The following is a 1,153,433-nucleotide window of genomic DNA, read 5'->3' as shown; positions in this document are numbered from 1 at the left end:
CATCCTCTGGAGACTGGGACCTGGAGGGCCCCAGCCGATTTTCGGGTGTCACTGATGTAGCTGTGCTGCCCTGTTCTACTCGCTGCCCTTGCAATGCACCAGAGTCAGGAAGCAGGGGATTCAGAAGGGCTAGAGACTGACTGAGTCTTCTGAGTGGGAGGCCCTGGTATGGGCTCCAGCACTTCCTCCTCTCTTGGGGTGCTTGTCAGCCCCTGGATCACTCCATGATAGAGAGGGGCAGCTGGAGTGAGCTTTAGAAGTCTCTGCATCACTTGGCACTGCCAGTCCCGGAGGCCCACCATTCTCTGCACCATGGGTGAGAGTCCTCAGCAATGGGTATCTGCATCTGGACCCCTCTGGAATTGTCCTCAGTGACTGGGGCAACATCTCGCAGCCCTCAGCCATGGTCCATTGTGACTGGGCCATGCTCCTGTGGCCCTCAGCCATGGTCCTCAGAGACTGGACAATGCCTTGGACTCTGCCATGCATGACTCCAAATTCCTCCCCAGGCTTTCCACTACAGTGTCGGCCTGGGTGCCACGCAGTGCCAGCACTATCTCCTACGCCTGAAGGCTTTGGGACTCCTCCAAGCAGCCTTACAGTTGCTGGAATGTTGCTGGCACCCTCTCCTGCAGTTCCCTGCTCTGCCTTTGCATTCCAGGAGCTTTGAAAGAACCTCTTCCAGAGGCTCAGCATCTGGCTGGGGGTCAGCTATTTTCTGGGATCCAGCAGACCTCCGCCTGCCTAATCCCTTGGACATTCCTGCCTCCACCTGCATCAACGACTGTGTGCTGCTCCCCAGATTGTGACCCAGAAGCCTGTCTGCTAATTCCACCCACCAAGGTGTATGTCTCTGCGCTGGCGATGGTGCAGATGATGCCTCGGTTCCTTCCTCAGAACTTTCCACGGAGGTGCTGACTCCAGATGGTCCGGCCTCATCAGGTGTTAATCCTGCAAGACAAGAAATATGGTTCAGTGTAAGGGAGGGACAAATGTCTGAGCAGATTGGAACATACTTGATGAAGGTTCTGTGGATCCTCACTTCTGTGGTGCAGGCTGACCTCACAGCTGTGTGTGGCTCCACTGAGATCCCCATCACTCTCTCTTCATAGGAGATTAGGGGACCAACTCAGAAATGCTGCCACCCATCTTCTTGCTCTGCTTTTTATTATGAGCTTTCTTCTCCTGCAGGGACAAAAAGAGATGATTGAAAGCCTGATGACTGGCGGGTGTGGTGGGAGGTAGCAGGTGACGCATGTTGGTACCGTGCCTAGACAGGAAGGGGTTGTGGCCAGGTGAGTGCCAGAGGGATTTGAGGAATATGCTGCAGTGTTAGATGCTGGAAGGTTGCAAGGTCAGGGAGTGGATTGATGTAGATATCCCAGGTGCAACAGACGAGACTGAAGCCAGGATGTGACAGATGGACACTCACCTTTGCAGCTCGAATTAGATCATCCATTTTCTTATGACATTGGACAGCAGTCCTTAGTGTCACTGCAACCCGGCTGCATTGGCTTCCCTGCTTCTGAGTCTTCTACCCACTCAGGAGTTCAGGGTAGCCTAATTCTCCTCCACTGTGTCCAGACGCCTTGTCAGGTCTGCCTCTATGAAGCATGGAGCTGCTCTCCGTGCTGCCATCGTCCTGGCATGACTAACTGTGTGTGCAGAGGGAGTGTTTAAATGAAGCTCCCCTTGCTAACAGTGCATAGCTGCAAGCCAGTTTGGGCAACTCACATGCCTGGGGACTCCAAATCGACATGATTCACGTGGGGTTCTTTCAATGCACCAACTGCGGGAAAATTGTGATCTGATCTGTGAATCAAACCGGTTTTCTTGCTCAAAATGACACTTCATTTTTGGGGGAAAATTCCATCCCATATCTATTACTTTACCCCTCCCATGCTGCTTCCAAATACTCCTTACTGCTCATATGGAGAATTGGTGCAGACATGATGGGCCAAGTCGCCCTCTGTGCAATAACAATTCTGTGATTTTGTGATTATTAATTGCCAGTTTATTTTCCCTGCAGAAGAAATTGGCACACAATATCTACAGCTGGGAAGAGGTTTCCTATCTTTAAATTTCTCACCCACTTGGAGATAAGGTCAGACAACTTATGGAGAGGTTACAAAGCTTGTATGGGGGGAGGTACTGATGGCAATATTACCGTGACAGATTAGGCTACTAAATGATCACCTGCAATGTCACCCTAACATCCCTGTAAAACATCACACCTTCACACTCTTCTACCCGCTTAGCTATCTTTCATGTATTCAGCAACTTCCATTCTTTTAGCCACCCTTCTTACAGATCCAACAAATCACACAAGCAGGACAGAGGAAGGAAAATCATAATGATAAAAATTAAGAGAACCACACCAATCAGAAATCACAGCTGCATGATGCTGCTATCATTCAGGTCTGCAGCACATGTCAGGCCTCTACCTATCCCCATCCCCATATCTACCTATATACCTATCCCTATCCCCATATCTACCTATATACCTATCCCGATCCCCATATCTACCTATCCCCATCAGAATAAGATGCCAGTGAAACATGAAAGATGAGAACAGGCTGCCCCAGAATTATTTCCAGAGATGCAACCAGCAGCAGGTCCCTACAGGTGCCAGTTGTAATGGGAAAGGATTATCTCAGTCTCGTGACTCTTCTGTACATCAATGAGGTGCAAACAACTTCCCACATACTGTCCCTCAGTGATACCCAACTGCACAATAATAGAAACAAAAGCCATGGTGTGCTTCTCTAACAGACTAAGCAGGTCAACTTCGAGAGAAAGGGACCATTTCCTCTGTGTCAAATGTAGTCCCATAGTCTGGCTCTGTGTGGGATCCAAGAGGCTCCAAGGACTTATTCTTATTCTTTGTTAGAATTAGTCCAAAAGGGAATACAATTTTTTGGAAGATACACTGTACATCCAAAGAACTGGATCTAAAAGTCCATTAGTGTTCCAGTCTTTCATGCCTACCATCTTCATTCTTCACTATATTTTTTTAATATGGACATTCTGGGTTGGATTTTGGAGATGTGGAATGAAGCAGGTGTGCCAGCAATGTCCTGCTACTGGCAAGTGTGCTGATCTATGGTCAGAGCCCCATGTCCAGGTAAATTTGAGGGAAGCTGCAAGGGTTTGGTGAGTGACAGCTACCTGATTTCCAACAGCACTGATCAGTTAGCTCAATCAAATTGTTAATTGAGGGCACTGACCAGAGCATTCCAGAAGCATGTGAGCCCCCATTGAGACTGAAAACTGGTTGATGAATGAAGGCAGATTCCCGGCGGCAGCTGTGACCATCTTTTACTTTTTGGAAATTCTTTAGAGGGTGCCTTCATTTTGAGGCGCTTTTTATTGGTGGTGCTCCTTGTAACACTGGGGCTGCTGAACTTCCAGGGCAGAATCTCATCAACCTCAGAAACCCACCTTCCATTTTTCATTGACCTCAGGCCACTTAATTGACCTCCTCCTCCATAAGCGCCTTTCGAACCAAACTACTGGCACTTATGGCTTCCCAACCCATATTTCATACCAATGGCACAATCAGGACCTGGGGATGAAAATTCTGCCCAACATTGTTATGTGAACCACAAAGTTTTCACACATCAAGTCATGTTGCCACATCTTTTCCAACAGAATGTTCCTACACAACCTTGAAAATAAACCATGGTAAACTGTCAATGTGACAAATGGGACTAATGAATGAAACACATTACAACTTCTCTAAGCAGTATTAAATAAACAGCTGGCCTTTTACCATTTAGTGAGATGTCATGAATATGTTGCTGTAGTTGGCTGTTAAACCAACCATTTAATCAACTGAGATGAAACTTCAGTCTTAAAAATTATTTGTCGCCTCTTTTAATCAGTTCAAATAAAGAGCAATGCTTTCTCTTAATGTGTGACAATTGAAATACCTAACAGAATTTTTAAAAAGCCCACATTATTGAAATGAATATTTTTATTTCTAAGTGTATGAGATATCGGTTATAATGGTTTATGGCTTGACTCATTGACAGTTCAGTGTGTTAGTTGTGACTTTCACAGTCTGTTGGCAGTTTCTGGGAAAGCCATCACACCTGTGACTTTGGCTTTGATTAATGAGTCTTTCAACTCATCACCACCATCTGAAGGAGGGCCGCGGCCTTTTTGGGCTTCAGTGATTTATTTGCCTTCAGTGCAACGCCAGGAAGGTATCTTCCGTAAAGAAAGCCACACCTGTTTAAAGCTAATGAAAACCTCAATATGTCACTGTCTAGACAAGCCAAAACGCATGTTAAACTAGATAAAAGATTTATTCAAGTTACATGAATGCAGTTTTGTCCCAACCTGTCAATTTAAAGAAGCATAAGACCTTCCTCAATGACACTCCACATAATGTCAAGTTTCTGAGTGACTATTTCAAATGTTGTGCTGAGATAAAGGACCTTTCATAAAACAATACAGGATATTTTAGAAAAGTTAATTGATAACCTTTACCATGTTCTTCAGAAAATTGGGGCAATTTTCAAGATGAATTACTTATTGGCTGTTTAAAAAGGCAAATTTGCAAGGATAAACATTAGAGCAAACAGTGAAAATCCTGAAGTAAGAAGTAATTTCAATACTCTGAAAATTTTATATCTTCAAAAAAAACAGTTCATGTGCTGATGATACTTAAAGTGGAAACAATTGATATATTTTTGGACAAATTTCAACATATGGCTATAATTTATAACCAACAGTATCTTCACATTTAAAGTAATATATCAACATTGCCTCAAAATGGGTGATTTTTAATCGTTTTAAATTTTATTTCAAACCTCAGCATCCAAAAAGTTGCAGTATAATTTTAATGTTGCCATAGAAATAAATTAATTTTGAAAGAAGAGCACATATCTATCACATTTCAAAATGCATTAAAAGCTATTTCATTTCAAACTGAAGCTTAAGCAAATTGAACAGTAAAACTTCCATTCATTCTACATCAATAATTAAAAGTCGACTGAATTGCTTCTAAAATTTCTTGGTGTAACTAATTTTGATACTGCATATACCAATGCTTTTGGTTACTGTTGTCAATCATTGCTAATGCTTTACTCTGACACTTAAATATTAGGTTATATTTCCATTTAAGTCTAAAACTTCCACTATATTAAACAGGTATTTGCAGCAGGTAACTGTATAGAGCAATATTAGGTGGCAGTCCAGGGTAATATTGCCAGTTGCAATTTGCAGTGGAGTCTTTAAGAATGCAAGATCAAAATATCCTTTGTTTATGAACTTAATGTGAAATTTAACATGCACAGCTCCACTCTCATCGAAAGATATGCAGGTTAGGTAGATTGGCCGTGCTAAATTGCCCCTTACTGTCCCAAGATGTGCAAGCTCGGTGGATTAGCCATGGTAAATGCACAGGGTTTACAGGGTTAGGGTGGAGGGGAGACACCTGGGTGGGATGCTCTTTCAGAATCGGTGCAGACTCGACGGGCTGAATGGCCTCTTTCTGCACTGCAGGGATTCTATGACTCTCCAGTTAGCAACTTTTAATGCTCTGAGTGAACAGACTGCATTGTCCAACCTCATCACATTAACATTTAATTTAAATGTGCTGGATCTAAGGTAGTCCAATTCCACCTGCATAATTTTGAAGCACAGCTTCACATTAAACTATGTCTAGTGCCAAACTCCTTGTAGTCTGAGACTATACACTGAAAATAGTCACAAACCTTATGGTTTCAGTTTGGCTCAGATCAGAACAAGTTATGCTGCTTCTTGTCAATGTGAAAGTAGTAGTTTAAAAATAGCCCAACATACTTAACCTTATGGGAACAATAATGGTTACATGAGAACATATATCAGAGAAAAATAACCATGCCATTTGTAAAACTGAATGTAATTAGTTATTTTAATTATCAGTACAAAATTAATTTGTCTAACAACGCATTCAAGTAATTCATATAAAACTGCAAATTACAAATCTCCTTACATGCAACTGGTTTGAGTCTTGAAAAATACTTAGAAATGCAGTCATATTACCTTGCATTCCATTCTAATGTACAGGATGAAAATCTCCTCCAGCTGTCAGCTCTGAAATTACCAATGGAACCATAGAAATCCATAGTTGCATGGTGTCCAATCACGCTGCCCCTCAAACCATCCAATTAAAAAAAACTTTTGTATTTTAATTTTAATATATGATCTATCCGTGTATGCCATTTCAACTTGCTTTGCTGCCTTCAAAAAGATTTGGAACATATCCCATTCTCTCTGTCCCTCTGCTCCCTTTAAAATCGCATCATGTAGTAAAGTTGGCTCTCCTCAGTCTTCCAATTAAAATGTATCACTTTACACTTCTTTGAATTAAATTGCTCCTGCTAAGAGTTTGTCCATTTCACCCCTCCATCTATTTTTATCCTGAAGTCTGTTAATATGCTCTTTATTGTTTACTACATTTCTGGACTTCATGTCCAGGCCACTAATGTATATCCCTATTTGATATATTGTTGAAAAAAGACATAAGTTGGCAAAGCTTTTCATTTGCACTCATCAGAGCAAATTTCAAGAATACCAAATGTAAGGAGAACAACAATTTATCCTTCATGAGAAGAGAATGCTGATTGGTTGGCAAGTGGACTTTGATTATCATGAAGAATGCACCAGTTAACTGACGACTGGGAGTGGGATATTCTGGTCGCGCTCACCCCAAGACCGGAAAATCGCGTCCGAGTTCAACAGACGTTTGCATGGTCCACTCTCTGCTTGCTACGATTCCCATGGCGGGCAGGATGAGAAAATTCTGCCCTGAGAGTTTTGTTTAGTTGAAATAGGAACAATGGGTGGAATTCTCCCAAAAAATTTCTAAGTGTCGAATTTGCGTGAAAACTGGAGTAATTCACGCTGTTCTTTTCAGTGGGAGTTCAGAGAAGAATTTCCCACACTCTGTACACTGCAAAGGCCACCAGTGTGAATATCATTAAATTTCAGAGGGCGGGGCCTATCCCCACCGGAGAGGCTGAAATCAGCGCGCTGAGCAGGCTACTGCGCATGCGCCGATCTGTCAGTTCTGAAATCGGCGCATGTGCAGTGGCCCCGCATTGATAGCCTCCTGATTGCTGGCCAGCTCGATCGCTGGCCAGCCCCGTGATCCCGCAATGCCAGCCCTCCACCACCCCCCAAGGCTCGATTGCTGGCCCACTGACCATTCCTGGGAGCCCTTAACCCCCCCTCCCCTGCCCCGCCACAATCTCCAACCCGTGACAGTCACCCCCTCCGCAGCTTTGACCCCTCCCCCAGCAGGCTCACCGCCCCCCTGGCTGTCCCCCCCTGCCTCCCAGCCCCGATCGCTGGCCTCCCTGTTTCCCCCACTGATCCCTATGCAGAGTGGCAGCAGGACCCCCACCCCTACTGATCCCACCCTAGACCCCGCCCCATCAGGCTCCATCCCCTTGTCACTGCCCTATGCCCAATGGGCAGTGCCAAGGTGCCCTCTGGGCATCAGCACTTTGCTTTTTGGGATGTGTCAGGGCACAGGCTGGAACTGCCAGGGTGCCAATGCCCAGGGGCCGTCCCCTGTTGCCCGACCCTCTGGAGGACCCCGATTGCTCCTTCTTCACTCTAGCTGGTTCAGGCCACTAGCTCCCACAAAGTGGGGAGCTACGATAATCCCTGCTGGAGTGAAATACTCTGGCGGGATGGGAGATGCTAGCGGGCCCGGAGACTTCAGTCCCAGGCCTGCTAATCATATTTAAATTCTATTACAATGACCATGTAAATGGGCTTTGCGCCTCCACACCGATTTCCGGCATGGAACAGACGCCGCCAGAAATCTAGCACTGGGAGATGTAAGCAGGTCACGAACGCTTGTGCAAACCCCGTGAATCAGCTGGCGCGGGAATCTCCCAGCCCACTGCACAAAAAAAATTAGTGCAGCAGGATTGAAGAATCACAGCAAATGTGTATACATGCTCTTTCTGTCTGCAAAGAACAGATCCATGTGTATTAATATATGTAGCTTCAAGCAGACATAAGTGCACCATGTTGTAGACCTGACTGATAATCTTAAATTGATTGTCAGCGTAATTCTTAACACACTCAGGGTTAATTTAGCAAATGTTGTCCAATTGTGAAATCATACCTAATGTTGGACACTATGGATGGAATTTTCCCAACCTGCCTGTCATGTTGACCTCAGGTGGGATTTTCTAGTCTTGGGGTGAGCGCGGCTGGAAAATCCCACCTCATGCTTTAAATTTTATAAGCACTTTACCTACTGCAAACAGCCGAAGTGACATGCTGTTTGATATTATCCGCTCGTCTTTGAGGCATACGGACTGCATACCTAGCATCACATAAGCACTGAAAATCATATACCACATTACTCATCAGCAGAACGTCTTTTTGGCTTGACAGCAGCATCCTTTTAGTGGTGAACACCACTTGTGATAGCAGCATGAAATATCTAGCTTCACCTGTTGCTCACATATTGAGATAGCTAACCCTTCTAGGGTAATCTGAGGTACACTGGGCACTTTTCACAGTCCATAGTACCTGGACCAAATCTCTTTTTAAATCACTAAAATTAGTCCTCCTTTTGTTAAATATTTTTTGCTTGATTGTTCCTTGAGTGTTTCCATAACTATTCTAAACCTAATAAATTATGTTCCCCAAATGCTCCCCTCCTGAAACATGCTCCAATTTCCCAGAACTAAATCCCGTTATTTGCCCTTCCTTCTTGGGCTGGAAATGTAGTATGCATGCACCCCAGTATGGCATTATAGTATACAATATTTGGCCTCAGATGCACTGTCAGAACCAGTGAGATTGATTCAATGAGAACAATGATCAAATTAAGGAACTACTACAAAAATCTGGCATATGCAGATTGCTGAAAAGAAAAGATACAGCCACTGCTAAGAAATCACTCCAACCTAGCAAAGGAACCTGCCAGAAGTTGCATAGGATGCAAGATGCACAGTGGGCCAAACAAGCGAGAACTTCAAGTCTATTCTGATGAGCACGACGTGCGGATTTTCTCTAAAGTCCAGAAGATTGTGTATGGTCCTCCCTCATGCGGTAACTCACCTGTTCTCAGCATTGAGAGGGAATCTCGCCTGATGGATAGGACCGTTATTAAAGAGTATTGTAATTGCCCATCCATCATAAATAGGATAGCTATTGACAGACTTTCAGATTGGCCAATTATGAAAAACTGGACAGGCCCTCTGTTGTGGTGGTTGACAAAGCCATCAGGTCCTTACCCTCAAGGAAAGTTCAGGCTTAGACAGAATTCCAGGAGAAATTTACAAATTGTGGAAATCCCAGCTTGCCATCAGCTCACAATTAAATCACAGAATGAGGGATCAACAAACTATTTCTGAAAACTCCTCAGGATGCTAAGATTGTTAACTTGCAGAAAGGAAAGGGGCAAAACACCTATATGTGACAACCACAGAGGAAGTTCGCTGCTTGTGATAGCTGGTAAGATTCTAGCAGAAGTTCGATCTAACAGACTGGTAAGCCACATAGCAGAACATGTACTGCCGGAAAATCAAAGTGGGCTGAAGAAAGACAGAGGTACTAATGGCCTGATCCTTGTTGAATGCAAAATAAATTTCAATGAGCAGAAATGACTGGAATTGAAGCACTCATCAACAGCGCCCAGCTCAGAGGGAATGGAAATGTAGTACAAATGACTGACAACTTAAACTTGGTCTATGAGGTAGACCAAGATTAAAGTTTAAGGACTACTTGAAGGCAAAGCTCAGGAAATGTGGCATGTCCACGACAGATTGGGAGAAAATTGCACAAGAAAGATCTATCTGGGGAACAATCGTAAGAGGTGCTATTGTTTTTTGAACAGCAAAGAATAGAGGGAGCAAAGGACAAAAGGAAAGCTAGAAAGGCTAGTCTGTCCCAACAAAATCAGAAACTCATTCTTGCCTGCATTGTGAAAAGCGCTGCCTGAAATTGAGGGCCTGTGAGAACAGCTGTGCCCAGATGAGGAGAAGGGTAAAGTGAGGCCTTAAAGTTGTGAAGAACAATAGTATTTAATAATGACGCGCAGATCTTACAAGTGCTAAAGCCCTCCAATGATCTGGGCCTCACTTTGCCCATGCCCATCCTGTGCCCCAGCAATTCCTTATACTTGCGTACCCTCCCACTATGTCCAGGTTTATTCCCAGGATTCACATCAGTAGTTGAGACTGCCTGCTGCCTTCCACGCCCTGTTGCCTGAGATGCCCTTGGCAGGTATACTATGGAAGTTCTGGATCTGGAGGGCCCCGGCCTACTCTCGGGTGTCACTGGTGTTGCTGCGTCACTCACTGCCCTGCGTTTCACCAGTATCAGGAGGTGAGAATTCAGGAGGCTGGTCACTACCAGGCTGTTGTGGGTTGAAGGCCCCGGGTTGTGCTCTAGCAGATCCTCCTCCCTCCAGGTGCTCATGGGACCCTGGGTTACTCCATGGGGTGGACGAGCAGCTGGAGTGAACTCCAGAAGCCTCAATGTCATCTGGTGCTGCCAGTCCTGTAGGCCTGCCATTGACTGCACCATGGTGTTGAACCCCTCAGACATGGTCCTTATGGACCAAGTCATGCTCCAGAGTTATCTGGTCATGGATTTGACATCTTGCCCCAGCTTTCCATTGTAGATGACACCCTTGCAGAGTTGTCCTGGGTACCACGCATCGCCAGCAATATCTTCTGTAACTGAAGGCTTTGGGACTCCTCCATTTGGCCCTGCAGTTTCACCTCTCCTGGTATTCCTAGCTCTGCCTTAGCATCTCCACCAGCTAAGGGACAAACATAGGTATACATAGGTTCTATAGGTATGTCAAGAACAGAAGGTTGGTTAGGGCAAGTTTAGGGCCAGTTATAGATGGCAGAGGGAAGTTATGTGTGGAACCGGAGGAGATTGGTGAAGCATTGAACCAATATTTCTCTTCGGTGTTCACGCAAGGGGACATGAATATAGCTGAGGAGGACACTGGGTTGCAGGGGAGTAGAATAGACAGTATTACAGTTGATAAGGAGGATGTGCAGGATATTCTGGAGGGTCTGAAAATAGATAAATCCCCTGGTCCGGATGGGATTTATCCAAGGATTCTCTGGGAGGCAAGAGAAGTGATTGCAGAGCCTCTGGCTCTGATCTTCAGGTCGTCGTTGGCCTCTGGTATAGTACCAGAAGATTGGAGGTTAGCGAATGTTGTCCCATTGTTTAAGAAGGGGAACAGAGACTTCCCCGGGAATTATAGACCGGTGAGTCTCACTTCTGTTGTCGGCAAGATGTTGGAAAAAATTATAAGGGATAGGATTTATAGTTATTTGGAGAGTAATGAATTGATAGGTGATAGTCAGCTTGGTTTTGTGGCAGGTAGGTCGTGCCTTACTAACCTTATTGAGTTTTTTGAGAAAGTGACCAAGGAGGTGGATGGGGGCAAGGCAGTGGACGTGGTATATATGGATTTTAGTAAGGCGTTTGATAAGGTTCACCATGGTAGGCTTCTGCAGAAAATGCAGATGTATGGGATTGGGGGTGATCTAGGAAATTGGATCAGGAATTGGCTAGCGGATAGGAAACAGAGGGTGGTGGTTGATAGTAAATATTCATCATGGAGTGCGGTTACAAGTGGTGTACCTCAGGGATCTGTTTTGGGGCCACTGCTGTTTGTAATATTTATTAATGATCTGGATGAGGGTATAGTTGGGTGGATTAGCAAATTTGCTGATGACACCAAAGTCGGTGGTGTGGTAGACAGTGAGGAAGGGTGTCGTAGTTTGCAGGAAGACTTAGGCAGGTTGCAAAGTTGGGCCGAGAGGTGGCGGATGGAGTTTAATGCGGAGAAGTGTGAGGTAATTCACTTTGGTAGGAATAACAGATGTGTTGAGTATAGGGCTAACGGGAGGACTTTGAATAGTGTGGAGGAGCAGAGGGATCTAGGTGTATGTGTGCATAGATCCCTGAAAGTTGGGAATCAAGTAGATAAGGTTGTTAAGAAGGCATATGGTGTCTTGGCGTTTATTGGTAGGGGGATTGAATTTAGGAGTCGTAGCGTTATGTTGCAACTGTACACAACTCTGGTGCGGCCGCACTTGGAGTACTGTGTGCAGTTCTGGTCCCCACATTACAGGAAGGATGTGGAGGCTTTGGAGAGGGTGCAGAGGAGGTTTACCAGGATGTTGCCTGGTATGGAGGGGAGATCCTATGAGGAGAGGCTGAGGGATTTGGGATTGTTTTCGCTGGAAAGGCGGCGGCTAAGAGGGGATCTTATTGAAACATATAAGATGATTAGAGGTTTAGATAGGGTGGATAGTGATAGCCTTTTTCCTCTGATGGAGAAATCCAGCACGAGGGGGCATGGCTTTAAATTGAGGGGGGGTAGTTATAGAACCGATGTCAGGGGTAGGTTCTTTACCCAGAGGGTGGTGAGGGATTGGAATGCCCTGCCAGCATCAGTTGTAAATGCGCCTAGTTTGGGGGCGTTTAAGAGATCCGTAGATAGGTTCATGGACGAAAAGAAATTGGTTTAGGTTGGAGGGTCACAGTTTTTTTTTAACTGGTCGGTGCAACATCGTGGGCCGAAGGGCCTGTTCTGCGCTGTAATGTTCTATGTTCTATGTTCTATGTTCTATACCCAGAGGAACCTGGCTGGGACACAGCTATGTCTTGGGATCCAGCAGATTTCCGACTATCCGATCCCTAGGACCCTCCTGCCTCTACTTGAGCATCAGAGGCTGTGTGTGCTCAGACTTTGGAGCCTAACATTTACAACATGGAGTGGGTGATCACCTCTATCAGCATATATATGGAAATCAGCATGATGAAGCATCTGTCAATGTCTCAGCTTCTATTGCAGCAAAGTGGATTCTACCAAAGTTGATTTGATTTGAATTATTATTGTCACAATTGGGATGCAGTGAAAAGTATTGTTTCTTGGGCGCCATACAGACAAAACATGCCGTTCACGAGTATCTAGGGGAGAAAGAAGTCTGAGAACTGCAGTAGAAATTCAGGCTGCTACCACCAGGGTTTGGATACTAGTATTCAAAATGCATCTAAGCTGTGAATCTATCTGTACTCCAACAGATTATTAGGATTGCTGAGGTGCCACTCCACAACCAGAACATGCTCCCACTTCACCACTCTGCCAGTGCCCTTGCTGTTGATGGTGTGCAACCTACCACTATCACTGCTGCACTCAATGGGCAAGCACCTTGTAGCAGCACTAGAAAAGATAAAGGCACATGGAAGAGGCACAAAGGAAATGCATAATGACAATAAATTTGTTGTGCATTAGGTCATTATTTAATTTATAAATTTGGATTAGAATATGCATTTTCTGGTGGCTTTTATTTCTGTGTTGTCACAAAGAGATGACATAATTGTCACTGATTAAATGAAAGGTAAGGAATGAGAGGCAGTTGTGAATGAGGAGTTATGATTAAGTTTAATAGTATTGCTTGTGTATCATTTGATCTTGTGCAGATCAGGCAGATAGCAGAAGTCTATCCTCTCATCCTTTTCCTGTGGTACTTGCACCTAATAAGAACATAAGAACTAGGAGCAGGAGTAGGCCATTTGGCCCCTCAAGCCTGCTCCGCCATTCAATAAGAGCATGACTGATCTTTTCGTGCACTCAGCTCCACTTACCCGCCTGCTCACCATAACCCTTAATTCCTTTATTGATCAAATATCTATCTATCCTTGCCTTAAAAGCATTCAGCGAGGTAGCCTACACTGCTTCACTGGGCAGGGAATTCCACAATTCACAACCCTTTGGGTGAAGAAGTTCCTCCTCAACTCAGTCCTAAATCTGCTCTCCCTTATTTTGAGGCTATGCCCCCTAGTTCGGGTTTCATCTGCCAGTGAAAACAACCTCCCTGCTTCTATCTTATCTATTCCCTTCATAATCTTATATGTTTCTATAAGATCCCTCCTCATTCTTCTAAATTTTTCTAAAATCCCAGTCTACTCAGTCTCTTCTCATAAGCCAACCCTCTCAACTCCAGAATCAACCTAGTGAATCTCCTTTGCACCCCCTCCAGTGCCAGTATATCCTTTCTCAAGTAAGGAGACCAAAACTATAAAACGGTACTCTGTTCGTGCCTTATGAGCCTGGTGGAGTTCTTCGAAAATGTGACTAAACACATTGACAAAGGGAAAGCGGTAGATATGGTTTATATAGATTTTAGCAAGGCGTTCGATAAGGTCCCCCATGCAAGGCTTCTAGAAAAAGTGAGAGGGCATGGGATCCAAGGGGCTGCTGCCCTGTGGATCCAGAACTGGCTTGCCCAAAGGAGGCAGAGAGTGGGTATAGATGGGTCTTTTTCTAAATGGAGGTCGGTCACCAGTGGTGTGCCCCAGGGATCTGTTCTGGGACCCTTGCTGTTTGTCATTTTCATAAATGACCTGGATGAGGAAGTGGAGGGATGGGTTGGTAAGTTTGCCGACGACACGAAGGTTGGTGGGGTTGTGGATAGTCTGGAGGGATGTCAGAAGTTACAGAGGGACATAGATAGGATGCAAGACTGGGTGGAGAAGTGGCAGATGGACTTCAACCCAGATAAATGCGTAGTGGTCCATTTTGGCAGGTCAAATGGGATGAAGGAGTACAATATAAAGGGAAAGACTCTTAGTACTGTAGAGGATCAGAAGGACCTTGGGGTCCGGGTCCATAGGACTCTAAAATCGGCCCCGCAGGTGGAGGAGGTGGTTAAGAAGGCGTATGGTGTGCTGGCCTTTATCAATCGAGGGATTGAGTTTAGGAGTCCGGGGATAATGATGCAGCTATATAAGACCCTCGTCAGACCCCACTTGGAGTACTGTGCTCAGTTTTGGTCACCTCATTACAGGAAGGATGTGGAAAAGATTGAAAGGGTGCAGAGGAGATTTACAAGGATGTTGCCTGGATTGAGTGGCATGCCTTATGAGGATAGGCTGAGGGAGCTCGGTCTTTTCTCCTTGGAGAGACGTAGGATGAGAGGAGATCTAATAGAGGTATATAAGATGTTGAGAGGCATAGATCGGGTGGACTCTCAGAGGCTTTTTCCCAGGGTGGAAATGGCTGCTACGAGAGGACACAGGTTTAAGGTGCTGGGGGGTAGGTACAGGGGAAATGTTAGGGGGAAGTTTTTCACACAGAGGGTGGTGGGCGAGTGGAATCGGCTGCCGTCAGTGGTGATGGAGGCAAATGCAATAGGGTCTTTTAAGAGACTCCTGGATGAGTACATGGGACTTAATAGGATGGAGGCTTATAGGTAGGCCTAGAAGGTAGGGATATGTTCGGCACAACTTGTGCGGCCGAAGGGCCTGTTTTGTGCTGTAGTTTTTCTATGTTTCTACTCCAGGTGTGGCCTCACCAGCGCGTTATACAGCAGCATCATAACCTCTCTGTTTTTAAACTCCATCCCTCTAGCAATGAAGGACAAAATTCCATTTGCCTTCTTAATTACCTGCTGCATCTGCAAACCAATTTTTTTTGATTCACGCACAAGAACATCCAGATCCCTCTGCACAGCAGCATGCTGCAATTTTTTATCATTTAATTAATAGTCCATTTTGCTGCTATTCCTACCAAAATGGATGACTTCACATTTACCAACATTGTATTCCACCTGCCAGATCCTTGCCCACTCACTTAAACAATCTATATCCCTTTACATACATTCAGTGTCCTCTACACACTTTGCTCTACTACTCATCTGAGTGTCATCTCTGAACATTGACATGCTACGCTTGGTCGCCAACTCCAAATCATCTATGTAAATTGTAAACAATTGCAGTCCCAACACTGATCTCTGAGGCACACCACTAGTCACTGATTGCCAACCAGAAAAACACCCAATTATCCCCACTCTTCACTTTCTCTTAGTTAACCAATCCTCTATCCATGCTAAGTGGTGTTTCCGTATGGGGTGCTGATTTTTGAGGCTGGGGAAGTGGTTGCAGTTGGTGCGGCGGAGCGTGGCACCGGGAGCAGGGGTCAGCAGGATGGCGGCGGTTGGGCTTTACCGAGCATGTTTATATGCCAGGGGAGTTTCCGCAGCTGTCCTACGGCTCTGCATTCAGAAACATGAAGCAGACTGGAGGATTCCAACCTCTTTCATAAATCATAAATGCAGCTTCAGCACAACTTATTCAAACTTTACTCCTGTTGTTACCCAACATGCTTCATTTTTCAAGGGCACTGCAGTGATCAACGGTGAGTTCAAAGAGATCAATTTGGATGACGACAAGGGCATGTATCTGGTCCTCTTCTTCTATCCTCTGGATTTCACTTTTGTCTGCCCAACTGAGATCACTACATTTAGTAACAAAGCAAATGAGTTCCATGATGTAAACTATGAAGTAATTGATGTTTCGGTAGATTCTTATTTCTCCCATCTTGCCTGGATCAACATTCCAAGAAAGAGTGGGGGTCTTGGGCATCTGAATATACCATTGTTGTTTGATTTAACAAAGCAAAACTCTCAGGATTATGGAGTGTTATTGGAAAACTCTGGTATTGCTCTGAGAGGTCAAGCACATCGGCATCAATGATCTGCCTGTAGTCGCAGTATTGAAGAGGTTCTCTGCTTAGTTAAGACCTTCCGGTTTGTGGAAAACCATGGAGAGGTTTGCCCAGCTGATTGGGCATCTCATTCTCCAACGATCAAGTCTTCTCCAGAAGCTTCGAAAGAGTACTTTGCAAAGGTCAAGGAGTAATTTGCATACATTACTTTTGTTTGGTTTGGACTATTGGGAGTAAGTATTTACAGAGATAAATGTTTTCTTTACCTGACAGTGGTGTTGGATGTCGAATTAAAGTTTACCAGATCCAAGTACTATATTTGAAATGTTTGTCCAGTGAAAGTTATCGATTAAAAGAAGATGAACACTATACTATACGGAATGCTCACTCATTGTTTAAAAATCTTTATACCCTGAAGTAGGGCAGAAGAATTAAAATCTGGCAAAATATCATGACCATTTAAAGTTGAGATAGTACATAGAACATTACAGCGCAGTACAGGCCCTTCGGCCCTCGATGTTGCGCCGACCAGTGGAACCAATCTAAAGCCCCTCTAATCTACACTATTCCAATATCATCCATATGTTTATCCAATAACCATTTGAATGCTCTTAATGTTGACAAGTCCACTACTGCTGCAGGCAGGGCACTCCACGCCCTTACTACGCTCTGAGTAAAGAACCTACCTCTAACATCTGTCCTATATCTCTCACCCCTCAATTTAAAGCTCTGTCCCCTCGTGTTAGCCATCACCATCCGAGGAAAAAGGCTCTCACTATCCACCCTATCTAATCCTCTGATCATCTTGTATGCCTCTATTAAATCACCTCTTAACCTTCTTCTCTCTAACGAAAACAACCTCAAGCCCCTCAGCCTTTCCTCATACGATTTTCCCACCATATCAGGCAACATCCTGGTAAATCTCCTCTGCACCCTTTCCAACACATCCACATCTTTCCTATAATACGGCGACCAGAACTGTACGCAATACTCCAAATGGGGCCGCACCAGAGTTTTGTACAGTTGCAGCATGACCTCCTGGCTCCGAAACTCAATCCCTCTACCAATAAAAGCTAACACACCGTACGCCTTCTTAACAACCCTATCAACCTGGGTGCCAACTTTCAGGGATCTATGCACATGGACACCCAGATCCCTCTGTTCATCCACACTACCAAGTATCTTACCATTAGCCCAGTACTCTGTATTCCTGTTACTCCTTCCAAAGTGAATCACCTCACACTTTTCCGCATTAAACTCCATTTGCCACTTCTGAGCCCAGCTCTGCAGCTTATCTATGTCCCTCTGTAATCTGCCACTAGTAGCTAACCATGTATTAGAAATGTATTGAAAGTCTAAAGTGATTTATAAAATAAATTCATTTTATACAAAATAAATTCAGTTTATTTAAATGTAAAAAAAGAGGGCAGCACGGTGGCACAGTGGTTAGCACTGCTGCCTCACAGAGCCAGGGACACGGATTCAATTCCAGCCTCGGGTCACTGTCTGTGTGGAGTTTGCACATTCTCCCCGTGTCTGCGTGGATGTCCTCTGGGTGCTCCGGTTTCTTCCCACACTCCAAAGTTGTGCGGGTTAGGTTGATTGGCCATGCTAAATTGCCCCTTAGTATCAAGGGGTTATCAGGGTAAATAAGTGGGGTTTTGGAGATAGGGCCTGGGTGGGATTATGGACGGTGCAGACTCGATGGGCTGAATGGCCTCTTTCTACACTGTAGGGATTCTATGGAGTCCATGGATACATTTACCTGTAACACCATGCACCTCTATCTTATGCAGCAGCACCTTGTCGAATCAGAGAATCAAAATGCCTTCTGGAAATCCAGATACACCATATCCACCGGTTTCCTGTTGTCCACCGCGCTTGTTATGTCATCAAAGAATTCCACTAAATTAGTTAAACAAGACCTGCCTTTCATGAACAAATGCTATGTCTTCTCAATGGAACAACGTCTATCCAGATGTTTCGCTATTTCTTCGGTGATGACAGATTCAAACATTTTCCCCATTACAGAAGTTAAGCTAACCCACCTATAGTTACCCGCCTTTTGTCTACCTCCTTTTTTATACAGTGGCGTCACATTTTCCAATCTGTTGGAACTGCCCCAGAGTCCAGTGAATTTTGGTAAATTACCACGAGTGCATTTGCTATTTCCCCTGCCATCTCTTTTAGTGCCCAGGGATGCATTCCATCAGGGCCAGAAGACTTGTCTACCTTTAGCCCCATTAGCTTACCTAACACTGCCTCTTTAGTGATAATGATCGTTTCTAGATCCTCACCTGCCATAAGCTTCTTGTCATCAATTTTTGGCCTGTTATTTGTGTCTCCCACTCTGAAGACTGACACAAAATACCTGTTCATCTCTTCAACTTCCTCCCAACAGATGGTGTTAAGGGCTCATAATGGCCAGGGAGCATAGCATGCAACATACTACCACAAATCTTGATGCCCACTCAGGGCTCCCAAAAGTAGTCCATGCAACAGAAACATTAGGCGGGATCTTCTGGTCCCGCTGACAGTGACACTCTGCCGCAGGTTCCCCAGCCATAGAGGGGGTGAACAACAGGAAAGCTTGTTGACAGCAGTGGGACCAGGAGATCCTGCCGCTGGCCTTTGGTGGGCCATCTCCTTCACTGCAAAACACAATTGGGGGGGAGGGGAATGCTGCACATCGATGGCATGTTCTATTATATCCATTGCGACATGTCAATAGTCATTTGCTTTGTACATGCAAACAACTATACTAAGATGGCATTGAGCACACTTCCAAGATCAGGGCCGGGATTCTCCCAAAACAAAACTAAGTGCCCAAAGGGCGGTAAAATGGGAGTATTCCTCCCTCCTCCACGCCCCCACGCCGCTCCCCCCCCCCCGATATTTTGGGGCATTCTTCGCTGAACAAATCTCCGATACTCTGAGCAATACAATGGGGGGAATTTTACCATTTTGAGCCTAAGTGCTGAATCTTGGCGTCAAATAGATCCGCGCCTGGAATCCTCTTTGCAGCGCGCCCATACACGTTTTGCCGGCTCCGGTCCGATTCGCGCTGTGGGCGGGGCTTAGTGCTGGTGAACCGATCGGAGCTCTGAACTGAGCATGCGCAGTTTGAAAAAAATCTGACAGAGTGCGCCTGGGCTCGAAAAAAAAAGCAGAACGCGGAGAGAGTGACTCTCTGATGATCATCCTCTGATCAGGGGTGGGGGGGGGGGGTGTGTGACCGATCATCCCCTGGTGGGGGGGGCAGGGGGTGTGACGATCATCCCCTGGGGGGAGAGGGGAGAGGGGGCGTGACGTTGCATCCTCTGGTCACATCCTCTGGGGGGTGGGGGTCAGCTGCCAGTCTGCAGCCGGTCCCTCCTGCCGGAGTGGACATGCGGCTATGCCATCCCACGAAACCTTTAGGATGAAGCAATTCCTCGCGAAGAAGATGAAGCAGAACCGGCCAATTCCACCGTGGCCGATTCCACAGTGTAAAGGGATACACCATCACTGGTACACTACCAACCACAGCCATCTCTCCCGCTCTCTTGCCTCTGCAGGGAACAAAGAACAAAGAACAGTACAGCACAGGAAACAGGCCCTTCGGCCCTCCAAGCCTGTGCCGCTCCTTAGTCCAACTAGACCAATCGTTTGTATCCCTCCATTCCCAGCCTGCTCATGTGACTATCCAGGTAAGTCTTAAACGATGTCAGCGTGCCTGCCTCCACCACCCTACTTGGCAGCGCATTCCAGGCCCCCACCACCCTCTGTGTAAAAAACGTCCCTCTGATGTCTGCGTTATACTTCGCCTCTCTCAGCTTGAGCCCGTGACCCCTCGTGATCGTCACCTCCGACCTGGGAAAAAGCTTCCCACTGTTCACCCTATCTATACCCTTCATAATCTTGTATACCTCTATTAGATCTCCCCTCATTCTCCGTCTTTCCAAGGAGAACAACCCCAGTCTACCCAATCTCTCCTCATAGCTAAGACCCTCCATACCAGGCAACATCCTGGTAAACCTTCTCTGCACTCTCTCCAATGCCTCCACGTCCTTCTGGTAGTACGGCGACTAGAACTGGACGCAGTACTCCAAATGTGGCCTAACCAGCGTTCTATACAGCTGCATCATCAGATTCCAGCTTTTATACTCTATACCCCGTCCTATAAAGGCAAGCATACCATATGCCTTCTTCACCACCTTCTCCACCTGTGTTGCCACCTTCAAGGATTTGTGGACTTGCACACCTAGGTCCCTCTGTGTTTCTATACTCCTGATGACGCTGCCATTTATTGTATAACTCCTCCCTACATTATTTCTTCCAAAATGCATCACTTCGCATTTATCCGGATTAAACTCCATCTGCCACCTCTCCGCCCAATTTTCCAGCCTATCTATATCCTGCTGTATTGCCCGACAATGCTCTTCGCTATCCGCAATTCCAGCCATCTTCGTGTCATCCGCAAACTTGCTGATTACACCAGTTACACCTTCTTCCAAATCATTTATATATATCACAAATAGCAGAGGTCCCAGAAGAGTAATCTGTGGCTGGTAGTGTACCAGTGATGGTGCCAGGAAGCATTGGCCGCAGGCTGGCAGCTGACCCCCCCCCCAACCAGAGGATGAGGCGTCACACCCCCTCCCCTCTCACCACCTCCCCCCCCGCTCCCCCCCCTCCCCCCCAGGGGATGAGGCGTCACACCCCCTCCCCTCCCACCCACCCCCGCCCAGGGAATGAGACATCACACCCCCTCCCCTCTCCCCCCCCCACCCAGGGGATGAGACGTCACACCCCCTCCCCTCCCACTCCCCCAGGGGATGAGACGTCACACCCCCCCCCCCCCCCCCCAGAGGATGAGACGTCACATCCCCTCCCCTCCCACTCCTCCTCCCCCCCCCCCCCCCCCATCCCCCCCCCCAGGGGATGAGATGTCACACCCCCTCTCCTCCTCCCACCACCCTCCCGCCCCGACCAGAGGATGACCTGGGTCAGAGAGCTGTTGCAGTCTCTGACCCCGCTCTTCGGAGGCTGCAGCGGCAACTTCAGACTTTTAGTTTGCAGGTCAGGTTACAGCGCGGACGTGGATCGGGCCAGAAGACGGTAAAGTGGGATTTGGCGGTAGAGTTGGGCACGCGGTTCATTAAGTCGATTTAAATGCATGTCAGTAAAGGCGCGATCTGCTCAGATTCGGGTGCAGATCGCGTTAAAGGCCCGACGCCTAACTTTGCCGCGATTTCACGCCCATAAGTTTTGGTAAAATCAGGCCCAGTGTGCCTCAAACTGATTCACGCTGAAAAGTGGTGGGCGGAGCCTCATTCCACCCGAAAGGCTGGCAGCATATGGCAGCATAGTGCTGAGCGGGCCACTGCGCATGCGCCGATCTACCACTGCTGGCCTCCCAATTGCTGGCATTCCCTGGAACCCCCAGATTGCTGGCCTTCTCGACCCCCCCCACCAAATCCCCCGATTGGTGGCCTACCGGATTGCCAACTCCCAGGCCAGCCCAATCTCCAAACCACCCCCCCATTCCCCCTAAAGGCCAGCCCTGATCTACCCTCCCCCTCAGGATGAAGCAATTCCTCGCGAAGAAGATGAAGCAGAACCGGCCAATTCCACCGTCATTTTTAAATGAAGAGTTCCTATTATTCAACATACGTCCTATAACTAACTTTAACTGCTTTAAAAATCTTCTTCTACATTTTCATCAAACCAATGATTTAAAATAAAATGTATTTCTGTCTGTGTTCGCTTTTCTACTTGAATCAAGATGTGACCAATGACAGACAGCAAACACAGGCTCTTGACATTGAAAAAACAAATTATTATTCTTCCGACACAGTGAGGGCCTATCTTGATTTACATTTACATCCAGACAGTTTTGATCCTCTCTGCATAGGCTTTGCAGGTCTGTTAGTGCTGTAAAAATAATAAATGAGTTTATCCAGGGTTATATTTTTCAACCCCGAATGACATCCCCCACTTGTTTTTCAGTAACATGGACAATTTGAGCTTCTTTCCTTATCAGTTTCGGTACATTCATGAATTAGCAATCATTATAATTGTGCCGTTTAATTTTTATTTTTAAGATGTGGTGATAATTAGTGCCAATTAGAGCCAGTAACTCACTAATTTAAAACAACTTTAAAAAATGGTTCTTTTCACTGCAAAGGTATTATGAGCTCAATTTCATTTAAGTATATATTCCTGTACTATTTTATACAAGTTGGATAACATATCTTATGACAGTTACGCTTATGCAGATTTTAAAATGTAAATAATACTATTTATCAGTTCTTTTTTTGCCAGTGCATAACACCATGGTCAATATACATTATTAATTGTAATGTTAGTATAGGCAGTGTACAAAATCATTTAATATTTTATTCTGTACTAAAACTTGGTATTGATTATAGGAAGTTCACTAGCCTTATTAAAGTTAAGCCACAGGTTCCTTCAACTAATCATTATGATTTTTTATTCAATCAAGGGTGAGTACCAATTGGCGAGACCAGCATTCATTGCCCATCCCTAATTGCTTGAGAAAGTGGTGAGCTCCCTTCTTGAACTGCTGCAGTTCAGGTGGTGTAGGTGCACCCACAGTGTTCTTAGGGAGTGAGTTTCAGGATTTTGAACCAGCAGCAGTGTAGACAATATATTCCAAGTCAAGATGGTGTGTGGCTTTGAGGCGAACTTCCAAGTGTGGCATTTCAATGTATCTGCAGCCTTTGTCCTTCTAAATTATATTGGTCATGGGTTTGAAATGGGGATCTTCATGAGTTCCTGCAGAGCATTTGTAGATTGTACATAATTCTCTCCTGTTGGAAATGGTCTTTACCTGGCACTTGTGTAGCACAAATGTTTTTTTTAAACTTACCACTTGTCAGCCCAAGCCTGGATTTTGTACAGGTCTTGGTGCATTTGGACATTGCTTCAGTATCTGAGAAGTCATGAATAGTGCCGAATATTGTGCAATCACCAGCAAACATCCCCACTTTTGACCTTATGATGGAAAGAAGATCATTGATGAAGCAGCTGAAGATGGTTGGGCATAGGACACTACCCTGAGGAACTCTTGCAATAATATCCTGGATCTGCGATGTCAAACCTCCTACGACCACAACCATCCTCCATGTGCTAGGTATGACTTCAACCCGCAGAAAGTTTTCCCACTAATTCCCATTGACTCCGGTTATACTACTACTCCTTGATGCCACACTTGATCAAATGCTGCCTTGATGTCAAGGGCAGTCACTCTCACCTCACCTGAGTTCAGCTCTTTTGTCCAAGGATGTTTGAACCAAGGATGTAATGAAGTCAAGAGTTGAATGGCCCTGGTGGAAGCCAAAATGAGTGTCAGTGAGCAGGTTACTGTCAAGCAAGTGCTGCTTGGTACACTGTTTTTCATAGAATTCATAGAACCCCTACAGTGCAGAAGGAGGCCATTCGGCCCATCGAGTCTGCACCGACCACAATCCCACCCAGGCCCTACCCCCACATATTTTACCCGCTATCCCTCTAACCTATGCATCTCAGGGGCAATTTTAACCTGGCCAATCAACCTAACCCGCACATCTTTGGACTGTGGGAGGAAACCGGAGCACCCGGAGGAAACCCACGCAAACACGAGGAGAATGTGCAAACTCCACACAGACAGTGACCCAAGCCGGGAATCGAACTCGGGACCCTGGAGCTGTGAAGCAGCAGTGCTAACCACTGTGCTACCGTGCCGCCCTGTTGATGACCCCTTCCAACACTTTATTGATGATGAAGAGTAAATTAATGGGGTGGTAATTGGACAGGTTGGATTTGTCCTGCTTTACGTGTACTGGATGTATGTGGTCAATTTTGAACATTGGTGGGTAGATGCCAGTGTTGTAACTGTACTGGAACAGCTTGGCTAGGTGTACAACAAGTTCTGGAGCACAAGTCTTCAATACTATTGCTGGAATATTGTCAGCAACCACTATCTTTGCAGTATTCAGTGCCTTCAGCCATTTCTTGACATCACATGGAGTAATCGAAATGGCTGAAGACTGGCATCTGTGATGCTGGGGACCATTAGAGAAGGCCAAGATTGATCAACCACTTAAACGTTTTGGTTGAAGGTTGAAGCAAATGCTTTAGCCTTATCCTTTGCACTGTGGCACAGTGGTTAGCACCGCTGCCTCACATCACCAAGGACCTGGTTTCGATTCTGGCCTTGGGTGACTGTCTGTGTGGAGTTTGCACGTCCTCCCCGTGCCTGCGTGGGTTTCATCCCGGTGCTCCAGTTTCTTCCCACAGTCCAAAGATATGTAGGTGAGGCAGATTAGCCATGGTAAATGTGTGGCGATAGGGTGGAGGGGAAGGCCTGGTAGGATGCTTTTTTGGAGAGTCAGTGCAGACTCGATGGTCCGAAAGGACTCTTTCCGCACTCTAGAGATTCTATGAATTCTATGTGCTGGGCTCCCCCATCATTGAGGATGGGGATATTTGTGGAGCCTCCGTCTCCTGTGAGTTGTTTAATTGTCCATTCACAACTGGATGTGGCAGGGCTGCAGAGCTTAGATCTGATCCATAGGTTGTGGAATTGCTTAGTCCTGTCTGCTACTTGCTGCTGATGCTATTTGGCATGCAAATAGTTGTATATTACAGCTTTACAGGTTGTCACCTCATTTTTAGCTATGCCTGGTGCAGCCCCTGGCATGCCCTTCTGCGCTGTTCATCTAACCAGGGTTGATCCCTTAACTTGATGGTAATGACAGAGTGGGGGGATATGTCAGCCCGTGTTGGTTACAGATGTTTTTTTGAGTATAATCTGCTGCTGCTTGTAGTCCACAGTGCCTCATGGTTGTCAAGTCCTGAGTTGATAGGTCTGTTCAAAATCTATCCCATTTAGCAAGGTAGTAGTGCCATACCACACAATGGAGGGTCTCCTTTGCCTCCACAAGGACTGTGCGGTGGTCACTCCTACCAATACTGTTGTTGACAGTAGGCAGGCAGGTTGGTGAGGATGAGGTTGACTATGTTTTTCCTTCTTGTTGGTTTCCTCACCATCTATTGCAGAGCTAATCTAGCATGTCTGCATTAAAAGATAGGACTGAGGACATCGTTTAGAAATTACTTCTAATAACATTAATATACAAATAATTAGCACGTTCACTTCAAATTCCTGTGACAATAACTTAAAATATCTGTTAACTAACTTATTGCAAAAGGGTTAATACCTCTGCTAACATAGTGGATGGAAGGTATAAGCAAATTAAGCACATTGAGGCCAATGTCAAATAAACTTATTTCTAAGCTTCTACCTTTGTTGCATATTCATCTCAGTCACTAGAATTTGTTTCCTAGCTCTTATTCAAAGATATATGATATTGTTCCTTACGGATTGCAATTAATTAGAAAACATTAACTAACAAAACTTTTACGCTATTAGATCAGCTCCTTGAAAAGGTCACACCTTATTGAATTAGGTAAAATTGACTTTTTAATGGTATATTGTCATAAACATTGCTGAATAGCTTTTCTGGCTCTGGAAAACTAGAAAACTAAATCTTTATTTTTGAAATGTCAGATTCCTTCATTATGATAAAAAAATATTCACATACTTATTTGTTTAAAGTATTTGATATTACGGCTTCTATCTTAATCACATATGTATGTCCCAAGTTTTATTCTGCTTTCTGTAAAATGGTAATTAAAATGTGAAGGAAAGTCAGTGATTTTAGCTTCATAGTCTGCTGTCCATGAGAATTCTTCTGCTCAGTGACATTACTGTAGCTGGGTACCTGGCGATCCCCTTGAGTTGGCACCAACTTCAAATTAACATTGGGAAGGAAGAAATCCATGCCACAGATATTGCTAGATTTTGGCGGGCAGCTTTCTTTGAGGTAAACAAGTGTCATTGTTTTGCAGCTAACTACAAAATCCAGGCCATTGATTTGCATTAATATGTCAAATTACTGACTTCTCAAAGATTGCAGTTACTATTGGGTTTCATTATTTTTTAAAAATCTCAGCTGGATTTATCTGGTAGCAGCTACTCTGCTGCATATAAATATTTGAGTTAATTAGTTAATGTAAGTCAGCGAGCTGCGATATTACATTGTCTTGAGCAAGGAGCTCCAACAGCACATAAATGCAATAAGATTTTCATACCATTGCTAGTTTTCTCAGGAGCTTTGGTACAACTGATTAAACAGGTGTAACTGAATTTTCCTTCAGAGTTCCTTTTTCAAAATTCGCAAGGATTTAATTCTATGAACAGCTACTCTGTGGTTCCAAACTTGATTAGTACAGACCTCATTAGAAATCCTCTGTTTCAATCCAGTCCTGACTGGATACATTCCGCAATGGACATGATTGACGAGAGAACGTGTTTATGCTCTGATACTATAACTCATAACTCTGATTGAAATTCATATAAGCCCTTGCGGAAATGTATTAGGTACTTTGGTGCACTACAGGTGTAATTAAGAGAACCAGTGGAATGCTTTTGAGATGTCTTGACGAGTCTTTGAGTAAACTGTAATCAAGTTCCCTGATAATCTTCGCTATCGTTCTGGCCTGTTATATCCTCCACATTATATTCATATGAAAAGGTCATGACTGTGTTTACAAAGAAACAAATTCATTTCTAAAATGTACGATCAAGGAATATTTGCACATGTTATGAAAGTTTGTGGGTTGCAATCACCTTCCCAGTTCGCAGAAGGCCATTGAAGGTTTGCAGTACTGTTTCCAGTTCCTCTTCACCATACTGCGACTACTCACTTCCTCTGGCATCCCCAGCCAGACCTGCTAGATGCAATGGCTAACCTTCTCCTGTCACTCTCTCATTTCAGTCCTTTTTCAGGAATAGACAGCACCAGATCTGTTTGTCAATCCAGTATACATTACTTTTGTTTGCAGTGCAAGTATTCAGAAATTGGAGTACAGAATGGAATGTCATGATACGTCAAGGAAAGCATTGCTGAATTGAGAACCACTCTTCAGCATGTACCTGTCCATCTGCTCTGTCACTGTTCTCTTCTGCCTCCTTCTGTGCTGTAAACAATCCATGATTTTACCAATTTCCACTAAACCGGTAGCTACAACAATGTTTGCCATTGCACTTCTACATCACACCCACCTCACCACTTTCCTGTCTACTCTGTGCCACCCTTAACTGGGTGGTGACAATATACCCTGGCCACCAATTAGCTTGCTTATTGAAAATCGTGTTTGATACGTCATCAAACAAAAATTCAGCCCATTCAGTTTTTCATACCCCTCTTAGTTCAGGAGGTCATTTTGTTTTACTTCCAGGGTCTCTTTGATTTCTCCATTGGGTTTGAATGTGATCTACGGTCCCAAAAAAACAGACATTTGTGCTTGAGGAATTTAATGTAATGTTCACCTTATGGTCAAAAGTGTTTGTAACACTACCAAAGATCCCATGGTGATTTCCTCTACATAATCTTGAGTATATTTCCTCTCTTTCATTTGATGACAAAATAATATTCCAAATTATTAATCAAGTTATTTTTTCTATAAAGTCTTATACAAAACAGAATGTGCAACATTGTCGATCGAGGAAAGAGTACTGTCACTTTTCAAAAAAGAAAGTGGCTGTATTATTACTGAATTTCCATTAGGATTAGTACTAATGCCAGGAAAAGGAAAAATATAAAACCTTATGAATTCTGTGGATGTTAATGAGTATGGTAGAAAGAAATAGAGTAAAATTTATTTTACTAAAGATACACATCAACTACTTGTTTTTCTTTAGATACCATTCAGTTTGCACTATACATTTTATGAATGAAGAATGCAACGTGCATCATAAAATGTCAGCTAACTACAAACTGGGTAGATCAAAAATTAAAGCATAAACAGCACCAATTTCCAGTAAAATGGAGAGGGAGATTACAAAAACGCATAAACACACTTTTATTATATTATGTTTAGGTTACTGTAAAGTAACACAAAGAAAGCTTTGGGCAAGTGAAGTATCAAAGACAGATATTTGTAAATTGTATGTATACCTAATTTTGTTTAATTAAAACATGAATTAATAACCTTGATTTAGAAAAACAGTATAAATCCATTTATTTATTTGCTAGCATTTTGCTGCTGAATCATTTTTTTATGATCAGATTTATGAAATAGTTTTGCTGCACAAATCACACAAGCAGTTATTTCTTGGAGAAATGCCACAAGACAATGTGTAATAAAATAATGTATAAACTGAACATGACAGTCAGTTCTGAAAATAAGCTATTACCTGTTTGCTAGCAGTGCCCTGAAGGTCAATTGACTCAGTCCCAGATTACTATGCAGCACTTTTGACCAATCCCAATTCCATTCGGTTATAGCTGACTGTTGATAAATGAAAATAAGGCATTGTTAGTTATTAATCAGAGATAATACGATCAGTAAATTACAGCTTCAGCTGTGATGGACTAAATAAAGAGAAGGAGGTCTTAAACAAGAGCTGAGACAGAAGATATCAATCATACACATGGAAAAGGCTTTTATTCCAATAGGATGACAATTAATTTATAAATTGACTTGGGTATGTACTCATTAGTTATTAGAAAGCTAAATCAATTTTGTTGTTGCTGTTCATTCAGGCCACAACGTTATTTTTCCCACCCACTTTTACAGGCAGTCTCTGTACAGGTTTTTATTAATCGCTTATTTATGCAAGGAAGTTAGTGGGTAAGATAAACAGTAACAAATAAAACACCTTACAGAAAAGTTGGGCTCAACTGTAATAATTATGTGCAGTTAACTGAATTATGAACCCAGAGGGGAGCTATACTCAAAAAAAATGTGAAATTCACAATTTGTGCTAGGGTATTGTGGCAGGTTGGACATAGCACTCTAGGGGAGTGTATGGCTAATGAATTTACTCTACTGTATTTCAAATAGAAATCTGCAATCAAAAAAACCAAATGTTAAAAATTAGGATCCTAAAATTGTTGGGCTTGCTTTACTGGTGTATGTGCAGTGGAGCAGGTGCAAGTGACTATTTCTGACCACATAAGTATGTACATCTTGGGTATCTGCTACATGAGCAGGGAAGGGAGGGATGAATACAGGAACAAGAAATATGATGGTGCTTGGAGTGTGGGACATGGGCAGTGGGAGGAGTGCTACTAGCAGATATCCCCAAAGGTGCATATTAGCCCCATTTTTTAGGGGAGCTGATCAAAACTTTAAATTACCCTAAGCCTGTCAGGTCATGATCCTTGCTGTGAAATCCCAGTGAGCACAACTTTCATCCCCTAACTACCCTGTATGCAGGACCCATCCAGTATCTAGATCACAGCCAATGGCAAGAAATATCCCGGTGAGGGAAATCTTTCTCCTCAACCCCACAATCTTATAAGTTGTGGGTTTGTTTGGGGCATGCAGAAATTCCACACATACCAGTCAATCTGAAATTAACAGCCTCTATCAGAACTCAGCATGTCCGAGTTCCAACCTAATTTTAACTGAGCATACCACACTTCAATGTTATGCTAGGTGTGTGTGCCTTTGTCTTTTCACAGATAGTTTGTTAGCAATCTTCTTTTCAATATATATCAATGTAGTAAATTATAACCTATTTTAAGTTTGCCTTAAGACCGCAGGCACAAAATGTAGTTATTAATTTGATTTACTGGACTGTGAATTATCAATGTCGCCAAGCCACTGTTGCGAAAGAGTTTGGTTAACTCTTGGCCAGGTCACTACATGACAAACTAAGACAGAATTTGTTAGGCAGCGATAGCTTGCCTCTCTGAAAATGCATCTTCTCTCAGTTGATGAGACAATGACATTAATGGCTGTCATGGGAAAGGTCAAGCTTAGGTCAATCATCCTTCTGGTCGAAGGAAACTATTTTCTAAACGGGAAAATGCTTAGGAAATCAGAAACACAAAGAGACTTGGGAGTCATTGTTCAAGATTTTCTTAAGGTTAACGTGCAGGTTCAGTCGGCAGTTAGGAAGGCAAATGCAATGTTAGCATTCAGGTCAAGAGGGCTAGAATACAAGAGCAGGTTTATACTTCTGAGGCTGGATAAGGCTCTGGTCAGACCCCATTTGGAGTATTGTGAGCAGGTTTGGACCCCGTATCTGAGGAAGGATGTGCTGGCCTTGGAAAGAGTCCAGAGGAGGTTCACAAGAATGATCCCTGGAATGAAGAGCTAGTCATATGAGGAACGGTTGAGAACTCTGGGTCTGTACTCGTTGGAGTTTAGAAGGATGAGGGGGGATCTTATTGAAACTGACAGGATACTGCGAGGCCCAGATAGAGTGGACGTGGAGAGGATGTTTCCACTAGCAGGAAAAACTAGAACCAGCGGGCACAACCTCAGGCTAAAGGGACGATCCTTTAACGCGGAGATGAGGAGGAATTTCTTCAGCCAGTGTGGTGAATCTGTGGAACTCTTTGCCGCAGAAGGCTGTGGAGGCCAGGTAATTTGGGTGTCTTTAAGACAGAAATAGATAGGTTCTTGATTAATAAGAGGATCAAGGGTTATGGGGAAAAGGCAGGAGAATGGGGATGAGAAAAAAATCAGCCATGATTGAATGGCGGAGCAGACTCGATGGGCCGAGTGGCCTAGTTCTGCCCCTATGTCTTATGGTCTTATATGTTGGCAAGAATCTATGGATAAATGAGAAAAGGAGGAACTACAATAAATGCTAATTTTAAACGTTTAATTTCAAACAATATAAAAATAAAACAGTTTAATACAAATCAATGGTAAAATACAGGAAATACAGTTTAGTATTTATTTCTATAGGCTTTAGTTCTATGCTTTCAAATGACAGACAACAGAAGTTGAGCACCAATAGGCATTACTGTGGAGTAGGAAGAATGAAAATTAGATTTTCTACTCCATTTATTTCCAGTGTGGAGAGACACTGGGAGGAGGAAATAACATCTCCTTAGAGAGTGGAGAGAAAATTGATAAGTATGTTCTGTCTAGGTGGTACTTTAATGTCTCATTGAAGACAGCCGAAAGGTCAATCATCAGAGATCTGTGAACAGATCTAGCATCAAGCTTTAACAGACTTGAGACAAAAGAAGATATGGATAACAAAATGGAGGTATATTTAAAAAATCTTGTGTAAACAAAATTTTTTAAAAACAATAAGAATAATGCACATTTTAGTTCTACTGTACTTCTATTGTGACATTTACCTGGTTAAAGTTGCTTGAACCAATATGGTTAAAAGCATGCAAAGGATTAAACACCAAAGGCTGTGGAAAACCGTGCAAAGTAAGTTGGTACGGCTTCGGTGGGACCCCTTTCACGTCTGAAAAATGTTGAAAATAAATTTGTTCTTTCAACCAATCCTAAAGGCAAAAAATAGAAAATATTAATGTTGAATTAAAAAAAGAACAGTGGAACAAACTTTAATTCAAAACAAATCTGTCCAAAGACAAATGCATTTCAAAATTTTTTTTAGATCAGTAAATAAAGTATTCAACATAACTTCATCAGCATTCTAGTATCACTATTGTCAACAAGTGTAAAATGTAAGCCCCACAATCTTGACAGGGAAGAGAGGGGAGCCCATTCCATGATTTATGGTGTCCATCCCCTATGATTCAAGGTGCCCACCCATTATGATTCATGGTGCCCACCCTGTGATCAATCGTGCCCATCCCCAATGATTCATTGTGCGCATCTTGTGATCAATCCTGCCTCTCTCCTGTGATTAAGCATGCCCACCCCATGATTTATCATGCATAGCCCATGATCAATTGTGCCCACTCTACTGTGATGCATCCTGCCCACACACCATGATTCAGCGTGTCCACCCACTGTGATTCAACATGCCCAATCCTGGAATTCAGCATGTCCACCCCAGCGTGATTCATTGCGTCAATCCCCATGTTCATTGTGCCCCCCCCACCCCCCCCCCCCAGTTCATTGTGCCCACCCGCTGTGATTCAGCATGCCCACCCGCCTGTTATTCATTATGCATTTATTTAGAGCATTTAATGACCTCAGGAAATCCCAAAGCACTTTACAACCAATGAAGTATTATTAAAATGTAGGTTTGGTTGTAATGTATGAAAAACTGCAGTCAATGTGTGTGTACACAGGATGGTCCTGTAAACAGCAATGTTTTAATGACCAGTAATCTAATTTGATGATGTTAGTTGAGAGATAAATATTGGCTATGACACTGGAGAGAAAGCTCCTTGCACTTTGTTTTATGTTCCTGTGAAAGTCTAAGAGGATCAAAGGCACAGGTTGGGATTTCCCACTCTCACAGAGAACATGATCGCAAAATCTCGCGAGAAAGCCAAGGGACAATTTGTCGCAATATAAAAGCATGAAGCAAATTGTGCATTCCCCCATCGAAGACGGGCTACTTTTCCCATCACTAAACATCACAACTCCTGGAATTCAGCATGCCCACCCCAAGTCATGTCATTATCATATATTCGTCAGAATCATCCCTCCATGTTGAATTTAAATCTCACATCGGTGTGGAATCAGAACACCGTGTTTTCCAACAGCATTTAAGTGCAGTGGGCGACCTGCGCTTCACTGAGAACTCGAGGGTTAGTTCATTCAAATTAGCACAGCGCTCATAGGGATCAACGCAAGGCTTCAAAGTAAACATTGCCAGGCATTTCTGGGGGTCTCTCAGGCAGATCTGCATCGTGACCAGACCAGAGTTAAGGTGAAAAAAGCAAAATACTGCAGATACTGGAATCTGAAATAATAACTGAAAATGCTGGAAAATCTCAAGTCTGACAGCATCTGTGGAGACAGAATAGAGCCAACGTTTCAAGTCACGATGACCCTTTGTCAGAGCTGAAGACAAGAAAAATCAGACACGATTTATACTATGAGGGTGGGGGGGGGGGGGGGGGGGCTGTAATTGATAGGAATGGCATAGACAAAAAGACGAAGGGATTGTAAATGGTGATGATAAAGGCTGAGAATGGTGTTAAGAGCGTCCATTAAGAGATCAGAATGTATAAATGGCTGAACAAAGGTGCAGAGTGTAGGAATGCAGCAGTTGACGCTAGTGGGATGGGGGAGAGGGGTGTAAAACAAGATGGAAAATGAGGTTTTAGAAGTGGAAAAAGAAAAGAATATAAAGTAATAACAATGGATGAATAAGATGAAAAGAAGAAATGAAACAACATAAAATAAATGTAGATGGAGTGGAGGTGGAGGAGAAAGTTCATACTCTGAAGTTATTGAACTCAATGTTCACTCCGGAAGGCTTCAAAGTGCTTAATCAGAAGATGAGGTGCTGTTCCTCCAGTTTACGTTGGGCTTCACTGGAACATTTTGGAAGAGAATTCCAACAGGACACAGAGTTAGAGATAATTCCACAAATCTTCAGTATGAAGCCTTAACTACTGGGTAGAAGTGCATGGAAATATCTGGGTATGTGCTGCCCATTACTGTACAACCATGACGGTAGGAAAACAGTGGGCAGAGTGTCTCTTAATTTTCAACGTAGGTGAGACTCCTATCCCTCAAATAAACTTTTCTAATTCTAAAAATGTAACATTTTCAGTGTTTTTCACAGGAGAAAGGAACCTTGGGGTATAGTAAGTTAAACCTGAATCTTTTCTCTGAATGAGGTACAAATCGCCCCTGCACTACAGTATCAAAGGGTAGAAATTTTCCTTTTTCACCGTGTGTAAAAGCAGACCGGCCTCAACAGTGGCTTTCACTGCCGTATTGTTAGGAACATACTGCAAAAATCTTCAAGGCTAGGGTCCCAGGGACATTATGCTGGCAAAGACCGCCCCGCCAGCAACTTTGTTTTTTAAAGATTGGGGCACCATTTTTAAAGTCCACCCAGGTGCACAGAAGTTAAAATGCCTCCGTCGTGCAACCTCCACCCCACTACACTGCCCGCTGGGGGCAGTGCCCAGGCATTGCACGGGCATGATCCTCTCCCCCTGAGCTCCTCTGGGAGGTCAGCCTGCAAGGTGTATGCTGTGGGAGACCAGTTGTAATTCATACCAGTGTGCCCTCACACTGATGTGAATGGATTGTCTAACGGGCGGGTGGGGGAATTGATCAGGTATAGAGGCCTGATAATGAGATTCAAATTTATTATAATGATGTATCCAACAGTGGGGGCAGTTTTAAGCCTGCATTCAGCATCAGGGAGAATGGCAAAACAGGCTGAAAATCCGGAGAGAATCGTGAAACGCGACTCTGTCCGGAGAAAGCGCGTTCTGTGATTTTGCCTGCCCCTCACCAATGACGTGGCAACGTTCACGCCCATAAAGGACAAGAGCCTCAATTAATTGATTTGCATTAATTCTAATATAATTAACAGCCCTCCACTCCCCCCAGGTGGCCATATTTCCTCCCTAGCTTTATTTTCAAACCTTGCCAGCATGACATCACATCATTGAGGTTTACAGCAGGTTCATCTAGTCATGAACCTGTCGTGGGAATTCCTTCAGGGGCACAAAGATGAGTGGAGGTAGAGGAGCCACTGGAGGAGAGGAACATGCCAGGCAGTGCCCAGGTTGATACTGCCAGTTTCCAACCTGGCAATGCCAACCTGTGCTAGGGATGAACCCTAAATGGGGCCTCACCAGAGGGACCATGTATGTGCAATGGTGGGGAGAGAGAAGGAGATGCCGGTGACAACTGTTGGGGAGGGGAGGTTGGAAATGATGCTGGTGTTGATCGTGAGGCGGGGCAGGAAATGCAAGTGTTAACTGCGGAGTGGGCAGAGATGCTGGCATTAATTTAAGGGGAGATGTCGACGTTAATCACAAGAGGGGGGGAGGGGGAAGAGATGCTACATTGATTGCAGGTAATGGGTGGAGGGATGCTGGCATTGATCACGGGAGGATGGGGTTAGTGGGGGGTGGGTGGATGCCAGCACCTATCATGGGAAATGGGCAGGGGAGATGCCGGCTTTAATCGTTGAATGATGGTGGGGAGAAAGATGCTGGCGTTGAGTGGGGAGGGCTGGGGGACTCCTGAGACCTCCGTGGTGGGATGGTGGGAGGTTATTTCTTATCTGACCTTTTGCAGCCAGCTTTACCTGCGTGTTTAGGCCCTGTCCCTCAAAATAGCATGGTGGAACATCCCCCTCCATAAGATCTGAGAGAAAACCTGTCTGTTTTGCTGGAGAGAAGCACATCGATTTTCAGTCAGATCCTGACTCTTCACCATTTTTTGGTAAGATTCTGCTCAGTGAATTTCAGGATTCCTGATACATCAGTGATGGCGGTGGGGACAATTGTGGCGAGATTCCTGCCAATATAAAATACGATTTGAGCCTCTCGTGGGATTTTACACTCGCGTCATTAAACTGGCCCAAAAAGAACAGGAACGGAAAATCCTATCCAAATTTTTCTGTTTAAAAGTGTTCCATGTGAAATTATTCTGGATTGTTTTATAGCTACATTTATATATTTGTTGCCATTTAATATTTGATGCCCAATTTACCAACAAGTGATCATTAAACCTGATGAAAATAATGCAAGTTCTCCAAAGTAGTGTATCCTTTGGATGGCTTTTACTTCAATGTTAAACTGATTGCTTAGCTCACCCAAAAGATCCAAAATGCTATCTGCAGCCAAGTCTAAAATCTGCTACCAACAGATCAGCCAAAAAGATCTTTCAGTGCATGCCTGCTATGAAAGACAACCTTTTAAGTTTAGAGCTAATGCGATCAATGAACAGAGGAAAGGGAAACATCACTGTGCACCAAAAAGGATCGTTTCCGCAGAGATTTTTGGCAGCAGCATGTCCATGATAACAACATAAAAAGAATGCAAGCTTATCATTAGAAGAAACAACCATGTTTCTGGCCACTGAAATCTGAATTTGTCCAAACAGATCGGTGGTTGACAACTATGTGTATCAATATTACAAAACATGACATTAAAACAAGTGCATGTGCGCAGCAGAACTAGACGTTATGGAAACTGCTTTCAAATATAAACAGAAGAGTTTCTTTTAAATCAGGTTCTGAGAAGCAGTATTGCAGAACCACATCCTGAAACAGTTCTGAAATATAAATGTACCATACTCTTTGCCTGGTGATAAAGTACATCAGGGATCATGATATATCAGTGTTACAGTGGATCATTACTGTAATGTGCAGTTTCTTCCTCAGTTAACTCTTGCTTCATAGTAGACTGAACCCATGTGAATTGGCAATCCAGAATAAAATGGGTTCCTATCTGATTTGTGCATTAAGTTGGTAACTGAAAAAGCAGAGAATTCCCCGAAGTAAAGGGTGAAACTATGTTGCTCCTGACTGACTAGTGTGCAGTCTTATGAACGTGTTTTTATTTCAATTACAGTAGATATAAAATCAAAATATGTTTTAAGTTTTTTAAAAATAACCGCAATTGGTGAAACAATTGTTGAACATAAGTACAAAATATTTCAGTTCCCTTTAAATAAAACTGTTTTTGAAAACAATGTGACAGAATTTTATTGCTAATATAATTCAATCACAATTATACAGAAACCATGGGCGTGATTTACCACGCAACCTGGTGCATGTTTCCCAGTGGCTGAAGGCAGCCCACCACTGGCCGGAGGCAGCCCACCACTGGCCAGCGGCGGGATCTTCTGGTCCCGTCATTGTCAACAGAGTTTCCTGTTGAATGCACTCCTTCTCATCATGAAATCTGTGGCAATGGTGCACCGTCAACGGGACTGGAAGACTCTGCCATTAATGGCTGGAACATTCTGGTGTATATTACTGGATGACAAAATTACAAGTCAGAAATTAATTAAACTAACTAAATAGTATTAGAAAAACTGTGCATTAGATTGTATCTCAGATTCTCCGGTCTCCCAGCCATGTGTCTCCCACCAGCGGGAGGTGGTGCATTGTTTGCTAGCAGCAGGATTCTCTGGTCCCGCTGCTGTCAATGGGAATTCCCACTGACACCACCTCATGCCAGCGGGAAACTCGCGGGTGGGGGTGTGCCGGCAGGAACCAGAGAATCCCGCCGGCATGAGCAGCCAGACAATTCCGGCCTATATGTTTCAAAAACATATTTGTGTATATACATGTAATATATATTTAATCTATTTTGAGCAACTTTCAATAAAGAAACAATTTTGTTTTCAACTCAATTTTTTAAAATTCTGATTTTCTACTGACTAAAAAGAGGTGTGCTTTCTTGACTAACCCTTAGTTGATAGCAGATGCCGCCTCAGGCCAATACACACCTAATTGCTTAGTAAAAAGTCGGTTTCCCTACCTCATTGAGTTGGATGACATGATAAATTTGCCTCAAGTATTCACTACCACCTGGCTGATGGCAGATATCCATGAGTATCATGCTTATTTTCTGCTTAGTCAATTCAGCAAAACTGTCTTTCTCCTGTGCAAAGCAACCTTCATCTGTGAGAAATGTACTGCAACAGCAAGGGGAAAAAAAGACAATTATTTTGTGTACATTTAAGATTCATTCAAAAAGTGTACCTTTAAATTTCTTCCCTTAAAAATAATTGGTTAACTGTAATAAAGTTAATGGGGCCATGAATATTTGTTGAAATTTGTTCAAAGGGACGTAGAAGAAGCCTTAACTCTTAGTTCCCTTGTATCACATTGAAATCCCTGCAATTATTTTTATCTTTCATTAATACGGACAAAGAGTTAGATTTCACACTAATTTTATCGAGGTGGCTTACAAACAGGTGGGTTCTATTGACAGTGTAAATATACCTAATTACAATTCACCTTTTGAAACCACATTCTGATCTTCCAGATTAGACCCATGATGATAGCTTACAGAGTCATAGAGGTTTACAGCATGGAAACAGGCCCTTCGGCCCAACTTATCCATGCTGCCCCTTTTTTTTAACCTATAAGCTAGTCCCAATTGCCCGTGTTTGGCCCATATCCCTCTATAGCTATCTTACCCGTGCAACTGTCTAAATGCTTTTTAAAAGACAAGATTGTACCCGCCTCGACTACTACCTCTGGCAGCTTGTTCCAGACACTCACCACCCGCTGTACAAAGAAAATTGCCCCTCTGGACCCTTTTGTATCTCTCCCCTCTCACCTTAAACCTATGCCCTCTAGAACAAAGAACAATACAGCACAGGAACAGGCCCTTCGGCCCTCCAAGCCCGCGCCGCTCCCCGGTCCAGGATTGAATCCTGAATCCAGGATCCCCGCCCAATTTTCCAGCCTATCTACATACCAATATCCTATCCACCGAGCTGTCCCTCACAGCTACGATGCTTTGTTCATCACAACCTATTAACTCACCCCCACCCCCCCATTCCAGACCATGTGATCTCCAGGGAGAGGCGAAAACCCAGAGTGAAAACCCCAGGGCCAATATGGGGAAAAAAAAATCTGGGAAATTCCTCTCCGACCCCCTGAGGCGATCGAAACGAGTCCAGGAGATCACACTGGCCCTGATCGGAAAATGCTTCCCAACCCTAGTCATTTCCACATCCACGAACACCATATGAATTCCCTGCCCCCGAGACAGGTTCCCAAATATCCGCAGTCTCGCTCTGTACTGGCACCAGCAAGATGATCATAGAATGAAGCCTTGAAACGAGAAACAAGGAACAATTAGCCCGCGCCGCTCCCTGGTCCAAACTAGACCACTCTTTTGTATCCCTCCATTCCCACTCCGTTCATATAGCTGTCTAGATAAGTCTTAAACGTTCCCAGTGTGTCCGCCTCCACCACCTTGCCCGGCAACACATTCCAGGCCCCCACGACCCTCTGTGTAAAATATGTCCTTCTGATATCTGTGTTAAACCTCCCCCCCTTCACCTTGAACCTATGACCCCTCGTGAACGTCACCACCGACCCGGGGAAAAGCTTCCCACCGTTCACCCTATCTATGCCTTTCATAATTTTATACACCTCTATTAAGTCTCCCCTCATCCTCCGTCTTTCCAAGGAGAACAACCCCAGTTTCCCCAATCTCTCCTCATAACCAAGCCCCTCCATACCAGGCAACATCCTGGTAAACCTCCTCTGTACTCTCTCCAAAGCCTCCACGTCCTTCTGGTAGTGTGGCGACCAGAACTGGACGCAGTATTCCAAATGCGGCCGAACCAACGTTCTATACATCTGCAACATCAGACCCCAACTCTTATACTCTATGCCCCGTCCTATAAAGGCAAGCATGCCATATGCCTTCTTCACCACCTTCTCCACCTGTGACGTCACCTTCAAAGATCTGTGGACTTGCACACCCAGGTCCCTCTGCGTCTCTACACCCTTTATGGTTCTTCCATTTATCGTGTAGCTCCTCCCTACATTATTCCCACCAAAATGCATCACTTCGCATTTATCAGGATTGAACTCCATCTGCCATTTCCTTGCCCAAATTTCCAGCCTATCTATATCCTTCTGTAGCCTCTGACAATGTTCCTCACTATCTGCAAGTCCTGCCAGTTTTGTGTCGTCCGCAAACTTACTGATCACCCCAGTTACTCCTTCTTCCAGATCATTTATATAAATCACAAACAGCAGAGGTCCCAATACAGAGCCCTGCGGTACACCACTAGTCACAGGCCTCCAGCCGGAAAAAGACCCTTCCACTACCACCCTCTGTCTTCTATGACCAAGCCAGTTCTCCACCCATCTAGCCACCTCCCCCTTTATCCAATGGGATCCAACCTTTTTCACTAGCCTACCATGAGGGACTTTGTCAAACGCTTTACTAAAGTCCATATAGACAACATCCACGGCCCTTCCTTCGTCAACCATTTTGGTCACTTCTTCAAAAAACACCACCAGGTTAGTGAGGCATGACCTCCCTCTCACAAAACCATGCTGACTATCGTTAATGAGTTTATTCCTTTCTAAATGCGCATACATCCTATCTCTAAGAATCTTCTCCAACAACTTCCCCACCACGGACGTCAAGCTCACCGGCCTATAATTACCCGGGTTATCCTTCCTACCCTTCTTAAATAACGGGACCACATTGGCTATCCTCCAATCCTCTGGGACCTCACCTGTGTCCAGTGACGAGACAAAGATTTGCATCAGAGTTTTAGACTCCCCTACCTTTGGGAAAAGATATTGACTAGCTGATCTATGCCCCTCATTATTTTATAGACCTCTACAAGATCACCCCTCAGCCTTCTACGCTCCAGAGAAAAAAGTTCCAGTCTATCCAGCCTCTCCTTATAACTCAAACCATCAAGTGCCGGTAGCATTCTAGTAAATCTTTTCTGCACTCTTTCTAGTTTAATAACATCCTTTCTATAACAGGGTGACCAGAACTGTACACAGTATTCCAAGTGTGGCCTTACCAATGTCTTGCACAACCTCATCAAGATTACTTGTATTCCATGTTCTGACCAATGAAACCAAGCATGCTGAGTGCCTTCTTCACTACTATGTCCATCTTTGACTCTATTTTCAAGGAGCTATGAACCTGTACCCCTAGATCTTTTTGTTCTATAACTCTCCCCAATGCCCTACCATTAACTGAGTAAGTCCTGCTCTGGTTCGATCGACCAAAACCAAATCACCTCGCATTTATCTAAACTAAATTCCATCTGCCATTCGTCAGCCCATTGGCCCAATTGATCAAGATCCCGTTGCAATCTTGGATAACCTTCTTCACTGTCCACTATACCACCAATCTTGGTGTTAGCTGCAAACTTACTAACCATGCCTCCTAAATTCTCATCCAAATCATTAATATAAATGACAAATAACAGTGGACCCAGCACCGACTCCTGAGGCACACCGCTGGTCACAGGCCTCCAGTTTGAAAAACAACCCTCTACAACCACCCTCTGTCTTCTTTCATCAAGCCAATTTTGTATCCATTTGGCTAACTCACCCTGGATCCCATGAAATTTAACCTTATGCAACAACCTTCCATGCGGTACCTTGTCAAAGGCCTTGCTGAAGTCCATGTAGATAACATCAACTGCACTGCCCTCATCTACATTCTTGGTTACCGCTTCAAAAAGCTCAATCAAATTTGTGAGACATGATTTTCCACTCACAAAGCCATGCTGACAGTCCCTAAACAGTCCTTGCCTCTCTAAATGCCTGCAGATCCTGTCTCTCAAAATACCTTCTAACAACTTACCCACTGCAGATGTGAGGCTCATTGGCCTGCAGTTCCCAAGTTTTTCCCTGCTGCCCTTTTTAAACAAAGGCACAACATTTGCCACCTCCAATCTTCAGGCATATATTGGCATTGAGAATGTCAATGTCAATATAAGCTGACAAATTCATTTGTCTCTTCATTCGGATATGTCAAACACTGCATTGAATAGATTGCAATTCAATAACACACTTAATTGTCAGAAGAAATCAAAATGTGCTATATGTAGCCACCAAATCTGTATCCCTCTTTGAGTCTATAGCAATGGAGTGCAGGTTCAAGCACATATCTGGCAAAAACTGTTGGACCTGTTTTTCCAAGGTATTCTCCCCATGGGGACTGCCATGCGTTCACATGCTGGAGTTGAGGCACTCCTCTCTCGCAACACTGTGTTTAGGGTCTCCGATAGTTCTGGCTAAACCGCCCATGCATCTCTTTGATGCTCCAGCATCTTTTTTAAGGGGCATTTCCAAAGGCTCATCATCTGACTCTGACTTAGCAGTGATCTTTTCTCCAGCAGTCCTCTGAGACACCTTGGCTGCCACTGCCTCTACCTGCTGTTGACACGTGCCTGGGAGGTGACCACCAGAGTGTTACCCTGAGCTGAGACTAGGCATATGACCCAATGAAGTGTATCTCTGGGCTGCTGGAAGATGTAGGTGAATGTTGTGAAGACAATACAGATGTGAAGTCTTCGTCATCATCCTTAATCTATCCTAGGGTCTGGGGTGGAGGCTGGCCTCCCTCTCTTCCTACTGGCACTTAGAATGGAGAAAACAGAGAACGACGACTCCCTAGGCTGGCTTATGCTTAATTTTCAGTAGTTCTCAGAATGATGCATGCTTCTTCACTAGATTCCTCGGAGTGGCCAACTATAACCTTGGCACAGGCATAGTCTCGATCCTCGCCTGCCAGCTCAGCAGCCTGCTGCTTAAATTGAATGAGGGGTCTGACCTCCAGGATCCTACCTCCCGTTTTCTTTCTCTCCCTCCTGTTGTGGGCTGTCCTCTTTTGTATAAAGACATATAGTTGGATAGTGAGCACATCTGATGAATGAGCACATCAATGTTTGCTAATTCTGTTGCTATTAACTGCCCTGACTCCCCAAAGCCAGGCCAATAGTCAGGAGTATGACAAAACACTCCCCACTTGCTTGGATAAATGCAGCTCCATAAAGGTGCAAGAAACTCAATACCATCCAGGACAAAGTTGCCTGCTTGATTGACACCCCATCTACCATCTTCAACATTCACTCGCTCCACCACCAATGGCAGCAGTGTGTACAATCTACAAAGATGCACTGCAGTAAGTCACCAAGGCTCCTTCGACCACACCTTCCAAATCTGGACGTCTACCAGCTGGGATAAGGGCAGCAGAATCATAGGAACAGCACACCTGTAAGTTGCCCTCTACTCCACACTGCATGATGTGCCTTCACTGTGACTAGGTTATAATTGCATAGTTTCCTCCCTAACAGCACTCTACTTGGGCAGCATCAATTCAATAAGATAGCACCAAACCACTTTCTGAAGAGTATTTGTGCATGAGCAATGGAAATAATGGCCTTGCCAGTATGCCCATAAATTGTGACAGAATCACAAGAGCAGTGATGTGAATTTGAAGCAGAGGGTTCGTTTATCCTAGCGGAGTGGATGAAATCACTCATCCATTTCCTGCCCTGCAGGAATGAGAACATTGCTCCCTTCCTCTTTAGCCTGGAAGATTCTCCAGGAGGCACCGCCAAAGCATGTGGCCAGAGCTTGCTGACTTCATAGAATCTCATAGAAACCCTACAGTGCAGAAGGAGGCCATTCGGCCCATCGAGTCTGCACCGACCACAATCCCACCCAAGCCCTACCCCCACATATTTACCCGCTAATCCCTCTAACCTACACATCTCAGGACTCTAAGGGGCAATTTTTAACCTGGCCAATCAACCTAACCCGCACATCTTTGGACTGTGGGAGGAAACCGGAGCACCCGGAGGAAACCCACGCAGACACGAGGAGAATGTGCAAACTCCACACAGACAATGACCCGAGCCGGGAATCGAACCCGGGATCCTGGAGCTGTGAAGCAGCAGTGCTAACCACTGTGCTACCGTGCCGACTTCACATTGACACTGTTGTCTCTGCAAATCCTAGCATGATCAATGAATAGCTATCTGGCTGGCCATATTTAAAAGGCACCCAGACATAATGGTGAACTGCATGACTTCCTGCCTGCCCCACCATGAGACTTGACGTGAATCTCACGGCTGCATAATTAATTAGGAGAACAGCATACAATTCAGCGTGCTCTCCTGCCTCACAAAACCTGAATATTGCTGAAAAAGACGTGCTATCAAAGGTTTTGGTCTTGAACTAATGAGGATAGCTCACAAGAAATTACCAACAGTAACAGGGGAATAACAATTTATAACATATGAGAAGACAGCATTGATTGGTTGGCAAGTAAACTCTTATTGGTGAATGCAGCATGGAACAGTTAACTGTTCAGCTTTTTTCACATTTAAAACATGCAAGTTGACTGTGATTGGTCCAAATCTTCTACTCACTCCAAACTCATATCACTGCTAAAGGCCTTGTCCAGGTATGTAGTCCATACAGCCAAATGGTTGGCGGATTGTATCAAACAGCACGTCCCTTTGGCTGTTTGTAACAAACAAGAAACCAGCTGTATCTTAAATGCCCATGTCTGATAAATTATCTGTAACATGCTTGACTAGTCTGTGGGACAGTTCTCCTATTTTGGCACAAGTCCCCAGACGTAAGTAAGGAGTATTTTGCAGGGTGTGCCATTGTCACTTCTGGTGCCTAAGCTGATGCTGGGTGATCCATTTAGTTTCATTCCTTATTCACTCCTGGACATGGCGTCACTGGCTAAGCCAGCATTTATTGCCCATCCTTAATTGTCCGTTGAACTGAGAGGCTTGCTAGGCCATTTCAGAGGTTAGTTGAGAGTCAACCACATTGCTGTGGCTCTGGAGTCACATATAGGCCAGGCCAGGTAAGAATGGCAGATTTCCTTCCCTAAAGGACATTAGTGAACCAGGTGAGTTTTTCCGACAATCGACAGTGGTTTCATGGTCATCAATAGATTCTTAATTCCAGGTTTTGTTTTTATTGAATTCAAATTCCACCACCTGCTGTGGCAGGATTCGAACCCGGGTCCCCAGAACATTAGCTGAGTTGCCGGATTAATAGTCTCGTGATAATACTACTAGGCAGGTATCATGCCAACAATTCTGAATGAACATGTCAATAAGAACAGCTGGCATGACACCAGCCATCCCAACTTCTCTGCTACCATCACTAAACTACATCCAATGAACTTTCCTTGAGGTTTGATACAACTGAATGGCTTGCTAGGCCATTTCAGATGGCAGTTAAGAGTCAATCACATTGCTATGGCCTGGAGTCACATGTAGGCAAGGCCAGACCAGGTAAGAGTGGCAGATTTCCTTCCCTTAAGGATATTAATGAACCATAATTGACAAGGGTTTCATTAGACTTTGAATTCCAGATTTTTTTTAAATTAAATTCAAATTCCCCCATCAGCCATGATGGGATTCGAATTTATGGCCTCAGAGCATTACCCTGTGTCTCTGGATTACTAATCCAGTGACAGTATGACTTTGCCATCACCTTCCCTTCTTCTGTCACTTTGCTTCTTTGGTCATGAATCCTTACACAGTTGACCCTTTCTCATTCCATCTTCGGAATTTTCATTCAACCTAAATCCCTCCCTCTGGCCTCTTACCCTCTGTTGAACATTTCACTAAGAACAGCTGGCATGACACCAAACATCCCAATTTCCCTGCTACCACCATAAAACTGCATCCAATGAACTTGCAGCACTGAATTCTCTCCGGTGCCTGCTGACAAGGGTGGCACTATTGTTGTTTGGCGAGCTAACCTCTAACTAGCAGAGACTGAGCATCAACTCCCTGACACCTCCTCCTATGTTCCACTGCTCCTTGACCTCACCACCAAACATTGAGCCATGATTTTTGAGACTGTCACTGACTTCCTCTCCTCTGGAGATCTACCCTCGATTCAAACTTGCACAGTGCACTTCTACCTCCTTCCCAAGATTCAAAAACAGAACCACCTCCATTGACCCATTATTCTTGCTCCATAGGACATTTTTCTTCCTATTGCGACTATATTTTTGTCCCCTTGTCCAGTTACTACCCATCTACATCTACAACTCTTTCAACACCTTTCACCTCTTTAACGGTCATCATTTCTTGGCTCTAATTGTCTTCTTTCCACCTGGGCACCAGTTCCCTCAATACTTCCATTCCCCACTAGAACTGTCTGAGGACTCTCTGCACCTTCTTTGAACAGAAGTTCAACCTGTCTCCAATCCAATGTCACCGTCCTCTGCCTGACTGAACTTGATTTCACGATAACAACTCTTTAACTCCATTCATTTCTTCCAAAAAGGTGTTGCCATGGAAATGCATATTGAATGTGGTTAGGCCTATCTTTTAGGGGACATGTGGAACATCCTTTATTCCAGACCTACTTAGGTCCCCACCTCATGTCTTTTTCCACCACTTCAACGAATGTATTGCTGTTGTTTCCCCTTATCGCCTCAAACTGGCAAACTAGATTAACTTTGATTATAATTTCCCTTCCCTTGCCTTCTCGTGGGTTATCATCGACTCTTCCCTTCTCTTCTCTGATTTCACTGGCTTTATCATTTACCAATGTTCAAGATAAGCCCACTGACTCCCACAGCCACCTTGACTACATGCCCCACAACTCACTGCCTGTAAACTCTCTGTTCCATTATTACAGTTTCTCCATCTCTGAGTATTCTGTTTTGATGGTACCACCTTACATACCAACGCTTCAGTTATGAATAATGTAAATTTTAACTTTAATTTGTATACATGTGTTGAGAAAGGCAAAATTGCTTTTAATTTCATTTAAGTTTTATATATGAACCTTCACGTCTGGGTGCCAGGATAGTCTTGTGACTGAAATGCTTCAGGTCTTTTGGATTTGTTTGTGTATACATTTCTAATGAGGCGTTACAACCCCTGAACTGAAAGAGAGGAGTTAAAAGGGGTTGGAAGTTCAGTGGTTCTGGAAACAAAACAAAAAAGTAGAAAAAGTTTTACTGCTGCCTAGTGACAGTGATGATGTGGAGATGCCGGCGTTGGACTGGGGTAAACACAGTAAGAAGTTTAACAACACCAGGTTAAAGTCCAACAGGTTTGGACTTTAACCTGGTGTTGTTAAACTTCTTACTGTAGTGACAGTGATCCAGTGACAAAGACAAAAAAAACAACAGGAGTTAAGAGGGAAGAGTTCAGTATGTATGTCAGCAAGAGAAGACAGGGTTTCAGTTATCTGAGATATAAAACTACAGGGCTATTGGGACAATGGTTAACTGAATAATCAATTATTAGACTCAGTAAAATAATCAGTTTAGCGAGATCTACCCTTGGAAGACTGAGCTGAGGGAACTAATTTGTTTCCTCTGCAGTTCGGAAACAGTGATTTTACAGTGTGGATTTTGGGTGTCTCGGGTAGAGATACAAGTTGGATGAGCAGCATTAATTGAATGCTCAAGAATTCACCAGAAGAAAACTGTTCACTGTGCCAGTCCCAAACGAGAAACATTTATGAAACGCTTGTGGTACCACTTCACTGGTTTATGTGTCTGCAAAGATTTTGCAGGGATAAGGGAATAGTGGGCATTTAAATTATCTTCTTGTGTTTGTATTGAGGGTGACACGGTGGCAGAGTGGTTAGTGCTGCTGCCTCACAGTTCCAAAGACCTGGTTCGATTCCAGTCTTAGGTGTCTTTTTGTGTGGAGTTTGCATGTTCTCCCCAAATCTGTGTGGGTTTTCGCCAGGTGTTCTGGTTTCCTCCTACAATCCAAAGACGTGCAGGTTAGGTGGATTAGCGACTGTAAACAGTGCGTGCTTGTGTCAAGTGATGGACTGGCATCCTATCCTGGTTGTATTCTGCCTAGTACTCAGTATCTGTCGAGATAGGCTCTGACTCCCCGCAACCTTGAATTGGAGTATGTGGTTAAGTAAAAGTGAAGTTTGAAGTTTATTTATTAGTGTCACAAGTAGACTTACATTACACTGCAATGAAGTTACTGTGAAAATCCCCTAGTCGCCACACTCCAGCGCCTTTTCGGGTACACTGAGGGAGAATTTAGCATGGCCAATGCACCTAACCAGCACGTCTTTCGGACTGTGGGAGGAAACCGGAGCACCCAGTGGAGGGTTTGTATTGAGATCTTTCCAACCTTTTTGACTATTACAATATCGTTCACTTTTTTTGTTTTAATAAATATTTTATTAGTTGTATTAAACATTCATCAGCAGACTCCTGTGAAATTGTTCAGTAATGTTCTCCCATGACTTGAAAAAAAAGTTAAAATCTGTCAAGCCAGTTTTCAATCTGGGATCTGACTTGTTCAGTATTAACAACAGCTGGGATTGTAATTCTTCAAATATGTCTTCCTTTTTCCAGAACCAAAGATTCCCCTCCACTGTGGCTGACCAGGTCCATGACAATGCCCGTTTCGTTTTGCACACTTTTGCTCTCACCAATTCTCCTTCCCACAACCAAAATAGGGTTCCCATTGTCCTGAACTTCTATTTTATTAGTCTCCACATTCAACAGATCATCTTCTGCCATTTCTGACAATTCCAGCATGAAGCCACCACTAAACAATCTTCCCCTGCCCTTTCAACATTCTGAAAGGACCATTCTCTCTGCGAGACCCTAGTTCATTCCTTAATCAACCACAGCATCCCATCCCTTTCCGAAGGCATTTTACGATACAAATTGCAACACCTGCCCTTTTACTTCCGCCCCTTACCATTCAAGGCCCCAAACACTCCTTGCAGATGAAACATCTATTGACTTATATAATAAAAGCAAAATACTGCAGATGCTGGAAATCTGAAATAAAACAGAAAGTGCTGGAAAATTTCAGCAAGTCTGGCAGTATCTAGTTTCAGTGACAGAAACTGTTCAGAAACAGTATTAACATTTCAAATCAAATATGAATAAAGTGCATATTCTTCCAAAAATCAACTCCAACTCTGACTTCTGTCCTCAATCTCCTACGCTACGAACATAAGAAATGTTAAATTAGGAACAAAAGTATGCCATTCAGCCCTTTGCACCTCCTCTGCCATTCAATAAGATCACGACTGAGCTTACACTGTAACTCAACCTCGCTGGCACCATCCTCATATCCTTCACTTCCCTTAGTGCCAATGTTCTATCAATCTCTGTCTTGAATATACGCAATGACTGAGTTTCCATAGCTCTTTGGGGTAGGTAATTCCAAAGATTCACAAACTTCTGAATGAAGAAATTTCTTCTCATCTCAGTCCTAAATAGCTGTTCCTTATTCCAAGATTGTGACACCTGACTTCTCTAATGAAGCTTCATGTAAGCTGAAGGAACAGCACCTAATTTTTCATTCAGCAATTTACAGCTTTTCAGACTAGACACGGAATTCAATACTTTCTCTAATCCCCCTCACCCTCCTCTCTCCCTCAACACATTTTCTTCAGATGGTAGCCATTGGTGATAATTTTGATATTTCCATTTACAAATCCTCCACCTTTTGTTTCATTACTTGTTCCATTACCATCTGCTTTTGCTGCACATGATCATCCCTTTTGTTACTGATACTGGGTCGAAATCCTGGAACTCCATCTCGAAAAACACCACATGGACTGCAATTTTGGGCTACAAATGTTAGCATTGCCAGAGACATTCATATCCTATGAATAAAGAAAACATTGGTCAATATCTTTAGTTCTGGAGTATAAGGTAGATGGTGGAGCGGAAATGAGAGATTTTCGCTTGGGGGGGAGAGTTGGCTGACCAAGCGCAATCTCACACAGTATAGCTAATTACATATCCATGTGTGAGGAGCATGGCAAATCTTGCAGCAGGGCAAGCAGGCAGTCACCGTCCCTGTCTATATCTCATGGGGCTATAAGTCCTGGTGCTAGACAGTCACTCACTCACCGCAAGTAGAAGCATCAATCTAACTCTCGTTCCAGAGGGTGGGACTTACTGTAGATAACAAAATGTTGCAGAGCAGACATGTGGCTCCACAGTTCAAATCCTCCCTATAGATTTTCTTTCAGCTCATCCAGGAAAGGCAGAAGGTGCTGTTTCCCGGGGATGGCAGCAAAAGGCCCTCCTGTCTGACCATAGTGGCCGAGATGAAGGCCACTGTGATGTTAGCGTCTGAGGGACTCGCAAGAGAACGGCTCAGCAGTGTCAAAAAAGGATGAATGATGTGCTGCCCTCCACCAGAGTAAGTGGCATCGTCATTGCCATCAAGTCAGAAGATCAAAACAATGGCAAAGTGTCATCCAGATTTGAAAGTTAGCTCTGTTTTCTCTCCACAGATGCTATCAGACCTGCTGAGATTTTCCAGCATTTTCTGTTTTGTTGTTGAAACTAGAGGATCAACCCTGGTTCAATGAAGAGTGCAGGAGGACATCTCAAGAGCAGCACCATAAAGATGAGATGTCAACCTGGTGAAGCTACAACACAGGACTACTTGCGTGCCAAACAGCATAAGCAGCAAGTAATAGACAAAGCTAAACAATTCCACAACCAACGGATCAGATCTAAGCTCTGCAGTCCTGCCACATCCAGTCATGAATGGTGGTGGACAATTAAACAACTCAGTGGGAGAGCAGGCTCCATAAATATCCGCATCCTCAATGATGGAGAGCCCAGCACATCTGTGAAAAAGGTAAGGCTTAAGCATTTGCAATACTCTTCAACAGAAGTGCTGAGTGGATGATCCATTTCAGCCCCCACTGGATGACCCTAGCATCACAGATGCCAGTCTTCAGCCCATTCAATTCACTCCACATGATATGAAGAAACGGCTGAAGGCACTGGATACTGCAAAGGCTATGGGACCTGACAATAATCTGGCTATAGTACTGAAGCTCCAGGACTTGCCCAGCTCAGAGCCAAGCTGTTCTAGTACAGCTACAACACTGGCATCTACCTGGCAATGTGTAAAATTGCCCAGGTATGTTCTCTACACAGAAAGCAGGACAAATGCAACCTGGTCAATTACCACCCCTCCCATCAGTCTACTCTCGATCATCAGTAAAGTGATGGAAGGGGTCATCAACAGTGCTAAGAAGCAGCACCTGTTTAGCAATAACCTGCTCACTGATGCTCAGTTTTGGTTTCATCAGGGCCACTCAGCTACGGGCTTCATTACAGCCTTGGTTCAAACATGGACAAAAGAGTTGAACTCTAGAGATGAGATGAGAGTGACTAGCCTTGACATTAAAGCAGCATCTGACTGAGTGTGGCATCAAGGAGTCCTAGCAAAACTGGAGTCAATGAACAGCAGGGGGAAAACTCTCCACTGGTTAGGATCATACTTAGCACAAAGGAAGATGCTTGTGGTTATTGGAGATCAGTCATTTCAGTTCCAGGACATCAGTACAGGAATTCCTCAGGGTAGTTTCCTGGGCCCAACCATCTTCAGCTGCTTCATCAGTGACCTTTCTTCCATCATAAGGTCAGAAGTGGGTATGTTCACTGACGATTGTGCAGTGTTCAGCACTATTCTTGACTCGACTGTCCATGTCCAAATTCAACAAGAACCAGGCAACATTCAGGCTTGAGCTGACAAATGACAAGTAACCTTCACTCTGCACAAGTGCCAGGCAATGACCATCTCTAACAAGAATCTAACCATCGCCCCTTGAAATTTAATGGCATTACTATCGTTGAATCCCTCACTATCAACACCCTGGGAGTTACCATTGACCAAAAACTGAACTGAACTAGACATATAAATACTGGGGTTGATGATTGCATGATGTTCAGCACCTTTTGCGACTCCCCAGATACTGTAGCTGTCCATGTTCAAATGCAGCAATAACTGAACAATATCCAGGCTTGGGCTGAAAAGTGACAAGTAACATTTGGGCCACACAACTGCCAGGCAATGATCATCTCCAACAAAAGAGAATCTAACCATTGCCCCATCAGTGATATTACCATCACTGATACCCCCACTATCAACATCCTGAGTTTTACCTTTGACCAGAAACTGAACTGAACTAACCATATAAATACTGAGGCTACCAGAGCAGGTCAGATTCTAGGAATCCTGTGTGAGTAATTCACCTTGTGACCCGCCAAAGCCTGTCCACCATCTACAAAGCACAAGCAACTTGCCTGGATAAATGAATCTGCAACAATACTCACAAAGCTTGACATTATCTAGGACAATCAGACCACTTGATTGACACCCCATTCACAAACATTCACTCCACTATTGATGCACAGTAGCAACAGTGTATACCATCCACAAGATGCACTACAGGAGTTCACCAAGGCTTCTTAGACAGCACCTTACCTCAGGTACCATATGAGCGATTATGGCAGCTAACTTTACCTTACCATCACCTCCCCTGGGGTGTCACTGTCTCTGATTTGTTACACCGTTTGTCCAACTTCCAGTACTAGATGAACACACATTTTCTCCAAATAAATATTGGGAAGATCAAAGCCACTGGTTTTAATTTTCCATTGCAGCAAAACCTGGACAATATTTAGGCTTGGACCAATAAGTGGCAAGGAACATTTGAGCCACACATGCGCCAGGCAATGAACATCTCCAAGGGAGAATCTAACTATCTCCTTTCAATGGCATTACCATCTTTTGAATTCTCCACTATAAACATCCTGGGGATTATATATGGGGAGTTGATGGCTTAGTGGCATTATCGCCAGACTATTGATCCAGAAATTCAACTAATGTTCTGGGGAGCCGGGTTTGAATCCCGCCATGGCAGATGGTAGAATTTGAATTTAATAAAAAAAATCTGGAATTAAGAATCTACTGATGACCATGAAACCATTGTCGATTGTCGGAAAAATCCATCTGGTTCACTAATATCCTTTAGGGAAGGAAATCTGCCATCCTTACCTGGTCTGGCCTATATGTGACTCCAGAGTAATATAATTGACTCTCCACAGCAATGCAGTTGACTCTCAACTGCCCTCGGGCAACTAGGGATTGGCAATAAATGCTGGTTAGCCAGTGACGCCCATGTCCCACAAATGAATTTAAAAAAAATCATTGACTAGAAACTGAACCGGGACCAGCCATACAAATACTGTGGCTACATGAGCAGCTCAGAGGGTGGGAAATCAGCAGAAAGTAACTCATCAACTGACTCCCCAAAGCCTGTCCACCATATACAAGGCACAGGTCAGAAGCGTGATCAAACACGCTTCATTTGCCTGGATGAGTACAGCTTCAACAACACTCAAGAAGCTCTACACCAACCAAATCAAAGCAGCCCACTTCACTGACACACCATCTACCAACTTCAACATTCGCCCCCTCCACCACCGACAGTGTGTACAATCTGCAAGATGCACTGTAGCAATTCACTTCGGCTCCTTTGATAGCACCTTTAAAGCCCATGACCTCTACCAGCTCGAAGGACAAGGGCAGAAGATGCATGGCAACACAACAACCTGTAAGCTCCCCTTCAGGTCACACACCATCTTGACTTGGAACTATATCACCGTTCCTTCACTGTCCGGGAACTCCCTTCCTAACAGCACTTTGGATGTTCCTGTAATACATAGACTGCAGCGGCTCAAGAAGATAGCACACCACCACTTTCTCAAGGACAATTAGGTATGGGCAATAAATGCTCGCATAGCTTGTGACACTAACACTCCATGAACAAAAGACAAATCCTCATCGCAAACTAGCTACCAATTCCATCCCTCTCCTTGGCAACTGACAGAGGCTGAACCAGATCTTTCACAAGCTTGGCATCTTATTGACCCTGAGGTGATATTTCATCTTAGTATCTATTCCATCACTAAACTTGCCTACTTTAACATTCACAATATCAGTTTATCTCCTATTGAAACCTTCATCCATGCCTTTGTTACCTTTAGACTTCAGCATTCCAATGTTCTCCCTGGTCTCCCATTTCCATTCTGCATAAACTTGAGCTCATTCAAAACTCTCCTGCTGATATCCTAACTCGCATTAAGTCCCATTCATTCATCACTCCTGTTCTCACTGATATGGCTGATAATCCAACAACACCACAATTTGAAAAATCTCATTGTTGTTTTCAAAGGCCTCATGGCCTCAACCTATGTTTAGATGCATTTGTTCAACCATTATAAACTTAATAACAATAGAAATAATAGTAGCATACACTTATTCAGAATGTAAACGAACACAAACAAAGCCCAAATAACTTTTTTTTAAAAATTAAGCTGCCTCATATAACAATCGCTTAATTTGAATTTGATTAAATTGTATTGTCATTTTTACACATAGGGAAGGCACTGTGTATTCATATTTAGCACCAAAGTAATCCAGTGTAAAGAGAATAAACAGACTAATATACCCACTTGTCTGTTGAAATACAGAAAATGATAGCGGAATCTGCTAACATCCTTTTCAGCTTGAAAGGATGGTCTTTCAAGGTGAATGATGACAAAATAAGGGATAAACAAAACAGAGTAATAAAAAGGAATAATCTAAAGTGTATTTAAGTATATGCTGATGGAAATTTTGTAAGTATAATACAAATAAGAAAAAAGTTATGTCAAAGCAGAATTTTAAATATTCAAATTTCTCTTTGTTAAATACTGGCTCAATAATTCTGAAAGGACACCATGTCTTGTTTTCAGAACAGAAGGGTAGAACAAACTATGTCATTTATCAGGAATCTTGCAGACTGACATTGAAAAAGTTGAGGCCTCTGACCAATCAGTACATCATGTCAGCACCTGAATTGTATCCTTTTCTGTCTATCACTTTGCAGGTGAAGCAAATGATTGTATTCAGTCACACCAATGATTAATGAGTTCCTCTGTAGATTTGGGACAGCCTATCAATCATGTCATTAGAGAGAATGTGGCCTGAAAGAGGCAGTCCTCAGCCAAGGAATAACTGCATTCATCTTAATCTATGTATGCACCCAGCCAGCCAAGTCAGGGTCACTATGATGGAAAACAATAATCTTTTCTTGGATAAATTACTTTGCAAAGTCAGGCATTTCTTCAGATTCTGAACTGCATATTTATTTTAGGATACTGACTGATGGGTTTACCACTGAGACGGTACTTCAGACTGAAAGTTATTTTAATGAACAATAATGTTACTACAAAGTATACAGAGGCAGGTGATGCATCCTGCTGCCATTTTCTCCAATGTTTAACATACTGCATTTTTGAATATAGAAGCGAACCAACCCATGTTATAAAACACCCACACTACCCTATTTCACAAAATTGTACAAGGAAGATTGGCTAGACTGGTAATGACTCATCCAGTACATAATCAAAAAAATAAACATATTTAAGCAATCTATGTATGATGCAATTTGTTGAATAATACGATTCTTCTATGTGATTCTAACATGTGTTTTTTTCTCCACATGACCCTTCAAGTAACATACCAAAATTACAACTGAACAATTAAAAAAAGTGTTGTAGTTGGTTGGATCAACCTTTGTAATCATAAAGTAGCAATGTTCCTATATTACAACAGTGACTATTTATCATTGAATGTGAAGCATTTTTAGACATCCTGTGGTCATGAAAGGTGCTATACAAATACAAGTGCCTTTTTTGTAATTGTTCAGGATTAAACAGCTATGGAACATAATACCTGAATCACAAAAATTAGTATGCAGGTATAGCAAGTGATTAGAAAGTCACATGGATGTTGCCATTTATTGCAAGAAGAATGAAATAAAAAAGTAGGGAAGTTTTACTGCAGCTATACAAGGCCGTAGTGAGACCACATCTGGAATACTGTGTACAGTACTGATCTTCATATTTGAAAAAGGATATAATTGGTTTGAAGCAGGTCAGAAAAGGTTCACTCGACTATTTTCTTGGGATGAAGTGCTTATCTTATGAAGAAAGGTTGAACAATTTGGGCCTAAACCCACTGGAGTTTAGAAGAATGAAAGGTGATTTTATTGAAGCATACAAAATCCTGAGGGGACTTGATGAGTGTTTCCTTTTGTGGGAGAAAAAGAAACCAAGGGACACAGTTTACAGATAAAAGGTTTACCTTTTAATACAGAGATGAAGGTCTTTGGAATTCTCTTCCCCAAATGTAGTGGAGGCTGGGCCACTGAGACAAAGGTTATGGGAGGGGCAAACAGGAAAGTGGAGTTGAGATCACAACCAGATCAGTCATGATGTTGTTGAATGACAGTGTAGGTTTGAAGGGCCAAATGGCCTACTCCTGCTCCTTAGTCCAATGCTGCTATGAAAAGAGAGACATTTTGCCTCAGCTTTTTAGCTTGCACACATTAGAAAAATGCCAGATTTCAAATGATCACAACAATTTATACTATGCTGACTGGCAAATCAACTCTGATTGGCTGAGGTGTTGGCATGGAGAAAGCAATAAGAATTATAGGTCCCCAAACTTCTGGATAATTCATAAAATGCACATGACTTGAACATGCTTTTGTTTGCAGAGAACAAGTCCATGTATATGAATGTATGTCACTTGTAGCAAGCATAAATGATGCACATTATGAGCTTCATTAACTATCTTAAACTATTTGTTATATAGCTATCAGCACACTCAGAGTGTTCAGCAAGTGCTGCTGAATTGCCAAATCACATCTAATAGTTTTGTTTTCAGTTTGCAAGCATGGGCTGGTTGCATGCTGTCTATTTTCTGTCTATTATGAACAATTTAAGGATCAAGCTCTTTGATTCTATCAGCCAATCGCTGGCACCACACCGGCACTGACATTCACACATGATTTTGCTTGATTGTGTGATAAGTAGAACATCTTTTGGGGCTGTTGGCTGCATCATGGTTGATCTTGAGCTTCAACTCCATTTTCCCGCTTTCTTTTCATTTCTCTTAATTCCCCGAGAGACTATGGCTAGGATAGACAGATTTTTGGTCTCTCAGGAAATTATGGGATATGGAGGGTGGGTGGATTAACTATGGCTGTACTGAATGATGAAGCAGGCTCAATGGGCCATGTGGTCCATTCCTGCTCCTATTTCTTAAGTTCTTATGATATTATCCTGTTAATGGAAAGTATCACACGTGTAGTAACTGCATATCAGTAGCATGAAATGGCTTGCAAAATCTGTTGCTCAAATTTTGAGATACTTTGCCTTTCCAGGGTACTTTGAGGTAGTCACGTTTCAGATATGAAAGTGGCAGCCTTTGGCCCGATTCTCAGCAAACAATGATCTGATGAGGACAGTCATTGTCCACTCTATTATTGCATCATGCTTGCAGGATGAGAAAATAGCTAGCGCCCATCTTACAAGATTGTTGAAGAGGCCAAACTTATACTGTGTGGAGCAATACAAATACTAACATGAGTATTGACTGATGAAAACAAATGAAGTAAAATGTCAACAACAGACAAATAAAAATCCTTTGAGTTCTCCACAGACCCGAGTACTTACAAATGAAGCATCTTGGGATGGTTTTCTACAATAATGGTACCAAGGCTCAGTTGAGGTGAGTGCAATAGGTGCAAAAAACAGGAGCCTGTGCTCTAAGAGGGCCCAGGCTCAAGCAAATATTTTCCACACACTGCTAGAACAACAGCAATCATGGTCAAGTAGCCTGACAATTTGGATGGTCTACACTCCAGATCATTAGCCAAGTAGGATGTGCCAGATTCCCCTGTCCCTATTTTGTGGCTCGCCTCACGTGTGGAGAAATGTGTTTGTTGGGTGCCTGTAGCAGAGGACATGGCGAGCACTTTCTTCAGTCCCACTGCTTAAATGGTAAACTCCCTGATCCTCCTGCTTGATGGCCAAGCTTTCTGATCTCCTCAACTGCCCTTCTCACTCTTTTCTGCTTGATGACTCTCTCCTGAGCCCTTGCTGTAAGTGCTGAGGAGAGGAATATTGAGTGGGAGGAGATCAGGAAGGGCCATGTTTGAGCAGCAGGAAGTCATGAAGGGCTGCCATCAAGAGGGAGCAAGTAGAGAAGGGCAGCCATCGAGCAAGAGGTGGTCAGGAAGCTTGGCTCTCAAGAGGGAAGGGGTCAGGAAGGGCTGTCATTGAGACAGAGGAAATTGGGAAGAACTACCCTCAAATGGGAAGAGGTCAAGAAACTTGGCTATCGAGCATGAGAGTGGCCAGGACTTCAGTTCTGGAATCCCTCCCATTATCTTTGATCTGCAATCAGGGCACTTATATGTTTATATGCAAGAAACCACAATGTGACAGATTATCTTCAACTGGCCAGCTTTATATAAATTGTTCTGCATCATTGAGAAGAAAATCATGCAGCAATAGTCCAGTGAACACATACGAATCTACATCCAAAAATATTTCCAGTTATGTCAGAAAAGTTGCATTTGAGACAAAAATCAATGATCAATCATAATTTATTCATTGTAAGTTAAGGTCCTATATTATTTCTGTGGCAACGCCCTGAGGAAACAAATTCATGAGCATTTTTTTAAGCTCAAGGCAATCATTTTTGACTTAAGTCAGTCCAGTTGATTTCAAATGTGACAGTTTCCAATTCAAAGAATCATTGAAGCAGCTACATGTCAACTGGCTCCACTTAATTAAGATGGAGGGGTAAAGTGGGTAGGATACGGGGTCCATAACAGCACACATGATTTCTCTCCCTGGCCCTGAATCATAAGAATCATAAGAACTAGGAGCAAGAGTACCAAATTCAGCCGCACGAGCCATTTAATATGATCATGGCTGATCTGATCTCGGCTTCAACTCCACTTACCTGTCTGTTCACCATAGCCCTTCAAACCTGTACTTTTCATTAAATTTACTCAAAGTCCCAGCATCCACCATGCTCTGGGGCAGTGAATTTCACAGGCTCACGACCCTTTGAGAGAAGTAATTTCTCCTCATTTCTGTTTTAAATCTGCTACCCCTTATCCTAAAACTATGACCTCTTGTTCTAGATTGCCCTACAAGATGAAACATCCTCTCCACATCTACTTTGTCAATCCCCCTTATCATCTTGTACACCTCAATTATATCTCCTCTCATTCTTCTAAACTGCAGGGAGTATAGGCCTAAACTGCCCAATCTCTCTTCATAAGTCAAACCCCTTGGGCAGGACTTTCAGGCCCCACTCGCCCTGAAACTGAAAAACCCCGCCCGAGGTCAACCGCCCCTCACCTGCTTTGATTCCTGTGGAAGGTGGAACGGGAAAATTCGCCCCCCTCATCTCTAGAATCAATCCAGCAAACCCCTTCTGAACCGCCTCCAATGCAATTACATCCCTCCTCAATACACAATATTCTAAGTGCAATCTCACCAATGTTTTGTGCAGTAGCAGAAATACCTCACTACTTTTATACTCTATTCCATTTCCCCCATGTGCATGTCATCCTTTCCACACACTATCTTTAATTCTGTCGTACAACCATCCCCAAACTCGACCTGAGAAATTAGTTTAGTTTTAAATTTTTAAAATATTGCACAATGACAAATGAAAATTGATGAAGACTTGTGCTTCATCTTATATATTTTGAAACAATGATAACTGAAAATAGTTAGCAGTCATTAAGGGAGGAGAAAAGGGTGGTTTGTGATCATACATGAAACTATCAATACTAAACATGGGTCTACTGAAATCATTTGCCCTCTATCCAAATACATTTTAAAAATAGATTGACTTGTAACACTTCTTCAAGTCTGTATTCTGTAGCTTCAGTTGCATTAAAATGTTAATATATTGAATTGAACTGACAAGCTATTTATAAATATATATCTTTGAACAATATTATAATGCTGAATATTACAATTGTCACTTACTGTTCTGTGCACAATTCTCTTGCTTTTCGTAGTTGGGCATCAATCCATTTAGGTTTCTGTTTCTCCAGACAATTGATGACCTTCTGTATTATTGGTTTGGGACTTTCCTTTTGCTGTCCCATAATGCTCTGAAGACATTCACTCAACAAACCCAGTTTATCTTTACTCCATCTATCTATTGTAACACTTGTCAAAAGCTCTACGGCATTTCCATCTTCCAGGGTTTGGCAAATAGTCATAACATAACAAAGAAGGCATGATTTCTGGAGCTTAGGAATGTTATGAAGTTTTGTTTCTGCTAAGTTGAAGAGGTATTTAATTGTTGAAGGCAATGAAGCAATTGCTGCAGGCAGGTTCCCAATTACGACAGAAACAGCCTGAGCTATAAGTTCTGTCAAATCTGAAAGGAAAATATTAATGATGATAATTAGTGTTATTATCGTAACACATCTTGCAGAACTAAGTCCCTATATACCAACAGCAAATTAATAATTTGTTTATTTTTAAATTTTTATAAGTGTAATTTTGTGTATACGGACCCCGATTTTATCATGGGGTGGATTGTTCTGTGTGAGGGGCCTAGACAAGTCACAAACTGACATTTAAAGGCACAGAGATTTTAACTCCAGGGACTCATTTCTAACTCCAAGCAAGCAGAATTTACTGTCTGGGAAGGAAGGAGGGAGGGACAAAGGTGGCTCAGGTGGAAGAAGATGACTGCCAAGGACCATGAGAGTGTGCAAATGAAATCTCAGCTTTTCTATGACCCACAAAGAAATCTAAAAATCTTTTTTAAAACTTAACTGCCAGGGTCTCTTCTCGGTAGACTTGACCGACTGGGAAACCATCACTGTTCCCTTGCTCAGGCTACCTATTAAAATAGCATTTCAGGCCTGGATGACGCTATTTCAGACTGATCTCACAGAATCAGAATCACAAAATCGTTACAGTGCAGAGGAAACCATTCATTGAGTTGGCACTGGTTTCCAAAAGAGCACCCTACCTAGTCCCATTCCCCACCTTTTCCCCTTAACCATATATATTTTTTCTTTTCCAATAGCATATTTAGCGAGGTTCCCAACAGCATGGGAAGTTGTTCTTGCCATCTGCAATGTAAAATGTGATCTGATTTGGATGGGAAAGCAGTGAGTAAATGCCTCGCTACATTTTAACTGCCCACCAGCCCAGTTTGCACCTGGCATAGAAAGTTCAAATTAAAGTAATTTTTAAAAAAAATTATTGATGGGATATAGGCTTCACTGGCTAGGCCAGCATTCATTGGCCATCCCTAAATTGTCCTTGCTAAGGTGGGGTGAGCTACCTTCTGCAGTTACTGTGGAGGTATATCCACAATGCTGTTAGAGAAGGAGCCCCAAGAATTTGAACCAGCAACAGTGAACGAATGGTGATATATTTCCAAGTCAGGATGGTGAGTGGCTTGGAGGAGAACTTCCAGGTGGTGATGTTCCTATGTGTCTGATGCCTTGCCTTTCTAGATGCTAACAATTGTAGCTTTGGAAGGTGTTGCCTAAGTGAGTTCCTGCAGTGCATCCTGTAGATGGTACACACTGTTGCTACAGACCGGTGGTAGTGGAATGAGTGAATGTTTGTGGAAAGCATGCTCACGAAGTGGGCTTATTTGTCCTAGATGGTGTCAAGCTTCTTGAATACTGTTGGAGCTGCACTCATCCAGGCAAGTGGAAAGTATTCCGTTACGCTCCTGACTTGTGCCTTGTAGATGGTGGACAGGCTTTGGGTAGTCAGGAGATGAGTTACTCATAACATGATTCCCAGCTTCTGACCTGCTCTTGTGGTAACAATATTTATATGGTTAGACCAGTTCAGTTTCTGGTCAATCGTAACACCAAGGATGTTGATAGTGGAGAATTCAGTGACGGTAATGCCACTGAAGGGGCAATGGTTAGATTCTCTTTTGTTGGAGATGGTTATTGCCTGGCACTGTGTGGCCCAAATGTTACTTGCCACTTGTCAGCCCAAGCCTGGATATTGCTCAGCTCTTGCTGCATTTGAATATGGACGGCTACAGTATCTGAGGAGTCACAAAGGATGCTGAACATTGTGCAATCATCAGCAAACATCTCTACTTCTGCCATTATGATGGAAGGGCAGCCATTGATGAAGCAGCTGAAGATGGTTGAGCCTAGGACCACCCTGAGGAATCTCCAGTAATGTCCTGGAGCTGAGATAATTGACCCTCAACCAGCACAACAATCTTCCTTTGTGCCATGTATGACTCCAACCAGCAGAGAGTTTCTCCCCTGATTTCCATTGACTGTAATGAATTCAGGGTCATTGACCCTGGTGAAACCCAAATTGGGCATCAGTGAGCAGGTTATTGTTAAGTAAATCTGATTGATAGCAATGTTGATTACCTCTTCCGTCACTTCACTGATGACTGAGAGTAGATTGAGAGGGCAGTAATTGACTGGGTTGATGTGGCCGGCTTTTTATTTCAAACTGGGCATTTTTTCAAATTGATGGGTACATGTCAGTGTTGTAACTGTACTGGAACAGCTTGGCTGGGGGCTGAGCACTTTCTGGAGCATGTCTTTATTACTCTGACTGGAATATTGTCAGGGCCCATAGGCTTTGCAGTACACAATGCCTTCAATCGTTTCTGGATGTAACATGGAGTGATCCATTGGTTGTGGATTTGCTTAGCTATGTCTATTGCTTGTTGCTTATGCTATTTGGCATGCAAGTATTCCTGTGTTAAAGCTTCACCCTGTTGACACCTCAATTTTAGGTGTGCCTGGTATTGCTCTTGGCATGCCCTCCTGCACTCTTCATTGAACCAGGGTTGATGCCTTGGCTTAGTGGTAATGATAAGGGTGGGGGATATACTAGGTTGGGAGGTTACAGATTGTGATTGAGTTCAATTCTGTTGCTGATGATGGCCCACAGCGCCTCGTGTGCCCAGTCTTGAGTTATTAGATGTGTTTGAAGTATACCCATTTATCATGGTTGTAGTGCTACACGACATGATGAAGGGTATCCTCAATGTGAAGACAGGGTTTTATCTCCGCAAGGATTGTGCAGTAATCACTGCCACTATCACTGTCATGGACAGATGTATCAGCCACAAGCAGATTGGCAAGGATATGGTTGGTTCCCTCACCACCTGCCGAAGGCCCTGTTTGGCAGCTATGTCCTTTAGGATCCGGCGAGCTCAGTCAGTGGTAGTACTACTGAGCGTTTTCAGTGATGGACATTGAAATCCCCCACACAGGGCCCTATTTTACCATTTTGAGTCGAAGTGCTGGGCGGACTTGAAACTGGGAGTGTTTCAGATCCGACTTTTAGACCCGTTCTCAGGCGCCACCATTTGCACTCAGCCTGAAAAAATATCAGCAATTCTGAATCGCGCTTCAGAAGCCTTGGACGGAGCTTAGCGCATACCAAAATCCTGCAGTTCCGATCGGCGCCTCCAACTGCACATGCGCATATAAAAAGATAGAATGCGGCTCCCCTGCCACATCGCTCCTGGGCGGACAATGCCTCCCCCTGACCCCCACAGATATTGCCCCACCCCCACAACATTACTGACCCCCTTATCCTCCCACCCCCTCCACCCAGACCGATCGTGGGCCCCTCTCCCCCTCCCCTCCCGCCCCACTCCCCACCAACCTCAGGCAGAGTGGCAGCAGACCTCCCCTTCCACCTCACTGATCATAGGCAGAGTGACAGTGGACCCCCATTTTCCCATCACTGACCACAGGCAGAGTGGCAGCGGACACCCCCCCCTTCTCCCCACCACCACCAATCTCAAGCAGAGAGCCGTCGGACCCACCTCCCCCGCCATGATCTCAAGCAGAGAGCCGTCGGACGCTCGGCACTTATCTCCTCACTAACTGGAACGCCCGAATCAGAGTTTTGTGGAGCATGCCTGAATCATATTGCTGTGATCTGTGGGTCTGGAGTGACATATAGGCCATACCAGGTATGGAAGGTAGATTTCCTTTTACAACAATCGTCAATGGTTTCATAGTCATCTAAAGACTTCTAACATCCAGATTTTTAAAAATTTAATTCAAATTTCATCTGTCATGGTGGGTTTCAAACCCGGCCCTCAGAGCATTACTCCAGGGTCTCTGGATTACTAGACCAGTGACGGTACCACTACGCTAACACCTCCCTATTATTATTCCTGTTGAGATTGTTAATAAGTGAAACCAGGGTGGCTGACTATTGCATCAAAATGGTCCTGACATAAGTTGTCCTGAATGAAAAATCATTCTGGATATGTTAATACCAAACATTCAATGTTGGTGCCATCTGCCTCTGATGTACATTAGTATTTCCAGAATATAAGTAGTATTTTGTATACTGCAGCTGCAGTGTGCATTATCTACAAGGTGCATTTGAGCAACATTGTCAAGCCTCCTTCATGAGGACCTTCAAAATCTGAAGAAAATAGAAGAACAGGGCAGAAATGCATAGGAATATTACTGCCTGAAAGTTCCTTTCCAAGCCATACACTATCCTAACTTGGACCTTATTCACTATTCCTTTACTGTTGCAGAGTTAAAAACCTGGAAAACCCTCCCAAACACTGGATGCAACAGTTCAAGAAGGCAGTGTCCCGGAGTGCCCCTATCTCCATCCCATCCCCTGCAGAGACAATCTCCACCCACACCCCTCCCACAGGAGGCAGACACCACCCCTCACAGGAGGCAGATCCCCCCACCCACGGGAGGCAGAACCCCCTCGACAGATCCCCACCCCCCAAGCCTGCCATGGTCGCTGGCCTCCCTCCAGTCCTGACCGGATCCCAATGCAGAGTGGCAGTGGAATCCCCACCCCCACCGATCGCCCCCAGCTGACCCCACTCCTAGGCCCTGCCCCCAAGCCCCATCCCCTTGGCACTGCCCGATGCCTGCTGGGCAGTGCCAAGCTGCCCTCTGGGTATGGGCACTTTTCCCCTTGGGCAGTGCCAGGGGCACAGGCTGGCACTGCCAGGGTGCCCATGCCCAGGGGGCACCACCCCCCACCCAACCTCCTGGAAGCCCCCCAATTGCCCCCCCCTTCACTCCAGTGGGGTTACCTGCTTGGGGAACTACACTAAACCCCGCTGGAGTGAATTCGTACTGGCGGGGTGGGAGATGCTATCGGGTCTGGAGAATGAGGGTATAGTTGGGTGGATTAGCAAATTTGCTGATGACACCAAAGTCGGTGGTGTGGTAGACAGTGAGGAAGGGTGTCGTAGTTTGCAGGAAGACTTAGACAGGTTGCAAAGTTGGGCCGAGAGGTGGCGGATGGAGTTTAATGCGGAGAAGTGTGAGGTAATTCACTTTGGTAGGAATAACAGATGTGTTGAGTATAGGGCTAACGGGAGGACTTTGAATAGTGTGGAGGAGCAGAGGGATCTAGGTGTATGTGTGCATAGATCCCTGAAAGTTGGGAATCAAGTAGATAAGGTTGTTAAGAAGGCATATGGTGTCTTGGCGTTTATTGGTAGGGGGATTGAATTTAGGAGTCGTAGCGTTATGTTGCAACTGTACACAACTCTGGTGCGGCCGCACTTGGAGTACTGTGTGCAGTTCTGGTCCCCACATTACAGGAAGGATGTGGAGGCTTTGGAGAGGGTGCAGAGGAGGTTTACCAGGATGTTGCCTGGTATGGAGGGGAGATCCTATGAGGAGAGGCTGAGGGATTTGGGATTGTTTTCGCTGGAAAGGCGGCGGCTAAGAGGGGATCTTATTGAAACATATAAGATGATTAGAGGTTTAGATAGGGTGGATAGTGATAGCCTTTTTCCTCTGATGGAGAAATCCAGCACGAGGGGGCATGGCTTTAAATTGAGGGGGGGGTAGTTATAGAACCGATGTCAGGGGTAGGTTCTTTACCCAGAGGGTGGTGAGGGATTGGAATGCCCTGCCAGCATCAGTAGTAAATGCGCCTAGTTTGGGGGCATTTAAGAGATCCGTAGATAGGTTCATGGACGAAAAGAAATTGGTTTAGGTTGGAGGGTCACAGTTTTTTTTTAACTGGTCGGTGCAACATCGTGGGCCGAAGGGCCTGTTCTGCGCTGTAATGTTCTATGTTCTATTCCGTCCCGGGCCCAATAATGACATTCAAATAACATTAAAAATAGATTAAAATTACTTACTTGGTGTTCCCGCCAGTTTCCTGCGTGGTCCCGACAGCGTCGGATTTCCGGTGGTGGGAGACGTGCATGTGTCAGGAACGCATGCTTGAATCCCACGAATTGGCGCACACGCGCATCTCCTGAAAACGCGCATCTCCCGACAAAAAATTAGTGGGTCTAAGTGAGTGGGCAAGGGTCTGGCAGATGGAGTACAATGTTGGTAAATGTGAGGTCATCCATTTTGGTAGGAATAACAGCAAAATGGACTATTATTTAAATGGTAAAAAATTGCAGCATGCTGCTGTGCAGAGGGACCTGGGTGTCCTTGTGCAAGAATCACAAAGAGCTGGTTTGCAGGTGCAGCAGGTAATTAAGAAGGCAAATGGAATTTTGTCCTTCATTGCTAGAGGGATGGAGTTTAAAAACAGCGAGGTTATGTTGCAGCTGTATAAGGTGCTGGTGAGGCCACACCTGGAGTACTGTGTACAGTTTTGGTCTCCTTACTTGATAAAGGATATACTGGCACTGGAGAGGGTGCAGAGGAGATTCACTAGGTTGATTCTGGAGTTGAGAAGGTTGGCTTATGAGGAGAGACTAAGTAGACTGGGGCTATACTCATTGGAACTCAGAAGAATGAGGGGAGACTTTGTAGAAACATATAAGATTATGAAGGGAATAGATAAGATAGAAGCAGGGAAATTGTTTCCACTGGCAGGTGAAACTAGAACTGGGGGGCATGGCCTCAAAATAAAGGGGAGCAGATTTAGGACTGAGTTGAGGAGGAACTTCTTCACACAAAGGGTTGTGAATCTGTGGAATTCCCTGCCCAGTGAAGCAGTTGGGGCTACCTCATTGAATGTTTTTAAGGCAAGGATAGATACATTTTTGAACAGTAAAGGAATTAAGGGCTATGGTGAGTGGGCAGGTAAGTGGAGCTGAGTCTACGAAAAGATCAGCCATGATCTTATTGAAAGGTGGAGCAGGCTCGAGGAGCCAGATGGCCTACTCCTGCTCCTAGTTCTTATGTTCTTACGTCAGAATGGGAGAATCGCCCCCACTCTGTCAAAAAATGAACTTAATTCAGAAAAACTAAAATTAATATTAAATGTATTGCAAACATTTTTTAAAAATGTTTAAGCATAATCTCTGAAGACATTTCACAAAGGGTAACATGGTGGCACAGTGGTTAGCACTGTTGCCTCACAGCACAAGGGTTTGATTCTGAACTTGGGTGACTGTCTGTGTGGAGTCTGCACATTCCCCCCATGTCTGCATGGGTTTCTTCCAGGTGCTCCAGTTTCCTCCCACAGTCCAAAGATGTGACGGTTATGTGGATTAGCCATGGTAATGCATGGGGTTGCGGGTATAGGGCAAGAGGGATGGACCTATGTAGGATGCTCTTTGGCGACTTGGTGCAGACTCAATGGGCCAAATGGCCTCCTTTTACACTGTAGGAATTCTATGATCACAAATCAAATATATTTATTTATTTCATTCTATACAAATCAATTTTTTTTTTTAAAACTACATGTCGCTAGAATCCACATGATTCATTTTCATTACCAAAAAACAAGACATTTGATTTATATGATCATCTTCAATAAAAAGACACCTACTTTTTCCAGTTTCTCTTCTTTTAAATTCCCTTGGTATATAATCCCATTCTTTGGGAATTTTACTGAGCAAACTTTCAGGAAGCATTTGCTTATGGTGGTATGTGACAGGATGCTCTACTGCTTGCCACATGAGAACCAAGGAGATGACTTGCTTCAGTATTGTCTTGCTCGCATTGGATATGTAGTGGTTCAGACATCTTAGCACCTCTGATTTATCTGCAGTTGTAAAAGTTGATAACATTAGTTAATCTTCAGACTTGTTAAATAATGCATACTGCATTCAAGATACACACACAATTTGGAGAAAGTAAGTCTTTTTTGTTTGTACAAATATTACTTCATCACAGCTTTGAGTCCATGTTGCTTTCGTATTACTCATTTGCATTTTAACAAGATGGGCAACAATTTCAGGTTTGGTTTCAGTAAGCAGTCACCTTTGGCAAGTTTTTAATTAATTCAAAACCCACTCATTTGCACAGGGTTAAAATTGGACCCCTTATTTCTAAAGAACTGCATACTCAACATTTAATGCAATGAAATTGTTAAATTATGTTTTTTTTTCAGGTTATGAACTGAAACTGTGCACTCTGCTGAAAACTTGGGTGGAACTTTCAACTCTGGAAACTTAAGACAGAATATTCAGGATGGCAAGTGCTGAGGGTCTTCCTGAGGGTCAATCTTAAGATGAGTCTTGGGGATCTTGGGGGAGGGGTGGTAGGGGATAGGGGTGATTGCAGCGTCAGGGAGTATGCTGGAGAGAGGTGTGGCTGTAGCTCCCAGGTCCGAGATCAAGGTGCCTAAAATCTGAAGGGGCCTTCCTGTCCAAGATGCAGAGTTGGTTCTTTTTCTGTTCTCCACCCAGCCCTGACCCATGTGTGCCAGCCTAAAAATTGGCCACTTAGGGGCCTGAGTAAGTGAAAGGGCGGGTTCCCGCCAGAAGTTCTGCCCGCCACACCGTGAAATTTCGTCTGGGTCAGGGCGGGAGGAATCCCAGAGGGAATCCCATCCATTCAATTTTATGCTCCCCCGCCTTTGAATCCACCTGGGGGTGGGGAGGGGGGGGTGCTAATACTCTGCCCTAAATATGCTGGCGAGCGGGAAAGTTGGCATGGCTCTTGCTGGCCGATGGGTCAAATTGCCACACTGGACTGTCCGTTTTTCACCTCATTATATATGCATGTCTTTGGACACGGGTGAGGTCCCTGAGGATTGGAGGATAGCGAATGTGGTCCCGTTGTTTAAGAAGGGTAGCAGGGATAACCCGGGAAATTATAGGTCGGTGAGCTTGACGTCCGTGGTAGGGAAGTTGTTGGAGAGGATTCTTAGAGACAGGATGTACGTGCATTTAGAACGGAACAATCTCATTAGTGACAGACAGCATGGTTTTGTAAGAGGGAGGTCGTGCCTTACAAATTTGGTGGAGTTTTTTGAGGAAGTGACAAAAACGGTTGATGAAGGAAGGGCCGTGGATGTCGTCTATATGGATTTCAGTGAGGCATTTGACAAAGTCTCACATGGCAGGTTGGTTAAGAAGGTTAAGGCTCATGGGATACAAGGAGAAGTGGCTAGATGGGTGGAGAACTGGCTTGGCCATAGGAGACAGAGGGTAGTGGTCGAAGGGTCTTTTTCCGGCTGGAGGTCTGTGACCAGTGGTGTTCCGCAGGGCTCTGTACTGGGACCTCTGCTATTTGTGATATATATAAATGATTTGGAAGAAGGTGTAACTGGTGTAATCAGCAAGTTTGCGGATGACACGAAGATGGCTGGAATTGCGGATAGCGAAGAGCATTGTCGGGCAATACAGCAGGATATAGATAGGCTGGAAAATTGGGTGGAGAGGTGACAGATGGAGTTTAATCCGGATAAATGCGAAGTGATGCATTTTGGAAGAAATAATGTAGGGAGGAGTTATACAATAAATGGCAGAGTCATCAGGAGTATAGAAACACAGAGGGACCTAGGTGTGCAAGTCCACAAATCCTTGAAGGTGGCAACACAGGTGGAGAAGGTGGTGAAGAAGGCATATGGTATGCTTGCCTTTATAGGACGGGGTATAGAGTATAAAAGCTGGAGTCTGATGATGCAGCTGTATAGAACGCTGGTTAGGCCACATTTGGAGTACTGCGTCCAGTTCTGGTCGCCGCACTACCAGAAGGACGTGGAGGCATTGGAGAGAGTGCAAAGAAGGTTTACCAGGATGTTGCCTGGTATGGAGGGTCTTAGCTATGAGGAGAGATTGGGTAGACTGGGGTTGTTCTCCTTGAAAACACGGAGAATGAGGGGAGATCTAATAGAGGTATACAAGATTATGAAGGGTATAGATAGGGTGAACAGTGGGAAGCTTTTTCCCAGGTCGGAGGTGACGATCACGAGGGGTCACGGGCTCAAGCTGAGAGGGGCGAAGTATAACTCAGACATCAGAGGGACGTTTTTTACACAGAGGGTGGTGGGGGCCTGGAATGCTCTGCCAAGTAGGGTGGTGGAGGCAGGCACGCTGACATTGTTTAAGACTTACCTGGATAGTCACATGAGCAGCCTGGGAATGGAGGGATACAAACGATTGGTCTAGTTGGACCAAGGAGCGGCACAGGCTTGGAGGGCCGAAGGGCCTGTTTCCTGTGCTGTACTGTTCTTTGTTCTTTGTTCATAAATGAGCAGCACATTGGAAATTCTGGCAGGGTGGTATGGGATTTGTCCACCTTGCCATTATCTCATCAAGCTGCAGCTCTGGGCATCAAATACAAATGGCACCCCTGCACACATTCACTTTCTACAACTCAGGACTTGTGGCAAGTAACAGCCACAAGAATGGACAAGTGTTGTGCCTCGAAGTTCAGCGACAAGTGCCTGGAGAGACTATTCCAGGCAATTGAGGATCAAAAGGGGGGGGGGGGGGGGGTCCTCTACACGCATGCTGATCCCAGAGGTCCAGCAAACCCACCATCAAGAATTGGGAGGATCTTGCCAGAGCAATCAGCACCTGCAGCCCTCAAAAGAGGAGCACTTTCCATTATAGGAAGAGGATGAATGATCACAATCTGCTGTGCTAATATAAGTCAAATTTCTCCTCATTCTCAATGCACACTAACTCTCAAAAGGCCATCACGCTTTCGCAGTTACAAGGGACATCACCACTGATTCTCCCTCACACACATTTACAACTTCTTTTGTCACATCCTTCACAATTTGCAACTTCAGCCCTTATATCGGTTCACAGCACACACAGAAGGTATGCATGCTTATTATCCTGCTCACAGTCTGTCTTTATGCAAGATAAACTCACCCACAACACAGAGAAGGATCACATATAGCAGGAGGGCTGCCAGAGCTCAGGCCATTCACCATTTTGAAGAATAGGTGGCAGAGCTGGCAGACGAGGACCATTCCTACTCCAAAAGTGAGATCACGTTTCCCAACAAGCCAATGAGGCCCCATTCACTAGTTTTCATCCACTCATCAAAAGGAAGTGCTCTTTAATGTAGGTGAATCTCCAGCCAATCAGTAATTATCTCTTCTGTCTATTACAGCTACCAGTGAGAAAAGGTGGAGGAACACAGCTAGGCAGCCTATCAGTCCTATCCCCAGACCAACTCAGGTGAAAATCCTGAGGACACACTAAATGTAGAGCTGTCACTGTGTTCATTTGCACCATCTGCCAGGGCAGGAACACACACCTCATTGGGGCCCAGTTTTAGAGCAGGCTTGGGGGTCACCATCTGGTCAGCACTGCACAGATTCGGGTCCACAGCAGATGGAGGCAGTGACAGCCAAGTTCACCGACATTCAGAGGACTGTTAAAAACCAGGTGGCTGCTTAGTCTGAGTCTGAAGTCGAGCCTCTGGAATTGGCCCTGAGAGAGATGTTGGAGCTCCAAAGGCAGGCAGGGTTGTCAGAGGCTGTCTGCAGATCAGAACAGAGAATGGAGGACTTTGTCCATGTTCTGTCTGATGTAGTGGCACTGATATGTGAGCACATCAAGGTCACCATGGGAAGGGTGGCATCCGACATGGAGACCATGGTCCAGTAGTTTGTGTGGGATAAGCACTTGAACCTGGACACCATCACTATAGCCATCAGTGGGATTCACCATTAGCTATTCAAGAGGGAGCTAGGGCACCTCAATATCCCTCCAGGGGCCCTTTCTCCTCAAGGAGTCAGGGAGGGGCAGCGTCAGCTGGATACTCCAGGACAATACAACCAGGACTCTCCAGGGCTATCCAGCCACTCCAAGTCCTCTCTGCCTGTGCCTCCAGCAAAACCAGCTGTTCAGGTTGAGAAGGGTGCACCTGTCTCACAGCAGAATACCCAAAGCAGGCTGGGCTTCACTAGGCCTCAGCCCTCCAGAGGATGCCCGTCAAGGTCAGCACAGGCAACAGAGCATAACAGTCAGCAGGCTGTCTCCACCTCTGCTGCAGATGTTGGGGAAGCACCTAGATAAGGTATGAAAAATAAATAAATATTGAGAGCACAATGGTGGCATGGGTGTTCACTCACTGTGTATATTGTGCACATCAGTCAATATAGGTATTTATGCTGACTTGCAATGGACTTATTCTAACATGATGCTTTTCTGTGTGCATTTTTGGTCACCTTATCTGAGGAAGGATGCTCTTGCTATAGATGGATTGCAGTGAAAGTTTACCAGACTGAGGGTAGGACTGACGTATGAGGAGAGATTGTGTCGCTTCTTCTCGCTGGAGTTTAGAAGAATGAGGGGGGGATCTCATAGAAACCTATAAAATTCCATCAAGACCAGACAGGGTTAATGTCTAGTCTCCCATCGATGGATATGGTGGGCCATTTAAATTACTTTGGCAGAACCGTAATATTCCACTGGGCAGGAGCAGCCATAAAATCCTGGCTTGCATCTCAGGTTTACAGGTTTTTTAAAAAAACTTGTATAATGCACAGAATTAAGAAAGAGAAAAATGCTATTCTTGTTCTGTTTCCTAAGAATTGCTTCCACGACAAAATCAAAGCCAATATAATTTGCTTTAACTTATTTGTAACTGAAATTTTAAAAAAGATATTTGTTCACGGGAAGAAAATCAACCTGCAATTTTTTGTCAGTGAATATGTTCTGTTCCTTAATCAAATTATAATTAATATTTTCAGCATTAAAGTTGGAAGTACAATATGTTATAATACCACACCTGATAAATAACACAACTGATTCCATAACTGGTACTTGTCCATATAATCTTCAAGAACAATACTGAGACACCTGGGCAATGATTTGGAGTATGTCATCACCATCACAATTGCTTCTATCAATTTGGACTGTTCATCACTGTTTTTTCCCTTAGTCCGGACATCAGCAAAGTTTTCTTGATCAATAACTGCCAAAATAAAAATCAAGCAATATGTTTTCAAAATGAATATTCACACTTTGAAACTCAATCAGCTAACCAGATTAGAATATCTTATTTAGACTATTTTTATTAGGCTCATAATAAAAGGAATTATCTTGGTCTGCAAGCACACCAGGTCAAACTTTCCTCTGTCCTAGCCCTGAACTCGCATCTTTTTCTAGTTTCTCCCCTAGCTCCACTCATGCCATCTTCAAGCTTATCTTGAACAAGACCCACCTCCTGCTCCCTCAGTGCTATTCCCACAAAAATGCTGAGAACTCAACTTTCCTTCTTGACTCTTATTTTAGTTAATATTGTTAATGTTTTTTTTCCACAGTGGTCCCACTCTTCTTCAAATCTGCCATAATCATGTCTTTCCTCAAAAAATCTGCCCTGCGCCCCACCACTTGCAAATTATTGCCAAATCTTCAACTTTCCTTTCTTCTCCAAAGTCACTGAACATGCCGTCAATTCCTGAATGCATGCTCATATTTCCCCAGAGCCCCATGGACTGGATGTTACAGGGCACTGTATTCTCCCCACTGACCAAAAGGTCAGTCATCAGCCCGCCCATCTGAAACATGAATGGGACTTCTTCCCCCTTCTGGAAGTCCCACCCTAGAGTGTGGCTGGCTAATCTGATTGGCCAGCAGTTCTGTAGCTCTTACAAAGTTATATTGTGATATCCTCCATTTACTCATTTTTAAAAATCCAATTACGGGATTTGGGCGTCACTGGCTAGGTCAGCATTTATTGCCAATCCCTAGTTGCCCTTGAAAAGGTGGTTGTGAGCTACCTTCTTGAATTGCTGCAGGTGTAAGTACACTCACAGTGCTGTTAGGGAGGGGGTTCCAAGATTTTGACCCAGCATAATCTTTCCCTCAATCAATGTCTTTTCCTCATCTTTCCTTAGGTGATTCTTTTTGATGAAATTTTGTAATGCTATCACTGCTGGGGAAGGTAACATGTTTCTACTGTGGGATTTTGTCATAAGCATTAAGAACTGTCAGGCCATGTCTAGCAAATCAACATGTAAAATAAAGTACTAAAACTACTTTCTTCCAACACTCTTTCATACCATCTAATTTACCTATTCCTTTCCAAATTTAAAATTATTTGCGCACCATTTTTGAGATAATCTGCTATCTTCAGGCTTCTGAAGTCTTTCAAAGATATCAAAATTACTTGTAGAATATTATTGCGTTTCAACACTTTGCATGTAAATTGCTGCTTAGAAGTGACAGTAGAAAGTGTAAAGGTTACTATCAGTACCAAATATTTTGGAAAAATGAAATACCAGAAATGCTTAGAGATAGGCTTGCACAACAATTAATACTCGACTGCTCCTTCGGCCTTTTGGCTAAGATCAAGTGTAGTACGGATTGGATGCTGCGCTTGGTCGAGGTCATTGGGTTGCATTTAAGCTTCATATTCATATGAAGCAATTTTTAAAAGCAGCATCTCGGCCTTTTGGCTAAGATGCAAATGAGATGAAGCCTTGGAGGAGGAAACCTCCCCCTCCTCCAATCAGCTTGGCTCATGTAGATCAGGCCCAAGACAGGGTAAAGGGTCGCATATCCTGCCTTGTCAGCTTGGATCGGAAATGTCTCAACTTGTTGAGACTCTGAATTCGACTTGATTTGATTGAATTGGAAAAGTATTTAAAAAAATACTCGACTGCTCCTTCACATCATTGAAATATAATTTTATGCATTTAATGCAACACAAATTCAATTCCTATACTATTTGTAACCAGAAGCTTCAAAGTATGAAACATTGGAACTAGAGAGGATTGGGAGACATAATTAGCCATAAAGATAGGTATCTTTTGTGTCACTTAAAATAATTCAGCAGCTGAAATAAACACAGATCTTCTTTAATCAATTATGCCAAAACTTAGTGCCATTTTGTCAGGTCTGGTGATACCCATTGTTATCATTAATCTCTTTACAGTCAGTTCGCCTTGGTTGAAACTCAGTAAGAGAGTGGATGGTGCTGCCACCAAGAGACCATTTATTGCCTGAAGTATAAAAAAAATTCATTCATGTAATTTTATAATTGATCAATATAATTTAATCAATTAATATCTTTCATTTTTCTGTACTATTTTCAATGTACCATTTATGTAAAATTCCTAAATGTGCTATTTTAACAAAATTTATCAACTGACTTAAAAGGTATGATTTAATAACTTTGTTAAAACTATCACTGATGAGTTTGAGACAAATGTGTTAATTAAGTGCAGTAAAAATGATAGTTAAGGAAGTTCAATCCCACATGGCCATCTAGACAAAATCTCTCAAAACTATTTTTTTTCCAATGGTAAACATAAAATGGATGATAACATTAATTGACTTAATTGTGTGCATGATATAGATTATGCATAGTTCAGAGGTACAGTTAACAATTTTGGGGTTTCCCATGGGTATTCTCGCATAAATTGGTCACTTCTACAAACAATGTGAATTTTTTTATTCATTCATAGGGATGTGGGAGTCGCTAGCTAGGCTAGCATTTATTGCCCACCCCATAATTGCCCTTGAGAAATTTGTGGTGAGCTTCCTTCTTGAATGCCATACATCAGGCACTATCCAATATCTAATTACATAATAGCGTAAACAGGAACCTAACAAAAGTAACCTGTTGTAAATTGCACTGAATATTGTGTCTTTCACACATGCCCTCACAAAAAGTTTCTCATAGGTGAATACCTAAATGTGATAAGGATTGATATGAATCATTCAGCTGCTTTATGATAGCCATCAAAAGAACATACAAAGTAAAGTAAAAGTTGCAGGTAGATTTAATCTCATTCTAATTAACCACAGAACCCACCTCAAAGACAGGAAAATAATAATAAATGTTATATCATTCCTATTAGTGTGTTTGTTGGGCTTGTTCGGCTACTGGTTCTGTCAATCAAATTATCCACATCAGCTCCCATCTTTGGGTACCAGTTTAAAGAAAACATTTCCTGTTACCCACAAAATTACAGTGATCTTCATGGCTTCATGAGTATTGGCTATGACATCTGGCTCCCATTGTCTATTTTTGCAGGAAATGCTAAGTCACAAATTTTCAAAAACCGGCTTGTCTAGCTTTAATACAAGGCTTTAACATATGCAGCCAGTGGCCTTTTTTTAAAAAGTACGCCAAATCACTTTGCTTTAAACACATCACTTAAACAAAACGTATTCCCAAATTCTGGGTGGAATTATTGAATTTGCGTGAAAACTGGAGTAATTCACGCTGTTTTTTTCAGTGGGAGTTCAGAAAAGAATCTCCCACATTCTGCGCACTGCAGAGGCCACCAGCATGAATATCAGTAAATTTCAGGGGGCGGGGCCTTTTCCTGCTGGAGAGGCTAAAATCAGCGCGCTGGACAGGCTACTGCGCCGGATTTCCGTCCGTGCCAGAAATTGGCGGAGAAACGCACAGGCCATTTAAATGGTCATTTTGATTTCATTTGCATGTGATTAGGAGGCCCGGGACTGAAGTCTCCGGGCACGCTAGTGTCTCCCACCCCTTCACTCCAGCAGGGTTTACACTAGCTCCCCACTAATGGGGACCGATCTGTCAGTGCTGAGATCGGCGCATACATAGTAGCCCCGCACTGCCGGCCACCTAACTGCTGACCAGCTCAAATCGCTGGCCAGCTCCTGCAACCCCCGCAATGATGGTGCTCCGCCCTCCACCCACGGCCCGATCGCTGGTCCCCCCGACCAGCCCCAAACCACCCCCTCCCGGCCCACACCGATCCCCCACAACCGACAGTTACCCCCTCGCATTGCCGACCCTCGCCTCCGACCACACAATGCCAACCTCTCCCCAGCAGGCTGTCCGCACCCCCCCACACCCCCCCCCCAGCTTACCTTGCCCCCCCAGTCCGTACCAATCGCTGGCCTCCATCCTTTCCCCATCGATCCCAACTGCAGAGTGGATGCGGTACCCCCCAGCCCCTAGGCCCTCCTTCCATGAGGCCTCGCCCCATAACCCCCTCCCCCCATATGCCCCATCCCTTGGCCCTGCCCCATGGCAAGTGGGCAGTGCCAAGGTGCCCCTTGGGCAGTACCAGGGGCACAGGCCGATACTGACAGGATGCCAATGCCTAGGGGACACACTCTCCCCTCGCCTGACCCTTTAGGAGGCCCCCATTAGCCCCCCTTCACTCCAGCGGGGTTGAGCCGCTAGTTCCCCATTACTGGGGAGCTAGTGTAAACCCCGCTGGAGTGAAGGGGTGCGAGACACTAGCGTGCCCGGAGACTTCAGTCCCGGGCCTGCTAATCACATGCAAATGAAATCAAAATGACCATTTAAATGGTCTGTGCGTTTCCCCGCCAATTTCCGGCACAGACGGAAATCCGGCGCTGGGAGACGCAAGCGGGGCACGAATGCGCGCGCAAAACCCGCGAATCAGCAGCTGCGGGATTCTCCCGGTCCACTGCACTAAAACATTAGTGCAGCAGGGTGGGAGAATCGCAGCCCCTTTTCTTATAAGATTGATTAAACATCTCAAAAAATGATTGCAACTAACGAACAATGTAACCAACAATGTAGTGTTTTAAACAAATAAAGTAACAAGAATTACATTCAATACACTGAATTGTTAATTACAATATTGAGAATAAATTTAGTGACAGTCTGTAATAGTTGTATTTTAAATATTTGAACCTTTGTACTATGTGTCATAGAGGTTTACAGCATGGAAACAGGCCCTTTGGCCCAACTTGTCCATGCCGCCCTTTTTTTTAAAAAACCTGAAGCGAGTCCCAATTGCCCACATTTGGCCCACATCCCTCTATACCCATCCTACCCATGTAACGGTCTAAATGCTTTTTAAAAGACAAAATTGTACCCGCCTCTACTACTACCTCTGGCAGCTTGTTCCAGACACTCACCACCCTGTGTGTGAAAAAATTGCCCCTCTGGACACTTTTGTATCTCTCCTCTCTCACCTTAAACCTATGCCCTCTAGTTTTAGACTCCCCTACCTTTGGGAAAAGATATTGACCATCTAGCTGATCTATGCCCCGCATTATTTTATAGACCTTGATAAGATCACCCCTCAGCCTTTTACACTCCAGAGAAAAAAGTCCCAGTCTATCCAGCCTCTTCTTCGAACTCAAACCATCAAGTCCCGGTAGCATCCTAGTAAATCTTTTCTGCACTCTTTCTAGTTTAATAATATCCTTTCTATAATAGGGTGACCAGAACTGTACATAGAATTCCAAGTGTGGCTTTACCAATGTCTTGTACACTTCAACAAGTCGTCCCAACTCCTGTATTCAATGTTCTGATCAATGAAACCAAACATGCTGAATGCCTTCTTCACTACGTTGTCCACCATGTGATGCGATGATAAAAGGTAAAGATTGATGTTATGATGGTAAAATACCTGGGGAAGATATATTTTTGTGGGGTTGCCCTGCTTATGCACTGTAACTTCAAGAGAAGAGCCATGTGATTCAAAAAATAGGAAGTGATGGAAATGCAGCAGTTTGGGCAGCACCTGAGAGTGGTGGTGGCGTAATGGTTTCCTCCGGGTGCTCCGGTTTCCTCCCGAACAGGTGCCGACTAAGGGAATTTCACAGTAACTTAATTGCAGTGTTAATGTAAGCCTTACTTGTGACTAATAAATAAACTTCAACTTTTAACTTTATTGTCACAGGGCTAGTAATCCAGAGGCCTAGGATAATGCTCTAGGGACCTGGATTCAAATCCCATCACGGCAGATGGTGAAATTTGAATTAAAAGTCCAACTATGACCATGAAAACATCGTCGATTGTTGCAAAAACCCATCTGGTTCACTTTAAGGAAGGAAATCTGCAGCCTGGTCTGGTTGACCTAAATGTGGCTGACTCTTAAATAACCTCAGAAATGACCACTCAGTTCATGGAATAAAGGGCATCCACATCCCATGAATGAATAAAAAGAATCTATGGAGAGGACAGAGGAGCTAATATGTTTTGGGTGGGTGCATCTACCATTTGAAGTCATGATCTGCTTATTTCTGGTAGATGTTCATTGTGTGTGCGCTGAAGCTAATATTTCATCTGGCATGTTTCCTCCAGAAGTGTGTGTGCATGCCCCAAATGCTATTTTGGAGCATTGAGGGCGCTTGTAACATTCGAAAAACAGATGCTAACGAGCACAATTTCTATACTCTCAGGTTTACTTGTTTTAGCATGGTAACCTCATTTAATGTTGCCATGTTTAAACAGTCAGATATTTGTCAAAATAGTATAAATAATGTTTCAGTTTTCCTCATTCTTTACTGATTCAGAGTATTGCATAACTATTCAAATACCAATCACCTCTCACAAAGACTGACATGTGCACAATCGTAACCAGTCTCATACTTCAATGGTACACTGTATTATCTCCTGCTACCTGCTACCAGCAGTTCAAGGACCTGCTGACAGGAGTTATTAGCCTATCAAGTGACCAATCTTTCCTCTACGGGAGAATCCATTTCTCCAATAAATGGTTGCATGATCACATCATATAAAAATAAATAAACCATGAAAGTGGCCTCGGCACAATGTTACTAGGATTATACGTCATCCTGTGGAGCCACAAAGGAAATGAATGATCGCAACTTACAAGATTGTATTGAATACATTTTATAATTTTAAAACAAAAACTATAATCATTAAAACATTGATGCTTTCCAACACTTTTAAAGTATAATTATTCAGGTAGCCTTCAGACTGAATGCTAGTATGTCCTATATCTAGTGATAGAGCTGTATTAACACATTTGAGACTTCAGAGATACTGGCTGTGGGAATGTAATTCTGTTACTCTCTATGAAGATGTTAAATGTTTTTACTGATTTAAATTAAACATCAGTAAATATATCAATAAGGTAGAAACAGAACCATAATTGACAAAGATGTCAGATAACAAAAACACAAAGGGAAGGTAAATGATGATGATCTTGGCTAAGAAGAGTGCTGATAGCAGCCATTAAGAGATCAGAATGTGTAAATGGCAGAACAAAGCAGAGTGTCAAAGGACAACCTGAGACATGTAACAGATGGGGGTGAGGTGTCCACAGCATTACCAGTAAGAGGTGGATGCAGCTGAGTCTGCAGCTGGAGTGGGAGGGCACTTCCATGTTGAGGCCTCCTTGAAGGGCATGTAAATCGTGTCTTCAATCTGTTTCTCTCCAGACCCAAAACAATACTGACTCCTGTTTTTCACCCTCTGTGGGGAAATTTATCTGTATATATTTGAATGAGGGATTTTGCAAACAAAAGTATGGAACAGATTGAATCACTTGACTCACACTGCACCTGGTTAAGCAACTACTCGATTTTAAATATCTCATCCTTATTTTCAAATCCCTCTATGATCTCATTGCTCTCTTTCACTGTAATCTCCTCTGGCCCCACAATTCTCCAAGCTATCTTTTCTCCTTCACTAACAGCCTTTTGAGTATCCTTAGCAGCCAAAGCCCCAAGTGCTGAAATTCCTAAACCTCTCCATTTCTCTCCCTACCTTTTCTTGAGAGCTCCTTAAAACCTAGTTTTTTGACCAAGTTTTTGGTCACGTGTCCTAATATCTCTTTATGTGGCTTGGTGTCAAATTACACTGTTGTGAAGTGTCTTGGGATGTTTTACTATGTTAAACGTGCCAAATAAATGCAGGTTGTTATTGTTTTATGGAATCCAATGTGAGGGATTTCTCTTTTTAAACACTAATCATGCATCACTTTGTTAATGTCTATATTTTGATGTTGAAAATATTGGAATGGAGGAGAAAAGTTGACAAGCAACAGAAACCTGAATGAAATACAACAATAGTACTGGAGTTATCTGTGCCAATGAACTGTCTTGGAATAAGTATAACTAACACTATTACTGGGATATTTTATCTCATTGAGTAGCCAAAAGACAAAAGATTATTTAATAAAAATTTATGCTGATCTTATAACTACAACCAAAGTGGATCATTTTAACTCATTAGCAGAATTATTACTTCAAACATTAAAATAAATGAGAGGATTAATTTAATGAAAGATTGCTTGAACATGCCTTTAAATTGCCTGCTTTATTTTAAATTATTTCAGAATGAAACAAATGTATGTGACGGTTAGACAGTCCCTGAGGTCCGTAGATCATAAAACTATCAATTGTTCGGGTGATCTGAAGGCACAGTGATTAGCACTGCTGCCTCACAGTGTCAGGGACCCAGGGTTCAATTCTGGCCTTGGATGATTGTGTGAAGTTTGCACGTTCTTCCTGTGTCTGCATGGATTTCTTCCCACAGTGCAAAGATGTGTAGGTTAGGTTGATTGGCTATGCTAAATTGCCCTGTGTCCAAAAGATGTGTAGGTTATATGGATTAGCAGGGTAAATGTGTGGGGTTACAGGAATGCTCTGTCAGAGAGATGGTGCAGACTTGGTGGTTTCTATGATTACTGAAAGAAAAATTGTTTCCGCATTCACTCTATTATATGTATGTATAGAAAATGTTTACAGCCAACAGAACTTGATGCATGTACAAACCCACAGAGATAAAGAAATGAATATTAGTCCAAAGCATCCAATAAAATAAGAATATAAAATGGCTATAAAAATGCGCAACATATAAAAAGAGCTCCAAATTACATCAAGGGGCAGCAATATCATTAAACATGATTAAGATTCTGATATGCAAAAGTAATTTAAAACATTCGTGTGGAATCATTTACAACTATATTTTTACACAACAAAAGCTAGTTACCTGAGAGGAAAATGACTGTATACAGAAGATAAATTAGCAGGAAATTAGGATGTGTAAAACGAGTTAAGAGGAGGAGTCTAAATATAGCAGGATCAAAGTGTTGCATGGCTTCTTCAGTGCTAAAATTTCTATGTTTTTATACTGATTTTAGACTTTTTTTTATAAATCTGCACATGGGGATCAGCAAAAATATCATACCATCATCCCTCATTAAATGCACAGTAAAGAGCAACAATTCTATTGACATCAATATTATAGATCATTCTGCAGAGTAACCATTCCTTTGAAATGGATAAACACTAGTATTATTTTGTCAATGGCTGAATGGCCAAATTTGCTGCTATTTATTTCAAACCAAGTACAGGGTACTTACAATTTGGACTATTACTCTATCATTACACTTCCAATTTATTCTCCAAGTATACATTTTTTAAAGATTTACTGTTAGTTGTGATACTTGGTCCTCTTGACTGATCATAGGAAGTTTCACCATTACACAGTAAATTGATGCACAAATGTACTGTATCCTAGAGCAAAAGAACATGGCCAGATTTTGCAACTGCTGCTGCTAGATGTTAGTGAGGCCGCACAACTTCCAGTCTGAAGTGCACTAGGTACTTGACAAAGTTTCCCTCAGCAGTCTTCTACCGGGGAATTTTCGCAAGGGGTGCACAATGAGTGCAGTTGATAGTAACGTTAATTTAAAAAGTTCATCAAATTTTCCACTGATCTGAAAATTGTGGTGGACCAACCAACTGTACTCCCAAAGGCCCTGTGCTGCAAATAGCAAATATGAAACCACATAGAATTTGGGCTAATTGCCCAATAATACCTAATTAATTACACATTAAAATATTATATATATAATTCCAGGCATAAGGGGTCTCTCAATTCTCAAATAGTTAACAAGGAGGCCCACATTACTTTAAAAGTTAAAATGGATTGATTTATTAACATTGAATCCTTTAAAAGTCTGATGAATCTTGTTGAAATTTAAGATATATGATCTTCTAGCCTGAATTATTAGACCTTCTAAACATTATGTTAAAATGATTTATTTGCTCAAAATTATTGTACTTTCTGAAATTTTTGTTTAAATTTAAATTTTGAAATGTTTAGTTTTTAATTAATAATATTAATTCTATCTACTAAAATCTGATTTTCCAATGCTTTTCCTCATGTGATTTTCCAAAATCTTTTACTGCAGCAGCCTTTCCTCAGTAGAAAAGCAGAATGCCCGGATCTTCCGAGGAGTGGCAATCATCCTGGATTGCCGCTCCACGAGATAATTCTGATGTTGCTCCACATTTCCTCTGCGAACTTCCACCAGCTTTTCCAGAAATGTGGAGTGCAGTATCCACTGGGAGTTCTGTCAAAGCTGTGTAAAGTTGGGGGAACACAGGATAGTCCTCTTCTTCAGCACCAGCTGCCATATGATAAGTTTAAATGTCCAGTCTTTGAACGGATGAGTGAATAGGTAAGTGTATGAATGAGCAAATGGTTAGGGTGGTGGTAGCTGAGTAAATGGGTGAGGTGGTAAATGGGTAAGTGGGTAGGGTTGTTGTGTGGGTAGGTAGGTGAGCTAGGTAGGTTGGGAGCAGGTAAGTGGGTAGGATGGGCAGGTGGATAATTGACTTGGTGGGTAGGTGTGTGAATCTCTCAACCAGAGAATGATCGGGCCTCCCTCCTCCCTCTCCCCCCCGCCTCTCCAACCAGAGAGCGATCTGGCCTCCCCCCCCTCTGCCACCCATCAGTGAATGATCTGGCCTCCCTCCTCCCCCCCCACCAGAGATACATCTGACCCGCCTCCTCCTCCCTCCTCCCCTCCTCACCAGAGAATGATCTGGTCCGCCTCCCTCCCCCCTCCACCACTGATCTGAGTTAGAGAGCCATTGGAAGCTCTGAACTTCCCTCTTCAGAAGCTGGAGCGCCCGAAACAGACCTTTGCCGAGCATGTCGGTTTTGCGCCGAATCTGGATGCGCGAATGCGATGGTAAAGGGGGAAATGCTGGTAAAGTTGAGTGGGCAACCCATTAATTCAATTTAAATGCATGCAAATGCATTTAAATCGCCATTGCGCCCATTTCAGGCACGATTCGGATCGTGGCCATTTTCAGACCTTGGGAAAGTGGGCATCTGTGCGGACGTGGGCGCGGATCGTGTTAATGGCCTCACGCCCAACTTTACCAAGTTTTCACGCTCAAAAATGAGCGCGACGCAATGATCAAATCGGGCCCATATTTGTCAGGATCCAAAACTCCATTTCTTCAGCGAACTGCTTGCAGTCCCAGTACTGGTTCCACTCCCAGTGCCACTGCTGGAGCAAAAGAACTGCTTGCCATTTGATTGGCTGGCAGCTCTTGGAAGTGGGGTTCCCTCTCCAAGGGGGCGGAAAGCCTGTTACAAGCTGTCTTGCACTCCACTCACATTAACTGCAGCTTCTTGCTGCCAGTCTTCACCATGGCATAGGAGCAGTTTATGCGGCTCTGCCTTTCAGCTCTGATAAAGAGTAAGAAGAGCAGCAACACAAACACCAGCAGCATCAGCTGCTTTCTCCTCAGCCACATGCTGCTCCAGAGGGACTAGACACAGAGATCCGGCACCAAGGAGGCAAGGCTGTCAACACAGGGTAAAACAGGCAGAGGATCATTTCTCTTCACATGTGTAAGCACAGGTGCCTCGTAGGCCCAGGCATACACAGCAGGTCATTGCTGACATCTTCAACCTTCTGAACTAAGGCCTCCTTCCCAGTGCCATTAAGGTCTCTTTGTCTGTGGCTCTCATCAATGTTGTGTGCTGTCTTCTCTGCAAGAAAAAGCAAAGCATTATGAGTGTTAGTAATGGATTGTGTGGATAAGAGGGTAAAACAATATTTCTGGAGGGTGATTGTAAGGCATGGATATGAGAGGGCTATAGGATGAGGTGAATATGAGTATTGGCTGCTCGGATGGAGATGTGAAGTGTCTGAAGAGTGAGGAACCAGTGGAGCTTCAAGGCGCATTGCTCTTAGGAGTACTGTGCAAATATTGAATTTGTGTTGCAATAGAATGCATGTTTTAAGTTTGGTAACCAAGTACATCTGGGGAAGGATTAGGCAATCTTGATACACTGGCATCAGGTTGGGGAGACCATACTTACGTTGACTTCCTTGGCCACTTCCATCCATGCCTGCTTGGTTAGAGAGGCTGGCCTCTTCCTCCCATCCTTGGGTGATATCATCACACTGCAGTCCCTCAGATCCCACAACAGAATCTGTAGTTGGAGTATTCTCAGGTCTTCCTTCCATTCCTCTAGTTGCTGAAACCTCAAACCCTATGTCCCGTTGACCAATTCCAACCCAGGGCAGGATTTCTTTCATCAGAAATCCTCCCTTTGACAGATCCAGGATTTATACCTCACGCTGTCCTAGAATAGCTGTGGCTCCTAGAGATAGGATGCTTATGACATGTATCAGTTGAAGAGCCTCCACAAAGCCTGCTGAGTAGTTCACAGATTGCGGTTGCCTGCTAATGATCCCACCATATGAAATAAGGGACTATAGTGAAAAAAATCTGCCAATTCTGGGACCTAACCCATGAACTCTCAATCTTTTCCTGTCCCAACTCTTGAATACACCTCTGCATAGGCTTTGTTATGCCTTACCATATCCTTTGCAGAAAGGTTTTATTTAGCTGACATTTAATAGCAACTTTTATTTTACAAAACCTCATACTTACATGTGCTGTTCAGCAGAATTCGAGGTACCAGACAGTCCTGAAGCATTAGCATTTGCAGTAATAAATTCCAGTTACAGTTGGGTTGTGACAATAACAACATTAGGTGTTGCTTGACTGCAACTTTATCACATGAAGAAGAGCTGAAACACACACCAGGCATAGATTATATTTCATTTCTTAAGAAAATGAGCAACCTAAAATGTAAGACTAAGATTAAATGACAATTCTTCCCAAATAGTTCTCAAATATATCCTAAAAGAATATTATATTATGGCTGATTGCTTTTGAAGGAAATGTCAAATGTTAGAAACACCACATAATTCACAATTGAAATACCAAGACTATGGCTGGAATTTTACTGGTCCGCCCGCCATGGGAATCGGAGTGGGTGAGGGGCGGATCATTGAAAGGTCTGTTGACCTCGGGCAGAATTTTACAGGACGAGCGAGGCTGTAAAATCCCGCCCAATATGTGTGTCTCTAAGTCTGTATGACAGATAATAGATATATTTAATGAAATAAAAAGAACTAACCAAGTAAAAAGAATAAATGAGGACCTATTCCCAATTCCTTTCAAAGCTTCTGACAGCTACTGATAAGATGCTTATACGATTAAAATTTAGTTAAATTATGTCGCAGATTGGATGAGAATTTAACTTGTGCAGAGAGCTGAGTCAGAAGGACGTCTATTGCAGAGTATGAACAGATATGATGTAAACAAAAAGACTGTATAAATGGATGTGTGAGAGATTGAGTGAGATAAACAGTAGGAGACAAAATATTATAAAGAGAGAACAGCTGAAACATTACGATTGTGTAATTAACCCTGCTTGATATTCTTCAAGCAAATATTATCAGTTACGCCTCACACTAATAAATCTGAAATGAGCAATTAAACTATAAAAAGATCTCATTATTTCTGTCACATTTATATATCTGCTGTTTATTCTTCCTATATCAAAGCCTATCCTATTTGATGTTGAACATTTCAATTTAAATAAAACTATATTTAAATAACATTTGTTAAAGTACACACAAGTGCTTCCACTTAGCACCTAATCATGAATTTTAGTTTTAAAGCATGAATGCAAAGTCTTGATTTCTCCTCCATAATTCCATATGCATTCATATCTGTCCTATTTTAGCACATGAACATATATAAATACAATTGTTGTTCCCTTTACGTTTGGCATTCTTGTAAATGGCCTCCCAGCCCATCCCCAAAAGACTGATAAGATTCAGCCCTTAAAAGTTAAAATGAACAGATTGCAATTTTCAGTTTTCAGGATTGCCTTTGATTTTTGCTAAAACTCAAGGAATAAATAAATTGCGTAACTCAAAAATGTTATTTTATTCTTTCAATTACAAGTCTTGAAACGGAGCATTGGTGACAGTCTTTGGTATATATTTTTAACATCAGTCGGTGACTTGACTTTTACATTAACCTTTAAGATACCAGTTCAAATTTCATTTTCTAAAAGCAAATTGATGTTTAAACTTGTTATATATTTAGAATGGTTGTAGGTTGTTTTAAGAGCTGATCACACAATTTGATGGTGATGTCATTAGGGTGCTGGCAGAGGCTATTGTTTTATTTTCAGTTTTGTATTCTATGCAGAGCAGAGAACAGCTCTTCAGTAAAACCTGTTAGCTTGAATCTATGTGTAGAAACCAAGTATTTTCTTCCTGTGTAAAACCCACAACCCCGAACATAATTGTGACAATACAAAAAGAAAATTGGCAATGAAACGAGGTTTAGTTTCATCGAGAACATCGAGAAAAGAGCCTAAGGTAGAAAAATATTGTGGGCCCTCACACTTCAAATATTAGAAGGCTAGGATTAAAGACTGAATGCCAGGAAGGCTCAGGGAAGAAAAATGCCCTGTGTGTGTTTTTAAAAGGGGGGGGGGGTTTCCGATCACAGAAGGGTGAAATTCCAGGCCTTATCTGACATATTTGAAGAGTGGATGTTTTGATGTACAGCTGGGGATGTTTGAAAAAAAAAATAGAGCAAGTCAATAGTCTCTAGGATAAAAAGGGGAATACATGGAAGACAGTAAAAAATATATATATATTGAGCAGTCTCAAGTCATTAGTGCTTGCAAGAGAGAATGTTGGGTCATTTAGGATTCATGGGCCCTTTCAATGAAGAAAATGAATCATGGAGGTCTATGTAGAGCAGTACTTTGTACAAGCAAACGAGCTGCTCGTACCAATTTTTCTCAGTACAATCGGAAGTAAAACCTTTAATTTGCTCCAGAACTTCGTTAAGCCAGCAAAGCCAGGAACCAAAATTTATGATGACTTGACCAAGATCCTTGAAGAGCATTCCTCTCCAAAGTAACTGATCATCGTGGAACGGTTCAGGTTCTGTTGAAGGAATCAAGTGGAAGGCGAAAGCATTGCTTCGTTTGTGGCAACCTTGAAAAGGTTGGCACAACCTGTGAGTTTGGTGAGTCGTTAGAAAATTTTCTTTGCAATCATTTAGTTTGTGGTCTCTGGAATAATGCTATCCAAAGAAGATTCCTTCCTGAACGTGCTTGGACATCAAAGACAGCAGTAGAAATCACAGTGTCTACTAGTTACATCCTCAAAGCATTCAAGTAGATTTGTCAAGCATGATTTCCCCTTCATAAATCCATGCTGACTGTGTCTGAATCAGCCACGCTTTTCTAAATACTCTGCTAATAAGTCTTTTATAATAAACTCTAGTATTTCCCCCTCTACTGATATCAAGCCTATAACACTGTGTTTTCTCTCTAGCCCCTTTTAAATCAATTACAGTAGCTGTCTTCCAATCTGCAGGAACTGTTCAGAGTCTATAGAATCTTGGAGGATGACCACCAATCCATCTGCAATTTCTAGCGCCACTTCTTTAAGTACTCTGGGATGTAGATTATCAGGCTCTGGTGATTGATCGGCCTTCAATCCCAACAATTTCCCCAACACCATTTCTCTACTAATGCTAACTTCCTTCAATTCCTCCCTCTCACTAAACCCTCTGCTCCCAAACATTTCTGCTATGTTATTTGTGAAGACCAAACCAAAGTATGTATTTAGATGGTCAGCCATTTCTTTGTTCCCCATTATAAATTCCCCTGTTTCTGACTGTAAGGTTTGTCTTCATAATTTCTTCACTAATCTATTTCTCTTCACATATCTACATAAGCTTTTACAGTCAATATTTGTATTCCCTGCAAGTTTACTTTTGTACTATATTTCCCCCACCTTAATCAATCTCTTTGTCATTCTTTGCTGAATTCTAAACTGCTACCAATTTTCAGGTCTGTTGTTTTTTCTGGCCAATTTGTTTGGCTCTTTATTGGATCTGACACTATTTCTAATTTTCCTCATTAGCCATGTTTGGTCACCAATTGTTGCCGTTCACCATGTGCTCTTTGAATGTTTGGCATTGCTTATCTACCATCAACCCTTTAAGTAACGTTCCCCAATCCATTATAGTCAGCTCGTACATCCTACCATTGTAGTTTCCTTTATTTAGATTCAGAACACTCATCGCAGAATCAACTACATCACTCTCCATCTAGATGAAGAATTCTATCATGTTATGGTGGCTCATCCCTAAGGGGCCTCACACAACCAGATTGCCAATTATTCCTTTCTCATTACGCAATACCCTGTCTAGAATAGCCTGTTCTCTAGTTGGTTCCTCAATGTATTGGTCCAGAAAACCATCCCGTATACATTCCAGGAATTCCTCCTCTGCGGCATTGTTACTAATTTTATTAGCCCAATCTATATACCCAGGATGACAGTGAGAGAAATGGCAGGGGGAGGTGGTGGTGTTGTGGTAATGTCACTGGACTAGTAATCCAGAGGCCCAAGCTAATGTTCTGAGGTCACTTGTTCAAACCCCATTATGGTAGCTGATGGAATTTAAATTCAAAGTAATAACTCTGGAATTGAAAGCTGGTCTCAGTAATGACTGATTGTCATAAAAACCCATCTGTTTCACTAATACTCTTTCAGGGAGGAATCTGCAATCCTTAACTGGTCTGGCCTCCATATGACTCTAAATCCACAGCAACGTGGTTGATTCTTAACTTCTCTATGAAATGGTGGAGCAAGTTTAAGGAGCAATTAGGGATGGGCACCAAACACTGGCCTTGCTAACGACAGAGGCAGCAGCGAGTATCATATAGAAGATGCACTGCAGCAACTCACCAAGCCTTCATTGACAGCACCTTGCAGCCCACAAGCTGTATAACCTAGAAGGACAAGGGCAGCACACCACTACCTGCAAGTTCCCTGCCAAGCCACACCACCCTGACTCCAAACTATTGCCATGATTTCACATGTGCAACCCCCAACCAGTGATGTGACAAGATTCCTGTCCAGGAAGGTTGGGAGCCTCATTTCAATATTTCTGAATGTAATTAGCAGGCTCCTCATCATATTCACCCTTCAACATTAGGAATTCCTCACTCACCCAAGTGACATCACGCTGGTGAGGCTCACAACTGACTTTTAAAAACAGGAACCAGGCAAAGGAAACCCACTGGGAGTGCAAAGTTAAGTATAGCCCCTCGGGGAAAGGGATATACCCAGGCAATACCCCAGTATTTATACTTAGCACTACCCTGGCACAGTTCCTGGCACCCTTGCACTTTCTCTTTGCAGCGTGACAGCTGGTTTTTCCCTGCAGACTGCTGGATTATCCGGCAGGAAAAACTGGCTGTGCAACCTAAGAGCTGCTCGCCAGTTTTCTCATCACAGCTAGCACTTTGTGCACCATAGAAAGCATCCTTTCCGGTTGTATTACAGTTTGGTATAGCTCCTGCTCTAAACAAGGCCGCAAGAAACTACAAGGGTTGTGAACGTGGCCCAGTCCATGACGCAAACCATCTATTGACTCAGTCTACACTTCCCGCTACCTCGGAAAAGCAGCCAGCATAATCAAAGTCCAGTTCGCACTCTGGACATACTCTCTTCCACCTTCTTCCGTTGGGAAAAAGATACAAAAGTCTGAGATCATGTACCAACTGACTCAAGAACAACTTTTTCCCTGCTGCCATCAGACTTTTCAATGGACCTACTTTATATTAAGTTGATCTTTCTCTACACACTAGCCAAGACTATATTCTGCACACTCTCCTTTCCTTCCACCCTATGTACTCTATGAATAGTATGATTTGTCTGTATAGCATACAACAAACAATACTTTTCACTGTATACCAACACAGGTGACAATAATAACTGAAATCAAAAATCAAATCAAATGGAAATTTCTGCCTATTATTTCTGTTCCTTCAATGTCACTGGACCAAGATCCTGAAACTCCCTTCCTAACTGCATTGTGGGTGTACCTGCACCAGGTGGACTACAGCGGTTCAAGAAGGTGGCTCACCACCACCTTCTGAAGGGGAACTAGGGAAGCGTAACAAATGCTGGCCTTGCCATCAATGCCCATGTCCCATGAAAGAATTTAAAAAATATATCACCCAACATACAATTCAATGTATATAAGAGATGTTGAAGGGGAGTTGTCCTTTCATGGTGACTTATGGACAGCCCAAATGGCTAGTTTTGGTGAGTGTTAGTTATTTTGGTGTGTGCCTGTTGCAACAAATTCAGAATGCATTTCATCTTTTTATTAAATTTCATTTTTTATAAAGCTATGAAATTAAACATAGATGGCAAATCTAAAGTTTGAAATAGTAAATCTCATTACCCTCTCATAAAACATACGGAAACTTTATAATTACCTGTGTAATTCATTTGAAAAACAGGAGAGCCGAATCCAATGTAACCATCCCAGTAAGCCCCTGTTCACTGATTCTAATGGCAGTGTAGAGTTATATTCAGAGAAACCATTGCAAAATACCCTGACAAAATCAAAAGTGAGAACTATAATTGAGATATTAGGAGGATAAAACACTACATTACTATATGCAGTCAATAAAATAGGGTAACCTGGTAGGTTAAAACAATAGGACATCAGATTTGATTATGATGGCTAAATTCAAATCTAAGCTTTGAGTAGCATTTGCACTTTGGCATCTTGTAGCAGTCATAGAAATATAGAAATAGAAGCAAGAGTAGGACATTCAGCCTTTCGAGCCTGCTCCGCCATTCATTTTGATCACAGCTGATCATCGAATTCAATATCCTGATCCCCCCTTCCCCCCTTATCCCTTGATCCCTTTAGCCCCAAGAGCTATATCTAATATCTTCTTGAAATCAGGCAACGTTTTGGCCTCAGCTACATTCTGTGGTAGTGAATTCCACACATTCACCACCCTCTGAGTGAAGAAATTTCTCCTCACATCAGTTCTAAAAGGTTTCCCCTTATCCTCAAACTATGACCCCTAGTTCTGGACTCCCCCACCATTCTTTCTGAATTTACCCTGTCTAACCCTGTTAAAATTTTATAAGTTTCTATGAACTGTGAGGAGGTTAGTGTAGAACTTCAAAAGGGCATAGACAAATTGTTGAAATGGGCACACAAGTGGCAGATAAAATGTGAAGTTATTTATTTTGGTAGGAAGAACACAATATAAAATAAAGGGTTCAACGCTAAATGCAGTGCAGGAGCAGAGGGATCTAGATGTGTATGTGTAACTGAAGGTGGAGGGCAGGTTGAGAGCAAAGTTACTAAAGCATACAGCAGGTTTATCTAATCTTTTAGCTTTGTTTCCACTTAAGGGGCCAATGAGCAAATTTTGGAAAAATAAGGTTTGGCACAACATTAAACAGAATCCCCAAAAAAGTGAAATATTAAGAAATGAAATAATTGTTGAGCCAAAATAAAGTATATCATCGCAATAAATTGTAGAGAAAAATGTAACTAATAAAACCTACCAGTGAGAGGGACAAAGTGTGTGTGCCAGACTCACTCCCAATCTCAGGGTGCTCACGCACGCACCTTCACCAGTGAATGGTTGTATGTAGGTGTTACTGTGTAGTGCTGAGAGTGAAAAACATGAGATTTGGAGTAAGGCAAACACACATACTCACTCTCACTCCCACACACACACTCTCACTCCCCTGACACACAAACACAAATCACATACACACATAAACACCCTCATTCTCACTCCCCCACATCCACTCACTCCCCAACAAACACACTCACTCTCCCACACACTCACTCAATCCCACATATACATGATCTCTCACTCCCCCGTACACTCACTCACTTTCTCACTTCTTCAAACACACTTACTCACTTTCTCACTCCCACACAAACAGTCACTCAATCACTCATACACACCTGCCAGTCTCTTCCCCACCCCCCTCCCTGAATCCTAGCACTCTGGTCCGCCCTATGCCCCAGCTCTCTTGCACCTCCCCAGGTCCTGACATTCTTGTCACCCCACTAAAAGAAAACTTTCTCCCCAGCAAACTAAAGGCCACTGATGTTTGCTGCATCTCCAATCACAGAATGTTTCTCTCCTAACATTTAATTGATCAACAGCAAGTGTGGGAGGGGAACAGCCTGGATTGGAGCAGCAGCTCCTGCAGAATCTTCCACTCTACTTATCTGTCTGACCAGCATTTTGAAAACTGGCTTTAGGGCCAAATTGAATGGCTTTGGGGCTACAATCCAACCTGTGGGCTGCCAGTTGGACAAGACTGGCATACAGTATCCTACCCAGGCTTTATTAATAGGGGCATAGAGTTATTAATGGGGGGAGGTAGGTTATGTTGAACTTGTGGAAGAAAAGATGTGAAGGCATTAGGGAGAGTCCAGGAATGAGGAACTTCAGTTACATGGATTGGATAGAAATTTTCAAAATCATGATGGGACAGAGTAGAGAGGGAGAAACTGCTCCCACTCATGAAATGATCAAGAACGAGAGGGCACAGATTTAAAGCAAAAGCGACATCAGAAAAATCGTTTTCACAAAGCAAATGGTTGAGGTCTGGGATACACAGCTTTGAGAGAATGATGGAGGCAGCTTCAATTGAAGCATTCAAAAGGGATTATTCAAAGCAGGATAATACCTAATTTTCTTGAAATCCAGTGATTAAAATTTTAAATTGTGAATTAGATGTCAGTCAAGATATGCTCTGCTCACTAGCTCTGACTATGACCACACTGAACATCACACTTGTACTGCCAAATTCTGAATATGATGTGGAGATGCCGGCGTTGGACTGGGGTAAACACAGTAAGAAGTCTCACAACACCAGGTTAAAGTCCAACAGGTTTATTTGGTAGCAAAAGCCACTGGCTTTCGGAGCGCTGCCCCTTCGTCAGGTGAGTGGGAGTTCTGTTCACAAACAGGGCATGTAAAGGCACAAACTCAATTTACAAAATAATGGTTGGAATTCTGAATACCCATTAGAAGTTCCACAGGTCACCTAGTTAATCATAATTTATCTGATATGCAAGTCAGATTTTCATGCGACCAACAATTTTTTCATTTACTAATAAATGTATTTGAATACTTACTCATATAGCTTGTCTAGAGGTGATGTTAAAACAGTAAGAACAGTAAGAAGCGCATTGCAATTATTATGAATGGTGAAGATCCAGCGAGACATATCCTCTGAAGGCTGAAGTAATTCTTGAGTGGAACGGCAAACTGACCATAAAAGATTTTCTGTGCACATAAGTATGGCAGTGATGTCAATTCTGTTGATGAATGCACACATACTAAGTTGATAGCATGTTAAAATATTTCACCAACTTAATACATTATCACATCCAGAAGCTTTCTTCCAAAAAAATTGCTAAAATATTGCTTTCTTAAAAGAAAATCATTATCTAATTAGCATTTGATACATCCATATATACATCAGTTTATTCTACTGTTAGGCAAAAAGGAATGATTGCTTCAGCTACAATTTGAAACTCTTAATAACACCAAATGAAAGTGTTAAACTTGTCCCTGTTTGTGCTTTATTTTGGATTGGACATTAAACGCTGGTTGAACCTGCCTGTTTGGGTGATGTAAAAGATCCAATGGCCCTCTCCAAAGAAGTGAAAGGGAATTGAGCCTAGTATCCTGGCCTATATTTATCCCTCACAACATTTATCAACATACAACTTGGTCATTATCACATTGCCCATTATGGTATCTTTACTGTATACAAATTGGCTGCCATATCTCCTACATTATGCCAGTGACTATATTTCGAAAGAACTTCATTGGCTGTGAAACGATTTTAGACATCCAGTGATTGTGAAAAACATTTTATGAGTACAAGTTCTCACATTTACATACAATGAAGTGCATTAGCATCTGTCCACTTCTCAAATCTTCTTAATTATTCTGTACTCTTCCTTAAAGTTTACCATGTCCTCTAATTTGGTAAAATAAACAAACATTAATATTATCTAATAAAGAAGAACAAAGAACAAAGAAAATTACAGCACAGGAATAGGCCCTTCAGCTCTCCAAGCCTGCACCAAACATGCTGCCCTTGTGAACTAAAACCCCTTACCCTTCCGGGGACCATATCCCTCTATTCCCATCCTCTTCATGTATTTGTCCTGACGCCCCTTAAAAGTCGCTGTCGTATCCGCTACCACTACTTCCCCCGGCAGTGAGTTCCAGGCACAAAATAATAATGATATGTTTCAATCATTTATGGAAACAGAGAAATCCAAAAACAGATTCCCAAGGCTAGCCAGTTCTTGCCATTTTAAAAAAACCCAAAGAAACAGCTCAGATATATCAGAGTAATGTAGAAAAGAGGCTTTCAGATTCTGGGGGCTTTGGAAGGAATTCTGGAGTAGAAGGAAGAACTGAGCATCACTTCCATTGGAAGTGATATAAAAGATGAGGCAAATAGAATGATTCAAAAATAGGAGAAAACAAAAGTTGATTTAGAAAGGATACAGAATTATGGAACAGGAATGATAGCCAACAGGTATAATACAGACAGTGGTACACACAAGAATGATTAATTAAGGATAGAATTTCAACCAAGGAAGCTTTTATTGATGCTGAAGTTATGATAGAGTCTGAGCTAAGAAATAATAAAGGATTCAGTAGCATATTGGAAGTACATGATAATCTACCAAACAGTGGGAAAGAAACTCACTATTAACCTCCTCACCGTTGCTTGGTTTGGGCCGCACCAGAACTGCTCAACTGAAGACCTTAATACATCCTTGATCCAAATATGGACATAAAACTGAAATTCCAGGGTATTAGAATGACTGCCCTTGACATCATGGCAACATTTAATGAAATGTGGTACTAAGGAGCCCGTGTAAAACTAAAGTCAATGGAGATAAGGAGAAAATTTCTGCGAGTGACTGAAGTCATACCTGGTATTGTTTATTCGAGGCCAATCATTTCAGCCCTGGACATCACCATGAGACTTGCTAAGGGAAGTATCCTTAGCCCAACTATCTTCGTGTGCTCTATCACTGATCTACCTGCCATCATAAAGTTAGAAATGGACCTTTTCACTGGTGATTGCCCAGTGTTCAGCTTCATTTGCAATTGTCCAGATAATGAAGTAATCCATATCTGTATGCAAGATGCAACATCCAGGCTTGGGTTGATAACTGGCATTAAATATTTGTGCACACGTATACTAGGTAATGATGACCACCTTTGACAACAGGGAGTCTAACCATCACCCCATGGCATTGCCATCTGTGCCCCTGCCATCAATATCTTCAGTGGGTTATCATTAACCAGAAATTCAAAAGGACCAGGCATGCAAATGCCTTGGCTGCAAGAACAGGTCAGAGAGAAGGGTTGGGGGGAGGGGGGGGGCGCGATTCTCCCAGCCCACTGCGCTATTTTAGCAGTGCAACGGGCCGGGAGACATCAATGGAGGCCTTTCCGCGGGCTTCCTGCTGGGAGCCATGGCTCCGCACATCCCCAGCTCCAGGTTTTTAAGCATCATCAGCTCCACTCCGGAAATCGGCATGGAGTGGATTTCAATATTTAAATTAACATTTGCATCCCACTAGTGGGCCTGGGACTGAGATATCTGGGTCCGCTAGCGTCTTCCCCCCTGCCAGGAATGGTTCACTCCAGCGGGGTTTACAACAGCTCCCCACTAACCGGGAACAGGCAGCTGACCCCACTGGAGGGAACAGAGGCTATTGAGGCCTCCCCAGGAGGTCAGGGATAAGGAAGGGGGGGGAGGATGCCCCTTGAGCAGTGACAGCCTGCCAGTGCCAGCCTAGCCTCTGGCACTTTCCAAGGGGCAAACTGGTAATGCCCAAGAGGCACCTTGGCATTGCCCACCAAGAGGGCAAGGCCAGGGGAAGGCAGGGCCTATTGAGGGGCTGTTCAGTGGGGGTGGGGGACCCCCTGCCACTCTGCACAGGGATCATGGGCAGAGGGAGGATGGCAATCGGGGCTAGCTATCTGTGTGGTGAGGGGAGGGGGTCAGGGCTGCTGGGGGGGGGGGGGCGGTGTTGTTGTGGTGATCAGGTCTGGCTAGTGGTCGGGGAGATTGGGGCTGGTCCAGGTGGGGGAAGGTGGAGACACGGGGCTGGCCTGGAGACGTCTGGGAGGCCAGCAATTGGGGATCGGTGGGAGGGTCAGTAGGCCAGCGATTGGGGAGATTGCAGGGCTGGCCAGCGATCTGGAGGCCTGCAGTACGGGCCCACTGCGCATGCACCGATCTCGGTGCTGTGTTGCTGGCCTCTTAGGTGGGAATAGGCCCCACCCACTGATTTTCAGAATAAATCCCGCTGAGACACTCTGCAGTGCTCAGAGATTCGGAAATTCAATCTGAACATCCCGCTAAAAAAAACCGGGAATTATTCCCCACTTTAACGCGAACTGGAGATTTAGAATTTTTTTGGGAGTGTCCCAGCCACGGTATTTTGCTGCGAGTGGGCTCACCACCTGACTCCCTGTGCCATCTGGAGGACACATCAAGATGATTTGCTACCAAAGCTGCCAAATCATCTTGCCAAAACTTTTTTGGCAGCTTGCAATCTACACACACCTGTCACCTGGAAAAACAAGTTTACCAGACGCATGGGAATATATTTCTTCCAGGTTTTCCTCTAAGTCCCCCCGCTGAATTGGACATATATTACCGTTCTTTCATCTGGATCAAAATTGTAGAAATCCCTACTAATAGCATTGTGGGGCATCTTATAGGAAACAGACTGCAGTGGTTAAAGAGGAGGGTCCACCATCATCTTTTCAAGGGCAACAATAACCGCATCCTCAGAATTAATTAAACAAAAACAAGGATGTGATGGTGTTCAATTCAGCAAGGTTTGTAATGGCAACAGAATTGCAGTAATAGGAACTTCAACTATCTGAAATTAGACTTGGAGAAAGAAAATATCAGTGGTCAAAAATAGAGGGCTTTCTAGAGGGAGTGTTTCATTAATCAGAACTTTAAATCTCCCGGAAAGACGGGTGTTAGATCTGATTCCTGGTAACAAATAACTGATCTGAAGGTAGAAGATTTGAGAAATAATGATTATAACTTAATTATGCTCACAATGAAAGCAGATAAAACCAAAGAAAAACTTAACATTAACTAATTTCAGTGGGATGAATGGTCGCAGAACCGAGACTAATTGGTTTATGAAATCAATTGCATTGGATAGCCCATTACACCCTCTGCTCAAACTTGGACATCCTACTCATGCTGCGTCTACAGTGTCTCACTGCTGATTCTCCTTGCAAGCAATCTATTTCCATCTTTCAGCACATAACCTAGCACAGGCCAGAAATTGAGTGAAGTGTTGGGCTCTGAAGATTGTTTGAAAGGAGATGAGTGAATGAGCAAAATGGAGAGGCGGAGGAGTTAAGAATGTAAGAATATAAGAAATATTATAGGGGTAGAGCTCCTTGAGCCTAAACCTGAGATTTGTAGTTGGTAAAAGATCAGAGGGTATTCTGAAGAGGAAGTAATGAAAATATGAAAAAGCTTGTTCATAATGTAAAAGGGAATGGATTATGGCTGGAAACAACGGGAACAAACAGGTCAAATGTAGAAGTGCCTGGATGAAATGGGAGTTGAGCAGAAATAGCTTAATTTGATGATTAGATTGAGGAAGGAGGGTAAAAAAAAAATGGGAGAATTGTGATAGACTAGAGGATACAATACAGCTAAGGAATCAAAAGTTTCAGGTGGATAGCTCAATGATAACTACATCAGCAGAGAAGGAGGCATAAAATAATGAAAAGCCTCAAGTAATAATTAAATTGTACTGGAGAAGGGTTTAAATCCCATCTGTTGGATCACGTACAATTTTATTCACTACACTATTGACATTCTGGTTATGGAGAGGGCACAGAGGAGGGCACTAAACTTATAACTCAGATGTCTGAACCGAGTGTAAGGAAAGACCAGACAATGCTGACAAATTCAGTACAATGCCAGAAAGATTTTTGCTGAATAAAGTAATTGAGAAATATAAGAGATTAAGTATAGGCTAGTATTTTTTAAGGTTGGGATAGATAAACTGGAATAGCCTTTTCCAATCTTGCACATTCTCATGCTTATATCAAAATGGATCATATCTTTTAAAATTACTTCATACAAATTTAAACTTTATAATACTTAATTGGGCCTACCTTATCTGTGAAGTTCTGTTATATGTAGGACAAGACTGAGAGTATCTGCAGGCCAGAATGGTTAAGAATTCACTCAGCACTTCAGCGAGAAGCTCCTGGGCTAACCTAGAGGGTAGCACCATCCAGAGATCATAACGGAGCGCACAGCAGTAGTAATACCACATCTGAATGGAAAAGGAGCATCTTTCTCCCTGTGAAATAAATCAGTGAACAATGGAGAGTAAGCTATCATTTTACAAAATAAATCTGTAAGTGATTCAATGTGAAAATGAAATAACTGGAACCATGGGTAGTTTCTGGACCAGAAGGACTGAGAGGAAGGAACAGTTTACAGAACACAAGGCCTCTGAAATTTCTCACTTTCCCTCAAGACTTTGACCCACAGTTAGGCCACTAATTCCACCCTCCTAGCCTCTGAATCGCCCTACATCGAAGCCTCCAACTTCCCTCACGGAATGACAGCCCTTTGGTTGACCACACCTTCCTCCGATCAATGCCCTGTCCTCGCCATCTACAATCAAAACCTTCCCTCTGCAGGGTGGTGGATTCTAGAATTAAGGTTTCCCCAATGATTTTCTGACTGATCCACTTCCTGTGCATTAGGTTAGTAAAAAATCTGCCCAAAAATGACTTAGCATCTTAGCTCCTTTAATATTACATAAATTTCCAGTAACATAACTAGAAGGATGTAAGTGATTGGATTGCTAAATTTGATAGCACCTAAAACGATCGCAGGGACTATGATGCAGTATTAATTCTTGCCCATTGCTTCCAATGCAGGCAGCATACCAGCTTTGTATTGGTTGCTAATTAACATGATTGCAGTATATGGCCAGGTCTAAAAGCATAGTTGAATAGCTCTGCACTGTAGCAGGATCCAAAATTGTGAGAGGTCACCACCAGTTGACGCTAGCCTGAACTACTTAAAGCCAGCCTCTAAAGGGTGGGTGCACTGTGACTGGAGCAGGTGCTGGCAGCCATTCTCAACCGATTCCAACTTGGGAAAGATATGAGAACAGCACAACATGGGAAAAATGAGAATCTAACATTTTCAAATGCTGCACTGGAGGCAGGAAGAGTAGAGGATAAGAGATGTGCTCTATCCACAGGAGGCCAGGAAGTCCTCCAAACGAACTCTCGGAAAACAGTGAGAACCGATAGCCATCAAGTCAATGTCAGGAGTCAAGCTTCTAGGCTCTGAATGCAGTACTGCAGAAATTTCAATGACTTCACAAAAGTGATCAATAAGTGCATCACCAACTGCACCATTGGCCTCACACACTGTTCAATGCACAACAGATCTGTCACTAGTCTACCAACAATCTCTGTTAATGTCAAGTCGCACCTAATAGTCATGGTTTTAACTGATCTGTACACATTTAGCACTGCTGAAAGACTCACACCCACATGTTCCATGAGCACACTACCAGCTATTCAACGGTGACAGTCACAGCACCCAAATATATTGCATCACAGTCACAGACACACTTCCCTTCTCCTAGAAGAAAATGTGATGAGCAAATTGAGGATCAGGTGCTAACTGACAGGTGAGTGAGTGAGTGAGTGAGTGAGTGAGTGAGAGTGACTGAGAGAGTGTGTGTGTGTGTGTGAGTGAGTGAGTGAGTGAGTGAGTGAGTGAGTGAGTGAGTGAGTGAGTGTGTGAGTGAGTGTGTGAGTGGGTGAGAAGTGAATGTGTGTGTGTGACACAGAGTGAGTGAATGTGTGTTTGAGAGAAGGGGAGAAAGTGACCATGTGTCAGAAGGAGAGAGGGAAATTGTGTGAGAGAGAGGGAGAGTGAGTGTGTGTGTGTGTGAGAGAGGAGACAGTGAGGTGTAAATCAGAGAAGGAGGCAGAGTGAATGTGTATTGGAGAGAGCAAAAGTGAGTGAATGTGTGTGTATGTGTGAGGGTGTGTGTGTGAGTATGTGTGTGAGAATATATGTGTGTGTGTGTGTGGAGACTGAGTGTATGTGAGGTGGTGAGGGAGAGATTAAGTGCATGTGTCCTTGTCAGGATTCTCAGTCACCCTCACACCAAAAATGCTTTCACCCACCCACAGTGGGTGAGGGTGAGTGAGCAAACACCCTGAGACGAGGAGTGATTAGGACACACAAACTTTCATCCTCTTGCACTCTAATGCTCATTTTTATTAATTGCTCTTTTAAATTATCAATTTATTTCTTTAGTTTTTTTCCTCAACAAGTTATTACTCTTCTTCAGAAAATTTTCAAAACAATTTAATGCATCTTTCTGAAATCTGCTCATCAGCCCGTGAGTGAGAAGAAAATAGAAATGTGGTCCCCATGCAGAAAGTTGAGTTAGATAGAACTATTTTGTTGTAAGTATATATTGTAACAAATGATCCAAAAAGGCATTAGAAATTGGAATTCGAATATGAAATTTATATAAAACACAAGAGCTGCAGACAACTGATGATGTATACAGTTTAGCTTTGGACAACTTTCTAATTGCAGCTGGAATTTTTTAAACTTGTGACTGAATTAAAGGCACCTCTTCAGGTTTCTTTAATTCAGTGGTTAACACTGTTGCCTCACAGTGGCAGGAACCCAGGTTCAATTCTGGCCCTGGGTAACGATTCCTTCCACAGTCCAATGATGTGTACGTTAGCTTGATTAGCCATGCTAAATTGCCACCCAGTGTCCAAAGATGTATAAGTTAAGTGGATTAGCCGTGGTAAGTGCACAGGGCTATGGGAATAGGCCTGGGTAAGATGCTCTTTTGGAGAGCTGATGCAGACCTGATGGGCTGAATGGCCTCTTTCTGCACTATAGGAGTTCTATGGGGTTCTATGGTTCAAAATGTAATCAAGACATAACTTCTTCAATTTTACTACTGGTCCCATCTCTTTAAATTTCATCCTGATCAATTCACTTCAATCATACCTTAGTGTCCAAATCTGCACCTGTAATCACTTGACCATTCAAAACTGGGTAAAAAGTGCACATTTCCTCTTAAGTATTCTAAAATCCACGAACAGTCATTTCAATGTAAATTGTGCTGAAAGTGGAAAACTAGATTTATTTAGGGGGTGGGGGGGGGTGCGATCTTATGAAAAAAAATTCTAAATCCAGAACGAGCGTGAAAATGGGAGAGTTTCAGATCCATTTTTTGCGGCGAGTCCAAATGCCGAATCTTATGCGCTTTGTGCATGAAAGAAATCCTGAAATCCGTTTCTCGCCAGCAGGGGGAAGAACAGGGCTTAACTTACCAGAAAGCCAGCTGACAGCAGCAGAGGGTGCCACTGCGTCACCCCCCCATGCAGCCCCGCAGACGAATGCGGATTGATTGACCCCTGCCCACCACAACCCCCATCCCCGGCCAGACTGGTCGACCCCCACACCTCACCCGCCCAGCTGGACTGATTGCCCCTTCCACACACACCCCAGCTGGACCGATCACCAACCCCCCCCTCCTCCCTCCCACCAATCGCAACTGCAGAGGGCGCAGCAGTTCCTCCCCTCCTTGATCAGCCCGCCCCCAGACTGGCCCTGCCTATCCAGTGGGCCCCAGACTGGCCCTGCCTATCCAGTGGGCCCCACCCCCCCTTTAGCTCTGCCCAATTCCTGGGTGGGCACTCCCAGGCTGGCACTGTCCCAGGGGCACACCTCCTTGCCGCAGATCTTCAGGGGGGCCTCAAAGGCCTCCAGTTCTAGTCCCCTTTGATGGGGGACCATACGTGATCCTCGCCAGAGAGAACCTCCCCCGGCGAGGCCACACAGGCAAGTCAGCCCGGACTCAATCATCCTGGGCTCGTTAATTCCATTCAAATAAGCATTTCAATAAATTTAAATAATTTATTCAGCCTTGCGCCAGAAATGGGCACAAGGTTTCATTGCGCCGGATCTCCGGTGCCGGTAAGATCATGTGAGGTGAGAAATCAGGTGCAAACCTGATTTCCCGGCTCTCATGCGACCTTACCGGCTTGCCCCGCCCATCGGCCAGCAGGATGCGACGGTAAGATCATCCCAATTTGTATTTATATGTTTGAATTAGAGAAATGAAAAATTAAGTTTCCATTTGACAGTAATATTTCAAACAGAAAAGGAAAGGATAACAAATCTGCTAAAACATTCTCCCAGAAAAATGCTGCCATTATTACTGATAGCTAAATTGAAACGTGCATTAATTTACCATGTACCATTTTGTACAGCAGTGCTGTAAATAATACCCCTGTCTATAAGAAGCATTGATTATTCTTTTCTTATTCAGCAGGCACAGTCAAAATACAATCAAAACACAGTTGTCAAATAGATAAGAAACAAAGAGCTACTGACTTAATTCTCACACCTCATAAAAAGACTTGGCGTCATCCCAGTGGTGGCTCTGTGCATCCTGGAAAATGCTTGTAGCACAAACCTTTATGCAATAATTGGTAACTTGAAACTGAATCACTCTGATGAATTCCTGATACCGCTGAATTTGTAACAAGAACAATGGCCTACTTAGAAAGAATGACAAAAGACACATAGGTTTAAGGTCTTAGTATAAAGGCAACAATTTCAGTGCTACAAATGGTTCTAATCATTTGGTATCAATCATTCATTTCCTCTCAGTGCTGAACCTAGTGCTGATATTAATATTCAAATCACTTTTATAAACTGTTCTTTGTTTCAAACACTTAGAAATATAGTCATTTTCTGGACAAATTTAAGTCCTCTTCTCATCAGAATAGTAATGTCATAATATAATTATACAATTTGCAATATTTCGTGTCAATTATTGCACTTAGAAACTGCAAACTTATCCCATCTTTTTAGTTACAGAGGTAAATAACAACTTGTATATAAACAGCATTGATTATCTTTCTCTTATTAAGTAGACAGCATCAGAAATAAAGGTCCTTTGGTGTAATGGGTAGTGTCCCTGCCTTTGACCCAGAAGTTCTGGGTTTGTGATCCACTCCAACTAAGGAACATGCAGTCATATTGCAGCCAAAACAGATTGAATATCAACCTGCAAATCCTTCCAATATACGCCAATGGCAGGCATTAAGAGTGGGAGAGATTCCTGGTCAGCCATGTGATGGATAGAAAGTGGAAGCCTCTTCCATCACTATCCATAGTTCCAGACTACAACATGCATGTATAAGTGCATGTTGCCACAACAACTCAGACTCCCTGGTGAACTGTAACACACCACCAGCAGATATCGTCAGATGCCTTTTGGTAACTATGAAACAGAAATTTATTTAATTGTTTATTTGCATTTGTAATTTAAATATTTGAGTGCAGAGGACTTACTTTATGTTTGACTCTTTCAGCAAATTCTCATATGCAGTTAAACAATTATGGATGAATATTGCTGTGGAGAGGATAACATACAGGTTTTGTACTGGAATCTTTGAAGGGACCTCTTTACTTCTCTCTTCAAGTCGAGACAGGATATCTACAGCCACTTTAGAACAGCCATCCAAAAAGTTTTCTCTAATTTCCTGAAGAAAGCTCTCACTGCTTGCCAGGGCCAATGGAAGTAACATATCAAGCCCTTCCATGATGTCAGAACAAAACTAGAGAAGAATAAAAGCAGCATCATGTTATTTGAGGCCTGACATAACATAATTTATGCACTCCTTAAACACATTCTTGTATCAAGAAAATGGTCCAATAATATATACAAGAGCTGTGATAAAACAGATTGACCCATTCTAGTATAAATTGTTGTAATAGAAATGTTTGTGAAAAAGGTGATTTATGAAGGCTAAATGTAAACTAGTTCCGCAAACTAGTATTCTGTTGCTGCTTATGCACTTTTATAATATAAATACTTCTGAATTTGCTCAATGGTGAATTTCAATAACACATAAATAGAAAGTAAATGTCAAAAACGATTTGTAATTCAGAACTCCCTTTTATAAAAGTTATTTAAATATTATTTTGAGCGCGCTTCTTTACGAAGACATGCTTTATATTTATATTATAAAGCTTAATTTATTTTATCCAATTACATGTAACAAACAATATTTCAGAGACAATCACTACTGTTGTTTTAACTTGCATATAGGCATTAATGTCTTTGAATACTAGTTAACAAAATAAAATTTGTATCATAAATCAGACCACACCAAAACATTAAATCTCAGGAACTGCACTATTGACACAGATGCTGAGCCTGGAGGTGGGGGTTGGTGGGGTGCTCCATGAGAAAAGTACTTGCGGAGCAGAAGGGGAAATGTGTGTGCTTCTATCTGGATTTTTAGAGGCACCTTAAAGGTTCTCAACCTTTCCACCAATGGGAACAGTTTGTTCCAGTCGCAGGGGATACAGAAACCCCTGTTTTGAAGACTACTAAAACAAAATAGATTAGTTTAAAATAGGAACCACAGTGTGCCTCATATATATGAAAAGTATATTATACAAAGGTATTGTCTGTATAAGCACATATATAATCATTTTTGAACAAGTATTATAGATTTAAACTGTATTTTTGTATTTTCTTGTGAGCTTTGGCCAATAAGCAATTCACCCCTTGGCACAATGGGAAATAAGTTTAATTAGACAGACCGCATTCTTTTGGAACAATGAAGCATAGAACATATACCCTATTATCAGGGGCAGGCCAGGCAGCTGCAAGCAACCAAGGTTTTTGAAATGAATAGAAAGATTCAGCTTCTAGCTGCAATAAATGGACGTATTCAGCCTCCATTGATATGGGGACAGAAAACAGCGAAGAAAAATGACTCCCTTTTCGTTCCCAGGATTGCAGGCATTAGGAGCGACCCTTGAACTTACCGGATTTGCGTAGGTAAGTTTACTAGGCAACGGGAGGGGGGAAGTGGGGTGGTGGTGGTGAAGAACCTCTGGGTTCGATTGACCAACGAATTATAATTCTGCTAGAAGGTAGAAAGCTATTGGCCAAAGTAAATAAAGTGCATTAATGTAATTGGACTGTCCAGCTTGGACGACAGGTTGGGTAGGAGGATCAAATCTTCAGAAATATTGATCTGTTGTGCTCATGTGATGTGATGTCAGAGAGACGTTGGAATCCTCTGACTATCTCTCTTGTTGGTCAAATAAAGAATGTCTTCAACTGCATACTGTTTTTTGCAAGCCTTTGTGTTAGCTGAATTCGGCTGAATACAAGACCCCCCCAGAGGGAAACCCCTAGAAAATCCCCTTACAGTCCCCATCTACTCTGTCCAGATCCATCATAGTCTTGAATACCTTTCTCAAAGCTCCTCTCAACATTCTCTTCACTAAGGAGAACAATCCCAGCTTCTCTAATCTATCCATGTAACTGAAGTTCCTCAACTGAATAAAATCAGGTTTGATTACTAACCTTTGACCTGCTTGATAAGTCAACGTAGTGCTTTGGGGAACATTTATGGTACCTGCACCATGCAGTGCACAGTTCCGAAGCTTTGTTATATAAATTATAAAATTATACTTTTGCTTTGCAGAACCAATCTTGTAAGTCTTTTCTGTACCCTCTTGAAAACCTTCACATCCTTCCTGAGCCAGAATTGGTACAATGCTCCAGTTTGCGACTAAATCAGTGTTTTATAACCTCTTTACCTTTGTACTTTATGAGCTGAATTATACGAGGTAGGTGGGAGCCCACCCAAGGAAAGAAAGGCCACCCGCAGCCATTTAATGACAAATTGGTATTAATCGGCTGGATTACTTCCCATCAAAGACAAGATATCCTGCCTCAGAGATCTAGCAGTCACTCAGGAGACCACCAGCTCTCAAGTACCAGCAGTGCCACTGTAGTCACTGCACATGTATAACACTTTCCCTTTCATGCACAGACGTTCTGAGGTCAATTGGGAACTGTAATTCTGGGCCTCCGAACCCCAACTGCCACTTAAGGTAGTGGAGTTTGTTACACACATCCCTTCTGAATTTTCTATATTCATTCTGGTTCTCATTGCATTATCAACCTGACATTTATTATATGCACTTTTTTTTCTGCTTCTTCTTAATCTACGGGCAGAATTTTCTCAAAAAATGACAAAATGTCATTTCTGGCATGAAAATTGGTGCAAATCCCGCCGGTCCTGGATGTGCGAATTGGATCGCAGTCTTTAGGCACTTAGAAAATTGTTCTTATCCCCCATGTGCATAACACTGCGCCCGAGGTGCAGAGCGTCTGATTCGCCCACCCTGGGGGTCATCTGAAACGTTCAATCACAAAGGACGTTCCATTTAAGCAGCTCCACAGCACTTGATCTCATTCAATTCAGGAGGATGGCAACTAGAAGAGCAGCTCCCAGATTTCCTGGCTTGTCACAGAGGCTGCTGAGATGCAGGAAGCTGAAATTCCTCATTACAGAATAGGTAGCCCTCATGTTGCAGGGAAATATCACAGGTTGAGGTTGAGCCCACTGGAATCCAAGGCACGTATTAGTTATTGGATAAACTTGCAACTCCCAAAGAGATTAGTGAATTCAGACTGGAACACCTACTCCTGTGTTTCCTTGTGGCTAACCACAGGTTTGTCAATTCCAGTTATTTTATGCTATTGCTATCAGATCATTTCACTCAGTAATGGCTACCTGCTGTGTACTTGCCATCTCCAACCTGGCAAGCTATAAAAGCAGCATGTAACCTGTCCGTTGGCTGAAAAAGTCAGAATGCAAGTTTAAAGAAGCTTTTATTGAATTTTTAATTGCCTTAATTAGCTTCCCACCAGATACAAGGGGACTTCCCACTGGCCTTGGAACCCAACCCCTGAATTCCAGAAGGGAACGAAATAGCTTCTTCAAGGAACTGAACTCCTGCACACATGCAAACCCATGACCATCATTTCTACATGTACATTGATGAATCCCAGCTCTGCCTCACCATCACATCTCATGATCTCTCCACTGTTGCTAAATCACCAAATTGCTTGTCTGGCATCCAGGACTAAACAGAAATGACCTCCAACTAAAAATGAGATCAAACCCTTTGTCTTCAGTCCAATCACAAACTTTGTTCTCTAGTTTTGCACTTCATCTCTCTCCCAGACAAACTGGCTGAGGCTCAAATAGACTTTTGGCAAACTTAGTATCATACTTGACCCCCACAATGATCTTCAATGATCACTCTTACTGCACTATTTCCATTTTTGTAACATCACCTGACTAACTTGTTGCCTTACCCATGCCTTTGTAATCTCTAGGCTTTATCATTTCAGTGCACTCTTGGCTGACCTCCATGTTTAAATCTCCCTAAATTTGAAGTAATTAAAAATTCTGTTGCCTGTGCCCTAACTCTGGTCAAGTCCCATTCTCCCATCACCCTTACATTGGATCCCAGTTAAGCAATGCCTTGATTTTAAGATTCTAATTCTTCATTTAAAATCTCTTGATAGCCTCATCCCTCCCTGCCTGTGTATTCTCCTCCCAGAAATCTGCACTTTCTAATTCTGGCCTCTTTGGCATCCTTAATCTTAATTGCTCCACAATTGGCAGCTGTGCCTTGTACAATTTGAGGACTCCAAGGTACAAAACCCTTTAAATAAAAGTATTAGTTCCAAATGTTTAATCTATAACGAAGGGGTCTTCAGTGTGCTTGACCTAACAAGGTATGAACAACCAGTATTTGTGAATTAAGCAGAATTCGTTTGTTGAAAATTTCCCATCTTACCACGGGAATGATAGCAGGCGAGACCATTTATAGGTCCATTGAGCTCGGGGTGCACACACGGCTGGAATATCCCACCCGAAATGTACAATGTAAATATTCTTAACAAGAGGCAGTGAAAACAGCCTGGAAATACTTTATCCTCAAGGGCGTAGGGTTCCTGTGATGCTGACAGCACAGCTGATGTCTGTTTTCTTCCGTCTCAGAAGTATTGATCAACTATGTCTCATAAGAATTATGATGTGGAGATGCCGGCGTTGGACTGGGGTAAGCACAGTAAGAAGTCTCACAACACCAGGTTAAAGTCCAACGTTAAAGTCCAGGTTGGACTTTAACCTGGTGTTGTGAGACTTCATAAGAATTATACCATTGAAGCGGTGGTACAATTGTGCCAACAAGTACACTAATCCTCTAATTTTTATCCTCACTTCTCATTATTCCAAAATCCCTTATTTGGAAATAGTCCAAATTCACCTCTTCCATTGGCCATAGGGTCCAAATAATTTCTTGTCATCTACCTTTGGAACTCCTGTTTCAGTGCTGTAAACAGAGACACAGCTCTATCTCTTACTTTCTCAGGTCTCCAAAGATTACATTCCATTGAAAACAAATGATACTTTTACTTTAGATATGGAGCAGTCACAAATACAGTTACATTCTCTTGTCAACATAATTAGGGCGGCACAGTGGTTAGTACTGCTGCCTCACAGCGCCAGGGACCGTGTTCAATTCCGGCCTTGGATGACTGTCTGTGTGGAGTTTGTACATTCTCCCCATGTCTGCGTGGGTTTCCTCCGGTTTCCTTCCACAGTCCAAAGATGTGCAGGTTAGGTAGATTGGCCATGCTAAATTGCCCCTTAGGGTCCCATTATGTGTAGGGGCTTAGTGGGGTAAATTCATGGTGTTACGGGGAGTTAGCGAGGAAAATACATGGGGTTATGGGGATTGAGACTGGGTGAGATGTTTTGTCAGAGAGGCGGTGGAGACTTAATGGGCCGAATGGCCTCCTTCAGCACTGTAGCATTCTATGATTCTATAATTTAACCCAAGCCCCACAGATATTAAAGCCATTGAGAACAAAAGTTAAGAACACTTCCTATCATAATATCAGAAAATAAAGATTCCCATCTGGCACAGATCAGTTAAAGTAATACATGGTTTGTTTAAACATAATGTGCCATCCTGAATTCAAACGGTTGAACTCAATGCTGTCAACTATTCCTTCAAAACAGAAAACTGCTTGAATTCAGACTTAGAGGCACCACTGAAGTAATAAATTTATTGAGTATAGTTTCTCACAAGCAACTATCTTCCTGTTCCACAATTATCTTGATTGTTAATAGTTTAACAGAAATCCAAACTGACCTATTTTAAAAGTAGCTAACTTAAAAGTTCATAAACATGAGTCCAGCCTATATAATATCCCAAGAAATATTATCAAAATCTTACAGCGTTTAATTGCCAACGCCCTATATTCTGGGATTTTCTCCCAAAACCAATTAGCTTCCCTTCCTCTCCTTCCTACTTTAAGATGCTTCTTCAGACCTATGTATTTTGTCAGTCCCTAATATGACTCCTTTCTGTGACTTTGGTGCCAAATTCCATTTGATAATGCCCTTGTAAAGTGTCTAGGGAGGTTTCACTACATTAAAGGTGCTATATAAATTCAAGTTGTTGTTAGAAATACAAGAATATGATGGGCTAGCCATGTTTAATAGTTCAACCACAAAACGTATGTGTTTAGGGATGAGAATTTTTAGAAAATGTCTGTCCATACAACCACAATGATTTAAAACCATGATTGTGTCATGGTCAATTTCATTTTTAGCGGTGCCCATCGCCACGGCTTCAGTGGATAATATCAGAGAAAGGAAAATTAACGAGAGTTTCCTTTCCTTATCTTTATCTAGTGATCTTTCCTGGAAATGCATGTGTGTGCAGATGTCACTGATATGTAGAATAAAGTCAGCTATGAGATCTCTCACTGTCAAATGAATATGAATTTATATATGAATATACACACAATTGTATACTATGTAGTTTGGACAACATTTGCTAAAAATTCCCAAGTGTGCCAAGAATTATACTAACAACCAATGTAAGTTTATCAATTGGACTCAATGTGGCTCATTTAGGCTTGCTAAAAGCTACATGTATTCATAGGGAGGGACCTGTCTTCCACAAGCAAAATAAACATGCCCAGGCGTCGTGTCTTTTTTGAATTAAACAAAAGTGCAGGGGACAGCAGTTCCTGTTGCATTCTTCATGGCAATGCCTCAACCAATCAGAGCTGGCTTGCCAATCTATCAGCATTCTTCGTCTCAAGCAGTATAAAATGTTGTTCCCTTTGAAATTGTACACTCCTGCATCTCTCCTGATGAGTGCAAAATGAAAAGTTTTGACAGTACGATTCTTTTTCAGCAATACTCAAGTTGTACACTACCAAGCAGCTATTAATCTTATATTCTTTCTCCTTGTCCCAAATATCTGCAGGAATTTGAGATTGCACAGAACCAAAACAAGTTGACTATTGGTGAGATCACATTTGTAATTTTGTATATATTTTCTAAGCCTGGAATATGACTTCTCATTACAGTAAACTCCTGGATTTTGCTATTCTAGCCCTAATGAATAATTTGATGTCAAACACCCAATGCCATGTTGTGTGTTTTGCCAGAGCTCATGGAAGGATGGGGTAGATCTGCTGCTAAAACCTAGAGGGATTTGGCCAGTTCTGTGTAAGGGGTAATACTGGGAAAAAACTGTTGGTACAGCCTTTACAAAGTTGGTAAATATTTTAACAGTATATTTAAATCTTTACAAAGGGTGTAAGAGGTAACAAAAGATTGGGTAACCAAATTCATTGGCAGGCATGAAATAGAGTTTGTAGGTAAATGGTGGAAGAGTGAGCACGTGAACCTAATGGCTGACAAAATGAGGCAGCTACTGAATAAGTTCACTTAAGGAAATATCAAGATGAGGAGGAATTTCTTTGATTTGATTTTGATTTGATCTATTATTGTCACATGTATTAGCATACAGTGAAAAGTATTGTTTCTCGTGCACTATACAGACAAAGCATACCGTTCATAGAGAAGGAAACGCAAGAGTGCAGAATGTAGTGTTACAGTTATAGCTAGGGTGTAGAGAAAGATCAATTTAATGCAAGTTGTGGTAGGTCCATTCAAAAGTCTGATGGCAGCAGGGAAGAGGCTGTTCTTGAATCGGTTGGTACTTGACCTCAGACTTTTGCATCATTTTTCCAAAGGATGAAGGTGGAAGAGAGAATGTCCAGGGTGCGTGGGGGTCCTTAATTATGCTGGCTGCTTTTCCGAGTCAGCAGGAAGTGTAGACAGAGGCAATGGATGGGAGCTGGTTTGCGTAATGGATTGGGCTACATTCACGACATTTTGTAGTTTCTTGTGGAGTTGGGCAGAGCAGGAGCCATACCAAGTTGTGATACAACTGGAAAGAATGCTTTCTATGGTGCATCTGTAAAAGTTGGTGAGAGTCGTAGCTGACATGCCAAATTTCCTTAGTCTTCTGAGAAAGTAGAGGCTTTCTTAACTATAGTGTCGCCAGAGGGTGGTGAATCTATGGAATTCATTGCCACAGAGGGCAGGTCACAGAATATATTTAACACAGATATAGATTGATTGGTAAGGGGATCAAAGGTTATGGGGAAAAGCTGGGAGATGGAGTTGAGAAACTTATCAGCAATTACTAAATGGTGGAGCAGACTCGATGGGCTGAATGGCCTAATTCTGTTCCAATATCCATGCTCTTATGGTCTAAGGAACACTGCCCTGGTGCCATCAATGCAGTATGCCTCAAATGAATGATTGCCATAATCAACATTGTGCACACCAACTGTGGGACCTGAAAACATGCAGACAGAGAAAGCAAACTTTATGAAAGCTGCCCAGGAAATATTATTTAATGGTACAAGTAGATAGCCCACATATGTATGCTGCAAAATGCTGCTGATCAACCTGTTTCACACCACCTAAGTTTGCTGTTTTTCATTGCCTAAGAGGACATGCATTCAAGTTACAACTTCCAAAGGAAACTCCTGGTATGTTTAAATTTTCAATAAGCTTAATGCAAAAAAAATTATAACATACCTTAATTGCATGAAGCATGGTCATATATTGACACATAGGTTGGATTTTAGGATGGTTGCATGGTTGCAATTTGTCTCTGGGAAATATAATAGTGCAATGCCTTTGTCTAGCAGTGTCATACTGCTGCTATTCAGTGAGAAAAAAGATCATAAAATAGAATCATAGAATCCCTTCAGTGCAGAAGGTGGCTATTCGGCCCATTGCGTCTGCACCAACTTTCCGACAGAGCATCACACCCAGGCCCTATCCCCGTAACTTCACATATTTACTCCACTAATCCCCCTAACCTACACATCTTGAGAATGTGTAAAGTCCACACAGTCACCCAAGGTAGGAATTGAACCCGGGTTCCTTGTGCTGTGAGGCAGCAGTGCTAACCACTGTGCAACCCCATGCAAGGGCTGTCCATGTTAATCGATGCATGAGCTACTTGTTTGATGCGCATATTGCCAGGACATTGGTTTACAACGTGGACGATCCATAGGCTGAACAGGAAGGAAGAAAGAGGTGATGAGTTTAATCTACATATAAGCTACAAGAATTCAATTGGTAGTAGTAGCCTGGTTGAGGAGGTCATAGAATCCTTTCAAGATAGTTCCATAGAGCAACATGTTCTGGAACCAACTAAAGAGCAGGTTATATTAGACTTGGTATTGTGTAAGAGTTTCTTCAGGTATTTAAACAGGAAAAGAGCATTTAACGAGTCAACTACATTGCTTTGGGTCTAGAGTCACATGTAGACCAGACTGGGTAAGGATGGCAGATTTCCTTCTCGAAAGGGCATAAATGAACCAGATGGGCTTTTATGACAAGCGAAAATGGTTTCATGGTCATCATTAGACTTTTAATTCCAGATTTTTTTTATTGAATTCAAATTCCACTGGCTGCCGTGGTAGGATTCGAACCCAGCTCCCCAGAGCGTGACCTTGTGTTTCTGGATTACTAGTCCTTGATAATACCACTATGCCACCATCTCTCCGATTTACTAAATTGACACCAGGAATGAGCAGGTTGGCTTATGAGGATAGGTTGAACAGGCTGGGCTTACTTCTGCTGGAGTTTCCAAAAATGAAGGATGACTTGATTGAAGTATATAAGATCCTGAATGGTCCTGACAAAGTGGACATGAAAAGGATGTTTCCTCTTATGGATAAGTCCAGAATTAGACAGCACTGTTTTAAAATTAGGAATCACCCAATGAGGTCAGAGTTGAGGTGAATCTTTTTCTTTTGTTTGTCTTTGGGGTTCTCTGCCTCAAAAGGCAATAGAAGTGGGCAGTCTCTGAAAGTTCTTACGGCAAAGAGATAAATTCTTGTTAGGCAAGGGAATTAAAGGTTATCAGGGATAGATGGGGATATGAAACTTGAAACAGAAACAGATCAGCTGTGTGGGTGCTGGAATCTGAAACAAAAACAGAAAATGCTGCAAAGTCACAGCAGGTTTTAGTAGGTATGACAGCATCTGTGAGAGGGAATAGAGCCAATGTTTTGAGTCAGGGTGACCCTTCGTCAGAAATGTTGGCTCTATTCTCTCTCCACAGATGCTGTCAGACATGCTGAGGTTTTCCAGCATTTTCTGTTTTTGTTCCAGTTATGATCTTATTGAATTGCGAAGCAGGCTTGGCAGGTCAAATGGTTTACTTCTGCTCCTATTTCATATGTTCGAGGCAAAATTATTGACGGTTGTGTTTTGTTCAATGAAAAGGCTGTCACTGGGATTCACTGGCCCATCCACGGCGTTTTTCTCGGCAGCAGGAGTTGATGCGCTATGTTGACCAGCAGCGAGTTATTCTGGTCCCGGCCCGGTCAGTGGGATTTCCCATTGATTCCACCCCACTGTGCTGGGAAACACGCTGCAGGGATGCGTCACTAGTGGATCCAAAAGATCCCGCTGGCGTGAAGAGCGGGAAGATCGTGCCCAGTATCTCTTCTCTGCTGCATGTTAGCTGCAGATATTCTTACAGCAGATGGCACATTTCATGTTTTGTGTTTATTTGGTGCATTCAGAGCCAGTTCGCCATAGTAATTGTCTCAGGGTATGCACGACTTGCAGATTTGGTTAGTGCCATAATCATGCATTCGTAATTATTCAAGTCCCAGTTGTGATCACTTTGCAACCATAGCTTATAATAGCTATCATATCATTTTCATTCATTTCTATTTGTGCTCTTAATTCATCCATCTTAGAACCATAGAATCCTTACAGTGCAGAGGAAGGCCGTTCAGCCTATCAAGTCTGCACCAAGTCTCCGAAAGAGCATTTTGAGTTTAAGCTTATTTATTAGTGTTAGAAGTAGGCTTACATTAACACTGCAATGCAGTTGCTATGAAAATCCCCTAGTCGCCTGTTCGGATACACTGCTGCCTGTTCGGGTACACTGAGGGAGAATTTAGAATGACCAATGCACCTAACCAGCATGTCTTTCGGGGTGTGGGAAGAAACCAGAGCACCCGGATGAAATCCACACAGACATGGTGAGAACTCCGCACAGACATTGATCCAAGCCGGGAATCAAATCCGGCTCCCCGGCACTGTAAGGCAGCAGCGCTGGCCACTGTGCCACTGTATCGCCCCAGATGTGTTGATTACTTTAAAAAGGATTAGGTAATTTTATGTTAAGGAATGAGATTGTGGTTATAAGAATACATTCATACAGATACAGCTCAATGATGTGTGAAGTCGATATTTCCTGACTAAAACAATATGAAAGGGTGGATTAAGGTGGATAAAGTAGTAGATATAAAATTAGATATTCTGGAGATATTCTTGATTTACCCAAGGATCATGTGGAGAAACAAACTAAAATCCTTGAAGAGCAGAGTGCGTGATCTGCAGATGGAAAGGGCTTAAAAGGGCAAAGGTGTTGTATTGTTACATTCTTCTTGAAACAGTAGCTATTCAAATACTTGAATACAATGGCTAGTTTATAACTTGCTTTTATTGTACCTCAGATCTTTTACTAGTATGTCAACATTCTGTTGTGCTGGTATTACCTTTGCAATTTTTTTGGGTTGCTCTTCTTCCATGTACAGATCCCATGTAGTTTTCACTTGGTGAGTACATGTTGCCAAGCTTTTGCTTGAAGTGTACTGGTTTGTTTCTTGTTGAAGGCATCCTGAACATGTATCTTCAATTACCATTTTCACACAATGGGCTATAGAAGACGCTAGACCTTTAAAAGCATTTCTCCAATCACATTCTAGAGAAACAGGCTACAACATAAATAAGCAATAGGATAATAATCAAGGATTAGAAATACAATTTAAAAGAAAAATTGTCAAGCTACACTATAATAATAAACCTGAAATCAAGAATAGAAGCTAGCAAAATGTAAGACTAAAAAGTTCAGGTTTACATGAATTCAAATTATAATTAGACTTGATCATTCCAAAGTAATACCTTCAATTCTATCAAATTTGTTCCATAATAGTCCCATTACAGATAACTGAAGGTGCCCAACATTTTAAAATAAATTTTTTGATATGTCTTTCACCTTTGCATAACAGGATTAAAAGAATGGAACAATTGACATCTGGCACTGATTACAAACATGGGTTGTTTAAAAGTATGAAATCCACAATATTAACAAATAAAAATTATGCCATTATAAATATTGTGCACTCAGTGAAAATTGCTGAGCCAGACAGAACATTATAAACTTCATAGACTCCAGTAAGACCAGGAATGACCAACGTTGTTCTGGACATTATATATAAGAAATAACAGAATCACACAGAACATACTATGGCATTCTAGTATAAAACTGCAATCACCATTTACAATACAATTGAGATTCATTCAATTCTATAAAAACATTGCTGGTGAATTCTGTAGATGTATTATCAAGCAACAATACAAACATATGAATCTACAATTTAAGAGAAAGAGTACGCCATTCGGCCATTCGAGCCTGCTTGTCACTCAATGAAATCATGTCTGATTTAACTGTGGCCTTAACTCCACTCATCTTTCTACCCCCATGCCTTTTGATTCCCTTGTTCATCAATAATCTAACTAATTCAGCCTTGGAAGTATTCAATGATCTTGCCTCCATTACTCTGAAGGGAAGAGAGTTCCACAACCCTCAAAGAAAAAATGTCTCCTCATCTCCATCTTAGTTGGGAGATCCTTTATTTTTAAACTGTGTCCTCTAGTTCTAGTCTCTCCCACTCGGGGGAAAGATCCTTTTAACATCCATCCTGTTAAGGCCCCTCAGGATATTATATGCTTCAGGGTTGATGCCATTTTATTAAAGAACATACTTTCTGCCATTTTAAAATTATTGTCTGCCAAAAGTGAGACTGAAAACTGCTGCTGGCTTTCAGACTGAAAATTTCAAGATTTTAAGAATAAATAAATTATTATAGTAATTCTTGGCATCAAACATAGAAAAATTAACATAAAGCTTAGATTACCTCGGTCACAAGTAGTAACTGCTCAGCTTGGATATGAGCTTTGTTCATCTCTGATGGCACATCAATGTTTGCTAGGGTTTTCTTTAGCACTCCTAACAGAAAAAAACCCTGGTGTAAATATTGCCATACTATAGGTCACGGATCTCATACATTGATAAACCACACTCATATACACAACTATTATTTCTCTTTTAGTCAAGTAAAAAAGTATTTTGCTTTAGATTTGAAAAATTATCTAATAATTTTAAAGACTTTCCATTCTAAACAATGGGATTGAGTTTCTCTCTTGGACAACAACCTGGGTGCAAGATCGCTGTCAAAATTGTCCTAGTTTTCTGAATTTACATTTTTGCTCAAGTTTCCTGCTCAGATTTCTTCTCTCTCCTTTCCTTCTCTCCCATGTACTTTATGAACGGTATGTTTTGTCTGTATAGCGCGCAAGATACAATATTTTTCACTGTATCCCAATATGTGTGACAACAATAAATCAAATATCAAATCAAATCTATTTGCATATTACTACCTAAAATCTACACTCAACCATCACCATCAGGCAGTGTTTTAGAACATAATTTTTATCTGCATTCAAATATTTCTTGATACATTTAAGTGGTAGCCTGGTACAATTTATTAAGGCAGATGAAAATAGATTTAGCAGAAAAAAAAGCATTCATAATCAATGGGCGGCACGGTAGCACAGTGGTCAGCACTGCTGGGTTCGATTCCCGGCTCAGGTCACTGTCTGTGTGGAGTTTGCACATTCTCCTCGTGTCTGCGTGGGTTTCCTCCGGGTGCTCCGGTTTCCTCCCACAGTCCAAAGATGTGCGGGTTAGGTTGATTGGCCAGGTTAAAAATTGCCCCTGAGATTCGTAGGTTAGCGGGATTAGCGGGTAAATATGTGGGGGTAGGGCCTGGGTGGGATTGTGGTCGGTGCAGACTCGATGGGCCGAATGGCCTCCTTCTGCACTGTAGGGTTTCTATGTTTCTATATGCTGCTTCACAGCTCCAGGGACCTGGGTTTGATTCCCGGCTTGGGTCACTGTCTGTGTGGAGTTTGCACGTTCTCCTCGTGTCTGCGTGGGTTTCCTCCGGGTGCTCTGGTTTCCTCCCACAGTCCAAAGATGTGCGGGTTAGGTTGATTGGCCATGCTAAAATTGCCCTTAGTGTCCTGAGATGCGTAGATTAGAGGGATTAGTGGGTAAATATGTGGGGGTAGGGCCTAGGTGGGATTGTGGTCGGTGCAGACTCGATGGGCCGAATGGCCTCTTTCTGTACTGTAGGGTTTCTATGAATGTCTATTCCGCCATCTCTGTGTAACTTGATTTTAAATAACCCCTAAAAAAAACTAGAGAATTATTTTCTAGTTTAAATGGCATACAATATTCTAAAATTATACAGGGCTTTGGTGAGATGACATCTGGAATTCTGTGTACAGTTTTTTTGGTGTCCTTATTTAATAAAGAATACACTTGCAATGGAGATATTAAGCAAAAGTTTATTAGATTGGTTCCTGGGATCAGAAGGTTGACCGATGTTGAGAGGCTGAGTAAATTAACCTGTATCATCTGGACTTTGGAAAAATGTTCTGTGATCTCATTAGAATAACATTCTGAAGAGGTTTAATCAGGTAGACACTGAGAGGTTGTTTCTGCTGATCGGGGAATCTAAAACATGGGGGCACAGTTTCAAGATAAGGAACCAATCATTAGGATTGAGATGAGAAGAAATTATTTCACTCAAGGGTGAATCTTTGGAATTCTCTACCCCAGAGGGTTAGATGCTCCATCGCTAATTATATTTAATGCTAGGATAAACAGATATTTGGTTTCTCATACAATCAAGGCATATAGGGAACAGGTAGGAAAGTGGAGTTGAAACTTGAGACCATCAACATCCTGAATGGAGGAGCAGGGTCAATGGGTCATATAGTCCACTGCTATTTCTTGTGCTTGTAATATTCTTATGATTTTAGTATTTAAAAGCTTTTATAAAATGCCTATAAGCATCCTTACACCCAGAAATTGTAAGGAGCCTCCTTGAAGAACTGCAAATGGGCAATATTGACAGAAACTTGCAATGATCACTAATTCAATCTGAGGGTATGACCAGTTTTGTGGGCCAAACTGGCTTCCAGCATCAAGTTTTTTAATCCAGCACAGAAACATTGTTTACTTTGTAGATAATTTGTGCTTGAAATTCCTTAATCTTTTGCAACAAATTATGTAATTTGGGGTGAATTACGCTGGAGAAACCAGCCACCTATCAGAAATTCTGCCTCAGTATGTTTTTAATTGTACAATCCATTATTTTTATTAAATAATGAAGCTGCAACAGGGCTAACAATATTTATCAGCAAGAGGAAGGATCTCTCCTCGTTGTATTTGACCACAGAATTCAAAAAGAAAAGTCCATCTCCATTAGAAGAAGTGACAGCATATTTGGATAAGTTTGTTGTGTATCTTTTAACTAATATGAAACAGTAATTAAATAATATTTTATTGGCTCCAACTGTTAGAAAGTAAGAGTCAATCTCCTTTTACATTGCAAATGAAGGAGGGAAACATTTTTCAACTTTGTGATGGCGCAAAACATTATAGAGCAGCTACTTATTATGCATCCTGTCCAATTTTCCTTTCCACTGAAGTTTGGGGCAAGGTTCACATCTCATCCTTTCCAGAGAGCTAAGGTAGGAGGGTCAAGGTTTTTCCCAGAAAAACTGTGGTAGGTATATGCATGTGCAAATTGTTCAGAATGTATGCATCTAAATAAAGCTACCTTTTGTTTAACTGATTAAGTGACTTGAATGAGGGTAAAACCAAGGTGCATAGCTGTACAATGGATTGGAGTATGATTTCATATTCACTCACAATGCCACTTTATATAGTTATCATTATTATTATAACATTGATGGCTTGTCTGCTACTAATATATCACAGATCTTTTAACAAATATTGGTGCTCATTATGGCTTCATCCAAATGGTAAATGTTGGCAATTTTAAAATGTATTTTACAATTCACAAAGCCTGTCACAAGAAATGTCAATGTTTTTAATTATTTGTTAAAAATATGCATAAAACACTTGCAAATCAAGTCTAGATACAAACCTGAATAGTTGGCAAGTGCACTTATGTATCTAAAGATATAACATTGTGTACATTTGAGAATTTTAGCTTTCAAAATGGTTAAATAAAACTGTCTCAGCTTCTTTCCAACAACAACTGTGATTCTAAAGTTACTTTCTGCGGGCGTAATCAGTATAATGAAAAATGTTTATTATAGTGCTGCAGAGCATGGTGGCACTACATATTTGAGCACTATTCCCATTTATTGTTTCTTGGCCTTTTGGTTGAGACCAAGCATCAGATCAAGCCCAAGATCAACTGCAATGCCTTTTCTTGTCAGCTTGGATCTTGTCTGCCTTCTTGTGGGAATGATGAATTGGATTCAATTTGAATTGTTTTATGGAGCAAGCAAGGATATGGATTAAGGAATTGCCCGCTCCACTCTTGGCTTTGTAACTTTAAGAGTGGAGTAAAAATTAAAAAACAATTCCCATCTACCACCCAAAGGTGGAATGTGATTAGGTCACCCAACCGTGCTCTGAGATACAATGTTACACAGGCCAGGGAAAATAGGGGGAAGCAAAGAAAACCATGCTGCCACAAAATATAAATAATGATGTTATAATTCTGTAAATGGAAATAAGGAAAACAAATAATTGTAAATCTATTAGATACTGCTAAGTTTTACCTCGAACATTTCTGCCATGCTGCATGGGAAAGTTTCCCAAAAAGACTTCCGAAGTTAGTTCCTCCATTCGCTTTTCGAAATGAAGCAAAATTTTCATCAGTTGGGAAAGGCACCTAAGCTGATGTGCCGTGAGACGCATGTTCCTTACCTCCTTAGTCTGCTCCTGTGGAGCTGGTCAAACAAAGTAAAGGATCAAAAATGTAAATTGGTAAATCACTACACTTAAGAATAAATACAACCTGAAAGTTAACAATGTTTCTGTGTGAACACTTAACACATATTCTAACAGAGACATTAACAAGGTTTTCGCGATTTAATCTTTTTATTAAAACAGTGGAAAGACAAATTTTATATGAATCTGTTAATATCACTGACAGAAACCTCTTGCCTCTTCCTTCTCCCTTCCTCATCTCCTCTTATGTATCAATAAATATTTGAAAATATCAGTGGGTATAGAGCAAGTGCAGGGAATTGGACCAAATACTTCCAGCTTTTGAGATATTACTGGCAGGATAGAATGAATGGTCTCCCTTTGTGCTGCAGTTTCTGAAAAAAACTGATTGTTAATGGAAAAGGGAGCATCGTAGTTTTGTCGCACAACTAGTAATCCCAAAGCCCAGAGAAATACTCCAGAAATGTAGGTTCAAATCTCACCAAGGTAGCTAGGAAACCTAAATTTAATTAACTAAATCTGGGATTAAGGACTGGATTTTACGGCCTTCTGCCAATAGTGCTTTCAGTGGGGAGGCACATAAAATATGATGGATGGCTAGCCCACACCCCCAGCCTGGTCACCATAATATGATAGGCAGGTGGGTGCTAAACGGGCAACCCGCCTGCCATTTTAAAATATATTTTAATGGGCTTGTTACCAAGCAAATTGATCTGAATATTATGTTGTCTACACCTAAAATATGAGAGTGAGAAGGCCGTTTTAAAACAACTGTAGAGAAGGTGGAAAGGAGGGTTGGGGAGGGGGACACATCATTCAGGGGATGGCCTGTGCATATCAGGTGCACCCTCCCCTCTCCAATCCTCTTTGTTCTTCCTCTGCTAGGCTTCCATCCAAAGCCCAAGTCTTAATTGTGTCCAGACACCATTGCTGTCTTCATCCCAGGTGAGTTATAAGGAGAGGCTGGATAGACTGGGACTTTTTTCCCTGGAGTGTAGGAGGCTTAGGGGTGATCTTATAGAGGTCTATAAAATAATGAGGGGCATAGATAGTCAACATCTTTTACCAAAGGTAGGGAAGTCTAAAACTAGAGGGCATAGGTTTAAGGTGAGAGATACAAAAGGGTCCAGAGGGGCAATCTTTTCATTCAGAGAGTGGTGTCTGGAATGAGCTGCCAGAGGTAGTAGTAGAGGCGGGTACAATTTTGTCTTTTAAAAAGAATTTCAACAGTTACATGGTAAGATGGGAATAGAGGGATATGGGTCAAATGCGGGCAATTGGTATTAGCTTAGTGGTAAAAACTGGGTGGCATGGACAAGTTGGGCCAAAGGGCCTGTTTCCATGCTGTGAACCTCTATGACTTACTTGCAACCTCAGCAGTGCCCACTACTCAGTGAGGGGAGGAGGATTTTATTTTACTCAAGAGCTGTTGGGATTTGGAATGTGCTACCTGGGAGAGTGGTAGAGATGGATGCCATAGGAAATTTCAAAAGAGAGTTGGTAACATGTTTGAAAGTAAATGAATTTAAAAAGGGCTATGGAGATAAGGCTGGAGAATGGGACTATCTGGGTAGCTCTTTCAGGAGCTGGTGCAGACACGATGGGCCAAATGTCCTCCTTCTGTGCTGTAATATTCTATGATTCTAAAGCTGCCAGCCCATCTGATTGGTCAGCAGCTCCCAAGGGTGGAACATCTTCCCACTCAGGGGCAGCAGTCCCATTCTCTGCTTGCTTAGCTCACCAGCAGCAGACGCTTGCAATGAGCCGGCTTTTTATTTTAGGTCATTCGGCTGGTGTCGGAATTTTACAAGGGTGGGGTGGAGGGCAGCAGTACATACTCTATACCCTGTCCCAGTTGCTCAATCTAGTCCACATGTTACTCCAGACCCACAGAAAGATGACCCTGCTAGTCCACCTGACACTAAGGGGCAATTTACTATGGCCAATCAATCTAACCCACACATCTTTGGACTGGAATATGCCAAAGGAACTCCCTTCCGAACAGCACGGTGGAGTACCTACACCTCATGGGCAGTAGAAGTTCTGGAAAGTGCTCATTATCATTTTCTCCCAGGCTTTAATTGCTAACCTTTCAAATGATGTTCACATCCCATCAAGGAATAAAAATAAATTCCATGCTCTTTTGACATTTTGCTCTTTTCGCCCACATAGCTTTCTGTCTGCCAAGTCTCGTGAGCCTCAGATTTAACTGTGGGGTTAGGCAAAAAGTCCCTATGACCTCATCAGTGAGAAATTTTGAAGATTTTAACACTGTAACCTTATTTCAGTATGATTGAGGAGCTATTCATCCAATCATGGACAAGTCAGTCAAATTATGAGGGCTCATTTGAGGTAATATAATACAGGGATGCACCTCTTAATGAACGCATTCCTTGAAGCCAGATTTCATTTCCTCCCTGATGCAATGTGGGAAATCTGAAAAATAAACTGAAGGGCTGCCCTCTGGTTTTCAGATGTCTGCCTAGAGGTCCTTAAGGACACAAATCATGGCAAGGTAGGAAGTCTTGCAGCCACCCTTCAGCAAAGAGATGGTTGAGCGGATTGATGTCAGCAGTATCAAACCCAGGTGCAGCCATTGGAATGGATGAAGTTCAATCACCTCAGAAAACAGAAAGAGTGAGTACAGCTCTTCATCTTCCACTTCTCTGAATAACACAACTGGATTTACACCTTTCATCCACTTTCTGTCACTCTCAACAGTTATCTCCCTCCATGATGTTCTTCAACTTACAATCATAAGGGCACACGGCAACACCTCTTTTTCGTATTCCAAATGCATACCTCTTTCTTTGCTCACTTAGCAGCACATCCTCATAGCATTGGCTCCTAATAGTGCTTTCATACTCTCGAACTCTTCCTGGCATTTCTTACTTACTTCACATTCCACATACTTGGCTTTACAATCAACATCCCCACAGCTTAATTCCATCATTTTTAGATGAAGATTTCTGCTCCTGTGTGTCTTCTCACAGGTCTCTTTCTGAATAGCTAAGTTGTACAGGAGACAACACACCACTGTGGTACAGGAGACTTTTTCTGAGGTATATTGTAGTGATCTCCTAAGCCTGACCATTTGTTTCAGCAGCCCCATGATGTGCACAATAATCCGTTCTGGATTCAGTTATACCTGCAGACATGGTGGGGTTTTACCGAGGGGTCACGAGGCATGTGTGAAGAAAATATTCCTTACCCCCAGCAACCATTCTGTCACTCTCCTGGAAGAGTCAAATATTGGTGGGATGGGGGAATATCACAGAAAAAAATGCAAAATGCTTGGGTACTTGCACAAACTTGTATGATCCTGTTCCTCTGATTGGTGACTAACTGGAAATTAATAATTGTAGCATATCCAATTCATTAAAGCTTCCGGCTGGTGTCCTCGTGTCTTGATTGCAACATTTGTGCAGCCAACTTGGTTTCAAAGGAAACCAGTCAATTTAGCAAATCCCTGAGTTTCTCTGTGTTGACTATTGTGGTCAATCGAGAGGGTGATCAACCCAGGCAAACTATATCAATGATCTGCTTATTGCAGCTGTATCTTGCAGATCAGGAAATGCGGTTAATGTTCCCTGTAGCAAATTTGAAGGGGTCAGTGGCAAAGACATTAAAGGGTGTGCTGATTTTGATAGCTATCACACAATCTAATATCCTGGTCCAACAGTAGATTATAGAAGTCTATAACATCTTGCCTGATACAAAAAAGTGAGTCTTAGCTTCATGCCCTGTGTGCTGTGAAAATACTTCTGAAATTCAACTTGAAGGTGGTTAGGCAGGTTGCAGCAGTGCAACTTGTAGATAATACATTGTATGACAGTGGTGGATAAAGTGCATGTTTAAGGTGATGCATGGGTTGCTGATCAAGCAGGCAGCTTTGTCTAAGATGGTGAGCTTCTTCAAAATTGTTCGAGCTGTTCTCATTCAGGTGAGTAGAAAGTATTTCAAAACACCAATTTTATTTGTTTATAAATGATGGACAGGCTTTAGGGAGTCAGGAGGCGAGTTAATTTCCACAGAATTACCACCTTCTGACCATTCTTGTAGCCACAGTATTCATACAGTTGGCTCAGTTAAGTTTCTGGTCAATGGTAACCCTTAGGATATAGATGGTGGGAAATTTGGCAATGGTAATTCTGTTGCATATCAACAAGAGATGGCTAGATTCTCTCGTATTGAAGATCGTCATTGCCTGACACTTGTGTGGCATAAATGCTACTTGCTAATCATCAGCCAAAACCTGATCATCCATGTCTTGCTGCATATGGGCACAAACTGCTTTACTATCTGAGGAATTGCGAATGGTACTGAACACTACCCAATCAACCAGCAAACATCCCCACTTCTGATTGATAAAGTAGTTGAAGATGATTGGACCTGCAACACTAACCTGAGAAGCATCTGTAGCGACATCCTGGGACTGAGGTGATGGATTTCCAACAACTGCAACCATCTTAGTTTGTGTGTACTAGATATGACTCCAACCAATGGAGAGTTTTACTTCTAATCCCCACTGAATTCAATTTTGCTAGGACTCCTTGATGCCACTGTCAAGGGCAGTCACTCTCATCTCACCTCTGGAATTCAGTTCATTTTTCACTGTTTGGACTAAAAGATCTGGAGCCGAGTGCCACGATGGAATCCAAACCAACAAAGCTGTTGCTGACTAAGGTTCGCTTGATAGCACTATCAAGGGCACCTTCTGTTACTTTTTTAAAAGCGGACGGATAGTACAATAATTAGCTAGATCAGATTTGCTTTTTGTAAACAGGACATACCTGGGCATTTTTCCACATTGTCTGGTGAATGCTAGAACTGCAGCTAGACACTTAAAAGTTTGAAAGTAGCAGCCTTTGACCCATTTGTGAGTTTATGCAATATACATCGAACATTGATCTGTTCTGAATAGCCATTATCCTGCAAGGATCGCTTTGATGCACTGTACTTCTGTGCCAAGTTTGCTTGGTGAAAAGATGGCTAGGAGCCCTATTTACAAAATTGCTAACAACACCAATCTCATTTATAGCTCTGTGTGCTTGCTAAGTCCCACATGTACAGGGACCCGTGAAGGCAGGCTTGCAAAGCTCAGAAGTATCTGGTGTGCCTCAAATTACCTGGAAAGGTAAAATATCTTAAAAATTTGAACAGCAAGTTAAGCAAGCCGTTTCACGTGACTATTATATAATGGCTATGTGTGAGTGGTATTTTCTACTAATAGGATGCTGCTGTCAGTCACAAGAACACAAGAAAGAGTAACAGGAGTGGATCAAAAGCCCATCAAACCTGTTCCACCATTCAGTGTGATCATGGTTGATCCTGGGCCTCAATATTTAGTTCTCTTTAACTCTGAAAAACGTTAAGACCAAATTAGCCATGTTCTTATTGAAGAGTGGAACAAGCTCGAAGAGCCAACTCTTGCTCCTAAGTTCTACATTCTTAGAATCCTTTCAGCGAAGCAATTTCTTCTCATCTCAGTCCTAAATGATTGCTCCTTTATCCTGAGAATGTGCTCCAATGTTTTAGATCCCCTAACCAATGGAAACAATCTCTCAGCACTTGCTCTATCAAGCCCTTTCAGAATCTTGTATGTTTCAACTTAGGAATTCATTTTGACTCTCCTCAGTTTCCCAGTCTGGCACTTACACTTCCAGAACTTGTTTTCTCTGCCAGCATTCCACTGCCCATCTTTTCCCCTAGTCTTCCCAGGCAGACCTGACTATTTTAATTCCTCATGCACTTAGACTTTTCATTCTGATCATGGGCCCCTCACACAATTCCTGCTTAGTGGCCCCAGATCAGGAGCATCATTAATTCCTAATAGCCTCTAACCTCCTTGTTCTGGCTGATGTTAGACACCCAAATGCCTACTCCAGTGCTTCAAATTGACCCTACTTTCTGTCTCAGCTTTCTAAACTGACTCTGCTTTTTCCCGATAGCAAACAGTGTCATGAAGCACACTGATGTTATCTGCGAGACTATCCCAACTTGAAACACCGGTTTGTGGTGGTGTATAGTTTTTTTAGGAATATTACGAGGAGTCACTTAAAACCCCAGTGTGGAACCAGTCCAGTCATTGTATAATAATTATTAGACATTTTAATAACTTAAAAGAAAAATACACATGAAAAGGACAATATTCGAAGACACTCAAGAACACAAATAACTAAACACACAAAACGTATCTAAAAATTTACCCTTTATTCCCAAAATATATCTATGATATCTAAACTCACTAGGCTTCCCTTTCCTAAATAATATCAAAATTAAATAAATCTATAAGTCAAATCCAGCTTATAGTTACTGCACAATACCGGGCTGATGATCAAGTCTGGGAAACATCTTTTCCTGGTCCAGTGAAAATATTTGAACTGCTTTTACAAAGGCTTCCTGCAATGACTTAGCTCTATGACTTAGATGCAACACTATAGCATCTGAGAAGTGAAACATGTTACAGGACCCTTTGGCTGTGAAATGAGTCTGCAATAGATGCAGGCCCATCATTGTCAAGTAAATGAAAGGAGCATGTCCAGCCTTCTGCTTCATCTTCATTCTCATCAATCACTTGAGTGCATAATTAGAGGAGCACCCAGTGAACGAGGCAGAGCTTAGTACCAGGATTTCAACGAGAGAGTTTGGATGGCCTTGGAACCAGCCCATAGATTGATCAGCAAAATGCTATTTAACATATTTCCCTACCACTGCATCAACTGTAGAACCTCATTGTGGTACTTTGCAGAAAACTCTAAAACCAGTGGTTAGAAATGCAAATGTAGCTGTGCTCTAATTTTCACCAACTCCTCTTACCATTTTGCCAGCATTATGCCAGCAGAGGCAAGTCTGTGTCAGGGATCCCTCTAGCCATTTAACAGCCCTACCGGTTTCAAGAGGCAGTAAGGAGTCTAACAACACCAGGTTAAAATCCAACAGGTTTATTTGGCAGCAAACGCCACTAGCTTTCGGAGTGCGGTTCCTTCGTCAGATGGAGTGGAAATCAGATTTCCACTCCATCTGACGAAGAAGCAGCGCTCCGAAAGCTAGTGGCGTTTGCTACCAAATAAGCCTGTTGGACTTTAACCTGGTGTTGTTAGACTCCTTACTGTGTTTACCCCAGTCCAACGCCGGCATTTCCACTTCAAGAGGCAGAGCAGAGTTCAAGTGCATATATCTATCTAGCAGCAAGGCAGGAATGGGAAAATGGACTCAAGAGTCTAAATTCACTTCAAAACGCAATCTGAAGAGACAAGACATAGAAAGGATGAATACAATTTTTTTATTGCAGTGAATGGTTTGATTTTACATTGATTAAATGTTATATGAAATGTATGCAATAATATATACATTATTAAATCATCATAAACATTAATGTATTTATCCTTCTGATTTGTTCTTAAAATGGGCAAAATTGGATCAATATAAACCAAATGTCAAGAATTAAAGTGAACATAAGTACAACTATACATATAGCAATTTTTAAACTTAAACAACAGTTTGTGTTGTAAAGTTGTATTTAAATAAACTATTTACAATTTATTTACTGACGTTACACATTGATACTTGAGAAGATATGGGAAAAATCTTATGGATATTCCCTATCACAAAGCCATCAGATGTTTTTGAACAATTCTCTTGTGATGATCTGAAGTTGGATCTATCTAAGTACATTTGGTAAAATCTGTCAGGTTAGGCAATAGCATAGGAGAATTGTTGCCAATACATGCAATTTTATTCTTTGTATAGTTGGACAATTCAAATTGGCAATTGAAGACTTGAGGATGAGTTGATAGAATGTATTTGAGGTAGTTTCTTGGAACAATATATTCTGGAAACAGTGAACAGGCTATTTTAGTTCTGCTAATGTGTAATGAGATAGGGTAAATGATATCACAATAATGTATCCTATAGGTGAGAGTGAATACAACATGATCGAATTTTATATTTAGCTTAAGCTCTTGGAGTATGAAACTAGTAGTTTTTTAACCCTAAATAAAGGCAAATACAAAATTACAAAAGCAAAGTTGGTTTCAGTGGACTGGGAAAGTAGGTTAAAAGGTAAGATGATAGATATACAGGCACTTAAGGAATTATTTCATAACTCTCAACAAAGACATATTACATTGAAAAAGAACCTATGAGACAAATGCACCATCTATGGCTAACTAAGCAAGTTAAGGATGGTATCAAATTGAAAGAGAAGGCATACAATGCTGCGTTATAGTCCTGATGATAGAAAACATTTTAGAAACCAACAAAGGTTTTTTCTACAACAGGGGAACTAGAATATGAGACTACACCAACAAGAAATATGAAAACGGACAGTAAAGAATTGCACAAGTAGATAAAAAGGAAGAGAGTAGCTAAAGTAAACATTGGTCCCTTAGAGTTTGAGACTGGAGAATTAACAATGGGAAATAAGAAAATTGTAGAAACTTTGAACAAGTTTTTTTTTCTGTCTTCATGTTAGAAGACACAAAAAGCATCCCAAGAACAGCAGAAAATCAAGGTGTAAAAAGAGAGAAGGAATTTAAAACAATCTCTATCACTAGAGAAAATGTCAAGGTAAACTAATGGAATCAAGGGCTGACAAATCCATTGGACTTGATCACTTGCATCCTAAGATCCTACAAGAAGTGTTGCAGAGGTAGTGGATGAAATAGTTGTAATCTTCTAAAATTCCCCAGATTCTGTAACGGTCCCAGTGGATTGGAAAATGATAATGCAACACCAAGGAAGGAGGCAGGCAACTAGTTAGTCTCACATATGTCATTGAAGCATTGAAAAAATGCAAAAACCCATTATTATGGAAGTAGGAACAGGCATATAGAAAATCCTAATGAAACCATGTTGACTCTGATTGTATGAAAGGAAAAAATGTTTGACTTTTTTGTTGAAAAGAGTTCTTTGCAGATGTAACAAGCAAGGTGGATAAAGGAGTAGCCTAAGTGTAGGGCGGAATTTACTGTTTTTTGCCGGCTGAGGCAAGAAAACCAGTGCATTGCTCACCAGCTACACAGCTGTTTTTTCTCGCCACATTATGTAGCAGACTGCAGAAAAACATCTGCAGATGTTGATGGGGTAGGGTTGGGAAAAGCTGCCAGCCCCACAAATCCCGAAATCAGGGCACCCTTTTTAAAGGACAAAAAACAAGGTAGTCCCCTCTCCTCCTCCACATGCACAAGGGAATCCTTCCTCCTACAGACACAGTGAACCCCCATCCCCCATGGACACGAGGAACCACGGCCCCAAATGGACATGGTGACACCCCCTCCTCCCCCATGGACATAGGGAAACCTTTCGGCAACAGATAACGGGAACCCTCCCAATGGACTCTCCAGAGAGTGTCCCGTTGGCACCCTGGAGCAGTGCCAGGGTCAGTGCCAGGATGCCAGGGCAGTGCCAGGCCAATGCCCAAGCTTGTCCCTCTCCCCGGGGTAGATGCTTATTTGTGCGCTGTTATCTATTTTGATTTACAAAAGGCTTTCAAAAAGGTGTCACATGAAAGGTTATCATAGAATCCCTGCAGTTCAGAAGGAGGCTATTCGGCCCATCGAGTCTGCACCAACCATAATCCCATCCAGGCCCTATCCCCATAACCCTACTTATTTAACCTACTAACCCCCCGACACTAAGGGGCAATTTAGCTTGACCAATCAACCTAACCCGCACATTTTTGGAGTGTGGGAGGAAACCGGAGCACCCAGAGGAAACCCACACAGACACAGGGAGAATGTGCAAACTCCAGCAAGCAGTGATCCAAGCTGGGAATCGAACCTGGTTCCCCGGCATTGTGAGGCAGCAGTGCTAACCACTGTGCCACCGTACCGCCCCTCTTGTATTACGTACAAAAGTTCATGGTGTTGGCAGTAATATACTAGCATGAATAAGGAATTGGCTTTTGAACAGGAAACTGAGCCTTGGGATAAATGAGTAACTTTTAGGTTGGCAAACTGTAACTAGTGGGGTGCTACAGGGATCAGTGTTGGGAACATTATTAATAATCTATATCAGTAACTTGGATAAAGGGATAGAGTATATTTGTATCCAAATTTGCTGATGGTACAAAGATCGGTAGGAAAGCACGTTATGAGGAAGACATAAAGTCTGCAAAGAGATTATTCATAGATTAATTGAGTGGGGAAAACATTGGCAGAGTGTGAGGTTATCCACTTTGGAAGGAATAATAGTAAAATGGACTATTATTTAAATGGTGGAAAATTACAACATGCTACTGTGCAGAGGGACCTGGGGGTCCTTGTGCATGAATCGCAAAAACTCAGTCTGCAGGTGCAGCAGGTGATCAAGAAGGCAAATGGAATGTTGGCCTTTATCGCGAAGGGGATGGAGTATAAAAGCAGGGAGGTCTTGCTGCAATTGTACAACGTACTGGTGAGGCCTACACTGGAGTACTGTGTGCAATTTTGGTCCCCTTATTTGCGGAAGGATGTATTGGCCTTGGAGGGAGTACAGAGAAGGTTCACCAGGTTGATACCGGAGATGAGGGGGTTAGCTTATGAGGAGAGATTGAGTAGATTGGACCTGTACTTGTTGGAGTTTAGAAGGCTGAGGGGAGATCTTATAGAGACATATAAGATAATGAAGGGGCTAGACAGGGTAGAGGCAGAGAGATTCTTTCCACTTAGAAAGGAAACAAGAACTAGAGGACACAGCCTCAAAATAAGGGGGAGTCAGTTTAGGACAGAGTTGAGGAGGAACTTCTTCTCTCAGAGGGTAGTGAATCTCTGGAATTCTCTGCCCATTGAAGCAGTGGAGGCTACTGTTTTAAAGATTTCCTCTTGTAACCAGCCTCCTTAACCCATGTGAGGGGTATTTAAATAGTTTTCAAAAACACTTATTTTTGCAATGGACATCCAAGCCATGATTGCAGCCCCAATGTCTGCTACTGCCATTTGGCAACCTTGTGCATTAATACAGAGTCTCTCAGAACTGGGGTTCAGGAATCCTTTGCATATGGTGGCTATGACCCCTCTCTATTCCCTCCTATGCAGCAAACCTTAGGAATATGAGCAATTCCATGCCTTCCAAAGTTCACAGCCAGATTGTCCCAGCCCCCTGCGCTGCTCAAATAGCCATGACGTGGAGATGCCGGCGTTGGACTGGATTGAACACAGTAAGAAGTCTCACAACACCAGGTTAAAGTCCAACAGGTTTATTTAATTTCCACTCCATCTGACGAAGGAGCAGCGCTCCAAAAGCTTATGGTATTTGCTACCAAATAAACCTGTTGGACTTTAACCTGGTGTTGTGAGACTTCTTACTCTGCTCAAATAGCGCAGTGGGCTGGGAGACATCACCAGGGGTCTTGAGCGGGACTCACAACTGGCTTCCAGCTGATGCACAGAGTGCCAAAGATTCATTCAGCTAATTACGCCCCAAAAAAAAACGGGCGGGGAAATCTCCCGTTTTCCCACCTGTTGGGCACTTTTATTTTGGGAGAATCCCGGCCCACAGGTTCTCCAATGTCAGGCCAGATCCCAAGCCCTGACCTAATATCCCACCCTTCTGGGGTTATAATGGGAATGCATCAGAATAGCGACAGATTTTCAACCCTGACATTTTGTGACTACCAGATTCTGCAATTTGAATGCATATATGAATTAACACATGCTGTACTGCACTGTAAAGGATATATGTGCTGATAAATTGCCTCCCACAATCTGAATATATTTAGTGGCACATCTTTGCATTAGATACACTAATTTGGGACAGACTTTACTATCCTATGATCACACTCCAGTTCTGAACCGCAAACAAATAGAAAAGTGAATGAATCAGCGATGCAGGTCAAAGAAGAAGGGTTTACTTAATTTGCTTGTGGCTACATAAATGGAATGATTTGATTTATTATTGTCATGTGTATTAGTATACAGTGAAAAGTATTGTTTCTAGCATGCTATAGAAAAAAAGCATACCGTACATAGTGAAGGAAAGGAGAGAGTGCAGAATGTAGCATTTCAGTCATAGCTAGGGCGTAGAGAAAGATCAACTTAACACGAGGTAGGTCCATTCAAAAGTCTGATGGCAGCAGGGAAGAAGTTGTTCTTGAGTCGGTTGGTACATGTCCTCAGACTTTTGTATATTTTTCCTGATGGAAGAAGGTGACTAGGTAGAAGAATGACTAGGTACAATAACATTATAAACTATCTGAATAGTAATGGAGTTTGAAATTAATTAATGAATGTCAATTCCAGTAGATTATCTATATAATTGCTCGCTGTCAATTGGATACTTCTTTTTCTAGCAACAACATTGTGAAACCTTGTAAAATGCCACTATTCATTGCTAAAATGGTGCTGCATTTCATACTATTAGTCGCTTTAAGGGCGCAACTTCTAACTGCTGTTAATTGACAAATTCTGAGCTCAATAACAGATCATTGTTTCTTCAAAATTTACTTGAAATTCTACCTTTCATTGTTGAATTCTTTAGGATTGCTTTTAACAACCAGCGAGTTTTGAATAAGCAGGGAAATGGAGCGAATGCAAAATGCATTGTAGGCCTAAATTTGATGCCTGGGGTATTTTAAATCCCAGGCATCATCTGCATGCCACCAATTAGCTGGCTGTCTGAAAGTGGCAGAAAGCAGCAGCTGGCTAGTTGGTGGGAGTGGAGTTTGTGCAGCTGGAGGGCACAGGCTAATACCAACGAACACACATTGGCAAGTCATAAGGACAGGGTTTCTCCTGCTCTTTCTAGCCCCAAGAAAGATTTGCAGCTAGCACAGAGGGCCTTTTCTTCCTTCCAACAGCTGCCAATCTGCCTTTACCTGAAGGGAGACATGGCAACTTCCATACTCACACTGGATCAAAATGCAATCAGGGTTCCAGTGACATGATGGAAGGCAATTTGCATAAATTTATGATGCCACTGACTGTTTCCGGAAGTCACCTCAGCCACTCAATTACAATTAGTAGTTAAATAGTGACCAAAGGGATTAGAACGGTTAAGGCAGATGACTCCTTTGAAGTCCATTCCCATCCTATGGAGTGGGTTAAAATTCCCAACCCATCAGTTAAGTTGTGATTGTGTTTCATGAAGATTGGATCAGTCGGTGCAAGTATAGCACAGACCTTCGTAAAACATTTCATCTTCAAAATCTTTGAAAATGTTGCTGATTGTCGTTCCCCCATCTCCCTGGAAAATCACTGCCAAATATTGTTCATGAATATGTTTGCTTTTGACTGAATTTTAGTGGGCTTAAATTTTTGTCTGGCCCTGATACATTCACCTACAGTTTTCAGGTAGTCTTGCATGTCTTTTTGGTCTCATGCATAAATATCTTTAATGGCTGGCAGCTACACATGTGCAACGCTTGATTCACAGAAGCAAATCTTTTAGTTTGACAATCAAAAGCAGTCTACTGAAACCAGAAGTATCTTTATTCTTTCATCACCATTTATACGCTATGAAAAGAGATTTCACCTGATAAATTGTCTTACCCAAAACACTAATTTACCATTTACTTTCAAGTGCTGACATCTTAAAAGTTTTTAATCCTTAATTTTACATTATCAATATTTTTAATTTACTTTTATCTCCAACAATTAAACTTTGCAATCCTACAGTCTCAATTAAGGCTAGTAAATGCAAATAAATGATTACAATGGGATTCAATCTCATGAATATCTGGGTGGGTGGGGGCCAATCTTCCAGCCCGTTGCACTGCTCCAGCAGCGCAGCGGGCCGGGAGACTCACATGGAGGCCGTGTAGCAGGTTTCCCATTGGGCCGAATGCGTCTGGGAGCCCAGCAATCGGGTGGTTGGGGCGGGGAGGGGGGGGGGATCACATGGCCAGCAATGCAGTGTCATGGGGCTGGCTAGCGATCGGGAGGCTGGCAATGTGAGGCTACTGCACATGCGCCGATCTCCGCTGTGTCAGATCAGCGTATGCGCAATGGCCTACTCAGCGTTATGCTGCCGGTCTCTCCAGCGGGAATAGGCCCTTTCCCCTGATTTTTAATGAGATTCACGCCAGTGCACTCTGCAGTGCACAGAGTGTGGGAGATTCATTTTGAAAAGCCCGCTGAATAAACCAGCAGGATTGACTGTGGTTTTTACACAAATTCAGCACTAAGAATTTTTTGGGGAGAATTCCACCCCTGGTCGGGGTCAGAAACTCCCAATCCAAAAACAGGCTGCCTCTGTGATGCATTATAGGATATATATAAGGTGTTACAATTGTGTAGTAATAATATAATAGGCCAAAATTCTCCCCAGAAAATTCTAAGTTTTGAATTTGTGGGAAAACTGGAGTAATTCACGCTGTTTTTTTCAGTTGGAGTTCACACTAGAATCTCCCACACTCTTTGCACTGCAGAAGCCACCAGTGTGAATATCATTAGATTTCCGGTGTCGGGGCCTACTCACATTGGAGAGGCTGAAATCAGCGGGCCTCTGCGCATGCGCATTGGCCCCAAAATATCTGCCTTTTGTTTGCTGGCCAGCTCAAACGCTGGCCAGCTGGGGACACCCACAGTGCTACCCTGCAACCCCTCCACATGGCCCAATTCGACCATTCCTGGGCCAGCCTTGAACCCTCCCCATCCCGCTCTGATCTCCAGCCCCCTCATCCCAGCAGTGACAATGTTCCCTGCAGACAGCTCCCCCCACTGACAGCCCCCCAGCCCCCTCGATCACATTGACAGAGAGTGGCAGTGGAACCCCCCCATCCACACCTATCGCCCCCCCAAGGCCCTGCCGCCAGCTGCCCCACCCCCCATAGGCCCCGCTCCCTCAGCACTGCCCAATGACCGGTGGGCAGTGCCAAGCTGCCCCAAATCATGGGCACTTTGCCCTTTGGGCAGTGCTAGGGGCCCCATGATGGCACTTCCAGGGTGCTCATGGCCAGGGGGCACCACTCCTCCACCCGACCCCGGGGGGGGGGGGGGGGGGGGGGGGGGGCCTGATTGCCCCCACTTCACTCCAGCGGGATGCTACTGTAATCCCCACTGGAGTGAAACACGCTGGCAGGGTGGGAAAGGCTAGTGGGCCCGAAGGATTCAGTCCCGGGCCAGCTAGTAGCGTTTAAATAGTATGTAAAATATCATTTAAATACTAACCCCACCTCCCAGCCGATTTCTGGCACCATGCAGATGCTGCCGGAAATCCGGGCCTGGGTGACACAAGCGCAGCTTGAATGCTCGCAAATCAGCCAACGCGTGGTTCTCCCAGCCCACTGCACTAAAAAATTACCGCAGCGGGAAGGGAGAATCACGGCCATAAATTTTAAGGGTAATTGTTCAGTGGTACATTTTTGCTTTCAAACCTTTAAATTGAGACAAAACGCCCTTTTCAAAATGGAGATACAGACAGATATCTTAATATCTTTCTGAGTTTGTTCAGAATTTGTCAGACTCTTATGTCCAGAACCAATCAATCACAGTCATTAAAATCTAAGACTGTCCACTGAATCTTCTAAATGTTTGAAGAGTCATTAGCTACATAAAGAAGCTACAGGAGACATGAAGGGACTTCAAATGATTTCAACGTAATTAACATTTCTCTGGTGAAACAATGCTCAATTGAAATTAAATAGCAACCATTTTGCTTTGGTTGCCCGCAAAAGGTATGAGTGCAGAACCCCCAAGAACTCAAGAGACATCATCAGAGAAGGTTCTCGGCCAAGAGAGAATAAAAAGGAAGTCTCCAGAAAATGTTCTGCTGAAAATAATCGAACCAATTTTCACATGCCATAACCACGAAACCATTAAGGAACAAGAAACCTTCTCTCTCCCAAAACCCGCTGACCCCACCTGAAAAGGCAGACACAGACAAATCCACCTCAGAAGCCAATGCAACTGATCAACATAATTCTTCGACAACCAATACTTCAGCTGCAGGCTAAGGAGTGAACTGAGTCTCATCTTTCTAAGTATCTTATATATATCCTTATCTGTATTTAGTTTGTAACTGTACTACTTTTACTTAACATATAAAATAGCATTTTTAAAAATAATTATCTAATCCTTTCTGCTTTAAAGGCTGGTTGATTTTAAATTGAATCATTCATAAATCAAAAGGGAGCTGTGTACATACACAAATTCTTACCTAATGAATCACTGAGGAAATACCTTTTTTTTATTCATTCGTGGGACATGGGTATCGCTGGCTGTCCAGCATTTATTGCTCATCCCTAGTTGCCTTTGGAGAGTAGTTGAAAGTCAACCACATTGCTGTGGCTCGGGAGTCACATACAGACCAGAGCAGGTAAGGATAGCAGATTTCCTTCCCTAAAGAACATTAGTGAACCATTAGTGAATCGGCTTTTTCGACAATTGACAATAGTTTCATGGTCATCAGCAGACTTTCTAAAACATTGAATTCAATTTCCACCATTTGTCTTGGTGGAATTCAAACCTGGGTCCCCTGAACATTGGTTGAGTTTCTGGATTAATAGTCCAGCGATAATACCACTCGGCCATTGCATCCCCATAAGACAATGTGGTCGTGACAAACATAACAGAGGAGGGAATCTGGAAATGGAGTTTCACAATGTTAATAAACAAGTACCTGAGTTTAAGACAAGAAAGTAGCATTTTTATAGCCAAAGATTGCATATGGCATTACATTTTTCTGGTTCAAAAACTACTTAAGAAACTTAAAAGCAAATAAATCTGCAGTAATCTTCATCTGTAGCGACCTGGGAATTTTCACAGTAACTTCATTGTAGAGTTAATGTAAGCCTACTTCTGACACTAATAAATAAACTTTATAATTTTATTTATTCTCTTTTTGCACTATTATTTAACACTGTCCACAGGTTGACAGTTTTAATCTGAAAGTTACAGAAAGAATTAAAATCATACAGATTCAAGTGATATTTTGATATTTCCATTTTTATAAATGATCTAGACAGTTTTGACCATACTAATGCCTTTCATGTTAATCTTAAACAAATATTGTTTACTGTGCTTGATTGATACTGAATAAGTTAAAGGAAAAAACCCCTCAACAGTTGTTATTAATTTCAACATTTTACTGGCACAAAGCTAAGTGCCATCTACAAAACAGAACAGATGCAGATGTTGAAAAAAAGTAAATAATCATTGTATGGCATGCTGCCAGATTCTAAGTAGATATATTAAACCCCAACTGAAGTACATTTCCCCAATGGATTATACTTATTGCCACTTCATTTCCTACGTACTTTATCTGCACTGTCGATCAGAGCACAGGGCTATTTTCAGTCTTTTGCTGACCCCTGAGGCCTAGCACTACCATAACAGCCATTAGTACAGGGAATTGTGTGTGTCTGACATGATCTGAAACCAATTATTATATATTTTCTTCAAACTGATACTCAAGTCTACTGGGAATCAGCAATCATGAAATAATTTACCTCCTGATTTAATTTTTCCTGCACAAATTAGTTGTACACTGTGCCGGCTGTACACAGCTGCATGTGACACATTTCTGCCTTATCAAGATTGCACTTCAAATCTTGAAAGAGAAGAAATGGATAGGCCAGGGGAATCCTGCTGCCTTTTGTGTTCTAAAAATCTATGAACAATTTGATCTGATACACTTACCACAATCATTCTCTGTAGATGAAAAATAATAAAAGAATGCTCAATACTGCAAGGAAAAATAAATGAATGACACATTCAGAAATTTAAGACCTGTCTGTCTTTGCATATTACATAATGCTGTTTTTGGACTTTAAGAGCATCTATCAGAATCCAAACAACCAAGATTGGTTCCTCCACCTTTCAAAACTACTACCATCAACTCGAGCTTAAAAAGCCCTTCCTCAGCAGGACCAATTGCTTCCAATTATCATGCCATTTACAATTTTACTTGAAAATTTGAGAATGCATTGCCACTAAACTTAACGTCCATATCTCCAGTTTGAGGCTTATTAACCTGTCTTCGAGTCACACCCAAAGTCACCACTAACATTCAGTTTCTGTGGAGCTCTGTCCTCATCTAATACTTCATGGTCTACTAATTGGTCAATCACCCTCCTAGTATCAATCATCCTCCTGAACCTCCTCTCCTACATAGTTTGCCGCTTAGCCTTTATATGATTCTATTCCAACATGTTCTACCTAACACAATCATATATCCTTGAGGAGGGACTGAATGGTTCCCCCTTTTCTCTCTCTTTGTTTGACCACAACATAAAAAGATCTTCCGTTGCCTCCGTTTCCATGCTCATTTCTTTGAGCAGGAATCTTTCCCCTTTCACTTGCCTCCAGTATTCTCCCTCTACCTGGATCCGACCCCTCTGACCTCCTCCCTGTTCTTGATCTTTTTATTGAGAACTGTCACTGAGACCTTGGCTGTCTCAATTTCTCTGCCCCTCTCTCCCACTCTAACCTGTCTCCCTCTGAACTTCCTGCACGCCCGTCACGAGGGGTCATGGGCTCAAGGTGAGAGGGACGAAGTATAACTCAGATATTAGAGGGATGTTTTTTACACAGAGGGTGGTGGGGGCCTGGAATGCACTGCCAAGTAGGGTGGTGGAGGCAGGCACGCTGACATTGTTTAAGACTTACCTGGATAGTCACATGAGCAGCCTGGGAATGGAGGGATACAAACGATTGGTCTAGTTGGACCAAGGAGCGGCACAGGCTTGGAGGGCCGAAGGGCCTGTTTCCTGTGCTGTACTGTTCTTTGTTCTTTGTCCTTCTTCTAAGTCCAACCCTGATCTTGTGACCAAACCTGCTAAACAGTTGTTTTAACATTGTTAACTCACATACTGACCTCCACTGCAAAGAGGCTGAGCGCCAACTCTCAGGCACTTCTCTTCCTATCTCCCCCTGGACCATAACTTCACCACCGAACATTAAGCCACTATTTCCAAGATGGTCACTGACCACTTCGCGTCTGGTGATCTTCCCTCTGCAGCCTCCAAACTCATAGTCCCCAAACCTGCACAGGCTGCTTCTACCCAAAATCCACAATCAGGACTGCCCTGGTAGACCCATCAGATCAGCTTTTTCCTGCCCATGGAACACATTGCTTCCCATCTTGAACACATCTTCTCTTCACTTGTCAGTCTCTTCCCACCGACATTCGTGATTCATCTGATGCCACACATCATATCAACAATTTCCAGTTCCCTAACCACGTCATCTTCACTATGGATGTCCAATATCTCTACACCTCCACCCCCCCCCCCCCTCCCCTCCACCTAACCAGGACAGTCTGAGGATTTTCCTCTTCTTCCTTGAGCAGAGGATTGGCTTGTCACTCGACCTCACTTTCCAACCGCCCGGTGACCGATATATGGTGATGGCTAATGTATGGCTGGGAATTGCTTTCTCATCCAAATTATGATGTCTGTTGATTTGTCTGCTCCCAGTTGAGTACTGAAGTTACTGTGAAAATCCCCTAGTCGCCACACTCCGGCGCCTGTGAAGGAGAATTTAGTATAGCCAATGCACCTAACCAACACGTCTTTTGGAATGTGAGAGGAAACCGGAGCACCCGAAGGAAAGCCACGCAGGCAAGGGGAGAACGTACAAACTCCGCACAGACAGAAGTGACCCAAGCCAGGAATCGAACCCAGGTCCTTGACGCCGTGATGCAGCCATGCTAACCACTGTGCCACCGTGCCGCCCTAAGAGACTATGGTAATGCTCAGTTTAATGCATGAAGGTACAGTACAAATTCTAGTGATAAAAATCCACATCCACCATTACAGTGCACGGGCTTCAAGCAACGTTCCTTTCTTGAAAGAAATCATGTTAGGAAATAAATTGATTACAAGTAAAATTTGATGGCAATAGGACCAATTAACTTTGTATTTAGTTTTTGTGTCTAGGAATCTAATGACCAGAAATTTCACATGGACCATGCCCAAGCTGTAGAAACTACTGAAGTAATTCCCTCTTGTCCAAAGTAGGGAAAATCCTGACATGCATTGTTATGGCTGAGAGGATCCTCCTAGAGACACGAGTGGCTTTAGACGTACAGCAGCAAGTGACAGCAAAGACCTCCGCAAGTCAACAAAATTCTTAGCAGTTGTCAGCACACTCCTGGACTGCTGTGAAACTTGTACTGGGTATCAGTGACACATAACAGTGCAAGAGAAATTACACTAGTAAAGTCTCTGCCACATCCTCCAGATTCATTGAGAGGAACATTGAACAAACGTCATTCTTGAACCCAGCCTCACAAGCAGTCAGGCAAAACACCTGCAAAATCAACTTCAATGGGCTGGACACCGTGTCTAGATGGCTGAAAATCAACTCCCACACAGGTCCTGATCTCTCTATTCTCAAGTGGCAAATGTTCCAGAGGACGACAAAGAAAACACTTCAAATACTGTGAAGCTCTCCTTAAGGCATGGAAACATTGACATTAATGAGGGGCTGAGGACGCTGCAATCAATCATTCCAAATGGTGATAACCTGACCATTTAGATGCATCTGCATCATACTTTAAGTCATAACACTTTAATGATGAGGCAGAGCAGTGGGGGAGAAGGAAAGAAAAGAAAGCAAATCCTGCACTCTGGATCCCATTCCTTGTGGAACATGTTCCCAAAAATCGGTAGGATAAGTCTCAATCTGTTCAGACTCAAGGCAGAAACTTATGATCCTTGAATCGAGGGACATCTAATAATTGGATTCAAAAATAAAGTCATCAAAGGCAAAAGAATTTTAAGTGAGCCTTTTCCTAAATATCACCTTTTGTGTATATTACCTTGGCCAAACACAGCAAGAATACATACAAAATGTTATGCTACATTTAATGTTTCAAGCAAACATTTTCTTTATGGTCAACACCAAAAGCCATTCTCATTTTCCTGACTCTCCACATTACCAGCTGTTGCGCAACTAAAAAAAGTATTTCCTGATTTGGTGAGCACAGAAAACCTGGTTCAAGCATTTAATTTATTAGATATACCATGAGCCTTTTCATAATCACCAAGACCTTTGGAAGCAACAAATGAACTGCTAATAGACAATGCTTTAAGTCAGGGATGGGAAATCTTTTCTTGGGACCCTGTGCGAGAACCTCTCCGGCTATGTCGAGGGCATCCTGAAACCCATTGTACAAAGAACCCCCAGCTTTTGTCGCGACACGACGGACTTCCTACAGAAACTCGGCACACATGGAGCAGTTGAACCAGGAGCGCTCCTTGTCACAATGGATGTCTCGGCACTCTACACCAGCATCCCCCATGACGATGGCATTGCTGCAACGGCCTCAGTGCTCAGCGCCAACAACTGCCAGTTTCCAGATGCAATTTTACATCTCATCCGCTTCATCCTGGACCACAATATCTTCACCTTCAACAACCAGTTCTTCATCCAGACACACGGAACAGCCATGGGGACCAAATTCGCACCTCAATATGCCAACATCTTCATGCACAGGTTCGAACAAGACTTCTTCACCGCACGGGACCTTCAACCGATGCTATACACTCGATACATCGGTGACATTTTCTTCCTTTGGACTCATGGTGAACAATCACTGAAACAACTCTATGATGACATCAACAAGTTCCATCCCACCATCAGGCTCACCATAGACTATTCTCCGGAATCGGTTGCATTCTTGGACACACGCATCTCCATTAAGGATGGTCACCTCAGCACCTCACTGTACCGCAAGCCCACGGATAACCTCACGATGCTCCACTTCTCCAGCTTCCACCCTAAACACGTTAAAGAAGCCATCCCCTACGGACAAAACCTCCGTATACACAGGATCTGCTCGGATGAGGAGGATCGCAACAGACACCTCCAGACGCTGAAAGATGCCCTCATAAGAACAGGATATGGCGCTCGACTCATTGATCAACAGTTCCAACGCACCACAGCGAAAAACCGCACCGACCTCCTCAGAAGACAAACACGGGACACAGTGGACAGAGTACCCTTCGTTGTCCAGTACTTCCCCGGAGTGGAGAAGCTACGGCATCTCCTCCGGAGCCTTCAACATGTCATTGATGAAGACGAACATCTCGCCAAGGCCATCCCCACACCCCCACTTCTTGCCTTCAAACAACCGCACAACCTCAAACAGACCATTGTCCGCAGCAAACTACCCAGCCTTCAGGAGAACAGTGACCATGACACCACACAACCCTGCCACAGCAACCTCTGCAAGACGTGCCGGATCATCGACACAGATGCCATCATCTCACGTGAGAACACCATCCACCAGGTACACGGTACATACTCTTGCAATTCGGCCAACGTTGTCTACCTGATACGCTGCAAGAAAGGATGTCCCGAGGCATGGTACATTGGGGAAACTATGCAGACGCTGCGACAACGGATGAATGAACACCGCTCGACAATCACCAGGCAGGACTGTTCTCTTCCTGTTGGGGAGCACTTCAGCGGTCACGGGCATTCGGCCTGATATTTGGGTAAGCGTTCTCCAAGGCGGCCTTCACGACACACGACAGCGCAGAGTCGCTGAGCAGAAACTGATAGCCAAGTTCCGCACACACGAGGACGGCCTCAACCGGGATATTGGGTTCATGTCACACTATTTGTAACTCCCAAAGTTGCGTGGACCTGCAGAGTTTCACTGGCTGTCTTGTCTGGAGTCAATACACATCTTTTTAGCCTGTCTTGATGCTCTCTCCATTCACATTGTTTTGTTTCTTAAAGACTTGATTAGTTGTAAGTATTCGCATTCCAACCATTATTCATGTAAATTGAGTCTGTGTCTTTATAAGCTCTATTTGTGAACAGAATTCCCACTCACCTGAAGAAGGGGCTTAGAGCTCCGAAAGCTTGTGTGGCTTTTGCTACCAAATAAACCTGTTGGACTTTAACCTGGTGTTGTTAAACTTCTTACTGTGTTTACCCCAGTCCAACGCCGGCATCTCCACATCAAATCTTTTCTTATCAAGGACCACACACACACAGACAAAATCTGTTTGTGGGCCACACAAACATAAAAACCAACTTCAATCACCATAGTCAGATTCCAGGTCTTTCAATAACTCCTTAAACTGGTGGCTGTTTAACCTTCTACTTTTAACGAAATTAATGCTTGATACTACTGTTGACATTACGTTGCTCAGTCGCATGGACTGTGTGCACAGATTCTCTGATGAATGATGCAGTGACATACAATCAACTTACTTGAATCAAGGTTGAGGAGATTCATTTCTTCCTGGATTAAAGCAACTGAATTACTTTTGAGATCCAACCATAGCTGGACAACAATCGGTGGTAAGAACACTTATTTTTTTCTTTTATTTACACTTTTATTTTTTTACTGCTGATGTAACTATCTCAAACATATCTTCACCTTTGGTGGTGTCAGGCATTGCTACTGAAGCAAGCAAGTCTTCTCAAATCCCAAAATTTGCTGTGATTCCACACAGAAAAAAAACACCAGTTATTTGTTATGTCTGTTGTTTCATCAATAGCCAGACAGCAAAACTTGAAATCAGGCGCTGAATCTTTCAGACTTTTCAATGTCTTGACCCATATCGTTAATAAGCTCACACTCTCAAATAATTAAGATTTTCACTGGAGCCTGTAAAGCTGCAATTGCAACAATGTCCACTCACACGTTCCTTCAGTCTTCATATTTGACGTGCTTCATGCGGTAGTGTTTTCCTACATTGGTTTTTCTCATAAAAGAAACTGCTTCTCCACAAATCAGGCACACAGGTTTGCTTTTCACCTCCACACAAAAAAAGGACACAACACATAGACTTTCTTCTTTTGTTTGAAATAGCCACATTTTTCTTTACTATACTTCGAACAGAGCAGCGGATTTTGCACTGAATTTGTTTTGGAACTGTGAGAACAGCACATGCAACAAATCCTCAAACACATATATTGTGTGGGAACAGAGCATTCCATACTAAATATCAAGACAAAATAGCTGGAGGGAAGTGGCACGTTTAGGAAATTCCACCTAAACATTACCTCTCGTAATGAGGATTGCACATTACTCCTGACAGACTACTCTCAAGCTCCCCGAGGAATCTGCACTAGTCTCAATCCTGCCGATTTTTGCTCCATCAAAGGGGGATACGGCATGCCTTCCACAATTATGCAGAAATCAACCATCTGTGATCAATAGCTCCTAACATCCCAATTGTGCTGTTCGAGAGAAGCAGAGCCAAAAAATGAACTCAGTAACCATGAGGCTGAGTTTTGTTGCATCTGGCAAGCAGGAGTTGCTTCTAAAATGGCAGGAGGTGCATACAGAATGGACAGTCTTCATTGACCAGAGTTTGTTACTGTGTTACCTTCAACCGCTCAAAGGCAGGAGTTCGAGCAGCGTCTGCCCATTTGGACTTTTGCATTCTGGTTTTCTTTGGTCTTCAAGACTTAAGAGCCAAAAAGTGGCTGGGCCGGATTTTGACAGCTCTCGGTAGCTGGACTGAGAAATGCGAGGCCTAAAATAGTGGAGACATATGCATCATATACACACAATTTTAAAAAAATATCATTGCAGGTCAAATGAAGAAGTGCAATGGGCTGGATCCAGCCTCCAGGCCTAGGATTCCCCATCCCTGGTTTAAGCTACAAACTACAGAATAGATCTGATAAAAACAATTGTTAAGCAGCTGTTAAGGGAATGCAGCAGTGTGCATTACATTTGCACAAACTTTAACTCATACTTTCCTCTCAATTAAAAAAAACAGATGTTTGCTAATCTAGAGATATATCTGTGCCGTATTATTTACATTGGGTTTACTCTGACCTATGGGTCTCCATCCATCAAAAAAATAAAGAAATAAAAGAAAACAGAATGTATCTCACTAAGTCAAAGAGATCTACTGAATAAACATACTTAAATAAATAATCTTTGCTGAATAGCGGTCAGATAAAGACCATTTGACATCTCACTGCAAATTCTTTGGCCTTGACAGACTAATCAGAGAGAAAAACAACAAATTACCAGGGAAAATTCTCAACCAAAGGATGCTGTAAAATAGCATAGCCAGTATCTCATTGGACAAGTCATCCATAGAAATGGAAGAATGGTGGACACATGGACTGGAATTTTATGCTGCCCCAGGGGTGGGATTGCAGGTGGGAAATTACATAAAATTGGTCAGCAGCCCCATGCCCTTTGCCTGCATGGGCACATTTTACCTGCAAGAAAGGACTTGCGGGTAGCCTGCTTGGATACATTGAGGCCCCCAAGTGAACAACTAATGCCCATAAGGTCTTCCGAATTCTCCCAACTCTGCTCACCCCAGGTTTCTCCTTACCCACTCCCCATCCCCTCAACCCCCACCCTTCCCCCTCCGAGATTTTCCCTTACCCCACTGCCCCATCCTCTCTTTCCTCAAGGAACTCGGCTTCCCAAATCCTTGTTGGTGCCTGCTAACTTGCTCCTATCAAAGTCCCCTTCTCTGCAGTTCTTTTAGTGGCCACCACTTGCTGGCACTATTGAGACAAGAGCTACTTGACCGGCTGGCAACTCTTGAAAGTGAGTAGCTTATGAGAAGAGGTTCCACAGACCAGTCAAGCAATAATCTGACAGAATAATATATTTCAGCCAATGTTAAAGACTCCTCTATCACATTTCTGGGTATATCCTATCCAACCTGTAGGACATACCAGAGGTGACAGTGCAGATCAATGCATTAAGAAGGAGTAGCCCTGGGAGTCGTGTGCTTCAACTCTGCACCCACAAAGTCTCATTCTCTCAAGTCAAATATGGGTGAATAAACTTCCTGCTCATTACAATCTACAGCCTTCCCTCAACTGATTAATCAGTACTCCATGTTGAAAACTACTTGGAAGAAGGACAAAGGCACAGAAGGTACTCTGAGCAGGGGAATTCAATGAAAGAACTGGCTGACTCCTGAAGATGCAACTGCCAGACTGATCTTGCAGCAGGTGTTAAGAGAACTAGTGCAAAGAAAAAATTTATCTGACCTCGTCTTTGCCGAGCTACCTGTTGAAGATGCATCTGTGCACTAGACTATTAATATGAATGACCACCACACAAACTTTGAGGAGAAGCCATCTCAACTTTACACTTGAGGACAACCTCCTTCATATTATGTGGCATTACTGCCATGCTAACTGGGATAGATTCAGAATAAGATCTAGCAGATGTAGCAAATCAAAACTGGGCACTCTTAAGGACAAGTGGGTCATTGGAAGCAGCAGAATTGTCTTCTATCTCAATCTGTAAATGTACATGATCTAACCCACACGATACCAACTCCGAATAAAAAAAAGACTTGCATTTGGTTAGCACCTTTCATGACCATCAGATAGCCCAAATAACTTTACAGCCATTGAAGTACTTTTTAAAAATGAAATTCTACTCAGTTATAATGTAGGAAACAAGCTTGCCAATTTGCATACAGCCAGCTCTAACAAACAGTAATGCAATCATGACTAGATAATCTGTTTCTGTGATTTTTACTGAAGATTAAATATTGGTCAAGACACTTCGTTGCTCTTTGAAAATAGCGCTGTGGGATCTTTGATATCCACCTCACGGGGTCAAATAGTACCTTGGTTTAATGTCTCATCCAAAAGACAGCATCTCCAACAGTGCAGCACTCCATCAATACCTCACAGGAGTGACATCCTTGATCTTTGTGCTGATGTCCTGGCATGGGGTTTAAACCAACAATCTTCTGTCACAGAGTTGAATCCTACCAACTGAGCAACAGCTGATAGCTTTCTTTAAAACCCTGGTTCAATGAGGAGAATGAAGTGCATAGCAGAAACCGTGCCAGGCATACCTAAAAGTAAGCAGCCAACTGGTAAAGCAACATGCTTGACAAACAGCTGAAGTACAGGTTAAACAATGCCGCAACCAGCAAATTCTAACAAATTTTTACAATCCCCATTCAGATCACGAATAGAGGTGGACAATCTTACTTTCTACTGATCTTCCTTTTGCCCAGGCCAACATACAAATTAAAAAATTGACATTAATTGCTATTCATATGTCTGACTGGGATATTAGAGATTCGCCATGCATGTATTTTAATGCAATTCACAGGAGCAGAACCTGCAACGAGCAAGTCAGGGAGATCTGAAAGTCACCACTCACTGTGTGGAAATGGAGAGAAATCGCTACGTCTTCTGCAGCTACTTCAGGTTACAGTTACAAAAGGTACAGGATTCGTGCTTCAGATTCCTCAAGGTGGAACCATTTTACACTGACAGCAGCAGCAGAGTTGGAGGGAATAATCACCTGATAGTTAGCTCAGAGTCCAGTCCTTTGTGTTTTGTGGATTTGCTTGGTGTGTGCTGAGCCAATGACTGAATATTATGAGGTGAATATGTTTCCACTCATTCACAGGAGGTTCTGAATTGAATCTTTATTTGGGCTTTTGATAAGGGGAAAGTTGAAATTAACATTATTAACAGCAGTCTCTGACCATAAGAGGCAACAGTGAGCAGATCACTGAGCCCTGCACATACACTTGGTGCCAAGTGCCCTGTATATACGTGCTTTTGTTGTGAATTCACCTGATGCCAGCTTCTTTCACTTTCAAGTAAGACAAGAGGATTGTGAACATGTTATAAGAAAAAAGACGGCCAGACACTAACAAGCAGTGTACCTACTGACTAGATCTCACATCGGAGGCAGGAGAGAGCCGCTCTGGAGAGTCCATAACAGGACAGAGTAGTGCTACTGTTAGCTCTGTACAGAGCACCAAGTCCTCCAGTAAACAGCCTACAAAGAATAAACTAAAATCAGGAAAAAAACTGTAAAGGTTTCTTGAGGTATGGTTTTGTTAATTGTGATGTGGAGATGCCGGCGTTGGACTGGGGTAAGCACGTAAGAAGTCTCACCACACCAGGTTAATGTCCAACAGGTTTATTTGGTAGCACAAGCCACAAGCTTTCGGAGCACTGCTCCTTCACCAGGTGAGTGGGAGTTGTGTTCACAAACTGGGCATATAAAGACACAAACTCAATTTACAAGATAATGGTTGGAATGCAAGTTTTTACAGGTAATCAAGTCTTAAAGGTACAGACAATGTGAGTGGAGAGAGGGTTAAGCACAGGTTAAAGAAATGTGTATTGTCTCCAGCCAGGACAGTTAGTGAGATTTTGCAAGCCCAGGCAAGTCGTGGGGGTTACAGATAGTGTGACATGAACCCAAGATCACGGTTGAGGCCGTCCTCATGTGTGCAGAATTTGGCTATCAGTTTCTGCTCAGTGATTCTGCGTTGTCGTGTGTTGTAAAGGCCGCCTTGGATAACGCTTACCCGAAGATCAGAGGCTGAATGCCCGTGACTGCTGAAGTGTTCCCCAACAGGAAGAGATCACTCATGCCTGGTGATTGTCGAGCGGCGTTCATTCATCCGTTGTTGTAGCGTCTGCATCGTCTCCCCAATGTACCATGCCTCGGGACATCCTTTCCTGCAGCGTATTCCTCGGAGCGGAGAAGCTACAACATCTTCTCCGGAGCCTTCAACATGTTATCGATGAAGATGAACATCTCACCAAGGCCATCCCCACACCCCCACTTCTTGCCTTCAAACAACCGCACAACCTCAAACAGACCATTGTCCGCAGCAAACTACTCAACCTTCAGGAGAACAATGACCACAACACCACACAATCCTGCCACAGCAACCTCTGCAAGACGTGCCGGATCATCGACACAGGTGCCATCATCTCACGTGAGAAGATCATCCACCAGGTACATGGTACATACTCTTGCAACTCGGCCAACGTTGTCTACCTGATACACTGCAGGAAAGGATATCCCAAGGCATGGTACATTGGCAAGACCAATGCAGAATCGACAACGCAGATTCACTGAGCAGAAACTGATAGCCAAGTTCCTCACACATGAGGACGGCCTCAACCAGGAACTTGGGTTCATGTCACACTATCTGTAACAACCACAACTTGCCTGGGCTTGCAAAATCTCACTAACTGTCCTGGCTGGAGACAATACACATCTCTTTAACCTGTGCTTAACACTCTTTCCACTCGCATTGTCTGTCCCTTTAAGACTTGATTACCTGTAAAGACTCGCATTCCAACCATTATCTTGTAAATTGAGTTTGTGTTTTTATATGCCCTGTTTGTGAACACAACACCCACTCACCTGATGAAGGAGCAGCGCTCCGAAAGCTTGTGGCTTGTGCTACCAAATAAACCTGTTGGACTTTAACCTGCTGTTGTGAGACTTCTTACTTTGTTAATTGTGCCATTGAAAGATTGATAAGTGCAAGTAAAAAGCCAAAACTACTAGATGTTCCCCACACTGTTATGGCACATAGAATTAAACAGTATAGTAAGGGAATTGTTAATAGACTGACATATCTGACTGCACTGATCAACAGTTTCGGCTGCTACTTTCCAGAGAAGTTTCAGATTTTGAAAAAGAGATGGGTGAAAAATCCCTTTGAGTTTGAGACTCCAGAGTCACTCATCAACTTACAGCTGACTCCAAATGAGAAGACTAAGCTGCAGCACCTGACCTGTGACAGCATGTTCAAAACATGCCACAAATCCATGATCTTATCAGCATTTGGGATTAGCATCTCCCAGAAGTAACCAGTGCTGAGTAAAACTATCATTTTGTCACTATTGCTCTTCGCAATGACATGTGCGAGGTGGGATTTTCTGTTCTCACAAAGGTGAAGACTGCACAAAGGAACTGGCTGAACTCTGCATCTGATATGTGCATTGCCCTCTCATTCTGTGAACCTGATTGGAGTGAGATCGTGAGGACCAAGCAAGTTCACCTGTCACACTGAAGGAAAGTGAACATGGCATGGGTCCCGAACACAGTAAGGAGTCTAACAACACCAGGTCAAAGTCCAACAGGTTTATTTGGTAGCAAACGCCACTAGCTTTCGGAGCGCTGCTCCTTCATCAGGTGAGTGGGAGATCTGCTCATCAACAGCAAACAGGGCATACAAAGACACAAACTCAATTTACAGAATAATGAATAATGATTGGAATCCGAGTCTTTACAGCTAATCAAGTCTTAAAGGTACAGACAATGTGAGTGGAGAGAGCATTAGCACAGGTTAAAGAGATATCTATTGTCTCCAGACAGGACAGCCAGTGAGACTTTGCAAGTCCAGGCAAGTTGTGGGGGTTACAGATAGTGTGACATGAACCCAAGATCCCGGTTGAGGCCGTCTTCATGTGTGCAGAACCTGGCTATCAGTCTCTGCTCAGTGACTCTGCGCTGTCGTGTGTCGTGAAGGCTGCCTTGGAGAATGCTTATCCGAATATCAGAGGCCGAATGCCCGTGACCGCTGAAGTGCTCCCCAACAGGAAGAGAACAGTCTTGCCTCCACATCATGGGTCCCGAAAGTCAGCCAGTTGGCAAAAGTGGGTTCCAGGAAAATACATTTGAAAAACACTTCTGGAGCATAGCATATAGAGAACATATTATAGGAATACTGGAAATAATTGGTAGTTGTTTGAAAAAAAAAGGCGACCAGGACAAGAATTACATATTTTGAACCTTTGAATAGTTTAATCTACCTGCAGATTGTGGTTTCTCCGCAATGAAGAGTGCAACGTTTCACAGACAGAATAGATGCTCCATTATTACCAGCACTATTACCAGCACTGTGTGTGATCATCCCATCATTAGGTTAGACGATTGAATCTGTGTCTGAGCAATTCGCTCCTAAATCTAGTTGTGTGACCATCAGCGTTACAATGAGAGCTTCTGAGATGCCACAGCAATTATGTAGCAACAAGCAAAAGTGTTCCCAAAACCCTCTTAAATGGCATATCATTGGAAAATTAAAATTTCTGTTTGTTATTTTTAATTGTTTAATGTATTAAATGTATTCAGATAATAATACTCCTTTTAAACTGAAGCAGATTTATCATTTAAATATATCTTTGCATTTTCCCAAAACATTCAATAGGATTATTTTATAAACCTGATCATAGAATGGCTTAAGAAAGTTAGTGCTCATTGAAATCACATCCTAAAATGCTTGCTTTTAAACAAAGTTAATCTTTCCTTTAGATAAAATTTGGATGCATTACACGGAAAATGAAAGGGAAGAGAGTTACAAGTGGACTTTGGCGTTCAGCCAGTCACTTAAACCACAACTTCTCCTATATATTATATATTTCTATGTACTTAAATTCGGAAACTATCAGCAATTTGAACCATTTACAGCTCTCTAGGGTGGTTTTTGATAGGGTTAATAATCACACAAATTTAAAAATCACATAAGCTGCTATGAGATAAAACAGAGGTCTTTATAAAAGTCTTCACAGATAAGCATCAAGGCCTTTAGTCTGAGAGAATTCATTAAATCAGACAACTGGATATGGGAGGAAGAATGATATACCCAGACACAAACTGGGATATCAATGATAACTTGTAACAATGATGAACTAGGTCAGCTCACGTGATTAAGTTTTCATGCTGATTGGATATTATAATTAAGCAGGTGTGTAATGATTGTGTGATTGGTTTTAATATCTGTACCTTATGATGTAACCCCAATAAATACTATGAATGGATAGAGATAACTCCTATACCTTAATTGGTATATGCTAATAACTTGTAATCACATTTGAAACTATAACTTCGTCTATTCTTGAATTCTGGACTCTGGCTAGTTACAGGCTCTCTGATCTGTGACTTTCCAGTGTCCTCGCTATACACCTTGAATTAAAAACAGCTGTTTAAGAGAACTCCGTGACTTGGTCTGGTTACTCGAAGAGTACAAGTTTGTGATCAATTAAAAGGCTGAACATCAAAACCCGCAACAATTCTGGAAAAGCTATCAGTAAATCTCACATTTGTATTTATAGTGTTTCATCACTTGGAAATGTATTCAAGTTGAATAAACTAAATTATATCTAAATTGTAGTCAACTATTACATTAACAATTGCATTAATCATTATGCACCAGCAACATCTTGCAAAAGGCAGTAAGATTATCAGTCTTTTTGTGGCATTAGTATAGGACGGATTTTGAACAAGAAAACACCTGATAACCTTCTGACCTAGAATCAAGAGTTGTTACACTGAGACAAGCTGACACAAAGGTCATCTCAAGTTGTTTGATTACAAAAGTTTGATCACAGGTTTTTGCAAAGCAATGTTTCAGTCAGCTATTGAGTACCCTGGATCTCCATAGCATTGTTAATTTTGTAAACACCCATAGATCTCAAGAAGTACCAAATTACAGCAGTTATAAAAAGAGTAACCAGGCAGGAAGGGGAGCTCATCATAAAAGCTATAAATCACCGAATAACAGAAGTGGTATCGGTAAAAATAATTTCTTGAATGATTTCATGACAAGCAGTGGGAGAGGCCGCACCCTGAGTGAGACACAGTCCAAGTGAGAATAATTGAGAATTTGGATCAAAGTGAGAATTTAGCTGACTGAGTGAGTGTTAACTGTGAATCATCTGAAAGCCATTACTCGGAGTAGGGCCTCAATAGGTGTTAATTATGTAAAAGGAGGCTAATCCAGAGAGTGACCCATCTCAGCTCTATATAAGAAAGGGGCTGGTTCAAGCACACAATTGATAAGAGATGCATGAGTAGTGAGAGAGGTAACATCCTGAGTATATTCAGGTATTGATATCCACAGTGTGATAGGAAAGGGCAGGGTGTACAACATAAAAGGCAGAATATACAAACATTAAAAAGCAGGAAATAGGACAAATGTGGAAAAAAGTTAGAAAGGCAAAATTAATGGCTCTTTACTTAAATGCACATACTATTTGGCACAAAATAATTGAATTAATGGCACAAATTGAGGTTATTGAGTATGATCTTAGAACCATTACAGAGATGTGGTTACAACGGGGCCAAGGCTGGAAACTAAATATTCAGGGTAGGTGACTTTTCATAAGGATAGGAAGGAAGGAAGAGATGGTGGGGTAGCTTTGTTAGTATGAGATAGAATAAGTATGATAGCAAGAAATGACCTTGGATCGGAAGATGTAGAAACCATATAGGTGGAGGTAAGAACTAACAAGCAGAATATGACACTGATGGGGGTACGCTACAGCAACCACACTCCCAACAACGGTAGCTATACTGTAGGGCATAGAATAAATAAGGAGATAATGAGGGTATGTAAAAATAGTAGGCAGTACATTAATCATGTGTGACTTTAATCTTCTTGTGATTGGGAAAATCAGATTGACAAAGGTAACCACCAGGAAGAATTCATAGAATACATTTGGGACAGGTTCCTGGAACAATGTGTTGTGGACTCAACCAGGGATCATGCTATTTTGGATTTGGTAGTGTGTAATGGTTCTGGTTTAATAAACAATCTGACCTAAAAGATCCCCTAGGAAACAGTGACCATTATAAAATTAAGCATTCAGTTTGAGAGTGAGAAACTTGGGTCAGAAACAACTGTTCCAAACCTAAATAAGGGTAATTACAAAGGAATAAGGGCAGAGTTGGCTGGAGAGGACTGGAAAAGGAATTTAGCAGAAAAGACAGTTGATTAGCAATGGCAGACATTTATGAAAATAGTTTATGACTCGCAACAAATAAATATCCCAAAGAGGAAGAAGGATTCTTGGAAGGGGATAAATCAACCATGGTTAACCAAGGAAGTTAAGGATAGTATTAAACGGAAAGAAAAATACAAAGTGGCAAAGATACCAGTAAAGTTTTAAAAACCAACACAAGATGACCAAAAAAAGATAAATTGAGGGTAAACTATCAAGCAATATAAAAACAAACAGTAAGAGCTTCTTTAAATATATAAAAAGGAAGAGAAAGGCCAAAGTGAACATACATTCATGAGGAGGCAGTGGTGTAGTGGTACTATCACTGGATGAGTATTCCCATGGCCCCGGGTAATGGCAAGACAGATGATGAAATTTGAATTGAATAAAGATGTGGAATTGGAAGTCCATGGATCATTGCTGATTGTTGTTAAAAACCTATTGGATTCACTAATCTTCTTCAGGGAAGGAAATCTGCTGTTTTACCAGGTGACTCTTAAATAGATACTGCGTGTCAGTCTTCAAGGTAGAAGACTAAAGGCCAATCCCCTGGACCTAATGGGTTATATCCTTGGATATTAAAGGAAGTAGCTACAGAGATAGTGGATGCACTGGTAGTAATTTTCCAAGAATCTTTAAATTCTGAACCAGTCCCAGAGGACTGGAAAACTGCCAATGGAACACCCTTGTTCAAAAAGGGTGGGTGACGAAAAACAGATAATTATAGGCCAGTTAGCTTAGCATCTGTCATTGGGAAAATTTTAAGAGTCCATTATAAAGGTTGTAATAGCAGAGCATTTAGAAATGCATAATATAATCAAGCAGAGCCAGCAGGGCTTCATGAAGGGGAAGGTGCTAATGAGCAGGATGGATAAAAGGGAACCAGAAGATTAATATACTTGGATGTCCAAAAAGCATTTAGTAAGGTATTGCACAAAAAGAGCCCATCATTTTCAGGGCTGTATATTAGCATGGATAGAGGATTGGCTGCTAATTGATAGAAGACAGAGGTGAGGTAAGAGGATTTTCAGGATGGCAACCTGTAATTAGTGGAGTGCCACAGGGATCAGTGCTGGGGCCAAAATTATTTACAATATGCATTAATGACTTGGACAAATGAAGTGAATTAACTATTGCCAAATTTGTGGATGACACAAAAATACGTGGGAAGGCAAGTGTTCAGGATAACAGAGTCTACAGACGGATATAGGCAAGTTAAGTGAGTGGACAAACTGTTGGCAGATGGAATATAATGTAGGAGAATGTGAAGTTATGCATCCTGGTAGGAAGAAAAAAGGAGCTGAATATTATTTAATTGGAGAAAGGCTGCAGCATAAATGATTTGGGGGGGCCTCGTCCATAAATCACAAAAAGCTAACATGGAAAGATAAAGAGAAGGCAAATGGAATGTTGGACTTTATGTCAAAAGGAATGGAGTATAAACATAGGGAAGTTTTGCTAAAACTATACAAAGCACTACTTAGATGGCACATGGAATACTCTGAACAGTTTTGGTCCCCTTATCTAAGGAAAGATATACTGGCATTTGAAGCAATCCAGAGAAGGTACACTAGATTGATCCTGGGAATGGAGGGATTTTCTTATGAGGAGAGGATGAGTAGGTTGGGCCTGTGTTCATTGGAGTTTAGAAGAATGAAAGGTGACCTTATGCAGAACATACAAGGTTCTCAGGGGGCTTGACAGGGTAGTTGCCGAGAGATTGTTTCCCCTTGTGGGAGAGTTCCAGGACCAGAAGGCACAATCTCAGTAAAGAAGTCGCCCATTTAAGACCGAGAGGAGGAGGAAGTTCTTCTCTCTGAGAGTAGTGAATCTGGAATGCTTTACTGCAGAGAACATAAGAAATAGAAGCGGGACTAGGTCACTAGGCCCTTCAAACCTGCCCTGTCACTCAATATGATCACAGCTGGATCATTACTGTGTTCCAGGCTGAGATAAAGATTTTTTAATCAGTAAGGAAATCAAGGATATGGCAATTAGGCGGGAAAGTGGGGTTAAGCCTCATCATACCAGATCACCCAGGATCTCAATGAATGGGGAAGCAGACTCAATGGGCTGAATGGCCCACGTCTTATGCTCTTAACATCTAAGATAAACAATAAAGATGATGTATAGGTTAGGTAAAGAATTGAGAACGGTTTGTAAATTTAAAATTAACAATCTCACATACCAGAAAATACTACACATTCAATTCTCTCACTCTTCCACCATATCATGGATCTTCTATTTTATCCTTGCCTCTGTGCTTGCTTGAAACCAGTTACATTCGAAACTTCTAATTCTCTCTCCATAGATATTGCCTTATCTGCCAAGTATATCCAGCATTTTCTGTTTTCATTTCAGATTTCAAGCATCCACAATATTTTGCTTTATAACTCATTGGCTTAGTTGCTATAATCAGTAGTCAGGTACTCAACTGTTCAATAGTTACACAATTAAATGATCCTTCATAAAACAAATTGTGAAAATATTGAATTAGGGATAGTTCAGATTATAAATAAGTCACATTATAATAAAAATATCAATGTATGTAAAAAGAAAGAAAATAGTTTAATTTACTAAATATGAATTTTGCAAGTGGAAATGACAAATATTCTCGTGAAATTAAGTGACCTCTGCCAGGCCTCACCTCAGATTGTATTAAATCATGTTGTACATTAGCATTCACATGGATATGTTAATTGAATGGAACTGCTGCAACTATTACTAAAAGGGAAAACATATAATAGTTATATGCGTGTTTTTGTTTTTATGGTAAAGTTGTATCTTCAGTGGAGAATTCAGAAAATAAATGTTAATCTCACCCACACTTCACTGCTGGCTATATTTTCTCCTTTCCCATTGGTTTGCTATTACATGAGATACACTGGTGGTGATGAAAATTTTCTGTGATGTAGAAAAGTCATACAATCGTAAATATCAGCCTAGGCTCAGAACTCAATGCAAACATATTACTGCATTTTAGAAGCATTGAATCAGAGAAACCTACAACACAAAGGAGGGATTTATTTGGTCTGTGACAGGGCTGACTCTTTGAAAGAGTAAGTCCCATATCTCCACTTTTTGTCCTAGCGTACCCCAACACTAGGAGATGTTGGGTACACTACATCTCCTAGCGGAGATTAGGGGATTTTCACATTAACTTCATTGCACTGTTAATGTAAGCCTACTTGTGACACTAATAAACTAAACTTTAAATCAATTACCACTAGTTATTGACAGTTTGCAGAAGGAATCTTTCCCTATTTGTTCTTTCAGAACTTCATTATCTTGATCTCTATTCCGTCACCCCTTCAACTTCAAATTCAAGAACAATCCTAACTTTTTCAACCTCTCCCTGTAGCACAGAAGGAGCCCCATCGTGCTCGTGGGTGACTGGAGTAAAGAGAAAAAGAGTTTTTTTTAAAAGAGGAAGAAAAATATATTTTCATGCACCTGAGAGCACAGACAAAGCCTTGGTTTAATGTTTCATCCAAAGATGACGCCTTGAACAATGTAGCACTCCTTCAGTACTTCAATGAATCAGCCTGGAACCGAATTTGGGGGCTTGAACTCACAACCCTCTGATTCAGAGCTGAAAGTGTTACCAGCAAGTGAAAGCTGACAATGTAGTAAACATTAATTTAAATAAACAAATATCTACACATTCATCAAACATATTAAAAGCTCTTTATGCAAAGTAAGTGGCAATGAAAGGCACTAACCCACAAACTGTACTGCTCCTTTTTGTTTGTTTAAACTTTTGTTTGTCTTCGCCAAGTGTTGCACATTTTTCCTCAACTGTTGTGCACAAAGTTTTTCAGTAAAAATGTAGAGTTCTTCTGCAATATTCAGTAAGTATGCATCATTAATAAATTCCAATACTTTAGTACCCTCCACAAGTGTACGTAAAGCATACAAATCTTGTCTCATCATCGTACACACCACAGGAATCATGTTTTCAAACCCATGAGCCACTTTGTCAAAACTGATCTCATCGATGTTGGTCAAGATATTACTCTGCAGCAGATCTTGCACAGATTTGCACTGGATACTTTGATATTTGGTTAGAACTTCAGTTTCTGGGTACAGAAATAAAAGTTGCTGAAGACACTGTGCTTTGAATTGAATATTTGGAAGCGTGTTATTCATTCCTTGACAATTTTGAAGCTTATCAACCAAAAACCTGCGAAGATGTAACCTCACATCATCCCACACAGACAGGGCATCAAGAGAATCATTGAACTCGATGGAATGAACTGAAGTAGTAGAAGGAACATGAAATGAAGCTCCACATGAATTCAATGGAAATACAACACCGCACTCAGCAGAGAGGTCCAGGAGTAGCTGCATGATCATTTCTTCTGGGCATTCTTCTGTCTTCAGAAAGTGAAGCTTGTAATAAAGAAAACAAGAGACAAGAATAAATACTCACAGATAGCTACATAACTGACATCAGCAGTAACCAGTTACTGTTTCTTCTTGACAGTTATAATGATGATATCTATATCAGGAACCAGAGCCTCACAGTACAAGATAGATATTGCACCTCAGGCAACTTTAGGAATATTATTGAGTGCAATGGGAATACTCTTTATACACAAGCTTCCAAAATCTTTTCTAGCTATAAATTTGCAGTTTGTTTACAGCAAAAGCAAAGAATAAATTTTGCATTATTTACTCATATGGTATTTTGAAATAAAATTCCTACTCCTTGACCTTGAAGCTATCTTGGACTGCAGAGTAAGGAATTCACACAAGGGACTTAAATTCTTTTGTGTGCTATTTTTTCTATATTTTTGACTGGACTTCCTCAAAGCAGTCGTTAGTACATTCACTTCATATGTTTTCTGTGGGAAAGCTATTTTCTCACCTCTTTTGGGTAACAAATCTTTCTCTTTGCCCTCTGGGTATCTTGTCCAGAAGACTCAGAGAATGAACAGGCAGTGTTAATACAGGTTAATAGTTGTTGCTCTGAGCCAATGTGCATGACCAGAGTCTCAGGTGAGCTTCCCACTGATTTTTCCTCCCTCTCTATAGGGAAATGATCGATTTAGTTCAGTGTCACCACAAGCGCAAGAGTAGACAATATAGTGCATTGGGAAATCATGAGCATGCTGTGACTACTATTTTAATTTATTAGCCTAATTTCAAAGATATGTCAATGTATATGCTGGGCCATGAATGTATATGCCTCTACATTGAGTTTAGTAATGATCCTTATGGATGAATTGCCTCCTTGCACTTATTTTCCAGAGTTATAAATAAAAGATATCTATCTGGGCAGGGGATCAGAAGGTTACAGAAACCTGTAAAACTTACTGGTATATGAGTCAGTTTGTCTGATTTGCCCACCTCACCTTAAATCACTTTCAAAAAGAAGCTGCCAAACAAGACTTCAGCACTGCGGAAGTGCAGAGGGAGTTGGGTATATGTAAGACTTCTCGACTCCCAATGTGGCAGGCAGGAAGTGGGTGCACATTTCCAATCTGAAGTGCACCTCATGCCATTTTGGATAAGACAATGCTTTTACCCATATTAGGGCCTTTGCAGGTGTAACTAAGAGGCCTATTGCCTGTTTGAAGGTCTCTCTCCAAGATATTCTACACAAGTTGTACTCAGGAAACCAGCCCTTGGGATTATCTTCAAGAAAGTAAGCAACTCACCCAAATGCAAGTACACATACTCCCACAATCATCAGTCACTGCCCCGCCTGACCAAGATAAACTAGACTCCTCCTGCCCAGAAACAATTGTGGTTCAACGATATTACACGGCTATTGGGAAAGAGCAAAGAACTAATTGGCTAGCTCTTTCAAAGATCCTGTACAGCACAATGAGCTGAATGGCCTACTTCTATTTTGTAAACTTCAAGAATTAACTGTTCAAGAGAGTAGCCTACATGATGATCATGTCTGGCAGCCAAATATTCCAGATAGTTTGATTTGATTTATTATTGTCACATGTATTAGGATACAGTGAAAAGTATTGTTTCTTGCGTGCAGTACAGACAAAACATACCATTCATTGAGTACATTGGGGAGAAGGAAAAGAGAGGGCACAGAATATAGTGTTGCAGTTACAGATGGGGTGAAAAGAAAGATCAGCTTAAGATATGATAGGACCATTCAGAAGTCTGACAGCAGCAGGGAAGAAATTGTAATATAATATTTAGGAAGAGGAGGAATATTAAGCAGACAGAAGAAAAACAATATTATATATGTGACTTTTTAAAATTCATTCATTAAGGTCATTTAAGGGCATTGCTGGCTGGCCAGCATTTATTGCCCATCCTTATAGTTGCCCTTGAGAAGGTGGGGGTGAGCTGCCTTCTTGAATCGCTGCAGTCCATGTTCTGTGGGTTGACACACAATGCCATTAGGGAGGGAATTCCAGGATTTTGACCCAGCACTGTACGCCGATATATTTCCAAGTCAGGATGGTGAACCAGGTTTAACTTATTTTTCATTAAACAGCACTTTGCTGCTATCTCTAACTCACAATTTGATATTATTGCATCTCTGTCCACCTGACTACTAAGCACACTATTTCAAACTTAATCAAAACTCATAAAAGGTAGGTAGATTTGTCGGGCTGAGTTTTTACTCCCCCATGGAGTCAAGGACGGAGGCAAGTGAGTACATAAAGTTGCATCCCTGGCCTTTCTACTGACAGCATCCCACACCTCGACCATTTTCCCAGAGGTGGCATTGGAGGCGAAAGGGTTGCCCTTCTGCAAAAGGTAGATAGTCAATTAAGGTAAGTCAACAGCTAATTAAGGCAATTTAACAGAGGCTGACTGGAAAATTCCAGTGAGCCTGTGGGCCTCTCACTGTGTCAAGAACAGGTCGAACTACCTAGAAACGGCCTCCCAACAGTATACTGGAGAATAAGGCAGAGCTTGACGCCTTCCTCGCCTGCCTAACCACAGCTAAGGCCAAAGATCACCATGTGGGGGGCTTTCCCCTCTATTATGATGGCCCACAACTGTGGCCATTTCTTAACAGAAAAATGTTAGTGTTTCGAGGGTATCTCAAGTCGGAAGCAATCTTTCTCATCTTAATCAGCAGGCTGCAGCTCCTTCCGCTCTATTGGCCTTCCAGTTTTCAGAGCCCATCTGCCATGTTTAATTTGATGACAAGCACATCTTCTGGACACTAAATGACCAATTCAGGAAAAATCACTGCCGTTTGACAGCTCCCTGTGTGGTGTAAGGTGAGGACCTCCCATTTGATCCCAACATCAGGGTCCCAACACAAAACCAAAAATCCTGCTCCTCATTCTACATTGTTTTGTTCTGTCATTTTTGCAACAGAGACAAATAAAAACCTTTGAAGGTAATTAAAGTAAACATAAATTCAAGATGAATTTGAAGTGTTGCATGAATATTGAGGTACTTTCTCAAGTTTGAAAACAACAATTTTGCAAATTAGTAACAAATAAGTTGCTAGCAAACTTTTTCACTATGTTTCAACATTTAAAAAATAAGTGATTTACCACTGCTTTAAGAAAGCTCGTCAACTGGTCACATGGAGTGGTGAATGGTTTGACACAAGAAATATTGTAACTGCTTAACCACTGTAGGCAATCACCAGTGTTTTGCAATTTTTCTCCAATGCACATCTTACTAAGGTCTGACTGTAGTTCCCTCATAGTTTGTTCAATGCTGAAAGACAAGAATGGAGACATATAAGAAACAAATTAAATCAAACGTCTTTGATGTAACAAAACCATGCAAAAGGAATGACAACTTAAATACAGATATTTTGGACAGGCAATAATGAAGTGAATTTTGTTTTAATCTTTTCTCTTTTCACAAACTTAGTATAGATGAGGGAATCCGTTTGCCTTGTTAAGTTTACCCTTTCATAGGAACCTATGATTACCCCTTCACAGTATCTAACAGCTTCTTGACTAATTCTAACATTTTAAATTTCACTATTCAATTGGGAAACCATCCTAGATGTCTGTTAAATTTTGTAATGAAAAAGTCCTTCCTCCAACATCATAATTCCACTGACAATTTTTTAAAGATCCATTACACTCTAACACCTCCTGACAAATGTTTTTTTATGATCCACAGCAGGATTCCTGTCACAGTTTTTCTCTAGTTAGATTAATAACATTTATTGTGCAAATGCCATTTACGAAAAACAGTAGAGAAATGCACCAGCGTGATGTCACGCACCCCTGGGGGGAGCATTCCATGGGGCCTGAAGATATGGCATTGAGCCTTTAATAATCTTTAGGTTGATTTTGGGGGGAGGCCTATCTCACCGGCACAAATCCTGTTGCGGCCCACTCACGAGATTTAGCAGCCATAATAGGATTTGTGCCTGCGGAGAACAGACCCACTAAAACTCACCCATTGTTATGATCCCAGCAGATGTTACAACAGATGAAGTCAGATTCCCAGGGTAGAACTTGGCTTGATAGATCCTAACTTTAACTTTTTGTTTAGAAACATGGAGGGTGGCTAATGATTAGAGTCACAGGTGTCTCAGATGAACTTTTAACATAAACATTTATTAAACCAGGAAATATTAACTTTATTACCCTATGCCTTCACCTTCAACTATACCTTTACAAATATATACAGATTTGTACTTATACCACAAAGTACAAAATCTATCTCAGTGTTCACAGTAAGTATACAGTCCATATAAACCAATAGGCGACCTATGGTCAGACACACTACACTCTGAAACCAAGTGACAGATACCACCCAAAGCAGATGACTATGAATATCTCAACAACTTCCCCCAGATATCAGTCATACTGCCAACTGGTCACATGCAAATATCTTTCGCACAAGGGTTTCCAATCTCCACTCCCAAAGAATGTATCTGGGAATTTTATCCAAAACAATGCTTTCACTTGGATGTCTTCAACAAGAATCTATTTCCAGCATTTCGATCTCTCCTTCTGATGTTCCTCTCTCCTGGATAACCATGTGCATTTAAGCTTTGCCTTCCACACACACTCTCAGATAATCAGCCATACCAACAGAACGCTACATCTCACATGCCTGTATTATGGAGTCACCAACCTTTGGCCATCTCCTTGGATCTTCTGGCTTCTTGCAAGTGCCTTCATTCTGCATACTGCAGTTTTCCCTCTTTAACTCAAAGCCTTTTCTTGTGTTCCTTACTTTAACTTAACTGAACAGGACCTATTCCAATTCCTGTTCTTGTTCCTTGACTTAACTTCCTTCCTAGAACTTTCTTTTGACCCACAATCTGGTTTTTGGGACTTCCTTTTTCTCTTTGGGAGTTTCTCCCTGTAGCTCCCACTCTTGCATCCAGTTTCTTCTGGCACTTTCTGTAGAATGACTCTTCTGAGTCATCTGACCTTTTAGCTCTGTTTTGCTTTTTTCCCCCCCATTTGCCCTCCTGCTCAGGTGCAGGACTAGCTTTAAATAAAACTAACTGCATATGTGCACAGGATCAGTTACTGGCCTAATACCAGGAAACCTGACCAACTGCAGCCAATTTCCAGCTGGCATAGGTGCAGAATATAAGATTGTAAAAAGAACAATCTGTGCAAGAGCAGTCTTTCCAGGGTGGTTGCAGGTGCAGAGGCTGCTGAGGTCCATCAAGAACAATAATTCCCATCTCGGAGGACCAATCTCCATTTTTAAAAAGTTAAGTTTGTCTTTTCTTTTTCTTTATTTTCTGGGGTCCATAACACCCGTCATCTTGAAAGAAAGAAAGCTTCACGACTGTGAAGTATTCTTTACAATTGCCCGATATCCATTTCACATAAACATAGCATCATAGACATCCAACAAATAGTTTATTACATACTGCACAAAGTAAAAGTAAAAAGTTAAAGTTTATTTATTAGTCACAAGTAGGCATACATTAACACTGCGAAGAAGTTACTGTGAAAGTCCCACACTCCGGCACTTGTTCGGGTTCGCTGAGGGGGAAGTTAGCATAGCCAATGCACCTAACCAACACATCTTTTGGACAGTGGAAGGAAACCGGAGCACCCGGAGGAAACCCACGCACAAACCAGGAAGAACGTGCAGACTCCGCACAGACAGCGACCCAAGCTGGTAATTGAACCCGGGTCCCTGGCCCTGTGAGGCAGCAGTGCTAACCACTGTGCCACCCCAATGGAAGATGGCAAGATGGAAAATTTCCATCTTGTTTCACAATTACATGTCATAGTATATAATTACAAAGACTTAAACATAAAATCAAATAATGTACCAAGACTAGCAGAACTTTTACTTCATAAAAATGTCATAATTTAACCTTCATGTTTCTATGAACATTTTATGATCTTGTTGCATCTTCCAACCCCATTTCAAACAGGTCTTTTCAACCTCTCTTTGAGCCATGCCAATTATCTGCTCCCTCTGGAATTTCATAGTTTATTCTAACTCTTCAACTCTTTTGCATATTTAAGAACTACATCATTCCATTTCTTGACATTTCTTGACCTGTCTTTTATAAATTGTCCTCTTCCCTGGATTCCAACTGCTGTACATTGTGTATTAACATTGGCAGCAAGCACCTGTAAATCAGTGTCTCTGTTCGTTGACCCTTCCAAATCATTTTGCAATTTCAGTCCCTTTTGTAGACAATTTTTAATGTCCAATTCTGCAGGCACTTCAATTGCTCTGTACTGCCCATTACTGAGGTTGATAGATCAGTACTGTTACTTGGATAAGTTCTTTGCTCAACTGGACCTTGATTCGGCAAGGACTTTTTATTCACAGGAACAACTTCAGAACTGCAACACCTGACCACACATTTTCTCCTTCATTTTCCCTAGATTGCATCAAAGTTCAGGAATCCAATTGTTCTTTTCATGGCAAAGTTCTAACAGTCACTAATTTTGGTTTTTAATTCTGTATTCTATCAAATATTCTGATTCACCAACAATTTCTTTTCTTGTTCAAGGCATTTTCCACGATATTTCATAGCAACCTCTGATGCTTAAAATTCATCAAATTTTAATTGAATATTGACCTTGGTTAATTAACTTCTACAGGTTATCATTCAGACATTAAGTGCTCAGTGAAGTGTTCTACTTTTGGTGACTGTTTCTCAATTGTTCTCACCAATTCTCATTTTTCATTAGCAAACTCTTATTTCATGCATGGAAGTTGGTTTACTATGTCAATCAGGTTTTTCTTCAATTGCTCGTTGTCGGCAAAGTGTTTCATTTTTTTACCACAATAATTTTTAGGAGTTGGTTAAGATCAGCAAGATCAACCGCCTGCTGCAATACAGCCAGTGCCACATTATTACCTCCACTAGCCAAATAATTACCCCATCATAAAATCTATCCCTTCAATAAGTAACCTAGGAATAATTCCCAATGTATCAATTCAGTTTATGAAGTGATTTTCAAAATTGATTTGACACAAAGGAACAGGCTCATAAATCCCTTTATCAATACTTTTTCCTTCATAAAACTATCTGGAATACCAATTGCACCATCAATGATTGATCTATCCCAGTATCTCGTTGGAGGAGTTAAGGGAACACTTCTCCATTCGAAATAGGCCCATAGTAAAGAATCACCAACTTTTGGCTGTCTCCTTGGATCTTTTGGCTCTCGCAAGCCCATTTTGCTTTGGTTCTGCACGTTGCAGCTTTCTATCTTGAATCCAAAGCCTTTTTCCTCTGCTCCTTACTTTAAATTCACTGAACAGGACTTGTTTCTGATTCCTGTTCTTGTTCCTCAACTAAACTGCCTTCTGGAGACCTTCTTCTGTCCCACGTTTGGGTTTTTGGTACTTTCTTATTTTCTCTGGGACTTGCTCACTGCAGCTCCCACTCTATCATCCAGCTTCTTTTATGCAGAATGCAGATTGGCATTCTCTTCCAAGTCATCTGATCTTCTTTTAACTCTGTTTCACCTTTGTTTTTGTTTGCTCTGCAGTGCAGGCTCAAGGCTGACTTTAAAGAAAATAAAGCTACCAAAATGAACTGCACGTGTGCAGGGTCATTTACCAGCTTAACACTGAGCAACTGTGCATGTGCACCCATTCTCCGGCCAGCATATGTGCACAGACCATAAAAAGAATGATCTGTGCATGTGCGGCCTTTCCAGGGCAAGTTCATGCAGAGACTGCCCGTCAGGAACTGCAGTTCCCAACTCAAGAGGCCCAATCTCCATTTTTCTCTTCTTTATTTTTCTGGGATCCGTAAAACCTCTTAAAGCATTTCATTAAAATAATAAGAAACAGTCGATGAAAGATGAAGTCCTTCAAAATATACATCAAATGAAATCTGGGACGAAACAGCGCATTAAGAGGCAGAAGGTAATCTTGGTAGTAGAAATTTATTTGGTTAGTGCATACTTGCTCTTATCACCACCACAGTATATATCGATGGGTAACGAATTGGAATGCAACACTGTTTGACTCCTGTTAGTCAGCAAATTAAGTACTTATTTGGACTGACATTTCAGTTTAATATACAACTTGCTTTACCTCCGCTTACTCTAGTGATGCCAGCTGATAATTGCTGTACTTACTTACCTCCTGGAAGGTCATAGATACAAGTCTACTTTATACCTGAATAGCTAACTGGAATGCTTAGCATGAAACACCATGGGTGAGATTCTCCGCCCTCTCAATTGCATGTTTCCCGCTGGCAGGAGGTGGTATGTTGTTTGTTAGCGGTGGGATTCTCTGATCCTGCTGTTGTCAATGGGAATTCCCACAACGGGAAACCCGCAGACGGGGGTGCACTGCTGGTGGGACCAGAGAATCCCGCTGGAGAATTCTGGCCAACAGTACTCTGAAACTTAAACTGTAAAGTTGAAAGTATCCCAAATTAAAAATGCCAATGAAGTACAGAATTGCTAGATGCAATATAGTTGGGGCCTCCTCCCCTCTGTTGATGTAACTTCGCCAGTAGTGCAATGAAAACTTATTTAGGACTCCCACTGTCCTTTCAACAAAGTGGAGCAGAATGTAAATTGGCAGCCTAAGATTCAATATAATACAAATCTAACGTCTGTGCAATTCCTAGTTACGTTTGAATTATAATTATTCCTTCTTCTCAATTTATCATAGAAACTGAAATTTGTCACTACTTCACTTCCCAAATTGTATTAGGTTCATTGCTACATCAACTGAAACTAATTGCTCCATGATCTCACTTTTTTCTTTCTCACCTCCTAAAGGCCTACAACCCAATGAGAAGTCTGCATTATCTCTGGCCTCATGTGCATCCCTGAAGCCAGAGGGATCCTGTTCTGCAGCTGTTCAATGGGCCACTCTACAAGTTGCAGCTTTTGATTTGCATGTGGTCAGGATTAGGTGGTGGAATCAAAACAAAACAAACTATTTCAAAAGCCACTTCTTTTAAGACCTGGGGACGAAGTCCATCACGATCTGGAACTTGTCAGCTTTTAGTTCAAATAATTTTCTCTGTACCCTTACCCTGGTAATTTTTGTAAATTCTTCCATCCCTTTCACTTCTTATATTCAGGTCCCTGCCTTTGTCACCTTGTGTTTATACTTCTATAATGGCTATCAGATCATAAACATTTATTTCTGTTTGAGCTATCAGCTCATCTGTTTTATTACGAATGCCATGTGCATTTAAATACAGATTATTTAGTTGTGTCCTTTTACTATTTTCATAGCGTCTCACCTAATTGGCTCACTCTCAAGTCTGTGTACTCTGTCCCTTACTGTCATACTCGATTATCATTTCCCTTAATGCTACCTTGCTCTCTTGCCTTTTCTTTTCCCTTTAATTCATCACACCTTCCCACACTTGATTCTTTGACTGCATGTTTAGTTTAAAGCCTTCTCTTATACAACTTACCAAAACACTGGTTCCCAACTGGTCCCAACACTGGTTCAGGTGAACACCACCCCAAAGATACTGCTCCCACTTTCCTCAGTACTAATGCCAATGCCCCATGAATGAAAACCCTGTTGCGGGGAAAGAATGGCTAGCAAGCTATTCCATTCCTCGCTCCCCTCGATAGACTAGCCAACGTTTTTAAGTTTAAAAACGGCCTTTATTTCGAGCTATAGCAAGGGTGCCAGTGCTCCAACTTGTAGCACGCGAGAGAGCCCTGATCCACGGTTACACGGACGTTATACTTTTGGGTTCAGTTACTAGAAATTAGCATATACCAACAAAGGTGTACATTTGTTATTGATTATGAGTCCAATCACGACTATCAATTAGCTTTACATCATACATGGGGTATGCTTACAACTAACCAAATCACAACATGTGCACGTCTGCTTATTATAATATCCAATCAATCAGTGTAAAGGCTTATACATGCTATTTAGTTAAATTTACTACTGGCTAGAATTTGTTCTTAACGTAACAACTTATGTCTGACTTGTGGATATCAATTATCCTCCATTGTCCGGTGTCCCTGGTGCTTAATAAATTTTCCCAAAGTAAGGAGGTTCAAAAGACAAAGTTTATGCTCAAGCTGTAAGTGTTATCACCTCCCTATGTTATTTTCAGACCATTTGGTACCAGAAAAAAGTGGTCCAGCAATCCCACATTAAATGCCTTGAGAACTGCCACCTGTGATGCTTCTGCCTCAGAACTAACGGCTTGCAGTTTGTGTCCTTGAATGCTTACTCACAACTAGCTTGCTTGTTTGATTTTCAACCAAACTGATTTTTTAAAATCCTTTTAAATCCATTCCTCCCACACCAATTTGTGAGCCACATATTCAACTCTCCAATCTTATTTACCCTATGCCAATAAGCTAGCGGTTCAGGTAATAATCCTGAGGTCATTATTTGAAGCTCTGCTTTTTAATTTTGTCTCTAGCTTCTCATACTCACCAAACAGAACATCTTTCCTAATTCTACCCATGTCATTGATGCCCAGTTGGACCATGACCACTGGATTCACCACCTCCCACTGCAAGTTTCCCTCCAACCCAAAGCAGATTTCCCAAACTTTTATCACTCTGACTGTACTTTCCCTGACTATCACTATATCGCTCTTAACTGCCCCTGCTTGAATGGCTTCCTGTACAATGTTTGGTTCACTCATTCACCTTTCAGCCCCAGCTTTCGTCCATGGAGTCTGCAAGCACCTTAAACCTGTTGGAAAATTTCAACAGCTGTGGCTCCTTCACTTCCAGCTTCTCAATCCCCTTACTTGCCCTACTCGCAGTCACACCCTGCTGGTTCTGACCGCTGACCAAATCAGATGATCCTAGCCTAAGGGGTATAACCACCTCCTGGAGGAAAGTGTCCAGGTAACTTTCCTGAGATGAAGCTCCTCAAGCTGCATACACTTACTGCAAACGTGTTCAATCTGGATCATGCTGACGTCCAGCAACTCCTACATTCTGCATTTGCAACAAATCACCTCCCCTGCCATCATTATCATGCGTTAACTATTTTAACTCATTAATTTATACTTGATAACCCCCCCTATTCCTGATAAGCTTTACTACAATGAGTAAACCTTGCTACTACTAATAAATCCTTACAATTACTAATAAATTATGAGTTTTGAAAGATAAACAAGCAAAGCGAATTAATACTTATCAAAAACCACCCATGTGTTCCCGTGATGTCACACCTTGATTTTTCTTTTGGAATGCCCATTCGGACTGGAAGCTGGCAGTGGATAGTTCCACTGCTCTTGCTCCTTCCCAGGGTGAACTCCTGCTCTCTTCACTGCCCTTTGAAAGCCCTTTGCTTCCACTCTTCCTGGAGATGAACTCCCACCTCTCTCAGATGCAAAATGCCCTTCTAGTCAACTCGTGAAATTCAGTATGTTTTATGGTTCTGCCGTGCCCTCTCAGCCATGCACCACAGGCTGCTCCTCCTAATTCTGCATTTTTTTTCTGGAATTTACTACACTCTTTATGTAGCTTTGCTCCTAGAATACATTTGTGTTTCCACAACACCAGTGAAACAAGGGGAGCGATTCTCCCAAAAATGCTGAATTGGCGAGAAAACTGGTCAAGATCACGACTGTTTTTTCAGTGCAACTTCAGACCCAAATCTCCCCACTCTTGAGTAATGCAGAGGTCCCAATCGTGAATATCATTAAAAACCCGGGGGGGGGGGGAGGGGGCCTATTCACGCCAGACGCAGAAGCTCCAGAACTCTGTGCATGCACAGTGGTCCCGATCTGTCAGTCTCTCTATTTGCTGGCCAGCTCAATCACTGGCCAGCCTGTGACCTCCACAGTGCTGCCCCTCCCGACATCACCATGCCCAATTGTGGTCCTCACGACAATTCATGGGCCAGCCCTGATATCCCCCTCGTCCCGGAGTGCCTCAATCTCCCCCCCTCACCTCCCCAAGCAGTGGCAATCCCCCCCCCCACCCGAGTAGATTACCCAGCCCCCTCCACCTCCGCAGGCAGACACCCCTCTCCCCCCCGGATGGGAGGCAGACCCCCTGGCAGAGCTATCCCTCCCCAAGCCTGCCCCAATCACCGGCCTCTCTCCAGCCCAGACCGATCCCCAAACAGAGTGGCAGAGGGACCCCCCACCCCCACTGCAAAAGGCCCTGTCCCTTGGCGTTGCCAAATGCGCAGTGCCTGGGCATGGGCACCTTGCCCCTTGGGCAGTAGCGGGGGCACAGGCTGGCACTGCCAGGTGCCCATGCCCAGGGGGCACCAACCTCCCGCCACCCGACCTCCTGGGAGCCTCGACTGTCCCCCCCTTCACTCCGGCGGGGTCGCCCACTAGTTCCCCGAACGTGGGGAGCTACTCTAAACCCTGCCAGAGTGAAATACTCCTGGCAGGGTGGGAGATGCTATCGAGCCTGGCAAGTTCTGTGCCGGGCCCGATAAGGACATTTAAAATAGATTAAAAATACACTTAAAACCGGTTTCCAGCACAGTACCAACTGCGCCTGTTCTCTGGCTCTGGGAGACGTGCATGTGTTGGGAATGCAAGCGCGAATCCTGCAAAATGACCGACGCGCATCTCCCGACCCGACCCGCCAGAAAATTTGCGGGTCACGATGGGAGAATCGCCTCAAGCTGTTGCAAGCTATCCAATGATCTACGACTCCATGCTGACTTGCAGCTACTACTTCAGGCTGCTTTTAATACCACTTTCCCTGTTGCTGCATGATCCTGCCAAACACCCTTCAAAAGCTTAATTTTCATTCATACCAGCAGTCTTTGCCAGGTACCCCTAATTTTATTGTTAGCAACTTACTCCCACCCATTATGTTGCTCTTCCAAATACCACCAGAAAACATAATCTGTTCCCCTCAATGTCTCTATTTATCATAGAAACTTATGAAATAGGAGCAGGAGGAGGCCATTTGGCCGTTCAAGCCTGCTCCACCATTCATTATGATCATGGCTGATCATCCAACTCAATAGCCTTCTTCCATATCTTTTGATCCCCTTCACCTTAAGTGCTATATCTAACTGCTTCTTGAAAACATTCAATGTTTTAGCCTCAACTACTTTCTGTGATAGCTGATCACTCCCTGGCTGTAGAAATTTCTCCTCATTTCTGTCCTAAATGGTCTATCCAATATCCTCAGACTGTGACCCCTGGTTCTGGACACTCCCATCATTGGGAACATCCTTCTTGCATCTACCCTATTTAGTCCTGCTAGAACTTGGAGTTTCACGTCATATATCGCTTCACACCCAAGAGCAGAAAAAAAACAACCAGGAACAAAAGGGAAGGTGACAAAAGCAAGACGAACAAAAAGACACAGAGAATAAGTCAAATAGACATAGGCAAACACCAACATAAAAACTATACAAGTAAATAAACCAGTAACTATCTGCCAACATCCCATGAACAGTATCATGCGAGATTACAGCACAAGCCTAAAATATAAATGCAATTTATAGAACAAAGAAAATTACAGCACAGGAACAGGCCCTTTGGCCCTTCACCGACAATGCTACTGTGTGAACTAAAGCCCGCTACCCTTCCGGGGACCATATCCCTCTATTCCCATCCTATTCATGTATTTGTCCAGACACCCCTTAAAAGTCACTATCGTATCTGCTTCCACTACCTCCCCAGCAGCGAGTTCCAGGCACCCATCACCCTCTGTGTAAAAACACTTGCCTCGAACAGCTCCTTTAAATCTTGCCCCTCGCACCTTAAACCTATGCCCCTTAATAATTGACTCTTCCACCCTGGGAAAAAGCTTCTGACTATCCACTCTGTCCGTGCCCCTCATAATCTTGTAGACTTCTATCAGGTCGCCTCTAAACCTCCGTCTTTCCAGTGAGAACAAACCAAGTTTCGCCAACCTCTCCTCATAGCTAATGCCCTCCATACCAGGCAACATCCTGGTAAATCTTCTCTGTACCTTCTGCAAAGCCTCCACATCCTTCTGGTAGTGTGGCAACCATAATTGAACACTATATTCCAAGTGCGGTCTAACTAAGGTTCTATGAAGCAATTATACTGATAATTATACTATTATAACCTATTATAATCTATTGTACTGATAATTTATTTATAATTTTACATTTATAGTTATACATGTTAATAAATGTTAAAATAACTTGTTAATATAAATTATTCACGTCTTTGACAATTAATCCAATTGATTTTGAGCTCAAAGACCCTGATATAAACCTGGGGATGTATTTGGAGCAAAGAGATCTCACATCGAATGTGAAACTTGAAGGAAAGTTCAGCCTACCCAGTTTGTGGCTTTTTACCCTCAGCAGCTCAATATCATTTTACTTCTGGGTTTGTTTTCCAATGCCTAGCAGCAGGCATGTTGAGAACACATGACTCAATCTCAACTGCAGTATATAAAGGTCCAATCTAGAGGTGCACTTTGGAGGAAGCAAAAGGAAAAGAGGAAGTTCAAGAACGAATTTGAGATGGGCAAAGGATGTGCTATGTTTCAATGCTACTCCCCTTGATGCCCCGCCAAATGTTGTAAAGGCGTGGCTTAGTGTTTTGAGTTTTTGTATTCATTCAAGGGATGTGGGCTTCGCTGGCCATGTTTATTGCCCATACTTAATTGCCCTTGAGAAGTTGGTGGTGAGCTGTCTTCTTGAACCACTGCAATCCTTGTGGTGTAGGTACACCCACAGCGCTGTGAAGGAGGGAGTTCCAGCATTCTGATACATTGACAGTGAAGGAACGGCGATATATTTCCAAGTCAGGATGGCGAGTGGCTTGAAGGGTCACAGGTGGTTGTGTTCTTATGTTTACACTGCCCTTATCCTTCTGGATCTAGATGGTGGGTGCTGTCTAATATGCTTTTATGAGTTCCTGCAGCACATCTTGTAGAAGGTACACATTGCTGGTACTGTGCATGGGTAGTGGAGGGAACGAATGTTTGTGAATGCAGTGCTAATCAAGTGGACTGCTTTGTCCTGGATGGTGTCAAGCTTCTTGGGTGTTGTTGGAGCTGCACTCATCCAGACAAGTGGAGAGTATTCCATTACACTCTGACTTGCACATTGTAGGCGGTGGACAGGCTTTGGGGAGTCAGGAGGTGAGTTACTCGCCACAGGATTCCCAGCCTCTGACCTGCTCTTGCAGCCAAAGTATTTATATGACTAGTACTGCTAAGTTTCTAGTTAATGGTAACCCCCAGGATAATGTTACTGTTGACAATATTGATCACATTTCTATGAATGTTTCTGTTCACTATTTTAACACATCCATTAAAATAGAAGGTAACAGAATGTCACAATTCTAAACAATTTTCCACCAAATATATTAACAGTAATTTCTGACCTTTAACCTTTGAATTAAGTCTGCAAGCTGACAGAATAACAGCAAAGTAACTTTTCATAGCTATGTATATAACTTACCCATATATTAAAATAGGTACGAATTTGGCAAAGTGGTTAGTGGCTTTTGTTGCTGATTGGTTTATATCTGTAGGATTACTTCTGATAACAAAGATCCTTTTCTCATGGTGCCAATTTCCATTGATAATAAATAAAGGACATAAACATAAAATACCAAATCATGTATTCTTTTAATTAAAAATGAAATATAAAGCAATTAAAATGACTGAAATAAAATCCATTAATTAGACAACTACTTAAAAGTACCTTTTGTCAAAATGTACTGGATAATGCACCATTTGAAACTGGGAAGAAGGATCTTAGAAAGAGCTTCCAAGAGTTGAAATTTAGGTATACTGAAACCAATACTTCAGCAGAATCAAAGGCCCTTTCTTAAAACTGAACAGGTAAAATGAAAATCAATACCACACTGCCTGTGGTTTAGTTTCTTAGTGATACAGTTGTCAGATAGATCTTTGTAAATGATTGCTTGTGTTAAGCGAGGCAAATAACTTGCTATATACTATAAGTGGTTCCCAACCTCATGAAATATGATTCCACAGCTGTATATCCCAGCCTCAAACTCTCCGTCAAAGGCTTTCATTGTGTGCAAGGCTAAAGTCTCCAATTAGAAGGGATATAATGGATTTCTAATAGAGAGAATTCAACTGTTGTCAGTCTAGTCAATCTGCTTCTATTAGGAAGTATCATTTAAATAAATCTTTCACTACAGAGTCTGGGTACTAGTCGATGACCTGAGTCTATAAATAAATTTCAGTCTTTACAGAGATTTCAGTAATTTGTTCCCAACACTGATAAGAGAACTTGATAGATAAATTTTAAAGGACCACCCTGCATGATACACGCAACACCAAAAGCTCAACATTGAGCTCAGCCCTTTTGTTTTGTGTTAGTCACTAAGCTAGCCCCAATTGCCCGCGTCTGGCCCATATCCTCTGTACCCATCTTACCCATGTAACTGTCTAAATGCTTTTTAACAAATATAATTGTACCTGCCTCTACTACCACCTCTGGCAGCTCGTTCCAGACATTCACCACCCTCTATGTGAAGAAATTGCCCCTCTGGACCCTTTTGTATCTCTCCCCTTAAACCTATGCCCTCTGGTTTTAGACTCCCCTACCTTTGGGAAAAGATGTTGACTATCTAGCTGATCTACGCCCCTCATTATTTTATAGACCTCTCGAAGATCACCCCTAAGTCTCCTACGCTCCAGGGAAAAAAAGTCCCAGTCTATCCAGCCTCTCCTTATAACTCAAACCATCAAGTGCCGGTAGCATTCTAGTAAATCTTTTCTGCACTCTTTCTAGTTTAATGATATCCTTTCTATAACAGGGTGACCAGAACTGTACACAGTATTCCAAGTGTGGCCTTAATTGGCTTATACTTGGGACAAGTGTTATGGACAAACTTTGCATTCAAAATTTCCCTAACATATGATTGATGAATAAACCATTTATTATTATCTACGAGAAAAATATTTCAACAGTTCTTCTAACCAAAACCACAATTGATTAGCTACCAAACTATATAGCAATGAGCACTTAACATTTGAATACTTCTGCAAAACAAAATACACATTTTGGTATTCTCATGAATTGTCCTGATGAGTGCAAGATGAAAAGCTTCAACAAAATATGTCTTTTTTCAGCAATAAGTTCTGTGTTACTAAATGACGACTGAACAATTTTAATGATCTATTATAGCAACCGATTTTCATAAATTCAATTAAACTTTTTAAACAACATTGTAGGAATATAATCTTTTTTAAAAGATTCAAATATCAGTTGAAGAATATTCTCGCTTATAAACATGTGGAAATAACTATTGTAGAAATGGAAGAATACACTTTCATAGGAGCTAGACCATGTAACACAGAGTATATTACTAAATAACACCCCCAAACACAAGACCCACCCTACCCTCACCCACCTTCCACTCTACCCCCTTTTTGAGAAAAGTCTTTCTTAAAATAAGGGAGTTTTGTTTTAAGAAAGACTTTTGATGGATTTAATTATAGTCTAGAAGATAGTGAAAAGGGCAGGAGAGAATTTGTATTTACACTGTGCTATACCCAAGCACCTTGCAACCAACTCATTACTTTGACATGTTGGTCGAATATTCAATATTAGCCCCATTGGAAGGAGCCACATGCACTTCTTCAAAAGAAAATGCTATGATATATTTTGGTCCAATCTGGGTCAGAATCCCCATTTCTAATCTAGATCAGCAAAAAGGTTACCTACTTACCGTCCTATGATTTTCGGGACCTGACTTCGATGCAGGATCCTTCCAAACAGGCATGGCACAAGAAGCTTTGCAGGGAGCATCGGAGAGAATCTGCAAAGTAGCCACTCCCCTTTGTACGTCATTAGATGCCTACTTTGTTAAGTAAAGAGTTTAAAAGTTCCAAAGCCTCTTTGCGAAACTACGTAAAGAAGTTAAGTGTGTAAGGTAAGTGGGTGAGGAATAGTGTGGCAACTGAGTAGGTGAAGATGACAGGTGGGTGTGAGGGGTTAGGATGGCAGCTAATTGAGGGAATAGGGTGGCATGAGAGGGCTAGGGTGCAAAATGCATGGGTACGGGTGGGGTGGGTGAGGGGATAGGGTGGCAGGTAGGAAATGAGTATGGTGGCAGGTGAGGGGTAGGATGGCAGGCAGGTGAGGGTGGGGTGTTGTATGCTGTCAGGAGGTAGTCAGTGAGTGACTGGGGGGGTATAGTTATGATGTGGAGATGCCGGCGTTGGACTGGGGCAAGCACAGTAAGAAGTCTCACAACACCAGGTTAAAGTCCAACAGGTTTATTTGGTAGCAAATACCATAAGCTTTCGGAGCACAGCTCCTTCGTCAGATGGAGTGGTTATCTTTCTCAAACAGTGCAAACAGACACAGAAATCAAATTACAGAATACTGATTAGAATGCAAATCTCTACAGCCAGCCAGGTCTTAAATGTACAGACAATGTGGGTGGAGGGAGCATTCAACACAGGTTAAAGAGATGTGTATTGTCTCCAGACAGAACAGCTAGTGAAATTCTGCAAGTCCGGGAGGCAAGCTGTGGGGGTTACTGATAATGTGACATAAATCCAACATCCCAGTTTAGGCCGTCCTCATGTGTGCGGAACTTGGCTATCAGTTTCTGCTCAGCGACTCAGCGCTGTCGTGTGTCGTGAAGGCCGCCTTGGAGAACGCTTACCTGAAGATCCAAGGCTGAATGCCCGTGACTGCTGAAGTGCTCCCCCACAGGAAGAGAACAGTCTTGCCTGGTGATTGTCGAGCGGTGTTCATTCATCCGTTGTCGTAGCGTCTGCATGGTTTCCCCAATATACCATGCCTTGGGACATCCTTTCTTGCAGCGTATCAGGTAGACAACGTTGGCCGAGTTGCAAGAGTAGGTACCGTGTACCTGGTAGATAGTGTTCTCACGTGAGATGATGGCATCCGTGTCGATGATCCGGCATGTCTTGCAGAGGTTGCTGTGGCAGGGTTGTGTGGTGTCGTGGTCACTGTTCTCCTGAAGGCTGGGTAGTTTGCTGCGGACAATAGTCTGTTTGAGGTTGCGTGGTTGTTTGAAGGCAAGAGGTGGGGGTGTGGGGATGGCCTTGGCGAGATGTTTGTCTTCATAAATGACATGTTGAAGGCTCCGGAGGAGATGCCGTAGCTTCTCCGCTCCGGGGAAGTACTGGACGACGAAAGGTAGTCTGTCCACCGTGTCCCGTGTTTGTCTTCTGAGGAGGTCGGTGCGGTTTTTCGCTGTGGCGCGTCGGAACTGTTGATCGATGAGTCGAGCGCCATATCCTGTTCTTATGAGGGCATCTTTCAGCGTCTGGAGGTGTCTGTTGTGATCCTCCTCATCCGAGCAGATCCTGTGTATTCGGAGGGCTTGTCCGTAGGGGATGGCTTCTTTTACGTGTTTAGGGTGGAAGCTGGAGAAGTGGAGCATCATGAGGTTATCCGTGGGCTTGAGGTACAGTGAGGTGCTGAGGTGACCGTCCTTAATGGAGATGCGTGTGTCCAAGAATGCAACCGATTCCAGAGAGTAGTCCATGGTGAGTCTGATGGTGGGATGGAACTTGTTGATGTCATCATATAGTTGTTTCAGTGATTGCTCACCATGACTCCAAAGGAAGAAAATGTCATCGATGTATCTACTGTATAGCATCGGTTGAAGGTCCTGTGCGGTGAAGAAGTCTTGTTTGAACCTGTGCATGAAGATGTTGGCATATTGAGGTGCGAATTTTGGCCCCATGGCTGTTCCGTGTGTCTGGATGAAGACAAGTTCCGCACACATGAGGACGGCCTAAACCGGGATGTTGGATTTATGTCACATTATCAGTAACCCCCACAGCTTGCCTCCCGGACTTGCAGAATTTCACTAGCTGTTCTGTCTGGAGACAATACACATCTCTTTAACCTGTGTTGAATGCTCCCTCCACCCACATTGTCTGTACATTTAAGACCTGGCTGGCTGTAGAGGTTTGCATTCTAATCAGTATTCTGTAATTTGATTTCTGTGTCTGTTTGCACTGTTTGAGAACAGATAACCACTCCATCTGACGAAGGAGCTGTGCTCCGAAAGCTTATGGTATTTGCTACCAAATAAACCTGTTGGACTTTAACCTGGTGTTGTGAGACTTCTTACGGGGTATAGTTACCCAGAGCTGAAACTGGCTTTTCTCCATCTAACATTTCCCGGGTAACAACCATTAGTTGGAATGATAGGAAAAAAGTTGGAGACTTTTTTGGAGGGATCCAGGTGCCAGATAATTGCCCATCGGAAGTTTAAACTTCTCAGGCAATGCCTGTGCAGTCAGTCTGTCAGGACGTTTAAGGGATCCTGATGTGCATCTTTAAGGGTAAATCCAGCCTCCAACGATCCAGAGACTGGAAAATCTGGGCTGTTGTGTTCACCTGAGCAGACAGCACATCTAGTAAGACAGTACCTCTGACAATGCAGCATTGCTTCAATATTGTACTATAGTGTCAGACTAAATTACATGCTCAAGTGGGGCTTGAAAATAAATATAGAGAAATTAACATACTATATGTTTACAGAAAATGCTTTTTAATAGATCACTATTCTTTATGTAATCGTTCATGATTAGTAGCTTTTCTTATCTGTCTTGATTGAGCATAGTTAACTAGAAGATAGTGATGATTTGAGCTAATCAGAAATATGTCAGATAAAAAGGTGAAATACACTTGTGCTATATCTACAAGCATTGACTACAAGCATGACATTTAATTAGAAACCCAGAAAACCACTTATTAATGAAACTATCAATTGCTTCACTGAAAGGAGAATAGCTAATTACTGACTGCACAACTGATTAAGCTGGGACACAGTTAAGCCAGTCTTGTAACTGTGCACCTATATTGTGCACAAACAGGAAGAAAATTGCAATCCTGGGATAGTTTATTGATTGAAATTGAACTTATTGGCTTGCATTTTGTAGTGGTAATGATGGCAAAACCGTCATCATTTGCCCTCATTACTCCACTGAAACTGTCAGTGAACTCAGGAATTCATGCATACTCAGAATACTGCAGTCTCCCAGAAGCTGCTGTCAGTGATTCTATGCTCCACCAGAGGGTGCACTGTTGAGGTCCCACCAGAATGCAATCTCCCAAACATGCAATGAATTAAGAAAACCTCCACTTTTCCACTGTTGGTCTCACTGTAAAACACATTGAAAACGTTCCACTTGTTGCAGAACTGGGTTTTTAATGGCATTCCCGATTCATAATTACTGCTAAAGTCCTGACTGCTGAGAAAAGCTAATTTTGTACACTATTTGTGGAATTTCCTCAATATGATAAAAAAATTCCACATGAAAAAAATTTCCTTAAATTTCCTTTAAAATATTTATCTTTAATACTTCTGTCTTAATGCAGTAATAATCACTTTTTTATTTTAACTTTCCAGATAGATAAGAGAATGGTTTCTGTGATTTTGCGGTCTGTGAAAATACTTCAACATGATCAACCTCTTACATTGCATGCTGATGTTACTACTGCTGGATGCCTGGAGAGCCTCTTAACATACAGCCAGATTTAAACAGCCATCCACAACTGAGACTGCAAGATTTTTATCAGCTTTCTTTGAAGTTAACATTAAACACTGTTGCTCTGCTGCTGACTGAAAAATCTCACCCATTGTAATCTCTGCTCTCCGAAACGAGACTTCATACTTTAAAAATCAGATAATAATTGTTTTTTAAAGGCGAATTAACTCAAGTTGGGTGGCACAGTGGCACTTCTGCCTCACAGCGCTAGTGACTCGGGTTCAATTCCAGCCTTGGGTGATTGTCTGTAGGGAGTTTACACATTCTCCCCATGTCTGCATGATCCGGTTTCCTCCCACAGTCCGAAGATGTGCAATTTAGGTCATGCTAAATTGCCCCTTAGTGTCCCAAGATGTATAAATTAGAGGGATTAGTGGGGTAAATGCATGGAATTATGGGGATAGGGTGCGGGGTTGGGTCTGGGTAAGATGCTCTGTTGGACAGTCCATTCAGATTTAATGGGCTGAATGGCATCTTTCTGCATTGTAGGAACTCTAGGATTCTAGGTTGCCAGCAGTTTGGGCTAGGCATGGTACTGCTGAACCAGAACAATATTACAAAAAGGTGTTCAGATATAAGTCGTTTTAATTGTAGTGCTAATTTTACATTAACACAAATAATTCAATGTAATTTTAATTTTCAAACCCGAGACTTCCACCCAGAGCCCAGATCAGCATAGGATAGGACTGAGGATGTACACAACAGCGCAGCAGCAGCGATACAAGAGGCCAGGACAGCATGCGAAAGGACTGAGGATATATAAACAGCTTTACAGCAGTGGTTCCAAAAGAGTCGAGAAGAGCGTGAGAGAAAAGAGAGAATTTACAAACAGTGTGATGGCGGCAGCAAAGGCCAGAGCAATACAGGAAAGGACTTTGGATATATGTCCAGATCACCAATAACCTGTCCTGGTCCCTCTATGCGGGCGCCATAGTTAAGAAAGTCCACCAACACCTCTACATTGTCGGGAGACTAAGGAAATTTGGCATGTCTGCTACAACTCTCACCAGCCTCTACAGATGCACCATAGAAAGCATTCTTTCTGGTTGTATCACAGCTTGGTATGGCTCCTGCTCTGCCCAAGACCGCAAGAAACTACAAAGGATTGCGAATGAAGCCCAGTCCATCACTCAAATAGCCTCCCACCCATTGACACTATCTACACTTCCCGCTGCTTCGGAAAAGCAAGCAGCATGATCAAGGACCCCATGCACCACGGACATACTCTCTTCCACTTTCTTCCGTTGGGAAAAAGATACTAAAGTCTGAGATCACGTACCAACCGACTCAAAAACAGCTTCTTCCCTGTCGCCATCAGACTTTTGAATGGACCTACCTCACATTAAGTTGATCTTTCTCTACACCCTAGCTATGACTATAACACTGCATTCTGTGAACTCTCTCCTTTCTTTCCTTCCCTATGTATGGTATGCTTTGTCTGTATAGCGTGCAAGAAACAATATTTTGCACTGTATACTAATAGATGTGACAATAATAAATCAAGTCAAATATACATAGAACATGCTGACAGTAGCAGAACCCAGAGCAATGCAGGAGAGGCCTGATGATACATAAATAGAGCCATGGTGGCATCCTGAGTAGAGCCCAGAAGAGCACAGGAGAGATATGAGGATGTACAAACAGAGGTAAAATAGAGGCCTAGACAGGCAGGAAACTACTGACGATATCTAGACAGTGCTGCCATAGCAGAGCCCGCAGAAAGGACTCCAAAATGGGCCATCAATCAACAAAGAAAAATCAAAGTGGTAGATATCACAGTATGAAGGTGATTGGATGGTGGGTTTTGCAGTTTCATTTTTGTCCTTTAAGCTAGGGAGATGTGTCAAACTCATAGCTAAGAGTCTGTAACTTTCTATCATTTTATTGAATTAATAAATTAGATTAATTACTTCAGCTATAAAACTAAGTTGAACAATATTTTTAATCTGTTCTCTACCAGGAGCACCTGGTAGAGAACAGATTAATTTTAGATCTGTATTGCTTGAGACTTGGGTTAAATTGGATTCATACTGTAACTGTAATGATGGTATGAACGGCTAGTATAAATAGAAAAGGGAAGTAGAAGCAAACGTCCAAACTATGTAACCAATTGTGCTTCAAGGATATGCTTTAAAACATACAAATCAATGGACTCTGAAGCTACAATGAAATGAAGATACCGATTATCAAGCTTAGAAAATGGTTATGCAGGGAAAAGTTAACAATGGGCTGTTTAGATGTTAAGAATATCCTGTTTGTATTGTGACCATTGGTCCATGATCATTGACAAATGGAATAACAAGATCAGATCATGATGGCAACATAAGAACACAGCAGAATACCTGGCTACAGAGGATACAATAGATTTGTTGCATGCATTTCAAAAAGATAGATCCAGAGAAGACAGAAGAGGTGTTGCGAGACATTACTACCCCTAGCAAGGAAGGAAACAAGAACCATTAGAACTAGGATATCGATTGCCTTCATTTATTAAGTATAACTTTTGTTGTTTAATACCCGAAACGTCTGCATAAAGCATGTCTTTATTAGAAATGCACTGCCTGGTCTTGAAACCTTACAGGTGAATAAGGCAGATATAGGGATCTAGGATTTAGCGATGGAGGAACCTCGGCAATGTCCAGTGATTCTTCCAGTTGAAGTGCATAAAATTGACTTGCTTGTATTCTTGCTATTAGTTGACCACTCATGCTGCGTTGGACTGATATCTGACAATCACATTATGTTAATTTGCTTGCAGGTCTTCTCTCCCAACATAACACCCACTAGCTCCTTACCTATTGGCAATATCAACTCCTCCCCGATTGTGTGCAGCTTCCCTGTCATTGCTATGAGCCGAGCTACCAGAAGTGAGGCCTCCACCGGCTTAGCATTATCACTGCCTGTAGATGTACATTCCATAATTTTCTTGGTGCTTTGAAATTCTTTGAGCTGGTTTTCAAAAAAAATTATTGGTTTGGATAAGTGTTCCCCATGTCAAGATGATGGCGAAGATAAGCAGACTTTAAGTTTTCCCTCCACAGGACTTCATAACGCAAGACACATAATGGCAAAGGCTCATTTTCAGTGTCTGTGTAAATCCCAATCTCCACACACCACTTATTTTTGTTGTGCTGTGTTTCATTTTCAGATGCCTCAATGTTGAAACCTTGGAGGTTTCAGCCTCATTGTTCCACAGGAGCAGGCTGAGGGTAAGGGAGCTTGTTTGTGCATTTTATTTATTTTTCAGTTAAATTAGTGAAAAGAATCGGAGGTTTTTTTTTCAAAACAGGAAGTAAGCCCAGCAGCAGCCTGGGAAGGTTTTGGAGGGTTTAAAAGTAGGCCGCACCTTTGAGCGGGCAGCGTCGTTAGCGGGCAGTGGAGTGAGCAGGGGGCAGAGTGAGAGCTGAAGGGCTTTGGCTCAAAACGGGCTTCGGCGAGAACAGGCAGAGGCGAGAGTAGGTTTTTTCTTTCCCAGAAAGTTTATTCTTGTTTTTCCCCAGAGTAAAAAAAAAATGCCAGGCAAGATGTTGGAATGCTCCTCTTGCAGGTTGTGGGAGATCAGGGAGACCTCTGGTATCCCTGACGACAGCACCTGCAAAAGATGCATTCAGCTGCAGCTGCTAGCAAAGTGTGTTAGGGAACTGGAGAAGGAGCTTGATGACCTCCATCTAATTTGGGAGAATGAGAAGTATATAGACAGTAGCTTTAGGGAGATAGTTACACCTAAGCAGCAGAGCACAGGAAATTGGGTTACTGTAAGGAGAGGAAATGGCAGTGTGAAAGGACAGGTAGAGCAGGGTTCCCCTGTGGCCATACCCCTCCACAACAGGTATACTGAATTGGATACTGTTGTGGGAGATGCTTTACCTGGGACAAGCTGCGACAGCCGGAACTCTGATACTGAGTCTAGTTCTACAGCGCAAAAGGGTGGGATGAAGAAGAGGAGAGCAGTAGTGATAGGGGACTCAATGGTCAGAGGTACAAACAGGAGGTTCTGTGGTCGGGACAGAGACTTCCGCATGGTTTGTTGCCTCCCAGGTGCCAAGGTCAGCGATGTCTCTGATCGCGTGCACAGTGTTCTAAAGTGGGAAAGTGATCAGCCAGATGTCGTGGTACACATCGGTACCAATGACGTGGGAAGGAAGAGTGAGGAGGTCCTAAAGAGTGAGTACAAAGAGCTTGGAAGGAAGTTAAAAAGCAGGACCCCGAGGATAGTAATCTCAGGATTGCTACCTGAGCCACATGCCAGTGAGGGCAGGAGTAGGATGCTTGGGCGGATGAACACGTGGCTGAGGAACTGGTGCAGGGGGCAGGGTTTCCAATTCTTGGATCATCGGGACCTCTTCTGGGGCAGGTGGGACCTGTACAAGAGAGACGGGTTACACCTAAATTACAAGGGGACCAATATACTTGCAGGGAGATTTGCTAGTGTTATTGGGGAGCGTTTAAACTAGATTTGCAGGAGGATGGGAACCAGAGTGCCAGAGCAGATAGTGGAGCAGGGGTAAAAAGACAGGTTAGTTCAAGCAAAATCACAAATGGAAGGGTAGAGTGTGGTGGAAATAATCTTTTGAGGTGTGTCTATTTCAATGCCAGGAGTATTGTGGGGAAGGCAGATGAGCTGAAGGCGTGGATAGACACATGGAAATATGACATTATAGCCATTAGTGAAACTTGGCTACAGGAGGGGCAGGACTGGCAGCTCAATGTTTCAGGGTTCCAATGTTTCAGGCGGGATAGAGGCAGAGGGATAAAAGGTGGGGGGGTGGCATTGTTGGTCAGGGAAAATGTTACAGCGGTACTCAGGCAGGATAGATTAGGGAGCTTGTCTACAGAGGCCCAATGGGTGGAGCTGAGAAACAAGAAAGGTATGACCACATTAATGGGGTTGTATTATAGACCACCCAATAGTCAGCGAGAATTGGAGGAGCAAATCAGCGGAGAGATAGCTGACAACTGCAAGAAACACAAAGTTGTGATAGTAGGGGATTTTAATTTTCCACATATAGATTGGGACTCGCATACTGTTAAAGGTTTAGATGGGGTAGAGTTTGTAAAATGTGTTCAGGAGAATTTTCTACATCAGTATATAGAGGTGCCAACTAGAGAGGATGCGATATTGGATTTCCTATTGGGAAATGAGTTAGGGCAGGTGATGGATGTGAGTGTGAGGGAACACTTTGGATCCAGTGATCATAATGCCATTAGTTTCAACCTGATCGTGGATAAGGATAGATCTGGTCCTCGGGTTGAAGTTCTGAACTGGAAAAAGGCCAAATTTGATGAAATGAGAAGGGATCTGGGAAGTGTGGATTGGCACAGGCTGTTCTCCGGTAAGGATGTAAATGGAAAGTGGGAGGCCTTCAAAGGAGAAATTTTGAGAGTGCAGAGTTTGTATGTTCCTGTCAGGATTAAAGGCAAAGTAAATAGGAATAAGGAACCTTGGTTCTCGAGGGAGATTGTAACACTGATTAAGAGGAAGAGAAAGTTGTATGAAATGTACAGGCAGCAAGGAACAGATCAGATGTTCGAGGAGTATAAAAAGTGCAAGAAGCTACTTAAGAGGGAAATCAGGAGGGCTAAAAGAAGACATGAGGTTGCTTTGGCAGACAGAGTGAAGGGAAATCCAAAGAGCTTCTATAGGTATGTTAGGAGCAAAAGGATAGTGAGGGATAAAATTGGTCCTCTTGAAGACCAGAGTGGTAGACTGTGTATGGAACCAAAAGAGATGGGGGAGATACTAAATGGTTTTTTTGCATCTGTATTTACTGAGGAAACGGGCATGGAGTCTACGGAAATAGGGCAAACAGGTAGGGAGGTCATGGAACCTTTACAGATTAAAGGGGAGGAGGTGCTCGCTGTCTTGAGGCAAATCAGAGTGGATAAATCCCCAGGACCGGACAGGGTATTCCCACGGACCTTGAGGGAAGCTAGTGTTGAACTTGCAGGGGCCCTGGCAGACATATTTAAAATGTCAGTATTCACGGGGGAGGTGCCGGATGATTGGAGGGTGGCTCATGTTGTTCCGTTGTTTAAAAAAGGTTCCAAAAGAAATCCGGGAAATTATAGGCCAGTAAGTTTGACGTCGGTGGTGGTCAAGTTATTGGAAGGTGTGATAAGGGATAGGATCTACAAATATTTGGATAGACAGGGACTTATTAGGGAGGGTCAACATGGCTTTGTGCGTGGTAGGTCATGTTTGACCAATCTATTAGAGTTTTTCGAGGAGGTTACCAGGAAAGTGGATGAAGGGAAGGCGGTGGATGTTGTCTACCTGGATTTCAGCAAGGCCTTTGACAAGGTCCCTCATGGGAGGTTAGTTAGGAAGGTTCAGTCGCTAGGTATACATGGGGAGGTAGTAAATTGGATTAGACACTGGCTCAATGGAAGAAGCCAGAGAGTGGTTGTGGAGGATTGCTTCTCTGAGTGGAGGCCTGTGACTAGTGGTGTGCCGCAGGGATCGGTGTTGGGTCCATTGTTGTTTGTCATCTATATCAATGATCTGGATGATAATGTGGTAAATTGGATCAGCAAGTTTGCTGATGATACAAAGATTGGAGGTGTAGTGGACAGTGAGGAAGGTTTTCAAAGCTTGCAGAGGGATTTGGACCAACTAGAAAAATGGGCCCAAAAATGGCAAATGGAATTTAACGCAGACAAGTGTGAGATATTGCACTTTGGAAGGACAAACCAAAGTAGAACGTACAGGGTAAATGGTAGGACTCTGAAGAGTGCAGTTGAACAGAGGGATCTGGGAATACAGGTACAGAATTCCCTAAAAGTGACGTCACAGGTGGATAGGGTCGTAAAGAGTGCCTTTGGTACATTGGCCTTTATAAATCAGAGTATCGAGTATAAAAGTTGGAGTGTTATGGTAAGGTTATATAAGGCATTGGTGAGGCCGAATTTGGAGTATTGTGTACAGTTTTGGTCACCTAGTTCAGGAAGGATATAAATAAGGTTGAAAGAGTGCAGAGAAGGTTCACAAGGATGTTGCCAGGACTTGAGAAGCTGAGTTACAGAGAGAGATTGAATAGGTTGGGACTTTATTCCCTGGAGCGTAGAAGATTGAGGGGAGATTTGATAGAGGTGTATAAGATTTTGATGGGTATAGATAGAGTGAATGCAAGCAGGCTTTTTTCGCTGAGGCTAGGGGAGAAAAAAACCAGAGGCATGGGTTAAGGGTGAAAGGAGAAAAGTTTAAAGGGAATATTCGGGGGGGCTTCTTCACGCAGAGAGTGGTGTGAGTGTGGAATGAGCTGCCGGATAAAGTGGTAAATGCGGGGTCACTTTACATTTAAGAAAAACTTGGACGGGTTCATGGATGAGAGGGGTGTGGAGGGATATGGTCCAAGTGCAGGTCAGTGGGACTAGGCAAAAAATGGTTCGGCACAGACAAGGGGGGCCAAAAGGCCTGTTTCTGAGCTGTAATTTTCTATGGTTCTTTGGTTCTAATGTCATTTTGACCTCTTTTCTCTTAAGCGTGCCTGATGAAAGACACTGATCCATTTTTGACTTCGCAAAGCTAATGTTTCTTAACCGTTGCACGTGCAGAGAGGACGTTCGTTCAAACTGACGTCATGCAAAAGAGCCATGTAACACCGATTATGGTACAATACAAGTGGCTGCTTTTGCTTAAGGAGGCTTCACTCGACAGAACACTTGCCACTTGTGCAATTTGTCTTTTACTGTTGATAAAAACACCAATACATCCTTCATATGGAGAAGAAAGATTACCAGTAGAGCTTGGACTTTTTCTATAATGCCTTCTGTTGGACATATTCACACATACAGGACATACTTTGCGAACGTCTCTGCGTGAACCAGTGCCAGGGCTTTACGGTTTGGGAATCCTCGAGTCCATAACAATGGCCTTATTATCAAGACCTAATGTGCTTTTGGGTTCACCAGCAAGCTGAACTGAGCTGCCCTTTTCAATTTCTTTGTGTTGCCTATTTCTGAGGAATGGAACTTCTTTGTGATTATTGTTTTCAGGTTTATTTACTTTGTTCTTGTCATGTTCACTATCCACATGCAGTTTGAGGTAACATTAGAATTGCCTTTTAAGTGACTGATTTTCTTACAGTGGAGTTTCTGCTCATTTGCATCCATGTCTTGTGGCTTCAATGTTAATTTCTTCCCGCTCTTCTTCTTCAACACAGTTTTTTTTCCACAAGTTGTTACTTAATGCACTGAGATATTCACCTTCAGATTTAGTGTGACTCATGATATTACCTGTGTTAATGCCCTGAGTACCACGTGATTCATTTAGAAACTCCACCTCGGTTATTCTCTCTATATTGTCAGCTGCCATGACCTTGGTTAAATTGATGTTTGTCAAGTGTCCAACATACATTGTTTCCACTTTGTAAGTGTGACTCTGGACTCTGAAGAATACCACTTTTTCATTCCCAATTTTGCAGAGCAAAATCTTCTCAGAGTTTTTGCTAGGCTGGGGACGTAGATTACTTTATACTTTAATGTATGATGCAAGTCATTTTTAGATATCAGCACACATGTATCATCATTTTTTTTTGTGAAAACTTGGCTTAGCTCTTTGTTACCTATGTGCAATGCATCTTTAAATTTGAGATTTTCTGCTGTTGGCACAAGGTTATTAGGTTCCTGTAACCAAAACTCTCACAATCTTTCCCTACTGTTTTTAAAGAACCCCATGTTTCAGTTTCAGTGCTGTTTCACAACTCTGTGCAATATTCTCCAGAGTACCCTAAAGCTACTATTTTGAACAGATAGTTCTGTTTATGCATGATGCTGATTGTATTATGCAATAAAATTATTGCTCAAGTAAGGTTATCTGCAGATTGGGAATTGCTGTTTGACTGCCCAAGGTTGATAATTTTGCACTGATTGATGCTGAACTTTTAACCTTGACCATCTACAAACTTTTTTGATTTGATTTATTATTGTCACATGTATTAACATAGTGAAAAGTATTGTTTCTTGCACGCTATACAAAGCATACTGTTCATAGAGAAGGAAACGAGAGAGTGCATAATGTAGTGTTACAGTCATAGCTAGGGTGTTGAGAAAGGTCAACTTAATGCAAGGTAAGTCCATTCAAAAGTCTGACAGCAGCAGGGAAGAAGCTGTTCTCGAGACTTTGAACAATGACGAGTCAGTTGATCAGATTTAGTTTCTGGTGCTCCAGTTTCGTCCCACATCCAAAGACGTGCCGGTTCGTTGATTGGCCATGATATATTGTTCCTTAGTGTCAGGGCACCAGCAAGGTAAATACGTGGGGTTACAGAAATAGGGTCCAGATGGGATTGCTGTCGGTGCAGGCTCGATGGACTGAATAGCCTCCTTCTGCACTGCCGGGATTCTATGAAGCTCTTGTGAATTGTGGCTGCTGTGGCCAGACCTGGATCTGCCTTCAGCTATTTCTCTTTTGACCTTTTAAACAGATTTTCCCATTCAATCTGCGCCGCAAAGGGCTCATGTTGGGTGGTTCATCATTATCTTCATCTGTGTATTTACTGGATGGAGGTGACTTCCTCCAGCTGGAAAACAATCGGTCTTTGTTGAACTCTCCATTTTCCCAAGAATTAGCTGACTTCTTTGGTTAAAAGCTTTTATTTAAAATAAAATTAATTAAAGCCAAGATTCTTGATTGAATGAACAACACAAGACCAAAAATACCAATTTGGAACTATTAATAGTAGCTTCTTCAGCCATTTTGTTTTACTGCTTGAAGATTGCTTCAAAGTCTTGATCGAGTTATATATTAGGTTACGTAATCGTTGATTTTTGATTTATGTAATACTCAAACAACAGTAATGATTAATTGATTTCAGGTAATGTAAGTTTTAAGGTCTCATTTTGGCTAATGCAAACAGTTTTAGTTAAAAGTATGAGTATAAGACATTGCAAGATAACCCCATGAGATGGGAACACCAAGATCTTGAGGTATCTAGCCCTACTGTAAAGGGCTTTGGTCAAAACCAGAGTAAAACTGGTAGAAGAACGAGACTATTCTTCTTCACGAGGTGGCACAGCGGTTAGTACTGCTGCCTCACAGCGCCAGGGACTCGGGTTCAATTCCGGCCTCAGGTCACTGACTGTGCGGAGTCTACATGTTCTCCCTGTGTCTGTGTGGGTTTCCTCCAGGTACTCCGGTTTCCTCCCACAGTCCAAAGATGTGCGGGTTAGGCTGATTGGCCATGTCAAATTCTCCCTTGGTGTTGGGGATTAACCGAGTAAATATGTGGGGATATGGGAATAGGGCCTGGGTGGGATTGTGGTCGGTGCAGACTCGATCGGCTGAATGGCTTACTTCTGCACTGCAGGGACTCTATGGGTGATACCTGCTTCAAAAGGTCAGCAATGTGTTATTAAATAGAAGATATAATTAGAAATCAATTAAATCCACTGAGTGACATTGTGACCAATGGCCTGACAGTCAGTGGAGTGATAATCAGAAAAGAATATAAAACATGAAGTCTTGCAAGGTCTCATTGCGCAGACGTGACCCCAGAGGCAAAAGCAAATCAAGGGTTCTCCATGAATGGTTTCAACATCGGGTCCTGAGAGGGTATATGTCTTGTCTGCGACCTGTCTCTAACAGAATGTGCAACTGACTTAGAGCTGTAAAGTAGGTATCCGGAGTAAAATATCAAGTATAATTTTACTTCTTATTTTGCTTTCTAATAACCTTCCCTGAAATACAATCCCAGAATCCTGATAGCCAATTGGTTAAAGTCTCATCCGAACATCAGTTAAAAAGTCTTCTCTATACATGATTTAAGGGTGATTATGACCTATAATTATAATGCTATGGAATGTTAAGAGCAAGAAGATAAGATGTGAAGGAGTAGGACCTATCAAATGTGACGGTGGGAAAGTTTGTATAGAACCGGTAGAAATAGCAGAGGTACTCAATGAATACTTTACTTCAGTATTCACAGTGGAAAAGGATCTTGGTAGCTGCAGCGCAGACTTGCAGTGGACTGTAAAGATTGAGCATGTGGACATTAGGAAAGAGGATGTGTTGGAGCTTTTGAAAAGCATCAAGTTAGATAAATCGCCGGGACTGGATGGGATGTACCCCAGGTTACTGTGGGAGGCGAGGGAAGAGATTGCTGAGCCTCTGGCGATGATCTTTGCATCATCAATGGAGACGGGAGAGGTTCCGGAGGATTGGAGGATTGCGGATGTGGTTCCGTTATTCAAGAAAGGGAGAAGAGATAGCCCGGGAAGTTATAGACCAGTGCGTCTAACCTCAGTGGTTGGTAAGTTGATGGAGAAGATCCTGAGAGGCAGGATTTATGAACATCTGGAGAGGAATAGTATATCAGAAATAGCCAGCACGGCTTTGTCCAAGGCAAATCATGCCTTACGAGCCTAATTGAATTTTTTGAAGATGTAACTAGACACATAGACGAGGGAAGAGCAGTAGATGTAGTTTATATGGATTTCAGCAAGGCGTTTGATAAGGTGCCCCATGCAAGGCTTATTGAGAAAGTGAAGGGGCATGGGATACAAGGGGACATTGCCCTGTGGATTCAGAACTGACTTGCCCACAGAAGGCAAAGAGGGGTTGTGGATAGGTCTTTTTCAGCATGGAGGTCGGTCACCAGTGGAGTGCCCCAGGGATCTGTTCTGGGACCCTTGCTCTTTGTGATTTTTATAAATGACCTGGATGAGGAAGTGGAAGGATGGGTTGGCAAGTTTGCTGATGACACAAAGGTTGGTGGTGTTGTGGATAGTGTAGAGGGATGTCAGCAGTTGCAACGAGACATAGATAAGATGCAAGACTGGGCGGAGAAGTGGCAGATGGACTTCAACCCAGATAAGTGTGTGGTGGTTCATTTTGGCAGGTCGAATAGGATGAAAGAATATAATATTAAGGGTAAGACGCTTGGCAGTGTGGAAGATCAGAAGGATCTTGGGGTCCGGGTTCATAGGACACTCAAAGCAGCGTCGCAGGTAGAGGCTGTGGTTAAGAAGGCGTATGGAATACTGGCCTTCATCAATAGAGCAATTGAGCTTAGAAATCGGGAGATAATGCTGCAGCTGTATAGGACCCTGGTCAGACCCCACCTGGAGTACTGTGCCCAGTTCTGGTCGCCTCATTACAGAAAGGATGTGAAAGCCATAGAAAGGGTGCAGAGGAGATTTACAAGGATGTTGCCTGGATTAGGTGGCATGCCTTATGAGGATAGGTTGAGAAAGCTACGTCTTTTCTCCTCGGAGAAGCGAAGGATGAGAGGTGACCTGATAGAGGTGTATAAGATGTTGAGAGGTATTGATAGAGTGGATTCTCAGAGGCTTTTACCCAGGGCTGAAATGGTTGCCACAAGAGGTCACAGGTTTAGGGTGCTGGGGAGTAGGTACAGAGGAGATGTTAGGGATAAGTTTTTCACTCAGAGGGTGTGGGTGTGTGGAATCGGCTGCCGGTAGTGGTGGTGGAGGCGGATTCGATAGGGTCTTTTAAGAGACTTTTGGATAAGTTCATGGAAGTTAGTAAGATAGAGGGTTATAGGTAAGCCTAGTAGGTAGGGCCATGTTCGGTGCAACTTGTGGGCCGAAGGGCCTGTTTGTGCTGTAGCTTTTCTATGTTCTATAATTAATTTATTATCTGCAGTATCACCGGCAATCAAGAACGGAGAGAGAGAAAACAAGGAGGCATAGGTCAATTAGCCTGACATCTGTCATCTGGAAAAGGCTGAAATCTATTACTGGGAGTCTTAAAAATGTACTTAGAAACGAATAGTATGATCAGGCTGAGTGAACATGGTAGTATGAAAGCAAATCGTACTTGACAAATTTAACGGCGTTTCTTGCTGATGTAACTAGTCGGTTAGATAAAAGGGGAGGTCAGTAGGTCTGGTATACTTGGATTTCCAAGAGGCATTTGATAAGTAGCCACATTAAGGGTTAATATGCAACATGAGGGCTAATGTAATTGGGAATAATATGTTAGCATGGATGGAGAGTTGGTTAGCGGACAGGAATTAGACAGGAATAAGAGCGTAACATCCACTGTTCCTGTTTCAGATTCCAGCATCCGCAGTATTTTGCTCATCTTTTAATTTTATCTCATCTCGAGTTTGCTGTGCGAGTTATTCATAGAGGATTGGATTTAAGGGTTGGGGATAACATGCCTCCATTTATACAGGGGGAAATCAAAATATAAAAACCTCTCTGTTTACAGACGGGTAGTGAGAGGAGAAATCAGGGCAGATTAAATTACCCTCCCACCTATCCATAACAGGCTGAGTTAATTGGGCATACACTCTGACGTTTAAAAGAACGAGAGGTGATTTAATTGAAACATACAAGATTCTAAAGGGGCTTGACAGATTAGACACGTAGAGGTTGTATACCCACCTGGGGAATATAGAGCACAGATGAACAATCTCAAGATAACATATTGATCACAAAGGACTGAGATAAGGAGAAATTTTATTGCTCTGAAAATTGTGAATCTTTGGAATTCTCTACCCGAGAGTGTTGTGAGTGCCCCATTAATTGAATATATTCAAGGTTGAAAGAAATAAATTTTAATCTCAAGAAATCAAGGGAATATGGGAGCAGGTGAGAAAGTGGAGTTGGGGCAGATCAGCCACGATTGTATTTAATGGCAGAGAAAGTTCAAAGAGCTGTATGGCCCAGTCCTACTCCTATTCTTTATGTTCTTAGAAGAACAAGGGCAACAGGCACATGGGAACACCATCCCTTCCAAGTTACATTCCATCATGACTTGGAAATATATCACCATGCCTCCATCGTTGCTGGATCCAAATCTTGGAACTTCATATTTAACAGTACTGAGTTGTACATACACCAACACCACATGGAATGCAGAGGTTCAAAAATGCAGCTCACCACCACCTTCTGAAGGGCAATAAATGCTGGCTTCGCCAGTGATGCTCACATCACAGGGACTAATAAAACAAAATTCAAAGCAACCACAACTGTCAACTACACATCATTGTTTGAGATTGCCTCTGTTGTATTTCATTTGCAGGCACAGAAATGTTGAATCTGTTCCAAAATAAAACTGAAAAAGCACTCTTGAAATTCAATGTAATGTTGCATAATTTATGTTAAATTACTTCCCATGCTCTCTGTTACTTAACAATTTCCCATTTCTTGGCCCTACCTGCCTCCATTTCACCATGGACTAAGAATCTCATTACACCTCCATTTAGAAACATGGAAACCCTACAGTGCAGAGGAGGCCATTCGGCCCATCGAGTCTGCACCGACCACAATCCCACCCAGGCCCTACCCCCACATATTTTACCCGCTAATCCCTCTAACCTACGCATCCCAGGACTCTAAGGGACAATTTTTAACCTGGTCAATCAACCTAACCCGCACATCTTTGGACTGTGGGAGGAAACCGGAGCACCCGGAGGAAACCCACGCAGACACGAGGAGAATGTGCAAACTCCACACAGACAGTGACCCGAGCCGGGAATCGAACCCGGGATCCTGGAGCTGTGAAGCAGCAGTGCTAACCACTGTGCTACCGTGCCGCCCTATTTCTTACCAGAAGGTCCAAGGATTCTCCACTTCTTCTCTGAATGGAGATCCAAGCAGTCTTGATCCACCAGCACCATGCTCCATTTGGCTGGACATGTTTTCGTATTGAATAACTTTTCCACTTCTTCCAATTAAATGTGTTATTGTTCCCATATGGGTCTAGCCACGTGTGTCTTTTTGTAGGATACGTAGAACAATCCTTGCTCCAGACTTACCCAGGCTCCCACCTTCATTACTTTTTGCTGTGCATTGATGTGTATCAGCACTGTTGCTTGCTCTCACCCTAGACTGAAAAAAATTACCAACATTGCTTTCAGGTTCCACCCTACTCTCACCTTTTCACATGGATCATGAGTGACTCTTCACTTTCCTTCTCGGCTTCTCGTCATTTTTTTGGGAATGGCTAACAACGAATATTCACTATGAACCCACCAACTCCCACAACACCCTGTTTCCTGCAAGGACTCCATTCCATTCTCCCAGTTTCTGTCCACTGCATCTGTCATGATGATGCAATCTTCCATACCATACTTTGGATACATCTTCCCATATCCTCATTGAGGACTCCTGCCACCATAGTTGGCAGTGCCCTTGACCACGTCCATCCCATTTCCTACACTTCTGCTCTTACTCCTAGCCCAACCCCATCACAACCATGACAGGGCCCTTCTTGTGCTCATCTTCCACTCCATAGGCCACTGTATTCAATTAATTATGCTCTGCCATTTCTTGCCACCGCGAGACATACCTTTCCCTACCTGTGTTCAGCATTCCAAAGGGACCATTTTTTCCACAGCATGCTGATCCACTCTGCAATCATCCCCACAACGCCCTCTCTTTCTCATGGCATCTTTCCATGAAAGCACAGGAGGTGCAACACCTGCTATTTTACTGGCTATCACCTCACCATCCAAGGCTTCAAATGCTCCTTCCAGGTAAAAGTAATTTGAATGCAATCTGTTCTACACTGGCGAGGATATTAGTGAGAAATATTTGCAGAAACAGTGAAAACTTAGACCTCTCATTCATTAAACAACAAATTTTTGAAAGTATTCATAAAGTAGAAGAAAGATAATAAAACATTGCAAAGAACAATCTTATACTTTGGCAAATTAACAGTAAGCACTTAAAATCATAGAATAATAGTGCAGAAGGAGGTCATTCGTCTCATCAAGCCTGCACCGACACAATCCTACCCAGGCCCTATCTCCATAACCCCACGAATTGTTGGAGAAGATTACTAGAGATAGGATATATGCGCATTTAGAACTGAATAATCTCATTAGCGATAGATAGCATGGTTTTGTACGAGGGAGGTCATGCCTCACAAATTTGGTTGAGTTTTTTGAGGAGGTGACAAAAAGGATTGACGAGGGAAGGGCCGTGGATGTCGTCTATATGGATTTTAGTAAAGCGGTCCCTCATGGCAGGCTGGTGCAAAAGGTTAAATTTCACGGGATAAAAGGTGAGCTAGCTAGATGGGCGGAGAACTGGCTTAGCCATAGAAGACAGAGGGTAACAGTGGAGGGGTCTTTTTCTGGTTGGAGGTTTGTGACTAGTGGTGTTCCGCAGGGCTCTGTACTGGGATCTCTGCGGTTTGTGATATATATAAATGATTTGGAGGAAGATGTAGCTGGTGTGATCAGTAAGTTTGCGGACGACACAAAGATTGCTGGAGTTGTGGATAGTGATGAACATTGTCAGAGAATACAGCAGGATATAGATAGGCTGGAACATTGGGCAGAGAAATGGCAGATGGAATTTAATCCAGATAAGTGCAAAGTGATGCATTTTGGTAGATCTAATGTAAGGGGGAGCTATACAATAAATGGCAGAACCATCAGGAGTATAGACACACAGAGGGACCTGGGTGTACAAGTCCACAGATCCTTAAAGGTGGCAGCACAGGTGGAGAGGGTCGTGAAGAAGGCATATGGCATGCTTGCCTTTATTTAACCGGGGCATAGAATATAAAAGTTGGCATATGATGTTGCAGCTGTATAGAACGTTGGTTAGGCCGCATTTGAAATACTGCGTCCAGTTCTGGTCGCCACACTACCAGAAGGACGTGGAGGCTTTGGAGAGAGTACCGAAAAGGTATACCAGGATGTTGCCTGGTATGGAGGGTCTTAGCAATGGCGAGAGATTGGGTAAACTGGGGTTGTTCTCCCTGGAAAGACAGAGGATGAGGGGCGACCTAATAGTGGTGTATAAAATTATGATCGGCATAGATAGGGTGAACAGTGGGAAGCTTTTTCTCAGGTCGGAGGTGACGAACACAAGGGGTCATGGGTTCAAGGTGAGGGGGGCAAGGTTCAACACAGATGTCAGGGGGACGTCTTTTACACAGAGGGTGGTGGGGGCCTGGAATGCACTGCCAAGCAAGGCGATTGAGGCGGACACGCTGGGATCGTTTAAGACTTATCTAGATAGCCACATGAACAGACTGGGAATAGAGGGATACAAACGAATGGTCTAGTTGGGCACATGAGCGGCACAGGCTCGGAGGGCCGAAGGGCCTGTTCCTGTGCTGTATTGTTCTTTGTTCTTGTTCTTTGAATGCTCGTCCCACTGACGCTAAGGGGCAATTTAGCATGGCCAATCAACTTAACCCGCACATCTTTGGACTGTGGGAGGAAACCGGAGCGCCTGGAGGAAACTCATGCAGACATGGGGACAATGTGAAAACTCCACACAGACAGTGACCCAAGGCCGGAACTGAACCCAGGAGCCTGGCACTGTGAGGCAGCAGCGCTAACCACTGTGCCATTGTACCGTCCTCAAAGACTGAAAACTCAAAAATTTCTGCTTCCTCCATAATCCTAAACCCTGCTGAGACTCCCAGTTCCCAAACAACAATCATAAACCTATTGGTCAAATCAAGCCAGTGATTACCACACCACACAGCTTTGTGACCAGGACGTGGGAATAGTCTTCGGTTCAGCGAAAAAAATGAACTTTTGCACAAACTGGTCTTTGCCTTCAGCATTTTATCTCTAGCCAAGTTGTTTCCTGAGGATGCTTTTTTGCTGCCTTCAGCCGCTAATCTCTGGTTGAACTTGTTCCTGGGGATGGCTGCCTCTCTCTCTTGCTTCTTCAACACCTCATCTGAGAATTCCTTCCTGGTTCACAGCACTCGGATTACAAATTGCATCAATTGCAAAGAAGATCCTATTCTTTCCTTTCTCTTAGCTGCTGCTCAGACATGGTTTACAAAATACATGGTAGTTTAATATTACTTGTGCCAAAAAATAATAGCATCCTATCATTTTATGACAACTTCAAAAGGACAAAGACAGGTTGATGGAATGGGTGAACAACTGACAAATGAAATTTAATGCTGAGAAGTATGAAGTGATCCATTTCAGCAAAAAGAACAAAGGCAACACAATACTAAAGAGAGTGCAGAAGCAAAAGAATCTGGGTGTATATGTGCACAAATCATTGAAGATACTAGGGCAGGTTGAGAGCATAGTTAATAAAGCATATGGAATCCTGGGATTTATAAACTGGGGCATAGAGTGAAAAAGCAAGGAATTTATAATAAATCTTTATAAAACAATGGAGTATTGTGTTCTAGGCACCCGATTTTAGAGGAGATATGAAGGCATTGGAAAGGGTGCAGAAAAGATTCATGAGAATATTTCAGGGATGAAAAACGTCAGTTGCATTGATAGGTTGGAGAAGCTGGGGCAGTTCTCCTTGGAGAAGAATAGGTTGAGAGGAGATTTGGTGGAGGTGTTCACAATCATTATAGGTCTGGACAGAATAGATAGAGAGAAACTGTTCCCATGAATGGAATGATCAAGAACCAGCAGATGCCAAAATAAGGTGATTAGCAAACAAAGCAATAGCAATGCGGAAAGTTTTTCTCACAGCACATGTTTAGAATCCAAAATGCACTGTCTGAGTATGTGGTGGAGGTAGATTCAATTGTGGCTTCCAAAAGATAATTGGATATTTATCTGGTGAAAAAAATGCAGGGCGCCATGAAAAAAGTGGGGGAGTTTGACGAGAAAGATTGTTCTTGCAGAGAGCCAGCATAGATCGAACAACCAAATGGCCTCCACTGTGCTTATCTGTTTTATGATTTTTTAATCTATTCATTACACAATTATGAGGCACCTCCTTTTGAAAATCCAGATAATTTTTACTGAATTACCATTGTTATGATACTGGACCAAACTCCCAAATTTTGCAGCGATCCATTTAGGGACCAGTAACATTTTCTTTAAAGTAGGCAAAACTCGAGATCTCAGGTACAAAGAACAATACAGCACCGGAACAGGCCCGTCTATCCCTCTTTTCGCCTCCCATTCATGTGTCTATCAAGATACACCTTGAACTTTGCTAACGTGCCTGCTTCCACAATCACCACTGACAGTGCATTCCAGGCACCCACCACCCTCTTTCCCCACAGGTCTCCCCTAAACATTCCCCCTCGCACCTTGAACCTGTTCCCTCTTGTAGTCGACTCTTCCACCCTGGGAAAAAGCCTCTGACTATCTACCCTATCTATGCCTCTGATAATTTTGTAGACATTTATCAGGTCGCCCCTTCAGCCTCCATCTTTTCAATGAAAACAATCCACCCTTCATCCATCACTGATCGTTATGCCTATAATTGTCAGGACTCTATGCTTTGGAGTTCCCACTCTACAAGTTTCTTCACCTTCATGGTGTTCCTTCAAACCCATCTCTGGCCACGTTTTTGGTCACCTGCTCCTAATGTCATCATCTTAGGCCCAGCAGTAATTTTTCTCCGAGTATGTTTCTATGCAACTCCTCGAGGCATTTTTTGTATTAAAGATATAAAAACGCAAGTTGATTTTGCTGTCCTAAAAGCATTTATGTAGCAAGTTCACAACCTCAAGACATACCAAAGCCTTTCATACAAAATTCAATATTTTTGATGTTGGTTCACTTTAATAGTGCCAATTTACACAATCTCACAAACAACAATATAATAAATGACCAGTTAATCTGTTATCAGAAAGTGTTGATTGAAGGAAATATGTTGGTCACGAGACCAGAAGAATTCCCTGTATATGTATAGTGCTGTGGGATTTTTTATGTCCATCAGGGCATGAATATAGGTTTTCGACTTAATGACTCATTCGAACCACGGAACCATTGGTGCACTAATTCCTCAGTCCAGCTGCAGGGTAAACGCTGTATGCCTAATTGTGGCTCTCAGTGTGCAAGAGCAAATACTCGGAAATGCACATTGTAATATACTCTGCATCAAATAATTACTCAATAAAACATACAAACTTCTGGAACCAAATAAAATGAAATAGTAACTTAAAAAATACAGATATTAGAATGTCATTCTGGAATTGCTGGTGTATGTAATCAATTAAAACATAACATGCCACATAGTGAATAACCTACCACACAGCATTCTGCTTCAGATTCTCATCAATGTCACCAAGAGTTTGGCGCAATTCCATTTCCCCTGGTATATTGTCCAAGAGGCAACCTGAGCAAGAATAATCCAACAGGTAATCTCCTTCCCATGCCATCACCGATACCTGGAAACAATAGTTAAAGCAATGGTTTAACAGTGCTCTTAACATAAAATAAATCCATTTATCTAAAATCCAATTAAAATAACATAACGCATTTTAAATACTAATATAATAGTAGAAAATGCTTGAGAAATTCAGCCTCTGTCATGAGAGAGGAAGTTGATGTTAAAGGTTGATGACCTTTCAACAGACTAAAAAATGTTAGAAATGAAAAGCCTTTAAGCAAATATAAAGTCAGGGAAAAGGGGCAGGAAAAGAAGAAAAGGGTGAACTCTGATAGGATGGAGGACAGTAGTATTTAAAATACAAAAGTGACAATAGGGCAAGACAAGAGAAGCTGATAGAAACACAACAGGCTTACATGATAGAGTCTTGCATGACCTCAGGATGTCCCAAACCTTTACTACCAAAGAGTTACTTTGAAATGCAGCAAACTTTGGTGGGAGTTGTTTATAGGCCACTAAACAGTAGTGATAGTGTAGGGCATGGTATTAATTAGGAGATTAGAGAACTATGTAGCATGGGTAATAAAGTAATCATCATGGGTGTCTTCAATCTGTACAAAGAGTGAGTAAACTTAATAAGCATTAATGCTGCGGAGCATGAGTTTTTGGAGTGTGTCAGGGATGGTTTTCTAGAGCAGTATATTGAGGAACATGCTATTTTAGATCTAGTATTATCATAGAATCATAGAATCCTACAGTGCAGAAGGAGACGATTCGGCCCATCGAGTCTGCACCGACCACAATCCCACCCAGGCCCTATTACTATAACCCCACATATTTACCCTGCCAATGCCCTAACACTAGGGTCAATGTAGCAAGGCCAATCAACCTAACCCGCACATCTTTCGGACTGTGGGAGGAAACCGGAGCACCCGGAGGAAACCCACGCAGACACGGGGCGAACACGCAGACTCCACACAGACAGCGATCCAAGGCTGGAACTGAACCCGGGTCCCTGGCGCTGCAAGGCAGTAGTTCTAACTACCGTGTTGTTAGAACGGCTAAATAATAATCTTGGTGTAAAAGGCTAAATAATAATCTTGATGTAAAAAGAATCTTTAGGGATGAGTGACCATAATATGATAGATTTTTTACATTACGTTTGAAAGTGAGGTAGTTCAATCTGAATCCAGGATGTAAGGTATCAGGGCTAATTGGCTGAACTGGGAATTGAGAAAACACATTAAAGGATACAATGGTACATAGACAATGAATAGTATTTTAAAAGTATTGTATAATTTACAGCAACTAATTATTCCTTAATTGCCCAAAAAACAAAAAGTAAAGTCAGTTAACCATGGCTAGGAAAAGAAGTTAAGGATTGTACAAGATTAAAAGAAAAGGCCTTTAGCTTGAGAATTGGGAGCATTTAGAATACAGCAAAGGAGGACAAAGAAACTGATAAAGAAAGGAAATATAATAGGAATGTAAATTAGCAAAAAAACAAACAGGTAAAAGCTTTTATAGGTATGTAAAAAGGAAACATTTGGCTAAGAAAAACATGGGTCCATTACAGGCAGGGTCAGAGAAAAATGATATGGGGAATGGAGAAATTGCAAAGAAGCTAAATTACTTTGTCTATCTTCATTGTAGATGATACAATAAATCTCCCCGAATTAGAGGACCAGGGAAATGAGAAATTGAAGGGAATCAGTATTAGAAGATAGTGTTGGAGAAATTAATTGGACTGAAGGTTGGTAAATCCCCAGAACCTGATTTCTACATCCCAGAGTATTGAAAGAAGTAGCCATGGAGATAGTGGATGCATTGGTGATCATCTTCTAAACTTCTACAGATTCTGGAATGGGTCCTGCAGATCCGAAAAGCAAATGTGGGAGAGAAAAAACAGGAATCTGCAGGCCTAGAATCTATTATAAAGGATGTGATAAATGGACATTTGGATAATGGATAATAATCGGGCATAGTCAACATGGATTATAAAAGGGATATCATGTTTGATGAACCTGTCAACTTTTTCTGAGAATATTACTAACAGAATTTATGAAGAGGAGCCAGTGGATATAGTATACCTGGATTATCAGAAGGCTGTCGATAAAGTCCCACATAGGAGGTTGGCAAAATTAAAGCACATGGAGATAGAAGGTAATATACTGACATGGACTAAGGATTGGCTAACAGGCAGAAAACAGAGAGTATGAATAAATGAGTCAATCTTGCATTGGCAGGTTACTCCTAAACAGTGATTGGAGCCTATTCGGTAGGCCTGCCAATGGACAAAGCACCTCTTAGTCTATTACCACTAGTGTTTTCCTATAGTCAACCCCAATGAGGTCTTCATTCGAGTCCCTTGCAACAACACAACTCCTCCTCAAGGAATTCACATGATGACTGGCATATCTGCTTCACCTGGCTGCAGCCTACTCTGTCCAATGACTTGCCACGTGCTGATCCCAACTCTCATTTGCCTCTAGCTTTTATACATGCCCGAATCTGAGCTATTGGCTGCAAGTGTGATGTCAAGTAATGGTGCCTGCTCTTCACTCTCATGGGTATGCTTTCTCCTGATTCTTTAGAGGTTGAATAGGTTCATGACTATCAGAAAGCAAAAAAGTATTAAGTGGTGGAAGGGTGAGGGGTGGGATGGGAAATTGGGTTGGGGAGGAAAGTAGGTGTCTGACAGTCACTCCGCCTGTAGTTTCTATTTTATGGCACATTTCAAGATGAGGGTGAGGAGTGAGCAGAGAAGGTGCACAAGGCAGCAATTTAACATCATCTTCCAATGGCCTCTGCAGTGCAGGGTACCACAGGTTCAATGGTGGCAATGGTCCCAACGATTCTATGGATTGCCTCATTGAGGGTGCTGAACCAAAGTTATTTTCCAGCAGCTTGCAATGCATTGCTGTAGCTTACCTTTTATACGAACTGCCCACTTGCAAAAGGAAGTCTACCTGAAGTAAGTGATAACATGGCCCCCTGGTAGTGCAGAATCCGCCAGCAACATTCCAGATGGCAGTCCAGCACAGGAGTCAATCAGAATTATGCTACAATCATGGAAATGACATGGGGCACCAATTTTTGTGCAATCCGCTTTATTTGGAAGAGAATTACAGACTCTAATAGCACAGAAGGAGCCCATTCAAATCATCATGTCTGCACCAGCATCTTTTGGAAATGCAAGATTTTTTTCTATCCTTTGCAATTTTTCAACTTAACATCCTTCTAAATTTTCAGTAACTTTACCCCATTGGCCAAACAAAATTCACCAGCTTAAACAATACATCCAATGGTGGCTTGACATCACTTCAAAACGCTAAAAAACCTTGAAGCCTTAAATCTAAACTATTCTTCAGCAAAATATTTTTACACATTAAACCAAAACCACCTGTCAATCACCAAGATTTTTGATTTTTTTGGTCTGAGAGCAATCATATAATTAACAGCTTCCCTGTTTTGTTTTCAGAATTCGGTTAAAAGAAAGCATGTTACTGCGTGTATTCAGTTAACCTTTGGATGGTTTAAATAGCAGGTTTGTTCTAAATAAATGGATAAAACTGTTGTTAGTTGATTCATGATAATTGCAAAAAGAAATATTAGTTCAATAATGCACAATTTTGAAAGACATACAGAGCATATCTATAGCAAATAATTTTGATTTATATTTTCAAATGAAATAGTGTGTTCGTTTGGAAAGCCATGTTTATCCTCAAAAGGCTTTATCTTTAAAGGGTTTAAATGACAGTTCTTGAGAATTGCACTTAAAGCAATTTATAGTATTATTCAAAAGGGAATTAAAGTGGTATACAAGAACTCTGGCTTTAAATATATTAAGTAACTACCAATGCAATGGACAGCAGAAACAGAAAATCATCCTTCTTTGCTATTTCTGTAATTTTCATAGCTAAATAAAAAATCTTAGCTCCAAAACATTGCATACTATGCATTTCCAGTTATAATTATTTATCACGATAAAGCATATTGCCAAAAATTAACCAGTTGTACTGGGCGTTTTGGATGTACAATATAAACACTTATCACAACTCAAGTGCCAGATAATGGAGGGTGTCAGTGTCAATTTCATTTTCACACACTCAGTTTCCTCCATCTATCCTGATTTTAATAATCCCTGTCAAATCACAAAGTCCACATTACCTTCTTGACATTGGAGCCTTCAACGGAGAGAAAAGAGCTCAACATTCATTTAACTGCTACAAAAGAAAGCTGTCTAGCTGGACAAATATTATTTTCACACTTGACAAGCCTTACAGTTAACCAAGTTTTTTTCAAACTGAAGCTGCCAACATATTGATATGAGTGACTTGTTCGGTGCTGATCCTCTCAATGGATTAGTTACTCGACAATTGCATTTGTACTTTTAAAAGCTGAAAAAACTAGTTGTACAAAAAGAGATATGTCACCTTCAGAAGCATCAGAAATGAGGTTTAAATAAAAAATAAGATCAAACACTTCTGCAGACAAGAGAAATTACAGAGTGAAAAGATGTAGAATTTGCAAAGATATACATATGGTTACTGAATAGGTAATAAAACAACATATTTATTACAGTTGTTCCCAGGCTGGCAGGACTTTATGTATTGCCCATCCCTAATTGCCCTGAGCATATTAAGAGTTAATCATGTATTGTGAGATGGAATCACATGCACGCCAGGGCCAGGGTAGACAGAGGTTCCACTCAGAGGGACAGTAGTGAATCAGCCAAGCTTAAGACAATCGGCAGCTTTAATTTTTTTCCTAAAATGAGTTGCTAGCGCATAAAAGCACCAGACTTAGTTAATTAAATTTGTCATGGTGTAGGGGGATCCACTTTCTCCTTTAGAGACCTTCCCCATTCTCAAGTTTGTGATACCAGATTCACAAGTGCATGACTTAAACAGAATGACAAATAAGACAAGTTTCTTCTGATAATTCACAATCGTCTTAGGTGAGTTACCCACAGCTCTGTGAGGGTTTGCATTCAGCAATCACAAAATACAGTTACAACTACAGTTACGTTACCTGGAATTCTGCCCTGTAAGAGGCTAAATCCCAAACTGTTCCTAACTTAGAGTACCTAACTTTATAGTTAGTCACTTCTCAATTGGTCTTCTGATGGCAGTGAAATTGACCAGACCCTACAGACTTCCTTGACTGCTCTACAATTTCTGTTCTGCTGCTGGTTTGGCCAACTCATTCCCCAAATTTGGCAATACTGCAAACCTTCAATTCTGATTTGAAATTTACAATCTCAAAGTTTTTTTTAAGTTTATTTATTAGTCACAGGTAAGGTTTACATTAACACTGTAATGAATTTACTGTGAAATTCCCCCAGTCACCACAGTCCAGTGTCTGTTCAGGTCAATGCACCTAACCAGCACGTCTTTCATGCTGTGGGAGGAAACCGGAGCACCCGGAGGAAACCCACGTAGACACAGGGAGAATGTGCAACCTCCACACACAGATTGACCCAAGCTGGGAATTGAATCCAGGTTCCGCCACATCCTTGCTATACCTTATTTTTTAAAAAGTGTTTTCTGTGAAAGACATAAGTCATCTATTTCCTGCTGATAATCAACCTCAAGAATGCCAGTCTTTCATACCTCTCATGCTTGTATTTGTACCACATTGGAGCTGATCTCCTTCCATTGTCTGGTTCTTCACGTCATCAGGCACTTATTTCATCCCCCAGTGTAGGTGCAGGACACATGTTTATTGTTCTTTTCTTCTCAATTGAGCTATGTAATTGCTTGCTCCGACCGAAATGTTTAACTCCAGAAGAACCTCAAAGGAGTTAACTTATTGTTACACTTCAATGGTAAGATTTCAACTCTCAATCTCTGGATTGCTCATCCAATGTAAGAAGTCTCACAACTTCAGGTTAAAGTCCAACAGGTTTATTTGGTAGCACAAGCCACAAGCTTTCGGAGCGCTGCTCCTTCATCAGGTGAGTGGGAGTTGTGTTCACAAACAGGGCATATAAAGACACAAACAAATCCGTTGTCGTAGCGGATGAATGAACGGACAACGGATGAATGAACACCGTTCGACAATCACCAGGCAAGACTGTTCTCTTCCTGTGGGGGAGCACTTCAGCGGTCACGGGCATTCAGCCTCTGATCTTCGGGTAAGCGTTCTCCAAGGTGGACTTCATGACACACGACAGCGCAGAGTCGCTGAGCAGAAACTGATAGCCAAGTTCCGCACACATGAGGATGGCCTAAACCGGGATGTTGGGTTTATGTCACACTATCAGTAACCCCCACAGCTTGCCTCCTGGACTTGCTGGCTGTCCTGTCTGGAAACAATACACATCTCTTTAACTTGTGCTTAATGCTCCCTCCACTCACATTGTCTGTATCTTTAAGACCTGGTTGGCTGTAGAGATTTACATTCTAATCAGTATTCTGTAACTTGATTTTGTGTCTCTGTGCCCTGTTTGAGAGCAGATTTCCACTCCATCTGAAGAAGGAGCAGCGCTCCGAAAGCTAATGGTATTTGCTACCAAATAAACCTGGTGGACTTTAACCTGGTGTTGTTAAAACTCTTACTGTGTTTACCCCAGTCCAACGCCGGCATCTCCACATCATAATAGGAGTATCAACAGGTATTTAAAAGAATAACTAAAGTGAGTGCTGTAGAGAGTCTGGATAACTAATAATGGAAAACAAGGAAACGGTAAATGCATTGAACAGTTACTTGGTGTTTGTCTTCACTGTAGAAGATTTAGAAAATTTCCCAATGATAACTGAAAAATCAAGAGATGAAAGAGAGAGAGGTATCACCATCACCTAGGAAAAAGGTACTGGGAGAACCTAAAGGCTGACAAGTCCCCACGACCTGATGGCCTGGCCTTAAAAGAAGGCTGCAGTTATAGGAGAGGCATTAGTTATAATCTTTCAAAATTCCTTGGATTCTGGAAGAGTCCCAGTGAATTGAAAAGTAACAAGCAGGATATCTTTATTCAAGAAAGGAGGGAGACAGAAAGCAGGAAATGATGAGTCATTTAGCTTAACATCTATCAAGGGGAAATTGCTAAAATCCATTACTGAGATTCTGGCAGGGAATTTAGACAAACATAATGGGATCAGGGAGAGCCAATGTAGTTTTATGAAAGGGTAATCATGTTTACCTAATTTATTTGAGTTAGAACATAGAACATAGAAAAGCTACAGCACAAACAGGCCCTTCGGCCCACAAGTTGCACCGAACATGGCCCTACCTACTAGGCTTACCTATAACCCTCTATCTTACTAACTTCCACGAACTTATCCAAAAGCCTCTAAAAAGACCCTATCAAATCCGCCCCCACCACCACTACCGGCAGCCCATTCCACGCACCCACCACCATCTGAGTGAAAGACTTACCCCTAACATCTCCTCTGTACCTACTCCCCAGCACCCTAAACCTGTGACCTCTTGTGGCAACCATTTCAGCCCTGGGTAAAAGCCTCTGAGAATCCACTCTATCAATACCTCTCAACATCTTATACACCTCTATCAGGTCACCTCTCATCCTTCGCTTCTCCGAGGAGAAAAGACCTAGCTTTCTCAACCTATCCTCATAAGGCATGCCACCTAATCCAGGCAACATCCTTGTAAATCTCCTCTGCACCCTTTCTATGGCTTCCACATCCTTTCTGTAATGAGGCGACCAGAACTGGGCACAGTACTCCAGGTGGGGTCTGACCAGGGTCCTATACAGCTGCAGCATTATCTCCCGATTTCTAAACTCAATTGCTCTATTGATGAAGGCCAGTATTCCATACGCCTTCTTAACCACAGCCTCTACCTGCGACGCTGCTTTGAGCGTCCTATGAACCCGGACCCCAAGATCCTTCTGATCTTCCACACTGCCAAGCGTCTTACCCTTAATATTATATTCTTTCATCCTATTCGACCTGCCAAAATGAACCACTTATCTGGGCTGAAGTCCATCTGCCACTTCTCCGCCCAGTCTTGCATCTTATTTGTGTCTCGTTGCAACTGCTGACATCCCTCTACACTATCTACAACACCACCAACCTTTGTGTCATCAGCAAACTTGCCAACCCATCCTTCCATTTCCTCATCCAGGTCATTTATAAAAATCACAAAGAGCAAGAGTCCCAGAACAGATCCCTGGGGCACTCCACTGGTGACCGACCTCCATGCTGAAAAAGACCCATCTACAACCCCTCTTTGCCTTCTGTGGGCAAGCCAGTTCTGAATCCACAAGGCAATGTCCCCTTGTATCCCATGCCCCTTCACTTTCTCAATAAGCCTTGCATGGGGCACCTTATCAAACGCCTTGCTGAAATCCATATATACTATATCTACCGCTCTTCCCTCGTCTATGTGTCTAGTTACATCTTCAAAAAATTCAATTAGGCTCGTAAGGCATGATCTGCCTTGGACAAAACCATTCTGGCTATTTCTGATCATACTATTCCTCTCCAGATGTTCATAAATCCTGCCTCTCAGGATCTTCTCCATCAGCTTACCAACCACTGAAGTTAGACTCACTGGTCTATAACTTCCCGGGCTATCTCTTCTCCCTTTCTTGAATAACGGAACCACACCCGCAATCCTCCAATCCTCCGGAACCTCTCCCGTCTCCATTGATGATGCAAAGATCATCGCCAGAGGCTCAGCAATCTCTTCCCTCACCTCCCTCAGTAACCTGGGGTACATCCCATCTGGTCCCGGCGATTTATCTAACTTGATGCTTTTCAAAAGCTCCAACACATCCGCTTTCCTAATGTCCACATGCTCAATCTTTACAGTCCACTGCAAGTCTGCACTGCAACTACCAAGATCCTTTTCCACTGTGAATACTGAAGTAAAGTATTTCTTTGAGAAAGTAACAAATAATGTGGACAAAGGGGAACCTGTAGATTTGGTGTACTTGGACTTTCAAAATGCATTTCAAGGTGCCACATCGAAGGTTGTCATGCAAAATAAGAGCTCATGGTATAGGAGGTAATATTTTAGCATGGTTAAAGGATTCATTCAATAACAGCAAAGCGAATGGTCATCTTCAGGTTGGCAAGTTTGAACTACTGGAATGCCATAGGGGCTGGGCCCTCAACTGGTAGTGTAGGTAGTGCAGCAGTCTCCTGTGGCTATTCCCCTTTCAAACAGGTATACCGTTTTGGATACTGTTGAGGGGGATAGCCTGTCAGGGGAAGATACCAGCAGCAGCCAGGCCTGTGGCACCACACCTGGTTCTGCTGTAGAGCAGGGTCGGGCAAAGAGCAAGCAAGCTGTACTAATAGGGGACTCGCTAGTTAGAGGCACAGATAGGCGTTTCTGTGGCTGCGATTGAGACTCCAGGATGGTGTGTTGCCTCCCTGGTGCCACAGTCAAGGACGTCTCTGAGCGGTTGCAGGACATTTTTAAGGGGGAGGGTGAGCAACCAGAGGTCATTGTACATATTGGTACCAACGACATAGGTAGGAAAAGGGATGAGGTCCTGAAGTGTGAATATAGAGAGTTAGGCAGAAGGCTAAAGTGCAGGACCTTGAAGGTAGTAATTTCTGGACGACTACCGGTGCCACGTGCTAGTGAGAGTAGGAATAGGAGGATGAGGCAGATGAACGTGTGGCTTGAGAGCTGGCAAGGGGGCAGGGATTTAGATTTTTGGATCATTGGGATCTCTTCTGGAGAAGGGGTGACCTGTTCAAGAGGGACGGGTTACACCTGAACTGGAGGTGGACTAATATCCTGGCGGGGAGATTTGCTAGAGCCACTCGGGAGGGTTTGGCAGGGGAATGGGACCCAAAGCAATAGGGAACAGAAGAGAAGGTTGAGGACAGCACAGAGGTTAAAGAGAGCGCATTAAGTAGTAAAGGCAGTGTCAGTAATCCTAGTACCAGACAGATCAGGCAAAAGCAGAGCAGAGAGCAAGGGAAGTCACGATTAAACTGCATTTATTTCAATGCAAGAAGCCTGATGGGCAAGGCAGATGAACTCAGGGCATGGATGGGTACATGGGACTGGGATATTATAGCAATTACTGAAACATGGCTAAGGGAGGGACAGGACTGGCAGCTCAATGTTCCAGGGTACAAATCAGGAGGTAAGAGAGGAGGGGGAGTTGCACTTTCGATTAGGGAAAATGTGGAGTTGCCGGCGTTGGACTGGGGTAGGCACAGTAATAGTCTCACAACACCAGGTTCAAGTCCAACAGGTTTATTTGGTCGCATGAGCTTTCGGAGCACTGCCCCTTCATCAGGTGAGTGAAGAGTTCCGTTCACAAACAGGGCATATATAGACACAAACTCAATTACAAGATAATGGTTGAAATGCGAGTCTTAACAGGTAATCAAGTCTTTACAGGTGCAGACAATGTGAGTGGAGAGAGGTTAAAGAGGTGTGAATTGTCTCCTGCCAAGACAGTTAGTGAGATTTTGCAAGCATTAGGGAAAACATCACGGTAAATATACTGAGAGGGGATATATCAGCCACTGAGTCTATATGGGTAGAACTGAGAAATAAGAAGGGGGAATTCACTTTGATAGGGTTGTACTATTGGCCCCCAAATTGAGGTGCAAATATGTAAGGAGATTACAGATAGCGCCAAGAAAAATAAGGTGGTAATAGTAGGGGATTTTAACTTTCCCAATATTGACTGGGACAGCCATAGTATTAGAGGATTGGATGGAGAGAAATTTGTTGAGTGTATTCAGGAGGAATTTCTCATTCAATATGTGGATGGCCCAACTAGAGAGGGGGCAAAACTTGACCTCCTCTTGGGAAATAAGGAAGGACAAGTGACAGAAGTGTTAGTGAGGGATCATTTTGGGACTAGTGACCATAATTCTATTAGTTTTAAGATACCCATCGAAAATGATAGGTCGGGCCCAAAAGCTAAAATTCTAAATTGGGGCAAGGCCAATTTTGATGGTATCAGGCAGGAACTTTCAAAAGTTAATTTGGGGAGTCTGTGGGAAGGCAAAGGGCGTCTGGTAAGTGGAACACTTTCAAAAGTGTGTTAACCAGGGTTCAGGGTAAACACATTCCTCTTAGAGTGAAGGGAAAGGCTGGTAGAAGTAGGGAACCCTGGATGACTCGGGATATTGAGGCCCTGGTCAAGAAGAAGAAGGAGGCACATGACATGCATAGGCAGCTGGGATCAAGTGAATCCCTTGAAGAGTATGGGGAGTGTAGGAATAGAGTTAAGAGAGAAATCAGGAGGGCAAAAAGGGGACACAAGATTGTTTTGGCAGATAAGGCAAAGGAGAATCCAAAAAGCTTCTACAAATACAGAAAGGCCAGAAGAGAACTAGGGAGAGAGTAGGGCCTCTTAAGGATCAACAAGGTCATCTATGTGCGGATCCACAAGAGATGGGTGAGATCCTAAATGAATATTTCTCATTGGTATTCACTGTTGAGAAAAGCATGGATGCTAGGGAACTTGGGGAAATAAATAATGATGTCTTGAGGAGTGCACATATTACAGAGGAGGTGGTGCTGGAAGTCTTAAAGCGCATCAAGGTAGATAAATCCCCAGGACCTGATGAAGTGTATTCCAGGACATTGTGGGAGGCTCGGGAGGAAATTGCGGGAGCCTTAGCAGAGATATTTGAATCATCGGTAGTCACAGGTGAGGTGCCTGAAGATTGGAGGGTGGCAAATGTTGTGCCTTTGTTTAAAAAGGGCGGCAGGGAAAAGCCTGGAAACTACAGGCCGGTGAGCCTCACATGTGTGGTGGGTAAGTTGTTGGAGGGTATTTTGAGAGAGAGGATCTACAGGCATTTAGAGACACAAGGACTGATTAGGGACGGTCAGCATGGCTTTGTGAGTGGAAAATCATATCTCACAAATTTGATTGAGTTTTTTGAAGGGGTAACCAAGGTAGATGAGGGCAGGGCTGTTGATGTTGTCGACATGGACTTTAGCAAGGCCTTTGACAAGGTACCGCATGGTAGGTTGTTGCATAAGGTTAAATCTCACGTGATCCAGGGTGTGGTAGCTAAATGGATACAAAATTGGCTTGATGACAGAAGACTGGAGGCTGGAGATGGTTATTTTTCAAACTGGAGACCTGTGACCAGTGGTGTGCCTCAGGGATCGGTGCTGGGTCCACTGTTATTTGTCATTCATATTAATGATTTGGATGGGAATATAGGAGGCATGGTTAGTAAGTTTGCAGATGACACCAAGATTGGTGACATAGTGGATAGTGAAGGTGGTTATCTCGGATTGCAACAGGATCTTGATCAATTGGGCCAGTGGGCTGACGAATGGCAGATAGAGTTTAATTTAGATAAATGCGAGGTGATGCATTTCGGTCGGTCGAACCAGGGCAGAACTTACTTAGTTAATGGTAGGGCGTTGGGGAGAGTTACAGAACAAAGAGATCTAGGGGTACAGGTTCATAGCTCCTTGAAAGTGGAGTCATAGGTGGACAGAGTGGTGAAGAAGACATTCAGCATGCTTGGTTTCATAAGAACATAAGAAATAGGAGCAGGTGTAGGCCATCTGGCCCTTCGAGCCTGCCCCGCCATTCAACAAGATCATGGCTGATCTGAAGCGAATCAGTTCCACTTACCCGCCTGCTCCCCATATCCCCTCATTCCCTTATCGATCAGAAAACTCATTGGTCAGAACATTGAATACAGGAGTTGGGACATCTTGTTGAAGTTGGACAAGACATTGGTAAGGCCACACTTGGAATACTGTGTACAGTTCTGATCACCCTATTATAGAAAGGATATTATTAAACTAGAAAGAGTGCAGAAGAGATTTACTAGGATGCTACCGAGACTTGATGTTTTGAGTTATAAGGAGAGGCTGGGTAGACTGGGACTTTTTTCTCTGTAGCGTAGAAGGCTGAGGGGTGATCTTATACAGGTCTATATAAAATAATGAGGGGCATAGATCAGTTAGATAGTCAATATCTTTTCCCAAAGGTAGGGGAGTCTAAAACTAGAGGGCATAGGTTTAAGGTGAGAGGGGAGAGATACAAAAGGGTCCGGAGGGGCAATTCTTTCACACAGAGGGTGGTGGGTGTCTGGAACAAGCTACCAGAGGTAGTAGTGGAGGCAGGTACAATTTTGTCTTTTAAAAAGCATTTAGACAGTTACATGGGTAAAATGGGTATAGAGGGATATGGGCCAAATGCGGGCAATTGGGACTAGCTTAGGGGTTTTAAAAAAAAAGGGTGGCATGGACAAGTTGGGCCAAAGGGCCTGTTTCTATGCTGTAAACCTCTGTGACTCAACTGGTAACAACCTATATCAATGACTTGAATGAGGGGACCAAATGCATGATAGCTAAATTTGCCAATGATACCAATACAAATAGAGGGGCAGTCTGCAAAGGTTAATTGAGTGAGCAAAAAAATAGCTGATGGAACACAATGTGGGAAAATATGAACTTATCCTTGGCATGAAGAAAGAAAAACAGTATACCATTTAAGTGGAGAGAGACTGCAGAACTCAGTGATACAGAGGGACCTGGGTGTCCTGGTACATAAATCACAAAAATGCATGCAGGTACAGCAAGCGAAGGTAAATGGAATGTTGGCATTCATTATAAAGGGGAATGGAATATACAAGTTTTACTATGGTTGTGCAGGGCCTTGGTGAGACCACATCTTGAGAACTGTGTAACGTTCTGGTCTCTTAATTTGAAAAAGGATATAACTGCATTAGCAGCAGTTCAGAGAAGATTCACTTGACTCATTCCTCAGATGAAGGGTATATTTTATGAAGAAAGGTTGAACAGGATGGAAGAAGAATGTGCAGGATAGAAGGCAGGGGAATGGAACTATGTGAATTTTTCTTCAGACGCAGATGCAGGCACGGTGGGTCAAATTGCCGCCTCCTGCGTGGTAACAATTCTGCGATACTGTGAGAGTCCAGAAAGAAAATAAGGGAATCCATGTTTTAACAGCACATGCAGTTCTGATTCTGATAATAAATCGTACTGTTTCTCCCCAAGAGCTTTACAATGGTGATGAAGAGGGTGAAAACAAGAAACAATGCTTTCAGGTTTGAAACTTTCTGCAGCAGCATTTTAAATTGGAGATTAAAAGAACTCACTTATACGATAAGCCTGTTAGTAGATACACATTGAGGCACTCCATCTTGGGATTAGCAAGAGACCTGCATGATCTACACAAAAACTGATCTTTCAAAATTAACGATCTAATTAAAAATCAAATCTCAGTTCATTGCGAGGAGTTTTTCTTCGGAATGAATGCAATTGTGGATCCTTGATCACACAATCACTGCATTGCTGATCAAGATGGCAGTACCGATGCCCAATCTATTGCCTTCTGATGTGCAGAATCAACAGCTGTATGCCTACATTGGCAAAAGTGGCTGTGATTTTCCATAGGTGCATTCTCTCCAAACAGGGAATACAAAAAATTTCTCTTAGTGACAAACCACCGACATTTCACAAGACCTTTGAAATGCTGTCTCATTCAAAAGACACTAGAACAAATGCTGCCCTCATATCCGGAGAACATGACACAAAAGATCAGCAAATGGTTGCAGTCATGTACATGATTCCTATGAATACCAACAATGTTCTTGAATTGTCTGCTGACCGTCTCACCGATAGCAGCAAACTGAAAGATGATATATGGAAGCTGCATGTAGGCCTGACTGAGCCCGCAGTCATGCATCAACGGTGACAAATACCATTCACATCAGAAAGCAGGCATAGAAGGAACTTCAACATCAATCAAATTGAATCATCTCCCATAAACATCTCTGTGTTACAGCCCAGAAGATGCCACACATCCCTCGCATGAAACCCTGAAATGAGCCATTGGTGTGAAAATGTAGGGCCAGTCGCCTTAAGAGCGACTGGTATTGGGTTCTCTCCAAATACATGGAGCTGCAGATTTTGTTGAAGGAGTGTAAACAGTTCAGTGAATGCCTTCACCATCTCTGGCATTGGCGCTCTGACATTAGAAGGTAATTAGTGCCAGTTCAGAACTGGTACTAATGTGTCAATGCTCTTCAGCGATGATAACGATCCTGCTTGCGTTCCTCCTAACTTGCCTTCTGCATGGTTGGCGCTGGCTGATGGCCTCGTGGCCAATATTGTTGTGTGATCACAGCCTGCCTCTGGCAAATCCTCCCTTCCACCTCCTAAGGCTGCAAAAAATATTGGGTGCATGAGACCCATTATGAATGGTCCACAAAGTGAATTGTGTGAAGAAGGCAGACAAAGATATGAACACCCCTGTTTACGTGATCTTCATCCCTACGGCAGCTGCACTTGACCAATGGGAATGTGTGATCTTCCCATGGGCCACACCCAGTTGCACAGAGGCCTTCTTGCACAACAACCTGATCTCCTGTGAGCTCAACATTTCTCAGCAGCCATGTGGATGGGCATATACACAGTGACCCTCCAGCTGCAGCCCATCCACCTCCACCTCACCCTCAAGCTAACTTCTATTCCCTTGACTCTGTCAATATTCCCCCATACTGCAGCCTCCAACCATCACCCTTGCACCAGAGCAAGTGAAGAAGCCTCCTTTCATCATCCTTGATCTGATCTTGATATCCCACAACCCTTTCTCTGAAACCATTGACCTGCTTTCCCTACAGCTAAATATTTCCTGTTTCCAGCTTGATATCCTTTCACTGATTGTTGACTGCCATGTGTGACTACCTCCCTTAAAAAACACAGGACCAGGTTATTGCAACAACGGACCTTGTCCTATAGGCTGGAGCCTGACTTTTTTCAATAAGATTAGCTCTCATTCTTCAAAACACCAATGGATATAGGCCATTCAACTGTTCTTCATAAAATAAGTCCTTTATCCCAGAAATCAGTTGAGTGAACCTCCCCTGAACTAATGAGACCAAAACCGTACACAGTACTCCAGATGTTGTCTCACCAAGGCCCTGTATAATGCAGTAAAACTTTCCTTATTAAAATATTCCTCTTGCAATAAACACCAACATTCTATTTGCTTTCCTAATTACTTGCTGCACCTGCGTGCTAACTTTGTGATTCATGTATCAGGACACCCAGATCCATCCATACCACCGAGCTCTGCAATCTCTCTTCATTTAAATAATATATTACTTTATTTCTATGCTTTCCTGCCAAAATGGACAAGTTCACATTTACCCACGTTGCACTCCATTTGTCCACTCATTTAACTTGTCTATATCCCTTTGCAGGCTCTCTCCCTCCTCTTGACAACTTACTTTCTTGCTTATCATGTTTTCCTATGCAAATTTAGCTACCTTAAATGGTACTTTGTCAAAACATTCTACTAGATTTGTTAAATATGCTTTCCCTTGTGCAAAGAGTTACTTGAAAACAATGATGAGAATTTAAAATTCAAGCATTTCTTGACCAGGAGCCAATGTATCTCAGCGAGCACAATGAATATGGGTGAGTGAAATTTGGTGCGAATTAGGACATGTTGCACAGAAACAGAAGTGGGCCAAAGATAGATCTTTGGGGGACAAGTGAAATTTAATAAAGGATTGGGAAAAATAAAGAGGGAAAAATTCTTGATTTTCATAGGGAATATGACCTTAACGTGGTTACAAATAAATCCTGAAAATTGGTATTACATAAATTGGTATAAAATTGAAGATTTCACTGCCCAGAAGACCACAGATGCAAAACCAACTGAGGTGTTTAAAAAGGAGATATATATATTTAGAAAATATGATTATGGAGAAAAGGCAGGGAATTAGAAATAAAAGATTGAGTTGCTCTGCCTATCAAAATATGAAGAAAGCTCAGCTGGCCAAAGTACCTACTCTTGTTTCTTTCTGCATGCTGTCTGAAGTCAATTCCACTTAAAGATTTTTTAAACAGTTTTGCCTTAAGCAACATTATTTATTTTTTAAAAAACTTTTCAAGTTAAAATAAAGTTTATTATTTGTCTCAGAAGAGGAGGGTGTATTGAAAAGGTTTCTAGAATGTACATAATTGTATTATACAATGGTCTCTAGGGCAGTTATTTGTGATTAAATGGTTTCCATCAGTGGATGTCAGCAGGAAATATTTTTCATAGAGTAGAGGCACTATGGGGAATAATTTCCTTCATTTGCTACCTGCAGCCACTATATAAATATGTTTTAATGATTTTAGTATAAATGGCAAAAATAAAAATGTTTCTTGCAAGAAGCTGAATAACTTCAAATTTCTAGATTTAAGCTCAAGTAAATCAAAAAAGCTTCCTGTTCTTAAAAAGTTAACATGTACATCAGGTTGCACAAAGTGGGTGTGAATATTCAACAATAGCCTCAGCCTTCGATTTCACGCTTTATAAAGTCTTAAGTAGGTTCTTTAACGTTAGGTTAATCATTTTCTGACTACTTGCAAACTGCAGTCAATATTTGCTTAATCCTAAAGCAAAAATCACAGGATTTGTTTTGACCGGTAATGGATTTTGATTGCGTAGCGTTGACTTTTCAAAAAACATTGTAAACCTAATACAAAATTCCATGAAAGACAATTTTACTGTTCTCTTGATCCAGTTTCCCTCACATCAATGGAAAACATTACTGGAACCAAGTGCTTCAAAGAGTACAGTATTAGTATTGGAACAGGTAGATGATCTGGCGAACAATGTTCCAGTCGAGTAAATATTTTGGAGACTTATTGAACATCTGTACAACATTTGCATGAAAAATCAAATGGCATTTGTTTTTTCTAAGTAATGCTGACTTCAGTGCATGGTTTTAGAGATTTCAGCCGAGTGTCCAGTTAACAGTTATATTTATTTTGCCAGTTACAGCAAGTACTACAATGCTCCCCGCTTGTGCATTTTGATTTGTGAATACTTCTCAATGTCTGCCAGCAATTGAAATGTTATGCTCTTTATTTCCTAATGGGATATTCCCAAGGGGGCAAAGTAGTTCAAATTTGCTTTTCTATATTTAGACTTTGTTTGAAGAAGAGACAGAACACATTTCAAAGTACACATTTAGAAGAAAAGAATTAAAAGATAAAATGCAGCACTTTACACATCCACAAGAGGTTTGTAATACCTCAATCTCTTGAGAGCTTTTTGAAATTGGTTTACATCCTTTTTTCCGTTTATATTTGCTGCCCCTTTTGGTCCTGCATAATATTAGAATATAACCAGTGACAACTTTGTATTAGATATAATGTGACCAATGGGAACAAGATATAAGGGTCAGCTGACCCAGTAAACCATGGCTGTAATAGTCAGCTGACCAACTGATTCACTATAGATAAGGAACTATGTAGAATTGTGGGAAGCTTGGATTGTCCCAGGGCGAGGTCCAAAGTTGGGAGTAATGATGTTTCTTTATTAAACCCCTTCTTGGATTTATAAGTTGGAGTAAGTTTTGTTGTATTTTCATTAGCTGTATTTTGAAGAGTTCCTTCTGAAGAAACACATAAAGCTAATTTTTGTTAATGTATTATGGGTTGCCATCATAAAATGCTGTTAGTTACCTCTACATTTGTGGCCATATTCGTACATTTTGACCTAGTTATAAGGCAGGAGAAAATAGCCATTATGTATTTTTCTTTGTTATTCACATTTCTTTACATTGCCATTAAATATATTTCATTTAACGAATGAGTTATACAGGTTGTCTCTGCTCTAAGTTTGAAGATGCTAACTACTAACTAATTTGAATGGACTCACTAAATCTTGAAACATAGGCTTTCTAGCTCAGTCTAAACTTGTGCACAAATAAAATTCCTGAGTGCGAATTTGTTTCTGTTCCAGCAATTATGTATAAATGTGATTTTAGTAAATAAAACAATGGAAATATTTATGTTTCTTATAAATTTTGTAAACAAATTGGAGACATGGATTATATTAATGTGGAAATCTTGACTACTGGAAGTTCATTTATGATATGATCTATGATATCTTAAGTTTCCATTGTAAACTGAAATGGAAAAACTTAAACTCTACTTTGTCATAAAGTTAATCTGCAGATTTAATTAGTGAATGAGAAAATATTTGTTGGTAGAATCTAGTATTGGCTAGGTGGTGATTGCAAGTCATTCAAAAGAATCCACCTATCGAGGTAGATACTTTGTTTGGAAACTCATCTATCAATTACCAACTGACATTGTTCCATAGCTGTGATGTTAATATTATGCATGAATAGTAAAACCAGAACCTCTGCGGATGGTTCCCTGTGACGGAGGTGATCTAGGTGTTCTTCAAGGTTTTTCTCCCTGGTTTTTAACCTAATGAGACATCAGTCCTGTTTTCTCAAGAATAACTTCCGGAGTCCACAGAAAGAAATCACCAAAACTCCTCATGTGGACAGTTTGAAGTCTCTGACCATCACGGCCCCTTTTCTGGGCTTCTTGTTTGAACTTGATGTTGCCAGTCAAATTTGGAAAGTCAAACTAAGCCTAGTCCGAACACTTCAGTTCGCCAATCTCCTCCAGGACTATTACTGTCGTCATATGTGGCATATATAGTCCTATAGTTAAAAAAGGAAACATGCAAGGTTTGTTTCTTCATGCCTGAAGGTCTGGACCAGCCACTCAGCCAAGCTGTTTAAGGACAGGTGGTAGGGTGCCATGCAGATTTGCCTTCCTCCTTTCGTATCCATGAAGGTCTGAAGCTACCTACTGGTAAACGGGGTCCCATTGACTGTCACAAAAACCTTGGGTATGCCATGAGTACTAAAAGACTGATGCAGTTTCTCCATGGTATTGCAAGAGGTAGTGGAGGCACGTCGATCCATTTTTAATGGGCGGTGATGAGAATTAAAAACATGGTGTACATAAATAACCCTGCGAAGTCTGCATATACTCGTACTCAGGGTCTCCCTGGCCATTCCTAAGGATGTGGAGATGCCGGTGTTGGACTGGGGTAAACACAGGATTGGGGTAAACACATTCCTAAGGATGCAACGAGGCCGCTAGTGGGCATCTGGTTTTCTTGTCAAGTTTTAAACCACTTGACCAGGCTTTCTACATCATTGTCTGTGGCAGGCCACCAGACAGAGCTCCTTGTGAGCATTTTCATCTTAGAAATCCCTGGGTGGCCATTGTGCAATTCTTGAAGTATTGAATCATAGAATTGTCACAGAACACCTACAGTGCAGAAGAGGGCATTTGGCCCATTGAGTTTGCACTGACTCTCTCTGACAGATTATCTTACTCAGGCCCTTTCCTACCCTATCCCCGTAACCCCACACATTTCCCATGGCTAATCCATCTAAGCTATGCATCTTGGGAAGCTCAAGGGCAATTTATCATAGCCAATCCACCTAACCTGCACATCTTTGGACTGTGGGAGGAAACCGGAGTACCCGCAGGAAACATACGCACACACAAGAAGAATGTGCAAACTCCACACAGACCGTCACCCAAGGTTGAAATTGAACCGAGGTCCCTGGCTCCATGAGGCAGCAGTGTTAACCACTGTGCCACCATGCCATCCTTAATCACTGGCCTGGACACAGGACAACCACCCGGGCACCCCACAAGATGATGCAATCTTCTATATTCAACTCATGATATTTAGAAAAATAAGGTTTCAAATCCTCTGTGGGACATGATGTGATATAGTTTCGCCAACATATGGTCCTTTTGGGTCCATGCCTGGATTTGCTTGGCAAATACCGGCAGTGTCTCCATCAAGTTCAGAGTCATGATGTCTTCATCCATCTTCGGAGGCGTAAGTACGCTGGTGGGTAGCAATAGCGGTGATTCCCCATGGACCTCGTGGGGGTTATCACATGGTCCTTATTCTTTTATGGGCAGTGGATGTTATTGGTAAGGCCAGCATTTGTCATCCATGAACTGAGCTAGGCTATTTCAGAGGATTTCTGACACCTTATGAACTATTTTAACAAACATTGTTAGAAGCCATCCTCCCTTCCACCAACAAAACTGATCTTGTCCGGATTTTTATTGAAGTCAATTTCCATCTGCCGTACTGGGATTCAAATCCTGGTCCCCAGATCATTGTCTGGAATCGCTGAATTACTAGTTCAGAGACAATACCACTATGCCACTGCCTCCCCACTCACCTGTCCCTCCCCACCCCAATCGAATTAATTACTATTACAAGTTTCCACCAAATATAAGGTTCAATTCTTACAAATGATGCGGGCAGCAATTGTGCTTACAGAGTAGTGGTTAAAGACACATAAGATAAAAAAGGCACCTTTCACCAAAACATTGATGATTAGATAACACTGCATTTGAATCGTAGAGACAGGGTTATCAGCAACAGTATGCAACCATGCTAGCATTCCTAGATATTGTGGGAATTGTCAGGCAATCAGTGCCTGTTTGAGAGATCTGGCATTGTTAGTTCTGCTGAGAGCCACCCCCTGCCCTTGCTACTGATCATCCTCCTCCTACCCTGCTCTCACTCCCCTGTGGCCTGGGTTTTTGCTGATTCTGGGCCTCTGGTGGTTGCATTACCAGCATTTCCTGGTAGAACTGTTGAATGATTGGCTGACTGCTCATGGGGTGTAGATGAGCAGGATTTCTGTCCTCAATGTTGTTGATACTAGCAAAAGCGGGCCACTGAGGTGTCTATTTATCACTTAATATGCAGGCCTTTCCCATAGGAGGAAATGTGGGGCTCTCAGGGACAGGACTGGATACTTCAAGTGCCGGGTTTCAGATGTTTCAAGAGGGACAGGGAAGGAGGCAAAAGAGGTGGGGGAGTGGCCGTTGATCAGGGATAGTGTCACGGCTGTAGAAAAGATGGACGCCACAGAGGGACTCTCTACAGAATCTCTGTGGGTGGAGGTTCGCAACAGGAAGGGGTCAATAACTTTACTGGGTGTTTTCTATAGGCCGCCCAATAGTAGCAGGGATGTGGAGGAGCAGATCCTGGAGAGATGTGATAATAACAGAGTGGTCGTGATGGGAGATTTTAATTTCCCAAATATCGATTGGAATATCCCTAAGGTAAGGGGTTTAGATGGGGAGGAGTTTGTTAGGGCTTCCTGACACAGTATGTGGATAAGCCTACAAGAGGAGAGGCTGTACTTGATTTGGTATTAGGGAATGAACCTGGGCAGGTGTCAGATCTCTCTGTGGGACAGCATTTTGGGGATAGTGATCATAACTCCATCTCCTTTACATTAGCATTGGAGAGAGATAGGATCGGTCAAGCTAGGAAAGTGTTTATTTGGAGTAAGGGCAATTATGAGGCTATTAGGCAGGAAATTAGAGGCATAAATTGGAAGGAGGTTTTCTCAGGGAAATGTACAGAAGTAATGTGGCAAATTTTCAAGGAAAATTTGTCTGGAGCTCTGCACAGCAATGTTCCACTGAGACAGGGGAGTTATGGTAGGTTACAGGAACCATGGTGCAGAAAGCTGTAACGAATTTAGTCAAGAAGAAAAGAAAAGCCGACAAAAGGTTCAGGGCGCTAGGTAATGTTAGAAATCTAGAAGAGTATACGACTAGTAGGAAGGAACTTAAGAGGGAAATTAGAAGAGCAAGAAGGGGTCATGAGAAGACCTTGGCAGACAGGATAAAGGAAAACCCCAAGGCATTCTACAAGTGTATGTTCAGAGCAAGATAAGATGTGAAGGAGTAGGACCTATCAAATGTGACGGTGGGAAAGTTTGTATAGAACCGGTAGAAATAGCAGAGGTACTCAATGAATACTTTTACTTCAGTATTCACAGTGGAAAAGGATCTTGGTAATTGCAGTGCAGATTTGCAGTGGACTGAGAAAATTGAGCATGTGGACATTAGGAAAGCGGATGTGTTGGAGCTTTTGAAAAGCATCAAGTTAGATAAATCACCGGGACCGGATGGGATGTACCCCAGGTTACTGCGGGAGGTGAGGGAAGAGATTGCTGAGCCTCTGGCAATGACCTTTGCAAAATCAATGGAGACGGGAGAGGTTCCGGAGGATTGGAGGATTGCGGATGTGGTTCCGTTATTCAAGAAAGGGAGAAGAGAGAGCCCGGGAAATTATAGACCAGTGAGTCTAACCTCAGTGGTTGGTAAGCTGATGGAGAAGATCCTGAGAGGCAGGATTTATGAACATCTGGAGAGGAATAGTATGATCAGAAATAGCCAGCAAGGCTTTGTCCAAGGCAGATCATGCCTTACGAGCCTAATTGAATTTTTTGAAGATGTAACTAGACACATAGACGAGGGAAGAGCGGTAGATGTAGTTTATATGGATTTCAGCAAGGCGTTTGATAAGGTGCCCCATGCAAGGCTTATTGAGAAAGTGAAGGGGCATGGGATACAAGGGGACATTGCCTTGTGGATTCAGAACTGGCTTGCCCACAGAAGGCAAAGAGCGGTTGTAGATGGGTCTTTTTCAGCATGGAGGTCGGTCACCAGTGGAGTGCCCCAGGGATCTGTTCTGGGACCCTTGCTCTTTGTGATTTTTATAAATGACCTGGATGAGGAAATGGAAGGATGGGTTGGCAAGTTTGCTGATGACGCAAAGGTTGGTGGTGTTGTGGATAGTGTAGGGGAATGTCAGCAGTTGCCACGAGACATAGATAAGATGCAAGACTGGGCGGAGAAGTGGTAGATAGACTTCAACCCAGATAAGTGTGTGGTGGTTCATTTTGGCAGGTCGAATAGGATGAAAGAATATAATATTAAGGGTAAGACGCTTGGCAGTGTGGAAGATCAGAAGGATCTTGGGGTCCGGGTTCATAGGACGCTCAAAGCAGCGTCGCAGGTAGAGGCTGTGGTTAAGAAGGCGTATGGAATACTGGCCTTCATCAATAGAGCAATTGAGTTTAGAAATCGGGAGATAATGCTGCAGCTGTATAGGACCCTGGTCAGACCCCACCTGGAGTACTGTGCCCAGTTCTGGTCGCCTCATTACAGAAAGGATGTGGAAGCCATAGAAAGGGTGCAGAGGAGATTTACAAGGATGTGGCCTGGATTAGGTGGCATGCCTTATGAGGATAGGTTGAGAAAGCTAGGTCTTTTCTCCTTGGAGAAGCGAAGGATGAGAGGTGACCTGATAGAGGTGTATAAGATGTTGAGAGGTATTGATAGAGTGGATTCTCAGAGGCTTTTACCCAGGGCTGAAATGGTTGCCACAAGAGGTCACAGGTTTAGGGTGCTGGGGAGTAGGTACAGAGGAGATGTTAGGGGTAAGTCTTTCACTCAGATGGTGGTGGGTGCGTGGAATCGGCTGCCAGTAGTGGTGGTGGAGGCAGATTCGATAGGGTCTTTTTAGAGACTTTTGGATAAGTTCATGGAAGTTAGTAAGATAGAGGGTTATAGGTAAGCCTCGTAGGTAGGAACATGTCTGCTACAACTCTCACCAACGTCTATAGATGCACCATAGAAAGCAGTCTTTCCGGTTGTATCACAGCTTGGTATGGCTCCTGCTCTGTCCAAGGCCATAATAAACTACAAAGGGTCATGAATGTAGCCCAGTACATCACTCAAAGCAGTCTCCCATCCATTGACACTGTCTACGCTTCCCACTACCTCCGAAAAACAGCAAGCATAATCAAGGACCCCACGCATCCGGACATACTCTCTTCCACCGGGAAAAAGATACAAAAGTCTGAGGACTCGTACCAACCGACTCAAGAACAGCTTCTTCCTTGCTGCCATCAGACTTTTGAATGGACCGACCTCGCATTGAGCTGATCTTTCTCTACACACTAGCTATGACTGTAACACTACATTCTGCACTCTCTCCTTTCCTTCCCTATGTACGGTATGCTTTGTCTGTATAGCAAGCAAGAAACAATGTTTTTCACTGTATGCTAATATATGTTGTGGAGATGCCGGCTTTGGACTGGGGTAAACACAGTAAGAGTTTTAACAACACCAGGTTAAAGTCCAACAGGTTTATTTGGTAGCAAACACCATTAGCTTTCGGAGCGCTGCTCCTTCGTCAGATGGAGTGGAAATGTGCTCTCAAACAGGGCACAGAGACACAAAAATCAAGTTACAGAATACTGATTAGAATGCGAATCCCTACAGCCAGCCAGATCTTAAAGATACAGACAATGTGGGTGGAGGGAGCATTAAGCACAGGTTAAAGAGATGTGTATTGTCTCCAGGCAGGACAGCCTGCAAGTCCAGGAGGCAAGCTGTGGGGTTACTGATAATGTGACATAAATCCAACATCCCGGTTTAGGCCGTCCTCATGTGTGCGGAACTTGGCTATCAGTTTCTCCTCAGCGACTCTGCGCTGTCGTGTGTTGTGAAGGCCGCCTTGGAGAACGCTTACCTGAAGATCCAAGGCTGAATGCCCGTGACTGCTGAAGTGCTCCCCCACAGGAAGAGAACAGTCTTGCCTGGTGATTGTCGAGCGGTGTTCATTCACCCGTTGTCGTAGCGTCTGCATGGTTTCCCCAATGTACCATGCCTCGGGACATCCTTTCCTGCAGCGTATCAGGTAGACAACGTTGGCCGAGTTGCAAGAGTAGGTACCGTGTACCTGGTAGATGGTGTTCTCACGTGAGTTGATGGCATCCGTGTCGATGATCCGGCATGTCTGTATCTTTAAGATCTGGCTGGCTGTAGGGATTCGCATTCTAATCAGTATTCTGTAACTTGATTTTTGTGTCTCTGTGCCCTGTTTGACAGCACATTTCCACTCCATCTGACGAAGGAGCAGCGCTCCGAAAGCTAATGGTGTTTGCTACCAAATAAACCTGTTGGACTTTAACCTGGTGTTGTTAAAACTCTTACTGTGTTCACCCCAGTCCACCGCTGGCATCTCCACAATATGTATTAGCATACAGTGAAAAACATTGTTTCTTGCTTGCTATACAGACAAAGCATACCGTACATAGGGAAGGAAAGGAGAGAGTGTAGAATGTAGTTCATACAGTCATAGTTAGTGTGTAGAGAAAGATCAGCTCAATGCGAGGTCGGTCCATTCAAAAGTCTGATGGCAGCAAGGAAGAAGCTGTTCTTGAGTCGGTTGGTACGAGTCCTCAGACTTTTGTATCTTTTTCCCGGTGGAAGAGAGTATGTCCGGATGCGTGGGGTCCTTGATTATGCTTGCTGTTTTTCGGAGGTAGTGGGAAGCGTAGACAGTGTCAATGGATGGGAGACTGCTTTGAGTGATGTACTGGGCTACATTCATGACACTTTGTAGTTTATTATGGCCTTGGACAGAGCAGGAGCCATACCAAGCTGTGATACAACCGGAAAGACTGCTTTCTATGGTGCATCTATAGACGTTGGTGAGAGTTGTAGCAGACATGTCAAATTTCCTTAGTCTGCTGAGAAAGTAGAGGCATTGTTTGGCTTTCTTAGCTATAGTGTCAGCATGGGGGGACCAGGACAGGTTGTTGGTGATCTGGACACCTAAACACCTGAAGCTCTCGACTATTTCTACTTCGTCCTCATTGATGTAGACAGGGGCATTGCCTCCACTACACTTCCTGAAGTCGATGACTATCTCCTTCGTTTTGTTGACATTGAGGGAGAGATTATTGTCGTTTCACCAGATTCTCTATCTCTTTCCTGTACTGTGTCTCGTCATTGTTTGAGATCTGACCTACAACAGTGGTGCCATCAGCAAACTTGAAAATCGAGTTGGAGGGGAATTTGGCCATACAGTCAAAGGTGTAGAAGGAATATGATAAGGGGTGGAGGACACAGCCTTGCAGAGCACCAGTGTTGAGGATGATCGTGGAGGTGGTGTTGTTGTCTATCCTTACTGACAGCAGTCGGTGGGTTAGGAAGTCTAGGATCCAGTTGCAGAGGGAGGAGCCAAGCCCCAGGCGACAAAGTTCGGAGATGTGTCTTGGCGGAATAATGGTGTTGAAGGCTGAGCTGCAGTCAATAAATAGGAGTCTGACATATCTAGATATATCCCAGGGTTGAGTGAAGGGCCAGTGAGATGGCGTCAGCTGTGGATCTGTTGCGGCGACAGGCGAACTGTAGTGGATCCAGGCAGTCTGGGAGGCAGGAAATGATTTATGCCATGACCAACCTTTCGAACACTTCATAATGATGGATGTCAGAGCCACCAGACGATAGTCATTAAGGCACGCTGGCTGGCTTTTCTTTGATACTAGGATGATGGTCATTTTCTTGAAGCAGGTAGGAACCTCAGATTGGTATAAAGAGGGGTTGAAGATGTCTGCGAATATCCCCGCCAGCTGGTCTGCGCAGGACCTGAGTGCTCGTCTGGGTACCTCATCTGGGCCAGTTGCTTTCCGTGGATTGACTTTTGAGAAGGCTGTTCTAACGTCGGCAATGGTGACCTTGGATACAATTTCATCCGAGGCTTCTGGGATGGAGGGCGTGCTCTTGCTGACTTGTTGCTGAAAACGGGTATAGAAGGCATTGAGCTCATCAGGGAGGGGTGCATTGTGCCGGTTATTTTACCTGCCTTCATCTTGTAGCCTATTATGTCTTGCAGACCTTGCCACAGTCGGCAGAAGTCCATGTGGCTAGCCTGGGATTTTAGCTTGGTCTGGTATTGTCTTTTGGCATCTTTGATCTCCGTCGATCATATCTGGCTTTCTTGTAAAGGTTAGGGTAGCCTGACTTGAATGCCTCAGACCTGGATTTCAGCAGGCAGTGGATATCCCTGTTCATCTATGGTTTCCTGTTGGGAAACACGCAGATTTGCTTCTTTGGCACACAGTCTTCTACACACTTACTAATGAAGTCAGTTACTACAGTGGTGTACTCATTCAGGCTGGTCAAATCGTTTTTAAATACTGACCAGTCTACTGACTCTAAGCAGTACTGTAGGCAATCATCCAATTCCTCCGACCAACATTCCACGGCTTTTTTTGATGGATTCTCCCGTTTCAGATTTTGCTTGTCAGCCGGGAGCAGGTGCACAGCCTTGTGGTCTGATTTACCAAAGTGTGGGCGGGCAATAGAGCAGCAAGCATTTTTGATATTTGTGTAGCAGTGTTCTAGGATGTTTCGGCCTCTGGTGAAACAGGAGATATGTTGGTGGTATCTTGGTAGAATACTCTTGAGCTTGGCCTGATTGAAGTCCCTGGCTACGGGACAAAAGTGGCAAGCAAAAATTAGAAAAAGAACTGCCAGAATTAGGAATGCTTAAAACAGGGTAGAAGTGGAGAAACTTTATAGGTGAGTCTAGAACAAGTGGAACACATATTATATTGGATAGCCACAACAGATTAAATAAAGAATTTAAGAGGAATTTCTTTTCAAAGTGGTAAAAATATGAAACTTGTTGCATAGAGGGCTGAAATTAGCTACTTGCCTTGAAGTTTTAACACTAGGGCCAAAGATGGCAGAACCTGGGATAGCATATTGCCAGCAATGAAGAAATTAAGAGGCTGATGCGAAGCTGCCAAGACAGTACCCTCCTGCTATTTTGCAAGCCCACCTGCCTCTCAGCCCATCTCAAATTAGTCAGGAAAATTCAACTCCAACTGGCTGAAAATAGATGGCATTTATGCATCTATGAAAGGTTTGATATATACATGAAGCAGAAAGGAATAGGAGAAGGATGGAAAGAGGCTCAGTTTAGGACTGGAGAGACCAGTTAGATAGAATGGCCTGTTTCTGAGTAATTTAGTTCCAGATAGAAATGCAATAACTTGCTGAAAGCATGTTTGAACCAAGCATTCTTTAACCTATACACCAAATAATGTTAATAAAGGCTAAGGTCAGTGATCTATACAGCAAACAAGAATAAGAATCAATTGTCATCACTTCCACAGGGATTCCTATTGTATCCCACTGATGCTAACATCGATTAATCTATTAGGTTAAAAAAGTCATGTCTTTTTAATGATATGTAAATTGCAGAATTAATTTTCAAAGTATATGATTGTTAACTTGTCATATAGAGCATAGCAGCAGAATTTATCTTTGAAATCCAAATACTGATTATTGATAGATGTGATCAAGCTATTACTTGTGTTGTCAAAATTGGGAAGCTAGGTTTTGTTAATGACAGCTATCATTTATCATAATGATAATGTTACTGTAATCTTTGAAGGTTAAAAACTTTGTTATGTTTATGATGCAGTCTAAAATGTCATTGTTGAAATATTTTTTAAAAAGAATGCTGTAAATGCTGAAACTCTCAAATAAAAACAGAAAATGTTTGAAATATTCAGCATGACTGGTAACATTTATGGAGAGCGTTTCAAAATTCATATTGATAAACTGAAACTAACCTTCATCTTCAGCTCCATGGTTGGTATGTCCAAATCCCAACGAACCTCATATCTCCTGCATATGTGCCAGCTGGGAGTGCACATGCACAGTTCAGATTTCTTTTTAATATTGGTAATCCGAACCACGCATGCACTGATCAGGAAAGGGCCACACATACACAGTTCAGTCTTTTTTTAAACATTGCATGTGCATGGGTCTGACTAATGTAAAAAATCTGAATCATGCACATGCAGCCTGTTCCTAGCTGATGCATGTGCAGGAGGCCGGAGGCTCCTCAGGACATGGAGATATCTGCTCACCACCAAGCTGAAGATGGAAAGCCTTATGCGCGCCTGTGCAAAAAGCGAAAACTCACAAAAAAACCTAAGAGAAATTAAGGAAATGGAGAGGTTGAAAAAGCAGGAGAGAGGACAGCGAAAAGCAAAAAAAAAAAATCAATATTCCCAGTAAGGGAAGAAGACAGAGATACAAAACAGATACCAATAAAGCTAAGAAAAGGAGCAATAGGCTCCAATTAGAGAAAGGGTTGTGAAGGGCAGACCTCAAGTGAAGTAGGCTCTGGAGATGCCTTCGTAGTTGAAGAGACCCAAAAGAAGCCCCGAAGATCTGAGTAGGCAACCAAAGGTTGTTAACACGATGCAGCAGAGTGTTGGAGCAAGGGAACATCTTTGGAGCAGTAGTGTTCTATTTGGCATAGTCATACAGCTGAAATTGTACTTCTAAGTTGATGCTTGGGAGCATTTATTGTGTAGTGGGGGTGTTTGATCACAATTTGCAGTGGATAAGTTCTTGGAGAAATTAGGAATCCTGTTCTGATTCAGATGTGACCAAAAGAGACCGGAACCTCAGCAGAAAAAAGCAAGACAGTACAGCTACATGGCATTTGGATTTTCAAGGACGGGTGGCGCCACTAGCCCCGTCCCAGATTGCCTAATTTGCAGACAAGGACTCTCAAACACTGAAATAGTACCAAGTAAGTTGAAGTGCCATTTCAATTACAAACATCATTCACTCACCAATGAGGATATACAAAACCTCAAGTGTCTCAGAGAACAAATATAAAGCAAAATCAACATGTTGATGGAGTCTGTGCAGGTTTCAGATAATGTGCAGGAGGCAAGTTAACTGGTGGCTGAGCTCATAGTGAAATGGAAGAACCTGCACATCATTGCAGAAATAATTGCAAAGGTATTGTGAGAGTAATATTGGGAGCTAATGGTACCAAAGATCGACAAACGTTTGTCTTTCCGATAATACAATCAAATGGCGTATTGACAAAATGTCAGTTGATATTGAATAGGTGCTTCTGAAGAAATTAGAAATAAATGGAAAATTTGACTTGCAGACTGATGACTCCACAGATATTGGCAGACAACACTAGCTTTTAGCCTGCTCACGGAGATTTTATCAAAGAGAATTCCTTCTTTTGCAAAGAATTGCATTGTCATGCCACTGAAGAAGAAATCTTTCACGTCCGAACTGCTTGTCTGCAGGAAAATAGCCTTAACTGGACCAAGTACAATAGCATTGACTGAGCAGCTTCCATAATGGGAAAACACAAAGGATTTGAGTAAGGTGAAAGAACAGAAACCCAACATCCAGATTAGCCACTGTATCCTGCCCTGTCAAGCCCTTGTTACCAAAATAATGCATCGAAGATAACCTGCAGTGTTTGGACCAAACAATGAAAATGGCGAAGTATGTGAAGTCATGTCCTTTGAAATCGCACTTGCTAACTATTTTGTGCGAAGAGATGTGATCCAAGTGGGTTTACTCATATACAGAAGTGTGATGGCCATCTCAAAAGATCCTCTGTTATGTTTAAGAGCTCCCCAATGTGCTGAAAGAGTTTTTGTTTCTGCATGAATTTCCACACAATGATTTAAAATGCAATGATTCTTGGTGTGCTAAGCTTATGTGACGATACTGTGCCTTTAAGAAGTGTATCTTTATCATGTTTCTTGTAAGGGATATGATTAAAAGTCAGCTCTATTTTACAAGGTGCTTATTTGTCTGAGGAAACATGCAGCTCCATGCTGAGAATCCATGATAATAGTTGATCTTAGGTAATGGGATGTTTATTAAATCTGAGTTAATGCATTTGTGTTTACTTGGGCTTCCCCTTGGGGTTTTGATTAGGCTGATTGACAGGGGCAGAGAATGGGTGGAGCTAAGCTTGCAGGAGAGACAGATTTTCCAAAAACAGTCAGTTACTGCCAGGCTCTGAAAGAAACAAGAGGTGTCTTTCTGTTGCTCTCTTTGAAGGTTGCTGTTTGGGGCTGTCTGAAGACAGGTGTCTCTCTCCAGAGGTGTTCAAAAGGGTCTAAGACTGTTTAATAAGTACAAACACATAAGCCTAGGGGGTCAGGGGGTTGCTAACTTATTTTGAAGAGGGGGTTTTATGTCTGTAAGAGGAATATTGCTCGAATTGGAACTAAGAGGGATTAATTAGTTAAGAATTATATCTTGTCATGTTTAAGTGTTGTTCAAATGTTAAATGTTAAGCTAATTCATTTGTAATAGTTAAACCGTGTTGTTAAATCACGTTTTGATAGAAGCTTCCTAGTCGATCAATAGAATCACACCTGGAGTGAAATACTTGATCCTCACATTAATGCCAAATAATTGGGGTCTAGTCTAATTTCATAATATATCTTGGGGTTTCTGAGCTCATGTCCCAACACTTGCATATCTTTCAGATATATTCAACCATCTGAATGAGCTGAATGTTAAAATGCAGGGGAAAAACAAGAACATTCTGACTGCCACAGATAAACGTCAAGGCTTCAGATCAAAATTGGTTCTTTCACAGGAAAAACTAGCAAGTGGGTGGTGGATTGAGATGTTCAAGCTGGCATCAGCAAATCTTTGAAGCCTGATCACCAGTAGAATGTTGACTTCATTTTTTTTCATTATTTTCTACAAGAGAAGTTTGAATGTTACTTCCCCTCCACAAGTATGGAAGACTTTGACTGTTACGTGATCCATTTAGACCCTTTCTTTTGAATCACCAAAGACATTGCCATTAAAAGAACAAGAGGAACTCGCAGAGCTCAGGGTGGATTATATACTGAAACTAAAGTTTGCAGAGATGCCTCAGGACACATTTTGGCTGCTTGCAGAAATAAAATCCACTTGTTTCAAATTGTGCTATAGCAGTACTCTTACCATTCCCTACAACCTGTGAGAGCTAGCATTCTCAATGCTAGCTTATTTAAAAATACAAAAGGAGGAAGCACTTGGCAGTGGAGCAAGACGCATGAGTTGCCCTGTCATCAGTTCCTCCCTGTATCCAGAGATTCTTCTCACAAAGATAGGCCCAGGTGTCACTGTTCAGTAAAATGCTGTTCACAGTATTCCCTTCATTTATCAATTTTCACACTGAGAAAGGCAGCATTAAAAAACTGATGACAACTGAAATTTTTAATGAGAAAAAAATTTAATTGTGAACAACTGCCCAACTTGTTCCTTCTGTAAAGTTGAGTTCATCCAAAGTTTTACTGCCCAAATTTTAAAAGAATAATTTGTGGGTTGTGAGCACGGTTGGCAAGACCAGCATTTATTGTCCATCTCTAATTACCCTTGAGAATGAGAACTTGCACCCAGTTCCATTCACCCATTACCCTTGAGCTCACTGACCTTCATAGGGTCCCAGCTTGATAACACCTCAATTTTAAAATTTTCATTCTTTTTTAATTCTTCCATGACCTCATTCTTTCCAATCCCTCCAACCTCCTCCAGTGCTATAACTCCTCCAATTCTGGTCTCTTACACATTTACAATTTTCATCCCAATATCACTGGTGGCACCCTCATAATTTAGGCCCCAAATTTTGGAATTTACAGTTTAAACCTCATCGCCTCACTCTTCTTCTTTAAGGAGGCGGCGATGGCCTAGTGGTATTATCGCTCAACTATTAATCCAGAAACCCAGATAACGTTCTGGGGACCTGGGTTCAAATCCTACCACGGCAGATGGTGGAATTTGAATTCAATAAAAGAAACCCTGGAATTAAGAGTCTACTGAAGACTATGAAACCATTGTCAATTGTCAGAAAACCCAGTGGCGGATTAACTACCACCTGGACCCCTAGGCTGAGCTTTAGTAAGGCTCCCTGACCTTGCCCCCTGCCCCACCCTTTGTTGAATAGAATAAAGTGACGTTAGATAGCTTATATCGTTGTACTATGTATAATGTACTACATGTATAAAATCATAAAGTTATATGAATCAATTACAGCCCTTTTATTCATTTATTTTTCATTTTCTTTACATTTGTACTTTAAAAAGCTTCCGTGATTTTTTGGTTTACAAAAGTGTCGATAACAACATGTAAATCAACAGATCGAAGCATGTCTGATTCAATGTGCATGAGTGCCAGATGACTAAGTTTCTCATCGCTCATTGTTGAGCGCAAATAGATTTTGATCCTCTTCAGTGACGAAAATGAACGCTCACCTGAACAGTTATGAAAATGTATTCACCCTTAAAAGGGTTAAACCAATTTGTTTTTGCTCTCGGGCCTCCCTCCCTTCCGGGCCCCTAGGCTTAAGCCTACTCAGCCTAATGGTTAATCCACCACTAAGAAAACCCATGGTTCACTAATGTCCTTTAGGGAAGGAAATTTGCCGTCCTTACCTGGTCTGGCCTACATGTGACTCCAGAGCCACGGCAGGGTGGTTGGCTCTCAAATGGCCTAGCAAGCCACTCATTTGTGTCAATCGCTGCAAAGTCGCAACAAAACAATGAAACCGGATGGACCATCTGGCATCGACCTAGGCACTGGAAAAGACAAAGGCAAAACAAACAGCCCTGTCGACCCTGCAAAGTCCTCCTTACTAACATCTGGTGGCTATTGCCAAAATTGGGAGAGCTGTCTCACAGTCGAGTCAAGCAACAGTCTGACATAATCATTCTCACAGAATCGTACCTTACAGATAAGATCCCAGACACCACCATTATCATTCCTGGATATGAATTGTCCCACCGGCAGGACAGAGCCAGCAGAGGTGGCGGTTAACATGGGCAATGTTAAACCCCTTACTGGCTACCACATACCGTCCTCCTTCGGCTGATGAATCAGTACTCCTCCATGTAGAATAACACTTGGAGAAAACATTGAGGGTGGCAAGGACGTAAAATGTACTCTGGGTGGGAGACTTCAATGTCCATCACCAAGAGTGGATCGGCAGCTGTATTACTGGTCGGGTCCTAAAGGATATAACTACTAGACTGGGTCTGCTGCAGGTGGTGAAGGAACCAACAAGAGGAAAAAACATACTTGACCTCATCCGTACCAATCTGCTGGCTGCAGATGCATCTGTCCATGACAGTATCGGTAAGAGTGACCACCACACAGTCCTTGTGGAGACGAAGTCCCGCCTTCACATTGAGAATAACCTCCATCGTGTTGTGTGGCACTATCATCGTGCTAAATGGGACAGACTTCAATCCGATCTAGCAACTCAAGATTGGGCATCCATGAGGTGCTGTGGGCCAATAGCAGCGGAACTATACTCCTGCACAATCTGTACCCTCATGCCTGACATATCCCCCACTCAACTGTTACCATCAAGCCAAGGGATCAAACCTGGTTCAATGGAGAGTGCAGGAGGGCATGCCAGGAGCAGCGCCAGGCATACCTAAAAACGAGGTGTCAACCTGGTGTCAAACAGGACTACTTGCAAGCCAAACGGCAAAAACAGCAAGTGATATCAGAGCTAAGCGATGCCACAACCAACGGATCAGGTCTAATCTCTGCAGTCCTTCCACATCCAGTTGTGAATGGTATTGAATAATTAAACAACTCACTGGAGGAGGAGGCTCCACAAATATCCCCATCCTCAATGATGGAGGATCCCAGCACATCAGTGCAAAGATAAGGCTGAAGTATTCGCAGCAATCTTCAGCCAGAAGTGCCGAGTGGATGATCCATCTCGGCTTCCTGCAGTGGTCCCCAGCATCTCAGATGCCAGCCTCCAGCCAATTCGAATCCCCCATGTGATATCAAGAAACAGTTGGAGGCACTGGATACTGCAAAGGCAATGGGCCCTGATAACATTCTGGCAATAGTACTGAAGATTTGTGCTCCTGAACTTGCCGCTCCCCTAGCCAAGCTCTTCCAGTACAGTTACAACACTGGCATCTATCCAACAATATGGAAAATTGCCTAGGTATGTCCTGTACACAAAAAGCAGGACAAATCCAACCCGGCCAATTATCGCCCAGTCTACTCTCGATCATCAGTAAATTGATGGAAGGGGTCATCAACACTACTAGCAAGCAGCACCTGCTCAGCAATAACCTGCTCAGTGACGCCCATTTTGGGTTTTGCCAGGGTCACTCAGCTCCTGACCTCATTACAGCTTTGGTTCAAACATGGACAAAAGAGCTGAATTCCAGAGACGAGGTGACAATGACAACCCTTGACATCAAGGTCGCATTCAACCGAGTGTGGCATCAAGGAGCCCTAGCAAAACTGGAATCAATGGGTATCGGGGGCAAACACTCCGCTGGTTGGAGTCATACCTGGTACATAGGAAGATGGTTGTGGAAGGTTAGTCATCTCAGCTCCACGACATCTCTGCAGGAGTCCCTCAGGGTAGTGTCCTAGGTCCCACAATCTTCAGCTGCTTCATCAATGACATTCCCTCCGTCATAAGGTCAGAAGTGGGGATGTTCGCCAATGATTGTGCAATATTCAGCACCATTCGTGACTCCTCAGATACGGAAGCAGTCCACATTCAAATGCAACAAGGTCTGGACAATATCCAGGCTTGGGCTGACAAGTAACATTCACGCCACACAAATGCCAGGCAATGACCATCACCAATAAGAGACACTCTAACCACCGCCCCTTGACATTCAATGGTGTTACTATCACTGAATCCCCCACTGTCAAATCCTTGGGGTTACCATTGACCAGAAGCTCAACTGGACTCACCACGTAAACACAGTAGCTACAAGTGCAGGTCAGAGACTAGGAATACTCCAGCAAGTAACTCACTTCCTGACACCCTAAAGCCTATCCACCATCTATAAGGCACAAGTCAGGCGTGTGATGGAATACTCCCCACTTGCCTGGATGGGTGCTGCTCCAACAACACTCAAGAAGCTTGACACCATCCAGGACAAAGCAGCCCACTTGATTGGCACCACATCCACTCCCTCCACCACCGATGCTCCGTAGCAGCAGTGTGTACTATCTGCAAAATGCACTGCAGGAATTCACCAAAGATCCTTAGACAGCACCTTCCAAACACACGACCACTTCCACCTCGAAGGACAACGGCAGCAGATACATGGGAACACCACCATCTGCAAGTTTCCCTCCAAGTCACTCACCATCATGACTTGGAAATATATTGCCGTTCCTTCAGTCGCTGGGTCAAAATCCGGGAATTCCCTCCCTAATAGCTTTGTGGGTCAACCCACAGAACATGGATTGCAGCGAATCAAGAAGGCAGCTCACCACCACCTTCTCAAGGGCAACTAGGGATGGGCAATAAATGCTGGCCAGCCAGTGACACTCATGTCCCACAAATGAATAAAAAAAGATACTCCCTAAAACCTACCTCTTTGATCAAGCTTTTGCCACATCTCCTAATATCTCCTTACATGGACCAGTGCTAAATTTTGTTTCATAATACTCATGTGGACTACCTTGATTACGTTAAAGGTGTTAATGAACGCAAACTGTTATTATTGGTTGAAGATGTAAGCTTTGAGGAATGGCTTTAAAAAAAGGGAGGAGAGCAGAGGTTTAGGGAGGAAGTTCCAGGGCTTCAGTAACTAAACCTGCAGCTCACAATGATGGAATAAAGAAACGGGGGATACACAAGAAGCCAGAATATAAAGAGCACAGAGATTTGAGGGTTTAAGTTCAAAGGAGTTGCAGCAGATAAAGATAATCAATGTCATAGAAGGATTTGAGCACTCGCAAGAGAATTTTTAAAATTATTTTATTTATTTTACTTATTAGTGTCACAAGAAGGCTTACATTAACATTGCAATTAAGTTATTGTGAAAATTCCTTCATCACCACACCACAATGGCGCCTATTCGGATACACTGAGGATGAGGTTAGCATGGCCAATGCACCTAACCAGCACGTCTTTCGAACTGTGGGAGGAAACCCACTCAGACACTGGGAGAACATGCAGACTCCGCACAGACAGTGACCCAAGCCGGGAATCGAACCCAGGTCCCTGGCGCTGTGAAGCAGCTAACCACTGTGCCGCCAGGTGCAAATTAGGTGCTACCAGGATAAGAACCAACATAGAACAATATAGGAAACAGCAATGATGGTGGACAGAATTTGGTGTGTTTTAGGATATGGGCAGTAGATTTTTGGATGAACTTGCATTTACTGAAACCCCAAGGTATGTTATGAAGCCTGACTAGATCGCAACAGTTTTTTCTATTTTGGCATCAATGTGAGGATAAAGAGTTTCACTCCAGGTGTGATTCTATTGAAACCCTAGGAAGCCTTTATCAAAACAAACTTTATTTAACAATACAGTTCAATTATAACAAATGAATTAGCTTAACCTGTACCAATTGAAATATTTAAACGTGACAAGATGCAATTCTTCACTGCTAACCTATCTCTATTAGTTCCAATTTAAGCAATATTCCTCTTATAGAATTAACCTACTCTTCAAATTCAGTTAACTACACTCAGGCTTATGTGCTTATAATTAGGCTGCCAATCCTCAAACCTCCAGAATACATCTGGAGAGAGACAGATCTATTTCCCCTCGCAAGCCCCAAATAGCAGACTCCAGAAAGAGAGATGCCTTTTGCTTTCGTCAGAAATCACAATAACTTGCTAATTTTCCCTGTAAACATAGCTCCTCCCCGAAACACATGACTTTATCAACCAACCTAATCAAAACCCGATCCTGAAACCCCAAGGGAAAAACCAAATAAACAAAAATGCATTAACTCAGATTAAAACAAATAGTTAAGATCAATCATTAGCCTGTATTCTTAGCACATGAGCTCTGTTTTGCAGACAAATCAGCACCATGTAAAACAGAGCTGGATTTTAAATATATCCCTTGCATTTTTTAAAGGCACAGTATCATCACATTACATCGGGGAAAAGTGGGAGGTTGGACAGGAAGAGGCACTGGAACAGACCGATCTGGATTTAACAAAGGCGTTGATGAGGGTTTTTGCAGCAGATGGGTTGCTTTTGGACAAACAGTACTCAATTTGAGCACTTTGTTTCAGTTAGTCCTACCATAGGATGGCACAGTGGTTAGCACTGCTGCTCCACAGCACCAGGGACCCAAGTTCAATTCCAGTCTTGGGTGACAGTCTGTGTGGAATTTGCACGTTCTCCCTGTGTGGGTTTCCTCTGGGTGCTCCGGTTTCCTGTCACGCTCCAAAGATCTGCAGGTTAGGTTTATTGACCATGCTAAATTATCTCTCAGTGTCCAAAGATGTGGAGATTAGGGGGGTTTAGCGGGATAAATATGTGAGGTAAGATGCTCTGTTCGAGGGTCAATGCAGACTTGATGTGCCCAATGGCCTCCTTTTGTACTGTAGGGATTCTATGATTCAATGTTGTCATACCTAGCTAGCAAGGCCTAGAACAACATTAGACTATCTTAAAAACTAACGTAACACTGAGATTGAAGATAAAAGCAAATTATTGCAGATGTTGGAATCTGAAACAAAAACAGAAAATGCTGCAAATTCTCAACATGTCTGATAGCATTCAGCCCCCAAAGCTCCCCCTCCTCCAGCAATATAAATCCCATCCTATTTCCAGTTGTCTTCAGCTCTGACGAAGAGTCACCCAGACTCCAAATGTTAGCGCTGTTCTCTCTCTTGCTCCACAGATGCTATCAGACCTGCTGAGATTTTCCAGCATTTTCTGATTTTGTACAACATTGAGAACTTTTATTATATAATTAAGCTGATTATATATTAAGCTGATATTTCTCTTCACCTTATCTGTAACTGCAACACTATATTTACACCGATGCTATAGTTAAAAAAGCCCAACAACACCTCTACTTCCTCAGGAGCCTAAGGACATTTGGCACATCCGCTACGACTCTCACCAGCTTCTAAAGATGCACCATCAAAAGCATTATTTCTGGTTGTATCACAGCTTGGTATGGCTCCTGCTCTGTCCAAGACTGCAAGAGACTACAAAGGGTCATGAACGAAGCCCAGTCCATCATGTAAACCAGCCTCCCATCCATTGACTCTGTCTACACTTCCTGATGCCTCAGAAAAGCAGCCAGCATAATTAAGGACCCCACGCACCCTGGACATACTCTCTATTGGGAAAAAGATACAGAAGTCTGAGGTCATGTACCAACCGACTCAAGAACAGCTTCTTCCCTGCTGTCATCAGACTACGCCCTAACAATGACTGAAACATTTAATTCTGCACCCTCTCCTTTCCATCTCTATGTACGATATGCTTTGTCTATAGTGCGCAAGAAACAATACTTTTCACTGTATATTAATGCATATGACAAATCAAATACACCTTCTCTCCTATGTACTCTATGAACATAGAATATCTCTATGAACATTGTCTGAAACAGCTAGCAAGAAACAATACTTTTCATCGTATCCCAGTACACGTGACAATAATAAATCAAATCAAAATCAAACGGTTTTGCTTCTACACCGCAGGGAACAAGTAGTAGCATCCTCCCATTGCCAAGTTACGTATGCTATAAATGTCTTCTCCGCAGTCTATTTGCAAATAACAAAAAAAAACTGCAATCGCCGTTTGTCTATTCCAGGTCTGAGCTTGTATTTGAAGATAATCACAGTAATATCCCACAAACATCCATAGTGCCGCTGCTGACACACAGTACAGTGCAACAACACCAACTCCTGAAGCGGGTACGCGATAAACCGGCATAGAAAGAGAGTTGGGGGGGCGGGGGGAGGTAGGAACAAGGCGGCAGAGATCCCTGGAGTTAAAACTTACATAAATCGGGGTGACCGTTGCTGTGAATCGCTGCCTCCGCTCCAACGGCCTGTTTACAACCGCGTCACCCGGAGACAGCGTCACTCCCAAAGGCTGGATGGCACGTGACCAGACTGTACCATCTTGAGGGGGATTAATTGGTCCGAAAAGCAAGTTTCGTGGAAATGTACAAATACGTCAAATTACTATCGGTGCCTTGAATTTAACTGGAGTCGAACAAATTATCCTGCCGCCTTTCCTATATGTTTTTTCTTCCGCCGTCAGTGTGTCGGGGGGGAGGGGCGAGCGGAATCGTTGGTAGTTTGGCGCGAGGACTCAGTGCAGGTTAATGGTCATAAGCGCGAGCTCGGCCTGAGTAATTCATCCCAGTCAGCTCGTGCCCACCGTTCCCTTCTAGCTCTGGAGAGAGGAGATCAGGTAACCGCCTGACATGAGGACGGCTTGTTCATTGTAAAGGTAGTGTCTAGACCTTTATACATTTCCATTCGGAAATCTGCATTTTGCTTACACTTTGCATAGTCTCTTAAGCCTTCTCTGTTGTCCCACTGAGTTCCCCAGTCACGAACTCCATATCTTTCTCCCTTACAACTCGCTGGAGGCTTAACCTAGGCTGCTTTCAACCTTGGTTGCCACAATTGAATGCCATGATGAGTTTCTGAACCGTTCTGTACCCTTTTCCCACCTGTATAACCTTACCTGACTTTATCCTGCCACAGTTCCATCTAAAACATAGAACAGTACAGCACAGTACAGGCCCTTCGGCCCACGATGTTGTGCCGAACCTTTTCTGGAACCAAGATCAAGCTATCCCACTCCCTATCATTCTAGTGTGCTCCATGTGCCTATCCAATAACCGCTTGAAAGTTCCTAAAGTGTCCGACTCCACTATCACAGCAGGCAGTCCATTCCACACCCCAACGCCTCTGAGTAAAGAACCTACCTCGTACATCCCTCCTATATCTTCCACCACGAACCTTATAGTTATGCCCCCTAGTAACGGCTACATCCACCCGAGGGTCTGTTCCAGCCATCCATCTGTTGAAGCCTTACGCCAAGCTTTTCTTCCCTCTCAGCTGCACCGTAAGAAAAGCAAGAATTGACCATTCGGCCCCTCAAGCCAGCTCTACCATTCAATATAGCCATGGCTGATCTTCTGCCATAACTCAATTTTGCTATCTGCCCTTTGAGTCTAGAGTTCTGACAAAGGAGAGTCGAAGGCAGCAAAATCTTTGGATTTTCAGAAGGCTTTTGATAAAGTCCCCCACTGAATGTTAATTAACAAGATAAAAGCACATGGGATAGGAGGCAATATAGTGGCAAGGCTTGAGGATTGTTTTCTACCTGATAGCCAGAGTAGGAATAAATGGGTTATTCTCACATTGACAGGTTGTGGCTAGGGGGGTACCATAGGGATCAGTACATGGGGCCCCAGCTATTCACAATATATATCAATGATTTGGATATGTGGACCAAATTATATATTTTGAAGTTCACAGATGATGCAAAACTAAGCGGGACTGTGTTGTGAGGAAGATATAATTTGTTTTACTCCTAGTGGTTAGTCTGCTCCTCACAGCACCAGGGATCCAGGTTTGATTCCAACCTTGGGTGATTGTGTGAAGTTTGCATGTTCTCCCCATGTCTGCATGGGCTTCCTGGGTGCACTGGTTTCCTGCCACTGTCCAAAGATGTGCATATTAGGTGGATTGGCCATGCTAAATTGTCCGTTAGTGTTTAAAGATGTATAGGTTTGGGGGATTACTGGGGTAAGTGTGTGGGGTTACAGGGTTGGGGGCTGGGCCTGGGTAAGATACTATGTTGAGAGTTGGTGCAGACTGGATGGGCTGAATATGCCTTCTGCACTATAGGGATTATATAATTCTATGGTATGTGGTAGTCTCTGTGACTATGACAGAGTTTATTGCCCATTCCAAATTGCATTTGAACTGAGTGGCATGCTGGCTAATTTCAGAATAAACCTGTGGCCCTGGAGTCACATGTAGGTCAGACCAGGTCAGTACAGCAGATTTCCTTCCCTGAAGGACATTAGTGAACAGCTATAGGATGATTTGAACAGACTTGGTATGTGGGCAAGAAATGGCAGATGTAACGTGGAAAAATGTGAGGTAATCCACTTTGGTAGAAGGAACAGATGTTCAGAACGTTTCCTAAATGGTAATAAATTAGGAAGTGTAATTGTACAAAGGGATTTGTGTGTCCTTGTCCATAAGTCACTGAAGGCTAACATGTAGATGCAGCAAGCTATTTGGAAGGCTAATTGAATGTTAGCCATTATCGCAAAAGGGTTTGAGTGCAGGAGTAGTCAATCCTTGCTTTAATTGTATAGAAGCTTGGTTAGACCGCACCTGGAGTACTGTGTGTAGTTTTGGTCCCCTAATTTCAAAGAATATTATTGCCATAGAGGGAGTGCAATGAAGTTCACCAGACTTGTTCAGGGATGGTGAGACTGTCCTTTGAAGAGAGTTTGGGCACACTGGACCTTTATTCTCTTGAGTTTCATAGAATGAGATATTATCTCATTGAAATCTACAAAATACTGAAAGGAATAGACAGGGTAGTTGCAGGTAAAATGTGTCCCTTGGTTATGGATTCAAGAATCAAGGGGCCCAATTTCAAATGCCACTTAGGACCGACATGATAAAGTTGTGAATCTTTGGAATTCTTTACCCCAGAGGGCTGTGGAAGCTCAGTCATTGAATATGTTTATGGTAGAGATAGATTAGCGTGTGTGTCTGGAAGAGAAAGAAGTGCCTGATCAGCCATCGTGTTGGAAGGAGGAGCAGGCTTGATGCGCTGAATGGCCTACTCTTGTTTCTTTCTATGTTCCTAAAATAGTTACCATTCTACAAACACATCTTCCAGACCACCTTTGCCAATTTGATCATGTCTAAATGAAGATTAAAGTCCCTCTCAATTTATTACATTGCCTTTGTTGCAAGTTCTAATAATTTCTTGTAGCACTGCTGCTACTCATTAGAGGCTAGAAGTACTCCCACCAATGCTTTCTGACCCTTGCTATTCTCCACTCATAATTCTACTTCCTGATCTTCTGAACCAAGTTCCTTTCTCAATTATATCCTTTACAATCAGGGCTACTCATCTTCCTTTTCCAGCTATCCATCTCTTTGAAATGTTGGCATAGATCTTCTGACCAGGATTGGAAACCCTATTTCTGACCCTGATCAAACAAAAACTGCATACTTGTATTCCTCCAACTTTTCTGAGCAATCTTCCAGCAGAGGATCCTTCACAATCAACTCAATGCAGCAAACTTTGTCAGGAGCAGCACAGAGAATCTGCACGTCTAAGCCATGCCTCCTATTTATATTAGTTGCTGTACTCTGAAGTGGGTATGGAGAGGAGGGGTTATCAGGGTGGGTGCTGGTTGGGTGGGGAGGAGCAGTTGGGTCTGCAGTTATCGTTGGCTGTGGAGGTCATAGAATCCCTACAGTGCAGGAGGAGGCCATTCAGCCCATCTCGTCTGCACCGACCGCAATCCCACCCAGGCCCTATTCCCGTAACCCCACATATTTACTCTGCTAATCCCCTGACACTAAAGATCAATTTAGCACGGCCAATCAACCTAACCCGCACATCTTCGGAGTTTGTGTGTCTGGTTTGGGGGCTAGTCAGTTCATCAAGCGGGGGGGGGGTTCAGTGAGTGGGGTGAGAAGGGAAGGTGGTTAGAGTAAATTGTGTAGTTACCTGAGAGCTGGACATATGGTTTTTTTTTCTGTGTAACATTTTCAAGCAAGTTGGAAGGGTCCCAGGATTTAATTTGATTTATTATTGTCACATGGATTAGTATACAGTAAAAAGTATAGTCTCTTACACACTATACAGACAAAGCATACCATGCATAGAGGAGGAGAGAGTGCAGAATATAGTGTTACAGCCATAACTGGGGTGCAGAGAAAGATCAACTTAATGCGAGGTAGTTCCATTCAAGAGTCAGGCAGCTGGAAAGAAGCTGTTTCTGACTCGGCTGGTACATAATCTCAGACTTTGGTATCTTTTTCCCAACAGAAAAAGGTGGAAGCGAGTATGTCCAGGGTACGTGGAGTCCTTGATTATGCTGGCTGCTTTTCCAAGGCAGCGGGAAGTGCAGACAGTGTCAGTGATTGGGAGGCTGGTTTGAGTGATGGACTGGGCTTCATTCGCGACGCTTTGTAGTTTCTTGCGGTCTTGGACAGAGCAGGAGCGATATCAAGCTGTGATCCAACCAGAAATAATGCTTTCTCTGGTGCATCTGCAGAAGTTGGTGAGAATTATAGCAGACATGTCAAATTTTTTGGTGGGCTTTCAGGAAATGTGCGTTCCCCAGAAGTTCAAACTTCCCAGGCAAATTCCATCGCTTCTTGCACTGGGACATCTGTTAGACCCTGTTGGATATGTCAGGGGAGTGGTGGTATTGTCACTAGACTAGTAATCCAGAAACCCAGGCCAAGATCTGGGGACCCAGATTCAAATCCCACTATGACCAATGATGAAATTGGATTTCAATTAAAATTCTAATGATGGCCATGAAGCCACTGTTGATTGTTGTTTTAAAAACAAAACATCTGAATCACTAATGTCCTCTCGGGAAGCAAAGCTGCCATCCTTATCTGGTCCGGCCTACATATGACTCCAGATCTACGGCAATGTTGTTGACTTTCAAGTGCCCTCTGAAATGGAAGGCAGTTAGGGATGGGCAATAAATGCTGGTCCAGCCAGCAACACCCATCTTAAAAAAGATCTTTGACTATCCAGGGATTGGAAGATCTGGGTCATTGTGTATCCTGTAATATTTATTTCCTAACTTTGATCACATTATACCCATGTTTCTATTTAGATGATCTAAACCATGTATTGTCATTTATGCCACCATTAGTGGGGGGTTTTTTTGCTGGTATTTTGCTTATTCACATGGTCTTTAATTTTATTTTCTTATTGCTGTTCTTTGCTTGGAGCTTGTTCGAGGATTTTATCACTGTTAACTTCCTGTCCCTTTTCCATACTGCTTGTTCTTTCACAAATCACTACTCTGTTCATTTTGTCTTGACTTTTCTCTTTGGATCTCTAAGTTTCTCTTGACCTATACCAATCCTCTCCACCCTCATCTGTATTAATTTAAAGTCTTAGAGATGGTCCTATTTATACAGTTCACCCATCACCGCAACAGGTCCAAAGCGGCCGCCATCTTCCTGGCCCTACACTCAACCCTGAAGCACCTGGATAAAAAAGACACATGTCGGACTCCTATTTATTGACTACAGCTCATCCTTCAACACGATTATTCCGACAAAACTCATCTCCAAACTCCCTGGCCTAGGGCTCGGCTCCTGCTTCTGTGATTAGATCCTAGACTTCCTAACCCATAGACTGCAATCAGTAAGGATTGCAACATCCCCATGATTATCCTCAACACCATTGCCCCGCAAGGCGGTGTCCTCAGCCCCTTACTATACTCCTTGTACACAAAGAACAGTACAGCACAGGAATAGGCCCTTCGGCCCACCAAGTCTATGCCGATACAGATGCTTCTAATCTAATATTTTCTTGCCTCTACATGGTCCATATCCTTCTATTCCCTGTCTATTCATGTGACTATCCGGATGCCTCTTCAACGTTGTTATTGAATCTACTTCCACCTCCTCCTCTGGCAGCATGTTCCAGGCATTCACTACCCTCTGTGTGGAAAAACTTGCCCCTTGCATCACTCTCAACCAATGTCCCCAAGTAGTTAACACTTTGACCCAGACTGACTATCCACTTTATCCAAGCTTGTTATCATCTTGTACAAAGAAAAATTACAGCACAGGAACAGGCCCTTCGGCCCTCCCAGCCTGCACCGACCATGCTGCCCGACTGAACGAAAACCACCTATCCTTCTGGGGACCATATCTCTCTATTCCCATCCTATTCATGTATTTGTCCAGATGCCCCTTAAATGTCACTATTGTATCTGCTTCCACTACCGCCCCCGGCAGCGAGTTCCAGGCACTCGCCATCTTCTGTGTAAAAAAAAAAACAACTTGCCTCACACATCTCCTTTAAACCTTGTCCCTCGCACCTTAAACCTATGCCCCATAGTAATTGACTCTTCCACCCTGAGAAAAAGCTTCTGACTATCCACTCTGTCCATGCCCCTCATAATCTTGTAGACTTCTATCAAATCGCCCTTCAACCTCCGTCGTTCCAATGAGAACAAACCAAGTTTCTCCAACCTCTCCTCATAGCTAATGCCCTCCATACCGACATCCTGGTAAATCTTTTCTGTACCCTCTCCAAAACCTCCACATCTTTCTGGTAGTGTGGTGACCAGAATTGAACACTATATTCCAAGTGCGGCCTAACTAATGTTCTATAAAGTTGCAACATGACTTGCCAATTTTTAAACTCAATGCCCCGGCCGATGAACGCAAGCATGCCAGAATTGTACACAATACTCCAAATGCAGCCTAACCAAAGTCTTATACAACTGCAACATGGTTTTCCAATTCCTATACTCAACGCCCCGACCGATGAAGGCCAGCAGCCCATATGCCGCCTTGTCCACCTGAGTTGCCATCTTTAGGCAGCTGTGGATCTGCACATCTAGATCCCTCTGTATGCTAATATTTCTAATGGCTCTACCATTTACACCTATGACTGTGCGGCCAAATTCCCCTCCAACTCTATTTTCAAGTTTGCTGATGACACCACTGTAGTGGGTCGGATCTCAAACAATGATGAGACAGAGTACAGGAAAGAGATAGAGAGAATCTGGTGAATTGGTGTGGCAACAATCTTCTCTCCCTTAATGTCAATAAAACGAAGGAGATGGTCATCGACTTCAGGAAGTGTAGTGGAGGACATACCCCTGCCTACATCAATGGGGATGAAGTGGCAATGATCGAGAGCTTCAAGTTTCTAGGTGTCCAGATTATCAAACATCTGTCCTGGACCCTCCACGTCGATGCCAAAGTTAAAGCCCACCACCACCTCTGCTTTCTCAGGAGGCTAAGGAAATTTGTCATGTCTGCTACGACTCTCTCCAACTTTTACAGATGCACCATAGAAAGCACTCTTTCTCGTTGTATCACAGCTTGGTATGGCTCCTGCTCTGTCCAAGACCGCAAAAAACTACAAAGGGTCATGAACGAAGCCCAGTCCATCGTGCGAACCAAACTCCAATCCATTTACTCTGTCTACACTTCCCGCTGCCTCAGAAAAGAAGCCAGCATAATCAAGGACCCCACGCACCCCGGACATTCTCTCTTCCACCTTCTTCCGTCGGGGAATAGATATAAAAGTCTGAGGTCACATCCCAACTGACTCAAGAACAGTTTCTTCCCTGCTGCCATCAGACTTTTGAATGGACCTACCTCATTCAGCTGATCTTTCTCTGAACCCTAGCTATGACTGTAATGCTGCATTCTGCACCCTCCTTTCTTTCCCTATGTATAGTATGCGAGAAACAATGCTTTTCACTGTATACTAATATGTGACCAATCAAATCAAAAATTCACCAGGCCATTGACCCAGCCCAGTTTAAGTGAAACCATCCCAATGGAAAATCTCCCTTTTCCTGGTTACTAGTGCCCCATGAAAAACCAATCTTTGAGTCACGTGTTTAATTCCCTTAGCTGCTTGACCCAGTGTCAATCAACCTGTGGTTCAGATAACTGCCCTGGGATGATTACCTTTTGAGGTTCTGCACTTTAATTTCGAGCATAACTCCATAAACTCAACAGAAGATAATTCTTAGTTTTATGTATGTGGTTGTGTGGACCAAAACAACAGATTTCTTCCCACTTCCACTCAAAGGTCGTCTCCAAACAACGTGGAGGTGCCCTTAACCCTGGCACTGGCCAGGCAACACAACCTTTTAGCTCCTGCTCGCAGTTGCAGAGAATAGTATCTGTCCACTGACTCTCTCTCTCTCCCCATCATTACTGCATTCGTTTTGCTCCCCCTACTTGAATGATGTTCTGCACCATGATGGTATCATCGGTTTGCTCACCTGCAATCTTTGTTCGTATCTACACAGTTAGCAAGTACCTATTGGTCAAAGTCAAGGTCACTACTTGCTTGATTCCCAGACCACCTTGACTCGCAATTACATTTCTCTGTCCCTGACCATTGAGCAACTGCAAAGATCTACTTAACCTAAGCGGTATAACTGCATCCTGAAACATTGTCCCGGTAACTCATCCCCCTCCCTGATGCCCCACAATGTTTGCAACTCGTGACCCCGGCTCAGCGACTCCGAGTTAAAGTTGCTCAAGCTGCAGGTGCTTATTACATATGTTGTCTGTGACTGCAATGCGTTCCACAGATTTTCGCATGTTGCAATTGTGGTACACCACCATCCCTGCTATGTCTTTCTAACCATATTGTTTTAATTAGTCACTAAGTTAGTTAGCTAGCATTTCACAGTCTCCTACCCTGGAGGGAAAACAAATACACTCGCCAGTTACTGGCAGTAAAACATAAAGAATAAAAAGCAGCATCCCCTGCACTGAATTCCCACTTGCACCAAATTCCTGACTTAGCATTTGCCTCCTGAAATGCAGTGTTCTCTATTCGTTATGTGCTTCCCACTCTGTCCCAAGAGTTAGGGCTATCCAACCTTTTTGTGTGAGGGGCCACTTTTCCATTTTTTTTCCTCATTCAAGGGGCTGAAGAGTGTGCTTGGTAGATGAGGGTGAGTGAGAATCCTAAGATTGTGAGTAAATCAGACACACACGCACACATGTGCTCGGTCTCTCTTGTGTACTTGCTCACTCTCACCTGACAGGTCTTGGTACTTTTGGAGATTAAAAGTTTGAGGGGGCTGTGATGTTCCAAGTCTCTTCTTCCCTGTTCTGACTAACGTTTCAGTTGTACCAAGCCCAGCTGTTGCTGTAATCGCTGCTCTGGCATCAAAACTTCTTTTGTCCTTTTAGGGGGCCTATCTCCCCTCCCCTGTCCCACTACACCCCAAGTAGGTAGTCTCTTTCCCTCCCTGTTTTCCACTCCCCCCAGCAGGCAGCCTCTCCTATACAGCATCTCATAACACTATTAAATAGGGATAGAAAAATTCCTCGGCCAACATTTGTTCTCAGTTACTGTTGGGATATTGGACCAGAATCCCAAGTTAAATTAGGATACTAGACTAGACATCAACAGTTTCTCATTTTTAGCATAAGTGTGAGGATAAGATGTTTTGTTCCAGGAGTAATTCCACTGACAAATTAGGGATATTTTATAGTGAAACAACTTTTATTTAGTAGCACAATTTAAATATAACTCAACAAATGAAACAACTTAACTATTAAGAGTTGAACAATATGTAAAAATGAAAAGGAAACAACTTTAATTTCTAACTTATCATTGTTTCAGTTCCAAATAAACAACATCCTTCTTAGACTTAAATGCTACTTTAAATACAGTTAGCAACCATAAATATACTTGCTATGAGAGTTTTGAAGCTTTCAGAGAGAGAGAGAGTTTCAGAGCAGCTTGCAGAAGCCTTTGTCTTCAAACAATTCCCAGCTAGAACTGCTTTCTGCGAAAGCTTTTTTTGCTTTCTGCTACAGATCCAGCTTTGCACATAAACCACATCACCACATGACCATGTCAACCATTCCACTCAAATCCCAAGGGAAACTTTAGTAAACAAAAGTCCATTAACTCTACTTGAAATAACCACTTGTATATCCTGCTCTCCCAGCATCTGAGTTGCATTCCTTCCATGAATACTGGCTACCTGTAGAATAAAGCTGAATTTTTAAATGTTCCCCTTAAACATAAAAAATATAGATATCCATGTCAATTGCACTACTATCAACAAAGTTACTACTATCAAAAATAGATTAACTGATCAATCATGCTGCTCCAAATGGAATATTGCTGTATGTTTGTTTGCTGTACAAATGTGTACGCTTCAAAAATAACTCATTGGCTTTAGGGTGTCCTGAGGATGTGAAAGATGTTGCTGTATTCCAAATTAATTTTAAAAAAAATATCTTCTATATTTACACAAGTTTGACTGCAAAACCTCATTCCTGTAATTGTATTGGGTTAATTTTTCATTCTGAAATTCAGCATAAACTTGTAAAGGATACTGTCCACAAACTTGTCACAATATGAATACATCCTCTCTTAATGGTGGTGCTGTATTGTCTCAGCATATACAATCGACCTTGACGTACTAAACAAAAAGTAAGGACAACACATTTATTTTTAAATTGGAGATTAAGCATATATTTTTATACTATATCTACCTGAAACTTGTTAAAAATCTTGTATTTGCATACTTCGGTTGAATTGCAGTCTCCTCCTACTTCATCTGCAAGCAACACCTGGCCTTGGTCCCATTTGTGCAAAACCACAGGGATTGATGAGCTAAAGTTAAAATTTATTTATTAGTCACAAGTTACTGTGAAAATCCCCTAGTCACCACACTCCCGTACCTGTACATCTGTTCTATAATATGTCTGATACCAAACACATTTGACATTCATAAAAGAATGAATGTGATCATATGCATTGCTGATTATAGTTTTCTTGCACAGATGGCTGGACTAGTACAGAATCCTATAATACAGTTGACAGGATTCAAGCATTCTGAAAAAGGGGCTCTTGTCAAATTGCTTACTCAGCTCAACTGCACTTATTTTCTTGCACCGGTAAGTCCAATGTGATAATACAAAATGGTATTGGAAACTGGTGTCTTTTTAGCTGGTTATATTTTATTTTATTTTTGAATGTTTTATGTATTTAGATATCTAGTTCTTCAGAACCAGAATACAGTGCTTTTGTTGTTCCTTTTGTTCTTAGTTTCAATTGACTAATGAGTGCTATAATCATTATTATCGTCATTAACTAACTTCATAAATAAAAGTAGTTTTTGCAGCACAATTTGCTGTCTGGCTTTTCCAAGAATCTTCAATGTGATGCAGTAAGTTCTCACTTCAAATTATAGTTGTGTCCCTGAAAAGTATAACTTTAAGTGAAACCAATTTAAGAGAATTAGATTTTCCACTGGATTTTCCCTCTAAAACCAATGTAATAGCTGTAGTTGGACTGTAGGACAGTGGTGGACAACCTGCGGCCCAGGGGCCACGTGCAGCCCATTTGACACTTTGTTGACAGCTGCCCACACGCATAGTTGCCACATTCCACTGCACCCCATCCACATAGCTTTTTTCCTACCACTATGACTGAAGTAATATGCACATAAAGCAAGAGCAAGTGAAGTGACGTGTGCTAATTGCACACAACATTGGCTAAGAGCTGTGTACTGCATCCAATTGAGTGTAATTTTTTTTACCACTTGTAGTTTATAACAGTTGTTTTAATGACAGTTGTAGTAATATGAATGACTTAAGCATTTGCTATAATTTATGAAATATTCAGCGTGTATTAAATGTATTCGATACATGCCTGATTTCAATCTTGTGGGCCATTCACTAGCCTTGGTTGCTCATCACTGACTCTTCCATCATGTGACTCTTCAGACATGTGGTGGTGGTCTTGGGTTGAACCACATCCTGCTTTATTGTTTTAAGACATTCACACAGTGGGGCTTATGAAAATTATCTTGTTTCAGAATGACCCATTAAGTTCAGGAATGTCTTATTGTCTCAGAACATCTGTAATTCACATCTTTTAGATCTGGAATATAGCCTTTGTTTCTGTTATTGGTTCTTGAAAACATGGGGTGGGTCACCTGAACTTTGGCTGTTTTGCAACACGTTATCTACTCTTAAAGGAAAAATTGACTCAAAGTTTGTATCTTGCAAGTTAAGAATATCACATGCCTTTATGTCATTACATAAATATTAGCTTCACTATCTCAACTGAAAATTGCAAACTTAAGTGAAATGATTTTAAATGATTCACATTTTCCCATTAAAACCACTGTAAAGGCTGTAGTTAGGTTTTGTTGGACCTCACTCACCAGAAAAAATTAAAATATTATACCCTGTAATTTGAAATACTTTATCGCTAAATTCCTACATTGGTAAATGAAATGGCTTTTAAAATAAATTTTAAAATATGAAAGAAATTTGGTAACAATCTACTTACAGGACCAGCGCCTCTTTAGCAATCCTGCTTCATTTACTACGTGTTTGCCATGCATCCTGATCTGTCCTCCCTCCGACTTGCCACCACTCCCAAACCCACCCTCCCAAACCCACCCTCCTTGCGGAGGCACTAAAGTGGAGTCCTGGAACTTGTGATCCCTTTAGAGCAAGCAGCTTCTGCGACTCTTGCAAGTGAGCTCCAAATATAGCCTTTCCTCTGGATTCAGTCTATAAGATCAAGAGAGAGATGCAGTTGCTGTTGAAGCAGCTTCTCCTATCTCATTGCGAACCATCAGAGCTCTCATTCACAGTGAGGATTCAGGAGAGCAGCAAGCAGTAGCATTTTAAAGAAATCATTGATTATATTTGTGCCTTCTGTCATACTCTGGTTATTATTACCCTGAAATACTGCCTGGCGCCTTTTCTCTTTAACATTCCAAATTTTCCCTTGAACGAACACTTCCCCTTTGGTCCTTGCTATGTGATTCACCAAGGCACTGATTCAGGTGAAGGCCGTCCAGTGGTACAGCTCATTCTTTCCCAGTAGTGGTGCCAGTGATCCATAAATCAAAATCCATTTCTCCCTCACCAATGTTTGATCTGATCATCTTCTACCAGTTTGCTTGAGGCTCAGATAGTAATTCAGAGATTATTACCTTTGTGGTTCTGCTTTTTAGTTTGGCTTCAAGATGCTAAAACTCCCTTAGCAGAACCTCTTTTGGCTATGTCATTAGTACCCTTGTGGACCATGGATACCTCCCCTCCCACTATGTCTCCAGCCCTGAGGAGATGTTCTTACCCCTGGCACTGTGTAGGCAAACACAGCCTTCTGGACTCACTCACTCGCTGCAGCTATCTGTATCTATCCCCCTAACTGTATTGTCTCCCCTCTATAGCCACATTTCTTTTCATTGTTTTCCCCCCCTTTCCTGGCTTCAGAGTTGCCTGGCTTCCTGCAGCATGGTGCAGTGGTCAGTCTGCTCATCCTTGCAGTTCCTGCTGTTCTCAGCACAAGTTGCTGGAACTGCTAACGTATTGGACAATTGAAAGGGCCTAAGCTCCTTTGCGCTATCTTCTGGATTTCCCTACCTGCCTCACTTACAGTCACACCCCCCCTGTCCCAGGCGGTGGACCAAATTCAAAGTACCTAGCTAAAGACAAATAACTGTCTCCTGGAAAAAAGTGATAACTTTGCCTCTCCGTGATGCATTGCAGTTCCCAAAACTCGGCCTCCTATTCATCAACCCTGAACTGATGTTACTCAAGTTGCTGAAACTTCCTGCATATATGGTTCCTGTGTATTACACTGGCGTTCATCAGCTCCCAAATGCTGCAGTTGCAGCACATCACCTGTTCTGTTATCTTTGATCATTGTTTTTCAAGTGATTTAACTACGTAGGACAAAACAAGGCAAATTAAATTTAGCATATTGTTATTGCATACAAGTCAATTTGTTAAGTGCAGCAGTGAGTGGGATTGAATTAGCACAAATATATAGATGAATAAAAAGGAAAAAAATATTTAACAATGTTGGAAATTACAGTTGTGTCCCCTTTTCATGTTGCTGAGAGCGTTGAGGTCCTGGAGAATCAAGCTACATTTGGAGCTAAAAAAAAAAGGTTTGGAAGGAAATGTGATCGCAAAATTATTATTTTTATAAACTCATCCTAACATTATGAGGGGAAGCATGTTTTAATAAGAAAAAACTGCCCCAAATAGCGGGGTCTTTAAAATGTTCATTTAACAAGAGGATTGTTCCGTTTCCTCTGAAACTAGGAATACAAGCAGCAGTGCACTCATATGATAGCAAGTAAACCAAGTCGAAGTGAGAAATTTTTAGCAGCTTGTGCTGCAGGTGAGTAAACACATTTCATATTTACCTTGCTTGAATCAAAATAAGCTTGTTTATATTGGATGAAAAAAAACAATTTCTTATTGCAAATAATGTAGCCAGCCATATGCACTGTAAATAAACATGCACATTTATTTTATCCCCTGGGATAGGAAATTAGTTATTGCAGCATGAGCTCATGCTTCTACAGCTGATTTTACTGCCCCAAGGGATCTGGTAAGAAGATTACTGCTGTTGTGCCTTCTGCTCATCTTCTCATTTACTTTACGTGGATGCCACTTGTACCTGGCATATCTACTTTTGTGTGTTGTAAGTAAAAAAAAAAATCTTGGTCTAGGAATAGATCAGAAAGTCCTGCCCTCAGCACTAATTCCATGTCTGAAGCAATAAAGTGGTTATTTGTTGCAGCCAGTACTCATACTTTTGAATTCCTTACAGTGCTGAAGGAGGCCCATTCAGCCCATCGAGTCTGCACTGACTCTCTGACAGAGCACCTTACCCATGCCCTTTTCCCCATAACCCCACATATTTACTCTGCTAATTTCCCTAACCTATACCTCTTGGGACTCTATAAGGGACAATTTAGCATGGCCAATCAACCTAACCTACACATCTTTGGACTGTGGGAGGAAACCAAAGCACCCGGAGGAAACTTGCGCAGATATTGGGAAAGTGTGCAAACTCCACACACAAATGAGAAGGGTAAAGGCGCAGGGTTTATCTGAACAGTGTGGAGGGGAGGCTCTATCACAGTAAATTGCAGTATTTAGAAGCAGGACTACCTCGAGCAAAAGGTGATCAAGTATCTCAGAATTATAGCAAGAGAGAATGTTTTTGAAGTGAGAAAGATTGAAGGGGACAGTGTTTTGGTGAACTGTACCTTGAGTAATTAATCTATACAATACTAAACCTTATTACTTTCTCCTTTTAATTAACTTTTTAATATAGTAATGGATATGAAGAGCTGTTGCAAATCTAGTATCACAATCCAAACTTTGTCGTCTCTTCGTTTTCCCCTTCCATTTTAGGAAATTGGGTCTTAACTAAAGATTACATCATCGACAGTGCTAAAAATGGCAGTTGGCTGACTGAAATCCAGTATGAGTGGGGATATAAAATTCCAAGTAATTCACAGTATCCAATACCAATGGAATCTGTACCGAAAATATGGCGTGAGGAGCTGGCCCATTCTGGGATACCAGGAGTATTTCACAACTGGAAAGTTGTGCTTTTGATTAATGATGAAGCAAGGAGAGCTACTTTCAAGAGGTATTATTCAGAAGGAGCATTAATAATTTTTCTGTATCCTGTAATATTTGTTTAATCTGGGATCAATTATATTTGTATTCCAGGATTTGCTGATTATGAATTGAGACATGCTGTTCTGTTAACCCGAGCCAGCAACACCCACACCCTATGAAATAATATATTTTTTAAAGTAATCAGCAGAGGCATGTGATGCACGGAGGTGGAAGTGAGGACCTTTTTGTGATGAAGACAATATAGGGTGTGAAGTTCAGTTCTGGGTCAGATACAGTGCCAAAGTTGCGAATGCTCTGGTTCAACCTGAAACAATGGTCAGGGTCAGGAATGGAATCAGAAAGACCTTAAGATGACAGATTCATTCTTCCCTAAGTGTAACTGAACAGAATTGGGACTCACCCAAGACTATGGGCCCTATTTTACCATTTTAATTCTAAGTGCTGGGCGGACTTGAAATTGGGAGTGTTTCAGATCTGACTTTTAGACCTGTTCTCAGGCGCCCCCATATGTACTCTGCCTGAAAAACTAGCAGTGATTCTGAATCGTGGGCGTGGCTTAACGCACCCGAAACACTGCAGTTCCAATCAGAGCCTTCAACTGCGCATGCACAGTAAAAAAAATAGAAAAACGTTCCCCTACCAATCACTCCCAGGCTGGATAGTGTCTTCCCCTGGCCCCCCCAGACATTGCCCCACCCCCACAACATAACTGATCCCCTTATCCCCCCCACCTCCCTGCTACCCAGACTGATCGCTCGCAGAGGGCCCCCCCTGCATGCCTCCTCCGCCTCCCACCGGAGAGCCATCTGATCCACCTTCCTCCCCCCGCCCCCAACCAGAGAGCCATCTGACCATCTCTTTCCCCTCCCCACCCAACCACCACCACCGATCTGAGTCAGAGAGCCGCCAAAAGCTCTGAACTTATCTCCTCAGAAACTGGATGGCCCGAATCGGACCTTTGCGGACCATGTCTGTTTCACGCCGAATCTGGATGGGTGAACGTGGTGGTAAAGGGGGAAGTGCCGGTAAGTTTGGGCGTACAGTCAATTAAGTCAATTTAAATGCATTTAAATTGACATCGGCCCATTTTGGGCGTGGTCCCGATTTTCGGCCGTTGGTAAAGGGTGCGGTGGTGGGCGCAGATGACACTACTCACCTCACGCCCGACGTTACCAAGTTTTCGCGGCCTAAAACATGCAACGCGATGGTAAATCGGGCCCTATATGTTGGGCATAGACTTTCTTCTTTTTTTGTTTAATTCATTCACTGGATTTGGGAAAACACTGCCAAAGTCAACCTCTATTGTCCATTCTTTATTGCCTTTGAACGTGGTGAGCCATATTTTTAATGCTGCTGCTCATTATAAAAGTACGCCCATGATGCTATTAAATAGTTCCAAGATTTTCGTTTAACGACAATGAAGGAATGGTAATATATTTCTAAGTATGTGATTTCCAAGTGCCAAAATGACGTGTGACCAAGTGTAAGCCCCATGCTTCTGCCATTGTCTTTCAAAGTGCCAGAAGTTGTGAATTTGGGAAGTCCTGACACGCAGCTTGCTACAATGTTTCTTGTAATTGGTACACAGAACAGACATATTGCCATTCTGGTCAACAGTGGGGTACCATTTGGGTGAACCTTTGTTCTGGATTGTGTTGAGCTTTAGTTTTATTGGAGGGACATTCAACTAGGCAAGTGGAAAGTATTCCGTTACAAATCAGATTTGTGCCTTGTCACTGATGGGAAGGGTTTGAGGAGTCAGGACATGAGTCATGGCCATTGCAAACATGATAATCTAACCACTTCTCTTGACTTTGTGACATTTCCATCACTAAATCTCCCATCACCAATATTCTAGCGGGGGTGAGTGGTTACTATTGGCATTTAAGCACATGTCTGGATTATTAGTGTAGGCCTTTGAATCCAGTAACATAACTACTGTGCTACTAAACCCTATGTTAAACTAAAGCAGTGGAGAGGCGATGGAACTGGCTCTGATTGGTGTACATGAGAAGGCTGGTCCTTTGTAAAAATAACAATGCCATGGGTCAGCATGTAGATTAGCAAGAGTTTAGGGTCATAGATCTCTTGAGAATAGGGTGGAGGAAGACACTAGAGCTAATAGTTTGGCTCTAGGAAATAAGGAATTGCTGAAAATGCTGTGCCCATAATTTGATGTGTTCAACTGGAATTACCAAAACCACTGCCACTGAGCTGGGAGAGTATTTGGAGGAGAATGGTATGGTTGAACATGTGAAAGGCTGTAGAGTGGTTGAGGAGGACATGGAATGAAAATGCACCACATAGAATGTCATTTTGTGATTTTAAACTGACTTGGTCCCAATCTATTAATGCAGATGAAACCTGATGAGCGATCCAAATGGAATGCGGGAAAGATGGGCATAGACATTAGGGGGGCGAAGGATGTGTGAACAATGAGATACAATATTTTGTTTGGACGGGGAGGGGCTGAGCTTGAAGATGGATTCTTGGAGGGAGAGTGTGATGATCGCTGTGTTCAGGGGGAGCATGCAGAACCTCATGGAAGGGGACCACTTAATGCCAGTTAACACTGGCAAAGAAAGAAAGCTGAGTGGCCAGCAATTCAGTGGGAATGAAGTTGAAGCAAGTGACTCCCATGGACCAGATGAGCTCAGCAAAGATATGAGGGGAGATGGTCAAACTAGAGAAAGGTACACGTTTAGAGCAATGACAGAGACTTGGGGAGAGGTTTAACCTGACTGACAATGGGAAAGAAAGGAAACTGCAGAAGCTGATCAATGGATGGCTGAGATACAGGTGAATGCAAGAGAAAGATTTAAGTGAATTCATTTTCTTTATTATGAAAGGTAGTCCTGGAATCAGAGATGATTTAGCTAGAGGAAACAAAGACTTGATGTGGTTACAGTTTGATCTGGTGATGGATGATTAAACAAGTTGTATACCATGCAGTTAGATCTACACTCTTAAAATTGGAATAAAAATGGAACTATGTCAGATGTTGACACAGCACCAATTTTACTGGGTCCATGGTGATTAAAACAGGTAGGTAATTGCAGAAATATTTCAGTGAATGGAAGATCAAAGACCATGCAGTTGTAAATGACATGGTGCATTTTCTTCTGGAGGACACCAAAAGTAGTAGGGTTGGAAGTAGGAAGAGCAGTGTGGGTGGTTGAGCCCAAGAAAGTCGTTGGAAATGAGCTTGTTTTGGTTGAGGTCTGAGCAGTAAAATGACCACATAGATAAATATTCATCTATAGCACTTTATGTAATCCATTTTATTGTCATTCGGGACCCAAGGGAGGAATTGGAACATTGGGATTGCTGGGTTTTGGCACAGTGGAGAGTAGCATCTACCTGCGTGAGCTCAGGAGACGTGTATTATGACATGCATTATTTGTGAATTTTCATCTTTATCTTCTAGAACTCAAATCTCATTGGCTTGTAATTATCTAGTTTTAAATATTAAAAATTCATTACACCTCAAAGATTATCAGGAGTTTTTCTTTAGCTATGTACATACAACTAAATGAGTGATGTGAGTGATCTGTACCAACAAATAAAATAGCTGTTGCTTTTCTCACTTTTTTCAGGTAACAGCTGTTGGTGTTCACATATGCTAGTTCTGTTTTACTGGCAGGCAGGGGGATGATAGTGTGGTGGTTGAGTTCATAATAGAAACCTCAATTTTATATAGATTCTCCATTTACATGGAATTCGACTTTGCAAATCAAAACACTTTTGGAAAAAGAAAATTGGTTGAGAAGATGCCATTCTATCTGTCAACTCATGTCAATGCAGAGATTGCATTCTCAAGGAGTTTATATACATTTTTAAGCAGAAGTCCCAGTCATGAAACCATGTTAGATAGTAGCACTTCAATCAGTTGATGCTTTATTTGTGCTTCGGGGTACAGGGAAGTGGGTGACTGGTGGGGAAACAGTGAAGCAATTCTCTGCACAGCGTGTTCCTTGAGGTAATGGGAAGGGAGAGAAAAATGACTGCTAAAAGTCATAATGTGGGTGTAAATTCATTTTTGTGAAAATATACATTTTTTAAAAATAGGCTTTGTTAAAACTGCTTCTGTTTTGTTAGAGTCTTGCATGCTGGAAAAGCAGCAGTATATCATCGACCAAGAAGTTGTCGTGAAATTACACATGTGTTAACAGAAAACAGGAATTACACAATGGAGAAGCTGAAAAATGTATACAAAGCACCTTACTTTCCTGTAGAGTACATTGGCCAATTCATATTGGAGGTAACCTACCACTGTTTTTAAAAAGCTTGTTGTTGCAAGAGAGGTAGGTAACGTGTGTTAGCTGAGAGAAACTGGTCTTCAGAGACTGCTGTGCGACTAAGCTAGTTGCATTGCGAAATCTTATAACATTCAAATTCTATGTAAAGCAAGTTTTGTGGATGCTTTTCACAAGGACATAACGATTTCTGGTAAATACAGCTGTTAATCTTTATTCTTTGCACCAATTGGATGGGGTGGGGTAGTGCTATGACGGCAGACATGAAAGTTCACTTGTTTATCGTGACTTTAGACTTGAAACTTACCACTAACATTTGGATACAAATAACACAATTGTTTTCTTTGCAATTTGTTCTCAAACCTTTTGTTAAAACCTGATTATATAAAAGGGGAGAATGAGTTTCTTCCATCAATAGTTGAAACCCTGTCCCCTGCAAAACAACTTGTTTGGAAGATTGCCTATTTGCAGCATTCAATATTTTACATTTCTAGACTGCTGTCTGAATATGGAAAATTTGCAGCATCCTTTCACATAATTAAAGGCTTGACTCTTGAGCTAAATAGTTTACTATTCTACTTCTGTAGTCCTGAGTTTCCAAGATTTATTTTTAATGGTGTGTTTTGCAGAAATTAGGATTGTTCTGAGTGCAATTATTTAAAATGGAGAAACAATAGGGAGATAAGAATACAACTTCGTAATTGGGAGTTCCCCTCCAAGTCAATCACCATCCTGACTTGGAAATATATCGCCATTCCTTCACTGTTGCCAGGCCAAAATCCTGGAACTCCCTCCCTAACAGCACTGCATGTGTACCTACAGTAGTCATGATGTGGAGATGCCGGCGTTGGACTGGGGTAAACACAGTAAGAGTTTTAACAACACAAGGTTAAAGTGTTAAACTTTAACCTGGTGTTGTTAAAACTCTTACTGTGTGTACCTACAGCACAGGGACTGCAGTGGTTCAAGAAGGCAGTTCACCACCACCTTCTCGAGCAACTAGGGGTGGGCAATAAATGCCTAGCCAGTGATGCCCACATCCCGTAAATGAATTTTAAAAAGGAACTGAATTCTCTTCTAAATTGTTTAGTATTAGCATAAAAATTAAACATTGTATTGATTTTTATCTATCCAATTTGCTTGATTCTTTAAGCTCTGTCAAGATCTAACGTTCATCATTCAAATGAATCACCTGATTTGTGAATAATTTCTAAACCAGAAGTATCAGTCTCAACTGATGGAAGACTGCTTTGGATAGTTTTTATTAAATCTGGTGACAATGTTGGGGCACTGCAACTGACAGTTTTTAACTGCATTTGCTTTCAAATGTTTATAGTCTAAAGCTTTCATGCCAAGTTTCAAGGAGCAGAAAGAAACAAAATTAAGCATGCTGACTAGTATTTGTTACTATAAACAGATAATGGAAAACGTATTTTCTGAGCACAGCAAGATGCAATGTAATGTGGGAGATGTGATTATTGATAATTTAGTGGTGAATTCTATACCCAAGTTATAGCTTAACAGATATAAAGGTAGTTAACCCCTCCCATTTTGGCGGGGAGTGGGATAGTGCTGGGTGATAAACAATAGAAATGTCATCTTATATTTCTATATATGTTTAAATTCTGAGTTACCCAGTCAAGATGAATGCTGTGGTATGTTTCTGCAATAAAATTGATGATCTGATGACAAGTTGGAACAACAGAAGCTTGGCTCTACCTAATTATGATAGTCTAAGGTATAACTTTTATGCATGATATGAGATAATGGATGTTGCTGGCTTTTGTTCAGTTCACAAGTAAGCCCCTGTATTTAGACTTTCCAATTCTCCTGCAGAATTATGTTGTTTTTCAAGCCTGACCTTTTTTTTTCAATTCATTCTTGGGCTATGATCGTGGCTGGCACTTATTGAAAGCCCACACTTAATCGTCCAAACATTGGGCTTCTGATACCAGGCTCCCAGAATTGGAAATAAAACCATTATAAAATATTCAGTTACAAAGCTGTTTTTACAATCTAATTTACATCATTGCATGTTGCCATTTGTTGTTTTTAATTGTGTGACAATACTATGCATTTACAAAATGTGTTTGGGTCATATTTCTTGTGCAGGACCTGTTTTAGCAATTTGTTTTATTATCAGTGCTGTTTTGTCTGCATCTGGCAGTCCTGTTGTTACTGCAGCAGTATAATTAATCTTAATTGCTAAAATGTTTGTTTTTAATCTGAGATAATGCAGTGTTATTATTTTAGTGCTTTCCCCTGGGGTTTTTCAGAGTAGGGCTTGATTAGGTTTTGACAGGGAAAGTCAGGTCACTAGGCAGGCTAGGATCATAGAGAGGAAAACAAACTCAGTTGCTTTTTGGGTGCTTCCTGTCTCTGAGATTATGATCTGCCAGAAACTAGATGTCTTTCTCAGAAGTGTTGCTGTTTGAAGATATATCCTTCACTGGAAATTGCTGTAAGAGAGTCAGAAGGCAGCTTTCTTTTTGTATCTGTCCAGAGGGGTTAAAAGGCTGACAATCTAGCATCCACATGAGCATGTCTGTTTTTGGTGCCAACTGGTTCTGAAATAGGATTTCTGTCTATGGCGTTAATGCTTAAATTGGAACAATAGAGATGGATAATTGTTTTTTTTTAAAGTCTATATTTTTGTCATGATTAAGTATTTTACTTGGTAAAAGTTAATCTAATTCTTTGTCATATTCTAACTGTATTCTTAGTTTGTTTTAATAAAACTTCTTAGTGGGTTGATCGAATCATACCTAGAGCGAGACACCTTATGCTTGCCATACTGCCAAAATCAAAAATGGTTAGGGCCATAGAAACTAGAAGCAGGAGTAGGCCATTTGGCCCTTTGAACCTGCCCAGCCATTCAGTTTGATCATGCTGATCATCAAGGTCAATATCCTCAATTCCCACACTCCCCTGCCCCCCAGGTCATCTTCCAGCATTCTAGACTCTGGAACAGGTCCCTGCAGATTGGAGGGTAGCTAATGTCACTCCAATATTCAAAAAGGGAGGTAGAGAGGAAACAGGGAATTATAAACCAGTAAGCTTAACATCGGTATTGGGGAACATTTTCGAATCTATTATCAAGGACGTTATAACAGCATTTAGAAAGCAATGGCAGGATCATACAGAGTCAGCATGGATTTATGAAGGGGGAATCATGCTTGAATTCTTTAAAGATGTAACTAGTAGAGTTGACGAGGGGGAGCCAGTCGATATGGTATATTTGGACTTTCAGAAAGCATTTGGCAAAGTTCTGCATAAAAGATTATCGTGCAAGATTAAAGTGCATGGGATTTGGGGAAGTGTATTGAGATGGATAGAAAACTGGTTGGCAGAGAGGAAACAAAGAGTAGGAATTAATGGGTGCTTTTCAAATTGGAGTGCCACAGGACCCCAGCTATTCATTATATATTAATGATTTGGATGAGGGAACAAAATTTAACATTTCAAAGTTTGCAGAACACAGTTAGAATATGACAAAAAGAATTAGATTAACTTTTACCAAGTAAAATACCCATCCAAGTTGGGTGGGGGGGGGTGAACTGTGACGAGGATGCAGAGATCTTTCAGAATAATCTGGACATGTTGGGTGAGTGGGCAAATCAATGGCAGATGCAGTATAATGTGGATAAATGTGAGGTTATTCACTTTGGAAGCAAAAACAAGGCGGCAGATTACTACCTGAATGGGTGGCACGGTAGCACAGTGGTTAGCACTGCTGCTTCACAGCTCCAGGGACCTGGCTTCGATTCCCGGCCTGGGCACTGTCTGTGTGGAGTTTGCACATTCTCCTCGTGTCTGCGTGGGTTTCCTCCAGGTGCTCCGGTTTCCTCCCACAGTCCAAAGATGTGCGGGTTAGGTTGATTGGCCCGTGCTAAAATTGCCCCTTAGTGTCCTGAGATAGGTAGGAAATTAGGGATTAGCGGGTAAATGTGTAGGGATATGGGGGTAGGGCCTGAGTGGGATTGTGGTCGGTGCAGACTCGATGGGCCAAATGGCCTCTTTCTGCACTGCAGGGTTTCTATGATTCTGAATGGCTGTAAGTTGGGAGAGGGGAGTGTGCAGCAGGACCTGGGTGTTCTTGTGCACCAGTCACTGAAGGTAAGCATGCAGGTGCAGCAGGCGGTAAAGAAGACAAATTACATGTTGACCTTCATTGCAAGAGGTTTTGAGTACAAGAGCAGGGATGTGTTGTTGCAATTATGCAGGGCCTTGGTGAGGCCACACCTAGAGTATTGTGTGCAGTTTTGGCCTCCTTTTCTGAGGAAGAATGTTAATGCTCTCGAGGGAGTGCAGCGAAGGTTTACCAGGCTAATTCCAGAGATGGTGGGACTGATGTATGAGGAGAGATTGACTAGGTTTGGATTGTTTTTGCTGGAGTTCAGACGAATGAGGGGTGATCTCATAAAGACTTATCAAATTCTAACAGGACTAGACAGGGTAGATGCAGGGAGAATCTTCCCGATGGTGGGGGAGTCCAGAACCAGGGGTCAGACTCTGAGGATTCAGGGTAGACCATTTAGGACAGAGATGAGGAGACATTTCTTCATCCAGAGTGGTGAGGCTATGGAATTCATTACCACAGGAAGTAGTTGATGCCAAAACATTGAATGTATTAAACAGGTGGCTTGATGTAGCACTTGGGGCGAATGGGATCAAAGGTTATGGGGAAAAAGCAGAATTAGGCTATTGAGATGGACGATCAGCATGATCGTAATGAATGACGGAGAAGGCTTGAAGGGCCAGAATGGCCTCCTCCTGCTCCTATCGTCTATGTTACACAGTCTGTTCCTATGTGATATTATTGCTTTCCAAGTGAATTGTTTTGAACTAGCAATTGTAACAACTGATTTGCAGTGAGATTTATTTTTAGACCCAGGTCATCTCAACCTCTGAAGTCAAAGCTGTTTGGATGTATGCTTTTATTCATAGGAATAAGACCTACTTATAGTAAGCATGGTGTAAACATTGTTGGGGCGGGGGGTTGTTTTAAAACCAGAACTTAAGTTAATAGGCTCAAGTGTTGTAATTTGCTACCACCAGTTTGTATGGCAGTTTCTAGATTTGCAATAATTCAAATTTTGATTTGCAGCCTCTTTGTTCTAAAAGGACTGATGAGGACGTTAAGATCTCCTATATGAATATTCTGGATGTTGCTCACATTTCCTCAAGTTCTTTCCTGGATTCAACATTGGGTGTTACACAAATCCTGCCGCCAAATACTGTTTATTTCCAGGAAATGAAATCCCAGAAATCCTCTACCTTTGCATCAGATATCCAGAGTGATGCATTTAAATGCAGACTTCAGATGTGCCTCAGTTTACCTGAGGTAAGGGAACAAAATTTCTCGTGCTGTAGTGTCTCAATCATGTTTTATTTTTTCAAAAACCATTCACCTGTTATAATGGCTTCAAAATTTTAAGAGGTACAGTGACAGTACTTTTAGATGCTTTTCTTTTTATCTATAGGCCATACGAAGCAATTATGTACCATCAGGTATAGGATGCTGTTTATATACATCAACTATGAAACACCATCCGGTATGCTGATTTTTTTTTTGAATTTGTGCAGTGAATATTACAAACTTGTGGGGTTCTATAATATCTTGTAATACAATTTTTAAATTAAAAATAGAAATACTGACTGTTTGTACTGGAGTGGGCCCTTAATCTCTCTTATTTCATCAGAAGATGACAACTCTAAAGCATATATGTTAGCATAGAAATTAAGCACCTGAAGTTTCCCATCAGGGTTTCTGTTGATTTAATCCTTAGATAACATCCACAATGTCTCACCTATTTTGATGTTTCTGTGAGAGGGGTGAGATGAGATTCAACAGGTGTCTGTGCTCTTTATGCTCCAGTGATCAATTAGGAGAGAGTAAAAATATCTTGATCTGTGCATCTTGCATCCGCTACACTTCCCGCTGCCTCTGAAAAGCAGCCAGCATAATTACGGACCCCACGCACCCTGGGCATACTCTTCTTCCTCCTCCTTCCGTCAGGAAAAAGACAAAAGAGTAGGGATTGTGTACCAGCAGACTCGAGAACAGCTTCTTCCCTGCTGCCATCAGACTTTTGAATAGACCTACCCTCTATTAAATTGATCTTTCTCTACACCCGAGCTATGACTGTAACACTACATTCTGCACTCTCTCATTTCCTTCTCCCCTATGTACTCTGAATGGTATGCTTTGTCTGCATAGCACACAAGAAACAATGCTTTTCACTGTATACCAATACATAGGACAATAATAAATCGAACTAAAATTACATTCTAAAATTTCTAAAATGTTGAATTTTGAGTAAGATAAGAATAAAATGTAACTTCACACTAAACCATTTAGTGTCCACGGTTTTGGGTGCCTCGTTAAATAAAGCACATTTAAGCCATTGCACACAGGGTAGTGTTCAGGATCAAAAACACTGGCAAGATTTTGTAATCTGTGACGAAGCAATTTGGCTTACCACTGACCTCAAAGCTGCCCACAAAGATCTAGCAATCTTGGTGGTGTAGGGTTCACTTTTTTCGAGATTAATTTTACTTTGGTGCTAAGTCAAGGGGATCTCCAGGCATTCAATAATTCAGAAAACATCATCAAGCAGGGTGGAGAGTCAGCCACATTGTTCCTGTATGATAACTCTTTGAAATACACTGATATCTCTCCCTTAAGATAGCAAAGTGACAAAAAAGAAATTTGAGTTTAATTTTTTTAATCATAACAGAAAAAAATTGACATAACACAAATGCAAAATTAGTTTGAGGGCCAGAGCAATTGCTTAATAATAGTTAGGACTTAATATGCCATTTTAAAAACCCAAGTACACCTCATGAGCAAGGCATAACTTTTTCAGGGAATGTTTAACAGTGAAGTTGCAAAGTAAAAAAGGAAGTTCCCATCATTGTGATTTTTAAAATTGCTATCTACAGGACTTCACACATCTCTCACTGACAGTAATTTCTGGACTTATACATTTAACTGTATCTGTGCAGACACTTGAGATTGCAGTTTCACAGGATAATGATAGTGAATGCTGACAGTTTCACTGTCATTACAACTGCAAAATCCAGCTCAATAATTTGAAGACAGTCTTGAAATATTGGGACTGTTTCCAGTGGAGCAGAGAAGGCTAAGAGGAAATTTAATAATTTCTAATGTTATAAAAAGGGTTTTGATAAAGTAAATAGAAAAGACTATTTCATCTGGGAATCGATGTTGAAAACTTTAATTTTAAATTAATGTAAACATTTAAATATTTTATCAGAATGAGAGATGTTGGGGGGAGGGAAAACTACTTTATGCTGAGTTGGTAACTGGATGATACATAAAACAATTTAAACTAAATAGGGGGAAAACTGCTATTACAACATTTCTAATTCTGTGAATTTGACTTTTTTTAAGATGTCCACAGCATCCTTTTATTCATAACTTGTCTGATGAATCAAAAAATTTGATTTCATAGCATCATAGCCTTTTATTGACCTATATTAGTTTTTTTTTCAAAGACCCAGTTACTACCACTCCCCTGTCTTTTCTTTATTATCCCACTTTTAGTATGTATCCAATTTCCTTTTGGAAGTACCACTGAATCTGTTTCTGCCACCCTTTACAGATCATTCGAGATCATAATTCCCTGCATTTTTCTCCCTCGTGTTGCCTCTGCTTCCTTTGCCAATTTGCCTTAAATCTGTGTCCTCTAGTACTAGAAATGGTCATTTCTTATTTGGCCCATCAAAAGTCTTCTTCAAATCTCCCCCTCCTGAAGAGAAAACCCCCAGTTTCTGTAGTCTCTCCAAGCAACTGAATTCTTTCAATTCTTTACCATTCTAGTAAATCTCCTCTGTGCCTTCTCTAAAACTTTGATATTCTTCCGACAGTTTGGGCATGGTACACCAACTGGGGCCTAGTGATACATATGGGTTTAGCATAACATCTTGCTGCTTTTTATAAAGCGAAGGATTCCATATGCCTTTAACAATTCATCTTGACACTTTCAAAGACTTGTGTACTTACACTGCCATGTCATTCTGTTCCTGCTCTCCACAAAAATAGTACAACTGAACTAACTTTGTCTGTCTTAATTCCTCGTACACTGCCCTATCTCAAATTCCATCTACCACGTGTCTGCCCACTTCAACCGTCTGTTGTCTCCTCACTGTTTACTGCACTTCAGAGATTTGTCATCTGCAAACTAAAAAGTCATGCCCTATGTACCCAATTATTAATGTACATACCAAGAAGAGCAGTGGTCCCAACACTGACCCCTGGAAGACACAACTGCAAACTTCCCTCGAATCTGAGAAGAATTGTTTGCTACTCTCCCTGACACGGATATTGGGCTGACTGGTCAGTAACTGCCAGGTTTATCCCTGCCCTGTTTTCAATGGGGGCAAGGGGGAACATTTGCCATCCTCAAGCCCTTTGACATCATTCACATTTCTGAAGAGGATTGGAAGATTTGTGGCCAGAGAATCTACAATTTCCATTTCTCTTTTAGTGGACTAGACTGGATACAATCCAACTATGACCTCTGCATCCAAAAGAGAATCTCCTTCTTTGTTCTCTAACTGGCTTAACCTTTCTTTTGACTATCCCCTTACTATTTTTATGTTTATAAAAGACCTTGGCCGGAGTTCTCCCAAAAATAATAAACACACAACATGCAGGAAAAAGGGAATATTGTTTTTTGGGTGTGCTTGCCAGAGCAAATCTCCGACACTCTGAGCATTGCAGAATGCTTCAGCATGAGTAGGGGTGGGGCCTACTCCCGCCCAAGAGGCTGGCAGCATAGTGCTGAGGGGGTCACTGTGTTGATCTGTCAGAGCGGAGATTGCGCATGTGCAGTGAGCCCCCATCACCGGCCTCCTAAATGCTGGCCAACCCCGCAACCCCCCTGATCGCTGACCTCCTGGACCCCCCACTCCAATGACCAGTCCTGATCACCACCCCCCTCCCTCTCCCAGTGATCTGATTGCAGAGTGGCAGGGGCTGTGCCAGGTTGGCACTGCTCAAGATGCACTCTTCCCCCCCCCCCCCCCTCCCAGTGGGGGGCCTCAGTGGCTTCTGTTCCCTCCAGCCGGGTCAGGGTGCCTGTTCCCCTTTAATTGCGAGCAGTTGGGAACCACTCCTGGTGGATATGCTAGCGGACTCGGAGAATCCTGTCTCGGGCCTAATCATATTGATTATGTTTTTTTTTTAAAAAGCGGCTGGGAGACTCAACCGGCGTAACAGCAGCGCAGCAGTTTCTGTTTTTGTGTTATCAGTTTTATGATCCCAGCTATACTGGATAAGCCTGCTAACTGTTAGGATCTGACTTGATGAATCATAATCATTTAAAGATTGTAATGTGTGGAAGCACCAAGGGTAAGGAAATAAGCAGCGAGGCTCCCAAGATTAAATTGAAACACCAAAACAATCTTTGCCATACAAAGCAAATACAAGCTATATTAACAAAATGGGTGAGCAATATGAGCTTCTACCAATCCAACAGACCTGGCCCAGCTTAACCTTTTTACTGTGGTTTTTGCTCCAATAGGCTTTTAAATGTAGTCATACTCTGGGAGGCAGTTTCTTTTTCTTTTAGTCTGGCTGCATAGGTCACAGCTTGGGTTAAGGTATATTCCTAATATGACCACCTGGTCCAAATCTAGGCATCACCAACATTCACATGCCACTACTCGCCACCTACAAGTCGACATTCCCTTGGCCTCTATTCCTCAGGTGGACTTTTCTCCTCAGAACCACTTATCTTATGCTCTAGAATCACTATTTTCCTGTCTAAAGATCTAGACATGAGCTCTCTGATTAAACACAATAGACTGAATGTCTGCAGCCTTCGGGTCGACTCCTTTTACGCTTGCTTTTTTTCTTGGAATCAACAAAACCACCAGTTTTCTTTCTGGATCATAGCTCCATCCTCAGCAATTTTCTTCATAGCAACCTCAGGGCTTCCTTGCTTCTAAAAGCCCTTCAGCTGAATTAAAAGTTCAAGCATAGCTTATAAATACATACACAGGCCTACTGAACCACACCAAGAGTAAACAATCCCCAACTCTCCTGAAACTGAAACCAACACTCTACATTCTTTACCTTTTAATATTCACAGTCGAGGCAATTTTAATAAAGCTGACTTATTTTTATATTCTCATGCTCCTTTTTAGTTCATTTTTAGTTCTTCTGTCCATTTTTTGCATTTGGCTTGTTTCTTGATTGAATTCAACCTCCCATAGCATCCCTGATTTTATTCGCTCCACCATTGTTGGTTGTGCCTTCAGTTGCTGAGGCCCTAAACTTTGGAGTTCCCTCCTTAAACCTGTCTGCTTCTATACCATTCTTTCTCCTTTAAGATAGTGAGAAAACATGCCTCTTTGACCAAGCTTTTGGTTACCTGCCTTAAAATTTCCTCGTGGCTCAATATAATTTTGTTTTGTAATACCTCTGAAGTGACTGGGAACATTTTAATATGTTAAAGGCACTAAGTAAATCCAAGTTGTTGAATTGTAAAGCTGCCATTTATCACTGGTTTATTTTGATCTCATTCAACAGTCATCCAGTAAGCTCAAACTTTGCAGCGCCTTTTCCTCTTTCTTGGGAATGTCTCGTCTACCTAAACTGTCTCTTTCTGAATCATAGAGTCCTTCAGTGCAGAAGGAGGCTATTCGGCCCATCAAGTCTGCACCAACCACAATCCCACCCAGGCCCTATCCCCATAACCCCATGCATTTACCCTAGCTAGCCCCCCGACACTAAGGAGCAATTTAGCATGGCTAATCCACCTAACCTGCACATCACTGATTACAGTTTAATTAGTTTATGCACAAACCCTGGCTGCGGTGGAAGTTATTGTAGATGAAGACCTCGATGGATTGAAGAAGTCAGACTGCCATGTTAATTTTAAAACAGAGTGGGAAGGTGTCCTCAGCAAGGCAACAAAAAAAAGCCAATAGCAGTGGCAAGGAGAGAGCTTTAGGACGTTTAGTGACAGATACAATAATATCACTCTGAAGTTGTCCCTTTGTTTGTTTTACCATTTTAACCTGCCAATCTTTGATTTAAATCTTCTGCGCCAGATCCCTTTTCAACTCAGGAAAATTTAATCCTCCTCCAATTGTGTATTTTTTTACTAAATTTTCTTTGTCTAAACCTAACCAATGCTCTTACTCCAAAATGTTTTTCCACTTGTCCCACTTCAATTCCCAGAACTAGATGCAGCTTCGTGTCTTTCCTCTTTGGACTGAAAGTTCAATGATCAGGATAGCTCTCAGAACTATCTTCCTCTCTTGGCCCTTTTACATTGCTATTTTCACTGGGGATGATTAAAATCTCCCATTATCGTTGCTCTAAAATTCTTGCATCTTTCTGCATAATACCTGGAAATGACCTCCTCTACCTCATTCCACTTTTTGGCCTATAATCTACATCCAACAGCATAATAGTTCCTCTCAAGTTCCTTAATTGTAACAACATAGATTCTGTCTTTGAAACCTCAAGTACATTATCATGCCTTTCTAGTGCTGTCACACTAATACATGTTCCTAAAATGTGTCGGAACTTCATTTAAAAAATGTACAGTGGAATGGTGAAAACCATATCCGCATTCCAATCAGAGTTCAGTACGAAATCTGTTTTGTCTGTTGAAATTATTGTTTCATGTTATCATCCAAGTTAAGTTGCTGAAGGCCTTTTCAGAGTGATGGTATACTTTCTCTGACTGAGAGTTTTAGTTTGAATGCTTGAACATGCTGTCATTCATAACAGAACTTCTGCTTGCAGATTAAAGCAATGATATTTACTGGAGTAACCATTAATAGAATAGAAGGTATTTTGGAGGGGCAATTCTACATGGAAGCATTGAAGGAAATACGCTTTCACTTGTCATCTAAATTTTTTCCACCTGCACATCTTCTGCAGTCTCTTTTGCAATTAACTCTGGAGGTGAGTTGAAAAGCTTTGTTGCTAAATTAAATTTCTTCTAACCTTTGCGAGTTAGGGAAGGAGTTACTACCAGTTTGTACTTATGCTGCTGACATCAATGATCGTGGATTTGAAGGTTGGGAGAGGTAATTGGGCTTCATCTTGGAGATGGTCATTTCTTGCCATTTGTGTGGCACAAAAATGACCACTTCTCTGCCCAAGCCTGGATATTGTGCAGACACAGTAAGAGCAATAATGGGCTGCTTCATTCACCAGAGGAATTGTGAATGGAGCTTCACACTAGCGTAGTCACGAGTGCGATTATTTGAAATGCAAGAAGTAAAATCAGGAAATGCTGTAATCAAATATCCTAGGAATACATCAATGGTCATTTGTATTTTTTCTTTACAAATGTTGACTGGCCTAATGCATATTTTTGAGCATTTTCTATAATTGAAATTTTGTCACTAAAAACTTGCAAGATGAAAAATAGGAGAGAGATTTTCATACAATAGGTGCAATGCTGTTTGATGTCCACTGAATCAAATCATTTTGCTTTCATGGTAGGGCAATGTAGACCTGAGTGTTTTACATGAATTCATCAGCATCATGCAAACTGTAGTTCTTCATCATCCACCCTGGCAACAGTTTACGTTTGTGAGTTATTATATGGGGATTCTTCAGTGCTCTAATTGTAAGAAAGGAAGTGTATCTCTTTTTGAGTCACTTGCAAGGTAAGACAGTATTTTTCATATGTATGACTGCAGCATATTTTTTCATTTTTTAAAATGGTTTTCTCCAAGAAACTTTGCTAATCAATCCTTTCTGATTGTTGTTTTGAAATTTGAAAAAATAATGCTAATGGTAAAATCTGAATCGTTCTATATTCATTAATAATGTTCAAAATAGTGTGGACCATAATCCCATGTGGTCTCCTTTTAGATGCTAGAGGCTGGGCTGAATTGAGTTATCACTGGCTCCAAGTGTGCCTCTCTCTGCTGCATGTTGGTACAACATAAAATAAACTTTTAAAAATGAAATCTCACTTTGCATCTCCAAATCCCCCTGGAGAAATGGCAGAATTTATCCTGCAATTGTCAGAATTTATTAAGCTCCTTATTGTGACGAGTTACGGGCCCAGCTGCATCAAAATCCTGCAACTCCCTAACAGCACTGTGTACCTGCACCAGATGAACTCCAGAACTTCCAGTTCTAGAAGATAGCTCCCCACCACCTTCTCGAGGGCAATTCGGGCTGAGCAACAAAAGCTGGCTTTGTCAGTAGCGCCACATCTCTCGCCCTTCAGAATCTGAAAGCTTTATACACTGCCTGTGTATAAAAGTTATCCATATAAACATACAGACTTTTTCATAATTAGTATAGATTATTATTTGTTTGCATTGGGCACTGGCTGATATCAAAAAATAGCGATTATATGCCATTATTTTTTAATTGGATTTAGTTACATGTGCATAATTAAACATGTTTGCTCTTCAACTGAAATCATGAGCAGGTGTATACACTTCCCTATTGCTGATGTTGAAAGGCTAATTTTGTAATATCTAATTTTGAGGCAAATGGTCAGATTTTGTATCTGTGGAGGCTCATTCATATTTCAATATTTGATATATAAGAAATTTAATTTGCAAAAGTATTAAACACTATTTAGTGGCTGTGACTTTACAGTAGTAATTGTGCTATATATTTTCTACACATTTTTATCCGTAATGCATTGCATTAACATAATGGTATAATTAACCTCTGAATTCAGTCGTTTCTGGAAATATACCTTGTTGCCTTGCATAGAATAGGTTTAGTGTCTTGCAAAATCAACAATTAATAGCTACATGTTGAAAATTGACTTCCTGTTTAATAGAGACCCATTAAAACACTTTCAAAATTAATAATTTTGGACTACTTTTTTGAAAGTATCAATGGACTGCTGCTGCACTAACTTTATAATTATTGTGATACATTGTTTGTATCTTAAAGACTTGATTAGCTGTAAGTATTCGCATTCCAACCATTATTCATGTAAATTGTGTTTGTGTCTTTATATGCCATGTTTGTGAACAGAATTCCCACTCGCCTGAGGAAGGGGCTTAAGGCTCCGAAAGCTTGTGTGGCTTTTGCTACCAAATAAACCTGTTGGACTTTAACCTGGTGTTGTTAAACTTCTTACTGCACTAACTCAACAGCAATGTTAACAAAATTATCAAGAACCAGCAAAATGCCCTTTTGGAAACCAAGATCTTTTAGAAAATGTAGCAAAAAATATCTCCATGCAATCGGATTCAATAATTAGAGTTGAAGAATATTAAATCTTCAAATCTTTGTTCACAAATGTTCCTCAATCTCTTAACGCCTTGTATTCAGATGCCAAGTTACTGCAAGCACTTTTGTTTTCAAAGATAGTTTATTTCTGCTCATTTATTTAAAAAATCTTAATTTTGAATTTTAGATCCTGCGTTTATGATGATGAACCTTGTCATCAGCCATCAAATCAAGAACTATCCATTTCAGAATTGAAGCCATTTTATAAATTGTTGTTAAAGTTCTTCTTTGAATTGTTCGAAGCCGAGCTGCAGGCTTTAAATAAAAGGTAATTTGGGGTGAACTGTATAATGCCTTTGCTATGGGATTTTCCTGTGTGCAGGTGATTTTTGTAAACAGCAATGGAGATATTAAGTGTTAGCTTGACTTCTATGGTCACACTCTAGGGTTAAAATACTGGTTGGGTTTAAGCCCCAATACAAGATGTGGATGTAATCTAGACTAGCATTTTAATCTAAAATTGAGGGAATGCTTTATTGTTAATAATGTCATCTTTTGAATGGGAAGCTTTGTCTGCCTGGGCTGTTTGCATTCCCATAGCATTATTCATAGAATAGAGTTGTCTACTGGTCAACATTCCTTGAGCTACTGTGATATCAAATATAGTATATATGAACTAAGTGATAATGCATTTGCTTACAAGGAAAAGTCATTCACACAAAGGTACTTTGACATGGAAACTATTTTGAGATGTTTTAACACAACACATTGTAGAAGTTGCAGCTGTTGGAATAATGCTAACCTGAGTCTTCCGTTAGATTGTGTCAACTCTTCCATGTTTGTACATTAAGGTTGTTTCCATTCTCAAAAACTGAGCCACAATTACTGAAATTGACAAGATTTAATTTTTTTTCCTTTTACTATGTAAAAGCTGTTATGAAAACACAAATTATGGGTGTTCCCGTACCATACCACCTTCAGTCCTTGCAAAACTTTTCTTGGAATACTCCGATGTAATGACGAATCCTGTTGGTGTTTTGTTGGATTGTGTTCTTCAAGCAACTAGAACACTGGTTAAGAAACCGTTTGATGTGAGTAAAATTGTAGCAAGTTACAGTTTGGTTTAGACATGGCTTTTTTATATATCCAAGACATTGACCTGATGCATTGTCTTGGAAGTATCTATGTAAGCTGTCTGGGTGTTTTTTGTGCATTTGAAGAATGTGAACTTAATTTTTAAACATTGTTTTGCTTTTACCAGATTGTATTTTCTTTCTGATACAATCACAAGTTGATGGTTTTATACTTTCAACAATAATTATGCAATTATAATTCTGGATGGGGATGGAGAGAAATGCACCAGGTTTGAGTTAGGACAGGCAGTGTATAAAGCTTTCAGATTCTGAAGGGCGAGAGACTAGGTTAGGCCCCTTATGTTTAGTGTACATTTATGGCGTCGTGTAAAGTGATTTATGTGAACTTGAGCTAGCCATCACTGGTGACTATGTTACTTAGTTTTAATTGTTCTTCATCTTCCTGTTCAGAGAGATTTCTGTGAAACAGCTTACACTTTGCATGGCATATTGGGAGTAGTTGTGGAATATCGGCTTTTGGCAAATAGACTACGTGGGAGATCCTTATCTGGCCGAGCTTGGGATGATTTACAGTTTTACATTCCTATATGTTGTCAAGGTGAAGACAAATTTTAATCGTTGCTTTATAGCCCTGAATGCATGTATTTTCTTGTCTTCTATGCAAATTAAGCTTTTTTGGTTCAGTAAAAAAAATACTGCCATTGAATACAATTGTGCACTGACAGTTTGAAAGACAAGCTGTAAAATAATGAAAGATAAGGATATATAATATTTTAATTGATTTGGTTTGGAGGATGATGTACGTGTTCCAAAATAACTATCATAATAGAAATTTATCCTTGTAATTCCTTACAGATTACAATCAAGAGGAAATAGAGATGTTGTTTAAATTAATGCCATCACCTTGGCTGCAAATGTTCACTGCACATGCTATCTATAAGCAGATATGTTACAATAATGGCATTGAAATCTCTGAAAAATCTTTCTCGCTGCACCAAATTGTGAGTCTTAATTTTGCCTAAAGTCTATTGCATGGGTGAAGCATTTGAACTTTCCTTGTCTATGTATTCCAATCTCCATCTCCTATGCAGTGCAAGTTGCAAAAACTATTGTATGAAAATATTAGAAGAAATTCTGATTTTTAAAAAAATATAACTCTGGCTTCCTTATTTTGCCTGGTTATTGTGCGGCTATTCTTGTTTGTCAAAGAGGGTGCAGTTATTTTGCAATTTTTGGTATCGAACTCTTCATTCAAATATAGAAGAATAGAATGTTTCAGAATTTGCTGAGTGATTGGAAAGATAAATTTCGACTTTATTAATCTAGACTTTGAGATGTATCACCTTGCCCTTAAATAGTAAATATACTTATGAAGAGTAGTTGTTTTATGAAGTTCCTTGTTCAAACTCCTAATTATGCCATTGTTTAACCAAGTATAAATGAAAAGTGACTTTTTGTACCGTTTGCGCTGTATTGCATTTTTGTATAGTTTGTGCGGCACTGCATTTTAAGCAGTATTTTCTTAGCCTTTTAATTTTCTAAGATATTAATGAAATTGAAGTATGAAAAAATGCTGGGTTGTGGTGCTTTAGCAGCAGTTATGCAGTTAAAATGCTCAAAGTTAGATATGCAGACAGAGATGGAAGAAAAAAGTATCTTCTAGGTATGTGACCTTACATTAGATCATTAGTGAATGGCTTTTAGGGCAGGTGCCATTCAAGTCCCACTGAGACAAGTGGACTGTATATCTCATTGAATGAATTTTCCTGTCCTGATAGATCTCTTCATATTTAATAGCCCTGGGGAGGCTAGGAAGTTGTAGGAAAGTGGTGGTGAAAGACCCCAAGGGAAAGAAGATGGGACAATGGCCTTGGCCTGAACCTTTGAGGCCGTCACTTAATTTAATTGGTGACAGGCAGAGGCATGTGGAAGCGTTGACCATTCTAGCGTGAGTAATTCTTACAACATCACTGTTTTAAAGTGACTTCTGGGAAAGCTGTTCGACTGAAATGTTTCATAACCTTTTGGTGACCCATATTTTGTTCCCAGCTAATTGTCGGTGTCAGAAAGTCAGTCTTTTTTTTTCCTTTTGAGTGGTTTTGCATCAAAAGCAAAAAGAATTTGTCATGTAAAATTGTATAACTTGTAATTTTATGGACAAGACTGTTATTCTAGCAATACATGGATTTTATTCTGTGTTAAATTTTAACAACATTGTGAAAAAGTGCACTGTTCACCCAGTATTGAGCTTAATGGATAACAGTCGGACTTGTAGAATAGCTCAACTCGTGCATGTTATAAACCACAAATGTTCACACGCAGGACTCTGTCCTTTGCAAACAAAAATAACATGTCTGCACATCGCACCTTTTTCAATGGAACCGAAGGTTTTAGAACAGTTATTCTCTGGTTGGTTCATCGGGACATATCAGTTGACCTACCCAGTTTGAATTTGGACAAAGCAGGGCAGCTAACTGTTCCATGCTGCATTCTCCATGGCAACACCTCCACCAATCAGAGTTCACTTGCCAACCAATCAGCACTCTCTTCTAACGCAGTATAAATTGTTCCCCGTTACTGTTGGAAAATTCTTGCGAGCTATAATGAGTACAAGACAAAAGACTGACAGTATATCTATTTTCTCAGTATGAATCATTTCTAAATTAAATTAAAAACCATATTTTAAATTCCAATGAACTGTTTTATTTGGAGATATTATTAGGAAATTTTATTTGCTGTTGTTTTTTTCACAATTTCATTTTGAATTAGTCAAGTAAGTGATGAGCTGTCAGAAGTAAACACGGTTGGTGCAAAAATGGATTCTTGAAGTGCAGAAAATCTAATCTAGGTCTTGAAGTATTTCAAGTTCTAATAATTGCACCACTGGTTAATATACTTCCATTAGCTGTTACAAAAGCCTTCAAAGTGGTAGCTTTTTCAAACAAGTAAGCTAGCACCTCCACAAAAGTTTATAACATAGCCTCTGACTAAGTGCTATGCCATAAGGGGTCTGCTAGTAATACAAAAAATACTGCATTTTCCCTATCATGTGTTGCACAAGTGTGTGACACTTAGCACCATTCTGTTTTCTGAGTTGTACTTGGATTAGATGCGCTGGAACTTGATATGCATAAAGTAGCAGCAGATCACATTTGACTCTTGAGGCTGCTGCAGTGTGCTTGGTACAAACCTGAGCATTGCAATGGATGACCATTTTTTTTTTAAAAAAGGAAATGATCCGCTCATTTGCTTGCTGATGCCCTACAGTCTGCCTGCCAGAGTCTTGTCCATACCAACTAATGATGTTTCCAACCCATGCTATTCCATTCTGGATAATTTTCCTATGCTGTTCTCACAAATGGAAGTTTCAACCCTGCTCACAAAATATTGCATAAATTGTTAACTATCAGGCGAAACTATCAGAGTTATCTCTGGTTAGTTACCCGTGCCACGTGATAGTGAGGAGAGGAATAGGGAGAGAGAGCAATTGAACACGTGGCTACAGGGATGGTGCAGGAGGGAGGGATTCAGATACCCGGACAATTGGGGCTCATTCTGGGGTAGGTGGGACCTCTACAAACGGGATGGTCTACACCTGAACCAGAGGGGTACCAATATCCTGGGGGGGAAATTTTGCTAATGCTCTTCGGGAGGGTTTGAACTAATTCAGCAGGGGGATGGGAACCTGAATTGTAGATCCAGTGTACAGGAGGTTGAGAGTAGTGAGGTCATGGATAAGGTTTCAGCGTCGCAGGAGTGTACTGGCAGGCAGGAAGGTGGTTTGAAGTGTGTATACTTCAATGTCAGGAGCATCCGGAATAAGGTGGGTGAACTTGCAGCATGGGTTGGTACCTGGGACTTCGATGTTGTGGCCATCTCGGAGACATGGATAGGGCAGGGACAGGAATGGTTGTTGCAGGTTCCGGGGTTTAGATGTTTCAGTAAGAGCAGGGAAGGTGGTAAAAGAGGTGGAGGTGTGGCATTGTTAGTCAAGGACAGTATTACGGTGGCAGAAAGGATGTTTGATGAGGACTCGTCTACTGAGGTAGTATGGGCTGAGGTTAGAAACAGGAAAGGAGAGGTCACCCTGTTGGGAGTTTTCTATAGGCCTCCGAAAAGTTCCAGAGATGTAGAGGAAAGGATTGCAAAGATGATTCTGGATAGGAGCGAAAGTAACAGGGTAGTTGTTATGGGGAGCTTTAACTTTACAAATATTGACTGGAAAAGCTATAGTTCGAGTACTTTAGATGGGTCAGTTTTTGTCCAATGTGTGCAGGAGGGTTTCCTGACACAGTATGTAGATAAGCCAACAAGAGGCGAGGCCACATTGGATTTGGTACTGGGTAATGGACCAGGCCAGGTGTTAGATTTGGAGGTAGGGGAGCACTTTGGTGATAGTGACCACAATTTGGTTACGTTTACTTTAGCGATGGAAAGGAATAGGTATATACCGAAGGGCAAGTGTTATAGCAGGGGGAAAGGAAATTATGATGCGATTAGGCGAGATTTAGGATGCATAGGTTGGGGAAGGAAACTGCAGGGGATGGGCACAATTGAAATGTGGAACTTGTTCAAGGAACAGCTACTGGGGGTGTCCTTGATAAGTATGTACCTCTTAGAATCTTAGAAATCTTAGAAACCCTACAGCACAGAGAGAGGCCATTCGGCCCATCGAGTCTGCACCGACCACAATCCCACCCAGGCCCTATCCCCATATATTTACCCATTAATCCCAGGACACTAAGGGCAATTTTAGCATGGCCAATCAACCTAACCCGCACATCTTTGGACTGTGGGAGGAAACCGGAGCACCCGGAGGAAACCCACGCAGACACGAAGAGAATGTGCAAACTCCACACAGACAGTGACCCAAGCCGGGAATCGAACCCAGGTCCCTGGAGCTGTGAAGCAGCAGTGCTAACCACTGTGCTACCGTGCCGCCCGTCAGGCAGGGAGGAAGTGGTCACATGAGGGAACCGTGGTTTACTAAAGGAGTTGAATCTCTTGTGAAGAGGAAGAAGGAGATTTATGTAAAGATGAGACGTGAAGGCTCAGTTAGGGTGCTTGAGAGTTACAAGTTAGCCAGGAAGGACCTAAAGAGAGAGTTAAGAAGAGCCAGGAGGGGACATGAGAAGTCTTTGGCAGGTAGGATCAAGGAAAACCCTAAAGCCTTCTATAGGTATGTCAGGAATAAAAGAATGACTAGGGTAAGATTAGGGCCAGTCAAGGACAGTAGTGGGAAGTTGTGCGTGGAGCCTGAAGAGATAGGAGAGACGCTAAATGAATATTTTTCGTCAGTATTAACGCAGGAAAAAGACAATGTTGTCGAGGAGAATACTGAAATACAGGCTATTGGACGAGACGGGATTGAGGTTAATAAGGAGGAGGTGTTAGCAATTCTGGAAAGTGTGAAAATAGATAAGTCCCCTGGGCCGGATGGGATTTATCCCAGGATTCTCTGGGAGGCTAGGGAGGAGATTGCAGAGCCTTTGGCTTTGATCTTTATGTCGTCATTGTCTACAGGAATACTGCCAGAAGACTGGAGGATAGCAAATGTTGTCCCCTTGTTCAAGAAGGGGAGTAGAGACAACCCTGGTAATTATAGACCAGTGAGCCTTCCTTCTGATCTGGGCAAAGTTTTGGAAAGGATTATAAGAGAGAGGATTTATAATCGTCTAGAAAGGAATAATTTGATTAGGGATAGTCAACACGGTTTTGTGAAGGGTAGGTCGTGCCTCACAAACCTTATTGAGTTCTTTGAGAAGGTGACCAAAGAGGTGGATGAGGGTAAAGCAGTTGATGTGGTGTATATGGATTTCAGTAAAGCGTTTGATAAGGTTCTCCACGGTAAGCTATTGCAGAAGATACCGAAGCATGGGATTGAGGGTGATTTAGCGGTTTGGATCAGGAATTGGCTAGCTGTAAGAAGACAGAGGATGGTGGTTGATGGGAAATGTTTATCCTGGAGTTCAGTTACTAGTGGTGTACCGCAAGGATCTGTTTTGGGGCCACTGCTGTTTGTCATTTTTATAAATGACCTGGATGAGGGCGTAGAAGGATGGGTTAGTAAATTTGCGGATGACACTAAAGTCGGTGGAGTTGTGGACAGTGCAGAATGTTGTTGCAGGTTACAGAGGGACATAGATAAGCTGCAGTGCTGGGCTGAGAGGTGGCAAATGGAGTTCAATGCGGAAAAGTGTGAGGTGATTCACTTTGGAAGGAGTAACAGGATTACAGGGCTAATGGTAAGATACTTGGTAGTGTGGATGAACAGAGATATCTCGGTGTCCATGTGCATAGATCTCTGAAAGTTGGCACCCAGGTTGATAGGGTTGTTAAGGCGAACGGAGTGTTAGCTTTTATTGGTAGAGGGATTGAGTTTCGGAGCCAGGAGGTCATGTTGTAGCTGTACAAAACTCTGGTGCGGCCGCATTTGGAGTATTGTGTACAGTTCTGGTCACCGCATTACAGGAAGGATGTGGAAGCATTGGAAAGGGTGCAGAGGAGATTTACTAGGATGTTGTCTGGTATGGTGGGAAGGTCTTATGAGGAAAGGCTGAGGGACTTGAGGTTGTTTTCGTTAGAGAGAAGAAGGTTAAGAGGTGACTTAATAGAGGCATACAAGATGATCAGAGGATTAGATAGGGTGGATAGTGAGAGCCTTTTTTCTCGGATGGTGATAGCTAGCACGAGGGGACATAGCTTTAAATTGAGGGGTGATAGATATAGGACAGATGTCAGAGGTAGGTTCTTTACTCGGAGAGTAGTAAGGGCATGGAATGCCCTGCCTGCAGCAGTAGTGGACTCGCCAACATTAAGGCATTTAAATGGTCATTGGATAAACATATGGATGATACTGGAATAGTGTAGGTTAGATGGGCTTCAGATTGGTTTCACTGGTCAGCGCAACATCGAGGGCCAAAGGGCCTGTACTGCGCTGTAATGTTCTATGAAAGTGCTTGACAAGTTGGGAACAGGACACCTCGGTGAGGCGGTATTTCTATGTTTATCCCAACCCACTGCTACCAAATTCCAAGAATCTATTACTGAGCTCAAATCAATTATGCCATATCCTAACTTGCTCCCAATTATTATTACTAGGGGCTCAATATTTACTTCCAATCTGGTTCACAGATGGCTTACCACCTTCCTCAATTTAAAGAACAAGCTGCACCAGTTTTTGCTTACAAAAAAATTGAAGTGTGGAATTGTATTCTAAAAATACTGAAAAATTCCAGGAATCTTTAATCAAAACAATTTAATACCCAGTTGCCTGTAAATTAATGCTTCTGTTAATAAGTGGGGTGGAATTTAAGTTCCAATGATGCAGGTCTCTTTTTCTCCCCCACTCCCTCCCCACCTGAACAGTGTCAAGTCCTCCACTGGATTAAGTCCACAGCAGCAGTTCAGAAACCCTATCCCTAAGAGCTGCAGGCCAATTGGAGGTCAGCAGCTCTCAGTTGCGACAATGCCATCAGAAGCAGTGGCTGCTTCTTATCATGCTCAGAAGCCTTAACCAGAGATCACCACTGGGTCCCTGAAGGCAAATGAGGCAGTTGGGTGGAGTTCATGGAGAAGGAGTTTCCTGCGAGAGGAAGAGAAGATTTCAGCACCTCCCGCCCCCGCACAAACATCACCACTACCGTCGGAGCACAGCCCCCGCCCCCCCCCCCCAGTGGTTCTGGGTACTGAGTAGCTCTGAACAAGGGACCTCACTTGGTAACTGCTGGCAAACCTGACATGGTTTACAGGGCAGCCTTCAGGAGACCCATGCAAGTCCCATTAAATCCCTGAGCCACCAGTAAATTCTGCTAAATTTGGGTTAAGTGACTCATTAATGAGCTTAATATACATGCCGCCAGGAGACAGGATTCCCATGTTTGCCCCCCCACCCCCAACTAAATTGGGGACAATTTTTCTTGACGCCAAGAAGCACAAGTTCCTGCCTGATTCTCCTGACCCCCCCCCACTCTGGCGGACTCCATTGAATCACAGCCTTGGTATGTTAATCCATATGCTCTGGAACTGTATATCCTCAGACTTAAATGTAAGTAACCAAGGGAAGATCTGTTAGTACACCATGCAGTTTTAATTTTATCAATATAATTTCATGAGAAATTTTCCCTGGTGCTTATATATAACATTAAAGCTTGCTTAATGCTGCATTCATATCAGTGCATTTTTCCATCAATGCTAATCCTATGTGAAATAGAGAAACATGATCATCTTTGGTCCACAAAGCATTGCTTCTCTTAACTGGTAAGTAGTATTCCATGAAAAATGTGGCACTTCATCCAGGAGATCTGTCTTCCTCCTTTTCCACCCCATCCGGCCACATGCTGTAAGTAGACAATAGTTACAGCTACCTGCTAACATTGCTTTTAAAATTGCTATCTTTACATTACATCAACTGATGCAATGCAACTTCTTCCCAATATAATTTAATTTGTCACTGTATTCTTCAACCAGTCCAAGGAGCCACTATTTTAATTTGAAATTGTATTTTGCTCAGTGACTGCTATGGTTTGTTCAAATTGTAGGATCCATCACACAGGACTGTTAATAGTTAATTTTTCATGAACTCATTCTATTTTGATTTGATTTATTATTGTTACATTGGTATACAGTGAAAAGTATTGTTTCTTGCGCACTATACAGACAAAGCATTCATAGAGAAGGAAATGCGAGAGTGCAGAATGTAGTGTTATAGTCATAAGTTAGGGTGTAGAAAAAGATCAACTTAATGCAAGGTAGGTCCATTCAAAAGTCTGGCAGCAGGGAAGAAGCTGTTCTTGAGTCAGTTGATATGTGTCATCAGACTTTTGTATCTTTTTCCCGACAGAAGAAGATGGAAGAGAGTCTGTCCAGGGTGTGTGGGGTCCTTAATTATGTTGGCTGCTTTTCCGAGGCAACAGGAAGTGTAAACAGTGTCAATGGGAGGCTGGTTTGAATGATGGACTGGCTTCGTTCATGATCCTTTGTATTTTCTTGCGGTCTTGGATAGCGCAGGAGCCATATTAAGCTGTGATACAACCAGAAAGAATGGTTTCTATGGTGCATCTGTAAAAGTCTATTTTCATTATCCAAAGTGTATCCACTTAATATTTGTGCCAATGCTATGCTTTGTGATGCTTTATGTATTAAAGATTTGTAACAATTGATTTTATTGCCTTTTCTAGTGAGCAGAATGTTCCATTAATGGCAAAGATGAATTCGTCTCTGGAATCTAAGGAAACGAAAACTGGATCGAGTAAAATAAACCTAAATGGTAAAAACTGAATGGTTCAACATTAAATTATTCAACTGTAAGATAAGTATCAACAAGGTGTTCAGTTTTAGGGTAATGCAGTTAAAATTCACCCTGTTCTTGTCCATATGTACTTGTAGCAGGGGGTCAATAGACAACAATTGAGGACAAATGCCCCAATGTGTATACTCTTCCTCCACAGTCTGAGTGCTCCTGTTCTCCTTTTGAGCTAAAATGATTTGCTGTACACTGAGGAATCAAAGGTAGAAATATTTATTTTATAGATTTATCTGATTTGATTTATTTTTGTCACATGCATTGGGATATGGTGAAAAGTATTGTTTCCCACATGCTTTACAGTCAAAACATACTGTTCATAGAGTACTTAAGGGAGAAGCAAAGGATAGGGTGCAGGATAGTGTTGCAATTACAGGTAGGGTGAAGAGAAAGATCAGCTTAATATACAATAGGACCATTCAAAAGTCTGATAGCAGGGAAGTTGTTCTTGAGTCTGTTGCTATGTGTTGTCAGACTCTTGTATCTTTTTTCCAGCGGAAGAAGGTGGAAGAGTGTGTGTGGGGTCCTTGATTATGCTGGCTGCTTTCCTGAGGAAGCAGGAAATATAGACTGAGTCAATGGATGGGAGGTGGTTTGCGTGATGGACTGGGCTACATTCACGACCCTTTGTAGTTTCTTGCGGTCTTGGTCAGAGCAGGAGCCGTACAAAGTTATGATACATCCGGATAGGATGCTTTCTATGGTGCATCTGTAAAAATTGGTGAGTCGTAGTGGACATGCCGAATTTCCTTGGCCTTCTGGTGAGCTTTCTTAGCACTGGCGTGGAGGGACCAGGACAGATTGTTGGTGATCTGAACAAATGGAAACTAAGCTCTCGACCATCTCCACTTCTTCCCACTTGATGTAGACAGGGGCATGTCCTCCACTATGTTTCCTGAAGTCGATGACTAGCTCCTTCATTTTACTGATATGAAGGGAGAGATTGTCATCACACCATTTCACTAGGTTCTCTCTCTTTCCTGTACACCATCTCATCGTTGTTTGACATCTGACCCACAGCAGTGGTGTTATCAGCAAACTTGAAAATGGAGTTGGAGCAGAATTGGCCACGCAGTCATAGGTGTATAAGGAGTATAGTAAGGGGCTGAGGACAAAATTTATCTGCATGCTTGCTCACTTCTTCGATTTCATTTATTTCTTCCCTTGTTCTAAATATCTAATTAATTTTCAAGAAGCCAGTTTTAACCATGAACTCCACAATTTAAATGCTTCTAAAGCGGACTGTTAAATAGATCATTGTAATTATTGAGCTCTGAAGAGCCATACAGACTCCATGTTAACTCTGTTCCCCTCAGATGCTGCCAGACTAGCTTTGCTTTTCCAGCATTTTCTGTTTTTATCCAGAAATTATTGCTCATTTACCACCAACACATAATTGAGCTGTTCCATGAACAATTTTATTATTTTTACCAATTTTTTGAAAGATGTTATAGGGCATCATATTTCTTCTCATTTTGATTTCACTTGACATTGATCTAGGTCACCTAGCATAGTTTACTAAAGTGACAGACCAATCAGTTTTAAACAGTGAAAAATTTCAATCTTTTGAGTATGGATTAATAGGTTAGCCATTTGGGATACCGGAGCAGATAATGCCACATTTGAAGAGTAACAAAGTGCAAATTACTGTACTAGCTGTTCTAAAGTATAAAACAGTAACAAGGGTTAATTTTGATCTACATGATTAAAGACATGCCTATAGTGAGTCCATTACCACTTGAATGTGTTACATATGAAAATTCTGTCACATTTGGTTGAAATAGCATTTCACTCGCAATGCCAAAATAAATATAATAATTCTTCTGAGTTCTGTGCCCAAAAGCGGCTAAGTCCTTGGTGACTGTTTGCTGGACCATGACAAAGTGCTGTGATTTTCTTCACTGTGGGTAGAGCAAAGAAGCAGGCTCTGTTTGTACCTCAGCTGGAACATAGATTGAAGACCTTGCTGTTTGATAGTAATCTGATCCACTCTGGCCTACTAAGCTAACCAGCTCCCCAGTGAAGAATTGGCAGATGGCAATCCTAAAAGTGAATTGCCATCAATAAAAAACTGTTAAGGAGAAAAATAATTACACTAAAATTATTCAACTTTGAATGTTTTCAGCTGCTGAAGGTATAGTGCAAATAATGTCTGTAGCACAGCAAACATACAAGACCATTTACACAAAAATCTTTGAACTGACCCATTGCAAAAATCCATCCATAAGCTTCCCCCCAAAAATATGCTTGGACCTACCCCTTTCAGAGTATGTTGAATTTATAGCACAGAAACAGGTCACTTGGCAAAATAAGTTCATGCCCCACATAAGTTTCCTTCCGACCTTTTATTTCATCTTGTACTATCAGCATACTGGTTTCATATTTCGCTAAAACTCACTTACTAAATGAATGGGATTGCCAGACCAAAGTTGTTTCGTATCTAGAATGTAAAGTAGCCAATCTCAGAAGAACTTTTGAAAAAAAATTATTTAATTATTTTGGATTTAAAATATTTTATACTTCTAACTTTAGAAAAACATGACTGTCGTGCCAGCTGATATAATAAATAGTTTTTGGTACCTGTCCCCCTCATGAAAAAAAAACCCACCCTCAATTTCAGTGTTGCAGATTTTTTTTTCCCAACTTCCCTTATTTGTATTATATTTATAATATTGTCATGAGGATTTAATTTTAAAAAAACTGTTTTAAAGCGGATCTGTCAGGAACACAATAGGAGCAGGAGTAGACCATGTCCCATCAAGCCTGCACTGCCATTTCAGTATGATCATGGATGATCTTAGACTTCAACTTCACTTTCCCACCTACTCCTATATCTGTTGTGCAGTGGCAGGAGGGAGAAGCGGCATTTTTCCCACTGGGCGTAGTAGCAAATTTTCACACTATATTGCCCACTTCGAGCCTCATTAATTATGGAGAAGCAGAAAACATTTTGGATCGCGGGCGGGATGCCTCTGATTCACCCACTCTACCATGACCACTGCGCATCTTCATTTCGAGCGCCATATTTAATTCTCACCCATGCATGGCCTTCTCATTGCCTGCAGCCAAGGACTGCTCTGTGGAAGAAATGGGTCCCAAAGGGAAGAAGCCTGCTGCTCCAAAATTAAGTAACACTTCATTGCATTACTTGCTAGATGCCTTTGAGGCCTGTGGGGATGTCGTCTACCACCATCATGGCTGGAGGAGGTCCACCAATGCCATCACTCCAGCTTGGCAATGGCAGTCAGCACTAACACCATTCAGAAGGAGTCCTCCACCCAGTGCAGAAAGAGGATAAATGACCAGATCCATTCATTGTTCCACAGGACCAGGCTGAGGAGAAGGCAGTTGGTTTCTTCACTACATTTATTTATTTATTTTAAGTTAAATTTGTGTAAAAAAATCGGAGGTTTTTTTTTAAAACAGGAAGTGGGCCCAGCAGGAGTCTGGGAAGGTTTTTAGAGGGTTTAAAAGTAGGCCGCACTTTTGAGCGGGCAGCGTCGTTAGCGGGCAGCAGAGTGAGCAGGAGGCAGAGTGAAAGCAGTAGGGCTTTGGCTCACAGGGCTTGGGCGAGCAGGGGTGAGTTAATTCATTTTTTGCTGTTTCTACCTGGTACTGGCAGGGTATCTAGAGAGGATGGGTGTGAAGGCAGTGCAATGTTCCTCTTGCACTATGTTCGAGGTGAGGGACGACGACAGTGTCCCTGCTGATTATACCTGTGAGAAGTGCATCCATCTGCAGCTCCTCCAAAACCGTGTAAGGGAACTGGAGCTGGAGTTGGAGGAACTTAGGATCATTAGGGATGCAGAGATGGCCATAGACAGAAGCTTCAGGGATACAGTTACTCCGAGGAATGAAAATAGATGGGTGACGGTGAGAGGGGCTGGGAAGAAGCAGTCGGTGCAGGGATCCCCTGTGGTCGTTCCCCTTAGCAATAAGTATTCCGCTTTGGATACGGTTGAGGGGGACGACATACCAGTGGTGAGCCACAGTGAGAGGATCTCCGGCACTGAGTCCGTCCCTGTGGCTCAGGAGGGTAAGGAGGAGAGCGGGAGGGCAATAGTTATTGGGGACTCGTTAGTTAGAGGGATAGATAGGAGGTTCTGTGGCAGCAAAAGAGACTCGAGGATGGTTTGTTGCCTAGCGGATGCCAGGGTCCGTGACGTCTCGGACCGTGTTTTCCGGATTCTTAAGGGGGAGGGGAAACAGTCACAAGTCGTGGTACACATTGGTACCAACGACATAGGTAGGAGAAGGGACGGGGACTTAAAACAGGAATTTCGGGAGCTGGGCTGGAAGCTGAGAGCAAAGACAAAACATGTGGTCATCTCTGGTACGCTACCGGTGCCACGTGATAGCGAGTTGAGGAACAGGGAGAGAGTGCACTTAAACATGTGGTTGCAGGGATGGTGCAGGAGGGAGGGTTTCAGATACGTGGATAATTGGAACACGTTCTGGGGAAGGTGGGACCTCTACAAACAGGACGGGGTGCACCTGAACCAGAGGGGCACCAATATCCTCGGAGGGAAATTTGCTACGGCTCTTCAGGGGGATTTAAACTAATTTGTCAGGGGAGTGGGAAAAGGAGTTGTAGTCCGGAAGTCAGTGTTGAGGGTGGTGAGATATTGGGGAAGGTATCAAGGTCAAGGGTGGGTACCGGTAGACAGGAAGATGGGTTGAAGTGTGTCTACTTCAATGCAAGGAGCATCCGGAACAAGGTGGATGAACTTGGGGCGTGGATTGCTACTTGGGACTACGATGTTGTGGCCATTACGGAGACGTGGGTAGAACAAGGACAGGAATGGTTGTTGGACGTTCCGGGGTATAGATGTTTCACTAAGTGTAGGGAAGCTGGTAAAAGAGGTGGAGGAGTAGCATTGTTAATCAAGGATAGTTTAACGGCTGCGGAAAAGCACTTTGAGGGGGATATGCACACTGAGGTAATATGGGCTGCAGTTAGAAACAGGAAAGGAGCGGTCACGTTGCTAGGAGTTTACTATAGGCCCCCAAATAGTAATAGAGATGTGGAGGAAGAAATTGCTAAGCAGATTATGGATACGTGTGGGGGTCACAGGGTAGTTGTCATGGGGGACTTTAACTTTCCAAATATTGATTGGAACCTTTGTAGGTCGAATAGTTTGGATGGGGCACTTTTTGTGCAGTGTGTGCAGGAGGGTTTCCTGACACAATATGTGGATAGGCCGACAAGGGGTGAGGCCACATTGGATTTGGTACTGGGAAATGAACCGGGCCAAGTGTTAGATTTGGTTGTGGGAGAGAACTTTGGAGATAGTGACCACAATTCGGTGTCTTTTGTTATTGCAATGGAGAGGGATAGGGCCGTACGGCATGGCAAGGTTTACAATTGGGGGAGAGGTAATTATGATGCGATTAGGCAAGAATTAGGGGGCATAAGATGGGAACAGAAACTGTCAGGGAAAGGCACTGATGAAAAGTGGAACTTTTTCAAGGAACAAATACTGGGTGTCCTTGATAGGTATGTCCCTGTCAGGCAGGGAGGAAATGGCCGAGTGAGGGAACCGTGGTTCACAAAAGAGGTGGAATGTCTTGTGAAAAGGAAGAGGGAAGCTTATGTAGGGATGAGGAAACAAGGTTCAGATGGCTCGATTGAGGGTTACAAGTTAGCAAGGAATGAGCTGAAAAAGGGGCTGAGGAGAGCTAGGAGGGGACATGAGAAGTCCTTGGCGGGTCGGATCAAGGAAAACCCCAAGGCTTTTTACTCTTATGTGAGGAATAAAAGAATGACCAGGGTGAGGTTAGGGCCGGTCAAGGACAGTGGTGGGAACTTGTGTATGGAATCAGTAGAGATAGGCGAGGTGATGAATGAATACTTTTCTTCAGTGTTCACCAAGGAGAGGGGCCATGTTTTTGAGGAAGAGAAGGTGTTACAGGCTAATAGGCTGGAGGAAATAGATGTTCGGAGGGAGGATGTATTGGCAGTTTTGAATAAACTGAAGGTCGATAAGTCCCCTGGGCCTGATGAAATGTATCCTAGGATTCTTTGGGAGGCGAGGGATGAGATTGCAGAGCCTTTGGCTTTGATCTTTGGGTCCTCGCTGTCCACGGGGATGGTGCCGGAGGACTGGAGAATGGCGAATGTTGTTCCTCTGTTTAAGAAAGGGAATAGAAATGACCCTGGTAATTATAGACCGGTTAGTCTGACTTCGGTGGTTGGTAAATTGATGGAAAAGGTCCTTAGGGATGGGATTTACGACCATTTAGAAAGATGCGGATTAATCCGGGATAGTCAGCACGGATTTGTGAAGGGCAAATCGTGCCTCACAAATTTGATAGAATTTTTTGAGGAGGTAACTAGGTGTGTTGATGAAGGTAGGGCGGTTGATGTCATATACATGGATTTTAGTAAGGCGTTTGATAAGTTACCCCATGGTCGGCTTATGATGAAAGTGAGGAGGTGTGGGATAGAGGGAAAGTTGGCCGATTGGATAGGTAACTGGCTATCTGATCGAAGACAGAGGGTGGTGGTGGATGGAAAATTTTCGGACTGGAGGCAGGTTGCTAGCGGAGTGCCGCAGGGATCGGTGCTTGGTCCTCTGCTCTTTGTGATTTTTATTAATGACTTAGAGGAGGGGGCTGAAGGGTGGATCAGTAAATTTGCTGATGACACCAAGATTGGTGGAGTAGTGGATGAGGTGGAGGGCTGTTGTAGGCTGCAAAGAGACATAGATAGGATGCAAAGCTGGGCTGAAAAATGGCAAACGGAGTTTAACCCTGATAAATGTGAGGTGATTCATTTTGGTAGGACTAATTTAAATGTGGATTACAGGGTCAAAGGTAGGGTTCTGAAGACTGTGGAGGAACAGAGAGATCTTGGGGTCCATATCCACAGATCTCTAAAGGTTGCCACTCAAGTGGATAGAGCTGTGAAGAAGGCATATAGTGTGTTAGCTTTTATTAACAGGGGGTTGGAGTTTAAGAGCCGTGGGGTTATGCTGCAACTGTACAGGACCTTGGTGAGACCGCATTTGGAATATTGCGTGCAGTTCTGGTCACCTCACTATAAGAAGGATGTGGAAGCGCTGGAAAGAGTGCAGAGGAGATTTACCAGGATGCTGCCTGGGTTGGAGTGTCGGTCTTATGAGGAAAGGTTGAGGGAGCTGGGGCTGTTCTCTCTGGAGCGGAGGAGATTGAGGGGAGACTTAATAGAGGTTTATAAAATGATGAAGGGGATAGATCGAGTGAACGTTCAAAGACTATTTCCTCGGGTGGATGGAGCTATTACAAGGGGGCATAACTATAGGGTTCATGGTGGGAGATATAGGAAGGATATCAGAGGTAGGTTCTTCACGCAGAGAGTGGTTGGGGTGTGGAATGGACTGCCTGCAGTGATGGTGGAGTCAGACACTTTAGGAACATTTAAGCGGTTATTGGATAGGCACATGGAGCACACCAGGATGGTAGGGAGTGGGATAGCTTGATCTTGGTTTCAGATGAAGGTCGGCACAACATCGTGGGCCGAAGGGCCTGTTCTGTGCTGTAATGTTCTATGTTCTATGTTCATTCCGCCAGGGTAAATCAACCAGCTCATTATGGACAACTCTCACTTACCAGTCCATCAGGTATTCACAGGATGATACTCCGAAGGGATCACATACCGACCGTCAGCTCAACGAACATTATCACTAACTCTCTGACAGACATCTTCACATCTTCAACTGCTTATGTCCTCATCCTGTGTACCGCTCCACTCATTACCATACAAGATGAGCATATTTATCACCTGCCTTGGCATGCACCTTGCTCACACTCTTTTTGTCTAGGATATACTCTCATATAATAGGGAGGCACCCCAGACTGGGGGTGGAGTAGCCAAAGTTAAGGCCCTCATTCCTGATGAGGATTATGCCATCGCATTGTCTGGAGAGCACCAGGACCATGCCTGTGGCACTGGTGATGTTGGCAGTGCCCAACCAGGTGAGGATCTCCACCAGCTCAATCCTTGGACAACCAGATTGGGTGCATTGTCATGTCTTTCAGTTGCTGGCCATGCACTAATTATCCCTACTTTTATTTCACAGGCACTTATGGAAACTTATGCCAGGCCCTCATCTCCAGCAGCGAGGACACCTCTGATGAGGGACTAGAGGATTGGTCTGGCAATCACAACACCTTCCACTAGGGCTGTGAGACACTAGTGCTTGAGCAACCTTGGGATCACAATCTGGCGAGCACAGCATAGATTCTGGTTTAAAGCAATCTGTGGCAAGGACATTCAACACACTCTAAGGATTGCTGGGGACCAGGATTTTGCTGAGTCTGAGTCAAATGATGAGCCGCCTAACTCTTGTCATAAGTCAGTTGCTGGAAGCTGCAGTGACAATCCAGAGAACATCAGGAAGGGTTGTCAGCTGCATTCAATCGTAGAATGCCTACAGCGCAGAAGAAAGCCATTCGGCCCATTGAACCTGCACCGAAGACAATCTCACCCAGATCCTATCCCCATAACCCTATGTATTTATCCTGCAAATCCCCCGACACTAATGGGCAATTTAATATGGCCAATCCACCTAAGCCGCACATAGAACAAAGAAAATTACAGCACAGGAACAGGCCCTTAGGCCCTCCAAGCCTGCACCGACCATGCTGCCCGACTTGACTAAAACCCCCTACCCTTCCGGGGACCATATCCTTCTATTCCCATCCCATTCATGTACTTGTCAAGACACCCCTTAAAAGTCACTACCGTATCCGCTTCCACTACCTCCCCCGGCAACGAATTCCAGGCACCCACTACTCTGTGTAAAAAAAAAAAAAATCTGCCTCGTACATCTCCTTTAAACCTTGCCCCTCGCACCTTAAACCTATGCCCCCTAGTAATTGACTCTTCCACCTTGGGGGAAAAAGCTTCTGACTATCCACTCTGTCCGTGCCTCTCATAATCTTGTAGACTTCTATCAGGTCGCCCCTCAACCTCCGTCGCTCCAGTGAGAACAAATCAAGTTTCTCCAACCTCTCGTTATAGCTAATTCCCTCCATACCAACATCCTGGTAAATCTTTTCTGTACTCTATCCAAAGCCTCCACATTCTTCTGGTAGTATGGCGACCAGAATTGAACACTATATTCCAAGTGCGGCCTAACTAAGGTTCTATAAAGCTGCAACATGACTTGCCAATTTTTAAACTCAACACCCTGGCCGATGAAGGCAAGCATGCCGTATGCCTTCTTGACTACCTTCTCCACCTGCATTGCCACTTTCAGTGACCTGTGTCCCTGTACACCCAGATCCCTTTGCCTATCAATACTCTTAAGGGTTCTGCCATTTACTGTATATTTCCTATCTGTATTAGACCTTCCAAAATGCATTACCTCGCACTTGTCCGGATTAAACTCCATCTGCCATCTCTCCGCCCAAGTCTCCAACTGATCTATATCCTGCTGTATCCTCTGATGGTCCTCATCGCTATCTGCAAATCCACCAACCTTTGTGTCATCCGCAAACTTACTAACCAATCCAGTTACATCTTCCTCCAAATCATTTATATATATATATATATATATATATATATTACAAACAGCAACATGTTTGGACTCTTGGCATAAATCGGTTGCAGTAACAATCACGAGAACATCAGGAAGAGTTGTCAGTTGCATTCCTCCAATTTCAATGGATGATGGAGTCGGTGCACGTTTAGTTTGAGATAATAGCGTAGCATGCCATCGCACTGAGGCTGCTATGGAAACCTTGGTCCAGGGCATAGGTCTTGCATTGCACCAGGAACTGCACTTCATCGGTGGAGGCATTGGTGGCATCCATCAATAGCTACGCGAGAGGACAGGGTAACAAGCCTACACAATCTGAGTCCAGCTGCCCTTCTTCTCAAAGAGTCAGCCAGGACACCCATGGGGATGAGGAGCAGCAGTTAGTGAAGGTGTATTGTTCAAGAGAGATATGTTAATGATGGAGAAGGGACGTATATCCTGGAGCTCCATATATGCTCTGTCATGTGGCAGGATTTTCAATAGCTGAGCCCATACTTAATCTCTTGTCTGGCTTGCATGTTGCTGACTCACCAAGTGCACGTCTGTTCAGCTCATTAATAAGTGTGAGCACCTTTCCACCACAATTATTGCCCTGGTGCTCAAACCTGCAAACTAGAGAGATGAGTTAATGCATGAAAAATGGTCATATACCCTGGAACTCCATATACATGTCACTATCATTGAATTTCCCCACTGTCAGCGTTCTTGGGGTTACCATTGACCAGAAATGCAACTGTACTCACCACATAAACACAGGCTACAAGAGCAGGTCAGAGGTGAGGAATACTGTGGCGAATAACTCACTTCCTGATTCCCTAAAGCTTGTCTACCATCTACAAGGCACAAGTCAGGAGGATGATGGAATGCTCCCCACTTGAATGGATGGATGCAGCTCCACACAAAACTCTAGCTTGACACCATCCAGGACAAAGCAGCTCATTTGATTGGCAATACATCCACTCCCTCCACCATCAGGTCTCTTCTCCCTGGAGAGACGAAGGATGAGAGGTGACCTGATAGAGGTTTACAAGATGTTGAGAGGTCTGGATAGGGTAGACTCTCAGAGGCTATTTCCAAGGGCTGAAATGGTTGCTACGAGAGGACACAGGTTTAAGGTGCTGGGGGGTAGGTACAGAGGAGATGTCAGGGGTAAGTTTTTCACTCAGAGGGTGGTGGGTGAGTGGAATCGGCTGACGTCGGTGGTGGTGGAGGCAAACTCGTTGGGGTCTTTTAAGAGACTTCTGGATGAGTACATGGGATTTAATGGGATTGAGGGCTATAGATAGGCCTAGAGGTAGGGATATGATCAGCGCAACTTGTGGGCCGAAGGGCCTGTTTGTGCTGTGGCTTTCTATGTTCTATGTTCTATCAATGCACAGTGGCAGCAATGTATACTATCTACAAGATGCACTGCAGAAATTCACCAAAGATCCTTAGACAGCACCTTCCAAACCCATGACCACTTCCATCTGGAAGGACATGGGCAGCAAATACATGGGAACACCACCACTAGCAAGTTCCCCTCCAAACTGCTCACTATCCTGACTTGGAAACATATCACCGCTCCTTTGCAGTCACAGGGTCAAAATCTTGGAATTCTCTCCCTAATGGCATTGTGCGTCAACCCACAGCATATGGACTGCAGCGTTTCAAGAAGGCAGCTCACCACCACCTTCCCGGGGGCAATTAGGGATGGATAATAAATGCTGTGATGCCTATGTCCCAAAAAGTGGGGGGATTTTCAATCAAATTGCATCTGGATTGCAGCCACAGGACCTCATTGCAATGTAGGGATACAGCGCTGTGGTCTAAGTTCTGCATTGTGTCCCCTCACCTAAACACCTGCTGAGGACAGTAACGATGAATCCAAATGGTAATGTCTGGTGGTCAGTGGAGTCTTTGAAGATGCTTTAGAAACACATTTGGTAGCTTTTACTCCCTTCGGCATTTTCTAATGAGATGGGAGCAAGGATGTAGTGAGGCTTATGGGTGTCTTTTTTGTTATCAACAAAGCATGACCTTAAGGTCTTTGTGATGTCTTTAGCATTTTAGAGCTTGCCAGGGCTGGCATGAGGGCAGACTGTCTGTGTTAAAGAAGGAGGCATTTTAATGTTTGACAGACAAGTGTGTGAACTTTGCCATCCTCAGGTAATCAACATCCATAAAAGGTGAGGCTGAACACGGGCCAGCATCCTGAACTAAGTGCTGTATGTTAATGTGATTGAGAAGAGGGTGACATTGAGTGATCTCGAAATGGATTAACACCTGTGGAATGTCTTCATCTGCCTTGGCCCAAATGTGACCTATCACTATTGAGGCTAGAAAGAATGCATTGTGCTGATGCTGGAGCTGGATCTTCTTGAGGAGCTTGAGGATTGTAGAAAAGCTCTTGCCTTTAATAGCCTGCCATGGCAACTGGGATGCTGAAGAATCATTTGGAGAGGCAGCACCTTCTGATGCCAGGACACCCTCCTCCAGATAACACCTAATCTCTGCAAGGGCACATGCCCCTAAGTCGTCTTCATCCTTCAGAGGATCAAAACAATAGTGAGCAAGTACTGACCTGGATTGAAATGAGATGGGTAGGAACATCCAGCGGATCCATAGGAAGAGCCACTCGTGTAGAAGTTCAGAGCAATAGTAACTTTGAGCCACTGGCAATGGATGTCCTCTCAGTCCCCATGGCATCAACTCCTGTAGAATGTGGCAGATGTGAGCCACCAGAGCCCTGGACATGCAGTGGCATTGGTCACTTGCACTCGCTCATCTGCAGAAAATACATTCTGTACAAGCTCTATCTTGAGAGCCACCTGCGCACAATATTTCTGTGAGCCTAATCCTGTGCATTAGGAGAGGGCCCTGCTGCCCCTTGTTCATGGTAGTGAAGCTCCTCCTTTTGGTAAGCCTGGCACTGCTGTTGCAAACTTTCTCTCCTACCTGTAAGAGATTATATAGGCAACAATAAATTCCTCTTCCATGTTCCTGAAGGTGTCTCTGCAGCATCAATAAGAAAAAGACATGAGTTAGCATGAGCATCCAAAGGTCCTATATGTATTGATGACTACTGAGTGACTGTAGGTTCATGGGCTTATTTCCAGGGTCGGCACCTATTCACCACAAGAGATCCTGGGTAGCACAGGGTACATTTCAATGTGCTCCTCCCCACCCTACCACCTCTTTATGTGACTGACTGCGGTTACTTTGGCCAGACTTGGATGCACTGCTTTCACAGAGGTGCCAGGATCCTGCACTGTTTGAAATACACACGAGGTCTCGTAAGAATCTTTTCCCCATGGCAGATGTGTGTAAGACCAGAGAGCATAGGTTTAGGCTGAGGAGTAAGTGGTGTGAAGAGGATTTCTAAAAGGAACATTTTTTGTTCACCCAGAGGGTGGTGGAAATATGGAACGTGCTGTCTGAAGGATGGTGGAGGCAGATACACTTAAGAAGCATCTGGATGAGCATTTAAATTGCCACAGCATAGTAGGCTATGAACCCAAGTGCTAGTATTTGTGATTTGTATAGATTGGTGTTTGATGGTCAATATAGACATGGTGGGCCAAAGAGCCTGTTTCTGTGCTCTAAGACTCGTATAGTGAGGAATTGACATTATTTGAGGGGGTCTGAGACTTCTCATCTGTAAACCTGTCAGCGCCAAAATTTTGAGCTCTGCTTTTAATACACACCTGCAGCTTGACCACTTGTTCAATTGACCCTGGCCTCCTTATTACTCTGCACGCTAGGAACAAGGCATTAATGCAAGAAGATCGATTGACAGCACGATGGCACAATGGTTAGTACTATCCCCTCACTGCGCCAGGTCAGGTTCGATTCCCGGCTTGGGTCACTGTCTGTGCGGAGTCTGCACGTTCTCCCTGTGTCTGCGTGGGTTTCCTCCCACGGTCCGAAAAACGTGCTGGTTAGGTCCTTGGCCATGCTAAATTCTCCCACAGTGTAGCCGATCAGGTGCCGGAATGTGATGACTAGGGTATTTTCACAGTAACTTTATTGCAGTGTTAATGTAAGTCTCCTTTGACACTGATAAATAAACTTCAGTGCCATTATTCGCAATTGGTCTTGCATTAATGTGCTTCATTACTTCACTCTCCTGATCCCCTCCATTATCATTGAAAGTCTTCTAACATGCCTCAATTGTGCTTCCCTCATCATTTGGAAATACATCTCATGAAACTTTCTGCTGCCATCTGCCATGACAGCCACCACAGATAGTGGAAAAGCCCTCTCAGCATCTATCTATCAAGTAGCCTCTCATCACGGAACAACCCCCTCATGCCAGGTATCAATTTTGTAAACGGCCTCCACTGCATGTATATCCTTCCTCTAAATATAGAGACACACGTTCCAGATGTGATCTTACCAAAGCCTTGTAAAATTTTATTCCTGTACCCCAGTGCCTTTGCAATAGGGGCCCAAATGCAATTAACTGCTGTACCATCTCTAATGGAATTAAGAATTTAGTGCATGTTGGAGTTTGACAATCAAAGCAAAATTGCAAGCCTGTTAAGACTATTTAGTGTATTAACATGTGCCATTTAACCTTTTGACAGAACTGTTGAACATTTCAGTTTCAAAATGTTGAATGTTTAAGAACCCCTTGTTATTGTAGTATTGGGGATAGGGAGAAACGTAGGATAACTTCCCCTTTTCTCATCTCATGGCTGACCCGCAACACAAAAATGTTTTAACTCCTCTTAGTGTAAAGAGCAGGCACAGACAGCTTTCTTGTAAGTCTAAGTCAAGAAGGGATAAAGGTTTTTATCCTCGATACCCGAAATGTAAATGTGAGATACAGGCACTCGCACGCATGATCATTTCTAAAGGTGTAACTACACCACATGGCCTGCAGTGGTTTACCATCACCCTCTTGAGGACAATCAGGGATAGGAAAAATTGCTGGCTTAGCGCAGCCCACAGCTTGTGAAAGAATAAATTTAAAACTTAGATTACTAACAGAGTGAGAAGATTATTTACACAGCCCTTAAGTTGAGGGTTCAAATGTTGGAGGCCTGATGAATTCTCTCTTGGTTACTATAAACAGTGGAAGTTTTTAGCTGATGGTTGTTTCAAGCAAAATTGTGGCCATGCTCCTGTAGTGAAGACCTATAATCTTGCAAGCAAACATCTCCACTTTTGAGGCAAGGTCTGATATCGCGAGGGGGATAGAATATAAAAGCAGGGATGTCTTGATGCACCTGTACAGGGCATTGGTGAGGCCGCAGCTGGAATACTGTGTGCAGTATTGGTCCCCTTATATGAGGAAGGATATATTGGCATTGGAGGGAGTGCAGAGAAGGTTCACCAGGTTGATACCGGAGATGAGGGGTTTGGATTATGAGGAGAGGCTGAGGAGATTGGGTTTGTACTCGGAGTTTAGAAGGATGAGGGGGGATCTTATGGAGACTTATAAGATAATGCGGGGGCTGGATAGGGTGGAGGCGGAGAGATTCTTTCCACTTAGTAAGGAAGTTAAAACTAGAGGACACAGCCTCAAAATGAAGGGGGGTCGGTTTAAGACAGAGTTGAGGGGGAACTTCTTCTCCCAGAGGGTGGTGAATCTCTGGAATTCTCTGCCCACTGAGGTGGTGGAGGCTACCTCGCTGAATATGTTTAAAGCGCGGATGGATGGATTCCTGATCGGTAAGGGAATTAAGGGTTATGGGGATCAGGCGGGTAAGTGGTACTGATCCACGTCAGATCAGCCATGATCTTATTGAATGGCGGGAGAGGCTCGAGGGGCTAGATGGCCTACTCCTGCTCCTATTTCTTATGTTCTTAAATCCTAGGTGTTCATGTGTGCAAAAAGTACTGCCAACTGCAGAAACTTAAGTTCTAGGTTTCAAAGCTCAAGCAGCAGCTGGAATCAATGTGGTTCATTCACAAGACTAAGGGCTAGATGAATAGCACCTTCAGGGAGGTGGTCACACCACAGCTTAAGGTCCTAGAGGCAGAAAGGGGATAACTGACTGCTAGTCAGTCCAGGAGAACCAGGCAGATGGTGCAAGAGTCCTGAGTCCCACGCACACATCAATTTTCCGTTTTGGAAACTGGTGCAAACACTTTCCTTAAGAGTGCAGTCCAAGCCAAGTTTGTGGCGTCTTGCTGTGCAGAAGGAGAAGAAGAAGAAGGGAAGAGCAATAGTGATAGGGGATTCATTAGTTAGCAGAATTGGCAAGTATTTCTGTGACTGTAGACATGACTCCAGGATGATATGTTGGTTCTCTAGTGCAAAGGTTAAGGATGTCACATTATTCTGGGGGAGGATGAAAAGCCAGAGGTTGTGGTCCACACTAGCACCAATAACTTGGATAGGAAGGGAGCTGTGGTCCCACAATCAGAATTTGGGTAGCTAGGTAGAAAATTAGCAAGCAGGACCTCATAAGGATTTGGTACTGGGAAATGAACCGGGCCAAGTGTTAGATTTGGTTGTGGGAGAGCAATTTGGAGATAGTGACCACAATTCGGTGTCTTTTGTTATTGCAATGGAGAGGGATAGGGCCGTACGGCAGGGCAAGGTTTACAATTGGGGGAGGGGTAATTATGATGCGATTAGGCAAGAATTAGGGGGCATAAGTTGGGAACAGAAACTGTCAGAGAAAGGAACTAATGAAAAGTGGAACTTTTTCAAGGAACAAATACTGGATGTCCTTGATAGGTATGTTCCTGTCAGGCAGGGATGAAATGGCCGAGTGAGGGAACCATGGTTCACAAAAGAGGTGGAATGTCTTGTGAAAAGGAAGAGGGAAGCTTATGTAGGGATGAGGAAACAAGGTTCAGATGGCTCGATTGAGGGTTACAAGTTAGCAAGGAATTAGCTGAAAAAGGGGCTTAGGAGAGCTAGGAGGGGACATGAGAAGTCCTTGGCGGGTCGGATCAAGGAAAACCCCAAGGCTTTTTACTCTTATGTGAGGAATAAAAGAATGACCAGGGTGAGGTTAGGGCCGGTCAAGGACAGTGGTGGGAACTTGTGTATGGAATCAGTAGAGATAGGCGAGGTGATGAATGAATACTTTTCTTCAGTGTTCACCAAGGAGAGGGGCCATGTTTTTGAGGAAGAGAAGGTGTTACAGGCTAATAGGCTGGAGGAAATAGATGTTCGGAGGGAGGATGTCTTGGCAGTTTTGAATAAACTGAAGGTCGATAAGTCCCCTGGGCCTGATGAAATGTATCCTAGGATTCTGTGGGAGGCAAGGGATGAGATTGCAGAGCCTTTGGCGTTGATCTTTGGGTCCTCGCTGTCCACGGGGATGGTGCCAGAGGACTGGAGAATGGCGAATGTTGTTCCTCTGTTTAAGAAAGGGAATAGAAATGACCCTGGTAATTATAGACCGGTTAGTCTTACTTCGGTGGTTGGTAAATTGATGGAAAGGGTCCTTAGGGATGGGATTTACGACCATTTAGAAAGATGCGGATTAATCCGAGATAGTCAGCACGGATTCGTGAAGGGCAAGTCGTGCCTCACAAATTTGATAGAATTTTTTGAGGAGGTAACTAAGTGTGTTGATGAAGGTAGAGCAGTTGATGTCATATACATGGATTTTAGTAAGGCGTTTGATAAGGTCCCCCATGGTCGGCTTATGATGAAAGTGAGGAGGTGTGGGATAGAGGGAAAGTTGGCCGATTGGATAGGTAACTGGCTGTCTGACCGAAGACAGAGGGTGGTGGTCGATGGAAAATTTTCGGATTGGAGGCAGGTTGCTAGCGGTGTGCCGCAGGGATCAGTGCTTGGTCCTCTGCTCTTTGTGATTTTTATTAATGACTTAGAGGAGGGGGCTGAAGGGTGGATCAGTAAATTTGCTGATGACACCAAGATTGGTGGAGTAGTGGATGAGGTGGAGGGCTGTTGTAGGCTGCAAAGAGACATAGATAGGATGCAAAGCTGGGCTGAAAAATGGCAAATGGAGTTTAACCCTGATAAATGTGAGGTGATTCATTTTGGTAGGACTAATTTAAATGTGGATTACAGGGTCAAAGGTAGGGTTCTGAAGACTGTGGAGGAACAGAGAGATCTTGGGGTCCATATCCACAGATCTCTAAAGGTTGCCAGTCAAGTGGATAGGGCTGTGAAGAAGGCCTATAGTGTGTTAGCTTTTATTAACAGGGGGTTGGAGTTTAAGAGCCGTGGGGTTATGCTGCAACTGTACAGGACCTTGGTGAGACCACATTTGGAATATTGTGTGCAGTTCTGGTCACCTCACTATAAGAAGGATGTGGAAGCGCTGGAAAGAGTGCAGAGGAGATTTACCAGGATGCTGCCTGGTTTGGAGGGTAGGTCATATGAGGAAAGGTTGAGGGAGCTAGGGCTGTTCTCTCTGGAGCGGAGGAGGCTGAGGGGAGACTTAATAGAGGTGTATAAAATGATGAAGGGGATAGATAGAGTGAACGTTCAAAGACTATTTCCTCGGGTGGATGGAGCTATTACAAGGGGGCATAACTATAGGGTTCGTGGTGGGAGATACAGGACGGATATCAGAGGTAGGTTCTTTACGCAGAGAGTGGTTGGGGTGTGGAATGGACTGCCTGCAGTGATAGTGGAGTCAGACACTTTAGAAACATTTAAGCGGTTATTGGATAGGCACATGGAGCACACCAGGATGATAGGGAGTGGGATAGCTTGATCTTGGTTTCAGATAAAGCTCGGCACAACATCGTGGGCCGAAGGGCCTGTTCTGTGCTGTACTGTTCTATGTTCTATGTTAAGTAGTAATCTCCCAATTATCCCCAGTACCGCATGCAAGAGACTGCACGGTAGCACAGTGGTTAGCACTGCTGCTTCACAGCTCCAGGGATCTGGGTTCGATTCCTGGCTTGGTTCACTGCCTGTGTGGAGTTTGCACATTCTCCTCGTGTCTGCATGGGTTTCCTCCGGGTGCTCCGGTTTCCTCCCACAGTCCAAAGATGTGCGGGTTAGGTTGATTGGCCATGCTAAAATTGCTCCTTAGTGTCCTGAAATGTGTAGATTAGAGGGATTAGCGGGTAAAATATATGGGGATATTGGGGTGGGGCCTGAGTGGGATTGTGGGCGGTGCAGACTTGATGGGCCAAATGGCCTCTTTCTGCACTGTAAGGTTTCTATGATTCTATGAGAATTCAGAAATATGATGATAAGGCAGATAATGTATGGCTGGAAAGATGGTGCAAGAGAGTAGGAAGGGTGGGGTGACCTTTAGCTTCCTGGGGCACTGGGACAGGCTCTGGGGAAGATGGCACCTAAACAAGTCAGACAGATTGGCTGAATAGAGCTGGGACTCAATTCCTTGCAAGCCATTTGCTTGTACTGTTGGGAGGGCTTTAAATTAGCTCTGCTGGGGTGTAGGAACCAAGAGAGAATATTAGAGAGAAATACTGTGCGAGAGAGATAGCACTAGTATAGAGAACAGTAAGTTAATAGGTGAAGTCTGAGTAAGGGAGAAATTAATTAACTGGTGGAGAGCTGACGTCAATGGGGCAAGAACGAGCTGGTCCGGTTGACTGGAACTGCAAGGCATTTGTTCTTAGAGGAAATAAAGAAATTGGAGAATAAGAAAAGTTGCATTCCAACATTTCCCAACAGTTTGGTCTAGTGCAGTGGTTGTCTGAACTGGAGACTAGATCACTGTTGTGTCTCCAACTCAATGACTCTGCAGAGAGAAGCTGCTGCTATGGTAATCATGGGAAGTTGAGTGAAATTATATGACTGTGAGCAATTTTCTGAAAGCAAATGCTGGACATTTGCAATAGCCTAATTTTTTTTGTACTTGATGCAACTCAACACGAGTGGGAAATACAGTAAGCATGTGACATGCTACAGAACAAACTTCACTAAGCTCAGTGTGGTTCAAGTGAGATTTCAGAAGACTTGCATTGTAGAAAAAAATGTTACTAAGAAGGAAAAGTCAAATCAATTGCAACTTCCATTAAATACAGAAATTCTGTTCCAACATTTGTCATGTACACCATTAAATCATTGCAATGTGTAATTAAGATTTTTCTGTAATCTATATTGGTTAAGGAATTTCTCTAGATTTGTTTCACATATAGTTCAACTACACAGAGAGGTTTGATCTTCGTATCTGTAAGAGTGCGATACCAGCCCTGCATTATACTCCCAGCAACACCTCACACTGAGCTTGCGGGTAGAAAGCTTCAAACCGATCCATCTGTAAAATACAGTTGCCATATGATGCTTGAAGATACATTGGCATATTATGGTGTTTATTTCCCCTCTAGGAAAATGCACTGTAGTAAGCCCCTTCACCTCTGTGTGCAGTTCCCTTGATGTCTCCCTGACCTAGTAACACTTGCCTTTATTAAAACCTCCAGCTATGGTGATAATGCTGTAAAAATTTGATTTTAAACAGTTCTTCAATCTAAGGTCCTCTCCTGCCCCCTGTTGGCTGTTTTGGATTTGGTATATTGCATCAAGCTGATCATCTGAATTCCTTTGCTCAACCATCCATTCATAGTATTATGCATTTATCCTTTAGTCATAAAAGAAGTTCTATAATCCCGCAGGTGTTTTATTTATCTGTAAAGCAAGCCAACTGACATATTAAGCCAGTACCTAGCCTCATTCCAATTGGTCCCCATCATGAATGCCAATATCTTATCAAGTCCTGCTTCTCAATGGGAAATGGTGACAGATGTGTATTTTCCAGACCATTTAAAAAAAATAGGCAGTGGTTGTTTTTGTTGCCTCATGGGATGGGATCAACTGGTGTTTGTATTCATCAAGTTCTGCTGGCAATTATACAGAGTGCAAATAGTATTATCTGCATCTTTTACATTCTGATTATTGACAATACCATGACAAGGACTAGATCTGTTTGCTCAGTTTTTAATGCAGTTGCACTATGGGCTTGTACATTTCAAGCTGCTTGTTTCTCTATGATAGAAATAGCAACAAAGTTTTGCTAAATTCTTTATTCTCTTTCTTTAGGATTTTAAATAAGTTGTTAAAAATAGTAATGGAGGAGTGCACTGCTATTATTTCTAATTCAATTGTGTGACTTCATAATACTTTTTTTTTAAATGACAAGCATTTTTACATCCTTTCAAAAATCCTAACAAAGGATAAAAGCTTTGTTTTCAACCTCATGGAATCTTCTCTCTACTCTTCATTCTCCCTCTTTGTGAGCCCCTGCTCCCCTGTCCTCCCAAGGCATTCCATTGATTTCACGCTAAGGCAGCCAGTGTGGCACTGTTGGTTGTGATCTGATTTTATGCTAGCTGGATTAAAACTAAGACATTTGCATTTTATTTTCCTGGAGCATTTCCAGGTTAAATGTGGCATGTTGGATAATCAGTATTTGACTACAATGGAGAATATTTTGTGAAACACTGAGGAGGATTGGACACTGGGATGTTCAAGAAGGGTGCTCAGTACTGTCAGTCAATTTCAACAATCAGAATGCTGAAGAAATTAATAATGAGCAATAATGTATTTTTATGCAAATAACCAAGCAAATGGACAGCATTGCTTCAGGACAGAAGATTTCCCCATACCTTTTGACGAGGTGATGCCCTAATTTGAAGGGGCAAGCCTCTTGTTATTTAATGAGAGATTGCTTTGTAAAGCAATGTTTCATGAATTCCTGTGGTCTTTGAGTTTTGCTGGCCTAAACTAAGAATAAAGTTACAGAGGATAAACGAGATACTGAGAAAGAGGGCAGGATTTTGAAAAGGAGATTCAATTAAGTTTGCCACTGGTCTCGCTTTATGGCAAATAATCTTATTATAGATTATTATCAAAAGTAAAAGGCCATTTGCCAGGATGGCAGTGTTATTGTAACTGGACTAAACCTAGTGACTCTGGGGACCCAGGTTCGAATCCCATCATGGCAAATGATGAGATTTGAATTCAGTAAAAATCTGAAATTAAAAGGATGACTATGAAACCATTGTTGATTGTCATCTGGTTCACTAATATCCTTTTTAGGGAAGGAAATCTGATATCCTTATCTACTCTGGCCAACATGTGATTCCAGACCCACAGCAACGCAGTTAACCCTTAAATGCCACTCAGTTCAAGGGCAATTAGGGATGAGCAATGTTAAATGCTGGCAGAGCCAGTGACGACCTCATCCTGTGATTCAATTTTTTTTAAAACTTATTCCATGGTTGGATTGCTTCATTGTATGTTGTGCAAGCTGTCACTTCTCTGGAAACTGAGATTAAGTTATTGGGTACACTTACTGTCAAAAACTCATTCTTGAGGCTGTCCAGACATAGAGACACTACACAACCAACTCCTCCCTTTTGAGAATGTATAGATTATGTAAACAAAATAGCAACCAGGTTTGAAGATTAAGGTTAGACTTAGGACAGGTACGGATTTCCAGAAATAATAATTGAACTCAAGAAATTAAATTGCTAACTAGAAAACAACTTTAATGCCTGTTAGATTTAAATTAAGATTTCAGAAATTATTTTTAAAAGAAATTTGGATTCTGTATATAGTTTGCACTATAAATTATGAATACCATGAATGATGCTCTCTTCATTGGCCACTCCATTTGTCAATAAACTGCCACTGAGTCAGGACAAATCACTTCGCATGAATGCAAAAAAGCAAGTGTATTGTGCATACAAAATAAAATATTAGAAATTTATGGAATCGAATAGTTTTTACACTTGCATAAATATGCCTGTTTCACTGAGTTTTTTTTCAGGGGCTAATATATCTATGTTGCAGGAAACAAGCATTTGATGTTGCTTTGCTTTAAGATTCATATGACTGATGTGGAAAATTCCACAAAGATTGATCACTAAATTTATTAAATTACATAGTAGCCTTGGACTGTGTGAAGCATTGGACGCTGGGTTTCACGTGTCTGGACTTAATTTTGTTCCTGGACTTCTCTTGAATTTTTCTGGACTTGAGTTCCAACCTTGTAAATTTCACTTTCATCTTAGCCGAATTTGCAGGTTATTCATACTGAGTTTTGCATCACTGCAAAGCAATTTTGGCTTTGCAGATGCACAAACTATGCAGCATAACAGAAACCAAGCTGGTGTCAATGCAATTTGTTGGCTTGGGCTCCACCATATGAAGGTAATCATGCCTTTGCTAAAAATTTCAATATACTGCAACTGATGTGAAGTTAATTTTTAAACTAAAGATCTCACAGGACTGTTTTCGAATTTGGCAGTTGATAGAATGTCATCACGTGCTTGAAATGTAACTGACGGATTATTTTCCTTTTTGATGTCACCCAGACTCTTGAGTATACATTGGTTTGTTCTAATTTGAGGGCACACACACAATTGGTATAACTTAAGTGTCGCTGGCTCATCCTGCTCATAGATACAGTTCTCAAACCAGACCTGCATTATTTATGTAGTTTCACTTTCACTTTGTTCAATATTTTTTATTTTAAACTTGTACATTATAACTAGATTCAAGGGACCAAAGGAATGGTTGCTAAATTTGCTGGTGACAAAAAGATAGGTAGGAAAGTAAGTTGTGGGAAAGACAACGTTGCCATCCCAGGTGACCATAGGCTGTTCTCCCCTTTTGAGGGGGAGAGCTGACTGGTGGTTTTTTTAACCTGAGGGTCACCACACAGGCAATGGGAAAGGTTGAGAAGGCGGGCCTTTGAGAGTAGCCTTAGCCAGTATGGGAATTGAATTCGCACTATTGGCATCACTCTACATCTCAAACCAACCGTTAAGCTAACTGATATCCTTGAAAAAGACATAACGATGCTACAAATGGATATAGATAGATTAAGTGAATGGGCAAAGATCCGGCAAATGGAGTATAATGTGGGAAAATGGAAAAATGCCCATTTTAGCAGGAAGAATAAAAGAAACATACGATCTAAATGGTAAGTGATTGCAGAGAGACTCTGGGGGGGGGAGTGGATCTGGGTGTCCTACTGCATGAATCTCAAAAGGCTAGTATACAGGTACAATAACTAATTAGAAAAGTAAGAGAATGCTATTGTTGTTTGCGAGGGAATTGAATATAAATATAGAAAGACCGTTATATAGGATGCTGGTGAGACCACATCTTGAATACTGTGGACAGTATTGGTCTATTTAGAGATGATTTACTAGACTAATACCTGGAATGGGCAGGTTGTCTTATGAGGAAAGGTTGGACAGGCTGTGCTTGTATCCACTGGAGTTTACAAGGTAAGAGGTAAATTGATTGAAAGAAGACCCTGAGGAGTCTTGAAAGGGTGGTTGTGGAAAGAATGTTTTCTCTGAGGGTCATTTTAAAAGTGGTGGAAGCAGAGTCTTTGAATATTTTTAAGGCAGAAGTAGGTAGATTCCGGAGAAGCACAGGTTATTGGAGGATAGCTGGGAATGTGGAGTTGAGGACAGCCATGATCTTATTGAGTGGTGGAAGTGGCCTACTCCTGCTCCTAGTTCATATGAATGGCAGATTGTAATCCATTTTTAAGCTTTGAGATGTAGATTTAGCTTGCAGGAAATTAGAACCTCAACTGAGGTAGCAACAATTTGAGGCTTCTTGTGGCAAACTTTCATTACCTTTCATAGTTTTGTAGGACATTTTCAGAATAGTAGCAGTAAGATTGATATAACTGAAATGGTGGCCATAGTTTACACATACAATACTTCAAAAATGCCTCATTAGCTGTAAAGCCAAGTCCAGTGGTCATGAAAAGTCCAAAATAAATGCAAGTCTTCCCCCCCATTAATGCATTAATCTTTATTTTATATTGAGATTTTGTAATTTAAAATATCTTGTATTCTAAATATTAATGGTACTTTATTGTGGATGATTCACATAGATATTTACTGCAGATAGAATTGGTTTTAAAGCAGCACACTTCCCTAGGCAGTCAGAGTATAAGTTAATTGTGTCAGCATTAGTTACTGCCTAAAGTGGTTATAGATGAGCCCCAAGGTGAAAAGAGAACAGCTGTTTTAGTCACTCATGTGCAAATGTCATTAGTATTAATATATGTCATTGTTCCTACAGGAGCTGCTTTGTTACAACATCAAGACTACCTAGGAAAAACACCCCTAGATTACATTGATCGTCCAAAGGTAAAGGAAGATCTTTGTGCCGTTGCTGAAGTCCAATCGGAGGAGATTACTGAGGGGCAATTTGGAAATTTGAACAAAGACATCAATCCTACTGAAATTGAGCCCAGTGCTTATCTTTGGTCTATGCTTCTTAAGAACTATATTGAAAATCATAATTTGCCCTTGATCTGTCATGTTGTGAATGACTCATCTTTAACTATTCAGGTTTTAGATAAAAATAGGTTTGAGAACCTGGTAAATTCCTTTCCTGACCAGCTGATGGTGCAGTATGCTGAAGATTTAAAAGCATACAAGGAACTTCCAAAGTATATCCAGCAAGTGTTTGATAATCTGAGAAGTAGGTCTCTGATACTTGGAGCGCATACACAGTTGGTCCTCCTGCACGTGGAATCAGTGCTTATTAATTCTTAATCACTCCAAATGGCAACAATAAATTGCTCATCTTGTTCTGAAGTGAAAATGCTGCTCAGAACTACCATAAATGCAAATTGAAACTATCATTGAAGTGTTTACCCATAGGAGAAAATTGAAATTGTTTGCAATTGCAATTCCTGTTTTCGGTATAATTTGCAGAATAATTATTTTCAGGATAATCTTGAGATTCTGTTCTTGCTAATTATTCACCACAACAAAGCTGTACAGAATGTATTATATGATTGTTATTGGTGTCTATATTTTGTAAAATATGCTTTTTGTAAAAGCAAACATACCATTGACCTTGTTCTTAACTGACATTTTCTTTTGAATTTGATTACATGGACATACTCAAATTTGTCATGTTTTACATTTTGTGCATGCAATGAGGTCTAAATTATTTTACTGCGTCTTTTTGCACAGTTGTAACTTCATATATATTTTGATTAAATTGCTCTGTTCAAATACTAACTTTTGCATCTGTAAGTACAAAAGATGGAATCTGAAAACAGTTTTTGAGACTAATAAACTTGAAGATTTTGTTTCTAAATTCACTGGGGAATGGGTTCCATTGTTTGGAAGTCGAAAGAATGATAGGATGCGTCAAATTAGAATACTAGGCAGTGCTCAAGAAGGCGATAGTTCCATATTAAATAGGAGGAGACTGAGAGGAAATAGTAAGTAGGTGATCTCTAAATTAGGGTTACTGTGCTTGTATGTAAATGCATGGAGTGTAGTTTAAAATAAGATTGGTGAGTTACAGGCACAGCTTCCACACGTGGAAATATGTGGTTATAACAAAACTGGCTCAAAGAAGGGCAAGCCTGGGTGTTAAATATTCATGGAAACCAGGTGGTTTAGGAAAGGGGGAGGGATGGCAATATTGATTTAAGGGGAGCATTGAATGCTGCAGAGAGAGGATGTCCCACAGGGATCAAGGACAAAATCTATTTGGCTAAGAACCAATGGAACAGAAAAGAACAAAGAACAATACAGCACAGGAACAGGCCCTTCGGCCCTCCAAGCCCGCGCCGCTCCCCGGTCCAGGATTGAATCCTGAATCCAGGATCCCCGCCCAATTTTCCAGCCTATCTACATACCAATATCCTATCCACCGAGCTGTCCCTCACAGCTACGATGCTTTGTTCATTACAACCTATTAACTTACCCCCACCCCCCCATTCCAGACCATGTGATCTCCAGGGAGAGGCGAAAACCCAGAGTGAAAAACCCCAGGGCCAATATGGGGAAAAAAAAATCTGGGAAATTCCTCTCCGACCCCCTGAGGCGATCGAAACGAGTCCAGGAGATCACAATGGCCCCGATCGGAAAATGCTTCCCAACCCTAGTCATTTCCACTTCCACGAACACCATATGAATTCCCTGCCCCCAAGACAGGTTCCCAACTATCCGCAGTCTCACTCTGTACTGGCACCAGCAAGATGATCGTAGAATGAAGCCTTGAAACGAGAAACCAGGAACAATTAGCCCGCGCCGCTCCCTGGTCCAAACTAGACCACTCTTTTGTATCCCTCCATTCCCACTCCGTTCATATAGCTGTCTAGATAAGTCTTAAACGTTCCCAGTGTGTCCGCCTCCACCACCTTGCCCGGCAACACATTCCAGGCCCCCACGACCCTCTGTGTGAAATATGTCCTTCTGATATCTGTGTTAAACCTCCCCCCCTTCACCTTGAACCTATGACCCCTCGTGAACGTCACCACCGACCCGGGGAAAAGCTTCCCACCGTTCACCCTATCTATGCCTTTCATAATTTTATACACCTCTATTAAGTCTCCCCTCATCCTCCGTCTTTCCAAGGAGAACAACCCCAGTTTCCCCAATCTCTCCTCATAACCAAGCCCCTCCATACCAGGCAACATCCTGGTAAACCTCCTCTGTACTCTCTCCAAAGCCTCCACGTCCTTCTGGTAGTGTGGCGACCAGAACTGGACGCAGTATTCCAAATGCGGCCGAACCAACGTTCTATACATCTGCAACATCAGACCCCAACTTTTATACTCTATGCCCCGTCCTATAAAGGCAAGCATGCCATATGCCTTCTTCACCACCTTCTCCACCTGTGACATCACCTTCAAAGATCTGTGGACTTGCACACCCAGGTCCCTCTGCGTCTCTACACCCTTTATGGTTCTTCCATTTATCGTGTAGCTCCTCCCTACATTATTCCCACCAAAATGCATCACTTCGCATTTATCAGGATTGAACTCCATCTGCCATTTCCTTGCCCAAATTTCCAGCCTATCTATATCCTTCTGTAGCCTCTGACAATGTTCCTCACTATCTGCAAGTCCTGCCAGTTTTGTGTCGTCCGCAAACTTACTGATCACCCCAGTTACTCCTTCTTCCAGATCATTTATATAAATCACAAACAGCAGAGGTCCCAATACAGAGCCCTGCGGTACACCACTAGTCACAGGCCTCCAGCCGGAAAAAGACCCTTCCACTACCACCCTCTGTCTTCTATGACCAAGCCAGTTCTCCACCCATCTAGCCACCTCCCCCTTTATCCCATGGGATCCAACCTTTTTCACTAGCCTACCATGAGGGACTTTGTCAAATGCTTTACTAAAGTCCATATAGACAACATCCACGGCCCTTCCTTCGTCAACCATTTTGGTCACTTCTTCAAAAAACACCACCAGGTTCGTGAGGCATGACCTCCCTCTCACAAAACCATGTTGACTATCGTTAATGAGTTTATTCCTTTCTAAATGCGCATACATCCTATCTTTAAGAATCTTCTCCAACAACTTCCCCACCACGGACGTCAAGCTCACCGGCCTATAATTACCCGGGTTATCCTTCCTACCCTTCTTAAATAACGGGACCACATTGGCTATCCTCCAATCCTCTGGGACCTCACCTGTGTCCAGTGACGAGACAAAGATTTGCGTCAGAGGCCCAACTATTTCACCTCTCGTCTCCCTGAGCAAGGTGCAAGTAAATTGCTCAGTGTAGTCTATAGGCCACCAACCAGTGGGAAAGATGTCGATCAAATTTGTTAGGAAGTTAGAGGTGCAAGAATTAAGAGTAGCTGTAATGGACTTTCATCTCAATCTATGTTCAGATGATAGTAATAATATGGAGGGGCAAGAGTTGCTAGAGTATGTTCAGGAAAGATTTATAGCAATTAGAAAGGATCTGGTTCTTGGGAATGAAGTGGGTCAAATGTTCGCAGGAGAACATTGAGGGAGCAGTGACACGTATCATGTTTAGACTTGTAAGGATGGGATGATTCACTTGGCCCATTTTGGGTCTTCAATCAGTTTAAGCGGTCATTGTTAACACTGGTGGGAAAAACACTCAACAGGCCACACCAGCCAGTGTTCTCACCAATACATTGTATTTGTGACCTTTTATACATTTCCTGACAATACAATTAAAGCAGTCATGAACACGAGTTACAGCTTTCAATATCTTGAGCCTTAATCATATTTTGTTAAAAAGTTGTCTTGCTTGGACTGACTTTGTTGCATGCCACCAGTGTTGCTTAACCTGAAGTTTCTTCGACACACCACCCCCTGTCTGATTTATGCAACCAAGGAACAATTCAATAATTAACCAGGAGAAAACTATCTTCAATGGGGTGATAATGATTCTGCAAAAATAATTGAAACCTAAGGTTGGCAGGCAAAGCAGTACTTGAATAATGAGCTGCCTAAAGAGAAGGGATAGTTTGTGCTTGGACAAGGTGTATTCTCAGGAAGTGGAAAGATGGTAAACAAATCTAAAGCTTTCTGGATGATAAAAGAGATAATCTATGGTGAAGAACTAAAAGTGTGCTTATGATAGATGTAGGGTGTGCAATATATTTGGAATATAGATGGCTCCAAGGGGAACTGAAAAGGCAAGTAGGAGAAGCAGAGTATGAGAAGAAACTTGCAACTAATGTAAGGGAATCCATAGGCATATAAATAGTAAAAGAGGTGGTACTAAACAGATTTACATATGGAGGCTGGAATACTAAAAAGATGCTGTACTGGTCCTGGTGAATGGGAAGATAGTTCAGACACTTGAAGGGTTTAAAATTGACGAAGAGGAGGCATTGGATAGGGTGCTGTATTGAACGTTGATAAGGCACCTGGATGGCAGAAGATGCAGTAAAAGATTTTGAGGGAATTCATGAAATCATGGAGGCACTGGCCACAATTTTTCTAGTCTTAGACTCGGGGTGAAACCAGAGGTTTGCAAATTTTACACACTTATTCAAAACAAGTGTAAAATAAAGCTGCAAGTCAGTTTAATCACGGTGGTGAGGATGCTTCTAGAAATGATCGTTAAGAACAAAATTAATAGTACCTTGGGCAAATGCAGATGAATTAAGGAAAACCAGCTTGGATTTGTTACGGGAAAATCTTATTTAACTTTCCTGACGAGGTAACAGGGTTGGTGAGGGTTTGGTTGGTATGGTGTACATGAATATTCATAAGGCATTTGATAAAGTGTCATACAATGGACTTGGGCACAAAGTTCCCACATGAGCATGTAAAATTAAAGTGCATGCGATTGGAGGTAATGTACTAGGATGGATAGAAAACTGCTTGACAGACAGGAAACAAAGAGTTGGAATAAATGGGTATTTTTCCAAACAGGTTGTGACTAATGAGGTACTGCGGCTATCCACAATGTATAAATGATTTATAATATCTCCAAATTTGCAAATGACACTAAACTAGGTGGGAAGGAGAACTGTGAGGAGGATGTAGAGATGCTTCTGTGATGTGGACAAGTTGAGTGAGTGGGCAAGTGCATGGCAGATGCAGCATAATGTGGTAAATGTGAGGTTATCCACTTCAGTAACAAAAACAGGAAGGCAGGTTATTATCTGAATGGCTATAGATTAAGAGAGGAGAATGCGCAACAAGATATGGGTGTCCTTGTACATCAGTGCTGAAAGTAAGACGCAGGTGCAGCAGGCAGTAAAGAAAGCAAATGGTATGTTGGCTTCAAAGCATAAGGATTTGAGTACAGGACCAGGGATGTCTTGCTGGAGTTAATCAGGGCATTGGTAAGACCAGACCTGGAATATTCTGTGTAGTTTTGGTCTCCTTATCTGAGGAAAGATGTTCTTGGTATGGATGAAGTCCAGTGAAAGTTTACCAGACTGATTCCTGGGATGACGGGACTGATGTATAAGGAGAGATCGAGTGGCTTAGGATTATATTCACTGGAGTTTAGGAGAATGAGGGGGATCTCATAAAAACCTGGGGGCATCTCAGAAATCTATAAAATTCTAACTGTATTGGACAGAATATCTATAGGAAGGATGTTCCCAATGGTAGGGGAGTCCAGAACCAGAGTTCACAGTTCGAGGATATAGGCTAAACCATTTCACACTCGGATGAGAAATTTCTTCACCCAAAGAGCAGTGAGCCTGTGAACTTTGCTACCAAAGATTGCAGTTAAGGTCAAAACACTGTTTTCAAGAGGAGTTAGAATTACCTCTTGAGGCTAAAGGGATCAAAGATTATGGTGGGTGGGGGAGGGGATGGGGGCAGTGTACAATGTTACCTGGATGATATTCTAATTGCAGAGTCCAGTAAACAAAAGCACTTGAATAATTTAGAAGCAACATTGGGGGTCTTCAAGCACATGCTCTGTGTATCAAGAAAGGAAAGTGACTTTTTCCAGATGTCAGTCCAGTATTTGGGTCATTTTATTTATAGTAAAGGCCTACAGAAAGCACCTAAAAAGATGGATACTGTTTTAAAAGCACCACATACAATGGGACTAAGTGAAAAGGGTCGAGAGCTTCAAGTTTTTAGGTGTCCGGATCACCAACAAACTGTCCTGGTCCCCCCATGCCGACACTATAGTTAAGAAAGCCCACCAACGCCTCTACTTTCTCAGAAGACTAAGAACGTTGGTTCGGCCGCATTTGGAATACTGCGTCCAGTTCTGGTCGCCACACTACCAGAAGGACGTGGAGGCTTTGGAGAGAGTACAGAGGAGGTTTACCAGGATGTTGCCTGGTATGGCGGGGCTTGGATATGAGGAGAGATTGGGGAAACTGGGGTTGTTCTCCTTGGAAAGACGGAGGATGAGGGGAGACTTAATAGAGGTGTATAAAATTATGAAAGGCATAGATAGGGTGAACGGAGGGAAGCTTTTCCCCGGGTCGGTGGTGACGTTCACGAGGGGTCATAGGTTCAAGGTGAAGGGGGGGAGGTTTAACACAGATATCAGAAGGACATATTTCACACAGAGGGTCGTGGGGGCCTGGAATGTGTTGCCAGGCAAGGTGGTGGAGGCGGACACACTGGGAACGTTTAAGACTTATCTCGACAGCTATATGAACGGAGTGGGAATGGAGGGATACAAAAGAGTGGTCTAGTTTGGACCAGGGAGCGGCGCGGGCTAATTGTTCCTTGTTTCTCGTGGAAGTGGAAATGACTAGGGTTGGGAAGCATTTTCCGATCAGGGCCATTGTGATCTCCTGGACTCGTTTCGATCGCCTCAGGGGGTCGGAGAGGAATTTCCCAGATTTTCTTTTCCCCATATTGGCCCTGGGGTTTTTCACTCTGGGTTTTTGCCTCTCCCTGGAGATCACATGGTCTGGAATGGGGGGGTGGGGGTGAGTTAATAGGTTGTAATGAACAAAGCATCGTAGCTGTGGGGGACAGCTCGGTGGATAGGATATTGGTATGTAGATAGGCTGGAAAATTGGGCGGGGATCCTGGATTCAGGATTCAATCCTGGACCGGGGAGCGGCGCGGGCTTGGAGGGCCGAAGGGCCTGTTCCTGTGCTGTATTGTTCTTTGTTCTTTGTTCTTTGTTCTTTGTTCTTTGACATTTGGCATGTCAGCTACGACTCTCACCAACGTTTACAGGTGCACCATAGAAAGCATTCTTTCTGGTTGTATCACAGCTAGGTATGGCTCCTGCTCTGCCCAAGACCACAAGGAACTACAAAAGATTGTGAATGTAGCCCAATCCATCACACAAAACCAGCCTCCCATCCATTGACTCTGTCTACACTTCCTGCTGCCCTCGGCAAAGCAGCCAGCATAATTAAGGACCCCATGCACCCCAGACATTCTCTCTTCCACCTTCTTCTGTCAGGAAAAAGATACAAAAGTCTGAGGTCACGTACCAACTGACTCAAGAACAGCTTCTTCCCTGCTGCCGTCAAACTTTTGAATGGACTTACCTTGCATTAAGTTGATCTTTCTCCACACCCTAGTTATGACAGTAACACTACATTCTGCACTCCCGTTTCCTTCTCTATGAATGGTATGCTTTGTCTGTATAGCGCGCAAGAAACAATAATTTTCACTGTATGTTAATACATGTGACAATAATAAATCAATTCAAATGTGAGATTACCCTAAATTATTATGACAAATTTGTTCCTAACAGCTGCATTACTGAAGCCATTGCATAATTTACTATGTCTGAAACAGTCATGGGATTGGTCAACAGAATGTGAGAAAGTATACAAGGATGTCAAAGATTCTTTGCAGAAGTCTGAAGTATTGATTCATTTTAATCCAAAGCCACCATTACTGCTTGCTATTTCAGAAGAAGAATAGCCAAAAACATTTGCTTTGTGTACTGCTGAATCTAACTATGCTTCCTAGAAAAAGAAGCATTGAGTATAACTTTTGGCATTATGGTTTCATCATTAGTTTCATGGTCATTATTTCACATTGTCGACTGATCATCGACCTTTAACTGTCAGTTTCGTGCCATACAAATGCATACTGTTGTTTGCTGCTAGTCAATTGCAAGGGTGGTCACTGATCTCACCTGTACAGTATAAGGTATCATCAATCAGAGTTCTATGCTAATGCTGACGCATTGTCACACATACCTTTACCCTTTGAGCAGATACCACAAATTAGTTTTGCTAATATTCTCATAAGTGATCCCATGATGGGAAGGTAGTGGATATGATATTGAAAGGAATGATAGCTGGGACACATTGTCCACTTCCTGATTTGAAACAAAATGTATTATGAAAGGTGGAGTTGACTGTCCAAGATGGGTGTCCATTGTGGGGAACCCGAGTGATCATTCCTCCTAGTCTGCGCGAAGAGTTCCTGAACAACTACATGAAGGGCATCCTAGTATAGTCTGGATGAAGGAATTAGCACATAATTATTTTTGGTGGCTGGGTCTAGATGCTCAGATTGAAGGAAAAGTGGGACAATGTCAATCCTGTGCATGTTTTGCTAGTCCATTTGAGGATTGCACATTCCCTTCCTGCCTGGGGAGTCTGAGCCTGCAGTGTGGCGACCTCTCTATATGTGCAATGCTTGACACCAGTTCTTCTGCTACCCATTGTACAGTCGAGGTGACTGTGCCAACTTCTCCCAGAATGCTCCTTTACCACCTCTACTAGATGCACTTCCTACTTTTTAACCTCTGGAGGGGTTCTTCCACTACCCGCTGTACAGTCAATGTGGCTGTGCCAACATCTCCCAACATGCTCCTCTGCTGCTTCTGCTAGATGCTCTTCCTCCTGTTTATCTCTGCGGGGGGTGGGGGGAGGGGGGGGGTTTCCACTACCCACTGTACAGTTGAAGTGACTGCGCTGACTTCTCCCAGAATGCTCCTCTGCCACCTCTGCTGGATGCTCTTCCTCCTGCTTTTTGGCGTTCACCAGGCAATCAGAAATTTACTAAAAAAAGTGTTCTAACTGTTCAATTCTCTTTTGGTCCCTTCAACTGCAGAAACTCATGAAGGTCGCCATGCCTCCGCCTCAGAAAATTCATTATCAAGTCAAAGCATAATTTTACATCTGTTCTATCCTTGCCCAGTTTCATTTGCAAGGATTTACTGCTAGATTACAGCCATTTAGCATTGCTACCAGGACAGAGTGGGCCAGATTTTACAACCAGTGACAAAGGAATGGCGCTCGCAGTTCATCATAATTCACAGCTGCCCACAGACCTTTTAAGGGTTTTTAGACAGAAACTTACAGCATTTAGAGATCCACTCCAGTGCTGTTCCCTTCACAGGATCTGTGAACAAGACAAGCAATAATCTGGCTCTTCAGCCATGTAGATTGAAGAACTTTCCATGAGACTCAGAGTCTGAACCAGGAAATCTAAGGAACATTTAATTGTAACATCATGTACAGAATGCAAAAGGGTGAAAGATTGACGGATTGCAAATGAGAGAATGAAAAAGTGTAAACACTAATTATCTTCGGTCACTGATTAAAATAAATCTGAAGAAATGAGACTCCATGCTTATGAAATTAAATTTTCAGTGCCAAAGCCATTGTTTGACAATAATTAAGACATTGCACCAGTTCAAAACTCACTTATTCCTGAATCTGCCAGTCCTAACTTTTCTGGCGTGTTAATAAGTAGTTGTAGAATAAAGGGTTAACTCTAATGATAGCTACTGAGCATGTCCTTAAGGAGTTACATCACAGTGATATCACTCAATGAGAACATAGAACATAGAACATAGAACATTACAGCGCAGAACAGGCCCTTCGGCCCACGATGTTGCACCGACCAGTTAAAAAAAAACTGTGACCCTCCAACCTAAACCAATTTCTTTTCGTCCATGAACCTATCTACGGATCTCTTAAACGCCCCCAAACTAGGCGCATTTACAACTGATGCTGGCAGGGCATTCCAATCCCTCACCACCCTCTGGGTAAAGAACCTACCCCTGACATCGGTTCTATAACTACCCCCCCTCAATTTAAAGCCATGCCCCCTCGTGCTGGATTTCTCCATCAGAGGAAAAAGGCTATCACTATCCACCCTATCTAAACCTCTAATCATCTTATATGTTTCAATAAGATCCCCTCTTAGCCGCCGCCTTTCCAGCGAAAACAATCCCAAATCCCTCAGCCTCTCCTCATAGGATCTCCCCTCCATACCAGGCAACATCCTGGTAAACCTCCTCTGCACCCTCTCCAAAGCCTCCACATCCTTCCTGTAATGTGGGGACCAGAACTGCACACAGTACTCCAAGTGCGGCCGCACCAGAGTTGTGTACAGTTGCAACATAACGCTACGACTCCTAAATTCAATCCCCCTACCAATAAACGCCAAGACACCATATGCCTTCTTAACAACCTTATCTACTTGATTCCCAACTTTCAGAGGAGAGGAGATGAGTTTGAAGCATCAGTCTATAGTTCCAGCTATGTATTGGTCTTATTCAACCAGCATGTAAGCAGCATGTAAATAAAGGTTTTTGAACAGAAGACCATTGTCTTCAGCAAGATCTTTACTTCTGAAAAAAGAAGCCAATGAATCCTGCAATAGACGTACAATAACAGATGGTGACAGCAGTGACTACACCCACAAAGAATAGAAAATGGCATCAAGCGAAACCCAGCAATAATGCAGAGCAGTGGGGAAAAGGCCAACCCAGCCACCACACTGGAGGCAACAAAGTAACAAGGGCAGCAAGACAAACAGCACAGGAAAACTCAACCTCAAACTTGCATGAGAAATGGCTACCGCTGTGCCTCGACCAGAATCCTTTCAAAATATAGAGGGCTGCAGACAGGCTGAAGAATGGCAAAATTGGAGAGGATGTTTTACCTGGCACCAGAATGTGTCAGGTCTTGCAAGTCAGGAGAACAAAGATCAATTTAGCCCTTTGTTGTACATTGTTGGGTGGATAGCAGTGATGTGCTGGCCAGACAGGGAGTGAATGAAGAGGCAGCCTCCTACAAAGATGCCATTGGAACCTTTGACTCAGACTTGAGTTTTCGTAAAAATATTGTCATACAGAGGGTGAAATTTAATCAGTACAGCCAAAAAGAGGATGAAGAAACAGATTCCTGTTGTTGAGTGTGGCATGGTTCTAAAATCAAATAAGAAACATGTCAATTTGGTCTCTACAGGTGCCACACTCTCTTACTAAGTCTGCAAAATCCCAGTCAAGACCAGGCCACCAAACGTAGCTCCTGGCCAGCATTTTAAGTTTTGATATTCCAGGGTGGCTACTATGTAGTTCCTTGAGTACTGAATGCTGTCCTGGGCGAGGGACAACCATCTGGGACTCCCAAAGGGTTATACTGACCTCAACACTAAGCCTGGCCCTTTTTGTTAAGTAGAGCTTCTGAGGGTCAGCCTTGGAGTGCAGCATTCAGGTTTAAGTGCCTTGCTTTTGATAAAGTTGGGTCTCCCTGCATCCAGATCTTAATCTGCTTTACAGATACCAGTAGGGACTCTAAAAATTTGAGGTCATCACAATTTCTGGTGTCGACAGAGGAGTAAGGCTTACAGGCAGCAGAAGGTGGGTCGAAGCATCGGCATTGGCTATTTGGGTTCTGGGACAATACTCTAAAATGTATTCGTAAGCAGCAAATAGCAGAGCCCAATGCTGTTTCCGGGTAGAGGCAATGGGTGGAATTGCCTTATCTTCTTTAAATAGCGCAAATGGAGGTTTATGGTCTGTCACTATTTTGAAATGCCTACCATTAAAGTACTGATTAATTCTTTTCACGCCAAAGATGATTAGCCAATCCCTCTTTCTGAATTTGTGAGTACTGCGCTTAGCATCTGAGAGAGTCCTGAATGCATAAGCTATGGATCACTCTGATCCAGCTTTCCTACAATGCAAAAGAACAGCCTCAATCCCATAAGAGGATGTGTCGCATGTCAGGATGAGTTCCTTCTTGGGGTCAAAATGGGCTCACAGGTTTGATGACAATAATTATACTGTAAAAAGTATTGTTTCTTGCGCGCTATACAGACAAATCATACCATACATAGAAAAGGAAAGGAGAGGGTGCAGAATGTAATGTTATAGTTATAGCTAGGGTGTAGAGCAAGATCAACCTAATATAAGATAGGTACTCACAAATTCAGAAAGAGGGATTGGCCAGTCACCTTTCACATAAAAGGAATTAATCAGTACTTTAATGGTAGGTCCATTCAAAAGTCTGATGGCAGCAGGGAAGAAGCTGTCTGTATCTTTTTCCCGATGGAAGAAGGCAGAAGAGAGTATGTCTGGTGTTCATGGGGTCCTTGATTATGTTGGCTGTTTTTCCGAGGCAGCGGGAAGTGCAGACAGAGTCAATTGATGGGAGGCTAGTTTGCATGAATGACTAGACTCTGTTCGCGACCCTTTGTAGTTTATTACAATCTTGGACAGAGCCCCTCCTATCTTCCCGAATCCTTCCTGAAAACTTCAGGATGTCTACTAATGACATCATACAGCCCTCTCTTGCCTAACTGGAAGATGCCCAACGAATTTAACTGGATTTGCTGGAGCCAGTCTCTCCCGATTTGACTCGGTCCTTGCCCACACATAACGACGAGTGGCTGATTGCTGTCCATAGGTCATTGGGGTCATTGTGGACCCCTTTATCCTTAGTGATTCACTGTTGTAGGTAGCTAGTCTGGCCCTTGTGTTCTCCAGCTCAAAAATTGAATACGGGTTTGAAGATAGTTATATGCCTACTCCCCAATAATAGAAACTATGGTTCCTGTGTCCACCTCCATTTTCATCGCAGTTCTATCCTTATTGGGGCGACCTTGGTCATGACAATGTGATTTAGTTGCATTTCTTCCAACCTTCCAGAGTATGATCTCCTCCACAGCGGGGGTATATCATTGCATATCCTGGACTGCCAAGTGACATGAACTGGGCCTTGATTTTGTAGCAGGAGCTCTGATGTCTTACTTGTGCAGGTAGCCTCATTGAAGGGACAGTTACTAAGTTACTATCACTCATGGTTCCTCTCCCTTTTCAGAGAAAATCACTTTTGGGCACCCCTTGTAGTTCTTGTGCCCCTTTTTCAACACTTTGGAGTGATAAGGCTATTTCAACAGTTCCCTTTAAGTCCAGGTCAAGTTCTATCAATAACTTTTTTTGGATTATCAGGTTGTTTGTTTCACACACCAATCTGTCCCTCACCATTTCCTCCAGAGATGACACAAATTCACAATGTTCACCCAGTTTCCACAATCTGGCTAAAAATTCTGTATTGGGCTCCCCTGGGGTTCTTCTTGTTGTATTAAAACAATACAACAGAAGACTTTGAGTCATTGCAGTTTTTAACCAAATTTGAAAGTTCATTTAAAGTTTTCAAATCAGAGGTACCTGGATAAGCCAGGCTTTTAATTAGCTGAACATCAGGGGCCCACATGCTGTGAGTAAGATTATTTTCTGCTTTTCATCTCCCTCAATATTGTTTGCCTAGAATAAGTAGCGCATGCGCTCTATGTATCGAACCCAGTCTTCTCCGTTCATGTCATAAGGCTTGGATTTACCAAATAAAGGCATCTGCTTCTCTTACCAGGGAGGAAACGCTGCTTTCTGTTTGATGGTAGGTTAACAGGATTAGGAAAACACTTGTTCAGCTTTGTCACCAATGTAATAACTTCACCGAGGCCAGTCCTCCAGTACAACAATGCTTTATTGAAATAATGAAACAGGCTGTATCCACGGCTTGTAATAACTCAAACCAGTGCACCGGAAATACAATACCCCGGTCCAGGCTATGATCACAGGTTTTAAACTCCCACTGCTCATCTCCATTAATGATGTAGCCACTATAACAAATAGTATGAGGATAAAAACATAGGGGGAGATGTAGACTAAAGAGTTAACTCTAATGATAGATACTGAGCATGTGCATCAGGAGCTATGTCACAGTGATGCCACTCACTAAGAGGAATTGAGTGTGTGTGTGAAGCATCTCAGAAAGTAGCTCCAACCTATGTTTTAGTCTCATTTAACCTTTGTAAACCGCATGTAAAGAATTGTTTTTGAACAAAAGACCATTACCTTTAGCAATATCTCTCATAGAGTAAGAAGCCAATGAATACTGAGATAAACCCACAATAAAAACAGTGCAGTTTTGTGCCTTTGCATGAGTTTCAATGCCTTTCATTGAAACTGATGCGACATAGCTCCTGATGCACATGCTCAGTATCTATCATTAGAGTTAACTCTTTGGTCTCTAAAAAAGATGCCATTATAGAACAACTTTGTGATGAAGCAGGTACAACTGGACTGCAACTTCTGGATTTCAGTATTTAACTGCTTATATGCAGTTTTGATGTTGCTGTCCAATTTATTATTTAAGATCAATGAATACTAAGAGCATTCTTAATGCAAAATCTATCTTTCACATGAAAGGGTGATTTTTGAACTTTCTATACCTTCAATGCAGTGTTTGGAACTGGATTCTCATAACAGCTAAGAGTACTTTACAGCCAATTAATTACATTTGAGGTGCAGTAATTTGTTATTGTTGGCAGATACATCATCTGTTTTATGCACAGCAAAACTCCACAAGCAGGAGTCAGATAAATGATTGGTTAGTCTGTTTTTTGACCATGACACCGAGAGATTACACTGTTCTAGGAATTCTGCCATGGAATCTCTGATTCCAAAGGACAGCACCTGTGATGATGCAGCACACTTTCCTCTCAGTCTTGCACTGAAGTGTCAGATTAGATGGTCAAGTACTGAGGTTGAGGCTTGAACTGATAAACTTGTGAGTCACAAGAGAGTACTGGCACTTTGAAATTGCTGGTTGGGTGAGTCGTCAAGCAATTTTGAAAAGGAAACTGACAATTGGTGAGATCATAAGCATCTCAAACTTAAAGATAAACGGCCATGAAACTGTAAGCTAAACCTAGGCAGTCAGGACTCAAATGAAAGTCAGATGGTTGAAATTTCTTGATTCAAAAGGATACGTTTGTTGGTTACAAAATTGTAAAACAAAGGACCAAAATAAGATTCCTACCCTCTGTTACACTGGCCATAGGAAAAAAAATATCAGATGCAGTGATGTTGGCATTTTACCTCTGGTCTTTACCATATTTTTAGATTTGTTTTTAGCAAGTGAGCGATACTTTGAAACCAGCCCCACCGAAAGTGTTTCCAGTCTCACAACACCAGGTTAAAGTCCAACAGGTTTATTTGGAATCACGAGCTTTTGGAGCGTTGCTCCTTCATCACTCACCTAATGAAGGAGCAGCTCTCCGAATCTGGTGTTGTGAGACTTCTTGTTATTCTAGGTAGTAGAAAACACAGGTTTGAAGGAGGCTTGGCTGGTTGCTGCAGTGCATTTTGTTGATGGTACACATAGTTGCCATAATGTGTCAGTAGTGGAGGGGATGATTTTTAAGGTCGTGGATGTGATGACAAGCTGGCTGTTTTGTCCTGGATGGTAAATTTCTTGAGTGTTGTCTGGAGTTGCAGTTGGAGAGTATTCCATCACGCACCTGACTTGTGCCTTGTAGATGGTGGAAAACTTTGAGAAGTCAGGAGATGAGTAACTCAAGACAGAAGCCTCTTGTTGCCATAGTATTTATATGGCTGTTCCAGTTAAGTTTCTTGTAAATAGTAACTCCCAGGATGTTGATGGTTGGAGATTCAGCAATGGTAATACCGCCGAAGATCAAAGAGAGATGGTTAGATCCACTCTTGCTGAAGACGATCATTGCCTGATATGTGTGTGACATTAATGTTACTTGTCATTTATCAACCCGAGCCTGAATGTTATCCAGATCTCACTGCATGTGGGCATGGACTGCTTCAGTATCAGAGGAGTTGCAAATAGTACTGAACACAGAGCAATCATAAGCTACATCATATAATGGAGGGAAGATCATTGATGTATCAGCTGAAGATCTAGGCTAGGCTACTACTCTGAGGAACTCCCACAGTTATGTCCTGGGGCTGAGGTAATTGGCCACCTAATGTTCTCAATCAACTTCATTTGTGTTAGATATGACTACACTACTAGAGTCTGTGACTCCCATTGAATTCAATGTTTTAATGGCACTTTGGTACTTTGATATAGTCATTCATATTTCAAGAATTCAAGTATTTTATCCATGTTTGGACCAAGGGTGTAATGAGGTCTAGAGCCAAGTGGCCCAGGGCACAATACAAACCGAGCATCAGTGGTCAGATTATTGCTGTATAATTGCTGCTTGATCACCCTGTCAATAACACCTTCCATCACTTTATTGATGATTGAGGGACGAACAAGGCAGTAATTGGGCAAGTTCAGTTTTCCTGCTTTTTTGCGGACATTGCATACCTGGGCAATTTTCCCCATTTTCTTGTAGATGCCTGCGTTATAGCTATACTGAAACTGTTTGGTGAGGGATGTGACTAGTTGCGGAGCACAAATCTTCAGTATGACTGCCAGGATGTTATCATAGCTTTGTTATATCCCACGCGCTCAGCACAGTGAAGACTGGCATCCACAATGGTGGGAACTTGAGGATGAGGCCAAAATGAATCTCCACTTGGCATTTCTCACTGAATGTGATCGCAAGTGCTTTAGCTTTGTCTTTTGCACTGACATGCTGGGTTTCCTCCTCATTGAGAATGGAATGTTTGTGGAGCCTCCTTTTCCAGTGAATTGTTTAAATATCCACCACTATTCATGACTGGATGTGGCAGGACAGCAGGTCTTTGGTCTGATATGCTGGTTGTTATTGTTTAGCTGTGCCTATCATATGCTACTTACATTGTTTGGCGTGCAAAAAGTCCTGTGTTGTAGCTTCCCCAGGTTGACACCTCATTTTAGATATGCCAGGTACTGCAGTTGGCATGCTCTAATGCACTCCTCATTGAACCCAGATTGATCCCTTAGCTTGGTGGTAAAGGTAGAGTGAAGAAAAAGAGATTACAGTTTGCAGTTAAATATGATTCTGCTGCTTATGATAGCACTAAGCCTCACAGATGTCCAGTTTTGAACTGCCATATCTGGTAGATAGATTAGTTCTTGTGCTTTTAATATCCTTATCATATGGCTCTGACTGGTAATCATCTTGCTGTGCAGAGTATGTGAGCTATAAATTCAGTGGATGAAAGATGTCACGAATGGCATTCATTCACATAGATGTAGCTTTTACTTATAAATTACTTTCATGAATGTAAAATAACTTACTGTTGAAAAATGTAATTAACTGCTTTTAGAAACATAGAAACATAGAAAACTACAGCACAAAACAGGCCCTTTGGCCCCACAAGTTGTGCCGAACATATCCCTACCTTTTAGGCCTACCTATAACCCTCCATCCTATTAAGTCCCATGTACTCATCCAGGAGTCTCTTAAAAGACGCTATTGAGTTTGCCTCCACCAACACTGACGGCAGCCGATTCCACTCGCCCACCACCCTCTGCGTGAAAAACTTCCCCCTAACATTTCCCCTGTACCTACCCCCAGCACCTTAAACCTGTGTCCTCTCGTAGCAGCCATTTCCACCCTGGGAAAAAGCCTCTGAGAGTCCACCCGATCTATGCCTCTCAACATCTTATATACCTCTATTAGGTCTCCTCTCATCCTACGTCTCTCCAAGGAGAAAAGACCGAGCTCCCTCAGCCTATCCTCATAAGGCATGCCACTCAATCCAGGCAACATCCTTGTAAATCTCCTCTGCACCCTTTCAATCTTTTCCACATCCTTCCTGTAATGAGGCGACCAGAACTGAGCACAGTACTCCAACTGAACTAATTGGGCCAGAACATCTGAGGAGTGGCAATCATTGCTACTCCTCTCCTTTGTACTGGCCTTCGGCAGGAGCTGCACATTTCTCACCCAACTTTCCGACTCAAGCCTAGTGGGAAAAGTGCAGTGTTGCAGGTTCCTGGGGCCTTTGGTGGAGAGCAGCAGCGTCAGGGAAAGTGAAGCCAAGGGGTTTGTCTGCACTATAGTTACCCAGGGGGTAGAAGTGCTTCAAAGCCTTTTAGCTAAATATTCTGGTAAGACAGTCAGAACCATCAAATTCTCTGATTTACATCAAAGTATGGAATGCTTCCCAGTGCAGGGTAATTGAACTTTGGAAGATTGAACTTCCTGGCCATTGTTGTAATGTCTGCAGGAATGTGAAGAGTATAGTAGGAGGTTGTAGAAAGAATCAATGCTTTCAACAAAATCTAGAGGACATGGCACAAACTGAAAACGGTAAAATAAAGTACAGGAAAATACATGCTGGAGTAACGTAATCCCTTATTTATGCTGTGAACCAATTAGTACTAGCATAATTTCTTCTACAAGCCAAAGGCATTATTTAATTTTATTTGCTTCCCATGAGAACTTAACATGCACACCATCTTACGTGTGAAGGCAAAATCTGCAGCAAGTCCCTCCCAGCAAGATCTGCTAGGCACGTCCCTGTTGATGCATCTCTCTCCCTTTCCCATTCACAGTTCTCTTCCTCCACCATTGTCTTCTATCCATCTCTCTCTTCCAACTACTTCTCCCAGCTGCTACTCCCTGTCCCTTCTCCCAAATAGCTGCATCTAGCAATCTTGCTCATTCTCTTGCTCTGTGAGACAGGCTGTGCTCTTGTTCTAGTCTCAGTCTCAACCTTCTACATTTCCTTCACTGTTAATGTGGCGAATATACTGAACCAAAATCTTCTTAAAATCCTTTTGCGAGTTAAACTTCAAAATGTATGCTGTCTTGTAAAATCACCTTAGAGAAGCAACATTTGAGCGTATCAATTATGTTTTTCCAGACGATATATGTACCTTGCATATGTAGTTAGCTGGAGCATTAATTGACAAAAAGCACGAGCCAATAAATATCTTTCGGCTTGTAACAGCAAGCCTTACGTTCAATGGGTATGTATAAATTATAGTGGCATGATTTGATTTGGTTTGATTTGATTTGATTTATTATTGTCACATGTATTAACATACAGTGAAAAGTATTGTTTCTTGCACGCTATACAAACAAAACATACCATTCACAGAGAAGGAAATGAGAGAGTGCAGAATGTAATGTTACAGTCATAGCTAGAGTGTAGAGAAAGATCAATTTAATGCAAGGTAAGTCCATTCAAAAGTCTGACAGCAGCAGGGAAGAAGCTGTTCTTGAGTTGGTTGGTACGCGACCTCAGACTTTGTATCTTTTTCCCGAAGGAAGAAGGTGGAAGAGAGAATGTCCGGGGTGCGTGGGGTCCTTAATTATGCTGGCTGCTTTGCCAAGTCAGCGGGAAGTGTAGACAGAGTCAATGGGTGGGAGGCTGGTTTGCGTGATGGATTGGGCTACGTTCACGACCTTTTGTAGTTCCTTGCGGTCTTGGGTAGAGCAGGAGCCATATCAAGCTGTGATACAACCAGAAAGAATGCTTTCTATGGTGCACCTGTAAAAGCTGGTGAGAGTCGTAGCTGACATGCCAAATTTTCTTAGTCTTCTGAGAAAGTAGAGGCGTTGGTGGGCTTTCTTAACTATAGTGTCGGCATGGGGGACCAGGACAGGTTGTTGGTGATCTGGACACCTAAAAACTTGAAGCTCTCGACCCTTTCTATTTCGTCCCCATTGATGTAGACAGGAGCATATTCTCCTTTACACTTCCTGAAGTCGATGACAATCTCCTTGTTTTATTGACATTGAGGGAGAGATTATTGTTGCTGCATCAGTTCACCAGATTCTCTATCTCATTCCTGTACTCTGTCTCGTCATTGTTTGAGATCCGACCCACTACGATGGTGTCATCAGCAAACTTGAACATTGAATTGGAGGGGAATTTGGCCCCACAGTCATAGGTGCATAAGGAGTATAGTTGAGGGTTGAGAACACAGCCTTGCGGGGCACCGGTGTTGAGGATGATCGTGGAGGAGGTATTGTTGCCTATCCTAACTGATTGTGGTCTGTGAGTTAGGAAGTTCAGGATCCAGTCACAGAGGGAGGTGCCGAGGCTCAGGCCACAGAGCTTGGAGATGAGTTTCGTTTGAATAATAGTGTTGAAGGCTGAGCTGTAGTCAATAAATAGGAGTCTGACATAGGTGTCCTTGTTATCAAGGTGTTCCACGGTTGAGTGCAGGGCCAGGGAGATGGCGCCTGCTGTGGACCTGTTGTGACGGTAGGCAAACTGTAGTGGATAGAGGTAGTCCGGGAGGCTGGAATTGATTCATGCCATGACTAGCCTTTCGAAACACTTCATAATGATGGATGTCAGAGCCACCGGCCGATAGTCATTAAGGCACGCTGCTTGATTTTTCTTAGGTACTGGGATGATGGTTGTCTTCTTGAAGTAGATAGGGACCTCAAATTGTTGGAACGAGAGGTTGAAGATGTCTGTGAATATCTCCGCCAGCTGATCCGCGCAGGATCTAAGTGCATGTCCAGGTATCCCATCCGGGCCAGTTGCTTTCCGTGGGTTGACCTTCAAGAAAGCTGCTCTGACATCTGCAATGGTGTCCCCAGATACAGGTCAATCCAGGGCTTCTAGGGTGCAGCTCATGTTCTCGCTGACCTCTTACTCAAAACAGGCATAGAATGCATTGAGCTCATCAGTGAGGGGTCCGTTGGAGCCAGCGATTTTACATGCCTTCATCTTGTAGCCTGTTAAGTCTTGCAGACCTTGCCATAGTCGGCAGGGGACTGTGTGGTTGGCTTGGGACGCTAGCTTGGTCCGATATTGTCTTTTGGCATCTTTTGATGGATCTTCTTAGATCGTATTTGGCTTTCTTGTATAAGTCAGGGTCACCTGACTTAAACACCTCAGACCTGGACTTCAGCAAGCAGTGGATATACCTGTTCATTCATGGTTTCCAGTTGGGGAACACACGGATTTGCTTCTTTGGCACGCAGTCATGGTGGACTGCTATAAACTAAAAGCATCATGCTGCCTAGAAATTTGAGCTGCTGGATCTGTTTGGTCATACACAAGCTACACATTTGTTGTTAGAACCATCCAGTGCATCCAGGGTTATTCCTGAATGCAGAAGCACAAGGAACCATTTGGATGTCATCTCTAGCCCCTTGAGATGTGGTAATGCCGCCGTTCAGATTAACCCTCCATTTGAATCTGAAGTTCAATTATTGAAGATAGAAATGTGTTGTTGACAATTCCCTGCAACAATGTACAGATATTCATTGTGGTGGCCTTGCCTGCTACTGATGGCACTCTGTTTACCCTGGAATGTGACTACAGGTCATCTTGCAGCAAGTTCATTGGACTTGGCTACTGCTGTGGCAAATCCAAGTTTGAAAATGCTTCACTGGAAAGGTCTGTAAGCTGGTAGATACATCCAACAGTAAAATGACATGTACATACCCTCTTCTGATTATCACAACTTCCTTGGATACTACACCTCCCTGGAGTCCAAAGTTAAAAAAAAAAATTGCTTGTGGAATGTGGGCATCGCGGGCTAGGCCAGGATTTATTGTCCATCCCTGATTCAAAGAATGGAATCCATACGGTGCAGAAGGAGAGCATTCAGCCCATGTATTTACTCTGCTAGTCTCCCTGACATGAAGGGGCAATTTTGCATGGCCAGTCAACGTAACCTGCACATCTTTAGACTGTGTGGGGAGACCAGAACATTCAGAGAAAATCCACGCAGGCAGAATGTGCAAACTCCACATAGACAGTGACCCGAGTCTGGAATTGAACCCGGGTCCCTGGCGCTGTGAAGTAGCAGTGCTAAACCACTGTGCCACCGTGTTATCCCTGATTGCCCGTGAGGAGGTGGCGGTGAGCTGCCTTCTTGAACCACAGCAGTCCATGTGGTTAGGTACAACTCCTTTAGGAAAGGAGTTCCAGAATTTTAACTCAGTGACAATGAAGGAACAGCTATTGTCATCCTTTTCCTTCAACTTACATGGATATCATCATTCTGTGGAAAAAATGGCAGCCTTATAATGCCCCAGCTTTCAAAAAACTTAAACTTTAGTTCACAACAACCTTTAAAGGTGTTTAAGCATCATGTCCGAAAAAGAAATTAATGCACTTTTCATCAATCTTTACCTTGTCTGTTTCAACTAATCAGTCTTAGAAAGACAGTATTTGTCACCTTGAACCCAGTTTTTATCAATAGAAACGCAGTAAACCTGGCTGTAGTTATTTGTTGCCACTTAAACTGTAATTTAAATGCAGCTCTGATATAACGGCCTGGCCCCATCATGTAACAACTGGAAGCACACAATCAGGGTATTTGGCATATCATCTGGATTTTGCCCATTTCTTTATGCTTGACACACTGAAAATTGGTGCACTTAGAATGCAAAGCAGAGTAAAATCATCTCTGATGCATTAACATTCCGGGAGGAGTTGCTTTTGTGGTAAACGGCTTTCTGTTCCTCTGGGATTTAATGTGAGCTTCAGAATGCATTTATAGAAAGATATAAATCCTTTTTGGTACTTATCAGTAAATCATTGGAGTTTGAACAAAGCCAAATTTGAATCCCTTCAGCACACACATTTTACATTCAAGTTTTCAATATTCAACATCTCATCAAGTGGGAGCAAAATAGGAGGAGTTATCCACAGGCTGAGCCGTCTTGGCATTATATAGAGAACAGGTGTGGAATGGAAAGCCAAAAGTTTTTTTCATACAATGTTTGCAACACATAACCTGGGAAAAGGTGTTTAAAAGAATCAGTAAAAATAAACAGCTGTTTTTGTTAATCACCAAAAACTTCTAATTAGTGGTAAGTATGAACATTGGATTTGTTGTTGGCTATCCCTTGATTTGAGGATGACATCTACTCAGGGTAGCAAGTTTCTGCCCTGGATTTTCATGTGATTGAACAGGCTGATTATCATCCCACAGATCTTTGAGTTTATGGGGCATGGTGTCCCACAAGATAGTTGGATCTGGAGTGTAGGATTTGCTTCCTTTTCTTTCCTTCTCAGCTGCCGCTATGCTTAAATAACTAGATTACACAGAGATCATCTGGGTTATGTGGAAAAGATATTTATTGCTGGTTTTGCTTTTTTTAACATAAATCTGATGGTATTCATTTTGAAATGTAGCAGCAAATTGCTCTACAGTAAGAAGCTAATAGCTGACAGAAAGTACAGAGGAATATATACATTATAACGAGGTATGGGCAATGAATGCAGCACATCTCAATAGAACATCTTAAAATAACCAAGTTGGTAATGTAATGGGAAGCCTCTAAAAGAGTGGCCTGTGGTCAAATTAAAAGAAAAAATTCTTCAAGTTTTTATTTTTATTGCCATATATATCCAGAATAACATTAGCAAAGGATTTATATTGGATATCTTTTGTGCGGATGACCTGAAAACCGCTGCAAGCTTTAAGTACTCAAATTGATTATTAAAATCAAATCTGATTGTGTATTTTTGATCCAGCATTAACAACCCTCTTTCAGGTCACAAGAACAAAATACTGCAGATGCTGAAAATCTGAAATAAAATCAGAAAATGCTGGAAATTTAGGAACATGGAAAATAGAACCAGGAGTAGGCCATTCAACCCTTTGAGTCTGCTCCGCCATTCATTTTGATCATGGCTGATCCATTTTGATCAATTTGGCAGTTAAGGAGACACCACCTTAAAACATTCTTAGCAACATACCACAAAATTCACAAATCATCCCAATAATACAAACAAATTAAGACTTTTCATCACTAAGCTTACGTACAGTACACTTTGATAATAGCAGAATTATTAAAGCCACAAGTGTGCCAACGAGTTGAAATCTATTGTAACTTGCTGGCTGATAACAATCCTCTGAATTTGGAAATCTCCATTTGAGGTTCAGGAAGTAGAAAATCAAAAATTCAATGATTCACTCGGTAAGATGTTGAATCTTGATAGTAATCAGCAACAGCTTTTCCTAAGCCACTTGTGGTACACAGATTTGGACGTTTTATTCCTATCTTAACTGGACAGTTCCTCAGAACAGATCATTTGAATTTATGATTCTGCATTCAAAATTATTCCTACTTTTGTTGGATTTTGTGTCTACGGAGAAGCAATGGAATGTTTAATAGCAGGGCTAAAGTTCAGAGATGATCGGGGTGATTTTAAGCCCGAACTCTCCGTCTGCGGGAATGGCGGCGTGTGCTCAAAATCCGGACAGCGATTTGCGCCGGCAAGTTTCCAGGTTCTGATCTCACGAGCCCATCGCTGGTGGAGTGGCATGAAATACGCCGCCGTATCATAGAAAGCTCTTTTTAATACATTAGCACGTCATTAATGAGCACTCTGTCCGGGACATCCCCCTCACCAGATATTCAGCGGGCACTAGTGTGACGACACACCAGCGGCGTTTACAACAAGTCTACATAAGTGTGAACCTGACACCTTCATCTCTGATGGAGATTTTAGAGGTGGCACTCAAGCAGCCAGCACCCTCAGCGATGTGCACTGCTCAGGGAGCACTGGCAGGGACTCAGGGAGCACATATAAATTCAATTTGGGGCCAGGGGTGGGAGTCCCAGTATGACAATTTCGAGGAGACGGGTTGAGAGGGTCACTTGTAGGCCTTACCTTCTCCTCATGTTGGGGCGCCTTTTGCTCTAAAGGGGTTGTGAAAGCTGGTATGCAGGCAGCACTTCCTGTGTCCCCCTTCCTGGGTTCCTGTCCAGATCTGAGGGAGTGCCCTTCTTTAGTGGCAGCTGGCAAGAGAGTGGGAGAGACATAGCACATCCACTCTCACACTCCACAGGATGAGATGCCGGGTGAATATGATGGTTCCCCCAAGCTTGGTGGCATGACCAGACAGGGTGGAAGATCTGTAGGTGAACAAAGTGAAATTTATTGTCAAACAGTCAAAACAAAATGATGCCCTATCTCTACTAGTGCCTATATTAATCCATGCACACTAAGCGCCTACAGTTTCTTGCTCTTCTTGATCCTCCCACTACGTCTAGGTATATTCCCAGGAGCCACAGCTGAGGTTGCAGTGGCCTGCTGACTTGCAAGCCATTTTGCCTTGGCAGGAGTCCCTTTGGAGGTCAGGCCTGCTTTCAGACAGCACGGGTGTTTGATTGCTTCCCTCCTCAGTGTCAGGGGCTGGAGGTGTGTTGCTCACAGGGAGGGGGGTGCCAGATGGACTGGAGTCACCTAGGGTCCCCCAGCTGGAGGGGCCTGGCTGTACTCCTGCCGATCCTCTACCCTTTGGGTTCTTGGGGGCCCCTGAGGTCCTCCACGGGATAGGGGGGCAGCTGAAATAAGATCCAGAAGCCCTGCTGTGCTTTGGCACAGATACTCATGGATTCCTACTACTGCCTGCACCATGTAGTCGAAGCCCTGCATCATGGTGCAAATATCTCCTGCAATGGAGTGCACGTCCTGCACCAAGGTCTCCACTGCGGATGCCAACTTTGTAGCGTTAGCCTCAGTGCGCTGCAGTGATGACATCATCTCCTTGGATATAAAGCGATGGGACTCCTCCAATCGGCCTTGCAGTTTGCAGGGCAGTTGTCATCCCTAATACTCACAACTCTGCCTTTGCAGCTGCGGTAGCTGCGGGACAACCGGGCAAGGGCACATCATCAGCAAAGGGCTCAGCAGAGTCCTGGGCTCTGGCAACCCTCCGAGTGCTGGTTCCCTGGGACGTCCCTGCTTTCACCTGCTGTGGATGTTCAGCTGTGAGGTGCTCAATAGTGAGCGACCGAGAAACCTGCCTACTTAGTGATCCCACTGAGGTGAAAATATCTGCGCTGGTGCAGGGTGTGGATGACACATCTTCCACGGTGGGGTCAGGGAGGTCCGCCTCTGAGCTGTTTGAGTCCAGTGGGTCCAGAAGGCACGAGGATGGTCTGGCTTGTTCTGCGTGGTTGGCCTGCAAGAGAAGGCACATGAAATCAGTGCATTACAGAAGATACAGAGGGAATATTGATTTCTCACTTAAGACTTGAGGAATGAAAGCGTATGTGTTGAAGATTCTCACATTTCTCTGCTGCCCCACTGCACCTGCAGCGCAGGCACACACTTCCTCCTCCCCGGCCAGGTCGAGTGCTCGATCCTCAAAACATATGAGGATTCTCAGCTCAGGCATGACTCCATCTGCCCACTTGCACCTGTTGTGCTCCTGCTTGCCTTGCAATGACACAGAGATGAAGAGTGTACAAAGAACAAGAACAAAGAACAAAGAACAATACAGCACAGGAACAGGCCCTTCGGCCCTCCAAGCCCGCGCCGCTCCCCGGTCCAGGATTGAATCCTGAATCCAGGATCCCCGCCCAATTTTCCAGCCTATCTACATACTAATATCCTATCCACCGAGCTGTCCCTCACAGCTACGATGCTTTGTTCATCACAACCTATTAACTCACCCCCACCCCCCCATTCCAGACCATGTGATCTCCAGGGAGAGGCGAAAACCCAGAGTGAAAACCCCAGGGCCAATATGGGGAAAATAAATCTGGCAAATTCCTCTCCGACCCCCTGAGGCGATCGAAACGAGTCCAGGAGATCACACTGGCCCTGATCGGAAAATGCTTCCCAACCCTATTCATTTCCACTTCCACGAACACCATCTGAATTCCCTGCCCCCGAGACAGGTTCCCAACTATCCGCAGTCTCGATCTGTACTGGCACCAGCAAGATGATCATAGAATGAAGCCTTGAAACGAGAAACAAAGAACAATTAGCCCGCGTCGCTCCCTGGTCCAAACTAGACCACTCTTTTGTATCCCTCCATTCCCACTCCGTGCATATAGCTGTCTAGATAAGTCATAAACGTTCCCAGTGTGTCCGCCTCCACCACCTTGCCCGGCAACACATTCCAGGCCCCCACGACCCTCTGTGTAAAATATGTCCTTCTGATATCTGTGTTAAACCTCCCCCCCTTCACCTTGAAAGTGTAGGTGGAAGTGTAGACATTTAAGATGGTGATGGGGTGTGGCAGGCATAGGGCTTGGGTGGGAGCTGGGGAGTGTGATGAGATAAGCAGCTACTGGGGGAACATGCTGATTGTGGGAGAAAGGGGGGGAACTGGGTGTCTGGTGTTGGCAAAGGTCAAGGTCGCTGAGTGAGATAAAGGTTTGGGTGTGCGAGGGGTGGGTGAGGGGGTCCAGTGAGAGACTGGGGTGGTTCACTTACCCTGGCTGACCAAAGAAGATCATTCATCTTCTTCCAACATTACTGCCCCATCCTCTTCTACAGTGCGCTTGCACTGACAAGGGCTGCCACTGCATTCCAGGAGGGGTGGTGACCCTGCTGGAAGACAGTCTCCTGGAGTAGGGGTAGAATGTGTCCTGCTCCTGCTCCACTCCATCCAGCATCCTTATGAGGGCTACCTCCGAAAAGAACGGTACTGCCTTCTTAAATAAATACAAAATACTGTGGATGCTAGAATCTGAAACAAAAACAGAAAAATGCTGGAAAATCTCAGCAGGTCTGACAGCATCTGTGGAGAGTGTTGGAGGATGAGACCTTCGTCAGAGGGTCATCTAGACTCGAAACATTGGCTCTACTCTCTCTCCAGATGCTGTCAAAACCTGCTGAGATTTTCCAGGATTTTTCTGTTTTTGTGTTGGTACTGCCTCCTTGCCTGCCATCTCCTGCAGTCGTGATGGGAGTGCTGGGGAGCTGTTTATATAGAGCTCCCCAGTTCTCGCAGTGGTCAAGGCATTGCGGGCAGGGTGAATCAGGGAAACACTCTTTTTTTTCATGCTGGAACCAACACTCTGACATTTTTTGGTAAGATTTAATTTAAAATGTGTGGTTTTCTTCTCAGTTAATATTTAGAACATTTTTTTTACAGTAAAAGTAAACATTGAAAGGGAGAAATGCAGAACCGTTACTAAGATACTAGATTTAGATAAAGTTAATTTCAATCAGATAAGACAGGATATTTAAAGAAGAATTTAATGTGGTACAGAACCAGTCTAAAACTTAGCAAGTATAAACACGGAGTATGAGGAATGAAGTGAATAAATTGTAGACACAGATTCAACTCAGAGGTACAATGTAAATATCACAAGGCATGGATTCAAGATGTTCAGCTTCAGAACTGAGTAGACCAGGTTATAACATCTAATAGAAGAATAGGGAAACTGGTGAAGGGGGAGGGGTAGCCTTAATTATCTGATTATCTTTATCATCTGATTAAAGGTTAAATTACTTCAATGATAAGGAAGTACATATTAAGATGTACACAGTTAAGTAAAATATCCCATAAGGGACAAGAGTTCTATTAACCAGGAGAAAAGAACTGCCAAGGGTGATAAAAGACGCAAGGGACATTACAAAACTAAACAAACAAGTATACAAAATGCAAAAAATATCGTAAATCCTGGCGACAGGGAGAAATACAAAAGTGACAAAACACATGGTAAGAGCTACAAAAAGGGAGCATTGTTAGAAATTTACAAAGAAAATCAAAATCAACACAAAAAATTTAAATTTTATTATGAAGAAGAATGGTTGTATAGATGTGCGCCCCTAGAAAACCAATAATGGTGATATTGTTAAAGATAATAGAGAAATGTCAGACAAATTGAATACATACTATGCATCAGTATTTACAGCAGAGGAAGACAAAAACATATCAGATATCCCAAGGAAACAATATTGAATCAAGGATGGGACTCATCAATATTAACATGAGCAAAATAACAATGCAAATAATAGCACTTGTTATGAATGTGAAACTTTAGAAGACAATTATTTTTAAAATGGTCTCTTTCAATTTACAGAAAACAGAATATCCTGGATTGCGGGGCCTGGGGCCGGGGGGGGGGGGGGGGGGGGGCGGGGGTGGGTTGGGGGGGGGAGGTGGAGAGGGGAGGGGGTGGCGGTGACCATATTAATTCACTCTGGATATAGTCCCATGTGATCTATAACCAAAACCTTTAGAAAATCATAGAACTCATAGATTCACAGAATTGCTACAGTGCAGGAGAGTAACAAGTTTTCAACCTTGAAGTAAAAGAGGAGCAGTTGGTTTTCCTGGACCAAGACCACAGACTGCGAGACTCAGAGAGGAAGACAGAAATGACCACCATTGTGAAAGGCAAAGGAAAATACCATTTTTTGTGTGTGTCCCATCAAGCAGGGTTCTGGTGGAATCTTTTTCTGTGTTTGAAGAGCAGGGATTTGTGGAGATGTAAGGAACAAAGAGTCACGGCATTGGCCTTGCTGCTTGAAGTGGGGTCAGGGATACTGAGAAGACTGAGTGGAACAGCTGGAAGGCTTGCCTGTCATGGCAGGGAGCAGATAGCCTGCTGAAAAGTTGGGAAGAGCTTAGAAGTGAAGCTTCACATCCATACATCTGTTGGGAAAGTGGCGTAAAGTATTTCAGTTGCATTGATTAATTAATGGGGAAATATTTTTTCTGTAGTTTGGTGTATTGCACAACCGGTGTTATTGCCTGTTATATAATGTTTAGTCTATGTTGATTTCAGCTTGTTTGTTGTAGTAAGAGTCTTAAAGTGTGATCTCTTGTTGTGTGATTCTTTCAGTTAGTTGCTAGGAACTTAGGGTCCAATTCTGCCATCCCGATGCGCACGTTCTTTGGCACGTCGAGATGCGAGAATCATGTGTCAGCCATTTCACGGGATTCGCATGTGAAATCCCAGAGCCGGAGAACAGGTGCAGTGGGGACTGTGCTGGAAACCGGCGGGAAGAGAGGTAAGTCATTTGAATCTGTTTTTCATCTATTTTAAATGTCATTATCAAGCCCGGCATGGAATTCTCCGGGCTTGATAGCATCTCCAACCCCACCAGGAGTATTTCAAACTGCAGGCTGACAGACTGGGGCCACTACACATGCGCAGAGGTCCGGAACTGTCAGACTCTGGCGTGAATAGCTCCCCTCCCCCCCCCCCCCCCGAGCTTTTAATGAGATTTCCGGTTGTGACCTCTGCAGTGCACAGAGTGTGGGAGATTTGAGTCTGAACTCCCACTGAAAAAAACAGTCATGATTTACACCAGTTTTCTTGCCAATTTACCACTTAGCATTTTTTTGGGAGAATCAGGCCCTCTGTTTCTCCCTCCACAGATGCTGCCAGACTTACTGAGTTTTCAAGCACTTTCTGTTTTTATTTCCAATCTCCAGCATCCACTGTATTTGGCTTTTATTTTACAGCTTTCAAATCCTGCTTCACTTATCCAAGGAAAGGAGAAATAATTCTTTCTCCTGGTGTAAAGAAGTCCAATCATCTTCCTGATGCATTGGTGTATTGTGCAGGAAATGTGTATCATTTTATACTTTTTGCACTATGTGTACTTCGTATGCTATTAATTCTTTTATCTGCATCTTGTATGCGTTCATGATAGATGGTTAGTTAATTTTAGGTGTGTGCTCGGCTGAGGAAATACTTTCAGTGTGGCTTGAGTCAATCTGAACCACATTGTAACGAGGATTCATAACATGAATGGGAATGAGTGGACCAGTGGCACAGTGATTAGCACTGCTGCCCCACAGCGCCAGGGCCCCGGGTTCAATTCCAGTCTTGGGTCACGTACTCACATACTACACGTACTCCCCCCTGCGTGAGTTTCCTTTGGGTGCTCCAGTTTCCTCCCACACTCCAAAGATGTGGAGATTAGATGGATTGGTCATGCTGAATTGCCCCTTAATGTTGGGGGGATTAGCAGAGCAAATGCATGGGGCTACGAGGATAGGGCCTGGGTGGAATTGTTGTTGGTTCAGGCTCGATGGGCTGAATGGGCTCCTTCTGCACCATAGAGATTCTATGAAAAGAGAATGCAAGATATATTATTGTGTTGTTGGACTGGAATATTTTCAATAAATCCTGAAGACTGCTAACTGCAAACACTCCAAAGTTATTGTAACATATTTACAGTTATAAGATCACTCCTTTACACATGCTTCTTCCATGCTGCTTTCTCCTATACTTTCAGATCAAGTGAGTATATGTCACTTCCTTGTTTGACATCACTGCCGGAATTTTACTGGTACGCTTGCCCCAGAATCAGGGCAGGTGAGGCTTGCAGAACAACATTCTCCATTGGCCTCGGGCGGGATCTCAGGTGGGCGAGGCGGTAAAATTCTGGCACATATTATTGCTGTTAACTTTTTGTAAATCTTAGGTTAGTTTACTCCATTACATTACACCTCCCCTCAAATATCTGTTCAGATCTCACCGTTCTCTGATGATGTTGGAAACCCAATACTTCCGTCTCAGTTATTCTGAACAGTGACTGTGTAAGATGCTCTTTCAGAGAGTTGGTGCAGACTCGATGGGCTGAATGGCCTCTTTCTGCACTGTAGGGGTTCTATGGTTCTATGGTTTTGCTCTCTTAGGCAAATTTTGTTTTTCTTTCTCCATGTTCTCTCTTCTCTCTCATGCCTCCATTTCTTTGAGGTTCTCACCTCTTTTACAAATAAGTGTTGTGGTGCCTTCACTAGTCCATTTTGTCTTATTCTCTTGTTTGTTGGGAGTAGGTCTCCTTCTTGGGGCATAGTCTGTCCTTCTGTGGCTCTGCTTCATAAGTTAAAAGGCAAAAAGCATTTTATTGGTGAACTCAAGATGCTTGGTCATTTTTAATGGGCATTTTTAATGAATAATTCTTTTTTGAAATGATGAATTTACTGTTTTGATATAGATTTTTAAAAAAATCATGTTTAATGTTGTGTGAAACATTATCTTACCGATATTTGTTCATTGGTCCCGTGAATGATAAAGAAATTGAAATGTGGCTCACAGGCAAAAAGGTTGGACAAGCTTAAGATTAATTCAAACAGTGATATGGATGCATTGACTAATCAGAGCATGACAGATACATCAAAACACAGGAAGAGACCCTGGCTACAGAGGATAAGAAGAACAGACTTGGAAGGGTTTGTTCGACTGATCTGAAGATGACATAAGGAGAGACAAAAGGAAAGAATCAATGAGCTGTTTATGTCACTGGAGCAGGTGAGAAGCAAAAACCTTCTGAACTGGAACACCAGATTACCGTTGTTTGTTGAGTATAATTTCTGTTGCTGAATAAATTGTCCCGATTCCAGTGCATTAAGTGCCTCCTTGTCTGGAATTTGTTGCCTGGTCACCGGACCCCTTATAACTGTGAAATGCTGTTGCTGTCACCAATTACACCTCGAGGTAAGTATCTCTGTGCTCTTCTGCTCCTTTTACAAAAATACCATTCAGTGCATACTTCCTCTGCTTATTTTTACTTCTCAAGGGCAATTAGGGTTGGACAATGAATGCTGTCCTAGCCAGCAAAGCCCACACGCCTTGAATGAATAAGAAGGGTATCAGAAAATTTATCCACATAAAATTTAAGTATTGAGATCTTTCTGCTCAATCTACTGATTTAATTCTTTCAGAAATCACTTACAGGCAGTTTCACAACTAACAATAGTCCCTGATATTGTGTTGTCCACAAATGTTGACACAGTGAGCTAGGATGTCCACGGAGGTTACCTAGTTTCCCGCCAAAATCTTAGCGAGTTTACCACAATGGTCATTTAATGTGTCTATGTAGGGTTTCCATAAAGGATACAGTGGAACATTAGGAAATCCTCTGCTGAAATTATTGGTGTGCCCTTCTATACTTTAGTCCAGACTTTTTTAAAAAAGTATAAATGTGCATATTTGGCACAATGGTAGCACATAATCCAGACTGCCTCTTCAATGCAGTACTGCAGGAGTGTTGATATTGGAGGTGCTACCTTTCAGATGTGATGTTACTCTAAAGTTCCACCTTTCTCTCCGGTAGACATAAAACATCTCACAGCACTCTATGAAGAAGGGCAGCAGAGTTCTTCTACTGTCCTGGATAATATTTATCCCTCACTCAACACCATCAAGATATATTCTGTATTGATTCTGTAGTGACTATTTTCGGGCACTACACAGGCTCCCAAATCCCTGCAGCTGCAAACAGGAAGCACATGTGTGCACTGCCCACCCTATCTGGTAAGGGCAAGCTAGAGGTCATCTTTACTCACACCCGAAGCCAAGAGGCCATCTTTACTCCAACCAAAAGCCAAGAGGTCATCTTTATTCACACCAGAAGCCAAGAGGCTACATTTATGCACATCTGAAGCAGGTGTTAGAATCCTTATCTGCCTCTGGAATGTAACACCTGCTTCAGATCCCGGTTACAACATTGATTCATCCTGAGTCACCAGTGCTGGTTGCCCTGGGGAAAACCAAAAACCAAGTCAGTCAAAAAGCCCATACTTATAGAATACTACCCTCGTCAAACTTCTGGTCCTGAGATTCCTGATCCAGGAGCCCTGCTCTCTACTTACCACTGCCACCCCCCACCTGCTCCCCTGCATCTTGCCAATCTCACCACAAACCTTCCAACAGCCTGACCTCTAGGCCCTTACTCCTGAAAGCACCCTCTTAATATTCAATATAGCCCCAGATCCTTAATTCCGATCCCCTAACACATGGCCCCCAATGTGACTCTCAGATCCCAAACACTTGCCATAGAATTTCTGGGAATTTTAATCACTATCAATGTTGCGGTGGTGCACAAATTTACTGCCATATTTCCTCCATCATGACAGTCATTACACTTCAAAAATACTTAATTGAGAGCAAAGTGCTTTGCAATATTCTGTGTTCATGAAAGGCATTATACAAAAGCTAGTTCTTTAATAGTTCCTTTAATAATTTGTGCCATGTTTATTTCAACAACTTTCCATTTGCCTTCTGAAAGTTTATAGATCTTATTTATGCCTCAGCAAAGGATGGTTTTCTGCATTATAAGTGTGATTGAAGTGTAATAAGTTATTTAAAGAAAAAAAGACCAGAAGCACAAGTGTATGCAAATATATTTGGCAGCAGGACATTTTTGACAGGCAAATACAAATATTTCATTTGAAAAACTATCCTCATGCTTTTTTTGATGGTAGTTATGTAACATGAACTTATAGTGCTTAGCTCAGCTTTGCTTGTCAATTCTGAAACATTTGCATGCCCCAGTCATGGAAGAGAATGTTTGCGCAACATTGAAATGTTCCAAATGCATATTTCTGCACTAAATATTTACAAACTGACCACATGGACCTATGTTTTGCTAACATTTGTAACATATTATTTGAATGGAACATTTTCTAATTGGCCAGAAAAAACAATTAGCAAGAAAATAACAGCAGACTTGAGGATTGGCGGCAGTTTAGAACTCAGCAAAGGAGGAGGAAGAGATTGATTAAGAAGAGGAAAATAGATTAAGGTATAGGTATTTGAAGAGAAAAATATTGGTGAAGACAAATGTCTTCCTTAGACTCCCTTAGAGTCAGAAACAATGGCTGCAATTTTCCTGCTGCATTGAGCCTGACGCAGAATGCGTTAGAATGGAGCAGGACTGGAGAATTGCGGGTGAGCGATTTAGTGTGTTCTGGAACAATTCCTATGGATTGCAGGAAAGCTAATATAGCCCCACTATTTAAAAAGGAAAGTAGAGAGAAAACAGGGAATTAAAGACCAGTCAGCCTGATGTCAGTAGTGGGGAAAATCCATTATAAAAGATTTTGCTGTACTGTTCTGTTCTATAGCAGAACACTTTGAAAACAGTGGCAGGATTGGACAAAGTCAGCATGGATTTGTGAAAGGAAACTCATACTTGACAAATCTACTGGAATTCTTCTAGGATGTGACTAGAACGGTTGATCAGGAGGAACCAGTGGATATAGTTTATTTAGACTTTCAGAAGGTTTTCAACAAAGTTCCATATAAGAGATTAGCATGTAAAATTAAAGCGAATGGGATTGCGGGTAGAGTACTGAGATGGATAGAAAACTCATTGTCAGACAGGAAACAAAGAGTATGAATAAACAAATCTTTTTCCAAGTGGCCGGCAGTGACTAGTGAGGTATTGCAGGATCAGTGCTGGACCCTAGATATTGACAATGTATATTAATGATTTAGATGAGGGAAGTAAATGTAATATCTTCAAATTTGTAGATGACACAAAGTTGGGTGGGGGGATGAGCTGTGTGGAAGATGAAGAAGTGCTGCAGTGCGATTTGGACAAGTTGAATGAATGGGCAAATGCATGGCAGATGCAGTCTGATGTGGATAAAGGTGAGATTATCCACTTGGGTAGCAAAAACAGGAAGGCAGATTATCTGAAAGGCTATAGATTGAGAGAGGGGAATGTGCAACACGATGTGGGTGTTCTTGTACATCGATCGCTGAAAGTAAGCATGCAGGTGCAACCAGTGGTGAAGAAGGTAAGTGGTATTTTGGCTTTCATAGCAAGAGGATTCAACTACAGGAACAGCGATGTCTTGCTTCAGTTATACGAGGCCTTGGTGAGACCGCATCTGGAATATTGTGTGCAGTTTGGGTCACCTTATCTGAGGAAGGATGTTCTTGCTTTGGAGGGATTGCAGCAAAGATTTATCAGATTGATTCCTGGGATGGCGGGACTGATGTATAAGTAGAGATTGAGTCAGTTAGGATTATATATACTGGGGTTAAGAAGAATGAGGGGGGATCTCATAGAAACCTATAAAATTCTATCAGGGTAGATGTAGGAAGTATGTTCCCGATGGTGGGGGAGTCCAGAACCAGGGGTCACAGTCTGAGGATATCTGGTAAACTATTTAGGACTGAGATGAGGAGAAAATTCTTTACGCAGACGGTGGTGAGCATATGGAATTCACTATCACAGAAAGCAGTGGAGGCCAAAACACTGTTTATTTTCAAGAAGATGTTAGATATTGGGGATAAAAGGATCAAAGGATATGGGGGGGAAAACGGGAACAGGTTACAAAATTGATCAGCCATGATCATAATGAATGTTGGAGCAGGTTTGAAGGGTCAAATGGCCTACTGCTGGTCCTATTTTCTATGTTTCTAAGTAAGAACAGCAATTGCAATTTAAGAGTTTTGAATAATTACGGATTTAGTTGTCAAAATGAGTGAATACATTTTCAAGTGACACTGTACTTGTGACACCTGCACAAATTGAATTTGTTCCCGTTGCAGGTATAATGGCAATTCTTTTTGGCACATCTATAAAGTAAGATAACCCACCTTGAACCTTCATTCCTCAAAAATATTTCTTCTATATACAGTTAATCCTCTTTTTGTGGGGAAACTGCATTACATACCAATGTCATGCACAATCAATGATGAGTACAATACTGAACAAAAGGAATTATACACCAACATGGTTTGTGTGAAGCTAGAAGGTGCTTAGTAATGTTCTCCCTGACTTTTCTTAGTCTGTTGCACGATGTCATCTTTTGCAGGTTACTGTGCAGCTTACTGGTGCTCTGGTGCTTAGGACTGACTGCAGTAGTTATTGATCTTGGAATTAACCACTCTCAACAGTCAGGCTACCAACTTGTTCAGAATGTAAGCAATTGGGAGAACATTTTACTTCTGTGTGATAACAAGATTAGGCAAAAACTGTTCCGTGATGGAATGCCTGAAAAACATCATTTACAAGTTCAGTAATGAGGTTGCCTATGCTCCTTCTGCTCAGATTTTTCTACAGCACCCTTGTGAGCAGGACAAATTCAGGAAAAATATTTTCTTTAGGAGAAAGATCCTCTAATTTCCAGGCTGCTTTCGGTGAGATGGTTGATCAGAAGAGCTTGATTCATCAGGTGACTCCCAGGTCCAAAGCTGCAATAATCGTAACTTATGCAGCACTTTTAATGTAACCAAAGAAGGTGGGTGAAACTCATGCAGAATTCATAGAAATGTTAACTTTGCAATGACTGATTAAGTTTCTAATTCAGAGTTTTGTTGAGAAAAGATGAGAAGAAGAAAACATGTACATTGTTGATATTACATCATTTTATTGCAGGAGTTTATCATTGGAATAGGAAATGTAGTGATTGTTTAAAAGAAAACATACATTAAAAATGGTCAATATGTAATGCTGCAATATCTTTTTGAATGGCTGGACAATTGCCATTGGATAGTTTGTAAATATTTCTCACCTCTGCTTTATACTATTTATAAAGATTCAGGCATTAGGCACATTTTGCAAAGCTTTAATATCATGAGAACATAATTTTAAAAGTTTTAACATATGTTTTATACAATAATAAGCAGTGTGCATTTTCAAATTGGGTTCAATATTATACAACATTTACAGATGCTATATTTCATTAAAAAATCAAAATAAATGAGTGAAGAAAAGGAAATGGTACTCTGGCAGCCGATCCCTTTCTAATCTTCAGAAAGCAGATACATAACTCTGGCTGAGGGGTTTGGCTACCCTGAGTTGTTTTTCTTCTTAAAAGTCATCCATCCCTGACTGGATTCTTGAGTCAGCTCGTGGAAGTGCACCTGTTTAAACAAAAGTTTTGAGAAATCAAGTGATCAGATGGTTCTTTGCGAGCAGTGGGAAAAGCGTAGGAATGGACTGGAATGGTACATGGGTTTCTTGAAAGTTGTTTTAGAAGAGCAGCTGGGCTTGAAAACAATAGGGTAAAAGAAATGTTGTAAAGGAAAATAGCAGCACTGTAGAAACTTCCGCCAACAGTGCTATCTTTGAATAACATTGAATCTGTGTGTGTTCTTGAGAATTCAGAATAGAGAAAATGAACAGATCGGCTCAAAACCTGTCACCATATTCTAAGGATGATATGACCAGCTAATGATTATTTGCTTTGCTGGTGATTTTTATAGGATTCTGAATCACAGAGCTGGGCTGTCCTCAGTGATTTCACCTTTATGCAAATTCTGTAATTAACTAATAGCTCATTCCAGTCCAAATTCCAGTATGTACCTTGCACATATAAAACCAAGTTTTATTGAAATATCAAGCTTATAAAAAATTCAAGATCAAACTTGAAATGTAAGTTTCCTCCTCAATGCACCTAGGGGAACTCCCAGTTCTCAAGGCAGTGGGTAAAAAATGGGAGCAGAGATCCATGGCCTGTGACTATTATAAGTCTCTCCTACTCGCCCAACTTAACTTTGAAGGAAATGCTGCTGAAACCATGAGAAAACAGCATAAATGGTATTTGTATTTACAGCTGACAGATGGGAGAACCCACATGGAAATTTGCCCCCTTGGTCTCACTCAGTGGTTCCCAAACTTTTTTCACTGGGCTGCACTTTCGGAATAAAAATTTGCTCACGCCACACTGAATTTTTTATTGATAAGAAACACATTCAAAAACAAAAAAAAAACAACTCCTGGCAGTGCTTGATTCATAACATAGAACACAACTACTTTATAATATGATCATGGGACAACCAGAAAGTATAAAACAATCACTTTGAAAAAATATCTACTCCATGTTTAAATGTTTCTTTGATTGTCCTTGAATCTTCCCGCCACTTGCCCTCCTCTCTTGCCGCACCCGTGTGGTGCGCCGCACACTTTGGGAACCACTGGACTCTCAGGTCTCCAACACCACAAGACCAACCTGGGATTTCTGAGCTTTGACAAAGGATCATCTGAACTCGAAATGCCAACTCTTCTCTCTCCTTGCAGATGCTGCCAGACCTGCTGAAATTTTCCAGCATTCTCTCTTTTGGTTTCTGGGATTTCTGAGCTTTACCTGAAACCATGTTCCTGGGCCTAAATAGAGATATGTACCAAGAAAACTGGCAGCGGACTTGTGCCTGGATGCCATACGCTGAGGGCAGCCAGAAGATTTCTCCCCAATCCAGGATGTTAGGACACAGGGCATTAACTGCTGATTTAGAATCATAGAATCCCTACAGCACAGAAGAAGCCCATTGAGTCTGCACCAACTCTCCAAAAGAGCATCTTACCCAGGCCCTATCCCCATAACCCCTTGTATTTACCCCACTAATTTCCCTAACCTACACATCTTGAGACAATAATTTAGCATGGCCAATCCACCTAACCTGCACATATTTGGACTGTGGGAGGAAACCGGAGCACCTAGAGGAAACCCATGCAGACACGGGAAGAATGTGCAAACTCCACACAGCCACCTGAGGCTGGAATTGAACCCAGGTCCCTGGCGTTGTGAGGCAGCAGTGCTAACCACTGTGCCACGACCCTGGAGCAATTAGACAAATCATGCCAATGCTATGGTCTTGCGCATGGAATTCATCTGGTCCAAGCCTGCTGGATGCTTAGTGGGGGACCTGAGAGGAAGTTCAGCTCATAGACCAACTCCTCGTTAATTCTCCTTGCTGATAATTTTGTTTTTTTTAATGCAAAGATTTGATCTTTTTAACAGTTATCATCATACCTCGTGAAAGGCGTTGATAACTCATTTTTCTAACTCATTCATATGTGGCTAATTAGTGTCTAGAAAAACATACATGTACTGATAATGTGGTGGCTGTGTGCGGGAAAGCAGTTCTACAGCTTGATAACGTTTATTATTTATTTTGTCAGTATCAAATTTTATACTCTTAATTCTCCACTTATAAATGCTGAACTGAAATGGAATTATGCAGTTCATGACAACTAAAAGCTCATCTGCTGCTGAAACCCTCGTCCATAGAGTTTTTACCTTTTAGCTGGCCTTCCACGTTCTACTCTATGGGCAGGATGTTTTGGCTGCACCGTCCCAAGACCGGAAATTCTCACCTGAGATCACCAATCTTTAAATGGTCCATCAAATTTTCCATCCCATCCGTGACGATTCCCATGGTGGGGGAGACCAGAAAATGTACCCTTATGTAAGCTTGAGGTCCCTCAAAACTTGGTTCTTTGTGTTTTGGCTTTCATCAGGTATTGTTCACTCATCACCCCTATGCTTGCTGACCTACACTGGCTCTCAGTTAAGTAATGCCTCACTTTTAAAATAATCATCCTTGTTTTCAAATCCCTCCGTGCACTCACCCATCTGTATTTCTATCATCTCCTTCAGCCCCACAACCCATAAAGATACTCAAGCATCCATGAATTTAATTGCTCCACCTTTGGCAGTTGTGTCTTCAGCAGCCAAGGACCTAAGCTTTGGAAATACCGCCCTACACTGCTCCTCTTCTCCATCTCTGCCTTCCTTTCGGACTCTCCTTAAAATCTTTTTGACTAAGCTTTCTATCAACTGAGCTAATATTTCCCTACGTGGCTCGGTGCCAAATTTTGCTTTATAATTCTCCTATGAAATGCCTTGGGATGTTTTATTGGGTTAAAAGCATGGTAAAAATGCAAGTTGTTGTTCCTTTAAAGTATTTCCAAAATTCTGAATGTTTGGCGAAAATGTTTTTCACCAGAAATGTAATCAAAAAAATGTATATTTAGGAATAGCTTTGTAGTTTACATTATAGTTCAAAGTTTGAATGCTCGGGCTCCTATCACTCAGGTTAATTACCTTGGCTCTGTCAGTTCTCAGCTGGTCTACATAGAAAGGTTGTGCTCTGTCAGGGTGTGAGGAAGACTTTAGAAGGAGCAGACTAGCCTGTAGAAGTCACAATTTGAAAAGAGCAAATTGTGATCTGTCTTTGATAATAGCCATCAAAGAATCTGTGGTTTATGTAAGACTAAATAGCAAGTAGCATAAGAACATAAGAACATAAGAACATAAGAAATAGGAGCAGGAGTAGGCCATCTAGCCCCTCGAGCCTGCCCCGCCATTCAATAAGATCATGGCTGATCTGACGTGGATCAGTACCACTTACCCGCCTGATCCCCATAACCCTTAATTCCCTTACCGCTCAGGAATCCATCCATCCGCGCTTTAAACATATTCAGCGAGGTAGCCTCCAACACCTCAGTGGGCAGAGAATTCCAGAGATTCACCACCCTCTGGGAGAAGAAGTTCCTCCTCAACTCTGTCTTAAACCGACCCCCCTTTATTTTGAGGCTGTGTCCTCTAGTTTTAACTTCTTTACTAAGTGGAAAGAATCTCTCCGCCTCCACCCTATCCAGCCCCCGCATTATCTTATAAGTCTCCATAAGATCCCCCCTCATCCTTCTAAACTCCAACGAGTACAAACCCAATCTCCTCAGCCTCTCCTCATAATCCAAACCCCTCATCTCTGGTATCAACCTGGTGAACCTTCTCTGCACTCCCTCCAATGCCAATATATCCTTCCTCATATAAGGGGACCAATACTGCACACAGTATTCCAGCTGTGGCCTCACCAATGCCCTGTACAGGTGGATCAAGACATCCCTGCTTTTATATTCTATCCCCCTCGCAATATAGGCCAACATCCCATTTGCCTTCTTGATCACCTGTTGTACCTGCAGACTGGGCTTTTGCGTCTCATGCACAAGGACCCCCAGGTCCCTTTGCACGGTAGCATGTTTTAATTTGTTTCCATTGAGATAGTAATCCCATTTGTTATTATTTCCTCCAAAGTGTAGCAAAGGGATGCAAATCAAGGTTTCTTGAAAACTAAATCGGTAAGCATATTGCCTAATATAAAATTGAACAAGACAGATGGGAAATAGGTTTGAATCTTAATTGGCGCTGAAGTTGATTGCACATGGTGCACTACAAGTGGTCTTTGTAGTCAAGTGAGGATATTGAGTGACAACGGTATCAGGTTTGTCTGTGATAGCCCACACAAGTGATTAGATGCCTCCCACTCACTGCTTAGGTTCAACATGTTGAATGCCCACTTAGACAAAGTACCAGAGGGATGAATGTGCTTCTTTACATGCACTATAATACGAGCTGCCAGCTTCAACTGAGGAGGGATTAAATGTGAAGACAAAATGGACTTCTACATAATGGTTTATATGGTTTCCTGTAGCAATTTTGCATCATTGAATTATGCCATACCTTCTCAAATTAGTGTCCAATAGAAAAATAGAATTCGGGTTCAATAGAAAAAATGTGAAGTTATGCGCAGGAAATTGGGAATCCCATTGCATATTGAATCAATTTCATTTTAATTATTCATCTGGTTCATAGTGACAGTTTTACAAATATTGCTAAAGAAGCATGAGTAACGATGTAATCAATAAGGCACATGCGATTTACATGCGTTAATATTTGCATATTTCAATATTAGATATAACGACTCATCCAGCAACTCTAAAACAGGAAATATTTAATCCTGTGAAGGTTCATCCTAATGATATAATCTATGGACTGAGTTAACAAAGAAAATACATTTTATATAATAATCTCAAGCTTGAAATGTAGCTTTCTCTATTACAAGTTTAGCACAAAACAATTCTTAAGAATAACACAAAAGTGTGCAAATTTCATGAACACTCCAAAAGGAATAATATTCTAATTGCACTTTCCCAAGCATGATAGAAAGTGTAATGCCTATAAAATCTCTTAAAATGGTTATTTCTGTTCATTTATCTTCAAACTACTTTTATTATTCCCAATTCCTTTGAGTGTACATGATGTGTCATTAGTGTCTTTTTAAGGCTTTTAAAATGAGCTCGACTGTTATTGCTGAATATTCCTTTTTTGTGATAATGACATTTTTTATTCTGATCCTTATGAAGTGAATATATGAATACAAAAGTAAAATGCAGTTACATTCATCACCCATGTTTTGTGTCATGGGTATTGCATTTTGGGCCTATTAATGCTTCCTGGGGTTAGCGTTGAGTCAGAATTAAAATATTAACTTGTCGGAGGCTCTACCTGTAACATTCCACCTTTTACGATAAGCAGTATAAGATGCTGACAAAATACTGCTCTGAATGGTAACAGAGGTGCAGATGGAATGAGAATGAATGTGAAAAAGATCATATTGAATGATTTTGAATTTTATCACTCTGATCAAGAATGGAAAATATCCAGGTTAGTCAGACTTTTTAGTTTAATGCACCAATATGAAGAGCGACAACTAAACTGACTCTGGATGGCACATAGAAGGCAGGTTTTAGATTCAAAAACTTAAATCAGAATAATGTGCTTGCTGAGAACCATGCCTCTACCAAGCGTGAGATCAGACAATGGGTGATAAGTTTATAATCGATCACACAAAAATAAACCCTTTTGAGTCACATTGGAACAAATCTACAATGTGACTCAAAGGAGTTTATTTTTGTGCTGTATCCATGGGATAGTGCAGGAAATATTATTCACCATTCTGGTATGTATCCACAGCTGTTAGAAATAGTTTGAAAAGTGTTATGAGGTGCAAAATAGTGCTTGCAGGGTTCACTGGCTGGGAAATCATTCAGTCTTAAATTAATCATATGAGAGTCAGATAACATGGACCAACTTTCCCAGCCAGTTCTCATTGAGAGTAACACCCCATGTTGGGAATGCTCCATCCCAGGACCAATCCTATTAATTTATGCTACGTTGCTTCTACTTTGAAAGTTGGCAAACTGATGTCCAACCGCTAACAGCTGTATCAATCTATAGAAAAATAGAACTGAAAATTGAAACTCCATTTTAGCACAGTAAGTATACTGGCATCATTAAAGTCATAAGTGATGAATTTCATCAGTCCCGCTTCTTTCAGTTTTTTCACAGTGGAAAAGCTTATGCAACTGAAGTGGTTGCCTCTATATTTGGAATTTAATGAATTATATTTTGCTTGTTACTGGAGACAGATATAAAAGGCACTTACCACTTGCACATCTGAATGAACTCTGGAGAGAAAGTCTAAAATTTCATTATTATCAATGAGTAATGGATTGCGAAGTTTCTTCGTGAATTTGTGGATACCTGTGAAAATTATAATGAAAAAATCTCAGACATTTTATTTTTCTCATTTGCCACTTTTAACTGTAATTAGTAGATGGAGCACTTGTACAAATGAGCATGGACTTCTACATAATGAAGCCACCTTACATGGCTTCCTATGGCAATTTTGCATTACTGAATTGTGCCAAACCTTCTCAGGTTAGGGTCCAATAGCATTTTTATCTTACATTTACACTTAAAACATTTTAAATATTGAAATAGTGGCACCTGACAACAGGATAGTGTACATTATGCTAACTGATTTGTATTTATTCTTCTTGCCACTTAAACCTACCAACACTGGAAAAACAGGGTGACAGACCTGACATAGCTTGTTACTGCTGTAATCTTCACCTAGGCAATCAACAAAATGTAATTTATATGATTAACAATTATTAGGCTCCTTTTCAGAAAGAATTTTGCAATATGAAATTAGCATTGTTTATCTTCTGTTAATATAAATATTTTTTAAAGTAGTTATTACTATTTACTGCTCTTCCCTTTTCCAGGTATCTTTCTGTCACACATAAGAGCAGATAATGCGCTCAATCCCTTGATAGCTGATGTGGGATCTGAGGGCTGCAATGCTCCTGGGACATTTATTGTGTCCCAACTCAGGCAGCCAGCAGAGGCGGCACAGGGAGCTTGCATACAAGTTGACAGCAAGGTTCACTTATGTTAGTGGGGCTGCCCCTTCATCAAGTCAGTTGAGTTGCACTCCAGTCATCCAATGTCCATTTGGTACGGGAGCTTTGTGGGAGGTTCAAATAAAAAGTCCCTTGCTGGCATTCCTTCATCTCTCATGCTAGTAAGAGGAGTTGGTAATATTGTGATAATGTCACTGGGCTAGTAATCTAGACAGGCCCAGGCTAATGCTCGGGGGTGGGGGCGGGGTGGAATACAAGTTCAAATGGCAGCAGGTGGAATTTAATTTCAATTAATTTATAAAAATCTGGAATTAAAAGTTTATCCTAGTAACAATCCTGAAACTCAATTGTTATAAAAATCCAACTGGTGTACTAATGCCTGTGGAGAGGCAATCGGAATGAGAAGGGAATCTGTTGTCCTTACTTAGTCTGGCCTATATGTGACTTCAAACTCACAGTAATGTAGTTGACTCTTAAACTCTCTCTGAAATCATCTAGCAAGTCACTAGATTGTACCAAACTACAAAAAGGTTGGAAAGGAATAAATGTGGCATTAACCTAGGCACCAGAAAGAACAATGGCACACTCACACACTCATCTCTGTAGACCTTTACTAACATCTTAAGGCTTGTGCCAAAATTGAGAGAGCTGTCCCCCAGACTAGCCAAGGAACAGCCTGACATAATCATACTCATGGAATCATACCTCACAACCTATACCCCAGACATCACTATTGCCAGCGCATATATCCTGGCTCACCGGCAGGACTGACCAAGGTGGCACAATTATATACAAGGAGTTGCTTTGGGAGTTCTCAACATTGACTCTGAACTCCATGAAGTTTCATGACCTCAGGTCAAACAGGAGTAAGGAAATTTTCTGATTATTACCTACCATGCTCCCTCAGCTGATGAATTGGTAATACTCCATGATGAAGACAACTTGGACAAAGCAGTGAAGGTGGCAAATTTAATGGTACCTTAAGTAACTTAAATGTCCATTGCCAATAGTGGCTTGGTAGCATCACCACTGGCCAAGCTGGTAAAGTCCTGAAGTACACATCTCCATGTCTCTCCTTCATCATAAGGTCAAAAGTGGGGATGTTGGCTGACAATTGCTCAATGTTCAGCACCATTCACGACTCCCCAAGTATTGAAGCGGCCCATGCCTATTGTGTAGCAAGACTTCAGGTTTGATCTTGGTAAGTGGCAGGTAACATTTGTGCCACATAAGTGTCAGACAATGACTATCTTCAATAATAGAGAATCAAAACATCTGCCCTTGATGTTCAATGGGATTGCCATTGCTGAGTCTCTCACCATCAACATCTTGGAGTAAACCATTGGCCAGTAACTGAACTGGAACAGCCATATAGCCCTACAGAGGCAAGCAATTCTGTGGAGAGCAATTTACCTCTTGGCTCTCCAATGCCTGTCCACCATCCACAAGGCACAAGTCAAACCAAAATGGGGAGAGCTGTCCCATAGACTAGTCAAACAACCTGACACAGTCATACTCATGGACTCATATCTTACAGCTGATGTCCCAGACTCTTCCAACGGTATTCAAAAGCAAAATATCATAGATGCTGGAAATCTGACATAAAATAGAAAATGCAGAAAATACTCAGCAGTTTAGGCAGCATATTAGAGAGAAACCGAATTAACATTTCAGGTTTATAAACCTTTCAGGTTGATAACCCTTTTCAGAGGCTTAGAATTCTGTAGTCAAAACTCATTTTCTGACTCCCCAAATCCTGTCTGCCATCCACAAGGCATAAGTCAGAAGTGTGATGGAATATTCTCCGCTTGGCTGGATGAATGCAGCTCCAACAACACTCAAGAAGCTTAACACCATCCAGGGCAAAATAACTTACTTGATTGGCACCACTTCCACCTGATTTGTGCCTTGTAGATGGTGGATGGACTTTGGGGAATCAGGAGCTGAATTACTTGCTGCAGAGCTCCCAGTCTCTGGCCTTTTCTTTTAGCCACAATATTTATAAAGTGGTTTAGTTCAGTTTCTGGTCAATAGTAGCCCTCAGGATGTTGATGGGGATTCAGCAATGGTAATGCTGCTGAATGTCAAGGGGAGATGGTTGGGTTCTCTCTTGTTTAAGTTGGTCATTTCCTGGCATTTATGAGCACAAATGTTACTTGCTACTTGTCAGGCCAAGTCTAAATGTTTTCCAGGTTTTACTGCGTATGGACACGTATTACTTCAGTATCTGAGGAGTCAGCATAAATTGTGCTGAACATTGCGTAATCATCAGCAAATATCCCCACTTCTGACCTTCTGATGGAGGGAACATTATTGATGAAGCTGTAGATAGTGAGATGTGAAAAATACAGTTGATGAAAGTTCCAGTCTTTGTGTATCACACTTCTGGAAAAGGCATAGCAGTGGGTAAATGTGCTATGCTGATCTAGCAGAGCTCCCTAACCATATGATTGGGAAACAATCCTTCTACGTCCAGATCACTATTCAGTGATTCCTGCTGTAATGTGAATGTGTATGAAGGGGCTTAGAGCTCCGAAAGCTTGTGTGGCTTTTGCTACCAAATAAACCTGTTGGACTTTAACCTGGTGTTGTTAAACTTCTTAATGTGTATGATGTCAGGTGTGTTTCATTCACATGACTCCCTGCCACTAAACGTCTGATAATCTTTCAAACTTCACATAGGCTCACACATGAAGAAAGATTATGAAGGCACCAGACGGCATTTGGCATTATACTATCCAGATCCATAAGCACCATTCCAAGCATGTACCGCTTATCGTGTAACTATTATTATTGTATAAACACCATTTTAATTGCCATTTCTTCCATAAATATCATGCAACAACCATGTACACAATGAAAACGATGTTTCTTTTTTGTTCAACCTTTAACATTTTAATAGTTAAATTTACTACATTGAATCACCTCTGAGAAAAAGCAGCCACTTTTGTGGATTAATCTCTTAAAAATAATTATATATTTTTTTAAATTTTTGTGCAGAGTTGAAATGTCAGTTCTCCAAAGAGCAGTTTTGGGCTTTAGTAGGCCATCTGAAGATCAAACTAGCCGAAAAAGACAATGCTCTACAGAGGCCCGTTCTATATAGACAGCCCAATGTGGCTTGTAATTGAAAACTATCAACTATAAAAGCTATGCAATGAATCTATTTTAACTGTAGGGCACAAAAGCACTCCCAGACAGACTTCTCCTCATCCCCCTTTGTATGTCCCAGACTAACCCAGATAATAGCTGTAATATCTCACCTACATTTGGCAATGTTTTAGAAAATTGGAACAGCAAAGTTTTATTAAATTTTATATCAATCTAAACCTATGATAGTGCAAAGTAAAGCAGATTTTACAACTGATTTTAAGAGGTCTTCTTTTGGGGCCTTAATAATGGTAAGAAGCCTTTATGTTTTATACCAGTCTGGTTTATTTCAAATTAATTCAACGACTCCAAAATATTATTTTCTATTAAACATAAAGGCCTGAATTTTTTTGTGAAGACAGATGAGTTTAGCTTTAGCCAAAATGGGGCTGGACCTTGGAATCCTAAAGTCTCACCCCCAAATCTGGTACCCACCATTTTCACTGGGGAATTTGGTTGGGGGCAGGGAGCAAGCCAGCCATACAGTTCAGCAAATAGTTGCATATTTAAAAGTGCAGCTGCCTTCAAACAGAAGAAATCTTGGTTAGATTTGTGGGCTCTAGACATTAGTAGAAAAGGTCTGAACCTGCCAGAATTCTTTAGAAAGGTAAGGCACCCCTTTTGAGAGATAAGGTATCTTTTTGGAGAAGAAAGGTGCCCATTTGGAAAGGTAAGGTACCCCTTTGGGAGATGTCAGGTACTCCTTTGGAATTGTTAAGAATAGACATAAATATACATAAATATGGAATTGTTAAGAGTAGACAAAAAAAGTGGATAAACTCTGTAGAGCTATCAAGCTTCATATGTCATTTAAATCTCTCACTCTTTGTATTTTGAAAATAAGTCAGCCAAGGCTCCAGTTTAAAATAAAAACTGTTGGAATTTCACTAGATGTTTGGTGACATAAGCCTGAGTGTTATCACTGTAGTATTTTTTATGTTTGACCACTTCCATAGCTACCATTATCAGTGGGGGACCTGCAAGTTCACAGTTTGAACGACAGTTCCAAAAGTATGTTATTAGATGAACTGTCATTGATGTGGGGCTATTACTACATATATTTGTTTTACAAGTGATTAAGTACTTGATGTGATTTAAATGAGTTGCATGGGCTTTTATCAATGCCAGCATTTTTACAAAATATAGTGATATTTATAATAGATGTTTAGAACTTTATTCTATTTCATCTCACCATGGCTCCTGAGATCTATCCACAGTGGAGACTGGGTCAGTTGGAATGGAGAGTATAAAAGAAAATGGCGGTGGGTAGGAGTGACAGATTGGCATTGAATAATAGCATCCCTACAATGCAGAAGGAGGCCATTCAGCCCATTGTGCCTGCACCAACAACAATTCCACCGAGGCCCTATCCTGTAAACCCACATATTTACTCTGCTAGAACCTTTGACACCAAGGGGCAATTTAGAATGGACAATCAACCTCACCTGCACTTCACTTGAACAAAACCGGAGCACCCAGAGGAAACCCACACTGATAAGGGGGGAACGTGCAAACTCCACACAGTCACCCAAGACCGGAATCAAACCCGGTGCACTGGTGCTGTGAGGCAGCAGTGCTAACGACTGTGCCACTGTGTCACTCCTGTGCGATGGCATAGGGACTATAAAGGGCTATGAGGATGAGTGGAGTTCATGGGTTGGCACGACTTGGCACTAAGTTGACATGAAAGCGCATGAGGAGGTGGGTGGGGATGAGTGGTTATGAGCAATGAGGGTTTTGGTTTTACTCTTTTTTCTGCACCTGGTGGATGGTGTTCTCACATGAGATGATGGCATCCGTGAGATCGCCATCCACCAGATATACATACATACTCTTGCAACTCGGCCAACGTTGTCTACTTGATACGCTGCAGGAAAGGATGTCCCGAGGCATGGTACATTGGGGAGACCATGCAGACGCTACGACAACGGATGAATGAACACCGCTCGACAATCACCAGGCAAGAGTGTTCTCTTCCTGTTGGGGAATACTTCAGCGGTCACGGGCATTCAGCCTCTGATCTTCGGGTAAGCGTTCTCCAAGGCGGCCTTCACGACATACGACAACGCAGAATCGCTGAGCAGAAACTGATAGCCAAGTTCCCGCACACATGAGGATGGCCTCAACCGGGATCTTGGGTTCATGTCACACTATCTGTAACCCCCACGACTTGCCTGGGCTTGCAAAATCTCTCTAACTGTCCTGGCTGGAGACAATACACATCTCTTTAACCTGTGCTTAACCCTCTCTCCACTCACATTGTCTGTATCTTTAAGACTTGATTACCTGTAAAGACTCGCATTCCAACCATTATCTTGTAAATTGAGTTTGTGTCTATATATGCCCTGTTTGTGAACACAACTCCCACTCACCTGATGAAGGGGCGGTGCTCCAAAAGCTTGTGGCTTGTGCTACCAAATAAACCCGTTGGACTTTAATCTGGTGTTGTGAGACTTCGTCCAGAGCACTGAGGCAGGCCTTTTAATCAGCCTGTCCGGCACCCAAAAGCTCTTATGGCTGCCTCCAAACTCTTCCTGCGGGTGGTGGGCCCAATTGTGGTTAGTACCCATATCCCAGAATGAAAATCTGACAGTTCAGGGCAGTTACTTCCAAGTCGGGTTTATGGAATTGGGAATTCTCCTGACTCTGCACTCCCAACTCAGGAGCAAAATATCTGGGCTAAAATTTGAATAAATATGGCCCAGAAACTTCACACTGTTATGGTCAGTGTGCGTTTAAAACATGGGGTGTGGTTTTTACCATGGGTTTCTAAACCTTGCTGTTAGGTTTAATGCAGGGTAATAAGCTTGTCTTGTGTGGGAGAAGTCACACAGCTGTGATTTCCCTCAAATTGGCCAATCAATTGCTAGAGTGCAGGATGGTGGTCAAAGAGGAGGGCCTCAAGCTCAGAAGAAGCACCAAGATGCCTTTGGACGTGAGTGAGGGAACGGATGCCCAAAGATGGAGGCACTCTCTCTCTCTCAAAAATGTAACATGTTACATTCGCAGCCGGGTCACAATTGTAAAGGGTGGGCTCCTCCATAGTGTGATCTGTGGCTGCAGCAAAAGCCAGGAAGGCAGGGAGGGAGAGAAGGTTCAAAACCTGCCTGAAGTGCTGTCACCTGGTTTGCCACATGGAGGCTGACTTCACGTAACAACTTTTACCGGCAACCCAGTTCCACCTCCAGCAACATAGATGGGGTTTGGATGGCACAGGGAAATTGGGATGGTGGCTCTGGCCCATGTGCCTCCATGTCCACCCTCAATGGTCTAATAGTCTGAGTGCACAGTTGCTATTTGAGCCTACTCAGTCCTGACACTATGATGGGCTCAACAACTTGTTAATCATTCATTGGGTGGATATTTCACAGCATTGAAGAAAAATAATTTAAAATGACTAAGACTACAGTCTTGTCATGATCCATGGAAACATACCCCGAACTCACTCTTGCTGTCTAGAATTTATTATGGAGGTGATGGCTTTGCCCACTGGCTGAGAAGTAAATTCCCAGTGGATGAAGCTAGGCGACAGATACAATGTCCCCGGCCTTGTCATCTGATTTTACACCCCCATTCCTGCTCTCCCTACTTTTCTGCCCATTTTGGGGAGGAGTGGGCATGGGATATAAACGCCGGAATTCTATCATTCCACCTACCACGGGAATTGGAGCGGGTGAGGAACGGACAATGGGAAAGTCTGTTGACCTCGGGTGGGATTTTCCGGTCTCGGGTTGCTCAAGACTCCTGCCATTTTTGCTGTGATCGGTATGATGGGAGGCAGCCATGAAGGAATGTAAACCTCCAAGAAGTGGCAAAATTTCAACATTACAAGACAGTTTTTGTGATCCCAAGCAAAAACAACTAGTGACAAAACTGAGATAAAAGTAGGGTACATCCAAAATGTTTAAAAGTTGTGGATAGACAGTAGTGTTTAGAGCAATGGAAGCTTGGCCTTTGAATATATTCCAGGCTGAGTTATACACACAATTTTGATTGACAAGGGAGTCAAGGCTTATGGGTGGTCATCAGGAAAGTGGAGTTAAAGCCAAAATCAGATCAGCCATGATCTTATTGAATGGTGGAGCAAACTTGAGGGACTGAAAAGTCTACTCCTGCTTTTATTTCGTATGTTCATATGAATGACAAGCACTGGATACATTCAGGAGATGAAAATGGGAAGTATCAGCCAGGTGCACTTAGATTTGGTCCTTTACACCTCTATTAATTTACATAGTTACCAGATACTGAGCAACAGATCTTTTAAAAAAAGTATTGTTTCCTTGTGATAGTTTTAACAGTTCCTGGGAAAGGAATTTCTGCATTGCTTCTGCATCATTCAATTCATTTACTGATCAAAGCTTGTTTAGTCCTGTTTCTTTCACACGTATCCAGCTTCATCTACCCTGTTATATGCAACTCTAATTTCCTACAGTAATTGTAACCAAGGCGAACACATGATAAGACAAGCCACACTTCAAATTAATCTGCTGTTAAAACATAGGGCAATTTAAATTTTCACATTACTGCAGGGGCCATACAGCTTGGTGCATTGAAGATGCTAAATATAACTACAGGCAAAATATATAAAGCAAATGATTAAGACTTATAGTAACAGTCATAAAATTTGATGAACTCAGAGAAAAAAAATCACGCCCTACTAATTTTTCAATGTACCAGGGTGGGTGCAGAATAATGTATGAATAATTAAACAGCCTGCAGGGTTAAGTTTTACAATTTTCTCTTGTTTCGAATAATTTTTTCTTTGTAATGCACTCGTAAAGCAAAGGTGCAGAGAGTTATGCTGTGACTATTCAGTGATCCCTTCCTGAAAATGTAGTACAAGACAAAATCAGCATCAGCCTTTGATATGAAGTTCTCCATGGCTTGCTGACATTAAGTGCATAGCTTTGCACTTGGATAAATTATCAGACATCACAGAACACCTATCCCAAAATTGGACACACTTATTTAAAACAGTTTAGTAGATTGGAAGCAAATTTCCTCACAATGATTTGCATTGCTATGATGCCACTGGCAAAAATATGCAGCACCTGTAGCCACAAAGGTGCTGAAATAAGGGTTTCCTGTATCAGCTCATATGGATATCCTTTGGAATAATTGATGTGAATGCAATGTCAAAATTTATTATTTAATAGATTGAATAGAAGCTAAAGTACTGCCTTCAAATGACCTGTGCTGGCTGAAACTGCAGCAACAGAGCAATGAACAATATGGTAGAGAAGGAGTCATGGTTGGCTCACTCTCTTAACTTTCAGTTTGCATTTTTTCAAGATGTATACAGCAAGAATCACTGGAAAAGAAAAACAGAGTAAGAAGTCTCACAACACCAGGTTAAAGTCCAACAGGTTTATTTGGTAGCAAAATCCACTAGCTTTCGGAGCGCTGTTCCTTCGTCAGGTAAGTGGGAGTTCTGTTCACAGACAGGGTATATAAAGACACAGGGGGTTGTAACCCCCATGACTTGCCTGGGCTTGCAAAATCTCACTAACTGTCCTGTTTGCAGACAATACACATCTCTTTAACCTGTGCTTAACGCTCTCTCCACTCACATTGTCTATACCTTTAAGACTTGATTACCTATAAAGATTCGCATTCCAACCATTATTTTGTAAATTGAGTTTGTGTCTTTATATGGGGATTTTCACAATAACTTTATTGCAGTGTTAATGTAAGCCTATTTGTGACACGAATAAATACATTTTATCCTTTTTATTCCTTGACCACTCTGGGTATCGGCGCAATCTTGATCCTCTTAAAGCAGTATTTCAGAATGGACGCTGGTTATGATGAACTTGAACTTAGGATTTTGCATAGTGGTTACCCAGTTCCCCTAACTAGAATTGTTTACATGCACAATTCTCAAACCCATTTCAAATACTTATACATCCAGAGCTCTTACTTTCCTCTCACCATGCACATTGTCCCTAACTGATGGTCTTTCTTTAATATACTTCATCTGTTTGCAGGAAAAATTGATACACAATGGCCAGCAGATGCAGACCTAACGTAGAGCAAATTCCACCCCAAACTCTCAACCTTTCAAGGGAAGCAATGTAGCTCATTGGCAACATTTTACCTTTACTGTGAGAGACTGCAAAAGATATTGTAATTAAACTTCTGCATTGACAGCCTACATCCTATAAAGCTCCACTCAGGCACAAGTTTCTACCACTAAATTCAAAGTGATAATGTTCAATCATTTGTCTATCCTCCAGATCCTACAAAGGCCACATATCCCATGTTCCTTGGCACCAGCTTCCTCCAATTAATCCCCTGATACAGGTAGCAGCTGTATCTAATAATTCCAGGTGTAAGATATATTTGAGTGCAAGTGTAAAAACAGGAAACTCTTGAGCTGTATAGTTAGACGTCATTAACATATTTTAAAAGAAGGCAGTCAGAACTCAATGCACTGATCTTAACAAGTTAACATACTACTTGTCCGACATTCAATATTGGAAGAGCAGAAGTTTCCTCCTGCTAAATACTAAGCCACTTTTTTTAGTCCCAACCAGAAATTCTTTGCCCAGCCACTAACTCCATCCATCTCCCTAGGAATTGTCTAATGTTGAACCAAATTGTTTGAACCTTATTGCCATATTTAACCCACAGTTGAACTTCTAATCACATCACTAATGCAGCTTCTTTCCACCTCTGTAATATTGCCTGACTCCACTCCTGCCTTAGTGGATCTGTTGCTGAAACACTCATTTATATCTTTGTTGCTTCTAGAATTTACTATTGCTCTTCTGATTTACCTCCCATATTCTATCCTCTATAAAGCTGAAGTCTTCCAAAACCTTTCTGTCTGCGTCCTAACTCACAGCAGGACCTGTTCACTCATCAGCCCTGTGCTCTCTGACTTACATTAGTTACCAGTTAAACAACACCCCACTTTTAAAACTGTCATCCTTATTTTCAAATTCCTCCATGGTCTTGTTTCATTGTATCTCTACAATCTTCTCCAGTCCCACAACCCTCTGACCTTTCGAGGCTCCTTCAATTCTGGGCTCTTGACCATCCCCAATTTTAACTGCTCCACCATTTGTGGCGTGCCTTGAACTATCAAGACATTAAGCTTTGAAATTCCCTTCCTGTATGATTTTTTGAACCTCTCCACCTCTCTTTCTTGCTCTTTCCCTTTAAGAGGCCCCTTAATAACTACCTCTTTGACCAAACTCATTATTATCTGTTCTTGTGGTTTGAATCAAATTTTCTTTGATAACCTTGCTGTTAAATGCCTTTGGATGTTTTACTGTTTTAAGGGGCTGTTGTTATATTGTTACAGTATTCGTAAAGAGCTAGGAACTATTTGTCACATGAAGATATGTCCCAGGTTGTCACATTTCATTGCCACAATGCAGTCACTTGCTGAGAAACAATGTATCAGTCTATCAGTCCATATGCCATATGGAATGATGCAAGAAATTTACCTGAAGAAGCTCCAGCATTTTGAGTCTAAAGTGTGCTTATTACTAATTAATGTGAACCAGAAAACACAACATGCAAGACGATACATGCTGGAGGCATAGGCCACCTATGGTTGAAGACCTGCCATAAATACTAATTTCCCTCCCCTCTTTCTGGGGCCTTTGTGTCTACCCCTGGTGAACCAGCCCACTGACTTTATTCCTGAGGCTCCATTGCTGATCCTCTGCATGGGTCTCCTGTACTACAAGTGCTGCTGTTGGTACTGTAGAGCTGCCGGTCTCTGATTGTCCGTCAGCTCTTGGGGACGGAATACCAACCCATACTAGATGGTATGATGATTTAATGTCCCCGGGGCGCTGGGACCCTCAGTGACAGAGGTGCTGCTGCCAATTAATCACTTTATTCCTTCTGGGCTCCTGGAGATCAGGTTAGTAGGGATGCCAACAGTTTTTGTTTTAGAAGTTGAGACCCCCACCACCTGCAAAAAATTACACCCGTTAGCTCTGTTTCTTTCTCTGCAGATGCTGCCTGGCCTACTGAAAATTTCCAGCATTTTCTATTTTATTTCAGATTTTCAGCAAATGCAATATTTTGCTTTTGTAAAATATTAATTTTCCCTGGTGTTAAATTGAGAGTGTGAACTAACAGAAAAGTTCAATGAACTTATGAAGCTCAGTACAGCTGACTTTGATTTGTCAAGTTGGGCCAATAGTCTTTCCCCTGACTCAGCAGATTGTGGATTCAAGCACTATAGGACTTAAACACCTATAAACTAGGCTGACACCGTCAGCATGATGCATAGACTGAGGTTGCTGTCTTTTGGATGAGGACACATCTGTAAAGGTAGATTTAAATGATCGAATGCAATTTTTCAAAGTAGAGCAGAGAGTTCTCCCAATGATGTGGGCAACATTCATTTCACAGCCAACACTAGAAAATGGATAACTAATCATTAATTTCAGTTGTTGTTGGGGGATCTATGTGTGTGCAAAATTGCTTTTGAATGACGAGAATTCACGAGCAGTTTAAAAAGATCTGAGGATGTGAAATTGGTTATATAAATGCAGTTCTATTTCCAGTTTGATGCCTATTCCTTGATATATAAAAAAATACAGTGTATTTTTATTTTACTATCGATATGCTAAGTATGGTTCAGATATGGTTAAACATTAAAATAATAATAAGTATCACAATCAAGCGAAATGTTAAGGTAATTGATATCAGGGACTGTTACTATACCAATACCAGGAATTAATCTATGCACTACATACACAAAACTGTATATTCAACAAAATATTATGTGGAAACTTTTAGCAAACTATATTAAACAAAGGCAATTTCCTAGATGGGTTGACAGTCCAGAGGTTAATGTCCTTGTCATTTATTATTTCCTGCTTATTAGAGGAAGAACATATTAGTACCTTCCGTTTCAACACCATTAAAAGGGCAAACATCCATATAATTGTGTCTGCTATTTCTAGACATGGAGAGTTGTTTCACATTACAAGAGTCACAGTTAATAAGCAGCTCCTTAACAATTAGCATCAAAAACTAGTATCAGAATTAATCCTTTGAAGAAATGTGTATGATATAATGTAGAAAGTTTGACTTACCCCAGACAAGGAGAATGTATCTTAGTGGAATAAAATAAAGGACTGTGGTGCAGGCAGTCAGGACAAAAACAGCCATCCAACTCAGGAAATTAACTGTCCAGTTGAAGGTACTTTCATAGAAATGAGAAATAATTGTTACCAAAAGCAATTAGTTACATACAATGAGTGACTGCAGTTAAACATGATATTACGACAACAATTTCATGCGAGTTAAGGTGAGACCAAGGCTGCATCTGTAGTCCCTATTGGGGACGGATATAGAGGTGGGAGGAGTTGCGGTTAAAATAATGCTGTGGCCTGTGTGCTGGTTTTCTGGCTCCTTCCTGCCCCTGCACCATTTTTGTGGATTCAGGATGAGGGTGGTGAGGCTACCATCTGATTTAATGTGTTAATCAGGCTCAGTAAGAGCAACAAGGCCAATTGAAGTAGGATGACTGGAATTGCCCAGTTGGCGAAATCTTACCAAGAAATGGTAGGAGTGTTAGTTCCAGCGCGGAAAACTGAGTATTTTCCACTGACAGTGCCAGCCTGTTTTCAGACTGAATCTTATGCCTCATCAGTAATAATATTTATGCCCACGAGTATCACACCACACTTACAGCATGTTCCATCTATTCGCTCACTGCGCAACAACTTAACTGCTGCAAGCACTGGGGAGCTCCATATAAACGCATATAAACAGCTCACTCCAGGAGTCGGCCTCCGAGCAGGATGACAACTCCTGCCTGGGATGCAGTGGCAGCCCTGGCGAGTGCAAGTGCATTAGAGAAGAGGACAGGGCAGCAATGTCGGAAGAAGATGAGTGATGAGTGATTTTCTTTGCTCACCCCAGGGTAAGTGAATCACTCCCAGTCTCTATATGGGCCCCCTCAGTCACCCCTCACACCCCCAAACCAGGTGCCCCCCCCCCCCCCCGACCCCGCTCCCACAATCACTATGTTCCCCCAGTAACTGTTATGCTCCTCACACTCCAGCTCTCACTTAAAACCCCACACCTGATCACCAAGTTAAATGTCAACACTCACACCTACACTCTCCCTATCTGTGTCATTACAGGACAAACTCAATCACAACAAGTGTGAGCGGGCGCAACCATCTGGAGTAATGATGGAGCTAGGAACCCTCACGCTTTTTGAGGAGCGAGCCCCTCAGGGCTGGCCAGGGAGGAAGAAGACTATGCCTGCACTGCTGGTGAAGTGGGGGCAGCAAAGAATTCTGAGAACCCTTGAAACATAAGCTGTCATTCCTCAAGTCACAATCATAGATTCCCTACACTGCAGAAGGTGGCTATTCGGCCCATTGAGCCTGCACCAACATCAATCCCACCCAGGCCCTATCTACTTAACCCCACATATACCCTGCTAGTCCCCTTGATACTAAGGGGCAATTTAGCATGGCCAATCAACCTAACCCGCACATCTTTGGAGTGTGGGAGGAAGCTGGAGCACCCGGAGGAAACCCACATAGACACGGGGAGAATGTGCAAACTCCACACAGACAGTGACCCAAGGCCGGAATTGAACCTGGGTCTCTGGAGCTGTGAGACAGCAGTGCTAATCACTGTGCTACTGTGCCGCCCCAAGTGAGCAATCAATTTTCCTTCTGTACCCCCTGTAATGCACTGATGCAATCTGCCGTCTTTTGCAGGCTGACCAGTGGACCCACTGGACTCCTGCAGCTCTGAGGGGAACTTCTCCAACCCCACCCTTGAAGAAGTGTCACAGTTGTCATCCGCACCTGGCACCAGTGCAGATATTCATACCTCAGATCACTAAATAGGCAGACTTCTGGGTCACTCACTGGTGAGCACCTCAGCTGAAGATTCACAACAGGCGGAGGTAGGAACATCCCAGGGAACTGGCACTTGGAGGGTTGCCGGAGTCTAGAGCTCTGCTGAGCCCCTTAATGATGATGCGCTAATGGGTTCGGTCATCTCACAGCTGCTAAAGCTGCAAAGGAGATGGTGCCGTCACTTCAGTGCAACAAGGCCAACACCACAAGGCATCTGAAGTGGAGACCTTGGCGAAGGATGAGAACTACATGGCAGGGGATGTCTGCACCATGGCTCAGCTCAGCTCATGACCTCCTTGTCTGAGTGTGTGATCTCCATGGTGTCAGGCTTTGACTGCATGGTGTAGTCACTGGTGGGAATCCATGAGTGACAGCACCAGAGGATGGCCTTGCTTCAGGATCTCACTCCAGCTGACCCTCCATCCCATGGAGGAGCATAGAGACCCCGGGACGCCAAATGGAAGAGGATCGACAGGGATATAGCCCAAGGTCCTCCATCCTGGGCGGTTCCAGCCCCTCAGACACCCCTATCCCTGTGAGTCACACACCTCTAGCCCCTGACACCAAGGGGGGCAGCAGTCAAACATTTGTGCTGTTGAAAAGCAGCCCTAGAACCTTCAGATCCCAGTCCCCCAGGGAATGCCTGCCAAGGTCATCTCAGGCAACAGAGCGTGGAAGCCCGCAGGCCACCTGACCCTCAACTGTGGATCCTGGGGGTAGACCTAGACATAGCATGAGGATGAAGAAGCTTAAGAAACCCTGGACAGGTGGTGGGCATGGGCGAATATCGGCATTAGAAAGAAAGGTCACCATTGTATTCAATGTTTTGCATTAAATGTGACTTTGTTCACCCACAGAGTCTCCACAGTGTCTGTTCATGCCATCAAACTTGGGGGGACCAGCATGCTCACCCTGTGCCAAAGCCCTGTGGAGTGTGAGATTGGTAGTCCTCCCAAACAGGCGACGTAGTAAGGAGGTGCTGCTGCTGGCATGTTTTGTGCAGAACAAAGAGCATCTTTCACCAAGTTGATGATCCTCCAGCAGCAGTTGATGTTTGACTCGATGTGCATCCCTGGGAACAGCCCATAGAGCGCAGAGACTTGTGTCATGGCGCTGCTTGGCATGAATCTCGACAAAAACAGCTACATCTAATTCCAGACCTTCTTTGCAAATTCACATTCCAGAAGGAGCTGTGCGATGGCCTCTTTCCCACCACAGCCGTTTCAGAGACATTGGCCGCACACAAAGTATCTGATGGGGAGTGCCCTTCTCACCATCAGCCAAACTATGGATTGGTTCTTGCTTGAAAGCTCTGGTGATGAGACATACTGTCAAATAACTTCTGCTCAGATCCATTAGCTCTTTCTCCTGTAGGGCCTGGAGGACCTCATGTGCAGACCACTGTCTGATGGACATACTCAAAGGTGTGTTTCTGCACAAAGTTTTCCATTCCCAAGGTGGTGGTTTAGTTGCCCAAAGACGGTTTCCTAATTGGGGGAGAGGGAGGTGTTCAGAGCTCCAGGTGCATCTTACAACCCTCCCTGCTTGCCTGAATGCAGCAGCAGCTGCAAGTTGCCATGTAGTGGGATTCTGCTCTCCCCACCCATACCCCCCTCAACAGTGTTAGCCTAGCTGCATTTTTTATTTAGTAAAGTTGGAAAGAAGGCACTTCAGAATTTTCACCTATCTTCCATAGCACCCTGTTGCTGTTTTCAAGTCAAAAGACCTCGGATTGGCATTTCAGCCAATGGAGCCCACCATCCTCAATCAGATGGCAAGCTTCCCCAATCACGACCCCCCCCCGATCACTCTGGTCATTAGTTTGCAACTTGGGGGAAAATTCAGCGACTATTTCCTCCACATACAGGCTTTTGATCCCCATTTATGCCTGACAGCAGAGTTCAGAAGCCCATAGGGAAAATCTTGCCCCCCAACATATCCATCCAATGGTAGTTATTTTGGGCATTCACACAAAAAGGTCTGTAATGCAATTGCAAGGTATAATAGATATTTGGATAAAAGCAAAATACTGCGGATGCTAGAATCTCTGATGAAGGTTCACGGAGACTCGAAACGTTGGCTCTATTCTCTCCCCACAGATGCTGTCAGACACATTGAGATTTTCCAGCACTTTCTGCTTTGGTACAATAGATATTTGTACGACTTACTGTATTCTTTCTTCTAAATTACAGGTAGAACATATGGGAAAGCATTGCCCACATTTTACTGGGGTAGGGTATTGTTCATTAAGCCATGTTCCTGTATGGTTAACATTTTTTAAAAACCCACAAAATTTCTGCAAGTGTGAAACTATAAAGGCAAAGAAACTGAGCATTTGAGAAGCTGATGACCAATATAATAAACATTGTACCACCTAACTCAATGAGATTAAAGTATTGAGAAATAAAGAGAGGAAGTACAGAGAAGGAGGGTGAATTAAAGTGGGTGAATGCAACGTCAAATCAGGTACAGAGAGACTGGAGTTTGCACATTCTCCTCAGTCCTCTTCCTCCACACAGGCAGTCACCCAAGGCCAAAATTGAACCTGGGCCCCTGACACTGTGAGGCAGCAGAGCTAACCACTGTGCCGCCATGCTGTAGTTGACAGGTAGTCATTAATAACTATTAAGTCTTAAAGAGTAATTATGTTGTTAATTATATACTTAACTTTTTTAAAAAAAGGTCACTCCATTCTTAAAGTTGCAAAGCCAATGCGCTGAGTGTACTGGGCAAACTCCTAATCCATCTCCTTGCTAGCTCCAAAAAACAATTCAAATTGAATCCAATTCATGGTCCCCACAAGAGAGACATACAAGATCCAAGCTGACAAGAAAAGGTAGTGCACCTGATCATGGGATTGATCTGACACTCTTATCCAAAAATGCACTCCTGTAGGTGATTATGATTCACCCCTGTCAGGTAAGTATACTTAACTTTCTGTGGTGAATTTAAGGAGTAAATAATGGGCAAATGCAGCAACTTTATGAAACTCACTTGGAGGTTAAGGGGGAGATGCCATTTTCGTGAAGCAAACATTGGAGCAATGCAGATTGGCCAGCAACCTGTGGTGTCTTTTCCTTGCCACAAGTTGCTGGCTCATACACACATTAATAACTGTGTCAGAAACCATTATGTTTTCAGCAAATTCTGCCCAATATATTTTGGAAACTTGCTTTGTCGTCATTATCCGCTCTAAGTATAATTGCACAGATACATTTTCATTATGCAAAACAGTTATAATTACAATATTTTCCTCTTATAGCATTCTACTTATTTAATTTGGTTATATCAGCAAAATTGCCAAAAAAAAAACTTTGGATAAATGAAGTGAAGCCTTTTTAGTAGGCATAAAATATTCAAAAGCTCTCTGAATAAATTGAAAAAATAAAACAGTTAAACTGTTTCAAATTCTATAAACCTTTTGCTATAAGTCTTTTGTTATGACAGTTCTAGTAAGCCTTATGCATTCTTTTTTATAAATTTGACAGCAAATAAATTTTGTTCATGTCCTGCTAACAATTATTGTATTATTATTGTACTGTTCTTTGTCTTTTTCCACATTTCTTTAAAAAAAACATCCTCTACCTCTAAGATAAAGGACAAATTCCACTCTCTACTTCGAAAGCCAAAAGCCATTTATAGGAAAGATGAATTACACAAGAATGAGAACTGCAAGTCTTCATTGTAAAGGCTGGCATGTGGAAAGGCAACTGATGACAGAACCTGATCATTCATCATCCTCAACTGGTGCTTCCGACCAAACGTGTAGCAATTTGCACTTTTCTCAGGAAGAAATGTGAGGACAATCACAGAAACAGACAAATAGGGCAGCAGGACTCACTTTTTTATTCTTTCATAAAGGCAAGCGACTTCATCCAGGCCATTCTGGACAGCTACCCCCACTTCCTGGAGGGCATTCAATTTATCCAACAAGCTTTTCCTTTCAGTGTCCTAACAGAAAAGGACATGTTAAATCATGCACTTTATTGTATTGGGATGCAACACATACTACAATACAAAACTGCTTGTGATTATTTTGATTTTTAAGGAATATATCTTGAAAATAAACAACATTTTTGATTGGACATTTGGTCATCAAATATAACAGAATGTTAACCCCATAGCAAAGTCAATTGTCAAAAGAAAAACTGCTTATTTCATACTGTCTTGGGTTTCCCATGCGGTGGAGTGGGTTGCACGGTGCTTTCCCCGCCATCATATTGGAGCACCATGGTTAAAAGGTGCCCAGCCTTCAACTGTTGAAGGAGGATGTGGCTTGCCAATCACAGGGAGCTCCAGCCCTCAGATTCAGTGACGCATACCTGAAAATGTTGCCCAAGGCAGTGGGTGCCAGTAGGGGCCTCATCTACTTGAAGGATAGAATGAGGAGGCTGGAGCCATCAGACCAGCCCTGCATGGGAGGAAGTCTGCAGGGAAGTCAGTGCCCAGGGTCTCTATTTTGTTAGATATGATCAAGAGGGAGCTGGACATGGCTCTTGTAGCACCATCCTTGCAACACAAGCATAAAAGAGCTACTCAATCTGATAAATTTATCCCTCATAGCCCCAGTACAGGCCATCTAGCCTGCAGATGGAGAAGCAACCTGTCACAATGACAGCTCACATGCTGTCTGGGAAGTAGTGAGGGTGGAGGGAGGGAGGGGATTAAACATTGAGACAACGAGCAAACACTGTGAATGAAATGCTTCTGTCAGCCTTATCCTATCTGCATGGTCTCTCCTCTCTAGAGAGTGATATCCCAGAACCCTTGTGGACAAACAACCAAATGGTGCACAATCCAATGGGTTATTTGTAAGATTGGAAGCATGAGAAAGATGGATGAAACCCAATTGTTTTCAACTCCATCTTCTCTCTTTGCACAGGAAAAGTTGAGGCAGGAGAGAGAGAGAGAGAAGATGGGAGAGGCCCGACCTGACCTCAAGAACCTTACTGAGTTCGAGGAGCAGGGAATCCAGCTGGCAGGGAGGAGCCAGATGTAGCCTGTGCAGATGGACAGGTCAGCAAACGGCCTCAATCCAGTCAGGAGCCATGCATAATGTATTCACCTAGAAGCTCATGGGTTATGTGTTCCTCCATGTTGGAGGCAACTCATGCAATCACTCACTCCCTGCTCCTTTAGTTACAGGTGCCAGCAGGAAGAGAGCAAGTGAGCAAGAGAAGACTGTGTCCAGCAGTTCCTCCAGCCCACAGAGGACCGAGGACATTGAGGAGAAAGAAAGTGCGTCTGTCGAGGTGTCACAGCATTAACCTGCACCCTCTACAAGCACTGAGGCACACACCTCAGTGAATACCAAATGTAGTCCAGGCATCAGGTCTTCAAAATATGGCTGCCACAGTCATCCAAGACAACAGGGCAAACCCATCAGCAAGCTGCCTCCACCTCTGTGGGAAACCAATATTTCAGCTCCCACAATGTTGTCTGCTCCCCCACTCCTGCCTGCCATTATATCCACCATGGGGGATAGGGGTGGGGGGCTAGAAAGTTCCACCCAACATGTTGATAAAATTCACTATTTGTGATACCAAACACAATGAAATCCTCCAATGCAAAAACAAATTCATGTTACTACAGTTGGTAGGAGAATCTGAAATATGGTTTGCTTTTTTAATGTGGTGTATATTACATCTGTTAACATCTCCCTTTTGTTAACATCTCCCTTTTGTTACTTATGTACAAAAATGAATGAGGCAGAGTGCCAACTATTAAAAGAGCTTGACAATTGGCTGTTAAATTCATTTTTGGTCTATTGGTGCTGTAACTCTTGCAAAGCAGTCATTTTTGCATCATTTGATTCCACTTAGCTCTGCAAAAAGCCAAAAACTGACAAAATTGCAGGCAAAGATTGCTGGTCCATTTGAATTATTATCCATCCTCCCACGCACGGTAAAACGTGATGCAGACTTTAAATCTTCATTTTTGTGGGTTTAGTGTAGTAAAAAGCTAATAAAATTTCAAGGTTCTTACCCCAGTGCCCTCACTAATCTCCTTTTTTCATGAAAAACATACCACTGTTTGAAAATCTAATTAAAATGGTGTTAAATGGTGTAATCTAGAACATAGGAAAAACCAAGGATAGGAAAAAGGTTCAAAAGGTTCAGCTCATCAAAGTCCTTCTCTTGCCCATTCTTCCATTACAGCAGCTGTCTGTTCTCTGATGCCCCTAATGCTTTTGCTTCAACCGCACAGATTTTTCAAAACTTTTATCATTATTTGAGCAAATAATTTCTGCCAATATCTGTTTTAAATTTATTTTTCATGAATTTTTGTCTGCTGCACCCACTTGTGGTTTAATTTGAGGTTAATATTTTAGAAATTAAATCAAGCTTATTTCCAGATCTGATAATAGGAGCTCAGACAGAAGCTGGAGACTCAAGGTTCCTTAAAATAATGCATCACGTTTCATCAACATGTTTTCCAGTCAACTGTGAGCACCTGTTGTGCTTTCTAAGGCTGTTCTTGTTGGTCTCATTGCCTCATTGGCAGTGGCCTTCAGGTAAACTCTGGGGACTGAGAGTTTTCTGGTCCTCCGAGCTCCAGTTGAAGGTAAGTATACATAAATTTGCTGATGGCTGCAGGAAAACCTGCATGGAGCATGCTTGGTGCATGACCCTCTCAGTGCTGACTAAGGAAAGGGATACAGAAGCAGGTATTAGTCCCTTCATTCCCATATGCAAGAGTCCAAAGCCTTGAGGAACACCTGAACATCGTCTGGCCAAAATAGGTTTGGAAGTACTTTAGGCTTCGTTGAAGCATGGGGCATAGCCTCACAATATTGTTTCTCACTTTGGTGCTCAAAAATGGGTAAAATAGCATCCAATTTATTTATCTTCATTATATTTCTTTCATTATATTATACCATAGTTACGCCTGCCCTTAACTGAATCAAACCAAAACATCCAAGTGCAGATTAATCAATGCATCTTAAAGATTACACTCTATTGTTCTAAGCATGCATACCTTCATTGTATTAACGTGGAGTTTGAGGGATAAATTTTTCAATCATCTTTAATGCTAATACTAACCTCTGTACCTTTAAACGGAATAACAATCAGAAACCAATGTCCTGAAAATGACTTTTTTCTGTTAATTCCAGTTCCTTTTTAAGTCTCCTTCTGCTAATTAAATTTCATTCATTATATAATTAGGACACATGCCTTTTGACCAATGTGCACTACTTTACATACTACAATGTGAACATTAATTTTACCTGTGCCCCTACACCCTCAAGTTGCACGATTGATTTAAGTCCTTTTGTAAATCATTGCAACCCTGTATCTGCTTTTGTCTGTTTAACCTTCAGTGAAATAGCAAGTTATACTTTACTTTTGCTATTCAGAGCCTTTACATAAATTAGGAGCACCAATTTGAACCTTACTTTCTTTCTTAAACTGATTAAGTTTGAGTTTTAAATGATTTTGTTAGAAGAGGTAAAACATGTATCTGTGTAATTCTAATGCCTAAGTCATTGCAGTGAAAAGAAAGTTAAAAAAATAACAAGATGCATTGGTTAAGAAACAATATAGGGCTGACATTTCTTTTCCCGTAAAAGGGGGAGCATTGCTTAATGAATTACTTACTAATGAAATCATGGGAAATAAATGGTTTGAAAGATCTGATTTCAGAAAATTTGACTTTGTTAGTGATTGATTAACTCCACAGAACATAGTCAATCTCCGATTTTCAATGAAGAGAAATTTTACTCCGATTGGCAACTGGTACACTTTAGGTCATTAATTACTGATGAAATGATTTACTTTGTTGCAGTTATACATATTGGCAATTACTGAAATTACAAAAGTAATGTCGCATCAACTTAAAATGCAGATAAATAATGCAGCTTCCTTTAATGCTTTATTAACTAATATGGTCCTTGCTCTTAGTAAGGAAGGAAATTCATTTGTAATACACAATAGTTGCTGTTGTAACAATGGCTAAAAATTAAGTGTGAAAACTCTTCCACTAATTCAAACATTGCCAGTAAATATGTAAGCTACTTTTGTGGTCTTGCTCTCCTCTAGCACCAAGGGTAGAATATTGCAGAATACGGCACTCATCTGCTGGAATAAATATTCATGGGAAAACATGAGCAAGCTCTGGTGCTTATTTTCACTTTCTATAATCTTTGTGGTGAATCTTTGAGAAAATGTTCAAACTGACAATATTCAAAGATAAATAGGAAACCACATTGTAGGAACCTGAGGCTGTTTCTTTTTACAAGTGTATTAGAAATACAAGACAAGCCTGCATTCTTCTTACAAGTGCATCTGTTTTGAATTAGGCCTGTGTAAAGTTATTCAAAATTTCAGCAGAACTCTGGAGAAATTTGTTGACATTTTCTGCACAAACCATAGACAAAATAGCACAGGAAAGAGGAGGCGATCAGTGGGATCAGAGTTCGGCTTTACTTAAACCAATTCCACATGCCCCACAAACCATTAGCTGTTTTCTATTTCCTGTGCTGAAGGCTTATAGGAAAAATAATCTAGACAATGAAGAGCCCTGCTTGTTTCTCTTCAGCAGCTCTGTTAGCAAATAGAATTCATAAGACAACTTTGAACAACTGTGGCCCTCACTAATACAGTCTGAAGCACAACGGGTGTTTCCTTTCGATTCCAAGATGGCTGGTAAATAGATTCACTTTCTGGCTACAATAGGAAGTTTCTGGAAATAATCATCAGCCTAATATAGAGTGGGTATATTTGACAGCTGCTTAAATTACATTTCATTTTAATGATTGTATTTTCTTTTACTAACAGGTTTTAGTAATCATCGCACCAAAAATGCCTGTCATTCCAACTGCTTAAAATTAAATATTTTTTTAAAAATGAGGAAAACATTTATGTAGAGATTAGTAACCTGAGCAAATGGGTTAATGATTTAACGAATATTGGGGCAAAATTGGATCGGCTCCAAAAACAGGAGCAGGGATTGTGATGTATGATTAATCCACGCCTGTTCACTCGGTTGCAGGTTACACACAAACCTTTGACTGCTTGCTCTTTTACTTCACTGCAACTTGCAGCCAGTGTAAAATGCACTGTTGAGTGCATCATGAGAGGTTGTCACAAAGTCAAGCTAGTCTGTAATAGTTAACACCAGCCTGCATCTCATAAAGGGGAGGTGCATTTTGACTGGGGCAGGTTCTGGAAGTCATTCTAGTGAGTTTGAACCAGGAAAGACACAAGATGTGGCAGAGTGAGGTCCAAGGTTCTCCAATGCAGCACTTGGCTGTGGACATGAAGTAAAAGCCCTCCATACACAGGGGACCAGAGGCTCTCCATACCAACACAGCGAAGGCAATGGGAGCAGGGATTGATGATGACAATGCCATGAGTGTGGCCCCGAGGACCAAGATGCAGTGTCCTAAGAAGTGCAGCCATGGAAGCTCAGACTGAATTATGCAAGCTCAGTTTGTTGCCATGGACAATCAGAATGCTGCCATCATGCCAGCGATACCAACACTAAAAGGGGTTTGCAGGCTCTCACAGTAGTCCAGCAATCTGTTGTCCAACAGACTACTAGCATTGTTAAGGTGCCACCTTGGGGGAGTGGCAGTAGCTCCAAGGAGCAGGAACCTGCTGTACTCTTGTACCAATTCTGGTATTTATTCTCTCACCAGTGTTATTTCTTGCTGCTGCCTGTCAGACAGATTGTCCATACGGAGGTGCAGCACTCGACATCCAAGAAATGCATGAGGTAACCCTGCAAGGCCATCTATAGTCACCTCACTGAAAGTCAGCAGCTTTGCAGGAACCATGTTGCAGTGATTGGAGGTAGCACCATGTAGGTGTATTAGGTTAGCCACATGTAAAACAGGCATTGAATGAATACACTTGGGTGATTAGTTGATTTTTTTTATGGCCTGTTTGATGAAGGACAGAATTCTCCCATTTTGAGGCTAAATGCCCACACTGTTGGGGAAATGGGAGTGTATCCCTCTGGCGTTGGCAGTGTCTTTCAGGTGTGATTCATCCTCCTGAAAGATGCTAAAAAGATCATTTTGAGCAACCTCCTGGCCAACCTCGCTTTCTGAGACTGGGCCATCATTTTTAAATGGCTCGCCAATCTCCACGCTGAGAAATAGGCTCCCCTCCCCCTAAAGAATGAAATGGTGCCCCCCCCCCCACCAAACTTCCACCATTGACCACGGGAGCACCACCAAACCCTCACCAAAGAGGGGCATCCTCCTCACCCACTCAAGGGGGTAGGTCCATTTGACTTTGCCACTCTCCCCCGGGATGGGGATGTTGTGGCTGGACTGTCCCTTCTATCCCTGGCAGATCTTAAGATCACTCCGGCATGGTGAGTTCAGATAGCCCTGTGATCAATATCAGCGTTCCTGTCAGCTGTACAAATTCTGAGGTGGTCTGGTAACTTTAACCATCATGTCCTCCTGTCATCTGGCAGAATTTTAAATCACTGCAGCACTCCATTCTGCAGCATAGATTTTCCTTTCTTTCTCTCAGAAGCTGCAGGTGAAATCAGACCCCTTTGAAGTCTTCTGACAGAGAAGAGATCTGGTTTGGGGGGTGGGGGAAGTGGTTCCAGACTGTACAGCTGTGCACTCAGCCCCAGTGTATGCACACAGCTTTGATTTACTATTGCTGAGACTTCCCAGCAAGCAGAAATCATTGAAAACCTTTCCATTGCACTTGTCGCATTTGATCTGTAACAAGTTCAATGTGCAGTACCTCGTAAAAGATTCAGCTGTCTGATCAATGGATGTCTATCCCCAACCACCTGTGTATATTTTGATCTCCCTTCACAGCTGACTGCACCTCAAGTACCCCATTGATCCTGACTGCAATGTAGACAGCCTCTAATCCTGATTGACAGCCTATGGTTTCACCTCCTCTAAGTCTCTTTAACCTGTACTTAATGCTCCCTCCACTCACATTGTCTGTATCTTTAAGACCTGGTTGGCTGTAGAGATTTGCATTCTAATCAGTATTCTGTAACTTGATTTTGTGTCTCTGTATGCCCTGTTTGAGAGCAGATATCCACTCCATCTGACGAAGGAGCAGCGCTCTGAAAACTAATGGCATTTGCTACCAAATAAACCTGTTGGACTTTAACCTGGTGTTGTTATAACTCTTACTGTGTTCACCCCAGTCCAACGCCAGCATCTCCACATCACAATTTATTTAGCATAGCTGGAATTTAGTTGCCATGACAAGAATGAGAGGTTTAAACTTTTCAGCTTCCTGGGGCCCCATAATTTTTCTGGAAAACAAATCCCATGAGGTAGGTTGTTTATTTTATTCTTAATTTGAATGCAATTAACATTCCATAATTTGAATATATTTGGAATTAGTGAGCTCACAGCAAATATTTGGTTTAAACAAATTAACCCTTCAATACAATTAAATTTTATTTCATAGCTGTGAGGATAGGAATATGTAGATTGGTGTCAAGTGGATTGGCCTGTGTCCTGGTTATAACATCAATGAATCTCCTGCACCAGGATTCTGAAAACTGCATACTAAAGAACTGCGAACATGCACTAAACTTACTGCTAATAAGAGGATAGGTGATCAAGCTTTGTGATGAGGATTCAGTATATGTAAACAGTACATTTAAAAATATGTTTACAATATTTGTATGGCGGCACGGTAGCACAGTGGTTAGCACTGCTGCTTCACAGCTCCAGGGACCTGGGTTCAATTCCCGGCTTGGGTCACTGTCTGTGTGGAATTTGCACATGCTCCTTGTGTCTGCGTGGGTTTCCTCCGGGTGCTCCGGTTTCCTCCCCCAGTCCAAAGATGTGTGGGTTAGGTTGATTGGCCAAGCTAAAATTGCCCCTTAGTGTCCTGAGATGCTTGGGTTAGAGGGATTAGCGGGTAAATATGTAGGGATATGGGGGTAGGGCATGGGTGGGATTGTGGTTGGTGCAGACTTGATGGGCCAAATGGCCTCTTTCTGCACTGTAGGGTTTCTATGATTTCTATGAATTATTTTGTAATTTTATGTTTACTTTTTAGCTGTCTATTCCAAAATAAACGTCACTTTAAGGAACAGGGTACAGGGACTCTAATGGTAGAGCGATTTTATTTTTGTTTTAACATGATTGAGAATTTTTTTTCAAACAGATTAATTGTTTTTCTATATCAAAAGTACTATCATATGGAAACATCAATGCTATTGGTGTCATTATGTTCCAATTCACTCTTAATCCTGCTCAGATTCTCTTCCACAAACAGTTGCAGCACCTTTTCAGGTCAGAATGCACCTCCGCTTTAAGAGGTACAGTTTGGCTTTAAGTAGTGTGAGCTGTGAATGAATTTGGGCTGAGTCATACAACCATACATTGCATGTTTAGCATTGGCTGCAAACAGCAACTGTGCAAATTAACAGGTAGCACAAAATTGCCACCTGCATTGAAAGCAGGTTAATCTCACATTGCAATTCTTGTGTCGATTTTTAGAGGTTATCGTCAATGCTTCAGACATTGCTTCCTTTCTGTCCCTCTGCATACTCCATATCAAAGATGTGGAGATGCCAGCATTGGACTGGGGTGGGCATAGTAAGAAGTCTCACAATACCAGGTTAAAGTCCAACAGGTTTATTTGGTAGCATGAGTTTCGGAGCGCTGCTCCTTCATCAGGTGAGGAAGGAGCAGCGCTCTGAAAGCTCGTGCTACCAAATAAACCTGTTGGACTTTAACCTGGTGTTGTGAGACTACTTAAGGTTCAAATTCAACTTTGGAGTTCAGAAGGTAATATTCTCTAAATTAACATACACATCAGACTTAACATCAACTGTATAAAGTAATTTAAATTCTCTACACATCTAAACCATCATTAATACATAATGTAAAATATGTTTATTTTCTGTTAATCCAATGTCCCTCAAAATCAATAAAAGATTGTAATACCACTCAGAATGTCACACCACTATCATGATATTTCTACCTTCATGCAGATGCCACCTTCATGAACTTTTGACCTTACAGCTGGTAACATTGCCAGAACTACCTGACTAAATTACTGCCTTGTAACTCACTGCCAGACATTTATTATTCTATTGTCATTTATTACTGAACATGAACTGGAACATAAGCTGCATTAGTCACTCATTACTCAATAGAACTTTTTGTTTTACAAAGACACACATAAATGAGATGAAATATTGCTGTGGAGAACTGCTGAAGCAATTGCCTTCACCTTTGCCAGTAAAATTAGTATTAATGTGCCAGAAACCTCAGAGCAATTTCAGTGAATGCTGCACATTAAGATTACTCACAGGCTTAATACTGTTAGAATCAGCATTTTTAAGATCACATCGTAATGTGCCCAAAAACATTCATCAGTATGAAACACACACAAGCTCCTGATAACTTTTAGGCCAACCTAACCTTGTTCATTTATTCTTCACCACATTGTTAAAAGGATAGATGTTCTACATGTATTAAAAATAATACTAACAATATACATTCTTAACAAATACCATTCCTTTCACTTTATTCTATATGGATGATGTAATGGCACCTTTCAAGCAAATAAATGTATTGTCTGTCAATCCTTTCACAAGGCAGCTGTGCAACAGCACGTCATTACAAAATACGCCATCTATTAATGCTAATTTTATTGACAGAGGTGAAAAGAGTTAGTTAAGTAAGCAGCATGGAAGATTAATACAAAATAATTCACCTTATGTGAGATATTTTAAAAGCCCACTTTTCCCCATTCTTCAAGCTCTTTGACTGTATGAGATTGCATGCTTTATCGCATACTTTATCTCACATTTAAGAGACTTGCAGTTTATCACAAGTTGGTTAACAGAGTCAATTCACAAAATGGTGAAAGCAATCACTACTTGTTTAATCACTGCAAGAAGTGAATCTACAGAGTCACCCAATTAGCTCGCTTCCCAGTGACGGGCGAGTTCATGCTTGTATTATCAAGCCATTCCATATCTCTTGAAAGAAAGATGCTATTTGCACTTTAGCACACAATCTGGAAATTCAACTTAAAGCAAATGAAGATAGATTCACACCTTAATCAGTATCACCATTAGCTATCTCACTTCAGTAATTGTTCAGTATTTTAAGTCACAGTAATCTATGCGGCTCTGCTATTGCAAATATCAGTGAAATTGGAAAAATTATTATAGCAACTCAGGAAATGTGTGGCTTTTCTATATTATTCATACAAATGTTTGAGGGATGCAGGAAGGTCTCAGCAGTAAATTTAAAACAATATTATTGGGCATATGTTGAAAAGAAAGTGAGTACCAAAATCACAAAATACTTTCTTCCAGAGACTATAGATGCAAACACTAGGGCCAAAAACCTACCATCCGGAGATTTCCGTTCTGGGAACCGGTTTCCAGAACAGAAATCTCCGTTGGCCTTGGGCGGGATTTACGATCTCGCCCGAGCAAGGCTGTAAAATCCCGCTCTAGGTGCCTGATTTTATGCCTGGAAGCTCATTATTTATCCATTGGTGGGCAGCTCTCTGAATCACATGATGGAACAGGCACTGCTTTGTCCACCCCGCCAACAGCTAATGGGGTCGAAGGTCCTGGAGCCATATTTAAGTACCACCAAACACACATATTCACTCTCTGCAGCTCAGCTGTGTTCTCGAGCAACCCTGAGATGGCCCACAGGACAAAGAAGCTTGTCGCCCAGAAGTTCAGCCATGATTCCCTTGAGACTCTAATTCAAGGTGTCTGCCAACCCCAAGATGTCCTTTTCCCAAAGGATGGTTCCCGGAGATTCACCAACTCATCCTGGTGAATCAACCTTCTGCATACTCCAATCTCACACTTTCATAATGGCAGCATGCACTCAAAGGATTACACTCAAGGATCTCACATAGTATTAGTGGGAGAGACATCAGCACTGAATGTCTAACGGACACTATAACATCACCAGAATCTTTTCTATCATGCTGCACAAACAGCATCCTCAGCCCTTACTGGGGAGGGCTCAGCACACTCAGAGCAGGTAGGCATGCTTCCCAATCTCTTCTCTATCCCTTCTCACGTCATTCCATCCATTTGTCTTCATGTGGACAAAGCTTGCCCACAACAGGAGGGAGAGATCCTAGACTGGAGGACGGAAAGCTGATATCCAGTTTGAGGAGGATGCCACTGAGTTGGCATGAGAGAAGAGGCCAGGGTTTGCTCTTGTGGTGATGGCAAGATTGGCCTCTCCCAGCAAGGCAGTACGAATGAGCTCTTCATGAGTTGATCACATCCTGATTTCACAATGAGTGATATGCAATGTTGTATTCTGGCTGCATATGTACTAAATCAATCTTATTTTTCCTATAGGCACCAGCAGGCTCAGACAGAGGTCTGGCCAGACCATCAACCCCAGATCACCTCAGAGGAGGATGCTGAGTCTGAATCAGATGATGAGCTTCTGGAAACAGCCAACTCTAAAGTGCTGGAAATGCAGTGACAGGTGGCAGGACCTCAGGCAGAGTTATGAGAGAGTTGCAATCAACAGACCAGAGCGAAGGATGGTGGAGTCCATCCGCATTCTGTCTGATGGCACAGCTCAGACATGTGAGCACCTTGGGTTCTCCATAGGAAAGGCAGCGATGGCTATCTTGGAGACTTAGTCCAATAGGTTTTGCCAGATTTACGCTTGAACCTGCATTCCATCACTCTAAGCATGGGTGGAATCCATCAATGGTTAGACAAGAGGTGAGGAGGCAGGTCGACCTCGCTCCAAGTGTTCTTTCTCCTCAAGGAGACAGGCGGGGACCCTCATGTAGCCAGAGAGAGAAGGACCATCAGCTGGATACCCAAAGCTATCCACCTAGGATGTTCCTCTGAGGTCGTCCAGCCAATCCCAATCTGCTGTGCCGGAGACCCCAGGTGGAATTCTTCCGAAATGGACTACCCATCCATCCCAGCAGGACAAGGGGAGTTGTGTGTGTGTGTGTGTGTGTGTGTTTGGGGGGTGGGGGGAGGGGGGGCGGGGGGTGGCAGGCCCTTCTTTGCTGTGGTGTCACCCTCAGGATCCAGCACACCAGGCCCACACTTGTCATTAGCAGGACCAAAGCCCATAAGATGCATTTCCCACTGGAGAGGCGGGTGAACGGCAGGGGGCCGGTGAATGGATCGTCAAACCCGCTAACCGTATTAAATGTGATTCATTTTAATAGCAAGAATGAGGAAAAACAATACAAAACAAAGGGTATAATTCTAAAATGGACACAGTTGCACAGGGACAGTCTGCATCTGTGTATAAATCATTGAAGGGGATGACAGGACAAGTTGACAGAATGGTTGATAAAGCATACAGAATCCTTGTCTTTATTAACAGGTGTGTACGATATAAAAGCAAGGAAGTTATGATAAATTTGTATGGAATACTGGTTCGGACTCAACTGGAGTATTGCGTCCAGTTTTGGGTGCTATGCCTAAGGAAAAATGTGAAGGCAATAGAAATAGTTCAGAAAAGATTTGCGAGAATGGTTCCAGGGATATGGAACTGCAGTTATGTGGCTAGATTAGAGAAGTTGGGACTGTTTTCCTTGGAGAAGAACAGGTTGAGAGGAGATTTGATCGAGATAATCAAAATCATGAAGGTTCTCAGAGTAGACAGGGAAAAAATCTTCCCATTGGCTGAATGATCAAGAATGACCGAACACAGATTTAAGGTAATTGGCAAAAGAAACAATCGAGACATGAGAAAAAAGCATTTTTACCAGCGAATAGTTAGGATCTGGAATACATTACGTGAGATTTTGGTAGAGGCCTGTTCAATTAAGGCATTCAGAAGAGTATTGAATTGTTATCTGAAAAGGAAAAATGTTAAGAGCTAATCGGGAGAAGGCAGTAGCTCTGGGTAAAATACTTCTTTGGAGAGCTACAGAAGTGACCAGCTGAATACACTCTTAATGTGCTGTAACAATTCTCTAATACTGTGAAAAGTACTTTTTTATTTGCTTGCCAAATTTCTCTGCACCCTTGTCTATTGAAGCTTACTATTTATTACTTTACTGGGATAAAGGTGGGAGTGGCAATGACTTCTTGGTACCTTGGCCAAGCGGTCCCTATTTATCTGTGAGCTTTAATGGTGAGTATATTCAACCCAACAAAATCTTGGCTGAGTCTAATCCTGTCCTCACGTCCTGACATCTGCTCATACGTGCGCTGCCAACAAGTTAGTTAGATAAAGAACAAGTTCAGGAAGCATGGACAAATCTCCCTTTCCTAACCAAAGAGTATTTGAGTATAGGGATAGGGATGTTTTGCTGCAATTATATAGGGCATTGATGAGGCCACACCTGGGGTATTGTATGTAGTTTTGGTGTCCTTATCGGAGGATGTCCTTACTATAGAGGGAGTATGGCAAAGGTTTACTAGGCTGATTCTTGAGATGGCAGGTCTGTAGTATGAGGAAAGACTGGAGTTTAGAAGAGTGAGAGGGGATCTCATGGAAACTTATAAAATTCTAACAGGGTTAGACAGCGTAGATTCAGAAAGAATGTTCCCAATGGTGGGGGAGTCCAGAACTAGGGGGTCATAGTTTGAGGATAAGGAGTAAATCTTTTAGAACTGAGGTGAAGAGCAATTTTTTTACCCAGGGGGTGGCGAATGTATGGAATTCACTAGAACAGAATGTAGTTGAGGCCATGATGTTGTCTGATTTCAAGAATAAATTAGATATAGCCATTTCTATGTTTCTATGTTCTATGTTTCTATAGCCCTTGGGGCTAAAGGGATCAAAGGATATGGGAGGAAGGGGGAATCAGGATATTGAATTTGATGATCAGCCATGATCAAAATGAATGGCGGAGTAAGCTCGAAGGGCCGAATGGCCTACTCCTGCTTCTAGTTTCTATGCAATCGAAGAGTAGTGTGAGCAAATGAATAAGAAAGACTTCTTTTTATATAGCAACTTTCATGACCTCAGGACATCTCAAAACATTTGACAACCAATTAAGAAGTGTAGCCAATGTTGTAATGCTGATCAGAAAATCTGTTTTGGTAAATTAACGCAAAATACTGCGGATAGTTGGGCCAAGAGCACTACCCTGAGGAACCTGTAGTGATGTTTTGGAGCTGAGATGACTGACCTCCAACAACCACAACCATTTTCCTTTGTGCTAGCTATGACTCCATCCATAGGAGAAATTTCCCCCGATTCCCATTGACTCCAGTTTTACCAGGTCTCCTTTATGCCACATTCAGTCAAATATTCCTTGACGTTAAAGGCAGTCATTCTCACCTCAACTCTGGAGTTCAGCTCTTTGGCCCTTACTTGAACCAAGGCAGTAATGAGGTCAGGAGCTAAGTGGTCCTGGCAGATCCTAAACTGAGCGCAAGTGAGCAGGTTATTGCTAAGCGAGTGCTGATTGATAGCACTGTTGAAGACTCCTTCCACCAATTTTGTGATGATCGAGAGTAGACTGATGGAGCGGTAATTGGCCAAGATGGATTTGTCCTGTTTCTTGCAGACAGGACATACCTGGGCAAGTGATGCGCGATTAAATCACTCGGGAGGCTAGATTATACCCGGGAAATAAAGGCTTTTATTACTAACAAGAATGGAGCACACTATATACAATACAATCCCAGACTAAAGGGTCACCAGGCAGTGCAGGGACCTTTATACTCCTCCAGGTAGGCGGAGCCAACTGGAGTGTACCACAGAACAATATCAACAGGTAGAACAGCCCAACCCTAACCCCAACAGTGACAACAGTAACATATCTACAAGTACCCATAGTGCTAACCATCTATGGTTCAGTACTCATAGTGGTAACCAACTATGGTTCACCACAGCAAGTTTCTACATTGCTAGGTAGGTGCCAGTGTTATACCTGAACTGGAACATCTTGGCTAGCGGAGCAGCAAGTTCTGGAGCAGAAGTCTTTAGTACTATTGCCAGAATATTGTCAGGGCCCATAGCCTTTGCAGTATCAAGTGTTTTTAGCCATTTCTTGATATCACAGAGTGGATTGAATTGTCTGAAGATTGGCATCTGTGATGCTGGGAACCCCCGGAGGAGGCCAAGATGGATCATCCACTCGACACTTCTGGCTGAAGATTATAGCAAATGCTTTGGCCATATCTTTTGCATTGATGTGCTAGACTCTGTCACGAACCATGTGGATGTTATCTATAAGGGTGTCTCAACTTGAAACACTGGTTCTTGGTGGTGTTCAGTTTTGCTTTTGGAATAGTGTGAGGAGTCACGTGAAACCCCAGTGAGAATAACCAGCCCAGTGGTCGTGTAATAATTACTATAGACTATTTAATAAATTAAAAAGACAAATACACATGAATAGGACTATGATACTCTAAGACAATTAAATATATGAATTACTAAACACACACATATTTTGTGTAGAAATTACTCCTTATTCCAAGAAACATCTGAACTTCTTAAGACTTTCCATTCCCAAACAACATCCAAATGAAATAAATCTATAAGTCAAATCAAGCTTATAATTACCACACAATTCAAAGCGGATGATCAAGTCTGGGAAATGTCTTTTCCAGGTCCAGTGAAGATATTTAAACTTGAGATTGGGAAGGCGTAACGCAATAGGGTTTGAGGCATTACTGACCCAGGGAGGAAGGGTGGGTGGCTGACCTATGAGAGCTTGAGGTGGGATAGTGGGGGCAAGCTGGACTACACAGGCAAGGTCAACATTTACAGATGGGAGGTCAAGCATGATTGTGGGGGGGATACAGGGTTATAGAGGAAAGGTCAATGGTGAGGTCCTGAAAGTCAAGGGTAACAGAGAACATGCCAAAGGTGATGAAGGGAGGTTCAATGGTGATGGTTGGTTCAATGATAGTGGTTGGCAGGTCAAGTGTAATGGAGGAAAACACCAGAGGCATTTCAAGGATGAATGAGATTTGAGCAATGGTGATGGTGGGTAGCTCAATGATCAATAATGGCAAGGCAAGGGAGCTGGAGTGAGGTTTGAGGCTCATAGAGAAGGTTAGAGGTGGCTAAGGGAGGAGTACCAGTTGAGTAGTTGTTATCTTCGGAGAGTGGGGGGAGATTAGAAGGTCCTATCTCTTGTCTCAAGGTATCCACTCACACAGCCAGACTGATGTTGCTGGATTACAGGGAATAAATAATGATTGCCTGTCTGGATGCCATCCTGCTCATGAGTGGAAGTCACATGCACTTCTGGTCCTGCCACCTGAGCACTCACACCATTAAAAAATCCATTGGCGAATTCAAAGCTAACAACTACTTTTTTACTCACTGAATGATTTCTTATCTCTAATCTTTGCTGCTGGACATCTGCACATTCCGTATAGAGAATATGTTTGTTTGGAATCTGATCTTGAAGCCAGATTGCATTTGCAATGCAACATTTGGTAAACGGCATATCTTAATAAGTGTAAAGACAGAAATAGTGCATGTAGGATCTTGCCATTTTAAACATGACAGTAACAAAAGTGACACAATATCAGCCAAATATTTTTGATGGTTCAATACGGTGACTAAATTAAGATCAAGTGAAACAAACAACATTGAACAGCTTTTTGTATCTGTTTTCTGTAATAGAGCGGATCATCTCAATAGTGAGCCACTGCATCTTCGAGAAAACTCATGATAAGCATTAAAGGCAGTTACAATAAAATCCAGGTCATCGAGATCTAAAATGAGAAAGCAGAAGAATACCACAAATCTGACCCTCCAGCAGCCAAGGTACAGAAAGAGGGCCAAAGGATTCAAATACATGAACATATTCAAGTTTTCCAAGGGCATTAACAAATGGGGTGAAACTAGTCAACACCAGCAATTCAAAATGGACTTGTCATGCATCTGCAGGCAATCTTTCACTGCCCAGTTATTATATTCCATTGACTTGGAAAACATTGCCAAGATTTTTAATTCAGAACAAAGTAAATGTGACAGTGAGAATAGGAAGCAAGTCTTCAATAAGGACGTGAATTATCGTTCTCTAAACTTCAGTGGAAAAGATCAGGCCTCATGAAACACTGGTTGCCCATTCAATCTCTGAAACCCTAAATTCGCATAACGCTAAAACATATTGTTTTCATTAATGCATGGCATACCAACCTATTATACTCTGCAGATCCATGTATCATCCTTAAAGTGTGTCCCAAAACATGCACAGTCCATGGGCTGAATTTTCCGTGGAGCTGGGAAACAGAGCGGGTCTGTTTTTGGTGCAGAAAACCGCCACCAGTGGGAAACTGGTTAAAGTGGGGGCGAGCTTTTGATATGGAGATGGAATTTTTGTCTAATTAGAGCAGGTGGGGTCTAATTAAAGTCGGTCGGATGGCATAGAACCTGTGTGTGTAGAGCTGAAGAATTGCAAAGGGAAAAAGACTCTGATGGGAGTTACGCACAGGCCCCCTCGCAGTAGTCAGATTGTCAGACAGAAAATAAATCAGGAGATAGGAAAGGCATGTAAGAAAGGCAATGTTACAGTATGCAGGTGGACTGGAAAAATCAAGTTGGTAGCGGACTCCAAGATAAAGAATTTGTGTAATATCTACAGGATGGTTTTTTGGAGCAGCTTGTGCTAGAGCCCACTAGGGAACAGGCACTTCTGGATCTGGTGATGTGTAATGAGGCTGATTTCATCAGGGAACTTGATGTGAAGGAACCCGTAGGGGACAGTGACCACAATATGATAGAATTCATCTTGCAATTTGAGAGGGAGACGTTGGAATCAGTTCAAAATTAAAGCGCATGGGATTGGGGGAAGTGTATTGAGATGGATAGAAAACTGGTTGGCAGAGAGGAAACAAAGAGTAGGAATTAATGGGTACTTTTCAAATTGGCAGGCTGTAACTAGTGGCGTGCGACAGGGATTGGTGCTGGGACCCCAGCTATTCACATATATTTTAATGATTTGGACGAGTGAACGAAATGTGACATCTCAAAGTTTGCAGGGAATACCAAGTTGGGTGGGAGGGTGAATTGTGACAAGGATGCAGAAATCCCTCAGCATGATCTGGACAGATGGGGTGAGTGGGCAAATCAGTGGCAGATGCAGTATAATTTGGATAAATGTGAGGTTTTTCATTTGGAAACAAAAACAAGAAGGCAGATTATTACCTGAATAGCTGTAAATTGGGAGAGGGGAGTGTGCAATGGGACCTGGGTGTCCTTGTGCACCAGTCACTGAAGGTAAGCATGCAGGTGCAGCAGGCAGTAAAGAAGACAAATGGTATGTTGGCCTTCATTGCGAGAGATTTCAAATACAGGAGCAGGGATGTGTTGTTGCAACTATACAGGGCCTTGGTGAGGCCACACCTAGAGTATTGAGTGCAGTTTTGGTCTTCTTTTCTGAGGAAGGATGTTCTTGCTCTCGAGGGGGTGCAGCGAAGGTTTACCAGGCTGATTCTGAGGATGGCAGGACTGATGTATGAGGAGATGTTAGGTTAGGATTGTTTTCGCTGGAGTTCAGATGAATGAGGGGGATCTCATAAAGACCTATAAAATTCTAACAGGACTAGACAGGGTAGATGCAGGGAGGATATTCCCGATGGTGGGGGAGTCCAGAACCAGGGGTCACAGTCTGAGGATTCAGGGTAGACCATTTCGGATGGAGGTGAGGAGATATTTCTTCACCCTAAGAGTGGTGAGCCTGTGGAATTCATTACCACAGGAAGTAGTTGATGCCACAACATTGAATGTATTCAAGAGGTGGCTCCATATAGCACTTGGTGCGAATGGGATCAAAGGTTATGGGGAAAAAGCAGGATTAGGCTATAGAGATGGATGATCAGCCATGATCATAATGAATGGTGGAACAGGCTCAAAGAGCCAAATGGCCTTCTCCTGCTCCTATCTTCTATGTTTCTATGTTACTTGAATGCAACTTGTATACAGGAGTTGGGACATCTAGTTGAAGTTGTACAAGACATTGGTAAGGCCACACTTGGAATACTGTGTGCAATTCTGGTCACCCTATTATAGAAAGGATATTATTAAACTAGAAAGAATGCAAGAAAGATGTACTAGGATGCCACCGGGACTTGATGGATTGAGTTATAAGGAGAGGCTGGATAGACTGGGACTTTTTTCTTTGGAGCATAGAAGGCTGAGGGGTGATCTTATAGAGGTCCATAAAATAATGAGGGGCATAGATCAGCTAGACAATCAATATCTTTTCCCAAAGTTAGGGGAGTCTAAAACTAGAGGGCATAGGTTTAAGGTGAGAGGGGAGAGATACAAAAGGGTCCAGAGGGGCATTTTTTCACACAGAGTGGGGTGAGTGTCTGGGACAAGCTGCCAGAGGTAGTAGTAGAGGCGGGTACAATTTTATCTTTTAAAAAGCATTCAGACAGTTACATGGGTAAGATGGGTATAGAGGGATATGAGCCAAATGCGGGCAATTGGGACTAGCTTAGGGTTTCTTTAAAAAAGGGCGGCATGGACAAGTTGAGCCAAAGGGCCTGTTACCATGCTGTAAATCTCTATGATTCTATAACTGAGTAAAGGAAACTACAAGGCCACGAGGGAGGAGCTGGCCAGATTTGACTGGAAAGGGAGCCTAACAGGAAAGACAGTGGAACAACAGTGGCAGTGGTTTTTGGGGATAATTCAGAAGACGCAACATAAATTCATTCCAAGGAAGAGGAAGCATGTTAAGAGGAGGATGAGGCAAACATGGCTGACGAAGGAAGTCAGGGACAGCATAAAAGTAAAAGAAAGAGCATATCGTGAGGAGAGGAATAGTGGGAAGCCAAAGGATTGAGAAGCCTTTAAAAGCAAGCAGAGGACAACTAAAAAAACAAAATGGTGGAGAGGATGAAATCTGAGGGTAAGCTAGCTAGTAATACAAGTGAGCACCAACTCTTTCCTGGGGTCATAATGCGCTAAAACATTTGCTGAGGAGAGCTCTTAAAAGCCCGGTCTTGGCGGGAAGATGATTCCCAGGCTTGCTCCTTTTTTAATAGCTGATGTAGGGGATCCAAGATGGAGGCCTTATTTTGTATGAATTTCCCATAATACGTCACGAGCCCTAAAAATGACTGTAACTCCTGGATTGTGGTGGGGGCTGGGGCCTCTTTGATTGCCCACATCCGATCTGCCAGAGGATTTAGGCCTGACTTACTGACTTAGTAACCCAGATAAGGAACTTGCGGTACTAAAAAAACATACTTCTCCTTCTTTAAGCGCAAACCCGCTGCTGAAAACCTTCTGAGGACTTCCTCCATGTTCTGCAGGTGTCCTGCCCTCGTTTTCCCAGTAATGAGAACATCTTCCAGGTCAATGGCGAACTGTGGTAACCCTTATTGTGTATTCTCCATCGTTCTCTGAAATATCGCACAGGCTGACGATACCCCAAAGCCGAATCTTGTATACTGAAAAAGGCCCTTCAGTGTGTTGATTGTGGAAAATGTTTGTGAATCTTTGTCTAGCTTCAGCTGTAGATATGCGTGACTCATGTCTAGTTTAGAGAATAAGAGTCCTCCTGCCAGCTTTGTGTATAGATCTTCAATCTGGGGAACCGGGTGTTTATCAAGTTGTGAGTAGCAATTTATTATCTGTTTAAAATCTCCACAAAGACAAACCGAGCCATCCGGCTTTAAAAGAGGCACAACGGGTGCCGCCCATTCCGCAAACTGGACTGGTTTTATTATGCCTTCGTGCCCCAATCTTTTGAGTTCCATGTCCACCTTTTCCCTTAAGGCCAAGCCTTGCAAAATTTTGGGACTGCCTCCAGATCGATATGTAGGCCAGAATTTTACCAGTTCCGGGGACGGGTGAGGTTCGGAGAACAGCATTCTTCACTGGCCTCGGGTGGGATTGTATGAAACTCAGGCGGACATGCTGGTAAAATTCTGCCTGTAATGAGGCTTTTGCTCCTTTAATTGTTCCTAGCCCCTTTTGAAAAACCTCCGGGTATTTGAGCAGGACTTCGCTTAAGCAACAATTTTGTAACTGAAAAATGTTTACCCAGTCTAGTTGGATCTCCTTCAGCCAATTTCATCCCAATAGGCTCGGTCCCAAGCCTTTCACTACCATCAATGATTGCCTAACCAGTTGCTTCCCATAAGTAACAGGCACATGGGTTGTGCCCAACACTCTCAATGGTTATAAGATCATAAGACCATAAGACATAGGAGCAGAATTAGGCCACTCAGCCCATCGAGTCTGCTCCGCCATTCAATCATGGCTGATTTTGTCCTCATCCCCATTCTCCTGCCTTTCCCCCATAACCCCTGATCCTATCTATCTCTGTCTAAAGACACTCAATGACTTGGCCTCCACAGCCTTCTGCGGCAAAGAGTTCCACAGATTCATCACTCTCTGGCTGAAGAAATTTCTCCTCATCTCTGTTTTAAAGGATCGTCCCTTTAGCCTGAGGTTGTGCCCTCTGGTTCTAGTTTTTTCTACGAGTGGAAACATCCTCTCCACGTCCAGTCTATCCAGGCCTCGCAGTATCCTATAAGTTTCAATAAGATCTTCCCTCGTCCTTCTAAACTTCAATGAGTACAGACCCAGAGTCCTCAACTATTCCTCATACGACAAGCTCTTCATTCCAGGGATCATTCTTGTGAACCTCCTCTGGACCCTTTCCAAGGCCAGCACATCCTTTCTTAGACATGGGACCCAAAACTGCTCACAATACTCCAAATGGGGTCTGACCAGAGCCTTATACAGCCTCAGAAGTACATCCCTGCACTTGTATTCTAGCCCTCTCAACATGAATGCTAACATTGCATTTGCCTTCCTAACTGCTGACTGAACCTGCACGTTAATCTTGAACAATGACTCCCAAGTCCCTTTGTGTTTCTGATTTCCTAAGCATTTTCCCAATTAGAAAATAGTCTATGCCTCCATTCCTCCTGCCAAAGTGCATAACTCACACTTTTTCACATTGTATTCCATCTGCCACTTCTTTGCCCACTCTCCTAACCTGTCCAAGTCCTTCTGCAGCCCCCCTGCTTCCTCAATACCACCTGTCCCTCTGGTTCTCCTGTATAAGTTCTCAGTCTAACCAAAGTCTTGGCTAGGGATAAGGGTTGTAGTCCAGTACAAATTTTGTTGAACACTGATTCCCGTACCATGGATACGGCTGCACCTGTGTTGACCTCCATTAATATTGGACATCTGTTCAGCCTTATGGATAATTTAATAGATTCCAATTTGGTCATTGCTATGCAAAGTAGTTGTTCCTCGTCAGAGGCAGGTGGAGCTTCCAGGGTGTGCATTCTTCTGTACCCCGGCCGACGTGTCGTTTTCCGAAATGTTGGTTTTGGAACTTTGTTTTTCTTCTCTAACCCCGGATACTGGCAACAATTGCAACATCTTGCCTGGTGGCATTTTGCTGGGGCTGCGGTGTGTCTAGTCCTAATTTATCCTTGTTTGGGAGCGGCTCTGTAGGCAGACCTGGGTTCCCTTGTACCCGAATGCCTCCTGAGGGTGGCTATATAGTTGCCTGCCACGCAGCGGTGGTCGCTTAACTCAGTTGCACTGGTGTGGGCGTCTACCTCCATCGGAGTATCCTGTAACTCATGTGCTCGGCTCGCTACTTTTTCCAAGGACAAAGCCAGCTGTAATGCTTGTTTGCAGTCCAGCTGGGCTTCCGCCAACAGATGTTTTTGTATGGTCATATTATTGATTCTGCACACCAATCGGTCTTGGAGCATCTCATTTAACGTCAATTTGAATTTGCAAGCCTCTGCTAATCTCTTTAATCTTGTCAGGAAACTAGTGACTGACTCCCCGTCTTTTGGAATGTTGAGTAAAACAGGATCAGAGGTGCCTTAGGGTCATAATACTCTTTTACTAAGTCCGTCAATTCCTGGAAGGTTTTTGTGTCTGGTGCTTGTGGAAAGGTTAAATGCGCATAACAGCGAAAGTTGACAGTCCACAAGTGGTCAGCAAAATAACCCATTGCGTTTCATCTGAGACTATGTCATTAGCTCTGAAGAAATAACTCATTTGTTCTACATATTGGGCCCAGCCTTCTGCAGCAGGATCAAAAGCATCCAATTTCCCGAATAGAGGCATGTTTGCCAGGCAATGGCTTTCCCCCATCATGTAGAGGCTGATAGCAAACAAGTTCCTTCGGGCCATTCCTTTTTCCTCGTTGCGACTGTAATAAGTCTTTGGAGGCAAAAGTCCCTTCACCAAAATTCTTTATTTACAAACTCTAACAGCAGTACACAGAGTGCTAGCAGTTAGCAGTCTACCTCCGGGGTATCAGAGGAACTGACACTCCCAGTTAAGTACAAGGTAAAAACTCCCTGATTGGCCCATCAATTGAATCCTTAATCAGGGAGTTCATACTCCAATAGGCCAACCTCAATGGCCTGACTGAAGTCATTACAGACATATAAAAGGTAAGAGAGAGGTAAGAATAGACATTGGACCGCTGGAAAATGAGGCTGGAGAAGAAGTAAGGAAATGGCTGAGACTTTAAATAGGTTTTTTGTGTCAGTCTTCACGGTGGAAGACACAAATAGTTTACCGAATATTAACGATCGAGTGTTCGTAGGAGGAGAGGTACTCAATACAATTATTGTTACTAGAGAGGCAGTGCTTGGTAGACTAACGGGACTGATGGTGGACAAGTCCCCGGGCCCGGATGGAATGCATCCCAGGGTACTGAAAGAAATGTCAGAGGTAATTGCGGATGCGTTAGTGGTTATTTATCAAAATTCACTGGACTCTGGGGTAGTGCCGGCTGATTGGAAAACAGCTACTGTTACGCCGCTGTTTAAAAAAGGAAGTAGACAAAAGGCGGGTAACTACAGGCCGGTTAGCTTAACGTCCGTAGTTGGGAAAATGCTGGAATCCATCATTAAGGAAGAAATAGCAGACCATCTGGATAAGAATGGTTCGAACAAGCAGACGCAGCATGGATTCATGAGAGGAAAGTCGTGTTTGACGAACTTACTGGATTTTTATGAAGATGTGACTCGTGCGGTTGACGGAGGGGAACCGGTGGATGTGGTGTTTTTGGATTTCCAAAAGGCGTTCGATAAGGTGCCTCACAAAAGGTTGCTGCGGAAGATTGGGGCACACGGAGTTGGGGGTAAAGTGTTAGCGTGGATTGGGGATTGGCTATCCAACAGGAAGCAGAGAGTTGGAATAAATGGGTGCTTTTCTGGTTGGCAGGTGGTGACTAGTGTCGTGCCGCAGGGATCGGTACTGGGGCCTCAACTGTTTACTATTTACATAGATGATCTGGAGGAGGGGATTGAGTGTAGGGTAACAACGTTTGCTGACGACACGAAGATAAGTGGGAAAGTGAATTGTGTGGAGGAAACGGAAGGTCTGCAGAGAGATTTGGATAGGCTGAGTGAGTTGGCGAGGATCTGGCAGATGGAGTATAACGTTGGCAAATGTGAGGTTATTCACTTTGGAAGAAATAATAGCAAATTGGATTATTATTTAAATGGAAAAAAATTACAATATGCTACTGTGCAAAGGGACCTGGGAGTCCTTGTGCAGGAGTCGCAAAAACTTAGTCTGCAGGAACAACAGGTGATCAAGAAGGCAAATGGGATGTTGGCATTTATCGCGAGGGGGATGGAATATAAAGGCAGAGAAGTCTTGCTGCATCTGTACAAGACATTGGTGAGGCCGCAGCTGGAATACTGTGTGCAGTTTTGGTCCCCTTATTTGTGAAAGGATATATTGGCCTTGGAGGGAGTGCAGAGAAGGTTCACCAGGTTGATACCGGAGATGAGGGGTGTAGATTATGAGGAGAGATTGAGCAGATTAGGTTTGTACTCGTTGGAGTTTAGAAGGCTGAGGGGTGATCTTATAGAGGCATATAAGATAATGAAGGGGCTGGATAGGGTAGAAGTGGAGAGATTCTTTCCACTTAGAAAGGAAACCAGAACTAGAGGGCACAGCCTCAAAATAAAGGGGGGTCAGTTTAGGACAGAGTTGAGGAGGAACTTCTTCTCTCAGAGGGTGGTGAATCTCTGGAATTCTCTGCCAATGAAGTGGTGGAGGCTACCTCGTTGAATATGTTTAAGTCATGGATAGATGGATTTCTGATCGGTAGGGGGATTAAGGGTTATGGGGAGCAGGCGGGTAAGTGGAACTGATTCACCTCAGATCAGCCATGATCTTATTGAATGGCGGGGCAGGCTCGAGGGGCTAGATGGCCTACTCCTACTCCTATTTTTTATGTTCTTATGTTTTCTTTTCAGGATGACAACTGGTGACTAGTGGTGTTCCACAGGGATCAGTGTTGGGACCACAACTTTTTACTATATACATTAATGATCTGGAAGTGAGGGCATGGTTGCTAAATTTGTGGATGGTACAAAGATATGTAGAGGGTCAGGACGTGTTGAGGAAGTGTGGAGGCTGCAGAATGACTTGGACAGGCTGGGCGAGTGGGCAAAGAAGTGGCAGATAGAATACAATGTGGTAAAGTGTGAGGTTAGGGACTTCGGTGGGAAGATTAGAGGCGTAGACTTTTCTAAATGGGGAAAGGCTTCAGAAATTCGAAGCACGAAGGTTCTTGGGAGTTCTGGTTCAGGACTCTGTTGAGGTTAACATGCAGGTTCAGTTGGCAGTTAGGAAGGCAAATTCAATGTTAGCATTCATTTCTAGAGGGATAGAATAGGGAAAAACGGGGATGTATGCTGAGGCTGTATAAAACTCTGGTCAGACCCCATTTAGAATATTGTGAGCAGTTTTGGGCCCCTTACCCAAGGAAGGATGTGCTGACCTTGGAAGGGGTCCAAAGGAGGTTTACAAGAATGATCCCAGGAATGAAGGGTTTGTTGAGGAGTCTGGGTCTATACTCAATGGAGTTTAAAAGGATGAAGGGGGATCTGATTGAAACAGAATACGGAGAGGCCTAGATAAAATGGATGTGAAGAGGATGTTTCCACAAGTGGGAGAGACTAGAACTTAAGGGTGCAACCGCAGAGTGAAAGGACGCTCCTTTAAAACTGAGATGAGGAGGAATTTCTTCAGCCAGAGGGTGGTGAATCTGTGGAACTCATTGTCACAGAGGGCTGTGGAGGCTGTTGAGTGACTTTAATACAGTAAGGAGTCTAACAACACCAGGTTAAAGTCCAACAGGTTTATTTGGTAGCAAACGCCCAAGTGGCGTTTGCTACCAAATAAACCTGTTGGACTTTAACCTGGTGTTGTTAGGCTCCTTACTGTGTTTACCCCAGTCCAACGCCGGCATCTCCACAGAGTGGCTTTAAGATAGAGATAGATAGGTTCTTGATCAATAAGGGGATCAAGGGTTACGGGGAGGAGGCAGGAGAATGAGGATGAGAATCATATCAGCCATGATTGAATGGTGGAGCAGACCCGATGGGCCAAATGGCTTAATTCTGCTCCTATATGTTATGATCTTATGGGATGGGGATAGAGGTGGGGCAGATTAAGTGTGGAACTCATTTAGACACCCATCGCAGTCATCTTTGAGGTTGTCTGTTTTCCTAAGGGGGAAATCTGCTGATGGCACCAAAGCCTTCCAGTATACCAGAGGGAAGTGAGAAACCACAGGGAACTGGAAGCCTGGTACCCATCATGGGGCAGACCATTGTTTCATCAATGGAATCTAATGCTCGAAGCTTGGAGGGAGGAGATAGGATGAGGCCATGCCATTGTGCAACAGGGGTACTCTGTGTTTAGTGCCTTCTTGCTCTGCCTTCAGTTTGTTCTTCTCTCTTCCCTCCTGCTTCTCCTCTGATAAGCTATCTCCTTCCAGGGCTTCACCATCCAAAAGGTCTACAGCTCTCTGGAGGACCAGGCTATATAGAGTGTCAGAATAACCAAGCCCTTGCTGGATGATACTGAAGAGAGTCCAGGCACTGGAATTTCATCTTCAGAAGCCCAAAGGCCTATTCGTGTGTTGTCTTGGTGGGCATCTGGCATTAATTGTTTTGTCTCTGTGCTTCTGTCTGGGCTCCCGCAACAGCTATCTCATCAATATGTATCCATTGGCCCTACAAATCCATCCACACACTTTGGGGGTTGAGTGAAGGTCTGAGGTAACTTAGACTGGTGGAGATTAAATGAGTCATGGCAGTTACTAAGAAAGTGAGTGACACATAGAGGAAGCTCTTGTTGTGGTCTCAGACCGGTTAGACATTTAATGATTGGAAGCTCTTGAAGCCAGAAGTGGGCAGGTTGGAGGAGGGTTGAGTTGGTATTCTAATCTTTTAAGACTTTAACTCCATCCCGCCAATCGCTGGCCCCGACATCCCCACCCCGATCGCCCGCCTCCGGATGGCCAGCCCGTCTCCCACACCTGATGGCCAGCCCAACCCCCTCCCATGACCAGTCCCAATTGCCCTCCCCCCAATGGGCAGCTCAATAGTCCCCTCCCTCATGGACAGCCCCAAATGCCACCCACCTCCATCCCATACCGATCGCTGTGCAGAGTGCGCAGCACTCTCGTCATCTCCCCCCCACTACCCCTCTCCCCCTACCTCCACTACCACCTACCCTGCGGCCTGCCCCTGGTCTGGCCTCACCCTTAGAAAGCCCTGCCCCCTTGGCACTGCCTAGTGCCTGGTGGGTAGTGCCAGGGTGCCTGGCTGGCACTGCCCAAGGGGCACATCCCTGACCTCGCAGGGGGGGGCTTCAATGGCCTCTAACCCCACCAGCGAGGCCATCACCTCTGGTGCCCATTGTTGGGGACCAGCTTTAAACCCCGTTGGTGGGAACCACCCCTGGCAGGATCAGAAACATTAGTGAGCCCGGACAATACTGTCCCGGGCTTGCTTGTGAGATGGAAATGTCAATTTCCATAAGATAATCAGCCTCACGTTGTTTGTTGGTGCGAGGCTGATTATGCCATAAAAAATGGTCCAGGAAAGTTACATTTCCCGGTCCGCTGCGCTATTGAAAAATTGCACCTCTCATGTTTCCAAGCAAAGTCTTGCTAAAGGAAACTAGGTTGCACATTTGCCTCAGCTGAGCCCATAATTTCCAACCTCCAGGGCGTTGCATTGGAAGATACTCCAAAGATGCGATGCCCGTACCAAATGCCTGACTATCCTTCAGACCCTCACCCTGACTACTCTCCTGACCTCTTGATTACCCTTTCGACCACCCCCAACTTTGCTTCCAACCCTCCACTACCTGTGCCAAGCCCCCCTTGATTACATAACTATCCTCCCCCACCCCGACTATCCTTTCGAACCCCTCCCCAACAACCACCTAAATCTCCAAACTGACCATCCCCAGGCACCCAACCCACTCCACAATGACTACCCAATCCCATCACCTCTCGCCCCACCCCTGGCCACCCAACTCACTCCTCAACAACTACCCAATTCCACCACCATTCTCCCCCACCCCCAACACCAAGCAACTGAATCCCACATCATCACCCACCCACACAATATAGAAGATTATAAAAAACAGTAAAGGAAATTCATACTAAAAATGTTGTCCAAATGGTTTAGTATTTATTTTTGAACCAGATATTAACAGAGTTCAAGACCCAACTCTTTTCTCAAGCTGTGTTGCAAATCTCCACGAGAAAATCAGCTCTTTCCTGATGAAGGTAATGAAAAAGTAACATTGCCCTGATCACCTCCGAATGGCACCTTCTGCCAGTAAATGGTGAGATGGCACCTCCTGCCAGCAGAGATGGGAGTGGGATATGTAGAGCCACATTTTTGTGGAATGGGAGACATAAGAAACAAAAATGAACAAAATGGATAAAGTCATTTAGTGTGAAGATAGTTTGCAGGAAATCTGTTTTGCGATACCCAGCTCATTTTACTTTAACGGATTCCTGAAATGTGTCAAGATTCAATTACATGCAACAACCTTTAACTACTAAAGGAAATGAAAATTATTATACCGGTAACAGATGGCAATTTTTCAGTAGCTTTTAAAGGTCAAACCAACTAAAATCTTTATACAGGATGAGAGGATGAGTTAAGGAGAGGGGGAATCGACAAAAAGGAAGATAAGGAGGTAAGATGTTAATTCCAATGAAAATCAACTCAGCGATTTACCACAGGGACAAGACTGTCAATGTCAACTGGTGTCACATCATTACTGCTTCCCGTCACTGCATGCAGCACAGACATTACAGGACCTTCCAAATATTTCTACTCCAGCAAGAACAGAACTGAAAGAGTTTTCAATACGAAACACCATGTTGTACTGGTGAATAGCTAACTGTGTAATTTTAATCCTGTGTTAACAATGTGATTTACTTCTTCCCCAGAATGTAATATGATTGCAAGACAGTTACCATGATGGACCAAAATGAGCAGAGTTTCTAATAAGTACTGCAGTTTTCCTAGTGCATAAAATGGAACAGTGCAATTCTGTTTTAGATCTCAACATAAAGCAATGATTTTCATAGATAAAGGCAAATGCATTTATTAAAATATAACTAAAAGGTTACTTTTGCATATATTCATTTGTACCTCATCTCTATATCAGAGTGATAGCAACAGTAATAACAAGCATTGGCTTATATCCAGCAGTCATCAAAATATTGTGTTATTTCCAGATTATCATGTTGTCAAAAATATCCCATGATAACCATATTTCCGTTGCTCATTTCCCACACTGAATCTAATTTACATCTTTAATTAAACTGGGCTCCATAGATTTCATCTTACAACATTTGTTGAACAGCCATTTGTTTATACTGGCTACTTCTATCACTTGACCATTTCCAAGGCAACACTTTTTAACTGGTTCTGTCTAAGCCTGATTATCATTACTTTTAATTAAGCCATTTTACAAATGAAGCTGATCCTGGAAGCACTTCCATATTGTCGGTTTAAAATTTCTCCTTTGAATTCAATTTTACATTTGTAAATGTATTAAAAACTGAAATTATCTTGATATTACATACTTCTGCCTACTAATTTGATAAACTGTCTTTTAAAATAATTTTCCAGGCAATAATAGCCCTTTGAATTTGATAATATAGTAAGCATTAGAGTGAAAACAAATCTGCTGAACATGAGATTAAGCTTCACCTCAAATTTCAGTGGCATCATTCACTGTTTAGACTCAATATTTAATCAGCTTGCTATATCGTTGCCATTATTTTTACTAGAAGAACTAGCTGCACTGTCACCAATGTGAAGTTCCAACTGGGCTATATTTGGAAAGCTTTGCTAAATATTTGGACATACAAGGTACATTCTTCTAGGGGCCAGCCTGCAGAATTCGTTACAAATCAGTTTTAAATGTTAAAGGAAAACATTACAGATGCTGGCAAAATAATCTTATTGTAACAATTGCTATTGAAGTCATTCCCTAAATGTAATGAGATTTATGGTTAAAGTGTATGAAAATTCCAGTATAAATGTGGGCAGGATGAAATCTTTAATCGATTACTGCCTGGTGAGGAAACTACTTTTTAAAAGATTCCTGCAAAATTATCAGGGTTCGATACTTAAAGAAATAGCCCGGAAATGTTTGAGCTTCATTCTACATAGAATATCCTAATCAAATAAAAAGTCTAGGTTGCAACATTTATTTCTGTTACCAAAACAGGATGTTCCAAAATTTACCTTGTATTTAAATTTTCAAAGCATTATTGTTTTGGCCTGTGAATTAGTCAATGATAAATCTGCATCTATTCCCACATTTGAAATGTACTCATATCAGGTAAAGAAAATGGGATATCCTTCAACCTTACATCAACTTTGCTCTTGTTTCAAAAAGCATTAGCGTAATCCTGTTACACTCCATTTACTGACAACTATCACATTAAAGTATATCTGAGGAGTCAGGGGAATATGTCAGCTTTGTGAGTTTATTTTTCCATGTGTTATCTGGAGATAAGTAAGGCTGTAATTCCATATTTTACTTTTTCTTTCATAATTGTCCATGGATATTGATCTGATTTGATGTTATATGTTGCTGCTCAAAGCCAACACATTTCTCTAATGTAATCCATTAAAAAGCAATATAATTGCCAGGTTTGAAATCTGAAGCCTCAGATTAAGAAATTCTGAGTACAAAGGTCAGATAAGTGAAAGGCTACCTTACAAGCCGTACCGCAGGCAGAGAAAGCCTGATGTGCAAGATGAATGCATGCCAGCTGTACCAATCAGCAGCTGATCAATACAAACATTGCATTATCAGTTTTTTACAGCTGTTTATTAGTTCATCGTTTCAGTGACACTGCCCCAAACACTAAATATGACAGGGCTGGGAAATTTTACTTTTGCCACAAGCATCTTTAAATCACCTGATCTTTATCCTCTGTTCTATAGGCATTTTTACGAGGCTTAATTTTCCGAAATGTAACACCAGGGACAATTTTCCTTTTGAACAGGAGTTAATACGAAAAATTGAATTATCCTATATCTATCATATTCAGTTAATATCTTGCGATGCTAGTTAAAATAACTCACTAATCCTTCCTTGCAGAGCTTGTCCAACATGCATGCAAATCAAATATAACTGATGTGTGTCCAGCTTTGAACAGCTGCTGCTTTTATCTACAACATAGAAAGTGGCACAGGACTTTATGGTCCCTTCAAATGAACGTATGAGAACATCCTGCTCCTCACCATATTTACTCTACAGGTACACAAATCAGTAATATGATGATGAAAAAATATACAGAACATCTGATATAGACAGTGCATAACACAGCTGTGATACAATTGAGGTCAACATAACCCATAATACTCGGTAAACAGCCGATTTGATTTTGTTTAATTGAGATTTTGTTTCACTATTTTTAGGCTGGAAACTGATACACCTGGGAGATTTGGTCATTGAGGTGACTTACATCACGACTTAGTTCTGGCAATAAAAAGCCTGAAGGGGACCTTTATAAATGTCATGCAGCCTAAGGCTTTCGCTGTGCTTTGATCGCAAAATTCAATGGAACAGCTTAGCAGATACATTTTGACATTAAATGCAATCCTCCAAAATCAAGAATTTTCGATGGGAAATTAATAACCTATCCTCAGAATGACTATTTCATATTATGATACATTCCCCAATAAATATTATTCTTCACTTATATCTTGGTGATTATAAGTGTTATTGTCCTTAAGTAACTCTATTTACCTATTTCAATCTGACATTATACATGTGTGCAATATCTTTACTATATTTCAGCAGTGTAGCATCAGTGTTGTCTAAGGATTTACTAATGTTAATCTATTGCAGGCAGAGGTCATCTAAGTTTACTTAGATTGGGATATATACGACTCTGGAACAAAGTATACGGAATGTTGTTTCACTGGCTAGCATATCTTAATTGGTGGTGTTTGCAATTTTTAACAAAAATGTTTTATACGTTGTATTCTTGACTCTTGGTCTCCATCACTATCTCTTCCAGCCCCATAACCATCTAAAATATCTGCAGTGCTCTAATTCTGGCCTCTTGAGTATTTTGATTTTTATTGTGGCTGTGCATTTTGTTACAGAGGTCCTAAGCTCTGAACTTCTCTCCCTAAACTTCTCTATCTCTCTTCTCATGGGGGGCGGCGGTCTCATGGCAGAAAGGTGTAGTGGTGGGAGGAGAGTGGGGGTATTTCTGGAAAGGCCAAAGGGGGAGGCAGCGCTTGCAGGAGAGCTGATCTTTGGGGCTAGCAGGTTGGCGGGGGGGGGGGGTAAATGTGGGCCTGATGTGGAAAGGAGGCCCTTGAGGGAGACATCCCTTTTTTCCTGACTGGGGCCCAAGCAGGGTGTCCTGCTGGGCTTGCCATTGTGCCTGATCTCACCCTGACAGCCTCAAAATTGAGGCTAGGTGGGAAGTGGTCCTTAATTACACAGCCATTAATTTTATTTTTATTCATTTGTGGGACCTGGGTGTCACTGGCTGGCCAGCATTTATCGCTCATTCCTAGTTGCCCGAGGGCAGTTGAGAGAGCATCACATTACTGTGGGTCTGGAATCACATATAGGCCAGACCAGGTAAGGGCGGCAGATTTCTTTCCCTAAAGGATATAAGTGAATCAGATGGGTTTTTCGACAATCGACAATGGTTTCATGGTCATCAGTAGCTTCTTAATTCCAGATATTTTTTATTGAACTCGAATTCCACCATCTGTTGTGGTCCCTGGTCCCAAGAACATTAGCTGAGTTTCTGGATTAATAGTCTAGTGATAATACCACTAGGCCATTACCACCCATGATTGGTCATTTAAAGGCCTCATTTGGGCTGAGGGTGGGCACAAGTTCTCCCTTGTAAAATTGCAGACAAATCAGAGGCAGAGAGGAGGGTGGTGAGAATTTTGTAATTGCCCCCCCACCCCTCCCCAAGACCCTGTCGCCCCAGCCAGGGTAATGAATAGAACAAAAAACCACCAATAATCAATGCAACTGCCAGGCTCATCTACTAATCACAAATGTTTCTATCTGATTTGATTTAATTTATTATTGTCACATGTATTAGCATACAGTGAAAAGTATTGTTTCTTGCACACTATATAAAGCATACTGTTCATAGAGGAGGAAATGAGACAGTGCAGAATGTAGTGTTATAGTCATAGCTAGGATGTAGAGAAAGATCAACTTAATGCGAGGTAGGTCCATTCAAAAGTCTGATGGCACCAGGGAAGAGGCTGTTCTTGTGTCGGTTGGTACATGACCTCAGAATTTTGTATCTTTTTCCCAACGGAAGAACCATAGAAAATTACAGCTCAGAAACAGGCCTTTTGGCCCTTCTTGTCTGTGCCGAACCATTTTTTGCATCGTCCCACTGACCTGCACTTGGACCATATCCCTCCACACCCCTCTCATCCATGAACCCATCCAAGTTTTTCTTAAATGTTAAAAGTGCATTTACCACTTTATCCGGCAGCTCATTCCACACTCCCACCACTCTCTGCGTGAAGAAGCACCCCCTAATATTCCCTTTAAACTTTTCTCCTTTCACCCTTAACCCATGCCCTCTGGTTTTTTTCTCCCCTAGCCTCAGCGGAAAAAGCCTGCTTGCATTCACTCTATCTATACCCATCAAAATCTTATACACCTCTATCAAATCTCCCCTCAATCTTCTACGCTCCAGGGAATAAAGTCCCAACCTGTTCAATCTCTCTCTGTAACTCAGCTTCTCAAGTCCCAGCAACATCCTTGTGAACCTTCTCTGCACTTTTTCAACCTTATTTACATCCTTCCTGTAACTAGGTGACCAAAACTGTACACAATACTCCAAATTCGGCCTCACCAATGCCTTATATAACCTTACCATAACACCCCAACTTTTATACTCGATACTCCGATTTATGAAGGCCAATATACCAAAGGCACTCTTTACGACCCTATCCACCTGAGACGTCACTTTTAGGGAATTCTGTACCTGTATTTCCAGATCCCTCTGTTCAACTGCACTCTTCAGAGTCCTACCATTTACCCTGTACGTTCTACTTTGGTTTGTCCTTCCAATGTGCAATATCTCACACTTGAAGAAGGTGGAAGAGAGAATGTCCAGGGTGCATGTGGTCCTTAATTATGCTGGCTGCTTTGCCGAGGCAGCGGGAAATGTAGACAGGGTCAATGGATGGGAGGCTGGCTTGCCTGCTGCAGTACATGAAACACTATACAAAACTAATGCATCATATAAATAAATGAAACAGGAGCAAAAGTAAGTCATTTGGCCCCTTGAGCCTTCTTCACCATTCAATAAGCTCTGTTTGTGTTTCAAATTCTACATCCTTACCTACACTCAATAATCTTTGATCCTCTTGCTCAACAATAGTGCATCCATCTGTGCCTTTAAAATATTCAATGACCCTGCTTCCACCATATTCTGAGGCAGAGTTCCAAAGTCAGGCAACCCTCTGAGAGAAAACATTTCTTCTCATCTCTGTTCTATGAGGGTGACCTCTAATTTTAAATCAATGCCCCCTATTTGTAGACTCACCCACAAGAGGAAACATCCTTCACACCCATCTTGTCAAATCATTCAGGATCTGATAACTTGTTTGAAGTGTATCCCTCACTCTTCTAAACTTCAATGGAATCAAGCTCAGCCTGTCATACAATGGCCCATTTCTCTGGATAGTTGGAGACTGGATGTATTCTGGAAAATGCGCTGTAGACCCCTTGGAAGTCCAAATGTAAGGACTCTTGTCAGAATTGCCCAGGATGTTTGAATTTCTGATGGGCAATTTTCCTGCTCGCCGGGACCCTCAGAAAAAGTCTCCCACTCTGAGTCAGATAGCACGATCTTACCTGCTGTTTACACCACCCTCCCACTGCAGCAAGGTTGGAGAACTTGGTGGCCAGCCAAATCCCCGTTCACTGCAGCGGAATGGGAAAATCCCATTGGGGTAAATGGTGTTAAGAATCTACAGTAAGAAGTCTCACAACACCAGGTTAAAGTCCAACAGGTTTATTTGGTAGCAAATACCATAAGCTTTCGGAGCAATGCTCCTTCGTCAGATGGAGTGGATATCTGTTCTCAAACAGGGCACAGACACAGAAATCAAATTACAGAATACTGATTAGAATGCAAATCTCTACAGCCAGCAGAGTCGCTGAGCAGAAACTGATAGCCAAGTTCCGCACACATGAGGACGGTCTAAACCGGGATGTTGGATTTATGTCACATTATCAGTAACCCCCACAGCTTGCCTCCTGGACTTGCAGAATTTCACAAGCTGTACTGTCTGGAGACAATACACATCTCTTTAACCTGTGTTGAATGCTCCCTCCACCCACATTGTCTGTACATTTAAGATCTGGCTGGCTGTAGAGATTTGCATTCTAATCAGTATTCTGTAATTTGATTTCTGTGTCTGTGCCCTGTTTGAGAACAGAGACCACTCCATCTGACGAAGGAGCATTGCTCCGAAAGCTTATGGTATTTGCTACCAAATAAACCTGTTGGACTTTAACCTGGTGTTGTGAGACTTCTTACTGTGCTTACCCCAGTCCAACGCCGGCATCTCCACGTTAAGAATCTGGCCAGAGACTTCGATGGTTCTGATTTACCTGAATAGTTACCCAGGAAATGTTAGAGAAAACATAGGGCAAGATTTTCCCGGAAATTGGCAAAGGCAGATGGCGGGCGGGAAAAACGACTTTGAAGTCACCCACAGCAATGGCGGCTTTCTCTGCTATACAGTGCAGCACTTAGGAAAAAGGCATCACGGTGATTCGTCCACTCCGCCAGCAACTTAGACGGCTGAGGATCGGGGTGCCCTTTCAAAGGCCATCTCAGGACAGAGAAAGCAAACCAGTTCACCTTGGAATCCCCCAGCACTGCCTGGGCAATACCACCTGGTACTATCTGGGCAACACCTGATTCCGGTGTAGAGGCCTGATAATAATAAGGTAATTTATTATAATCATGTCCCTGACGTTGAACTTCGGGAAACATGTCCCATCACTGATGCGGGAAAGGATAATTGTGTCAAGTGTTTATGCTGACATAGAACGCGACTTTGCAGTTCTTGCGATATTTTCCACTCCCGCCATCAAACTCACCCGATGTGAATGAGGGCTGAAAATTCTGACCATAGTCTAACTTCTGGGTAACTATAAAACACCCCCCCCCCGTCCAACAATGACTTCCCTGAGCCTCCTCCTGACTTCATCCTGAACTCTCCGGCTACCCTAATCCCCCTTGATTTCCTCCCCCACAATCCCGACTACACCCTGACACCCCAACTGCCCGATCAACTAGACTTGCCCCTGACCCAACTCCTGCAATCTGGCCCTGACTTGATCTGACTAGCTCCGACCTGATCTGACATGACTCCTCCAGACCTGACTAAACCCCGACCCAATAAGACTACCCCCAACCCACCTATCCACTCACCTACTTGCCATTCTACACACCTCACCCACCTACTCAGTGGCCACACTACCCACCTCCTCCAGTTGCCACCCTACCCACCTGCCACCCAACCCTCTTACCCACTTACCCTACATACTCTATACTCTCACTCACTGACTTTACTCACGCTACCTCTCACCCCATTCTACCTCCTACCCACTTACCTTTTCTTCATAGCTGTTTTCAAAACAGCTTTGATACATTTTAACACGTTACTTACTAAAATACAGACACTATTGCTGTGAAAAGGGAGCAAGTTTCTCCATGGATTTTCTGCACTGCTCCCTCCCTGGTTTACTATGCTAGGTCGGATGTGAAGGTTTCTCCATTGAAAGCTCACTCTGAAATATTGGAGGAAGATAAATGTGTATTTAAGAAGAATGAAAATACATTTGCAGTAGGGGATCCAATAGTTATGGGAACAGGCAGGTCTTATTGTGATTGTGCTCTTATCAAAGCCACTGGCGGGGGTCAGTAAAATTTTGCCCCTTTTTGTGATGCAAAAGTGGGTTTATGTTGGTGTATTTGTCTGATTTGCTATTTTCTAAGCAGACAGATTTAAATATGAATGTTTAGTTCATTCATACTTTTTTAAAAATAATTTTTTCATGTGAACTGGGAATCACTGGCAAGGCCAGTATTTGTCTCCCTTCATCAAAGTGGGCCACACAGACGTAAAAGGTTGGCTTGATTCTCTCTCCATAGATGCTGTCAGACCTGCTGAGATTTTTCAGAATTTTACGTTTTTATTTCAGATTCCAACATCTGCAGTAATTTGCCTTTACCTTAATGTCTATAGTGTGATTGGCTACTTCAGTATATCATAGAAATCATAGAAACCCTACAGTGCAGAAAGAGGCCATTTGGCCCATCGAGTCTGCACCGACCACAATCCCACCCAGGCCCTATCCCCATATCCCCACATATTTACCTGCTAATCCCTCTAACCTACGCATCCTGGGACACTAAGGGGCAATTTAGCATGGCCAATTAACCTAACCCACACATCTTTGGACTGTGGGAGGAAACCGGAGCACCCGGAGGAAACCCACGCAGACACAGGAAGAATGTGCAAACTCCACACAGTGTGGAATCGAACCCAGGTCCCTGGAGCTGTGAAGCAGCAGTGCTAACCACTGTGCTACCGTGCCGTATATAATGGGATGACACCAGGAAATGCCACTTAGTAATTTCACATTAAAATTAGGCTTCTCAGATACCATGGCAAAATGATATCAGAGAATATTATACCTTTTTCTTTTGATATTTCACCTATATGTAATCTATGGAACAATACAAACTAAAAGCACCTGCAAAATCTGTTTCTCTATTTCCAACTATTTAAGCATTCAGATTCATTTGTTGCATCATCCTAAAAAAAATTCCATCCGTATTCCATTCACATATTTTCTAAACTGATGTGCCATAAATTTTTGACGATGTATACTGCACAGGGCAATGAGAATGCACTGCACAACACAAACAGGATTTTATATTAAAGTGTTTCTTTCAGATGGAAAGTGAGACAGAATAAGGTGAACTGCTGCACTTACTTGCTTCCTCCTTTAAACATCAAGTGGAACCCAGATGCTGGAGAGAAGGCACAATTCTATACATCTCTTGGATTGGATCGATCGTTTTGGGAAAACCTGCTATGGGTAATTTAAAAAATAAACTGGCTCCCTACTGAACCCTACTTGGCACACAGCCGCCTGGGGTGCCGACAGAGACTCTTTGAGAGGCAGGCTGAAAACATTTTAGGTTTCCTCCTGTTTGAAGTCTGAGATTGCATTCTACTGAAGTGTTGACAGACAGGCCTCCCCAGGTATGAAATGTGGGTCTAAAGGTATCAAAGGTGGTCCAATCTAACAACTTGCCTGTTCCTTGAAGATAAAACTGGAGAGATATTTTTTAACAACAGCTTCCTGGGTTACTGGCAGCAGCAAACAATATCCAGTCAAAGGAGCAAGGTTCACCCAACTTACATTTATATGAGTACAACATGGAGTGAAAAGGGAAACAAACAAATGATACATGAAAAAAAAGAGGTCCTAGGAGCCAGCACCCCAGCCAGGGTAACGAATTGAACAGAAAACCACCAACAACCGGTACAACTGGCCTATCTCATCGACTAATCACAAATATTTCTATATGGCATGCTACATTATACACTATACAGAACTAATGTATTAATATATTGTAATGTACTTCTTATCTAATATATCCAAAATATTGTAATCATAACACAACTGTGAAGCAAAGTAAGTACTAAATGATTAAACTCGTTAATTCTATTATATATTTTCTGCTTCCACTTCTCCAAACAGAGTTTTTTTTATTCTAATAGCTACAAATTCAAATTAATCTAAAGCCCGTCAACAGCTCGGCCTCTTTTTCAGTTACCTGTTCCAATTTATGGAGTCAGCTCTCATCAATTAACCACTGACTTACTCTTTCATTGTGACTAAGTGACTAATATCTACATTGGCTCCAAGAAAGACACTTTTCACAATCAGTCAATAATCTGCTAAGTGAAAACACATGCAGGGGCTTATGTGATGCCCGTAAGGGGTCCTTATTGAATGGAAAACAGGTGTGTGAGTTTTGTGCCATGTAATACCCCATTTACCCCCGAGTACAAAGGTTACACGACTAATGGGTGCCTTGTGCTGCACACAGAGAGCAGAGGCACAGGCCGAGGTTAAACATCTGGGACATATTTCACATACTTGCAGCGTATGCTTCAGCTTCAATTAAAATGAGGCTTTGGCACATTTATTAATCTTTTACTTTCATCTTTTAAAAAGCCTCTGACCTGACCTTAATATTTTTCAGCATGAACAAACAGAGAAGTAATGAAAAAGAGTTTCTACCTGCTAGCACTCAAACAGACAAATTTGTTGCACAGTGAACTCCAATTTATTGTGAAACTACAAGAAAAAATAATGCCTGTAAAAAAGGAAAAGCATGTCTCTGGAGTCATGTGCAGCAAATATGAAATCTTTTAACCTGACCACTGCATTTGATCATGGTGAATAAACATTACCTTTATAAATCCAATCTCATCTTCCATACTGCATGTTCCATATGCCTTGCAGGTCCCCCATACACATGTTAATAGTTTTATTAATATTAATACCACAAATAAAAAGGTTTATGAATGGTACTACTATTAGGAAGCAGGGTAAAGAAGCAGGTTGCCACTTGTCTGCATCTTATGTTGTGGAATTAAATTCAGTGTGAATCAGTGCTCCAGAATAGGTCAACTCTGTTTCCCTGAACGACAATTTGCTTTTGGCATCATGGTGGAACTGATAAACTATATTGTGCTGCTGAGTGTTAAGATGCTGCTTCATGTCTGCAATTTCCTTTGCAAGATCACTTTCCCATCTCAGCTAACCTGTTAAGAAATGGCATGGAGCGAAACTCAATATTTCACCATGTTGAAAGGAAACGGAAAATATGGCAGGTGGCACTTCTAGAGGTATGTGATTTTGGAGCAAAGCACCAGGTATTAAGTATTAGAGTATTATTATAAAGTATTAGAGAAGAGAAGAAGAAAAAGTCAAAATGTAGGGAAATAATATATCAATATCACACATTTGAATGTTTTCATCTAATAAATGTCTTTCAATTATAATTCCAGAGGGGACACATTTTATTCTTTTGTGGGATGTGGGTGTCATTGGCAAGGCCAGCATTTGTCGCCAATTCCTAGCTGCCCTTGAACTGAATGACTTGCTAAAACTTATCAGAGGGCAGTTAAGAAATCTACATTGTTGTGGATCTGGGTCACATGGAGGCCTAACCAGGTAAGGATGGCAGAATCTCTTCCCTAAAGGATATTAATTAACCAGTTGTTTTATTAGAATCAATGAAAGTTTCATGGTCACCATTACTGAGAGTAGGGGTGGAATTCTCACACCCTGGGATTAAGTCCCGTGGCGGGGCGGAAAGGTGGAATGTTTTCTTGGTGGAGGACAGCAGGAAAGCATGCTAAATCTTCTGACACCGATCTCATTAATTATGCAATTGGGGCTTTTGTGCCATATTCTGTGGCGGGATAGGCCTGGTGGCGTGTAGTTTGCCATTATATCCCGGCACCATATTAAAAATGCACCTAATATCACTGACCTATTATTGAGGAAAGAAGGTGGGTCTCCGGAAAATGGACCTCCTGAGAAAGCAGGAATATTCTAAGACTGGAGATTGGACGTCCTCCAGAATACCGAATCTGGAAGATCCACTTGTAGATGATCCTCCCAGCCCCTGCTGTAACTTTCCAGGATTGCCAGTGGCCTCCATCCTGAGCTCAGGTGAATCCTGACATCTGCATGCCCTGATGTTCCAGACGTGTTTTGCACTAGCACTGCAGTGAATTGCGTGTGGGGGCATTGGGTCTTCATTTGCATCCATTAGTGGGATGCTGGCCTTCAGTGGATTTCCCAATCTGTCATGGTGGGCGAGAGTGAAAGCTCCCGTGGGAAATTCACACCGGTGTAAAATCAATTTCCGGGTCTCCCACCGGCCTTCTCCCACCACCCTGCCCACCATTGAACCTGCTGGTGGAGCCATGGGAGAATTCCACCCTAACTTTCAACTCCTGGATTGTTAAGATTCTGGGCATCTGGATTACTAGTCTAGTGACATTACTAATTGACCACCTTTCTCCCAAACATATCTGTGAATGATCATGTATAATAATGTATGTGTTTCACAGGCAGGTTTTCTTTTTAGCTTCAATTTCATAGAATCATATAAAAATGCAGTGTAGACAAAAGCCATTCAACGCATCATACCCACACCAGATCAATCACAGAATAATCCAGTTAATATCACATTCCCACTCTTTCCCCATATCCTCGTAATTTGTTCTCCTTTAAATATTTATGCAATTCCTTTTGTGGACTTTTATAGAATCTGTGTCCACACTCTCTATCCAACAGTGCATCCAAATCCTAACCATTCATTGTGTAAAAAGTCTTTCTCCTCAGTCACCTTGATGCTTTTGACATTCACCTTAAATCCGTGCTCTTTGGATCTCAACTTTTCAGCTACTGAAATGGTTTCTCTTTATCCCCTCTGCCTAAATCCACCATCGTTATAAATATCTCAATCAGACCTCCTCTTGGTTTCCTCTACTTGAAGGAGAAGAGCCCCAGATTCTCTAGTAACCATATAACTGCAATCCCTCATCCTGGAATCATTCCAGTAAATATCATCTGCATTGTGTCCAAAGCTTCATAGTGTAGTGCCCAGAACCAGATGCAGAACTGCAGTTGGGACCAAACTAATGTTTTATACAGCTTTAGCATAACCTCTGGACTTTTGGGGTGGGATTCTCTGATCTTATCTGTATCTACCCCACTGCATATGAGAAAAGAAAATTAGATGTTTCAGCCATAACTCTATTCACTTTCAGCACAATCGGAAAATCCCAGCTATGAATGAGGATGGTGCTGTGCTCTTTGGGTGGAATTGCCTGCTTTGGGCCAAAATTTTGCATGCAGCATTTTCAACAAGGTAAATAAATTGAGAGCACAATAGAAGTGAATGAGTATGCTATAATTGCCATTATGGAGATGCAGCTGCAAGGTGACTAAGGTTGGGAACTGAATATTCAAGGGTATCCAACATTTCAGAAGGGTAGGCAAAAAGTAAAAGGCAGTGGGAAGGCACTATTAATAAAGGTTGAGATCACTACATAAGTGTGAGGGAATCTTAGATCGGAAGATCAAGATGTAGGATTAGTTTAGGTACAGCTAAGAAACAGCAAGTGGCAGCAAACATTGATGGAAGTTGTTTATAGACCACCAAACAGTAGTGGTAATGATGGGCATGGTATAAATCAGGAAATTAGAGGTGTATATAACAAGAGTAATACAGTAATCATGGAAGATTTCAAACTACATACAGACTGGATAAACCTAATTAGCACTAAAGTTGTAGAGGACAAAATCCTGGAATGTATATGAGATGGTTTTCTAGAACAACATGTTGAGGAATCAACTCAGGGATGACCAATTTTAGATTTAGTATTATGCAATGAGAAAGGGCTAATTAATAACCTCAATGCAAAAGAGCCTTTGGGGAAGAGTGACCATAGAAAATTTTACAATGGGCCTGTACTCCTGCAAAGTGGAACCAGGATTGTTGTTCTGATCCTAGTTTCTTATCTTAAAGTCCTTTGAATCCTTCCTTGCCTGCCCTTCTGACTCAAGATGTGGAGATGCCGGCGTTGGACTGGGGTGAACACGGTAAGAAGTCTCACAACACCAGGTTAAAGTCCAACAGGTTTATTTGGTAGCAAATACCATAAGCTTTCGGAGCACTGCTCCTTCGTCAGATGGAGTGGAAATGTGCATATAGCTGTTTGAGAGCACATTTCCACTCCATCTGACGAAGGAGCAGTGCTCCGAAAGCTTATGGTATTTGCTACCAAATAAACCTGTTGGACTTTAACCTGGTGTTGTGAGACTTCTTACCTTCTGACTCAAGCCAGGAAAGAACTGTGGAGAGCAGTCAACCCCTGATGCCTTCTATTGAGAGTTACAGAGTCAGATGCAAGGAGGCTATGACCCCTTTTTTAAGGCACTAAATATCTCATGTAGGTTTAAGTGTCCAGCCACTTTCAAGCTAGGGAGAAGGTAAGTTTATAATGTAAGTGGTAGGAATTGAGTTGGGGGGTGCGGGGGTATGGGGGCGGGGGGGGGGGGGGGTTGGTGTGCAGGGTGGAGGTGGTGGTCTGGCAGCTATGCAATTTTGGAGGTGTGCAGGGGTCAGTGTTGCACAATGGTGGTTGGTGTGCATTCGTGGAAGTTTGGTTGGTCTGTGAAAGTGTGTAGGGTGTATGAGTGTTTGCAGTCAGGAATGGGACTGGGCAGTCCTGTGGAGTGTGCAGCTGGAGGGCAGGGGTCGGATGGTCCAGGAGGATGTGCAGTCATGGAGTGCAGCTGATCTGGGTGGGGGCTGGGTTGTTATACAATGCTGAATTGGGAGGTGGAATGGATTCTGTGTAAGATGGAGTGCTCCCATGGAGAGTTGTAGTGGGGAGTTGTGGAGTAGTTGGGTGGTCTGTAGAATAATTACCCAGATGCTACAAGTGTTTTTAATTCTTCTAACGTTTTCTGGGTAACTGTTATGATTAGACAGTTGGAAGCATCTAAAGTTTGTGATTTAAATTGAATTTTTGGATGGTTCCAGTGCATGGCAATTGCCCACTGGAAGTTTGAACTTCCTGGGCAAATGCCATGCAATCCTTACATTGGAACCTGCGGGGATGGGCAGGTGAGGCACCCCATGCATCTTTGGAGTACACTCCAGATTCACTGCCCTGGAGCTTGGATGTTACATGCCATTAAGTTTGAAAGTGATGGAGTTCAATCGGAAACTAGGATCTTAAATCTAAACAAAGAATACTACAAATATATGAGAGGGAAATTGGCTTTGGCACATTGGAGAACTGCATTGAAAGGAAGGATGGCACACAGGCTATGGCTAGCCTTTTAAGAATTAATACAACAAATAATTGATGCACGAAAGTCCAATAAGAAAGGTGATCTAACCATAACTAACAAGAAAAGTTAAAGGTTGTATATGATCAAAGAAAGAGGCTTCTAAAGTTGCTTTAAAAAGCAGTAAGCCTGAGGATTGGAAGCACTTTAGAATTCAGCAGAAAAGGACCAAGAAATTGATGAGGAAAGAGAAAATGGAATAGGAAAGTAAATTGGTGAGAAACGTAAAAATGGACTGTAGAAGCTTCTAGAGGTATGTAAAAAGGAAATGAGTAGCAAAGAAAAAATGTGGGTTCACGAAAGCCAGAGACAGGAGAATTTATGAAGAGGAATAAGGAAATGCAGAAAAACTAAACAAATATCTTGCTCGGGATTTTCTGGGCCTTTGCTGCAGGCGCAATTCCCGTTATGGTGGGAAACACAAGAGAGGGCCATAATGGGATTTGAGGATCTTCCCTGTCTCTGCTGGCCATGTAATTAGGTCATATCCTGTGAGGGCATGAACCTGATTATCACCAATTTAAATAATTTAAATATGCCTAAATGACATAATGCCTTATGTTCCAGGTTTGACGTATGATCCCCCCCCCCCCCCCCCACCAGCGTGACATCCTGCTGTCAAGAATCACAACTACTCTCCAGTAGTCGAGATGACCACACCAAGGGTGTGGAGGCCAGTGCAGCCCCTAGGTGGTCAGGGACATGCTATGGCTGTGCTCTGGCCTTGCCCCTTTGCATCCTGGCAATGCTAACCTGGCAGTGTCACACTGGACAGTATTGTGAATAATAAGGTTCATTGGGCAGTATTGTAAATAAAAAGGTACGCTGCACAGTAATGGACTTTTCATCTGTACTAACAGCAACAGGTTGACTAGTGTTTGTCTTTTGGATACTTGCATCCTAAGTATTCCATAATGCAACATTAAATTTTTATTTTACTTCCCAGTAATGAATTGCAAATTATTTCTTGATCATCCAATATGATAAATGTTTTTCCAATGAATATCCTTGTACAACAATATTATGGAGCATTACTCTCTGTCAACTTCAACACAGAATGTTCCTCTTGCTAAAGGACCTAAAATTAAGTTAAGATAACCCATGAAATTCAGTGGAAATGTTATTAAAAAATGATGCATTCTGCAGTAATTGCAAAGGAATAACTTAATACATTTTTTAGAATTTCTTTTCATTCATGGCATCTGGGTATTGCTGGCGAGGCCAGCATTTATTGCACATCCTTAATTGCAGTGGTGGTGAGCTGCCTTCTTGAACCGCTGCAGTCGATGTATTGTAAGTACACCCATAATGCTGTTAGGAAAGGAGTTCCAGGATTTTAACCCAGTGACAGTGAAGGAACCACAACTGCAAACTGTTGCAAACTGTTTGAGTTTTGTAATCTGTGATATCTGAACCCTTCAAATGGATTACAGCATTCCTTTAACTCTACAATACAGAGAAGTTCACAATCTCATACTCTGAGCAGGAATCTTTGCTTAAAGGGTTGAAGAATTGGCATTGCAGTGCTATAACTGATTTTTTGCTCCCCTGCTTCCAAATAATCCCTAAAATGCAATGCAATACAGAGAAAACATAGGTGCCCCCATTTTTCTCCTGGACAGCACTGCACACTAAACTCCTCTTATGGTGTTAATAATGAAGGAGAATGCTGGAAATACTCATTAGGTCAGGCAGCATCCATGGAGAAAGAACCAGAGTTAATTTTTCAGGTTGATAACCTTTAGTTAGAACTGGGAATGATGAAACAAGTTTTAATCAAATACAGAGGCAGAGAAATTTGGAGGAGGTGGAAACTATGGAGAACACATGAAAGGTTTATACAGGTTGGAAGGCAGGCCCGGTTAAATCACAAAAGGAATGAACGTGCATGTCAAAAGAAGATGGTAATGGAACAAGTAAAAAATTAAAAGATGTGTCCGGAGGAGGTATAAATAGGAATAACAACATCATTGTTAACAGCTGCAGTCTGAAGAAATGGGGACAGAGGTTATGATCTGAAATTGTTGAACTCAATGGTGTGTTTGGAAGGTTGTAAATTGCCTCATTGAAAGATGTGGTTGTCTTCCTTGAACTTCTTTTGAGCTTCATCGGAACAGTGTAGAAGGCTGAAAATAGAGACACAGATTGGGAGAGGAGCCAAGAATTAAGACTTAATTTTAACTAAATCAAGTGATATTATGTCTTTGTCTTCATTTTCCATTCTGTGTTTCGCTGCTGACTGGCCAGGTTGCACAACTTGGGAGTTTGAATGAAAAAATTGACACAACTAGGATTTAGGGGAAAGTAAGTGTCGCTGCTTATACAATCTGTAACTTGTCAGTCAGAAGACATTGTGCATGAAGTGGAGTGTGAGAATGAGAAAGAAGTACGATGATGTTGTCATATTCCACTCTCCACTGGCCTCATCAATGACCTTCAAGGCATTGGCCAGCATTGCCTCCTCCATGGATGGTGGGTGGGGGTATTAGAGCATGCTGGAATACTGTCCCGTCTCCGGTTGGTTCCTGTTAACTCTAGTTATGTGTGCCACATTGACCTGTAAGAGAAAGGGAGGTGGTTAAGTGAATGTTGTGCAATATATTTGGGTGATGTGACTGTAATAGTTTAACAGTAGTACTGACAAGCTGTGATGAGGTGTAGATGTGAGGCTTGCAACAGTGTTATGTGCGTGAGGCTAAGGTAAAACAGATACATGTTAGATATGAGTCCTGATTGATGTAGATGGCTGATACATGAGTGAAAGTGAGTGTGGTGCTTTGAGCAATGGTTGGTTAGTGGCATAGTTGTGGCATTCGAAGTTGCATTTACTGACCTTTTCCAGGAGGCCAGTAAACTTCTTGTGACACTGCATCCTGGTCTTCAGGGCTAGACTCCTAAGAGTGACCTCCATAGTTATCAGCTCCCACTGTCTGCGTGTGGAAGGCCTCCTGTCCCCCTGTGGGTACATGACATCTCTCTTTCTCAACAAGACTTTCAGTGCAGTGTCAGAACACTTGGATGTCTGCAGTCTCCTGTGTTTAACTGTTCTCCTGTCTTTTGGAGGTTAGATTCAGTTCACACAAGATTTCCAGTACCACCTCCTTAAGCAAGGATAGCTTTAAGTAGTGTTAGCAAGTATTGATTAACAGCAGTATGGACAGCCAATTAGCACTACATTGAGCATTTCCTGCGTGCAGAAATCATGTCAATGATCAGATGTCATGCTACCTGCATTACATCTATTGTCTACCTCACAGGCCCCCTTATCCGATTGGAGGCTTCCCCAATGTTTGCCTCTCTGATTGTCTCCTCCCCCTTTGCCTGTGCCTGCCTGCCCTTACATTCCCTCCCCAGGCCCTCCTATCCTGGAACTGCACTGAGCCACCAACCCCTAATCATTCCCAACTTATTAGTCATCCAATTTCTGGCTGTTCTTTGCGAACTGGATGCATTTCCCGAAGTGGCCACTGCTCCTTTTGGCGCTGCTGTGACCACAGAGCTGCTAGTCAATTAGATTGGCCGGCAGTTCCCAGAGCTGGGACTTCAGCCCATCTTAAGCCAATTAATGCTTCTCAGAGAATTAAGTGGCTGCAGCGCAGCATTGTGGAGCCAGGAGTGCATTTTATAGTAGCCTTTTTGCATAAAATCCTGCCTATATGTCATAGAAGGAGACCTTTGGGCCCATCATGTGTACCAGTTGAGAGAGAGCTTAATTCCACTTTCCAGCTCTTGGCTCTGAAGCCCAGAAGCGATGGCATCTCAAATAGTTTTGAAATTCAATGATGGTTTCTGCTTCTTTCACTCTTTCAGGCAGCAAGTTCTAGACCCCAACAGCTTTTAGGTGAAAGAATAATGTAGATGATCTTTGTAGCTTAACTACATTAATTAGGTATCTGGATACAGATTGCCAGATGGGGACCTGGAACATAGGAAATGGGAGCAGGAGTAAGCCATTTGGCACCTCATGCTCCACTATTTACTAAGATTATGGCTAGTCTGATTTTAGCCTTAACTCCATGCACCTGCCTGCCCCCTCATAGAATCATAGAAACTCTGCAGTGCAGAAGGAGGCCATTCGGCCCATCGAGTCTGCACCGACCACAATCCCACCCAGGCCCTACCCCCACATATTTACCCACTAATCCCTCTAACCTACGCATCTGAGGACTCTAAGGGGCAATTTTTAACCTGGCCAATCAACCTAACCCGCACATCTTTGGACTGTGGGAGGAAACCGGAGCACCCGGAGGAAACCCACGCAGACACGAGGAGAATGTGCAAACTCCGCACAGACAGTGACCCGAGCCAGGAATCGAACCCGGGACCCTGGAGCTGTGAAGCAGCAGTGCTAACCACTGTGCTACCATGCCGCCCTATAACCCTTGACAACCTTGTCAATCAAAATTCTGCCTAACTTTGTCTGCCTCAGACATGGACTGTAGTCGAACCTTGCTGGGGGTGTTGGAGTGGCAGAGTGCCTGGGTTGGAGAAGGAAGACAAACTGGAAGGGGGTAGGCGTGCAACAGCAGCTTGCTATATTGCTGTGTACCCTGCACTCCTGATCCTCCTGGCTCCACATTAATGCAAGTAATAAAAAAGAAACAAACTTCAGGTCTTGGATTGCCAGTTAGGCTCCGGTAAACCCAGGACAACTGAGTAGAGCATGCAGGGCTTTTCCACCTTTGGCGCCACTGTGTTAAAATAGTCTGATTTGTACATTCAAATGGCATAACGGATGTTTTAGATGAGCGCTCTGACACTTGAGAATTACTGGCTGCCAATATGATGCCAGGCGCAATGACTGAGGGCAGAAGGTAGATGATTGATATAGAAGATCATGCCGAGAAATAGGTCACCCCAACTCTTATTTTTGATCAGGAAATTGGATGTAATGGGGAACAATTTCACTCCATTGTTTGCTTTGGTGTGAAAGCTTATGCACTCATGCAAAACAGTCACCAGTACTTTTATAGATTATTTCACTATGAATTACTTTATCATCAGACATTACAAATTACTCAAACTGCTGGAACATGCAACTGTCCTGCCAGAAAATAGTGCAGAATCCATAACATACACTTCCAAAATATTATTTGCATTTCTCAGGAACACATGGACAAACAAACACATTTTTGAATGCAAATTCCTGCCAGCAAAGTGAGACATCTAAAATCACACTGCACTGTATGGATAAGCACATTATATAAATATTAAATATATATGTAAAAATAAAAATGCTAACAGTATGTCCTAGGAAATAAACATCTCAGGTACTTGTATGACCTGCAAAGCTATTGAAGCTTCATGTTGGAGGATTACAAAGCAATGATTCCAAGTTTGACTGCGAGCTCAACACCATTTATCCATAATTCTACATGTATTTTTGTCACTTTCATTATTGGTTGCTGTAATTTAGTAATATCATTCTAAGAATAAGAGTGCACTATATGTTTTTGGACTGAGATTTAATAAAGCTCAGCTTATTTCGTCATGAACACAGCATATTCTTCAATTATATTTTTCCTATTATATGCCATTATTATGATTAAGCAATTTTGACCTTCTACGTGCAATAAAATCTGTGTCAAAATCTACAGTAAAATGGATTTCACATAAATTAACATAAATATCAAGCATCACACGTGAAAAGGAAAACAATGCTGGGACTGGAATAGAAATTCCAATGATTGCCAATTTGAAAAGCCTTATATTCAGTGCTTCATTCATGTGGCTGCTGACTGCTTTTCATTTTTGAAAGCTTAGAACTTACTTCAATTTCTCAGATGCATTGTGAATTAAAATTCTTGCCAACCAGAAGTTGCCACACTATTTCTAAAACTCAATTTTGTCCTTCAAAAGTTAATCACTGTTTTTTTCTTTGCAAAGACATGCCGTATTAGTCTTACTTCCTAATGTGCATGCACACACAAGCAAACACCAACTTTCACACACAAGAAAAATATGTTTGACCCAGTCATGGGCCAGAGAAAAGGATTTATTGCTCACTTTTCCCCTTCACATTGTACACACTAACTGTTGTTAGGATGATAAACAGCTCTATCCAATTATCTGTACTCAAACTCTTCAACTTTGCAGTCTGCAGGACTCCATCAGGACTAAAAACAACAATCTTCCGTACCTGAGGGAAAGCAGAAGTGTTCCAAAGATAATTACCTTGTCAGTTTTGTCCTCTTCATCCTCCTCGTATGCTATTAAACTCTCTTCTAACTCTTGCTGTTGTGAGAAAAGAGAAAAAGTGCAACGGTCATCAGCAATGAAAGGGAAATGCAAAGTTAAGTTACTGCGATAATATTCAGGTTATGCTTTAAAAATAGCACTAGAAATAGATATAAATTTAAACTCCTCTTCAGGGACCTTGTTATAATGTAAGGACACTTGGAAGCCAATTTGCATACAGCAAGTTTCTCCAAATGACAAGACAATAAATAACTAGATAATCTGTTGTAGTGAGGTTGGTTGAGGTATAAATTGTGACGAGGACACCAGAAATCCTTTTGATTTTGTTTTCTTTTGATTTGCACCTAAAGGTGTTTGACATCCACCTCAGAGGGCAGATGGGATTGCAGTTTAACACTGCACCTGAAAGGCAGTGACTTCAAACTGCAGCACTCTCGCTCCTGAAGTGAAGTGTCAATCTGTATTAGGCTGATAATTTTCTTTAAGCTGCTCTCATTCTACTCCTGTAACTTTACTGGAAGGGTGGCAGGAACCTTGTTTATACACATAAGAGAATGTCTGCTGTATTTAACTGGAAGCAGGGATGTGGAAACTCCCGGCCTATATGCTCATGTGTCTGGAATGGAACCCAAACTCACCATATTCTGACACAATAATGAAAATGCGACAACTGAACCAAGACTGACAACTCTGCTGAGTGTGTGGGAATGAAACCAACCACAACTGGGAGAATACTCACACAACCACATTGGGAGAGCACAAAAAAAGAGGTTTCTGAATGCAGAGACACAAATTTAAAGATACAGTGAATTAATTCATCTAACTCATGGTCGATCAGCATTATTGCTGGTACAGGGTATTATCCACAGTGACAGAATCAAAACAGATATACAACCAGCAAAAACACTGTGCCTTCAAATAAAGATATTACCTGGGGTCAGAATTAATAATGAATATGAACTAAAACAACAGTAACAGTTAAATCTTCCAAATACAGAAAAAACTGGATACAAAATATAGAATACAAATGTAAGCAAAGCACTGCTTTGGAGCCAAGCAAATCAAAATTTGCTGCATCTAGATCAAAAACATGGGAGCCATGGAATCATACCAGGAAGGGTCAAAAAACATTACAATGGCGACATCAGAACTGAGGTTATAACTAGCAGGAAAAATTGAACAGTTTTGGGCTCTTTTCTCCAGGAAAGAGAAGGCTGAGATGTTACCTGAGATAAATAAGATATGGTAGATGCTTCTACTTGTCATGGAGACCAAAATGAAGGGTTATAAATTAAACACTAATAATGCTAATAGAGAATTCAGGAGAAAGATCTTTACTCAAAGTGCTTAGATGTTTTTATTCAATCATATGATGTTGGCATTTCTGACAAGGCCAGCATTTATTGCCCATCTTTACTTGCCCTTGGTGATCCACCTTCTTAAATCGCCGCAGTCCATGTAACATCCACAATGTGGTTAGAATGTGGAATTTCCTACCCTACCACAAGGAATAGTTAAAGCGAACTGCATAGATTCATTTAAATAAATGCAGGAAGAAAGGATTAGAAGATTACACTGATAGGATTAAATGAAGAGGCTTGAGAAGAGAGTGGTATTGGCATGGATCAGTTGGACTGAATGGCCCATTTATGTCCTCTCCTTGCTATCTAAGGAGAGATGATTCAAGAGAAAGGGAAAAATCCATCACCAAGTCTGCTCTGAAACTGGCTGCTGGGAGATACATGTGTTATGAAATGATGACATGTACCTTTAAGGGAATGGTAGCTTAAAGTACGTCAGTCATAACTGCCACTGACACAGAATATTATGTATTAGCCCTTGATATGCAAATTTGCAAATCAGTTTGCAAGTAGCTGAACAAGTGATTAGATGTACTATACTTCACTTCCTAATTAAATCTATTTCTATATAGTCTTACCTTCAGATAAAGAGCCCATATTATTGTTTGATCAATCCTGTGTATAATTGCCATATTTACATCGAAAAAAGAACACAATACATGATGAGAAGGAAAAGTGAATGACTCTTCTCCCTGACCTTTCCTCCTCTTAGGTCATGTCTAGGTGACAAATCATATTTTGTTGCATTTAAAGATAACATTAAAGAAGGGTTACCTCCTTAAGGGTTTTACTGGCATGTTCAATCCCTGGATAGATTGCTTAAAAACACTGTAATGAAATACTAACTGATGTACAAAGCTAAACTACAACAAATGCTACAGTTGTTGTAGCACAAACCCTATCAACGAGTCTCCTTATTAAAGCTATGGTGCAAATCTAAAATGAGTGATGACATATGTCTTTTGTTTGTGCTGTGTGAGCTGGGCCTTGTAACTTTGTATTCTCTCTTTGTTGGAACGTTCCATCAGCAGTAAGATAATCTATTCAGTAACCCAATTGTACCAACAAATTGGAGGAAACCGCATCTAAGGTTCCTGAACTACAACCATCTGACTGAGTAGCCATTATTACTAAACAATTTTGTCAAGGTCGTCACTTCTATTGACTTCAGAAAAGAATTTGGTGTCAGTTAACACCTATTTCTTGTTTAATTCATGTTTTCTTCTCTCCTATTTTCAACCCTGATGGTGATCAGGTCTAAAGTCCTTGGCCTTTCATCGAGATTTCTTAGAAAAAGGTAAGGCAAATGTACAGAATATTAGCTCTCAAATATCCAATGTCACAGAGAGGTAATATCAATTCATACTCATGATATCCTGTTCCTCCCTCCACTTCTGCATGGTATAATTCTGTCTCAGTTGAGACAGTCAGTTGGGGGAACGGAAATGCTTCCCTTGAGGGAAAATTAGAAACCGAGATTAATCTGTTCTGCTGCATGTAGGTCATGATACTTAATTCAAGAGTGGCAATGGGAGAGGTGTTGCAATCCAGTGCCTGTCTCTGGTCTCAGTGGTCAGTGGTCTAAGGTCATTCAACAAAGGAAGGGAAATTCTTACAAAAATAGGAAAATTGGAAACAAATTTAAAATAGAAGATTAAACTCCTAAAACACTGAGCAGAGGACAGAAAAGAAAATCATTCAGTGATGAAAGATATCCCTGACCCATATTTTTCCCATGGGGTCAAGGCACATCCATGATGTTGATGCATCTCTTTAGCTGAGTGGGGAACACATTTCACAATTACTGGTAACTGACTTCTGAGGATGCATCTGGGGGCAGGCAGATCATCCACTTCACTGTGGATGTGCCCCAGTCTGTCACAATCCTCGAGTCAGGCACAATGAATGTTCCTGGCAGGCACTAATAGGCGATTTGCTGTGACACCCTGCTGCAGGATATGTGGACCCAGGAAAAGAGGGCATAACGGATAAAAACTACAAAATGCTGCAACATTTTCTGGAGGCTAGCTTCCTGAAAGGAATCATCCCTCTATTAAAATTCTAAATGTTCAACTCAAATCCCTTAGCTATGTTGAACACCAGGGACATCCAGGCATTGATTGTGGCCACCATTTCTAGGGAATAAAAGGTGCAATATATTTTGAATGTTGCTTTTCACTTATATTCGTGACACCATAATACACCTGCCTATTTTGGGTTCAACATATTTTTGTCTGTACATTTCCAGATGATGGTACAGGATTGTTTGTCAATCTAGTGAATACAGGGTAGAAAGCTGCCGATGTCCATTTCTTCATTTTTGTTACAGTAGCACTTAAATTGCAACTTGTTTCATCATTACACAAACTTATACACTTCTGTATAACTTAAGCTTCCAGTAAAATATCGTCAGCTGTTTAACTAACTTAAAGTAATATCAGTAACACCAATTTAATTGCACAAAAAGAAATGCTGGCAGCAGGTGGTGGAACATATTTTATTAAAAGGGAATGAAAGGCACATTATCTAGGTTTACAATGCAATTTGTAAACCTTTCTCACAACCCAAAGCAAGGCTAATCCTTTGCTTACAAAGCAAAATGTGCACTTTTGCAGCATTGAATAGTTCAATACTTACAATCTGCACATATTTACATATGATGTAAAACCTACACTGGAAATCTCTTGAAAAATCCTATACCACTCTGTAACTATTTACACCTTAAACCAGTCAATGAAATGAGGTAATGATGGAAATGTTGATTGTGCTTTCCTACTGATGTGCTGACAGGTAATAGACTGGGGAATAACAGAAATATTAGATTCACTACTGTCTAAAAATAATTCAATTGCAATGTGTGTGACAAATCAATCACAATTCATCTTCAAATATTACTCATTATTTAGTGTTGTTTATTTAAAGGCAGAGATCACTATTGTTATCTCAATCCCTGAATGTCCAAATCTGTGGAAGATTTTTTTGATGTCCCTGACTAGTTTCCAATCACAAGTATTTGAATAATATCATGACTGGAGTATTTGTCTATGATGGGAAACCTCAGTTGGTGCAAATTGACACAAACACAAAAACATTCCACATATCACGGAGACTCCATTCTCTTATGATTTGGACATCTTACAACATTGTTAATTACCTAACTAGCCCACCAATCCCAGGGACCCCTGGCCCCCAGATTCAGGGAAGCCTCCTCGGAAGTCCTGCTGAATGAATTAGAAAAACTAATGGGGCTATAGGCAGATAGGTCCACTGGCCCTGATGACTTGCATCCTAGGATGCTAAAAAAAAGTAGCTATAGAGATAGTAGATATAATTTTCTAAACATTCCTGGATCCTGGAGAAGTACTGAAGGATTGGAAAACTGCCAATGTGACATCCCTAGGTAGCATGGTGGCACAGTGGTTAGCACTGCTACCTCACAGCACCAGGGGCCTGGGTTCGATTCCCGGCTGGGATCACTGTCTGTGTGGAGTTTGCACGTTCTCCCCTTGTCTGCATGGGTTTCCTCTGCATGCTCCGCTTTCCTCTCACAGCCTGAAAGATGTGCTAGTTAGGTGCTAAATTCTCCCTCAGTGTACCTGAACAGGCGCCGGAGTGTGGAGACTAGGGGATTTTCACAGTAACTTCATTGCAGTGTTAATGTAAGCCTACTTGTGACTAATAAATCAACTTTACTTTTAAAAGGGAGGCAAGAAGTAGGTAAAAATAGGCCAATTAGCCTAATATCTATTGTTGGAAAAATGTTGGAATCAATAATTAAGGATAAAATAGCAGCACTTTTAAAAAATCATAATCTAATCAAGCAGAGTCAGCATGCCTTCATGAAAAGGAAATAGTGTCTGACCATAATTTATTGGAGTTTTCTGAAGGAGTCACAACCAGAGTGGATAGAGGGGAACCAGTAGACGTGTTGTATTTGGAATTCCAGAAAGTGTTCGACAAGGTACCTCGCAAAAAGTTAAGTCATAAGATAAGAGTCCATGATGCTGGAGGTGGTATATTGGCATGGATAGAGAATTGGCTAATGGGCAGGAAACAGTGAGAGTTTAAACACACAATTTAGAAAGAGATATTGATAAGTTAGCTAAGTGGCATAAAGTTGGCAAATGGAATATAATGTGGGAAAATGTGAAGCTGTTCATTTTGGAAAGGGGAATAAAAGAATAGCATTATTAAAATGGAGAAAAACTGCAGGAAGCTGCAACACCAAGGCTCTTGGAAGTATTTGTGTGTGAAACACAGAAAGCTAGCACAGGTGCAGGAGGTAATCAGGAAGGCTAATGGAATGTTGGCCCTTATTTCAAAGGGGTTGGAGTATTAGAGTAGGGAAGTCTTGCTGCAACTGTACAAAGTATTGGTGAGACTAATGGAGTGCTGTGAGCAATCTTGGTCTCCTTATTTAAGGAAAGATATTGGCCAGGATTCTTCAGGCCATTCATGCCAGCAGGATTCTCCTGTCTTGCTGTGTAAGCAGATTTTGGCAAGGTGTAAAAGTAACAGGGTTCTTGTGGTGGGAAATTTTAATTTCCCCTATATTGACTGGGACTCACTTAGTGCTAGGGGTGTGGATGGGGCAGAGTTTGTAAGGAGCATCCAGGAGGGCTTCCTGAAACAGCATGTAGATAGTCCAACTAGGGAAGGGGCCATACTGGACCTAGTATTGGGGAATGAGCCCGGCCAGGTGGTCGATGTTTCAGTAGGGGAGCAGTTCGGGAACAGTGACCACAATTCAGTAAGCTTTAAGGTACTGATGGATAAAGATAAGTGTAGGCCTCAAGTTAAGGTGCTAAATTGGTGGAAGGCTAATTACAACAATATTAGGCAGGAACTGAAGAATGTAGATTGGGGGCAGATGTTTGAGGGCAAATCAACATTTGGCATGTGGGAGGCTTTTAAGTGTAAGTTGATAGGGATTCAGGACCGGCACATTCCTGTAAGGATGAAGGATAAGTATGGCAAGTTTTGGGAACCTTGGATAAAGAGAGATATTGTGAGCCTAGTCAAAGAGAAAAAGGAAGCATTTGTCAAAGCTAGGAGGCTGTGTGGCAAACTTTCCTCACCGCTTCCACCTCCGTCGTCCAGACCGAAACGGACAAGCTACACGTGCTCCACGCCCGGATCAAGTATTCTCAATGATTAGAGACGTTGAAACTTACAAGGATCGAACTTTTAAAAGGCCAGTACAACAAACAGTCTAATGAAATCTACGCCAGACATCTTCTGGCTACTCGCAGACAACAGCCAGGAGAATCGGGCAATCAATTCCTACGTGCGTTGCGAGCACTTGGCAGGGCTTGCAACTGCAAGGCCGTAACAGCCGCCCAAAACACTGAGGACTTAATCAGAGATGCCTATGTCACGGGTATCAGGTTAAACAATATCCGACAACGACTGCTGGAACAGGGTGGGCTGGACCTACAAAAGACTGTGGCGCTTGCCGACTCGTTAGAGGTGGCCTTCCGTAATCTCGAGGCCTACACCCCCGACCACGGGGGCGCATCGTGGACACCGCGGTCGCCGTCACCTCTGTACTCGGGAGGGCCGCAGGCCTACGCCACGCCACGTCCCACCAATGACCCGACTGCTGCGGCAGTCTCCGAAGGCCCGAAGTGCTACTTCTGCGGCTTGGGGAAGCACCCCCGACAACGCTGCCCGGCGAAGGATGCGATCTGCTCCGGGTGTGGAAAGAAGGGCCATTACGTGAAGGTATGCAGGACGAAATCGACCTCCAAGCCAAGTAGCACTGCGTGCGACCCGCGGGGGCCGCCATCTTGGACGCCCTCAGCCGCGTGTGAGATGTGCGGGCCGCCATCTTGGACGCCATCAGCCGCGTGTGAACTGTGCGGGCCACCATCTTGGATGCCGCCAGCCACGTCACAAAATCCAACGGCTTCGATTACGCTGGACCAATCCAGGCCTCACCAACTCTCCAGGTCCATGATGGACATCGAGATAAACGGTCGCACTACAAACTGTTTATTTGACTGTGGGAGTATGGAGAGCTTTATTCACTCTAACACAGTGAGTCGCTATGCCCTTTCAGTACTGCCAGTGAAGCAAACGATCTCCATGGCTTCAAAGTCCCACTCGGTGGATGTCCTCGGGTACTGCGTGGCGACCCTGATTGTACGGGGCACAGTGTACAAAAATTTCAGGCTCCTCGTGCTGCCACAATTCTGCGCTTCCGTACTCCTGGGGCTAGATTTCCTGCGTCACCTTAAGAGCGTCACCATTGAGTATAATGGGCCTTTTCCCCCGCTCTCCGTTTGCAATCAGCAGTTCTTAGATCGCCCACCGCGCACCACCTGCAGCCTTTCAACCCTTAAAGTCGCCCTTCCCTCACTGTTTGAAAATCTCACCCCCGATTGCAAGCCCATCGCCACCAAGAGCAGACGGTACAGTGCTGGAGACAGGGCTTTTATCAGGTCCGAAGTACAATGGCTCCTAGGGGAGGGGATCATTGAGGCCAGTACCAGCCCCTGGAGAGCCCAAGTAGTAGTTGTTAAGACTGGGGAGAAACATCGCATGGTCATTGACTACAGTCAGACCATTAACCGATACACGCAGCTGGACGCGTACCCCCTTCCCCGCATATCTGACATGGTTAATCAGATTGCGCAATATCGGGTGTTCTCCACCATAGACTTAAAATCTGCCCGGAAGACCGCCAATATACTGCCTTCGAGGTGGATGGCCGCCTCTATCACTTCCTTAGGGTCCCCTTTGGCGTCACCAACGGGGTCTCGGTTTTCCAGCGTGAGATGGACCGAATGGTAGACCAGAACGGGCTGCAGGCCACCTTCCCGTACCTGGATAACGTCACCATCTGCGGCCATGATCAGCAGGACCACGACGCCAACCTCCACAAATTCCTCCACACCGCCACACTCCTAAATCTGATCTATAATAAGGAGAAGTGCGTATTCCGCACACACTGCCTCGCCATCCTTGGTTGTGTTGTGGAAAATGGGGTCATCGGTCCCGATCCCGACCGCATGCGTCCCCTCCTGGAACTCCCTCTCCCCACCAGCCTCAAAGCACTGAGGAGATGCCTGGGCTTCTTCTCATATTAAGCCCAGTGGGTCCCCAATTATGCGGATAAAGCCCGTCCGCTCATCAAATCCACTTCTTTTCCCCTGATGGCAGAGGCCCGCCTGGCCTTCGACCGCATCAAAGCAGACATTGCGAAGGCCACGATGCACACTGTAGACGAATCCATCCCGTTCCAGGTGGAGAGCGATGTGTCTGAATTCGCCCTAGCTGCCACCCTTAACCAGGCGGGCAGACCCGTGACCTTATTCTCACGAACCCTCCAAGGCACTGAAATTCGACACTCCTCTGTCGAAAAGGAGGCCCAAGCCATAGTGCAAGCTGTACGGCACTGGCACCACTTCTTAGCTGGTAAACGATTCACCCTACTCACGGACCAATGATCAGTTACATTCATGTTTAATAACACGCAGTGGGGCAAGATCAAAAATGATAAAATATTGAGGTGGAGAATCGAGCTTTCCACCTACAATTACGACATCTTATACCGGCCCGGGAAGCTCAATGAGCCCCCAGACGCCCTGTCTCGCGGAATATGTGCCAGCGCACAAATAGACCAATTGCAGATTCTCCACAACGACCTCTGCCACCCGGGGGTCACCAGGCTTTTTCACTTCATTAAAGCCCATAACCTGCCCTACTCCATTGAGGAAGTCAGGTCTATAACCAGACACTGACAGGTCTGCGCAGAGTGCAAGCCGCACTTCCATCGGCCAGACAGAGCACACCTCATAAAGGCCACCCACCCTTTCGAATGCCTAAGCGTCGAATTCAAGGGCCCCCTCCCCTCTTCTGACCCCAACATATACTTCCTCAATGTCATTGACGAATATTCACGTTTCCCCTTCGCTATTCCCTGCCCGGATATGACCTCGGCCACGGTGGTCAGGGTCCTGCACAGCCTCTTAGGTTTCCCTAGCTATATCCATAGCGACCGGGGATCCTCCTTTATGAGTGATGAGCTGCGTCAGTACCTGCTCTCCAAAGGCACAGCATTGAGTAGAACCACCAGCTACAACCCCAGGGGGAACAGACAGGTAGATAGGGAGAACGCGACAGTCTGGAAGGCCGTTTTACTAGCTCTGAGATCTAAAGGTCTTCCAGTCACCTGCTGGCAAGAGGTCCTCCCTGATGCACTACACTCGATTAGATCACTTCTTTGCACAGCTACCAATGCTACCCCTCATGAAAGAATGTTTGTTTCCCCAGAAAGTCCTCCTCGGGGACCTCACTACTGTCGTGGCTGACGTCCCCAGGCCCTGTCCTGCTCCGGAAGCACATGAGGACCCATAAGTCAGACCCCCTGGTCAAAAGGGTCCAACTCCTCCACGCCAACCCCCAATACGCCTATGTGGCGTACCCCGACGGGCGGGAGGACACGGTCTCTATTCGAGACCTGGCATCCGCAGGTGCCCCAGGGACCACTACGACCCACAACCCCACACCCCCAACCCCCTATACAGCACGCCTGAGCCCCAGGAGCCGCCACTACGCACCCGACAATCGGAAGGGACTACAGACGACTTGAGCGACTACGGCCTGGTGCCTGAACCAACACCGCGGCCACCGGAACCGACACCACAACCGGCATTACGGCAGTCACAGCGGCAGATCAAGCCCCCAGAGAGACTAAATTTGTAATTCTCCTAAATATCGTTCCATCCACCTCACCCCCGCCGGACTCTTTTTTTAAAAGCAGGGGGTGAATGTGGTAAACCACTGTTAGCTTATTGCCTGTGTGTGTGTGTGTGACATGCCTGGACATGCCCCTGCTGGCCCTGCCTGGGACTCCTCCCCGCCCGGTCCAGGTATAAAGGTGACTGCTCCCCACCCCCTGCCTCAGTCTCTGGACCAATTCATCGGCATGGGTGTGCTCCAAGGCTTTTGCTAATAAAAGCCTATTTGTTCTTGCTTGATTGACAGTGCATCAGGTTGGGAACACACGAAGCGAGTGTGGAATACAAGGAAAGTAGAAAGAAACTTAAGCAAGGAGTAAGAAGGGCTAAAAGGGGTCATGAAAAAGCATTGGCCAGCAGGATTAAGGAAAATCCCAAGGCTTTTTATACATATATGAAGAGCAAGAGGGTAGCCAGGGAGAGGGATGGCCCACTCAAGGACAAGGGAGGGAATCTATGTGTGGAGCCAGAGGGAGTGGGCGAGGTATTAAATGAGTACTTTGCGTCAGTATTCACCAAAATTTTACTCTTATGTGAGGAATAAAAGAATGACCAGGGTGAGGTTAGGGCCGGTCAAGGACAGTAGTGGGAACTTGTGTATGGAGTCAGTAGAGATAGGCGAGGTGATGAATGAATACTTTTCTTCAGTGTTCACCAAGGAGAGGGGCCATGTTTTTGAGGAAGAGAAGGTGTTACAGGCTAATAGGCTGGAGGAAATAGATGTTCGGAGGGAGGATGTCCTGGCAGTTTTGAATAAACCGAAGGTCGATAAGTCCCCTGGGCCTGATGAAATATATCCTAGGATTCTTTGGGAGGCAAGGGATGAGATTGCAGAGCCTTTGGCTTTGATCTTTGGGTCCTCGCTGTCCACGGGGATGGTGCCAGAGGACTGGAGAATGGCGAATGTTGTTCCTCTGTTTAAGAAAGGGAATAGAAATGACCCTGGTAATTATAGACCGGTTAGTCTTACTTCGGTGGTTGGTAAATTGATGGAAAAAGTCCTTAGAGATGGGATTTACGACCATTTAGAAAGATGCGGATTAATCCGGGATAGTCAGCACGGATTCATGAAGGGCAAGTCGTGCCTCACAAATTTGATAGAATTTTTTGAGGAGGTAACTAAGTGCGTTGATGAAGGTAGGGCAGTTGATGTCATATACATGGATTTTAGTAAGGCGTTTGATAAGGTCCCCCATGGTCGGCTTATGATGAAAGTGAGGAGGTGTGGGATAGAGGGAAAGTTGGCCGATTGGATAGGTAACTGGCTGTCTGATCGAAGACAGAGGGTGGTGGTGGATGGAAAATTTTCGGATTGGAGGCAGGTTGCTAGCGGAGTGCCGCAGGGATCAGTGCTTGGTCCTCTGCTCTTTGTGATTTTTATTAATGACTTAGAGGAGGGGGCTGAAGGGTGGATCAGTAAATTTGCTGATGACACCAAGATTGGTGGAGTAGTGGATGAGGTGGAGGACTGTTGTAGGCTGCAAAGAGACATAGATAGGATGCAAAGCTGGGCTGAAAAATGGCAAATGGAGTTTAACCCTGATAAATGTGAGGTGATTCATTTTGGTAGGACTAATTTAAATGTGGATTACAGGGTCAAAGGTAGGGTTCTGAAGACTGTGGAGGAACAGAGAGATCTTGGGGTCCATATCCACAGATCTCTAAAGGTTGCCACTCAAGTGGATAGGGCTGTGAAGAAGGCCTATAGTGTGTTAGCTTTTATTAACAGGGGGTTGGAGTTTAAGAGCCGTGGGGTTATGCTGCAACTGTACAGGACCTTGGTGAGACCACATTTGGAATATTGTGTGCAGTTCTGGTCACCTCACTATAGGAAGGATGTGGAAGCACTGGAAAGAATGCAGAGGAGATTTACCAGGATGCTGCCTGGTTTGGAGGGTAGGTCTTATGAGGAAAGGTTGAGGGAGCTAGGGCTGTTCTCTCTGGAGCGGAGGAGGCTGAGGGGAGACTTAATAGAGGTTTATAAAATGATGAAGGGGATAGATAGAGTGAACGTTCAAAGACTATTTCCTCGGGTGGATGGAGCTATTACAAGGGGGCATAACTACAGGGTTCATGGCGGGAGATATAGGACGGATATCAGAGGTAGGTTCTTTACGCAGAGAGTGGTTGGGGTGTGGAATGGACTGCCTGCAGTGATAGTGGAGTCAGACACTTTAGGAACATTTAAGCGGTTATTGGATAGGCACATGGAGCACACCAGGATGATAGGGAGTGGGATAGCTTGATCTTGGTTTCAGATAAAGCTCGGCACAACATCGTGGGCCGAAGGGCCTGTTCTGTGCTGTACTGTTCTATGTTCTAAGAGAAGGACTTGGTGGATGATGAGTCTGGAAAAGGATGTGTAGATAGTTTGCGTCATGTTGAGATCAAAAAGGAGGAGGTATTGGGGTTCTTGTGAAACATCAAGGTAGACAAGTCCCCAGGGCTTGATGGGATATACCCCAGAATACTGAGAGAGGCAAGAGAGGAAATTGCTGGGGCCTTGAGAGAAAATTTTGTATCCTCACTGGCTACAGGGGAGGTCCCAGATGATTGGAGAATAGCCAATGTTTTTCCTTTGTTTAACAAGGGGAGCAAGAATAGTCCAGGTAATTACAGGCCGGTGAGCCTTACATCAGTGGTAGCGAAATTACTGGAGAGGATTCTTCGAGACAGGATTTATTCCCACTTGGAAATAAGTGGATGTATTAGTGAGAGGCAACATGGTTTTGTGAAGGGGAGGTCATGTCTCACGAACTTGATCGAGTTTTTCGAGGAAGTGATGAAGGTGATTGATGAGGGTAGGGCAGTGGATGTTGTCTGCATGGACTTCAGTGAGGCCTTTGACAAGGTCCCTCATGGCAGACTGGTGCAGAAGGTGAAGTCGCGTGGGATCAGAGGTGAGCTGGCAAGGTGGATACAAAACTGGCTCGGTCAAAGAAGACAGAGGGTAGCAGTGGAAGGGTGCGTTTCTGAATGGAGGGCTGTGACAAGTGGTGTTCCTCAAGGATCAGTGCTGGGACCTTTGCTGTTTGTAATATATATAAATGATTTGGAGGCAAATGTAACTGGATTGATTAGTAAGTTTGCGGACGACACAAAGGTTGGTGGATTTGCAGATAGCGATGAGGACTATCAGAGGATACAGCAGGATATAGATCAGTTGGAGACTTGGGCGGAGAGATGGCAGATGGAGTTTAATCCGGACAAATGTGAGGTAATGCATTTTGGAAGGTCTAATATAGATAGGAAATATATAGTAAATGGCAGAAGCCTTAAGAGTATTGATAAGCAAAGGGATCTGGGTGTACAGGTACACAGGTCACTGAAAGTGGCAATGCAGATGGTGAAGGTAGTCAAGAAGGCATACGGCATGCTTGCCTTCATCGGCTGGGGCATTGAATTTAAAAATTGGCAAGTCATGTTGATGCTTTATAGAACCTTAGTTAGGCCGCACTTGGAATATAGTGTTCAATTCTGGTCACTACACTACCAGAAGGATGTGGAGGCTTTGGAGAGGGTACAGAAAAGATTTACCAGGATGTTGCCTGGTATGGAGGGCATTAGCTATGAGGAAAGGTTGGAGAAACTTGGTTTGTTCTCACTGGAGCGACGGAAGTTGAGGGGCGACCTGATAGAAGTCTACAAGATTATGAGAGGCATGGACAGAGTGGATAGTCAGGAGCTTTTTCCCAGGGTGGAAGAGTCAATTACTAGGGGGCGTAGGTTTAAGGTGTGAGGGGCAAGTTTTAAAAGAGATGTACAAGGCAGATTTTTTACACAGAGAGTGGTGGATGCCTGGAACTCGTTGCTGGGGGAGGTAGTGGAAGCAGAGACGGTAGTGACTTTTCAGGGGCGTCTTGACAAGTACATGAATAAGATGGGAATAGAGGAATATGGGCCCCGGAAGCGTAGGGGGTTTTAGTTAAGTCAGGCAGCATGGTCGGTGCAGGCTTGGAGGGCCAAAGGGCCTGTTCCTATGCTGTAATTTTCTTTGTTCTTTTCTTTGTTCTTTGAATGAAGATGTGGCTGAGTGCCAAATTCTGCATCCTCCCTGGCACCGGTGGCGGTGCGTGAATGGCTAGAGAATTCCAGCCATTATTACATTGGAGGCAGTTCATAGAAGATTCACTCAGATAATTCCCGGAATGGAGGGAATATCTTATGAGGAAAGGCTAAACAGTTTGGCGGGTGCGATCTTACCAAAAAAGTGCCAAACAAGTGTGAAAACCGGAGACTTTCAGACCCATCTTTTTGGTGAGGGAATAAATCAAATCTTGTTACTTAGTTCAAAAAATGAGTCACAATCTGATTCTCACCAGCAGGGAATGGGGGTGAGGCCTAAGCTTGCCAGCAAGCCAACTGAAGGCTGCCCTATTGCACATGTGCCTTGATCTCCCAATGAACTATGTCAAGAGTATACAGTGCACTGGGAGATTGTCACTCCCCACTCCCCCTCAGACATCACACCCCCGCCCACCTGATTGCCCCCCCAGTTGCACCCCCCCCATTCCCCCCCCCAAACCTAGATTGCCTCTTTGCCTTTGTGCTCCACTCTCTCCTGGTCTGCCTGCTTCTCAGAGGAATCTACCTGGTCCTCCTGCTCCAGAATATCCCACCACTGCTGTGCCAGGTTATGGAGCACACAGCAGAGCACTATGATGCAGGTGACCCTCTGAGGCTATATTGCAGAGCAATGCCAGAGTGGTCCAGGCAATGGAATCACATCTTGAGCATGCCAATGCACCATCCAATGATGGATCGGGTGGCAGCGTGGGCCTTATTATAGCAGGTTTCTGCCTAGGTCTCAGGCCTCCACACTGGCATCATCAGGCATGAATTCAGTGGGCAACCCTTGTCCCCGACAAGCCACCCTGGCAGTTTCAGGTGGCCCTCGAAGACCCCGGTGATATCTGAGTGCAGCAGGATGAAACTGTTATGCACGCTCCATGGATAGTGTGCACATACATGCATAATGCTGAGCAGTGGTTGCACACAATCTGGATAATCAGGGAGTGGAACCCCTTACAACTGACAAAGGGGGATGCCACAGGGCTCACAAAGCGACATTATATAACCCCCTGCACCGGAGGCATATTGTCGATGGTGGCAAAGCTGGCAGCCCGGACATCCTGTTGGGCCTGGCCCAGATCAAAATAGATGTATTGGGATGCCTGGGCATAGAGTATCCCGTGACCTCCTGGATGCACTTGTGGGATGATGACTGGGAGATGCCACACCAGTCCCTTCTCAAGACCTGGAATGATCCGTAGAAGTTCAAAGTTGCTGTGACCTTCACCCAGGAGCGGGTATCCCCCTCTCCTACGAGGTGCCAGGAACGCGAGAACATGCACAGGTCCTGCACTATCTCCATGCTCAGGGAGATTCTCCGGTGGCACACAGTGTCCGGTAGCTCGTTATAGGGCATGCGAGCCCTGTACAGCCGAGGTCTCCTTCTCTGTCGTCTTCCGGAACCCCCTCCTCGGACCAATGAGTGGCTGGGTCCTGACCCTGACCAGCGGCCCACTGTTGTTCTGGTATGGCCTCCAACTGGGCTCAGCACTCTGGCATTCATGTAGAGCATAAGAGTGGCTGTGAGAAGGTCGCCAGTGAGGAACCCTTGCAGTATAACCCTGCGTGCACGCACCTGGACGTATGGTTTCCAGACATGGTGTGCAGTTCGGACCGACGATATAAAAGCACCCTCCTGACTTCCACATGACGGATGCCCATTGTAGTGAGCACTGCAGAGTTCATGCAGTGTGAAGAGCCGTATTAATACCAGCAAACTCCCCTTATTGGACAACAGACCAGACCTGGTGCTTGTAACTGTTAGTGGGGCCTGGGAGGGAATGTCTTCAATAAACCACAGGGCCTGTCCAGCAGACAGATGGCATAGCAACCAGTGCAACATTAGTGGGATTTGAACTTGACCTCATTTGAAACCCCTCAAAGGTCTTTCAGACGACAGCGTGAATATCCACTACACGAGTCCCAACCCAGCAGTAACTTCCAACTTGAGGACCTCCGGCACAGCCCGAACCCCCGAAGCCCCTGTACCCCTGCAACTGCCCATCCCACCCCATCCCACTACATCATGGCAGTGGCTGACTTGTCCTTTTGAACCCTGGAGGTTTGTGCTAAGCAGTACTCACCTCCTTGCTCGCCCTCGCAATTGTGGCACCCTAAACAATATTTCAAGTGATCCGCGCACAGACTTCACCACTTAAACACTCTCATCGCTAAAATTCAATACACTTAAATCCCTTCAACCACTTCATCCCTTATGAAAGCAAACATTTCATTCAAGCATTAAATCCTCAAAAGACAAGCATTTATATTTATAGCCTTACGTCAATGACTTTACAACCACTTGCAGTTGCCAATCAAACTGCGAAGCAGAGGCCCCCACTATAATAGTGACAGGCTGTGGATTTAGCAATGCAGCATTCATCTTATAACGAAACCCTCAGGCTTTTGTTGACAGACTTAGGGGAAATTGCAGGCAGCCACAACAGTTTTTTTTATTCAAAGGGCTTGAGAATTTAAATATCTTTATAGCTTGACAGTTCCAATGAGGTTATCTACTTTTTATGCACATTCGTGTTTACATTTAACAATCCCAAAGTGCACCTTACACCTCCCAGAAGGCACGCGAACCCTCCCAAAACGCACCTAAGCTTTCACAAAGAGGCTGAACATATCCAAAACGGCCCCCAAATCTCTCCAGAAGGGTATGCTACCTCTGCAAATGACTCCAGCAGCTTTAAATGTTCTGCTCAAATGTCAAAAGTTCATGAGTCATGTTTTGCAGATCCCACTAATGAACAGTGCATCTGTTTGAAGGCAGCTGCACCTTTCATTTGCAGCTGCCCCTATAAACCATGATGTGCAAACTATGACTCAACCTGTTCCCCACCCAGGTAAGGATGATAGATGCTGGGTTCAGGGGCAGGACTTCTGGAATTTGGTCTCCAATGTCATTTCGGCTAAATGTGGCTCTTCTCTCCTGGTGGAAATTTGGGCATAAGTGTCAGCTGGATTGAAATCTTGATCCTAAAAGCAAAATAAGTCTTTTCTAACTCATGATGCTACCCCAGACAATTAGAAAAAGGATAAAATGATTGGTTTGCATTGTTGGAGAAGCATTTAAATTATTGATGTAACTCACATTGAAGATCAACAATTAATTTTCTACGCTGTACAACAATTGATTAGAGAGGTTATAAATGACTTCTTGAGAATAACCAACATCTTTTATGAATGCATGAATTCACTCAGATTATTTATATACAATCAAAAAAACTCTTCTCAGCCAATAATAACATTCAAGGCTTAATCCTATTCGTTTTTCTTTCTTCAAGCTTTTAGAAAAAGCAGTCTATGTGGTTATCATAAAATGTAATTTTCAGGTAAACATGTGAAGTTGTTGATAAAAACAAAGGTTTATGTCCCCAACAGTTCATCTTTCTGAAGGAGAGAATTCAATTGTTTTATTTAGATCAATAATTTTATTTTTTAGAGTTGCTGGTTAGCTTTTGTGATATAATCAGCTTTATTAGTATGACATTTGCATCTGAAGTTAAATGGTTTACTTCCACCGTTCAACAAAATACTTACAGGAAAGTAATCAAAACTTTTCCTGTTGCTTTAATAAAAACACAGGCTGAAAGTAATGCAAGGACCACCTGAATGTTTTTTATGAAGGTTAAACAATGCTTTTATTCAACTAATTTGATTTTGACCAACAGAAAGTCATTTTCAAGATCATAATGTATAATTATGTACATTATATCCATTCACTGTCCACCATAAGGCACTCTGAGATATCTCTCTACAGACAGGGAGCACAATAGAAAATGTAAATGGTATAATTTTTTAAGTGAGCGCCTTTAAAAGTTATATTAGGATCTGTGCAATGAGAAAGTAAAGTTCTGCAGTTTTAATTTTTTAACCTGACTTTAAAGTCTATCAAAAGAAAAATAGCCTCTTTGTTTCAAAAAGTATTCAATAAAAGAAGACTGAATAAATTTAAAAATTGATGACTTTATTGAAAGTTAAAATGGATTCAGGAAAATGACTCTAACCTCATGGTACCAAAGATTTGGGTTGGAGATCAATTAATCTAGCTGGCCTGGACTTGATTTCTCCATGACCCATGGCACATAAATAGATCACAATGTATGTTTGTGTGGGAATTGATTTACATTTTATGTGTGTAAATGTAATAATAGGTTATTGACATTGTATGGATTGAGGTCTGTCTAGAAACATTGGGGTCAGCCCATAGAACCTATGGTTCAGCTGACTTCACATAGAGTCAATAACCTAGTTATTAGTCATTTTGATCAGTCTCTTTTACAATGCACAGTCAGTTTGTCAAAAGCCATAGAGATTTACTAACCTGTGACCACTTCTCATTAACCTTTTGGCTGCTGACTTTGTAGGAATTTTGCTATTTATGCTACTTTCTTATTTTAAAGTTTTGTTAAGTCAGTGGGGGTGAAATTGGCCTTCAGAGGTTGCGCAAAGTGGGTAATAGCAAATTGGCAGCCGATTTTACACCATTCTTGATTTTCTTTTCCTAGAAGACCAATTTCACTCTCTGTGAGTCAACAATGAAAAGGATAACACTGATCAAATAAAACAAATAAAATAAAACCATAATAATATGAATACAGGTAATTTGTAAAATATATCTTTGGATATATATGGACAAATATAAATATATATGGATTCCACTTTTGTTTCTGTCATTTGGATGCTTTAAGGTTTGTAAAGGTTGAGTTTTATCACATTATATAAAATAAGTATCAGGCGGGTTAAAAGCGATGAAGGTCAATTCTGATGTGTATTCAACCTTCCCTCCTCTCTCTTCCTGCCTAATGATGTCTGGGAGATGTACTTTGTACCCTGATGTAAACAAGCTTGAGATACATGAATTGCGGAGTTTCCTTGCTGCCAGTCTTCACATTATCACTGCTGCCTTCAGGTGGGAGTCAGAATGTTAATGGGACCTGGGAGATGTGTCCCGAGCCTCACACTTTGAGGTGCAACATTGGTCATTGTTCACTTAAGCCTCCACATCCCTGATTCCTGCACAAGGCAAAATCAAGGCTAAGAACCTGAGAGTTTGATGTGTTTTCTAGCTGCAGTAACACTGCAATAATTTATAAAAAAATAAATAATGTTCAAGACCAAAATAATTAAAGGAATCTGTCCTGTGAGTTAAGCAATAAAACAAGTAGGATTCACTATGCCTTCTATTATTCAAAGATTTAATTTCCTCATGGTGTCTAAATTTTATCAACTCTTTAACAAAGATTGCAAATATCTGACAAATTATTGCGAAAATGTATTGTGTTGTGAGTTAACATTGCATTATAAAGAACAATCAGAGCAAAGTGTTTTAAATTCATTAACAAATCACCAAACATTGCAAAGAGGAGCTAATGGCAGGTGTTGCTAATTTTGAGAGTACGTTAAAGATTTGGGGGTGTGAATTTCCAGAGGTGTTTCAACGCTCTTCTATTGAAGTTATGGCGGAGTGCAGGTAAACTCCACTCAAAATTCACTATCCATTCACATGAGTAAGAGTTAGAGCCTGTGAATGTGACAATAGAAACATGGAAATCTTTATGGACGCAAGAATTGAGTTCAAGTGATTGTAGGGTGAAAATTTTCATTACACATTAATTTTTCTACACTCCATTGTAAAAATTGCTCCGTATGATCATGGAGTTATCATTATCATTTACATGCCAAATTTGGCAGGTTATTTTAACTTGTCATTTTGGAGAAGTCAACCTTTACTTTTGCTGAGTGACAGCTGGGAAAATGCCTTGCCCAAAGCACCACTTAGTGATAGTACAGATACCACAGGAGAATCTTCACTGGGATGACAATATACTTAACTGTCAGCTGGTGAACGAAAATCAGACTGATGTCATGCCAACTCATCAGCTACATTTTGGTGCTGGGATTTTTCATTTTGTGCTTTTTATTGTTCACTTGTTCTTTTTTTCTGATCTGCTTGAGATGGACTTTGAATATACGCAGCACAAATTTCACCATATATATTACCCGGGTTGCTCGGATTGGAGAACGTTCAGCAGGAGGAAAGGGAGTAGTTATTTCTTGAACAATGTCTCCCTCTGCAGGACTGGCTTTACACACTGACTTTCTGAACTTGCACAATGAATTATTCACCATTAATAAATTCAACAGTGATGTTACATAATGTACATCAAATATACCAGCCTCAAACTTGGATGACGTACATGTGAATAATGTGGAAGTTGGCCAGCAACTTGTGGGGAGGAAGAAATACCCCATGAATTCTGAATTGCCATAAGTTGCTCGGCAACTTGTGCTGCACCACCATTATCTTTGCAAAATTAGTGTTTTATTGTTAATCTGCCCATGGTTTTTATGCACTTGTCTACTAAACTCACCATAGAAAGTTAAATCCTGTAATTATAACACCATAAGTACCCTTTCAACAATGAACTTATAATCAATAAAATATGAATGTCAAGAAATTGTATTTTAATATCAGAACAAATAAAAAAATGGATTAAATTCTGTTAAAAAGCAATGTAATTTCACACAAATTAGTTAGGGCATCAGTACAGTCATATCGCACAGCATGATTTCTAGGCAACAGAATTCAATAAGAGATGATAATCAAAGTAATACCAGATGAAATAAGACAAACAATATTCTTATTTCTGCCTCCCACCGCTAGTATGGTTTGCAGCATAATTTATTTGAAAAAAAGAAAAACCATAAATTACCAAAGCATGGCAGAAATAAAATATGTTATAGCCAGCTGTGCAGTTTGATTTATATTTCCACATTTCCAATATGCATTTGAACATATTTTCCTTTGTGTATATATATAATATGTATGTGTTTATCCATGACAGAGAAAAAGACAGATACAAATATGGATGATAAAGACCAAATTTTGCAGTAGTAAAGCAAAACTGAAACTGACAGCCACTCCTCTATGTACAGTTAAAGGCAGAAATTCAGAAGTTGCTATCAGTGATATTACTTTCTTCCTGGGGTGTGCTGTCTAATCAATTAGAAATCACTGAATTGATGGCAACTTACCCACATACAGTGTCAAATTCACTGTAAAATTCTTTGAAAAAGTTGCAGTTTGTTGAATGAGATTTTTTAATAGTTTATTAAATTCTTAATTTTTGCTAAAAGAAACAGCTTTCCAGTCCTGAAAGTCTAATTTTATATTTCTGAAATGTCAAATCCCTCTATTATGATAAACATTTTTTAAAAAATAATTATTTTTAAAGAATTTATGATATTTCAGTTTCTACCTTAATCCCATGTGCATAACACAATCATTTATTTTAGCTCCCTGTAAAATGTAATAAGAAGGGAAGGACAATCAGTACATTTTATTTCCGAGCTTGTTTGTGAGAATTCTTCCATATGATTGGTTGTTTACCTTGTTTGACGATATCTCCTTTGCAGAACATCTAGAGATTCCCTTGACATTGGTGCCAGATTCAAACTAACATTGGAAAGGAGAAATTTAAACTGCAGAGATTACTAGATCTTTGTACACAGTATTCTAGTCCAGGGTGGCACAGTGTTTAGCATTGCTGACTCACAGCGCCAGGGACCCGGATTGAATCCTGGCCTTGGGTGAATTCCATTCTGTGTGGAGTTTGCACGTTCCCCCTGTGTGTGCATGGGTTTCCTCTGGTTTCTTCCCACACTCCAAAGGTTGATTAGGCTAAAAATTGTCCCATAGCGTCAGGGGGATAAGCAGGGTAAATACATGGAGTTATGGGATAGGGCCCAGGTAGGATTGTTGTTAGTGCAGACTCGATGGACTGATAGGCTGAATGGCCTCCTTCTGCAATGTAGGGATTCTATGGGATTTTATGATTCTTTGGGGTTGGGGTGAGCAACTTTGGTTGCTGACCATGAAATCTGAACAGATAGCTAGGAATTATGTTGGTTCTCTGCCCTTCCTCCTCAGCTGGTTAGAACAAAGAACAAAGCAAATTACAGCACAGGAACAGGCCCTTCGGCCCTCCAAGCCTGCACCAACCATGCTGCCCAACTTAACTAAAACCCTTGACCCTTCTGGGGACCATATCCCTCCGTTCCCATCCTATTCATGTATTTGTCAAGACGTCCCTTGGATCTCACTATCGCATCTGCTTCCACTACCTCCCTGGCAGTGAGTTCCAGGCACCCACCGCCCTCTGTGTAAAAAACCTGCCTCGTACATCTCCAGATTCACCACTCTCTGACTGAAGAAATTCATATATATATTTATATATATACACATATGGAAGTGATTCCAGATGGATTAGCTGATTTCAGTTAGAATGGAAAGCATAGCTACAATGGGCTTCAGGAGTAAGAATAGTATTTGCAAGTTATTTTGTTCATCACCTGCTCATGTTGCATAGGCTTCACTCTGTGCAATGTTAACTTAACAAATATGAAAATACTTGGTTATTTTAAACAAAGTTCATTGCTGCAATACTTATTATGCATAATTAATAATTTTTCCTATTTACCACTACTTTCACTCTGCATTGGAAATTTCCTCACCACTTTGACTCACTGGGGTAGATTCTTGCCTTTACCACTGCTGGGGCCGTTTGGCTGTGCTTTATAGCTAATCTGATTGATTAAATTAAGCTGATATTTATTTCAAAGGGATACAAATCATGCAGTTTCCAGAAAAGGAGTGCTATCCTTACTGCTCCCTTTGCACTCCTTCTACCTGCTCACTGATATTCGGTTTGAGTTTTGCCAGGACCATCCAGCTCCTGGCCTCATTAGAGCCTTAGTTCAAACATGGACAAAAGAGCTGGACCCAAAAAGTGAGGTGAGGGTAACTGTCCTTGACATCAAGGCAGCATCTGACCCAGTGTGGCATTAAGAAGCCCGAGCAAAACTAGAGTCAATGGGAATCGGGAGGAAATCCCTCCACTGGTTGAGTCATACCTAGCACAAGGAAGATGGTTGTGGTGGTTAAAGGACAATCACCTTAGCTCCAGGACTGCACTGCAGGAATTTTTCAGAATAGTGTTCAAGGCCCAACCATCTTCAATTGCTTCATCAATGATCTTCCTTCCATCATAAAATCAGAAATGTGGATGTTCGCTGATGACTGCACAATGTTCAGCATTATATGTGGACTCCTCAGATACTGAAACAGCCCATGACCAAATGCAAAAGACTTAAACAATATGCAAGCTTGTTCTGACAAGTGGCAAGTAACATTCACACCACACAAGTGCCAGTCAATTACCATCTCCAACAAGAGAGAATCAAACCATTGCCCCTTGACATTTACTGGCATTCCCATCCCGACTATCAGCATCCTAGAATTACCATTGACCAGAAATTGAACCTGACAAGCCATATAAATACTGTGGCTACAAAAGCCGGTCTGAGGATCTGAATCCCCCAGTGAGTAACTGAACTCCTGACTCCCCAAAGCTTGTCCACCATCTACAAGATACAAGTCAGGAGTATACTCTCAACTTGCTTAGCTGAATGCAGTTCCAAGAACACGCATTAAGCTCAACACCATTCAAGACAAAGCAGCCCTTTTGTTTGGTACCCCTTCCACAAACACTATTCCCTCCACACCAGTGAACAGAGTGTATCTGCAATGTTTACCATCCGCAAGATGCACTGCAGGAACTCACAAAGGCTCCTTAGACAGTACCATCCAAAGTCACAAACACTATCATCCAGAAAGACAAGAGCAGCAGACACATGGGAACACCACCAACTTGATGTTCTCCTCCAAGCCATTCACCATCCTGACTTGGAAATATATCATCGTTCCTTCACTATCACTGGGCCACAATCCTGGAACTCCCTTCCTAAAATCTCTTTGTGTACTTACACCTCCAGGACTGCAGTTGTTCAAGAAGGCAGCTCACCACCACCTTCTCAAGGGCAATTATCCATGGGCAATGAACGCTGTCCTAGCCAGCAAAGCCCATATCCTGTAAATTAATAAAAAGAAGGAAAAAAAAACCTAGATTACCACCCAGGTTATAAAGACAAAAATCCATCCCTGCATTAAGTTGTATTACAAAATATTCACAACACAAGAAATGTCCAAATGGCTCAACAGGTCAATGCCAGTGCTTATTTTTAAAATCTTAAAACCTCATTCATGGGATATGGGCATTGCTGGCTAATCCAGCATTTATTGCTTACCCTTGAGATGGTGGTGGTGAGCTACCTTCTTGAATCTTGTCGATGGCACACACTGCTGCTAATGTGTGTTGATGGTGGAGGGAGTGAATGATTATGAATGGCATGCCAATCAAGCAGGCTGCTTTGTCCTGGATGGTGTTACATTCTTGAGTTTTGTTGGAGCTGCACTTATCCAGGCAAGTGGAAAGTATTCCATCACACTCTTGACTTGTGCCTTGTGGATTGTGGACAGATTTGGGGAGTCAGGGGGTGTTACTTGCCACAGAATTTCTAGCCTCTTACCTGCTCTATAACCATAGAATTTATATGGCTAGTCCAGTTCAGTCTCTGGTCAATGGTAACTCCCAAGATGTTGACAGTGTGGGATTCAGCGACACTAATGCCATTGAACATTAAGGGAAAATATTTAGATTCTCTCTTGTTGGAGGTGGTCATTGCTTGGCATTTATGTGGCATGAACGCTACTTATGCTCCACAAGAGCCTCCTCCGACCTTTCTTCATCTAACCCCATCAATGTAGGAATATAGCTTTATGTTCAGTTCTTTATACTGAGGTTTGCTTTAGCCAATAAATAATGCATGATTCTGCAAAATTAAGTTGGAAGAAAGAAAATATCAATATTTTCACTTTTTTTTTCTCTCCAATTTACTTTGACCAATTAACTTACACTTCTTTTATCAAAACACTGAGTGATCAAACTGCTATTAGTTGCTATGCGTATGCTTGAATCCTTAATGACTCTTGGACGGTGGCTCTGACATTCATCATTATGAAGTGCTTCGAAAGGCTAGTCATGGCACGAATCAATTCCAGTCTCCTGGACTACCTGGATCCACTACAGTTTGCCTACCGCCACAACAGGGGTCCACAGCAGACTCCATCTCCCTGATCCTGTACTCAACCCTGGAACACCTAGATAACAAAGACGCCTATGTCAGACTCCTATTTATTGACTACAGCTCAGGCTTCAACACTATTATTCCCACAAAACTCATCTCCAAACTCCGTGGCCTGGGCCTCGGCACCTCCCTCTGCGATTGGATCCTGAACTTCCTAACTCACAGACCACAATCAGTAAGGATAGGTAACAACACCTCCTCCATGATCATCCTTAACACTGGTGCCCCACAAGGCTGTGTTCTCAGTCCCCTACTATACCCCTTATACATCTATGACTGTGCGGCCAAATTCCCCTTCAATTTGATTTTCAAGTTTGCTGACGTCAGCACTGTAGTGGGTCGGATCTCAAACAATGATGAGACAGAGTACAGGAATGAGATAGAGAATCTAGTGAACTGGCGCGGCAACAATAATCTCTCCCTCAATGTCAACAAAACGAAAGAGATTGTCATCGACTTAGGAAGCATAAAGGAGAACATGCCCCTGTCTACATGAACGGGGATGAAGTAGAAAGGGTCGAGAGCTTCAAGTTTTTAGGTGTCCAGATCACCAACAACCTGTCCAACATTATAGTTAAGAAAACCCACCAACACCTCTACTTTCTCAGAAGACTAAGGAAATTTGGCATGTCAGCTACGACTCTCACCAACTTTTTCACCTGCACCGTAGAAAGCATTCTTTCTGGTTGTATCACAGCTTGGTATGGCTCCTGCTCTGCCCAAGACCGCAAGGAACTACAAAAGATCATGAATGTAGCCCAAACCAGCCTCCCATCCATTGACTCTGTCTACACTTCCTGCTGCCTCGGCAAAGCAGCCAGCATAATTAAGGACCCCGACGCATCCCGGACATTCTCTCTTCCATCTTCTTCAGTCGGGAAAACGATACAAAAGTCTGAGGTCACATCCCAACCGACTCAAGAACAGCTTTTTCCCTGCTGCTGTCAGACTTTTGAATGGACTTACCTTGCATTAAGTTGATCTTTCTGCACACCCTAGTTATGACAGTAACACTACATTCTGCACTCTCTCGTTTCCTTCTCTATGAACGGCATGTTTTGTCTGTATAGCACGCAAGAAACAATACTTTTCACTGTATGTTAATACATGTGACAATAATAAATCAAATCAAATCAAATCAATGCAATGAATTTCATTCCCTTCCTTGAGATACATGGCTAGTCTTTTCTTGGCACGTCTCTTGGAGTGACACTGTGCTAAGATTGGCTACTTGCCATCTTGAGGAATTACACTTTGCTGCAACAAGGTTGGTCTCTGAGTTCTTGAGAGATTAATACTGATACTTTGCTTTCTACTCCATCCGTTGGAGTTTAGTAAGAAAAACAAGATATTTCAAAGACCTGTTTCATCCTGCTCAACCTGTGGAACAAGCTGTAAGAAGTAGGCAGGAAGCCAATAAATTCTCTTGATGGTCAACAAATCATATATAAAGAAACATCCTTCAAAAACCATGACTGACACTGGTTGTAATCCCTGGTGTGATTGAATCATATTAGGCATCCCAAAATTCATACTGGCTTCTGTCCAGCTGCAATTGCACCCTTTGCTACAGGCGCAATTAATATTAACACCATGCAGATTACATGGTTTGCCAACAGGATGTAGAGTTACTTGTGGTGGAGAGGAGGTGTGTGCATAAGTAAGCAGACAAGAGACTTTGAGTAACCATGCCAAACTTGTAAGTTTATAACCAGTGAACCTCCAGGATCTGGCAGAGAACACCAACAAACTCAACCACACAAACTAAGATCCAATAAAAGAAATGTGAGCTGAATGTTTTACCACTAGGCCTCCAGGCTGCTCCTATGTCAAACATTAAAAGTAATTGAACCAAAGCTTCACAGGGATTTAGATATATAACAGCAGCTATTCACTTGGTATTCACCGATTATATTTGTCTAAGAGCAAAACATCACATAAGCACCCTCAGAAAAAAAGGCAAAGCTTTTTGATAGTCTCAGGAGAACACTAAATGAAAAGAGTGGATTGTTTAGTTTGTTCAAAAGATTTCAGAGGTGTCATGTGAAATTTCAAGCAGGCAAACTCTGACTCTTTCGTCAGTCAGAGTTTGCCTTTTTGATTTCTTTTTTTACTGTCTTCCCATGTAAATAGCACATAGGCAGCAAAGATTTAAGCTTACAAACAGTGGAGCCAGAAAAACTGTGACAAAAGCTTTGCACTAAATTATTGCCTTGAATCCAAAATGAAGTACGTAAGTCCAGTATTTTGTACTTGCACACAATCCCGAACCACCCCCCCCCCCACCCTGACATCTTGACCCCTCCCTGCAGCCCCGACCCCCCAGCAGGCTGCCCTCCCGACCCCGATGGCCAGCCCCATCGCCGGCCTCCCTCCCGCTCTCACTCAGCCCAAATGCGGAGTGTCAGTGGGACCCCCCACACTCACAGATCGCCGCTGGAGGTCCTGCCCCCCATGAGGTTGCCCCATTAAGCCCCACCCCCTTGGCAGTGCCTCATGCCCGATGGGTTGTGCCAAGGTGTCCCCTGGGCGTTGGCACTTTGCCCCTTGGGTAGTGCCAAGGTGCCAGTGCTCAGGGGACACCACCCTCCCAGCACGTAATCCTCTGGGGGAGTCCCAATTGCCCTCACTTCACTCCAGCAGGGTCAGGCTGCCAGCTCCCCGAAAGTGGGGAGCTACGGTAAACCCCACTGGAGTGAAATACTCCTGGCGAGGGGAGGGGTGGGGAGAAGCTAGCGAGCCTGGCACTGAAATCTCTGGGCCCACTAATTACATTCAAATTAGACATAAATTTCCACTTACATAAATGATGTGGCTCTGCGCCAATTTCCTGCACAGAGCTGACAGCGCCAGAAATCCGCCGCTGGGAGACATGCTCAGGGCAGGATTTTTAAAAATCCGTTCATGGGACATGGGCATCGCTGGCTGTCCAGCATTTATTGCCCATCCTTAGTTGCCCTTGGGGGGCAGTTGAGAGTCAAACACATTGCAGTGGGTCTGGAGTCCCATGTAGGCCAGACTGAATAAGGGTGACAGATTTCCTTCTCTAAAGGACATTAGTGAACCACATGGGTTTTTCCACCAATCGACAATGGTTTCATAGTCATCAGTAGATCCTTAATTTCAGATTTTAAAAAAATTGAATTCAAATTTCACCACCTGCCGTGGTGGGATTCGAACCCGGGTTCCCAGAACATGAGCTGAGTTTCTGGATTAATAGTCTAGTGATAATACCACTAGGCCATCACCTTCCTGCCGCTGGATGCCCAGCGTGGATCCTGCGGATCGGGCGGCACCTAAATATCCTGGCCAGCTGTGCTAAAAAAATCAGCGCAGCAGGATGGGAGAATTGCTCCCCATGTGTGAGATTTCTCCGATATCGGCAAAGGCCAATGACAAGCAGGGAAAGCGACAGTTAGCCCACCGACAATAATAGCAGCTTTTTACACCATATAGTGCACGGGTTCTACACTGTATCGCTTTGCAGACAGTCTCTGATTCACCTGTCACGCCATCAATTCAGTACTTTAATGATTGGGGCATCATATTTAAAGACTACCCCAGCATACAGCAACCACAGTTTGCAGGCCGCTCTTAAGTGATGGCTGCCAGAAAATATGCCTTGAATATCTCTGATGCCTCCCTGGAGAGACTGCTTGACACCGTGGAGCCCTGCTCTGAGGTCATCTACCCACACTGAGGATAGATGACCAGCAACGTTATTGATCCAGCGTAGGAGATGGTGGCAATGGCGGTCAATGCCAATGCCCAGCAGAAGAGAGGCGACCGCTGTGTCTCCATGACAGGAGCCTTATCACAGATGCTGTATGCAGCCATCACTGACAGGAGTGCAATGCTCCTAGAAACCATATGAAGATAATAGGATGTTCTCACTGAATGTCCTCATCACCCTCCATAAATCTAGTGGCAATGAGCCCGTCCCAAGTTCACTTGCTTCATCTGCACATTGCCATTGCCTCGTGGCAAACATCCTCTCACTCGAGACCTCCTGAGTTTCATCCCCATTGACATCCTCCTTATTGGAAGAAATGTGCCGTTCCTCCATCTCCACCTCAGGCAGTTCCTCCCACTATTGCAGCACCAGGTTGTGCAGGGCGCAGCAGGCGACCACGATGCATGCCACCCTCCGTGGATTGTATTGCAGGGTTCAGCCAGACGGGTCCAGGCACCGCAACCTTATCTTCAGCATCCCGATGGTCTGCCCCACCAAAGTGCGAGCTGCAGCATGAACCTCATTGCATCTTGTCTCAGCTGCAATGGGGTACTAATGACTGAAATGTTTTTCAATTAGCCTTGCCCTTGTCAACATCCTGCCTCGCGAAGCCCCTCCCAGATTAAGTGGTCCATGGTGACTCCCCACCCCTCCACTGCACTGCCACAGGCTTCCCCTCCCTATGTGCAGCCCTTCCATGAAGCCTGTGCTTCAGGCTTCCCTTCCTTCTGCCCAGCTTTTCTAAGAAGTCCGTGCCCCTGGCTTCTCTTCCCTCTGTGCAGCCTTTCTAAGAAGCCTTGGCCTAAGGCTGCCCTTGCCTCTACGAGGCCTTTCCAAGAAGCCCATGGCCAGGCAGCAGAAGACATTCTCCAAAATGCTGCGTTACACACACTGTCTGTGAATCCTGTCTCCCCCAACTCACTCCCCGTGCCCCCCACATCTCTCCCGATTCCCCCTTGTCTTCCCCAACTTCCCACGAGTCAACCTTCATCTCCCCTGACTCACCCCTTGTCTCCTGAGTCAACCTTTGTCTTCCCCAAGTCAGCCTCCGGTAGCCCCAAGTCACTCCCTGGTACCCCTGAGTCAACTCTCGTACATAAGACAAGTCTTATGTCCCCTGAGCCAACCCTCATACCATTTCCCCCCCCCCCCCGACCTCAAGCATCGTGCCCCCTGAATCAACCATCATACTCTCTCTCCCCCCAAAGACACAGAGCTGCTGCATAGGAATATATGAATTAGTAGCAGAAGTAGGCAAATTCTGCCCTTTGAGCCCGCTCCACCATTCAATCAGATCATGGCTGATCACTCCCTGGTCTCAAATCTACTTCCCACCTATTCCCCATAACCCTCTTTCCCTTTTATTATCTCCCTCTTGAAACCATTCAATGATTCAGACTCCACTGTGCTATGGAGGAGCAGCGAGGTCCACAAATTCACCACCTTCTGCGAGAAGTAGTTCTTCCTTATCTCAGTTTTAAATCTATTGCCTCTCAACCTGTACCTGTGGCCTCTTATTCTAGATTGCCCCATAAGAGGAAATATTTTGTCGACATTTACTTTATCAATCCCATTTAAAATGTTATATATCTCAATCAGATCCTCTCTCGTCCTTCTAAACTCCAGCGAGTACAAGCCCAACTATCTCTAATGCTACCACGTCTTTCCTCAAATAAGGAGACCAAAACTGGACACAATATTCTAGATGTGGTCTCACCAACACCCTCTACAATTCCAACAACACTTCTCTACTTTTATACTCCAGTCCTTTTGAAATAAATGCCAACATCCCATTTGCCTCTTTTATTATGTGCTGCACACTGACGTTCTGTGATTCATGAACATAGACGCCCAGATCCCTCTGTCCAGACGCATTTTGAATTTGCTTTCCATTTAGGTAATAATTTGCCTTTCTATTTTTTCTGCCAAAATAGATAACCTCATATTTATCTACATTAAACTTTATCTGCCAAACTCCACAAATGCTGCGCTCACCTCCGAGCTCCCCTCAGAGGTTGGCTCATCAAATACATTCCCATGCCCTTTGAAGGGAGTCATGCTTTGCATTGTTGCGAAATCATGCCGCCATGAATGGATTTTTTTGACGGGGTGGGGGGTATGATTCTGGCATATGGGCACGATAATGAAAGGCAAATCTATTACACTGATGTTCAACAGTGGGGAAATGCAGTCTGTCACTGACCTAATCTACACATCTTTGGACACTAAGGGGCAATTTAGCATGGTCAATCCTCCTAACCTGCACATCTTTGGACTGTGGGAGGAAACCGGAGCATCCAGAGGAAACCCATGCAGACACAGGGAGAATATGTAAACTCCACACAGTCACGCAAGATCGGAATTGAACTTGGGTCCTTGGTGCTGTGAGGCAGCAGTACTAACCACTGTGCCACCTGTTTCCAAATATCTGAAAAGGAGGAATGTGCAGAGATGTGGGGAGAGAACAAGGAAGTGGCAGAAAATGAATTGCTCCTGAGGAGAACCAGCATAGGCACAATAATTGGGTGGGATTTCCTGTGCCTCCCACTGCATGTTTCACGCGACAGAGGCACAGCCTTTGACCACTGACGGGATGTTCTGGTCCCACTGCTGTCAACGGGGTTTCTTGTTTATGCACCCTCCTCACTGCGAAACCCATGGTGGGGATTCGCCATTGGCAGGACCAGAAGATCCCGCTAGCAGGACTAGCCAGAAGATTCCAGCCAATAGGCCAAATGGCCTACAGTGCTGTCACGATTGTATGACACCAGCATGCTCAGCTATAACTGCTGAGCTTTCTGACTAGTGTGGGCCTTCATCCCCCATTAATTAACAGTATAAGGCTCTGAATAGGTCCAAAGACAGGTTGGCCGCCTGACGGTCCGCTGTATTCTATTTAAATGTAGTGAGTGGATTTACTTGGTCCTGGACTCTGAGATTTAGAATCTTGGGACTGTTTGCAGACCTGACTGCTGGGTTGCAATCAGGTTGACTGGTTGAGGGATGGAAATCCTGTCTCCAGTCAATTAACATTCCTTAGAGCATTAAATGTCTGTGATTTGCCACAATTGGTGGGGCACACTGCCCGCTGACTATTCGGGTGGTGGTGTGTGAAACCCTGCCAGCCAAAATATTCTGCCCTTGTTCTGGACTTGGTCATTTGAAGGAATAGTTTCTCTCCTTTAATCCTCCTGAGGACATTAATGTAACTACTTAGTGTTCTGTACTCGAGAGAACACAAGCTTAATCTATGCACTGCCCTCATAACTTAACCATTTAGCCGGAAAGTTATTCTGATGAAATTGTCACTGCAGCCCATTCCAAGCCAAATGTCCTTCCTGAGGTGTCCAGATGGGGACTAACCAGAGAATTATATAACTATCATAACTTCAACCCTTATGCATTGCATGTCCTTTCAGATAAAGGCCAACATACCATTAGTCTTATTAATTATTATTTGTAGCAGCTTTCAGTAATTTATGTACACAGACCTGTAAATTTACCTTCCCTCCAGGTTAGTCCCCATCTGGACACCTCAGGAAGGACATTTGACTTGGAATGGGCTGCAGTGACAATTTCATCAGAATAACTTTCCGGCTAAATGGTTAAGTTTGTAGTTTCTCATCATTTAGAAAATACTCTGATCTATCATTTCTTCTGGCCAAAATGAATGCACATTGAACTCCATCTGTCATAGTTTTGCCTACTCACTTGATCTATCAATGTTCCTTTCCTTCTGACTCCATATACACTATTTATTGTTCAGAAAGTGAAGCACATGAGAACAATCAATGTACTATAGCAGCCTGGCTGTAAAACACCGGCATTATTAATTCCTTGATTGCAGGTTCAAATCTTGGGTGAGGCTCAGTTCAAACCGCAGTCATATGTCTGATGAATTTGTCAAGACTTGTCAGGTAGCTGCTTGAGGGTCAGCCCTGCTAGAGTCAAACTGACAGGCTTGGCATTGCATTCTGAGGAAGGAGATCTTCTTACTCATGCTCACATAGCAATCAAAACCATGGTCCCAGCTGAAGCAGGCCTGATGAGAGTGTTTTGATATCTGAAACTGCCTCAAACCTTTTATATTTGGCAGATGCTAGCTGTACAGGATGGAACAAAATAAGGGCTTTTGGATACTGCATACTGAAAATCTGGAGGTAATCAATAAATAATAGTCAACATTATTGAGAAGCAATACAAGTAGCAGAACCCACATTATTTTGCATTTGTATATTTTTTAAAAATAATTTAAGAGAACAACATTCAGTTTAAAACAGCAGGGACAGGATATTTAGCTCTGGCTGGGGATGAGTTGAGAAGTGAGTGGACATGAAAATTCACGTTGCTGGCACCATCTCAACCCTGGGCCATTTTGCAGGAGGTGGGATTGGAGACGGCAGGATTAATCATTTGCAAGCAGTAAGTAGCCACTTGATAGCTGAGGTCCAACTGAGGCCTATTATCAGAGGGAACAGACCAGCAGCCCGAATACAATCTCCAGGTGACAGACAGGGGTGACCAGCGCTCCAGACAGCCTTTCAGGCCCTCCCCGTCAAAAGGCCTCAGGTTTCCGCTTGACTATGGTGGCCCAGCTGAGAGAATCTTTTAACGTAAGGGTTCAAAATGTAGGAGAGGGGACGCTTCCACCTTGGCCAGTTTGGGGAAAATGACTGTTTCCCATGCAATGTGAGTTTCTGACCCACATTTGACCCTGGTTTTGGGGTCCTGAACCCCAGGAGAAAAATTATGTCTTAGCATGTTTCAAAATAATTACACAACTTGCGTTCCAAATGAATAGTAAGTTTTCCCCTCCAAGGATAATGTGGTGCAGCCTCTGCTGTATGAAGTGCTAACATGAAATAGCATTGATCAACTCTTTAACTATTAATTTGAATGTTTCATCAAACCGATGTTTATATTTCTGATAAAATATAAATCACAACCCCAATTCTTTCTCCCAATTGTTAGCCCCCCTGACATTGCTAACCTGGAGGGTTGTCTGATATTTGTTCAATGCTGGTCTTTAGGTAGTCTGATTAGACTGAGAAATGCAGAGAGAGCTCCCCTCATTCATATCACCAATAGCAGTTCTATTCTATGCCATTTTGGAAACACCTTAAAACTGTATTTTCACATTAGTGGGGATTTAGGGAAGCGTGCCAAGAATGATTTTAGGGCTGAAGGCTGTTATCAAACGAGAGTTACTGAGCTAAACTTGTTTTCACTGTAGAAAGGTGACTGAGAACCGACATTGAGGACTCACCTGATGAGGGTGCAGCATTCCGTAAGCTCGTGATATCAAATAAACCTGTTGGACTTTAACCTGGTGTTGTGAGACTTCTTTCTGAGAAACTACATGATTCAGATTTTCAAGGAGATGTTAGATGTTTGAATTGCATTGTGAGTGCAGAACTAAAGAACTCAGATTCAAAGTTATGCATTATATTGTGTGCTTTGTAAAACAGTGAAAATGTTGAAATGACTATCAGCACATGATGCTGTGTTCATTCATTCCGCTCAACAGTTAGATAAATATCTAGTTTAAACAGGATAAGACTTTTTAGAGAAGAGAAAAGACGAAGGTATTTAGATATGCATCAGAACACAATAGGCTAAGGTTGACAATTACCCAGGATTGTTCTGGAATCTCCAAGAATTTAAGATTAATAGCCTGGATGTTGCTGTCATCAGCGAGGCATTAAAAACATTGTATGCCTTTTTGTTCATTTTCATTCTTTCATTAGTTATAAAAATATTTGTGGTAGGAATAAATGCTGGTGACTGACAGTCAAGAATCATCTAATAGGGCAATCGGATTTTGTTTTATAATGTTTCTGCAAAGCACCTTGGGACATTTAATTATGTTACGGGTGCTGTATATAAAGTATATTGTTGCTGAAACTGGGATTCAGCAACTATATTTCAAAAATAATTTTTATAAAGATATTGGCCTCATTAGATTCTTAGCACAGAGACAAAGAAGAAAAGCAGCAGGATTTCATAACCTGTACAAAATAATGTGCTAACTAAACTGACTACACAACAGACCTTTTAAATTCAGAGATTCCACCTACTATTTTACTTCCATGTTTAATAACCAAAGATTCAGGATAGAGTATTTTTTTTAATTTAAATTCATAAAATCATAAAATATTGAAATTATGTTTCTGGTGCAATCCAGCTAAAGTTTCTCAGAGCCTTGCTGACTATTTACCTTTGTAGAATTAAGGATATTAATAAAGTTTGAATTCCCAATTGAGTACTGAATTAGTCCAAGTTCCTGTTCGAAATTCCCCTTAATGAAAAATTAATCCATATTACAATTAGCTCTATCTCTGCTTCAGAAGACAGGCAATGTTGTGTTTCAAAGTGGTCAAACGTAAGGGGGCATAACAAGCTTGATCTTGAATCTTCAGCACCCCCATCCCTGCATCTGTCTGTCACTACAGCATAACCAATGGAACTACCATGATAAAGGTTACATCAGGCTGTTGCTTTGTATCACACAGTAACTGTTTTAAGAGTGATATTGATATAAACTATTACCAGGCAAAAGATGGGATGCGATGCACAAATGACCAAAGCATGACAGAAAAAAAATTAAAATGTAAGTTTCTTCTTAATTAAGGTAATACGGTCATTTTTGTGAACAATACAAGCCTTTTCTTACATTAATATTCATTGATTCAGTTTTTCAAAGAGTTTTGGATCACAACACCTCAAGGACACCTTTTGATAGGTAAGTTCAGAAGGTCTTCTTCATGCCCCATGCCAAGGTATGACCCCCAACTATCTCCTTTGGGCACTCATGCCCCCATGCCAAGCTATGGTCCTTCCATACCCATTCATCCACTATACACTGTATGGACCAATGAACACTATAGTGACAACAGGATGTATTAAAAAAACTTTGAAAAAAGTCATTCATTGATAATTCTCTACCTTGTTAAAGAAAAACCTCCTTTTTACTACAGGCTAATAAAAATACCAATCATCTAGACCTTATTAAAGTATCAATAGATGAAACTGCAAGCATTTGAAACCCTGTTTTATGTTGTGAAAACAAACATTGTGCAAGTGACAGAAGAGGTCAGAGAGCCAGGGCTGTCAAACCAGCAATGTGTTCCCTGGGGCTCAGGTACTTCAGTACAGTCATGGATGTCTGGGTTCTCAGCCTCTGAACTATCTCCTGGGTAGGCTGGCCAGGTTGTAGCCTTTATCTGCTCCCTACAATGAAAATATCTTCATTACTGGCACTTTCCTGTGGGCAGGTTGAAGAGGGAGCTATCCCGAACCCATCTCGAGGATGAAAATCCGCCCTATATGTTGGACTGACTTGCTGCCCTCAAATAAGAATGGCCAATGGGAGAAAATTGAAGAGAAAATCAATGAGGAAGAAAATGAGATAAAGGAGGTAAACATGCTTGTTTGCTTCGCAAATGAAAAAGAATAGTTAACTATTATGGTGCCCCCTATTAATTTCACAAAAGATAATGGCTCAAAATTTATACAACGCAAGTGCCTGAATTTCACACATGGCACATGTACCAAGTCGACGGGCCAGGAAGCAGATATAGAATCCGCTGCCAGGCGAGATTGCCTTCTCAATGCGATTCCATGCTGGGTGGCCAATGAAGGCCTGCCTAATGTGAAATGTGTCTTCCAGTCAGCCTGACATGGAAAGCTGGATTCGGAATAAGTTGACTGTTGGGTCCAATGGTATCCCCTAGGACTTGGTAACTTCAATTAAATTTCCAGTAAAAAAAGAAACAGATGGAAACCTATTTAGTATTAATGCTGTGGCTTTTCAGCAATGAACTGATCCTAACTAAAACCTTCACTGACTCAATGTATTTGTATATAGTAGCTCTGAAATATGCCTTAAAAATCTACAGGTCCTGCCCAGCCTCTGCCACTGATTCAGTGAGGAAGCTGTAGGTGGGGGAGGGAGAGAAGAGTTGGTGTGGAAGTTCCCTTCATACTTACATCCCAGAGCGCTTCACTACTTTTAAAGTGTGGCTGCTGGCATATTGTAGAAAATATGTCAGCCATTTTGCACATTGCAAACTCCCATAGACAGCAATTTTAGATCTTTTACATACATCTGACTGGGTAGATGAGGTCTCAGATTAACATTTCACATGAACACTGGAACCACAGACAGTGTAGCACTCGCTCAGGACTGCACTGGGATTGTAAGCCCATGTGCTCAATTCTTTGGAGTGGGACTTGAACCCATTATCTCCTGAACTCCAGGGAGCTGAATGCTCCAATGTGGTAGACACCCATGCCGTCAAAGGTGCATCTCTGGACTGCCCGGCTGAGGTGGTGCAGCTAGGGTTAGTGGCCGTGGTGGGGTACGTCGGGTGGGTGGGGGGGGGCGGTGTTGCAACTGATGAATTGGGCTGCTAACAAAATGTGGCTATTCCCTTGTTCTCTTTTACAGGGGAAACCTTTTTAAGAAACTGTTTTTAATTATGAAGAGATCTGGTCATATTCTACACCTACTGCTGAGTCAGTCGGGATATGCCTGATAACAAACCTGCAGCATGCTGGGTCAATATGAAGGCCTGGGCCATGGGGAGTGTAGCGTTCAAAGAGCTCAGACCCTCAGCTCAACCCTCCCAGCCCGTCCCCATATAATTACAGTGGCAATGTGCCAAATGACCATGGATTTTCAAGGCCAATATCTTTTGTAAATGTCAATGATCCTCATGGTTTCGACAGACCGATCTGCTTTCTTAGAACTTTGGCACAGATTTCTAAGAGAACCAGCTTAGAAAGCTAATGCAATCAAAATGAAATCTGGCAAAACTCAGAAATATGACAAAATCACAGATAAAATGAAAGTGCTTGTGATGTGGGGGCCTCTTATGAGAAATTGGATGACAAATTGATAAAGACGTAATGGCCGCTTGCCATTTTTGTCCATGCAACGAGTGCAAAATTGCATGGAACAACCCAAAATCTGTGTTGCTTTTTAGTGGCCTTAACTAGTCCTTGAATTGTAGGCAGGCACGGCTCCAAATCCTGCGTGACCGCCGACCTCAATATTGCATGTATGCGTGGTGACGTCAGGACGCAATTTTACCCATGGTCAGGTTAGGCGTGTGCTTGGCAGAGTGCCCTTGAATTCTGGCCGAGCAGATCTTCAGGGGAAGGTGGCAGCATGGTCGTAATGTCACTGCACTAGTAATGCAGAGGCCTAGGCTAATCTTCAGGAATATGGATTCAAATCCCACTGCAGTAGCTGATTGAATTTAAATGCATTTAATAAAATCTGGAATTGAAAGCTAGCCTCAGTGATGGTGGCCAGGAAGCTATTGTTGTAAAACCCATCTGCTTCACTAATGCCTTGTAGGGAAGGAAGTCTGCCGTCCCTTCCTGGTCAGGTTTACATATAACTATAGACCCACGGCAATGTGGCTGGCTTTTAACTACGCTCTGAAATAGCCGAGCAAGCCACGCAGTTCAAGAGCAATGAGGAATGGGCAAGAAATGCTGGTCTTGCCAGCGATACTCACATTCCATGAAAGAATAAAGAAAAAAAACTCAGAAATTATAATCCTTGATGAGTTTATGAAAAAGAGTAGAACAGCGGCATTACTCTCTACAAGTCCATGGTTAACAGTAGAAGCTAATATTGCCTGGGCTTGTTTATGAGAATACAACACACAGCCAATGCAGCAAATGAGTGTGAATAATACTCCTTGCTCTTTAGTTACAAGGGACAGATTCCAACTGTCAATTAAATCGAGAAGAAAGTTCAAATATAAATAGGCATAATAAATAACCTAATACAGAATTTTTTTGGGAAAAGGGAGTGTCTATATCTGTATGGTGGATGAACAATCTAATAACTTTAAACAACATTAAAATCTATTGTAATTATGAGCTGTACTCTGCTGTAGAATGGTGGGGGAGGTTGAGCACTCTGTGATTTGCAAGAACAAGGTCCACCTTCTAAGAGTCTAGTGGCTAAACAAGCTTTACCCTGAGGCTGATTCAGGGAAAATGACAAAATGTGACTCTTACCATAGAGCTTATTCTGTTGTCATTTCCTGATCTAATTAAACAGTAGTTGTAGATCATCAAAACGAGCAGCATCAGCGGAATCACATAGAGCTCAAAGTTCCAAACTGTAACAAGATAGATCTAGACAAAATAATGAGAAAAAAATCAGAATCACGCCATGTAGAGTAAAATCAAGCAGATTATTTCTTAAACTATCTATTTTTATTCTTTTCATGTACTTTTGTGTTTCATTCTGTTCCCTTCAAAGTCACATTAGCTGTTGTTGATAGAGTTCAGCCAATGTTGCTTTATGGTTATTTGGTAGGCCACAACAAATTGCATTTTATGAATTGCTGCTTTTGGCTACTTTTCTTTAAACTAAGAAAGAATCATAGAATAGAATCCCTACAGTGCAGAAGAACCCATCAAATTTGCACCGACTTCTGACAGAGTATCCCACCCAGGCCCTCTCCCCGACCCTTTCCCCATTACCCCACACATATGCCATGGCTAACCCATCTAGCCTGTACATCCCGGGACACTCAGAGGCAATTTGGCATGGCCAATCCACCTAATCCGCATATGTTTGGACTGTGGGAGGAAACCGGAGCACCTGGAGGAAACCCAGACAGACACGGTGAGAATGTGCAAACTCCACACAGTCACCCAAGACTATAATTGAACCCGGGTCTCTGGAGCTGTGGGGCAGCAGTGCTAACCATTGCGCCACCATGTCAGAAAGGAGGAGACAGAATGCAAATATCAGCTGAAGCTGATAACTAAATTTGGACTGTATTAATAAATTGAAGTTCTGAGATAGAAACAGAAAACATAGAAAATAGGAGCAGGTGGAGGCCATTTAGCCCTTTGAGCCTGCTCCGCCATTCATTATGATCATCGTCCAACTCAATCAGGGATCTGGGTTCGATTCCCGGCTTGGGTCACTGTCTGTGTGGAGTTTGCACATTCTCCTCGTGTCTGCGTGGGTTTCCTCCGGGTGCTCCGGTTTCCTCCCACAGTCCAATGGTGTGCGGGTTAAGTTGATTGACCATGCTAAAATTGCCCTTAGTGTACTGGGATGCGTAGGTTAGAGGAATTAGTGGGTAAATATGTCGGGAAATGGGAGTAGGGCCTGGGTGGGATTGTGGTCGGTGCAGACTCGATGGGTCGAATGGCCTCTTTCTGTGCTGTAGGGTTTCTAAGTTTCTTTTTCTAAGTTTCAATAGCCTGATCCGACCTTCCCCTCATATAATTTGATCCCCTTCACCCCAAGTGTTATATCTAACTGCTTCTTGAAAACATACAATGTTTTGGCTGCAACTACTTTCTGTGGTAGCGAATTCCACAGACTGACCACTCTCTGGGTGAAGAAACTTCTCCTTATCTCTGTCCTAAACCATCTACCCTGTATCCTCAGACTGTGATCCCTGGTTCTGGACATCCTCACCATCAGGAGCATCTTTCTTGCGTCTACCCTGTCTAGTTCTGTTAAGAATTTTATAGGTTTTTATGAGCTGCCCTCTCATTGTTCTGAACTCCAGTGAATACAATCCTAACCGACTCAATCCCTCCTCAAACGTCAGTCCTGCCACCCCAGGAATCAGTCTGGTAAACCTTCTCTGCATTGCATCTCGAGCAAATAAGGAGACCAAAACTGCGCACGATATTCCAGGTATGGCCTCACCAAGGCCCTGTATAACTGCATTAAGACATCCCTGCTCCTATACACGAATCCTCTCACTATGAAGGCAAACATAGCATTTGCCTTTTTTACTGCCTGCTGCGCTTCCATGCTTACCATCAGTGACAGGTGTATGAGGTCTTGTTGCACATTCCCCCTCTCCTAATTTATGGCCATTTGGATAGTATTTGTGTAGCATTTGTATAGTATTCCCGTTTTTGCTACCAAAGTGGGCAACCTCACATTTATCCAAATTAAACTGCATCTGCCATTCATTTGCCCACTCACTCAACTTCTCCAAATCACACTGAAGGATCTCTGCATCCTCTTCAGAGCTCACCCTCCCACCCAGCTTTGTGTCTGCAAATTTGTAGATATTACATTTAGTTCGCTCATCTAAATCATTTATATAGTCAATGGCTGGGGTCCCAGCACTGATCCCTGTAGTACACCACTAATCACTGCCTGCCATTTGGAAAATGACTTGTTTATTCCTACTCTTTGTTTCTAGTTTTCTACCCATCTCAATACACTATCCCTAATCCCATGCGCTTTAATTTTACACGCAATTGTCTTATGTGCGATTTTGTCAAAAGCCTTCCGAAAGTCCAAATAAACCACATCCACTGGCTCCCCCTCATCGACTCTACTAGTTAAATCCTCAAAGAATTCCATAGATTTGTCAGGCATGATTTCCCTTTCATGCTGATTCTGTCCAATCCTGCCATTGTTTTCCAAGTGTTTTGTTAAAAAATCTTTGATAATGGATTCTAGAATTTTCCCCACTACCGACGTCAGACTGACTGATCTATAATTCTCTGTCTTCTCTCTACCTCCCATTTTTAATAGTAGGGTTTCATTAGCTACCCTCCAATCTGTAGGAACTGTTGCAGAGTCTATAGAATCTTGGAAGATGTTAAGTCTAACGATATTAAAGGTCATTGGTCAGTGTTTTCAATAAAAATTTCCATCTTTCATCGAAACTTAGGTCAGCGGAAGCTGCCCAAATTCCCATTAAAAAGTTATTATTCTCACCCAATCACTTTCTGATCTTACCATGTGATGTATTGGTTAAAGGTGGATGATTTAGGGCCATAGAAATGTTAAGCTCCACAAAAGGAAATAATGGAAGATATGTAGACAGCCAACTCTCGAGTTTGAAATAACAGAAAGGGAAATACTGTAACTGTTACCTCACCCTAGCCCATCAGAAGCAGAGAGGCAAGTCACACCTCATGGTCAGAAGCCAGTCCACACCTCATAGCCAAGGGGTCTTGCAACATCTTTTACTTCTCAGGGATGCTAAAGTGGTACATCTAAGTCTTAGAGCCAAGGTGTTGCAGGAAACCTTTGTAAAGGCAGTTTAAATATCTTAGCTGGACCAGGAAAAGACATCTCTTGCACTTGATCATCAGCCCTGTGTTGTGTGGTAACAAGAAGCTGGATTTGACTTATAGAATTATTTACGTTGGCTGCTAGGCTCTGTACAGTTTTTCCTTATTAATAAATACTTTGGGTGTTCCGGACAAAGTCTGTTAGCACGCATCATTACAATGTCCAAATGCAGCAAAACCTGTACAATATCCAGAACTGGGCTGACAAATGGCAAGTACCATTTGCACCACAAAAGTGTCAGCCACTGACCCTCTCCAACAAGAGAGAATCTAACCATCGCCCCTTGACATTCAATGGCAGTATCATCACTGAAGCCCCCCTATCTGCATCCTGGGGGTTATCATTGAACAGAAACTCAACTGGACCAGCCATATAAATACTATGACTACAAGAGCAGATTGGAGGCTAGGGATCCTGCAATGAGTAACTCAACTCCTGACTCCCCAAAGTCTGTCTGCAAGACACAGGTCAGGAGTGTGATGGAATACTTGTCTGGATTAGTGTAGCTCCAGCAAAACTCAACAAACAAAAATCATCCTTATAGATCAGCATCCCTTCCACAAACATTCATTCCCTCCACCACTGATGCACAGTAACAACATGTACCATTTACAAGTTGCACTGCAGGAACTGATTAAGAGTCGTAGAATCCCTACAGTATAGAAGGAGGCCATTCAGCCCATCGAGTCTGCACCGACAACAATCCCACCCTATTCCCATAACTCCACATATTTATCCTGCTAATCCCCCCGAAACGAGGGTCAATTTAGCATGGCCAATCAACCTAACCCACACATCTTTGGACTGTGGGAGGAAACTGAAGCACCCAGAGAAAACCCACACAGACATGGGGAGAATGTGCAAACTCCACACATACAGTGACCCAAGCCAAGAATCGAACCCTGGTTCCTGGCGCTGTGAGGCAGCAGTGCTAACCACTGTGCCACCGGGCCGCCCACGATATCTCTATACTTATAGGGGGAACAGGAGAGGGAAGAGAGGAGAGGAACAACTGGTAAGCAGTTACAACCATAGCGACACCCATCTGGAAAGAAAAACTCTCCCAGGAAGCAGAATTCTAGGCTAGAAGCTGCTGATTTGAAAACCTCAGAGGAAAACTATGCTGAACCGAAGAAAGGTTTCTTAAACTTAAAGAGAACTCGTAGGTGATTACTATTTGCTGGATTTAGCTCATGGAGGTCCTTAGAGTGCACCTTTCAAACCCACAACTACTACCATCCAGAAGGACAAGGGTACCTCCAAGCCACTCATCATCTTGGCAAAATATTGCCATTCCTTCACTGTCTCTGAGGCAAAATCCTGGAATTCCCTCCCTAAGTGCACTGTGTGAGCACCCACACCACATGGACTGCAACGGTTTAAGGCGGCAGCTTACCACCACTTTCTCGAGGGCAATTAGGGATGGGCAATGAATGCTGGGTTATTGATCCAAAACAGAAAATGCCACTACCTCATATTTGATATAGTGAAATAATGATGCCAATTAAATTGCTGGATCTTCTGAGATAAGTTCACAGAAGAATGCCATGAAATTCTAGAAATTGTCCTGCAACATTACACTTAAGCAACAAGCTTGTTACATATTGTTTCCTGGGTGACCATTCTTGAACGTGCATTCAGTTGTTATGCAAACTATGGATACAAAACAAATTTTTCTCCAAATTAAAGCTCTGCTGGGCTTACCCTATTTGAACAACTTTCCAAAGTTGTGTCTCAATAATCTTTGGATTAAGATCACCCCAATTTAAATGGTGGCTTTGTAAATTGAAAATAATAGGCACAACACAAGATCCTTCAGAGAAGGAAGTTTATTATGTGCGACTTCATTAACCCATCCAGAGCAACTCTGCATTCCCTCCTCATTGTAACCAGTTGCTTCTTAAATGATTCAAGGGGTTTCATTTCTACCGTTCTATCCAAGAGTTTATTTCATGTGTTAACAGCTGTTTGTTTAGAATACTTCCTGATATAAGTTCTGAAGTTGCTTTAATATATTTTCAATTTCTCACACTAGCCTCTTAGCTATTTCATAGATGGAACTGTCCTTCTTGAGTTGACCTGGTGATCTATGACAAACTCCTAGTATTAGTTTGAATTTATAAATAGCAAAGATTTCTAAACAGAGTATTATTTTCTAGCTTACCCCCTCCAAAGGATCAACTTAATTTATCTCCCAGTTGATATATAGGGCTACTGCCTCTACTTTCTTATCCTTTTGAAAGACTTTATACCCCTGAAGAATAAATTAATTTGAATCCTCTGGGCTTAGCTGTGTTTCTGATATTCCCACCACATTGCAGCTCCCAACTGCCGCAATCCCCTCCAGTTCTACCATTTTATTCTTAGCGCTTCTAGTATTCATATATAAGTATCATATTGTAGATTTCCCTCCTTCATATGCCCCTTTGTCAGCTTTTTCATGAGTTCATATTTGGCTCCCAGGATTATTGTTTCCATGCCCATCCGTTGAATAAATTAAACTATTTCATCTACAATCCATTTATTTTGCTGCCCTGTCCCTCTCACCATCTTTCTAGTTGAATTTCAATTGTTGCCTCAATATTCCTTGCAAATCTCTGCTCCAATTTGATTGAAGTGCATTTCTCCTGCACCAATACTGTTCCTGCAGTTATTTACAAAGGTAGAACCGTTGTTCTTACACTAAGTCGCCAGCCATCTACTAACATCACTGAGCTAATATGAAACATTGTTCATCATCAACCACTAACATTTCTGGCCAGATAGCTAGCTAACACTTCACCAGAATGTTTCAAGTGATCAAAAATATCCCAGCAAACCAAACACCTTGAACATTGGGTCATGGTGGAATGAGAAGAAGATAAAATGTTTTTATTGTCCAGTACTGAGCAACTGCAAAATGAAGAATGAGTTTTGGTGAATTTCCAAAGGCTGTTAGAAGTTAGTAGTATATGCCACTGGCAAATTAGTTCTTAAACATACTCTTCTCAAGTGATGTGCTCCATACAGTTTTCAATATTTAAATCTAGTGTATCTATAATCTGTCAGCTTGGCTCAGTGTGGTAGCATATTCATCACTAAGTCAGTAAATTATGGCATTAACCCCACTTCAGGAATTGTTCAGCTTCCCTAAAATGCTTACTTTCACCTTATTCCTACAAAGAACTATGTTTGAGGTGGTTTCAGAATATGTTCATCATAAGTGCAAATGAAAACTGCCAGAAATGTATCAAGAATTGTAAATAAAATACTATGGGCGGGATTTTCTGGCCATGTTCACCCCAAAACTGGAAAATCCTTCCTGAAGTCAATGGACCTTTCCATGGTCCACCCCTCGCACGCTACAATTCCCATGGTGGATGGAACGGAAAAATTCGCCCCCATACTAAAAAGATATTGTAAGTATTACAACAAAAATATGCAAGGCCTGTAGCACTTTAAGATTTGCTTTGTCTCTGAAACTCCCATTACTTTTATTCCAAATGAGTGCACAAAGCAAATAGAGGAAATCTAGATTAAAGAGACAAAATTGTGCGAGGGAGTAATTTAAATATCTTTGCTTCAAATCCAATACCTCAGTGAAGCTATTCATTGAATCACAGCCTTAAAAATCTAAAGCATGAAATACGTGCAAAATCTCCAGCTGCTAAACCACCGAACTTTAGCCCAAGAGAAAATGACTATACGATCTTCTCTCCCAATTCTAAGTCTGTTACCAATATGTAGTCCTGCAGAATCTGCCCTCTGAGTTGGTCAGGACACTACATGCCAAGATCGTACAGTGTTAATTATGAAGATGAATTTTGCCATTGACTTTGAAATCTCACTTCTGAAGCCAAAAGTGGAAGGCAACGCCATTTTTGCAGGCAGCATGAACCAATGTTGCATATTGACAGCAGCAGCCAGTTAAGAGGCTGTTGCAAACAAGGGCAACTCAATGAGAGGACTAGCAACTCAGCAATGCCACTGCTAGTAGTAGCTATTTCTGCTGCTGCATCACTAGATGGAGGGTGCCTCATGGTGGGTCACCCCTGATGACAGGTTAGAATGTTTGGAGGAAGCTGGGGTCTGGCATTGCAAGGACATTGCCATTAGAGGCTCTACCTTGGCCATGGAACACATATCAAGGAGCACAGGCTTAGAATCTGCTGGGCAACTGCCAGTGTTAACCACTGTCTCCTCACATGGAGACCTTCAACTGGTACTTAACTGACTTAATTGGCCATCCAGTGGATGACTAAACCATTACCTTTTCCACTGCTGTGCCAATTGTCAATGTAAGAAGTCTCACAACACCAGATTAAAGTCCAACAGGTTTATTTGGTAGCACAAGCTTTCGGAGTGTCATTCCTTCTTCAGGTGAGTGAGGAGTTGTGTTCACAAACAGGACATGTATAGACACAAACTCAATTTACAAGATAATGGTTGGAATGTGAGTCTTTACAGGTAATCAAGTCTTAAAGGTACTGACAATGTGAGTGGAGAGACGGTTAAGCACAGGTTAAAGAGATGTGTATTGTCTCCAGACACGACAGTTAGTGAGATTTTGCAAGCCTAGGAAAGTTGTGGGGGTTACAGATAGTGTGAGATGAACCCATGATCCCGGTTGAGGCCGTCCTCATGTGTGCGGAACTTGGCTATCAGTTTCTACTCAGCAATTCTGCATTGTCATGTGTCGTGAAGGCCGCCTTCGAGAACGCTTACCCGAAGATCAGAGGCCGAATGCCCATGACTGCTGAAGTGTCCCCGACAGGAAGAAGGCACCAGGCAGGAGTGTTCTCTTGAGTTTGTGTATATATATGTCCTGTATGTGAACACAACTCCTCACTCACCTGAAGAAGGAGTGACACTCCGAAAGCTTGTGCTACCAAATAAATCCATTGGACTTTAACTTGATGTTGTGAGACTTCTTACTGTGCTTACCCCAGTCCAACGCCGGCATCTCCATACCAATTGTCAATGGCAGGAAAATGTTGTGCTTCTCTCCTGACAACACCCCCTTCAACTTAGGCCCATTGTAGTCAAAGTGGATTATATCAGATAGCAACTGTTTCAGTTTTTTTAATCCATTCATTGGATCTGAGCATTAGTGGTAAGGCCAGCATTTTCTGCCCATCTCTAATTACCCTTTAAAAGCTGAAGACAAGTTGCCTTCTTGAACCTCTGAAGTCCATTTTGTGTAGGTACATCCATAGCACTGTTAAAGAGGGAATTTCAGAAATTTGGCTCAGCAACAGTGAAGGAGAAGCAATGTAGGTCCAAGTAAGGATGGTGTGATATGGAGGGAAACTTGCAGGTGGTGCTGTTCCTGTGTTTCTGTTACCCTTGTTCTTCTAGGGGGTAGAAAATCACGGGTTTGGCAGGTGATGTTGTAAGTGGTTTCGTGAGTTGCTGCGAAACTTCTTGTTTAGGAAGCTGCCACTTCTGTCAGTGATGGAGGCGTGAGTGATCCTTATTTTTAAAAAGAGTGACCCCTAATTTTAGATTCTCTCACAGGAGGAAACATCCATTCCACATCCACCCTGTCACAATCCCTCAGGATCTTACCTATTTCAATCAAGTCACCTCTTACTCTGCTAAACTCCAGTGGATACAAGCTTAGCCAGTCCAACCTTTCTGCACCAGATAACCTGCCTATTTCTGGTATTAGTCTAATAAACCTTCCCGAACTGCTTCCAACAGATCCTTCCTTAAATAAGGAGACCTATACTGTACACAGCACTTAAGATGGAGTTTCACCGGTGCACTCTGCAACTGGAGCATAACCTCTCTACTCTTTTTTTCAATTCCCCTCACAATAAACAATAATATTCTATTAGCTTTCCTAATTACTTGTAGTACCTGCTTATTAGCCTTTTGATTCATGTACTAGGACACCCAGATCCCTCTGAATCTCAGAGCTCTGTAAACTGTCCCCGTTTAGATAATAAAGGTCCTTATTATTCTCCTGCCAAAATGGGCAATTTCACATTCGCCCACATTATACTCTATTTGCTAGATCTTTGCTCACTCATTCAACCTATCTACCTTAATCTATCTATGTCTATTTGTAGCTTGCTTAAGTCCTCTTCACAACTTACTTTCCAGTAAATTTCAGCATCAGTAAATTTAGCAATCATACATTTGGTCCCTTCATCCAAGTCATTTTTATAAATTGTCAAAATAGAATCTTAGAATCTCTACAGTGCAGAAGGAGGCCATTTGGCCCATCGAGCCTGCACCGACAACAATCCCATACAGGCCCTATCCCCTTAACCCCATGTATTTAACCTGCTAGTCCCCCTGATGCCCCTCTAAGAGGCAATTGAGGATGGTCAATCAATCTAACACACATATCTTTGGAATGTGGAGAAAACCAGAACACCCATGGAGGAATCTGGAACATTAGCTAAAAGGTATGATTCGATGAGTATGACAATGTCCTCAACCCTTTATTACAGTCTTTATACACTTATGACAGTGTGGTCAAATTCTGGTCCAACTCCATTTTCAAGTTTGCTGATGACACCACCGTAGTGGGTCAGATCGTGAACAACGAAGAGATGGAGTACAGGAAAGAGACAGAGAATTTGGTGAAAAAGTGCGATGACAATAATCTCTCCCTCAATGTCAACAAAATTAAGGAGATAGTCATCAACTTCAGGAAACGTAGTGGAGGACATGCCCCTGTCTACATCAATGGTGATGAAGTGGAGATGGTCGAGAACTTCAAGTTCCTAGGTGTTCAGATCACCAAAAATCTGTCCTGGACCCTCCACACCGATGCTACAGTTAAGAAAGCTTACCAGTGCCTCTACTTTCTCAGAAGGCTAAGGAAATCCAGCATGTCCACTACAAATCTCACCAATTTTTACAGATGTATCCATAGAAAGCATCTTATCACAGCTTTGTATGGCTCCTGCTCTGACCAAGACCGCAAGAAGCTACAAAGGGTTGTGAACATAGCCCTGCCTGTCGTGCAAACCAGCCTCCCATCCATTGACTCTGTCTGCACTTACTGCTGCCTCGGGAAAGCAGCCAGCATAATCAAGGACCCCATGCATCCTGGACATATTCGTTTCCACCTTCTCCCATTGGGAAAAAGATACAAAAGTCTGAAAACACGTACCAACAGATTCAAGAACAGCTTCTTCCCTGCTCTCATCAGACTTTTGAGTGGTCCTATCATACACTAAGTTGATCACTTTCTTCACCCTACCTGTAGCTGCAACACTATATTCTGCACCCTATCCTTTTCCACGATGTACTTCATGAGCAGTATATTTTGCCTCTATAGTGCACAAGAAACAATACTTTTCACTGTAATCCTGTACATGTGACAATAAATCAAATCAATTAATCAATCAGTTAATGTCAAGCTATTGCCTGACTACACTGTAGGACAGCTCTCCCCATTTTGGCTAATGTTCCCAGACATTAGTAAAGAGGACTTTGCGGGATCGACTGGGCAGAGTCTGCTTTGGTCCATCTGATTTTTTTTCCCATTTTGACTTTTCTGTTACAGTTTGGTACAACTGAATGTCTTCTGTGTCCATTTCAGAGGGTAGTTAAGAGTCAATTATTGCGTGGGTCTGGAGTCTCATGAAGGGCAGACCAAATCAGAACAGCAGATTTTCTTCTCTATGGACATTAGTGAACTGGATGGATTGTTATGACAACCTAATGGTCACCATTACAGAGACTAGCTTTTTAATTTCTTATTGATTATTCAAATTTAAATTCTACCAGTGGCAAATAGTAGGAATAACTGGGCTGCAAGCGTGCCCTACTCATCTTCTGCCAGTATTTAAAATGGTAGCTGGTTAGTAATCCCCACATTAAGTTCTTTACAACCCTCATATTACACCTAGCATAACTTTGAAAACAAATTCATGAATTATTTACTATAAAGCTATATATGTGGAGCTTTATCAAATGCCTTTTTCTTCAAGGAGATCAAGGAAGCAGGTCAAATAAAATATTGCTCTTCTGAAGAATGCTGTTGTATATGGATGACCTAAATTCCATTATTTTACATGGAATTACTGTAACAAAGAACAAATGGGAACATCGAATCCTTAACCTTGAACATCCCCTGGGTTCTCCTGATCTCCTGCTGTGGAAATTCCAAACACATAACTCTGTAGGTTATAAATGTTAAATTTACCAATCCTGATGGCAGGATGGTTTGTATACTCTGTTCCCAGACTGCAATCTCTTGTTTGCAATTAAAGAAGAATCTGCTAAACACTCCAGTTTAATACCTCAGTGCTGAATAACTCTAGAGTCTAAATCTGTAAATGTTGTAACAATTTTCCCTAAACTTCCAGCTATCCTAGACATATTTATTATAAAAGGAATAATATTTAAGCAGCTTAGTTTGGAACTTAATTTTTTTTAAACTGATTCTCTCTTAATTAATATATGAAATACAGAATAAATGCTCAACAATAAGTTATGAGGGGGAAATTGGGTAGCCTCCCGAATTTGAGTGCAGGAGTGTGATATGCAACTATCCCATGCTCAATCAAATTGATGAGGCAGCAAGAAAATTTAATGCAGCCTATTCATGTCCATGATTGTAGTGTGCAGCCCAACATGCTTTTGAGTAGCTGCATTTCTCACAAGGGGTTCCAACTTCATGTGGCAGTAACAACAATTAAAACTGACCAGAACTATTTAAAGCCAGACTGCACTTTTTAACAGGAGAGGCCTTGTTCCCTCCGGGATCACAAAATCCTCCAGACAACTACTCACGAGGCAGTAAGCATAAGTGGCCAGGGTGGCCAATGCCAACAGAGGGGTCAAGGTCACGGATGCAGTGTTGCAAGACGTTTACTGGCCTCACGTGTGGTTATGTCCTGTAAATGCATCCTAACTTGCTAATTGCTATTGTTATGAAAGTTTCACGTACCTCGTCGGACTGCAGGCGGCCAGGAATTCCAAGTCCCAACATATTCACAAATTTGTACATGCGCAGAACAGAAGCGGGCTACACATGAGCAGTTTCGCATTTTTAAGTTCTTTGGGTTGAGGACCCACCCCTGTGTTGAAGAGAAAGTGGCTTGAAAGCCATTGAGTGAAGAGATTTCTGAAGATGCCCTGATATTTGAAGAGGGCCTGCGAGAAGAGAAGCACTGAACATCCAATAATGTAGCAGATGGTTGAAGACTCCGTGTTGTAGGCAGTAAGGGTGAAGGTAACCTTTTGGAGTACTAGTAGTCTACTCGGTGCAGACAAAGGGGTGAAATTGTGCTTCTGAGTTGGGGCTTGAGTGCATACTTGGGAATCCAAGGAAATAGAATCCCAGGAGATGAGATTGAAACCCTGCGAAGTGGGCCATGATTGACACTATCTGGGTTGGAGTGATGTTTGGAGAGAATTCCAAGACTAAGGGGGTGATTCTCCCATTCCAAACCACTAATTTTTTGGTGGGTTGGGCAGGGAGATTCACACGTGCGCCGATTTGCAGGATTCACACATGCGTTCCGGACATGCACGCATCTCCCAGCGACAGATATCTGACGCGGTTGGGAATCATAGATAGAAACCCTACAGTGCAGAAGGAGGCCATTCGGCCCATCGGGTCTGCAGCGACCACAGTCCCACCCAGGCCCTACCCCCATATCCCTACAGATTTGCCCGCTAATCCCTCTAACCTACGCATCTCAGGACACTAAGGGGCAATTTTAGCATGGCCAATCAACCTAACCCGCACATCTTTGGACTGTGGGAGGAAACCGGAGCACCCGGAGGAAACCCACGCAGACACGAGGAGAATGTGCAAACTCCACACAGACAGTGACCCAAGCCGGGAATCGAACCCAGGTCCCTGGAGCTGTGAAGCAGCAGTGCTAACCACTGTGCTACCGTGCCGCCCCTAAACAGGCAGGGACAGCAGGCAAGTGATTTTAATCTTACTTGAATCTATTTTAAATGTGATTATCGAGCTCGGGACTGAATTCTCCCAATACCATCTCCCACCCTGCCAGTACAATATTACTCCGGCGGGGTTTAGAATACTCCCCACTTTCAGGGAACTGGCAGGAGACCCAGCTGGAGTGAAGGGGCAACAATTGGGGCCCCCAGAGGGTCGGGCGGCCGGGGTGGTGGTGCCCGCTTGGTATGGACACCCTGGCAGTGCCAGCCTGTGCCCCCGGCACTGCCCAAGGGGCAAAGTGCCCATGTCATGGGGCACCTTGGCACTGCCCATGAGGCATCGGGCAGTGCCAAGGGGGCGGGGCTCAGGGGCAGAACCAAGGAGGATGGGCAGTTGGCGGCAGGGCCTAGGGGTGGGGCTTAGGGCGATTGGTGGGGGTGGGGGTCCCGCTGCCATTCTGCATGGGGATTGCTCTGGACTGGAAGGAAGGAAGCGATCAGGGCTGGCTGGGAGGGGGGGTGGGGCGGGGGGGGGGGGGGGGGGGGGGGGGGGGTCTGCCAGGGTGGGGTGGATTGTCACTGCTGAGTGGGGGAGGGGGGAGGGGTGGCGCTGGAGATTGGGGTGCTCCAGGACGGGAGAAGGTCGGGACTGGCCCGGGACTGGTCACGGGGGCCATGATTGGACTGGCGGGGGGGGTGCTGGGGAAGCAACACTGTGGGGGTCCTGGGCTGGCCAGTGATTGAGCTGGTCAGCAAACTGCAGGCTGACAGTCCGAGGCCACTGCGCATGTGCAGAGGCTCAGAGGTCAAACTCTGCAGTGAATAGGCCCCGCCCCTGAGCTTTTAATGATATTCACGAACCTCTGAATTGCACAGTGTGGGGGATTCTTGCCTGAACTCCCACTGAAAACACAATCGTGATTTACACCAGTTTTCCCACAAATTCAGCCCTTAGAACTTTTTGGGGATAATCACCCTCAACATCTATGTCGGTGACGGCAGGAATTCCTCATGAGAGTGGCAAAGTTTCAGTGTGATTGGTTGACACTCAGTATTCAGGGGGTAGACTTTATAATTTTGTATAAAGAATTTAGCTACAACATTAGATTAGAGAAGCTGGGGTTGTTCTCCATGGAGTGAAGGAGATTGAGCAGAGATTTGACAGTTGTGTGAATTTGAGGGAAGATTTGAGATGTGCATTTATTTGTTCATGGGATGTCAGCATTGCTGGCTGGACCAGCATTTATAGCTCACTCATAAATGCCCTTGAAAAAGTCTTGAATTGTTGCAGTCCATGTGGTGCAGGAACACCCACAGTGCTGTTAGGAAGGGCATTCATGGATTTTGATTCAATGATAATGAAAGAAAAGTTATATGTTTGCAAGTCAAAATTGGATGTGGCTTGGAAGGCAACTTCCAGATGGTAGTGTTCCCATGCTTCTGCTGCCCATGCCCTGCTAGGTGGTAGCGATCGCAGATTTGGATGGTGCTGCAAAGGAGTCTTGATGGATTGCTGCAGTGCATCTTGCAGATTTTACACACTGCTGCCACTGTGTGTTGTTGGAGTGAGTGTTTAAGGTAGTGCTTATTGAGTGTTGTTGGAGTTGTATTCATCCAGGAAAGTGGAGAGTACTTCATCATACTCCTGACATGTGCCCTGTAGATGGCGGATGGGCTTTGGGGAGTCAGAAGTAAATTACCTGTCTCAGAATATCTAATCTCTAACTATTCTTCTCACTATGGTAATTATATGGCTAGCCCATTTCAGTTTCTGGTCAATGGTATTCCACAGGATATTGATTGTGGGTTTCAATGATGGGAATGTCATTGATGTCAAGGGGAGATGATTGGATTCTTTCTTAGTGGAGATGGTCATTGACTGGCACTTGCATGGCAGAAGGTGGCATAGTAGTAACATCACAGGATTAGCAATCCAAAACTTTGGGGATGTGTTTACACCCCATCATGGCAGCTGGTGGAATTTGAATTCAGTTAATAAATCTGGAACACAACAGTAGACTTAGTAATGATGACCATGACAACCATTGTCGATTATTGTAAAAACCCATCTGATTCACTAATGACCTTTAGGGGAGAAAATCTGTTGTTCTTGCTCGGTCTGGCCTACATATGACTCCAGATCCACAGCAATGCGGAAGTCTCTTAACTGCCCTCTGAAATGGCCTAGCAAGCCACTCAGTTCAAGGGCATTTAAGGATGGGCAATAAATGCTGGCCTTGCCACATCTCATGAAAAAAATAATTTAAAAACGTTACTTGTCACTTGGTGACCCAAGCTTGAATGTTGTCTTGTGTGGACACAGACTACTTCAGTGTCTGAGGAGTTACAAATGGTGCTGAACATTGCACAATCATCAGCGAACATCACCACTTCTAATCTTGATGGAGGGACAGTCATTGAGGCAGCAGCTGAACAACACCTCTATTTTCTCAGGAGGCTAAGGAAATTCAGCATGTCCGCTATGACTCTCATCAGTTTTTACAGATGCACCATAGAAAGCATCCTTTCCAGATGTATCCCAATCTATCACGCAAACCAGCCTCCCATGCATTTACTCCATCTACTCTTCCCGATGCCTTGGAAAATCAACCAGCATAATCAAGGACCCCACACACCTCAGACATACTGTCTTCCATCTTTTGCCTTCGGGGAAAAGATACAGAAGTCTGAGATCGCATACCGACCGACTCAAAACCAGCTTCTTCCTTGCTGCCATCAGACTTTTGAATGGACCTACCGTACAGTAAGCTGATCTTTCTCTACACCCTACCCGTTACTGCAACACTATATTCTGCAGTGTCTCCTTTCCTCCTCCCCGATGTACTTTAGGAACGGTATGTTTTATTTGTTTAGCACACAAGAAACAATACTTTTTATTGTATCCCAATATGTGACAATAATAAATCAAATCAAAAGATGGTTGAGCCTACTATGAGGAACTCCTACAATGATATCCTGGGAAAGAGATGATTGACTTCCAACAACTACAATCATCGTCCTTTGTGCGAGGTATGACTCTAACCAGCGGAGAGTTTTCCCTGATTCCCAGTGACTTCAGTTTTGCTGAGGCTCCTTGATGTCACCCCCAGTCAAATGCTGCCTTGATGTAAAGGGCAGTCATTTTCGCCTCACCTCTTGAGTTCAGTTCTTCTGTCCATGTTTGAACTATAGCTATAATGAGGTCAGGAACTGAGTAGCCCTGGCAGAACCCAAACTGTGCATCAGTGAGCAAGTTATTGCAATGTAAGAGCTGCTTGATAGCCCGGTCGACAATTCCTTCCATCATTTTACTGATGGAGCAGTAATTGGTTGGTTAGGATTTGTCCTGCATTTTGTAGATAAATAACTATTCAGATATTATGGGATTAAGGTGTTTGGTTGAGTTGACTGATGTTGGTCATACTTACTGTGGTTTTGAATCCAGCCTAATTTAAGAAAATAAAAACAGAAAATACTGGGGATACACTGCATGTCAGGCAGCCTCTGTGGAGAGAAAGACAGAGCATTTCAGGGATGTGACCAGTCATCAAATGTTTCTCTCTCCACAGAGCCTGCCTGGCCTGCTGTGTATTTCCAGCATTTCCTGTTTTCATTTCAGATTTCTGGCATCTGCTGTGTTTTGCATTTTCGTTGTAAGAAAATGACTATCAAGGGTCACAAATGAACTAATTACTAATGCTCAGATTAACAGTGCTGTGCACCAGTGATATTATCAGTATACATTTGACTATTGAAGAATTAAGTGCAATCTCAGACACACAATGGGCAGCAACATGTTAAATCCACTACCAATTGTGCTGTCCATCATTTGCCTGAAGCTGCACTCAACTTTTCATTAATTGATTTTATTGCAGAACCTGTTATTAATCCTCATTTATCTGTAGTGATATTAGCACAGTTAGCCTTTGTCCTTATACCACTCTCCTGTAAACTGCAATTCTGTATATTACACATAATTACTGAATTGGTTTCTGTTGAAATAAGTACATACTTACTTTAAAGCAGGGTGCATGTTTTAGCACAATAAAGATCTGCAATATCGGTATCAATTTACAACCCTGTTATGATACATTATTGAATCCAGCTTTCTTTTTGTCTGGCTCTGATATAGTGATGAAGGTCCACTCTAGCCCCCTAGAATTCATACTTGTGTGTTCAAGGGGAGGTTAAGGACAGTTATTGATGCTCACAGCTATGAATCACTACATGGAGAGTTCCAGACACTGTGCTGCCCTTGCCAGCAACATTGCTGCTGATGGAAACTAGCTGATTTCCCAGAAATAGGAAGAAAAAACACTGAGCCAGTGACTTTTAAGCACAAGAAGCAAACATATTTTTGATAGAAGTCCTCAAGTTGACAATTTGCCAACATTTTCATCTGTAAAATGCAGGGTGGTTGGTTACAGGGAAAAAATGGAATAAATGGATGCTGAAAAAATACTTTCAATTTTGCAGTGTCAGTGCTGATAATTACTAGTAAGATATTAAATGGCACTTCTGAAACAAATCCTTATAAATGGGCCAAGCACCTTTCATCAGAAATCAGCAGAATAGAAAGCACAAAATCAATCTTCATAAGTACGTGGTCTTTAAATTAAAGAGATTTTCAAGTGTAAACATTTTGACCACCGTTGTTTGAATTACACAATGGTTTCTTCCCTATAGTTTTTCTTATACTATTACGAGGCAATGGGAATGAAATTGACTCACCTCCCTTAAAATAATGTGGAAATCATGGTATGCCTGCAGGACATTACATGAGTACTGCCTGCAGAGGCAGACTTTTGGGAGCCCCGTGCTCTGCCTCCATGCTGGGGCCCACACCACGACCTCACACCAACCCCCCATGGTGATTTAGATAGCTTTCTTTCTATACTTTTTCTTCACAAAATCATCAATAACATTATCATTGGTAAAATTTGGCAAGTATGCATTTTCAATTATCAGTATTGCTGAACATGTCAAGTGTTTCTGACTCATCGCACTTCGCAGATCATTTTTAACTCTTTTCGATGCAGAGAAAGAACATTCATTGGAAGCATTTGTGACAGATATTGTCAAAAATATTTTCAGAATAGTGTCCACATTTGGAAGGGTTGCCTGCAAAGAATCACATACATATCTGTACAAATCAGCTGCTGATCTCAATGCACGTGCGGACCACCTTGTGTCACAAATTCTTTTGACTGTCAAATGTTTTCCATGTGCCTGCTTAAAGCATGATTGCAGCATATTCCACCAATGCATGAAAACTGAAAAAAAGTATACAAGTTTTGAGCAAAGTCAAAAAAATGTGTGTCTGTCTCACAAGATTCAGCTGCTGCATTGCAAATTAAAGTCAAGGAGTGACTGGAACATGGGATGAATAATATACAAGGGTTTGCATTCTTCAGTCTTGCTTGTAGATCTGAATATTTTCCTGCCACATTTGTGGCATTATTGAAGCTCTGCCCATGACAATTTTTGATGTCATATCCTAAAGTTGTAAACTATTGTCTCCAGGCATTCAGAAGTGTGGGATTGTAGCTGGACAAAACAGAGAAAATGCTCTACAACCTCACCATCACTGGTCACATATTTTAAAGTTAATGTTAATTGGTTCATATGACTCTGGTGTTGAATAAACTATTATAGAATAATATTTGGCATCTTTAACTTCATTAGTGAATTGGTTTCTGAGCTGCTCTGCCAATACAGTGATGAATTTATTGCGGCTTCTGTGCGTTAAAACATTGGTCTTCCCTAAGCCACAATATTGATAGCTTTTCAAATGCTCTTTGAGAAGCTCGTCAAATTCACTGAGGTATTGAAGGCAGGCAAAAAAATAACCTCTTTGACTTAACACCAATGACTCCTCAACTCCTCTTAAAGGAAGTTCCAAGGAAGACAGCAGTTTGACTGTGGCAACAACACGTCTCGGCACTTTCCTTCAGAAAGAACGCTCTTTTTCAAACTGAGCCAATAACACAGAATCAATTCTTCCAGCTGATTTACATCATTGAATGAACACACACACACAGCCTGAATATGACTTTTCTAAGTCTCATGATCAGCAAGATCTCTTCCAACATTTCTCCAGTTATAGTGTCTGCCAACGAATATGTGTTTTTTTAAAACTAGATTCAGGGAACAATTTAGAAACATAACAGTAGACTGCCTTAGAGGTTTCTGAGAAAAATCAACCAATTTCTCCTTTCTACCATGTCATTTCTTTTCACCCTCAGAAAATGAGACTCATTAAGTCTTCAAAACTGCTTCCGGTTTCCAACATCAAACTCTTTTCTCAAATTTTCCATATTACCTATGTTCTCTGGTCTAGTTATTGTGAAACATTTGATCATACCCAGTGGAACAGATTTTAGCCATAAGGCAATCTTCAGAGTAGGTTTCTTCCCTCAATTCAGCTTCTTCTTGTTCTTGAACATCTTGTTCAACTTTTTCAGGCGATGTGGGATCTCTGGAAAACTTTTGGTGGATGAGGATTAAGGGCAGTTTGTACACTGCTCAATACTTCAAACTTCCTAAAATAAAATAACAAACTGTATTTTTACCTAGCTTCTTCCTCTTGCCTCACACCTTCAGTTTTCAGCGCTTTTGACTGCCAGATTAAGAGTGTTGCTTCATATTGATTGATCTTTCTTGATTTTAACTAATGAATGTTCTGAAAAGCAGTTTTTTGGCTCTCCTCAGCCCTGTTTAAGAAACCTGGTCTGCTGCTGTTTTAAAAAATATTTTTAGAGATCCTCGTTACTGCTGTTCTCTCCTCCAAAGTCACAAACCTCTCAAAGATCTTGCACAATGTTTTCCCATTCTAAGGAGCCTCCACCAATTAGAGCCTGATGTTGTTCATTGTATTTCTTGAGCCTATCAGCAAATTCAAAGCTCTCAGGTTCTGACTGGTGCCCCAAAGCCACTGGCCAGCATGCCCCACCATCCCCCACCCCCATTAGTTGGGGTTCTGTGCCTAGGCATGATGTTTCATTGTAAGTCTGCCTCGGATTGCCTGCTATTTTAAATGATTGCTGCCTGTTACCTATGCTGTTCATTGGCTGAACATGTTTCAGAGGTCCTGGAGGTGTTACTTAAATGCAGCCTATATTTCATTAATGTGGATTGTGGGAGAGTTTTGAAAAATGAATCTGGGCTGTGATAATATTTTGAGGAATGGTTGAACATGTGAGAGAATATGCACCAAGCTTTCCAGATACTTTGCACGGTTGGCACAAGTTGTGGAGAGAAGGAAAGAGATCCTGTATTTGCAAAAGGACAGGTGGACCTCCAGACATATGCTCCGGAGGCAGGGTAAAAAGTAGCGGAGGGAGGTCAAATCAGGAATGTTGCTCCAAGACCATGGATGCAGTGCAGGAAGAAGTTTAAGATCTTCACAAGTTGTCAATGAGAATCCATCTTTAAATAGCATATCCTATTAAATTATCAACTAAACTCATCTACTGCTCAATTCATTAGATTCCTTGTATCCACACATTCCCAACATTGTCTCATCCTCACACATTCAGCACTATTGTAAGGCTCATACCCACATCTCAGGATTCGGATACACAGGCAGTAATTCACCCACACAGCCACATCCAATGATGTCCTTGCCCTGCTTTGAGTAGCTGTGGCTGTGGCAAATTTCAGTCATGACCACTTTCATGAAGTGAAGATGCATTGCTGAGGTAAAGATTTTCTCCCCAAAGACCCTTGTTGAATATAACCCCCTTCTGAGGTTATATTCAACTTCTTCTTCGAGCAACTTGTCATAAAATGTGTGACCTCTCTACATTTGCTCATTCATGCTTAAAATACCAGAGGAAACCCTGCAGGTCAGCCAAGTCTGGAAACAATTTGTTTCCATGCAAGCTTTTAAATGAACAGAAAAAAAACTTCCGGATCAACTTGATCACCCTCTGTAGATGACTAAAACCTTCTTATTCAGCTAAGCGAGTACTCCAAAAACACAACTGCATTAGTTCTGAAAGAATCACAGAATCTGTGTACAGGCTTACTCAGCACTTTCTTGTATGCCGTTCCGTAGGGCCCCTCATCTGAGTCCCCTGTAGTATTAATTATCTGCACACCCTTGACTATAGCAAATGAAACATTCTTTAACCCTTGGCACGGCTGCAGACCACATGTGCCTGCTGACCACCATGTACTGATTTCAAACTACGCTATGCTCCAATTTAAGTGCAGCACTCATGCCTGAGCTTATGGCTGCAGGTGCCAAGTTAAGTGACTGTGCTTCTTCATCAGTGCTGAGTTAAGGCTCTCTTTCCTCCCCTTCAGGGTCCTGTGGCTCAACTGGCAACAGTTAATCTGGAAGCAGGAACTCATCAGGGAAAGTTGGTGTGGAAAGCAAGAAGTCCATAGTTACACCATCTGCGCCTCGCTTATCATGACTTGTCATACATTAATGAGGAAGATGTCACAATCCTCAAAGTTCTCAGTGACATCGATTAGTATGGGCCCTGTCACGGATGGCCCATGATGCAGATAACCATTTCCTCTCTAGGGCTCAGGAGATATGTGGTTTTTTTCCCCCCAGAGGTAGATCTGCTCTGTTTCTTTCTATTTTGTTGCACCTTGTCCTACAAGAGGAGAGCAGTGGCTGCATAACACTGTGTTTGGATGATGTGCCAGCCATAGCTAAACGACTAGAGGTATGTGGAGACAGTGAGAGGTGGATGTAATGATGGCAGCATCGGTAGGTATGTGAGGGTGAGGTGGCTTATCTGGATGTTAGGTATGAGTCCTGAGTGTTAGGGAATATTGCTGGCTGAGTGAGGGGTTGTGATACATTGAACAGCTTGAGATGGTGTGGTGGATAGGATTTGTCATATAAAGATGGCTACTTGTGATGATACTGTTCTATTTTAATATATTTTGTGTTTAAGGGAGGAACAGCTTTAAGATTCAGGGCAGGAGTTTACGGCCTCACTCATCCCGAAACCGTAAAATCTTGCCCGAGGTGGACATTTCCATGGTCTGCCCTTGCCCGCTCCAATTCCTGTGGTGGGCAGGGCGGTAAAATTCTGGCCTCAGTGCTTTATTACAAACAGGCTGTTTGTCTAGAAGGAATACAACAGATGCTGGAGGATGATTACTCCCTTTAGCCATGAAAGTGTTTATTTTTCAGAATGAGTCTTTGTTTACCAAAGAAAAGGACCCTTGGGGTAATTTCTTGATTAAAGTAATGAAAAGGTGAGTTAGGTATACAGGGTCATATAGTCAAGTGATACTAGAAATGGGAGGAGCTAGGTTTGTGGCTAAGAAAAATAGCTTTCTGAGTTCAGTTGCAAGATAGAACCTACAGCAGCTCTCTCTCTACAAAATCTCTCTGGGAGCTCCAAAGCTGTTAACCCAAGTCAAAGCAAGTATGCCTGGATTTTCTAACTATTTTTAAAGAGGGGTTTAAGTCTATAAGAGAAATATTGCTTAATTGGAACTGAATAGTCATAAGTTAGAAGTTAAGAGTTGTTTCTTTTCATGTTTAAAGATTGTTCAATGGTTAAGAGTTAAGCTTACATTTTGTTAGAGTTATACTAAAACAGTATTATGAATAAACCTTGTTTTAATAAAAGATTCCTAGTTTGTCAATGGAATTACTCCTAGAGTAAAGCATCCATTCCTCATGTTTCTGCCAAAATAGAAAAATTGTTGGGGTATAATCTGGCTTCATAATATACCTTGGGGTTTCTGATCTGGCACCCTAACACACTGACAACCATCCATGTGAGGTTGTTAGACCTCAAGTGGCACTGCGGTCAGATCCTCAGGTCCAAACTGTTGGATTTGGCTTTCTTTGCCAGTTGCTTGCAGTCCCATCTGAACGTGGTTGGCAACACCAAGACATCTCTTCTGCAGCTCACCTGCACCACACCCATCATCTGTCTGCCTTGGTATTCAGTAAGGTACTGCAGCAATCCTTTTCTGCAGCTTGCCTGCATGAGACAGCCTAGCTGCTGGATTAGAAGCAGGCTGATAAGTAATCTTGGTCCAAACAATATGACAAAACAGGCCAAGGAACTAACAAGCCGATTACTTTTATACCATCAACTGGTAAACTAATTGGCTTAATTGTTAAAGGAAAAACTAAACAACAATAACGCAGTAAATTACAAACCTTGTCTGATCAATTCCTTGTCATTTTTTTGAGGAAGTGATATCCAAGTGATAAATGAGAAACCTTATCAGGTGATGAGTCCAAACTAATGTAAGTTTCGCATGAATAAAGTTCCGCAAAGGTTTTGAAGTAGGTAAAATTTGAAGGGTATGTAGCCAAAAATGAGAAATTAGTTAAAGAAAGGAAGCACAAGATACACATTAAGGAATGTTGGAATAAGGTGCAATGCTGCTTGGAGTGCCTCAGGGATTGGTATGGGGGCATGACTGTTTCTAATTTACATCAAATGAATTGTAATCAGACGGGAACATTTTCCTGGGTCTGTGTTGAGGCATTCAGAACACAGTGAAATTGGAAAGCCGGCAGGATAGCATGCATCTGAACGAATGGAAAAAGAAATCCTGCAAGTTCCTTTTATAGGCATGCATCCCACTGCAACCAATTTTCTGATTTGCTTTGTCTGGGCAATCCAGTGCACCTGGGATCAGCCTGAAGGAAATACAGAAAATCCTAATTAGTTAAATTTGTGAAGATATTAAGATAAAGAGAGATAGTGAAGTCAAATGAGGAAACCGGGATTGATACACTTGCAGATCAAATGGAAAACAAATAAATCTGAAGCACTTTGGGAGAGAAAATTGCAACCAACGGTATAGGCGGGGATAAACCTGAACAACACCGGTGGTTAGACTCAATAATGAACAGTCATTGCGCAGCAATGTACAACAAATGCAGAAACCTATCTGCCATTCTGAAACTATGTAATACTGTTCAGCCAGCACCCCGAGTATCTGTTAAGTTTTGCTTACCAAGGGTACTCTCTGATTGCTCTGAAGATAATCTAGAGAATAGCACCTTGACTGAAATTCAGGACCACTTTCAGGAAGGCCTTATTCATTGAATAGAGTATAGTTGTAAAGGCACAAAACCCGGAGACATTTAAAAGATTATTGAATACTCTAATGCATCACAGGTTTTTCCAGATGGATAAGTGATTATTAGAGTTATATTAAGGTGACCATTAAAATTGTTTTCACATAACCCCCAGTGATAACAAAGCCTTTCTTGGCATCCTCAGATAAAATTGTACAATAATCAAAGCGTTCTGAGGCTCAATAGTGCAATGCTCCAATAAAAAAGAACAGCACAATTTAATCAGTTTGTAATGATAATCAGTTTTAGCTGTGGACGTTTGATGCCAATTATTGCTGCAGTAGAACAGTTGCAGCTGTTGATTTAGGCTTTGTACATGTAAACAAATGTCAGTTCCAAATTAGTGAATAAAAGACAATACATTGTGCATCAGTCGCTGAAAGTAAGTGTGCAGGTACAGCAGGCAGGAAAGAAGGCAAATGGTAAATTGGCCTTCATATCAAGAGGATTTGAGTATAGAGATAGGGATGTTTTGCTTTAATTGTACAGGGCATTGGTTTGGCCACATCTGGAGTATTGTATGCAGTTTTGGTGTCCTTATCTGAGGAAGGATGTCCTTGCTATAGAGGGAGTACAGCGAAGATTTACCAGGCTGATTCCTGACATGGCAGATCTGTCATATGAGGAGAGACTAAGTCGGTTAGGATTATATTCATTGGAGTTTAGAAGAGTGAGAGGGGATCTCATAAAAATTTATAAACTTCCAACAGGGATAGACAGGGTAGATTCAGAAAGAATGTTCCCAGTGGTGGGGGAGTCCAGAACTAGAACAAAAGAACAAAGAACAATACAGCACAGGAACAGGCCCTTCGGCCCTCCAAGCCCGCGCCGCTCCCTTGTCCAAACTAGACCATTCTTTTGTATCCCTCCATTCCCACTCCGTTCATGTGGCTATCTAGATAAGTCTTAAACGTTCCCAGTGTGTCCGCCCCCATCACCCTCTGTGTAAAATACATCCTTCTGATATCCTTGAATCTATGACCCCTTGTGAACGTCACCACCGACCTGGGAAAAAGCTTCCCACTGTTCACCCTATCTATGCCTTTCATAATTTTATACACCTCTATTAGGTCACCCCTCATCCTCCGTCTTTCCAGTGAGAACAACCCCAGTTTACCCAATCTCTCCTCATAACTAAGCCCTTCCATACCAGGCAACATCCTGGTAAACCTCCTCTGCATTCTCTCTAAAGCCTCCACGTCCTCCTGATAGTGTGGCGACCAGAACTGGGCGCAGTATTCCAAATGCGGCCGAACCAACGTTCTATACAACTGCAACATCAGACCCCAATTTTTATACTCTATGCCCCGTCCTATAAAACTAGGGGTCATAGTTTGAGGATAATAGGGGAAATCTTTCAGAACTGAGATGAGGAGAAATTTCTTCACCCAGAGGGTGGTGAATGTGTGAAATTCACTACCACCAAATGTAGTAGAGGCCAAAATGTTGTCTGATTTCAAGAAGAAATTAGCTATAGCTTTTGGGGCTAAAGAGATCAAGGGATATGGGAGGAAGGGGGGATCAGCATATTGAATTCAATGATCAGCTATGATCAAAATGAATGGCGGAGCAGGCTTGAAGGGCCGAATGGCCTACTCCTGCTTCTAGTTTCTATGTTTCTAAAAGACAGTACCTAGCAAAGTAAATTTACTGAGGACTTGGACAAAATATTACACAATGATTACAAGTGACAATAACAACACCAAATTCTTCTCATTGTACACAAATTCACTCAGCAAAAATTAAATCTACTGGCATTATATAATAGCAATAGACGTGCATGCTTTTCTGTCTGCAAAGCAAATACTGGCTGGAACTTTCTGGCTGTTCACACTGGTGGGATTTTCTGGGCGATGCCTGGGGGAGGGGGAGGGAGGGGATCAGTGGCAGGGGACCAGCATAGGGAGCGGTCAGTGGCAGGTCCTGATGTCTGTGGGGAAGGTGACAGGAAATCAGCTCCTGATTACCACTGACCTCCGTTTCTCAGCGAACGATTCAGGGCTCCTCAATGTTGCAAACTAATAGGTCAAAGCACTGAGGGTAGCAAAGCCACATTAGGTGTTCCTGGTAAGGGACTGTAACATCCGTCAGCAACAGAGGCTTGGTAGTCCCACCACCCAGAAAGCTGCTTAAGTGTGGCTTTTGCTACCAAATAAACCTGTTGGACTTTAACCTGGTGTTGTTAAACTTCTTACAGTGTGGCTTTTGCTACCAAATAAACCTGTTGGACTTTAACCTGGTGTTGTTAAACTTCTTACAGTGTGGCTTTTGCTACCAAATAAACCTGTTGGACTTTAACCTGGTGTTGTTAAACTTCTTACTATGTCTTGAAGGTCAGAGCTCTCATCATCAAATCCACCTGTCACAAATATATTTGTCTATGGCAGGATTGATGGGTGTGACAATCGCATTGTCAAGTTTCATCTTCACACCAAGAAAACCCTCCACTGTGTCATCTGGCATTGTCACTGTGCTAAATCGGGGAGCAGATCACGGAGCTCAAAACTGAGCATCCACAATGTGTTGTGGGCTGCCTTTAGCAGCAGAGCTCTTCTCCCCCCAATCTCTAACCATGGCTGTTAGAGCAGGTAACAGGCTGGATGTTAGTAATGAGTGACTCACCTTTTAACTTCCCAAAATCTCTCCACCAATTGCAATACACGAGTCAGGGATGTAATGGTTTACTCTCCACTTGTTTGAATGGGTTTAGCTGAAGCAATAGCGGAGAAGCTTGGCACCATCCAGGACAAAGCAATCTGCTTGTTTGCCACTTCACCTCTTAGCTTAAACATCCACTTGCTCCACCTCCCCTGTCTCTGCTGTATGAACTTTCTAACCTCACTGCAGCAACTTGCCAGGATTTCTTTGGCAGCAACATGCAAAACCTGAAACCTCCAGTAGTTGGAAGGACAAAGGCAGCAGGTGTGGGGAAACTCTATGAGAACACTCCAAAATCCCCTTCTAGTCACACATGATTCGGATTTTGACCTATATTGTCATTTCTCATCATTGTTGGATCAAAGCCCTAGAACCCTCCCTAACAATATTGTTGGAACACCTCCACCATAAAGATTGCAGCAATTCAAGAAGATTTAGCACTACCATTTCAAGAGCAACAGGAGATGAGTAATAAGCACTGAGCTTATCCATAACCCGCACATTAGAATGAATTTTACAAAAGGATCTGAGATCATTTATAGAATTTATGAAGGAAAAGTTTGCTTTGTCTTCATTACCCAGTGTTACGTTCCTCCTCCTCCTCGACTTTGCTGATGCCTATTTCATTGGAAGATTCATTACCGTTATCGTGGAATGAAGTTACACAGCTGGTTCTTTCCACCCCTAGTTTATTGTACTTGTCAAAACTTGAAAAAAGTTATTTAAAAAACACACAAGCTAATTTCAGCTTTTAATAAGCACTTTTCCCTAGTCTCTCTGTAAATCTTAGCTTTGATTGCAATGACTCCCAACTCAGATTATGTAGTCTTCCTGAGCCTTGCATTATCATTTATTAAGTATTCAAACCTACTAGATTTCACCCTCTCAAACCCTGGAGGTTAAAAGAGAAGGTCAGCTGAAGTTTAAGTTAATTTTTTTTCTAGACTATGTAAAACTCAGCCATCATGACTCACCAATAGATAACATTACTCCTTCAGGTCAGACGTAACCCCCTGAAACCAATGGAAAGAGGCAAAAGATGTGGACCTCATTACTGAAGCCTGTGCAATTTTGTAGGAATTGAAAGCCGAAACCAAACGTATTAACTGGAGAATCTGTCAGCTCAGCTTGAACAGAGTAGCAATCACACTTATCACAAAGAAATCAAATGAGGTTCTAAAGGATTAGGAAACAGTCAGTGCAAAGAACTGAAGGAGTGGAGGGTGGGCCTGGAGTTTCAGCATTTATCATCAAGTGGCTCCTCAGTCCATGAGTACTTCTTACCTAATCCAACACTTACCCCTTATTAAATATACTGTCACTCTCTGTTTTGTTTATCTTTCTAGTGCGTTTTAATGATATTATTTTAATAAAGAAATTATTTGTTGTTGAACATAGTTGTTTGAGAAGTGTCAGCCTTGCTTCAGTGGTAGCATTCTTGCTCTGACTCAGAGGATTGTGGGTTCAAGTCCCGCTCCAACAATTTCGGCAGAGATCTAGTCTGACACCTCAGTACAGTACTGAGAGAGTGCTGCACTGTTGAAAGTGCCATCTTTCATACGAGATGTTGGCCAGAATTTTCCATCCGTTCACACCAGCGGGATTCTCTGGTTAGTGAACTGAGAGTTGGCTGAGTGCCAAATTCTTCGTCCTGGCTTGCAGTGTTGGAGGGGTGTAAATGGCCGGAGAATTTCGGCCGTTGAAACAGAAGTAAAAAGAGTCTAAGAACCAATAGAGGGGCAAGGATCTCTTAACAATAAATGGCCATTTATACCTAAAAACAGCAACAATATTGTGGAATTATGTGGCGTTGGTGCAAAAAAACTGGTTTCAGACTATGGGCTGAATACTATAATCTATTCAACAATATGCCTGATGTTTTACATCATTGGTTAAAAGAATTAGAGCTAAAGGTTTATCATACCGCAAAGGAGGAGGACATTCGGCCCATTGAGTCTGCATCAGCTTTTTTAAACAGCATTCCAGTTAGTAACACTCCCCTGCTCTTCCTCATATCCCCACACTTATTTCTTCTTTAAATATTTATCTAATTCCCTTTTGAAAATGATCAAATCTGTATCTATCACCCAATTAGGCAGTTCATTCCCAATTTTCACCGTTCATTGCATAAAAAGATTTTTCCTCTTGTCATCTCTGGTTGTTTTGTCAATCACCTTTAAAGCTTTGTGCTCTCATTATTGACCCTTCAGCCATTGTAAACAATTTCTCTTTATTCACTCTTTCCACCCTTCATGATTTTAAATGCTTTACGGAAAACAACCCCAGCATCTCCAGTTTATACATGTAATTGGAATTCTTCATCCCTGGAACCACCATAGTAAATGGCTTCTTTATCTTCTCCAATGTCTTCATGTCCTTCCTAAATTGTGGTACCCAGAATTGCCATAAAGCTCTAGTGGGAGCCGAACTACTGTTTTATAGGTCTGGCATAATTTCCTTACTATTATGTGGGGATCCCCCTATATTTTATTAACTGCTTTGTTAATCAGTCTTGTCACCTTCAAACATTTGTGCACAAACACCATTAGTTCTTTCCTTCTTGCACCCCACTGCGTCATTTTAGTCTTTTGTATTGCCTCTCCTCATCCTTCCACCAAAATGTGTCACCTCGCTCTTTTCTGTATTGAATTTTATCTGTCGTTATGTCCATCCAGTCCATCAGCCTATTCATACCCTCTTGAAGTCCATTACTATCTTTCTTACTGTTTACTACGTTTGCAAGTTCAGAGTCATCTTCAAATTTTGAAATTGTACCTTATGCCTCTGAGACCAAGTCAAGTACATCAAAAACAAAAGTTAGATTACTATTGAACCCTGGAGAACACAACTGTAAACCTCGTTCCAATCTGAGAAACAGTCATTCACCACAACTCCCTATTTTCTATCCCTAGCTGATTTCGTACCCGACTATTGCCCCCTTTTTCCCACAGACTTCAATTTTACTGACAAGCTGAATGTACATCTAATGAAAATCCATAAACACATCTGCTGCATTACCATCATCTACCCTCTCTGTTATCTCATAAAAAAATCAAGTTCGTCAAACACAATTTCTACCTTTACTTCCCTCAGCAAAATAGAATGCATCCCATCCAAATTGAGTAACTTATTCACCAGAACCACTGCTTGCCTTTCTAGTACCTCCTCTTTATCTATTTTTATCTTGTCCTCCATCCTGGAACATCCTCATTTATCACGTTCTATGCCTTGGTAAATACCAATGCAGTTTGCATTCTGTACCTCAGCTATTTTGTCTGTCTCCACCGTTTTGGTCCCTGTTGAGGGTTACAGAGAAATGTGCGAGATAAGGTGTCCGTGGAGTCTTCACTCCTTCCTCTAGCAGTCAATACAAATAACATTCCATCAATGTAAGGGATATAACAGAAAGATTGGGAGGGGTGATAAGTAAATTGCAAAAAAGGAAGAGAATTAAAACCACAGCAAGACATGTGAGTTTCAAATAAAAATCTGAAGAATTTGAAAGAGCGATTCTTCCCCCCACACATTCTTTGACCAAAGCGATGACAATATACATTTTTATTGACACCAGGGACAACACAAAACACAGCTTTCTTTATATTAGGTCAATCATTGCTGTTTGTAGGACTTTGCTGTGTGCAAATTGGCTGCTGCACGTTCCAACACTACAACACAGAGTATATTTCAAAACTATTTACTTGAGTATAAAACACTTTGTGAGATATCCTGAGGTTGTGAAAGGAACCAACTTGTTCAAGTTTCGCTACAACTGAAGCTTTCCTAATATTTCTGATGCAGCACTGCCATCTAGTGGTTGAAGAAGAATATTTCGGCAATAACAAAAGTCAATCCTGGCATTGAGTTTAAAGCTTTATCCAACAGGCTGTGTGGATCACTAATTACAATTTCGGAAGTAATTGGAGAGGTTCATTTACGATCTTATAAAGCACTGCACTGTAGAACTAATGGTTATGAAACCTGAGAAATTAGATACCTCAATCTGGGCTTGTTTGCACCATCAGTCCTTTCAGAGAACACTTAAACAGTGTCTAGCTATGTGCCATTGTAACCCAGGCTGAAATTTATAATCAGACATTCTTACCGTATTGGTTGCAGGGCAAAGTTCTAGGGCTTAACATGTTTTTGACTGCCTATTTAGTGTGCTTGTTAATGATTTGTTAATGATGGCAACTGCACCAGATTATGCTGATATGTCTCTATTTCATTTACAAAGCTACTCATTAAAAAATCCATATTCTGCATTGCCACATACTGCATGACCATATGTGAAAACTCAAGCATTTCAATAGTTTTGCCACTGATATTAATTGTACTGTTGTAGAAATGCAGACTGCCTGGAAATCAAAGGCAAAGAAATAGGGAAAAATAGAAAGGGGCTTCCAAAAAAATATCAGACCAATTGGCCAATTCAGTTGATGCCAAGGTTCATGTCAGTAATTAGTGGGCTGGAAGTCGATTCAGCGGCCTCCCATGACACACCCACCCCCTCAGCAGGAAGCCCACTGGGTGAGCTTTGGTGAAGATCCTGACAATCACGGCCCTGTACTCTGAGAGGCGGGGGGCAAGCAGGAAAGTGGTGTGCCCATGTGCCCTTCTGCCGCTGCCTTGCTGCAGAAGGAAGGTTCCCCAAGGAATATGGGGTCGGGTGGGCTCGGACTGGGGGAAAGGGCCTGGCCTCAGCACACTTCCCCCAGGATGGGTGACTTATGGATGCACTTGTCCTTATTGCCATTGGAAAGGTACTGTTCCATTTCAGGATGGCGAATTCTGACACCATTCCAGGGTAAGAAAGTCATTATTGCCTCTGTCCTCTGAAACTTTTGACATCACTTTGACATTCATGCCACTTGTCCACCTGGAAGCCTTCAAAATCACTGCAGCAGTCCATTCCACAATAGGGATTGGCTCAGTTGTTAAAAGCACACAGGGTTCGAGAATCGCCCCCCAAAGTCTCCTTTTCTTTCTCTTGTAATTATCTTATTTACTCTTAAATGCATCTGTACTATTTGTCTCACACCATGTGGTAGTGAGTTCTACATTTGTCATCTCTTGAAAGATTTGGAGCAATTTGCAAACTGAGAGACAATGAAGCTCGGCAAGGATAGGAATAATGGGCAAGTGGGAATTGGTGTGGGTAGGATGTAAATAGCAGAGCCTTGGTGATTGGAAGTTATTTGTGGTTCAAGTTATAAGTTTCTATATTCTACACCAGTATTCTCTCATTCCATCTGGCTCATTTCAGCTGTTAACCTTCTGAGTGCTGCTAAGGTCAGGCCGCTGGAAATGTTGATTCTGTTTATAATAATGAGCTTGATTGAAAATCCACTGAAATGAATAGAGCTAAGTTATTGTATCCTATTTTGAAGTTCGAATCACAGGATAAGTTATTTATTTTAGCTCTGGTGTCTTGCCAATCAATGTCACAAAAAACAGATTACTGTTTGTGGGAGCTTACTGCAGGCAAATTGGGTGCTTGGCTTCCTTTAATACAACAATGATTCATTGACTGTAAAGCATTGTCAGATGTCAACTGATTGGGAAAGGTGCTATATAAATGCAAGTTCTTTTTTATTTTTCTATATTATTCCATCTATTGAGTGTGCAGTACAGTAAATAGAATTTTACTGGCCCCAACTTTGTGAACTGGGAGGCAGGAGAGCTGGTAATTTAGCAGGAGGCTGCATTGGGATCGCACCCTGAAGCATTCTCACTGCTGGATTGGTTGCCCACCACACACAGGTGGGCAAACAATTTAAATAATTGTCCCCTCTTTGGAACAATTTCTTGAGGCCACTTTATAAGGGTCAGCCCTCCGTTGTGTTTGGAGGCCACCAGCTTCATGAAGGTGGCCTCCCTGCACTAGCCCAGGGGCCATTGAATCCATAGGCTCCATGCTGCAAAGTGGGGGCCACAGGGAGGAAAGGCATCCCCAATGCTACGTCCAGAGAGGTTTTCCCCTCCTTTCCAAAGGGCCTTCCTCCTTGGCCATCCAGAATATTAAAGTTTCCTCTCATGTCCTCTATGCTGCATCAGCAGCCCCACCAGATGTGGGATTCCACAGGTGGCTAATTAGGTGGCTGTCTGTGGTAATATTGCTGAACCAGTCCTGTTGTCAATGAGTGGGGGCTGGGGACTCTCATTTATTCTTTAGTTGAAGCCCACACGATTGTGTTAATAGAGAGTGCACTCAAAGAGCAGCAGCAGAATAACAGCAATGAGAAAGCAAGACAAGAGAGAGAACAGCAACACAGAGCTGTGGAAAAGAAATATAAAGGACAGAGAGAGAGAAAGGTGAAAGTGAATATATTGAGCCATTACTGTGAAGCACCAATAAAAGTAACTGATGGTTCAAGCCAGGAGAGTCCACAAACTGTCACTGTTTGTTAGACATTGCACGTACACCAAAGGCTCCAAAACAGCAGGCCAGCTGGCATACTTCATTTGTAAGAATCTTGTGAACTAGTCAGTATGCTTGCTGAATTGCTTCTGACCAGTATCAAACTTGATGAATTAGCAATCTTACAAATAGTATGAATGACTTGTCTATTGTTGGTCTGCACTGCAAAATGACCTGCTATACCCTGGAATTAACTAGTAGCATAAAGATTGAGTGAAATTCTCACTTTTGCTGGCATGGTAAGTGCAATCCTAGCACTGGACTTTGGTTCATGCTTCTGGTTGTAAAGATGAACATGGCTCCTCTGGAGCCTCAGGACTAAAGCATTGGCAGAACTTTGGAGAATGGTTCAAAATAAAGCTTCTAACTCTATAAACTCTGTTGGCAGGGAATCTGTGATACGATTTGTGTCTTTGCCACTTCCCTATTTGGTGGCTTCCTGTGCAGCCAAATAATATGATTTCCTTTGCTGCCTTTATAGATTAAATATCAAACTATCCTTCCTCACAATCCTTCCCAGGAGGAAGCTGGGCTTCAAATATAAAGAGTAAAAATATTTTTTCTGGGGTTTTTAGCAAAAGCTCTTTCCTATACACATGGTCCATTTAAAATTCCTCTGTCAGCTGGTATGATTTCTTTATTGAGTTATTTCTCAGAGATGAAGAATTTTAGGAGAGATGATACTAGCTGGAATTCTCCAGTCGTTCACGCTGGCAGGATTCTCTGGTCCCACTGGCAGCTTACCCCCTGCTGCAGATTTCACGGTGGCATGTGTTGGTTTCAATGGGAATTCCCATTGACAGTGGCAGGGCCAGAGGATCTCTCTGCCACCGAATTGTGCGTCGCCTCCCACCGCTGAGATAAATGCCAGGGGAGGACAGAGAATCTCGCCCATAGTCTCATCCTAGTTTACATGCCTGCATTTCTCACTGGATGGACACTCTCCTTTCATTTTTGAAAACATGATTTTTCAGCTTTCAACTGACTGGGAATTTTGTAATTTGAAATGAGACGGAACAAACACTGAAAATGAAAGGCTACCATCCAGGGTGAAGACGAAAACAAACGTACCACCTTCGGGGAGTGCAAAGACAGAGACATTTCCTGTAATTCAGAGACCAATCAAAACTCATCACTGTCTAAGGAAAGGACATTAAAATGCAAAGTGCTAGATATTGAGAGAATGAACAGATAGGTCCACCCAAAACTCCTTTCAAATACATAATGGGTAAAATATAACCGACCAGGCTGCAGCCAGCAGACTATAATAGACTTCAGCAGAAGAAACAGGCTGAAAAGTCTATCTCTCTTGGAACATTGGAACAAGTATATTATCCAGTTCGGAAGCCAACTTTACCAGAAACTATCCAGTGAATCGAGGTTTTGTAATAATTACAACATCTTCTATATGTGACCACATCCACAAATCCACATCCACTCACCTGATGAAGGGGCAGTGAACAAAGAACAAAGAACAATACAGCACAGGAACAGGCCCTTTGGCCCTCCAAGTCCGTGCCGCTCCCTGGTCCAAACTAGACCATTCTTTTGTATCCCTCCATTCCCACACCGTTCATATGGCTATCTAGATAAGTCTTAAACGTTCCCAGTGTGTCCGCCTCCACTACCTTGCCTGGCAGCGCATTCCAGGCCCCCACCACCCTCTGTGTAAAATATGTCCTTCTGATATCTGTGTTAAACTTCCCCCCCTTCACCTTGAACCTATGACCCTCGTGAATGTCACCACCGACCTGGGGAAAAGCTTCCCACCGTTCACCCTATCTATGCCTTTCATAATTTTATACACCTCTATTAAGTCTCCCCTCATCCTCCGTCTTTGCAGGGAGAACAACCCCAGTTTACCCAATCTCTCCTCATAACTAAGCCCCTCCATACCAGGCAACATCCTGGTAAACCTCCTCTGTACTCTCTCCAAAGCCTCCACGTCCTTCTGGTAGTGTGGCGACCAGAACTGGGCGCAATATTCCAAATGCGGCCGAACCAATGTTCTATACAACTGCAACATCAGACCCCAACTTTTATACTCTATGCCCCGTCCTATAAAGGCAAGCATGCCATATGCCTTCTTCACCACCTTCTCCACCTGTGACGTCACCTTCAAGGATCTGTGGACTTGCACACCCAGGTCCCTCTGCGTATCTACACCCTTTATGGTTCTGCCATTTATCGTATAGCTCCTCCCTACATTATTTCTACCAAAATGCATCACTTCGCATTCATCAGGATTGAACTCCATCTGCCATTTCTTTGCCCAAATTTCCAGCCTATCTATATCCTTCTGTAGCTTCTGACAATGCTCCTCACTATCTGCAAGTCCTGCCAATTTTGTGTCGTCCGCAAACTTACTGATCACCCCAGTTACACCTCCGAAAGCTTGAGGCTTGTGCTACCAAATAAACCTGTTGGACTTTAACCTGGTGTTGTGAGACTTCTTACTGTGCACATCCACAAAGCCAGATAATCCAAGTCAGCTGCAACCTTTAAAAATCTATGTCTCAGAGATGATCAAACGACATGTAACCATGTACTAGTTTAACTTTTTCACTGGACTCTGGCTTTCCTTTTTTCTGATCCCTGTGTCTGTGCTAGATGAGATTCTGTCATTGGACATTTGCTAAACAATCCTGAGAGTGCTAAGAATTACAATTTAAGTGTATTAGTTGGGATCGTAGCGTGGCGCATTTACACAAGCTGGAATCTATGAGGGTGACACGGGCGCAAAATCTCATGAGAGTCAGGAAACAAGATTCTCGCTGGTAAGATCTTGTTTTCTGATTTGCCCCACTCTTCGCCGGTGAGGTTGCAACCCAGAAAGGGTGGAACGTCATTAAATATATTTTGATAAATTTGAATATTATTAAAGGAACTACCTGTCATGTGATTCCCCCCTCACTTGCGAGGTTCACAATAGCTTTATGAAAACGGGAGACAGTCGGGGGGATCCCACCATGGGCTCAAGGTGAGTATAGCCCCCCGGGGGAGAGGGACATGCCTGGGCAGTGCCTTGGTCCTGCCCCCGGCACAGGCTGTCACTGCAAGGTTGGCAGTGCCATCATGTGCCAATCTGTGCATGGGCAGTACTAATGCCAGGCCCACTGGGGAGCCCAATTGAGGGGGTTCCCATTATGTGTGCTGGAAAGGGGAAGGGGTCCACCCCGTTCGACTGATGGTGTAAATCACCCCTCTGATTTTTTTCTGTCAGTGGCTCAAGATGTGGACAGATACAAGCTGGATTTCAGAAAGAGCCTGACACTCTGACAAATTATGGGATAATTACGCTCACTATATATTAATTTACAGGGTTCTGTTCTTTGCAGACAGAAAAAACATGTACACACATTGCACCTGTTTCAACTAAACAAAATAGGCAAGAGCCAATCTCCGGTTCATTCCCCAGTGCAATACCATGACCAGTCAGACTAAACCTACCTAGATTGAATTTAAACAAAGCTTGGCAGTTAACTCTCAGTCATCAGTTAACTGCTGCATTCTCCACAGCAACGTTTTTACCAATCAAAGTCTACTTGCCAATCAATCACCACTGTCTTCTCATTAAGTGTAAATTGTTGTTCCTTTACACTTGGTATTCTTGCAAATGAGTCAGATGAGTGCAAAATAAATGAAAAGCTGTGGCAATGTTTTTTTTAAATTCATTCGTGGGACATGGGCATCACTGACTGGCCAGCATTTATTGCCCATCCCTAGTTGCCCTTGAGAAGGTGGTGGTGAGCCGCTGCCTTGAATCGCTGCAGTCCATGTTCTGTGGGTTGACCCACAATGCCATTAGTGAGGGAATTCCAGGACTTTGACCCAGGGAAGGAATGACGATATATTTCCAAGCTAGGACGGTGAGTGGCTTGGAGGGGAATTTGCAGGTGTGTTTCTTTTGTTTGTGAGAGATGGCTGACCTCTGAGTAATAACGAAAATGGCTATTTTCTGTCATTATGTTGTTTGTCTGGGGGTTTCTCCCACCTCTTACCAAAGTTATGGAAGCAGATTCTGAAAATCTCCAGGGAATTTCAGTATTAGTTTCTCTTATTAGTTTCTACCGTGGGGCAGCACAGTAGCACAGTGGTTAGCACTGCTGCTTCACAGCTCCAGGGACCTGGGTTCGATTCCCGGCTTGGGTCACTGTCTGTGTGGAGTTTGCACATTCTCCTCGTGTCTGCGTGGGCTTCCTCTGGGTGCTCTGGTTTCCTCCCACAGTCCAAAGATGTGCGGGTTAGGTTGATTGGCCATGCTAAAATTGCCCCTTAGTGTCCTGGGATGCGTAGATTAGAGGGATTAGCGGGTAAAATATGTAGGGATATGGGGGTAGGGCCTGGGTGGGATTGTGGTCGGTGCAGACTCGATGGGCCGAATGGCCTCTTTCTGTACTGTAGGGTTTCTATGATTTCTTAATGTCCTTCATGTTGGCTTCCATTCTCTTCCTTTTGTCAACTTTAACTCGTTCAGAACTATCTGCACACATACTGTTAGCCCACATTGTTGGTTTATACTGGCTGTCTGTCCCTGAATACATAGGGGACAAAAGTCTTGGGAAGGAATGCAAAATGGGTACAGTGAATTGGTAGAAGTCATAGAATCTCTACAGTGCAGAAGGAGGCCATTCGGCCCATCAAACCTGCACTAACCACAATCCCATCCAAGCCCTATTCCCATAACCACCCATATTTACCTTGACACTAAGGGGCAATTTAGCATGGCCAATCTATCTAACACACACATCTTTGGACTGCGGGAGGAAACCGGTGCACCCAGAGGAAACCGGGGAGAACGTGTAAACTCCACACAGAGTCACCCAAGGCCGGAATCAAACCTGAGTTCCTGGCGCTGTGAAGCAGCAGTGCTAACTGCTGTGCCACCCAAAACGATAAATTATATTTTTTTCATAAAAACATTCTACTGATAGATTTGTACTATACATTGGATTTTATTTATTTTTTGAACAAACACATTGGTCTACTAATTGATTTATAGGGATCAATATAATCTTGACAATTTTCAATTGATTTTACACCCTGTCAATTTTGTTTTCTATTGAAGTTAATTTTATCTTCACTGGATTTAAACAATTCACCTTTATCTTCAAATCCCTTCACATTTTCCCTGTCTTTCTGCTATCCTTCCTGCTCCTTTTTGTCTTATAACTCTCGCCTTCTGTGCACTGCCCTCCCTTTGCCCCACTGTTGGTAACAGAATGCCTTAACCTTGCTCTTTGGAACTTCCTCCCTCCCTCTGATCTTCTCCCCCACCTCTAAAGGGTTTCATAAAACCCATGTTTGTTCACGTTTTCAACGCAGCTCCTAACACCCATGTGTTTCATTTATAGTTTTCTCTCTGTGTAGTGCCAAAGAGAAGCTATACAAATGCAAGCTGTTAATTACATGGCTGAGAGAGAAACAAAATACCGAGCCAGCCTGGCATTACACTGAGCTGAATTACCCATACCATGCAATCAACAAAAAAATTGGATTTAATGATCTTCATTCAGCTTCTTCATACTGGCAGCTTCACTAATTTTCACTCCCAGTTTCATCCCACTGTTTTCAATACAGGAATGCAAATATTCATATATATTCCAAATGAAAACAAAAACTTTAATTATCGACCACAATCTTCCTTATATTTTACTCTGCATTCATTAAACCCATTTGGTAGGAGTTATCGGAGAAGGAACTCATACGTTTTAACAATAATCCATTGACTCTTAAGGCTAGTGTAGACTGCTCAAACTCAAAGGTGCAGATTAATGCTAAGAAGAAATATAAAATACTGCATGAAAGATTCCTCATTTTTATTTTACTTGAATGGAAACATAAGTCTCATTTCCTTATAAAGCACTTACAAATTTGGGGGCTTGGTAAGTAACAAATCCCTTGCCACTGTCCATTTAGTTGGAAGATACATTTTCAAATCTGCCTGCAATAGGGCTTCCATTGTTTCTTTGGGGAAAAAGTGCCTCTTATCCGTTCAAATCTCCAGCTTACTACCAGATGGCTAAGAACTTGTGCTTTTCAGCAGCTGACACTGAATATGAAGTCAGGAATTTTAATTGTTCATTTTTACAAGGAGTGCTGGATTAAGACAGCCCCTGAATTTATACTCATTACTGTTTCAAGTTAACTAAGGTCAAGTCAAACAAAGTTTGGCTTCAAGAACAAAAGTGGTAATGGTGAGTTCATTACTCCAGGACATGACCCTGCCTTAAAGAAATGACATGACTCATTGACACTGTGTAGTGGCCTCAGGAAAACTGCAATTTTAATATATCAAAGAACCACAATATGGCCACAAACATTTTTGCAGCATTTCTCACAATGCCTTATTTATTGAAATTTAAAACAGGTGTTTGGTGCTGAGGTTGCAACCAAAATATTTTCAGCCCCATACTAAACCCTGTCTTCATAAAGGAAGTCCCCTGAATAAAGGGCCTGTATTCTTTTTTCATGCTGAACAAGTGTTCTTTCTTTTTCCTTGTAGTTACACCATGCAGTCTATCTGTGACCATTCAGCACTAAATGCTAGATAAAGTTACTGCAAATTTGTTTTCTTACAAAAGCAGCGATGCTTAGGATCCCATGAGTAATAATAGCCTTGTCTCCTTTTCAGGTCCAGAACTAGCGTCAATTTCTCCCAGAAACAAACATTACTTCCTGCCACAATGGGACTGTTCTCTTATGGTGAAATGGGAGAGAACACAATTTGCAGGTGTTTCGTTAGAAAGGTAAAGGGGAATTTGACCCCTGAGAGAGTGAGGTAAGTAACTCTGGGTCTGCTTTTGCACAATTACAGCTGCTGGTCTATTCAAATTGGTGCTGGATGGCTAATATCAGCATATTACTTATTAATACATCTTTGATCTTATTGATTCGTTCGACGCCGTCTCCCATTGCTGCAATAATATTATTAAATGTGTCACAATCTATATACAATAATGAAATGCTAATTCCTTCATTGCACAGTCTGGCATTTGGGAAGGCTTCGCCCTGAAGTTGAGAGAAACAACATCTTTAAATATGGCTCGGAGGGAGGCTGTTACTCTCACCTACAGCAGTTCAAAGCATGGGGAGGAGAAGGGAATTGGGCTTCTTGCCTCTGTTTGCTACATCCAGTCATGATGTGGAGATGCCAGTGTTGGACTGGGGTGAACACAGTAAGAGTTTTGGGAAATTTTACACTTTCCAAATATATATTTTACGGACCTGTAATAACCTGCTCTATATAATAGTTTGTATATATAATATCAAAGTTAATTTTTCAAATTTTTTTGCAACCATAGTGAAATTATGAGATACTTTGAGAAGTACAGTGGTGAGCAATAACAGTCTGCAAAGCGCAAGACAAAGCAAGGGTCTATAAAAGTAGATTTGCTGGCACTGTACTAAAATAACCTACAAACTGGCCACATTACGCCAACCCTAGCAATTACATTGGGAAAGTAGTAGACCATTCAGCCCCTCAAATCTATTGCGCCACTCAATCAGGTCATGCCTAATCTGGAACTCAACTCTATGTACGCACTTCATAGTGTCTTATATTGTGGCCATCTGAGCAATATTTTCCTGCTTTTTAAATTTACTTCCTATAGCCATCCTGTTTGTTTCTGGTTAGTGGGAGTAATGGGCTATAGAGCATTCATTTATTTTTGTCATTAATTATAGGGTTGTCTTTCTGAATTTCTTCATCCCGTACAGCAGCCTCATTGACTGGGAGGAAATATAGTAAATAATAGGAAAATGCAAGTTAACAAAGAACTGAATGACAAGTTTACTCTTCTTCTGGCTGATTTTATGGATTATGGTGATTGGCATTCCAGTGATGATTCATGTAGACAAGCAGGTGGGTCATCTTGGTGAGCTGGCTCCTTTCCTACCCATCTAGTTGCTGATGGAAGTGACATTCCATCCCTTGTCAGCATGAGAAACACTTTGACATTACAACAAAAACACTGCATTGTCTTTCAAGTGCTTTGAGACATCCTGAGGTTGTCAAATGTGCTAGTCTTTCTTCTTACTTCTCAGTATCCCTGCTGGGAATACATGAGACTTCTTGATGTGGAACTCGTGGATTCAGTATCATTCCGCAGTTCTTAAAATGAGCGAACTTCTGTGCTTATTTAGTTGCTGGAATGCAACTCTTCCACCTCTGGCTTACACTGTAAAGATCAAGCACTCCTAGGTCAAGAACCAAAAGTATTAGATGGTGAGGAATGCTCTAACATTAATGAGTTGCAAACTAACAAGATGAACCACAATTTAGCGCTAATTTTGCTGAATTGTGAACTCTCACCTAATCCCATTTGCCAGCATTTGGCCCATAGCCTTGAATGTTATAATGTGCCAAGTGCTCATCCACTTTTTAAAGGATGTGAGGCAACCCGCTTCCACCACCCTCCCAGGCAGCACATTCCAGACTGTCACAACCCCCCAAACCTCCTGCCCCTCACCTTGAACTTGTGTCCCCTCATGACTGACCCTTCAACTAAGGGGAACAGCTGCTCCCTATCCACCCTGTCCATGCCCCTCATGATCTTGTACACCTCAATCAGGTTGCCCATCAGTCTTCTTTGCTCCAATAAAAACAACACAAGCCTATCCAACCTCTCTTCATAACTTAAATGTTCCATCGCAGGCAACATCCTGGTGAATCTCCTCTGCACCCCTTCCAGTGCAATCAAATCCTTCCTATAACGTGGTGACCAGAACTGCTCATAGTACTCCAGCTACGGCCTCACCAAAGTTCTATACAACAACACCATGACCTCCCTGCTTTTGTAATCTATGCGTTGATTGAGAAAGGCAAGTATCCCCTATGCCTTTTTCACCACCCCACTAACTAATGCCCTTCCACATTCAGAGATCTATGGACAAACATGCCTAGGTCACTTTGTTCCCCAGAACGTCCTATTGTCATGCCGTTCATTGAAACTTCCTTGTCAAATTACTCCTTCCGAAGTGTATAATTTCACACTTTTCAAGGTAAAATTCCATCACCCACTTAACTGCCCATTTGACCATCCCATCTGTATCTACCTGGAGCCCAAGACACTCAACCTCACTGTTAACCACCTGGCCAATCTTTGTGTCATCCGCATACTTACTAATCCCATCCCCTCACATAGTCATCTATGTCGTTTATATAAATGACGAACTTCGACTAATTTCATGGCCTTAATCAGGGTAAAGAACATGGTTGCGATTCTCCCAAAAAGGTTCTAAATGTCAAATTCGTCAAAACTGGGGGAAATCACGTTAGTTTTTTCAGTGGGAGTTCACACTAGAATCTCCCACATTCTATGCAATGCAGAGGTCACTATCAGGAATATCATTAAAAGCTCGGCGGGCTATTCACACCGGAGGCTGACAGTTCCGGAATTCTGCGCATGCGCAGTGGCCCTGATCTGTCAGCCTGCAGTTTGTTGGCCACTTGATCATTGGCCAGCCCAGGCACCCTGCAGTCCACTCTCCCCACGGCCCGATCACAGACCTGACGACCACTCCCGGGCCTCCCCTGATCCCCTCCGGTCCTGGAGCACCCCTATCTCCAGTCCCCCCATAGAGCTGTGATGATCCCTGCTCATCACCCCCAGACAGACTACCCCCCCAAGGAGGCACACCCCAGCACCCTCCCCCCAGCATACCCCTCCTGGCCGCCCCATCGCTGGCCTCCCTCCAGCCCTAACCGATCCCCGGTGGCAGCAGGACCCCTCACCTCCATGGATCACCCCCTAGGTCCCGCCCCCTTGGCACTGCCCTATTTCCAGTGGGCAGTGCCAAGGTGCAGCCTGGGCATGGGCACTTTGCCCCTTGGGGTAGTGCCGGGGGGCACAGGCCTGCACTGCCAGGGGCCACCACCCCCTTTGCCGCCTGAGCCCTGGTGGGGCTCCGATTGCCTCCTCTTCACTGCAGCGAGGTCGTCCTGCTAGTTCCCTGAAAGTGGGGGGCTAGTCTGAATGCCGCCGGTTTAAAATTGTACTGGGGGGATGGGAGATGCCAGCGGGCCCAGTGAATGAAGTCCCAGGTCTGCTAAATCCATTTAAATTGAATTTAAAATAGAATTTGCATATCGGCCCCACCACCCAGCTGACTTCTAGTTGCCACCAGAAATCTGGGCCTGGAAGGCACAATTGCTGCGCGAACACTCGCGGGAATCCCGCGCATCGGCCAACACTAGCACAGCGGGATGGGAGAATTGTCCCCCATATTTTTCAGCCTAACTGCTCCATACTTCATTATGCCATCAGTCAGTCCTACATTTTAACCTTAATATTTTTGAATTTATATTTTCTAATGATAGGCCTGTTGTAAACAGCTTACCCAGATATTAGCTAATGCTCTCAATTACAATTTTGAATTTGTAAGGGCAGCACGGTGGCACAGTGGTTAGCGCTGCTGCCTCACAGCACCAGGGACCCAGGTTTCATTCCAGCTTGCTTGACTGTCTGTGTGGAGTTTGCATGTTCTTCCAGTGTCTGTGTGGGTTTCCTTGGGGTTTCCTCCCATAGTCCAAAGATGTGCGGGTTAGGTGGATTGGCCATGTTAAATTTCCCCTTAGTGCCAAGGGGACTAGCTAGGGTAAATGCATGGGGTTATGGGGATAGGGCCTGGGTGGGATTGTGGTTGGTGCAGACTCAATGGGTCGAATGGTCTCCTTCTGCACTGTGGGACTCTATGAAATGATATATTGCTTATAATATGATTGGACCTCTGTGTAACTTCAGAAAACAACATTTTCAGCAATTGGCATTTGCCAGCTTTTTCCATCACAGACTAAACTGAAAGTCTTTTCCACCAGACAGCTTGCCCTGTAGGTCCTTATAGCACCGTAGCTGACTGCATATTTTCCTCTGTCATTAGAAAATACAGAACACCATTAAGTTTGGTGCAGGGAGTTTGGGGCGTAAAAAACTCTAGTGGGGCCCTGGTCGACCATCCCAGAGGTGCATCGGCATTATGCTGCTTCTAGCTGGAGCTAATATAATTCAGCAAATTATATTCTTCTCACCCACATGAACTCAAGCAAGGACGCAATGATACTGAAATATCTCTCTCAGTCAGAAATGATCTTATCGTAATTCCCACAAGAGCAGCCAGGAAGAACACAGCAACTCCCTTCACCGAGCAATCAGAAGAGTTTATGTACTGTGATCTACAAACCCCATGATATCATCTGTTTTTGCCTCTATTATGAGACCCTGTCATAATTGAAGCATGTGATATATCAATTGAGGATGCAGGATTACCTTACGGAAACATTTTATCCTTAGGCAAATAAACTTGTATTTGTAATGAAAATGCAGGATTAATGTTATTCTGTAACACACTGATTATCAATTCAGATCCCACTATCCAAAAGTCACATTATGACATCTTTAGATTGAAGTACAAATTTGGTATTGACCTAAAATCTCCCAGCACTAATATTTTAATAACATTACAGTACGCAGTATTATCAGGGATGTTATACTTGCCCTTTGCATCAGCATTTTTTTGCCTTCAATTTTTTAAATACGAGGAACAAGCACATTTCCTTCTGAGACCTGGGAGGCTTTCCAACCACCTCCCCCCCCCCCCGCCCCCCCACACACACACACACACCCCCTCCCTCCCACCAGGGTGGAAGGATTGGGGGCATTTGAGAAGGTAAAAAATTTTAAAAACCTGAAAGTTGACCCGATCCTGCTACTTTCAGTTGGAATAGAGACATGTTGGTGGTTTGGGGGATGGGTGCGTGGGGTGGGCATGGCAGTCACTAACATCCTTTCAGGAGGCTGTGTGCCTCCATTTTAAGAGTGCTTTTTTATTTTTAACCTCAAGGAGGTTGCAATTCGTATGTCTTGGGAAACAAAAGGAGACGAGAAGGGCCAGAATCATGGAGTACAATTTATACAATTAGTGTTTTGCTTGTGTATTAGAAGTACAGAAGCATTTTCTCCTCTTCCAATAAGCTTGTGATTGGACCCCTGCAATGTCCAATTCATCCCCACCCTCATAATGTCTGATCCCCACAAAATCCAACCCTCTGATTTCCATTCCCACTCCTGCAGTGTCTGATCCTTGCATTGTTTGGCCCCTCATGTCTGATACCCAGCCCCACAGTGTCTGACTACCTTGTAATGTATGATTCCCACCACTGCAATGTTTAACCCTTCTGTAATTCTTGACTGCCTGATGTCTGATTTCCACCCATTGGAACATAGGAACTGGACTATACCGTTTTTGCCTCTTGAGCAGTTCCTGTTTAATGACATCGTGGCTGCTCCATGATCTAACATTATAACCTTTGTTCAAAATTTCTTCATGCCTTTGGTTGACAAAAACACTATAACTCACATTTAAAATTAACAACTGATTATCAAAAGCCATTTACAAAAGCGAGTTACAAAACTTTGCATGTAGAAATGTTTCCAAAAAACACTCCTGAAAGCTTTGACTCTCATCTTTAGATTATACTGCTTAGTCCCAGACTCCCCAACCAGCAGAAATAGTTTCTCAAGATCTACCCTATCGGTTCCCTTTCATTTCTTGAAATCTTCAATCAAACCACCCTTTTACCTTATAATTTCCAGGGAATGCAACTCTAATTGCAGTTCAGGTATCTTTTTGGTAAATTTAGGCTGCACACTCTCCAAGGTCAATATATAGAAACATGGAACATTGGAGGAGGAGTTGGCCATTCAGTACTTCAAGCCTGCTCCGCCATTCAGTATGATCATGGTTGATCATCCAACTCAATAGGATTCAGGTTCAATTCCTGCCTCAGGTCACTGTCTGTGTGGAGTTTGCACTTTCTCCCCGTGTCTGCGTGGGTTTCCTCTGGGTGTTCCGGTTTCCTCCCACAGTCCAAAGATGTGCAGGTTAGGTTGATTGGCCATGCTAAATTGTGTCAGGGGGATTAGCCGGATAAATGAGGGTTTTGGGAAATCGAGTCTGTACCGACCACAATATGGAATGGTGGTCGGTACAGACTCGATGGGCTGAATGGCCTCCTTCTCTACTGTAGGCATTTATGATTCTATGAATAGCCTGATCCTGCCTTCCCCCATATCCTTTGATCCCTTTCGCTCCAAGAGCAATACCTAACTCCTTCTTGAAAATATAAAATATTTTGGCCTCATCAGCTTTCTGTGGTATCAAATTCCATCGGCTTACTTCTCTCTGGGTGAAGAAATATTTCCTCAGCTCAGTCCTAAAATGTTTACCCTTTATCCTTAGACGATGATCCCTGGTCTGAACTTCCCCCACCATCGGGGACATCCTTCCTGCATCTACCTTGTCTAGTTCTGTTAGAATTTTATAGGTTTCTGTATCTTTCCTAAGGTGCTGTGTGCAGCGCTGCTTACAGTCTAGTCCAACCAGAGCTTTGTAGTGGTAGCTTAACTTCTATCCTCATGTTCTAGACATAAAACCCCAACATCCCATTTGCTGGTTTGCATATTTTCAATATTTGCTCATGCCATCTCAATCATCTACATCCATGGAGCCATAAGTCTCTTTGGACCACCACCATTTCTACCATTTAGAAAGTATTCTGTTCTTTCCTTTTCAGGTCCAAAGTGGATGACCACACATTTGCCTATATTGAAATCTGTTTGCCACAGTTGACTTAATCTATTAACATCTGTTAGTAATTTTATTCTTCCACCTGCACTGCTATATAATGCTGTCTATCCTTGTGTCATTGGTGAACATTGGTATCTGACTTTCTATCCCACCATCTAACACATTAATAAATTCAGTGATTAGTTGGGGCTCCAAAACCAATCCACGTGGGACTTGACTAGTCACATCCTGACAATAGAAAACCTGACCATTATGCCTACTCTCTACCTCCTGCCGTTAAGCCCATTTATTGACCAGGTCAACAATTTGCCTCCAACTCCATGGACTTGGACTTTAGTACCTTCATTAGTATCTAATGAAGAGTTTTACAAAATGCCTTCCAGAGACAATCCTCATCTACTACTTTAGTCACATCTTCAAAAAGATTGTTCAGGGTTGCAGGCATGAATATCCTTTACAAATCTATGCTGTCTCTCTTTCTCTCTAATGAGCTGAAATTTTTGAGGGGTTTTAACTCATCCTATCCTTAATGCTTGACTCTAATAATTTTTCTAAAACAGATGTTTGGCTAAATTTCATGATTTCCTTATTTTAACTTTCTTAAATAGTGGATAATGTGCACAACTTTCCAATCCAAAGGAATGATTCCCAAACTGGATGAACTTTGGAAGATCATCATTAGGGCATTTGCAATGTTATAACCTACTCCCTATCAAACCCTGAGATGGAAACCATCTGGTCTTGGGGATTTGTCCCTCTTCGATAAATTGTTATTTTGCTTGCATTAATTTTAATAAATGTTGTCCATGATTCAGTATTAGTTTCCTTGGGATATCTGGCATGCTATTATCTTTCTATGTTGTAAATATGCATGCAAGGTAATGATTCAATATGTCTGCCATTTCCTTATTTGACAATATCACTGTCATCAGTTTTCAAGATGGCCACCTTACTCCTGATTGTCCTGTTTTTCTTAATTGTTTATTTTAAATTTGATATCACTTTCATACTCTTACGCTAACTTTTACCATCTATTTTTTAATCTTCAGTTGTTCTTTGTCTCTCTCCCAGTTGCAAGGATTTGTGTTAGCTTTTGCATTTTTGTATGTTTTATATTTTATTTTAATGATGGCTGGAATGCTGCGGCCGTTCACGCCGGTGGGATTTTCTCATCCCACTGCAGTGAATGGAGATCTGGCTGGACACCAAATTCTCCAACATCGCTGTAGCGGGAATGTGCCATGAACAGTCAGTAGCATCACACCCCTTGTGATTTAGCCTAACATTCACGCCTGCTATGTTGGCAATGCCCCCCCAATGACTGACAATCCTTCCACCCCCAGGCTCCCACAACTCCAATGTCCAACAACATCGAATGGGTGAGAAACCTGTTGAAAATTACTATAAAATCATCCTGTGGTTAATTTCTGCAGGATATCCAGGAAACTCACAGTCGCGGATTTCCCGTATGAAATGCTCCCACCCACTATCTTCATGGCTCAGAGTGAATACAGGACTCTTGAACCCCTTAAAGAATTAAATTTAACATTCCAGAGAGTTGCTATATGTGCGTGTTTCTGTTTGGTTCATCAATCCCTATGGAAATGTCCAATTTTTTTAACCCACAGTTTATCAACATTTAGACCTCAAAATAATATTTCTATAACCCAACAACCAGCAACTAAGTTCAAGACTATATTGGCAAAAATCAATAATATACAAATATCCAGCAGGTTAATTTCTTTTATCTACTGAATAAAGTGCCTCCAATGACATTTCAAAGTGTGATTTAGAAATGTATAATTGGACCGTTCTCTGTCCAATTAGAAACTTGCAGCCACTAAGATTGCTAAACAAAACATTTTGTTAGAATAATGTGATTTTTGTTGGCTACATTTTCCAAACTGTAGCCTGCAAATTGCATAATTATTAGCTATTTACTAATCTACTCATTAATTTTACCATGCCAAAGCAGTTAGATTCAAACAGGATGCCCCAATGCATCTGGAAATTTTCTGAAATTTGGAATTAACTCAGGATTTATAATAATGCTTAACAATGGTTTTAACGATGAGGGAGTGCAGATTATGGTGCAAACGATGTCAAAACATATCATGCGTATATATATTATAAGCAGTAGGGTAAAGGTTAACATCAGAACAAGAGAAATGTCTTTTTAGTTTCCAAAAGATTTCATCATTAATATTTTATAGAAATAGAAAAGCAAAACCTGAAATAAATTTTGCCTTTGGTATTTCTTCCCTAACGAAGCTCTAGAGTAGACTTAACTGCTTTCTGCCTGAGGCACTGTGTGGTTTAACAGCTCCTGTTCTCCCAAAGGGAAATACACAAAGTTTAAAAGTAAAAGAATCTATACATTAGGAATCGAGATAATGCTGTGCTTCGGTCACAGATTGTCTCTTCTCAGCCACAATCTTTGAGTGAGATATATCATGGAATCAACGTGTATGAAAGGCTTGAATTGCATTGTAAATGTCCTGATGTAAAAAAAAAGTACTCAACATATCCTGGAGCTGGATTTTATGGGGCACTTCAGCCCCTGTGCACCCCCCCCTTACGCCCCCTAACTTCTGGCCAAAATGTTGGCAGGGGAGCCTGTCCACAGCCCAGCAGTTGAACTGCAGCAACTTAATGCTGGGAACAGTGTTAATTGCTTTCGGGCGAGACTTTCTGCCCTTGCTGAGGAGTAAGAGCCACCTTAGAGAGCTGCCAGCCAGGAAAGGTGGCCACTGCTGGGACTACAGGCAATCCCACCACACCAAAGAGCCCAGTTATATCTGGGGACTGGGATGTTGACTGGGTTCAAGAGGCCATAGGTGAGGTCTGAAGGGGCGGCCCGATTGGGAAGGGAGGGGAGCCGCTGCACGTTCTGCGATCGGATTGGGTGGGGAGGGGGATCTGCTGCCACTCTGCAGGCGATTGGATTACGGGGAGGCAGGGGGAGGAAGGGCCCGCTCTGCATCATGATCGTTGCGAGGGGGGGCGCAATCGGTCTGGACGATGGCGGGGGCAGCACAGACTGCATTTCGGGTAGTGTGGGGCTCACAATTGGCTGTGGGCCCCTGCAATTGCGGGGGCGGGGGGGGGTGTGTTTGTTCAGGCTGCTCAGGCTGACAGCTCCCTCTCTATCTGTCAGACCTCTCCCCTGCTATTGCGCATGTGTCCCCTGCAGGCTAGCTGGTGAATGCCTGTAGCAGCTCGAAATGGTCTGGACTATTTTTCCATGCACTATGTGCACAAGGTTGGGTGTGAAAACTCACCCAAAAAACGGATCTACAACTCTTCCATTTTCACGCTAGCTGGACACTTAGAATCATTTTCGTAAAATTCCACCCAACGTTTTGAATCAGGATGAGCTGTCGTCAGTGCTTTGAATTCGGCACCATCTATGGTGTCCAGCAGCAGTGCAGGTAGCAGGCAGGCTCAGTAATCAATCAGACTGAAGAATTGTCACAGACACCACAACAGGATGTAAACAGCAGGGATTATTATTGACATTTTAATCATTATACTGAAAATGAAGTAAACATTGGGACATGTATGTTGGATGAAAGTAGAAGCTGAAATGTCATGAACAATTTTTAAAATGCAATTTCCAAATATTCTTTGGAGGAAATGAGACGCCGCAAGTGAAGAAGGAGGTATGCAATCTTGGACAATGAGTGGCCCTCAGAGGTTGGTTGAAGTGGACTCATAGGAAGTTGTGGCCGAAGACGTTGCAAGGATGGAAAATTTGGCTCTCAGCCAAATCTCTGCTCACTGCAGCGGGTTAAAGAGATGTGCATTGTCTCCAGCCGGGACAGTTAGTGAGATTTTCCAAGCCCAGGCAAGTCATGGGGGTTACAGATAGTGTGACATGAACCCAGATCCCGGTTGAGGCCGTCCTCATGTGTGCGGAACTTGGCTATCAGTCTGTGCTCAGCGACTCTGCGTTGTCATGTGTCGTGAATGTCGCCTTGGAGAACGCTTACCCGAAGATCAGAGGCCAAATACCCGTGACCGCTGAAGTGTTCCCCAACAGAAAGAGAACACTTTTGCCTGGTGATTGACGAGCGGTGTTCATTCATCCGTTGTTGTAGCGTCTGCATGGTCTCCCCAATGTACCATGCCTCGGGACATCCTTTCCTGCAGCATATCAGGTAGACAACGTTGACCAAGTTGCAAGAGTATGTACCGTGTACCTGGTGGATGGTGTTCTCACGTGAGATGATGGCATCCGTGTCAATGATCCAGTATGTCTTGCAGAGGTTGCTGTGGCAGGGTTGTGTGGTGTCGTGGTCACTGTTCTCCTGAAGGCTGGGTAGTTTGCTGCGGACAATGGTCTGTTTGCGGTTGTGCGGTTGTTTAAAGGCAAGAAGTGGGGGTGTGGGGATTGCCTTGGCGAAATGTTCGTCTTCATCAATGACATGTTGAAGGCTCCGGAGAAGATGTCGTAGCTTCTTCGCTCCAGGGAAGTACTGGACGACGAAGGGTACTCTGTCCACCGTGTCCTGTGTTTGTCTTCTGAGGAGGTCGGTGCGGTATTTCGCTGTGGCGCGTCGGAACTGTCGATCGATGAGTAGAGCGCCATATCCTGTTCTTATGAGGGCATCTTTCAGCATCTGGAGGTGTCTGTTGCGATCCTCCTCATCTGCGCAGATCCTGTGTATACGGAGGGCTTGTCCGTAGGGGATGGCTTCTTTAACGTGTTTAGGGTGGAAGCTGGAGAAGTGGAGCATCGTGAGGTTATCCGTAGGCTTGCTGAACAGTGAAATGCTAAGGTAACCGTCCTTGATGGAGACCCGTGTGTCCAAGAATGCAACCTATTCCAGAGAGTAGTTTTACAACTCATCGGCTTCATCCTGGACCACAATGTCTTCACCTTCAACAGCCAGTTCTTCATCCAGACAGACGGAACAGCCATGGGGACCAAATTCACACCTCATCATGCCAACATCTTCATGCACAGGTTCGAACAAGACCTCTTCACTGCACAGGACCTTCAACCGATGCTATACACTAGATACATCGATGACATTTTCTTCCTTTGGACTCATGGTGAACAATCACTGAAACAACTATATGATGACATCAACAAGTTCCATCCTACCATCAGACTCACCATGGACTACTCTCCGGAATCGGTTGCATTCTTGGACACACACATCTCTATCAAGGATGGTCACCTCAGCACTTCACTGTACCACAAGCCCACGGATAACCTCACGTTGCTCCACTTCTCTAGCTTCCACCCTAAACACGTTAAAGAAGCCATCCCTTACGGACAAGCCCTCCGTGTACAAAGGATCTGCTCAAATGAGGAGGATAGCAACAGACACCTCCAGACGCTGAAAGATGTCCTCATAAGAACAGGATATGGCGCTCGACTCATCAATCGACAGTTCCGATGCGCCATAGCAAAAAACTGCACTGACCTCCTCAGAAGCCAAACACGGGACACAGTGGACAGAGTACCCTTCGTCGTCCAGTACTTCCCCGGAGCGGAGAAGCTACGACATCTTCTCCGGAGCCTTCAACATGTCATTGATGAAGACGAACATCTCGCCAAGGCCATCCCCACACCCCCACTTCTTGCCTTCAAACAACTGCACAACTTCAAACAGACTATAGTCCGCAGCAAACTACCCAGCCTTCAGGAGAACAGTGACCACAACACCACACAACCCTGCCACAGCAACTTCTGCAAGACGTGCCGGATCATCGGCACGGATGCCATCATCTCACGTGAGAACACCATCCACCAGGTACACAGTACATATTCTTGCAACTCGGCCAACGTTGTCTACCTGATACGCTGCAGGAAAGGATGTCCCAAGGCATGGTACATTGGGGAGACCATGCAGACGCTACGACAACAGATGAATGAACACTGCTTAACAATCACCAGGCAAAAGTGTTCTCGTCCTGTTGGGAAACACTTCAGCGGTCACGGGCATTCGGCCTCTGATCTTCAGGTAAGCGTTCTCCAAGGCAGCCTTCACGACACACGACAACACAGAGTCGCTGAGCAGAGACTGATAGCCAAGTTCCACACACATGAGGATGGCCTCAACCGGGATCTTGGGTTCATGTCACACTATCTGTAACCCCCATGACTTGCCTGGGCTTGGAAAATCTCACTAACTGTCCCGGCTGGAGACAATACACATCTCTTTAACCTGTGCTTAACGCTCTCTCCACTCACATTGTCTGTACCTTTAAGACTTGATTACCTGTAAAGACTCGCATTCCAACCATTATTTTGTAAATTGAGTTTGTGTCTTTATATGCCCTGTTTGTGAACAGAACTCCCACTTACCTGACAAAGGAGCAGCACTCTGAAAGCTAGTGGCCTTTGCTACCAAATAAACCTGTTGGACTTTAACCTGGTGTTGTGAGACTTCTTACTGTGTTTACCCCAGTCCAACGCCAGCATCTCCACATCACTGCAGCGGGACCAGAGGATCCCACCGGCGTGAACGGCCGCAAGATTCCAGCTAATAACTCTATGACAAGATCATTGGAAATCCATTACTGCAAACCAGAAGCTGTTACTCTGTGGGGCTGAAAATATTTTCCCGTGGTCTCCTCAGACTGAGAAAGGACAACTCCCAACAGCTTAAAAAGTAAAAGTAAAATGAACACTCTGAAACTTTTTTGTAACTCTAACAATTATTTCTCAAAGTTTCTTCAAGCTCCAAAGTATTTCTCCCAGTAGCAGGTGAAACCGACAACAAGTAAAGCTATTGATTAATTCATTTTAATTAACCTTGATATATTTGGGGAACAAGGTTTCTCCATATGGCAATGTAGTCAATGGACCATCTAGCAACATCAGTGAGTGTACATATACCTGGGATCTGAAAACAGTAATGGAAGCATGAGAGCAGCCACTACAAGGTCGGAACCCAGTAGAAATATACCCCACTCAGGAATATACCCCCAAAAATGCTGATACACATAAATTAATTCTACAAGTCATTAAAAAGCGTGGGCAAGTTCAAACAATTAGAAAGCTAATGTGAGAAGAAATTCAGAATCTTTGAAATCTGAGATAAAGATGTAAAAATATTGCTACAGCTTATGGAAGAGGCAGATGGGTGAAGGTTTATGTGGGACAGTTCCATGGAATGCATCTTGAGCATTAAGTTAATGGAGATATCGGGTTTAGTAATGAAGCCTGCAGAGAGCCTCGCTGCCCACCAAAAACTGCCCCATCAGAACAGAGCCAAAAATCAACCAGTATATCATTCGAAGGCTGATCAGCATTGACTAAATGGTTGCTGTCCAGTCATACTGCCATATAAAACTGACTTCTGTCCATCACTGTGTTTTACTACCTTTATAAGTAGCCGACACCAAATAAAATACACATCTTTCTAAAGGAATTAGGAACTCAGCACAAGGCAGTGATCAATTGTTGAGTAACTTGTACGCTCACTAGCAATCGAAGAAAAAAACATTTCCTTAAGTTCAGAAGTCAGCATACTATCCTTTCACACTTCCTTTCTCCTCCCAAAAGACTGCAAAGCTATTTTATTACTTCTATTATTTATTTTCCTGTAAGGTGGGAGATAATCACAAAAATGCCATCATGTGAACTTAAAGAGTTAACAAACAAAGCAAATTTAAAGATTACCCCAAACCTTGAATAAGTATACTTCCCCCATGTGGCAGTGCTACTCATATATGTGCTCAGTTAGCAGAAGGAAGGCTTTTTCAATAATCCACAATTTATTAATTTGAACAGACCGGAGATTGTAAATGTAAAACTAATCATCATTGCTTTACTGGCATACTTTGACATTTTTGTCTTGAAGTCTCATTAATTTCATGGCATACAAAAAATGTAAGGGAAATGTTAGCTGATCAATACTCTGCCTCTCTCGTGTGGCACTACAGTTCAAATCCCAGGGGGCCTTCAGAACAGAAATTAACTGTATAAAATATCAAATGTAAATGCTGAATAGTGTCACACTGATGAGAATACAACCTGCAAAGTCTCATTTAATGCAGACAAAAAAATGCTGGCGCAGCAAATTACCTGCAATCCCATAAAAAAAGGTTAAAAGTTGATCCTTTAAAATGATGTATTGACTTTTGCGTGTGAACTTCTGCTTAAAAAGTTTACAGCTCTTCTATTTACCAGACATTTAAGGTGATGGATAGTTGAAGAGGCAGAATATCTGCTGATTAGCCTATTCTGGAGACTTACAGTTCTTATTAAATGTCACAACATCCTCAAGGTAGGCAGATGTTGCTGTGCTCCAGCATTCCTCTTGCATCCTTAACATCTGGAATTAAGCTTTGGCACCATGGGTTATTCGGACTTTGGCAGACAAGGTGAAGGTCGTTAATGTATGTATGAACAGTTTGGCTTTTAGTGGGGCAGACAAGGTGAGGGGAAAAAGGTGGTGTTTGATCATTAAGGAATAGAAAGCATTCTGGCCAAGCCTTCCCAGTTTTTTTAAATGTGTCTAGCCTATCTATTCAGATGGCAGTGCAAGTGCCAGTGGCACACAAATGTAATTTTTTTCTCTGAGAATTGTGAAAAGAATGCTGCATTTTTTTTTTACTGCTCAGTGGTGCCAGTGTGTTTTGTGGAGCATTGCATACCTTGGGTATGAATGCAGCATTGTGCATTAAATTTGGCTGGTTTATCAACTGGTTCCAGTTCTACAAGGTATGGGAACACATCAGATAATTTATTTCATCCAGATCATCAAAAATGACTTGAACCTCCTTTGTAAACTCCCAGGGTTAAATTATCTTGAGGTGGAAATTTTAACTTAAAATGAACCTGATTTGCATTAATTCCAAAGATTCTTGCCTGCTTTCGACACTTGCTTCCACCACCTAATTTCAGTGAGTAGTTACAACCCATGGCAATTGGGATCCAACAGGAATGGGTCAGTAAGAAAACCGGCTTCATTTTAAAGACCCCCTTATCAATTCCTACCAGGTGAGGTGGGTTAATATTTACCACCCACCACACCATCTTTCTCTGTTGTTCTGTCTGTTAAAGCTACAAAAGAAACACCAGCAATTAATTTACTGTAGAATAACTCCTATGTAACTTTACAATTGCACCTCACTACAGTCAAGTTGTCCTTTTTGAAAATGCAGAAGCAAACATTGCTTACATGTGTGCAGTTGTCACACTATTATAACTCTGAATTATTTGGATGAATGTGCATTCCGTTCCTGTCAATATGTTTTGTGCCAAAACAAAGGCTACTGCTGAATTTTGGACTATTGCTTTTGTTAATGTGTTTGATTAATGCTTGGCTGCCTATATGAGAATAATGAAGATTAAAAGCGTTGTTACCAGCTAAAAAGCATGACCGATCTGCTAAAATGTGCTGCCTCAGACCTGTGTTTGTTTGGATTTCATAATCCATCCTTTCAAAATAACCTTCATTGCAGAAACATAGAATCATGTTTGGGGACCACGCAAACTGTCACAAACCTACAAATATAATCAGAAGTAGGAGTGGATTCTTTCTGCTGCTACAGTTATTCAACTTTTGCAACAGACACAGGTTTTATCCTCCCTTACCTGCTGGACTGTGACACACTTCCTGTGGGTACCTGGAGCGCTGTACAGCGGAACAGCTTCAATAAACATGACACGAGGGGATTTAGCTGGACCCTTGTTATATTAATGACACAGTATGAAGTAGGATAAATAATGAATGGGTAAACCTTTGAACTGCGATTATTTCTGTAAATAGAACTTTTCAGTAAACTTTCAACTTGTGACATCAAGCTATGAAGAAAATATGCATGAAAGTGATTTTGAATCAACTTCATTGTGTGAAGCTCAACATGACAAGTGATACAAAATTACAAGTATGTCTTCATTTATACGTCTTGAGAAATACAATTATATGTTCTATGTAAAGACATAAGAATACAACAAGACTGGTGAAAAGAATCAGTCTCAGATTTCAGGTACTGCTAATAAATCACTGATACTTTGTTTATATTGCGTTTGTACCCATTTAATGCACTTCAGATAATATGGGCGTACCTTTTTATTTGTATGGGCTGGGAAGCAGTTAAAGGTTGATCTTGAGGTTAACAGCCCAATCAATAACTTCAGGTAATGTGGTTGTGAATGGTTGTGATACCTTCGTCCGTCGGGAAACAGATACAAAAGTCTAAGGTCACGTACCAACCGAATCAAGAACAGCTTCTTCCCTGCTGCCGTCAGACTTTTGAATGGACCTACCTTGCATTAAGTTGATCTTTCTTTACACCCTAGCTATGACTGTAACACTACCTTCTTCACTCTCTCATTTCCTTCTCTATGAATGGTATGCTTTGTCTGTATGGCGTGCAAGAAACAATACTTTTCACTGTATGCTAATACATGTGACAATAATAAATCAAATCAAATCAATTTAGTATATGGGTGGTGGTCTGTCTTGGATGGCCACAGTCATAATTTGAGATGTTCTTCATGTTCCACTTATGGAGCAAGTGGCCAAATCTTCCCCCAAGTGGTTGAAGGTTGCCCAGGCTTTCTGTGGAAGACTGAAACGTGAGATTTTACCACTTGGATCAGTTAGCAGGTTACGGTTGACGATTTTCCAGTCAAACAGGAGGTGCAGTAAGAAGAGATTATTGATAGTTTGTAGGGTGTGTAATCTGTTCCGGTAGGAGCTATAGGATTTCAGACAAGTGTGGGGAATTTTTTGATGTCCTTTTTAAATGGCAATGCTTCATTAGCTGTTAGCCAGTGGTTCTTTTGAGGAGGATGATTTCCCTGTGGACCTCAGGAGGTTCAGTATGTGCTAGCATAGGAAGCAATTTGAGCTGAAGGGTCATCCTGACTCTAAATGTTGGCTCTATTCTCTCTCGATATGGAGATGCCGGCGTTGGACTGGGGTAAGCACAATAAGAAGTCTCACAACACCAGGTTAAAGTCCTGAAATAAATAAACCTGGTGAACTTTAACCTGGTGTTGTGAGACTTCGTACTCTATTCTCTTTCCACAGATGCTATCAGACCTGCTGAGATTTTCCAGCATTTTCTGTTTTTGTTTCAGGCTCCAGCATCCGCAGTATTTTGCCTTCTACTTGAGCTGGATTGGTCTCAGAAATAATCCGTATGACTTTGCAGGGATGGATATTGTTATGACTGGTCCCCTGGCAAGGACCCCCCCAATTTGTTTTGATTCTGGACGGATACCCACAAATTGTTTTCTTCCTGGATGAGGAGGGATGAACTGGTTCCCCTTCTTTATTCAACCCACTCAGTTGGTCGCAACAAGGTCAATTTAAGAAGGATTCTCTTCCCTCATGGATATCTTTTCCCATTCTAAACGTATTTATGTTTTAAAAAGAGCCAATTTAACTAGGCTTTCTTGAGTTAAAGAAAGAGTGAGTTTATTAGTTACTAAAATGCGATAAGAAAATAATAGAATGCAACATACATTCACACAGATTAAAAATCAGTAGTGAGTCCAAATATCAATGTTGGAAAAAATGTACAAATCAGTCTTTGGCTTGTCTGTGAGGAGTAGATGGTGGAATGTTGTGATGGTTAAGTTGGGTGATTCAGGTAGCTCTGCATTTAGCAGTTGATTAGTTGGTTTGCTAATTCTTGGTTCTGCAGGTTAGTTGACAGAAGTTATCCTGTTTCCTTTTTAAATGTGGCTTTGCTCGCTTGTGACTTGCTTCCAGCAATGAGAGAAAGACAGAGAGGAGGATGGCTACTGTATGTTCTTCAGTTGTGAACTTCACAACACACACTAGCACAGTAGAACTAGAACATAGAAACATAGAAACATAGAAACCCTACAGTGCAGAAGGAGGCCATTCGGCCCATCGAGTCTGCACCGACCACAATCCCACCCAGGCCCTACCCCCACATATTTACCCGCTAATCCACGCATCCCAGGACTCTAAGGGGCAATTTTTAACCTGGCCAATCAACCTAACCCGCACATCTTTGGACGTTAGATTTGCACACAGAGACCAGGGTTGTTGTGGGTTTTAACCCATTTTCTTGTGTGTTCCTGGAAGAGAAACAAACATGTCTCTCCCAGATCTGCTTTCTTTCAACTCACATGATGTCCACAGTCTGGGATATAACTCACAGGAGATGGTTTCGGAGATGATCTCTACAAGAGATTACAGTTCAGTTTTTGAATTGCATCACTTTCTTTGAAGTGTCTCTGCCTGGAAAAGGTGTGACATTCCATTCTCTCTGAACAAATTGGTTAAGTGTAATCCAGATCAAAATGGTTACTTTACAGTCTAAGGCAGTTTTTGCTTGTATTTGATTTGATTTATTATTGTCACATGTATTAACATACAGTGAAAAGTATTGTTTCTTGTGCAGTACACAGGCAAAACATACCGTTCACAGAGAAGGAAATGAGAACGTGCAGAAGGTAGTGTTACAGTCATAGCTAGGGTGTAGAGAAATATCAACTTAATGCAAGGTAAGTCCATTGAAAAGTCAAACAGCAACAGGGCAGAAACTGTTCTTGAGTCGGTTGGTACGTGACCTCAGAATTTTGTATCTTTTTCCCGAAGGAGGAAGAGAAAATGTCCGTGGTGCGTGGGGTCCTTAATTATGCTGGCTGCTTTGCCGAGGCAGCGGGAAGTCAATGGATGGAAGGCTTGTTTGCGTGATGGATTGGGCTACATTCACGACCTTTTGTAGTTCCTTGCGGTCTTGGGAAGAGCAGGAGCCATACCAAGCTGTGATACAACCAGAAAGAATGCTTTCTATGGTGCATCTGTAAAAGTTGGTGAGAGTCGCAGCTGACATGCCAAATTTTCTTAGTCTTCTGAGAAAGTAGAGGCGTTAGTGGGCTTTCTTAACTATAGTGTCGGCATGGGGGGACCAGGACAGGTTGCTGGTGACCTGGACACCTGAAAACTTGACGCTCTCGACCCTTTCTACTTTGTCCCCATTGATGTAGATAGGGGTATGTTCTCCTTTACGCGTCCTGAAGTCGATGACAATCTCCTTCGTTTTGTTGACATTGAAGGAGAGATTATTGTTGCTGCACCAGTTCACCAGATTCTCTATCTCATTCCTGTACTCTGTCTCGTCATTGTTTGAGATCCGACCCACTACGGTGGTGTCGTCAGCAAACTTGAAAATTGAATTGGAGGAGAATTTGGATGCACAGTCATAGGTGTATAAGGAGCATAGTAGGGGGCTGAGAACACAGCCTTGTGGGATAGTGGTGTTGAGGATGATCGTGGAGGAGGTGTTGTTGCCTATCCTTATTGATTGTGCTCTGTGAGTTAGGAAGTTCAGGATCCAGTTGCAGAGGGAGGTGCCGAGGCCCAGGCCGTGGAGTTTGGAGATGAGTTTCGTGGGAATAATAGTGTTGAAGGCTGAGCTATAGTCAATAAATAGGTGTCCTTGTTATCTAGGTGTTCCAGGCTTGAGTGCAGGGCCAGGGAAATGGTGCCTGCTGTGGACCTGTTGCAGCGGTAAGCAAACTGTAGTGGATCCAGGTAGTCCAGGAGGCTGGAATTGATTCGTGTCATGACTAACCTTTCGAAGTACTTCATAATGATGGATGTCAGAGCCACCAGCCGATAGTCATTCAGGCACGCTGCTTAGTTTTTCTTAGGTACCGGGATGATGATCATCTTCTTGAAGCAGATAGGGACCTCAGATTGTTGTAAAGAGAGGTTGAAGATGTCTGTGAATATCCCCACCAACTGATCCATGCAGGTTCTGAGTGCAAGTTCGTTCTTATTCTTTTGTATATAAGTGTATGTTCTTTTCTAAAAGATGCGTCTTACTTAAAAGTTCAGTATGTCCATAAATAACTTAGGGTTATGATCCGTAGTCATGACAATATCTATCATGTCTGTGTGGTGGCTGCTGAGCCAAGTTGAGCAGCAGTATTGTACTCTGCGGTTAGATAGACTAGGGCAAGTAAAGCTGCGTGTAGTGGGTTGGCTCTGATTCCCTAGGTGGTACCTGTTAGTTTCCTATTTAGGAGTTGATGTAAGTTGAGAAATACTAATCACCACCCCCACCATCTGGTGGGAGCTAGTTAAAATGAGAGCAGTGAATTAGCCTCTAATTCACTGTCTTCCCACCTTGTCCCAATGTCAACCAGTTCCTTGGAGCAGGTGAGCAGTATATCTGCAGTAAGATATTGGGGTCCATCTCTAAATATGCAGGCTAAGTTCTGAGGATGTCATAAGGACCCAATCAGTAACTTTAGACAGAGGCCTACTCAGAAGAGCAGTTGTGGTTACCGCATCAGGCCAAACCTCCCAGGGATTGGACAGTGGATCAGTGGAGATACAGACAGGCAAGTCAAGTGTCTCACAAGGAAGCATTGGAATTTCTTGACTCCAGACACCCCCCCCCCCCCCCCCCCCCACCCCACCCTTGGCTCAACCTTGTCCAGAGCTCCACCCATTCCATGGTGGTCGCCATGGCTTCCTGTCTTGAAATCCCTATTTCCGACACTGGCCAAGAACTAGATCTAGCTGGGCTTGGCTAGGTGGTGGAGAAAATTTATGGAATTAACGTGACAGTTCTTAGAGTTGGTGGCATTTCAACCTCTCAGTTACATCTACATATATTGGCCATAACAGGGCTTACACATAGCAAACAGGCCCAATTAAAATCAAGACAGAACTACTATCAAGCAATTGAAAATTACATTTGAATTCAAGATATCACCAGCTGGGTAAGAGATTGTACCAAAAGCATTTTGTACTGAAAGTATTCCCTGTCTTCACCTTCAATTAACATCTATGATCCTTACCCTTATGTAAACAAATTTATTGCCCCACTCAGTGAAGGTTATTTCTTAATATACTTACTATGATGTCATACTGTTCCTAGGTAAGCCTGACATAAATATGTTACTTCACTGAATTTAATTGCAAGCATTGTTAAAACCTTTTCTGTACAAATCAGACATTGTTTTAATCAGCGGGTATGACTGTGCATTTCATTCACCGCACTTACAATCCATCAACATGGCTCTGTTGATCTTGCCTATGGATTGTACATACCAAGAAAGCAGTGAGGCTCCTCTGTGGTGATTCCCATTCAAAGCAGCTGTTAATGTAGCGACCGGTATTAACCAGTACCATGATGCAGCGTCTCACACGATAGTAGTTTTTCTGGAGGATCTGGAAAGAATAAGATGAATAAGGATGAGTGTTAATATTCCTTACCTACTATTTGATACAAAGAAGCAAATAACAAAAATAAGATCAAATAAGTTATCTTCAAAGTGGTGGAGAGATATTTGTACCTTCAAAAGCTTTTGAAGGAAACAAATTCTACCCAACCATCCTGACAACACAAAATCCCATTCCCCAATGAGGGAATCCATCATGAAATAAACCAATAATATGTATCATAATCTGGGCGGCACAGTGGTTAGCACTGCTGCCTCACAGCGCCAGAGACCAGGGTTCGATTCTCAGCTTGGATCACTGTGTGGAGTTTGCATGTTCTCTCTGTGTCTGCATGGGTTTCCTCCGGGTGCTCCAGTTTCCTCCCAGTCTGAAAGATATGCTGGTAATATAGCAGAGTGAGAGCATATCCTCATAAATTACTGATCAAAATGTTATTTAAACAAGAAGAAAGCAAAAAACAAGATGGGCTGGACTGGAAAGATTGAAATCAGAATAAATTGATGCATATTGATCAAACATTGATTCAAACATGAATTCATAAATCACTGAATTTCTGAGAAAAGCAAAATCATTTTTGAGTCATACTTCAGATAAGAATAGTCCATAAAGGTTATTTTAAAATGCATCAGGTACTTTTCAAATTTGGCTCCTTTGGATGAATTTGGACATTGGCAATCAAGTTTTCAAAACTACCTCTGATCTTCATTTGCTGAATGTTATTCCAGTCTTGAATGTTATTAATATTTATGAATAAAATCATAAAGGTTGAGGCAGCAGCGTAAAGAAGCAGGCTGCCTCCTTAATGGGATGGTGGTCCCAGCAATGACCTCTTAATTGGCTGCCGCCAGTAACATTGCTGCCGTGGTCCAAGCCAGGACTGGGATCTGCATTTTGTCCTAAGGTCTGGACGCTTGATATGCCCATAAACTCCTGATCAATACATAGATTATGACCCAATATGGAGGAGGAAGTAATTGCCCGAGGACAAAAACGTTTCATCAACCCAAGTTGATATAGGTGTACCATATACTTTTGTCTAAAGACACAAACAAGAGGATTTAAATTAGATACATGTTATACACTTACAATTTATATGGCATGATCATTAGCAGTGTAAGATATGCAAATGATCTTTAACTGGAAAAAGTCATTAATTATCTCAAATATTCCTAATAAGAGTTAACATGTCTTGAAAACATGCAAGTCAGATCCCTGAGAAGCAGACCGGATCCCTGTGAAGCCGCCACTCTGCGGGCGATCCCTCCTCCCCACCGGAGGAACGAATCCCTCCTCTCCGGAGTGGACGTGCGGCCATGCCATCCCACAAAACCTTCAGGATGAAGTGATTCCTCGCTAAGAAGATGAAGCAGAATCGGCCGATTCCACAGTGGATCCGCATGAAAACCGGCAACAAGATCAGTACAAGTCCAAGAGAAGACACTGGAGAAGGACCAAGCTGGGCCTGTAAAGGATACACCATCACTGGTACACTACCAGCCACAGATTACTCTTCCCTGCAGGGGCAAGAGAGCGGGAGAGATGGAATTGCAAAGATACGAGAGAGTATGAGAAGAGGCAGGCAGCTAACATTAAAGATAATTCCAAAGTCTTTTATCGGTATATAAGTAGTAAAAGGGTGGTAACTTTGATTTTATTTATTGTCAGATGTAAAAAGTATTGTTTCTTGCGCGCTATATAGACAAAGCATACTGTTCATAGAGTAGGGGAGAAGAAAAGGAGAGGTTGCAGAATGTAGTGTTACAGTCATAGCTAGGCTGTAGAGAAAGATCAATGTAATATGAGGTAGGTCCATTCAAAAGTCTGATGGCAGCAGGGAAGAAGCTGTTCTTGATTCGGTTGGTACGTGATCTCAGACTTTTGTATCTTTTTCCAGATGGAAGATGGTGGAAGAGAGAATGTCCAGGGTGTGTGGGGTCCTTGATTATGCTGGTTGCTTTTCCGCGGCAGCGGTCAGTGTAGACAGAGTCAATGGATGGGAGGATGGTTTGCGTGATGGACTGGGCTACATTCAAAACACTTTGTAGCTTTTTATGATCTTGGTCAGCGCAGGAGCCATACCAAGCTGTGATACATCTGGAAAGGATGCTTTCTATGGTGTATCTGTAAAAATTGGTGAGAGTTGTAGCTGACATGCCAAATTTCCTTAGCTTCCCAGAAAGTAGAGGTATTGGTGGGCTTCCTTAACTATAGCATCAGCGTGGAGGGACCAGGACAGGTTGTTGGTGATCTGGACACCTAGAAACCTGAAGCTCTTGACCATTTCCACTTCATCCCCATTGATGTAGACAAGGGCATGTCCTCCATTACGCGTCCTGAAGTTGATGACTATCTCTTTCGTTTTGCTGATATTGAGGGAGAGATTATTGTCATCGCACCAGTTCACCAGATTCTCTATCTCTTTCCTATACTCCATCTCAGCATTGTTTGAGATCCAATCCATAATGGTGGTGTCATCAGTAAACTTGAAAATCAAATTGGAGGGGAATTTGGCCACACAGTCATAAGTGTATAATTATAAGTGTATAAACCCTCTGGCTCTTGATGTACAAGGTACAATTTCAAAATTTGCAGATAATACAAAACTTGGAAGCACTGTGGACCATGAGGGTGGAGTAGAACTCGCAAGTTCACCCTCTCGTCCTCACCCCAGAACCTGGACAGTGAGTAAGGAAGGATCAATCAAAACAGGGTGAAGAATAATGGGACTCCTCATGTCTTAGGCCACTTTGATTACTGTGAAGGCTCATTAGGAACCCTACAAATACTCATCAGGTGTGTCTCTGGATAGCAAGTCTACAATTGGCAGAACAGGCGGAGGAATATGTGTCCTCTGGGATATTTCAACAGCTGTTCTGGTGGATGAAAAGCTGTATCAGAACCAAACTTTGAATCATTTTGGTTTCCTTGCCTTTTGGATCAGGTTTTACTCTGTCAGGATTCATGGAATGCAGTGTCCAATGATATCTCTATGCTAAAAAATATCATGTACTAGTGTCTTTCTTTCAGAACGCATATCTAAGCCCTTCCGCAACCAGCAAATGGTAATGGGAGCAGGATTGTGTTGTGTGAAAGCTTCTAGTCATGATTTGATATGGAGGCGGCAGTTAAAGATGAACATCTAGCACATGGATGAGGCAGGGGTGCCTTTTGGCAGCTGTAACTGTGATTGAGCAGCTCCCTTCAGGGGAGCTCAACCCTTATTTGGGAGGAGGCTAGAAAAGGGCCTTAAACATAGCCTGCCTCACCTCTCCTGACTAAATAGCCACATTCAGAAGAATTACCTTTTGTGGTAGAAACATATAAAAGGCACAAGTGGTAAAGTTTGGGATTTTGGACATCAGAACCCTCATAGACATACCCACGAGTGAATGCCCAGAGGGTCACACGGCATTTGTTACCTGAGAACTCCAGTGATATGACATTAAAACACCACTTTGAGTGAGACCCAGTGAGCTAGAGAGCTATATTTTCTTCTAAAAAGGAAATCAGTAGAAGAACTTAAGAGTTTACGGAGCTCCATTTGCCATCAAGAACAAAGTGGCAAACCAGATTCATGAGTTCTCTCTTGGAAGAAGTGAGTGCCTCATCACTCTTTACCTCAAACTGATGAGGAGTCACTTCACCACCATGGACGTCGATGACTAAACCAAGGAAGATTTCCATGCCAAACTTGACCAAGTTCTCTGTGGAGTTCCGAAGGAGGACAGGCTTATTTGTTTCAGAGACTTCAACGTCAAAGTTGGAAAAGATGCCAATCTCTGGAATGGAACTACTGGCAGGGAAAGAATTAGAAATATCAACTTCATTGGCAGTCTTTACCTTACTAAATATGCAGAACATGGGTATCATCACCAATACGTTTTACTGCCAGAAGAACAAGTACACAATGTCATGGCAACACCCTTGGTCCAAGCACTGGCATCTAATCGATTATATTGTCTTCTGTGTCAGGAATTGCAAAGATGTCCACACTACCAGAGCAATGATAGGGACTGATGACTGCTGGACTGATCACAACATATTTGTTCAATTATGCCCATCAAACTGGTTTCCAATTGATGGGTGCAACAGAAGATATGTCCATGAAGCTCTGGAGCATCCAATCCAAAGAGACTGATTCCCACAATGCCTTAGGGAAAAACTGTCAAACTTCAATCAAGAACAGAAGAAGAGTATCCACAGTGCTTGGGGTGTCCTTAAGTTCAATAACATCAATGCCTGCAAAGAGACACTTAAGAAACATCAGGATTAGTTTGATGAAAATGATCTGGATATCAATGAACTGATTGATCACAAATGGAAGACCTGGCAGAATGACCCAAATTCAAAGCAAAAGAAACTGCCTTACAAACAAGCAAAGGCCGAGGTATGAAAGTGCACCCATGTCATGAATAACATGCGGTGGACAGACAAGGTGAAAGAAAGGGACTTGAATAAAATCTCCTGCGGCTTCTTCACTGTCACAAAGACCATTTATGGCCCAATTACTCAGGGACCAGCTCCCCTGTGGCCTAAGGATGGGGGAGATCTGATCAAGGAAAGGCTGTTAACACCTGTTGGAAAGAACATTTTGAAAACGTTTTCAACTAAGAAACAATTGTTGAAGAGGATGTATTCACTTCCATTCCACAATACACAGATGGAAATGAGCTCTGAGATTCACCCCCTTTGGAGGTGATGAAAAATATTGCACAAATGAACACCAATGCAGCAGTAAATGATGGAATCCCCACTGAAATGTTTAAGGACGGAGGAGAGGAACTAACATTATACTTCCATGCCTTCATCCTACAGATCTGGAATGAAGAGGAAGTCCTCAATGATTTCAAGGACACCATAATTGTGAAAATCTTTAAGAAAGGAGATCAATCCAACTGTGGAAATTACAGAGACATCTTCCTGTTTTCCACTGCAAGATCATTACAAGAACCCTTCTGAATCAACTTATTACACTTGAAGAGCTATTCCCAGAAAGTAGAGTTTATTTATTAGTCCTAAGTAGGCTGACATTCACACTGTAATGAAGTTACTGTGAAATTCCCCTAGTCGCCACACTCCAGCACCCGTTTGGGTACACTGAGGGGAAGTTTAGCATGGTCAATCCAACCTAACCTGCACATCTTTGGACTGTGGGAGGAAACCGGAGCACCCGGAGGAAACCCACGCAGACACGGAGAATATGCAAACTCCACACAGACAGTGACCCAAGCTGGGAATCGAACCTGGGTCCCTGGCACTGTGAGGCAGCAGTGCTAACCACTGTGCCACCAGGCTGCCCTGTAGAGATTCGTATGGAGAACTGTGTCGCCATTGAGAATCTCAAATTGAGTTTCGGCCATCAAGATGATTTTTCCAGCTTGCCAATGACAAGAAGAATGTCAAACATGATTAACCTCTCGACATAACATCCTTTGACTTGGCAAAAATGTTTGACTACATAAATTGAGAAGCATTCAGGAAGATTCTGCTCTAACTTTTTTTTGATTTTCCTAGCTGCCATACTCCAGCTGACGAAAGATAAACTCCCTGCCAGAGTGCAGCTCATTATCAAATGGAGGATGAACTATTTATTTTCAGACAATTCCGATCAAAAGCTAAGACCATCCTGATCTCGAGCTCCAATACACTGATGACACTGTAGTAAGTGTTGTGTCAGAAACAGATCTCCAGAGAATAATTGATGTATTTACTGAGACATTTGAGAAGATGGCACTTAAACTCAACATTTATAAAACTAGCATCTTCCATCAGCAAGCTCCAAATACATAGCCCCAAGCCCATTGATTAGAATTCATGATAGTGTCTGGAAAATATAGAACACTTACAGTGCCTTGGAAGTTATCTTTCACAGAATGCACTCTGGCAGGGAGTTTATCTCTAGTCAGCTGGAGTATGGCAGCTAGGAAAATCAAAAAGTTGTCAATGACCTTTTGAAGTTCGACACCATTATTGGCTATCCCTCACTCATGAGGATGATTTTTTTTCACGAGTCTGAAGTTGGCTGATAACGCCAATTCAGGATCTGCGAACAAGTATCAGATGAAAGTTAATGCAGAGAAATGTGAAGTGATTTATTTTCATAGGAACATTACAGAGGGGTAACATAAAATAAATGGTAAAATTTTAAAGGGGGTGCAAGAGCAGAGGACCTGGATGTATGTATAAATCACTGAAGATGGCAGGACAGGTTGAGAGCGTGGTTAATAAAGCATATAGCATCCTGGGCTTTATCAACGGAGGCACAGAGTACCAAAGTAAGGAGGTTATGTTAAAACTGTATAACATACTTATTAGGCTTCAGCTGGAGTATTGCATCCAGTTCTGGGTCTGGGCACCACACTTTAGGAAAGTTTTGAAGGCGTTAGAGAGCATGCAGGAATGATCTACAGGAATGGTTCCAGGAATGAGGAACTTCAGTTACAAAGATAGATTGGAGAAGTTGGGATTGTTCTCCTTGGAGAAGAGAATGTTGAGAGGAGACTTGACAAAAGTCATGATTGGTCTGAAGAGAGTAGATAAGGAGTAACTGTTCCCAATATTAGAAGAATCAAGAGCCCACAGAGCACTGATTGAAAGTAATTGGCAAAAGACACAATAGTGACATGAGGAAATAAATTTTCACGCAGCAAGTGTCAGGATCTGGAATGCACTGCCTGTGAATGTGGTGGAAGCAGGTCAATTGACACTTTCATTATCTGAAAGGAAAAGGAAAATCCAGAGCTACAGAAAAAGATTTTGGAGTGGCACAAGGTGAATCACTCCTTCAGAGTACCAGCACAAAGATGACCAGCGGAATGGTCTTCTGTGCTGTAATCATTCTATAATTCTACAAGGTCATGATATTATCAGACAAGCAACATCGAAAATAAAACATGACACTGTTAGCTGTCAGGAAACAGATAATTTTAAGTAATCTATATTTGTGGATATTGGAAACAAGGTATAATTTTAAATAAGTTCAATTTTGTGTTTCTGTAAGAAAGGGTTAAAACTTTATTTAGCTTCATGTTAAACAAAAGTGTTTGCATGTCTATCAGTTTTGTTTTCATTTTATACTGTGTCTGCTTTATAATTTTAGAGTTTACAATGTAGAAACCAACAATTTAAAGAAAGACTAGGCTGATGCTTAGCAACTGGGGGCCATTCTCGGTTAGAAAGAACTTTTGAGTTTGATTTTAAGTGTAAGGGACTGAGAAAAATGGGGATTTGTGGGGAAGACATTTACAAGTGTTCTTTGTCCCTTGTGGGTTTCAGTGTCCTGTTTGCTGAACAGGATGCTGTTTGTTGAGTGATGTGGGCTGGGCCAATTGGATTGCTCTGGGGGCGGGAAGAAAAAAAAGGCGCGAGGAAGTGAAGCAGCTGCAGAGCAGAGGAGGGAGTGTGCAGAAGCGGGAGAGCCACGTTTTTGGAGAGGAGCTTTCCGGAGGCAGTAAACACTCAGTTCGAAGTGAACATTTCTCAGGTAGAACTGCTTGGTTTTTCATGACTGCCGAGGAGGACAGCCTTCAGCGCACTGGACCTGCGTTACTACACAGATTGCTCCATCATCTTTCCTCTCGTAGACCCGTCTGGACTGTGTGTGTGTCGGGGTTAAGTGAGTACTATCAGACAGGAACGGTAACAGAAGTGGGTTGCCGAGGATGTGGTTTTCTTCAGATGTGCACCAACGGATGGGCCCCAACGTTTAAAATTCAAAGTGCTTGGTGATATTCTGAACATTTCTCAGGTTGAAACTGTTAATTGGAAAATCTTCAGTTGGGATTCTTTACTTGTTTATATCTGCTAATTATATTTGTTATTAAATTTTTTTTGTTATTCCGTTTACCTTGTTTTTCCGAACCTTTTCTCATTATAAGGTTTATCTCAATAACATTTTTGGAGGCACTGCACTAAACATACTCAAATCCTTTTCATGCAAGCCTGTACTGGCATTTATGGGTAAACAGGAAATTTAGCCAGCTCAACATCAACTGCTAGGAATTAAGGTTCCTGTAAATCGAACAGTTAAATAGTAGCCCCATATAGTGATCAGCAGGGGGTTACATCAGCTATACCCAGAAAGAACAAAGAACAAGAAGTTGACCATGGTTCCATGAAGTTAAAGCAAAGAGCAGAGAAAGTGCTCTGAGTAAAAGAGACAACTGCAAGAACCCGATTCAAAGAAAGACGTGAATTATCTGAGGAAATTCAAAGGTTTGGTGACATCTTAATCTATCTGTCTGTGTTCCGTTGGCATGGCTAGGTACCCAAGAGATGGCATGGAAGTTTGAATGCATGTGACAATCAAAGGCAGAGGAATACTGAAAGGAGAGATTGAAATCCTGGAAGTGGCTCCTTGGCAAAGACATCTGAGAGAAAGTGTTGTTTGGGAAAAGATTCTAAGTTGTGTTTTTTCTGAGAGTGGAGTTTGGAAACACTTCTATGGAAGTAAGAGTTCCAGTGGGACCAGTTGGCTCAAAGTGTAACAAGCTTAACTGTCTTTTTGAGATATGCCTTTTGCTAAATTGGGTGGCATCTGTCACTTATTTTCAGAGCGTGGTGTATCTGACCACAGCTGTTTTACATGAACTGTGTACTTACTGAGAACATTAGAGTATAAGATATCTTTTTATCTTGTATTATCCTTTCAAATATGTGTATGTGTGTAATGATATAGGTGGGATGAAGGTGTAGTTAATTTTAGTTAATCTTTCCTTGTTTAATAAATGTTTTATCAATTTGTTAAAAATTAATTGGCAGTCCTGTGATTCTGTTCATCCACGTCCCTAAACAAAAAGAAGTTATGGTCTATTGAGCCAGGCTTCCATTCTGGGACCTGACTGTCTAGTAGTATCATCAGCTGGGATCGTAACATGTCTAACATTATTCAAAATATACAATTAGCTTCATCCCTGGAGGCTAAATTTTCTGAAGTGCAAGGGGCTACAATATATAATAGAAAACTTGATTAAAACATACTGGTGCAAATTTTTCCTGAAGCCATGCTGGACAGTCTAATTCCAAATTTATTTTTCTCTTGATATCTAGCACCAATAAACTGACCAAAGTGCTATTTTAAAATACATTTTTAATGCCCTCCAATGTTCGCTGCCCTGTTGAACGTGCTGATGGATACTAGGATTTGGGTACAGGGGTATGATGCAACAACTGCTGGCAGCACTCTGATGCAAAGAAACCTTTTTGTATGCACTGACAGAGAATGCAGCTGATTATATGACCTTAACATGGGGATGAGGGGAGAATTAAATTGAATGCCTTGCTGTTTTCTCTCATCAGCAACACACATTTCCAAAAGATTCAGTGGAGCAGCACCAGTGGCTTAAACCTCTCTCCCTATCCAGTGGAGCATCGAGGTGAAGTTCAGTTTATTTCAACAGAAATAAATTAAAGGATTCCCAGTGGTTCGAGTGGGTAAATGTGCTTGTATTCTGGTACTGGGCATTATCCTTTAAAACTCCTCACATAATTGCTGGGTCATTTAGTCTATATAAATGTTGGAAACATTGTTCATCCAGCTGTGGATTGTATAACTGCACCAGAGAATGATGGCACTTGATTCAAAGGTCTAGATGCTACAAGTCTTGTGGACTTTACACTGAAGAACTGTGGATACATATCTGCTGGAAAAGGATGCAGCTGAGAAGAAGGGATGCGAAAGTACATCATCGAAGTGGTTAATGCAGTTTCACTGACCAGAAAGAGTTGGACGAAAGCGAAAAGAGACATACGTGAATTAAGAAAGAACACATAAAGTTACAGCAACAATATTGCTGTCAAGTAACGGCATGGGACATACATGAACATTATGAAAAGAAGCAAATGTTGAAGATACATAACATCTAAATCCATACTGACATGGAAAAGTGTTAACAAGAATATAGAAAGTAAAGTAGATGAGACAGCAGCAGGGTTATGCAAATTACATTATTCATGCCATAATATGAGAGAAAATGTACCGCAGAAAGTAATTTTCGTGGCTAAATCCCTAAGGCAGATCTGACATACAATTAAAAAGCACAGAATGAAATAAGTGGTGGACCCCAAACCATAACTACTGACTGTCTTTCCTTTCACTTATAGCTTTTCCCATGCTACATGGGGTCACCACAATGATGGTTGATCACTTCTTCATATTAACCATAAGCTATTGACTGCATGTGAAGAAAATAAGAATTCTGTAATGTATGAAACAAGTTAACACCAAGCAGGAATTACATTCTCAAGTTGGATAGTTCGAGTCGGGAAGTTTCCTGGTGCGGCACATCCACTTTAGGGAGAAAATGCCCTGAATGGCATGAATTTCATTCTGGGCGGGGGTGGTGAGTGCAGGATACTGTTGAGCCCACCAGTCCTGGGGACAAATTGTAAGCAGCCAAAGGGGCTGCTGAGTGCTGAGCTAGATTTCTCTGGGACTTCATCTCAGCTATCTTGTGAAATATTAGGCTCTCCAGCCCTCACAACTCACATGACCTCATGCCCGATCCAGTTCCCATGTTCCTTATATCCTCCAAGTCCACTCATCATTCCTCCCCCCCACCTCACATCCACCCAAGGCTCATTATTTATGCTTGGCTGAGAGCCCAGACTCTGATAAAAGCTTTCCCCTTTTGTATCAAGAGGTACCAGAACTTATGGTATCTCTTATTGATATTTAAAGCTCTGGTTGATTTTAATAGGGTTTTATAGGGTTACAGTTGCGGCAGTTTTTTTAAAAGAAAATTATGATTATTCAAAACATTTTACATGGGTAAGATGGGTATAGAGGGCTTTGGGCTAAATGCGGGCAATTGGGATTAGTTTAGGGGTTTAAAAAAAAAGGCGGCATGGGCAAGTTGGGCCGAAGGGCCTGTTTCCGTGCTGTAAACCTCTATGACTCTATGATTCTATTTCCCCATATGCCATGAGCGAGTTTGGAGAGGTTGAAGGAGTAATTGAGGGGCAATAAGAAGCTCTGCGAACACCACCACCTGCAAAATTCTTCCAAGTCACATGTCAACCTAACTTGGGAATATATCACTGGTCTTTCATTGTTGCTGGATCAAAATCCTGGAACTTTCTCCCTAACAGCACTGTGGATGTACCTATACGACACTGATATAGAGTTAGAGCATAGATCAACCATGACGTTATTGCATCATGGAGTAAGCTTGATGGGATAAATTCCTGTTCCTATGGAATGCAGCACTTCAAGAAGGTGCTCACCACCACTTTGTTGTCAGGACTTGAAAATTGCAGCTATGAGAAAGATAGGATGGGCTAGGGTTGTTTTCATTATAACGGAAGGGGCTGAGGGGTGATCTACTTGTGTGTACAATTATGAGGAGCCTAGATAGTGTAGACAGGAAAGACCTGTTTTCCCGAGTTAGGGGTTAATTACCAGGGGCAAAGATTTAAAGTGATTAGTGGAAGGATTAAAAGGGACATGAGGAATAACTTTTTCACCCAGTGGGTGGTGTACAACTGGAAGTCACTGTTTGAATTGGTGGTTGAGGTAGACACATACCCTTTATTTAAAAGGTACCTGGATTTGCATCTGAAGTGCTGTAACCTGCAAAGCTACAGACCAGGTGCTGGAAAGTGGGATTGACATGAGCAGCTAGTTTCTTTTTCACTTTTTTTTAGTATACAGCATAGGCTGATTGGCCTCTTTCTGTAATGTAACCTTTCTATGGTTCTCACGAACTATTAGAGCTAGGCAATTGTTCACAATGCCAACATCTCGTGAATAAATGAAATAAACAGAATAGTTGAGGGTGCTACCACTGAGCCAAGACTGACACTTTGAAATTAACATAAACATAACTTGCTGATGTTCTTAAATGTAATAATTTAATTGATATAAATATAATCTGTTGTTGAAACAACACTTTGATAATACTAGCATCTAGGACTGGAAAAGAAAGCTTATTCCCAGTACAACAGTCAGAGCCACACACTGACAAGCTACTGGCAATAACTGAACATGCATCTCTTCTGGCTAAAATACCCCAAATGGCACATCTTTAATGATCTTGGTTGTAATATCTCTAAATTGCTGTCAGTATAAAGCATTATCCAGAGGTAATTCGGGGCAATGTGGGAGTAATTATGGCATATCACAGATTTCCTGATCAGCCCCATGGCATTCTACATCATTGGCACTGTGTAGCAGAAACCAGCCTGGGGAAATGTACCCGAACATATTCTATACATGAGAAAAATGAACTTGATTCTACTTGGTACTACTTCACTACTTTAGCTAAGTATTATGTCTGAAACTTATTTTTACAATGTTGCACAATACTGTAAGGAACTATAATTTAATTAATAAAGAACACATTCAATCAGAATAAAACATTTGACAATCGCACAATTTTAACAAAGTAAGCTTCTGGCTTTATTTTTAGTGAGGTCTAAAAGGCAGCAAATCTTTGCTTGACCATCTCACCACTGATTTAATTGTTTTACATAATATGCATTTGAAGATTTTAAAAATTATTTGAAAATCTGTAATATACGGTAAAAAATTTATATTGATTTTGAAGGTGTAAATAACAAATAAATACAAAACCACCAAGGGTTTCAATGCTTATATACAGCAGCTTTAGACCACCAGAAAGCAAAGATAAATATATAGCCACCAAGCTGCAGGAGAAAGTTGGACACACCAGACAAATCAGAGAAAAAGCTCCTGGGTATTTGTTTTACTCATTCATAGTAAATGGACATTGCTGTTAAGATCAGCACTTCTTGCCCTTAAGATGGTGAACTGCCTTTTATATTCCATTGTACTGCATGTGGCCAAGATACTAAAAAGTACTGTTAGGCAGAAAGTTCCAGCACTTTGACCTAGTGATGATAAAGGGACAATGGTGTTTTTCCAAATCAGGATGGGAACCAAGAGTAGGCTTAGGTGCATCAGATTCAGATCAGGAAAGGTAGAACCATTAGTTAGTGATTTAGTCAATGACTTGGAAAGACAAAAGAAATGAGATTTAAAAATCTCCAGCAAAGGAAATTGAAGGGGTTGATGGAGTACAATACTCCTGTAATGCATGGAGCATTACAAACAAGGCAGATGAACTAAGGGCACAGGTAGACACATGGTAGCACGATGGAAACCTGGCTAATGCAGGGGCAAAATTGGCAGCTCAATATCCCTGAATATAGAGCTTTCATAGCTCCAGGGACCCGGGTACAATTTTGGCCTTGGGTGACTGTCCGTGTGGAGCTTGCATATTCTCCCCATGTCTGCATGGGTTCCTTCAGTTGCTCTGGTTTTCTCCCATAATCCAAAGATGTGTGGGTTAGGTTGATTGGCCATGCTAAATTGCCCCCTAGTGTCAGAGAGATTAGCAGGGTAAATACGTGGGGTCATAGGGATAGGATAAGGCCTGGATAGGATTATTGTCAGTGTAGGCTCGATGGTCCAAATGCCTCCTTCTGCACTGTAGGGATTCTATGACTATGTGGAGTTTGCATATTCTCCCCGTATTTGCGTGTTTCCTCTGGGTACTCCAGTTTCCTCCCACAGTCCAAAGATGTGCAGATTAGGTAGATTGGCCATGCTAAATTGTCTCTTGCTGTCCCAGAATGTGTGGATTGGGGGGATTGGCAGGGCAGGTGCATGGGACTACAAGGATAGAGCCTAGGTGTGGGATGCTCTGTCAGGGGTCAGTGTGGACTGGATGGGCTGAGTGGCCTCCTTCTGCGCTGTGGGGATTCTATAATTCTATAGATAAACACCAGAAGTGCCTTATCTCACTTCTTCTTGCAGGAGAAATGGGCTCATAATGCTTGAGAGAGGGTGCAAACAGGAGGAGTGGTTCCCCATTTACACATTATCATAACCATGGAGGAGGAAGCCATGGATATTGCTAGTGTTGTGGCAGATGAGCTAAGCACAATGGCATTTGTGAAGGTGATTAGAGACAATTATTGTTCCATTATTGCGCACTGCACTCCACCCTGCCCTAGTGAAACTTGTTGGCCCCAGGAACTGTGTTGGGAAATTGGCACGCTGGCTGATGCCAGAGCTTCTGACCCCTGAAAACTTTTATTCCTGCCTCCAGGTGCGCCCTGAAACTTCAGCCTTAGGTTTTACACTGGACTGGACACAGTGGTTATTTTACTGGTCACAACAATTTTGGAATAGATAGGGAGCGAAAAGCTATTGGCTGTGCTAAAATTTAACAATGTTCGTGTTAAACAGAGGGCAGAATTTCCATGAGGTTCAAATATTCTCTTGATCTATCTCAATGCAGCACTGGTGAAAGATCGCAGAAACACTTAAATGATGTAAATGATGGTCAGCTTAACGTCTGTAGTAGGGAAAATGCTGGAATCCATTATTAAAGAGGAGATAGCAGGGCATCTGGATAGAAATGGTTCGATCAATCAGACGCAGCATGGATTCATGAGGGGAAAGTCGTGCTTGACGAACATGTTGGATTTTTATGAAGATGTGACTAGGGCGGTTGATGGAGGAGAACCGGTGGATGCGGTGTTTTTGGATTTCCAAAAGGCGTTTGATAAGGTGCCCCATAAAAGGCTGCTGAAGAAGATTAGGGCACACGGAGTTGGGGGTAGTGTGTTAAAGTGGATTGGGGACTGGCTATCCGACAGGAAGCAAAGAGTCGGAATAAATGGGTGTTTTTCCGGTTGGAGGAAGGTAACTAGTGGCGTGCCGCAGGGATCGGTACTCGGGCCGCAACTGTTTACCATTTATATAGATGATCTGGAGGAGGGGACGGAGTGTAAGGTAACGAAGTTTGCAGACGACACAAAGATAAGTGGAAAAGTGAATCGTGTGGAGGACGGAGAAGATCTGCAGAGAGATTTGGACAGGCTGAGTGAGTGGGCGAGGATATGGCAAATGGAATATAACGTTGAGAAATGCGAGGTTATACACTTTGGAGGAAATAATAACAAATGGGATTACTATCTCAATGGAAACAAATTAAAACATGCTACCGTGCAAAGGGACCTGGGGGTCCTTGTGCATGAGACGCAAAAGCCCAGTCTGCAAGTACAACAGGTGATCAAGAAGGCAAATGGGATGTTGGCCTATATTGCGAGGGGGATAGAATATAAAAGCAGAGATGTCTTGATGCACCTGTACAGGGCATTGGTGAGGCCGCAGCTGGAATACTGTGTGCAGTATTGGTCCCCTTATATGAGGAAGGATATATTGGCATTGGAGGGAGTGCAGAGAAGGTTCACCAGGTTGATACCGGAGATGAGGGGTTTGGATTATGAGGAGAGGCTGAGGAGATTGGGTTTGTACTCGTTGGAGTTTAGAAGGATGAGGGGGGATCTTACGGAGACTTATAAGATAATGCGGGGGCTGGATAGGGTGGAGGCGGAGAGATTCTTTCCACTTAGTAAGGAAGTTAAAACTAGAGGACACAGCCTCCAAATAAAGGGGGGTCGGTTTAAGACAGAGTTGAGGAGGAACTTCTTCTCCCAGAGGGTGGTGAATCTCTGGAATTCTCTGCCCACTGAGGTGGTGGAGGCTACCTCGCTGAATATGTTTAAAGCGCGGATGGATGGATTCCTGAGCGGTAAGGGAATTAAGGGTTATGGGGATCAGGCGGGTAAGTGGTACTGATCCACGTCAGATCAGCCATGATCTTATTGAATGGCGGGGCAGGCTCGAGGGGCTAGATGGCCTACTCCTGCTCCTATTTCTTATGTTCTTATGTTCTATGTTCTTATGTTCTTATGTAGACAGGTTTTTTAATCCTTTTATGTTGTTTCCCTGGTGATTCTGCTCATTTTCATCTTCTCCAGGTTCTCAATTATTTGAGGGTTGTCAAGCCACCCTCAGGGCAGGGGGAGCAGGCAGGCACCAAGTCTTCCTCAGCTGTGACAGGGAAATTGAATCTCCTGCTGTTGGGTTATTTTGAGTAAGTAGTCTCACAACACCAGGTTAAAGTCCAACAGGTTTATTTGGTAGCACAAGCTTTCGGAGTGTCACTCCTTCTTCAGGTGAGTGAGGAGTTGTGTTCACAAACAGGGCATATATAGACACAAACCCCATGAACAAGATAATGGTTGGAATGTGAATCTTTACAGGTAATCAAGTCTTTATAGGTTCAGATAATGTGAGTGGAGAGAGGGTTAAGCACAGGTTAAAGAGGTGTGTATTGTCTCCAGCCAGGACAGTTAGTGAGAATTTGCAAGCCCAGGCAAGTCGTGGGGGCTACAGATAGTGTGACATGAACCCAAGATCCCGGTTGAAGCCGTCCTCATGTGTGCGGAACTTGGCTATCAGTTTCTGCTCAGCGATTCTGCGTGGTCGTGTGTCGTGAAGGCCGCCTTGGAGAACGCTTACCCGAAGATCAGAGGCTGAATGCCCGTGACTGCTGAAGTGTTCCCCAACTGGAAGAGAATACTCATGCCTAGCGATTGTCGAGCGAGGTCCATTCATTCACGTAGACAACATTGGCCGAGTCGCAAGAGGAAACCTGATATGCTGCAGGAAAGGATGTCCCGAGGCATGGTACATTGGTGAGACCATGCAGATGCAACAACCTGTTTTTTCCAGCCCGATTGTTTTCCAGCGGTGGAGGTGGCTCACCATTCGTCATCAATGGGATATTCCAGTCCCACTGCTGTCTACAGCATTTTGCGTGGCTCGCCCGTCCCACCATTGGGGAACTCATCATGGGGGTTTTGCCTTTGGCAGGACCAGCAGGAATAGCTGGAAAATCCCGTCCATACAGTTAAGACATGAAATTTAGTACAAGTCCAAATGTGCAATAAGATCACCAAATAATGAAGCTGGTTAGAAGTAGATATTTGTAGTTCAAAGCGATTGATAATTTCTTCAAAGCGATCTCTGTGCTCCTCCAATTCTGGCCACCTGAGCATTACTGATTTTCTTTATCACACCATTATTGACAGCTGTTCCTTCAGTTGTCTCAGCCTACATTTTTGGAATTCTCTGCCTAAACTTCCCAAGCTCTCTCTCCTCCTTTAAGACACTGTTTAAAACCCACCTCTTTGACTAAACACTTGTTCATCTATCCTAAAATCCCTTTATGTGGTTTGATGTCAAATTTTATTTGATATTGCTCTGATGAAGTGTCTTGTGATGTTTTATTACATTAGAGGCCTGATATGAATGCAATTTGTGGCTGTTAATTTTGTGAGAACCACAATCATTTTGTGCAATTTTAACTCTCCAATGATAGAAGTGGAGTAAGGATAATGCATAATCAAAGTGGGGAATGTACTTTTGAGTGCTTCCATGATGGCATCTTGGATCAACTGACTTGTGCACTTTCAAACTATGGGCGGGATTTTATGGCCTCGCTTGTCCTGAAACCGTAAAATCCCACTCAAGGTCAACGGACCTTTCCATAGTCTGCCGCTTGCCTGATCCGATTCCTGTAGCTGGCGGGATAGTAAAATTCTAGCCTATAGGTCACTTCCAGCTTGATGTATTAATTCAATAAATATACATATCAAGAATGCAACAGATTTGCAAATTTCTTATAATTCTTTGGCAAGTTTCCATTGAAAAAAAAACACTGGGTGAAAATCCACAGCGCTTCCACTGTATTCCCACTGCTATGTCTTCACTCATCTCTTATAAGCTAGCTCCAACCTCTCTGTCACTGGGTTTGTCATTGGTTGAAGTATACCATGGGAGATCAGGCATACCAGACCGGCAAATGGTGAAGTGGGGCCCAACAGGGTAGTTCATTCAACCCTGATCATGGTATGCTTACTCCACTTCTATCATTGGAGAGTTAAAATTGCACAAAATGATTGTGGTTCTCACAAAATTAACAGCCACAAATTGCATTCATATCAGGGTTGAATGAACTACCCTTCAATAGGGCGGCACGGTGGCATAGTAGTTAGCACTGCTGCCTCACAGTGTCAAGGACCCAGGTTCAAATCCAGCCTCGGGACACTGACTGTGTGGAATTTGCATGTTCTCCCCGTGTCTGCATGGGTTTCCTCCGGGTGCTCTGGTTTCCTCCCACAGTCCAAAGATGTGCAGGTTAGGTTGATTGGCCATGGTGTTAGGTTACGTGGGGTTACGGGGATAGGGCCTCGGTGGAATTGTGGTAAATGCAGACTCAATGGGCCAAATGGCCTCCTTCTGTATTGTAGGGATTCTATAATTCTATGACTCCCAACACCTCCCCTGGATCCTGCAGAGTATGCCACAGTTTAGGAAGGAAGCCCAAAATATGTCTCTGGATGCTACCATTGGGATGCAAAGTAGGGAACCGCTCCCTGGTCTGGGATTTCAGCAGGATCAGTAAAAGTAGGACACTTGGAAGGCCCCCATCATCAATCCTGTCCCTTACGCTTTTTAAAAGTTTAGTACTGAACAGTTGAGCACATTCGTAAACAGATGGTTGATATTCTACCTAATAGTGAATAGTCAACTACTTGGAAACTTGGACAGCATGAAAGAAGTTTCAAAAATGAATTAAAAATAAAACTCAGATTACATCATTTTTGTGTCACCAATGTAACTGGTAAAATCTGGTTGCTATGTGTATATCAGATTGGAGCATCAAATTTCAATTAGCTGATAAACTGGGAATGTCTAACTAGATTATGAAATGTACTCAATATTATGTATTCGGCTTCTACTGTTTTCAAGTATCAGTGAGGTATGGTGCATTATCATATCATGCAAACAGTGCATGGTCATTTCTGACTATTGACTGTTGCATTCATGCGGTTTGTAGGCTTTCTGTATGATCACATTCCTATGGGTTCCTACTGCGCATGAATTTACTCTTAATTAACTGAGTAAAGTCAGTTTCATGTCATTAATTTTACCTGCCAAATTATATGTTATCGGAGGCTGTCTAAAATTATTTTAGCATTAATTAAGCACAGAAATACTAACTGGATTCCACATATACGTAGAAGTTTGTGTTAATGTGCCATAATCTTCTGTCAAAATAGTGATGAGGCTAATAGAGCTAATTATTGTGCGCAAATGGTATAGCAACCTCAGGCAAGGTGCATTATGCATGGTTAAACTCAAATCTCCAAAAGTTACTGTTCAAATTGCACTGTTATGAATAGAATCCCACAGTGCAGAAAGAGGCCATTCGGCCCGTCGAGTCTGCACCAACCACAATCCCACTCAGGCCCTATCGACATATCTCTACATATTTACCCACTAACCCCTCTAACCTATGCATCCCGGGACACTAAGGGGCAATTTAGAATGGCCAATCAACCGAACCCGCATATCTTTGGACTGTGGGAGGAAACCAGAGCACCCGGAGGAAACCCACGCAGACACAGGGAGAATGTGCAAACTCCACACAGACAGCGACCCGAGCCAGGATTCAAACCCAGGTCCCTGGAGCTGTGAAGCAGCAGTGCTAACCACTGTGCTACCGTGCTCACTATTGAATGCGTTGAACAGAATGTAAGCTTTCAATGTAAGCTGTTGCTCTTCTGCGAAGATCCGAAATAAACTCGCCACAGAGTTAAGCTTTATCCCTTTTAATCTAGGTCACCTTTTAATCGGGTGCTAAGTGTTAATGACTACAAAACAGCTTCCCTAACACTGAAAATTAACTATCATAAGTGTGGAGTTTTACTTCCTTGGATGTTATTTGTTGGAGATTTTAAAATGTAACATTTAAATAAAAATAACAAAGTTTTTCCTGTCTTTTTCTCTCTTTAATCTATTTCTCTGCTTTATACCTCATTGAACTCCTCCACTCTAACTTACACTTCCCTTCTCAGTCCTTGCACTGTTAATTTCACAATCCTATACACAAATCTTGCACAAATATTTCCAGACTTGAACATGTAGGATATTTCTAATGGCAGATGCTGTTGGATAACCGGCCATGAAAAATTTGGCCCACTGTTTTATTTCAATGTGACTTGGTTCTATAATTTTACAGCTTATTAAAAGCCTTCACATGGATGCACTTTCTGTTCACAAAACATTACTTCATGTTTTTACTGTCCTGTTAATTAGCCAGCCAGCACAGAATCATGTTCCAGCACCGATCACGGCCAGAAGTACATTTTGCGTCAGCTTCTAAGCCTGCTAAGTGCGCATACTGATCTTTTAGAGTCATAGAGTCATAGACGTTTACAGCATGGAAACAGGCCCTTCGGCCCAACTTGTCCATGCCGCCCTTTTTTTTTAAAACCCCCAAGCTAATCCCAATTGCCCGCATTTGGCCCATATCCCTCTATACCCATTGTACCCATCTAAATGCTTTTTAAAAGATAAAACTGTACCCGCCTCTACTACTACCTCTGGCAGCTTGGTCCAGACACTCACCACCCTCTGTGTGAAAAAATTGCCCCTCTGGACACTTTTGTATCTCTCCCCTCTCACCGTAAACCTATGCCCTCTAGTTTTAGACTCCCCTACTTTTGGGAAAAGATGTTGACCATCTACCTTGTCTATGCCCCTCAATATTTTATAGACCTCCATAAGGTCACCCCTCAGACTTCTACGCTCCAGAGAAAAAAGTCCCAGTCTATTCAGCCTCTCCTTATAACTCAATCCATCAAGTCCCGGTAGCATCCTAGTAAATCTTTTCTGCACTCTTTCTAGTTTAATAATATCCTTTCTATAATAGGGTGACCAGAATTACACACAGTATTCCAATTTTCATCACATTTTGGGTATTAGTTTTCACTTTTTAAATCTCTATATTAATGTTTCTAATGGAAATCCATTTTCTAATCTCATTATCCTTTAAAGGTAGATTTTGGGCACTGGATTCACCTGGATTTTGCTGCAGTAATAATGGTGTCCATTGTCATTACTCCTGTGAAATTGGCATCAAATTCTGGAGTCTGCGCATGTATGGTTGAATGTGGAAATCAAAAGGTTGCTGTCAGAGATTCCACACTTCTGCATAAGTGCCTTATTGAAGTTGACACAGGTGGCAAGGAATTAGAAATAAGTGAACTGCCAAGAACTTCCCATTTTATGCTATAATATTGATGCTCAACGTCCCCCCAAAAGTTACCCTTTGTTAATGAGTTACTGAGTCTTTAATGGAATGCTCAAGGTGCTGAAGAACTTCTTTAGCCCTGGAAAGCTATTTTTATATTTGCGTCATGTTAAGATTTTTCAATTCTGACAAAAATTCCAAATTTTTTGGTATAGTAATATTTTTAAAGCATTTTTATTTTATGCCTGATCATTTATTTTGCTCACTGTAAAATTTTGAATAAAATTGGAAGGATAATTAGTACATTTTACTTCCTGGTTTGTTCCCTGTTTGCTTACCCTGCTGACTGATCTCACTGTGCTGGCTGCCTTGAGAGCCCCTCGACTTGGTGCCAGAGTCAGACTAATGTCAGGAAAGATTAAATCCACGCCACAGAGATTGCTGGACTTTTGTGAGCAACTTATTTTGAGGTCAATGACGAGTACCATCACTTCACCACTGACCACAAAATCCAGGCCAACATCTTTTATGTCCAAACCACTCAGGCTTTTTGAATAAGTTTGAGCAATAATATTTTTCTCTTAACAAATGAAATTGCTCATAACAAAAACAGCTTGCAAGAGACATGGACACCCAATCACATGAGGAGATATTGGGGTAGGTGACTAAACATTTGCTCAAATTTGAGAAGGAGGTAGAGAATTGGGGTGGTTTATGGAGGGAATTTCAGAGCTTTGGGCCTAGGCAGCTGAAGACAAAGTCACCAAATGCTAGAGTGAAGAAAATTGGGAATGTGCAAAAGCTAGGAATGGAAGGATGCAGAGATCTCACCATTGTAGGACTGGTGGAAGTTACAAAGATAGAGAAAAAGCAATGTTTTGGAGGATTCTGAATGCAAAAATGTTGGTTGGAGGTGGGTGGGGGAGACGGAGTGATCATACCCCAAAAAATTCTAGTTCTGAACGAGCGTGTAAAGAGAGAGTTTCAGATCTGTTTCTTCGCCAAGAGAAAAAATCATATCTTATGACATTTAGAATAAAAAATGAGGCAAAGTATGATTCTCGCCAGTAGTGGGAATGGATGGAGTCTATTCATGCTGGGAATCTGGCTGCTGACTGCTAGAGGACACTACTGCACATGCGCCCTGATCTCGCAGTGCACTATGTCAAGAGTACATAGTGCACTGGGAGATTGTCACTCCCCACATCCTGGATGTCACACCCCGATGATCGTACCCCCCGCACAATCGCCATCATCGTTCACCACCTCCCCCCCCACCCCGGTTGATCACCGCCCTGGTGATCTCCGATTGCAGAGTGCAGCACCCCCAAGCGCTGCCTCCCCTTCAAACCTTGCCCCACCGCTTAGGCTCCACCCCCTCCCCTTAGGCCCTGCCCCTTGGCACTGCCCAGTGGGCATTGCTGGTACCTGGTGGGCACTGCCAGGGTGCCAGGCTGGCAGTGCCATCGTGCCAGGCTGGCACTGTCCAAGGGGCGCTGCCCATCCGATCGATTGGAACAACAGGCAAATTTTGGCCCATGTATGTATGCAACGTGGGATTATTAGTCGCATTAAAATATCAATAAATGTCATATTTTCTCTTTTTTAAATATTTGCTACATAGTGAGTAAATTTTAATTGAAATTGCTTTTAGTTTGTCACAGTAAAAGCCTTAAAAGTTTAAGTTTCGTCATGCAACTCTTTTAAGTTGGTCACCGGGAAGTCAAATATCTTTTTTTAAACTTGTTGGTCACTATGGGGATCATAACAACCATCTATCCTTTAAATATTCTGATCTGCCAGACTTAGCTAGAAACTTCATATTGAATTGTTAAAATATTACATTAGGGAAATAGGTGTGCAATGGAAAATAAGTGTTCTACAAACTTGTTCAATGTTAATTATTTTGTACCAACTTTAAATTTAAAAGTACAGAGTTCAATCCAGTTAATCACACAGGAAAATATACCATTTAAATCAGCGCATATATCAACAGCAAATGGGATCAATCCAACAGAATTCTATGTTTGAATCACCCAATCATAAAATAGTACAGCATACAAGGTGACCATTCGGACCATCAAATCTGTGCTGATTCATTTGTAGAACAAACCTGTTAGTTCTACTTCTCTGCTCGTTCTTCCAACTCCTCTGCCTCCCCCAAGTTTTCCCTGACACTCCCATTTCATTTTTAGTCATGCGTAGCCTTGGTGCCTCGCTAATGCTGGGCCTGTGGTGGATTCATTGCTGGCAGGTATAGCTGCTCCCAGTAGTTCTGTTTGCAATGGTGATTTTCCAGCTTCTGATTGGCCAGCAGCTCTCAGGAGTGCAGGACTTCCACCCCAGGCTCCTTGATCCATGGGAAGGCCCACTACTTTCCATTTAAGTGCTGTATTGACAGGGAATACAGCGTTTCTACCAAACAAGGTGACACGGCACTCTGACTGGCTCTCCATCCATTAGTTTTTCTCCGCAAGCGCTCTTGAGCTGCTGAAGATTACCAGCATTTTCTGTTTTTACTTGTGATTTCCAGTTTCTAAGAACATAAGAACATAAGAAATAGGAGCAGGAGTAGGCCATCTAGCCCCTCGAGCCTGCCCCACCATTCAATAAGATCATGGCTGATCTGAAGTGGATCAGTTCCACTTACCCGCCTGATCCCTATCACCCCTAATTCCCTTACCGATCAGGAATCCATCTATCCGTGATTTAAACATATTCAACGAGGTAGCCTCCACCACTTCAGTGGGCAGAGAATTCCAGAGATTCACCACCCTCTGAGAGAAGAAGTTCCTCCTCAACTCTGTCCTAAACTGACCCCCCTTTATTTTGAGGCTGTGCCCTCTAGTTCTAGTTTCCTTTCTAAGTGGAAAGAATCTCTCCACCTCTACCCTATCCAGCCCCTTCATAATCTTATAGGTCTTTATAAGATCCCCCCTCAGCCTTCTAAATTCCAACGAATACAAACCCAATCTGCTCATTCTCTCCTCATAATCGACACCCCTCATCTCTGGTATCAACCTGGTGAACCTTCTCTGCAATCCCTCCAAGGCCAATATATCCTTCCGCAAATAAGGGGACCAATACTGCACACAGTATTCCAGCTGCGGCCTCACCAATGCCCTGTACAGATGCAGCAAGACATCTCTGCTTTTATATTCTATCCCCCTTGCGATATAGGCCAACATCCCATTTGCCTTCTTGATCACCTGTTGCACCTGCAGACTGGGTTTTTGCGTCTCACGCACAAGGACCCCCCAGGTCCCTTTGCACAGTAGCATGTTGTAATTTTTTTCCATTTAGATAATAACCCAATTTGCTATTACTTCTTCCAAAGTGAATAACCTCGCATTTGTTAACGTTATACTCCATCTGCCAGATCCTCGCCCACTCACTCAGCCTGTCCAAATCTCTCTGCAGACCTTCTACGCCCTCCACACGATTCACTTTTCCACTTATCTTTGTGTCGTCTGCAAACTTTGTTACCCTACACTCAGTCCCCTCCCTCCAGATCGTCTATATAAATGGTAAATAGTTGAGGCCCCAGTACCAATCCCTGCAGCTGAATTATGGAGTATTTTAATTTGCTGAACATAATTCTCTCTCCTTTTGCAACCTAACATTGAAAGGACAAAAGCTACAACTATACTTTTAGAATTTATATACTTTAAATGGGCTTGCCATGAAAGGTTCACACACCCAATTGTGAGGCTGTGCCAAAATGCAAGTGAAAAATACAACAATATGAATAAAACTTTCAACTGCCTGTCACCACAGCAGACCAAAACACGTGACAATATGACTATAATATTGTATAATGCCCAAGCTATATAGTTGGGAGTTCTTTCTGGTATATTCTGGGGTGGCACGGTGGCACAGTGGGAGAACACAGTGGCACAGTGGTTAGCACTGCTGCCTTACAGCGCCAGGGACCCAGGTTCAATTTAGGCCGTGGGTCACTGTCTGTGTAGAGTTTGCACATTCTCCCCTTGTCTGCGTGCGTTTCCTCCAGGTGCTCCGGTTTCTTCCCAGTCCAAAGATATGCGGATTAGGTTGATTGGCTGTGCTAAATTGACCCTAGTGTCACGGGATCAGCAGAGGGTTATGGGAATAGGGCCTGAGTGGGATTGTGGTCAGTGCAGACTTGATAGGCAGAATGGCCTCCTTCTGCACTGCAGGGATTCTATCATTCTATTAATAGAATTGTGTTGAAAAGTGAAAATACCAATGTTAAATCTTTAATTTAATAGTAAACCTGCATGCATTGATTTATTTAATTGAATGAATATAAACCAGGGACAAATATTTATGCCATCTCTTGTACTTCTCCATTGATAAGGTAATACTGATGTGAAAGGTAAAGGCTCACATGAACAGTTTAATTTTCAGATTGGATAATTGAGATTGCTCTTAGAACATGTCCTCAAAGATTATTGTTAAAATATTCAAAGGACCATTTTATTGTGGTTAAAAGAAGTACCTCTTTTGAGATTTTCTGCTCATCTTCAATGTACTTCTGTTCTTTGGGAGTGATTGTTCTGACTGCTGCTCTTACCTGCACAGTATCACACACAACAAAAATGTTTCATTCACAGTGTAAAATATTTCCCATGGTAATCTCATGACTGTGATAACAATTGAAGCACATTTACACCGGTACTCTACAGAAAAATAGGATGTTTTATGTAACGTAGAATCTCATACAGAATTACTAAACAGAGTTACTAAGAGAACATGTTAGGCAGTATGAAAAGACGAAGTTAGAACTTACAACATTAAAAATCACATCCATTTCAAGATAGATGACCCCCTTTGTTGCCCCTGTCAGACTCTTGTTTTTCAAGACGTAGGCTTTCTGTTCACCATTTTGAATCTGTGGGAAAAGGACATGACAGCCGTCTGTCTCTCAGTCTCTGCTGAATACACTCCCCCAACGACCTTTGACCCCCAGCTGCTGAAACTGACAGAGAACCTAAAACAACTGTGGCAACTCTGACAAGTACCTGTTCATTACCAGCACCAAGTCTGTCAAAGAAATTAACTATCGTGGGATTCAATGTAGCTGTGGATTGGGCATGCTGGAATTTTAGCGTTATTACTACAAATCTTGCTCGAGAAATGACAGACATATCGTCGGGAATTTTATTAAGTGAGGAAAATGAACAATGTGTCAGACGGATAAAACTTACATTTAGCAAAGGTATGGCAACTTTGCCCAGGAAATCTGCAGATCGATCCCGGTCTTCATCATAAACTGACACTTCCAGAACTGAATGGATGTCCTTGATGTTGCTAAATGGGAGACAAATGAAGGGGAGTAAATAGAAAAGACAAATTATATAAGTAATGAGTAATAAATATGAACATTCATTAAAAGATGTAGAACCAGGCAGAAAAGAAGAAAGGAACAACATGTGAAAAGGTAGCTGAACACAGATAACATTTAAAGAGAGGAACAACTAAGATATATAAAAAAGCTAAATACATAATAAAATAGCAGGGGTAGAAAAAGGACAAAAGGAAAGATATCTGTGTTACAATTCAAAAGTTTACACTTACATTCTGTCTTTAATGCAAACATGTCTGAAGGCATTGGGAATGGGGATAGGGGGGGGGGTGTGAAGAAAAATGATTGAAGGAGTAAAGGAATAAACAACAAGCCATTGTCTGATAATTAAGATAGCTGACAGAAAACATGGATTGAAAGTATAGATTTTTCAAAGGTTCATTGAGAAAGGGAAAAGATAAGAGGTTTGGGGAGAAAAGTTCAAAGTGTGCCCAAGGTTGTGGAGAGCTCTGTCATCATCAGTGGAGCTGGGGGCAGGGGATGTACATAATCACAAACTGGGAGGACTGGCGAGCTTCCAGACAGATAAGGTGGGGCATTAAGAGAGATTGAGATAAAGTCATGGATTTTAAAATAAACCCTCGGGAAAAGGGGACCAATGTAGATCAGTGAGCCTGGGTATGATGAGTGAACAGGAATTGGTATGGGACAGGATACAGAGAGCTTCAGTTGGAATTTATGGACAGTCAATGATTAGTGGCCAGCAAGCAGTTCAGTGGACAAACTGAGTTTCCATGTGACAAAGCTTGGGTTAGGGTTTTCGTGGCAGTGAGGATGAGGCAAAGGCAGCAATAATCCAAAGGTGAAACTAGTCATGCTGATGGATTGGTTGTGGGGTTTGAAACTGACCTTTGGGTCCACCAAGATCCCACAGTGTTATAAATTTGATTTAGCTAAAGCAAGTGGTTGAGAATGGCAAAGGAACATGTTTTATCATGGTAGCTGTAACAATCAGAGTGAAATTAGATTCATCCATGAAAATGTCAGGGTGGTGGTTTGGCGGCTCACAGGTTGAGGCAAACGGTAGAGAGTAGAAATGGACCTCAGAAAATGGAAGCTGGCCCTATGCCCGTGAACAAATTTACCATCGGGCCAGCGTAGGTAAGAAAGAGGAAGAGGCCAAGGATAGATCCCAAGGGTAACTCCAAAAATGACAGTGCAAGATTGAGTGGTGAATACAATCAAACAGGCAACAGTAAACTATGTGTGGTCATTCCACAGATCTAGATAATGGGGAAGGGTGGTGAAAGAGAATGGAGTGGCTGGCCGTAATTGAACATTAGTCGATGTAGTCAACCACAAAACAAGAAAAAGAGAATGAACTGCATTGAAAACAACAAAAATGGGAGGTGGGAATTGAAAAATGTAGTTGCGAATATACAGATCCTGAATTTCCATTAGGGTTTCCTGATCAATTGCAGCAATGGTTAAAAAACCTGTAAATCAGTATTAACAGTAATTTCTTAGATTTTATGCTATTTCTCTGGGGATTCTGCTGATTATTGTCTGGAAAAGCCCTACAGAAATTCCAGGTAATAAAGATGATTACTGCTAAATTGCTTTAAAATACTTATAGCAGACACAGCATATTACAATGTTGTAACAAAGATACACTGCTGAACTCTTGACTGTTCAAATAGGGCTGTCGTAGATAAAGATACTATGATTTTCATTGGCATAAGTTTAAGCTAGAACTAAAGTTGAATTCTGGAACTACTTTAAAGAGAACCCTGTGCATGATAATATTTGGCATGCAACTTTTCATTTATGTCAAATATATTGCAGTGATCTAAATCATAATGACACATGATGATGACAAAAATAATACATTGCTCCTCTGTCCTCAAACAAAACAGGTTTATTAAACAATATTTCAGTGGCACGACAAACACTAGTTTGCAACCATGGACCACACAGCAGCCAGGAAGAGAATGAGGATCCCTTTGCCCGATTGTTGTTAATTAGATTGTTTTCTTTGGAGCTACCTTCTAAACCCAACTGCCCCGATCACAGCCTATTTCCCTCAGTCAGAGTTCTTCAGAAACATATAAGGGGGATTTTTGCCACCAGTGTGAAGAATAGAATATCAACAGTATTGCAGAAGGAATGAGCCAGCAAGGGATCTTAAATGGACAGAACCACTCTGAAGTTTGATATGCATGTTCCATTGAAAGTTTCAACTGAGACTGGGACCTTCAGACATATATGTGAATTGGCACACAAACAACTGATTGTTCACCCGACCATAAATGTTTTAACTTCTCTGTGGATGGAAGCATTTGACTGCACTACACAACCCTTGTGTTCTAACTTCTGTCTATAACTTTGTTGGTTCTTCATAAAAATGTGGGTGATAATGATTAGTGCTGTGGTTATCATTTATTTTCTAGTCTACCTTGAACATCATTTCCAACATACTGAAGAGAACAGATGGAACAATATGGCCACATAAGTACTTATGTGCACTTGTGCATAATCACTGATGTAAAATGAGCAAATCATAGATGATGTGATGATCGGTAAAGTTAATCTTAGTCTGCCTGACATTCCTCTAACCTCCTCAGGTACAATGCCTGAAAGTATTTCCCTCTGAACAAAGCAAAATTTCTCTTTTTATAATTTTTGAGATGATCTTATTAATAGGATTTACTGCATACTACATTTTATGCCATGTATTTGTGCAGGATAACATTTAAATGTAATAGTGGTATGGATGAATACAAGTTAATTTGCCACACTGAAATTATTTTGTACAGCATGTTCACTTTGCCATCATGGTATGCATTAATTCTCCATATTTATAGCAATGTTGGACTGAATTTAATGATTGTGATGGTGACCCAATCCGCCAGGCTTGAGAGCTGTTGGCTATCGTGCCATGGCCAATTGTGGGAGTCCCAACAGGATTAAATTCTCTTCAGACACACTACCGGCAGCCAAGAACAATGAAGGAGGCACCAGAGGATAGGTAAATGGGGCAGCTTCATCAGGGCTAATCAGGTGAGCTCCGGTCAGGTGGGGAGGAGGGGCCATGTGAAGCAGAGAGGGTCTTCTGCAGGGGTGAGTTTTGCTGCCGGTGGGGCCCTCCATTGGGCACAGGATGCCCCATTATTGGGCCACATGCCTTCTCGCCTGTAGGGAAGCTGCCCGCTTTTACTGGGCAGCATGCCCATGTGTCTTATGCCTACCCCTCACCACTGGTACAATACCAGTAATAGCAAAAACGGGCCACACTTCAGGGTCTCAATTGGCGATCTGGGTAAGAAGGTCGTTCTCAACCTTCCCAGCCTGATGTAATCAGGGAGAATCTGTCTTTCTGCTCCATGCCGTCTGGCCTGATTAAATGGCCCTCTTGCCTTTCAGCCTGCTCCTAAGTAGAGGTGGATTGGGGGGGGGGGGGGCAATTCTCCCAAAATTCTAAGTGTCAAATTCGTGTAAAAACTGCAGTAAATCATGTTGGTCTTTTCAGCGGGAGTTTCAAAATGAATCTCCCACACTGTGCATTGCTGACAGTGTACTAGCGTAAATCACTCCAAAAAGCTGTGGGACCGGCCTATCCCTGCTGGAGAGGCTGGCAGCATAGCGCTGAGCGGGCCACTGTGCATGCACCGATTTGTGAGCGCCGAGATCAGTGCATGCACATCACCCTGCACTGCCGGCCTCCCGATCACTGGCCAGCTCGATCACTGGCCAGCCTCGAGACCCCCGCATCGCCGGCCGTGCAGCCCCCCCCCCCCCCCCCCAGCAGGCTGATCCACCCCGATGGCCAGCCCTGATCGCTGGCCCTCTCTATCACTCAGCCCAAAGTGCAGAGTGGTGACGGGATCCCCCCACCCCCACAGATTGCCCCCAAGAGGCCCCGCCCCATTCAGGCCCCAGCCCGTAATGGCATTTAAATTGTATTTAAATTAGATTGTGAATACATTGGGCAGCTCCGGAGCTGACGGTGCTGGAAATCCGCTCCCGGCGGGGAGCCCGTGAAACAGCCCCCGCTCGAGTCTCCCGGCCGGCTGTGCGACAAAAGCAGCGCAGCGGGATGGCAGAATCGCCCCCATGGTTTGCTGCCTTCGCATTAATCTTCTTACCTATTTTCTGTGTTCATTTCATAGTCTTGCAATTTCTTTGCAGACTTTTTTTTTGCAAATTTTTTGAATGGTGGTGCAGCTGCTTTGTTATGTATCCAAGCACATCTTGCCTCCATTCTGTTAGAGACCTTGTTCAACATCGACCCCCTACCAATCTTCTTCCCCTTTTCTCCAGCAAGGTCTGCCAATTCTTAAGTATGGAGCCCACAAGGGCAGTCAGGGACCAGCCTGTGAAAAAGGGCCTTATAGACTCGTTATTCTTTTGAAAATATTGTGCAATAGGCAGCTGGATTCATCAATATAATGCCGCACACCCATTTAGCTGTCTTGTTACCTCATTGAAAAGTTTTGAAGGATCATTCTTCCAGCTGATTGATTATTTTTGGCTAATCTCACTAATTGATTATTGAATTGCACATTTCAAAGTTGCACTCACCCGTTTTGTAAATAACTATGCAAAGAGTTATTCATCCTTCCTTCAAACAAAGTCAAAAGTATAGCCCTAAGGATGCTCTGAAGTTGAAATCATTTAGGATCCAAGTATAATGAATGAGAAAGGAAACAGGGATGCAGATGAGTGGTGTCAGTATCTGTGGCCACAGCTGTTCCAGCGCCACAGGTACTGAAAGCTGTCACAGTAAACACAATTGGCAGACTTAGCACAGCTGGCATGGCTGGAACAGCGAGCACATCTGTCACAATCAGTAAACTTGACACAGACAAAATAGTTGGTCTATCTGGTACAGTGGGAAATATATAGGATCATTAGCGAATATGACTCCTGAAAAGATTGAAAAGCTGGCACAGGAACTGAAAGGCAATACTCTCAGAACCATTTCATCTGGCTAGGCTGGCATAATTTGAACAGGTGGTCTAGCAAGTATATTTGTTTAAATAGGTAAATAGTGGTCTGGCTTAGCCTGGTATACTTGAACAGTTGGCACAGTAAGCGCAAGGAATTCATCTCATCCACATAGTGATTGACCTACCTCAAACTAATACTTTCAAGTAACTTCAAACTTTAGTTCAAAATCAGACAGGATGCTGCTATGCACAACTTTGTCTGATTTGGAGAGTTCAATTCTATTGTTAGGTCTCCAATATTTGGACTGCTGTTTTATCACCCACTTGTTCTAAAATTATTTATTTTCTGTGGCAATTTTTTTAAGAGCGCAGAAAAGATTTATGAGAATGGTTCTGGTGTGAGGGACAGTTATGTGAATAGCTTGGAGAAGCTGGGGCTGTTCTCTTCAGCGAAGCGAAGATTGAGAGGTGATTTGAGAAAGCTGTTCGGTTAAAATCATGAGAGGTCGAGACAGAGTAGATAAAGAAAAACTGTTCCCCGTGACAGGAGGGTTGAGACCAGGGGACTCCAATTTAAGGTGAATGGCAAAATAACCAAAGGTGAAATGAGGAAAAGAGTTTTCACGCAGCGTGTGGTTAGGATCTGGAATGCACAGCCTGAGAGAGTGCAGTGGAGACAAGGTTAATCATGGCTTTGAAATGAGAATTGGAAAATCTTCTGAAAGATTGGGGAACTGGGAAAAAGTTACTCCTGTAGAGACCTGGCATGGGAACGATGGGCTGAGTTACAACCTCTGTGCTATAGCCATTGTCCAATTCTATTATAGAAGTAAATATATGGTTTAACATCTCTATAAGCAGTATTGTTTACTTCTCCAAAGCCTATAGTTGTTTCAGAATGTTGGAATTTGAGCAATGCTGCATTCTGGAATTATAAGAAAATGTCAATAGTAGAAACTAGACAAGTAACAAGTAGTTGGAACGCAACAGAATATAAGTCTGCCTTTTGGGTTTTTGCTAAAATATCTTTGATAATAAAGGAGCAGACTATCAGCATTTTCAGTATTTTCAAAAACAACCTGTCTTCTTACATCTGAATGAAACCATCTTCCCATAAGTTAGAAGGATCTTTGTGCAGATGAGTTATTTCAAGCCCAATTAAGGCATATTATATTCATAACTTTAAATATGGACTGTGCTCATATGCAAGCTTTTGGAACAGTCTTTTATTAGTTTAAAATGGACACTAATAAACTGTTAAGATGGCTGCCAAGGAGACAGTTTTTTTTTAACAGCCAGCCATGGTGGCACACTGGTTAACTGGGACCCAGGTTCGATTCCCGGCTTGGATGACTGTGTGGAGTCTGCACGTTCTCCCCGTGACTGCGTGGATTTTCTCCGGGTGCTCTAGTTTCCTCCCACGATCCAAAAGACGTGCTGGTTAGGTGCATTGGCCATGCTAAATTCTCCCTCAGTGTACCCGAACAGGCGCTGGAGTGTGGCGACTACGAGTTTTCACAGTAACTTCATTGCAGTGTTAATGTAAGATTACTTGTGACAATAATAAATTAACTAAACTTATTTATTAGTTCTTCCATGGGATGTGGGCATCATTAGCAAGGCCAGCACTTGTTGCCCATCCCTATTTGCCCTTGAGCTAAGTCGTTTGCTGGGCCATTTCAGAGGGAAGAGTCAACCACATTTCTGTGGATCTGGAGTCAGATAGCCAGACCAGATAAGAATGGCAGATTTCCTTACCTAAAGGACATTTATGAACCAAATAATTCTTTATGACAATCAATGATAGTTGCCATGGTCATCATTCCTGTGACTAGGTTTATCTTCTAGATTTAGTTGTTAAATTTAAATTCCACCAGCTGCCAGGGTAGGATTTCAAATACTGTCTCGGCATTAGCCTGAGCCTCTAGATTACTAGTTGAGTGAATTACTACCAAGCCACATCTCCCTGTTGCTTATTCAACACAGATTTTTTTTTGTTACATCCAATCAAAATCCAATCAAAGTCCAATTAAAGTCCCTACAAGAGAGACATTACAGATCCAAGCTGACAAGACAGGCTCCCCATTTCCTGTCTTGGGCTCAATTAACCAGGTCCAAGCTAATAGCAGTAGGCATTACACCCTTTCCAGTGTTTGATCTGAGCTCCATCTTAGCCAAAAGGCCTAGATGGCGTTTTAAAAATTGCTTCAAATGAAGCCTCAGTGTAACCACATTGACTTCAATCAAGTGCAGGACAACAAAACTACACCTGATCTTAGCCAAAAGGTCGAGAAGCGATTCAACACAGAGGTCAAGCTCCTGTAAAGTTCTATTGGAATTACCCTGGGTGGGAGACCTCCGCATGGAATGGATAAAGTTCGAAGCTTACCAAAAACAGAGATAATGGACTCTTAGACTATGTCTCCAGGTTTGCAATTTAGCAAAGAAAAGCTGAAAGGCAAGTAATCCACAAGCTAAGTGTTAAATACTATGATCTATCACCTACTGTGTAGTGATGACTCTGGACTTCTAAATCATTTTGTTTGTATGATGCCAGGTTTGTGATGCCAGGTCATGTGATCGAAACTGGTTTGAGATAGTGGCCGGAATTTTAGTGAATAGTGGCTGGAATCGAAGTGGGCGAGGGACAGGCAATGGAAGGGTCCATTGACCGCAGGCAGGATTTTATGGTTTTGGGACGAGTGAGGTCGTAAAATCCCGCCCAATGAGTTTTGTCTGAAGACTCAGAGACTAGGACAATCTGCAGAAAAGAAATGCCAAAGAGAGAGCAACTGCCAAAAAGGCAGTTCATCTTTGCCTTTTAAGAACCATAAGCCAGTCTAAAAACCGCACTCTCTGTATAGCGTGCAAGAAACAATACGTTTCACTGCATGCTAATACATGTGACAATAAGAAATCCAATCAAATCAAATCAAATCTGAAACTAACTGCAAGTCATCAAGCAGCTAAAGTATTTAACCTGTTCAAGCTTCAAAGTTCACCTGAGAATCAACCTTCTACATATGTGACTACTGAAACCATGCAACCTGCTGTGAACCCTTTGCTTTAGTAGACCCTCACTTCAACTTTAAATCATCCAAACCAATCAAGAAACCACAGGCTTGCCATATGGGAGGCTAAAAATCACAGAGACTGAATTAACTGTAATCTGTAAAAGTGCACTCTCTCTATCAGCATCCCAATGTGCGTGCGTGTATATGAGATCAAGTTTGTGGCCTTGTGTTAATTCGGAGGTAAGTGTGTGAGAATAAATAATCCTTTTTAATTTAAACTCAGAAAAACTTACACTGAAATATTTATTGAAATACACCAGGTAAGAAAAGACACACCTCTTTCCATTCAAAGCCTACTCTTTGTGGGGTAAGAGAGCTGATACATTCCATTTATGATGATTCATTATTCCAAATGATGCTATGATGAACTAACACAGCTTCGCTTGGGTTATTGGCTAATTGTCATGGAAATGTCCATATTTTATAACAAATTAAAATATTAATCTATGTAATTATCACAATCTAATTTCTCACGGATTTTCCCATGACATTGCAAAATACTTTAGCTTTAGAATCAGAACCTATTACTCGCTAGAGGTCAAAGTGTTAGGAGGTTGGAATGCCATCATGGCCTGTTGCATGTGCCGGTGTAAAGCATTAAAAAGACTGCATATGGTACATCCATGGCCAAATGCATCAATGTGGTTTCATGTGGAATCATTCCATAAAACCATAAGACATAGGAACAGAAGTAGACCATTCAGCCCATTGAGTCTGTTCCACCATTCCAATTAGATCATAGCCGATCTAGTAGAATCCTCAACTCCACTTTCCTGCCTTATCGCCATAACCCTTGATTCCCTTACTGATTAAAAAGCTGTCTACCGCAGCCTTGAACATACTTAATGAGCCAGCCTCTATAGCTCTCTGCGATAAAGAATTCCACTGATTCACTACCCTCTAAGTGAGGAAATCCCTCCTCGTCTCTGTTTTAAATGGGCAACCCCTTATTCTGAGATTATGCCCTCTGGTCCTAGATTCTCCCAAAAGAGGAAACATTCTCTCAGCAGCTACCCTGTCAATCCTCCTGAGAATTCTATGGGCGGGATTTTCTCGCTCTGTTCGCCCCAAGACCGGAAATCCCACTCAAAGTCAACAGACCTTCGCACGGTTCGTGTCCCACCCGCTACGATTCCGTAGTGGGCGGGATGGGTAAATTCCACCCTATGTGTCTCAATAAGGTCTTGGAAGATTGCTACTAGTGTATACATCACTTCTGTAGCTACTTCCTTTAACATACTGGGATGCAATCCATCAGGTCCAAGGATTTATTGGCCTTTAGGCCCATTGGTTTCCCTAGTACTTTTTCTCCAGTGATATTGTATTTATTTCATTCCCACTTCCACCCCTTGATTTAGTATTTTTGGAATGTCATTAGCGTCTTCCACCATGAAGACTGATACAAAATATTTGTTTAACTCCTCCGCAATTTCCCCATCATCATTTTCCCAGTGTCATTCTCTAACAGGCCTTTGTTCACATTGGCCCCTCTCTTCCTTTTTATATATTTAAAGAAGCTCTTGCTGTCCATTTTTATATTAATTGCTAATTTATCCTCATAGTTTATCTTCTCCCTCTTTATTTTTTGGCCAACTTTTGTTGGTTTTTAAAACTTTCCCAATCCTCTGGCTTACCACTGATCCTTGCCACAATTTATATTTTTTCTTTCAGTTTAATACTATCCTTAACTTCCATGGTTGATTTAACCCATTCCTAGAATCCTTTTCCTCACTGGGAACACAACAACTTCCTGTAGCAATCTCGAGGGCAAAGTGATGCTTGACCCATTAGCCTGGCTCACAGAAATAACTTGGGTCACCTATTGTGGATTGGAATGCTTCCCACACAGATCTTGGTAACAGTACAAGATGAGTGTGAAATAAAAATCAGAAAATGCTGGAAATATGCAACAGCTCTGATAGCATCTATTAGGTAGGTGGATTTTACACTTCCTCACTGATTGGTTTGAAGGCAAGAAATATAAAATCCAGCCATCTACTTGCTACCTCTGACCTGTCTGAAACTTTATGGGGTAGGGTAGGTGTTGGATGACCAATTGCCCTCCCTTTGGCTTATTGAGACCCATAAGTGGCCAACTAATGGCGAGTTAAGGGCCCTACCCTGCTGCTGATAATATTACAGCAGAGGGAGGCACACACTATGCAAAAAGCTTTAGCTGCAAAGGCTGGTGACAGGCAAGGAGGGCAGATCCTCAAAGTTCCAGCCCCTTAACCCATCCCTCAACCTCATGAACTTGTCCCCCCACTTCCCTCACCCTACTCAGTGAGACCCCTGACCTCTAATTTACCTCAGTTCCTGGGTGGACTGCCTGTAGCCCCAAAAATGACCAAGACTCATGTCTGGTGCTGCTGGGATTATAGAGCTGCTGGCCACCCAACTGGACGGCAGCTCTCCAAAGTTGGACTTCTTCCCGGGAAAGAGATGTGACCCCTGCGAGAAAAGCATTGAACGAGAACAAGGATTTTTTTAACGAGGAGGATTGAGGATGGCAATGCAGTGGATGCTGTCTGCATGAATTTCAGTAAGGCATTTGGCAGGATCCCACATGGCAGACGGGTCAGAAAAATTAGATCTCATGGGATACAGGGGAAGGTGGCAAGTTGGATCCAAAATGAGCTCAGTGACAGGAAACAAAGAGTAATGGTCGATGGATGATTTTGCAAATGGAAAACAGTTTCCAGTGGTGCTCCACTGGGCTCTTGCTCTTTGTGGTATATCATAACAATTTAGACTTAAATATGGGTCACATGATACAGAAATTTGCAGATGACATAAGAATTGAAGTGTAGTTGACAGTAAAGAGGATAGCTGTTGACTCCATAATGATATCAATGGTTTTGGTTGAGTGGACAGAGAAGTGGCAAATGGAATTCAGTTTGAAAAGCATGAGGTAATGCATTTGGGGCTCACCATGGAAACCTGATGAGGTGAATAGGACTTGGCCAGGATTGGCAGATGTGGGGTTCCTCACAATGTTGTTAATTCTGGGAATGTGGTTGTAAATAGAAAATCCACTATTATTGTTCTACTTAGCTGCCCTCAAGAAGGTGGCAGTGAACTGCCTTTTTGAACTGTTGCAATCCATGTAGTGAAAATCCTCTTGTGACACTGTTCGGGACAAAGTTCCAAGCTTTAATGCCGAATCCACTCACTATAGGGTAGTGTATATCTCCAAATTGGGATGATGTGTGACTTGAAGGTGATGGTGTTCCCACAGATCTGTTGCTCTTGCCTTTTTTAGGTGTTGAATATCATGCAATTTTGAGGTGCTCTAGGAACTGTACAGGTGCTGGGGAGAGTGGGCTGCAAACACTTGGGCAGTGCAGGGGGTGGTCACACCCCCTGGCCTCACAGTGACTGAAAAGCAGGGAGCAAAACTGCCAAGGACAATTGGGCAACAAGTAGATAAAAAGTTGGAATACCTAATTTAGACCATTCATGTCTAGACCAAAAAGTCATGCATCACTCTGCAAACAACAAGCAGTAAGCTGCAAGAGGGGCCCAGCACTAGCATTACTTAAGGGACCAGGCACCCTATTTTCAGGGAAAGTTACTTTTAATAGCTTCTGCTCTTATAAAGTGGCTGCAGGTGTCCTGGAATACTTTTGCAGGTGTTGTGGAGAGTTTCTGAATTTGCCAGAGTGTTGCAGAATCCTCACAGGAAGGGCAGAGGATTCAATAACATGTCCTAATGCTGCAACAGAGAGGGAAGTAGTGGCGGTGCTTCTGGATCTGCAGCATGACTGGGAGGTGAAGCAACAGCTGTGGAGAGTGCAAATGTACAATGCCCTTTACCAATTTAGAGCCAGAATCCTCTTTGCTCTTTGACAGTGACAGGATGGCATTCTCTCTGTCAAGCCAACCAATGCGTCCAGAATCTCAGTGTGCATTCCCATCAAGCTTTCGTGTATGCTGCCTCATACAATGCACTGCAGAAGAACTAATCTGCAACATCACCCTCTGGTGAGCTGAACCACTCTTTCTCCCTCTCTCCCGGCTGTAGCCTTCGCATTCCCAGTTAAGTCATCACACACTGCCTCCAAGGTATATGTGGTGCCAGTATCTGAGCTGGTAGTGGGCGTTTCAAATCAAGTGACAGGGCCTCATTAGTGCTTTGTTGTTGCTCACTCCCTTTCCCCTTGGTTCCCTTCAATTGGGGAGGTACCAGTTTGGGAGTGTCTGAATACAGGAAATCAGAAGGGCATGGTTTAAGGGAAGGGGGCTGGGGTGAAAGAAGTCCATGATCACATCACTAACAACTTGCTCAGAGCAAATGGCAGGAACATACTATCATCTGCAATGTTCTCACCAATGCTGGATGCTACAGACTCAGTTGCGGGCTTGCCAATGCACAAGCATTTTGGTTCATGTTCATCAGTGTTCTGCCTCAAGTTTGCCCTTATGTGAGTCTCCTGAAGCAGAACTGGTGCGTGCTCTCACTTTCTTAAGGTACACAAGCTGACCTACTTGCTTGTGATTCACCATATGCAGATACAGACTCTAAATTAACTGCTAACATTTGTACAGTGCCAGCATCCGAGCTGGTGGCTGCGAGTGTTAAATTAAGTGCCAGTGTTTCTTCTTCAGAACTCTCTTCCTCCTCTTTCCCTTCCAAGTGAGGCCACAGGGACTGAGCAACCTGCAGCTCTTGATGATCTGAAAGCATAAAAATGTAAATGGGGGGGAAGGGTGAGTGAAGGGAGGGGGGCATGAAGAGGAAACCAGTAGGCTCAGTGTTCATTTCATGGCACCCTTCAGGGTGAGGGAAGGGAGTGAGTGGAAAAGTTACATAAGGCAGCAATTTACCAACATCCAAGATAGTCTTGCCAGTGTTGGGTGCCACTGATTCTGTGGCAATAGTGTCCATGGTGTCCATGACCTTGTGGACCATCTGCTTCAGGGCATTGAAGGGATGGGTTTGTGGATTCACTTGCCTTCTATCTCTCCCTTTTGTTGTGGGTGATCTTCTCCACTAAAAGAGAGGACTGAATGTCAATGACTGTGCATCAGTGTGCTTGGTTGATGTGCCTGCCATAGGTGAATAGCTATAGGTTTGTAGAGGTATCTGATGTGCAGTTGGCATGATTGGAAAATGTATGTGAATAAGGAGTCCCATGAAAATGTTAGGGATGAATCCTGATTGTCAGGATGTGCTGCTGGGTGAGTGATCAGAGTGTGGTACTTTAAGCGGTGTGAGAGTTGGGTGGTATGGTGATTGCAAGATGTAATGTGCAGATGCAATCACTCACCTTGACCACAAAAGTGAAGCCATTAAACTTATTGTGACACTGCTGCCAGGTCTGTGGAAATTCACTTGTGTAATAACCACCCTCGTTTCCTACTCTCATTCCCTTCAGTCTCGAGGGCCTCTTGCAAGTCTGGGCAGAAACATGGCCTTCTGCCAGGAGTTGACCTTTCAACACAGTGAGTGCAAGGTGAGGTCATGAAATCAGGCAGCCTTTTCCTTCCCAGCCACTCAATGGCAAAAAAAATCCAACAGCTTTGCAGCAACTTCCTTATTATACAGCTTGTGCTTTTTTAAAAAAAGCCTGCCCGGAGTCTACACTACACAAAGTGTTTGAATGTGCAGAGGGCTCTTGCAGAGAGATGGAGTCTCGATCTGCATGAAAGTTGCTTGTGACATCATCACTATGAAAGAAATGAGGTGGGTAAATAGATTTTGTGTCTTCATTTCCAAAATATGGGGGCATGCTATGACTCTAAGGCCCTGTGCCCAATATCAGGGTGAATGAATTTCACATCCATGTCTATCATTTCTTTCCTATGATTGGTTTATTTCTTACTAGCACTATTTCACCAATAACTCCATGCATTAACTATTAAAAATGATTTATCAGCAATCTCTGTGGAATTATAGCACAACCGTAAAATTTGTCTTGAAAATAATTTTAAAACACTTTCAGTGACAAGGTGACAGAATGTACTTATGCTCAATGGATCATGGCATAGCACAGTCAATATGAGTTCAGGTCTAGCAATTCATCGCTTTGTGTTCCTAATTTGATCCCTGCAGTCAGCATGTTGCTAAAATTTTCCTCCACACACACAGGGTTGGATTTTAACGTGCACCGGGATCCCTTCCCCAGTGTAAATGTCAGTGTCAAGCCTGCCCCAGATCCGGCAGGTTTGCCTGTAGCTATTGAATACTCACTAGATTACTAATTTAGTAGAGGCAAGACTTCCACCGCAACTGGAGGAGGAGGAGCTCCTGCCTCCAACAGCTGCCAGCCAATCAAATTTACAGCAGCTCGCTGGTCTAAGGAACAACTACGAGGTGTAGTGATAAATGCTGGAGCGGCAGCCAGTCTCCAATGCAACAGCACCAGCTCAAGTAATGAAAGCTGCTGGGCTCTGCAGCTTCTGCCTGACACAGGAAACATTGCAGCCGGCATGGGAAGAGGCACCAAAATCCATTCATTGGCTACTTAAGGGCCTCAATTGGCCCATGGCTGGCAGGCAGGCTACCTGCCACTTCCCTCAATCGGAGTAAAATTGCAGATCTCTGGGTAGAAATCCCATGAGGCATTGGATGCTGGAGTGCAAGATTTGCTTCCTTTTCTTTCCTTCTCTGCTGTCCCTCTACCTCATCATTGAGATGTTTGAACTTAAAGTGTGATGCAACTTGATGGACAAGTTGCCAACGTTTGATCAATAGGCAGCAAGCTCCACCTAGTCACTAATCTCAATGTTGCTGAGCTTTGGTGTTTCTTTGAAGAGGACTTTCTTTGTCCTCCCCGACTAAACTGGCCATTTGAGTTGAGAAAACAGGACCAGCAGGGAAGATGCTTGTTGGCATTGAAATTGATTTTGCAGGAATTTTGCCTGAATGCTTGTGGAGCTGGCATCAACAACACCAGAATCTTTTCCATGGTACTCCCATTGAATCTGAAGGATGTGACAAAGGCATTGCTGATGGAATTTGTCTTGCACTCTTATTAGCTGCTGATACACAGTCCAGGTCTCTCTCAAGTTGTGGTGACAACAACTGCTCTGTACTTTAAGACTTTGACTGGTGAATGTCTTTGCATCTTAACTGCATCTCTTTGTTTCGCCAAGGAAACTCTGGCTTTGTTTGCTGCACCTTTCCCTTCTGTAAGAATATATCTTGAATCTACTTGAATTAGCTCTTCTTTGAAGCAGCCATGATTCAGTTACAAATTAGCCTGCTAATCTTTGATTCCAATTTATCTGGGTCATTCTTACCCCACTGAAGTTGGCTTTCCGCCAGTTAATTATTCTTACTCTAAATTGCTCCTTGTCCCTTTCCATAACCAATCTAAACCTTATGATATCAAGATCACTGCCCTTTGAATGTTAGCATATTAACACTTCATTCATTTGGCCCACCACAGTCCCAAGAACCAGGTCCAGTAATGCCTGCTTTCTTACTGGACTGAAAACATACAGCTGTAGAAATTCTCCTGAATGACTCTAGGAACTCTTGCCCTCCTCTATGCTTTGCGCAATTTCCATTCCAGTCTGTGTTTAGATAATGAAAGTCCCTCCATTACACACTTGTATAATTTCTCTGTAATTAATTTGCATATTTGATCCTCTACAATTTTCCCGCTGGTAAGTGGCCTATGGTCTACATCAAGCAATGTACACATTTTGTCCTTTAGCTCCAGCCAAATAGATTTTGTCCTTGATCCCTCTTGGATATCCTTTCTGTACCGCACTGCAATATTTTCCTTAATCAATACAACACCCCATTTTAATAATGAATTTCCATTCACATTTGTTTGACATGCAAATTTAACTGTTTGGAAAGCAGGTTTGGAACTACAATTCCATCACTTTGCTATGACTGCATACTATACTAGTGATAACACATCCTTCCTGAGTATTGACAATACATGTTGTTAAAGGCTGTGTCATTGGGACAAGGAAATTTATTATCTGTGAATTTTTATAAAGCACGCAAGAAATCATTGTGCTCATACTCACAAAGTGAAGACTTTGTTCCATTCAGGGTTGAGACACCTATGGACAGTATGTGTCTGCAGTCTGTCGTTGTTCAGTTCAATCACACAAAATGGGTCACTGCTCCCTAAAGAAAAGCCATTTTTAAATATAACGTTTTTCATAACTTGGGAATTACAAACTAAGAAGCAACAATTACTTGCACTGATAGGAATTCAAAAACTGGATCAGATTTATAGCTGTGCAGCTGAAACATCAAGTGACAGTTAATCTGGGTTACAGGTTCTTCCCTATTCCTGATCTCTTCTGTTACAGTCTGCTTTTACCATCACGTTGGGGTGGATCAAAAAAGAAACTATTTACTCTGATGGGGAAGACCAGAACAAGGAACTATAGCCTTAAAATTAGGGCTAGCCTGTTCAATGGGAAATCAAGAAGTACATCTCTAACACAGAGTTATGAAGATCTAGAATTCTTCATCTCAAAACACTGTTGAGGCTAGATCAATTAAAAAGTTCAAAACTGAGATTGATGGATTTTTGTTTAGAAAAGGTATTGAATGAAGGCAGGCAAATAGAATTCAGAAAAAAGACCAGCTATGATATAATTGGATGGCAGATCAGGCACGAGTGGCACCACAGAATGATCAACCTCTGTTTCTATTAGTCGATCAACAACCCTGTGATTCAACTTCATGAAAACTAATTTTGATGCACTGTGGTGTTAACACAAGCTAGAGAAAAGTTCCACAGCTGAGCTGGGATTTTCCTTCCATTATAAAAAGGTTTTAAGTGCCAGAATTTAACGTTGAGATGAAATGGGTAAACTTGATGTTAAATGTAGTTTGTGCCAAACTAGCTGAAACGAAGCATCCTCCATTGTTGATGTGCTCCTTTAATGAATTAACTGACACAAATTATAAGAGTTCAGTACAAGTGCGGTGGCTTGTATATCTGTTCTTAATGTAGTGTATTGCTGCTTTTTCGATTTACTTGACACAACTGTCCGTGCAACTTTCCTACAAGAAGAGTTGGGCTTCCTCATTGACACTGATATTTTAGTCTCCCTGAAGAAGATGAAATGACAACGACATTCACTGTTGACTAGGAATACTTCTGGATTTCTGTGGTAATTAACCTGACCGTGTAGCGATGGAAAACAAATTTAATAGATAGGGCCCAGTGACAAAAGCACACATCTCAATGGGGTCTGCAACATTACGAGGATCTCTGAGATAACTGCAACCCCTTTGATCATATAGATCAAAGAAGTCTTTCATATGCCTGTAGAATACTGCACAATTCAGGCCATTTAACTGACACCCGACAAAACATGTTAATTAAGTTAAAAAGATATAGAAACAAAGATGTACTTAAAACCAATTGTACAAAGTGCAATAAGCTTCTGAAAAACAGACACCAGCGTACTCATACAGGAACAGAAATGAGGGGCAATTATGCAGTTTTATGAGAAGTGAATGCATGGTACATGCACTGAAATATCAGTGGTGCTACATACTAGTTTAAAGCATTTACTTTTAGGCTGCTATTAAGCAGACAATTGTCTTTGAAATTAATTCCCAATATTTTCCTCGAGGACTTTCCTGACAAGTGAGTAATCTTATAAACACAAAAAGGGATTTCAGTTAAAGCCTATAAATGTGCAGAAAAATATCTGATTTATACTTGTGGCTTTCTCATGCAGTCTTTCCAAAGAAATTATGTCACGCATACAGTTTGTGAAGCTGTTTGTTTCTCAATCTTTAAGGTTACTTTTACGTTTAGATATAAAATTATCAAGTAAGTTCAAATGACTGCTATGGAATCATTGCAGTCTCTCCGAGAGTGAAGAGAGAGACTATAGACATAAATGTCTCCATCATTAGAAAGTATTTTAGGAAGATTTTTATTTCTAAAATATAAATTCCCTTTCAGTTTCAGACAAGTTTCTTTTCTGGCATCTTTAAAATGGCCAATCAGAGCGCATCCAAAACATCGGGTCTCTCTTCTGATATTCTCTGCATAATATTTTACACAGTAAGAAGTCTCACAACACCAGGTTAAATACCAGGTTAAATATTTTACATAGAGAGATCAGACCATTGCCTTCATTGGCTGATGTGACCAGCCTTTTTTCTCTTTCTGTCTCTGCCCAAAACCATGCTGCCCTCTTTAGGCCAGTATTTCACAGAAATATTCAAGATGCAACATCAGGTAAAGCAGTTCCAAAAATCTATTTGGAATAATGACAAAATAGAGTGAACATAGAACATAGAACATAGAACATTACAGCGCAGAACAGGCCCTTCGGCCCACGATGTTGCACCGACCAGTTAAAAAAAAACTGTGACCCTCCAACCTAAACCAATTTCTTTTCGTCCATGAACCTATCTACGGATCTCTTAAACGCCCCCAAACTAGGCGCATTTACTACTGATGCTGGCAGGGCATTCCAATCCCTCACCACCCTCTGGGTAAAGAACCTACCCCTGACATCGGTTCTATAACTACCCCCCCTCAATTTAAAGCCATGCCCCCTCGTGCTGGATTTCTCCATCAGAGGAAAAAGGCTATCACTATCCACCCTATCTAAACCTCTAATCATCTTATATGTTTCAATAAGATCCCCTCTTAGCCGCCGCCTTTCCAGCGAAAACAATCCCAAATCCCTCAGCCTCTCCTCATAGGATCTCCCCTCCATACCAGGCAACATCCTGGTAAACCTCCTCTGCACCCTCTCCAAAGCCTCCACATCCTTCCTGTAATGTGGGGACCAGAACTGCACACAGTACTCCAAGTGCGGCCGCACCAGAGTTGTGTACAGTTGCAACATAACGCTACGACTCTTAAATTCAATCCCCCTACCAATAAACGCCAAGACACCATATGCCTTCTTAACAACCTTATCTACTTGATTCCCAACTTTCAGGGATCTATGCACACATACACCTAGATCCCTCTGCTCCTCCACACTATTCAAAGTCCTCCCGTTAGCCCTATACTCAACACATCTGTTATTCCTACCAAAGTGAATTACCTCACACTTCTCCGCATTAAACTCCATCCGCCACCTCTCGGCCCAACTTTGCAACCTGTCTAAGTCTTCCTGCAAACTACGACACCCTTCCTCACTGTCTACCACACCACCGACTTTGGTGTCATCAGCAAATTTGCTAATCCACCCAATCCATAAATATTACAAACAGCAGTGGCCCCAAAACAGATCCCTGAGGTACACCACTTGTAACCGCACTCCATGATGAATATTTACTATCAACCACCACCCTCTGTTTCCTATCCGCTAGCCAATTCCTGATCCAATTTCCTAGATCACCCCCAATCCCATACATCTGCATTTTCTGCAGAAGCCTACCATGGTGAACCTAATCAAACGCCTTACTAAAATCCATATATACCACGTCCACTGCCTTGCCCCCATCCACCTCCTTGGTCACTTTCTCAAAAAACTCAATAAGGTTAGTAAGGCACGACCTACCTGCCACAAAACCATGCTGACTATCACCTATCAATTCATTACTCTCCAAATAACTATAAATCCTATCCCTTATAATTTTTTCCAACATCTTGCCGACAACAGAAGTGAGACTCACCGGTCTATAATTCCCGGGGAAGTCTCTGTTCCCCTTCTTAAACAATGGGACAACATTCGCTAACCTCCAATCTTCTGGTACTATACCAGAGGCCAACGACGACCTGAAGATCAGAGCCAGAGGCTCTGCAATCACTTCTCTTGCCTCCCAGAGAATCCTTGGATAAATCCCATCCGGACCAGGGGATTTATCTATTTTCAGACCCTCCAGAATATCCTGCACATCCTCCTTATCAACTGTAATACTGTCTATTCTACTCCCTTGCAACCCAGTGTCCTCCTCAGCTATATTCATGTCCCCTTGCGTGAACACCGAAGAGAAATATTGGTTCAATGCTTCACCAATCTCCTCCGGTTCCACACATAACTTCCCTCTGCCATCTATAACTGGCCCTAAACTTGCCCTAACCAACCTTCTGTTCTTGACATACCTATAGAACGCCTTAGGATTCTCTTTAACCCTATCCGCCAAAGTCTTCTCATGTCCCCTTTTAGCCCTTCTAAGCTCGCTCTTCAACTCCCTCTTAGCCAATCTAAAGCTTTCTAGTGCACTACCCGAGTGCTCACGTCTCATCCGAACATAAGCCTCCTTTTTCTTTTTAACCAACAAAGAAACTTTTTTGGTGCACCACGGTTCCCTAGCCCTACCAATTCCTCCTTGCCTGACAGGGACATACCTATCACAGACTCGCAGTAGCTGCTCCTTGAAAAAACTCCACATGTCGGACGTTCCCAGTCCCTGTAATCTCCTAGTCCAACCTATGTTTCCTAATTCTCTCCTAATAGCCTCATAATTACCCTTCCCCCAGCTAAAACCACTGGCCCGAGGTTCATGCCTATCCCTTTCCATCACTAAGGTGAACGTAACCGAATTGTGGTCACTATCACCAAAATGCACACCAACTTCCAAGTCTAGCACCTGGTCTGGCTCATTTCCCAGCACCAGATCCAATATAGCCTCACCTCTAGTTGGCCTGTCTACATACTGAGTCAAAAAACCTTCCTGCACGCTTTGAACAAAAACTGACCCCTCTAACGAGCTAGAGCTATAACAATTCCAGTCAATATTAGTCAAGTTAAAATCCCCCATAACAATTGCCCTATTACTTTCACTCCTAAGCAGGATTGACTCCGCAATCCTTTCCTCAACCTCTCTAGAACTTTTAGGAGGTCTATAAAAGACTCCCAACAGGGTGACCTCTCCTCTCCTATTTCTAATCTCCGCCCATACTACCTCAACAGATAAGTCCTCATCAAACCTCCTCTCTGACACTGTGATACAATCTCTGACCAATAATGCTACCCCTCCCCCTCTTCTACCTCCTTCCCTACTTCGACTAAAACATTTGAACCCCGGGACCTGCAGCATCCATTCCTGCCCCTGCTCTATCCATGTCTCTGAAATAGCCACAACATCGAAGTCCCAGGTACTGATCCACGCTGCAAGTTCACCCACTTTATTGCGAATACTCCTGGCATTGAAGTATACACATTTCAAACCCTGCTCCACCCCACCTCTGCAATGCCGTGCATTGCAGTCCCCATCCATGCATCCCTCACTTTCAGCCCCACTACTCAGGATCCCTCCCCCCCCCCGAATCAGTTTAAACCTCCTTGCATGGCCTTAGCAAATTTACCCCCCAGGATATTGGTCCCCTTCTGATTAAGGTGTAGACCATCCTTCTCATAGAGGTCACACCTTCCCCAGTACGAGCCCCAATTGCTTAAGTACCTGAACCCCTCCCTCCTGCACCATCCCCTCAGCCATGAATTCAAACCTTCCCTCTCCCTATTCCTCTCTAAACTATCCCGTGGTACAGGCAAGAGTCCAGAGATAACCACTCTGTCAGTCTTGGCCTTTAGTTTCCACCCCAACTCCATAAATCCCTGCCTAATATCCCCTTCCTCTATCCTCCCTATGTCGTGTGTCCCCACATGTACAATAACTTGTGGTTTATCTCCCTCCCCCCTAAGAATCCTGAATACCCTGTCAGACACATCCCGGACCCCAGCCCCTGGTAGGCAACACACCAACCCTGAGTCCCTACCTTTAGTTCCGACCCTCCTATCTGTCCCCTTAATTGTGGAGTCCCCAATCACAAGGCCCAGTCTTTTACAGCCCCTAACCACCTGAGCTTTCTCACTCGGCTCACCCCCAGAGATCTGCTCTCTATGCTCAGTTGATTCCTCCTCAACTGTAGCCTCCAGCACCGAAAACCTATTATGGAGGGGAACCGCCCCAGGGGATTGTCTTCCCGATTGCTTCTTACCCCTCCTCCTGGCATTGACCCAAGCCTCATTTCTAGGAGTTACTATTTCTCTATAACTCCTATCAACTTCCACCTCCGCCTCCCGAATTATGCGGAGTTCCTCTACCTCCCCCTCCAGCTCCTTTACACGCTCCTCCAGAAGCTGCAATCTAATGCACTTCTTACAACTAAAATCTCCTGAAACACTACTGGATTTCCTCACCACATACATCCCACAGGAGATGCAGCATACTGCCTGAACTGCCATCCCTGAAGCCATTACCAGCAAGAAAAAAAGAAAACAAAAAAAAAAAAACAACTTCCCCACACTTCCCCAACTGTCACTCTCCACTGCAGCCCGAGCAACACTCCCTCACTGAGACACCAACTGTCACTCTCCACTGAGTGAGCAAAACACAAATTCAAAAAGCCTGACATACTGCCCAATGAGCATTCCTACAAGACTTTTATCCAACACTAAGTCCCGTACAATGATCACATATTCCTGCCAGACCCACACAACAGTTACCTTTAAAGTTGGTCTACAGAACATTATTGAACGATGGAGTAGGCTCGAGGGGCCGTATAGTCTATGTTTTCTCCTATTTCTTATGTTCTGAACATGAATTTTAAGGTAGTGATTTATTACTTAAGGTGTATATTTCATATGTACACAAAGTTGAAATATATTGTTAACTTGTATATACCATAGTACCTGAAGCAAAAAATACTTAAAATTTAATGTTAATTATTAGGTTAGCTGAACATTATGGCATATTTAAATTACATTGAAATTGAAATACTAAGTAGAATCTCTTCATTCTACTTTGGAGTTATGAAATAGATAGTATTCTTAGTTTTGTTTTGAATGTTTTCCAAGTTTTGTCAAATACTTTTAAAATGATTTCTACGCCAACTAAATATAAATGTAGGTATATTTTTAAGAAGGAGAATCTTGTGTTAAATACAATTAAGCATAAGTTACATATGGTGGTGTTTTTGGCTCACTGGAGCCCAAGATCAGTATAATCGATTTGTAAACTTTAAATTAAACGCATAGGAAGATAATACTGAGCAGGGGCAAGGATGCAGTTTTCTAAAATGCTGACGACACCATGAGCACTGACGGTGATAAGCAAATGTTTTGTAAGTAGTAGCACGTTTCTAAGATTGAATTAAACATGGCACCAGAAAGATGAATATATGGTAAAGATTACGCATACAGGTACATAAATAAATGAAAATGTGTTTCCACTTCCTCACTGTACAGAAAATTGACTCATTGATTGGAAATTTTATAGAAATGCTAATTAAGAACAATTTCCTGAGATTGTTTTTTCAAACAGCCAGAAGTGACTGTTGCTAGTGTTAGCAGATGAAAATTTAACATGTGTATGACCTTCTTTTTGTCCACTGTTTCAAATAGCTGTTAATCCAATTATTTAAATGGGTGAATGCTTCCACTATTGTAGTGGGCAGATAAATACAGTCAATTAATACAATTCCTAGGCATATAAGAAAAATACATTTCTGAGGTAATATTAAACATATTCCTCATGGCTTATTTATGACAAAATTACAACCTTTTGATAATCTGCACGTATATTATTGGTTTGCATTTATAAATGCTGTCAAATTTCTGAAATGAAGGGGAAATTGGATGACAGAATACAGGTGTTTAGAAGTGAATGTCCAGAACATACACTAATGTCACAATTTCCTGTTAATCAACTACTACCTGCTTCTCTATTAATTTGTGAAATTATAAATTAAGAAAATAATGCAAGTGGGTGATCAACCCTGGTAGTTACTGTCGGTAAAAACTGAATATTATTGTTGTTTATTTGTCTTCGGATTGCACATGGGAATAGGGAAAGAAAGAATAACTAACTTTCGATGCTGTAGAAAAAAATTGGTTCTGTCTCTCTTGAATCGAAAGTGACCTCACATTGAACTCCAGCTGTAACAGTTTTGACCACTCACTAAATCAAGATAAACAGCCCTGCATTAAGGGGGAAGCAAATCTGGGCTTTCTGCTTGGTAGACAAAAATTCTACCACTGATCATGATTGTGACTTTTTGAACAACTGGAAAGGAAGAAGACTATGCATGCAGGGTTTCCTGAATATTGTGAAAATTGACTGAATATTGTGAAAACCACACACATCAAATGAGAGAGCTCCAAAATATGAGAAACCTTAATACCCTGCAGAAGTGCTCTATAAAGAAGACAACCCTCCCCTATTTCTAATCTACATGCTGCCCTTCAGCGATAAAGTCTGAAAACACATTGATTTCCAACATATACACTGACAAATCCCAGCTCTGCAGCACTGCCATCTTGCTTGATCTTTCGCTAACTCTAAATTGTCAAAATACTTGCCCGACTTCCAGTACTAGATGGGCAGCACGGTGGCACAGTGATTAGCACTGCTACCTCACAGTGCCAGGGACCCGGGTTCGATTCTCGGCTTGAGTCACTGTCTGTGTGGAATTTGCATGTTCTCCCCGTGTCTGCATGGGTTTCCTCCGGGTGCTCCGGTTTCCTCTCACAATCCGAAAGACGTGCTTGTTAGGTGCATTGGCCATGCTAAATTCTCCCTCGGTGTACCCGAACAGGCACCAGAGTGTGGCGACCAGGAGATTTTCACAGTAATTTCATTGCAGTGTTAATGTAAGCCTATTTGTGACACCAATAAATAAAAACTTTTTAAAAACTTAAAATAAATATTTCCTCCAGTTAAATATTGAGAAACCTAAAGATATTTGAAACCAGTCATACTATTTTCTCTAATTACTGAGTCCATCCCTCTCCCAGCAACTGAAGTTGAATTAGACTCCTCACAAACTTGATGTCACATTTGACCCCAAGATAAACTTCTGGAATATGACCAAGCCATCAATCAGTACAACTATTTTAACCTCTGTAATACCATCCAAATCAGCCCCTACCTCAGTTCACCCGCTGCCGAAACTCCTATCCATACTTTTGTTCCCTCTAGACTTGATTATTCTGATGGATTCCTGACAGCTGGCCAGGGTTGCCAACTCTTGGGAAACAAATTAAGGGACATCTTAACATCAGAGTGGTAGTGAGTTGGCAATGGGGGGAAGGGGGGGTAGGAATGTGTCCAGGTCTGCCAAAGCTATGATAATGGTATGCTGCTGGCAAGTGTGTGATAGTACTGGAGTGGGCCACACGGAGGAGAGTTCAGTGCAGATGTATAGGTGGGTAGAGTACATCTGCTCAAGAATTAGGGACAAAAGGCTGCCCAGATGCTCACAGCGCAGGTGCCTCAAATCTTGGAAATTTCCATGAGATCTGGGACCATAGGTTACTTTGCTCCTGGCCAGTCTCCAACTCCATCTTCCTTAAACTTGAGGCCATACAAAACTCTGCTAACAATATCTTAACTCACATCAAGATCCATTCACCCATATTCCCTGTATTTGCCGACCCATATCCACTCCCAGTTTATAATTCTTACCCTTGTTTTCAAATCCCTTCAAGGCCTGGCCCATCCCCAGTTGCTCAGATTTTATACAACTGAGGTTTTTTGCCAAACCACTTGTGAGGAGAGTTTAGAGACAACAGGCAAAAGACTCCAATTTTGAGACTAAGTGCTGTGGAAGGGACGAGAATGTGGAGTGTTCCTGGTGTCGGGGCTCGTGGAAAAACACGCCAGATCTTTCTGCCCTGACCTCATTATATATGCACCCAGGTGTTTCACGCCGTATTCAGTGGTGAGGCAAGTGTGGATGGCATATCGTCCACCATCGTATCCAGGTGCCATATTAAAAAGGCATCCCACATCACTGACCCACAATTTAAGAAAAAAAGTGGACCTCCTGTAAATTAAGATAGATCTCCAGGAGCAATCTGCAGCCAGAAGACAGAACTCCTGAAAATGAAGATGGTTCTCCAGGAATATTTTGAGGCTGGAAGATGGACCACTTTCTGGACACCTAATCTCAAAGGTCCATTTGGAGATGCTCCTCTGACCCACTGTTGTGGTGCTTCAGGGACCAATATTGCAGATGGCCTCCATCCTGAATTTTGGAGACATCTGAACAATGCCTGGGGCTGAGTCCTGACATCTGCATGCCACATTGTTCAAGTGTGTTTCATGTTGACATGTTTTCCCACCGGCATTGTAAAGAATCTGGTGTGGGATGTCAGACCTTCACCTACATCCCACTTTTATAAAATCTTTTACTCCATTCTTAAAGTAACAAAATCAATGCTCAGAATGGACTGGGCAGACCCAAGTCCATTCCTTGATTGCTCCAAAAACCAAATTCAAATTCCAATTGAATCCTATTCATGGTTCCCAAAAGATAGACAAACAAGATCGAAGCTGACAAGATAAGGCATTGATCCCCATCTTGGATTTGATCCAACACTTGACCTTAGCCAAAAGGCCGAGAAGCGATTAACGGGACACAAATGAGGTTCAGAGCAGCCTCTGGAGGGTTTTCTGACCTGCCATTCTGGGCACCAGCAGAAGATCCCACTGTAAATTCATGCTGACATGAAACTGATTTCTGGACATCCCACTGAATTCTCCCTCCATATCCGCCATCAACCCCACTGGCAGGGGCTTGGGAGAATTTCGCCCAACCTTCTTGTGTGACATTGGAATCACATATAGGCCAGGCCTGAGCAGGACCAGTTTTCTTCCCTGAAGCATATTAATGAAGCACTTTGGTTTCTACAACCATTTGCCATGGCCACTTGTCCCAATGCCAGTTTTTGTTTTAATCTCCTTTTTTTCCTTTTTGTACTGAATTTAAAATATCAAAACTGCTCTGATTTGAGCTCATTCTCTCCGGATTACTCAGACATGCATCTGGATTACTTGCCCAGAAACATAACCAATGTGCTCCCCACCCACTGTTATTATTCATCAATAGTTTAAAAACCTTGTAGTTTGAAAACATTTACCAACTTGCTTCTATCTATAGTTAATTATATTTTCTCTTTTTAAATAGACAGAAGTCTTATTCAGGAAATTTGACAATATAAAATGCTATGGGAATGTACAGGCTTAAGGAAGATAACACCCTTCTCTGTTAATTATATTGGTAAACCCAGCCTTTTAAGCTGACTCAAAGCTCTGAGCTCTTTATTAAAAAATGCTATTCTGTAGCCCATAACCCTGTTCCTTGACACCTCTCTAGTTTCCAATTTAAACAAGTCCCCGTGCGCCCTACTCTAAAGGGCTTTGTTTCCCTGTCATTGTGAAGAGAGGCAAAGCAGCCTAGAAGTGTGAAATCAGACCTCATGAGCTGAACGGTTCCCCAGGGAACTTTGGACTGCTCAGAAGGTCAAAGTCATGGGCTGGACCAGCTGAAAATGTCTGAGCACTGGTCTGTGACACAGCAGGGGAGTTAGAATTGAACACATCTTAATTAAGACCCACAGACAGTCAAGCAGGCTGCTTTCCAGACCAACTGCCAACCTTAAACCGGTCAAATTTAGCAGCACCGCTAATGGCTCTAATGGTAAGTTTTGCATCACTGTTCATCGCATTGCTGCTGGCACACATCTGAGTATCTGATTAATGGTGATAAGCCTTCTACATGCAGAGGCCCCTGCCTCAAAGCATGCCGGTCCAGCCAGAGTATGAAAAGCCCCTGACTAATTTAGATAAAATTTCAACCTACTCTTTGCCTTTTTGTTGAATGATGCTGTAGATATAGTTAATCAATATGTGGGAGTTGTTAAATGAGGTATTAACGACAACACTTAATCCCTTTTTCTCATTAATAACCTCCAGCAATTGAAATGCAATGCCCAACACTAAGCCATTCATAAAAGAAAAAAATATAGTCCCCACTCAACATTTTATGTGGAGCTTAATTGAGGTGAAACACTGTGGTGGTACTCAGCTGAACAAGGCAATGAGTCATTGTGCAAAAGAAAGGAATTCACAGTTTCGCCAAAAGTGATTTGTTCTCTTAACCCTCTCATTCAGAAAAGAACCTAAAGCATTCCTAATTACTTTTTAATTTGAAAGGGTTAATGTACAATTCAAATGTTTCCAAGTGACTCTTTACAGCTCCAGCAAACAGTCCTTGAATGGAGAGAAAGAAAAATCTTTTGTAATCCTTAAAAGGTTTATGGTATTGAAGCATACAGGCAATGTTCTCTGAGTTATGATAGGTTTATATCAATACACTCTAATACATTATAATGCCCATTTTATTGACATAGATTACCATTATGGTGACTAATTTTAAACTGCATAAATTTGTGCATAGTAGATAAAACTTGAAATTTCCAAAAGAAGATAGCATAAAAGTAGCCTCAAAAGCTATAAAAATCATGGGCTAGAAATTGGGTTAGCTTCCTTTCCATGCACGGGGTCATGATTTCTGGCTTGCCATGCTAATTCCAAAGGAATTGGAATTCAGAAAAAAACATTTTTACTCAGAGATTTATGAGAATGTGGCACTCTCCACCACAGGGAGTTGTTGAAATGCATAGTATAGGTGCATTTAAGGGGAAGCTGGATAAGCATGTGGAGGAGATAGGAACAGAGGGTAATGCTGATAAAGTTAGAAAAGAACAAAAGAATGACGAGCTTCTTTATAACATTTTTCCTGACCTGGGACATCCCCATTTTACAGCCCAGAGAAGTATAATTGCTAATGTAATGTTGGAAATGCAGCAATTGTGCACTTCAAGCTCCCACAAATAGCAACAGCCAATCATCTGTTTTTGTGAGTCAATTGAGGGATACCAGAAATAACTGCCCTGCCCTTTTTTTGAACGTTTGATTTGATTTATTATTGTCACATAGAGGATAATGCCTGGAGTGGGGAATTCAGCCCATCATGTATTGGTATTCAGTGAAAAGTACTGTTTCTTGCGCACTATGCAGACAAAGCATACCATACATCAAGAAGGAAAGGAGAGGATGCAGAATGTAATGTGACAGTCATAGCTGGGTGTAGAGGAAGATTGAAGGGAAACTCCAGCAAGTAATTTTCACAATGCTAGGGCATTGGGCCAGATGAGAGTGTGAAGGGCAAAGGCTCAGCATGCATGGAAGACTTCTTGCACATGACTCGCAAGGACCCTGACAAAGACCTTTGCCTTCCTGCACATGCATGTTTGCAAGAGACATGGGGTGTCCCTCAGAAGATGGTGGTGGGTGGAGAGGGTTGCGCACTTGGGGATTATCGCAAATAAACCACTTCAAAAGTGAATAAAGTGCAACTCAACTATCCTCTAGAGACTGAGGCATGGAGGGCCTTGGCTTAACTTGGCTGTTTTGTTGTGGGGCAACGTTTCCCGCTGTGGTCAAAGAGTACAAGGCTAAAGTGTTCACAGGCTAAGGAACTTTAGAAGAACCGGACATCCTTGGAGAATCCTGAGTGGAGGCCTCAGCTAGGGGTCTTGAACTGCTGCCTTTTGGTGCTCAAGGGTCTTTGCTTGATTCCTTGAGGGGAAGGGGCACCTTGACTTCCCTCCAGGTGCCCCATTCCCCCCTCATGTAGCTACTGCATAAGCTCACCCATGACTACAGCAGTGTATTGCCAAGTCTGTGCACATCTCAGGTAGAATCTGCTGGACCAGGTCCTTCATGGAATCCGCCACCCTCCCCATGGAAACCTCCATGGCTGCACAGGTCAGCATCACTTCATCAGCTAACAGGTTACTGGACTCCTCCACCTCACGCATGATCCTGGTGAGGACCTCTGACATCCCTGTCTGATGTTCCCTTTGCCTCTCGCTGCCTCTCTAGCATCCCTTGGAAGGCCAATTCCAGAGCGACATCATCAAATTCGAACCTCATAAATTCCTCTTCCCCAGCAGTCTTTCAAATGCCTTTGAACTTGGCCAGCCCCTCCCTTATTCTACTGCAAACATGTGTCCATGCAGCAACCAGCAGAATGTGATACCCTTCCTAGACCAGATTTAATACCCACTGGGGTGTGTGCATCTGTGCTGGTGGAGAGTGCAGGTAATTGCTGGGATGTCTCTACAGATGGACTTTCTTGCTCTGTGATGTCCTCAGTCCTCTCTTGGGCTTCGTCACTTTTGGGCCTTGCCCACTTCCTGTAAGTGTGAGTAACTGCATGAGCTGCCTCTAACATGCAGGAACACATGACCCTTAGATTTCTACGACACGCATGGATCCTTACTGGATGGTGCCACAAGCCCCTCTCTCCATCTCTACAGGACCTGCCCCTTTCACTTGCCAACAGGGCTGTCTGTTCTTTGAATTTGGTGGGATCTTTGAAAAGTTGAAAGCCCTCACCCATCTTGTCCCTCTCTTTTATGGCTTAACTTAACATGCACAAAGAGAGAAGAGGGGGTTGAGAGCAGGTTTTATTTATCTTCCTAATTTTTCCAGTTTTACAAATGATAATCCACTGGACTGGGTGTCATGTGATTGGTACGCTACAGGTTGTCCAGAAGGGTCTGGGGTAGCAACCTTCAGAGCCGTGAAAATGTGCTATAAAGATGAGGCTGACAGAGGCATATCATTAGTGGTGCTTGCTGGTGCCCTTAAAGCCTGTGCCCCTTCCCCCACCGTCACCGCAGACAGCATATCTGGAAGGGTCAGGGACCCACATTGGCCTCTCTGCCTGCAAAGTAGATGGACTCAGTAGGGCTATGAGCCATCGAATTGCCATTGAGGCTCATGCGCCTTTAGTGCACTTCTTGAAATATTCAGTGAGGCAAGTGTGAGCAATAAAGGGTTTGCTTACCCAACGGAGTGGATGAGGTCATTCCTCTGCTTCCTGCACTGCAGGGCAATCCTCTGTTGCACACCTTGGGCAGTGGCTGCCCTAAAGAACCCGTGCCGGGTTTATTTCCATGGTCAATTTCCTCCTCCCATCCTATGGCTACAGGACATCCTTCTTGGCCTTCACTTCACCGAGAAGGGCGCCCAGAAGGACATCATTGAATTTGGGTACCAGAACGCTATGTCCTCTTTGTGCCATGTCCTCCCTCAACATTGGGTAGGTTGCTGCCTGGACACCATTTAAAAATGATGCCTAATATTACGGTAGGGTAGCACCCTGCCAAGCGATACATCAGGAAACCCCCAAATCAATGATTAATCCAACCAGAGTTTCATGATACAGTGCAAGTTCCCAGCAGCCTCCACGGCAGCAAACAGTCTCTGTTTCTGCATCCACCTCAGTCCTAGAATAGAAAATTCCACCCATAATGGCCTGTAGGTTATCCCTATCAGTGTATTTTTGTTCTTTGTTGTTTCAGAATTCTGCAAAACTGATTCTACATCTTGGCTTTCTGAGTTAAATCCCTTCTCTTTTTAGTCTTTATCCCATTCCCTTTTTATGTATTCCACATCCCCCCCCCCCCCCCACCCCCACATTCTCCAACACCATCCTTTTCCATTTTCCAGCTGGTAACCCAATATCTGTGGAACTGTAACCATGCGAAGGATCAACTCCATAAGAAGAGGACAGAGGTCAGAAAGTTGTGAGCAGGAGGAAAGGGACGTCGGGCAAGATTATGTATATTTCTATAGGTAAAGATCATTCATTTTAATTTACAAGAAGCTGAAACAATCAGTGCCTTGGTGTCTCATTTGAAAAGTTTGGGAAATGGAATGTTAAAAGTTCTATTGAAAAAAACTCCTGAAGTTGCTTTCAAAATTTCAAATTATTTACTTTTCCTCACCAAGTCAGCGATGAACTTTACAAAACTCTCACAAGTAATGAAGGTCAGGTAGAGATTTTAAATGTTGAAAGCTTTCAGAATCCTGAAGAGACACAGCAATTTTATTGTCAATTTGATTTGGCCCAATGGATGGACTAGAATATGGTTTATGTCGCAAAATGAATCTTAGTCATTCTCCTCACAGTATCAGTTCAACCACAATATTACAGTGACTGGAATGTGTGCAAGGTTGGGAAATAAATACTCCAGGATACTCAACTTTCAAAAGAGATAGGCAAAATGGAAAAGAACAGTGCGGTGTTAGTCAGAGGTAGTGGGGTGTACATTAAATGAGCATGGAATAAGGACTACAGAATTGAGAAAGTACACAACTATAATTGGAGATTTAAACAAAATCTCCAATAAGGTACAGTCATCCCTAGTAGTACTAACTCTAATTGCAGTTTAAACTTAAAAGGGATAACATTATAGAGAAGTCTGAAGAAAAATGATCTATACACTATAAAACCTAGAAATTTTAGACATTAGCAGCTCAAACAGCATCTGAAAAGTTAATCGACATTTCGGATGCAAACTCTGGGCCTGATTTGACCACTTTCATTCTAAGTGCTGAATCTGGGTGCAATTCAGATCCGACTTGGAAATCTGCTTTCAGGCGCCCCCATACGCACTTAGCCTGAAAAAAAATTGCGGGTCTGAATCGCGCTGTGGGCGGGGCTTAGCATGCCTGAAACGATCGGAGCTCTGAACTGCACATGCGCAGTTAGAAAAAAAATTTGAAAATCGCGCCACTGTCACATCGCTCCCGGGCCACAAAAAGCAGATAAAGCGGCTCAGGAGCGATGGTCCCCACAGACATCACCCCATCCCCACAACATAACTGTCACCCTTATCCACCCGCCCCCTGCTATCACAACCCCCTGCCCCCTTTCCTCCCACTGATCATCTGCAGAGTGGCAGCGGACCCCCCCCTGTCCCTGCCCTCCCCCCAATCCATCTTGCCTCCCCCCTGCCCCCCCCCCACCCCCCCCCCCCCCCCCACCCCCCCACCCCCCGCCCGAGATCCATCTGGCCTCCCTCCTCCCCCCTCCCCCACACCAGAGATCCATCTGACCTGCCTCCCCCCTCCCCACCAGACAATGATCGGGCCTCCCTTCTCCCACCCCCCCCCCTCACCAAAGAATGATCTGACCCACTTCCCCACGCCCCCCCCCCCCCACCCGCCAGATAACGATCTGGCCTCCCCCCCCCCCCCCACCCAACCAGAGATAGATCTGACCTGCCTCCTCCTCTACCCTCCCTCACCAGAAAATGATCGGGTCTCCCTTCCCCCCCCCACTCCACCAGAGAATGACCAGCCTCCCTCTCCCCTCCACCACTGATCTGAGTCAGAGAGCCGTTGGAAGCGCTGAATTTACCTCTTCAGCAGCTGGAACGCCCGAAACAGACCTTTGCCAAGCATGTCTGTTTTGCGCTGAATCTGGACGCGCGAACGCAATGGTAAAGGGGGAAAATGATGATAAAGTTGGGCGGGCAGTTCATTAATTCAATTTAAATGCATGCAAATGGGCGCGAATCAGAGCGCAGCAATTCCCAGGCCTCGGTAAAGTGGGCATCTGCGCGGACATGGGCACAGATCGCGTTAGTGGCCTCACGCCCGACGATACCACTTTTCACGCCCAAAAACGGGCGCGACGCAATGGTAAGATCGGGCCCTCTGTCAGAACTCATGTCAGCAAAATGGCTGGAACAGATGATGGGATTCCCGTGAGAGATAAATCTGACCCAGGAAATAAGAGAGAAGGATGGCTGAACATATGAGAGAGCAGGCTCATAGGTCTCAGATGTTGCACTGGCAGTCTTTGTGGTGAAGATGCAAAGAAGGAGAGATGTGTCCAAAGGGGGCCAGCAGACCCTCCAAATGCATGATGAAAAGGAATTGGGAGAATAGCTGTTGAGGTCAATGACAAGAGTCTGGTCCTGAGCGTCTGAACGTGGTGCAGAAATAATTTTTATCGCCACACATAAGTAGTCAAGGTCATTGAATGCATCTTCCAATGCAGTAACCTACCAATGGCACCACCTGCCTCAGTCACTATTCAAATCACCACACCCCCATCACTCATCTAGAAAAAATCTTCATCAGTCAGAACTCATACTTAACAAGCATTTGCCTCACCTTATTGTGACTCAATTTGTAGCACTCTCACTTAGGAGTCAGAAGGTTATTGGTTCAAGTCTCATCCCTGAAACTTATGAATAAAAAATAGGCTCAGCTCACACACAATTTTGAGGGAGTGCTGCAATGTTGGACTGCCTTTCTGTCTGCTCGCTCAGCTGGGCAGATCTGATCGTACAATTTCAAGGATCCTGGCCAATATTTATCCCTCAATCAACAGGGCTCAAAAACAGATCGTCTAGTCATTCATTGTCATATTGCTGTTTGTGGGCCCTGGGTGTGTGAAAATTGGCTGTGGTGTTTCCTTCATTATAACCAGTACTTTAGCTTTGGGGTAGGTTTCGTATAAATGAAACTTCCTTTTTCAGCCTCACACACTTAGCACTGCTCCAAGTACCACACGCACACACACATCTCACAGTTTACACACACTGCCAGTGGGCAACAAGGAGCAGACACATCAGCAAATCAGACTGCATGACAAAATGACATACTTTCCTCTCTCTTGCAGGACAAAAGGGTACATAATCATAGGCAGCAGGAGCCTGCATATCCTGATCCCACCTCCACTTCAGGAAGCGTAATGGAGAACATGCCCCTGTCTACATCAATGGGGACGAAGTAGAAATGGTCGAAAGATTCAAGTTTTTAGGTGTCCAGATCACCAACAACCTGTTCTGGTCCTCCCATGCTGGCACTATAGTTAAGAAAGCCCACCAACGCCTCTACTTTCTCAGAAGACTAAGGAAATTGGCATGTCAGCTATGACTTTCACCAACTTTTACAGATGCACCATACAAAATACATTCTGGTTGAATCACGGCTTGGTATGGCTCCTGCTCTGCCCAAGACCACAAGAAACTACAAAAAGTTGTGAATGTAGCCCAATCCATCACGCAAACCAGCCTCCCATTCATTGACTCTGTCTACACTTCCCAGCTTAATTAAGGACCCCACACACCCTGGACGTACACTCTTCCACCTTCTTGTGTCAGGAAAAAAATACAAAAGTCTGAGGTCATGTACCAACCGACTCAAGAACAGCTGCTTCCCCGCTGCCATCAGACTTTTGAATGGACCTACCTCATATTAAGTTGATCTTTCTCTACACCCTAGCTATGACTGTAACAGTACATTCTGCACCCTCTCATTTCCTTCTCTATGAACGGTATGCCTTGTCTGTATAGCGCGCAAGAAACAATACTTTTTACTGTATACTAATACATGTGGCAATAATAAATCAAATCAAATCAAAATCGTCCCATGAAGGAGATTATGCCGTCATTATTGGGATGCCATTGTTGGGGTCTTGCCAAGCAGAGTTGAAACCATTGAAGATAACAATATCCTCAAACTAATTATGCACTGGAAATTCCAAGGATGAAAATTTAGCTTAATGGTTTCCAGCAAGAATCATAAAGGCAAAATCTGAGGGAAATTATGCAGTTCCCCACTTATTCCAAGATAATAAACAATCTAAAAAGTTTGTTGCCATGGAGAAATATGTAATGTATTTTATGAAAAAAAGGAAAGGCTTGCATTTATATAGCGTTTTGCATGACTACAGGATATCTCAAATGCTTTACAGCCATATTAAATACTTTGAAGTGCATTGTCAGCGTTGTAATGTAGGAAAAACAGCAGGCAATTTGCACACAGCTGGTTCCCACAAACAGCAATGTGATACTAACCAGCTTTTTTGTGGTGTCAGTTAAGAGATAAATATTGGCCAAGACATCGGGGATTACTCCGTTGCTCTCCTTTGAAACAGTGCCATGGGATCCTTTACATCCGCTTGAATAGGATGACTTGGTTTAACATCTGTTGTGAAAGATGGCATCTATGACAGTGCAGCACTCCCTCAGTACTGCATTGGAGCATCAGCCTTGGCTTGTGTGCTTGAGTCCAGGAGTTGGACTTGAACTTTGTGGCTCTGAAGTAAGGATGCTATCAACTCAGTCACAGCCAACACAGAAAAAACACACTTCATGACATCACGATTCTCTCATACACTTGGTGCATTCACTGACAAGTAAGCGCACCAGCAGCCAGAAGTTTGTTGCAGTCTTCAGATAATGCTTTCCATATTTGGACTTTTCTTATAGCATGCTTTGGAGAGAGTTAGCTGATGAAAGGGGTGTACTTTATATGTGATTCACAATGCAGTCATGAAAAAGGGCCATGTATATTTGTGAAAATTAAGCAGCAAGAAGGATATCACAAGAAAAGGAACAGGAGAAATAGAATGAAAGAGTAGGTAGAAGGTCAGCAGCCACTGCAGGAAGCATCATGCACGACTCAATTGTGATTTGGGAAATTCTGGCTTTAAATTATATTTTTAATAAACCACCATTCTTCAATATTGCTTTCCATCTAAAAATCAAAAGTAAACATGGAATGTAAAATTGGAGGTGTGATGCATTATATCTTTATTGAAAAATTAATAATGAAGGTGCTGCATGTATCACAATGTGCTGCTGTGCCTTAACCTTGTGATACGCATAATATTGAAATAAAAATGGTATGAAAACTTTCCAAGAGGTTTGCTGCAAGCGTGCTTGCGATTCAGTTGCCGGTTATGCTGACACACCAGGGCATATAAAGACAATCTTGCCTGCATGCCAGGAATAGCCTGTTCTGTTTCATCTGCAGAGATTAGTTTGCTTTTTGAGGTTCGTTTTGGCACTTGTTCAGAAACTGGGCAGGCAAAGGACTGCTGGTGGCTTGGAACCCACCTGCCTACTGCTGTGCTTCTGTGTCACTGCTGGCAACAGATTCCTTCTGTCAGACATAACATTGTCCGAACACAGAAGACAGTGCTAAGCACGTCAAGGGATATGTGGAGATAGCGGAGTATGGCGATAGAGGATCAGCCATGATCATTTTAGATGGTGGAGCATGTTCGAGGGGTCGAATGGTCTACTCCTGCTCTTATGGTCTATTCTTCTATGTTAGTCCGTGGCCCACCAAAAGCTCAATACAGCCATTCTGCAACAGTGTAGACCTTAGCTGAGCAGGGCTGGCCCAAAATCCTCTTTTTTTCTGAAGAGGCCTTTCATGGTAAAACCCCTTACAACATCTCCATTGGCCCGAGAGTACCTCAGTGAACTTGTAACGTGGATAAATCCATACGATGTTGCAAAGGATTGGAAAGACCCATTGGTGAATTGTGGCACATTGTCAGAGATAAAAATCCCTAAATGTCATGCATGGAAAATATTCTCTTCAGAGAGTTTAAAATGACTTCACAGGTGGACTCACAGCTTATTCACCTCAGTCCATTGGGAATAAAAATCCACAATGATGAGAAATACTTTTCCTTTGAATCCAAATAGGTTCATACCAAGGTGCTCCCTGACCAGGATGGTAAAAATGGTAGAAGTGGTTCTTTCTGCTCCTATCTGTGAATGACACATGTGCAGGTTGGAAAATGGAGCCAAAACCCAAATCAGGCATGATCATTTTGAATGGCGGAGTAGGTTCAACAGTCCTTATGGTCCACTCCTGCTCCTATTTCTTGTGATGCAGTCGAAGACCATGTATTCAATAGATCGTGAGCCCTAAAAAGAGGTCAATAGATCGTGAGATACATGACCACCATACAGTTTGTTATATCCCGGCCCAAAATTGGTAATACCAAGATGTCCCTGGTGAATTTTCTAGAGGATCTCCAACGGAAAGCTTGTGGGACCACCAACCACTTATTATAGATGAAGAGATTATCAATGATGTTGAAATGGTGACATTTTCCAAAGTACTGCCTCAGGACAGGGTTACTGGGAACATACTCTGGCCACCCTTCAAGACAGCATGTACGAATCTGAACACATTCCTCATCTTGATTTGAACCTCCTGAAAATCTTACAACGTCCACACTGTTGCTGGAAAATTTGAGTGGTCAAGGTAGTGAAGGCATCTGGTTCCTCAAAATTTTTATCTTCTTGTTCTGTATAGTTGATGGGTATTTGCAATAAAGTGACAGCTGTAGTTTTGTATTTTTCCTGCACAGCCTTTGTAATAGAAACTTTGTTACTATTGTTCTTGGTCGTTGACTTCTTCAACTTTAAGGATTAGGATCAGACCCTATACAGGCTTTCCTACTTATCAAAAAGCATTCCTGGTTCTGAATGACATATACTGTCACAGAAATCTTTCTACCTTTGTATCTTAATGCTGCATCCAGCTGACTTTTTGATTCCTCCTAGATCTTGATTTTTGATTGATGTGGCTTGCAGAGTAACATTTTGCAGCCACTTAACTCCATTAGACAGAACTGAGACTCAAGCTCCTGCACCCAATTTCAATTCTGTATGATGTCTGTGGTGAACCATAGTTGGTTACCACTAGGAGTGCTGAGCCATGGATGGTCAGCACTATGGGTGTTTGTAGATATGTTACTGTTGTCACTGTTGGGGTTAGGGTTGGGCTGTTCTACCTGTTGATATTGTTCTGTGGTACACTCCAGTTGGCTCCGCCTACCTGGGGAAGTATAAAGGTCACTGCACTGCCTGGTGACCCTTTAGTCTGGGATTGTATTGTATATAGCGTGCTCCATTCTTGTTAGTAATAAAAGCCTTTATTTCCCGGGTACAATCTAGCCTCCCAAGTGATTTAATCGCGCATCAATTTTATTACTAACAAAATTTTGAAAAAAAAAACCATGGAGCAAATGTTGAAACCCGAGCGGCTTACTTTAGATCCACGTGCAGCAGGAGCGTCAAACACTTTCAACCATTGGTTAAAGTGTTTTCAAGACTACATCGATGCCTCAACAGCCATTCAAAACGACGCCGATAGACTGCGGGTCCTCCACGCGAGGGTAAGCGACACCGTATTCTTATCAATCCACGATGCCCAAGACTACATAGGGGCCATCGAACTACTTAAGAAACGGTACAACAAACCGCCAAACGAGATCCATGCTCGACACCTTCTAGCCACTCGACGGCGGCAGCCCGGCGAAACGACAGAACAGTACCTGTGTGAACTTCAGCAGCTAGCCAGAGCCTGCAACTGCAAGCCAGTGTCGGCGGCCCAGTATACGAACGACTTGATCCGAGATGCGTTCGTGGCGGGAATCGGCTCATCGTATATTCGCCTTCGGCTGCTAGAGCAAGGTAATCTAGACCTCGCTAAGACAATAGAATTGGCTGACGCTATGGAAATGGCCTCCAGAAGTCCAGAAACGTACCCCACCGACCACGTGGGAACATCGTGGCAAGTACAGCCACCGACTCTACTTTATTCAGCGGCTCCGAAAAACTGCGCGATTGTGTTTCCAACCTCGGACCTGACGACGGCGGCAGCTCCAGGAAGCCCGTGGTGTTACTTCTGTGGATTGGCGAAACACCCTCGGCAGCGATGTCCAGCTAGAACGGTATTGTGCTCCGCGTGTGGAAAGAAAGGGCATTATGCCAAAGTCTGCAGGACGAAACCACTCTCCAAACATAGCAGCGCGGCGTGTGATTCTCCAGAGCCTGTCTCCTTGTCTCCAGCGTCTTCAAGGTCTTCCACCACGTGCGATTCCAGAGCGCCGCCATTCCTGACGACGGAGACGCAAGACACGTGCGACCTGCAGGGGCCGCCACTTTTAGTGCCACCGACCACGTGCGATCCATGGGCGCAGCCATTTTGGTCGGCACCGACCACAGACGACCAGCAGGGGTCATCATCATCAACCATCTCAGCTGCCTGCAGTTGCACCCAAGACCCAACGGTGGCGTCAATCATCCTGGACCAGGCCAAGCCTCACAGACTCGACAAGTCCATGATGGGCAGAGAGGTAAACGGACGCCAAATTCATTGTTTGTTTGACAGCGGGAGCACGGAGAGCTTCATTCACCCTGACACCGTGAAACGGTGCGGTCTCCGAGTACGGACTGTCAGACAGACAATTTCGATGGCGTCGAGGTCCCGGTCTGTTACTGTGCTAGGGAGCAGCGTGGTTAACCTAACGGTGCGGGGCACAGTTTACGAGAACTTCAGGCTCCTTGTGTTACCGCACCTTTGCGCTCCGATACTCCTGGGACTAGACTTTATGGTCCACCTGAGGAGTGTGACCCTGCAGTACGATGGGCCACTCCCTCCACTTTCAGTGGGAGCACAGCAGCCTCCAAATTGCCCAGCGCGCTCCACGTGTAGCCTCTCGACACTCAGAATCACCCCACCATCTTTATTCGAGAATCTCGTGCCAGGCTGCAAGCCCATCGCAACCAACAGCAGGCGTTACAGCGCTGAGGATCAGATCTTTATTCGATCTGAAGTTCAGCGGCTCCTCAGGGAAGGGATCATCCAACCTAGCTCTAGTCCATGGAGAGCGCAAGTAGTGGTGGTTAAAACTGGAAACAAACCCCGGATGGTCATAGACTATAGTCAGACCATTAATAGATATACGCAGCTGGATGCGTATCCTCTCCCGCGCATATCTGGCATGGTCAATCAGATTGCGCAGTACCGGGTGTTCTCCACCATTGACTTGAAGTCAGCTTACCACCAGCTCCCCATTCGCCCAGAGGACCGAAAATACACGGCCTTTGAGGCGGATGGTCGTCTTTATCACTTTTTAAGGGTTCCCTTTGGCGTCACGAATGGGGTCTCGGTCTTCCAGCGTGCAATGGACCGAATGGTGGACCAGAACGGGCTGCGGGCTACCTTCCCGTACCTGGATAACGTCACTATCTGCGGCCATGACCAGCAGGACCACGATGCCAACCTCTTTAGATTTTTACGCACTGCGTCTCGCCTGAATCTGACCTACAACAGGGAGAAGTGCGTATTTCGCAAGCGCCGCCTAGCAATTCTCAGATACGTGGTGGAAAACGGGGTCCTTGGCCCTGATCCAGACCGTATGCGTCCCCTCCTTGAACTTCCCCTGCCCACTAGCATCAAAGCACTGAGAAGATGCTTAGGCTTCTTTTCATACTATGCACAGTGGGTTCCCAATTATGCGGACAAAGCCCGTCCGCTCATCAAGTCTACCTCCTTTCCCCTAGCAACAGGGGCTCGCTTAGCCTTTGAAGGGATAAAAGCCGACATCGCGAAAGCCACGATGCACGCTGTTGATGAGTCCATCCCCTTTCAGGTGGAGAGTGATGCATCTGATTGCGCCCTGGCCGCCACACTTAACCAGGCGGGCAGGCCCGTCGCCTTTTTCTCTCGCACCCTCCAAGGCCCTGAAATTCGGCACTCTGCGGTGGAAAAAGAGGCCCAGGCCATTGTGGAGGCCGTTTGGTATTGGCGCCATTACTTGGCGGGAAAACGATTCACCCTGCTCACGGACCAGCGGTCCGTGGCGTTCATGTTCAACAACACGTTACGGGGTAAGATCAAAAATGATAAAATCTTGAGGTGGAGAATCGAACTCTTCACCTACAACTATGATATCATGTACCGTCCAGGGAAGCTCAATGAGCCCTCAAACGCCCTGTCGCGTGGAACATGTGCAAGTGTGCAGGAGAATCGATTATAGGCCCTCCACAATGATCTCTGCCATCCGGGGGTCACTCGGCTCTTCCATTTCGTAAAGGCCCGGAACCTACCCTACTCAGTGGAGGATGTCAGGTCCATAACCCGAAGCTGCCAGGTATGTGCTGAATGCAAACCGCACTTCTACCGACCTGACAGGGCACACCTCATTAAGGCCACTCGCCCTTTTGAAAGACTGAGTGTGGAATTCAAGGGCCCCCTTCCTTCGACAGATCGGAACGTGTACTTCCTCAATGTGATTGACGAGTACTCACGATTCCCTTTTGTCATTCCCTGTTCTGATACGACCGCTGCCACGGTTATCAAAGCATTACAGGATCTTTTCACCCTGTTCGGTTACCCCAGCTATATCCATAGTGATAGGGGCTCGTCATTCATGAGTGACGACTTGAGGCAATACCTGCTCTCAAAAGGGATTGCCTCAAGTAGAACTACGAGTTACAACCCCGGGGTAACGGACAGGTTGAACGAGAAATGCTACAGTCTGGAAGGCTGTCTTACTGGCGTTGAGGTCTAAAGGTCTTCCAGCCTCCCGTTGGCAAGAGGTACTCTCTGATGCGCTCCATTCCATCCACTCACTCCTGTGTACGGCAACCAACGCTACTCCACATGAGAGGATGTTTTCCTTCCCTAGGAAGTCTTCCTCTGGGACCTCATTACCGTCTTGGTTGATGTACTCAGGACCTGTCCTCCTGCGGCGACATGTTAGGACCCGCAAGTCCGACCCTTTGGTTGAACAGGTCCATCTCCTCCACGCCAACCCTCAATATGCCTATCTGGCATATCCTGACGGGCAAGAGGACACGGTCTCTATTAGAGATCTGGCACCTGCAGGGGACTTGGAAACCCCAGTCGCTCCCACACCCCTAGTTAGGGACCCCCCGACCCTTATCTCCCCTCCTGACACGGCGCGGGCAGTATCGGGACCACCACTTAATCCTCTTACTCCCGTGTACAGCTTGCCTGAGTCCAGGAGATTGTCGCCACCTCGAGGCATGCTCGAGTCCAGCAGATTGTCGCCACCTCGTGGTCCACCTGTCCGTGAGGAACTGGAGGAGTCACTGGACACCGCCTTGGAGAGAAGGTCACCACGGTTACCAGAACCGGCGTTACCGCCAGTGTTGAGGAGGTCGCAGAGACGGTGCGGTCCTCCAATACGACTGAACTTGTGAATATATGAACAGTTGTTCTTTTTTTTTTGCCCCGCCGGCCTTTGTTTTAAAGGAGGGGTGAATGTGGTGAACCATAGTTGGCTACCACTAGGAGTGCTGAGCCATGGATGGTCAGCACTATGGGTGTTTGTAGATATGTTACTGTTGTCACTGTTGGGGTTAGGGTTGGGCTGTTCTACCTGTTGATATTGTTCTGTGGTACACTCCAGTTGGCTCCGCCTACCTGGGGAAGTATAAAGGTCACTGCACTGCCTGGTGACCCTTTAGTCTGGGATTGTATTGTATATAGTGTGCTCCATTCTTGTTAGTAATAAAAGCCTTTATTTCCCGGGTACAATCTAGCCTCCCGAGTGATTTAATCGCGCATCAATGTCCATTGGCTTCAAAGTTAGTTCTCCACTAATGGCTTTTATTCTCTTTGATTTCACTGTGAAAAGTGATTTCCTGGCTGTTTGGTTCCTGTGCTTCTTGTATAGATAGAGCTTCCTTTAAAAGATTTTTCTATCTGCTTTGCAAACACAGGTTTTTTTTTTAAACAACATATTGGGTGGAATTCTCCCAAACTCCCGCTGGTGGGTTCAATGGGGTTGGTGGGGGAGAATTTGGTGTGAGGCAGTAAACTGGTGTGAATTTACAGTGGTATCTACTGCTGGTGCCCGCCACATTGGATCAGGAGACCTGCTAGAGACTGGCATGGAACTCATTTGCATTCCACTAATTCTCACCTGAACACTGCCCAGGCCTGTCTGTGGAGTTCGGGATGAAGGTTGATGGCAACAATGGACCACAGAGCACCAGAGCAGTAGATGGGGGGGATTATCTATAGGTTGACCTTCCAGAATTGCTGCCCTGGAGGGTATCAATCTTCCAACCTCAGAATTTTCCTGGAGATCCATCTCCTTTCTTGGAATGTTCTTCTTCCAGCCTCTGGGAATTCTGCAGTGAGAACCCAGAAGGGGCATGTGCTCCCAGAATTCCATCTTCATTTTCAGGGGTCCACTTTTTTTCTTCAACAGGGGCCAGAGATGTTGGGCATCTTTTCAATATGGTACCTAGATAGGACAGCAGACTATGCACCATCAAGCCTGCCTTGCTATGGAATACAGTGCATAACACCAGGTTGCATTATTAATGAGGTCAGGGGGCCGGCATATTTGCCGTCTTTTCCCACCAGCCCCCGCAGATGAGAGAATTCCACCTGTTGTTTTAAATGATCAATTTTGCCACATTCATGACATTCTGCTGTTTGGCAAGCATTTTCTTCACGTGTGGACTTTCTTCCTGTCACTGGAAAATAACAATTGATACTCTCCTTCAGCACACTTTGCTGGTTGCTACTGTGATGAACTTTCAGTTTTGCGCCAAATAAATGGAATATCTTCAAACAGCTTTTTTGATGGGATTTCTCACTCATCCCTCATCGCTCGAGTTTTGCTTTCATACTTTGGCCTGTCTAGCCAGTTGTACTGCTTTGCTCAACATCAAATCATCTCTAGATTGTAGAAAGTCTCACAGGGTTTCTTCCAAAACACCAACAACTATTCTGTCTCGAGCAAATCATCTTTTAACGTTCTGTACTCACGATGGCCGGTTGATCGATATAGATCATTTATAACTGAATTGGTCCCTTCACCTGGCCTTTGATTTCAATGGTTGAATTTTGGATGATGTTTCGACAAAGACTAAAATACGAGTCAAAGGCTCCAATGAAATCCTCATAGGTAGCTGTCTTCATGTTCATCCCCTGCCTGACCATCATGTCATCTGCAATGTTATCAGCTGTGTATAACAAGGTACTGACCTGGTCCTTAGCCTTATTTGCGAGACCTAATGTCGGTTCACAATGAGTGAAATGCTTTCTCCAGTTTTGCCATTTCATGGCCTGTCTGGGACTTGATATGTTCTGGAATGATTCTGGAATATGTACGGTAGAAGGCACCCTGGGTTGAGGTTCCCGCTTTGTGTGCTGTTTTCTGTGTTAGCCACAGGCTCTTGGTTTCCCTTTCTGGCCCCGAATGCCAGGTTGGCCTCAAAGTCCTTCACCCATTGCTCTCTGCTGCTACTGACTTTCTCTTTGGGCTTCTCCTTGTTGTTTTACACTGATTTTGTGTGGGTCTGGTCACTGCTCCTAACATCTGTTATTGTTAGGCCAGCTTCAAAGAGGTTGGGTGCCCTACTCTTAACTGGAGGCAAAAATGCTTTTTCAAAGTACCCTTTATCTACACACTCAACTATGTACAAAACTATAAAGTACTATGACAGAGCTACTTCTCAGAGTCTCCTCATTCCCTTCTGTGTAGCATCATTATTATATAGCTCTTTATGCACATGCTCAGTATCTATTGTTAATCATGTTAAAGTTAACCCTTTACTTTACAAGTAATGCAGAGAGTGCTTTAATAAAACTTAATGCAAAATAATGCTTGGTTTACTAGCTGACTGTGGTATGTCTGCAAAAAGAAGAAACAAGTATCTATTGAATCAGTGCAAAATGCTACACATCTGCTGAAACACACTTGTACAGAAATGGCATGCAATTACAAACAGTGAGGTCTGGACTGTCTTCCATTGGAGTCATCTTTCCACTCTGTTTCTCCTCGAGAATGTTGCTGCTCCTGGCTTCACAGACCTAGGTTGTGCTGGGTGCTTCACTCTCAGCTTCCTCGGGCTGGGGTGTGCTAGGTGCTTCACGCTCCTGGCTTCCTGGAGCTGGAGTGTGCTGGGCATTTTGGAAACGAAGCGTCAACCAGACTTGAAATGTTAGTTCTGTTCTCCCCCTACTGATGCTCTCCGACCTGCTGAGATTTCCAGCAATTTTTTACTTATGCTTTCACTTTGAGGTTTGGATGTGCTGATCTCTTCACTTTGAGGTTGGAGCATGCTGGCCTCCTCACTGTCTGCAGCTTGGATTCCTTCTCTACCAAATCTGCTTTTGCTGCTTCTACTGCAGGTGTTGTACTTGTCTCTCCTCTCTGAAGAACAGCAGCTGCTTATAGGCGTCACCTCTTGCCACTGGTTTGTGAAGTGGCTTGGTATCTTCCTGGTCCTTTTTTCTTCTGTTTCTTCTCAAACCAGCTGCCAGTGATCCAGTTGTCCCTCTGCTGGCTCCTTCTCAATTGATTAAGTCTGCTGAGGAGAGGGAGGGTCCAGTGCCTCACCCTCTTCCTTCTTGTTGTCTCTCCCTATCTCCTTCTTTGTCCTGTACTTATCTATGGTGAACTTGGTAGGTGGAGGGTTCAAGGTCCAGTTTGCAATAGCCATGCTTACTGTTCCTTGCACATGCCCCTTCTGGGTTCTCACTGCATAACTGATGCAGCGTTTTGGATAGGTCTCATAGAGGTGGTCTGCCCCAGCACTTATTGTCTGATGGCCTTTTTGCTCACAGTTCTTGCCAATGACTGTGTTGCAGTTGGCCACAACATGACCAGATTTTCCACAGATACGACAAACTCTGGCCTGTCCAGCATAGACAAGGTATCCCTGGATTCCCTCAATAGCAAAACTGAAGGGAGGGTGGAGGATTGCTTCCTAACGATCTATGTTAAAAATCATCCTGACCTTTTGACTGCTGGTCCAAATCACAAAGGAGACCTTGACCTCAGTGCCATTTCAGATCACCTTGACTTACCTGATAGGAGAAGTAAGCAGGAACATGGGGATTTCAATGATGGACAACATGGTTCTGTCGCAATGGCAGTGTAAACAGTAGCTTGGCTATGAGGATTGACAGTGTCACCAGGTTTAATCTCTCTTCAAACACCTTGAGGGATTTCACACATGCAGCAACTTTCTTGAAGGTCAGGTTGAAACAATCAGAGTTAGGGAAGTCCTGCAGGCAGTAGATGTCTGCAGCTTAGAACGTGCAGGATTCCCAAAAGGAGTCACTTAACAAAGTAGAAGAATGCCGTCGATGGGCAGCTCCTTTTCTATTTTTCATTGCCACCCTAATGGGTTTACACACCCCCTGGTTTGGGGCTGAATTCTGGGGCTCAGTTCTAGTTGCAGCCCTCACTTATTAAAACTTTCCCTGAATAGGCACTAAAGCCCCTACCAGAAAGAAAATAACAACCACGGTTGAGCTCCCAACATCGAAGGGTGAAAGTCTGAAATCTCTGCTGAAACCCTCCCCCAAAAATCAAACAAAAACCATAAAAACCAACAGTCTTACACTCATCCTGGGAAAATCACACCTTGATCATGGTCTCTTCACCTGACAGGTATATATGATATATATATATATATATATTATATATATGCATGTATTAGTTACCTCCTAAAAATGAAATTTATAATTTGGTGCCTGGACATTTTGAGTTTCCAGAACCATTCAACTAAAGTTATCAGTGTACAAGAGTGGTTTGATGTATTTTTTGAGGGAGAACCTTCTGGTTCGTTAATTCTAATAAAAAAAGCCAATTAAAATTAAGTCCAATCATCGTCCCCACATGAGGGACAAACAAGATCCAAGCTGCCAAGACAAGATATTGTATCCCATCTTAGGTTCGATCGAACAAGATCCAAGCTGACAGGATGAGGCATTGCACCCGTTCCAGAGCTTTAGAAGCTTGATCTAAAGCTTCACTTTAGCCAAAAGGCTGAGATGGCTTTGAAAAATTGCATCAGGTAAAGCTTCGGTTTAATCTCATTGGCTACCCTGATCCTTTACTCTACTGTAGCTTAGGCAAACCATGATTGCAAGCATCAGCACACCCCAAGTGCAATGGACTAGCCTCATCCCCTGCTTGATCATGGTTTCACTCCTGCCAGGTAAGTATTGAGGCGAATAATTTCAGATCAGTCAGGGAGGCAACCTGGAGCTTCCTCGACCTGGGAAACGTAGAACCAGTTTATTGTGTCATAATACCCATCAGTATCATGCTTTCCTTAGAATTAAGCAGGACCAGGTTAATACACAGCCCATCTGAATTGTTGGTTCCATTTAAATAAGTAGAGGAACTCAGAATCAGAAGTTACAGTCCTCCATGCAATGGCACCATTAGACATCTGGACGCATGAAGACCCAACACAGTATATGTTATTCAAAGGTTCAAAAATGCAGATGCACATGTGTGCATTTTACTTCCGAAAACAATGTGGAAGTATTTTGAACAGAAAAGAGTCTTGGATGTCCTTCCATTTTATACCCCATGTAGAAAGCACACCAGATCATTGAAATAAAACATCACATGGAATTGCAGTCACTTTTGAAGTTGCCATTGCATGAATTTTCCTCAAATTGATTTGCTTTGAAAATTTATGAAACTGTATTGATTTCACATCTTTGTGAAAAGAATAAAATCAGATATACTACAACTGAATTATCATCTAGGTGTACGATTATTTTAAGCAATCGACAGACATACATGGGTGTGAGCAGGAAACGGGAATGCTCAAGTGATGTTAAATTTCAGTGGCCCTCTCACACACAAAACAATTAAATGGCACCCACTTACCTGTGACATCGGCCACCATTAACCCTTCCGCCTTGATGATCTTTACCTGGATGAATCCTATGTCTCTCAGATTTTGTAAACTTTTTAACAACGACTGGAAAAATAACAGATATAGAATAATCAATATTTTGCCTCTAGATAGGATGGTTTCATTCTCCCGACACTTGGTGCTAATATTTTTTCTATGTCTTAATTTAACCAGCATTCTAAAGTCAATAGTTTTGCAGTGCATTCTTAATTATTTCAAATATTTACTCTGTTCCCTTACCAAAAAAAGTATAGGAATTTATCACCTAGTTATATCACATATCACAAGCTACACATAAAATGTTCTGATGAAGGGTTACCAACCTGAAATATTATCTGTTTCTCTCCCCACAGGTGCTGTCAGTTTTGTTGAGTGTTTCCAGCATGTATTTGTTTTTATTTAAGGTTTCCAGTCTTCACAGTGCTTTGTTTCTCATGCAAATAGTTTTATTCATGCACATCACTTATAGAATCTGTTTTTGGATTATCTTAGTTGGTTTTATACTGATGGTTTTTTAATTATTGTAAAAGCAAAGTACTGTGGACATTGGAAATCTGAACTATAAACAGAAAGTGCTGGAAAATCCTCAGCCAATCTGGCAGCATCTGGAGAGAGAGAAACAGAGTTAACATTTTAAGTTGAATATGACTTCTGAAGAAAAGTCACATTTGAGTTGAAACATTAACTCAGTTTCTCTCTCCACAAATGCTCCTGGTCCATATTGTTTGTTGTGGTGGTTGATAGAGCATTTATTCTCACAATGATTTTTCATACATATAAATAGTAGACCTATTACAGTGTTGACAGCTGCATTCTTTATAACTAGATTTCTGTGCCATTTACCAATATAAAAATCCTGGTGGAATACAAAGGTACAATGACTATGATTTTTTGCAATTTGTGCCAGATGAAGCAGTACTTGCACTATGTATCCCTTTTACAACCACACCTAACCCATGGTGGAATGGTTTTCTCCTTTCCCTCCAAGTATGACAGATTTTAAAAAAACTATCACCAGAATTTGGCTTAGGGGATAGTTCTGTATGTTGTATGATAGGTTAATAGTTGCACTGAGTAGTTTTCCTACTTTTATAGCATTGATGATAAAGATAAACCAAAGCTTACTGCTTGTGTGACTCATTTATCAAATCCCCAATCCGGAAAGTCAGAGTTCTATAAAATGGTCTTGAATTGCAAATGACAGAAGAGCTCTTTGAGTGCACTATACTTCTGAATGAAATATGCCAAAACATGGGTACAAAGGTGGTTAAATCCAGAAAATAAATTTAAGTAATTCATATCTGGCAATGTATATGGCACTTTAGTGTTTTTGGTGAAGCTAATCATATTGGCATGACCTAGGACAGCACAGGGTAGTGGTGGGAAACGTCACTGATCATTATTTCTGTTTCAGCTTACAATGCTGTCTCCACTTATACATTACTTTATTCATTTAGTGCAGGAATTCCCATTTACATTCTTCTGGGGTCCATTAAGGCAAGCGAGCCAGACTGAGGCCCACAGCCATTCCCCATTATATTGTCATGGTGCCATTATAAATGAGGTCATTAAACACAATTCAGTACAGAGTGCAACAATTGAAACAGAATTTAAAAAACTATTGGTGTTGACCCCAACTGTGTAAATTGTGCATACAAATACAAATAAACAGAAAATGTGATGTTAATTTTACCAAAGGCCCCATTGAACATTTTGGAGGTCCATAAAAAGATTCAGAATATGATCCAGGTTGCTTTTTAAGTGGAATATCTATCCACGCAGACAGAAAAAACCAAGGCCCCAAATTAATTCCATAAACAGCATTTTGTTTTAAGGAGGAAGAACTTCATTAGTCTCTCCTCCATTGAGCATAACTTGTAGAGCAAAAGTAAAGTGAAAAATTATGTCTAATCAACAACCTGATCATTATCATCACTGTGAAGATTTCAGTTTTAAACCCTTTCTGCAAGTTTACTTGATCTAACCAATTTAACAATAGCCAGTGCACTTTATCATATGAAAATAATTATGTTTGGTATAACTGGAAACCATATGAATTTAACTTTAGCTCATTTATTTCCTCACAAAGCATAATTCAAACCTCAGAGTTCATCCAGTCAGCAGCTGGACCACACAGATCACGAAGATCCCAAGTTCAACTTGGTCTCTGCAGTGGTAAGGGCGCCACAATAGGTTTCATTTTATTGAAGCAGGAGTGAAGTGGGGGAGTGAAGTAAAAGATTTCCATTTCTGGTTGTTATTCAGCAACCTCTATTGGAAGAGTTGATGAATGGACATCAGCTGAGGACAGCATAATTACTATTGTTTCTAATAGACTTGTCTCACTGGGGACGTTGCTAGCCCATTATATACAAATCAGTACATCACACATCTCCTCCTCAGCTGAGCACATTAATCTGCCAATTGTTTAATAAATAAGCTAGTATAACCTTTCTTGGCAGTGTGAAAATTATACCTACTTTCTGCAAGTATACTAAATAGATTAATATTATAAACATAAAGCAATACTACAAGATAGAAATCCCACAAACCAATTCAGGGTGGTGAACTATGTGGAAACAGATGTCTACCTGCTGCTTTGACAAGTCATGACCCCCATAATCCATCTGAAGGCTCATTATAATATTTAAGATTACTGCTTGGAGTGCAGTTGAGAGATCCTGTGCATGCTTAGCCCTGTTTGCTTCAGTCCATGCAAAGACTTCATTTTAAGATATTTCTGCCAATGCAACTAACTCTGCTAAGCTTAACAATTGATTACTAACTTGACTACATGTAGAATCAGAAGACTAAAGGTTAGCTAAAAATTGACTGCATTCCTTGAGGGTGCACAATGCAGGCAAATAACAGCATAACAGCAGCTGCAAGAATTGTTTTTCTAAGGTGGAGACAGCCTGCGGAAAATACTTCCAATAACGAAATAAGGGTTGAAATATGTTTTGGTTTCAAAGTGCGTGTGTTCAGTTGTTTTAAGATCCAGTTCAGTTCAGTGTGTTCAATTTCAGTACAGAGCCTAGCTGAGAAGCCAGTCTCCAATTTTGCTTTTTCTTCCGTCATGTTAATCTTTTAGAATTCTGTTCAATAAAAGAAAACCATTTTAAAACTTGTACCAAGTGCTCTGTCCCCTCATCTGTTCAAATGGATGAATGGACCCAAAGGCGGCAATAAAAGGTATCAGCACCACCAAAGAACTGGAGCTCAGGAGTGACATCTTGCCACTCCAAGCTCCACCAGGAGAAAGAAAATTGGTACTTGATTATTAAAATTTCCTTAAGGAATGAACAGCAACTCTTTTTAAGCTAACTTATCCCCCTAAGTTTGATTACAGTTGTATTTTTTAATCTTCTTTACAATATTGTTACAGTGAAAACTCTGCCTGCTTTCAGGAAATATAGGTCAGGTTGGGCTTTTCAAGACAAGCGGAGTGGAGTTCCCCAGCTATCCGCAGTGTGCCCAACACAGTCCAAAGTTGCAAGCTTTAATCTTTTCTTAAATGGGGCAGAAACCCCACTGAACTGGGTTCCATCCCAAGTTGCAGTTTACTGTCAGAATTGAGGTCCAGTTCCACCCAATAGCAGAATTCTTACTGTATCCTCTTTAATGGATTTGATTGTTACTGACTGTAGATAACTCTATAGTAGTTTCAGTCATAACTCAGCTGGTTTCTGCCTCTGACTGAGAAGGTTGTACTGTAGGTTTAAGAACCATTCTATAGCCTTGAGCACAAATATCAGCTGACACTCCAGTACTGCACTGAGTGCTGCCCTGTTCGAGATACTCTTTTCCATATGAGATGTTCAACTATGGTCGTATATGTTCTCTCAGTTGTATGTAAAAGATCCATTGCTACTATTCCAAAGATGAGCATGAGTGCTGTTCCTAGTGTCTTGGTCAATAATTATCCCTCATATTATCAATATCATGAAAACAGATTATCTGAAGCAGAATTTTCACACTCACCCGCCCTTCGTCCCATATGCGTCTGGGTATGGAACCTGATGGGACCAAAAATTCACTCCGATGGCCAGAATGCTGATTCACTGGCCCCATACTGCCCTCAGGCCATTTTTCTGGAGGCAGGATCGGTGGTGGAAGAGCTAGTAGCCCGCAAATGACAGGTAGCCAATTCAGATAACCTAATGGCCAATTAAAGCCATTTAACAGTTGCTGACTACAATTTTCCAGTTGGTCTGTGGGCTCCTGCAGCATCTAGAAGAGACCAACTTCTTGGAGGTTGGCCTGCAGATAGGCTCTGAAGCCCAGCTGCCTACCTACCACAGCTCCAACCACAAGACCACCCCTCCATAATGGTGACCCAGTAGCTATAGCCATTTTTTAATTTAAAAGTTTTAAAGTTTGCTGAGAGCGCATCTTAGGATGGAAGATGCTTGCTTGCTCACTCTCACCTCAAATGGCGGCGGATCTCCTGTTGGCCACTAATTAGATAATTTGGGGAAAATCACTTCTTACATGTTTATAGCAGAGATTGACAGATTTCTAAATGCCATAGCGTAAGGGGATAGTGTGTGAAAAAGACCCGAAAGTGGATGATCAGCCATAATTGTATTGAATGGCGGAGCAGGCTTGATAGGTTGAATGGCCTCCTCCTATGCTCTGTTGTTCTTTCCTTACTATGTAACAGTTCCCCACACAGTGCAGGTTTGGGTCCCCCATTTGACACCAGTGTGGGGGTGCCAACCCAAAACTCTTCACGATTGGATGAAAGAAAAGGGAATGAACAGATATGGGAACTGGAGGGGTAAATGTGATTGAAACTTTTTTCTTGCTGACATGAACTGGTTGGGCTGATTGGCCAATTTCCATGTTGTCACTTTTATATATGATTATCTTATATATCTTCACAGCCTCTGAGTTAAGAGTGATGTAAAACAAAATTTAAGTACACAGACTGCACAAAAGATCCAGCACATGATCTTTTATTCCACTGGCATCAAACTTATTAATAAATTCGTTAAAAAACTCATCTTAAAGAAACAAGCTCTTGATACTGGACAACTGTAGTCCGACACTGCTGATGTACAAGAAAATCTTTGATACCTCAACTCCTGGTCGTGAATCAACCATATTGCAGGTTGGTTAATACAGTTAGGGCGGCACGGTAGCACAGTGGTTAGCACTGCTGCTTCACAGCTCCAGGGTCCCGGGTTCGATTCCTGGCTCGGGTCACTGTCTGTGTGGAGTTTGCACATTCTCCTCGTGTCTGCGTGGGTTTCCTCCGGGTGCTCCGGTTTCCTCCCACAGTCCAAAGATGTGCGGGTTAGGTTGATTGGCCAGGTTTTAAAAAATTGCCCCTTAGAGTCCTGGGATGCGTAGGTTAGAGGGATTAGCGGGTAAAATATGTGGGGGTAGGGCCTGGGTGGGATTGTGGTCGGTGCAGACTCGATGGGCCGAATGGCCTCCTTCTGCACTGTAGGGTTTCTATGATTCCTATGATTTCTAGTTGTCAGAACAGGATAACCTGGTCGAGTAGAAGTGATGGTTAGTGATTGCAGCAAAGAAACACGGTTGGGAGCTGGCGTAATTGTGGCACTCCTTTAACTAACTTCCAACAACCTCATGAGCCAGGCTATCTTGCCCTATCTTGCCCTTCAGACCATGATAGGTATCTTCCTCATCTTGCAGCTGCTCATGTGGAAGTTAGATTACAACAATTGTGAAAATTAAAGTTCCATAATTGTCAAAAAAACCTGTTAAGAAATGGAAAATGCTTATCAGCATACGAGGCCTTAAGTGAAGCCAATCCTTGCATCTTCAGGATAAGCGACTAATTTAATAGTCACCTTTACCTTTTCTTCCATGGGGCATAATCCTTGTGCATCTACATGGTGCCTCTGTTAGATCCCTTCGGGTGCATTTCTCTTTCTTGAGGTGGACTCCAGCTTTCTAAAATCTATTTAACACCTTCCCTAAGTTTTCTACATACTCGGCTTCTGTCAATCCAGTTATAAGGACATCATCAATGTATACCACAAGTCATAGTATCTTGTGTAACAGACTCTCTAACATCCTTTGAAATATTGCACATGCCAACCTAGAAGGAAAAAAACAGTAAAATGGAGGAAAACGAATTCTGATCTGAATTGGTCTTGTATCCTTTAAAATGGAACACCAGCAAAATGGGGAAATAAGAATACTGGTCTGAATTGTTTCTTTGCTTCTGGGGAAGATACACCAAAAGGCGGGCACATGCACTAGAGTAAACCTTTGTGTGTGTTTATCATGACATAACCTCCAGAAGAATTGTCTAATTCAAGTTGCTGGTACATGCGACTCATATCCAACTTTGTGTAAGATTGACCTCTTGCCAGCTTTGCACAAAGGTCTTCAATTCTCGGGCAATTTATCCAGCTTGGAAGCCTGGTTAACTGTTATCTTATAATCGCTGCAAATGCGGATGGTCTGATCTGGGTGTTGCCCATCCTGGAAACTGAACTGGGTAGATGATGCCTGGTTCTTCCAACCTCTTTAACTCCGCATTTACTTTTTATCATCAGGTCTCTCCCTAAAGGATTGTGGAATTGCCTCTGGATCAATGTGAATCTTAGCGTCCAAGCATTTAATTTTGCTTAATTCGTCACGGAACATGTTGTTGTATTTTCTTAGCAATTCTGGGAGTTACTCTGCCCAAAATGGAAACATCCTGGACCAATTCAACTTGATTTCTTTCAGCCAACCATGGCCCAAAAGGCTTGGTCTTTCACTGTCACTATTATTAACAGGAGCTGGGCAGACAGCTGCCCATAGCCCACAGGTACTATTTTGTGATGCTTTTATTCTTATTGCTTCTCCCCTGTATATCTTCAATTTGGAAGAAGTGCTCTCCAAGTTCATCCTCTCTCAGCTACTGAAATGTGTGCTCACCCATCACTGTATCCACCTCCATACTTAGAGGCTTCCCATTTGCACAGAGCTTAACAGTAATATAGTTTAGGTTAAAGAGAGAGTGAATATCAGAATCAATGATGTCAGGCTTTTACACATTGTGTACTTGTAGCATCTTGGCTGATTGGTTCCTTGGCAGTCTTGACTTAGCTCTGCACTGCTTATAAAATGCCCTCTTTTAGAACCATAGAACCATAGAAAATTACAGCTCAGAAACAGGCCTTTTGGCCCTTCTTGTCTGTGCCGAACCATTTTATGCCTAGTCCCACTGACCTGCACTTGGACCATATCCCTCCACACCCCTCTCATCCATGAACCCGTCCAAGTTTTTCTTAAATGTTAAAAGTGACCCCGCATTTACCACTTTATCCGGCAGCTCATTCCACACTCCCACCACTCTCTGCGTGAAGAAGCCCCCCCTAATATTCCCTTTAAACTTTTCTCCTTTCACCCTTAACCCATGCCCTCTGGTTTTTTTCTCCCCTAGCCTCAGCGGAAAAAGCCTGCTTGCATCCACTCTATCTATACCCATCAAAATCTTATACACCTCTATCAAATCTCCCCTCAATCTTCTACGCTCCAGGGAATAAAGTCCCAACCTATTCAATCTCTCTCTGTAACTCAGCTTCTCAAGTCCCGGCAAAATCCTTGTGAACCTTCTCTGCACTCTTTCAATCTTATTTACATCCTTCCTGTAACTAGGTGACCAAAACTGTACACAATACTCCAAATTCGGCCTCACCAATGCCTTATATAACCTTACCATAACACTCCAACTTTTATACTCGATACTCCGATTTATAAAGGCCAATGTACCAAAGGCACTCTTTACGACCCTATCCACCTGTGATGTCACTTTTAGGGAATTCTGTACCTGTATTCCCAGATCCCTCTGTTCAACTGCATTCTTCAGAGTCCTACCATTTACCCTGTACGTTCTTCTTTGGTTTGTCCTTCCAAAGTGCAATATCTCACACTTGTCTGCGTTAAATTCCATTTGCCATTTTTCAGCCCATTTTTCTAGTTGGTCCAAATCCCTCTGCAAGCTTTGAAAACCTTCCTCACTGTCCACTACACCTCCAATCTTTGTATCATCAGCAAACTTGCTGATCCAATTGACCACATTATCATCCAGATCATTGATATAGATGACAAACAACAATGGACCCAACACCGATCCCTGCGGCACACCACTAGTCACAGGCCTCCACTCAGAGAAGCAATCCTCCACAACCACTCTCTGGCTTCTTCCATTGAGCCAGTGTCTTATCCAATTTACTACCTCCCCATGTATACCTAGCGACTGAACCTTCCTAACTAACCTCCCATGAGGGACCTTGTCAAAGGCCTTGCTGAAATCCAGGTAGACAACATCCACCGCCTTCCCTTCATCCACTTGTGGCAATAATGACCATCTCCTGAAACCTACATGATTCCAGGAACATGGGTACCTTCACATTTCACCTTAAGAACCATTGTCAGATCACTTCTGCTATATCTTTTTGTTCAGAGAGTGACTGGAAATGTTTCCTGCTTTGCAGCTGCTTCAGAGTTTTGGTGCCACAGCTGGCTGCAGTTCCTGTTCTAATTGGTACATAGCATCATTTTCAGCGCTCTGCAACACTTTTTCAGTGCTTTCCACATCCAGCACTATCTCCCTTGCTCATCTGAAGTTTATGTCGGTTTAGGTTACAAATGGCGCTGTATGGCTTTGTTGCTCATGGCACAAATTAACCAGTCCTGTAACCTGTCGTTTAGGATCACTCCAAAATCACAATGCTCTGATAACTGCTTTAGTTTAGTTGTGTAAGTCACGATCGATTCTCCTCGGGCTCTAGCTTGAAAATTAAACTTGAATCTCTGGAGTATGATTGATGGTTGGAATTGAAAATGACCCTTCACTAAATCCATGAGCTCACTGAATGATTTGGAGTTGGCGTGCTTGGGGCTGTGAGACTGCAAATAAGATTGTAGGCCTGACTTCCACAGACACTCAGGAGAATTGATTTGTGTTTTGCCTCCTCCCCTATTTTGTTAGCTTAGAAATAAATCCCAAGGTGCTCGATGTATTGTGTCCAGTCCTCCGTGGAAGAGTCAAATTGGTCTATTCGCCTCAACACAGGCATTCTGGTGAGTATATTTTTATTTCCTTCAGACTTTGTTTAAAATGCGATGTAGGGCTAGAAGCAGCACCGGGATTGTTTATCCTCATTGCCAGATGCAAAGATGTACTCCAGAGGTTTCTTAAGTTAAACAAACAATTTTATTTTCAAGGTTTCTTTATTAGCTGTATTTGCATGCCAGTCCATTGTACACACTTCCTAACTCGGAAAACTGCTCCCTCAGAGAGATTCCTCACATTAGGTGTTGATTAGTTGTTCAAACCATGTGACCTTTATTCAGTAAGGTGGTCTTAAACTGACAATCACCAAACTCTGGTTCTGGCTTCAGCCCATGCTCTGGGCTCCTGGTTTCGCCCATCCTACTGGAGCCTGGGCTCAGGTCTTCAGTCTAGGTCTTCAGTTTCTGTCAACCTCCTCAGCCCACACTCAAGGATTTTGGTTCCACTCCCACTCCAGCTCACACTCAAGGATCCTGGCTCCACTCCCATCCCAACCCACACTCAGGACATCTGGCTCAACCCTACGAGGATGCCCTTCTCCCCCATTGCCACCTGCCAGAGGAGGTCCAGCTGAGAGAACTCCTCCATAGCTGTGGGGCGGCATCCAGCGCGATGCCAAAGCCAGAATTTGGAACTTGGTGCTCAGTGTGACTCACCCACTACGGTGAGTATTCATAAAGTTTTTACCTGTTATGTATTTCATTCAAAGCTATGTTTAATGCCATCTTGTTTACTTTAAAATTACTCAACAATAAGGCATGGCTAATTTATTTGCATCAACCGAGGGATGCCCCAGGATCTTCTCATCTCTCACACTGTTCTTTTCCACATCAGTGACCTAATGCACTCATTGTCCAACCCTTTCTTGGTGTTGAGTCCACTGTATGGGTGGAATTTTCCAATATTTCTTCAAAGTGCCAGGCTTTGACTGAAAACTGGCATGTAGCTCAGTTTTCACTTCAGATCTTGAGGCTCCCTGAGTTAAAAAAAAAAGAGTGGGTGGGGTTTGCACTGTCACCCTGGCAGGATAGGGCGTCATAGAATCCTACAGTGCAGAAGGAGGCCATTCAGCCCATCGAGTCTGCACCAATCACAATCCCACCCGAGCCCTATCCCCAGAACCCCATGCATTTACCCTAGCTAGTCCCCCTAACACTAAGAGGCAATTTAGCATGGGCAATCCACCTAACCCACACATCTTTGGAGTGTGGGAGGAAACCGGAGCACCCAGAGGAAACCCATGCAGACACGGGGAGAATGTGCAAACTGCACACAGACAGTGACCTGAGCCAGGAATAGAACTTTGGTCCCTGGCGCTGTGAGGCAGCGGTGCTAACCACTGTGCCACCGTGCCGTCCATTGGCTTGATAGTACCAATAAAGAAGGCTCCACCGAGATCAGGCACCATCTTTAATGTGCATCCTGATCAGCACACAAACTGAACGGCTCCCAGCACCCCCACGTAAATGTTAGGACCCCCCCCTCACAAGCAAGGGGGGTGGCAACCCTCCCTCCCCACCACAGCAGAAATGACAGTGCACTCCCCCCACTCTCTTCTCCCCCATCCCACCCCCAGCATGAACTTCAGACCACCACCTCTGCTCCTTCACAGGCATCAGGCAAGCCCCTCTCCCCCCCCCCCCCCCCCCAACCCCCCCCCCCCCCCCCCAATCCTCCCCCCCCCCAGGCATTAGCCCTTCCCAACACTCATAAGGGGAACCACTCCCATGGGGCTGCTCAGGGGGCCTGCCTGGTACTGTCTGGGCATGCCCCTCTACCCCCAGGAGCTATATTTACATTTGTGCCCCCCCCCCCGCCCCCCCCCCCGCCCCCCCCAGGAGGGGATCCCCTTGAATGAATTTCATAAACTTTTGAATAAGTTGAATATTCAGTGAGAGAGAGAGATCATGTGGCAGGGGCTGGCTAATTACAGTAAATGTATGCAAAACCATAAGGCCGTGAACCTCATGATGTCACCGGTGGGAGGCAATTCCCGATTCTCTCCACGTTTTCTGTCATGTTAGCGATCCCGTGGACCACTAATGCAGGCTCAAAATTGCCCTCATCATTGCTCTGTCTGTCATGCCCAAAAGTCTATCTACCATGAGCACAATCACTCTGGCCATTATTTACAGGTGTGAATATTTTTCACATTTTTCCCAGTAAAATAATCTGGAACCCCCTACCCTCCCTCCCCGCTTTAACCTTTGATAACCAAGTCAACTTGACTTGAATTCAGAACAGGTCACATGCCCCCTTCTAAACTCATATTTGTAACACCTTGTGACTGAACTAAAGGAGCCAATACCAGTTAAGGTCAAACACAAATATTTCACTTTTGTAATAACTGCCTATGATCTTAAATGGTTTTGTAATTAGATATTCTTCAAATATTATTGTTGGCATCAATGTCTCTATTGACTTGAAGTGCAACTATTATAGAGTCACAGAGGTTTACAGCATGGAAACATGCTCTTTAGTTGAACTTGTCCATGCCGCCCTTTTTTTTAAACGACTAAGCTAGTCCCAATTGCCCGCATTTGGTCCATATCCCTCTATACCCATCTTACCCATATAACTGTCTAAATGCTTTTTAAAAGACAAAATTGTACCCGCCTCTACTACTACCTCTGGCAGCTTGTTTCAGACAATCACCACCCTCTGTGTAAAGAAAATTGCCCCTCGGTCCCTTTTGTATCTCTTCTCTCTCACCTTAAACCTATGCCTTCTAGTTTTAGACTCCCATACCTTTGGGAAAAAATATTGACTACCGGTCAGTGGGACTAGGCATAAAATGGTTCGGCACAGACAAGAAGGGCCAAAAGGCCTGTTTCTGAGCTGTAATTTTCTATGGTTCTATGGTTCTAGTTGACCTGTGCCCCTCATTATTTTATAGAGCTCGATAAGATCACCCCTAAGCCTCCTATGCTCCAGGGGAAAAAAGTCCCAGTCTATCCAGCCTCTCCTTATAACTCAAACCATTAAGTCCTGGTAGCATCCTAGTAAATCTTTTCTGCACCATTTCTAGTTTAATAATATCCTTTCTATAAAATATAATAGTATAATATAAATTCCTACATCTACTCTACTGCTAAAACTGCCTCCATGATAAACAATTTCCCTTTTGCATAAAACAATTATTTTCCCTTCAACAAACCCTTGATTCTCTATATAAGGCTTGAATAATGCTCCCAAATTTGGAGAGGTTCTTCCATCATCTATCTCATTCTCTGATCTGAATACAAGAAAAGGCTGGCCTGAAAGGTGATCTCTCTTTCATGTCTGGCCTTCAGCCTTGCGCACCATTACAACCTTTCTTGCATTTCTCGACATTATCAGGGTCAATGCTCTTCTGAACTATGCTCTATTTTCCTTCTAGCTCCACATGGACCATCCTGTTCTTTCCCTTCCCAACGTCACTGCCATAGTAAAATAAACAAAATGCTGCGAACGCCCACCACTATAGAGTTGTCAAGACTCAATGCAGAATTTCTAACTCTCTTTTCTATGACACCCAGCCTGTGGGACTCCTTATAACGACCCTCAGTTTTTTATTCCTCTTACAATCTTCAGGTTTTCTTTTTAAACCCGAACTTGACATTGATAAGACATCAATGCCTGTTCCCCTATTCTTTTGGTATTTAATCATTCAGCCTCGTTGTTCAATTTTTTAACTGCTGCATTCTAAATTAATAATTACCTTGGTGCGTTGATGTATTCGATTTTGATATACTTGTAAAATGTGGTGCACAATTCAAGAAAAAATTGTATTTTGTAAAAAGGAACAGCTTTCTTACATTGTTAGCCCTATGTCAGGTGGGGAATTATGAATTTATCAGGGGCTCCAACACCCTGCAATTTACTTTTGAGCTTAACTTCACATAGTGATTCATAAACACAGCAAACAATACATGTTCTCATTTGCTCTGTCACACGCCACTGGTGAGCACTACAATGGCACTGAGCGTGTTAAAACCTAGATAAAAATGTGAGTTGTCAGATTAATTATTCCCTTCAGGTTAGGGTATGGAGATTTTCATTTCATAAATTAGTTAATTTAATTTTCTATTTCTTGGATCCTCACAGCTTCACAGCTCTGATGTGAGCAATAATCTGAATGTGAGTGAAACATAATAGGCGTCAGGTTTTACCATGGTTCTTAGCCAATTGAAATTGTTTTCTATCATTGTTCTGGATAGCAATACTTCAACTGGATATCAGAATCCTGTAGGAAACTTTGGTTCTCAGAATGCTATTTTTGGATAACTATAACTTGAGGTATCTGTGCAACTTTGCAGAAAATTTGCAGTCATTGTTGATGTAACTAAGTGAAAGGTCCAATCGAAAACCAACTGTGGGGAAGCTCAAGTTCTCCTTAGGACAGAGAAGATTAAGAGGAGACATGTTCAGAATCATGAACAATATTGATAGGTTAAATAGAGAGAAACTGTTTCCAGTCAATAACCAGGGCACAACAATTTAAAGTGATAGGAAAGGTATCAAAGGTATTGAAGATTTTCCTTTGTAAAGTTATTATCTGGAGTGCATTGCCTTAAAGGGTGATGGAAGCAAATTTTAAAATAACTTTAAAAAGAGAGTTGGATAAATACTTGAAGGAAAATAAGTACAGGGCTATGAGAGTGGGAGTAATTGGACAGGTCTACAAAAGAGTGGCACAGATGTGATTAATCAAACGGCCATCGTCTGTGTTATTTCATTCTTGTTTTTGCAGCATGTGCAGTAATCCCAGGCCAGGCAATAGCCTCCGCTAAATGGAGTTATTTAAGCTGTCTGCCGAATTTTGTCCCGGGCAGTCTTAAATGATGTGAGTCATTGATTGGGGTGCAACACAGCAGTGTTTTTTCTTGAATTGTGCACCACATTTTACAAGTATATCAAAATCGAATACATCAACCCACCAAGATAATTCTTAACTTAGAATGCAGCAGTTAAAAAATTGAACAACGAGGCTGAATGATTAAACACCAAAAAAATAGGGGAAAAGGCACTGATGTCTTATCAATGTCAAGTTTGGGTTTAAAAAGAAAACCTGAAGTTTGTAAGAGGAATGAAAAACTGAGGGTCATTAAAAGGAGTTCCACTGGCTAGGTGTCATAGGAAAGCGAGTTCCAGCAGTCTGGGTTCCCAGCAAAGTCGCACTTGTACCGATTTGCTGTACAAAGACCTTGGATAGTACAGAAAGGGTTGACGTGTTCCCAATGTTGGCAGGGCAGGTTGAAGGCAGGTTGATTCACTCTGGAATCTGTGATGAGGAAGTGGATTTTAATGGTGGCGTGTTGGTTCCATCTATGGCAGCAGACCACGGTAACACAGGTCTAGAGGTTGTCTAAGGGTTGGTACAGGTTCCAAGCAGGTCATTAAAAAAATCTGGACTGTTTATTGCAGGGTAAATACAAGAGATATATTTTTAAAATGTAAATGTTGACAGTTTTTTAAAAAACTGAAACAGTATATTGATTTTTTACTAGCAATCACATCACTTTTTTTCCTCAAAACTCAATGCTCGACAACACAAATATCTTCTTCTAATGAAATTTTAGATAATTTAAATCGTTAGCTTGTTTTAACAACCACAGAATTTTTAGTTGTCAATTCTTTGATATTAAGTCAGTGGCTAACTCCAAGCACTGCAGAGGTGAAACTGGTGTTTGCTAAAAGTGCAAAATAGTAATAGCAAATTGGCACCATTCATGCATTTTTAATGCTTTGACAAATGTGTTGTGTAATGTGTCTTTGTTAGGGACTTGTCATGGTGAGCAGTAGAAGTGAAGAATCATATACTGCTTTGTCATTGTATTGAGAACTGAGTTTGAAAGTGTCCAGTATGTGTAACAATTTGGTTTGATTAAAAAGCTCGGTGAACCATAATTGGCAGGACTCACTTTCTTTGGTGCAAAGTAATGTTTTATTGCTGTCATAACACAACAGCTTCCCTACTGACTCCACACGTGTTGCCCAATATGTATATTATCTTTTTAACTTTCTTTGTATTCATGATCACCAGCACAGTTAAAAATCTACATTTGTTATTTTTCTGGTCGGCAAAAACAAAATGTGGCAGGTTTGTAAATTCTTTTGTCATGGATCTACAGTTATTAAAGAAACACTGACAGATGAGGCCAGGATTACTAAAATATGGTTTTTAAATTTTTTTTTACCTTGCCTCAACATATTAACACATGAGGGGTTCAATGAATAACCACAGAACTCACTTATTACTAGACCCAATTTGTCAACCAAATATAGGACATTAAATAGCCAAAGGATTAAACTGGGAGAATAAAGACTAAAAATGAAATGAAGCAATCAAAGAAAATTAAAAAGTGCCAGATATACTCCAGTCTATTCTACTTAATAGGGGTATACTCTTGTGAATAGTTCTTTTCAAAGACAAAATGTCCCCCATTCATTTCTATGGAAGCTTGATTCGTTAAGTGTATAATAATATGAGTAATTGTCTTTGAGTGTATGATTTTATAGCCCAACTCTCCATTCTCATCAGTGCTAATGGAATTCTGTTAATTGTTCATTGATTTATTAGTCCATCCACTGTAAATATCACAGTCAGTGCTCTTTATGCAGCCCTAAAAATTGTCCTGTGACTAAATATACATAAGCATTTTTGTAAATAAGTGTTAATACAGCAGTACACATTAAATGCAAGTACTCCTGTTGAGTGTAAACCCCTGATAAATACGCATACATAAAACTAGGAACACAGTTCTGCACTGACATGTGTACTGCATAATGAGATAAACTAAAGAAGTGAGGGTTGTCTAAATGTTGCAAAATGGGTGGGAAGGGATTAAAGGATTAACTCAAAGGTCAAGACTATTCACATGCTAAAATATTTATGGAACTAATCAAAGATTTAGGTGTATGTCTTCATATGTAATTTAGTTTAGATTGAAAGCATATGAGGGATTAAATGAACTTCAATAATAAAGTGGGAAGCCTGTATCAATATTTATATGAATTGTGATTTGCTTTAAAGCTTACAAATCAGTCTACTATATTTATTAAATTGTGTAGTTCTCAGTATATGTTTCAAAGTGGAAGACTGAAGTTTTCAATTATGCAGAATTCAAAGATTGAATCTGAGCAACTTTGCATTTTAGACATTTTCAAACTCACTTCTCAGTACTATGACAAAGCAGTACATGATTCCCTACTTCTACTTCTCATGACAAGTCTCTAACAAAGGCACATTACACAACACGTTTGTCAAAGCATTAAAAATGCATGAAAGGTTTCTGATATTTTCAATGCACCGCATCAGGACCATAATAATCAGACTCAAATGTGCCCGGTTAAACACTTTGCACTTTGGAAAATTGACATGGGGTATTATTTCCCCAGCCAGGTACAGCAAGAAGACTAACTTTAGAAGAAAAATGTTACAAAAATAAGTAATGGGGCCCTATTAAAAGTGTACTACATCTTTCAAATTACTGCAGATGTGTATCTTACTGATACGTTACGCAACATTTAGTGACATGACTGAAGCAAGTGAAGATTATTTACGTCATTGTAGCTACTGGCTTGGACTTCCTTTTCAAATACAATTCAAGCCTTTGCAGTTATGGAAATGCCAGAAATGATATGAATTTGAACTCCAACAATCTTGTATTAATTTAAGATATCTGTTAAAAAAAACTCATTTTCTTTCTCACCTTCCTATTTTCAAAACAGTTAAATGGTGTAAAAATGAATAATCCGCACATACACCAATCAGGCGTTGGGTTGGCGGGATGGGGGGAGGGGGAGTGTTGGTATTTGAATAGGCCAATTTCTGGATCTAAAACAACTGAAATGCTGCAAGCTTGGTCAGAAGATAGGAGGCTCACACAGAGTTGGGCACTGGATTTCATTTTATCCATGCTTCAGACATGCTTCCCAGAAGAGGCCCGATGTTGGGAATTGAAATTCTGGTTTTCTCCACGTTGGGGAGGCCAAACACACACTGGGTGAGCACTTTGCAATTCATCTCCAGTCTGTCTGCTACCGTGACCCTGAGCTTCTGGTTGCCTGTCAATTTAACTCTCCACCCGACTCCCATTCTGTCTTCTCTGCCTTTCGCTTCCTACACTGTTCCAATGAAGCTCAATGGACACTTGAAGAACAGCAAATCATCTTTCAATTAGGCCTTTCAGACTCAACGTCTTGTTTGACAGTTGTAGATTCTAACTTTTATCCCTAGTTTTCAAGTGGTAGCTGTTGATGCTGATTCTGCTATTTTCATTTATTTGTCCTCGAGACCCATGGGGGTGGATGATCTTACCAAAAAAATTCTAAATGGCAAATGAGCGTGAAAACGAGAGCGAATTGTGCCAATTTTTTGGGCGAGTTACCAGCAAGCGTACAGCATTTAAATAAAGAGCTCAAGTGTGATTCTCGGCAGCAGAGGAAGCGGGTAGAGCCTATTTACACTGGGAAGATGGCTGCTGAGCACTACTGGCGCCAGTGCACAGGTGCCCCAATCGCAACCCCCCCCCCCCCCACATGAACATCTCCCCCAATCGCCCACCCGGCCAATCCCAATCCCTACCCCCTCCCCCCCCCCCCCCCCCCCCCCACCGCACCCCCGATCACCGCACATCACCATTCTTCCCCACGCCCCGATTGCTGGCCCAGTCAATGCCAATTCCCCCACCCCAATTGCTAATCCAGCCAATCCCAATTCCCACCCCCTGATGCAAAGTACCCCCTTCTCTCCCCGCACAATGCAGAGATTCCCCTGTCCCAACCCCTCCTACAGAGCTCCCCCCTGCCTTCCCCATCATGATCCAGACCCTCGGGCCCCAGTCATTCAGGCCCCACATTCTTCAGCCCTTTCAAGTCCCACCCCTTTGACACTACCTGGTTCCCAGTGGGCACTGCCAGGCTGGCAGTGCTAAGTTGTCAGTGCCAGGGTGCCAGGGTGGCAGGCTGGCATTGTCCAAGGGGCACTGCCCTGCCCCCAACCACCTGGGGGGCTTCAATGGCCTCTGATCCCCTCCAGCAAGGCCATCATATCTGGCCCCTGTTGATGGGGGCCATACGTGATCCTCGCCGGTTAGGACCTCGACCGGTGAGGGGATAAGTACAAGTGAGCCCAGACAATAGTGTCTGGGATGCAGTAATTATATTTAAATGTTTTGCATATTGAAATTGAGTTCATGCCCTTTCCGGGTGTGAAGCTAATTTCACCAGCAGAGCGGGGCTGGTAACATCTAGAGAGGCAAAAAACAAGGTGCGCATCTGATTTTTTGCCTTTTGCCCAATCTTACAAGCTCACCATGCCAATCGGCCAGCATGACGAGCTGGTAAGGTTGCCCCATATTTGTTCCTTTATTGGTGCCATCGCCATCTCCTTTTGCACTCACTCCTTTTGTCATTTAATCTTTTATCCTCTCATAGATGTATTCTTCTGTTCTTCTTCCAACTTGTGCCTTTCCTTGCCTTTGTCCTTGCATAAAACCAGTTATATCTCCAACTCTTTTCATTTTTGATAAAACGTCATGGGCGGGATTTTATGGCGTTGCTCGGGCGAGACCAGACATTCCCACCCAAGGTCAATGGAGATTTCTGTTGTCGGACCCTCATCCGAGCCAATTCTGTGGCGGGTGAAGTGGTAGAGTTCTGGCCCATGGATGTTAAATATTGGCCGGAATTCTGTGGCCCTGTCGCAGCGGGGGCAGGGCTGTATACCATGGCAAGCTATTGAAAATTCAATTGACTTTGTTGGGACAGAAAGGTCCCGCCAGTAGCTTGGGCTGTAAAATGCTGCCCATTAACCCTGGGCTGAATTTTCCTGAGGAGACTGAAGTCCTACTGCTTGGATCAAAGATGGGAGCTAACTCCTCTCTGGTGGGCACAAGACCCTTAACAGTCTACTGCCAGGGCAGTCGTCCAAATGAAGACTGTGGCCCATTCACCAGAGCTTATGGCACAACCTGCCTTGGCAACACCACTACTGGCAATGGCTATTGCTGAGGCTGCAGCATGAGGGAGAGGACGTCCCAATGCCTAGGCACCCTTGAAGACAGGTAACTTGCCCAGTGGAAATCAGGGCCTGGCAGATCAGTTGTGGGGAGATGGTATTGTGGTAGTGGTGCGTTAGGATTGGGGGCAGCTTTTGCCATCAGACAGTCCCTCTATGAGCTATGACGAACCCATAAAGGAGGGCAACAGCCCACATTCGGACCTCCCACATGGAGGCGGGCTCTCCCAACAAAATGCCCGTCGCACTAGAAAGTGACCCTTAATTGTGCCCTTAAGTGTCTCAATTAGCTACAAAGGTTCCTGTTAGTGGCAATATGCCATGGCAGAGGAAAGATGTCAGCCTTCCCCACTATATTGCCAGCCTGCCCACCTCCCTGCCTGAGTAAATATAGACTTCTTTCTCTTTCCACAGGTGCTGCCTGATTTGAGTGTTTCCAGCATTTTCTGTTTTTTTAATCGAATGTGGGCCTGCCACCTTACAGGTAACAACCCTCAGTTACGTCATGGAGGTGGAGTAGAACACAGGTAAAACATGAGGTTCTGAGTGCTGGCTAGCAGCAATCTACATCAATATTGTGGAGGCAGAAAGAGTTGATGGTTCTCCCAGCTCCAGAATTGGACAAGTAACTAAAAGCTTTCTTTTCATTTCTTTGGTCACCTCCAAATTTCTTTTTAAGGACTGTTAGACTGCTGCAGAACTGGAAATCTAGTCAGCATGCACAGCATGTGTTACACCTAGTTTTCCACATCCTGAAGCAGGCATAAGATCCTTCTTTGCTAATTTCAATTAATATATGTTTTCTTAGCTTAAAACGTTACTGCAGAAATTGTAGAATTAAAAATTATTGTATGAGTTGCCAGTCGTTCCAGAATATAAACTCTTTCATATGATTAATTTGCTAAATTGCTGCACATTCAGTTGATGGTTTCTAATTCAGGTGATCACCCTTTTTCTTTTAAGACGCTGAAATACTGCAGAAACCATTTGCCCTGAGATAGTTCATCTTCACATATATACAAATGTTTGCAAGTTTGTGCAATTCACAGAATTGAAAACAACACATTAACTATTATTGATTTATTGAATTTTAAACTTAGGGACAAGCAATGTGTCCACGCTTAAGAAAAAAGTCAGTTGTGCTTAATATAAAGAGGGCAGAGTGGTGCTAATGCGTATAAAGAACTGGACAACAGGGTATATCATTACTATTTTTAAAAGAATTCAAAGTACTTTTTGCTAAAAGACTGAAAAAGGTCACATTACAAGAAATGTAAAGTTTGCAGGAGTGCAAGCTTGCCTCAGTTTCCAAAGTAACACAGGTTGACACTTTTGAGTCGGCTATTCCCAGCAAATCCAGGAACTAAATATGAAACTAACTGGCTGAAAATTCCCCTTAGACTGTAAATAGCCAATAAGTGACTACTGCAATTAAATGCAAAATAAATGTCAGATCAGTTATATACTTCTAATACAAATACGTCTGTTAACTGAATGATCATAGCCGTAAATTCAAGTCCCAACAATTCTTCTTTGGCAAAATTAAATATTGTACTAAATTCATAACCCAGCTTATAGTGTCATCTATTGCATGGTATGACTTTTGAACAAATGGCATGTTAAAATATTTCATATAAATTTATTTACTTTTGGCAATCTTTTTAAAACAGAATGCAATAGAAGGTTGGCAATAATATCTCAACAATTCTAACAAACAAAATGTTATTGATTTGTGAATATAATTTGAGAAAAAATGAGCTATTAACTTGGACAGAACTATCGCAATCACTAAACAATTAGAAATTATACCAGAAGACTTTTTATAACAAGTAACATAAATTTTAAAAAATCCCTACATAGTTTATATATGCAGATGCATTTCAAAAGAATATTTAAGAGACTTTCCCACACATTTGGAGAATAGCTATGCATTCAACACGTGTAGACTGTGACCTACAACCTAGCACCACTCATTTGGCCTCACAATGTGAATGAAACAGCACTGTGTAAATTATCATCATGAACAAGGTTGAAAGAAAAGGGAATAAGAAACTCTGCTCCCTGACAATGAAATAAAATTTGCAAGCCTTGTCACATTTAATGGTTTTCTGCAGAAATGCTCTCAGTACCCTGAGGGTTAATTACCATTTGGATTTTCAGTTTATGTTTGACTGGTGACTTAATTCATTACAAACTGTGACAGTCTTGGTTTTCTCCATGCTGTACCAGTGCTAGAATACAACAAATCTTTTTAATGTGTGAAATAACTACAGCCAAGGCTGCTCTCCATATTTCTATAGATTGATTATTTACCATGCGCTACCCCTGTAATTCTGTTTAATAATGGAATTTCTATAGTAGATTATTTTTTCACTCCCATGATTCCTTTCAAATCTCAATAGACAGAAAAGATTGAAATGCTCAGGAGATGATTCCTCTTTATTTTTTTAATGAAAGGCTGTATAATAAATTTTCTGTATGGCAGCAGCTGTCAGCAAGAGCTTTCCAGTTCAGGTCTATTATGGGAGAAGCAATACCCTATCCTATGGCACTGAGATACACACAGGGGCCAGCACTGATTGACAGCTTGTCATCATGACGTCTTATTCCATCTCTGTTATGGAGAAAATTAATGTCACACCACCAGGCTTATGACTTGCTGTCATCTTATAACCGCTCACCTTTTATCAATGCTCCAAATAACATTTCAAGCCCATCGTCTCACGATGGACAATTCGGTCAAGGGACATTAAATCGGACGACTGTGAAATGTCATAATAAAAATGGAATGCTAACAACTTCTTTCCAAACTAGCTCTACTGAATTTCAGCAGTGACAAAGGAGAAAACAGTGGCTTCATGCGTCCATTCCAAGAAGGTCACCAAATCACCTTCTGGATGCCATCCACTAATGTCCATTAAAACAAATCAAGGTTTATTGTGAGAGGTTTCTTTCACTTTAATGACGAGAATTGAAAAGTCTATTTAATTTGACGCATTTTCACATTTGGTTACAAATGGTTAAATTACTGTAAACGCTCATTTTCTAGGCTAACTCAATCTGATGGTAGGGTCATGACTGCAAATAGCTCTCAGTTTTGCAAAATGATTTAAGTCATCTAACGAAAAGAATCACAGACACTCCCATGTGTATTGTTTTGCTTATTTTAAAATTTCAAAAGCATTCGCTCAGAGGAAAAAGCCAATTTCTATTATTTATAACCCACCTTGAGGTAAATATTGAAGCCTTATTATAAGTATAAATGCATAACAAGAGTCAGATTTCTCTCATCAATTAATATATTGAATGGTCAATGTGAGAACAAAATGATATTTCTTCTTTTTTGTTCCTGGTGCCATTTTCAGTAAAATTACTGACAGATGGTATTTCCTCACTACCCCTCCACGCCACAAGAAAAGTAACAACATTTTTAAATGATACCTGTCATTATTTTTCTGATAGTGTCATACATTTATGATTCATACAAGCCTTGGCAAACAGCTGATTCAGAGCCGACAGCAGGAAAAAAATCCACCACTGAGCTACAGCAAAGTGCCCTGTTAATCTGTTTGAAAAGCATTGTAAAGCATTTGTACAACTGCTTCATGTTATCTGCTCGCTGCATAGGCTGATAAGATATCTTTATTAAATTCAGTTATCCAGTGCACGTCAGTCAGGTGATGGACGTATTTTAACATAAAATTTCACATTTTTAAAGCTCTATTGAATTGTTCCCACTACCATCTTTGATAGTGTCTGATGTAGATGTATTAAAATGATAGTCTGCACGTCAAGTGAGAGGATTTTTAATTGTACTACGTTATCACTTTTTTATTATGAAGAGACTGGAATACATTGTTTTAAACTAAACCCAGTGTAATAGCTCCTCTCTCTGCTTGTTTTGTAAAACTGCAGTGAGTGAGCTGCATTTCAGGATCATCGAGTACATTTTCAGAATTATATGCAAAGTTTCATGTGGCAGCACAATGGTGGAGCATACTTAAACCCAAACACATATCATTATTCGGATACAGGATTCATAGTGAGCCCCTACACACCAGATTCCGGACATTGGCCATGCTAACACCAGAAATATTCCAAAAAGGAAGAGGTGTAAAATTTGAGCACTCTGAGCAATTCCTCAAGGCCTGTTTCAGTAGAAACTGGAGGGCACATCACCCACCTGTCCATTTGGCCTCTGATATTGTATCATGTATGAATAAAGAGTAAGTGGAGAAAATATGCAAATAAGTTTTATCCTGAATAAAACAAAATATGTTGGTTTTCTTTCTGAATTTTTTTATTTTGTATTCTTTTTCCAATTAATTGTCCTTTCCTCTTTGAGGCTTACTTGGCCACACACCATTCACTGGCCAGGCGGTGTGGCAGCAGGCTTAAGTTTAAAGTTTATTTATTATTGTCACAAGTAGGCTTACATTAACACTGCAATGCAGTTACTGTGAAAATCCCCTAGTCACCACACTCTGGTGCCTGTTCGGGTACATTGAGGGGGAATTTTAGCATGGCCAATGCACCTAACCAGCACGTCTTTTGGACTGTGGGAGGAAAGCGGAGGAAACCCACGCAGAAAGGGGAGAACATGCAGACTCCACAAAGACAGTGACCCAAGCGGGAATCGAACCTGCATCCCTGGCACTATGGGGCAACAGAGCTAACCATTGTTCCAACCTCTTGCCAATCATCGTTTTGAATTCGGATGCCATGAAATACCCAAGGGTAGCTTGGGGTGACTGTCTTGGATTTAATCTCCCTTTTTGCTTAGTACCTGCCCAATAATGGAGCTGTGATCAGCAATGTGCCATACAGAGATTTATTGCACAAATTCATCTCTTGTTATTCAATGACACAGCATCTCGTAGATCTAATGCATATACTGTCACATTGTTTAACTTTCCTTCCTCCCAAATAACTTGGCTTGAACTTTCTGGCACAACGTGCATCCTGTCATCAGTACCAAATGCAGGCACCAAGGCTGTGCGGACAAATGGCAGGATTGCAGAGGGGATTTTACTGGTGGAGGCCAATTAAGATGCTCCAATTAGGAAGGTTAATCCTCATCTCTGAGCTGCCAGCCAATCAGAGGGCTGACAGTTTGGCAGCTAGGGCAGCGCCACTGAGACGTGTCTGCTGCTTAGGCTGTGGGGAGGAGAAGAAGGTGACTCAATATTAAGGTGTCCTCGAATGGCTGGTATGAAATTTCTGAGCATGATGCGGCCCAGCAGGCAGGCCCTGGTAATTGGAGAGTCAGCCTTCCCGTGTTGGGTGTCGTAGCTATGGGTTTGGCTACTGTTTCCCAGGAGGCCCGCAGGGACATGACCTTTAGGAAAAAAGCCCCTCCAGAAAGCCACTGGTAGATTGGCTCAATGTATCTGGCGGTACATTGTGGGAGGACGGGGCGGGGACGGGGGGGGGGGGGGGGGGAGGTTTGTCCATTGTCTCCCCAGAAATGAGGTCCTTAAGTAGCCCATTAAGGGCCAAATAAAAGCCTCTTATTATTACCCTGATATTTTACCAGCAGCAGGAGGGCACTTTGCCAAGTGAAACAACTACCATATATACCGGCTCAAAAGGGGGGCCATTCCTGATCTGTCCCATGGAGGGCTTAACAAAGATAGCGAGGTCCTCTTGACTGAAAGACCCATCCCTACCCTCATATCTAACACACCAACCCCCAACGGGGCCTGCCTGTCTGGTCTGGCAAGCTCCACAAATGTACCTGCACTCCAACGCCTCCTCCATGTTGGCTAGTCCAGACTTGCTGCAATCCCAGCAGTGGCCACTGATCCTGATAGCACTGTTGGGACTGAACAGTTGCCAGTGCACCAATTGGATGACAGCTTTTGGGAAAGGGACATCACCCCACAAAGGGATGGAAGTCCCAACTGCAGACAATCAATTGCCTAAGGATAGTGAAATCCAGTGAGGTCTCCCATGACTGGCTGAGACAGGATTGCTTGCAACGTTCTGGCCAGTGGATAGAATTCCTGCCACCTGTTAAATACTGCCCCATGACTTTAAATACAGAAGGTCTTGGGTGTGGGTAATTGTTCCAAAGTCACACTCTTAAATTCCATTGTGGATTTTTCCCTTTCCTGAGGTTAAATAAACTATAGATTCATTCAATTAGATAGATTTCCCGTTCTGATCTTGTACAGATGAACTCTCCTCCTGTTGTGACGCTGTTCAGATGAACTGTCCTTCTTGTACCACATGGGCTCCGGCAGTTCAAGAGGCAGCTTACAATCACTTTCTCAAAGTCTATTACGGATGGGTAATAAATACTGGCTTACCCAGCAATGCCCACATCCCATGAGCGAATAAAAAAAATTCTGAGTGCCTGAAGCGAACTGTTGTTTCTGGCAGATGTGAAAGAAATGCCAGCCTCTCAGACCAAGCAGATGGCCGAGGATGTAAACAGGATTGTGTTCCCTCAAATCTGGAAGGAGTCCCCAAAAAGGCTCTAATATCTCAGGAGGCCAGGAAAGGTGAGTGGAAAAACACTTTTGGGTTCTAACCTCCACGTTCTTGCCTTTCCCAACATCGTTCCATGCAACACTCCTGACAATAACACTCGTCATACTTGAAACATTCCTTTTTCTTCAGGTACTAACTCACATCTTCATCTGAGAAGCCAAAATCTATACTCGCTCTCATCTTATTTACATCTCATATCCATCCTTCACAGTTATCTTACAATTACTCTCGAAAAAATCCACTTCTAACACTCATAACTCTGATTTCTTTCCGTGCAGGAGGAAAGTGTACAAATCCAGGGAAAGCCAAAGAACCAGGGGTGGCCCTCCAATGGTAGCCACCTTGATGGTCAATGGCAATATGTACCCACTAGATCTACTGGTAAGGAAGTCTTGTTGCAGGAGGCTGCAAATGCTACGGTGGTCTTCAGTGAAACCTTGAGCCTCCTGAGATACTGGTGCTCAGATATGAAGAGAGAGTTGACTCTCTCCCTAGTGTTGAGGTCTTGCCTCCTTGGAGCTGGATGTCAATGCCCATCCCCTTTGCCCTGTGGATCAGAATGTGCAGGAAAAGGCAGCCAATACTGTTGGTGCTGCTTCTGTTATTCATGATCAGAAATCATAGACAGAATTGCACAGGCTGTTCCCATACTGCAATGAAGGCTCATAGTAGGGAACTGCAGATTAAGCTGACTAAAGACCAAGTGGGTGAAACAATTCTTTTAAAAGTTGGTAATTAACTGTTAAGCTGTGAAATCTGTCTCACTGAATAAATGATGTGAGGAGAAGCCTTTTATATTGGCAGCCCAGTAGCCATCCGGCTTGAAGTGTGTCAGTTTTATTTGTCCATGATTTCCCAGTGCATTCTCTCTGTGTTAAACCTGATGAGTTCCAGACAGCTTGGGAAACCTTTGCTCTGGCTGTTCAAGCTGAACCTGGAGAAAAATCTACAATCAATTGAACATTTGAATACTTGATCCATGAGGGATTCCATTTGCCTCCAAATGTGCCCCAGCTAAACTTGTCCCTGATCCACTGGCATATTTTGGAGCTTTAATCTCTGCCAACACTTGAAACTGTCCCATTACCACCACCCTGCTCCCCCCGCAAATCCACATCAGAATTAAATACTGTCCAATGAATCTGCAGAGAGATATTTATAAAGTTTATTTATTCATTAGTCACAAGTGGACTTACATTAACACTGCAATGAAGTAACTGAAAATCGCCACAGTCCGGCGCCTGTTCTGGTACACTGAATGAGAATTTAGCATGGCCAAAGCACCTAACCAACATGTATTTCGGACTGTGGGAGGGAGCCGGAGCACCTGGAGGAAAGCCGCGCAGTCACAGGGAGAACGTGCAAACTCCACACTGACAGTGACCCAAGCCAGGAATCAAACCCGGGCCCTGGTAGTGTGAGGCAGCAGTGTTACCCACTGTGCCACCTGTATATAGTTTGGTTAAATGAATGGACAAGAGGGTGGCAAATGAAGTATAATATGAAGAAATATGAAATTATTTACTTCGATCGGATAAATACTGAAATATTTTTTAAAAGGTGAATAACTGCTAATTGTTGGTGTTCAGAGAGATCTGGGCATTTTGTACAAGAAATACAAGTTAAAGCAAATGGTTTTAATTGCAAGAGTAAGGAAGTATTGCTCCAATTGTACAGGGCATAGTTAGACCATGGGGGGAATTCTCCCATCCCGTCCGCCACGGGAATCGTAGAGGGCAGGGGACAGACCGTGCAAAGGTCCATTAGCCTTGGGCGGGGTTCTCTGGTTTTGGGGCGAGTGCGGCCGGAGAATCCCACCCCACATCTGGAGTACTGTGTACAGTTCCGGTCTCCATACCTCAGGAAGTATGTACTTGTCTTAGAAGGGTTGTAATGATTCACTTTCACACATTTCATTAACGAATATTTTGGGCCAGATTTTACAGCCTCGCTGATCCCGAAACCGTAAAATCCTTCCTGAGTTGAACGGACCTCTCCATGTTCCACCTGTTGCCCGCTCCGATTCCTGTGGCGGATGGGGTGGTATAATTCCGGCCAAAATGTATTTATTAATAGGAATTGTACAGCAGGCTTATGGCTGCAGCTAGCTCCCAAAAAATGTCTCTTGCTTAAGAGGACTCCAGCCCCTGGGGTGTTTCTCCACTCTAAGTCCCAATTGGTCCCCCAGGCCAGGTGACCCTTAATCTGCTGTATTGCCCTTAAAGGGACAATCACTACAAGGGTGGCAACGTAAATTGGCCAGGTTGATTCCTATGAAAAGTGGATTTTCCCCTGAGGAGACAATGGGTAGAATGGGTCTAAACTGTTTGGAGTTCAATGCATGAGAGATGATCTCATTGAAAGATATAAGATTCTGAGAGGATGTTAAAGTGCTGAAAGGCTGTTTCACCCAGCTAGAGAGTCTCATGCAATGTGCGAGTCTCAGGATAAGATGATAACTATTTCAGACTGAGGTAAAGAAAAAAATCTTCATTTAGAGGCTGTGGATGTTCAGTCAATGAGTATATTCTACGCTAAGATTGATATATTTTTGGATTCTAAGGAAACCAAAGGGATCTGGCATGAAAATGGAGTTGAAGTTGAAGATCAGCAATGACTGTAGTCAATGGGAAAGCAGGCTCCAGAGACCATATTGCAAACTCTTGCTCCTATTTTTTATTTTCTTACTAGCACAGTTATTTGTAATTACTTCAATGAGGCCCATTGGGTTGGACCCTTGGAGTATGAGCTGCCTGATTGAGGTCGTAATTACCTGCCCAATCAGGGAGCCTCACCTGTATATAAATATGGAAGTGTCAGATCTACTGGCATTCGGATTCTGACTGTGTACGTGTGGCACTCTTGGAGTGGAATTGAGTTTGTAAATAAAAGGGAATCTGGTGAAGGGAAACCAGCCTCTGAAAACTTATTTCATTATTTGAAAGATCAAATGCTGATTCAGGTAACGCACTAGGGGCAGTATTTAACGGAGGCTCTTGGGATCTCAAGTGCCCGCTGGAAGGTTGGCAAGAGTCCAGCCTGTCCACTTTCAGGGAATGGCCATTAAGTTAATTTCAACTCAGACACGTAACTGGACAGTGGTGGGCTTCTTCAGAGTCAAAGACCCCAGGGAAGGAAGTCCTGCCTGACGGACACTGCCAGAAAATCAGAGGCCAGCAGCCCTATTCAACTACAACACGACTGAGGAGGTAGTGGTGGTTGCCAATATGACATGCACCCAAAGCCTAGAATCATTGCTGGATCCCAGATCACAGGCGAATGATGGCTGGAGAGATGTCATGAGGTGGGAGTCACAGGGCTTGGGATCAGTAGTAAGAGGAAGGGGTTGCTCTCAGCAGGCTCTCTGCTTCCCATTGCTAGGTCCCCTGATCAAATACCGATCAACCACTGGACACCACAAGAATTGCTGCAGGCGAGCCCCTCCACTTGCCACTGGGTTAGTACCACTGGTGGTGGCATTAACTGATGGTGGGTTGGGGAGGCCATTCCTGCCATGGACGTTTTCAAAATTGTATTCACTGTGGACAGTGCTGTCCAGGTCAGCACATATTGCCCATGCCTTATTTCCCTTGAGATGTGGCGGTGAGTAATCCATGTGGTGCAGGAACACCCAGAGTGCTGTTAGGAAAGGAGTTCCAGGATTTTGACTCCTTTCCTACAATGAAGGAATAGTGATATAATTCCAAGTCACAATGGTGTGAAACGTGGAGAGGAGCTTGCAGCTGTTCTAGGTGGTAACAATCGCAGGTTTGGAAGGTGCAGTCGAAGAAACCTTGGTGAGTTGTTGCGGTACATCTTATAAATGGCATAGACTTAGATGGCATCAGGATGACATGGTGGCACACTGGTTTGCATTACTGCCTCACAACGCCAGGGACCCAGGTTCGATTCCAGGCTTGGGTCACTGTGTTGAGTTTGCACGTTCTCCCTGTGTCTGCATGGGTTTCCTCTGGGTGCTCCAGCTTCTTCCCACAGTCCGAAAGACATGCTGGTTAGGTGCATTGGCCATGCTAAATTCTCCCTCAGTGTACCTGAACAGGCACCAGAGTGTGGCGACTAGGGGATTTTCACAGTAACTTCATTGCGGTGTTAATGTAAGCCGACTTGTAACACTAATAAATTTTTTTAAAGACTGCTGCTATTGTGCATCAATGGTGGAGGAAGTAAATGCCGAATGTGATGGATAGGGTGCCAATCAAGTGGGCTGCTTTGTCCTGGATGATGTCAAGCTTCATGCCTGGATGAGTCCAGTTCCAACAACACTCAAGATGCTTATCCATCACACTCCTGACTTGTGTCTTGTAGTTGGTGGACAGATTATGAGGAGTCAGGAAGTGAGTTACTCTCAATAGAATTCCCAGCCACTGACTGGCTTTATAGCTATGATGTGGAGATGCTGGCATTGGACTGGGGTAAGCACACCAGGTTAAAGTCCAACAGGTTTATTTGGTAGCACAAGCTTTCGCAGTGTCGCTCCTTCTTCAGATGAGCTCACTGAAGAAGAAGCTGCTTTGACAAAGGGTCGTCTGGATTCGAAACGTCAGCTCCTTTCTCTCCTTACAGATGCTGCCAGACCTACAGAGATTTTCCAGCATTTTCTCTTTTGGTTTCAGATTCCAGCATCCGCAGTAATTTGCTTTTATGATAATAGTTGGGGGATTCATTTATGGTAATGCCATTGAATGTCAAGGAGAGATGGTTCGATTCGCTCTTGGGTGGTCTGAAAGATATTTGCTGCTTAATAGCCCAAACTGCAATGCACTTAATCGGGGTGATGACAGAATGGTGCTGGAATCCCTCCCACCTGATTAAATGCCCCACCATCAACTCGCCAAAGGGGGAGGGCTTTAAATTCTGCCCTAAAATATGCTTTACTAAAGTTAAGACTGAAAATTCCAACAATTAACTGCCATCATCATAACAGCAATTAGGTGGCTTGAGCAAAAACAACAAACATTGGTTCTTGACATCCTATTGCAGTCGAGGTGTGAAGGAAAATGTATTCATCAACTGGACTACTTTATAAAGTGACTGTTTTTTTGCTTTTTAAAATTGACAATTTCTGAGCTGACAAGATCTCTCCAGCTGGTCACATGCTGGCTTCCAGAAGTTTCAAAGTTAATGAAGGCTAACACCTCAAATGTCTGGAATGTAACACTCCTTGGAAAGCATAAACATTCCAGCCAAGCTGACACAATAGTCTGGCAGACGGTAGGTCTACTCCAGCCAGCTACGAACAAAGACAGCCTTTTGCAGATCCCATTTTCCAATAATGGTGCTAATGGCCGAGACAGTGACTGTTTTAACACAATGGTTTCAACAAGAGGACCTTGTTTAACAACACAAAACCAATATCACATGACCGAGACTTGGGCTTCCTTTAATTATGCAGTCTTTGATTTGATTTGATTTATTATTGTCACACGTATTAGTATACAGTGAAAAGTATTGTTTTTTGCACACTGTACAGACAAAGCATAAGGAAGGAAAGGAGAGGGTGCAGAATGTAGTGTTGCAGTCACAGCTAGGGTGTAGAGAGAGATCAAAGATGTGTGAGTGAGGGTGATTGGCCATGCTAAATTGACCCTAATGTCAGGGGATTAGCAGGGTAAATACGTGGGGTTACGGGGATAGGGCCTGGGTGGGATTATGGTCAATGCAGACTCAATAAGTGAATGGTCTACTTCTGCACTGTAGGAATTTTATGATTCTATGAGGTAGGTGCATTCAAAAGTCTGATTGCAGCAGGGAAGAAGCTGTTCTTGAGTCAGTTGGTACGTGACCTTCGACTTTTGTATCTTTTTCCAATGGAAGAAGATGAAAAAGAGTATCCAGGGTGTATGGGGTCCTTGATTATGCTGGCTACTTTTCTGAGGCAGCAGGAAGTGTAGACAGAGTCAATGGATGGGAGGCTGGTTTACATGATGGACTGGGCTTCGTTCACGACCCTTTGTAGTTTCTTGTGGTCTTGGATGGAGCAGGAGACATACCAAGCTGTGATACAACCAGAAAGAATGCTTCCTATGGGGCATTTGTAAAGGTTGGTGAGCATTGTAGTGGACATGCCAAACCTCCTTAGCCTCCTGAGAATGTAGAGCTGTTGGTGGGCTTTCTTACCTTTAGAACATAGAACATAGAACATTACAGCGCAGTACAGGCCCTTCGGTCTTCGATGTTGCGCCGACCAGTGGAACCAATCTAAAGCCCCTCTAAATCTACACTATTCCAATATCATCCATATGTTTATCCAATAACCATTTGAATGCTCTTAATGTTGACGAGTCCACTACTGCTGCAGGCAAGGCATTCCACGCCCTTACTACTCTCTGAGTAAAGAACCTACCTCTAACATCTGTCCTATATCTCTCACCCCTCAATTTAAAGCTATGTCCCCTCGTGCTAGCCATCACCATCCGAGGAAAAAGGCTCTCACTATCCACCCTATCTAATCCTCTGATCATCTTGTATGCCTCTATTAAATCACCTCTTAACCTTCTTCTCTCTAACGAAAACAACCTTAAGCCCCTCAGCCTTTCCTCATACGATTTTCCCACCGTACCAGGCAACACCCTGGTAAATCTCCTCTGCACCCTTTCCAACACTTCCACATCTTTCCTATAATACGGCGACCAGAACTGTACGCAATATTCCAAATGCGGCCGCACCAGAGTTTTGTACAGTTGCAGCATGACCTCCTGGCTCCGAAACTCAATCCCTCTACCAATAAAAGCTAACACACCGTACGCCTTCTTAACAACCCTATCAACCTGGGTGCCAACTTTCAGGGATCTATGCACATGGACACCCAGATCCCTCTGTTCATCCACACTACCAAGTATCTTACCATTAGCCCAGTACTCTGTATTCCTGTTACTCCTTCCAAAGTGAATCACCTCACACTTTTCCGCATTAAACTCCATTTGCCACCTCTCAGCCCAGCTCTGCAGCTTATCTATGTCCCTCTGTTACCTGCCACTTCCCTCCGCACTGTCTACAACTCCACCGACTTTAGTGTCATCCGCAAATTTACTAATCCATCCTTCCACGCCCTCATCCAGGTCATTAATAAAAATGACAAACAGCAGTGGCCCCAAAACAGATCCTTGCGGTACACCACTAGTAACTTTAGTGTCAGCATGGAGGGACCAGGACAGGTTGTTGGTGATCTGGACACCTAAATACTTGAAGCTCTCCACCATTTCTACTTTGTCCCTGTTGATGTAGATGAGGACCTTATGAATTGGACCTTATGGATTGTTATGGCTGTGCCTCCAAACAGTAGACAGGCAAGCAGCCTGTGCTGTCTACCATCTTACCATCGGACTGGTGGCAACAGAAATAACTCTGCTCAAAGACTGCAAACTGTTGGAACATTGGAACTGGTGCTTCCCAGACTAACTCTCCCATCACGGAAGTCTCGCTCTAGAAAGATGGATCACCGTGAAATCAGTCAGTCTTCCCTTGGAAGAAACCTTCAATTAGACTTCTGATTCTGGACACATATAAAACCCTAACTTGTTTGTGGTTGTGCATGTGTGTGTGTGTGTGTGTGAAAATAAACCAACCCATTTTAATTTCATTTTACCTTGAGCTTGCTGTGTAAGTTATTCATAGAGAGTTGGAACCCTCCAAATTTAAGGATTGGTGAATCAAAATCAAAGCACCTTTCTGTTTATGGATGGGTAGAAAGCGGAGAAATCAAGCTTATATAAATTAATCCCCTCCTGTCCCTAACAGGGCTGGACCAGCCTCTTAATATAAATAGTTTAAAACTGTTGTTGAAGGTATTTCGGGTTCTGCTAACTTCCCACCAGATTTTATCCACAGGATCTTCAATTTTACTTTTAAAATTTTAATAAAAAATACATCCACAGTTTAGTGAGAGTTTGATGGTTGGTACAGAGCTGTGCAAATATTTATAGGTTGGCTGCACCTTCTTTAAGACCACTGATTGTATTTTATCTTAGAAGTTCAGCAATATTTAAAATAAAAACTGATTTTCTCTACAAGAACCTGATTTGGGCTTCAATCTTCATCCTCCAATGATTCGTCTCAAATTTGTTTACTCATAATAGCTTAAAAATCCAGATATTTAAAATGATAATAAAAATTGATTTTAATGACTATTCAAAATATTAGACTAATAATACATACATATCTTGATGTTATGTTTCTGCATTCTTCCTCATTGTCCAATGTGCTGAAAGACAGATCAGAGATACTGACTGGAGCAGATGCTGTTAGAGTGACCAGAAGTACTATATGGCCTTTTCCTTCTGACAGGTGGATGTCAAGTTTGTGTGTATGTTCCTTAGAAAGGCCTGATAAGTCAATTTGACACCTGCAACAAAAAAGGAAATAGGATCAATCAATTACCTGCCTGTAGAATTTGGCTAATGGAAAATAAAGATACTTCAGGTCAACTCTTATATTAAATATTTTATATCCAATTTTGCTGTCTGAAAAACTGGTGACCTGCCATTAAAAGTCTGGCAAGGACTTTGTGCCTCCATTTTCCCACCCCAATCAACCTGAAGGCAGGCCTGTAAGTGATCACCCAGCATTCTGACCAAAACAGGCAAGGGCCAGTACATGTCACCCGTCAGTTATAGGATCCAGCTGCAGTGTTCCAAGGGGGGAATGGGTCACTTGTGTATGGTGCATTTCAGTCCTATTTCGCCAGACTTTGAATGCCAAACTGACCACTGGAAGACTCTCCCAAAATGTTAAGCTTTTAAAGATTTTTCTGTGTTCTGGACCAGCTTTTTCAGGTTACACTAAACTCCCTGGTCCACAGCTGGTCCATTCCCAAGCCATTTACATGGCATCTGCTTCTACCCACAAAAGGTTTACCTGTCAGCCAGATGGAAGGAGCAGCTGGCTAATTTTCCTGAACAGAAAATGGGTGAAGTTCAGCACAGTGATTTTTTGATGCCTTTAATTTGGCAACAAGAGGTTAATGGGGTCCAAACAATGTTGATGGGGTCTGAAACTGAAAGTGGTTCAGGCCTTCCTACTATTGCTTTAGAGTGGATGTCACAGGCATATTGCTGACACTGCGCCCAGTGATACACAATATGAATATACGTCCCTTTATTTTTTTAAATGAATTCTCAGGATCCTAATATCATTGGCAAGGTCTGCAATTATTGCCCATCTCTAATTGGCCTTGAGCAGGTTTTGATGAGCTGCCTTCTTAAACTACTGCATCCCATATGGTGTGGGTACTTTCACAGTGCTATAAGGTAGAGAGTGCCAGGATTTTGACTGAGCAATGATAAAGTAACAGTAATTTATCTGCAAGTCCATGTGGTATGTTGCTTGGAGAATTTACAGGAGGTGGTGTGACCCTATGCCCTTGTTCAAATTCTAGGTGGTAGAGCTCACAGGTTTGGAAGGTGGTGTTGAAGAGTTTTTGATGAGTTACTGCAATGCACCTGATAAACGGCATACACTGCTGCCATTGTGCACTGCTAGTGAATGTCTAAAGTGGAAGATGGGGTGCCAAGCAAGCAGGCTTCTTTGTTCTGGACTGTACAATGATCAGCAAACATCCTCATTTTTAGCCTTATTTTGGAAGGGAGTTCAATGATGAAGCAGCTGAAGATCATTGGGTTTAGAACACTACTCTGAGGAACTCCTGTACTGGAACTACAATGATTCACCTCCAACAACTACAACCATCTTCCTTTTTGCTAGGTATGACTCAGTAGAGAGGTTTGTCTCCGACTCCAATTCAGTTTAATTTTGCCAGGGCTCCTTGATTCCAAACTCAGCCAACTGCTGCCTTGAAGTCCAGGGCAATCAGTTTCACCTAACCCTTGGAATTTAGCTTTTTTGACTGCGTTTGGACCAAATGGGATGAAGCAGCAGTATAATATGAAGGGTACCATTCTTAGCAGTGTAGAGGATCAGAAGGACCTTGGGGTCCGGGTCCATAGGACTCTTAAATCGGCCTCGCAGGTGGAGGATGCGGTCAAGAAGGCGTACGGCGTACTAGCCTTCATTAATCGAGGGATTGAGTTTAGGAGTCGGGAGATAATGCTGCAGCTTTATAGGACCCTGGTTAGACCCCACTTGGAGTACTGCGCGCAGTTCTGGTCACCTCATTACAGGAAAGATGTTGAAGCCATTGAAAGGGTGCAGAGGAGATTTACAAGGATGTTGCCTGGATTGGGGGGCATGCCTTATGAGGATAGGTTGAGGGAGCTTGGTCTCTTCTCCCTGGAGAGACGAAGGATGAGAGGTGACCTGATAGAGGTTTACAAGATGTTGAGAGGTCTGGATAGGGTAGACTCTCAGAGGCTATTTCCAAGGGCTGAAATGGTTGCTACGAGAGGACACAGGTTTAAGGTGCTGGGGGGTAGGTACAGAGGAGATGTCAGGGGTAAGTTTTTCACTCAGAGGGTGGTGGGTGAGTGGAATCGGCTGACGTCGGTGGTGGTGGAGGCAAACTCGTTGGGGTCTTTTAAGAGACTTCTGGATGAGTACATGGGATTTAATGGGATTGAGGGCTATAGATAGGCCTAGAGGTAGGGATATGATCGGCGCAACTTGTGGGCCGAAGGGCCTGTTTGTGCTGTGGCTTTCTATGTTCTATGTTCTAAAGTCTGGAGCAGGCTAGCCCTGGCATAACCCAATCTGTGCTTCAGCGAACAGGTTGTTGCACTTGATAGCACTGTCGATGACACCTCCCATCACTTTGCTGATGATTGAGAGTAGGTTTTTCGGTGTAATTTTTTTTAGGAGAGGAATTTAATCATAGAAACAGGAGGAGGCTATTTGGTCATTGTGTCTGTGCCAGCCAAAAAAAGCAATGCAGCCTAATCTCACTTTTCAGTTCTTGGTCTCTACTTTTGTAGTTCACAGTACTTCAAGTGCGTGTCCAAGTATTATTTAAATGCAATAAGAGATTCTGTCTTTACCATTATAATCCCTGCATCACTATTATTAAGTTGGCACAAACATATTCCAGCCATTTCTGCAAAACCTGAAAAAAGCTAAACGCAGGGTATACTGAGGGCAGGAGAGGGTTGGGGATGGAGGAAGCAGGGATTGTGTGTGGCTGGACCTTGCCAAGAATATTACCTATTATTTCCTTGTTAACTCCAAAGTAACTCTGCCTGGGTATGAATTCCATTGAGGACGTTGTCAACCCAAGGCACAGTCCTGGACTATCTTCAAAAGCATGCCAATTTACTCCCTTACAAGCACAATAGAACATTATCTACCATTTTCTTCAACAATATCTGAGCCTCAGGGTTCCTCATTGAAGTAGTTGGGAGCAGTCAGGCTTCTGTCAATACATTAGGGGACATGGTGGTTTAGTGGTAGTGTTACTGGACTAGAGTCCAGAGATCTGGTGAGGACACGGCAGCTGGTGGAAGTTAAATTCAATTAATAAAATCTTAATAATTAAAGCTAGTATCAGTGATTGTTGTGAAAACCCATCTGGTTCATTTTAGGGAAGGAAATCTGTCATCATTACCTGGACTGGCTTACATGTGATTCCAGATCCACAGCAACGTGGCTGACTCTTAACTGCCCTCTGAGATGGCCTAGCAGCAACTCAGGTCAAGCGCAATAGGGATGGGCAACAAATGCTGGCCTTGCAAGCGATGCTCACATTTCTCTCCACAATTTATAATTGGGTCTGTGTTGCAGACCATGGGAGTGTAGGTGCCCCACCCTCTTACACTTCTGCTGATGGGGTAAGCCATTGAGAGATTGGGCCTTTGGAGACAAAGAGGATGGAAATCACAACAAATAAATGGGGGATGGCTTTGAATTTTTTAGTTTGTGCACTATGTTTCGGGCTTCATGACAAGACAAATTTAAAAGGAGTGCTCATTATTAGCTTCAAATGGCTCCATGTTTCCGAAGACACTGAGAACTGACACACATGCACATAGACATCTTGCATCTGCTATAGTTGCATCCTGTTTAAGCAGCTACTGATCTCTATCCCATGTGTGAAATGTTTTCTGTTGTACAGCATTGGTAAATTTAGATACAAGTTGCAGGACACCCAATACTATTTCTGAATTTGAGCAATTCCTACATAATAATGGTTGAAGAATTGCTTGTGGTACTCAGGGTTTTGAACAATGTACTGACAAATACATAAGGTTATTTTAGAAGAAATAATGCCCTGTGAGGAAATGTTGATTGGTCCAGTGGCCCTAAACTTATGTGAGACTTCAGGTACACTCCTGTTCCAAGTCAGATGGGGAAGTTCAGGTTCCAAGTCAGATGGGGAAGTTGTGGAAGAGCAGTGAATTTGGCCAGCGGGATATGTCCGGCATCAGCCTGCGCTGCCATTTTTGTGGTTCTTGCTTGGGTTGTCACATAACTATGTGATGATGCAATGACATCTAGCATCACATGGTGGGAGCGTGCCAGATTTCCCCAGCACTCCGGGCAGAGTACAAGTGTTTTCTTACAGCTGCAGTTAGACAAATAAACTGCTACTACAGTCCTTGTTGCAGTCAGTGTTACAGTAAACCACAGAAAATCATATGGTGTCAGGGCTGGCAGCATGGCGCGAGGACTTCAAACTATTGACCCATTAATCTTCGATGAAAACGTGGCAGATAACTGGGAGTAGTTTAAACAGGAGTGGTTCATATTCTGTAGTGTAGCATTTTACAAGAAACCAAAAAAGGTACAGGCATACGCTTAGTTTAATGGGTCCTGAGCAGTCGCAAAATATTGAACATTTATCTTCCAATCCGATGACAAGAAAGGTGAACCTGAGACAATTTGGCAAAAATTCAAAGCCATATACCTCCCGGTTAAGGACCTCATCCTCGATTGCCATACTTTTCATTCCACCAACCAAAAAACACGAGTCTACTCAATCTTAAGTTGTCACTTTGAAACTTTTTGCGACAAAATTGCATTTTTGCTGCGGGTCCAAGCAACAACAATCCTTTTCTGTTAACAGCAACATGTTTCCTAATCGATCTCCAAGGACTAGGTACATTAGTAAGATCGATAAATTACAATTCAACCCAAGTAGCACGGTCACGGAACCAGCAGCAACATCATCAACACCAACATCGACATAATTTTGGAGAAGTAGAATTACTTTGGAAAAGGGCAAGATCTTCATTACCCTACATGTTCTCTCTAGTAACACCAGGCGTAGAGTTAAGACCAATACCAGGATGAAATGTATTGTATTATCTAGCAAAAATCTTTGGGAGATGGACCCAGATGCGGTACTGGATCCCAGCTAGCAGTCTGATCTCGTGGCCTATGGTGGCCAGATAATCACTCTTGAGGGTGTCACTATCTTTCATGGGCACAAGGAAACTTTGATTTCCACATTGTGATTTGGAGTGTAAAGCCACTGCTAGGATTTCAATATAGCAGCACGCTACGGATCATTCAACTTGGCCCAGAAGTGCATGCCTCACAAACTTCAAGCCCCTGAGATGATAATGTACAGCGATGTTTTTGACTGTTGGTCATTGGCAAACTGCCAGTCGTATATCACATGCGATTAAATGACTTGGTTCCACCGGCAGTTTGTGGTCCAAGAAGAGTATTAGTGGCCTTGAGGCAACAAGTCATTGGTGAGCTGCATCGCATGACAGCATTGGATGTAATTACCCCAGTCGAGTAGGCCATGGAATGGATCTCAGTAATGAAAGCTGCAGTAAAAAAGGATAGCAAGATCATGGCATCAAAGAACAAAGAACAAAGAACAATACAGCACAGGAACAGGCCCTTCGGCCCTCCAAGCCCGCGCCGCTCCCCGGTCCAGGATTGAATCCTGAATCCAGGATCCCCGCCCAATTTTCCAGCCTATCTACATACCAATATCCTATCCACCGAGCTGTCCCTCACAGCTACGATGCTTTGTTCATTACAACCTATTAACTCACCCCCACCCCCCTATTCCAGACCATGTGATCCCCAGGGAGAGGCGAAAACCCAGAGTGAAAAACCCCAGGGCCAATATGGGGAAAAAAAAAATCTGGGAAATTCCTCTCCGACCCCCTGAGGCGATCGAAACGAGTCCAGGAGATCACAATGGCCCTGATCGGAAAATGCTTCCCAACCCTAGTCATTTCCACTTCCATGAACACCATATGAATTCCCTGCCCCCGAGACAGGTTCCCAACTATCCACAGTCTCGCTCTGTACTGGCACCAGCAAGATGATCATAGAATGAAGCCTTGAAACGAGAAACAAGGAACAATTAGCCCGCGCCGCTCCCTGGTCCAAACTAGACCACTCTTTTGTATCCCTCCATTCCCACTCCGGTCATATAGCTGTCTAGATAAGTCTTAAACGTTCCCAGTGTGTCCGCCTCCACCACCTTGCCCGGCAACACATTCCAGGCCCCCACGACCCTCTGTGTGAAATATGTCCTTCTGATATCTGTGTTAAACCTCCCCCCCTTCAAAGAACAAAGAACAAAGAACAGTACAGCACAGGAAACAGGCTTTCGGCCCTCCAAGCCTGTGCCGCTCCTTGGTCCAACTAGACCAATCGTTTGTATCCCTCCATTCCCAGGCTGCTCATGTGACTATCCAGGTAAGTCTTAAACGATGTCAGCGTGCCTGCCTCCACCACCCTACTTGGCAGCGCATTCCAGGCCCCCACCACCCTCTGTGTAAAAAACGTCCCTCTGATGTCTGAGTTATACTTCGCCCCTCTCAGCTTGAGCCCGTGACCCCTCGTGATCGTCACCTCCGACCTGGGAAAAAGCTTCCCACTGTTCACCCTATCTATACCCTTCATAATCTTAGCCTGTTCTGTCTGGAGCTGTTCTGTCTGGAGACAATACACATCTCTTTAACCTGTGTTTATTGTTCCCTCCACCCACATTATCTGTACCTTTAAGACCTGGCTGGCTGTAGAGATTTGCATTCTAATTAGTATTCTGTAACTTGATTTCTGTGTCTCTGTGCACTGTTGGAGAACAGATATCCACTCCATCTGACGAAGGGGCAGCGCTCCGAAAGCTTATGGTATTTGCTACCAAATAAACCTGTTGGACTTTAACCTGGTGTTGTGAGACTTCTTACTGTACATTCATATCTCCAGTAGGGAGATACCTTTTTCTGTGAATGCAGTACAATATCTCCACCGGCAGTGAGGTCTTCCAGTGAGGCATGGAGCAAATCTTTGCAGATCAACCGTGTGGGATCATAGTTACTATGATGCTAGTTTGGGGTTGTACTATACAGGAACATGATGTGCATCTTCGCCATGTCCTGGGCAAAGTCTGGGCTCTCCAATAGAAGTGCAACTCTGCAAAATGCAAATTCAGGGTAAATCAGGTTTGATATGTGGCCACTTACGTCACAGCTGATAGTGTGAAACCTGATCCAAACAAGACATATAACCAATAACATATAACCAATGGCTATTCCTGTGGATAAGCACTTCCTCAGCGTTTTCTGGGCATGACAAACTATCTCTCCAAACTCATTCTGTGTCATAGTGAGCTCACTGGACCACTTCACCAACTTCTCCTCCAGGATGTCAAACAATGCCAGCAAGAACACTACACAGCATCTTTCAACAGGTTCAAATGAGCATTAACACCCCCACTGATAATACAATATTTTGTATTTCAGGTGCCTGTCCTTATCTCAGCAAATGCCTCCCGGTATTAAAGATAAAGTTAAAATTAAAGTTAATTTATTAGTCACAAGTAAGGCTTACATTAACACTGCAATGAAGTTACTGTGAAATTCCCCCACTCGCCAAATTCCAGTGCCTATTCGAGTCAATGCACCTAACCAGCACATCTTTCAGACTGTGGGAGGAAATCGGAGCACCCGCAGGAAACCCATGCAGACATGGGGGGGAATGTGCAAACTCTGCACAGACAGTGACCCAAGCTGGGAATCGAACCTGGGTCCCTGGCGCTGTGGGGCAGCAGTGCTAACCACTGTGCCACCATGTGCAGAATGTGTACAAAATGGCCTATGCCTCAAGGGCACTCACTGACACTAAGTTTCATCATGCACAAATTGAGAAGGAACTTCTTGCCTTAGTTTTCATGTCAGGAATTTCACAATTTTGTATATGGTCATTTTATACATAGAGTCATAGAGTAATACAGCATGGAAACAGATCCTTCGGCACAACAGGTCCATGCCAACCATTGTGCCCCCCCAGCTAGTCTCAATTGCCAGCGTTTGGCCCATATCCCTCTAATCCTTTCCCTTCCATGTACTTTCCAAATGCTTTTAGAAATGTTGCTATTGAACCTGCCTCAACCACTTTCTCTGGCAGCTCATTCCATATGCGCATCACACTCTGCATGAAGAAGTTGCCCGTCATAATGTCCCAACTCCTATACCCAATCCCCTGATGATAAAGGCCAGTGTGCTAATCACCTTCTTTACCACTCTCTCTACTTGTGACGCCACTTTCAATGAACTATGTACTTGTACTCCATGGTCCCTCTGTTCCTTAACACTCCCCAGGGTCCTACCATTCACTGTATAAGTCCTACTTGTATAAGTCCTGTAAGACTTTCCAAATGTCCATTAAATCTTTCCCCTCTCACCTTAAACCAAGCCATCTGGTTTTCAATTCCTCTATCCTGGGAAAAAGACTATGTGTGTTCATCCTATCTATGCCCCTCATGATTTTATAGACCTCAATAAAGTCACCCCTCATTCTCCTGTGTTCCAAGGAATAAAGCCCTAGCCTGGCCAACCACTCCCTATAACTCAGGCCCACTAGTCCTGGCAACATCCTCATAAATCTTCTTTGCACTCTTTCCAGTTTATAAATGTCTTTCCTATAACATTGGAAACAGGGTGATCAAAACTACACAATACTCCAAGTGCAGCCTCACCAATGACTGTAACATAATTTCACGAATCCTATACTCAATCCCCTGATGATGAAGGCCAGTGTGCCAAATACCTTCTTTACCACTCTGTCTACCTGTGACATCGCTTTCAACGAACTATGTAATTGTAGTCCTAGGTCCCTTTGTTCCTTAACACTCCCCAGGGCCCTACCATTCGCTGTATAAGTCTTACCTTTATAAGTCCGATAAGACTTTCCAAAATGCAACACCTCACACTTACCTGTATTGAAGATGAGAGATCACATGACACCAGGTTATAGCTCAACAGGTTTATCTGAAACCACAAGCTTTCAGTGCACAGCTCCTTCGTCAGGTGAATTGAATTTATCTGTATCGGAATCCATTTGCCAATCCTCAGCCCAATTCCATAACTGATCAAGATCCCCCTATAATTTTTGATATTCTTCACTATCAACGATACCTCCTAATCCGCAAACTTACCAACCATGCCTTGAACATTCACATCCAAACCACTCATATAAATGATGAATAACAAGGGTCCCAGCACCGTCCCCCTGAAGCAGACCACTAGTCACAGGCCTCCAGTCCGAGAGACAACCTTCGACCATCACCCTCTGCTTCCTACCATCGAGCCAATTGTGAATCCAATTTGCTAGCTTTCTCTGGATTCCATGCGACTCAACTTTCCAGACTAGCCTGCCATGTGGGACCTCGTTGAAGGCCTTGATAAAGTCCAAATAAATAGCATCTACTACCCTACCCTCATCCATCCTCTTGGTTACCTCTTCAAAAAACCCTAACAGATTCATCAAACATGACTTACCACACAAAACGCCATGGTTACTAGGCCTAATCAGACCTTAACTATCCAAATGTTGGTAGTTCCTGTCCATCAGATTCCCCTCCAGTAAATTACCCACCACTTATGTCAGGCTCACCAGCCTGTAATTCCCTACCTTGTCTTTGCTACCTTTCTAAAACAATGAAACATTAGCCACTGTCAGTGGAAAGAGATAAAGCAATTATCTCTGCAATTTCTTCCCTAGCCTTCCACAAGATCCAAGGATGCACTTGATAAGGTCCAGGGAATTTATCCACCTTAATGCTTTTTAAGGCTGCAAATGCCTCCTCCCTAGTAATGTGCAAGTGGCTCAAGACATCACCAATTGTTTCCTTTATTTTAGCACCATGATGTTCTCCATAGTAAACACCGAGGAGAAATATTCATTGAAAATCTCACCCATCTCCTATTAGCGAGAGCTTGCCTGAACCATCCAAAGTTAGTGATTAAATCACATTTTCAGATTGTTCATTGTGCACTTCTGGGCAATTGCTGTGCAACTGCTTATCTGTAAAGTTTGGAGGGGGATTCTGCAGGGCAGCTTTGTAGTCCCCCCCCCCCCCCACCCCCACCCCCACCCCCCCCCCTGCAAATCCAACACTGAGGAGCTGATTATAAATAGCTGGGGCCCCAGCATTGCTCCTTGTGGCATTCCACTACTCACTGCCTCTCAACTCATTGCCTCTCAACTTGAAAAAGCCTTCTTTATGCTTACTCTCTGTTTTCTATCCATTAACCAATTCTCTATCCATGCTAAAATACTACCCCAACTCCATGAGCCCTTACCTTATTAACCTTTTGTGTGGTACCTAATCAAATGCCTTTTGGAAATCCAGGTATACTACATCTATTGATTCCTATTTATCTACCCTCGTACTACATCCCCAAAAAACTCTAATATCAAAATCCAATTAGACATGCTGGGAAAATGATAACTAATTCAGAAATAAGAAGATCTGCACTGTATTAGTGCTTCAGTAGAAAATCCTGTGTGTATAACCTTTTTCAACTGAAAAATATGCTTATTTTGTATATAAGTCAATCAATTCAGATGTGAAACTGATTATACAAAAGTATAATCATTATATACAATCAGTATATTTCATTAGTGCCTCCAAACTACAATACATTGCCCACATTCAATCCTTTTGTGAATCACGTGACAATACTACTCTATAGTAGTGATGTTGAATCAGATTCTGTCTTCAATCAATGTAATTTTTGCCACTTCCAATTGTCAATAGACTACCTTTGTATTCCAAAGTTTGTAATATTATGCATTAAACAAAGAATAGATTGTTGAGGAAAACTAAAAACTGTAATTTAATCTCAATTCAGATGAGAACCATTTGAGCTTTGCTCTTATGGCCTGAATTGTCACTGAAACCTCTTGATTAAAAGTTATAGACTTATTATTCTAAATCAGTCATGATTGAATATAACAGCGTTGTTAGTATAAACCAGACTCGGGACTATTGGGTTGGCCTTGGAAATCTGTTTTCTTTTAATCACCAGCAATGCAACAAGATTGACCACATAAAGTTTGTCATAGTCATCTATTTCATGGTTCATATTCATATTTTAGAGGTGATTTTAGTTTTGGGAAGATTGAAGTTTGAAGGATAAAGTAATTAAAATGCGGGACTTTAGAAATTGCCAGGACACATCAAGTAATGGCAGTTCAAAGGGTGACCTGTGTTTGTTTAATAAGGTCAGAATAGAAGAGAGAGAAAGAGCTATAAAACGGCAGGTGGGCTCATTTAGCTAGAAAACTCAAGACAGGGTGTCTGAGCTGCATATTGTCCTGCCTTAGTTAGAGAGGTGAATTATTCCTGCAGACCTCAGGGTTAAAAGGTTTAATTTTGAAATATAAAAAATAATTAATTCAAAAATCTATCAGAAATTTCAACAAAGCTCTGTTTCCACAGAGATGAGTAATTCAGGGTGGTGCCCTGATTGGAATTCTGGGAAGTTGTGGATTTTTCCACAAGGTATTTGGGGTTGGAGCTAAAAGTACCCAAATTGGTGGGTGGGTTCAGCAGGCAGAGAAAGTAAGTCTGCTGAGAGCTGTAAACCTGAAGCAAAAATGGTTGTCAGAAAACAAGGGTACATCTGAGACGGAGGCACTAAACAGAAGTGCAGTAAAGCCCATGCTTAAACTGGAGTGTCTACAATGGTGAGGTGCTTAAGGAGTGGTGGAGATTTGTTTGCCCCAAGGAAGGACCCCAAGAAAGCTCAGAGGATAGCAGGATCACTGAAGAGGATCAAAGTAAATTTGGTTTGGTCCTAGGAAGTGAAGGAACTCTTAAGTGTCTAATAAGAAGCCAAAGAGTTTCTGGGGGAGATGTCAAAGAGAAAGGTTCAGTTAAGGAGTTCAGTTTTAAAATATAAGTGATCATGTTCATTTTTTATGTTGTAAAGTATAATTGATAACCTAAAGTAATGTTCAGTTAGCTGTGTTTGCTTTGTTTGACTTGTATAGTACTTAAATTGTTTAATCCATGGAATGTTGTGGTTTCCTTCTTACAGTACATAACGGGTATTTCAAATCCTCTTTAAATGATAACAGTCTCTGCAGGGATTGTAACAACTTCAATATCTAATTCTGAAAGATTACGCAGCTTGTACGGTGCTCTGGAAGATGTGTAACTACAGTTTCTGACCCCACGGTTTCCATATGTTCAAAGGCAATGACATATTTAGGATTAAGTCCCAAGCAATTTTTAATGGAATCAGATTCTAATGAAGATTTGATTCAATCTGTCATGTATAGAAAAAAAGTTATAACATAGCAAGTCTGAAATTACTTGCAGCATCTTTAATTTCCTATCTAACAAGAATTCAAAGATAATACATGGAAACATAATTTGATCAGCCCAAAATACAGCATAGGAATAGATATAGGATGGATAACTGGAGTAGTACTTTTGAGATTTACAAGATGTAGCCATTAAATTTTTAATAAGATATGTTCCTCATAAATTTATCATCTTTAACAAATTGTGAAATTTTCCAGTGGGTTATAGTTACATTGATGTGTTGCTACAATAGTAGCAAGTGAATGTGGCACTAAGGGTTGGATTTTAAACCTGCCAGTGGGTTTGAGGGTAGGGTGGGCACATGAAATCCAGTGGGCAGCCTTCACACTGCCTTTCGGGCTGCCTTTGCCCCCAATGCAATTTTTCAGCAGCGGTGGAGATGGCCAGCCCTCCAGTGGACCAAGTAAGGCCCTTAAGTGGAAAGTTAATGTCCATGTAAGGGCCTCATAGTGCTGCTGCCAGTCCCATGGCAAGATCTGGTAGGTTTCCATGTGCGGGCTAGTGGATGTCAAGGCGGTCCCCTGGGCCAATCAGTGGGCCTCACCAATGTGTTATCCTTCCCCAGATTCTTCATCCCATATAGCCATTCAACCCCTAACCCCGCATCCTCCTCCCCCGGGCTGGCTAGTTTGGTACCGAGTGTTAGGCTGAATCTAGTGCAGCTTGTCTCCTCAAGCCCCAAGTGCAGTACCACTCCTGTTGACACAGCCATTACTGGAGTTGATTGATTGACACCTCTCTGAGGTTGGAGTTTCTGATCCAGAAGCCCTGCCTCCAACCTATTAATGGACAATTGGCTATTAAATAGTTACAGGCAGCCAATTTTCCTCTTGGCGGGTTCCACCCTTAGCTCAGAGGGGTTTGGGGAATCCAATGCCCCATTTAATTCAGCCCCGAATTTACAATTATTTGAGGTTTTGATCTTAGCAGTGTTGTTGGTGAATTGCCATATGAATGATGGGTGCTTCTTCACAAGGAGAAGGAGAAAATAAATTAAAGTGGATATACAACTTGTGTTACTATCCTACACATTGCAACAGCCAATTATAGAGCGGCACTAGCAGCATGTTATCCAAAAAAAGGAGAGCTACTGGGAAAAACATAAAATATTGCTAAAAAGAGCAGCAAGTTGCTGAAGATTTTAGTCTTGCACTCAGCAGGACAAAAACAAGAATTCCAAATTTCAAACAATCGCAACAATTTATACTACTGGGAGAAAAGGTGCTGATTGGTTGACAAGATGATCTGGATTGACTGGGACGTTACCATGGAGAAAACAACAGGCACCCCAAGCTTCCAAGTAACTCAAAAAAGGCACAGTGCTTGAACATATTCTTTTTGCCGAGAGAATGGGCTGCTACTTTTGAATGCATGTCATTTTTCACAAATGTTACAAGCTTTACTGATTATCTTAAATTGGTCTCACATGAATGGTAAAATGACAATTAAAGGCTTGGTATCTGTGCAGCATTCATAAAAAAATGAAGAGTTCATAGCATAAATAGAAATAAATAGGTATGACCTAATGTCTATTTCAGAGATATATATGGTTGCAAGGTGACCAAGGGTGGGATTCCATGAGAAGGATGTATCATAGAATCATAGATTCTCTACAGTGCAGAAGGAGGCCATTTGGCCCATCGAGTCTGTACCGAACACAATCCCACCCAGGCCCTATTCCTCTAACCCTCGTTTACCCTGCTAATCCCCCTGACATTAGGGTCAATTTAGCATGGCCAATCAACCTAACCTGCACATCTTTGGGCTGTGGGAGGAAACCGGAGCACCCAGAGGAAACCCACACAGACACGAGGAGAAAGTGCAAACTTCACACTGACAGTGACCCGAGGCCAAAATTGAGCCCGGGTTCTTGGCACTGCGCCACCGTGCCACCCTCATCTGTGACTAACTAAGCAAGTTAAGGATAGCATCAAATTTAATGAAAAATTGTACACTGCTGCAAAGACTATTGGTAGATCAGAAGATCGGATAGATTTAAGAAACCTGCAAAGAATCATGACAACAATAATGGATGAGTATGAGAGAAAGCTAACTAGAAATATAAAAACAGATAATAAGAGTTTCTAGAAGGAATGAGAAAGGAAAAGAGTAATTTAAATGTGTATTGGTCCTTGAGAGAGTGAGCCTGGGGAATTCATAATGGGAAAGAAGAAAATGGCAGAAGCATTGAACTGATATTTTGCGCCTACCTTCACTGTAGAAAACTCAAAAAGCATCATAAGAATACTCAAAAATCATGGTGCAAAAGGGAGGGAGGAACTTTTATCACAATCACCAGGGAAATGGTATTCGGAAAAGTATTAGAACTAAAGGCTGACAAGCCATTAGATCTGGTGGTTTGCATCCTAAATTCTTAGAAGAAGTGGTTGCAGAGATAGTAAATTAATGGTTATGATTTTCCAAAATTTCCTAGATGCAGGAAAGGTCCTAGCAGATTGGGCAATCGCTATTGCAACAACTTAATTCAAAAAAGGAGGGGGACTGAAAGCAGGAAATTGTATGACAGTTAGCTTAACTTCTGACACGTAGGAAATGCTGGAATCCATTATTAAGGAGGTAACAGAAGAACATTTAGAAAATCATGAATGCAATCAGGCTGAGTCAACATGGTTTTGTGAAAGGGAAATCACTTTTGACGAATTGTGAGTTCTTTGAGGAAGTAACAAGCAAGGTGGATAAAGTGGAACCTGTGGGTATGATGTACTTGGATTTCCAAAAGACAATTAATAAGGTGCCACATCAAAGGTTACACAAAATAAGAGCTCATGGTGGTAACATATTAGTATGGATAGAAGATTGGTTAGCTAACAAGAAGAAGAGAATAGGGATAAATGGAATATAGAAACACAGAAATCGGAAGCAGGAGTAGGCCATTTGGCCCTCCAAGCCTGCTCTGCCATTCATTATGATCATGGCTAATCATCAAATTAAATATCCTGATCCCCCATATCCCTTGATCCCTTTAGCCCCAAGCACTATATCTAATTTCTTCTTGAAATCAGACGTTTTGGCTTCAACTACTTTCTGTGGTAGTGAATTCCGCACATTCATCACTCTCTGGGTGAAGAAATTTCTCCTCACCTCAGTTCTAAAAGGTTTACCCTTATCCTAAAACTATGACCCCTATTTCTGGACTCTCCCACCATTTGGAACATTCTTTCAACCCTGTTAGAATTTTATAAATTTCTATGAGATCCCCTCTCACTCTTCTAAACTCCAATGAATATCATCCTAACTGATTTAGTCTCTCCTCATATGGCAGACCTGCCATCCCAGGAATCAGCCTGGTAACCTTTCGTTGTACTCCCTCTATAGCAAGGACATTCTTCCTCAGATAAGGACATGAAAACTGCACACAATACTCCAGGGGTAGCCTCAACAATGCTCTCTCCAAATGCAGCAAAACATCCCTATTCCTTTACTCAGATCCCCTCGCTATGAAGGCCAACATATAATTTGCCTTTCTTACTGCTTGCTGCACCTGCACGCTTACTTTCAGCGACAGATGCACAAGGACACCAAGGTCTTGAGTATCCACCTCTCTCACTTTACACCCTTTCAACAATAATCTGTCTTCCTATTATTGCTATCAAAGTGGATAACCTCACATCTGCCATGCATATGCCCACTCACTCAGCCTGTCCAAATCATCCCAGCCAACCTTGTATAAGCTGCAAATTTGGAAATAATATATTTAAGTTCCTTCGTCCGAATCATTAATGTATAATATGAACAGTTGGGGACCTTGCACAGATCCCTGTAGTACCCCACTGGTCACTGCCAGCCAATTGAAAAAAGACCCATTTATACCAACTCTTTGCTTCCTATCTGCTAACCAGCTTTCTATCCATCTCAAGACATTACCTTTTTTGAGATGGCAAACTGCAATAATGGAATTACATAGGAATTGGTGCTGAGGCCACGACTCTATTAATGACTTGGATGAAGGCAATGTACGGTAGCCAATAAAGATAGGTAGGAAAGTAAGTTGTCTAGAGGACATTAAGAGTCTACAAAGTGATTTAGATAGATTAAGTGACTGGGCAAAAATTTTGCAGATGGAGTATAATGTGGGGAACTGTGAACTTGTCGTCTTTGGCAGGAAGAATAGAAAAGCAGAATACTATTTAAATGAAGAGAGACTGCAGAACTCTACAGTATAGATGGACCTGGTACATGCATCACAAAGGCCTGGGGAGGAATGTTTTCAAAAATAGGCAGAGTGGCACAGGAGGATGGAAAGACGATGAGGAAGCTGCCAACCCCAAAGGCAGCTTTCACGCCATACTGTTTGGCACATAGCTGAAAAAATAAATGGGTGGGTCCCACAACGCCATGCTAATGGGACAGACTCTGGTTTTAAAAGATCACCTTTTTAAAATGGTGCCACGATACAAGAAATTAAATTGAAAGCCACCTCAATGAAACCACCCCCCCCACCCCCCCAAAGGAACATACTCTGTCACTGCCCAGGCATAGCCCACTGGCAATTGTGCCAGAAAGCAGTGCCCAGACATGACCCTCTCCCCCAAGCCACCTTAATTCCTCTGGTGGGTTTTGCTCACCAGGTACACACTGTGGGAGGCCTGTCTTTATTCATACGGGCATGAATGGACATTCTAAACAGTGATGGTGTGAGGGGGTTGGCGGTGGGGGGGGGGGGGGGGGGGGGGGGGGGGGGGGCGAGGTTGGGTGATTACCAGGTATAAAGACCTGATAATTATAATGTCAGGATTCCTTTATGTAATTGGCAGATGGAGGGGACAATCAGTATGGCAAATCTTCCAGGCGTAAACCACGTTTTGGGACTCCAGTGGGTCTCCTGTTCCAGTGCTGATCCCATTCCCAAAAACGGAAGTGGAAAATCTCACCCTGGGATTTTGCCATGACAGAGAGGTTCTCCATCATGGCAGAAATCCTGAAATTGATCGAAATTTCTAAGATCCCATCATTGCAGCAGCCGGAAAATGCGCGATTCATAGAGGCAGCTGGCCATTTAAATCACCAGCTGCCTTCACTGAAGTGGGATTTTGGATGTATAGGAATGTAGAATTGGTTAGAACAGATGAGAGGGAGTCTAAACTTGGTGGATTCATTTGGATAGCCATGCACCCCTTTCGAGAAGTAAGACACCCCTTTGGATAGGGTCCTGATACCTACCGGAGAGGTAAGACACCCTTTGGGAGAGATAAGGCACCATCCTGTTAGTGGAAAATACCACTCACATCGTAGCAGCTTGAAACAGGTTGCTTAACCTGTTGTTCAAATTTTCTTTGGATAGTTTACCTTTCCAGAATAATTTGTGGTGGAATGGGCACTTTTCAGGTCAGAAAGTGATAGCCTTTGGCCCATTTGCAATTTTGCGTGATACACAATGAATAACAATCTAATCAGACAGCCATTATCTGGCAAGGTATTTTATTTGAACTCTATTCCTGCATCAAGCTTGCAAGATCAACAAATCAGGGTATTCAATGAGTTTGAGTTAAAATACAACAATAATCTTCCATAATACCATTGTTTCCTAATTTAGCTTTGCTGTTGCACTTTTTGGCAATTGGCCCATCCAAAAAATCTTTGCTGCGCGAACTCCCATCAAGGCACTCATCAATCCTAACATACATTGGCTCCTAGTATAGCAATGCTTTGATTTTAAAATTCTCATCCTTGTTTTCAAATCCCTCCATGGTCTTACCTCTCCCTAGCTCTGATACCTTCTTCAGTCCCAGAACCCTCTAAGATCTATATGCTAGTTGAATTCTGTCTTCTTGCATTTCCCAGTTTTTTTGATTGCTTCACCACCGGCCATTGTGCTTTCAGTTGTCTTGGTCCTGAGCTTTGAACTTCCCTCCCTAAATCTCTAATGCATCTCTACCTCTTCCTTTAAAATACTTCTTTAAACTTAACTCTCTGACTGAGCTTTTGGTTGCCTGCCCTAATATTGACATTTGTGGCTAGTGTCAATCACTCATTTGATAACAATACTGCGAAGAACTTTGGGATGTTTTATATATTAAGAGTTTTATATAAATGCATATTGTTTTTGGTGTGGTTGATGTCAGACATTGTACATACATAACACCTTCCTGGGCAACGTCTCAACTTAATGGAATTGCTGTCAAACGAAAGCAACATGCTAAATGTAGATCACAGGGATCCGATGTCTTTCTCCAACCATTACTCTTCTTACAGTGAAACAGCATGGAATCCAATGCTAATGACCCCTTGCACATTATCTCTGTTTCTAGTAACTCCTGATTGGATGTTTTCATGGCATGCTGTAACTGAATGCCACCATGGGAATTGTGGCTAGAAAATTTTAAAAAACCCTGATAGTATACAATTAGCCACCACATTTATCTGTACGATCACTCCATGCCCCATTTGTTAAATGCATCAAGTTGTAATGGAAGCCAATTATTCAAGTGGGAGGCAGTTAATTGACATATTTGTTGCTCTTAAGCGTACCCAGTTAAATTGGAAAGATAAAAGAAAACAACCAATTTCTTTCAGTGACTGGAAACAGCTAAATTTGATCCCTCTGGAGCTTTTAGCACATGATTTCCAAGAGTCTAGACAAATTTCACAGGATTTAGTTGTCCTTTTCACCAAAAATATTCAAAAAGACAGGCTTGGATTTCTTCGATGAATGATTCGTGACTTACTGTAATGAATCCATCTGCTCTGCTCTACTAGAAACAGGTTGTGAAAGGGACGGTGTGGAAAACTGATTTTAAAATGTAAGCCTTTACAATAAGAATTAGCAAAGATTGTTCAATGTTTCTTTCAATTTCTGTGAATTCTTAAAGTCTTGAGAAAATGAAGATAAAACAGAAGAATTTTGGCACATATTTAGCCTTAATCCAATTGTATTTTTAACAAGGCAACTGCCACAATACTGAGATAATGACAAAATCTTCAAAAGCTTCCTGTATGTGCGTTCAAGTTCCAGAAACTTTATTTTTTGTATTAGCAATCATTTAACATATCACTCCAATTCAGATCCATACACTCCATGACACCATTTTAATACCTTCCAAGTCTCTGTGAAAATGGCAATTGATTTTTAAGAGACAGATAATTCTCAGATAGCTGGGCTAGTGAACCTAGATAAACACAACAGCCTTGAAATGAAAAGATCTTTAGAGACACGAAACAGTCAATTGCCAAAATAAACGTGTCCCTTTAAAGTTGGCACACCGCAGAGTAAATATTCCACATTGATTTTCCCTCTGATTACTCATTGTTTTATAATTAAATAAAGCTTAAAACTGAACCAAAGAATATCTTCCAATTATCTGTACCACATACAAATGCATGAGGTTTTTCCAATTTTGCATTCGTCAGTCCTTTGGGGTTTGAGGAGCACAGAAGTGGAAAAAACTGCACTAAAATTCGTAAATCTTTGTGATCATAGTTTTGCTTTATAATTAATGCCAAATTTATCTATTAAAGTGTTAGAAGGTCTCTGTATTATGAAAAACAAGTCAATAATTTCTATTTTCTCTGCCTCTAAGTGTCACTGATCCAGTGTGGGTTAGAGTAGTGCAAAACATGATGGAAAGGCAAGAGATCATAAGAAGTCATTACTGAAGACATGGCAAATCTGTAAAGTCAGCGCATCAAACTGCAGTAATTAACCTGCTTTTGGAAATCAAAAAAGTCTAAAGAATTGCATTACATTATTTAAGCTCTGGCCAACATGTATTCTTATGTTCCTTCATTAGTTATCACTGTAAGAAAATGATCTATGAGACTTTCCATTTTGCTTAATTGACTCCTGAAGGATTTATTAAAGATAGATGAATTTTGGAATAGCTGCACATTGTGCCTCCACAATATTGATTTTATACAGAGTCAGCACTTTTCATGAAAACCTTGCTCAAGGAAAGGGTAGATCTGACAATTTGGCATTAAGGCATGCAATTTGCAACCCTCCCAATTTTCTGGCTATTAAAATTAGCAACCAGAAACTTGGGACAACTAGAAAATGCTGGAAAATCTCAGCAGGTCTGACAGCATCTGTGTAGAGAGAAGAGAGCTAATGTTTCGAGTCTGGATTACTCTTCATCAGAAAATTGGGAAGGTTGTGAATTGGAAACAGTAAACACCAGACCCAATTGTCTGATCCATCCTCCCTCAGAGTGATGTTCTGCACTAGGATTAACCGATAAAATGGACCAGTGGACATCCTATTCTCCAGGGGTTCTCCTAATCTTCCACTATAACTTCAATGGGGAATTTTTTTGGTTTCTGCAGAGAAATTACTTGAAACAGCCACTCATACCATTTCACTAAAAATTGGGTTAGTCTCCTTTAGAAGTAATGGTGTTGCTAAGAACTAACTAGATAATCACTTTATATTGCTTTTTTTTTAAAGTCAGGAAAACTCTTCAAAAATGGCAAGTGGGACCCAAATGCAGGTATCCGGCCCTCAATTCAGACAGATCCAATTTTTGCTAGTCGGGAAAGGAAACGGGGTGTGAATCAGACAGGAGGGCAAACCGAACACAGCAAGGCAATTTGAACTTAGTCAAGTTCAACAGACTCCATTATGGCTATTGGCAAGGCCTTAATCAGCAATGTCTGAGTCGTGAACTTATGGAGGAAACATGTACGCTGCTGAAGAGCGGATAAGAACTGTTTAACTGTCATAATGTGAAGTTATTTTAAAATGAAAAAAAATTCAAAACTTATAATTACGTCAGCATTGGGGTCGGGGAGAGTCATTTTTAATTTCATAGTTTAATGAATAAAACTTTTATATGCATAGCTATCTTTGATGTGGGACACAAATAGAAGTTTTAATGTTTTTTTAATTGATTAAACACCTTAGATTTAAAAGAAATTCATGAATAGCAGCTTTTTGAAACTAATAAATCGGTAGAGTGAGAGCTATATTAGATTTTTAGAACTTTATTTTACTTTTACCTGGTTTCTGAATTCTACCCAGGATGGATAATATATAAATTGGCAATTGGAGAGTACAAGGGGCCATGGGAGGTGGGTGGGGATGAGGTGATGGGAGGGACGAGGTCGAGAGGGCCTAAAATCTTTTAACACAACAGGAACAAATTCCCAGAGGACTAAGGTGGATCTTCTAACCAGCCTGTATCAACACTCAACCAAGATTGGCAGGCCTGACTCTATTCCAACCCCCCCACCCCCTCCCCCAAAGCAAGGATCTTGAAATTCAGGGGCCTTTTTCACAAGGTGCGTTCAATAAGTCAGGAAATTTTCTGACTCAAGCTACCTGCTTTGGCAGTGAAAATCTGGTCCTTCGTGTTTGACGCTGATGCGCTATCAATAAGGCGAAAGACTACCGATATGCCAATATAAGTGTAGGCTTTTATTCACAACAGAATCAGGAGCAGATCCCAACAATTAACCGACCTGGACTGAACAAGGGGGAGGAGACAGCCACCTTTATACTAGGTGCTGAGGGGAGGAACCAAACTGGAAGGGGATGTGTCCAGGTATGACAAACACACACAACGGTGGTCCATATAGGACAAAGGCACAACTGAGGTCCACCACATTCACCCCTTCCTTTTAAAAAAACAACACGGGGGTGAAGCGGAAACAATATCACAAGTCCAGACGAACCGGTGGCTTGATCCGTCGTCGCGATCGTCGTAGTGCAGGTCGCAGAGTCGTCCGAGCAGGGAGCGATGTCGGCCCAGGCTCCGTACAGTGAGCGTCGAGAGAAGGCGCTGGGTGGTGTGAAGCGGACCGATCCGTCGTCCCGTCCAGTCGTCGGGTACTGCGTGGCGACGGCTCCGGCGACTCAAGCGAGCTGTACATAGGGGCGAGAGGAATGAGCAGTGGCCCTGGTGGCGTATGGGGAACAGTGGGAACCGGAGCTGGGGGGTGGGGGGCTGCAACAGGCTCTGGGCACACTACATTGGGGACAGGGACTGAGGGAGGAAGAGGCGCAGCAATCTCCGAGTGGACAACACCAGGGACCGTGGGGCGGAAGGACGTGGTGACCTCCGGGGCACCCGCGGGTGCCAAGTCACGGACAGAAACCGTGTCCTCCCGCCCATCAGGGTACGCTACATAAGCATATTGGGGATTAGCATGGAGCAATTGGACCTCCTCGACCAAGGGATCTGCCTTATGGGTCCGGACATGCTTCCGAAGCAGGACGGGTCCCGGGGACATCAGCCAATCCGGGAGCGAAGTACCCGAGGAGGACTTCCTGGGAAATGAAAACATCCGCTCGTGAGGGGTCGTATTGGTCGCTGTGCACAAGAGTGACCTAATGGAATGTAATGCGTCCGGAAGGACGTCTTGCCAACGGCTGACTGGAAGGCCCCTAGACCGTAACGCTAATAGAACGGCCTTCCAGACAGTTGCGTTCTCCCGCTCTACTTGACCATTGCCCCTGGGGTTATAGCTAGTGGTGCGGCTGGAGGCAACGCCTTTGGCGAGCAGGTACTGCCTCAGCTCGTCACTCATGAAAGAGGACCCACGGTCGCTATGAATATAGGCTGGGAAGCCGAACAGGGTGAAGAGCTTGTTCAGGGTCCGAATCACTGTAGCCGTGGTCATGTCCGAGCAGGGGAAGGCAAAAGGGAAACGTGAGTATTCGTCAATGATATTCAGGAAATAAACATTGCGGTTAGAGGAGGGGAGGGGGCCTTTAAAATCAACGCTAAGGCGCTCGAACGCGCGAGTGGCCTTTACAAGGTGCGCCCTACCTGGCCGGTAGAACTGCGGTTTGCACTCAGCGCAGACCCTGCATTGCCTGGTAATCGTCCGGACTTCCTCAAGGGAGAAGGGCAGGTTACGGGACTTGACAAAATGGAAAAATCTGGTGACACCCGGGTGACAGAGGTCGTTATGGAGGGACTGTAGCTGGTCTAGTTGGGCACTGGCACATGATCCACGGGACAGGGCGTCTGGGGGCTCATTGAGCTTCCCAGGCCGGTACATGATGTCATATCTGTAGGTGGAGAGCTCAATCCTCCACCGCAAGATCTTGTCATTCTTAATCTTGCCCTTTTGCCTGGTGTTAAACAGGAAGGCAACTGACCGCTGGTCCGTAATTAAGGTGAATCGTTGGCCCGCGAGATAATGGCGCCAGTGCCGGACGGCTTCCACGATGGCCTGGGCCTCCTTCTCGACCGAGGAGTGTCGAATCTCAGGGCCTTGTAAGGTCCGGGAAAAGAAGGCCACCGGACGGCCCCTCTGGTTAAGGGTGGCAGCTAGGGCAAAGTCAGACGCATCACTTTCCACTTGGAATGGGATGGATTCGTCCACAGCGTGCATCGCGGCCTTCGCGATGTCCGCTTTGATGTCATCGAAGGCCCGACAGGCCTCCTCCGCCAGGGGAAAAGAGGTCGATTTTAGGAGCGGACGGGCTTTATCTGCGTAACGGGGAACCCACTGGGCATAATAGGAGAAGAAGCCCAGGCATCTCCTCAGTGCTTTGAGGGTAGTAGGGAGGGGAAGCTGCATAAGGGGACGCATACGGGCTGGGTCGGGGCCAAGGACACCATTTTCTATCACGTACCCAAGGATGGCGAGGCGGCGTGTCCGGAAAACACACTTCGCCTCATTGTATGTGAGGTTCAGGAGAGTGGCCGTACGAAGGAATTTTTGTAGGTTGGCATCATGGTCCTGCAGGTCATGGCCGCAGATGGTGACGTTATCCAGATACGGGAAAGTGGCCCGTAGTCCGTGCTGGTCCACCATTTGATCCATGGCCCGTTGGAAGACTGAGACCCCATTGGTGACACCAAAGGGGACTCGGAGGAACTGGTAGAGGCGGCCATCCGCCTCAAAGGCAGTGTATGGGCGATCCTCCGAGCGGATAGGGAGCTGGTGGTAAGCCGATTTCAAATCGATCGTTGAAAAAACCCTATAGTGCGCGATGTGGTTGACTATGTCCGCGATACGGGGAAGAGGATATGCCTCTAGTTGGGTATACCTGTTTATGGTCTGGCTGTAGTCAATCACCATGCGGTGTTTCTCCCCCGATTTAACTACGACCACTTGCGCCCTCCAGGGGCTGGTGCTGGCCTGGATAATCCCTTCCTGGAGCAAACGTTGTACCTCGGACCGAATGAAGGCCCGGTCATCCGCACTATAGCGCCTACTCTTGGTGGCTATAGGCCTACAATCCGGGGTGAGGTTATCAAATAACGGGGGGGGGGGGGTGATCTTGAGGGTCGAGAGACTGCAGGTGGTGCGCGAGGGGCGCTGCCGTGACGGCGCCTTGCAGACGGAGAGCGGGGGATAAGGGCCATCGTACTGCAGGATGACGCTTCTATGATGGCTGAGGAAATCTAACCCCAGCAGTACAGCTGCGCAGAGTCGCGGCAGCACGAGGAGCCGAAAACGCTCGTAGACTGTGCCCTGTACCGTCAGCGTCACCAAGCAGCACCCGAGGACCTCCACTGAGTGAGAATTCGAGGCCATGGAGATGGTCTGGCTCCAGGGTCGCACGGGAAGGGCATATTGACGCACTGTGCGAGGGTGTATAAAACTTTCCGTGCTCCCACAGTCAAACAGGCAGTTTTCTGCATAACCATTTACCTTGATCTCCATTATGGACTTGGAGAGTTGATGTGGCTGCGACTGGTCCAGGCAAATCAATGCCACTGTTGAATTAAAGAAGAATCCATCTTCGTCGCCGTCTGATGACGTCACGGATGAAGCTTCCTGCTCAGCTTGCCTTGATGCCAGTCTCAAAGATGGCGACTCCCGCACTTCCGGTGACCGCATCAAAGATGGCGATTCCCGCACTTCCGGTGACCGCATCCAAGATGGCGATTCGCGCGCAGCCGCCGCCTGCATCAAAGATGGCCGCGCCCTCGGAGCACACATGGCTCCACGAGTCTTCAGAAGCGGCTTTGCTCTGCAGACTTTGACAAAGTGGCCTAGCTTACCGCATCCGGAGCAAATCGCGTCCTTTGCCGGGCAGTGACGCCGAGGGTGCTTAGGGAGGCCACAAAAGTAACATTTGGGCCCTGCTGGAGCAGCCGTCGCAGTGGAGCAGTCGGTGGAACGGGATCCAAGGTAAGACCCGAGATTGTGAGAGGCCGCTTCTAACGTTTCAGCCATCGTGGCCGTTTTCCGGAGGTCTAGGTCATCTTGTTCCAGCAGACGCTGCTGGATGTATGTAGACTCAATGCCCGCAACGTAGGCGTCGCGGATCAGATCCTCCGTGTTCTGAGCTGCTGAAACAGCCTTACAGTCGCATGCTCGGGCGAGGACTCGCAGGGCGCGCAGAAATTGGGCGCACGATTCTCCTGGCTGCTGTTTGCGGGTAGTTAGGAGGTGTCTGGCGTAAACCACGTTAGGGCTCTTTCGGAACTGCCCTTTTAGGAGTTCGATAGCGTCCGCGTATGTAGCAGCGTCCCGGAAGATTCCATAGACAGTTTCGCTTACCCGGGCGCGGAGCACGTGGAGTTTAGCAGCGTCGGTGTCGATGGCCGTAGCGGTGTCGACGAATGCTTCGAAGCAGTCCAACCAATGATCAAATTTATCAAAGGCTCCAACCTCTTGAGGGTCTAATGCTAACTTGTCGGGTTTTAGAAACTGCTCCATACTAGTAACTGTTGTGAATAAAATTGATGCGCTATCAATAAGGCGAAAGACTACCGATATGCCAATATAAGTGTAGGCTTTTATTCACAACAGAATCAGGAGCAGATCCCAACAATTAACCGACCTGGACTGAACAAGGGGGAGGAGACAGCCACCTTTATACTAGGTGCTGAGGGGAGGAACCAAACTGGAAGGGGATGTGTCCAGGTATGACAAACACACACAACGGTGGTCCATATAGGACAAAGGCACAACTGAGGTCCACCACAGACGCTTATTTATCCCAGGGCAAAATTTACAGACCAGACATCAAACATATGAGTGACACTTCATAGTCACTGCAATACAATCTGAAAAAGCTGAAAAAAAAGTCATTGTTCTGTGCTTGGGATTTACAAGCAATCAGAACTGACCTCAACAGTTTATAAGTAGCTCCATTTCAAGGATTTCTCTATTTATGGTGGCATGATAAGGCTAATAATTAAATGGTACAACTGTGCTCCAGACCTGGAGATCTAGCCCAAGTTTCTTTTACAAACTATAACGTTCACAATCATTTGCAATACATATTTTTTCTGGTTCACTAGTGTGGCTACAATGCTGCAGTTTGAGATGTCTCCCCTGGCCAGTCCTGTGCATTGCTCTAAGTTGTAACTGGGGACTGCAATCAATTCACTGATTAAATTGCCTCAGTTGTCGAAACCAGCACTCAATCAAAAAGGAAGTGGCGTTTTATCATTTGTTAGCACTACAAATCACTGATGTCTCTTTCATCTAAAAGTGGTAAAGCCTGCTACCTACTGGAAAAATTAGATAACTGAAGGTGGAAATTACCTTGCAAAGAGAACTCTTTGAGAGAAGAATGACACCAGAGTTCCTCTACTGACAAATTTCAATTTTTAGTTCATGTTTCTTAATAGCCTTTGTCAAAGGCTATTAAAGGAATTTAATTCTTGATGAACTCACAAGATAAAACTACATTAATGTCCAATCTCATGCAGAAAAGGGGGGCGGGGGCGGGGGGGGGGGGGGGGGGGGTTTGCAATTGAATATGTCATTGGGGTGGGTAGAATTTTCTGGTCCCACAAGCAGGGGCCATTGTAGTGGATGGGATCGGAAAAATTAGAATGCGGCCAAAAGTTAGTTACACGCTGGCGCAAAAATGGATTGCAATTTTTCATTCTCGAGTATCATGGCGGGTCAAGTTGCCCTTGTGCAATGTTGGGAATATTTGCAGCCTTTGCATCTCATGAATTCTTATAAGAAACCCAGCTCACCAGAGTCACAATTCCACTCCAAATCTAATGCATGCATAATGAGATGAAAAGCAGATGATCTGGCGTGGAAATCCTCCAAACTGTCCAGTGCCACCCACCACCCCGTTTAGTCTCTGGAGCGGAAAATCCCATCTACTCTTTTTTGTTTCTGGCTTGGAAATTTAATCTTAGCTGGTTGGCAGAGGCCTGTTGTGGTCTCCTTCAGAACTTCCTGTTAAGATGCATGTGGATATGTTTATCCTGAACCGCGGTGGCCCACCACTAGCCACGTTCAGGGCAGTCTGATATTGTAGACACGCGTTAGCCCCATTCCTATAGTAGGCAAAGGGTCAAAGACCTGGTTTAAATGAGGGTTTTGGACACTTCTTTTAAATAGCAATACAGCAGGAGATGCACTTCGGGCTTCTCATGTGCCTACATTTCCTGCCTGCCATATTGCGGCTCAGGAGGATACAGATTGCCTGTAAAACACTCATAGAAACATAGAAAAACTACAGCACAAACAGGCCCTTCGGCCCACAAGTTGTGCCGAACACATCCCTACCTTCTAGACCTACCTAATAGAAACAAAATTTCTATTTACATGATTTATGATTTACAAGATTTACATGATTTACAAGTTTTTACCAAAACCATTCCATCTGATAGTTTATTGGCCATTTTTTGTTCAGAGTTTTCCACATTCTACAAAGGCTGTTTAATATACAGCAATCACAAATCTTTAGTCACCTCAGTCCAATCCCAACCTAAGTTTGTGATTCACACATCAACTTGAGTCAGCAGACCATGAAAACCACCATTAAGTTCAAACGGTTGACTGAAGTTTGACTAAAGCTCAAACTACTTTCACACTTGGACTTCTCATCATGTCAATGCTTTGAAAAAATGGTGGAGCTTGCCATCTGCTGGACAAAATTGTCAAATTACCTCACACACAAAAAAGAAAATGCTGGAAAATCTCAACAAGTCTGACAGCATCTGTGGGGAGAGGAAAGTGCTAACGTTTCATGTCTGGATAACCCTTCGTCAGAGCTGAGACAACAGAATATAGGATTATATTTATACTGTTAGGGTGAGGAAGGGCTGGGAGGAGGGTGGATTGACAAAGATGTCATAGACAAAAAGACAAAGGGAATGGTGGAGATGAATCATGGCTAAGAAGGGTGCTGATAGCAACCATTAAGGGATCAGAATGTATAAACGGCAGAACAAAAATAAACAAAGTGTCAAAGGACAACCTGAGACATGTAACGGATGTCCCTAGTAGAGTGGGGGGAGGGGAGACTGTGGGGAGGGGAAAAGATAGAATGTGAGATTTTTTTTTAAAATGCACATTTTGTAAAAATCCACTCCTGGCATAGAATGTTCCTTGGATCGAAGGCAGAACAGATAAATCACACATGGAAGTCAGCACATCATTTTGTGATGGCCTGGACTTTCTAGTGAGGCTGGCAGGAGTAGAGAACATTCGATGACTTGAGATATTGAAGCTATGGTCAATAAAAAGAAGGAAGCACATGTCAGGTATAGAGACAGCTGGGGTCATGTGAATCCCTTGAGGAGTATAGGAGTACACTTAAAAGGGAAATCAGGAGGGCAAAAGGGGGACATGAGATCGCTTTGGCAGATAAAGTAAGGGGGAATCCAAAGAGATTCTACACGTATATTAAGGGCCAAAGAGTAACTCGGGAGAAAGTAAGGCCGTTTAAAGATCAACAAGGTCATCTATGTGTGGAGACATAGGAGAGGGGTGAGATCCTAAATGAACATTTCTCATCAGTATTTACCATGGAAAAAATTATGGATACTAGGGAACTCGGAGAAGTAAATAGTGTTTCCTTGAAAAGCATCCACATTACAGAAGAGGAAGTGCTGGAGGTTTTAAAACGCGTAAAGGTAGATAAGTCCCTGAGACCTGATCAAATGTATCCCAAGACATTGTGGAAAGCAAGGGAAGAAATTTTGGGGCCCCTGGCGGAGATATTTGTATCACTGACAGCCATGGGTGAGGTGCCGGAAGACAGGAGGGAGGTAAATGTTGTGCTGTAATTTAAGAAAAGTGGCAGAGAAAGCCAGTGAACTACGGACCGGAGAGCCTAATGTCAGTGATGGGTAAGTTATTGGAGGGGATTCTGAGAGGTGGTGGAGGGGTGGAATTTTCCCATCCTGCCCACCACGGGAATCGTAGCAGCAAGGAGGCGGACCATGCAATGACTGTTCACCTCGGATGGGATTTTCCAGTTTTGGGGCGAGCGCAGCCAGGAAATCCAGTCCAGGATCTACATGCATTTGGAAAGGCAAGGACTGAATGGGGATAGTCAGCATGACTTTTAAGTTTATTTATTTATTAGTCACAAGTAGGCTTACATTAACACTGCAATAAAGTTACTGTGAAATTCCCCTAGTCACCACACTTTGGCGTCAGCTCGGGTACACTGAGAGAGAATTTAGCATGGCCGATACACCTAACCAGCATGTCTTTCGGACCGTGGGAGGAAAGCGGAGCACCTGGAGGAAACTCACGCAGACACAGGGGGAACATGCAAATTTGGCACAGACAGTGACCCAAACCAGAAATCAAAGCTAGGTCCCTGATGCTGTGAGGCAGCAGACTAACCACTTTGCCACCATGCCGCCCCGTGGGAACACGTGTCTTACAAATTTGATGGAGTTTTTGAAGGGGTGACCAAGAAAATAGATGAAGGCAGTCCATTAGATATTGTCTGCATGGACTTTAGCAAGGCCTTTGACAAGGTATCGCAATGTAGATTGGTCAAAAAGTTAGTTCGCATGGGATCCTGGAAAAAATAGCCAATTGGATACAAAATTGGCTTGCCAGTAGAAAGCAGATTGTGGTGGTGGAGGGTTGTTTTTCAGACTGGAGGCCAGTGGTGTGCCGCAGGGATCGCTGCTAGGTCAACTGTTGTTTGTCATTTATTTAAATGATTTGGATGAGAATATATGAGGTATGGTTAGTAAGTTTGTGGATGACAACAAAATTGGTGGTGTAGTCGACAGTGAAGAAGGTTACCTAAGACTAGAATGGGATCTTGATCAACTTGGCCAGTGGGCTGAGGAATGGCAGATGGAGTTTAATTCAGTTAAATGTGAGGTGTTGCATTTTGGTAAGTCAATCTAGGGCAGGACTTACACAGTTAATGGTAGAACCATGGGGAGTGTTGTCGAACAGAGAGACCTAGGGGTGCAGATACAGAGTTCCTTGAAAGTTTTAAAGTTTATTTATTAGTGTCACAAGTAGGCTTACATTAACACTGCAATGAAGTTACTGTGAAAATCCCCTAGTCGCCACATTCCGGCGCCTGTTCAGGTACACTGAGGGAGAATTTAGCATGGCCAATGCACCTAACCAGCATGTTTTTCGGACTGTGGGAGGAAACCGGAACATCTGGAGGAAACCCATGCAGACAAGGGAAGAACAAGCAAACTCCGCACATTGACCCATGCCAGGAATCGAACCAGTACACCCTCCCTCTCCCTACCAATTGCTGTTGCAGCGTGCACAATGGTCCACCCTCCCCCCCCCACCGATCCCTGTTACAGAGTGCGGTCCTCCTGCTGAATGGCCTGCCCCTGGTCCAGCCCGCCCCCTCATTTGGTCCCACCTTTCAGATCCCACCTCAGTGGGCATTGCTAGTGCCAGGGTGCCAGGCTGGCACTGCCCAAGAGGCACTCCCCCATCCCTGACCTTCTGGGGGGGCCTTAATGCCCTCCTGTCCTACGAGAGGCCACCATTTCTGCTCCCCCCGATGGGGGAATTATACGTTATCCTCACTGGAGAGAACTTTCCCCGGCAAGGCCACAGAGGCAAGTGAGCCTGGAGGATTCTGTCCTGGGATCATTGATTCTATTTAAATAAGCATTTATATATCTAAATAGTATATTCAGCCTTGCGCTGGAATGCGCCAGATATCCAGTGCCAGTAAGATCGTGAGAGGCGAGAAATTGGGTTTCTGGCTTTCTCGCGATCTTACTGACTTGCCCTGCTCATCGACTGGTGGAACAGAAGGTAAGATTGCTGCCAAAGAGCCTACAGAGGGATAAAGACAGGTTAAGTGATTGGGCAAAGACTTGGAAGGTGGAATATAATTCAGGAAAATAAGACTATGCATTTTGGTAGGAAGAATAAAGGAGTGGAATATTATTTAAATGGCAAAAGACTGCAGAAAGCTGAAGCACAGATGGATTTGGGGGTCCATGTCCCTAAATCACAAAAAGCTAGCATGCAACTTCAGCAGGTAATAGGGAAGACAAATGGAATGCTGGCCTTTATTTCAAAGCGAATGCAGTGTAAAGATAGGGAAGTCTTGCTAAAACCATACAAGGCACTAGTTAGACTGCACTTGGAATGCTGTGAACAATTTTGGTTCCGTTATCTAAGGAAATAGATGGGAGGCAGTCCAGAGAAGGTTCACTATGATTATGCAGGGATTTTCTTCATATGAGGGGAGGTTGAGTATGTTAGGCCTGTATTCATTGGAGTTTAGAAGAATGAGAGGCAATCTGAGACATACAGGATTCTTAGGCAGCTTGACAAGTGTGATGATACTGTGCCTTTAAGAAATGTATTTATATCATGTTCCTTGTGAGGGGCATGTTTAAAATTCAGCCCTGTTTACACAGTGCTGATTTGTCTCTGGACCAGGTAGCTCACGTGCTGAGAACACAAATGATTAATTGATCGTAATGGCCACAACATCTACGATGTTGTGGCCATTACGGAGACGTGGGGTAGAACAAGGACAGGAATGGTTGTTGGACGTTCCGGGGTATAGATGTTTCACTAAGTGTAGGGAAGCTGGTAAAAGAGGTGGAGGAGTGGCATTGTTAATCAAGGATAGTTTAACGGCTGCGGAAAGGCACTTCGTGGGGGATCTGCACACTGAGGTAATATGGGCTGAAGTTAGAAATAGGAAAGGAGCGGTCACGTTGCTAGGAGTTTACTATAGGCCCCCAAATAGTAATAGAGATGTGGAGGAAGAAATTGCTAAGCAGATTATGGATATGTGTGGGGGTCACAGGGTAGTTGTCATGGGGGACTTTAACTTTCCAAATATTGATTGGAACCTTTGTAGGTCAAATAGTTTGGATGGGGCAGTTTTTGTGCAGTGTGTGCGGGAGGGTTTCCTGACACAATATGTGGATGGGCCGACTAGAGGTGAGGCCACATTGGATTTGGTACTGGGAAATGAACCGGGCCAAGTGTTAGATTTGGTTGTGGGAGAGCAATTTGGAGATAGTGACCACAATTCGGTGTCTTTTGTTATTGCAATGGAGAGGGATAGGGCCGTACGGCAGGGCAAGGTTTACAATTGGGGGAGGGGTAATTATGATGCGATTAGGCAAGAATTAGGGGGCATAAGTTGGGAACAGAAACTGTCAGAGAAAGGAACTAATGAAAAGTGGAATTTTTTCAAGGAACAAATACTGGATGTCCTTGATAGGTATGTTCCTGTCAGGCAGGGAGGAAATGGCCGAGTGAGGGAACCATGGTTCACAAAAGAGGTGGAATGTCTTGTGAAAAGGAAGAGGGAAGCTTATGTAGGGATGAGGAAACAAGGTTCAGATGGCTTGATTGAGGGTTACAAGTTAGCAAGGAATGAGCTGAAAAAGGGGCTTAGGAGAGCTAGGAGGGGACATGAGAAGTCCTTGGCGGGTCGGATCAAGGAAAACCCCAAGGCTTTTTACTCTTATGTGAGGAATAAAAGAATGACCAGGGTGAGGTTAGGGCCGGTCAAGGACAGTAGTGGGAACTTGTGTATGGAGTCAGTAGAGATAGGCGAGGTGATGAATGAATACTTTTCTTCAGTGTTCACCAAGGAGAGGGGCCATGTTTTTGAGGAAGAGAAGGTGTTACAGGCTAATAGGCTGGAGGAAATAGATGTTCGGAGGGAGGATGTCTTGGCAGTTTTGAATAAACTGAAGGTCGATAAGTCCCCTGGGCCTGATGAAATGTATCCTAGGATTCTTTGGGAGGCAAGGGATGAGATTGCAGAGCCTTTGGCATTGATCTTTGGGTCCTCGCTGTCCACGGGGATGGTGCCAGAGGACTGGAGAATGGCGAATGTTGTTCCTCTGTTTAAGAAAGGGAATAGAAATGACCCTGGTAATTATAGACCGGTTAGTCTTACTTCGGTGGTTGGTAAATTGATGGAAAGGGTCCTTAGGGATGGGATTTACGACCATTTAGAAAGATGCGGATTAATCCGAGATAGTCAGCACGGATTCGTGAAGGGCAAGTCGTGCCTCACAAATTTGATTGAATTTTTTGAGGAGGTAACTAAGTGTGTTGATGAAGGTAGGGCAGTTGATGTCATATACATGGATTTTAGTAAGGCGTTTGATAAGGTCCCCCATGGTCGGCTTATGATGAAAGTGAGGAGGTGTGGGATAGAGGGAAAGTTGGCCGATTGGATAGGTAACTGGCTGTCTGACCGAAGACAGAGGGTGGTGGTCGATGGAAAATTTTCGGATTGGAGGCAGGTTGCTAGCGGTGTGCCGCAGGGATCAGTGCTTGGTCCTCTGCTCTTTGTGACTTTTATTAATGACTTAGAGGAGGGGGCTGAAGGGTGGATCAGTAAATTTGCTGATGACACCAAGATTGGTGGAGTAGTGGAGGAGGTGGAGGGCTGTTGTAGGCTGCAAAGAGACATAGATAGGATGCAAAGCTGGGCTGAAAAATGGCAAATGGAGTTTAACCCTGATAAATGTGAGGTGATTCATTTTGGTAGGACAAATTTAAATGTGGATTACAGGGTCAAAGGTAGGGTTCTGAAGACTGTGGAGGAACAGAGAGATCTTGGGGTCCATATCCACAGATCTCTAAAGGTTGCCAGTCAAGTGGATAGAGCTGTGAAGAAGGCCTATAGTGTGTTAGCTTTTATTAACAGGGGGTTGGAGTTTAAGAGCCGTGGGGTTATGCTGCAACTGTACAGGACCTTGGTGAGACCACATTTGGAATATTGTGTGCAGTTCTGGTCACCTCACTATAGGAAGGATGTGGAAGCGCTGGAAGGAGTGCAGAGGAGATTTACCAGGATGCTGCCTGGTTTGGAGGGTAGGTCATATGAGGAAAGGTTGAGGGAGCTAGGGCTGTTCTCTCTGGAGTGGAGGAGGCTGAGGGGAGACTTAATAGAGGTGTATAAAATGATGAAGGGGATAGATAGAGTGAACGTTCAAAGACTATTTCCTCGGGTGGATGGAGCTATTACAAGGGGGCATAACTATAGGGTTCGTGGTGGGAGATACAGGACGGATATCAGAGGTAGGTTCTTTACGCAGAGAGTGGTTGGGGTGTGGAATGGACTGCCTGCAGTGATAGTGGAGTCAGACACTTTAGAAACATTTAAGCGGTTATTGGATAGGCACATGGAGCACACCAGGATGATAGGGAGTGGGATAGCTTGATCTTGGTTTCAGATAAAGCTCGGCACAACATCGTGGGCCGAAGGGCCTGTTCTGTGCTGTACTGTTCTATGTTCTATGTTCTATAATGGGATATTTGTTTTAACCTGAGTTAATGCATTTTTGTTTTTTCCCCTGGGATTTCAGTGTAGGGTTTGTTAGGTTGATTGACAAGAGATAGAGTCATGTGAAGGGAAGGAACTAAACTTACAGGGAAAAGCTGGCAGTCTCTGCTTGGTTCTGAAAGCAGCAAGAGATCTTTCTCTCTCAGGAGGCTGATGTTTTGGAGCTGTCTCTGTCACTCTCTCGAGATGTTCAAAGGCTCTAGGATTGTTAACAAGTACAAACATGTAAGTTTGTGTATTGCTAACTGATTTTGAAGAGGAGTTTAAGTGTATAAGGGGAATATTGCTTATATTCTAACTAATAGACATAGATTAGCAGTTAAGAATTATATCTTGCCATGCTGAAGTACTTCAATTGTAAAAGGTAAGCTAATTCATATGATATAGTTAAACTGTGTTGTTAATTTAAGTTTATTTTGATAAAAACTTCCTAGTGTGTCAATAGATTCACGCCTGGAGTGAAACATTTTCTCCTTACACTAATGCCAAAATAAAAACTGTTAGGATCTAGTTGGGCTTCATTACATACTTTGAGGTTTCTCCTCAGATACCGTAATACAAGGAAGATGCAGAGAGGTTGTTTCCCCTTGTGCAAGAGTCTAAAACCAGAGGGCTAATCTCAGAATAAGGTGCCGCTCATTTAAGACAGAGATGAGGAGGAATATATTCTCTCAGACAGTAGTGAATGTGTGGAATTCTTTACTGCAGAGGGATGTACCAGCTGAGTTGTTAAGTACGTTCAAAGCTAAGATTGATAGGTTTTTAATCAGTAGGGGAATCAAGGATTATGAAGGTAAGGTGGAAAAGTGGAGTTGAGGAATAGCATATCAGGTCAGTCATGATCTCATTGAATGGTGGAGCAGACTCGATGGGCTGAATGGCCTACTTCTGTCCATACGTCTTCTAGTTCTTATGGTCTAATGCTAACAGAAGGTTAGATGGCCACTGTTATTGATTCTGACCATTAACTAGTGGTGCTTGTGGAAGTTACATATGTGGATGCTTCACAAGATCATTCTGGATTTGGGTAGTTTCCCCCACTGTCAAACAGTTTACTGTTACTTACCATCAAAGCCCACTCATGGGGACGAAGTAGAAATGGCCAAGAGTGTCAGGTTTTTAGGTGTCCAGATCAACAACCTGTCCTGCACGGCTCCCCCACCCCCCGGCTCTGCCCAAGATTGCAAGGAACTACAAAAGGTTGTGAATGTAGCCCAATCCATCACGCAAATCGGCCTCCCATCCATTGACTTTGCCTACACTTCCCGCTGCCTTGGAAAAGCAGCCAGAAAAGACTGCACACACCCTGGACATTCTCTCTTCCACCTTCTTCCATCAGGAAAAAGATACAAAAGTCTGAGGTCACGTACCAACCGACTCAAGTACAGCTTCTTCCCTGCTGCCATCAGACTTTTGAATGGACCTACCTCACACTAAGTTGTTCTTTCTCTACACCCTAACTGTGATGTAACATTCTGCACCCTCTCCTTTCCTTCTCTATGTGTGGCATGCTTTGTCTGTATAGCATGTAAGAAAAATTACTTTTCACTGTATACTAATACATGTGAAATAATAAATCAAATCAAATGACTGGTGGCTACGTAGGCAAAATATTGGAGGATAGCCTAACCTTGCACATAATCGTGCTCTCGTAAGGAGTCAGTGCCTTTGGGAAACAAGGCAGAAAATTGCCAAAAGGAAAACTTGATATTGTTGAAAAAGAAGACATGGGGCAGGATTTTACAGCCTCGCTCAGGCGAGACCAGAAATTCCTGCTCGAGGTCAACAGAGATTTCTGTTGTTGGACCCTCACCTGCTCCGATTCTGTGACGGGCAAGGTGGTAAGAGTTCCAGCCATGCTGCTAAAATCTTTTGTCTTTCACTCATTAGGACAGCCGCAAGAATACCAAATGAGAAGCAGGTGCTGATTGGTTGGCAAGTGGGCTCTGATTGGTAAAGGCGTTGCCATGGAGAATGTACCAGGGAATAGTTAACTGGCAAAAAGAAAACACATTTATGAAGAAATGGTGTCACACCTTGTTGAAGGCTTTGTCCAAGCGGCTGACAATTGATTCTCCAAATTGTTTAAAAGCAGAATTGCAGGATGTTTGACACAGGCAACAAAGCACCAGTAGAGTGGCCAGGCTTACTGCTGGTTACAAATTAAACCAGGCCTTTCAAAACAACAGATAACTTAGATGTTAACAACAGTTTCCATAGTTATAGGTGGAAGTTGAAAGAGAAAGAATGATCACCTTCTGCAAGACCAGGATGATATCAATAGTTTTACAAGAACAAAGGAAGATAAATTCAGAATAGGAGAAATTTAAGAGCTGGTATGGGACAGAAGTAAATTGTGAATTATTCATTGGTTCCATGATAGCATCTTATTCTCTAAATCATAAAGTCCTGATTTCAAGCCATATTCCAAAGACTTCACATAATCTAAACTGGAACTTTTGTGCAGTACTATGGTCTACTTCCTGAGAACAAAACAGCATAATAAATAAATGGAAGTAATAATCCACTGACGACCATGAAACCATTGTCCATTGTAGGAAAAACCCATCTGGTTCACTAATGTCCTTTAGGGAAGGAAATCTGCCGTCCTTACTTGGCCTGACTTGCATGTGACTCCAGAGCTACAGCAACTGCTCTCTGAAATAGCCGGGCAAGCCACTCAGTTCAAGGGCAACTAGGGATGGGCAATAAATGCTGGCCAGCCAGTGACACTCATGTCCCACGAATGAATAAAATAAACGTCAGGACAGGAATAAATCATACAGTCTCTCAATCCTGTTCCACCACTGAATACAATCATAAGGGTTGGTGCTGCTATCTATCCGCGAACAACAGGAAAGTTCTTTCAGAGTCCTTTCAGGTATTCATACCTCAACTAACATCTAAAACATCTTTGATTTTTGTTTATTTGACCTGCAGTGCATAATTTTGTGTTAAGTTTCCTAGGGAGCGATTCTCCCGGCCTGCTGCACTACTCTAGCAGTGCAGTGGGCCAGGAGACTTAAACGAAAGCTGTGTAGCAGGTTTCCCAGTGAGCACTACGGCTTCCGCATGTCTCTGGCATTGTCAGTTCCACGGCAGAAATCGGTGTGGAGCTGAATAAATTATTTAAATAAAGATTTGAATATCATTACATGGCCCGGGACTGAAGTCTCCGGGTTCACTAGCATCTCGCCCCCTGCCAGGAGTGTTTCACAGTTTACAACAGGTTCCCATTAGTGATCTCCCGACCCTGCTGCAGTGAAGGGGGGGCATGGAGACCCCCCAGGAGGTCGGTGATAAAGGAGGTGCCCATGGGCACTGTCAGCTTGGCAGTGCCAGCTTGGCCCCCTGGCACAACCCAAGGGGCAAAGTGGCAATTGGCAGGAGGCACCTTAGCACTGCCCATCAGGCATTGGCCAGTGCCTCTTGGACGGGGAGATCAGTGGGGATAGGGGGGTCCCGCTGCCATTCTGCAGTTTGGATCAGTGACAGGGAGGGAGGCCAGCGGTCGGGCTGGCCATCAGGGGGGGCAGTAGGCGGGGGGGGGGGGGGGGGGGGGGGGGAATCGGGGACTTTGGGACTTCCGGGGGTTGGGGGTAGGGGGGTGGTGTGGAGATCAAGGCCGGGATGGGGGTGTGGTGCTGGTCTGGACATGACCGGGGGGCCAAACGATCCAGGCATGGGGGGTGTCAGAGGGGCAGTGATGTGGGGTCACGGAGCTGGCCAGCGATCGGGACGCTGGCAGTGCGAGGGCTGCTGCAAATGCGCCAATCTCCGCTATGACAGATCGGCGCATGCACAGTGGCCTGCTCAGTACTATGCTGCTGGCCTCTCCAGTGGGAATAGGCCCACCCCCAAGCTTTTCAGCGTGAATCTCACTGGGGCTCTCTGTGATGTGGAGATGCCAGCGTTGGACTGGGGTAAGTAAGCACAGTAAGAAGTCTCACAACACCAGGTTAAAGTCCAACAGGTTTATTTGGTAGCAAAAACCACTAGCTTTCGCAGCGCTGCTCCTCCATCAGGTGAGTGGGAGTTGTGTTCACAAACAGGGCATATAAAGACACAAACTCAATTTACAAAATAATGGTTGGAATGCGAGTCTTTACAGGTAATCAAGTCTTAAAGGTACAGATAATGTGAGTGGAGAGAGCGTTAAGCACAGGTTAAAAAGATGTGTATTGTCTCCAGATAGGACAGTTGGCACAGGGTGTGGAAGATTCATTTTAGCAATCCCACTAAAAAACCAGCGAGATTTATTCGTTTTTACACGGATTCGGCACTTAGAATGTTTTTTGGAGTATCCCACCCTTTAACTGTGGTTTACATTTCATTGGCTGTGAAGCATTTTGGGAAGTCATGAGATCATGAAAGGTGGAATATAAATGCAAGTTTTTTTTCTTTGTGCTAATTTGGGCGCCAGAGCAAAACGGGAAATATAACCAGGCTGCTGCCCCATATTTTTCAGCTTTCCATTTTGAAGTGCCACTATGTGAGTTGGGGGTTTGACAAGACTGATTTCTCATGTTTGCCATGGACCAATGCTGAAAAGGTACTTTGGAAATCTATTAAGTCTTTGAAACATTTAGCTGACATTTTGTGGTTTGAAAAATACTTTTGGAAATAAGCCCAACTTGCAATCAGGCTATAAACTGACATTAAGAGAGAAGCTTTCGCCAGAGGGATGGGAAGGCAGCAGCTTCCACTCTCCAAATTAATATGTTTCGCAAAAATTAAGTTTGGATAGGATGCCTCAACTTTAATCAAGATTACATAATCACAAACTGAAATTTTATGACAAATAGCAGAGTGAAAAGCATGGTAGAACCAAGATGTAGAACCAGATCTGTCAGAAGGGAAAAGAATGAGGTATGAAGGTTTTCACACCAGCTACAATAACAGTTACTTTGCCAGCATAGACAAAGGCTTCACAAGCTGAAACAGGGTAAGCAAAGAATTCTCAAAGACCATGGCAGTGAATTTCCTTGGGGGCCACCATATAACTTCAGCAGTGACCTCATATACTCACTGAATGTCTGTCAAAGTTATGGCAACAGACAAGGAGAAGTCCCAAAGAGGTTCAACTATATCGCTGTTGGCTAATGCATAAAAATACATTTTGCAAGGTTGTGCTCTTACAATGCAGCATTGCTCAATATGAATTTAAGGATTCAGAAAATGGGTCTGAAGGTTAGTGCGTCCTATCAGCATTACACCAAATTAAAATGAATCCCATAAATTAATTAATATTTATTCTAGAAAAGATTGGAGTGGTTTATAGATATGGGGGTGATTCTCCCAACCCGCTGCACTGCTCTAGCAGTATCCGGTTGTGAAATTCCAGTGTCGTCAGCTCCACACGGAGCTGCTTTAAATATTTGGATTCAAATTTTAATGTAATAAGCGGGCCCAGGGCTGAAGTCACCAGGCCTACTAGCCTCTCCCTAACCCGCCAGGAGTGTTTCACTCCTGTGGGTTTTACAACAGCTCCCCACAAATGGGGAGTTGGCGGCCCGACCCTGCTGGAGTGAAAGGGGGCCATGGAGGCCCCCCAGGAGATCGGGGATAAGGGGTTTGCTCCCTAGGCATTGCCAGCTTGGCAGTGCCTGCCAAAGGGGCAGTGGAAATGCCGAGGGGGCACCTTGGCAGTGTTAAGGGGGTGGGGCCAGAGGGGAGTGATTGGTGGGGGTGGGGAGACCCGCTGCCACTTTGTACTTGTGATCGGATCAGTGGGAAGGGGCTGATTGGGGCTGGCCATCGGTGTGAGGGAGGGGGATGTCTGCCTGCCATTGAGGGGGGGGAGGGGGGTTTAATCGGGAGATAGGGTCTGCCGGGGGAGGGGTGACAGGGCTGGCCCCCTGGCACCATCCGGAAAGGCCATCGATCAGGGCGTGAGAGGCTCGTGGGGATAGCGTTGCAGGGCTGGCCAGCGATCAGGAAGCCGGCAGTGTGCTATGACAGATCTGCGCATGTGCTGTGACTCAGTGCTATGCTGCTGGCCTCTCCAGCTGGAATAGGCCCTGCCCACTGATTTTTATTTGCGATCCACACTAGCGCTTTCTGTGATGCACAGAGTGTGGGAGAAAAAGTGTGATTTATTTTTTTTTACACAAATTCGGTTTTGGAATTTTTTTGGGACAATCCCGGCCCTGATTTGTGTGGGAGGTTGTACAAGAGGTAAACATAAACTTTAAAAAGTTCAGCAATATAAAGAGTAGGAGTGGTGACCTGGTGGCACAGTGGTTAGCACCAGGAACCTAGGTTCAACATTGGCCATGGGTGACTGACTGTGTGGTGTTTGCCCATTCTCCCAATGTTTGGTGCAGTGGGTATCATCCCTGACTCTGAGCCAGAAGCTTTGGCTTCAAGTTCCATTCCAGGACTTGATAGCCAAGGAAGGTGTGTTCACAATGCAGCCAAACAAGATGAATGTCAACTTGTGTGTGAAATCCTCCAACACAGTCCAATGGCAGGCAATGAAAGTGGGAGAGCTAGTCAACTATGTGACTGAAAGTAAAGTGAAGTCTCTCCCATCATTATCTGTAATTCCAGACTATAACATGCATGTAAAATTGTATGTTGTCACATCCTTGGGCTAGGGTCAGTTGGCCAGACAGCCAGATTACTTCCAAAAGCATGGGATTCAATCCTCGTTCCAGCTGAGGTGGTCTCAGGACCTGCCTTCTTGCTCTACTCATGTGGGTCAGACCTGCCTTTAGGCAGAGAACTGAAGAGCATGACTTGGTCAGAGCAATAGGGGAAGTGGAGCTGTTGCTGATAGTGATAATAATAAGTCACGAACAATGCTTGCCGAAGTAAATATAAATATTTATACTAATACTGAATTCGAAGGCGAAATCAGTTGAAATATTTAATTTTGCTGAACAACATTTTCCAGAGAGTTATCAAGGTTAGGAGATGAATGAGAGAGGAATTCAATAAGTTGAATTGTAATCAGGCGATTTAAGAGAGCCAGAATATTATTACAGACCTGCCAATGAAGTCATCCTTTTTCAAAGAGTCCTTGTCCCACACAGTGATGTCTATGATGCCTCCCTTTTCCTCAGCAAGAAGGAAATCGAACTGTTCCCTCCACTGAGGATTCAGAGTTTTTAAAATAGCCTGAAAGATTTAACACAAACTGCGCTCAGATTTATCTGGAAGACAGCATCAAGATAAGCACTGAGAATTTCACTGCACACTACCAAAATATATTAAAACACTGGCCACTTTGGCTTCAACTAGTGGTTTGGTGTAAACTGCACTCAAAATTGCATTAGCCTTGAGCAGTGCTTGCTTTCCCTCAAGTTTCTGCTTGCTCTCATTTGCATATTGCCTACCATAAAATCTGCTGTGAACCAACATAATCAACAAAATTGTGGAATACAAAAATAAAATGTTTACATGGAAAAATATTCCCTGATATATTTAAGAGAGGTAATTACCTGGTCAGTTTTATTACTACAACTGAAAATCTGTTTATTACAAACCCTAAACATTTTTAATTGGTCTCTAGTCCACTATCTGTAAGAAACCTGATCTTAAAGAACAGAAAAGTAATTTTAAACATTCAAAAACTAATTACTAGTTATGTTGGTATACAACAATCAGTTTTTTTTTATAGAAAATAATATTTGAAAGCTTTTATAACATAGTTATTACTGTCTTTGTGCCTCAAAAAATATTAATTTTACGAGAGTCCTCATAGGCCTATAAATGGGTATAGTTAGCGGAGATTTGCAAAGGTGATTCACCTGAGTTGGGGCACAGCCAGCTTTGTGGTGTGACAGGTTTCTAATGCAATTATTTTTAAGCGAGTGCAAAAGCACACAGAAACTTGATTTGTGCTGAATTTAATTTACACTTAAAATTGCTCAATTTTTTGCACTGCTTTGGCAGATTTTGGTGAATTGCACCAAATAAATCCAGTGGAAATTTCAGCCAACTATGCTTGCAACAATCAGAGCCAATGGTAATGAACAAATATATTGCATCAAACGTATGGCAAAATTAGTTGTATTCACTTGGCAGAAATCCTACAATATTAAGAACTTGCATGTATATAGCGTTTTTTCAAGACCACAGAGTTTTCTGAAGATAGATAATGGGGGTAATTTTTGACCTGAGTAGGGATGGTAAAATGCGGGTTGGGAGACCAAATTACACCATGCCCAATTTTGCTTACCATTAACATCAATGGTTGTGAGGTAAATATTGATCAGGACAACAGGACCAGGATTTTATGTTGCTCAGGCAGGCCCACGCCCGACCAAACGTTCCTTCGCAGTCGCTGGGTCAAAATTTTGGAATTCCCTCCCTCACGGCATTGTTGCTCAACCCACAGCACATGGACTGCAGCAATTCAAGTAGATGGCTCACCACCACCTTTCAAGGGTAACTACGGATAGGCAATAAATGCTGGTCAGCCAGCGATGCCCATGTCCCATGAACAAATGAAATAAAAATGCATGAAATCATGTAACAAGTCGGGTTCCTGCCCCAATGTCCTTGCGACCACTGACAAGCAGGAAATTTAGTCCATTAAGGGGCCAATTGAAAGCTATCTTATGTGGTCTGTCTCCTTCTACATTTGACAAGTGGACAGATTGGCCAGATGGCCTTTACATTTTAGCTGCAAGCTCAATCCAGACTGTGGTGAAATGTCAAGGTTGAAATAACATTTTTCAAAGTGCCAGGGGATTGACGTTTGTGGTTGAATGTGTTGCATAGACACTGCTTGCAGGATTTTTCCGTTGGAATTCTTTTTACAGGTCTACAGGTCCATGGGACAGCTCCACTGAGGCTGTCCCCCTGAGGGATCACATTGGAAACGCCAGCCCACATCCTCCCATTTCTTGGCACCTGCCCTCTTCCCGCCACCTACACCCCAGCCCCCCTACCACCTCATGGCAGGGCTGAGCCTTTGCCAGCAGGCGTTTCACGCCTACTGGTCAATTAACATTCCAGAGCCCATTTTGCCCAGAAGAGTGTTTGATTCCTGCTCAGCATTAGGAGGTATTTAATTACATACATAATCAGTGGGAGCAGATGTTTACATCTGAAATCATGTTTCTATTAGGCAATAGATTTAAGAAGGTAATAACTTTGCCAAGGGCAGGAGGCATGATTCAGATTTAATTTTCATTCAATAACTTTTCTGACAGTGCAGAAAAAAATAGGTATCTGCCACTATTTTGGGGAGAGGTAATCAATTCACTGTCATTCCAAACAATCTCCATGTTGTCTTTAGATTTGTATGGATGGAGCTAATTAATCAAGACACACATCTAGTGCAAATCTATGCTGCAGTCTATTTAGTTGATATATTTTATGTATTTATTGCTCCAGGTCCCATTCACCTTTGTGATCACTCATTTGCACTGGAACTCAGACTTGTTTTTAAATTTCTCATCCTTGTTTTCAATTTCCTCCATTGTTCATCCCTTCCTGGGCGGCACGGTAGCACAGTGGTTAGCACTGCTGCTTCACAGCTCCAGGGTCCCGGGTTTGATTCCCGGCTCGGGTCACTGTCTGTGTGGAGTTTGCACATTCTCCTCGTGTCTGCGTGGGTTTCCTCCGGGTGCTCCGGTTTCCTCCCACAGTCCAAAGATGTGCGGGTTAGGTTGATTGGCCAGGTTAAAAATTGCCCCTTAAGAGTCCTGGGATGCGTAGGTTAGCGGGATTAGCGGGTAAAATATGTGGGGGTAGGGCGTGGGAGGGATTGTGGTCGGTGCAGACTCGATGGGCCGAATGGCCTCCTTCTGCACTGTAGGGTTTCTATGATTTCTATGATTTCCTATTTCTCTAATCTCCTTCAGCCCTGTCACCCTCTGAGAGATACATATGTTTGTCTGATTCTCGCCTCTTGGGCACCCGAGATTTTAATCCCTCCATCATTGATGACCTTCATTTACCTAGGCTCCAGAATATCCACACTGCATCTTTCTGTCTCTCCAACCCACTTTCTTCCAGCCTTGGTTATTTAAAAATAAGGCGACTCCCAGTTGACGCAGAGATAAGAAGGAATTTCTTCTCTCAGAGGATAGGCTTTGGAAGAGACAGTGGAGTCTGGAGCCTCTTTTGCAAACCACAATCATTCTGAAGAAATCACAGGCTGCCAATCAAGCTTGTCAACATTGCAGTCAGGATCAATGGGATACTTGAGCTCCATTCAAGTGTGAAGGGAAATGAATATAAACACAGGTGGCTGGAGGATGATAGAAATCCATTGAGCTGTCGAGGGTAGCCTTTTTCAAGGCACTGCACATTGAATTTGTTAGAGATCAAAGGGTTCTATTGGAGGGGTTCAAATAATTCAGCTTGCTAGGAAGCCTCAGAACTTTCAAATCAAAGCTGTGTGCATACATTGGGGCTGAGTGCACAATGGAACACTATCTCACCCCCACTCCCCCAGGTGAAACTGACATCTTGGCTGGAATTTTACCGCCATGGAAATCGGAATGGACGGGAACAGACAATGGGGAGGTCCGTTGACCTCAGGCAGGATTTTATGGTTTCAGGATGAACAAGGCTGCAAACATTTAAGCGGTTATTGGATAGGCACATGGAGCACACCAGGATGGTAGGGAGTGGGATAGCTTGATCTTGGTTTCAGATAAAGCTCGGCACAACATCGTGGGCCGAAGGGCCTGTTCTGTGCTGTACTGTTCTATGTTCTATGTTCTAAAATCCCACCACTTCTTTCTGTCAGAAGACTTCAAAGGGATCTGCTCATGCCTGTGACTTATGAAAGGGAGAAAGGAAAATGTCTGCTGCAAAGTGGAGTTCTGCAATAATTTAAAAGTTTGCCAGGTGACCGGGAAGATAGAGATTAAAGTGACCTGGCTGCTTCAGAATTTTCACCGCTGACAGGCAGGGATGCAGATAATGATCACAGGGCTGTCTGTAAACACCATTCTGGGTAATCTTCAGGCCTGTCAGGAAGAGTGGTGAGGTCAACCCTTGCCCTAGCCTGAGCCCACATAACCCCCAGGATCCCTGAGAGACCATCTGCAACCTGACAACAGCAGAGGGGCAAATGGCCACTGAACCAACCTCCTTGAGCCCCCTCAGGGCTCAAGGCATCAGGCCAGGCTGTGAGTGCCAGGAGACAGTGTACACTGCCAAGGCATGTGGCCTGAAGGGGGTTGAGTAGGGGGTCTGAGGTGGAAGGGGGCCTGAGTGGAGGGTCAGTTCACCCTCATGGCTGCGTGGTGTGGGGGATAGGTGCTGTGGATCAGGGGAGGATGCCCCTTTTTGGTGAGTGGTTGTGGTGCTCCCCTGGTCAGTGTGGGGGTGGGGGCACTATTTCCTTTTTTGTGGGGAGGGGCCTGTCTCCGAGCGTGGAGATCAGGGAGCCCTTTAAAAACGATGTTGTGCAGAGTTTTATTCCAGTTTGTAACTCTTTTTCTTGTGGTCACGTGATTATGGCAGATACAGAGGAAACAACTGATTCTTTACACATATATCGAAAATATACAGTATATTTTCAAAGATCACTAATCAGGCCAGTGAAGAGAAAACTTACAGAGCCTTTTACTATACATTATTATTAATAATATTGTTAATTATTTAATTCATTATCATTTCAATAAGTACTACGTTGAAAATAGTTTTATCTTGGATTATTCAACTACCTTGCTCTTGTACTTCTGACAACCCATTTTGAATTTTACATATGGATCACTGAGTCCATTTGGATCCATGGGCTTTAGGTCACGGCCCTCAATTAGAGTGATACTGACAACCCCTCTCCAAAGCTGGTCGCTTTTATGTGCCTCAAGAAGGCGAGCGTTCTGTACCTGAGGGAACATGTAGAAAAAGGGAAATTATTAAAACAAATGCATATAAACACCGATTACTTACAGTACATTATTGTTTGGATTGTGATCCAATTATTATTATTGGTCCATTATTAATGGATATTAATAATGGTATGTTTGAAATATACTCAACACCAGGATTCACTTTAACATATGTTATGTCATTCATAACTCACTCTGACCTTGAGAACTGACTGTCTACTTGAATGTCCCATCATTATAATAGATACTAGATTGATTGGTAAACAGTTCTCTTAAATCAATACAGTGCCCTCATCTCTTAATTGCAATGTATTGAGATTAAGCAATCTCTATTACAAAGTGACTGGTCTTGCATCAAACTTCCTTCGTATATAAATTTATTTCTAATATTTGAGGTATTATTTCATATAATAATAAAAATTAAACAAAGCACTGAAAAAACATCTTCAACCTCAGAAGATTCCGTTAAATATGATCTTCTTTAACTTACAAAGACAGCTTTCTGCTGCCCTGTCTGTGAGAACAGTCAGAATTACAGTTGTTGCGATTAGATCAAGAGAATAAATGGCACAAATGAGTGTAAGAATTACAACCAACTAATTCATGCAAATAAAGAATTTGCAGAAGTGTATTCTAACTATAGAGAAAACACTGTGAATTCCGGTCATATCTTTAAGCACCTATGGGATGAAACAGACTGAATTGGGATTTATAAATCTTTCCATAAGGTTATAAGGAATTGATATGGTGACAGTTATATAGGTCCACCAGCATGCTTCACTAATGAGGATTTTGAATGCACTCAAAAGTTATTACTACAGACATATAAATCTGATGACCACCTTCACAATGATATATTTGTTTGTGCATGTTTAATTTCTTCTTCTGAATAGTTCATACAGGACAATGGAGGAGCAATTTCTCCTCCTAGCAGCAGTATGCAAAATGTGCAATTCCCTGGGGACAGACAGCACTGCAGGCCAATACTTGCACGACCTGGAACATTGTCCATTGATATTACTAAAGAATGCCGCATATAGGCTGCACAGAGGCTTGCCCCAATGAATTTAATATAAGGCTGTGTATCACCGCTAAAAGCAACACTACGTGAATGAATTTCTCCCTCAAAATAACTCATAATTAGGCTATACAAATAAGTGGGTGTTGCTAAAATACAGATACAAAACTCTTGTGTAACTTTGACTAACTCTTAAGCCAGTACTGACCTACATGTACAAATGATATGTGAGCTTTGTGAGAAAAGTGCTGTTTAAAATTCAATGCCGCAAAATTTTCCTCGATAGTGTCTGTTTTTCTGGTGCGTTTGGAGCAGGTACAGAGGAAATAAGGTGCTCCAAGCCATTTCCAACGCAGCCTGTGCCAGTCGCCATGTTTTTGAGGGCAATAGTGCAGATGTTCCATGCGTACCCTGGAAGCATGTAGAGTAGGTACCTCTGTCAGTCAGCGTCTAATGTAAACTTGACACTTACATTTTTTACCTCTCCACTCTAGGTAAAGCCCTCTCTTAAACATGTGTGCTCCTACATAAATAATTCCCCCAGCCCCCACCAGCTCTCTTTAAAGTTATATCCATCCAACTTTCAGGTTAATCGCTTTTTACTATTTACTGATGTTGCAGAGTTGCTGGGTTGTGGAAGGATTAGTAAAAATTGGTCAGGTCAGCAGGCATGGTGCTCGACATTGTGAAAGTATTTAGATCTCCTCTCTCCTTCTTTCAGCTTTCTGTACTAAGACCTCCAGTGCCACAACAGGAAATCCTGGACCCCTCTCTTTGGCTTGCTGTGCTGCTACTCAGGTTTTTTCCTGTTCCCAGTGGGTTTCCCAGTGATCTGAAGGAGCTGCCGCAGTCAGAATACATCTTCCATTTCAGAGGTGCAGTCTGTCGTAATGGGCAAACTAGCTTTAATTGCTGCTAGCCACACATTACCTGTGCTGAGCTGCATATTGCAAGAAATCAGCAGGCAGCATGAAGTTTGCGTGCTGCCTATATAACTTCCACAATGGGTGTATTTAATTGTGCATACGATCCTTGAGTTTGTTGTCAGGCCTTGTCAATTTTTTTAGCCTCAAGCCTTTTATTTTACAGAACCAAATTAAGCATGCTCAAATAATAGCCAAGAAGCCTAATACTCAAGAGTTGAACTTTGAGTTCTAATTTTTTCTGTATTTCTGTGTTCTACTGCAACCTTTAGAAGTTTTTGGCAGGAAGAAATCACCCTCCCAAATAAACACATTGGGCAGAATACTCCCAGTGGGGACTAGGTCCCGTGGTGGTGCGGGGATGGGGAGTGCTTTGCTGCCATATCTTCCATTTCCGGCATAACTAATTCTGTATCTGGGGGTTTTGCACCATCTTCTGCTGCAGAGTGGGATTGATGGTCCATGTCCCATTGTCATATCTGGGTGCCCTATGTAAAAGGCACGCAACATCACTGACCCACCATTGAAGAAAGAAAATGGGCCTCCAGGAATTCTGAGGCTGGAAAATTGATCTTTTTGATGAACACTACCCTGAACTCCGGAACAGAACCAGTCCTTCTTCAGGTAAGTCCCAAGTTCTCTATGCCATGTCGGTCTGCCTTGTTCTGGACCAGTATGTTTTCCACTAGTGTCGCAGAGAATCAGGCATGGGGAGAAGCTTCTGGTTCGGCGTTCATCAGTAGTGCGTTAGCAGAATGAAAATTGGTTTCATGTCAGACTCTAATGGGATTCCAGATCTGTCGCAGCGAGCCGCATCGGAAGATCCCGTTGTAAATTTGCATCGGGTGAAACAGATTTATGGTTAATAAAGCATACATCATCCTGAGCTTTATCAATAGGGGCATTGAATACAAAAGCAAGGGAGTGATGCGCTATTCAGACACGAGGCTTGAAGCTCAGTAAATGAAAGGCTTTTATTTACTGTTAACAAAGCTACCAGAACTTATATACACTATCCCAGACTGAAGGGGTCCCGGCCAGAGCAGGGACTCTTATACCTCTCCCAGGAGGCAGAGCCCGACTGGGATGTGCCACAACACTACAGTACAAAGGTGTAACAACCCCACCCTAACCCCAACAGCAACAATAGCACAATCCAACAGTAACATATGTACACCGTTGTAGTACTGGCCAGCCCCAGGCTCAGCACTATCCAGTGGGAACCAACGATGGTTCACCACAGGGAGTTAAATTAAACCTGTATAAAACACTGGTTTGGCCTCAATTGGAGTATTGCCTTCATTTCTGGGAACCACATTTTAAGAAGGATATAAAAGCATCAGAGAGGGTACAGAAAAGATTCACAAGCATGCTTCCAGAGATGAGGAACTTCAGTTATGTAGAAAGATTGGAGAAGTTGGGATCATTCTCCTTGGAGAAGAGCAGGTTGAAAGGCAAGTTGGTAGAGGTTTCAAAATCATGAGGGGTCTTACCAAAGAACGGTTCCGATTGGTGGATCGATTGAGAACAATAGGGCCCAGATTTAAGGTAATTAGCAAAAGCACCAGTGGCAACATGAGAAAAAACCTTTTCATGCAGCGTATGGTTAGGATCTCGAAAGCACCCCCTCATAGTGTAGTGGAGACAGAGTCAATTCAGGTATTAAAGATCTGAAAAGGAAGAATATGCAGAGCTGTGGGGAGAAGGCGCTGGAGTGGCACTGGGTGAGCAGCTTCTTCAGAGGGCCAGCACAGACAGGATGGGCTGAATGGACTTCTTCTGTGCTATATTTTATGATTCTATGATGGCTCCAATCTGCCACTACAGTGGCTGGGCCCAAAACAGGCCCAGCCAATTGAGTTTTGAAACAGGCTCCCTCATGGATCATGAGAATCAGGAATGCTCTGCTATGGTCCACAAGGAAACCTTGGGAATCCCCTGCTCTGCCCCCTCCACTTACTCTCGCTATCCCCATCCCAGATACCTAGTGCCAGGAACAGATTTCCAGGTCCGTGATGGCATCTCCTGTCATCCAACTGTAACACAGAAGGGCCAGCTGTTAAAATCATGTGGAGCTCTTGCTACTGCTCTCAGACAGGCCAGAAATCCCCCATGCTGCTTTCCTGCTCAGATGTCAAAATTGACCCTCAGGCCCTAGTGATGCGCATTATAGGTTATGCCAAATCTAGAAGTGAAGGAGGGTAAAAGGTGGTTCCAAGTAGGGTAATGCCACTTGAATGAAAACTGATACTTCGTCGAACTTCACAAAAAAACACAAAATGATTCCAAACCATATAAAGAAGTTATAATGAATCTGTAGTCTGTTTTACAATCTTCCCAATTTTAATGGGATGTAAAGCAGACTGCTGATTTACTGTTCTTCATTTTGCACGACGGCCCTCTTGTCCCTCCAACCTTCTATCACTGCTGTGCCAAAAATTAAACTACACCAAAAAAAAGAGTAAATGTCAGGAGGGGGAAAACTGGCTTTCACCAAAGTTTCTCAGTCTCAGCTGCTCTTTTCATGGCAACATGTACAATGCTGTATAGTTTGATGACGCCATTTTCAACAGTTTCAGGGTGAAGAATAGACTGAATTAGGGCAATGTCGCAATCCCACCATGTTTAGTGTTTCCTTCTCCATGCTCCTGATCTTTGCCTTCTTTGCAGATATGGAAGGAGTTTACCTGCATACTAGATCAGACAGCAAGCTCTAAAATCCATCCAGATTGAAAACAAAGATGAAAATACAACACGTCTTGATCGGAGAATTCCTCAACACTGATGATGCTATGCTACTTGCTCACACAGAAATTCAGCTACAAAGACTCATGGATTATCTCTCCTTTGCTTGTAATTTGTTCTCCCTGACTACGAGCATCAGGAAAACTGTGGTCATGGGATAGGATGCTGCCTCTCTGCCCCGATTATATTAACTAACATCCCACTGGATGTGCTCAGCAAATTCTGCTACATCGGGTCCACGGTGACAGAAAACCTGTCTCTTGATGCAGAACTTAATGTAATCAGGGCAGCACAGTGGTTAGCACTGCTGCCTCACAGCGCCAGGGACCCAGGTTCGATTCCCGGCTTGGGTCACTGTCTGTGTGGAGTTTGCACGTTCTCTCCGTGTCTGCGTGGGTTTCCTCCGGGTGCTCCGGTTTCCTCCCACAATCCAAAAGACGTGCTGGTTAGGTGCATTGACCTGAACAGGTGCCAGAGTGTGGCAACTAGGGGAATTTCACAATAACTTCATTGCAGTGTTAATGTAAACCTTACTTGTGACTAATAAATAATAAATAAATTACTTTAATTCGATGCACACATTGGGAAATCAGCTATAAGCTTTGGTCAACCAACAAAACGGGTATGGAATAACATCAAGCTGACCCTTGGGACTGAGTTTATTGTTTTATATGGCTGACGTTCTCAGCACCTTGTTGGATGACTTATACCTATCCGGAAAGGAAGTACAACAACCTTCAACTTCACAGTTTGGAGGGCACTCTGGGCATTTCATGGAAAGACAAAGTCACAAATGCAGCAGTCCTCTCAAAATGAAATCTTCCAAGAATTTTGGCATCGATCAGACAGATGCAATTTTCTGATTTGCAAGATGGAAGATAGTCGCAAACTCCAGGATTTTCTGCATTGCAAGGTAAGTAGAGGCCAGTAAAGTGCCTCAAACTGTGCTCTAAGGATGCATGTGGACATGACATGAAGGCCCTAAACGTAGATTCTCGCAACTGTAGCTGATGTTAGAGGAAAAACATCACGTTTGGGCTGGCATGTGCCACCATGACGATCAGAGGCTACAGTGGCTTGACAACAGGTAACGACAGTGAAGCGGTAACCCTCAATGACACCTGATAGCCACTTCATATGGGCCACTTGTGGCAGAACCAGTCTCTTATGGATTGCTGTCTTCAGTCATCAGCAAAAGTGCAGAATATGAAGGCATCCCACCCCCAACAGATTTTATTTGCTGCATGTCCATCAATTTATGCAGATAGAAGGATGCCAACTGCAACAATAACAATGGATTTTACAAACCAGATTGAGGAAACTGCATATTTTTAAACAAACCTCATTTGCAAATTCTGAATAAAATACGATAAAATGGTTTGTTCCAAATATTCCTTCCATAACTTTAACTGAGATTCGTTATACAGTCAGGACCACAGATTAGACACACTTGCGTATTTACACTCAGGAGAGCACCACAAAGAGTTTCCACATTCAACATGGACAAAAACTGGCATAAATTAGCCAATTTAGATTTTAAGCAATGGTGTTACTTATTGGTAGGCATTTTAACACATAACAGTGTAGGCAGTCCCCGGGTTACGAACGTCCGTACTTACGTACCGACCTCCGTAAAGCCTATTATTTAAAAAAATCGAGTTACATACAATGGTTCGTACTAACGAACGGGCGGACGACATTGCGCGACACTCAAAACACTGCGCGTTTTCAGCGGTTCGTCGGCCCGAGGGAGAACAACGCCACGCCGTCATTTTAAGTCGGATCGCATAAACACTGTTGTGTGCGTTGTGTTTTGACTTAAATTTTTCGTGTGTTTACCCTCGTAATCATGGCTCCAAAGCTAGATGTGAACCGTACGTAACTGTTCCGACTTACATACAAATTCGACTTACAGACAGACTTAAAAACGGAACTCGTTCGTAACCCGGGGACTGCCTGTAATCACTTTCAATCGAGACAAACAAATTTGAAAAAGACAGGTTGGCTGAGAAAGATAACAGATGCTGAATCTTGTTCAACAATCTCAGCTCTTTCAGACTTGTAAGGAACAGAATTGAATTCGAAAGACATGCAATTTGTACAATGAAGAACTATTCTTCTCTCCAATGGAGGGATTTTCCTCCTGGCTTCAGGACCAATGGGTGCTGTCAGGTTCAAATGGGTGTCAGAAGCCCTCAATGTGTGGAAAACAGTTACTTTCCTGTGATTTTTCCCCAAATAGCTAATTAATGGCCAGATAATGGGCTTGCCATCCAAACACACATCTGGTGAGGGCTCTCAATGCCAATTGAAGGCCTTGCAGCACTGAAGAAGCAGAAACTAGTCTTACAAGTAAGTGAAGGAGAAGGTGCCACCATTTTGATGTACCCTTGCTCCAACATTTTACAATTTGAATAAAACAGGGGGTGGGGGAGATGGGAGCCTCTTCACTGAGCAGGGAGGACCTCTGACCCTAGCTGGAATGCTGTGTTCGAGTCTTCCACCAGACAGCTGTATTGTCCCCACCACCTGGTGGGAACCTAAAGCCAACTGGAAAATCCCAGCTGGTTCCAATAATTGGCCTAAAGCAGGGGCATGAACAGCTTCAATTGGTTACCTGATTGCCGCAAACCCTCCCGCACCCACAATCCTCCCTCCAGGAAAATGGCCCAGGGCAGAATGGAGCCTGACAACTGACACACATGCCTGCGGCATGACATGTGCCTGCCTACAACAGTTCCCATTCTCAGCAGCTATAATCCAGCCCCAAGAGTGGGTCTCAAAGAGTGGGTTAGTACTCTGGGACCCCAATTCATATCCCATCACAGCAGATGTTGAAATTCGAATTCAATAAATTTCTGCGACTAAAAGTCTACTGTTGACCATGAAACAATTGTTGACTGTCATTAAAAACACATCTGGTTCACAAATGTCCTTTAGGGAAGATCTGTCATCTTTACCTGGTATGGTCTACACAATAGACCTCCTTATCCACAGCAATCTGTAATGCTTCTGAAATGGGCAAGCCACTCTGATCAAGGGCAGTTCAGGACGGGCAATAAATGCTGGTCTAGTCAGCCCACATCCCATGAATGAGTAAAAAGAACATCTACATTACAGAAGGCTTGTGTATTTTCTTGAACACAGTTGCAATAATTCCATCAGCTAGCCTTTTAAAATCTCTAATGATCTAATAGTATCTGTTAGCAATTTAAAAAAAAGTTAAAACCACTATAGGCAATGCAGGTGTGTTCCATGTTAACAATCAGAACAAGGGCAGATGGTGGCATGGCGGCAATGTCACTAAACTAGCAATTCAAAGGCCCAGGTTAATGCTCTGGGACATGGGTTCAAATCCCACCAGAGCAGCTGGTGGAATTTGAATTAAATTAATAAATGTGAAATATAAAGCTGGTCTCAGTAATTGCAGCTCTTCCTATGATTGAGTGTCACAAAAAGCCATCACTAATGCCCTTTAGGGAAGGAAGTCTTTGCCTAGTCTGGTCTACATTGACTCTTAACTATCCACTGTCCTCTGAAATGTTCAGTTCAAGTGCAAATACCCTAAGATTGTCTAAGATGATTGATTAGGTTGATTAGGGCAAAAAACAATGCTGCCAATATCCACTGGAAATATTGACTGACTTTTATTATGTTTCCATAATACTGATCTAGGGGATTTGTACTCTTATCCCTAGTGGGAAAATGAATTTCAAAACATTTCCTTATGCAACCGTATATCCTGGCAATTCAAGCAGGATACATAAAAGCAACTTGATAATGATTGTTCACTTTGTGAGAAGGAAAACCCCATGATAAACACATCACAACTTCAAAGGAGAAAGATGCAAGTTACAAGGCAGCTGTTATTTCTTCCCATGTTAAGTTTCAAACAACTATCACACTATCTATTACCTTACAGGATGTTGTCCAATTCCTTCTCAAAAACATGTCCTGTGGAAAGGACAAAATATTTAAACACCACTGAGCTGCAATGTTAATCATTAGTTATATATAATTAATGCTATGGGAAGAAGGGCTGCCAAAATGGGAACGAGGGGAGTGGACAGGAATATTTTATTGATAATAATCTGTTTCCAATGAAGGAATTGCCTACTGAACTTGCTGAATAACAGAATTATGGTCTGAGAAAAAAATGGCCAGTTATCTAAAATTATAAGGAGTCTGGAGAAATTAAAAGTTGATACTAATGTGCAAACAATCTTATTTAATGGTGCATTAATACTGCATATTAGTGTTGGAGCTTTAGCCACATGAATTTAAGCCTACACATGAACTGACTCTGGAATGGAATAGGTGACAAAGAGTGAGACTCTCTCAGATTGGTTCTCTCACACCACAGTAGTTTGACACATTGTCAATTTTGGCTTACAAACTACTCAGGGATCCACAGAGCAAAGTTATTCACAACTTTTAGAAACATAGAAAATAGAGGCGGGAGTGTGCAATTTGGTTCTTCGAGTCTGCTCTGTCATTCATTTTGATCATGGCTGATCATCAAGTTCAATATCCTGAAGCCGCCTTCCCCCCTCATATCCCTTGATTCTTTTAGCCCCAAGAGCTATATCTAATTTCTTCTTCATATCACACATTTATATTTACACTTACATTTATAACTACTGGAAGAGAACACTGCACATGGATATGACCAAGCATATGCAGAACTCTTTCCTGTACAGGATGATTAGAATTCCAGCAGGTAAAATCCAAGTAATAGTAGACGGGACTGCCTGGCTGGAGTCAGAAGTGCACCTACTAAAATTCAAGCATCAAATGCTAATCTGTGTTTTCATAAAATTCACTACTTTAATCTCAATGGGCTTCTGACTTGTAAGGATTTTTAAAAAATATATTCTGGGTGGGATCTCGCTTGGGCGAGATTGTAAAATCCCACCTGAGGCTAATGGCGATTTCTGTTCTGGGAATCTCGCCCACCCTGGAATCGGGGTGGGCGAGGTGGTGGAGCTTCAGCCATTGTGTATAGAATAGATTGAAATGTATTACAAAAGATTTCATGAATATATGTGCTCCTTTTGTTGATTTTGATCTGACATTTGCCAGGGTGCTATAGTCAAGTGTTCACAGGGGAGTGGATTTCTACATCAAACCCATCATGACTGTCCTAATGCAATTTGACCTTTTAAACACAACTAAAATACTTCCCATCCAGGCATTTCCATGGGCAGCTCTGGGTTAATTGATAGGTGGAAGTATGGATGTTAGAATTGGAGTCTTTTAGATAGATTTTAGCATTCCTCCAGTTAACCAGTGGAGTACATTGGTTGCCCTCCCCCAGCCGCAGAGCTGGATTTTGGGTAGCTGAGACGGTCGCATTGAAAATTTAGCTAACTTGACAGGACGGGGACTTAGCCTGTGAACTAATGTGTGACAAGCCAAATTTGGAGCTGTGTAGACCTGAAGGCCAAACCTGGATGTCAGAAATGGGTGACAGAGGTTCCCGAGATAGAAATAGAGAAGGATCTCCAATGTACTGACCTCAAAATATTTGGGAGTGTAATGATCTTCCCTAATTTCCCAATGGCTCCATCACTGCCTATACAACTGGAGCCCTTTCAAGGAAAGAAAAAAAAATGCTGGAAATGCTCAGCTGTTGTCAGCATCTGAGAAACAGAGTTAACATGTCAAGTCAATTACCTTTCATTAGAACACCTTTCAAGGCTTGGGTTCATTTAAATAAATAGATTGAGTTGCCTTCCACTAACAATATTCCCATCCTGGATTAAGCCAGGACTTGTCACTCAGCTGTAAGAAGTAAAAAAAGGTAAAGTCACTACAGTCCCAGATGACCATAGGCTGCTCTCCCCTCTGAGGGGAAGAGCTGACTGGCGATGTGAGGGGCAAGGTTGAGAAGGCAGGCCTTCATGAATAACCACAACTGTATGGGAACTGAACCCTATGCGTAGTTCTGCATCACATATCAGCCATCCTGAGCGAACCGACCCTCCAGGAGTAACTTCTGGGCTGAGGATGGGAAGTCCGGAGTTGGCAGCAGTTTATAGCAGTTTTATGGGGCCCGGGGATGACTCTTATTCCTCCTAGCCACAAAGATAATTTAAAACCTGTCCTTTGGTCCTCTTCATTTGTTCTACCTCCAGTAAAACTGGTCAGAGCATGCACAGCATATGTTCCACCTAATTCTGTCCTAACATAGCAATTGGGATCATTTGTCTACCTTCGGACTTTAATCTGCTTTATGAAAGGAGTGCACTGCCTGAAACAAGTGAATTATTAAGCCATCCAGCAGTAGGGTTCTTTAACAATGGTGGCAGCTGGACTATTGGTGTTCATGGGAAGGTAAGTCTATTGACCCCATTTTGAAAGTGTTATCACCTCATTAATGCAAATTAAATTTGTCCCTGGAGCAGGAGCAGTCATGTCCATTGGTACATTTGAGGCCTTCTGACTGGTGAACATAGTAGATGGGAGTTGGAGTGCATTATCAACCCTGGGAATGCTATTTTAATTTGTGTTACTGTATTACATTTTCTTTAAAGTATTTGTTTTTGTTTCAGTGGGTCAGTAGTGTCCCTTTCAAATGGGGCACTTAACTAGTTATTGGTTTCTCAACAGAAGTGTAAATGTAGAGTTGTGGAAAAAGGAATGGATTTTAGAGCAGCATTTTTTGAGAGCAGTATTTCTATTTTCCACATCCTATACAAGATTTAGAAGGCTTTGTCAGAGGGGGCAGAACAGTGGCACAGTGGTTATCACTGCTGCCTCACAGCGCCAGGGATCCAGGATTGATTATGACCTTGGGTGTCTGTCTGTGTGGAGTTTGCACATTCTCCCCATGTCTACATGGGTTTCCCCAGGTGCTCTGCTTTCCTCCCACAGACCAAAATTGTGCAGGTTAGGTGGATTGGCCATGGTAAATTGTCCCTTCGTGTTCAAAGATGTGTAGGTTAGGAGGATTAGCCATGGTAAATGGGAGGAGTTATGGAGATAGGGCGGGTGGGCCTGGGTTAGATGCTCTTTCAGAGAGTTGGTGCAGGTTCCTTGGGCCAAATGGTCTCCTTCTGCATTGTAGGGATTCTATGGAAATCATTTCCTATTACTTTAAATTAAACTGTGAGAATAGAACTAGAATAGACAGGGTCAAAGTATTCAAAGATAGTTTTAGAAATAATATCAAGAGATTCTTCTTCAAACAAGGGTTAAATAAACCTCAAATAGCATAGTGGGGATAGAAACCTTTAAATCATGCAGGATGTTAGGATCACTCGGGAGAGGCCATATGGCCTTCTTCATCTGTAATTATAAGAGAAAAAACTGTCAATGTCCATAAGTGGGAGATTGGATAAAATGTTTGGTGACTGAACTGTATGCTCAGCAGAGGGCCCAGAACCATTCACATCTCCTCAGATACTGAAGCAGTCCATGTCGAAATGCAATAAGACCTGGATAGTATCCAGGCTTGAGCTGACAAGTGCAGTTGACAACAAGATGATGGCGACTTCTTGCAAGCTGTGCCCAGCATATCTTCTAATTCTATCTTTTACTCTCATTCTATGCTTCTAAAATTTAATTCTAATTCTTTTAAACTCTCTAACAATGCTTTAATTCAATCTCTGAGAGATTTGGCACTTCCCCGTTACCTTCAGATTTTTGAATGGACCTACCACACATTGAGTTGATCTTTCTCCACACCCTAGCTACGACTGTGACACTACATTCTGCACTCTCTCCTTTCCTTCTCTATGTATGGTATGCTTGTCTGCATAGCATGCAAGAAACAATAGTTGTCACTGTATACTAATACCAGTGACAATAATAAATCAAATCAAACATTCACACCGCACAAGTGCTAGGCAATGACCATCGCCAACAAGAGAGAATCTAACCATCACCCAATGACATTCAATGGCATTACCATCACTGAATCCTCCCCACAATCAACTTCCTGGGGTTATCATGGATCAAAAACTTAACTGGACTAGCCATATAAATACTGTGCTTACCATAGCAGATCAGTTTTTGGAATCCTGCGGCCAGTTGCTCCTCAAAGCTTGCCGACAATCTACAAGCCATATGATGGAGTATTCTCCACTTCCTTGGATGAATGCAGCAGTCAAGAAGCTTGATACCATCCAGGACAAAGTAACCCGCTTGATTGGCATGCCTTCCACGAACATTCACTCCTTCCACTCCCAACAAACAGTAGCAGTAGTGCATAGCCTAGTCAGCATCTTCCAAACCCACAAACTCTACCATTTAGAAGGACAAGGGCAGATACAAGGAAACACCACCATCAGCAAGTTCCCTTCCAAGTAACTTGCCTTCCTTACTTGGAAATATATCGCTGTTCTTTCACTGTCTCTGGGTCAAAATCCTGGAACTCCCTCCCCTATCAGCACTGTGGGTATGCCTACGCCACATGGACTGCAGAACCAAGATTTGCAGCAGCCCTGCCCGCATCCTTTGAATGAATAAATAAAAGCAACATATATGGCTAGCACAGGTTTTAGTTGGGCTTTCTTAATCACAGCCTTCCTTTCTTAAAGAGGAACTGAACTCATTGCACTGACTTGAAGACCATTTGTGGAAGACTCGAAGAGAAGTAAAAATTCAGAAAAGGAAACAACAGGCTAGACAGATGGCTCCCGAGTTTTCTAATGTAATGCTGGAGGCATTCATCCACGAGATGGAAAAGGGGAGAGGCACAATGGGCGGAATTTTACGAGAAAAATTCTAAGTATCTAGCTAGCGTGAAAATGGGAGAGTTGCAGATCTGTTTTTTGGACAAGTTTTTACTCCCAGTCTTATGTACATAGTGCTTGAAAAAATGGGCTAAACTGTTTTTAGCTACTAGAGGCAATGGACAGAGTTTAATTCACCAGCCATCTTGATCAACCAGCAGAGGGAACTATTGCAGATGTGCAGATCTCTATGGCTGTTCCTTTTGCAATTCCAACAGCAGAGGCCTGACAGAGAGAGAGAAAGATCTGTTAGGCTTCAGCTGCTGCAGCCAGCCTCAACCCAGCACTCCCCAGCTATCGTGGAGGCCCGCGGCTGACTGTGAACCCCAGACCACCCAAAAATATAGCACTCCCACTGATCACAGGCAGTGCAGAAGCTGGCCCCTCCACCATCAATCATGGGCAGTGCGGAAACGGCCTCTTCCCTCCCCCACCGATTGCGGGCAGAGCGGCAGTGGGCCCCCTCCCTCTCCCACTGATCATGGGCAGAGTGCGCAGTGGCTCCCCCTCCCTCCCCAATTGGATTGCCCTGGCCTGGCTCTGCCCCTTCCTGGCCCCACCCCTTCAGGCCCTGCTCCATAGGCCCCACCCCCATAGGCCCTGCCCCCTTCAGTCCTGCTCCGGGCAGTGCCCAGGTGCCAGGCTGGCACTGCCCAAGGGGCATCCCCTTGCCTTCGGCCTCCCCAGGGGGCCTCAATGACCTCTGGTTCTATTGGCGCGGGGCACCATGACTCTTCCCCATTCATGGGGAGCAGGCATTTCCCTCGCTGGAGAGAACCTCTACTGGCGAGGCCATAAAGGCAAGTGAGCCCGGACGATTGAGCGCCGGGCTCACTAAACAGGTGGAAATTATGCTTACCATAAATTTTAATAATTTATTCAGCCTCTCACTGGAAATGGATGAGAAGCTAACCGTACCAGAAATCTGGTGCCAGTAAGATTGCGAGAGCTGAGAAATCGGGTGTGATCCTAGTTTCTCGACTCTCACGCGATTTTACCGGTTTGTCCCACCCATCAATGGGCGGGACGAATCAGTTAAATCGCAGCCAATGTGTTAGATTGTCAGACCCAGTCAGGGTTGGCAATGAAGACAGATGGGGGCAGCAATTTACACATTTGGCCAGCATGTGAGTTTCCAAACCCTGTTCCCAATGTTGTCCACCCATTGGTAGAACCAAATTTCAGTATTCATGGAAGACCTACAGGCCTTCTCTGCCTGACTGGGTTGGGGTGTAGCCAAAGACCACACTGTAATGGTGTTCTCCCCGTCCTCTCACATCGTGATCTGGCTACTTTCTCTATATTTTTAATTGAATCTTTAAAATAAACGGCAGAGATAACAGCTTCCAGTTGAAACACTCTCTGTTATTTACCATTTATTGCAGCTAGTTGCTCCTCTGAAGCAGGAAGGCCAATGATTGACTACTTTGAGAGCCTGTCCAATGCCAATTCAGGGAGCACCCCAGTCAAAATTTCAGTATGACTGCTTCCCCTGAGGGTTTTAGGACCTCGGAACTGTCCCAGCTCCTGTTTCCTTCCCATTCACAAGGTAAAAATTCAGCCCAATCTGGTGGCCCAGGATCTGGCTTCAAGGGCCTCACGAGTGGTCAATGTCAGTGAAAAACTATCCACATGACAAGAAAGGCAACAGTTAGAGCCCTTTGCCCTCACTCCTCTAATCTCCTTGATTGTGACAGGAGGCCAGCTGGCAGGCCTGTGAAAATCAAATTTACCTACTTTAAGCAAAACATTATCAGTCCTTAATACCAGAACTGTCAAACAAATGTGACGAGACTTTTCTATCATTGTGTTGACATCTTTCATCGACTACAATGGAGAACCCATATATCTTCAAAGAGGGTTGGCACAACTTTCACTGATTCACGGTACTGAATGGCTTTGGACACATCTTATATTCCACACTAGTTTCTTTTACTGTTTTAAACAACTGGACCTGTTACGTTTTAATGAAAACTTTCACAAAAGCTAATACAAGTAAAATAAAATTATCTGTTAATTCTCTCCATGCTTTGAAAGATAAAATTAAACACTTACGGTGGTTCTTGGATCAATTTCCCTGCAAACCAAAGTAACTGTCAAGAACAGGCACCCCAGAATTTGAACAGGGCAGCTTGGGTCCCTCAGATTTAAGGTGACATCAGTCGGTCTGGGAGGAAAAAAAATTATACATTCCAATTAATAAAATCTGACAAAATTGACAAAAGTTCTACCAAAGAATTGATATGTTCCTGAATTTTAAATGAAAGACATTTATTCTTGATTTCTTGACATCACTGCACATTACTGTTTTCACTCTGTTAAAATGGCATAAACGTCACTTTACCACAATTTGTATAAAGTAGCTGAAAAAATGAAACACTGAGGCTTTAAACTTTTCCCACTTTTTGCATTGTATCAGTAAGTGCCAAATATGTGAGATATATTTGTGCCAAATTGCAGGAAGTTCTGCGCTGTAAACTTATAAAACTCAGGCTTTTAACAGGTATGAGGTGGCAGCAGCAAATTTCCATGAAATGCAACTCCATAGGAACCAGCACGGACAGGTCCAATATCCTGATCACTCCCCATGAGCCCTCACCAGTCAAAATACAGGGCGAATCATAGAGGCTGGTTGAGAGAGTGCCTAATAAAGCAGACAGATCTTGGGCTTTGTAAAGTGGGCTATGGAAGAGTACAAAAGCAAGGAAGTTATGATGAACCTGTATAAAACACTGGTTCAGCCTCAACTGAAGTACTGCTTCTAGGTCTGGGAGCTACATTTCAGGAAAGATGTGAAGGCATTAGAGAGGTTGCAGAAAATATTTATATGGATGGCTCCCTAGAGAAGACTGAGTTGGAATTTGATGGAGGGATATAAATTTATGAGGTGTTTGGACAGAGTAGCTAGGGAAAAACTGTTCCTACTGATAAGACGATTGAGAATCAGAGGACATCAATTTAAGGTAATTAACAAAAAAAGCAACCGCAATATGATGGAAATCCTTTTAGCACAGTGAGAGGTTATGTTCTGGAAAGCATTGAGAGTGTGGTGGAGGCAGATTCAATCCTGGCTTTCAAAAGAGAACTGGATCATTATCTGAAGAGGAAAAATGCGCAAGTCTTTGGGCAAAAGGCAGAGGACTGACACTAGGTGATTTGCTCTTGCAAGAGCTAATATAGAGACAATGGGCTGAAAGGCCTCCTTCTGATTAAAAACCATAGAATCCTTACAGTTCAGAAGGAGGCCATTTGGTCCATCAAGTCTGCACCGACTCTCCAAAAGAGCATCTTACCCAGGCCCACCCCAGCCTGTCCTATCCCCGTAACTCCGTCATTTACCGTGGCTAATTCACCTAACCTACACATCTTTGGACACTAAGGGGCAATTTATTAGGAACAATCCACCTAGCCTGCACATCTTTGGACTGTGGGAGGAAACCGGAGCACCCGGGGGAAACCCACACAGACACGGGGAGAACTTGCAAACCCCACACAGGCAGTCACCCAGAGCCAGAATCAAACATGGGTCCCTGGCACTGTGAGGTGGCAGTGCTAACAAGTTTACCACCATGCTGTTCTGATTACTCTGATTTCCAGATGAAAATTTTTCATTGGCGAGGACGGAGCACATTCCCTGAACTCTTAAATCAGCCGAATGTACCAACTGAATGAACCCTAGCAAACACTCTGCTCAACTGAATTATATCCATTTTAGTTTTTTCCCTGATATAGCATACTGATTAAACAAATAAACAGAATACAACACAAGTAAAATGATGATGATTAGCTTTAAAACCTGTTACCTGTTTAATTCCAACTTAGTTAGATCCAGATAACCTGAACCCATGAAGTCATCTTGTAATGCAAAGTCATAATCAAACACCTAGAAGAAAGAATCGGTAGTTAAAATTTGGTGTAAAAATAGCTACAATAAATATAAAACACATGGCCTAGATTTTGCACTTATCACATGGTTTTCTTCAGTGCAATTTTCCTGATACCAGTGTAACTGGAGAAAAAGATAGTGGAATTTTAAGCACAAGTTACATTCAGTCTAATCTGAGTTTCTGGAATCTTTTGCACTGACCTTGGCCCGAAGGTACATTTCTCCTTGCTGGAACTTTCTGCTCATTTCATTTGTCTGCAAGCTTTTGAGGAGGCTCCAAAAATTAAGTTGGATCTTTTAGAAGCATAAACAATAACAACTATGTTTTGAAAGGTTTTGAATTTTTTAAGTTTATGAAGGCACTCACCACTGTACCCCCCAAATAAATGAAAAATAGCTTTGCATATTTTCCAAAAGTCAATTTCACTAATTTTAAGTGGGGTCATTCACAGCAGGTGGATTAACTGTGATACAGAATGCTCATTTTTTTTCGGAAAGAACTGTTTTCAGCTGTACTACCAAGTTAATCACTCTTAAATAACTCCAGGAATATTTTTAAACCAACTTTTCACAATGCGCTGGTTCAGGGCAGGTTTTGCAATCAGTGGAATGCAAATGTGTTTGAGAAGAAACTCAGGATAAAAAACAGACTTCAAAACAATGCAATTCCCAATTCCAAAGCAGAAACTCTACTCCTGCTGAAACACGACCTCTCCCATTCATCAGTGCCTCTCTTGAAAAATGTTCAGGTTTTGTGTAATATTTTACAAATGTAAAGAAAGCACATTCATATTTTACAGCACCATCTGTCACTGTGACAAGCATGTAACACCAAATGAAATTTATTGGACAAAAGTGAAACATGAGGAAGGAACCATGACACAGCCAACAAATCAACTCAGACAGATCGGCCAAATATGAGTGAGGACATTTCAAGGCAGAGGAATTAATCTTTTAATTTTAGGTTATCAACTCAAACCATAGCATAACTAATAATTACATTTCCATAAAATTGGGACTTCTTTCATGCTCCAGGTGAAGAGATTAAGGAATACTGATTCTGGCCATGAACGTTGTGAACAATTGGGAAGTCTGCAAGGCTCCTGAGCTGTTCTGTTGTCCAAATCACTTGTAAGCGGAATTTACATTCTGGAAGTTTCAACACTGCGAGGAGGTAGCAGAATCCCATAGAATAGAATTGCTACAGTGCAGAAGGAGGCCACTAGGCACATTTGCCAGAATTTTACCACCTCGCCCACCCGAGGCTCATAAGATCCTGCCCAAGGCCAAGGGAGAATGCCGTTCTGCAAGCCTCGCCCACCCTGATTCTGGGCGAGGCAGTAAAATTCCAGCAATTGTGTCTGCACTAACTCTCCGAAAGGCCCACAGACAGGTACCCAAGGCTGGAATCTGAGGCAGCCGTGCTGTAAGTGGAACCCCTAATAGAGTGGTAAGATTTTTAAACCATTAGACATTAAGGCACTGACAGAACTAGCAGCATTCAGTTAAATGACTTTTAAAATAAGTTTGAGCTAACAAGAAGCAATTTACACATATGAGATGCAATAATTGATTCAAACGAGTGATTATGATTGTAAAACACATACGCTGATATTTTGAATGTATTATTATTGATTTTAAGGAATATTGTTTGCTTTGGCCAAAAATAACTTACTGCTAAGCATCGCGGTAAAATGACATTAGGATGAAGCCATATTTCGAGAGAATAATTGAACCTTGGAAATATGCAAGATTTATCAGTGAAAGTTTTGGTTGGAAAGAATGTTTAGAACATTTAATCATATTTCATGAATAGGGTTTATTCACTGTCCGAGCAAGATGGACTGGTGCCCAGACGTGGTGTCATGAGTTTGTCTGGTTAGACAGTGACCTTTAAGGGAACCAAGAGAATGTTTAGTTGAACTCTAGGCTGAACACCTTAGGCTCCTAGGCAACAGGGGAGTGGGGTCAGCCAAGACAGGAGTTAGCTTCCGGATTTCACGGACTAATAAAGTACCGTTATACTGGGAAGTGGGGTGCGATTGGCTAAAGTATTTGACAGGTATTATTGTTGATTTGTACATCCTGAAGATGATTGATTTATAATTACTGAAAGGCAGGAACCTATAATTGATCTGTTTTGAATTGTATACATCAGATTTCATCGGAGAGGCCTGGCAGTTCTATCTAGAGCTGTCCTGATCTTTTGATGAATGTCTGGCGGCTACTGGTTTAAATAAAGTTACATCTTTATACAGAGATACCTGCCTCATGAGTCTTGCACTGTCTAAACTTTAGGCTATGCCGGTCACCTGGGTTACCTCACCAACAAGTATTAACTACTGAGCCACTGTACTGTCAGTAAACAGTTCCAGTAACCTTTTTACAGTAATCATTCTTTTCATTTAGATGAATTTTCAAATGGATGTAGTCAGAAAAACTAGGAATGGGATACTATTGGCTAGCATTCCCCATACCCCAAGAATAAATAAATAATAAATGCATTCCAGTATAAATTGGGAAAATCCAAGTGTTTTAGAATCAGAGTTGATAAATGCACTATATTGTTTTAATATTTAGTGTTTCCAACCATTGCTTTGTAATACAGAACTTGAATATTGATGAAAAAAGAGACATGCGAAACTTTCTACAAGAATACAAAACTTTATATAACATACAGTGGAGAAAAGCATGTTGATTGGTTGATAGGTTGACTGTTATTGGCTGAGGCAATGGATAAAGCTCCCCAAACTACAGAGTAATTATGGGAGGCATGGTGGCGCAATGGTGGCACTGCTGCCACACAGCGCTAGGGACCCGGGTTTGATTCCTTGCTTAGGTCATTGTCTGCCTGGAGTCTGCGCATTCTCCCTGTATCTGCATAGGTTTCCTCCCTGTGCTCTGCTATCCTCCCACAGTCCAAAAGGTGTGCTGGTTAGGTGCATTGGCCATGCTAAATTCTTCCTCAGTGTACCCGAACAGGCGCCAGAATGTAGCGACTAGGGGATTTTCACAGTAACTTCATTGCAGTGTTAAGGTAAGCCTACTTCTGACGCTAATAAATAAACTTTAAACTGAAAGGCACAAAGCTTGAGACATTCTGCCAACCATAGAATTGAGCAATGTCGTGTATAAATTTCAGCACCAGTGCAATGCTAAGTATGTAAGCCATATTTCCCAACAATTGGCTGTTCAAATCCAACAACATATTCCTCTGGTTGTCTGGAATAGGCAGAGTACTGACCATATACAATCAGCCCAAACCAAAACAAAATGTCCACTGTTACATATGTTTCTGCGATAGGACAGCGCTTGTTGAACAATCCTAAATGTGCTAATAGCAACACTAAGAATTGATTTAGGATAATTAGTTGAGCTGATAACATGGCTCAATTACATTTGATAGAAGTGAGATACATTCATACATAGGAACCTGTTCTCTGCAAACAAAAGGAATATATTCAAGTCTTACTGATCCCCCACATGTAAAACTCATCCATATTTCTGTTAACTCCAGTATTCCAGTCCTCCCCTGGCCCGTCTTTCATCTTTCACCCTGAATAAACTTGAGCTCATCCAAAACTCTGCTGGCCTTACTCTAGCTCACACAAAATCCCATTTTCCCTTTACCCTTTTGGTCTTTGACCTTTAGGTTCCTGGTCTACCAACAACTGATTTAAATAACCTTACTCTTGTGATCCAAACCCATAATCACTTCGCCATTTCCTACCTTTACAACTTTCTCCAGGCCTACAACTCTTCAAGAACTCTGAATTCCTTTTACACTGACTGGTCTCTTGAACATCACCCACCTCCACTGACCCATCATCAGCTATCTAGGCCTTAATCTCTGAAATTCCCTCCTGAATCCTTTCTGCCGAAACCTAATGGATCCTTGGTTGCCAGTTGCTGATTGAGCTACATTTTGAAACATGGGTCCGACATTAGCTTATTGAGAATCTATTGGTATTTCCACAGCATCCAGTAGCTCGTTACTCAGGAATGGAAATGACTGTCTCAGAAATTCCTTCTGGCAAGGGGGATAATGCTGGCAGGATCCCTAATTAATTAATGTTTTTACAAGTCACTGATAAGGAACTCTTTATACAGAGAGGTTCCCATCTGTAATTAGTTGAAGTTAAAAATCTATACTTAATTTCAAAGTATGCCATGCAGAGTTGGTCCCCGCAGGCACTTAAATAACATAGAAAATCATCAGGCCCAAAGCTGATAATTACTCACCAGCCGTAGCTCAGGGCGTAACTGATTTGGAATTCTCAGGGAGTTCCTGCTGTCCAACAGTCAGAGATTTAAATCAAAGTGGATTCTATGGTTTATGACACATCAGTTAATTGGTGATTGGCCAGCTCTCTGTCCATCACCCTCTTCAGCCAATAGCAGTATGTTTCATCTCTTATTGATAGTATAAAAGATGTTGCCTGATCAGGAATTAACTGATTTACAGTTGCAGATCTCAATATTCTTCATATATTTCCAGTTCTGCTAATGGTGGGGCTGGGTGGGGAGGTACTGTGGAGTGTAATCACACTCAATGACATGCTTATAGAAGTTGTTTCCAGTGACAAAATGGCCACCAACAAGCGGACACTGATTAAACGTAATTGGGAAAAGAGACAGAGGTAGTATGTGGAGAAATGTTTTTACAGAGCGAGTTGTTACAATCTGGAATGCACTGTCTGAAGGGGTGGTGGGAACAGCTCCGATAATTTTCAAAAGGAAATTGGATAAATGCTTACAGGGGAAAAATATCAAAGCAGTTATGGGGTAAGGGCAGGGAAGTGGATCTAATTGAATAGTTGTTTCATAACAACAGGGGATCAAAATATTAGGTCTAAAAGTGTAGAGGCTGGGGACGAGCTTGGGGCTGGGACAAGGCTGGCAAAGAAGAAGAGCACTCTGGGGGAGGATGACCTCACTGGGCCTGGAGGTCTGGAGTGCTTATACTTCAATGCAAGGAGCGTAGCAGGTAAGACAGATGAACTTAGGGCCTTAATGCTCACAAGGAATTTGGATGTGGTTGCGGTGACAGAGACTTGGTTGAAAGAGGGACAGGACTGGCAGCCTGAATATTCCGGAGTACAAGTGTTTTAGGCGAGACAGAGGAGGGGCCAAAAGAGGTGGGGGAGTAGCAGTATTAGTTGGAGAGCATATTACAGCGGTGCAGAGGGAGGGACAATTCAGAGGGGTCGTGTAACGAGTCACTCTGGGTGGAGCTTAGAAACAGGAAGGGCGCAGTCACTATGTTGGGGGTGTACTACAGGCCCCCCAACAGCCCAAGGGAAGTGGAAGAACGGATATGTCAGGAGATACTGGATAGGTGCAGGAAAAATAGGGTTGTTGTACTGGGAGACTTCAATTTCCCTGGTATAGACTGGAAATCGCTGAGAGCAGGGACTCTGAATGGGGAGGAATTTGTAAAATGCGTACAGGAGGGTTCTTTGGAACAATATGTAGATAGCCCGACTAGAGAGGGGGCTATACTGGACCTCGTACTGGGGAATGAGCCCGGTCAGGTCTTCAAAGTTTCGGTAGGGGAACATGTGGCAAATAGTGACCACAATTCTGTTAGCTTTAGGATAGTGATGGAAAAGGATGAGTGGTGTCCCAAGGGTAAGGTGTTGGATTGGGGGAAGGCTAACTTTAGTGGGATTAGGCAGAAATTGGCAGCTCTTGATTGGGAGAGGCTGTTTGACGGTAAATCCACATCTGGCATGTGGGAGTCTTTTAAGGAACAGTTGTTAGGGCTGCAGGACAGGCATGTGCCTGTTAAAAAGGATAGGAAGGGTAGGATTCGAGAACCGTGGATAACCAGGGAAATTGAGGGACTGGTCAAAAAGAAAAGAGAGGCGTATGGTAGGTCCAGGCAGCTAAAAACGGAGGGAGCTCTGGAGGAGTACAAAGAAAGTAGGAAAGAACTCAAACGGGGAATTAGAAGAGCAAAAATGGGTCACGAAATGTTCTTGGCAGACAGGATTAAGGAGAATCCCAAGGCATTTTATTCATACGTTAGGAACAAAAGGGTTGTCAGGGAAAAAATCGGACCTCTCAGGGACAAAAGTGGGGAATTATGCTTGGAGCCCAAAGAAGTAGGGGAGATCCTAAATGAATACTTTGCGTCGGTATTCACAAAGGAGAGGGATGTGTTGACTGGGAGTGTCTCGGAGGGGAGTGTTGAACCGTTGGAGAAAATCTCCATTACAAAGGAGGAAGTGTTAGGTTTGTTAGAGAATTTAAAGACTGACAAATCCCCAGGGCCTGATGGAATCTATCCAAGGCTGCTCAGGGAGACGAGAGATGAAATCGCTGGGCCTCTGACGCAAATCTTTGCCTCGTCACTGGACGCAGGTGAGGTCCCAGAGGATTGGAGGATAGCTAATGTGGTCCCGTTATTTAAGAAGGGTAGGAAGGATAACCCGGGTAATTATAGGCCGGTGAGCTTGACGTCCGTGGTGGGGAAGTTGTTGGAGAAGATTCTTAGAGATAGGATGTATGCGCATTTAGAAAGGAATAAACTCATTAACGATAGTCAGCATGGTTTTGTGAGAGGGAGGTCATGCCTCACTAACCTGGTGGAGTTTTTTGAAGAAGTGACCAAAATGGTTGACGAGGGAAGGGCCGTGGATGTCGTCTATATGGACTTTAGTAAAGCGTTTGACAAAGTCCCTCATGGTAGGCTGATGAAAAAGGTTGGATCTCATGGGATAAAGGGAGAGGTGGCTAGATGGGTGGAGAACTGGCTTGGTCACAGAAGACAGAGGATGGTAGTGGAAGGGTCTTTTTCCGGCTGGAAGCCTGTGATTAGTGGTGTTCCGCAGGGCTCTGTATTGGGACTTCTGTTTGTGATTTATATAAATGATCTGGAAGAAGGTGTAACTGGGGTGATCAGTAAGTTTGCGAACGACACAAAATTGGCAGGACTTGCAGATAGTGAGGAGCATTGTCAGAAGCTACAGAAGGATATAGATAGGCTGGAAATTTGGGCAAAGAAATGGCAGATGGAGTTCAATCCTGATAAATGCGAAGTGATGCATTTTGGTAGAAATAATGTAGGGCGGCATGGTAGCACAGTGGTTAGCACTGCTGCTTCACAGCTCCAGGGTCCCGGGTTCGATTCCCGGCTCGGGTCACTGTCTGTGTGGAGTTTGCACATTCTCCTCGTGTCTGCGTGGGTTTCCTCTGGATGCTCCGGTTTCCTCCCACAGTCCAAAGATGTGCGGGTTAGGTTGATTGGCCAGGTTAAAAAAAAAAATTGCCCCTTAGAGTGCTGGGATGCGTAGGTTAGAGGGATTAGCGGGTAAATTAGCGGGTTAAAAAAAAAAAGGGATTAGCGGGTAGGGCCTGGGTGGGATTGTGGTCGGTGCAGACTCTATGGGCCGAATGGCCTCCTTCTGCACTGTAGGGTTTCTATGATTCTTCTATGATTCTAGGAGCTATATGATAAATGGCAGAACCATAAAGGGTGTAGATACGCAGAGGGATCTGGGTGTGTAGGTCCACAGCTCCTTGAAAGTGACGTCACAGGTGGAGAAGGTGGTGAAGAAGGCATATGGCATGCTTGCCTTTATAGGACGGGGCATAGAGTATAAAAGTTGGGGTCTGATGTTGCAGATGTATAGAACGTTGGTTCGGCCGCATCTGGAATACTGCGTCCAGTTCTGGTCACCACACTACCAGAAGGACGTGGAGGCTTTGGAGAGAGTACAGAGGAGGTTTACCAGGATGTTACCTGGTATGGAGGGGCTTAGTTATGAGGAGAGATTGGGTAAACTGGGGTTGTTCTCCCTGGAAAGACGGAGGATGAGGGGAGACTTAATAGAGGTGTATAAAATTATGAAAGGCATAGATAGGGTGAACGGTGGGAAGCTTTTCCCCAGGTCAGTGGTGATGTTCACGAGGGGTCATAGGTTCAAGGTGAAGGGGGGGAGGTTTAACACAGATATCAGACAGACATATTTTACACAGAGGGTGGTGGGGGCCTGGAATGCGCTGCCAGGCAAGGTAGTGGAGGCGGACACACTGGGAAAGTTTAAGACTTATCTAGACAGCCATATGAACGGAGTGGGAATGGAGGGATACAAAATAATGGTCTCGTTTGGACCAGGGAGCGGCGCGGGCTTGGAGGGCCGAAGGGCCTGTTCCTGTGCTGTATTGTTCTTTGTTTGTTTGTTCTTTGTATAAGTATGATAGGCTGAGTGGCCTCATTCTGCACTTATTCATCATTCATTTATGATTTTATAAGTATGCATCAAGCGCTGAATCTCCCCGATGGAGAAAATAGTTGTGTTTGAGGACACTACCATACTCCAACTCAACTGGTAGCTGCCATCCACACAGCATCACAATTTAATAGATGGCCTTCTTTGTATTAGGCACCCATTTAAGGAAGGTGGCAGTGGGTTCACAAGATACAAGGCTCAATCAGAGAGCCTGCAATACTGGACGGACTGCAGCATTACTGGGAGAGGTAGGCAAGTATACAGGAGTCTCAAAATGAAGGGGCTTTTGGGTGCCTACCTAAATTTTAAAAATAAGGCGGCCCAAAGCTCCAATGGTTTATGGCCAAGACTGTGGCTTTTCATTCTTGCAGCTCAATCATTGGGCTAGTCAGAGCGCACCCCAATGGCCCTCTTGCCTGCCGCTGAGAAACCACCTCTAAGTTGCTGCCTGTCTTGTGACTCAGTCAGGGGGCCTATCTGTGGAAATACTGACAGCATCCACAAATTGTCCCTAACTTGAACCTTAATTGTCCTCTTACTGCTGCTGAACAGGAAGCTTCTGCCCTTTGAGTCCACCTCTGGCAAAGGCGCACTAAACTAATGCGATGTAGAACTTTCAAAATTTTCCCATGCCCCCACCTCCAAAACTGTCTCTGAGGGGCTGGTAAGATCCCCATCCCACAACTGTTAATTAGGACAGCAACACAGCTAATTATACTCCTACAGATTAAATTGGGATTTTAGTTCAAGGAATCTCATGATAGCGAGAGAGGAGGGGAAACTGGTAGAGAAAGAAGAGGGAGAGAGAGCGAGGTGTGTGCTTTTGAGCACTTGTTCAAGGGATATCAGATCATTTTGTGCAACAAAACTTATAAATGGCTTCCCATTCAAATTTAAAGGTCATTCACAACTTAAAGAATTCCGAAATTCCGAACAGAATTATCTGCTTTGGTACCAAAAGCAAAAACTACAGCTACACAGCTCCTTCTAGTTTTAATTACCTGTGAGTTTTTATAGATTGAATATGATTTTCAGGGTAGATTCAAGTAAAATGATAATGAATGATATAATCAACGGGATGATTTGGGTATGGATTACTGCAAATGGAGACTGTTCTGATCCGAGACCAGACCCCTAAATTGTTGGCAAGTATCAATAAACAAGTGGAGAGGATCTCCAAGAAGATCGCGCATCTTACTGTTTTTTTTTAATACAAATCCAATTCAGAGTCTCAACAAGTTGAGACATTTCAGATCCAGGCTGACAAGACAGGGCGAGCGACCAAATCACCCTGTCCTGGGCCTGATCTACATGAGCCAAGCTGATTGGAGAAGGCTGATTGGATCCTCCTCCAAGACTTGAGCTCATTTGCATCTTAGCCAAAAGGCCGAGATGCCACTTTTAAAAATTGCTTCATATGAAACATATGAAGCCTCAGCGTAACCCAATGACCTCGAACAAGTGCGGCCGACAATGGGGTGCCGACCATACACTTGATCTTAGCCAAAAGGCCGAGAAGCGATAAGTAGACAAAGTTTGAAATCAAGGCACTTGTTCAGCGAATAAAGCCACAGAATTCCACGGTTTTTGAATAAACACTGATTCTTGTGGCTACCCTCTCATAACATAAAAACAAAAGAGCACCAGAAATAGGAGCAAGAGGAAGCCATTCGGCCCCTCGTGCCTGCTCCACTATTCAATAATATTATGTCTGATATTTTTGAGGCCTTAACTCCACTTTTCTGTCTACCTGTCATAATCTCCAACTCCCTTGTGTTTTTAGCAATAGCCTGACAACCTGAAAATGATGCTTTTGTTCCTACTCTCTCAGTTCTCTCTTTTATACAATGCTGTATCCATGCTAATATATTACCCCCTACTCCATGAGCCCTCAACTTGTGGTATAGTGTCAAATGCTTTCTGAAAATCTAAATGTTCCATAGTGACTGGATTCCCTTTATCTACCTTGCTGGTTACATCCTCAAAATACCTCAATAGACTTATCAAACATGATTTCACTTTCATAAAACCATGTTCAATCTGCCTAATTGTTTTATGATTTTCTAAGTGACCTGTTAGCACTTCCTTAATAATGGATGTCAGGCTAATTGGCTTGTTGTTCTCTATTTTCTCTCTCCCTCCTTTCTTGAATAGGTGGTTTACATTTGTCATTCCCCAATACACTGGAACCATTCCAGATCCTAGGGAATTTTGGAAGGGCACAATCAGTCCATTCATTATCTCTGCAGCAATATAAACTCTAAGCTGTCAAATCCATGGGATTTTGTTTGACTTTCAGCCTCATTAACTTTTCCAGTTCCTCTACTTTACTAAGTTCCTCACTCTCATTAGACCTTTGCTTCCCCAATATTTCCCAGTATGTTTCTGTGTCTTCTACCGTGAAGACAGACACAAGTATTTTTTCTGTCTTTTTAAAACATTTCCCATTATAATTTCTTCTGTCTCAGCCTCTAAAGATCCCAGGCGGAATTTTCTCTGAAAAATTCTGAGTGTCGAACGGACATAAAAATGGGAGGTTTTCACTCCCGTTTTTCCAGCGAGGTGAGTAGCGATAGTTCATGCACTCTGTGCAATACCGAGGCCATAATGTGATGCTCACCAGCAGTGGGAGTGGGCGGAGTCTATTCACGCTGGGAAGCTGGCTGCAGACAATATGCTGGGAGATCTGTCAAACCCCCCATCCCCAAGACATCAGCTTCCACCACCCCCCCACCCCGATCACCAGCCCCACCAACCAATCCCCACCTCCGATGAAGTTTTGTCTCTTCACTCCCCTCCTATGGATCTTGCCGGCTCTGACCCCCGATTGCCAGCCTCACTGACAAGCCACCACCCCCCGATGCAAAGTTCCCCTCTTCCCTCCACTTCAAGGGGCACCCCCCCAACCTCCCCCCATCTGGCTCTGCCCCATCAGACCCTGCCCTCTGAGGCCCCCTCCCCTCAGGCCCCACTCCATTGGCACTGCCAAGTGCCTGGTGGGCAGTGCCAGGGTGTCAGGCCTGGCCCTGCCCCCAACCACCCAGGGGGTTACAATGCCCTCTGGTCCCACTGGCAAGGCCATCACGGCTGGTCTCCGTTGTTGGGGACCAGATGTGATTTTTGCCGGTGAGGACCTCGACCGGCGAGATGGGAAAGATAAGTGAGATCGGACTATTGCGTCCCAGGTTGTTAATGACATGCTCAGCATTATCGCAGGAGGTGAAAAATCGGATGTGAACCCGATATTTCGCCTCTCGCTCCTATTTCCCACCCCGCTACGCTACTCAGCCAGCGCAGTGGGGCAGAAAAATCCCACCCCCAACGTTTATCTCTATGTGGAAGCTACTTACAACTAATTTTATATTTCTAACTAATACTACAATCCTGTTATGTTCCTTAAAGTTTAAAGAGAAATTTGAACACCTGGTATTTGAAAACAGAACTACACCGTATGATTTCACATTTTAACCAACTTTATTGTACAGAAAAATAATCAGAGCAAGCATTATTAACATGACGTTATAATTTCTAACTACTTAACTCAGTGTTCCTTTATACTTCACCCCAAGAGTCCCTTTATCTTACGTAATTTTGAAGGTTCAATCACTTTTCCTGTAGCCAACCCAAAGGTATGCCACAGTCCACCAAAGGTTACTTTCGGCCTCCTCAGTGTTCAAGCTATTCTCCAAGGTACAAGATTTATGGGGATCTTTCAATTAGCTTTTTTCTTTACAGACCTCACAATGGTGAATCCTTCAGATCCTTGTCCTGGCTTTGGATATACATTGACTGCTTTTTCCCAGTCTGCTCCCATAGCTTCTGTGCAGCTCCTTACAAGTTAACAATTCAAGCTGGCTGATTTCTACCACAAGGCTTTGTGAGGAGAGCTGTAGATTGATTCTACTAGTGAAAGCTAGAGCAAATTTTCCAGCTGATTTTTCCAAATTGAACTGACTGCTTCTGTCAGCAAACACAAATAGATAAATTAAACAAAAGAACCTTCTAACCAATGTTCCACCCAGAATCTTATCTCTATGTGGCATGCTTTGGGATGATTCAAACAGAAATACAAATGAATTATTTAATCTTTGACATAACTCTTTGATTCTAAAACCCATATGAATAATCTATGGGGGGAGTTTTACTATTTTGAGTCTAAGTGCCGGATCTGGGCGCCAAATAGATCTGCTCCTGGAATCCTCTTTGCAGCGCGCCCATACACGTTTTGCCGGCTCCGGCCCGATCCGCGCTGTTTGCGGGGCTTAGCGCTGGCGGACCGATCGGAGCTCTGAACTGCGCATGCACAGTTCAAACAAAATCTGACAGCGCGCCCAGGCACGAAAAGACAGCGGAGAGAGCGGCTCTCTGACGTTCATCCTCTGGTCGGGAGCGGGGGGGGGGGGGGGGGGGGGGTTGTGACCGATCATCCCCTTGGGGGAGGGGGGGGGGGGGGGAGGAGTGGGGGTGTGACGTCTCATCTTCTGGTCGGGGGGGTTCTGCTGCCTGTCTGCGGCCGATCCCTCCTGGCATCATCACTGGTACACTTCCAGCCACAGCCATCTCTCCCGCTCTCTCGCACCTGCAGGGGACAGTAATCTGTGGCTGGTAGTGTACCAGTGATGGTGCCAGGAGGGATCGGCCGCAGACAGGCAGCGGAGCCCCCCCGACCAGAGGATGATATGTCACACCCCCTCTCCTCCCCCCCCCCGCCCAGGGGATGTTCGGTCACCCCCCCCCCCCCCCCCCCCGCCCACAGGGAATGAGACGTCACACCCCCTCTCCTCCTCCCACCCCGACCAGAGGATGACCTGGGTCTGAGAGCCGTTGCAGTCTCTGACCCCGTTCTTCGGAGGCTGCAGCGGCGACTTCAGACTTCTATTTTGCAGGTCGGTTACAGCGCGGACACGGATCGAGCCAGAAGACGGTAAAGTGGGATTTGGCGGTAGAGTTGGGCGCGAGGTTCATTAAGTCGGGCCGCCGGATTCGGGCGCGGGCCGGACCCGCACCTGAATCGGGTGTCGGTAAAGCCACGATCTGCTCGGAATCGGGTGCAGGCCCGATGCCCAACTTTACCGTGATTTCGCGCCCGAAAACGGGCGTGAAGTTTTGGTAAAATCAGGGCCTATATTGCTGATGGAGTTTTATAAACTCGACTCCAACTTCCTGGTTCCATTAAAAGCTAGGAGGTGGATTGTTCATTGTTCAAGATTTTTCACTATCAACTCTGATCTTGTAAGGTAAAAACAGGCTAGCAGTTAACTGTAATTAACTCCAAGCTTCTTTGAATTGCATTTACTTCAGGGTTACTTATCAGTTTCTCAATCGGATGTCCCCATTTATCTACAATTAAAACTTTAATTCTCAAAACTAAAAGTTATATTTTAAAACACATAAACCACAAACACTAGTTTGTAATACTATTTTACTGAGATTCTATTTCCTCTTCAATTTTTGGTCACTTGGAAGGATTTGGAAATTGCCAACTTCAACTTCTTTTCTGATATTTACTCAAGAAACACATTTAAAATGGTGCGAAACTTACATATAACATGTATGTGCTAAAGTTTCCTCCTCTTGGTCAATTTAACTAATCATTGAAACAGTAAGGAGGAAGCATATAAAGCACTTAATAAAATCTTCTAAAATACAATACTTTAAAGATAAATAAAATGAAAGAGACCACCAGATTGACTCATTTGATAATATTTAGTGCAAATATTGATGATGTAATATTTACAGTGGTCAGCAGGTGGAGCTCACATCCCAAAGATAAACTCAAAATAATGTCCTGTTTATTCAGTTATTTTACTCTCTGTTCTAATTGCTTTGCACCACCTAACCAGGATGAAACGTGTATTTCAGTATTTTCACCTCCTTACAGATTTGAGGAATTTAACAGGCTGCTTCTATGTAAAAGAAAGCTATCAAATCGGAATACTTAAGGAAAAATAACTTGGGTGGAATTTTCCCGTCCCGCCTGCCATGGGAATTGTAACAGACCATGCAAATGTCCGTTGACCTCGGGCGGGATTTTCTGGCATTGGGGCAAGCGTGGCTGGAAATACCGCCCCAAAACATTATAAATGCAATTAGAAACTTCCGAAGTGCAGTTATTGTTGACACGCAAGCAAATATGACAATAAATTTGGACAGTAAGAAGTCTCACAACACCAGGTTAAAGTCCAACAGGTTTATTTGGTAGCAAATACAATAAGCTTTCGGAGCACTGCTCCTTCGTCAGATGGCAGATACCCACTCCATCGGACGAAGGAGCAGCGCTCCGAAAGCTTATGGTATTTTCTACCAAATAAACCTGTTGGACTTTAACCTGGTGTTGTGAGACTTCTTACTGTGTTCACCCCAGTCCAACGCCGGCATCTCCACATCATAAATTTGGACGCAGCAACATTTCATAAAAGCCGATGGATTGGCCAAATGCACTGCTATTCTGCTGGCACTCGTTGCAGGAGAAATGCTGACCCATAAAACGGGGAAATCTCATTGCTCTTCTTCAAATAGTGAATTTGGGTCTTTTTCATCCACCTAACCAGGCAGGTGGGGCCTCAGTTCAACACCCCAACTGAAGAATAGCACCTCTGACAAAGCAGCACTTGCTCACTACTGTCCTGAACTGTCAGCCTAGATTATTTGCTCAAGCGCTGAAATGGGGTTCTGAGGCAGGAGTGCTACCAGCTGAGCGAAGTAGACCTACTTTCAGATGGTGCAGCCTGCGGGGAGACTTGTATGCCGCCTCTGTTTATTGGGAAATTGCTGACTACATGGGTCGCATCTTCCTCAGAGTGGTAATCACTGTTGGATTGCTACTCTGCTCCGATTGCTTTGCCAAAGATGGAGCTCTGCACTTCTGCCCTGGACTTGCAAACTGAGCCTGTTTGGAAATGTGGAGCATACCTGTTCTGGGAGTCCTTCTTTATCGAGGGAAGCTTAGACATGCCCCTTTTTAATTGTATCAGCTGTCGTATTCCAGTAAGCAGAGACTTAAAGATTCTAAAGCAACTTTGAGAAGATATAAAGAGAAAGGCACGGTGACACAGTGGTTAGCACTGCTGCCCCACAGCGCCAGGGAACTGGGTTCAATTTCAGCCTCAGTTCACTGTGTGGAGTTTGCACCTTCTCCCCGTGTCTACATGGATTTCCTCCGGGTGCTCTGCTTTCCTCCCATTGTCCAAAGATGTGCGGGTTAGGTTGATTGACCATGTTAAGTTGCCCCTTAGTGTCAGGGTGACTAGCAGGGTAAATATGTGGAGTTAAGGGGATAGGACCTGGTTGGGATTGTTGTCGGTGCAGGCTTAATAGGCCGAAAGGCCTCCTTCTGGACTGTAGGGATTCTATGATTCTATGATAAGTGTGCAATGTAAGTTGACAGATAAATGGGTGACTGGGTAGGGTGGCATTTGAGTGGTAGGGGGAAAAGGTGGCAGGTGGGTAGGTAAGGGTGGCAGTTAAGTTGGTGAGGGGGAAGTGGTAGGTGGGTGGATGAGGGGATAGGGTGGCATGTAGCTAGGCAAGTGTGTAGGGTGGCAGGCAAGTGGAGGAGGTTGTCGGGTAGGCTTAGGAATTGGAGGTTGGGAAAGGGATCAAGTGGAGTGGTCAGTTGGGTAGACAGATCGGGATGGTAGTTGGGGATGCCATGGAGAGTTAGGTCAGGTGGTGTGCTGTCAGGTGGTTGAGTAGAGGGGTCAGTACTCGGGGGCCCTCTGGGGAGTCAAGGGTTTAGTAGCACAGTTACCTGGGAATTAGATCTGATTTTTAATCCTTCTAACTTATCCTAAATTATTCTGGTAAGTGATTTGTAATCACTAAAAGCCTCTGACTTGATGTTTGGAGGGTTCCAGATGCAGGAGGATTTCACATCAGTAGTCCAAACTTTGTGGGCAATTTCTGAATTGATATTATGCCATGACTTCCAAAGGGGCTCCCAGCACCTCTTTGTGAGGCGGATGAGGGAAGAGGTACCTCAGGGTAGGAACATCCAGAGACCGGAAGTTCTGGACCTAAATCTGTCATTTCCTGACTTTGGCAACTGGTGGGTGAGGCTCTTTGCTGACAGTGAAAATTACTCCGTAATCTATACGAGTTGTTCCCATCTCTCCTATATTTTAGTCAACATTGTGAGGCAGGTTGCTTGCATATACTAGTCCTGATAGCATCCTAAAGCATTCATTGTTTTTTCCTCTTTTCAGATCTTAATATGTATTTCCTGCAATGTGTCGATTTATTTCATATTCTACTGTTTTCCTTTCTAGGTAAATTGAAATGTTGTACCAAAACACGGAATTCTCCTTCAAAATATACAAAATATTTACACTTATTATAGCTTATTGAAGTCTGCCTTGGTGTGGCATCTAGGTAGCTCAAAATCTTTCAGCCGATGGACAGAATAATTTGTACAATTTTCTGATGTTGAAGTTAAAATACTCTTGTGTTTTGAAAATCACAGAGATCCACCCTTGATTTCTTTTGGCTATATTTGGTTTGACAAGCAGGAAAAACAAAGTAGGCAAAGACAAAATCTCTACAGAGAAGGTCTTATAATTCCTCTGGTTTCATGCATGTTTAACATTAAAAAGTGAATGAGATTCTGTGGGGGCTGAAATCGCTTTCTGGGTAATAATGTAAAACTTCCAACAGGTGAGGCAAATTAACTGCTTATTCGCTGTTGATCATCTCGTATTGCCACCGAAGTGGAATCTCACCTGCCTGTCACTTTAACTTGCACTCATCTCCTGCTGACATTTGTGGAGAAGAAAATTGGGTGGGGTGCAAAGCAGGCTGATGGTTTGCTGCCAATTGTTTTGCATTATTGCCCAAGAACGATTTAATCTCTTTGATAAAGGCAAAATATTGCGGATGCTGGAATCTGAAACCAAAACAGAAAATGCTGGAAAATCTCAGCAGGTCTAACAGCATCTGTGGAGAGAGAATAGAGCCAAAGTTTCAACTCTGGATGAGATGCTGGCTCTATTCTCTCTCCACCGATGCTGTCAGACCTGCTGAGATTTTCCAGCATTTTTTGTTTTTGTTTCATTCCTTTGACGTTTTCTAACCTGCAATCACTGAGCGTAGGCTGTTTAGGGATTTACCTACCTTTATGTACAGTGGTTCTGCAACATTTTGTATCAGAAGGGAGGTTTCTTCATTCCAGACTGGATTGAGGTTCTTGTGAATTATTTTACTTCTGTAAACTTCTTTCCCTGCCATTTTGAACTTCACATATGGATCACTTGTTCCTGAAATAGTGTTGGGAAAAATTCAAAAAAACATTTTGGTGTTACAATCAACACAAACATTTTTTCACAAACATTTTTGAACTATCATTTTTTTGAGCAGTTTGCGATGGTTCCTTTAAAGACTACTTTAAAGCCATACACTAGATAGCAATGGGCACAGTGTGGACGATAAAGGCGCAACCCGTTGCTATCTAAAAGTCATGTTGGGGTTCCATTTATGTCATAGAATTTTTAGATGTGGGTGTCACAGGCAAAACCACCATTTGTTGCTCATCTGTCATTGCACTTGAACTAAGAGGCTTTCTAGGCTATTTCAGATGGCAGTTAAGAGTCAACCACATTGCTATGCGACTGGAGTTACATGTAGACCTGACCAGGTAAGGATGGCAGGTTTTCTTCCCTAAAAGGCATTAGTAAATCAGCTGGGTTTTTACAATAGTTACTATTGTTATCATCACTGAGAGAAGCTTTATATTCCAGATTTATTAACTGAAGTTTCACCAGCTGCCATTGTGGGATTTGAACCCACTTCCCCAAAGTCCAGTAATATCCCCACCAAACGACAATAAACCCTAAGTTATGTTTACTCTAATACAGGTGACTAGACTCCTGTAAAGATGCTTGTTCACCAGTTTAGGAAAAACACTTGTTTATTACAGGTTAAACTATACAAAGACTTACAACCTCGAAGCTGCAATCAGCTCCTGAGATGACTCCGAATCCAGAAGCCCGTGCTTACCTGGATGATCCCCACCCTGCTCCCTGATTGATCACATGGTCATGTGACCCTTATTCTGCAGATTGATCCTTAAAGGGACAATCACCACATCCTTCCCCCTCTAAGGCTCTTTATACAAATATCAATACTCTATTTACCAAGTCCTAGATAATTCTAAACATTTAGCGCATGAATTTAGTCAATTATAAATCAAGTCTTTCATGGGGTTTCTGAAACCTTGTGGAGCAGTGGAACTCTTTATCTGGGGCGCTTCCACAAGACTGCTGTTAGTCGAAACCACAATGGCAGGTGCCTCTTCAGGCACAGTTCTGTTTCCATGGAGACGTTGGTTGTGCCTGTCACAGGATGACCAATTACTTTAGTGCTAAAACAGTCGGCAACATTTCCTGATGGCAAAACCGGCTGCTGGAGCATCTCTCTTTTTCTCAAATGGTTGATATGTTTTTGGATCCTTCCTTCTACATCCACTTGATAAGACAGGGGTCCAGTTTTAGAATCAACAATTCCAGGGATCCAACTCAACCCGCCACCAAAATTCTTCACATATACTGTGTCATCCATCATAAATGACTGTGTTGACTGATGTGAATCATGACTTGCCTTCTGACTGCTTTGTCTAGTTTCTACCTTCTCCTGCAAATTTGGAAACGTGAAGCTCAGTTTCGTTCTGAGAAGACGGTTCACTAACAACTCTGCTGGTGGGACTCCCGTTGTTGCATGTGGAGTGGTCCAGTAGCCAAGAAGCAAGTGTGAGATTCTGGTCACCAGGGTCCCTCCTGCCTGCTTCCTGAAGCCAGACTTAAAAGTTTAGATGGCTTGCTCAGTTAGTCTGTTGGATGCTGGGTGGTAAGACATGATTCTAACATTCTTCATACCATTTAGCAGGGTGAAGTTTTGAAACTCAACACTTATGAATACTGTTCACTGTCAGGCATTATTACTTCAGAAAATCTGTGGATGGAAAAACATTGGTGTAATCCTTGAATGGTAGCATGCGATGTAGGAAATGTTACCTCAAAAACATCAATCCATGAGTGTGCATCAACTATGAGCAGAAACATTGTGCCCATGAATGGGCCAAAATATTAAATAAGGACTCTTACGCATGGCCGGCCAGACTATTTCCAAGGGTGCAAAGGGGCTGCAGCAGAATTTGTTGCAATTGGCACTTTTCATAATGCTTGACTAGGCTCTCAATGTCAGCATCAATGCCAGACCACCACACGTAACTTCTGGCAAGCATCTTCATCTATGAGGTGCCTGCATGGGCACGTGTAATTCCATTAGAAGTGGTTCTCTGCCTGGTGAAAGGATGAGTACTCTTGCTCCCCAGAGTATGGTGCCATCCTGGCAATTCAATTCATCCTTGTGGGTAACAAATGGTTTAATTTCTTCAGAAACTGGCCCAACCTGTAAGTATCTTGTGAGTCACTTTGGACAGAAGTGGATCCTGATTGGTCCAATATCTGATTGGCTTTGCCAAGACTGGCAACATGTCTGAAATATTCAATGCCGTGACAATTTCCTGCGGTCATGGAGCAGCTGTAACACTTTCTTGTAAAGATAGGTGGCGAAGTGCATCCGCATTCGCTGTACGTGTTCCAGGTCAGTGCTTGTATGTATATTCAGAGGTGGACAGAATTAATGTCCAATGCTGAATTCTTGCCAATGTGATTGTTGGAATAGCCTTGTCATCTTTAAAAAGACCCAAGAGTGGTTTGTGAGCAGAAACAATGGTAAAGAGACTACCATAGAAGTATTAGTGAAATTTAACACCAAAAACTATTGATAATTCTTCTTCCTCAATTTTTGAGGCTCTGGAAGGGTTCTTGAAACATAGCCTATTGGCCTTTCAGATCTATTGTCCATCTCATGGGACAACACTGCAACAACGTTGTATGGAGAGACATTGCAGGTGAATGCCAGGTTCTTAGACTAGTCAAAATGTACGAACAAGTTCCAAGAATGAAGCAATTGTTTTACTCTGTTGAAAACGTCTTTCTGGGGAGTCTTCCAAGACCAATGTTTATTTTCTTTTTAGCAGAATATGCAAATGTGCCAATAATGTAGACAAGTTTGGGGAAAAAAAAGCCCATAGTAATTTACCATTCCCCAAAATGACTAGAGCTCATATGTTTTTGGGGGCCGGTGCCTCCTTTATGGCCTTGACCTTGTCTTCAATGTGGCGTAATCCTTGTGTATCAACACGGTACCCAGGTATGTTATCTCAGTGGCTTGAAAAGTACATTTCTCCTTCTTGAGACAAACTCCAGCCTCTTGAAATCTCTTCAGCACCTCCTCTAAGTTTGCTAGATGCTCAGCTTCTGTCAATCCAGTTATGAGAAAATCATCTAGGTATACCACAACTTGTAGCAGCCCCTGCAGCAGAATCTCCATTGTCCTCTGGAAAATTGCACATGCTGAAGACACACCAAAAGGCAGACGTTATATTGAAACAACCCTTTGTGTGTGTTTAGTGTGACAACCTTGGGAACTGTCATCTAATTCAAGTTGCTGATATGCATGACACATTTCCAGCTTTGTATATGATTGACCTCCAGCCAGCTTTGCATATGGGTCTTTAATCTTTGCGACTCGATATTTATCCAGTTTGGAAGCCCGATTAATTGTTAACTAATAATCACCACAAATCCGGACGCTCTTGTCCGGTTTCGATACAGGAGCTACTGGTGCTGCCCATTCGAAGAACTGAACTGAGTGGATAATGCCCAGTTCTTCCAATTGCTCTAATTCAGTATCTATTTTCTCTTGTAAAGCACATGGTACTGGTCTTGCCCTAAAGAATCAAGGGGTCGCTTCTGAGTCCACATAGATCTTTGTTTGCAGGCCTTTTATTTTGCCTAATCCATCCTTGGGTTCCACACGCACTCAGGAGAATTGCCTTGTGCTTCACCTCCACCCCTATTTCGTTCACTTGGAAATAATATCCGAGGTATTTTGTGTATTGTGCCCAGTCCTCCAGGGAGGAGTCATTGAGTTCAACAACGTAAGATTGTGACCTCTCTCTTCCATCTTGATCCTGCATTTTTTAAATCCAAAACATTTTTTGTCCCAACACAACATCCTCTCTCCCCCACTACACCATCTGTCACTTGTTCTTACGTTTTGTTTTCACTGAACACTGAACTTTCTGCCACTATCAGCACCTTCTATAGCCTTTCACACTGCCATTAACACTTCTTCTATCTCGTGCCCTACATCTTTGTTGCAATCTTGCCCAGCTCCTATGAGTCAGTGGGCTTCTCCTTTGCTCCAGCTGCTTCACTGCATCTTGTACAGTATATAATCCATGAGATTTCTCCCTCTCTTTAACTCTGAGGAAGAGTCATACAGACTTGAAACGTTCATTCTATTTCTCTTTCCACAGATGCTGCCAAACCTGCTGCTTTTTTTCCAGCATTTCCTGCTTTATATGACAAAGAGCAGATTGGGAGAGTAAATTCAGTTTTAAGATAGTTCTGCAATTTTGAGGCAGCTCGGTTTGCACTGGATCAGGAAGGTTATATTTGTTTCACCATGTGGTGAAACAATGAAGCTGTGGCCTACCATTCTGTTGCCTCACACTGCAGATAATTATAGATTATTGTATTATTGTATTAGGAAATTTAAGCACAATTTTTTCCAGAAACATATCAATAAATTTAAGTAATATGAAGGCAAGGTTCACTGGCCTAGTAGTCCCACTGGCTTTTCTTTAAGCAATGAGTCATTGTTACCATAAATTTAATGTGAATCTTTAAAGCTGTTCCCAAGCTTGGTTTTCATGATATATTAATATCTCTGCTACTATTTATTCCTTGAATGACCAATGAAGACAAACCAATACTTGTTTTTACATCATGTGATAGTGGGTTGGACTTCATGCCACATTCATAGAACCCACCAACTAGCGGCAACATAGCAGAATTGTACTAATATTCTGAATACCATAATAGGAGAAATACATATCTGACAGTCTGCACTGGTAGAAAGAGAGTACAAAAAAATAAAATCCTTTGATGGATTGTCAACACTCGAATTGTAACCTCAGGCAAGAAAACCAATGGACACTCGATAAATAAAATTCTTTGGTCTGACATTACAATTTTTATAAATTCCTCAGCCTTTATGAATCCTGCTTGTTCATCACTATTTATGATCTAATATTTGAATATATTACCAAAATAAATAATAATACAATTTTTTTTTTTTAAAAGATTAATTAATGGGATGTATCACAGCCTCAGTCAGCATTTATTGCCCATTCCTAGAAAGTGGTGGTGAGCTGCCTTCTGGAACCGCTGCAGTCCACATAATATAGGTACACTCACAGTGCTCTTAGGGAGGGAGTTTCAAGCTTTTGAGCCAGCAATAATGAAGGAATGGCAATATATTTCCAAGTTAGAATGATGAGTGACTTGAAGGGGAACACCCAGATAGTGGCGTTCCCGTGTATCTGTTGCCTTTGCTCTTTTAGATGGTAGCAATTGAGGGTTTGGAAGGTACTGCCTAAGGAGCCTTGGTGAGTTCCTGCAGTGCATCTTTTAGGTAATGCACACCGTGCGTCAATGATGGAAGGAGTGAATGTTTGTGGATGGGGTCTAATGGAGTGAGCTGCCTTGTCCTGGATGGTGTCAAGCTTTGAGTTGTTAGAGCTGCACTCATCCAGGCAAGTGGAGAGTATTCCAAATCATTTCTGTTGCTTGACTAGTCTGTGAGACAGCTGTCCCAATTTTGGCACAAACCCTCAGATGTTAGTAAGTAGGACTTTGTCATTCCCAGTGCCGCGCTCACTGCCAGGTGGTCCTTCTGGTTTCATTCCTTTTCCAATTTCTGTAGTGGTTTAATGCCATTAAAAAAGCATTTATCAGTCACCAACATTGCTGCAATCACATGTAGGCCAGACCAGGTAAAAGCAGTAAGACCGCAAAGCTTATTGACATATAAAGAACTTATCTGATCTGGCATCGCTGCATCCGCCCTCACAGCTGCATCCGCCCTCATAGCTACTTCCCCCCTCACTGGCAAGACGTCATGCTGATGAGAATCACTACTGCTCTGCAGTAGCAGGGACCAGGTGCCATGGCCACACCAGGGGAATCGGAGGCCACTGAAGCCCCTGGGTGGTTGGGGGCACGGCCGCACAGTGCGCAGTGGGCAGTGCCAGCCAGGTAGTGTTTGGGCACTGTAAGTGTGCTAGGTACAGTGCCAGGAAGGTGGGGCTGTGATGGGAGGCTATGCAAATGACAGGGGAGCTATGCACTCTGATGACAGGGGTGGGGGTCATTGTGCAGGGGGTCCATACAGGGGTGGGTCATGGAGAGGATTGTGTCAGGGAGGGGGGGCATGTCAGGGGTCCGTCAGGGGACCCATTGGAAGGGCTCTTTTGCCTCGATGTTGGGATCCGTGTTGCTGTGGGAGCTGACAATGCTGCCAATGGACTTGGGGGGGAGGGGGTCTGATGTCCTGGTGGGGGAGAGTGGTGGAGGAGGTCTCCCGGTTCACCTGCAGATTGGGGCATCCTGCAGAATGGTACTTAAGCTGCTGAAGCCAGCTTTACTGGCATGTGTAGGCTCCCTACCCCGGTGCTGGTACCAAGCTCCTAGCTGTCAAAAGAAGTGGCATCGTGTCAAAGGAATGCAGTGCGGATGTCGCCAAAAAGACTGGCGTGGAGGACTCCTGTTTTCTCACCATTATGATACTTAGACTATTTTTGGGAAAATTCTGTCCATTATTAAAAAGTTCAAATTCCCATTTACTGAGTGAAAGAATTACAGCACAAGGTTTTAGAAAAACTTTTACTGTACAACATTTAAACAAAGAAATTACTAGCAACTCTATATTTCACAGACACTTGTACATTAAACCCCAAAATCTCAATGTAACACTTTCTGTTCTTTTATTTCCATCCTAATGTTCCCTTACGTTTTACAAAAACCTTCAGGGTTCCTTTATTTCTCCTGGGATCAAACCAACCACAACTGTTAGGAATTTACTTTGATTCTCCCTAGTGTTCCTGCTTTTCTCTGATGTTTGCGAATTCTTGGTATCATATACGGGCATCCAGCTGGGCAACTCTCCAGTTCACAGTTATAGACCCAGGATCAAGTGTGTTTTCTTGCTTAGTGACTCTTAAATGAGGGCTGTTTCTGATAGCACGGCGGCACAGTGGTACTGCTGCCTCACAGCGCCAGGGACCCGGGTTTGATTCCCCGGCTTGAGTCACTGTCTGTGTGGAGTTTGCACATTCTCCCCATGTCTGCGTGCATTTCCTCCGGGTGCTCTGATTTCCTCCCACAGTCTGAAAGGCGTGCTGATTCGGTGCATTGACCTGAACAGGCACCAGAGTGTGGTGATTGGGGAATTTCACAGTAACTTCAATGCAGTGTTAATGTAAGCCTTACTTGTGACTAATAAATAAATAAACTTTAAACCTTAAACTTTAGCTCTTTTCCTTCTGCAGGCAGTTTCAGGCAAATTTTCTCTCTCTGCTTCTCAAAACTGTTCCCAGGCCCCAACTGCCAATCCAGGCAGCTTTCTCTCTCTGCCTGTTTCCAAGCTATTCCAGATTCAGACATATACTACCTGGTTTCTCTGAAAAATCACATAAATAAACCTGAAATCACAAAGAAATTCCTCCCTGTAATCTATCTCTCCAGCAATGATTTGATTTGATTTATTATTGTCACATGTATTTGTGTTTAAGTTTATTTATTAGTCACAAGTAAGGCTTACATTAACACTGCAATGAAGTTACTGTGAAATTCCCCAAGTCGCCACAGTCTGGCGCTTGTTCGGGTCAACACACCTAACCAGCGCGTCTTTCAGAATGTGGGAGGAAACCGGAGCACCCGGAGGAAATCCACGAAGATATGGGGAGAACGTGCAAACTCCACACAGACAATGACCCAATCCGGGAATTCAACCCGGGTCCCTGCCGCTGTGAGGCAGCAGTGCTAACCACTGTGCCACCGTGCCACCCCGTGTACAGTGAGAAGTATTGTTTCTTGTGCATTATACAGACAAAGCATACCATCCATAGAGAAGGAAAGGAGAGAGTGCAGAATGTAGTGTTACAGTCATAGCTAGGGTGTAGCGAAAGATCAACTTAATGCGAGGTTGGTCCATTCAAAAGTGTGATGGCAGCAGGGAAGAAGCTGTTCTTGAGTTGGTTGGTACATGTCCTCAGACTTTTGTATCTTTTTCCCAATGGAAGAAGATGGAAGAGAGTATATCCGGGATACGTGGGGTCCTTGATTATGCTGGCTGCTGGGAGGCTGGTTTGCGTGATGAACTGGGCTTCGTTCAGGACCCTTTGGAGTTTTTTTGTAGTCTTCGACAGAGCAGGAGCCATATCAAGCTGTGATACAATCAGGAAGAATGCTTTCTTTGGTGCATCCGTAAAGGTTGGTGACAGTCGTAGTGGACATGCCAAATTTCCTTAGCCTCCTGAGAAAGTAGAAGCGTTGGTGGGTTTTCTGAACTATAGCGCATCATGGAGAGACTAGGACAGGGTGTTGGTGATTTGAACACCAAGAAAAATGAAGCTTTTGACATTTCCAGTTCGTCCCTGTTGATATAGACAGGGACATCCCCTCCACTACGCTTCCTGAAGTCGATGACTATCTCTTACATTTTGTTGCCATTGAGGGAGAGATTGTCATTGTCACATCAGATCAGCAGATTCTCTATCTCTTTCCTGTACTACTGAATGTTCCAAAGATTTCAATTCATTAACTTCATTTCCTACACTTTGATGTGAAAAGTATATCGATATTTTAACATTTTTCCTTGTTTAATAGTTGCTGTCCAACATTTCTTTGTTCCGGGGAAATTACCTGAATAATTTATATTCCTAATGGGGACAACTGCAAACTTATTAAATTCACTGGTTCCATTTTCACACCTCAAACTGTGACCCATTTAAATAAATGAAGATCTTCCTTAGATTTGCACTTATTTTTGGGGAGTTTACAAATCTCCCAGAACAAGTTCTTCTATTATCTTACATTTAGAACTTCAACCCCCACACTAAAAGTTACATTCCTAAAACATGAATCAGGAAATTAGACACTTCTGCGACAATGGCTCAAAGAGCATCATTAAAACCAGCTTATCACTCATTTTTTGTTATTTTGCATATCCTGCACAAATCTTCACCATTTTTACTGCTGCTGAGACCTATTTCCCAAAGGTTAAACTTGAGAGATGTGAGGAGAGATCTAAATCCAGCTGTTCGGATAGCTTGGCTAAGATTGGGAAGGTAAGCTTGATTGTAAATGTCAGAGAAAAGTGGGAGTCAAACATGAATCTCCAGCTGGGATTTTAACAATTTGGCTTTTTAATTAGTATACTATTCTCAAAAGTGATTCAACACTTGCTTATGGCATTTATATTAGTTTCAACTATGGCTGATGGAAAATGTAAATCCTTTGAAATGAACCCTACTGGGACTATAGAAATGTTCCCGTTATACTAAATTCAGTAATATAATGAAAACTTTTATGATTCCATTCCTTCAATACAAATATAAAAGCTACTTGGTCAGCATAGTTGCTTATATATATCAGAACAAAAAATATATATAATTATTGTAGCACCATTACACAGTAACTTTCAAAAAAGAATTGGCTATGTACTTGAAAAAGAGAAATATGGGGAAAGAACAGGGAATTGGGACTAACTGAATAGCACTTTCAAAACGCTGGCAATGATCTCCTTGTGTGCTATCTGATTCAATAAAGAACAAATGATCGGTGAATCTTGTGATATTAGTGGAGGAAGTACTAATCAGAGTACACTTGTCCCTGTTCAGCAATGAGGTCCAAAAGAAGTCCCAATGGACTCACCTGTCCGGTACTTGCATGGGAACTTTTAAGTTCCAATGAACAGAGGTGAAATGCACTACTGGACCTTTCTCTGGGTGCCACCACATTGCATGGGATTAACCCCGCCAATGAAGCCATAGGCTGGATGCTGCAGTCAGGGCAGGGTGTCCCTAAAGCGCCAAAGTATGAGGTAAGGCTGCAGTTTAAATTGAGGTCAGCGGGTACGCCTCAGCATCGCTGCTGACTGGAAGATCTAGGCCTAGCTGTTCAAGAGTTGCAGTGGAATTTGAACCCACAACCTCTCCTTTTAGAGACAAGAATACTACCAGCCGTACCAAGTTGATATTTATAAAGAACCTCTGTCTAAAAACTTGAAATTCAATGTCAAAGTATCTGCAGTTCAGTATCTATATCTGCAGTATCTATAATTTAGCAGCTGATGGATGGAAAGTTGTCTATAAATCAATATAAAACCAAGTACAGCTCCCTTTTAATCGAATTTGCCTGAAGCTCTCTTGGAAGCCGTTCCATTTCCCGGGAGATTGCACCATCCTTGTTAATTTATTGCAGTTTATGACTACCATTTATGACTTTTAAAAAACAGTCAGAATATTCCATTGAGAAGTCCTCTGGAAAACTAAGTGCTTCAGTAATAAATCTAATCTTATTTTGTTCAGTGAAGAGGATCATTAATTTGTTTATGATGCATGCAGATTCAATTCAGCTGAGCAGTTATCCACCTGAGGGCACACCACTGAAATATAAATTACTTTTGCAAGGTTTAGTTCATTTCTTAGTGATCACTGGTTACTATAAAGGCTATGAACCCTGACAATATTCCAGCAATAGTACTAAAGACTTGTGGCATGGGCTGCCTCAGTATCTGAGGAGTCATGATGCCCAAAATTTTGCAGGCAGACTGCAAATGGGGGGGGACTAAAAACGGGCCTAAAAGTCGGATCTGAAACTCTGCCAGTTTCAAGTCTGCCCAGCACTTCGAATAAAAATGGTAAAATCGCCCCCGATGTGTCCTGTCTGGCCACACAAAAGGATGGGATATGCCCTGGGAATTCGAGATAGATAATGTGATAAAAGCAGAATATGTACTACAGATGCCGGAAATCAGAAATAAAAATGGAAAGTGCTGGAAATACTTAACAGATCTGGCTACATCTGTGGAAAGTAAAACAACTAATTGGATAAGACCATTCTTCAGAAATGGAGGAGGGTACAAATGTGATGGTTTTAACACCATTGAAAGGAGGAAGGCGGGGTTAGAAAAAAGATAGGGTTGAGAGGCAGGAGAGATTAAAGGTGTCATGGAACAAAAGTTAAACGGAGTGGTAATGGTTGTGGTAAAGAAACAAAGCATTTGGCCTGAATGAATGAATGAATATACATGCCGGAATAATGACCAGCTCTGTCTGAAAGCAAAAATATGAAAAAACAAATTCAAACCAGCGCATGGCAAAAACGCAGAATCAAAATGGTAGACCGAGTTCAAGGTCTAAAATGGTTGAGTCCATAACCTGCCCTATTAGGTTGTTCCTCAGCTGTTGCTCAAGCTGTCATTACTGGAAAATTGCAGCAGGCCAAGGAAAGAAATGTAAGCGTGAGAGCAAGGTGTGAATTAAAATTGAAGTTCAGGGTCATACTTACAGGCTGAGCAGGAATGTTCAGGAAAGCTGTCATTCAATCTACGTTTGGTCTCCCCATTGTAGAGGAGACCATATTGTGAGCAGCGAACACAGTACGTTAAAAGAAAATCACTGCTTACCTGAAATGAGTGTCTGAGGCCTTGGACAATGAGGAGGGAGGAAGTAAAAGGACAGGTGTTACACCTCCAGCGATTATATTGGAAAGTGCCGTGGGAAGGGGATGAGATGTTGGGAGTGTTTAAGGAGTGGACCAGGGTTTCACTTGGGGGGAATGGTCCCTTTATAATGTTGACAGGCATGGGAAAAGGAAGATGTGTATAGTGGTGGCATCATTCTGGAGGTGACACAAAAAACAGAGGATGATACTTTGAATGTGGCACCTGCTGGTGTAAAAAGTTAGGACAAAGAGAACCATGTCACCATTCTGGGAAGGGGAAGGGGTGAGAGCAGAAATTTGTTTTTTTAATTTATTCAAGGAATCTGGGCTTTGCTGGCTGAACCAGCATTCATTGCCCATCCCTAATTGTCCTTGTGAATCATAGAATCCCTACAGTGCAGAAGGAGGCCATTCGGCCCATTGAGTCTGCACCGACCACAATCCCACCCAGGCCCTACTCCCACATATTTTACCCGCTAATCCCTCTAACCTACGCATCTCAGGACTCTAAGGGGCAATTTTTAACCTGGCCAATCAACCTAACCCGCACATCTTTGGACTGTGGGAGGAAACCGGAGCACCCAGAGGAAACCCACGCAGACACGAGGAGAATGTGCAAACTCCACACAGACAGTGACCCGAGCCGGGAATCGAACCCAGGACCCTGGAGCTGTGAAGCAGCAGTGTTAACCACTGTGCTACCGTGCCGCCCTTATAGTGGTGAGCTAGTTTCTTGAACTGCTGTGGTCCATGTGGTGTAGGTACAGTCAGTGCTATTAGGGAGGGAGTTCCAGGACAATGACCCAGTGACAGTGAAAGAACAATGATATTGTCTGGATGGAGAGTAACTTGGAGGAGAACCTCCAGGTGGTGGTGTTCCCATGTGTCTGCTGCCCTTATCCTTCTAGATAGTAGTGGTCGTAGGTTTGGAAGGTGCTGTCTATGGAGCCTTGGTGAGTTCCTGCTTCCTGCAGTGCATCTTGAACATGGAACACACTTATGCTACTGTGCATCGGTGGTGGATCAAGTGATTGTTTGTGGAAGAGGTGCCAATCAAGTGGGTTTCTTTCTTTTAGATGGTGTTCAGCCTCTTCAATGTTGTTGGAGCTGCACTCATCCAGGCAAAGGGAAAGTATTCCATTACACTTCTGACTTATGCTTTGTAAATAGTGGGCAAGCTTTCGGGAGTCAGGAGAGGAGGTGAGTTATTTGCCGCAGGATTTGTCTCTGACCTGCTCTTGTAGCCACAGTATTTATGTGGCTAGTCCAGTTCAGTTTCTGATCTATGATAACCCCCAGGGAGTTAATAGTGTGGAACTGAGTGATAGTAATTTCATTGAATCTTATCGGCCAATGGTTAGATTGTCTCTTGTTGGAGATGTTCATTATCTGACATTTGTGTGGTATGAATGCTACTTGCCACTTATTTGCCCAAACCTGTCGACTGCTTCCCGTTCATAGGGAGCATCTCTATTCCTCGCCAATGAGGACCTTTCCTGGAAAGGTCATAAAGGGTGGCCGAGCCCGGACAATTGTGCGCCGGGTTCGGTAAGCAGATGCAAATGCCCATTTCAATAAATGTAAATATATTAAGGCAATGATGAGGCAGGAACAGCTCTTCATGCTACAAATACTAGCCTGTTAGTGGGTTCACCAGCCAGGGTCAAGGCTCTAACTTGAACAGCACACCATGGAAATGGTCGTATATGTTTGGACCTTGGCTGAAAACATAAAATTCATTTTTAAACAAAATAAAATCATCAATTCCCCACACCTCCCAAGACATTCAGAGCAAATTATGACTTTCTAGCCTGCAATCCAGAATGCTTTACATTGTGCTAACCACTCACAATATTAACCCCCTGCTGATGTGTCCAGCTGATCAACAGCACGGTTCACACTGCCTACACTTCAACTATTAAAATGTGTAGACAGCAAACCAATAGAGGTGGACCAGCTGTCCATCGTGATTCCCCACCCATTTCCTAGGGTTATCAAATTTAGCCCCTTGGAAGATTCCTGGGACAGACAGAACTGTGCTATAGCGTGATTCAATGACGTCAGGAAAAAGAAGAATGATACAGTGGAGAAATTGCATTAGTTTTTAAAAGGTAGTTATTTGTAATTGTGTAATATCTCTATCACATTTAACTGCATCTCAACACCATTTCACCTGCTTAAATGTGAAGTGTACTGTTACTCATGCTATTAATAAGAATGCCTCATTACAACAGGTCAGATCAAACCCTTTCTAATTCAATTTGTGAATCGCTTCTGCCAGATACCAGCCAATGATTTACCCTTTTCATGTGCAATATTTCGTTGACGACCATTCTTTTGCCGCTGGACCATATTTCCGTTCAAAGACAATAGCACAAGAAGCAGCTGAGGGACAGGAGCGCATCTATTCATATTTAGAATTACAATTAAATGAATGGTTGATTAACATAACAAATTCGGTTCACACTCCAAAACTGGTTGGACCATAGGTTTCATTGTAAGTAGACAGTCGGCATTATTAACTGACATTTAAAGAAGCATTACCACAGTGAAAAGGTAGTTACCAAAGCTTTTCCAGTGTGCAGAGAAAAGCAGTGCTCACTCAGTGTAATATTATACAGAAGTCACACAATGATCCTTTATTTTTTTTATGTGAATGCTCTGTTGTCATCTGCACCCTTCCATCTACGCAAGGTGATGGACAGGCAGTAAAACAAATCTATTGGATATGAGATAGGTTCATAAGATGCATTTTGCTGAGGGCTGAAGAGAGGCAGGTTTTACCACAAAGTACCCTATATGAAGCAGTTATCAAGTCTCACTGTGGGCTGTTGTTTTCTGCATCAGCATCTGTAGCCACTGATCGTCATGCTGGTGCATGCTCATCCAAAGACAATGTCATCATTTTCTTCTGTCTCCCAGGTATGAAAATCGATGTGTCGTGCCTTCATGCCATGCTTGAAACTTTGCTTGAAGCAGAGCTTTGGACATCCTACTGATCTTCTGATTCCCGTTGCCTCGACTAACAGAAACTTCTTGGGTATGTAACTATTTTCCATCCTGCGAATGTTCACCATGAGAAAGTAGAATATAATGTTATGATGTAGAGATTGATCCCCTTTTGAGAAGCCACGCCGAATCCCCCAAAGAGGAATACCTCGCTTCGTAATCTGTTAAAAGTGTTTGGGATGGTGTGAATCGTTCTTCATTAACATTTAGAGGTTCATTAACAGAAATACCTGACACCCACTTTAAGTGAATAATTAATAACTTATTTATTTAACCAACCGGGAACTTTAACTAAACAAGTAACATAGCAATTAAAGTAAGGTACTACTGGAATGCTGTTCAAATAAATACAAGGTCCATTCATTACCAAAAAAGACAGAATTTAGTCACTCTCAAAAAAATATATACAATCAGGTGTTTTGGCTCTGGAAAACATTTGGAGTTCTTCTGTCGATTCCGCTGTCTGTAAGCTCTTTCTGATTTGGTACCCTTCATTACATAGATGGAGAGTTCTCCTAAGAGATCATTTAAACTGGCAGGGAGCTGCTCTTTCCCTCTAGGTGTTGAGAGGTGACAGCCCTTCCATTGAACTGCAGGCAGGCAGTTGAGTTCCTCTTTATAACTGTGATGACCTATCAATTTTCCTACACCAGATTGGTCTGATGTTGTCAACAACAGCGAATTCGAATTTGATAGGTTCCTGATAACTGTGTGTCTTCTTTAAATTGATAGGCTATCAAAATTCAGAAACCTGCAAAGCCTGTTATTTTCACTAATAAAATCTTGATCCAATGGAATAATGCCAGCTCCACAATTTATGTCAAATGCTCCTTGTATTGTAAATCTTTATGGCATTGTGAAGCCTGACCAGAATTCTGTAAATCAAAAAGAAACAGCAAAAAGAAATCCAAAAAAATGACATGATTTTGAGGAGGCAAGTGAAAAGGTGCAAGGATTTTTCTGTTCCATTTTTATGTGAAAAAATTTAATATTATGGTTGATGGATATGAATTACAGTGTAATAAACTTTTTATACTTTTAAAGGTTGAATAATACAGCAGACTATATTAAATCTGCATTAGGCAGATGTCACTGCCCAAGTAATTGTTAACATCATTACATTGGTCTGACAACAGGATTAATAACTATATATTGACATTACTCTGAAACAACTCAAAATAAGTTAATTAAGTTTTTTTTACTGTGCCAAGGTTATCGATGTTAATTAATCAGAAATTCATTATTTATTTCCATATTACCTTAGTCAGTCAATGCTGAAATTTATTATTAATGACCATCTCAACATTGGAATTTTAACGCATTTCAGAGTCATTTAGATTTTAAACAGGGGCAGAATTCTCCCATCTGCAACTACATCCATGGTGGGAACAAGGCGGTGCTCCCCACTGCTGAGGCCGGGGGAAAATCATGTCATATCTTCCTACACTGATCTCATCAATCATGCATCTGATAGTTTAGCGCCCTATTCCATGGCATGGCAGGCTTGATTGCATGCATCCCATCCCATTGTGGGTGTCACAACATCACTGACCCACCATTAAAGAAAGAAGATGGACCTCCTGAAGAAAGAAGATGAATATCCAGGAACATTCTGAGGCTGGAAGATGGAATTCTTCAATGACACCAAATCTGAAAGATCCACCTGAAAGATGCTGTGGTGTTCCAGGTCCACGGTTGCAGGTGACCTCCACCCCAAACCTTGGAGGCAGCCTCAGACATTCTTCAGGTATGTCCCGACTTCTGCGCACCACGTTGTTCCAGATGTGTTTAGGACTGGCATGTTTCCCTGCTAGTGTTGCAGAGAATCGGGCGTGGGAGAAGGATTCCAGTTGGGTCTTCATCTGCATCCCCACTAGTGGGATACAAATCAGTTTCAAGCTTGCCACCAGCAGGCTTCCCGATCCGCCATGCCAGACCTCAGTGGAAGATTCCGAGAGAAATTCACACTGGCGTAAAACTAATTCTGCCTCACTCCCAGCCCGTCATTGAACCAGCTGGCTAGGCATGGAAGAATTTTGCCCCTGGTTTTAGTCATGATCTTCACTTTAAATAAGTAAAGACAGCAAGCAGCAGACTTCCAAAATTTACAAAAGCAGTCAATCCTCAGACTTAGCTATGTGCTTGCAATGTAGTATGATGCTTGTACATAGTTTGTTGTTTGCTCAAATTTCTTTCCTCACCATTCAGTTCAAAGTATTTTTGAGTGGGTAAAGAGCAGCATATCTCCTTAGCCAATTAGATTCAAGGGTAGAGAAAGATGGAGAAGGAAATAGTGAATTAGCGTACGGGAAGAGAATTAATGAGAAGGGAAGAACAGTTGAATTAACAGAGAGGGCAAAGTGATTGACAGTAAGGAAAATATTAAAAATTCTAAATTTTAAAAACCTCTAAGAACAAATTACTACTAACATCAGGAATATAAGACTCCACAGTTTCAATGGTTCTCTTTCTGGGCCCTACTGATAGAGTGGCCAGGTATGAATTTAAATGCAGTGTCATCATTAAAAGGATCTGAACATTCTAGGCCAAAAGTAACCCCTCTGCAGTGAGTTTAGTTTGTGTTTAACAACATAAATGCAGTAATTTCTTGAAACTCATAGTTGAGGTTGATGATGACCTTCTCTTTGCATTGGCAAGCAGCAGAATAGTCCAAATAGTCCAGTTATTTATGGCAGTTCGCAATTTAAAAGGAGTTTTTTCTTTTCCACATATTGCTGAGTTATTTACACACTAATGAGTAGGTGTATGTTAAACACAAGGGCTGGGATTACAGCTACCAGTGGACAGAAATGTTTTCTTGAAGGAGAGTTTTTGAAGTTTCATACTATCCTCTTCATGGTTTGTAATATTTCCAAGTTTTATATCTTTTGGTGATATTTAATGCGCAAATGAAAAGGGTAATTATGTAACCATGTTTACATACTTTAATCAGGAATATTGAAACCCTCCAATTTGGGAGCTATTCAATTAGTCTCAAAGAGAAACCCAACAGAATTTACTAGCTTTGAGCATTCTTTTTTGAACATTTCTTGAAATATTCCAGTGCAATTCTTGCATTAATCAAAAAATGATTCCCTCAAGGTAATTTCTGAACTGACAATACATTGTGAGTAATATAAATAGCACATTGAACACCTTACTATGGAATATGTACCGCGGTCTTGACTGTTTGTCACACTGATGACTCATAACTTCAACAACTGGGATTTTATATAAAACTTCTAACATAGGAAAACACATGTGAATTTATCTAGGCAGTGTCACTCATGAAACTAAAAGTTGTATTATGCCAGCTTTCCATTCTATGTAAGAAATGTTGCTTATGGTGCATTGTGATCTTTTTTACATCAATAAATGTTTGCTGGGGGTTTCTTACCTCCACGATCTCGTATTGCCAGATTGTGACCACGTTTTAGCAGAATGTTCAGTTGATACATTCCTGGGTTTGCTGAAGGGAGATCCATGTTACTTGATCCAAGTGCTTGACTCATCTGCGCAAAAAAAGAAATTATATCAAAGTCTTCTAATAAGATACTGAAAAAAACAACTGCTTTGAAACTAGCAATAATATTTCTAAGATACATGTTATTTTCTCATTTTTTCCTTTTAACAGTGTCCCTGCAGTATGTATCAATTCCACCAAGGAATGCCCTGTTCTATAATGCTGATCTAAATCTTCAAGTGGGAGAAATTCGGTACTGCTTTCCTTCCCAATTTCCCTCCTTCCCTGAGAGAAAGCAGATAACCTCTGCTTGGTTCTTTTGTACAATGACACGCCCTGGATGGTAAAGCATCACATTTGGAGAGTTCTGGGCACCTTCTGCAAATTAATATGGCAATAGGTTAAAAACAAATATACTGGCACGTTTTCTTATATCAACGTCGATAACCTCTGTACAAGGATTTGCTTCCACATGCCATTAATATTTCCAGCTATTGCATTTCATTCAAAATTGAGGGAATCAATCAAATAATAAAATCACGTTTGGAGGTGTCCACTGATCAGTGACATACACATAATTGGAAATTTGGTGTTCTGGATTTGGCTGTTTTGTTCAACAAATAGTTTTGTCAGTTTTACCTCACTGTGGAATAGTTACTCTCTCCACCTCCCTCCATTATTTTATATCAACCTGACAGAATGTGGGGAAAGTCATGAGTCCAAAGGAAAAATGTACACAGTAATACTGTGCTGATATTATTTACTTTTAAATTGGGAAAGGGAAAGCAGATTGCCCACAGCTAAATTTGCATGTAAAAGTATAAAAGACACCAACCAGATGGATATCTAGTGAAATCGATTGTAAATTGAAAACGTGCTTCAAATGCAAATTAGTTGCTGAAATTTGGCTGCTAAATTAACAACTTTGATTAGCAAATTTCAATTACGAACATTTAAGGTGCTTATAGTACATTCCTGTATGCATTATTTTACACAAGCATTTAAATAAATAGGTTTACATTCACATAAAAATAGGAGACACAGAAATATATTACAAACATGTTAAATATTTGTGCACAGTGGCACTGTGGTTGGCACTGCTGCTTCACAGTTCAATTCCCAGCTTAGGGTTCTCCCCGTGTCTGCATGAGTTTCCTCCGGGTGCTCCGGTTTAGAAATCCTACAGTGCAGAAGGAGGCCATTCAGCCCATCGAGTCTGCACCGACCACAATCCCACCCAGGCCCTACCCCCACATATTTTACCCGCTAATCCCTCTAACCTACGCATCCCAGGACTCTAAGGGGCAATTTTGTTTTTAACCTGGCCAATCAACCTAACCCGCACATCTTTGTGGAGGAAACCGGAGCACCCGGAGGAAACCCACGCAGACACGAGGAGAACATGCAAACTCCACACAGACAGTGACTCAAGCCGGGAATCGAACCCGGGACCCTGGAGCTGTGAAGCAGCAGTGCTAATCACTGTGCTACCGTGCCGCCCGTTTCCTTCCACAGTGCTACCGTGCCACCCGTTTCCTCCCACAGTCCAAAAAGGTGCAGGTTAGGTGGATTGGCCATGTTAAATTGTCCCTTAGTGTGCCGATATGTGTAAATTAGGGGGACTAGGGGAATAAATATGTGGGATTATGGGAATAGGGCCTTGGTGGGATGCTCTGTCAGAGAGTCAATGCAGACATGATGGGCCGAATAGCCTCCTTCTGCACTGTCGGGATTCTAAGTTCTGATTTAGTCACCTCTGTTATGCACAAACTATATGTGTGTCTTTTCCTCAACTGTTCCATATTCAACAGAGCAATAATGCAGCTACTGCGAATAACCACTTGCATCTTGAGCTCTTTGGTTCATTAACTTTCCAGAGGAAAAAGCAATAAAACTCAGTTACTGATGTACATGATGGAACTTTATTCCCCTTCACTGGCCAGCCCTCACAAACATTAACCTGTAAACATCTACCTTTCTTAACTCCCCGCTAAATTGTTAACTTCTTGAAATAGACAAACTTAAACACTGTGGACTATGAACATTGTGTTCTATATTTAGCAAAATAATCCAGCTAATGATTTTGAGAAATATAAGCACAGGGTTTGGTGAGGCTTTGGTGAACCTGTTAAATAGAGTGATTTACTCAAGATTGATGAGAATGGAAATTTGGTGCAGAGCGGGTGGAGGTAATAAGTGACATAAATCAGCGGACAAAAGTAATAAGTAAATATCTGAATAATCAAAGTTATTAATTATATCTAAGGGAATAAAATTAAAATTAACGAAGGGGAGGACACCAACAATAAAATGATCCAAACTGCATAAAATAAAAGTCTGGTATACATTATACAAAGGGACATATATAAATATATAGATAAGTGAAGTAGATAGATTTGAGTCATAGAATAGTTACAGCAAAAAGGAGGCCATTGGGCCCACGGTGACTGTCCTGGCAAGAACAACTCATTTAGTGCCACTCCTCCAACTTTTCCCCATAGCACTGCAATTTATTTTTCTCTTCCGATGATAAAGTTGCTTGCAATTCATAAGCCACCCGGGAACTCCAGGGTTTCTTGGTGTGTATTTATGAATTAGAAATTGGATTGAAACAACAACTTTTGTGCTGCCGTACAGATTTAAGTTGTTTTTTCTGCTTTTTAGTTAGCGCAATGGGCAGGTAGAGGTTTAAAATCAACTGATGTTGTGCTGGAAGCCTTTCCAGTTCCGTGTTGTGTATTGCACTGAGTAAGACTAACACATGCTCAGCTGCAGGCAGCCATTATTGAACTAACTTTTTTTATACCTTCCCAACAGAGAGGGCAATGTAACAAAATGCTCAGCTGTTACATTCCCTTTTAAAAAGAAACTTATACATTAAAATGTCAAATGGCACATGTACATCATTTCCTAAAATACAATAGCACTAAATTAATAACAACACTACTTGAAATTTAATAATCACAACCAAAATATGACTGATATTATCAGAGTAATTTACATGTAATATTTTCCTGAAGTCCAATATTTGTTTAATAAAAATATAATTTGACAACAAATAATGAAAAGAATAACTTTTTTCTTCCTTTCTACATACTTTCAGTTAAACAATCTATCTTCTTTCTCTTTCTGTCTGAATATCTCATTCTGTTTCCATTAGCTTGATTCTGTTATCTCATCAACTCTGGCTTTGTCAACTCTGAACTTGGATTTTGACTACCATCCCCACTTAATGGTTGGAATTGTGACATTGACAGATTTGTATTAATCAAAGACATTGGGTGGAATTTTTCCTTCCTGCCCACCATGGGAATCATAGTGGGGCAGGGGGCGAACCATACAAAGATCCGTTAACCTTGGACAGAATTTTTCAGTTTTGAGGCTATCGCGGCCAGAATATCCCATCCATTGACTCATTTTGCTCTACTAGTGGACTCTGTAATACTGGCAAACTTGTACTCCTTCCCTTGCATGTCAAATAAACTGACATGTATGCATTGAAGTATCCTCCCAAATCCATAAGATGAGTGTATGGAGTCTGGATGTGAGCAAAAATCCGCCAGCTTTGAAGACCTCAGCTGCAATACCATCAGAGCCACAGGCTTTATTCTTTTTCATCCATTTGATTGCTTGTTGTAGCTCAATGATGGTTCATTCATGGATTCTACCTTGGGATCCTGGAGATATTTATGGTTGAGGAGTTGCTGTAAATATCCTTTCCAGACTTGATGGATGACTTGTCACCCTTAAGAAGAGAGACACCATCCTGTGAGTGAAGAGGATTTTATCCATTTGACTTTGCTCTATAGATGACCCAATGGCTTCAAAAAAGCTTTGCATGTCATGACAGTTAGCATACTTTTGGATCTCTTGGGCTCTCTTTTCCCATCACTTGTCCTTTTTCTTCCAGATTTGTCTTGGGTGCCACCATTGAATTGTTGAAATGCTGCCTCCCTGGCTCATGATCTTGGGTTGTTTCATCAGGCAGAAAAGCAGCTCATTTTGTTCCAGGGGTCACATATTTCTGCATCAATTTTGTTCAACCAGTCCTGGTGATGACGATTCTCCTCAAACCCAAGAGGCTAATATAGCTGACTTTATTGATCCCACTGTACTGAAATTGAGTTGGATGTTTCATTGTTTTATCAATTACATTGTTAAGGTTTAATGGTAATTATATTGTTAAACAGGTGATGGGTATTTGAGCACCTAAAAAAATGGAGATAGCTTGGCCACGGTGGGATTGGTGTAGTATTGACTGTGAGCTAAGTCAATGAACTCTCTCTAGCAAAAAAAGCGGCTGTATTTTAGTTTTATCTTCACTAACTGGCATAGCCAACAACGAACACAATGAGACAGCCAATGAACCGGAACAGCCGACAGAGAGATCTGCAGTGCATCTGAAGAGGAAAGAGTCGAATTGGACTCCTCCGGAAGGCCACTGCCCTCGACTTGACATGTATGCCCAAGCCGTCAGGAGGTGCGTCAACACCAAATTCATCAGCCGCACTCACAAGACAGCACCGAACATCACCCAAGCACAACGTAACGCCATCCACGCTCTCAAGACCAACCGCAACATTGTCATTAAACCAGCAGACAAAGGAGGGGCCATCGTCATACTGAACAGAACGGATTACTGCAAAGAAGTGTACCGACAACTCAACAACGAGGAACACAACAGACAGTTACCTGCAGATCCGACCAAAGAACACACCCGTCAACTCAACACTCTGATCAAGACCTTTGATCCGGACCTTCAGAACACCCTCCGTGCTCTCATCCCACGTACTCCCCGCGTTGGAGATCTCTACTGCCTCCCGAAGATACACAAGGCAAACACACCCGGCCGTCCCATCGTATCGGGCAATGGGACCCTGTGCGAGAACCTCTCCGGCTATGTCGAGGGCATCCTGAAACCCATTGTACAAAGAACCCCCAGCTTTTGTCGCGACACAACGGACTTCCTACAGAAACTCGGCACACATGGAGCAGTTGAACCAGGAGCACTCCTCGTCACAATGGATGTCTCGGCACTCTACACCAGCATCCCCCATGACGATGGCATTGCTGCAACGGCCTCAGTGCTCAGCGCCAACAACTGCCAGTTTCCAGATGCAATTTTACATCTCATCCGCTTCATCCTGGACCACAATATCTTCACCTTCAACAACCAGTTCTTCATCCAGACACACGGAACAGCCATGGGGACCAAATTCGCACCTCAATATGCCAACATCTTCATGCACAGGTTCGAACAAGACTTCTTCACCGCACGGGACCATCAACCGATGCTATACACTCGATACATCGATGACATTTTCTTCCTTTGGACTCATGGTGAACAATCGCTGAAACAACTCTATGATGACATCAACAAGTTCCATCCCACCATCAGACTCACCATAGACTACTCTCCGGAATCGGTTGCATTCTTGGACACACGCATCTCCATTAAGGACGGTCACCTCAGCACCTCACTGTACCGCAAGCCCACGGATAACCTCACGATGCTCCACTTCTCCAGCTTCCACCCTAAACACGTTAAAGAAGCCATCCCCTACGGACAAGCCCTCCGTATACACAGGATCTGCTCGGATGAGGAGGATCGCAACAGACACCTCCAGACGCTGAAAGATGCCCTCATAAGAACAGGATATGGCGCTCGACTCATTGATCAACAGTTCCAACGCACCACAGCAAAAAACCGCACCGACCTCCTCAGAAGACAAACACGGGACACAGTGGACAGAGTACCCTTCGTTGTCCAGTACTTCCCCGGAGCAGAGAAGCTACGGCATCTCCTCCAGAGCCTTCAACATGTCATTGATGAAGACGAACATCTCGCCAAGGCCATCCCCACACCCCCACTTCTTGCCTTCAAACAACCGCACAACCTCAAACAGACCATTGTCCGCAGCAAACTACCCAGCCTTCAGGAGAACAGTGACCATGACACCACACAACCCTGCCACAGCAACCTCTGCAAGACGTGCCGGATCATCGACACAGATGCCATCATCTCACGTGAGAACACCATCCACCAGGTACACGGTACATACTCTTGCAACTCGGCCAACGTTGTCTACCTGATACGCTGCAAGAAAGGATGTCCCGAGGCATGGTACATTGGGGAAACTATGCAGACGCTGCGACAACGGATGAATGAACACCGCTCGACAATCACCAGGCAAGACTGTTCTCTTCCTGTTGGGGAGCACTTCAGCGGTCACGGGCATTCGGCCTCTGATATTCGGGTAAACGTTCTCCAAGGCGGCCTTCGCGACACACGACGGCGCAGAGTCGCTGAGCAGAAACTGATAGCCAAGTTCCGCACACACGAGGATGGCCTCAACCGGGATATTGGGTTCATGTCACACTATTTGTAACCCCCACAGAGTTTCACTGGCTGTCTTGTCTGGAGACAATACACATCTTTTTAGCCTGTCTTGATGCTCTCTCCACTCACGTTGTTTTGTTTCTTAAAGACTTGATTAGTTGTAAGTATTCGCTTTCCAACCATTATTCATGTAAATTGAGTTTGTGTCTTTATAAGCTCTGTTTGTGAACAGAATTCCCACTCACCTGAAGAAGGGGCTTAGAGCTCCGAAAGCTTGTGTGGCTTTTGCTACTAAATAAACCTGTTGGACTTTAACCTGGTGTTGTTAAACTTCTTACTGTATAGATCCAATTAACAGGATGTGTGAAGATTTTCTAGATTGATTGTGAGCTGCATTTGGGATTCCTCTCTTTGATCGGACTGCTTTAGGGCTAAAACATTAGTTTTCTTCCTCTTTTTACTTTTGTTTCCTGCCCTGGTGCTAGTTGGATGTTCATCACTAATCGATCAAGTCAGTGATCCTCCAGCAGGCATCAGTGTTTACATGGAGCTAACGATAGACACCACTTAGATCTTTGACTTGAACAGTGACATAATCCACAAACATACCAGCGTTTTCATAGAATCATACAGTACAGAAAGAGGCAATTCGGCCCATCGAGTCTGCACCGACCACAATCCCACCCAGGCCCTACCCACATATCCCTACATATTTTACCCACTAATCTCAGGACACTAAGGGTCATTTTTTTTTTAGCATGGCCAATCAACCTAACCCGCACATCTTTGGAGTGTGGGAGGAAACCCACGCAGACATGAGGAGAATGTGCAAACTCCACACAGACAGTGACCCAAGCCGGGAATCGAACCCAGGTCCCTGGAGCTGTGAATCAGCAGTGCTAACCACTGTGCTACCGTGCCGCCCCAGGTTTGATCTAGGGTGTCTCCGTGTGACTTTGTATTTGCCCTTCTGGAGGACAATTGTGTGTTGTAATGAAGCCATGTTGAGTACACTGTCAGTAGGAACATGCCATTTGCATTTCCCAGCCAGCTTGTCCCAATTGTTCCTCTCCAGACATCGGAGCCACAATCAACCTTGACATTAAAGCCCCCCACAAGCAGGATGATCTTTTTTTTTGGGATGGCAGTGAGACTTTTGTCAAAGTCAGAATAGAACTTTTCCCGAACATCTTCATCCAAATCAAGGGTTGGGGCGTAAGGCATATTAATTACAGCTGAGTAGTAGGAGGCAACCAGTGCAGGAATTCTCTAGGAGTGCGACACTCTCCAATCAGGTTTCAGTGCTGAATAACAGTAAGGGTGATGACACGTCATGGGGAGAGGGAGGGAGGAGAGGGGAAAGGAGGATGGGGGTTTGCATTGTCTGAGCACATCGACAGTGTTTTGGGAAACAATTACTGCACAGGAGGCCATACCAGTGTGGAAGTGTAGAGGTCATAGGGAATTTGGTCATTAGCCAGATGTAAAGGCATTTCTATAATGCCTGACATGAATATTGAATGTTGTGTTGTCACCCTAATACCAGACTAAAAGATATCGCTGAATGGGTGCAGAGCATTTTGAAAGGGTAGTCATGGTTCAAATTGGAACTAATGAAATAAGTTATGTAAAGGGCTGATGTCCAACAGACAGATTTTCAGGGCCTAGGGATGAAATTAAAGTAAGAAGTCTCACAACACCAGGTTAAAGTCCAACAGTGTTGGACAAACCTGTTGGACTTTAACCTGGTGTTGTGAGACTTCTTACTGTGCTTACCCCAGTCCAACGCCGGCATCTCCACATCATGAAATTAAAGAGCAGGACCTTAAAGGAAGTAATCTCTTGATTAGTCCCATTACCATGTGCTAATCAGGATAGGAGTAGTATGATAAGAAAGATTAATGAGTAGCTGGAGAAATGGGGCGGGATTTTATGGCCTTGCTCATGCGAGACCAGAAATTCCCGCCCGAGGTCAACGGACATTTCTATTGTCTGCCCCTCACCCACTCCAATTCCGTGGCGGGTGAGGTGGTAGAATTCCAGTGATTGTGTCAAATTGCTGGGCATTGGGACCAATTTTGGGGACAAGATGAAGAGGCTGCACCTCAACAGGCCCAAGGCTAGCATCCTTGTAGGGAAATTAACCTAGTGATGTGGGGAATGGTTTAAATTAACTTGCTGTGGGAAAGCCATTAGAATAAAGCATCAAAGAGGAGATGAAAGGATTGAGGCAAACAGCACTAGAACAAAGATAAATTTAGAAATAAGAAGGATCAAACAGGAGAAAAATGTGAGGCAGACTAATATTGGTTTAGTGTCCATTTTCAAAAATGCATAGAGTGTATTAAATAAGGTTAGTACGCTATAGGCATAAGTACATTAGATTATGATATAGTGGCAGTAATGGAGACCTGGCACAAAGGGGCAGAATGGATACCTAATATTCCTTAACACAATGTATTCAGCAAAGGTAGGGAAGGGGAAAATGGTGATGTTAATACAGTGATGCAAATTAATAATATTCCTGATTCATAGAATCCCTACAGTACAGAAGGAGGCCATTCAGCCCATCAAGTCTCTACCGACCAAAATCATACCCAGGCCCTATTCCCATAACCCCATACATTTACCCTGCTCATCCCGACATTAGGGTCAATTTAGCATGGCCAATCAACCTAACCCGCATATATTTGCATTGTGGGAGGAAACCGGAGCACCTGGAAGAAACGCAAGCAGACATGGGGAGAAAGCGCAAACTCCACACAGACAGAGACCTAAGGCCAGAATTGAACCTGGGTCCCTGGCGCTGTGAGGCAGCAGTGCTAACCATTATGCCACCCTGATTGTCAAAGACAAAATGTATTTGGTTAGAATTGTTAGAACAAATGAGTTGCTATTATGCAGCTGGGTGTACCAAATTGTGGGTAGTAGTTGGAGGAGCAAACTTTTCAGGAAAATTGCAGAATTATTAAAAATTATAGAGTTGTGACAATGAAGAACTTCAATTATCTCAACACAGACCTTCAATGTCACTAGGTCAAAATCTTGGAACGCATTGTAGATGTACCTGCACTCTATGGCCTGCAGCAGTCCAAGAAAGCATATTTCATATTTCAATCCTCCCTGGCTAAAGTCGTAGATTGAGGGACTGCCTGTGAGTATGGTTATTTAAAAAACGAAAGGATAATCTGAGTAATTATAAACCATTAGATTAACTTCAATTGTGGGGAAATTATTGGAATCAATTCTGAGGGACACCATAAACCTTTGTTCAGAAAGGCATAGATTGATCAAGGAGTGTCAGGGTTAAGGAAAGTTCATGGTCCACAAACCTGATGGAGGTGACAAGTAGGTTTGAGGGCAGTGCAGTGGATGTAATGATTTAAAGTAATTGGTTTAAACATTAGAGGTGAGCAGATTAGAGGGGAAACATTTTTTAACCCAGAGTGGTAGAGACCTTGGTATTTACTGCATGAAAAGGTGGTCGAGGGAGAGACTCTCAGCACATTTAAAATAAACTGGATATCTAATTGAAGAGGTGAGACCTTCAGAGCTTTGAATCTGGTGCAAGGTGGGATTAGGCTAGGGTGTACCTCCCCAGGGGCTGGAAGTTGGCAGAGCGAGTTGGGAGTTGTTGCGAGCAGTCTGGCATTGCAAATCCTTTAGTTGTAAATAGTTTCTTCTTGTAGAATAAAAAGCCTCATTTTATGCCTGCCATATTGAGTTGCCTCGAGTTAAGTATCATTAGATTTAGAGTAGTCACAAAAAAAGACAGGAAAAATCAAATATGATTCCATTCATGAATTATCACACCTAGAAATAACCCATGTTCCAGTAATAACACTCCTTTCTCTGGCTGCAATCCAACTTGTGAAGCTTGACTACTTGACCAGCAGTGACAGAGGTAGCATTTTAGCATATTCAAGAAAAGAGAAGGGCTTGAAAATTCAGGGATTCTCCCAATTATTGACCTTGTTTTTCTTTGGAGGTTTTGCTGACCCGATGAATTTACAGCAAAGATCAGGAGGACTATATGTTCATGTAATTAAATAACTTTGATATATTACAAAAAGTGGATAATCTTCAACAATTCATTTTCATTTCGTTATGATCACTGCTGACATTAATACTGGAATAGTTAGATCCCAGAGTGACATCTGGCTTAATCGAACCTAACTTCATTTTTATTTAGAAACTTTGGAGGTCAGTTGCTGAACACATTCACAAGAATCTGCCAATGTACTGTTAACCCAAAGAATAAAACATTTATTAAACAACATTACAATCTTTATGTCTGATGTAAAATAGTTAAAGATTTCATGCAAGCATAAGAAAATGATTCAAGTTCACAATATTCCTCTTATCCCAGCAATGTTTACAGACACAAAACCTCAGTGAAGATATACCACTATACCACTGCATAGGTTAGCTCAGTTTCAAACAGTTTTCTTCTGGTGGACATCTGAGCATTCGCCAAATGCTTTTCTTCAGCTGGTATCTCTCCCTGATGCATCCAAATAACTGCAATCTAAACTCACTATTACTTGAACTTCAGAGCAAACACACAAGTTCCCTAAACTCGGTTGCCCAGCAGACTTGCAGGATTTCATATTAGAGAGATTAGACCTTATGCCTGCATTCTCTGGTATATACATACTAAGTGGCCTTCTGCATTTCCCTGTCTCTCTGAACCCTGTCACTAGGCAATTTCTTTATACAATTCTCACCTTTACATTTCCCTGTGATACACTGCGTTTGTTTGAAAACTGACAAATACCTTGCCTGCAGACCTCGGCCAATGGTACTGGCTGCTGGGAATTAATTAATAATGTCTGAAAGGCTCTCCTTATTTTTCATCCCTTTCTGTATCTCCCACAATGCCAACTGAGGCAAAATTTTACTATGTGATAATCAAATTCCCACCACATATTGGTACAGCATACCAATGCTAATAAACACTGTGCCACCACACACCAAGTTGTCTCCTTATCTTACAATATTTGAACGTGTGTCAACATTCAGCAAGGTCAGGAACTGTGACATATTTGACATCCCATCTGGACTGCTACAATAGCTGCAGTGGAAATTTCACCATAACATCATTGGCAGTGAACTGATTCCATCAGAGTAGCATCAAAGCAAGTCACATAACACAACAAAGTGCTTGACTGAAATTTACAAAGATATTTAAAATGATGGTTCATTTTAAAGCTTATGTTCAAATGGATTTCAATCTGGATTTTGTTAATGAGAAAAATTGTTTGTTCAACGTCACAATTGTTGAGTCAAGGTTTTAACAAATTAGCACTTGGGCACACTCGCATTCCAAACAGATCTTAAACACTTTGAATTCACATCAATGGTAATCAAAATTAACCATAAAAGGTGGCATAATTAACAATCATTCGACAATGATACAGATAGTAATTGAATTCATTGTTGCTATAATGAATATCCATGCAATTTAACAACATTAAAATGTGTACCAAGGGTTATTGCCTAATTGTTCAGAATACTGGAAGAGGACATCACACTTTACCAGTGTTATTCAGGCACTTGACACAAAAGAACAAACTCAGGATTACTTGCAAGCTGATTTTAATTCCCTGTTGGAGAATTCCCTGGTGAAGAAGTGACCTTATCTCATGATAGTCAAGCTTACATTTGGAAAACACATCACAAGTGCATTATAATTTCAATTTTGTTGAATTTATTTCACAAATTCAACAAAACAGCCTCTATTTATATCGGAGCTTTAATATAACCCCAAAGTGCTTCACAGGAATCTTATTAAGTAAGGGCACAAGGATATTTCTAGTAACTTCAGGCTAGTCAGTTTAACATCAGTTATGTTAAAAACAATATTCAGGTTTTAGAAATAATAAACAGAGAAATAAATGTGTACTTGGAGGGGTTTGTGTTAATTAAGGAGAGCCAACACAGATTTGTCAAAGGGAGATCATGTTTGATTAATCCGATTGAATTTTTTGATGAAGGAATAAAGGTTGATGAAGGGAATGCAACAGATGTTAGATTTTAAGGAAGTGTTTGACAAAATAACACATAAAAGGCTGGTTAACAAAACTGAGGCTCATGGAATAGGTCAATGTTATCTTGAATAAAAGATTGCCTTAAGGACAGTAAACAGCAAGTTATAGTAAATAGCTGATTTCAGACTAAAGAATGGTAGACAGTGGGGTTCCCAAGTATCAGTGCTTGGACCATTGTTCATTTTGGTATATAAATCACTTGGATGTTGGAAAATGGAGTAAAATTTGCCGATGATATAAAACTTGGAGATGTGGAAAGTGGTAGATACCAACCATCTGCAACAGGACATAGGCTACTAAAATATGGCACCTCGATTTCTGTGGGGTCTTATGTCATGTGACCTTATCGCTCCACAGCATCTTCAACAAAGAATGTTTAACCAGTGTCTGGAAGTTGGCAACGTAATCCAGGCTGATAACATCACTGTCATCATGGGTTGAAAGATATGCTATTTTTTGAGGGTCTGGTGTTTGGGAAATCATTGAGTGGAATTTTCCCGTATTTTTTCAGACTGTCAGGTTCTGACTAAAAACCGGATGCAGCTCTCAGCTGCACACCTGAGTTTTCAGGCCAGATTCTCTGGCACTCTGAGTAGAAAGAATGATTTGCTGCGGATTTCGTTGTGAGTTGGGTGGGGCAGGCCTGATAGAGCCGGCAAGGCCAGCTCCACAGAGATCGGGGTGCCATCTTTAAAGGGCAGCCTGATCAACACAGAAAGTAAATGCACCCCCAGCCCCTCCCACAGACAAGGAGGAGCCTTGCCCTCAAGATTCGGCATTACGACCCAACAGCCGGGTTGTTACTTGTGCTTGCGTTACTTTGAAAAGGAGTGTACTGATATGTCTGATGGTATTTTCACACCTTTTAGTACGTCTGTAAGAAGAGGGACAAAAACAATGGACACCGAACCGTAAAGGGAGAGGGGGACATCAATGTTAGAAGAGGGTTTCTGATGGTGGCGCCCCCACTCCCATCCCTGGCTTTCCCCATATAGGGAAAATCCCCTCACCTGCCTAAAAATTGAGGCAGTAAAGGAAATGGCCCTTAAGTCGCCAATAATTGCCACCTAATGGCTTCAACTAGATCAAGGATGGGTGGCCTGCCAGAGGCCTTGCCCGTCCCAATGTGATTGCAACAGGCTGGAACCAAACAGGAAACTCATCTGACCGATTTCATGCTACCCCCTACCTCCCCTAAAAATCTAGCCATATTTCCCCATGTACGGTTATGTGGATGGCTAGAGTGCCTTGAATTGAATTACTTCCCCAGAGTGGTTTTATTTTATTTGTTAATATTTCCTTTATACCAATAAATAAGCCTCTTTTGTTCATTTACCTTATTAACTAATTTCTACTGTCTGATGTCCAAGATACTGAGTGAGGACTACATTTTTTCACCACACACAAAAGGTGATTTCTGCTGCATCTTAGATATTTATAAACATAAATAAATAAGCAGCAATAATGAGGAACAGAAATGGGCCTTTCTTCTATTTTATCACAGATTTGGGGCAAAATTCTCCCAAAAAAACCCTGTGTCATAACAGGGAAGGGGGAGAGGCAAAAACGCAGGTGAGCCCGGCTTCAGAGCACCCAGGCACCAATTCACAAGGGCGTCCTGATCTAAAAGTGCACTGGGAGACTCCCTCCCTTGCAAATTGGTGGCATGTTTCCCCACCAGCATGTTTCCCCACCACCTCCCTGATGGGTTGCCGGCTTCAGGGCCCTCCTGATGGGTCCCCTTGACCAACCCTTGACATGCTCCCTATCATGCCCCGACATGATCCATCCCTGCATGACCGCCCCTCACCTCTCGTCATAGCCCCCTGCATAGCCTGCCCGTCATAGTCCCCACTCAGGCCCCACCCCTTGGCACACTGGCACTGCCCAACTGGCACTGCCTGGCTGCCCGGTGGCCACTGCCTGATAGGCACTGCCTGATGGGCACTACCCAGCCATGCCTCTGACCAACCAGGGGCTTCAATGGCTTCTGAGCCCCCCCGGCATGCCCATCGCGCCAGATCTCCACTAGTGGAGACCAACAGTGATTCTCACTGTTCCTGAAGGCTAAATATGCTAATTGGCCTTATGCCCTTTCTGGGCATGATCCACATCACGCCATTAGAAATGGGCTGGAAGAATCGCAAACTGTTTGTCGCTGTGCACAAAACCGATTTTTAGGCCCACACGCGATTTGCGCCAGGCGCAGCGATGTAGGAGAACTGTCCCCAAGTCATCTTGTCATGATAAAAGACGCTTACAAAAATTAAAATGACAACTGCATCCCTCTCTATAAAACACTAGTTAAAGGCTTTTAAAAGGTCAATGTAGAGTAATTTTTAAAATTCTGAAAGAATAAATAAAAATTGAAATCAGATTTGTTGAAGACCAAGATGCCATATTTGTCAACAGTTTGCATCTTTCATGGATGCTCAACATTTTGGACCTCAGCTTATGCTGTGCATGTAGACGTTTAACTATTTTAAAAATTCTAATGTACAGTGTGACATTTCTTCTGAGCATGTCTCAATAAATGTGCAGAAGTCATTTGCAGAAGTGATCATTTGCAATGATTTGTGAAGCAAGCGCATTAATCCACTGGTTTCCTGAGCAAATGACCTGGGAACATTGTCAAATATGACTTTCTCCATCACCACAGATGTCTTAATTCCCTCATCTCTACTCAGCAATCACACATTTAACAGATTGCCTGAGATTCATTGTAATAACTAATACCTTCAGTTGCAATGCACAATTCCATCTTGTGACCTAGTCTTTTGACTTTTAATAAAAGGGTAGAACTGGATGGCAAATCAATTGACAGCTTAGGTTTACATTAACACTGCAATGAAGTTACTGTAAAAATTACCAAGTCGCCACACTCCAGCGCCTGTTCAGGTACACTGAGGGAGAATTTAGCATGGCCAATGCACTTAACCAGCACATCTTTCGGACTGTGGGAGGAAACCAGTGCACCTGGAGGAATCTCAAGCAGGCATGGGGAGAACGTGCAGACTCCGCGCAGACAGTGACCCAAGCCAGGAGTCGAACCCAGGTCCCTGGAGCTGTGAGGCAGCAATGCTAACCACTATGCCACCGTGCCGGTTTAAACCTACTTATATTATTGATGTCCAAGGGTGCCAGCAAGATTTAACATAAGGTTATATTCCATTCATGGTGCTGCTGAATAACGATTGTTGTCTGGGTAATTTAGCAAATGATAAATGTCATAAACTTATTAACTTGCCCTTCAAAACTCAAAAGAGGCCTCGAATAAAAACACAAGATCAATGTGTAAATTTACGTTTATTCTCTTATCCCAGATATTGATTTTATATTGCTGGAAATGTGGCCATGAAGTATGACTTCCCTGGCTTTGCTAAGATTGCTCAGGCTAAAGCAAACTACATACACCCAGAATTCTCAACAGTGTTTAGACTTCAAAACTTGTCCTGGAATAATTTTGCAATGTATACCTTTTTTAAAAAAAATACCTCCAGCTATTTTCAAGAATATCTGCACTATCAACATGAAAGGTTATCGGGGGTAGGCAGGAATGTGGAGTGGAGGCTACAATCAGATCGGCCATGATCTTATTGAATAGCGGAGTGGGCTCGCGGGACTGAGTGCCAACACTTAATTTGTAGGTTTGAAATAACATGTAATAAAAGAGTCAATGAAGAGAACATTTGCCATTACATCATGATATGAATGATATCCTTGTCTTAGGAATGTGGTGCCAATTATGTCAGTGAAACTCTGGATTAAACAGGGAAGTGGTCACTTTTTGGTACTTCCATTTCTGTATAACATTCCTCGAAGCAGGTACAACTAACTTAACACTCTGGATGGAATTCTGTGATTGTGGAGGAAGGGGGAACCTGATTCCTGGTGTTGGTAAAGTCCAAGGTGGCTGAGTGAAAGAAAGAGTTAAGGGTGCGAGGTGGTCAACCAAGATACTGGGGGTGGTTCACTTAACCTGGCTGCGCAAAGATGATAGTTCATTTTCTTCTGACACTGCTGCCCCATCTTCTTATGGAGTGCGCTTGCACTCACCAGAGCTGCTATTGCATCCCAGGCAGGGACAATGACCCTGCTGGAAGGTCATCTCCTGGGGCAGGGGTAGAGTGTGTTCTGCTTCTGCTCCACTCCATTTTGGCCCCCTCCAAAAAGCATGGTTCTGCCTTCTTGCCTGCCATCCCCTGCAGTTGTTGTGGAACATGTGCTGGTGAGCTATTTATCTGTAACTCCGCAGTGCTTGTAGTAGTTAAACCGTTGCGAGGTGGGTGATTCAGAGGAACATGCCACTGGAGCTTGTGGACATGAAAATTATCGCTAATGAGGGATAAGGTTTGACCCGAAAACACCTCAGTGCCGCCGGGGGAAACATTCCATTTTTCATGCTAAAACCAACACTCTGCCATTTTAGTAAGATTTTGCCCTTAGAATTTTATTTGGAGTGGGTAACTAAAGCCACCAGCAAAACCGACTCCTCAGAGATCACAACCCCTTCCCACCAAATGGGTGATAACATGCTTTGGGGTCACCTAAGGCCCACCTCCTTCAGGGACCCCCTTCAGTCCCTGCCCGTTGGCAGAGTCAACCTAGCGGGGCAGTGCCAGGGTACTCAGCAGCCAGGGTGCTTCCTGGGGGCTTCAATGGCCTCCAAGCCTCCTGGTGTGGCCATCACAACAGGTTTCTGTTTTTGGAAACTAGGAATGATTCACACCGGGTTCCTGTTACCCATGGGTCAGAGAATATCGTGAACAGTGAGTATCCAGTTTGAAAATGACAGAGAATATTGAAATGAGGATTTAAATGTGCTAATGTGGTTTATGCCCTCGCTTTGTGGAGGTGGGGAGGCCTCACCTCCCCCATGACTCTCTGGTCTCGTGCGGCCCCAGCATGATATGCGCAAGAGCATGTGGGGCCAGAGAATAGTGTCCTATGTTTCATAAACATGTATACTTCAAATCCTAAAATCTCAAGTGAACCCCTCATTCTACTTTTATTTCAACACAAAGGTTTCCCTATGCAGGATCTTGAAGGCTCCTTCACTTTATCTGGGGCCAAACTGAGATGTGCCACAGTTTCCAGGAATTCACTTTGATTGTAGCTGATGTTCCCACTATTCTTCAATGTTTGTGGTTTCTTGAGGTTTTTCCACTAGCATCTGGGGAGGTGAATCCTCCAACTCTCCTTTAACGCATCACAATTGTGGATTCCCCAGCTCAACGAAGGGCTTCACTGCATTCTTGCTAAATTATTCTAGAATTACTCTTGCTACCTGATACTGATTCTATCTGCTTCCAAGTGCCAATCTGCTAGTAGTTTTTTCTCTTTCTCTGCTCTCAGACACCAACTAAATTTGTGAGAAATCACACAGATAAAATCCCCAAAAATACCCTCCTGCAATATATCTCTGCCGATCCAAGTGAATAGTTTATACCTTTAGTTGAGATAGCTGTAGACTTCCAGCCTCCATCAACATGGTCAGAGAGGTAGCCCATTGTTTAGTTTCCAATTCTTCTCACCATGACTTTACTAAAGCAAACATGGGCCACCCTTGATTTGTAATTACTGTAGGTCTGTTTATTGGCTTCTCAAACCAGATATTTTTATTTACCTTGCATTTAAAAATTCCAATCTACAACATAAAAGTTACATATGAATCACACAGGTAAATATGCATAACAAGATAATGCATGAGACGGAAATTGATAGGCAGAATGTACTGGAAAGTCTGGTTATGCTTCGGGTGAATAAGTTGCCTTGTCTGTATGCCTTGCATCCCAGGTCACTAAGGGGAGTGGAGATGGAGATAGAGGAAGGATATTCCATCATCTTCCAACCTTCCATAGATTTGGGAGAAGTGTCAGAGGATTGGGAAGTGGCAAATGTGACACCCTTACTAAAGAAGGATATTCCCAGTAACTAAAGGTTGGCCAGTTTAACTTGGGTGGGTAAAGTTTTAGAAACAGTGATCAGGGGAAAAATTTACAACAGCTTGGAGAAGTTTGAATTAATTAAGGAGCCAGCACAGATTTGTAAAAGACAGATCATGCTTGACTAATCTAATTGAATTCTTTGATGAAGCAGCAGAGAAGATTGATGAAGAGAATGCAGTAGAAGTTTTCTATATGGGTTTTAGAAAAATAATTGACAAAGCACCACATGAAAGATTGGGTAACAAAATTGAGACTCATGGAAGTGGAGGATCAGTGTCCGCTTGGATTTAAAAAAAAACAGAAACTGGAAGTCATAGTAAATGTTTGTATTTCAAATGAAATATGGTAGAATGTGGTGTTGCTTGGGGTCAGATAATAAATTTAGATGTGGCAGTGAGGATGATACCAATCACCTGTGACAGAACATAGCAGATTGGGCAGACAAGTGGCTGATGGAATTTAAGAGCCGAAGTAAGTGTGAGATGATGCATTTTGGCAGAAGGGAAAGGAGGGATAACAGATACTTAATGGCACAGTTCTGAAGAGAGTATAGGGACAAGAAGATCTGGGAATTCGTGTGTAGATCTTTGAAGGTCGCATTTGAGAGAATGATCAACAAAGCATATAGGATCTCACAGCTCATAAGTAGAAGTATTGCTTGCAAAATGAAGATGAATAAAGTTATGATCAACCAGATTTATTGCATCCAGTTCACCCTTTCAGTAGGATGCAGAGGAGGTTCTAGAAGTGAAAGGTCTTAACTATAAGGTTAGACTGGAGAAGAGATTGTGCTAGTTATTGTGGGGAGTTGCTAATTTGTCTGCACCTGTAAGGATTTATCTCTACAGAAACAAGCTTTGTTTGGAAATCTAGATAGGTCAAATTTTCATTCACCTCAAAGAACCATGGAAGAGAACCCATACATGCCTGCAGTGCTGCATCTTAAAAAAGACTAATTCAAACACATGGGCCTGAATCTTACGTTTGAGGGAGTGCACAATCAGTGGGCCCAGGAGCGGACATTAAATACGCTTACGGCCGTGATCGACTCCCAACTGCGATTTCATGCTGATTAACCAATTAATGGTAGTCAGCATGAAATGCACACCGAGAAAGGTTCAGCACAGCCAGGGGTGGGTGGGAAGAGGGTGGGCACCGAGAGTAGTGAAGGTGCGGCCGGGCACTGCCTGAAGGCTGATAGCTGCTATGGAGCTGCCTCGGGGAGCTGCAGTACTATATAAATTAAGTGAGTTACTGGAAATTCAAACATCTGACAGCAGATCACATAGCACTTCATCTCTCAAACGTTTTCTTTCATCTTACATCATGCAGAATATTTTATCCCACTCTGGCTGGAGTTTGTAGCGAAAACATGAAGGTTGTCTGGCCGACCTGGCAAATGAAAAAGTGAATGGGCAATGTAGAATTGCAGACAATTGGCTCCTTAATGGTGTTAATTGCCACTTAATTGTCAGTGGGTGCGTCTCTGCGCATGCCCACAGACCGTAATGTTGCTCGTAATTGCATTGACATGGACCATGCACCCGTCATGTCCTCATGCAAATTCACACAATTCTGGGTCAGACATGCATCCAAACGTTTGACGTAAAACTCTGGCCATAATTCTTTGCTCCTTGGTATTCCGTTAATAACCTAAATGCATGATTCCTCGTTTCCTGTGTTTGTAGGTTTGAGGGAATGAGATGATGGACTGGAAGATTACTGATGGGATTGGACAAAGGATGGAAGAAGATTCGTGTGGAGCATAAACACCAGGAGGGCCCTGCTGGGTTGAATGGCCTCTTTCTATGCTGCTAATACCATGTAATACCTAATATGATTTACAAATCCAAGTGTCAACAGCTCTTCAGTAAAGAGTATGTCCGCCACATCTGCTCTTCCAGATACAGTTTTGTGTCTTAATGACATTGTAATTTCACTATGATCTCTGATTTTTAATATTCCCTCGCCAACATAGAACACGCAAACAAAGCAAATTAATATTTGTTCTGAAAGGAATGATATTGAAATATAAGTACCGAATGAACTGCTCTATTTCAAATTTTGTTACAGATTCCCAGCATTTGCAATATTTTCCTTTTTACTGGAATTTACTGTTTATGCAACAATTTTCTTTCAAAACCAATTGCACAACACAAATATTTCATCATTTTCCATTTGCTTCCAGTTACTATCACAATAGTGACCTGCCTCCAACACAAGGTTGTTTGCTTCTGATTGTATAGTGTTTACGAACATTCAGACACAGAAGCAGCCTATGCCCACATGCAGCAAGACCTGGACAACATTCAAAATTAGGTTGATAAGTGGTAAGTACCACTTAAATAAAATGGTAAGTGGTAGTGCCTGACATTCGGCCATCTCAAATAAAACAGAAAGTGCTGAAAAATCCAGAAAGTCTGGGAGCATCTGTGGAGAGAGAAACTGAGTTAAAAGTCTGAGTCCAATAAGTTCCCTTCGACTTCGCTACCGACAAGGCACAAGTCAAAAGTGTGATGGAATACTATTGATTTGCCTGGATGAGTACAGCTCCAACAGCACTTAAGTAGCTTGACATCATCCAGGACGAAACAGCTTGTTTGATCAGTACCCCATCCACTATCTCAAACATTCACTCCAACCACCACTGATGCACAGTGGCAGCTGTGTGCAACATCTACACAATGCACTACAGAAAATCATCAATCCTCCTTTGAAAGCACCAACCGAATCCACAATCTCTGCAGTCGAGAAGGACAAAGGGAGCAGCCGCATGGGAAACCACAACTTGAAAGTTCTCCCCTAAATCTCACACCACCCTGACTCAGAACTATATCACTGTTCCTTCACTGTCGCTAGGTCAAAACGCTCCAACTTCTTCAATCGCACCGGAGGTACAAAGAACAATACAGCACAGGAACAGGCCCTTCGGCCCTCCAAGCCTGCGCCGCTCATGTGCCCACTAGACCATTCGTTTGTATCCCTCTATTCCCAGTCTGTTCATGTGGCTATCTAGATAAGTCTTAAACGATCCCAGCGTGTCCGCCTCAATCACCTTGCTTGGCAGTGCATTCCAGGCCCCCACCACCCTCTGTGTAAAATACGTCCCCCTGACATCTGTGTTGAACCTCCCCCCTTCACCTTGAACCTATGACCCCTCGTGAACATCACCACCGACCTGGGGAAAAGCTTCTCACCGTTCACCCTATCTATGCCTTTCATAATTTTATATACCTCTATTAAGTCTCCCCTCATCCTCCGTCTTTCCAGGGAGACAACCCCAGTTTACCCAATCTCTCCTCATAACTAAGCCCCTCCATACCAGGTAACATCCTGGTAAACCTCCTCTGTACTCTCTCCAAAGCCTCCACGTCCTTCTGGTAGTGTGGCGACCAGAACTGGACGCAGTATTCCAAATGTGGCCTAACCATCGTTCTATAGAGCTGCAACATCATATGCCAACTTTTATATTCCATGCCCCGTCCAATAAAGGCAAGCATGCCATATGCCTTCTTCACGACCCTCTCCACCTTTGCCCCCACCTTTAAGGATCTGTGGACTTGTACACCCAGGTCCCTCTGTGTGTCTATACTCCTGATGGTTCTGCTATTTATTGTATAGCTCCCCCTTACATTAGATCTACCGAAATGCATCACTTCGCATTTATCTGGATTAAATTCCATCTGCCATTTCTCCGCCCAATGTTCCAGCCTATCTATATCCTGCTGTATTCTCTGACAATGTTCATCACTATCCGCAACTCCAGCAATCTTCGTGTCGTCCGCAAACTTACTGATCACACCAGTTACATCTTCCTCCAAATCATTTATATATATCACAAACAGCAGAGGTCCCAGTACAGAGCCCTGCGGAACACCACTAGTCACAGACCTCCAACCGGAAAAAGACCCCTCCACTGTTGCCCTCTGTCTTCTATGGCTAAGCCAGTTCTCCACCCATCTAGCTAGCTCACCTATTATCCCATGAGATTTAACCTTTTGCACCAGCCTGCCATGAGGGACCTTATCAAACGCTTTACTAAAATCCATATAGACGACATCCATGGCCCTTCCCTCGTCAATTGTTTTTGTCACCTCCTCAAAAAACTCAACCAAATTTGTGAGGCATGACCTCCCTCGTACAAAACCATGCTGTCTATCGCTAATGAAATTATTCAGTTCTAAATGCGCATATATCCTATCTCTAAGAATCTTCTCCAACAACTTCCCTACAACGGACGTCAAGCTCACTGGCCTATAATTATCCGGGTTATCCTTGCTACCCTTCTTAAATAACGGGACCACATTTGCTATCCTCCAATCCTCTGGGACCTCACCTGTGTCCAGTGACAAGACAAAGATTTCTGTTAGAGGCCCAGCAATTGCATCTCCCGCCTCCCTGAGGAGTCTAGGATAGATGCCATCTGGCCCTGGGGATTTGTCTGTCTTAATGTTTCCTAAAAAACCTAACACTTCCTCCCTTGTAATTGAGATTTTTTCTAACGGGTCAACACATCTCTCTGAGACAATACCAGTCAATATGTCCCTCTCCTTTGTGAATACTGATGAAAAGTATTTGTTTAGGATCTCACCTACTTCCTTTGGTTCTAAGCATAATTTCCCTCCTTTGTCCCTGAGAGGTCCGATTCTTTCCCTTACAACCCTCTTGTTCCTAACGTATGTATAAAATGCCTTAGGATTCTCCTTAATCCTGTCTGCCAAGGACATTTCGTGACCCCCTTTTGCCCTTCTAAGTCCCTGTTTGAGTTATTTTCTACTTTCTCTGTATTCCTCCAGTGCTCCATCTGTTTTTAGCTGCCTGGACCTCATGTATGCCTCTTTTTTCTTTTTGATTAGACCCACAATTTCTCTGGTTATCCACGGCTCTCGAATCCTACCTTTCCTATCCTTCCTCTTTACAGACACATGCCTGTCCTGCAGTCCCATCAACTGTTCCTTGAAAGACTCCCACATGCCAGATGTGGATTTACCCTCGAACAGCCTCTCCCAATCAAGAGCCACCAAATCCTGCCTAATCCGGCTGTAGTTAGCCTTCCCCCAATTCAGTACCTTACCCATAGGACAACACTCATCTTTTTCCATTACTATCCTAAAGTTTACAGAATTGTGGTCACTATTTGCCACATGTTCCCCTACTGCAACTTTGATGACCTGACCGGGCTCATTCCCTAGTACTAGGTCCAGTATAGCCCCCTCTCTAGTTGGACTGTCAACATATTGTTCCAAAGAACCTTACTGTACGCATTTTATAAATTCTTCCCCATCCAGGCCCCCAGCCCTAAGCGATTTCCAGTCTACGTGAGGGAAATTAAAATCTCCCACTACAACAAGTCAACATGGATTCGTGAAGGGTAAGTCTTGCCTCACAAATTTGATAGAATTTTTTGAGGAGGTAACTAAGTGTGTCGATGAAGGTAGAGCAGTTGATGTCACATACATGGATTTTAGTAAGGCGTTTGATAAGGTCCCCCATGGTCAGCTCATGAAGAAAGTAAGGAGGTGTGAGATAGAGGGAAATTTGGCCGATTGGATAAGTAACTGGCTATCTCATAGAAGACAGAGGGTGGTGGTGGATGGAAAATTTTCAGACTGGAGGCCAGTTACCAGCGGTGTATCACAAGGATCAGTGCTGGGTCCTCTGCTATTTGTGATTTTTATAAATGACTTGGAGGAGGAGGCTGAAGGGTGGATTAGTAAATTTGCAGATGACACCAAGATTGGTGGAGTAGTGGATGAGGAGGAGGGCTGTTGTAGGCTGCAAAGAGACATTGATAGGATGCAGAGCTGGGCTGAAAAATGGCAGATGGAGTTTAACTCTGATAAGTGCGAGGTGATTCATTTTGGTAGGACAAATTTGAATGCGGATTACAGGCTCAAAGGTAGGGTTCTGAGGAATGTGGAGGAACAGAGGGATCTTGGGGTTCATATCCACAGATCTCTGAAGGTTGCCACTCAAGTGGATAGAGCCGTGAAGAAGGCCTATAGTGTGTTAGCGTTTATTAACAGGGGGTTGGAGTTTAAGAGCTATGGGGTTATGCTGCAACTGTACAGGACCTTGGTGAGACCACATTTGGAATATTGTGTGCAGTTCTGGTCACCTCACTATAAGAAGGATGTGGAAGCACTGGAAAGAGTGCAAAGGAGATTTACCAGGATGCTGCCTGGTTTGGAGGGTAGGTCTTATGAGCAAAGGTTGAGGGAGCTGGGGCTTTTCTCTTTAGAGCAGAGGAGGTTGAGAGGCGACTTAATAGAGGTTTATAAGATGATGAGCGGGATAGATAGAGTGGACGTTCAGAGACTATTTCCTCGGGTGGATGTAGCTGTTACTAGGGGGCATAACTATAAGGTTCATGGTGGAAGATATAGGAGGGATGTACGAGGTAGGTTCTTTACTCAGAGAGTGGTTGGGGTGTGGAATGAACTGCCTGCTGTGATAGTGGAGTCGGACACTTTAGGAACTTTCAAGCGGTTATTGGATAGGCACATGGAGCACACTAGAATGATAGGGAGTGGGATAGCTTGATCTTGGTTTCGGAAAAGGATCGGCACAACATCGTGGACTGAAGGGCCTGGACTGTGCTGTACTGTTCTATGTTCTATGTTCTATGTGCATCACATGAATACAGAGGTTCAAGAAGGCAGCTCGCAACTACTATCTCAGGGGCAATTAGGAGTGAACAGTAATTCTGGCCTGGCCAATAGCACTAACGTCGTAGGAAAAAGTATAAAGACAAGTCAGGCAAAAAAAAAGTTACCTTATATAATTTGCTTTAAGGTACCCACCTCAGAATCATCAGTGTGTGAAATTGGCTGTCCAATCCCTAATAACTCCTCTATATTTAACATGTTTGCAGTTTCATAAAGATCTTCACCACTGTCACTCCTTCAAATGGTGGAGACTAAATCGCGTTCACACAGAATACAGGAAGATGAGACAGGAAGGGTGATCAATGCTCACTTGTAACCCACAAAGCTTCTGTTTGTCATGCACATTTGACAGACTTTCAATTTAACTTCCTGAATACTGTCTGACCTGATTGGTGTTGATGTGGAGATGCCGGCGTTGGACTGGGGTGAACACAGTAAGAGTTTTAACAACACCGGGTTAAAGTCCAACAGGTTTATTTGGTAGAAAATGGTATTTGCTACCAAATAAACCTGTTGGACTTTAACCTGGTGTTGTTAAGACTCTTACTGATTGGTATTTACAGTGCTTAGTTTTTATTTAATCTTTTGGCATATTGAATCATATAAACTCAAAGGAAACTAACCTCGGGTCGTAAAAATGCAGACTGTGTATCAAATCCTGAGTAGATTCCAGTTAAAACAATTTTAAATTCACAGAAATGCAAACCCAAAGGAAAGTGATAGGACCATTAGATTTTCTGTGGTGGAGCTTGGATCATTTTATCACTCAGCTTTAGGTAGACATGCAAATACGAGTTACAGAGCAACTGCTGCAATTGACAATCATCTGAACACTGACTCCAAACTAAAGAGGAATGTTTGGATTGATCACTTTTTCTTGAGACACTCTCAAAAGACACTCCAAAGATGTACGGGTTAGGTGGATTGGCCATGCCAGATTTCTCCTTAGGGTCAGGGGGATTAGCAGGGGGTTACGGCCTGGGTGGGATTGTTGTCGACGCAGGTTCGATGGGCCGATGCACTGTAGGGATTCTATGATCTATGAAAATTGATATTATCTCCTTAATCTGAAGTGAACCCGGAAGTATTTTTGCACCTCGCTAGTCTCCTGAATCTTGCTTTAATTACGCACAGAAACTGAATCACAGTGATTATTCTGCAAATAAATGTTCTGTTTGATTAAGTTATTCAATCATCTAACATTCAGATTGAGTTGGTAGCCTGTCCTTTGTTATTTATCTTGATTGGTGATCTCTAGGAATTTAAGTATAGGAGAGCCTGGCTACAGACTGCAACACCTCAGCAGTTGTCGCAGCAGGTAGTTCCTGGCACCAGCATGAATGTTAGTCGAGAGGTAATGGTGCAGTAGAGGGACAAACCTGTGCCATTTCCATATTAATAATATTTCTACTGTATCCCAGGCTGACCAAGGGGGAGGAGATTTTGTTGCTCAGATCCTGAATGATGCCAGTCTGAGCATCCTTGAAAGATGACTTGGATGAAGGGACCAACTGTATTGTAGCCACATTTGCTGAGGATACAAAAATAGGTAGGAAAGCAAGTTGTGAGAGGGATTCAATGGGTGGGATTTTCCATCCCACCCTTCAGTGGGATCTTCCCGTTCCACCAAAGGGAAACCTGCAGCGGCGGGCTGGAAAATCCTGCAAAGTGATATAAATAAGTTAAGTGAGGACAAATATTTGCAGGTGTATAATGTGAAGTTATCCACTTTGGCAGGAAGCAGATTATTTAAATGGAGCGGTGCCACAGAATACAACAGTACTAATGGATTTGGATGTCCTCCTACACGAATCACAAAAAGTTAGCATCAAGTAATTAGGAAGGAAAATTGAATTTTGGCATTTATTGCCAGGGGGATGGAATATAAAAGTAGGGAAGTTTTACCACAACTGCATTGATGAGTCCTCACCTAGAGTGTTGTGCGCAGTATTGGTCTCCTTAGTTAAGGAGGGACATACTTGCATTGGAATCAGTTCAGAGAAGGTTCACTAGGCTGATTCCTGGAATGAAGAAAAGTCTTATGAGGAAAGGGTGAGTAGGCTGAGCTTATACACATTGGAGTTTAGAAGAATAAGAGGTGATTTTTTTGAAATGTGCAGTGAAATTTCTATTATCCAGCATCACGGGCAATGGGTGATGGTGGTTAATCAAAAATACCAGTTACCCAAGAGTTCCACAATTTCAACCAATCAGAAAGCTCCTGGGTGATCTTGCGGTGACGTGGGTGTTGAGATCTCGTGAGGGGGTGCAGGAGTGGAGTGTGTGAACCTAATGAACAGTGCCAATGTAGTGAAGATTGGTAGGAAGCAGGAGATTGGACAACTAAAAAAGAAATAAGGAGGAGAAACTGAAATATGAGGAAAGCTAGCCAGGAATATAAATGAAGATTGCAAGAATTTTTTTTAGATACATAAAGGGCAAGAATGGACATTGGACCACTGGAAAGTAGTAATGGGAACAAAGAAAGGCGGAGGAACTGAATAGGTACTTTGTGTCAGTCTTCATGGTGGAAGACACCAGTAACATACCAAAAATTCAAGAGAGTCAGGGGGCAGAGGTTGCATGTTGGCCATTTTAAAGGAGAAGGTTTTAGGGAAGCTTAAAGATCTGAAGGTGGATAAATCACCTGGACCAGATGGACGACACCCCAGAGTTCTGAAAAAGACAACTGAAGAGATAGTGGAGGTATTAGTGGTGATCTTTCGAGAATCACTGGAGTCAGGGAGGGTCCCAGAGGACTGGAAAATCACTTGTGTAACACCCCTGTTTAAGAAGGGAGGAAAGCAAAAGACGGGAAGTTACAGGCCTGTTAGTCCGGCTGCGGTGGTTAGTAAAATTTTAGAATCCATTATTAAGGATGAGATTTCGGAATACTTGGAAGTACATGGTAAAATAGGGCGAAGCCAGTATGGTTTCACCAAGGGACGATCTTGCCTGACAAATCTGTTAGAATTCTTTGAGAAGGTAACGAGCAGTTTAGACAAAGGAGAGCCAGTGAATGTTACCTACTTGGATTTCCAGAAGGTCTTTGACAAGGTGCCACACAGGAGACTACTGAGTAAAATAAGAGCTCATGGTATTAAAGGCAAAGTACTAGCATGGATAGAATATTGGCTAAGTGGTAGAAGGCAGAAAGTGGGCTAAAGGAGTCCTTTTCAGAATGGCAGCCGATGACTCGTGGAGTTCCGCAGTGTTCAGTGTTGGGACCACAACTTTTCACTCTGTACATAAATGATCTAGATGAAGGAACTCAAGGCATTGTGGCTAAGTTTGCAGATGATACAAAGATAGACAGAGAGACAAGTAGTATTGAAGAGGTGGCGAGGCTGCAGAAGGACTTGGACAGGTTAGGAAAATGGGCAAAGAAGTGGCAGATGGAATACAACATGGGAAAGTGTGAAGTTATGCACTTTGGTAGGAAGGATAGAGGGATGGACTATTTTCTAAATGGGGTGGGAATTCAGAAGTGGAGGGGGACTTGGGAGTCTTAGTTCAGCATTCTCTTAAGGTTAACTTGCAGGTTGACTTGGTAGTTAGGAAAGCAAGTGGAATGTTAGCATTCATTTCAAAAGGTCTAGAATACAAAAGCAGGGATGTACTGCTGAGGCTTTATAAGGTTCTGATAAGACCACATTTAGAATATTGCGAGCAATTTTGGATCCCGTATCTAAGGAACGATGTGCTGGCCTTGGAGAGGGTCCAGAGGAGGTTCACGAGAATGATCCCGGGAATGAAAAGCTTGACATATGATGAACGTCTGAGGACTCTGGGTTTGTACTCGATGGAGTATAGAAGGATGAGGGGGGATCTCATTGAAACTTACAGAATAATAGAAGGCCTGGATAAAGTGGACGTGGGGAAGATGTTTCCATTAGGACAGACTAGGACCCAAGGCCATAGCCTCAGAGTAAAGGGACGACCTTTTAGAACTAAGGTGAAGGGAATTTCTTCAGTCAGAGGGTGGTGAATCTATGGAATTCATTGCCACAGAAGGCTGTGGGGGCCAGGTCATTGAGTGCATTTAAAACAGTGATAGATACGTTCTCGATTGGTAAAAGGATAAAGTTTTATAAAGTTTGTTTATTAGTCACAATTAGGCTTTCATAAACACTGCAATGAAGTTACTGTGAAATTTGCCACACTTGGGCACCTGTTTGGGTCAATGCACCTAACCAGCATGTCTTTCAGAATGTGGGAGGAAACCGGAGCACCTGGAGGAAACCCACACAGATACGGGGAGAACGTGCAAACTCCATACTGACAGTGACCAAGCCTGGAATCGAACCCGGGTCCCTGGCACTGTGAAGCAGCAGTGCTAACCACTGTGCCACCGTGCCGCCCCAGGGAACCAAAGTTATGGGGAAATAGTAGGAGAATGGGGTTGAGAAATTTATCAGCCATGATTGAATGGCGGAGCTGGCTCAATGGGCTGAATGGCCTAATTCTGCTCCTATATCTTATGGTCTTTTGCAAGGGAATTCTGACAAAATTGGAAAAGGGAATGGGAACAAAGGAAAAGGCAAGCAGTCGCAGATCAGTGGCAATACTAATCACTACTCAGTTGTTCTGCAGAATAAATAAGGGAGAGAATTCAGTCTAAATAAACAAGGGGAGATGGGGAGATGTTTAAGTACCCTCTGATCTCCATCTGCATGCACCACTGCACCTCTCCCTCTGCCACTGATATTGATAGTAAGAAGTCTCACAACACCAGGTTAAAGTCCAACAGGTTTATTTGGTAGCAAAAGCCACTAGCTTTCGGAGCGCTGCTCCTTCGTCAGGTAAGTGGGAGTTCTGTTCACAAACAGGGCATACAAAGACACAAACTCAATTTACAAAATAATGGTTGAAATGCGAGTCTTTACAAGTAATCAAGTCTTAAAGGTACAGACAATGTGTACCTGGGCTTGCAAAATCTCACTAACTGTCTTGTCTGGAGACAATACACATCTCTTTAACCTGTGCTTAACACACTCCCCACTCACATTGTCTGTACCTTTAAGACTTGATTACTTGTAAAGACTCGCATTTCAACCATTATTTTGTAAATTGAGTTTGTGTCTTTGTAAATTCCATAGAATTCCATAGAATGCTTCTTTGAGAATCCCAGGGAATGCATCTGCTCCTACTGACCCACAAGGAGTGCTTTAACAGATACTTTATTTCTAGACTTGGCAACTCCCGATTTCATTTTGCACACACGTTTCTTGTACATTAGGAAATACAGCCAGCAATGGTTACATTTAAATTAGACTTGCAATTGTAATGTGGGGTTTTCAGAGGTCACAGGCTCAGGATATAGAGTAGGTCATTGAGATAGGCTGAGATGAGGAGAAACTTCTTCATTTGGAGGATGGCGAACCTGAGTAATTCTCCATTACAGGAGGCCAAGTCACTGAATACATTTAAGAAGAAATGTCAGGGTATATGGGGAGAGTGCAAGAATATGGCATTGAGATAGAGGATCAGCCATGATCATATTGAATGCTCAAATTCTGCTCCTATTTTCTATACTTCTATGTTAAGAAAGTGTTTTGCCTCTCCAAGATGGGACATTTGCACAACACATTACCTCCTGCTGCCATAGGGAAAAAACTATTTTTTTCATGGATTGAATTTTGAGGGTGGCAAGTGTCACTAACTCAGACAGGCCCAATGCCATTTTCAATTGAGCACTGAATGGCAGCAAATGGGACTTCTGTCCACCCTTGGTTGGAAGTCACGCCTTGGAGAGCTGTGGCTAATCCAATCAGCCAACAGCACTCCAGCCCCTCCAGGCATGGTGCTGCAGTGGCCAGAAGAGATAATGCAGTGCTATGTCTGAGTCGAAGTTCCGCAACCGCATTTCAGTTAACTAAGCTCCTGGGTGGGAGGGTGGCGATCTCAAGGTCAGGGGTGAGCTGGAGGGGGAGGGCACCCCAAAACTGATGGGGCCTTCAGATTTAACCCCGACCCTCTTCACCTTTCACTCTCGAGATTAAGGATAAAGACATTTTCCATTAAGCCATAATCCATCCAGTGGCCGCCAGCCTGAAAATTGAGACTGAGTGAGAAAAGTCTTAATATGGGGATGGGTGGGCTTCCCATCTAGTTTGGGGCTGGTGGGTGGAATCTCAGAGGGAATCCCGTCCATGCAATTTTACCTTCACTCGACTCCCAACTCAGAACTGGTGGTGGGGAGGGGGGGTGGTGGGGGGGTGGTGGCGGTGAGGGTGGGGGGGGGGGTTAAATTCTGCCCCATGTCTTTTCCTGGAGAATAATGTGCAATACATCGGCTGACGAACAGTCTGGCGGCTTCTTGCATGGATGCAGCCAATAAGATGGCTAATACTATGTGGCAGTAGGGCTTTATAGGCTCCCACACCCTGCATGATGACCAGAGTCCATTCTGCGAATATCCCATTGGATGTAAACCCAGAATTCAAAGTATGGACAATCTGAAGCAGGTTCAAAATCTGACACAGAGCCAGGCACTCATTCAAAGGCTCACTGCTCAGAAACAGGCATCAGAGCTTAAAAAAAGTTTCTTCATACACAGTTTATCATTTTTGAGTCCCAGGAGTTAGTTAAAGAAATTTAATACCTATCTACCTAATGTCTGGACATGTACTGACAGCAGCTAAATGTGAAAGGAAACTGTATCTCACACAGGAAGTGGAAGTGGTTTACACACTCATTATGGTTTCCCGAAAGCAGTCAGTAACTGGTTTCTTGGCAGCATCACAAATAGATAACTCCATCAGTTAAATCTTCAGCTTTTCTTAGCCATTAACAATGCCAATAGCAATACGTAAAACAATGGTTCTGTTGGTGTAACTCACAACCTTTGCAGCTGCCAAGCAGCACTCAAATTTCCAATGGGCCTTTGGGGAAGTGAGTCATAGAAACATAGAAACCCTACAGTGCAGAAGGAGGCCACTCGGCCCATCGAGTCCGCACCGACCACAATCCCACCCAGGCCCCACCCCCACACATCTACCCGCTAATCCCTCCAACCTACGCATCCCAGGACTCCAAGGGGCAATTTCTAACCTGGCCAATCAACCTAACCTGCACATCTTTGGACTGTGGGAGGAAACCGGAGCACCCGGAGGAAACCCACGCAGACACGAGGAGAATGTGCAAACTCCACACAGACAGTGACCCGAGCCGGGAATCGAACCCGGGACCCTGGAGCTGTGAAGCAGCAGTGCTAACCACTGTGCTACCGTGCCGCCCAGTCAATAGTCAAAGCACGACCAATTATTAAAGCTTCAATGCAGCACAAAGTTATATCCTTACACCTGCTGTATCGTTTTCCATACTTTATGCTGGTATTGCACCAAACTATGATGATGTCCATAGAAAATGGACATCCAAATGTTCTAGTTACCCAGCCGCAAATGACAGTAAGTTTAAGATGACGAATGAGATTCATGGAGCTGCTCCAAGGTGATATCTTTAATTTTCATTTTGCTTTCATGAGCTGCTGTGGTTACTGGTTTGTTGCTTTGTTTCTTCGAGCTCCATTAATGCCATTGATATTAAAAGTAGGAATTCTCCATCTCAGAATATTGGTGGAACTAAATCAACCTCTACTCATATATCATCTTTAACATAATAAAACATCCCAAATTGCTTCACATTAGGAAAAAATTGACACTGAGCCACATGAGCAGATATTGGGCCAGGTGACCAATAGCTTGGTTAAAGTGGTAGGTTTTAAGGACTATTTTAAAGAAGCACATTGTAATAAATTGAGGGTGACTCGATGTGGCTTTAACAATAAAGGCTTTATTGCCTTGTACATATATATATGGACAAGGTAAGAATAGAATCGATTACAATGCAACTGCTCTTCTTCACTCCTGAGTTCCAAATGCGAGTCCCTCCTTGACCAAGGATCACTGCCCTCTTGCCGATTAGCTTTGCCAGGGTGATTATAGGGTCCTCACTGATCAAGTGGCCCTCGGGAAAGGCTTCCCATTAAAAGGGCCATGCTACTACACACCTTCCACATAAAATCCAAAATACTCTGAAGGAAAAACAAAAAGAAAACACAACAGGCTTTTATACAAAAAGGGAATCAGGAGAAACCTCTGGAAAACTCAAAGGTCCAAATAGTCCAGAGCCTCCCTGGCTCTGTTACAGCACTACAGTTTGGTGGCAGGCTTGTCTGCACTTAAAGGGCCAGATGAGAATGGCAGGCTTATTAGTCCTGGATCTAGTGACCCTTTGGCAGTTCAGGCTCCTCCACCTCTTTGGATCATCGATTGATCAGGTCCTACATTCTCCACTGAAATTCCAGTAATCAGATCTAGCATCTTCAGGATCGGCTGGAGATCCTCTGTATCCATTACTGCTCACCTCCTCAGGTGGTCCACGTGTTTCCTAAGCCTACGGCCTTGTACCTCCACTAGTCCTGTTCTCTCCACAATTTCACCAGCCACCCATGCCATGCCTGTTGAAAAGTTTTTAATCAAGACTGCATCCTCCACTTGAACACTGTTTTTCCTTTCCAAGTCGTCATTTGCCTTCTGGGAGCCCTGCCGAGCCTCCACCACCACTCCTCCACCCCCAGCCAAATTCGGGAAAACCATGTTAATTTTGTTCATTACAAATGTGCTATCAGTAACTCAGCTAGATAGACCCCTGTGGTCACATTTGGGGTGGTGATATATAACAATAGAAAACTGGCTATGCATAAAAGGGGTCTGTTCACTTGATTTTTCATTGATGACTTAAATCTTTGCACTGCAAGTTCTGATGTTGGATGGTACATTGCTGACCTCACATGGTGAATGCCATTGGGCTTGAGAAATGTTTGGAATTCTTCCGCTGTGAATGATTCGTCATTGTCCAACACCACCACTTCTGGAAAACCATAGATCGCCAATATCTTCCTTAATTGTCAATGGTGGCTGTGACTGGTGTAGACTTCATCAACTGCACATCTAACCATTTGGAGTATAAGAAACATATGACTCATAAATGGCTCAGCAAAATCTAGTTTTAGCCTCACCACTCCCATGGATGCAAATTCACAGTTGGTGTTTTTTTTAATTCATTCATAAGACATGGGCATCACTGGATGTCCAGCATTTATTGCTCATCCCTAGTTGAGCTTGGAGGGCAGTTGAGAGTCAACCACGTTGCTCTGGCTCTGGAGTCACATGTAGGCTAGACCAGGTAAGGACGGCAGATTTCCTTCCCTAAAGGACATGAGTGAGCCAGGTGGTTTTTCCGACAACTGACAATGGTTTCATGGTCATCCATAGATTCTTAAGTCCTGATTTTTAAAATTGAATTCAAATTCCACCATTTGCCGTGGCAAGATTCAAACTCGTGTCCCCCAGAATATTAGCTTATTGGATTGACAGTCTAGCGATAATACTCCTAGGCCATCACCTCACTTCGCAACCATGGCATTGATTAGCTATCCTATTTCTTTGTCAATGCCAAGCTACCACACATACTCCTGGCTTGGGTCTTCATTTTACTTTAATCTGGGTGAGAGTCATGGAATTCTTGTAAGAGTTGTCTCACTTGGGCTAGGGCTGTAACTCTCACACCCCAATTAACACCCAATCTTTACAGGTTATTTCCGACCTTCGACTTTGAAAGGGCTTCATCAAGTCTGGTTTCTCATAGCTCCACCCTTACATGACGATCTTTTTTACTTTTGCCAATACAGGATCTCTCTCTGTCCACAGCTTTGTGTTTTGTCGAGACTGCCAAAATATCTACCAAATGCAGAGTCAGTATAATCTCCTGAGGAACCAATGGTGCTGCTATTGTCTGTGGCAAAGGCAACCGATGCAGTGCATCTGCAAGTGATTTCTGCGTTCCAGTGCAATTCTGGAACATGTAACTGTAGGCTGCTAACAAAAGAACTCATCTCTGCACCCTTGCTCACTTGAGAGGGCTGGAATACAAGAGCAGGGATGTACTTCTGAGGCTGTATAAAGCTTTGGCCAGACCCCATTTGGAGTATTGTGGGCAGTTTTAGGCCCCGTATCTAAGGAAGGATGTGCTGGCCTTGGAAAAGGGCCAGATGAAGTTCACAAGAATGATCCCTGGAAGGAAGAGCTTGTCGTATGAGGAACGATTGAGGACTCTGAGTCTGTACCCGTTGGAATTTAGAAGGATGAGGGGGATCTTATTGAAACTTTACAGGATACTGCAAGGCCTGGATGTTTCCACTAGCAGGAAAACTAGAACCAGAGGGCACAAACCAAAGAGACGATCCTTTAAAACAGAGATGAGGAGGAATTTCTTCAGCCAGAGAGTGGTGAATCTTTGCTGCAGAAGGCTGTGGAGGCCAGGTCATTGAGTGTCTTTAAGACATAGATAGGTAGGTTTTTGATTAATAAGGGGATCAGGGGTTATGGCAAAAGGCAGGAGAATGGGGATGAGAAAAATATCAGTCATGATTGAATGGCGGAGCAGACTCGATGGGCTGAGTGGCTTAATTCTGCACCTATGTCTTACAGTCTTATGTTCTTGCAGAGGCAATTGGTGGTCCTGGCTTATCTTCACTGAATAGACGTAACACTGGCTTGTGGTCTGAGACTATTGTAAAACGCTGGTCGTAAATATACTACTGGAACTTTTTGACCGCATAGATGGCAGCCACTTTTCTTGTCTATTTGGGAGTATCTCTTCTCCATATGGGACAAATTTCTTGAAGCGAAGGCAATGCAGCACAATGCAGGGGCAGCAGGGCAGCACAGTGGTTAGCACTGCTGCTTCACAGCGCCAGGGGACCAAGTTCAATTTCCAGCTTGGGTCACTGTCTGTGCGTAATCTGCACATTCTCCCCGTGTCTGTGTGGGTTTCCTCCGGGTGCTCCGGTTTCCTCCCACAGTTTGAAAGAAATGCTGGTTAGGTGCGTTGGCCACACTAAATTCTTCTTCAGTGTACCCGAACAGGGGCCAGAGTGTGGCAACTAGGGGATTTTCACAGTAACTTCTTTGTGGTGTCACCAATAAATAAACTTTAAAACTTAAAACAATGGGGCTTTCTGCACCACCAGGCATGCGGGACAAAACAACTCCATATACTGAAGCATCGTCGGTTACTAGAATCATAGAATCCTACAGAGCAGAAAGAGGCCATTGGGCCCATCGAGTCTGCACTGACCACAATCCCATCCAAGCCTTGTCACCATAACCCCATGCATTTACCCTGCTAATTCCCGTGACATTAACGGGCAATTTAGCATAACCAATCCACTTAAGCTGCACATCTTTGGAGTGTGGCAGGAAACCAGAGCACCCGAACAAAACACGCGCAGACACGGGGAGAATGTGCAAACTCCACACAGACAGTGACCCAAGCTGGGAATCGAACCCGGGTTAGGGTTAGGCACTGTGAGGCAGCAGTGCTAACCACTGTGCCACCTTGCTGCTCTTTTTTTTTCTGACGATTGTTAGGCCTCAGATAGCTGAGAATGTGCAGGATGGTGTATATCCACAGTGATGACTCAAAATGGTTCCAGTGCGCTTAGTGGAACTCCTGTCATTGTTTGACAAGTGGTTCATCTGTGAATTCCTTCCCCCTATCTTGCTTGTCCCACTAATATCTTCCCGAAGGTCCTTGGATTTTTCATAGTCCAGTACCTTCCATTGCTGATTAACAGCCTGCCAGCGCTTAAGGATTCAGTACGCAGACGATCCTTCATGAATAATGAGGCCTATACAGACGATGTCTATGAAGCCATACATGCTGTAACAGATCTGGAAGAGCAGGTCCTGTCTCTGTCACTTAGCCGACGTACAGAGGGAGGACCAAATTAACCAGGAGATGCAAGCAATTAGGAAGAGGGAGCCAAGGATGATGGCGGCTATCTGGACCTTTTCAATTACTGTGAGGGAGATTGCCTGCCACTGCAGGGGGTTCTTGGTGCTGATTGACAGAATCTGGTATTTAAAGTAATACAGCTCACAGCTCCATGAGCCTCGTTCGCTAATCCAGCGGATTAGGCATGGCTGGTGGGTGCAGTGTACAGAACCATCACAACGACAGGGGCTCAGTAAATCATCCTCGTCTGGTCCCCGGAAACAGATCCTCCACAAAGAGCTAAGAGTCTATCCCGGTCTAAAGAGATGCATTCCTCTCCTTCTCCTCCTGTCCTCCTTCAGCTCCGGCACCGTCCGCCCCGTAACAATCCTCGTCTGCCCAGGACAAGCAACTGGGGAAAGAAGGCCAATTGCATCCCGATCCGGCCAGCCTTCCTCCTCCTTCCTCTCTTTCTGTCCTCTGGCCCGTCCCTAAATCCTGCTCACTCCTTTGCATCGTGAAAGATCTCATCAAAACCAGCACTTTTAGGTCATTGAAAACCATGCAGATGAGATGCTTAAATATCATTTACATCTGGTGTTTGCACTAAATCGTATGCAAAACAAAAACATTCAAAAAATCAATAGTCAATTATCGGTTGTTGCTAAAAATATGGGTTTAAAAATCCTGTAAGGAATCTAACAACACGAGGTTAAAGTCCAACAGGTTTATTTGGTAGCAAACGCCACTAGCTTTCGGAGCTCTGCTCCTTCGTCAGATGGAGTGGAAATCTGCTCTCAAACAGGGCACAGAGACACAAAATCAAGTTACAGAATACTGATTAGAATGCGAATCTCTACAGCCAACCAGGTCTTAAAGATACAGACAATGTGAGTGGAGGGAGCATTAAGCACAGGTTAAAGAGATGTGTATTGTCTCCAGACGCGACAGCCAGTGAGATTCTGCAAGTCCAGGAGGCAAGCTGTGGGGGTTACTGATAGTGTGATATAAAGCCAACATCCCAGTTTAGGCCATCCTCATGTGTGCGGAACTTGGCTATCAGTTTCTGCTCAGCGACTCTGCGCTGTCGTGTGTCATGAAGGCCGCCTTGGAGAACGCTTACCCGAAGATCAGAGGCTGAATGCCCTCCACTCACATTGTCTGTATCTTTAAGACCTGGCTGGCTGTAGAGATTCGCATTCTAATCAGTATTCTGTAACTTGATTTTGTGTCTCTGTGCCCTGTTTGAGAGCAGATTTCCACTGCATCTGACGAAGGAGCAGCGCTCCGAAAGCTAGTGGCGTTTGCTACCAAATAAACCTGTTGGACTTTAACCTAGTGTTGTTAGACTCCTTACTGTGTTTACCCCAGTCCAATGCCGGCATTTCCACATCTTTAAAAATCCTGGCAGCTAAATTCCTCGATTGGGCATAAAATTGGTGCTGCGGAAGGAATTGCCAATGCCATTGTAGCAGCCCATCCCATTGTCCACGGCTTATCCAGAGGAGAGAGAGCTGATAACTTCTCCCGAACTGCTCTCTACCATCCCGCTCCTCCCCAGCACCAGGCGCCGCCCGCCGGCCTCTTTCATCTTTTCTAACCCGCGCACGTCTAAACCTGACGTGTGTGTGTTTCAAACCAGAGTCCTGCCTTCATCATATTATTTGGGTCAAAATACACTAACAAGGCAAATGGCTGCAGAGTGAAAGCTTCCTTCTGTTCTTCTCACCATTTCTATTTCTGGTATTTGTTTTAACAGTTGATGAAGTGGAGCCAAAATGGTGCAAACATTTTTTTTAAAAATCTGCCATAGTAGTTGACCATCCCCAGAAATGATTTTCAGCTCAGAAAAGCCTTTTAGCTGTGGGGCCTCCTTTATGCATTTTACTTTTTCTGGCAAAGGGTGTAGACCCTTCGAATAGACCTTGAATCCTAAGTAGGAAGATAGGAATTAGGAGCAGAAGTAGGCAAGTTCAGCCCTTTGAGCCTGCTCCGCCATTCAATCAGATCACGGCTAATCTTTCCCTGGTCTCAAATCCGCCTCCCCACCTGTTCTCCAGAACTCTATTTCCCTTTTTTAAATTAGAAATATGTCTATCTCCCTCTTGATACCATTCAACGACTCAGATTGCACTGCACTATGGGGCAGCGAATTCCACAAATTCACCACCCACTGTGAGAAGTAGTTCCTCCTCATCTCATTTTAAAATCTACTGCCTCGCAGCCTATATCTGTGACCTCTTGTTCTCGATTGCCCCAAAAGAGGAAACATTTGGTCTACATTTATTTTATCAATCCCTTTTAAAATTTTATATACCTTGATCAGATCTCCCCTCATCCTTCTAAACTCCAGTGAGTACAAACCCAAACTGTTTAATCTCTCCTCATACGTCAACCCCTTCATCCCCGGAATCAATCTGGTGAACCTCCTCTGAACTTCCTCCAATGCCACCACATCATTCCTCAATTAAGACCATAACTGGACACAATACTCGAGATATGGTCTCACTAACACCCTACACAATTGCAACAACACTTCTCTACTTTTATACTCCAGTCCTTTTGCAATAAATGCCAACATCCCATTTTCCTTTTTTATTACGTGCTCCACCTGCATACTGACTTTCTGCGATTCATGAACATAGAAACCCAGAGCCCTCTGCCCGGATGCATTTTAAATCTGCTTTCCATTTAGGTAATAAATTGCCTTTCTATTTATTCATGGATAACCTCACACTTACCAACATTAAACTCTATCTGCCAAATTTTGGCCTATTCTAGCCTATCTATTTCCATCTGTAGAATCTTTATATCCCCTTCACTGCCTGCCTTCCCACCTATTTTAGTATCATCCATAAATTGTGCTATGTTACACTCTGTCCCTGCTTGCAGCTCATTTATATAGATTGTAAACAGTTGAGGTCTGAGGACTGACCCCTGCAGCACCGTGCTCGTTACATTTCCCCAGCCAGAGAAGGACCCATTTAATCTGACCCTCTGTTTTCTGTCAGTCAGTCAATCCTCAATCCAATCTCGTACTCTACACCCAATCCACTGCAATCTTACCTTCTGGATCAGTCTTTTCTGTGGCACCTTGTCAAATGCTTTCTGGAAGTCTAAATATACCACATCCATAGGCTGCCCACTATCCACCTTGCTGATTACGTCCTCAAAGAACTCAAGCAAGTTTGTCAAGCATGCCTTTCCCTTCATAAAACCATGTTGACAATGGTGCATTGAGCTTTGTCTTTCCAAATGCTCAGTCATCTCCTCCTCAATGATTGATTCCAACAACCTCCCCACCACTGAGGTCAAACTAACCTGCCTATAGTTTCCTACTTTTTGCCTTGCTCCCCTTTTGAATAGGGGCATCACATTAGCGAATTTCCAATCTACTGGGACCTTATCAGAATCGAAGGAATTTTGAAATATCACAAATAACGCATCCACTATCTCTCCTGTCACCTCCTTTAATCACCTCGGGTGCAGGCCATCAGGTCCCAGAGACTTATCTGCCCTTAATCCAATTACTTTATTCAATATCCTCTCCCTAGTGATGGTTATTGCACCAAGTTGCTCTGCATTAGCTACAGTTTTTGGAAAATCTTCATTATTTTCTACCATGAAGACAGAGACAAAAATTGGTTTAGTGCCTGTCATTTCTGTGTTCCCCATTAATACCTCCCCAGTATCATCCTCTGAAGGGCCAACATTTACCATAGCTAAGCTCTTCCTCTTTATATACTTGTAAAAGCTTTTGGTATCTGAGTTTATGTTTTCTGCCAGTTTCCTTTCACAGTTCATCTTAGCTCTTTTAATTTTATTTTTAGTAGCCTTTTGCTGAACCTTCAAGTTCTCCCAATCCTTCAGCTTACCACTAGCTTTTGCAGTTTGGTATGCCCTAATTTTTGCCTTTATGACCTCTTTGACTTCCTTGTCTAGTCATGGAATGTTTTTCTTCCTTTTACAATTCAAAGAACAAAGAACAAAGAAAATTACAGCACAGGAACAGGCCCTTCGGCCCTCCAAGCCTGCACCGACCATGCTGCCCGACTGAACTAAAACCCCCTACCTTTCCGGGGACCATATCCCTCTATTCCCATCCTATTCATGTATTTGTCAAGACGCCCCTTAAAAGTCAGTACCATATCCGCTTCCACTACCTCCCCCGGCAACGAGTTCCAGATACCCACCACTCTCTGTGTAAAAAATCTGCCTCGTACATCTCCTTTAAACCTTGCCTCTCGGGCCTTAAACATTTGCCCCCTAGTAATTGACTCTTCCACCCTGGAAAAAAACTTCTGACTATCCACTCTGTCCATGCCTCTCATAATCTTGTAGACTTCTATCAGATCGCCCCTCAACCTCCGTCGTTCCAGTGAGAACAAACAAAGTTTCTCCAACCTCTCCTCATAGTTAATGCCCACCATACCAGGCAACATCCTGGTAAATCTTTTCTGTAGCCTCTCCAAAGCCTCCACATCCTTCTGGTAGTGTGGTGACCAGAATTGAACACTATATTCCAAGTGCGGCCTAACTAACGTTTTATAAAGCTGCAACATGACCTGCCAATTTTTAAACTCAATGCCCCGGCCGATTAAGGCAAGCATGCCGTATGCCTTCTTGACTACCTCCTCCATCTGCATTGCCACTTTCAGTGACCTGTGTACCTGCACATCCAGATCCCTTTGCCTATCAATACTCTTAAGGGTTCTGCCATTTACTGTATATTTCCTATCTGTATTAGACCTTCTAAAATGCATTACCTCACATTTGTCTGGATTAAACTCCATCTGCCATCTCCCCGCCCAAGTCTCCAACTGATTTATATCCTGCTGTATCCTCTGATAGTCCTCATCGCTATCCACAAATCCACCAACCTTTGTGTCATCTGCAAACTTACCAATCAATCCAGTTACATTTTCCACCAAATCATTTATATATATTACAAACAGCAAAGGTCCCAGCACTGATCCCTGAGGAATGCCACTTGTCATAGCCCTCCATTCAGAAACGCACCCTTCCACTGCTACCCTCTGTCTTCTTTTACCGAGCCAGTTTTGTATCCACCTTGCCAGCTCACCTCTGATCCCATACAACTTCACCTTCTGCACCAGTCTGCCATGAGGGACCTTGTCAAAGGCCTCACTGAAGTCCATGTAGACAACATCTACTGCCCTACCTTCATCAATCTCATCTTTGTCACTTCCTCGAAAAACACGATCAAGTTCGTGAGACACGATCTCCCCTTCACAAAACCATGTTGCCTCTCACTTATACGTCCACTTATTTCCAAGTGGGAATAAATCCTGTCTCGAAGAATCCTCTCCAATAATTTCCCTACCACTGATGTAAGGCTCACTGGCCTCTAATTACCTGTATTGTTCTTGCTACCCTTCTTAAACAAAGGAACAACATTGGCTATTCTCCAATCCTGTGGGACCTCCTCTGTAGCCAGTGAGGATACAAAGATTTTTCTCAAGGCCCCAGCAATTTCCTCCCTTGCCTCTCTCTGTATTCTGGGGTATATCCCATCAGGCCCTGGGGACTTGTCTACCTTAATGTTTCTCAAGAACCCCAATACCTCCTCCTTTTTGATCTCAACATCACTCAAACTATCTACACATCCTTTCCCAGATTCAGGGTGAATTTCTCTCCCTTTCAGGAATATACTTTAATTGAGAGGTATTCAATATCTCCCTGAACATCTGCTATTGTTCCTCAACTGTCCTGCCCTCAATTATTTGAGCCCAACCTACTTGGGCCAACTCTTTACTCAGGCCTGTATAATTGCCTCTGTTCAACACGAAAACTCCAGCATGGCATTCTGTCTTAGCTCACTCAATCTGAATCTGAAATTGTGATCAATCTTTCCTAGAGGTTCTTTGACAACAAGACTATTTATCAACCCTTTTTCATTACATATAATTAAATCTAAAATAGCCCGCTGGCTGGTTGGTTCCATAACACATTGCTCTAAGAAACAATCCCTCATACACTCTTATGAAATCTCTCTCAAGACGACCTTTGCCAATTTGATTAATCCAGTCAATATGCATGTTAAAATGTTAAAATTACTCCTTATTAGTAATGTACCCTTCTCACAAGCCCTCATCTTTTCTTGGTTTATATTATGCCCCACTTTGGAAGTATTGCTTGGGGGCCTGTAAATTACTCCTCCCAAGATGTTTTTTCCTTTGTTTTTTATTTCCACCCAGATTGATTCAACATGTTGGCACTTAATGCCAATGTCATTTCTTAATACAGCCTGATGTCATCTTTAACCAATAAAGCAACTCCACCTCCTGCCCCATCTTGTCTATCCTTTCCGAATACTGAGTACTCTTGGACATTCAACTCCCAGTCCTGGTCCTCCTGTAATTATGTTTCAGTAATCCCCACCAAATCATACTCATTTATCTCTATTTGTGCCATCAACTCATTGACCTTATTCCGAATATTGCATGCATTTAAGTACATTGTTTGTACTGGTTTGTCTTTCCCTTGCAGGATTTTCTTGTGCACTGCGTTTTTTACACATTTTGACATCCTTTATTAATCTCTGATGGTTGTTAGACAGGCCCTGCCTGTTCATCCTATTAACCTCTATCTTCTCACATACTAACCAGATGCTTTGGTTCCCATTAAACATTATACTTCTTGTAGTTTACCCTTCCTTTCCCCCTCCCACTTGCTAGTTTAAAGTCCTCTGACCACCCTATTTATCCTTTCTGCTAGAACACTAGAACCAGTTTGGTTCAGGTGGAGGCCGTCCCAACGGCACAGATCCCTCCTGTTCCCATATTGATGCCAATGCCCCATGAAATGGAACCCCTCTTTCTCGCACCACTCCTTTAGCCACGTGCTCACTTCCCTAATCTTCTCATTCCTATGCCAATTTGGCTTTAACAATTCTAAATGTTTTTGCACTTTTTGAGCAAGATACATTGCATTGTGTATGGCATATATTTTTAGGACAAAAATCATCTTTCCCTCAAAAAATGCCACAGTAATTGAAGAGAGTGGAGAATTGGTAACACGCAAGGCTCCCAAACCACATTGTCTTTGAGTTTCCAGGAATTAAAGATTGATCTTCTGGGTTCTGTAGCGAGCAATTCTCTCTAATAAGCTAAATAAGAATTAAAACAACAGGTTCAGCAGCTGATCCAGTTTGGTTTTAATACACAGTAAGCAGGGATCCAAGGATAGGACCAACCAGGATAAAAGAATCAGGTGAGTTTTTGTTGGATGTATTTTTGGCAGATGTTAAAATACACATATCTAAATTTCCAGTATCCTGCTCAGATTATAAATCAGATCATTTTAAGAGCTAGGGAGGGGGATTGATAGGACAAAGGCCCTGTGGAATGGCAGCAGTGAATAACTTGCACTTTTAATTCCAACTATCTAATCTTTGATCCTCCACACATTCCTGCAAGTGCTGATCTGCTCAACCACATCCTTGTATGCCCCTGTCCCCAGTAAAATCCTAACACTCAAAGTTCTTGCCACACTGCACACGTCTGTGGCTAAGCAAAGACTGAGAAGTCCTGCACAGATCTTGTTCAAAGATAAATAATGCACATGCATGGCCAGGGAAAAAAAAAGTTTAAAGGGAACACTCACTAAAAAAAGGTTTGCACAGCAACTGAATTTTAAAGGGAACATTACTCTTTCTCACCGTATCATTTCCCCCATTGTGACCCCTATCTTCAGTCACTTGAACCCGAGGAATTCAGACTTATATAAGTTTGGTATGGCTCCTGCTCTATCCAAGGCCACAAGAAACTAAAAGGGCTGTGAATAAAGCCCAGTCCATCACTCAAACCAGCCTCCCATTAACACTGTCTACGCTTCCAGCTGCCTCGGAAAAGCAGCCAGCATAATCAAGGACCCCATGCACCCCAGGTTTGGCAGGATTTTGATTTGATTTATTATTGTGACATGTATTAGTATACAGTGAAAAGTATTGTTTCTTATACGATATACAGACAAAGCATAGCGTACATAGGGAAGGAAAGGAGAGAATGCAGAATGTAGTGTTTCATTCATTGCTAGGGTGTAGAGAAAGATCAACTTAATGCGAGGTAGGGCTGGTCAAAAGTCTGATGGCAGCAGGGAAGGAGCTGTTCTTGAGTCGGTTGCTATGTGATCTCAGACTTTTGTATCTTTTTCCCAACGAAGAAGGTGGAAGAAAGTGTGTCCGGGGTGCATGGGGTCCTTGATTATGCTGGCTGCTTTTCCGGGGCAGCTGGAAGTGTAGACAGTGTCAATGGGAGGCTGGTTTGAGTGATGGACCGGGCTTTATTCACAGCCCTTTGTAGTTTCTTGTGACCTTGGATAGAGCAGGAGCCATACCAAGCTGTGGTACAACCAGAAAGAACGTTTTCTGTGATGCATCTGTAGAGGTTGGTGAGAGCTGTAGTGGACATAACAAATTTCTTTAGTCTCCTAAGAGTAGAGGCCTTGATTGGCTTTCCTAACTATAGCGTCTGCGTGGAGGGATCAGGACAGATTGTTGGTGATCTGGACACCTAAAAACCTGAAGCTCTCCACCATTTCAACTTCATCCCCATTGATGTGGACAGGGGCATGCCCTCCACTATGCTTCCTGAAGTCGATGACTATCTCCATTTTGTTGACATTGAAGGAGAGATTATTGTCGTTGCATCAGTTCACCAGATTCTCTATCTCTTTCCAGTATTGTGTCTCATCATTGTTTGAGATCCAACCCACAACACTGGTGTCATCAGCAAACTTGAAAATCGAGTTGAAGGGGAATTTGGCCATATGGTCAAAGGTGTATAAGGAGTATAGTAAGGTATAGGAAGCTGATATTCATACAGCAATCACATGCTTGTCTCATCTTTGGCCCCTCAATAATTCCGCAAATACCTCCAGTTCCACATTCTCTCTCAATACCTATGGTCCTCAAATTCTGGTCTTGTGAGCATTCCTGATTTTAATTGCTCCATTGTTAATGGACCTGCTTGTAACAGCCAAGACCCAAAGCTCTTGAATTTCCTTTCTCTCCACCTTTCTATATTTCTTCCCTCCTTGAAGTCACTCCTTAACGGTATCTTTTTGACTAACCTTTTGGACACCTCCCCTAATATCTCCTCATATGACTCATGTAATTTTGTTTATAACACTCCTGTGTAGGATGTTTTATGCCAAAAAGGCAATATAAATACAAATTGTAGTTTTTGGCCATATGGAAATAGCTGAGGAACTTTGAATCAGCTATTTACAATGTATATTAGTGAATTAGATGAAGAGACAGAGGTGTACTGTATCTAAGCTTGTTGACGATACAAAGCTAGGTGCTAATGTAAGCCATAAGGAAGACACATAGGGTTGAATTTTCCTGACTTTGAAAATATTCAAAAGGCGGGACAATGTCTGCGTCCCAATTCTGTTCACTATCACATGGTGTCCGCCAGCTTAATTTTATGGGAGATGACCAATCAGCAGACATTTCATAGAAATCATAGAAACCCTACAGTACAGAAAGAGGCCATTCGGCCCATCGAGTCTGCACCGACCACAATCCCACCCAGGCCCTACCCCCATATCCCTACATATTTTACCCACTAATCCCTCTAACCTATGCATCTCAGGACACTAAGGGGCAATTTTAGCATGGCCAATCAACCTAACCCGCACAATTTTGGACTGTGGAGGAAACCGGAGCACCCAGAGGAAACCCACGCAGACACGAGGAGAATGTGCAAACTCCACACAGACAGTGACCCAAGCCGGGAATCGAACCCAGGTCCCTGGAGCTGTGAAGCAGCAGTGCTAACCACTGTGCTACCGTGCCGCCCACTTTCTCAAAATTAAATTACTTTCTCAAATGAAATGAAAAAAGCTTCTACCTCCTTCTCATCAAACTTTGGCAATGCTTGGACATATTTAAATAGCTCCCCACCAGATCTTTGACGACAATGCTTTTGCTCTTCATCAACTGTCCGCATCACTATTCTCAACTTTACCCTTTACCTCCACCATTTTAAATTGGTGGTCACTTTTCATTGCCAGTTTCCAAAGTTCAAATTCTCTCTCATAGAGTCATAGAGGTTTACAGCATGGAAATATGGCCCAACCTGTCCATGCGCCCCTTTTTTTAAACTCCTAAGCTAGTCCCAATTGCCGACGTTAGGCCCATATCCCTCTTCCCATCTTACCCATGTAATATCTAAATGCTTTTTAAAGCACAAAATTGTACCCGCCTCTACTACCACCTCTGGCATCTTGTTCCAGGCACTCACCACCCTCTGTGTGAAAAAACTGCCCCTCTGGACCCTTTTGTATCTCTCCCCTCCCACCTTAAACCTATGCCATCTAGTATTAGACTCCCCTACCGTTGGGAAAATATATTGACTATCTAGTTGATCAATGCCCCTCATTATTTCCTTTTCCATTCCCTTACTCTATTTCTCTCCTCCCTCTCTTTTTGTTCTGCCAGGACTATTCTTTCCCTTTCTTTTCCCTTATCTGTAATTCAAGCAGTTTCATTTATTTTTCTTGTTGCAATTGAAACTGTTTCAATTCTTGTTCATGTTCAAGCTGTTTCATTTGCATTTGAATTCTAGATATTTCCAATGATTCTGACTGTGTTTCTGTCAATTTTAAATGATGAGCTATCGCCGCAATTATCTCCGCCTTCCTCACCCCTTCAGGTAATATCAACTGCGGCGTTTTTGCCAATTCCAAAAGCTTTGTTTTAGTCACCTTTCGTAAACCACCCTGCATGATTTCTTCCACACCCAGGAACCTTTTAGCCTCTGAAAGAACCATTATTCCACAAGGCAATCCCTATTTTAATCGAATGCAACACCTGAAAAGAAAACACAAATATACTCACCACTCACTGTCTTTGAGTCCAATAATCCCAAACCAAACAAGGAATATAGACTGTAATCCCACAAAAGAGCCCCCAGCTGTTAAGACCCAGGACAGAAACTCCAAGGTGTTTTGTGAAGTTAGTCTAGACGTTAAGCTTTACATCTGATTTTGGCACGGGTGAGCATAAGGTGTTTCACTCCAGGTATGATTCAAGTGACCCACTAGGAAGCTTTTATCAAACGAAGTTTATTTAACACAGTTAAAATATAACAAAAACAATTAGCATAACTTTTACCAATTACAAGGTTTTATCATGAGAAAGTATAATTCTCAACAGCTCGCTATCTCTGTTGTTCCAAGTTAAACACCTTCCAACAGACATACACCCTTCTTCAGACTTAGCACAAAAAGCAAGTATGCTCACATTTGTCACCCAATTAGGGGCAGTGGGCAGGTTTGAAGGTGGGAGGTGAATACAACATAACCCACTGCAAAGGAGACCAGCAGCGCTCATTGTGTCACCATTAGTGAAGGTGTCACTAAGGCTTAAGCAGCAGGAGGTGCAGGGAAGTAATGGAGACTGCATCAATATCAGGAGAGCAGCCACTTACCTTGTCAGTCCCATGATAGCCAGTGATATTGGACTCCAGGAAATCCCCATTCAATGACAGAGTAGTAGCATGGGAAAACAGCAGCATTGCCATTATCTGCCAGTAAGCATTAATATTCCTTTAGTTCCCATCCAGCTTTGACTTCCCTTTGTAAATCCAGGGTATGGATACATTGGGGATCTGTATGACGGGCGGCACGGTAGCACAGTGGTTAGCACTGCTGCTTCACAGCTCCAGGGTCCCGGGTTCGATTCCCGGCTCGGGTCACTGTCTGTGTGGAGTTTGCACATTCTCCTCGTGTCTGCGTGGGTTTCCTCCGGGTGCTCCGGTTTCCTCCCACAGTCCAAAGATGTGCGGGTTAGGTTGATTGGCCAGGTTAAAAATTGCCCCTTAGAGTCCTGGGATGTGTAGGTTAGAGGGATTAGCGGGTAAATATGTGGGGGTAGGGCCTGGGTGGGATTGTGGTCGGTGCAGACTCGATGGGCCGAATGGCCTCCTTCTGCACTGTAGGGTTTCTATGATTTCTTCTATGATTTCTATGATAAATCAAAATTGTTGATTTTGATTGTTGGCGGGAATTACTCACTTAACAGCCTTAACTGGCATTCCGCCAACTGGCATCGGACACAGCCAGCCCATTGGAAAAGCAAGCAGAGACAGGAGCTCATCAGCAAACCAACTCGATTACATTTTTCTGAATTTGCTTGTATCTGTTTGCATTCATTAGGTCAGTGGGCAAGAAGGTGGTAGTTGGAGTATGATGTAGGGTAACATGAAGTTATTCACTTTAGTAGTAAGAATTGAAAACAGAATACATTTTAAATTATGAGAAACTATTAAGTGTTGGTGTTCAGACGGATTTGGATGATCTTGTACATTAAATTAAATTGCAGATACAGTAAACAATTCGTAAGGCAAATTGCAAGGGGAGTGGAGTACAATATTGAGGAAGACTTGCTGCAATTGTATAGATCTTTTGTAAGACCACATTTGATGTACTGATGTACAATTTTGGTCTTTATACCCAAGGAAGGACATGGTTGGCTTACAGAGGCGCCAAGGAGATACTTTAGATTGATTCCTGGTATGGTAGTGTTGTTCGATGAGGAGAGATTGAGTAGAATGGACCCATACTCTTCAGGGAACAAAAGGTAAGCTAATTGAAACATGCAAGATTCTGAGAGGGATTAACAGGAACTGAGAGGCTGTTTCCCCAACACAGACCTAGAACATATCGTCTCAGGATAAAGGATCTAGGATAAGGCAAGGAGTCATTTCTTCACTTAAAGCGTTATAAATCTTTGGAATTCTCTACCCCAGAAGAATGTGAATGCTTACTCATTGAGTATATTTAAGGCACACTAGTGAATCAAGCAATGAGGGGATCAGTTGGGAGTGAGTGAAATTTAGGCTAAACATCAGCCATGATCTTATTGCATGATAGAGTAGGTTCAAGGGGCCATATAGCTAACTCCTGCTCCTATTTTTTAATGTCCTATTTTTCTTACGAAAAGAGTCCAAAATAATGCAACACTATTCCAGGTCACTGTGCAAACCCAGGGTTTTAATAGCTGAAGTGTGTTATAAATATTTTCTATATTTGAATAAAGAGACAACAGAATGCCAGTTAAAGACTGGGTTTGAACCAGCTTTGTTTAAAAAAATTCTCATTTCAAAAAACACAGTATTCCGAAGAACAAAACATCTTTTCTGAGGAGAATACTAAGAAGCTGTGTGTAATATTTTCATCAAATATATGCAGCTTAAGACTGCATTTCAGCATAATTTATGTAACTGGGTTTGCATTAAGTGCCCCTTTAATTGTTTTTTTTGGCAATGGTTGCTTATGTTTTTGTCTGAGTTGATATTTGTAAAATAGTTATAGAAGTATTTATGATCAAAACCATCCACCATGTATCCTCTGTTTCCCCTCAAAAAATCATGGAAATCTTCGCACAATTTCACAAATTCACATGATTTTTAAAATGTGGGACAAATTAGCCTACTCACTGACGCAAATTGCCATGTGACAAAATGACAGATTTGTGCCCACATGGCACACACAATAAACTGTTTTCAGCTTGAGAAACCAACATGGGACATCAGATCACCACATGTGAAGCTTTGTTGTTCAGGTTCGTTTTGGACAGAGGAGAATTTGCAATTTGTTATACTATAATTTTGGAGCTGCATTGCTCGCTGGTCTGGATTTGCTCCGGTCTGATGAGCTAAAAGTGCTTATTTCTTCGGGAGCTACTGAAGTTCCACTTGAAATGAACTTAGAAATGGTATCAGTTAATCAGAGATGGCACTATTGTGATTCTGTGCCAAGAGTGATATTGGGCATGAGACCAAACGCATGAACAAGCGCCTATCCTAAACTTCCTGAGAAGTTTATTTATTAGTCACAAACAGGCTTACATTAACACTGCAATGAAGTTACTGTGAAAATCCCCTAGTCGCCACACTCCAGCACCTGTTCAGGTATACTGAGGGAGAATTTAGTATGGCCAATACACCAAACCAGCACGTCTTTCGGACTGTGGGAGAAAACTGAAACACCCGGAGGAAACCCATGCAGGCACAGGGAGAACGTGCAGACTCCGCACAGACAGTGATCCAAGCCGGGAATCGAACCCAGGTCCCAGGCACTGTGAAGCAGCAGTGCTAACCAGTGCTGCCTTAAACTGTCTAGGAAGAAAGCACCACAAATACATAACAAGCAGCCCAGTTGTAATGACCTCAATGAGGCTGGCCTCTTGGAGTACAAGCTTGCTGATTGAGGTAATGATTGCCTGTCCAATCAGGGAGCCTCACCTGTATATAAATATGGGAGTGTCAGGGCTACTGACACGTCAGGTTCTGACTTTGTACCTGAAGCACTCTCAGGAGTGGAATTGAGTCGCTAAATAAAGGGTATCTGGTGAAGGGATAATAGTCACGAAGGAGTCATTTCACCAGTCAAACTAAAAGCAAGTGTGCAGTGCTAACTGATGATTTGGCTCTCATTGTCAATAAGGCAACAATATGCTGTGGTAACTATTGGTTACAGAACTTCGAGTGAACCGAAGGACACTAAGTGATTGCGTTAAAAGATCATCACTACTAGGACTCAGAATTGAGACAAACATCTAGAGAAATGCTTTCTGATAATCTTACATTCTTGACTTGATATCATCAGGCTGAAAAGCAGAATTACTAGGTGGTCCTCTAATCTCTTTATTGCTTTGCACAAAGGTTGACAAAGAAAGTCAGGTAAAATTTAGACTCCACCAATAGGACTTTGAGTTCAGACGGAAGATGATGACAATGTTATAATCTATTCTTGTTCCATATATAATTGCTGGAATCCTGGAACAGACCACCTTCAACTTCCCTTCCACATCTATAAACCTCCCTTCATGTCTTTCCCTACTTGCAATTCATTTCCATAATCCTTCCTGCTCAACATCCCACCCAATGTTACTGTTCCATCAAAGTTTCTAGTCACCCCAATTGCATAATTCTCACTCTATCGTTGTTTTCTTTTCAGGTTGTTCACTCCTTCCATAGATAATCATTCAAAACTTTGGAAAGAAATAGAGTCTATTCCATATTGTTCCACATTCCCATTCCCCACAGCAAGTCTCCCTTCATTTTCTACAATCTTCTAATCATCCTTTTCCTCAATAGTGCCCCACAAGACACTGTGTGTGGGTGTGTGTGTCTCTCTCTCACAAACAAGGCCCTCTTTCCATAACTTCATCTTGCAGGGGTATATTGATAGCTGAAATCTACTCACATTAATTAACTTCTACTACAGTTTAAAGGCTCTATGTGTGATTGAAGTTCTACTTCGGTCTCTATTTAAATCTTCTCTTCAATCTTGCCTTCAACATTCATCCTATCCTCCTCCAGCTTTTCTTTTCATCTCCTGCTCAACTTCCATTGATTTATTCTCAATGTAATGCACTTTAATACACTGTCTCACACTTGAAAAGCACTATAAAAATCCAAGGTGTCACTCATTGGTGGTTTGAAACTTGGAGAAATGCAACAGCAAAAACATCTGAAATAAGTAGTTTTACAGTGTTATAGTAGCAGGTGCGGGATTTTCTTTAACCCAGTAGAAACTAAGTTGGCAAACAGATGCGAAGGAATATGTCTGGAGGGTAAATAAATGAACAACACCTTTATGATATAACTAAGATTGCTGTAAAGTAATGTAGTCATCTGCGAACTTTAGCCACAATTGAAACCTTCCGCAATACTACTAAACATAACAAAGCAGAGTTTGAACTCCAAATTGAGCCCATTATTAAAAACTAAATGTTCACCACTCTCATCCCGTTGAGATTGATTTAACCATTATTCTACCCTTTTGCTTTGACCGCGTTGATGAACCAACTGAACTATTTTTGGTAGTTTGAAGGTCATTTTTGAAATATCGAGCTGGAGCCTACATTCGTGAAGCATCTCACAGTTTAGCATTTTATTCACCAGGAGAGGGCGTTAAGATTATTAACACACTTCATGTGCGCCTAACACAGTGGCAATACAGTATTTTAATGTTTACGTGGGCGAGGGGGAATTGCTTCGCTTTGTTCTATGGACAGATTGGGCAGCAGAGCTAGGCTGCTAGTTTTGAATCAAAGCACCCCTACAACAAACGACCGTGTCAATTTAACTGCAGTCCTCGATATTAGCTTCAAAACAAGGCTGTTAGAAAAAGCACGCCTCATCAGTCTGGCACAGTGGCTCGTTGGCATGTCGTGTGTTCAATAGAAAAAAAAATAGGCTTTTATGTGAATTGACAAAACCTACTTTTACGTTAATTAAGCAGTTATGTGCTCTGTGAATCAATAAGCCAACTGGGGAATTTATTTTCCCTATATTAGCGTAACTTGAAAGTTTAATATCCAAGGCGCTTCAAGCGTGTAAAGAAATCATGATTAATTCGTTAAAAAAGTACATATGCGTTATATATTTCTAGAAAAATAATCAACAGCTTGTGATAAACTGTACTTACTGTGGGAATGCTATATGTGAGCCGAACTGACCGCAATCACCTCCACCCCCTCCCCAATGCAATAAAGGAATGAGGTTTCACTCAATGTAGATCGCAGGAACAATCTGCTGCCATTCCTTCAGGTCTGCTACTTTATAATATTCCACCTGTACCAACCTCCTTATCGCCCACCCTCAGAGCTGCAAAGTCGGTTTGCAGCTTTCTAACGGTTTACTAACTCTGTGGGGTTAGTAGCAGCCCCATTAGATATAATTCCTTCATAGTTGCATGATTTACATGCTCCCGATCCAAACCCAGCGAGTCTACGACAGTGGCTAAAGCAGTTAGGTTAACCGACTGCCTGAGAAAAGGTCCCTTTGAGTCATTCGTCAACATAAAGTGGACTAGTGATATGCAGAGCGCCTACCTTACCTGTGGATGAGAGAGAGAAATGATTCCAGCATCCCAGCACGGTGCAGTGAAGCCCAGGCAAAACCCACTGCAGGACTCTATCAATGTTGAGAGCTGCCTGCTGCGCAGTCACGACAGCGGGAAATCCATTTATCTTAAAAGTCAGTCACAACTAATGTTTGTGTTTTACCAGTCCCAATGGTCCCCACACCCAACTATGGAGAGGAGTTGGGGAGACGTTAGATCACAGGAAAAAATCTCCCACCAGCCCCCCCCCGTTGAAATCTTTGATGAAGAACAATAAAAAAGACACAGGATCACTTCAAAAGGTAAGTAATATTAGGATAAATTTCAGCTTTACCTTCTGTTGATCTTAACTCTAGTAAAATGACAATAAACTAAAATATATATTTTTAAAATCCTTTCTTTATCCAATTATATTCTATCCAGAATGTGGGTACCCCTGGAAAGATCAGCTATCATTATCCATCCCCAATTACTATTGAGGAGGGGGAAGGGGGTGAACTGCCTTAGTAAACTGAAAACCATTTTGCAGGGCAATTAAAGAGTCAATCGTTTTGATGTGAGTCTCCAGTCGAACTCAAGAACAGAGCGGGCAATGACAGCAGGCTGCCATCCCTAAATGGAATGAGTAAAGTTATTTGGCTTTTACAGCAATCTAATATTTTCGAGGTCACCTTTACTGACACAAGGGGCTGCCTCCCCCTCTACCCCCCAAGAAAGAACAGCTGTCCTATTTTATGTGCCCCCCTGTTAAAAACACACCTGGTTGGGGCACATAAAATCCAGCCCTAACATTGTTCCAGGTTTATTTAAGTAACTGAATTCAATTCACAAAATGTCATGGTGGGATTCAATTTGTGCCTCCAAATCATTTGTCCAAGTCTCTCTGGTTACTAGTCCAGTTGTATAAACCACTGTGCTACTGAATCCACATTAGCCAATATCCAATGGCAATACCATCCAACCAGCACGTATCTGCAGCTGCATCATGTATTTTGATTGCTATCAGATCTTGTAAATGGCAATACCATCCCCAATTCCATTTCTTCGGAACTATCATTTGATACAGCATTACTAAGAATTGAGGTGCCAAATTCTGAAGGGCAATTAGGGATGGGCAACAAATCCTTGCTTTGCCAACAACTCTCATATCCCATGAAATAATAAATACATTTCCTGGAAAGCTTTTTGGAACACTTCAGGAAAGGGCCTGAACTTAGATACACTGAGTCCAAATCATAAGATCATGGAAACATACACGGCTGGCCAAGTCAGGAAGGAAGCTGCAAAACTGAGAAAGCCCAAAAGAAATACTTTTTAACAGGGGAATGTATGTGGTTTCTATGGGAATAGAAGCTTAGAGATCTCTGATAGTGGTCAGGTTCTGTAGTTTCTGTCTACATGGAACTGAGATGTCCCTGTACTGGGTACTCAATAGCCTCACATTCAGCACTGGGTATTGCTGGTAAACACAAATCTAGCATGACTGCCAGGATTGTGGTCCATGCAATTTTAAGGCCTGCAAACTAAAACCCTCAAATGACACATGCATGCATGTATAGTAGAGGTCCTACAGCCCCCCAAAAATTGTGAGGTATTTTGAATGATAAAAATTGATAGCATAGGCAGGATGGAACTATTTCTGCTGATGAAGAAATCCAGAATAAGGATATACAATCTTAAAATTAGAGCCAGGCCATTCAAGGGTAAAATTAGGAAAGGGTAGTGACAGTCTTGAACCCTCTTCTGCAAAGGCTATGGATAATGGGTCAGTTGAAATTTTCAGGACAGAAATCGTCAGGTTTTTGAAAGGCAAGATTATCAAGGGATATGGAATTTAATGATGATGATTTTAATGATGGAACTTAAGATAGAAATCAGCATGAATGGTGAAAAGGACTATGTCACTCATTTTAATCAATATATTAATAACAAAGGAACCATTGCACAATCATTGCGTTTTGTTACCACGAGTTGGAAAATCGGCATTGTTTGTGGTGAATTACAGTTGCTTATTGGCAAATAAAAATAACCTCATCCAACATGCCTGCTGCTGAGTGACTATGTTCCTGCTTAATTTAATCGAAGTTCAAAAAAGTAGGATTTTATTGTAATTAGTGAGATAGTGAAATGCAATCGATCACTGCTCCTTTCAAAATACTTTTTTGCCCTTTAACTTGAGTAGAATGATTTCTTGATTTATTGTGAGTGCAATACCAGGAATGTTAAAGATTGCTCTCAATTTGTAAGAAGCAATTTTTAAAGTTGAAAGCATAGATTTTGGCCGTCATAGATTTATTGATTATACTCACGACCTTTGGAATATACTGTGTTCTTCCTCATGGACATAACCAGCATGATTGCCTATCATACAGAAAAAGAACATTGAGGTTCGCTTTAATGGCACCCAGTGAGTGTGTTTTCACCAGGGGGAGCAGGCAAAATAAGGTGGCTTATCCATTGTCATGCCACCCACCCAGACCTGGTGCCCATATTACAGGAGTGCCCACTAGCCTGCCTGACCTTTGGCCAATTGAAGCCCTTACATGGCTAACTATTGCCCACTTAAGTCCCTCAATTTGTTGCCACCAGTGTCACAACAAGCTGGGTAGTGGGAGGCAAGCAAGAGTGGGAAGAGCCATTTCCTCAGTCAAGTTGGTGAAAAGGCAGAAAGGAAGGGAAGCATACACCCTCTGGGGGTACACTGTGTACATCGAGGGCACCCTCACTAAGATTGTATCCCCTTGGTGTCTCCCCACCTGGTTTCCAAAACCTACCCCCAATCCCTTTGCCCCTCCTTAGGGTCTCTGATCCCTTCCCACTCAAATAGCCCAGGATGAATCTGTCTCCTGCATCCATGACACTTGTTTGTGAGTCTGCTTGTAGTCCCAGGAATGACCACTACTGAATTCTAGCACTGTTGCAAGAACTGCCGACCAATTAGATTAGCTGACAGCTGACCGGACTTTCCACTGAGGGTGGAAGCTGAGCCCGACTCTCAGTTTGCTAAGCCATCCACAGTTTCTGACCACCGTTTCTTCTAGTGTGCAGTACACTCCTCCCCCCACCATAAAATCCAGCCTCATGTGAGTCCAAGTGTACCCTTTGATAGAGCACAACATTGGGGGAGTTTGAACCCTTAATATGGGTTTGTTAATTTTTGTATGTCCCATTTGTATGTTCACCATGTTGTTTCTGCTGATTCCCCTTTAATTCACCTTGACGTTTATTTTTCTTTTAATTTATCATTTCTTTAACTTTTATGCTTTTGATGTACATGAAGCTGTCCTTTTACATCGTCCCCACACCAGGAATTGCATATTAGTTTGCCTCTTTTCAGTTTTGCATTATCTCACCAATGAACATCTGTGTCACCTAAATGCTTTATATCTAACACTTCATAGGTGGTTTAACACATTATTTCCAATAATAACTGTGAGGCAGACAGGCAGTGGTTGGTTGGGGGTGGGGAGGTTTTGACGGTTGGGGGAGTGTGTGGGGAAGATTTGCAAGTTTCCCACAGGTCCTGTTGACTAACATGGCAGGGACCTGTTTAAAATGTTTGCAACAGGTTTCCCCATTACAGTTAGTCACTCAGATTGACAATCTGGCTGGATAGTAGCACACATTGAGGGAGCAGGGATAAGACAGACATGGGGAGGAGGAGCCAGACATCACTGTTAAGGTTTGAGGGGAAGCTTCCTGGTCTCAAACCTGTGCTGTAAATGCACTCACATGATACACATAGCCCTCCATTAGCCGCTGTGTTTCCCAAGGCCCAGAGAAACTTGGCCTGCAGACATTAAGAAAAAGGGTTAAATTAAATCTGCGGCACAACTCCTTAAAATATATTTGGAAACTGATTCGCCTCCTGAGAGTGGATTGACGGTCACCCAACTCCGAGATCCACCACCACTAAAACTGAAAGCTGGTGCTTTGGAAACAAATTGGTTTTGAATTACCCATTTAAAAAAATTAGTTCCTTCACACATAGCCTCCCACCAATGTGGGATTAACTTCAAAGGAAATATAGAACAAGTCAGTCAGCATCTGTCAAGTTTATGGAGGCTGGTAGATAAGAGACCAGTAAGAAGTCTAACAACACCAGGTTAAAGTCCAACAGGTTTACTTGGTAGCAAAAGCCACTAGCTTTCAGAACAGGCTGTTCCTTCATCAGGTGGGTGGGAGTTCTGATCACAAACAGGGCACAAAGAAACTGCAGACGCTACGACAACAGATGAATGAACACCGCTCGACAATCACCAGGCAAGACTGTTCTCTTCCTGTTGGGAAGCACTTCAGCGGTCACGGGCATTCAGCCTCTGATCTCCGGGTAAGCATTCTCCAAGGCGGCCTTCACGATACACGACAGCGCAGAGTCGCTGAGCAGAGACTGATATGAGACCAGTCAGGAGATAAGATAAGAGACCAGTCAGGAGAACAATGGAATATTCAAATCTAAAGGTACCAAACAGTTGGATGAGGATTTCAACAGCAGATGAGCTGAGGCAGGAGCAGAGACAGGCAATGTTATGGAAATGGAAATTGGCAGTCTTGGTGCTGGAACTGATCTGTGGTTGGAAACTCATCTCTGAGTCAAACTGTATGCCAACATTGCAAATAGCCTGGTTCATCCTCTGTCGGTGACCAGGGACAGGGAAGGAGATAGTGGCGAGGGAATGGAATTTGTGCCAGGAAGCAAAGACAATGGCTTCAGTCTTCCCAATATTTAGTTCGTGAAAAATTAGGCTCATCCAGAAAAGGCAGTTTAACATTTTGATAGTGTACCCTCTCATCAGAAAGGAGACAACAGGCATTTTAGGAAAGTTGAAAAATTAGATGGAAAGGGAAGAGACAACAGCAGACACATTAATTACTAGCAAGGCATGTGTTAAATAATCTGTGAAGTCCTAAATAGAGAGAAATTAGGTGATGCAAAATATCATCAATAAGAAAATGTAACATAAAGAATTGTATTATCACTCACATTACCAAATATCCTTGTTGTAAAATGTAAGGGAATTTTGGAGCACAATTAAAGAAACAAAGGTATAATGTTTTAACATACTTTATTACCTAGATTTCTCTCATTCAAACTACAATCATTTAAAATTTAATGGGTTTCATTGTAATTTAAAGCACCAGGAGGAGGAAACAGCAGGAAACAGAGAGCCTGCAGCAGCTGGTGAAAATGCACTAATGCCACACTTTCTTCAACTGAAATTATTATAAATATATTGTCAGAGGTAACAGGTGTCCTGTAAGTGAAGCATGAGCAGAGGCAAGCTTGGGAAAGTAAAAATAATTCAGATGCAGAGATTCAGGATTTTGCTGCAACATTATAGTGGGTTTCAGCTGACTAATCTTTCTACCTCCGGCAAGTAGGATACAGAAATTTTTTATTGCTGTCAGTTCCCACATGCTCATTAACATCATCTGCTTTGCTTTCAGTTTTTTTTTCTATTCTAGAAAATTTTCCGTGTCAGTTTACTTTGTTTATTTCAAGGACAAGGAAGGTCGAGGTTAAGAGAGTTTTATGTATAATCCCCTTTGAGAATATAATTCTTTGAAGGTAGGCTCCGATGAAGATGTGAAAGAGAAGCTCTATTCTGACATTGATGAAGTCCTCACCTCAGTTCTCTTCATTCTGGATCAGGACATAGTATTTCTCATCTCTGCCCAAATTGATTAACAGTAATCACACTGCAGGATAGGATATACAGGAATAAATAATGGGGGTTTGTGAAAAAGCTATAGTGATAACCTTGGGTGATTTTAACTTGCATATAGATTCAATGAATCAGATTTGCAAAGATTGCCTTGATGGTGAATTCATAGAGTGTTTTCAGGACAGGTTTTTGGAGCAGCATATTCTAAAGCCAATTAGCGAGCATGCTATACTATCTAGTAACATGCAATGAGTTAAGATTAATTAATGGCCTCAGGAGGCACTCCTAGCTAACAGTGATCATAATATTATTGAATTTCACAGTCAGTTTAATGGAGAGAAGTGTGGATCTAAGATCCCAGAGATCTATTGAATCCTTACAGTGCAGAAAGAGGCTATCTGGCCCATCGAGTCTGAACTTGACCACTTTGGCAGGCAGAATAGAAAAACAGAATATTATTTATATGGTAAGAGATTGCAGAACTCGTGGTACAGAAGGATCTGGATGTCCTGGTTCATGAATTTCAAAAAGTTAGTATGTAGGTGCAACAAGCGTTTAGGAAGGCAAATGGAATGCTGTCCTTTATTGCAAAGGGAATATAATATAGAAGTAGGGAAGTTTGGCTACACCTGTACAGTGTCTTCGTGAGACCACATCTGGAGTACGTGTACAATTTTGGTCTCCTTATTTAAGAAAGGATATAATTGCAATAGAAGCAGTACAGAGAAGGTTGACTTAACTGATTCCTGGGATGAAGAGGTTTTCTTATGAGGAAATGTTGGACAGATACAAATCTTGGGTTTACTAGATAGTATAGCATGCTCGCTAATTGGCTCCAGAATGTGCTGCTCCAAAAAACTGTCCTGGAAACACTATGAATTCACCATCGAGATAATCTTTTCAAATCTGATTCATTGAATCTATATGCAAGCTAAAATCACCCAAGATTACCAAGAGACAGATACAGATACAAGTGTTGGGTAGCACAGTGGTTAGCACTGCTGTCTCACAGTGCCAGGGACCCGGGTTCAATTCCAGCCTCAGGTCACTGCCTGTGTGGAGTTTGCACATTCTCCCCATGTCTGCATGGGATTCCTCCAGGTGCTTCTGTTTCCGCCCACAGTCTAAAGATGTGCGGGTTAGGATGATTGGCCATGCTAAATTGACCGTAGTGTCAGGAGGATTAGCGGGGTAAATATGAGGGGATACGGGGATAAGACCTGGTTGGGATTGTGGTTGGTGCAGACTAGATGGGTCGAATGGCCTCTTTTTGCACTGTAGGGATTCTATGAGATATTCTATGAGAGTGGACCTGTATATATTGGAGTTTAGAAGAATGAGAGCTGATCTTATTGAAACATATAAGATCCTGAGAGGGTTTCACAGGGTGGATACTGAAAGGATGTCTCCCTCTTGGGAGGGACTAGAACTAGGGAAAATAGTTTAAAAATAAGGAATCTCCCAGGGGAAAAATGAACTCTTGAGGGTTGTTAGTTGTGGAATTCTCTTCCCAGGGAGCTGTAGAGGCAGTGTAATTGAATATGGTTAAGGGTGTTGGACACTTTACTAACCAGGGAGTCAATAGGTTTAGGCTCAGAAAGAAAAGTAGAAAACATAATCAAATACAACAAATTGGATCTTGCAAACTGGAACTCAGGAACAGGAAAGCTGCAATCACAATGCCGGGATTGTACTACAGACCGCCCAGTTGCCAGCGGGAGAAAGATATGTAGTCAGATTCTGGAAAGATGTGAAAATAACAGGGTTGCTGTGGTGGGTGATTTTAACCTCCCCCATATTGACTGGGACTCCCTTAAAACCAAGGGTTTGGATGGGAAGAACTTTGTTAGGTGTGTCCAGGGTGGGTTTTTGAAACAGTATGTGGACAGTCCAACAAGAGAGGGGGCCATACTGGACATGGTGTTGGGGAATAAGCCCAACCAGATGATCAAAATTTCAGTGGGGGTGCATTTTGGGAAAAGTGATCATAATTTTGTAAGTTTTCGGATACTTATGCATAAAGACAAGAGTGGTCCTCAGGTGAAGGTGTTAAATTGGGGGAAGGCCAACAATAACTGAATTAGGCAAGAATTGGAGAATGTGGATTGGGAGCGGCTGTTTAAGGGTAAATCCACATCTGACATGTGGGAGTCTTTTAAAGACTAGTTGATTAGAATGCAGGACAGGCATGTTCCTGTGAAAATGAAGGACAGGAATGGCAAGATTCAAGAACCTTAGATCATGCAGTTCTAGTTGCCACACTACCAGAACGACATGAATGTTTTGGCGGGGTGCAAAAGAGGTTTACCAGGGTGTTGCCTGGTCTGGAGGGTTTAGATATGAGGAGAGGTTGGATAAATTCAGATTGTTTTCACTGAAAAGGTGGAGGCTGAGGGACGACCTGAAAGAAATCTACAAAGTTATGAGAGGCATAGATACGATGGATCGTTAGAGGCTTTTTCCCCAGGGTGGAGGGGTCGGCTATAAGAGGGCACAGGTTTAAGGCGAGAGGTGGTAAATTTAGGGGAGACGTGTGGAGAAAGTTTTTCACACACAGAGGGTGGTGGGTGCCTGGAATGCACTGTCAGTGGAGGTGGTGGAAGCAGGCAGGTTAGGTGTATCTTGACAGAACATGAATGGGAGACGAACAGAGGGATAGAAACCCATGTTTCAGCGCAGGTTTGTTGGGCTGTAGGACTGTTCCTGTGCTGCATTGTTCTTTGTTCTTTGATTTATTTCAGGTGTTAAACCTGGTGTGAAATTGAACTTAGAAATTAAAATCTTATCATTAAATGCTTTGTTACATATATCAATGCACTGTGATTTCTACAACAAGTAATAGCTTCTGAGATTACAGTCTCAGACATTACATGAATTACAATGCAGAGTTGTAATTACAAAGTGGTTATGGACAACATGTACCAGAGTGTTTGCCATTTTTCACTGTCAGTTTCATAGCTCTAGTTATTTCAGCTGGATCAGCTGTAGCTGATTTCATAAAATACATACAGTCCTACCCTGGAAATTTTTTCATTGAATTTCATGTTTTGCTCTGGGGTTAACTACAATTGGTTTTGCAACACTGATGAAAACAGAACAAGCTAAGCTTTAAATTCAGTTCAATTTATGATAAAATTACAGGGGTGATTTTAACCTTCTTGCTCAGTGGAAATCAGACGGATGGGCAGTTAAAATTGCTGGTGGGACGTATGCACTGATGCCAACATTGATCCTACTGGTTCTGATTTTAAGCTTCCCCTCTGAATAGGTAACAAGAACAGGTGCCAACAACTGACAGAGTCCTTTGCTAAACACGCAAATTGGGCACCAATGACTCTTTCAGGTTTTAACTGGAATTTGAACTTTGGGCTGAGCTAGAGAAATGCTTGTGGTTTTCCAGCCCTATTTGAAAGAGGAATTCCTCAGATCTAAAACATCCACCTTCAGCTACCTCATTAATGAACTCCCTTCCATCATAAGGTCAGAGTGGAAATATTCGCTGATGATTGCACAACGTTCAGCACCATTTGTAACTCCTCAGCTACTGAAGCAGTCCGTGTCCATATGCAGCAAGACCTGGACATCATTTGGGCTTGGCCTGATAAGTAGAAATTAACATTCACACTACACAAGTGTCAGACAATGACAATCTTCAATGAGAGAAAATCTAACCCTTGAGAAGTTAGTGGTAAGCCACCTTCTTGAATTACTGCTGTCCATCTAGAGTAGGCATACCCACAGTACTGTTAGGAAGAATGTTCCAGGCTTTTGATCTAGCAACTGTGAATGGATGGCAGTACCACCCAAGTCAGGATAGTGTGAGGCTTGGAGGGGAACTTGCAGGTGATAGTGTTCCATTCGTCTGTTGGCTTTGCCCTGCTGAGTGGTAGATATGGCAGAATTGGAAGGTGCTGTTGAATGGGCATTAGTAAGTTGCTGCAGCGCATCTTGCATATAGTGCACACTGCTGCTACTGTGCATCAGTGGTGGAGGCAGTGAATGGTTAAGATAGTGGATGGAATGCTGATCAAGCTGCTTTTTCCTAGATGGCTTTGAGCTTCTTAAGCTGGAGCTGCTCTCAATCAAGCCGGTGGAGAGCACTCCATTACACTCATGACCTGCACCTTGCAGATGATGGCCAGGCCTTGTAGAGTCAGGAAGTGAGCTACTTGCTCGGCCTCTGACTTGCTCTTGCAGCCACAGTATTTATATGTTGTGAGGGTCAGTTAACTCAGACGGCTGGGTGGCTGGAGCAATGCCAACAGCACGAGTGAAATTCCTGTACCAGCTGAGGTTATTCATGAAGGCCCACCTTCTCAACTTTGCCTCTCATCTGTGGTGATCCTCACCACCAGTCAGCTCTCCTCCTCAAAGCCGGAGAACAGCCTTTGGTCAACCTATGGAACTATGGCGACTTTACATTTTACTTTTATTTATAAGGCTGGTCCAGTTCAGTTTCTGGTCAATGGTAACCCGCAGGATGTGGGAGATTCCAGTGATGGTAATGCCATTGAATGCCAAGGAAAGATTATTAGATTATCTCGTGTTAGAGATGGTCATTGCCTGGTATTTATGTGGCACAAATGGTACTTACTACTTATGAGCCTAAGCCTGATATTGTCCAGCTCTTATTGCATATGGGGACAGACTGCTTCAGTATCTGAGGAATCATGAATGGTGCTGAACGTTGTGCAGTCATCAGTGAGCAGCCTAATTTCTGACCATATGATGATGCAGCTGAAGATGATTGGGCCTAGGACATTACCCTGATGAACTCCTGCTGTGATGTCTTGCAACTGAGATGATTGTCCTCCCACAACCAGAACAATTTTTCTTTGTACTAGGTATGACTCCAACTGGCAGAGAGTTTTCCCCCTGATATCTATTGACTCCAGTTTTACTAGGGCTCCCTCTTACCACACTTGGTCAAGTGTTGCCTCGATGTCAAGGGCAGTCAATCTCACCTCACCTAAATGTTGATATTCTGGCATAAACATCATCTATGTCATTTCCCCATGGTTTTCACAGCAATGAGAACCCTGCAGTACCTCAACCTCTGTACGTTTAAATTTCTGTTGTGAAAGGTAACAAATTATTTAACCCTTGAATAGACTGTAAAGGTTTCTAATAACCTGACTAAATATTATTTGAAAACATGTTTGCTCAATCTCTCCCTTTGTATTCAATCTACAATGCAGTATGAATTAAGGCATCTTTTGTGCAGAAGGATGGGAGTAACAGGATAGAAGGTTCACAATTCATAATCATTCCACATAAGCTTTTTGAACAGATCAGGAGAACACCTCAGCTTTGAAATTATATTGTGAGATTTTAGTGTTAGACTGATCAATGCACTTGTCCATTATTTTTGTATATACATTCTTTGTGGAGACATAAATCTTTTTATTTGAAATAGGTTGATTCCTTCACGAGAAGAATGGAGAGGAAAAATTCAAACTCACTGCACACTAGTATCCATGATATAGTTTGAGTGCTATTGTATGAAAATATGCTTGAAATAGAATAATCGCCTCCAGACCGTAGTATGCAACAGTGTCAAAGATTAACAAATCGGATATAAGATTCTGCCTTCAAAGTTACAAATGCATAAATTCATCATTCTGGTGAACTACAATTTGTAACACTAGGTATAGTTTAGGCAGAATCTGGTTATAAATATGTTGCAACTCATACATACATCTCCCACCTCTCCAGGTCACAATGAAGATCGTCTTTGTAAAATCCACAGCCTGTGGAATTCATGTGTTTTCTACCTTTGTATTGATGTGATGAGTGCAAATTAACAGAAATGGTGTAAAAGATAGCAGAATTTGAAATGTAAATGAGTTATGCCCGTAACCACTTATAGAGGTCATAAAGTCATAGAGGTTTCAGCATGGAAACAGGCCCTTCGGCCCAACCTGTCCATGCCGCCTTTTTTTTAAAAACCCCTAAGCTGGTCCCAATTGCCTGCATTTGGCCCATATCCCACCTTATCCATGTAACTGTCTAAACGCATTTTAAAAGACAAAATTGTACCCACCTCTACTACTACCTCTGACAGCTTGTTCCAGACACTCACCACCCTCTGCGCGAAAAAATTGCCTCTCTGGACCCTTTTGTATCTCTCCCCTCTCACCTTAAACCGATGCCCTCTAGTTTTAGACTCCCCTACATTTGGGAAAAGATATTGACTATCTAGCTGATCTATGCCCCATTACTTATACTTATATTAAAATATCCACAATCTTTTACACTGGTTCAATGTCAATTTGACCAAAGCAGCGCTTGGTCACAAAACTACCAGGCTCCCAGGTGAGCATGGCAAGTTTCTATCAATTTGCCCATTTTACACGTGTTCATCACATTACATCAGAATGTCCAACACACTGGCATCTGCTGTTACATTGTCTTGGATTTTGCAGTAAAAACAACAGCGAGACAATCAGTGCTCACCATTATTAATGAGTAAATCAAGTATAATACATCAAGAGGTTTCTATCCAAGATGTCCTGCTCCTCCTGAAGTTGCCCAATAACAAATAGAAATGGAATATAGTCAATTGACTTGAGCCCAGCAATCAATTGAAACTGACTTTGGCTGCATCAACTAGTTGAAAAAAATTCCTTTTAATTAGTTGAATTCCGATCTCTTGAGACACCACTGGCCATGTTTCCAGTCAATAATCAATTATATTTAATCTGTACTGCACCCGTGTGCTGTAGCATGGGAGATTTTTTGCATTTGCAAATAAGTCTGCATGGAACTTAAGTGCAAATCCACCTCAGCAGAAATGGCAGGGTATCCAGTACAATCTGACCACATTTTCCTGATTGTGCTTCTCATTGAAAGTCCAGGCTCAAATATTTAATCTGCTGCTACTACAGGTCTCATTAACGTAATTATTTCATCAACAGTGAAATCAATGTTTGTGTAATAACACATTTGAAAAACCATCAACAGGCAACAGCCATTTATCAGTATGAGAACTTGTTTTGGAGAGATTTACATAGTATTGCATTGGATCACATTGGATTTTTGGCACAGAAACAGGCTGTTCAGCCCAACCAGTTCATGCCAGTTTTTATGCTCCATTTGCGCATCCTCTCATCTAAATCTACCATCATGACCACCTATTCCTTTCTCTCTCATTGGCTTATCTAGTTTCCCCTCAAATCTATCCATACTACATGTTTCATGCATATAACGTATTGTGTGTGTACTGTGTATAATAGCATATACTGTAGTAGCAAGTGCCATCTGGAGAAATAAGTTTCTCCTGAATTTCCTATTGATTTTTTTTTGTGACTGCTTTATATTGATGGTCTCTCTTTATGCTCTTCACCACAAAAGGAAACGTCCTCTCTATATGTTAGGTCACCCTTTATTTAAGAGAGTAGAGACCCAGCCTATCAATCCTTCGCTGATATGTAAACCCACAACATTTTATTACAAGAATCACCTAATGTAAAAGACTGCAGACTTCAATAGCCTGTTGCACCACTGTGCTTAATTATTACAGTTTGCCTATTCTTGTGTTGTATATATTGCACGTGACAATTAATTCTTGTGCAGTTTCATTACGGATTCCTTAAGACTGAAGTTTTGGTTTTGTGATGTTAGTGTACCTTTAAGAAAGTTTTTTTTAAAAAATCATGATCACTACAGCTCTCACAGCTTCAGTGTTTCTCAGCTCGCAGCCTCAGTTTGTTTTTCTCATTGTTGCCAGGCTGACTACAAGAGCCTTTTTATTGCTGCTTAGATGGGGGTTTGTTTATTTTTACTGGGATGTTTTTTGATTCTGCATTGTTGGGAAAAAACTGGTTGGCAGGTCAGGTGATAGGAGTTTTTTTCATTTTCAGTTTGGAGCTACAGTCCGAGTTTTAGTATTAGAAGGGGCATCAAGCTGAAAAGAAGTTTCTCTCTCTCCATGGTTTTGGAAATTCTGCAGGTTAGCTGAAAGCAAAGTCTTGCCTTTCTGAAGGGGGGAATTGGCTGTTGGTGGCTTGCCGAGAGTCCTGGTGTTTTGGTAAGCTGTTCTGATATCAAACTGTTTTGAGTCTATCCAGAGAATTGCAGACTTCATTTTATTTGATTTGATTTATTATTGTTACATGTATTAGTATACACCGAAAAGTATTGTTTCTTGTGTGCTATGCAGACAATGCATACCATACATAGGGACGGAAAGGAGAGAGTGCAGAATGTAATGTTACAGTCATAGCTAGGGTGTAGAGAAAGATCAACTTGGGGTAGGTCCATTCAAAAGTCTGATGGCAGCAGATCCAAAGGTCTCAAGTCCAGTATCACGTGAGCATCAGTCTTTGCTGTATTAAACCTGTGAAAAGGGTCTATTGTCTATGAGATTGGTTTGATTAGAACATATTAGATATATTTGTTAAGGGTTATACATTATAGTGGTTTTTCTATTTCTTGTTTGAAATTGATAACAGTTTTTGCTAATTTTCTCACTATACACATGAACTGTATTCTCAGATAAACATTGTTTGATAAAAGCTCCTTAGTGGGTCATTTGAATCATATCTGAAGTGAAACATCTCACGCTTATCCTAGCCAAGTTCAGAGGCAAAACATATGATCCAGGCGGGCTCCATAAAACACCTTGGAGTTTCTGACCAGAACTATAACAGTCTCTATATCAAAGGAAGGATATAGTTGCATTGGAGGCAGTACAGCAAAGGTTACTAGATTGTTCCCTGGGATGAAAAGGTTATCATATGATGAGAAACTGAATAAACTGTGCCTATGCTCTCAGGATTTGAGAAGAATGAGAGATGATTTCATTGAAATATACAGGATTCTGAAAGGGCTTGACAAGGGAGACCAATGAGAGGTTGTTTTCTTGGCTGGGGAATCTAAAACACGGGGCGCTGTCTCAGCATAAGAGGTCGATCATTAAGGCTGAGACGAGGAAACATTTCTTCACTCAGAGTTGTTGATTCTCTACATTATAGAGCTGTGCCTGTTCCAATATTGGGTCAATTTGATACTGAGGCAGACATGTTTTTGGACTCTCAGGGAATCAAGGAATATGGAAACACAGAGGGAAAGTGGAGTTGAAGCTGCAGATCAGCTATCATCATAAAGAATGGCAAAGCCTGATTGAAGAACCTTACAGTCCACTAATTTTCCTATTTTTTTATGTTGTTATGGAAGTTATTATCTTGTAACAATATCTTGCTTTTCCTGTACTTGGAAAACACTTTGAATTCTCATCAATTGTTGCTACAAAAATGTTGGTGAATTTAAACTTCAGAATCTTTTCAGGAGTAGGTCTGACTTTGAGTGCTTTTATGCGATATCCAAGTTGATATGTGAATAAAATGTGATGCCCAGTATTCCACGCTGGCTCTGAATGTTATCTCAAGTGTAACTGCCAGGGGAGAGCCTGAAAAATTAGGTAGGGTCCATGTTACTCATGTGTCATATGCCTATGAACATATGAAAACAATGGACAGTTTTACTTTAAAAAAAAACAGCATGGAATATGGACAATTTATCTTGACCCAAGATGGAGTCTGGGGGATCAGGTGCCTTTTGTGATTTCTGCAAAGACAATTACTAGCTAATTTCTGTGAAAAGTCATTAGAATGTAAATATCCAGGCGAAGGACCCTCCTTTGAAGATACATTCAGGATGCAAGATCACCTATGGAATTTACAGTTCATATTGTCTGGAAATTTGCAGGAACTTAAATATAATTGTCACCCCAGATAAAATATCTACAAACCTGAAGTTTAACAAAGGGGTATGAAAGAGCTATTTCTAACATGAGCAGCTGTGAATAGCCACCATTCATCCTCTGTTGAGTGATACAGTCATTGAGTCATAGAGGTTTACAGCATGGAAATAGGCCCTTCGGCCCAACTTGTCCATGCCACCCTTTTTTTAACCACTAAGCTGGTCCCAATTGCCCGTGTTTGGCCCATTTCCTTCTAAACCCATCTTATCCATGTAACTGTCTGAAAGCTTTTTAAAAGAAAAAATTGTACCCACCTCTACTACTACCTCTGGCAGCTTGTTCCAGACACTCACCACTCTGTGTGTGAAACAATTGCCCCTCTATACCCTTTTGTATGTCTCCCCTCTCATCTTAAACCAATGCCCTCTAGTTTTATACTCCCCTATGTTTGGGAAAATATGTTGACTACCTTATCTATGCCCCTAATTATTTTGTAGAGCTTGATAAGATCACCCCTAAGCCTCCTATGCTCCAGGGAAAAAAGTCCCAGTCTATCCAGCCTCTCCTTATAACTCAAACCATCAAGTCCCAGTAGCATCCGAGTAAATCTTTTCTGCATTATTTCTAATTTAAGAACAAAGAACAACGAAAATTACAGCACAGGAACAGGCCCTTCGGCCCTCCAAGCCTACACCGACCATGCTGCCCAACTTAACTAAAACCCCCTACCCTTCCGGGGACCATATCCCTCTATTCCCATCTTATTCATGTATTTGTCAAGACGCCCCTTAAAAGTCACTACCGTATCCGCTTCCACTACCTCCCCCAGCAACGAGTCCCAGGCACCCACTACTCTCAGTGTAAAAAATCTGCCTCGTACATCTCCTTTAAACCTTGCCCCTCGCACCTTAAACCTATGCCCCCTAGTAATTGACTCTTCCACCCTGGGAAAAAGCTTCTGACTATCCACTCTGTCCATGCCTCTCATAATCTTGTAGGCTTCTATCAGGTCTCCCCTCAACCTCCGTCGCTCAAGTGAGATCAAACCAAGTTTCTCCAATCTCTCCTCATAGCTAATGCCCTCCATACCAGGCAACATCCTGGTAAATCTTTTCTGTACCCTCTCCACAGCCTCCACATCCTTCCGGTAGTGTGGTGACCAGAGTTGAACACTATATTCCAAATGCGGTCTAACTAAGGTTCTATAAAGCTGCAACATGACTTGCCAATTTTTAAACTCAATGCCCCGGCCGATGAAGGCAAGCATGCCGTATGCCTTCTTGACTACCTTCTCTACCTGCATTGCCACTTTCAGTGGCCTGTGTACCTGTACACCCAGATCCCTTTGCCTATCAATACTCTTAAGGGTTCTGCCATTTACTGTATATTTCCTATCTGTATTAGACCTTCCAAAGTGCATTACCTCACATTTGTCCAGATTAAACTCCATCTGCCATCTCTCCGCCCAAGTCTCCAACTGGGCTATATCCTGCTGTATCCTCTGATGGTCCTCATCACTATCCGCAAATTCACCAACCTTTGTGTCGTCCGCAAACATACTAATCAATCCAGTTACATTTTCCTCCAAATTATTTATATATATTACAAACAGCAAAGGTCCCAGCACTGATCCCTGAGGAACACCACTTGTCACAGCCCTCCATTCAGAAACACACCCTTCCACTGCTACCCTCTGTCTTCTTTGACCGAGCCGGTTCTGTATCCATCTTGCCAGCTCACCTCTGATCCTGTGCGACTTCACCTTCTGTACCAGTCATGTAGACAACATCCATTGCCCTACCCTCATTAATCATCTTTGTCACTTCCTCCAAAACCCGATCAAGTTAGTGAGACATGATCTCCCCTCTCGCTAATATGTCTACTTATTTCCAATTGGGAGTACATCCTGCCTCGAAGAATCCTCTCCAATAATTTCCCTACCACTGATGCATGGCATGTCGGCCTGTAATTACCTGGATTGTCCTTGCTACCCTTCTTAAACAAAGGAACAACATTGGCTATTCTCCAATCCTCTGGGACCTCCCCTGTAGCCAGTGAGGATACAAAGATTTCTCTCAAGGCCCCAGCAATTTGCTCCCTTGCCTCTCTCAGTATTCTGGGGTATATCCCATCAGGCCCTGGTGACTTGTCTACCTTAATGTTTTTCAAGACCCCAATACCTTCTCCTTTTTGATCTTGATATGACCCAAACTATCCACACACCCTTCCCCAGATTCAGGATCCACCAATTCCTTCTCTTTGGTTAATACTGACGCGAAGTACTAATTTAATACCTCACCCATTTTCTCTGGCTCCACACATAGATTCCCTCCCTTGTCCTTGAGTGGGCCAACCCTCCCATTGGCTACCCTCTTGCTCTTTATATATGTATATAAAGCCTTGGGATTTTCCTTAATCCTGCTGGCCAATGACTTTTTGTGACCCCTTTTAGCCCTCCTGACTCCTTGCTTAAGTTTCTTTTTACTTTCCTTGTATTCCACATTTTCTCATGTGTTCCCAGCCTCCTAACCTTGACAAATGCTTCCTTTTTCTTTTTGACTAGGCTCACAATATCTCTCTTCATCCAAGGTTCGCCAAACCTGCCATCCTTCATCCTTCATCCTTACAGGAATCTGCTGGTCCTGAATCCCTATCAACTTACACTTGAAAGCCTCCCACATGCCAGATGTTGATTTGCCCCAATCTACATTCTTCAGATCCTGCCAAATAGTGTTGTAATTAGCCTTCCCCAATTTAACATCTTCACCTGAGGACTACACTTATCTTTATCCATCAGTACCTTAAAGCTTACTGAATTGTGGTCACTGTTCCCGAACTGCTCCCCTCCTGAAACGTCAACCATCTGGCCGGGCTCAATCCCCAACACAAGGTCCAATAAGGCCCCTTCCCTAGTTGGACTATCTACATACTCTTTCAGGAAGCCCTCCTGGAGGCTCCTTACAAACTCTGCCCCATACACACCCCTAGCACTAAGTGAGTCCTAGTCAATATAGGGGAAGTTAAAATCACCCATCACAACAACTCTGTTACTTTTACACCTCGCCAAAATCGGCCCACATATCTGTTCCTCTATCTCCAGCTGGATGTTGGAAGGCCTATAGTAAACACCAATCATTGTGACCACGCCCTTCTTATTCCTGAGCTCTACCCATATTGCCTCGCTGTATGAGCCCTCCGAAGTATCCTCCCGTAGTACAGCTTCTTAACCAGTAGTGCAACTCCCCCACCCCTTTTACATTCCCCTGTATCCCACGTGAAACATCTGTATCCTAGAATGTTAAGCTGCCAATCCTGTCCTTCCCTTAACTAAGTCTCTGTAATGGCAACAACATCATATGTTCCAAGTACTAATCCAAGCTCTAAGTTCATCTGCCTTACCTGTACACTTCTTGCATTGAAACAAATGCACTTCAGTCCACCAGACCCTCTTTTATCAGCAACCACACCCTGTCTGCTCTTCCTCTGAGTCTTACTGGCCCTACTCTCTAGTTCCCCTTCAGTTAAATTTGATTTCCACCCCCCTGCCAAACTAGTTTAAATCCTCCTGTGTGACACTAGCAAACCTCCCGGCCAGAATATTTATGTCCCTCCAATTTAGATGCAACCCATCCTTCTTGTTCAGGTCCCACCTGCCCGGAAGTGATCCCAATGGTCCAGATATCTGAAACTCTCCCTCCTACACCAGCTGTTTAGCCATGAGTTGATTTGTACTATCTTTCTATTTCTAATCTCACTGGCACGTGGCACAGGGAGTAATCCTGAGATTACATCCCTAGAAGTCCTGCTTCTAAAACTTTCTACCTATCTCCCTAAACTGCTGCTGCAGGATCTCGTCACTCTTCCTATCTTTGTCATTAGTACGAATATGCACCACAACCTCTGGCTGTTCACCCTCTCCCTTCAGAATCCTTTCTGCCTGTTCAGAGACATCCTGGACCCTGGCACCAGGGAGGCAACATATCATCTTGGAGCCTCTTTCATGTCCACAGAGGTGCCTATCTGTACCCCTAACTATAGAGTCTCCTATAACTATTGCGCTTTAGAACATAGAACAGTACAGCACAGAACAGGCCCTTCGGCCCACGATGTTGTGCCGAGCTTTATCTGAAACCAAGATCAAGCTATCCCACTCCCTATCTTCCTGGTGTGCTCCATGTGCCTATCCAATAACCGCTTAAATGTTCCTAAAGTGTCTGACTCCACTATCACTGCAGGCAGTCCATTTAACACCCCAACCACTCTCTGCGTAAAGAACCTACCTCTGATATCCATCCTATATCTCCCACCACGAACCCTATAGTTATGCCCCCTTGTAATAGCTCCATCCACCCGAGGAAATAGTCTTTGTCCCTTCCTGCTTAACAACTGAGCCAGCTGTAGCGCCACTGCTCTGGCTGCTGCTGCTGTTATCCCTTGATACGCCACCACCCCCTCCAACAATATCCAAAATGGTATACTTGTTAGAGAGGGAGACGACCACAGGGGATTCCTGCACTGATTGCCTGCCCCTTCTAGTGATCACCCATCTATCTGCCTGCACCTTGGGTGTCATCCATCTTTAAAAGTCCTGTCAATGATGCTTTCCGCCAACGTCATGGTCCTAAGTGCATCCAACTGCTGCTCCAATTTATCCATGCAGTCTTTGAGGAGCTGCAATTGGGTGCACTTCCTGCAGATGTAGTCGTTTGAGACGCTGGAAGAGTCACGAATCACCCACATCTCACATTGGATTGAAATTTGTGAAGCAATGAAAACTACATGTTGTGGTACAAACACATGGAGTAGCTATTAAGTGAAGCTCGGAGTCACAATGTCATGCTGGGGAATGACTGATAAGAGAGTTTGACTGAGAAAACATGCATGCCTGGAGCATGAAGAAGTTTTCAAAAGAGATTACAAGGGTATCTTTGATAGGCTTTCTAAAATGGTTCAGAAAGGAAAGATTCAGTTAAAAAATAGTGGGAAGTAAATTGGTCTACAGTGCACATGCTTATAGCTAAATAAAAAGCATAGGAAGTTAAGGGAACAGGTCACGAAGTTGCAAACAATTTAACTTGATCAATCAGTTGTTCAGAACAAGAGGCATGTTATACAAAGTAAGAAAACTAGACAAAACACAGGAACTTGTGAGGGCTGAACTGGCTCAAGAGAAGCAACTTGAGTCTCCTTGTTCAGCGCTAAACAGTGATCAGGGATATTCCAAAGCAGACCAAGAACAGTGAGGGAGATTTTTAAGACTGCACATTCAGAATTAGAATGCAATTATTCAACCAGATCCTCCCAGCTGTATACTCCTTAAAATTAAAGCAAGAGGGGGACCAGGACACTCGCCAGGTCCTAGTTAGCATCAAACTGGTCCCCACCAAAGCCTGAGTGGATTCAAAGAGAGATCTGACTCTTCCACCATTATCATCCACGATCCCTACCCTAACCTCATGTTCTTTGTTCTTTGTTCATGAAGCAGAACCTTTACCCAGCTCTAAGTACATCTTGTATTCGAGTCAAATCATTGTTAACGCTGGGCATTATTCGCAAACATCAAGGATGTTTAAAAATCGGTTTGAGGAAGTTTAAATTTTGGAAACAAGTGACATTAATTTAAAATTCTGCAAGTTTTTGTGCTGAGAAAATAATTTACTTGCTTGCTCCCAAAATATAAAGATAAAGAAGATCATAGAATCCCTACAGTACAGAAGGAGGCCATTTGGCCCATCGAATCTGCACCGATAACAATCCCACCCTATCCCCGTAGCCCCACACATTTACCTTGCTAATCCCCCCCGAAACTAGGGTCAATTTAGCATGGCCAATCAACCTAACCCGCACATCTTTGGACTGTGGGAGGAAACCGGAGCACCCGGAGGAAACCCCCGCAGACATGGGAAGAATGTGCAAACAGACAGACAGTGACCCAAGTCAGGAATCGAACCCGGGACCCTGGCGCTGTGAGGCAGCAGTGCTAACCACTGTGCCACTTTGCCGCCCTGTTTGACAATTTGTACCAGAGTTAAAGAACTGTAAAGTTCAAATTAAACACATGTTTTACTGACTATTTCTTTCAAATTGGTTAAATAGTGAATATTGGAACTTGAAAATGTTTCCATGGAATGAAAGGATAAACAAAAGAGTTGGGAAAGATTCCATTTCTTTTCTACAGTTAGTCCATAAGGATGTAGTGTTGTCTTTTTTAAGAAGCTGATGCCTCTCTTTAACTCTCTTGGTCATTAAATCTTGGTTGCACAAAAACAAATTGGATAAGAAAGATCTGACAAAATGCTAAATGATTTTGAAATAATTGACATTTAATGCAAAATTTGAGGAAGTTGAAGAAAAAATCGCAGAAGAATTTAACACATCATGAGTTTGGTTTTGGTCAGGGAAGTTTTCTAACAATCAGGTCATGTGATGCAATCACATGCAAAGCTCCCCCCCCCCCCCCCCCCCACCCCCCTCAAACCCCAAATATTCTACACTAAATGTATATTGGACATTATTAGATTTTAAGTCTCTAAATTTAGAGATATGATTGAACATATTGGACATATCTTGGCCAGAGCCAGGGTGGAGTTTGTGTTTTTTCTAAAAGGTATGGTTACCAGCTCCAAGTGAACCCAATGTTTTTGAGAATTAAAGCATTGCATAAAGTCCTGGAGATTTACTCTGAGCCAGTCAGGCCATTTGTTTCCATTTCCAATCTTTGAGTGTTTGAGTATAGAAGATTTGGAAATTCACCTTTAAACTGATTGCATTCTCTCCTGTCTCTGATGTAAAACCAACATTTAAAACAACCAAGCCTAGGCATTATTGTTTCTGAAATTGGAAGGATAAAAATAATTTGACATGTGTTGCTATTTCAAGCATTCAAAGCAAAATTTATGTGACCTTTAAGGGAGATAAATGAATGCTGACTTTTAACAAATAAGCTCATTGTAAGACAGTCTACGTAGTTTCTTGGTATCAAAAAAAGGTTTAATTTGGGAAGAAATAAATTGAATACTAACAAAACCTGTCAGCTGAACAATGCTGCTTTTTGACTTCAGTCTAGTTTTAAAATGGCACAACCTAGTGGATTGCTTTTGAGAAAATAAAATGCTGCTTAAGGGAAGAACAAATGAGCAAAATATGTTCATGTCTGGAAACATGTAGGAATGGTTAATTAAATTTTAGTTTTATAATTTCAAAGTACTTTATTGGACTGTGAAGTTTCTCTAGGGTTCATGAACAAGATAAAATGGTAATTATTGCTTGTGTAAAATGGTCTGAGGAAGTGACTGAGGGTAGGATATGATTAGAGAAAAGGAGCACAACACCAAATAGGGATTGGAATGATTCACTTTGGGTGTAGTTCAAGAGAATATTTCAATTTGGTATTGATGTACATCCTAGTGAAAGGAAAGTGTAGATGAGACAAATAAGACGGCAGCTTTCTCTTGGAATTATTTGTGTCTTTGCCGATGGACTTTTTAAGAGAACTGAATTTGATAACCTGGTCACCACCTGAGACATTGGGACCCATAGAGGGAGAGAGAAGCAAAGATCTTGAGTCAGAGCTCACCTTGAGAACAGCATCTGAAAGTCAGGAAGAATTATTGAATGATGCATTCTCTTAAAGACAGATGATGAAATTGATTGGCAGAATACATGGCACAATCCCTTTGGAACTGATAAATCTTCAACAAATGCAAAATGAGGATTTGTGGAAAAGGCCAGTGAGATTATCACCAAACATTATAAAGTAACGTGTAACGGAAGGAACACTGCTCGAATTGAAAATTTCAGAGTATTTTTCAGAGTAAAATTTCAAAAGTAGGCTAAAGTCCACGTCCAACAGATAGGGAAACGTGAAAATGATTTCCAAATGTGGAATTCCAAGAGAGGATTCAAGAAGGAACTGGGACACTAGTGTGAGTGTGCAGAAGCGATTTGTTACGTGTGAAATAAATGACATGCAAGAATGCATGGTGTCGTTGCACTGAAGAATAGATCCTAGATATGCTCAGCATGACATGAAATGGTTAATATGGCCTGAAGAGTAAGAAGACATTTTTAAATGATCAAGGCACTGACATATATACCATGGAGAAAGTGCCTTTAAGACAATCAAGATGGTAATAGTGAGAGAGAGTAAAATTAAAGTAAAAGTAAAAGGAATTTTTGGTTGGAACAATTGAAGGCTAAGGTAGTCCTTAAAAAGAACTGTCCACAAGACGGATACAGGTAAAGGGAGACCTGGAGAATCTTTTAAGTCCATGCGTAATCTATTGTTTTAATTATATGTACACATATGCTAATAGCCCAGAAAGTGACAGCACTCCTGCAAAAGAATAAGGATATTTCCTTCGCAAAAGGGGGAACTGTAAGAAATGCAGGTGGGAAGTGCCACATCAAGTCACTTGTAAACAGATAATGTGGCACGGTGGCACAATGGTTAGCACTGCTACCTCACAGCGCCAGGGACCCGGGTTCAATTCCCGGCTTGGGTCACTGTGCGGAGTCTGCACGTTCTCTCAGTGTCTGCATAGGTTTCCTCAGCATGCTCTGCTTTCCTCCCACAGTCTGAAAGACGTGCTGGTTAGGTGTATTGGCCATGCTAAATTCTCCCTCAGTGTACCCGAACAGGTGCCAGAGTGTGGCAACCAGGGGATTTTCACAGTAACTTCATGGCAGTGGTAATGTAAGCTTACTTGTGAAACTAATAAATAAACTTAAACTTAAAAAGGATATTTCCTTCTCAAAGAGGGGAGTTGTAAGAAAGTAGGACCTTTAAGAAACTTAGCTAACGCTGCACTGACTCTTCCTCTGGGAAGGCAATTTCCAAATATTCCCTGGAAACATCACGGTCACTTGGTTCAGTCTTCCATGCTGGTATTTCAAAGTTAGTAAGATGGTTTCTTGTGTATCGTTCATCTATACAAGTGTTCACAAAGGGCCAGGATATGAATCTCAGCATGACATAAACTAAAAATCTGACTTTTAGCCAGGATGACAAACGGAATGGGGTGGGGGTAACAATCCTGACATCTTGGGTACTTATACTGTATCCATTGATCAGAAGGGGTTGAACAGGTAATTGACACTAGCTAAGCTACCATTCTCCAGCAAAAGGATAAATTAAGAAGTGTTTCTCAAGGGGTAGGGCTGAGAAGTGGCAGTGCTTGTCAAGCAGCCACCTTGTTCAGATGGAAGAGGAGCCAGAGAAGGAGGAGGAAGACCGAGGGAAAAGATAAAAGCAAATTACTGTGGACATTGGAATCTGAAACAAAAACAGAAAATGGTGGAAAATCTCAGCAGATCTGACAGCACCTGTGGAGAGAGAATAGAGCTAATGTTTTGTGTCTGGATGCCCTTTGTAAGAATAACCGAGGGAAAAGTGTTCCCAACACTTTGACTAGCGACCAGAATTCTGCTATCACAAGTTTCTGTGATCAACACAAACTGTACCATCGGTTTGTTTGTCCTTTGGGATTGCTAAACCATTCTCAACTGTCACAAATCATATACTTTTGTTTAAGTAAATAATCCATCATTTCCAAACTATTGCTTGATAATAAATTTAATAAATGATTTCAAAATGTCTTACGAATAATCAACTGTCGATCTTAGGTATGTGATTTCCCCCTCCCATTCCATCCAAAATCTTACAGCTCTAATTTTGATTACTAACCTCCGGTGTCTGACCTTATCAAAAGCCTTCAGAAAATCTGGGTGTGCTGGACCACGTCATGCCACTGACCTCAGCAGCCATCTCTGTCCATGCCTTCTTGGTGAGGTGGGGTGGCCTCCTCTTTCCATCCCTTGGCATCAGAGTGCCGCTCCTGGCTGTAATAACCTGGCTCACGTTGTTTTGTTTCTTAAAGACTTGATTAGCTGTAAGTATTCGCATTCCAACCATTATTCATGTAAATTAAGTCTGTGTCTTTATATGCCCTGTTTGTGAACAGAATTCCCACTCAGCTGAAGAAGGGGCTTGGAGCTCCGAAAGCTTGTGTGGCTTTTGCTACCAAATAAACCTGTTGGACTTTAACCTGGTGTTGTTAAACTTCTTACTGTAATAACCTCCACCATGGCTCGAAAGTCATCTGGAAAACGAGGGGCTTGCTGGCCTTCAGAGCTCTCCTCCTGCCTGCTGTGTCTGCCCAAATTGGCCATTCTGCATCTACGGATGCCTCAGCAGCTTTTAAATTTGGCATCAGGCCACCACCTTTGGGCACAGTGCCTGTGTATCCACCCTGCTGACCCAATACAGCCAACGAATTGCATTGGTCGCCACCTAAATAACCAGCCAGGGTAATATCATGTGTTTATATTGATCTTAGGAGGGACTGGGAATTGTGGCATAAAATTGTGGGATGTTGTACCCAATTTCACACTCAGAAGCTCATTAATTATGCATCAGTGAATAGCTATTCAAAGCGCATGACAGGATGAGCACTGATTTTTCTGCCCCTTGGTTATCTAGTGGAGGGGTAAGGATAGAGAGCCATATTTAACACAATGTCAACACACACATTGCTCTCAGCAGCTCAGCTGCGTGCAGGACACTTCTTGAAATGGTTCTACCAAAGAAAAAAGCTGCTCCCAGGTTCAGCCATAATTCCCTTGAGGGCCTCAGCTGTGAAATGCACTGGGATGTCCTCTACCCAAAGGATAGCACCTGGAGACCCATCAGCTTTATCTCACTGGCCTACGAGGCAGTTGCAAGGGAGATCAGCCTGAGAAACACCATTCAGTGCAGGAAGAGGATGAATTTAAGTCTCACTCCAATCTCAAACTCTCATTATGGCATCATGCACCCAAGGAGTTACACTACCCAGGGATTTGACACAAGGGGGAAACATCTGCCATGATTGTCTCACAGACACTATAACATCACCAGCATCTCATCAGTCACGCTGCAGACATCTGTCTGATGTTGTGGCTCCTTTCAACATTCACCTTGTCAGTACCGTTCAGGATCTTATATATTTCTATCAATCATCCTTCACTCATCTAAAGTCTAGTAGAAAAAAGTCCAGCCTTTCCAACCTTTCTTCATCAGACAGCTGAGTCCAGGTATCAATCTATTAAATTTCCTCTGAACCTCCTTCAATGAATTTAAATCCTTCCTTTAATAAGGAGATATACAGTATTCAAGATGCAGTCTCACCAATGTCCTGTATAACTGAAGGACATAGGATGTCTGTACCTTTAAGACCTGGCTGGCTGTAGGGATTCGCATTCTAATTAGTATTCTGTAACTTGATTTCTGTGTCTGGGCACTGTTTGAGAGCACATTTCCACTCCATCTGACGAAGGAGCAGCGCTCCGAAAGCTTATGGTATTTGCTACCAAATAAACCTGTTGGACTTTAACCTGGTGTTGTGAGACTTCTTACTGTGTTCACCCCAGTCCAACGCCAGCATCTCCACATCATAACTGAAGGATAACATCCTTACTTTTAATAGTGTTCCTCTCATAATAAAGGATAGCATTCCATTAGCCTTCTTGATTATACGCTGCACTTGCATACTAACCTTTTGTGAGTCACGCACAATAATACCTAACTCCCTCTCCACCACGGCATTCTGCAGCTGTTCTCTGTTTAAGTAAGATTCTGCTTTTTATTCTTCCTCCAAAGTGAACAACTTCACTTTCCCACATTATACTCCATCTGCCAGATTTTTGTCCATTCATCCAACCTATCTACATCCATCTGCAAACTATGTATGTCTTCTTCACAACATGCTTTCCTACTTATCTTCGTGTTGTCTATAAACTTAGCGACCATGCTTTTGCTCCCCTAATTGATGCAGATCGTAAAAAATTGAGGCCCCATCACAGACTCCTGTGGGAATCCACTCATCACATCCTGTCAAGCAGACAAAGACACATTTATGCATACTCCCTGTTTTCTACCAGTCAGCCGATCTTAAAAGTTAAAGTTTATTTATTAGTCACAAGTAAGGCTTACATTAACACTGTAATGAAGTTACAATGAAATTCCCCTAGTCACCACAGTCCAGCACCTGTTTGGGTCAATGCACCTAACCAGCACATCTATCAGAATGTGGGAGGAAACCGGAGCACCCGGAGGAAACCCACGCAGACATGGGGAGAATGTGCAAACTCCACACAGACAGTGATCCAAGCCGGGAATCAAACCCAGGTCCCTGGCACTGTGAGGCAGCAGTGCTAACCACTGTGCTACCATGCCGCCCCTGGATCTTCAATCCAGGCTTGTATGTTAATCCTCCACCATGACCTTTATTTTTTGTAATAAGCTTTGATGTAGCACCTTATCAAATGCTTTCTGGAAATCCAAGTGCAATACATCTATAGGCTCTCCTCTATCCACAGCACATTACCCCTTCAAAGAACTCGAGTAAATTGGTTAAACATGATTTCCCTTTTGTAAAACCATGCTGACTCTTCCCAATTGCCTTGAGCTTGCCTAAGTGCCCAGCTAAGCATTTGAAAAAATTATGGAATAACCGTGATCTTCCCAGTTGGCACTGAAAATTTGCAGATTTTCTCATGGACTTCTGCTGTAATTTCATCAGATGGCTTCAAATTCAGCTGGGATGCAGATAGGGTGAAATGTAATTTAGGGTCAATGTTTCCTGTGACCTTGTTGGGGAAAAGCCTGGCCTGCTTCTATAAGGTTAATTGTGTAAGAGAGAAAGGCCTGAGATAGAGAGAGAACTTTGCAGGTTGGGAGTTACTGCATCCCAGATCTCAATTGGGACCTGATGAGGGTCAGCATAGGGAACCCTTAGCCATGTTGCATACCTGGCAAAAATGGCCAGATGTGGGAATAACCAAGCAATCCAGACTTGGAGCAGGAACTGGAGCCAAAAGGCAAGGGGCCAAACACAAGAGGACACTAGATCTTTCTTGGGGTGGATCAAGCAACTTCTCACCACTACCTGTCAAGAAGCTTAAATAAAGTAAAGATTTAAGTATTGGACAAAATAACGATTAAAGATGTTTGGATAAAATAAAGTTTGAAGAATGTGATGAAAAAGGAATTGATAAGCGTGCAGCTGTCTGGAGAGGTTTGAGATGCAAATTGACTTAGAAGCAGGGTAAACAGATATTTACTGAAGTGAAGTGGGGAACAATAGAGTATAGAATTTTAGATGTTAAAACTGCATAAGATTGAGTTCAAACTAGAAACATAAGAATACAGTTCATACCTATCTGCTAAAAACCTGGCTTCTAAGACGAGCCATTTAGATTGTAGGAGATCCAAAGTGAAATATGATTAATTGTGTGAGAGGAAGGCCTGAGATAGAGAGCGAACTCCGCAGGTTGGGAGTTTCTAGGGTTCCACATATATATATATTATATATACATATATATATATTTAAAGTTTATTTATTAGTGTCACAAGTAGGCTTACATGACATTATTGTGAAAATCCCCCAGTCGCCATACTCCGGCACCTGTTTGGGTACACTGAGGGAGAATTTAGCATGGCCAATGCACCTAACCAGCACATCTTTTGGACTGTGGGAGGAAACCAGAGCACCCGGAGGAAACCTACACAGGCACAGAGAGAATGTGCAAACTCCACACAGACAGTGACCCGAGCTGGGAATCGAACCCGGGTCCCTGGTGTTGTGAGGTAGCAACGATAACCACTGTGCCACCTACTGTATCGCTGTACTTACAAAGGGAACAGGAGAGGGAAAAGAGAGGAGAAGAACAACTGGTAAGCAGTTACAACAATAGCCACACCCATCTAGAAAAAAAAACTCTCCCAGGAAGCAGAATTCTAGTCTAGAAGCTGCTGATTTGTAAACCTCAGAGGAAAACTATGCTGAACCGAAGAAAAGTTTCCTAAACGTAAAGAGAACTCGTTGGTGGTAACTATTTGCTGGATTTAGCTCATGGAGGTATACCGTATGGGATTTCTTTTGGGACAAGGGACATTTCTCAGAGTCCAGGAAAGTAGATAGATGGAACAGGGTTAATTCCAAAATATATGTGTCTGTAGCCATTATTATATTTAAGCGTACCCTTGTTTTGTATTGTGGCCTTGCTTCTTGTTTTTTTTTACAAGTTAATAAATTTGTTTTATTTGAATGGTTACAATGAGACTGGGCGATTTCCTCATTGGTTTGCATATTTTTCCTCACAATATACCAAACTGAAAAAATATACTCTTAAGAACCGGCACTCCAAGTTCTCCTTCTGGTTTTTGGGATTTCTTCATATCAAACATCAGCAGGATTCTTAACACATCTACTCCTGCAAATTTTCAGGCTTTTCAGACTATGCTCACTCAACAGTAATAACTAATAAAAAAGAAATTCCAAATCTATAAAATGCAGTCTATTCTATAGAGTACAGTTCAAGGAGTGATGAATTGCAATGGCAAAAACTGCATTGCACTTGAGAAAGAATAGGCGAGTGGGAATAATTGAATAGCTCTTGCAAATAACCTGCACAGGCCAAATGGCCTACTGTTCTGCAAGATTCTAGAATTCTAAATAACTTGCAATGCCACCGACATCCCTCATAAATACGTGTAGTAAGGGTGCCAATCAACGGGAAATTTTGGCACCACCTACAGCAAAAAAATATTGCTCAAGATACATATCTGCCTCTGTGCTTACTTTCCAGGTACCATTTGGTATGGCTCCTGGGAAGCAACTAATGGAATATTATTTCAGTCACACTAAAAGACTAATCATCTGAAAAAATGGCAAAACTGAAAAGTGTTACTGCCAACACATAGAAACAGATGGAAGGAAACTTGCTAACTGCTCTGCTAAAAATGAGCCAGGAGTCATTTTATTTAATGTTTAGACACATTAGAATTTATCGCCAGTACTGTTTACTACAATGTTTAAATAACATAATGAAATGTTCCAAAAAGAAACTGAGTTTTTTTTTGACACAAGGAAGTTTTCAAAACATCCATATCCCCTGGTATTTATATAACCTCTTTAACACATAATAAAATGTTAAACTTCACAGGGTATCAGTCAAAACATGACATCTTAGCATTTTGATTCTAAGTGCTGGATGGACTTGAAAATGGGAGTGTTTTGGATCCGACTTTTAGACGCATTCTCAGGCGCTCCCATACGCAATTTACCTGAAAAAATATCAGCGATTCCGAATCGCGCTGCACAAGCCTGTGGGTGGGCCTTAATGCACCAGGAACCCTGCAGCTCTGATTGGTGCCTCCAACTGCGCATGCACAGAAAAAAAATGATAGAATGCGGCTCCCTTGCCACATCACTCCTGGGCCGGATAATGCCTCCCCCTGACCCCCACAGACATTGCCCCACCCCCACAACATTATTGACCTCCTTATCCCCCCCATCCTCTCCGACATCCAGACCAATCATGGGCCCCTCCCCCCCCCTCACCGATCTCAGGCAGAGTGGCAGCGGAATCCCCCTTCCTCCTCACTGATCACAGGCAGAGTGGCAGCGGACCTCCCCTGCCCCCTCACTGATCACAGGCAGAGTGGCAGCGGACCCACCCTTTCCCCCTCCCCACCGATCTCAAGCAGAGAACCTTCGGACACTCGGCACTTACCTCCTCACTAACTGGAGCGCCCGAATTGGACTTTTGTGGACCATGTCTGTTTCGCGCCGATTCTGGATGGGCGAATGCGGTGATAAAGGGGGAAGTACCGGTAAGGTTGGGTGTGCAGCCCATTAAGTCAAATTAAATGCATGCATTTTCAGGCCTTGGTAAAGGGGGAACCGGCACGGAGGCGGGTGCGGATCGCGCTGCCCGCCTCACGCCCGACTGTACCAAGTTTTCACGCCCAAAAATGGGCGCAACTTGAAGGTAAAATTGGGCCACTTGAGTGCTCAATTGATTGCTCCCTCTCCTTCTGAGTCATAAGGTTTTGGGTTTCCAGACATCCTCCAGGGCTTGAATACAAAAATCACTCCATAGTACTGAGGGAGAGCAGAGTTAAACCAAGACCCCATGCTCCTACTTGGGTGAATGTAAAATGATTGACTCATAAAACCTACAGTGTAGAAGGAGGCCATTTGGCCCATCGAGCCTGCACTGACAACAATCCCACCCAGGTCCTATCCCTGTAACCTCACATATTTACCCTCCTAATCCCCCTGACACTAAGGGACAATTTAGCATGGCCAATCAATTTAACCTGTACATCTTTGGACTGTGGGAGGAAACCAGAGCACCCAGAGGAAATGCACGCAGAAGATCCCATGGCACTGATCTGAAGAAGAACAGGGGAGATATCTCCAGTATCCTGGTCAATATTTATCCCTCCATCGACGTCACAAATAAAAAAACAAATTACCTGGTTATTTACAAAGTCGTGCTTGCAGGGTTGGTAGCAAGAGCTCTGACCCCTTTCCCTTCTCCTGATACCAGATCCTTCAATCAGACACAGAGTGCCTTTGAACAAGGGACAGAGTAGGTAGATTGTGACATTAATCAGCAATATATGCCAATTTGATGCCAGGGCTGTCATTTTGGAGCTCAAATCTCCAGGTAACACTGACTCTTAAACACACACAGCTGACCATATGTTCAACTGCAGGAAAGATCCCAAATTTAAAGGTTCATCTATCATTGATTGCTAGTCACTCTTGTTATGATTGTAGAAATGTTTACAATTAGTTAAAGAAGTTCTTTAAACTTGTGAAAAATTACATGGGAGAGGTGTGGAGCTTGCTGAAATACTTTGTCTTGTCTTCAAGGATTCTGCACAAGCCACTTCTTCCCCCACATAAGTGCAATTATTTGCATCTTCTTTGGCATGTCAGGGAGAATCAGCAAAGGTGACAGAAAGCAGGGCAAGCTGTTGGACGAGGGATGCTGTGTCGGTGTGCTTCACTAAGGAGGTCCTCTCTGAAATCTGGTACATAGGCTGGGAGCAGGGCAGTATGAAGTAGACCAGGAGCTGAGGGGAGAAGTGTGAAGTAGGTCAGAAACACAGTGAAGCAGAACATGCGGGAGAATGTTAAGGCAAACAAAGCCAGAGCTCTCCAGCTGAACAAAGCAATAAAGAACAAGGTGAAGCAGAAAAGGAGTAGTAAGAAGTCTCACAACACCAGGCTAAAGTCCAACAGGTTTATTTGGTAGCACGAGCTTTTGGAGCGCTGCTCCTTCATCAGGTGAGAAAAGGAGTGCACATGGTGGATATCAGATGGATAATACAATTAAGAACTAAGCTGAAAATCCTTAGGGGGAGTAAAAAATGAAATAAGAGAAGCAAATAAAGAATATGACAGAGAATGTGGTAGTTAATACTAAAGGGAATAATCCAAAACTACTCTACAAGCATATGGATAGTAAAAGGCTGATAAAAGGAGGAGCGAGGACAGTTTGGGACAAAAAGGGATTTTTGTATGGAGCTGGGGCATGGTTGAGGTACTAAATGAGTACGTTGCAACTATCTTTAGCAAGGAAGAAAATGCTACCAAATTAGCAGTGAAAGAGGAATAGCTGAGATAGCTGGTAAAAAAGTAATAAAGATGAGGCATTCGAAAGGCTCTCTGTAATAAAGTTGATAAGTAACCAGGATGGGATGAAATGCATCTGAGGGAATGCTGAGGGAAATAGGGGTGGAAAATGTGGAGGCACTGCCCATAATTTTCCAATCCTCCGTAGATACCAAATGGTGCCAGAGGACTGGAGAATTGCAAACATTACACCTTTGTTTAAGAAAGGGTGTGGATAAGCATCCATTTGTCGGCTGGAAATTGAGGTTGGCTAATAAGGCATGTTGTCATTGAAAAGGGGGGGATGTTGTCTTACATGCTTACATATGCAAAAACTTGATTTTTGGGATGGAAGACTTGGGGTTGTCTTATACTCTACGTTGACTTATACTCCATGATATATGTATGGTATGTGGATAGATTGGAAAAATTGGGACTGCCCTTCTTGAGTAGAGAAGTTGAAAGGATATTTGATAGAGATATTCAAAATCATGAGAGGTCAGGACAAAGTGAAAGTGTCAAGAACCAGAGAGGACACTGATTTTCTTTTTCTTTATTCTTTCACGAATGTGTTTGTTTGTCCACCTCTAACTGTCCTTGAACTGGATGGCTTGCTTGGCCATTTTAGGGGGCAGTTAAGAGTCAACCACATTACTGTGTCTCTGGAGTCACATGTTGGCCAGACTAGGTAAGGACAACAGATGTTTTTCCCTAAAGGACATTAGTGGACCATGTGGATTTATGTGACAAGTTGTCATTACTGAAACCAGCTTTATATTCCAGTTTTATTAACTAAATTCAAATTCTACTGGCTGCCATGGTAAGGGTTGAACCCGTACCCCCAGAGCCTCGGTCTCTGGATTATTTAGTCCAGCGATGTTAGCAATAGGCCACCATTTCCCGAAATAAGGTGATTGGCAACAGTGAAATGAGGGAAATCTTTTTAACACAGTGAGTGGTTACAATGTCGAATGCACTGCCTATTAGTTGAAGGCAGATTGAACTGAGACTTTTAGTAGAGAATTGGATAATTATCTGATGAGAAAAGCTTAGGCCTACATGGAAAAGTCAGGAGAATGGGCTGGGTGAGTTGCTCTTGCAGAGAATTGGTACTGGCATGATTTGCCAAAGGCCTCCTTCTGTGTTGTAGCCATTCTATGATCTATCTTCCTTCTACCTGTTGCAGCCACAACTGTAGTCTCAGATCAGGGAGAGGACAGTTTTGCCAGTGGCTGTGAAGATGACCAATGTTATGATCTTTAATATATCTCAAATAAAGATGAGACAGAGTACAGGAAAGAGATAGAGAATCTGGTGAAATGGTATGGTGACAATAATCTCTCCCTCAATGTCAATAAAACAAAAGGATGGTCATCCAACTTCAGGAAGCGTAGTGGAGGACATGCCCCTCTCTACATCAATGGGCATGAAGTGGAAATGGTAGAGAGCTTCAAATTTCTAGGTGTCCAGATCATCAACAATCTGTCCTGGTCCCTCCACACTAACGCTATAGTTAATAAAGCCCAACAACACTTCTACTTTCTCAGAAGGCTAAGGAAATTCAACTTGTCCACTACGACTCTCAACAATTTGTACAGATGCACCATAGAAAGCATCCTTTCTGGCTGTATCACAGCTCGGCATGGTTTCTGCTCTGACCAAGACCACAAGAAACTACAAAGGACTGGGAACGTAGCCCAGTCCATTACGCAAACCAGCCTCCCATCCATTGATTCTGTCTACACTTCCTGCTGCCTCAGAAAAGCAGCCAGCATAATCAAGGAACCCACATGCCCCGAACACACCCTCTTCCATCAGGGAAAAAAATACAAAAGTCTGAGATCATGTACCAACTGACTTCAGGAAATCTCCTTCCCTGCTGCCATCAGACTTTTGAATGGACCGACCAAGTTGTTTTTCTACACCCTAGCTATGACTGTAACACTATATTCTGCACCCTCTCCTTCCCTTCTCCCCTATGTACTCTATGAACAGTATGCTTTGTCTGTATAGTGCGCAAGAAACAATACTTTTCACAGTATCCCGATACATAATAAATCAAATCATATCAAATATCTGGCTCCTTCCAGGCCGCAGAAGGCAATACTCACAATAGCACTCACTTTTCCATTCACTGTTGCATAAGAATAGATTTGCATTCATAAAGTATTTTTCATGACCACCGGATGTCTCAAAGTGCTTTTCATTTTGGTGATACAATCACTGAGGTTGTGTATTCCACATTCTTATCAGAAAGAACCACACATACAAGTACATGACTTTGCGAGGATTTTAGATTTCCCAAGGTGCAGGGTGGCATTGACTGCACACATGTTGGTTTGTGGGTAACACATGCCAACTCAGATGTATAACTAAGAGGGGTCCCATTCCTTCAATGTCCAGGTGGCGTGCAAATATACACAGCATAACATACAGGTATCAGTATCCTTGCAGCAGTCATGGGGTTGAATTCTCCCAAACAAATTCTAAGTGTCGAATTCATGTGAAAACTAAAGTAATTCACGTTGGTTTTTTCAGTGGAGTTTAGAGAAGAATCTCCCCTACACTTTGTGCACTGCAGAGCCCACCAGCAGGAATATCATTAAAAACGAGGAGGCGGGGCCTATCCCCACTGGAGAGGCTGAAATCAGGGTGCTGAGCGGGCTACGTATCGGCACTGACACGATCTGTCAGTGCCGAGATCGTGCATGTGGAGTGACCCTGCACTGATGACCTCCTGATTGCTGGCCAGCCCCCCGACCATTTCCAGGCCAACCACGAACCCCCCCCCCCTCCCAGCCCGTGCCGGTCTCCAGCCGCCCTTCCTCAATTCCCCACCCCCACAGTCCTGACACCCCACCCCAGCTGACCACCCCCACCAGCCCGCCCTGATTGCCGCCCTCCCTCCTTCCCCTAACCCATCGATCGCCCCCTAGGCCCTACCCCCATATGCCCCGCCCCCTTAGCACTGCCCCATGCCTGATGGGCAGTGCCAAGGTGCCTCCTGGGCATTGACACTTTGTCTCTTGAGCAGTGCTGGGGCACAGGCTGGCACTGCCAGGGTGCCAATGCCTTAGGGGCATCCCCCCACCGCCCAACCCTCTGCCCCCTTCTCTCCAGCAGGGTCAGGCCGCTAGTTCCCTGTTAGTGGGGAGCTACTGTAAACCCCGTTGGAGTGAACCACTCTGGCGGGGGAGGGGAGATGCGAGATGCTAGCGGGCCCGAAGACTTCAGTCCCAGGCCCGCTAATCACATTTAAATTATATGTAAATGACAAACTTTGTGCCTTTGTGTCTTTGTGCCTCTCTGCCAGTTTCCGGTGTGGATCTGACGCTGCCCGAAATCCAGCGCTGGAAGACGCTGGCAGGACACAAGCACACGCATGAAGCCCGCAAATCAGTTGACATGAAAATCTCCTGGCCCGCTGCGCTAAATTCTTAGCACAGCGGGATGAGAGAATCGCGGACATGATGTTTAATTCTGTGGCAGTCTGTGAACCACCACAGCAAACCAAAGAGTGGTTACTGAGAACAAGATTTCTCCATTTATAACATGGATCATGATACCAATGTGCAACATAGGCAGCCTACATATAACAAAAGCCAAGATGCCATATGAAATACGACAGAAGACCATTGGTGTGCTGAAACAACCCTTTTAGTGCTGGCTGCATGGGGTAATTCTTCAAATTAACATGCAGCGTGAAATTGGCATGCTGCCTGCATTAGAAGTAATGGGTCATCGCATCTTTTTTAACCTCTTTTTAGGCCTTTATTAATGGCTAAGGATTTATAACATACCTTTCCCATCATGTTGTTTTTTTAAAAGTGGATTCCGAATAACCAAACTAACTTAAAATTTGCAGAATATTTCTTATCGCTAAGTGGATTAAATTCATTTTCTGTGGTAATGTAAAATGGACATTATTGAATTGACTAATGGAAAGATAGCTGAGCAGAGTGTAAATAGGATAACTGACGATTCACGATAGTCCATTTTGCATTGATAGCTACCACCTTAGTTATCAATGTCACTTTGCAAGTAAAGGAGATTTGGGAAAGCGAATTGTAACAAAAGATACATATAGATTTTAATTAGTTGCTACATGAAGATTTGATTTTGCCCTCAGCACATGGTGTAAGCGTGAAATCATATCACTGCTTCATCCACTTTATGTGAATAATTTACTTGCTAGAGGATTTTGTGAATGCTTACTGCAATCAGGTAGAATTACTGATGAGTAACGTCTGTGTGAATTTTTCATGAGAATATTTCTCGGAGGTAACTGCAAGGATGTAAGTGAGAAGTAACTTACGGAGCCTTTCCTTGGCGTCAACATATTTTCTTTAGAACCATTAAGTCTGAAGAAATCTATTAACTGTCCATTTGTTAACCAATGATAAACAGAATAAGGCAAAGCTAATCAACAAAAAATCAGATGTAAGACTAGAGGTTCTGACGACATACAGTTATATAATCACAGTTAATCCTTATGGCTGAATTTTAGCCTTGGAGTTTTTGACTCAGCAACCCAAATGTGGGAAACCGATTTAGAGTGAAGATTTTGACAAGGTATATCAAATTAATGAAGGGACTGATATAGACATCCACAGCAACCATCACTGAGATTGCTGATTATCTGAAGGAAATTCTCTAAGATTTGTGCCAAAGCTTCCCACAGAACCAAAGGGAAGCAAGATGTCACAGGCACCCTGGCACTTGAGGCAGGCAGACTGTTGCTTCGTCGATGCCCACCTTGATGTAATGTTGGAGACATTGAGGGACAGGAAGATAGTCCTCTTCCTGGGGGTGGCAGGAGGAGAACATTGTCTTACAGGTGGAATTTTATATTCTGGAGTCTAAGTCTGATGGCACGCAAGAAAGTCGGTGTGATTCCCACGCGTGATCTTCTGCTGTTCTGCGAATTAATTAGGCATCATACTCCCTCATGGTAGGTGGCAGAAAGTCAACCCCCCCCCCCCACCCCACCCCCATTACCTAATGGTGTTAAAAGTCCTGGCACAATATTTAAAGAGCACTTGAACAGCCATTCACTCAGTGCAGGCCAGGGGCTCTGCAAGACTCCTCCACAATCCTTAATGCCAGTCCATAGTCCTTGATGCCACTGTTCATACTTGCCTTCCCAGCATTCAAGGGCAGGAAATGTGCTTTGCACTCTGGTCTGACCCCCAGTCGTGCTCACACAAATATGTAGGCCGCAGATTTTATTTGACCATAAGTAAAGGACTGTGATGGATGACCCAGCCATTGTTTATAACAGGATGCTGAAAATGACAGTGAGGAAATTCAAGTGCAGTCATGACAACATTCATAATATAAGCAAAGGAAAGCACAAGTTAAACAGGAATTCAAAATTATTCATGACAAAGTACATAATATAGTAATGTTGTTTTTCCTAAATTGTATTGAAATAAATACAAGTTATTAATATAATTAAATCCTGTTGCAGGGTCACAGGATCAAAATACTGAATTTCCTATCGAAAGCACTTATGCCAGAAAGGACGTGACAAAAAACAGTACAGCACAGGAACAGGCCCTTGGGCCCATTAAGCTTGCACGCGCCGACACATGATGCCTTTCTAAACTAAACACCTATTGTCTCTATGCAGTTATTATCCCTCTATTCCCTGCCCATTCATGTATCTGGCAAGATGCCTCTTAAACATTGCCATTGTATCTGCTTCTACCACCTCCTCTGGCAGCGCATTCCAGGCACTTACCTCCCTCTGTGTAAAAAACTTGCCTCTCACATCTCCTTTAACCTTTCCCCCTTTTATCTTAAACCTATGTCCCCTAGTAATTGTCATTTCTACCCTGGGAAAAAGACTCTAACTATCCATTCTATCCATGCCGCTCATAATTTTGTAAACTTCTATCGGGTCACCCCTCAACGTCTGATGTTCAAATGAAAACAAACCAACTTTCTCCAATCTCTCCTCATAGCTAATACCCTCCAAAGCAGGGAACCTCCTGGTAAACCTTCTCTGTACAATCTCCAAAGCTTTCACAGCCTTCTGGTAGTGTGGCAACCATAACTGTATACAACATCCCAAATGTGGCCTAACGAAAGTTTTGTGCAGCTGCAACAAGACTTGCCAATTTTTATTCTCCATGCCCCGACCGATGAAGGCAAGCATGCCATATGCCTTCTTGACCACCTTATCCACTTATGTTGCCACTTTCGAGGGGAGTGTGGACCTGTACATTTAGATCCCTCTGTATGTTAATGCTTCTAAGGGTTCTGCCATTTATTGTATGCTTCCCTGCTGCATTAGACTTTTCAGAATCTATCACCCTGCATTTGTCCGGATTAAATTTCATCTGCCATTTCTCCACCCAAGTCTCCAGCCTTCCTCACCAGAGAAAGGAGCAGCGCTCCGAAAGCTCATGATTCCAAATAAACCTGTTGGACTTTAACCTGGTGTTATGAGACTTCTCACTGTGCTCAATTTAAATGAACAAACCTTACTTATCCATGCCAATGCTAAATCCATTGATCCACAGGATGGTTGGCTGTTAATCTAGTTTATGTTTAAATTTGATGCTGCAGTCAATTTTGTAAATCTTTTAAATGATTCAGCAGCAAATGAAAAGGTTCTAATCGGTATTATAATTGGCAATCTCACTCATAATGGCCAGGAGGATGGCTGACAGAAGAGATAAGAATAGATTTCTTTAACTAGGCTTGTACTGGTATTTGTTTTCACGTCTTTGGAGGAAGGATGACAGGGGATTTGAAGAGAAAGGTTTTCACCCACTGGTTGGTAGAGGCAGAACCTTCATTGCATTTAAAAGATATGTGGATATCATTTGAAATACCATGATCTATGGAACTATGGGCTAGGAGCTGGAAAGTGAGATTAGGCTGGAAAGCCCTTTATTGGCTCAGACAGGATGCGCTAAATAATCTACTTCTATGCGAAAAACTTCTATATTTATCAGCACCTATTGTCTGAAATGCAAAGGCTAAGAGGTGAGACTATTAGGATTTTGAAATGAATTAATTGTGCACATAAAGAGAAACATTCTCTACAAATGGAAGAACCTAGGACATGGAACCTTCAAACAGAGACAGGTCATTCAGCAGAAAAATTAGGAAACACTTCTTCATGCACAGGTGGGAGAACTATAGAAATCTCTCTGACCAAAACGTAGTAGATGTTAACTCAATTATTAAGGGATTAATAGCTTTTTGCTAGACAAGTGTACGAAGGGATATTGAACCGAGTGGGTGGATGAAGTTAGAACATAGACCAGCCATGATCTTACTGAATGATGAACGTCTCAGAGACTGAACGTCTTGCTCCATTTCCTATGGGCGGACGTTTCCAGTCACGTACACCCCAAGGCCTGAAATTCCCACCCAAGGTCAATGGACCTTTAAATGGTCCATCAAACTTTCTGCCCCACTGGCAATGATTCCAGTAGGGAGTGCGACTGCAAAATTCACACTTATGTTTCTACCTCACATTGGTGAATTTGGGAATAACACTCTGGATTTTCACCAAGTCAGGGTTACTCTGAAGCACTTTAAAATGGCGGATGGGATTCTGGGATTCCTGACCCCGTTCCCAGGCCATCTGATTTTTGGGAGTGCCTTTAAACGGCACAAGCTGGTTCTTGTCAAAAGCCTGCATCTGTCACTAGCAACCTGCTGACTCTACTGTAAAGATAAGCATGCTCCACTCCTAAATAATATTCATGGAGTTGGACCAGGTTTTTAAAGAGTCATAGTTCACAGCCCAGAGGAGTCATGTGACATAGTCTGCATGAGAGGATCTTTTAAAACGTAAATTCAAAAGGTGCTCCTCATGCTCCCTATGCCATGTTCTGCTCTTCCAGCCAGCCCTGTAGCCACTTATGCCTCCTATGCTGAGTTATTTTCTTCTACTCACACACCCCATACCAAACCATGGCACTTTCCTGCCCACTGACCCACTACACTCTGCAAATTAAACGTATAGTGACAATAGGATATGTTTAAAAAAATAATTGTAAAAAGTTAATTCATTCATTACTTTCTCCTATGTTGAAAAATAAAATTTTGCTATAAGCTAATAAAGGTATGAATCATCCAGACCCTTAAAAGTATCAACATCAAAAACCACAAACCCTTGAAACCATTTAACAACAAATACGGTAAAATTGATAGTAGAGATCAGAGAGTCTAAGCTGTCAATCAAACAATGTTTTCTTGGGGCACAGGTGTTTCAACAAGCAATGGATGTCTGGACACTCAGCCAAGCCTTATTATGTATGCTTCACTGATAGCCTGGATAACTATTACTCCGTTGAAACACTTGCACCCAGAGAAAACATTGCTTGAGTGACAGCTCAGGCTCGCTGATTTCTATTGTTAATTTCACAAAGTTTGTTTACACGATGCTAAGTGATTTCAAGGGTTTGTCATGGTGTTTATCATGGATACTTTAAAAGGTCTAGATGATTGACACTTTTATTAACTTTGTGGTGAACTGACTTTTTTTCAAAATAGGAGAAAGTAAAGAATGAATTATCCCTTTAAAAACTTTTGTTTACACATCCCACTGTCATCACAGGGTTTGTTCATTATAGACAGCATGTCAATTGGCATGGCAATGCCAAAGCTTGGCATGGGGAGCATGAGAATGATGGGATGAGCGGAAGAACAGAGCTTGGCATAGGGGGCATGAGCACTTTGGGGAAGGATGAGTGGAAGAGCTTGACATTGAGGACATGACATGGCATGCGTGGGGCTATCAATGTACTATTAATCACAGTGTATGGCAATTAACTTAGGGCGGCACGGTGGCACAGTGGTTAGCACTGCTGTCTCACAGCGCCAGGGACCCAGATTCGATTCCTGGCATGAGTCACTGTCTGTGTGGAGTTTGCATGTTCTCCCGTGTCTGCGTGGGTTTCCTCTGGGTGCTCCGGTTTCCTGCCACAGTCCAAAGATGTGCAGGTTAGGTGAATTTGTCATGCTAAATTATCCCTCAGTATACCCGAACAAGCGCCAGAGTGTGGCGACCAGGGAATTTTCACAGTAACTTCATTGCAGTGTTAATGGAAGCCTACTTGTGGCTAATAAATAAACTTTAAACTTGTTAAGGGAATTACTATTTAAACATGTGATAGTGATTGTCCTATAAATAAAGACAGCTGGAACACTTTGGTGAGCTTCTTGTAGGTTAGTAGGACTGAGGAAGTGCCTTACAATAAATCGGTTTGAAAAATAAACTGGCTTGAACCTAAATGACCAGTCTAGATTGATTCTTTCACCACAGCCACTTGTTGCGAGTAACAGCAGCACCCGGAGTGTGTTGTGGGCTGGGGGGCGAGGTGGTGCGGGGCGGGAGGATTGTAGAGCTTTTATGTTGTTATTTTAACTGGTCTTTTAAATTTTCCCAACTCCCAATACCCACCTTGAGGATGAAAATCTAGGCCAATGTGTCTGGCTATGCTGCAAATGATCCGGGAATGGCTACTGAGAATAGTTCATGCATGAGGTGCTAAATTGTTCCATTTCTTTAATCTTGGCAACTTTTGTCTGAGCAAAAAGAGGCATTTGTTTTTAAAAGAAATGCCCAGAATTACCCAGGCAGTATAACAGGAATGCTTAGGGAGCCAAGTGAGGGGAGTAGGGTGGGTTGGAGTACTTCTATTCCTCCAGGCCCACCTGCCATGCTGTAATTCTGAGTATCAGGGCTAAATAATTTACAGGTAGATAAATAAAAATGCTGCTCAGAGAAACGTATGTTTGGGGACAGTGGCATTCAAAATATGTAATTATGAAAATAGCAAAATGTATCATAGATCAAACTTCCGCATTGAATTCCCTGGCATATCATTTATTTTCACAATAAAAGTTTTTAGCAACAGAGCAGCAGAGTACATGTAAGCAGAGTATTTAATGTGTAGTGTGAGAACTGTGTTATTGGAATTTTGAACAAATGTAACAAGCCTCAAGTGAGACCCAAGTTTAGAAGTCTACAGAGCAGTTTTTCACTGGTGTCAATGAACTAATAATCCAAAGGCCCAGACTAATGTTCTGGAGACATGGGTTCAGGTCCTACCATGGCAGCTGGTGGAACTTAAATTCAATTCATAAAAATCTGGAATATGAAGCTAGTTTCAGTAATGGTGACCATGAAACTAACATCGATTGTCGTAAAATCCCATTTGATTCATTAATATCCTTTAGGGAGGGAACACTGTTGTCCTTATCCAGTCTGGATTAAATGTGATCCCAGACCTGCACCAAAGTGGTTGAATATAACCTGTCCTCTGAAATGACCAAGCAAGCCACTCAGTTCAAAGGCAAGTAGGGATGGACCAAATGCTGGCCCTTACCAGCGATACCCATATCCCATGACAAAATAAAGAAAAATGTGGAAGTCTCCTTAACTAAAGCATTTTGAGTTATGCCAAGTATGCATATGAAGACCTAGTTACACATGTAATTCAAGCAAGGTTAGTTCACAAAATTAAATTAGTTTTGAAAAAACGTAATCAAACAACATTTGAAATAGTTTGATTTCTCAGCAGCTGGGGTCCTGGAGATATGCAATAGAAAGCAACTGGTCAAAGAATAACTGTAGAGATGGTGCAGTTGATTAAATTATTCTAGAAATTTCCTTTATTATCTTCAGGGAAGCAGAAGGAAATGTGGCAAACCATTTCCTTAGGGGTTCTATGGAATATATATTTGCAAATGGCAGAAAGAGCAGATTGATGAATTAATCAAATAGTCTTTGCATGATCCATGCATTTCTTACACTCCTGTGGTTTATTTGATGGAAAATAGGCTTCAGTGCTCAAAGAAATAAAACAAAATAAAAAGTGACATGACACACCTCTATTCCCAATTGACAGATAAAAGCAGAGCAGTAATTACAATGTTGGGTAGATGCCAGTCTTGTATCTGCAACATTTGAATTTGAAACCTGCATTTTGAATTCAAACATGACCAGAACTTACTAGGAAGCAATGCTATTAAAACGACACATTAACATATTAATTTGTGAAAAACTTGTCAAGTAGAAGACATACATCATGAGTTCCAATTCTCTACAAATTGTGAGATGATTTGCATTGCTCTGCAGTTAGCTTTGACATGAAGTTCCACATGAGACTTAATGGTGATGGTTAAATTAGTGTATTTACAATCTTATTACAAGTTATACCTCCTGCAGATATTTAGGGCAGTAATATGCAACTAGCAAAATGGAAGGAGGTGAACTAAGACCATAAGAAATAGAAACAGCAGCCATTCAGCCCACTGTGCTGCTCAAGTAGGCATCAGCCTGTTCGCATCTTGCGACCGGCGTCCAGCCAATCGCGAATCTCCCAGGCCCTTTGTTTCCACACAATCAGCCCAGCACCAGCTTGGGTGACTGTCTGTGTGGAATCTAAACGTAATCAAACAACATTTGAAATAGTTTGATTTCTCAGCAGCTGGGGTCCTGGAGATATGCAATAGAAAGCAACTGGTCAAAGAATAACTGTAGAGATGGTGCAGTTGATTAAATTATTCTAGAAATTTCCTTGATTATCTTCAGGGAAGCAGAAGGAAATGTGGCAAACCATTTCCTTAGGAGTTCTATGGAATATATATTTGCAAATGGCAGAAAGAGCAGAAATCTGAATTTCCATCTGATTAGCGAGCGTGGGATAGTGGTCTCCGGGCCCGCTGGTTTCTCCCCCTGCACCAGGAGAGGCTCCTACCAGCCGGGTATACAACCATTCCCTATGAGGAGATGATTGGATTCTCTCTTGTTGGAGATGATCATTGCCTGGCATTTGTGCGGCCCAAAACTTATTTGGTAGCAAGCTCCTCCCAGTCATGAATGTCAATGCTCCCATGCTTCAAGGGGCGCTTCGCAGCGTATTTAAAGCTTTTCCTTCAGCTTCCCCTGGAACACTGGCCATTTGAGAGTTCAGAGCACAGGATCTGGTGGGAGAGACACTTTTTGTTAAAGCGGACACAGTGTCAACTCCATCAAAATTCATTTTGCAGGAGTTGTGCCCAAATGAATGAGCTGAAAGGAGGACATTAGTATTTCGTTGACAGTCGTCCCACTGAATCTGAAGGAAGCATTGGAGGCAGTGTTGGCAGAATCTCTCCAGCACTCTTATATGTCACTGATACACATTTTGCTTCTCATTGCAGTACAGCAGTGTGGCAATGACAACTTCTCTGTACACTGGGACTCTGGCTGACTTTTTTAGGTCTTTGTTGTCAATAGCTCATTGCCATAGTTTGTAGAAGATTGGTCTCCGGGCCTGCTGATCCAGGATTGTATCTCTTCATTAATGGTAGACTTTTGAGAGAGGTGGCTGCCAAGTTATGGGAAGTGTTCAATGTATTAGAGTCTCTTCAATATACAGGCGAAGTGGAATATTTGGCTGACCAGGTATGGGTTGATCAATAAGTTCTGTTTTGGCAACATTCAGGGAGAAGCCCAGTTTCTAGTATGCACAATTGAAGAGATTGAGACCGGTTTGCAAATTTGATGCAGAGTGGGTAATGACATGGCAGTCATCCACAAACTATAAATTATGTTTAAAGTTTATTTATTAGTGTCACAAATAGGCTTACATTCACACTGCAATGAAGTTCCTGTGAAAATCCCCTAGTGGCCACACTCCGGCGCCTGTTCGGATGCACTGAGGGAGAATTTAGCATGGCCAATGCACCTAACCAGCATGTCTTTCAGAATGTGGGAGGAAACCCATGCAGACATGGGGAGAATGTGTAGATTCCACACAGACAGTCACCCAAGCTGGGAATCGAGCCTGAGTCTCTGATGCTGTGAGGCAGCAGCACTAACCATTGTGCCACCGTGCCACCCCTGTATTTATATGTAAGTCAGTTTTTAATTTTGGCTCAGAGGTGACTGAAGTTAAAGAGTGTTCCATCGAAGTGGTATTTAATACTGAAAACAGAGGGTGGTTGATCTCTGATGAGGTGACTAGCCATTGTCATGTAGATTGTGAATAGTATGGGGGCTATCACACACCCTTACTTGACTCTGGTCTGGATTTTGAAGATGTCTTTTTCAATCCTCACACTGGTCATATCATCAGGAAGCAATTGATGATGAAATTTCTTGGACACCCAGATATTTGGAGCTCAATCCACAGAGCCTCATGATTTACTGAGTCAAATGCTTTTGGCAGGTCAATGAATGCATTGGAAGAGTTTAGTATGCTGTTTTCAATATTTTTCTTGGATTTGTCCAGCAACAAAGACCATGTGGCAGGTTCCTTTGGAAGGTCTCAAGTCAAACTGTGTCTCTGGCAGGATTTTCTCAGCTACAGGAAGTAGGTGTTTCAGGAGAATGCATGTCAGGATTTTCCCTGCTATGGACAAGAGGGTAATACCTTGATAGTTTCCTCAGTGTGGTTTATCACCCTTCTTGAAAATAGTTGCAACTGTTGCATTCCTGAAGCGGAGGGCAGCAAGGAAAGAGAGGAATTTTGTTTCCTCCCAAATCCACAAGATGAGTGCATGGAGTCTTGATGTGAGCACCCAGCAGCTTTGAAGAGCTCAGCTGTAATACTGTAGGGCTGCATGCTTTGTTGTTTTTCATCCATTCGATTGCCTTTTTCAGCTTTGCCATTGATGATGGTCCATCACTGGATTCTAACACAGGCTACTGTGCAATAGCCCGGAGTATCAGCTGAGATTTCACAGTAGAAAATGATATTTTCAGCATTGATGGATGGCATTGTCATGCATGAGAAAAGAATCAGAATCCTGCAAGCAAAGAGGTTTTTGTCCATTTGACCTTGGTTTACAAATGGTACTCGTGGTTTTTAAAAAGCTCCATATGGCATGATGGTCAGAATATTGTTGAGTCTTTGGGTGCTTTCTCTTCCTGCTACACATCCTTCATCATCTAGATTTATCTTTGGATGTCAGCTTTGAGCTGCTAGAGTGCTGCTTTCTTGTCTTGGGTTAATCTGACAATGAACACTATTTGATTTTGTTCTCAGAGATCACATTATTTCCATTAAAGCAATCCTGGTGATGCCAATGCTTGAACCCAATGGTTAATCCATAGGCACCCAGCTGACTTTATTTGATCCCGTGTTTCTGTGATTGAGTTGGATGTATGAAGATTTTCCAGATCGGTCCGTGATCAGTGGGGGAGTACGGGTCCAGCGACCAATCTGGATGCTGGGGGGTAGAAGGCAGGGGCTGTGTCTTGGGCTGCGGGCCCCCACGATTGCAGGTGGAAGGGAACTGCTTCAGGCAGCCTGCAATTGCAGGGGCCTGACAGCTCTCTCTTTTCTGTCAGACCCCTGCTACTGCTAATGCACATGTGCAGCATTCATCTGCAGTCTTTTGGGTGCATTAAGCCCTGCCCACTGATTCTGCAGCGCGAATCTGACACACTCAAAGTTTTGCAGGCAGAGTGTGTATGGGGCCTAAAAGTCAGATCTGAAACACTCCCAGTTTCCAGTCCACCCAGCACTTAGAATGAAAATGGTAAAATCACCCCCTGTGAGTTGCACTTGGAATTCCTCTCTTCAATTGGGCTGCATTGGGCTGAGACATGGATCTTCTTTCTCTTGAACTTTTGAGCTTTTCAGTGTCTTGATCCTAGGTAGCTGTTCATCACTGATTGAATAAGCCTATGACCTGTCCAAGAGGCATCCTGCATGGATTGAGTGATATAGACATCACTTAGATCTTTGAACCAAACAATGACATAATTCAGGAAGTGCCAATACTTTGATCTAGGATGTCACCAAGTGGTTTAGTATTTGTCTATATAGTGAGATTTCTTTATTCATATACTCCAACCCCAGGTAGTAATGAGAAACATGCCATTGCCTTCCTAATTTGTTGCTATACCTGCATTCTACCTTTCTGTGTCTCTTGTATGAGTACACCCAAATCTCTCTAAACATCAACATTTAGAAGTTTCACATCTTTTTAAATTTCTCTGCTTTTCCATTCACTATCAAAGTGAATATCCGACTATTACAGTCAATATTCAAAGGCTTGGAGCAATCCTCAAATTTACCTACCTCGGAGGTACCCTCTCCAGAGCAGTTCACATTGATGATGGAGTCAATGCCAGACTAGCTAAGGCCACCAGTGTCTTTGGCAAGCTATGAAAACTGTCTTGGAACTAAGAGAAATTAGTCTTTCAACAAAAGTGAAGGTATACAGAACCGCTGTCCTCACTTTGTCTGCTTGTGAAAGATGTGGCCAGTTTACTCCAAGCAAGCAACCAAGCTACACCACCTCCCCATGACCTGCTTAAGAGGCTACTTAAGATCAGCTGGCAAGATAAACTTTCTAATACTGAGTTTCTTTCCCTGACTGCATGCCTAGCATCCACATTCTGCTGAAGAGAGGCAGGTAAAATGAATAGGACAGAATGCCTGATGAGCATTTGCCAAAACAACTCTTCCACAGTGAACTAATCGAAGGTAAATGTTCACATAGAAGCCAGAAAAAGCACTTCAAGGACTTCCTGAAGGCCCCAATGAAGAGTTTCTACATTGTCGCTGAGATAAAGGAGAGCATCTCACAGGATTGCTCTATATGAGACAGCCTCATTAGCAAAGGCACCACCTTCTATGAACAGAACTGTACCACCCAGGCAACCAGGAAACATGAGCTTTAGGACCCCAGAACCACATGCTCCTCTTCCACACCAACAATACATATGTGTTCAACATGCAACAGATCATTTCATGCTCATATTGGGCTGTTCATTCATCTTCGAACACAGCACGCCTGAAACTTAATTCAATTAATTCTGGGTGATGTCACGATCATCTTTAGTTATAAAGGACAAACAAGAATAAGCACACACTATCCCACATCATACTCCATCCGCCATTTTATTGTCCACTCACATCAGTCACAACACATTTCAGTCACAAGATTCACTTGTCTATAATTTTGCAACTTCTTTGTGTCCTCCTAACAATTTGCATTCCTACCTGGCTTATAATCAACAAACTTGAGTGCATTTCTTTCGTCCCTGCATCTAAATTATTAATATAGCCTGTAAATAGCTGAAGTCCCAGCTCTGATCTTTGCAATAGTCTACTAAATACAGTCTGCCATTTAAAATTGCCCTGTTGATCGCTTTCTGTCAATTAGTCATTCTTCCATCTATACGAATATGTTACATCCAACTCTATGAGACCTTATCTTATGGATTTAACTCTTGTGTGGTACATTACCTAATGAGCCAGCCTCCATTGCTCTCTGGGGGAGAAAATTCCAAAGATTAATAACCCTCAGAATGGAAATATTGTCTCAGCTCCATCTTACATGAGAGGCCCCTTACTTTGAAACAGTCCCCAGTTCTAGAATCGGGAGGTGGGGTGGGGGGACACACTCTCCACTGGTTGGGGTCATATCTAGCAGAAGGGAAGATGGTTGTGGTTGTTGAATTGCAATTATCTCAGACTGGGGGCATTGTTACAGAGGTTTTCAAGGCCCAAAGCTCTTCAGCTGCATCATCAATGACCTTCCTTCCATCATAACGTTAGAAATGGGAATGCTTGTTGATGATTGCACAATGTTCTGCAGCTCATTGAATCCCTACAGTGCAGAAGGAGGCCATTTGGCCCATCAAGTTGGCATTGACTCTCTGACAGTATTCTACCCAAGCTCACCACCCCGTCCTACCCCATGCTAATCCATCTAAGTAAGAAGTCTAACAACACCAGGTTAAAGTCCAACAGGTTTATTTGGTAGCAAAAGCCACTAGCTTTCGGAACAGGCTGTCCCTTCGTCAGGTGGGTGGGAGTTCTGATTACAAACAGGGCACAAAGACACAAACTCAATTTACATGAATAATGATTGGAATGTGAGTCTTTACAGCTAATCAAGTCTTAAAGGTACAGACAATGTGAGTGGAGGGAGCATTAAGCACAGGTTAAAGAGATGTGTATTGTCTCCAGACAGGACAGCTAGTGAGATTTTGCACATCCAGGCAGGTTGTGGGGGTTACAGATAGTGTGATATGAACCCAATATCCCGGTTGAGGCCGTCCTCATAGAACCTGGCTATTAGTCTCTGCTCAGTGACTCTGCGCTGTCGTGTGTCGTGAAGGCCGCTTTGGAGAATTACTCATTACTCATGTAAATTGAGTTTGTGTCTTTGTGCCCTGTTTGTAATCAGAACTCCCACCCACCTGACGAAGGGACAGCCTGTTCCGAAAGCTTGTGTGGCTTTTGCTACCAAATAAGCCTGTTGGACTTTAACCTGGTGTTGTTAGACTTCTTACTGTGTTTACCCCAGTCCAATGCCAGCATCTCCACATCGTAATCCATCTAACCCATACATCTTGGGAAACTAAGGGACAATTTACCATGGCCAATCCACCTAAGCTGTACACCTTTGGACTGTGGGAGGAAACCAGAGCACCTGGAGGAAACCCACGCAGACATGGAGACAATGTGCAACTTCCACACAGACAGTTACCCAAGACCGGAATTGAATCCGTGTCTCTGGCGCAGCAGTGCTAACCACTGTGTCACCATGCTGCTCCTCAAATACTGAAGCACTCCATGTACATATGCAACAGGAATTGGACAACATTCAGGTTTGGGCTGATAAGTGACAATTAACATTCTCACTATACAAGTGCCAGGCAATTTTCAAAAAGAGAGAATCTAACTATTGCCCCTTGACCTTTAATGGCATTACCATTGCTGGACCCCACACTACCAACATCCTGGGGGTTACCATTGACCAGAAACTTAACTGGACTAGCCATATAAACACTATAGCTACAAGAGCAGGTCAAAGGCTAGGAATCCTGTGATGAGCAACTCACCTCCTGACTCCCCAAAGCCGGTCCATTTGCCAGGACGCAGATCCCAATCTGGTTTAAGTGGAGCCCATCCCAATGGAATAGCTCCCTCTTTCCCTAGTAATTTCCCATGAATTGAAATCATTTCTACCCACATCACTGTTTTAGTCATGCATTTATTCATTAATCTGCCTAAGTCTAATATTACTTAGTGTGTGGCTGATTATTACCCTTGAAGTTCTTATTAATTCAGAACCCAGTTCCTCAAACCCCCTCCATCGACCCTCATTCTTCATTCCCCCTGTGTCCTTAGTTCCTACCAATACCACCACAACTCGATCATCCCACTCCAAATTCTTCTCCAGAGGTGAGGAGATGTTCTAAACATTGGCACTGGGGAGGCATCACAGCTATCAATACTTTTGGTCACAGCTGCAGAAATCAGAATTTTGTCTCTCAAACATACAGCCCCCTATCACTACCACAATCCTTTACACTTCCCCCTCAATTGTACGGCCTCTTGCACCATGCTGTTATGGTCAGTTTTCCCATTCACCCTTCAATCCCTGGCTTCTTCCATACAACTCAAGGTCATGGTTGATTTCAAGTTTAAGGAGATATGGTGCTGCCATTCACTGAGGCCCATGCAGAGGTCCTCACCATGCTATTAAGCTCGCACTTCCAGCAAGTTATGCTGCAAAAAAGGTTGGAGCCACAAGGAAACATCTAGCAGGGGAGATGTGGGATGTCCCATCACAGCCACGTTTAGTGAATTATCAGAAACAGCCCTGAGGTCTGAGGTTGGATGGTTCAGTTATGTTCATCAGCAGTATCCACAGCTTGCAGAATTGAAAGGGTAGGCTTCAGCCCCCTTACTGTTGACCTCCTGATTCCACAAAAGCAGAGGTTTCTGAGGTTCTAGAGACAATGATTTGGGTATGTGTTGGCACTGTTAATTTATGCAGATTGGTCTTCCTTCAATCTTGCTATTATTTTTGCACTGCAACTTTAATTAGTGCTCTGTACACCGATGCATCAAGCAGGTGACTGCAACCTGGTCTGCCAGGGACAGCTCACTTTGACACTTTCAAAATCAAAAAGAGCAAACTGACAAATGTGCCGTGACATAACCAGCAGGATGTCAAACAATTAACTCATAGCACAAACTGATTTCATTCTATCAATCTGAAAAAAGTTCCAGTCAGAACTGGAAAATGGAGATACCAGCAAGATACTCAGCAGAATTTAAAATTATTTCATCTTGCAATTATTGAGGATGTCACACTCTTTGAAGGAACAGAAGAAGTGGTCGTTGGGGAGATATCAGAACTCCCAATCCAAGGTCAACAGAGGGGGGAATGAGTTTCAGATGGTGGGAATGTGGAGTTGAGGTACAGACCAGATCAACCATGATTTTACTGAATGGCAGAACAAACGTGAGGGTCCAAGTGGCCTTTTTCTGCTCCTAATTGGTATATTTGTAGAATGCATCTTGAGATGTTGATATCTTGGATGTTCTTGGGCCTTCCTAGTTCTTCTTTACCTGGTGGTCCTCAGCATCATTAACCAAAGACATGATAAGGTGTCACATGTATGCCATGATAAGGTGGCACATGTATGCCAAAGACACACAACTCTATCTCCACGCTAACTCCCTCGATCCGTCCTCTGCCTTGTTAGAATGGAACTGGTGACAACTTTGTATTGAATGTAATGTGGCCAATGGCAACAAGATGTAAGGGTCAGCTGACCCAGTAAACCATGGAACCAATTACAAAATGATGTAATAGTCAGCTGACCAGCTGACTGACTATAAGTAAGAACTTGTGTAGAATTGTGAGAGCTTGGATTGGCTCAGGGCAGGACCCCAAGTTTGGAGTAATGATGTTTCTTTATTAAACCCTTTCTTTGATTTATAAGTTGGAGTAAGTTTTGTTCTATTTTTATTGTCTGCATTTGAAGAGTTACTTCTGATGAAACATGCCTTTCTATAATAACCTGTTTGTATGAATGAACCAAATTTCCTCCAAATAAACATCGGGAAGACCAAAGCCATTGTCTTTGACCATTGCCACAAACTTCACAGCCTGAACTTCACCCTTCGGGTGCTCCAAAAGTCAGCATAACTGGACATGGATGTAAAACCCGAATCCAACCGAGATCACATTGTTAACGTGACATTATGCTTGGTGGCCAATTAAGGCCCACCTAGCATCTGCCGGCTGGGTTTGTACTGCACAGGTAGTTGCAAATGCATTGGGCACTGGGTCCAATAGAGTGCCTTCTTATCCACTCTATCTATGCCCCTCATAATCTTATACATCTCCATCTGGTCTCCTCGCAATCTTCGCTGCTCCAATGAAAACAACCCCAGCCTATCCAATCTTTCCTCATAGCTCAGACCTTCCAGTCCCTGCAGTATCCAGGGTAAAAGTCCTCTGCACCCTCTCCAGTGCAATCACATTCTTGCTGCACTCCCTCAAGAGCAAGAACATCCTACTTCAGAAAAGGAGACCAAAACTGCATACAGTACTCTAGATGTGGCCTCACCAAGGCCCTCTATAATTGCAACAACACATCCCTGCTTCTGTACTCAAAACCTTTCGCAATGAAGGCCAACATGCCATTTGCCCTCTTTACCGCCTGCTGCACCTACATGCTTACCTTCAATGACTGGTGCACAAAGACACCCAGGTCCTGCTGCACACTCCCCTCTCCCAATTTACAGCCATTCAGGTAGTAACCTGCCTTCTTGTTTTTGCTTCCAAAGTGAATAACCTCACATTTATCCAAATTATACTGCATTTGCCATTGATTTACCCATTCACCCAACCTGTCCAGATCATTCTGAAGGATCTCTGCATCCTCATCACAGTTCACCCTCCCACCCAACTTGGTATGATCTGCAAACTTTGAGATGTTACATTTTGTTCCCTCACCCAAATCATGAGGGACCTTATCAAAAACCTTGCTAAAATCCAAGTTATTTCCTCAAAAATCGCTTAAATTTGTCAAACACGTTTTCCCTTAACAAATCAATGCTGACTATCCTACATTATGCAGAGATATTTATAATGAATTTTTTGGTGTTGTATAATTAAAAGGTAGCATGGAAGTTGGTCATTCACTCCATAATAGACCACCCCTCCACCTCTAATCATTATTCATTTTTTATTCATTCATGGGACATGGGCGTCGCTGGCTGGCCAGCATTTATTGCCCATCACTAGTTGCCCTTAAGAAGGTGATGGTGAGCTGTCTTCTTGAAATGCTGCAGTCTTCATGCTGTGGGTTGACCCACAATGCCGTTTGGGAGGGAATTCCAGGATTTTGACCCAACGACTATGAAGGAATGGCGATATATTTCCAAGTCAGTATGGTGAGTGGTTTGGAGGGGAACTTGCAGGTGGTGTTCCCATGTATCTGCTGCCCTTATCCTTCTCGTGGAAGTGGTCGTGAGTTTGGAAGGTATTGTCTCAGAATCTTTGGTGCATTGCTGCAGTGTATCTTGTAGATAGTCAGTGGTGGAGGGAGTGGATGTTTGTGGATGTGGTGCCAATCAAGTGGGCTGCTTTGTCTTGGATCGTGTCAAGCTTCTTGAGTGTTGTTGGAGCTGCACCCATCTATGCAAGTGGATTGGTGCATCCCATATTTGATGAGAAGATCCTCCTATTGTAACTAGATTGCCCATTCAATTTCTAAGAAATGGTTTCAGAATTTGTTCTTGAAAAGCTAGGATAGGATAATGGTCATGTTTGTCAAACTGCTTGGTCAATGTATTGCGTCCAGTAAGATAATAAGGCTTGGGGCTAGTGTTCCTTTACCAGATTGTGGTTTTACTTACCCAAACTAGCATTGTACTTTAGTGCGAGTTGTCAATGTAAGGACCCTCAGAAAAGTGGCTTCGAGTTATGTGTAAACTTTATCAGCAATGTCGCATTGATATGAAGGGTGTTCACTCTGTTTATGTTTGGTCATTTTTGCTCTTGAAAAATGCAGCTTGCTGTAGGTTTTACTGAAAAAAATCATTTTTAAATTTACTTCTTGTATCTATCTCATATATTTTAGCCCTTATTTCTTCACAAAGCATACTCACCCAACTCATGAGAATCCCTGTGTGGTGAACCATAGATGGTTACCACTATGGGTACTTGTACATATGTTACTCTTGTTACTGTTGGGGTTAGGGTTGGGGTGTTCCACCTGTTATCATTGTTTATGTGGTACACTCCGTTCGGCTCCACATAAACTTCTTACTGGAGTATAAAGGTCACTGCTACTTCCTAGTAGCCCTTAGTCTGGGATAGTATTGTTAAGTAGTGTGCTCCAATCTTGTTGTGAATAAAAGCCTTTATTCCCGGGTACGTCCTAGCCTCCCGTGTGAATCAATCGCGCATCAATTTTATTCACAACAAAATACTGAAAATTTTGTTCGAGGAAAAATGGAGCAGATGCTGAAACCCGATCGGCTAACCTTGGATCCGCATGCCGCTGGGGCGTCGAATACTTTTGACCATTGGTTGAAGTGCTTCAAGGATTACATTGAGGCCTCGACAGCAGTCCAGTCCAATGCCGACAGATTGCGGGTCCTCCACGCCAGTGTGAGCGACACTGTGTACGCAACAATTCGCGATTCCGAAAATTACAAAGATGCTATCCAATTATTCAAGAAGCTGTACAATAAACAGCCGAACGAAATTCATGCTCGTCCCCTATTAGCCACTTGACGGCAGCAGCCCGGCGAAACTACGGGACAGTACCTGCACGAACCTCAACAGCTAGCCAGAGCCTGCAACTGCAAAGAGGTGTCGGCTACTCAATACACCAACGATCTTATTCGGGACGCGTTCGTGGCGGGAATCGGCTCATCCTATATTCGCCTGCGGCTGCTAGAGCAGGGTAACTTGGACCTGGCTAAGATGGTAGAATTGGCCGATGCAATGGAAACGGCCTCCAGAAGTCTCGAAACCAACCCCACCGACCACGTGGGAACAGCGTGGCAAGCACAGCCACCGCCTCAACTGTACTCGGCGGCTCCTCGGAACTGCGCGATAATGCTCTCAACTTCAGACCTGACGGCTGCAGCGGCTCCTGGAGGCCCACGGTGCTATTTCTGCGGATTGACGAAGCATCCTCGCCAGAGATGTCTGGCCAGGACGGTGTTTTGCTCCGCCTGTGGAAAGAAAGGGCACTATGCAAAAGTGTGCCGAGCAAAGACCCCTTCCAAGCCCAGCAGTGCTGCGTGTGACGCCCCAGGACCCATCTCCTCCTCTCCGGCCTCGTCGATGTCTTCAGCCCCGTGCGATCCACGGGCGCCACCATTTCCTACGATGATGACGCAAGCCACGTGCGACCTGTGGGTGCCGCCGTTTTCAACATCATCGACCACATGCGATTCGTGGGCGCAGCCATTTTGGTCGACACCGGCCGCAGAAGACCAGCAGGGGTCCTCGTTGTCGGCTATCTCAGCTGCCTGCAGTTACACTCGGGATCCAACAGTGGCGTCAATCATCCTGGACCAGGCCAAGCCTCACAGACTCGACAAGTCCATGATGGACATAGAGGTAAACGGGCGCCTGGCGCATTGCCTGTTTGACAGCGGGAGCACGGAGAGCTTCTTCCATCCGGATACAGTGAAACGGTGCGCTCTCCGTGTGCAAACTGTCAGGCAGACAATCTCCATGGCATCGAGGTCTGGATCTGTCCTCATTCTTGGGAGCTGTGTGGTAACCTTAACGGTGCGGGGCACAGTCTACGAGAACTTCAGGCTCCTCGTGTTACCGCACCTTTGCGTTCCGGTACTCCTGGGACTAGACTTTATGGTCCACCTGAAGAGTGTGACCCTGCAGTATGATGGGCCACTCCCTCCACTTTCAGTGGGAGAACAGCAGCCTCCAAATTGTCCAGCGCGCTCCACATGCGACATCTCAACACTCAAAATTACCCCGCCTTCCCTATTCGAAAATCTCGTGCCAGGCTGCAAGCCCATCGCGGCAAAGAGCAGGCGTTACAGCGCTGAGGATCGGATCTTTATTAGATCTGAGGTTCAGCGGCTCCTCAGGGAAGGGGTCATTCAACCAAGCACTAGCCCATGGAGAGCACAGGTCGTGGTGGTTAAGACTGGAGACAAGCCCCGGATGGTCATAGACTATAGTCAGACCATTAATAGGTACTCGCAGCTGGACGTGTACCCTCTCCCGCGCATATCTGACATGGTCAACCAGATTGCGCAGTACCGGGTGTTCTCCACCATCGACTTGAAGTCAGCCTACCACCAGCTCCCCATTCGCCCAGAGGACCGAAAATACACGGCCTTTGAGGCAGATGACCGGCTCTACCACTTTCGGCGTCACTAATGTGGTCTCGGCCTTCCAGCGTGAGATGGACCGAATGGTGGACCAAAACGGGCTACGGGCTACCTTCCCGTACCTGGACAACGTCACTATCTGCGGCCATGACCAGCAGGACCATGACGCCAACCTCCAGAGGTTTTTACACACTGCGACTCTCCTGAACATGACCTATAACAAGGAGAAGTGGGTATTCAGCAAACACCGCCTAGCAATCCTCGGATACGTGGTGGAAAACGGGGTCATCGGCCCCGATCCAGACCATATGCGTCCCTTCCTTGAACTTCCCCTACCCACTAGCATCAAAGCACTGAGAAGATGCTTAGGCTTCTTCTTGTACTATGCACAGTGGGTTCCCAATTACGCGGACAAAGCCCGTCCGCTCATAAAATCTACCTCTTTTCCCCTGACAGCAGAGGCTCGCTTAGCCTTTGAAGGGATAAAAGCCGACATCGTGAAAGCCACGATGCACGCTGTCGATGAGTCCATCCTCTTTCAGGTGGAGAGTGATGCATCGGATTTCGCCCTGGCCGCCACACTTAACCAGGCGGGCAGGCCCGTCGCCTTTTTCTCTCGCACCCTCCAAGGCCCTGAAATTGGGCACTCCTCTGTGGAGAAAGAGGCTCAGGCCATTGTGGAGGCCGTACGGCATTGGCGCCATTATTTGGCTGGCAAGCGGTTTACCCTGCTCACGGACCAGTGGTCCGTGGCCTTCATGTTCAACAACATGTTAAAGGGAAAAATTAAGAATGATAAAATCTTGAGGTGGAGAATCGAACTCTCCACCTACAACTATGATATCATGTACCGTCCGGGTAGCTCAATGAGCCCTCAGATGCCCTGTCGCGTGGAACATGTGCCAGTGTGCAGGAGGACCAGTTACAGGCCCTCCATAATGATCTCTGCCATCCGGGGATCACTCGGTTTTTCCATTTTGTAAAGGCTCGGAATCTGCCCTACTCCATAGAGGATGTCAGGTCGATAACTCGAAGCTGCCAGGTATGTGCAGAGTGCAAGCCGCACTTCCACCGGCCTGACAGGGCACACCTCATTAAGGCCACTCACCCTTTTGAACGACTGAGTGTCGACTTCAAGGGCCCCCTTCCTTCGACAGATCGGAATGTGTATTTCCTCAACATGGTTGACGAATACTCCCGATTCCCTTTTGCCATCCCCTGTTCTGACATGTCCTCTGCCACGGTCATCAAAGCCCTGCGGAGTCTTTTTACCCTGTTCGGCTACCCCAGTTATATCCACAGTGATAGGGGTTCGTCGTTTATGAGCGACAACTTGAGGCAATACCTGCTCTCTAAAGGAATTGCCTCAAGTAGGACTACGAGTTATAACCCCAGGGGTAACGGACAGGTCGAGAGAGAAAACGTTACAGTCTGGAAGGCTGTTTTACTGGCGCTAAGGTCTAGGGGTCTTCCAGTCTCCCGTTGGCAAGAGGTACTTTCTGATGTGCTCCATTCAATCCGGTCCCTCCTGTGTACGGCAACCAACGCTACCCCACATGAGCGGATGTTTATCTTCCCTAAGAAGTCTTCCTCTGGGACCTCACTGCCATCTTGGTTGACGTACTCAGGTCCTGTCCTTCTGCGGCGGCATGTTAGGACCCGCAAGTCCGACCCTTTGGTTGAACAGGTCCATCTCCTCCACGCCAACCCTCAATATGCCTATGTGGCATATCCTGACGGGCGAGAGGACACGGTCTCTATCAGAGACCTGGCGCCTGCAGGGGACCTGGAAACCCCCGTCACTCCCGCACCCCTGATTAGGATTCTTTTGCCCATTCTCTCCCCTCCTGACACGGCGCGGACAGCATCGGGACCTCAACTTAATCCTCTTACTCCCGTGTACAGCTTGCCTGAGTCCAGGAGAGTGTCACCACCTCGTGGTCCACAGGCGTGTGAGGAACTGGAGGAGTCACTGGACACCACCTCGGAGAGAGGGTCGTCACCACGGTCACCAGAACCGACGCTGGAGCCAGTGCTGCGGAGGTCGCAGAGACGGTGCGGACCTCCGATACGGCTGAACTTGTGAACATATGGACAGTTCGTATTGTCTCCTTACCCCAACGGCCTTTGTTTTTTTAAAGGAGGGGTGAATGTGGTGAACCATAGATGGTTACCACTATGGGTACTTGTACATATGTTCCTCTTGTTACTGTTGGGGTTAGGGTTGGGGTGTTCCACCTGTTATCATTGTTTATGTGGTACACTCCGTTCGGCTCCGCCTTCTTACTGGAGTATAAAGGTCACTGCTACTTCCTAGTAGCCCTTAGTCTGGGATAGTATTGTTAAGTAGTGTGCTCCAATCTTGTTGTGAATAAAAGCCTTTATTCCCGGGTACGTCCTAGCCTCCCGTGTGAATCAATCGCGCATCACCCTGGCTTATGACCAACCAAAATGGAGAAGGTTTACCTGGGATGGCACTAAATACATCGAGAGACTTTGTCGGAAATGTACAGAAGAGAAGTTCAAGTGTCAGAGGAAGCATATAAACCTCCAACTCTTCAAGCACCACTTGCTTCACATGTGGCAGAGACTGCCAATCACAAATTGGACTTGTCAGCCATTCAGAACCTAGCCAATTGAAGTGGAAGCAAGTTACCCTCGATCCCAAGGGATTGTCTGAGGAGGAAGTGTTAGCGTGATTTTATGTAATTCTTTGAGCCTTCCAAGAACACAGGCAGTGGTGCTCACTCTTTAAATAAGTCATCTTGGGTCCTTTAATTCCTGCACTAAATGGTTCAAAAAAACAGAATTAGAAATAGAACCATCTGGTGAGAGCAGGTGTTCAAACAGTGCGCAGCGTGACACCATCAATGTAAGCAGCAAGGGAGAGTTGGGGTGGAATTGTCCAGCATTTGAACATTCACACATTTGACAATTAATACTTTCAGGCAATAGATATTTTGCTTTGGGATCACCAGCAATTTTCTCTCTAAACTGTGTCTCTGTGCAGCTCTGCACCAACCCTGAGGTTACCTCTCAGGTCACTCGCAAGTTATCCATAATATTGTGTATGCATACACAAAAACCTTTAAAGTGATTCACATTATTTTTATTCATTCATAGGAAATGGACATTTTTGGCAAGGATAGCATTTATTGCCCATCCCTCATTGTCCTTGAGAAGTTGGTGGTGAATGCCTTCTTGAACTGCTGCAGTCCATCTGGTGTCGGTACAGCTACATCACTGTTAAGGAATTCTAGGATTCTAACCCAGCAATGATGAAGGAACAGCAGCAATATATTTCCAAATCAGAATGGTGTGTGATTTGGAGGGGAACTTGTAGGTGATGGCATTCCAAAACATCTGGTGAACCTTGTCTTTTCAGGTGTGTTTCGCAGATCTCACCTTGTGCTGTTAGTTTGGTACACTGAATGGAGCGCAGTTAATGTGAATTGTGGCAGCCTGGATATTTAGGAATATGCATAACAATATAATTCATAACTCTTTTTGGATAATTTAACAATAAAGACAATATCCCTTCTCTCTGGCAGGATTTCCATTTACCATATTTACAAACCCAGCTACCTCAACTACTGACTCTGCACACTCTGCTCCCTGTAAGGTCTCCATCCCGTTTTCCCAGTTTCTACACCTCTGCCACATCTGTTCTGAAGATGCCACCTTCAAAAGCAGTGCTTCTGACATGTCTGCCTTTTTCCTCAACTGAGGTTTCCTCTCAACTGTGCTTCACTGGGCACTCAAACGTGTCTAACCCATTTCCCGCACCTCTGCCCTCATTCCTTCCTCTCGCTGCCAGAACCATGACTGCATCCCTCTTATCCTCACTTTACACCCCACCAGCCTCCACATTCAAGGGATCATCCACTGCCATTTCTACCAACTCCAGCAAGATGCCACCATGAAGTGAAGCCCAACACAAACTGGAGGAACAACACCGCCACTTCTGATTAGGCATGTTACAGCCTTCTGAACTGAACATTGAGTTCAAGTGTGGTTCAGGTGCCACAGTTGCGAGGATCATCAAGGAGGCGACTGCCACTGAGCAACAACCTCCAGGGTGCATGATGGCAGGTCAGCTGCTGCCTTGGTGTGGAGAGGGGGTGGGGGAGGGAGGGTGGGGGGGTGGGGGGGGGGAGGTTGTTGTTGTCAAGGGTGTGAGGGCTTGGGAGTCTTGGGCTGGACCTGCCATCTATCTGCTCAAAAGGCTCTGTGGTTCATTGCTGACATTCCATTCCAGGCCCAAGAATAATTTCAAGGAGCTGTCGCCCTAATAAAGGGAGCTTGGCAGGTATTTACACAACTCTTCACACTGCATGAACTCTGCATTGCTCGCTACAATGGGCACCCATCACAAGAAGGTCAGGAGGGTGCCTTTTTATCATCCATTTGAACTGTACGCCATTTCTGGAAGCTATTTTGCACCATACGTCCAGGTGGGTGCACGCAGGTTTATACTGCAAGTGTTCCTCAAAGAGGACTTTCTCACAGCCATGCTTATGCTTTTTGAGAGCGCCAGAGTGCCGAGCCAAGTCTACCACATGCTGCTGCCAATGGCCTGTGGTGTAAGGGGTCCGTATCTGGGAGAGCTGGCCATCCGGAGGGGCACACACAACGACCGCGCAACTGCACTGGGGATGCAAAAGGCATCATGTAAAGGGAGGGTACAGCCGTATGGGAGGCCATTGGTGACCATGAGGGGGCATGGGCAGTGCCTGTGGTTGCTGAGGCGATGATGTGGTAATGGTCAGCAGTCGATTGAGGTGACGCATGGCACCAGGAATGGTGTAGGGTTGTCAGTGCCCAAACTCATGAGGACATGGGTGCTGGGAGGGATTGAGGGGTCCAGGATGGATATCATAACAGACTATCTCTCCCTCTCTCCTTCTCCCCAATGCCCCCCATGAGGAACTATGAATGTTGGGATTATTCATCATTCCTGCTGTGGTGGCTGACAAACGTTGCCACCTGTGACAAGGCCAACCTAGGCTGGAAGTCACACCAGGACAACAGGGGGCAGCTGGTCAGGGCCCCTGAGGAGGGGGCCAGAAGACAGCACAGAAGGAGACCTTGGCTGTACCAGACTTGTATGCTGGACACCTTGTGCAAGAAGACAGTGCAGCACCTGTGGCATGTCCTCATGGACTTGGCGTCTTGTGGGAGACTCTTATTGTTTGTTATATACATACATTTATAGATGATAATGTGGAGAGAATGATAACCAAGTTTACAGATGACATTAAGATTGGTAGGGTGGTTAATAGAGAAGAACAAGGTCGTAGGCTACAAGAAGATATAGATGGATTGGTCACATGGGCAGAGCAGTGGCAGACGGTATCTAACACTGATAAGTGAGTGCGAGGTGATGCACTTTGGAAGAAGAAACAAGACCAGGGAGTATTTAATGAATGGTTGGACACCAGGAAGCTCAGAGGAACAGATAAATCTTGGGGTACTTATTCACAGATCCCTGAAGGCAGCAGGGCAGGTGAATAAGGTAGTTAAGAAGGCATATTGGACACTTAGCTTTCATCAGTCATGGCATAACTTATAAGAGCAAGGAGGTTATGTCGGTTAGGCCACAGCTGGAGTACTGTGTGCAGTTATGGCCACATCACTGTAGGGAGGATGTGAATGCACTGGATGGGAGATTCACCAGGACGTTGCCTGGGATGGAGCATTTGAGCTATACGGAGAGCCTGGATAGGCTTGGGTTGTTTTCTTTGCCGTCTATTTCTGTGACGTAAATCATGCAGTTAACATCTTTTCCTTTTTGTGTCCCTCTGAATCTGGTTGTTCCCAGCTATTGAATCTCAGTTCCTCCATGAGCCATTAGCATAACATCATTCAGGCCAGAATTCTCTGAACTACTTTGCCCTGCCACCACTGCCAGCGAGTATGGAGAATTTGGCACTCAGCCAAAACCAAACTACAGGCTAGGCCTGTATCCACTAGAGTTTAGAAGAATAAGAGGGAACTTAATTGAAACATATAAGATCCTCAGGACTCTTGGCATGGGGGATGTGGGGACGCGGTTTCCTCTTGTGAGAGAATCTAGAAGTAGGGGTCATTGTTTCAACGTAAGGGGTCACTCTTCTTTTTCTCTCAGAGGGTCATGGAAAAGGTTGTGGAAGCAGAGTCGTTGGATGCAGAGGTGGATAGATTCTTGATAAGCAAGGGGGTGATGGGTTATTGGCTGCTGGCGGGATGCAGATTTGAGGTTACTATCTGATCAGCCATGATCTTATTAAATGGCAGAGTAGGCTTCAAGGGGTCGAATGGCCTACTCTTGCTCTTTGTCCGTATGTTCGTGAGGAGAGCCACCTCCCATCACTGAGTTAATACCAGCAGTGGCGGCCAAGGCCCCTGTCACCAAACTCGCACTGGGGAGGGCACAAGATTCCATCCTTTCTCTAGGACAGACTGACTGACCGGTGATTCACAACACCAGATTAAAGTCCAACACGTTTATTTGGTAGCACAAGCCACTAACTTTCGGAGCGCTGCCCCTTCATCAGGTGAATGGGAGTTCTGTTCACAAAGGGAGCATATAAAGACACAAACTCAATTTACAAAATAATGGTTGGAATGCGAGTCTTTACAGGTAATCAAGTCTTAAAGTACAGACAATGTGAGTGGAGAGAGCATTAAGCACAGGTTAAAGAGATGTGTATTGTCTCCAGCCAGGACAGTTAGTGAGATTTTGCAAGCCCAGGCAAGTTGTGGGGATTACAGATAGTGTGACATGAACCCAAGATTTCGGTTCAGGCAGTCCTCATGTGTGTGGAATTTAGCTATCAGTCTCTGCTCAGTGACTCTGAGCTGCCGTGTGTCGTTAAGGCCACCTTGGAGAACGCTTACCCGAAGATCAGAGGCCAAATGCCCGTGACTGCTGAAGTGTTCCCCAACAGGAAGAGAACACTCTTGCCTGGTGATTGTCGAGCGGTGTTTATTCATCCGTTGTCGTAGCGTCTGCATGGTCTCCCCAATGTACCATGCAGTGTATCAGGTAGACAACGTTGGCCGAGTTGCAAGTGAATGTACCGTGTACCTGGTGGATGGTGTTCTCATGTGAGATGATGGCATTCGTGTCATCTTACAGAGGTTGCTGTGGCAGGGTTGAGTGGTGTCATGGTCACTGTTCTCCTGAGAACGGACCAGCGGGCAATCTTACTGTCGCGCCCCGCAAGCCAATGGGCGGGGCGAACCGGAAAGATTGCGTGAGAGCCGAGAAATCAGGTTCATGCCCAATTTCTCACTTCTTGTGATCTTACCGACACCAAATATCTGGTACGATCAGCCTCGAGTCCATTTCTGACGCGAGGTTGAAGAATTTATTTAAATTTGACTGAAATGCATTTTGAATTGAATTAGTGAGCCAGTATGTTATCAGCTGGACTCACTTGCCTCTCTGGCCTCACCGGGAAAGGTTCTCTCCAGCGAGAATCACAGCTGGTTCCCAGCAATGGGGACCAGTCAGGATGGTGTTACTGGCACTGCCCACTAGGCAACAGGCAATGCCAAGGGGGTGATGCCAGAGGGAGGCGGGGCCTATTGCTGGGCCAGACCGGGGATAACCGGTCAGTATGGGGGTGGGGGTGAGGGGGAATGGCGGGGGGAGACCTGCTGCTACTTTGCATTAGAGATCAGTAGGGGGAGGGGGAACGCTGCTCCTCTGCATTAGGTATTGGTGGGGGGAGGGAGGAAGGACTGGCTGCCAATTGGTCGGGGGGGAGGGAGGAAGGACTGGCTGCCACTTTGCATCAAGTGTCGGTGGGGAGGGAAGAGGGGACCGGCTGCCACTCTGCATCACAGATCAGTAGGGGGTGGGGGGCCGACAGTAGTGGGTGCGGGGGGGGGAGTTGCTTTGTTTAGGCAGGCTGAGAGCAGCAGAGGCTGAGTAACAGGCCTCCACTGCTAGAGACCTGCACATGTGCAATTGTGCCCTCCGCAATTCTCAGCCAGCATTCAAGCGATTTAAGCCCCGCCCTCTCCCCCTACAGGCAAGAAATGGTTTTTGAGGATTTTTTTCGTCTAAGTGCATAAGATAGCAGATGTGAACTCGGCCAGAAACTTTCCTGTTTTCACACTCGTCCAGGACTTTGAATTTTTTTGGTAAGATCGTCCTCCAGATGTCTCGAGAGCTTGATTTTTTTTCTTGTACTTACTTTCTCTAAATGTAAGATAAGCTACCAAATTCATAGAATCATAGAATCCCTACGGGAGGCTATTTGGCCCATCAAGTCAGCACCGACTTTCTGTCAGAATATCCCACCCAGGCCCTATTCCCATAGTCCCATGTATTTGCCCCACTAATCCTCCTAACCTACACATCTTGGGACATGAAGGGACAATTTAGCATGGGCAATTTCTTCCAAAGTGAAAGCAAAAGAATGCTTGGGCAAATACATTTCATGAAACAGTTTGGTGAAGAATTAACTCATCATGTTACGGCCGGGGTCAGATAAAAATTGTGGGTTGGTACAGATTCAATAGGCCAAATGGCCTCCCTCTGCATTGTAAGAATTCAGTGACTCTGGGGGCGATTTTGCCGTTTTGATTCTAAGCGCTGAATCTGGGCGCAATTCAGATCTGACTTGGAAACATGTTCTCAGGTGCCCCCATATGCACTTGGCCTGAAAATAAAATCGTGGGTCTGAATTGCACTGTGGACGGGGATTATCGCACCCAAAATGCTGCAGCTTCGATGGGAGCCTTCAACTGTGCGTGCGCAGTAAAAGAAAATTGAAAAGCGCTCCCCTGCCACATCGCGCCGGGGCTGGTTGATGCCTCCCCCGGCCCCCACAGACATTGCCCCACTCCCACAACATAACGGGCCCACCTCCCCGCCACCCACAACGATCGCGGCCCCCTCCCCCTTTCCCCTTCACCGATCTCAGGCAGAGTGGCAGCGGACCTCCCCCCACCCGCTCACTCATCTCAGGCAGAGTGCCAGTGGACCTGCCCCCTTCCCCTTCACCAATCTCAGGTAGAGTGACCACTCTCCCCCTTCCACCTACAGATACCAGGCAGAGTGATCCCTCTCACCCCCACCCCAGACCCTCCCACACAAGGCCGCCATCACCTCTGGAATCCGATGGCTGTGTGGTGCGCGATTAATTCACTCGGGAGGCTGGATCGTACCCGGGAAATAAAGGCTTTTATTAGCAACAAGAATAGAGCATACTTAGAGCTTAACAATACAATCCCAGACTAAAGGGTCACTAGGAAGTGCAGTGACCTTTAACTCCTATAGGAAGGCGGAGCCAACCGGAGTGTACCACAGAACAATACCAACAGGTGGAACACCCCAACCCTAACCCCAACAGTAACAAGAGTAACATATGTACAAGTACCCATTGTGATAACCATCTATGGTTCAGTACCCATAGTGGTAACCATCTATGGTTCACCACATTCACCCCTCCTTTAAAACAAAGGCCGGTGGGGCAAAAAAAACAGTACAAACTGTCCATATATTCACAAGTTCAGTCGTATCGGAAGTCCGCAGCACTGGCGGTAGGGCCAGTTCTGGTGACCGTGGTGACCCTCTCTCCAAGGTGGTGTCCAGTGACTCCTCCAGTTCCTCACGGACGGGTGGACCTCGAGGTGGCGACAATCTCCTGGACTCAGGCAAGCCTTGAGGTGGCGACAATCTCCTGGACTCAGGCAAGCTGTACACGGGAGTAAGAGGATTAAATGGAGGTCCCGATACTGCCCGCGCCATGTCAGGAGGGGAGAGAATGGGCAAAGGAATCCTAACCAGGGGTGCGGGAGCGACAGGGGTTTCCAAGTCCCCTGCAGGTGCCAGATCTCGGATAGAGACTGTGTCCTCTTGCCCGTCAGGATATGCTACATAGGCATATTGAGGGTTGGCGTGGAGGAGATGGACCTGTTCAACCAAAGGGTCGGACTTGCGGGTCCTAACATGCCGCCGCAGGAGGACAGGTCCTGAGTACGTCAACCAAGACGGCAGTGAGGTCCCAGAGGAAGACTTCCTAGGGAAGGTAAACATCCGCTCATGTGGGGTAGCGTTGGTTGCCGTACACAGGAGGGACCGGATTGAATGGAGCGCATCAGAAAGTACCTCTTGCCAACGGGAGACTGGAAGACCCCTAGACCTCAACGCCAGTAAGACAGCCTTCCAGACTGTAGCGTTTTCTCTCTCGACCTGCCCGTTACCCCTGGGGTTGTAACTCGTAGTCCTACTTGAGGCAATTCCTTTAGAGAGCAGGTATTGCCTCAAGTCGTCGCTCATAAATGACGAACCCCTATCACTGTGGATATAACTGGGGTAGCCGAACTGGGTAAAAAGACTCCGCAGGGCTTTGATGACCGTGGCAGCAGACATGTCTGAACAGGGAATGGCAAAAGGGAATCGGGAGTACTCGTCAACCACGTTAAGGAAGTACACATTCCAATCTGTCGAAGGAAGGGGGCCCTTGAAATCAACACTCAGTCGTTCAAAAGGGCGAGTGGCCTTAATGAGGTGTGCCCTGTCGGGTCGGTAGAAGTGCGGCTTGCATTCAGCACATACCTGGCAGCTTCGAGTTATCGACCAGACATCCTCTATGGAGTAGGGCAGATTCCGGGCCTTTACAAAATGGAAGAGCCGAGTGATCCCCGGATGGCAGAGATCATTATGGAGGGCCTGTAGCTGGTCCTCCTGCACACTGGCACATGTTCCACGCGACAGGGCATCTGAGGGCTCATTGAGCTTCCCCGGACGGTACATGATATCATAGTTGTAGGTGGAGAGTTCGATTCTCCACCTCAAGATTTTATCATTCTTGATTTTACCCCTTAACGTGTTGTTGAACATGAATGCCACGGACTGCTGGTCCGTGAGCAGGGTAAATTGTTTTCCAGCCAAATAATGGCGCCAATGCCGGACGGCCTCCACAATGGCCTAAGCTTCTTTTTCCACAGAGGAGTGCCGAATTTCAGGGCCTTGGAGGGTGCCTGGTTAAGTGTGGCGGCCAGGGCGAAATCAGATGCATCACTCTCCACCTGGAAGGGGATGGACTCATCGACAGCGTGCATCATGGCTTTCGCGATGTCAGCTTTTATCCCTTCAAAGCTAAGCGAGCCTCTGCTGCCAGGGGAAAAGAGGTAGATTTTATGAGCGGACGGGCTTTGTCCGCATAATTGGGAACCCACTGTGCGTAATACGAGAAGAAGCCTAAGCATCTTCTCAGTGCTTTGATGCTAGTGGGTAGGGGAAGTTCAAGGAGGGGACGCATACGGTCTGGATCGGGGCCGATGACCCCGTTTTCCACCACGTATCCGAGGATTGCTAGGCGGTGTTTGCTGAATACACACTTCTCCCTGTTATAGGTCAGATTCAGGCGAGATGCAGTCCGTAAAAACTTCTGGAGGTTGGCATCATGGTCCTGCTGGTCATGGCCGCAGAGAGTGACGTTGTCCAGGTACGGGAAGGTAGCCCGTAGCCCGTTTTGGTCCACCATTCGGTCCATTTCATGCTGGAAGACCGAGACCCCATTAGTGACGCCAAAAGGGACCCTTAAGAAGTGGTAGAGACGGCCATCCGCCTCAAAGGCCGTGTATTTTCGGTCCTCTGGGCGAATGGGGAGCTGGTGGTAGGCTGACTTCAAGTCGATGGTGGAGAACACCCGGTACTGCGCAATCTGATTGACCATGTCAGATATGCGCGGAAGAGGGTACGCGTCCAGCTGCGTGTACCTATTAATGGTCTGACTATAGTCTATGACCATCCGGGGCTTGTCTCCAGTCTTAACCACCACGACTTGTGCTCTCCATGGACTAGTGCTAGGTTGAATGATCCCTTCCCTGAGGAGCCGCTGAACCTCAGATCGAATAAAGATCCGATCCTCAGCGCTGTAACGCCTGCTCTTAGTTGCGATGGGTTTGCAGCCTGGCACGAGATTTTCAAATAAAGAAGGCGGGGTAATTTTGAGTGTCGAGAGACTGCACGTGGAGCGCGCTGGGCAATTTGGAGGCTGCTGTTCTCCCACTGAAAGTGGAGGGAGTGGCCCATCGTACTGCAGGGTCACACTCCTCAGGTGGACCATAAAGTCTAGTCCCAGGAGTACCGGAGCGCAAAGGTGCGGTAACATGAGGAGCCTGAAGTTCTCATAAACCGTGCCCCGCAACTTTAGAGTTACCACGCAGCTCCCAAGAACGGTAACAGATCGGGACCTCGACGCCATAGAAATTGTCTGCCTGACAGTTTGTACTCGGAGAGCACACCGTTTCACGGTGTCCGGATGAATGAAACTCTCCGTGCTCCCGCTGTCAAACAGACAATGTATCAGGCGTCCGTTTACCTCTATGTCCATCATGGACTTGTCGAGTCTGTGAGGCTTGGCCTGGTCCAGGATGATTGATGCCACTGTTGAATCCCGAGTGCAACTGCAGGCAGCTGAGATGGTCGATGATGAGGACCCCTGCTGGTCATCTGCGGCCGGTGTCGACCAAAATGGCTGCGCCCATGGATCGCACATGGTCGATGGCGTTGAAAGTGGCAGCACTCGCAGGTCGCACGTGTCTTGCGTCGCCGTCCTCAGGAATGGCGGCGCCTGTGAATCGCACGTGGTTGAAGACATCGACGAAGCTGGAGATGAGGAGACGGATCCTGGGGAGTCACATGCAGCACTGCTTGGCTTCGAAGGTGGCTTCGCTCGGCACACTTTAGCATAGTGCCCTTTCTTCCCACAAGTGGAGCAAAATACCGTCCTGGCCGGACATCGCTGACGAGGGTGCTTCGCCAATCCACAGAAGTAGCACCGTGGGCCTCCTGGAGCTGCCGCCGCCATCAGGTCCAAGGTTGAAAGCACGATCGCGCAGTTCCTAGGAGCCGCTGGGTAGAGTTGAGTTGGTGGCTGTACTTGCCACGATGTTCCCACATGGTCGGTGGGGTAAGTTTCAAGACTTCTGGAGGCCGTTTCCATCGCATCAGCCAATTCCACCGTCTTAGCTAGGTCCAAGTCACCTTGCTCTAGCAGCCGCAGGCGAATATAGGATGAGCCGATTCCCGCCACGAACGCATCTCGGATCAGATCGTTAGTGTATTGAGTAGCCGACACTGGCTTGCAATTGCAGGCTCTGGCTAGCTGCTGAAGTTTGCGCAGGTACTGTCCCGTCGTTTCGCTGGGCTGCCGCCGTCGAGTGGCTAGTAGGTGACGAGCATGAATCTCGTTTGGCGGTTTATGGTACAGCTTCTTGAGTAATTCGATGGCCTCTTTGTAGTCTTGTGAATCATGGATTGTTGCAAACACAGTGTCGCTTACCCTTGCGTGGAGGACCCGCAATCTGTCGGGGTCGTTTTGGACTGCTGTTGAGGCTTCGATATAATCCTGGAAACACTTCAACCAATGGTCGAAAGTGTTCGACGCTCCAGCGGCACGCGGATCTAAGGTAAGCTGATCGGGTTTTAACATTTGCTCCATGGTGTTTTTTTTTCAAAACAAAAATTGTTGTTAATAAAGTTGATGCGCGATTAATTCACTCGGGAGGCTGGATCGTACCCGGGAAATAAAGGCTTTTATTAGCAACAAGAATAGAGCATACTGCTTAACAATACAATCCCAGACGAAAGGGTCACTAGAAAGTGCAGTGACCTTTATACTCCTATAGGAAGGCGGAGCCAACCGGAGTGTACCACAGAACGATACCAACAGGTGGAACACCCCAACCCTAACCCCAACAGTAACAAGTGTAACATATGTACAAGTACCCATAGTGATAACCATCTATGGTTCACCACACTGTGTGACAACTCCCTCTCTCTCCCCTATCCCCAATCACTGAGGCACTCATCCACCACCCCACCACGCCTCCTACCTACCCCCCCACCCTCCATCAGTACACCTGCAAGTGCTCACTTGCCTTCCCCTCAATGCTAACAAGCAAACTGTATGTAACTTGCTGGAATGCTCTGCCAAACTGCCTGCAGCTGATCTGCCCTAATGAGGGGCAGCTCCATAAAAAACTCAAGAATGGACAGGCAGGCAGGCAATGCAGGAAAAAATGAGCACACGACCAGCTCCCCGATTTTCTGAGGGCGATCTTGGGAAGCTGCTGGATGCAGCAGAGGCGAGGTGGGACACCCTCTTCCTCCCACGAAGACGCAGACCCAGGGGAGCTGATGGAAATGCAGCCTGGGAGGAAATCGCCGCCTTGGTCAGTGCCAGGGCAGTGGCCTCTCCGAACCGCGAAGCAGTGCTGGAAAAAACTCAGTGAACTCATCCGTGCAGCAAGGGTGAGTGCTGAACCCCATTTCGCATGTTCCCCCATATCTCCCCCAGATCCTCCCATCTCCAACATCCTGCATGCTTCCAGCTCCTGACCCCCAAGCATCTCCTTCCTTTCTCCCCAATTAGCCCTGCTGTGTTAGAACCACCACCTGATACTCTGCAGGAGTCATGCCACCATTTCTTTCATAGCTCCTTCTGTCTCCACAGGAGAAGATTGAGCACAACACCCATGAGTCAGACCTCCGGGTCCTCACCCATTTTGAGGAGCGGACGCTGGAGCTGTCCAGAGAAGGGGAGATGCGGGCTGTCAGCGACAGCATGATCGGGCTGCCGTCCAGACGTGAGCACCTATCATTCCTCCACTCATTTTGAGGCAACTTCTCGGGGGCACGAGTTTCGGGTGCGAGGGGCAAGGTGTAAAGGAGATGTATGAGGATGTTTATTTGTGATGTGGAGATGCCACAGCTTGCCTCCTGGACTTGCGGGCTGTCCTGTCTGGAGACAATACACATCTCTTTAACCTGTGCTTAATGCTCCCTCCACCCACATTGTCTGTATCTTTAAGATCTGGTTGGTTGTAGAGATTCGCATTCTAATCAGTATTCTGTAACTTGATTTTTGTGTCTCCGTGCCCTGTTTGAGAGCACATTTCCACTCCATCTGACGAAGGAGCAGCGCTCCGAAAGCTAATGGTATTTGCTACCAAATAAACCTGTTGGACTTTAACCTGGTGTTGTTAAAACTCTTACGATGTTTATTTGCACAGAGAGGGTAGTGGGTGCCTGGAACTCACTACTGGGGGAGGTCGTGGATGCAGATATGATAGTGACCTTTAAGGGGCATCTCTACAGCTATGTGAATGGGATGGAAATAGAGACATATGGCCTCCGGACGTGTAGAGGCTAACAAATCAGATGGGCAGCCTGGTCACTACAGGCTTGGAGGGCCGAAGGGCCTGTTCCTGTGATATAATTTTGTTGGTGCTTTGTTCTATATTCAATGGAGAAATATGGATCATGTGTTTGGTATCCCGGATTCTTCTCCCTCCCTTGCACTTAATCTTGTGTCCTGTGTTGCAGGGACAGATGCGAACATCCCAGGGTCTTCTGGATCGCAGGCCCCGGCTACAGCTCCCACCCATCCTGATCACGATAGCTCGGGCGAGTCCTCAGAGGATATGTGTGAAGGGACCTCCGAGGGTGGCACCGTTTATCCATCAGCTTCCACCTCACAACTCACCATCCCAGATACTGACACGTCGGTGGATTCAGTTAGTGTTGAGGCTTCTGGGTCACTCTCTGGTGAGCACGACACATCTGCTGATGTACATCGGGTGGAGGAGGGAATGTCCGAGGCCTTTGGCAAGCAGAGGCCTGCCGGAGGCGAGGACTCAGCTGGCCCCAGGCTACATGCTGGGCCTCTGCAATCACTTCTCCCTCAGCTGCTGGAGATGCAGCAACGGAGCCAGGGAATGCAGAATGACGGCCACACTGGACCAACTGCAAGGCTGTTGGGAGGAGTCCTAGAGCTTTCAGGTGGACCAGCTATTGCCTGTCTTGTGTGCTTCCCAGGCCAACACTGCAAGGGTGGTGTCTGCAGTGGAAAGCCTGGGGCAGGGGATCCTCACCATGAGTGGCAGGCTCCAAGCGATGGCCGAGTCACAACAGGTCACAGCTGAGGGACTGAACAAGCTTCTCGAGATTCTGCGGCCCATGGCTGAGAGGCTCGGGAGCTTGCAGGAGACCCAGTGGGACAGCACTGAGACACAGCGGGCTATGGCAGCAACCCTTGAGAACGTGGCCCAGTCTCAGAGAGCCATGGCTGAGGGCTTGCAGAGCATGGCCCAGTCTCAGAGGGCACTTGCTGCGGCCATTGAGAGATGGCCCCCTGACTCAAGTGGCCATTGCAGAGGGGCCGACCACCATGGGTAGGACGCAGGTGGTCCTCCAGGACTAGCAGTGCCAGGTGACACCGGAGCTTCTGGAGCTCCTGCAGAAGCGCCACTGCCCCATGGAGTGACCCAGGGGCCAACAGGCACCCCAAGGGAGGAGGAAGGGCTCAAGCCCATGCCGGGGCCTTCCAGCCAGGAGACTGTGGCTGTGGCAACACCTTCTGATTCCTCCCTTCCTAACATCGGGGCATCTCAGGGGCAGCGGGATGAAGAGGGTGTCATGGAAACATCCCAGCCACCTGGAAGCAGGCCAGGGCCCTCAAGGTCCAGGGCCTCCAAAGAACACCTGCTACGCGCATCACAGGCCACGGGGCAAGGTCAGCAGCTGGCCCCCTCCACTTCCGATATACAGTCTGGGGATTCACTGAGACATAGTGGTAGGCCACATAGGTTAGGAAGTTGTAGTTGCACTGAGATGGCACGGGTGAAGGGCTGCACTAGTTAGAAAGAAATGTAAGCACCTTAACGTTTTCTGTTCACAAGCTTTTATGTTTCACCAGCTTATCTAAACACCTTTATTGTAAATAAATATTTTTTCAACACCCACCTGCGACTAATTTGTCTTGATTATGATTCCTGCTCCATTGATGATCACCCGACGGATGCCTCATGCTGATATCAGTTGGGGAGGCCCCTCAATGCTGTGTCCCTGAGAAAAGGAAGCCATTGGTTTTGCAGACCCCACGAGCGATCCCCACCCGCCCCAGGGCCCTGTATGGGGGTTTCAGATCCCTTACCCACTACATAGACATGGGCCCAGGTGCCAGCAGGCATGCGGAGCTCAGGTAGGAATCAGATTAGTTTGCACCTTGGCATCATCATAATGTTGCTTAGTGAGTCATCACCACCCTCCTGCCTGCCAAAAAACTCACTAACACAGAGTACCCAGGTCCACCACTCTGGTGTGACAATGTGCAGGATATATAGAAGGCGTTGCGGGGGGGTGGGGGGACCCACAGACACTATCCCCTAGGGAATGAACCACCTGGTAATCAGGGCCTCCCTTGCTGCCCTTGCATGCCGCATTTGAGCTGTCAGCCTTCCACCACCTGGCTGGTGTTTCAAGGCGTTCTCTTCCTCCTCTTGGTCCTCCTGCTGCTGGTCATCCTCCACGTCCTCTTCCAAGAGGTCACCTCGCTGCAGAGCCAGATTGTGCCAGGCACAGCACACCACCACAATGTGGGAGGAGATCAGGGGCTGCACTGGGGGGCCCTTCTGGATCAGTCCAGGCATCTTGAGGAGCCTAATACACCTCTCCACTGTCGCGTGGGTGGATATATGGGCCTCATTATAGCGGGTCTCCGCCTCAGACACAGGCCTCCGCACAGGCATCTTCAGCCATGTCCGAAGCGGGTAACCCATATCACCCAGGAGCCACCCCCACAGCCTGGACTCCTCCTCAAATGCCTCCGTGAGGTCCGAGCTCCTGACAATGAAGCTTCCATGCACGCTGCCTGGATGTCTGGCGCAGATGTGCACGATGGTCATATTGTGGTCGCACACTAGCTGAACAATCAGGGAATGGAACCTCTTCCTATTAACAAACCTTCGTGGATTCTGTAGAGGGGCCTTGAGGACAACGTGTGTGCAGTCGATCGCCCCCTGCACGTTTGGCATCCCCGCTATGGCAGCGAACACTGCAGCCCGGGCTTCCTGATGGGCCTCGTCCAGGTTAAATTTGATGAACTGCCCAGCCCGGCATACAGGGCTTCAGTGACCTGCCTCACACAGGTGTGCACGGAAGATTGGGAGATGCCACAGACATCTCCACTGGAGGCCTGGAAAGAACCAGTCGCACAGAAGTTCGGAGCGGCCGTCAATTTGACAGCCACCGCGAGTGGGTGCCCCCCCGCCAGCCCCTCCCCCCCCCCCCCCCACCTCTAGGTGCCAGGTCCTGCAACAGGTTGCACAGATGTTACACGGTCTCTTTTCAAAGTCGGTGACGTCGGTGGCACACGATAAACAAAGAAGAACAAACAAAGAACAGTACAGCACAGGAAACAGGCCCTTCGGCCCTCCAAGCCTGTGCCACTCCTCGGTCCAACTAGACCAATTGTTTGTATCCCTCCATTCCCAGGCTACTCATGAGACTATCCAGGTAAGTCTTAAACGATGTCAGCGTGCCTGCCTCCACCACCCTACTTGGCAGCGCATTCCAGGCCCCCACCACCCTCTGTGTAAAAAACATCCCTCTAATATCTGAGTTATACTTCGCCCCTCTCACCTTGAGCCCGTGACCCCTCGTGATCGTCATTTCTGATCTGGGAAAAAGCTTCCCACAGTTCACCCTATCTATACCCTTCATAATCTTGTACACCTCTATTAGATCTCCCCTCATTCTCCGTCTTTTCAGGGAGAACAACCCCAGTTTACCCAATCTCTCCTCATAGCTAAGACCCTCCATACCAAGCAACATCCTGGTAAACCTTCGCTGCACTCTCTCTAATGCCTGCACGTCCTTCTGGTAGTGCGGCGACCAGAACTGGACGCAGTACTCCAAATGTGGCCTAACCAGCGTTCTATACAGCTGCATCATCAGACTCCAGCTTTTTTACTCTATACCCCGTCCTATAAAGGCAAGCATACCATATGCCTTCTTCACCACCTTCTCCACCTGTGCTGCCACCTTCAAGGATTTGTGGACTTGCACACCTAGGTCCCTCTGTGTTTCTATACTCCTGATGACTCTGCCATTTATTGTATAACTCCTCCCTACATTATTTCTTCCAAAATGCATCACTTCGCATTTATCCGGATTAAATTCCATCTGCCACCTCACCGCCCAATTTTCCAGCCTATCTATCTCCTGCTGCATTGCCCGACAATGCTCATCGCTATCCGCAAGTCTTTGTGTCATCCGCAAACTTGCTGATAACACCAGTTACACCTTCTTCCAAATCATTTATATATATCACAAATAGCAGAGGTCCCAGTACAGAGCCCTGCACGATGTCTGACATCTGCTCGAAGGACACTCGTGCACGGAACTGCCGGGGTCTCTGCTCCCTCCTTCTCCTATGCCCCCCCTCTGGGTGAATGGCAGACACCTCCTGCCTCTGGTGGTCATCTTCCTCTGGTCCTACAAGTGATAAGGCCTGGGCCTCCTGTGCCCGCAATTCTTCCTCCTGCTCCTCCTCTTCAACTCCAGCAGCAACCAAAAGAACAGCAAAATCAATTGGTTGCATTGCAAAAGCCATCTCGTCACTCTGAAGGGGGCGGGGGATGGGGTGGGGCGGGGAGGTGGGGAGAACAAATGTGGAGGTAATGCAATGCTGCTTGCCCCTAGCACATCCACAATCATAGCACCCCCCGCAATTCTCCCAACCACCCCAATTACCCCAGCCACATGCTCCCCACAATCACAGCCTCCCCAATTCCCTCCAATATCCCCAGCCACATTGGGGTCTGTGTACAGTTTTGGTCTCCTTACTTGAGAAAGGATATACTGGAGGGGGTGCAGAGGAGATTCACTCGGTTGATTCCGGAGTTGAGAGGATTGGCTTATGAGGAGAGACTGAGTAGACTGGGGCTATACTCATTGGAATTCAGAAGAATGAGGGGAGCTCTTATGGAAACATATAAGATTATGAAGGGAATAGATAAGATAGAAGCAGGGAAGTTGTTTCCACTGGTGGGTGAAACTAGAATTAGGGGGCATCGCTCAAAATAAGGGGAAGCAGATTTAGGACTGAGTTGAGGAGGAACTTCTTCATACAAAGGGTTGTGAATCTGTGGAATTCCCTGCCCAGTGAAGCAGTTGAGGCTACCTCATTGAATGTTTTTAAGGCAAGGATAAATACATTTTTGAACAGTAAAGGAATTAAGGGTTATGGTGAGCGGGCGGGTAAGAGGAGCTGAGTTCACAAAAAGATCAGCCATGATCTTATTGAATGGCGGAGCAGGCTCAAGGGGCCAGGTGGCCTATTCCTGCTCCTAGTTCTTATGCTCTTATGTTCACATGCTCCCCACAATCACAGCCCCCGCTGCCCCCAAATTCCCCAGCCACATGCTCCCCACAATCACAGCGCCCCCTGCTCCCCAATTCCCCCAGCCACATGCTCCCCACAATCACAACTCCTTGCAAAGTTGAGAGGCTGCAGCAGTGCTATTTGCAAGGGCTTTGTGCATATCCTTCAGCTGGGAGTGAGCTGAGTTCACTGGGACCCAGCAGCACTGCAAGACCCGAGGTCAGTGCTGAGACCCGGGTCTGTGCTGCAAGACAAACATCGGAGACCCTGCAGAGCAGCAGCCCCCCACCCCCCCTCACACAGCCGCCACTGACCCAAGACAGAAAATGGCTACAACAACAAGACACCCATGAGTAGCTTTTGAATCCCACGAGATGGCTTTTGCAGAGAGCCATCGGACTCCATGCACTTACCTCCTTACTAACCCTCATGATGAAGCGCCCGAATCGGAGTTATATTGAGCGTGTCTGTTTCGTGCCGATTTGGGATTGGCGAACGCAGTGATATACGGGGGGAGTGCTGGTAAAGTTGGGCGGGTTAATTTAATTTAAATGCATGCAAGTACATTTAAATTGCCGTTGCGCCCGTTTCGGGCGAGGTGCTGATCGCGGCCATTTACAGGCCTTGATAAAGGGGGAATCGGCACGGATCGCACTATTCACCTCATGCCCGACTTTACCAAGTTTTCGCACCCAAAAACGGGCGCAACGCAATGGTAAAATTGCCCCCTCTGTGTTTGAAATTTAACATTTTTGTACTGCCAGCAGTAAGTATACGTGAGCAGTTTCATGTATATAGTGACATATGGGGGTTTTAATTGATAAATACTCTTGTAGAATTTGCAAAACTTGCCAAGCCATAGAGATAAACCAACAAGCCACTGGAGACTGATGTTTGAAAGTTGTTCTGTGCACAATGCACAAGCCTGAACATGTAAAAGTTATGTAAAAAATGCTAAGTGCGTATTTGTATGCAAGAGAAAAGACAGCTAAAGATTACAGAAAAGAATCTGTTTTACCATAGGTTCGTATATATGTAAGCTGAAATAAGTTTCCACTTGTGTGCTGAATTATCCAGTTTATGAGAAAATCATCCAGAAATGTCAGAACTAGGCATGAAGTTTAGTTTTAATCAAGGTGAGACTGTTTCTAATTACTTTTGTACTTTCCAATGTGGCAATATTAAGGTATTCAATTCATTTTCATTCACCACAAAGAACACTCAAAATATGACCTCACACTCCTCCATACCATGTTCCTATCTTGCCTCCATTTGTTTAGAGTAAGCATAAGATGAGTATCCAACCATAGCTGAACATCAGCTAACAGATATGGATGGAAAATGCCATTGAAACAGCCACCAGTGATGCCTGGCTGAAACTGCAACTTGTTTAGATTTAAAAGACTTGCTGATCAAATAATTTCTGAAAAATAATTAGTTTTGCAGGGCTGCTGTGATCAACAGTGACGCATTCCGAGTCAGTGGGCCAGGGACTGCTGAGTCTTTAGCTGGTGGGCCAGGAAACCCCACTGTCCAAAAATTCCTGCCATGGAGAAGTATCTGTAACTTTGTGTAGATGGATGACTGATTTGCTAGCTTCGTGTTCTATTGTCTCGCTATGAAAACTATTTTCAAAAGGTTCATGTGAGGCCAAAAATGAAATCAATCACTTAGATGCCTCACAGATAAAACTGTAAAATCAATTCTGACAAAGCACTGACATACTAACGAGAATGCTGCTGATCTTACTGAGCTTTATTTCTTAAAACTGTTTGTGTTTCCCCACAAAAGTGTGATGGATTTTCATCTGTCGTTCTTCTCTAAATTGTATGCGATGGTGCTGGAAATAGTGGGGAAAATCAAATGGTCTTGGAAATAAAAATATTGCAGGATGTAAAATGGGCAACCAATCCATTCCAGTAAATTTTGCACCCAGCAATAAAATTACAAATTCACTGCAATGACAACTAACTCATAGAAATGGGTGGGTCATAACAAGAAGCCCTAGTAGAAACCCTACCCTAACTCTCCTGGGTTGAAAAAAGCAGAACCATTCTTTTCAATATCACATAATCATTGAACGGTTCCATTTTTTTCATTTGTGACCCTGATGCTGTTGGCACCAATAATCTACCCATTGCCAGAGGCAATGGTCAACTATTAGCAATGCCCTCTGTTCATTAGATTTACAGAAAGGAAGACACTGATCCACAGTATGCAGATCAATGGTAACCCTGCTCAAGCCTCCAAATTCCTTCACTTTTCTCCTCAATTATAAATTCTTGCTGTGGCTTCTGGGTTTCCCAACTGGTTTTCTTCAAGTGTGAACCAAGGTAAAATATAGTAAAGATATTTTCCCATGGAAGGTTTCAGAGCTGAGTCTAATTTTGTTACGATATATTGTCCTTTAGGCCTCACTTTCCAACATTGGTTATTGGATTATATTCAATTGCAAGAGTTCTATCTTTTATTCCTCTCTCTAGTCAGGAGTGCAGAGACTAATCCCAGTTAAAAGGAGCTAGCTCAGCACACACTGCAGATTGAACTTGTTCTCTTCCTAATTTGCACACAGTACCTCATGGGGCAATTGGACAGCTAATTTCCACTTAACTTTATTTGATGCTACTGCCCTAGTGAATAAGTAAAGTCAGATAAAAGATAAAAGAAGTCTGTAATCATAACAAATTAACAAACAAATCATACACAAGCAAAACAAATCATCAACAGAAAGATTAACAACTCCACGATTGAGTCAGATATTAAGTCACACCTAGTTACAGGAATGTAACTACAAATTGCAATACTTACAAGATGTTCACCGCAGCTGGGCATTGTGGAATCTTCTACAGTTAATGAAGTTCTAAGATGGCTGGGTAAATTGTCCTGAAAGAAAACAAGCGATCATGTTTCAACATTTCAAGATTATAGTGAACACTCTGACACTTGACCTGACACGCAAAATGTGCTAGTACATCTAACAGCTATATATAAATACAGTTTCATAAATACTAACTACTGTCCATATGGTGGATTGATAGTGTTTCTGTTCTCTACACTCATAACCATCTTTATCATCTGAGAAGATCACCAGTTCATCAATTTAGATCACCCCTTGATCAATGTATGATACTTTTTGTACTGAAACATTGAGCATGGATACAAGAAAGAAGACAACAACCTGGTGGGCTACTGATAGGCTTGGAGAGCTGTTCATAAAGAGCCCACATCAAATTTTTCATTGAGGTGACAGATAAAGCAGCCAACTTCCAAGGTCTCAACCGGTGGAGGCAAAATCCACAGGAATTCAACCTGAATGTATCTTTAAAATGGAGGCAGTAGCCAGATTGAACTATGGGAAACTAAATGACTATAAATGCTAATAAGAACAAGGCAGTCACACAAAAACTGGAGAAGCATGAATCATCAAGGCCAGAGGTCCAAGATAGCTCAGAAGAAGAGATAAGCATGTGTCCCTCCAAATGAAAACAAAATAATTCAAAGGTGATAACTATAACTTTTATCCTCCTGCAAAGACGGAGGGGTTTCAAATCAGCCGCTCATTTTATATTGCTCCAGAAATCAGGAGAACAAGTTTTCCATAGTGGGTAATTATTAGTGGAAACTTTAAACCCATGCATTTTGAACCATGTTTATTTTGTGCAAACTGGGATCAGTAATATGGTCAGCAACAATTCTTAGACCTTACAGTTTTTTAATTATTCAGAGCAGGTTTTACTAAGTCTAATAGCATGCTATTACCAGGACTGTAGTAGCATGTAGTCTAATGGTGCATTAATACTGTTGAATCAGTGCTTAAATATATTTTATTTGCATTATACTAAGTATCCCCTGGGCATTGTTGGTTTCAAATTTAAAAACCGCTTACCTTGAGCTATCTACTTCAAGCACAATTTATCATTAAATAAATAATTAAATGTGGATGCTGTTCCTTCAACCTGATCCACTTGCTAGCAACAAGAATGCAATAGTGGAAATCTAATCTTCACAAGAACATTGTCAATTGTAATGTTGTGAATACTACTCTGGATAATTGCCTCAGTTGGACTCCTGTGGATGTGTATCATCAATGGCTTTACATTCATCGTAAGGACAGAGGCTTGGATGGGGCAGAGTTTGTTAAGTGTGCCCAAGAGTGCTTCTAGATATAATACGTAGATAGTCCAACTCGAGAAGGTGGTATCTTAGACCTGGTTTTGGGAAAAGAGCCTGGACAGTTGATTAATGTCTCAGTGGGGGACCATTTTGGGTACAGTGATTACAATTCTATAAGCTTCAAGATAGAAGTAGTCCCAGAATGAAAGTACTAAACTGGGGGAAGGCTAATTATGACAGTATTAGGCAGGAGCTAGGGAATGTAGACTGGGGGCGGATGTTTGAGGGTAAATCCACAACTGATATGTGTGAGTCGTTTAAAAGTCAGTTGTTAACAACTCAGGACAAGTACGTCCCTGTAAAAATGAAGGATAAAGATGGCAAGATTCAGGAACCCTGAATGACAAGAGAGGTTGTGAGCTGAGTGAAAAAGGAGGCAGCATACATGAATTTCAGGAAATTGAGAACGGATAAGACTCTTAAGGAATACAAAGACAGCAGGAAAGAGCTTAGACAGGGACTTAGAAGGGCAAAAAGGGACCATAAAATGTCCTTGGCAGGCAGGATTAAGGAGAATCCCTTGGCTTTTTAATGTGTATATAAGGACAGTGGAGGGGATTTGTGTAGAGTCAGATGAGGTGGGTGAGGTCCTTAACGAGTACTTTGCATCAATATTCACAAAGGAGAAGGATGTGATGGATGGTGAGTGTAGAAAGGAGGATGTTGACATTCTAGGACATGTTGAGATAAAAAGGGAGAAGTTATTGGAGGTTTTGAAAAACATTAAGGTGGCAAGTCCCCAGGGCCAGATAAGATCTATCCCAGAATACTGAGAGAAGTGAGGAAAGAAATTGCTGAGGCCTTGGCCAAAATCTTTGGATCCCTTTTAGCCATGGGCAAGGTGCCAGAGGATTGGAGAGTAGCTAACATTGTTCCTCTGTTTAAGGAGGGCAGAAGAGATAATCTGGGAAATTACAGGCCTGTGAGCTTTACATCAGTGGTGGGAAAATTATTGGAGAAGATTCTTAGGGACAGGATATACTCACATCCGGAAGAGAATAGGCTTATTGGCAAAAGGCAACATGGCTTTGTGAAGGGCAGGTCGTGTCACAAATTTGATTGAGTTCTTTGAGGAAGTCACAAGAAAAATTGACCAGGTCAGGGCAGTGGATGTTGTCTACATGGACTTTAGCAAAACCTTCGATAAGATTCCTCATGGCAGGCTGATACAGAAAGTGAAATCATATGGGATCACAGGTGAGCTGGTAAGATGGATACAAAACTTGCTTGGGCATAGAAAGCAGTGGAAGAATACTTTTCTATCTGGAGGTCTGTGACCTCTGTTGTTTGTAATATATATAAATGACTTGGAGGAAAATGTAGGTGGTCTGATTAATAAATTTGCAGATGATCCAAAAATTGGGGGAGTAGTGGATAGTGAGGAGGATTGTCAGAGGATACAGCAGGATATAAATCGGCTGGCAACCTGGGCCGTAAGATGGCAGATGGAATTTAACCCAGACAAATGTGAGGTGAGGGATTTGGAAGGTCTACTGCAGAAGGGAAGTATACAGTAAATGGTAGAGCCCTTAGAAATATTAGCATACAGAGGGATCTAGGCGTGCAGATCCACAGTTCCCTGAAGGTGGCAACTCAGGTGGACAAGATGGTCAAGAAGGCATATGGCATGCTGGCCTTCATCGGTCGGGGCATTGAGTATAAGAATTGGAAAATCATGTTACAGCTGTATAAGACTTTGATTAGGCTGCATTTGGAGTAGTGTGTACAATTCTGGTCACTATAAGGTAAGATGTTGATGCATTGGAAAGGGTGCAGAAGAGATTTACCAGGAAATTTCCTGGTTTGGAGGATATGGACTATGAAGAAAGGTTGAAAAAAATTTGGATTGTTTTCATTGGAGCATCAGAGGATGAGGAGGGAGCTGATAGAGGTTTACAAGATTATGACAGGCTTGGATAGAGTGGATAGTCAGTCTTTTTCCCAGGGTCGAGGGGTCAATTACTCAGGGACATAGGTTAAAAGTGAGAGGGGGAAACTTTAAAAGAGAGGTAAGGAGCAAGTTTTTCCACACAGAGGCTGGTGAATACCTAGAATGTGCTCCCGGAGGAGGTGGTGGTGGAAGCAGATTCTATAACAACGTTCAAGAGGCATCTGGATAGATACATGAACAGGCAGGGAATAGAGGGATATTGCCCACGCGGAGGCAAGAAAATATTAGATTAGAGAGGGATCTGTCTCAGCACTGACTTGGTGGGCCGAAGGGCCTGTTCCTGTGCTGACTGTTCTTTGTTCTAGGTACAGATATTTGCTAATGTTTGCATGGTATTCAGCACTATTTGTAAATCTGGAGCAGTCTGTGCCCACGTGCAGCGAGACCTGGACAATATTCAGGCTTGAATTAATAAACGGCAAGTAGCAAGTCATAGAGTCATAGAGGTTTACAGCATGGAAACAGGCTCTCTGGCTCAACTTGTCCATGTTGCCCTTTTTTTTTAAACAACTAAGCTAGTCCCAATTGCCCACGCTTGGCCCTTATCCCTCAATAGCCATCTTACTCATGTAACTGTCTAAATGCTTTTTAAAAGACAAAATTGTACCCGCTTCTACTACTACCTCTGGCAGCTTGTTCCAGCCACTCACCACCTTCCGTGTGAAAAAATTGCCCCTCTGGACCCTTTTGTATCTCTCCCCTCTCACCTTAAACCTATGCCCTCGAGTTTTAGACTTCCCTATCTTTGAGAAAAGATATTGACTGTCTTGCTGATATATGCCCCTCATTATTTTATAGACCTCTATAAGATCACCCCTCAGCCTCCTACGCTCCAGTGAAAAAAGTCCCAGTCTATCCAGCCTCTCCTTATAACTCAAACCATCAAGTCCTGGTGGCATTCTAGTAAATCTTTTCTTTATTCTTTCTAGTTTAATCATATCCTTTCTATAATTGGGTGACCAGAACTGTACACAGTATTCCAAGTGGGGCCTTATCAATGTCTTGTACAACTTCAACACGACGTTCCAACTCCTGCATTCAATGTTCTGACCAATGAAACCAAACATGCCGAATGCCTTCTTCACCACTGTTCACCTGTGACTTCACTTTCAGCTATGAACATGTACCCCTGGATCTCTTTGTTCTATAACTCTCCGCAATGCCCTACCATTGACTGAGTAAGTCCTGCCCTGTACCAAAATGCATCACCTTGCATTTATCTAAATTAAACTCCATCTGCCATTCGTCAGCCCACTGGCCCAATTGATTAAGATTCCATTGCAATCCGAGATAACCTTCTTCACTGTCCACTATGCCATCAATCTTGGTGACATCTGCAAACTTACTAACCATTCCTCCTAAATTCTCATCAAAATCATTAATATAAATGACAAATAACAGTGGACCCAACACTGGTCCCTGAGGCACACTGTTGGTCACAGGTCTCCAGTTTGAAAAACAACCCTCTACAATCACTCTCTGTCTTCTATCATCAAGCCAATTGTGCCACACAAGTGCCAGGCGATGATCTTCTGCAACAAGAGAAAGTCAAACCGTCTCCCTCTGACATCAACAGCATTACCACCACTCCCACACCATCAACATCCTGAAGGTTATCATTGACCATAAACCTATCTAGGCCAGTCATATAAATGTTGTGGGTATACGTGCAGCTCAAAGTCTTAGAATTCTATTGTGAGTAACTGACTTCCTTGATTGCCCTTAGGCCGCCACCATCCACAAGGCAGCAATCTAGTTTGTGCCATCAGAAAGGGACTGGACGATCGCAAACCATTTAGTGCCAGGTGCAAAACCGATTTTTAGGCACACATGCTATTTTCCATGATCAGCGCGATTTGCTCCAGGTGCGATGAGGTCAGAAAATCGCCCCCATAGAATATGAAGACAAGGAAGTTTTGGTAAACCTTTCTAAAAGATAATTGGAATATTACAATATTAAATGCAGGTTCATGCAGCAATGCAAGCACATATGATAAGCTTGAACATGTATTAGCAGAAGCTGTGTCACGAACAAGGGAGGAAAGGAAGCCCGAAGCTTCACTTTCAAATTGTACTGCTTGTTCAGTGACCGAAGAGAATAACTACATTCTTGGTGTATTTATGATTTCCATCTCTTCCCAAAAGCATTTCAATCGGTGTAAATGACTGCATGTACACTCTATCATGATGTTTGTTTTGTCACCCTGAAGCTACCAAAGCGATGTTTTGGTGTAAACTGTCTTGATTCTGACATCACTTGAAAGATCCTGAAAGTATCAGGAAAGCCCGATGTTTGCTCATCAAGCTATGATGAACACAGTACAGAAAGATCCAAACAAAATCAATAACTCATGATGGAAGGATTTTCAACACTGAAATTGTCAAAATGTGGCAGAGAAGCCAAAATGGAGCGCACCAGTTCTAAAAAGCTGAAGAAGATTTTAAAGGGAAAGTTGATTGAAGGTGCTTCTCACGTAGTCAAATATCTTCAACCAGACAAGAGAAAGGGGCACTTGTAAGATATCAGTGAAGAGATCTGATAATGTTGTGGACCAGATGAATTCAGTGATGTGTTTCGCCATTTGGAAAACTAATTAAACAAAGGTGCTTCAAAAGTTGAAGATGTTCTGCAGAGACAAAGAACAATTATAGCATATTAATCTGCTAGTTTCAACAATGTGATTGTCCTGTATTGAGTGGATGATCCATCTCAGCCTCCTCCAGAGGTCCCCAGTCTCACAGATGCCAATCTTCAGCCAATTTGATTCACTCCATGTGATGTCAAGAAACAGTTGAAGATATTGGACACAGCAGGGGCTAGGGGCCCTGACAATATTCCGGCAACAGTACTGAAGACTTGTGCTCCAGAACTTGCTGTGCCCCTAGCCAAACTGTTCAAGTACAGCCTAGTGAACCTTCCCTGAGCTGCTTCCAATGCAAGATGTCACTCCTTAAATAAGGTGACCAAAACTGTACACAGAAGGTGTGGTCTCATCAATGTCCTGTACAGAATTAGGAAGACTTCCCTACTTTTTTACTCCTTTGCAATAAAGGCCAACATTCCATTTGTCTTCCTAATTGCTTGGCTGTACCTGCATGTCAACTTTTCATGATTCATGTACAAGGTCACACTGGTCCCTTTATACCATGGCATTCTGTAGTCTCTCGATTTAAATAATATTCTGCTCTTCTATTCTTCCTGTCAAAGTGTACAAACTTGCATTTTCCTACATTTTACTCCTGCCAAATTTCTGCTTACTAACTTAACCTATCTATATCTCTTTCCATCCTCAGAACTTATTTTGCTGCCTATCTGAACAGAGTAGATAAGAAGAAACTGCTTCCGTTGCTAGAAGCGTCAAGTGCCAGACAGCAGTGATTTGAGGTAAATCGCCAAAGACAACATGAGGAAAAACATGTTCATGCAGTGAGCGGTTAGGATGAGAATACACTGCCAGCGAGTGTGGCAAAGGTGGATTCAATTGTGGCTTTAAAAAGGCAATTAAAGGATAATTATCTGAAAACATCTTCAGGACTATGGGGAAAAGGCAGGGGAATAGGAATAGCTGAGTAGATCTTACAAAGAGCCAGCGCGGACACAATGGCCGGAATTTTCCGGTTGTTCTCATTGGCAGAATCTTCCAGTCCCACCAACAACAAACCCCCGCCAATGGCGCATTGAATGGGAAACAATGGTGGGATCAGTTTAAATTAAACTTGAAGTACTGGTTAGAAATGACTATTGGTGATATTAGTGGACAAACACTTAACATATATGCATGACATTTGATCTCTTACTTGAATTAGAGTAGTTGGATTAATGCACTAGCATAGTACATTTTACTATTGAACTTTTAATTCAGGGAACAGCAAGAGAGTGATGTTAAATTAATTGTTACTGTCTCTTGTCGACATTGTTGCATTGAACAAAGATAGCAGACCATAACATCAACAAAATTACACTGTTCATGCCAAAGTTATAATTTATGCTGACTTGGAACACGTTCTATCTTATTTCCTGAATCTCTGAATCTTTTTGTTTGGATTGCTAACATGTACTGTATTTTCATTTACGGTAACTGTTTCCTTCGCAACCAGTTCAAACACCACAGGAAGAGTGTGTCAATGGACAGTAAACCACAAAATTGTTTTCAATGCTGCTTGTGATATTTATGTCAGTCTGTTTTCAACGCAGCTTGTGATATTTATGTCAGTCTGTAGCCTCATGTAAATACAGGATAAGGAATAGGAAGTAACTGTGTCAAGGTAATTGTTCTATAAGTTCCAAAGGCTCACAACCCTGTGAGGGAAAGCATTTCTTGCCATCTGCCTTAAATGGGTAATCCCCAATTATTAAAAGGTGACCCCTAGTTCTAATGTCAGTGCTTTAAAATTGCTGAAAGCAATGTTGATACAAGACTGTTGGGAAAGAGAGGTGCAGTGGATTGGAGTTTTGTTTATATGTGCAAAGAAACAATTGGAAATTAGTTTTTGCATTTACATAATCAAGTTTTGAATTAATGAAAAATTTGTCAATATAGCACAAACAGCATCCTCGCCCAGTCACAACTGAAAATGTGAAGAACATGCAGCAGGTCAGTAAACATCCACGGAGAGAATAAACAAGTTAATGCTTGTAAAACATCAGGGGGGAACTTAAAGAAGGGATGAAAGCAAATATGGGAATCATAATGTGGGATTAACCCATGCGCGTTCCTTCCGATGCAGGTAGTACACACTTCGTGGTTCAATTCTGGCCTCAGGTGACTGTGTGGAGTTTGCACATCCTCACCGCATCTGCGTGGATTTCTTCTGGGTGCTCCGGTTTCTTCCCGCAGTCCAAAGATGTGCGGGTTAATTTGATTGGCCATACTAAATTGCCCCTTAGTTTCAGGGGGATTAGCAGGGTAAATGCGTGGGGTTACGGGGATAGGGCCTGGGTGGGATTATTGTCGGTGCAGGCTTCATGGGCCAAATGACTTCCTTCTGCACTGTAGGGAATTTTATCATTCTATTCTATGATTCTATAGTGTGCAATCCAGTGCTAAACATACATTTGAGTGGCTGCATGCCTCATCAGGGGCTAGTACCAATTAAAGTTAGCCTGCTCCTCTTAAAGGAGGTGCATTCTAAGTTTGAGCAGCCGCTGGAACAAGTTGCAGAAAACTTTCTGAGCAGGAAGAACACTGACTAATAGGGCAGAGAACGTGTGAAAAGATCATGTGACGAAGCACTGGAGGCCTTGGTACAGGTGGTGTATAGGAGGAGAGAAGTCCTCTTTTCACGAGAAACAGGAGGCCCTCCAGACAGAAAGCAGATGGTCGCAGCAGTCAGGGCTAGCAATGCATCCCCAAAGACCTGATGTGTTACCAAAGAAATTCAATAATCTCACATGTGTGGTCAAGTCAGTGAACATATCTTCAAAGCCCAATCTGCATTACAACTAAACCACAACCTTCACATTGCTACAATGAAAACCTCATTTCACAAACATCACGTACACAGCCAGTTATTCAACTGGAACAGGCATATCACCCAAACACACTGCACCACACTCACTGACACAAAATCTTGCCAAAAATGCCAAAATGTCTGGATCTGACTGAAAATCAGTGGACAGGCAGGTTTTCTCTCCAATTCTTATGATACTATGTTCAAAAAGAGCAGGGAGCATGTTTCACGCCATCATTTATAGGGACAGGGCCTAAAGACGCCGGCAAAGCCTGGTCCCACAGAGATCAGGACAAAAAATAACCTTCCCCTCACCCCAACATGAAGATATCAGACAGTTCTCCCCCCCTCCCTCCCCCCCAACAAAACAGTCATTGCTGGCACCTTCTTTCTTACACCACGCCCACCCCCCAACCCCAATCTTTGCCGGCAGCTCCCTTTTGCCATCCCCCACTCCCCAAGATCATCACCAGCATCACCCCTCTACCCACACCCCGGATCATCAGTGGCATCTTCCTCTTCCTCTCTCCACCCTCCTGATCATTGCTGGCATCTCTCTTGTCAACATCCCCCCCCTTCACCCCGATCAATGCATGCATCTCCCTCTCTCCCCCATCATGGACGGCATTGGCATTCCTCTCCCCTTCAGTCCATCCTCTCTTCCCTCCCTCCCACTACACAGATATGAGCCCCCTCCTCCCTCACCCCATGAGACGCTGACTGGAGTCCACCTCAATTCTGCAGGTGCAATCTGTGCCGGGGGCATTTCCCCTCCTGGGCATGTCCCCTCCCCAGGGGCTATACTCACCTTTGTGCCCCTGGAGAGATCCCCTCAACAAGTTCACATCTGGGTGAAACTGTTGTAAACTTCACTGACGTCATGTTACATTGGCGAGATTTGAAAATATGGCAAGGGGCTAAAATATGACGGGGGTTTGGTGAAGTTTATTTAGGTACATTAAAATGAGGTTCTCATCCTTTTGTGGGCGTGAACATTGCAACATCACCGGCAAGTGGTGGAGAAAAATCACAGAATGCGATCTCTCCAGAGAGAATCACATTTCCCAATTCTCTCCGGACTTTCATCCCGCGTCACCATTCCCTCATACAGTGAATGCAAGCTAAAAATCACCCCTACACTTTCCTCTCTCATAGGAAAAGTTGGTGCATAACCACAGACAAAACATGGGGGAGGAACTAAGTACCTTCGCCATAGCTAGAGAAATAGTATTAGATAAACTAATGGGGCTAAAGGCAGGTAAGTAAGTCCCCTGGCCCTGTTGGAACTATCACCATGCTTGTTTATATACACGGCTTTGTCCAACACTAGACTGACTCCTAGGTGCAGCTCATGTGTTCTATTACATCACTCTATAGGTGCTACTGTACTCAGTCCCATCTTAACCCTATAGTGCCAGACCCTTATATTGTAAGAGGAACAAGGGATTAATGTTGATGAAACCCTGCTACTCAATCTCACATTATCAAACACCAGCTTAGACACTGGCACTGTGTATACTTTAGAGCAGGGGTCTCCAAACTATGGCCGCGGGCCACATCCGGCCCACAGCGGGCTAACATCTGGCCCGCAGCCAGTGGGGTGGGACGGGATTCCCGCTGCCGAAAACACTCCCGCGTCCGGAACCCCGCCGCTGACTCAGGATCCGGACACACGGACGGAAGCCACAGGCCGCACATTTGCTGCCGCTCCACACGGTGTCTGATGGACCCATGGGAATCCCTGCCCTCTTTACTGGCCTATTGTCCAATCAGAGCTGCCGTCCTGTGACTGACAGTTCATTAAACAAATCAGCAATTGAGACATCTGTTATCCAATTGCCGCTCTGCATTGACTGAGTGACAGCTGCTTTATCCAATCCATAAGCTCCATCTGTCTGAAATGAGCGAGAACAATGACAATGATGGCGGCAATTCAGTTATGGAAGGAAAAAAGAAAAGAAAAGTGGACAGTGAGTGCCGCCTGTTTAATGAAGAATGGGGTGTAAAGTACTTCTTTGTACAAGCAGGTGATAAAGTGTCATATGCAACAAAACTGTTGCAGTTTTGAAGGAGTACAATGTACGTCGGCACTATGAGACCAAACATGAACCAAGTTATTCCCAATTCACAGGAACACAGCGTTCGGAAAAATTTGAATCAATGCAACGCAGGTTGCTTTCCCAACAAGCTTTTTTTACGCAGAAGATAACTGAAAATGAAGCTTTAACCAGGGCCAGTTACAAACTAGCTCATGTGTTGGCTAAAAGAGGAAAGCCATTCACCGATGGAGATCTCATCAAAGAGTGTATAATGGAAGCAGTGGAAGAGTTAAGCCCAGAAAAAGCAAATCTGTTCAAAATCATCAGTCTTGCGCCAAATACTGTTGCTCGTAGAATTGAGGATATAGGAAGCAATATATTTCATCAAATTGCAGACAAAGCAAGAAATTTTCAGTTGTATTCTCTCACACTTGATGAATCGACTGATGTGTGTGACACATCACAACTCCTAGTATTCATCCGTGGCGCGACTGAATTTAATGTGACACAAGAATTAGCATCAGTGCATCGCATGCACAGCACAGTAACTGGAGAAGACATCTTCGAAGAATTGCAAAAAACTGTGTTGGAATATAATCTGGAGTGGAATAAACTGCAAGGCGTGACAATTGATGGAGGCAAGAACATGTCTGGGGTGAAGAAAGGTTTGGTTGGACAAATCACAAAAGCTTGTGAGGTTGGTGGATTCTCAAAGCCCATGTTTCTGCATTGCATTAACCATCAACAAGCATTGTGCGGAAAATATGTGGATATGTCTTGCGTTCTGAAACCTGTTGTTTCAACAGTGAATTTCATTCTTTCTCACGGGCTTAATCATTGCCAGTTCATTTATAAAACTAATTTTTTTCTTTGGCCCCCGAAAATGTGTAAAATATACGATGTGGCCCTCGTACTGAAAAGTTTGAAGACCCCTGCTTTAGAGGGTAGCGTAGGGCCAGGATTTGCATGCACGACATGCCAGGCACAAATATCTTGTAGCCAATGGAAAAGATAGCACACTCAAAGCTCACTGGAGAATGACGTCACACCCGAGTTCTGCTGCAGAAGACACAGATCTTCATGGGGCAGCGAATAGAAAAAGGCTGATGGGTATGCAAATGAAATGCTTGATGTATTAATGCCTTCCCAGAAAGCCTATGATAACCGTCAAAGAGCATGGAGAATTTCAGCAGCGACTTGACACAGGGTTTTGTTCAGAGCTTGCAACCTGTTTTTGTCCAATGTGAAAGTGATAGCCAACGTCATGAGGATACATACAGACCCAAACAGCATCTAATGACCAATGCCTCAGCTTCCTTTGTAGCATTTGCAAAAACCATCTCATCTCTGAGTGCTTCAGTGGAAACTCAAGTCATAGAACCCCAGCTTGTTGCCATGCCAGTGCTATTTACCAATAGGCAGGCTCAAATTGCTGCCATTTTGGCTACAGATTATAGAGTTCAAAGGGGTAGGCCAGCAATCTGCCCTCCAACAGATTGCTGTTGTTGCAGTGGTGCCAGCCTAGTGAGTTGTTGGGATCCGGGAAGCAAGAAAACAACTGCCCTCTCTCCTCCTGCCACTGCCAGTATTCTTGCTTTGTTGTCTGTCAACCATCCATCGCAGGTTAATGCTTCCCGTGCTGATGAGGTTCAGTCCAAAGCCAGGCCTTCCAGACCCACATGTACTTGAGGTTCTTGCCCAAGGCCAACTGTAGGATCCCCCATTGAAAGTCAGCAGCCTTCCACCTCCCACCTCCCTGTGGAGAAACATGCAGAAGACAGGCACTAACAGAAAGTACAAGGGTGAATAGTTGATTTTTGTACAGAATAGTGGGTGGTTGATAATGTTCATTTTCCAATGGTGTTTTCTGATGGCGTTATTTCAGAATTGTGGCCAAGCGGACACTGTGATCGTCAATTATAAGGGAAAAGGCAAGGTGTGGGATTGGAGAATTGGGGTTATGCTCACTGGTACCTCGGTCAAATGAGCCAATCAAGTGCAACCCAGCAGAAAGGTTTCGACAAAATAGACAAAGAAAAGCTACATCCATGGTACATGAACTGGGGAATATAGTTTTCAGAGATGCTGGGGAAATGTGAGGAAGACCCTTCTTTACACAGCGAGTGATAATGAATTGTAACTCGCAGCTTACAAGGATCAATGATTTCAAAAGGAAATTGGATGATCATATGAGGTAAATAAACTCATAGAGCTTACGAGGATAGAGCAGGGGAATGAGAATCATTGGATTGCTCTACAGAGAGCCGGCATAAACTTAATGATCGCCATCAGTTCTGGAATAACTCCATTATTTATTTATTCATTCTGAGGCAACAAAATGAAGCAATTTTACTTCTTATCTGAAGTCTGAATCTTATGACTGCATCCATTGGTTCTATCAGCCCCACTGGGGAATAATTTCTGCTCATTCTTTCCAAAAAGAAAGGTCAAGTATATGTATTTTTGTATCTATAATTTAATGTCAAATTGGTAGCTAATGAAAATTGCTCTGGATCTTTTGCTCACATTGCACTTTGGAGTATTTTCTTTTGTTGACACTGAAACATTCTGTGGAGCATTTGGTTTGGAAATGTGTCTTCATTTATAGTAATTGTCTTACCGATTTAAGTTGAATTAGAATCAACATCTGATGCCACTGAAGTGGTTGCAGGCTACTCTGAATGATTCTGGAGCAAATAATACTCAGGTCCTCCCACTAGCCAAAAGGCAACTATAACAAATGAGTCACTTAACCTGTCTCCAGTAAATTATTCAACATACCATGACATTATATCACTTTAGTGAGATGGATGACACAGGACGATCAAAGGAAAATCAAATTGTTTTCTACTGGATAGAGGCCATTGACTGATTTTCCAAATTTTTCGCGGTTAGCAATGGGACAAGCTTTTCCAAATAGTTATAGGTGAATTCACCAAAAAGAAATATTTTCACTTTTATAACATTATTTAGAGATTTATAAAATGATCAAGTCAAGTTTTAGTACCACGTTCCTGAAAGGAAGTTAACAGCAGGACCTGATTAGCATTTTCCCAGACAGTCAGCCAGAGTGAGAGGTTGCTGACTGTCAGGAGGAAGGTCTTCAGATATAAGCCATTGCCAGGGGATGGAGAAGAGAGAGAGTCAAGAAGGAGATCATGGCTCAGGGGGAGATTGGAGAAGTTGAGGGAGTGATTGATAGGGTTGGGAGGGAGATGAAAAGGGGTAGCAGAAATCGGAGTCTATGTGGGAACAAAATCAGAGATTAAAAGTGTCAGGTGGGGAGATTGGAAGTGTTGGGGCAGGTTGGCTGATTAAGTGAACTGGTGGGGAGAAAGAGGAAGTAGCTTCTACTGGTTAAAGCAGATAAACTGGATCCAGTAGGTAAACAGAGGGCATTTATCTTTAGGGTCCAGCAGTCCTCAGCTTTCCTTAGCTGTCAGCTTTGCCAAAGCTCGGAAAGCAAGGGTTGAACTTAAAATAGTTGTTAAATATGAGGTAGACAGCATCACTATGATATTTAAATAACCTGGAAGTAGGCTGGTTGCCACATTCCACCTGCATCAATATTGGAAGTGGGTGAGTTGGAAGTGGATTTGAGTCAGGATTCAGATTTTAAAAACTTTTACATCCCACTTACCCCTAAAGTTTCCTCCTCTATATTTAAAGACATACCAAAACAAAATGAAAAATGAATTTGTCTACATCAGTACTTTGTATTTCACAAAATTTATGTTTTAATATGTTTTAAGGCAAGACTTCCCAAATGGAGACAACATTTTGGGGTTGCAACGGAATAATGGTTGCCATGGAGCTAAATGCTGCAAGGCTCCTTTAAATCCTCATGTTTCATTAAAGTGTTGCGCATGGCCCAACTGGACAACCTTTTAGAGGCCAGGTTCCAAAACAGCCAGTGAACAGATAGGTGCAATTTTATTTTAAAGGTGCAGTTCAAACAGCTCCCTCGCTCTCACAGCTCTTCGCCTCCCCCTCGCTCTCACAGCTCTTCGCTTCCCCCTCGCTCTCACAGCTTTTTGCCTCCCCCCTTCGTTCTCACAGCTCTTCACCTCCCCCTCACTCTCACACATGTCCACCTCCTTGCCTTCACAGCTTTTTGCCTCCCTCTCGCTCTCATAGCTGTCTACCCCACCCCCTCTTCTCACAGCTCTTCACCTCCTCCTTGCTCTCTCAATTCTTCATCACCTCCTTGCCCTCATAGCTGTCCACCCCAGTCCTCCCCCCTCAGAATTGTTTACCCCACCCCCCCCTGCTCTTACAGCAGTCCAACCACCCCCCAACATCTCACCACCACCAACACCCCACTCTTTTGCCCCACTGAATCACACATTGGTGCCACAGAAATTTTCAAGCCTCAAAATAGGGTCACAGTAGAAAAAGATTTGGGAAACTCTGTTTTAAGATTCATGAAGTTGCCAAAATGAATTAATTTCAGATCATTTAAAAATAATAGTTTCATCTTATTCTGATGCTCAGCAAGCACATCTCTGAGGATGCTGCTATTCTTATACATAGCAAAACAATCCTATCCCAGCAATACCTCAAGGATGCACAATGGCCCGTGCACATTCTTTATTCATTCATCCCCATGGGAGTCAGAAAGCACCTTTACAAATCTTCAAAGAAATTCAAATCATTTAGTTCGAAAATATGTTTACGCTGTAATCCAATGAAACAGCGTAAACTAATACTTTTTATAATACTCCCGACTGGGAGTTGAATATCCAGGGGTATCAAACTGTTCAGAGGGACTGACAAGAAGGTAAGGGAGGTGGTGTAGCTCTGATATTTAAGGATGACATCAGGGTGGTAGTGAGAGATGATATAGGTTTTATGGAAAAAATGGTTGAATCCATTTGGGTGGAAATTAGAAATAGTAAGGAGAAAAAGTCACTGATAGGCGTAGTCTATAGGCCACCAAATAATGACATCATGGTGGGGCGAGAAATAAACAAAGAAATAACTGATGCATGTAAAACAGCAATTATCATGGGGGATTTTAATCTACATATCAATTGGTCAAACCAGGTCGGTCAAGTCAGCCTTGAGGAGGAGTTCATAGAATGTATCCGCAATAGCTTCCTTGAACAGTATGTAATGGAACCAACAAGGGAGCAAGCTATCCTAGATCTGATCCTGTATAATGAGATGGGAATAATTAATGATCTTGCAGTTAGGGATCCTCTTGGAAGAAGCGATCACAGTATGGTTGAATTTAAAATACAGATGGAGCGTGAGAAGGTAAAATCCAATACCAGTGTCTTGTGCTTAAACAAAGGAGACTACAAAGGGATGAGGGAGGAGTTGGCTAAGGTAGACTGGGAGCAAAATCCTTATGGTGGGACAATTGAGGAACAGTGGAGGACTTTCAAAGCGATCTTTCACAGTGCTCAGCAAAAGTATATACTAGTGATAAGGAAGGACTGTAGAAAAAGAGATAATCAGCCATGGATATCTAAGGAAATAAAGGAGGGTATCAAATTGAAAGAAAATGCATACAAAGTGGCAAAGATTAGTGGGAAACTAGAGGATTGGGAAATCTTCAGAAGTCAGCAGAGAGCCATGAAAAAAGCTATAAAGAAAAGTAAGATGGATTATGAGAGTAAACTAGCTCAGAATATAAAAACAGATAGCAAAAGTTTCTACAAATATATAAAACGAAAAAGAGTGGCAAAAATAAACATTGGTCCTTTAGAGGACGAGAAGGGGGATGTAATAACCGGAAATTAGAAAATGGCTGAGGCATTGAACAGGTATTTTGTGTCAGTCTTCACAGTGGAAGACACAAATAACATGCCAAAAATTGATGACAGGAAGGCTATGGCAGGTGAGAACCTAGAAATTATCATTATCACGAAAGAGGTAGTGTTGGGCAAGTTAATGGGGCTAAAGGTAGACAAGTCTCCTGGTCCTGATGAAATGCATCCCAGGGCACTAAAAGAAATGGTGGGAGAAATAACAAATGCACTAGTGGTAATTTACCAAAATTCGCTGGACTCTGGGGTGGTTCCCGCAGATTGGAAAACAGCAAATGTGATGCCACTGTTTAAAAAAGGGGGTAGACAAAAGGCAGGTAACTATAGGCCGGTGAGCTTAACTTCTGTAGAAGGGAAAATGCTTGAATCTATCAGCAAGAAAGAAATAGCGAAACATCTAGATATAAATTGTCCCATTGGTAAGACGCAGCATGGGTTTATGAAGGGCAGGTCATGTTTGACTAATTTGGTGGAATTCTTTGAGAACATTACATGTGCAGTGGACAATGGGGAACCTGTGGATGTGGTGTATCTGGATTTCCAGAAGGCATTTGACAAGGTGCCGCACCAAAGACTGCTACATAAGATAAAGGTGCATAGTGTTACAGGTAATGTATTAGCATGGATAGAGGATTGGTTAACTAACAGAAAGCAAAAAGTGGGGATAAATGGGTGTTTTTCTGGTTGGCGATCAGTGACTAGTGGTGTGCCTCAGGGATCAGTGTTGGGACCGCAATTGTTTACGATTTACATGGATGATTTAGAGTTGGGGACCAAGTGTAGTGTGTCAAAATTCGCAGATGACACTAAGATCGGTGTAAGAGCAAAGTGTGCAGAGGACGCTGAAAGTCTGCAAAGGGATATAGATAATCTAAGTGAGTGGACGAGGATCTGGTAGATGGAGTACAATGTTGGTAAATGTGAGGTCATTCATTTTGGTAGGCATAACAGAAAAATGGACTATTATTTAAATGGTAAAAAATTGCAGCATGCTGCTGTGCAGAGGGACCTGGGTGTCCTTGTGCAGGAATCTCAAGGAGTTGGTTTGCAGGTGCAGCAGGTAATTAAGAAGGCAAATGGAATTTTGTCCTACATTGCTAGATGGATGGAGTTTTAAAACAGCAAGATTATGTTGCAGCTGTATAAGGTGCTGGTGAGGCCACACCTGGAGTACTGTGTACAGTTTTGTTCTCCTTACTTGAGAAAAGATATACTGGCACTGTAGGGGGTGCAGAGGAGATTCACTAGGTTGATTCCGGAGTTGAGAGGGTTGGCTTCTGAGGAGAGACTGAGTAGACTGGGGCTATACTCTTTGGAATTCAGAAGAATGAGGGGAGATCTTATAGAAACATATAAGATTATGAAGGGAATAGATAAGATAGAAATAGGGAAGTTGTTTCCACTGGCGGGTGAAACTAGAATTAGGGGGCATAGCCTCAAAATAAGGGGAAACCGATTTAGGACTGAGTTGAGGAGGAACTTCTTCACACAAAGGGTTGTGAATCTGTGGAATTCCCTGCCCAGTGAAGCAGTTGAGGCTACCTCATTGAATGTTTTTAAGGCAAGGATAGATAAATTTTTGAACAGTAAAGGAATTAAGGGTTATGGTGAGCGGGCAGGTAAGTGGAGCTGAGTCCACAAAAAGATCAGCCATGATCTTATTGAATGGCGGAGCAGGCTCGAGGGGCCAGATGACCTGCTCCTGCTCCTAGTTCTTATGTTATATGATTTGTTTCTTCAGATTTAAACAGGTAGATGGATCAGCAACAGATTCCAATTTGGGGTGACTCATTACTTTGATGATTCCCTCTGAATTTATGCTTACTTACCAATGATGGGGCTGCTACACATTTCTTGGAAAAACATAAGGATTAGGAATAGTATCATGCGGTACACATTTTATAGGAATAAAAGGACAAGAGATCCAATATGGTGAGTGACGTGCACACATTTATTCTACAATGATAGTTTGTGACTGCCATATTAGTTAGGGATCCTCTTTCATCATCCAGTTTGTGTGTTTGAAATGAACATTAAACCATTGCATGTATAAATCTTCCATTGATCAATTTCACATGATTACAGTTCAATCATGAAGAGAAAATCTCTGCAGTTCTCGTAGTTCACAACTTTGAAGTTAGAGGTTAGTCTTGTAGCTTCTCTCTGCTGTAGCTTCTCTATGCATTGCCTCTAGCACATGAATGTGTCTCTTACATTTCAGTGACAGAACTGAATCCAGTATTCAGGGCGTGGTCTCACCAATCACCATGACTTTTATTCTACGGTCATCAACATCTTGGCCCTCTTTCATTTCTGTGTTTGCAACCTCAACAGCATTCATGCTGGGAATTCTCCCATCAGGGATTAAGTCCCATGGTGGGGGCCCGGGCAGGAGCAGGGACAGGGACTTTTCATCTCTGTGGAGACTGGCGGGAAACCACGCTATACCTTATGTCTCTGGTGTAAGTAATTATGCATCCAGGAGTTTTGCGCCATCTTCTGTGGCGGGGCAGGCTTAATGGTATGTGCCCTGCCATAACACCTGGGTGCCATATTGAAAAAGTGTCTCACATCACTGACCCACCATTGAAGAAAGAAAATGGGCATCCTAAAGGAGGAAGATGAATCTCTTGAAGGAGTGAGATCGACCTCCTCTAAGACACTGAAGCTGGATATCCACCTGATAGATGCTCCCCCCACCGACTGCTGCGATATTCAATTACCAACTTCTGTGACACGGCACAGAGTGATTTATATATTAATTAGCTGCTAAAATCATAAATTTGAATGAGATAAATTGGCACAAGGGTAAAATTAGATATCACATGGGTGATATTACGAGTATCTGTTTGCATGAATAGAGTATCCATGATATTCATGAAAATAGAAAATCTGAAATATAGGAGCATCATATTCATCATATACCAGGTGCTCAATGCAGATAAGTGTGAGATGATTCATTTTAGCTGGAAGAGAGACCGTATAAAATAAAGGGAGACACTCTAAAGGAGGTGCAGGAACAGAGGGTCCTCAGTGTATATGTACGTAAGTCATTAAAGATGGTAAGACATGGTGAGACAGCAATTAATAAATCAGATAGCATCTTGGGCTTTATTAATAAGGGCACTGAGTACAAGAGTAAGGAGCGCATATTAAACTTGCAAAAAAGATGGCCTCATCTGGAATACTGCATGCTTTTCTAGGAGCCATACTTGAGGAAGGATGTGATGGCATTGAAGAGAGTTTGACATTGCGATCCAGCGGGATCCCCTTCGCTGTTTCCCACTTTTAGAAAGCTATTGTGAACCTTGCCGATGTGACGTCACATCAGCGAAGTTTCAATATTCTGTGAGGATGGTGGTGGGGAGGCCCATTAATAACATTAAAATTAATTGAAATATATTTAAATAGCAAGGGGCGGGGAAAATCAGGAAACAAGATCCCTCCGACAAGAATCTCGTTACCTGACTCTTGTGAGATTTTGTGCCCACGTCGCCGTTTGGTCCATGGAATTCACACCTATGATCCTTACTCTAATTCTGAACCACACCATGCAGGCATGACGTTTATTCAACTCAACCTCCCACTCAGCCCCCCTTTCCCCCAGATCCCCTAGTCAGGCCATTTATCCTCTCAGACCCCCCAGTCAGCCTCCTTTCAATTCACGCATCTTGACAGTGCCAACAGTATCCTACCCCTGGTACTGACAGCCTGGCCTGGCACCTTGGGCTCCAAGGGTGCTCGAGGAGGTAGATCCAGTGGCCAGTTGCCCCTCTGCTGCTGCCAGGTTGCAGAGGAAGGGTCCCCCAATGGACCTGGGGATTGGGTGGGCTGGGGGCAAGGGTTGACCTCACCACTCTCTATCGAGATGGGAGTATAATGGCTGAGCTGCCTGGCAAGGGGATTTCAGGCAGCCCTGTGATCAATTTCTGCATTCTTGCCTGTCAGTTGTGTAAGTTCTGGTGGTTAGATTCTCTCTTTTTAGACATGGTCATTGCCTGGAAATTGTCTGGCATGAATGTTACTTGCCACTTGTCAACCCAAGCCTGGATTTTGACCAGGTCTTGCTGCGTTTGGGCATGGAATGCTTCAGTCCACAAAAGGTGGCTTGCCAGGTTAATGGGCAGGAAAGGATAGGAGAGCCCAAGATGGGCCGACTTTGCAAAAGAGAAATAGATGTAAAGACATGGGTCTAGAGTAGCTGCTAAAGTGTATGCATGATTGGACACAAAGCAAATTTTGCAATATGTTGCCATGTCCAAAAGACATGCTGATTAGGTGCAATGGCCGGGCTAAATTCTCCCTCTGTGTACCCAAACAAGTGCTGGAGTGTGGCGACTAGGGGATTTTCACAGTAATTTCATTGCAGTGTTAATGTAAGCCTACTTGTGACACTAATAAATAAATTAACAAAGTCCATGGTAAACATTGGGTGAAACATGTCACAGTTGGAAACAGGACAAGGAAGAAATGATATGGAACAAGTCCAAAGATTAATTCTGAGGGCCATTTTTCGACAGCATGGAGTCAGCAACCATTGACCAACATTCAGATTCAGAGTCTCGGTAGATAAGGGATAGATCCATGAATCTTTTAAGGTATAGAATATCAACCAAAGTGCTCGTGGCCATTGGCCAGACCATAAATCAGCCAGGGTTCATCCCAGGATCACGTGGAGGTGTGTATGGGGTTGAAGTGTTAATAGCATGCGCCAGTGATTTAGTTCAGCATTAGAACAAGGATCGTGGTAATCTTGTCTGCTGAATCATGAAGAATGCCCTTCTCATCCATAACCCTATTTTAGATGATCAGATTGATGTCCTGGCGATAATGGAATATTTCTTCATCGGTGCTGACACCTTATTCCAAACTAAAACCTCCCTGCTTGGCAATAGTTCCCCCGTACGCTCCAAACTGCTACAGTAACAGCGTGACACTTGGCATCAAATCAAACCTTATCCTTTCTCCGACTTCTCTGGCATTTACTCTTCCTTTGATCTTATCCTGGTTCAACTCCTTCGCCACTCCTTTAAAATCCTCATGGTCGACCAACTTCTAAGTCCCAGATTGCATTTTCCATGACTATTCTACAAAAGCTACAGCAGGAGATCAATGAATTGCTGACAGGAATTTTACCAGACATCTGCATTTGTTTTGCTATTTGCTGATGCAATTCAACTCACTGCCATTTCTCTCGCATGAACAGAAGTTCTTTCAGTCTCTCTGGAATGATTTTCTCTTTTTCTATTTCACGCTGTTTACCTTCATTATTATCCTTTTTGCTTCTTGTTCTTACAGCCACAACTCTTTTCTCAGAGGCCCATCTTCAGTTACAAAATGTCACATTTTTCATTCAGAACCACCAACTGTAGTCAATCTCTCCAGGTGGCTATGCACTGTCTTCTCCCCAGAGAGTACAAATGGCCTCTTGTTGTCATGAAGTCTATAGGACCCAAGTGACAGCAGGCAGGCAAAAATAGGATAATGTGAGCTACATAAAACATGTGCATACCAAGTACAACTGTCAGCTAAGTGAAGCTTAGGTTGATAAAGAATCAAATAATTCCCCAGGAGATGGATGGAAATCTCATCTGGTTGTAACTAATAATCAACTTCAGAATGTCAGTTTCAAACTACCATTTTGTTAGGTGTTCTAACAATCTCTAAAGCCCAGCATTTTAGTTACCTTATCTTCATAACAACCTTCCCAGAAGTAAACATGACCTCTGAAATATTAACATGAACCATGGACTATGTATTTGTCACAAGAGGAATGCGTGGACCTGTAAGGTGTTGTGACCTGAGGCACTCTGTTCAGGAGAATAAGTCAGAGTAAGGGACTTGAAATCTGAAAGTGTTACGCCACTTACTGTTATACTCTCCTCTGGTCCTAGATCCTCTTGGCATCCTGTATCTCAAGAGATGGGAAATAAATGCTGGCCGAGCCAGCATTGCCCACATCCATATGAATACAAAATTAGTCATAGTTAGAGGGGCCACACTGTTGCTGCTGACTTCCTCAGCCACTTCCATGCATGCCTGCATGGTTTAAGAGGTTGTCCTCTTTCTCTTGCTCTGTAGAGGGCTCCCATCACTACAACCCCTCAGGTCTCACAGACGAACCTCTGGGTAGGAGCAGGAGACTGAGCATCAGCCTTTCCAGGTCTTCTCACCACTAAAACACCGAAGTGTTGAAGAACTCCATGGTCCCTTTAATTAGAAATCCTTCCTCCAACAAAATGGCTGTATCATCATACCCAACCTCCCTAATTGATCAAGAAACACAGAGGCAGGGTCTTAATTGGTTTGCTCAAGGAAAGAGTAACTGGAAGGCTCTAACGAAAATGGTCCCAATGTCTAAAAATGAGAAAATTCTCCCATTTTGTCAACAAAAAAACTCCAGTTTTTTGAGCATTTTCATTGTGCCAGTATAACATACATGCATAGTTAGAATTTTGATTATCTTGCACAGTACTGATAATTCAAAACATCTATTTCCTTCAAAGTCTCACAAGATATTTCCCCATAATTTCCTGTTCTCCAAAGCAGTGACTCACCACTTAGCTTGACTCGTAACAAAACATGTCTCTTTTGCTGAGGAAGCAGCTAGCCCATTGTACTTAATATGCCAATATCCTGTAGATATTTTGCTTGTAATCATTATATTTTTAGCTATAAAATGGACAGAATATGACTTTACAACAACACACTGAGTCACAGCATTAGAAATAAACTGCAAATACACTACAATAAGCAGCCCAGTATTGAGTATGAATAACTACTGCCCATCTAACACTTCTTAATTATTCAAGAATCACAGAACATTACTGCTCGATAACTTGGTAAAGATTATGTAAATGGATACAAATGTACAAGAACTCTCAAACAAATGTTTATCCCCAGGATGGCCTCCAATTTTCCACCCTCCATAAATTTGAGCTTATCCAAAACTCAGCTGCCAGTGTCCTAACTTGAACTAGCCAGAAATATAAAAACAGATAGTGAGAGTTTCTATAAGAATTTAAAAAATAAATGAGTTAACAAAGTAAGTGTTGGTCCTGTAGAAAATGAGTCTGGAGAATTGATAATAGAAAACAAGGAGGGGGCAGTTGAATTGAACGTATATTTTGTATCAGTCTTCACTATAGAGGATACAAATAATATGACAGAAACAGCTATAAACCAGGAAATAGAAGAACGACAGGAACTCAGGAAAATTACAATCACCACAGAAGTGGTACTGAATAAGTTGTTGGAGCTGCGGACTCATGTGCTTGCGCCCTGATGGACTTCATCCTAGGTTCTTAAAAGAAGTGGCTAGTGAGATAGTTGATGCATTAGTTTTAATTTCCCAAAAATCCCAAATTCAGGGAAGATCCCATTAGATTCAAAGATAGCAAATGTAAGTCCATTATTCAAAAAGGGAGGGAGGGAGACAAAAAGCAGTAAACTACAGGCCAGTTAGCTTAACATTGTAACAGTGAAGTTGTTAGAAGCCATTATTAAAGAAGTTATAGTAGGACACTTGGAAAAATTCAAGGCAATCAAGCAGATTCAACATAGGTTTGCGAAAGAGAAATCATGTTTAACAAACATATTGGAGTACTTTGAGGAAGTAACCTGTGCTGTGGATAAAGAGATGTACTGTACTTGGATTTCCAGAAGCATTTGATCGACTGCCACATTGATTGTTATTGTGAAAAATAAAATCTCATTTTACAAGGGGTAACATATTGATGTGGATAAATTGGCTGGCTAACAGTAAGCAAAGACAAGGCATAAATACGTCTTTTTGAGGTTGGCAAGATGTAACGAGTGGTGTGCCACAGGGATCAGTGCTGTTACCTCAACTGTTTACAATTTATATAAATGACTTGAAAGAAGGGATGGGTGGTTGCTAAATTTGCTGATGATAAACAGGAAGGAAAGTAGTTTGTGAAGAGGATATAAAGATGCTACAAAAGGATATAGATAGGTTAAGTGAGTGGGCACAGATCTGACAAATGAAATATAACGTGGGAAAATATGCAATTGTCCATTTTGACAGAAAAACTAAAGGAGAAACATATGACCTAAATGGTGATAAATTGCAGAGCTCTGAGATGCAGAGGGATCTGGGTGTCTGAGTGCCTGAATCGCAAAAAAACAAGTATGCAGGTACAGCAACTAATTAGGAAAGCTAATAGAATGCTATCATTTATTGCAAGGAGAATTGAATACAAATGCAGGGAGTTGTGCTTCAGTTATGTAGAGCATAGTGAGACCAAATCTAGAATACTTTGTAAAGTACTTTGCTGAGGTAATGCATTTTGGAAGGTCTAATACAGGTAGGAACTATACAGTAAATGGCTGAACCCTTCAGAGTATTGATAGGCAGAGGGTTTCTGGGTGTATAGGTACACAGGTCACTGAAAGTGGCAATGCAGGTGGAGAAGGTAGTCAAGAAGGCATACGGCATGCTTGCCGGGGCATTGAGTTTAAAAATTGGCAAGTCATATTGCAGCTTTATAGAATGTTAGTTAGGCTGTACTTGGAATATAGTGTTCAATCCTGGTCGCCACTCTACCAGAAGGATGTGGAGGCTTTGGAGAGGGTACAGAAAAGATTTACCAGGATGTTGCCTGGGATGGAGGGCATTAGCTATGAGGAGAATTTGGAGAAACTTTGTTTGTTCTCACTGGAATGACGGAGGTTGAGGGGCGATCTGATAGAAGTCTACAAGATTATGAAGGACATGGACAGAGTGGATAGTCAGAAGCTTTTTCCCAGGGTGGAAGAGTCAATTACCAGAGGGCATAGGTTTAACATGCTTGTGGAAGGGGTGCCAATCAAACAGTGCTGCTTTGCTCCAGATGGTATCGAGATTCTTGGCTGTTGTTGGAGCTGCTCTCATCCAGGCAAGCTGTTTTTTGTTTCCTTGGCTTTTTCCAATGCAAACACACATACCCCTCCCCTACAGGGTCATCTGCCCTGTTTTGCTTTAGCTGAGCACTGACCATTATTCTCCTATTAACCCATTTTGCCTTCTTACAGTATCAGCACCTTTTTTAGTCCTTAATGTCACCATTAACACATACTTTGTCCATGACACTATGTCCATGACATGTTTGCCAATCTCTCCTTAGCCCTGACCCATCCCTGTATGACTTTAGTGGTAGTTATTGTTGGTGCAGACTCGAAGGGCCGAAGGGCCTTTTCTGTGTTGTACAACTCTATGACCTTCTATTCTGCCCCACCTTCTCCAGCCCCTCTCCAACTCTATAATTTATTAGATTTCTGCCCCCTTCCATTCTGAAGGAGAGACATATGGACTTGAAACGTTAATTGTTTCTCACTCCACAAATGCTGCCAGACCCGCTAATTTTATTCAGCATTTTATGTATATATTCTAGGATATTAGCACACTGTCCCTTACACCAAGCACATTGTCCTCAGCCCCTTACTATACTCCTCATACACCTATGACTATGTGGCCAAATTCCCCTCCAACTCAATTTTCAAGTTTGCTGATGACATCATTGTAGTGGGTCAGATCTCAAACAATGATGAGATGGAGTACAAGAAAGTGATAGAGAATCTAGTGAACTGGTGCAACGATAATAATCTCTCCCTCAATGTCAGAAAAACTAAAAGAAATAGTCATCGACTTCAGGAAGCAAGGTGGAGGACATGTCTCCGTCTATATCAATGGGAATGAATTTGAAATGGTTGGGAGCTTCAAGATTTTAGGTGTCCAGATCACCAACAACCTGCCCTGGTTCTTCTATGCCAACGCTATAGTTAAGAATGCTCACCAATGCCTCTACTTCCTCAGAAGCCTAAGAAAATTTGGCATGACTGCTACAACTCTCACCAACCTTTACAGATGCACCACCGAAGCATTCTTTCTCATTGTATCAGAGCTTAGTATGGTTCCTGCTCTATCCAAGACCACAAGAAACTACAAAGGGTCATGAACAAAGCTAAGTCCATCATGCAAACCATTCTCCCTTCCATTGACTCTAACTTCCCGCTGCCTTCGAAAAACAGCCAGCGTAATCAAGGACCCCACGCATCCCAGACATACGCTCTTCTGCCTCCTTCCATCGGGAAAAAGATAGAAAAATGAGAGGTAATGTACCAACTGACTCAAGAACAGCTTCTTGCCTGCTGTCATCAGACTTTTGAATGGACCTACCTCATATTAAGTTGATTATTCTCTACGCCTTAGCTATGACTGTAACATTACATTCTGCACCCTCTCCTTTCCTTCTCTATGTACGGTATACTTTGTCTGTATAGCACGCAAGAAACAGTACTTTCCACTGTATACTAATACATGTGACAATAATAAATCAATCAGCCCTTTCCTGTGATGTTCATGATGTTCACAGTTGTTTTTTTTAAAATCCGTTTCTCCAGCAACTGAAATGGTCACACGTGCAACTGCCTCTTGTCAGCTCCCAGGTAGGAAAGGCCACGTTCCAATCCCCAGATACTGCCTCTGTTCAGCCCCCAGGCAAGGAAACTGGAAATTGACATCTGGTCAGGATCTCAGGGTGATCTCATTCTCTTCCAGTTTTCCCTGGGTGGGATTGAAGGTGAAAAGAGAATCTCCTTAGACTCTCATGCAAGTAATTAAGAAGTAGCTGAGATTGCTACACATCCAATTATGAGCTATTTTAATACTGAATTTTCAAGCTACACAAGATGTTTCACATCATGCTAGGGTCAACAAGGCATGTGAACAGTGATAAGAGTTTCTTCAGTGACAATGACAACCTGGAGAGGATTTGATCAGTTAAACAGAAAAGCTCCAGCCATGGCCATTGAGAGACTGCTATACAAAGCACTTCTTTCATAGACTGCAATCACTACTTTACAAGTGATTGCCAACTTCTTGGAAGGTACTTCACCTGTCTGCACTTCAATACCTTCAGCTGAAGTTCCCTGCTCCCAGGCGTCACCATGGCATGGAAGCAGATTACACAGCTCCACCTTTTACCTCTGCTGAGGGTCAGAAACTCAGACCACACCATCAGCTCCTGCAGAAATAGGAACAACAGCAGCAGCAACTGCCTTCTCCACAACCATGTGCTCCTCCACAGAGCAGAGGGAATGTGCACTGAGATATACCTGGAAAGATGCAAGACCCCCAACACAGGGTCTACAGGCAGAGGATTAGCTTTCCTGAAAGATTTGAGCATCCTGCAGTGCCGTAGACTGTCATAGTAGGTCATTACTGACATCTTCAGTCTCCTGAAACAAGACTGTCCTTCTCAAAGGAGCATATGAGCACTCATTTCCAGCAGCTCGTGTCTGCCAGTAGAGGGCCACCTGTCCTGCTCTCTTGTCAAGTTGTGTGCTCTCTATTCCTGCAAGGAAAGACAGCAGAAAGATATGAATGGTTATGGTGGCTTTTGTGGAGAGGAGTGAAGGACACCATTTATGGATTTTGACTGTTGGCATGAGTTCGAGAGCTCAATAGGCTGAGGGTGAGAGTGAGTGTTGGTTCTTTGGATGTAGATTGGAAGTGTCTGGAGAAAGAAAATGAGTGGAGCTGCAAGGTGTCTTAAGACCATAAGACATAGGAGCAGAACTAGGCCACTCGGCCCATCGAGTCTGCTCCACTGTTCAATCATGGCTGGTTTTTTTCTCATCTCCATTCTCCTGCCTTTTCCCCATAACCCCTGATCCCCTTATTAATCAAGAACCTATCTATCTCTGTCTTAAAGACACTCAATGACCCTGGCCTCCACAGTCTTCTGCAGCAAAGAGTTCCATGGATTCATCACTCTCTGGCTAAAGAAATTCCTCCTCATCTCTGTTTTAAAGGATCGTCCCTTTAGCCTGAGGTTGTGCCCTCTGGTTCTAGTTTTTCTTACAAGTGGAAACATCCTCTCCACGTCCACTCTATCCACGTCTCGCAGTATCTTGTAAGTTTCAATAAGATCCCCGCTCATCCTTCTAAACTCCAACGAGTACAGACCCAGAGTGCTCAACCGTTCCTCGTATGACAAGCGCTTCATTCCAGGGGTCATTCTTGTGAACCTCCTCTGGACCCTTTCCAAGGCCAGCTCATCCTTCCTTAGATATGGGGTCCAAAACTGCTCACAATACTCTAATTGGAGTCTGACCAGAGCCTTATACAGCCTCAGAAGTACATCCCTGCTCTTGTATTCTAGCCCTCTTGACATGAATGCTAACATTGCATTTGCCTTCCTAACTGACGACTGAACCTGCACATTAACCTTAAGAGAATCTTGAACAATGACTCCCAAGTCTCTTTGTGTTTCTGATTTCCTAAGCATTTTCCCATTTAGAAAATAGTTTATGCCTCCATTCCTCCTTCCAAAGTGCATAACTTCACACTTTTCCACACTGTATTCAATCTGCCACTTACTTGCTCACTCTCCTAACCTATCCAAGTCCTTCTGCAGCCCCCTTGCTTCCTCAGTACTACCTGTCCCTCTACATATCTTTGTATCATCTGCAAACTCAGCAACAATGCCTTCAGTTCCTTCCAAATCATTCATGTATATTGTGAAAAGTTGTGGTCCCAGCACTGAACCCCCTGAGGCACACCACTAGTCACCGGCTGCCATCCTGAGAAAGACCCCTTTATCCCCACTCTCTGCCTTCTGCCAGTCAACCAATCCTCTATCCATGCCAGGATCTTACCCTTAACACCATGCGCACTTATTTAATAGTCTCCTATGCGGCACCTTGTCAAAGGCCTTCTGGAAATCTAAATAAATCACATCCACAGCTCTCTATCTAACTTCCTTGTTACCTCCTCAAAGAACTTGTCTTGAGGTGTGCTTTACAAGAGATTACTGGGCAAGTCAAAGTGTGGGGCTTGGCACCTGAAATTATGTCAATCATTGTTGCCGCAACTGTTTACCATTTATATAGATGATCTGGAGGAGGGGACGGAGTGTAGGGTAACGAAGTTTGCAGACGACACAAAGATAAGTGGAAAAGTGAATCGTGTGGAGGACGGAGAAGATCTGCAGAGAGATTTGGACAGGCTGAGTGAGTGGGCGAGGATATGGCAAATGGAGTATAACGTTGAGAAATGCGAGGTTATACACTTTGGAGGAAATAATAACAAATGGGATTACTATCTCAATGGAAACAAATTAAAACATGCTACCGTGCAAAGGGACCTGGGGGTCCTTGTGCATGAGACGCAAAAGCCCAGTCTGCAGGTACAACAGGTGATCAAGAAGGCAAATGGGATGTTGGCCTATATTGCGAGGGGGATAGAATATAAAAGCAGGGATGTCTTGATGCACCTGTACAGGGCATTGGTGAGGCCGCAGCTGGAATACTGTGTGCAGTATTGGTCCCCTTATATGAGGAAGGATATATTGGCATTGGAGGGAGTGCAGAGAAGGTTCACCAGGTTGATACCGGAGATGAGGGGTTTGGATTATGAGGAGAGGCTGAGGAGATTGGGTTTGTACTCGTTGGAGTTTAGAAGGATGAGGGGGGATCTTATGGAGACTTATAAGATAATGCGGGGGCTGGATAGGGTGGAGGCGGAGAGATTCTTTCCACTTAGTAAGGAAGTTAAAACTAGAGGACACAGCCTCAAAATAAAGGGGGGTCGGTTTAAGACAGAGTTGAGGAGGAACTTCTTCTCCCAGAGGGTGGTGAATCTCTGGAATTCTCTGCCCATTGAGGTGGTGGAGGCTACCTCGCTGAATATGTTTAAAGCGCGGATGGATGGATTCCTGATCGGTAAGGGAATTAAGGGTTATGGGGATCAGGCGGGTAAGTGGTACTGATCCACGTCAGATCAGCCATGATCTTATTGAATGGCGGGGCAGGCTCGAGGGGCTGGATGGCCTACTCCTGCTCCTATTTCTTATGTTCTTATGTTCTTATTTGTGATGCCCTCCTGAAGAACTGGATCTTCCTGGTGCATTGTCTCTAAGTCAGAGGGACCATACTCCTGCTGTTGCCTTCCTCAATCACTTCCATCCACATCTGTTTGGTTGGAGAAGTTGTCTCCTTCATCCTGTCGCTAGGAAAACTCACCTCACAGCAACCTCTCAGATCCTGCAGCAGGTGTGTCAAGCAAGACTGAAAGACCAGGGTGGCAGGGGCAGCCTTCATAGATCTCCTCTCCATTCCTGTAGTTGCTGCAACTTCTGGAATCTAAGCGCTGGTAAGCTTTCCTGATCCACGCAATCATTACTTTAATTAGAAATTCTTCTTTTGACAAATTTGATGTGCCATCCTTCACCTGCTGAATGGTTGGGGAATCCAGTGGCAGAAGGACAATTGGTTTGCTCTGATAAAGAGCAACAGCTGGGTGTGTAATTCAAAGTGTCGGGTTTCCGACCAAAAAATGATCCATCTCATCATTCCGACAGGGACTAAGGTGAGAAAATACTTCTCATTAATTCATGAAACCTGGTGTTGCTATTGCTACCTTCAACAAGATCATATTCAAATATAGCCACCTGTTCGTTGTTGTCAGGTCTGCTTGTTGATTCAGGCAAACATGCTCCCGAATTAGCACTGAGTCACAGTCTAAAAAGATAAATGAGTCAGTAAATTACCCATTAATATAACATCTGAGCACATGAATGAAAATGGTCTATCCCAGAATGAAGCTATTATGCTAATTAAATACTTTTGATGTATATTAGTGTGAAAGTAGATTAATTTATAAATAAACGTATCGTATAATTTTAAGAGACTTATCAAGTCAGTGTTACTAATGTGGTGGGGGCTCTCAGACACCTTCTTGAGTTCAGTGGTGTTAGTCACTCCCATTATTCAATGAGCATATTACTTTTTATGGAATTGGTTCATTCTGCCTTATTTTTACACTTACAGTAGGGAAATACTCGGGTGCAAGAACTGTGTTTCTCTTGTGACCTTCTATTAATTTGTTATTACTGACTAAATATTGGATGATCATGTATTTTTTTTTCACAGTTAACATAGACTGAATATGACTTAAGCTGCATATCTAGTGCTATCATCTGGCTAAGCTTGTTTCATGGCTTAAAGACTTTACAATTTGGCTACATTTTTATAATTGGACTCAAAGCTAATTCTGGAACACATTTGTCTGGTATGAAAAGCAGTTCTGACAATAACCTGCCAACTGTTGCTATTTTAATGTGGTTTTGCCAACGGCAACCATAGCAACACTAGTCCTCTTAAAATGGCCACCTGGATAAAATTGTTCCATAGTTGTAAAGACATTTCAGTTCGACTTTGTGCAATCATACAAAATAATTAACATGCCACGCTTCCCCACATTAGTGGATCATCTGGATTGACTGAAAAGAATTTCTGATTGCACTCTCCTGAATCTATCATTCTCACAGCCCTTGCTGTCCGCCTGGCCTACAGCATTCTGTTTCCAAAAAAACCCTGACCGATTCCACTCCACTCAGTGGAGTTAGTGCATGTCGTCACTTTGTTCATTAACAGAGGTCAAAAGCATTGCAACACAATTGGGGCAGAGTGTTTTTACAATCATCGAGACTGCCACTTGTGTAAAGAATGGTTACTCTGATGACCCACAGTATGAAGTTTCAGTCATGTTACTATAGATGGTTTGTTCATCCTGAGAGAAGAATAACATTTTTCCCCACAGGGAGTTCTTTGATGACTAATTTTTGTTGGGAATATGCATCAATACAGTTATAAGGTGCACCAGGTTAGGAAAATTGATTTCTCAGGCAAGTTCCATCAACAATGTGACAGGCCTTACAGTAGGAGGTACCTTCATGGGTGGTTTCTTGCCATTTTTGCCTGTCTTGAGCAAATTGCTCTGTAGCCATCAATGTTGCATTTTTATGTGTCACCTTTAAACCACCTTTTTATCTGTTTTGCCAGTTCTCAGTTTCTACTTCCCAGTTGTCAAAATGCCATAAATGATTGAGCTTTGTTCATCAAATATTTGACCAGCATAGCTGTCTCTTCATGATCAGTGTAGATATGCTTGACATATGAACTTTGATGTCAGGGATCTTGGTTTAGAACCTGACTGCCATTCGTCATCTTAGGCAATTCGGTGAAAGTGATTCAGTTCTAAATGTGGTGTGTATGTATGTTGTCAAAGTTTCATAGACAAAAGCAAGGTCATCAGAATGCTGTATACTTTGAATCTGGACTGCAGCTTATAATTGCATCAGGTTCCTACCCAGCTAATTGAATCTGACCATTTCTGAAACGTGAGATTATCACTAGTGAGAACAGAAGGTAAGCCTTGCCTGGGCATTTTGAAGAACGCCAACGTCTTTTTTAAGGCTGATGGCTATGGCAAACTGCAGGCACGCTTCTGCAGACCGGTTAATCATTTGTCTGCATATCTTGCCCAGAACGGATCCACAAATAGACATTCAAAAACAAGTTCTTCCAGCACCTTTGTTTTAGCTTGCAGTCTTTTAAGGTTGAAGAGCTGCCCACCTGTTGTCCAAGGTTGTTGAAATCCCGAGAAGAACAGCAGCAAACAAAACACTGGAGAATGATGTTGCAAAGATACAAACTTGTTCATGAGTAATCATTACAGATAAAATGACTGCTCTTTCCCTCCTGGAGGTTGACAATTGGAACATCTTTCAACTCTTGATGGATCTTTTCTGAATACCATATAGATTGAAATAGCTTGTAGAGGCATTTGACTAAGCAGTCGCCAGCAGTTTTGTATATAACGCATAGGAATATAAGGGGAGGAGTAGGCCATTTAGTGCCTTGGGCAATTTCTGCCCATGAGATCATAACTAACTGCATGGACAGGATGCTCCCCAAAATAAATCTAAGTTCCTAATGTGTGGGGAAAATGGGAGTAATTCCCGCGTTTTTTTTTAGCATACTTATCAGAGCAAATCTCCGACACTCTGAGCACTGCAGAGTGCCTCAACGTAATTCACTCTGATAAGTAGGGGGGGCAGGGCTTATTCCCGCCCTTATGGCTGGCACACAGCACTGAGCAGGTCATTGTGCTTGCTCTGATCTGTCAGCATGGAGATCGGCACATACGCGGTGGCCCCACAATTGCCGGCCAACCCTGCAACCACCCCTCCCCCCCACCCCCGATCGCTGACCTCCCTGGGCCAGCCTCGATGTTCTCCTCCTCCCCCGACCTCCCCCCAGCAAACCAGATCCCCCACTGCACCCCGATGGCCAGTCCCGATAGATAGCCCTCATTCCCTCTTTCCCTTACCAATCCTTTTGCAGAATGGCAGTGGGTTTCCCCCAAATAGGTCCGGCTCCCAGCAGGCCTGCCCCCTCTGGCACCCCCCCCCCCCTCCCCACCTTACCGGCAAGAGGGTGGGGGGGTGAGACACTAGTGGGCCTGGAGAATACTGTCAGGGGCCCACTAATCATATTGAAATACTGATTTCAATATGATAATCAGCTCCACGCCGATTTCTGGCACAGCCCTGATTACGCTAAGAAACATAGCCTGGGAGACGCATGGAGGCCCAGGCGCCCAGCATGAATCCCACGAAACGGCCGCCGTTGATGTCTCCCAGCCCGCTGCGCTACTTGAGCATCACAGCAGGCTGGGAGAATAAAGGCCCATCTACCTCATACCCCTTAATTATTCAGATATAACAGAAATCTATCTATATCAGTATTAAATTTAACAAGTGAAAAGGTGCTACTATGCCATGCAGAACAAAGGAACTGTTTTCGGATAAGTGGTTTTGATTGGATAAATAAAGAGCAATTATTCCTCTAGTGAAGGAATTCCAGAAGAAGGCAGCATCATCTTAAAAATAGAGCTAGGGCTGGGCCATTTGAGATTGAAATCAGCAAGCAATTTCTCGTACACAAAGGGTGGTGAAAATGTGGAACTCATTCTCCAAATGGCAGTGGATGCTAGGTCAATTGAAATTTTAAAGATGGTGATTGGTAGGTTTTTGCTCGATGAAAGTATCAATGGATATGATCAACCATGGATAAATGAAGAACTCATCAGCCATGATCTGATTGAAAGGTGGAGCAGGCAGGGGCTCTGAACAACCAAATTCTCTTCCTATATTCCTGAAAGTTTGAAGTCAATTGGAGCTTTTCGCACATTGTTAGGTGTCAGTAAATGTCCAGATCAGTTATCAAAGTAATACCAACAGCAAATAATCTATTATTGATAACAATATAAAATGACTGAGCATCTTTCTGTTTTTACAATTTCTTCATTAAAAAAATCGACTGAACGTGGGCAAGTGCGAGGTCTTGCACTTTGGAAAAAAGAATAGAGGCATGGACTATTTTCTAAACGGTGACAAAATTCATAATGCTAAAGTGCAAAGGGACTTGGGAGTCCTAGTCCAGGATTCTCTAAAGGTAAACTTGCAGGTTGAGTCCGTAATTAAGAAAGCAAATGGAATGTTGTCATTTATCTCAAGAGGCTTGGAATACAAAAGCAGGGATGTACTTCTGAGGCTTTATAAAGCACTGGTTAGGCCCCATTTGGAGTACTGTGAGCAATTTTGGGCCCCACACCTCAGGAAGGACATACTGGCACTGGAGCGGGTCCAGCGGAGATTCACACGGATGATCCCAGGAATGGTAGGCCTGACATACGATGAACGTCTGCGGATCGTGGGATTATATTCATTGGAGTTTAGGAGGTTGAGGGGAGATCTAATAGAAACTTACAAGATAATGAACGTCTTAGATAGGATGGACGTAGGGAAGTTGTTTCCATTAGCAGGGGAGACTAGGACGCGGGGGCACAGCCTTAGAATAAAAGGGAGTCACTTTAGAACAGAGATGAGGAGAAATTTCTTCAGCCAGAGAGTGGTAGGTCTGTGGAATTCATTGCCACAGAGGGCTGTGGAGGCCGAGACGTTGAGCGTCTTCAAGACAGAAATTGATAAATTCTTGATTTCTCGAGGAATTAAGGGCTATGGGGAGAGAGCGGGTAAATGGAGTTGAAATCAACCATGATTGAATGGTGGAGTGGACTCGATGGGCCGAATGGCCTTACTTCCGCTCCTATGTCTTATGGTCTTAAGTGTGATTGATATTTTTGAAATTTTAGTATAAAATAACAGGACAGTATATTTAATACATTTCTCATATTATTAACGTCGTAACAACATATGATAAACCACGATTTGAATGGTTAAAAGCAAGGCTTACCATTATTGCAAAGCAAATTCCAGAATTCTATATACATTTTCTATAAATATAATGTTCCTCTCAATTTTACTCAGCCTATAATTCATCCCCATAATAATGTTGTTTAATACCTTGTCACCAGTAAGAGTTAAGGCTGCCCACTTTAGTCCACTTAATTTCTGACCATTGTACAGATCATTTTCCCAAATATGCTGGGGAGTAAATGATACATAAACTCCATATTTTATGCTCAAAGTTTGACACCAGATGCATTGCAGTGATAGGAAATCCTGTTTGCTTAATATAGAAATTTAAGCCAGAATATTCCGTTCAAGTTTCTGCATTTTTTTATTGGATGAGTTCAATTTGGTTTGCTGGAGTTTGAAACTATAACAAACTTCTATCAATTTCTATTATTGAAAACTAATAAAGCAGGAAAACTAATAAATATTGCTCTGCATTAATAATCTACCCTTTGAACAAAATTTCTACTGTGGAAAACTAACTGCTAAGAAGGACAGTTTGATAGATTCCGTAAACCAGTTTAAAAGTCTCAATCTATTTCAATCTACTACTGAAATAAATTATAACTATATAATTAAACGTAGACATAGACTCCCTACAGTACAGAAGAAGGCCTTTTGGCCCATTGAGTCTGCACCGACAACAATTCCACCCAGGCCCTATCCCCGTAACCCCATGTATTTACTTATGTTTATCCCCCCTGACACTAAGGGGCAATTTAGCATGGCCAATCCATCTAACTCGCACATCTTTGGACATGATTAGATATTGTGCATGGGCCAACTCAGCTATGACTGGCCATGCTTCAGAACAGCCCATTATATGTAAATAACCATAGCTACCTCTTGAAAATAAAGACTTGAGCGAGGAGAAGAACTGGATGACTGCCAGCATTCATATACCCATGGCAAGCATTAGTTATTTTCAGAACAGACTTTAATGTTTTTAAAACATGCCAAAATCCTATCCAGATTAGTGCTGTAAATAAAATACTTCCAGGGAAAAATCAGTGGTGCATGGGTCACAGTTGTGTATGATACAGTTGTGATTGGCCCCAACAGCTGCATTCATTTCCTCACAAGTAAAACCCCTGTCCTTAAAAATTAATTCCAACTCTTATTCTCAGAAATACTAAACATCGTTAAGCAAAACCAAAAACGCTGAAAGTACTCAACATGTTTGAAAATACGTGTGGAGAAGAAAACAGAGTTAAAGGGGGAATTTTAACTACCAAAAACAGTTTGGGTCTGGTGGGAAGTAAACATGTAAAAATCTCATTCCAAAATCTTAAATTCACTCCTTTTTGGTTTTAACAGAAGTAGGATTGTGGACAGATAACCAACCTGCTCCCAGGAAGAGGGCTGCTTATTTAAATATTTTAATGGGGTTGCACACCTCTGGGTTCTGCACTGTTCCTGCTTTAACGCTGGCTGGCCAGGTTTCCCAAGCTTTGGGAAGCTGAAGGGAGGCAAGGACTGCTGCATGGAACAGGTAAGTTTTTCAATACTGTACTATGGACCAGGAGAAGCAGGAGTGCTTTCCCCAGCCCACCGAGGAAACCTATTATCACGCCAGTGATGGGAGCATCCATACCACCTCCACACAATACAAAGCCCTCCAGATGTTCTCCACAGGTCCCAATGATATTCTTTGCCTTCGTCTCCTGATCTTTCCAGCCCCTTCCATAATCTTCACTCCCACCTCCCCAATCTTACCAGCTCCTTCTATGATCTTATCAACTCCTTCAATTACTCTGCCCCCCGACCTGTGATGGCCTCCCTGATCCTCCATCTCTCTGATATCTTCAACAATGGTTTTAAAACATGCCAAAATCCTATCTCTGGCACTTCTGTAGATGACCCCTGACCTTTCCACCATTTAATGCAGCAACACCTGATTGCATCACATTCTTCCCTGAGCACAAATCTGCTCCCCTACCCCAAAACCTACCTGCCTCTTCATTAATATAGGGGCCACAATTTCAAATTGATAACCTCTTGGCAGAACTGAAAGAGTTGGAGATGCAACATGTTTTAAGTAAGTACAGAGGCAGGGGAAGACAGGAAAAGTGGATGACTGGGCTAGGTGGTGGGGAGGGGGGTGGTGAAGAGAAAGAATAAAAGGGAAAGTCTGTGGCAGATTTTATGGACATTGATGAAAGAGAGAACTGAAACTACTGTTCCCTTTCCTTACGGTCTGAAATCAATAGTTTTTGTTTGAAAAGGAAGAAGTGTGTGTGGACAATTTGAGTAAAGAGGATTATTTGTTCACATATTCTAAGCTAGGAGCAGGATTCAGCCCCTCGAGCCTGCTCTGCAATTCAATAAGATCATAACTGATTGGATTACAACCGCAACCCCACATTCCTGCCTACCTCTGATAACCTTTCACCCCCTTGTTAATCAAGAATCTATCTAGCTCTGCCTTAAAATTATTCAGACTCTGGTTTTGAGGAACACCGTTTCACAACCCCTCAGAGAAATAGATTCTCCATACATACTCTTGAGGAAAATACAATTACAACAGAATAGTGCACTTTTACAAGTTATAAAGAAAAGAGCAGTTCATAATTTACATGATTGGCCCCTATAACCATTGAAAGATTAGGGTACAGGAGGAGGCCATGCAGCCTCTTCTCTTTTCCAGTCCGAGGACACCCAGGTGCCCTTTCTAATTCCACCTTCCAGCATCTGGTCCATAGCCCTGTAGCTTACTGCATTTAAGGTGCAGATCCAGGTACCTTTTGAAAGAGTTTAGGATCTCTGCTTCCACCACCAACTCAGGCAGAGAGTTCCAGGCACCTACCATCTTTTGTGTAAAAAAGTTCTTCAAGTTCCCTCTACATCTACTGCCACTTATCTTGAATCTATGTCCCCAGGTTCTAGAATTCTCCACCAAAGGAAACCATTTTATCCTGACTAAGCTATTTCTTCCCCTCATAATTTTGGACACCTCTATCAAGTCACTCCTCATCCTTCTTTGTTCCAAGGAAAATAACCCCAGCCTCTCCAATCTCTCCTTATAGCTACACTTTTCTAGCCCTGGCAACATTCTTGTAAACCTTCTCTGCACTCTCTCCAGAGCAATTACATCCTTCCTGTAATATGGTGACCAGAACTGCACACAATACTCTAGTGGTGGTCTCACCAGCGTTTTATACAATTCCAACATTATTTCTTTACTTTTATATTCTATACCTCTGCCAGTGAAGTAGAGCATTCAATATGCCTTCTTTACAACCTTGTCTACTTGAACTGTTGCCTTTAGGGACCTGTGTACTTGTATGCCAAGATCTCTCACTGCATCTACCCTTTTTTAGTGTATTCCCATTTATTGTGTATTCCCTATAACTGTTTGACCTACTGGAATGTATGACCTCACACTTCTCTATATTAAAATCCATCTGCCACTTTATCGCCTCCTCCACCAAGACATCAATATTGTTTTCTAGATTGTATCTTGTGCAATCCATCAGTGTCCATTTTAAAAAGACTCCAAACTGAATATAGTTTATGTTTTATGAATGTGACATGCCTTTGCTTGGCATGGCACAGGGTAGAAAGTAGGAATGATTAAATGACAAAAGGTAAATATAGCTGCACCCCAGCAGAGAGCCTTCAGGGGAAAAGCACAGGAAGAATAATTTATGAGAAGTTCCACACCCCAGTCTCTCTTCCTGGGTTGACTGAGCAATCATGTAATCCACCACTGCCTTCTAGAGATAAACAAGTTCATCTGATTATCTTATTATCTTAGCCCTGTTTGCATACATTTTTGTCTGTATTCAACACTGACAAAATTGTGGGGCTATCATTTCATCACAACAGTGTGCCATATGTTATAAAGAATGATAACATCCTCTTGCCAGCCTGCTAACTGTTAAACCAACACTACATTGAAATAATTTGTTTACAAAAGCACAAACAAAACTAAACAAAATACATTTTTATATCACCTTTAATGTAGTAAAACATACCAAGACACTTCAAAGGAACATTATCAAACAAAATTTGACACTAAGCTACACAAAGTAGTATGAGGATAGAGGACCAAAACCTTGGTCAAAGAGGTAACTTTTAAGGGTTGTCTTAAAGGAAGAAAGGGAGGTGGAGACCTCAAGGGAAAGAACCCCAGAGCTTAGGGCTCAGGTACCTGAAACCACAATTATTTTTTAAAGCAATTCAAATTGTAAATGTTCAAGAGACCAGAGTTGGAGGAGCACAGAATCTCAGAGGATTGTGGGTCCAGAAGAGATTACAAAAGTAGGGAGGGGCGCGAGGGATTTTAAAACAAGGATGAGAATATTAAAAACCAAGGCTTAGCCAGGAGCCATTGCAAGCCAGCAAATGAAGAATGGGTAATAATTATAGAAACATAGAAAATAGGAGCAGCCCTTTGTCCTTTGGTCCTTTGGCAGTCACTTCTAGTCTGCTCTGCAATTCAATATGATCATGGCTGATCATCCAACTGAGAAATCTGTTCCCATTTCCCCCCCCCCCCATATTCTTTGATCGCTTTAGTCCCAAGTACTATAGCTAACTCCTTCTCAAAAACATGTTTTGGCCTCAAATGTTTTATGTGGTATGGAATTCCACAGGGTTACCACTCTCTGGGTGAAGAAATTTCTCATCTCAGTCCTAAATGGTTTACCCCCTTATCCTTACACTGTTGTCCCCGGTTCTGGAATTCCCCACCACCAGAAACATCATTCCTGCATCCACTCCGTCTAGTCCTGTTAGAATTTTATAGGTTTCTATGAGATCCCCCCTCATTCTTCTAAACTCCAGTGAATATAATCCTAACTGACTCAATCTCTCCTCATATGTCAGTCCTGCCATCCCAGGAATCAGTCTGGTAATTTCACAGCACTCCCTCCATAACAAGGACATCCTTCCTTAGATAATGAGACCAAAACTGCGTACAATATTCCAGATGTGGTCTCCCAAGGCCCTGTATAATTACAACAAGATATCTCTGCTCCTGCACTCAAATCCTCTTGCAAGGAGACCCAGATTTTGTTCCACATTCTCCCCTATCAGTCTATAGCCATTCAGATAATAATCTGCCTTCCTATTTTTGCTACCAAAGTGGATAATCTCACATTTATCCATATTATGACTGCATCTGCCATGCATTTGCCCACTTATTCAACTTGTCCAAATCACACTGAAGCTTCTCTGCATCCTCCTTCAGGCTCACAGATTTGGGGATATTACATTTAGTTCCCTCATCTAAAGCATTAATAACATTGTGAATAGTTGGGGTCCCAGCATTGATCCCTGCAATACACCACCAGTCACAGCCTGCCATGTGGAACCCACAATCCCACGTGCTTTAATTTTACACACTAATCTCTTAGGTGGGACTTTGTCGAAAGTCCAAATAAACCATATCCACTGCTCCCCCCCTTGTCAACTCTACTAGTCACATCCTCAATGAATTCCAGTAGATTTGTCATGCACGATTTCCCTTTCGTAAATCCATGCCGACTCTATCTGACCCTGCCATTGTTTTCCAAGTGATCTGCTATCAATTTCTTTATTACGTACTCTAGCATGTTCCCCTTTCCTGACGTCAGACTGCCTGGTTTTCTCTTTACCTTCCTTTTTAAACAGTGGGGTCACATTAGCTATCCTCCAATCTGTATGAACTGTTCCAGAGTCTATAGAATGTTGGAAGATGACCACCAATGCATCCACTATTTCTAGGGCCATTTCCGTAAGTACTCTGGGATGTAGATTACCAGGCCTTGGGGATTTATCGGCCTTCAATTCCATCAATTTCCCCAGCACCATTTCCCTACTAATACTGATTTACTTCAGTTCTTCCCTCTCACTAAACCCTGGGTGGTATTTTCCAGCTGCACTCTCTGAAACTGGAAAATCCCGCCCAGATCAACAGACCTTTCCATGATTCCTTGCCCGCTACAAATCCCATGGTGGGTGAAACAGGAAAGTTCGCCTACTGTGTTCCCCCAAAATTTCTGATATGTTATTTGTGTCCTCCTTTGTGAAAACAGAACCAAAGTATGTATTTAATTGGTCAGCCATTTCTTTGTTCCCCATTATAAATTCCCGTTTCTTATTGTAAGAGACTTACATTTGTCTTAACCAATCTTCTTCTCTTCATATACCTATATAAACTTTTACAGTCATTTTTATATTCCCTGTATCGTACTCTCATACTCTATTTTCCATATCTTAATCAATCCCTTTGTCCTTTGCTGAATTCTGAATTCTAAACTGCTTCCAATCCTCAGGTCTGCTGTTTTTCTCTAGCCAATTTGGATCCTTGGATCTATTACTGAACAGAATTGTCCCAAAAAACAGTAACGGCCAGATTCTCCGAGTTCACCTACAGCTGGGATTCTCCAGTCCCACTGCAGTGAATGAAAGCACCAAATTCTCCATTCTCACTGGCAACGGTGATGGGGCATGAGCAGCCGGATAATTATGGACTATGTACCAGAACTGTGTATCTCCGCTGGGAAAAGTGGTGACAATTCTACCAGGTGGGTTAGTTGGAAAGTGCAAGGGGAGGAGAGGAAGGAATAAGGGAGGGAAGAGGGGGGAAGACAGGAAGGAGTAAGGAGGGGGGAAAGAGAGGAAGGAGTAAGGAGGGGGAGAGGGGGTTAATGTCCAAGTGAATTTGCAAGGGATGAGTTTCTGGAGTCAATGACTGCATTCTGTGGAATGAATGCAAGGTGGGCATGAGAGAGAGCAGAGGGAGTCAGGTGGGTAAGGGGGTAAAACGGTACTTCAGTAGCAGTAGAAGGGATGGTGAGGGTGGTTGGTGGGGACACAAAGCCTGTGGGTGGGAAGGACGAGGGACATCAATTTGGATAGGGGTGGGGTGGTGAGGCAGGTAGGGAACTGGCCATTCCTGAAGGAGAAGGCTGCAGGGTAATAGTGGGGAGATTGAAGGTGATGCCAGGGAGATCCACAGTGATGGGGAAAAGGAGATGGATGACTGGGGGAGAGCGGAAAGATGGGGGAGCTGATGGAAAACTTGGTGACTACCATGTTTCTGAAATAGAAATTGAGCACAGCCTTATGTTGAATGGACTCGGGTGCCATATGGGAATTCAATCAGTGGGTGGACAGAGATGCAAGTCAGCTCAGTTGGACAACGGATAGAGAACCCCAGCAGGCAGCACTGAAAATGTTTGGAACATTGAGATGTGTGATAGCTGAAGGCTGCCCATGCACGGAGAAATGCTTGCACAAGAGTCTGAAAGGCCCAGCCACAGACACACTTCTCCCTCTAGAATCAGCGTGTGAAGCTGAATGGCTGGGTGGTGGGCAGGAGAGGTGTGGGGGAAACAAAAGGCCTTCTGAAGCCTATATAATGACGCTAAAAGATAACAGTAAGCATTATGCAATGAAAGTGGATGTATTTGCAGAGTAATCATTGCTGATATCAATCAAAACCTTTTCATTCTTCATGGATTACCACTTTTTCCAGTTGCTGCCCCAACATCAGAGGTGGAGACAGCCTGTGCAGTGGTTGGGCCTGTTGCCTCTGATGACTTTGGCAGTTGTCCTCTGGATAGCAGACCTGGAACATCCTGGCTTCCTTCCACTGTCCTCCTGTGGGCCAGCTGCTTCCTTTGTGATAACAGATAATGAGGTTGAAGGAGTCACAAGCAAAGGGTATTCCGAAGGAGCAGACAACATCAGAGAGTCTTAAGTGGATGGCCTAGGGGTGTTCAACTGCAGTTCCTCCTCCCTTTGGGTGCATGAGAGCTCCGGTCTGACTCCTCGAGAGGAAGGAGCACCTGGAGGAGATCAAGGTTCACCGTTTCCCTCTCATGGTGCTACTGCATGAACTCTCCCATGGCTACCATAAAGAAGAGTAAGAAGTCTCACAACACCAGGTTGAAGTCCAACAGGTTTATTTGGTAGCAAATACCATAAGCTTTCGGAGCACTGCTCCTTCTTCAGATGGAGTGGATATCCACTCCATCTGACGAAGGAGCAGTGCTCCGAAAGCTTATGGTATTTGCTACCAAATAAACCTGTTGGACTTCAACCTGGTGTTGTGAGACTTCTTACTGTGCTTAACCCAGTCCAACGCCGGCATCTCCACATCATGACTACCATAAAGAAGTGCGGGTGTGTGCGCATCTCTGGCAGAAACTGGGTGGTCTGCAGGACAAAGGTTTCCATGGTGTCTGCCATCCTCCCCATGGTGACCTCCATGTGCAGATGTGGGAACCACTTCATCAGAGAGCAAACAGATGGACTCCTCCGATTTGCATGACACTCTGCTGAGGGCTCCCAAAACCTTTGCCCGATGTTTTCCCGTCTCCTGCTGACGCTCCACCATGAGTTGGAAGCCCGGTTCCAGAGGCTCATCATCTAACTGGGACCTCACGGATGCCTCTTCCCCAGCAATGCTCCGAGAGCCAAGGAGCTCAGCTGATGCTGCCTCCTCCTGCTGCAGACACATGTCTGTGCAGCGACTAGCAGATTGAGACCCTTCCTAAACTAGCACTAATACCCACCCGAGGCGTGTGTTCCTGAGCAGACAGAGGGTGCAAGTGACCACGGTGATACCTCTGCAGGTGTAGAACTCTCCTCTCTGGGCTGGGACCGTGCTGGGTCCTCTTCCTCCTCCTCCTGCTCAGGCTTTGGTCTCTTCCAGGAGGCACCTGTAACTGAGAGAGCAGAGCACAAGAGAAAGCATCAAGTGCCTCCAGCAGGGGGGGCACATTCAATCCTCAGTTTTGCATTGAATGGATGAAAGCTTACTGTACAGACACCCAAGTCCAAGCTCCTCAATGCCAATGGCTCTGTCATGCTCCATTCCTTGATTTTTAGATTTGATTTAATTATTGTCACACGTATTAACATACAGTGAAAAGTATTGTTTCTTGCGCGCTATACAGACAAAACATACCATTCATAGAGAAGAAAATGAGAGAGTGCAGAATGTAGTGTTACAGTCATAGCTATGGTGGAGAGAAAGATCAACGTAATGCAAGATAAGTCCATTCAAAAGTCTGACAGCAGCAGGGAAGAAGCTGTTCTTGTGTCAGTTTGTATGCAACCTCAGACTTTTGTATTTTTTCCCAACGGAAGAAGGTGGAAAAGAGAATGTCCGGGGTGCATGGGGTCCTTAGTTATGCTGGCTGCTTTGCTGAGGAAGTGTAGATAGAATCAGTGGATGGGAGGCTGGTTTGCGTGATGGATTGGGCCGCATTCCCGATTTTTTGTAGTTCCTTGCGGTCTTGGGCAGAGCAGGAGCCATACCAAGCTGTGATACAACCAGAAAGAATTCTTTCTATGGTGCATCTGTAAAAGTTGGAGAGAGTCATAGCTGACATGCCAAATTTCCTTAGTCTTCTGAGAAAGTAGAGGCGTTGGTGGGCTTTCTTAAATATAGTGTCTGCATGGGGGGACCAGAACAGGTTGTTGGTGATCTAAACACCTAAAAACCTGAAGCTCTTGACCCCTTCTACTTTGTCCCATTGATGTAGACAGGGCATGTTCTCTTTTACGCTTCCTGAAGTTGATGACAATTTCCTTCATTTTGTTGACATTGAGGGAGAGATTATTGTTGCTGCACTAGTTCACCAGATTCTCTATCTCATTCCTGTACTCTGTCTCATCATTGTTTGAGATCCAACCCACTATGGTGATGTCATCAGCAAACTTGAAAATCGAATTGGAAGGGAATTTGGCCAGACAGTCAAAGATGTATAAGGAGTATAGTAGGGGGCTGGGAACACAGCCCTGTGGAGCACCAGTGTTGAGGATGATCATAGAGGAGGTGTTGTTGCCTATCCTTAATGTTTGTGGCCTGTGAGTTAGGAAGTTCAGGATCCAGTCGCAGAGGGAGGTGCCGAGGCCCAGGCCACAGAGTTTGGAAATGAGTTTCGAGGGAATAATAGTGTTGAAGGCTGAGCTGTAGTCAATAAATAGGAGTTTGACATAGGTGTCCTTGTTATCTAGGTGTTCCAGGGTTGAGTGCAGGGCCAGGGAGATGGTGTCTGCTGTGGACCTGTTGTGGCAGTAGACAAACTGGAGTCGATCCAGGCAGTCCGGGAGGCTGGAATTGATTCATGCCATGACTAACCTTTCGAAGCATTTGATAATGATGGATGTCAGAGCCACCGGCCGATAGTCATTAAGGCACGCTGCTTGGTTTTTCTTAGGTACCGGGATGATGGTCATTTTCTTGAAGCAGATAGGGACCTCAGATTGTTGTAAAGAGTGGTTGAAAATGTCTGTGAATACCCCCGCCAGCTGATCTGCGCAGGATCTGAGAGCTCGTCCGGGTACCCCATCCAGGCCAGTCACTTCCTGTGCAAGCTCAGATGCCCTCTCCTTGAACTCAGAGACCGGAAAAATGGGCCCCTGTCCCCTCCTTTTTGGTTGAGTCTAGTCTGTTCCTGCTCAAAAAGAACAGCAGGTTCGAGAGGAGTTACATGTTGTATGGATTGCAGCAGTGAAAATTGGTTCATTTGTCACACCTCCCCTCGTAAAATAGCCCACTTTTGTGGCAGGTCATCACTGGTTTGAATTGGGCAGAAGGATTGTGGACCAGTTCCCTCCTGAGTGCCGAGCACATCGACATGCAAGGGGAAGGCTCAGCCAGGCATGTGCTTTGTGGAGGTTGCTGGTTCCCTCTGCATCTAAGCTGGTTCCCCCCTTCCATGCAGTGTTCCATGTCTGTTGAAGGGTGAAGGAGACACAGTGATCACTCCAGCGCAACATGGTTGTACTAAAGTGGGTCGGTGAGGCAGGACATGCTGTTGCCATAGGGCCTTGGACCCTGACATTTGAGTCTTTGTGGATTACACAACCATCTGATCAGACTTACCCAGGTGGAGCGAATAAGATCATTCATATTCTTCCGGCACTGTATTGCTGACCTCTTGCGCATCCCCTGGGCACTGAGTGCATCGGCCAGTAGCTTCCATGCAGTGTTGGTGTCCCTGCTGGACCTCTTCCAAGTGGTACAGTATCTTCCTGCACTCTTCGACATGATCCAGGAGGACATGCAGGGAGGTGTCACCACGTTTCAAGCCAGCAAATGAGCTTGCCGACATCTCTGTTTTGGTCTAACGTTGCAGATGTCCAGGCACCTTATTTAAAAGGTAGACATATGTGACTGTGGGGCGTGCACCACTAAGCCCGCCCTCCAACAGAAGACATTGCAAAATCCCCAGATGTATAATTAATTATGTTGGGCTTGAATATATTGCAGGATTTCCCTCAGACTCTGCAACCGAAACACTTCCTGTCCCCACCCCTGCCACGGGACTTAGTCCCAGATGAGAGAACTCTGCCCATAGACAAATTAGGTGAGTGGGCAATAAGGTTATTCACTTCGATCATTAAAAAAAAATTTGCTTCTTTTTCTTAAGAAAGGTGAGAAATTTATAAATGTTGATGCTCAAAGAGACTTGGTTGTGCTGGCACAAAGAACACAGAGTTAGCATGCAGGTGCAGCAAGCAATTAGAAAGGCAAATGGCATGTTGGCCATTTTAGTATTACTAGGGGCATGATGGGAAAATTGGTCAACTATTTGTTACAATATAAAGAACGGCTGACCAAAGCTATTTCAAAATGCCAGACCCCTGTAAGAGTCAATAAGGCTGTATGAGTAAATAAAACAAGATAAGGTCAGGGGGGAAGGAATCACCGACCTTCTTCTGCTCCATCAAAGGACAAGATAAGGGTATGAATAATGAGACAAAGAGTTCTAGGAGGTCAGCAAGTTAAAACATGATTAATGACATTGCTTATGATTCTATTACTAATCGAATTCCTGAATATGTTCTGGTCACGAAAACTGATAATGATTATGTATAATTACTGAACTGTTTCTCTGTGTAATTGCAGACTTGGGGAGGAATTAGCAAGTTGTAATAACTGCTCTCTGACCCCAAGTTTCAGCCAAAACTGCATGCAGTTATTAGTAAATAAATGCTTGTTATATTGACGAAACAAATTTTGTAGAGTCTATCTTTCACAGTCAAGAAGCAGGAAAGTTTCCACTTCAACAAAAATAGTAGCCAAGGTAATGAGCCAGGGCTCCTGCTCCTGATTGTTATCCAATGGCCTCTACTAAAAGTTGAAATGTGGTGCAAGGTTTGGGAGAGCATCCAGTATTTGCGAAGTTCGTAACCTTAAAGAGAGAGAGGCAGGGAAAATACTGGAATATGGGTGAGCATTTCTCCACCACTATGTTCTCCCTTCCTCTGCTGACTTTTATTGTGATACATCTCTGCTGCCAGCAGCTCTTACACATAGAGCACATCCAAATGTTATTTATCATGAAAGCTGAAAACACAATTCAAGAGAGTATCGATAAAAAACATAATCCTGTTCACGCCTGTCAACTTGGAAGCCAATCAACATTAATCTATGGACGGGCAATGGCCAACAGGGTAAATAGTAGAAATATGAACACTGGCTGCCATTTTCCCTCAAAAGGCTGGGGGTAGGAGAGAATGTCTAATTGTAAACCCCATCACTATCCCGACTAACATATAGGCCAGAGATTGATTTTGGAATCTTTAAATTCTGCATGGCTTAGTGCCATATAACTCAGCACATTTACTAGCAGATCAGTATTTTAGATGTTTAAAATACTTCAATTTGTCTTGTACTGACATTTCTGGCACAAAATGTCTGTCACTATGCTATTTATCCAAATATATTCATTGATTGCAAATGTTCTGTAGCAATATCTCGTACTGATGGAGCAAAATTTTTAGACTGAACCTGTGGTATATATAAACATTTGTTCTGCAAATGCTACATCATCTGTGAACAGTTGTTGGTAGTTCGGTGAATCCATGCTTCTGTCAATTTCCTAACTGACCTCAAATCCTATTAAAAATGAAACTTAAATTGGGTTCACTAATCACCACTGTGATCACTGATCCCCTTTGATCACCAACACCCTGATATCCCAATCCAGTGTAATCACCAGCTCTCCCTATGCTCCCTGAACACCACTCCCTGACAACTCATCATCAACCCCAGTCTGATCACTGACTTCTTGATCACACAACACCACCCTCTCCTTGATCTTCCCTGACCACTGAATGCAACCCATCAATGACTCGAGAAATCTTAACAAACCGCTCACCACCTCAAGCTCCACACTTTTGGGTTTGGGTCAGGTCAACTGCGACATTTTTAAAATCTCAAATTCAAACCCAACCCACCTCACCACCCATGCATGTCCAGTTTTAAAGAAGCAGGATGAGGGATGTGGTGGACCTCAGTAGTGCCTTTGTCCTATATGGACCACCGTTGTGTGTGCTTGTCATACCTGGACACACCCCTTTCCAGTTTGGTTCCTCCCCTCGGCACCTAGTATAAAGGTGGCTGTCTCCTTCCCCTTGTTCAGTCCAGGTCGGTTATTTGTTGGCACCTGCTCCTGATTCTGTTGTGAATAAAAGCCTACACTTGTATGGGAACACAGGTAGTCTTTCGCCTTATTGATAGCGCATCAATTTTATTCACAACAGCTGACCAGCATGGAGCAGTTTCTAAAACCCAACAAGTTAGCATTAGACCCTCAAGAGGTTGGAGCCTCTGATAAATTTGATCACTGGCTGGACTGCTTCGAAGCATTCATCGACACCGCCACGGCCATCGACACCGACGACGCTAAACTCCACATGCTCCGCGCCCGGGTAAGCGAAGCTGTCTATGGAATCTTCCGGGACGCTGCTACATACGCGAACGCTATCGAACTCCTAAAAGGGCAGTTCCGAAAGAGCCCTAACGTGGTTTACGCCAGATATCTCCGAACTACCCACAAGCAGCAGCCAGGAGAATCGTGCGCCCAATTTCTGCGCGCCCTGCGGGTCCTAGCTCGAGCTTGTGACTGTAAGGCTGTTACAGCAGCTCAGAACACGGAGGACCTGATCCGCGACGCCTACGTTGCGGGCATTGAGTCTACATACATCCGGCAGCGCCTGCTGGAACAAGATGACCTAGATCTCCAAAGAACAGCCACGATGGCTGAAACGTTAGAAGCGGCCTCTCACAATCTCGGGTCTTACCCTGCATCCCGTTCTATCGACGGCTCCACCGCGACGGCTGTTCCGGCGGGGCCCAAATGTTACTTTTGTGGCCTATCCAAGCACCCTCGGCGTCGCTGCCCGGCGAAGGACGCGAATTGCTCCGGATGCGGTAAGCGAGACCACTTCGCTAAAGTCTGCCGGGCAAAGCCACATCCGAAGCCTCGTGGCGCCACGTGTGTTCCGCGGGCGCAGCCATCTTTAATGGAGGTGGCGGCTGCGCGCGAATCGCCATCTTTGATGCGGTCGCCGGAAGTGCGGGAATCGCCATCTTTGATGTGGTCACCGGAAGCGCGGGAATCGCCATCTTTGAGACTGGCATCAAGACGCGCTGAGCAGGAAGCTTTATCCGTGACGTCATCAGACGGGGACGAAGACGGATTCTTCTTGGATTCAACGGTGGCATCGATTTGCCTGGACCAGTCGCAGCCTCATCAACTCTCCAAGTCAATAATGGAGATCAAGGTAAATGATCATGCAGAAAACTGCCTGTTCGACTGCGGGAGCACAGAAAGTTTTATACACCTTCGCACAGTGCGTCAATATGCCCTTCCCGTGCGACCCTGGAGCCAGACCATCTCCATGGCCTCGAATTCCCACTCGGTGGAGGTCCTCGGGTGCTGTTTGGTGACGCTGACGGTACAGGGCACAGTCTACGAGCGTTTTCGGCTCCTCGTGCTGCCGCAACTCTGCGTAGTTGTACTGCTGGGGTTAGATTTCCTCACCCATCATAGAAGCGTCATCCTGCAGTATGATGGCCCTTATCCCCCGCTCTCCGTCTGCAAGGCGCTGTCACTGCAGCGCCCCTCGCGCACCACCTGCAGTCTCTCGATCCTCAAGATCACACCCCCCCCCCCCCTTATTTGATAACCTCACCCCGGATTGTAGGCCTATAGCCACCAAGAGTAGGCGCTATAGTGCGGATGACCGGGCCTTCACTCGGTCCGAGGTACAACGTTTGCTCCAGGAAGGGATTATCCAGGCCAGCATCAGCCCCTGAAGGGTGCAAGTGGTCGTAGTTAAATCGGGGGAGAAACACCGCATGGTGATTGACTACAGCCAGACCATAAACAGGTATACCCAACTAGATGCGTATCCTCTTCCCCGTATCGCGGACATAGTCAACCGCATCGCGCACTATAGTGTTTTCTCGACGATCGATTTGAAATCAGCTTACCACCAGCTCCCTATCCGCTCAGAGGATCGCCCATATACTGCCTTTGAGGCGGATGGCTGTCTCTTCCAGTTCCTCCGAGTCCCCTTTGGTGTCACCAATGGGGTCTCAGTCTTCCAGCAGGCCATGGATCAAATGGTAGACCAGCACGGGCTGCGGGCCACTTTCCCGTATCTGGATAACGTCACCATCTGCGGCCATGACCTGCAGGATCATGATGCCAACCTACAAAAATTCCTTCGTACGGCCACTCTCTTGAACCTCACATATAATGAGGCAAAGTGTGTTTTCCGGACACGCCGCCTCGCCATCCTTGGGTATGTGATAGAAAATGGTGTCCTTGGCCCCGACCCAGCCCGTATGCGTCCCCTTATGCAGCTTCCCCTTCCTACTACCCTCAAAGCACTGAGGAGATGCCTGGGCTTCTTCTCCTACTATGCCCAGTGGGTTACCCGTTACGCGGATAAAGCCTGTCCGCTCCTAAAATCGACCTCTTTTCCCCTGGCGGAGGAGGCCCGTCGGGCCTTCGACGACATCAAAGCGGACATCGCAAAGGCTGCGATGCATGCTGTGGACGAATCCATCCCATTCCAAGTGGAAAGTGATGCATCTGACTTTGCCCTAGCCGCCACCCTTAACCAGAGGGGCCGTCCGGTGGCCTTCTTTTCCCGGACCTTACAAGGCCCTGAGATTCGACACTCCTCGGTCGAGAAGGAGGCCCAGGCCATCGTGGAAGCTGTCCGGCACTGGCGCCATTATCTTGCGGGCCAACGATTCACCTTAATTACGGACCAGCGGTCAGTTGCCTTCCAGTCAGCCATTGGCAAGACGTCCTTCCGGACGCATTACATTCCATTAGGTCACTCTTGTGCACAGCGACCAATACGACCCCTCACGAGTGGATGTTTTCGTTTCCCAGGAAGTCCTCCTCGGGTACTTCGCTCCCGGATTGGCTGATGTCCCCGGGGCCTGTCTTGCTTCGGAAGCATGTCCGGACCCATAAGGCAGATCCCTTGGTCGAGGAGGTCCAATTGCTCCACGTTAATCCTCAATACGCTTATGTAACGTACCCTGATGGGCGGGAGGACACAGTTTCTGTCCGTGACTTGGCACCCGCGGGTGCCCCTGAGGTCACCACGTCCTTCCGCCCCACGGTCCCTGGTGTTGTCCACTCGGAGACTGCTGCGCCTCTTCCTCCCTCAGTCCCTGTCTCCAATGTAGTGCACCCAGAGCCTGTTGCGGCCCCCCACCCCCTAGCTCCGGTTCCCACTGTTCCCCATACGCCACCAGGGCCACTGCTCACTCCTCTCGCCCCTGTGTACAGCTCGCTTGAGTCGCCGGAGCCGTCGCCACGTAGTACCCGACGACTGGACGGGACGACGGATCGGTATGCTTCACACCACCTGGCGCCTCCTCTCGACGCTCACTGTACGGAGCCTGGGCCGACATCGCTCCCTGCTCGGACGACTCTGCGACCTGCACTACGATGATCGCGACGGCAGATCAAGCCACCACAAGTCTGGACCTGTAATATTGTTTCCGCTTCACCCCCGTGTTGTTTTTTTTAAAGGAAGGGGTGAATGTGGTGGACCTCAGTTGTGCCTTTGTCCTATATGGACCACCGTTGTGTGTGTTTGTCATACCTGGACACACCCCCTTCCAGTTTGGTTCCTCCCCTCGGCACCTAGTATAAAGGTGGCTGTCTCCTCCCCCTTGTTCAGTCCAGGTCGGTTATTTGTTGGGATCTGCTCCTGATTCTGTTGTGAATAAAAGCCTACACTTGTATTGGCACACAGGTAGTCTTTCGCCTTATTGATAGCGCATCAAGGGAGTGACCACCAATCCACTCCTAGGAGAGAACTTGATTATTTAAATATTACATGCCTCACATTTTATTTGTCTTCCAGCTTTGATGCTGGTCACAGGAAGACTACTGTATGGCAGGGCACTGCTAATTTCCCAGAAAGAGCAAGAGTTTTTTTCCTTCCCGCTCTCCTACTACTCTCCACATTGCTAACCTGCTTACCCCTATTTCCAGGATCTCTGAAGTGCCACACCAAGGCTATCCAATTCTCAAAATCGGAATCCCCCTAACCATGATTCAACTCCTCCCCTTATACAATCACTACCCAGCAACATGCCCACAATCTGTTCCAGGGTTGTGATCAGGTAACCTGACACAAAAGAATCAAAAATATCATGATAAACCTCCAGAATGTTTGCACTTTTGGGTTTCCTGGGCATAAGTCATGTCCCATGCCAATGGGAATGTGTGCTCCCCAGAAACATGTCGCTTCTTACATAGACCATACATTATGGCAAAGGAAAAGACCACAAATAGAACTCTATATAGGGAATGAAAGATTTATATACATCTCATCTACATGCAAATAGATTTGAATGTACTTGTATTTAAACAAACTATCAATGAACCATGCACTCTGTCCAAGTGTATAAATAATACAGCAGATGGTAATTTTTAAAGGATACTGTCATCAGGAATATCTACTTCACAAAATTAAATAATGGCCAGAATTTTCCAGCTGTTCATGCCCCGCCGCCACTGCAGGTGAAGATGGAGAATTTGGCACTCAGCCAAATCTCTGTTCACTGCAGGGGGACTGGAGAATCCTGTCAGTGTGAACAGCCAGAAAATTCCACCTAAGGTTTCTTTTTCATATCCAAGAAGGCAGCAGTATCTGAATCAGAAGAGAGTTTGCAATGTTTTTAATATAGAAGATGGTCATCATACAAATTCCTATCTGCAGAATGCCACAGATTATCAACATTACAATCGCTGGTAATGTGGTTGACTCTTAAATACCCTCTGAAATAGTCCAGCAATCATTCAGTTATATCAAAGGAGGAGTGCAGTTCCAACAGCTGTCAAAAAGCTTGACAATATCCAGAACAAAGCAGCTTGCTTGATTGACACCCTATTAGTGCTCACTCCCTTCACCACCAATGCTCAGTGACAGCAGTCTGTACCATCTGCAAGATGCACTGCAGGAACTCACCAGGGCTCCTTAGATAGCACGTTCCAAACCCATGAGTGCCACCACCTAAAAAGAACAATGGCAGCAGACACATTCCTTTCCAAGCCACTCACCATCCTGGCTTGGGAAAATGTTATTCCTTCATTGTCATTGGGTCAAAATCCTGGAACTACTGTGGGTGTACCTACACCACATGGACTACGGCAGTTCAAGAAAGCAGCTCACCACCATCATCTTAAGGACAATTAGGGATGGGCAATAAACACTGGTCGAGCCAGCAGCACCAACATCCTGTGAATAAGAATTAAAGAAATCCTATCATTTGGATTTTAAAAGTGGAAAATCAATAGAGAACATGAAGCAAGATCAGATCAATCAAACAGAGGAATGTTTAAAATTCAGCTTTATGTTACAGGGAGTCGATACATCTTGAGGGAATGCAGCTCAGATGCTGGAAGAGCAGGATAATTACTCATTTTAGCCATGTAGTGTTTACTAAAGTAGAGCGAATGAAATTTGTTTACAGAAGAAAAAGCTCTCCTGGGGTTTTTGATTAAAGAAATGGAAGGTCGGTTTAGGCATGTGGGGGTCATGTGATAATGTGGTTAATGGGAGGAGCTAGGTACGTAGCAGAGAAACAGCTTTGAGTTCTGGCTGGGGTTTGTTAAAAGACAGAGGTCTACAAGCTGTTCTAAAACTTAGAATCGCTCTCTGAAAGCTTGAAGGCTGTTTACATTCATTATAGCAAGAATATTTGATTAAAAATTGATGTAATTATTTCTAACTGGGGGCTTGATAAGAGCAATTCTCCAATTGTACTCTGCAAGTGTAGCAATGCATTCAACATGTCTGAATCAAGCATATGATTAGCACAATAGCTCATGTGGTGGAAAAACATCAACATGAAGTGGTTGTGCGAAGTACTTTTGTTTTCATGTTGCAATTTCTATGTAACACTTTCACTTCTGAATCAGAAGGTTATGGGTTCAAGTCCCACTCCAGAGATTTAAGTCTCCAATCAAGGCTGCCACTTCAGGGATTGTCAGAGATGTTGGGCGGAAACATTCCCATCCTTAATGATGGTGCGCCTAGCACATCAGTGCAAAGGACACAGCTGCAGCATTTTCAACCATCCACAGCTAGAGGTGCCAAGTGGATGATCCATCTTAGCGTCCTCCTCAGGTTATCAGCATCACAGATACCAGCCTTTAGCTAACTTGATTCATCATTTGAACATGATTTCCAGAAATGGATAAATGCTTTGAACACAGCAAAGGTCATGTGCACTGACAATATCCTGGCAGTAGTGCCGAAGACTCTTGTCCTAGAATTAGCAACATCCCTAGCCAAGCTGTTGCCACACAGCTACAACATTGACATTGATTCAAAAATGTGAAAAATTACCCAGACATGTCATATGCACAAAAAAAAGACAAATGCAACCTGGCCAGTTACCACCCCATCAGTCTACTTTCAATCATCAGTAACATGATGGAAAGTGTCGTCAACAGTATTATCAAGCAGCACTTACTCAGCGATGACCTGTTCTCCCATGCTTAGCTTAGGTGCCATCAGGGTCACTTGGCTCCTGACCTCATTATAGCCTTGGTCCAAACATGGACAAAAGACTGAATTCAAAAGGTGAGGCAAGAGTGGCTGTCCTTGACATCCAGTAATATTTGACCAAGTGTAGTACCAAGGAGCCCTAGCAAAATTGAAGTCAATAGGAATCAAAACAAAAATCCTCTGCTGGTTAGAGACATGCATAAGGCAAAGGAAGATGGTTGTGGTTGTTGGAGATCAACTATCTGATAAGTGGCAAGTAACATTCATGCCACACAAATGCCAGGCGATAACCATCTCCAACAAACAACACAATGTATGGCACCTTTAATGTGAGAAAACATCCTGATTCACAGGAGCATAATGAATGAAATGTGACACAGCCGCTTAAGCAGATATTAAGTTAAATGACCAAACATAGGGAGGGTATTCCAGAGCTTAGGACATTTGCAACTGAAGGCATAGCCACCAATTGTGGAATGATTCAAACCATTTATGAGCATTATAAAATAAAAGAGGAAAGCATGGTAGTTGCAAAAGGATATGCACATGGATATACGAGGAAATATAATGTTGTGAAGCTTCTTGGTTTAGTTAGAGCACATAAATTATATTCTTTTGCATCACTTTCCCATCTTGCCCATTCTTGGTTGCTGATTGACAATTCACTTTTAACTTGTTTGATGATGAGTGGCAAGACATGAATTGATGGGGCCGATTGGCAGTGTTTGCAATTAGTCAGTGTTCACATGATTGCTTTGTGCCATTAGCATTGGAAATAAAAACAGCGGTCATTGAATGTTCTTCTGACAGTGGTCTACTGTGAATGTGAGCGAACCTTGCATTGATTAGGGCATCCCTGGGAGCAATATGAACAGCTAGTACTGCACTATCCACATCCCTGCATCCCCCTTGAACCATCCAATGATGATCAATGCTCTGCTTGTTGTTCCTCATGACTATTTTGTATACACTGGTTGGCGAAGAACATTCCCAAATCCATCAAGGCACCTGAAGCATATCCCAGAATGCCAAAAGGTTGTTTAATATAGAAATTAGAATCAGGAGTAGGCCATTCAGCCCTACCTTTTTGCGATTACATACTAATTGCACCTTGCTTTGATGAAAGGTTTTATGGTTGATTTCAGGATGTCTGCATTATCACATGCATGCAGCTGCACAGTCCCTGTACCTGTGAAAAACCAGCCAGACATGCAAACCCAAGCACCTGCTCATTCGATTAGCATCAATGCAACCTACTGTTGGTCCTTCCAGAAAAAAAGTCATTATTTGTCTGCAAATTCAATTTTGGGCAACTGACTGAGAGACCTTGGATGTGTCCAGCAGAGTGCTGGAAGTAGCCAAAGGCTAAAATGTTGAGGGTAGTAGTGACTTAAGACAGCCTCTGGTAATATATGGCCAACAGCAAGGAGCAGCTCTTCTTCAATGAGGCTGAAGATGTCTTCAACCACCCAAGTAGCTACCTGAGACACTGCTATTCAGACACATCAGGGAAGTGTAACCTTTCTCTGTACACCTTCTGTCATAGGTAACGTCAACTGCAAGCTGCAGCCCACTGCCACTCCTCTCTCTGAATTATAGCTCCAATTTCTTGAGCTGGTTATGTTATTTTTCATTTGAAGTCCAATCTAAGGCAGCCAAATCATCCTGCTGTGATTCAGGAAAACTCCTTTAGAAAGTAACCTTTCAGAAAAAGTACTCTGAACAAACCCTTTACCCCCGAAGATATGAGATCAGCTGTACTGAGAACGTTTTGCAGTATTTTCGTGAATTTGATCTGCTGGCTCAGTTGACAATATCTTCTTGCCTTGGTGAGTTTCAAAAAACCCAGAAAACTGGTGGATGCTAATTTAAGTGCAATCTGCCTCTCCCAAGGGGTTGTGCACAGGCAGCCTAGCTGTGCTCAAACTAAACATTTATGTCGGTAAATTGGAGCTAGTTTCCAGATATTCTTAAATTTTCACCTGTCATAACCCTACTCCCACATGCAAACCCATATGGTCCTCGGGTTAAAATTCTTCTCAGGCTTCAAAGTAATTAATTAGCTGTGATGTGCATTGAAATATCCTGGGGATGTGAAAGGCGCTATATAAATATTTCTTTGCAATTCAACTCTTTGCCTTAGGACCTACTTAAATATTTACATATAACAAAATAGCTCTGCATTCAACTTGAGGGTCCTCTTTGGCTAGGTAAGTATCTATGCATCTCAGCACAGTGGAGTTCTTATACATTTTGCTGCAAATGCCAACAATTCATAAATATTTTTTATTATTGTATTAATCATCTGGATTCATGGTCATTCACAGTTAACACTAACAAGTAATCCAACAGGGCTCAACAATTTTTGCTTCCTGAGATCTAAAACAGGGATTGCTCATTTGTTTCCGGGTTTCGGCAATGCAAGAACTTCAACATTTGCAAAAATGAAAATCAATGCTAATATCTGAAGTTTATACGTAGGTTTAACAACCCAGCAATTGACCTCATGCATTGTAGCTCCCAACAAATCCATTAGTGTAGTGGACATATATCTACTATCACTACATGCCTATCTTCCTAATTGCCTAGATGAGGAGAGGTCATTGAGTTCATATTGAATACCAAACAACTAGATAACTCTCTTTTATTGACTGAAAATATTCCTTTAAAATCACATCTTTGTTGCTGACATCACTAATGTGATACATAAAACAGCATCCAATGCATCACGCAACGGATGAAGTAAATTGATGTGTGGTATTAGGCTTTTGCAAGACACGTTTGCAAAATGGTTCAAGTTTGGATTTCTGTAAATATTGCACATTTGTGAAATTTAGAAGCGAAAACTAAAGAGGACCATGTGAATGAGAAAGAAAAGTTCCAATACTTCTAGAAAATGGTCAGAAGCCAGTCTTGAATTTGATAAGATCAGTAAATTTAACCCATTGTTGAGCATGACAGCTGACAACCTTCCAGCTAGCTGTGTTGTTGAAGTGAGGGAGTTCTCTGTAGCAAGGAGTTTAAGTCCAGGCAGCTGTGTTGCTTGTCCCGGTGCCAGGGTTTGGGACATCTGCTCAGGGCTGGAGAGGAACCTGCAATGTGAGGGGAAGATCCAGTGGTCATGGTTCATGTAGGTACCAATGACATAGACAGGATGAAGAAGAATGTTCTACATAGTCAGTATGAGGTGTTGGGCAACAAATTAAGAAGCAAAACCTGAAAGGTAATAATTTCTGGATCATTACCTGATCCACGTGCTAACTGGCATAGGGCAAATAAGATTAGAGAAATTAATGCATGGATCAAAGACTGGTGTGGGAGAAGTGTTTTCGAGTTTGTGGGCCACTGGAATCAGTACTGAAGAAGTGGGATTTATACGGTTGGGACAGTCTACACCTGAATCATGTTGGAGCTGATGTTCTAGCAAGCTGCATAACTAGTGAAGTACAGCAAGTTTTAAAATAAATAATGGAGGCAAGGGATCAAATCTGGAAAGATGTAGTAAACCAAAGAATAGAGACTAGGCAAGAGAGAAAGAAACTAATGTGGAAAATGATAAACAGACCATGGCAGGAAGGAACAGAGAGTACAAATCTAGGGGTAAATCAGCAGATAAGGCTAGACATTACAAAAATAATACCAGGACAGAACTAAAGGCTCTGTATCTAAACACACCTAGCATTTAAAACAAAACAGATGAACTGATAGTGTATGTAAAAATTAATAAGTGCAATCTGATAGTCATTACAGAGACATGACTATAGAAAGACATAGATTGGGACATGAATTTGAGGAGTACGTGACAGTTAGGAAGAACAGGAAGTTACGAAAAAGTGGAGGGTGGCTTTGTTAATGAATGATGGTATTAGCACGCTAGAAAGGGATGACTTAGGTTCAGAAAACCAGGATGTAGAAGCAGTTGGAGTTGAGATGTGAAATGATAAAGGCAAGAAGTCACTTGTGGGAGTGGTGTACAGACCTCTTAATTGTAACTATACAATAGGACAGAGTATAAAAGATGATCGGAGCATGTCAGAAACGCATGTCCATAATCATGGGGGATTTAAATCTACGTACAGTTTAGAGAAAAGGGAGACAAGAATGTGCCTGTTGCCAAGCCAACTTTATAAAACTTAAACAAGGGCAAATATGAGGGCATGGAAGCAGGGCTAGCTGAATTGAATTCGCAAATATGCTTAAGTGATAGATCAATAGGGTTCTGCGGCAGACATTTAAAGGGATATTTCAAAGTACACAGAATAGACACATTCCAATGAGAAAGAAAAATTCCAAGGGAGGGCCCATCATCCATGGTTAAATAAAAAAATTAAAGACAGTATTAAACTTAAAGAAAGGCATATATTTGCACAAAGACAGTGGAAGGTCAGAAGATTGGAAAGAATTTATAGAATAGCAACACATAAAACAATGATGAGGTAAAAATTAGAGTGCAAGGAAAAGCTAGCTAGTAATATAAAGATGGACAGTAAGAGTTTATACAGATATTTAAATAAGAAAGTTAACAAAGTGAGCATTGATCCTATAGGAAATGTATCTGGGGAATTGATAATGGAGAATAGGGCTATAGTGGAGGAATTAAACAGATATTTTGCATTGGTCTTCATTATAGAGGACCCAGTAACATTCCAGAAATACCTTTAAAATCAAGAAATGGAAGGAGGGAATAACTCAGAAAAATTACAATCACAAGGGAAGTGGTATTGAGCAAATGGTTGGGTCTGCGGGCTGACAAATCCCTGGGTCCAGATGAACTTCACCTTAAGGTCTTGAAAGTGGCTAGTGAGATAGTTGATACATTGGCTTTAATTTTACAAAATTCCCCAGATTCAGGGAAGGTTTCATTGGATTGAAAGATCTGTAAATCCCTTACGCAAAAAGGGAGGGAAGACAGAAAGCAGGTTACAACAGGCCAGTTAACCTAACATCGCAGAGAAAAAGTTGGCAGCCATTATTGAAGATGTTACAGCTGGGGCACTTAGAAAAAAAATAAGGCAATCAGGCAGAGTAAACATGGTTTTGTGAAAGAGAAATCACGTCCAACCAACTTATTGGAGTCCTTTGAAGGAGTCACATGTGCTGTGGATAAAGGGGATCCAGTGGATGTACTGTACTTAGATTGCTGGATTGCTGAATAAGGTTACTGAGGAAAATAAAATCTCATGCTTTACGGGGCAACATGTTGGCATGGATTGAAGATTGGTTAGCTAACAGGAAGCTGGTGGCATAAATTGGCCTTTTCTGGTTGGCAGGATGTGACAAGCAGTGTGCCACGGGGATCAGCCATCTGTGCTGAGGTTTCAACTTTTTACAATTTTTATAAATGAATTAAATAAAGGGACTGAAGGTGCGGTTGCAAAACTTACTGATGACACAAAGATAGGTAGGAAAGTAAATTGTGAAAAAGACGTAAAGAAAATACAATAGGATATAGGCAAACTAAGTGAGTAGGCAAAACTCTGGAAAATGGAGTATACAGTCATAGAGGTTTACAGCATGGAAACAGGCCCTTCGGCCCAACTTGTCCATGCCGCCCTTTTTTTTAAAACCTGTAAACTAATCCCAATTGCCCGCATTTGGCCCATATCCCTCTATACCCATTGTACCCATTGCTTCTTGGAAGTACAGCAGAGAGGGAGAGATTCGCGAGAGGAGTGCTGCGGGTAAGCGCTTTTATTTTTTAACTTACTTTTTCGCGCGTTTTTTTTAAAATATCTAAACCCGGAAGTGGTCGCGCAGTGAGATCTGGGAGAGAGAGATTTTTTAAAAGTTACTCACCTCAGTGAATCGGCCTCATTGCTTCTTGGAAGTACAGCAGAGAGGGAGAGATTCGCGAGAGGAGTGCTGCGGGTAAGCGCTTTTATTTTTTAACTTACTTTTTCGCGGGTTTTTTTTTTAAATATCTAAACCCGGAAGTGGTCGCGCAGGGAGGTCTGGGAGAGAGAGATTTTTTTTTTCCCCAATAAATTGGAACAGAGAGGAATCCCGATACTCTACACTTGTAGAGTATCCCACCCTCCCTCCTCCTCTAACCTAAAAAAAAAGACCCAGTGGGAGCAGGGCTTTGGAGAAAACAGGAGGAGGAAAGGTAAGTTTAAAATTTTCATTCACTTTTTTTTTCCCTGTGTGTTTAAAAGGGCAATTATGAGTGTGAGGCCAGTATGTTGTTCCCAATGTAGGATGTGGGAGGTCCTGGAGGCTCCTAGCCTCCCGGACGACCATATCTGTGCTGGGTGTGTTGAGCTGCGGTTCCTAAGGGACCATGTTAGGGAACTGGAATTGCAGCTCGAGGACCTTCGCCGGGTTAGGGATAGTGAGGAGGTCATTGACAGGAGCTATCGGCAGGTGGTCACACCGGGACCACGGGAGGAGGGTAACTGGGTAACAGTGAGGAAGGAGAAAGCTCGGTTGATGGTGAGCACCCCGGTGGATGTGCCCCTTAATAATAAGTACTCCTGTCTGAGTACTACTGGGGAGGACAGCCCACCTGGGGGAAGCAGCGGTGGCAGTGTCTCTGGAGCTGAGCCTGGCCCAGTAGTGCAAAAGGGTAAGGAAAGGAGGGTAGTGCTAATTGGGGACTCTACGGTGAGGGGGTCAGATAGGCGTTTTTGTGGACACAGACGGGACTCTCGGATGGTGGTTTGCCTCCCTGGTGCAGGGGTCCGGGATGTCTCTGGTCGAGTCCCAGAAATCCTGAAGGGGGAGGGAGAGGAGCCGAAGGTCGTGATGCATATAGGTACTGCTGACATAGGTAGGAAGAGGGAAGGGGTCATGAAAAGAGAATATAGGGAGTTAGGTAGACAGCTGAGAAAGAGGAATGCAAAGGTAGTAATCTCGGGATTGCTGCCTGTGCCGCGGGAGAGTGAGAACAGGAATCGGTGGAGAATGAATGCGTGGCTGAGGGACTGGAGCAAGGGACAAGGATTTGGGTACTTGGATCATTGGGACCTCTTTAGGGGCAGGTGTGACCTGTTTAAAAAAGACGGGTGGCACTTGAATCCCAGGGGGACCAATATCCTGGCGGGAAGGTTGGCTAAGGCTACTGGAGAGACTTTAAACTAGAAAGGTTGGGGGGAGGGAATCGAAATGAGGGGACTGAGAGCGAGGAGGTTAGCTCGCAAATAGATAAGGAATGTAGACAGGGTAAGAGGGAGGTTAGACGAGTGATGGAGAAGGGAAGTGCTCAGGCTGAAGGTCTGAGATGTGTCTATTTTAATGCCAGGAGTGTAGTGAATAAAGTGGATGAGCTTAGAGCGTGGATTGCTGCTTCGAATTGTGATGTGGTGGCCATTACGGAGACTTGGATGTCTCAGGGACAGGACTGGGTGCTTCAGGTGCCGGGTTTTAGATGTTTCAGGAAGGACAGGGAGGGGGGCAAGAGAGGGGGGAGAGTGGCACTGTTGATCAGGGATAGTGTCACGGCTGTAGAGAAGGTGGACGCCGTGGAGGGATTGACTACGGAGTCTCTGTGGGTGGAGGTTAGGAACAGGAAGGGGTCGGTAACTTTGCTGGGTGTTTTCTATAGGCCGCCCAATAGTAACAGAGATGTTGAGGAGCAGATGGGGAAACAGATCCTGGAGAGATGTAGGAATAACAGAGTTGTCGTGATGGGAGATTTTAATTTCCCAAACATAGATTGGAATATCCCTAGGGCTAGGGGTTTGGATGGAGAGGAGTTTGTTAGGTGTGTCCAGGAGAGTTTCCTGACACAGTATGTGGATAAGCCTACTAGAGGAGAGGCTGTACTTGATCTGGTGCTGGCTAATGAACCTGGACAGGTGGAGGATCTCTCGGTGGGTGAGCATCTTGGGGATAGCGATCATAATTCTATCTCCTTCACGATAGCATTGGAAAGAGATAGGATCAGGCAGGCTAGGAAAGTGTTTCTCTGGAGTAAAGGGAAATACAGTGTCATCAGGGAGGAAATTAGACGGGTAAATTGGAAGGAGGCATTCTTGGGGAAAGGTACCGAAGGAAAGTGGAGGATTTTCAAGGAATGTTTGTCTGGAGCTCTGCATGACAACGTTCCGATGAGACAGGGGGGTGTTGGTAGGGTACGGGAACCGTGGTGCACGAAGGTTGTGATGAACCTGGTGAATAAGAAAAGAGAGGCGTACAGAAGGTTCAGAGAGCTAGGAGGTGTTAAGGATTTAGAGGAGTATACGGGATGTAGGAAGGAGCTTAAGAAGGAAATTAGGAGAGCGAGAAGGGGTCATGAGAAGACCTTGGCGGGTAAGATTAAGGAGAATCCCAAGGCTTTCTACAAATATGTCAAGAGTAAAAGGATGAGATGTGAAGGCATAGGACCCTTAAAAGGTGAAGGGGGAAAAGTTTGTGCGGAACCGTTAGAAATGGCGGAGCTGCTTAATGAATACTTTACCTCGGTATTCACGGTGGAAAGGGATCTGGGTGGTTGTACTGCTGGTTTGCGGTGGACAGAAAGGATCGAGCATGTGGACATAAAGAAAGAGGATGTGTTGGAACTATTGAATGGCATCAAGGTTGGTAAGTCGCCGGGACCGGATGGGATGTACCCCAGGTTACTGTGGGAGGCAAGGGAGGAGATTGCGGAGCCTTTGGCGATGATCTTTGCATCGTCGATGGAGACGGGAGAGGTTCCGGAGGATTGGAGGATTGCAGATGTGGTCCCTATATTCAAGAAAGGGAACAGGGACAGCCCGGGAAATTACCGACCGGTGAGTCTAACCTCAGTGGTTGGTAAGTTGATGGAGAGGATCCTGAGAGACAGGATTTATGATCATCTAGAGAAGTTTAGTATGACCAAAAGTAGTCAGCACGGCTTTGTCAAGGGCAGGTCGTGCCTTACGAGCCTGGTTGAGTTCTTTGAAAATGTGACCAAATACATTGACGAAGGAAGAGCGGTGGATGTGGTCTATATGGACTTCAGCAAGGCGTTCGATAAGGTCCCCCATGCAAGACTTCTTGAGAAAGTGAGAGGGCATGGGATCCAAGGGGCTGTTGCCTTGTGGATCCAGAACTGGCTTGCCTGCAGAAGGCAGAGAGTGGCTGTGGAGGGGTCTTTCTCTGCATGGAGGTCAGTGACCAGTGGAGTGCCCCAGGGATCTGTTCTGGGACCCTTGCTGTTTGTCATTTTCATAAATGACCTGGATGAGGAAGTGGAGGGATGGGTTGGTAAGTTTGCTGACGACACCAAGGTAGGTGGTGTTGTGGATAGTTTGGAGGGATGTCAGAAGTTGCAGCGAGACATAGATAGAATGCAAGACTGGGCGGAGAAGTGGCAGATGGACTTCAACCCGGATTAAGTGTGTAGTGATCCATTTTGGCAGATCCAATGTGATGAAGCAGCAGTATAATATGAAGGGTACCATTCTTAGCAGTGTAGAGGATCAGAAGGACCTTGGGGTCCGGGTCCATAGGACTCTTAAATCGGCCTCGCAGGTGGAGGATGCGGTCAAGAAGGCGTACGGCGTACTAGCCTTCATTAATCGAGGGATTGAGTTTAGGAGTCGGGAGATAATGCTGCAGCTTTATAGGACCCTGGTTAGACCCCACTTGGAGTACTGCGCGCAGTTCTGGTCACCTCATTACAGGAAAGATGTTGAAGCCATTGAAAGGGTGCAGAGGAGATTTACAAGGATGTTGCCTGGATTGGGGGGCATGCCTTATGAGGATAGGTTGAGGGAGCTTGGTCTCTTCTCCCTGGAGAGACGAAGGATGAGAGGTGACCTGATAGAGGTTTACAAGATGTTGAGAGGTCTGGATAGGGTAGACTCTCAGAGGCTATTTCCAAGGGCTGAAATGGTTGCTACGAGAGGACACAGGTTTAAGGTGCTGGGGGGTAGGTACAGAGGAGATGTCAGGGGTAAGTTCTTCACTCAGAGGGTGGTGGGTGAGTGGAATCGGCTGATGTCGGTGGTGGTGGAGGCAAACTCGTTGGGGTCTTTTAAGAGACTTCTGGATGAGTACATGGGATTTAATGGGATTGAGGGCTATAGATAGGCCTAGAGGTAGGGATATGATCAGCGCAACTTGTGGGCCGAAGGGCCTGTTTGTGCTGTGGCTTTCTATGTTCTATGTTCTACCCATGTAACTATCTAAATGCTTTTTAAAAGACAAAATTGTACCTGCCTCTACTACTACCTCTGGCAGCTTGTTCCAGACACTCACCACCCTTTGTGCGAAGAAATTGCCCCTCTGGATACTTTTGTATCTCTCCCCTCTCACCTTAAACCTATGCCCTCTAGTTTTAGACTCCCCTACATTTAGGAAAAGATATTGACTATCTAGCTGATCTGTGCCCCTCATTATTTTATAAACCTCTATAAGATCACCCCTAAGCCTCTTGCGTTCCAGAGAAAAAAGTCCCAGTCTATCCAGCCTCTCATTATAACTCAATCCATCAAGTCCCGGTAGCATCCTAGTAAATCTTTTCTGCACTCTTTCTAGTTTAATAATATCCTTTCTATAATAGGGTGACCAGAATTGCACACAGTATTCCAAGTGTGGCCTTACCAATGTCTTGTGCAACTTCAACAAGATGTTCCAACTCCTGTATTCAATGTTCTGACCGATGAAACCAAGCATGCCGAATGCCTTCTTCACCACTCTGTCCACCTGTGACTACACTTTCAAGGAGCTATGAACATGTACCCCTAGATTTCTTTGTTCTGTAACTCTCCCCAACGCCCTACCATTAACTGAGTAAGTCCTGCCCTGGTTCAATCTACCAAAATGCATCACCTCGCATTTGTCTAAATTAAACTCCATCTGCCATTCATCAGCCCACTGGCCCAATTGATCAAGATCCCGTTGCAATTGGAGATAACTTTCTTCACTGTCCACTATGCCACCAATCTTCATGTCATCTGCAAACTTACTAACCATGCCTCCTATATTCCCATCCAAATCATTAACATAAATGACAAATAACAGTGGACCCAGCACTGATCCCTGAGGCACACCGCTGGTCACAGGTCTCCAGTTTGAAAAACAACTCTCTACAACCACCCTCTGGCTTCTGTCAAGAAACCAATTTTGTACGCATTTAGATACCTCACCCTGAATCCCGTGAGATTTAACCTTATGCAGCAACCTACCATGCGGTACCTTGTCAAAGTCCTTGCTAAAGTCCGTGTAGACATCAACTGCACTGCCCTCATCTACCTTCTTGGTTACCACTTCAAAAATCTCAATCAAATTTGTGAGACATGATTTTCCACTCACAAAGCCATGCTGACTGTCCCTAATCAGTCCTTGCATCTCTAAATGCCTGTAGATCCTGTCTCTCAAAATACCTTCCAACAATTTACCCACCACAGATGTGAGGCTCACTGGCCTGTAGTTCCCAGGCTTTTCCCTGCAGCCCTTTTTAAATAAAGGCACAACATTTGCCACTCTCCAATCTTCAGGCACCTCACCCGTGACTATCGATGATTCAAATATCTCGGCTAGGGGACCCGCAATTTCCTCCCTAGCCTCCACAATGTCCTGGGATATACTTCATCAGGTCCCGGGGATTTATCTATCTTGATGCGCTTTAAGACTTCCAGCACCTCCTTCTCTGTAATATGTACACTCCTCAAGACATAGTATAATGTGGGAAAAGTATAAAGAGTATAATGTGGGAAATACGAAATTGTCTATTTTGGCTTGTTATCTAAATGGTGAGAGACTGCCGAGCTGTGAGATTCAGAAGGATCTGGGTGTCCTAGTGCATGAAGGCTTGTATACAGGTAAAAGTTAGAAAACTAAAGTTTATTTATTAGTTACAAATAGGCTTACATTAACACTGCAATGAAGTTACTGTGAAAATCCACAAGTCACCACACTCTGGCGCCTGTTCAGAAGCAGAATTTAGCATGGCCAATGCACCCAACCAGCATGTCTTTCAGACTGTGGGAGGAAACCAAAGCACCCAGAGGAAACCCATGCAGACACAGGGAGAACATGCAGACTCCGCACGGACAGTGACCCAAGCCGGGAATTGAATCCGGGTCCCTGCCACTGTGAGGCAGCAGTGCTAACCACTGTGCCACCCCGCAAGTAATTACGAAAGTTAATAGAATGTTGCTGTTTATTGTGAGGGGAACTCATTGCAAAAATAGAGAGGTTATTCTTCAGTTGTACAGGGCATTTCTGAGACCACATCTGGAGTATTGTGTGCAGTATTGATCTTTTTTAAGGAAAATTGTAAATGCATTAGAAGCAGCTCAGAGGTTTACTAGACTAATACCAGGAATGGGAGGGTTGTGCTAGGATGAAAGGTTGGATAGGCTAGGTTTGCATCCTCTTGAGTTTAGAAGAATAAGAGGTGGCTTGATCAAAATCTTTAAGATCCCGAAGGGCCTTGACAGGGTGGGTGTAGAGAGGATGTTTCCTCTTGTTGGAGGATCTAGAATGAGGAGTCATTGTTCAAATATAAGTGGTCACTCATTTAAGACAGAGATGAGGCAAACTTGTTTCCAGAGGGTTGAGTGTCTCTGGAACTCTTTTCCTCGAAAGGCAGTGGAAGCAGAGTCTTTGAATTTATCTAGCTCTGCCTTAAAAAAAAATTCATGATTAACCAGGTGGTAGAAGGTTATCTGGGGTAGGCAGGAACGTGGAGTTGAGGTTACAACCAGACCAGTCATGTTCTAATTGAATGGTGGAGCAAGTCAAATGGCCTACTCCTGTTCCTAATTCATACGTTCATGTGTAACATTCAGGCTTGACCTTATAAGTAGCAAGTGACATTCATACCACATAATTTACAGGTAATGGTCATCTTCAGCAAGAGAAAATCTAAACACCACTCTTTCACATTCAATGTCATTGCCATCTTAAATAGACCAGCCGTAAAAATATTTTGGGGATGAGAACAGGTCAGGGGCTACAGTGAGTAACTCACCTCCTGATTTCCAAAGCTTGTCTGCCATCCAGAAGGCACAAGTCAGAAGTGTGATTGATGAAAGCATCTTCAGTATTGCTCAAAAAGCCCAGCTTTTAGGACAGTCAAGTGCACTTGTTAGGAATCCCATTAATCAATTTAAGTATTCACCCGCTCCACAAATGGTGTACAATGGGAGCACTGTGTACCATCTGCAAGATGCAATGACTCACCAAGGCTTTTTTAACATCACCATCCAAAATGCAACCTCTATCACCTAGAAGAACAAGAGCAGCAGACGAATGGAATACTACCAGCTGCAAGTTCCCCAACAAGTCACACATAATCCTGTCTTGGAACTATATTAAGAAGTCTCACAACACCAGGTTAAAGTCCAACATGTTTATTTGGTAGCAAATACCGTAAGCTTTCGGAGCACTGCTCCTTCGTCAGATGGAGTGGATATCTGCTCTCAAACAGTGCACAGACACAGAAATCAAGTTACAGAATACTAATTAGAATGCGAATCTCTACAACCAGCCAGGTCTTAAAGGTACAGACAATGTGGGTGGAGGGAGCATTCAACACAGGTTAAAGAGATGTGTATTGTCTCCAGACAGAACAGCTAGTGAGATTCTGCAAGACCAGGGGGAAAGCTGGGTTACTGATAATGTGACATAAATCCAACATCCCGGTTTAGGCCGTCCTCATGTGTGCGGAACTTGGCTATCAGTTTCTGCTCAGCGACTCTGTCATGTGTCGTGAAGGCCGCCTTGGAGAACGCTTACTTGAAGATCCAAGGCTGAATGCCCGTGACTGCTCCACATCATTGGAACTATATTGCCATTCCTTCACTGTTGCGGAGTTAAAATTCCTGGAACTCCCTCCCTAATAGTAGTGCGAGTACTTGCACCACATGGACTGAAGTGGTTCAAGATAGCAGCTTTTCATATAGGGATGACAATAAATTCCTACATCCCAAGGACGAATAAAAAAAAATTGGACTTAAATAGAATAGAACATGGTACTTACTAAGTTGTGAAAAGCTAGGAACATCCAAAAATGACTTGGGAGTCCAGGTACATAAAATCACTAAAACATCATAAGCAGGTACAGAAAAGTTTCAGAAGGCGAATGGAATTTTAAAGTTTATTTATTAGTCACAAGTAGGCTTACATTCACACTGCAATGAAGTTACTGTCCAAATCTCCTAGTCGCCTCGCTCCGGTCCCTGTTCGGGTAATTGACCTATATATCTGAAGAATTTAAATACAAGAGGTAGAGTTGCTTCAGCTATCCAGAGACCAGGTTAGACCACACCTGGATTACACTGAACAGTTCTGGGAATCACATCTTAGGAAGAATATATTTGCCATGGAGGAAGTGCATGTAGATTTAACAGTATGATACCTCGGGTGGAATTTTACAGTACTCTGCCAGTGGGTGTGCAGGCAGGGAGGCCCAGAAAGTTCCCTGGGTGACCATTCCACCAACAACCCACCCGTCCCCAACCTGCAATTTTACGTGGGGTGCATGGGCAAGGCCTAATGCAAGCTGCCTGCTCGTCCTCATCCCAATTGAGGCTTTAAGTGACTAATTATTGAACATTTTATGACCGCTTTCCACCTGGCCTCCATTTTGAGGTTGGCGGAGCTGGGGGCTGGTGGGTGTGAGATTGGCAGGTCACCCTGCTTGGTTAAGGGGGTGCACTTCCCTTAACAGGTGCCCTCCCTGAAAGTCTGTCTCCCACCAGTGCTTCATTGGCCCACAGCCTATCCATCAAGACCCCCATAACCCACTCTGCCCCCACCCCCGCCCCCACCTCCACCTTCCCCCTTGCCATGAGACTCCCTGCACTTTCCTGGTCCTCTGCAGCCTGCTTGTAGTTCCAGTCCTGGCCACTGGGACTACAGAGCTGCTCAGTGGTTATCCCACCTCCAGTCAATTGTGTTGGGCCCCCGATTATTCATCATTTATATAAATGACATTGATGACTATGTGGAGATTAGGATTAGTAAGTTTGCGGATAACAGAAAGATTGGATAGGTGGTTAACAGTGAGGTGGAGTATCATGTCTTGGACTACAAGATATAGATGGAATGGTCAAATGGACAGATAAGTGGCAGATGGAATTTAACCCTGAAAAGTGTGAGGTGATACACTTTGGAAGGAGTAATTTGACAAGAAAGTACTCAATGAATGGTAGGACACTAGGAAATTCTGTGGAACAAAGAGATCTTGGCGTGTTTGTCCACAGATCTCTGAAAGCAGAAGGACATGTTAGTAGGGTGGTGAAAAAGGCATATGGGGCACTTGCCTTTATCAATCGAGGCATAGATTACAAAAGCAGGGAAGTCATGTTGGAGTTGTATAGAGCTCTGATGAGGTCACAGCGAGAGTATGGTGTGCAGTTCTGGTCGCCATGTTATAGGAAGGATGTGATTGCACTGGAGGGGGTGCAGAGGAGATTCACCAGGATGCTGCCTGGGATGGAACATTTAAGTTATGAAGAGAGGTTGGATAGGCTTGGGTTGTTTTCGTTAGAGCAGAGAATACTGAGGGGTGACCTGATCGAGGTGTACAAGATTATGAGAGACATGGACAGAGTGGATAAGGACCAGCTGTTCCCCTTAGTTGAAGGGTCAGTCATGAGGGGACACAAGTTCAAGGTGAGAAGTAGGTTTAGGGGGGGATGTGAGGAAAAATCTTTTTACCCAGAGGGTGGTGACAGTCTGAAATGCACTGCCTGGGAGGATGTTAGAGCCAGTTTGCCTCACAGCCCTGATGAGCACTTGGCACATCATAACATTCAGGGCTATGGGCCAAGTGCTGGCTGATAGGATTAGGTGGGAGTTCAGGTGTTTCTAATGTGACATTTCGCACTCTTTGGGCCAAAGGGCCTCTTCTGCACTGTATGCTTCTATAATGCCAGGAATTAACGCTCCTCAGAGTGGTGTGTTCCCCACCAACTCTTCAGCTGTGAGGCAGGAAACACACCATCCAAAGAAATCCTGCTCCTGGAATCCAAGGATTAATTTATGAGGAGAGATTTCACTAACTAAGGTTGTATTCCCAAGTTTTCAAAATATTTAGGAGAAGTGAAAGGGCAGTTTAGAATAAATTATCTCTGCTGATTGGGGAGACCCAAGACTGATGGGAATGACCTAAAAAAATGTAGAGGCTGACCTTTCAGAGATGATATCAGAAACCCTTTTACACAGAGGTTGGGTTGAAGCTTGGAACTCTCTACCACCAATGATAATTGAAGCTAGATCAATTGTTAACATTAAAACTTAGATTGATAGATTTAAGTTTGCCAAATGCATTAAGGATATATGGAGTTAGCTCACAGGGTCAGCTCAGAGTGGTGAAGCAGGCTGGTAGATCTCAATAGCATATTCCTGTTGTTATGTTCCTATAAGAGTAAGAGCTATTATTGTAAATAAAGGAGCATATTAAGTACAGGCTGAATGTGGCTTCAATGCAAAAAGAGCTTTTGTTGTTAACTTTTACTATGGAGAATAATAAACACTTTTTATTTAAAGCAAGTATTTCCTTTCTCTTCGTTCATTTCTGCACATTGCCATTGACTGTTGAAAACTGATTTGTTCCCATAATTCCACAGGAGCAGGCTGAGGGTAAGGGAGCTTGTTTGTGCACTAATTTATTTAATTATTTTTCAGTTAAATTTGTGAAAAAAATCAGAGGGTTTTTTTTTCAAAGCAGGAAATAGGCCCAGCAGCAGCCTGGGAAGGTGTTGGAGGGTTTAAAAGTAGGCCGCACCTTTGAGCGGGCAGCGTCGTTAGCGGGCAGCGGAGTGAGCAGGGGACAGAGTGAGAGCTATAAGGGCTTTGGCTCAAAGGGCTTCGGCGAAGGCGAGGAAGGTTGTTTGTTTTTCTTCTGTTACACCCCCTTTTTGGTTTTATCTCCCAAAAACTAAAAAGGACATGGCTGGTATGAGTGGGAGGCCAGTATACTGCATTCGGTGTGGGATGTGGGAGTTCCTGGAGACAACTTGCCTCCCGGGAGTCCATATCTGTGCCAGATGTGTGGAACTGCAACTCCTGAAGGATCGTGTAAGGGAGCTGGAGCTGAGGCTCGATGAACTCAGTTTAGTTAGGGAAAATGAGAGATTAATAGATAAAAGTTATAGTCAGGTAGTGACACCAGGGTCTCGGAAGGAAGAAACGTGGGTCACAGTTAGGAGGGGTAATAGTCAGAAGGGTGATGTGCCAGAAAGTACCCCAGTGGCAGTCTCCCATAAAAGAAAGGGATGGGCAACAGATGGGAGAAGGGAAGGGAGTGAGCAGTCTGTGGAGGGATCCCCTGTGGTTGTCCCCCTCCAAAATAGGTATATTGTTTTGGATTCTGTGGAGGGGGATGACCCTCCAGGGGTAAGCCACGAGGACCAGATCACCTCCACGGAGACAGGCTCAGGGGTCCGGAAGGGAAAGAAGGGGTTTAGGAGAGCGATAGTTGTGGGGGACGCAATGGTTAGAGGCACGGACAGGCGGTTCTGTGGGAGTGAACGAGAATCCAGGATGGTAGTCTGACTCCCTGGTGCCAGGGTACTGGATGTCTCCGAGAGGGTAGGAAGCATATTTAAAAAGGAAGGTAGTCAAACGGATGTGATTATACACATTGGTGAAAATGATGTAGGTAGGAAGAGCAGGGGGGTCATACGAGAGAAATTCAGGGAGTTGGGTGCTAGGCTAAAAAGTAAGACCTCCAGGGTAGCAATCTCTGGACTGCTCCCGGTGTCTAGTGCAAGTGAGGCTCGGAACAGGGAGATTCTACAGTTGAACGCGTGGCTAAAGGACTGGTGCAAGAGGGAGGGTTTTAAATTCATAGATAACTGGGAAATCTTCAAGTCAGGATGGCAACTGTACAGAAAGGATGGGTTACACCTCAACTGGAAGGGAGCAAATATCCTGGCTGGGAGTTTTGCTAGAGTGTTTCGGCAGGATTTAAACTAGTGTGGCAGGGGGGTGGGGAACAAAACAGGAGGTCAGTAAATACTGAGGCTGGGGTTGAGCTGGGGGCCAGGGCAAGGCTAGCTAAGAAGAGGAGCACTCTGGAGGAGGAGGACCTGACTGGGCCCGGAGGTCTGGAGTGCATCTGCTTCAATGCGAGGAGCGTAACGGGTAAAACAGACGAACTTAGGGCCTTAATGCTTATGCGGAATTTGGATGTGGTTGCGGTGACGGAAACTTGGTTAAAAGAAGGACAGGACTGGCAGCTGAATAATCCGGGGTATAAGTGTTTTAGGCGAGACAGAGGAGGGGCTAAAAAAGGTGGGGGAGTAGCGATATTAGTTAAGGAGCATATTACCGCGGTGCAGAGGGTAGACAACTTAGAGGGGTCATGTACTGAGTCGCTGTGGGTGGAACTCAGAAACAGGAAGGGTGCAGTCACTATGCTGGGGGTGTACTACAGACCACCCAACAGCCCACGGGAAGTGGAGGAAAGGATATGTCAGGAGATTCTGGATAGGTGCAGAAAACATAGGGTTGTTGTAGCGGGGGACTTTAATTTCCCTGGCACAGACTGGAAAGCGCTTAGAGCTGGGGGTCCGGACGGGGAGGAATTTGTAAAATGCGTACTGGAAGGTTCTTTGGAACAGTATGGAGATAGCCCGACTAGAGAGGGGGCTATACTGGACCTAGTTCTGGGAAATGAGCCCGGTCAGGTCTTCAAAGTTTCGGTAGGGGAACATATGGCAAATAGTGACCACAACTCTGTTAACTTTAGGATAGTAATGGACAAGGATGAGTGCTGTCCTACGGGCAGGGTGCTAAATTGGGGGAAGGCTGACTATAGCCGGATTAGGCAGGAATTGGTGGATGTTGATTGGGAGAGGATGTTCGAGGGTAAGTCCGCGTCTGGCATGTGGGAGTCTTTTAAGGAACTATTGATAAGGCTGCAGGATAGGCATGTGCCTGTAAAAAGGAAAGATAGGAAAGGTAGGATTCGAGAGCCGTGGATAACCAGGGAAATTGAGGATCTGATTAAAATGAAAAGGGAGGCGTACGTTAAGTCCAGGCAACTGAAAACAGATGGAGCTCTGGAGGAATACAGAGAGAGTAGGAAAGAACTCAAACAGGGAGTTAGAAGGGCAAAAAGAGGTCACGAGATGTTCTTGGCAGGCAGGATTAAGGAGAATCCTAAGGCATTCTATTCATACGTTAGGAACAAAAGAGTTGTCAGGGAGAAAATCGGACCTCTCAGGGACAAAGGAGGGGAATTATGCTTAGAACCCAAGGGAATAGGGGAGATCCGAAATGAATACTTTGCATCGGTATTCACGAAGGAGAGGGGCGTGTTAACCGGGAGTGTCTCGGAGGGAGGTGTTGACCCGTTAGAGAAAATCTCCATTACAAGAGAGGAAGTGTTAGGTTTTTTAGGGAACATTAAAACTGACAAAGCCCCAGGGCCTGATGGCATCTATCCTCGACTGCTCAGGGAGACGAGAGATGAAATTGCTGGGCCTCTGACGGAAATCTTTGTCGCTTCTTTGGACACAGGTGAGGTCCCTGAGGATTGGAGGATAGCGAATGTGGTCCCGTTGTTTAAGAAGGGTAGCAGGGATAACCCAGGAAATTATAGGCCGGTGAGCTTGACATCCGTGGTAGGGAAGTTGTTGGAGAGGATTCTTAGAGACAGGATGTATGTGCATTTAGAACGGAACAATCTCATTAGTGACAGACAGCATGGTTTAGTAAGAGGGAGGTCGTGCCTTACAAATTTGGTGGAGTTTTTTGAGGAAGTGACAAAAACGGTTGATGAAGGAAGGGCCGTGGATGTCGTCTATATGGATTTCAGTAAGGCATTTGACAAAGTCCCACATGGCAGGTTGGTTAAGAAGGTTAAGGCTCATGGGATACAAGGAGAAGTGGCTAGATGGGTGGAGAACTGGCTTGGCCATAGGAGACAGAGGGTAGTGGTCGAAGGGTCTTTTTCCGGCTGGAGGTCTGTGACCAGTGGTGTTCCGCAGGGCTCTGTACTGGGACCTCTGCTATTTGTGATATATATAAATGATTTGGAAGAAGGTGTAACTGGTGTAATCAGCAAGTTTGCGGATGACACGAAGATGGCTGGACTTGCGGATAGCGAAGAGCATTGTCGGGCAATACAGCAGGATATAAATAGGCTGGAAAATTGGGCGGAGAGGTGGCAGATGGAGTTTAATCCGGATAAATGCGAAGTGATGCATTTTGGAAGAAATAATGTAGGGTGGAGTTATACAATAAATGGCAGAGTCATCAGGAGTATAGAAACACAGAGGGACCTAGGTGTGCAAGTCCACAAATCCTTGAAGGTGGCAACACAGGTGGAGAAGGTGGTGAAGAAGGCATATGGCATGCTTGCCTTTATAGGACGGGGTATAGAGTATAAAAGCTGGAGTCTGATGATGCAGCTGTATAGAACGCTGGTTAGGCCACATTTGGAGTACTGCGTCCAGTTCTGGTCACCGCACTACCAGAAGGACGTGGAGGCGTTAGAGAGAGTGCAGAGAAGGTTTACCAGGATGTTGCCTGGTATGGAGGGTCTTAGCTATGAGGAGAGATTGGGTAGACTGGGGTTGTTCTCCTTGGAAAGACGGAGAATGAGGGGAGATCTAATAGAGGTGTACAAGATTATGAAGGGTATAGATGGGGTGAACAGTGGGAAGCTTTTTCCCAGGTCGGAGGTGACGATCACGAGGGGTCACGGGCTCAAGCTGAGAGGGGCGAAGTATAACTCAGATATCAGAGGGACGTTTTTTACACAGAGGGTGGTGGGGGCCTGGAATGCGCTGCCAAGTAGGGTGGTGCAGGCAGGCACGCTGACATCGTTTAAGACTTACCTGGATAGTCACATGAGCAGCCTGGGAATGGAGGGATACAAACGATTGGTCTAGTTGGACCAAGGAGCGGCACAGGCTGTACTGTTCTTTGTTCTTTTTGTTTGCACCAGTTTTACTTTGAAACAAGCAATGATGTCAGAATGTATGTGAAATCGGCCAATTCCTTTCTGTCAGTGTAAAGTGACTGGCCTCACTACATTGACATGGCTAAATCACCATGTAGAAAATCACTAGTACAAGCCCATCTGCCAAAATCTATGGCACACTCTCTTGCATGCTGTGCAGTTGCTTCTCAGTATCTTGAGGTACTTAAGAAATCAGAATTTTAAACTTTTGTTTCTGTAACAGATACTCCAGTTTTTCATTCATTCTTAGGATGTGGACATCGATGGCAAGTGCAAGATTTATTGCCATTGAGAAGGTGATGATGAGCAGCACTCAAACTGCTGTACTTTCTGTGGCAAAGGTACCTCTGCTGTTAAGCAATGGATAAAGGAACAGCAATACATGTCCAAGTCAGATGGTGTATGACTTGGAGAGAAACTTGGTCACGTTCCCGTGCAGTTTCTGTCCTTGTGTTTCTGGGTGCTAGAGGTCATGAGTATGGAAGATGCTATTGAAGAAGCCATTATAAATTCCTATCCAAGACTTGCTGCTTGTAGGCACAAACTACTTTAGTACCCAAGGATGGTCCTGGACTCTGCAATCAATGAATATCTACACTTCTAGCTCATGATGAAGGGAAGGGCACTGGCAAGAGATTGCAGAGGGATCTATCTGGGTGTCTTTGTACATAAAATCGCAAACGGCTAATGGGCAGGTATAGCAAGTAATTAGGAAACCTAATGCAATAAATATTTGAGGAATTTGGGAGGGCCTTTGGGCATGAAACAATTTTCTTGCTGTATTATTCAATTAAATTTGAGCATGACTATGGTATTTTTGGCTATCTATAAATAGAATTTGCAAATATATACATTTCCCAATCACCATTCAGTTTGAGATGTATATCAAACAGCAATGTGATTTCGAATAACTGCCGTCATATATATGGATACATAATATGAAATTTTTGACAAGGACATCTGCTGACCTGCTCCAAATTAATAATGAAGTTCTGACAGCATTTGTCCAAAACAACTTATTGTCACTTTTGCATTGCTGTGAAATGGTTTCCAACTCACAATAGGACAGATGTGGGAATATAATTCCAATAAAATACAGCCATGATCTTTTTTCTAAGTGAGTACTTCTCAGGGAAGCTATAATCAAAGTACTTAACTTGATTGATACAATTCCAGTGCAATTGTGGCAGCTCATCAGGTGGGGCAAGGGAGGCCTGTCTCATAGATCAATTGGAGATTGCCCCAATTCTTAACACTATGCCAACTCAAATTGTATTAGATACATTTTATTAGTAAATTTAAATCAAGAGTACTATTTCTACATAAGGAAACATGTTGTATATTCAAACCAAAATCCTTATGTTTGCAAGCAGAACCCATTGCCATGGTGACCCAACGATTTGTTTAGGCAGTCATAGGCACCTAGCATTCCTTAAACTGGCCCTTGCTGAGGTTACTTCCATGGCCTTTTGCACAGCAATTTTCTGCAAAGTGGGTAATCAAAATGATACCGTGCCCTCCAAATGGCATCTCATACCTATGTGAACAAGACAAGCAACTGTGTACCTCCTTAAATACTGCTAATCAGACTGTAAAATTGTTAATAAACAATGCAGAATCTGAAGATTTAATAATTTAGAATAGTAAATTGTCAAATCAGGTACAAAAAGTGAGATTGTTTGATTTAAAAGTTTTTCTTTATCCCCAAAATGAATTACAAGCAGAAGGAATTAGATTGTACACTTGTAAAAAATAATTTTTAGTGTTGGAGAGGTTGTTTAGCAGTAATTAAGGCCTACCATGCCCTTACAGATCTTTAGACTGAAATGGACAAGGCCTACCTTTTTGTGTGGGTTTAGTCCATAACTTACACCATTGGGAACATTCACACCATTCAATGCAGTTGGCTGGAGAACCAGATGGCAAGATGACACTTTTGTGCAGTTTATGGAGCAGCAGCCCAAGTTTGACAATAGTTCCTCAATTTTAGCACTTAGCTGCATTTGCTCGACATTGCTGTTCAATTCTCTCAAAAATGACAGAGCACATTTTTTTAAAAAATCATTCATGGGATGGAATTACAGCCAGCATTTATTGCCCATCACTCATTGCCCTCAAGACGCTGGTATATCTTGAATAGCTGCAGTCCACGTGGTGCAGGTACATTTACAGTGCTGCCAGGAAGGGAAGAATTATTTCTAGGCACACGTGCACAATTCTCTCATGGCAGTATATGTGCAATTTTGCAAGAGGAGCTATAAATGCATCGCTGCAAACCTCAGATTAGTTACAGAGCATAAATGTAACAGAGTACTGAAATTTCTGCAAAAGCTTTTAAAATTATATTCAATGCACAAATCTTGAGTTCTACTAGTGGCTGTGCTATTTTAAAAGGATGGAATGATTGAGAGGCAAAATACCCCATTGCTCTGACCTATAATTGGTTACTAACATTTATAAATTGAAAGCAATAGCATCATTTCTTATGTACTTGCAGGAGGCTGTAGGAAATCTATTGCTCCATATAATGTTGATGTGTAATAACACCAAAGCCTGAAACAATAATTTACTGATGGTAGAAATCTAGGATAAGGTACCTGTTGACCCTTTCTGGAGGGAGGGAAAATGAAGGTGGCAAATCCAAAGCTGGCCAGGACAGAGTAGAAGAAAATTTGAATATACTTGGGATTTAGGCAGCCTGATGGCAGATGAAATTCAATATATAGGAAGCAAAAGCACTTTACACAGGAGCAATAAATACACCTTATTCTCTTTACATTTGTGTATAAAAAATGAAAGAGAGCTGGAGGCCCCAGTAGACAATAAATTGAAGCTATTGTAACCTCTTTTTGGAGGCAATAAGAAAAATAAATCAGCCATTGGGATGTACTAAAAGATCAATATTGAGCCAAAATGATGAAGTAATCCTGCCACTTTGTATATCATTTAGAATATTGTGTTTGACACAATATAAACGAATATTGCAACTACAGAAGAGAGCAAGAAGGGATTAGATTGTGATGAGTGATTACATTAATTGAACATGCTCTCAGTGGAAAAGAAAAGGTTGAGAAGTAATTGCTGTTTTTGCTTGTCTAAAGGGATGATATATAGGAAGGGGGTAAATTTTCAATGAATCAGCAAAACCACTGGGTAATTTAACTGCCCAAAATGGGTTTGGATAGCCTATTAACATGTATAAAAATCTGAAAGAGGACCTCAGCCCACCTTGAAGCTGGCCACTTCTGCTTTTAATGGTGGTGAGATGAGGAGCAGACAACCAATTGCTTTTAGGTGGCAGGTGGGTCATTGAAACCTTTTAAAGAGGCTCCATGCGTCTCTTTGCAACTCACGCTGGTCAGAAAGGGGTTTAGGAGAGCTGCACACATCAGTAAAGTGCATTTACAAATATTACTGTGGGTCAGGAGGAGGAGAGAGAGAGGTTTGCTCCAGGCCAATGCTGTAAACAGTATGCTGCCACCTCCACAATTTCACTCTGAGACCACCCCCATCACCAAATCCCAGTCTCCCCTGCAATCTCTGAAGCTTTCCCAACCCCTCTAATCTCAGACTACCTCTGATCTCCCCGAACCATCATGATCACCCTGACTCCTTCAACTAGGGGGGTTTTCACAGTAACTTCATTGCAAGTAAGCCTACTTGTGGCACTAATAAACAAACTTAAAAAAGAAATTAAAACTTTAACCATGCTCAAACTATCCCACTCCCTGCTATCACTAACGATCACAAAAGTTTTCTGATCCTTGGCTGTGACCTTTTTTGGGAAAACCTCTTTTCCTGCAGGCAACCAAACCCATTTACCTGCCTTAGGAAAAAACTTACATCCCAGTGTGAAAATTCCATCACATTCGGGAATGTCCTTCTAGTTTTTCAAACCCTCCATCACTCTCCAAATCCCACCCCAGTCAATATCAGAGCTATTAATTCAATGCATGCTTGGTAAATATATGGAGCAGTCTCCCGTGGGAAATGATGGTGGCAGATAATGTTGTTTCACTCAAAGGCAAATCAGATGGAATCTTTTCAGAAAATAACAGTATCCAAATAATGAGACTTCACATATGGTACAGTACGTACATACGGCACAGTAGCACAGTGGTTAGCACTGCTGCCTCACAGCTCCAGGGACCCAGGTTCAATTCCAGCCTCGAGAGACTGTGTGGAGTTTCCACGTTCTCCCCGTGTCTCCGTGGGTTTTCTCTAGGTGCTCCAGTTTCCTTCCACAGTCCAAAGATGTGCGGGTTAGGTCAATTGGCTATGCCAAATTGTCCCTTAGTGTCAGGGGGACTAGCAGGATAAATACGTGGGGTTATGGGGATAGGTCCTGGGTAGGATTGTTGCCGGTGCAGGCTTGATGGGCTGAATGGCCTTTTTCTGCACTGTAGGGATTCTTTGAGTTTATTCATATTTAGCCATGCTTCCCAAAGCTTTTCACCATTGGGTTAGCCTGGTCCTCTCTCTGGGTCTGTTGAAGATTAATTGGCCACCAAAAAATTGTCTTGATTGGTCAACAGCTCCATTATTGTTCTTTATAATACCACCTCCAGAAAGTGAACAAGATGGACTGGAACTTTTCTTCATTCCATGTTAATGTAAAATGGAGCAATGCACAAAATGGGATGTATACCCTATTTCATTCCATTCACGAATCATGCTGGTACGTTTCGAGTGATAGCTGGAATCCGGGAGAATTCTCCAAACACAGCTGCCCTATAGTTGTGCTGCTCCTGCTATTAGTCTGCCACCCACAAGAGCCATGCTTTACAACTGCTGCAGGAAATACGTGCAGAGAGTTCAGGGTCGGAGCAGCAGCAAGCTGGTCGAGACAGCAAGCACGGCTTGAATGAGAAATCGCAAGCTATCCTACAAATCCCAAAGCTAAAACAGATTGCTAAGTGTAGCCTGACGGCGATCCCTGAAATTAATTGCCCTATCCTTTATAGAATAACCAATTCCTGCAGTCACGTCAATTCACTGAGCCTTTCAATCCTTCAATCCGCCTCTCCAGGTGCTTGGCTGCTTCACCTTGGTTTCGATAACTGGCAAAAAGTTTGGGATATTCCCAACCTAATTCACCCAAGGGCAACAGATACCCCCCCCAAAAAAAAACAGAGGGCTACAGCCGACAGCTGTAGCTTCCCCACCCCCCAACACCAGGGCTGCAGTTTGTCCCGATCTCTCACTCTGAGGACAGCAGTTTGCCCTCTCTCTCTCTCCCCCCACCCACCCCCGCGGGCTGCAGCTGCCCCCATTGCCCCTCTCTGGATGGGACCTGTGTGAGGATGAAGCGCAGTGCCTCTTGGATTGATATGGTGTGCATGTTGGTTGTAAAGTTGCCTGTTTGTTGTGGCAGGCAGCTGCAGCCCAGTGACATGACGAGACTCACAAACGGCAAAACACTTTCCAGCCCGAGTGTCATCGCCCCTGGACTCCACAACAAGCCGCTAACAGAAACACTGCACCAAAAGCCAAGAGCTGTCATTTGGAGCGATGTCAGTTGTTACTCACCGTGGCTGCAGCTTCAGTCAGCCTGCATGGTTCCGGCTTCACGCTCGGGTTTGGGATCTTCAAGCATTCGGATGCACCCAGGGAAGAGCTCTTGTGGTGTGTCACTGCGGACCAAACACTGGCAAAAATGGCTTTCTGCCTGTGCGGGGTTACCTGTTTGGATTGAGAGGCCAGCGGGCTGAGCAGCTTGATCCCAGCTCGCAGATCCCTTTGGCCACTCGAGCCCGGGTTGTCATTCGGTCCCGAGCAGCACAGGTTGGGCTGAGAGGACGAGAAGACACGGTCCAATACCTGCCTCTTCTTGCTTTTCAAATGCACTTTCCCCGCCGTTTCCTTCTTACTTTCGCCCTTCTGGTCGGACGCGAATTTTGTGCCGAGAAAGGGTCTGCTCCTTTGGAAGTGTTTGCGGAGGCGAGTCTGGATGGATTGGGATTCTTGCTTGTTGCAAGTGTCGGTATCGGAGCCGGGGAGCTCCTCCATTCTGCTGCAGTCTGAAGCGATCCCAGGGAGAGACTGAATCACTCACACACAACCTCCTCGCTCTGAACCATCACGAATGAAGCTGCGGTGAAAAGTTCTGTGAACCCCTTTCTCTTTCCAGGAACTCTGGCAGGTCATGTGTGTGTGTTTTAAAATATCGAAATACAACAGCTTCTGTTGTAGAGAAAGACACGATTTCACCCAACAACAGTAACCGAATGAGGAACGTTTAAAGAGAAACAGCGAAGCTACCTCTCTGACAGCGGCAGTTATATGTGGGACAACATCCCCCAGGCTTTAGAAGCAGCTTAACATGGTAGATTTGGAAAGTCATTTAAAGCAAACCCACCCCTTACCCAACTGCGCTGGATAGAACTGATCTAAACGACAGACTCGCCCTTCAGAGAGAAACACAAACCGGGAAGCGAGGTGAATCTCCAACCCACCCCGGAGCCTCGTTTATCGCTCAAACTAACACGTGCCGAAAAGGAGGCGGAACTCCAAAATAAATTGCTGAAAAGTTGTAAATTCTATGGGATTAAAATTTTGGCTAAAACATCCATAGGAAACGTAGTGTACACAATAGGAAGGTGCGACAATTTATTTATTAATAGAGATGAATTCTGCACATCACAAGCAGGCGGTTTAACAGACATTTCATATAGGAATAGATTTGGGCACAATGTGTGCTCAAACATGCACTGGTTTTCTGAGGTGAGGCTCTGGTTTAAATTTCCCTCCAAACTCATTTGTAAAATAACATGTAATTTTTTTTCAGGAACGAATGCAGTCAGTATTAAATAACAGTAGTTTATTTTCCTTATTCATTAAAAACATTGAAACCTGGTACATTTTTATTAAATGTATTAATGCAGCGCAAAAATGGTTTTAACCACACGTTGCTGGGTGCTGTGTAGTTCCTCCAATAAAACCTTGCCAGGCGTGGAGGCGACCATCCTCGCTCCTCAATTCATCCCTTCTTATTTGAAAGGGTTTTAGTTGTTCAGGCATTCTATCAGAATGTCAGCCATGAAGAACCATATGCTTAACTATGGACAATGTTGGATCCTTTCGAGTCCAGTATTTGATCTGATGCGAAGACAAGGGTAGTGTGTCAAGGAAACTCAAGGCAAGGATAATTTCTCGTGGCATTGGTGGGAGCGGTATACTTTCTAGTTGTGGGAGACACCTCAAGGTGTCTGCACTTGATGTGTGTGTCCCTGGTCAGTGTTGGAAGATATATTCATAAGTGGCCATCAATAAAGCTCAACACTATATCCTCAAAGATGCTCCTGGAGGGATGGCTTTGTCTTCTCTAAATAAGCCTAGCTGGGATTTATGATCAGTATTTACTATTTAGCTATTCATAAATGGATTGGTGGAATTTCTTTATCTCAAAGATGGCAGCCAACCCCTCTTTCTCGATCTGTGAGTATGGCTTTTCAGCATCACTTAGGATTCTTGAAGCATAGCCAATCGGCCTTTTTAACCTGATTTTTATTTTGTGACAAGACAGCTCCAATTCCCAAAGGAGATGCAACAGGTGAGAATGATTTCTTTTGAAGTGTTAAAATGAACTAAAAGGCAGGATGACTGCAGGGCTTGCTTCACTTTTCCGATGGCTTCATTTTGCTGTGCCTTCCAATATCATCTCTAGTCTTTTTTAAACAATGCCTGTAGAGGCACCAATATTGTGACAAGTTTGGAATAAACCTTCCATAATAATTTACCATTGCAAGAATTATGACATTCTTTTAATGGCCCTAATTCGGTGCAATCCTTGTGCATCCACTCTAAACCCTAAATAAGTTACCATGTTTGCCTAAAAGTTGCATTTCTCTCTTTTTAATCTCACTCCAGCATCCTGGAACTTTTTAAAAACCTCCTCTAGGTTGGTGAGATGTTTCTCTCCTGTGGCTCCGATGATTAGCACATCATCCTATAAACAATTGCCATAGGCAAATCTTGTAATAGGTTTTCCATTGTACATTAAAAGATTGCACAAGCAGATGGGATGCCAGCAGCTGCCTGTGTGCTGGTATATGCCTTTATTTGCATATTAGAAGCTGCTCACTCCACAAACTGCACGGGCTTCATAATGCCCAGAACTTCTAAGTTTGGTCTCCACCTTTTCTTGTAGCGAATAGGGCACGGGTCTGGCTCCTTAATTTTGGTGTAGCTTTTGAGTGCACATAAATTTTGGATTTCAAGCCATGCATCTTGCCTCGTTCTTCATCAAATGCCTTCTGATATGTCCTGTGGACATCATGTATGTCCCCTACATTAATTTCGAAAATTTCTAGCCAACTCAATTTTATTTTCTGAAGCCAATCTCATCAAGCTTGGCCCTCAACTACAATTAAAGACAGTTGTGCAGACTGCTGTCTGTAACTGACAAGTGTTGTTGTTCCCAAAATCTGTATAGCCTCCGCCATATACATTGCCAGCCTGGTTGCCATGTTTTTTAATCTCAGGCTTTGGAGGCCTCTCTGTAGGTATTAATAAGTTTGTTCTCCCACTACTGAGTTGGAGGTTCCTGTGTCCACCTCCATTTTGAGCGGATGACCGTTAACCATCAATACAATTGTGACGGGAGCCACTTTGTCCACCTTAATATTTATCCTGTATGTAGAATTACTCACCATGCTGTGCACTGGAGCTGAAAATGTTTTTCTCCAGCACCGGTCAGGACCTGTTTAGCCTTGTACTTGCTTCTTATATGCTCCTTCCTTCCACAGGCCTAACACAGTTCCTTTAAATAGCTGAAACTGAAATAACTAAACAAGGTAACAGTTACAGAATGATGCTAGGAAGATAAAGGAGTAAAGAAAAAGTGGATCAAAGAGCAGGATCAGGTGGTTAAAAGACTAGGAAAGAGCAGAGTGCAAGTTTATAGCTCCTAAGGAAATCTAAACAGCTGTTTGGATGAGTGCGTTAGGTAGGTACTTACTATTACTATTGGTTATAATTGTTATGGTATTATTCTGTGATTCATTGTTTATAAGAAATATATATTATATAAGAGTGGAGAAGAAGGGCCCTAGTTGATATTGTTTAATATTAATACGATTAATTTAAAGGGGTAAGACATGGCAGGAGAGTTCCAAGCCATGGTCTGCTCTTCTTGCTCCATGTGGGAGACTAGGACCAATTTATATACATTAACGATCTAGATGACGGGACTGGGAGCATTCTGGCCAAGTTTGCCGATGATACAAAGATAGGTGGAGGGGCAGGTAGTATTGAGGAGGTGGGGAGGCTGCAGAAAGATTTAGACAGTTTAGGAGAGTGGTCCAAGAAGTGGCTGATGAAATTCAACGTGGGCAAGTGCGAGGTCGTACACTTTGGAAAAAAGAATAGAGGCATGGACTATTTTCTAAACGGTGACAAAATTCATAATGCTAAAGTGCAAAGGGACTTGGGAGTCCTAGTCCAGGATTCTCTAAAGGTAAACTTGCAGGTTGAGTCCGTAATTAAGAAAGCAAATGTAATGTTGTCATTTATCTCAAGAGGCTTGGAATACAAAAGCAGGGATGTACTTCTGAGGCTTTATAAAGCACTGGTTAGGCCCCATTTGGAGTACTGTGAGCAATTTTGGGCCCCACACCTCAGGAAGGACATACTGGCACTGGAGCGGGTCCAGCGGAGATTCACACGGATGATCCCAGGAATGGTAGGCCTGACATACGATGAACGTCTGAGGATCGTGGGATTATATTCATTGGAGTTTAGGAGGTTGAGGGGAGATCTGATAGAAACTTACAAGATAATGAACGGCTTAGATAGGATGGACGTAGGGAAGTTGTTTCCATTAACAGGGGAGACTAGGACGCGGGGGCACAGCCTTAGAATAAAAGGGAGTCACTTTAGAACAGAGATGAGGAGAAATTTCTTCAGCCAGAGAGTGGTGGGTCTGTGGAATTCATTGCCACAGAGGGCTGTGGAGGCCGAGACGTTGAGCGTCTTCAAGACAGAAATTGATAAATTCTTGATTTCTCGAGGAATTAAGGGCTATGGGGAGAGAGCGGGTAAATGGAGTTGAAATCAACCATGATTGAATGGTGGAGTGGACTCGATGGGCCGAATGGCCTTACTTCCGCTCCTATGTCTTATGGTCTTATGGTAATTTCAAGAGAAAAAGACAGCAGAGAAATCAATAGTGAGAATCAGATAAGATAAGAAAACAGAGCAAAAAAATAGTAGGAACGGAGCAAAGAATTTTAAAAGTACTAGCCTTAAGGTTTTGTACCTCAACACTCAGAGCATTCGAAATAAAATGGATGAATTAGTTGCACAGATAGATGTTAAGGGGTATGATATAGTTGGGATTACAGAGACATGGCTCCAAGGTGTCCACAGATGAGAACTAAACATTGAGGCCTATTCAGTGTTTAGAAAGGACAGACAGAAAGGAAAAGGTGGTGGAGTTGCATTGCTGATTAAAGAAGATATTGGTACAATATTGAAGAAAGATAATGTAGAATCTGTATGGGTCGAGTTAAGAAATATCATGGGGCAAAAAACATTTGTGGAGGTGATATGCAAACCAAACTGTGGAGGTAGAGTTGGGAATAGCATTAGACAGGAAATCAGAGGTGCATGTGATAACGGAACATCTGTGATTATGGGTGACTTTAAACTGCATATAGATTGGGTGAGTCAAATTAGTCAAAGTACAATAGAGGACGAATTTCTGGAGTGTACACGGGATGGTTTTCTAGACGAATACGTTGAGGAACCAACAAGGGAACAGGCCACCTTAAACTGGGTATTATAGAATGAGAAAAGATTAGTTGGCAATCTGTTCTGAGACAGCCCTTGGGGACAAGTGACCATAATATGATGGAATTCTTTACAATGGTGGATAGAGGGGTGGTTGATTCTGAGACCAGGGTCCTGAATCTCAATAAAGGTAACTATGATGGATTGAGGCATCAGTTGGCTGTAGTAGACTGGGAAACATTACTGAAAGGAAGGACAGTGGAGCGCGAGGGACAGGCATTCAAGAAATGAATAGGTAATCTCCAAAAGTTGCTTATTGCCATTCTGCAAAAGAGTGGAAAGGGAACTGTGGCCAAACCATGGCTTACAAGGGAAATTAGAGATGGTATTACATTCAAAGAAGAAGCATACAAATTGGCAAGAAAAAGCAATCGACCTGAGGATTGGGAACAGTTTAAAATTCAGCAAAGGTGGACAAAGGAATTGATTGAGAAGGGGAAAAGAGAGTATGAAAGTTAGCTGGTGAGGAACATAAAAACTGACTGTAAAAGTTTATATAGTAAAGATGAAAAGATTGCCAAAAATGAATGTAGGCCCCTTACAGTCAAAACTCTGCACCCACATCCCTTTTGCTACTGTGATTAGCAGTCCCCCCACCCAAAAAAAAACTTCATAGAAACCCTACAGTATAGAAAGAGGCCATTTGGCCCATCGAGTCTGCACCGACCACAATCCCACCCATGCCCTACCCCCATATCCCTACATATTTACCCACTAATCCCTCTAACCTACGCATCTCAGGACACCAAGGGCAATTTTTAGCATGGCCAATCAACCTAACCCGCACATCTTTTGAACTGTGGGAGGAAACCGGAGCACCCGGAGGAAACCCACGCAGACACGAGGAGAATGTGCAAACTCCACACAGACAGTGACCCAAGCCGGGAATCGAACCCAGGTCCCTGGAGCTGTGAAGCAGCAGTGCTAACCACTGTGCTACTGTGCCGCCCACACTTAGCGTGCAAGCTGACAAGATCCACCATGAAGTTCCACCGTGCCTTTTTCTGCACTTTCCATAGCAAGGACAATTTCTAACACCTTCTGTAGGGTTATTTCTGCTTTTTCCAGCAGTGTCTTCTGTATGGCAGTATTATTTACCCCACACACTAGCCACTCTCTCAACATTTCATTAAGGACAAACCCAAATTCACAATGTTCAGCAAACAGCTGAAGAGATGTGCTTCAAACTACTCGTTTGTTCTTCTCTGCCATTGTCCGTGGTAATTGAAAAGCGCTTCGTTAATCCTCATTGCCAAGATATAATATCTTGGGAAATGTGGCAACCACCAAATGGAGTAAAGAACTATTTATTAATAATATAAACTATATACAGAGAGTGAGAAAGATGCTACATTACTTGAACTCCAGACTTCCTGGGAGAGCCCCGCTCAACCCCAGGATTCTCTCACTTTCCTGAGTGACCAAATGGGTCACATGACCTTTCGAAACCCCACCCCTTAAAGGGGCTCACTATTACACTAAAATTTGTCCATTCACTAACATTCAAAATATCTAAACTTACCATGCCAGAACTAATACTATGAAAGGAAGCGTGTCGTGTCTCCTTCCAGATGTTACAGCGCTGCGATGGAGCCCTTCGATGGATGTTGCACTCCATATTTCAGGAGATACCGAGATGGGAGCTGCAGGTTATGGAAGGTGGGATACACCCTCTCTTTACGGCACTAGCTGCCGTTTGAAAAGCTTAAATGTTAAATGCGAATTTCACAGTAACTTCATAGCAATTGCCCTTGCTATGGAAAGTGCAGAAAAGGGCACACTGGAACTTCATGGTGGACCTTAATGTAAGCCTTACTTGTGACTAATAAATAAACTTTACCTTGAATGTTAGACAACAGCTAAGTGGATGAATAAGTGGGGTGGTAGGATGGGGATATGTGGGTGAGGTGGTAGAGTTGGTTGTAGGTGGCACACCTGACTGCACCTCAGAGTCAGGGACTTTCATGGCGGGGCCCGGGCAGCAGGGAAATTGCCCATTATTAAAGTTTAAATTTCCTGGGTAATTCCTCTGCAGGGTATAGTCACGCATCTTGGCTCACACGTTGTGATTTCGATAATCCGGAGACCGGAATATCAGAGGCGAAACTGATGGGCAAACCAATAGAAAGGGAAATTCTCTGGGGGAAACAAGAATTGGAAGGAATGTTGGTATATCAGTAACAGAGTAACACATTGACACACTACTGATCACTACTAGATTCCCCTCATAACCAACAATAATACAATACTCGCTGATAGTCCATAATGTGACCTGTGAATAAATTTAACACTTTGATTTCCTACCAGTAACATGTAGTCATCTTATAACGGTGCTTGGGGCGTTTCAGAGAATCCTTACAGTGCAGGAGGAGGCCATTCGAGCCTACACCGACAACAATCCCACCCAAGCCTTTTCTTCCACATATACCTTACCCCTGCTAATCCCCCTGACAGAGGGGAAATTTAGCATGGGCAACCAACCTAACCCACACATCTTTGGAATTTCTCACAGGTCATATGTTTCTAAATAATTCAAACTACTGGAAATTAGAACAGATGCTGGAAGCACTCACCAGGCAAGATCTTGTACACTTTACAAAACAACCATTGAGTTTTGAATGGCTGCCAGAGACCCGACCTGGGAGATCTTGCTGAGTCTGCAGGCTCGTACAGCAGCCCTGGGGTGGGAGCTGCTGCTGCAGAATGGGAACGGAGTTTCCATCTTGAGGCCCCATCTCACTGAATTTAATAGCATAAATGGCGGCCATCGTTGCCATCAAACTCCATGCCCGTCTTTCCCTATTCTTCTTCTTTGAATTCTTCCATCCAGAACCACACAGTTTTAATTAAATTCACAAATGGCATTCTTTGTGGCTGTCAGACCTGCTGAGTTTCTCCAACATTTTCTGTTTTGGTCCAATTGTAAGGTATCGGTAAGTAAAAATGCACGTGTGGGAGAAAAATCGAGGCTCCCAACTAATGCGCGTATAGCAAGTCGTCATGGGTGGCTGACACAGGAGCTGTGATCCACTCGCTGATGGTGGGGGTCGTGAGAGGGGAGGCTGGGGCAGGACTCCCAGGCCAGCCTCCTGGCCCCTCGGGCGGGAAGATGCAGGTGTGTGACTCACCTGCTCACAATAAGCAATTAATTAGACAGATTGACCACCTGCTTGCTGCTGTCAGATGGTTGGCCTCTGCCAGCTGATGAACCGCCTTCGGGAAGATCGACCACAGACATGATCACATCAGTCCGATTTCTAACTGTCCTCTCGCTTTCGCCCCCACAGGAGTGGGAAGATGTGAGGCAACGTCAATATCACATCCAGCTTAGTCTTTCCAGCATTTTCTGTTTTTAAAACCAATCCCTGGGCTCAGATTCACTAAAATTGGCATATAATTACAGAAAAATTGGCATGTAATTGCCAGTGTTTTTGTTTTGTCTTTTAGGGCAAACCAAATAAACCAACTCAAATGAACTCACGAACAAAGTAAAAAGGGCAGCTCCCCAAAAGGAGGGGGAACAGCCCGAACAAAAACAAAGTGCAAAGGAAACTTAAAACATCAAATCAAAATGTGACTATCAGGGGTCTATAATGCACCCCAGTCCCTGTGGTGCCCAACCGGTGCGGAAGGCGTAATTGCCAGTGTTGACTGCCTAAAATAACGTTATTCCAACAAATCCTCTTGTATTCCTCCTTTTCAAATTTTCATCCCATTTTATTTTATATAATGTTTGAATATCTTTTTTAATAGTCACCAATGGCTAAAATCTCATGGTTCAATAGCCTTCGGTGCAAGAAGCTTTCTTTATCCTTGTGCCGTGGTTCCTACAGAAGCTTCTGTCTTCATGATCCCTCTGTTCTCACCAGTGGAAACCTTACACCTGCAAGAACGTCAACAGGTTTCACTCACCTCTTTATTGGCTGCTTCTTTTTCAGTTCTGCCCTCCATTATCATGGTAACTGCTTTGCTCTTGGCTTTGCAGGGATATTGGACCAGGCACCCATCTTATTCCTTAGTCTCCCATTCTCCTCCTGCTGGTGTCCCAACCTCACCCCCAGTCTTCCTCACTTACCAGCTTGAACCCCTATTCCACAATCAACCTCTCTCCTGAGTGCCAAAGCCTAACCACCCAATCCCCATTCTGTCTCTCCCTGACCTCCCAGTCTACTGTTACTCTCTCCTTCCATATCAAGTTCCAATTCTTCCTAGTCTCCAGTCACCCACTCCATACAACCCCCTCCCTCCAAATTCAAATCTTTTGTCCTGCATTTCTCACCTCTTCTTCTGACCCTTCTTATCCCAACCAGTACCAGGTGTCTGACTGTCTCTCCACCAGCTGGTCTAATTTCCAGCCAGGTTTATATGGGGAACATTTCCCTGCGATAACAGGTGTGCAGAGATGGTGTCACCAAGCAGGAGTTTTTTTTGGTAACATCTGGTAAAATAACAAATACCTTCAAACATTTCATCACCACTCAGCTCCTGACCTGTATCTCCCTCTTCACATTCCTTCAATCCAGTTTCCACTCTGACCATAGCACCATGTTTGCTTTTCTCAAGTCACTAATGAATCCTTTGTTATATTTGCAACAATGTGCTATATCTTCTCATATGTTTGAACTTTTCTGCTGTTGATCATTCCATTCCTTTTTCATCCTCTCCTATGCCACTTATTGCCCTAACTTGGTTTCACTCCTATGGCTCAATGCCACTAGCACATGTCCTTGTAATGGTTTTAACTCCCTGATTCTATATATTTATATTGGGTGTGATCCAAAGCTCTAATTATGGTCTATAACAACAGGCTGAACTGTCTACAGCTGCTTACTGAAGACATCATTCATGGACAGGGCTAACACTAAGACCCATTCATCTTTTACCTTTCTGATCATCAACATTTGTTCCACAAAATGAGTTTGAGCTTATATCCTATCTACAAATCTCTTCATGACCCCATCCCTCCTTACCCCTGCAAGCTCATTATAACACTGGCTTCCTTTGCATCACAATTCTCTTAATCACTTTAGACTGATTCAATTTGATTTATTGTCACGTGTATGAGTATACAGTGAAAAGTATTGTTTCTTGCACGCTATACAGACAAAGCATACCATTTATAGAGAAGGAAAGGAGAGAGTGCAGAATGTAGTGTTACAGTCACAGCTAGGGTGTAGAGAAAGATTAATTGGTAAGCCCATTCAAAAATCTGATGGCAGTAGGGAAGAAGCTGTTCTTGAGTCAGTTAGTACGTGTCCCCAGACTTTGTATCTTTTTCCTGATGGAAGAAGGTGGAAGAGAGTATGTCTGAGGTGTGTGGGGTCCTTGATTATGATGTCTGCTTTTCTGAGGCATCAGGAAGTGTAGACAGAGGCAATGGATGGGAGGTTGGTTTGTGTGATGGACTGGGCTTCGTTCATGACCCTTTCTAGATTTTTGTGGTCTTGGACAGAGCAGGGACCATACCAAGCTGTGATACAACTAGAAAGAATGTTTTCTATGGTGCATCTGTAAAAGAGCTGTCAGCTGTTATTGGAGTTCACTTTGCTACTTCTCTCAATAACTATTTCTTGTCTTTGGTCACTAAACTTTTGTGTGATGAAATTATCTGAAGTAAATTTGTTTAATTTGGAAGCTATCCCTGGCAATAAACAATTGCTTATTTGCACACTCAGCATTGCTCTAACCTTGACTTCCTTCTACTTTGCTAGAGAGATTGAAAGGAGGGCACTTTGGGGTGGCACAGTGGTTAGCACTGCTGCCTCACAGCGCCAGGGACCCAGGTTCGATTCCTGGCTTGGGTCACTGTCTGTGTGGAGTTTGCACATTCTCCCTGTGTCTGTGTGGGTTTCCTCCGGGTGCTTTGGTTTCTTACCACAATCCAAAGATGTGCAGGTCAGGTGAATTGGCTATGCTAAATTCTCCCTCAGTGTACCCAAACAGGTGCTGGAGTGTGGCGACTAGGGGATTTTTACAGTAACTTCATTGCAGTGTGAATGTAAGCCTACTTATGACTAATAAATAAACTTTAAAAAACTTTGGTATAGGAAATATGTCAAGGCCTTGGATAAGGTAAATAAGAGATTTACTGCTCTTTTTGGCCAACCAAATAAACTAAATCAAATTAACAAAGGGAAATAAGAGATTTACCTGGATGAGCAACTTGAGTTATGGGAAACAAATAGAGAAGCTGGGATTGTTTACCCTAGAGCAAATGGAGATATAGACGTAGATGGAGATCTCGAATGGAGATATTGAAAATTACTTGTGTATTAAGAGAGCAACAAAGGAGGAATTGTTTCCACTGCTAAGTGGTAGATTTAAAATAATTGGCAAAAGAAGTTGCCAATAACCTCATTCCCTTGGAGCAAGTCTATTTTTGTGAAACATTTTATACGACCTTAGCTCAGTCATTGATTTATGTATCTGGTCAATGTATCTCCAGTTGTATTATTGTCATATTATTGTTTTCTTGAGTTGAAGTTGGAATCATTTTTTCATATACACATACTAACATAATCCTGAACGTAAATCAGCACAATTGACCATAATCAATTCGTGACTGGAACAGGGCAGTCTCCGGAATCACTGAGAAGTGGGGTTGCCAGGAAATGAGCCATTCATCAATTGGCTGATTTTAATGCTCTTGGTTTTACGCTTTAATTGCCTTCAATTAATTGCGGTGCATAAAAAAAATTGCGACGCAACGCAGATGTGTTTTAGAGACTGGAATAGTGTCAATTGAAATTAATTTAAACGGATTACAAACTGACTTTAAGTATATTTGCAGCAGGAGAAATAAGACGAAGGCAATGCTTCAATGCGACTGCTGGTCAGTGCGCAGATGGGTGAATAACATTAGGGGTTATCATGGGTGCCTGTGCAAGTAAGAATTTGAACACAATGTGATGAACACTTCTACATCAGCAGAACATGTGGGGTGCGGCCAGTTGTGGGCGGGACGACGGAACTGGCGTTTACATTTAAAATTCCGCAAACCGTAATGCTTTTGATTCTATCCAGATTAAAATATCAAAAATCCAAACTAGAGTGGAACTGTAAAACTTTACCGCACAGGGTGATGACCCCACGGTGTCTGTACCTATTCGTTGCTACAGTATTCAGAATCTCACCAGCTGCCCTGCACTCTGCCTTTTATCCTGGCATCTACTGCGTGTCTAATTGACGATGTGGTGGTTTCTGAAACATATGTCACACGGGGGTGAGGGTAGGGAAGGCAAGTGTTGGATTTCTCCAGTCTGTTTCTGGTCACAGCTGGGTTCCTGTATAAGGAACCTCCCCCTCCAGCAATTTATCAGCAAGGGGAAGGAAAACGAATTAAATAGTTGTCGACACATCGATGTGAGTGTGGTTTTTAGTCTTCGGAAGTCAAAGGATTTATCCTGAAGAAGCGGGTTCCATGCCGTAATGAGCGAGGACCATTTTATCCAAAGAACCCTCAACTAAAATCCAATTATACAGCAAAACGATGAACCACATCAGCACTGGAATCATTTAGTTGATGCATCTTATAGTTTCCTCTTTTAAATTTATACCTTCAAAAGGCACTAACTTTTCCACATCAGCAGTCAATTGAAATTCATAATTAAAACAAAATAAAATTCTTGCTTAATATTAAAACAAGTGCATATTTCAAAAGCAGTTTTATGCGACAGACTTCAGATCATAACGCCGCGGTAACGATTGTTATTTTTATTGAAACTGCGGCTGAAAACGAATGGATCTTTTTCCTCTTCAGCTCACTCGGTGCAGTGACCACAGAGTGGTAACTATTCCACAGTCACTTGGAAACAGCAGTAAACAAGGTCACACTCAGACTTGGACTTCCGGGAAATTGACCCGGGTTATTTCAGACACTGATCGCGGTGTGGGTTATGAGTCTTGTTCAGTTTTGAACCTGCGAAATTAGTTGAGGTGCAGTAGCGACAAATTTGCCCTTTGGCTCGATGTGGTTCCTGGTGTTTTGAAAGACTCCGCCGATCGCAGGGAATTGGAAACAAACTCAAACTACCGGGTGAGTACTAGAGAAAATGAGGACCGACTTCACCCAATTTATTCAATGCATTTCAATATTATAAAATAAGTTTTTATGTACCTTCAGGAGACCATTGATTTATTTATATATTCTACACAAAGAAACGCCGTGCGGTTTTTGATTTCTCGATGCTCCCGGATTATGTAAAACAGAAAATATGCAATTTACTACATCGTTAAACATGTGTCCAGCTCCTCTGACTAAACTTGTGAAATGGGGTTGCTGTTACTAAAACACAAGGCACATTTTTGACACCAAGAGAAAACGGAGAGAGGGGGAGACGCCACTTTGGCGACTTCTCCTCAATTTACAGCAGTAATGTTATGCTAAGTTTCTATTGTTTAATATAGAAGGATGATCCCTATCATCAATGCAACAATGCCAAAACCCTAATAAGGAAACACCTTCTCACAAGAGGTCGAAATGTTTAAGATTGAGATTTTTTGCATAATTACTCAGCATTTCAGATCAAATTAATAGTGAGAAATATGCACAATCTAACATTACAGTATTATTTGTAAATTGAAAATTCAGCTTAAACAGCCCATGGAAAATGCAATTTTGCCATCAAGTGACTGGAAATATTGTAGCTTCAGGCAAAATAGATTGCACATATGATAGTTGTATGTAAATATGTGTTCAGTGTTAATAATGAGGCGTGGTTTAGCTAATGGGATGCTGGAATCAAACAGAATTAATTACATGAACAATGGATACTGGAAAAACTCAGTGGGTCTGGCAGCATCTGTGAGGAGAGGAAGCAGAGTTAACATTTCAAGTCTTTTGGCTCTTTGTCAGAACTGAAGGGAGGGAGAATGTGTAAAAGCTGTGAGAGATTGTAATGAAAAGTATAACTTTAACAACAAAAGACAGATGGCATGGCATGGTGTGGGAGGAGGAGGCTTGCATTGAGGCAATACATGTATGTGATATTTTTTAAAAGGAGGAAGGTCACAACCTAAAGCTGCTGAACTGAACATTGAGTCCTGGGGGTTGCAACGTGTCCAGTGAGAGGATGAAGAAGATGGCATGTTTTTTTTAGTTCACTCGTGGGACATGGGCGTCGCTGGCTAGCCAGCATTTATTGGGTTTCTTTGGCCTCTAGTTGCAACTAGAGGCCAAATAAACCTGTTGGACTTTAACCTGGTGTTGTGAGACTTCTTACTGTGCCCACCCCAGTCCAACGCCGGCATCTCCACATCACAGCATTTATTGCCCATTCCTAATTGTCCTTGAGAAGGTGGTGGTGAGCTGCCTTCTTGAATCACTGCAGTCCATGTTCTGTGGGTTGACCCACAATGCCATTAGGGAGGGATTTCCAGGATTTTGACCTAGCGACTGCGAAGGAACGGTGATATGTTTCCAAGTCAGGATGGTGAGTGGCTTGGAGGGGAACTTACAGGTGGTGGTGGTCCCATTTATCTGCTGCCCTTGTCCTTCTAGATAAAAGTGGTCGTGGGTTTGGAAGTTGCTGTCTAAGGAACTTTGGTGAATTGCCGCAATACATCTTGTAGATAGTACACACAGCTGCTACTGAGCATTGGTGGAGGAGGGATTGAATGTTTGTAGATAGAGTACCAATCAAGTAGGTTGCTATGTCCTGCATGGTATCAAGCTTCTTGAGTATTGTTGGAGCTGCACCCATCCAGGCAAGTGGGGAGTATTCCATCACACTCCTGACTTGTGCCTTGTAGAGAGTGGATACACTTTGGGGAGTCAGGAGGTGAGTTGCTCACTGCAGTATTCCTAGCCTCTGACCTGCTCTTGTAGCCACTGTGTTTATGTGGCGAGTCCAGTTGAGTTTCTGGTCAATGGTAACCCCAAGGATGTTGACAGTGGGGGAATTCAGTGATGGTTACACCATTGAATGTCAAGGGGCGGTGGTTAGAGTGTCTCTTATTGGTGATGGTCATTGCCTGGTATTTGTGTGGCACGAATGTTACTTGCCACTTGTCAGCCCAAGCCGGGATTTTGTCCAGATCTTGTTGCATTTGAACATGGACTGCTTCAGTATCTGAGGAGTCTCGAATAGTGCTGAACATTGTGCAATCATTGGCGACTTTCCCCACCTCTGACCTTTAAGATGGAGGGAAGATCATTGATGAAGTAGCTGTTGGGCCTAGGACACTACCCTGAGGGACTCTTGCAGAGACATCGTGGAGCTGTGATGACTGACCCTCCACAACCATCTTCCTATGTACCAGGTATGACTCCAACCAGCGGAGAGTTTGCCCCCGATATCCATTGATCCCAGTTTTGCTAGGGCTCCTTGATGCCACACTCAATCAAATGCGGCCTTGATGTCAAGGGCTGTCACTCTCACTTCACCTCTGGAATTCAGCTCTTTTGTCAATGTTTGAATCAAGGCTGTAATGAGGTCAGGAGCTGAGTGACCTTGGCTAAACCCAAACTGGGCATTGCTGAGCAGGTTATTGCTGAGCAGGTGCTGCTTTTTTTTAAATACTTTTCCAATTCAATCAAATCAAATCCAATTCAGAGTCTCAACAAGTTGAGACATTTCAGATCCAGGCTGACAAGACAGGGCGAGCGACCAAACCACCCTGTCCTGGGCCTGATCTACATGAGCCAAGCTGATTGGAGAAGGGGGAGGTTCCTCCTCCAAGACTTGAGCTCATTTGCATCTTAGCCAAAAGGCCGAGATGCCACTTTAAAAAATTGCTTCATATGAAACATATGAAGCCTCAGCGTAACCCAATGACCTCGAACAAGTGCGGCCGACAATGGGGTGCCGACCATACACTTGATCTTAGCCAAAAGGCCGAGAAGCGAATGCTTGATAGCACTATTGATGACCCCTTCCATCACTTTACTGATGATTGAGAGTAGACTGATTGGGTGGTAATTGGCTGAGTTGGATTTGTCCTGCTTTTTGTGTGCAGGACATACCTGGACAATTTTCCACATTGTCGGGTAGATGCCAGTGTTGTAACCATACTGGAAGAGTTTGGCTAGGGGAGTGAAAGGTTCTGGAGCACAAGTCTTCATTACTATTGCCGGAATGTTATCTGGGTCCATTGGCTTTGCAGTATCCAGTGCCTCCAACCATTTCTTGATATCACGTGGAGTGAATCGAATTGGCTGGAGATTGGCATCTGAGATGCTGGGGACCACTGGAGGAGGCAGAGATGGATCATCCACACGGCACTTCTGGCTGAAGATTGCTGCAAATATTTCGGCCTTATCTTTTGCACTGATGTGCTGGGCTCCTCCATCATTGAGGATGGAGATATTTGTGGAGCCTCCATGTCCAGTGAGTTGTTTAATTGTCCACCACCATTCACGACTGGATGTGGAAGGACTGCAGAGTTTAGATCTGATCCGTTGGTTGTGGGATTGCTTAGCTTGGTCTATCACTTGCTGTTTTTGCCATTTGGCATGCAAGGAGTTCTATTTGGTAGCTTCACCAGGTTGACACCTCGTTTTTAGGTATGCCTGGTGCTGCTCCTGGCATGCCCTCCTGCACTCTCCATTGAACCAGGGTTGATCCCTTGGCTTGATGGTAATGGCTGAGTGGGGGATATGCCAGGCCATGAGGTTGCAGATTGTGCTGGAGTACAATTCCGCCGCTGTTGATGGCTCATCTCATGGATGCCCAGTCTTGAGTTGCTAGATTGATTTGAAGTCCGTCCCATTTAGCACGATAATAATGCCACACAACACGATGGAGGTTATTCTCAATATGAAGATGGGATTTCGTCTCCACAAGGACTCTGCGGTGGTCACTCTTACCAATACTGTCATGGACAGATGCATCTGCAGCTGGCCAATTGGTAAGGATGAGGTCAAGTATGTTATTTTCTCTTGTTGGTTCCTTCACCACCTGCCTCAGACCCAGTCTAGCAATTATATCCTTTAGGACCCAACCAGCTCGATCAGTAGTGCTGCTACCGAGCCACTCCTGGTGGTGGACGTTGAAATCCCCCATTCAGAGTACATTTTGCACCCTTGCCACCCTCAGTGCTTCCTCCAAGTGTTGTTCAATGTGGAGGAATACTGATTCATCAGCTGAGGGAGGACGCTACGTGGTAACCAGTAAGAGGTTTCCTTGTTCATGTTTAACCTGAAGCCATGCAACTTCATGAGGTCCGGAGTCAATGTTAAGGACTCCCAGGGCAACTCCCTCCCGACTGTATACCACTGTGCCGCCAGCTCTGCTGGGTCTGCCCTGCCAGAGGGACAGAACATATCCAGGGATGGTAATGGTGGTGTCTGGGGTGTTATCTGTAAGGTATGATTCCGTGTGAATGACTATGTCAGGCTGTTGCTTGACTAGTCTGTGAGACAACTCTCCCAATTTTGGCACTAGCCCACAGATGTTAGTAAGGAGGACTTTGCAGGGTCGACAGGGCTGTTTGTTTTGCCATTGTCTTTTCTGATGCCGAGGTCGATGCCAGGTGGTCCGTCCAGTTTCATTTCTTTGTTGAGACTTTGTAGCGATTGTTACAACTGGTATGCTAGGCCATTTCAGAGGGCAGTTGAAAGTCCCCACTGCTGTGGTTCTGGAGTTACATGTAGGTTGTACTGGGTAAGGATGGCAGATTTCCTTCCCTAAAGGACATTAGTGAACCAGATAGGTTTTTCTGACAATCGGCAATGGTTTCATGGTCATCAGTAGACTCTTAATTTCAGTTTTTTTTTATTGAATTCAAATTCCACCATCTGCTGTGGCAGGATTTGTACCCAGGTCCCCAGAACATTATCTGGGTTTCTGGATTAATAGTCGAGCAATAATACCACTGGGCTATCACTTCCCCAGCTTCACAGCACCAGGGACCTGGGGTCAATTCTGGCCTTGTGTGACTGCCTGTGGAGTTTGCACATTTTTCACGTATCTGCATGGGTTTGCTCCGGGTGCTCCAGTTTCCTCCCACAGTCCAAAAATGGGCAGGTTAGGTGGATTGGCCATGCTCAATTGCCCCTTAGTATCCCGGGATGTGTAGGTTAGGGGGATTAGTGGGGTAGATACATGAAGTTATGGGGATAGGGCCTGTCAGAGAGTCGGTGCAGACTTGGATTGAATAGCCTTCTGCACTGTAGAGATTCTATGAGGTGCTGCTCCATCAGCTATTAATGAGTAAGAATGAAATTAAATGCCGGACATAAATGCCACATTTAAAAGCATTTTATTATCTTAATGTGTTTTCTGTCTTCTGTTTTAGAGTGTTGGTGAATAACTTGAACCTTGTTTAAAAATGTCCAGAGAAAACATCCTGCAGGTTCAGATACCAGAGAAGTAAGTTTTAGAAAAAAATGCTTTACTTTCTGTTGTCATAATCCAGCAGTAATTGAAGGAGAAGAATTAGACTGACTAGTTCATTATATAATTTACTCAACTGCTCTTGGCAAGCAACATGTCAGTATTAAAAAGACTGTGGCTATACAGCTTTATTTATTTACTGCTTTTGCCTATTATAATACAGACAAGAAAGCTATTATAATACAGACAAGAAAGCTATTATAATACAGACAAGAAAGCTATTACATTACCAAGTTAATCTTGACATGATAGAGAGAAACGGGGTTGAATTTTCTGGCAGATGTCGGGACCTTGGATTCTGCCCCTTAAATGGGTGCTAAACCTACACATGTCATCAACCCACTCACCCAACCTTCCAGGAGATAGCATCCTAATTGGTCACCATCAGATTCACCCCCCCCAATTCAGGATGGTGGGTGGGACTGCAAGGTTGCAGGCCTAATCAAAAGAGTTGTAGTGATGTCAGGCCAGCAGCCCCACACTAAAGGTGAGGCTGCCGAAGCAAGCAGGCAAATGTGTGAACTTTGTTGCTTGTTTGGTGCTAGGGTTAATGATATTGCCTCCAAGCTGAAGAGGGACTTGGAGTGGGAGGGGGTTATCATGGTATGTGTGGATACCAATAACGCAGGTAGGATTAAAAAAGCAGTGCTACTGATGGAATATGATCAGCTAAGGGCTAAATTAAAAAGCGGAGCCACAAAGATGGTAATCTCTCAATTACTACCTGAGCTGAGAGTAAATAAGATCAGACAGTTGAATGCATGGCTTAAAGATCAGTGTATGAGAAATGGTTTTCAATTCATTGGGCTGTTGTACTGTTGTGACAGTCTTTACTTGAACTGTACTGGGTTCAGTGTCCTAGTGAGTCATGAAAAGCACTATGGAGAGGGCCTTGGCTCTCCAAATCTCCCCTCTATTTATTTTAAAGAGAAAAGACAATGCACTTAGAAAGGTATTGTTTGATTCGAACAAGTTAATGTGGTTTTACGCAAGGGAAATCAGAGTTTTATGAGGCTGTAACTGGTTGGATAGATAAACGGGAACCAGTAGATCTAGTCTCCTTGAATTTCCAAAAGGCATTCATTTAGGTGCTGCACAAAAGGAATTGTGAGTGATATGTTAGCATGGTTAGAGGATTGATTAACAGACGTGAAGCAGAAAGTAGGAATAAATGGGGCATTTTCAAGTTGGCAGACTATATAACTAGTGGAATGCTGCAAGGATCAGTGTTGGGGCCTCCACTATTTACGATCTATATTAACGACGAAGAGACAGTGTACTTATATCTATGTTTTTTGATGATACAAAATTAGGTAGGGATGCAAACTGTGAGGAGCATACAAAGAGGGCAAAGAAATATAGATCGGTAAGTGAGTGGGCAACAAGATGGCAGATGGAATATAATTTGGGAAGTATAAAGTTATTCACTTTGGCTATAATAGAAAAGCAGAATATTGTTGAAAATATATGAAACTTGTAAATGTTGATGTTTAGAAAGACTTGGGTGTATTTGTACAAAAAGTTAGTATGCAGATGTCGCAAGCAATTAGGAAAGCAAATGAAACGGCCATTTTGCATGAAGTCTGGAGTACAAGAATAAAGACGTTTTGCTAAAACTGAGCAATGGTTTGGTGTACTGCACTGAGAATAATGTGTGGAATTTTGGTCTTCATATTTAAGGAAGGATGCACTTGCATTGGAGATAGTACAGAAAATGTTCACTAGGTTGGTTCCTGGGGTGAGAGAGTTGTCCTATGATAAGGCAGTAAATTAGGTCCACATTCTTTGGAGTTTAGAAGAATGATAGGTGACCTCACTGAAACATTCAAGATTATGAAGAGGCTTGACAGGGTAGAAACTGGGACATTTTGTCCAAGTTGGGGAATCCAGAACAGGATAAGGGACCAATCATTTCAGATTGAGATGAGGAGAAATTTCTTCACTCAAAGGGTTGTGAATCTTTGGACTTTCCTACCCCAGTGGGTTGTGGATATACCATTGTGGGATATATTTAAGGCTGAGATAGACAAATATTTGGTCTCTGAGGGATGTGGTTAGAAAGAAGAGTTGAAGCTCCAGATTAGCCATGGTCCCATTAAATGTTGGAGCAGGCTCAATGGGTCAAATGGTCTTCTACTGCTCTTGTTCACTGGGAGGTCAGCTTAATTGAGCTGGTAGTCTCCAACCACAGCAGGAACCATTCCAAGTCAGTAAAATAGCAGTGCAAAATAGCCTTTGAGTAGGACCTTAATTGCATTAATTAGCTGGTTGCCTGCCTGCGTGGAGTGGACAACCAATCCAGTCCTCAACCCAACTTTCCTGGAGCCCAGGGGTGCATCAGGAGCTGTTTCATGGTGGCTCCTTCCTAGTTTCCCATATGCCCAGCTCCCTATCCACGAGCTAGGAAAATTGAGCAATTATTTTATGTCTGACTATTTTTGTAACTGAGTTTTTAAAAAAATCATTGTATGAATATTACTTATGGTTCTGTGTAACTTTGTGATTCTGATAATTTTACACCCCTCTGATGATAGATAAAGGTTGCTTTTTCTAAGACACAAAGAACATTTCATATTAATGGATAGAAATATAGAGTGATCCCACCCCACTCACCCACCACCCCCCCCAACTCCATTCCATCCAAGATAGTTCTAGGTAAGGCTTTCTTCTGCTGCTTCATCCCAGAACAACATTTTGCTTAAATAGTAGCTTGAGGCAGATTAGCAGCAAGGAGAGAAATGTAACTTTGAGAGTCTAGAGTGTGTTGGGTTGGGGTGTGGGGAAGCTGAGGGGAAGGTGGGATGGTGTAGAAATGGAGAAGAAAAAGGGTAAGAGTGTTTTGTGAAGGGGGCAGATAATGCATCTCTATGAATTTGGAGAGTGCTTCTGTGAAGGAGAGGTTTCAGAGAAGTTGGTGGGGAGGAAGGTGGGAGTGGGTGAAATAAGGTGATATAATAGTAATCCAGAGTTAATTTCATGATTTATCCAATATATAAAGTGAATTGTTGGGAAGAGTTTCAATGTGAAACTTTTATTCGTAAAACTTTATAAATTCCACCAGCAGTTTGTTTTCAAATCAGTGTTCAATAAGCAATAAATGTTTCAGAATTCACAGTATGAAAAAAGGCACAATTATTTTGAACCATAAAATTATTACACAGACAGAGAAAATAATATAAAGTGTGAAATATTACCTGAAAACCTCGCAAAAAAACTCTCTCTCAAATTTTTTGGGAAAGAAAATTTAGTCCTGGGGCCAGAACTTCCAAATGGCAGTCGGGATTGGCAGTCCACTCCTTTTTACTGACACCCAACACAGCTACATCTTTCTTGCTCGATATTCCAACTCAGGCCGGATGAAGGGTTCCTGACTGCAGCAGTTGAAAGGAAGCCATGATCCCTTTTTACGACACTAGTTTGGGGAATGGGGGGATAGTCAAGATACTTGTTAAAACCTACTTCCATGACTAAGCTTTTGGTCATTTGACTTAATATCTATCATCTTTTATGGCTTGGTATCATACTTTGCTTTATAATGTTCCTTTGAAGCACCTTGGGATGCTTCGTTATGTCAAAGGCGTTATGTAAATATAAGTTGTTGGTGTGGTTGCAATTGGTAGATTTTTGCTAGCCAAGGGTATTGAGGAATATGGGACAAAGGTGGGCATATTGGAGTTAGGTCACAGATCAGCTATAATCTAATTGAATGGCAGAAGAGGCTCAAAGGGCTAAAGACCCACTCTTCCTATGTTCCATTTTTTTTTTGGTAATCCAGAGATCACACCTTTCTTCAAGTTCCTGTGGTGCCAAAGAGTCACTTAAAAATCATGGATGATCGTATATCCAACCAGGAAAGGACTACTGCAGTACTTCTGGAGCAGGCTTTTCGGATAAAAGAAGATGTCATAACCTACTTGAGAGGAAACCAAGGCAACAAGCCATTTGAGAAAGTATCCCCAGAGCTGCTGGAAAACCACATACATGTCATAATGAGTATTCTCAAACAACTAAGTACTGACATAGAGGTATGAAGGTTTTGCTTTGCTAACTACAATGAACACGGAGATTGCTGTTCGTAATCTCATAATGGCAGTTGTATGAGTGAGGCTGCCTGAAGTGTGGCTTGAGAACTCAGGTTGTGTGCTCCATTTCACTCAGTACCACATGTTCAATTACCTAATTGCCATGAATCTGCCACCTACAGACTGATGTGCAATGTTTTACAATAAATCACATCAGTTTCCTTATAGCATCAGTAAGTTCCTCGAGCAAATTGTTCCTAATCATAGAATCATGGAATCCTACAGTGCAGAAGGAGGTTATTTGGCCCATCGAGTCTGCACCAACCACAATCCCACCCAGGCCTGTAGAATTCATTTTTCGGAAGTCGGATCAAAAACTGAAGAGACAGAGGTTTCTCCGAAAGACGCTTTTATTGTATCAGAGGAGAGATCGCAAGACCATGCACATCCAGCATGGGTTCGTGAGTCTCTGTCCGACTTACAAAACAGTTTTTAGTTATACCCGACGGAGATACATCCACATACTTCTGTTAGCCAATAAGGGCATAGCTATTGTTACATTTTGATTAGATTACTTTCAAGAACAAAAAAGCGATAGCCTCGTAAGGACATGGCTATTAAAGTTTCTGATTAGATTAATTTCAAGGACAAAAGACAATAGCCACGTAAAAACATGGCTATTAAAGTTTCTGAATTGACTACTTTCAAGGACAAAAGGCCAATTGATAAGGCCCTGCCCTCTGAAGCCAGAAACACAATGACCTATTAGCAGTTTCTTTAACGTGATCATTAGTTTCGCTTGTCACCCTTGCCTCAGGCCCTCTCCAAAACCAGTTTATCCCTCAACTGATTTCTAGTTATGCATCCCAATTTTAACCCTTTCCTCTTCTCAATCTATCTTGTACACATTCTCAGGCCCTATTCCCATAACCCCATGCACTTACACGAGCTAGTCCCCCTGACAATGAGGGGCAATTTAGCATGGCTAATCCACCTAACCTGCACATCTTTGGACTGTGGGAGGAAACCAGAGCACCTGAAGGAAACCCACGCAGACACAGGGAGAATGTGCAAACTCCACACAGACAGTGACCCAAGCCGGGAATCGAACCTGGGTCCCTGGCACTGTTGAATGGCTCTCACCTCTTTCCCCATTTCTTATTTGACCTCAATTTAAAAAAATATATACTTAATTGTTTATGTGGTGGACTATAAGAGACACAAACAGGTTTCCTTGAGTTTTTCAAAAAGAAAAGAAAAGTACTTATTATAGCTAACCCGGTGTAAGAAAAATAATAAAGATACTCCAACTTTTGCATGTACACAGACTCAACGTTCACACACACAAACCAATGAGTTACAGAGTAGGATGATGAAGTGTGTGTGTACTTTCAAGTCCAATAAAGACTAAAGTGATAGGGTTCTTATAGGTTAATGATTTGGGTGGATACAGGCTGGGCTCTGTGGTCCTGCTGGTTTTAGCGTCAATGTGGTGTAAAATGTAAACGGACAATTTATCAGCTGCTGGGTTGAGTTAATTTTAAAATTTCTGTCTCTGTCAAATGGATTGTCAAACAGCAGATAGGGATCAAGCTTGCAAGAGAGTGAACAAGGCCCACAAAGGGGTTTTGTCACTTCAATGTCTTTTCTGCTTCTGGTCTGGAGAAAATAATTCCTTTAACATAAAAAGAGTTAGCTGGCTTGTCACATCATCTTCTCTCTCCAACTGAACAGCAAGACAAATATGGTCATGTATAATGTATTCCCAGTGAATGGTTTCAACTTCATTAGATAATGGTTGGGGTGGATTCCTTTCTCAGCCAGGGTTCATTATCTGAGGTGATTACCTCCAATACATGTTTCCCATCCAGGTGATTGTCAGTAGTTCTGAGTGTGGATTAGGAGATAATCAGATTCATACTCCTTCAAGGTAATTGCCTCTCCTGGGGTTTACTAGAGAAGTGGACTTCACTTAATAGCTTCAGAATTCATCATGTCAGCAATGTAAATTTTCAGCCCTCTTAGAAGCTGTAGTTTCAAGTCACTGGAATGTGGCTTATGATGATCTGGCACATGCTAATTGCTATGCAAACCAAATCCCAAAGTAAAACCTACCCTATGTATCACACCTCTTATATTTTGATGATGAATAGATATTTTTACTGAATTCAGAAGCCACAAATTCGAACAACACTTTTGCGATCTTAAATATTTATTAAGAAAAGAAAGCTTAAACACACAAGATTCTATATACACAATTAAAATTAGTCTTGCAGAACATTCCCCCCAAAACACTTCCGACTTGGTTAGACTCGCAAATACCCCTTTGGGCAACAATCCCTTTTGTTTACCGATAAACATTCAATAGTATTACCACAAGCAAACCTGCTGCTGCATTAAGAAAGATATATGACAGGACTTACCATTCTCACTTCAACTCTGCTGTGGAAATTCAAGAAACTTCAAAGAACCTGACTGCCTTTTTGGAGCTTCTTGACATTCCTGGTTTAACTGAGTGGCTGATTTCATTTTGCCTCTTCACAGCTCTTTCCCCAGCACAGTGCAGCAGCCCAGAAAGTCTCTCATGACCACACCCAAGAACAGCTCTTAACATTTCTCCTTAAGTACCTTTCATCTTGATTCCTTTGTCCTTATGGGCGCCACGGTAGCACAGTGGTTAGCACTGCTGCTTCACAGCTCCAGGGACCTGGGTTCAATTCCCGGCTTGGGTCACTGTCTGTGTGGAGTTTGCACATTCTCCTCGTGTCCGCGTGGGTTTCCTCCGGGTGCTCCGGTTTCCTCCCACAGTCCAAAGATGTGCGGGTTAGGTTGATTGGCCATGTTAAAATTGCCCCTTAGTGTCCTGAGATGCATAGGTTAGAGGGATTAGTGGGTAAAATATGTAGGGGTATGGGGGTAGGGCCTGGGTGGGATTGTGATTGGTGCAGACTCGATGGGCTGAATGGCCTCTTTCTGTACTGTATGGTTTCTATGATTTATCCTTCTTTGAAAGTTACCCTTTTCCAAAATACATAAATCTTTAATTGCCTCACTGTTGTCCCCACTTTTGGGTCAAATAAAATGTCACTTACCTCATTTATTTATGATCTTTTCCAAACTATAAGCCCTTTCTCATCTCTTTGAAATTTAGCAATTAAAAAGTCAAACCCTCCCTTATCTCCTAATGCAAATTTCTACCCATGTCTTATTTATTAAATAAAATTTAAATTGGCTATATTTACTTCTCATACATGTCTTTGATGCCTAGATGTCTCTGATGTCCTCAACCTTGTAGACACTCAATGCCTAGCTTAATTAAATTATGCTCTCTCTCTCGTACACACATACACACACATATATATACACAATCATAGACCTGCTTCACAGAATACCGCAGTAAATCCCAAAATATTAAAGGTAATAAATATTTCATTACAGGCCCTTTAAAAATCCAATCAATGGTTTCTAGCCAGTAAATTTATAAGCTATTTCTTAAATAAAGCAAGGTTTTATAACACCTCCCCACGGTGTGAAATTAAATGCTGTTTTGCTGGACTCCATTACAAAGTTGCTTTTTTTAAAAAAGGAATAAACAGACATCCATCCTCAAACACTTATTCATCATCCTTACACTGCAATATTCTAAGTTCCAAATTTCTCATCATTCTCTTTGCATACTTACGATTATAATTAAATCTCTTTCTTCCCAAGTCCCTGCTGAGTATTGTCGAGGGTGATTGTGTTTTCACCAACAACTGATGGTAGTGCTCTGAGTATTGTAATCTTGACAGACATACAAGTCTTTTGTGAACTTTAATTTCGTGTAAGCTCATGATCAATCCTTGAGTTTTTGAGGGGGTTGAATTTCATAGGCTGCTGTAGAGCATGGTTTGTAAAATGCAAATTTCTCTGACTATTATTGCATTGCCTGCAAATTTCTTCATCCCTTAATTGCTGTTTCCACAATCCATGAGTTTAACAGGTACATTGATCTTATTTCTGGGATAACAGTGGTGATGAGTTGTTCTTGAGCCCTTGTGAGCTCGTTCTGCACTTTGCCTTTAGTGGGTTCTGAAGCTGAATTGTTGGGTGAGGTTAGATTTGAATTTGGAACCTGACCGTTTGATTCGCCTGTGAGTTTTGTTTGTTTATTAGTGTCACAGGTCAGCTTACATTAACACTGCAATGAAGTTAATGTGAAAAGCCCTTGTTCGCCACACATCAGCACCTGTTCGGGTACACTGAGGGAGAATTTAGCGCCTAACCAGCACATCTTTTGGACTATGGGAGGAAACTGGAGGAAACCCACAGGAGGAACGTGTAAACTCCGCACAGACAGTGACCCAAGCTGGGAATCGAACCCGGGTCCCTGGTGCTGTGAGGCAGCAGTGCTATGCGCTCGGATTTCACTTGTATTCCCTTTGTGGATTCCACAAATATTTGTTTTAGGGTGCATTATCGTCACTTTTCCTTTTATCTTGGGAATGGGTTTTTTTCCCAATCTGTCCCTTGTCCTCTGGGACATCACTGCCTGCAGGTGATGTCCAGCTTCCATGCACTCCCCCTATGGCACTTACACCAGGAGAGGCATCGCCCTCACTTCATCTTTGCCTGTTTCGGAAGTGGTCCCTATTTAAATCTTGGAAGAAGGTTTCTGTTAACCATACTCCTGTTTTGTTTTCCTGTGGCTCTATTTTAGCCTCTTTAAATTCCACGAGTTCTACCCTGGCATCTTCAAATTCTGTTGGCTTTCCAGTAGCCTCCTTGAGATCATTACTGGCTTTATTGCCTCCTATGGGACTTTTAGGACTCCCTCGACTGTCTGGCCCAGTGCAGAATTTTGCATGTTCCCATTAGTCTTCCCAGTCTCGTGGACTGCCGTGGACTCTTGGGAGATAATACCCAGATTCCTTTTTATAATGAAGCATGGCTTCATAACAAAACTGCCGTAGTCCATGTAGTATAGGTATACCCACAGTGCCATTAGGAAAAGAATTCCAGGATGTTTACATAATGACAGTGAGGGAACTGTGATATAGTTCCCAATCAGGAAGGTATGTGGCTCAAAGAGGATCTTGCAGGTGGTAGAGTTTCCATGCATTTGCTACCCTTGTCCTTTTAGTTGGCAAATGCAGTAGGTTTGGAACATGCTTATCCAAGGAGCCTCAGCAAGTTGCTGCAGTTGTGTAGTATACACTCTGCCATTGTCGGTTGGTGGTGGGGGTAAATGTTTAAGGTGGCGGTTGGGGTGCCAATTAAATGGGCTGCTTTGTCCTGGATGGTGTTGAGCTTCCTGATTGTTTTGGAGCTGCACTCCCCCAGACAAGTGGAAAGTATTCCTTCATACTCTTGACTTGTGCATTGTATATGGTGGACAGGCTTTGGGACATCAGTTGGTAAATTACGTGTCTCAGAATTGTCAGCCTCTGACCTGCACTTGTATAGAATCCGTACAGTACAGAAGGACACCATTTCACCCATCGAGTTTGCACCGACTGTCCAAAAGAGCATCTTACCCAGGTCCACCACCCTATTTCTATAACCCCGTGCATTTTACCATGGCTAATCCACTTAACCTACACAGTTCTGTTGTGGGTTGGGGGAGCAGTCTGTGTCTTTACAATAGTTACTTAGAAGTTAGAAGAGGTTGTAATTCTTATAATTTTTATCTGGATAATTATTTGAATAACACAGTTGGAACCATCCGAAGTGTATCATTTAAATTTCATTTTCGTATGATTCCCAGTGCAGGCAATTGCTCAGAGGAAGTTTGCATTTCTGGGCAATTGACATGCAAAACTCTTATCCTTGAACTTCTCAAATCCAATGCTTGGGAGTTCAGAAGTTACGGCCTATTGTATTAATGAACTGATGCATTGAATTTACAATTTTCTCTCACCTCTGGATCTGAATGCAGAATATAACTGATGTTATTGCACTCCTTTACTTTGATTCCAAGTGTCTTATGTGAAATTAAACTGGGGATTTTCTGATTTTTCTTTTTTCCTGATGGTTCTAAGCCCAAATTACAGAACTGTGAAGTATTTAGGAATTACAGAAGTCCAGTAAAAGACTGTAACTGAGGTGCTGATCAGAAGCATTGAGGGAACATAATCAACATTGAAACTGGTTTTTATTCCACCCAGAAATGCTTCACGATGACATTTGATGCAAAAAAAAAGAAAATCCATACAGACCCCTTCCTTGCTTTCCAAAAAGTTCCTTCCCCCCACCCACCCCTTAAAAAAAAATGGAGATACCATATTCAATTGTGGGTAGACACAAAAACCATTTATAATAAATTGTGATGTTCTCCTAGGTTGTAGAAGAACAGATTAGATCAAGAGATGGTGCGACTGCAAGAACTAGCTTTGCAGTTCAGAGCCTGGACCACAAGCATTTGGCTGGTATTGGGGACCTCCGTGGAAGAGTTGCCAGGTATTAGTGACGGAGCAGAGAATGGCAGAGCAACACACACAAGTATTCAAGCAGAAACATTCCACCTGACCCGAGGCAAAGATCACACTCACTCATACCACTCGCTTTCCTACTGCTTTGTGAGAATTTTGTAAAAGACCATCCCTGAAGGGTCAGAATCCTGACAGCCTGTTACTTCCTGTCCTGTACCGATAAGAACAGTGAAATTGGAATTGGGTGGGAATGTAAAACAAGTTAAATTGCGTCGCCATCGTGAAATGCCAGTCTGATATTCAGTCCTACTGACTTCAGCGGATTTGAATTTTGGCTCTGTCAGGCAGCAAACACAATGCCATCTGTTTTGTATCACTGCCGGTATCCAATTTCATCCTCACTCGGTTGTATCAGAAAATATTCATCATGATTTTTATGGTAAATACTCATAATGGGAAATAAAAGCACTTTGGGACTAAAATCCTATGGATAACAACATGGCCTGGGTCACTTTCCAATTTGCGCAATAATAATTTTGTATTTGAAGTTATATTTAATGTTTATTATTTTAATTTTTCGAAGGTGTGACATAAAGAAGATAGGATTTAAATTAAATTTTGTTCATTGGACGCACCATAATATATTACTCGGGTCAGTCTGCTTGTGAGATATTGACTGAGTAAATGGTGTACATGTCTGTAATTGTGATGTTACAGGCAAAGTCTGAGCTGTGATCTGCTACATAATTTTTGATAAACATTTCAAACTGCACAAATTCCACGCTAGAACTTACTAAGAAGGAAAGAAAAGGTTAAGAGCACCAGAAGATTAAAAACTATGGTCTCCACAATAATTTATAAAATGTCCCAGTATTGAGTATGCTGAATAATCTGCTTAGTGCGGTTTCACATTTTCAGCTTTTACCAAACATTAGTTGATAATATCCAGTGTTTACATTTTTCTGAATTGATTTTTTTTTTGTGTAAATGCTGACATGATTGCCAGTTGTTCAACTTCCTGAAATTGCATGTTTTCTTGTGAGTTAATGGGGATTGAATCCATGCACCCCTCTCAATTAATCAAAGAAAAAGCAACTGGGGCCATATTTATAATCCTTCCTGTCATCTGTGGCACAACATTAAGTGGTAAGCAATGAAACTAAGAATTATTTTCTCTACTTATTTCCACTGCCTTTGTCCTGGCTGTTTCATCATTTCCTTGATGCAATTCATGGTCAGTCTATAATCTCTTTATCTTTGTTTTCCTGTGTTTCTCATTCTTCTTATTGTCATAGGGTCATAGAATCATAGAGGTTTACAGCATGGAAACAGGCCCTTCAGCCCAACTTGTCCATGCCGCCCTTTTTAAAAAAAAACCCTTAAGCTAATCCCAATTGCCCGCATTTGGCCCATATCCCTCCATACCCATCGTACCCATGTAACTATCTAAATGCTTTTTAAAAGATAAAATTGTACCTGTCTCTACTACTACCTCTGGCAGCTTGTTCCAGACACTCACCACCCTCTGTGTGAAAAAATTGCCCCTCTGGACACTTGTATCTCTCCCCTCTCACCTTAAACCTATGCCCTCTAGTTTTAGACTCCCCTACCTTTGGGAAAAGATATTGATTATCTACCTTGTCTATGCCCCTCATTATTTTATAGACCTCTATAAGGTCACCCCTCAGCCTCTTACGCTCCAGAGAAAAAAGTCCCGGTCTATTCAGCCTCTCCTTATAACTCAATCCATCAACTCCCGGTAGCATCCTAGTAAATTTTTTCTGCACTCTAGTTTAATAATATCCTTTCTATAATAGGGTGACCAGAATTGCACACAATATTCCAAGTGTGGCCGTACCAATGTCTTGTACAACTTCAACAAGACATTCCAACTCCTGTATTCAATGTTCTGACTGAGAAACCAAGCATGCCGAATGCCTCCTTCACCACTCTGTCCACCTGTGACTCCACTTTCAAGGAGCTATGAACATGTACCCCTACACCTCTTTGTTCTGTAACTCTCCCCAATGCCCTACCATTAACTGAGTAAGTCCTGCCCTGGTTCAATCTACCAAAATACATCACCCCGCATTTGTCTAAATTGAACTCCATCTGCCATTTGTCTTTGTCTTCTTGATCTTTGTGTCTCAGTTGAATTTTGTTGTCTTCCAATGCAAGACCAGGTAATACTAAAAGTAACCTCTTGAAAGGACAGGTTTGCCTGTATGTGGGAGAATACAATTGCTGGAGTGCAGAGCTTTAGAGGAAAATTGGATGGGGAGAATCACACTTTCTTAAGCAAGTCTGCCTGATTTTCTGTCTACTAACTTAATAAGGCAGCTTTATAATGTTGTTTTCCAATACAAGGTGTGATGCCAGTACTTCCAAGCTTGCTGGGGATGTCAGCGTAACCAAGAGCGAGATTGAAAAAGTAAATAAAGAAGTTCAAGACACTAAATCTTCCCTCAAAGTGCAAATGAAAGAATTGGAAATTAAGGCTGGTAAAATTTTATAACCCATTTAATTATGTGAATGAAGTTCTTGATAAATGCAAGTTTAAATGAAAGTGGGAGGAAACTTTCCTCATCATTTATAAATAGAGAGATTGGTGGTGGAGGGAGGGGGGGGGGGGAGTTGCGATTCTCCCACTCCACTGCACTAATTTTCTAGCACGGCGGGCCGGGAGAATCGTGTGTTGGATGATTCGCGGGATTCCCGCAAATGTTTGCGCCGTGCTTGCGTTTCCCAGGCCCGGAAATCAGCTGGGAGGTGGGGCTAGCATTTAAATATTGTTATACATACTATTTAAATGCTATTAATGGGCCCGGGACTGAATTCTCCAGGCCCGCCATCACTCCCACCTTGCCAGGAGCATTTCACTCCAGCGGGGCTCAGACTAACTCCCCACTTCCAGGGAACGAGTGGGATGGCCCTGCTGGAGTGAAAGGGAGGCAATTGGGGGAGCCCCCAGGGGGTCGGGTGGCAGGGGGATGGTGCCCCCTGGGCATGGGGCACCTGGCAATGCCAGCCTGTGCCCCTAGCACTGCCCAATGGGGCAAAATGTCCATGCCAAGGGGGCGCCTGGGCACTGCCCATCAGGCATGGCGCAGTGCCAAGGGGGTGGGGCGATCGCTGGGGGGGTCCTGCTACCACTCTGCATCGGGGTCCGGTCGGGGCAAGAGAGAGGCCAGCAACTGGAGTGGGCTGGGGGGGGGGGGGGGGGTCAGCCGGGGGAGGGTCTGCCGGTGGGGGGGGGATCATCACTGTGGGGGGAGGTGGTGGTGTAGATCAGGTGGACCAGGACGGGGAGTTTCGGAGCTGGCCCGGGCATGGTCGTGGGGCCGTAATCAGGCCATTGGGGGGTGGGGGCAGCAGTGCGGGGGTCCCGGGCTTGCCAGTGATTGAGCTGGCCAACAAAGAGGGCGGCTGATGGTTCAGGGTCAGTGCGCACGTGCAGATGTCCTGAACTGTCAGCCCCGCCCTCTGAAATTTAATGATGTTCATGCTGGTGGCCTCTGCAGTGCACAGTGTGTGGGAGATTCTAGTACGAACTCCCACTGAAAAAAACAGTGTGATTTATTCCAGTTTTCCCCAAATTCAACACTTGGAACTTTTTTGGGCGAATCCCAACCATGTATTCTGTTAGGATGGAATACTGTTTCTGAAGTTCAATATTTTAAGAAAAATATAATTACATTCAGTAAAATGTTGATTTTTGCCAGAGCATGGGAATGTTGTAATTTGGATTAATCATTTTTTATAACAGGTGATGCAACTACTGAGCAAAGTGGATAGCTCTAAATGTGAACACAATACAAACTTAAGGACTGCAAGAGAAGAGCTGCAACATGAACTTCAACGTCTAGATTTCAAGTAATATCTTTTTATGATGTGGAATGTAAATTGATCCGGTTTTCACATGTTTATTATTACATTCATTCTGGTGAATTATTCTATATGTAGTTTTTTTTTAAATGTAAGAAGGTATTTGGCAATTAACTAGGAACAAAACAAAACTGGAATATTAACTTAGAAGTACATAGGCTATAGGGCACAGAAATAGGCCATTCTACCCAACCAGTTCATGCTAGTGTTTATGATTCAGTCAAGCATCCGTTTGTCTTTCCTCATCTAAATTATCAGAATTATTCCCTTTTTCCTCCATCTTTTACATCTTGTAAAATTACACTTAGCAGATCAGATGTACAAGTTTCAAGTATCATTTCAAACATTATACAAGTTCAAAGGTATCCCAATGCAGTCTACTTTTTTTATACAGTGTATTTACAAGCGCTCATCCAATGTTAAAATACAGCCTCCCCTAAAATACATTCATACTATTCACTTCAATCACTCCTCAAAGAACAAAGAAAATTACAGCACAGGAACAGGCCCTTCGGCCCTCCAATCCTACACCGACCATGCTGCCTGACTTGACTAAAACCCCCTACCCTTCCGGGGACCATATCCCTCTATTCCCATCCTATTCATGTATTTGTCAAGATGCCCCTTAAAACTCACTACCGTATCCCCTGGCAACGAGTTCTAGGGACCCACTACTCTGTGTAAAAAATCTGCCTCGTATATTTCCTTTAAACCTTGCCTCTCGCACCTTCAACCTGTGCCCCCTAATAATTGACTCTTCCACCCAGGGAAAAAGCTTCTGACTATCCACTCTGTCCATGCCTCTCATAATCTTGTAGACTTCTATCAGGTCACCCCTCAACCTCCGTCGTTCCAGTGAGAACAAACCAAGTTTCTCCAACCTCTCCTCGCAGCTAATGCCCTCCATACCAGGCAACGTTCTGGTAAATCTTTTCTGTAGCCTCTCCAAAGCCTCCACATCCTTCTGGTAGTATGGCAACCAGAATTGAACACTATCTTCCAAGTGCAGCCTAACTAACGTTCTATAAAGTTGCAATGTGACTTGCCAATTTTTAAACTCAAAGCCCCGGCCGATGAAGGCAAGCATGCCATATGCCGCCTTGACTACATTCTCCACCTGCATTGCCACTTTCAGTGCCTGTGTACCTGTACCCCCAGATCCCTTTGCCTATCAATACTCTTAAGGGTTCTGCCATTTACTATACACCTCGTGGGTGAAGAAGCTTCTTCTGAATTCTCTATTTGATTTCTTGGTGATAATTTAACATTGATGGCCTCTAGCTTTGCTCTTCCCCACGAGTGTGGGAGCATTCTGTCTGCATCTACTCTATCAAATCTTCCATAATTTAAAATTAATCCAAATTTATTAGATCTCCCTCAGCATCCTCTTTTCAAGGGAAAAGAGAATCAACCTGTTCATAATCTCCTGATTGGTAAACTCTTGCATTCAGTGTCATTCTTGTATAACTATTTTGTACCATCTCCGCACAGAGCCTTTATATTGTTTTCAATGCAACTTGAACTATTTGCAGTACTCCAGGTGTGGTCCAACTTAGGCTCAATACAAGTTTAGCATAACTTGTTTAATCTTCAATTTTATTGCATTAGAAGTAATCCCTAGTGCTTGGTTTGTTTGTATAGCCTTGTTAATCTATTACATTTAGTTATCATTTACGCTTCTACTCCTTTTAGATTCTTACTTTCTTGGTAATATGCAACCTCTTTATTTTTTTGCCAAAATGTATTACATCAGATTGATCTATGTTGAAATTAATTTGCCCATTATTCGTCCATGTCGCAAGTTTGCTGACACCTGCTTGTGATTTGTTGCACTTCTCCTCAGTATTGACTATCTTCCATAATTTGGTGTTACCTGCAAATTTAGAAATCATATTGATTCCAAAACCTAAATTGTTAATGTAAATTGCGAACAACAGTGATCTCAGGACTGATCCTTGTGGAGCACCACTTCCCATTTTCCCACTTTTAATAAGTATTCCTTTCTCCTCTTCTCTGCTTTCTGTCTTGAAGCTAGCCAGCTATCCATTCTGCTACTTGTCTCAATTCTCTAACCTTAGTCATTAGTCCATTGTGTAGTTCCTAACTGAATGCTTTTTGAAAATCTAGGTAAATTACAAATACTACATTATCCTTGTCTACTCTCTCTCTTACTTCTACAAAAACAAAACTCAACGAGGCTGGTCAAGCAGGGCAGAAAATGACTGTGTTTGTCATGCATGGATTCTTAACTGGGACTGCTAATGTGAAATTGAGCAAAATATGACCATTTGAAAATTATTTTTGATATAAAAATACAACACAAGCAAAATTAAATTGAAACACCATCAATGTTTGTGAGTATCTCCCATTATTCTAAAGTGCTCACTTCCTTTTCCTCTAAAAGTAGCCATGGCATATTGCTAAAACGTACAATCTGTTGTTATGCTTACAAGTTGCAAGGATATTGACACTATGTAAGAATTCCAAGGATCACTACATAGCCCTAATGTCTTGCTTTCGTTCATCTACTTTATTTTTTAATTCATTGAAGCTATGATTAATCTGTTGGTCGCATTGTAAACCTTTTTTGTTTAAAAATGTGATATTCATTTCACTAACATTGATGTAAACAACTACTAAACATAATTTTCCAGGATTACCACTACATTGACTGAGTTGCGAGCACAGATACAAGCACAGCAGAAGTGGGCAGAATACAAATTGGATAAAACAGAGAGCAAACAAGAACAAAGAGTAGACCACATCTTGCATTTTACACAAGAGAAAACTGTAAGCACTTTGCTTTATATTAATGTGCACAGAAAAATTACATGATACATCACAAAACTATCCATATGACATATGTAACTACACATTACAAAACCATTCCATAATTATGGAATAAAAATTTGGACCTTTAATGTGGAAAACATTCCAAGGTAATTTAGAGGTTGCAAAGAGAAGCAATGTTGTGGAGGGATTTCAAAATGTGGATTCAGATTTTAAATTCAACGTATTAGATGACTGGAAATCCAGGACTTTGTGTAGGACAACAAATGTCAGCAGAGTTTTGGACAAGGTAGAAGTTACGAAGGATAGAGGGAGGTCAGCATGTAAGAGTAGAGAGTTGTAGCCAAAGCTAGATCCAGGGCTTTCCATAGTTGAAAATGGGGTGAGAAGAGAAGCCACTGCATTGGCTGTATTCACAATATGAATACAATTATGCAAATATAATCTCAGTGCTGGACAAAGGGATACCAGTAATGGAGGAGAATGATGTGGCTAACCATATTAAATACTGGAGACATCAAAGAGGACAAGAAGGAATAATGCAGTGCTATCACAGGCAAAGACTTTCATTTGTGACTATGCCCAGGATATATATCTTGGTGCTGTAGCAGAATGGTGACTGAGGTTCAAACATGTAGGCATGAACTTTGGAGATAACAGAATTAAAGAGATGGATTAATAAGTGGAGAGGACCAATTTATTGAAGGTGTTTATTTTGAGGGAAGCGAATAATAGCAGCATTTTTGTACAGAAGAGGGATTATGTATGAGCAAGCTCAGGGCTAGGAGTGGTATGTGGGAATAGTTCTCAGTTGATTGGTGAGGGGTGGGAGGGGGGAGATTAAAGAAACAAGAAACCTTTTAGAATACCTACACTCAGTTCACAAACATGACCTCAACCTTCCTGTTGCTTGCCATTTCATCTTGGGATCTTGCTCTCATGTCCACATGTTCGTCCTTGGCCTGCTGCACTGCTCCAGTGAAACACAATGCAAACTGGAGGAGCAGCACCTCATCTTTTGACTTGGCACTTTACAGCCTCAGCATTAAACACTGAGTTCAATAAATTTAGCCCGTGACCTATTTCCTCCATCTTGGCCCCCCTTTTAAATCCAAAACATGATTGTCCCAATGCAAAACCCCCCATCGCCCTTCCCCACTAGGTCATCTGTCACATGTTCTTTAGTTTTGCTCTCACTGAGCACTGACCTTTGTTCTACCTTTCTGCCACTATCAGCACCTTCTATTGCCCTTCACACTGCCATTAACGCTTCCTCTGTTTTGTGCCCTACACATCTTTATTGCAATCTCTCCTAGCTCCCACCAATCACTGAACTTCTACTCTGTTCAGTTGCTCCACTCTCTCTCTCATACAGTATATAATGATCTGCGAGTTAAGTGGATTGGCTATGCTAAATTGCCCCCAAGTGTCAGGGGGACTAGCTGGGGTAAATGCATGGGGTCATGGGGATAAGGCCTGGGTGGGATTGTGGTCGGTGCAGACTCGGTGGACCGAATGGCCTCCTTCTGCACTGTAGGATTCTATGATAATCCATCACCTTTCTCCCTCGCTAAGTCTGAAGAGTCATAAGGACTCAAAATATTATTTCTCTTTTCACAGATGCTGCCAGACCTGTTGAGTTTTTATTTCCAATTTCTAACATCCACAATATTTTGCCTTTATTTTATGCTATGGTTATGCTCTTTGGGCATTCTTTTCATGTGCCAGTGACCTACTTGGAAAATTTGATATAGCCTAGCTTGAATTGCCAGTGCAGACACATTTACAACATAGATCCATTTTTATTAGACTTTGAAAATCAGAACATACTTAACAGTGCTTATTGCTATTGCTTTTAAGGAATTTTACTTGTATAAGATAAATCCTCCATTCACTCTTGCAACTGTCTCATGTTGCTCAGAACAACAAATTATTTGGTGAAGGTTTTCATTTTGTTTTCAAAACATCAGTAATAATAGGCAAAAATCCGTGAAATAGTTTTGCATACTTTCACATTGTACAAAAATTAGACAAGTTACTGTGTAACCTGTGAATGGAGTGTATTTTCCAAACAAATTTCTGCTGAGACTTTGTCACAATGAGAACAAAATTTTAATTTGTTGCATGTTACCATTTGTGGGTTGATTCCTTGAATACAGTTTTACATGAAGTAACTTGATCACACCTGTCCCCTGAATCAGCCTAGCAATCAGAACAAGATGGCAATATTGGAGGGCCGAAGGGCCTGTTCCTGTGCTGTATTGTATATAAATGGTGTGCTGCTATTGCTCTCCCAACACCACATCATAAAGAAAAATTCTGTAAGCTAAGCTTGCCACATACCAACTTACAGGTATATATTAGTTTACTGTAGTAAATTACTCAATCATTTACTACAATAAAAAGGTCAAATCGACATGACTATCTGTATTGCTACCATGAGTGCACTCCACAATCAGTGGCGAAGTATTAGCACTCTCCTATAGGACTGATGTCCTTTCTCCTTCATTTCCTGATGGGAGCTCACCTTATGAAATGAAGTACCTATGCTATGCGTTGAATATCATGCAAAAGCAGGATTCAAAGACTGGTCCATAATAATGATTTTCTTTATGTTCATTTTGTTCTAACACATCACTCCACCTGATGAACACATTAAGTTTGCAACTCAATTTAATTGCAACAAAAATAACTATTTTGACAATGAGGTGCCCTGGTAAACCAGGATGCTACTGCCTAATGGATTAATATGGGAACAGATTGGATTTCCCACATTGCTGGGTTACTGTTGGTGAATAATAACCTGGCATTTCCTCCCTGTAGCTTTACTATAAATTGCGCATGGAAACTACAAGGGGGAACAAGTCAATTTTTAGAACTATTAACTATGGACATCCAGTAGGAACATTTTTTTAAATGAGTAAGCAGTTTAATTCTGACTGTTTTTATAGGAACAGCTGGAGAGGAAAACACTAGAGAGACTTAACCAGATCTCCGTGAGACTTGAGAAGCTAGAAAACAGACAAAGCCATGACATTGAATCCAACAGAACGATGTACTCTGAAACGAAGATCAATGCAAAACTTGCCAAAGTAGAAAAGACCATCTGGTACGAGCTAGAAAGCATAAAGAATGAATACAGAGAAGGTGAGTAGTTCATGTAATTTGAATTGATGTGGGTGATATGGTGGATCAGTGGTGAAATTTTCAACAATCGTGATTTGTTTTAGAGTCATAGAGGTTTACAGCATGGAAACAGGCCCTTTGGCCCAACTTGTCCATGCCACCCTTTTTTAAAAAAAAACCCGAAGCGAATTCCAATTGCCCGCATTTGGCCCATATCCCTCTATACCCATCGTACCCATGTAACTATCTAAATGCTTTTTAAAAGATAAAATTGTACCCACCTCTGGCAGCTTGTTCCAGACACTCACCACCCTCTGTGTGAAAAAATTGCCCCTCTGGACACTTTTGTATCTCCTCTCTCACCTTAAACCTATGCCTCTAGTTTTAGACACCCCTACCTTTGGGAAAAGATGGTGACCATCTACCTTGTCTATGCCCCTCGTTATTTTACAGACCTCTATAAGGTCACCCCTCAGCCTCCTACGCACCAAAGAAAAAACTCCCAGTCTAATCAACCTCTCCTAACTCAATCCATCAAGTCCCGGTAGCATCCTAGTAAATCTTTTCTGCACTTTTTCTAGTTTATTAATATCCTTTCTATAATAGGGTGACCAGAATTGCACACAGTATTCCAAGTGTGGCCTTACAATGTCTTGTACAACTTCAACAAGACGTCCCAACTCCTGTATTCAATGTTCTGACCGATGAAACCAAGCATGCCGAATGCCTTCTTCACCACTCTGTCCACCTGTGACTCCACTTTCAAGGAGCTATGAACATGTACCCCTAGATCTCTTTGTTCTGTAACTCTCCCCAACGCCCTACCATTAACTGAGTAAGTCCTGCCCTGGTTCGAACTACCAAAATGCATCACCTCGCATTTGTCTAAATTAAACTCCATCTGCAATTCATCAGCCCACTGGCCCAATTGATCAAGATCCCGTTGCAATTGGAGATAACTTTCTTCACTGTCCACTATGCCACCAATCTTGGTATCATCTGCAAACTTACTAACCATGCCCCCTATATTCTCATCCAAATCATTAATATAAATGACAAATAACAGTGGGCCCAGCACTGATCCCTGAGGCACACCGCTGGTCACAGGCCTCCAGTTTGAAAAACAACTCTACAACCACCGATTTTGTAATCAGAATTTTCTAGCAGCAAGTCTGATCAAGAGTTTGAGGTTTAGCTGTACAGTGAGCATGAGCAATAATGAGTACTTTAATGATGATGTGGAGATGCCGGCGTTGGGGTAAACACATTAAGAAGTCTCACAATACCAGGTTAAAGTCCAATTTGGTAGTGGCTTGTGCTACCAAATAAACCTGTTGGACTTTAACCTGGTGTTGTGAGACGACTTACTGTACTTCTATGATGCCAAAGTAAATCTGAAGCCTTGGGGAGGATCCTTTTTACTGAAGAAAATACACGCAGCAATTTCAGCATTAATTCAAGCTTCACACAACTTAATAAGAATTTTGATCCAGGAAATTGCTTTTATCTGGTCATGGATATTAATGCAGGGATTCTCTATGCTGGATTTTAAAGCAGAAAAGATGTTTGCCTTAGAGAATCAAAAGATACTAAATCAGTGGGACTGCACTGTCAAACACAGATCAATTTCTAACACAAGTAGTCACACCATTTTTTATAACTGGCCATTTTACCCGTCAACATTCCAAAAGCTACTGTGTAATTTATTGTAAAACACAAAAAAAATTCATCGAGCTGTATTTTCTGTTTAAATTCCTCTTTTCGAAACAAGCAGATTTCCATTATTTTGCATTCCTTGGTCAATACGTTGGCAATGATCTTGCCTATTCTTTCAATGCAAGAGAAAAAGTGGCATGTGTATGCTAAACAGAAAAGCAGTACAAAATTAATAGGTTGACTAATGGCATGTCATTAATCTGCAAATGGGCTAGCAACTTGTGATAAAGAAGAGAGAGTCCATGAATTGTTAATCACCTCACATTGCTGGCCAATTTGCACCGCTCACCATCAGCTTTATAAAAATGGCAGCTCGTCCTTAACATCCTTGTGATTTTCATGAAGTTGCTACATTAATGCATGAATTATCCATTAAACTAATCACAAAGTTAAGTTTAGTAATTAGTTATGCAAGTACCCTTTTTAGTAACATTTCTAATGACTGCCAAATTAACCTCTTGCCCAGAAAATCAACAATTAAAATGAGTTTAAAAAATATACATTTTAAAATGTAAACTTGCTTTATTTTTGCCTTTTTTTCTCTTTTAATTTAGTTATCGTTTCCTCCTTTCTCTTTTGTACTTGAATCGACCCACTCAGATTCACACTCCTTCTCAGTCTTTTTTTATTTTTCAATCTTTAAATCGCATTGGTTAAGGTGACAGCTTGTCTTGTTGTTCACCAAGATCCTCGATGCCCAATTGCTCTTGCTGCACCATTATCAACTAACACTTCCATCAGCTTATTGAACAAAAAGTATACAAACTTAAACATGTGAACAGGTCTAATTGAGTATGTCAGGAGATGACCCCTCCAGCAACATCTGGACCAGATTTTGATTTGATTTGATACATGAACTTAATCACATCATTCACATATGCAATTCCAAAACAAAATCAAGATAGAACCTTTAATTCCACCTAATTATCCATTTATACATTATCCAGAATAATTACATAAAGTCGTCAAACCTTAAATGCAGAACTAAAATTTAATAGTTGATTGGGTTAATTACAGTTTCTCTCATTAAAGGAGTATGCTTTAAACACTGTTCCAATAATGTTTTTCTACTTTGGCCTAATAGCTTCATTATAGCATGCTATAGATGGATGATGAAGCAGAAGCAAAATGTTAATGACACAGATGTCTTTCACACGGCTATTTGGTGTAGATTATAACTTTAACAGAAGTTGCATTTTACAATTAGTATAAGTTTAACATGTCCTCTATTTTATCATTCATTTTTATACTGATGGAAAATTAAACAAATGTATTTTAGATTAACTATTTCGATATCTGAATTGCAATTTTTCGTTAACAGGATTTCAATCCATTAAGGAATCAATCAATTCACTGAGTAAGATCAGTGATAAGAAGATAGAAATTGATAAAGAGAAGGTCCAGAAAGACTTGAAACAAATCAGAAGACAGATAGTTGATCTTAAAAGCTATCCATAAAATTCCTAATAAGATATTTGTAAGCAAATGAAGACAGGAAGCCCCTTGAGGGAATCAATCACACATTAATCCTGCAACTATTGGTTTATATTTATCTGAGCTCCAATATAGGATTATGGTTTTAAATTCATGACATGAACCTGGTTACGATTGTCTCCCTCTAAAGGAAATGACAACTGATAATTCTCCTCATCTAATATCAATGATCATCCTATTTGAAAAGATGCAGAATGCTTTTGGCTACAGATTTACAAATCACTTCAAGGGTAACTGCGATTGTGAGAATGTTTTTGGAATTGGGGAGATTTTTGATATTTTTCCCTAAAATTAAAACAGAAAGGTGTATTACCCTAGAAAATTGTAATCTGTGATCAATATTTAACCAAATCAATTAAGTTCTAGAGGATCTCTCTGTGCAGAAGGAGGCCATTTGGCCCATCAAATCTGCACTGACTCTCTGAAAGAGTACCGTGCCCAGGTCCTTCCATTGAAAGACAGCCCTCTGGTAACCTTTATTATTGAAACCACTTCAGTGGTTGAACTAATGAGATTGCATTCTTGCAAGAATACATTCAAGACATGGGAAATGCAAAATGGGACTGAAACCGCAAAAAGATTAAATGATGAAAGAGAAGTTGGAAATATTGGAAAAAATGATTTCCCTTGGTGTTTACCTAGAATTTGTTACGTGAGTAAAATCAAATCAGAAAAGGTTCAGTGGCATTTAAATAAATATTTTTAAGTGATTATCCATACATTGTATGTTTATTGCGTGTCTATTGAATAAAATGCAGAAATTCTGCTTGGTGACTATGCCCACTTACCTCATGTATTTAATTATTTTATTAAAATTATAAAAACAATCAGTGCTCATACCTAAAGTTGTAGTTCAGTTAACAAACTTTCAAAAAGTTTTTCCTATATTTTTTTAAAATTTAGCTCATTTTGTTGTGCTTTTATTGGCTGTTTTCACTGTTACTGTGGTTTTGTGGTTTCCTCCACATTAGTATTTTAAGGTTATTTGTTCAGGGATAGTGTTGGGAAACCTGGCAAGCTGTCCCAACAGTTTTCTATTTGAATTTTTCCCTGAGAAGATGCATGTATGCAAGTTTGGAGTCACAATTTCCAGTAAGACCTTTGGAGATTTTAAATATTTATTAACAAAAAAAACCTTAAACACACACACAGTTAAAATTAGTCTTGCCGCGCATTCCCTCAGAAAGATTCCTACTTGGTTAGACTCACTCCTTTAGGCAACAAACCCTTACAGATATTTAATCTATTGAAAAATTTCAGTGACATTATCACAAGGCAGCCCAACTGTTGCTGGAGGGGAGGTACTCTCTCACTCCCATTCTGCTGTGCAAATTGCAAAACCTTTAAATCAAAACCCTGCTTTCTGGCAAAACAGGCACTTTTTTGGGTTGCTGAAGACTGCTTCACTTTGCTTTTTCACAGTTCTGAACCAGCACAGAACACAATCCAGGATGTCTTATGTGACCGCTCCCAACCTCTCGGTTGAATAATTTTCCTTCTTTCATCCTGTCTTTATCCTTCTTTGAAATTTACCTTTCCCAGAACAGAAAGATATTTTATGTTCTCTTTATGGTGATCACTTTTTGGGTAAAAAATAAAACTGAATAATTTTGCCTTTTTTATTTATGACCTTGTCCCAGTTGTAAACCCTTTTTACTTTCCTTTGAAATTTAACAACTGAATATGAATTTTCTTTATCTCCTGAATGTAAATTTCTACCCATGTCTTATTTACTTATAGAACATCAAACTTGGCCATATTCACTTCAAGTGTATGTCTTTCACACCTCTTTGATGTCCTAAATCAGACTTATTGGACATGTGATCTGTGAAGCCCCTCTGTGACTCCCAGAGCCATTTTTCAAAATCCCAGTCAAATAAGCAAGTTCCAATGGGAGATTCTGCATGGAGCTGCTCCTCCAATTACTGGCTGTTTCTTCCCTGCATTTGCTGTTGATGGTGGGCCTATCATCAGCACATGTGGAGAGAAAATTTGATTGGAGGAGCATATCAGCACATTTGGAGCCCAGGAGTCGAAGGCTGGATGGGAGCGTGGGCAGGGCAGGATGCCAAGGGCTGTAGAGGCTAGGAGCTAAGAGGCCGGGAACCCTGGAGCAGAAGTGCCAAGAAGTGCGTTCCAGGCATGCAGAGTGGAGCATGAGATAGCTGAGCAGGGCCTACAGGTGTCTGAGTGGGTAACTGCCTGGAGACTGGTAAAGAGTGTGTGAGGGGTAAGAGTGTTTGAGAGGGGAGAGAGATCAGTCAAACCTTACTTTATGTTTATTTAATAACGGAATTTGCTACCAAAAACAAGGCTGCAACAGGTTACATGATTTACAAATTGGTTACAGTTCTGGAAATTTCCAACAGTAATTCCAGGACAGAGCTCAACTCTCATCCTTGTGGCATCTTGCATCGAGCAATCAAAACTCATACCTGCAGAAGCATTAATAGCCATCATCTATCTCCCAAGGTGAATAATGGATTTTGACTAGAGATGTGAAAACTGAACCTGAAACGGACTTAGCAATGGGAATACCACATGACCTAAGCCCTTTAGAAAATTTTAATGTAACATTCCTGGACTCCCAGGGCAGTCTGCTGTTAGCATGCAGCCAGTCAACAGCAAAGCCTGCCTCAAATCTAAATCTCCTCGAAGCCAGATTCACTAACATTCCTGCCATTGCTGAGAGAGCAGATCAAGTCTCTGCATACAAACTTCCATCTTGCTGCATCATTACCAACTTTGAATTTGGCAATTCCTGCTTTCAGCTAGCCGAACCTGCCTGAACTTTAAATCCTACATGAAGGAACCCACATTCTGACCTTCATGTGAATTCCTTTTTTCTGCTGTTTTAATTTATTCCTAGATGTGAAGCTGTTCTCTACAAGCTCCGTGTGTGTGTGTGTGTGTGTGCGCGCGCGGATGCGTTCTTGCATCAACCATGCCTGGGTTTGAATATATAAATAAACAATACTTCTGGTTTAACCCTGAAGAGAGTTTGCTGTGGGTCACTTTAAAATTGACATCACAGAGGGTTTGGGGAAACCTATTAGCCTATTTCAAAAAATTAAAACATCTCTTAGTCAGTGGGAAGAATAAAGGAGTTCAGTTTGCCTTTCTACCTTATCTGTAACAGAAGGAACTGTACAAATTAGCTAAGATGGGACCTAGTATTCTGCTAATCACTTCTAAAAAAATCTTCATGGAAGGTTGTTGAAGGACGTCATGTGGTGGAAATTACTGAAAGGAACCTAAAGATGAACAACTTCTGCGCAGGTTCACCTATGGTTTAAAGAAAGAACTAAACGCATTATTGGATATTGTATCTTAGAGAGGAGCTTCATAGGCTTTATCAAGGCCTATCCTCAGATCCATCCTCTGAAAAGGGATGCAAGAGGCTGAAAACAACAAAGATCTTTACTGCAGATGGATCCAAACAAACTGCACCCAACAAGAGCTGGCCACTTCAAGGTCATTGTATGAATAATTACTGCTAACGTATTTTGAACATTCTGACGTTCTTTGTGGTTGAAATATTTATTTGCTGGGAGTAGAATAACAGTTATTTTTCCAATGTGTTATGAAATCATTTTCTGTAATCAAATTAAATGTGATCATGGGTGTAAGTAAACTAACCCTATTAAGTGAATCATCAATTTTTTTTCTCCTGTAATTCATAGGTCAAAACTACAAGCCAAAGTGCTTTAAAACAAAAGGCTTCTACTGTCAATCTGTTTTCTCTCTGACTCACGCTATTGAGAGCAAAGTCATTAATACCATGGTGCGGTATGTTTCTCAGAATTTCTATCACCACTGGATTAACCTGCAGACATATAAATACAAAAAGGAAGAATGAGGCTGATTAGGGATCAGGTCGGAGATTAGAGCATCGGTGAGGTATTAAATGAATATTTTGGCAGGATTTTCTTCCATTGTAAAGACAGATGCTAAGTCATAGTGAAAGAGGAGGTAGTGGTCCTCCATCAGGATGAGATCAGATCCATCAGAGGATACCGAAGGAAGTGGTTTGTTTTTATTAGTTTGTGGGACATGGGTGTTGTTGGCAGGCCAACATTTATTGCCCATCCCTCGTTGCCCTTGAGAAGGTGGTGGTGCAGTCCGTGTGCTGTGGGTTGACCCACAATGCTGTTAGGAAGGGAATTCCAGGATTTTGACCCAGCGACTGAAGGAACGGTGATATATTTCCAAGTCAGGATGGTGAGTGGCTTGGAGGGGAACTTGCAGGTGATGTTCCCAATTATCTACTGCCCTTGTGCTTCTAGATGGAAGTGGTCATGGGTTTGGAAGGTGCTGTCTAAGGATCTTTGGTGAATTGCTGCAGTGCATCTTGTAGATAATACACACTGCTGCTACTGAGCGTCCGTGGTGGAGGGAGTGGATGTTTGTAGATGTGGTGCCAATCAAGCAGGCTGCTTTGTCCTGGATGGTGTCAAGCTTCTTGTGCTGATGGAGCTGCACCCATCCAAGCCAATGGGGAGTATTCCATCACACTCCTGACTTGTAGATGATAGGCAGGCTTTTGTGAGTCAGGAGGTGAATTACTCACCGCAGTATTCCTAGCCCCTGACCTGCTCTTGTGGCCACTGTGTTAATGTTGGGAGTCCAGTTGAATTTCTGGTCAATGGTAACCCCAAAATGTTGACAGTGGGGGATTCAGTGATGTAATGCCATTGAATGTCAAGAGGCAGTGGTTAAAGTGTCTCTTATTGGCGATGGTCATTACCTGGCTTTTCTGTAGCGCAAATGTAACTTGCCACTTGTCAGCCCAAGCCTGGATATTGCCCAGATCTTGTGGCATTTTAACATGGACTGCTTCAGTATCTGAGGAGCCACAGCTGGTGCTGAACATTGCACAATCAATTGGCGAACATCCCCACTTTTGACCTTATAACAGAGGGAAGGTCATTGATGAAGAAGCTGAAGATTGTTGGGCCTAGGACACTACCCTGAGGGACTCCTGCAGAGATGTCCTGGAGCTGAGATGACTGACCCTTCACAACCATCTTCCTATGTACCAGGTATGGCTCCAACCAGCGAAGTGTTTGCCCCCTGATACCCATTGACTCGAGTTTTGCTAGGGCTCCTTGATGCCACACTCTGTCGAATGCGGCCTTGATGTCAAGGGCTGTCACTCTCATCTCGCCTCTGGATTTCACCTCTTTCATCCACGTTTGAACCAAGGCTGTAATGAAGTCAGAAGCTGAGTGACCCTAGCGAAACCCAAAATGGACATCACTGAGCAGGTGCTGCTTGATAGCACTATTGATGACCCCTTCCATCACTTTACTGATTGAGACTAGACTAGGCGGTACTTGGACTCATTACACCACTGCCTGTAATTTACCTGTGGCAGGGGTAAGCTTTAGCTCAACAGGCTGGTGTGGGGCAAGTGCCCTTGTAATAATTGTGAGGCTCTTCAATTACTGGGTAGGTGAAAGTAATTAAATTTATTCAAAGCAAGCTATATATAAAGGAGGACAACAAAGACCTCAATACTCAACTCCAGAGGGTCAACTGTTGATTTCCAAATACTGTCCTTTAACCACCGCATTGTGACCTTGGACTCACGCTCCACCTCCACAGAACGTGAGTTCAGAGTAAAACTTGATTGTTACTCAAAGTCCTTTGAATTTTTATTCGATCAATATGATGCAAAGCTGTAGGGAAGAAGTATCACTGAAATATTTTCCCAATAAGATCACTCTTTAAAAGTAATGAAGGATTCCTATGGATCAAGTTGGTTTTTTTTATTGAAGCAGCATTTTAAGATTTGAGTTCAATACAGAATTTACACATTTGCTATTGCATAGTAAATCTGACTTGAATAATTTGATGCAAAGCACAAATAATATTTCTGTCCTAAACAACCAAGTCCATCATAGAGGTTGCATGCATCATAAAAGTAATCAACAGTTCTGTGAAGCTAAATAAACTCAACAGAAATTTGCAACAAAATATCTTTACCTACAACTGCAGGTTTCAATAGGAAATCATGATGTGAATTCATGTGACATTACGCCTTTGCAACAAATGTTCAAACATGATTGTTTCTTTGTGATTTATACTGCAATATTACAGATCACTGGTCAAGTTAAAGATAAACCATTCAGCTAAAAAGAGAAATCAGCATGCTTCCCAGTCATTACGGTATTTTTGAATTTTCACCTTTTAAGATGCAAAATGCAGGGAAATATGATGGTAGCAGAGAACATTTAGATCTAGATATTAGCATTTTTAAAAAAAATACCCAAAGTGCTTCAAAGAAAACCAGCTATATATAGGTACTGCTATTTGACAACCAGAAGTCTAAGTGATATTGGTGGCCACATGCAATTACTATGCAATACTTTATTCTGCATGCATTTGAATTCAGATCCTTGATTTTGTTGAGTTATGATGATGCAAGAAGTTTCTTGTACAGCTCTTCCATTCTGAAATCTTCTTTCAGTTTGGCATTTTGAAGTAAAACCTGGAAGTATAGTAAATTCATTTGAAACAAACAATTTTGAGCAAGTGAACATAATTTGTAATCTGAGTTTATCTGGCAAGTATCTGATCCATTAAGATCAGCAAAGTCCCAGTTTTCAAATGTAGTTTGTGTAAAATCAGCTAAGCTCAGTCAAATCAGTGATGAGCTTACCACAACTGACTTCAGGACCTGCTGGGGCTGTGGGAGAATGAAACAAAAAGATTAGCATTACTGCCCATGATTAGGATTCAACAATTCTGCTGCAAGGAGCACACCAGAATGATAAGGAGTGGGATAGCTTGATCTTGATTTCAGACAAAGCTCGGCACAACATCGAGGGCTGAAGGGCCTGTACTGTACTGTTCTATGTAAGTGTGGGATTGTTGGTGAAAACTAGTTTTCCTTGCCTGCATTGCTCCAATAGCTGGGTAGCTGGTTGACATACAACCATTACTTATTACAACCTATGCCTTTTCTGCTGGGCATAAAGAGGATGTACTGGCAAAAATTATTGGAGTAGCCCAAGGCTGTTTGAAGACATATCTTGGTTTCAGATAAAGCTCGGCACAACATCGTGGGCCACAGGGCCTGTTCCGTGCGGTACTGTTCTATGTTCTATATCCTAAACCCTGCAAGGGAGGGTGAGTGTCCAAGTTGAATTTTCGATGGAAATTGCACGTTACTGCTCCAGATTCCACCTCAGATTCCTGCCTCCTCTGGGCTAGCAAGCCACGTTTTGCTCTGCTTGCACGAATTTCATTTCCACTGTGTCCAGAGTATTACATATAGATCTAGGAAACATTACTTCCTTTGTTTGGTGGAGATCTTGTGTGCAAAAATGATCAGCATTAGATTTGGCTGAAGTTAGTAGCAATTTCCACAGTCAGAAAGTTGTAGGTTCAAGTCTCACTCATAGATTTCAGCATGTAACTGAGTCTGATAGTTTAATACAACATCAAGAAAGTGCAGTGTCAAAGGAAATATCTTTTGGATGTTAAACCAAGAACCATGAATTTGTGCCCTTTTGCCCTGGCCATTTTTGAAGAAGCAGCTGAGACCATGGAAATTTTAAACAAGAATGGTGAAAAGTCATCATGAAACTACTACCAACATAACCAAAGAGAGTCATACGATTTTGTAACACACAAAGATATCCTTCAGCCATCATGTCTGCACTTGCCATCAAGCACCTGTCCAATCTAATCCCATTTTCCAGCACTTGGTCTGAATGCTAGAGTGTTTCAAGTGCTCATCTAAATGCTGAGGGTTCCCACTTCTACCACCCTTTCTGGCAGCAAGTTCCAGATTCCCACCACCCTCTGGGTGAAAGTTTTCCTTCAAATCCGCTCCGAACCTGCTGCCCTTTCCCTTAAATCTATGCCCCCTGGTTACTGACCCCTTTATTAAAGGGGAAATGTTCCTTGCTATCTACCCTATCTATTTCTCTTAAATTTCGTCCACCTCAATCAGGTCCTCCCTCAGCCTTCTCTGCTCTGAGGAAAACAAACCCAGCCTAACCAGCCTCTCTCGAAAGCTGAAACGATCCTGTACTGGCAACATCCTGGTGAATCTCCTCTGCATCCTCTCCAGTGCAATCACATCTTTCCAGTGTAGCGAGCAGAACTGCACACAGTACTCTAGTTGTAGCCTTACAAGTGTTTTATACAGATCCATCATAATGTCCCTGCTTTTATATTCTATGTCTTAGCTAATAAAAGCAAGTAACCCATATGGCTTCTTAATCACCTGGCCTACTTACACTGCTGCCTTCAGGAATCTTTGGACATGCACTCCAAGGTCCCTCAAGATCTAGGTCTTGCTGTATATGGACTTGGACTGCATGAATGCTGCTGCAGTGTGCTAACATCTGCAAATATCCTGAATTTGGACTTTACAATCGAGGGAAGGTTGTTGAAGCAGCAACTGAAGTGGCTAAGCCTGGGACACTACCCTGTGCAACTTCTGGACTGATATCCCAGAATTGAGATGATTGACCTCCCAACATATGCTGGCTAATATTCTGTTCACCAAGTAGGGTCCTTGCCACTGATCCTCCTGATTGGATACTGTGTGTGTGGGGGGGGGGCAATGACCCTCCAGGGGTAAGCCACGGTGACCAGGTCACTGGCACGGAATCGGGCTCTGTGGCTCAGAAGGGAAAGAGGGGAACCAGGAGAGCAATAGTAGTGGGGGATGAAATGGTTAGAGGCACTGATAGGCAGTTCTGTGGGCGTGAACGAGACTCCAGGATGGTAGTCTGTCTCCCTGGTGCCGGGGTCCTGGATGTCTCTGAGCGGGTAGGAAGCATCCTAAAAAAGGCGGGTAACCAGACGGACGTCATTGTCCACATTGGTGCAAATGACATTGGCAGAAAGAGCAGGGACGTCCTGTGAGGGCAATTCAGGGAGTTGGGTAGTAGGCTAAAAAGCAGGGCCTCTAGGGTAGCGATCTCTGGACTAGTCCCAGTGCCACAAGCTAGTGAGGCTAAGAACAGGGAGGCTGCACAGCTGAACGCGTGGCTAAAGGACTGGTGCAGGAGGGAGGGTTTCGAATTCGTGGATCACTGGGAAGTCTTCAAGAGAGGATGGCACCTGTACAAGAAGGACGGGTTGCACCTAAACTGGAGGGGTACGAATATCCTAGCTGGGAGTTTTGCTAGTGTGGTTCGGGTGGGTTTAAACTAATGTGGCGGGGGGGTGGGGATCAGAACAATAGGTCAATAAGCATAGAGGCTGGGGACGAGGTTGGAGCCAAGACAAGGCTATCTAAGAGGAAGGGCATTCTGGGGAAGGATGACCTCAGTGGGCCTGGAGGTCTGGAGTGCATCTGCTTCAATGCAAGGAGCGTCACGGGCAAGACAGACGAGCTTAGAGCCTTAATGCTTGCGCAGAACTTGGGTGTGGTTGCAGTGACGGAGACTTGGTTAAAAGGACAGGACTGGCAGCTGAATATTCCGGGGTATAAGTGTTTTGGGCGAGGAGAGGTAGGGGAGTAGCAATGCTGGTTAGGGAGCATATTATAGTGGTACAGAGGGTGGACAATATGGAAGGGTCAGGTAACGAGTCACTGTGGGTGGAGCTCAGAAACAGGAAGGGCGCAGTCACTATGCTAGGGGTATACTACAGGCCTCCCAACAGCCCACGGAAAGTTGAGGAATGGATATGCAAGGAGATTCTGGACAGGTGCAGAAAAAATAGGGTTGTTGTAGGGGGAGATTTTAATTTCCCTCACATAGACTGGAAATCACTTAGGGCTGGGGGCCTGGACGGGGAAGAATTTATAAAATGCATACAGGAAGGTTCTTTGGAACAATATGTTGACAGTCCAACTAGAGAGGGGGCTATACTGGACCTAGTACTGGGGAATGAGCCTGGTTAGGTCATCAAAGTTGCAGGAGGGGAACATGTGGCAAATAGTGACCACAATTCTGTAATCTTTAGGATAGTAATGGAAAAAGATGAGTGTTGTCCTATGGGTAAGGTACTGAATTGGGGGAAGGCTAACTACAGCCGGATTAGGCAGGATTTGGTGGCTCTTGATTGGGAGAGGCTGTTCGAGGGTAAATCCACATCTGGCATGTGGGAGTCTTTCAAGGAGCAGTTGATGGGACTGCAGGACAGGCATGTGCCTGTAAAGAGGAAGGATCGGAAAGGTAGGATTCGAGAGCCGTGGATAACCAGTGAAATTGTGGGTCTAATCAAAAAGAAAAAAGAGGCATACATGAGGTCCAGGCAGCTAAAAACAGATGGAGCACTGGAGGAATACAGAGAAAGTAGAAAATAACTCAAACAGGGACTTAGAAGGGCAAAAAAGGGGTCACGAAATGTCCTTGGCAGACAGGATTAAGGAGAATCCTAAGGCATTTTATACATACGTTAGGAACAAGAGGGTTGTTAGGGAAAGAATCGGACCTCTCAGGGACAAAGGAGGGGAATTATGCTTAGAACCAAAGGAAGTAGGTGAGATCCTAAACAAATACTTTGCATCAGTATTCACAAAGGAGAGGGACATGTTGACTGGTGTCTGAGAGAGATGTGTTGACCGGTAAGAAAATATCTCAATTACAAGGGAGGAAGTGTTAGGTTTTTTAGGAAACATTAAGACAGACAAATCCCCAAGGCCGGATGGCATCTATCCTAGACTCCTCAGGGAGGCAAGAGATGAAATTGCTGGGCCTCTAACAGAAATCTTTGTCTCTTCGCTGGACACAGGTGAGGTCCCAGAGGATTGGAGGATAGCAAATATGGTCCCGTTATTTAAGAAAGGTCGCAAGGATAACCCGGGTAATTATAGGCCGGTGAGCTTGACGTCCGTGGTAGGGAAGTTGTTGGAGAAGATTCTTAGAGATAGGATATATGTGTATTTAGAACTGAATAATCTCATTAGCGATAGACAGCATGGTTTTGTACGAGGGAGGTCATGCCTCACAAATTTGGTTGAATTTTTTGAGGATGTGACAAAAACGATTGACGAGGGAAGGGCCGTGGATGTCGTCTATATGGATTTTAGTAAAGCGTTTGACAAGGACCCTCATGGCAGGCTGGTGCAAAAGGTTAAATCTCACGGGATAGATGGGCTCGCTAGATGGGTGGAGAACTGGCTTAGCCATAGAAGACAGAGAGTAGCAGTGGAAAGGTTTTTTTCCGGTTGGAAGTCTGTGACTAGTGGTGTTCTGGGACCTCTGCTGTTTGTGATATATATAAATGATTTGGAGGAAGATGTAACTGGTGTGATCAGTAAGTTTGCGGACGACACGAAGATTGCTGGAGTTGCGGATAGTGATGAACATTGTCAGAGAATACAGCAGGATATAGATAGGCTTGAACATTGGGCGGAGAAATGGCAGATGGAATTTAATCCAGATAAATGCAAAGTGATGCATTTCGGTAGATCTAATGTAAGGGGGAACTATACAATAAATGGCAGAACCATCAGGAGTATAGACACACAGAAGGACCTGGGTGTACAAGTCCACAGATCCTTAAAGTTGGCAGCACAGGTGGAGAGGGTGGTGAAGAAGGCATATGGCATGCTTGCCTTTGTTGAACGGGGCATAGAATATAAAAGTTGGTTTATGATGTTGCAGCTGGAGAGAACGATGGTTAGGCCACATTTGGAATACTGCGTCCAGTTCTGGTCGCCACACTACCAGAAGGACGTGGAGGCTTTGGAGAGTGTACAGAGAAGGTTTACCAGGATGTTGCCAGGTATGGAGGGTCTTAGCTATGAGGAGAGATTGGGTAAACTGGGGTTGTTCTCCCTGGAAAGACGGAGGATGAGGGGCGACCTAATAGAGGTGTATAAAATTATGAAGGGCATAGATAGGGTGAACAGTGGGAAGCTTTTTCCCAGGTCGGAGGTGACGAACACAAGGGGTAACGGGTTCAAGGTGAAGGGGGCAAGGTTCAACACAGATGTCAGGGGGACGTATTTTACACAGAGGGTGGTGGGGGCCTGGAATGCACTGCCAAGCAAGGTGATTGAGGCGGACCCGCTCGGATCGTTTAAGACTTATCTAGATAGCCACATGAACAGACTGGGAATAGAGGGATACAAAATAATGGTCTAGTGGGCACATGAGCGGCGCAAGCTTGGAGGGCCGAAGGGCCTGTTCCTGTGCTGTATTATTCTTTGTTCTTTTGATCCATTAATCAACATCACTAAAACAGATTGACTGTCATTTTATCCCATTGCTTTTTGTGGAATCTTGTGATGTGCAATTAGATACTGAGCTTGCCTACAAGAGTGACTACAACTCAAAAACAATTCACTGAGAAGCACATTGCAATGTTCTGTAAGAGAATCATAGAATCCCGACAGTACAGAGGAAGCCATTCAGCCCATCGAGTCTGTACTGATCACAATCCCACCCCGCCTATCGGCATAACCCCATGCATTTACCCTTGCTAGACCCCTGACACTAAAGTGCAATTTAGCATAGCACATCTTTGAACTGTGGGACCTGAGCACCCGGAGGAAACCCATGCAGACATGGGGAGAACGTGCAAACTCCACACAGACAGTGACCAAAGCCAGGAATTGAACCTGGGTACCTGGCGTTGTGAGGCAGCAGTGCTAACTACTGTGCTACCGTGCTGCCCAGTACCATATAAATTTTTGGTGGCTTGATTATTAAGGCATACTATGATTTTTTTCATTTAAAAAAAAATAGACATGCTGTTGAAGCTTTTCATCTTGCACTCATCAGGACAGACTCCGTAATTCCAGAGGGAGCAACAGGTTACACTGCATTTTCTTTTATTCATTTGCTGGATGACTGTGTGGCTAATTGCTCTTGAAAGGGTGGTAGTGAGCTGCCTTCTTGAAATACTGTGATACAGGAACAGCTACAGTTCTGTTAGGGAGTTCCAGTAAAGATATGCAACAACACCACCTCCACGATCACCCTCAGCACCGGTGCCCCACAAGGCTGTGTTCTCAGCCCCCTACTATACTCCTTATACACCTATGACTGTGTGGCCAAATTCCCTTCCAACTCGATTTTCAAGTTTGCTGACGACATCACCATAGTGGGACGGATCTCAAACAATGACGAGACAGAGTACAGGAATGAGATAGAGAATCTGGTGAACTGGTGCGGCGTCAATAATCTCTCCCTCAATGTCAACAAAACATAGGAGATTGTCATTGACTTCAGGAAGCATAGTGGAGAACATGCCCCTGTCTACATCAACAGGAACGAAGTAGAAATGGTCAAAAGCTTAAAGTTTTTAGGTGTTTAGATCACCAAAAACCTGTCCTGGTCCACCCATGTCAACACTATAGTTAAGAAAGCCCACCAATGCCTCTACTTTCACAGAAGACTAAGGAAATTTGGCATGTCCACTACGACTCTTACCAACCTTTACAGATGCACCATAGAAAGCATTCTTTCTGGTTGTTTCACAGCTTGGTATGGCTCCTGCTCTGCCCAAGACCACAAGAAACTACAAAAGCTCGTGAATGTAGCCCAATCCATCACGCAAACTAGCCTCCCATCCATTGGCTCAGTCTACACTTCCCGCTGCCTCGGCAAAGCAGCCAGCATAATTAAGGACCCCGGACATTCTCTCTTCCACTTTCTCCCGTCGGGAAAAAGATCCAAAAGTCTTGTGCCAACTGATTCAAGGACAGCTTCTTCTCTGCTGCCATCAGACTTTTGAATGGACCTACCTCACACTAAGTTGATCTTTCTCTACACCTTAACAATGACTGTAACACTACATTCTGCACTCTCGTTTCCTTCTCGATGAATGGTATGCTTTGTCTGTATAGTGCGTGCGAAACAATATTTTTCACTGTATCCCAATACATGTGACAATAATAAATCAAATCAAGGATTTTGAAACATGACAGTGAAGGAATGACAATCTATTTCCAAGTCAGGATGGCGAGTGACTTAGAAGGGAATTTCAAGGTAGTGGTGTTCCCATTTGTCTGCTACTCTTGTCCTTTTAGGTGATAGTGGTCATGGATTTGATAGGATTGCCAGTTCTTAGGACATATGGCCTAAGTAGTTGGCATCACTCTGGCACTGAAGTCATATATCACATTACTCATTTGTGTGGTAGCCATCCTGTTAACGCAGACTGTCTCTTTCTTTCAACCTTCCCACACATTGACAGTGCATAGGTCAGACTTTTGTCTGTTTCTGTAGCTTATTATTCCTTGAACAGATCGTTGTCTGTCGCCAGAGGCTTATAGCTTATGGGGCATTACACCATATCAAGAACAACCAGAAAGACAGACAGCCACGCACACACATACATACTTAAGGAGGCAATTTAACCAATCCACCTAACCTGCATGTCTTTGGGCTGTGAGAGGAAACCCACGTAGACACGGGGACAACGTGCAAACTCTGCATAGACAGACCCCAGGCTGGAAATGAACCAGGTCCCTGGTGCTGTGGGCAGCAATGCTAACCACTACGCCATTGTGCCGTCACTACTGCAGAGTTGTAACACGAAATGGCTAGCTTCACCTGTTGCTCAAACAGTTTAGATATCTGATCCTTCCAGGATAATTTGAGGTAGAATCATAGAAAGAATCATAGAAACCCTACAGTGCAGAAGGAGGCCATTTGGCCCATCGAGTCTGCACCGACCACAATCCCACCCAGGCCCTACCCCCACATATTTTACCCACTAATCCCTCTAACCTACGCATCCCAGGACTCTAAGGGGCAATTTTTTTTTTAACCTGGCCAATCAACCTAACCCGCACATCTTTGGACTGTGGGAGGAAACCGGAGCACCCGGAGGAAACCCACGCAGACACGAGGAGAATGTGCAAACTCCACACAGACAGTGATCCGAGCCGGGAATCGAACCCGGGACCCTGGAGCTGTGAAGCAGCAGTGCTAACCACTGTGCTACCGTGCCGCCCGTAGACTGGCATTTTTCAGGTCCAAAGGTGGCAGCCTTAGGCCCACTTGTGAGAATGCATGATATACAGAGCGCAATGATCTGATTGGGCTAGCCATTATCCTGCAGGATAGTTATGATGTGCGTTATTTCAGCTCTAATCTTCATGGGGTTTGAGCCCTATTTATGAGATTGCCAATAAGGCCAACCGTATAGCATGTGGAGCTGTAGGAAATCCAATGCACATTAAATAATTTAGTGTTAAACTTTGCCCTAGCCTTATAACTGAGACAAGTGATAGCATCAATTGAAAAATCCTCCTTGTTTAACAATAAAATAGCCAGTTGGTTAATCTTACTGTGATAAGTTCATCATCATTTTTGGCCCACAAATGTCGGAGGAGGTACCAACGTGCAACTGATGCAATGCTCTCTGTATAACCAGGTTGATATACCACTCTCTCCAGCAGCCGTCGTGTTTCCCTGTAGGACAGACACAAGGAAATTGAATCAATTTGTCCTATTTAGCCTCTAAAGCCCTTCGAGGTTTAGAAGTCAAGTCAAAATGTTAGAGTCCAAAGACTGACCATCTTTTCCGCTATCGGCTCCATCCAAACTTCATCACACCATCATAAGTTAGTCTCTCCTCCAACTCCTCTAGGAGTTTCTCCTCGTTCATACTGTTACAGTTCTTTTGTGTCTCTATTTCTTATGTTCCCTCCTCTAAAATCCTCAACCTCTACCTTCACATTCAACTACATCGAATTTCCACAAGATATTGTTCCTTCTTTCCTCCAGTCCACCTGTGCACTGAGCATACCCTCAACAATTCCAACTATTATTTCAGCTCCCTTACCTTTTCTCTTCAAAATTCACCGCCCTTTTATTATCCCTAAACCTCTCCTTTCATGTGAACTCTCCTACCCACATTCATGGCCACACCTTTTGACTTTGCCAACTCTATCGTTGACAAGGTCACCTGACAACTTGACTGCATCTCGCACCACTCATCCTCTTCATTTTCTTCAAATCCTTTCAACAGTTGTCCATTAAAAAATAAATACAGGTTTCCAGCATCCGCACTCATAGAAATCCTACAGTACAGAAAGAGGCCATTCGGCCCATCGAGTCTGCACCGACTACAATCCCACCCAGGCCCTATCCCCATATCCCTACATATTTTCCCCACTAATCCCTCTAACCTACGCATCTCAGGACACTAAGGGGCAATTTTTTAGCATGGCCAATCAACCGAACCCGCACATCTTTGGACTGTGGGAGGAAACCGGAGCAAATCCACGCAGACACAAGGAGAATGTGCAAACTCCACACAGACAGTGACCCAAGCCGAGAATCGAACCCAGGTTCCTGGAGCTGTGAAGCAGCAGTGCTAACCACTGTGCTACCATGCCGCACTATTTTGCTTTTATGATCCATTAATAAATCTTTCCACTAAATAACTTACAACCTCACTTAAAGAACCTCAACTATCTAGCCTTTGGTTCTCCATTCAACATGACACTTTTGCAATTGTTGATTTGCTCAACTACACCTTTACCTCTACGTTAGAGCACAACAGTTCCAGCAAAGATCGTACCATCTCTGAATCCTGTCAATCCCTAAGTAAAGCCTCATCTCTGCACCCCAATGTGTGAGAGGCACAAACGTAAATGCACATGCAGCACAAATGGTTTGAATTAGTTATTTGATCTGGTTTGACCACATTCAGTTCTGCCTTAAATAAAACAGAAAATGTTGGAAACACTCACAGCAAGAAGCATCTACGGAGAGAGAAACAGGGTTTATGTTCCGGATTGATGACCTTACATTAGAACTTCAAAATCTGTCTTGCTGTCCTCTACTAGAGTCGCTACTTCTCTTACATGTTTCAGTGCATAATTTGACGTTTTGATAGTATTCGAGGCAGTAAACATACAAGTATAACATTACCTTGCTCCCATTTTAACTATAAATTGCACGAGTGCTTGAAATAGACCAGCAAGAGGACAGAAACAGATCTTTTGAGCTTCACCGGTTGCTTCTTTGACTAGTGATATCCATCGATTGTTTTGAAATTTAATCTAAAAAAAAGTCCAAGTATAAAATTATTACACAATATTGTTCAATCAGGTATAATATACTTCATGCTGAACCTATTGAAAAGGGGCAAGATCTACCTTCTTTTAAAATTGTACTAAGTTTGTTTGGAAACTTATATCAAAACCCATCATAGAAATAAAATTTCACCAACCAGACAATAATTGCAAATCTAATTAACTTCAATTGGAAGAGGGGAAAACTGGTGGCACTCACCTTAATATGATAATCACTAGTTTTCAACTTTTCAGAACTACTTAAGTAGTCTATTAGTTATCTTATATTCTTTCCCTTCCCTGCCAACAAATTTATTCAGTCACAAAACTATATTGGCTAGAGGTTAACCAGTTGATATTCTGAAAAATCTTAAGAGGTGGCAAGTATTTACATACTTTATCATATCAGACAAAGTAAGCATTCTCAAAATCAATGTAGTAAGTAATCAGTTGTCCTGAACACTTTGTGCATGGAAATCCTCAGATTAAGTCTATCCGTAATGCAGAAAAGCATGATGAGAAAGGTGCTGGATCCAAATTTTTATAAATGAGCATGCAAACTTTAATACAGTGTGTATGCCTCTAAATCAAAAGATGATGGGCTGATCACAGCATAGGAAAGGTGCAGTACTTTTTAAAGAACTTATTTTGGCCTCGTACTACAGCTTCATCTCAAAATTAAGCATCATTCTGCTCTTTTAAACATTTAATTACCTCTGGTCATTAATTCAATGTTTACTTGTCACAGTCAATAGCAACATCCATGGTAAATGTGTGGGGTTAAGGGGATAGGGCGAGGCCAATGGGCCTGGGTAAGATGCTCTTTTGGACAGTTGGTGCAGACACAATGGGCCGAATGGCCTCCTTCTGCACTATAGGGATTCTATTCTATTCTAGAAATGATAGGCCAATGATATTTTATGATTGAACAAAAACAGCAATCAATTATACTATAATATTTTCAAAGGAAAGCTTCAAGTTAAATGATTAATTTACCCATTTTGTTAAAGGGTTATTTCGAGAATGGTGGGTCTGTCAGACATCATAACTTTATCAAGCACGAAACAACCATATTTTGTGATTACACTTCAAGATATTCAAAATGTCAGGAGATAGTGATAAAACCCTAAAACTGAGAGAAGGAACTTGCACTTGAATTTTCATTTTTCCAACTTGCATACATCAATTACACTGGGTTACTAATTAGGTGGTGGGCAGAGGTATTGTGACACAAGGACACCTTCATTCAAGCACTGACCTCCAGAGAGGGGAATGACGATGGTCAATGATGGATGTAGTTATCAGGGTAGAGGGCACTGTTACTGATAATTATTTTAAAATATGCTCATTTAAAACAAACAAATTTCATAACGTGGTGTGACAATCAATGGAGATACTCAAGTATTCTCATTATTAATATGTTGTCCTTGGGAAAAACAAATCTGGATATAATGACATTTTGTAATGACGGGAAAATGAATTTGTGGCACTAAAACAGATGAAGAGTTGCTATGCTGTAATGGAAAGAATTGCTTTTGCACAGTTTTCCAGAATCTACCTTTTCCCCTGGAGTCAGGGCGGGAGCTAATGGAGGGAACAGACAATGTCCTCCAGCATGTAGTAGGGCGGGATTGAGGGGGGAAGCAGTGCGTGGGATTGAGAGGGGAAGCAGAGCGCGGGATTGTGTGAGAGAGGGAGAGACATGGAGAATGTGCACATGGATCACTTGCGGTTTCAGCAAAACACCCCAGTTCACCTCTTCATATGGAGGAAGACAAAGCTGCAGTCATCCACCCAAGCCTTTTTAACATTGCCTCTAGCACTGCTGCACTGCTACAGGTGGAAGAGCAGGTTTACATTCCATCCTCAGTAGAATGAGGGAAAATGTAGGATGGAAAATAAAATGACAATATTTGGGTGACAAGAAGAGAGAAGAAGGTTAAGAGGTGACTTAATAGAGGCATACAAGATGATCAGAGGATTAGATAGGGTGGATAGTGAGAGCCTTTTTCCTCGGATGGTGATGGCTAGCACGAGGGGACATAGCTTTAAATTGAGGGGTGAGAGATATAGGACAGATGTTAGAGGTAGTTTCTTTACTCAGAGTAGTAAGGGCGTGGAATGCCCTGCCTGCAGCAGTTGTGGACTCGTCAACATTAAGAGGATTCAAATTGTTATTGGATAAACATATGGATGATATTGGAATAGTGTAGATTAGAGGGGCTTTAGATTGGTTCCACCGGTCGGAGCAACATCGAGGGCCGAAGGGCCTGTACTGCGCTGTAATGTTCTATGTTCTAAAAAGGAATGTTTTACACCTGGGTTTGAAATAATCATAAACAATTCTCTCGAACAGTCATACAACAACATTTTCAACTGTTTTATTTTCCAGAATAAACATTCATAATTTTCTTTACTGACAACAAAATTTGGACTTAGCTGCACTTCATTGATGTACACATCAATTTGGTGCAGACTCGATGGGCCAAATGGCCTGTTTCTGCACTGTAGGGTTTCTATGACTTAACATATTCAATGCATTTTAAAATCCTGCAATGAATTTACTAAATGAACTGATGCTACCCCAGGACAGAAACAAGCATTTTGACAAAGTCCTTTTATATCATGAAATCTAGGAAGGGTAGAAAACATCCAAACTGGCTTTAAAATTAGAAATGATCTAGAAAGCTCAAATGTTCTATTCAAGGAATATCTAGCAGCAAGAATCAAGCGTCTAACCCCAAGATTCAGAGTGCAGTAACAAATGGGGTTTAAACTTATTTGTACAAAGAAAACCTTCACTTGTGGTATTTGTACCATGACACCAAAAATCGACAAAAATTTAATACTTACAAAATATTTACAGTTGCAGTTAATCAAATCCTTACCTTACTGAGTGAGAGTGCAAGGAGTGCTAATCGGAGCAGACTTGACAACTTGCCATTCATATTGCCTTTCTGAGAAGATAGTTGCAATCCTTGCCGATAGCACATCTCTGCGGCCACCATCAAACCCTGAGATTTATATACTTCTGCCAGCCACTAGAGGGAACCAGAGATTAAAAGATGAATGTAAATTGTTTAATGTAGTAATCTGACTGGGTGATAACGACTCAGTAATATTAGACAATGTTTTGTATTTCAGAAACCAATTTAGCACAACAAAATGGCAAAAATATATCTGTATGATTAAAACAGGCATCTGAATCTGTATGTCTTTAAAGGAGTATTTCAATGATGATGTGGCAATGCCAGCGCTGGACTGGGGAGGACACAGTAAGAAGTCTCAACACCAGGTTGAAGTCCAACAGGTTTATTTGGGATCACGAGCTTTCAGAGCGCTGCTCCTTCATCAGGTGAGTGACAAGCTTTGTCAAGTCTGCTCCACTCACCTGATGAAGGAGCAGCACTCTGAAAGCTCGTGATACCAAATAAACGGGTTAGACTTTAACCTGGTGTTGTGAGATTTACTGTTTCAATGATAGATTTTTGCAGTGAAATTCATACGGTATGAATTTCCTATGATTTCTATTAAAATACAACTTAAATTCTCCAACATTAAAATTCTTGATAATAAATAAACTAAGAAATTCCACCTTTAATCCTCATTAAACGAGATTCAAAACGTCAAGCTGAGGAGATTGTTAAATCTCCGTTAGACTTTCCTTGATGTCAGTGGTGAGCACCCTTGTTTTGCTGCTGACTGCAAAATTCTGATCTGAAATCAGTGTTATAGAAGTGGACATGATTTCAAGATAGCCTCACCTTTAAAATATATGAATCTGAAATAGAAAATCCATACTTGATTTGGAAATGGAAGGTCAAGAAATGTGCCTGTCCAGGAACTCCACTGCTAGCCCTGCAAATTTAGTGGGATGATGGGGAGGTGACTCCTTGATCTTCATATAAATCAGGGGAAATCGTGCATTATTAGGGGGAGATCTTGGACACCCATCTGCCCAAAGGGACCGCAAACCAATGGGAGTATTTTGAAAGGCACAATACAGCGCATTCGCTCTTACATAGAATATACAGCACAGAAATAGGACATTTAGCAGAACCAGCCCATGCTAATGTTTATGCTCCACTTAGCATTTAGCCCATCTTTTTTCTGCAAGAGAGTAACTTCTAAAATTTGAGCTTCGGGTGACAATTCTTAAAGTTAACGTTTAGGTGGTTCTCAATGTTGTTTTACGAAAGAAACCAACAACTGAGTAGAGTAGAGAATACTCTGAGGTTTAAAATTGCTGATGGTTAGGTTCAGGGTGTTTTCACTTAGAATGCAGGAGTCCAATGAACAGAATAATCTACAGAAAATTTGATGTGTTTTTTTCTAAATTCCTGCCCTGCAACCTAATGCTCAGACAACCATAACAACAAATCAAACTGGAGGATTATTACAATAAGTCATAACCACAAACCAAACATACATGCCAAGCGGTTACTGATGTAAAGTTCGACATCACAGCCTTCTTCAGCTCTTCTAAAACAGTATCTGGAAGCTGCTTGTTTGAAAGCAAGAGCTGTTCACATTGAACCTGTCTCAGTAATAGGAACACCACTGGGTGGTCTGGCTGTCTCTTTAGAACCTAAGATAAAGGAGTCCATCAATTAAAAAAAAGTGCTTGATAATTTTAAGAACATCTTTAAATGATATGCTCCCTCTCTCCCCCTTAAAAACCTTCTTTTAATTTCTTTGACCAAGGCTTTAGTTGCACCGACCAATATCTCCTTTGGATCAGTATCACATTTTTGTTCAAATGCATTTGCGTTTTCTTTATTTGACGTGGGCATTGCTGGCAAGGCCAGCATTTAGAATCATAGAATCCTACAGAACAGAAAGGGGCCATTCGACCCATCGAGTCTGCACTGACCACAATCCCACCCAGACCCCATGCATGTACTCCAGCTAATCCCCCTGATACGAAGGGGCAATTTAACATTGCCAATCCACTTAACCCGCACATCTTTGGACTGTGGGAGGAAACTGGAGCACCCGGAGGAAACCCACGCAGACATGGGGAGAATGTGCAAACTCCACCCAGACAGTGACCCAAGTCCCTGGCGCTAACTGCCCTTGAAAAGGTGGTAATGCCTCTTGAATCGCTGCAGTCCTTGTGGGGTAGGTGCACACATAAAGCTGTTAAGGAGAGTGTTCCAGGTTTCTGTGAAGCAAGGTGGAATGCTTTCCTACATTAAATGTGCAATGCAAATTGCTGTGGTTACATTAAATTTTAAAGCATCTGTCAGATATTATAGTTGATGATAGGACATTTTCGTAAGTCCCTAGATCTAAAACTGCATACCAAAATATTCACTGGTTGCAATAATGTCTCAAAAAAATGGTTACCTAGGTCACTGTACTCAAAATGACAGATTTTATAAAATATATTTTTATTTTCAAATTTTCTTTTTAAGTTTTGAAATCTTTTGGCCTGAATTTATTATACAGCCATCACCCTGCAGAACAATACACTGTTGCAGATATATATGAAACTGCTGTTTGAATTATACAGTACTTTAGTGCAGAAGGCTTCAGCTTCAGAGTGCCTGCCCCTTTCTTTTAATCCAGTTGCAGCCTGTTGCAGAGACCAGTTTTCTAGGGATTGAAGATAGAGAGCTGGTATTGTCTTCTCTGTTTCCACTATAAAATAAAACAAATTTCAAAATTATATACGAAAGAGAACACCTCTCCCTAAAAATATACAGCAAAATTAAGCAATAGCACAAATATCAGATATAACAGTAAGAAGTCTCACAATACCAGGTTAAACTCCAATAGGTTTATTTGGAATTACGAGCTTATGGAGTGCTGCTCCATCAGGTGATTCCAAATAAACCTGTTGGACTTTAACCTGGTGTTGTGAGACTTCTTACTATATCAGATACAACAGGTTAATGTAGAAGACATGTTATAACAACTAGTGACACTAGGGAGTCATACAAAAATGACACTGGAGAAGGCAGATCCTAATTAAGTTACTGAAAGTACGAATAGCATTTCAAGAAACAGTAAGCATGGGGTAAAAGCATAGTAGGCAATTACATGAATGTTGAAGCAATAGATTGGATGTGAAGTTCAGCTCAAAATATATGGAACACTGAATCAAAGGAATACAAAATAATCTTTATTGGTACACTACCATGCAAACTAAATTGTAAAATGCATCACTTACCTTTTGTTGTGATTGTTGTAACAAACATCTCATCTAACGCAGTTTCTTTTGGTTTTATATCTTTTAAATGTGATAATGTTTTTTCCATGTGACAGGCTGCCATTAAAACAGCCCAAACTGAAGGATCATCTGCAAATCAATGCGTACATAGAAGCGTAATTACTCAGTCAAATAATTAACAGAAAACAGCATTCAATATTTTTGCATGCTACAACATGTAATAGAGTAGTAGACTTTGAGTTCTAAAAACTAAGTTTTAATACTAAGTTTATTTTTAAAAAAGAGATTTTTTTGATTTTAGAAACCAAAATGTTAATCAAGCTTTTTAAAAAAACAGCAGTGGAAGAATCCATATTATTTCAATTTTTCACTTGGTATGTTTCTCAATTAGATATCCTCAGCCTTATTGGTAGAAATTTGTCCAATCAGGATTTATCAGCAACAATGGTCATGTTGTGCCTTTAAAGTGGTTGAGCAGCCATTTAATGGCCAAGGACATTATTCGAGCTGTGCAAAGCAGGAAAAAGAAGGAAATTAAGCACAGCAGTGAATGCAAACAAGCCTGACTCACATTCATGGTTATTTCTGGATTTTAAATACAGAAACATCAAGGAAGCCATAATTCAAGGTTTAAAAAGCATCTTCATTTTTTGCATTTGTGGTTTGTACTGACAATTGTGTTTAATTCCTTAGTTTGTTATAATCCTCTTTACATGTCTAACAATTGTGGGGGTAGGTGGTGGCATAATGGTAACATCACTGAACTAGTAATTCAGAGGAGCAGGCTGCTCTTGGGACATGGGTTTAATAATCTGTAATATAAAACGAGTATGAGCAGCTGTGACAATGACAAGTTATTGATTGTTGTAAAAACCCATCTGGTTCACTAATCTCCTTTAGAAGAAAATCTGCCATCCTCACCTATCTGGCCCACATAGATGTGGTCCTAGCTGACAGAGTTAAGAGATAGAACATAGAACAGTGCAGCACAGAACAGGCCCTTCGGCCCACAATGTTGTGCCGAGCTTTATCTGAAACCAAGATCAAGCTATCCCACTCCCTATCATCCTGGTGTGCTCCATGTGCCTATCCAATAACCGCTTAAATGTTCCTAAAGTGTCTGACTCCACTATCACTGCAGGCAGTCCATTCCACACCCCAGCCACTCTCTGCGTAAAGAACCTACTTTTGATATCCTTCCTATATCTCCCACCATGAACCCTATAGTTATGCCCCCTTGTAATAGCTCCATCCACCCGAGGAAATAGTGTTTGAATGTTCACTCTATCTATCCCCTTCATCATTTTATAAACCTCTATTAAGTCTCCCCTCAGCCTCCTCCGCTCCAGAGAGAACAGCCCTAGCTCCCTCAACCTTTCCTCATAAGACCTACCCTCCAAACCAGGCAACATCCTGGTAAATCTCCTCTGCACTCTTTCCAGCGCTTCCACATCCTTCTTATAGTGAGGTGACCAGAACTGCACACAATATTCCAAATGTGGTCTCACCAAGGTCCTGTACAGTTGCAGCATAACCCCACGGCTCTTAAACTCCAACCCCCTGTTAATAAAAGCTAACACACTATAGGCCTTCTTCACAGCTCTATCCACTTGAGTGGCAACCTTTAGAGATCTGTGGATATGGACCCCAAGATCTCTCCGTTCCTCCACAGTCTTCAGAACCCTACCTTTGACCCTGTAATCCACATTTAAATTAGTCCTACCAAAATGAATCACCTCACATTTATCAGGGTTAAACTCCATTTGCCATTTTTCAGCCCAGCTTTGCATCCTATCTATGTCTCTTTGCAGCCTACAACAGCCCTCCACCTCATCCACTACTCCACCAATCTTGGTGTCATCAGCAAATGTACTGATCCACCCTTCAGCCCCCTCCTCTAAGTCATTAATAAAAATCACAAAGAGCAGAGGACCAAGCACTGATCCCTGTGGCACTCCGCTAGCAACCTGCCTCCAGTCCGAAAATTTTCCATCCACCTGTCTTCGATCAGATAGCCAGTTACCGATCTAATCTGCCAACTTTCCCTCTATCCCACACCTCCTTACTTTCATCATAAGCCGACTATGGGGGACCGTATCAAACGCCTTACTAAAATCCATGTATATGACATCAACTGCCCTACCTTCATCAACACTTAGTTACCTCCTCAAAAAATTAAATCAAATTTGTGAGGCACGACTTGCCCTTCACGAATCCGTGCTGACTATCCCAGATTAATCAGCATCTTTCTAAATGGTCGTAAATCCCATCTCTAAGGACCTTTTCCATCAATTTACCAACCACCGAAGTAAGACTAACCGGTCTATAATTACCAGGGTCATTTCTATTCCCTTTCTTAAACAGAGATGCTGATATACTTGCGAGTTTTCCCAGCATTTTCTGATTTACAGTAACTGTAGTTATTGGTTTTTGTAGCAGGATTTGGGGATGGGGTTCACAAACCATGAAAGCGGAACCTCAAGTGGATATGGTGATTTAAAAGAAGCTAATAATTATCAATGTCAGTCACTGAAGTAGAGGCATTGATCATTGATAGATGGTTGAAGAAAAGTGGGTTATGGCAACAGAACAGGTACATGAATTTAGGACTGCTCCTTGTATAAAGGATAAGTACCAACACAGGCTTTTGGTGCTGAATACCATGTTTCCATGTTGTAATTCCTATGTAATGCTGTGGAATTACGGTTTTAAAAAATTAAGTTGGCCGATAATGGTAATCCATTGTCTCAACTGATTCAGTTTCAACACTACTTTGTTCAGGGTTGTTGCTCATCAACCAGCACTAGAAATGTTTAGATAACTAAAGTCACATCATGCTTAATAGTGAGTTTGTGGCCAATATCTTCAGTGTCAAGCAGACTGATAACCAATACACAGAGTTGAAATCTGTACAGATAACAGAACCGAGGATATAGAGTTATTGGAACATCTTTGAGACTGATAATCTTCAAATTTACCATTCAGATCCCAAGTTAAAAATGTGCAGATTTGTGTTTGCAAAGTTGCCTTCCAATAATGAAGGGAGTCTCGCTGAATCTTCAATAAAGATAAACCCAGAGTTAGAGCTCAAGATGTGCTCTGACAACAAAGTGAAGCAACTGTCATATTAAGTAGCTCATGAAGCCAAAGTCTGGTGATATGAAGATTTCAGGACTAACTGGATATACAACAGAGTACCTGAGACTAATAAAAGAGGGGCAGCACAATGGCACAGTGGTTAGCACTGTTGCCTCACAGCGCCAGGGACCCGGGTTCAATTCTGGCCTTGGGTGACTGTGGAGTTTGCACGTTCTTCCCATGTCTGCGGAGGTTTCCTCCGAGTGATCCAGTTCCCTCCCACAGTCCAAAGATGTGCGGGTTAGGTGGATTGGCCTTGGTAAATTGCCCCTTAGTGTCCCAAAATGTGTAGCTTAGGGGGATTAGCAGGGCAATTATGTAGTGTTACGAGTGAGACGCTCTGTCAGAGAGTCGGTGCAGACTCAATGGGCCAAATGGCCTCCTTTTACACTGTAGGGATTCTATGAAGAGAAAGAAAAACCGTGGACTCCGAGAAACCGTGCTATATGGAACTACTGTCAAAATATTTTGAATGTAATAGAAAATCTCTCCATTGGTAACCTAATGATAGTTTAACACATACTGGGGCAAGGGAGGTATTTTTTGTTTTAATTTGAAACACGGACTCTATACTTACCTGGATACAGATGGACTGCCTTTTGAATAGTTTTTAATGCATTATCCTTTTTACTGTCAGCTGCATGTTTACCTTCTGCCAACTGATTTACAGCACTGCACAGAAGCGCACTCTGGAAGAAAAAAAGAATTTAAGGCACAAAATGCTTAAACCATGAATGTTTTATGTTAAGATGTTTGTAAAGTGCGACTTGTTTTGTAAGTAAATTATTATTAGTGATTTTAGTCTGAACAATAAGCAAGCAACAGCATGATTACTACTTTTGCTTGCATTTACCTTTGTGTGATGAGAACTTAGAATCTGTGCAATATTGCCAGCTATTGCCCCAGCCTAAAGAAAAAAATGTTCGAGAAGGTCAAGATACTGTTTCTGATCATATCGCTACATTAAAAACTAAATTCAAATATCTTTTCCTCTACCAAGTGTTTTTCATATTGATGAACTACTTTACATAAGTTGATAAAATATTTGCAGAAACAACTCTTAATACAAACGATGTACTTGTGCAGAGCACTAATATTCCAGAATATTATATTCTATTAGAGTTATATTCCAGAGAGGCAGCTGGTGAAGGAGCCAATCTTTACACTTTTATAAGCAATGACACAATACAAGCATGTGTCTCCTAACCCACCGTTCCAGACTATGCCCATTTGTAGGAGCACAAGTGAATCCCCAATTAATGCCCACTGTCTGCATACAATTAAACACAAGAGGGGCGATTCTCCCATTCCAACCCACTAATTTTTTGGTGGGTTTGGTCGGGAGACGCGCGCATGTGCCGATTCGCAGTCGGGACTACGCAGGAAACTGGCGGGAAGGCCAGGTATGTACTTTAAATATATTTTAAAAATTATTTCCATGTGATTATTGGGCCTGGGACTGAATTCTCGGGGCCTGATAACATCTCCCACCCCGCCCATGCAATTTCACTCCGGCGGGGTTTAGAGTAGTTCTCTATTTTCAGGGAATGAGCGGGATGACCTCGCTGGAATGAAGGGGAGGGCAATCGGGACCCCCCAGAGGGTCGGGCTGTGGGGGGGGGGGGGGTGCCCCCTGGGCATGGGCACCCTGACAGTGCGAGCCTGTGCCCCTGGCACCGCCCAAGGGGCAAAGTGCCCATGCCCAGGGGGCACCTTGGCACTGCTCAGAAGGCAGGGTGATCGGTGGGGGGAAGAGTTCCACTCTGCCATTTGGATCCGGTCGGTACTGGAGGAAGGCCAACGATCGGAGCGGGTTGAGGGGGTTGCTGGCCCAGGAATGCTTGTGCGGGTTGCGATCGGGCAGTGGGTGGGGAGGGGGGAGGCTGTGGGGCAGCACTGCGGGGGTCCGAGGCCAGGCAGTGATTCAGCTGGTCAGCAAAGTGCAGGCTGACAGTTCGGGGCCACTGCGCACGCGCAGAGGCCCAGAACTGTCAGACTCCAGCGTGAATGGGCCCTGCCCCCTAGGCATTAATGATATTCGTGATTGTGACCTCTGCAGTGCACAGAGTCTGGGAGATTCTTTTCTGAACTTTCACTGAAAAAACAATCGTGAATTACACAATTTTTCCCGCCAATTCAGCACTTAAATTTTTTTTGGGAGAATCGGGCCCAATAAGTATATAATTAGCAAGAGAGGGGAGATAGGAATTCTTGCAATACCAAGAATTAAGGGTTGTGGTCAACTGCTTATTGGGCGAGGGAGAATTCTAGCTGTGAAGACCTTGAGGAAAGAAAAAACAGAGCTTTTTCAGCAGAGTCTGAATTCCATTCATTATAACTACAATATATTCCATTACTGTTCTTTTTATATGATTGTGATGTTTTCTCCCAAGATATGCATATGCACAGCAAGGAAAGTATCACACAGTGAAACAAACATGTTGCACACAACTTCGTCAGTTCATCAGGAGACATTTTGAGCATAATGCAAGTCATGACTTTTAAAACGTAAACTGCCCGTGGACAAGTGCTGAGAGGAATTTGTAGCTCACCCGGTACAGATAAAATTTAGAACAGACAGTGCTTGTGATGAGGGTGTGAATTGTGCTTCATTACACAACCTACGGCCTTCACTATAATTAGTGGCCTTATGAGTTTTCTTATGTGCTAGGGCTGACAGACTAGCAATGAATACATCAACATGGTGAATGTGGGTTACCTCTGGATTCACAGTGCTTATGAAGGGCAAGATGTACATATAGACTGGTTAGGAGACATCAGCTCTATTTCCAGAAATGAATTTTGTAGGGACACTATACTTCAACCCACAAATCCTCAAGGAAGCAACTTCATACACAATATATCTCTTATTAACTATTGTAATAGCAAGTAACTAGTATGTATTACATTGAAATATTCCAATCTCTGTACAAGTAGGCTAATATTGCAACCCCCATCCTGAACTCACTCACGAGTCCAAGAATTCAATAACAATTCTTGTTGAAATCCCTGGAGCACTAGCCATACTCCCAGTGGTGCTGCTGGCCTCTGGTGGGCTGCTGGTTCGCAGCAGGTGGGATTTCTGCTACCAAGATCCTAAATTACAGGGAAGACCTGAGAGGCACTTAATTCGATCAGGCCTCCCTCACAGAAGTCTAATGCTGTTTGTCCACTCAAATCACATTCTTCTGTGCTGTCCTATTCATCTGTTACCAACAACTTGCTGGGCAGCAATAGCCCTAAAATTCCTCATGGCTCCCAAATAATTTACCTATAGTATTTTGTTTATCTCACCGTAAGCAGCCAAAAGATACATAAAAACAAATTATTTTGCACAAAAACATATTTTCTGTAACAACAATATTATAAACTAATTATTGATAACTTACTTCTGCAATTTGGGGAGTATGTTGAGGAATAAGTCTGGATAATAATGTCCAAAGGGCAGGATCAGCTGGATTGCTGGGAAGGAATGTTTAAAACATTTGTAATACAGCTATAGTTTTTACAGTTAACCTACAAATACTATTTTTGATAAGTGTTTAGGTGTATGATATTCAGATCTATAAGTTGCATGAGAATCCCCAAAAAGGAGTGAGTCTATACATTTCAAAGTTGAGACCACTTTTCACAGCAACAAGGAGTGGGTAAAATAAAACTTATATGCAGGATCTACTTTTTGATTGCAGAATTTATATTACACCAACTAAGATGCCACCAACAATAACTGGTAATGACCGAAGGCAACAAGTTTTCACAGGTTCCAGGTAAGCAGAGACCAGATATAATGCTGTGAAATCTGCCATAAGAACCTGCAGCACAGGCAATAGGCAGAATTTAGTGTCCCGATATGGCTCCGCTCACTGGCTGCAGAACTGGTGGGAAAGCCGCATCACTTCTTCTGTGGGGGGAGGTTCGACCGAATTAAGTGACGTTCAGCTCTCCGATGACCTTCTCCAGGTCAGCAATTCTCCATTGATGGCAGTGCCACCAGAAATGGTGGCGGCTCCTGGTAATGCTCTCAGGACTTCAGGGGCTGTCACTGGAATGCTGGATTCAGATGAGTGGGAAACACAGGAAGGGGCTCCCGGGGGTGGGGGGTGGTGGTTAGGTGGGGAGAGGGGTGACAGAGGCAATGACAGTGGTTTTCAGCAGCCTCCCCCCTCTCCTAATGCTGGGCCCTTAGTTGGGCACAGAATGCCCGACATGATAATGCAGTCTTTAAGAGGCATGGGAAAACAACTTCCATTTTATCCACCATTAAAATTCCAGTACGCTTAGGGAAAATTGGTGCCAAATGGCCTTTTAATGAGCCCTTTCCCACCTCAAAACTTAATTGTGAGAAGTTAACTTAGTTTATGCTTAGATTAATTTATTAGACCTGCTAGGATGTACTAGTGTGCATTCAGTGAAGGGCTGCATAGATGTATGATGTGAATTTTTTCCAAAACCATTAATGATTACTTAAAATCTAATCCAAAAACAATTGAGAAAACTTATATGTAAAGAACAGTGTGATTTACAAAATTGAATCAATTTTAAGGGCACAGCAAAATTTTGGGAGAAATGAGGTACATCAGAAAGTCAACTTTACAAACTCAGTAGCCTAAATATTTCAGCTTCATTGCAATTAGTTGGGAAAAAGTGCAGAGTTTAATTGAAGCAGGAGTATGTTGGGTGCATGCAGTTTTTACTTGCTAAATTTATGATTGAGTATTTACAGCTCCATCCTTTATAAAAGGGGAGAGGCGTGGGAAGGAAAATAAAAAATACCTAAATTAATGGCATTAAAATGGCAAATGAAGCGGCAGCTCCAGCATTTTATCACCTGTTCATGGGCTGCTGAAGTAATGCTGATGAGTTACAAGGCGAGTAGCCCTGTTTGGCTTATCAGTGTACAATCTTTATGGGCCAGAGTAGCTGGAAGAAGGTGGAACAAGTGGAAAGCGACACAGGCCTTTACTTAAAACTGCAATTATTATTATTTTTATGGTCAGTTTCATTGGACTTTTATTTTTAGCCATTGATTTACAGAAGATATAAATCAATTCTTCTATAATAGTTCATAAAGAAAATTCTTTAGTCCCCTTAAGATAAGAATCAAATACGAATACAATTCTAAATTATTACGAGTGATAAATATCATTTAAACCAAATGTTATAAAGGTAAAACTGCAAGGGCAAATTTGAATTAGCTAAATTGCAGCCTTTTAATTAGACTGTATCCCAGCATTTATAAATTCAAAACAGATAGCAATGCTGAGTTAAAAGTTGTGTTGAAGCTATGAAGAAAGGATCTACTATAATATTACAAGTAATCAAACTGTGCATGCAATATTTCATACGGTAATAATTGTTGTAGGGATATACATTGTAGGTTAAAGGTCATCATATGCTCGTTTCAAATTTTCGGTTTTTAAGTACAAAATGACAAATTCTCATCTGTGTATTGAAGTAAGTGTTTTACAGTCATTTTCCTTACCAATGGATAGCTTTGGCTGCCTGTCTTTGCACAGCTACACTGTTAGCTTGCAAAGAAAACATTCCCGAAGATAGAAGGCTGGTTTCATAGGTTGAATTGACTTGGCCCGAATGTTTGAACAGTTCATTAAGTGCTGCTGTAGTGAGGGTAGTATCCTTCTTCGAAAGGCCCAGAGCACATAAAGCCTGCAGACTTTCTATACTGGGCTCCTTCAACATGGAACTTTTAAACAAAATAAACAAAAAGTAGAATTAACAGAAGAAAATTAATGTTGCAGTTTATGCTATTCTATGATGGAAGCATTCCAGATTGGCACCCTTTCCACATCTATTTTTCTAATAGATCTAAAATTATTAAATACATTAAAGCAAGAAAGGAATGAGGAAAGAAATTATTTAGTATCATGCTTTGTAAACTTTATGTACATTAATTATTTTTCAAGTGTTGCCACTGTAATTAAAAGTGAATCTTACAGCATTTTATATGCAAAACATAGGCTCAAAAACAGCAACAAGATCGAATGATCAATTAACGAGTTAGTAGGGGTTAAAGTTAGTTACTTAGATTGGCAAAATATGGGAAGGAATACTGGGACTATTGTTGTTCACTATTTACATAAACAATTTGGACTTGGGAATCAGAAATACAACTTCAAAATTTGTGGATGACACTAACTAAACCCCATCCCCAATTTAATGCCGAAGCAGACTTCAACAAAACATAAATAAACTTGCAAAATGGGCATATAATTGACAAATTAATCTTCATATGGATAAAAATGAGGTTGCGCACTTTGGTAGGAAGGATAATCTTAGTTATTGTTTTGCATCATTCCTTTTCAAAAGCTCTGTACTAACAACTTAGGTGATGGGATAAAAAGCCACATATCCAAATTTGTTGATGCTGCAAAGATAGGCAGCATTGTTAATGTAGATGAAAGCATAATATTACAAGAGATATTGATAAAGTTTATTTATTAGTGTCACAAGTAGGCTTACATTAAGACTGCAATGAAGTTACTGTGAAAATCCACTAGTCGCCACACTCCCGCACCTGTTTGGGTACACTGAAGGAGAATTTAGCATGGCCAATGCACCTAACCAGTACGCCTTTTGGACTGTAGGAGGAAACTGGAGCACCCAGAGGAATGCCACACATAGGGAAAATGTGTAGACTCTGCACAGACACTGACCCAAGCCAGGTCCTTGGCACTGTAAGGCAGCAGTGCTAACAACTGTGCCACTGTACCACTGTGAATAGGTTAAACCAATGGGCAAAACTGTGCCAAATGGATTTAAATCTAGGCAAATGCAAGGTAATCCACTTTTACCTAAAGGAGGATAGAAAAAGTGTACTTTCAAAAAAGTAAATTGTTAGAAACTGTGGCGGTCCAGGTTCATAGATGTAAATGTCAGACACAGTAAAGTACAGATACAGAAAGATACAGTAAAAGACTAATTGGTATTTATATTTGAGGGCATAAAATACAAGAGGGGTGATGTCAAGGCTCCGCTAAACAAAGCCCTAGTTAGGCTGCACTTGGAGTAGTGAACAACATCTTCAGAAGGATATACTGGTCTTGGTTGGAGTGCAGCTTGGATTTCCCAGAATGATATCTGGACTCCAAAGGTTAAATTATGAGAAGAGGTAAACAAACTGGGGTTGTATTTCCTTGAATTTAGAAGGTTCAGGTTTGGTCCAACTTAAATTTTCAAAATATTAAGGGGAACAATTGGGAAGATAGAGAGAAATTATTTCCACTGGTTGGAAGATCTAGGACCAGAAGCACAAGTCTAAAAATTAAAACCAGACCTCTGAGTGAAGTCTAGAAACACATCTGCATGCAAAGAGTGACCAAAGTTTGGAACTCCCTTTCACAAATGGCAATTGATGCTGGATCAACTGTAATTTTTAAGTCAGAGATGGATCAATTTTTGTTAGCCAAAAGGTATTAAAGGACAGGGACAAAGGCTATGAAGTTAATATACATGGAATGAAGCTGCAGATCATCCATGGTCTCACTGAATGCTAGGACAGGCTGAAGGGGCAAAATGTATACTCATGTTTCTATGTTCCTATATGTGGAACTGAAATTAAAATCATGCCAAAACAAATGGGCTGAACACTTCCTGACTTCACTGGCTGCAAATGGTTTATACTATAAAGTCAGGGAGGTTCTCATTCCAGTTCTTAGTAGGCAGGGACTCGTAATACAAAAGCAAAATACTGTGGATGCTGGAAATTTTAAATCTTAAAAATAGAGAATGCTGGAAGTACTCAGCTGATGAAAGATCAACATGCTGAAACATTGACTCTCTTTGTCTTTCCACAGATTCTGCAAAATGAACTGAATATTTCCAGCATTTTCTGTGTTTATTACCCATGTTACAAAGCTGTTATAAACTGATATCAACTGTCAATGACGGGGAGCTGGTGGTGTAGTGGTAATGTCACTAGACCAGAGAATTAGGTTAATGCTCTGACAATACTGGTTCAAATCCAACTATGGCAGCTGGTGGAATTTAAAATCAATTAAGAAAATTAAGAATTGAAAACTTAGTAGTGGTAACCATGAAACCACTGTTGATTGTCAACAAACTCATCTAATTCAATAATGCCCCTTTATGGAAGGAAACTGCCATTCTTATCTGGTCTGGCCTACATGCGACTCTTACCTGCCCTCTGAAATAGGGGAGTAAACCATTCGGTTCGAGGACAATTAAGGCTGGCCTTTCCAGTGACACACATTTCATGGAAAAACAAATAAAACCCCATTCAAAAGACACAATTTTCAATGCTTTTATCTCGTGCTTTCTAATAATGTAGTGGGCAACTATTTGTCCACTGTCTCATGCCATCGGTGAAAAATGTACACATATACAAAAGGGAGCAACCTCCAAATTTACACTTTTTGAGCAGAGGTACTTTTATGGCAACGGGTGTAATTTCTGTTTATAGATAGCCAAAGTTTGTAAATTGGAGACCAAATACTTCAGGGTCCTTTAGATACCAATATCTACAAACTGCAAAGAACAAAGCTATGAATATACAAACATCTCAAAATTGGGATGGCAACATAACATGAATTACAGAATCATAGAATCTCTACAGTGCAGAAGGAGGCCATTTGGCCCATCGAGTCTGCCCAACTTTCCAACAGAACATTTCACCCAGGCCCACCCCGCACCCTATCCCAGTAATCGCATGCATTTACCCCATTAATTCCTCTAAGCTACACATTTTGGGGTCCCGAGGGACAAGTTAGCATGGCCAATCTATCTAACTTGCATATCTTTGGACTGTGGATAGAAACCGGAGCACCTGCAGAAAACCCACGCAGACAGGAAGAACATGCAAACTCCACACAGTCACCGAAGGCTGGAATTGAGCCTGGTCCTTGGTGCAATGAACCAACAGTGTTAACCATTGTGCTACCCCTCAGATACTGAAGAATTCTGTGTCCATATGCAACAGGAATTAGACAACATTCAGGCTTGGGCTGATGAGTGGCAATTAACATTCATGCCATCCAAATGCCAGGCAATGACAATTTTCAACAAGAGAGAATCTAACAATCGCCTCTTGACATTCAATGTGTTGTAGATATTTACCAGTCTTGTGGCGCAGAGGTAGCATCCCTATCTCTGAGCCAGAAGCTCTGGGTTCAAGTCCTACTTCAGGACTTAATGGCCATGGGAGGTGTATTCATGTTGCATTTTGGTAGGACTAACCAGGCAAGGGAATAGAGAATGAATGATAGGACACTAAGAAGAACAGAGGATCAGAAGGACCTTGAGGTGCATGTCCAAAGAACCCTGAAGACAGCAGGACAGATAGACAAGGTGCTTAAGGCGGCATGAGATACTTGAACAGAAAATGCTGGAGAAACTCAGCAAGTCTGACAGCATCTGTGGAGAGAGAATAGAGCTGATGTTTCAAGTCTGGATGCCCCTTCATCAGCCCTGATGAAAGGTCATTCAGACTCGAAACCTTGGCTCTATTCTCTCTCTATAGATGCTGTCAGACCTACTGAGTTTCTCCAGCATTTTCTGTTTTTGTTTCGGATTCCAGCATCCGCAGTATTTTGCCTTTATATGAGATATTTGCTTTTATTAGCCAAGGCATAGAATATAAGAGTAGGGAGGGTGTGAAAAATTGGTAAAGTCGGGCATGAGGTGAGTAGTGTGATCCGCGCCCACCTCCGCGCCAATTCCCCCTTTAAATGCATGCATTTAAATTGACTTAACGGGCTGCACGCCCAACCTTACCAGCATGTCTCCCTTTACCACCGCGTTCGCCCATCCAGATTTGGCACAAAAGAGACATGCTCCACAAAAGTCTGATTCTGAGGCTCCAGCTAGTGAGGAGATAAGTGTCGAGCATCCTACGGCTCTGCTTGAGATCAGAGGGGCGGGGGGGGGGGGGGGGGGGAGAGACTGCTGTCATTCTGCCTGTGATCAATGAGGGGAAGTGGGGTCCACTGCCACTCTGCCTGTGATCAGTGAGGGGGAAGGGGGGGCTGCTGCCACTCTGCCTGTGATCAGTGAGGGGGACGGGGGGGTCCGCTGCCACTCTGCCTGTGATCAGTGAGGGAGGTGAGGGGGAGCCACGATTGGCTTGGGTGGGAGGATAAGAGTGTCAGTAATGTTGTGGGGGTGGGGCAATGTCCGTGGGGGCCGGGGGAGGCATTATCCATTCCGGGAGCGATGTGGCAGGGGAGCCGCATTCTATCTTTTTTTTTCTGCGCATGCGCAGTGAGAGACGTCGATCAGAGCTGCAGGATTTTGGGCACGTTAAGTCCCGTCCACAAGCTTCTACAGCGCAATTTGGGATCGTTGATATTTTTGCAGGCAGAGCACATATGGGGGCGCCTGAAAACAGGTCTAAAAGTCAGATCTGAAACACTCCCAGTTTCAAGCCATCCAGCGCTTAGAATCAAAATGGTAAAATTGGACCCACTGTGTGCAGTTCTGGTCGTCACACTACAGCAAGCACGTGATTGCACTAGAAAGGGTGCAGAGGAGATTCACCAGGATGGTGACTGGATGGAGAGTTTCAGCTTTGAAGAGAAGCTGCTTAGGCTAGGGTTGTTTTCCTTAGAGCAGAGAAGGCGGAAGAGGGAACTGATTGAAGTGTACAAAATGAGGAACATAGATAGGGTAAACAGAAAAAAACCTGCCCCTCAATAGAAGGGTCCATAACCAAGGGGCAGAGACGCAAGGTAAAAGGGCAGGAGATTCAGAGGGGATTTGAGGATTTTCACTCCGAGGATGGTGGAATCTGGCGCTCTGCCTGAAAGGACACTAGAGGTGGGAACCATCAACATTTAAGCAGCAGTTAGATGAGCACTTGAACCGCCATAGCATACAAGGCTTGGGACTAAATGCTGGAAAACAGGATTGGAATAGGTGTTTGAAGTCTTAACTTTATGACTCTTTAACATGGCCCAACAAGTTGATTATTTGCCTCTAAATTCTTCTAATGCACTTGATGGAGAGCAGTAAAAGCGAGAAAATTTCCTAGTCAGCCACACTGCAGTAGGAAGTGGCAAATCACTGCTGTACTTTGCCCAAGCATAATCACAGACCAATCCAAATGGAAGACCCTGGTACCTGAAGCACGAGGGGATATTTACCATTTGAAGAGCAAAGTTTTGGAATTGTCCATTCTGCCCTCTTTGAAAGCGATCATTGCAAGTGCAATCATTATATGAGCCTTCTCTTTCTCTGTGCGAGCAATAGTTAAAGCCTTTTCATAAGCTGTCAAAACATGAATAAAGCCAAAAATACACAAACCACAATTTAAAAACATCTCAACACAGTAAAAAAAGAACACAATGCATAATAGGAATAATTACAATTGCTTGATTAACAAATTTCAAGATACCAATAATATGTAAGAGTTAATTGATCAAAATTGTAATAAATTGAAAATATTAAATCATTTTCTTCAAACTGATATTCTATTGTGATTTACCATGTTGAAATGCTAAGGCAGATTCACGCAAGAGTTACATTGAAAACGTGCAGTGATTGATATTAATCTAATTAGAATCTCCTTCCTTGCACTTCGAGGATGGCTTGACTTTTGTGGCAGTAAGTTGGCAAAACTACTATTGTTATTACTGTTCGCTGTCATTACTCCTCCTGAAACTGACAACTTCTGGAGTCCACATGGATATGGAGAAGTTGTTGTTACTGATTCAATGCTTCTCCAGATGGTGCACTGACAAGTTCTCTCTGACAGCAATCACTGATGTGAACTTGCTCTTCTCCTAATGATATTGCTGTAAAACACCTCAAAATTATTTTTTAAATTAAATGAGATGCAGCTGGGTTTTAAACAGGGTGCTAAGTTTATGATTATTGCTGAAAATTTTATTGATGGAATGTCAAATTCCACATATATGTAAAATAGATATATTTTGAAGTTTATGGTATCTCAGTTTTGATCTTGGTCCCACACATATATCCTAATCATTTATTTCACTGTGTAATATGATATTCGAAAGTAAAGAATAATCAGTGTATTTTACTCCTTTTAATGCTAGTGAGAATTATTTAATGTGATTTGGTGACATTACTGTTGATGGACACCTGGAGAGATACCCGACTTGGTGTTCGATTAAAACTAACTGGGAAAGAGGAAATCCACACCAAAGAGATCGCTTGAGCTTTGTAGGCAGAATTTTTTTGAGATCAGCAGTGACCACTGTTACTTCGCCACTGACCTTACATTCCAGACTATTGTACTTTTGTTCATAAGCAGTCAAATATGTATTTCATAGTTTATTCTATTTACATAATAATAATGGTTAAACTGAAATACAAGTCTATACATCTGGAATAATAAATACTGTACATTTTACACAGGAATGTCATTTCATGCTAACGCCATATTTACCTTTGGCACTCTCCTGAAAAAGTCCTTCCTTCAAGTAAGCCAGAGCAAGACTAATGATGTCGTCAAACTCCACAGGTGGGTTCAACATGTAAGCCTGGATAGCCTCTTGATACTGACCTGCAGTACTGAATAATAAAACAATGTCTTTGATGTAGTGGTAAGGTCATCTTGAAACTGCAGGTGTTCCAACCCACAAGGTAAATACATACAGTAATGATCAATGCTCTTCAGGACGGTCACAGGACAGGCAGGATTGTGATCTTTGACTAATCCATCAAGATAAAAGCTCTGAACATAGCAATCACCAAAAAAAATAAACAGAAAACATTGGACATGATTTCATAGAATCATAGAATCCTTACAGTACAGAAAGAGGCCATTCGGCACATCAAGTCTGTACCAACCACATTCCCACCCAGGCCCTATTCCTGTAACCCCACAATTTACCCTGCTAATCCCCATGACACTAGGGTCAATTTAGCATGATCAATCAACCTAACCCGCACATCTTTGGATTGTGGGTGGAAACCAGAGCACCCGGAGGAAACTCATGCAGACACAGGGAGAATGTGCAAACTTGTCTAGGAACCTATTGTGGATGGGGCCAAGGGGCGATCGGTGGGGGTGAGGGGCCCCACTGTCATGCTGCAAATAGGATCAGTTGGGGCTGGAAGGGGGCCAGCTTGGGGGGTGGTGCTGGAGCTTGCGGTACTCCGGGACGGTTGTGGGGGGGGGGGGGGGGGGGCTGGCCTGGGAATGCTTGTGCGATCGGGCCGTGGTGGGGGTTGGAGGGGCAGCAGTGCGAGGGTCCCGGGTTGGCCAGTGATCAGGAAGCTGACAGTTCAGGGCCACTGCGCATGCGCAGAGGCCCGGAACTGTCAGACTTTGGCATGAATAGGTCCCGCCCCCCCCCAGCTTTTAATGAGATTCACGATTGTGACCTCTGCATTGCACAGAGTGTGGGAGATTTGAGTCTGAACTCCCACTGAAAAAACAACCGTGAATTACACCATTTTCCTCGCCAATTCAGTACTTACAATTTTTTTGGGAGAATCGGGCCCAGGATTTCTCTGATCTGCAGATGCTGATACAGAGAAAATCCAGAAGCACTGATTTTCATTTAGTAAAGTGAGCGATCACCAAAAAACAAACAGCCAAATAGAATAGGATTAATTTTACAGCTATATTAGTAAGAGACTATTAAATTGGAAAATAGCTTTTCTAATTGCAGTTTCAAAATTCTGTATAGAATGGTCTCAAAAGTGAGAGCACCATTATTTTAATACACTAAATTAGTAATACCTAAATAGAATGGGAATATTGGGTTGTGCTTATGCACATATACACACACATACACACATCTCTGAAGAGACCTCAAAACACAAATTCGGTACTGAAGAGATAAGCGCTTCATATTCAAAATGTTTTCTATGCACATTAGATTTGGAGAATCATTGAAGGTAAAGACATTAACAGAAAAGGAAGTTCAACTCGACGCAGCCAACATTCATAAAACAAACGGAACATTTTAGGCACTTGTTTAAAAAATATTGATTGGGACATTAAATTGTAAATATATTTTAATAATGTTTAATGACAGGAATAAAATGATGGAAGGTAACTGTCTAAAAACCTTTATTTATCAAGCACACAAGTCACTTATAACCTACCATAAAGCTCGAATCCAATTTCTCCGAGCGTACTTAAGTTTTTCTTCATCTTCAGTTTTCTGAAACAGCACAACTGCTCTGAAATCGAAAATAATAAATATTTGTCCTGAGGAAAAAAAGCTTTCCTGTGCATATCAGATCCTCATGAGTGGTATGGGAAGCAACACAGCTCACCCCATTAAAAAATGCATGCATATCAGCACCATCTACAAGTCTTTAGCATGGACATGGAATATACCACATTGAATGATGGCTCCATCAAGATACCGCATAGTAGGTTGTTTATCTCACGGGATCCAGGGTGAGGTATCTGAATGGATACAAAATTGGCTTCTTGACAGAAGCCAGAGGATGGTTGTAGAGAGTTGTTTTTCAAACTGGAGGCCTGTGACCAGCGGTGTGCCTCAGGGATCAGTGCTGGGCCCATTGTTATTTGTCATTCATATTAATGATTTGGATGAGAATATAGGAGGCATGGTTAGTAAGTTTGCAGATGACACCAAGATTGGTGGCATAGTGGACAGTGAAGAAAGCTATCTCCAATTGCAACGGGATCTTGATCAATTGGGCCAGTGGGCTGACGAATGGCAGATGGAGTTTAATTTAGACAAATGCGAGGTGATGCATTTTGGTAGATTGAACCAGGGCAGGACTTACTCAGTTAATGGTAGGGTGTTGGGGAGAATTACAGAACAAAGAGATCTAGGGGTACATGTTCATAGCTCCTTGAAAGTGGAGTCACAGGTGGACAGAGTGGTGAAGAAGGCATTCGGCATGCTTGGTTTCATCGATCAGAACATTGAATACAGGAGTTGGGACGTCTTGTTGAAGTTGTACAAGACATTGTAAGGCCACACTTGGAATACGGTGTGCAATTCTGGTCACCCTATTATAGAAAGGATATTATTAAACTAGAAAAAGGAGTGCAGAAAAGATTTACTAGGATGCTACCGGGACTTGATGGATTGAGTTATAAGGAGAGGCTGAATAGACTGGGACTTTTTTCTCTGGAGCGTAGGAGGCTGAGGGGGACCTTATAGAGGTCTATAAAATAATGAGGGGCATAGACAAGGTAGATCGTCAATATCTTTTCCCAAAGATAGGGGAGTCTAAAACTAGAGGGCATAGGTTTAAGGTGAGAGGTGAGAGATACAAGTGTCCAGAGGTGCAATTTTTTCACACAGAGGGTGGAGAGTGTCTGGAACAAGCTGCCAGAGGTAGTAGTAGAGGCAGGTACAATTTTATCTTTTAAAAAGCATTTAGATAGTTACATGGGTACGATGGGTATAGAGGGATATGGGCCAAATGCGTGCAATTGGGATTAGCTTAGGGGTTTTAAAAAAAAAGGGCGGCATGGACAAGTTGGGCCGAAGGGCCTGTTTCCGTGCTGTAAACCTCTATGACTCTATCAGATGATGATAGTCCAGGGCTTCAGTGACAGATGCTTTTTTTTCTGCAAACTTGTCATTTAAGAACAAACCCCTCAATTCTTTGCCATTTCATCATCTGTTCTAATATTGACTTATGCTATTATGAAGCAGCTAGGGACTTTTCGTTACGTTAAAGAAAAGAAACTGTATTTTGGCTGGGAATGCAGAGTTTATAGCCAAGTCATCTTCTAAAAGTTAATGTATTGTGCAGTAAGACAGTCTTTGCTCAAAACTCAGAACTGGGAGACTTGCTAGATCTTGCGGAGGGGTCTCTGTCACAAATGTAACTGCTCTAGACTTACCTTACTTTTTTACTTGCCGATGTTTAGGATTTAACATTGACACATGAATCAGAAAAGAACTATATAGTTCCATTACTGCTGGGAATATACGGAAATATTTCAAATGCAATTGCTATTTTTGAAAACAAGAGAGTAAGCAGAAGCTAAAAATCAGGGACATATGAAACAAATTTTGAGTCAGCATTTAACAAATGGGGCAGAGGACCAAAATGCACTAAATTTCAAAACAAAACTACGGATGAGAGAGAATATTGGTATTTCCTGGATTAAGAACTATTTACTTTGCTAAAATGATATGCAAAAAAATACATGGCCGAAAATAATGATTTTAGGAGTGCTTGTTATCACTGTAATATTTTTTCACAATATTAATTGTTAGAAATTTGGAGGAAGAGAAGGAACTATTCAAGGCTAATATTAAAACTGAATTGCAAGAAGCTTGCCAGCATAGTAATATATTTGCCAATTTGAGGTTTAGTTTAACTAAAATACTAATCGCTACCATAAATGGACTGAGTGAATTTTCATCTCTATATGATTCCTTACGGACATTTCTGTCACAATAGGCACAAGATGCTTTTTTCATTCCCAAGATAGGTTTTGAATTGCACATTTACAGAATACAAGATAGCAATTTCAAAGTAACTCAGGAGCATTAATCACATGTCTCAGGGTATTATTTTTTTCTAAACTTGTGGTAATACGTTTTGTTTTTAAACACAATCCTTACCTGTGATATGCCTCTCCTGCTTGTTTCTGGAGGTTCAGATACTCATTTAAATAACCTAACATTGTGAAAGCTGTTGCATCAGTCTGAATTCTCTCTGTTCAAAACACAAAATTAAGACAACCATCTGTTACCCTGTCAAAATAAAACAAATCACACACAAGTACCCATTCTCCTTCTATTTTACCAAGCAGAAGCCAGACATGTAGCCTGGCAGTCTTCACTGAGAAGGCTTCTGCCAAGCAAGAAGGTGGTGAAGACCTCCTTTCTCTTGGGGACTGACTTAGTCCTATCAGTGGCCACTGCTCGAATCTGGCTCTGCTGGGACTACAAAGCTATTGGCAAATCTCAGGTGGGACTTCCTCCCAGATGATGGCAAGGTCTCAGCCTGAAACAATTAAGGCTTCTTCTAGCATAAAATGGCTGCAGGACAGCCAGCTTTTGGCAAGGACCAACTTCTCAGTTGCGGGGGGAAGGGGGCGGGGGGGAGGGGGCGTGTGGAGCACCCTGTAAAATCCAGTTCTTGATATTTAAATCCTTCGTTTGCTCACACTTCTTCCCGCTAACCACCTCCAGCTCTACAACTTCCTGTTCCTCTGACTCTAGCCTTCACCTCACCGCTGATTGCTTTGGATTCAGCTGATTAAGCTTAGTACACTGAATCTTGCGTGCTTAACCCCTCCACACCACTTTTCCTTTGACACTCATTTAAAACCAACCTTTTCGACCAAAATTTTGGTTAGCTCCAATTACCTTTTGATTTGGTTTGATATCAATTATTGCCCAACTACACCTCTGGAGAAGCACCTCAAGAATTTTTTCTACATTGAATGTTCTATGTAAGCATAAATTATTGATATTAAGATATACTGATCAATCTACCACTATTCTCAAATTTAAAAGTTGTGATATTTTGTTAGGATGTGTGACAATTTTGCAGCAGACCTCATCATTATTGAATATTGCCAAGGTATTCGTGAATAAATTCATAGTTTGGTTATAATATTAAGTATTTCTAAAGTCGATTTGAACATCAATTAACTATCAAGTGCAACAGCTTGTCAAACATATTTTGCCATACCTGTATACTTGCTCATGACAACTTGTGCAGCAGCTATTGCATTCATTTGTACAATGTTGTACTTGTACAGTTCGGAATTTCTGTTGGATTTATCTTGCAGTGTTGCACACACCCAGTGTGCATAACCTTTAGCTCCTTCAGTCTATATAAAGAAATATTTTTCCTAATTTCATTTTACAATCCAAATTTAAAATAACCTCAAGTTCAATAAATTCTAGCAAAATGCAAACATTCCTTTCTGCTCGCTCAGCTACAAATTTAACTTGGATTAGCAATGAATCATTAAACTGGCATCAAGAATGACTCAATTGCTGCATGCACACTGAAAAACTTATGGACAAGAACTTGACATAGTAATGTATCTGAAGGAGTCTGCTTGGCTTCTCCATGCATCCTTCAGTTCAAAGTATATTAGCCCACTGTCAGAAAAAGTGAAGGAGTTTTAAGGATCTATATTTGTATTGTTAAATATTAGAAATAAGGTTTAAATTTAAGTGAGTTTAAGTCAGTGGGGGCAATTCTAGAGCTAGAGCAATGCAGTAGGCTGGGAGACTCAAGCAGAGGCAGTGTAGCGGGCTTCAGGCTGGGCGCCGCTATCTCCGTGCGTCTCTGCCCGCCGGATTTCCAGCGTCATCAGCTCCACACCAGAAATCGGCGCCTGGGACTGAAGTCTCCGAACCCGCTAGTGTCTCCCCCCACCCCCCACCACCACCAAGAGTGTTTCACTCCAGCAGGGTTTAGAACAGCTCCCAACTAGCGGGGAGCTGGCAGCCTGATGCACTGGAGTGAAGGAGTCCGGAAGGCCAGCGATGGGGGGGTGGGGTGTGGTGGGAAATCTGCGAGTCAGCATTGCGGTGTCACAGGGCTGACCAGCGCTCGAGAGGCTAGTAGTGCGGGGCTACTACGCATGCGTCTATCTCGGTGCCGACAGATCGGCACATGCCCAGTGTCACTCAGCGCTATGCTGCTGGGCTCTCCAGTGGGAATAGGCCTGGCCCATTGATCTCAAACAGGATTCACGCTAGGGCACTCTGTGATGTGGGAGATCCATTTTGAAAATCCCGCTGAAAAAAAACAGCGGGATTTACTCCAGTTTTTACGATAATGTTTTTGGCAGAATCCCACCCAGTGAGGAAGGACAAACATATAGTTGGATTCATGTTAGACAAAAGCGTTTGCATGTGTTTTGGTTTCAGTTGAAACTGTGTTTCTATTGTGTTGAGAGAGTTTATGGTGCAAAAAGTAAATAAAAGCTTGGAGAAGGAATGAGTGGTTGCATAGCAACCCAGGGCCCTTTTAGGTTAAAAATTCATAGTGGTTGGTGACAGGAAGCTAGAGGATGAGCAGCTCTCAACTTTACGAGAAGAAAAACTATAGAATGGTGTAATGGTCAAGGAAGCCAGTACCAGAAATCTAAAGGACAGCTAGTTAAGGAAACTAGAGAAATTGAGTTTCCAGGAAGCCTGAAGTTAAAACAGAACAGAGTACTGTTCAGTGAAGTCAAAGACACTGCTGAGAAGGGGTTGGCTAGTGAAAAGCCAGAAAGATATTTGACATAGTTGTAAGAATTTTAATATTTGACTACAGTTTATTAGTTGAAATAATTGTGGAGCTATTGGTGGCTGGATCTCGTAGTTTGTGTCAAAGCATTCAAGGCAAAGGAATTGTGAAAGAAGAGTTAGAAGACCTAGAGGCAGATCCTTGTTAAAACAGTGCAGAGGAAGCTTTGTTTGAAAGGATAATTGGAAAACCTGGAGGTGGATTTTTGATTCAAACAGCTAATGGAACGCATTATTTGTAAGAAGAACTTAAGTCTGAAAGTGGAGTTTGGAAATATGCATGTGACAATAATCTGGGGGAACTGGAGGAGAAATCCATGGAAGATCGATTGAGTGGCATGCTATCCTTGAATGCTGTGTACATTTGTGAAGTTAAGGGGGAATGAAGGAGTATTGTTTTATCAAACTTTTCATGTTTAATAAATAAATAATAAATCTCCCAATTGGCAGTCTTGTGACTCTGTTCCTCCACATTTTCTAAAACACTGTCTACTGAGCCAGGGTTCCATTAGGAGACCTTTCCATCCAGTAGGAACATCAACTGGGATCGTTACACTACAAAGTTGCTGGAAATGCGAGCCGCGAGCAATGCAGTGAAGAAAAACAGGGCATACGGGACGTCAATGAATCGGGCAATATTAACCAATTATATTTAAGGATTAAAGAATAAACACAAAGCACTGAGAAGCCTATTGTCTTGCACAGGACCGGAGGAATTAAGTGTAAAGGAGTGTGAATTTACAGGGGTAAAATAAATGCCAAATTAAGTACAGAAACAGAAATAAAGGCAAATAAATATATATTGAATTACAAATGATTTTAAAAAGGACAGAAAGGAAATATTGACTTATAAAATTTCCCTGAAAAATTTTGAACAGAAATGAATGAACCTTCAAACTTACAATTGTTAATATTCAGTAACCAAGATTGATTGGCTGTAATTAATGATTATTATATAATTGAAAGGGTGCTTATGCTAATTACTAGTCCCAAATAGTTGCAGAATGTTTAATTCACATCTACCAAGCAAACACAGCAACATCATGATATTCAAAACATGTCAGTGGTGAGGCAGACAACAAAATGCAAAGTGATGCAACTCGGGCAGCAACCTTTGGATATTCACATTTAACAATTAATTGAGTACTCACTTGAAGTTGCTTTAACATTTGTGGATAAATAATGCAGAATGCCATTAGCTTTACCATTATTTTACTAACAAATTTTGGCTTATGGTATTGAAACCATCACAGATCCAAGAAATTTTGAGAAATCCTTGTTTGTAAACTATCCAATTAATGTCTTTTCAGGATAATCTATTCGATTTCACAGTTGAACAGATTAGTCTTGCTTATATTTTTGCCACAATAAACGAACATTACTTACATCAACACCAAGCTCAGTGGTATGTCTAAACAAATCCATTGTTTCATAACTGCCAACAGATTCAGCAATAAGTGCCTGCAAGTTCAAACGATTGGAAATTGAGACTGTCATAGTAATACATGTAATAAACTAGGTAAATTCCTTACCAATATATTAGAACATATTTATGGCATGTAAAAATACAATACAGCATAATGTTAAGTGGTACTGACAACCCAACAATTTAAGTGCATCCAAAGCATTGTGACTCCAGCTTTTATTTAATTCTGAAAGACATTACAAAATATATGCAGTTATCAAAGTGAGTGAAAAGCCAACAACTTTATGGTTGTACTCAGTGGAGGAGGAGAGGAACCGGTGATGGTGACCCATGTGGAAATAGTGAAATAGAGAAGCAGACAGGTGCTCAAAGGTAGGTGAAGCATAATGTTTGTCTTCTTTCAAACCCATTTAACGGCTCATTTTTGTCAATTTATAGCATCATGGATCTCTTACAATTCTTTAGTTTCATTCATAGTATAGCAAAAGAATGACAAATTATTAGATTATTTTTGAATGCTGTAACACTTGATCAAAGAATGTGGAAAAGTTTTTGTACAATAAGATGTCCCTCAAGGAAATGGGTTAAGTTACCAGCATAGCATCACTAAATTTCTAATCTGTCCAGGTATAATAGGTTGATACAGTTTTAAGAATGTATGCAACTTGCTTTGATTAATATAAAAAAGCAAAAACAGTATGAATGATTTACCTGTCCAATCCAGCACATAACATATGAGGGTTCCAAAGACTGGGCTACCTTAAAGGCTTCATGGGCAAGCTAAATTAGAAAGATAGGGAAGTCACAAGCAGTGGTGATAACACTAAAAACAAGCACTAATCTTAGAAAATATTTATAGTTTAAATGCTATATGTTATATCATGAACAGATTTTAAATGATTACAAAACCACTAACTAATTCGAATTATCTGGACTATAACTTTTACTGTAGTTTAATCATTAGTGTTCTCAATATTTACCTCAATACTTTCATTCTTCAAATAAGTCGCCCCCAAGTTGGTCCAGGCCACTACATTCTAGTACAAGAGATCATCACACTTGAAAAGTCAATGTTTAATCATCGTTGTTACAGCTTTTGAAACACATGGTATTAGAAAGACTGAAAGAAAATTTACTATTCATTTGAAGTTACTAATTTAAATTATCTTAATTCAAACTGTAATTGTGCAATGTCTTATGCTTTTACCAAAATTGCATCATATGACCTACATTTTAAATCAAAATACTTTGGATAAAATGTATTTAGTATAAAATGTAAAATAGGAAGTTGTGAATTTACTTACATTTTGTTCAACCTGAACAGATTTGATAAATGCATGCTGTGCAAGAGTATAATTTTCAATACCTGTATCAGAACAATATTGAAAAGAAACAAAATACATAATGTGGTTACTGCACATTTAATTACATAAATGCATAACTCGGGGGGGATTTCCGCAGCTAGTTTCAGGAAGGAGGAGGGGCAGGAGTGGGTAATCCCATGGGATCCCAAAATATGTTTACACCGGCAGGATCTCCAATAGTGATTGTCCCAATCCCACCGAGGGCATAATGGAAAGCCTGACTTTGAACACTGGGATCCTTATTTGAATACTTTTAGATGTCATTATTAGATCTTTACGTCTGATAATCCCCCATCCCATTAGATTGTCCATTGAATCATAATAGATCTCCCAGGGCATGCACCTGACGAGCAGAACACGCCAGCAGAGCTGAGAGTGTGGAGGGGGAAAGAGGATCATGCCTGGGCACTGAGTGCCGGGGGGTGGGGGTGTTCCAGGGGACGGTTCTATTTTAAATTTCTTGTATTGTGACCCGCCAGAATGATATGGTGGGAAAACTGCCTTTGGGATTAGCAGCTTCCTTGCCATTTTTCCTGCCTGCTGCATCACTCTTCCTAATTTTGGGAAAATTCCATTCCTAATCTAAGCTATTTAACACTTTGTTAATTTTTCTTATTTTACTAGGCTAGGCACTCGGCTAAAACAATGGCTTTTATTTTTTAGCCTTATCAAAGTTTTGTTTGCTTGAGAAAACTGAACACAGCTTTCAGAGAGGTTTACAATAAGTCAGTTTTTACCTTCAGCCCAAACCTTTAGTTTGAAATGAAAGTACCTTTGTAACTGGCAACAACTCCAAGTGCATTCCAGTATAGATGATTTTTGCTGTCCAACATCACAGATTTCTTAAGGCACTGTTGAATAAACATACATTTAAAATTATATTGCACTGTATAAAATGTAGCAATATAGTTGAGAGGATCACGTGCTTAACAGAGCTTGCTTGATTGTCTGTCCAGTAATTGAAGCAATAGAAAAGTCAGATAGAATCCCTGAAGTGAGTCTGATCTTGCCCAATGCACTGCAGCAAGGTGATCCACGACGTTCAAATAAAATGAGGAAAATTTGCATCAATACCGGCCTGAGTTTCTACTGGGGATGCAACCAGCAAATTCTCCTTTCTTACCTAGGGGCATGACCAGTTTTGTGAGTGGTGACTGTTTTGGGCAAGGGGACTGTTGAATTAATGTTAAAGATTGCAGATAACATGAGCTTAGTTACAGGCATAATTCACATATGTTTAAAATTCTATGATCTTGCGCGCTATTTGACTTGATTCCGCCCAGATTAAGCAGTTAACTTTGTAGAAAGCATGCAAAAGTTCCAAGTCATTATATCCAATGTAAAATAAGATATTTCAAGCAGTGATTGCAAAACAGGCAGAAAGTAGTTATCTCCACTGGAAAGAATGCAAACTTGCAGGACAAAGTTTTAAATTAAGCATTCTCAAGCAGGATTGAATATTTTGTCAGGCACCTAGAGAAATTGATCTCTTAAATCATGTTGGAAAATATATAGTGGGAAATGACTGATCCCAGAATCATTTACATGAGGTGAGGCAAGAATGACAGACCTTGTCATCAGTCCAGCATTTGACTAAGTGTGACATCAAGGAGCTCTGGCAAAACTGGAGTCAATGGGAATCAGGTGGAAACTTCTCTACTGATTGGAGTTTTAACTTGCAAAAAGGTGGTTATGGTTGTTGGAGCTCAATCATCTCAGTTCTAGAACATCACTGCAGGAATTCCTCAGGGTGGTGTCCTAGGCCCAACCATCTTCAGCTGCTTTATTAATGATCTGTCTTCCATCATAAAGCCAGAAGTGGAAACATTCACCGATGACTGCACAATGTTCAGCACCATTTATGACTCCTCAGATACTGAAGTAGTCCATGTCCAAATGCAGCAACAACTAGACAAGATCCAGGCTTGGGCTGACAAGCAGCAAGTAAAATTTGCACCACACAAGTGCTAGGCAATGACTATCTCCAACAAGAAATAATCTAACCATCACCTCATGACATTCAATGGCATTACCATTGCTATATTCCCCACCAGCAATATCCTGGGAGGGTTACTCCTGACCAGAAACTGAATTGAATTAGCCATAGAAATAATGTGGCTAGAAGAGCAGGTCAGAGGCTAGGAATCCTGCGGCAAGTAACTCATCTTCTTACTCCACAAAACCTGTCCACAAACTACAAGACACAAGTCATGATGCGTTGGAACACTCTATACTTGCATGGATGAATGCAGCTCCAACAACATACAAGAAACTCAATATCATCCAAGTCAATGCAGCCTACTTGATTGACACCTTACCCACCAACCTTCATTCCTTCCACTACCTACGGAGACTGGCAGCAATGTGTACTATCTACAAGATGCACTGCAGGAACTCACCAACGCTCTTTAGATAGTACTTCCAAACCCGTTGACATCTGGTGGAACAAGGGCAGTAGATGCACGATGTAGAACAATAGAAAAGGGCTACTATAAAATTACCAGACTCTGCTAGGGCTTTTGTTTAATCAACTTAGATGTAGAATTCACTTTATCAAATGGGAACAAGTTGTTAGTAATTGTAATTAGGTGTTTTAAATACTTTGTAGTTTTAAAAGTATATATACCTTTAATTAGTCCATACATAAATCTTCTTTAAGTTTTTAGAAATTAAACAAAGAAACTTAGATGCACAGTCACAGAGTGCCCTTTGATACTAAACATATGTTAGATAGTGTCCTTTCAAGCTCCCAACTGTTGGAATCACAAGACCATAAAGGTCTCTTAATTGCCTTACCAGACACCCTATCAGTAACAACTGATACAAAAGTGAGTTTTAATGAGGCTGTCTTCATCGTTTCTAATCAAAACAGAGTCAGAAAGACATTGTCACAGCTAACAAAAAAGTTATGGTAGGGGACTTAGTGGGAACTGACAAGAATTAACGGTAACATGATGATACCCCTTAAAATTGTAGGTAGTGATAAAAAGCTCAGTCATTGAATTGACAAGCAATGTATTCATGTGTTTCATTATGTTGGCAATAAACAAACTTAACAGGGCTATAATTGGGAAATATCCTGAGGCAAGTTGAGTTGACCACATTCCTTAGAGATTCAGTTAACTTCACTGACAAGGCCACAAAATATTAATGGCTTTTGTAGGCCCCCTTTATCAATTAAAGGATGCCTACGTGAGACTGTTTTGGTGAAGATGCTTTGTGAGGCTGCTATCAAAATAGAGACATGATGTCTGACTAAGAGACTAGAGTAAGAAGTCTCACAACACTAGGTTAAAGTCCAACAGGTTTATTTGGTAGCAAATACCATAAGCTTTCGGAGCACTGCTCCTTCGTCAGATGGAGTGGAAATGAGACTAGAGACTAGAGGACAGGCTTAGGGATATATTGGGGTATCCCAAGAGGTATTGTGATCTCATAGATCAGGGTGGTTCAGTATTTTCATTCTATTGGATCAATACATAAAGTATGTCATTTGTAACACTTTTGATTGGATTGTGTCCAACTGACTGTGAGCTGCAGAATTGTATAAACCAGGATGATTTTCTTTGTCTGGAGAAGTGGTGTCTCTGACCCACTGTGTCAAGACCTTGCTAGCAAGTAAAATAAAGACAATCTGCCGATTAAGTATCATGTGTTAACGTGTGTTTGTGTTAAAGTCAAACTCGGAAGTTGAGATTTTGACAATGGGAACACCACCACTTTAAGTTTCCCTCCAAATTACACACCAACCTAACTTGGAAATACAAATCGCCATTCCTTCACTGTCACTGGATCAAAATCCTGGAACTTCCTCCCTCAACTGCACTGTGGGCATATCTACACCATATGGATTGCAGCAGCTTAAGGCAACAGCTCCCCACTACCTTCTCAAGGGCAATTAGGGATAGGCAATAAATGATGGCCAGGCAGGTGATGCCCATTTCCCATGAATGAATCTAGTTCATCAGTTTTTGTTGCATTTAACAGTTGCAAAGAAAATAAAGCACAAGTTTCTTTTGTGGATATGGGATGTAATTAGCAAAGAATACACATTTCTCAAGTTTGAAGGAAAAAAAAACGAATGCGTGCTGGCAGTATGGTGGCATACTCCAAAAGCTTGTGGCACCAAATAAATCTATTGGACTTTAACCTGGTGCTGTGAGACTTCTTAGTATGGTGGCTATCATAGTATACAATTCGACTCCATGCAAAGAAAAACAAAACAAACAGCATCAAAATTTGAATTTAAAAAATGGGAAACCTGCACTCTCTAAGGTATTTACATTTGTTTTTTTTAAAAATAAAGAATTAATCATTTACCTGAACTGCCTTTTCCAGTAACTCTGACACTACACTCAATTCTCCTGTAGTAGCCAGGTGATGCTGCGCCTGTCGGTAGTAATTCATGCCAAGGTCACACCACAGATTAGCAGATGTTGACATCAATGTAAGAGCACGCCCATAGCACCTAGCAGAAAATAAGTTGCAGTTGTAAGTATAACTTGCCTTCCCACACCTCAAAAATAACTTGGAATCAGAACAATGTTTACAACACAGGAAGCCATTAATCCCATCATGTCTCTGCTGTCTGTGAACTCTCTACAAGTGCAAATAGACTAGTCTCACTCCCCCTCACTTTGCGTAGCCCTGTAAATCTTTTCATATGGAATTCTTCAGTCCTCTGATGCCTCCCATGTATCTAAAGAGGTTGGAAAATTATGGCCAGTACCTTATTTCCCTCAGTACTCGTGTCCTATTAACCTTACTGCAAAAGGGCTTTCTAATATCTCCTCTTTTTCAAGCTTTAGCTCATCCAGTATCTTACCCACTTTCCCTTTCACCATTACTTTGACGGCACCTTTTTCTGTGGTAATTCCAAATGCAAAGTACCCATTTAGTACCTTAGCCATGCCCTTTGCCTGAATGTCCAAATCCGCTTTTGGTCCACACTCAGCCCGACCGCTTCTCTTACTATCCTTCTATTATTTGTATGTCTACAGAAGACTTATGGATTCCCCTTTATGTTAGCTGCCAGTTTCTTCACATCTTTGCATCCATGCAAATTTTATTTCCGTTTTCCTTCCCCTCTAAACTTTCTGTATTCAGCCTGATTCTCATATGTATCATCAATCTCACCTCTATCGTATGTACCCATCACTCTGTAACTTCAATCTTCCAACGAGTTCTGGCTTTGCCTTCCCTATCTTTGTCTCTTGCAGGAATCTATCTGAACAATCCCCTCTTGCTGTGTTTGATTTACCCGCCAGCCTGAAGAAAGCAAACTCTTCAAAATATTAGATTGCACAGGGCCAGGAATAAATGAATGGTCAGGACTCAGATGGGTGAAAACCAGAAAGCAGGCAATGTGGCTTTCAAAAAAAGAAAAGAACTGAAATTAGGGATAAGACCTAAAATGTTTGTCAGAATTGGAGGAAGATAGTATCATAGAGTCACAACAACGTGGAAGGAGACAATTCGGCCCATCGAGCCTGCAGAGACATCAATCCCATTCAGGCCCCATCTCATAATCCCACGTATTTACCCTGCTAGTCTCCCTGACACCAAGGGTCAATTTATCATGGCCAATCAACCTAACCCGCACATCTTTGGACTGTGGGAGGAATGATGTGGAGATGCCGGCGTTGGACTGGGGTAAACACAGTGGCGCCAACAACTGCCAGTTTCCAGATGCAATTTTACATCTCATCCGCTTCATCCTGGACCACAATATCTTCACCTTCAACAACCAGTTCTTCATCCAGACACACGGAACAGCCATGGGGACCAAATTTGCACCTCAATATGCCAACATCTTCATGCACAGGTTCGAACAAGACTTCTTCACCGCACGGGACCTTCAACCGGTGCTATACACTAGATACATCGATGACATTTTCTTCCTTTGGACTCATGGTGAACAATCACTGAAACAACTCTATGATGACATCAACAAGTTCCATCCCACCATCAGGCTCACCATAGACTACTCTCCGGAATCGGTTGCATTCTTGGACACGCGCATCTCCATTAAGGACGGTCACCTCAGCACCTCACTGTACCGCAAGCCCACGGATAACCTCACGATGCTCCACTTCTCCAGCTTCCACCCTAAACACGTTAAAGAAGCCATCCCCTACGGACAAGCCCTCCGTATACACAGGATCTGCTCGGATGAGGAGGATCGCAACAGACACCTCCAGACGCTGAAAGATGCCCTCATAAGAACAGGATATGGCGCTAGACTCATTGATCAACAGTTCCAACGCGCCACAGCGAAAAACCGCACCGACCTCCTCAGAAGACAAACACGGGACACAGTGGACAGAGTACCCTTCGTTGTCCAGTACTTCCCCGGAGCGGAGAAGCTACGGCATCTCCTCCGGAGCCTTCAACATGTCATTGATGAAGACGAACATCTCGCCAAGGCCATCCCCACACCCCCACTTCTTGCCTTCAAACAACCGCACAACCTCAAACAGACCATTGTCCGCAGCAAACTACCCAGCCTTCAGGAGAACAGTGACCAAGACACCACACAACCCTGCCACAGCAACCTCTGCAAGACGTGCCGGATCATCGACACAGATGCCATCATCTCACGTGAGAACACCATCCACCAGGTACACGGTACATACTCTTGCAACTCGGCCAACGTTGTCTACCTGATACGCTGCAAGAAAGGATGTCCCGAGGCATGGTACATTGGGGAAACTATGCAGACGCTGCGACAACGGATGAATGAACACCGCTCGACAATCACCAGGCAAGACTGTTCTCTTCCTGTTGGGGAGCACTTCAGCGGTCACGGGCATTCGGCCTCTGATATTCGGGTAAGCGTTCTCCAAGGCGGCCTTCGCGACACACGACAGCGCAGAGTCGCGGAGCAGAAACTGATAGCCAGGTTCCGCACACACAAGGACGGCCTCAACCGGGATATTGGGTTTATGTCACACTATTTCACATAAATATTTCTGCTTTTTTCCTCCTGAGTCTTTATCATGCGATCCTAGAATCAGAATTTATGTCACACTATTTGTAACTCCCACAGTTGCGTGGACCTGCAGAGTTTCACTGGCTGTCTTGTCTGGAGACAATACACATCTTTTTAGCCTGTCTTGATGCTCTCTCCACTCCCATTGTTTTGTTTCTTAAAGACTGGATTAGTTGTAAGTATTCGCATTCCAACCATTATTCATGTAAATTGAGTCTGTGTCTTATAAGTTCTGTTTGTGAACAGAATTCCCACTCACCTGAAGAAGGGGCTCAGAGCCTCGAAAGCTTGTGTGGCTTTTGCTACCAAATAAACCTGTTGGACTTTAACCTGGTGTTGTTAAACTTCTTACTGTGGGAGGAAACCAGAGCACCCGGAGGAAACCCATGCAGACACAAGGAAAATGTGCAAACTCCTCACAGACAGTGACCCAAGGTCAGAAGTGAACCCAGATCCCTAGCATTGTGAGGCAGCAGTGCTAACCACTGTGCCGCCCCAATGATATCAAACATCTAGGATAGAGAGGAAGAGGAATTGAAGGAACTAGACGAGCAACTGCAAAGATGCTCTCAATCTTAAAGGTTTTGTTCCTTAGCTCTTTGTGATTGACACTAGAGCAGAAAATAAGAGGGGCAAAAGAAAAGGATTTTGGAAGCAGTGAGTCACAGAAAAGAGTTTCTTTGGATATCCCTTGCCCTTGAGAATTATTTTGGAATAGTTGGCAAAATTAACTATTGACATTATGTACTTGAAGTTGAGCACAACATAATAGAGTATAGTTACAGAGGGGTTTTAAAAAGTGGCAACTATTCTTAATATATTAAAATATGTCTCTTTGATTGAAAGTAATTTACCTTCCTCCCAGACGAAGCAGCTCACTTTTGTTTAAAGACTGCACTCTACTCTTTTCATTCTGTTCAATAAGAATGGCAGAGACTTTAATGTTAACTTTTGTTGGTGATAAAACATGGAGTGTGGTACATGTGTCTCCAATTAGCTTCCAAAGACATGATACATCAGGTCGACACTGTACAGCTCTGTAATAAAATCAGAGGTGAAATCATAAATGTAGGCATTAAAAATACAGCATTAATTACAAAATAGTTGCCTTTATCAAAAGTTCAAAGTTAAGTGCACAATAAATAGGAGTAGATGACCACTTGGCCCATCGAACCTGCTCTGCCATTCAACTAGATCATACCTGATCTTGGGCTACAACTCAAAGGTTTTCCTGCTGATTCCCCATATCCTTCAATTCCCTGAGACTAAAATTCTGTCGATCCCAGTCTTAAATGTATTCAACGATGGTGCATATTCAATGATGGAGCATCCATGATCCTCTGGGATAGAGAATTCTAAAGATTCACAACCCTTTGGGTGAAAGAATTTCTCCTCATCTCAGTCTTAAATTATCAGCTCCTTTTCCTGAGGCTGTGCCTCCATGTTTTAGACTCCCCTCCCAATGAAACAATCTGAAGCCCCTTCAGAATTTTCTAGATTTCAATCAGATTGTCTCTCATTGTTCTAAATTCCAGAATATACAAGTCTGATTTATTCAGCTTCTCATTTTAGGACAATCCCCTCAATCCAAGAACTAATTTAGTGAACCTTCGATGTACCTGCCTCCAACTTGCTCCACCTACATGTGTTCCTTGTACAAGCACTCCCCAAGTCACTTTAAACATCAACACTTACAAGTTTCTCATCTTTTAAAAAATATCCTGCTTTTGAATTCTTATGGTTAAAGTGAATAACTTCACACTTCCCCATATTGTACTCTTATCTGTCATCCTGGTGCTCATTCACCTAACCTGTCTATGTCTCTTTGCAGCCTCTCTGTGCCCTCCCCATAGCTTACTGTACCACCTGGTTTGGCAACATCCCCAAACTTAGATACATTACTCTGTGTCTTCATCTAAGTTGTTAATATACATCATCAATAGCTGAGGCCTCAGGACTGATTCATGTGACATTCCACTATTCACTGCCTACCAACTTGAAAAAACCTTGTGTATGCCCACTGCTTTCTATCAGTTAACCAATCCTTTCTCCAAGACAATGGGGGCGATTCTCCCAACCCAGTGGGCCAGGAGACATAAGCCGAAGCCGTTTAGCGGGCTCCCTGCTGGGTGCCATGGCCTCTGCACGTCTCCGGCAACGGAATTCAGGCATCATCAGCTCCGCACCAAAAACTGATTAAAATTATTAAATTTTAATATCATTGGAGCTGGCAGCCCAAACCCACTTTAGTGAAGGGTGGGGGGACCTCAGGAGGTTGGATGTAAGGGGGGTGCCCCCAGGGCATTGCCAGCCTGGCCCACTGGTACTGCCCAAGGGCAAAGTGGTAATGCCCAAGGGCATCTTGGCGCTGCCCACTGGGCAGCAGGCAGTACCAAGGGGGCAGGGAGTCCTGCTGCCACTCTGCATTTGGGATTGGTGGCAGAGGGAGGGAAGGGCTGATCGGGGCTGGCCCGGAGACGTCTGGAAGGCCAGCGATCGTGGCGCGAGGGGATTGAAGGGACACTGTTGCGGGGTAGCAGGGCTACTGCGCATGCGCCAATCTCCATTCTGACAGATCAGCGCATGTGCAATGGCCCTCTCAGCGCTATGCTGCCAGCCTCTCCAGCGGGATTAGGCCCCACCTCTGATTTTTAATCGAGATTCACGCTAGGGCACTCTGTGATGCACAGAGTGTGGAGATTCATTTTGAAAATCCCATTAAATAAAACAGCGGGATTTACTTAATTTTTTAACACAAATTCAGCACTTAGAATGCTTTTGGGAGAATCCCAGACAATATATTATTCCCGACTCCACGGCAGGAATTCTCTGGCCGTTCACACTAGTGGAATTCTCTGGTCCCACTGCAGTGAATGGAGATTTGGCTGAGCGCTAAATTCTCCGTCCTCACTTGCAGTGGAGGCGGGGCATGAATGGCTGCTGAATTCCGGCCCATGTGTCCTTATTTTACTTATTAACCTTCTGTGCAGCACTTTGAATGCATCCACTGGTTCTTCTTTATCTACCCTGCTAGTTACATCCTCCATATGTTAGAGACTTAAGGCAAGAAAAATATAAACATACTTTGTTTCAAATCATTTAATATAATTTGATATAGTTGCAGCGACAGAAATGTACATTTAGGACGAGGGTAAAGCAAATGCATCTTAATAAATTACACTGAAGAATTATGAAATTAACAACGGACTCAGAAGCTAGTGCAAGTTATGGGTGAATTCAATGTCAAATCAGGTGCAGAAATAAAGAAGAAGGAAGAAAGAAAGAATTGATTGAGAGAAAGAGGCAAAGGAAAAAATATTCAAAACTAATTTTACATTTTAAAATCTCGAACACTTAAAACAGAAAGGAATGAGACTCCACACTTATCACATGATTAAAAAATATATTTTGAAGTGGACAAAACCGTGTTGAGTTTAGTTTGCGTCTGCCGCGCAAGTACAGTAACCTCACTCCATTCAACATTTCTCAATACTGAACCAGAGAACAAGTTTTCACAAAATCAAGATGTAGTGGTGCACTTTGGAACTCAACTTTAGGATTCCAGCATTTAACCCACATCTGCTCTGATCTGATTTTTCTGCAACATTTGTATTAAAGTAACAGGTGAGTGATATTAGCCTTACTGCTAAAAAAAACAGCTAATTATATGAATATTTATGTAACAAAATAAATTGGTTAGTTCACAGTTATAATATTAGATACACTTCAATACATTGTTACAGAGGTGTGTTGATGTCAAATATTAAAATTTCAATTTCATTTGTTGGACTCACATTTGAAACATTAAAAAAAATAAACCAGCAATATTTTTGTTTTCCATTAAAAAACTCAAAATTTGCACTAAATCTTTGTAGAGCACCCCGTCACCCCTCTATTCTGCTTGTTGGAGTTGTTATAGAAGATACAAAAGAAAAAAAAGTTTGCAGTTAGTTGTCTATCGATTTTGGCATTTGGCAGCTTCTAACAAATATTCAAAGAGCAATTCAAAGGCTTGTATTTGCTTCATCGCTTGGTGAACAATAAGTCTTTATTTTTACTCACCTAGCTAAGTACTGAAGTGCCTCTTCTGCTGAATCCAAAGCTCTTCCATCCAAATAATCATTGCGTGCACTTCGCGCCACCATTAAGTAGCACTCACCTAGGCCTAGAAAAATGTGGTTAAACCTTGTGATTTGAGGAGATTCATTAATTAAAAGCAGATAACCACAATCCTGAATAACAACAGCACTACATCGGCCCGAACAGTAACTTTTATGACGATTTTATCTGGATCTTTCTCCTGCCTCTCTAAGGAAGCTCAAGTTACCTTACAGGCATATTCATTGCTTCTTAGTATTTAAGAACTTGTTCAAATGATGCTCCAATGAACAAAATACAGCCTCTACTTATAACCAGATTATCATGACATCAATTTCTTAATCAATATTATTAAGAGGTTTTTCCACAGTAACCTCATTGCAGTGTTAATGTAAGCCTATTTGTGACACTAATAAATAAACTTAAAACTAATATGAATCACTCAGTCTTGTTGCACAGAGAAAAGCACAATCAGTACTGAGACAATTAAGTATGTTGCTTTGGTTCTTCTTCAGTTATCATACTGAATGTTTTATAGCAGCTCAATCAAATAGCGCTATATTCCCAGTTATATTCCCCAAATCTCCTTAAAAGTGAAAACAAAAGGAAGCAGTACTACTTTCTGGGAGAATTGTGGGACATCTTCTAAAAGGGTGGGAAGGGGTGCTAAATACCTTCAAATACTGAACTAAAAAGAGGTCCAGCAATAGTAATTTTGAAATTATTTTATGTGGGGACTCAAAACAGCAAGACCATGCCTAGCCCCATAAAAATTACTTGGGCCATCTTGGTATCTCCTTCCCTCTACAGTTAATATTCAAACTCCCCCTCCTCTATGCCTTGCTGTGCCAGCCCAATATTGGCAAGTTACACCAAGAGATACGCAGTCGCCACCCCACAGCTCACCAGTTCAATGCAAACAAGGCCGGAGCCAGAGGGAAAAACCGCAGCCACAACTTTGTTGCAAGTACAAGCAACCAGATGGTGCATTCAATTAGCTGGTGTTAATAAATCCTGAAATATTTCAGGGCATTACAGGAAGAAGCACCACTACTTTTCACCTTGTCCAAACTAGATTATCTAAAGATAATTAAAGGATAAGTGAGACAACTAACAAATGAATATGCAATCACTAGTTTTCAAGTATTTTCCATCCTATCCATAGTAAAATATAATATAGAATACAGAGGAACATACAATAGGTACTTACAAATAACTTCAGAGTAGAAATAAATAAATAAATTTACCTTTGAGGGCAGGGACGTAGTTTTTTATATTTTGAATTATCTGTTTATACTCTGCAATTGCCTCTGCGTACTTGCCAAGAATCTGTTTGATGGCTGCTATCTTGTAAATGTTGTACACGGAGTTTGGATTCAGTTCACTGGCTTTTGTGAAGGCCCTTAAGGCAGCATTGTAACCTCCTCTACTGAGATAAGCCTCCCCTAAACATTCCCAGCAATTTGAGTCTTTCGGGTCTGCTCTCAAAGCTGCTTGTAAACTTAAAAAGGAACAGATTATTAATTTTACTAATATAACCAAAAGTAGACTTTAATGACAAAGTCACAGTACAACACTGCATTGGAACGGTTCTGCCCAAAACTATTTTCCTGTCTCCTTAAAAATCCCAATCCCTCAATGATAAAGAGAATAGATTCACTGGATAGTCTTTAACCCAATCTAGAACATACACCACCAATAATTTATGGAACAGTTGAAGATATGAATATATGTAAAACCCAACATGCTGACCAATGGCATTTTTATAGTTTCATTATTCATCCCAGTCAGTAGAATTTGGAAGATAATGACCAAATTGTGAGAGGTACCCAGTGCTCAAATATGTGGCATATCTTACTCTCCCACAGCCTGTAAATTTTGTTTGGTTCTCATCCTTCGACTATACAAATACCCTTATGACATGAAAAGAAATAACTGATGGTTAAAATGATACAAAGTCCTGTGCTCCATTTCTAACATTTGTGGAAGACTCAAAGTAGAGACAATCTGTTCAGATGCCTCTGCTTATTGTTTCCTTCTTTCTCTCCCCCTCAACAAGGCACTATGCTAGGCCCACACATCCTCTATTTCTCTCACATCTCACTTTATGTTCTTTCACAGCTCCTGTCATCCATGGGACCCACCGTTTCATTTTCGCTGTTGGTTTATTTTGAATGAAACCCGACTACCCAGTGCTCAAACATAAAGCATATCTTACTCTGAAACAGCCTGCAAATGCTGGTTGGTTCTCAGGTAATAAAGTCCTCGTCTGAGCCAAGCCCATTTGGCTGTCCCAGCACTAGACTGGTCAGTCACTGTCTGTAGAACTGCAAGAGCAGTCTCCTAAAAGTAAAGAAATATCAATATGAAAAGCAATGTAAATAACTGAACTACCACCAATAAGTCATCTATAAAGGAGTCAGACAAAAACCTTCCCTTCAATTCCACATTTCTGAATTTTGTTCCCAATTAAGGCTTTCAAATGTTGGTCTGATGTTGTTCATTATTTAGACAAAAAGCAACAACGCCTGACTTTCAGGTTTATTAAGAATGACATATGTTTTACTATTTGTAAACTGGGTGACTGTAGTAGCTTTGCAGCACAGCAAGTTAAACGATCAACATATATCCGGCGGTCAGTGGCAAAAGAGCAACATTTGGCATTCACCTCATCGATAATAGTTCACTAAGGTTGCGCTGGCTTTAAAGCAGAGACTTGTTTTATTAGTGTCTGATCTAGTATGTGCCCAGTATGGAGGATCTGTGATGACTGTGATTGGCTCAGGCCACACTGAAACTCTTTAATCTCACAAAGCCACATAATTTAAACCAGAAAACAAAAATTATACTTAAACTATGAACAGTGGGCAAAACTAAAGAATTGGATAGATGGGATTGAGAGTTAGAGAGCAAGAGAGAGAGATTATCAAAGGAACAAGTCAGAAAATGTTAAAAGAAAAATTATTAATTTTTAGTAATTATTACTATCACAGTTTAAGCTGCTGAATGCACAAGCCTCAAGTATTTTTCCTTGTCATGTTTAGTGGATAACTAGTCAGTAAATACCCAACTGCATGCAAGATTTTCCATCGCCACAATAATCACAGAATACTGAATTTTAAAAAAACTTGTTGCACTATGCTGTTGTAGGATACTGGTCCAACAAATAGTGGATTAGTGTTTTCAGTTATGTATTATCAGAAGATATTAAGTGCAGGTCAGGCCAAAGTAAAAGAAAGCAGCAGTGTCAGTTCACCTAGTGTTCAAAGTTCTGAGCAGCTGCTTAATGACAACAGTGTGAAAGTAACCAAATGGCACAATAAGACAAAAAATGAAAAGATATATTTCAAATTATGGGCTTGCCCCAACTCCTTTTTAACCCTCTTTAAAATCTATGACTCTACTTTTGCTCACCCCTCCTAATACCTCCTATTAAGGAATGTCGGATATTTTATTTCATTGTTATTGGTACTATGTAAATACATGATTTTGGTATTATTCAATTAATCTAGATTGCCCGTTTAATGTTAACTGTGTTCTGGTAAAACTAAATACATGGTGAAAATAGAAGTTTTAATAAATAAGAGTTCTCCTGGTTATTGCCACACATGTACACAGGAACAAAGGAACATGAGTAGGCCAATGAGTCTGTAGGCCCCCTGGACTCTGTTCTGCCATTCTGCTGTTTGTGAGCTAATTACATACAACCAACCTTGCCCCAAATCCCTCAATACCCAGGGATTGAACTTGTCACCTCCATGACTTGAACCAATAACACAAATAAAAATTCTTAATTGGACACGGTCATAAAATTGGATATTGAACCAAGGGGGAGGTATTAGCAGCCACTTTTTTTTATTACTTCGTGGGACATGAGCATTGCTGGCTGGTCAGCATTTATTGCCCATTCCTGGTTGCCCTTGTTCAGAGGGCAGTTGAAAATCAGCCACATTGCTGCGGCTCTGGAATCACATGTGGGCCAGACCTGATAAGGATGGCAGATTTCTTTTCCTTAACCGACAATGGTTTCATGGTCAATAGATTCTTAATTCCAGATATTTTCTATTGAATTCAAATTCCACTATCTGCCATGGTGGGATTCGAACCCAGGTCCCCAGAATATTAGCTGAGTTTCTGGATTAATAGTCTAGCGATAACACAACTAGGCCATTGCCTCCCCAACAACTTATTTGCAAAGCCTGTGTCTTGGGAGCAGCTTATCTATTTAGAAGATTGTTATTTCTTGGTTGTAGTATGTGGATGGATCTGCAGTAAATGTCTGTTGCTCAAGAACTTCAGCTCAGGCTGACCTTCGGACACTGCGATGCATCAGGGAGGTGGAAAGTTTACTGGACAATTTGTTCTCAAAGGCAGCCACATCCCTTAGGTAGGGTCTTCTGATTTGGTCTGTAGTCAGGGTATGGAGGATCTGACTATGAGTATGGCAGATATTGGGATTGAGAAAGTAGAAGTGGAGGAGCCTCAGCCACTGCAATTGTCAACAGGTTCAAGGTACTTGCAATGTGTGCAGATGAAAGCAGAGACTGCAAGGTGATGAGCCGACTGACCATGGTACCATGGTGCAGGGAGCCACTCAAGTGAGGAAGAAGTAAACAGAAACTTGGTAGAAAGTATAACCTTAAATAAAGGCAATCTTTGGCAATCACTTGCTAATGAGTAAGATTATCCACCGAAGAAGCTCCATGTCACTGGTCATACATTCTGTGGATCCTTGTGTGGCTAATGTGCCCGATCCTAGATCCACATCTCCGACTGCAAACTTGGCAGGTGTTTCCCGGAGGTGGAAATGGTTCTTGGACTCAAGATCACTGGTATTCCTTTGTCAGGCCCCTTTTCGGGACCTTCTCTTGCCATTGGGTATTCTCGAAGAATTGTCTCCCTTCAGTCAGGAGGTACCTGACTGGGCAAGGGTCTTCCAGGCCAATGTTGTATTTTTTGAGGTAAGCCTTCAGGGTGTCGTTCTTTGTCCTCCTCTTGCTTGGTTGCCTTCCTTGAGCTGGGCAAAGAAGATTCGCTTTGGCAGTCGGGACTCTGGCATCTTAAGCATGTGTCTGGCCCAGCGGAGTTGGTTTCAGATGATCAGGGCTTTAATGCTGGCACTCCTGGCTCAAACAAGGATCCTGATGTTAGTGCATCTATCCTCCCAGTTGATGCGGAGAATCCATCTCAGACAGTGTTGATGGTACCTCTCAAGGGGCTTGAGGTGGTGTCTGTATGTAGTCCAGATTTCTAAGCCATATAAAAGAGTTCGGAGGATGACTGCCTTGCACATGAAGATCTTGGTGTCAGCATGGATGTCGCGGTCATCAAAGGCTCTCATCCTTGGGTGTCCAAAGGCAGCATTCACGGATTGAATATGATGTTGGATCTCCATGTCAATGTCAGCCTTAGATGAGAAGTAGCTCCTCAGGTAGGGGAAATGTTTCACATTTGAGAGGGTTTCGCCATTGACCTTGATGGAGGGAGAGACTGGTTCTTGCCCTGCAGTGAGTTGGTAAAGGACTTAAGTCTTGAGGTTGACCGATTCTTTGGTATGCTTCCGCGAAGGCATCAAGCATGGCTTGGAGATACTCTTGCAAGAGAACAGAGATGGCATGGTCATCCACATAATGAATTTCCACAAGCAATGTCAGTGTCGTTTTCTTCTTGGATTTCAAATGGTTGAGGTTGAAAAGTTTTCCGTCCATCCTGGAGATGATGTCCACTCCACTGGGAAGCTGGTTCTTGACAAAGTGAAGAGGAAGGTGGAGAAAAGGGTGGGACGATAATGCATCCATGTCCAAATCCAGTCTTGAAAGCTTCTGTCATATTTCCACCAGTGAGGATTACTGCCAACATCTGGTCATGGAGTTGGAGGATGTTAATAAATTTCTCTGGACAGCCGTCCTTTGACAGGGTCTTCCATAGTGCTTCCCAACTGACTGAGTCGAAAGCCTTGATTAGACCAATGAAGGCCATGTAGAGTGGTTGATGGTGCTCCGACATTTCTCTTGAAGTTGTCAAACAGTGAAAATCATGTCCATTGTTTCACGGTTTGGTCAGAAGCCACACTGGCTTTCTGGAAGTATTTCGTCAGAGACAGGGAGAAGGCGGCTAGCAAGGAATCAGGCAACAAGCGTCCCAGTGACGGAGGGTAGGGAGATTCCTCAGTAGTTCCCACAGTCCGCTTTGTCTCTTTTCTTGAAGATAGTGGTGAAGACGGCATCCCCGAGGTCGGTAGGAATTTCTTCTCTGTCCCAGATTTTCAGGGTGTGGAGATGCCGGCGTTGGACTGAGGTAAACACAGTAAGAAGTTTAACAACACCAGGTTAAAGTCCAACAGGTTTATTTGATAGCAAATGTCACTAGTTTTCGGATTAGATTTCGCGTCTAGATTTTCAGGAACAGCTAATGGAGATGACAGGTGATCTCTTCTCCTCCAAGTTTGAAAATCTCCACTGGATTCCGGTCCACTCCTAGTCCATTCTTCACATGTTTAATGGCAGCGTTTATGTCATCCACGCTTGATGGAAGGCCAAGATCATCTCTGATACGGAGTTGGGAGATTCCTTTGAGCACTACTGCATCTACAATTGTATCATGGTTTAGGAGTTCTCCCAATCGAAGGCTGATGTTTTCTCTGACTCCTGAAAGGGTTCCCCGTCCTTACTCTGCACCTGATAATGCGCATGTGCAGCAGCAGAGGTCTGCACATGCGCAACACCTCCCTCTACAGACGGTCTGGTGAGTTAAGCCTCGCCCACTTCCTCTCTGGCCAGAAACAGACTAGTCCAAAATTTCAGACACAGATTGCATTAAGATTGGGTGTGAAAGCTTGCCCAAAACACAGATCTGGAACGCTCCCATTTTCAGACCATTTTTAGACAAAAATCTCATAAAATTCCACACATTGGCTCTGATCTTCCAAAACAAGATTGGATTCTCAAAAGTTCCAACCGATTGGAAAATTACAAAAATGACATCTCTATTCAAGAAAGGAGGGAGACAGAAAGCAGGAAACTATAGTCAGTGAACTTAACATGTTTCATTGGGAAAATGCTAGAATCCATTAAGGAGGTAACAGCAGGATTCTTAGAAAATCATAAAACCATGTTGACTTTGCCCGATTGCGTGAAGGGGATTAGTGTTTGATTAATTTATTTGAGTTCTTTCAAAATGTAGTGAGCAAGAGGGATAAATGGGAAGTTGTAGATGTGGTGCAATTATTTCCAAAAGGCATTCAATAATATGTCACATCAAAAGTTATTAAATTAGAGCTCATGTTAACATATTAGCAGTCACTGAAAGTAAGCGCTCAGGTATTGCAGGCTGTAAAGGATACAAATGATATGTTGGCCTTCGAGTGAGAGGATTTGAATATAGGAATGTTTTACTGCAATTGTATAGGGTGTTGGTGAGGCCACACCTGGAGTATTGTGTGCAGTTTTGGTGTCTTTACCTGAGGAAGGATGTTCTTGCTATAGAGGGAGTGCAGCGAAGGTTTATCAGGCTGATTACTGGGATGGCAGGACTGTCATATGAGCACAGACTAAGTTGGTTAAGATTATATTCACTGGAGTTTAGAAGAGTGAGAGGGGATCTCATAGAAACTTATAAAACTCTAACTGGACTAAACAGGGGAGATTCAGAAAGAACGTTCCCAATTGTGGGGGCATCCAGAACTAGGGTCATAGTTGGAGGACTGAAGTGAGGAGAAATCTTTTCAACCAGAGAGTTGCAAATCTGTAAAATTCACTACTACAAAGTAGTTGAGGCCAAAACAGTATGTGATTTCAAGAATAAATTAGATATAGCTCTTGTGGCTAAGGGGATCAAGGGATATTGGGGGGTGGGTGGAGGGGTGGAGATTAGAATATTGAATTTAATGATCAGCCACGATTATAATTACTGGTGAGCAGGCTCGAAGGGCCAAATGACCCCACTCCAGCTTCTATTTTCCATGTTATGTTTCTATGTATGGATAAAAGACTGGTCAGTGAATAGGAAACTGAAAGTAGGGATGACTGGGTGATTTCCGGATTGATAAGCTGTTAATTGTGGAGTCATGATGTGGAGATGCCGGCGTTGGACTGGGGTGAACACAGTAAGAAGTCTCACAACACCAGGTTAAAGTCCAACAGGTTTATTTGGTAGCAAATACCATAAGCTTTCGGAGCCCACAGGGCTCAATGCTTGGGCCACATCTTTCGGACTGTGGGAGGAAACCCACGCAGATACAGGGAGAACATGCAGACTCTGCACAGACAATGACCCAAGCTGGGAATCAAACCCGAGTCCCTGGCGCTGTGGGGCAACAGTGCTAACTACTGTGCCACCGTGCCGCCCCAGCTATTGCCAAAGCAACTGTTGAAAAGGCAAATGGAATGTTGGCATCAGCTTTGCAAAGGGATTGGAACATAAAAGAAGGCAAGTGTTACTACAGCTGGATGGAACCTTCTTAGACCACATCTTAAATACTGTGAGCAGTTTTGGTCTCCTTACTTAAGGAAGGATATAATTGCATTAGAAGAGGTTCAAAGATGAACTCAACTCATCCTTGGGATGAAGGGGTTATTTGATGAGGATGGGCTAATCAGGGTGTGCCTATATCCAATTGGAGCTTAGAACAAGAGGTGATCTTAATGAAACACAAGAGCAAACTTGATAGGATGGATGCTGAAAGGATGTTTGACCATGTGGGGACATCTAGATCAAGGGGACACAGTTTGAAAATTAGGTATCTTCCATCTAAGACTGAGATGCAAAAGCGTTGTTAGTCTGTGGAATTCTCTTTCCCAGAGAGCAGTGGGGACTGAGTCATTGAATATTATCAAGGCTGAGTGACATAAAAAATTGATTGAGAAGGGAGCAAAGATGAGGGAGGGCAAAGAGGGAGGGCAGACTGAGCAGCAAGTAGCGAGGGAGCAAAGAATGATAAGCAGCCAATCTCTAACGTTCACCATGCAGAATGTCTATGGCAGTTTGTGTTCGGGCTGAAGAGACAAAGTTTGTGAACATTTAAATGGGGCTGCAAGATTTGCCATTTTTCTCCAGAGAAAGTAATTTTCATGTTAACCCTCATTGTGAAAGTCAGTTTGGAGATTGGGAAAAAAGAAAGCAAGTCATTGGGCGGTGCAAATAGTTTTGGTCTGGTTCCAGGTAAACATGTTCAGTACCATATCTCCAAGTTCCACACTGAGATCAACCGCAGCTGCTCCTGCTTCTTCATCATTATTGTTTAATTCAAAGGCCTTTTTGTAGCAACCCCGAGCTCTGCTTTTATCTTGAACTATATCTTGATAGTAGTGGCCCAAGTAGCAGAAAGTTCTTCCATTGTATGTGTCCAACCTGGCAGCCTGCAGTTGGTTGAAATAAAAAGTTTAATAAGTTAGTCCCAAAGTCAGAAATGAAAATGGCAACTATTCAAACCAAAAACTTCAAAATTTCTAAGGTACAGTGGGCCATGCTCCATTCCCTTTCTGTTGCACTACACATCTAGAATATGATATTCAGGCAGGAATCACTTCACCAAATCTTCCATTGCATTTCTCTTAGTGTCTACTTGGAGAATGTGGCAAGATGCATATTTGTACATAACACCAAAAATACTGTGCACAGGTAAGTTACTGAAATGAACCCAAGCATCGTCAGGACAAAAGAAAAAAGAGAATTAATCAGGACTTCCAATTATGTTCCTATCTTTTTAGCATTTTAATTCATCTTTCAATTCTCTTGACTCGCACCATTCATATTGAAGTTGGGAGACATTTCTCATAATAACCAAATAATTTTGAAAGTCTACAAAAATATCCAAGGGATACTTTAGTTCATGGGTTAGCACTGAACATAGTATCTATTTGTCCTTTAAGCAACTTCTTCAAAACTTTTAAAACATTTACTTATTTTTAGTTCTTATTTCTTAACTTTTTTATAACGAAGGTGGTCGTGCCATATTGATATGACTAAATGTGTCCATGTATATCTTTCAATTTACTTGGGCTATATCAGATAACGTACAGATGTTTGAGCAAGAATACTTACATGTATATATTGAAACAAGAATACATGTGATATAGACGATATTAAAACAGGTGGGAAAGTAGAAATATGCTGGAGGCCATATCATGTGTCAGATTCCATATGACTTTTCACATCCTCTTATCCTATTTGACTCAGGAGTCCACTCCAAATCCGTAATCCTCTCAATCAATAAGGTCACTTATTTCCACTACTGTAACGTCACCATGCTTCCCCACACTAACTTCCTGCTGCTGAAACATTTATTAATGTCTTTGTTACCTCCAAAATCTACCATTTCAATGCTCTGCTGGCTGGACTTTCACTTTCAATCCTCCATGAACTTGAGCGCATCCAAAACACTACTAACCATATCTAAACTCACTCCATTTTCCCCCATCACCCATTTACTCATTGGCTTGCATTGGCTCCCAAACTGGCAACAGCAATTTTAAAATTCTCATATTTGTGTTCAAATCATAGAAATCATAGAAACCCTACAGCGTAGAAAGAGGCTATTCGGCCCATCGAGTCTACACCGACCACAATCCCACCCAGGCCCTACCCCCATATCCCTACATATTTACCCGCTAATCTCTTTAACCTACCCATCTCAAGACACTAAGGGGCAATTTTTTAGCACGGCCAATCAACCTAACCCGCACATCTTTGGACTGTGGGAGGAAACCGGAGCACCCAGAGGAAACCCACGCAGATATGAGAAGAATGTGCAAACTCCACACAGACAGTGACCCAAGCCGGGAATCAAACCCAGGTCCCTGGAGCTGTGAAGCAGCAGTGCTAACCACTGTGCTACCGTGCCGCCCAAATGTTGCACTCCTCCCCATTTCTGTAACTTCCTACAGCCCACTGAGACCTCTGTGCTACTCCAAACTTGGTCATACATCCGTTTTATATTGCTCCACCACTGGCGATTGTGCCTTCAGTTGCATACATCTGAAACTCTGGAATTTATTCCTTAAATGTCTCTGCCTGTCCCTACTCCCTTAAGCCACTCCTTAAAACCTATCTCTTTAAAAGATCAAATGTGAGGAAGTGAACAGGGTAATAGAAGAGTCGTTATAGGGGAGCTGATGTGGCTCAGTTTACCAAAGGGTTACAGTAGAGTGAATGGAGAGCCACGAACAGAATGGGCAATAGCTGAACAAGGTAGAACAGAACTAAAGGTGGCATTCATTTGAAGGTTAATGAGAACAACGATGGTGAATTTAAAAAAAACATTTAAAGGGATTTGAAGAAAAGAACACAAGTTTAGGTGGTAGCTATGGATGTAGGAACAAAGTTTTTTTAGAAAAGAGATGAGATAAACACTAATGGCCTTTGAAAGGCCACAACACTGTTCTTTGAATTTGAGACAATTCTGACATAGGAAAATGTGCTGTTAGCAAGCTACCTTTAAAATGATGCTATTTAAGGCAAAGAACGAACAATCAAAATAGGTTACTGCCTGGAATCAAATAGAAAGGTTGGATTTCTGTTTTAAAGATGTCATGAAGCAAACTGAATAGGATTAAGTAATCGAGAAGATAGAAACTGGAAATTAAACAGTAAATGGGAATTGGGATATTGAGTGCATTTCAATTCATTGGACTATTTCGACTTGGCACTGATGTATATTCTTATGAAAGGAAAGTATAGATGGGCTAGTAAATTGATAGCTTTTTCTTGGTGATATTTGTGTTCTTATCTATGTTTTTAAGAGAACAGAATTTGATACTCTGACCGCCACCTGAAGCATCTGGACCACAAGTGGAGAGATGGGCAAAGACTTCAAAATCTTTTGATAAGATCACCTGTGAGTCAAGAAGGTATTGGCATGATATTGAGAGACTGTACAAGTATGCAGATGAGTTACACATGAATAGCAATATTACATTTCAACATGCCATGATCATCCTAATGCCATTTAATGGGCGGAAGGGCAACTGCAGGGAATCACTGATGATTATACTGATAGAATTGCCCTTGAAACACAGATTTGCGATAAAAGCACATACTGGGAGGTATCGGGGGATTGCTCAGAATGCAAGCTACGTAGTTAATTCAGTACAATTGTCTGGACCAAACAGATATCCAACCTGGGTTGCCATGGAAGTTGGAAAGGGACTATAGTATGGAGCCTATGGAACCTAGTATGCACTCACCTTAATAGATCTACAGGGTGAAGGACTCCTAGAAACATTTAATCACGTAATTGAAGGGATAATTAAGACCACTGAGGCCCAAGTTAAAGGGAGGGCATGTAATAATCTCACCAGAGATCTGAAAGGTGAGGTTAGGTCTGACATTGAAGATCTGAGATTAGGAACCACTCCTCGATATTTATTTGTCTGCCTATACAAAAATAAACTTTCTCAACTTTCATGGGACAGACATGAGTTAGTAGTCACTTGATCATGAGGAGGTCCAGTGAAGGGGACAATAATATTCATTATGGTGGTACCACAGGAAAGTACGTTCAATAAGGTCTTTAAGGATAGCTACAAATTTGAATAATTAACAGAAGAAGGGGGCTGGGTCCACCAAGTCAAATCTAAAAGGATACATGACCCATGAGGAGGGCCTGGCATATCTGAGCACGACAGAATGCTGTTCAGAATCAGAGCATTACATAGTGTAGGCTGTTGGACTCTTGAGCCTCTGGGGAACACCAGCAAGATAATCACTGATATTTTATCATTGAAGGAGGCATTTAAAGCAGTGTAAGTGGGCCCCACATAGTGATGCATAATCATCCTGGAAACAGCATTTTCTGTTTTTCTTCCATGTAATCATTCTTATCAGTATTCATCTAGACACAATAGCAGTCAGAAAAAGATCATTCAAGTGATTAAGCACATTCTTAATAGGTCAGGTGCCCTGAAAATTTCCTTCTGGGTTACTTTACATATCACTTCATAGTGTGGCATGGTCTGATATTCACTTGCAGAATTTTGTACATAAGAAAGATTATTATAGTTTCACAAACCTTTAACAAATTTGTAGCAGTTTTAGTTTTGTCTTTTCTCATCGTCTCCCCCATGAACCAATATGTTAGTCCAAGATAGTGGTAATATTCTCCACAGTCTGTTTTTATTTTCAGAGCTTTATGGAAACTGTAGGGACATATGTCAAAATGTTATTTGGTTCTACATTTCTCGAAAATTAGGTCCATATAAAAAGTTAGGACTTTAAAGTTCCTTCCAACACGGAATATTTTGAAACTGTGGGTAATTTTGTCATGCAGTTGATTTTAATTTTCTTTCAGTTACCAGATAAGACAACAGTGAAACAGAAAACCACGGATTTGAGGTGATACCATGACAGTGATTCAGCTTTACATTGTGCCAAAATAATGAAAAATACAAATTTTATATTCATCATCTGAACCTCATGATGGCCTTTTCAATCCAAGACCCAACCTCAAAGCTTTCGGTAAGATCCGGTTAGGGACCAATAACATTTTGTTTAAAATAGTCAAAATTTGAGATTCAAGACACTTAAGAAAATAAAGCCACAAGATTCCATGTGTTTTGAACAAAATTAGATTTTAACTATACCAGGTCAGAAAGATGAAACAACTCACAATATGTCTTACACTCCAACATTCAGGGTTAACACAAGGTATGTGTGAATGAACAAACATACACCACAGTTTACAAATGTGACCAAAGCAGATCCCATAGATTTCTCAGCAAACAACCAGATGTCAGTAAGTACTGAGTCAACCAACCTCATTGAAACTGTCACCCTCACAAGGGACAGAAACTTTTCACTTTTGAAGATCAAGCTCTAAATTCCCTCAAAACTTCTCTAACTCAGAATGCTTCAATGATTGCACATCTCCAAGGGTTTCACTACGAGATAGATCGAACATAAAAAGATGTAATGCTTCAGTTATACAGGGCACTGGTGAGACCACATCTTGAATACTATGTGCAGTTTTGGTCTCCTTATTTAAGAAAGGACGCAAATGCATTGGAGGCCGTTCAGAGGTGGTTTACGAGGTCATTACCTGGAATGAACAGGTTTTCTTGTGAGAAAAGGTTAGACAGATTGGGCTTGTTTCCACTAGAATTTAGAAGAGTGAGGGATGACTTTATTGAAGTGTATAGATCCTGAATGGTCTTGATAAGGTGGATGTGGGAAGGATGTTTCCTCTTGTGGAGTCCAGAACTAGGGGGGCACTGTTTAAAAATTAGGGATCGCCCTTTTAGTACAGAGATGAGGAGAAATCTTTTCTCTCAGAGGGTTGTATGTCTTTGGTACTTTGCCTCAGAGGGTGATAGAAGTGAGGACCATTGAATATTTTTAAGGTTCATAAGGTTGTTAAGAGGTAGACAGGAAAGTAGAGTTCAAAACAAACAGATCAGTTATCTCATTGAATGGCAGAGCAGGCACAAGGGGCTGAATGGCCTACTTTTTCTGCCATTTTGTAGGTTTCTTCACTTTGTCCGAGACTCTTTCCCTGGATTTCCAAGTCTGCAATTCAGAAGCTATTTACTGGCACAATTTTAATTCTTTAATAGTCAGCTAGCTTCAGTGGACTGGCACTGCCTCTGCGTCTCGATTTCACCAAGCTCCAATCTCTACACAAAGCTATAAATGATTTTAAGAGTTTCTTCTGAGTCGTAGCCCTTTCCAGCACAGAACCAATGACCATCTGCTACCCTCTCAGCTCCCTAAGATTTCTCCTGAGCTCTATCTGCACAGAAAAATCAAACTGTTCCTGGGACTTCTCCTGAGATCCAACTACACAAAGCCAGCTAACATCAATGCTTTTCACCCATTACATATCTCTCCCAACAAACACATAAATTGAAATCCTTGAACCTTAATTCTTCCAATCTGCATGATGACATATCCTTTCAAGTTTTACTGAACCTCACTGCCAATATTCTCTAGCTATGTCAGCCCACCTGCTGTTTTATGATCTTACATTTCTAGCTGTTAACCCCTTAAGTTGACATGGCCCCAATATTTTAAGTGTACTAGTCTACAAGTTGCTTTATTTGTATTTATCCCATTTCCTTCAGTTAATTTTAATTTTCCCAGAATTAAAGATTACCTCCAAAATATTACTATGAACCATAAACTAGGTATTCATAATAGTATTTTCAACTGTCTTTAGAGACAGTATACAAATGGATATTATATATGGAAAATATCGGTCACAACATTCAACTTCAATCTCCATCAAAAACTCCTTTTTCAATTATCTTTATGGCATTAATGTTAAACATACCTGCAGGTGGTAGTGTGACACAGGATCTTTGATATTTAAAGTTTATCTGCTGTCAGAAACCACTAGTTGCAGTAACTATCTTGTGACCGACAATTTCTATTTTACATTGAATTTGAGCCTGCTGTGGTGCCACATTTAGCAAGCGATATCACTAATTTTGTAAACATTTGATGTCATAATGGCCACTTTGAGCCATCAATTTTCTTCTAAGCAACCTGTTCATCCACAGATTCCATGCTTACTCATGGTCTGTATCCCTGCTCTTATGAATAATGTAGTTGGCATCTAGCCCCCTCATCCAGGCGAGCCTTTTTATACTTCCCCAACCTCTAGTTATAAGAATTGAGATTTGAGAGTCCACAACTGCACAGGTGCTCCTTTGCAAACTTCACATCCCAACTCTGTCATATTTACATTTGAGCTTCAAGGCAATTATTGCATCTGTTCCAGATATTATTTAGGTTGTACTTTATGGTTGCTTGAATGGTACAGGTTATCTCCAGACTGTACTTTGAAAACAAGTACAAGTTTCCTAACAGTAATTGAATCCCTTATATTTCACTTAATACAGTTCAGTGGTACCCTTTCACAAAAGTATGCCATTAGCAATACAAGCTTCAGAAATATCTATTGTTTTCCTTGTTTCTGGTTTGCAAACCTCAATAAGATTTTTCATAACACAGAGCCAGTCAATTCTCGAAGTTGAAATACAAAATATATCACAGCCGAGAGCCTCACTTTCTTTTTAAATCAAACTTAGAATATCGAATTAAGAAAAAAAACCTTTGCTTTTATTTGGAAGCACAAGGCATGCTCAGGGTTAAATTACATCTCTTACCTTTGTTCTGCCAGCTCATAATCTTTTTGGGTATAACTAATAAGGCCTTGGAGTTCCCAAGTCTCAGCCAGGTCAGGACAAGAAGTTATAAGATCTGTTGCAATCTATCAGAATGGAGGAAAAAATATTTTATCTTCCAGTAAAGATTCAATATTCTAATAAATATCTGTATAACGCAAGTAGGTTATTGTTGACAGGAAGAAAATACTAAGATTTAAATTTTTTATACATCATTTTACTATAATTTAATTTCAGCACTAAAATTATGTTTTCCTGTTAACGAGGAATTAAATGTAAGTATTAAAAACAATAAGCTGTAGTTATACAGCAAATGACAGTTGCATTTAAAAAGTGGCAGTTACATTTGCAAAGTGACAATAATTGGAACATGAACTTAATGTACATTTGTGTATTATTAATTATGCAATTTAAAGCACAAATCAACCTGAGATGCTTGTTTCATCAGACCCCTGTTCAAATAAGCTTGGCCTTTCATGGCAAGTAGTGCTGGTTCATTGGAGTCAGAAAGCTGAAAAAGTAGCAACATCCACAGTATTACACAAAGATTAGTTGATTACTTTCTAAACTACCCATAACATCAATTCCTACTCCAAAGTAAATCCTGCTCAGCTATAGTAGAAACATAATTTAGTTATTTCTGAATTTATACAAAATAGCAGACCCTGCCTAACAACCAGTCAACCCAAGCAGTAAGGAGGTGGCAGAAGCAAATATATCTTCACCTGCGAGGATTTGTCTCTATAGAAACTTGGCTATAACTTCATACAGAAACTCAGACGTCCAACTTTCATTCGTCTCCAAAGAAACACAAGAGATAACCCATCTTTAAAAAAGGCCTGATTCAAACATTATTTTGCTACTTGTTATTAGGTTAATAGGCACAAATGCAATATTCATCTCTAGAATTCATCCTTTCATTTGTCTTGTGTGTTCAGTGTTTTCATTGTATTTACATTTCAGGGTACTGTGTGAATAAACATTTATCTTTACTCTGATTTAACCTAACCAGAAAACCTATCCCATGTCTATTATTAAAAGTCACAGCAATAAAATGGTTTTAAAACACTCCCTCTAAATACATATCTTATTGCAGACAACAGAGAAGTGAGGAGCAAGGGGAAAAGTTATTCCACCATCTCTCTCCTACCTGTAACACAGTATATTAAAATCAAAACATTAAGACAGAGTTCCCGAAAAGCAAAAAATTTCAATGGTGCAAACCCCGTTTCAACATAAAAAATGGTAGAAATCTAGTTCTGCAGTAAGAGATCCACTAAGGGTAAAATGATGTCTGCCTTTGTACCAGAAATTATCTCCAAAACCTCCAGATGTAATTTATAGTAATGTTAATAGAAAAAACATCAAGGCTTCGCATTGGAAACATAATGCAGGAATTTACAATGCTGAGTCATACCTGTTCCAAGATACCTGAGGCTTTCTGTGCATTATTTGGGTCACCAGATCTGACCATTGCTTCGACCTGTAAATGAAGTAACTTGTGTTTTTGCTGAGTGTTACCATCACGGACACTGCTTTCCAACAACTCCAGACCTAAGGACATGAATCACAAACATAAACTGAAAATTCAAGAGAACTTCAACTCCTATAATTTTGTTCCACCGAATACACGTATTTGTAAATTTACAGCTTGATGAGGAGATAATTTTCAAAAACAAACACAAGGAGCATTATGAATCTCATTTGAACCTGTGCAGAGGTAGAAGTGTCATGGTGCACCAATATGTTGAATTACAAACTTTTAGGACTTGGCTTGCTACTCAGTATCATCATCTTCATACAGTAGAAACTGGGTGCTTAATTTAGGTTTGGAACAATTGAGAGAGTGAGGGTGGAAAATGTTAATCCCACGCAGCTTCCAGAGGCAAATGCAGTGGTTCTGGTGGTTGTAAGTCACCTGCTGTCTTTTTGATTAAGGTTAAAGCATGAAATAAATCATCTAAATAATGCAAATAAGCAAAATATGAAAATTGTAAGAGTACATTGTGTTATTTTAATTTTAAACTGAATAGTACCAATAAACCTATATCTTTACATACATCTAAAATTGAAACACACTTTAAATTGCAAGTTTTGGATACTGTTGGGGGTATAGCCTCTCGGGAAAATGCCAGCAGCAACTGGGCCTGTAGCACCACAACTGGTTCTGCTGCAGAGCAGGGTCAGGCTAAGTCTAAGCAAGTGATAGTTGTAGGGGAGACTCAATAGTCAGAGGCACAGACAGGTGTTTCTGTGGCTGCAAACGAGACTCAAGGATGGTGTGTTGCCTCCCTGGGTGAGCAGATACAGAGCATCCTGAAATGGAAGGGTACAGACAGATGGCACTAATGATGTAGAAAGGAAGAGGGAAGAAGTCCTGCGAAGATAATTCAGGGAGTTAGATAGGAAGCTAGATAGGAAGCTAAAAAGCAGGACCTCTAGGGTAGTAATCTCAGGATTACTCCCCGTGCCACGTGCTAATGAGGCTTGGAACAGGGAGATAGCTTGTGTGGGAGGGAGGACTTTAGATATATGGATCACTGGGATGTCTTCTGGGGAAGGTGGGACCTGTACAAGGAGGACAAGTTGCACCTGAACTGGACGGGCAGCAATATCTTGGACGGAAAGTTTGCTAATACTGTTCGGGAGGGTTTAAACTAGTGTGGCAGGAAACCGGAACAGCATGCCAGTAAGTGTGTGGACTGGGGAAAAAAGTGAGACTGAGATAAACATAGCACAGAGTAAGAGCAGGCAGAGGGAAGCTGTGGGGTCCAGTGGGACTGGAGGTCTGAAGTGGGTTTGCTTCAATGCAAGGAGTATAACAGGTAAAACAGGTGAACTGAGAGCCTGGATTACCACATGGAATTATGATGTTATTGCAATTACGGAGACATGGTTAAAGGAGGGACAGGACTAGCAGCTTAACATTCTGGGATATCATTGTTTTAGATGGGACAGAAGGGGTGGGGGAGTTGCATTGCTGATTCGGGAGAACATCACAGCTGTGTTGAGGGAGGAATCTTGTAGTGAGGCGTTATGTGTGGGGCTCAGGAATAGGAAGGGTGAAATCTCAACGTTGGGAGTACTATAGACCTTCCAACAGCCCGCAGGAGACAGAGGAGCAGTTGTGTAGTCAGATACTGAAAAGGTGTGAAAAAAGCAGGGTAATTTCGGTAGGGAACTTTAACTGGGCGGCACAGTAGCATAGTGGTTAGCACTGCTGCTTCACAGGTACCTGGGTTCGATTCCCAGCTTAGGTCACTGTCTGTGTGGAGTTTGCACATTCTCCTTGTGTCTGCGTGGGTTTCCTCCGGGTGCTCCGGTTTCCTCCCACAGTCCAAAGATGTGCGGGTTAGGTTGATTGGGCATGCTAAAATTGCCCTTAGTGTCCTGGGATGCGTAGGTTAGAAGGATTAGTGGGTAAATATGTAGGGATATGGGGGTAGGGCCTGGGTGGGATTGTGGTCGGCGCAGACTCGACGGGCCGAATGGCCTCTTTCTGCACTGTAGGGTTTCTAAGATTCTAAGAACTCCCCCCCCCCCCTCCCCCACCCCACATATTGACTGGGACTCCATTTCAGCCAGGGGCTCAGATGGAGAGCAATTTCTTAGATGTATCCAGGAGGGCTTACTGATATACAGTATGTTGACAATCCAACCAGGGAGGGGGCCATACTAGACTTGATATTGGGGAATGAGCCAGGCCAGGTGATCAATGTTACAGTGGAGGAGGCATTTTAGGTTTAGCGACCATAATTCCATAAGATTTATGGTTGTCATGGATAAGGACAAGAATGGCTCTCGGGTAAGGATGCTTAATTGGGCAGGGGCCAATTACATCCAAATTAGACAGGAATTGGGGAATGTGGATTTGGAGCGGCTATTTGAGGGCAAATCCATGTCTGGCATGTGGGTGGCTTTTAAAGGCCAGTTGATTGAAGTGCAGGACAGGCACGCAAAAATCAAGGATAGATATGGCAAGATTCAGGAACCATGGATGGATGACAACGAAAATTGTAAGCACAGTCAAAAGGAAAAAGGAAGCGTAGAATGGTCTAGGCATCTAAAAACTGACAAAGTCATTGAAGAGTATAGTCAAAGTAAGAAGGAACTTAAATGTGGAATTAGGAGGGCTGAAAGAGGCCATGAAATGTCTTTAGCAAACAGGGTCAAGGAGAATCCCAAGGCTTTTTATGCATATATTAGGAACAAGAGGGTAGCAAGAGAAAGAGTAGGCCCACTCAAGGACATTGGAGGGAAGTTATACATGGAGCCACAGGAAGCGAGTGAGATCCTTAATGAGTACTTTGTATCGGTATTCAACGAGGAGAAGGACATGACAGATGTTGAGGTCAGGGATAGGTGTGAGAACGCTCTAGAGGATGTCAATATATTGAAGGAGGAAGTATTGAGCATCCTAAATTGCATTAAGGTAGACAAGTCCCCGGGGCTGGATGGAATATATCCCAGGTTACTGCAGAAGGCAAGGGAAGAAATAGCTGGGGCCTTAACAGATATCTCCATGTCCTCTTTGACCACAGGCAAAGTTCCAGAGGACTGGAGAATAGCCAATGTTGTTCCCTTCTTTAAGAAAGGAAGCAGGGATAATCCAGGAAATTACAGGCCAGTGAGCCTGATGTCAGTGCTGGGGAAACTTTTGGAGAAGATACCGAGGAACAGGATATATGCACATTTGGAAGAAAATGGACTAATTAGTGACAGGCAGCATGGTTTTGTACAGGGAAGGTCATGTCTCACCAACTTGAATGCGTTTTTTGAAGAGGTGACAAAGGCAATTGATATGGAAAGGGCTGTGGATGTAGTTTACACGAACTTCAGTAAGGCGTTTGACAAAGTCCCACATGGCAAACTGGTACAAAAACTAAAATCCCATGGGATTCGGGGTGGGCTGGCTAGATGGATACAGAACTGGCTTGCTTATAGGAGACAGTGAGTAGCAGTGGAAGGGTGTTTTTCAGATCTGTAGCTAGTGGTGTTCCGCAGGGATCAGTGCTGGGACGTCTGTTGTTTGTAGTATATATAAATGATCTGGAAGAAAATGTGGGGAGTCTGATTAGTAAGTTTGCAGATGACAAAAAGATTGGTGGAGTTGCTAATAGTGCCAAGGATTGTCAAAGAATACAACAGGATATAGATGGATTGGAGACTTGGGCACAGAAATGGCAGATGGAGTTTAATCCTGACAAATGCAAAGTGATGCATTTTGGAGGATCAAATTTAGGTGTGAATTATACTGTAAATGGCAGAACCCTTAGGAACATTAACATACAGAGGGATCTGGGAGTGCAGGTCCACAGCTCCCTAAAGGTGGCAACACAGATGGCCAAGGTGATTAAGAAAGCATATGGCATGCTTGCCTTCATCAGCCGGGGCATTGAGTACAAGAGTTGGGAAATCATGTTGCAGCTATATAAAACCTTGGTTAGGCTGCATTTGGGGTCTTGCGTGCAGTTCTGGTCACCACACTACCAGAAGAACCAACACTGAATATTTTTGTTCCATAAAACGATAACACGAACTAGCTGTTGCTTTGAAATCCTTGCTGGACTCAGGGTTTGATTTGGCTCACTTAATTACATTATATGTATTGCATTTCTGGTAAAGATAGAACCATTCTGACAATTTGAGGACCCATTCTGATACATGTTTCTCAAGAACAGGCAGTTACTAGTCCCTATTCTTGGGCATCTTCTTCAGGGTGGGTCCTTTCTTCCATTCCCTACCAGGCTTTCACCAACACTGAATTCCATTGCTGCAGCAGTTATATGATGAGTTTGCAAATGTTATGACTTTTAGTTTAAAATCAGCTTCATATTTCATTTGTTTTGTTGGAAGACTCATTTTCCTTCATCATTCAACATTCGCAGTCTGCTCTGTATAGGCATGTCTTAAACCCCCGCATGAATTCACAACATATATCACCTGTTTGGTCCTTTGTGTCCACGTATAAGGTACCAGTAAGTGAAACAAACATTTGTAAGATGGAAAATTGAGTCTGATTACTAATGCAAGCATGGCACATTGTGGTTCGACTTGTAAGTATATGCAAAACATGATTTTCAGGGCTGGATAAATGGGGTCATTAAAATGCCCTGATCTCCATTACTTAAAAAGGTACAAATACTTCTTAAATAAGGAAGGAAAATGAGACAGAGGTACAGCCAATGAGACATCTGAAAAGAAAAATGAGCAGTGCAAACAAATAAACAATTACAGGAAATGAAAAATGTTCATTTTTATCAAGGAACATTGTTACAGGAGATCAACTAGTACATGATCATTTTTTAAAAATCCAAACAAAACAATATGTCCTACCCTGACTGCAGGAGCTAATTGTTTCTTCGTACTTGTGCATCAGGAGTTGGATCTTTGCCAGATAAAACCATGCTGCAATTGCTGACCGTGTCTTCTTTAATCCTGAAATGCAAGTGATATTCCTCTAGATCGCTTAAAAGGCAGAACAAGTAGGCAAAACAACTTATATTCATATAGCATTTTAAAGTAATGAAATGCTCAAAGTGCTAGTATGACACCAATGTACGCAAGGAGATATTGGGTCAGGTGACCAAAAGCTTGGTCAAAGTGACTAAAAGTGGAGCGTGGCAGCACAGTGGTTAGCACTGCTGCCTCACAGCATCAGGAACTCGAGTTCAATTCCGGCCTTGGGTCACTATGTGTGGAGTTTGCACCCCTGTCCGCATGGGTTTCTTCCAGATGCTCCAGTTGCCTCCCACAGTCCAAAGATGTACAGGTTAGGTGAATTGGTCACTGTAAAATTGCCTTTTAGTGTCCAAAGATGTGTAGGTTAGGTGGGTTAGTCATGGTAAATGAGCAGGTTTTAATTGGGGGGGGGATAAGATGCTCTTTCAGAGGTCAGTTTAGACTTGATGGGCTGAATGGCCTTGTTCTGTTCTGTAGGGATCCCATGATTAAAACCAGGGATGTTTGACAAGGCGGAATTAAAAGAGTGCAGTTTACTCAGAGGAATTGTGGGGCTGGAGGAAATTTCAGAGATAGGAAAGGTCAAGGCCATGGAGAGATTTGAAACGAGGAGGAGTATTTTAAAATCAAGGCACTGCTTAACTGGGAGTCCATGTAGGTCAACAAGCACTGGGGTGTTAGGTGACCAGGACTTGGTATAAGTTAATACAGAGCTTTCGATGATCTCAAGTTTGGACAAGGTAGAATGTGGGAGACCAGCCAGGAGTGCATTGAAATAATCAAGTCTGGAGGCATTGAAGATACAAATAGGAGGGAAAATAATCAAGAGTTTTAATAAGCACATTCATCCGTTATGTAGGGAGTGTATACAAGTTCTAGAATGAGAAGCTCACAGGAATAATCATACATAGCAAAATACTGAAGTATGGTTATATAGCCTCACTTTTTTTGAAATCAAATTGCCAAAAGATACAACTATAGACTGCCAACTAACCCAATCATTAATAGCTCAGCTGGTGCATGCAAAGAGAAAATAAATCTGATCAACAAGTACAGAATGGACTTGGCACTAGGGAGTGGGTGTGGAGGAATGCCCTATTCAAGTTTTTGCAGCTGTCTGCCTGAGAGAGGACATATCCTTGCCATGTTATAGGATTCTGAATAATTCACAAGGCAAGATACCCTTCAGCTACCATTCCACTATATTCCAATTTGTAAACTAACAGAACCAAAATTGCAAAATGTTTCAAATTTGACTTGCTACCAATGAAAATTTGATCACATAATGCCCAAATTGTACATCTGCAATTGAAATTGATTGAGGCTTGTAAAATTGATTTCAATTTGTTATAAATAAATCTGGTGACTTTCTATATTTTATTTGGAGTGAACTTGTTGGTTAATTAGAAATTAACTAACTCAATGTTGGATAATGAAATATATTTCCACTTGTATACTTTACAAGTCATCCAGGAGGAACTCAGATTACTAGTGTCGGTTCCCAAATATTGATGCTATGAGCTAAGTCTTCCAATTGCACTACTACAAACAGGGCAATTGAACCATACTATCAAAAGGAGGTGTGTAACATTGTTGCCACAGGAGATTCAGAAACACCTTAGATAAATCAAGAAATTTGTACACAGCATACCTGGGCCACCCAGTCCCAGATACCCACATCAGGAACTCTCAGATTACATGCACCATTGACAAATAACATGAAGTTATCCATACTCTGCTCAGATGACTTGTTTTAACTCCCAAATATTTTCATTTTTCACTTCATCCTTTTTAAATGAACCTTCCAAATAATTTCAGTTATGAGGATAGATTGGAGAAGTTGGGAATATTCTGCTTGGAGAGAAAGCCAAGAAGGGATTTGATAGGGCTGTTCAAAATCATGAGAGGCTGGACAGAGTAGATAGGGAGAAATAGTCCGGCTCGTAAAAAGATTAAGAACAAGAGGGCACAGATATAAAGTGATTTGCAAAAAAAAAGCTAATGGGATGTGAGAAAAAACTTTTTCACATCAGGTATGGAATACACTGCCTGTAAGTGTGGCGGAAGCAGATTCAATTGAGGCATTCAAGAGGCCATTAGATGATTACTTGAATAGAAACAACGTCCAGTAGTAGGGGGAAAAGGCAGGGGAATGTCCCCAGGTCATAATGCTCGTTTGCAAAGCTAGTGCAGACATGATGGGCTAAATGGCTTTCTTCTGTTTTATAACAATTCTGTGATTTAATTTAGTGTTTGCGAACATGCTTTCGTATGTATATGTAACATGTTAGGACAATTTTAAGCTCAGAGCCAGTAACCATTAGAAACTGGTCCAATACATATCAGGAAAGATGCTTATAGCTGGTACGATCTCATCAATTCCAAATCTGGACTCATGTAAACCTAGGACCCAGTAAAATGTATTCACCTAAAAGTCATAATCAACAGGCCCATTGTAAACACAAATCCACACTTAAAATATTTTGCTAGATTAAACAATTATTTTAAAAAGAAAAAGAGCACAGTTACATTTTCAGAAATCACTGAACCGGAGACATTATCTATAGTATATTACACTTATCTGATAGATTTCTTACCCCACAAGCTTAATTCCCCCCAACAATTCACCCCAAACAATTCACCCTAAAAGAAAACTACCTTTGGTTAGGTTCTTTGCTGCTTCGTCGTATTTCTTTTCTTGCATAGCTTTTATCCCAGCTCCAATAAGCCCTAGTCCATTTGTTGGTTCCATTTTATTAAGTCTTGAATAACACTGAAAAGCTTCTTCACTAAAGCAGTCTGCTTAAAATAAAGGAATAGCGTAACAGAATCCTTCAGTAATGTAGATTACACACTGCTGCAAACTGGATAAAAAGGTTAGCTTTCTGGTAGTGTCATGTCCAATCTTCAAACAAAGGTATCCTCATTATGCGGCATGGACAAGTTGGGCCGAAGGGCCTGTTTCCATGCTGTAAACCTCTATGACTCTATGCTGTAAAAATTTACCACCAATAATACTATTGATGGCAAACTCCTAAAGTATATGAAGAACACTATGATTGAAGAACAACTATTCTTGCAAGGTAGCATGTTTAGAAATAGTACCAATTACAAAAGCACCATTGCAAGTGCTACTAGATCAACCAGACACATTAATGATCACACTTGAAATGTTCAAAGTTAAAACTTGCTGATCTATCAGTTTTAAAGGACAATCTAAATTGGAATATTTTCCTGTAATCTGCGCTGTGTTCCCTGCAATGATACAAATCCTATAAAACAGTGCTGTTTCAATAAGTTTCATTCTTATTCTTTCCAAAGCATTTTACCTTTTGAAAATTGAAAATGTCGTCTCCAACACGACAACATCATTTTTATCTTCAGGAGGATGGAAAGTGCTGGATTTGGGACATTGTCGTGGTGGGTGCCTGGAACTCACTGCCGGGGGAGGTAGTGGAAGCAGATACGATACATGAATAGGATAGGAATAGGGGGGATATGGTCCCTGGAAAGGTAGGGGGTTTTAGTTCAGTTGGGCAGCATGGTCGGTGCAGGCTTGGAGGGCCGAAGGGCCTGTTCCTGTACTGTAATTTTCTTTGTTCTTTATTGTGCACCTTCCCATACTTTGCACTTAGTTGCAATGACACACACGCACACACTAAACTAGTACTGCCCAAGGGAAAGCACTCTCTCCCTTCTATCTCAATAATGTTCCCTTACAGCAAACACCAGACATTGGGGCGATCCAGGACGTGTGTGAAAACGGGAGAGTTCAAATCTGCTATCATATTCACTTAGACCAAAAAAAACCCTCAAAAATGGTTTCTCGCCTGAAGGGGGAGCGGGCAGGACTTAAATCACCCGAACGCTGGCTGAGAGCAGCAGAGGGCGCAATTGCACACGTGCAGGTCTCCAGCAGAAGTCTGTCTCTCAGCCTCTGCCAGCCAACCACAGCACCCCCTAGCTACCGCAGGAGGGGGGAGCCACGGCTTATCGCGACCCCCCCGCCCCCCTTGCCTGGACCAATCTACCCCATTACTCCCCCCTCGCACTGATCTCCCCCCCCCATCGCCAGTCCTGATTCCCACCCGATCGCCAGAGGGACATCCAATCCGTGGCCAGCCCCAATCACCCTTCCCTCCCCCCCACCAATCCCTAATGCAGAGTGGCAGCGGGTCCCCCCTTCTCCACCCCCACTGATCCCAAATGCATAGTTGCAGAGGACCCCCACCCCCTCCCTGGTCTGGCCCCACCACCACAATAGTCACCTTGGCACTATCAGGGTACCAGGCTGGCACTGTCCAAGGGCGCTCCTCCGCCCCAACCCTCCCATCCCCGCCGGGGGCCTCAATGGCCTCCGGTTCTACCAGCGAGGCCATCGTGACTGGTCCCCGTTGCTGGGGACCAGCTACGATTCTCGCCAAAAAGAATCTCTCCTGGAGAGGCCAGAGAGGCAAGTGAGCCCAGACAATTACGTCCTGGGCTCATTAAATCAATACTAAATAGATTCAAATAATTTATTCAGCCTCGTGCCAGAAATGGGTGCAAGGGTAACCTTGCCGGATATCCGGTGCCAGTAAGATCGCAAGGCGAGAAATCAGGTGCGAACCTGATTTCTTAGCTCTCTCGCGATCTTACCGGCTCGCCCCGCCCATCAGCCGGTTGGGCACAACGGTAAGAATGTCCTCATTGTCTCACAGTATTAGTTATGAAATCCCTCACTTCTCACAATATTGACCTTTACTGTTTCTCTGTTCAGGACTGACAATTTTTGTCAAATAATGGGCAATTTTATGAGGCGCTAAGATCTCAACCAGCAAGTATCAACCATATAAACAGAAACCAGAAAAATAATTACCTGTCTGGATAAAATGCATGCTGAGCACTTCTAGTGAAGATGATGAATTAGGATACTGGGCTAGTAAAGCCTCACAAGCTAATTTTAGTTTGTCTTCTTCATGCGGCAGCTGAAACAAATGTTTTTAAAAAAGTTATATGGTTCTATTTTCAAAAACACAGTTTTGATTTTATACAACCTTGACAAAAGTAAAATAAAGCATTTTCCAAATATTGCACTGGAGTTGGTGAAGTTGAAAATTTGTAAATTAATTATTGCTGAAGAGATATGCTGTTATAGCTTTTCATTTTGCACTCATCCAGTCAGATGCAAGGGTGCCAAACTTCAAAGGGAACAAGCATAATTGCATAAGAAAAGAGGTGCTGGAAGGATAAAGTATCTCAAAATCTTGAGAAACAGGTAAAGCTAGCCATTTCCAGTTGCTGCAATGCAGTGGCAACATAAGTGTTTTTCATTAATAGTAAGAAGTCTCGCGCCAGGTTAAAGTCCAACAGTTTATTTGGAATCACAAGCTTTCGGAGTTGTGATGAAGGAGCAGCGCTCCGAAGGCTCATGATTCCAAATAGATCTGTTGGACCTTAACCTGGTGTTGTGAGACTTCTTACTGTGCCCACCCCAGTCCAACGCCAGCATCTCAACATCATGGCTTCCACTAATAGGATGCTGCCATCAAGTCAAAAAAACATATGCCTACCACACAAATGAGTAATGTGGTATTTGAATTTCACTGCCATTGCAATGCCAGGTACATAGGCTTTACATCACAACAATGGGCAGATTGTATCAGACAGCACATCCCTTCAACTGTTCGCAATAGGTCAAGAACTGATCATACTCAATCAACAAGTGCTTGCAAAATGCAGAACATAGTATTTGCAACTGGGCAGCACTTGCCTAACAATCCTCGTTGTGCCAAGAATTACACTAACAATTTACAATCATCAATTTGGCTCACAATATAGATCACTTATACTTGTTAGAAGCTATATAGTTATTTGCAGGGACCTGTCCTTTGCAGACAGAAGGAATATGTCCAGACATTGCACCTTCTCGGAATAAACAAAAGCATGAGGGACAATAGTGCCCCGGTACATTCGCCGTGGCACCCAAGCCCGCAACTGGTACTACCAAGAAGGATAAGAATAGCAAATGCATGGGAACACTACCACCTCTTAAGTTCCCTCCATGTCCCACAGCATCCTGACCTGGAAACAGTGTTTTCTTTCATTGTTGCTGAGTCAAAATCTTGGAACGCTAACGGCAAGTTTGTTTGATGTCACGGGCCTTTGGAGCACTGTTCCTTCCTCGGGTGAGTGGGAGTGATGAGGGAGCGGCGCTCCAAAGGCTCATGATGCCAGGTGGACCTGTTGGACTTTAACCTGGTGTTGTGAGACTTCTTACTGTGCCCACCCCAGTCCAACACCGGCATCTCCACATCACAATATTCCAAATGGGGTCTGACCAGAGCCTTATAAACTGACTCAAGAACAGCTTCTTCCCTGCTGCCATCAGACTTCTGAATGGACCTACCTCGCACTAAGTTGGTCTTTCTCTACACCCTAGCTATGACTGTAACACTACATTCTGCACTCTCTTCTTTCCTTCTCCCCCTACGTACTCTATGAACGGTATGCTTTGTCTGTGTAGTGCGCCAGAAACAATACTTTTCACTGCATCCCAATACATGTGACAATAATAAATCAAATCGCCCCTCAGTGTCCAAAGATGTGTAGATTGGATGAATTAGTAAGGTAAATTTCACTTTAGTGTCCAAGGATGTGTAGGTTAGGTAGATTATCTCATCTTAAGTTGATCTTTCTCTGCACCCGAGCTATGACTGTAACACTACATTCTGCACCCTCTCCTTTCCTTCTCTATGAACGGTATGCTTTGTCTGTATAGCACGCAAGAAATAATACTTTTCACTGTATACTAATACATGTGACAATAATAAATCAGATTAAATCAGATCAGATCAGCACTGTGGGACTAACTTCACTACAAAGACTTCAGCAGTTCAAAAACGCAGTTCATCTTCACCTTCTCAAGGAACAATTAGAGATGGGCAGTAAATGCTCATTTTGCAACTGATAACCATATCCCATGAATGTTTTTTTTTAAAAAAGCTTACTTTTGATAGAAATTTAATGTAGTCAGTGGAAAGCTTCTGATGGTTATCACTTGGAATCTTGTCCATGGATGAAAGGACATTTTCAAAAGCAGTTATCAACTACACAAAGAAGAGAGAGAATTAGCAATACAGTGAGAACAAAATTAAGAAAATTATATTTATAAAACATCTTTCACAACCTCAGGATGTTCCAAAGTACTACAGTTACTTTTGCAGTATAATTATTCATATAATGTAGGTAAAATCAGGAGTCAAATTTCACCTTGGGGAAGTTCCACAAACAAAGAAATTACATGATAATCTGTTTGAGGTATTGAATAAAGATTAAATGTTAGTTAGGGCAATGAAATAACTCCCCTGCTCATCTTCACAACGTGGCATATGAGATGGCAAATGGGGCTTCAATTTAATGCTTAATCCTAAAGGTGCTCTGACAATGTTAGTCTAGATGGTATGATCAAGTTGTAGAGTGGAGTATGAATCCGAGAACAGCTTTCTGACTCAGAAACAGGATTGCCACCACTGAGCTGAGGCTGAAAACGTACTTACAAATGAAAAAAATCATTTAACAATAATGAATTACCCTAATCTTTAGTTCCTATTTAAGCTCTTCAATTCTATAAATTACCTTTTCAAACTCTATGTTGTAAGACCAAAATCAGATTTATTTCACTATCTTGAAGCAGGTCTTTCAATCTCATCTGAAAATCTTCTCTCTAAACGGCACAATTTATGGTGTTTGTTGGTTTAATGTGAAAACCTGTCTCAGCAGTTATAATGGATTTTTGCTGATATAATGGATCATTGTAATAAGTCATAGAGGTTTTACCTCTGACTCAGTGCATGTCAATAAAAAAATTTCAGTTAAGGGTGTGCACTGTATCGACATAATCCTGGAGGGTCGATCACACAGCATCCAATCACATGACACCGGCAGTCAGTATGCAAAGGTACTTACTGCCCCACAGTTTTCATGCCACCTACACAAGTAGCTGACACATACAATTTGTAAAATTTGGATTGTAGTTTAATCTTAGTTTGCAATATCAAAACTCATATTGATTACATATGAGTGCAAGTACTTGGAATGGAGCACCCAAGAAATAAAACTCTATCAAACAACCATCATGGTCAGTAATCAGACTCTGCATATTTCAATGCTAAAAGTAAGAAAATAGGTAACTGGCCAAATACCTGAGAAGATCAAACAATATTACTGAAGAGGAATTTTCAATGGCTAGATCTCTCTCGGTAAGGCCCATTTAATCCATTTGCAATATCTTGAAGAAAACCTTTGTCTCCTTTTTCCAAGATTAAATTTAAATACTGTTCTACACTTTTGAAATTATTTTTTGAACTGTAACATTTTCCATAATATATGTAAGCATTCAGCAGCGTTTTTGGTTCCAACTGACCACTTATTTCTGTCAACAGAATGGCTGTCAAATGAAGAAGAATACCTTATTAAATTCAGCAGCTTCTATTGCGGCTGCCTGCCAGTTCCTTCCAAAACAATAGGATAAGTACAACTATCATTACATTCCAGAACTGCAGAACAGATCACATTAAGATTGGGACTGGGGATAATTGCATTGAAGGAACAAATCAATGAACAAAATTAATTATTACTGAGGGTTTCCTGGTTCACCTTTCAAGCCCATCTCTGGCCCACAAGAAGTGAAAGTACCCAGGGGAAACAAAGTACTTTTCTCCTGGTTTTCCAGAATGGGAGACTAATCCCAAAAGGGTTTTCTTCTGCAGTTTTAGCTGCTGTATGAAATGGTTCATGGTTTCCAAAAACAGAAGCCATATATTTCAATTCTGTTCAGGAAGACAACTGAGTAAGCTTTTTCCCCCAAAGATAATTTTCCTTAAAAGATGTAAAATATGGAAGTTTAAAATTAATACAACAGCTTCATGTAGTATATTATTCTTTGAAAACTTTTGAAGGTAATTACTGATAACAGACATCTTGAGGGATCTTTACCAGTTGGTGGGTCTCATTATCCTGACTTTCTACTTTGTCTGCAAGCAACTGGATCATCTTCCTCCATAATTGATGAAGCTCTTGTTTACCAGCTCCATCGTGTTGTTTTAGCTGTATCAATTGACTCCATGTTTTGGCAACCTGAAATAGAGGTACTATGAGGAATGAGGGAAATACAGATCAAGGAGATTGAGGGGAATTAGGGTTACTTTACAAAGATTAACAAGTAATTATAAATGTAGAAGATTGCAAATATTTATGATTTGGTAACAGCATTCATCAGGAAAATGGAGCAAACTGAGTCATAGAATGTTACAGCACAGAAAGGCCCTTCGGTTCATGCACCAGCCAACAAGCACCTATCTATTCTAATCCCATTTTCTAGCACTTGGTCTGTAACCTCGTATGGTTTGGCATTTCAAGTGCTCATCCAAATGCTTCTTAAATGCTGTGATACTCACAGAAGAATTAAACAGGAGACTAGAAAAATTTAGAGCTTGGAATGTGGAATTCTCTTTCTCAAACCATTGTTGGAACAGCATCCAAAAATTTTCAATAGGAACTATGTGGTTACAAACAAAAATATTAAACCATATGGTGAGTGAGCAGAAGAATAGGATTAGACAAGATGGTTCAAGTTAAAAAGCAGGAGAGAAAATGTAATAGGGCAGCTGGTGTGGCTGTGTACTATAACTCCCTATGGATAGGAGGGACGCTGTTGCTACCGACTAGAAGCTTAACTGGAAAAGCCAAATCAACGTCATGGATATAATATCAGAACAGAGACTGGATACTCAGCTCATCTCCTGACAACACAAAGTCTCTGAATCAACGACATGGTATAATTTAGGAATATTATGGATTACTCACCATTCACCTAGCTCTGACTACATTCAAAAAGCTTGCTAACCATATTATGCTACACAAGTGAAGGGTAGTGTTTAATTGCCATTCCCCCAGACAAGCTGTTCCAGTACAGCTACAACACTGGCATCTATGCAGCAAAGTGGAAGATTGCCCAGACGTGTCCTGTATATAAAAAGCAGGACAAATCCAACATGGACAATAACAGCCCAATCAGTCCCCATTATCAATGGAGTGAAGGAAGGAATCACCAAGTGTTAGCAAACAGCACTTGTTTGAGTAATAACCTGCTGACAAATGCTCAGTTCGCACTCTACCAGGATCATTTAGTTCCCAACCTCATTACAGCCTTGGTTCAAAAGAACTGAACTCCAGAAGTGAGAATGACTGCCCTTGACAAGGCAACATTTGAAAGGGCGGCACAGTGGTTAGCACTGCTGCCTCACAGCGCCAGGGACCCAGGTTCAATTCCCAGCTTGGACCACTGTTTGTGCAGAGTCTGCACGTTCTCCTTGTGTCTGCGTAGGTTTCCTTTGGGTGCTCCGGTTTCTTCCCACAGTCCGAAAGACATGCTGTTTAGATGCATTGGCCATGCTAAATTTTCCCTCAGTGTTCCCGAACAGGCGCCGGAATGTGGCGACTAGGGGATTTTCACGGTAACTTCATTACAGTGCTAATATAAACCTACTTCTGACACTAATAAATAAGCTTTAAATAGGGACAGCGGTTGTGTGTTAAGAGTGTTGAGACAAAACAAAGTCAATAAACTCTCCCAGAGAGAAAAAGCTTGGTGTCTCGATTTTGACTTTACCAGCCAACTTGGACGTGTTAACATAGAATTAGAGCAATTCGCTTGATTGACCCCTATACCATTGGACAAAGCCCCTACCTCTGCTGCCACCAATACATTGTGGCAATTCACTAAGTTTACTACAACAGTCCCTCTCACTCTATTAATCTTTGCACAAGAAGAACAAGAGCATTGATGTGGAAATTCCATCATCTCTATCTCCCCCTCCAAACTGTACATCTTCACTGTGTCCATCATGACTGACAGATCCTTCACAATCATTGGTCAAGATCCTGAAATTTCCTAGCACCATCAGGTAAGAACCATCACCACAAAGTTCAAGACGACGGCCTAATAACACCTTCTCAGGCAACCAGGAATGAACAGTAAATGTCAGCATCACAAACATTCTGATTGCAAGTAAACAAGAGCAATTATGAGTTAGCAAGGTGGGGGGAGAGAAACTCTATTTTCTGCAAGCATTTTATGCTGATCTTGCCAATGTGCTAAATTGCACTGATATTCCATAGCAAAGTAGAAAACACACTTACAAGTTGTTCCAATCCACAGAAATCTCACCTCTAGATATTTCTTTTCTTGATGATAGAGGTCAACTAACTTTAGGCAGACTTCATGCCATTTCTGTTTATCTGAACTGTAAAATGGGAAAAAAGTATGTGAAATGTTATAGGCATGCTGTCAAATAATCTATAGAGCACTTGAAAATAAATTACACCAGCAAAGGAATTTGGTTGGAGGATGGAAAAGCAAAAGAACTTGTACATGGGAACATCATAAATAGGAGGAACCATTCAGCCCACTGAGCAGAATCACCATTCAAACAGATCTTGACTGAACATCTACCATAATGCCACCTTTCTTTACAATCCCATATCCCTTAGTTTCCAGAAATCTATTGATTTCTATTCTGATCATATTCAATTATTGAGCTCCCACAGCGCTTCGGGGGTAGAAAATCCCAAAATTCACCATTCTTTGGGTGAAAACATTTTCTCCTCATGAATGGCCTACCCCTCATTCTGAGACTGTGTCCCCTGTTACAGAACAATTATAGGTAATTATAATATGGTCTAAAACACTAGTACTGTTTCATAAAAATGCTTCCAACTAATGTATAATTAGTATGTTTGTATTATAATACAATACAAAAATCTTCTTCCTCCATGAGTCAAATTTAACCAAGTTCTTGCAAATGAAATATTTTCCAGGGCATTTTGTTTTTATCCACGATATATGCTCCCAGGGCAGAGTCATTTTCTCACTCATGTGCCAAAGAAAACTGGAAGAGCCTGAAAATTTCCCCATCCCTAATAAATACGTTTAAAACTTCATACGATCCTGAGCTACACCAAGTATGCTTACCCTCATTTTTTTCCAATCTGTTTTTAACCTCTAACACTTTGAAATTGCTCACATTTTAATCAATGTAAGTTGGTCCAGAACATCAGCCAGTTCACTTGAATAAATTCAGTTAACTTGTGAGCATTGATAAACTCATGAAAAAAAAAATGTTGTAGTTGTGAGACATGTAAAATTATTACAAGTTAATCTTTTCAATTTATTAGTCTGGCCACAGGACTTCCCAGATAACAAGGGAAGGTCTTATATTATCAATACTGCCGGGCTATGAAGGTGGACAGAATGTGCAGAATCAAAACATCAAATCTGATGCCACATAGACACTCCGGGCCCTATTATACCATTTTGATTATAAGTGCTGGGCGGACTTACAACTGAGAGTGTTTCAGATCCGACTTAGACGTGTTCTCAGGCACCCCCATACACACACTGCCTGAAAAAACATCAGCAATTCCGAATCGCGCTGCACAAGGGGCTTAACGTGCCCAAAATCCTGCAGCTCCGATCGGCGCCTCCAACCGCACGTGCACAGAAAATAAAATGCTAGAATGCAGCGGCTCCCCTGCCACATTGCTCCCGGGCCGGGTAATGCCTCTCCCTAGCCCCCACAGACATTGCCCCACCCCCACAACATTATTAGCCCCCTTATTCCCCCCACCCCCTCCTGCCACCAGACCGATCACGGGCCCCTCCCCCCCTCACCGATCTCAGGCAGAGTGGCAGCGGACCCCTCCTTCCACCTCACTGATCTCAGGCAGAGTGGCAGCGGACCTCCCCTTCCCCCTCACTGATCTCAGACTGAGTGGCAGCGGACCACCCCCTTCCCCCTCACTAATCTCAGGCAGAGTGGCAGCAAATTCCCCCCCTCCCCATCACCCTCACCGATCTCAAGCAGAGAGCCGTCGGAAGCTCAGCATTTACCTCCTCATTAACTGGAGCGCCCGAATCGGACTTTTGTGAAGTATGTCTGTTTTGCGCGGATTCTGAATGGGCGAACATGGTGATAAAGGTGGAAGTGTTGGTAAGGTTGGGCGTGCAGTCCATTAAGTTAATTTAAATGCATTTAAATGGCCGTCGTGCCCATTTAGGGCACGATCCCGATTGCGGCCATTTTCAGGCCTTGATAAAGGGGGAACTGGTGCGGAGGCGGGCACAGATCGTGCTTCTCACCTTACGCCCGACTTTACCAAGTTTTTGCGCCCGCAAACGGGCACAACTTGATGGTAAAAATCAGGCCCACCAGGTGCAGTTCACAAAGTTATGTTTGTGACTTTCCCATTCTGGCCAAAACTGTTCCTAATTTTGAGAAAATGTCTATGCAAGCCAGCAAATCATGAAATTTCAATTTATTGTACAGACAAAGTGGTACGGCTACATGCATGAGGCACCACTACAATTGTCACATCACAGGCATATGGAGACCTTTTCTTTTTTGTGGAAGAGAATATCCAAAGTCTGGATGGTAGACTTTAGAACAACCAAATATCTATATAGCAGGTGCTCCTCCCAGTCTGTGAATTAATTCCAAAGTGTTAAAAGGGGAATCTGAAACCATAGGAATTGAATCATATTGTTTGCTTTGGCAATAGCTCTGAGGAAATTGGCAGGTTTTATTGATAAATCAGAAGTAAAATCCCAGTAGTCAAATTTGGCAATTTATTCCATGAGAAACTAAAATATAGGATTTAAACAAAGGTTTAAAACCATAATTTGAAGTCACACTCCCATTTATTTGTACACTGGATAACTTGCCTGAAAACATTTCTTAAATAAGAAAAGTTGGTTTTGAAGCAAGATATACGATAACATGAGTTCAATAAATTCAAATAGGTTACCTTTCATACAATTTCATTAGCTTTTGGTAAATTTCCAACAACTCATGCTTATTGTCAAATGTATCATTCTTCTCACACAGATTTAGCAACCCCTGAAAAGAAAACAAGACATCATTATCTTCTAATTCATTCTCATAGTCCAATCACAAATAAAAATGATTAGACTATACAAAATAAACTGCATTGACATTTTTATTCATTTAACACAATTATTGAGTAGAGGGAGTGGTGGATGCTGTTGTATGCCTCAGACACAATCAGGTTGAACCAGACTATACACCACTTGAGTCTTATTCAACCTAGACCGCACACATGATCCTATAACCAACCTCTCCATCACAAAAATATCTTCTTGCACCACCATATTACCAGTCAACATGGTTACGACACGTCACTGAAACTGTCATCCATGCCCTTATCATCTCCAGACCTGACATCCTATCCTGTACCAAGTCCCACTCGCCCATTACCCACACCTTATTGCGGCTCCCTGTCTCCCAAGCCCTCATTTCAAAACTCTCAGTTTAGATCCTCCTTGGCCTATTAAAATCTTCCAAAAATATTTTGAGGTATTAGATGAAAGACTGCTAAGATATAATACTTTATGAAGTGTTGAAGGTCTAAGGTTGGATGGTACCATCTGGATGACATATGGTTCAACCAATTGCTGCAGGCCCAGTCAAATTCTTTGTTTTTGTTTGAAGTAACTCACATTCTGGAAATACGCAATAAAGGAGACAAAATGCAAGTTTTGTATGTATTTTCTTACCAATGAAGATAGATGGATAGTTGACAAAGAATATACAAAAATAATTATGCTATGTTGCAACTATAAAAGCTAATATGAAACATAAAACTGTAAACAGGGACCTGATTTTCCTTTAAACACGGACTGTGTACTATATAAATGAAATATATTATTCAATGAGATCACTTCAGTTGAACTTTATGATGTCACAATGCAAGAAATTAAAACCACTAGGTCAGTCATTTGTATAAATAAATAGAAGATACACCTCAGCACTCAGATGATAGGCCAGATGCCAAAGTTCGAACACTATTATCATCAAGTATGGAACCAGGTTAGAGCAGTCCCACCCAGCTGGACTACAGTGGAGAGGCATTGGAGGAGAATGGTGAGGTCAACTGTATTAAAGGCTGCAGGCAGCCTGATAAGCAGAAGGGACAATTACCTTTGTCACAGTCCTCCAGACCTCATGGAAAAGGGGTAAAAGTGATGCTATGCTGGTATCAGTGACACAGGGCTAGCAGGTAATACTGAGAACAACAGACATTGTTAACCTTTGGGTATTGTCATTAAATGTACTTGAAATTGTGTAGACCCCTTGAAATCTGTGCAGATTGCTAGTGTGTTATGGACACCTGATTGAGAATGCTTGTGAGGTCACTGCAAGTGAATACCTTTGTTAAATATTGATAACAAGCCATTTGTTTTAGTTAAATGATTTGTTGTCATATTTCTGGATGATCAGTGTGTTTGTAAGTCCTCTGATCACAGATCGCCGGATAATTTCTCAGCACATGTATTGATTTTGAATGACTGCTGTTATAAAAAAAGAGAGAAAACACAAGAGTCCTTGATTGGCTATTTGACAACTGAGTGGTCAATGTTCTCCTGTCAGAGAAGCAGAAGCAACTAATGGGAAGAGGAGGCTCCACTGATAACCTTCTCCTCAATTATGGAGTAGTCCAGCACATTAGTGCAAAAGGCAAGGCTGAAGCATTTGCAATCATCTTCAGCCAGAAGTGCTGTATGGATGATTCATCTCAGCCTATTCTCCAGGTCTTCAGCATCACCGATGCCTGCCTTCAACAAGTTCAATTCACTCCATGTGAAATCAAGAAGCTGGATACAGCCAAGAATATGGACCCTGATAATTTCCTGACTGCAATATTAAAGATAAAAACAGAAGATGCTGGAAAAACTCAACAGGTCTGGCAACAACTGGGGAGAGAAGAAAAAGAGTTACCGCTTCGAGTCCGCATGACTGTTCTTCAGAGCTATATTCCAGCATAGCCATGACACAAGCATCCAAAAGACAATCTGGAAAATTCCCGAGGTATGACCCATCCATAAAAAAAACAGGATAAATCCCATCAAACCAATTACTGCTACATCAGCCTACTTTCAATCAATCAATGACCAAATGATGAAAGTTTTTTCTTATTTATTCAAGGAATGTGGGCATCACTGGCTGGGCCAGCATTTATTGACCCTCCCAAATTGCCTTTGAATTGAGTGGCTTATTCGGCCATTTCTGAGGGCAGTTAAGAGTCAACCACATTGTTGCGGGTCTGGAGTCACATGTAGGCCAGACTGAGCAAGGGCACAGGAGATCTGATGTATGTAGCCTTCACAATATCAATATAATAAACTCAAAATTTTCCCTCCACATGCTAAATGAAAATTTTATTAATATGTGAACCTATCATACCCAAGCCTTTAAGTAGTTTGATTCATGCTTAGATTTCTGCTAACAAAGAGACAGATAATAAAAAAATATGTACTTTTTTTGGGAAATATACTATTTACAAATCTTGTAGATGTAATACAGCTGCAGCAAGAAACAGTAAAACCCAATTTACATTAAAGAGGATTGTTTTTGAGAACTCAATCCAATCACTGATTTACCTGCCATGCCAGCAACTGTTCTGGATCAAGTTCTGCGGCCTTTTTGTATGCAGTCTTCGCCTGGTCAGGCTGTTCCAACTCTGCTGCAGCAACTCCAATAAAAACCCAGGCATTGTAGTTATTCTTATCTTGTTTCAAGACAGCCTGCATAATAGAATACAAATTAAGAAATAGCAGTTCACGATAGAAATTGCTTCAAAAGAAATCTTTAGTTAGACACGCTGTGGAAATGCCAGCATTGGACTGGGGTAGGCACAGTAAGAAGTCTCACAACACCAGGCTAAAATCCAACAGGTTTATTTGGTAGCACGCGCTTTCAGAGCGCTGCCCCTTCATCAGGTCACTCACCTGATGAAGAGGCAGTGTTCTGAAAGAACGTGCTACCAAATAAACCTGTTGGATTTTAACCTGGTGTTGTGAGACTTCTTACTTTATTTCGACATATAGGCCGCAATTTTACCATCCCGCCTGCCATGGGAATTGGAGCGGGCGGGAAGGTCCGTTGACCTCAGGCAGGATTTTACAGTTTTTGGACAAGTGAGGCTGTAAAATCCCACCCGTATATTCTGTAGACAGAGATACAAAACTGAATTTAAACTTTGTTTTTCAATATAATACAAAATATAATTAATAACATAATTCAGCTATCTATCTGAAATCTGAATGGATGGTCTGTCCCCTTTCCATATTAGAAAAGGAAAGGGAAAGACCAGATGAATCAGATAAGATGAATGATTTAAGTCTCTTGTCAACCTTATAAGTCATACATGATGCAGGAAAGATGTTCCAGATGGCGGGGAGTCCAGAACCAGGAGTCACAGTGTAAGGATACAGGCTAAAACCATTTAGGACTGAGATGGTGGCAGGATGGCACAGTGGTTAGCACTGCTGCCTCATAGCACCAGGAACCTGGATTCAATTCTAACCTTGGGTGACTATCTGTGTGTAGTTTGCACCTTCCCCCCATGGGTTTCCTCCCACTTTGCAAAGATGTGCAGTTTAGTTGGACTGGCCCCACATTGTCCCTCAGTATCCAAAGATGTGTAGGTTAGGGAGATTAGCGGGGTAAATACATGGGATTACGGGGATAGGTGGGATGCTCTCGGAGAGTCAGTGCAAACTCTAAAGGGCTGAATGGTCTCCTTCTGCACTGTATGGATTCTACGAGGAGGAGAAATTTCTTCCCAAGAGTGGTGAGCCTATGGCATTCTCTAGCATAGAAAGCAGTTGAGGCCAAAACGTTGTATGCTTTCAAGGAGTTAGATCTAACTCTTGGAGCGAAAGGGATCAAAGGACATGGGGGGAAACGTGAGAACAGGTTACTGAGTTGGACAATCAGCCATGATCATAATGAATGGTGGAGCAGGCTCGAAGGACCAAATGTCACTTGCTCCAATTTTCTACGTTTCTATGAATTAAATAGTTTCCCCATTTTCTCGGTTTTAACTGATCAACCATTTATCCTGAGACTGTGTCGCTCTTTTTTAGATTCCCCAACCTATGGAAAGAATCTTTCAGCATCCACCCTAACAGGCTCCTTCAGAATTTTCAAGGGTTCAATGAGATCATCTCTCATTCTTCAAAACTTGAGAATATAGTCTCGATTTACTCAGCCTTTCATCATAGGACAACCCTCATCATCCCAGGGGCCAATTTAGTAAAACTTCACTGTATATCCTTTCTTAAATGAAGAGACCATAATTATTACATTTCCTTTGTTACAAGCTCCAATAAATTTCTAGTTTAACGCTCTACCCAATGGTAAAACTAATGTTAGGGCACCTATAAACTACTTCAACCAGTATTTTCTGACTCTTGCGAAGGAAGGACGCATTTGCATTTGGAAGTGGTAGAGCAAAGGTTCACTTGATTGGTTTGTGGGATGAGAGGGTTTTCCTATAATGAAGGACTGAGTAAATTAGGTCTATATTCTATGGAGTTTACAAGAATGAGAAGTGATCTGTGAAACATGCAAGATTCTAAAGGGGCGCAACAGGGAAGAGTCAAATTGTTTCTCCTGCTGTGTAATCTTGAACTCGAGGCTTGTATTAATTGTAATAAATCTGCTAACAATCTCAAACCTGTAGTGCGACAAGTACATAGAACATAGAACAGTACAGCACAGAACAGGCCCTTCGGCCCACGATGTTGTGCCGAGCTTTATCTGAAACCAAGATCAAGCTATCCCACTCCCTATCATCCTGGTGTGCTCCATGTGCCTATCCAATAGCCGCTTAAATGTTCCTAAAGTGTCTGACTCCACTATCACTGCAGGCAGTCCATTCCACACCCCAACCACTCTCTGCGTAAAGAACCTACCTCTGATATCCTTCCTATATCTCTCACCACGAACCCTATAGTTATGCCCCCTTGTAATAGCTCCATCCACCCGAGGAAATAGTCTTTGCACGTTCACTCGATCTATCCCCTTCATCATTTTATAAACCTCTATTACGTCTCCCCTCAGCCTCCTCCGCTCCAGAGAGAACAGCCCTAGCTCCCTCAACCTTTCCTCATAAGACCTACCCTCCAAACCAGGCAACATCCTGGTAAATCTCCTCTGCACTCTTTCCAGCGCTTCCACATCCTTCTTATAGTGAGGTGACCAGAACTGCACACAATATTCCAAATGTGGTCTCACCAAGGTCCTGTACAGCATAACCCCACGGCTCTTAAACTCCAACCCCCTGTTAATAAAAGCTAACACACTATAGGCCTTCTTCACAGCTCTATCCACTTGAGTGGCAACCTTTAGGGATCTGTGGATATGGACCCCAAGATCTCTCTGTTCCTCCAGTCTTCAGAACCCTACCTTTGACCCTGTAATCCACATTTAAATTAGTCCTACCAAAATGAATCACCTCACATTTATTAGGGTTAAACTCCATTTGCCATTTTTCAGCCCAGCTTTGCATCCTATCTATGTCTCTTTGCAGCCTACAACAGCCCTCCACCTCATCCACTACTCCACCAATCTTGGTGTCATCAGCAAATGTACTGATCCACCCTTCAGCCCCCTCCTCTAAGTCATTAATAAAAATCACAAAGAGCAGAGGACCAAGCACTGATCCTTGTGGCACTCCGCTAGCAACCTGCCTCCAGTCCGAAAATTTTCCATCCACCACCACCCTCTGTCTTCGATCAGATAGCCAGTTACCTATCCAATCGGCCAACTTTCCCTCTATCCCACACTTCCTTACTTTCATCATAAGCCGACCATGGTGAACCTTATCAAACGCCTTACTAAAATCCATGTATATGACATCAACTGCCCTACCTTCATCAACACACTTAGTTACCTCCTCAAAAAATTCTATCAAATTTGTGAGGCACGACTTGCCCTTCACGAATCCGTGCTGACTATCCCGGATTAATCCGCATCTTTCTAAATGGTTGTAAATCCCATCCCTAAGGACCTTTTCCATCAATTTACCAACCACCGAAGTAAGACTAACCGGTCTATAATTACCAGGGTCATTTCTATTCCCTTTCTTAAACAGAGGAACAACATTGCTGAATTTTGAACATAATTGCAGAAAGTGGGGACGGTAAACCATTCTGGAACTGTGTGAAGTCCGAACAGAAAGTTAAAAACCTTACTGGCCCTCTACTTAATCCAGTAACTGGCAGAGTCACTAATAATCCCCAACAAAGTACTCAGATATTTAGTGCTTTTTATTCAACAGTCTGCACTGTCGAAGATTTAAATCAGTTGCCTCTCAATATACAGCTGACCAATTGGAGACCATAAACTTCACTCCTAATGGATTTCAACAAAGGCTATTCAAATGAAAGAATTTTGCTCTCCTGGAATAGATAGGATACTTTATGCTCCGAGAAGAGGAGGATTTTTTAATTGCATTTGCTTATTCTGCTCTTTAAACGCTGTTTGGAAGATGGAGAAACACCTAAAGCTTCTCTAGTTATACTTATTTTTAAAAAAGGGAGCAGAAATGACACTCAGAATTATCAACCGGTCAGTTTGACTTGCCACACTGGAAAATTAAAATTGAATCTTGCATTGAAGAGAACATCTGGACTTTTTGAAAGGAGCATGGTCTTATTGGGGGAAACCAGATCAGTTTGGATTCATCCCTGGGGGTTCATGTGCCTCACAGTTACTTGAATTGTTTTTTGTCTGCTATAGTTGACAGAGGCCAATGGTGTGATGCAGTTTACTTAGATTTTTCGAAAGTCTTTAATTCAGTGCCACATGTTATTGAAAAGGTTATCTGCATTGGGGATTAAAGGCAAACTTTACCAGTGGATAAAATCATTTTTGTTGGATAGTGTGGTGACTGTTAATGGGCAATTATTAAATCAAACACATACGATTTCTGGAGCCCCTCAGTTTTCAAGGTGTGAGATACAGCTCTTGGGGTGAAGGGGATCAAAGGATATGGGGGCGGGGGGGGGGGGAGAGAGAGAAAGAGGTGGGATCAGGCTATTGAGTTGGGTGATCAGCCATGATCATAATGAATGGTAGAGCAAGCTCAAAAGGCTGAATAGCCTAGTTTTGCTCCTATTTTCTATGTTTCCAAATGGCTTAGGGGCCCTTTTATTTGTGGCTTATATTAATGGCATAGATGGTCAGATTCAGCATAGTACAGTTTTGAAATATATGGATGACATGAACATTTATTTGGAAGTTAAGAAAAATAATCCAGGATTCTCCAACACACTGAACTCTCTACTATGGTGCAGTGGTCCAAGGAGTGGCAATTTAGCTTTAATGTGGCAAAGTGTTCAATTCGCCATTTCAACCTCAATAATCTTAATTTACAGCACTATATTGGTAGTTAGCCTTTTTGCACATATAACCATTGAAAAGGATTTGGGTGTGACTGTTACAAGTACTCTGAAGTTTAGAAATCACTCAGGTGGTACAGTGGGCAGCTGAGTGCATCATTATTGAGTAAGGATATCAGCATTTATCTTAAACGCTTATCAGCAGCTGGAATGTCCACATCTGGAGAATGCGTTCACAGTTTAAAATCCACATTTTCAGAGAGATATACAGCTTATTGACAGAGTGCAATGACTTGTTACCAGGAAAATGGAAGGCATGAGGGGAATACCTTATGAGGTGTATTTAAGAATTCTTGGATTACAATCTTTAAAGAGAAGACTGATTTTTGATTTAGTTGAAGTTTATAAATTGATACATGGCCTTACTCTAAGCCTGACAAGTTCTTTACCTCACAATTACAGCAAAAATTAATATTCACAACTTTTCCCCCCACATAGAATTGTTGATTCTTGAACGTTTTGCCTGACTTTGTTGTCAATGCTGAAAATGTTGCGACTTTTAGAAGATTTGTTAGAAATGATGTGATTTCTACGTATCTATTGTCTGATTTTTTTTTCTTGTTTTTAACGCTATACCTATGTGCTTTTCACTGTATGGCAATAAAGATAAATACCTAAAATAGGCTCATTTTCAAATCCTTGCCCAGCTATTTTCTTAAAGAGGAGACTGACTGCAGAGAAGTAAGGGTATTAGATGCATATGTTCACAGATCACTTAAAAGCTAGTCCATTAGTAAAAAGAACAGCGAAATCACTATGACTCAAACTCAGATGACCCGAAGTTTCAATTATATCCAAGTTGTCAAGCAACTCAGTCAGCAGAATAGCAAATCCCATCGAATCACATCAAATAAACCAAAATTCAGCACTGATCTCTCCTGATTACCCAAACTTCTCTAAGCTTGTCATTTGACCATGCTGACCAATCATAAGAGCATGAAATCATGGAGAACTGGGCAAGCCATCATTTAACACCTTGATCCCCCTATGAAAGGACATACAAAGCCTATGAAGCATGACAAATCCTATGAGAAAATTAAATGTGTTATCAGAGAGAAGGTGAAGTTGATACAAGTGAAAAACTGTGGTGTGAAGCAAAAGCGGACATCACAAAGGGGTGAGAGATTCCACCACTGAGTTTGTCCACTATTATGAAACACAAGGCAAGCATCTTTGCACAGTTCGGCAAGCTGACGCACTCTCCAGCAAGAAAGAGGATGAGAACATCTGCCTTTTCCATTGTTGAAGAAGTTTCGCTAACACGGTTCAAGGCAGCCTGAGTAATTTAATCTCCAGTCCAATCCTGCAGGAAAGTTTTCCTGAAAAAGAAGCTGGACGCACAGAGTTTGGCTGCACTGACAGATGGCTGGACCGATTCAATTCTTCTGTGCGGTACGCGGTGAGAGTGTGAATGTTACAGCAGTGATGACAAATGATTGGCACCAAGATGGTCCACATCTTTAATAAGGGTGCTTTTAAAAGCAGACAAAACTGAACTGTTTTAGAGTCTCTTGCCAGATCATTCTTCTATGTTTAAAAGTGAACTTTAGGATAGTAATGGAAAAAGATGTGTTGTCCTATGGGTAAGGTGCTGAATTGGGGGAAGGCTAACTACAGCCGGATTAGGCGGCTCTTGATTGGGAGAGGCTGTTCGAGGGTAAATCCACATCTGGCATGTGGGAGTCTTTTAAGGAGCAGTTGATAGGACTGCAGGACAAGCATGTGCCTATAAAGAGGAAGGATAGGAAAGGTAGGATTCGAGAGCCGTGGATAACCAGTGAAATTGTGGGTCTAATCAAAAAGAAAAAAGAGACATACATGAGGTCCAGGCAGCGAAAAACAGATGGAGCACTGGAGGAATACAGAGAAAGTAGAAAATAACTCAAACAGGGACTTTGAAGGGCAAAAAGGGGTCACAAAATGTCCTTGGTAGACAGGATTAAGGAGAATCCTAAGGCATTTTATACATACGTTAGGAACAAGAGGGTTGTTAGGGAAAGAATCGGACCTCTCGGGGACAAAGGAGGGGAATTATGCTTAGAACCAAAGGAAGTAGGTGAGATCCTAAACGAATACTTTGCATCAGTATTCACAAAGGAGAGGGACATGTTGACTGGTAGTGTCTCAGAGAGATGTGTTGACCCATTAGAAAAAATCTCAATTACAAGGGAGGAAGTGTTAGGTTTTTTGGGAAACATTAAGACAGACAAATCCCCAGGGCCGGATGGCATCTATCCTAGACTCCTCAGGGAGGCAAGAGATGAAATTGCTGGGCCTCTAACAGAAATCTTTGTCTCTTTACTGGACACAGGTGAGGTCCCAGAGGATTGGAGGATAGCAAATGTGGTCCCATTATTTAAGAAAGGTCGCAAGGATAACCCGGGTAATTATAGGCCGGTGAGCTTGACGTCCGTGGTTGGGAAATTGTTGGAGAAGATTCTTAGAGATAGGATATATGCGTATTTAGAACAGAATAATCTCATTAGCGATAGACAGCATGGTTTTGTATGAGGGAGGTCATGCCTCACAAATTTGGTTGAGTTTTTTGAGGAGGTGACAAAAATGATTGACGAGGGAAGGGCCGTGGATGTCGTCTATATGGATTTTAGTAAAGCGTTTGACAAGGTCCCTCATGGCAGGCTGGTGCAAAAGGTTAAATCTCACGGGATAAAAGGTGAGCTAGCTAGATGGGTGGAGAACTGGCTTAGCCATAGAAGACAGAGGGTAGCAGTGGAGGGGTCTTTTTCCGGTTGGAGGTCTGTGACTAGTGGAGTTCCGCAGGGCTCTGTACTTGGACCTCTGCTGTTTGTGATATATTTAAATGATTTGGAGGAAGATGTAGCTGGTGTGACCAGTAAGTTTGCGCACGACACAAAGATTGCTGGAGTTGCGGATAGTGATGAACATTGTCAGAGAATACAGCAGGATATAGATAGGCTGGAACATTGGGCGGAGAAATGGCAGATGGAATTTAATCCAGATAAATGCGAAGTGATGCATTTCGGTAGATCTAATGTAAGGGGGAGCTATACAATAAATGGCAGAACCATCAGGAGTATAGACACACAGAGGGACCTGGGTGTACAAGTCCACAGATCCTTAAAGGTGGCAGCACAGGTAGAGAAGGCGGCATATGGCATGCTTGCCTTTATTGGACGGGGCATAGAATATAAAAGTTGGCATATGACATTGCAGCTATATAGAACGTTGGTTAGGCCACATTTGGATTACTGCGTCCAGTTCTGGTCACCACACTACCAGAAGGACGTGGAGGCTTTGGAGAGAGTACAGAGAAGGTTTACCAGGATGTTGCCTGGTATGGAGGGTCTTAGCTATGAGGAGAGATTGGGTAAACTGGGGTTGTTCTCCCTGGAAAGACAGAGGATGAGGGGCGACCTAATAGAGGTGTATAAAATTATGAAGGGCATAGATAGGATGAATAGTGGGACGCTTTTTCTCAGGTCGGAGGTGACGAACACAAGGGGTCACAGGTTCAAGGTGAGGGGGGCAAGGTTCAACACAGATGTCAGGGGGACGTATTTTACACAGAGGGTGGTGGGGGCCTGGAATGCACTTCCAGGCAAGGTGATTGAGGCGGACACGCTGGGATCGTTTAAGACTTATCTAGATAGCCACATGAACAGACTGGGAATAGAGGGATACAAACGAATGGTCTAGTTGGGCACATGAGCAGCGTGGGCTTGGAGGGCCGAAGGGCCTGTTTCTGTGCTGTTCTTTGAAACATGGTGAAAGACAGCGTGTCACTGCTATGAACTGTGGCATCATGAATGGCATAGAGAAGCTGCCACTTCTTATGATAGAAAAGTCCAAGAAGTCACGTTGCTTCGCGGATATAAAGACACCACCCACACAGCATAAGGCTAACAAAACTGCCTGGATGACCTTCAGCATTTTTGAGGCATGGATCAGGAAAGTAGACTAAACATATCAACGAAATAAAAGAAAGATTGTTATCATTAATCACATCTGTCTCGCACACCCTGACATTGCTGGCCTCAAGAGTGTCAAGATGATTGTTCTTGCCTCCCAACATCAGGCCATATGCCAACCAATGGATCATGGGATAAGTAGAAACCTGAAAAACTAATACAAACAGCAGCTGATCTCTTAGGTTATCAAAGCCATTGATGAAAAGCAGGAGTACAATCCAACTGTTCAAGAGGCAATGTTCATGATGAAGGAGGAAGGCACGGTGGCACAGTAGTTAGCACTGCTGCCTTACAGCGCCAGGGACCCAGGTTCAATTCCGGCCTTGGGTCACTGCCTGTGTGGGTTTTGTACATTCTCCCCGTGTCTGCGTGGGTTTCCTCTGGGTGCTCCAGTTTCCTCCCAACTTCAAAGATGTACATGTTAGGTGGATTGGCCATGCTAAATTGCGCCTTGTCAGGGGAACTAGCAGGGTAAATAGATGGGGTTAAGGCCTGGGTGGGATTGTGGTCAGTGCAGACTTGATGGGCTGAATGGCCTCCTCTGCACTGTAGGGATTCTATGAAGTGTGGAAGATGGTAACAGAGAAGCCACAATTGCCAGCTTCTTCCATCATGCTCGGTTCAAACAGATTATAACTGCACAAGATGTTGATAACAGGGAGGAGCAGGGTGAAGCCAACCAACCCAATGACAAAATGCTTTTTGCTCGGCTGCGGGAGCCAGCATGAAAATTCCATCAGAGACAGCCATGGAAACTCATGAATATTTGAGGTTGTCAGCATTACTACAGAGATATAGACAAATGGGAAAGACATTTAAAAAATTACAGAAATTGATTAGTTTTTAACATAGTTCCCAATTAAGTAATGAATGTTGAAGCTCAGTGAGGAACTCATGCTTGGTGCTATTAGAGTGAGCAATTTAACCTCAAAAGAAATTGGAGATAGCAGTTTTAAGAGAAAGAGTAATGTGAAAATTGGCAACAAGGTGGGATAATATTACCTGTGAATGGATAGTGAGCAGTTATGCAGAACAAATTTTGAATTGAACTTTGAAAAAATGAGCGCGCAAAAGCTGAAGGTGAAAAAGCTGGTGATAAAGATCAAGACTCTTAGATAAGGCTCTTAATTCATTATACGACAAATATTAAATCATTAGTTAGATGGGCCAGTGTGAGGTGTTGTACCTTATAAAGTGCAATGTACCAACAGAATTACAAATGAAATTTGATGCAAGGTTTGACAGAAACAAAATGTTACAGGAAACACGTGACACCTACAATGAAGTGCCTACTATGTAATCTGTCACAGTTCAGATGCCATATTATAAACAATTAATGCTATTTAAGAAAAATAAATTAAATTCACCTTGGTTTCTTCTAGATCTAGAAATTTACATGGATTTACTCGCTTCACAGTCAACAGCATTATTACCCCCGCCAATCATAAATATTAGTGGACCAGCCATATAAATGCTACAACTACAAGAGCAGGTCAGAGGCTTTTGTGGTGAATAATTCACCTCACGACTCCCCAAGGACTGTTCACTATCTACAAGGCACAAGTCAAGAGTGTGATGGAACACTTTCCACTTGCCTGAATGAGTGCAGCTCCAACAAAACTCAGGAAGCTTGACACCATCCAGGCTAGATTAGTTGACACTCTAGCCACCACATTAACCACCATAACCAGTTCATTGTAGCTGCAGTGTGTACCGTATACAAATAAACCGCAGCAACTTGCCTTGGTAAAACTCCACCTTTCAATATCTATGAACTATGCCACCTGAAAGAACAAGGGAATCAGCCACATGAAAACACCTCCAAGTCACACCCCAACCCGATTTGGAAATACATCTCCATTCCTCCGTCAGTGGGTCAAAATCCTGGAACTTCAGACCTAACAGTATTGTGGTTGTATCTACGTCATATGCTTCAGCAGATCTCAAGAACAGTTAGGGATGGGCAACAAATGCTGGTTTTGTCAGCAATAGGCATATTCATGAACAAATAAAAGAAACTACTAACATCTTTCAATTATGGCAATTAATCTAACTGACATCATGATCATCCAATTATAGCAATTAACTTTTATTGTCTTAAAAGGGTAGGCCCAAGTTATACAATTGTACCTTTAGCTTATATGCTTAATGTTTCTGAAATATAAAAGTTATAAATAACTCATCACCTGACTTAATATAAGTGACAGTTTGTTGTAAAAATCAGAATGTTTTTGATACACTTTTTGATGTAATCTTGCTATGGATGTATTTAATTTTACAAAAGCTCATTACTTGAATAACATTCGCATTTAGATTTGTTCAACTTTAAATGCTAAAATGCCAAACACTTACAATATTAAACTAAAAATTCACCATTCTATACAAAAATACCTTGCAATGTTTCAGTGCCTCTTTAAATTCTTTATTTCTGATAGCTTCCCTTGCATTTTTCAAGGTAGCCTTGACTTCTTTATTCGACATTATCCTATAAAATAGAAATAAGATTTACAGCACAGTACATATCATGGGTTTTACAACAGGTATTGCAGTTCAATTTTCGGGGTACATTTTACAACCTGACTACTTGAGGACAATGAATAAATGAAGGAAAGCAACACTTATGATGCGGGAGAAAGAGTTACATCAAACAACTGGTGTAAACTGGAACATCAAGACTCTGAACGTATCAATGCTTCATTGTAATACTGAGAGCATGTTGACTTCCTTCCTGTCTCCGTAACTAAGGGGTCCAAAGAGGTGGCTCTTTTCTAGATATGATTCTTGAGTTGACAAGTTACTGTTCAATGTCTATTATAAAATAACTTTAAATCTGACTTTCGGAATAGCGGTACACAATTTTAGGTAGACAAATCTCAAGGTTGCATGTTCTGAGATTTGGGTTTTGAGAAAACTCAGAAAATAAAGACTTAGAAAATAGAAGGGGGAGTAGGTCATTCAGCCCATCAATCCTACTCCATCATTCAATATGATCATGGCTTATCCTCTATATCAATACCGTACTTCCACGCTTTCCCCATACCCCTTTGATGCCTTTAGAATCTAGAAATATATTTTGTTCTGAAATATATTCAGTGACTTGGCCTTCACAGCCATCTGTCATAGAGAATTCCAAACATTTACCACTCCAAGTGAAAACATTTCTCCTCATCTCAGTCCTAAATGGCATACCCGGTATTCTGAAACCATGTTTGTTGGGGACTCCTGAGCCAGAGGACACAACATCCAGTGATAGGAACAGGAGTAGGCCATTCAGCCCATCAAGCCTGCTCAGCCAATCAATATGATCATGGATGATTGGACACTTCAATGCCTTTTACACACACTATCCCCATAACTATTATTAATCAGAAATCTATCAATCGCTACCTTAAACATACTCAATGACAGAGCTTCCACAGCACTTTGGGGTAGAGAATTCCAAAGGCACTCAACCCTCTAAAAAGATTTCTCCTCATCTCGGTCCCAAGAGGCATCCCCTTATTTTGAAATTATGCCTCCTGGTTCTAGACTCCCCAACTAAGGAAAACATCTTAAAGGAATAGACAGGGTAGATGCAGTTAAGTATTTTGTACGTTTCAATGAGATAATCTCTCATTCTTCGAATACAGGCCCAGTTTGCCCAATCTCTCTTCATAAGATAGTTCTGTCATCCCTGGAATAAGTCTGGTGAACCTTTGATGTACTCCCTCTCAGGCAACAATATCCTTATTGAGGTAAGGATAAGGGTAAGGGGACCAAAACTGCACACACTATTCCATGTGCAATCTAACCAATGTTCTACACAATTGAAGCAATACCTCACTATTCCTATATTCAAATTCACTAACAATAAAGGCAAACACATTCCTTTAACCTTCCTAATAACTTGATGCACCTGCAGTGACTTATGGACAAGACCACCCTTTGTACATCTACATTTTCTAATTTATTACCATTTAGGAAATACTCTGCACATATGTTCCTTCTACCAAAGTGGAATACCTCAGATTCACATTTTTCAAGATTATATTCCATCTGCCATGTTCTTGCCTCACTAAGGCTGTTCAAATCCTCCTGTAACCACTTTACAACTTCCTCACAACACACATTCCCACCTAGCTTTGTATCTTCTGTAAACTTCAAAATATATTATTTGGTTCCCACATCCAAATCATTAATATATAATAATGAACAGCTGGGGCCCAATACTGATCCTTGTGGTACTCCACTAGCCACAGCCTGCGAACCCACAAATGACCCGTTTATTCCTCCTCTCACTTTCTGCCTGTTAGCCAATACTTAATCGATGCTAGTATATTGCTTCCCATGTACTTTTATTTTCCTTATCAACGTCTTGTGAGGGCCTTTACAAAAGCCTTCTGAAAATCCAAATATATTATGCTCATCAACTCTCCTTTGTCAATTTTGTTAGTAACATCCTTTGGAAAGATTTATCAAACATGATTTCCTATTCATAAATCCATGCTGACTATGCTCAATCAGATCGTGATGTCTAAGTGTCCATTTATACATCCTTTATAATAGATTCTAGCATTTTCCCTACTATTGGAATACGGTTACTAGATCAGTAGTTCTGTTTTCTTTCTCCCTCCCCTCTCTTAAACAGTGGGGTGACATTTGCTACCTTCCAATCTTTGGGAACGATTCCAGAATCTATAGGACTTTGGAAGATGATCACCAATGCACCTACTATCTCCATCACAACCTCTAACACTCGAATGTATAATAAATATCAGGTCCCGGGGACTTAGCAACTTTCAGCCCCATTAATTTCACCTATGCAATCTCCTTACTTATATTAAATTTCCTTCCACACCTCATTCTCCCTAGTCCCTTGGATCTCCACCTGTAGGAGATTTCCTGCATCTTCCTTGATGAAAACAGATACAAAGTAATTATTCAGCTCTCTGCCATTTCTTGTTCCCCATTATGAATTCTCCTGACTCTATGCACCCACAATTCATCTTAGTTAAATGCTTCCTTTTTCCCTACCTATAGAAGCTTTTACAATCTGTTTGTATGTTTTTTGCTAGATTGCATTCATATTCTGTTATCACTTTCTTTATCAGTTTCTTGGCCTTCCTTTGCTGTATTCTAAAAACCTCCCAATCTTCTGGTTTACTACTATTTCTGACAACTTTATAAGCCTTTTCTTTTAATCTTAAACAATCCTTAGCTTCCTTTGTCAGCCAGGGTTGACTGGCTTTTTGCATCTTGAAGAAATGTATAGGTGCAATAAGCTATGTAATGGTTCTTTGAAAACTATCCATTGCCTATGTGCAATCATACCCTTTAATGTTTTTTTCCAATCCAGCTCAGCCAATTTGTCCCTCATACTTTCATAATTCCCTTTATTTAACTTTATATTCAATCTGAAGACAGGCTGTTAATGTTAAATTTGATTATATTGTGGTCACCCATCCCTAAAGTCTGTCCAACCCTGTCAGAATTTTATATGTTTGAGTGAGATCCCCTCTCATTCTTCTAAACTCCAGTGAACACAGGTCTTGTCCCATTCTCTCTTCCTGTGACATCCTTACAATAAACGTGAATGAAGGATATCCATAAAGTAGGATATAAAGAAAAATACACATCCAAGTACAATAAGTATAAACTAAGCATCAAGTATTCTGCAATTAATCAACCAACTCAGAATAGCTACAGCACAGTGGGTCATCCCTTGGCCCACTGAGCTCATGCCAGCTCTCTGCAGAGCAATTTAGAAAGTCATCTCCCACCCCCACCCTTTCTTTGTCCCTGGATTATTTTCCCTTCATGGGGTTATCTAATTCCCTTTTGAAAGCCATGATTGAATCGACATTTTTTTATGTTGTCTTTGCCAATCTTTCCTCCATTTCTTGGCTCTTCCACGGATGGGAACAGATTTTCCATCTACTCTGTCTAGAGTCTCAATGTTAAATTTGTCAAAAGTTTTTCTCCAGGTTTATATCACAAACTAAAATGTTATTTCAATGTAGTAGTGAGGGGATACTGAGCTGCATGAGGAGCATGAAAAATCCCACTGTACATTCATCTCATTTGCTGTTTGAGACCTTGTTATGTAAAAATTAATAGGCATACACAACTATAAGTGATCTAATTTCAAAACTTAATTCATCAACCATGAGGTGATTTGGGGTACCTTTGATTGCTCATCTTTCAGTACTGATGCAGGGTCACTTCTAAAACATTAACTTATCTTTCCATTGTTTTTGTTTGGAAGGTAACATAATAATAAACATAAGGAACCATAACAGAACCTTCCAAACAAAAGCAATAGAAAAGTAACTGTATAAAAATAACCCAAATTACAGATGATACTGCTTTAGAAGGGGAAAGAGTTGAGCTAACTATCAGTATTTGAGGAAACATCGCAAATTTACCCCGTGAATCAATATTATGTAATATTGCTCCAGTCCTCAGGTCTTTAAAGTACTAATACAGATTTACGTACAAGCTAATGTTAATGTATATCGAAAAATAAATCAGAATTTAAATTTTATTATGTGTCACTTTAAAACAAAGAGGCGTTTGCAAATGAAAAGCACAGTGCCATATTTATAGATCAATTTAAAAAGCTATAATACACACCAAACATGTATCACAACACAGAAATCCAAGTTATGCCACCAAATCAAACAATCATATTTCATGTGGCATTACGTGAAAGCACACCATGCCTATGACAGCTTTTTGAAAGAGCTATCCAATTAGTCCCACTCTTTCTCCATTGCCCCGCATGTTCTTACTTCTACAAGTATTTTCCACGTCCCTATTGAGAGTTAGCATTGTATCTGCTTTCATTATCCTTTTTCAGGCAGTGCATTCCAGATGATCATAACTCACTGCATTAACGTGTTTTCTTCATCCCCGCTGTTCCCCTGCCAATTGGCTTCAGCTAATTAGTCTGTCAGTGGAACATTTCGCCCCGAGTGTTTTATCAAACCGATCTGGATATGGAACACCTCCATTTAAGTTTCCATGAACCTTCTTTACTCGAAGGGGAACAATCCCGGCTCCTCTTTTTTTTTAAAAAAAGCTAAAACAGTTCCAATCAGTAACCTTTAAACTGATGGTCTCACTGACAGCTGGGCTTCTCCAACAACCAAAGCGATTAACGGACATCTACCCAAATCGATTCCTAAACGGGTACCATTATGAAGATTGAGAATATTTACCCTGCAGAGCCCCGACTCGAACCCAGACTTCCCCCTGCCCAGCAATTCCAGCATTCACCGCGAGAATCCACCAAATCACCTGACCACATGGACAAGGGGGGCGTAACTCAAACTAAAACCAGGGCTTTTTAATCCAGAAATAAATTGCCGTATTATTCTCCTGGTCAGAGGAATCTTTCCCTTTATTTTTTATTTTGTTTTTTTAAAGCCACGGTCGGTTCAGTTAGGATCACGTGATGGGGGGGGGGGGTTGTGCCGCGGTGGGGGATGGGATTTGTAGTTTGAAGCGCGGGGACAGGGCTGCTCCGTACGGTCCAGCTGAACGTTGGGAATGGAACGTTGGTTCGGTTTGAACTGGTCCATTGTCGTCGCCGCCGTTGGGCTCTGGATTGTGTTGACATCTCACAAAGCGGAGAGCCGGCGGAGCGACTCCGGAATCGACACACCGGGGCGACAAGTGGCACCGCCGGCACCCAACATAGTGTTGGTCACTTGTGACTCTCTGGTAAGGGGGAAGTTTGGCGGAACTATCCAGCATTAGTGGGAAGAGTGGGTTTACACTCGCGGCCAATTCACCCTGTGTGGTGAATGAAATGCGCGATCTTGTGGCTTGTCTCACGAATTTTATTTCCTGTGGGAGTACTCAGAAGCCTCCAGACACCTATTTTGAGCAATGCTCTGGCAGCATAAAGTTTTAAACGTTTATTTATTGGTCGCAAGCAAGGCTTACTTCACTGCAATGAAGTTACTGTGAAATTCGCCACACTTCGGCGCCTGTTCGGGTCAATGCAGCTAACCAGCACGTCTTTCAGACTGTGGGAGGAAACTGGAGCACCTGGACAAAACCCACGCAGACATGGGGAGAACGTGCAAACTCGACACAGACAGTGACCCAAGCCGGGAATTGAAGCCGGATCCCTGGCACTGTGAGGCAGCAGTGCTAACCACTGTGTCGCCCATGGTGAAGGAGGCAATTTAGAAAAGAATGTATAAATTGGAGAAATGAATGGGCAGAGCAGAGGCAGCCAAATGTAAAGTACTGCACATAAGGAGTAATGAAAAAGCATATGCTCCATGAGTGATTTTGAAATAGCTACACATCTAGGAGTTTTGAGATTCCACCAGCTAGTACAAAACTACGATCAACAAAGTTAATGCAATGTTGAACTATGTAGTGAAACAAGTAGCGTAAGGAGGAATTGGGATCAAACTGTGCAATCCTCTGGTCAGATGGTGGGAACCTGGAACGCGTTGCCAGAGGAGGTGGTGGAAGCTGGCACATTAGCATTTGGATGGGTGCATAAATAGGGATGGAATAGAGGAATGCGGATCAAGTAAGGGCAGAAAGTTTTTTTCAGTTTAGTTAGGGCATCATAATCGGCACAGGCTTGGGGGGCTGAAGGGCTTGTTACTGTGCTGTACTTTTCTTTGTTCTTTATTACAAATTGGGCATTATACCTACTTCTGGAAATAAGTGAGACGTTCAGATCTGAGGGACAGGAAAAGAATCATGAGGTTGATTTTGAATGTTAAAAGTTAAAATTGCTTATAAGGCCTTGGACTCAGGCTAGAAATGAAGTATTTGAAAATTGTTCTTTGGTGCATTATGTATTTAATGGGATGGAAAAGGGTATAAATAACTAATTTGTCATAAATTACAAGAGTAAGTCACAAGGATATGTGTTTGAACTAGTAAAATGTGGCACATTTTGAATTATACGTTATTTGAGGCTCTTTGTATTATCCCAAAAGAATGTAAAATAACCCATTGTATTATTTGAAGACTATGTAATGTGCCTAATGTCTTAGTAAGAAGTTTAACAACACCAGGTTAAAGTCCAACAGGTTTATTTGGTAGCAAAAGCCACACAAGCTTTCGGAGCTCCAAGCCCCTCCTTCAGGTGTGTGGAAATTCTTTTCATCTCCACCTAATGTCTTAGCCAACATTCTCCACTTTGCCATTGATTTAAATTTCTATTTTGCTTAATAGAAATTAACAGACTAGTAAACTAAACATAGGTTTGGTTTATTTGAAGAAATAGCACAGGGTTGCTCAGCAGACAGGTTTACTATAAAGATTCAACAGCTATTGTTAACAGGAAAGTACAACTGCAAGTCCTTCACACCACGTGCTGCTAGCTAAATTGAAAGCCCCTCTGCACAATGTGGCTTACATCCTGGCTACTTAGTCATCAGCACATTCTCACTCAAAGCAATATCACAACAGCCATCATTATTTAAAAAAAAGATTACTAGGTTAGTTATTTGGAAGTAGTGTAAAAAAACATATTTAAGGCTTTAAAGTTTGACATAACTGCTGAAAGGAGAGACATTTTGCTGAAGCTTTTCACCTTGCACTCATCACGACAAATACATGAATGCCAAATTTTGAACCACCGCAACAATTTGTACTACAGAAGAAAAGGGTGCTGATTGGTTGCTGGGTCAACTGATTGCTTTCTCAATGGCAATACTTTAGGCAATGGGGAACTATAGGCTGTTTAGCTCCTGGGTAATTCAAAAAATGTTTGAACATATTCCTAGAAGTGACATGCGGAGACCGGGGCCAGAATTTTTCTGGTATACCCGCCCTGATTCCAGGGTGATCGAGGCTCGCAGAACAGAATTCTCCGTTGGCCTCAGGCAGGAATTTAGCAAATGAAAGGAATGCCTTCAAGCCTTGAACCTTTGTTGAATTATCCTGAAACATTGACACTAAAATTCATACCCATCTTTGCTCAATTGTATAGCAGGCAGAATGTTTGTTTTGAACCAACGGCAGCATTCTACTAGTGAAAAATACAATTCACATCACCACTGCTTAGTAGCAGTGTGAAACAACTTGCTCAACCTGCTCATAGTTTTGAGATACTTTGCCACCCCAGAATAATTTGTGGTAGACCAGACAATTTTCAGGTCCAAAGGTAGGTGTCATTTGGCCCATTTGTGAGCTGCACAATACACAGTGAACCTTGATCTGATCAGGATCACTGTTGTCCTGCAGAATAGCTTTGATGTACTCTGTTTCTTGTCGAGTTTGCTGTTACTTGATAATAACATGATTGAGCAACACCTGCTGAACATTTCTGTGTGTGTTAAAAACCACACTAACAAATTTAAGATAATCAGTCGAGCTTGTAATGTGGCTCATTTACTCTAGCTAGAAATGACGTGTTCATACAAGGGAACTCTTTGTCTGCAAACAAAACAAATATATTCAAGCCCAGTGCCAGTTTTGAATTATCTGGAAGTATGGAGTACCTTTAGTTAGAACCTATAGTTATTTTCTCCATGGCATTGTTGTGATCTTTTGAAATTTGGTGTTCTTGCATTTGTACTGTTGAGTGCAAGCCAAAAAGCTTGGGCAACATGTCTCCCCCTTCAGTAATGTTCAAGTTCTGTAAGCAATGGTCAAATAACTGTTTGACATAATTGCAACATTTATTCTCTAATCAGAATATAATTGTTTTTGAATCCTTTACTTATAAGATGATTGGAAATGTTAATAAAATTTTAATAGCCTGATACAATAATATTTTCCTAACTTTTTTCTAGGATGGACGGTTGGCATTTGGCCCACAGAACCAGACTATTGAACTTCCCAGCATAAATTTTATGAAAGAGAATGGTGCTGTTTTTCTCAATGCCTACAGCAACTCTCCAATTTGCTGCCCTTCTCGAGCAGGTATACTTAAAAAATAATACATTCACAAAATATTCCTAGTTATTCTGAACCTAATGTGGTTTTACACATTATGTTCCAATGTGGTGTGTTCCAGATTGATTTGCGCACTTCTCACTTAACAACTCACTGATGTCAAATCAAGTCCAATTTACTGGTTCCAAACCATGGGTTGCCTCCCCAGATGGGGGTCATAGACATTACATTTGTGTTTATGAGCTGTCCTTTCTCCAAGCAGCAATAGTGACTTTGCAGTAGAGAAGTCTCAGTCTGGAGGCACTGACAGGACAGCACTGGACCCACAGGATGAATCCCACTAAACAGCATGGGAGAGGGTGGGGGTGGCAGTTGCACAGTATACACCAGTCACTATCTGACAGGAAGGAAAAGAAGATCAAATGGGTATCAGTGTTCCTCTTTACTGCATGATATAGCTACGGCTTGAGGCTTTCCAGCAAGTTAACTTCCAAGGAAGGTGCGATGTGTGGAACCTATACAAATGCAGAAAAGCATGCCCATATGATAAGAAATAATGTATTGTGTAATAAAAACAGAAAATATTGGAAATACTCTGCAGGTCTGGCAGCACCCATGGGGGGAGAGAGAGAGAAACAGGATGTTCTGCTTTGAATTTCTGCTGTTGACTTGACCAAAGTTGATAATTTATGGTGAAAGTTGTTGGTTTCATGAATGGGTTATTGTGACTTCCTTCATTCCATTCCACACTCCCAAACCTTTGAAATATAGTATATGTAGCCACACATTCACTTTTTCTTCAGTGGCATCACCAGGCATGTCTCTGCCTACACGAGCAATTTCCAAACCAGGGGTTGCCTCCCCAGATGAGGGGTCACAGACATTATAGTAGTGTTCATGGGCTGGCCTTTCTCCAAACAGCAATAGTGACATGCAGTAGAGAAGTCTCAGTCTGGAGGCACTGACAGGACAGCACTGGACCCACAGGATGAACAAAGAACAGTACAGCACAGGAAACAGGCCCTTCGGCCCTCCAAGCCTGTGCCGCTCCTTGGTCCAACTAGACCAATCGTTTGTATCCCTCCATTCCCAGGCTGCTCATGTGACTATCCAGGTAAGTCTTAAACAATGTCAGCGTGCCTGCCTCCACCACCCTACTTGGCAGCGCATTCCAGGCCCCCACCACCCTCTGTGTAAAAAACGTCCCTCTGATGTCTGAGTTATACTTCGCCCCTCTCAGCTTGAGCCCGTGACCCCTCGTGATCGTCACCTCCGACCTGGGAAAAAGCTTCCCACTGTTCACCCTATCTATACCCTTCATAATCTTGTATACCTCTATTAGATCTCCCCTCATTCTCCGTCTTTCCAAGGAGAACAACCCCAGTCTACCCAATCTCTCCTCATAGCTAAGACCCTCCATACCAGGCAACATCCTGGTAAACCCACCAAACAGCACAGGGCGGATGGTGAGCACTCTAACTTAAAAACACTTTTACCTGTGAGTGCCATGTGGACCTGGGATATTTGTGTGTCAGTTTGGTGCAAGAAGAGGTTGGCAGAAACTGATTGTGTCCAGGGTGTAGTGACAAACTGGGGGGTCATGGGGAAGGTGAGTGGCATCTTCAAATGTATTTCTGCTTCTGTGTGCCGGTTGTACAGTTTTCTTACACCAGGCTAGAGGCTCTGCTTTGCAGGCAGTGGCAATGGGACCAAAAGGAGGGAAGAGAAGAAGGCTGCTGAGAAAGAGTATTTGGAGAGATGGAGTGCTGAGTGATTGAGTAGATGAAGGGGGTTGGAAAGAAATGCCAGTGTGTTTGTGGGTGGCTGAGGGGAGAGGGTTTATGTTTGTGTATGTGTGGAAAGAGTGATTACAATACGCATCGAATATGGAGAGCTTGGCTGAAACCTACAAGTGTACATAAAATAACATTTTTACAGATCACTTAAAGACAGATTTTCATGTTTATCTGGCATTGTTGCATAATACGTGAAGCCTAATTATATGCTGAATGTCACTATGTTACTTTATTGATGCTTTGTTTTTTGCTGTTATCTGGTGTCACGTTAAGTGTTAAAATTTGGATCATATTGGTAAATAGTTTGGAAAGCACTGGTTTACATTCTTCCCCTGAGGTGACAATCTCCAATGTAGGTTTCATGGCACCCGGCATGTTGGGGAGTTGGCACTGATTCACAGTCATTCATAAAAAGGAACTCTTTTATTTAGCAAGCTGGCTTTCCCCCTCACCACCCCACTTTCCCCAATGTGAATCTTTCAAACGAAAGTCTCTTTTTTCATTCCTTTTAAATCTTAAGAATTCTTAAATCCATGCTAATGGATTTGTACGGAGATAGTCTGAGGCTTGACTCTCAACAGGCCTTTCCAAGATTTTCAATTTAAAGCCAGGACTCTACATATCTATGTATGGCATTAACCTGCAGCCCTTATGGTACGCTTCTAGTAACGTTATGGTGGCATGTGCTGGAGGTATCAAGGGGTATGAAGAGAATGCTGGAGTATGGCGGGAGCAGCCATGGTCACGTTGAATGGTGGAGCAGGCTAAAAAGATCAAATGGCCTACTCCTTTTCTATGTTTTTACATTCTGCAGATTTTTGATCCATGTATGTCCAGAACTAAAAGTAAAGAGAAATGATACAAGGTTGCCTAGTCAATGTTTCCAGTAGTGTCTTTGTAAGTCTGCCAGTACTAGTAACAGCATAAAACACTGGGCTTCTTGTTTAAAAAATGATGATGAATCAGATAGGCAGTTTCTGCAGAAATAATTTCTCAGTGAACATGAATAACTTTATTATATTTTAAGGCCTTGACCCACGATGAATTTACCACATTCAAAATAAAAATTGTTCGTCCATGTGTATATCTCATACCGCAGGTTTATTTATCAGTGGCCATTTTTCTTGAGTAAGCAATCATTTGGAGACAATGTGTACCACCACCGGAATAATTTTTACATGTTTACAAATGTGTCTCAATTTTGTCCTGGCTATGTGTCAGCCTTAAGTTACTAATGTTTCCTTTGCGCAGCCTTTTCCCTTTGTTGTCTCATGTGCATCTGGCTCCTGGTCTGCTCCTTCCTTCCTTGTTCAATTATTGGACGTTGGATGATTAAATACTTTCTTGCAGGACTTTCTGATGTGAGAAATAACACCAATAGACAAAGAAATTTCACAAGCTAAATTATCTTGAAGAATAAAAATAGTGATGTTATCAAATTTCAAACAACTTCATAAGCTATAGAACACATTCATGTAAGTAGATTAATGTTGATTTCACTGAATCAAACAATTATTTTCCATTGCATTTCAACAGGGCCTTTAACTTAGGAAGATGCACCAAGGTGCTTTGCAGAAGTGCAATCACACAACATCAAAACCAAACTCAAGAACTTATTAAGAGGAGTCACCAAGGGATGGCATTTAAGGAGACCTTTAAGTTCACACTGTGATAATGTCATTGCTGCTTGACTAGTAATCCAGAGACCCAGGGTAATGCTCTGGGGGCCCAGGTTCGAATTCCATCATGGCAGATGGTAGAATTTAAAGACTCAGTAAAATATCTGGAATTAAAAGTCTAATGACCAATTGTCGTTTAAAAACTCATCTGATTCACTAATGTCCTTTAGAGGAGGAAATCTATTGTCCTTGTCTGGCTGGCATGTGACTCAAGACCCACAGCAATGTGGTTGACTCTAAATGCCCTCTGAAATGGCCTAGCAAGCCACTCAGTTGTATTCAACCGCTAAAGACAGAACAAAAAGGAATGAAGCCAGATGGACCACCTGGCATCGACCGGCAAACCTAGCCATGTCGACCCTGCAAAGTCCTTCTTACTAACATCTGTGGGCTTGTGTGGGAATGTGGGAGACTAGCCCAGGAGTGCATTCGAATAGTCAAGTCTAGGGGGAATGTAACATGGATGAGGGTTTTGGCAGAAGATGAGCTGAGATGATGTTACAGAGATGGAAAAAAGCTGTCATGAAGATGGTGCAAATATAAGGTCAGAAACTCATCTCGAGATCGAATGTGATGCCAAGGTTGCACTTAATCTTAGACTGTCGCCAAAGGGAGGAATGGAGTCCGTAACTCAGGAATTAAATTTGGAGTGGGAACTGTAAACAGTGGTCCTCTTCTTCCCAATCTATAACTGGAGGAAATATCTGCTTATCCAGTACTGGATCCCAGATAAGCAATCTTCTGATTTAGCAGCAGTGAAGGAGTCAAGAGAAGCAGCAATGATGTAGAACTGGATGTGGACAGCGTAATGTGAAAACTGATGCCATGCATTCGGATGATGTTGCCAAGGGCAGCATGCAGTTGAGAAATAGGAGCGTGTCAAGAATTGATTGGGAGATGCAAGGGATAACTGCACTGGTGCAGGAAGAGAGAGAAGCCATTGCAAGTGATTCCCTCGACACCATTAGATAAAAATGGAACCACATGAAAGCAGTCTCATTGAGCTACATGACAGTGGAATCGCGTTAGAGGATAATTGCGCGGTCAACCATGTCAAAGCCGCAGATGGATTAGTACGGTCCAAGGAGGAAAAGTTAACCTTTGGCACAGTTTGTCATTTGTGACTTTGATAGAGCTGTTTCTGTAGTAGTAACTGTTCTGTAGTTTGGTAGGGGCAGAACCTGATTGGAAGGATGGAGTTCCAGGAAAGATGAGAATGTATTTGGGAAGTAACAACATGTTCAAGGACTTTGGAGATGGGACGGTAGTTTTACTGCCATCAAGGGTTGGTGTGAAAAGGCTGATTTGGAGAAGGGATGATAGTTTTGCTACCATTAAGAGTAGGAGGGATCAATGGTTGATGACAGGAGAGATGGACTATATTTGAAGAGAATGAGTGAACCATTTACAATATTTGCTAACATGGAGCCCAGATGGGGTAGTTGGGTGATCTGCAGTTCAGAGGGAACCGGATTGAGGGATCAGGAGGTGGGTCGCATGGACAACATGAGCTCAGAGAGGGTAATAGGAAGGATAGGAGAGGAAGGTGCAAGTTCAGGACAGTGGTCAGATGGGCTCGCAGAGGAGAGGAAGCAAAAAAGGCAGCTGATTTTTTTTTAGTGACAAAGAAATCCTTGAGTTCCTTTTGTGTGGTAATGGTGAACGTGACAGGTTTGGAAGATGGTATGCTGTTGAGAAAAGATGTCAATGGTTATCTTTCACAATGTTTCAGCAGTTGGCATTAGGATCAGTTAGTGTTTTAAGCAGTTCAACCAGATCTGGCATTGATTACTAAACTAGTTGTGTGCCCTATCCTTTCAAGTCCATATCCTTTGGCTTAAAATTAGCCAAGATGGAGGTGAGGGTACAATTGAATAAATCAGTAGCTGCAGAAATGTTATGGTGAATGGAGGACCAAAGGCTACATAATTGTTCTTTTGAAGGTGCGGTTATAAATTAATTGGGGGAGAGATTTCTCTGAGGACAGATACAGAAGGATATGGAGTTGGGCATGCAAGGGTGATCAGAAATGGCCTTATTAATGATTGAAACTGTGGGTAGTGAGATCATGTGAGATGGCAAGATTAAGAGGATTGTGTGAATATGGGTTAGTGAGTTTACATGAAGAGAGGGATTCATGGAGAATAAAAGGGCAGTGAACAGAGGAGACAAGTGTAGGGATGTAGGTTGAAATCATTGAGGAAAAAAAGTTATTCAGTGCAAAGGAAAAGTAAGGAAAGTAGTGAGGATATCTCTCTGATAAAATTATTTCACTTGGAAGAATGTTCTGGAATGGTGATTATGAAAGGAGTGAAATAACGTGAGATGCTCGGAGGACAAGGAAATGAAGTGCCAGAGGAGTGTGTGTGTGTAGGGGATGAGTTAATGGTTGGGCAAAATGTGATTTTTGTGATGAGTACTGTATCACCACCATGATGGTTTCGATGGGGCCAGTGCTGAAATGTCTAATCAGATTGGCGAGCTTCATTTCAAGGAAAGGTGTCATTATCTCAGCCAGGTTTCCCTTTAGGCCATGATGTTGATGCCATCATCCGCTGTACCTTCATGGATGGCAAGGGTTTTGTTCAAAAGTGAATGGACATTCTGGAGGGAGATGAATAGAAGGGTATTGAAATCTGATCTGCTTGTTGGTAAAGTTCACAGGATCCGAAGTGGGAGGGGTGAGTTGGATAGTAAGAAGATTGACAAGGTTAACCCTCAGCAGATGCAATGGGGCTGTTGGGTTGCTGCTCATAATAAACCAGTGCCGACTGCCTCGAGCCTGTTAGCCAGATGCTAAGAAAAGCACAGAGGAAAACTAAACTTATCTAACAGACTCAAGGCTGGGGTGCGACAAGAGAGCAGGAAGGTCAAGAAGTACTGGAGGGTTGGGGTAAGCAATTAGAAGGGCTGAACATCGGAGAGAAAATTGAAAGGAAATTAACAAGTGCTCCACTGTTTAACTTTCTGGCTTACTATTTTGTATTTTTACTATTGCTGAATTGTTTAATTTGCTGAGCTTTGGTTTGTAGGTGTCACATAATACAGTATTGTTGTGATACTTCAGCTCTAACAATTATTCTATGTGGGAATAAGATGAATATATAACCTGTAATGAAACTGATTAAAAATCAAAGAATTTTTTTCCTGGTGTTGAATACTTAAGTTTTTAGATATCGGATTGGTAGCCACGAGCTTTTAGTTTGTCAATGGACATATGCCTCCACTGAAGTTCCATTCTGTATTCATTTGGATTGCTTTTGCTTTGATACCTTATCATCTAAGGTTCACCATTGACATCGATAAGCCAGATGGTGTAAAGACTTGTGGACCTTTTGTAACAGCACAAATTATGCTACTTGATGTTGCTGTGTCATTAGGTATCTTTTCTGTGCATACAGAAACTAAATTCAGTGATCACAAAACTGTAACATGCCATGAGTTTCATAATCATGTTTAATTAGTGCAGAAGAATTAGTTATGAAGATTCTTATTTTACTGACTTTAGATCATAAATTACAAGGAGGTGGTTGTGACTGTCCAAAGGCTATTCTTGTTTTTTTTAAAATTCCTTCATGGAATATGAGCATCACTGACAAAGCCAGCATTTCTTGTCCATCCTTAATTGCCACCTTGAGAAGTAGTGGTGAGCCACCTTCTTGAATGCTGCAGTCCATGTTTAAATCTGTAGTGGCTTGCAAAGCCATTTCAGAGTCAATCATTTTGCTGTGTATGGAGTTGCATGTAGGCTAAACCAGGAAAGGATTACCGATTTCCTTTCCTGAAGGATGTTATTGAACAGGATATGATTTTATAACAATCTAGGGCAGGGGTCTCCAAACTACGGCCCGTGGGCCACATCCGGCCCGCAGCAGGCCACATCCGGCCCACAGTTTTGAGACCGCTGATCTAGAGGATCCAGAAGATGGCCAATAGCATTTCTACCTGAATACGAGGTCTATGTGATTCACATTGCCATGGAAATGTCCTTTGAGAGGGGAAGAGCACTTTACAGGTCATTATGAATTGGCTTACAGGATTATTGAGATACAGACACAGTCTGCAAGAATCTGAGAATGAGGAAGGGTGGGGGAATCTCTAATGTTCACCAGGCAAATGCAGGTGACGGCTCGTGCTGGATCAAAGAGAACAAATTCTTGAGGATTTAAACAGGACTGGAAGATTTGTCAAGGTTTGGCTGGAGGGGGAAATTGAGGGGTACCCTAGCAATGTGCATGTTAGTTAAGGGGCTAGAAGTCATGTAGCTGGAAAAGGAAAATAAAAGCAAGTCATTGGGGAGCTTGAGAATAGCTTGAGACTAATTCCTGGAGAATGGACTGTCCACTTAAGAGACAAGTGGAGTATAATTGTGGAGGGGGGATTTTTGGTTGTTTAAAAATGGGGAAACAGTTCTGTAGTTAAGACTATTAAGTTGCGTGCTGAAATAGTGTTTAGTTGTATTGCTTTTAGTTTGTTTGTTACAGTAAAAGTGCAATTCTTCCAATTGATCACTTGAAATTCAAATACCTTTTTAAAAGTTATCCGTCTCTGTGGGGGTTGTAACAACTGTATTGCTCAAACGTTTTAAAAATAATTAATTTCATGGCATGAGGGTGTCACTGGCCAGGAATTTTATTTCCCATTCCTAATTGCCCTTAAGAAGGTGATGAGCTGTATTTTTGAACTGCTACAGTTCATGTGGTGTTGGGTACACCCACAGGGCCATTAGGGAGTGGCATCCAGAATTTTGACCAAGTGACCATGAAGGAATGGAGATGTAGTTCCAAGTCAGGATGGCATGTGGCTTGGAGCGGCACTTGCAGGTGGTGGTGCTCCCATGTATCTGCTGCCTTTGACCTTCTAAGTGCTAGAGATCACAGGTTTGGAAGGTGCTGTTAAGGAGTCTTGGTGAGTTTCTGCAGTGCATCTTATAGATGGTACACACTGCTGCCACTGTGTGTCGGTAGTGGAGGAAGGAATGATTTTTTTTTTAAGAGAATCGTGCCATGTGGATAAAATTGCCATTCGTGAGGTGCTGTACCTCTGGACCTTGTTTCTAATAACCTAACTTTTATATGCTTATTAGTATACAGTTGGTAATTGAAACCTTGATTGTGATTTTTTTTTCAAATTTTCAATGATACAAGGTGATTAGGTAGTACAGTAGCAAAAAAATTTGTATAGTTCTCAGCCTTCCTAAAATTACATTAGATATTGATGCTTTATTTAAACCTTGAGGTGTATTAAATAGAAGATTGTGTTTTTAAGAATAGAAGCTGTCAGAGAGATCATGGAATATTATGATATTGCCACAAAATATGTGAATAACAGCTGATTTGTTCATGCTTCAAAATCACTGCCCATTAATGCCAAGTTAAGATTAGTTTTATATTTCTGATCATGAACATCAGGTTGTTTTGGTGTGGGAAATGGGGAAGAAACAAATACTAGTTTGGAGGAAAGTTGAAAGTTTACTCTGCACCTAACTGCTCTGCCTGATCTTTGGTGCCAAGAATGGAAAGCAGAGAGCACCCAATCCTCAGCATCGAAGAGAACTTTTAGTTTCAAATAATATTACTGAATGGAGGCATAGAGAGAGAAGCAAATCAATTACGCTTAACCTTCTATAAAACCTGGTTATGCTTCACCTGGAGTATTGTCCAATTGTTGGCATCATACTTAAGGAAGCTGTTCAATATAATGACGATTACAGACGGTGTGTACAAGGAAACATTGTTTCCACTGGCAGGAGGGTCAATAATCTGGATGCAAATTTAAGATAATTTGGAACACCTGATCTCAGTTTGAAGTTATTTTTTATATGCTGAACCTACACCCATAACTTTATTCAAAATCTAGTTTCCAATAATGGTCAATTTAATAAAAATTATGTATTGAGAGCAGTTTCTTTTTGATTTTTAAGCCTTGTGGAGTGGTCTCTTTGTTCATTTAACGGAATCCTGGAATAATTACAAGTGCCTGAATCATGACTACCCCACCTGGATGAAAATCCTGCAGAAATATGGCTATTACACAAAAGTTTATGGAAAAACTGATTATACTTCAGGACATCATTCAGTAAGGTAGGAAACAATGTTTTGAAATCCGTCTTTTATTTGAGGAAACAATATTAAATTATCTTTTCTTTAGAATCGAGCGCTTTTGTTTCCATAAAAGAGGAAAATATTTAGGTCGCAATGAGCTGTACCTCTCATGATGGTGTGGCTGTTAATAAATTGTGCATCAGTTGTATGTAAAAAATTCAAAGCGGATACATCTTTATAGGAAATGCAGATTTCTACAGAGCATGCATGGTATAAGAGGTATTTGAATCATGTATTTCCTGCAGGACAACCTTATTAAATCTGTCAAAGTGCATCATCATCATCCTCCCTAGCATGTGTATGTACCTACACTATATAAATGGCAGTGGTTTAAGAAGGTAGCTCATCATCAGCTTCTCTTGGCTATTAGAGATGGACAATAAATTTTGATTTTTCCAATAATGCTCACATTTTATGAATGAATAATAAGAAAAAGAAAAATGAAGTCCACAATGTCAGTGGAATCTCAGTTGCAATTATAACCCCGGTCTTAAAATGGAATATGCCAACCCATCAGGCAAAGGCAGGTTGGCAGTTATTTGGAAAGAATGAAGCAACCCTTTGGGCCACCCCTGGCTCTGGTGCCCATTGTTTTTTTTTTAATCTATCATACCCATCACCATCCCCAATCTCCACCTTTGCTACTGTGAAAACATCCTGAAAGCCCTTCTCTGTGACTTGCCTGCTTGCTTATGAGCCTTCTCATGATTTTGGCTCTGGTGGCCTCTAACTGCCTGATCTTCCACTCACGTCCGCCTGTCCCTTTTCATCCACCATCTAAGTCCCATAAACTTGACTCTTTCTCCATCAACCCTGTCCCCTCACCTTATTTGAAGCCCACTGTGGGTTAGAATTCTCCTGAAGGCTTAAATTCAAGTTTTTCAAGTCCCAATATAACATTGCACAGCAAATGCCTCCAGGCTTTGACCCTCAGAGTTGCAGACACTGTGGCATTGATAATAATGAGAAGTCGGGACAAAATGGCAGATAGCAATAACTAGAAGGGAATCCTGGAAACTCAGGGTTCTGAATCTCATGATTGTTTTCCTCTTCCGTTTTCCATCCAGCAACTAACCAAGCAGGGTGGTCAGCTGTCGAGCATAAGAGCCAATTTTGCTACAAAAACAGAGGACTATTACCAGGAATCATTAATGAATGCAGGATAGAGGGATGTGTGTGTTGGAGGTCCAGAATTTTTGTGTGTGCGCTCGTGCATGTATGCAACTGAGCCAGCACCCCACTAAGACAAAACAGAAATTTATGAGCACAAAATGGCCTCCTAAACAGTTTTGCATTCTGGCTCCGAGATTCAAAGTTCAAACATTGTGCAGCTAGTTGAGAGATCTCCATTATGCAGTTAAACTTTATGTGGCTAAACTTTTCAAATAAAATTGAATTCAACAATGAGAAATAAGAAATAGGAACCATTTGGTTCCTGCAGCCTGTTCTTCCATTCAATAAATTCAGGGCTGATCTGACTGTGGCTTTAACTTCACTTTTCCTGTCTGCCCCTGGAACCCTTGATTCCCTTGTGGATCAAAAATTTAGCATGGAATAAGATTTACGGCCTTCCTGATGATTATATGAGAAATGATATATAATGAGTAAAAAGGTCAAACATTAGCAAATGCTCTGACAAAATAATCAATTACTTAACTGCAGATGAGAAAAGCAGGCTATTCATTTTTTAATTAATTTTATTTACTGAAATTTTACACGTTTACTTGAAATGAGAATTTGCCCAATTTTGTGGCACACAATAAGAAAAATAAGCACGCCCCAAGAAAGAATTTCAGTAAAACAAAGCAAAGAAATTAAAAATAAACTTGAATCATTAATAAAGGTCGAACAAAAATAAATTCAGTCTGCACCTTTCTACACAATTCTGGCAATTGGAATTTTCAATCGTAACCAACAAATCATGAAGTTTTGCACAAGATTAATGGGAATGATTGAACTGCTTTTTTAATTTCAAAATATTGCTGAACTGAGGTTTCAAGCTTGAGGAGCCAATTATTAGAATGGACTTCAAATGCTCCTCAGATAAATTTGCTCGCTATTTGGACTTGACATACTTCATTTTTGAAAATGTTTGTTCACACAGGTACGTTGTACCAAAAACTGATACAAATCCACAAGCAAATCGCTTCAAATTTGGAAACTGCTCAGGCTACAAAGATTTATAAAATTGGATCAGATTTCCTTCTTTATACTTGTCTTTCAGCATGTCATCTGATTGGAGATCAATAATTTCCATTTGAAACTGACTTGGGAGTGTTTCAACATTGCAGCCAAATGGATTTTGAAACAGCTTTATTTCATCTGTGCTTCCATCAAGATCAGAAAGTTGTTCCTGAAATTGTTTTTGTGAGTCCTTAATGATTTCTGTTGCAAATGAAGAAGGAAATTCTGCTTTACTTTCTTCATGAAATTTTTCACAACATGGAAAATGAACCAAGTTATGAACTTTCAGCTGTCCTTGAAATAGCATCAGTTTTGCCCTGAATGTCTTGACATGCGCGAATAGATCACAAATCAAATTTGTTTCACCTTGCAACTTCAGATTCAATTGATTCATATGACCTGTCACGTCTGCAAAAAATGCCAATTTCCAAAGCCAGTCGGTGTTTGATAAAAGTGGTTCGGGTCGATTCTTCTCTGTGAGAAAGGAATCAATTTCCTCTCTGAGCTGAAAGAACCGTGATGGAACCTTTCCACAACTAAGCCATCGAACTGCTGTATAATAAGGCAAGTCACCGAACTCAGAATCAGTTTCTTTCAGAAAATCACGAAACTGGCGATGATTAAGCCCGTGAGATCGAATGAAATTCACTGTTGAAACAACAGGTTTCAGAACGCAAGACATATCCACATATTTTCCGCACAATGCTTGTTGATGGTTAATGCAATGCAGAAACATGGGCTTTGAGAATCCACCAACCTCACAAGCTTTTGTGATTTGCCCAACCAAACCTTTCTTCACCCCAGACATGTTCTTTCCTCCATTAATTGTCACGCATTGCAGTTTATTCCACTCCATGTTATATTCTAACAGTTTTTTGCAACTCTTTGAAGATGTCTTCTCCAGTTACTGTGCTGTGCATGCTATGCACTGATGCTAATTCTTGTGTCACATTAAATTCACTGTCGATGCCACGGATGAATACTAGGAGTTGTCATGTGTCACACACACCAGTCGATTCATCAAGTGCGAGAGAATACAACTGAAAATTTCTTGCTTTGTCTGCAATTTGATGAAATATATTGCTTCCTATATCCTCAATTCTACGAGCAACAGTATTTGGCGCGAGACTGATGATTTTGAACATAACTCTTCCACTGCTTCCATTATACAATCTTTGATGAGATCCCCATCGGTGAATGGCTTTCCTCTTTTAGCCAACACATAAGCTAGTTTGTAACTGGCCCTGGTTAAAGCTTTATTTTCAGTTATCTTCTGCGTAAAAAAAGCTTGTTGGGAAAGCAACCTGCGTTGCATTGATTTAAATTTTTCCGAATGCTGTGTTCCTGTGAATTGGGAATAACTTGGTTCATGTTTGGTCTCATAGTGCCGACGTACATTGTACTACTTCAAAACTGCAACAGTTTCGTTGCATACGACACACAAGGCTTTATCACCTGCTTGTACAAAGAAGTACTTTACACCCCATTCTTCATTAAGCAGGCGGCACTCACTGTCCACTTTTCTTTTCTTTTTTCCTTCCATTAACTGAATTGGTCTGAATTGCCGCCATCATTGTCATTGTTCTCGCTCATTTCAGACAGATGGAGCTTATGGATTGGATAAAGCAGCTGTCACTCAGTCAATGCAGAGCGGCAATTGGATAACAGATGTCTCAATTGCTGATTCATTTAATGAACTGTCAGTCACAGGACGGCAGCTCTGATTGGACAATAGGCCGGTAAAGAGGGCAGGGATTCCCATGGGTCCATCAGACACCGCGTGGAGCGGCAGCAAATGTGCGGCCTGTGGCTTCCGTCCGCGCGTCCGGATCCTGAGTCAGCGGCGGGGTTCCGGACGCGGGAGTGTTTTCGGCAGCGGGAATCCCGTCCCGTCCCACTGGTTGCGGGCTAGATGTTAGCCCGCTGTGGGCCGGATGTAGCCCGCGGGCCGTAGTTTGGAGACCCCTGACTTAGGTAATAAATTGCAAAGATTCACAAACCTTTTGAGTGAGGAAATGCAAACCATCCAAACTCGTTGAGTTCACTCTGAGCATACCTAGCCTTTCCAATTCATCTTGATTACCATCTTTCACTCCATCCATATTATCTCTGCTGTATCCACTTGTATCAATAATTTGTCAGCATCTTGTTCTGTAGTAAATGCTGATACAAAGTACTCATTTTAAGTAATCTAGCCTTGCCTAGACCCCTAAGCACAAAACACAATCTTTGAGGCCCCACACCGCTTCTTACTACCCATTTATGCTTTGAAAACTAATAGATTTTTGGGTTACCTTTTACTTTATAGCCAATAATTCTGTCTTGTGCAAGTAACTTGGTCATACGTTGTCAATAACAAATTTATAACCATTAATTCCTTAAGTTTAATGCCATTTCTCATTAACTTCAGTAACCGTGTGGAAGCCTGGACCAGAGATGTCAATTTCTTGCTCAGACAGGAAGGTAGACCAACAACAGTTCTGATTGGCACAGAATCGACTATGAGAGTCATGGACCATGACTGGCAGAATGTAGATAAAGTTACTGAATGGATACGACACAAAGCAACCCAGCTAGGTCAACCATTTGTTCTGAGCTTGGGTCTGAATTTGCCTCATCCTTATCCAACTCCAAGTATGGGGGAAGCATGTGGAGGGTCTACATTTAAAACATCTCCCTACTGGCTTAAAAAGGTACACTGCTGGGCGGATTTATTACATCTGCTATATTAAGTTACATTTAATTCCCACTTGTAAGTAAAATTTAATACGTATGAAACTGCTAAGGTTATTGTGTTTGGTTATTTTGAAACAACATTGTATACTGTGCAAAGTGGGACATTTCCCTTTTCTTCCATACAACATCCAGGAAGCAGTTAAGGGACATGCAGTCCTATGAATTTGTTTCAGTATTGAGAGCAGTGGAGTTTTCATTTGGCTCAGATAGGCACGTGTACAAACGTTTGTAAGTGGGGAGACAACATGAAGGAACTGTTTTTCCTTTCCTGCTTTGACAAAGGATCATCTGGACTCAACATTAGCTCTTTTCTCTCCCTATCAATGCTGCCAGACATGCTGAGATTTTCCAGCATTTTCTCTTTTGGTTTCAGATTCCAGCATCCGCAGTAATTCGCTTTTATGGACTGTTTTTCCTCTTTTTTTAGTTACGTGTTGGGTTTCAATCTCAACTGTGCCTGCATGGAATGTTAGAAAAGGAAATAGTTATGGCTGTTGCAAATATATCTTTTACACTTAATTTTTCGTTATTTTTAATTCGAGGCCATGAGTAAAGTTAACCCTAACTACAACTTTAATAAATAGACCTCCTTTCTTACCACTTTGCAACACTGCAAACCAAACTGGCATTTGATCAAAAAGGAAAGACCATAAGGATAAATTTTCCTGATTTGGTGCTTCTGGTGAGGAGCAGCACTTGAGAGCTGATTGTAGAACTGCCTGCCCACCAATGTTTTCAGAAAGCCTGTGTATAAGTCAGGTCCTTTACTCCAGAGAAATATAGAGGTGTTGCCACCTATCCTTCCTATTTTTATTTTACTCATTAGTTTTATCAATCAATCGTTATAATATGTTCACTCTCATCTGAAGTTTAGGTATTATTCATTTAACCACATACATATCATTTCCTACCATTGAATTCTGCTTGGTGCATCCAAAACTGACTGTACGAGAAATGAGTGTGAAGGTATGTTCATATACCCTCACCTTTTGATACAAAGTGGAGTACCTAGTGTATTTTAATGTGTCAGCCATGGCTCAGTTGATAGTGCAAGCACACTCATCTGAGTTATAAGGTTTCAATTTCAAATCTCACTTCAAGGTCTGAGCACAAAAATCAAGGTTGATGTTCCCGTGCAGTACAGAAGAAACATTACACTGTCAAAGATGTAGTCTTTCAAATGAGATATTACATTGAGGCTGTGTCTGTATCCTCGAGTGGATGCAAAGATTCCATGCACTATTTTGAAGAAGAGCAGAGGGGTTATCTTTGGTGTCCTGGTCAATATTTATCCTTCAATCAATACTCTGGAAACAAATTATTTGGTCATTATTGCTACTGTTTGCAGAGCGCAAATTAGCTGATTGTTCCCTACATTAGAAGAATGATTACATTTCCAAAGATATTTAAATGGTTGTAAAGCACTTTGAGATGAAGGTGATCAAGAAAAGTGCTGCATACGTTTTTTTCCGCCATTATGTTGCAGTTGTCTGTTTCAAACCTAGACTTCTTCATAATTTGCCCTTTCCCCTGTACAATAAACTTTTTCCCATCAAAATACTGTATGTGTTAAATTCCCCCAATCTTTCAGACTTAATTCAAAACTTAAAGATTGTAAAACCAAATCTTTCTCCCATTTAGCTCTTCAAATGCTCAAAGAATTCTGGGTTTCAAGCTCCAAATAAAAAAATAATTAACTTTTATAATATCCCAGAATTTTGCTGAACAGATTAGCTTGGGACAAGTGCTCTTGAGTTTAACTTTTATTTTCCCCTCATCCTTCAGTGCAATTATTTTTATGCTGCAAATTACTGGGAGTGCAAATGGATAATGATGTGGTGAGGTTAGTGGCTATTTGGAACCTTGATGCATGACAGGACCAGTAATTTGTCTCCATAATACATGAAATTTAAGGATAGTGAAGGAAACAAAGCGAATGATGGATTAGGAAGTAACATGGTCTAGTCAAATTGGATACAGAAAGATAAATCGACAATGAAGAAAAATTGGATTGGGGACAACTAAAAGAGTAAGGAAATATAAGAGAATATTTTTAAAGGGAGCAAAAAATGTACCACCATTTCAATTCTTCCCTTTCTGGGTTTCCAATGCCGAGTGACATTTCAGGACCAGAAATCACTCCATTAAACAGGGTCCGTGTATGAAATTAACAGGCTGACATTCTCTGACAAGTTTAATTCATCTGCAGCACAAATCCAGCAATTTTCTTGAAATGCACGGCAAGGTTGACGGCAAGTTTCTATTTTTATGACGGTAACAATAGAACTGTGTAAATCATGAAGCAGCAGTGGTGAGGCGTAATTCATGGTATATCTCTTGCTTGCCACAAATTGCTCAGTTTATTAAGCATTTAAAAACAGTGGCACCATGAGCTGCCTGTTATTTTTCTAGCAAATGCTTTGCTTATATGTCTTTTTACTCCGTCAACAGCTACCATAGGAATTAATCATTATTTAAATTATAGCAGTTACCACCACATTTAAAGATTTTATAGTTGCAGTTAATATTTTTAAATTTGTTTTCTAAGTTTGTCTTTTTATCTGTAATGATACACAATTGAACTTTACAACGGTTTTGCTATTATTCTTAATCAAGTAATTTAACTATAGCAGTCATTCTTAATTTCACCCACTTCTGAGTGTAGAATTTAATCTCTTTTAATTATAGGTGAAATATCATTCAATCAAAATTCCAAAATGGCTTCCTTTCTCTGAAATGCACCCTGTAGACTTTTATTCCTCTTACACCAAGAACTGTACTGGTAATTTCACAAATCAAGAAATCCTGGATACCAGAGCATTTTACTATGCAATGTGTGCCGAGACAGATTTGATGCTTGGTAAGTGATTGATTGACTACTTCTAAAAGATTGCAAATAACAGTGTGAAGTTTAGCAGTAGGTGATGATGACTCAATAATGTGTTAATTAGCCTGCAGGTTCATACCATAATGAGATATGAACGTCACGCCAAAGTTAATCAGATGTAAACTTCATTTTTTTAATGTCAGTGTATTACAACCTTGGTATTCATTTCTCTTTATTTCACCTCCCCACCTGCTCACTGCTCCATCCCCCACCTTATTCACCTTCACAGTCCCATTCTTGGGGGCAAACAGTATAAATCTAGATTTGAATCTGTCATTTTGAAACTTTGAAAAGTGCTATTAGAACATAGAACATAGAACAGTACAGCACAGAACAGGCCCTTCGGCCCACGATGTTGTGCCGAGCTTTATCTGAAACCAAGATCAAGCTATCCCACTCCCTATCATCCTGGTGTGCTCCATGTGCCTATCCAATAACCGCTTAAATGTCCCTAAAGTGTCTGACTCCACTATCACTGCAGGCAGTCCATTCCACACCCCAACCACTCTCTGCGTAAAGAACCTACCTCTGATATCCTTCCTGTATCTCCCACCACGAACCCTATAGTTATGCCCCCTTGTAATAGCTCCATCCACCCGAGGAAATAGTCTTTGAAAGAACCTTGGACAGTTACTGCAGTGCATCTTGTAGATGGTGCACATTACTGCTACTGCGCAACAGTGATGGAGGGAGTGAATGTTTAAGATGGTGAATGGGGTGCTAGTCAAGCAAGTTGCTATTTTCCAGGTGGTGTTGAGCTTCAAGTGTTGTTGGAATTGCCCTCATCAAAGCAAATAGAAAATATTTCATTACACTTTTTGTAGATGATGATAACACTGGTAAGGATAAAATCATGATGATGATAAAATCATGATGGCATTTGCTACCAAATAAACCTGTTGGACTTTAACCTGGTGTTGTTAAAACTCTTACTAAGGATAAAATCAGCCTTAGACTTTCAATGCATGAGAGAATAATTCGACTGTAACTAATTCGCCATCATTACTGACGAGGAAACAAAATGTCATGACTGTGATCTCAGTAACCATAGCATCTGCGCTTAAACTCAACATACCAGTGTTACAGATTGGACATGAAATAAATATCTCGTGCTGACTTTATGCCTCTAAGCACACTACTTGTTACCATAGCAATTATGAATATACTTGTATTGACCTTGATTGAACATTGTACAATTTCAGTACTCATCAGGACTATTGAAACTAAATTAAAGCAACAAGAAATTAAATGTTCATTTCTAAATGCCTCACAATGTAGATGCAACATCCCCTTTAAATGTAACTGTAAACATTTTCTCTTCAGTGTAAAGTGAATGGGCAACTAAAAAGGTAGTTTCAATTTCAGCACAAACTTCCAGTTTGACATGATTACCTTTCATTGTGAAAATCTCAACTTCTGAAGTAAATATGCATTTTGGTGAAATATAATATATCTTTTGCAATATAATATATCTTTTGCAGTACAATATCATCCAGAGCAATCCATGTGTATCGAGTCAGTTTCTAACCACCACAGGTGTTATGGTACTAATTACTCAACAAATCAAACTATTTACAGTAGATAACACAAACCATAACATTATATACTGAAACAATATGTTGCATGATGATTTGCATTGCCACGTGAAAGAAAGCATCAAGGAACGCTTAACAAGGTGGAAAGAGGAAACTCCGTAAAGGTTGGAAAAAGTAGAGGAGGCCGAATGTAAATTGAAACAGATGGTGATTGAGATATAGGACATTGTGTGGGAGAGGATGCAGTCCTCGCTGTTCTGTGGCGAGGTTGATGAGACTTCCAATTGGGGAAGTAAGTCTTTGTAGAGATTAAAATATGAATAAGGGAGGAGTGTAGATGGCTTGTGTTTTTGGAAGGAAAGGTTAGTGCTGTTCTCAAAAAACTTCATGTAGGATAAAAGGCTGAGCTCAAGATGCTGAGGTTCCACACCTGGGTTTCTCGTTTGGAGAAAAGTGGTTGATGGAAGTCAGAAGCCCCAAAGTGCTGGCAGAAGGTATAGAGGGATATCCTTGGCCTTACTGACTCTGCAAATGGGTTGATTTTATTTTTTATTTTCTTAAATACAGTTAAGGTCAAAATGGACATCCACCATCAATGTCACCAAATGAAAAACACATGGTTTGTGTTGGGGGAACATTTAACTGATAGTCAAGCTGTATGCACGTATGAAATTTATCACTAGTTCAAACAGCTTGTTCTCTTTGATTACTGAGCCATTCAGGAAACCATTATGTGAAGCCTAGTTTGTAATAAAATATACAAATAGGAGGCAGTAGTGTTATGGTGATATCATTGGACTCGTAATCCACAGACCCAGACAATGCTGTGGGGACTGGAGTTCAAATCCCACCATGGCAGCTGGTAAAATTTTATGTTAGTGAATAAATCTCAAATTAAAAGCTGGTGTCAGTAATGGTGACCGTTAGGGTGGCACCGTGGTTAGCACTACTGCCTCACAGCGCCAGGGACTTGGGTTCAATTCTGGCCTGGGTGACTGTGTGGAGTTTGAATGTTTTCCCCGTGTCTGTGTGGGTTTCTTCCAGGTGCTCCGGTTTCCTCCTCCACTCAAGTTGTGCAGGTTCGGTGGATTGGCCATGTTAAATTGCTCCTTAGTGTCCCAAGATGTGTAGGTTAGGGAGATTAGCGGGGTAAATATTGGTGTTACAGGGAACAGGTCTGGGTGGGATTTCCCCTTAGGGAAATTACGTGGAGTTATAAGGATTGGGCCTAAGTGGGATTGTTATCCGTGCAGACTTGATGGGCCGAATGGCCTCCTTCTGCACTGTAGGAATTCTATGACCAGGAAACCATTGTCAATTGTTGTAAAAACCCATCTGGTTCATTAATTCCTTTTAGGGAAGGAAATTCTGCCATACTTCCCTGATCTGGCCTATATATGACTCTAGACCCACAGCAATGACCTAGCAAGCCACTCGGTTGTATCTGGAGAGAAAAAAAAGAATAAAACCATATAGACCACCCAGCATCCACACAGACAGCACCTAGGCACCAGTAATGACAACTTCAAACCCAGTTTGAGTGATCCTGCCAAGTCTTCCTTAACATCATTGAGTGGCTTGTGTCCAATAACCTGCTCATTGATGCTCAGTTTGGGTTCCACCAGGGCTACTTGACCTGGTCCAAACATGGATAAAGAATCTGAATTCAAAAGATGAGGTGAGACTGACTGCTCTTGACATCAAGACGGCATTTGGCCACTGTGGCATTGAGGAATCGTGGCAAAACAGAAGTTGGAGAGTTTTCCCCAATTTCCAATGTTAAAATTGAATAATTGTTTTACACAGGTGAGATTTTAACAGCTCTGCGTGACACTGGATTCCAAAACAATACTTATGTCATTTTTATTTCTGATCACGGTGAACTGGCAATGGAACATCGTCAGTTCTATAAAATGAGTATGTTTGAGGGAAGTTCTCATGTTCCTTTACTGATGGTTGGACCACGTATCTCAGGAGGACAACAGATTTCAGATTTGGTATCTCTTGTGGACATTTATCCAACTCTACTCGGTGAGTGATACATATACGTCTGAGATTATAAAGAATGAAATAATATTTATATTATGTATAAAATACATGTATATTATATGTATAAAATAACGTATTTTCTGTTCAGCATTTAGATGTAGATTATCTACATATACTTCAGTTCTGAAATCTACATTTTAGTTTAAAATTGAATCGAGAGATGAAAGTTTGCATGAAGGAAAGTTCAGATGAACGTGGGTAGTCTCAAATGAGCTCCATTGCTGGCACCACCCATAATTTGGAAATCTGGTATTAGATAGGAATCTATTCATTATCAGAGGAACAATAATACATTTTGCTATTAATATAAGATTTTTGTGCTTCTGTTCTCCATGCACACTTATTGAAAGTCAACTAGTTTAGTAGCTCATGAAGGGCATTTTATTCATTTCAAACCATACTGATTTGTGTATACTGTCACAGAACTAGGGTTTGAAGAACTGTTGACTCATCACCTTGGGACCAATTTTCTGAAACGGACACGGAGTTGGTAGAATGGCTCTGCTGTCCGTCTGAAGCCAGCAACTGTGCAACAACTCCCTCCCTAAAATCCCTAGGCCCAATCTCCAAAAAGGTACCTTAAATTTTGTGCCTGAATTGCGTCTTTAGGTTTCCATGTAGTTTTATGTTTCTTTTTTAACTAGTACTAGTGAAGGAATGTTATGTATGCCCACAGCTTAAGGTACAAAGCAGAAGTAAATATTTGCTTCACACATCATAACCATTAAAGTTGTCAGCTTTTTTGGGGACCAGTGTCTATTTTAAAGATATTAATTGTCTCTTTGCTACTTTTCAAGTTTGGCACATTCACCTGAGCAATTCTTCCACTAAATTCCCTTAGAAATACACCTGAAAAGCTAAATTTTTGAGTAGGTTAGGAGGAGTGTGCAGTGCCTGATATTGACATTGTGTGACAATATTTTAAATTCCCCAACAATGACATCCCTCTCATGAAACTAATGATTCTGCCCAAACTGAAAAATTAGTGTCATTTTTAGAATGTTGTGCTGTTTAGTTAAAGGGAAGTTGCCATTTGAGATGGTGAAATTTTCTTGATTAGCTGTGTTTTAATATAAGCAGCTAAGGTTGAGAGCAGCAGAATGCAATTGTTTGTTCAACAGTGAAGTGATTTAATAGAAAGCAAAATTTATGCACTATTAAAATATGTTTATTCAATTTGTGACAGACTGGTAACCAATTTATTATCACTGAGCAGAAACTATAGTCATAATCTCCAAAATGATATGGATGGGTTGTTGGAGTGGGTGGTAAAGTGGCAGATGGATTTTAACATAAGTGTGAGGTCATGCATTTGTGGAGATCGAACAGTTATAGGAAGTACACAATACATGGGAATATACTAAGAGGGGTCGATGAAGTGAGAGATCCTGGTGTACAAATAAACAGGTCCCTAAAGGCAGCAGTTCAAGTAGACAAGGTTGTCTACTTGAACATTGTTGGACAATACAGCAGGATATAGATAGGCTGGAAAATTGGGTGGAGAAATGGCAGATGGAATTTAATCCAGATAAATGCAAAGTGATGCATTTTGGAAGAACTAATGTAGGGGGGAGTTAGACAATAAATGGCAGAGCCATCAAGAGTATAGAAACACAGAGGGACCTAGGTGTGCAAATCCACAAATCCTTGAAGGTGGCAGCACAGGTGGTGAAGAAGGCATATGGTATGCTTGCCTTTATAAGATGGGGTATTGAGTATAAAAGCTGGAGTCTGATGTTGCAGCTGTATAGAATGCTGGTTAGGCCACATTTGGAGTACTGCGTCCAGTTCTGGTCGCTGCACTACCAGAAGGACGTGAAGGCTTTAGAGAGAGTGCAGAGAAGGTTTACCAGGATGTTGTCTTAGCTATGAGGAGCGATTGGGTAAACTGGGCTTGTTCTCCCTGGAAAGACGGAGAATGAGGGGAGACCTAATAGAGGTGTACAACATTATGAAGAGTATAGATAGAGTGAACAGTGGGAAGCTTTTTCCCAGGTCGGAGGTGACGATCACAAGGGGTCACGGGCTCAAGGTGAGAGGGGCGAGATATAACTCAGATATCAGAGGGACGTATTTTACACAGAGTGGTGGGGGCCTGGAATGCGCTGCCAAGTAAGGTGGTGGAGGCAGACACGGCATCGTTTAAGACTTACTGGATAGTCACATGAGCAGTCTGGGAATGGAGGGATCCAAACGAATGGTCTAGTTGTTCCAATGAGCGGCACAGGCTTGGAGGGCCGAAGGGCTTGTTTCCTGTGCTGTACTGTTCTTTGTTCTTTGTTGTAAAGAAGGCATGTGAAATGCTCTCCTATATTGGCAGAGGATTAGAATATAAAAGTCAAGAATTGTATATTGGAATTGTGTAAAACAATAGTGAGGACACAGCTGGAGTATTGTGTGTGTGGTTCTGATCAGCACATTACAGGAAGGACGTAATTACTGTGGAGAGAGTATAGAGGAGGTTTACAAGAATATTGCCAAGGGCTAGAAAAGTGTAGCTACGAGAAGAGATTGGATAGTTTGGGGCTATTTTCCTGAGAACAAAGAAGTCAGAGGGCTGATTTGATTGAGGTGTACAAGGTTATGAGAGGATGAGATAGAGTAGATAGGAAAAAAGTGTTTCCCTTGGCAGAGAATTCTAGAACGAGAGGACATAGATTCAAGATAAGTGGCAGAAGGTATGGGGGGACAGGAGGAAGAACCTTTTACGCAGAGGGTAGTGGATGTCTGGAATTTGCTGCCCGAGTTGGTGGTGGAGGTAGAGCCTCTAAACTTTTTTTTAAAAGGAGTACCTGGATCTGCATCTTAAGTGCTGTAAGATACATGGCTATGGGCTGGGTGCCGGAACGTAGGATTAGAAAGGGCACCTGGGTGTCCTTGGGCTGACATGATCAAGATGGGCCAAATGGCCTCCTTCTGTGCTGTAACTTTTCTAAGGTTCTGTGGTTGTCCCTTAGAAGATAGTGGAAGACACAAATAACATGCCAAAAATTGATGACAGGGAGGCTATGGCAGGTGAGAACCTAGAAACTATCATTATCACAAAATAGGTAGCGTTGGGCAAGTTAATGGGGCTAAAGATAGACAAGTCTCCTGGTCCTGATGGAATGCATCCCAGGGTACTAAAAGAGATGGCGGGAGAAATAGCAAATGCACTGGTGGTAATTTGCCAAAATTCGCTGGACTCTGGTGTGGTTCCTGCAGATTGGAAAACAGCAAATGTGACGCCACTGTTTAAAAAAGGAGGTAGACAAAAGGCAGGTAACTATAGGCCGGTTAGCTTAACTTCTGTAGTAGGGAAAATGCTTGAATCTATCAGCAAGGAAGAAATAGCAAGACATCTGGATATAAATTGTCCCACTGGTAAGACGCAGCATGGGTTCATGTTTGACTAATTTGGTGGAATTCTTTGAGAACATTACATGTGCAGTGGACAATGGGGAACCTGTGGATGTGGTGTATCTGGATTTCCAGAAGGCATTTGACAAGGTGCCGCACCAAAGACTGCTACATAAGATAAAGGTGCACAGTGTTACGGGTAATGTATTAGCATGGATAGAAGATTGGTTAACTAACAGAAATCAAAGAGTGGGGGTAAATGGGTGTTTTTCTGGTTGGCGATCAGTGACTAGTGGTGTGCCTCAGGGATCAGTGTTGGGACTGCAATTGTTTACGATTTACATAGATGATTTGGAGTTGGGGGCCAAGTGTAGTGTGTCAAAATTCGCAGATGACACTAAGATGGGTGGAAGAGGACGATGAAAGTCTGCAAAGGGATATAGATAATCTAAGTGAGTGGGTGAGGGTCTGGCAGATGGTGTACAATGTTGGTAAATGTGAGGTCATTCATTTTGGTAGGAATAACAGCAAAATGGACTATTATTTAAATGGTAAAAAATTGCGGCATGCTGCTATGCAGAGGGACCTGGGTGTCCTTGTGCAGGAATCTCAAGGAGTTGGTTTGCAGATGCAACAGGTAATTAAGAAGGCATTGGAATTTTGTCCTTCATTGCTAGAGGGATGGAGTTTAAAAACAGCGAGGTTAAGTTGCAGCTGTATAAGGTGCTGGTGAGGCCATACCTTGAGTACTGTGTACAGTTTTGTTCTCCTTACTTGAGAAAGGATATACTGGCACTGGAGGGGGTGCAGAGGAGATTCACTAGGTTGATTCCGGAGTTGAGAGGGTTGGCTTATGAGGAGAGACTGAGTAGACTGGGGCTATACTCATTGGAATTCAGAAGAATGAGGGGAGCTCTTATAGAAACATATAAGATTATGTAGGGAATAGATGAGATAGAAGCAGGGAAGTTGTTTCCACTGGCGGGTGAAACTAGAACTAGGGGGCATAGCCTGAAAATAAGGGGAAGCAGATTTAGGACTGAGTTGAGGAGGAACTTCTTCACACAAAGGGTTGTGAATCTGTGGAATTCCCTGCCCAGTGAAGCAGTTGAGGCTACCTCATTGAATGTTTTTAAGGCAAGGACAGATACATTTTTGAACAGTAAAGGAATTAAGGGTTATGGTGAGCGGGTGGGTAAGTGGAGCTGAGTCCACAGAAATATCAGCCATGATCTTATTGAATGGCGGAGCAGGCTCGAGGGGCCAGATGGCCTACTCCTGCTCCTAGTTCTTATGTTCTTATCTCAATGTTGAATGAATTTCTATTAACTGATAATTTAAATACGCATCATTCTTTATGCGCAGAATTATAAGCCATTACAATCACTTTCAAACTCATTTAGCAACAATTGCCTTTCTCATTTAGATATTGCTGGAATCCCCATCCCTGGAAATTTAAGTGGTCATTCTTTGTTCCCGTTATTGAGAGGATTTGTAGAGAAAACTTCTACAAAAAATTCACGACCTGACTGGATTTTCAGTGAGTTTCATGGCTGCAATGTAAATGCCTCTACCTATATGATTAGAACTGGCCAATGGAAGTATATAACCTATGCAGATGGAATTACTGTACCTTCCCAGCTGTTTGGTAAGTTTGGTTAGAATAACTAATTTTAAATTTTCTTTTATGATGTAGTAAAATTTGATGATCTGAACTGCAAATCCATCTATAAGTTTCATGCTTTCAAAATGAGTATTTACAATTTCTTCTTTGTACAGTATGTTACTAATTTAATATTGCACATTTCAATCCTATTAGTAAGTTTCTGAATGTTTGAGCGCTCAGAAGATTTGTTACCTTACACATCATAGTACCCAATGTGTTTATACTGTTATGTCACATTTTGCAAGCTATTATGAAAGTTCCAGATTTTCAGTTGAAAGAGAATTAACCGCCTGACCATTGCTTATCTTTTGATAGTTTATATTGGGTGTAGCATAGTGATATCACTTTGAATCACACAATTATTATGGTGCAGAAGGAAGCCATTTGGCCCAGTGTGTCTGCACTGACTCTCCAAGTGAGCGTCTCAGTTAGTTCTATTCACTCATCTTCTCTTCATAGTCTTGCACATCTTTTCAGATGATCATCTCATTCTCTTTTGAATGCTTCAGTTGAACCTGCTTCTACCATACACTCAGACAGAGCATCCCGGACCTCTCCCACTTGCTACATAAGAGATTTTTCTTGAATCATTTTTGCTTTTTTTATTAATTACATTAAACCTGTGCCTGCTCGGTCCTCGGTGGGCAAACTTTCTCCCCATCGCCTGTGTCCAGATACCTCATGATTTTGAATACCTCTATCAAATCTCCCCTTAGCTGCCTTTTCTGTAAGGACAACAATCCTAACTTCTCCATCTTGTCTTTACAATTGAAATTCCTCATTCCAGTCTCTTGAATCTTATCTGCACTCTCTCCGATGCCTTCACGTCCTTCCTAAAGTGCGGTGCTCAAAACAGGACACAAAATACTATATATGCTCAACATAACCTCATGCTTTTGTACTCTATGCCCCTATTACTAAAGCTAGGATACTGTATGCTTTATTAATAGCATTCTCAATTTGTCCTGTCACTTAAAATGACTTGTGTACATATGCACTGAGGTCCCTCTGCTCTTGCATTCTCTTTAGAGTTGTAGCCTTTATTTTCATATTTAACAATGTTTTTATTGAGAATTTTCAACTTTATATTCAGTACGATACACAACAAACTCTCAGGATTCTTCATAGTACAAAATGATCATCATTTTGCATACATACATGAAGAAGACCGGCAGAGATCAATATAAATAAATCAAGGAATCTGGCATCATAATTACTGCCATTGCGGTCAGTGCCTCCTTTTGTTTATGGATATTGAAAGGATAACAGAAAAGTAGTGTTGAGAAACAAGACAACAGGTTAAGGCCATTTAAACATGGCACTATGGTGCACACCCTTTCACGGAGCAACAAAATAGAAAGAAAGTCTCTCAGAACAAGGCACACTGAAAGGCACCACTGAGACAGGTGATATCCTTAAATGCAGCTCTCCCTCTACATAAAGGAGACTCCCATACCAAGAAAACACCCCTCCCAAACAAGTACCAGGTAGCTCTCAACTCTGCTGACCCAGTCAAGTAACCTCAGAAAACTAGTCCAAAGATATTCAAAGATCTATCAATTGTGCTCGGGTGTGCACCACCACATTTCTCTCCAACACTTCCACCAATCATTGGGGACTCGTTAGTTAGAGGGATAGATAGGAGGTTCTGTGGCAGCAAAAGAGACTCGAGGATGGTTTGTTGCCTACCGGATGCCAGGGTCCGTGACGTCTCGGACCGTGTTTTCCGGATTCTTAAGGGGGAGGGGAAACAGTCACAAGTCGTGGTACACATTGGTACCAACGACATAGGTAGGAGAAGGGACGGGGATTTAAAACAGGAATTTCGGGAGCTGGGCTGGAAGCTGAGAGCAAAGACAAAACATGTGGTCATCTCTGGTACGCTACCGGTGCCACGTGATAGCGAGTTGAGGAACAGGGAGAGAGTGCACTTAAACATGTAGTTGCAGGGATGGTGCAGGAGGGAGGGTTTCAGATACGTGGATAATTGGAACACGTTCTGGGGAAGGTGGGACCTCTACAAACAGGACGGGGTGCACCTGAACCAGAGGGGCACCAATATCCTGGGAGGGAAATTTGCTACGGCTCTTCAGGGGGATTTAAACTAATTTGTCAGGGGAGTGGGAAAAGGAGTTGTAGTCCGGAAGTCAGTGTTGAGGGTGGTGAGGTATTGGGGAAGGTATCAAGGTCAAGGGTGGGTACCGGTAGACAGGAAGGTGGGTTGAAGTGTGTCTACTTCAATGCAAGGAGCATCCGGAACAAGGTGGATGAACTTGGGGCGTGGATTGCTACTTGGGACTACGATGTTGTGGCCATTACGGAGACGTGGGTAGAACAAGGACAGGAATGGTTGTTGGACGTTCCGGGGTATAGATGTTTCAGTAAGTGTAGGGAAGCTGGTAAAAGAGGTGGAGGAGTAGCATTGTTAATCAAGGATAGTTTAACGGCTGCGGAAAAGCACTTTGAGGGGGATATGCACACTGAGGTAATATGGGCTGCAGTTAGAAACAGGAAAGGAGCGGTCACGTTGTTAGGAGTTTACTATAGGCCCCCAAATAGTAATAGAGATGTGGAGGAAGAAATTGCTAAGCAGATTATGGATACGTGTGGGGGTCACAGGGTAGTTGTCATGGGGGACTTTAACTTTCCAAATATTGATTGGAACCTTTGTAGGTCGAATAGTTTGGATGGGGCACTTTTTGTGCAGTGTGTGCAGGAGGGTTTCCTGACACAATATGTGGATAGGCCGACAAGGGGTGAGGCCACATTGGATTTGGTACTGGGAAATGAACCGGGCCAAGTGTTAGATTTGGTTGTGGGAGAGAACTTTGGAGATAGTGACCACAATTCGGTGTCTTTTGTTATTGCAATGGAGAGGGATAGGGCCGGACGGCAGGGCAAGGCTTACAATTGGGGGAGAGGTAATTATGATGCGATTAGGCAAGAATTAGGGGGCATAAGATGGGAACAGAAACTGTCAGGGAAAGGCACTGATGAAAAGTGGAACTTTTTCAAGGAACAAATACTGGGTGTCCTTGATAGGTATGTCCCTGTCAGGCAGGGAGGAAATGGCCGAGTGAGGGAACCGTGGTTCACAAAAGAGGTGGAATGTCTTGTGAAAAGGAAGAGGGAAGCTTACGTAGGGATGAGGAAACAAGGTTCAGATGGCTCGATTGAGGGTTACAAGTTAGCAAGGAATGAGCTGAAAAAGGGGCTGAGGAGAGCTAGGAGGGGACATGAGAAGTCCTTGGCGGGTCGGATCAAGGAAAACCCCAAGGCTTTTTACTCTTATGTGAGGAATAAAAGAATGACCAGGGTGAGGTTAGGGCTGGTCAAGGACAGTGGTGGGAACTTGTGTATGGAATCAGTAGAGATAGGCGAGGTGATGAATGAATACTTTTCTTCAGTGTTCACCAAGGAGAGGGGCCATGTTTTTGAGGAAGAGAAGGTGTTACAGGCTAATAGGCTGGAGGAAATAGATGTTCGGAGGGAGGATGTATTGGCAGTTTTGAATAAACTGAAGGTCGATAAGTCCCCTGGGCCTGATGAAATGTATCCTAGGATTCTTTGGGAGGCGAGGGATGAGATTGCAGAGCCTTTGGCTTTGATCTTTGGGTCCTCGCTGTCCACGGGGATGGTGCCGGAGGACTGGAGAGTGGCAAATGTTGTTCCTCTGTTTAAGAAAGGGAATAGAAATGACCCTGGTAATTATAGACCGGTTAGTCTGACTTCGGTGGTTGGTAAATTGATGGAAAAGGTCCTTAGGGATGGGATTTACGACCATTTAGAAAGATGCGGATTAATCCGGGATAGTCAGCACGGATTTGTGAAGGGCAAATCGTGCCTCACAAATTTGATAGAATTTTTTGAGGAGGTAACTAGGTGTGTTGATGAAGGTAGGGCGGTTGATGTCATATACATGGATTTTAGTAAGGCGTTTGATAAGGTTCCCCATGGTCGGCTTATGATGAAAGTAAGGAGGTGTGGGATAGAGGGAAAGTTGGCCGATTGGATAGGTAACTGGCTATCTGATCGAAGACAGAGGGTGGTGGTGGATGGAAAATTTTCGGACTGGAGGCAGGTTGCTAGCGGAGTGCCGCAGGGATCGGTGCTTGGTCCTCTGCTCTTTGTGATTTTTATTAATGACTTAGAGGAGGGGGCTGAAGGGTGGATCAGTAAATTTGCTGATGACACCAAGATTGGTGGAGTAGTGGATGAGGTGGAGGGGTGTTGTAGGCTGCAAAGAGACATAGATAGGATGCAAAGCTGGGCTGAAAAATGGCAAATGGAGTTTAACCCTAATAAATGTGAGGTGATTCATTTTGGTAGGACAAATTTAAATGTGGATTACAGGGTCAAAGGTAGGGTTCTGAAGACTGTGGAGGAACAGAGAGATCTTGGGGTCCATATCCACAGATCTCTAAAGGTTGCCACTCAAGTGGATAGAGCTGTGAAGAAGGCATATAGTGTGTTAGCTTTTATTAACAGGGGGTTGGAGTTTAAGAGCCGTGGGGTTATGCTGCAACTGTACAGGACCTTGGTGAGACCGCATTTGGAATATTGCGTGCAGTTCTGGTCACCTCACTATAAGAAGGATGTGGAAGCGCTGGAGAGAGTGCAGAGGAGATTTACCAGGATGCTGCCTGGTTTGGAGTGTTGGTCTTATGAGGAAAGGTTGAGGGAGCTGGGGCTGTTCTCTCTGGAGCGGAGGAGATTGAGGGGAGACTTAATAGAGGTTTATAAAATGATGAAGGGGATAGATCGAGTGAACGTTCAAAGACTATTTCCTCGGGTGGATGGAGCTATTACAAGGGGGCATAACTATAGGGTTCATGGTGGGAGATATAGGAAGGATATCAGAGGTAGGTTCTTCACGCAGAGAGTGGTTGGGGTGTGGAATGGACTGCCTGCACTGATAGTGGAGTCAGATACTTTAGGAACATTTAAGCGGTTATTGGATAGGCACATGGAGCACACCAGGATGGTAGGGAGTGGGATAGCTTGATCTTGGTTTCAGATGAAGGTCGGCACAACATCGTGGGCCGAAGGGCCTGTTCTGTGCTGTACTGTTCTATGTTCTAAAAACACCAACAGCAAGGAAAAGAAATCCAATCCACTCCAGGATATTTAATCTGCCTGCACCATCATAGGATAAGCACAGGATTTCTTAGACCACCAAAAAGCAAAAAAAAAACATGGCACCAATATAATGGGGGGAGCTTCCTTCAAATAAAATGAGTCCTTAAAGCCATACCAACCACCTTTACATCTATACATCTACCCACCACCCTGCTGTGGCACAGCTTATCTTTTCTATAACTAAATGCAGCGAAGAGTATTGCAAAAGAATGTACTCCTGTGCAAATGCACGGATTGCAACACATGAACAAAACTAATTAAATAGGTATCGCATGATGATTTAAGACATGCAACCCACTTGAAGCATTCCTCAACAAGAAGGAAGAGGATCCCTAGCCAGAGAACCAAGGCCCCTTTCCCCTCCCATTGCCAGAGCACACCTGTGGAAACAGATATGGAAGATATTGATCGTGAATTTACAGGATAATAGTCAAGGGTAAAGAAAAATAATACCAAGCCTCTGTGTTCAACATATGCCTTTATCAGGATAAAAGACAACATCACATCAGCAGGAGTAAAAAAAATCACAAGGGAACGGAAGTCAGGATAAATGATGAACTGCAGGATTATAGCCATTCACGGAGTTAGAAAAGGCCGATGCCATGACTGGGTTGTTAAGGAGCATCCAGGAATCCTCCCAGACTTCACCGAAGTTTCCACACCTCGATCATGCTGCTATCCCAGAGCCCAGATGAACAGGAGCCCAAGCCCCAATGGACAGGGAACATCCATAGCGATTAGTTGCCTCCAACCCCTCTCGATCACGCATTGAGGTCAAGATAATGCAAGACCAGTGGTCGGGGTCTCCAGCCAACTGCAGGCTTCGAAAACCAGATGAAATGTGCTTCATCGAACTCGAGGCCCAGCCCTCGAATCGAGATTGTGAAAGCATAGCAGCCAGTTCTCAAAATCAACCAGGAATCTAACTACAGTTCTTCTTTCTGGGGGGACTAACATTGGCAATCCTAGAAATGCTTTGATCCCTTTTCACCCCAAGGGCAATATCTAACTACCTCTTGGAAGCATACAATGTTTTGGCCTCAACTGCCATCTGTCATAGTGAATTCCGCAGACTTACCACTATCAGAGTGAAGAAACTTTTCATCTCAGTCCTAAACGTTTTACTCCTGACCTTTGATTCTGGCCCCTCCGCCTTTGGGAATGTCCTTCCTGCATCTACCCTATCTGGTCCTGTTTTAGACTAATACAGACACAGTCAGAAGAATGGTATGTAGGTTAAACAGAGCTTTTTTAGGAGTCTAGTTTCTGCTTAAATGTGCTATTGGCTGTGCAGGATTGACTAGAATACATGGTATTGCATCACTTACTGTGTTGATGTATATGTACGTAAACATATATTCAAATGATTATAGTTATTTTGTCCAACATATTATTTTAACATACTAACCAACATGTTATCACATACAGGAAATTACATAATCATTTACTGTCTAATAATTTCTGACTCTTGTCAATTTCTAAGTAAATGAATTCTAAGAATTTAAAAGGTGCAGATTCATGTCCCTTTGTCTAAATAAAGTTTAATTTATTATGAAGCTCAGTTCCTTTTAAACTGAAACCAGTAATTTGAAAATTTAAGCAAATCTAATTAAAAACCACATATGAATGATTCAGACTTCTTATATTCCCAGAAGAAAATGCTGTTTTTGGGGCACAACAAACTCTGTTATAGTGCATGCAGTTTCCTTGTAAAAATTGTCAAGTCATCCCTTATGGCCCTGTTGTAGGGAAATATCCCTTTACCAGTGCAGAATAGAAGTTGAGTCGCAAATCAAGGTTCAAAGCGTGTCTTTATTGTACAATTACTGGGATCCCAGGGAGACCCCCGTAGCCAGCTCAGAAACAGTGGCTTGGCCACGTTGATCTCAATTAAATCACATCAGCTCTGGATCTTTATAGGGATCCAAAATTCGCGCGGGAACATTTGATTATGCCTTTTTTTACACAATGTATAAAGTGGTCTGTCAGTTTCAAAAGTCCCTAGGAAGTTTCATGGATTAGCATTTGTATGGTGTGTGTTCGTGTTAATGGGATTACTTGGTCCTGCCCCGGTGTCTAAATGCGTTTCCCATTACTATCTCTATGTGTCCTCTTATTTAAATTGGTCCTATTGTTCCGTGTCTGTGTTTCCTGCTTGTGAGATTGAGTGTTAATGTCATCCTGTCCTGTTGGGTGTCTGGGGTATTTCATTCTTAACCTTTTATCCTTATCTCTTAGTTTATCAGATTTTTATGTCTGCCTTGGCCGAATTGGTAATATTTCAGTGATAGCTTGGTTTTGATAACCCACTCTCTGTCTCGTTTCATAGGGATCTTGATCTTCCTTGGCCAGTTTAAAATGCAGCTATGCGCTGTTGCTAGGCAGATTAGGGATCTTCCGTAGTTTCTGAAATTCGTGAGTCTCTCAGCTGTGCAGGGGGAGACCCGATCGAATATCCATCCGGGGGTGCCCCTCTGCATTGTTGGCCCGTTATGAGTGGTGCCAATTAGTCCAATAAAAATATATTTGATGATACAAATATGGTTTTCTGGAAAATTTCCTCCTTCAGTCCCTCCTCTCGTCCAGGGGGTGCCATTCATGGCTGACCCCCCATGGACGACCTTCAGAGGAACTGTGATTTGTACAGCTGTTGTCCTTGCCGTTGTTCCTCCTCTTCTGGGTCGTTGTTAAGTTCTTGCATCTGGATACTGGCAGTGGGTAGCATTCTTGATGTAATATTTGCACATATCACTTTAATACAGGTTAGGCCAAGGCAGAGTGTGAACAGGATGGCTACCACTAGGATTAATCCCTTCATAATATATGCTCCCCAAACTGTGTTAAACAGCCATCCTAACCACCCATCAGTCCCTGTTAACCCCTGTTTAAAGTTATCCAATTGCTTTTGTATCCCGGACATGGCTGCTGTTATGTTTAGTGTCTTGTCGTGTACGTATGTGATGCATTTTTCCTTGATGATGGTGCATACCCCCCCTTGTCTGGCTAGCTGATAGTCCACCGCATATCTCGTTTGTTGTGTGTATAGTCTGAGTTCTGCGAGTTCTTGGTCAATTGCGCCTAATGCTTGTAGGGTGTTGTTTCCTAAAATGGTCAGTCCACATATGAAGAAGTTCCTATTACTGGCACTGATCACCCCTGCGGCGCCTCCCAGGGATAGTGTCCCCAGAAATCCATATCCTAAAGAAGACCCTAGTGTGACAGGGGCCTGCCAGTCGGAGCAAAATTCTGCGCTGATGGCCCTGGTCACTATGCGTTTCTGGACATGCCCTTCACTTGGGCATGGAACCGTGAGAGGTCTGATTGTCCCTACGGAAAAGAACCTTGGAGGCCTGTCTGTGGCCGTCATATATACATTTTTAAATAAAAACACGTACCCGTCTTTAACCCGATAACATGCATTACCCCGGGGTCGTTTGACCGCATGGCCCCATCTTGTGGAACCTTCCCTCCCCCTGGACTGTCCACTTGATTGTACCTCTTGGTGAGAATCAAATGGATATGTCCCTGAGGCTGAGCTTACGTGGGTGCTGTTGCACTTGCCACACATAAGCTGCCTACCCGCGGTGACTGCAATGCATTTTTGTTGCTTGCAGTCACAAGTGAAGTGTCCTTCCCGGACCCGGCACTCCTGGAGAGCACAATGTGCCTCAGCGCACGAATCATTTTTAGGGACAAAGGCATGCACGCACCCCCATCCCTCTCCCTTAAAACATTGTGGGTAGTTCCCATGTGTCTCCTCCGGTTGGGGTCCCGTCCCCCTTAGAATTCCCGGCTCAGTGAGCTCTACACACCTTCCTTGTATCCCTTGCTTAAAGTACCCAATATGTTCTTTGCAGGGTGCCCCCGATGTGTCAATAGTGAATAACTCTTGTGGGAGCCACCCTGGTGTTGCTATGAATAGGGAGTTTACTGATCGCGCTGAGGGGTAACAAGCGGTCCTATTCCCATAGATCTGGATGTGTGTTTTCAGGAATAGGTTTCCTTCCATGATTGGTGGTTCTGCTCCCCTAACCCCCATATGTTGGAGTGTATTTACAATGGTCAGGGTTATTATCAGATATGTCCCTGTTCCCATATCGCTCTTTTTTTTTTTTCAACAGTATTTTACAATTACAGTATATACAGAAAATAAACAGGCAATCAAATTAAAAGTAGTTGGTTCCGACGTCTTGATAGTAGATCTGGTCCTGGTTCCTGTTGAAGTTGAATGAGCAAAACGGTATCTTTTAGTTCATTTGTTCTCATATAGTTTTAATTGGGTCCAGTGTTTCCAGACCCCCTGTCCCCTTATATCTATACAGGCACAGGTATCTCCGCTAATAATGACCTCGTAAGGTCCGTGCCATCTTGGGGCAAATCCTGGTTTTGCAGGAAGCACTTTTGTTAATACCCGGCTCCCGGCTTTTGGGACTTCTGGTAATATTTCTGAGTCCCCCTCTGCGTCGACCTGTGCCTGATTAGAAATTACGGACCGGCGCATCCCCTTCAATTGGGTGCTAAGGTCTCGGATGTATTGTCGGATCCTATCTTTTATCGGACCCACATCTGTCCAGCCTGTAATAATGTTTTCGGGCAAGCGCATTGCTCGCCCGGTCATCAGCTCGTATGGAGTCAAGCCGGTAGTTCGATTTGTGGTCGCCCTAAGCCTCATCAGGACTGCAGGTAGGACTTCTGTCCAATTTCTACCTGAGGATTGCATTGCCTTTGCCATTGTTATTTTTAGAGTCCGATTCATCCTCTCCACCATCCCGGAACTTTGTGGGTGATAGGGGATGTGAAATTTTTGTTTTATTCCTAATAGTTGGCAAATGTTTTTCAGAACCTTTCCTGTGAAATGTGTTCCCTGGTCCGAATCAACTTGAATTGGCATCCCCCATCCATAGCAAGCTTAGTGTGAATTAAATAACACTTTGTACTGGCCTTTTTTGGCTGCAATTGGACAGCCATTCATTTGTCTGTAATCTTATCAAAAGACATCGCTTTCCCCATTAAAATCACATGCCATACAGCTCCGATCTTTATATGATGTACTCTTACACTATCTCTAATTTGATCATTTGTTTGCGTGCAAGTGCCGCACCACAGTACTTCACAAAATAATTATGTCTTTATCAATATTCAATATAGTATATGAATATATCATACAAAGTTGGTTAAGGCTTTTCAGGATTTGATGTTATTCTTGTGTCTATATGGCAGTGCTATACTGTATAATAAAAATAATCAAGCGGCAGTTGTATCATACCACTTTACACATCGTACCCGTGATATCCAAACCCTTTTAATTTAAGCCGTTTCTTTTTTTAAACTGAGCTCCAGATCGAAACCCCCGCACTCTAGGAAAAGTAACAGGCGCCGAATCAAAATCAAAGCAGGTACAATACATACCAGTTATTTGATTAGGAACATTTTGGTTTCTTAACTGGCTAGGTTTTAAGCTTTGCAGTGCTTTTATATTTGGCAAACCTTGAACCTTGATGGCTCATGAAATTCCGACGGCAGTACATAATTTTAATTAGTTCAGAATACTAAACTATCTGACGTTCGCAAATCGCGATATTCTGCGATTAATACTGTATTTCACTGACTTGATACACTTTAAACTGATTCATAGACCTCAGTCTTTTGTTCCTGCTTTTCTATCTTTCCACAAAATAACTTATTTTCTTCTCTTAACTCCTCAACTAACTCTTATAATTTCTACTTCAAGACAAAGGAAAGAGCACATGCTTCCTTCCAAGGTTTAAATCCTTTCTTAACATTAAAACAAACAACAACAAAGCATCCACGCAACCACTTTGTTTAAACACACACAGACACACACATGGAAGCTTCCAAAAGTCATTCCACAGTACATCCTTTTTCATTCAAACTTATCATTTCAGACTGGGATGAGTGTAAAACATTCAAAGAGAATACTGAACATTGATTAAGACAATCGCTTTTATTCTTCTTTCTTCCAAACTGTAATTGACTCAAAGCAGAAGTAAATTCAAGAAATCCTATCACTTGAATCTTTACAGTTTTAACACTCTCCCAGCCCCCCTGAGGCTAAACCAAGGTGCAATGTACTGCACCCACTGCCTGTAGCAAACATTCCACAGGAACAAAGAGCTCCCTGCTCTCAATCTAATTACAACAACAACCACCTACATTCGACAAGCTACCAGATCTCACAAACACACTGAAATACAAAAACTAAGATCTCTCCTATCCATCTGCTGCCTTTCCCCTGGCGTAAAAGGCTTATAGGTTGCCTTTGGTTGTGCTAACGTCCCTCCTCTCGTGACTGGCGCTAGATTATAATTGTCTATGTTTTCTTTTGATGCTGGAGTGGCTGTATGTTTCTGCACTGACTCGTATGGGCGCCGAGGGTCCGTTTCCTCTGATCTCTGCGTTATCTCCGCAGTGTGGTTTCTGTATTCTAATTCCCTCACTCTCTCCTGTAATACTTTAATTTGCTCTGTCTCTTTGTGTCTCTCCTCCATAGAGGCATTTACTTCCTCAATTAGTCCAGCTAACTGGGTCACTAATATTACTCCCATTACTTTTGTTTTGTCCCGTTTAACTCCGTCTACCCACTTTCTTTGATCTTCTAAAGTTTGTGATGCGTTCCACCCATTCCGTTTCATCTTTGCAACAATCGCTTCTCTGGCTAACAGATACTTCAAAATGAGAGCTACTGCAGTTTCTCCCTTAACAACGTGGTCTGCCATTTTTCTGTCTAGCAGTCCTGCAACCCCCGTATGCTGGCTGCTACAGTAAAAGTGCCTCAACTCTCTCCCTTATCTCCTGTCACTGATACTGCCCCAGCACCGTCTGTATTGCTGTAGGTTCTCGTAGTGAGGTTCCAGTGGGTCTCTTTCCCCTGGGCTCCCCCAACTATTCCTGACACCTCACGCTTGGACTATTTTGTGTTGTCTTATTGGGATGTGTGCTGGTTGTTTAGTGGGTTTGTCCGCCCCTGTTCCCAGCCCCTCTAAGTACAACGCCTCCCGCTCGGCCACCACCCCCACTAGCAGGGTTGATCCGTTACCCCCCAAAACCGGGTATCCTGCTATGGGCTGTGGTGTTCCCTACAGACGAACAAGGTTATCAAACTCCGCCCGGGTCCCTAATGGATCCTCCGTCGTCGTGTCTCTTGGTCAGGATGGATCGGGTCCACTTTTCCTCAACACTTACACACCTGTACTCTGTTATCAAAGCCCCTGTTATAGTTAGTAACTGTATCGACTCTGAGGTTGTTCGTCCCTTCAGAGTCAGTGTTGTTACCCGATTTACACTGTCCGTGCCTTGCACCCTGAGTGCCTGTCTCTCTTAGCGCCCGCTTCAAAACCCAACCTTAGCGTGGGAGATTTCTCCTCTTAACGTCCAGTTTAGGGTAGGGCACCTTGAGTCAAGCACTCCCTTGTCCTATTGCCTTGGCACAGACAGCGGTTTCATTTACAATCCTGGGTTAGTTACACCAATTAGTTCTGCATGCGGTACTTATCTTTATATTAGTCTTAATTCTTTGTTATCAAATAGCCCAAAACCTGTTATCTTTACCTTTGGTCTTTTACTCCTATTAAAGTTAACAGTTACTTACCTTCTTCCACGCGGTTGTTCTGACCTGTACCTCTTTAGTGCGGACTTCTGTTTCAATTTAAAACTTAGGCAAGATTATACAGTTCTACAAGACAACAATACTCAAAACAGACAAACCCTAACCCTTAAAGGTACCTCACTTTGAACGGAGACCTGCACTCGCCTTTGACTGCTCTGGATTTGTATCAGATTCGTTTAAATTTGATCCCGACTTTCAAACTGTGGCCATCAGTCAGAAGTCAGATATCAAATCCTGCCGTGACTACGCCATTTTGTTGTAGGGAAATATCCCTTTACCAGTGCAGAATAGAAGTTGAGTCGCAAATCAAGGTTCAAAGCGTGTCTTTATTGTACAATTACTGGGATCCCAGGGAGACCCCCGTAGCCAGCTCAGAAACAGTGGCTTGGCCACGTTGATCTCAATTAAATCACATCAGCTCTGGATCTTTATAGGGATCCAAAATTCGCGCGGGAACATTTGATTATGCCTTTTTTTACACAATGTATAAAGTGGTCTGTCAGTTTCAAAAGTCCCTAGGAAGTTTCATGGATTAGCATTTGTATGGTGTGTGTTCGTGTTAATGGGATTACTTGGTCCTGCCCCGGTGTCTAAATGCGTTTCCCATTACTATCTCTATGTGTCCTCTTATTTAAATTGGTCCTATTGTTCCGTGTCTGTGTTTCCTGCTTGTGAGATTGAGTGTTAATGTCATCCTGTCCTGTTGGGTGTCTGGGGTATTTCATTCTTAACCTTTTATCCTTATCTCTTAGTTTATCAGATTTTTATGTCTGCCTTGGCCGAATTGGTAATATTTCAGTGATAGCTTGGTTTTGATAACCCACTCTCTGTCTCGTTTCATAGGGATCTTGATCTTCCTTGGCCAGTTTAAAATGCAGCTATGCGCTGTTGCTAGGCAGATTAGGGATCTTCCGTAGTTTCTGAAATTCGTGAGTCTCTCAGCTGTGCAGGGGGAGACCCGATCGAATATCCATCCGGGGGTGCCCCTCTGCATTGTTGGCCCGTTATGAGTGGTGCCAATTAGTCCAATAAAAATATATTTGATGATACAAATATGGTTTTCTGGAAAATTTCCTCCTTCAGCCCATTAATGATACAAATAAGGCAGGGTTATGGATCAACAGAACATAGGGGCTTACTAACGTATATCTGGATTATTTCTGAGGATATCTTTTATGAGAGAAAATAATAGGTGGGCTGTGAGTGACAAGAGATTCTGTTCAGTGTTGAGGGTTATTGCTCTTTTTTGTGTAGAAACCGAAGATTGTTGATTAGTGATTTGTAACACAATGAGAAATATTATTTTGTTTGATCTTTCCTCCTGGCATATTGATTAAAGTAATTAATATCTAATTATTAATTGCATGTTTGTGTATTGTAATGTTGTGAAGTCCTTTCAATCAGAATGTTGGACCAGAGACTGCTGCCTCTTAGCATCACTGAATTTTAACTAATTTAATTTGAGTTTACAATCCCTTCATCTTGTCCATTCATCCAATTAACTCCTAGAACCATTGAGGTTGTGTTATTTATAAGTTCATTTGTATGATTGAACAAACCTCATTCTATCAGAAGTTTATTTTCTTTATAACCACAATGATATTTCTTCACCCAAGAAGAAATGAGAATAAGATTCATCACAGTGCTTAAGACGTTTCAGCAATTTACAAAAAAACATAAATTACCCCTTTCCATCTGCCAATTGCTCCAATGTTTTTGCTTCTTATCACAGCCCATACAAATGCAGTAACCTCCATCCCAGTAAACACTTCCTGTTATCAAATCTACTACTTCTGTCCGTTCTCTTGCACTCCAAGGACTTACCATAGCTCAGACTTGATGTGAAGAATGGGCACAATAGAGCAAAAGCCATATCCGTTGCAATAATTAATCTGCCTCCACATTCCAGTGTCAATTCCAACTGTCCTGTACTTGACAGCTCTCTAACTTGGTTATCAAATGCACTCTTGTTTCCTGCCTTTTACAACTTTCCACAATTATGTAAGTAAAAGTTGAAGCTGTTCTAAATCCACTTGGGTATAAAGAAGCTGCAAAGTCATATAAGCTTCTCTACAAGAACAATAATGTAGAGAGCAGGTTATCTTCCATTGCATCAAAGTGTGCCAGTCATCTGCCCTTGCACCTTGAATAGAGTGTTCTGTGGACCATGCAAGCTGTAGTTGGATGGGAAAGCTCAGGCTACAGCCACTGTAACACATTAGACAGTATGGATACTCCTGTCTCTTGTCCAACTTAAAATTGGTCTTGTGGTCATTGGCAATGATAGAACATAGAACACTACAGCGTAGTACAGGCCCTTCGGCCCTCGATGTTGCGCCGACTAGTGAAACCAATCTAAAGTCCCTCTAATCGACACTATTCCAATATCTTCCATTTGAATGCTCTTAATGTTGACGAGTCCACTACTGCTGCAGGCAGGGCATTCCACGCCCTTACTATTCTCTGAGTAAAGAACCTGCCTCTAACATCTGTCCTATATCTCTCGCCCCTCAATTTAAAGCTATGTCCCCTCATGTTAGCCATCACCATCCGAGGAAAAAGGCTCTCACTATCCACCCTATCTAATCCTCTGATCATCTTGTATGCCTCTATTAAGTCACCTCTTAACCTTCTCTCTAAAGAAAACAACCTCAAGTCCCTGAGCCTTTCCTCATACGATCTTCCCACCATAGCAGGCAACGTTCTGGTAAATCTCTTCTGCACCCTTTCCAACACTTCCACATCTTTCCTATAATGCGGCGACCAGAACTGTACGCAATATTCCAAGTGTGGCCGCACCAGAGTTTTGTACAGTTGCAGCATGACCTCCTGGCTCCGAACAACCCTATCAACCTGGGTGCCAACTTTCAGGGATCTATGCACATGGACACCCAGATCCCTCTGTTCATCCATACTACCAAGTATCTTACCATTAGCCCAGTACTCTGTATTCCTGTTACTCCTTCCAAAGTGAATCACCTCACACTTTTCTGCATTAAACTCCATTTGCCCAGCTCTGATAGAGACATTCCCAAGATCTCCTTGGGTTTTTCAACTTCACCCAAGGAAATCACATGTTGCTCCATTATATTTTCTATCTCCCGGATGCTGCTTGATCTGATTGGTCTCCATTTAAATTTTTGAGAAGGAGACTTGCAATTGTGGCACACTGCTTTAAAATGGCCCAGACCCCAGTAGGCCTGACACTCTGCATGTATGAAGGGACATTCTTCACGCCTATGTGTTTCTTGGCACCACAGCGGGAACACTGGTTAATGATGGCCACTATCCTTTCCCTGTTCTGGGTTTGCTTTTTTTTCGTAGGTACACTGCTACCTCTTGCCCACAGACTGGACTGAGTCAGTAGTCTGATTCCACAAGGTTCTCCATCACTGGGGATGAAAATTCTGTTCTGCTGCCGAAGCTCAGCCTGTCTCATTAATTGAGATTGGATAATATTAACTCCCTGGATTGCAGAAAGTCAAATAAATCTTCTTCAAGGTCACCCACCACAATATACCTGATAAGTTACCCCTTTAGATCCCCATATTCACAACTATCAGCCAAACAATATAGGTCATTAATGAAAGGATCAATATTTTCTCTGCATTCCTGAGAGCAGCTATTAAACCTTGTCCCTTGTATTAACAATCTTCTATTCCCCTGAAAGCATGAAATATGAATCAAAATCTTCGCAAGTTGCTGTGTCCTCCTTAATGCCCTGTTTTATTAAAATGTCATCTATTCTGCAGCAGTGGAATACAGAAGTGTGTTAACCTTCTCTTTCTTGGTCTTCTGTGCTAACCCTGATACCAGTGCTTCCAGTGTGCTGCTTGGTCGGGGCCTTCCATGTGGTCAAAGAAGTTAGGTAGAGATAGTGTTTTTCCTTGATCACCTATTACTTTAATCAATTGTCCTGAGACTCTGGCACTTTATTTTTGATTCCTGCTGCAGTAGTTCTTGCTCTTCTATATTCTTGATGGCTTTTCCTTTCCTGGCAGCAGCCATTTTGTGTAGATCCTTACAAACAAAGTTAACCACTGCCACGCTGAGATAATATCAGAAATGAGCCCAGAGTGGTTTTGACCAAGACTAATGGAAACGAGGCATCCAGGAACTTCCAAATGTTTATTCGCTACTTCGTACAGGGGCAGATAAACATGAGGCTCTTTCCAGAGGCATCTAAGTTCTAGTGATATGTAATTTGACATCAAATTCACTATTAGCATAATAGCTATCAACCCATTATACTACAGAGTTAAGTAACAGAAAAAACATGAGTGAAATAGCAGGTACTGTAGGGTTGAACAGAAAAGCTGACATGATCAAATAGAAAGAAAAAGAGAGAGAGAGAGTAGAATTTTAAAAAGTGGACAATTCCTATCTATCTTTGGTTTTTGTCGACCCATTATCTCTGAAGCAAACATACAAGTGACATTGGCAAAATTTGCCGTAACCCCAAAATAGTTGCTGTATAGAAAGTACAAAAGAGCATCATTGAACAAATGCAAACTAGGACAGACAAAAGGAAGAGGTGGTGGGGTTGAATTGCTAGTTAAAAAGGAAATTGACGCAATAATGAAGGATATTGGCTCCAATGATGTGTAATCTGTATGAGTAGAGCTGAGAAACACAACAGGGCAAAAAACACTACTGGAGATTGAATATAGACCACCAGACTAGTGGTGATGTTGGAGATGGCATTAAGCAGGAAATTAGAGATGCATGCAATAAAGAAACATCTGTAATCATGGATGACTTTTATCTACATATAGATTGGGCAAATCAAATTAGTAACAATACCAGAGAGGAGGAATTCCTGGAGTGTTTACAGGATGCTTATCTGGACGAATACATTGAGTAACCAACCAGAATGAGGTAGATCTCAGAAATCTATAAACACGATTGGATGGGGTAGAATTTGATTTGATTTATTAATGTCACATGTATTAACATACAGTGAAAAGTAATGTTTCTTGCGTGCTATACAGACAAAGCATACTGTTCATAGAGAAGGAAATGAGAGAGTGCAGAATGTAGTGTTACAGTCATAACTAGGGTGTAGAGAAAGATCAACTGAATGCAAGGTAAGTCCATTCAAGAAGTCCAGATCAAGAAGAACGTTCCTGATGGCAGGGGAGCCCAAAACCAGGGGGTCACAGTCTGAAGATTTGGGGTAAACTATTTAGGACTGAGATGAGGAGAGATTTCTTCACTGAGAATAATGAGTCTGTGGAATTCACTACCACAAAGGTTTAAGGCCAAAACATTGTATCTTTTCAAGAAGGAGTTAGATATAGCTCTTGGGGCTAAAGGGATCAAAGGATAGGAGGGTAAAGCAGGAACAGGTTACTGGGTTGGATGATCGGCCATGATAATGAATGGCGGAGCAGGCACAAAGGGCCTAATGGCCTTTCCATGCTCCCATTTTTTATGCTTCAAACACAGCCTTGCAGGTTCAAAACCCATTGCCTCCTCCCCTTGCCCGAGAATTTGTCTCCGTGCACTTTTAGCTTGTATTAACATTTGTTTGATTATTACTATGAATCTTTAATTGCCACAGCATTTTACGCAACTAGACCATTAAAAGACTTCTGGAAAGTCACTAAGACAAATTTATTTTAAAATGTCTCCTTGAGCGATTTTCTTTTCCCTGTTGTTACGATTTATCTTCTGACTGATTCCTGCTAAATCTTTGCATCATAGTTTTATCACTATCATTTTCATCCATTTCAAGAATTGGTGCTCAAGACACTTATTTCTCATTTTCAAAAGGCACATATAATAATCCTGTAGAGCAGTAACAGTTAGTTGACGGCAAACTTTCCATGGTTACAACAGATTTTGTCTGGTGGTCACCATGGAAATGGTAGCTGGACAGAAAAAATGCACAAACTAAAAATAATCAGCAATATTATTCAGTGTCATCACTCATGTCTCTGTTTGTAATTTTGCAGGGATTCTATGGCTTACTGTAACACTCTGGTGACCAGCAGAGCCTCAAGGGAAATAACATAAAAAGATTGTTGGTGGCGTAGTGGTATTGTCACTGCATGGTAATTCAGAGACCCAGGTTCAAATCCCACCAGGGTAGAGATGCAGTGGGTGCTGCCTGGGGTGGTTACAATGAGCGTGTCTCTCTTTGCACTTCTAGCGTTCCAGAAGATAGCTGTGGCGTTGTTGTGGTAGTCTTCAACTGCGTTGTTGCAGATGGGAATGTTCTGCATCTTGCTATCTTAAGAGCTGTTGAGATTGTTTCCATAGTCATCGCCAATAACAGTGGCAATTTTTTTCAGGTAACTTTGCTGCCTTGCAGTCATTCCTGTCGTGCCTTCTTCACATAGTTTCTCTGAAAAAATGATGTACTGTGACTTGGCTACTTCTGAAAAATCTTCCAGCATGATGGTTTGTTAGGCCTTCGTAATTAAGCAAGTTATCATAGCCTAACTTCAGAGTTCATATTTTCAGGAGCACTAATAATTAGTCAAATGTGGGAGTTTTTTATTTGTTCATGGGATGTGGGTGTCGATTGCATGACCAGCATTTATTGCCTATCCCTAATTGCCCTAGACAAGATGGTGACGAGTTGCCTGCTTGAACCTCTTCAGTCCATGTGGTGTTAGTACACCCACAGTGCTGTTAGGCAGAGCGTTCTAGGATTTTGAGCCAGCACCAGTGATTGTTTCAAGTCAGGATGGTGTGTAACTTGGAGGGGAACCACAGGTACTTTTAGGTTACTTTAAGTGACATAAATTGTGGGGCCTGAAGATGCTGTTGAAGAATTCTTGGGAAGTTGTTGTAGTTTATCTTGTGAATGGTGCACTCTATGGCTGTGGTATGCTACTGATTGGGAATGAATGTTTGAGTTGGTGGATTGGGTGCTAATCAAGTGGAAAGTGTTGTCCTTGATGGCGTTGTGCTCTTTGAATATTGTTGGAGCCATATTCATCCAGGCAAAAGGGGACGTATTCCATTATGCTCCTGACTTGTACCTTGTAGATGATAGGCACTGGAAGTTAATGGCAGAGCAGTGTACGTCAGCCAGCAGCTTGCAATTCATGAGGTAATCCTCCTTGCCATAAGCTTGTACATTAATCATAAACATGTGTCACTTAGGTGCCTTTTTTTAACAAAATCTGTTCTAGTGGATTTCAGGATGCAACCTGACAGGTTCTTTTCAACAAATAGAATTTGGGTTATTAGAAATGTACAATGGAAACATTGTGAATAGGAGTAAGAGATGGTGAAATTTGTTCATGGACGTGGGCATTGTTTGCAAGGTCAGCACATGTTGCCCTTTCCTAATTTGTGTTGAGATGGTGGTGGTGAGCTGCTGCTTTGAGCTGCTACAATCTATCTTGTGCAGGTCCACCCATGGTGCTGCTGAGAAGGGATAGGATCTTGACCCCACAACAGTGAAGGAATGACGATACAATTCCAAGGCAGGATGGTGTGTGGCTTGCTAAGGAGCTTGCAGGTGGTGTTTTCCCATGTGTTTGCTACTCTTGCCCTTCTAAGTGTTAGAGGTCATTGGTTGGAAGATGCTGTCAAAGGAGCTTTGCAGAGTTGCTGCAGTCCATCTTGCATATAGTACACACTGCCACCACTGTGCATCGGTGGTGAATGGGGTGACAATCAAGCAGGCTGCTTTGTCCTTGATGTTGTCAAGCTTGTTGAGTGTTGCACTCATTCAGGCAGACGGAGAGTGTTCCATCACACTCCTGACTTGTGGACAGGCTTTGGTTAGTCAGGAAGTGAAATACTCACCCCTGACCTACTCTTGTAACCACAGTGATTATATGGCTGTTTCAGTTTAGGTTCATTGTAACCCCCAAGATGTTGAAAGGGGTGGGGGTGTTCAGTGATGGACTGAAGGTTTTGTCTGATAAATCTCTTCAAAACATTTATTGTGAATCTTTATCGACAGGTCTCCTGTCATGAAGTTTGAGATTAATTTCTATCTATTCATGATGGCACCTATGTTGTGAAGTTGGTTTTAAAAAACTTTGCGTTGATCGCTTTCTTAAAATCTCCCTCCAGATCTATCTACTGATCCAGATGAATTGACAAATGTGGCTACTAAGTATTCAGAAGTTGCAAGCATCCTTGATGAGAAACTTCGCTCCATATTAAATTACCCAGAAGTGTCTGAAACTGTTCATCAATACAACAAACTTCAGTTTATCAAATGGAAAGAAAGTCTAGGAAAAAATTACACAGATGTTATTGCCAATCTCCGATGGCACCAGGACTGGCAAAAAAATCCTGTAACTTATCAAAATGCTATTGAAAGATGGTTATATTCGACTACTAAAGTGTAGTGTTACATATATTGTAGTTTTTCCCACTTGCATTGTGACCTCAAGTGTTCCCAAGAGATCCATCCTTGGCCCTTTCCTCTCATTATCTACTTGCAGACATTATCCACAAATGTGGGGTCAGCACCATGTATTTCTTTTTCTATGATGGGCTGTGCTTCCAACTCAGGATGGTGTGTGGCTTGAAGGAAGACCTGCAGGTGGTGGTGTTTCATGTATCTGCTAGAAATGGTAGCATAAGTGTGATTATGTTACTGGACGACTAATCCAGAGGTCTTGCCGAATGCTCTGTAGTTATCAATGAAGGATAACTCCCAACAGCTCATGTGATACTTTGTCATCAAACCAACCCAGTATTATTTTGGGGGAAAGGTTGATTAATGCCTGATCACAAAACAGATGGTTCAACAGCATCATATTCCCAAAGAATCTGCCCAAGGATTGCCTGAATTTGGTACTCTTAATGAGGTGTGGTATTAATGAGCTGATGCAAAAAGCTCACAGACTTTGTCACTAAGATTTGAAGCTATCAATTTAGCTCCCGCTACTGCATCTATCTCTCACACTAGCCCAACAAACCCAGGCTCCTCCATGCACTATTCCTAAAATTCCATCTTTCTCTCCTATGGTCTGTCTGATTTCACCTTGTCCATGAGACCCACCTTTTGGTCTCTCGATCCTCTTCAAGCTGCTGGCCACCCAATTTCCCTTCCTGGTCCGAATGCTTAGCTGATACTGTAATTGGTTTATCACCTCAGGTAATATAACCTTTTCAAATCCTGTCAGTGTTATCCTCCCTTCTCAAATGAAACGGTAGTGCTATGCCCCATCTCCAACCTCACTTACTAAGTCCTTGAGCATGTCTCTTCCCAAATCTGTGCCCATCGTTAACTTAACTTTATAGTTGAATGGACCTCATCAGTCACCAGTGATATCCCCTGAGATTGGTGGTGCTGTATTCCTCTTGATTCTTTTCAAGCTCTACACTGCCTTTGACACAGTTTATCATGTTATTGTCTTCAAACACTTTTACTCCACTGTCCAGTGAGTTGGAATGCCCTCACCTGGATCCATCCTTTTCTATCCAATCGTAACCAACAAATTTCGTGTGATAGCTCTTTCCTCACCCTTTGCAAACAATTATGGTTCCTTCAAGAAACTATCTGTGGTCCAGTCCTATTTCTCACCTAAGTGTTGCCTCTCAGGTAATATCATCCAAAGGTGCAACAGAAGACCCCACGTGTATGCTGATGATATCCAGCTCCGCCTCCACGATTACCTCTGTGTTTGTCACTGTTTTTCCAAGATTCAGCCCTGGATGAGCTGCAATTTCCTCCAATTCAACATTGACGAGACCAAATGCATTGTCTTCTCCAATATAAAATAAAAATCACTGCTGGATTGTTGGTTAACCTATTAACTTCTGCCTGCTATTCTGTGAATTTATCGATTCACTGGTGCCTACATGGCTGTGCTGCAGCATTTTGATTTGATTTATTATTGTCACATGTATTAGCATACAGTGAAAAGTATTGTTTCTTGCGCCCTATACAGACATGCCTTTATTTATGATGCATGTGTTTGCATTAATTTCTTTGGATTAATTTTCTTACGCTCCTTTTGTATTGCAGAATAACACCTTTGTTCTCGTCTTGTCTTTTGTTTATTCCATGCACTTTTAATCTCTTATAGTTTTATTTTGTTTAATGGATTGTCGTCATATTATTTGGCGAATGAAGTAAAATGTACAGACCTTGATTTCCTTTATGTTGGGGGATCAACTAGAATATTACAAAGATTGCCTGAAGGGACTTGGTGTTTCACATTTGGATGGGCCTTCATTATACATCAATGGTCCACAAGCTCAAGGTTATATACATGTCTGTGTAGTCGCTCACATTAATCTGTGAAAATGTTAATAATAGAGGTTGATTTGAATAAAATAGCTCCAGAGTAACAGTTGACCTTTTTCTTTATTTTTTTCAATGACATATTGTTGGCCAGTATTTGTTGGCCACCCTTCACAAGTAGGCCCGAGCAGGTAAGAGCAACAGCTTTCTTTCCCTTAAAGGAGCGTAATGAACCAGATGAATTTTTACAGCAATCAATGATAGTCACCATTACTGATAGTAACTTTATATTGCAGATTTATTTATTGAATTTTTATATTCTACCAGCTGCCATAGGGGATTTGAACCATTGTCCCGAGAACATTAGCTTTGGTTTCTGGATTATTGGTCCAGTGACTCCCTATTTAAATTATTTGCTTTTATATCTCATGTAACCTTCCTGCTATCAGCATATTGGGCGGCACACTGGCGCAATAGTTAGCACTGCTGCCCCATAGCGCCAGAGACCCAGGTTCAATTCCAGCCTTGGGTGACTGTGTGGAGTTTGCGCCGCCTTCTGCACTGTAGGGATTCTGTGATC

At 42.8% G+C, this 1,153,433-nt stretch overlaps 6 protein-coding genes and 3 pseudogenes across 18 annotated transcripts in view; 4 read left to right on the top strand and 5 right to left on the bottom strand.

Moving 5' to 3' along the window:
• kiaa0825 (KIAA0825 ortholog) overlaps nt 1-239,666 on the bottom strand; it is a 406,047-nt gene extending 166,381 nt beyond the window's left edge. Inside the window, exons 1-19 of the mRNA XM_078214786.1 lie at nt 239,603-239,666; nt 199,519-199,658; nt 161,306-161,474; nt 157,535-158,204; nt 120,261-120,431; nt 116,510-116,601; nt 115,088-115,306; nt 103,645-103,910; nt 102,692-102,845; nt 98,385-98,575; nt 93,317-93,499; nt 90,624-90,743; nt 84,899-85,038; nt 72,255-72,440; nt 67,102-67,317; nt 59,377-59,776; nt 37,699-37,855; nt 31,663-31,818; nt 28,752-28,846 (exon numbers count right to left, since the gene is read on the bottom strand). Coding sequence (XP_078070912.1) covers nt 28,752-28,846; nt 31,663-31,818; nt 37,699-37,855; nt 59,377-59,776; nt 67,102-67,317; nt 72,255-72,440; nt 84,899-85,038; nt 90,624-90,743; nt 93,317-93,499; nt 98,385-98,575; nt 102,692-102,845; nt 103,645-103,910; nt 115,088-115,306; nt 116,510-116,601; nt 120,261-120,431; nt 157,535-158,204; nt 161,306-161,474; nt 199,519-199,649 — 3,716 coding nt within the window. The 5' untranslated portion in view covers nt 199,650-199,658; nt 239,603-239,666. The remainder of the gene's footprint in view (nt 1-28,751; nt 28,847-31,662; nt 31,819-37,698; nt 37,856-59,376; nt 59,777-67,101; nt 67,318-72,254; nt 72,441-84,898; nt 85,039-90,623; nt 90,744-93,316; nt 93,500-98,384; nt 98,576-102,691; nt 102,846-103,644; nt 103,911-115,087; nt 115,307-116,509; nt 116,602-120,260; nt 120,432-157,534; nt 158,205-161,305; nt 161,475-199,518; nt 199,659-239,602) is intronic.
• LOC144495319 (thioredoxin-dependent peroxide reductase, mitochondrial pseudogene) lies at nt 15,985-16,698 on the top strand (annotated as a pseudogene).
• Nucleotides 239,667-239,719: 53 nt separating the features above from the next.
• Nucleotides 239,720-309,141, top strand: slf1 (SMC5/6 complex localization factor 1). 6 transcript variants are annotated; one of them, XM_078214779.1, is made up of 17 exons: nt 239,720-240,058; nt 243,650-243,884; nt 250,147-250,260; nt 253,438-253,516; nt 254,542-254,782; nt 258,874-259,036; nt 264,139-264,375; nt 264,515-264,586; nt 270,820-270,981; nt 271,528-271,694; nt 273,422-273,562; nt 274,166-274,325; nt 274,779-274,926; nt 275,184-275,329; nt 276,107-276,276; nt 283,508-283,596; nt 308,107-309,141. In XM_078214779.1, exons 2-17 carry the CDS (start codon nt 243,765-243,767, stop codon nt 308,583-308,585), a joined length of 2,688 nt encoding a protein of 895 aa, XP_078070905.1. In that variant the 5' UTR covers nt 239,720-240,058; nt 243,650-243,764; the 3' UTR covers nt 308,586-309,141. The 6 variants fall into 6 exon arrangements, with proteins under 6 accessions (XP_078070905.1, XP_078070907.1, XP_078070906.1 ...); XM_078214780.1 differs by lacking the exon at nt 243,650-243,884 and having other exon boundaries at nt 239,723-240,058; XM_078214785.1 differs by lacking the exons at nt 243,650-243,884; nt 308,107-309,141 and adding an exon at nt 295,305-297,225 and having other exon boundaries at nt 239,723-240,058.
• Nucleotides 309,142-344,944: 35,803 nt separating this feature from the next.
• Nucleotides 344,945-944,867, bottom strand: mctp1a (multiple C2 domains, transmembrane 1a). 4 transcript variants are annotated; one of them, XM_078214777.1, is made up of 22 exons: nt 943,915-944,394; nt 862,076-862,150; nt 728,434-728,548; nt 710,503-710,645; nt 693,075-693,154; nt 691,327-691,438; nt 684,449-684,487; nt 675,680-675,844; nt 671,035-671,165; nt 629,326-629,512; nt 595,579-595,672; nt 563,789-563,891; nt 547,679-547,781; nt 547,261-547,362; nt 546,970-547,044; nt 521,440-521,559; nt 459,767-459,886; nt 420,738-420,797; nt 370,221-370,330; nt 364,589-364,698; nt 351,611-351,708; nt 344,945-345,463 (listed from the first exon to the last, which is right to left on the bottom strand). In XM_078214777.1, the coding sequence occupies exons 1-22, from the start codon at nt 944,392-944,394 to the stop codon at nt 345,389-345,391; spliced, it is 2,697 nt and encodes an 898-aa protein (XP_078070903.1). In that variant the 3' UTR covers nt 344,945-345,388. The 4 variants fall into 4 exon arrangements, with proteins under 4 accessions (XP_078070903.1, XP_078070900.1, XP_078070902.1 ...); XM_078214774.1 differs by lacking the exon at nt 684,449-684,487 and having other exon boundaries at nt 943,915-944,867; XM_078214776.1 differs by lacking the exons at nt 684,449-684,487; nt 862,076-862,150; nt 943,915-944,394 and adding an exon at nt 782,165-782,236.
• LOC144495386 (U2 spliceosomal RNA) lies at nt 573,831-574,056 on the bottom strand (annotated as a pseudogene).
• On the bottom strand, nt 760,288-765,874 carry LOC144495217 (E3 ubiquitin-protein ligase MARCHF9 pseudogene; annotated as a pseudogene).
• A 12,112-nt stretch (nt 944,868-956,979) lies between the features above and the next one.
• Nucleotides 956,980-986,791, top strand: fam81b (family with sequence similarity 81 member B). Its single transcript, XM_078215418.1, has 9 exons — nt 956,980-957,211; nt 962,413-962,486; nt 966,286-966,535; nt 972,852-972,970; nt 975,310-975,439; nt 976,709-976,815; nt 979,482-979,617; nt 982,569-982,764; nt 985,781-986,791. The coding sequence occupies exons 2-9, from the start codon at nt 962,446-962,448 to the stop codon at nt 985,915-985,917; spliced, it is 1,116 nt and encodes a 371-aa protein (XP_078071544.1). The 5' UTR covers nt 956,980-957,211; nt 962,413-962,445; the 3' UTR covers nt 985,918-986,791.
• Nucleotides 986,792-991,407: 4,616 nt separating this feature from the next.
• Nucleotides 991,408-1,100,349, bottom strand: skic3 (SKI3 subunit of superkiller complex). Of its 5 annotated transcripts, none has more exons than XM_078214771.1 (41): nt 1,100,287-1,100,349; nt 1,095,479-1,095,572; nt 1,084,329-1,084,472; nt 1,081,676-1,081,767; nt 1,079,040-1,079,115; nt 1,076,807-1,076,947; nt 1,074,820-1,074,918; nt 1,072,689-1,072,797; nt 1,070,489-1,070,629; nt 1,067,705-1,067,806; nt 1,062,786-1,062,922; nt 1,061,796-1,061,879; nt 1,061,351-1,061,454; nt 1,058,257-1,058,383; nt 1,054,427-1,054,606; nt 1,047,469-1,047,593; nt 1,046,498-1,046,751; nt 1,045,215-1,045,317; nt 1,042,007-1,042,189; nt 1,038,482-1,038,629; nt 1,034,934-1,035,012; nt 1,034,102-1,034,163; nt 1,033,778-1,033,834; nt 1,033,509-1,033,577; nt 1,032,758-1,032,832; nt 1,029,813-1,029,954; nt 1,028,735-1,028,828; nt 1,026,273-1,026,350; nt 1,024,603-1,024,727; nt 1,023,335-1,023,458; nt 1,017,700-1,017,921; nt 1,015,607-1,015,679; nt 1,013,071-1,013,124; nt 1,012,795-1,012,906; nt 1,009,080-1,009,208; nt 1,008,423-1,008,547; nt 1,007,334-1,007,492; nt 1,005,793-1,005,945; nt 1,002,762-1,002,892; nt 1,001,171-1,001,294; nt 991,408-992,446 (listed from the first exon to the last, which is right to left on the bottom strand). In XM_078214771.1, the coding sequence occupies exons 2-41, from the start codon at nt 1,095,566-1,095,568 to the stop codon at nt 992,369-992,371; spliced, it is 4,704 nt and encodes a 1,567-aa protein (XP_078070897.1). In that variant the 5' UTR covers nt 1,095,569-1,095,572; nt 1,100,287-1,100,349; the 3' UTR covers nt 991,408-992,368. The 5 variants fall into 5 exon arrangements, with proteins under 5 accessions (XP_078070897.1, XP_078070896.1, XP_078070898.1 ...); XM_078214770.1 differs by having other exon boundaries at nt 1,099,955-1,100,347; XM_078214772.1 differs by having other exon boundaries at nt 1,100,171-1,100,347.
• Nucleotides 1,100,350-1,100,543: 194 nt separating this feature from the next.
• On the top strand, nt 1,100,544-1,152,929 carry arsk (arylsulfatase family, member K). Its single transcript, XM_078214778.1, has 8 exons — nt 1,100,544-1,100,791; nt 1,103,842-1,103,971; nt 1,113,343-1,113,502; nt 1,118,118-1,118,400; nt 1,121,132-1,121,303; nt 1,124,672-1,124,896; nt 1,129,680-1,129,901; nt 1,150,726-1,152,929. The coding sequence occupies exons 1-8, from the start codon at nt 1,100,618-1,100,620 to the stop codon at nt 1,151,004-1,151,006; spliced, it is 1,647 nt and encodes a 548-aa protein (XP_078070904.1). The 5' UTR covers nt 1,100,544-1,100,617; the 3' UTR covers nt 1,151,007-1,152,929.
• Nucleotides 1,152,930-1,153,433: the final 504 nt, after the last annotated feature.

The sequence above is a fragment of the Mustelus asterias genome, chromosome 6, assembly GCF_964213995.1.
Source record: "Mustelus asterias chromosome 6, sMusAst1.hap1.1, whole genome shotgun sequence".
Taxonomy (NCBI): Eukaryota; Metazoa; Chordata; class Chondrichthyes; order Carcharhiniformes; family Triakidae; genus Mustelus; species Mustelus asterias.
This window is presented reverse-complemented; position numbering and strand designations above follow the sequence as displayed.

What these genes read in the sequence shown, in the direction of transcription:
- slf1 (XM_078214779.1), top strand. Translation starts at nt 243,765, where the DNA reads ATGGACTGGGCTTCATTCGCGACGCTTTGTAGTTTCTTGCGGTCTTGG. An exon ending in TTTTGCAATTAACTCTGGAG is followed by an intron (nt 270,982 to 271,527) that starts GTGAGTTGAAAA and finishes CTTTCATGGTAG; the next exon opens with GGCAATGTAGACCTGAGTGT. An exon ending in CTGCAGGCTTTAAATAAAAG is followed by an intron (nt 273,563 to 274,165) that starts GTAATTTGGGGT and finishes ACTATGTAAAAG; the next exon opens with CTGTTATGAAAACACAAATT.
- mctp1a (XM_078214777.1), bottom strand. Translation starts at nt 944,394, where the DNA reads ATGGAGGAGCTCCCCGGCTCCGATACCGACACTTGCAACAAGCAAGAA. An exon ending in GTCAGAAGTACAAGAGCAAG is followed by an intron (nt 671,166 to 675,679) that starts GTAGTTGAATAA and finishes TAAATCTTTCAG; the next exon opens with GCTATTTTAAAAACTCTGAA. An exon ending in GGAGCCTCACTGCTTTCTTG is followed by an intron (nt 459,887 to 521,439) that starts GTATGTACAATC and finishes TATTTTGTCTAG; the next exon opens with ATCTATCTTGTTACAGTTTG.
- fam81b (XM_078215418.1), top strand. Translation starts at nt 962,446, where the DNA reads ATGTCCAGAGAAAACATCCTGCAGGTTCAGATACCAGAGAA. An exon ending in CAGGTTCAGATACCAGAGAA is followed by an intron (nt 962,487 to 966,285) that starts GTAAGTTTTAGA and finishes TTGGTAATCCAG; the next exon opens with AGATCACACCTTTCTTCAAG. An exon ending in TGAAAGAATTGGAAATTAAG is followed by an intron (nt 975,440 to 976,708) that starts GCTGGTAAAATT and finishes TTTTTATAACAG; the next exon opens with GTGATGCAACTACTGAGCAA.
- skic3 (XM_078214770.1), bottom strand. An exon ending in CTACGTCCCTGCCCTCAAAG is followed by an intron (nt 1,045,318 to 1,046,497) that starts GTAAATTTATTT and finishes ACATTTTTCTAG; the next exon opens with GCCTAGGTGAGTGCTACTTA. An exon ending in ATGATGATGAACTTATCACA is followed by an intron (nt 992,447 to 1,001,170) that starts GTAAGATTAACC and finishes CTATACTTCCAG; the next exon opens with GTTTTACTTCAAAATGCCAA.
- arsk (XM_078214778.1), top strand. Translation starts at nt 1,100,618, where the DNA reads ATGGAACGTTGGTTCGGTTTGAACTGGTCCATTGTCGTCGCCGCCGTT. An exon ending in TTGCTGCCCTTCTCGAGCAG is followed by an intron (nt 1,103,972 to 1,113,342) that starts GTATACTTAAAA and finishes TTGATTTTTAAG; the next exon opens with CCTTGTGGAGTGGTCTCTTT. An exon ending in CATTTATCCAACTCTACTCG is followed by an intron (nt 1,124,897 to 1,129,679) that starts GTGAGTGATACA and finishes TTTCTCATTTAG; the next exon opens with ATATTGCTGGAATCCCCATC.